The sequence below is a fragment of the Peromyscus maniculatus genome, chromosome 2 (genome assembly GCF_049852395.1).
Source record: "Peromyscus maniculatus bairdii isolate BWxNUB_F1_BW_parent chromosome 2, HU_Pman_BW_mat_3.1, whole genome shotgun sequence".
Taxonomy (NCBI): Eukaryota; Metazoa; Chordata; class Mammalia; order Rodentia; family Cricetidae; genus Peromyscus; species Peromyscus maniculatus.
This window is the reverse complement of record NC_134853.1, coordinates 110,921,599-112,075,031: the sequence shown is the minus strand read 5'-3', so window position 1 is coordinate 112,075,031 and position 1,153,433 is coordinate 110,921,599. Positions and strand designations below refer to the sequence as shown.

The window sequence follows — 1,153,433 nt, the reverse complement described above, 5'->3', positions numbered from 1 at the left end:
ATAGCTCTTATAACTAAACTCAGTCCATTTCTATTAATCTATATGTCACCACGTGTTCCATTACACGTCACTTCCTGGATGGTGGAATGGCATCTCCTCTGCCTCAGCCTTTTTTCCTTCCTGTCTCATTTGATTTCCCACCTAGCTATAACCTGTCTTGCCATAGGCAAGAGCAGCTTCTTTATTAAACAATCATAGCAACACATATTCACAGCATACAGAAAGACATCCCACAGCACTTCCCCTTTTCTGTCTAATCAAAAAGGAAGGTTTTAACTTTAACATAGTAAAATTACATATAATAGAACAGTTTTCAAGCAATAATTACAGTTACAATATCTAGTCTATTTGTATTTGGCAAAATTAAAGAAAATATTTTATTATCTATCCAATATTTGTGAGTCTAAAGTTTCATATCTAATTTATCTTTTATCATAACCAAGGAAAATTATAACTATCTAGTCTTCAACTACAATCAAAGAATCCAGAAGGATATAATATTACCTAAGTAAACAGGAAATGCTTTGTAAGCAACTTCCAAAATTCTGGAAATGACAGAGACAGCTGGCTGCCTGGACAGTCACCCAAATTTCCTCTGTAATGTTGGGGCATCCACCTTCAGCCTATAGGGCTAGAGTTTTTTACTTAGTTCTCCTTATTTCCTACAGAATGTTTGGCAGTCTCCTCTGTGAAGCAGGAACCTGAAGGACCGTCTCATCTTGTAAAGTTCAGTGGTCACCTTTTTATATGTCCTTCATGTCCAGTTTATACAATATACTGTCAAGCAGTCAGTCCAGGCAAGAACAGTTTCTAGCCCAAATGGCTAACTTTTGCCATAAAAAAAGCAAATTCTATATGGAGTTTCTTTGATGTCCATTACCTTCTCTGAAGTAGATTGGTGCTGCCTGGAACAGACATGTCTCAGTGTCCATAAAGTCAAAGTTCTTACAAAATTTTAAATTCCATATTCTGTAGGTCTTTGAAATGTTTGAAGATTACTTCCTCATTGAGATATATCTATGTATACCTAGAAAACTTAACTAATATGACTATAAGTATGATTATCATAGATGACTAATTATTAATCTGTATTTTTAATTATATATTGCAGTTTTAAATGAGCTGCATAAACATAATACCTAAAACAAGAGTAGAAATATAATATATTACAACAAAATTAACTTTAAATTTGTATCAATAATCTAAAATCCATAGCAATGTAAATCATTTTAATCAAGTTGTTGCTCTTTAAAAGTAGATTCAATAATCTACCCTTTTATCCTATCATATTATATCCTACACTTCTATATCATATTCCCCTTTCTTCTTTTAGAAAGAGATTGACTATGACAATAACATACATGTACACATAATGCAGACACAAACCCCATACATATTAAATACATTTTTAAAAGTGCTAGAAAAATTGGCTATCCATGTGCAGAGGAAGAAAAATTGTTCCCTAACTTTTAAATAGATCCAAAACTTAAATGTAAGACCTAAAACTATTGAAATATAAGATACCAAAACCTTATTATTTTGCTAAGCTAGGTTATAGAATATCCATATAAGTGAAGGCATATGTTATAACAAGTATTATTCATAATAAAATAGCAATTCCTCCTTACTAATAATCTAGATTTTTTTCAATGATCTCTCAATATCTCAATAAACTTCTTTTTTCTTCTAAAATTATCTTGAAATGTAAAAGACCTAGATTAGTTAAAATAGTTATTGAGAAGTTTCAAAATATATTATGATCAATCCACATGAGTCTATTTAATGGGTAATAGGGATTTAGTAAGATATATATTGAGAAAATACACTCACAAATACAGAACCAAGTAAACAGCTAAAGTCATCCTCTGTTCTGACAGGGAGCAAATCCATCTGGTGATTCAATCAGACCAGGAAGCATGCAGCAGGGAGAATGGGCTAGTGACCCTTTTCTCTTTCCTTTTAAGACGTCACATATGACTGCAAGAAGCACTGCCTCCTTTGGGCCCTATAGCCCAAGGTCATGGGCAGAGCAAATACCACTACATTTCCCCTTTTTGTCTAAATACGAAGGTTCTAAGCTTAATGCAAACTATACAATAAGAATGATTATCAAGTATTGTCCAGGAAAAGCAAGGAGTAATAGCATAAACAAAAATGGAACTACAACCAACAAGAACAACATCAAACAAGAAAGACCAGATCAAGTAAATGGCAAATTACCAAGATTACTCCAATATCTGTCTATCCTGAAGTTTCTAATTCTAGTGCTTAATATGTTCTAGCTAAGATATAAGAAGATTGTAACTGTGTCTATTTAGTCTTCAACTTCATCAAAGACCTGAGAAGGAACATAATAATACCTGAGAAAACAGAAAATGCAAGCAAGCAATTTCTGGAATTCTTACAAGAATAGACAGAGACAACTGGCAGCTTGGACAGTCACCTAGCTTCTCAGCATTGTTGGAGCATCCAATTTGTCTAGAGGCCTAGAATATCTGACCGACCATTTTCAGAAGCAAGAATTTTGAAAAACCATCTTATCCTGTCTTGGCAAGGTTCTGTAGTCACTTTTCCTTGCATCCTGCTCCTCTAGAAAGAACAGCATTCACTCACACTGACAGCAGTCAAGGCAAGCTTTGACCAGCAGGTCATCTTGTGCCAAGAAGAGGACAAACTTCCAAATGGAAATGTTTTAGAAGCCCAACATTCTCTTCACATCAGATCAGTGCTGCCAGGAGCAATTATGTCTCATGTCAACAGAATTCTAAATTGTTAAAACATTTAAATGCCATATTCTCTAGGTCTATGAAGTATTTGAAGATTACCTATCCATCTGACACATGTTTCTGTAAATCTGGAGAACCTAACTAACATAACTATAGAAATGACAAGTATGAGTGACTATAGTTCTGTAAGTCTTATCTACCTAAATAACCTAAGGACTAAGGCTACACATTGGCAAGGTAAAGAGTCTATAAGCAGATGTACCATATAAGGACAATGACCTCAAAATTGTGACAATACACAAAATATCTTAAACAGAGGTATAATATGCAATATGACAACAATATTATTAATATGTATCAATATACAAAATATCCAAAAAAGAGATAGAACATTCATACAGTATGACAAATACAATTTTACATTTATATCAATATGCAAAATATTTCAAACAGGAATAGAAATATATATATATATATATATACGATACAACAAATACAGTTTGATATTTGTATCAATATACAAATTATCTTAAATAGAAATATAAGAATAGTTTACATTTGTACCAAATATACAAGAATCCATATCACTGCAAATTATCCATGGCTGATAGTTTGCTAAATCAATTTACTAGTAGATACAATAATCTACCTTAATATCCATTCCTTTTTTTCCTTTTCTAAAGGAGAATACTGAGTTTAAATTTTATATTCCACCCCTACCCTATAACCATTCCACCCATAACCATGTGAAAAATGAAACCTTTGGGAGAGGGCCATTGTTTTCTTAGAGTTGCTTCCTGCTACTTAGGGGCGATGGTCTCTTTGTGGGGTCTAAGAAATCTTAGATAGTTAGGTCTCAATAGGACTAGCTATAGATTCTGCAGCAAGTCTCAGAGGAAGGGGTAAGATTATCTGGGATTCTGGCTAGAAGTATAGTACGATGTACCATCTCATCTTGAAACCGTCCTGAAAAATGATCAGTCCAAGGCTGATGATTGAGTAATGTGCTTAGGTACAATGGCATCTTTCTGGACAGAGTAGAGTCATTGTTGTGGGGGCCCCATCTTCCTTCTGGAGACTTCAGAGATTGCTATTAGAAAGACTTATATTTCACTGTGGAAAACTTGAACATTATTAATAACAAAATAGGAAGTTTTTATTTGTGCTGGATTGAGAAGGGATTCTCAGAAAGCAAGAAAAAGTATGGAAAGAAATAGAATCTTGACATCCATGGTCCCTAAATTATTGGTTTTCTTTTGTCTCACACCAGTTGGCTCTTTTGATATGAGACAGAGTCTCCTAATTTTTTTTTTTTTTTTTTTTTTTAGCAATATGCTTGGGTTTAGAGAAGAAGAGAGCCATATTCCAATTCCAAAGCCAGCTTGATTTATGATTGAATCAGGACATTGGAATAACAAATATTCTACAGTTAAAGAGATATTGATGTTAGGCATTGAGATATTACCCTGTCTAGTATAGTGGTACCAATAGGTCCTTCTCTTCTGCTGTAGATGTCCACATATACAAGGCCTTATGATTTCTTGAAGATGGGTGTTCCTATTATCCTGTAAAGACAGAAAAAAGGACCCTACCCCAACCCTTGTTTGTTGAGTTTTCGTTACAACTTATAAAATTGTCACATTGGTGGATGAGTTATTACTTCTCATCAATCCTGTTTGAAGCAAATTTTTATTAATTTTGTTGGTATCCATATATTTTCTTCTAATGCAGAAAGAAAACAAAACCCCTTTCCCAACATAGGACATATCCTGGTTTCCATTCCTAGGTCAACACATCTTTAAAGTAAACTGGTTGGATTAGCTCAGAAGTTTTTTCTGTTGTCCAGTGTCTCTCTGCAGCTGTTGTTCCTTTCTCATCAGCATTGAGAAAATTCAAGGATAATAAAGCATTATGCAATCTATTTCTAGGAGTCATTGATACTTGCTGCTGTTTATTTAGCATATTCTTTAAAATTTGATGGGATCTTTCTATGACTTCTTAGCCTGTGGGATTGTGTGGCATAGCTGTAACATGCTTTATATTGTAAGAAGCAAAAACCTGTTTCATTTTATTTGAGACACATGCTGGAGTACTGTCACTCTTAATTTGTACAGGTATTCCCATGATGGTCATAACATCTAATAGCTGTGTAATCATAGAGTTAGCCTTTTCAGAACTCATAGGAATTGCCCATTGAAATCCTGAGTAGGTATCAATGGTATAGTGTACATATTTTAATCTTCCAAATTTTGAAAAATAAAACAAACTCATCTGCCAAATTTCATTTCTTTTATACCTTTAGAATTGCTTCCTGCAGGTAATAGAGTTTGGTTAGAGAAGGAACAAGTAGGATTTTTTTTTTTTACAATTTTCTTGTCTTATTGCCAAGTGATAGAAAATTCATTCTTCAAACCTTTGCTATTTACATGGTGTTTCTTAGGAGATTTTGAGACTTCTAGCATATTAGCTATTAATAATTGATCAATCTCATCATTACTTTGTGCTCAAAGACCTGGAAGACCTGTATGAGATCTGATGTTTGTTATATATATAGAATGTTCCCTATTTCTGATGATTTCCTGTAATTGTATAAATATTGAAGTTAATTCTTTGTTGTCAGGAATAAATTCAGTAGTTTCAATATGTAAAACAACTCTCTCTGCATATTGAGAGTCAGTGACTACATTGAGAGGTTCTGTGAAGTCCATTAGTACCATAAGAATGGCATACAGCTCTGCCTCTTGTACAAAATTACAGGGGCTTTGAACCACTTTACTCAACTGTCCTGATTCATATCCTGCCTTTCCTTATTTATTTATATCAGTATAAAATATGGGAACTCCAGAGGTTTTTTTTTTTTGCCATACAATGGGAGGAAGGACCCATTCAATTCTTTTTATGAGTTCTATTCTCTTGCTTTTGGGATAACAATTATTAATCTCTCCCAAAAAGTTTCTGCAGGCTCTTTGCAAGTATTCACTATCTTTCCATAAAGAGGAAATTTCCTCATTAGTTAAAGGTACTACAATTTCTGCTGAGTCCATTCCTGTCAACTGACAAAGTCTTAATTTTCCCTTTAGAATCAAATCAGAGATCTTTTCTACATACGTCTTTAATTTCTTACTCAGTTTATGTGATAGAAACATCCGTTCCAATATAATATCTTCCCTCAGCATCAAAATCCTTATGAGGGAGTGTCTGGAGGGGTGTATGACCAGAATGCAGTTAAGCTCTGGGTTTATACTATCCACACATGCCTCTCATATTTTCTTTTCTACTAGAGCCAATTTCTTCTCGGCTTCAGCTGATAATTCTCTTAGACTATTTAAGTACTTTTACAGTACTGGCCAAATTCACTAGTTCATCTCTAGGTATTCCAATGATGTTCTATAAATTGGAAATGCTTCCCAACAATTTTTGAAAATCGTTAAGAGTCCACAATAGATCTCTCCTGAGTTGTAACTTTTGGGGTCTAATTTTTTTTGTAGATCTATCTTATATCCTAAGTAATTAATAGAATTTCTTCTTTGTATTTTTCAGAAGCAATATGTAGTCCCCAGTGAGGCAAACTTTCTTTACTTCTTCAAACATGCTTTCCAAGGTACCTAACTTTGGATCAGCTAATAAGATATTATCCATATAATGGTAGATTATGGATTGTGGAAATTTTGCATGAAGTATTTCCAACAGCTTTTGCACAAAATATTGGCATAGAGTAGGGGTATTTAACATTCCCTTTGGGAGGACCTTCCATTGATATCTCTTGACTGACTGGGAATTATTATAAGTAGGTACTGTGAAGGCAAGTGTTTCTCCATCATTTTCTTGTAGAGGTATAATAAAGAAACAGTCTTTTAAGTTATTCACTATAATAGGTCGTTCTTTGGGTAACAGAGAGGGCAAGGGCATCCCATTTTGTAGGGAGCTCATAGGCTGAATTACTTTATTTATGGCTCTCAGATCTGTCAGCATTCTCAATTTACCAGATTTTTTTTTCAATAACAAATACAGAAGAATTCCAAGGGCTGGTAAATTCTTCAATATGTTGAGCATTTAACTACTCCTGAACCAGCTATTCTAAAGTTCTAGTTTCTCTTATGTCATAGGTCATTGTCCAACCCAGACAGGTTTATCAGTTAACCATTTTAAAGGTAAGGTCATTGGTAATTCTGAGAGTTCAACAGTAGTTGTGCTCTATTTATGTACAGCCTAAATTGGTTGGTGGCTGTTTTTTATAGTATCTTATAATATTGTTCCCAGAAACATGAATTGGTCTATATTCCACTTCTGAGATTGGAGAAATTTTAATGTGGGTATTCTATTGCTGAAAAAATCTTGGTCCCAAAGATTCACTGCTACATTTTCCACACATGGCTTCAACATTCCTCTTTGTCCTTCTGACCCTATACATTCAACCCATCTTGAACTTTGTTTTACCTGAGACAGAGTTCCAATCCCTAGGAATTATACATCTACCTCTTGAAAAGACCATCTCTGATGTTATGATTTTGCTGTAATTATAGTCACATCCATACACTTGAGACTAGATTACCAGGGACCTAGGATAAAACAAAATACTACTCCTTTTAACAATCAAACAAACAATAATAAACCATAGCAATAAAAGGACTTCTAATGCAATTCTGTTACACTTGGAGATCAGTGCCTTGCTTAGCCATCATCAGAGACCTTACTCATGCAGCAGATAGGAAAAAATACAGAGACCCACAGCCAAACATTAAGCAGAGATGAGAGATCTTTGAATACTCAGTCCTAAATAGGATGTCTCTGCCAAATCTCTCCCCTCAGATCTCAAGGAACCCTACAGAAGTGGAGACAGAAAGAGTGTAAGAGCGAGAGGGGATGGAGTATACCAAGAAAACAAAGCCCGCTAATTCAACAGCATCAGTGCATGTATGAACTCACAAAGACTGAGGTAGCATGCACAGAACCTGCATAGGTCTGCATTAAGTCCTTCACATATATATTATGGCTACCAGTATAGTTTTTTTTTTTTTTTTTTTTTTTTTTTTGGTTTTTCGAGACAGGGTTTCTCTGTGTAGCTTTGCGCCTTTCCTGGAGCTCACTTGGTAGCCCAGGCTGGCCTCGAACTCACAGAGATCCGCCTGCCTCCGCCTCCCGAGTGCTGGGATTAAAGGCGTGCGCCACCAACGCCCGGCAAGTATAGTATTTTTTATGAGACTCCTGAGTGTGCAAATGAGTGGGTCTCTGTTTATTTTGCTTTCTCTTGAGCTCTTTTCCTGTTTGTTAATTTTGTCCAAATCAGATGTGTTGGCTTTTGTTTTATCTTATTATATTTTCTTTTGTTTTACTTTTATCTCTTAAAAAATAATATACACATTAATGGAATGAATTGGCCAGCATAAAAGCACATATTAACAGTATATTACTAATGAAAAAGGACATTGATATGGATGTATCAGAGTACATAAAATCCAACAATAATAATATGTCTCAATAACAATAGATAATGTTTTATTTACTAAAGGGAGATTCATGCACAGGGGTTAATTCTTTGAAATATTTGCTCATTTCTAGTCATCAGTGAAGTACAGACTGACACAAGATAGAATACCACTTCCCCTCTAGGATTGCTTTAATTTAAAAATCTCAACATTAAACATCAGCCAGGATGTAGACCTGGTAGGGTACAAAATGGTTCAATCAGTTTTGATGCTGGTTATTTTTTATGAATTAAATAAAACACATGTGTTGCTAGAGTTTTCCGCCTTGCCCACAGTCAGGACAAATCTTTGTCACCCGCCAGTCCCACAGCCGCTCAGACCCAACCAAGTAAACACAGAGACTTATATTGCTTACAAACTGTATGGCCGTGGCAGGCTTCTTGCTAACTGTGCTTATAGCTTAAATTAGTCCATTTCCATAAATCTATACCTTGCCACGTGGCTGGTGGCTTACCGGCATCTTCCCATGCTGCTGGTCATGGAGGCGGCTGCAGCCAGTCCTTCTGCCTTCCTGTCCTTTTATTTCTCCTCTCTGTTAGTCCCGCCTATCCTTCCTGCCTAGCCACAGCCGATCAGGTTTTATTTATTGATCAATCAGAACAACTTGACATACAGACCATCCCCCAGCACAGCCAAGTGCAGACCATCTCAGACACCTGCACTCAGGCCCATGGTCCTAATCATCCTCTATGCGGACCTGCTGGGTAACGCCACAAAGAACCCAAGAAGGGCTCCCACTGGACATACAGAACATCCCACAGCACACATGACTAAATATGATGAACTATTTCTTTTTTTGGTGATGGCATATGGATTTAATCCAGCACTAGGGTGGTGGAGACAGGAATATAAGGTGGGTAGAGATAGGATCTTCCCCATTCCATTCAGTCTGAGGATTCCTAGAGGTAAGAAGTTTCTCTAGTGGCTGATCTACTTCTCTGATCTTTTAGCTTTCACCCTCAATATATGATGCTGGGGTTTTATTATTAAAACTTATTAGGATCATGCTTCAATTGACTGAGCTTCTGAAGTTGTAAGTGAGCCATACCAAATAAATGTTTTCTTTCTAAGAGTTGCCACGGTCATGGTATCTCTTCATAGGTATGAAAATCCTATCTAAGACAGAGGTGCATCTCCCTCTCTCAACAGATATGGATTAAAGTTGTATCTTTGTATCTCCAAGATCCAGATTAGAAGTTAATCTTCCTACTTCAAATTAAATAAAAACCTCTCACAGGTTTGGCCTTTTTTGGGGGGTTTACTTAATTCCAGATGTAGTCAAGTAGACAACCAAGAATAGACATTATAGATGGTCTTTGGTTCTTGGAAGGAATGCTGGATGAACTATTTCTTACACATGTTTTTTTAAAGGAAACTGATGATGTTTACTCTCATCTTCACAGCAGCTCTAGTCACAAAAGTTGAGAACTGAAACAACTCAAATGACCCTCAACAAGAAAATGGATAAATTATTTTACACACAGAAAAGGAAAAAGTGCACTTTTGTCTTGGAAGGAGAGATGGATATGGATGTTGTTGAAGAAGAATCAGCAATGTAAGTAACTGATTTAAAGAGCCATATGACATAAAGAGAGGAACTGGTGATGGCATTGAAATGACTAATCCACTGGTCTAGGGAAAAGACTGAAAGAACCAATAAACCCTAAAATACATGGCAAGAGGAGAAGGCTTCAATGTGTAGAAGGCAATTCCCTAAGACCTGCTTAGTGATAGTGGCATCTTCAGTAAGACATAGGGAATGTTTCTTGGTTACTTAAAGTTTTCAGGCAGCCTGAATCCAACTGGTTCCATGTCAACCTCTCTTTCCTGGTAGAATTTTTAGTGATGTTTGTGGTGATATTCTAATTGTGCTGAAATGTGAATTTATTTGTATGCTAACAAATAAAGTTTGCCTGGAGATCAGAGGTCATTAGCAAGCCAGGAATAGAAGTCAGGTGGTGGTAGCCCATGCCCTTAATCCAATCACATGGCAGGCAGAGTCTCTGTGTGGTCAAGGACACAGCCAAGCATGGTGACTCATGGTGCCCTTGAGTCTTTAATCCCAGTATTAACCATAGAGACCAGGAGGTCTGTGTAGACAGGCAGTGGCGAGGAAGTCATGTGGCTGAGCTTAGAGCCAATGAGAAAGCAGAACAGGAAAGCAATAAAATACAAGACACACAGGAAGAAAATCTCTCTCTCAGGGGAAGGACGGCAGCGAGTGCTCAGATCTCTTGGGCTCTTAACTCTGTACTTGGCTCTGTGTTTCTTATTTAATAAGACCGTTTAGAATTTCATCTACATTTAAAGAATACAGAGAAGAATCTGGAGAAGTTATCTTCCATGCTATGCTAGAGTACTTGTTCTTCTTCCTCTTGGGGCATTTGCCGAGCGTGGATTTGTGGGCTGCCAGTTGGATGGATGACCTCACATTTTTCTTTCTTTTCTCTAAGTTGAATGATAGATAATGAATTTTGGCTGAGGCATCCTGAGATCCAAAGCATTCTCTATGCTGTCAACTAGGACCCCAGGTATGTATGGGCTTGTTTATATATTTTCTAGAATATATTTGTTATTCTTATTTAGTGGCTGGTGAATTCTTATAGGATAAGGAACATCTTTTAAACTTTTTACCCTCAAATTATAATGAAGTAAAGCATTGGTCATGAATAGAAGCTGAAGGAAGTGAATTTATTTGTCTCTTCAGAGATTTTCATCATGACTTTCACTGAGATAAGCTTTTGTTATTAAAAAGAACAACAAAAACAAACAGTTGTAACAATATGAATTTCAAAGAACTTTTCCCTCTTAAGACAAAGAGGAAACAATACCAGCCCAGTATTAAAATGGAAAGAGCTTTGACTAAATCTGACATTGAAAGAACAGATTAGAAGGAAAAGAGAGAAAAAGGAGAGAAAAATCAGATATTCAAGCTGTCTGAACTATGAAAAGAAAGAGCAGGAGAGACACATCAAAGGACCAGAACTCCATGAAGAGGAATGAGTGGGAAGGAAAGGGACAGAGGGATCCCTGCAAGATACAGAAGCATTTTGATTCAGCTGTAGAAACACGAAGGTCATGCAAACACAGAGGGAGGCTACAGGAACACTGCCCACTGATTCTCAGAAGGCAAGCTGGGACGGACACTCTGTTTGATCTCACTCTCCACTCAGTGATCTCTCTAGAATATTCACCTCTTGATATTTACCCAGAAAACTAACTAGCCTTGGTGGTCAGGATCCAACACTATCCCAGGAAAGATCCATGCTTAATCTAGTTTAAACACCTTGCTGCTGTCCTGTTTCTTCAAATTTCTTTAATCTTGACCTTGATATAACATTGGTTTTGCCACCCTTTGTGAGTCATTCAAAACATGTCAATAGCTCTGGTATTTTTCCAGTTCCAACTAAGAGGGCTAGTATGAGATACATTATTTTAAGTTAACAAGAATGATTTCAAAGAAGGTGAAATGATTATTACATTAAGGTTATCTTCCTTGACTAATACTTGGTGTTCAAGTTGAACTCTTCAAAGTCAATATTATGAACTGAGAAGCAAACTTCCTGTGTTCTAGTTCACCTTCTGAAAATCCAAAGGAGGTTAGCACTGATATTTAAGATAAAATTAAAAGCAAGTTGGTATTTTAAAATGACAGAAAATGCTTCCATAATTTGGTCATGTATTGTACATAAAACTTGCAAATACTTGAACAAAAAGCAAAAAGTCATCAATGGACAATTCACTGAAGATTTGTATCCTTGATAAAATAAATTTTGTGTGAAAAAAAGAAGCAGTGGTTTTGAACTTGTAGAGTTTAGATGTGCTCCCCCCCCATTTGCTGTCATATCAATTTACAATAAATGAAGAGCCTTTCAAAGACCACAGTTTCTTGTCTTCAGTCTTGTCTGGCAGACGTCCAACATAGCTCCTTCAACTGAACTAAAACCACAGTGTCAGCAAGTTGTGCCTTTGGAGGACTGTAGAGGCAAACACTTTCTCTTTCGTTTTCCAGCCTGTAGAGGCTACACACACTTCTTGGGTCATGGTCTCCACCCAAAAAAGGTAAATTAAATCCTCCCATCCTATCATTCTGAGTTCCTATTATGTTTTCCCTCTTTTTTTTTTTTTTAAGAGACCTTGTATAGATGTCATAGCCATTAAGAGCAGTTACTGCTCTTTCAGAGAGGATTTGGGTTGGTTCTCAACACCCACACAATGGCTTATAACTGCCTGTAACTCCAGTTCCAGGTGGTCCAATGCCCTCCTTCTTTAGGCTCCTGCACACATATGGTGCACATACATACACCCAGGTGCACACGCATCTGATTATAATATAAATGATTAATTAAAAAAGAGAGAAATCTTGTAATTATTCTGGAATCACTTGAATAATGGCCCTATAGGAAGGTTAACAATTTGGTAGTTTTAATTCATTTTTAACCTTAGTTCTTTTTTTCTTTATTATAACCTTATAATATAATGACAAGTTCTAAGGACCAGGGTAAAGACAATGTTTGGGGGACTGTTAATCTGCATAGCACTGATGGCTTTGAATTTCCACCTCCAATGCAGTGGGCAATGTCATGGGAGTCCCTACTGAATTTGGGCAATGTTGACATATTCTTAATTGATCCTAGTGCACAATTGAGGCTAATCAAAATATAAAGTGGAGTTGCCTATGATGTTCTTTCATTTGCCACAACTAAGTTATTAGAATTTGATTACCACACACACACAAGCTGTTTAATAATAAACTATTTTATAGTTATGTTCTCAGTTTGTCCAGGTTAACTGTGATGAAACACACCCAGCCATACCTCATTAACATTTTAGTTGCATGAAAATTACGCATAATAGCCTATTGCATCTCAACCAAACTACTCCATTCTGTGGGCAGGTATTACAGAACTTTTTAAAAGATGTTGCTGTGACCCAGTTTTGAGGCACTGATTCCTTGAGTAAGCATCCATGTGTATCATGTTCTTAGACTCTGGGATGAGCTTGCATTGGCACTAATTAAGCTGGGGCCAGGTTTCAGACAACCAGTCCTTATGCTCAGAGGCTCACAGAAATACTCAAATAAACCAGTTGATCATTTGACAAGGATTCCATAGACCCTAGCTAACCCTATCCCCTTTGACACATATGGACTGTCCTCCCCAGCTCCAGCTTTCTTAGCATAAATAGAGATATATTTCTATAAACACAGCCTCATGTGATTCTAGCTAGGGTCATCCTCACTTGGAGCTGTAAGTAACAGAGTTCTGCCCTTTAGCTAAACTCACTGTGCTGTGTTCCACCATCAAAATTATGAAATCTTAGGAAACAGTGGACTTCTTCAGCGATTCCCCTGTCCTCCCTTACCACACACATTTATGGACTGTTCATTATTCGTAAGAGCCAGAAGTGAATACTGTGTTTCTTCCATCTGAAAACTATTCAGGATGAAGACTCCCTACCTTGACTCTAGCTACTTTTTTCCCTCAGTCTACTTCCTTGCTTCAGTATTTGCTGAAATCAGTAGATCTTCATTACTCTTGCCCCATCCAACACAGGTATCTAGAAATCTGTGGACACACAAATTTCAGAAACTAACTATTTCATTTGTGATTATGTGAGTTTAACATGCTGCAATACTGATTGAATATCATTATGGTTTGAATGTAAAGTGCTCCTTCCTACAAGCTCCTGTTTTGAATGTTTGCTTGGTCCCCAGCTGGTGGAACTATTTTGGGAAGTCACGGATATTGGAAGTAAAGGCTTAGCTCGAGGAAGTAGGCTTCTTGGAGTGTGCCTTTAAGCTTATACCAGGTCTGCAGTCCCTACCTGACCACCATCAACCTCCAGTTCTTGTCCATCATAAGGTGTAAATATCTTCTGCTATATGTACCCATTGTCATGCCCAAACACAAAGGGCCATGTGGTTATAGAATGTGGTTATAGAATGGATGCTCTGAAATCATGCTTAGAAAAATATCTGAAATCATGCTGGAAAGTAAACAATTCCTCTCTTAGTTATTTCTTTTAGATATTGTGTCAGGGCTACAGAAGCTAGTTAACACTCATATTCTTCCAGGAAACAGTATGTCCTCTTGAAGGTACTGAATCCTTGCTAACAGTTTTCTTCAAGATTGCTTTGATACATGAACTACAAAGGAGAAGGATCAAAAACCCCATTGTAACTGACATTGTGAGAAATTGATAACAACATTTCACCAAAAGATGCCATCTGTTAAAAAAAAAAGTCTATTTTTTTTCTATTGGAGGCAACAGTAGAGCATCTTTTTGAATGACCAAGTACTCACTGTGCTTTTGTAGGGCAGCCAAAGCCATTTCAGGATGGTGAGAGACATGGCAAGAGACAGCTCATCTGAAAGATGTCTCTGATGGACAGGAACTGTATCTTTCCCACTTGAAGTCCTCTGATGTTTGAAGAAATGAAACCACTTTGACTGGAGGAGTACTGGAGGTGTGAGGAGCTGCCTGGCATTCTGACTGTGTTTTTTGAGCTGAATATGTATGTGTGACTGCCTAGGGAAAAGCACACACACACACAACAGAAACTGAAGCGAATAACACTGGGTGATATATTGCCCCTTCCCATCAGTCATATCATATGCAATGTAAACAGAGTGAAGTAATTTGCTACTTTCCTGGGTTCCATTATGTATATGTGTTTATTTAATCAGAACTAAATGATATTACATGAAGTTCCCCTTGCCCTCCTGAGGAATCCAGATTCAACACTTTCAGCACTGTTCAGCGCTGGAGAGCGAAGAAAGTGTAACCATAGTGATGGAATGGAAATGATTTTCTTTGTTCAGAGGCTTCAATATCCAACAGACATTACAGTTTTCAAGGTCAAAAATATATTAGGATGAGATAAAAATTAAAGAAAAATGTGCTGGCTTAGCTACAAAAGCTAATTTAGTTTATGCATTATAAATTATGTTAAAATGACTAAAATGAGATTTCTCAGCAAGAACTAAATGTGTGGTTTCACAAAACTAATTTCCAAAGATGAACATGATTACAGAATTTAGCTTTAAAAGCTTTTCAGGCCATCAGAGAAAACAGCAAAGCTATCAATTATCAGACTTTAGTGGTGCCTCTGTCAGAAATATAATGGTATTTTTAGCATTCTGCTCAGCGTTTACTAAATTAAGAATGTCTACAAACAAATCAATTAATTGGGACATTATTTAATTAAGTAAAACATGTGATCTGCCAGAGAACCTTAAGCAAATGATTATAACAAACATCCCAGTAGCCTTCCTCTTCTGCGGCAAATAGCACACCATGCAATAAAGCAAAGATGGAAGCTATGAGGGAAGAGCTGTTGTTCAAACAATCACAGCCATGTAATTTTTGATGCATGTTGCATATTTATGTAGTTTTTTAAAAGTGCTTGTTTTGAAAATCTATGATTTCCTGGGAGAAGGTCAATGTTATCTGTCAATCATTTCTTCCTGTTGAGTGGGTGTGTGGCATTTATCTTCCCGCAACAATGCTCTGTAAACATGAAGGATCTATATTCTCCTGCATGGGATATGTCAGTGTCTAAACATAGAAAAGTTCCTAGGTTGCTGGTACTTTTTTTCAACTTCACTGGAAAGCTAAACAGTTTAAATGCTGCGAAAGTTTATTTGAACTCACTCCAAACCAGGCATATTCAAATCCCTCCATTCAACCTTTAGCAGGTGTGTAAGTTTGGGGCCATCATTTCATTTTTGTGAATGTGACACAGATGCAAGGAGGCTAAATATGTTTTCTGGGTTCACTTCACTGGTCCATTGCAAAATTGGAGTTAAACCTTTAGAGTATGATAACAATAACTTCCCATTCTTTTGTCAACAGGAAAGCCAATATGGATTAGAGGAGCAGCACCAATGAGATGGGAGCCATGCTGATCCAAGGAACCATGGGAAAGACGTTGTCTTCAGAGACAACAGTGGTTTGGTTAGGAAGGAGGAGAAACTCTCAACAACTGTTCTTTGGGCAAGTCTAAGCATATAATCCCTATTCAAGACTGTCTATTCATCCACAAGCAACCTAGAAGAGGTCCATCCTTTGCTGAAGTAACTTCAGTGTGGGCTAAGTAAAGGTTCGGTGGGATAGTACTAGGGGTGATACTCAAAAGCAATGTTGTAAGCTTTTAGAAACATCAGTGTCTAATTACTTCCTTATTGTTAATGAAGAATATATTTTCCCTCATACCAGAAAGATGAGTTGTACATTTATGAACATATCAATAACTTCATAAAGTTAAAAGCATTTTCAGAATTCATTTGACCTCAGTAATTCGTATTGGTCCTATCTATGCGACTCTGGACATGCCCACCAAGTAAACCGTCAAGTCCCTTTTGTTCTTTCTTTATTCCTTTCGCTCTTCTCAGATCCAGGTGCATCCTGATGTGAATACACTTTACGAGTTCTTACCTTTGCTGGCTGTGTTTTTCAAACACTTTTCACACAAGACACAGCTACGTCTGCTAGTCATCGACACTGATTATCTGAGAATACACAGTCCCTTCAAACTCTTGCCTCACTAAATAATCATCAGTAAGTCAGAGTTTTCTTACTTGTTATTCTTCACATCTTTGTTACAACGTGTTGGGTTCAACTTTTAATGAAATGCTGTGTGGGAAAAATGAAATGTTTCTATTCAGTTTTAGAAATTAAAAAATTATACTAAGTTTGCCATCAAAGTGGAGAGAGGAGCCTTAGTGCTATACAGTCCCTGATGGCTGGTGTTGGACAGACTGACTGGAGCCACAGGAGGAACTCAGATGGGCTCCACTCTGCCTGCCTGGGAGTGACAGCATGTGATCAAAAGACTTTGCTATAATTAGGGTAATTTTTTATGCAATAGGGAAAAACAGCCCTTTAAATATCAGTGTGGGATTCAACAGCAAAATACGTCTAGACATGTGAAACCTTCCACGCTGAAAGAAGTGATTGAAAAATGATTCATTTTTACATCCTCCACCTGCTGCCTGATTCTTCATGATATTGATTTGTGAGAGAAAGAACTTTTTCCAAGTGATGGTACTGAGAAGGGTTGTTAATAAGATGTGAACTTTCAGCACTCGGTGTCTATTGAGTGCATCAACCCTGTGTTCATTGTTATTTAGAAAAATCAGTGTCTTTATCTTAATAATTCAATTTTCAAGAAAATTCTCTTGTTATTCATAGTAATAATCACCTAGGGTCAACTACTTGTGCATGATAAATGCTCTTTGTTTAGAGCTAGGAAATATGACTTTGAAGCGATAAAGCCATATGTTTATTGGAATAAAATGGATTGCATTTTTTCTGTCCTATTAATTTGAATGTGTTAGAGATGTCATCACCTCTGTTCTCCAGTATTAGCTATTTCACCTATAATCAACAGAATGCCTGATGGTGCCCCAAACCCATGGGCCATCTTATTTTCTCACAGGGCAGGGATGTGGACTCTGCCATTTATTATACCTTTTGGTGATGGCTACAACGTGACTTGTTCTCATTAAGGCATTGATTGCATCCAGATTTAAGCAAGACATATGGGGGCAGGTATAGTGTTAGAGAAATATACTGGTTTCATTAGCAAGCATGGTCTTTCAGATTCTCCAACATTTTCACTCACCAACTATTGCCCTGAACTCACATACCTGGCCTTTCCTACCCTCAGAAAAACATGAGCCAGAGTGTTGAGCTATTTATTAATGCTCACTAGGCTAACAATCCATGATACCTCTTGCTACCAAATTTGTATTTTAATGATTGGGATTAATACTTTGAGCCGCTTTACTATAAAGGAAAAATATATATAAAACCAAATTATCTGGACTTATACCTCAATTCTCTAGTTCCTGTGATTCCAAACAAACAAACAAAAATATTTTTCTTAAGCTCTAGTTTCCTTATTTAATAAGTAGAGATGATAATTCCTTGTAACAGGGTTGCAATGAGAATTAATTTAGGTAAAATATCCTAGAGTACAGAATACATACTTAAATATGCAAAAATGTCTCCCTTATTTACTTACTCGTGTATTCAATTGACCAGTATGAAGTCCCTTTAGCAGATGTTATAGAGCTGAAGTTATTGCCAGTGAGGTTTGCAACTAGAGGACTAAGGATGCTGCCCTTGCTCACCTCAGGAACTTGCTTCCAAGGGTGGTGATTCCAGCTTCCATGAGGCTGTGCAAGGATAGAGGGATAATAGAAATCATCTCTGATTCTCTTACCATTTTCATCTAGTGAAGTAAACACATCTTTCCTTTGTTGTTAAACCAGACAAGTAGGCTAAAACCAGACAATTTTGATTTCCTCATTTCCTGAATGACACATACTAAATAGTTCTCCATTCTCTTTTACTTCCTTGTGAACCCATCACAAATCTTCAGACACTAGGAACAAGGATAATTTTCTCAACCCTTCAAGGCCACACACTATATCTTTCCTTTCTTTAAAACTCTAACTCACATTTCAGAAACAGATGGGTACTCAATAATATCTACCCTGAGTATCTATTTCTTTCCCTCTTTGAACTTTACTCAACTCTGCCTGGAGATAAAGGGTAAGCTAACACATTACTAATCTTGAGTCTGAACTGGGAGCCACACTGTCTACCTTGTCAGGTGCCTCTTCTCCGAAGCCTGTTGTACCAACTTCACTGTAAGTGAAGTAAGACTACACACTAGTCTTACTAGTAAGTGTGTAAGACTAGTTTGGTCAGCATAGCATATATGACTTGGCTGTGGGCTCTTTACTCAGATCCCTGATCTGGGAACCTTGCCAATACTGATTCTTTAGCACTATGCTATATGCACTGTGTTTTAAATTATGAGCATGTGAAGACCTGTATATCTGTATCTTCTGATCAGGTACTGAATTTTCTTTCTCTTTATTTTTCCTTCTACCAATTGGCCTGGCTCATTTTTTTTTCTTATTTGACCCTGTTTCTCTTTTCTTTCTCAGATATAGTATCTGAGTATCACCTAACCTTTAAATTATAGTTGCATAATTTGTGAGGTGAGGCTCCTCTGGGAAAGAGATAGTAATGTGAGTATAAGATACTTGTGTTATGGACTGAGATTTCAACACTGATGAAGGGAGAGGTCAAATCAGCCAGAGTTCAGTTCCTGTAAATAGGAGAAAGTGGGCATGATAAGGGTAATTGGAGCTACTTATAAAGTCCAAACATTTCCCTAGAGCAGTGCTTCTCAACCTTCCTAATGCTGTGACCCTTTAATACTGTTTCTCATGTGTGGTGACCCCCAGCCATAAAATTATTTCCTTGCAACTTCATAACTCTAATTTTGCTACTGTTATGAATCTTAATGTAAATATCTGATAAGCAGGATATCTTATATGCAATCCCATGGTGGAGGGGGCTAAAGTCCCACAGGTTTGAGAAGGTTATGGTGATCAGAGCATAAGAAACCATAGTGAGCCTGATCAAAAACTAGTGAGGGCTCTTTAAATGTAGTCAGTGCTACAAGATTATCTGGGCTGGCAGTTAATATTGAGCCTATGGACTTTAAAGACACAGGAAATCTTGGTATAGTACTAGAGAAGCCAGTCTATTCACTCCATCTTAATACTGCTCACTCATGCTACAGAAAATGCTATAGTCCCAGCATTTTGATTTCAGCCTTAGACAATAATGAAAATATTTAAGAATTTCCAGTCACCCACTCATACATCAATCAATCTCCACTAAGTGGTTGCTAGGCTTATATTATATGCCTACTATCATGCCAAGTATCAGGGATGCAGAATTAAAACATCATTATCCTTAACTTTAAGAGAATTTAATCTAATAAGAAACAAAAATTCAGAAGCAGCTAGCTACAATTTGGTACAAAAGTGCCAATTTGAATGTACATTCATATATGATAACTGGAAACAAAGAATTTGAAAAAAATTAGCTTGGGGAATTGAAATGTTTATGCTCAAACTACTAAAACTAGGCCAGGAAACAGGAGTGCATAAACAAGTTAAGAAAGAGGATCAACAAGAAAATGATGTGAGGGGCTATTGTTATCTATAATTATTTTGTTATATTATTATTCATAATTCAAGCTCTTTCCCTCATATGGAAGGCTTGTTCTTACTCCACTATTGCTCATCAACGTCCTTTGGTAATTTGTACAATATGTTGTTCTATATTTTTATTTCACTGGAGCAGGAATCTTAAAAGTTCTTATTAATAAAATCAAACCTGAGCCAGGTATTGGGGTGAATACTGGAAGATCAGAGAACCAGAACAAGCCACACCTCTCCGGATCCTTAGCTGGTCTTGTTTCCTCAGACTGGAGGCCTCTGAGTCCCCATCCAGAATGGGTCTCAGCTGAACTGTGCTGCTCAAAACCTAAAAGCTTAACCAGCCAAATGCTTCTAGTTTCTGGTCCTCACACCTTATATACCTTTCTGCTTTCTATTACCACTCCCTGGGATTAAAGGCTCGCTTTCTGGGGGTAAAGGCGTGAGTCACCATGCTTGGCTGTATCCTTGAACAGATGGATTTCTGCCTCCCAAGTGCTGGGATTAAAGGAATGTGCTACCACTGCCTATCCTCTATGTTTAATATTGTGGCTGTTCTGTCTCTGAACCCAGATAAGTTTATTAGGATGCACAATATTTTGGAGAACACAATACCACCACATTTCACCACATAATATCCCCTACTTCCATTCATTTCATGTATTCCATTCTGTATCCCTTTGTCAATCTGGAAAATATTATTTATTTAATTATGTGTTTGAACAATTTACTTATAAAATGCCCATATCTCTCCTTTTATTGATTAAATTTATCCTTTATGCTATCATTTGCTCACCTCACTTATAAGTAGCATCTACCATGCTGCTATTGTGTAGCAGTTTCCTGTGAGAATAAAACCTTTCATCTTGAAGGGAAGATCATCAAAACAATAGGATGTTCTAAGAAGAGGTGAAACATTTCATTCTGTAGGAAAGCTCCTTAAACTCAGGCATTGAATAACTCAAAATAGCTTCAGGAAGTCCCTGAAACTGACCAGATTCACTAAGTGACTTCTCCCCAAACATGAATAAGCAATAAGGACTGATGAGAGATTCTCTTAGACCAGCAGAGCTTCCTGGAAGCTTCCTGGAAAAATTAGGGACCAGTTAAGGAGCCTGGAAGAGCCTCAAACCACCGGAGTTACTTGGAAATGGCACTCTGCAACCTGTTGAGATATCTATAAGTTGTGTGGTGAACTCCACTTTTCAGCCTTTGTGAGCTGTCCTCCCATGCTGAGCTCGGCTTTGGTGATGCAGTTGTCTTTGGCTCATTTCTGGTCTTGTATGGAACCCCTTGCCAATGTTTCTGTAAATAATTCTAATAAAACCCATTGCTTCACCAATTTTGGTGGTACCCTTACTTTGATCTATCAGCCATTTCCTATCTAGGGTGAGTCAACATTTGTTCACATTTGCCCAGGAACAGTGTTCTACAACAAGTGCTCAGTAAAATTTTGTCTAAAAATACGTCCTTCCACTCCATCTCTAGGTGATCCAAATTCTTTCTGGATGCAATTCAGATTCTTTCTCCAGACAAACTTAAGGTCTAGAAGTTGAAACCATTGAAAACTGTAAGCCAGCCATGTCAACATGCCAGTATATCTACTGTGATTCGCTTACTTTGTTTGATGTTCAAAAAAAGCAAATAGTGGACATTTAGTGTTTGCATTTGCATGTACATGTCTTCTTCTTCTTAGTAAATGAGTTTCTATTAGCTTGCCAAACATGTAACCTGTTGAGCCCGGCCTGTGGCTACAGGTAAATTTTAAGATACTACTGTGTGAGCCAAAAGTTTCATTACTTAGTAAAAATAGAAGGTTGGAAGATATTGTTTGCCATACTCAGACCGGCTGATGGTCAAATATAATGTTCCAGCTGCTTCTTAGTAACAGAAGAAGAGTACCACCTTCTTATATCTATGAGTTACTCTGAAACAAGTTTAAAGGGAAATAAAAATCATCCAGGTTCAGATTCTTTGAAAAGCTTTCCACTATGAGAATAAAATCATTAACAATAAAAATATCTCCTCAAGATAGAAGAAATCAAATCTTTTTCTTGGGATGTGGACTTGGTTTGTAACATGGAGTGTATAATCTGTGAGCCATGTGATATTGAAGAAGCTTGATTTAATTATACGGGCATTAATGACTAATTTTTTTGACCATCAAAAGAAGGATATTTAACATGATTTACAGGCATAGGTAACTTCATTTCTTAGCTCTCATTGCTACAAAAGCCCAAGAGGAGAGTGAGGAGGTCATAGAAGAGAGTTGGGAACTGAGTTCTTTACTTAATAGGAAAGTGGTAAAATTCTTGCACGTTAATCACACAGTTTGATCTAATATGATCCTTGACATACTTTCATATCTTAAAAAAGAAAAAGAATTGATGTATGTGGACATTATTTATTTAAATGTATTTTTGTGTATAAGTATATATATATGTGGTATATGAACATATATGTTTTTGTGTGCATTAGTGCACATGTATTTGTATATGTGTAGGCCAGTGATTGATGTTAGATACCATTTCAGTTACTCTCCACCTTATTCTATGAGACAGGGTCCCTCATTAAACCTAGACCTCACCAATTCAGTTAGACTGGGCCATGAGCCCCAGGAAATTGCCTGTTCCTGACCTTCACCCTCATTGCTAGGGTGACAGACATGTGCTATAGTGCCTGGCTTTTATTTGGGTGCTGGTGATCCAAACTCAGGTCCTTTACTGCCTGAGCCATAATCACAGCCCAAAATATTGCTTTGAGTCACATGAAAGATAAAAATAGTAGATCCTTGCCTACAAGTAGTTCATAATCCATTGTTATAGAAAAGATACTTGCACATAAAATATTACAACACATCTAATAACTGACAGCCATATAATAATAGAGAGGTTCAGCAAGCATGACTGACATTCTTAGTCTGAAGCTGAGCAAAATTTGAGAGCCAGTTAGTACAATCTACCTTTTAAAAAAGCTCTTTATACACATGACCAGTTGAAATACAGATTTTGGAAATAAAGTCACATTTAACTTTTTGAATGGTTTGAAAATATCAATTAATTCTACAATGTCTACTATACTTATTCTGAGGCAATATAATTGTTTTTTTCCATAAGAAAATTGTCTATTCTAAGGCCATTGACATTATAAGAAATATTCTGGAAAACACCCAGCCTGAGCTCCAGTGACTTCCGGTCCTTCTGTATCAGCTTTATGAGACACATCACGAGGTGTAGCTTCTCACTGAAGCATAAACCATGTGAGGACTTGTCTTGGTTATAGAGTGTTTGTAGGAGTCAGTGAGAGCAGTTTTAGAATTGAGAACAAATCAACAAGCCCTTTAGTCTGTGACTGTGACATGCCTGGCTTATCCTATTCCACAGCTCTAAAAAGTTTGGCTTCTCTTTGATCTTTTGAACATGTCAATCTTTTTCCTGCCTCAGGCTTTACAAATACCTTCTGTCTTCTAGGTAATCTCACTGTTCCCTCCTTCTCTAACAGGACCTCTCTTACTTCTATTTCCTAACAGAGGACTCCTCTAACCACCCCATCTGAAACTGGTCTCATTGGCTGGTAGTTGAGCTGCATGATATTTTTCATGGTATAGCATGTCAGGTCAACTATTGTTTATCTCTTCTCCAACTGTATTGTAATCTTCATGATGACAGACATATCTTTTATTTTCCATGTTAATAACTGCAGTGTCTAGTTGGCATAGCACACTCATTAGTGATATATATGCTTGAGCTGTAATGAATTTTTGTGTATCCATGTGTATTATGTATACACATTTATATATGTACATATGGCATTTTACAGTTTATAAAAATTACTTTATACAAAGGCGGTAACTCACCATCCTTTTATTGTCAGTGGGTGTAGCAGATTGGATTGTTGACGCAGCATGGTAGAAATCCACTTGGATGTTTATGAGTGAGTGGAGAAGAGAACATGGCTCTTCAGAATGGACTATCCCCTTTGGATAAGTGGTGTACGGGAGAAGTTCCAGAAAGTACTCATCCTGATAACAATTCCTAGCTTACCATGTTGGTTTCCTTGGTCATGTCAATTCTTTGTGAATTCTTTCTCCTTCTTCCTCTCTCCTATTAAATGTTTCTTGATAGAAGAATGTTAAAATCTCACAGTAGACTAATTCCTCTGAGAATTCTTAAATGTTAGAATTTGTAAACAATTTATTGAAAACTTTGTTGTGTTACTTATGCATGGCCATTGCATAATATAAATTATGACTCACTTTAGATTTTTACCTTGAGGATGCATTGGAGAGTCAATGGAATTATGGATGCTATATTGCAATATTCATCTAAGAAATGTTATCCTTTTAAAATGAAGACTAGAGTACTACTGATGACTGTAATAAGAGTAAAATGTAGATGGTTACAGAGCCCACATTTCCCCAAATGACATCAGCCTGAGCCCACAGAGCTCAGGATGACATCAAGAAATGTTTTGATTTAGTGCCCTTCACCAGTGTGTTGGAACATAAGCCTGCCTCTTTGTAAAGGCCAGAGGGTGTCACTGGCAGGTCTCATTTCCTTTTTATTGGTCATGGCATTCCTCTGCATCAACCTCAGGGTGGCAGGCAATTTCTCTTCTAACTTGTTATCTGTCTTGAGTGGCTTCTACTTGTTATGTGTCTTGACATTCACTACAGTGGACCTCACAATGCCAGCCCTTCATTCTCCTCCAAAATGTCTTTTTCTTATGCTATGGCAGGAAGTGCCACTTGAGTTCTCCATGCTAATGTGTTACAGAAGTGCAGGCCCAAATTGTGCTCAAGTTTCTGAAAAGTATTCAAGTGTATCTAGTCTTTAAGTTCATCCCTGGAGACCTAGGACAAACTTTCTAAAGACTGGTCTATAACTTTGACATTCAAAATCTGGTCTGTGTATCTGTCATCTGATTTTAGGGATCTACAATATAATACTGTACTCTATGATATTAGTGCTATGCTCTGCTTTCTATACTACTTTTTAGAAAAGTAGACTCTTAGTTCTGTCCCAACTTCTTGAAATAACCTGTTTTGTAATGAGACTCCAAGGTGAGGTATGACATATGGAAATCTGAGAAGCACCACGAAATGATCAGACCAGCGTTTCTTACCTCTGTCTGATTGTTATATAATTGCTTGTCCATCATTGTTTCTCTGGCATCCAAAGTTATAAGATCATTGAGTTTCTTAGCACTTAAAGGACTTAGTTTTCTAGACACTCGAAGCTTCCTGTGAAGTGTGGTGATATTTTATTTGTACTGAAATGTTATTTTAATTTTTTGTTAATAAATAAAGTTGCCCTGGGGTCAGAGCTATTAGAGCCATAGCAAGAGCATGGTGGTTAGAAGAGCTAGGTAGATTTCTGTGTGTTCAGGGATACAGCCAGTATTGGAGACATACGCCTTTAAGACCTGGAGGGCGGTACTTACAGGCAGTGATGAGGCAGTCATGTGGTTGGGTTTACAACCAATGAGAAGGCAGAACAGAAAGATTATTTAAACAGAGACACAGGAAGTACCTCCCTCTCTCGGGGAAGCTAGGAGCACTGCAGGAGGTAAGATTTTATCTCTGAGCTCTGACCTCTCGGCTTTTCTCTTTTACCTTGGCTCTTTGTTTCTTATTTTAATAATACGATTGGTTACATCTACATCTGGCGCCCAACGTGACAAGAATCCATTAAAAACTGCTTGGGGCCGGCTCCCTAGCCGGAGCAGCCGGCTCCCTAGCCCCGGCCCAGGTCTGGGCTCAGGCTGGACTGTGAGCTGCGTGCTTAAAGCCAGTGCTACAAACAGCTCAGGCCTGCCCTGCTAAACAGGGCCCCTGGCTGTAAAGCCAAGCCTTGACTCGGCTCAAGAGGGAACAAGTGGCTGGCTTTAAGCTTTAGCCGGCTACCCCTTCGCTTTCACTTTCGCTTTCGCTTTCGCTTTCGCTTTCGCTTTCTCTCTTGCTTTCTCTCTGTCTCTCTGTTTCTGTCTCTCTCTCTCTCTCTCTCTCTCTCTCTCTCTCTGGATTTACACCTAGGACTCTAGGTGGCTGTTTTGAAATTCGCTCGGATTTCTACTGTTCTACGCAGATTTGGTAAGTCATAAAGGAAACTATTTAAAAGACAAATTTTTTCCACTTTTAAAAAAAATGGGTTTCCTGTGTACATTGGAAGAAAATTGGGTTTTGTTTGAAATTTTAGGCAGTCTGACAATGGAACAACTATATGAAAAGATTAGTATTATGGGAATTATGCAGTTAACCACCATGCTTATTCTCATTTTACTATTTAAAAAGATAGTCGATTTAAGTGCCAGGATAACAGCTTTAGAAAAACCTGTTAATTTTAACAGTGAAGTTGGTTCAAGTTTGGATCATAAGGTTACAGAAAGAAAGCCTGTTTTCACACAGTCATCCTTAATTTATCCTGTAACCGTACAGCAGATGCCTGATCAAATGGCTACACAAAATATCTGGGCTCCAATTGAACTGATGGATTTTAAAAGGTTTAAGGAGGCAATAGTATCTTATGGCATGCATTCCCCATATGTAAAGCAAATGTTAAACTCTTGGTCAACATATAATAGGATTATACCACAGGACTGGCGGGACCTTGCACAAGCTGTTCTAGAACCCAGCCAGAGAATTCAATTTCTAACGTGGTTTAAGGAGGAAGCTAGAAACGTAGAAACACAATGGAGGGATAAAGGAATACAAGTTTGTCAGGATCAGCTTATTGGAGAAGGCCAATATGCTTCAATACAAACACAATGTTTATATGATGTTCAAACCGTAATTTTATGTCGAATGGCAGCCTTGAATGCATGGGACAGAGTTGATGAACCAGGAAAAAAACCTGAGTCATTCACAAAGGTTATGCAAGGCCCAAAAGAATCTTTCACAGATTTTTTAGAAAGACTGGCTTCAGCAGTAAACAGAATGGTCTCAGGATCAGAAGCTAGTAAGGCAATAATTGAAGCTTTGGCATTTGAGAATGCGAATGCAGCATGCAAAAGAATAATCAGGCCGTTAAGGGCAAGATCTGCACCTTTGGAAGATTGGATTAGAGAAACAATTAATGTTGAGGCTGATGAGCATGATGATACGTGGGTAGGAGAAGTAATTTCAAAAGGTTTGAGGAGTGTTAGATGTTTTGGGTGTGGAAAGCAAGGACATTTTAAAAGGGACTGTAAACAGGTCATTCCTAGAAGCAATGTTTCTTCAAGGAACAATGGCAACAGAATGCCCCTTCCTTCTGGAGTATGCAGAAGGTGTGGTAAGGGAAAACACTGGACCAATGAATGTAGATCAACAAAGGACAGACAGGGTAATCCTTTGCCTCAGTTTTCGGGAAACTCCCGGAGGGGCCTCATGCAGGCCCCCATAGCAAAACCAGTTCAAACCTTTCCTGCAGCTGTAGAGGAAATCCCTGCTCTGAGCAATTAAGTAACCAAATGACTATTGGAATAAATCATGCTGGTCGGGATGATGAAAAAGAGAGAATAGAAAATTCAGGAGAAAACATAAAGAAAATTTTTTGGCAAACTTCTATTAATGAACAGAGACCAAAATTAACGATAAAAATAAATGGTGTTTTGTTGTCTGGTCTGGTAGACACAGGTGCGGACATTACCATAATTGCACCAGAATTTTGGCATCCAGCTTGGCCTCTTCAAGAGGTAAACGTTCAACTGTTAGGAATTGGGACATTATCTGGAGTGAAACAGAGTGCAAGATGGCTGGAATGTATAGGTCCAGAAGGACAGAGAGGAAAATTAAAACCATATGTCGCTAACATAGCTATGAACCTGTGGGGTCGAGACTTGTTGCAACAATGGAATACTCAGATTAAAATCCCTCCAATCTCAGAAACAAATCATAAACTAGCACATGTTTCTGAGAGAAATATTAGAAGGCATTATTTTGAGTGGTCACCAGCCATCCATATTATACAAGAACAGGGCACAACAACTGATAATCTTCCAAAAATACCAACAGCTCTACCTTTAAAATGGTTAACAGACAAGCCTGTATGGGTTCAGCAATGGCCTTTAACAACAGAGAAACTCCAGGCTTTAGAAGAGCTGGTAGAAGAACAGTTAAATGCTCAGCATATTGAACAGTCAACCAGCCCTTGGAATTCTCCTGTATTTGTTATTAAAAAGAAATCTGGTAAATGGAGAATGGTAACAGACCTTAGAGCAATTAACAAAGTAATTCAGCCGATGGGCTCTCTACAATCTGGAATTCCTTTGCCTACTCTGTTACCAAAAGGATGGCCTCTCATACTTATTGATTTAAAAGACTGTTTCTTTTCAATACCCTTACAAGAAAAAGACAGAGAAAGATTTGCTTTCACAGTGCCTACTTATAATAATTCTCAACCGGTTAAAAGATTTCAATGGAGGGTCCTCCCACAGGGAATGTTAAATAGCCCAACTCTGTGCCAATATTTTGTACAACAGCCATTGGAAGTGATACGTAAAAAATTTCCTAAATCTATAATTTATCATTATATGGATGATATTTTACTAGCTGACTCAAATGCAGATACTTTAGAAAGAATGTTTGAAGAAGTAAAGAAAATTTTGCCTTGCTGGGGATTACAAATTGCTCCTGAAAAAATACAAAGAGGAGATTCTATTAATTATTTAGGATATAAAATAGAGCTACAAAAAATTAGACCCCAAAAGGTGCAAATTCGGAGAGATAGACTACAGACTCTTAATGACTTTCAAAGATTATTTGGAGATATTTCTCATCTATGAACTATTGTTGGGATAAAAAATGATGAACTGACTAATTTGTTCAAAACCTTAGAAGGTGACAAGGACTTAAATAGTCCAAGAGAATTATCACCTGAAGCTGAGAAAGAATTGGCCTTGGTAGAAAAGAAAGTACATGAAGGGCACGTGGATCGTATTGATCCAAAGCTGGATTGCATTTTGGTTATTTTACCTTCTAGGCATTCCCCTGCTGGAATATTAATGCAGAGGGAAGATATTATATTGGAATGGATATTTTTACCAAATAAACCAAATAAAATATTAAAAACTTATGGGGAAAAAATCTCTGACTTGATTTGGAAAGGAAAATTGAGACTTCGTCAATTAGCAGGAATAGACCCAGCAGAAATTGTCGTACCTTTAACTAAGGAGGACATTGAAAAATTATGGACAGAAAGTGAACCTTGGCAAAGAGCTTGCAGTAATTTTTTGGGAGAAATTAACAGCAAATATCCCAAAAGCAACAGAATTGATTTTATAAAGAGAGCTGATTGGATCTTGCCTCGAATTGTACGGCAAAAACCCATATCTGGAGTTTGTACATTTTATACAGATGCCAATAAACAAGGAAAGGCAGGTTACAAATCAGAAAATTTAAGTAAAGTGGTACAAAGTCCTTATAATTCAGTGCAAAAATCAGAATTGTATGCTATTCTGTTGGTATTAATGGATTTTTCAGAACCTCTCAACATAGTAACTGACTCTCAGTATGCTGAAAGAGTGGTATTACATATTGAGACTGCAGAATTTATCCCTGATGCTTCAGAATTAACTTCACTATTTATTCAATTACAAGATACAATCAGGAAAAGGAGTCATCCTTTATATATAACTCACATCCGATCTCATACTGGTCTGCCAGGCCCTCTAGCACAAGGCAATGATGAGATTGATAAATTATTGATAGGAAATGTGCTGGAGGCCTCAGACTTTCATAAAAAACATCACGTCAATAGTAAAGGTTTAAAAAAAGATTTTTCCATAACCTGGCAACAAGCCAAAGAAATAGTAAAGAAATGTCCTACTTGTTCTTTCTATAATCAAACGCCATTGCCAGCAGGATGTAACCCAAAGGGTACTCAGAGAAATGAAATCTGGCAGATGGATGTGTTTCACTTTGCAGAATTTGGAAAATTGAAATATGTACACCACACCATTGATACTTATTCAGGATTTCAATGGGCAACTGCTTTGAGTTCTGAAAAAGCTGATTCTGTAATTACTCATTTGCTAGAAGTTATGGCCATCATGGGTATACCTGCACAAATCAAAACTGACAATGCTCCATCACATGTCTCTGTTAAAATGAAACAGTTTTTTGATTATTACAATATAAAGCATATTACAGGTATACCACATAATCCTACAGGTCAAGCAGTTATAGAAAGATCAAACAGAACTCTAAAGGATATGCTAAATAAACAGAAATGGGTAACAAAAACCCCCAGAAATAGACTGCATAATGCTCTATTAACTTTGAATTTTCTGAATGCCAATGAGAAAGGAACAACAGCTGCAGAGAGACATTGGGTAATAGAAAAAACTACAGAATTAAATCAGCCTATATACTTTAAGGATGTGCTGACCTCAGAATGGAAGCCAGGGTATGTATTACGTTGGGGACGAGGTTTTGCTTTTGTTTCTACAGGAGAAGATAAGCTGTGGATACCATCAAAATTGATAAAGGTTCGATTTGAACAAGAAAAACCTCTTAATTAGAGGAGGTGATAGTTCATCAATCAGCATGAACATCCAATTTAAACTAACTTGTACCTATAACACATGTCTTTTCATTTAATCAGATAATAACTTGCCAAAAAGGAACATCCCCAAAATTAGTCTTGGGGGAAGGTTTTTGTTTTTGTCTTTTAGGAGATTGAAGGTTAAGGAATCTGAAGGACACAAGACAAATGAGACAACTGAAGAAAAGGGACAAATCATCTATCCCAGGAAACAGAGTATATGGGAGTATATGGCATATGGGTATATATTATCTAAAAAATTTTATGTCTTCTTAAATGTTTGTTTCTGCTTTTCTCTAAAGATTTAACACTATTGGTTTTCTAATAGTCCCAGTTCAATTAAAATTTAAAGCTGACTTTGGAGTTGGAGAATGGCTCTCTCCTTCTTCAAACTCAAGCATGTTGTTAAAAGGAAAATGCAAACTCCCTGTATCATGCCAGAAAGAGCCATTTTCTGCTATGGGACAGGACAAAAGCCAAATTAATTAAGGGACTATTCTATTACTAATCTCAACTCTTTGATTCTATTCTGATTCTTTAAACTTTTCTTAAAGTATAAATTTTATATCAAAATTTACAAGATATATATATATATATATATATATATATATATATATATACATTTTAAACTTTGTTAAGATATGAATGGTCATATAGAGTACTAACTAATTCTAGAAAAAAGGCTTCAATTAGCTGCATATATATGTCTTTGTGTTCGAGTCTCTTATCAGTTTTCTACAGGAAATCATGGCCAGGCCTAACATCAACTGAAATCTCCCGGAAGAAGATGGGGCCCCACAACAACAAACACAACAACAACAATTCCACGTGGACAATAATAATATCACTGAACTGACAAACATCATCTATAGATCAGCTTTGAACTACAAGGTGCTCAGAGCAATTTTGAGATGACTAGCTGAGATGATCCAGTCTCAAAGACTACTTGAATAAGGACTTGAGATAAACCCTGAACTTTGGCTTTATACACAGACTGGATAATAATGAAGGATATAGTTACCTTTCCTAGAATTTCACAATTAACTTAAATTTTTCTTTCAGGATAAAGATAACTTCGCCCATACCCAGCAGGAAGCAATTTTAAGAATGACGCCCACATTCCCAAAGAGGTGGTGTGGGGCGGGTGGTTTTTTTTTGGTTCTTTTAATGGGTTTTGGGTCTGGGATAATTTTCATTATTTAGGGGCGTAGGTTACAAGTTGTCAAGGGTTAAGAAAAAGGCTAAGCAAAGGAGATTAGATTTAAGGTTCTTGTTAAAAAAAAAAAAAGAAAGAAAGAAAGAAAGAAAGAAAGAAAGGAAGAAAGAAAAGAAAAGAAAAAGACAATTACTAGTTTTAAATACTTTACATTATTACCAACTATTAGGATATAAAGAAATGAAAGTTAGTAATTAGACATTACAATAGAAATTGTAGTCATATTAGATATGTTTTAAAAATTGAGCAGATATATTTTAGACAGGTCATCTTCAAACCCTTCAGAAATCTACCGAATATGGCATTTAAAATGTTTTAATAACTTAGAATTTTTTCTTTTTTGAGACATGTCGGCTCCTGGCAGTACCAATCTACTTCAGAGAAAATATGGGCATTGAAGAAACTGCATATGGAGTTAATTTTCATTGTGGCAAAAGTTAGCCACTGGACAACAAAGTATCCTCGTATCAACAGGACAAAATGGACAGACAGAACACGAAACAAAGGACTACCGATTCCTGCCAAAACAAGTGTGGTTATGGCTTTATCAGACGACATCTTCTGAGGCCAGGACAATATGGCACCATCCCTGAAGTGGCCTTCACAATCTGGAAAAGGTACAGTGCCCTTTTCTTTGAAGGCAGCTGAACAGGCAGTGGGCCGATGGCTTCTGTTGTGCAATGGAACAGCAACTGAAAGCTCACGCCTCTCAATAGTAGACTGGCATTTAATAGAGGGATGTGGAGAAGGGCATGCTTAGATGAAGCCATATATACACAGCCAAGAAGAATGGACAGCTGAATTCAAAAACCATCAACAATTTCCAGAATTTAAAATCCTGAATCATGACATGACACTAGTGGAATTCAGGTGTTTCTGGTACATGGACTGCTCTCACCCAAATGGAGGTTGAACTGTTGACGTTGTGTACAACCTACTTCACAAATGAGTCTGTCAGATACCATAAGCCTATAGGCTGAAGATGATGCCCCAACACTGTGGAGAAACCTCAGGTGACTGTCCAGGCAGCTGGCTGTTTCTGTCAACTCACAAAATTTTTGGAAGTTGCTTTTGTGCACTTCCTGTTTTTATTTTTGTTAGCTAATATTATTTCCTTCTTGGGTCTCTGAGGGAGTTGAAGATTAGTTAGTTATAGTTGAAGATTAATTAGGATAGAAAGTGAATTAGATACATTTTGGACTTACTAAAATAGGATAGATAAGGGAATTATTTTCTCTGATTTGTCAAATACAAATGGACTAGACATCGTTTAGGTATTTGTTACTTGTATATATTGTATATAGTTATTGTACTTTTGTATATAGTTTTTCTTTTGTTAGTTATAACCTTTTGCCTTTTTTCTTTTTATTAAAATAGAAAAGGGGAAATGTGGTGATATTTTATTTGTACTGAAATGTTATTTTAATTTTATGTTAATAAATAAAGTTGCCCTGGGGTCAGAGCTATTAGAGCCATAGCAAGAGCATGGTGGTTAGAAGAGCTAGGTAGATTTCTGTGTGTTCAGGGATACAGCCAGTATTGGAGACATACGCCTTTAAGACCTGGAGGGCGGTACTTACAGGCAGTGATGAGGCAGTCATGTGGTTGGGTTTACAACCAATGAGAAGGCAGAACAGAAAGATTATTTAAACAGAGACACAGGAAGTACCTCCCTCTCTCGGGGAAGCTAGGAGCACTGCAGGAGGTAAGATTTTATCTCTGAGCTCTGACCTCTCGGCTTTTCTCTTTTACCTTGGCTCTTTGTTTCTTATTTTAATAATACGATTGGTTACATCTACAGTGAAGCTTCTCTCATAGGCTTTCTTTACATACAGAAACTTGCTTGATTACATAAAAGGTCTTTTTTTTATTTTTTGCAATTTAAAACTTAAAATATAATTACGTCAATTCCCCCTCCCTCTCCTTTCTCCAAGTCCTCCCATAGACTCTTTCTCTCTCTTAAATTCATGGCTTCTTTATTTTGTTACACCCATGCATATACACATAATGTATAAATACAACCAGCTGAATCAGTTTAATGTTGCTTGTACGAATGTGATTTCAGGGCTTACCACTTGATATTGGATAACCAATTACAGGGCATATCCCTGAGGAAAACTAATTCTCCCTGTCTCAGCAATTGTTAATCAGCCATAGTTCATTTTCCAGGGATGGGGCCCCATAAGATTTTCCCATTCCACATTAACATTTCCATTGGTGTTATCATTATTCAGGTCTTATTTAGGTAGCGATGTTATTTGAGGTGTGGTGGGTGGGTGTCCCTGTTATTTCTCAGAGACATGATCTCACAGCAGACTTCTGGATCTTCTGTCTCATACAGTTTTTCCATTCCCAAGTCTTTGATGCTCCCTGAGCCCAGGATGTATCAACTGGAGCTGGGCACCACAGGATCAGTTGTTATCTGCATTTGGTCTAGTTGTGTCTTCTGAATTGATCTTTGTCTCCTGCCAAAAGAAGCACCTTTGATGAGGGGTAAGAGCAAAACTTAACCTGTGGGCATAAGGGTAAGTATTTATATTGCAGTTAGAATTATACTGGACTAGTAAAATGGCAATTGTAGGTTCTCCTCGAAGATCCATGATCTCACTAGCCCAAGGTAATTGGCAATATTTCCATCAGTAGGCATGATTTCCTTCTTGTTGAGCAGGCATTAAGTTCAATTTGATAGATGAGGGTTACCAACAAGATATAATTGTCATTATTGAACTTTTAGGGATATCATCTACACTTGATTTCTGGTCGCATACTGTAAAAAGAGAAATTATATATAGTAACACCCATAATAATTCCTGCATGAAATATCTATTGTGCTTTTCTCTGCAATAAACATTTCACTTTTCTAGGTTGTCAGTTCGAGCCCTCAGTGAGATGGGAAGATCGACATTGTTTTGCCCATGTTCTAGATGAACCAAGGCTTTTAGAGCCAAGTTCCCAGACAACAAGCATGACTCCTGTATTGACTTCAGTACTCCTCTCACACCACAGACCAAACAAAGTAAAAAAAATGATCATAGACAAGTGAGAATGATCATGACAAACTGTGGCTGCTGCCTTGAGGCTTTTCTTTTATCACCAGAGAGGCTTAATATATGCTTTATGTCCCCCAAATATGTCTTCATGACTTGAGGACATTTTAACCTAAAAATATTTTATTAAATGAAAAACTGAATGAATGAGAAAAATACTTCAAATGAGTTCTGCTGCTAGGAAACAGCTGAAAGCAACATTGCCGACATTTTGACAGGCTTCCTTGGGTTAAAGCAGTCAGTATGCACCTCTATTATCTTTGAAAGTCTTAAAGGAATGCCAAGTTTGTGTTTGCATCTTTTCAGTTTATGAACTCAAATGAATTTCTAGTTCAAATGTTATTCGTTTGGAATGAATGTTTTATTCCAGCTTTGGAGTAAGTGCTCAGGTATATTCCTAAGACTGTTACACTCTTCAGCCACAAGGCAAACTGATGATTGGAAAGAAAGGCAGTTTTCTTATATCCTTACCTAAAATACAACATGAAATAAACTGTTTTTTTTTTTTTTTTTTTTAAAATTCCACCATGTTTTTACTTTCTCAGGGAGAAGCTGATTTAGCATCTTTGAAGAAGAGTAAATATTTTCCATGGAACTTTTGGTTATTTGGGGTGTCAAGTGCAGTACTTTTTTTCCATCTAGGATAAGGGATGCCTGGCTACTCAAGAGTGCCCAGAGATTCTCCTGTGGAAAAGTAGGAGCCAAGAGACAAAGTAGGCACTGGTCTGCAGGGAGATATCCTGTGCTGTGTCTTCTCTGCTCTGGATATTCCAGCATGACAGCTCACACTTGTATTCCCAGGCTACCTTTAACAGCCCTGCACTCCAATCAACCTATGTGCTATGCCACATTTCTGGTTGCCTTAGCTTTACTTTGTGCCCTTTCCCCTAGTTCCATCAACAGCATCCTTATTTTGGTACATACACGTCCCAGAGATAATGAAACTTTTCATTTATTCATTTTGTGGGATTGTTGAAATTTCCTTTTCTATCTCTCCTTCCCTCCTTGTTCACTGTTCTTCTTCCTCATCATCTCCTTCTCAATCCTGTTACTTTATGATAAGCCAATATCTTTCCATTCATCTTCTCTGGAATCAAATTCTTTTTCTAAATGAAGACTAGCTTTTTGTAGTTAAATTATAGAGGTCCTAAGATATTAATTAAGAATGTAAAGCAATCATTATGCAGTGTCTCAGTTATACTAAAGGGCAGCATAATTATTCCAATGACATCCCAAGAATGTCTACTTCCTACACAAAATCTACATATTTAACCTGGACTAGCCTTTGTACTTAACTGGATCTGGTGCCTTTCACCCAATGATAGAACGATTAAGGTGACTAGCCCTGTTATAACAGGAATCATGAACTTTCTCATTCTGTTCCTCATCCTTGTTTGACTTCACTTGTTGCTGCTACTGTGCAATTATCTAAGTGTCATCATTTCCCATCTCCTCTATTCTTCTTCCTTACCATGCTGTGTATGTTAGCAGATTCTGCCTAATCTGAGAGTTTTGTGTTTTTATTCTCTATATAACATAATTTAAATGTTGACCCCTGTGACTTATTTTTTGGGCTGCTGATAGAGTAGGTGTCCATTCATCCTTCCTCTATAAATTCTGTACATTTATACTCGAGATTTATTGAAACAAAAAATGTACAGGCTTTCTACCATAAATGTATTCCTGGAAGTGTGTTTCAAAAGCAAAAGGCATCTGCATAAATTCTTATTAAAAATTTAGGGGACTCTTTATTTAAATAAATCCCAGAATGAAGCTTTACAAAGTAAAAAAAAAAGTATCAAGTTAGCTTACTTGGCATAAATGAATAATTCCCTAGTCACAACAAAAGCGCATTTATTACTCATGTAATTTGTACAATGTTGGTTGAGAAGAGAGCTCTGGAGGGAATGTGGAACCTTCAGACATACATCTAAGATCACTTCAGCAGGAAAAAGATGTCCTACATCTTATACTACCAGGTGTTAATTAAGAATAAAGGACTTAATTAAGATTTAGAATTAAATAATTAAGGACCATTTGTCCCATCAGGAATTAAGTGTTCTGGCCTGGAAATGATGGTCTAAGGCTCATAACTTCTTCCTTGTCCCACCAAACCAAAAACATACTAAAAGGCACTGTTTTCTCCGTTGGTAGGAAATAAGATCTGGTTACTAGTGAGTAATACTAATGACTGTCTCAGCCTGTCCTTATGGTTAGCAGCCATTTGTTCCTCTCTGCTTTATCCAGATAAAAAACTCAACTTTGCAAAAGAGACATAAACACAGCATCACACTCAGTGCTGGATCTGTCTTTATTATAAAAGAAGTGATGCAGATATTTGCAGTAGATACAGAAACAGCTTCTAATGACCCAGAGAAAAATGATCAAGTCCTTTCTTATCCCCTTATGTCAGGGGGAAAGCAAGCTTAGAAAATTTCATGAAAAGTCTTTTTTGAAAAGTATACGGATTGAAGGAATACTGTAGTCACTGCCTGGGCTGTACCAACTCTAAAGCTCTACAGGAAAAATGTCATTATATACTTCCATCCTGAGATGCTCTTTTATTATGAAGGCTTCTAAATTCAAGGAACCCATGCTCTTTGGGGTGGGGAGGCTCACACAATTCTCGTTGGCTCCATTTGAATCAAACGCCAAGGACCACACCTCTGATGGGGTAAGCAGGGTTCTCAGTATATAGACTTTCCAATGAAAGTTGAAGCTCAGTGCTGTTTTAAGTTCTGACATGCAAATTCTCCTAGTTTAAAATTATTCCATTTGAGCCGGGCCGTGGTGGCGCACGCCTTTAATCCCAGCACTCGGGAGGCAGAGCCAGGCTGATCTCTGTGAGTTCGAGGCCAGCCTGGGATACCAAGTGAGTTCCAGGAAAGGCGCAAAGCTACACAGAGAAACCCTGTCTCGAAAAACCAAAATAAATAAATAAATAAATAAATAAATAAATAAATAAATAAATAAATAAAATAAATAAAAAAATTATTCCATTTGATAGTACATTTCTCTCAAAAACACAACTATATTCCTGTCTTTGATTTTGATAGTTTTTTAAAGATATAATACTCTTATTTATGAAGTGTCTGCTTCTTCTTCACCCATTATCTTTGTGGTATTTCTCTTGTTTCTTTTGTTCTCAGGATTTCACTGTTGATATTCTAGGCCTATCAGGTCCCTCTTTTCCCCCATGCTTTTGTTTAGTTAGAGGATGTTTTAGCTATCACTGCACATGTGATGGGCAGAATAATGTTCCTCAATATGCTCACATCCTAATCTAGAGAACTAGAGATATGTTCTGTTCCGTGCTCAGGAGGAGTTAACATTGCAGGTGAAATTAAGCTTGTGAGTCAGCTGATCTTCAGATAGATTACCTTGAATGATGCAGGTAGGCCCAATGTAATCACAAGGGTCCCTCAGAGCAGAAACAGGAAATAGAAGGAGAATCATTGTCAGAGTGAAACAACAGGAGAAAAATTATAGCAGCTGCATCTGGCTTTGGAAAGAGGCCATGAGCCAAAATATGTAGTAGAAACTTACTAGCCAAGACCACACATGTGCATAGAAACTTGACAAGGTGAGAAAGCTTTATCCTCTAAAGCTTCCATGTACAAATGAATTCCCCAAACATACCATTCAGACTAAAGAGACCCATTTAATGCTTCCAACCATCATGAGGATAACTTTCCATTGCCCAAGCTTAGAGTTATTTCTTATGGAAACAATAGGAACTATCTTCAATGTGCTGAGAGTTTTTAGCCCTAGAGGTACTCGGCATCTTTTTGTTTAGCATTAGCTGAAAGGCTAAATTTTAATCAGCTCTGTTTAAATACATTTCCCAGTTATGGATTTTATTGTGGGAATGCATGAAGCAGTAATTTATGATAACAGCAATAAACTCTGTAATTTGTGGACCTTCTAGTTCCTTTTTATTCTGTTTGCAAACCAACGAAGTCTTTCTTCAGTTCATCTCTACTATAATACGTTGTCAAATAAAGCCAATGCATGCTGCTAAATTTTCCCAACTTATTTCTCCCATTCTCTAAGTTTGTTACACATATAGAATTCTTTCCAAAGTATTGCATACAATAATTTAACCAAACACTCTGTCATAGCATAATACTTTTTATACCATAGTATCTGACCAATGCAACATTTCATTATAGTTAAAGCTCAGGACAGTCACTGTGTTGTGTAACAAATAATCTTGCGGGATAAAAGGAAGGTTTATTTTTTTATACTGACAACCAGGAGATTTGATGTACCTTATCTTAAATCTAGGACATAATCACGGAAAGCAAGCATAGTCTGGAGCATTTCTAGTCTCAATACCAGAGGAAGAGCATGTATAGGGTGGTCAATGGCATACTGGCTCTCCCTTTAAATAGCATGCCTATGCCTATGCCTATTTGCATTTCCTTGGCCTAATCAAGTAGCATGGATCCATCTAATTACAGGGCAATAGCAGAGTGTATACAATATACAACATACTTATAAAGAGAACTTGAAATATTTGGTATGCAACAATAAGGACTACAATACCCTTTACAATCTTAGTAAAGTGCTATTTGCTGTAATAGGCCACAAATGTGTTCAGAAATGGGCTCCATACTATGAGAGAGGAGGACTCTGCAGAAATAACTCACATATTTACAATAGGTTTATAAAGGATAGACACATTATCATCAGAATCAACCACTTATATTTTTAAAAGACTAGTCATTGGCAAGCATATTTTATTTTATTTTATTTTATTTTTTCATTTTTTTTATTATTATTATTATTATTATTATTATTTTATAACACCATTCAGTTCAACATAATAGCCACAGAATCCCCTGTTCTCCCCCTCTCGCCCACCCCTCCCCCCAGCCCACCCCCCATTCCCACCTCCTCCAGATCAAGGTCTCCCCCGAGGACCGGGGTTGACCTGGTAGACTCAGTCCAGGCAGGTCCATTGCCCCCTCCCAGACCGAGCCAAGTGTCCCTGCATAAGTCCCAGGATTCAAACAGCCAACTCATGCAACGCGCCCAGGACCTGGCACCAATGCACAGCTGCCTCCCAAACAGATCAAGCCAAATGACTGTCTCACCCGTTCAGGTGGCCTGATCCAGTTGGGGGCCCCTCAGCCTTTGGTTCATAGATCCTGTGCTTCCATTCATTTGGTTATTTGTCCCGGTGCTTTATCCAACCTTGGCTTCAACAATTCTCGCTCATATAAATCCTCTTCTTACTCACTAATTAGACTCCCAGTGCTCCACCAGGGGCCCAGCCGTGGATGTCTGCCTTCAGATTCCTCAGTCCTTGGATGGGGTTTATGGCACCACTATTTGGGTGTCTGGCCATCCCATCACCAGAGTAGGTCAGTTCCTGCCGTCTCGCGACCATTGCCAGCAGTCTTTTGAGACAAACAATCAATCAATGGGACCTCTTGAAACTGAGAAGCTTTTGTAGAGCAAAGGATACGGTCAACAAGGCAAAGCGACAGCTTACAGAATGGGAAAAGATCTTCACCAACCCCACATCTGACAGAGGACTGATATCCAGAATATATAAGGAACTCAAGAAATTAGACATCAAAAGGACCAACAGTCCAATTGAGAAGTGGGCTTTAGAACTAAACAGAGAATTCTCAACAGAGGAATCCCAAATGGCTGAAAGACATTTAAGGAATTGCTCAACTTCCCTAATCATCAGGGAAATGCAAATCAAGACAACTCTGAGATACCACCTTACGCCTGTCAGAGTGGCTAAGATCAAAAACACTGAAGACACTTTATGCTGGAGAGGATGTGGAACTAGGGGAACTCTCCTCCACTGCTGGTGGGAATGCAAGCTTGTACAACCACTTTGGCAAGCATATTTTAAAATGTAAAGACCATTTTGGTGTGTGGGGAGATTACTTAGTGTAGAGAAAGCTTATGAATATGAGTTTGTATCCCCAGAACCCACATAAAAAGCCAATCATGTGTCTATAAATACAATGTGACAAGCAGATCCTGGAGTTCATTGGCCAGTCAGCCTAGTCGAAACCATGAGCTTATAGTCCAGTGAGAGACCCTTTCTCAAAGCAACAGTGTAGAAAGTAGGAGTGGGGAAGACATTGATGTCTTGCTCTTGCCTCTGGATGAATATGCATAGAGCCATGTACTCACACGCATGCACCAAATACATATACCACACAGACAGCAAAGTACATGCATACATGCATGTAGACATGCACACAGAATGCTTTGAGACTTAATGCACATTTAACACACACATACACATATATGCATACAGAAAGAAATACAGAATGTCAACAAAGATCTATATTTAAATTTTTGAAACGGTGTATTTATAAGAGAAATTTTGTAGCATCTGTTATACAACTAAACAGGGTAAAACATTTTATTCACTTAACATTATGTGGTAATTATGTAAATATTAATTGTCAGGAATTGCTCCAAACATTGTATTAAGCCAACAGAGGGGATGCAATACAGACCTTATCTGCACTTCAGCTTTATGTGTATATGCAGAAAAGAATGGCTGAAAGACACACATGCTAATATTGGTTATAAGTGAGCAATGAAACTGTGATAGGTCTAGATTCTTTATGCTTTTTATTTACTAAGTTAAGTGGGATTATCCATTTTCATTGTAAAATAGAAATATAATAAACAACATTTCTTTCTACAAAGGATGTATGGCATATTATTATATCAAGTCCTGTCAAAATAATTGTTAAAAATGCAAACAGACCATTGAAACAGAATATGGTAGACAAGCTTTTTTATTTTTTCATTTTACATACCAACCACAGATCCCCATCTCATCCCTCCTCCCACTCTCCCCACTTCTCCCCACCCCATCCCCCCCCCTTCAACAGGGTATATTCTCTCATGGCAGGACCAAGACCCTCCCTGCTTTATCAGGGGTGAGCAAGGTGTCTGACCATAGGTAATGGGATCCAGAAAGTCAGCTCATTTACCAAGGATAGATCTTGATCACATTAGCAGGGGTCCCTCAGACAGACCGAGCTACACAACTGTCTCCCATATGCAGAGGGTCTAGTCCAGTCCCATGCAGGTGCCACAGCTGTTGGTCTAAAGTTCTTGATTTCCTTTGAGCTTGGTTCTGTTGTCTCTGTAGATTTCCCCATCATGATCTTGATCGCCCTTGCTCATGTAATCCTTCTTCCCTCTCTTTGACTGGACTCCTGGAGCTTGGCCTGGTACATATCTGTGGATCTCTGCATCTGCTTCCATCAGTTACCAGATGAAGGCTCTATGATGACAGTTAGGGTATTCACCAATCTGATTACCAGAGTAGACCAGTTCAGGCACCCTCACCACTGTTACTAGTAGTTTAATCTGAGGTCATCCTTGTGAATTCCTGGGAATTTCCCTAGCACCAGGTTTCTCCCTTACCCCAAAATGTCTCCCCCTATCAAGATATCTCCTTCATTGCTCTCCCACTCTGTACCTTCCCCAGCTTGACCATCCCATTCCCTCATGTTCTCATTCCCCATCCCCTACCCTGTATTGCCCCCATCCCCTATTCCCAGTTTACTCATCAGGATATCCTGCTTCCCCTTCTCAATGTGATCCAGACATCCCTTTTAGGGTCTTCTGTAGTTGGAGTTTTCCTGTATCTACCTGGCTCCTGCAGCCGCTCAGACTCAAGTAAACACACAGAGATTTATATTACTTATAAACTGCATGGCCATGACAGGCTTCTTGCTATCTACTTCTTATATCTTAAATTAACCCATTTCTATTAATCTGTAAGTTGCCACATGGCTTGTGGCTTCCCGGTACTTTACATCTTGCTTCTCATGGTGGTGGCTGGCAGTGTCTCCTGACTCAGTCTTCCACTTCCCAGAATTCTCCTCTCTGCTTATCCTGCCTATACTATACTTCCTGCCTGGCTACTGGCCAACCAACATTTTATTTATCAATCAATCAATCAGAGTAACACATTCACAGCATACAGAAAGACATCCCCAGCTGTCTTCCTTGTTTCCTAGCTTCTCTGGGGATGTGGGTTGTAGTTTGATTATCCTTTGCTTTACATCTAGTATCCACTTATGAGTGAATGCATACCATGTTTGTCTTTCTGAGTCTGGGTTACTTCACTCTGAATGATATTTTCTAGTTCCATCCATTTACCTGCAAATTTCATGATGTCATTTTTTTTCACAGCTGAGTAATACTCCACTGTGTATATATACAACATTTTCTTTATCCATTCTTCTGTTGAGGGACATCTAGGGTGACTTCAGGTTCTGGCTATTACAAATAATGCTACTACAAACATAGTTGAACAAGTGCCCTTGTAGTATGCTTGAGTATCCCTTGGGTATATGCCCAAGAGTGGTATCAATGGGTCTTGAGGCAGATTGATTTCCAATTTTCTGAGGAACTGTTGTACTGATTTCCAAAGTGGCTATATAAGTTTGCACTCCCATCAACAGTGTAAGATTGTTTCCTTTGTTCCACATCCTCTCCAACATAAGCTATCATCAGTGTTTTTTATTTTAGCCATTCTGACAGGTGTAAGACGGTATCTTAGAGTTGTTTTATTTGCATTTCCCTGATGACTAATGATGTTGAGCAATTCCTTAAATGTCGTTTGGACTGGGATTCTTCTTTTTAGAATGCTGTTTAGATCTGTAGCCCATTTTTAAATTGGATTGTTTGGTATTTTGATGTTTAATTTCTTGACTTCTTTATATATTTTGGAGATCAGTACTCTGTCAGATGTGGGGTTGGTGAAGATCTTTTCCCATTCTATAGGCTGTTGTTTTGTGTTATTTGCTGTGCCCTTTGCCTTACAGAAGCTTCTTATTTTTAGAGGTCCCATTTTTAATTGTTGCTCTCAGTGTCTGTGCTACTGATGTTATATTTAGGAAGTGGTCTCCTGTGCCAATGCTTTCTAGGCTACTTCCTACTTTCTCCTCTATCGGGTTCATTGTAGCTGGATTTATGTTGATGTCTTTAATGTACTTGGATTAGAGTTTTGTGCATGGTAATAGATAGGGATCTATTTGCAGTCTTCTACATGTTGACATACAGTTATACCAGCACCATTTGTTGAAGATGCTTTCTTTTTTTTCGTTGTACAGTTTTGGTTTCTTTGTCAAAAATTAGGTGTTCATAGGTATGTGGATTAATGTCAGGGTCTTCAATTCAATTCCATTGGTCCATACTTTAGTTTTTATGCCAATATTAAGATGTTTTTATTACTATAGCTCTATTTTAGAGCTTGAAGTCAGGGGTGGTGATGCCTACAGAAGTTGCTTTACTGTAAAGGATTGTTTTAGATATCCTAGGTTTTCTATTTTTCCATATGAAGTTGAGTATTGCTCTTTCAAGGTCTGTGAAAAACTGTGTTGAGATTTTGATAGGGATTGCATTGAATCTGTTGCTTGCTTCTGGTAAGCATTGCCATTTTTATTATGTTGGTTCTACCTATCCATGAGCATGTGAGATCTTTACATTTTCTGATAGCTTCTTCAACTTCTTTCTTCAAGGACTTAAAGTTCTTGTCATACAGTGACATCTGTGCCTGGGATGCTGCCTGCAGATATGTCGGTATCTACAACAACCAGGATCTGTGTTGATGTCTATAACCCATGTTGCCACCAAGGCCATTTTAGTGTGCAAGGGCTGTGCAGTTGCCAAGGTCATGTTGATATGAAGAGACTATGCTGGCAGGGGTGGGGAGGGCATGATGTTCTGGTCCATGACCCTGCAGCCAAGCTCTGTGTTGACATCTGTGGCTCTTGATACCATCAAAGGCAATGCCAATATCAAGGGTCAGGAGGACCACCACCTGGGGCCACAATAGTGTCCAAAGGCCTCTCTGCCATGGGGGCCATGCCAATCTGAATGACCTGTACTGACACCTGGGGCCATGGTGACATCCAAGCCTGAGGCTGCTACTGAGGACCCGGTCTGAGTTGGTGGTCCTACCACAGAAGAAGTCTGTGGCCCATGGTACCCCTAAGGCCACAGGGGTACCTGGGATCTGGGATGCCACCTGTAGCCATGTTGATGTCTGGGTCCATGGCCCAACAGCAGCCAGGGTCTGGACTGATGTCCATGCTCGTGTTACCACAGGGGGTCATAGGAACCATTCATGCTGAAATTCAAATGCCGTGCTGAGCCAGCCCTGCTCCTCACTGACCCCAGGGTAGCTGGCCTTGCCCCTAGCTGGACACTGTAGCAGGAGAGCTCCTCTCACCCCCCCATGGGAGAGCTGGCCCCCATACTTGGGAGAGATGGCCCAACCCCTCACCACAGATATGAAAGAGCATGGGCCTAGAAGAGCTATCTCTGCTCCTTGCCTGAGGGGTCATGTAGCATGAATCTTCAAAGGTCTTGCCAGTTCCTCAGAAGATCATGTTTCCTCAGACTGGAAGCCTCTGAGTCCTCATCCGAATGAATCTCAGCTGAACTTGTTGCTCAAAAGCCTAAAAGCTTAACCAGCTTAGTTCCTGGTCCTCATGCCTTATATACCTTTCTGCCTTCTGCCATCACTTCCTGGGATTAAAGGCATGAGTCAGCATGCCTGACTGTTTCCAGTGTGGCTTTAAACTCACAGAGATCTGGATGGCTCTCTGCCTCCCAAGTGATAGGATTAAAGATGTGTGTGCCACCATTTTCTGGCCTCTATATCTAGTGGCTGTTCTGTTCTCTGACCCCACATAAGTTTATTAGGGTGCACAGTATTTTGAGGAACACAATACCACCACAGGGGCAGTCACAGTGACCTGTCCAACCAACTCAGCTACCACTCAGACCCACATCCTGGGCCTTAGATTGGCCCACCTTAACATCTACCCTATTTATGACCTACTGGAGTGTGTGAAGAGACTGGTCCTTGGGAACAATAACCACAGGATCTCCATGACTTGGGATAACAGTGAGATATCCAAGAGGGGTTTGAATGAGGGTCTATTGATGATGGTGTACCAGAGGACTTGAACCAGAGCAATGACTCCTTGCAATGAACATTTTGTGGGTGAAGCTGACTGGACAAAAGGTTATACTATAAGACACACTGCAGGTCCTGATGCCACTAGGATGAGTGAAGAAGTGTGGGAAAGATGGGGAAGCAAGGTGGGTGTTTTTGTTTGTTTGTTTGTTTTGGTTAGGTTTTAATTAATTTGGGGAGGTCCTTTCTGGGGATCCTTCAGGGGTGAGGGGCAGATATGAAGGGATTGGGAGGTGAGTGAGATTGAGGTCTATGATGTGAAATTTCCAAAAGGTCAATTATGTAAAAAAGAATAAATAAAGATAAACAAATTCAACTTTCTAAAGTTGCATTCTTCCTATAGAAAAATACTGAACTATATATAATCTCCTGTATAAATGAAACAAAAGGCCTAGCTATAACTCCTAATAGCATAGGGACACATATTAAAATAGTAATAAGCTATGACATATCACATTTATTATAAGAATATAATAATTAATGAAGTATTGTACTTCTGTAAGAACAATGTCTCCAAAATGATATCTTAGAAATAAATAAAAATAACAGAAATTTGTATATAAGAATGATAAAAAAGGAAATCACTGAAGAGGGTATAGAAATAATTCAAGGAGTAGTATTGACTATTTGTCAAAACAGTTTAAAAATTGTGTGTGTGTGTGTGTGTGTGTGTGTGTGTGTGTGTGTGTGTGTGTGTGATTGTGGGTACACATGTGCTATGGGGTGTGTGAAGGTTACAGGAAAAACTCACTTGTGGGTCTTTACCTTAAACCTTGCTTGAGAAAGTGATTTTTTTTTTTTTTTTGTAGTTTACTACTATGTACTCCAGGCTAGGTAGAGCATGAACTTTAGGGAATTCTCCTATGTCTTCTGCCCATCTTACAGTAGGAACATAGACATGATCTACTACGTGGGATTACAGATGTATGGTACTAGGGCTTTGCATGAGTTCTGGGGATTGAACTCATTGAAAGAGCTTAGTTGGAAAAGTTCTTGTTATACAAGCATGAAGACCTGTGTTTACATCTCTAGCATCCATTTAAAATCCATGTTAATGAGTGCCTGTAATCCCAGAACTGGGGAGATAGAGACAGGGCAATTACTGGAGGTAGCCATCAAGTCTAGTAAAATAAATGAGTTCTAGTTCAATGAGAAACCTGTCCCAATAAATAAAGTGTATAGCAAGAGATACCGACACCTGGTACCAACTTCTGGCCTCCACACATGTACATGCACCTGATACAAACCATGTACATAGACACATAGATGTGTACACAAAAACATACACACATGAGAGAGAGCAAGAGAGAGAAAGAAACACACACATACACACACACACGCACGCACGCACGCACACACACACACACAGACAGAAAGACAGACTGAGCAAGAGAGAGAGAGAGACCATCTAATGACAAGAATAGCAAGACATGAAGCAACAAAGATGATGAATGGATGGGTGGGTAGATGAAGGGAGTAGCTGTGGAGAGAGAAATTAGAAGAAGGAGAGAGAAAGAATATACATGGAGAGAACATACACAAAACAGGCAGTGTGTATGAATGCTTGCTGAGAGGTAAAGAAGGATTTTCTACTTAAAAGCAACCATGAAATGCAGAAAAGAAAAATGTCAATTAGCTTTAGCTGATAAACACTAAATATTATATACATTCAAATCTATTAATAAAAAAACTCAGCCTGAAATATCACTGTACTTTTCAAAGTTGCCACAGACTTGAAAAGAGGTTGATACCCTTGGTGTACAAAGATTTATTAAAACTGAAAAAACAGACAAAAGAGAAGAATCACAATTGATAAAAGTACTATAAAAGTTCCCTTGACAGCTTTGAACTTAGCAGAGAAAAGTCTAGTATAGGCAGAGATGTTGAGAACTAAATATCAAACTCAGCAAGAAAGTATCAGGATGAAAAGCTTTACTGACATTTTAAAACAAAGCAAAACGACCTATTAAAATGTGTTTAGTGTGAAATATTATTTAATATTTATTTTTAGTTAAAGAATTCTCAGGTGAAAATAGTATTTTGTTTGAGCAAGTTTGAAATAAAAAGGAACTTGGCTGAGCTCTTCATTTTTAAGCTATAAAGCATAATTTAGATATATTTCTAAATGATTAACATCCTCCTGTCAGATGTGCCTAGCATGGGAACAGTCAGAATCACACTCAAGCCTGACCTCAGGCTAATTGACCCAAGGCTCAGGCAGACACAAGGAGCATCCATGAAGTGGGAGTGCATGAGGTGCCGAAGCTAAAAGGATTGGCACCATGTGGCTGACCACTGTCTTCTTGCTCTAGCTGAATTCTGAGCTAGTTGTTTAATAGCTGCAGGACTCTTTATTCTATTCATCTGAAAAAAATAGGCAGTTATGTTTGATAAAGCCAGAGTATATTGAACATGCAAAATGTTTAGTATTGTTCTTGATACTGAGGAAGTGTCCAGAAAATGCTGTCATTACCAGTATATTATATATTATATTCTGATGCACAGTGCATCAGAAAATGTAGCATGGCCCCAGTTTAAGAACAGTTATTAAAAAGATAATCTGGAACTGGCCAACAGATTTGGAGATTTGGTTATTCCTGTAAATTGCACTTGGCTGAATCGTGTCTACCATAAATCTGTTGTCTCTTTTCCTTTTAAACAGAGACATCACCCAAGTGAATAGCCAAACCCACACCACTGGAGTTGACCATTATTTAAACACCACTGCCATTAGTATGTTTTAATATTGTCCCTCTTGTTTCAGCATTCCTGGCACCCAATCCTCCCCTAGGAGGGAAACTCTCAAGCGACCTCAGAAGACATTATTCTAGCACTGACAGTATGTGATCTAGCATGAGTGTGGGCAGACCTTAGAAAGCTATATAAGATAGAACCCTGACTTGAAGCAGAGAGATGGATCTGCTAAATGTGTCAATGACTAATGATGGAAGATATTGGACTTGGGAAGACTAGTCTGAAAAATTTGCAAAGGTAAGAGTAATGGGGACCCGAGGTAGAACAGAGACAAGGAAAAGGAGATGAAGGAAGGGGCTGAGGCTACTGTGTCATGTTATGAGCAAAGGGTTTGTTGCTAAGATTTTACTGCTGGAACTTGGCATAGCCTTATCCAGTAATTTCAGCAAGGATCATGCGGCAGAGGGTTAGTAATAATAATCAGCATGACACTTGGTAATGTTTATAGAGTACATATTACGTGCTAGGTGAGGTTATTACTTCACTCATATTAATTCCTCAGAAAAATCTGATTAAGTTTCATAATTATGGTTATTTTTACAGACAATTAATAGGGGCAGAGAAATGTTAAACAAGTCATCCAAGAATAAATATATAGCTAGGAAGTAACAGAGTTGAGATTCAAACCCCAGGCAATCAGGCTCTACAGTTCCCATTTTAATCACTGTTCCATGGTGATGGTTTTAGTGATGGTGTTAAGAACGAATATCATGGGCTTCGTCTGTAACACTGTCAAAGGCTGTTCATGAAGTCCCTGCTTGCTTGATCACATGACAGCAGTTCAATCACAGGAGCTTTCATTAAGGCCTTCATGCCTATATTAAAGCACTAAACCAGGCCAATGCTCCTGACTGCAGTTCCAATTCCTAGGGGTGTATGGTCCACATCCAGAGCATGGAGCATTCAGGGGTGGAAATGGGTCTTGCAGAAAAGCACATTCCTATTCTCTGAAGCCCTGCCTGTTGCCAGGAGCCCTTCAGGTCTCATTCACTTGCTATTCACAAAGAAACTTTCTAAAGCCTTGAATAGTAGCATTCTTAAGACAAAGGACATTATGCCTAGGCTCCCAGGCTGCAGTCCACTAAAATGGGGAAGATATAAAATTTATCATAAATATTCATCATGCCTATTTTTTGTGTATTATTCCTTTAAATTTTCCTTTAATTTTTTTAAAAATTGAATTGTGGCTACCCAACTCTCATGGGAAGTTAATAAATTTTTGATTCTTAGTTTTCTCATGAATAAAATAAGGATACGAGTTGTTGTGGAGCTTTAGGGAAACAGTCCATGTAATAAAGTAGTTACCACAGTACTTGATCTATGTAAGTTCCTTTAGATGTTAACTACTATATCACCCTTCCAATTTGCAACAACTTCACCCTGAATAAAATGAAGCATTTTATAATATTTTGAGATAACTAGAAGAGAAAAGAGTCATTATAAAATATTTTCCCCAAGAGCTATCTCACATATAGCAAATCTATAAAGAAATGGAAGGCAAATGGTTTTTTTTTTTTTTGTTTTTTTTGTTTTTTTCGAGACAGGGTTTCTCTGTGTAGCTTTGCGCCTTTCCTGGGACTCACTTGGTAGCCCAGGCTGGCCTCGAACTCACAGAGATCCGCCTGGCTCTGCCTCCCGAGTGCTGGGATTAAAGGCGTGTGCCACCACCGCCCGCCAGCAAATGTTTTAGGGTATAAAATTATTTAAGAACACAGAATGGCAGGAATTTACATAGTCTTCTAAAGTATGACCCAAGGCTTTAAAGAAAAATGCTGTGTATTTCCATCCAAATGACCTGTGTAGGCTACCATTATGGAGAATGAAAATGATTACAATATAGTACTTCTTGATCCCTTATACAACCACAATTGCATTATAAATTTAAAATAGTGGCAATGTCCCTTGGGGATATCCTTCTAATATCTCAAACTTAAATGTGATAACCATTGATATTCTCTTAATTGATGTTACAACACATGATAAAGAAATTGAAAGAAAATACAAATATCTGTACAAATACATTCTTAACAAAATACAGCATGAGAAGCACTCATGTCAATCATAATTCTCATTTCTGCAACTGGTCATGTGGCCTTAGATGGTATTTAGAACTACCTTCTTCTACTACCCATCCTGTATTTCCTCACCCTCTACAAGCACTTCAACATGTCTTGGCTCTTTTCCTGGAGCAGTGACCCATACCTTCATTGCTGATGGGTCTGTGCCCTTTGTCATCCTCCCTGGATTAGGCTGTTGTAGTTTCCTATTAACTTTAATCACAGGGCATAGGGGCACCAAGAGACAACCTAAAGGATCTCCTGCACTCTAGACATAATCCTTTTTTATCTCCATTGTGGAGAGGCGATCCAATTTCCCCATGGTAATTTGGATATATCACCCCTCCTAACATGGTTATTCCTTTCATAGCCTGTTAGATTAAAGATATCAGAATCTCCAAGTGGCCAGGGGGGAGTCTTAGTTTCCAGTTTAGTGGAACATTCCATTTCTTTTGACTCCTAGCAGGAGCACTCCCTCGCTCTAGAATCAAAACTCCTAGGCTAGAAGAACTTGGGGTTGTTAGGAAGCAAAATCTTCCCTAGTGGGTCACTAGGGATGATAGTGAGTGGAACTGCTCCCCTTTCCACCCCTTGATTCCTGGACCCATAGATCTTGGCTATGGGAGAAACATATATACTGGACACTGATTAAAGCATATAGTGCCTTCTGGAGAAGACTTCCCCAACCCTTCATGGTGCTGCCACCTAATTGGCACTGTAATTGTGTCTTCAAAAGGCCATACCATCTTTCTATTTGGCCAGCTGCTTAAGGATGGTGGGGAACATAGTAAGACCAATAGATTCCACGACAGTGGGACCACTGTCTCTCTTCTCTGGCTGTGAACTGAGTTCCCTGTTCAGAAGAAATTCTGTGTAGAATACCATGTTAGTGGATCAGGCATTCTGTAAGTCCACAGATGGATGGTGGTTTTGGTAGAAGCATTACATGCAGGAATGCCAAATCCATAATCAGAACAGGTATCTACTCCAGTAGACAAAGCATTGTCCTTTCCACAGAGGTGGTCCAATGTAGTCAACCTGCCACCAGGTTGCTGGCTGGTCACTCCATGGATGGTGTCATAGCTAGGTCAGCCTTGGTGAGTGAAAGTTCATGTTGTTGAGCCCATGCATAAACTCTGTTTCTGTTACCATGGATACTTTGTTCATGGCATACTGGGCAATGACAGGAATGGCTGAGGAAAAGGCTGACTGTCCACAGAAAGGGTCATCCTATCTACTTGATTATTGAACTCCTCAGCTGAAGTTGCCTTTTGGTGAGCATTTACATGGGGCACAAATATTTTCACATCCTTTGCCCATTTAGAGAGATCTATTCTATCTATTCTTCCCCAGATGTCTTTCTCACAAATTTTCCAATCATGCTCTTTCCGTGTTCCAAGCCATCCAGCCAATCCATTGCCAACAGTCCATGAATCAGTAAACAATTGCACATCTGCACATTTCTCCTTTCAAACAAACTAATTCCATGTGTTTCTGCCTGAAATTCTGCCCACTGTGAAGATTTTCCTTCACCAGTATCTTCCAGGGTTGTCCCAGAAAGGTGTTGTAATGCTGTAACTGCCCACTTCTGGGTGATGCCTCCATAATGTGCAGAACCATCAGTAAACCAGGCTCTAGTCTTCTCTTCCTCAGCCAACTGATCGTAGGGAGCACCCCATGAGGTTATAAGAATATGCTTGGCAACAGATGGTATTGTAACAGGAGTAGAAACCATAGATATTTGAGCAACTTCTTCATATAGCTCGCTGACTTCACAACCTGCTTGGGAATGATCTCATACATATCACTTCCATTCAATAATAGGTTGCTGTTGGGCATGTCCTATTTTATGACTTGGTGGGTCTGATAATGCCCAGCTCATGGTGGACAGTTTAAGTCGCATGGTAACTTGGTGGCCCATTGTCAAGCATTCAGTTCCCACAAAGGCCCAGTAGCAGGCCAAGAGATGTCTTTCAAAGAGAGAATAGTTGTCTACATATAATGGTAGAGCCTTGTTCCCAAATCCCAAAGGTCTCTTCTGTGCTCCAAACAGCATCCCTATCTGCCACTGACACCCCAAGTACCATCAGGTCTGTGTCCAAGTGGTAGAGCAGCCTGCACAGCAGCCTGGACCTGTTGAAGGGCCTTCTCATGTTCTAAGTCTCACACAAAGCCAGCAGCTTTCCAAGTCACTTGGTATATGGACTGGAAACACAGCCAAATTTGGAATGTGCTGTATCCAGAAGCCAAGTAGGCCCACTAAATATTGTGCTTCTTCCTTGGTGCTGGGAAGTACCAGGTGCAATAACTTATCCTCCACCTTAGAAGGAATTTCTCTGTATGCTCCACACCACTGGACTCCTAAGAACTTCACAGAGGTAGAAGGTCCTTGAATTTTGGTTGTATTTATTTCCCATCCTCTGATATGCATATGCATTACCAATGAGTTCAAAGTGGTTGCTACCTCCTGATCACTTGGTCCAATCAGCATAATGTTGTCCACATAGTGCATCAGTGTAATATTTTGTGAAAGAGACAGATGATCAAGATCCCTTCTAACTAAGTTATGACACAGGGTAGGAAAATTATCATATCCTAGAGGCAAAACTGTAAAGGTATACTGCTGGCCTTGCCCATTGAAAGTAAATTGCTTCTCATGGTCCTTATGGACAGGTTCTGAGAAAAAGGCATTTGCTAAATCAAAGCCGAATACCATGTACCAGGAGATGTGTTAGTTTGCTCAAGTAAGGACATTGCATCTGGTACAGCAGCTGCAATCAGAGTTACTACCTGATTGAGTTTTTGATAGTCAGCTACCATTCTCCACAATCCATCTGTCTTCTGCACTGGCCAGATAGGAGAGTTAAAGGGAGATGTGTCGGGAACCACCATCCCTGCATCTTTCAAGTCCTTGGTGGTGGCACTAATTTCTGCAAATCTTCCAGGAATGCGATACTGTTTTTGATTCACTATTTTCTTTGGCAGGGGCAACTCTAAAGGCTTCTATATGGCCTTTCCAATCATAATAGCCCTCACTCAAGGAACCAAAGTGAGACTTCTGTCAACTTCTAAGTATATCTATCCCAATTATACATTCTGGAACTGGGAAAATAACCACAGAATGAATTCAGCGACCTACTGGACTTACTGTGAGTTAAACATCAACCAAAACTCCATTAATCGCCTGACCTCCATAAGCCCCTACTTTAAGTAGAAGGCCACAGTGTTTCTTGGGATCTCCTGGAAACAGTATCTGTTCAGAACCAGTATCCAATAGACCTTGGAAAATCTGTTTCCTTTCCTCCAGTGTACAGTTACCCTTGTAAAAGGCCATAGGTCCATCTGGGGAAGAACTGGAGAAAGGCTAGCTGTAAAACTTTTAGATGTCTTATCAGGGTCCTTCCTAGGGGAACCTGGCTACCCTTTCATTCAAGGGGTTCTGGGTCTGTTCAAGTCTGGCAGGTGATTCACTCACTGAGATTGTCTTTTGCGATGATCCAATGCACTGTTTCTTTCGTTTGTTTGAGAATTTTTCTGCTTATACAGATTAACAGAAATGCAGCAGGCTTCTAATTTATTTCATACCTAAAAACCATGATTGATTGATTAGCAAGGACCAAAGGACCATATGACTTATGCCACTATAAAATTCACCTTGCCTGATGGCTGCAACTATAAAAATAATCATTCTGAGTGAGGTAACACAGAAAGACAAACATGGAATGTACTCACTCATAAGTGTATATTAGGTGTAAAGTAAAGGATAATCAAGCTACAATCCACAGCAACAGAGAGGCTAGGATACAAGGAGGGTCCAGAGAGGGACACATGGATTTCCCTGAGAAAAGGAAATAGAAGAGATATCCTGGGTAAACTGGGGATTTGGGCAGTTGGAAGGGATGGGAACATGAGGGATCAGGTTGGGTGGATTTGTAGTGGGGAAGAGGGGGAGAGTAATGAAAGAGATGTTTTGATGGGGGCGTCATCTCAGGGTTAGGGAGAAACCTGTGCCAAGGAAACTCCCAGGAACCCACAAGGATGACCCCATCTAAGACTCCAAGCAATAGTAGAGAGGGTGCCTGAACTGGCCATCTTCTGTAATTAGATTGGTGACTACCCTAATTTTCATCAGCGAGTCTTCATCCAGTAACTGATGGAAGCAGACGCAGACATCCACAGCTAAGCACTAGGCCGAGCTCTGGGATTTCTGTTGAAGAGAGGGAGGAGAGATTGTACGAGCCACAAGGGGAACCCACAGAGACAGCTAACCTGAGTTTGTGGGAGTTCACAGACTCTGGACAAACAGCTAGAGAGCATGTATAGGAAGGACCTAGGCCCTCAGCATGTGCATGACAGTTGCGTACCTTTGTCTGTTGTGAGGCTCCTAACAGTGGGACTAGGACCTGTCCCTGGTGCTTGAGCTGGCTTTTGGAAACCTATTCCCCATGCTGGGTTGCCTTATCCAGGCTTGATGCAGGGAGAGGAGCTTGAGCCTGCCTCAATTTGATATGCCATGCTTTACTGATTCCTATGTGAGGCCTGCCCCTTTCTGAACGGAGAGGGAGGAGGAGTGGATGGGGAAGGGGATAGATGGGAGGTAGGGGAGGGAACCAGAGAAGAGAAGGGAGGAGAAATTGTAGTAGGAATGTAAAATGAATGAAAAATTTTAATTAATAAAAAATTCACCTTGCGCGTGCTCACCATTTTGGGTTAGGCCATTATGAACATTGTTTTGTGATGACTATTATCACCTTGTTTCTGGTGATTCAATGCTGCCACCAGGCCCCTTGGGGCCCAATTAAACCCATTGCATTTAATTCATCCAGCTGAGCAGCAGCATCTACAACCCTAAGGTCTGGCACAAAGAAAAGGGTGACAACAAAGCTCTTCAATTGTGCTGGTGCCCCTCTCACCGTTTTGTGTCTTATAGGATCCCTGAAGGGCATGTCTTCTGACCCTTCCCATTGTGGAGGATTAGATTTTACACAGCACACACTCTCTTGTAGCTAGAGTTTTCCTGCCTTGCCCACAGTCAGCACAAATTTTTGTCACCCGCCAGTCTCACAGCCGCTCAGACCCAACCAAGTAAACACAGAGACTTATATTGCTTACAAACTGTATGGCCATGGCAGGCTTCTTGCTAACTGTTCTTATAGCTTAAATTAATTCATTTCCATAAATCTATGCTTTGCCACATGGCTTGTGGCTTACCGGCATCTTCACATGCTGCTTGTCCTGGTGGTGGCTGCCAGTGACTCCTTCTGCCTTCCTGTTCTTTTTTTTCTCCTCTCTGTTAGTCCTGCCTATACTTCCTGCCTAGTCACTGGCCAATCAGTATTTTATTCATTGACCAATCAGAGCAACACATTTGCCATACAGAACATCCCACAGCACTCTCTAGCATTGCACTTTCCCTGAGTCTTAAAATTCTTTCATCAACATGAAGCCAAGGGATATTAGCCTCCTTTTCAGTTGGCAATCTTTTGATAAAAGCCTTATTCAACAAGTCAAACTTTTGAAACCTTTTTTTAAAAGTAGGATCTCCACTGAGAGGGCCTATATCAATAAACTCAACATGATCTGTTCCTTCCATCATTATTCCATACCCCCAAAATTCATTCCCACACATGTTCCCTCGACTTCTACTTGAATGAATTAGCAAACTCATTAAGTTCCTTAGCAGTGTAGTGCACATCCTCATGGATTACACCTTCAACCTACACTCTAGGATCCTGTTTTGTCTTGAGTCTGGTTAGGTCTAAAGGGAACAATTGGTGGCCCTTGACAGACACTGGTATTGTCTTGCATGGCATTTCCTTCAGAAAAAGTCACTGCTAGTTTAGCAGACACTGAAGGATTAATTTCCTCAGTAAAAGGTGAAAAGGGCAATGTTCTAAGGGGTGAGGCTAAGGGTACTACTTCCTCAGGTGACATAAACCTTGGAGAATCTGAGAGTTCAAAGTTCTCAGCTTCAATAGGATTCACCCACCATCCCCATCCTAAGTTAGAGGATCCCATTCTTTACCAATTAATGCCCTTACTTTAATACCTAACACTCTCTGAGGATGAGACTTGAATTTTTGCTGTAATTCAGCCAAACTCATAATGAGGACTTCAGTTTGATCTTCCACAACTTTAAGTCTGTGTCTGCTGGAGAGAAGCAGACTTAGAAAACTTTAGACTGTTTATTCATATCTGGAGCTGGTCAACTTTATCACTAAGTTCATTGTTGTCCTTCACCGTATTCTGAAGTTGGTTAATTTTATCATGAAGTTCATTCTTATCCTTTATCAATTTATCCAGAGATATTAAGAGCAACCATTTTCCTTATTTTCTCCCAAAACTGTCAGAAGTTTCATATATTGGGTCATTAAATCCATTGTTAATCACCATTGATGAATCAGGAAAGTCAAAGGCATTTATCTCTTTAAGTTTGAAATATAGTTTACACCATGGGGCTTTCAGTACTCTCTGAGCTCCCTGGAGAGAGAGTGTGGCTTCAGTAACTGAAGATGCTGGTGAATTGAAAGGTTCTGGAAGATTAAAAATCCTATTCCAGATACTTCAAAGATTTATCCTCTTACTTCTGTTTCTCTAGAATCACTGTAGAAACAAAAATCTGTATTAGTCAGAATTCATAGAATAAACCCCACCCCCATCTCTATGAATTTATTGGAATGACTTACAGGCTGTAGTCCAACAACGGCTTGTAAATGGAAAGACAAAAAATTTAGTAGTTGCTCAGTTGCACAAAGCTGGGTGTCTCAGCTGGTCTCTTGTACATGCTGGAATCCCAAAGAAGTGGGCTCCAATTCCAGCAAAATATGGATGTGCTCATCAGGTGAGGACAAGCAGGTGAAGGATGAACACACCCTTTTCCTTCTTCTATTGTCCTTCCAGCAGAAGGTATAGACCAGATTAAAGGTGTGCCTTCCAGCCTCAAGATCTGGATTAAAGGCATGTGTCATCCAGCCTCAATACCAGATCACAGGCACATTGTCTTCCTGCTTCAAGATCAGGATCACAGGTGTGCCCTCCATTTCTGGATTGTAGTTCATTGTAGATATAGTCAAGTTAACAATCAAGAATAGCTGTCACACAAAGGAACACCACCAGAGGAAGAATTTAAAAGGAAGATAATTTAAAATAGTGTCATGAATATCAATCGTGAATGACTATTGAGGAAGAGGAATTGGAGTTATAGATTAGTGTCTTTGAAGTTGGCTTTGCAAGTTTATGAAGGGCCTATCTTATGGAACAAGACTGAGGGCCAAAGAAAGTGAGGCATGGCATGTGAGACTACATGGTCCCTTGGCATGCTTTGACTGTTAGGACTGAATTCAGGTCAAAGTTAGGGATGACCTTGTATAGTACCATTATACATCGAATCTGTCCTGAAGTTATGTAACCATGGTCATGCAAATATAACAAGGCCTGTTATTGTTTGAATTTGAAATGTCTTTCACAGGCTTATGTGTTTGCATATCTGGTCCCCACCTTATATTTAGGGAAGTTGTGAGTCCTGGCTAGCAGAAGTGGGTCACTGAGAGTTTAAGGAAGCTCTGATTTGAATCCTATTCTCTCTGCTTCCTGGTCTTCCACGATATGACCAAACTATGTTGCAAGCTCTTGCCACTACGACTTCTCCTCTTTCATAGACTTTTCCCTGTGATACCATGAGCCCAAATAAACTTCTTCTTCCTCAAGTTATTTCTGTCAAGTATTTTAGTCACAGTAATGAGAAAAGTGACAAATATAGACATGTTTTTAACATGTCTGAGGCTTTGGCATTAACCCACCGATTTAGATTCCCTTTGCACTTAACTAGCTCTTAATTACCTTCCAGTATTCTCATGCTCTTGCTATATTATTCAACTTCTCCATGCTTTCAGATCAAAATTTCTTTTGATTATGGGTGTCTTGAGCACTCAGGCTGCTCAAGTTTTTGTCCAGTCTGATTTCCAGAAGACCTGATGACTTTGTGCATATAAATATATGTTAGTTACCCCTTTAAGGTGTAAGCACACTTTTATTAGAAAGACCAATAAAAAGAAAAACACTATGTCTTAGCAAAGACATACTACCAGATCCATTAAGACTTTAGGAGTTTTGTGCCATAGCACTGGTTTTATTTATTCTGTTCCAAATGACTCACCCTTCTTCATCCAGGTATATTTTCTTTTGCATCAATAGAGTTGATCATTTGCATATTTGAATTGCATTAATAATAAAAAATTCAAATGAACAAATCCAGTAATGTCTTTCTAAACTGGTCTGAGAAGTATTTTGAAAAGTGAATACAAATGATTTTGCTATTTTTGTTGTTGTTAATACATATTACACTCAGCCTGGAATAATTTTTAGCTTCCCAGGGAACATAGACTTTGATTAAAGAAAAATATATGCTTTTATGAATCTAAAAGTAACGCAAGTTAAATTTGGTAAATGCAGATGTTCTTATTAAAAAAAGAACAAAGAAAACAAATCAAATGAGAAAATAGTCTCCAATATTAATATATGAAGACATAAAGAAAGAGGCCTTCTGCTTCCAACTTTCCTTGAAATAAAAAAATAGAGTTAAAAGGAACTGGAGCCAGGGATGGTGGTTCATGCCTTTAATTTCTGTGCTCAGCAGGTAGAAGTAGGAAGAACACTAAGGCCAGTCTAGTCTATATGGAACTATAGAACACTAGTCTATATGGAATTTTCCTGGCCAACCTGTATTAAAACCCTGTATTAAAAAAAAGGATAAACAGTCAATTGAAAATCTTTAGCTCATTTATATGACTTGAAAACCTTTTCAAATGCAATGTGAAGAAAATATTTGGGAGTAAAGAAGATATATGGGAAATGGGGAATATTTAAAGAAAAACAAAAGGAAAAACAAGCATCAGACTCCAAAATGAAGTATAGGTCAATAGTTGTGCTGTTTGTCTTGTGCAAAAGATTACAGTAATCCACAATAACTGATTAGCTGTCATACAATATTCTCTACAGTTGCCAATGCTGACAGAAAGTTGCAAGTAACTCCATTCAAGAGTGGCTTTCAGGGAAACACAAAAGCAGAAAGCTTCATGCACTATGAAAAATGTCCCCAATCTTGTCCTTTTGCAGTAGGACATGAAGATTATTACACAACGGCAAAAATGCCTTTTGGTTTTACTAAAATAAGAAATTGAGCTAAAAGATTAGATGGCCTAATAAAACAATTGATAAACACACCGATGGGGATATCTACAAAGGCGAAGGGACTATGACAACCAGAAGATTGTTTAATATAATGTCAAAAGCTACCAATATAAAAGACTCCAATTTACTCCTGTCTCCAGATGCTGGAAAAGCTTTTGACAGTTAATTGGAAGCTTTTATTTTTGACATCGAAAAGCATGGGCTTGACACAAGAATTCATTTTATGGGCAGAAACATTATCTGATCACCCAAAGGCCAAAATTAAGGCTAATATGTATAATTGGAGACCATTTCTTTCTTTCTTTCTGTTTTTGACAAGGAAGCAGCCACAGGCTGTCCACGTTTTCCCTCTATTATTTGGTTCATCAATAGAATCTCTGGCAGGCAAGATGAAGGAATAAAAATGGGGTACTTAAGGCCCACAATTTTATTGTGAGTAGATAATGTGTCTCAATTCTGGGTTGCATGTAAACTTGTGAAATCCACTTCTGTGAAGTCAAGTGGGAATTGAATATCCTCTCTTACTGGAGGGGCTATTTGGTTTTATTTCAAGAGGTATTTTTCTTTTAGGACCACATTATTTATTGCTAAATAAAAATGTTTTTGTCAGATGGTGTCTTCTTTGTCCTTGGATCATATGATTATACCTACTTCTTCTGTTCCTGACACCCCCACCCCAACAATATGTTCTCTGTGGATCAGATGAGCAGAACTTCTAGTAATGGTCACACCCTATTACATTCTCTTTTACTTTTACTTTCCTAGTAATATATAATGGAGATTATCTGATGGATAAATAGCTAAATAAAAATGATAGGTTTATACATTTAAGCATGAAACATTTAACAAACTACTAAGACCAACCTAACTAAAAAAAAATGATGGCAGGTATGGGTGCATTGTGCAGATGAATACCCTTTTTTCCCTTCAAAACAGCTTTATTAAGATATAATTAATAAATACAATGAACCCATTTAGAGTGCATGATCAAAATTTTTACATATTTAAATGGTGTGAAAACCATTCTAATGCTGAACTTTAGAACATTTCTATCACCCCAAAGAGAAATCCTATAACCATTAATAGTCACTTCCCATGCTTTTCTAACTTTGCAAGCCCTAGGTAATCATTAATTTATATTCTGTTGCTAGATATTTGCCTATTCTGAACATTCCATATATATGACATTATATTTTTGGCTTGTTTGTATCTGGCATCTTTCATTTAGTACAATGCTTACAAGAGTCTCTTATGCTATAACATAAACCTTACCTTTACTCCTTTTTATATATGAACAATATTCCATTCTACACACACACACACACACACAAACACACACACATATCACATCTTCTTTATACACCCATTTATCACTTGATAGGCCATTGAAATGTTTTACTTTTGTCTGTTCTCAATACTATTGCTGTGCAAACTCATGCACAAATTCTGTGTGGTTTTATTCCCTTCCTCAAGTATACACTAATAATGGAATCCTTAGGTTACCTGGAAACACTGTATTTAGTTTTCAAGATATTTCCAAAGTGGCTGCAATGTAGAATGGGTGGGAGGGTTCCATGCTTCCCAGATCCTCCCCAACACTTGTTAATGTCAACCATTTTATTACATTGTTATCACATGACTTTTATATTATGTAATAGCCAATGAAGTGACACATTTTTTTTTCATGTGATTATCTCAAGAAAGGTTAACTCAGAAGTTTCTCATTTAAAAAATTCTTTTGTTTCTTTGTAGTATAGTGTTAGGACTTTCTTATATAGTCTAGAAACATTCTGCCTCTTAAAGATGATAGTTGGATCTTGTTTTTTTAATCCAGTCAGCTGGTCTGTCTTTAACTGGTGAAATACGTTTTTTTGGATTTATTTCATTATTGAGAGGGGTGCTGTTTCTTTTCTTTTCTTAAATGTAAGTTTTATGTTACTGTTGTTTCTCTGGGAGAAGAGCAGGTCCATTTTTTTCTCACATACCACCCTATCATTCCTGTTTTTCCTTTCCACTCTCTGTGGACTGCTCCTTTGATTCTGACCCTGGGATTGATCACTACTTTACACTTTGATTTCTTGGGCTCTTTATTTTCAGCTGCTCCTAGATTATATTACATATGGTTCTTATTAATTGACAGCTGTGTTTGAATGATTGATCCAATAGGCTTCACAAAATGCCTACTGTTCTTTGATGACCAAATGGATGGTTTTTTCCTGATGCTTAGCCTTTCTGCTCTTTCACCAACTATGTCAAGTTTCCTGTTCCTCTGTTATGAACATTTTTTGAATATGTTCATGGAAAGAACAATAAAGCTTCCTTTAACTCAAATCTACATATTGGTTCAGTTAAAATATTTTCCCTATTGAGTGACATATTCATGCATTAATTTTTGAGCCATTTTAGCATAATCATTACCTGCTCAATGCTATCCAGTTTAAAAAAAAAAAACTCTTCTCTCTGTTATAGTGTATTATATACCTGGATTGGTTTGCTGATGAGGTTTGCCTCTTAGGGAATTCCATCTATGAACATGCCATTGTTGTGTTTGCAATTTGTTTGAAGAATTAGAAATATCAAGGCAGCCTAATTTTAAATACTATAGTTGTACATAACTAGTATGAAAATATAAGAAAGTTTATCTGAGTCATACTTCCCTCTTTCTTCTCTAGGGTCTAGCCAAATGAGTGTACCTGACATCCCCGTCCATGTAACCTCCCCTACCACCAGAGCTACCTCATATCCAGTAGCCTATTCTGAATGTACTACAACTGATCTCTAGGCTTCTACTAGGACATATCTCCCAATCTAGAGGTCCTTGGTCTTACCTGACTTCATTCTACCCAAGTCATTTCCAGCCTCTAGGCTTAACCTGCCAACACATTCTCTCTTCTGCGCCAACTAGCACTGTGCAGACACAGAGCTAATAAAGAAAAAACCCTATATGCCCAGATGTCAGTACAAATATCCCAACAATATGAAAGATCAAGCCAGTATCTTCTCTACAAATTCTGCCAGTCCCATAGAAATGTTTGCCAATAAAAATTATCTAAATAAATCCCTGAGCATGGAGTTTAATAGAACAATAGTAAACTTTAATAAAGAATTGAATAATTTAGAGAAGACACACACACACACAAAAAAAAACCAGCTCAATGAAATTAAGGAAAAAGAGCTTAAGGAGAATAAACTTCTGAATGATGCTCAAGAAAACACAAACATAAGATTGATGGAAATGATGAAGACAATCAGGACTTAAGAACTGAATTCAATAAAGAGATAGAAATATTGAAGAAGACTCAAGCTGAACTGAAGATGAAACTGAAATATCCAATAACTCAACTAGAAAACTCAAAGGAAGCTGTTCAAGTGGAGTTAATCAAGAAGAAAATAAGACATCAGGATTTGAAAAAAAAGTATAGAACCTAGGCCGGGCGGTGGTGGCACACGCCTTTAATCCCAGCACTCGGGAGGCAGAGTCAGGCGGATCTTTGTGAGTTCGAGGCCAGCCTGGTCTACAGAGCAAGATCCAGGAAAGGCGCAAAGCTACACAGAGAAACCCTGTCTCGAAAAACCAAAAAAAAAAAAAAAAAAAAAAAAAAGTATAGAACCTAGAACAAATAAACAGAGAGAGAGAGGGAGAGGGAGAGGGAGAGGGAGAGGGAGAGGGAGAGGGAGAGGGGAAGAGGGAGGGAGGGAGAGAGAGAGAAAGTAAAGGAACATATAGGAAATCTGAGACACCATCAAAAAACCAAACCTTTTAATTGTAGCATAGACGAGGTAGAAGAATCCCAGATAAATGGCACAGATAAAATCTTCAACAAACCCATAGAAGAAAAAATTCCACTAACTAAGGAAAGGCACACCCATAAAATTACAAGAAATACACAAAACATCGGATAGACAAGACCAGAAAGGAAAATCTCTACATCATATCATAGTTAAAGCACTAAGTATTCATAACAAAAAAAGTATATTGAAAGCTGCAAGAGGAAGAAATACATACAAATCACTTATTAAGGGAAACCAAACCGAAGAAAAGCTGGTTTCTCAATGGAAACTTTGAAATCCTGAAGAGCCTGGTACAATGCATTCCATGTCCCCAAAGACTCTGATGGCCAACCTACAGTAATATACCCAAAAAAACTACCTATCATAATTGAAAGAGAAATAAAATCTTTCCAGGATATAAACAAGCTAAAACATTTTATATACAATAAGCCAAACCTAAAGAAAATACAGGAAACATTATTTCAGACTGAAGAGAGGAATGAGCATAACAGACTGTGGAAAGAAATACAAAGCCATAATTGTTAAAACACAAGGTATCACTGAGAAAACAAACAACACAAATAATTAACTAAATGATGAGCATATTACCATACACAATTCAATAATAACTAAATACCAGTGGCCTCAATTCTTCATTCAAAAGAAAAAGGCTAAGTGGAATATAAAACAAAACCAATTTGTCTGTTGTCTTCAAGAAACAAATCTTAGCTTTGAAGATAGGAACCACTTCATACTGAAAGGATGGACAAAATACACCAATCATATGGGAGAAGAAAGCAAGTAGGTGTTGCTATACTAATATCTGACAAAATAGACATTACTGTGGTAGGCTTTTTGAGGTACAATAGAGAGGTGACTAGCTAGATATGAGTGATCTGAGCAGAAAAATGGGAAAGGGAAGGCTGTTATTGGGGAAGAGAAGGGGAGGTAAATACAGAAGGAGAGAGGAAGATAAATTCAGGAGAGCAGAAGATAAAATAGCAATAAGGATGTCTTAAAAGTCTTAAAGAATCATACTATCCGCTCTTTTCCTTTAAAAGAACTCTAATATATGTAAGTCTGTGTGTAAATATACATATATAGTTCAAGGTTTAAGTAAAATTTTCTTATTTGGGCTTATAATGTTCCCTCCAAGAGCCAAAGACACCCAAAAATCAGGTTAGGCATGAGAATAGCCTTCTTTTGAGTTGTTCAGGGCTGTCCAAGAGACTCCATAAAACATATAGTCATCCTCCTGTTTCCCCCCCTCTTCGAATACATTTTCTTCAACCTTATTCTAAAAATATCTAGGAATAAAATATATGGAAAAAAGAGAAAATGCACACTACTAGAAGAAAAAATACGTTCCAAACAATCTAATGTTTTGTGCCAGATTTTTTTTTTTAATTTCTGCTGCTTTGAAGTCATGCTGGCTAAATACACCTTAAACCCTTTAATTCTTATTCTAAATAAAGTTAAGCTCATAAAACAAAAATATTTGAATGAAGGTAGGAAACATTACACTTTTGAATCTCTTGATGTTGTTTTTTTATGGAAAGAGAATTGAGCTGCTTTACTTGTTTGTAGAGCAGCAGAACAATGCTTTCAAACCTCTGAAATACACTTATAGCATCTTTGTGCCATCAAAATTTTGGACAGGAAAGTAGGGGCACAGAATCCCCATCATGGCCAATGGTGTTGTGGGATGTATAGTGTCTTTACAAAATGGTATATGTTGGGGAAAAGGCAGAGAATCTGGTGTTAAATGTAGCATGAATCGTAACAGGCCTTATTAATAAAAACAAACCTGGAGCTAGGTATTGGAGTGAATGCTGGAAGATCAGAGAAGCAGAACAGGCCACAGCCACCCCACCTCGCCAATTCCTCAGCTGATCCTGTTTCCTCAGACTGGATGCCTCTGAGTTCTCATCCAAACGGATCTCAGCTGAACTGCTGCTCAAAAGCCTAAAAGCTTAACCAGCCTCTAGTTCCTCATCCTCATGCCTTAAATACCTTTCTGCTTTCTGCCATCATTTCCTGGGATTAAAGGCATGAGTCACCATGCCTAGTTGTTTCCAGCATGGCCTTGAACTCACAGAGATCCAGGCGGATCTCTGCCTCTGGAATGCTAGGATTAAAGGCGTATGTGCCACTATTTTCTGGCCTCTATATCTAGTGGCTGTTCTGTTCTCTGATCCCAGATAAGTTTATTAGGGTGCACAATATTTTGGGGAACACAATATCACCACAGTTAAAATATTTAGAGGTGTAACTTTTGATGTGTGTTCCCAGACTAGAAATTGGAAATGAGGCAGTGAAAGGCATGTTCTAGTGTTGTTTCTCCAATTATGACATGAACTCTATAGTTCTCACTACCTTTTGGTAGTCCATTAAACTATGAGTCCAGTAGTAAATCCCATCTATTCATAGTCTTAATAATCCACTCACTTTCTAAAAGTCACATTGATTGTCAACTGCTGTGGGATGTCTTTCTGTACCCTGTGAATACATGTTGTTCCCAATGGTTAATAAATAAGCTGCATTGGTCTATGGCAAGGCAGCTTAGAGGCAGGAGGGAAAATCCAAAGAGAGAGATAAGAAAGAGAAAGGCAGAGTCTAGGGAGTCAAGAGCCTGCTGCCCAAGGAACAACATGCCAGCAGACCAGTAAGCCATGAAATAAGTGGCAAAACATAGATTAATAGAAATGAATTAATTTAAGATGTAAGAGCTAGCTAGCAAGAAGCCTGCCATAGACCATACAGTTTGTAAATAATATAAGCATCTGTGTGTAAACTGGGTCTGAGCAGCTGTGGGACTGCATTTGAGAGAAATTTGTCCTGACCACATGGCCAGGCAGTGTAGCAGGAATCTTAAAAGTTCTTATTAATAAAATCAAACCTGAGGCCAGTTATTGGGGTCAATGCTGGTAGATCAGAGAGACAGAACAAGCCACAGCTATCTCACCTCACCAGTTCCTCAGCTGGTTCTGTTTCCTCAGACTGGAAGCCTCTGAGTCCTCATCCAGAATGAATCTCAGCTGAACTGTGTTGCTCCATAGCCTGAAAGCTTAACCAGCCAAATGCTTAACCAGCCAAATGCCGCTAGTTTCTGGTCCTCACGCTTTATATATCTTTCTGCTATCTACCACCACTCCCTGGGATTAAAGGCTGGCTTTCTGGGATTAAAGGTGTGTGTCACCATGCTTGGCTATTTCCAGTGTGGCCTTGAACTCACAGAGATCCAGAGGGATTTCAATAACTGGAATGCTAGGATTAAAGGTGTGAGTGCCACCATTTTCTAGCCTTTGTATCTACTGGCTGTCTGTTCTCTGACCCCAGATAAATTTATTAGAGTACACAATATTTTGGGGAACACAATACCACCACATGTCCTCTCTTTTTGTCTAAAATTAAAAAAGCTTATAACTAATACAAGAAAAACTATCCAATAAGTATATACAATATATACAGCCAAAAATTACATTAATGATTTCTCGTCCATTAACATTTGACAGATTCAGATAAAACCTCCATTATATATATTAACAATGTCTAGTCCAGTAACATCTGATAAACTCAGACCAAATTTTTTTCATTATTTATCTTATTTAAAACAAGTAGTTCCTTTTTAAAAGTAGATTCCATAATCTCCCTTTTTATCTTATCATATCCATATTCTCTTTTTTCTCTTCACAATACATTCAGTAGTCTACCTTTTGTCATTTTTATATCTTCCCCTTTTTCTTCAGTGTAGATTCAATGATCTACCTATTTATCCTATTATTTCTTTATCTTTTTTCTCAGAGTAGATTCGATGATCTATCTCATATCTATATTCTCTTTTTCTTTTTGCTTTCTAGGGGTGAAGATATCTTTAGTGAATCTTGAAAAGAAAATTTTGGGGTTAATCATCAAGTCCTGTATCATTTGTCCAGTCTCTGCATAATAGGAAAGTTCAGGGCTTGTTTCAAGTCCTTGTTCGAGTAGTCTGTCAGGCTAAATCATCTCAACTAGTCCTCTCGAAATTGTCCTGACCAGTTTGTAGTCCAAAGTCGATTTTTCCATGGTGTTAATCGGCTTAATGGCTTTATCATAGTCCATGTGGAATCATCGTTGTAGGATCCTGTCATCTTTTTGAAGATTTCAAAGTCACTGTTAGGCATGGTCATAGTTTCCTGCAGACTTTTTTTTTTTTTTTGTGCCTCCTCTGTGGTTTGGAGCAATCACAGTCTGATAAATGTCTGTCTCTCAGAACCATGAATATTCTTCCCTAGAACAGAAAATCTTCACAACAATTTCTCCCCACCATTTGTCTTGCCAAACTTTTCCAAACTGACCTTTGCCGATGCTTTCTTGTAACACGATGGTCCTGGCAATTCTTCTCTGAACCAGCGGCAGTAAACCCTTTGTCCCAGGTAGCAGCATCACCGCAGTCACCAACACGATGAGAAGGAGCTGGCAACGTGGAGCAGTAGCCACTGCTTCCATGGTCCCACCACTGTTTGTGGCTCAGTCTGGGCCGAAGCTTCTCCCAAGCCTCCTAGGCCAGCCTCAAACTCAGGATCCTCCTGCCTCTGTCTCCTTCAGCAAATCCTACCGGTGTGCACCACCACAACCGCCTGAGTGTAGCTTGGGCCTGAGCTGGGGCTCACAAGGCCACAGGCAAACAGTTTTTTCATGAATTCGTAACACGAATGTTGGGCGCCAGATGTAGCAGGAATCTTAAAAGTTCTTATTAATAAAATCAAACCTGAGGCCAGTTATTGGGGTCAATGCTGGTAGATCAGAGAGACAGAACAAGCCACAGCTATCTCACCTCACCAGTTCCTCAGCTGGTCCTGTTTCCTCAGACTGGAAGCCTCTGAGTCCTCATCCAGAATGAATCTCAGCTGAACTGTGTTGCTCCATAGCCTGAAAGCTTAACCAGCCAAATGCTTAACCAGCCAAATGCCGCTAGTTTCTGGTCCTCACGCTTTATATATCTTTCTGCTATCTACCACCACTCCCTGGGATTAAAGGCTGGCTTTCTGGGATTAAAGGTGTGTGTCACCATGCTTGGCTATTTCCAGTGTGGCCTTGAACTCACAGAGATCCAGAGGGATTTCAATAACTGGAATGCTAGGATTAAAGGTGTGAGTGCCACCATTTTCTAGCCTTTGTATCTACTGGCTGTCTGTTCTCTGACCCCAGATAAATTTATTAGAGTACACAATATTTTGGGGAACACAATACCACCACAAGGCAGGACCAGAAAAACCTTTCAACTATAGTCAACAAAGTCTTTTACTATATAAGTCTGCAAGAGTCATTTCAAATTCAAACCATCATAATTGATTTCTATCTTAGTTTGTTGGAGTATTTACTATGTCACTCTCACAGGGATACAAGGAGTTACTTATACTTTAGAAAGCCTTTATTTCCTTCACATGAGTATGTATGATAAACTTGGTATTAAATTTGTAGTTTAAAAGCACTTATTTTATAACATGGATGGTTTCACCATTCCTTCTTTTTAGCAACATCCATTATTGGTGTTGCTGTAAAAGGATGAGTTCAATGTCTCTTCCTTTGTAGAAAGCTAAAAACAGTTATTGAAGCCATCTATCTTATTTACCTTTGCTGTTATATTCGGAATGGTGACTTGTTGGGTACTTTTCATTTTGATATTGATTGAAATTTTATAAGTAATAAAAACATTTTCCCCAAACACAAACAAAATATCCAAGACAAGCTGGCCATGTTCCTCTCTTACTCTTAGTGCTTTCTACAGTCACCTATGTCCTCTGATCCCATTTTGATGAAATTTTTTCTGTATTTTGTATACTCAAAATTATGCCCAGTGTTCATACAATATGTTATTTGTACCCAGTGTCCATACAATATGTTATTTGTACCTTGTATTGACACCATTTCTCTAGTAAATGACTCAACTTGGCATTAGGAAGAAAAGAACCATTCTTTTGGCTTCCTTCATTTAAAATTTCTGGACAAGTTTTTCCAAATTTAGTGTTTCATAAAAAATTCAAAAACTGGCATGTGGCAACCTGCAGAATACTGTTGGGATAATTACTGTAAGTTACAGGAGCTTATAGCTTAATCTGTGGAAAGTTGGCAATTTGATGACATTATTTCTTTGTTGGCTGAGGTAAATTTTCTTAGTAGTCAAGGTTTGTTATAACCCAATGAAATTCTGTTATTTTACTTATTTTGTTATCATTTTATAATTTTTATAACATAATTCTTTATTGATTCTTTGGGAATTTCACAACATGCACCCCAATCCCACTTACCTCCTAGTCCTTCCATATCTGCCCCTCATGCCTGAAGTTTCCCCCAGAAGCACTCCCCCAAATTAATTAAAAACAAAACAATCAAACAAACAAACAAATGAACAAACAAACCACTTTGCTCCTTCATCTTTCCAACACCGCTTTATTCATCTTAGTGGCATCAGGAGCTGCTGTGTGTTTTGTAGTATACCCCTTTGTTCAATCAGTCCCACCCACAAAATGTTCATTGCAAGGAGTCATTGGTCTGGTTCAAGTCCTCTGGTACACCATCAATGGGTACCATCACCAATGGGCCCTCATTGAAACCCCTCTTGGAAATCCTGCTGTTGGAGATCTTGCGGCTATTGTTCCCTAGGACCAGTCCCTTCCCAAAGTTCAGTGGGTTATAAATTGGGCAGATGTTAGGGTGGGCCAATCCAATACCCAGGATGTGGGGTTGAGCTGGTTGGCTGGAGCCATTGGGACTGCCCGCTGGTGAGGGGCAGAGCTAGTTGTCCTAGGCCCATGCCATTTGGGCCAGCTCTCCCATGCCTATGTGAGGGGTGGGGCCATCTCTCCTGAGTGTGGGAATAATTCTCTCATGGGGGGTGGGGCAGGGCCAGCTCATTTTCTGCAGTGTCCAGCAAGGGGCAGGGCCAACTATCCCAGGGCCAATGAAGGGCGGGACTCGTTCAGCATGGTCCTCGGATTTCAACATGCATGGTTCCTATGCCTCCATGTAGTAACACCAGCTATGGACATGATCACAGACCCCAACTGCAACAGGAACACAGACCCAGATGTCACTGCTGGCAGCAGCTTGGGCCTAGACATCACCATGGCCCCAGTGGTGCAACAGAAGCCACCCCAAAACAGTATGGCCCTGGCAGCAGCAAAGACTTCAGAGACCAACATGGTGGCTTTCTAGACCCCAGGCATCCACAAAGCCCTCAGTGGTGATGGGAGCCACAGTCATCAACTCAGACCTTGGCTGCTATTGGGCCAAAGTCTCAGACATGGCCCTTGGCAGTAGCCTGGGTCCAGACGATACCATGACTCCATGTGACAGCACAGGGCACTTAGATCAGCCTGGCCCCAGCAGTAGCATGCAGGACACAAACCACGGCCACAGGATGGGCCTAGACCCTGGGCATGCCTATGGCCATTGGGTACCGTAGGCCTCAGAAATCAACAGAGACCCTGGCTGTGGTAGAATTATGGACCCAGACATGGTCCTTGGAAAAAGTTGGGACTTGCATGTCACTATAGCCCCAGATGGCAGAGCAGGCCACTCAGATCTGTATGACCCCTGCAGTAGTGTGGCCCTCAGATACCAATATGACCCCAAGTAGCAGCCCAGACCCCTGGCATTGGCATGGCCTTTGATGGTATCAGAAGCCATGGACATCAACACAGACCCTGGTTGCTGCTGGGCCACAGACCCAGATATGGTTCTCAGCAGCAGCCTTGGCCCAGACAACACCATGGCCCCAGGTGACAGCACAGACCCCTCAGATAGGCATGACCTCAATGGCAGCATGGTCCTTGGACACAACATGGCCCCAAGTGGCGGCCCAGAACCCTAGCATTGGCATGGTCTTTTATGGTATCAGGAGCCACATACATCAACATGGCCCTGGCTGTGGTAGGACCAGAAACCCAGACATGGCCCTAGGTAATAGCCCAGGCATTGATGTCACTCTGGTTCTGGGTGGCAAGCAGGCCACCAACATCAGCCCATTCCTCATCGCCCACCCTTGCTTCTTCAGTTCTGCCTCTTTCCACATCACACCATATACTTGCTCATCCTACTGGCACCCTTGTGGTGCTGGTGGGCCTGGGTAAGCCTTCAGCGAGCCAACACTGTGAGGATCCAGGTTGCCCCGTGGGTGTCTTTTGCCCATGAGCTTCGAGGCATGGAGTGGGCCCATGGATCTTCTGTTACTTATTTTTATGAGTAGCCTAAATGATTTATAAAAGCCTAAAATTCCTAACTGATTTGTTAATTCTGCTTTTATTGTGAACAAGTTCATTTTCTTCTCTATTTCCTCATTCTCCTAATCTGTGGATTGTTTTACAAATTGTGCCCCTTTGCCTGACTGTCTCTTTTCTGCCTCCAGCAGCGGGGTTGTCCGTCTGTGGAGTGGGCAGTCTTTGCATCCCTTGGCAGAGAGACCTCTTCTTTTGCTAAGCTCCATTTCTTCTCTTTTTTCTACTGATTTTTTTCTAGAAACTTCAATATAGTTTTTAACAACATCTGTAATAGTGAGGAATGAGTGTGTGCCTGATTGTAAACAGACATCTATCTGAAAAAAATTACTACCACTTGTTAACTTCTAATGGGTATGCTTTATATTTTATTAAGTTAAGGAAATCTATTTGAACACACATGTGGATGTTCTCACATTAAATAGAATGGAGTTCGAAGTACAGCTGTATTCTAATAGGTAGAGTAGTAGATTATTTTTTAGTTGTTTTTCTTATTTGTAGTTTAAAAGCATTTTTGAAGAACTTTCATTTCTCTTGAAAAATCAGGAAATGTTCTTTTGGGAAAAAAAATGGAGTGTATAAAATGTGTATTACTCATCTCAAGCTATCAGCAAAGGCCCAGATTTGAGTGGTATCATTTATCAGCTAACCATTTGTTTTAAAAGATTCCCTTAAATTTGTTCCTCAGTACATTATTGATTCTTCCATGTAAAAAGTTTTTATAATACAAGAAATTTGGGAAATGTGTTACCAAACAAAATGAAATGTGATTTTTTAAAATGCAGCATTTCTTTAAGGACTGATTCTTTAAGACACAGATGAAGTGAAGCTCCACTGGGGCATACATGGTTTTCAGGGGCATCTCCTAACCAAAGCCTTGTTTTTCTCTGTAGTTTAGTGTGATTTTTATGTTGTTGCTATTTGAAAAACAGAGCAAAAGTCGTTGTTATATATGCCCAATTAAGCACAATTTACATCAGAAGAACTGTTTAATAAAGACTTGTATCAGTATGTTTCTCTAGGGAGCAGTATACTTTTCTTAGAAAGCAAACCAAGTAAACCAAAAAATTAGTCCATTCTGCTCTGCTGTCTGGAGATTAGGTTAGCCAAGGTGGATAAACTAGCAGTTTCAGCTCTGAGAATGAAGCTGTCAAGGATGTTTTAGTTTAATCAGACATGTATTTAGTGTCTTTCTTTTGCTTCAAGAGAACAGTAAGATCATTGCTAACAGTATTTAGATTATAAGATGCAGGGATAAACACACAGATTGGTTGGTACTGAGTTCAAGATGATCTGAAATGGAATGTCAGATGAAAAGGGGATAGATTCATTTGACTAACTCCCACTACCTAATTTAATTGGCCTGAATTTCTCCCTTGCATGGTGGATATAGCTAAGAGATTAACAGGAGCCAGAGAAGGGAAACAGAGTAGAAGCAAAGCATTTTGGAATACCAAAATAATTTAATTGGATCCCAGATGAATTAAGACATGTAGGAGTCCAAATTATACCCCCAATACAAACTTGTGTAAAGCTAATTTAAAAATAATTTAGATAGAATGACTGTTCCATATTAACAGGAAGAATGTGAAAGCTACAATGAATATGCCGAAAGGAATTTCATTCCTATAAAATTGTAATTATTAAGCTTCTATCTCAACAAGGTGGGAAAGTTTGGAATCTATCTGAAGTATGAAAATTTAAAGTTTTCTATGCCTCATTTGAAGTGTAGGTACTGAACACAGACCATACCAGTTACTTTGGTTCATTTTAATGGTATTTCTGAAGGTTACATGAAATTTTACATTCTAACATGTATATGTATGTAAAACGAACTTTTGAAATCTCTATAAACGAGCAGGCTGTCATCAGATCACACTGTAAAGGGAGTAGTTGTTTCAGTTCTACCACTTCCGGCTTCTTTCCAAATTTTTAAGTCTCCCTCTCTTTCCCGTCCTCCACTTTCCCTCCTTGCCTTTCTCACTTTTACTCTGTCTCTTTGGCTCAGCTAATTCAAAGAATTCAAAGCCCCCAACTTCCATGTTCTTTTTGGTCTTTAATGAACTTGTGATCCAGTATTAACTTTTGCTCTATTCTTGGGATGCAGCTGCTAATAGGGATAAAGTATTCAATGAGGTTATATATGTCTGCAAATTGTTCATGGTAATAACCATTTGGGGATTTTAATAAGAGAATGGTAAATTTTGATCGCATGATACCATATCACCACAGTTTTTACCTGGGAGAGGATAAAGAATCAGAATAGAACACATAATTTTTAATCTCATGATTTCTGTTTTTTTTTTTTTTCTTCTTTTCAGGTACTCATATAGGACACAGCCTGCTTTTAGTTTAGGATATCCATGGTGTTACTGCTCCAGGATGCTCTTGTTGGGAGATCGTTAAGGGTCAAGTATTCCTTTCGAGATTTGTGTTCAAGTTTGTTCCTTGTGGTTAGATATTGAGAGTTAGAACTGGGTCAGATGCTTGAGAGTTGACTAGGTCTGCATGTCCTTTCCGCAGAGGTCCATTAACCCTTCATGCCTTAGCACCTCAGCTAAAGAGCTGCCATCTGCTATAAATTTATTTTGGCTTTATCTTCTGTGTGTGCCTATGTAATGGGTGGTTCTCTGTGCTTCACCCCTGAAGCACCACCCCTAGTAGGCAGCAGGTAACTGCTAGGTACCTGTCCCTGCCTGGGGCATGGCCGAGACAGGGACCCCTTAAGAACTGAAATGCATACGTGCTCACTCTCTTGGCTACCTTGTGATCCTGGATGCTGGATGCTGGACTGCAGACCAAGTCAGAGTTCTCCAGAGAAGCGTGTTGGAGTGCGTCTCACCTCTCCTGGATCCTGTAACCAACCCCCTTTGCTTGCTTTAAATTGACTTAAAATAAACCCCTTTTGACTATCAGATAAACTACGTGGAATTGCCTCCTTAATTGCCACTATATACCTATATTATGTGATACACTGTACTACCATGGGACTTTTCAAAGTCCCTGATAGCAAGAAGTCCCTTGATAGACATAGCCCTTTAACCTTGACCCACTCAGCCTCCACAGTTGTGAGCTGAATAGAAGTATAAGTTGTCTCATCCTGATGTTCAGTTGTAGCAAGACAAATGAACTAATGAACTTGGGGAGTAAAAGAAATCATCTGGCTACATATCCCACAGTTGGACAGCAGTTTCTCTCTATTGGACATTTTCTCCAAGAGAGAGGGAGGAGTTATTTCAGGATGGAATTGGTCTGGGAAAAGCTGAAATGTGCAGTATTTGCAAGACACTCCTCCCAGCTTTACAGAAGGACTAAACAACTGCTGGAGATGGAGATGGACCAGCCAAGCTGTGGAACGGACATTCCCAGTTCTGGCAAGTTGCCACCATAATGTTCAGCAAGCTCCAAGGATTCAGTTTTTATGAACTGTCCCTGTGCTGGGGTGGGCTTCTCTGTGATCTTTGAACCTGTAAGTAACTCTTCACACACACTCCCGTTAGTAACCCCAGTACAAACTCCTTGGCCTACCAAATTGGGCTTTTGTGCAATCATCGATTTCATCTGTTGAGGATTCCCTTTCTGGGGCAAATGAGTAGACATGTGTGTTGAGCATTCCCGGGAGAAGTTTCTCATTCAATACCTGCTTTTCATTCTTGCATAGAGTTTTCTCCTTTAACAACTGAGTGTTACTTGGAACACTCTGACTGTGGACTTAAAACAAAACAAAACAAAAAACCTATCAGAGAGATCAGGATTTGGGAGAGACATTTAAATCAATGGCCTAGTTTATTTTTTTAATCCCATTCTCCAGGTATGGAGGAAGGAATAGAGTAAACCAACTAGGAACAAGGACATTTTTGTGGCTCTTGTCTAAAAGCACAAAATATGAAGTGCTGTGGAATAATCCTTTTGTACACTGTGAAGATGTGCTGCTCTCATTGTTAATAAAAAGCTGACTGTCTTATAACTAAGCAGGAAGAGATTAGGTGGGAAAGCCAAATGGAGAGAATGCTGGGAAGAAGGAAGGTAGAGTCTCCAGCCAGACTCAGAAGAAGCAACATGAAAATACATAGCCTCGGGGGGCAGCACATAGATGGATAAAAATGGTTTAATTTAAGATATAAAAACGCTAGTTAAAAACAAGTATAAGCTATCAGCATTTATAATTAATAATAAGTCTCTGTGTGCTTATTTGGGAAGCAGCTGGCTGTCAGGACAGAGATGATTGGTGGTCTAGACGGAAAACTCTGCCTATCATGAGGATTTCCTGCCTGTGAAATAGCGTCAGTTCCTGTTAATGAAGGCAGCAGAATAGTCTCCTTCTCTGTACATTTCCTTTTCTCTTCCCTTATTGGGTTCCAAGAACTATTTGCTTGGTTTAAAAAAAAATTATTTATATTAATTTATGTTAACTTTGAATTTTATGCTGATGAACTTGTGACACTATAATATTTATATCATCAAGTATGAGCTGGATTAACTATTATAAATTACATTTGACAATATTTCTGAGCTGCGTTCAAATGAAGTTAATGATATTTGTCATCAAATGCAATTATTGACTTTAACATTAAATTTTTTTTAAAAAAAAATCTGAGAAATTGTTACTAATATGAATTATTGCAATGGAGTACAGAGCTGATTGACTAAATTATTGAGTTTATTCATTTACTAAGTTAATGGTCATTCAAGACCTACACCAAATTAGAAGATAGTCATGCAGGGCCAAAGACTATGATTCTACCTTCTAGGAACAAATAGTGTATGGTGGAGATCAGATAGATAAATGGACTATTACATAGTGTGACAAGTTACTAGAGGAAGGTGTGTGAGGGCTCTCACCAACAATAAGTGTGACTGGGTAAGATTAAAGAGTTGACATGGAGCTGAGTCTTGTGTGCTATGTAAGAGTTAATTAGGTAGAGAAGTGAGGGGAGATCCCTGCAGAAGAAAAGCATCAACAGGGCACAGAAGCAGTATGCATATGACCCAGTTAGAGACTCCATGAGGTTCAGTGTGTTGACAGCCCAGTATGTGGTAGTGAGAGTGAAAGAGTTATTGTTGGAGTCCAGGTCAGAGAGGACTTTGGATGTCTTATCCTTAGTGGGAGAGAACAGTCAATATCCAAGGTACTCTTGGGCTATTATAGTCTGTGGGCTATATGTGCTGTGGGATGTTCTGTATGTCCTGTGGGAGCCTGTTCTTGGGTTCCTCGTGGCTTTACCCAGCAGGTCCACATAGAGGATGATTAGGACCATGGGCCTGAGTGCAGGTGTCTGAGATGGTCTGCACTTGGCTGTGCTGTGGGATGGTCTGTATGGCAAGTTGCTCTGATTGGTCAATAAATAAAACCTGATTGGCTGTGCCTAGGCAGGAAGCATAGGCAGGACTAACAGAGAGGAGAAATAAAAGAACAGGAAGGCAGAAGGACTCACTGCCAGCCGCCACCCTGACAAGCAGCATGAAAAGATGCCGGTAAGCCATGAGCCGCGTGGCAGGGTATAGATTTGTGGAAATGGATTAATTTAAGATATAAGAACAGTTATCAAAAAGCCTGCCATGGCCATACAGTTTGTAAGCAATATAAGCCTCTGTGTTTACTTGGTTGGGTCTGAGCGGCTGTGGGACTGGCGGGTGACAAAGATTTGTCCTGACTGTGGGCAAGGCAGGAAAACTCTAGCTACAGTTATGCAATGATTTCCCATTGCAATTTACTGACATCTCTCCATATGCTTAAGATTCTGCTATAACTTTTGTGGAATTTATTTTTCATAGGAAGTCCGAAATGAAGTTATTATCTGAGGTTACCTTTTTGGTGTATAGCATAAAATTTGTGACATTATTGCCATGTGGTGTCTTTCTGTATGCTATGAATATGTGTTGATCTGATTGGTTGATAAATAAAGCTATTTAGCCTATGACAAGGCAGCTTAGAGGCAGGTGGGAAATACAAGCAGATAGATGTAGACAAATTTCTAAATGGTCTTAATAAATAAAAAACGTGGAGCCAGAAATTTGGGTGAAAGCTTGAGAGAAAGATCAGAGGAATAGGGTGAAACACGAGCTAACCTCACCTCACCAACCCTGCAGCTTCCAAAGAGAACTTCTTCCTATATACTCACATTCATATGCCTTTTCTGTTCTGTTCTCCCATTAGCTGGCTTAGCCCAGCTACATCACTTCTTCTTCCTGCACAGCTTTGTCACTGTCTGTCTGTACAGGCCTCTAGAACTCTATGGTTGGTACCGGGATTAAAGGCATGTGTCACCACACTTGGCTCTGTTCCCTAGTGTGGCCTTGAACACACAGAGATCCTGCCTGATTAAGTGATAGGGCCTGTGCTACTGCTGCCTGACTTCTTTGTTTACTTAAAAATGGCTTGCTATTTCCTCTGATCTCCAGGCAAGCTTTATTTATTAAAGTACAAATAAAATATCACCACATTCCAGCACAAATAAAATATCACCACAGATAGACAGGAAGAAGAAAGGAGAGGGGAGAGAGAGATGCCAGCCTGTTGTGCAAGGAACAACATGCCAGCAGACTGGTAAGCCATGAAACAGGTGGCAAAACAAAGATTAATAGAAATGGGTTAATTTAAGTTACAAGAGCTAGTTAGTGAGAAGCCTGACCCATAGGCCATACAGTTTATAAATAATATTAAGCCTCTGAGTGATTATTTTATTTTATAAGAGGCTGTGGGACCACCAGGCCCAGAAGGGTCAGGCACAACCAGAGGAACTCGAGACCTGAGAAAACTTACAGCTACATTTGGCTGCCCAATGAGCAACATGTAATGGGATGTAGGTAAAGTCATGGAACATGTGGCGATACATAGATTAATAGTTATGGCCTAATTTAAGATATAAGAGGAAGTAGTCTAGAAAACTATGCCCACATTCCCCAAAACTGGGTTATGGATATTTGTCTTTGTTTAGAGATTGGTTACAAAATGTTATTGGTCATAGTCAATATCTTTCTAAAGAAAAACAGGGGATAGGATATAGATACGATAGGATGAAAGGATAGATTATTGAATCTACTTTTTTTTTTTTTTTTTTGAGACAGGGTTTCTCTGTGTAGTTTTGGTTTCTGTCCTGGATCTTGCTCTGTAGACCAGACTGGCCTTGAACTCACAGAGATCCATCTGGCTCTACCTTCCAAGTGCTGGGATTAAAGACATGTGCCACTACTGCCTTGTGAGTCTACTTTTAAAGAGCAACAATTTATGTAAAATGATTTATATTGCTATAGATTTTAATTTATTATAAATTTAAAGTTAATTTTGTTGTACTGTATGTATATTTCTACCCTTGTTTAAAGTATTATATTTGTACAACTCATTTGAAATTGTAATGTATAATTAACAAATGCAGATTATTAGTCATCTATGATAATCAAACTTATAGACATGTTAGTTAAGTTTTCTAGGTATACATAGATATATTTCAATTAGGTAGATAACCTTCAAACACTTCAAAGACCTAAAGAATATGGCATTTAAAATGTTTTAAAAACTTAGACTTTTCTGGACAATGAAATGAGACATATCTACTCCTGTCAGTACCAATTTACTTCAAAGAGAAAGATGGGAAGACAATCTATATGGAATTTATCTTCTTCTTAGCAGAACTGGCCATTTGGGCGAGAAACTGATCTTGCCTGGACTGCTTGATAGTTTATTATACAAACTGGACTTGAAGGACCCATAGGAAGGTGACCACTAAATTTGTCAAAACAAGGCGAAATGGTCCTTCAGGTTCCTGTTTTGCAGAGGAGACTGCCAGATATTCTACAGGACACAGGAAAAACAACTGAGAGACTAGGCTTATGGGCTGAATATGGATGCCCCAATGTTGCAGAGGAATTATGGATGACTGTCCAGGCAGGCAACTGTCTCTGTCATTTCCAGAATTTTGGAAGTTGCTTACAATGCATTTCTTGTTTACATAGGTAATATTATATCCTTCTGAGGTCTTGGATACAGTTGAAAACTAGATAGTCATAATTTTCCTTGGTTATGATAAAAGATAAATTATATATAAAACTTTAGACTCACAAATATGAGAGATGATAGAGTATTTTCTTTAATTTTGCAAAATACAAAGAGACTAGATATTGTGATTCTTGCTTGATAAGTGTTCTATTATATGTAATTTTACTATACTTAAGTTAAAAATATTTTTTGATTAGATAGAAAAGGGGAAGTGCTATGGGATATCTTTCTGTATGCTGTGATTATGTGTTGCTCTGATTGGTTGATAAATAAGGCTGCTTTGGCCTATGGTAAGACAGCTTAGAGGTATGCAGGAAATACAAGCAGATAGACAGGAAGAAGAAAGGAGAAGGGAAAGAGACACCAGCATGCTGCCCAAGGAATAATATGCCAGCAGACTGGTAAGCCATGGAACATGTGACAAAACAAAGATTAGTAGAAATGGGTTAATTTAAGTTAGAAGAGTTAGCTAGTGAGAAGTCTGAGCCATTAGGCCATACAGTTTGTTAAGTAATATAAGCCTCTGTGTGTTTACTTGGGTCTGAGTGGCTGCGGGACTGGGTGGGGCACAGAAAAACTTCTGAGTGCACATTATAACTACTTCACTTTAAACACTTTTCCTTACTGCATGTTTCATATTTCAAAGCAAATTCATTTCATCTGTCTACCAAATGAAATGCACTTAAAATCCTTACTGAGATTAATCAATGTCTTTTTCTTGAGAAGCAGTTGTGAAGTGTTTAGCTCTCATGGTTTTTGATAAATTTGACAAAATGTCAATTCCCTAAAGCATGGGGAGGAAACCAGCAGACTTCAGATTATATGGCCATCATGGGTATACCTGCACAAATCAAAACTGACAATGCTCCATCATATGTCTCTGTTAAAATGAAACAGTTTTTTGCTTATTACAATATAAAGCATATTACAGGCATACCACATAATCCTACAGGTCAAGCAGTTATAGAAAGATCAAACAGAACTCTAAAGGATATGCTAAATAAACAGAAATGGGTAACAAAAACCCCCAGAAATAGACTGCATAATGCTCTTCTAACTTTGAATTTTCTGAATGCCAATGAGAAAGGAACAACAGCTGCAGAGAGACATTGGATAATAGAAAAAACTACAGAATTAAATCAGCCTATATACTTTAAGGATGTGCTGACCTCAGAATGGAAACCAGGGTATGTATTACATTGGGGACGTGGTTTTGCTTTTGTTTCTACAGGAGAAGATAAGCTGTGGGTACCATCAAAATTGATAAAGGTTCGATTTGAACAAGAGAGACCTCTTAATTAGAGGAGGTGATAGTTCATCAACCAGCATGAACATCCAATTTAAACTAACTTGTATCAATAACACATGCCTTTTCATTTAATCAGATAATAACTTGTCAAAAGGAAACATCCCCAAAATTAGTCTTGGGGAAAGGTTTTTGTTTTTGTCTTTTAGGAGAATGAAGGTTAAGGAATCTGAAGAACACTGGACAAATGAGACAACTGAAGAAAAGGGACAAATCATCTATCCCAAGAAACAGAGTGAAACGGTGTATGGGTATATATTATCTAAAAAAATTTTATGTCTTCCTAAATGTTTGTTTCTGCTTTTCTCTAAAGATTTAACACTATTGGTCTTCTAACAGTCCCAGTTCAATTAAAATTTAAAGCTGACTTTGGAGTTGGAGAATGGCTCTCTCCTTCTTTAAAATCAAGCATGTTGTTAAAAGGAAAATGCAAACTCCCTGTATCATGCCAGAATAAGAGCCATTTCTGCTATGGTACAGGACAAAAGCAAAATTAATTAAGGGACTATTCTATTACTAATCTCAACTCTTTGATTCTATTCTGATTCTTTAAACTGTTCTCAAAGTATAAATTTTATATCAAAATTTACAAGATTAATATATATATATACATTTTAAACTTTGTTAAGATATGAATGGTCACATAGAGTACTAACTAATTCTAGAAAAAAGGCTAGCTGCATATATATGTTTTTGTGTTCGAGTCTCTTATCAGTTTTCTGCAGGAAATCACGGCCTGGCCTAACATCAACTGAAGTCTCCAGAAAGAAGATGGGGCCCCACAACAACAACAATTCCACGTGGACAATAATAATATCATTAAGCTGACAAACATCATCCACAGATCAGCTTTGAACTACAAGGTGCTCAGAGCAAATTTGAGATGACTAGCTGAGATGATCCAGTCTCAAAGACTACTTGAATAAGGACTTGAGATAAACCCTCAACTTTGGCATTATACACAGACTGGATAATGAAGGATATAGTTACCTCTCCTAGAATTTGACAATTAACCTAAAATTTTTCTTTCAGGATAAAGAAAACTTCGCCCATACCCAGCAGGAAGCAATTTTAAGAATACGACGCCCACATTCCCAAAGAGGTGGTGTGGGGCGGGTGGTTTTTTGGTCTTTTTAATGGGTTTTGGGTCTGGGATAATTTTCAGTATTTAGGGGGGTTGGTTACAAGTTATTGTCAAGGGTTAGGAAAAAGGCTAAGCAAAGGAGATTAGATTTAAAGTTCTTGTTTAAAAAAAAAAGAGAAAGAAAGAAAAGAAAAAGACAATTACTAGTTTTAAATACTTTACATTGGATTGAATTGTTTTATATTGTACACAAATTTGAAACTGATATTGTTAGAAAATGCTATATGTATATTTCTAATTGTATTTATTCCATCCATTTAACAATGTAATGCAAATTTCTGATCCTTGAATGTTATTATCAACTATTAGGATATAAAGAAATGAAAGCTAGTAGTTAGACATTATCATAGAACTTGTAGTCATATTAGATATGTTTTAAAAATTGAGCAGAGATGTTTTAGACAGGTCATCTTCAAACCCTTCAGAGATCTACAGAATATGGCATTTAAAATGTTTTAATAACTTAGAAAATTTTTCTTTTTTGAGACATGTCGGCTCCTGGCAGTACCAATCTACTTTAGAGAAAATATGGGCATTGAAGAAACTGCATATGGAGTCAACTTTCATTCTGGCAAAAGTTAGCCACTGGACAACAAAGTATCCTCGAATCAACAGGACAAAATGGACAGACAGATCACGAAACAAGGGACTACTGATTCTTGCCAAAACAAGTGTGGTTATGGCTTTATCAAAAGGCATCTTCTGAGGCCAGGACAATATGGCCCCATCCCTGAAGTGGCCTTCGCATCCGGAAAAGGTACGGTGCCCTTTTCTTCGAAGGCAGCTTAACAGGCAGAGGGCCGATGGATTCTGTTGTACAATGGAACAGCAGCTGAAAGCTCATGCCTCTCAAAAGTAGACTGGCATTTAATAGAGGGATGTGGAGAAGAAGGGGATGCTGAGATGAAGCCATATATACACAGCCAAGAAGAATGGACAGCTGAATTAAAAAACTGTCAACAATTTCCAGAATTTAAAATCCTGAATCATGACAGGACACTAGTGGAATTCAGGTGTTTCTGGTACGTGGACTGCTCTCACCCAATGTGAGGTTGAACTGTTGACCTTGTGTACATCCTACTTCACAAATGAGTCTGTCAGATACACTAAGCCTATAGGCTGAAGATGATGCCCCAACACTGCGGAGAAACCTCAGGTGACTGCCCAGGCAGCTGGCTGTTTCTGTCAACTCACAAAATTTTTTTGGAAGTTGCTTGCATGCACTTCCTGTTTTTATTTTTGTTAGCTAATATTATTCCCTTCTTGGGTCTCTGAGGGAGTTGAAGATTAGTTAGTTATGGTTGAAGATTAGTTAGTTATAGTTGAAAATTAATTAGGATAGAAAGTACATTAGATACATCTTGGAATTATCAAAATAGGATAGATAATGGAATTATTTTCTCTGATTCGTCAAATACCTGTTTAGGTATTTATTACTTGTATATATTGTATATAGTTATTGTACTTTTGTATATAGTTTTTCTTGTATTAGTTATAAGCTTTTTTAATTTTAGACAAAAAGAGAGGAGATGTGGGGGTATTGTGTTCCCCAAAATATTGTGTACCTTAATAAACTTACCTGGGGTCAGAGAACAGACAAGCCACTAGTTAGTCAGTGATAGTACACGCCTTTAATCCTAGCATTCCAGAGACAGAAATCCCTCTGGATCTCTGTGAGTTCAAGGCCACATTGGAAATAGCCAAGCATGGTGACACGCCTTTAATCCCAGAAAGCCAGCCTTTAATCCCAGGGAGTGGTGGTAGAAAGCAAAAAGATATATAAGGCGTGAGGACCAGAAACTAGAGGCATTTGGCTGGTTAAGATTGTGGCTGGTTAAGCTTCAGGCTTTCCAGCAGCAGTTCAGCTGAGACCCATTCCGGATGAGGACTCAGAGGCCTCCAGTCTGAGGAGACAAGACCAGCTGAGGATCCAGCGAGGTGAGATGGCTGTGGCTTATTCTGTCTCTCTGATCTACCAGCATGGACCCCAATAACTCGCCTCGGGTTTGATTTTATTAATAAGAACTTTTAAGATTCCTGCTACACAGTAGTGTGTAAGTTATGGTTCTCTGGGATGGGCTGAGATGGACATGTAATAGGAGTCGGGTCTTCTTATGTGAGCCAGTGGTGGTGAGGAGACAGGAGCCTGTGGTGGTGAGGAGTCAGGAAGAGCCTTTGATCTGAGGTGACACTACATTTTCTCCTGCTGCCAAGGTTATTCTTTTGAAGTTGGTGGCAGAGAATCTGGAATTCAGGCTATAGGACTGTCCAGAGCTTTAAGCTGTTTTGCCAGCCTAAGGTGGGTAAGGAGATCTCATCTCGTATAAAATGCTCCATAATTTTGTTGGACACCTCTTTACAATAAGGTGCTGTGCATGCATTATTTCTGAAGGCCATGAGAGCACTGCATGAGTCTTCATTTACAGCTCTGGAACCTTAACTCTGAGGAGGTGAGTAATGGTCTACCTTCTTTTGAAATGACATCACATATGTTCTCATAAAAATAAGCATACTCAATGCATGTCAGAGTGGGTTCACTCTTCACTAAGCCAAAGGCTTTGTGGGTTTTTCTCCTACAGCAATTATTTTTTCTGAGATGTAATTTACATAACATAGCATGTGACCTTTCAAGTTATGCAATTAAACTATATATATTTCTATTTGTAGTCATCCCAGACTCCTTCATCCTTTCTGGTGGCCACTGGTTTTGCTTTCTGTCTCTATGAGTTTCCTATTCTGGGCATTTCACACAATTCAAATTATACCATGCATGGCTTTTCTGTCTGATTGATTTTACTTAGGATGATGTATCCAATGTTTGGTGTCAGTACTTCCATCCCTTCTGTGGCTGTAGACTGCTTCCTCGCATGGGTGCCACATTTGCGTTTACTTTTGTCTACTGATTCATCAGTAGATGAGCATCTGGATTGTTTCCACTCCGGGCCAACTTTGAATAATGCTGCTATGTCTTTAAGTTTTTGGCTGGGCTAGGGATTTCATGTCACAGGATGTGTGATTTTGTATTGTAATTACCCAGTGCTTTGTCATTTTCTCTTACTCATCAATAAATTGTAAAAGTTCAAGAACATGTTTGTCTTATTAGCTAATATGTCAAGAACAGCAGCTCTATGTACACAACATGTGACTGAACAAATTAAAGAAGACAGCCCTAGAGCTCCAGGTGGGAGCTTTGAGATGTTCATCTAGTGTGCCCTGTCATTTTCCTGAAGGTGGTATCCTTTACTGTTGGGAATGAGTCTGTGGAGGTGAGGCTCCTGGCTTGAATTTTTTCCTGATGTGTTTGATTGTGAAAGTGAAGGTTACATTGATACAGCAAACTCATAATTTGTTTGGTTGAGTGCTATCACCTATCAACAAAAGTCAGAGGAAATCGAGATTTGTTTTGACAGCTTGTACCAGGAGCACTTGGGACATTTATTAGTGTGGGAAGTAGACCATGATTGCAAGTTTGTCTGTTGTCTTGCCAATTAAACCTGCTTGCCTCAATGCCCATCACCGCCCATAGTGGGGTTCTTCCCACTGGGGACTGGGGACAGGTTTATCAATGTTCAGTTCATCTCCCATGTTTCTCTTACTCCCTCTTTGCTTACCTATTTCTTGCTTAGTTCTGAACTCATTCAGGAAGATTTTTCTGAGCTTAGTACAAATTTTACCTAATTTCCAATTCTACTTTTAGAAATACGAGGGATTGATCAGGATGAAATCATCTTGTTTATTGGTCCTGGTGTTGGGGTCTGCTTTTCTAGGGGAATGCCTGGTTTAGCTGTCTGCATCTTTTTCTCTGTCTAGAACCCAGCAGAACACCTGAGGAATGCTGGGTGCTGGGAAAGCCTGTAGTGGCAACTCTGAATGTGGCAAGTGCTCTGGCAGCCACTTATTTCCCTCTCCTCCTTCATCTGCCTACTCTTTTGCCTAGTGAGAACGACAGGAAGGGAGAGGGGAGCTGCCAGCTTTCCTGTATATGTGTCTGTGGGAGGGAGACGAAGAGGGCTGGCAGCCACGAACTAAGTGGGCTCCATTCCATCCATCTTTTCTGATTAAAGTGAAGCAGCTTCAGGCTGCTGCCTGGGAACTGTGGTGGGCTCAACAGCTCACAGAGAATTTCATGAACAACTATTCTAGATGTCACACCCTTTTCTATCCCTAAAACAACTTTAGAGCTTTTTTGTGGTGCATGCTTGGCATTTTAATGGTGATCCCCACATGCTATTTTATAAATTGCAAAGAAAATGCTGTGGAAATATAAATAATGGTGACCTTAGAACTAGAAAGCATTTTAGTATAGCATCCCATGACTTTGGTTTTCATACTTTTTATTGCTGTTGATATCTCCTGTTTGTAGTAAGATTTACTTAGTGTATCTGTGACAAGAGAGCTGAACACAAACATTCACTGAAGGCATTAATTCATTTATGCATTTATGCATGGTTATTTCAACCACTCCAGGTGCTACGTGGTGGTTCTATTAACACCTTTCCATGAATCCTATTCTAGTGCAGGCGAGGGTTATTAAGACTCTAGATAATAATCACCAAAGTAGTGAACTTATATTTAAGCTTGCAATTATGTGGTGGAATTCCTTGGATGCTACCCCTGATATAGTCCATCAGCTCTTCTTTGAACTAATAGGACCCTGCTGTAGGCTACAGTGCTAACTTCTGTTCTGTCATAGAGCATGCAACGGATGTCACCCATTCACAGATAGTTTCATAGGCAGGCTGCTGATGCATTCATAAGGTTTATTGCTTTTTGTGTTGTAATTGATAGTAAAATCATTTCTCAATCACTGATGGTGTTTCATAGTCCCTATAAGAGCTGATGAAGCATCAGAGGATGAACAATGAATTTTTTGTGTGTTTTCCCTTTCTCCTTCATTATTCAGAACAATTCTATTATTACTATGTTTTTAATTTTTATTATTATTTTATCTTATGTGTATGGACATATTTTTTGTCTGTATGTATGTCATCATGGGTGTGTCTGTGCCAGTAGAGGCAAGAAGAGGGTGTTAGGTTTCCCTGGGACTGGAGTTACAGATGGTTGTCAACTGCCATATGGATGGTGGTAATCAAACCTGGGTCCTCTGGGAGAGCAGACAGTTCTCTTAACCACTGAGCCACCAATCCAGCTCCTATTTGTTTTTATGAATCAGGATCTCATATCATTACCTGCCTAAACATGAACCTACTATATGGCTTAGGGTGGCCTTGAATTGACATTAATCTTCCTGTGTCTGTCTTCCAAGAGCAAGGATTAAAGGTGTGAGCCATTCTTCTGTCAAAGTGGTTTTTCTTTTGCTGTAATAAGACAGCATGACTGAGACAACTTATAGAAAGAAGAGTTTATTGGGGGCTTACAGTTTCAGAGGGTGAGTCTATGACCATCATGGCAGGGAGCATGGCATCAGGCAGGCATGGTACTAGAGCACTGGCTGAGAGCTCATATCTTCAACAAACATGAGGCAGAGAGAGGTAACTGGGCCTGGCATGAGCTTTTGAAAGTCCACCCCCAGTCACATGCCTTCTCTAACAAAGCCATATCTCCCAATGCTTCTCAAACAGTTTTTCCAACTGGGAACTAAGTATTAAAATATTTGAGTCTATGGGGTCCACTCTCATTAAGACAGTCACAACCATCATGCTGACCATATTGTTACACATTTAAAACATTAAGTTTTTAGATAAGCCTTCTATTTTCTCAAGAAATTGGGCATAAAAATCTCTTGGGATATGTGAGGACATTTTTGAGACATTCTGTATTGCTTGTCAAAGTAACCATGTCTAATGAGCAGGATCATGTAGCAGTATAAATTTCATCTCCCCCACTGACTTTACTTCTCAGTAGGCACTATTTGAAGGGCAAGTCTTCTTAAGGAGCATGAGGAGAAAAGACTACCAGATGATTATAAGTATGATTAATATGGATTCATTTGGGATATTGGTAAGCATTAACTAAGTCATGCTAGAGCCAAGAGAAAGTCTCAGTAGCTTAAGACAAAAAGGTATCCTTGCTCCACATCCAATAAGCACTTGTGTCCATTATTTAGAAACTCAAGCCCTCAGAGACTTCACAGTTATAGGATGATATATCCATCTCACCACATGATCAGGGTTTGCTGTGGTGGACCTTGTGGTGGGAAAGCTGGAAGTCATCAGGTCTGTGATAAAGGGTTGGCTCAGTCCAAGCTACATATGACAGTAGTCAGGTTTTGCTGATATTTCTCTCAGTCATGTCTGATGGTGCTTTCTTTCTCTGCCAGTCGCTGTTAAGCATGATCAAATTTTGGCCCAGTAAAGGCCCAGAGCCTATCTTCAGCACCCAGATTTCTTTTTGTACTCCCTGGGCCATTGTTTGAGGACATAATTCCCTCTTTCTAATTTGCCATTTCTCTTCCCTCCATCTTTCATCTGAATCAAACAAGGACACTTACTTATTGAAAGATTAGAGTGTGAAACCTAAGCCCACGTTCTGCTTTTGCTACCTGAACTGTTTCATAGAAAATGTATGCTCTTTGCTTTGTAGGAAACCCCAGGCATCTTTTGTTAGAGAGAGGGAGGGGGGATCTAATTTACCAACTATTTTTTCTTATGTTTTAAGTTTGGCTGCTCAAATCACAACAGCGGCTGCATAGATAAGGCTGAGGACAATATTTACCTCATTTTTTTTCTGTGAGGGGAAGCTTGTTACTGTGGATAGATGCCCTGGGACAGGGCACTGTAGGGTTGAATGTTGCTGTCATGTCAGAAGGAGCCAATGACCTTGGTCAGTTATCCACAGCTCTAACTTCAGCTTGTGTTCCTATCTTTTCTTTGTATTTTATTTATCAAAAAAACCTCCCAAACTTCAAATACATGTGTCAACACCCTTCCCTGTGATATTTTTATGATTTTTCTTTTGCAGTGAAGCCTTTTGTTTTTTCAAGCAAAAGTAGTTTTTATTTCCCTCCACAGATTTATAATAGGTGTTACCATAATTTAATCTAATCACTCATGTCTTCTAACTTGACAGATAATTTCTTCCTCTCTCCCTTCCTTTCTGTCCCTTTGTGACAGTGACCCAGAAATCAGGCCACAACTAAGTTTGTAAGATGTTTTAGCGGCTGAGTTGAATCTCTTTTCTTTTCTGAGTTTGTGTGAATTTTTATATTTAGAATAGATGCTGAATAAATCCCAAAACTTGTGAGTATATTTGCAGAGCAGGGTCATGTTACCATAAAAGCAAAGGGAGAGTGACTGGGATTTGGCAATGAGTGGCTGAGAGTGAAAAGCTGCATCCCATGTGAGCAGCCAGCAGACCTTGGTCCTCTGGTGTTGGAAAATGAGAATTGTATTTCAGTACTACTTTTTCCCCCCACTTCCCAAGCAATGGGATTATAAGTACATGCCAACATTTTTAAGAGTGTTCTCGGGGGGATTGAATTCAAGTCTAAGGCAAACAATTTACTGACTAAACTATTCTAGCAACTAGAACTAGTTTTAAGGGTTTTGATATTTTAAGGGTTATGATGAATATTCATTTATGTCATTTTATTTTTTAAATTAAAATGTAGCTACACAGTTTTCCACTTTCCAACTCCTCCCATATCCTTCTTGAATTCATGCCCTCCCCCCATACACACTTGTTTTCTTTGACACCTCTTCTGAGGATGACAGCCTGCTATACCCAGAGCCATCTTTCATCTTATGATGAGACCTTAACCTAAACACTGCCCTTGTCTCCTTCCTTCACCAATTTTCCTCCACAAGTTCCAAAAGCACATCATATATTTTCTGCCTCAATAAGCACTATCTAATAAATGTATTCCTCTAAAAATGATAGAGCCATTTTCCCCATGGGGTTTTACAGCAGAGTTGGACAGGCTTTTTCTGGAAAGGGCCAGAGAGTAAATATTGAGGATTTTGGTTTTATAATCTCTAACACTTACTCATCTGTGTCTTTGGGGTGAGAAAGCAGTCATGGCCAATAGAAAAGAAGGGACAAAGCTGTGTCCCTGTGAAATCAAGATCAAATGGCCTTTATTTGCTGACCTGTGTTCTAAAGGCATCCTGTTAGTTAACTTTCTGTGCCTATGATAAAATGCCATGACCAAATCAAAACTTAAAGAAGGAAGAGTTTGTTTAAACATTTTTCCAAAGGGATAAAGTCCATAATAGTGAGGGAAGAGGGCAAAGCATCAGGAGTGGGAAGTTGGCTGATCACATTTTCATCTGTACACAGCAAGCAGAGAAAGAGTGGGTAGCTGAATAAAGGTATATACTCTCAAAGCCCACTCCCAGTGACATACTTCCTCCAGCCAGGCTCCACTTCTTAAAGGTTCCATAATTTCCCAAAACAATGCCTCCAACTGGGAACTAAGTGTTCAAATATATGAGCCTATGGGGGCCATTCCTCATTCAGACTCCCACACATTCCTATGTCTATTATTATTTCTATTTGTGAATATGAAAATTTATGGCTTTTTTATGTAAATAAATTTATTTAATTTATTCATTCATTAGAGGAGTATTTTAAGACCTCAGTATGATTCTAATCAATCTGTTGGTGAATTCTCAATCAAAATTCTAATGATTTATTCCATATACATAAGAAGTCACCATAAAATTTATATAGAATTTCAAGTGATTATTTTTTATTTTATGTTTTTATAATTTGATTTAATATTACATATCAACCACGGAGTCCCCTGTCCTCCCTCCTCCCGGCCCCCCTCCCCCTCCCCCCAGCCCACTCCCCATTCCCATCTCCTCCAGGGCAAGAACTTCCCTGGGGATTCAGCCCAACCTGATAGATTCAGTCCAGGCAGGTCCAGTCCCCTCCTCCTAGGCTGAGCAAAGTGTCCCTGAATAGACCCCAGGTTCCAAACAGCCAGCTCATACACTAAGGACAGGTGCCGGTCCCACTGCCTGGGGGCCTCCCAAACAGTTCAAGCTGATCAACTGTCTCACTTATCCAGAGGGCCTGATCTAGTTGGGCGCTCCTCAACCAGCTTTGCTTCCTGTCGGAGCTATTACCATCTGTTTATTTGTTTTTTCCTACCATGAAGCCAAAACTTTCACAGAAAGTCAATAAATTGAAATTTGGTACTTTTAAAATTACACATTCATAAGGATACCTTTTTCCTTCCTTCTGCCTATAGATTCCCCTTCAACAACAAAGTTGTTCAGCACTTCTTTATTGTCATTGTTCTAGATTAGAAACAATATGTCCAGCACTGAGATCTACATGACTGAATTACATTGTAAAGAAGGAATGGAAACTATTGTGGTTGTTTCTGAGTTAACATCAGCAGAGAAGTGATCAAGCCTTGGTGCTGGGTATGATGTGCTGGGTATGATGCATGCTAAGGAAGAAGAACTCAAAGGGTACTCAGTACTAGCTGTGTACTGTGTACTGTGTAGATAGTGTCTTCTCCCTTACATGTGCTGAAGAGGAGATTTTGTAGACATCAGATAGGTCAATTTGAGCATCTTTGAGATCTGATTTTCTTAGAGGCTTTTGGTTACTTATCCATGTCAACATTTTTTCCTTTAACTTTTCTTATTAATGTGTATATAATTTGGGCTACTCTTTCAGAGACTATCATGATCCTGAGCCCCCTTGCTTGTTGTCTACAGTTTGTAAGAGGTAGGCCGGTTATTCCTATACCAATCCATGACAAACAAAATATCTAAACCAATCATAATTTGTTCAGCACCAACACTAGGTACTTTCAAAGAAATTTCATTCTTGCAAGGTAGTTATGAGTAGAATGTTACTTCTAATATGAAAATGTTTAAAAGGAGGCATAGAAAGGTTCACATTTTCTTTTTAATTCTCTACCCTTGGTTTTGTACCCAGCCAGCTTTTCCTTATTCTAAAATTGTACTGATAGACTTGCAAACAATTTGCTCATAACTATATAATTATAGTATAAATCCCCTTTGTATCAGTCAAATGCCACACATTCCTTTTGCTACATCACTTATTCAGGCACCTTTTATAGACTGTAAAAGACTGATCTCTGTTTTCTAGCATAATACAAAAAAATATATGTTCAGCACATGTTTTGTAAATTGTGAATCAGTGTCTTCCCTGCTTAAGGCCTAGCAGACTGTTCTCATTACTTATTTTACTTTCTAATTTCTCCAGGACAAAGGCAACCAGATAGTTGATTCGTTTGTTCCATCCCTGTTGAAGTACTACTATTTTGTTCTTGGGGATCCTTAACTAAATGGAAAGCAAGGGAAGCCAATTAAAATAAGTAAAACACAGAAAGATAGGAAAACTCTCGGTCCTGAATCTTTGGTTCAGTGGAAGTCTGTAGAAGAAATATTCCTGGGTGCTATTATCTAAAGGTAAACCCCCCTGAGAAAAGGAAAGCCAATGAGAAGAGGTTGCATCCACCAACTTTACTTACAGGCTTAAGCTGAGCTCCCTGAGGCAAAAAGAGGGCTTTCCCACACTTTGAGGATTTTAAATATTCACTGGCCCAGTCATTGGAATAGATGTCTTGGCCACATTGTTTAGTTTAATCCTCACAGTGTTGTGGGTATAGGTTTTATTATTTAATGCTGAGAAACTGAGAACCAGGTACTGCTGGGTAATTTGCTCAACAATAGGCAGGTGCTAGGACAAGAACACTAGGAATAGGAATAAGTGCTGGAAAGCATATATATATATATATATATATATATATATATATATATATATATATATATATATATATTATTTCTACTACCATGGAGTGACTTGCTCAAGCAATTTGTGCAGTGACAAGGGGTGCTACCTCCCAAGCTTCCCTAAAGCACATTTCAAGTTTTAATGTGCATAAAACACACCCTAGGATCTTGTGAAAATACAGATTTTGGCTCAGCAGGAGGCCCGAGTTTGGATGTTTTTCACAAGTTCCCTGTGACAGCAGAGCTCTTGGTTTTCTGACCACAAACACTTAGGCTAAAGGGATGCTACAGCTAATTTCCATGGTGATAGGTAAAATAAAGTTCAAATTACTCCTGAATCACAGCCTGCCTTAAACCTTAGGAGAAGCACACATCACTGCAGGAGTGGATCTCAGATGCCTGTCATGCCTGCTGCTGCTCTTTTAGATGCTTTGCTGCCTTCCAGGCGAAGAAGAGATTGATGACACTGTGGGAAGAGAACAGGACAGAAATAAGGTGAAGATTTGTCTGTCATATCCTCCATCAGCAGTAATCGCCTTTGGCATGCTGTGTTATTGTTCTTTTCTCAATACAAGTTCACTGATTTCACTGGTGGTTATGTTAGAGGAAGGACCTCATATAAAATCTCCTTTTGTTTTGGCTCCTGGAGGTCTAGTCTTTTGTCACAGCCTGTCCTCAATCCAAGACTGATGAGTGAGAGATCGATGAAGGCCTCTATTCTTCAGACTCTTCCTCTCAGTCCAGAATATTGGAGAGCCTGAGGAATCTCGGACTGTTATTGTTGGAGTGGGGGAGCTACAACAAAGGGCTGCAACAGCTTCTCATTCTCCCAAATGGTCTCTTGGATGGCTTTTTGCTTATAGATTAAAAACAAAACACTAAAAAAAATAGCAATAGCAAGATAGCTGAGACCCATATTGTTTTAACTGATGTTGGATCTGGAGTTTGGGAAACTTGGCATTTTTCTGTTATTATCAATTGATTGTTAAAAAGAAAAACCAAGACAAAAGAAGAGGAGGCACAAAAGCAACAGAAAACGCTGATGGTTTATCTTTGCCATTTGGCTTCTGTTTAACAATTTATTCTCTCATAGGTGTTTGAATAGATTGTTCAGTACCTGGGAAGTATACTTTAGTCTAACCAACATCTCCTCTTTTCCTTCTCTCTTGTCTTACCATCTGGTTCTATGATTGCTGTTTCCTGTGTCTTAGAATACATACAAATAGGAAATGAAATTGAGAGACAGCATAGAATCACAGCCAAGAGCTGACCCAGGGAGTAAAGACATAGATCCTACTTTTTTTTTTTTTTTTTTTTTTTGCCCTGCTGTTAACTTATATTCTGTGGAAGTCAGCTGGTGGGGGGTCTAAGGAAGTCTAAGATTAGCTGAAACCATTCTCTAAGAACTGTGGAGGTTTGAAGCCCTCCCAGTTTTTTTTGTTTTTTTTTTGTTTTTTTTTTTTTTCTGATTCCATGGGAACTTAAACTTGGAGGATCACTTTACCCCCCCCCCCCATTTCTGTGACTGCTGAACATGTCTTTCCTGCTGAATGTTTTCACCTAGCTAACAGAGGGCCACTCACAGCAGCCAGCAGTGCAGATGGCAGGCTTTCCTGCATGTATGTCTTCAACAAGGCTTAGTCACATGGCATACTACTGTCCACTGACAGCCTGTGCTCTGACTTCTTGCTTTATCTTCATTAGGGATTTCTCCTGGTGCCAACATCCTCCAACAATGGCTCGGAGTCTCTCTATCTTGTTACTTCTATGCTTTCTCTTCTATCCCCTTCCTTTCCTTCCTGTGAAATTCATGGGGACAAAATCAGATATGAGCACTCCCTAATTTCTTAAGGTGAGAATTTAAATTATTACTAATTCTTAAAGAAAAAAATAAAAAAAAAGACCCTCAACTTTTGTTGACAGTGTACCAAAGCAAAGAAGGCTATTGAAACCAGCCAATGCAACGGTGGAGTTTCTTAAAAATTTTATTGCATATGTGACATAACATGAAACAATATATGATTTTTGTAGATAGTAGAGTAGAAACGTGGATGCTGGGGGGTCTGAAGTCTGGTCCTCACACATGGGATGGCAAGAGCTTTGTATATTGAACCATCTCTTTAGTCCCCTGTTCTACAATTTTCAAGTCACAATTTTAGTAATAAAACAGAGCATTTATATCATTTTCCTTGATTTATATTAAAGTTTCATGTAATATTTTACTATCAGAATAATTATGATGTATGATCTGTTACACAAAATATGTCTCCTTAAAATACATAAAATAACCAAGTCAAAGTCTTATGTCAATACTTAAAACCCTAGTTCTGAGATAGTGTTAATATAATTTTATTACATACAACTTTTAAATTGCTTATTTAACAAATCCAAAGTGTTGCCCAGTTTTTTAAAGTTGCTTTTTACTGATTATTGGTTAGTAGCTTTCAGTAGCTTTTTTTTTCCTGATAAGTTTAGTATTTATATCCGTAGCACATATTTTTTTTCTGTTGTCATTTAACACTTTAATTTTATCACAGCCATCAGAGGCATTTTCAGAGTTTTAAGCTAAGTAGTGACTATTGTTTTATTCAAAGTGCTATACTATTCTGGAGTGTTTTTCCCCCTTGCTAAAAGCAAATGGGTGTGGGATTTCTTTCCGTTCTAGCATGTGCTGACTTCTTCTGCAGATTTCAAACCTGTCTCTGGGCCTCATGTCAGTGTGACCCAGAAAAGAATGAAAGCACAATCATCCCAGGTCCCTGTCAGAGCTGGAACCTTCACTCTGATTTTTTGTGTCCCCTAAGGTTGACCTCAATATATATTCCACATTCTTGAGCAAAGTGTATCATTGGATTTATTTTCTTTTTGCTTTGTCAAAGCAGATTAACCCATTCGAAGAACCCATTGCAAAGTCTAGATTCACGCTGGCACCTCTATTTCATTGTCTAGGGACTCCATACACTGCTAGAAACCCCCAGAACTTTCAATTCTATGTGTTTTGAGTATTTCATGGGCTTCTTTTGGCCATCAAAATATCTCGTCCAATTATTTTGTTCGCTCTGTATTCTAGCGTCTGCTAGCCTTTCCCTGCAGTGTCTTTAGGTTAATGAGTTGGAGTCATGTTGGATTATCCGTTTTGAAGGAAATGTGTAAACAAAAGTAGTCCCTATGGTTTCACAGATGTTCCTATTCTGCTTGCATTCTATCACTATAGTCTTGCTAAAAATCTTTCTTTTTAAGGTGTCTTGCACATATTTAATTAGGCACACAAATTTCCCCAAAGGCCTTAGTTGGGTGACACCTTCCCTGGCTTGACTCTCTGGGGTATTGTTTGCTGTCTTCTTTTGACATATACAGAATCACAGTGCAATTATTTTCAATTGCTTCCTTTCCCACAATGGTGTATGTATCCTGTAACATAGACATATAGAATTGAATTATTTTTATTTTCCACAATCAATTTATTCCCCTTATGTAGTGAGTGTTCAGTGGTTGTTTAATTCAAAAAATTCCAATTATTCTAATGGTGAGAATTTCAGGCATGATGACAGGCTAGAGCAAAGTGAGGTATTTTTGTGCTTTGCATATGGTTTAATGCAGATGGCTGCCAAACATGCTTATAGAAAGGGCAAACATTGGTTCAGGCAGTTCCTCATGGAAAGCTAAAGTTAAGTTTTAGCTGTTTGGTGATATTCACTTATAGCAATATTCTTAAAAGTCAATATTATACTTGTTTTTTTCAGGAGACAAAACCGTCTGTCAAAATGAGTAAGGAAGGATGAGTATAGATCTAACCAGGAGGGAGTGCTGTGTTCTGCTAGCCACATGTACTTTACATGATAGCATTCTTCTGGACTGAGAGAGATGCCATGGAAACAGTACCCCTCCCTGGGTTTGCTCTCTGCCTCCTAGGTGTTGTAAAGAGCTTGAATTTTCTCCTGAGGATCCCACTTGACTTCTATGCTTGTGTTGACCTTGTGTTTGTGCAAGAAATTTGTTGTAGACAACTGGACATTTCGCCCAAAATCACTGTCATACTAATATCTTCTTCTTTTTTATTTCTATTGCACAACTTTCCAAAATCTTTTAATCAGTAAGGGATTAAACATTTACATATTTTATTTCAAAGAAACTTCCCCCATATTTCTTCTCTTTACAGTTACATAGAGAGCTATAAATAATTCAGTTATTTTCTAAAAACAGTTTTTCAAGCCAAAAACTATTTATAAGTAAATTGAGATGAATTAGCCTATTCTAGGTCTGGGAGGTGTCTAAAGACCTTGTGTTTCTAGTTAAAGTAAGTTCAGATAATAGACTTCATAACTCTGCCAGTCTATGAGAAGCTGTGTGGTGGGAGTCCTGGTGTCACAAGACCCTGTGCAGATAGAGAGAAAGGTAGGCCAGAGGTTCTACTCTCAACTGGATGAGAGCATGGAATGTACTTCTCAATAAAAGCTTGGAATTTTGCTCCTCTTTAAAATAATTTGGCTCCACTTAAAGAAGGAGCTGCCACTTAGAATGTTTAGAGCAATGGGCATTGATGGTATTCTTCACTGAAGAACAATTACATTAAAGTGAAGGGTATATATATATATATATATATATATATATATATATATATATATATTTCCCCATTTTTCTCAACTTCCAAGAAAACATATCACTTTCCTGTTTGTTATTGGTACTTTTGACTTTTCAGTACTGTCAAAACTATTTCTGATTCCTACATCATCAGCCCAGTGAACACTCAGCTGCCTTTGTAAATGTTTCATTTACATGCTTCTGATTTGATATGTATGTGTGCGATCTAAAACAACCACTTGCTTCAGTTGTTTGAAAAGTCAAGGGTTATAAGGAAATTTACAACCATGTAATATACTCTATAATATTCAAAATTCAGACTCTATCACTCATCTTGTATTCTAATTGTGCCCCCCCCACTTCCTGTCTGCTTTCTTTCCTCCTTTCAGTGCTGGGTTCAAACCAGGACTGTGCACAGAACAGACAAATCCCCCATCAACAAGCTCCATGTCTAGCCTGTCTTCTTCTTCTTCTTCTTCTTCTTCTTCTTCTTCTTCTTCTTCTTCTTCTTCTTCTTCTTCTTCTTCTTCTTCTTCTTCTTCCTCTTCTTCTTCTTTCTCTTCTTCTTCTTCTTCTTCTTCTTCTTCTTCTTCTTCTTCTTCTTCTTCTTCTTCTTCTTCTTCTTCTTCCTATCATTCAAAATTCAAAACAAAACAAAACAAAATCAGCAAAGCTTTTGACAGAACTTCAACTATGATAATGGAATTCAAAACAAGAAACATTAAGGATACCAAAAGAGCTAGCTTTTATTGAGCTCAGCATGCAAAGAATCTTGATTGTTTTGGGGAATCATGTCATTTTTATTTTTTCTTGTTTTAATGATTCCTTTAAAAATTAATTATGTGGCTATGCATGTTCTCTCTCTCTCTCTCTTTCTCTCTCTCTCTCTCTCTCTCTCTCTCTCTCTCTCTCTCCTCTCTCTCTTCCCCTTTCTGCGTGTGTGTGTGTGTGTGTGTGTGTGTGTGTGTGTATACATGTGTATACATGTGTACATGCATGCAGATGATCATGGAGACCAGAAGAGAGCATTGGATCCCCTGGATTGAGAGTTTTAGGTGGTTGTGAGCTACTCAATGTCATTGCTGGGAACTGAACTCTGGTCCTCTGCAATAGTAGGCCATGATCTTAAACAATGTGACATCTCTGCAGTCCATCTCTTTTCTTACTTTTGAGACAGTCTTTTCATGAATCTGAGACTGATTTTGGACTTACTGTGTGAACCACCATGGCCCCGAACTTGTAATTATTTTCCTTCCATTTTCCAAGGGCTGAGATTACAAATGTGAATCATCACATTTGGCTTGTAACTCTCTTAAGCAGCTGTAAAGAGAGAGTATGAAAAGCCCGAGGGGAAGAAAGAAAGAAAGAAAGAAAGAAAGAAAGAAAGAAAGAAAGAAAGAAAGAAAGGAAGGAAGGAAGGAAGGAAGGAAGGAAGGAAGGAAGGAAGGAAGAAAGAAAGAAAGAAAGAAAGAAAGAAAGAAAGAAAGAAAGAAAGAAAGAAAGAAAGAAAGAAAGAGAAAAGAACAATGTTATGGCTGCGTGGTAGTGGTATACACCTTTAATCCCAGCACTTGGGAGGCAGAGGCAGCTGGACCTCTGTGAGTTCAAGGCTAGCCTGGTCTACATAGTGAGTTCCATGACAGCTAGGACTACACAATGAAACCCTGTTTTAAAAAAACAAACAAGCAAGCAAGCAAACAAACAAACAAAGCCTGAGCCAGGTATAACGGACACATCTCTGATGCCAATGTCTGAGTTACAAAGGAATATGAACTTAATCTGGCTAGTGTATATATGTAAAGATTATTGGATAATATAACATGTCTCTCATAAATGGAGACATATAGGTAGAGATGTTAACTTTTCTTCTATTCATGGTTGTGTTTATATAGGATGTCTGGAGTACTTGCCAAAATGAGAAAGGTTATTTGGGGACAGGGAAAAGAAATGATGAATTGCACAGAGCAGAGTATCAGGACAGCATTGCATCTTGTTAGTTCTTGGAACTTCTAACAGAGGATAATAAACATCCTTATTATTTTGGCCAAACTGAGCTAGAAATTCTATTACTTGAATCCAGCACTATCGTGCCTGATAAAGTATGATTTTTCTGGGTAGGCAGGAAAGCATTACTTTATGGATAGTCCTCCTTTCCTAATGCCTTCCTTCTTGAAGTTATGCCAATAGACATTCTCATGAGTTAAGGCACTTAACCCTCTTAACTGTAAATATGCTTTCAGAGGGTGGGACATATTCACATTTTGTCTCAATATTTAATCAAATTATCATTTGTCACCAAGATCCTGAGAAAGTAGCAAGCCAGATAGTAGGGTCTGGTAATAAGAAAGGAGTCAGGAAAGACTGCAAGTGGGGATCATACCAGGGAGGGAAGGTTAGGAAGCTAAGTCTTAGGGGGTGAGCTTTGAGAGGCTTTGGGACAGCACAGTTCAAAGGTCAGGAGGCTAGTGTAAGCCCAGTGTGAGCGACATCAGCAAATGTGGCTCATTTCAACCCTAAGTTTACAACTCGGAAGTGTTGGGATGTCATAGTTCTGAGCTGGGACACAGCCCAGGACAGCGTGTGGGGAATAGCTGGTTGCTGTATGCAGGTTCCACTCTACTGTTGCTAAGGCAAGTTTTGGCTGATGTGGTTTTCAGTTGGCTGGAAGAAACAGCTTCTGCAGCAGATGTACAGGGTTTAATCTCAGGGAAAAAAATATTTATTCCTATGAAGTAGACTCGGAGTCTAATGACTTTGGCGCATATAGTTTGGTTTGGGTTTGTTAAAGAAACCCTGTTCTCCTTTCTTATCCCCTGTACTCATCGATTGTCGGCCCTCTTCTTACTCTTACATGAAAGGCAGACTCCTTTCTTCTGCATACTTCTTTGTCTGCTTGTTTTGCTTTTCTTCTCTTAGTGGACATAGATTGGAAAAAACCCATCTCAAGAAAAGACTCGGGAAAGCAATGATAACATGAAGACTGAGGGCAGGGGCAGCTTCTGTTGTCATCCTAACTGACATTTTCTAAACAGAAACATTCCCAATTTCCTTCTTGGTCTGAAGCCAGTGTGTGCCCACCCCCCAGTCCCGCCCCGCCTCAGGTGCTACCCACAGGAGCAGAGCATATGGTTCTGCTAATGTGCAATAAAACTGGAGGGAAACCACTGAAGCCTGTTCTCTTCTGGGAACATGAAGCTTTCCGATCAATTCTCTCATGATCCACCCATGTCCTCTTGGCACCTCCTTTCTGGGCTCTGCCAAGCATTAGCTCACGGCTGCCTTTTATCTCAGCCTATTTGCTCCTTGGAGGCTAATCACATGAATCCCATTTGTTACTTTTAGGAAGGGGAGGAGGAGGTAAATCAAGAGATGAAATTGTTTTGGAGATCACCTGAAGGCAATTTCAATAATAAATGACCTTGGGGCTGAATTTCATAATGCTAATTATAAGTGAGGAGTCCAGCTCTTCTACAGAGTGCTGCTACTTCTGGTGTGCTCTTAGCTTAGTACTCTTTCAAAAATATGCCTTCGCTTTATTATGCAGTCCGTGGAGTGACCAGTATAATTAAGTTGCCAAACAGCCTCCCCTTTCTTTCTGCACCACCATCTCCTTTCAATTACTGCAAAGTTTCAGAAAAATTCAGCTTAGTGCCTTCCATTTCCTACTTGATCCAGGCAAACAGGGCCAGAGTAAACAGATGGTGCTGCCGCTACACTCCCGCAGGCCAATCGCCTCAGATGCTGGTGGATTTGAATAGATTTTAGTGCTTTGGGGGCTACATCATAAGTACCCAACATTCCACTATTCAGAATCACAACTCTTTTGGTCTAAGCTATGGGATCATTGGAGCCTTATGAGACCCAGTCCAAGTGATAATGTATAAGGGTTTCAGCTATGGGATTCAAATTTTTAGTAAATAATTACACATTTATTAAGGTGAAAATTAGTTAATCTGGCACTCTATCTGCTTGAACTCTCAAGTAGCAATTTTGCCCAATTATAGTAAAACACAATTAGTGCCCATAATGAAGGCCCTGAGTCCCTGCAATTATTGGAATGCCTTCTGACTCATCCAAGAGGGATGCCACTGTGATCAGCACAGTTAGTTATGCTTGTCATGTATTACATTTTTAAAAGTACAGGACTCTGCCCTTGACTTAAATTTAGTTATATGCAGCTCTCCCTTGAACCCTCTGGTGGAATGTTGAGTTTATTTTGTGCCCAAATCATTTTGTTTACCAGGGTCATATTTTGGGTGTATGTTTCTACCCTATATCTTCCTGTACCAATTAAGCTAATCTAAATAATCCCTTACAAATGTATTCAGGGATCTGTTTCCTTAATGATTCTAAATTCCATCAAGTTGACAGTCAAGATCAACCATCACAATATTTCACCTACTGATGGTTTAATAAATTGTATACTCTTTAATTTCTGTAATTACTCTCCTAAGATAAGAGTCAGTCTCCTGGTTTAATAGACCAGGAAATCAAGGTACACAGATGTTAAAGGAAAGAGCTGACATCTTAAGTTTGATTTCAGGTGATGGACTCAACTAGAATATGACCCTCTTCCTCAGTCATTTGTGTCAGAATGGTGAGAGATGGAGCAAAGGACCACAACCCGGTCCCACACCTTTCTTTAGGCAAACATTGTTCTTACTTTTGTATCCAATGAACAATGATTGACTAGACCTCCTGTATAATGTCCTTTGTCATTAAAATAATTAATTTTATTATTTATCATCATGGTGATAAAATTTCCTTGGAAAATTATTCTGAATCAAATGCTGTCTTTCTACTACAATAGAAGTTATTTTAGATATTGAAGCCAGCAAGATCTGATTCCTGCTTCTTTGGTTTTGTTTGTGTGATTTATCACATATCCAACTTTTCTCTGGCCTCTAAGAAGCTTAGTGTCTGTAGGCTGCAACCAAATGTATGGGATGTTAATTGTATCTTTGATTTTATTCTTTCTTATGTATTTTACTTCTTGATTTTCAAATTATTTATTTCATCTTCTTGTTCTGTATGTGGTTTGGTAAATTGTCTTATGTTATCCATAGAATGAATGAAAATATAAATGCTTTATCCCTTCCTTAGGCCATACTAGATCCTTGGCATCTGGTTTAACATGAATATCTACACCTTTATTGTAGCATATGATGAATGTGATGCCTGATCATGGCATCTAGTATTATTGGATATTGATGGTTGTCATCTATACAATAGTCACACATGTCTGGATTGTAACATGGATCACAAACTATCTAAGAGAGGATGGGCAGTGTGTACCACAATGTCAAGATAAATCTTATTCAATTAGAATTTGATATCCTAGGACCATCTTTTTTGTATGATTGAATGATAGAAACCTCTCTCCATTGTGTGGATGTTAGTTAGCCAAGTCCTTTCCTTACACCTTTTTGTTGTAACTACAGGCCTTTTAATTATTTTTTTCTATCAAATATAAGGTCATAGTGAGTAATGATAGTGCGGCTGAAGTATTAGGCTTGAATATTGACCCTTCCTCTTCTAGTTATAAAGTGTGTGAATTGAGCCCATTATTTAACTTCACTAAGCCTCACTTTCTTTATCTAAAAAATATGGAGCTAATTATGGTCTTTTAGGTATCATAGTAGAAAGAAAGCACTTGATTCAAAATAATTTTTCAAGGAAATTTTATCACCATGATGATAAATAATAAAATTAATTATTTTAATGACAAAGGACATTATACAGGAGGTCTAGTCAATCATTGTTCATTGGATACAAAAATAAGAACAATGTTTGCCTAAAGAAAGGTGTGGGACCGGGTTGTGGTCCTTTGCTCCATCTCTCACCATTCTGACACAAATGACTGAAGAAGAGGGTCATATTCTAGTTGAGTCCATCACCTGAAATCAAACTTAAGATGTCAGCTCTTTCCTTTAACATCTGTGTACCTTGATTTCCTGGTCTGTTAAACCAGGAGAGTGACTCTTATCTTAGGAGAGTAATTACAGAAATTAAAGAGTATACAATTTATTAAACCATCAGTAGGTGAAATATTGTGATGGTTGATCTTGACTGTCAACTTGATGGAATTTAGAATCATTAAGGAAACAGATCCCTGAATATGTTTGTGAGGGATTATTTGGAAGATAGAAAGATGTAGTGTGGAAAGATGTGCCCCAATTGTGAACAGTGCTTTTCCATGGACTGAATACAGGGTATAAATATACTGAGTGCATATACTGAATAAAAAGTATAAATCCCACTGGATGGAGGCATTCATTACTCTCTGCTTCTTGATTATTGTATTCAGTGGGACGAGCCGTCTCAGGCTCTTGTTGCCATTGTTTCCCACCATGAAGGAATGACCTCTGACCTGTGAGCCAAGGCAAACCATCTTCTCAAGTGGTTTTGTTGGGAATCTTGTCAGTCTAGAAATGTACTACAGGCCCTTCTTTGTTACTTATAAAACTATAATTACATAGTGCATACTTAATAAACATGAAAGGGATAATAAAAATGAAATTAAACCAGAACACCCTTAAAATATCTCAATGCACTAGAAAGTATGTGACTTAAAAAAAAGGCGTTATATGTAATGTGCACTTTAACCATTTCTAGTCTACAGTTCTGCCCTGCTAATTATATTCACAAAATGAGCTGCTAGTATCCAGAACATTTCATTTCACAAAACTTAAACTCTATCTCCATTAAAGAACAATTAGCCATTTGCTGCTTTCCTGGTCTTCTCATAATCACTATCCTACTTCCTGTTTCTGTGAATCAGGCTAACTCAGACCCTTACATGAATGAAATCATGAAGCAATTACTCTACTCTTACTGACTTATTTCATAGTAGTATACTGCTCTCAAGGCTCATTCATGATGTAGAATGCATCAAAATTGTCTTTCTTGATAAGGCTGAACAATATTAAACTTCATTTGTATATCAAATTTTGTTTATGCTTTTATTTATGAGAGGACACTTGAATTAATTCAACTCAGCAGCTGCTGTGACTGCTGCCATGAACATGGGTGTGTAAATGTGTCTTCAAGAGCTTCCTGTGAAACTTTTGCATATATATGCAGAAGCTAGATCATATGGTAATTCTATTTTTAATTTTTGAGTAACTACCCCATATTTCACAACATTTTCTAAGAAATCTTTTTGGTTATTTTGTGAATGGAACATGACTTATTTTAAATAATAAATTCCTACTAAATTAGAGTTTGTAGACATGAAATTTGAATTTTACTGCTTTTGTGCAATATTCTGAATGGATTTGCATCTAATGCTTTTGGATTTACGTATCTAAAACACAGGAGAATGACTTAAAAGACATAAATAGATGCATGGCATCATAGGACTCATAGGTTCATACTCAGTTTTTCTATGACTTCACTGCTCAGTGACATAGACCATCATGTGGCATTAAGTCATAGCAATTTAATTCTGATACATAGACTGATTCATTGTAGAGCCTTGAAAGATACTATATAAAGAACAGAATAAATTGTGCAGTTACTTAAACCTCAAATGTTCTTTCTTGGCCACAGTCTCATTATCAACTTTTAATGGAACATTATATGGTATCAATACTCATTTTTCAAATCTGCCCCCTTTATGCAAAATGTATTTACATAAAAGGCTGAGGGAGAGTTCTTTTATTTCTCTGTTGAAACTGATGATGAATAAGTGGGTCATATGCTTTCAGGGGTGTGTTTGGAATTGAAACAAAGTGAGAGCAATGTGAGAATAGCACGTGTAAGGGTGAAGGCTGGAGCCATCCCATTACCCCATGTCTCCTAGGAACAGTAATCCCAGCTCCATTAGTACAGAATGAGAGGCCATTTGGGTAAATATAGTCACATAAATATATCATTAGGCAGTTTTGTAAAATGCACATTATTTACTCAAGCAAATATGTAATTAGAACATTTTTTAAAACACAGATTATCTACCAAAGAGACTCAAACTGTTCCTTTGGAGCATTTGAGCCTATTGGGTAAAACTGTAATTAGGCCATTAATTAAACCCAAATCATATTATTTATTAAAAGATGCTTTGCTGATCTGATAAGCATTTTCTTTGCTCTTTTAAGGCATTTTAATAATTGATTATTGTGCTCCCCATGGCTATCACTTGCCCTTCATTCATTCCTTTCTGATTTTTTTCTTGTTTCATTTTATGATGACGGTTATAGATTTAGATTTCCCTGTGGATAATATGTGCAAAAATGCTTGATCTAGCATTGCCATTCCCCCTTTCTGCACAGTCCTTCAAAGCTGTGAGGATGAAAGGACCAGCTCACTGCCTTCTTTTTAACCATATCCTTTTGGAATATTATTTGTAGGGGGGAGTGGTTTATAGATTTGTCCTTGGATTTTCTCCCTTATTGTGTACATGGACATGGTAAGATAAAAATGGTCTGCAGTTCTGAAACACTGAGGTTATATGAACCTTTTGAAAATGGATTTGTTTGGAACACACTGAGCTTCCATCTTTGAACCATGTTTGTAACTGGAGAATGTTTATCTGTAATTAAGGTAATTTGTTTGTGGACCAGAAAAGAATTGGTGACCCATACTCTCGTTAGTCTAGTCACTTGCATTCTTCCATGAACACATATCTCAGGGGGATCTTAATAGGTGGGATACATTAAGTTGTTTCATGGCTTTGGTTTGGTCTATGACAGTCTCTCCATTATAGCTGGTGTTTTATTATTATTTTCTAAAAATTATATGATCAGCTTATCAGAGGTCAAGATTTGCATTTCCTCTACTTTCTTTTCAGAACATGGCTTGCCTCTTGACTCTCTTTTGATCTGGTGATTCAATGAAGTATAGAATTAAAAACGCATGGGGAAACCAGGCTGTTTTGGTCTGAACTGAGCTTCCTTTCTAATTAGCTGTGTGGTTATGGCAAGTCACGCCCTTTCGGCTCAGATATTTGTGAACTATTGCACATCAAGAAATCATGATTATTCATGGTTTTGTTTCTGGAAAGCCTTCCTTAATGTTCCACATCTGGGCTCTCTTTGCAACATTTTCTGCCTCAGCCCCTGCCACACCATGCATTGCACTTGCTTTATGATGACCTACTTCTTACACTAAACAGAAAACTGCATAGCAAAAATGAGGAGACTCATTTTTTTTTCAGTATTATATTGCAAGATCAGGCACTGTGTTAACAAACAGTACCAGGAGCACCTAACAGTTTCAAGGCACTGTATTAAGTGATGAAGAAGTAGCAGTACATAAGTACATCACTTGCTCTCTACTGCCTAACTTTATCCTGGGTAGATGTTAAGGGAAGTTGTTTTACCAAGATGGAAAATCAACAGGGGACTTTATCAGAGTCCAACTTTGTGAACCAGTGAATTCATTGGTGTGAATTATAGAAGCATGGATGATTCAAAGGCAGTGACACACCATTGAGAAGTCCCAGTCAATTGTTTAGCTCTTCTATACTGGTAATTAGAATCTCAAGAAGGGTCATCACAGGGTCCCATGATAGATTTGTGAAGATCTCTTGAACTCATGAATTTTATGAGCTTGCCCCTAACTCTGAGTGAGACCATTAAATGGCCTGATTTCTTCAGGGTATTGTGCAGGTCATCAGAGCTACTGTGCTTCAAGGTGACAATGGCTATCTTCAACTTGGAAGAAACAACTGCATGAGGCAATATGAAAGGCACATCAAACCACTTTAACAAAATAATGGACACAACTGGAGCCTATGATTTTCCCAGCCACACATCACCCCTGCTTATATACCAAACGTGAATTTTTCTCTGTGGCACGAATGTTAAAAATGGAAATGTGGTTGGTTGTGCCAATTATAGTTGTACAACTATTAAACTCACAGAAATATATTCTTTGGTATGCTGAGAGCATAACATGCAGGGTCCGTAGTCAATCAGAGCTAGCCAGTCAAGAGGAAGTTCCAACATGAGTTTTCCATGTACTGCCACCAGGAAACATGCTGTCATCAGTGTCTAAGTATCCAGTTTTGGCACGAAGTCAATGACAATGGAAATTGCCTGTACAGGATGCGGCCTTCCTCTGGCAGTAACTCACAAGGAGTGTGAGTTATAGCTCATCATTAGCACCGAGGCTTTCATTCAATGAGTGTATGGCTTCTAGCTGTGTTTTTTTATCCATCCATGCACTATACCTTCATTGTTTTCTTTTTCACTGTTTTTCCCTGTTCATCCAGTTGCTTTTTTAAGTTTTAATATATTCAAAGTTAACTTTATATCATCTGTGTAAAGATGCCTTTTTACAGAGCATTCTAAATTACAAAGCAAAATCCTAACCGGTGTTTTCATGAAAAAACAGAAAGATTGTGAAGATAACCTCAGGGAAAGATTCTGAAGGTCCACTGCTGACTGTTTTGGGCAAGTTGAATTGGTTTTGGGATTCAAAGCTAAGGGGATATTAGAACAACAAAATGAAACACATAATCAAGGTCCAATACAGTATGAAAAGCTCCCATCTCTTGTTTCAATTGAGCAGTGTTGGATACAGTAGTATGGATAGGGGGTGGCTCTCGGGTGAAACTCTAAAATGACGATATGCAAGGTGAATCTTAGTAGTGCAACCACTCCCATTATATTTTCTGTCAGTATACTCAGGTGGCAAGATAAAAGAACTTAATCTTTTTTTTATCTTCACTGTACTATTTACATATCTATTCACTTCTTCCTCTGGTGGTTTCCACTAATTAAGGTAGGCTAAGCTTCAATATCCAGTAAAACCCCAATAATAGGAATACTAGTAGAGGACAAATGAATCTACAATTCAATATGGGAAATCTGTATATCTTGTAAGAGCCTTACATGAGGGCATCGGTCAACCTCTTAGGGAGCAGATGAATGGTTAACATCCTATAGTATTTCCTTCCTCCAAATTAGTGGGTGCTTCAAGGATTACATGGACCTCTCTCTCTTTAATCCCTTTGATGAAATGTTCATGCTTTAAGGTCTTTCAGAGGCTCATAAGCACAGAATTTAACAGTTTGTCAAAGTTTTTCCTTAAGAGTTTCAGATTAACCCAAATCTTGCCTCATTTGCTCTTGAATGACCTGGACAGGCTCCTTTGTCTGTTTTCCCTTTTCCTTATTTCTCATGTTTAGCCAATTTACTTGCCAGTTCAGAGGCTCAGCCTCAGTCTTATGACCCACAGAAAGGGACATAGAACTATACAATGGCTCATTTACAATCCTATTTTATAGAGCTATTTTCAGGGCTCAGCATGTATTTATCCAGTCTTTCATCCATTTTCAGAACATCACCACACTCACATGGTGGACCACATTCTTCAAGGAGGTATATCAACTCTAGGTCATGAATGCAAGGAATTACTCCAGATGCTTATCTTTGGTCTTATTAGGCCTGTCTTGTTAAAAATATTATATGAGTTTTCTTGGGAAGGCATAAAGAAATATCTATTTATTCCAGATATATAGGACATCTATAGAGCAAGGAAAAAAATGTGTCCAAATCCAGCTTGGTGAATCAATGAGCTTATTGGAGTTATTTACAAGAACATAAATGATCCACAGGTAGTATGCTACCAGTGCATTCTATGATTAATGCACGGGCAGCTATGCCAAGAAGTCCTACTCCTGTCATTATAGAGAATTCATTATAGAGTCAGGATAGAGTAGCTTTGTAGAGTAGCCACTATGATCCTAAAAGGACCTTTGTGAGGACCTCATGTAAACCTTGTGATAGTCTTGTGGGATTCTCTCATCATTAATAGGGCCATTCTCATGAAGATCTCATGTGGAAGGCATTGATGTTCATGTACAACCTGGAGTAAATAGTTGCACTACACCCTCACATAGCTTATAATATGGAGGCTAGATATTAAGGCAATTAATATAAAGAAAACATAAAATAAGACAAGTGCTAAAAGCTTAGGTCTTTAATTTTGTGAAATTCTAAAATATGATGAGTATTCAGTGCATACCTCTGAAGAAGCAATGCTTGATTAACATCTAAAGGATGAGTGGTTAAAGCATAGAGGAGGAAAAAAGAGAAATACCTTCAGGCAGAGAAAATAGTTGATGACAGTATTCTTGTCTGAACCCAGCAGGTATGATGGGTTGTGAAACATATGGGTCTTAAGTAGAAGTTGTGAGCAAATGAGAAATGCTTGCTGAAACTGAAGGGACAGACAGAGGCTGTGCAGAGAGGGCTTACACAAGCAAAAGATGCTTTCTATTGTAAGTGGGAAACCATCAACATATTTAGGAAGAAAAAAAAGACATGGATCATATGGACATTTAAGAGCATTAGTTAATTGGACATAGTGTTGAATATATTTAAAAGGAAAACAATACATTGAATAAAGAGTGTGGATCAAGAAGAGACCTTCATATATTAATCAAAGATATATTTTAGCAAAAACCAAGAAAAAATGTAGCATGAACTATGCTTAACATTGTTAAGAGGGATGAGAAATGTACATAGATTTGAGAAGGATTTAGTTAAAAGAGTCAAAAGGATTTGATGATGATTATATATGAATAACAACTAACTCAGGAAGAGAGAATCACAATGATGCCTGGTATTGGTAAGCATATGAAAAACTAATTCTGTCACTTTCCAAGAGGGCACAAAAGAAGAGGATAAAATCTAGGATGGCAATAATGATTCCCACTTTGCATATATTTTGCTTGAGAGGGTCTTGGAACACTCTAGACATGACTTCAATAGGAAGGTGAAAAACTGATTCTAGCAATTAAAAAATGAAATTTGAGGTGTTGATACAACTGTGGGTATCACCTTCAAATGGGTAAATTTTACATCTGTATACATAAACACAGTAACCTAGTGGGAAGAGTTTTGAGTAAAAGAGTAAAGGTCCTATAGATGTGCCATGAAGACTCCCAAACTGATTAACTAGCAAGTGTCTATGAGCTTCCAAAGGTATAGACTAGAAACCTATAGAAAGAAGGAAACTGAGAGAATTGCAAGAGCCATGTGAAAAATAAGTTTCAGGACCAGGTCAGTGGTAAAGTTGGTGTTTGGCAAATGTGAGACCCTGAGTTCAATACTTTGGCCTTAATGACCTTATCAATAAAGAAAGAAAGACAGATGTCAATGGTGGGGTAAGTTAATATAACCTAGAGAACAAAAGAGAAAGGGAGCTTCTTTTACTATTTTCTCAGAGTCTGTATTGTGGAAAATGTGTATTGTGTTTCCGATAAAGTAGAATTCTAGCATGCAATGCTCTGTATTTTATTCATCTTGGACTGGCTTCAGGCTTTCCCTAATATATCTTGTAGATAGGATGCTTTGTGCAATTACTACCAGGTAGAATTTAGCTAAAACTATTACTTGAGCAATAATTCTTGGTTCTGACATTTCTTACTTCATGGGAAGGCTATTCAATATATCTAGTGTTGGAGGTGTGTTATCATAAGGGATAGGTCTCTGAAATGAAACTCCCTAGGTTCAACTCTCTTGCTTGCCAGGTGATCTTCAGTAAGTTATTAACACTTAGCAGTCCATAGTTTCCTTACCTATACAATGCAGATGACATTTATATGAGATTTAAATGAATCCATATACGCAAAGCATTAGGAATCTGTGTAGTGCTCAGGAAGCAATTTAAAATTGTCAGAGATGATGATGATGAAGATGATGAAGATGATGATGATGATGATGATGATAATAAAGATGGAAGGAAGAAGAGGATATCAGTAGGGATCTTAGATCTTTTAACTACAGCAGAATATTAAATAACCAGTTTCTGCTGGGATACACATTGAGGAGAAAATGCTCTTTTCTCTTGTTTAGTTGGCATTAAAGATAAAGAAAGCTAAAATTGGAGTATAAACATGATCTGTACATGTCCATTTTTGTTTTATTTATCTTTTAATGTAATTATTATTTATTATTTAGTTCTGACAAGGTCTCCCTATGTAGCCGTGGTTGGATTGGAATTCAATATATAGACCCAATAGGCTTTAAACTCAAAAATCTACCTGTTTCTGTCTCCTGGGTGTGGGAATTAAACTCTTGCTTTTTGAAACATGTATTTATTGAGACCTTAGGAGAGCTGTCCATCCATGTGGGCTTGTAAGAGCTGAGTACCTATTCAGATGCATACATTTCACAAAAGAAGATGACTGTCTTTCACTCCTGTGATAAAAGGAGCCAGTAGCATTGTTATCACTCATGTGCAACCCTTGTTTTTGGCAGAAAACATTAATTGCTCCTTATCTGTTATTATAATCTTTGTTAAAAAGAAAATCGCCTATATTTAGAGAATATAGAAAAGATACAGTATTCAATTAAATATTTCCCCTAAATTAAAAAAAAAAGTTACCTTTAGATCATGATACCACAAGACTAGGAGGTTTTTAAGCTGTTATTACGACCTTGTAAATTCTTAACTGCTCCATGTATTCGGCCCTGGGTTGCACCTACAGGCATGCTGTAGAGGGAACTTTACAAAAGTCACACTGTCAGGATCTCATGGGAAACATTTACTGCAAGTCTCTGTGCTTTCACAAACTACTGATACACCATTAGTAACAAATGTAGTGCTATTTTGGAACTAATTATGCTTCATGTGTTCTGCTAGGTGCAGAACTGAATTGGAAGTACATGTTCTTTCTGGAAGTTTTCTACCTTTTTCCTGCAGCCACCTTGCTCTGTGCTCCAGGGTTATACCTATGTGGACAGTATCAAGGGATCACACTGTCCTTAGGCTTTTCATTCGATTTGGCCAGTGAGGAGTACTAGAAAAAGATCCAAGGACAAGAAAAGCCTGAGAGCTGTGTTTATTCCCTGAGCTCTTTGCAAGCTAGGACATTGTAGGTCAGTTAGTTGCCTTAATAAGTCCACCACTCTTGGGGTGCTACTCTTTACAGAGTTCTTTCTCTGGGTAGAACTAACAAACTCCCTTATTTCCCCTTCAGGGAAGGAACAGTAAAACCTCCCAAAGGAGCATTTCTGTTACTTTTTGGAGGTACCTGACTATCCATTCCCCCATTTCTTCAACCCTCCCTCCCAACATCATTTCAGATAGTCACTTTATTCAACTTTCCTTAATGGATTTAATTTGAGTGAGCCATCAGATTCCTGCTGAGACCATGAGTGATCTACTCTAGTGACTGTGCTAGGCACTGACTAATAACCTTGTATTTTTCCTCTGCCCTAGTGTGTGTATGGGTTTATCTTTTTTTTTATTTATGCAAACTGTAAATAAACGTATCACTAAGTGTGTCAAATGATCTTTGGTAGGTAGGCAGACATTTGTAAATAGACAGTAGAATATGCAAAAGAGTTATATACATGAGAATAAAAAGACAATTAAGTCTTAGCCCTTGTGGGAGATCAGTGTCTTAGTAGAGGACATCCATAAGCAAAATATCACAGTGCATTGTGGGGAATCACAAAGGTGGGAAGACAAAGGCTCGTGAGGATTTGAGTGATGATGTTCTTATTGTTTTTGGAGATGAAGAGAGGTCAGAGAGAAAGGGATATTGGTCATAATAGGTCACATCTGAAGAAAGCTGAGCAGGATGGTCACAAGTAGTTATGAAGACCATCAGTCATTTCTTTCTCCAATATTCATGTCCTTGCTTGTGTTGGAGTTCCCAATAGTTTCCTAAAGCATTGCCTATTTATTATTTAAGAAGCCTTTTAATTCTCAAGTTTTGATTTAGGGGGGAAAAGCCTTGGAAAATGCAAAATACTTTGTTATTCTCCAAAGATTTATGTTTAACTCAAATGCGACTAATGAGCCTTGCAAAATATGCCTAATTTCTTTCCCCTTTCATGTACTACAAGGCTTACATAAATCACCAATCTACTTCATCAAAGATTTTTTTTTTCACAAGTAAGACAGATTATTACTTAGAATATGAGCAGCAGGTAAGTAATGTCCAAAAAGTAAAAACCACACACTTTACTTTTAATAAGAGCTGAAAATTATTATGTTTCTTTGAAAGAAAATTGTGATTTACAGGTGATCGTAGACTATGCCCAAGTGTGGGACCAAAGAGCCTGTAGGCAAACACAATGCAGCCTGCTATGGATGCCAGAAATGGATACTTATTATCTGTCACATATGTTTTCAAAAAAAAAAGACTAAGTGATCAAAATCTCTGCATTGTTTAATTTTGGATTAATCAGAAGATGAAACATGGGCTCTCAGTCTTTCATCAGCCTTCAAATGAGTCCCGACCTAGTCTGCTAACTTAAAAATAAAACTGAGTGCAAACCTTCCCTGCGGTGTCAAAAGGTTTGGCTTGCAGGCCTCCTGGACTTTTTTGTCTTTTGAGTTTTTAATGAGAACCAAAGTCTAGGTTCCTGGAACATTGTGAATTTTGATTACAGTGGGGTTCCAGCCTGGTTGGAGTGGGAGAAATGTCAGAAGCCTCGTGTGCTCACCAGCCAGCTCCTAGATAAAAGGCTTTGGAGGTGCTTCTCAAATTCTGCTCAGTTCTTGGTTTTTATCCAAACCCAAACTCCAAACCCACTGAGGTTCAGTAAGCACAAAATCCTCGCCAATCATTGGCTTTGCAAAATGCCAATTCCTCATTCAGCCAACAATTACAAGGCATAATTGCTACTAGAGGAAATCAATCGACTTTCATAGATTTTTAATTGCTCATTTTATTTTGCTTCCTCATCAGTATCAAAAATATGTCATTGGATTTAGTAAACACTGTGTTTTTGCTAAAGTCCTGACGTACTGAAAGTAAGGAGGAGCCTCAAAGGTCTCTTTGTGACATTCCAAATCTCTACCAGAAGCAAGCAGGAGCAGTGCACAGTGGCTTTTAAGTGTTCGGTGACTTCATTTTTGGGCAAAGAGTCCCCCAGAACATGAAAATTAGTGATTTGGGTCATTTGTATGTGTTGAGAAACATCAAGACATAAGGATTGGTGCAGGCAGTGTTTATCAAACTACTTAGGTTTTAGAAGGCTGTCATTACTTTTAACCCTTATCCAATTTAGTGTAAATGACATTGTTGAGATCATGTGTATCCACACTATTGCTATTAAACGGTGGGTCTCAAGCACATCAATTTCTCAGCTCATAGTGAAACAAAGCTTTCATGTCCTGCCTGGCAAAATGAATGTGCTTGCTTCATAAGGTCTGATGAGGTTTGTTGGGTGAATGGGAAGAAGGAGGTGATAGACATCCTATGTTAGAAGATGGATAATAAGGATAATCGGACTAACTCAGTGGTTAAGAGTTATTGTCAGAGAGGATCAGAGAGTTTGGTTCCCAGCACCTGTGTCAGGCAGCTCAGAACTCCCACCCAAGGGAATCAGGTGCCTCTGGGTTCTGGTCTCTTTGGGCACCTGTACTCATGTGCAAATACCCACATATAGATACACACACTCACAACTATAACTAATAAAATAAGAACAAAGAAAGGAAGATGGATACTAGATAAGATACTCTGAATGGATAGTTACCCTTTATTCAATATGCACTACTCATATTTTTCTTTTTTTATTTTTCAAACATTTATTGAACCCAGGATTTTAAAATAAAGGTCAGCTGGTATCATCATGTAAAATACTTGCTGAAATTAAGCAAAAAATATTAAGAGGAGCTTCCCTGAAGAGCATCTAAGGTCATTGGGAAGAACACTTTTTTTTTTGTCTCTCATACTTTAATGCCATCCTGACTGTAGTTTTCCTTCCCTCTACTCCTCCCAGCCCTCAGCCCTCCCCCACTCTCCCCAGATCCACTTCTCCTCCACTTCCCTTCAAAAAAAGAACAAGTCTCCCAGGTATATTAACTGAACATAGCAAAAACAAGTTACAATAAGACTAGGCACAAACTTTTATAGCAAGGCTGGATGAGACAACCCAGTAGGAGGGAAAGGGTCTGAAGAGCAGGCAAAAGAATCAGAAACACCCTCCACTGCCCCTGGTAGGAATCCCAGAAGAACACCCAGTTACACAATTATAATGTGTATGCAGAAGACCTAGCTCAGGTTTATAAAAGGTCAATAATTGTGGCTTCAGTCTCTGTTATCCCCTACAAGCCCTAGTTGATTCTGTGGACTGTGTTCTCTTAGTGTCCTCAACTCCTATAGCTCCTACAAATCCTTCTTCTCCCTCTTTTGCAGGGTTCCCTTGGACCTGCCTAGGACCTGTTTGGTTGTTGGTCTTTACATCTGCTCCCATCAGTTGCTGGATGACACCTCTATGGTGACAATTGGACTAGGTACCAACCAATAAGTATAGCAGAATATCATTAGAAATCATTGAATTGAATTTGTTTCAGTTGTGTTTGCTTATATCCTGGGTCACTAGGCTGTTTAGCCTCTGGTTCCTGGTCATCAGACATGGACTCCCTCTCCTGGCATGGGCCTCAAGTTGGATCAGTTGTTGGTTGGCCACTCCCATCAGTTTTGCTCCACCATTACCCCAGCACATATTGCAGGGAAGACAGACAGTAAGTAGGTCGAAGGTTTTATGGGTGGGTTGATGTCCGAGTACCACTGGAAGCCTTATCTGGTTACAGAAGACAGCCAGTTCAGGCTCCATATCCCCCATTACTAGGAATCTACCCTAGCGTTACTCTTATAGAATCCAGGGAGTTTCCCTGCACTAGCTTTCCATATTGCTCCCCCAAATGCCCCCAAATTCCAGTCATCTCTCTTTCCACACCCCCTTACCGATTCCTCCTCTTCCCATCCCTTCCTGCCTGCAGTCCAGTTGCAAAATCTATTGTGTTTTCCCTTCCCAGGGAGATCCATGCATTTTCCCCTTGAGCACTTCTTGTTACTTAGCTAATGTCTACTTATAAGTGAATACATGCCATTTTTGTCTTTCTGGGTTTAGGTTACCTCCCTCAGGATGATTTCTTTTTCTAGTTACATCCACTTGCCTTTAGTGATGCCATTTTTTTAACAGCTGGGTTATAACCCGTTGTGTAAATGTACCACATTTTCTTTATTCGTATTTCAATTGAGGAACTTCTAGATTTTTTCCAGTTTCTGGCTATTATGAATAAAGGCACCATGAACATAGTTGAGCAAGTGTCTTTGTGGTAGGATGGAGAGTCCTTTGGGTAGATGCCCAAGAGCTGTATAGCTGGGTCTTGAGGTGGATAGAGTCCCCAATTTTCTGAGGGACCACCATTTTGCTTTCCACAGTGGCTTTAGAAGTTTGCATTGCCACAAGCAATGGAGGAGTGTTACCTTGGTCCACATCCTTGTCAGCATAGCTCTCACTTGTGTTTTTGTTCTTAGTTATTCCGACAGATGTAAGATGAAATCCCAAAGTACTTAAAAAAAACAACAACAACCTTTTTTCCCCCATAAGAATTCCATATTTATTATGGGTACAGTGTTCTATCTGCATGTATGCCTGAAGGACAGAAGAGGGCACCAGATCTCATTATAGATGGTTGTGAGTCACCATGTGGTTGCTGGGAGTTGAACTAGGAACTCTGGAAGAGCAGCCAGTGCTCTTAACCTCGGAGTTATCTCTCAAGTGCACAAAGTACTTTTGATTTTCATTTCCCTAATGGCTAAGGATGTTGAATATTTCTCTGTGTTTCTCAGTTATTTGAGATTCCTCTATTGAGAATTCTCTGTTTTGATCTTTACTCATTTTTTATTGGATTATATGGTTTGTGAATGTCTAGTTTCTTGAATTATTTATATATTTTTGAAATTAGCCCTCTGGGGGATATGGAATTGGCAAAAATCTTTCCCCATTTTGTAGGCTGCTATTTTGTTCTATTGACGGTGCCCTTTGCCTTATAGAAGCTTTTAAGTTTCATGAGGTCCCATTTATTGATCGTTGATCTTAGTTCCTGCACTATTGGTGTTCAGTTTGGGAAGTGGTCTCTTGTGCCATTGTGTTCAAGGCTATTCCCCAGTTTTTATTCTATTATGTTCAGTGTATCTGGTTTTATCCTGAGGTCTTTGATTCCCTTGGACTTGAGTTTTGTGCAGGGTGATAGACATGCTGACCTCTAGTTAGACCAACACCATTTGTTGAAGTTTTTCCCATTGTGTATTTTTGGCTTCTTCTTCTTCTTCTTCTTCTTCTTCTTCTTCTTCTTCTTCTTCTTCTTCTTCTTCTTCTTCTTCTTCTTCTTCTTCTTCTTCTTCTTCTTCTTCTTCTTCTCCTCCTCCTCCTCCTCCTCCTCCTCCTCCTCCTCCTCCTCCTCCTCCTCCTCCTCCTCCTCCTTCTTCTTCTTCTTCTTTTTTTTTTTTCGAGACAGGGTTTCTCTGCGTAGCTTTGCGCCTTTCCTGGAGCTCACTTGGTAGCCCAGGCTGGCCTCGAACTCACAGAGATCCGCCTGGCTCTGCCTCCCGAGTGCTGGGATTAAAGGCGTGTGCCACCGCTGCCCGGCTATTTTTGGCTTCTTTATAAAATATCAGGTGTCTATAGGTGTGTGGATTTAATTCTGGGTCTTTGATTCCATTCCATTAATCAACCTGTCTGCTTTTATTATTATAGCTCAGTAGTACAGCTTGAAATCAGGGATGGTGATACCTCCAGAACTCCTTTTATTTTTCAGTATTGTTTAGGCTATCCTGAATTTTTGTTTTTTCATATGAGTTTGAGTATTGTTCTTTCAAGGTCTGTAAAGAATTGTGTTGGAATTTTGATGGGGGTTGCATTGAATCTGTAGATTGCAAGATGGCCATTTTTAGTATGTTATTTCTACCAATCCATGCACATGGGAGCTCTTTCCTTATCCTGATATCTTCTTCAAAGTCTTTCTTCTACATGAATTTCTTTATTTTTCTTCAATTTCTTTTTTTTTCTAGTTCTTCAAAGACTTGAAGTTCTTGTTATAGAGATATTTCACTTGCTTGGTTAGAGTTTTTGCATGTGCTAATATGAGATCTCTCCAGTTTCTTTATGTAGGTACTTAGTGCTATGAACTTTTCACTTAGCACTGATTTTCTTGTGTCCCCAAAGTTTGGATATGTTGTACATTCAGTTTCACTGAATTCTAGGAAGTCTTTAATTTCTTCCTTTCCCTCCCTCCCTCTCTCTTTCCCTCCCTCCTTCCCTTCCTTCCTCCCTTCCTCCCTTTCTTTCTTTCTTTCTTTCTTTCTTTCTTTCTTTCTTTCTTTCTTTCTTTCTTTCTTCCTTCCTTCCTTCCTTCCTTCCTTCCTTCCTTCCTTCCTTCCTTCCTCCCTCCCTCCCTCCCTCCTTCCCTCTCTCTCTCTCTCTCTCTTTCTCTCTTCTTTCTTTCTTTCTTTCTTTCTTTCTTTCTTTCTTTCTTTCTTTCTTTCTTTCTTTCTTTCTTTCTTTCTTTCTTTCTTTCTTTCTTTCTTTCCCCAATAGTCACCCAGTAAAGAGTTGTTCAGTTTCTCTGAGTTTGTAGGCTTTCTGTTGTTTCTGTTGTTGTTGAAATCCAGCTTTCACCCATGGTGGTTTGTTAAGATGCAGGTGGTTCTTTCAATTTTCTTGTACCTATTGAAACTTGAAGAAATGATGACTTGTGATAAATTTTGGAGAAAGTTCCTTGAGGTACTGTGAAGAAAGTGTGTTCTGTGTTTGGGTGAAGTGTCTTGTAGATATATGTTAGGTATATTTGGTTCATAACTTTTGTTAGCTCCATTATTTCTCTATTTAGTTTTTTACTGGATGACATGTCCATTGGTAAGACTGGGGTATTGAAGTCTTCTACTATCAATGTGTGAGGGCTGATGTGACTTAAGCCTTAGTACTGTTTCCTCTACAAACATGGGTGCCCTTTTTTGGGGCATGTTAAGCATTGAAAGATCATCGTGGTGGATTTTTCCTTTGATAAGTATGAAGTGTCCTTCTCCTTCTCTTGATTAATTTTTGTTTGAATTTTGTTGAAATTTATTTTGTTAGATATTAAAATGGCTACACCAGCTTGTTTCTTCAGTTCATTTGCTTGGAAAATCTTTTTCCATTTTTTTTGCTCCTTTACTCTGAGGTAATATCTATGTTTGAAGTTGAGGTGTGTTTCTTGTAGGCAGCAGCAGGACAAATCCTATTTTAGCATCCATTCTGTTTAGTCTGTGTCTTTTTATTGTTGAACTGAGTCCACTGATATTGAAAGATATCAATGACCAATGATTGTTAATTCTGTATTTTGTTGTTTTTGTTGGTGGTGGTGTTTGTGTGTGTGTGTGTGTGTGTGTGTGTGTGTGTGTGTGTGTGTGCGTGCGCATGCTTTTGGTTTTGCTGGTGTGAGATTATTTATTTCCTGTATTTTCATAGATGTAGTTAATCTCATTAGGTTTGAGTTTTCCTTCTAGTACCTTCTGTGGGGTTTGATTTGTGAATAGATATTGTTTAAATTTGACTTTATCATGGGATATCTTGTTTTCTCTATTATAGTGATTGAAAGTTTTGCTGGGTATAGTAGTCTTGGCTCACATCTGTGATTACTTAGAATTTCCAGGCCCTTCTGGCTTTTAGAATTTCTGATTGAGAAATTGGGTATAATTCTAATAGGTCTGCCTTTGTAAGTTACTTGGCCTTTTCACCTGGCAGCTTTTAATATTCTTTCTTTATTCTTTCATGTTTTATTTAGTTATTATGTGGCAAAGAGACTTTCTTTTCTTGTCCAATCTATTTGGTGTTTTGTAAGCTTTTCATACCTTTATAGGCATATCCTTTAGGCTAGAAAAAATTTATTTTGTGATTTTGTTGAAAATATTTTCTGTGTCTTTGAGCTGGAATTCTTCTCTTTCTATTCCTAGTATTCTTATATCTATCTATCTATCTATCTATCTATCTATCTATCTATCTATCTATCTATCTATCTATCTCACTCTATAGCCCAGGCTGGCCTTGAACTCACAGAGATCTGCCTGCCTCTGCCTCCCAAGTGCTGGGATAAAAGGCATGTGCCATTACCACCTGGCTTTGTGTTTTCTTTGTTTGCTTCTATTTCCATTTCAGGTCTTGAAGAGTTTTATTTGTTTCCTTCAACTGTTTGTGTGTTTTTTCTTGGCTTTCTTTAAGGATTTATTCATTTCTTTCAATTGTTTTGTTTGTCTTTTCTTCAATTTCTTTAAGGGATTTATCCATTTCCTCTTTAAGTACTCCTATCATCTTTATAAAGTTGATTTTAAGGTCATTTTCTTATGCTTCAGCTATGTTTGAATATTCAGGGCTTGCTGTAGTAAGATAGCTAGACTCTCGTGGTGCCATGTAATTACCCTGGCTGCTGCTGATTGTATTTTTACATTGGCATCTAGGCATTTGGGTTTGAGGTGATTATAGGTGTAGGTTCCAATTCTGAGTTTGCCTTTGTCAGATCCATACTTTGCTCCTTGGTATCTGTTTGCTCTCTGGTCTTCTGGCTGGAATGCCCTGTGGTTGAGTAGAGGGCCTCCACTCAAGTTGGGGCCTGGACTTCTGATGGCTGGAGTGGTCTCTGGTGAAGAAGACGGTTTCTACCTGATTTGGGGGCTGGAGTTCTGTGAATGGTGGCCTCTGATTTAGCAAGGGGATTCTGTTGAAGTTGTGGGCTGGAATATGGTGATGAGGATAAGAGGTGCAGATATATGTCATGTGGGCACTGAAGGACTGGGGGCAGTCTTACTTGGGGTTCCAGAAGCTGTCATGGCCTCTGGTAGAGCAAGGGGCTTCCATTTTAAGAGAACACTTTTTCTTGAGAATATAATATTTGAGTCAAATCTTGACAAACAAATGGACTATTATGAAAGCTTAGTGTTGTTAATCTTCATTGTCTCCTTGACTGGATATAGAATCACCATGAATGTACCTGTAGCACTGTCCAGTGGGTTGAGGTACTAGACTGAAGGTAAAGAAGAAAGGAGCTGTGCTGGCATTCATCTCTTCCTCTTTCTTTCTTTCTTTCTTTCTTTCTTTCTTTCTTTCTTTCTTTCTTTCTTTCTTTCTTTCTTTCTTATTTTTTGAGACAGGGTTTCTCTGTGTAGTTTTGGTGCCTATCCTGGGTCTTGCTCTGTTGACCAGGCTGGCCTTGAACTCACAGAGATCTGCCTGGCTCTGCCTCCCAAGTGCTGGGATTAAAGGCACTCATCACCACTGCCTGGCTCTTCCTATTTCTTAACTGTGGTTGCAGTGTGGCCACCATTTACTATTACTGATGCCATGATTTCCTTTTCATGATGGGCTTTCACTGTGAACCCAAATAAACTCTTCTTATGTTGCTTTTGTCAGATATTTTGTAAAAACAATGATAAAAAAAATAACTACAATAAAGAGTGACAGCATTCTTGGGAAAAGGAAGTACCACCACCAATGGACGAGTGGCAAGATAGAGCATGACATATTTGGAAAACAAATATCATAAGGTAAACACCAATGAAAAAAGCCTGATACTTGAGTCTGCATGTGCACTCAAGTATATAAACCCAGTAGACAGGCTTTACTGGGTATTAGTGGGTTATGGAGGCTTCGTGTCCAAATATATTTGAGGCAGAAGAAGTAAAGCACTCTCCACTTTTGTTAATAACAATCCTTGTTTTGTTTGAAAACTTGTTCTTACTCCACTTTCACCCATGTTATTGACACCACAGAAGCCCGGTGGCTCGTGATAACTATCTGGTAATTCAGATTTATCAAAACATGGGAGACTAAGGCATGATCCTGGGGAGTGATGGGGTGAGAGATGCAAAGTTGGCCTGGCCATGAATGACCTTGTAGGCTGTAGACTTAAGATAGAGTTTATTTGAGGTCAAATGATACACTTTAGATAGAGGAAAAGCACAGTCCAATTGAATTTTTAGGAAAACCTTTAGAGGTCACAGGAAGTGTATTCATTACCATAAATGGCACTGGTGTTTTAGTTTACTACAATGCCACCTGTTCCTGTTTCTTTACACCTGGCTAGATAATTTTATTACTTGACTTAGGTTTGACTATAACCAAACAACAAAGTTCCCAAAGGATGCTTAGAAGGAGAGTTAAAAATAGGGAAAAAATATCAGAATAAGTTTTGTTTCCCTAATTCCTATTATTCTTCAAAGCACCATTTTAACTCAGTTAAAGTACACTTGAAATATTATGGATAAAGTCAGGGACTGCAAAATGTGTTACAATTTAATTTTACATGTAGTTTCTGTGGATGAATCTGTTCTCTAGAAAACTGCTCACCCAAATTCTGTTCCTGTAGAACATTGTGCAAACTGGCAGATAATGTGTGTGTTTCAATGGGAATCTATAAGGACTTAAGGGTCTAGAAGGCTTTGTCAATTTTTATAATGATATTTAAATTTGATATAAAATCTCTAGGTTATTTTGGATTGCAAGTTTTAAAAACTTCCAAACCTTTTGAAAAACTTCCAAATGAACCCAATTTGCTCTGGTTTTTGTTTTTACATCATTGCAAATAATTGCCACAAGAGCCAAACTTCCCCTTATTTATTCTTTATTTACTTATCTATTTATCATCTGCATTTCAAACTTTTGTGTTCAGGTGACTATAACACTATTTTAGATCACCCTTGTTCTTTCTCTTTCTTTCTCTGTCTGTCTCTCAGAATTTTCCATTATGTATTTTCACTTTTGGTGGCTGGAATGTGTCTTAGATTTGTATATGAAGGAGACCATGAAGGTGGTTCACCAAAATACATTTAAAGTCATGAGGTAGGGCATGTAGAATTGCTATTTTCTTCAAATAAGTGGTGATGTGCTAACACAGGAGCCACCAGTTGTTGGGCACTTACTATAACCTACTCTGTTAATCTATGGAATTTTAAGATGACAATAGATCTTGCTCAATGCCACATTGTTAGGATGAAAATCCAGCCTCTTTGATAGGAAAGGTAGGTTCCTTCTTTCTTAATTTCTTTCTTTCTTTCTTTCTTTCTTTCTTTCTTTCTTTCTTTCTTTCTTTCTTTCTTTCTTTCTTTCTTTCTTTCTTCCTTTCTTCCTTCCTTCCTTCCTTCCTTCCTTCCTTCCTTCCTTCTTTTATTTTTTCTTTCTTCTTAATTTTTTAAATTGAAAATTAAAAATAGATTCTTGTTTCATACAATACATCCCAATCACAGTTTCCCCTCCATCTACTCTTCCCAGCTCCACTCCCCCCCCACCTCCCTTTCCCACACATTCATTCCCCCTCCATTTTCTTTTCAGAAAAGAGCAGGTCTATAAAAGATGACAGCCAAACAGGGCAAAAAAAGACATAATAATACAAGTCAAAAGCCCTCATATTGAGGCTGGACAAGGTAACTCAATAGGAAGAAAAGAGTCTCAAGAGTGAGTAAAAGAGTCAGAAATATTTCTGCTCCCTCTGTTAGGAGTCTGTTTAAGGGCTTTTTTTGCTGCAGTGAAACACCATGATCAAAAAGTAAGTCGGGGGTGAAAGGGTTTATTTCGATTACACTTCCACATTGCTATTCACCATTGAAGGAAGTGAAGCTAGGAACTCAAACTCAAGATCTTGGAGACAGGAACTGATGCAGAGGCCATAGCAGAGTGCTACTTACTGGCTTGCTTCCTCTGGCTTGCTCAGCCTAATTTCTTATAAAACCCAGGATCACCAGCCCAGGAATGGCACCACCCATGATGGGCTGGATCTTCCCCCATTGAGAAAGTACCTTACAATTCAATCTCATGGAGGAATTTCCTCAACTGATCCTCCTACCTCTCTGATAACTCCAGCTTGTGTCAAGTTGACACACAAACCCAGGCAGCACAGAGTCCTACAAAAACACCAATCAAACAGCCATAACACATACTCAGAGGACCTGGTACAGACTTGTATAGTCCCTATGCTTGCCCTTTTAGTCTTTGTGAGTCCATGTGAGCCATGCTTAGTTGATTTAGAAGGCCATGTTTTCCTGGTGTCCTCAATCCCCTCTGACTCCTATAGTCTTTCCTCCCCATCTTCTAAGGTGTTTCCTGATCTGAGGAGGAGGGACCAGATGGAGACCCCCAGTTTAGACTCTCCACATAAAGTCTGCCTGTGGGTCTCTGTGTATGTGCCAATCTGCTGGAGGAAGCTTCTCTGATGATGACTGGATAAGGCACTGATCTATGAGTATCAGAGAATATCATTAGGAATCATTTCATTGATTTTCTTCATTTTGTTTTGTTTTAAGATCAGTCATGCTTGGTTCTATTCTAGGCCTCTGGGCTATCCAGTCTCCGGTTTCTGGCCATCAAAGCAGTGTGGGGCATGGGCTCCCCTTTATGGAATGGGCCTCAACTTAAATCAGACATTGGTTGGCCACTTCCACAAGTTTTGTGCTACCACTGTCCCAGCACATCTTGCAGGAAGGTTAGATTGTGGGTCAAGGGTTTTGTGGCTGGGTTGGTTGTCCAGGTTTCTCTTTCTGTAGCTTGCAGAATATCTTTCCACACCAAAGAGACTGGAACTTAGGGGTGAAGGTTCCAAGCCTACACCAGCTCAACCTTTCTATGTTCAAAGAACTGAGTAGAAGATGTCCTCAGCATTGGGGTCTTGTCAGTTTTTAGAGGGCAACTTTTTGTCCTAGCATCAATCTGGGCTATTTATGGATCTCCATGTGGCCTCCTCAGCTAAACTCAACTGAATGTAACCCAGTCCTATCATTGGAAGCCTTGTCTATCTACAAAAGATGGTCAGTTCAGATTCTATATCCTCCATTACTAGGAGTCATCACCAGGATTACCTGCACAGATTCTAGGAAGTTTCCACTGCACTAGGTTTTCACAATGCCCCTCAAATGCCCCCTAATTACAGCTATCTCTCCCTGTACTCTCTCCCTCCACCCCCTCCCACTTGATCTCTTTCTCCCTACCTGATCCCTCCCATTCCCTTTCCCTCTTGTCCCTAGTCCATCTACAGAATCGATTCTATTTCCCAGGGAAATCCATCCTTTCCCCTATAGCCATCAAGGAAACGCAAATCAAAAGTACTTGGATATTCCATCTTACACCTATCAGAATGGTTAAGATCAAAAACACAAGTGACAGCTCATGCTGGCAAGGATGTAGAACAAGGGGACACTCTTCCACTGCTGGTGGCAGTGTAAAACTTCTATAGCCACTATAGAAATAAATATGGCAGTTCCTTAGAAAGTGGGAATCTGTCTACCTCATGAGACAGCTACACTACTCTTGGGTATATACCCAAAGGATGCTCCATCCTACCACAAGGACACTTGCACAACCATGTTCATTGCAGCTTTATTCACACTAGCCAGAAACTGGAAAAAAATCTAGATGTCCCTCATCTGAAATATGGATAAAGAAAATGTGGTACATTTACACAATGGATTATTACTCGGCTGTTAAAAAGATGACATTATGAAATTTGCAGGCAAATGCATGGAACCAGAAAAAAATCATCCTGAATGAGGAAACCCAGACTCAGAAAGACACACATGGTATGTACTCACTTATAAGCAGATATAAGCTGTTATGTAAATAATAATCAAACTACTACCCACAGACCCAGAAAAGTTAGGTAAATAGAAGTGCTAAAGGTGGGAATTATGGACCTTTTGTGTGGTGATATTTTATTTGTACACCCCAATAAAGCTTATCTGAAGATCAGAGGAAAAAAACAGCCACTATATTAAACATAGAAGTCAGACAATGGTGACACACACCTTTAATCCTAGCATTTAATAATATCACTAAGCTGACAAACACTACCCAAAGATTGGCTTTGGACTACAAACTGCTCAGGACAATTTTGAGATGGGTAGCTGAGATGATCCAACCTCACAGACTACTCAAGGAAGGACTTGAGACAAGCCCTGCATTTTCAAATTATGCAGAGACTGGACAATAAATGATACAGCTACCTATCCCAGGACTTGACATTTAACCCCCAAATTTTTCTTTTCAGGATCCCCTAAAAATGCTTTTGCCCCCCAGACAGCAGGAAGTAATTTTCAGAACACAATGCCCATATTCACAAGAGGTGGGCTGGGTGGCTTTTTTGTTTTTGTTTTTGTTTTGTTTTGTCATCCAATGGGTTATGGGTAATTGTCATTGTTTAGGACAGTTGGTTATAAGCTGTTAATTGTCAATGGTCAGGAAAAAAGTTAAACAAAGGAAATTAGATTCAGTGTTCTTGTTTGAAAAAACAAGAGGATATAGATAAGAGGTAGATTGTTGAATCTACTCTGAAAAAAGATATAGAAATGATAGAATAAAGGTGTATTATTTAATCTACTCTGAAAGGAAAAAAGAGAGAATATGGATATGATAAGATAAAAAAAGCAGATTACTGAACCTACTTTTTGAAGGCAACTACTAGTTTTAAATATTTTGCATTGTATTGGATTTTTGTATATTGTATATAAATTATGTATATTGCTACAAATTTGAGATTGAGTTTGTTAGAAAATACTGTACATATATTTCTAATCTTGTTCAAGGTATTGTACCTATACAGTTCATTTAACAAAGTAATTCAATTTTCTAGTCCTTGAAAGTTATTATCACCAACTAATTAGGATAAAGAAATGTAAGTTAATAGTTAGTCATTACAATCAAACTTGTAGTCATATTAGGTATATTTTCAAGGTCAAGCAGCAATATATTTTAGATATATAGGTCATCCTCAAACACTTCAGAGATCTATAGAATATGGCATTTAAGATGTTTTAATAACAGATTTTTTTTTCTTTTTTTTTATGAATACGAAACACGTCTGCTCATGGCAGCACCAATCTACTTCAAAGAAGATGATGGGCACTGAAGAAACTCCATATGGAGTTTACTTTCATTGTGGCAAAAGTTAGCCACTGGGCAAGAAAGTGCCCTTGCATTGACTGCTAACAGTATGCTGTCCAAAATGGACAAGCAGGACCCAAAACAAAGGACTGCTTATCCTTGACAAGACAAGGTAGGACAGCTCTTTAGAAAATCCCTCTTCACAGATGAGTCTGTCAGATATGCTAAACCTGTAGGCCAAAGAATGGATGCCCCAACATTGCAGAGAAACCTTGGGAGACTGTCCAGGCAGCTAGCTGTTTCTGTCATAATTCACCTTTTTTTTTGGAAGTTGCTTGTTTGCACATACTGTTTCACTAGTTAATATTATTTTTTTCTTGGGTCACTGAGGGAGTTGAAGATTATATAGTTATAGTTTATTTGTTAAGAAATTCAGGAATGAAACTCACTTAGAGGTGTAAAGTGTATTAAGTTTGAAAGACATTAAAAGATATTTTTCGGTTGGTAATGAAAATTAGGATAGAAGTTAGATATAATCCTTTGGATTCACAAAAATGGGATAGATAATGGAATATTTTTTCTTTTTTTATTATTAAGACATTTTTTATTCACTTTGCATACCAACCACAGATTCCCCCCTCTTCCCTCTTCCCACTCCCCAGCCTTCCCCCGCCCCCTACCTACACCCAATCTCCACATTTTCTAAGACAAGTTCTCCCATGGGGAGTCAGCAGAGCCTGGTGCGTTCAGCTGAGGCAGGCCCAAGCCCTTCCCCCCTGTAAGAAGGCTGTGCAAGGTGTCACACCCTAGGCACTGGGCTCCAAAAAGCCCGCCCATGCACCAGGGGCAGATCCTGATTCCCCCTACCTTGGAGCCCCCCAAACAGTTCAAGCTAAACAACTGTTTCCCATATCCAGAGGGCTTAATATAGTCCTATGGGGGCTCCACAGCTATTAGTCCACAGTTCATGGGTTTCCACTAGTGTGGCTGGTCATCTCTGCACATTTTCCCACCATGATCTCAACATCCTCTGCCCACAGAATCCCTCCTCTCTCTCATTGATTGGATTATTGGAGCTCCAACTGACGCCCGGCCATGAGTCTCTGCATCTGCTCCCATTAGTCACTGGATGAAGGCTCTATGATGACAGTTAGTGTATTCACTAGTCCAGTCACCAGAGTAGACCAGTAGATAATGGAATATTTTCACTGAATTTGTCAAATGAAAATGGACTAGACATGGTTGATGTATTTATTGCTTGTATATATTGTATATAGTTATTATATTTATTGTATATAGTTTTTCTTATATTAGTTATAATTTTTTTTTATTTTAGACAAAAAAGGAGAAGTGTGGTGATATTTTATTTTTGCACCCCAATAAAGCTTATCTGAAGATCAGAGAAAAAGGCTAGTCACTATATTAAACATAGAAGTCAGGCAATGGTAGCACATGCTTTTAATCCTAGCATTTGGGAGATCGGATCTCTGTGAGTTCAAGGACACACTGGGAACAGAGCCAGGTATGGTGGCACACACTTTTAATCCTAGCACTAAGCATGGAGGTCTGTACAGACAGACAGGAAGTGATGTATCTGGGCAGAGAGAGGCAGTGAGATGGCAGGGACAGAACGGCATATGGGCATGGTTATGCAGGAAGCAGTTCTCTCTTTGGCTGAGGATTTCCAAGTGGTAAGAACAAGGCTGCCTTCTTTCTGCTTTTCTGATCTCTCAGTTTTTACCCCAATATCTGGCTCCAGGTTTTTTATTAATAAGATGTTGCTGGAAGGCTTCTCTCCAGGTTCCCCAAGCCCTGCAGTCCCACAATCCACTTATAAAATAATCACTCAGACACTTATATCACTTATAAACTGTATGGCCGTGGCAGGCTTCTTGCTAACTGTTCTTTTATCTTAAATTAACCCATTTCTATAAATCTATACCTTGCCACGTGGCTGGTGGCTTACCGGCGTCTTCACATGCTGCTTGTCCTGGCGGTGGCTGCAGTGTCTCTCCCCCAGCCTTCCGCTTCCCAGAATTCTCCTCTCTCCTTGTCCCACCTACTTTCTGCCTGGCCACCTACTTCCTGCCTGGTCACTGGCCATCAGTGTTTTATTTATATAGAATGATATCCACAGCAATAAGACAGTTTAGAAATTTGTCTTACACTTTTGTTTCTTTTTAAAATGGAAGTAACATAGAGGATAGGAAGGTAAGGAAAGGAATATATTTTCCAGTTAGGCAAACCTTAAGTTAACTTCTCAATATTGTATAATTCTTTGTAGATTCAGACTTCCTTTATTTGAAATACACACACACACACACACACACACACACACACACACACACACACACGTTGTTTCTATTGGCAGTGAATTCCATACTTTTCACACTACCAGGGTTTGCATTCTTCTCCATTGCAAACTTCTTAAAAGTTCTCCACCTTAAGCTAAGTCTGTCATTATTAGCTGCTTTTCATAATTCTTGGGGTATTGTGTTAAAGATAGTTAAAATTTAATTGTGTGTTTGTGTGCTCCTGAGAATGTAAACATTTCAAGGCTCAGTTTCATTTTAGTAAATTGATATATTATTCTGGTATCTGGAAATTCTGCATGAGTTTAGATAATTAACATTTTGCCATTATAAGATTGTTGTTTTTTCCCCTCTAGATAGCATTTCTGTGATTGATTGCCAGACAGTTTCCCCAAATCTAAGTTAATTTAATTTTCATTGTGACTAAATAGAAATATAATTTTTGATTGTGAAAGTCAATGCTTATTGTTTTAATTACAATAAGATTATAAAAATGCTGTCTTTATTATTTAATAGCCAAACCTCACAGTCTTAAAATGAGAGTAACTTAGAACATGGAGAATCCCGTACTTAGAATAACTAAAAATATTCCCAGTAGTCACTGGATGTCCACATCCCTATATTTATTTTTGCACTGCCTGAAACTGGAAACCTTGTTTTGGCTTTTGTCATTTGAAAACAACTTGTGTTTTACTAGTTAGAGATCTTTCTCAGTAGACATCGGACAGCTCAGAAGGAAAACTGTTATAACAACCATCATCAGTATGATATTTGGGGACAATGTCCATTGCTAAGAGTTTCAGAATGTAAAACTCCACAGTGGCAGAGAGACCAGAGGAGACAAGCAGAAAAAAAATTATAGGAGAGATGATAAACTAAAATGGGAAATTAATTGGTGGTAATTAATAAGAGTGTCCACAAGCCATTTGGGTCCTGTTTATTGACTGTGTATTTGTATGTATAAATGTTTAGCTCCTTAAACCTTAGGAGCAAAACATGGCAGGGATGGCGGGGGTGGGGGTGGGTGGGTAGCATTTTCATTTCACAGGGCACACAGTTTACTTTCCTGTCTTAACACAGTATTTGAACTTAATACATAGGAAATTTGTTTGAATGGTAAGTCTAAAATTTCAGATATTATTTCTGAATTGGAAGAGAACTGTGAAGTACAGAAAAGAAAATAAAGAGACAATGGACATACTTAATCATCATATAGAAAAAGCTTCAATGTCAAGACTTCACAGGAAAATTGAGGGGGCATGGTGCTAACAGTTGATAACAACATTGGAACTGATATGAGATAACATTTATTGAAATCTCCTAAGCCTGGCAGCTATATAAAACAAGGTGGGTATAGTCAGTGGACATTATCCTTCTATTAGTGTATTAAGAAAGTGAAATGATGCTTAATGAGAAGTCTAGGCAAGGTAGTTAAGAAATAATGAGTACTAGCTAGTTAAAATAGCAGAGTTATGAAGAAATGAATTTTCTAAACAGATACAGCATTCACCACCATGAGGAGAGAGATTACAAAATACAGAAAAATATACAGAGAAATTACAAAAACATCTCTAGGGAAAGCAAACAGTTATCCTGTCAAGAGACAGGAAAGATACATCTGACTCAGTGGTCTAGGAAGACCTTTGAAGAAAGGAAACCAGTGAAATCGAGAAAGAGAAAAAAGTAGATACAAAAAGAGTAGGAAGTAAGGTGATTCAGGTGGACACAAGTCACAATTCTTTGGAGAGAGGAAAGTCTTGGTGTGGAACTGAACAGTATGGGATTGGAAGAATGCTAGAGTCCCCAGCAGAATGTGTTAGGAAGGATTCAAAAGGATAGGATTGAAGAGGCAGGGGGTATATTGAGCATGTGTGGTGAACCCCATAACTCCTTAGAACAGGCAGTGAAGAGATTTTGCCACACATTTGACAGCATGTGTAAAACTCACACGGCAACTTTAAAAGATGAAGACCACAGGCTATGAAAACTCAGACATGCTTCTGAATGTCTTGTGCACTGTAAATTACTGTGCCGGCTTTTGGATGTAGCTTTGTCATTAATCCCATAGCTCACACTTATGGGAAGGTTGTTTGTGAGTATTATCTGTTAGGCTCAAGATTGATAAGGAAGAACCAGCCCTGAAAGAAACTTTCAGAAAGCACTTTTGGGTTTTTAAAATCTCTTCTAGTGAGAAAGACATCATGGGTGGATCTGCTTAGGTGTTTTGAGTCAGATTTATGGAGCTCAAATGCAGGAGGAATGAACTATGTAGTTCAGCATTTCCTAACTGTATGGATAAGGTGATCCAAGTTCCCTTTAGTTAAAAAAGTAAAGGGCAAAAATAAGACATTTCTGATGCTCAGAAATGTTCTTATATTTTATAAATTCAAATGAAACGAGCTTTCTCCTCATTTTTTTTACTTCCTTGTAGTCTATTTATCACTGGTTCCCATTCTAAATGTGGCTGGGCTTTGCAAGTCCCTTAAAATTATGTTGTCTCCTTTATTGGTCATGACAGTCAAGTAGCTAGTGAGTGAGCATCTGCTTCCCAATTTCCCATCTCTGTGGGTACAAAAGAGTAGTCTATTGGGCACCTTGGAGAATGACTGACAGCCAATGGGTTCATGGCCAATGAAGAATCATAGAGGTAGATTTTTTTATATACTTAATACAAAGACAAGTTTTACAGTCTTCTCATGTCTTCTTAAAAATTTCTCATGGGTAAGAGATTTTTAATGAGTATTCTCCAGAGTCTTTGAAAAAAGAAAAATGGAGTAATCATTAGGACAAGAGGGTCTGAACTGAAAACACAGCCTAATCATTGTGGTGAGTGCCGTCTGTTTGTTGGTGATCTGGGCAAGTGAAGGCGTCCTGGAGACCTGACAGCTGGCTGGCATATTTCTCAATGAGTGAGGAAATTTTCCAGTTCATCTGCAGAGAATTTGGTCCGGCATTAAGGCATGAGGCTGCCCATCTGCAGCTTGCAATTGGTACAGACAAGAGAATCACTATTACTTTGTGGACACATGCCACAAATCTGGAGCAAGGCAGACTGGCGTGTCTATTTGGGGTTGGCAGAGCTGTGGTTTAGTCTATTGTTACAAGGCAGCTTTGCCAAGGGAGAGTGAGAGTCCGTGTGTATTGTGCCCTCATCACACACATTATCCTCAAATGAAGAGTTTATGGAACGAACTGTGGAACTCTGACTTTATGAAGTTGTTGTCTCACATTCCCTTGCTTGTTGTTTGTGTCCATCCTAATGGCGTGATGCCTTTTTCTTCTTTTTCAGCCATTTGTTATTCAACTTGGATGCCTCTATTTTGATGCTGATATCAGTTTATGGGTTATTATATCCATTTGCAAATCATGACTCAAAAGAGGGAACTCTGGGATGTAAAACAGTCCATATGCCCATAAATCACAAACTGAATCAAAGTTGGCAACAGAAAAGTAATTGTGTTGGGAGTTTGAAAGTCTGTCAGCCAACCTTTATTGAAACTCTAATGTTGTATTCTGCAATGCTTGAGGGATTGCAAAGAAAATAGAGCCTATAGGAATGTAGGAGCGTCTAGGTGAAAGGGAACTTGAAGGTCACATAGAACAAATGGCCATTCACACAGATGACTGGCTTCTTTCATTGGATTGATATTTTAAGGGCAGGGATAGCTTAGGAAAAATAAGGAGCCTATGTCTTGTCTCAAGTAGAGTGAAACAGGCTGTCTTTATTAAATACTTTTTAACTGGTATACTTGATTGGTTGGCTCTGAAATACTTACACTGTTATTATTAATCTTAGTGGAAAAATAAAGCAATTGAAACTTATTAAGCTGTTACCACTTGATGCCTTCTATTTTTATTGTATTACAAGCATAGTATCCTGAATCCCATTTGACATAAAACTTTGAAGCAAATGTCATTGTGAGTGCCATAGCAAACTATGTAAGCTTGAAGTCAAGAGCAACAATTAGGATTTTACCTGAGGCTAGGATCTACTATTCTCTGTAATGAGGAAACAACTGTAGATAAAGAGTCAGAAGATGTGAAATAAATGCTTTTATTACTGATTTCTAGTTTAATTCTGTTTCGTTCTGAGACTATGTGTTACATGGCTTATATTTTCAATGTTTATTAAGAAATGCTTTATAGAAATATACTGGTGATGTGGTTTGGAGTGCATGTATTAGATGGAATGTTGAAGAATGTTACTTGATACTGTTTTTCAGGTCAGCTACCTTCCTATGATGTATTCTGTCTGTTTGACCACTTATGGACATAGTTGTGGTGAAGATTCTGATGACAGTAGCCTATTTCCTGTTTTTCTTGCTATTCTATCAAGTTTTGACTCATAGATTTTAATGATCACTATTGGGTCCATATATATTTAGGACTGTTGTACCATCTAGCAAAAGTGGATACCTTTGGAATTGTGTAATACCTTTATTTTCTGAAAATAATCTATTTTATGGAGATAGCTTTCTTAGAAATTATTATATCAGGTTCAGACAAGATTGCATGTATTCAAGGTGGTATGGCCTTTTCCCCCCAATCAGTGTTAGTATTTATTTTCCCCATCTCTTTATTTTTAAGTTATTGTGTTTTCAGCTTTGCATTAAAGTATTGTAAACAGCATGTGGTAAGTCTTGTTTATTTTGTTTGTAAATCTGTAGGTTGGTGGCTTCAAGGGGTTAACATTTAAAATGTTAATAATGCAGTTAGATTAATACCCACTGTGCTTGTATCTATCCTTTATTCATTACCCTTGTAACCTTTTCCTCCCTTTCTGTTTTCTTCAGTTTTATTTGTACAATTCATATAATTTCATTTTTTCTTTTCTTGGCATATCAATTGCATTTCTTTTTAAATTTTACTTGTTTGCATTTAAAACAATCTTATCTAACTTAGAATTATATTATTGTGCCTCATATGCAGTACAGATCTCTACCCTATCACAGGGAGTCCCTCATTACTTCCTTGCTCTCTGGTGAGTTTATTGTCATTCATTTTATTTACTCATGTGCCACAACCATCTAACACATTATTAACATTATAACTTTCCAAACATGTATGTTTTTAGATCAATGAAGAATAAAAAAATAAAAAATATCTTTCACTAAGATATTCTCTCTTCTGATGTTCTTTCATTAGGTAGACGTAAGTTTTTAAGTTAATTTTCTTTCTTGCGGGGATTGCTTCCTTAGGATGTAAGAAGACAGGTGTTGCACAATTCTCTTGATAGTCAATAACTTGGGAAAATTTTTATTTTTACCTTACTTATGATAATATCTCACTGGAAAGAAAATTATTGGTTGGTTTTTTAATTCTTTCAATTAAAATATTTCAGTCCTCTTTATTTTGCTCAATGTTCTTCTTGGTTGTAGGTTTTCTAACCACAAGTCCACTACCATTACTTTTTAATTATCTTTTATTTACTTCCTTGTGGTTGACACAAAATAACTTCATACTCATCATTGCTTAAATTTGGGTATGCATTTGTGCACATGAGTGTGTATGTATGTGAAGATGTGTGTAGAGGTTAGAGGTCAACCTCATTTATCATTCTTTAGGAGCTATTCATCTTAGTTTTTGAGATAGCATCTCTCATAGGGGTCTGGTGCTTGACAATTAGGCTAGGCTAGTTAGCAGTGACCAGAAATCCTCCTATCTCTGCCTTCCTGGGGCTGGAATTATAAATACATGCTGCCATGCTTCGCATGTTTTATGTGGGTGCTTGGGACAGAACTCAGGTTCCCATTCCTGAGTAGCAAGCACTTTATAGACCAAGCTACTTCCCCAATCTCTGTACTGCTACAACTATGCATTTTCCTGGTTGAGTCTTGTTCTATTCCCCTTTTGCATCTTTCAGTATTTTCTCATTGTCTGATTTTCTGTGGCTTTGATATGGTATACATAGGTTTTTTGTTTTTATCTTGTTTTGCTTTGAGCTTCTTGGACCAGTGGTTTAATACTGCTTATCAATTTTTGACAGTCCTTGGAATGACCTCTACTTTTGTTTCTTTGCCCTTTTAGTTTTTGAACCATATAGATAATCTATTATGCATTTTGAATTTTATCTTTTTTAGACTAGACTATTTTATATTATGCTTTCCCTTATATGTGTCTTGTCTATTTTTTTAAATGGCATTCTATAAGGTAATCAGGACCGATATAAATAGTCTTCTAGTGTGAAGACTTACAAAAACTGGATAGGAGTTTGGGCTGTATTTAATACTTTCTATTTCTGAAGGTGCTAGGGTTTTGGAGTTAATAACATATTCTTTCACTTTATTGGCTTCCCTAAGTCCCCCTCCTCAGAGTTGAATCTCTGTTGCTGTACCAGCTGCATTGTATGCTATTATACTGGAGCCCTGTGGGCATGATGGTAAACTGTGATATTATAATTAGTCTTTGTTTACATGGCCAGTGACTCTGGGCAGTGGTTTTTACAAAAGGGTTTCATCAGTCTGTATAGCTCCCCATTAACCACTCTAGTCAGTCCATTTTCTAACTGCTGTGTTCTGGATCTGAGTCCTTGAAGCCTCAACCCTTGTTGATTGTGTTTCTAGATGATAGATAAGACAAGAAGTGTGTGAGGACATGAGTGCCCTTTCCAGTAGTGATAGGTATGGGTAAAACAAATAAAAACAAGAAAACCCATCTCTTTTTCCAAGTGAAGGAGTGAAGCCTTTATCGTGGAGTAATATCTCCTTGTGTCCCACAGACATTAGATTTTTTTCCTTCACTCTGCTGGAGCCATCAGGGCTTCTTTCTCAGACCCTTATTGTGAATACTGGGTGATTTCCTGGTATACACATTCTATACTTCGTCATGTCAAGGATCTCAAGTAGTATCTCATGCTGGTCCACATTCAACTTGTAGTAACCAATCAAAATTTCCCCTTACTTCTCTGCCTCTGCCTCCACCTCTACGTCTCCCTCCTTCTCCTCTTCCTCTAGCAGGCTCTTTAACATAGAGAGACCTAAATGACTCAAACCTCTGATCCTCCTGCTTCCATACCCTACATGCTGAAGAGGGTTGTACCATCATGCCTAATTTATATACTGCCTGCAATCAAATCCAAAGCCTTTTGAATCCCCATCTTACAACAAACTTCATCACTAAGCAGTCTAGATCTTGACAGTTTACGTAGACTTATGTTGCCCATTTGAGGATTTTGGCTGTATTTCTGGATGTGTCTGCTTCCCTAGAGTTTAGAGTTGAAGCTTGCCCTGCAGCTTATTTTTTTGATGTTAACAAAAAGTAAAGCCGTTAACTTTCAGTTCACAAAGGTTTGACTTACTAGACAGAAACTGATGACCTCCTGGCTTCTCAAGTGCTGTAGTTCAAGTTGAAGTCCAAGGAGATAATTTTCATGGATCATGTTGTGGTTTGTATGAGAATGCCTCTCCATAGGGTCATATATTTGAATACTTGGTCCCCAGTTAGTGGAACTGTTTGGAAAAAAGATTAGGAAATGTGGTCTTGTTGGAGGTGGTATGTCACTGGAGGCAATGAGGTTTCAACAGCCCACACAATTGCCATACCATTCCCAGTTATCTCTCTGTACCTCCTGCTTGTGGATTAATATATAAATCTCTTAGCTGCTGCTCCAGTAACATGCCTGCCTTCCTGAGGCCATGCTCCCTGTCTTGATGAACATGGACTTGAACCCTTTGAAACTGTAAGCCCCAATTAAACACTTTCATAAATGCCTTGGCCATGGTGTTTTATCACGGCAACAGAATGATAATGAAGACAGGACTGATACTTCAAAGGGACACATATGGTGTGGGAAGCAAGGTTTGAGAAACAGGTGTGATTGTATTATGGGAAGCCATTTAGTGTTATACTAATAGTTTAGACTATATGCCATAGACCAGAAATGTTCAAAGGCAGATTTTCAGTGGGATGACACAACCAGAAGGCACAACACTGGTGCCAGAGTGGAGATTTATTCCTTGATGACTAGAGGCATACATATAACCATATAATGACATCTCATATACTAACTCCATTTAAATATCTTAGATGCTTCTAGTGCTAATTTTTCCTGATAATTTCAGCTACTCACATGCTATTGTTTAATTGGAAAAGAAAGAAAGCTTTTTTTTTTAAATGACATTTTATTCTGTACTGTTTTCCCAATCAGTTAGGCATAGCAAATACTTAAGTAGCAATTGAACTGAGTGAACTGAACCATTCAAGGGTTTTAAAGCAATTTCATCCCAGGCTTCCTTTGGTAGATATGTTGTATTAAATATAGGTTACAAGCAACTTAATATATTATTTTCTTTAAGCTTCATAAAGCCATGCTGATTTCATAGATTGGAGCAGAGAGGAGACAGGAAGAGATTATCCTTGTCCTGATGCTTTTTAAAGGGGTTATTTTTATGAAAAGCTAGAAAAAGAACAATGCACAATACACACAAATTTACATTGTTAAAATAACATACATCATTTTACTCTTACTCTCACGGATTAACAGATAAGGGTGTTGGCATAAATAGAGGCCCAGGGAATTGTTGTTTCTAGTGTTAGTTGACTTGACTCAAAAAACAGCAAGCTAGTACCATTAAAGAGTTAGGCATTGGCTACCATTACAAACAAAATATGAGTGTCAAGGATCTGTGTCTTGTAGTTAAAAGATTTTTCTGGTCCTGCCTGGCTACCACAGCCCTGTGGTCCTACAGCCACTCAGACCCAAATAAACACAGAGAGGCTTATATTATTTTTGAACTATATGGCCTAATGGCTCAGAATTCTTGCTAGCTAGTTCTTACATCTTAAATTAACCCATTTCATAAATCTATACTTTGCCACATGGCTCGTGGCTTACTGGTACCTTTACATCTTGCTTCTCCTGGTGGCAGCTAGCAGTGTCTCCTCTGCTCTACCTTTCTCCTTCTTCTCTCTCTAGTTGGAATGTCCTGCCTAACCTTATTCTGCCTCATCAATGGCCAGCTTTATTTATCAACCAATCAGAGCAACATATATTCACAGCATACAGAACAATATTCTACAGTACTTCCCCTGTCTGTTTAATCAAAAAGGAAGGTTTTAATTTTAACACAGTAAAATTGCATATAATAGAATAGTTATCAAACAAGAATTATAATTACAATATCTAGTCTATTTGTATTTGGCCAAATTAAAGAAAATATTCTACCTATCCTATATTTATGAGTCTAAAGGTTTATATCTAATTTATCTTTTATCATAACCAAGGAAAATTATAACCATCTAATCTTTAACTACATCCAAGACCTCAGAAGGATATAATATTGCCTAAGTAAACAGGAAGAACATTGTAAACAACTTCCAAAAATTTAATGACAGAGACAGCTGGCTACCTAGACAGTTACCCAAAGTTCCTCTGTAATGTTGGGGCATTCATTTTCAGCCTATAGGGCTAGAGTCTCTCAGTCACTTCTCTCTGTGTCCTGTAGAATGTCTGGCAGTCTCTTCTGCGAAGCAAAAACCCCAAGGACCATTTCACCTTGTTTTGTCAAATTCAGTGGTCATTTTTCTATAGGTCCTGTATGTCCAGTTTATACAACATACTGCCAATCAGTTGATGCAAGGGCACTTTTTTGCCCAGTGGCTAACTTTTGGCACAAAGAAAGCAGCTCTATGAGTTTTTCAATGCCCACCATTTCCTTTGAAGTAATTGGTGCTGCCAAGAGTAGACATGTCTCATTGCCTAGAAGAGTCTAAGTTTTTAAAACATTTTAAATGCCATATTAGGTAGGTCTTTGAAGTATTTGAAGATTACCTACCTAACTTAATTATATCTATGTATACATAGAAAATGTAACATGTATGTGTGATTATCATAAATTACTGATTATTAATCAGTATTTCTTAATTATATATTACAATTTTAAATGAGTTGCATAAACATAATACCTTAAACAAGAGTAGAAATATCCATTCCAATATAATATCTTCCCTCAGCATTAAAATTTCTATAGCAGAATGCTTAGAGGGTAAAAATAACCAAAATGCAATCAAGCTTTGGATTCACATGATCCGCATGTCCTTCCTGTACTTTTGTTTCCACAAAGACCAATTCTTTCTCAGCTTTAGCTGGTAATTCCCTTGGACTATTTAAGTCCTTGTCATCTTTTAAGGTTTTGAACTAATTATTCAGTTCATCATTTTTTTCCCCAACAACAGTCTCTAATGACTGTAAGTCAAGTAGAGTCCTTATCTGTCCTATCATGCATTTATCTGTAGTATCATTCCACTGACATAGTGATTTTATGACAGTAAAATGAAGACATTAATGTAAGTACTTCCATTTGTTTATTGTCAAAATGAGACAATACAGGAGTGAAACATTACATATTTACATTTATTTCACATCTACCTTTAATATAAGTTTAACTTTGTCATCTCAGGATCAGGACTCAGTCACCCTGGAAACAATTTCCAGTTCTACCTTCTTTCATTCCACAACATAGTCAGTTGAGATATCTACTTTAGACAACTTCCTTCTGGTGTTCACATACTTAGGTGTTAGCCACAGACAACCTATTTGCCCATCCTTGCTGTCTTTCACACAACATAGGCTGTGCATATGTACCACAGCCAATACCTCTGTTACAATGTGACCATGTACCATGTATACCAGTTTGTTCTAAGTCCACCAGTAAAAATTCTCTGTTAAGAGTTTATTTGCATAATGTCCTACCCTAGATCCACTACTCAGTGGCTTTCCTCTTCTTTTCATCATTTTCCCATTCTCAGTGTCTTCTCCTGACTTCTGTATGTCTGGCTTCTAAGAACTATATAAACTCTATTTCTGTTCAGAATCCCTTAGATCCTAAATTAAAACAAATACTATGCTAAGCATGTTATATAGATAATTAGACAATCTATACCAAAACATTGATATGTTGATATTATACCCTTTTTAATACCCCCTGCCCCTAAACTTTAGGTATTTCGTTCAAGGTCATGTTGAACAGAGGAATTGAGAATGGAATCTTTCTGACTCCAAATTCTTCACCCCTGGCTATTTCTCTCTGTTTTTTGGGTGTTAGGAACATATGAAATATGCCTAATGGTATATAAATGAATTAAAAACATCTTCCCAGGGAGAATATCCTTTAAATTAGATCTTGTCAAAAGAACTGGATACTGCTAGGCCAAATTCACAGAAAGGAATATAGAAAAGAGGATAAAGAGCAAGGTTAAAGGGTAGTGAATGCTTCAAAATTAGCAGACTATGTAGCATGGCAGGAGTGTGGGCACAAAAGACATCTGCATGAAAAGATACCCAGCCTTGGTGGAGCTGAACATGGAAAAGGAAAAGGGTGTTTACTGTCATGCTGAGGCAGGAGTTATATACAGTGGAGAGGTTGGAACAGGAGTTGAAATGACCTGAAAAAAACAACAACAACTTTCAGTGAGGTTGCCCTGAAGGCATATGGAAGATGAAGGTGTTAAGAAAGTTCTAGAGGTGGGGAGGTCACTTTAATTCTACTGTAAACACTGTATGATTATTTATCAATACATTTGCTTCTCAATATTCAAATATTTTCTACTCCCTTATGAAAAATAAAAGTAAAACCTCTTCCCTCTTTTGAGGTCTGTGCTCAGTTATAAATTTCAGTAATATCTATATCTGAGTGATAAAAAGAGTTAAATCCTGGTCTCAGTATGCCAACCTCTAAAGAGAAGACTTGTTTCTTTGGAACAAGTGTAGAAACAAAACAAAATAAAAAGAGTCCAAATTCATCATTTACAGAAGATTAATCAATATTCATTTATTTCTTGGAAGAATCATCATTTAATTCTTAATATGCTAGATATTCCTGTTTTAGAAAATATATTTGAGCTACATTTCAAGCACTGTTCTATGCACTAAAAAGAGAATGGGGAAAAAAAAACAGGTATTCTATTTTCTGAAGAGTTGATCAACCAAATTGGGGTGTGGTAGAAAAGTGCCCTGTTATAGAGAAGACAATTATCAAAGTTGGAAAGAATGCAAGACTCAAGTTTTGATTTTAAAATTTTTTCCAAGGCTTGCACACATCACTTGTTTTTGACTCTTATGTATTCAGACTATTTTCCGGCTTACTATTTCCTTCAGCTTTCTTTCCAAGTGTGACTAGGTTTTGATCTACTACTGTGATGGCTAATCTTCATTGTCAACTTGATTGGACTTAGAATCACCATGGAAACACACTACTGGTTGTGTCTATGATTTTGTTCCCAGTAAATTTTTACTCAATAGGCAATATCTACCTTTTTTTGTGGGTGGCACAATCTCATGCATTAGGTTCCTGAACTGAATAAAAAGGAGAAATTCATCAGGGCACTGGAATTAATTTCTCTCTGCTTCCTGGTTATGATACAATGTGACCAGAAGCCTCATGTTACTGTCATCATGCCTCCTTTGACGTGATGGAACTGCACCCTGACACAATGAGACAAAACAAAATTCTTCCTTTCTGGTGACCCTTGTCAAATATTTTGTCTCAGCAATGAGAAATATTAACTCATACAGTTCCTTGTCATGCAGCTTAAAATTTCTTTCAGATAATCCAGGCTGTATGTGTGTTATCATGCTCTGATATGATTTAGGATTTTTTTATAAACAAGAAACACCCTCCTCTAAATTTAGAGTTTAGGGTCTCTGTGTTAAAACTTGACCATGATGGTCTTCAAATTTGTGTTGTTATTTTCCTTGAAAAACACTGGAGATCAGGGTCCTGAATCTCAAAAGTTAAAGCATACTTAATAATCATAATATTTTAAAAATCTATTTCTGTGAAAATTTCAATGATTTTTGAGTTCCATGAAATGAAATTACTCAAACAGATGGCTGGTTAATAAAGCCCATTCTGCGGAAGAGATTCCAACAATTCTATTTCTTGCATGTCATTGACATTCTTCAACAAATAACATGCATTTCTCCATCAGCAATTAAGCTAGGAAAAGACTTGAAACAAAACAGCCTGGAACTGGAGTAAGAAGCTTGGGTGAAATTCCAACAGTGCACATATCAGTGGAGCGCAGCACAGAATGGCCATAAAGGGCCTCTTGGCTTCTGGGAGGCACAGTAATAGAACTAGGTAGTAGTCAAGAGAGCCTGAGAAAATGAATAAGCTTTCTGTGAAAAGGGAAGTGCAGATCCTCAGCCAAGACCTCTTTTACTTGGCAATGGGTCTGCTTGGGATTGGCACAGTTTCTCACCAAGTGAAGGCAGACCATCATAGATGGGCCATCTGCTCTGTTTCCTCAGTGATGGCACATGTTCAGTTCTTACCTTTAGAACCTGAGCCTCTTGGTGAGGTAAACAATATGTCTAAAACACCAGAGATGCTGTGCAGCTTAGCAGAGAAATGATGTTTTATGAAGTGTCATCCTGTGCAGCCATCTGCAGAGAATCACATTTGCCCATACTTGTGGACTTTCCCACATATCCTTGCATTTTGATTTCATCCATTGAAAATGTCATTAATTTGTTTAATGTAGCATACTGTGACAACCTTTTTCTTTGGTGGTGAAGGATTTCCCTTTATATACTGAAATATAAAAGTCATTGATACACTTGAGATGAGCTATTAACACATGACATAAAATAATATATTAGTAATGGATAGTTATAAACTGTTTCTTGCCCCTCATAAACTAATTATTCAGAGATGTGAACTATCCTACCTCAAGATTGGCTAGAAACTGAGTTAGTATAATTTAAGAAGCAATAAAATATATAGTTCTATTGAACATTGACATAATTTAAAACATTAAGTATGTTAATTCAAATAGTGCAATGAGACCATATACACCTATGCCATTTACAAGTTTTCAATGGAAAATATCTACTCAGATCTTTTAATTGGATTGGTTGTATGGCATTTTGTTGCTGAGCTATGAAAGTGTAGATGGTGATCTCTTATTGAACAGCAAATGTATGACCTACAAATATTTCCTACCGCCGGGCGGTGGTGGCGCACGCCTTTAATCCCAGCACTCCGGAGAGGCAGAGGCAGGCGGATCTTTGTGAGTTCGAGGTCAGCTTGGTCTACAGAGCGAGATCCAGGAAAGGCAACAAAGCTACACAGAGAAACCCTGTCTTGAAAAACCAAAACAAAAAACAAAAAAACAAATATTTCCTGCCATTCTGCTCATAGTGTTTTCATTTTACTGATTATGTTCATAGTGATGCAGAAAGCTTAATAAAGGGCTTTTTTCACCTGTGCTCTGGGTGTCATCTCCTGTCTCACCAAATTTGACTTTATGGAGCATTGCCCAATGCTTACTTCTAGACATTTTATCATTTTAGACCTTTTGTTATAATCCTTACTCTGTTTTTCATGTAATTTTTTGCATGGTAGTCTCTAAGGATCAGTTTCCTTTTTTCCTTCATGCTGTCTGAATATCTAGCAGAAATCATATCATTAATTGAAGAAACTAGTCTTTTTCTATGTATATTCTTGGTTGTTTTGTTGATGATAAGTTCACCATATATACATGAATCTATTTCTGTGTTTCTGTTTTGTTTCATTGGCCTATGCCTATATTTTTCCAAATGTACTATGTATTTTGATGATTATAAATCTGTTATATTACTGGAAATAGAAGAATATGGTACCTTTAACTTTTTCTTTTTTCTTCCTTTTTTCCTTCCTTCCTTCCTTCCTTCCTTCCTTCCTTCCTTCCTTCCTTCCTTCCCTCCCTCCCTCCCTCCCTCCCTCCCTCCCTCCCTCCCTCCCTCCCTCCCTCCTTTCTTTCTTTCTTTCTTTCTTTCTTTCTTTCTTTCTTTCTTTCTTTCTGACTCAAGATTACTTTGGCTACTTAGGGTTTTGTGGTATTACATGGATTTTAGGATTTTTTTCTATTCCTGTGAAAAATAATCATTGGAATTTTATTAGATACTGTATGGACTCTATAGGCAGAGTAGTACAGCCATGTATATAATATTGACTATTCTAGTCTTTGATTGTAAGATGTCATCAATTTTTTATGTTTTCTTTGATTTCTTTTAATGTTACAAAATTTTCACTGTACAGATAATTTATCTCTTAAGGCCAACTTTACATATAAATACTCTTTATAGTGACATTATAAATAGCATTTATTTCTGAAATGAATTGTCAGGTCATCTGCACCCAATAAATTATTTTTGTTATTTTTCTCATAGCAAATCTATCCTTTAAAAATATGGAGAGTTATTAGAGGATAAAATAAAATTCCTTACCCATATTTTGTATGAGATACTAATCACTGACTCTACAAGAATGTAATATTTATGTAGCAGGAATCTTAAACAGTCTTATTAACAATATCAAACCTGAGGCCAGTTATTGGTGTGAATGCTGGAAGATCAGAGAAGCAGAACAAGCCACAGCTACCTCACCTTGCCAATTCCTCAGCTGATCCTGTTTCCTCAGACTGAAAGCCTCCAAGTCCTCATCCAGAATGAATCTCAGCTGAACTGCTGCTCCAAAGCCTGAAACCTTAACCAGCTAAAAGTTTCTAGTTTCTGGTCTTCACGCCTTATATATCTTTCCTTTCTACCATCACTCCCTGGAATTAAAGGCTCACTTTCTGGGATTAAATTTGTGTGTCACATGCCTGGCTGTTTCCAATGTGGCCTTGAACTCACAGAGATCCAGAGGGATTTCTGCCTCTGGAATGCTAGGATTAAAGGCGTGAGTGCCACCATTTTCTAGCCTAAGTATCTAGTGGCTTTTCTGTTCATTGACCCCAGATAAGTTTATTAGGGTACACAATATTTTGGGGAACACAATACCACCACATATTTAAATGGTGGTAAATGTGTCACTTGTTTCCATGTGTTGAGCAGAAAAGGTGCACAACAATTGCATTTGTGTGAAAGAATGCACATCATTCTCAAACACATGCAAAGCAATTTCCAGGGTAGATTATAGTCACACTTCAAAAAATTTCTTAATAAGTTTAACTTTTCTGGCCATACTGTTATGAATCTAAAAATAAATAATGTACAAAACTTTGAAAAATTAAAAAAAATGAAAATTAACATGATAATCCAAAAGTAAATTAATTAAAGAAGAAATTAAAATGTAAAACCAAACTTAAAAATATCTTGAGACAAGCTGGGCGGTGGTAGCACACGACTTTAATCCCAGCACTCGAGAGGCAGAGCCAAGTGGATCTCTGTGAGTTTGAGGCCAGCCTGGTCTACAAAGTGAGTTCCAGAAAAGGCAAAAGCTACACAGAGAAACCCTGTCTTGAAAAATAAAATGTGTGTATACACACACACACACACACACACACACACACACACACACACACACACATATATCTTGAGACAATAAACATGGAAGCATACAAGACTTATAGAATAAATCAAAATGGTCATAAAAGGAAATTTTTTAAACACATTTAATATTATTCTTATGACACCATTTTCTTGTAGCTTTTAAAACAATTGCTTGGAGCTAGGCATGGTGCTATACTTCTTTAATCTGAGCACTAGAGAGTCAGAGGCAAGCAGATTTCTATGAGTTTGAAGCCAGCCTGGTCTACAGAGTGAGTTTCAGGACAGCCAGGGCTACACAGAGAAACCCTGTTTCAAAAAACAAAACAAAACAAAATTGCTTGGAATTCTTTGTCAGAAAATTGATAGCTATTTCAGATAAATCCAAGATGATTTCTGGTACACAAATGTATTCTTTGTTATCTTTGTGATGCATTTTTTCTTTGAAAATGTATATGTAATAAGCATAAATGAAGAAAGAGGCCATGAATTTGAATGTGAGCCCAAAAAGATGTGCATGGGAAGGGATAGATGGAGAAAAAGGGATGGGAGAAAAGTAATTACATTATAATCTTAAAAAATTTTAAAACATTGTTTTGTTTTTATCTATTTCCAACTGGGGAAGCACTCATCTGTCTTCTAGTTTGTATTTAAAATGCCCCACTAATCTTATGCATTGCACACCTTATCTATAGCTGATGATGCTGTTGGGAGGAGACCTTCAGGAGATGGGGCATAGTGGAATAAAATTAAATCAATGGGTTTATGCTCTTGATGGTTTTTTTACATTCCAAGCCCATTATCTCTTAGTTTTTTGCTTTCTGGTCCCTAAGAGGTGAACATTCATTTCAACTAAACTTTTTCACAATGGTGGAGTGTTTTCCACAGACACAAAAGTAAACACTGGCAAATGATCATACACTGACATTTTTGAAACTGTGGCAAAAACCAAACCAAACCAAACCAACAAAATGAAAACAAACAAAACCCCCAAAAGTCCAAACTTGTTTTCTCTATTTAGGTGGTTTCTCTTAGCTGTTTTGTCACAGTAAAAGAAATAGGACTAATATTAAACTTAATGGATTGTTTGTGTTGGAGCAGGATCTTCACCCATGGATAAGTTTAAGGGTAGAGACAGGGGAGGGGTAATTTGTCCAGTCATATAGTCAGTGTGCTTAAGTGTTCCATCTAAAATTTTACCATCTGAAGTCCATTCTTTTTTATTTCTTTCTTTCCTTTTTTTTTTTTTTTTTTTTTTTTTTTTTTTTTTTTTTTTTTTTTTTTTTTGGTTTTTCGAGACAGGGTTTCTCTGTGTAGCTTTGCGCCTTTCCTGGAACTCACTTTGGAGACCAGGCTGGCCTCAAATTCATAGAGATCCACCTGCCTCTGCTTCCCAAGTGCTGGGATTAAAGGCGTGTGCCACCACTGCCCAGCTGAAGTCCATTCTTGTAAAGACTGTAGTTGTTCTTGTTAATCAGGGCTATGACAGTTCACATACGTGATGAGGATCTTTGAGGTCTTGAGTTGGAAAAGCTCCTTGGGTCCTCCAAATTTATTTTTATTCCACAGAGATAGATATGGTCAAGGAGTTCTGTCTTGATTCCAGTCCCAGCTCACAGGTATACTTTACTTATGGTAGCACTGGTTTTGGAGACACTGCTTCTGAGAAATGACCAAAGAGCTAGGGTCTGGAGTGCAGATGAATTTTGAAGAGAGCATGGCTCCAGGGACTACAGTGGTAGTAGCATTAGTATAGGAGACATATGCACTCCTACTGCAGAATTGGTTGTAGTGTGTGAATCACAATGTTCCTTGAGTAGTTCAGTAGAACACTTCTGTTGTGACAAACAATAGCCCATGTGCTTGAGTTCCTCTTTTCTTTTATCTTGTAGGATGTTGTTCTGTATGCTGTGAATATGTGTTGCTGTGATTGGTTGATAAATAAAATACTGATTGGCCAGTAGCCAGGCAGGAAGTATAGGCAGGGTAAGCAGACAAGAAGAATTCTGGGAAGAGGAAGGGCTGACTCAGGAGTCACCAGCCAGACATAGAGGAAGCAAGATGGCAAGACAGAACGGAGAAAAGGCACCAAGCCACATGGTTAAACATTGATAAGAATTATGAGTTAATTTAAGTGTAAAAGTTAGTCAGTAATAAGCCTGAGCTAATGGCCAAGCAGTTATAATTAATATAAGCTGCTGAGTGATTATTTTATAGGTGGCTATGGGACTGCACGGGCTGTGCGGGAGAAAACTTCTGACAACACTTTTATCCTTTTTTGAGCAACTAGTTTATGCTTAACAATATGTAAGTCAGTAAATATATTTATTTTATTATATTGAAAGTTTGCTTATAGTAAATGGAGAGGGAAGTTGGTTCAAAAAGAAAGAGAGAGAATCAATGAAATTAGGAAAAGAGGCATTAAAATGGACACTGAGGAAATTAAGAGACTCTTAAAGATATAGATTAACATGGATGTGAAAATCCTCAAAATATTTGGAAATGGAATTTAAGAACACATCAAAAAGATTATCCACCATAATCAAGTTCAGTTCAGTGTTCTAAGGGTGGTTCAACTACATAAATCTATAATTTTATAAATCTACAAATCCATCACAGAAATAGATTAAGAGATAGAAATCACATGACTATCCCATCAGATCATCTCATTATGTTTGCTTTTCATAAAATATATCATTCATTAATGACAAAAGCCTGGAATGAATAGGGAAATATGAAACATATCTCAACATTATAAAGAAAATATATAAGAAGCCTAGATGATTAAAAAAAATCGTGTTTCCACTAAAATCAGGAATAAGGCAAGGATATCCACTCTCCACCAACTATTTAAAGTAGTGTTTGAAGTCTTAGCTAGAGCAATAAGACAACTGAAGGAGATCTAGAAGATCTGAGAAGGACAGGCAAAGTATCCTTCCTTGCAGACTATATGATTCTATACATAGAAAACCCTAAGGACTCCAGAAGAAAACTGCCACAACTGATAAACATATTTAGCAATATAACAAGCACAAAATTAACACTCAAAAATCAATTTACTTTCTATATACAAATGACAAGCATACTGAGAAAGAAATTAGGGGAATAATATCATTCACAATAATCTTGACAAATTAAAATATCTTGGAATAAATCTAAGAAAGAAAGTAAAAGACTTGTACAATGAAAACTTTAAGACACTAAAGACAAAAGTGAAGAAGATACCAGAATACTGAAAAGTTTTCCCTACTCATGGATTGGTAGGATTGATATTGCCTTGGAAAATGGCCATCCCACCACAAACAATCCAGAGATTCAATGCAGTTACCTTTACAATTCTAATACAGTTCCTCATAGAAATTGAAAAAATAACCTTAAAATTCACATGGGAATACACAGACCCAGGATTGTGAAAATAATCCTGAATGGCAACAACTAAAAATAATGATAATGATAACAGTAGCAACAACAACAACAACAATAATAATTAAAAACTGCTGCAGATATCACATTCTTAGATTTGAAATTATTGTACAGAGCTATTATAATAAGAACAACATAATACTGGCATAAAAACAGACTCACTGAGCAATAGGATACACTTGAGGACCCACATATAAATGATACTTCCATAGCCATCATAGCTTTGACAGAGAAGCCATAAATACACACTGAGGAGAAAACTGCAGGTTCAACAAATAGTGCTAGTCAAATGGGATAGTAACATGTAGAAGAAAGACATGAGATCCTTATCTTTCACTCTATACAAAATTCAGTTCCAAATGGATCAAGAACTCTGAATATAAGACTCTGAATCTGGTAGAAGATACCTGAGGAATATGCAGGGATTCATTGTCACAAGAAACAAACCCATAGCACAGGCAGCAAGCCCAACAATTAATAAATGGGATCCTATGAAACTAAAAAGCTTCTGCACAGCAAAAGACATCAGCACTTGAATGATGAGGCAACCTACAGAATAGGGAAAAAAACCTTTACTACTATACATTTGAAACAGGGTTAGTATCTAGAATATATAATGAACTAAAAAACTGAACATCAAGAAAATAAATAACTCAGTAAAAATTTGAGGCATGGACCTAAACAGGGAGTTCTCAAAAGATTAAATACAAATGACTGATAAACATTTTTAGAATGTTTAAAATTATTTGCCATTATGGAAATGCAAATTAAAACTACTTCGAGATTCTTCTTATCTCTGTCAGAATGGCTAAGACTGTGAAAATGACAGCAAATGTTAGTGTGGATATGAGAAAAAAGTGAACACTTAATCACTGTTGGTAGGAACAAAGTGATATAGCAACTGTAGAAATCAGTGTGGAAATTCCTCAAAATACTAAAAAAAAAATCTACCACATGATCTAGCTATATAATTCTTGGGCACATAATCAAAGGTCTCTACTTCCTACTACAGAGATAGTTATTAATCATGTTCTTTGCTGCACAATAGGTAGGAAATAGAAGCAGTCTAGGTGAATGAATAATGAATTGTGATTATTTATACAATTAAATATTACTCAGCCCCAAAGAAAAAAATGATTTGAAGTTTGTAGGTAAATGGATGGATCTGGAAACAAATATTGTGAATGAAGTAACTCAGATTTAGAAAGTCTAGCATCACTATTTTCTCTCATTTCTAGTTGTTAGCTTTGAATCTTCAGATACATATGTTTATTTTCAGTACCACAGAGGCCAGGGACTTAGTTAGGGGCTGCTTTTAAGGGAGTGGAGATAGAACTCCATGGTATATAGCTCAAGTTAATAATTGAGCAAGAAATATTAAGTTGGAATTGGCAACTCCTGGGTTGGCAGGATAGAATAGGGAATATGGAGAGGGATAAACATACTGAATACTTTTTGAAACCTACCTACCACCATAAGCTTCCTAAAATATATATATATACACATATATACAATGAGTTAAAATAGAGTTACCTACAACGGAGCAACAATGCACCTACTAGACATCACAGGCTAACAAAGAAAAAGCTCAGGGCCAGAAATGGATTTCCTTTTTTGGAGTTGTTGGCCTATAAGTTCCCATAACTCCTATATTACAGGCTATTTCCACTGCAGTTATTGGTTACCTTTTAAAACTTGGTGGCAATATCCTACTGCTGAACACACCACATGAGTTGTAAAATACATAGAAATCAAGATGGCACTCACCTGGAAGCTTCATCCCTGTTGACTAATTTTCATAGTGCTGGAACATGCTATGCAGAACACAGGAGGAGAACAGTAATTATTAACCTTACCCTACTCTGAATTCTGAGTGCTACAATAATGCCTAGCTTGGCAAGATATACACACTGGTACAAAAAGTAGCATGAATATCATGGATATAAACAAATTTCTTGTTGGATTTAAGGCTTACTCCACAAAATGAAACCTGTATTTGGTACTGTTATTGGGGTCAAGAAGCTGTGACTTGCCAGATCATAGCCTCTAGTGGAGAATAAATTACTACTGTTCTAGTAAATAGACATAGTATTAAACTGACTCCTAAAGACTTACTGTTTTGCCTAAAGATTAAACCAATCTTCAACCTTCATCAGAAAATCTTTTACTTGTAGTTGATGGTGGTTAACACAGAGACGACAACTGGTAAGATGCAGAGAACAGGATACTGCAGAATGCTCAACCTTCAATGGGATGTCTTTATCACCCATGGAAGAGGGGGCATAAAGTGTGGAAGAGGCCAAGGTAGCAAATGACTACAAGGAAACAGTGTCTCCTGGACACAGCCATACACATGAACCCATAGCAGCTGCGAAAGCATGCACAGGACCTGCGAATGCTCAAGCCAGGCCAAATCACAATGTGGAGAGGAGAGGCAGGCATGAAGGTCCACCTCTGTCTGAGGAGTTCCTGGTCACTGATAGCTTCTGGGAAAGGGGAAGTCAGTTTTCTTTAATTCTGTGTCCCTTCAGAGGTCTACCATACTTCAGGGGATCATTCCACATTCAAGAATAGGTAGAGAGCACAAATTGAACTTGGTGGGCTTAATAAAATAGATGATATAAAGTTTGATAGTTAGGAAGGGGTTGGGTCTAGGAGGAATGGGGAGGAAGATGAATATGGTCAAAACACATTGTAAGGAATACCTAAAGTACTGATATATTGTTTAAAGGGCAACAATGGAGTGACAGTGCCTAATGACAAGTGACACATTTATAAGCCTTATTCAGTTCTTTTATATCCTGACTTCCTGATAACTCATAAAAAGTGTGTTAGACTTACAGGTAAATGCTTAAGAAGTTTGAAGACCATAGCTCAGTTGTTAGAGTCTAGGCTGACTACTCAAAATACAAAACATTTAAAATATCAAAACAGAACTATACAAAAGATCAAATGTAGACACAGAACCAGAAAAATCCAGCTCCAGGGCTTGGTAAATAAGGAAGAAAGGAAAACAGTATATCCAATGACATAATCTACTGGAGAATACTGTAGGGCAAAGCTGCATTCTCTGAAGTAAGACAGCCAATGGAAAATCAAAACAGATGCCAATGCAAAAACATAAATAAATATCTGAATATTATTTAATAAAATAAAGATACAGATGAATACATATGAAGTGATTGATTCTACTGTAACTTCAAGAAAAGGAAACCTATTATGTGAAATAGATTGAAGCAGAGGTTGCTTCTGCTGAGTCCTGGCTGGAAAGAAGAACAAAGGAATTTTTCTGGATGATGAAATATTTTGTATGCCATTTTTGAGTGTTTGTTACAGGACCATATACATTTGTCAAACATGAAATTGTGCTTTCAGAATCAGCTATGTCATTTGGTTTCTGCTTTCTGCTTGACTTCTCAGCCTCCCAGACCTTGGTATATTGAATCAGTGAATTCCTTGAGGGTGAGAATAGCAGAGACTATCTGTCCATCACAATTCATTTCTCTTTATACAGTAACAGACTTCCTCAAGTCCCAGAGGACACAATAGCTCCATAATATCCACAAGCAATTCATTTTGTATTATTATCAACACTATTTTATACTAATGTTTCTATTTTGTCTAATTAAGGTACAAACTAGTCCATCTCATCCAGAAATGGATATCTAAAATAGAATGTTAGAATATTTCACCAAATGAGAAACCATATGGAAAAAGATAAAAATTGAATATGTTCTTCACACTATACACCTGTGTGAATATCAAGTGGATTGGAATAAGAAACTTCATAAGTAGTGAGAAAAAAATCAAATTCTTCTATAAATCAGGAGTAGATATAAATTTGCTCTAATTCAAATCTAGCAGGTGCACAACCAAAGAGCAGAAAGCATAGTCCAGGAAGCTCTGTGACATGGTTTCAATCTCTTACAGGTCTGGAAGAGGGTGCTGAGGGGGAAATCAAAATAAAAACCAGACATTTTTTGCCAGGTGTGGTAACACATGCATGTAACCCCAACACTTAGGAGGCTAGGCAGGTGAATTACCATTTTGTGGCTAGTCTGGGCTATAGAATGAGAGCTTATCTCAAAGATCTAATACAAAACAAATATAGGCATGCAACAGAAACTTGAAATATTTGAATACATAAAATTATGGGTAAAAAGTAAATCATGACAATTAACATGCTAAAAATAAAATAATGATAAACTGAGAAAACTGTAAGTTAAATCATAGTTTTGTATATATAATAAAACACCTCTGATATTTAGTAAGAAGATGATATGTAAATTATAAAAGTTCACTAGTGATACAGACAGCATAGAAGAAACTAGGATGATATTAAATACAAATTCTTAGGAAAATGTAAACTTGAATCTATATAAAAATTTAATTTCACATTTTTTATTCTTAATTTATGCCATGTTCCTGATTTTAAAGCTATGAGGTAAAATACAAATACTCATGTTAATGTCAACAAGGACAAAAATTTTCAGTTTCTGAGAGAAATGATGCCCAAGAAGTGAAGTCAAATCACATATCTGAAAGTGAAGCTGAAAACATTAATAGAACGTTATTTTATCTATCATTTCAAAAAATAGACATTGCTTACTTATCTACAGAGAAAACCTAAAAGCACACTGTTAACTCAAGAGCAATAAACATCCCTAGCATGTATGTGGGTGGTCCTCAATTTCAATTCCCAACTGAAAGGGTGAGAATGTTTTTGGAAGATGTTGAAATAGTGTCCATCATATATCATATTTGATCCAGTGAGTGGTATTTTTTCTTTATAAGAATTATTATATCTAGCAAGTGTAGGAGGAATGTTAGGAAGTCACCATTTTGTGGTGTCTAAGAAAGTGTTTTCTCAACATTAAAATGTCTACAAGAAAATTTAATACAATCAACAGTCCTTTAGCATTTGTCACCATGAGTAAAACAGACATTAAATGTCTGTAGATGTGAATCTGAAATACAAATGTCACATGTTAAGTTTGGAAAACTAATATAAATCTAATTAAGCCTTTATAGTTATCTATAATTTTTATTAATGTGGAGCATGGGGAGGGGCATATGAAATCATGCCTTAAAAATTAAGGAAATGAAAGATTATGTAGACTAGTTCATCCAATTTAAACAAGTCAATGGCAAATGAAACAACACAAAACAAAACAAAACAAAAAAGGAAGAAAAGACTATCCTAGACTAACATATAAAAATTTAGAACAAGATGGTGAAGGAGGAGATATTGGCCTTGCCTGAAATTTAAGTAGGCAGCTACCCATGAATGAAAGCAGACTAGGGATAGCTATGGGCTGAGGCAAGGAACCCAATTAAGACCACACACAAACACAATTAAGACTAACACAATGAAGGGAAAAGGAAAATGGAGAGTTACTGTGAAGAAAAGGGCACTGGAGAGATCAGCATCCCTTAGGTGCCTGGGCTTGGCTAGGAACAAAGCAGAGCAGGGGCATCAGTATCAGGCCCAGGACAAATGTCATTTGGTTCCCAACAGCCTGCTCTTCTGTGAACCCTGATAGACTTTGTTGGCAAGGACCTTAATAGTTCCCATGGCATCCCTTAAACTCCACACAGCTTACATAGTAAAAGTCCCATGAATATTTGTCTGCATGGACCTCAGTGCTCAGCACCACAGAGAGTACCTGAAGTTTTTGATACTGAAATAACCAGTCATCATCTTTACCATCAAACAGCACTGTAAATACCAGAGCCATTGACTAAGCAATTATGAAACTGAACCTGGCTAAGTTAGGAAATTATATTTATTGTTCCAAAATTATACTGTATTTTATTTTACTTCTTTTTTTTCTTTTGAACATTCATGCTGCTTTACTCTTGACAGTCTTATCTTCATCAGAAACTGTCTTGTGGCAAGTTATTAGCCTTCCAGGAACTTGATCTTTTACTATAGGACAGTGGTTCTCAATGTTCCTAATGTTATAAACTTCTAATACAGTTTCTCACACTGTGATGACCCCCAATCACAAAATTATTTTCTTTGCTACCTCATAACTGTAATTTTGCTATGGTCATGAATTATAATATAATATCTGTGTTTTGTGATGGTCTTAGGTGATCCTCATGAAAGGGTCATTTAACTCCCAAAGATTTGAAACCCACAGGTTGAGAACCACTGCCTATAGGACTTACCTACAGGGTTTTTATACACTGAACACTCAAACACATAGAAAAAAGGCTGGTAATACATGGAGGCACATCATCCACCCTAAAATGCATGATAACATGCAATATTACACAAAAACATGTAACAACCATCACTTTTGATAGCAGAGCCAAAGGAACAAAGACATAAAAATCACAGAGAACATCTGGATAAAACAATGAGATGAAGTGTCAGAGGAGAAACTTGGTCATAAGAATATGCTGTAACTGAATTGCCAAACACAAGGGAAAGATTTGGAAAGACATGATAGGCTCCACTTACAGGGAACAGTTTTCTCAGCAAAATGGATTCTGTAATTGGAATTTTTGTTTCTTCTTTTCCTCTGAGAATGTGTGGATGAGAGTTAATTAATGTGGTGAAATTGTGGAGTATCTGTGAATATGAACATTTATTGAAGAGCCGAACCGTGCTACATCAGTGTAATTTGGATGTTGTTGGAAGCAAAAACTAAAGAGAGCCTAGAGCTGCTCCCTGACATTTTAGGTTCCAGAGGTAAGATTTTATAAATGGGCAAGGGTTCAAATGGAGGAAGACAAGCTTCAGATTTGTAATGAATGATGCTTAATTTTAGATGTATCATTTTATGCATGACCCTCAATGGTCGGGGCTTTAAGATCCCTTTCAAATTCAAATAGTCAACATTTTTTTGCTTTGGGTATGAAGTGTCTCTTGGAGACTGTATGTTGAAAGTGTTGTACTCAGTGCAACAGAGGGCAGAGGCTATTTCTGAGAGGTGATAAAATCACAAGGGCTCTCAGTTCATCAGTAGGTCAACCCACAGGTGCACGAATTACTGGAGATGGGACCTAGCTAGAGGAAGTAGGTCACTGAGGCATACTCTTGGGGAGTATGTCTTCTCCCTAATTCCTACCCTCTTCCTTCAAGCTACCATAAAGTAAGGAGGCTTCTCTGCAGTGTGTTCCCACTATGTGATATTCTAACTTGATCATGTTCAAAGTGTTAGAATTAGCCAAACCTCTACTGAAAATTCTAAAACAATGGAAAAAATATGTTCTGTTAAATAGGAAAATCTAAAAGAAACGCTCTAATGGCTGAGCCATGACTGGCACAGCTAGAGACCTGAGAGGGTGACCCTTGCCCCTGCCAGAGGACCAGGACCCAGAGGGAAGATACTCCAGAGACCTAGAATAGAACCAAACTCAAATGGCAAAAAAATAAAAAGTCAATGAAATGATTTCTAATGATATTCAACTATACTCATAGATTGGTGTCTAGCCCTGTAGCTGAAAGTTTTTCTGTGTCCCATCTGGCCCATGGTCAGGACAAATCTCTCTCACCTGCCAGTCCTGCAGCCACTTAGACCCAAGTAAACACACAGAGGCTTATATTAATTCAAACTGTTCAGCCATTAGCTCAGGATAACTATTGACTAGGTCTTACACTTAACCCATAATTCTTATTTATGTTTAGCCATGTGGCTTGGTATCTTTTCTCAGTTCTGTGTTTACATCTTGCTTCCTCTGTGTCTGGCTGGTGACTCCTGACCCAGCCTTCTTTTCCCCAGAATTCTCCTCTCTGCTTATCCTGCCTATACTATATTTCCTACCTAGCTACTGGCCAATCAGCATTTTATTTATCAACCAAATCAGAGCAACACACATTCACAGCATACAGAAAGACATTCCCAGCATAGCCCAACAACCATCAGAGAGGCTTCATCCAGCAACTGATGGAAACAGATGTAGAGACCCACAGTCAAACATTAGGCTGAGCTCAGGGAATCATGAGGAAGAGGGGAAGGAAGGATTGTAGGAGTCAGTGGGGTCAAGGGCACCACAAGAAAACCCATAGAACTAACTAACCTGGGCTTGTAGGAGTTCACGGAGACTGAACTAGCAACCAGGAAGCTTGCATAGGACAAACCTAGGCCCTCTGCATGTATGTTATAGCTGTGTAACTTGGTCTTCTTTTGGAACTCCTAACAATGAGAGCAGGAGCTGTTTCTGACTCTGTTGCCTGCTTTTGGGACCCATTCCTCCTACCAGATTGTCTCATTCAGCCTTTATAGGAGTGGAGCTTAGTCTCACTGCAACTTGATACACCATGGCTGGCTGATGTCCATGGCATGCCTGCCTGTATTTGAAGAGAAACAGTAGAGGAGGAGTGGATGGAGCAGGGCTGGGGAGGGGGAGAAGGAGAGGAGGTGGGAGGAGGAACTGGGAAGAGGGGAGGAAGGGGAAACTTTGGTTGCACAGTTACAGCCACTATGGAAGTCAGTGTGAAGCTTCCTCAGAAACCTAAAAATAAAACTTCCACCGGCCTCAGCTATACCAGTCCTACGCATGCACCCCCAAACACACACCTTGTAACTAAGATACTTTCATTTCCATGTTTACTGGGACTGTATTCACAATACTGAGGAGGTGGGACTACCCTAGATGTCCATCAATTGGTGAATGGATAATGAAAATGTGTTACATATACACAGTGGTATTTTATTCAGTATAAGGAAGAATGAAGTTGATACATGTGCAAGTAAATGGGTGGGTCTTAAGTATATTGGGTGAGGTAACTTGGGACCAGAAAGACAAATGCCACATGTTCTGCCCCATACATGGCTCATAGCTAAGAATTTTTAGACTGATGGATTTAACTTTAGAGCAGTGGTTCTCAACCTTTCTGATGCTGTGAACCTTTAATTCAGTTCCTCGTGTTGTGGTGACCCTCAACCATACAATTATTTTCATGGCTACTTCATAACTGTAATTTTGCTATTGTTATGAATTGTACTATAAATATCTGATATGCAGGATATCTGAAATGTGACCTCTGTGAAAGGGTCATTTGACCCCCTATAGGTTGAGAACAATTGCTTTAGAGTGATGCAGGGAGGCCTTAAAGTAGGATAGGTAGTCAAACACATCAGATATTGAAGTGGGAGGGGATACTCTTCTGAAGTTAGAAAGAAGTTTAAACACGGAAGAGGGGAGGTGAGGCAGTCATGTGGTTGGGTTTACAACCAATGAGAAGGCAGAACAGAAAGATTATTTAAACAGGGACACAGGAAGTACCTCCCTCTCTCGGGGAAGCTAGGAGCACTGCAGGAGGTAAGATTTTATCTCTGAGCTCTGACCTCTCGGCTTTTCTCTTTTACCTTGGCTCTGTGTTTCTTATTTTAATAATACGATTGGTTACATCTACATCTGGCGCCCGCCTATAGGCTGAAGATGATGCCCCAACACTGTGGAGAAACCTCAGGTGACTGTCCAGGCAGCTGGCTGTTTCTGTCAACTCACAAAATTTTTGGAAGTTGCTTTTGTGCACTTCCTGTTTTTATTTTTGTTAGCTAATATTATTTCCTTCTTGGGTCTCTGAGGGAGTTGAAGATTAGTTAGTTATAGTTGAAGATTAATTAGGATAGAAAGTGAATTAGATACATTTTGGACTTACTAAAATAGGATAGATAAGGGAATTATTTTCTCTGATTTGTCAAATACAAATGGACTAGACATCGTTTAGGTATTTGTTACTTGTATATATTGTATATAGTTATTGTACTTTTGTATATAGTTTTTCTTTTGTTAGTTATAACCTTTTGCCTTTTTTCTTTTTATTAAAATAGAAAAGGGGAAATGTGGTGATATTTTATTTGTACTGAAATGTTATTTTAATTTTATGTTAATAAATAAAGTTGCCCTGGGGTCAGAGCTATTAGAGCCATAGTGAGAGCGTGGTGGTTAGAAGAGCTAGGTAGATTTCTGTGTGTTCAGGGATACAGCCAGTATTGGAGACATACGCCTTTAAGACCTGGAGGGCGGTACTTACAGGCAGTGATGAGGCAGTCATGTGGTTGGGTTTACAACCAATGAGAAGGCAGAACAGAAAGATTATTTAAACAGGGACACAGGAAGTACCTCCCTCTCTCGGGGAAGCTAGGAGCACTGCAGGAGGTAAGATTTTATCTCTGAGCTCTGACCTCTCGGCTTTTCTCTTTTACCTTGGCTCTGTGTTTCTTATTTTAATAATACGATTGGTTACATCTACATCTGGCGCCCAACGTGACAAGAATCCATTAAAAACTGCTTGGGGCCGGCTCCCTAGCCGGAGCAGCCGGCTCCCTAGCCCCAGCCCAGGTCTGCTTGGGCTCAGGCCGGACTGTGAGCTGCTTGCTTAAAGCCAGTGCTACAAACAGCTCAGGCCTGCCCTGCTAAACAGGGCCCCTGGCTGTAAAGCCAAGCCTTGACTCGGCTCAGAGGGAACAAGTGGCTGGCTTTAAGCTTTAGCCGGCTACCCCTTCGCTTTCACTTTCACTTTCACTTTCGCTTTCGCTTTTGCTTTCTCTCTTGCTTTCTCTCTGTCTCTGTTTCTCTCTCTCTCTCTCTCTCTCTCTCTCTCTCTCTCTCTCTGGATTTACACCTAGGACTCTAGGTGGCTGTTTTGAAATTCGCTCGGATTTCTACTGTTCTACGCAGATTTGGTAAGTCATAAAGGAAACTATTTAAAAGACAAATTTTTTCCACATTTAAAAAAATGGGTTTCCTGTGTACATTGGAAGAAAATTGGGTTTTGTTTGAAATTTTAGGCAGTCTGACAATGGAACAACTATATGAAAAGATTAGTATTATGGGAATTATGCAGTTAATCACCATGCTTATTCTCATTTTACTATTTAAAAAGATAGTCGATTTAAGTGCCAGGATAACAGCTTTAGAAAAACCTGTTAATTTTAACAGTGAAGTTGGTTCAAGTTTGGATCATAAGGTTACAGAAAGAAAGCCTGTTTTCACACAATCATCCTTAATTTATCCTGTAACCGTACAGCAGATGCCTGATCAAATGGCTACACAAAATATCTGGGCTCCAATTGAACTGATGGATTTTAAAAGGTTTAAGGAGGCAATAGTATCTTATGGCATGCATTCCCCATATGTAAAGCAAATGTTAAACTCTTGGTCAACATATAATAGGATTATACCACAGGACTGGCGGGACCTTGCACAAGCTGTTCTGGAACCCAGCCAGAGAATTCAATTTCTGACTTGGTTTAAGGAGGAAGCTAGAAACGTAGAAACACAATGGAGGGATAAAGGAATACAAGTTTGTCAGGATCAGCTTATTGGAGAAGGCCAATATGCTTCAATACAAACACAATGTTTATATGATGTTCAAACCGTAATTTTATGTCGAATGGCAGCCTTGAATGCATGGGACAGAGTTGATGAACCAGGAAAAAAACATGAGTCATTCACAAAGGTTATGCAAGGCCCTAAAGAATCTTTCACAGATTTTTTAGAAAGACTGGCTTCAGCAGTAAACAGAATGGTCTCAGGATCAGAAGCTAGTAAGGCAATAATTGAAGCTTTGGCATTTGAGAATGCGAATGCAGCATGCAAAAGAATAATCAGGCCGTTAAGGGCAAGATCTGCACCTTTGGAAGATTGGATTAGAGAAACAATTAATGTTGAGGTTGATGAGCATGATACGTGGGTAGGAGAAGTAATTTCAAAAGGTTTGAGGAGTGTTAAATGTTTTGGGTGTGGAAAGCAAGGACATTTTAAAAGGGACTGTAAACAGGTCATTCCTAGAAGCAATGTTTCTTCAAGGAACAATGGCAACAGAATGCCCCTTCCTTCTGGAGTATGCAGAAGGTGTGGTAAGGGAAAACACTGGACCAACGAATGTAGATCAACAAAGGACAGACAGGGTAATCCTTTGCCTCAGTTTTCGGGAAACTCCCGGAGGGGCCTCATGCAGGCCCCCATAGCAAAACCAGTTCAAACCTGTCCTGCAGCTGTAGAGGAAATCCCTGCTCTGAGCGATTAAATAACCAAATGACTATTGGAATAAATCATGCTGGTCAGGATGATGAAAAAGAGAGAATAGAAAATTCAGGAGAAAACATAAAGAAAATTTTTTGGCAAACTTCTATTAATGAACAGAGACCAAAATTAACGATAAAAATAAATGGTGTTTTGTTGTCTGGTCTGGTAGACACAGGTGCGGACATTACCATAATTGCACCAGAATTTTGGCATCCAGCTTGGCCTCTTCAGGAGGTAAACGTTCAACTGTTAGGAATTGGGACATTATCTGGAGTGAAACAGAGTGCAAGATGGCTGGAATGTATAGGTCCAGAAGGACAGAGAGGAAAATTAAAACCATATGTCGCTAACATAGCTATGAACCTGTGGGGTCGAGACTTGTTGCAACAATGGAATACTCAGATTAAAATCCCTCCAATCTCAGAAACAAATCATAAACTAGCACATGTTTCTGAGAGAAATATTAGAAGGCATTATTTTGAGTGGTCACCAGCCATCCATATTATACAGGAACAGGGCACAACAACTGATAATCTTCCAAAAATACCAACAGCTCTACCTTTAAAATGGTTAACAGGCAAGCCTGTATGGGTTCAGCAATGGCCTTTAACAACAGAGAAACTCCAGGCTTTAGAAGAGCTGGTAGAAGAACAGTTAAATGCTCAGCATATTGAACAGTCAACCAGCCCTTGGAATTCTCCTGTATTTGTTATTAAAAAGAAATCTGGTAAATGGAGAATGGTAACAGACCTTAGAGCAATTAACAAAGTAATTCAGCCGATGGGCTCTCTACAATCTGGAATTCCTTTGCCTACTCTGTTACCAAAAGGATGGCCTCTCATAGTTATTGATTTAAAAGACTGTTTCTTTTCAATACCCTTACAAGAAAAGGACAAAGAAAGATTTGCTTTCACAGTGCCTACTTATAATAATTCTCAACCGGTTAAAAGATTTCAATGGAGGGTCCTCCCACAGGGAATGTTAAATAGCCCAACTCTGTGCCAATATTTTGTACAACAGCCATTGGAAGTGATACGTAAAAAATTTCCTAAATCTATAATTTATCATTATATGGATGATATTTTACTAGCTGACTCAAATGCAGATACTTTAGAAAGAATGTTTGAAGAAGTAAAGAAAATTTTGCCTTGCTGGGGATTACAAATTGCTCCTGAAAAAATACAAAGAGGAGATTCTATTAATTATTTAGGATATAAAATAGAGCTACAAAAAATTAGACCCCAAAAGGTGCAAATTAGGAGAGATAGACTACAGACTCTTAATGACTTTCAAAGATTATTTGGAGATATTTCTCATCTACGAACTATTGTTGGGGTAAAAAATGATGAACTGACTAATTTGTTCAAAACCTTAGAAGGTGACAAGGACTTAAATAGTCCAAGAGAATTATCACCTGAAGCTGAGAAAGAATTGGCCTTGGTAGAAAAGAAAGTACATGAAGGGCATGTGGATCGTATTGATCCAAAGCTGGATTGCATTTTGGTTATTTTACCTTCTAGGCATTCCCCTACTGGAATATTAATGCAGAGGGAAGATATTATATTGGAATGGATATTTTTACCAAATAAACCAAATAAAAAATTAAAAACTTATGGGGAAAAAATCTCTGACTTGATTTGGAAAGGAAAATTGAGACTTCGTCAGTTAGCAGGAATAGACCCAGCAGAAATTGTCGTACCTTTAACTAAGGAGGACATTGAAAAATTATGGACAGAAAGTGAACCTTGGCAAAGAGCTTGCAGTAATTTTTTGGGAGAAATTAACAGCAAATATCCCAAAAGCAACAGAATTGATTTTATAAAGAGAGCTGATTGGATCTTGCCTCGAATTGTACGGCAAAAACCCATATCTGGAGTTCGTACATTTTATACAGATGCCAACAAACAAGGAAAGGCAGGTTACAAATCAGAAAATTTAAGTAAAGTGGTACAAAGTCCTTATAATTCAGTGCAAAAATCAGAATTGTATGCTATTCTGTTGGTATTAATGGATTTTTCAGAACCTCTCAACATAGTAACTGACTCTCAGTATGCTGAAAGAGTGGTATTACATATTGAGACTGCAGAATTTATCCCTGATGCTTCAGAATTAACTTCACTATTTATTCAATTACAAGATACAATCAGGAAAAGGAGTCATCCTTTATATATAACTCACATCCGATCTCATACTGGTCTGCCAGGCCCTCTAGCACAAGGCAATGATGAGATTGATAAATTATTGATAGGAAATGTGCTGGAGGCCTCAGAATTTCATAAAAAACATCATGTCAATAGTAAAGGTTTAAAAAAGGATTTTCCCATAACCTGGCAACAAGCCAAAGAAATAGTAAAGAAATGTCCTACTTGTTCCTTCTATAATCAAACACCATTACCAGCAGGATGTAACCCAAAGGGTACTCAGAGGAATGAAATCTGGCAGATGGACGTGTTTCACTTTGCAGAATTTGGAAAACTGAAATATGTACACCACACTATCGATACTTATTCAGGATTTCAGTGGGCAACTGCTTTGAGTTCTGAAAAAGCTGATTCTGTAATCACTCATTTGCTAGAAGTTATGGCCATTATGGGTATACCTGCACAAATCAAAACTGACAATGCTCCATCATATGTCTCTGTTAAAATGAAACAGTTTTTTGCTTATTACAATATAAAGCATATTACAGGTATACCACATAATCCTACAGGTCAAGCAGTTATAGAAAGGTCAAACAGAACTCTAAAGGATATGCTAAATAAACAGAAAGGAGTAACAAAACCCCCCAGAAATAGACTGCATAATGCTCTATTAACTTTGAATTTTCTGAATGCCAATGAGAAAGGAACAACAGCTGCAGAGAGACATTGGGTAATAGAAAAAACTACAGAATTAAATCAGCCTATATACTTTAAGGATGTGCTGACCTCAGAATGGAAGCCAGGGTATGTATTACGTTGGGGACGAGGTTTTGCTTTTGTTTCTACAGGAGAAGATAAGCTGTGGGTACCATCAAAATTGATAAAGGTTCGATTTGAACAAGAGAAACCTCTTAATTAGAGGAGGTGATAGTTCATCAATCAGCATGAACATCCAATTTAAACTAACTTGTACCTGTAACACATGTCTTTCCATTTAATCAGATAATAACTTGCCAAAAAGGAACATCCCCAAAATTAGTCTTGGGGGAAGGTTTTTGTTTTTGTCTTTTAGGAGAATGAAGGTTAAGGAATCTGAAGGACACAAGACAAATGAGACAACTGAAGAAAAAGGACAAATCATCTATCCCAGGAAACAGAGTATATGGGAGTATATGGCATATGGGTATATATTATCTAAAAAATTTTATGTCTTCTTAAATGTTTGTTTCTGCTTTTCTCTGAAGATTTAACACTATTGGTTTTCTAATAGTCCCAGTTCAATTAAAATTTAAAGCTGACTTTGGAGTTGGAGAATGGCTCTCTCCTTCTTTAAACTCAAGCATGTTGTTAAAATGAAAATACAAACTCCCTGTATCATGACAGAATAAAAGAGCCATTTTCTGCTATGGGACAGGACAAAAGCCAAATTAATTAAGGGACTATTCTATTACTAATCTCAACTCTTTGATTCTATTCTGATTCTTTAAACTTTTCTTAAAGTATAAATTTTATATCAAAATTTACAAGATTAATATATATATACATTTTAAACTTTGTTAAGATATGAATGGTCATATAGAGTACTAACTAATTCTAGAAAAAAGGCTTCAGTTAGCTGCATATATATGTCTTTGTGTTCGAGTCTCTTATCAGTTTTCTGCAGGAAATCACGGCCAGGCCTAACATCAACTGAAGTCTCCGGAAAGAAGATGGGGCCCCACAACAACAACAACAACAACAATTCCACGTGGACAATAATAATATCACTAAGCTGACAAACATCATCTACAGATCAGCTTTGAACTACAAGGTGCTCAGAACAATTTTGAGATGACTAGCTGAGATGATCCAGTCTCAAAGACTACTTGAATAAGGACTTGAGATAAACCCTGAACTTTGGCTTTATACACAGACTGGATAATAATGAAGGATATAGTTACCTTTCCTAGAAGTTGACAATTAACCTAAATTTTTCTTTCAGGATAAAGATAACTTCCCCCATACCCAGCAGGAAGCAATTTTAAGAATATGACACCCACATTGCCAAAGAAGTGGTGTGGGGCAGGTGGTTTTTTGGTTCTTTTAATGGGTTTTGGGTCTGGGATAATTTTCAATTGTTTAGGGGGTTGGTTACAAGTTGTTGTCAAGGGTTAGGAAAAAGGCTAAGCAAAGGAGATTAGATTTAAGGTTCTTGTTTAAAAAAAAAAAAAAGAAAGAAAGAAAGAAAGAAAAGAAAAGAAAAAGATAGTTACTAGTTTTAAATACTTTACATTATTACCAACTATTAGGATATAAAGAAATGAAAGTTAGTAGTTAGACATTACAATAGAAATTGTAGTCATATTAGATATGTTTTAAAAATTGAGCAGATGTATTTTAGACAGGTCATCTTCAAACCCTTCAGAGATCTACAGAATATGGCATTTAAAATGTTTTAATAACTTAGAAATTTTTCTTTTTTGAGACATGTCGGCTCCTGGCAGTACCAATCTACTTCAGAGAAAATATGGGCATTGAAGAAACTGCATATGGAGTTAATTTTCATTGTGGCAAAAGTTAGCCACTGGACAACAAAGTATCCTCGTATCAACAGGAAAAAATGGACAGACAGAACACGAAACAAAGGACTACCAATTCCTGCCAAACAAGTGTGGTTATGGCTTTATCAAAAGGCATCTTCTGAGGCCAGGACAATATGGCACCATCCCTGAAGTCGCCTTCACAATCTGGAAAAGGTACAGTGTCCTTTTCTTCGAAGGCAGCTGAACAGGCAGTGGGCCGATGGCTTCTGTTGTGCAATGGAACAGCAACTGAAAGCTCACGCCTCTCAATAGTAGACTGGCATTTAATAGAGGGATGTGGAGAAGGGCATGCTTAGATGAAGCCATATATACACAGCCAAGAAGAATGGACAGCTGAATTCAAAAACCATCAACAATTTCCAGAATTTAAAATCCTGAATCATGACATGACACTAGTGGAATTCAGGTGTTTCTGGTACATGGACTGCTCTCACCCAGTGTGAGGTTGAACTGTTGACCTTGTGTACAACCTACTTCACAAATGAGTTTGTCAGATACGCTAAGCCTATAGGCTGAAGATGATGCCCCAACACTGTGGAGAAACCTCAGGTGACTGTCCAGGCAGCTGGCTGTTTCTGTCAACTCACAAAATTTTTGGAAGTTGCTTTTGTGCACTTCCTGTTTTTATTTTTGTTAGCTAATATTATTTCCTTCTTGGGTCTCTGAGGGAGTTGAAGATTAGTTAGTTATAGTTGAAGATTAATTAGGATAGAAAGTGAATTAGATACATTTTGGACTTACTAAAATAGGATAGATAAGGGAATTATTTTCTCTGATTTGTCAAATACAAATGGACTAGACATCGTTTAGGTATTTGTTACTTGTATATATTGTATATAGTTATTGTACTTTTGTATATAGTTTTTCTTTTGTTAGTTATAACCTTTTGCCTTTTTTCTTTTTATTAAAATAGAAAAGGGGAAATGTGGTGATATTTTATTTGTACTGAAATGTTATTTTAATTTTATGTTAATAAATAAAGTTGCCCTGGGGTCAGAGCTATTAGAGCCATAGTGAGAGCGTGGTGGTTAGAAGAGCTAGGTAGATTTCTGTGTGTTCAGGGATACAGCCAGTATTGGAGACATACGCCTTTAAGACCTGGAGGGCGGTACTTACAGGCAGTGATGAGGCAGTCATGTGGTTGGGTTTACAACCAATGAGAAGGCAGAACAGAAAGATTATTTAAACAGGGACACAGGAAGTACCTCCCTCTCTCGGGGAAGCTAGGAGCACTGCAGGAGGTAAGATTTTATCTCTGAGCTCTGACCTCTCGGCTTTTCTCTTTTACCTTGGCTCTGTGTTTCTTATTTTAATAATACGATTGGTTACATCTACAGGGAGGAGTGTGGAATTGTATTCCCCCAAATATTGTGCATGCTAATAAACTTATCTGGGGTCAGAGACAGAGCAGCCACAATATTAAACATAAAGGATAGGCAGTGGTAGCACACGCCTTTAATCCTAACATTCCAGAGGCAGAAATCCATGTGTTCAAGGATACAGACAGGTGTGGTGACTCATCACGCCTTTAATCCCAGAAAGCGAGCCTTTAATCCCAGGGAGTGGTGGTAGAAAGGCGTGAAGACCAGAAACTAGAAGCATTTGGCTGGTTAAGCATTCAGGCTTTTGAGCAGCAATTCAGCCGAGACCCATTCTGGATGAGGATTCAGAGGCTTCCAGTCTGAGGAGATAAGACCAGCTGAGGATCTGGTGAGGTAAGGTAGCTGTGGCTAGTTCTGTCTCTCTGATCTACCAGCATTGACCACAATAACTGGCCTCTGGTTTGATTTTATTAATAAGAACTTTTAAGATTCATGCTACATAGGAGGACAGGGAAACAGAAGTGGAATGTGAGGAGGTAACCAAAACTAACAATATCTGGAATAGTCATATTAAATCTGCTATTTTATGAGTTTATTCAAAATGTAGTCTAAAATAAAGAGGTTGATCAGAGATAACCTCTATGGGTGCTCTTCTCACAAGCTATGGGTTATTAAACAAAAGTCACAGTACTGACTGTGGATGTGTCTATTCAGGGAAGCCACAGAAACCACACAAATAATACAAGATATTGTCATTATTCTTAGTTTCCTACTAGAATTTTATGGTAAGGGCCAAGGAACGGGGAATCATGCAACAAAAAGAGATGTCTTTTGTACGTGACACAGCTATTGCAATCATAAACCCACACTGCAGCCCTGTTTATCTACACAAGACCTAACCATAAATGCACCCTGTGCTGCATAGTTTCATGTCAACTTGACACATTCTAGAATCATTTCAGAGGATGGAACCTCAACTGAAAAAAATGCCTTAATAAGATCAAGCTGTAGGCAGGCCTGTAAGGCATCTTCTTACTCATTGATAGATGTGGGAGGACCCAGCCCCTTGTGGGTGGTGCCATGCCTGGGCTGGGGGTCCTAGATTCTATAAGAAATCTGTCTGCACAAGCCATAAATGCAAATCAATAAGCAGCACCCCTCAGTGGCCTCTGCATCAACTCCTGCCTCCAGGTTTCTGCCTTGTTTGAATTACTGTCTTGACTTCCTTCAGTTATGAAGAGTGATGTGGAAACATAAGCTAAAAAAACCCCTTTCCTCTCCAAGTTGCTTTTGGTCATGGTATTTCAACACAGCAATAGTAATCCTAACTAAGACAGACCCCCTTAACTTTCATCACGGATGGGAAAGAGCCTGTTAGGTTATAGTCCTCCTTGAGGGACTATTGGTGGTTAATGGTTGTTGAAGGAGATAATATCATTTTCCCCAGTGTTGTAGCCACTGATAGTTGCCTTTACTTAGGTAAGTAACCTCCCACCTATGTTCAGGTATGAAACTCTAATTAAACTTAGTGGATCTTAGCCGGTGGTGATGGTACACACCTTTAATCTCGGCACTTGGAGTCAGAGGCAGGGAGATCTTAGTGAATTTGAGGCCAACCTGATCTACAAAGCGAGTTCCAGAATAGCCAGGACTGTCCCACAGAGAAACCCTGTCTTGAAAAACCAAAAAACCCACCACCACCACTACCACCACCACCACCACCACCACCACCACCACCACCACCACCACCACCAAAAAAACCAAAAACTTCCTCTCTCTTTCTCACAGAGACACACACCAGACAGCTAAGTAAATAAACAGAAGACATGGCAGTAGAAGAGGGAAAGAAGGACTCCTGCTGGAGAAAGAGAGATAAGGTAAAAATGATAAAAATGTAAGTGGATGAAATTGTCAAAATATAATTTTTTTTTATTTCAAATGACTGTTTTTCATACATTATATTCTAATGGCGGTCTCTTCTCTGCTTCTCCTAGCTCCTCCCACTTCCTCTCCTGCTCAGATTTACCCCCTTTTAGTTTCCCCTTAGAAAACAAAAAGGCATATAAGGAATGATAAAATAAAATGAAATACAATAAGATAAAGTAAAAACAAACAAATTTGAATAGAAAACAAACAAACGAACAGAAGGAAAAGACCCCAAGAAAAGGTACAAGAGATGGATGCAGATGCAGAGACATACTCATTTGAATTCTTAAGAATCTTATAAAAACACAAAACTGGAGGTCATAGTATATGCACAAAATCCTTAAGACTAAATAAATAAATAGAATTAAATAACGATCAAAATAAAATTAAATTAAAAGATCCCTGACATGACATTTTGAGAAAACATATTTTTTTAGAAAAACATCAATATCTGACTTAATAATATACAAATTTGCCTTCATCTTTAAATGAAGGTTAAAACTATTTACATACCAAACAATTGCAAAATAAATTTATTTATTATGTATTAGCAGTAAACTTTTGTTTTAAAACCCATTTTATATACCTATATACTTGGAGTCACATACAAATCCCAGAGTTAAAAGTGTTGTGAGTAGAGAAAAATTAATCTGCCTACTCTAGGCTAAGTAAAGTATATCAACGATTGATTGATTTTGATATACGATACTTAAGATAGAAAAGAAAATGTATGTTAATATATCTAATTTTGTCCATCTTGTGGTATTATTTTCTAGTTAAGAGTTTGCACATTGGAAAAAAGAATTTATATAACTATTCACCTACATTTATGGGCAGAAACAATTCTGAGATGCTTCCTGTAATTAGCAAATATATTTAAAATATACCATGTAAGTACATCGCTAATTCTGGAGCAATCAAAAATAGAAACAATACTGTTTTTGTTCCCCCAAGCCACATTACAATAATTGCAAAGAAAATAAGAACATGTTTTATAAGAGATTAGTCAATCTTGAATTTAGCTGATATTTCAGTAACAGAAAAGACAATTTATACATTTTTATGATTTATCACCACCTCAAGTAAACTCTGAAAGGAATGTGATATTCATTATAACTAGACATTCAGAGAATCAGACCACTAGACATTTATTGTTATTTCCTTTGTTTTTTGATATTAAAATATAATTACATCATTTTTCCTTTCCTCTTCCTCCCTTTAAATCCTGCTCTATACTCTTCCTTGCTGACTTACAAATTCAGGGCTTCTGCTCTCATTCCTGCTGTTACATATAGATATATGCATATGCATATATTCCTAAGTAATAAATACAACTTGCTCAGCCTGTATAATGCTACTTTTATTATTTTTCAGAGCTGACCATCTGGTATTAGATTATCAACTGTGTGCTCTTCCCTGGGGAAGACTACTTCTGTGTCTCTCATCATTGCTTAGTTGCCTGTAGTTATCCTGTAGGGTTGAGGACTCATGAGCTTTTCTCTGTCCATGTTAGCAGGTCTGTTGGTTTACTCCTTGTTCAGGTCAGGTGTGGCAGACATATTAGTGAGACTTAATGGGTGTAGCTTCTGACATTCCTAAGACACACAATCTCACAACAAACCCTGTTTCCCTGGCTTTTATAGTCTTTCTTCCCCTCTTCTGCAATGATCCTGAGCCTTAAGTGTGGAAATTTTATTGTAGATATATCAGTTGGGTCTAGGCTCAACAACTCTGTATTTTGGCTGTTTGTTTTTTTTCTGTAATGATTTCTATTTGTTAAAAGAGAAATTTCCTTGATGAGGGGTGAGGACTACATTTGTCCATGTAGGTAAAAGACAAATACTTATAATGTAGTTAGGATTATACTGCTTTAGGGAGGTAAGGTTGTATGTTCTCCTCCAAGATCCATGAATTCACTATCGTTCAATAGCTGGCTAAGTTTTCAGTACCAGCATGATTTCCTTATTATTAAGTGGGTCTTAAGTTCAATTAGAGAGCTGTTGGTTACTGCCAAGGTATGTGTGCCACTATTCCACATACCTAGAGTTATTGTGCCACACTGGTGGTTGTAGTGATTCACAGGCATCATAGTTGGGTAGAACTATTGGTTGCTTTTCTCCTGTGGAAGTTTGCATGGTGCCTTCTGGTGTCATGAAAGCTTAGCCTCAGGAGGAATGCATTAAGGTCAGTTCCAACTCAGTGACCTCTGGACCCTTTGTTTGAAGTGCATAATGTCTCCAGCAATATGAACTTACTTTCCATCTCTAGTGGGCATTAAGGGCAATATTAATAACCTTTAATGCTTTGGACATCTCTAAAACATCTTTAACAAACAACTCAGAAAAGTATTTCTTATGCCTAGTGTTGGGAATTTTGTTAAGTGGTCTTTGGCTCTTTGAGGGATCATTATCAGCTCAAGTAAAAAATTGCATTTAAACTATATATGTGTATTTATATACCAAATTATGTGTTTATACGTATTTTTAGGTAGATAGTTAATATGATTCCTTATGAAATTTTTAGACATCCTTACTTTTACTCCTTTTTCTTTTTCTTTTTCATTTGTGTTTCTCTCCTTCCCCTATTAGAGACCCCATTTCCTTTCAATGGACCAGTTAAACATCCCTAACCTCATGATTTCTTGGAAGTTATCTGGCAGTTGAGACAGTTTTAGGTAAGCTTTGGAATCCTACTCTGATTAGTAAGGTGTCCTTAGCAACTTGTATTTCAATGACTGCTTGTAGACAAATCTAAAACTAAAATCTGGAAAGTATGTGTGTTCACAGGTGTGTATCTGTGCATAAGTGTCACCTGTTATGTATTGATGGAACTGTATCACTCTGCTCCTCTGGTTTTTATGGGGTCATGGGTTTCCTCACCTAGTTTGACATACTTTTCTGCCTGAGTGCATTCATAATCTGGGCTAATCACTTTATTAATGAACACTTGATCACTAAGGGACCTAAACAAAGATCACTAAAGGAGGGAGAAAATTCTACACTACCCTAAAATAAATTATAAATTCATGATTGTAACATTTGTCTTCCAAAATGGTATTGGCAAATACACATTTCCAGAAAGTTCAATATAAATCTCTCATTTATTCTGCCTGATATATGACTTGTATGTGTATAAGGAGTGGACAATAAACTTAGAGATCTATAAAAGAGGCAAATGTAAGCAAATGAATACAATAAGAGTTTGGGGATTTGGATAACACTCTATACAATATAATGAGAGTATAAAATAAAGGCTACAGTCACTGTAGATTCAAAAAGTTTTAAATTAAAGGTATTAACACAGATATGCATTTAAAAACAAATAAAAACAACTTGAAGTTTCCACATGAGGGAGGAGAATTGGGCTGGAGGGAGTAGCATTAGCAAAAGCATAAAATTTTTGGAGATACTGCAAACTCTTGGTAATCTTGGGATCTGTGAAGTAAGCAGCTCCAGGAGAGGAGGCTCCTGAAAGCAAAGGCTAATGTGAAAAGCTCATATCTTGCTTCAGAATCCCCCCTCTTTATAAAGGGAACTTAGTGAGAAAGGGGACTTAATTTTTACATTATTGCAAGACTAGAACTGTGCTTTAGAAAAGAACATTCTGGCTAAATTAATGGAGAATACATCACAATTCTATTGAGAGAACATGAGATTACCCTAGGCTCTCTACACAGGTAAGACAGTTGTATAGCTCGACCTGCTTAAGGGGCCACCTGGCAGTGGGATCAGGATCCATCCCTGGTGCATGAGTGGGCTTTTTGGAGCTCAGTGCCTATGGTGGGACACCTTACACAACCTTGGTGCAGGGAGAGAGGCTTGGACCTGTCTCATCTGAATGTACCAGGCTCTGCTGACTCCCCATGGGAGGACCTACCTTGAAGGAGGTAGGAGTGGGGCATGGGTTAGGGTGGAAAGCTGGGGGTGGGAGAAGGGAGGAGATGGGGATCTAAGGTTGGTATGTAAAATGAATAGAAAATTTCTTAATAATAAAAAAGAGAGAAAAATAAAGAAAACCAACATCCCAAACGTTGAGGGTAAATGTGTTAGCTTCAGAGACTTCTCTGAAAAATATCATCTGCCATGGTGTGTGTCAGTGAGTACCTATGCCTGTGCATATGTCCAGAGAGAAATGCATAAGGCATAATAAACATAAGGAGCTGTTTCTCCCTACATCTAAGCTTAGAATTCAAGCCTTTCTGCTTTCATCCTGTTGTGGAGAGTAGAGAAGTGAGATAAAAGAGAGGAGGAAAGGAAGAAGAAATATTCAAAAATAAAGCAAAGGCAAGAATATTCATATGTAAATTATACAAACAAAAAAGATCCCAATTATTACAATTCCTAAAAGAAAGCTGTAGATGAATTTCTAAGCGGTCTTATTAAATAAAAGCATGGAACCAAATATAGGGGTGAAAGCCTCAGAGATCAGGGAAATAGTGATAGCCACTAACCTTACCTCTCCAGCTCTGCAGCTACCAAAAGTGAGCTGCTTCCTGTCTACCCACACCTTTAGTGCCTTGCTGTTCTGCCCTCTCAGTGACTCTTATCCCAGCTACCTCACTTCCTTGTCATTGCCTATCTGTACAGACCTCCAGGTCTCTAGGGTTGGTACTGGGATTAAAAGCGTGTGTCACCACACCTGGCTGTTCCTTGGTATGTCCTTGAACACACAGAGACCTCGCCTGCCATGTGATCAGACTAAGGGAGTGTGCTACCACTGCCAGACTTTTGTGTTAATGGCCTGCTATTTCCTCTGATCTCCAGGCAAACTTTATTTATCAACATACAAATAAAATATTATCACATTTCAGTACAAATAAAATATCACCACAGAAAGCAGAGTGCTAGACTGTTTAAGGACAAAGGTCATGCAACATTCTGTGCAAAAAGAGATAAACACAAAAAGAGGTTAAAAAAACCCCCAAATATATAAACAAACAATAGCAGGAGTGTTCCTCCACACCCAGAAATCATCTAGAATAACTGCCTGCTCTTCTTCTGGTCACACATGCCACAGCCACTCCTTCAGTCTAGGTAAGTGACCCTACCACTGCTCCCACCCAGACCTTGCTTGCTTTGTAGCCAGCTTCCCATGCTGATCATCAAAACTAATCAATGTCCATGTGGTACCTCTAGGCCAAGACCTGTAAGTGATCCTGCCCTTGCCTCAAGCCTGAACATCTCTGTCACTGAACTCATATACCACACCTGCTTCCTGTCTTTCCTCCAGCCCCATGACCAGTGAGTGACCCCACCCCTGTCCTGCTCTCTCAACATCAGTTCTGCCTTGAATCTCCAGGCTTCTACTTATTTACCCATGACTCCTACACTCTCTTCCTCTGTACCTACAGGCCCCAGTACTCTACTCAGTTTGTCTGGCCAGAGCCCTGGACTTGGTATAAAATTCTACAACTGTCTTGGATCTCCTTGGACAACAGTCTTGTTTCTGTTCCCTCTAGTCTTCCTCAGCCCACCATCCCACTTTGAGATTTTGTCCTAGTAGGTTAAAACTCATACAAAAAGAAAACTATATCCCAGATCTTGACGTAGCTGTCACAACAGATGATAAATAAAAATAATGTTATCCCTAAATAATCACCAATTCAACAGTGATCTTCCCTAAGGGGAACAACTTAGAATAAATTCAAGAAAAATAATTTAGAAGAAAAATTATAAACATGTTTAATGAGTTCAAGACATGAAACAAAACATACATACATAATTGGATGAATGTAAAGAGGACAGGAATAAAATGAATTGAAATCCAAGAAATCAGTAATAGATGAAGTAAGGAAAAAAATTCAGGAGATGAAAATGGAAGTGAATAAAGAGAAATACAAGAGAAAACCCCAAGTGAAGTCAACCAGGAAGTAAAAAATTCAAAACATTTAATAAAAATCTTAGACGGAAGCTTCCCTAATAGAATGGATCAAGAAGAAGATAGAATATAAATGCTTGATGATAAAGCAGAGGAACTGGATCGCTCAATCAAAGAAAATGATAAATTTAAAAAACATAAACTATAGAAAGTCTGAATCCAAGAATTATGGGCTTAGAAGCAGGAGAGGAGTTATGGGTTTAAGGCATAGTTAATACAGTCAATCAAATCACAGAAGAAAGTTTCCCAACTCTAACTAAAGAGATAAGTGTGAAAGGTTCATAAAACACAGATACAAAGGATCAGAAAACAAAACTCCATAGTGTATACTACACAGCAATTAAAAAAAGGAAATTGAAAATTGTGAGAGAGAAGGGAGGAGCCAGACATAAAGGCAGACCCAAAAGAATAAAAGCTGATTATTTTATAGAAATGCCCAAATTAAACGGTCTTAAGAAGTTGTATTCCAATTTCTGAAATATCACAACTTTCAACATAAACTTTTATATCCTGGAAAGCTATCTATGAAAACTGAAGAAAATTGAAAAAATAGAAAATAAAACAAGAGCACTAAAGGACTAAGCAACTGACCATTAATCCAGCTATAAAGAGGAAGAAATATTTTGGACTAAATAAAACCTTAAACATACTCAAGAGGCCACATGGGAAAAATTAGTCAAAACCAAGATAGTTTTTCAAGCAAGTGCTAAGAAAACACTTTAAAAATCAACAAAATGACAAAAACTAATATGTATCTTTCAATAATAAATTTGAATATTAATGATTTTAAGTCCTCAGTCAAAAGACATACACTAGCAGGTTCAATTAGAAAACCAGATCCATCTTCTTCTTGTTTCTAAGAAACACATCTCACCATTAGAGGTAGATACCACTCCAAGGGAAAGGGCTAGAAAAAGTACTCCAAGAAAATGGAACTATAAAATAAGCTCACATAATGGTAGTAATATCTAGTAAAAAAAAATAAAAGATTCAACCTAAAATGAGAGAGAATAAATAAAGTCACCTTATTCTCATTGAGGGAGAGTTCATCACGAAGACATACTTGTAAGCATATATTCATCAAATTCAGGTTTACTGAATTTCATTAAATACATTTTACCAGATGTAAAGACACAGATTAACTCCATATAGTTAACAGTGGGATATTTTAGTACCTATCACCAATAAACAGGTCATTTGGACAAACAATATGCAAAGAAATATTGGAGTTAAATGAAAAACATAAAGAAGAGCTATCAGATATCTATACGACATTCCACTCAAACACTAAAAATTTTACATTCCTGTCAGCAGTGTATAAAACATTTTACAAAATAGATCACGTATTTGGACACAAAGCCTTCTTAAATACAAACAACACCCCATATTCCATCTGACCCCAGTGGAATAAAGCTAGACATGGATATCAAAAGAAACTACAGGAAGTAGGCAAACTCATGGGGATTGAACAATACACTACTGAACATTAAAAGGATGACTGGAGAAATTTAAAAAATTTCCTAGAGTTGAGAACAAAACCACAGCATACAGAATAGTATTTATAATCCTCTAAAAATAGTTGAGAGGTCTCAAATAAATAGCTTACTGATGATTCTTGAGACTTTGGGAAAACAAGAATAAATCAAAATCCAAAGTAGTAGATGGGGATAAATTGTAAATATCAGTTCAGAAATTAATGAAATAGAAACAAATAAACAAAACCAAAGAACAAAGCAATAAAACAAGTTTTGGTTGTTTCCAAAGATAAACAATATTGATAAATCATTATTAGCTCAATTGCAAAAGAAAGAGATGAAACATAATGTAACAAAATTAGAGATGAAAATGGAGACATTGCAACAGATACCAATGGAACGAAGGAAATCATGAAGACAAACCATTAAATCTATATTCCAGTAAATTGGAAAATCTAAAAGAATGGATAAATTTCTAGATGTATATATGCTACCAAAATTAAATAGAGAAAAAATAAACAATTTATATTCCTAATCAGCATCAAGACAGAAGCTGTGATGCAAATTCTTTCTCAAAAAAAGTTCAAAATTAGATGGATTAACTGTAAGTATCTACCAAAGCTTCAAAGGACTAACATGAATACTATTCAAACTCTCCTGTTAACGGAAAAGGAGGAATATTGCTAAACTTTTTTTATGAAGTAGGAGTAACTCTAACACCAAAGTCAGAGAAAGATACAGAAAAAAAGAAAGTTACAGACTGATCTCTGTGACAGAGATATAAAAATTATCCAGAAAATACTAGGAAACTTAATTGACTCTCACATCAAAAAGATAATTCACTGTGATAAAGTTGGCTTCATTCTCACCCTTGATGCAGGAGGGAGAGGACTGGTTCTGCCTCAGCTGAATGTACCAGGCTTTGCTGTCCCCCATAGGAGAACTTACCCTTTTGGAAGAGGGGATAAGGGGTGGGTTGGGGGCATTAAATGGCCATGGGGGAGTGGAAGGAGGGATGAGAGGGGAATCTGTGGTTGCTATGTAAAATGAATAAAACAATTTTAAAAAGTTGGCTTCATTCAGTAAATACAATAAATAAATATGTATATTTAACACATACAAATCAATAAATGCTGTCCATTACACAAATAGACTCAAGGATGAAAATTACATGATCATTTCAATTTAAGAAGAAGAAAAAACTTCTGACACAATACAACACCCATCATGACAAAATTCATGGAAAGGGTAGCATGGAAGAACCATTCCTCAACATAATAAAAGCTACATACAACAGCCCCCTGGCCAACATCGTGCTAAATGGAAAATAATGCAGAATTTCAGTGGAGATGAGTAATCATACTGGGATGTTCCCACCCTCCATTCTTATTCCTTATAATGCTTGAGGGAACCTAGGCAGGGGTTATTGAAAAGCTGCCTTAAAAAATGGAGACACTAGGACACATGTAAAAAGAAAGCAAAGAGGGAAACATTTAGGAAGGAAAGACAAGAAGGGAGGTTGAGGAGCTGAGGGTGTATGCACTGTTATACTAAAAAGCCATAAAGAAACTGCCAGGTCCAAAGGAAACTTTATTTCTCCAAATTCCAAAAGACAGAAGGGACAAATGGGTATCTGTAGTGCCTGTTAGCATATTGAAGGACATGTTACCTCCAGGCTCCCTCAGTATCACAAGTATCTATTATACATTTCAAAGTTCATGCTAGAATCCTAGCTCTTCTCACCTACCCCCATCCATGAACTTCCCCAGCTCATGGGCTTCCCTCCTACTAGCTAACCATTCTCCTTATAACCCTTCTGTGTAGTCTATGCTTTCTCTGTTTTCCTCTCTCTCTTGCTCTCTCTATTTCCCTTTTCCCCCTCTCTCTACTCCTGCTCTCTCCTTCTTTCTATGCCCCACCTCCCTGGTCTGCTTCTGTTTCTCTCCTGGCCAGGGCCAGTCTGCTGGCCATGTTCAGTACTTTATCTCTCTGCTCTGGACTCTTCCTGATGCCTCTGGCTATTCTCTCTCTCATATCTACAATAAACTTCCCCATAACCATACCATGGAATGATCATGTCACTTTATACAGAAACCTACATCTTATAAACCAAATGAAAAATACAAAGGAGTGAAGTGAGTTACCCCGCATGACTAGACAATGCTGCCCTTAGAAGCAGTGTATTACTGAAAAACTATCTGATTCAGGTGTGGGACACCTCCACGGGAGTTGGTCAGGGAGATAACACTTAAACAATTATGCTCTCGTTATTTCTTTGTTTACCACAAGAACTAGAAGATAAGCTATCGCCTACATCATTGGCAAACTGTGGAGAGAGAAAGCTGGAACTTAATTGAAAACACTCTTCATGATTGTTAGCTATTAGAGTGCCAGGAGGTAATATTCAGGTTGCTGGGGTTCAGGGGACACATCACTGGTCTTACTCAAATATTAATCTTGCAAAACAAAATAATCATATGACTGGCAACATGTGACCTTATATGCAGTTGTGACACAACTGTTATAACCAGCTGCCCTCTGATTGGGTTTGAGTGCCGCTTTATAGGTGGGAACTCAATCCCCGTACTGTGGATTCGGTTATCAATCCATGTCAGAGGAGGTCATAGACCCAAGTGAGGAATTTTCAAAATCTGCTTATACTCACAGACAGAAGCTACTCTAAGCCATAATCAGATAATCTTTTTTTGAAGGGAATGATAGTGAGATCAGATTCATGATCACCCAAGATGCTGAGAATAAGTGATTCGGGGGTGGGGTGGTATCTCTGCCCTATGTAAGGCATTTATACCACAACTTCAAAGGTTCAGAGGACACTGTGAAAGAAGAATCGGGGAGTAGGTAAAGTCTAGAAGATGGAGTGAAGGGCTTTGGAATGCCATATTCTAGACTAGATAAAAAACACTGTAATTATGAACTGACAACAGCTGGAGTTATTTACACTAGACACACATATGACTGGCTCTGTCAATAATCAGTCATGGAAGAGGGAGATGCTGGATGGCTCCTACTCATTACTGGTGAACTATTGGCCATTTAGCAGAGGGGGAACCATGATCTTCAGTTATATACCCACACCTAAGGAATAAAAGCAAATATGAGGAAGACTACTGAGACAGGTCAATCTGCTAAATGGATGAAGCCTTGAAGATCAGTCTTGAAGCCACAATCTGGAAAAAAAACAAGATTTGAGATAAAGGAAGAGGTAATTAGAAATATAATTGTTAACAAGAAACATTGCATTGATTTCTCCTTAATAAAATGTTAATGAGATTCTCCAAAGAATTCTTGGCTTAAAAATTTGTGGACTTCTTAGGCTTTTTAAAGACACCTAGACTTTCAAAAATTTATCAAACCATTGGCAAAGTAAAGTGACTGAGGACTTTAAAGATGCTAATGGTATTCTTAACGAAGATTTCAAAATAGATGAACTCAAAAGACAAGTTAATTAACACATGCCAATGAAACTAATAGGAAAATTATTGGTGTATGTGTAGCTATGTGTGAGTGAGTGTATAATGTGGAAGCTGAAGTTGAAAGCAATAATCAAAGAACTCAGGGGCCCTCTTGTTAGTTAAGAATTTGTCAGGGATATAGCTGGATTAAATACTTATCACAGGTTACTATGCATCCATATAAATCTCTTAAAAGTAAAATATTTGGGACAATGATTTCCATGTCTGGAGATTTGAATGTTTATATTTTTAAAAAGTGAGCTATTGTATGAGATGAACTACTCTAACCACACTCATTAGGGAGTGGTAAGTAAATCAGAGCAACACATATGCTTATAACAAGATGTTTAGTTGCTAAGCAAATTGATATAGTGTGTCAACTTCTCTGCTTACTGTGATATGAGAAAAATGACCTGGGCAGGTGACCTACATTCAGAAGACTACTTGGTAATCACAGAGATAGCTAGCATAAGTGATATAATCTAATGCAGGCACAAAAGCCACCATCGTTTGTGCTTCTAAAGCGATATGGGATGAAACCCAGCCCCCAAATTCCCTTTGCTGGCTCTTTAGAGTATGCCTCTCCTTTAATGCAGCCGAGTACATGTTTGTAAATGTTCCCTTTATTGGTGCTGTACAAACTGTTTTCCTTTCTCATTCAGTAAGATGAGAGAATGGTGGAAAAACTATAAAATGTTTAGTAAGTTTAGTATAAAATAGAGGAAAGATGTGGAATTTACTTAGGGCTTGAGCTAAGTTAAGCCTTATAATGGGAGGGAAACAGTAACTGTAGCAGCTTTGACCTGAAGCAAAACAATGAGTCAAGGCCCGAGGGAAGGGCACTGGAGGTAGCAGAACAGCTTAGAACTCATGGCAATACTTGCTCATGGGACAGAATACTCTGATATCAGTGGTTTTGACATGATGGATGTGGGAATATCTTTCTGCTCAGTGCAAATAGAAAAAGCAAGTGTTCAATGAAGTTGAGAAGATGGTATTACCTAGTTAGGAAGTAACAAGACAAAAGAATCTTATGGAGGTGAGCACCTCAAGGGTTCGATTAAATTTGCTTTGAACTCTGGATAGCCTGGGCTATCTTTGATATCTTAATTTCTAAGTCTTTTTCTTGATCGCCATTATTGGACGAAGATACTTTGTTAGGAGCTGAAAAGTCAAAGCCTGAACTTCCTGTGTGCAACCATCAGCCTCAAACATGAAGCCAGAGATTCACAGGCATTTCACAGCTGCTGTTACCTGGTGTCCTTATGCAAAGGCATAGGTACGTCACATCCAGACTGGTTACATAACTCAATGCCTGACACATAATAGATGGTTAGTTAATTTTGAGTGAAAATGGAGAAAATGAATCCTGGGTGTTTAATTGATATCAGTAGTTATAATTTTTATCAGAGTAATAGTTAGATGTCAGCATCTAGAGCTGCTATAGATTGGAAGAATGTCAATATATCAATTTTAATATAAAGCCATTATCTCCTTATTTCTTCAAGTGAAAACACTTTTTATTTGCAAACATGTTTAAGAATCTCATTCTCAAAAGTATTGGAACTAAATGTGATTTCCATCTCAAGAACATGTAGAACTTATGTCCAGCACCAGTTCCTTTGGATCCTCTAATGTGTGAGGCGAACTAGAGCATCAGGTAAACAATATGAAGACCAATTCATTCTGAGCATGTTGAAGGAACCCCCAACTTTTAGAAACAGAATTATTAAAACCATGACTTAAGTTTAACCAAGTAGTTTCTTTGTATAAAAATTGGAATGAATACTGTGATTAGCAGCAGCCACGACAAAAGATACAGATATAAAATCAGACAGAGATGCAGGATATAGATAGCATTTTGGGGTAGGAAACCTGACTTTGGAAATAGAAATAAAAAAATTGGATTTCAGTGAAAAAGCTTGGCAATGTATATTACAGATATATTTGTCTTAGCTTACTTTTTTTTCTGAGTGCTATGTTGTTGAAAAGATATTCACCCCTGAAGCAGCAATTGGACCAACCACAAAGTAAGGGACAAGTGAATGCAGGTGACAGAGCCACATAGGCTAGGTTAACGTCAAGTAGTTGTCTCTGTTAGGGTTTCTATTTGCTGTGATCAAGTATCGTGACCAAAAGCAAGTCGAAGAAAGGGTTCACTTCAGCTCATAGTTCCACATTACAGTCCATCACAGAAAGGACTCAGGGCAGGAACTGATGCAGAAGCTACGGAGGAGTGCTGCTTACTAGCTTGCTTCTATGGCTTGCTTAGTCTGCTATTCTAATAGTATCCAAGACTGCTTTCCAAAGGGTGGCACCATTCACAGTGAGCTGGGTCCTCCCAACAACTATCATCAGTTAATAAAATGCCCTATAGACAAACCTACAGGTCAGTCCCATGGAAGGATTTTCCTCAACTAAGATTTCTTCTTCCCAGATAAAGCTAGTTTGTGCCACCAGACTGACATAAAAACCATCCAACCCACTTGACCCCTTGTCAACTGGGCACACAAACACATCACTATTCATCTAGAACCATCCCTTCCTTGTCACCAAAATGACATGTCGATAGTAATGCAACACTGTATGCAACATTTCAACTTTGAAAAGTTCCACAGTCTTTAAATTTTCAAACACTTTAGAAGTTCAGTATCTATAAAATGTGCAAAGTCGCAAAGTTCAAAGCCTATCTAAAATATCCAAAGTCTCTCTAAAATTCCAGTTTCTTAACTATAGCATCCAGTAAAATAAAAAATAAGTTAAATACTTTCTTATTCCGAAAAGAAAGAACAAGGGAATAGCCTCAATCAGACCAAAGCAAAACCAAAATTCAAAAGTGGAAAATGTTCAGTGCTTGATGTCTGGGACCCCTCTATAATTTTCTGGGTTCCAAAAGGCTTGGCCAGTCTCAATTCCCTGGCTCTGCCATTCACAACACATGTCATTGGTCTCATAGGCTCAGGGCAGTTCCACTCTACAGCTGCTGCTGCCCTTGGTGATTGTCCCAATGTATAGACAGGTCCAAAATGCTAGGGTCTTCATGGCAACTGGATGAACCTCCACCAATAGCCTCTCCTGGGCTCTTTTCAATGACCCTGAACCTGCCACATGGTCCCAACCTTAGCCTCTCTCCTTGATCCCTTCTATTCTGGGCTTCTCACTGCTACTGAGGCTGCACCTTCACCAATATCCTCTCCTGCTTACAATGGAATCTTTATGCCTCCAAATCTAGCATCCCCTAGAAAACTTACACAGCACCTTGTGCTGCTAGGATGAGGTACAGCTTTGGCCTCTACTGGACCACAGCTTCTGTGTGATGATTCTGAGGAAATACTTCCTAGATTTCACTTCAATAATGCTGGTCTTTTATTAATTGTCACTGATTTCTCAGATCCAGCAGACCAGTGTCAAATGTCTCAGAAAAGTAAAAGTTTCACTTCAGTTGGAGTTGGTCTTTTATAATCAGGCTGATTCTTCAGCCCCAGCTAATCACAACCACACATTTTTAGCACAAAATATCACACACAACCTCAGTAGATTCTTGCTTCCCTATGACACTTCACGAGCCAGGTCTCCACAATCTGCATTTTTCTTAATATTTTTCTTTTCCAAGCTTCCACAGAACAACCCATTAAGCTTTGAACATTTAAAGGCTTTTCCAGTCCAAAGTTCCAAAATATTTTCATAATCTTCCCTAAAACATGTGGTCAGGTCTGTCAACAACAATACCCCATGATCTGATACCAATTTCTATCACAGTTGGAGCTTCTATAACTGTAATAAAACATCATGACCAAAAGCAACTCCGAGATTAAAGGGTTTACTTCACTCATAGATTATAGTCCATCACTGAGGGAAGTCAGGGAAGGAACCTGAAGGCAGAAGTCATCGAGAAATGCTGCTTAATAGCTTGCTCATCCTGCTTTCTTATAGCACCCAGGACCACTTTCCCATAGGAGGCACCACTTACAGTAAACTGGACCTTCACACATCTATTATGAACCAAGAAAATGCCCCACAGGCCTACTAGGAAATCCCTTGGAGGTTTCTTTTTTTTTCAATTAAGATTCTTTCTTCTCAGATGACCCTAGTTTGTGTTGGGTTGACATAAAACTAGCCGGTACCACAGTAGACTGAAAAGAAAGCCTGCTATATTGGGTATATGTGCTGAAGGGTTTCTCATACTTGTGACACTAAAAGATCAACATGCCCCAAAGCACCAGGTTTATTGTAGATCTCAGTTTAGTGTAAATGTGGATTTCTAGCCAGTTGGTTCTCTCAATGGCTCTAAGTCCAGCCTGCCTCGGAGCCATTGAATGACCACTGTCAACAGGCCCAAGGGAACCTTAACTCTGGACTTTACTTACTTGATGGATTTGGGTTATGGACTGCAGTGCCAATTGAAAAATTCCTCAGATTTTCCAGTTGAGCATGGCTAGGAAGCTTTGCCTTAATAGAGGACATGGTAATCTGCCAGGTGATTGTTTTTGATCCTTCTTGAGAACTGACTCACGATACCAAGGCTTAAAACCTTGCTGTTTATTATTAGCTGTGCACTATAAAACCTTTCTTTTACAAATCATTTAAATTAGTTTTTCCTCCCACGGGCTGGTGATTAACTCACAAGCTAAGGAGCAAAGTATGGCTGAAGCAGGTTAAAAGACTGCTCAGCATTATGTGGCGACACTGTGGGGGCAGAGCTGGTGTGCCAACAGTAGTCCCAGGAGTCCTCTCAGCCCACTGAGTCAGTGTGCAACTGAGCATCAGGGCACTGCTCCTTTCAGCTCAGTGTGGGATTCCTAAAGCAACCCTCGCCACAGGCAGTTTACAGATCTGCTGTTTGGTGTCCACAGCTATGAAGAATCCTTTAGCAAAATGTATCTGAGCTGCAGAGTAAGTAACTGAGTCAAAATTCTGCATTTGACTCTTGAGCCTGGGAAACACTGGTTTCCTTAAGCTTCCCATATCTTCAATGTACAACTTCTCTAAAGGCCTGTCAAACCTCAAGAATATTCAAGGAAAGATAGTTTGTACTTGAGTTTGAAAATGTGTTTATTTTTGGCCTTGGCTGACTAGAATAATGGTCTGAGAAATGTGTGCATGAGACAGCGAATTAAGATAAATGCCCCACATTTGACTCCCACACTGACAGCCCACCTCCATAAACTCATATGCCTTCTGACTTACTTTTTTCCCTCTTGAAATGCCTAAGGCTACTGAAAAACAACTGGAGAAGTTTTTCTTTTAATCCCTTTTAATTATTTAGCTATTCCCAGACCTTATAATAGAATATGGAGATTTTTAATCAAATAGTTGATAGATTTCGAGATGGCTTGTTTCTGTGGCAGATGAAGAGATTAAGGCTGCTTTTGACTTGTGTGTGTGTGTGTGGGGGGGTGATTGTTTACTGCTACCCACTTGTGGCCTGTTTTCTGGTGAAATTTGAAGTGTCCCTGCAGGTAGGCTCAACTTGGTGCCAGACGGTAGTGCTGTTTGGAAGGTTCATCAGTCCTTTAGGAGATGAAGCTGTGGTAGACGAAGGACGTCATTGGGGGTGAGGCTTGAAATTTTGTAGCCTGGCCCCAGGTCTAAAATCCTTTCCCCCAGTAAGCTGGTGTGAGGGAGCAGTGATGCTGGGAATAACTAGGTCATGAAATAGAGCTCATTGGGGGTGGGGCGAGGGCCCTTATATTAGAGAACACAATTATAATAGAGAACACAAAGTCTGTTACTGGAGACCAGAATGAGAAACAGGCCATCTGTAATCTGGAAGAGGCTCCTCACTAGATCTCTAAACACTCGTACCTGAGCTTGAATTTGCAATCTCCAGAAATATGGGAGAGAAATTGTTTCTAAGCCTCCCTGTTCAGCCGGGCAGTGGTGACACATGCCTTTAATCCCAGCACTCAGGAGGCAGAGGCAGGCAGATCTCTGTGAGTTCGAGGCCAGCTTGGTCTACAGAGCGAGATCCAGGACAGGCACCAAAACTACAAAAAGAAAAACAAAAAACAAAACAAAACAAAAGCCTCCCAGTTCATAGAATCATTTTGTTAAAGAAGTTCAAACTAAAGTGCCTCCCACACCCCCCCACATACACACACACACACACACACACACACACACACACACACACACACACACACACATATGTATATATATTCCACCAGGATCAAATTGAAGTGATTTGTCTTTTGTTCCTAGGGCAATCATACTTATCTTCCCTTAGCTCTCCTCTCCACTTAACCTTCCTGGCTGCTTTAAAACTTTCCTCCATTTTAGCATCCCACCCAAGCATATCTTTCCTTCTAGGCCCTCTCCCATATCCCACGATTGCTCTCCTCTTTTCTTTCTATTCTGGTAACATGTTCATTACTCTGGGGATTACCTCATGAGGTTTCAGAGGGAAGCAATCTGACAAGGCAGCCAGTGCACTCTGCGTAAAGAACTTAATTGTTAAACTCATTCTCTCAGAGTTATTTACCTTTCAAAATGGGCTTGTTAACCCAAATGAATCTTCATTTGGTAGAATTTCACACCTGAGAAGATGAAAGGCAACCCATTCAGGCAGTGTGAAGAGGAGACTCAAGGGCAGTCAGTCAGAGTCTTCCTGTCCCTAGTACTGTGGTTCATACATTTATACATGAGGTTAGATAACTGTAAGTGCTGTTAAAACTGTTTCTAATTTTAGAATTATTTTTTCTATTGAATATTGGTCAGTTCACACAATTAATCCTTAGACAAAATAGATGAAGATTAAATAAGAAACATCTGGCTTGCTGGATTTCTGTTCAATTTATTTGTAATCATGCCATTCATAAAGTGGATTACTTATTTGTGTTCTAAGGGGCCTATGATGTGTCTCCATGTTATGGCACATCCTTCCTTTTTCTTGAAGTTCACAATATCAGTCACTAGTAAGTGAAAAAACAAAGTGGAAATTGCTTCTGTTGCTTAGTAATTTTTTTCTCTCTCTCTTCTATGGGCACAGAGCTAAAGTGATAGCATTTATCCCCTGGTGATTTTGGTTCTATAGGAATGGGATATAAAATAATTTTATGTCATAGCTTCTCATAATTTTGATAGGATAGCAAAATAGTTACAGTAAAACTGACCTTGAAGTGTCAACTGTGGGGAGATGAGGTCGTGAATTTTGTACTGGAAAAATGCTACCTATTTCCTTCCTTTGTATTTTGAATAGACTTTATCCTTGCCTAACAGAAAATGATAATAGATGAGAAAACACCAAAACTGCTTAAACCTATCTACTCTGAGAGGATAAAAGTCATCGAGGACTAAAACAGTACAGGTCATTACTAGTTGTCTCTGTTCAATACATGACGAAAATCAAAGAAAAAAAATTAGCTGGAATTGGATGACAGGAGAAGTTGTTTTCTGTTTGTAGTCTAGAATTATGATTCCATGAAGACCAGCTTTGCCTACAAGAGGCCACTCATGTAACTTCAGATTTCTGAAAAAAAAAAAAAAAAAAAAAAACAAAAAAAAAACACGCTCACACATAATGGGCACTGGAAAAGTCTTGCACTTATTCAGCCAAACAGTATAAGTACAGGATGCCTAATCACACTGTCTCCTCCTTCTCTACCTGGAGATTATTCTCTGAACTGGGCAGTCTGCTACCTGATCTTGTGTGGAAGGGGACACATTGTAGAACAAACGACCCGTTCTTTCTCAAATTCCTGGCAATTATTATAGTATTGCTGTTTATTTCCACTTAATGAACAGATCTTCCACTGTTGTCTTTGCTCAGATTGTTTTGAAACTCTGGACCAAATCATATTTGCTTATTATTCAAAATTCAAGAAAAAAAAAACCAGGGGTTGTTTATGATTACACATTAAATGGCATTTTGATGTCCCATGTGTGTGCTTAGCTTGTGATTAGTTGGCCTAGAATGCTGTTTAACATTTGCCTTTCTTGACAGCACTTTCAGGCCCTGAAGTTGCTTTCCTCATTCACCTCCTTGTCTATTGCTTGTTTGTGCCAACAGAATATGAGACTCAGGGAGAAAAAACCAGGGCTGTTGTAGGCGACACCATATTTGAACACCTAGAATAAATTTTGGCTGCAAAATAGTAGCTCCAGAATAAACATTTGTCAGATAAAAAATTAAACTTACCCTGTGCTAAGTAGATAAACGAATGAACTTAGGTTTCAATCCTAATCTAATTTCACTGTCCAGGAGGATTTGACACAGTTTGCCATTCTTTTCTTAATTAAGCACACTTTGTTCTTGGATTCTTGTCTATGGAAATATTCCTTGTCCCTGTCCAGTTTTAGGCTTTTCTCCCAGCTCTCCTTCCAGAGTCTAAATTTTAGAGCTCTTAAGTGGTATATATAAACATTCTCCTCACCCTTTAATTGTTTTTATATGATATGGCATCTATTTCCTTGGCTTTAGTAAGTGCATATGCAGACCTGTTATTTTTAACTTATCATTTTTCTTTATATATGTTTTTACTAGTTCTTTGAACATTACCTATATATTTTGGTCTTACTCTCTCTCCCTTACCCTACAGACCACTTTTTTTCTTTAATAACATGTTTTTATTGATTATTTGTAAATTTCACATCATGCACCCTGATCACATTTTCTTCCCAGTTTTCCAAGGTCCACTCCCCAACCTTGTGACCTCCCCCAAAACAAAAGGGTAAAAAAAACCCCAAAATACCAAATCCAATTTGTGTTGCCCATATACTCACTGGATCATGGTCAAACTCTCAGTGGTCAGCCCCTTAAAGAAACTGTTGCCTTGCTTGCTGACCTTGACCTTGATATCCTCCCTATGCTAATTCCCTGCTGGGTTCTACCCTCCTGAATGCTTAAGGGAAGCTCCTTGTCTGTGTATCCGCCATAATGGGCATTAACAGCTTAGATGTAAGATTGTAAAACACCATAGGGAACTTCTGCTCTCCGGGGTTCTCCCATTGTGCTGTAAGCCTGTATTTAAGACCTCCTCCCTCCTTCAATAAATGGCATTCAGCATTAAAAAAAAAAGAAAAAAGAAAAAAATTGTGATAGGGATGCTGAAGTGCAGCTCTTCACAGTTGATGGATTCTGGTGGGGGCGGGGAAGGACTGGTTTTCTTTAACAGACCACTTTTTAAAACATTAAATAGATTATTTTTATTTATTCATTATTTCATATATGTATATGATATATTTTGAATTTATTCAGACCCCCCACTTTCTACTTCCAATTCTTTACAGATTGCCTCCCCCTTCAATATATACAATCATCCAGACATATCCATGAATTTCAGACATGGATATATAACTGCTTGTTTGATTTGCACAGCTTTCTTAAATTAAACTTTTTAAGGCAACTCTAAAACTTTCATTCAGCCACCCCCATTAGTCAGCCAGTCAGTCAGCCAAAAAATGGAACAAACAAAACAATAATAAAGCAAAGCTATCCTTTCCCCCTCTAAGCAGCTTCATAAGTGGCAACATCACCCACTCAATGCCTCATATCAGAAGCCTAGGAGTCATTCCTGAGTCATACTTTTCCTGCACACCCAGAACTACTTTATCTGATTGCTTCCATTTTTCATACCAACACTGTGTCTGAGTTTTCTTATCTTTTCTTTCCTTACTTTTCACGGATTTCCTTCCTCTAATAAATGCTGTAGGTTCATAGATTCTTCTCTTCACATGTCTTGGCATTACACCTAGTGGTGGTAACTCATATGAGTCTTCTCCCTGAATTAAGGTTCTTTTTCTTCACAAACCCAACTGTGTCATATGCCATCCTGAAGGATGTCATTCTGGTCTTTATTTCAAGACTCCCCTTAACTGACTGAGCTTTAACTACATCTTTTTTATAGTTCCTCATAGTTTTCTAGTTTGTGTTTGTATCACTCGCGTTTTGTGGTTGAAATCAAGTTGAACTCTTCTCACTGATTCAAGTCCCATATTCCATGTAAAGTTATTCTCTATAATGTTTCTGTTGTAGTCCCTACCTCTAGACTGTCCAACTGATCCTTTAAATTGGGGTAATCATTAGCGTTGATTACACTAAACTTTCTTAAGCTGCAACATGGAGTGGCAAAGAAGCAGAGTCTTCTTAAAGTACTGCATTGAGCAGGATTCATGAATATGGCAAAAAAAACATATGGTCTTTGATATTTCGAGGCTACTCATTATCACAGCATGCTAAAGCCCTCCTTGAACAACGTATATAATCATTTCTTTGTTTTATTTATCTTTTTCTCAATAGATTATGAAAGGAGGAGCCATACTTGTACGACTCTACAATATATACTTAGCAGGTAATGAAATGCATAACACAAAAGGTACTTTAAAAACAGTTTTGATGAAGCAAAGATATGAATGGAACTAGGCATGGCACTAGGTATATGTACAATCCTAGCACTTGTGTGGCCGAGGCAAGGGAATTGTGAGTTTAAGGCTGGCCGGGATTACACACCAAGATCATGTTTCAAACCTCCAAATCACCCAAACAGGAGTATCCAATGAAAGAGACTTTTTTCCTTAATTCCTAAACATGACTACAAATTTTCACTAGTATGAAGTTATTAGAGAAATAAGTTTGTTTGACATAGAGCTACACATATCTAGGAAGAGAAAGAACTTCCATAGAATTGGCCTGTGGGCAAATCTATAGGGCATTTTTTAAAAAATAATCATTGAAGCAGGAGGGTCCAGCTCACTGGGGGTACTACCCTTGGACAGTTGATGCTAAAGGTGTAGGAAAGCAGGTTGAGCAAACTAAATGGAGCAAGTCAGTAAGCAACACTTCTCCATGGTGTTCCTGCTTCAGTTCCTGCCTCTAGGTGCCTGCCCTGCTTTGAGTACCTGCTTTGATACTCAGTGACAGATCATGATCAAGGTTGGTAAGACAAATAAACTAAACTCTTAGCTCCCCAAGTTGCTTTTGGTTATAGTGATTCATCACAGTAATACATAAATGATAACACATAATTAAAGAAACATGTAAAAAAAAAAGCTCATATGTATATCCACCCACTTACAAACCCACTGAGCTTTTGTGGTAGAGGTTACAAGCACACAGGGTGAGAATAAAGCAACAGTGGTCACCTGAGCACATTGTAAGGAGGCAGGAAGAACAACCTGGAGGCAAATCTGACTCCACAGTGAAGCTTCTAAAACAGGTACTGTTGTTCTTTGTTCCTCCATGCTGACCCTATAACATAGGGCTTCTAAGACATCTGCCTTTGGGTTAGAAGGGCAAGTGACTCCCCTCACTGAAAGGGTAGAAGTAACAGGAGTCATAGAAATAACTGGAAGGAAAAAGATTGAGTTTCTTGTTTTGATTTGGTATGGTAGATCCTACCAGACAACAGGAAAAATCCTTAGAGCTGCAATGTTAAAAGAAAGTTAGGGACTACTGGAATGCATCTTGTACAATGCCTGAGTTTGCCTGAGTGCCAAAAAATAAAAAGGAAAATAAGAGAAAACAAACTCACCCCCACAAATAGAAACGCCACTTATTATGATTAATAAAGTTCTTTGAGGATTATGCCAATTCTCAAAAGAAAAGAATCCGAATTCAATAACTTAGGGGTACATAAATGATAAGCTCCATTTATCATATAAGAAATTAATAAAGACCATAATATGACAAGGAAGTGGCTCTGTTGACTCTCAGAGGTAGACTTTTGCCCAATATGTAGTTACTTAGTTATATTTTCCTTAGTCGGCTGTTCTCACGGAGTCTGTACAGCTCCAGGCCATTTTTGGCTCATGCTGTCAGGCTGTATCCTTTGCTCCCTCTGTTTGGCCCCCTTCCCCTGGTCCGCTTCCGCAGTTTTTCAAGGCTTCAACTCTGAGTTGTCTAAATTAGTAACGGTCCAATACAAACACTAAAACTCCTACTATGACATGGTGTTCTTATGCAGCAGCAGTGGGAGTTCAGCACCTCAGAGGAGTTGGAGCCGACTTATCTTCAGTGGAACAGGAGTTACTAGTGGCTGGGTCTGTTCAGCAACTTGCTTAATGGCTGCCTGCAGCACCTGCTCATATCAGCCACCAGGGGGCAGGCATTGTGACAATAGCCTTTAAACTTTCTCATAGCAGATAAAAGGACTATTTCAGTTATCTAGAGAAAGCCTTGGTTTTTGAAATCTCAGAGTTGTAAGCATTCCAAATTGCAAAGTATAATAGCCTATACAGTTTATTAATATAGTAATATGTTAAATATAGAGATAATAATGATTACCTCTCATGCTCATGGAGAATTTGAGAAAACTAATGAGATTATATTTATAACACTCTCAGGCTTCTTCACAAATAATTGGTATGTAATGTCATGCATAATTAATGATTACTTATTTGCTTTGTCTGCACGCTCAGCTCACAGAGATATTATGCTTTACTCTTTGGCTAAACATGAATTTTAAAAATGATCAGATTGGGAAATAATAATTGATTTGATAGACTGCATGCCAAGGCAAACAATAGGAATCCTAGACTACAGCATTTATCTGATACCTTTGAATTTAGTTCTCTGATTTCTCAGTGTTTCATGAATTGACCAAAGTCATTCTCATCTGCTTCAGAATGTGCACTAGAATTTGAAGTTGATCGTTAACCCTAATCAAGTAACCACACCAAATTGGTATTTTAAAGAAAAGAAACCTAAGTTAACTGGAATACAACTTTCAAATACTCTATATAATGGCCAACTCTCTATAATGGTGGTCAATGGCATTTGCTAAGAATAAGAAGTATCAGCAAAAGAAGTATTTAAAACTTTCCATTTGTAGACATGAAACAACAAATTTGATAGTTTTTTCATTCTATCTTCCATTTAAGAGATGCTGAATTGAGGGCCTAATACTTTGTTTTCATTTCCTAATCATGTCAATTTAATAGGCTCTATGTGCAATGTACTGTACCAGGCTCTTCCTTTATGAAGGATTATAAAATGCTGTTTAATGGGGCCTGGACATACATATATAAGGGCAATAACAATGCAGGATTTGAGAAGCAATGAAGAACAATACTGGAAATGAACACCATTGTGAGAGTTTAAAGAGATGCTGGAGGGGTGTAGCCTTCAAGCTCCTAAAATTAGAAATAGTTTATTAGCTTCTGAATAATTGCTTGATTTGTGTGTGGATGTTAGGCTTGGTGTGAGTGTATAAGGTGCACAATCTGATTCTTCCCAATTGTTTCATGGTTATATTTATCAATCATAAGTTATAAGGGTTCTTTATATATGATGGAAATAGGACATTTACCTATATTAGTTAGATATATAAATTAAAAAAATCGCTACCAATCTATTGGTCTATATTTTAATTTCCTTTATTTCCTAAGGTCTTCTGAAGCACAAACAATTTCATTCTCAAGATATGACCAATACACCATTGCTTGTTTTCTTCTGTAGATCATTGTGTTTGTTGGAACTAAGAATTTTTGCCTAACTTGAGAATATTTTTCCTGCCATGCATGGTAGCACATGCCTTTGATCCTAGCACTCTGTGAGCAGAGGCGGGCAAATCTCTGAGTTCAAGGCCGGTCTGATCTACATAGTGAGTTCTAGGACAGCCAAGACTATGTAGAGAGACCCTGTATAAAAATTTTCCCTCTTTGCATTTTTCTAAAAGCTCTTCAGTTTCAGCTATTTCCAGTTTGGCATGTTACCTATTTGAGTTAACTTTATGAGTGTTATGAAGTATAGGTGTAACTTCACCATTTTACATAGGGTTTCCAGTTACTTCATTTCTATTGTTGAAAGAACTATTTTCTCCTATACAAGGACCTTAGCACCCTTTAGGAAGATCAGGTAACTATAAATTGAAGAATTTAGGTCTGAATGCCTAACTCTGTTCCTATGATTTCTAACCCCCAACTCAGTTCTACACTATTTTGATTGCTGTATAATTACAGTAATTTGAATTGGACATATGAGCCTTTTAAACTTTGTTACCTTTTTTTTTCTTCCAGAATGGTTTTAGTTATTCTGTGTTCTTTGCATTTCAAAATAAATTTTAGGAACAGTGTTTCAATTTCTGTAAAAATACTCATCCCTTTTCATTTTGCCTGCAACTATTTTGAACTTACAGATTGTTTGGGGGGAATTTTAGCTTTGACAAGATTGAATATAATTGTATGTTCTTTTTTTTTATTAATTTAGATATTTTTCAGTTCTTGTGAAGATTTTTGTCATTTCCTACTTAAGACTTGTAAATATTTTATTGGATTTAATTCTTCTTTTCCCCTTTTGGAAGATTTTACAAATGCAATTGTTTATTTTACATAGAATTGGTCCTTTTTACATATATAGATATTAAATACATACTTCTAAATTTGCATTTGGGTACTTTGACCATCATGAGCTCATTCATTAATTTTAGCACCTTTATGAAATGTAGATTCATAATTGTATGTTCCATATTGCACTATCAAATATAGTTCCTTCTTTTCCTTTCCAAGCTGGATTCCCTTAGCTTACTTACACGGCCATAGTACATTGGCTAACTTTTTTTTTGTCATTGAATAGAAGTACTGAGAGCATTTACCTATGTCCAATACCAAGGGAAGCATTCAGTCTTTCATCAAAAAATCGAGTACTAGTTGTAAATGGTTCTATACATAGCCTTTACAAGGCAGGGCTTTTAATCTTGAGTGGGTATTAGATATTTTTTCAAGTAAATTTTATCTATTAAGATGATTGTGTATTTATATCCTTTATTAAATTAACATGTAAATTTGCTTCACAATAATTGTTTTTTTTTGTATTATGCCAACTTACATTTTTTTAATTCACCCTATTGTTATCCTTTTATGTGCTTGTGGCTTTACTTTGCTCAGTTTATTTGTGTGAAATTTTGCATTTATATCAAGAGGAAGTATTTTATGAGCAAATTATAACATAAGTGAGCCATAAGCCATCCATTATATATACATATACATATATATGTATACATATATATGAGTGTGTTTGTGTGTGTGTGTATTTTCATTCATTTATAAAAGTGAAATTACTTAACATGTATTCTTATAATAAAGTTTCTTAAAAATGAATTTCTTAGAAAAAAAAGGCCTGGTTTGTCATTTTTCACATACAGATTATGTAGGCATTTGTCACACTTACACCTAAATACTCAGTTTTTAAGAACTGTTTAAATAGATTGTTTAAATGCTCAAATTCTACCTAAGTGCTTCATACATAGGGTTGTAGTTGACTTTTATACTTTAACATTTTACCCTATAATCTTTCGCGGTTAATTAGGTTCAAGAGTATTTGATAGATCCTTGGGATATTTAGCAATCAGGTTATATCATCATTTTATTTCAGTTTTTAAAAAGTAATTTTGCTAGTGGAAATTATCTGTTGATTGTAGTCTCTATAGTAATCCTTACACTGCATGCTTGACTCTTCTTAGGATTGCTTTTATGGCCATTTCCTTGTTTGTGACTTGACTGCATTGATTTTGTAGACATACTCTCTCATAGCCTGTGGTCAATATAACCCTGCTTATAGTGGAAATACTGACAAGTGAAAAATCAAGCAGCCCTGGGAGAGTAGGGGAACTCAGCTTTATTCACATGGGCTCTGGTCTAAGCTAATACTATGCAAAAGTCCAGCAGTGACCCTCAATTCCTTACAGTTTTTTATAGGTTAGATGACAGTGTTGCAATTCCAGTCTACATGACTGCTGTGGATATCACTCTATATAAATAAAACACTGATTGGCCAGTGACCAGACAGGAAGTATCGGCGGGACAAGGAGAGAGGAGAATTGAGGAAGGAGGAAGGAAAGAGGAGACCGCCTGGAGCTGCTGCCAGGACAAGGAAGATGTAAAGTACTGGTAAGCCACAAGCCATGTGGAAAAGTAAAGATCAATAGAAATGGACTAAATATAAGAGTAAGAGCCAGACAATGATAGGCCTGAGCTAATGGCCAAGCAGTTTAAATAATGTAAGAGTCTGTGTGTTTATTTTATAAGTGGGCTCTGGGACTGGCAGGACTTGGCGGCAGGAGCTGGAGAGAAATTCTCCAGCAACACATCACCACTAGAGGGTGGTCTTTCAGTCCCATGCAGAACAATGGGAATTTTGGCCAGAGTTACTCATGTTTACAGGAATGGGCATTTTAGGGGGCAGTTAAAATATTCCTTGTTTAGCAGAAAAAACAAACAAACAAACAAACCCTGTGGTTTGACAAGATAGGTATGGTAACCATTTAAGGTGGTTTCTTCTAAACTTTTGCTTTCCCAACCTAACAGGAATGGGTCCTAACAAGGTAGTAGAACTCAGAATGCTTAAGTGTTTCAGAAATAAAACCTTGACTAATTTATCCCTAACCCCTATATCATCCAACTCTTTTTAGGCAAGAATTTTTATGAAGTTATAACAAAGAATAATAACTTGATTTTGTTGGTCAGCTTTGGATGTCAGTAACTAAACAGATTACTACAACTGATCAAAGTGGTGAGGATAAGTTGTTAAATGCTTAATCATACATGGGTACATTCATTTAGTTTCTATTGCTGTGATAAATACCATGACCCAAAAACTTGGGGTAGAAAAGGTTTATTGAAGCTTGTATTTGTAGTATTTCATGAAGAGAATGAAGGGCAGGAAGTCAAGACAGGAACCTAGTGACAAGACCTGAAGCAGAGCCACCACTTACTGCCTCCCTTGGTTTTCTTTCTTATCTCTCCCAGGACCATCTGCCCAGGGATAGCATTGCCCACAGTGGGCTGGGCCCTTCCACGTCAATCATTAGTCAAGAGGCTGTCCCACAGGCTCGCCTACAGGCCAGTCTGATGGCAGTATGTCCTCATTTGATGTTTCCTCTTCTCAGATGACTCTGAATTATGTTAAGTTGGCAAAATATTAATAAACACGATGAGATAGCAATATCATCCTCTTCAACACTTAGACAACAATATATTGGGGGAATAAAGAATATAAGCGGTAAGGTAAGTGCTGTGAAATACTGTCTTCTACTATAATGTGTTTGTTGCACTGTTGATATCAGTAGCGATTTTTTACCTGCGCAAGACCAGTAAAAGATTGGGCCTCTCATCATCTTGTCATGGAGGGAAGAGTGTCTCACGATGTTCCATTCTTTGAGGATCTATAAACACATTTTTGCAAATATGTTTTTGGTGGTAGAGTCTCATGTAGCACAGGTTGCCCTTCAACTCACTTTGCCAAGGATGAACTTGAATTTCTAACTCTCCTGCCTCAAGATCCCCCAATCCCCAGGATTATAGGCAATCATTCTACCAACTGAGTTACATCCTCAGCCTCAAGAATTTTTAAAAGTAGCAGTGATGGTAAAACAGTACTAGTTGGTTGTGCTGATTACCGATGGAAAAGTCACAGGCCATGGCAGAACCCAATGTTAGTTTTTAGAACTGTATTAGGTGGGAAAATGGGTGTGGGGAAGGGGACCAGGCCTGGTGAGAGAGAAAGATGGGGGAGAGAACAGAGAGGAAACAGAGAGAGGGGGGGTAGGGGTCTGCATACAGCTTTTTAAGGCAGGGATTGCGTGACCACAAGGCAGGTACGTTAGTGGCCAGTGCCTGCTGCTGATGTAAGATGCTAGATCCCAAGGAATGAGAGCAGAATCCTAACAATCAGTATGTTTCAAAAGTTTCATGGAACATATTTAACTCAGAATCTAGTATTTTTATCTAGCAGAACTACATTAAATGTACCCAAAATTGGCTTTTTAAGTTATTTTTTAAAAAGACCTCATGTAGCTAGGTTGGCCTTATACTCTCCATGTACCTGAAGCTAGCCTATAATTCCTGATCCTCCTGCCTCTACATCTCAAGAAGTGATAGATTTATCATACACAGACTTTTTTAAACTTTGAATTTATTTAGTCAAAATTGTATTTTTATTAAAAAATATGCCTGGTAAGTTTTGTAACCCAGTAGTAAGATGTATCTTACCCTGTACTGTCTAAGGAAGATACATTAGAAGTTATGAAAGGAAAAATAGCTTTCATACAGAATCCAAACATAGAGCCAAGTTGCAGAAACAAAATGTAAACAAGAGACAGTCCATTGAGCAGATCTGATAAAAGTTATTTAGTGGCTTAGAAACTGTTGTAAGAATATCATTTTTCTACCAAGGTATTCATAAGTTCTAGAAGTTTTGGAAAATTATTAGTATTTTATGACCATGTATAAATGTGGCCAGTATAGGTCATTTTGAAGGCCAGCATACCAGAGTTCAGAGACAGAGTACAGAGACACAAAGAAAGTCAGTGGCTCATTATGGTTGTTAGAATGTATGTTTCTAGGATTTCACTGTATTTTATTTTTTACTATATATTTTTAGGTTTTTTTTTCAAGACAGGGTTTCTTTGTACAGTTTTGGTCCCTGTTCTGGATCTTGCTCTGTAGACTGGGCTGGCCTCTAACTCACAGAGATCCTCCTGGCTCTGCCTCCTAAGTGCTGGGAGTAAAGGTATGCGCCACCACCGCCTGGCTTAGTTTTACGTTTTTAATTAAAATATAGTTATATAATTTCTGCCTTGTTTTTTATCCCTGCGACCTCTCACATATCTTTCCCACTCCCTCTAAAACTCATGGCCTCTTTTTCTTTAATTGTTACTATTATATATCTGTATAAATGAATATATGAATATAAATACAACCTGCAGAGTCAGTTTAGTTAGTGTATGATTTGGGGGCTCATCTCTTGGAATAGGATAGCCAATTAGGTTGATTTCTGGGGACAACTGATCTTCCATCTCTCAGCAGTTCTTAGCTGCCTTTAGTCTTTTCTCTGGTTGGTATCTGGTGATATTTTCCCCCTTCCATGTTAGCATGTTTTTTGGCATTGTCCTTGTTCAGGACTTACTTGAGCATCCATATTGTTGAGGTTTCAAGTGTGTAGCTTGCCTGTCATGTGTAGGAGACACTTTGTATCAACAGACTTCCTGATCCTCTCACACTATAGTCTTTCTGACTTACTTTCACAGTGTTCCCTTAGTGTTAGGTATAGGAGTTGTGTTTCAGATATATGCACTGGGTCTAGGCACCCTGTGATCCATTGGTTTTTGTTGTTGTTGTTGTTGTTGTTGTTGTTGTTTTTTTGCTTGTTTGTTTGTTTGCTTGCTTTTCCATTTTGGCCAGTTGTAGTACTTTGTAATAATATCAGTGTTCTGCAAGAAGATGCTTCTGCAATGAGAGGTGAGAATCACACTTATCTGTGGGTGTAAGGACACATGTAAGAGTATGGGTTCAGAATCACACTAGGTTAGTAAAATGCAAGTAGACAGTTCCCTTCTATGATCACACTAGTTCTGGATAGTTGGGCATGTTTCCATTACCAGGCACTATTTCCCTTCTACTGAACAGGCTTTAACTCTAATTAGGAAACTGTTGGTTAGTGGCAACATATATGTACCACTAAAATGTAGTTTCTGCTTATTTTTTTCCTTTCTGTGGAATGGTATTTCTATATGAGTTCCCTCTTCATGGGTAGAAGGACAAGAACAGGTGCTGCCTGTGAATAGTGTGCATTGTGACTATCACACATATATTTTTTCAGAATTTTTTCAAAATTGTGAAAATTTATATGCAAAACAGCAACATAATGTATAACTCACATTTCTCAATTGCTTTCAAAGTAGCCTGAATTTTAGTGCTACTTCCATTCACTATTAAAGTGACAGCCTTCTGAAGTTTCTACTGACTGTCATAATTTTCAACAAATATTCTGGACTTTGTTTATACAGAGTGCTAATATGCACCAGCCTGGAAATTCTAGCCCGAGCACTGGGACAGGAATTAGGGAAATTTTGCAACTCATATCCCTCTAGGAGTTGTTTCTTACCCCTTGGAAAGTCATCTTAAAAAGCAACCAATAGTACTTGGCCAAAGACTTGAGAGGGTTCCTATGAAGGTTATGCTTTCTTTTATTCTGCATGGCCCTCCCATTCCCACAAATTCTAGCCACTTCAGATGCTGCAAATTCTATCTCTTCAATTCACTGAGTCACCCTTACCTGTTCAGAATTGCCCATGTGCACCTCAGTCTGAATGGTGCTTTGAGGAACAGAGCACATATATTCACAGTGCTCACTCCATCTTTTCCCCCCAAGAACCACAGTCCTGTGCTTCCTATTGCCCAATGTCTGAAAATAGCTTCACATACGTTTTTCTCTTCTATGGCTCTTTTTTTATTTTTAATGTAAATTTATTATTATTATTGTGTGTATATGAGTGTGGGCATGTACATGTCACATGATCATGGTATATGGGTGGAGGTCAGAGGACAGTTTGTTGTTTCTGCCTTGCTGTATACTGCAGGCAGTTCTGTTACCACCTTGCTGTAGGAATGCTGAGATTAAAGCTGTGTGCCACAGCATCCAGATTTTCTACATGGAATCCAGGGATCAAACTCAGGTCATCAGGCTTGCTCAGCTCTTCCTTTTCCTGCTGTACCATCATACTGTCCCCACTGTGTTTTTATGAGACAGGGTCTCTGAGTGGCCTGAAGCTTGCCAATTAGGGTAGGCTAGACCAGCTGGCCAGTGAGTTCCAAGGATCTCTTATATGCCTTCCAGTGCTAGTTTGCAGGTGAGCATCATCATCCCGGCTTTTTATGCAGGTGCCAGGTGTTGAACGCAGTCTTCATGCTTATGCAGCAAGTACTTTCGTGACAGAGCCGCCCTCCCTCCTTTTAATGAAAGGAAATGCCTGGTAACAGTTCCTTCATGATGGGCAAATGTCTGACTTCTTAGCATGTATTTGATGAATGAAGTAGTAGAGGATTCTTTTCCAGGACTAAGGTAATAAATGACAATGCCAGGGGGGTGGAACTAACTGTTGTTTTCTGATTTTCAGAAATCTGTATTTCCTACTGTTTAGTTCAGTTTTGTCTTTTTCTTTTACTGGCTTCCAAGAGGTATTGAAACAATTGGATCTTCCTGCACATCCATTCCTATTTTTGTTTAGAAGTACACTGTAAGTTTAAGTGAGTTGTGGCAATGTGAAACCAGTGTAAAGGGTTTGAGATGTGTTCAGGGTGATGTTTTTCCAAACTGTGCTCTAGAAGAAGGTTTAAAGTGCACGATTTACAATGTGATGTGCTCAGCTCAAACAAACCAGCTGATAAAAGAGGCCCAATGAAAATTAATTAAGTTATACATCACAGTTTAAAGACTTAGAATGAATCTTGGGCTCTGAATTAGGTAGAAGGGATTATAATTTCTAAATGTGCTGTTTGATGATAATAAGGGTCAAAGAATTCTGGTTAGTATTTGTTAATTAAACTATGGTAAGTGGGATGTGTGTGTGTGTGTGTGTGTGTGTGTGTGTGTGTGTGTGTGTGTGTGATTTGTAGTTTTGATTGTATCTTTGAAGTTTGTACAGTGAGTTTGAGCTATATATATATTCTCTATCCCCAAATTCTCACAGATCCACACTCCATTTCCTACCTACCAAACTTTATGTCCTTTTGACTTTTTCACTAATCAAGACAAATTCTTGCTGCCCATTTATTCATGGTTGTGCAGCCTTCCACAGAAGTGTCTACCTACCATTGGCAACACCTTAAAACAAACAAACAAACAAACAAACAAACAAACAAACAAACACCTTAACTCTCACTCTTCCAACAGCTATGAATTTTCTATAGTTATTTAGCTAAGGATTTGACTTCATGTCCACCTCTTCTTGCCATGACATGAAGTCTGACTTGAGGCTGTGCTGAGCTTTTGTATACTGTCATTACTGCTTTGAGTTCACAGGTGCAGCTTCTCTGTTGTGTATGAAGGACACATTTTCCTCTTATTCTTTCAGTGCCCTTTGTTCTTACAGCCTTTCTCCCTTCTTTCATGATGATTGCTAAGCCTTGGGAGGAGAGGGTGCAGTACAGATGTTACATTTACGCCTGAACACCGCACAGTCTCTTATTCTTTGCACCTTGACTCTTTTGGCACTTAGTGGTGGCCCTTCATGTTAATCATTATGTATTACATAAATATAAGCTTCTCAGATGAAGGTTGAAAGACGCATTCATTTATGGGTATAGCAATAAGTCATTAGAGTCAGTTTAATAGTATTTCTATCCTGTATGGCAGAATAATAGTAATATATTATTGCCTAGGGCAAATGACCTGTATGTATAGTCACAGGTTCTTGATGCAGCAATGGTGCCAGATACAGATTTCCTCTTGTGAAGTGGAACCTAAATCCTATCAGAGTGATTGGTTACTCCCACACTATTGTACTAGTGAGGACATCCTCCCAGGTCAGTAATTATTGTTGCTTGAAGTGTCCAAAGTTCAGTAGGATTAATAATCACTGTTCTCCCTTGGTAGCATGCAGAACAGCTTTCATCACTATGAAAGTTAGTCAATAGGGCTGTCTATATCTCTATGTTATGTGACACAAATACGTGTTGTCTTCAGAAACATGGTCTTACTGTCAAGGTCCAGATGGTGACAATAGTATTGGCAATAGTTTGTATTGTGGGGTCTTTGGAATCTCACTGACCAACTTCAAAAGATGAAACACATTCCTAGGACTGGGCTCTTAATTTGTTAGCCTACAGTATCTAGTAGGGACATTGTTGCCCCTTTATGGGACACCGATATTTTTAACTCTCTTTTACAGTTGTAGCCAGGTTTCCATGTGGCTTTCCTCCCCACAGGTCCTTAAAATTATTTATCCTCACACATTCCTTCTTCTACCTTGCCCTGACAGCCCACACTCCAATTTAACATTTCCTGTTCCATTAGTTCCCTTTAAGCATTTATTAACATTGAATTCTATGCCTGTTCCATTTAAAGCACTCCCTGATGTTGTTAGTAATTTCCTGATGCTGTTCATATTCCAAATGAAACAAAGATATCTGAGGATTAAGTCTAACATCCATCCAGGAATGAGAGAAAACACATGACCTTTATGATCCTCAGTCTGCTGCAGTACCTCTGAGAGGCCAGTAGAAAAATAATGAAACTGAGCTAAAAACTGGATAACATAAATTTCCAACTTGACATTTTCACTGTACCTTTGCTAGAATGTCTGAGCTACATTCCCATATTGTTTAGCATTACTATCCTTTAATAATAATTGTTATTACTATTTTTTGTTGTTATTATTATTTCCAAAGCACTGCTATGAATATTTGGAGAACAATGCATAGACACCTGTGATCTCTGGTATATTCCATTTAGGCAGGATGAAAGTCTACAAAATAACATAAAATAATATTGTTTTATTTAATAATTATTTTTGTGAGTAAATAGCTAATTTATAACACTAACATTAATAGAGAGGTTGATTTTCTTTTTCTATGAAATATATTTTCATTATGAAATTAAATATTGATTACACAAAGATTAAGAAACAACACAAAAGGGATAAACATATATTCCTTTTTAACTATTTAAAATAATTGTTAATCAATATCCATATCACTCATTTTTTTTCCTCAATCAGGCTTGTAGATGTATATTGTTTTATTAGCTTCATTATTCCTTAGATACACTATTCACACTGTAGTCTACAAATACTCTTGCATCTTTTTAAACATGTATAACGGCAAAGATACACCAAATACGGTATATCTGTTCTCCTTCTCATTACAAACCACATGGTAGAAGAAGGGTAGGAAAAACTTGTAGCAGGAATCTTAAAAGTTCTTATTAATAAAATCAAACCTGAGGCGAGTTATTGGGGTCCATGCTGGTAGATCAGAGAGACAGAACAAGCCACAGCTATCTCACCTCGCCGGATCCTCAGCTGGTTTTGTCTCCTCAGACTGGAGGCCTCTGAGTCCTCATCCGGAATGTGTCTCAGCTGAATTACTGCTCAAAAGCCTGAAGCTTAACCAGGCCAAATGCTTAACCAGCCAAAACCTTAACCAGCCAAAATCTTCTAGTTTCTGGTCCTCACGCCTTATATATCTTTCTGCTTTCTACCACCACTCCCTGGGATTAAAGGCTGGCTTTCTGGGATTAAAGGCATGTGTCACCATGCTTGGCTATTTCCAATGTGGCCTTGAACTCACAGAGATCCAGAGGGATTTCTATCTCTGGAATGCTAGGATTAAAGGTGTGAGTGCCACCATTTTCTAGCCTTTGTATCTAGTGGCTGTCTGTTCTCTGACCCCAGATAAACTTATTAGGGTACACAATATTTTGGGGAACACAATACCACCACAAAAACTAGAGTGAACTTTGTGCTTAGTGTATGTTACATCTTTATAATTAACATACTTAATTACTATAATAACCATCTATGTCAAATGTCATCTCTATTTTGTAAAACAACGTAATGAAATCTTAGCAGATTTGAGTTTACAAAACATTGGCAAAAAGATCTACCTTAGATCAGAACTCAGGACTTTGGGGCTTCTATAGATGCATTCTTACTAAAATAATCAAAGGAGTAATGAAGAAAGAAGTGATGTAGCACAGGCTGGCCTCGAACTTGTGATCCTCCTGCCTCTGCCTCCTTCAGCAAATCCTATCGGCATGCACCACCACAACTGAATGCCCTGTGATGGAGATCAGGGGCCTTGAGTCAGGCCAATGACTCCTTGCAATGAACAGTTGCAAGTAGAGATGTATTGACCAAGAATACACTGCAGCTTCCATGATGAGATTTTTAATTCTTTCCTTTTTTCTCTCATTTTATTTTCTTCATTTTTTTCTCTTGAATTTTGTTTTATTCAGTGGTAGGGGTGTGCAGCGGTGGAGAGTGAACTCAAAGGGATAGAGAACGAATGGGATCAAGATACATGTTGTGAAAAACACATAGAACAAGTAAATTTTATTAATAATAAAAAGAAAAAGAAGAAGCCGGATGGTAGTGGAACACACTTTTAATCCCAGCACTTAGGAGGCAGAGCCAGGCAGATCTCTGTGAGATGGAGGCCAGCATGGTCTACAGAGTGAGTTATAGGACAGACACCAAAAATACACAGAGAAATAAAAAAAAAAGTGGTGGCTCTGTGTACAATAGATTTCTTATAAGTAAAAGTTTCATAAATTTAATCTTTTTAATACTATGAAAAATACTGTTGAACAAGGGAAGCAAATAATAAGACACTGTTTAAATTCTAGCCCAGCTGATTTTTTTAAACACTCAAGGAATGCATTATTTTATTGTGTCATAGACCATTATAATACAAGGTATATTAAAGTAGTAGTATCAACAACAATAAACTATAGTAGCTCCCATAATGGAGGAAAATCCATAGTGTGGTTACATAGAATATATGCCCAAACTTATGTTGAATGATACAGTTCTTACATCAGTAATATTGAAATGAATGCCAGTATGCATACAATATTAGTGATAGCTTAGATATGAATAAAAATTAGTTTTCTTTTAAAATTTTTAAAATTTTCTATTTGTTTTGAAATTTTATATATGAGTACTGTATTTATATAATTTCTACCCCTTCCTCTTTCACTCCAACTCCATCTATTTATAACACATTATTCCACATATATATTTATATATATGCCCATACACACTAATGAGTCCTTTTAGTGTTCTCATTTGTACATGTGTTTAGGGCAACATAAATACCCAAAAATCCAGCCCATCTTTTCTTTGCCATAATCCTCTGAAAAATAATTGTTTTATTTCTGTTTTGTTGTACAATTTGTACATACACATATTCTCCTAAATAAAACATGCCTAATACATATAATCTTTTTATAAAACTAGCTTCATACCTTGTTTCTATAGCTCAATATTTTATGATGCCAAATGATGTAGAAAATCTCTCGTTTTCAACTACCATCATCCTTGAAGGCCCCAAAGTGTAGATTCTGCATAACCAGTGACAGGGGAAATATCTGTTAGAGTGTAGAATGTATTTAGTTATTTAATGAATAAACAGTGAATGCCTATTCATTCAGTGGTGGCGGAGGCAAGGACTAGCCTAGCTAAACTTTTTCTACTGTGTTAATGTTTCAAACAATATTCCAAAGTCAAGTATTTAAAACAATAATATTTTTATGATCTAGAGAGAGTGTTGGCTTTAGCTGGTTATCTTGATTCTGGGACAGCGATTCTCCACTGGGGTATCTTGGCTATACATAGACAAAGAAGATTTTACTTAAAATGTAGTTCAGAACCTGTCTCCTAGAAGTTAATCAGAAGGCCTCAATTCTTCTTTTACTTACCCCTCAACATATGTAGCTAAAAGAGAAAGAAAATCAAGCAAAAATTCTTAAGAGGGAAGAATTGTTGTAAGGGGTAAAACGTCTGACACCTTAGTTAGACATCTATCCAGTTAGATAGACTCATTCTTTGGTTACTTGTTTTTAGTTTGGATTTTAGAAGTATCTTGAGTTGCACTAGAACTTGGACCTTATCTGGGGAATTCTAGAAAGCAGAATCTGAATGGACATTTTTAGGACATCAGGAAAAGAGAGGAGGAAAGCACAAAACAATGTATCCTGTTCTGCTTTAGGCATGAGACAATCATTGAAGACTCGTGCATCTGAAGGTTTGGTTCCTTGGATGATGATGGTATTGACACTTGAATTGGTCTTAAGTTCCTGAGCCTAATCTATACATTAATCCATAGATGAATCATTCATTAGGAGACAGGGCCTAGACAGAGGAGTAGCTCATGAAGGGTTCATTTTGAAGGTTGTATCTTGTCCCTGGTCCCTTTCCTCCCATGCTCTGCTCCCTGGTTGCCATTAAATGTATGATTATTTCTGTGTACCAATGACATAAAATTCAAGAACAGGTTACTGCATCACACTTTCTCCCATGATGCCTTAATAATTAGAAGCAATGGAGCCAGCTAACCAGGGACTAAAACCAATAAAATTATGAGTCAAAAATAGATCTTCTTCCTCTAAGTTGTTTTTCTCAGATTTTGTCAATGGCAGAAAGTTAACATAGAACTATCAACTTTTGATTTGATGGATTATATAAGTTCCCCATATGGTAACTGAATACTTCAAAATGTAGCTTTTCTCAGGGTGGATTTTCCAGGCAAAGGGTTGTAGCAATATAAAGTTATAGGAAAGTCTGTTGGTAGAGGAGATAAACATTAAAGTATTAAGAAGGCCAACTGTACACTGTTTGCTCCAGGACACTATACAATAGGGAGATCAGTATGGAGTCACAAATGTGTTCTATGAAATTCTACTATTGACCAGACTAAGATACAAAGAGGGTAGACAACAACAGCCATTTTTTTCTTGTCTATAGTATGCTCATGCCTCTGTCTGATTACAAATACAATAGAGGATGAAGAAGATCAAAGTCCACAGAGAAGAAATGAAGGAGCAAAGGGAGGATAAAAATCAAGGCACAATAGAAACATGGATCACATATTCACATATAGATTGACTTAGGGTGTCTTAGTTGGGGTTTTCATTCCTGTGAGGAGACACCGTAACCATGGCAGCTCTTACAAAAAAAAAAAAAACATTTAATTGGGGTGGCTTGCTTACAGTTTCAGAGGTTCAGTCCATTATCTTCATAGTGGGGAGCAAGGCAGTGTGTAGACAGACATGGTGCTGGAGTAGCTGAGAGTCCTACATCTTGCAGGCAACAGGAAGTTGACTGAGACACTTGATGGTATCCTGAGCATAGGGAACTTCAAAGCCTGGCCTGACAGTGATATACTTCCTCCGACAAGGCCATACCCACTCCAACAAAGCCACACCTCCTAATAGTGCCACTCCCTATAAGATTATGGGGGCAATTACATTCAAACTGCCACATGAGGGCAGAATGAAGAGTGTCATAAATGACAGTTTTGCTCTAAATCGGGGCTGTTTAAACTTTCCACATATGACCCTTTCTTGTCAGATAAATTTTTACATAGCCTTGTTCATGAATGCATACAAAAATATTTCCTGATAGTAACAATAATGCATTTTAAAATATCAATTTTAGAATATGTTAGGGAATTATGCTGGTCTAGCAAGGTGGCAGTAGTAGATTGTTTTCTAAGAGCCGTGACCTCAGTAGCCCTAGGAAGCAGCTGGCTATGTTTCCAGTACCAGGCCTGATTTTTCTCCTGTTGAGTAGTCCATAAGTCAACTAGACAGATTTTGGATATAGCTGGTATGAGAACATCATTTCTTGAACCTTTATGAATATCTTGCTATGCTGATAATTGTTTTCATAGGTATTGCAGCTGGGTAGGACTATCAGTAGCTTCCCTCCCTTGACAACTTATGAAGTATTTTCTGGAAATATGGAAGCTAGACTGCAGGAAAGAGGCTTGTTAAATCATATGCAGCTCAAATTTTCTAAGTGTGTGGTGTCTTTAGCAATAGGACCCTATACTTAACCCCTGAGAGGCAACCAAGGATTACATCAAAAGATTATAAGATGTTGGGAGTTGTTTGGTCTACTATGAATGACAATTTAAAAGGAGGTTTCTTTTGCCTACTACTGGTCTTTTATTTCATTCTGTGGTTCTTATGATGTGTGTGTGTGTGTGTGTGTGTGTGTGTGTGTGTGTGTGTATTACATTATAAAATTTATCTTTATACCCACTACCACTCCTTATCAAAGAAGTCTTTCCTTACAGCATATAGAGACCATCACAGGAAACCACAACTGGACACAATACAGAAAGCAACAGATCATGAGGTGTTGTGAAATATTACTTTAACTATGTAAAGATGTGTTACATTTGTTTATGTTGCATTTGTTTTTTGTTGTTACACTTGTTTAACTATGCAGAGATGTGTTGCATTTGTTTCATCTTGCCTACCTAAGGCACCTGATTAGCCTAATAAAAAAGCTGAATGGCCAATAGCTAGGCAGAAGAGGGCTAGGTGGGGCTGACAGGCAGAGAGAATGAGTTGGGGGAGAAATCAGTGCTTGAGGAATGGGGTGGTTGAATGAAATTCCTGGTCAAATGCACCTCTGGACTGGGGGCCACAGGCATAGGCTTGGCTTTCATGGACCCCAAGAAGGGGGCAAGGCCAGCAATAGCTTAGCATTTTAAGGTTTGGCTCATGTGGTCAGAAAAGGATGGAGATACACAGTAAAGCAGTTTCAGAGGGGGAAAAAAAGCTCTAAATATGTTACAGTATGTATTGAAATGTGCATAGGCTTAAGAAAGAAAAGAAAATGGGTATAGAAAAAGGTAAATAGTTTATAAATAATAAAAAAGAATAAGCCACATAGAAATGGGAAATACACAGAGAGTCTGGATCCAGTATGTTGTTGTATTGACTTTTGAATGCTATGAGTGAATGACAGCTGCTGAGAGACATGAGATTATAAGAGGGACTGCTAAATTAAACCAGCTTAGATATTTTAGGAATGCCTTAAATTTAAAATTGAAGTCAGAAAATGTATTGCTTTGGGGAAGAGGTTATACTTGTTTCCATAGGAAAGAAAAGACTGTGGTTTCATTCAAGGTTAATAGACATCAGGTTTGATTGGGCAAGACCCCCTGAATATCCTAGCTACAGACATAAAGAAAAACTACAAGACAGGTGATGTATATTTTATCTGCACAAACATAAAATATCCCTCTATCCCTCCTTGATTTTTCTTGCATCCATTTACTCCTTCTTTGTTCATTTATTAATTCCTTTATACTTACTCTTGAGTTCAATTATTAATTTCAATAAATTTGCATTGAATTTGTTTAATGATCATGTTTCTATATCATGAGAAACTAAAATACATAAGGCTACATAATAAATAAAAATTGTTGCTAAGGACTGATACCTTATCATGTCAAAAGGTTCAAATTTCTAACTTTGTGACATGTAATTCCTTTTTGATTCTTTTAATTCCTAACTTCTGCTTCAGACAGAGATTGGGTATCACCTTGATCTTTCCAAATCTGGCTATGGTGGTTTGAAAATGGTCCCCAAAGGAAGTGGCACTATTGGGAGGTTTGGCTTTATTAGAGTAGGTATGGCCTTGTTGGAGGAAGTGTTTCACTGTAGAAGCAGGCTTTGAGGTTTCATATATGCTCAAGGCCCACCCCATTTTTCAGACTACTTCCTGTTGCCTGCAAGTCAAGATGTAGGATGCTTGGTTACTTCTTTGGGACTATGTCTGCCTGCACACTGCCATGTCACACCATGATGATAATGGACTAAATCTCTGAAAATGTAAGGCACCACAATTAAATGTTTCTCCTTTATAAGAGTGGCCATGGTCATGGTGTCTCTTCACAGCAACAGAAACCCTAACTAAGACATTAACCTATCATTATAGCCCTCTGAACATGCAAGCCAATGTTTTGAGAATCCACAGCCTTCTCTGTTACCTTCTTGCCATCACCTTGACTCTGACCACCAGCTTCTATATCCTAGGTTCTTGTAAGAGCTTCTTCATCACACGGCTTGACATCAGTACTTTTGATTTTCACACATTTCCCAAAAGGAACATATAGAAAATAACTATCGTTTTTAGTGCCAATGTGTTCCAGAACCACTTCTTATGTCTGTTTATTGCCCTGATACACATTCCTAACTTCCTAGCAGATGTGTGAATACCTTCATGACATAGTTCTACATTTCCAGGAAACCTCTACCATCACTCAGCACTCTCAACATTTTGTCCTCACAAGAAAAAAGTAACTATCTCTTCACTCTGTCATTACTTCTGCCTTTGTAGCCCTTCTGTCTCCTTCCAGCACCTCTCCCTCCTTTCTGTCCTTGATTATAGACTTTTCAATCATCCTTAGTTTGTGAGAAGACTTGACGTCCCTTCTGGAGACTATGCTGTTTCATGGTTATGTGGACCAGCGAGCTCTAAATGTTCTCAGACATAACACTGATCACAAACCCCACATTCTGGACTCTCAGATATAAGAAACAGGAGACTATACTTAAAAAAACAAAACAAAACAAAAATCACTGGCCAGGCAAGTTTCCAAAGGAGGAGAAAGTCAATAGTCCCACTCAGCTATGATGCCTATGAACATATTAATGATCATCACGACACAATAACCCTATGGGTGCAGTAGTATCAGACACACCTTGTCAGTAACCAACAGCTCTCTAATTGGACTTAAGAACTATTCAACAAGAGGTACATATCTGGTATTGGAAACCTAGCTAACTACTTGCTAGTGAAGCCATGGTTATTAGAGGAGAAATTACAACCACTAATTTACTAAACGAGCATAATCCCTAACAACAATCTATAAACATTCTCTTTAGACTCACACAGAAGTGTAGTCTTTACCTCTCATCAAGGAAACTTCACTTTGATGGAGACCCTAACAGAAAACCACAACCAATCAAAATGGAGAGTTGTGAAATCCAGTCACAATGGTTATGTCTACAAAACACTCTGAATCTAAGGCTCAGAGACCAATGTGGAAGAGGGGCAGAAAGATTGTAAGAGCCAGAATGTAGCTAGAGTTTTCCTGCCTTGCCCACAGTCAGGACAAATCTCTGTCACCCACTAGTCCCACAGCCATTCAGACCCAACCAAGGAAACACAGAGACTTATATTGCTTACAAACTGTATGGCCATGACAGGCTTCTTGCTAACTGTTCTTATAGCTTAAATTAATCCATTTCCATAAATCTATACCTTGCCATGTGGCTCATGGCTTACCGGCATCTTCACATGCTGCTTGTCCTGGTGGTGGCTGGCAGTGACTCCTTCTGCCTTCCTGTTCTTTCTTTTCTCCTCTCTGTTAGTCCCATCTATACTTCCTGCCTGGCCACTGGCCAATCAGTGTTTTATTTATTGACCAATCAGAGCGTTTGACATACAGACCATCCCACAGCACCAGAATGCCAGGCTTTTGATGTGAGACTGTGTCTCCTAGTAATATCAGAACTACATCTGTGATGTCTCACCAATATGACTACCCATATGTGAGATGAACAGAAAGGATACCAACAAACATTCCAAGCTTCACAAGGAAAGGTCCAAGAGGTCTCGTTCTTGCACAAAGAACTATAGGCAACTGAATAAAGCTAAGAGTGGAGAGGGAGCCCTCCCCAGGGACGAGCACACCAACTGGTTGTACATTGCCAAGCTGTCAGCCTTGAGAACATCCATGTTAGTAATATTGTATTTAGGAATATATATGTGTATGCAATACATATATGCATATAGTAACACCGATTAAAAAAAAAGAGGCCATAAATTTGAAGGAGAGATGGGGGAGTGGTATACAGGAAGATTTGGAGGGAAGATAGGGAAGGGAAAAATGTAATTAAAATAAAGCCTAAATACACACACACACACACACACACACACACACACACACACACACACACACACCAAAATAAAACACACTAGAATCTCAGTAGTTGACACACAGAAAAAGCTTAATAATACTTGTCAATTGGAAAATTTTGGGCATTGCCTTTTTGTGGATTTTAAGCCTCAATGACAGACTTCAGATATTGATGGATGAATATCACATGCACAGAAAAGCACAGACACACATTTGGATTTTCTATACCATGCTCAGGGAACTTGGGAAGAGTACTATGGAAGCATAAGGACTGGGTTGGCGAATAATTCTCTACTTCATCAGACTGTTAATCCTACATGCCTGTGGTGATAAACCCCAGAAAATCCGGATAATCCTATATAGTATTCAGGGAGAGTTGGAAACAGCTATAAATACGTGTCAAACTGTCAAATACCATTATCATTTAGACAACCTTGCAGTCCTCCCAAACCCTGCTTAACTCTGTCTTTCTGAGCCCCTTTTCGTTTTCCTGTTACTTTCTTCAGTTTCTGTTGCATCTACCTCACCTGGACCTTTCTCCTGCTTCCTCCTGCTTCTTCTTCTCGCCTCATTTCTTCCTGGCAGCTTTCCCTCTTGCCTCAATCTTTTTGCCTCTAGGAGTTCAGCTATTCTCTGACATTGTTCTTCCTCCCTTTCCTCCCATCTCCTTCCCTTTCCATCACATTTCCTTTTGCATAATGCTTTTGTCTTTCTTCTTTCCTCTCTTCCCTTGTGTTTCCTTCCTTCTCTCTCTCCTTCCATCTTCTACCTTTAGTGGAATACCATAAGTATGCCTGTGTGTGTGTGTGTGTGTGTGTGTGTGTGTGTGTGTGTGTGTGTACGTACTAGGGATTCATGCCATGGCTCCAGGAAGCCCCAAAGTTCTGGGCAGCCCCATTGATTCTAATTCAGCCCCCGTATGACTCACAGGCAAGGAAAGTAGTGGAAATTCCGCAGATAAGCAACTAGTTCTTGGCAGTTTCAGACTAAAGCAACTGTGCTGCCAAAAGCCTTCTGTTTACCACACAAAACAAATGTTGTTACTATTTCAATTCAAAAAAGCATCTTAAAAGCATCCTTTCAAAGAACATTGTTCCAGCCTTTATGTCTAATTAGATGTAAAGAAAATCTTTTGTTATTCTGGTTACACAGTTTAGACTTGGCTAATAACCAGAGATAAATAATAGTTTACCCCTGCTGGGTTCTGCAGCAGCACATTCAGCAAAATAATGCCCCTGTGTAATAGTCCAAATCCTGTGAAAGGCTTTCTGTTCTGTTGCCCTTGTCTTGGCACCTTTCACCCCATCATAATCCCCCCCTTTTTTTCTTTGTTGTTCTTCAGGATCTCTGCAGCATAGTATGGTTACTCTAAATAGTTTTGAAAGAAAACCCTTGTTGTTGTTGTGTTTTTTTTCCTCATTCCACATTTTGCATGTTTTCAATTAGAACCAGCCAGGAGTCTATCGGCTTCTCAGCTTTCATTGCTTCTGCTAAGGCTGAAGGTAACAGTGCTGGCCGAATGGTGTCACCACATTATAGTACTGACTAAGTGGGTCACACAATGGAGTTTAGTTTTCTTCTCCAATTACCACCCACCTAAAAATTATTCCTTGTATTTTTCTTTTCTTAGTATGCTGTTAATATTTTTATAACAACACAACTTTGTCTCCACAGCAATTACCTTTGGATTTCTAACTATCTGATGTTTAATGATGAAATGGATGACTAATATATGATCTGCCCTCATCCCAGACACTGGATCAGATGCCACCTGCTGCTGAAGCAATGCATACACATCATTTTTGCATATAGCTAAGGGTTAGGAGACCCAGGTTTTATTCTGATTAGATCACAAACTTCCATTTGGCCTTGAGCAAATCAATTGATGACTCTGTCTTTTACCTGTTATGTCCTTTATATAATTGGGAGTCTCTTCATCTAAAGAGAAAATAAGTAATGTTTTTTCAGCTCAATTTTGATACTTCCATAGCAAAATTGTGCAGATCATCTGATCTTTGTCAGTTTGTACAGAATATTGGTCTCTTTCCTTTTGAGAAAGAAATGCACTATGAGTCCACTGTGGGACACTTTGTGCTAGCACTCATCACTGTTTCTGTGTTGTCTTCACAGGGAGGAAATGGAAGTAAACTCTGTTCTGTCTATTTTCTAAGTTTGGAAACTGAAGAGCACATATCCACAAGGAAACTGCAGTATCAGAAGGCTCCAGTGTCAATAATGGCTGTTTCTACAGCAACACTTAGGGACTCAATTTTATTAGTCCATTATTTTATGCTGCTTCAAAAAATACTACAAATTGGCTAATTCATTTTTTTTAAAAAAAAGAAATGTAGACCTTTGGAAACTAAAAAGTCTAAGATCAAAGCAGCTGCAGTTTTGTTGTCTGCTTAGGTCCTGGTCTCTGCTTCTGAGATGGCACTGTGCATGCTACATTCCATAGAGATGTAAACCTGAAAGAGTGAGCCCATGTTTGCAAGCCAATTTTAGTGGCACAAACTCATTTATGAGGGCACCATTCATGTGCTCAGGTACAGTGTGCTTGGCTCTACTCCCAAGTTTATTGAATTGGAAATTAATTCTTGAAGACTTGAATTTTAAGAGGGCAAAGCCTTCAAACCAAATTGTTCAAAAATGTCCCATCCACCTGCTAAATTTTCCTCCCCTGTTTTCTGCTGCAGTCTTTAACAAATAAGGTCAAAGCATCAATATACATTTACTCAGCCAGAGACCTCTTCTGATTTTTGCAATATCTTTTTAAATTTGGTTTATTTTTCCTTAGTGCACCAGCAACAAGCTGCTTCTTAATTAGGTGAAATAGTGAAGATATTACTAGACCCTGCTTGTTAATTTCACATTGCCTAATTATACAGTATGTTGTTTACTTCTGAAAGCCTGGATATGGTTGGTAATATTTACCCAACAAAGTACAATAGCCATGGCAATTTACTTGTTGCAGTAATAATGATTTAAGTAAAAAAAAATCAGTCTGAATTGGATAATTTAAATCTATCTTAATTGAATCTTATTTCATAAACATGTATTTGCAAAACTGCCAAATAGAGGCAAAAATAATGTGTAAATTTAATGTTGCTCAGAGTGTCTAGGTTATGTAAGAAATAATGTGAAAATTAGCCAGCTTGACAAAGTCTCAAAGCTGTTTATCACTGTTGTAAATTCTTTCTTCAGTCTTGCTGAGGGATTCCCATCTTCACTGGATGTCAGAGACTTGGCTATGTCTTATTTACATTTAATATTTTCTAATGTCATGCCTTCATTCCTTCCTGTGCTGGTTAGGTTTTTGTCAAACTGACAGAAACTATTGTCATCTGTGAAGAGGGATCCTCAATTGAAGAATCGTCTTCATCATGTAGACATATGGGCATATTTGTGTATTTTCTTAATGGCTAATTGCTGCAGAAAGGACCAGCCCACTGTAGGTGCCACTTGTGGGTTGCTGGGCATGGACTATATAAGAACAGTAGCTGAGCTAGTCAGAAAACAAACCTGTAAGCACTGTTCCTTCAGAGTCTCCACTTTAGCTCCCAGCTCCACATTCCTGCCTCGTACTCTTGTGCTGGCTTCCTTGGCTGATGGACTCTAAGCCAAAGAAACCATTTCCTCCCCCAAGTTGTTTTTGTCTGTGTTTTTATCACAGCAACAGAGAAGTTGAGGAGGATACCTTCATTGGTGGCACAAGGCGCAGCAGGGACTGCTTCCAACCTGGTGTGATTGTGAGACATGAATGTGCTGTTTCTTTTGTACTGGTTCTATCTGCTGAGCTAGAATTACTTGCTAACAATAATAAAAGGAGCTTGGAAGACAGTGGTGCTGAGTGTGATTTGAACTTTGGGGGCCTGGCTCAAGAAGTTTCAGAGAAGAATATTAGTATGTGGCCTTGAGATTAGTCTTGTGAAATTTTGGTGAAGAATGTGGCTGCTTTTTGCCCTTGTCCAAAAATCTGCCTGAGGTAAAATTTAAGAGTTTTTGATTAGTTCCATTAGCAGAGGAAATCTCAAAACAGCTTAGTATAGACTCTGTTGTATGGTTACTAGTGTTAACTCTAATGAAGATTTATAATGAAAAGGAGTAAGCTGAGAAAATAGAAATACAAAATGTATAATTTGAGGAGAAAGGAGCACCAGAAAGTAGAATGGAGCTAAATCCTGTGTTCGAGGAAATGAACAGATTAAGAAATGGAATAAAGGCTGTGGCAACCTCAGGGCAAGATCCCACCCAGCTAAGTTTCCAACTTGTGAAAAGGAATTAAAGTTTAGATCTGGGTATAGTGGTACACATCTTTAATCCCAGTACTCTGGAGACAGAGGCAAGTAGATCTACAAGTTTGTGGCCAACCTGATCGACAGATCCAGTTTCAGGAAAACCAAGTTTAGGCATTGAAGGATACCCTTGAAAATAGAAAGCTGGTAAAGATGTACTTGAACATGTAATGAACATGTTCTAGTTCCAGCGAACAGCAGAACTTGGCAGCTTTGGCCACGTGGTTCTGGCTTTAGAGTCAAGGATAGAAAAAGGGGTTATGTAATTTCCCTCCACTATTAAGGAAAGCTGCTGAGGCCTGTGTCATGGGTGTGTCCCTGCATAGAGGCCTAGAGAGGTCAATGTGTGAAGCTGTAAAGGTAAAGTCTGGATTGCCTTGGAGACCCTCCAGATGTGGGAGATGCCAGAGTCATGGGATGCCTGCTGAGGAAAACTGCTAACAGGGAATATAACTAACCCAAGACAAGTATGTTTCAGTCAACAAAGGTGAAAGGAGTTGGAGATCTGAAGAGTGCTTTGACATCAGACACAGAGATGTTGAGTTTGGAGGTTACCAAGCTGGTTTTCAGTCTTGCTTTGGTGCAGCATTTCCTCACTGTGCTCCCTTCCTTACTTTTTGGAATGGTAATGCATATCCTGTGCCATTATATGTTGGAAGTATGTGACCTGCTTTTTGATTTTACTTTTGCAGGGGATTATAGTTAAGAAATTGCATTAGTCTCAGAAGAGACTTTGAACTTCAGATTTTTAAATAAGTTTGAGACTGTCACAGACTATGGAGACTTTTCAAGTTGTACTGACTGCATTTTTGCTTTATGATATTGCTACAAGCCTATGAGGCTAGGGAGTGGAATGTGGTGGTTTGAAAGAAAATGATCCCCATGAGTAGGGGCACTGTTAGGAGTTATGGCTTTGTTAGAGTAGGTGTGCCCTTGTTGGAGGGAGTGTGTCACTGTGGGCTTTGTGGTCTCCTTTGCTCAAGCAACAGCCAGTGACACAGTTCATTTCCTGTTGCATGTGGATCGAGATGTAGAACTCTCAGGTATCTCAGCACCATGTCTGCCTGCATGCCACCATATCCTGCCATGATGATAATGAACTAAACCTCTGAAACTGTAAGCCACCCAATTAAATGTTTTCCTTTGTAAGAGTTGCCATGGTTATGGTGTCTCTTGTGGTGATATTGTGTTCCCCAAAATATTGTGCACCCTAATAAACTTATCTGGAGTCAGAGAACAGAACAGCCACCATATATAGAGGCCAGAAAATGGTGGCACACATGCCTTTAATCCTAGCATTCCAAAGGCAGAGATCCACCTGGATCTCTGTGAGTTCAAAGCCACACTTGAAACAGCCAGGCATGGCTACTCCCGCCTTTAATCCTAGGAAGTAATGGCAGAATGCAGAAAGGTATATAAGGTGTGAAAACCAGGAACTAGAGCTGGTTAAGCTTTTAGGCTTTTGAGCAACAGTTCAGCTGAGATTCATTCTGGATTAGGACTCAGAGGCTTCCAGTCTGAGGAAACAGGATCAGCTGAGGAATTGGCAAGGTGAGGTGGCTGTGGCTTGTTCTGCTTCTCTGATCTTCCAGTATTCACCCCAATACCCAGCTCCAGGTTTGTTCTTATTAATAAGACCATTTAAGATTCATGCTAGTCTCTTCACCTCAATCTAACAAAGACAGCATGGTAGTACATATCTTTAATCCCAGCCCTTCAGAGGCTAAGATTGTTCTATCTTTAAGAGTCAGAGTCAAAGCTAAGCTGTTTACCTAAGGAGTTGCAGGGCTCTGGGGTACATAGTGAGGCCCAGGCTAAAAAAAATTTATTAAAGGTAGGGGATATAGCTCAGCTTATAAGACTGTTGTCTAACATGCACAAAGTCCTAGGTTTGATTCTCAGCATTACATGAAACTGAGCAGAGTGCACAACTGTAATCCTAGTATTTGAGAGGTTGAGATAGAAAGATAATTTCAGTCTTACTTAGCTACATATGGAGTTTAAGGCCACATTAGACTGCAGGATCCTCTCTCAGGGAGAAAATAAACACCTTATTAAACTGACAGATAAGTTGTATGTATTTATTATATACAACATAATATTTTAAAATATATATGTATGTGTAATATTTTAGTGACTAAGTCTAGCCAAGTGATATATATATATATATATATATATATATTCATTTATTTCCAGACACTAACATCTTAATTACTATAATAATGCCTACAACAACAATATTTATTGAGCTGTTAATACAGACAACTATTGGCTTATATTACATTTGATATCATATCACATATTATATTCCATATTCCATTTGATATCATATCACATATTACATTCCATATGATGTAATCTTATAGGGTAGACATTTTTATTGTTGCTCTCTGTCATGTTAGAAGAAGTTAAGTAATTTAATTAAGATCCAACTTGCAATGAAGATTAAGCCAAATCTGGTTTTCTTATATTAACACTGGTGACCCTAGCAAGTATGTTCTTGTCATTTGAGCCACTCCCACCATAGAAGGTATGGGAAACATTGGTGTTATAAATGACAATATGAAGGTTTCGTGTTTTGTTAGAGAAGTCTGTGAGTGTGGCGCTGGTGGAGATGACACAGGTGCTTTTGAATGCTGGGAAATGCAAAATGCAAAATTATACCAGCTATTGGGTAGAAAAATCTTGACCGTAAGGTTTGTAAGCCGAGGAATAAGTTACTGAAGGGATAGTAAAATTAAAAGCTCTAATAAAATATTAAGTAACTATTCATATGAAGCAGTTTATATAGACTTTAATGTGAAGGCAGGGAATTGAAATTGAATCCTTGCCTTGAAAAATGTTGTGGACTCTTAGGGGTGTAAAAAATTTAGTAGTTAATAAAATGATTTCTTTTCTCCCCACAGGAGATACACAGCTAGTAAAATCACAAATACCATTTTTTTTTACTCTCTAAGCATCAATGATCAGAAGTAGCAGCTGATAATAAAGACTAGAGTAAAGAAAATTTAGAATTTCTTTGCAAATACATGAATCATGCTGATTATTATTTGATACATCATGGAAACATGACTCCACACTGGAAATGAATTCTTTTTTTTTCAAACAATGTAATCTAATTAAACTCCAGGCAAGTAATATTGATGTTGAATCAGTTCTCCTTTTGTGTCTATGCTGCTCAACAGCAGTCTAGAAAAGACCATGTTATGGGTATTTTTGGGTAGAGAGTCAATAGTGTAATTCCTTCTGACCTTTTCAGACATCTTTACTATTATTTTCCCTCTCCAGCTAAAGCCTCCCCAACCCCCATTTTTCTCATTTCCCCTTCAAATCACTTGTGCCCTGCTATTCCTTCCTCTACCTGGCAATGGGCCCTTTTGCTTTTCTGGTTTCTGCAGTTACTCAAGAGAATGTACTTGCACCTGGAGATTGGGAGCTAAGAATTACAGATAAGAGAGAAGATGTAGTATCTGTCTCTATGGGTCTGAGTCACTTTAATGATCTTTTCTATGTCCATGCATTTACCTGAAAATGTCATGAATTCATTTTTATTTACAGCTGAATAGCATTTCATCATGCACCACATTTTCATTATCCATTCATAAGTTGGAGGACATTTAGGTTGTTTTATTTCCTAGTTTTTAATTGTACATAGTGCCACAATGAACATGGCTGAGCAAGTATTTGTGGAGTAAGATATTGAGTCTTTGAATATATGTTGAAGAGTGATATGGCTGGGTCCATGCTAGATTTATTTTTATTGGCCAGTAGCTCTACTCAGCTATGATCCTATGATTCACAGCAAAGCCAAATGACACAATAGCTTTAACGGTACAATAGTAGTAGTACCTAGGTAGCAGCCAACAACTCTCTAATTGAATTTAATGCCCATTCAACAAAGGGAAACTATGCCCGATACTGGAAACTTAACTAAGTACCTAGGTTTAATGAAGTCATGGATCTTGGACCAGAATTTATAACTGCTACTTTCTTAAACCACTATAATCCCTAACTACATTCTAAGTATTTATTCTTATACCCATAGATAAGTATACTCTTCATCCCTCATCAAGGAAACTTTTTTGGAACAGATGCAGACCATTACAGAAAACCACAACTGGTCGAAATTCAGAGTTGTAGAGCCCAATCCCAATTAATTGATGTATAAAATCACCACTGCACCCAAAGTTTGGGAATCATTGAGGAATGGGGGGAGGTTTCTATGAGCCAGAGGAATACGAAGTTTGCTTTCAGATTATGTACCCTAGAAATTTTAGAGAAGTTAAACTCATAAAGTTTCTGCATCATAGCTACCTAAATATAATCTAACCAAGAATGACACCAATAAGACATGCTAACATGGAAGCCAAAAGCTCATGAGGCTTTAACTCAAACCCAGACTAAGAACTACAGACAACTAAGGAATGCTGAGTGTGAACTAGTCTTCCCTAGGAAAAACGCATAGATTGGCTATCCAATACCAAATAGTCAGCCTTGAGGACATATACATACAAGTAACACTACATGGACTGAGCAAGTTGTATTTATATAGTAAGAATATCTATCTATCTATCTATCTATCTATCTATCTATCTATCTATCTATCATCTATCTATCTATCTATTTATCTATCTATCTACATATATATCTATATCTATCTATCTATCTATCTATGTCAACAATTAAAGATAAAGAGGCCATGAATTTGAGAAAGTACAATAGAGGATATATGGGAGGATTTGGAAGGGGAAAGGGAAAGGGAGAAAACATAATTATATTATAATATCAAAAGGTAATCTATATGCATGTGTGTGGTTGTGTGTATGTATGTATGTACGTAATATGAAAGACTGGTAATACTAGGAACCAGCACAAATTAACAAAGAAAACTAAGTAACTTATTTTCATTTCCTGTTTGTATCTTTGCTAAATTTGTAGCAGAAAGCCAGTAGTATTGAGATAGTGATAATGTAAATAAAAATAAAACGGGACATTCAGTGCTATCTCAGGCATTTAAAATGGAAATGGGGACATGAACATGCATGGGGATTGTGTTCCACTAATGCTTAGGCACAGAAACTCTGCAGCTAATAAATTGAATACTTGAAATGAATAATAAATTGTCCTTCAATTTCAAGGTAAGCCATTAATGAATTTCCACTGAGAGTTGCATTGTTGCTCACATCTACCCTAGGAATGTTATTAATAACTATCAGATGATTTCAAAGCCAGTTTCAACAAACATTAAATATGTATACATGCATAATTTTCTTTTGCATATTTGTTTTAACCTAAACTTTATAAATGAAGTTGACTATACATTCAGACAAGTGCCCAAGCATGAATATGTAATTCAGTAACTTTTATAGTAAACCCTCTGTGTAAACAGTATCCAGACAAAAAAATGAAACCTTGCTTGACCCTCAAAAGTTTCTCATGCTTCACTTTTTTAATCACCACATGCTTCTAAAGCATCCTCTGACATCTAATTTTTATATGGATTTTGCATGTTTCTTGAGGGCTTTCTTTTTTCTTTTCTTATTTTCAGTTTTTCTCATTTTTAAATTTCTTATTTTACTTAGAATTGTGTTCCTGAGATTAATCTACATTGCTGCAAGTACAATGGTCTGATCATCCCACTTCATTGTATGAATATTGCTGTAATAGTCTGGTTCCATTCTGCTATTGATTAGCACTATTTTTAATTTGGGGATTTTATGGATAATGCTGATATTAACATCCTGCATTATACAATATGAGAATTTACATATACATATTTGTAGTTTATATGCAAAGAAGAAAGTGCCATCATCACCCTACCATATTTTGCAGGCAGCACAGTATTGTAGATCAAAGGTTTTGTGGGTGGGTTAGTGTATTTCTCTCTTTTGGTAGCTTGCTGAGTATCTTCCCATACCAAAGTCACTAGAACATAGGGGTGAAGGTCTGTATAGCTGCCAACTCAACCTCTCCATGTTCGTTAAGCTGTATGGGTATTGTCTTTAGCAATGGGGCCTTGCTGTCAGTTTGTGGAGAGCAACCTATTATATTGGCAACAGCCTAGGTTGTTTGGGGATTTCTATTGGACCCCTATGGTCAACAACTCAGTTAGTTTTAAGTCCCATTATGGATGCTTCATTTGGTGATGGCCAGTTGGGATTCTATCTCCCCCATTATTTTGAGACTTCATTAGAATTGCCTTCATGTATTTTAGGAAGTTTCCACTTCAGTAAGAGCCCTCAAATGCCCCTCAATTGTAGTTGCCCCTTCCCACATTCCCTCCCCATTCCAACCTAATCTTCCTGTTCCAGTTGGCCCCTGCCTCCAGTCCTCTATAAAACCTGTTCTATTTCCCCCTCCCAAGGTGACACATGCGTCTCCCCCATCCCCAGTACCTTCCTTTATGCCTAACCACCTCTCTAGGTCTATAGATTGTAGCTTGGTTATCATTTATTTAATGTCTAATATCCAGATATAAACAAATGCACACCATATTTATCTATCTGGGTCTGTGTTATGTCACTCAGGATGATCTTTTTTCTAGTTCCGTTCATTTGCCTGCAAATTTCATGATGTCATTTTTTTCTTAAGAGCTGAGTAATACTCCATTGGGTAAATGTACCACATTTTCTTTATCCATTTTTCTGTTGAGGGACATCTAGGTTGTTGACAAATTCTGGATATCATGAACAGAGCAGCAGTTAGTATAATTGAGCGAGTGTCCTTGTGGTAGGGTGAAGCATGTGTTTGGTATATGTGGAAGAGTGGTATAGCTGGATCTTGAGGTAGATGGAGTCCCATCTTCCTGATGTTTTATACATAGATGTTAAGAATTGCAATGTCCTTTTGGTAGATATTTCCTTTGATAAATATGCAGTGTCCTTCCCTATCTCTTCTGTTTGTTTTTTTATTTGAAGTCTATTTTTTCAGATATTAAAAGTGCCACACCAGGTTCCTTCTTAGGTCCATTTGCTTGGGACATCTTTTTCTATATTTTTACCCTGAATTGATATTTATCTTTGATATTAAGGTACATTTCTTGGATACTGCAGAGGAATGGAACCTGTTTTCATATCCATTCTGTTAGTTTGTATCTATTTATATAAATTTTTTTAAATTTTTTATTTTATGTGAATTGGTGTTTTGTCTTCATGTATGGTTGTGTGAGGGTGTCAGATCTTGGAGTTACAGACAGTGGTGAGCTGCCCTGTGGGTGCTGGGAATTGAACCTGAGTCTTCTGGAAGACCAGCATGTACTCCTAACCGCTGAGACATCTCTCCAGCCCCTAGTTTGTATCTTTTCATTGGGGAATGTGGGATGACTCATCCCTCACCGGCTTGAGGGCCAGATGCTCCAAACAAGTAAAAAAAGATACTTTCTGAGAACCAGCCTGGGTCCTAGCCTGCGTCCCCCTGATGGTCTTAGCAACAGCAGCTGAATCTGGAGATGACCTGGACCAATGAGAGAGAGCCATGTCACACCAGCTGATGCATATTCATCAGACCTCCCCCCAGGGTTGGGTGGAGGGTATATAATGCTTGCTTCTTCCTGAATAAACTGGGCTTGTTGCTTCCACATTCTCCAGAGTCTGTGTGGTTTGACTCTGTGCCTACTTGGCCCCCACCCCCAAAGGGAACAACAGCAAAGGACCTTGCTACAGGGGAATTGAGACTACTGATATTGAGAGCTATTAAGGAAAAATGTTTGTTTTATTTTGTTGTTTTTGCTACAGCTGGTGGTGTGTGTATGTGTGTGTTTCCCTTCTTTTGATTTTCTATTCTGTGATTATTTATTCCCTGTGTTTTCATCTGTGTAGTTAACCTCCTTTTTTTTTTTTTTTGGTTTTTATCATGGAATGTCTTGTTTTTCCATTATGGTTAAAATTTTTGCTGGGTGTAGTAGTTTGGTCATACATCTGTAGTCTCTTAAGTCCATAGAACATCTGTCTAGGCCCTTCTGGCTTTTAGAGTCTCCACTGAGAACTTAGATATTGTTCTAATAGGTCTGCTTTTATATGCTACCTGGTCTTTTCCCCTTGCAGCTTTTAATATTCCTGTATGTTTAGTATTTTGATTATTATTTGCTGGGGGGATTTTCTTGTCTGGTCTAATCTGTTCAGTGTTCTATATGCTTCTTGTATCTTGATAGGCATCTCCTTCTTTAGGTTAAGGAAATTTTCTTCTATCATTTTGTTTTAAATATTCTCTGTGCCTTTGACTTGGCTTTCTTATCATTCCTTTACATCTATTATTCTTAGATTTCATCTTTTCATAATGTTCCAGATTTCCTTGATTTTGTTTTGTTCCAGGAGGGTTTTTTTTTAACTGTTGTTTGTTTTGTTTTATTTTTTGTACACACACACACACACACACACACACACACACACACACACACTAGATTTAACATTTTCTGTGTATCCATTTCTTTTATTGTGTCTTCAACCCCTGGGATTCTCTTTTGCATCTCTTATATTTTGTTAGTGAGGCTTGCCTCTGAAGTTCCTTTTTGAGTTCCTAAATCTTTCATTTCAGATTTCCTTCAGTTTGTAGTTTCTTTACTGATTCTATTTTTACTTTCAGGTCTTGAAATTTTTTGTCTTTCATTTCCTTCACCTGTGTGTGTTTTCCTAGATTTCTCTAAGGGGTTTATTCATGTTCTTGGGCTGGAGATGAAACCGAGGAATTGGATTTGGGGAGCAAAAGGAGAGCTGAAGATCTGCAGCCAGCCTACCTGCTTCCTTGGTAGGAGTGTAGTGTCTGGATTCTTTAATATAGTATAAAGTGTTCCAAGTTCATCCATGTAGCATCAAAAATCAATACTTCATTATGTTTTCAAGACGTCTAATATTTCAAATGATTACACCATGCTATATTACCCATGCATCCATGGATATACATCATGTCTGTGTTAAGTTGGTTATTTTGAACTAATAAAGCTTTAAACTAAAGTGTTTGTGTGAACATATGTTTTCAGTTATCTTAGGAAAATGCTAGCAGAATTTCGTAGAATGACCTTAACATTTCTAAGAACTGCCAACCTGTTTTTCTCACCAATGCACTAGGATTACAAACCCTCAACTCTTCACCAAAGTACTTTAAGTTTTCATTTGATTGTAGCCATTCTAATGAATGAGAGCTGGCATTCATTGCAATGTTGATTTGCATCCATCCCTCTACCGGCTGAGAAGGTTGGAAGGTTGGACATCTCGTGCTTATTTTCGACTTACAAATCTTTTTTTAATTTTATTTTACAATAAAATTCAGTTCTACATACCAGCCACTGACTCCCTCGTTCTCCTCCCTTCCCCCCAGCCCATCCCCCATTCCCACCTCCTCCAGGGCAAAGCTTCCCCCGAGGAGGACTGAGATCAACCTGGTAGACTCAGTCCAGGCAGGTCCAGTCCCCTCCTCCCAGACTAAGCCAAGCATCTCTGCATAAGCCCCAGGCTTCAAACAGCCAACTCATGCAATGAGCACAGGACCGGGTTACACTGCCTGGATGCCTCCCAAACAGATCAAGCCAATCAACTGTCTCAACCATTCAGAGGGCCTGATCCAGTTGGGGGGCCCTCAGCCTTTGGTTCACAGTTCATATGTTTCCATTCATTTGACTATTTGTCCCTGTGCTTTATCCAACCTTGGTTTCACAATTCTCGCTCATATACACCCTCCTCTTTCTCACTAATTAGACTCCCGGAGCTCCACCCGGGGCCTAGCGGTGGATCTCTGCATCCAGATCCCTCAGAAGTTGGATGGGGTTTCTAGCATGACAACTAGGGTGTTTGGCCATCCCATCACCAGAGTAGGTCAGCTCGGGCTGTCTCTCGACCATTGCCAGCAGTCTATTGTGGGGGTATTTTTGTGGATTTCTGTGGGCCCCTCCAGCACTTTGCTTCTTCCTGTTCTCATGTGGTCTTCATTTACCATGGTCTCCTATTCCTTATTCTCCCTTTCTGTTCTTGATCCAGCTGGGATCCCCCGCTCCCTCAAGCTCTCTTTCCCTTGACGCTCGCCTTTCATTAACCCCACTTATGTCCAGACTGTTCATGTAGATCTCATCCAATTCTCCATCATTGGGCGATCCTCATGTCTTTCTTGGGGTCCTGTTTTCCAGGTAGCCTCCCTGGTGATGTGAGTAGCAGTCTAGTCATCCTTGTTCCACATCTAGTGTATCTAATGTAGAAGGCTGAAAATAGATCCATACTTGTCACCATGCACAAAACATAATTCCAAGTGGATCAAAGACCTCAACATAAATTCAGCTACTCTGAACCTGCTAGAAGAGAAAGTAGGAAGTAGTCTTGAACGCATTGGAATAGGAGATCACTTCCTAAATATAACACCAGTAGCACAGACACTGAGAGAAACAATCAATCAATGGGACCTCTTGAAACTGGGAAGTTTTTGTAGAGCAAAGGATATGATCAACAAGGCAAAGCGACAGCCTACAGAATGGGAAAAGGTCTTCACCAACCCCACATCTGACAGAGGACTGATATCCAGAATATATAAGGAACTCAAGAAATTAGACATCAAAACGATCATCAGTCCAATTAAGAAATGGGCTATAGAACTAAACAGAGAATTCTCAACATAGGAAACTCAAATGGCTGAAAGACATTTAAGGAATTCCTCAACATCCCTAGTCATCAGGGAAATGCAAATCAAAACAACTCTGAGATACCACCTTATGCCTGTCAGAATGGCTAAGATCAAAAACACTGAAGACACTTTATGCTGGAGAGGATGTGGAGCTAGGGGAACTCTCCTCCACTGCTGGTGGGAATGCAAGCTTGTACAACCACTTTGAAAATCAATATGGTGCTTTCTTAGAAAATTGGGAATCAATCTCCCCCAAGATCCAGCTATACCACTCTTGGGCATATACCCAAGGAATGCTCAATCATACCACAAGAGCACTTGCTCAACTATGTTCATATCAGCATTGTTTGTAATAGCCAAAACCTGGAAACAACCTAGATGCCCTTCAACTGAAGAATGGATAAATAAAATGTGGTACATATACACAATGGAATACTACTCAGCAGAGAAAAACAATGACATCATGATGTTTGCAGGCAAATGGATGGATCTAGAAAAAAAATCATTCTGAGTGAAGTAACCCAGACTCAGAAAGACAAACATGGTATATACTTACTCATAGGAGGAGACTTACAAATCTTATTCAGAAAAATGTCCACTAGAATCTTTTGTCAATCTCTTAGTTGGTTTACTTGTATTATAGTTGTTGGGCTGTAATTGTCTTGTATATATTTTAGATTGCATAATTTATACATTAACCCTTTATCAGATATCTGATGTGTATTCTTTACATTTGTAAATCATAATTATATTTTAAAGTTTTATTTTATTTAAAAGAATTGAGTATGTATGTATGTGTATCTAAGTGTGTGTGTGTATGTGTGTGTGTGTGTGTGTGTGTGTGTGTGTGTGTGTGTGTGTGTACAAGTGCAGGTACCCAGAGGAGGTGAGAAACATGGGATCCCTCAGGAGCTGGAGTGACAGGCAGTAATAAGCCATTCAATGTGAGTGCAGAGCAAGTTTGTTTAATTGTGGATCCATATTTTCTTAGTATTCTTTTTTGTACACTCTTTTAAATTTGAGGAGGTCTACTTTGCCACCTTTTAGTTTAGTTGGTTGAACTGCTAGTGTCATGTCTAATTCAGGGTTGCAAAGAATTTAACCCATGTTTTTATCTGAGGGATCTGCAGTGAATTTAGGCCTTTGATCCATTTTGATGTGGTTGTTTTTGTATGTAGTGTGAGGTATGGAGGTGATAACTTTATTGTTTTGATATGCATATATAGTTGCTTTAGCACAGATCATTGAAAAGTCTGATTCTTTCTGGTCTTTAATATTTGTTTTGTATGTTTTCTCTGGTTGGATACACATATACTTACATTATTTTTGTGATACTTCTTGAGAATTAAGAAAGATTTATCACTAAGTTAAGGACTGTCTTCTTAACATAATTTAAAAAGACAACAAACTTCCTTGACAATTACATACATGTATATAGTACATTCTGTTAACACCATCCCCACCCTATCTTATCTCCCTCTGACTCCTACAGGCCCCTTTCTTTAATGCATGCCATTTTCTTTTGTTTTGTTATTATTAGCAGGACAATTTGTGAGGCCACAAGCTTGGAACTTCCCATTATTGTCTGATGAGATCACAATTTGATGAATACTGAAGACAATGACTGTCCTTCAAACCAGTAATTATCAATAATTCAGCATGGAGGATAGGAGTCCAGGAGCTCCTCCATGAACCATTATTGGCTGTTGACAGGTCCAGGCTTGTGCATGACCAGTGTAGGTAATCATAGATATTATGGAAACTATGTTTGTAATGACTAAACCATGCATTTTTGGTCCTTCTGTCTTCTAGTGGTTGCATGCTTTCTGATGCCTCTTCCACAGTGTTTCCCAAGCCTTAGAAAGGATTGCCCACAGCTGTGCACAACTTAAGAGTAGCAAGTGAATGAAGAGATGACAGACATACACACAGAGATAGGCTAGGATCAGATCAGATGGGCAGGGCTCTCTGATGGAGCAGCTGCAGTACCTCAGAAGCTCACTGTCTTTATTATATACAGTTGAACAGGGAGACAGTATTGTGGCATACAGGTGAATAAGCAGTAAGGTTAGCCAGTCTATATAGGAGCAGTCTCTATAGGGGAGCAGTCTTCAGGTCATAAATGTCTATGGGAGAGAAAGCTAGAGTGGGTATTTTCTTCACATACTGTCAACATTCCCATTTGGACCCAAGAAAGGCTTTGCCATTTCTCTGAGAATCACCAGGGGAAGGTTTTACCACTATCATTGGGCTGAGGTATTAGAGTCCTTGACATGTTACATGTCAACATGACAACAACACATTTATTCAGGACTTCATTTACTACTTACAGAGGATGGTTTAAATTTCCAATTTAGGGCTGAGCACTCAACTGTAACTTATTCTAATCACTTTGAACAGATACAAGTGTCTACATTCCTTGCTATTCACTGCTGTAAGAGGTTTCTTTGATTAACGATGAGATGAGAATTTGTCTATAGATAGAAATAGAAATATTTAAGCTTCTGTTTAGTGACTATGACACAGTTTTCACTTGAAGCATTTTTTTAGCTTGTATAAATGTAGATGCCCTGATCTATTTTGGTTACTATTAGTGTAAAATATTTCTTCAATTCTATGATTTCCATTCTATGCATGCTCTTAAAGGTAGCTATATCTCTGTAGATAGCACATAGTTGGATCTTGGTTTATATGCATCCAGCCATTCTAAGGATTTTGTTTGGAGTAGTTGGTCCATTTATGTTGAAAGGTGTCTATCACAGATGAAGACCAACTTGTGTCATTGTGTTTTACTTATTTTCGACTTGTTTTGTAAATCCTTTTTGCATTCTATTCTTGTCTTCATTTGCATTTTGGTGATTTCTGTGATTCTATGCTTTGAACACATTTTGCTTCTTGATCATTTATCTGCTCCTGTTTTTGTTTTGTAACTATCGTTATGCTTATTTACATCTTATAACTATTCAAGAATATTTTTGATGAGTCACTTGGACTATTCTGACCAACCATTTGAGAGACTATTTCTTGTTCCAGGTGTTGGATACATTTTGTTAATCTATGGTTCTTGTGGGATGCGTTATCAGTCCAAATGGTATAACTTCCATATATATTATATATAAATATAAACATATATATAATATACATATACTTTATATGTGATAAACTATATGTAATATATGGATATACTTTTTATATATTATATTTATAATTTCAGGTAAATATAAAATAGCAAGGTCTCTTGAGCTTTATCAAACAATACTGGTGTTATTTGTCTCTTCTATCTCCTTTTCTTTTTGGGTGCAAAAATAAATACAAAATTTACTAAAACACTTGGACTATTTCAAGATGCCAGTAGTAACACAAGTCACTAATCCTGTTGGTTGTGTAATTTAGGGATGCTAAATTAAATTTATTGAAGCAATGTGGGAAAGGAAAGGAGGAGTAATTAAGGTAGAGAATCAATGAAGTAGAAGGAAAATATTAATAAAGAGTAGAAATTCTACAAAATGAAATCAAAAGCATAAATTACTGTACTATGAATATCTACAGTATGGTAATATACACCCTATTGCCTAGAGATGTAACACCTACCATCCATTCATCAACCTAGAGAAGCTTCATTTAAAGTAGCCATAGCTTACAAAGCCAAGACCAAGTATTCAAGAATGGTTGTTAAGTTTACCTCCACTGAAAGCCAGGTAAGCAAAATAGGAATTCAAGGAAAAACTGACACATTATTCTTGATCTTGAACCCTTGGGCCTTTCTGATAGCTTTTATTTCTCATTTCTCCTTTATTTCCAAGGGACAACTTTGCTGAATAGAGTATTCTTGGCTAGAAGTTTAGTCTTCTGGCATTCTGGATATGTTCTCCCATTAACTACTGGCCTATAGACAACCTGTGAGAAACCCAGAGGTTATCTTATGGATATTCATTTTCATGACACTTAATGGGTTGATCTTGATGCTTTTGAAGTCTTCTGATTTTGACTTTTGTTCTTTTTTTTTTTAAATATTTATTTATTATGTATACAGATGTATGACTGCAGGCCAGAAGAGGGGAGCAGATCTTATTACAGGTGGTTGTAAGCCACCATGTGGTTGCTGGGAATTGAACTCAGGACCTCTGGAAGAGCAGTCAGTGCTCTTAACCTCTGAGCCATCTCTCCAGCCCCTTGACTTTTGTTCTTATAGGAGTTATACTTGCTTGGCAACCTTCAAGATTCCTGAATCTGGATGTTTATATTGCTTCTAGGACACGTGATGTTTTTAGCATGTATTTTATCAAATAAGTTTTCAGTACCTTCCTGTGTTTTGAACTTCCATAGTATGCCCACTTAAACACATGCTGTAAGTCCTAAGGTCTTATCCAATATTTTATTATGTTTTATTTTTTTCCTACTTGACTAGGTTAGTATAAAATATTTATTAAAGTTTAGGAATTCTTTCTTTATCTTGCAGTAGTCTTCTGTTGAAGCTATGAATTGTGTTTTCTGTTTTATTTACTGGATTATTCAACTCCAAGATTTCTTTTCAGTATTTAACATTAACATGATGCTAAGCTTAGTTTTGAGGGAGGCCTAATTTAGATTATATATAATTTTCCCGATTTCACTCAATTTATTATGTTTATTTTTTTTACTTTTGTGTATTTACTTAAAGTCAATCTTTTGAATCCCTTTTATACAGTTTGTAAATTTATTTATTTCTTTATTAGGGAATTATTGCATATTCCTCATAGTGCATAGTTTTCTTGCTTTTTCCTGTTTATTTTATATTTCTGTGTTCCAGTTTTGTACAATTTCTCTTGTGGGGAAGTATTTTGACCTATGTGGATGTCCTAGAGCATCCTCCGAGCAGAGCATAGTGCCTGTTTCTAGGTGAGTACTTGAGTATAGTCTCTATGTAGCTGCCTCAGCTGTGGCTAGGATCAGTGGTAACTGAGCATGCCTCAGTGGCCTGGGATACACTAATTACCAAGAGAGACGGTAACTCTCAGAGAGTATAGGGTGTTAAGATTCTCAGTGGTAAAAAGATTTAGTGGTCTCCATTTCTAAATTTTTCTTCACTGTAGGATGATTAGCTGAGTGGATTGTTCCTTTTGGTGTTATGTTGATGTGGCCTTTGGGCAGCCATAGTGGTGCTATGTCCTAGGAGAAAAGTTTCTATAATGTGTGTGGAACTAGTGCTTTGGTCTCACTATTTTGTTAAACTATTATGGTACCTGTGATATGGACACAGCTTCACTGCCTGAGGCATATATGGGTGTAGCTGTTCCACCAAACTAGAGAATGTGTGCAGCGCTTCCCTGGGGTTTATGTCCATGGGACAGCGATTTAGCTTTGACTCTGATCCTGGAAAACAGAACAGAGAAGCTCTGAAATGGTTCCAAGGAAGAGAGAAGGCTTCAGAGTGTAGCACGAATCTTAACATATCTTATTAATAAAATCAAACCTGAAGCCAGTTATTGGGGTGAATACTGGAAGATCAGACAAGCAGAACCAGCCACAGCCACCTCACCTTGCCAATTTCTCAGCTGATCCTGTATCCTTGAACTGGAAGCCTCTGTGTCTTCATTCAGAATGGATCTTAGCTGAACTGCTGCTAAAAAGCCTAAAAGCTTAATCAGCCAAAAGCTTCTAGTTTCTGGTCCTCATGCCTTATATACTTTTCTGCTTTCTGTCATCACCTGGGATTAAAGGTGTGAGTCACTATGCCTGGCTATTTCCAGTGTGGCTTTAAACTCACAGAGATCTGGATAGATCTCTGCCTTAGCAATGCTAGTATTAAAGGTGTATGTGCCACCATTTTCTGGCCTCTGTATCTAGTAGCTGTTCTGTTCTCTGACCCCAGATAAGTTTATTAGGATGCACAATATTTTGGGGAACACAATATCACCATACCAGAGGCTCAGGCCTTATGAATCATAGAATGCTACAACTCAGATCCTGGATCAATGGAACAATGGAAACAGGTATTTGGGGAGGGGCTGCTACCCAGTGATGAATCTGGATCTTGGAACAATGGATCACAACATTGACCAGTTTACTGAGGCTGTGAGGTAGTATCAAAGACCCAGAGGTAGCAGGTTGCAGCTGTAACTTGGGATCCAGAGAATGTTAGTGCAAAAACTAGTTCACCTCTTCAAGAGATGATATGCCATAGAAACTCAGTCTGGAGGACCAGGATAGATCCAAGGAAATAGGTCATTTCAATTCTTCTCTGAAGATAGAGTATCATAATTTAGTAATGGTTCTCTTTCCTTTGGAGGGCAAGATACATCTCAGGTGCAACTGTTAATTTTTCTGAGATCCATTTTCATTAGAGGGTCCCTACCTTATAGGCTTGGAACCAGGACCACAGCTGGTTTCCTCAGATGAATTTGAGGGATAAGCCACAAAATTATAGAACCATTTATTTGAAATACAATGTTTTTTCATATTACCTTAGCTATGAGTGTATTGTGTGTGCATGGATCTGTTCTTTCAATGCCCATATCTTGTATCTCAGTTTGATACTCATTACTTTGTTTTATCTCATTGTATTTTGCCTTAGAAAAAACACATTGTCTAAATTGTTACTACTTTGAGTCTTTTTATTTGTATAATACCCATTATTTTTTGTCGTCATTTTCAACATTTGTAGTACAATTGTATTAGATTCATTAGTGTAGTTACATTGTGTTGACAAGTTTGTCCAAACAAAAGAGAACCTTTCTGGATTTCTAATACAGAGGCACTGAACCCATAAGTAAATCTGGAAATAATTGATAATATTGAACTTTCTAATGTACAGAAAGCATATACTCTCTATGTATTCATGACTTTTATTAATAATAAGGTAGATATTTTAACTGGATCTATTCTATGTATTTAATTCATTTGTTACCATTGATATTAATGCTTTTAAGTTTTCAATTTTTACTGCTGCTATTATGTAGAAGTTATAGGTCCATCAGCCTTGCTAAAACTCAGTAATAAATTCTAGTCATTTGGAATTCTTTTTGTATTTTTCTGAGAATTTATGATATGTGAAGAATGGCAGTTTTACTTCTTTCTTCCTGGTCATCATATTCATTCATCATCCCTTTGTACTGGTAAGAATTCAAGATGAATGATGACTACAAATTAGTAGACATGCTTTTTTTTCATTACATTTATATTGCTATTTTGCTTTTGTCAGATTTAAGAAGTTCCTGATTTTCATCTGGTAGCAGGTTTTAGTCACAAATAGGTATGACATCTTAGCTACACCTGTTGACATTATTGTTTCTTCTTTGTTTTCTGTCATGTACTTAAGTATACTGATTTTTGAAGTGTTAACACTTTTATATATTGAGATAAATAATAGTGCTATTTGTAAAGTACTGTCTGTCCTCAGTGTTATTACATGCTAATGCTAATATTTTAGTTTTTCATCAATAATTATGAAGGTAAATATATGCATTTATATATGCATATTTAATATATATGGACTGGAATTATCTTATGGAGATAATGTTTTTAATAACACATCCATCGTATTAATTACAGAATTTTCTCTTTTTTTATCAGTTCATTAGTGATTTTATTTTCTCTCTGTATCAAATTCGTTTTTGTTGGTCCTCACTTAACACCTTGAGATAAGATCTCCTGTTCTTCTTTATGGTTTATGCCAGACTAGCTGGCCTACAAGCTGCTGAGGGTTTTCCTGCATCCATCACTTATCTCCCTGTAGAACTGCTGGAATTGCAGATGTTCTACCACATCTGGATTTACATGGATTCTAAGGATTTGAGCTAGGTCAGCATGCTTACAGGGCAAGGCCTTTACTTACAGTTATCTCTCCAGCTCTATGTTTTAAAAGGAGGGTTACTTTATTTTTCTTTTATAAGTTTTTTTTTTTTTTTGATTTTCGAGACAGTGTTTCTCTGCGTAGCTTTGTGCCTTTCCTGGAGCTCACTTGGTAGCCCAGGCTGGCCTCAAACTCACAGAGATCCACCTGGCTCTGCCTCCCGAGTGCTGGGATTAAAGGCGTGTGCCACCACTGCCCAGCTTATAAGTGTTTTTGTACTCATGTGTTTGTGTATCATTTGTGTGCCTGATCCCTGTAGAAACCAGAAAAAAGGCATCAAATCCTTAGGTACTGGAGCTATCTATCAATAATTGTGAGCCTCCATATGGTTGCAGAGAAACAAACGTGGGTCCTCTGCAGAAGCTGTAGGCTCTCTTAACCATGGAGGCATGCTTGCTCCAACCCACAGCTCAATTGATTGATGCATACAGACTTGGAATTATTTCATATCCCTGTTTGTATGGGTTTCTTTTCTGTTGCTGTGATAAAATATCACAACAAAGTCAACTTATGGAAGAAAACATTTATTTTGTATTGCAGTTACAGAGAGAGAAAGAGTCCATCATGACAGTCATGGCAGCAAATGGCAGTCTTAGAAACAGGAGCAGGAAGCTGGACGTTCACATCCTTACAGCAAGCACAAAGAAGAGAAGGGGTGAACTGGCAGTAGGTAAGGCTATATACTCCCAAAGCCCATCCCCAAAGGTACTTCCTTCAGCAGGGCAGCTCCTCTTAATTCTTCCCAAACATCCCCAACAACTGGAAGCCAAGTGTCCAAATGCTCATGACCACAGGAAATATTTCTCATTTGAACCACAGTACTGGTCTATAATGCCTTGTTAACCTTAAAAACCAAAGACAAAATACTTCCTGTATCTTATTTATTGTTACAAATGTATTTTATTTGATACTTCTATTAGTACAGAAACTATTTGGGGCCTAATATCGCATATACTCTCCCATCCTTTTACTTCCAAATTTTTGACAACTGAATATTTAAGGAAACTTTCTGATAAGTGACACATAGCAAAGTCTGCTCTTCCAGCCAGTTTACTAATAAATTTTTAGTTTTTGAAGGAGTAATGTCCTTTACGATATGGTTATTGTTTCTATCTTGTGTATACTTGGCCTCTGTTAAAATGTTCCCCCTTTCCCCCTCTTTACTTTTAATATTTTATTTAACTATTAAAAATCAATTAATTTGCCTCTGTAATATGCTAGAATTTTTTTTTTGCTTCTTCCCCAAATACTTTATTGGTTAATCTGTCAAGTACAAACTGTATCTGGGTTGATTGACGCTAATGAACATGATTACTCTGACCAATTTGTGATAAAGCAGGTCTTTGACACACTGTCAACTCCATTCATCACCTTCTGCTCAACACCTGTATTGTCATGTATTTTAATTACACATATTAAAGATGCTGTAATATTTTTAGATATAATTTATTTTGATTTATCTCATGTTTAACATTGTTCATTACTTATGTCTTCCTGAATTTCTGTGAACTTCCTACATGTCTTTAACGTACTTTGTACAATTTTCTGTTTGTTAGTGTGTGTGTTCATATGTATGCAAGTGTATGTATATATATATAATATACATATTGCTTTGTCTTAAGAAGTATCATTACTGCAAATGCATTACTTACAATATCCCAGTTATTAAAAAAATATGTTTATAAAGTGCTTTATAGGCATTTATTAAACAAAATTTTAAATAATTGTCTTCATTATTATTTAAGAATAATATCCTTTTAATGATAAAAGTAACATCTTGTTAGCCCACAGACCACTGAAAAGCTTTCAGTCCATTCCAAAGTAAACTTTGGCTATCATTTCTACAAAAGAAATAACAGCAGCAGAGCCATGGGTATCCATTAAACATGAGTTCAAAGATTCCATTTAGATTAGTTAAAACTTAAGGGTTTGTTACAAAGTAAAAACAAATTTCTAGAAACCAAATGATAGGATTGACACAAATTTGTCTTTTACTTGCTTGTATGCTTTGGATATAGTGTTTTAAGCACAAAGTACACATTAAATTTCAGAACTATTTTGAACTCACACATAAACCAAAGAGTTCATCCTACACCAAATCAAGACTTACTTCTGCAAATAATGTATTGAAATGCCATGTTAAAAACCTAAAGCTTTGAGAAAGACTAAGAATTCCTCTTAAGTTCCAGGGAATGAAATTCAAAGATTATATATGTAAATGAATACACTAATTTGGGATATGCTCATGTTACATAACTGTGTATACCCATGTGCACAAATTATAAAACAAATTCTGACAGTGTATCAAGTAGTATCATATTTCCTAACCCTCAGGGTGGAAGACAGAAAACAGTTAAAATCAAAACTCTTTCTTTGTGCTAAATTAAATTAATCTTATAGGAGGAAAAACAAACTCAGCACTCCACTTTGCAAAAGGACTGAGTTCTAAAAAGTTAAGAATTGCTTCTGGATCCTGCCCCGGACCTCCCACCTGGACAAGAGAGAGAGGCTTCCTGAATCTGTCAGCTCTGTCTGGACCAAGAGTACTGATAAGACCAAGAATGAATTCACAAGGAGATGAGCAGACGTCAAAGTAGAAGTACATACAACAAAATGAGGAGCAATGCAGCATCACCAGAACCTAGCCTCCAACAGCTAGACCTGAACATCACAAAATGGAAGAAGCAGAAGAAAGCAACCTGATGAATAACATCATGAAGAGGCTAGAGCATTATATAGAAGAAATCAAAAATGAAGTTGAGGAAAAGACAAACAAAAATGGGAAGAATGCTATAAAAAACTAGAGGAAAGGACAAATAAAGCAGAAGAAAACAATAAATCCCTGAAAGAAAATCATGAAAAAGCAATGAAACAGATGAAGGAAACAGTCCAAGACCTGAAAAGGGAAATAGAAAAAATGAAGAAGATACAATGCTGGAAATAGAAAATCAGAGTAAACTATCAGGAACTTAAGATGCAAGTATAACCAACAGAATGCAAGAGATGAAAGAGAGGATATCTGGCATTGAAGATACAGTAGAAGAAATAGATTCATCAGTCAAAGAAAACACTAAAGCCAACAAAACCATGAACCAAAATGTCCAAGAAATTTGGAACACCATGAAAAGACCAAATCTACAAATAATAGGGATAGAGGAAGGAGAAGAACGCCAACTCAAAGGCACAGAAAATATATTCAACAAGATCATAGAAGAAAAATTTCCCAACTTAAAGACAGAAATGCCTATGAAGATATAAGAAGCCTATAGAACACCAAACAGACTAGACCCCCCAAAAAAGTCCCCTCACCACATAATAATTAAACAACTAAATGTACAGAATAAAGAAAGAATATTAAGAACAGCAAAGGAAAAAGACCAAGTGACTTATAAAGGTAAACACATTAGAATAACACGCGATTTGTCAATGGAGACTCTGAAAGCCAGAAGGACCTGGACAGATGTAATGCAGACACTAAGAGACCATGGATGCCAGCCTAGACTAATATACTCAGCAAAACTTTCAATCAGCATAGACAGAGTGAACAAGACATTCCAAGAGGAAGCCAGATTTAAACAATACTTATCCACAAACCCAGCCCTACAGAAAGCACTAGAAGGAAAATTCCAACCTAAGGAAGTCAGATACACCCTCGAAACCACAGGCAATAGATAATGCCACAGAGGAAACCCCAACGAAGAGAAGTACACACACACTACCACCAAAAAATAACAGGAATGAACAACCACTGGTCATTAATATCCCTTACTATCAATGGACTTAATTCACCTATAAAAAGACACAGGCTTACAGAATGGATATGAAAGCAGGACCCATCTTTCTGCTGCATACAAGAAACACACCTCAAATTCAAAGATAGACACTACCTAAGAATAAAAGTCTAGGAAAAGACTTTCCAATCAAATGATCTTAAGAAGTAAGCAGGTGTAGCCATTTTAATATCTAGCAAAATAGACTTCAATCTAAAAATCAATCAAAAGAGATCAAGAAGGGCATTACATACTCATCACAGGAAAGATCCACCAAGATGAAATTTCAATTCTGAACATTTAGGCCCCAAACACAAGGGCACCCTCATATGTAAAAGAAACATTACTAAAGCTTAAACCACGTATAAAACCCCACACATTAATAGTGGGAGACTTCAACACTTGACTTTCACCACTGGACAGATCTGCCAAATCGAAACTTAACAGAGAAATAAAGGACTTAACTGATGTTATGACTCAAATGGACTTAATCGATATATACAGAACATTCCATCCTAACAAAAAAGAATGTACATTCTTCTCAGCACCCATGGAACCTTCTCTAAAGTTGACCACATACTTGACCACAAAGCAAATCTCAACAGATACAAAACAATTGGAATAACCTCCTGTGTTCTATCAGACCACCATGGTTTAAAGTTAGATTTCAACAACAACAAAAACTGTAGAAAACCTACAATCTCATGGAAACTGAATAATGCTCAACTGAATCACCAATAGGTTAAGGAAGAAATAAAGAAATTAAAGACTTCCTAGAGATCAACAAAAATGAAGACACCACATACCCAACTTATGCAATACTATGAGAGCAGTGCTAAGCGGGATTTTCATAGCACTAAATACCCACATAAAGAAGTTGGCGAAATCTCACACTAGTGACTTAACAGCACACCTGAAAGCTCTGGAACAAGAAGAAGCAAAGTCTCCCAGGTAGAATAGAAGCCAGGAAATTATCAAATTGAAAGCTGAAATCAATAAAATAGAAACAAAGAGAACAATACAAAAATTAATGAAACAAAAAGTTGGTTCTTTGAGAAAATAAACAAAATAGACAAGCCCTTATCCAAACTAACCAAAAGACAGAGAGAGAACATCAAAATTAACAAAATCAGAAATGAAAAGGGGGACATAACAACAGACATTGCGAAAATCCAGAGAATCATCAGGTCATACTTCCACTTTGTCCCACTCTACTGTGCAGATTCTAGGGTCAGGATGTCCCTGCAGGTTTCTTTTCCTGCTTACTAGAATGTTCACCAGTGATCACGTGTGGTCACTGGGAAAGTGCTCTGGTGCCTCAGTTTCTGATATGGCAGGAAGGACCCACCTATGGCTGCAAGAATGTCAAGCCACAGAGAAGCTTGTCTTTCCTTGTTTACCCCCATCCAGCTCCTTGTCTCCCTGGTCAGGATATACCTAACCAAAAAAGGGGAGGTTACAGGCCCCAACCTTCAGGATGGTCCCACTATAATTCAATGTTCCCTCTCCCTGCATTCAGTTAATCCTTCCTAGAAACACCCCCACAGGTACACCCTGTGATCTACTGAGCACTTGATGAAATCAAGCTTAGAGTTATGATTAAGCATCAAAATGTCATTACACTTGGAGATGAGAACTCATTCCCTCTTAAATTGTCATTGTAAAAATCTCAGGCATGTGTCCATAGCCTGAATCAACAAGTTTTGTAATAAGCTTATGGGGATGAAAATTTTACCAATGATTTAAGACAAATGACTCTGAGGCATTCCAAATCTTAATATAAACTCATTCTTAGCATGAATAAAGAAATTGGGCCATAGATAGAAAGTTGCATGTTTAACTTCTCAAAAAATTCAGTTGAAGTCTTTAAAGTTCCAAATCAGATTTTCTTGAAATTATGCACTTAAAGACCAAAGGAAATTGAAATCTACATTTTACTCTTGGCAGCTTCTTATTCTGTTTTCTCTCAACAGGAGGCCTTTGGGGATGTATACTTGCTGTTCATATCAGGCCTGGAGTTTGAAGTCAGAACCAGTGATACATGGAAAACTCCACTGACCTTGCAGTTTATGCCTTCTTGTTCTTAAATCACATTCAGAACAAATAATGCCATAACACATGTTCTCTAATGCTTACAAAGCCTTTCTAGACAGACAAAACAAAACATCGAGACATTCCCTTTCTTAATAATCATACCATTGCCTTAGCTGTGTGTGCTTAGGTAAAACTTGTACCTATATATTTCAAGGTCAGTTGCTTCAGACCACATACTAAACCTCAGCAACTTGAGTCTTCCAACCAACCCAGAACTTCAGTTTGCTAGTGCTGGAGAGAATTAGTTGCTGATTGTTTAATGATAATGTTCCATGGAATCTAAAATATAAGGTTTTATGTGTTTTGTACATATAGTATACCATCTTTTTTTTTTATCCTTCAGTATCAAACTCAAGTTTCAGATATTGGACTTTAGGGAACATACATACACTCATTCTTCCTTCCCACCAACTAAGAAAGCATTGAAAGTGTCAGTTAATTAGCTAAACCTTTGCAGAACCTGAAAATACTGTTTCACATCCCTCTTCTCCATCCACTCTTTCCCTACCATTTGTTCTGTTGTTGGTCTATTCTTAGGACCAGTTACAGAGACAGACCCTGGATCTGTCCAATCATTGTCACTTCTTGTTATTGGGCAGAGAGATTTAATCCCAGTCATTATGATCTACTAATAGATGATCATTACAAAAGCTGAAGCAGTATCTGTAACTCATGAGCTTGGCAACTGACATCCTCTGAGGATGCCTAAATGAGGGATGGGCAGGAGTCCAGAGCATTGTTATAGGAAGTGCCTCCATATAGAAACGCAAGAACAATCACAATTACAGCTCTCGGACTGAATTAAATATCTGTCTCTTAACTACAAAAATTAACCACTTTACCAAAAGGTTTGTATTTGGTAGGCATATCAATATCTCATTAAATGTTCACTGCAATTCATAGTTGCAGAACAAGTGTTGTCTCCACTTGGGAGGATTCAGAATGTTCCTTAACATGTAGACGATTAGTCTATGTGGACAGAAGAAGCAATCAGAAGCAAGAGAAGCTGGAGGTGTTTGGAAAGGAAAAGAGAAGCTGAGAAGATATAGGTGTAATAAATAAAGGTTTTTTGTTTTTTGTCTTTTTTTTGAGAGCCTTGGGAGCTATCACATGAAAGAGGCCCTTAATTTATCCCATATAATCGGAAAAGCCAGAATTAAGGCAATGTTTGAAAGTTCATGGAGGCATATTAAAATTGGTCTAGAGATATTTAGCTTTTAAAATTAGATAAAAATTGGGAAGGTACATTAATAAAATTTCTATCTTGAGATATTTCATGCACAGGGGAAAAGCTAAGGAAATCTGTGGACTTTGTCAAGAAGACATGGAGAGAAATAAGCCACCAGCCAGATCATGCAAGAGTCTCAAGACCTGACCAGGACAGGAAAGAGATGGAGTGGCCTGGATGTTGCCTGGTGTGGTGGTTCGAAAGAAAATGGCCTCCAAAGGAAGTGGCACTATTAGGAGGTGTGGCCTTGTTGGAGAAAGTATGTCACTGTGAGAGTGAGCTTTGAGGTCTCTTGCTCAAGCTTCCCTCAGGGTGACTCTCAGTTAACTTCTCGTTGCCTGCATGATGTAGCATACTCATATCCAGCACTACATCTGCCTGCACGCCACAATGCTTCCCATCACAATGATAATGAACTGAACTTCTGAAACTGTAAGCAAGTCACTTCAATTAAATGTTTTCTTTATGAGATGCTGTGGTCATGGTGTCTCTTCACAGCAATAAAAACACAAACTAAGACACATGGGTATTAGCAAAGGGTATCACCCTGAAACAATGTATTTGGTCTTCTGTAGTCTATATATGTATCTACTTACTGGAACTCGGTTTTGCTTTGGTGTGTGTGTGTGTGTGTGTGTGTGTGTGTGTGTGTGTGTGTGTGTGTGTGTGTTTGTGTGTGTGTGTGTTTGTAACTGAAGGAAAATGTGGAGAGAGAGCCCTCATCACAATCTCCTCTATTCTGTTATGATGTGAACTAAATGTGGCATAAAATCAAGACACTCAATTTTTTCCCCATCTAGTTTGAATCCCTTTCAAATAGGAAACTTGTACAGGGGAAAAGTTTACTTTCAGGGAACTTTGGATCTTTCCTCATCTTATCCATCAAGCCTTCTGACTTCTTTGGGATGAAGCTGAGAAGCTGATGATCTAATGAGAGATTCAATGCTATTAGCCTGGCAGTGCAGTGAACACCTTCCCTTGACTAGGCAGATGTCACAGGTGCATTCTTTGCCTTGTGTGAATTCTCATTTGCAGCACTCTTTTAACTATGAAAAAATCATGTTCAACCTATTGGTTATTTCTTCCCCAGCCCCTGGGAATTTGAAGTAGACCTTGACATACTGCTTTTTTTAAACATATTTTTTGAGATTATTGTATAAATACAGCATTTACCCATTCCTTTTCCTCCCCATCAAAACACTCTCCCATATACTTCTGTTTGCTCTTTTTCAAATTCATCCTTTTTGTATTTTTTGTTCTCTCTCTCTCTCTCTCTCTCTCTCTCTCTCTCTCTCTCTTCTCTCTCTCTCTCTCTCTCTCTCTCTCTCTCTCTCTCTCTCTCTCTCTCTCGTGGAAATATTGTAAGAGACAGAGGAACAGGGAGTTTTCTGTGACATTGTGTCCCCTAGGAATGGCATCATGCTTTTGACTTTAAGTGCCCAGTGAGTAGTCTATGATATAATTATTACTATCACTCTCCCTGCTGGGTATATAGGTACATCTTACCTGCAGAAATAATTCATAGGTCTTGAGTTTTAGTAGCTTCTGAAGGTACAGCTATAATACTTTACTTTGCCAGCACAGGTTCACTAGGTCAGACCTCACTGAATAGCACAGAGGAATACCAAAATATCAGAAGATTTATACTCAAATTGTACGCAATGCCACTTGATCCACTCTGAGTTGGGAATAACCATAATTCTATCACTTCTAACAGAAGCGTCATGCATTAGTCTATTGTAATTCTATTTTATACCAATAGTGTAATAAGAGATCTCTTATATCAATAGTCTCATATAAAATTTTCACATATTTCTTGTTACATATTCTGTGAGAATTTCATTCTTACATAAAATGAAGTGTTATCATATCCATCCTTGATCTCAATCTGCTTCCCCAGATTTCCCCAACATGCCTCCTTCCCAACTTCATGATCTGTTATCAGTTTAATAACATAGTAAGACTGTTTAGGACATCCACTGGAGATTGATAACATTCCCAAAGAATGATTTCCTATCCCCTCAACAGCTGTCAACTGCCAGTAGCTCCTTATACATTCCTTTGGTGGGAGACAGAGTCTCATTGTGGCCACATGCAATTTTCATGCCTAACACATAACATACTTATTCATAACACACTTATTCTGAAAGTTCTACAGTGCAAGATTGTACAACAAATATTTTCAATAATGTAGTATTGATTATCATAGGGAAATAGCCAAGATTATAATGCTCAATAATTGACTGGAAACATTTATTTAACATTGCTTAACTGAGCTAATCCCCCACCCACCCCCATGCACTTACAGTGTATTGCTCGAGGAAATAACTATCAATAAAATAAATAGCAGATCATTTGTTGTTATTGGAGATGGATGACTTTCAAATGAGCAACACTGACAATTCTTAATACTCTACCGTAGCAAAGATTTCCAGTTTCTAATAGACTAGTCTACCCTCTGGTAACCCCAACATGCCTCAAGCCTGTTCAATGAGTGATGCAATTCAATGTCTTCCCTCAAGGAACACGTTTTTTTTTTTTTTTTTCTCTGAAATCTTTGTTTTATATAAAGCACTGCCACTTTTCCAGTTCCTAAACTGGGCAATTTCATGTGACAGATTTATATCCTTAGAACAGAGAGGGAAAACCACAGGAGAAAGCTGTCTTCTAGGACAGAATCTTGTGATACACTGTCAGTCTCAGGCTGAGATCACAGAACAGCATCTTATATTGTGGAGTTCCAGTTGCCAAGAAACCAGTTGTTACAGAATAATCAGCATTTTTTTCCCTCAGACCAAATCAGTAGCCAGTAGGGGGCAAAATGGTCTTCTTTATGCATTATTGACATTTTTTTTATCTCAACATTTCTTCTAAATGTATGACATGCAAATATATGTGTATACACTGTACTAGAGCAAAGTGCATCACACAGCTCTGCTCAGCCACATAGACATTTTCCATTCTATGGAGAATGAAGTAGGAGAATGACATTATTTTCATTTTTATGAAGCCATGCATAGGGTCAGTGGACTAATAAATGAAATCTGAATTATTCATCATTCTGTGTCATTCAGATCTTTAAAAATCAATGCCAAGGGAGTAGTAGAATTGTTTCAACTCAAACCAAGCCAATAGAATTGTCTCCTTTGTCTCTTTCACTTTTAACCATTTACTTTTATTCGGTATTTTGGATTCTGGGTGAATTTCTATACATTGCTCTAACAGTCATAACACACATTAATAATTTATGGGCTTGAAGTATGGAGTGTGCATGAGAAAGCACATTTTACACAGAGCCTAACCACACAGAAACCTCTTCAAGTTTCCCAATCACTCCAGCTGAGTTAGGTAGAAGAGAACTCAGGACTCTGTTGCATTTCTAAGGGTACCAGGGTATTGGTGGGATTTGTTAGGTGGGGAAAGGACCTTGTTACATTTTCAACATGCAAGCACACATTCATTCACTAAACAAGCATACATTTATTCGCTAGCTATTTCTTGTTCTCAGCACAAGTAGACATGGAGAAAATGAAATTCACTCTGAAGGGTAAGTTATTCATTAGTTTCTCCATTTCCTCCAGTTTTTGCTTCTGCCTTCACCTCTGTAGAGAACATTTCCTGTTTTTCCCCTTGAACTTTTTGAAATATACATAAAAATATCCATATCTGTGGAGAGCTCTATTCCTGGGGAACAAAAAGTATTATTTTCCTTGTTAGCCCTTTCTAAAAGCTTTCTTCCAAAGACAACTGCAGAGGGAAAGCTTTGAATTTGATGCATCTTCCAGCATGTCAGCAGAATAGAGAATACCCTTACATTCAAACAGGCCCTGTATGTTGTGGATTTATATTGACATAACAATGCCACACTTTAACAACAGTCACTAGCATTTTATTGGTTTCTATAGTATGTGCCAGATAGTGTTTTAAGTATTTTGTACTTGATGTGCTTATTTTTTTTTCAATAACCAACATGGTAGAAACAGTGAATATATTCAGTAACATATGAGGAGCCGGGGGCCCAGGGAAGGTAAATAACCAGCCAAATAACAGTCACTACAGGAGGAGCCAGACTTCAGTTAAGTCTGGCTTCGGAGCTCCCACTAAATGCTCACTCCTCTTCAGGCCTGGGCATGGTAGTGCCATGGACTTTTTTTTTTTTTTTTTTTTTTTTTTTTTTTTTTTTTTTTTACTAATTAAATAAAACAAATATGCATTTTGGGTATTCCTCAGTGTGTAAAGTGAAATGGTTTGGAATTTGGCTGCATATTTTTGCATCCGAGGATGAGTAGTAAGCACACAAACGGTACTTTTGTGCAGTCTTGGAAGACCCCAAATCTATATTCACTGGAGAAGGGACCTAGGAGTTTATATTATTCTAAAGGTCCCCAGGAGATCCGGATTCAGCGGCTTTTCAGATGAGCCTCTGGGAATAATGAGTTTGGAGCAAATCTCTGGAAGAATATGCCCATAACCACACAATAATCTAAGAGTCTGGCAGAGAGCCACATGGCACAGATGGATGTGGGCGGTAATTAGTTCGACTGGAGCCCCTCTAAAACGTTCATCACACTGTTGGTTCCAAAGCAGCGTGCCTTGTCCCTGGGGAGTAGCAGCCTTGACTGCCAATTTTCTAGTATCTGCTCCTGCTTGGTCACGAGGGCAGTCTGCTGCTCACAATCGGCACCCAGCAAATGCGGGGACACGGCAGGCAGGCAAATAAACAGGAAGTAAGTGCTATCAAATATGCAGGTGCTTCTGCAGCACTGGCTCTGGGAGTCCTCGAGTCCTGCTCCCAGCTACCTCACTGCCTGCTTGCCTCTAGTTTTTCATTGAGAAACTTAAACCCAGTTGTGAGGAGCAAGAACTAATTGGAATGCATATAGTCACTCTAAGAAAGGCAGGGAACACGAAGTCCTGCCCAGGGCTTATTATTTCATAGGTCCTTTAAGGATAGGCCATTGGTTTGTGACCTCATCATCAACACTGGAAAAAGCTCTCTTTCTAAGAGGCCATTTCTCTTCTCCCTCTCCCCTGCTTCCTCCGTCCCTTCCCATTTCCTTTGTTCTTTCTTTCCTTCTTTTTTTACTGTCCCACCTTTCTTTTTCCTTCTTTCTTTCATCTTTTTCATCCTTTCTTACAATGACATCGAAGCACACATTATTTTGTAAACAGGCAAATGATTCTTACCTAAATAATATATTTAGGAATATTTTTAATTATAAACAAGATTTAAAGTCATGGAGAGACTAAGTATACAAAGGATATACCTCAGTATAGTAAATACCACCCTGTAAAAAAGATTATCCTGATGGAGAGGAACTCAAAGCATTTTCAACAAATTCAAGAACCAGAAAAGATATCCACTTTCTCCACAACTATTCAATATAGCACTCGAAGTCTTCGATGAAGCAATAAGACAACTGAAGGAGATCAAAGGGAAACAAATGGGAAAGGAAGAAGTCAAAATATCCTTATTTGCAGATGACATGATTTTATATATAAAAGGCCCATAAAATGCTACCATAAAACTTCTAAAAATGATAATCACTTTTAATATAGTAACAGGATAAAATACTAACAGATAAAAATTAGTATCCCTTCTACATACAAATGATAAATATATTAAGAACAGAATCAGAGGAATATCATCATTGACAGCAGCAACAAAAATTATCTTGGGATAACTCTAACCAAGCAAGTGAAAGACTTTGAAGAAAGAAATTGAAGACACCAGCACATGGAAAGATTTTCCAATGCTTATGGTTCAGTAGAATTAATATGGTCATAATGACCATCCTACTAGAAGAAATCCATAGATTCAATGCAATTCCCATCAAAATTCCAACACAATTATTCACAGAAATTGAAAAATAAATCATCAATTTTCTATGGAAACACACATACACAACCCAGGATGGCTAAACGAGTCCTGACTAGTAAAAGAACTGCTGTAAAACAATCCTAACCAATAAAAGAATTACTGAAGGCATCACCATTCCAGATTTCAAATTTGTACTACATAGCTAGAGCAATAAAAATGGCATAGCATTTGAATTAAAAAAGATATGTTCATCATTGGAATAGAATTAAAGATTCAGACATAATTCCACATACTTACAGATATCTGAGTTTTGTCAAAGAAGCCCAAAACTGGTACAAGAGCAAATAAAACATCATCAATAAATGGTACTGGTCAAACTGGTTAGCTACATGTATAAGAATGTAAATATGTCAATATCTATAACCCTGTGCCATGGATCAAGGACCTTAACATAATACTAGATACCCTGAATTGGATAGAAGAAAACATAGGGAAGAGTTGAATTCATTGGCACAGGAAAAGAATTTCTGAATAGGACATCAATAGCACAGTATTAATAAATAGGACCCCATGAAGCTAAAAAAAACAAAAACAAAAACAAAAACAAACAAATAATAACAACAAAAAAAACCTTCTGTATGGCAAAGGACATCATCATTCGAACAAAGTGGCAGCCTACAGAACAGGGAAAAAATTACCATCTACACATCTGATAAAGGGTTAGTTAGAATATACAAAGAACTAAAAAGCTGATTAAGAAAACAAATAACTCAATTAAAAATAGAAAGAGAAGATCAATAAAACAGATGACAGCACATGCAGTTGAGAATGCAGGGAAAGTGGGAAGCTTACTTAATGCTGATGGGAATACAATTGGTACAGTCATTAAGAAAATCAGTGTGACAATTCCTCAGGAAGTTGGGAACAGGTCTACCTTAAGATCCAGTTATTCAACTCTTGGGCATATACCCAAATGATTCTACATACAAAGAAATTGTTGCTCACTTATGTTCATTGTTGCTCTATCCATGGGAGCCAAGAATGGGAAACAGGCTAGATATCCATCAACTGATGATTAGAAAAGGAAATGTGGTACATTTTCACAATTGAATTTAATTAAGCAGTTAACAAAAACAAAATTATGAAATATTTTTTGTTTGTTTTTGTTTTGGTTTTTCGAGACAGGGTTTTTCTGTGTAGCTTTGAGCCTTTCCTGGAACTCACTTGGTAGCCCAGGCTGGCCTCGAACTCACAGAGAACCACCTGGCTCTGCCTGCCTACTGAGAGCTGGGATTAAAGGCGTGTGCCACCTGCCCAGTTAAAATTATAAAATTTGTAGGTAAATGGATAGAGCCAGAAATAATCATGAGTGAGATAACCCAGGCCAGATAAAACAAGTATTACAGGCTTTCTCTTACATGTGGATGTTAGCTTTTATACTTTAGATACGTGTGTTCTAATCCTAATAATCCCAGAAGTTAGGTTACTAATTAAATACTAAGCAGTGGGAAGGGTATCATCCAAGATAAAGGGAACAGAGTAGTGTTACAAAGAGACAAATGGTAAACTAGAACAGAAGGATTAAATTGGAAGGGAATAGGAGGGAAAGGTAAAGGAAGAATCTGAGAAGAAAAACTAACACCAAAGGCCTTTTGAAAAGGAATATGGCAACCTAATACTATAGCAGCTTCTTAGGATATATACACATATGAAAGGAATTTAAATGGAGACACCATACAATGGGAAAGACAATGCCTCAACTAGACATCTTATACTACCAGCTGAAACCTCCAGTGCCAGGAAATAGGCAACATTTTATTGAGTCATTGGCCAATGAGGTCCCATGTACCCCCACATATATCACAGGCTGTTTCCAAGACTATTGGTTACTATGACTTGATGCTAAGGCCTTTGTAGCTAGAGTTTTTCTGCCTTGCCCACAGTCAGGACAAATCTTTGTCACCCTCCAGTCCCACAGCCGCTCAGACCCAACCAAGTAAACACAGAGACTTATATTTCATACAAACTGTATGGCCGTGGCAGGCTTCTTGCTAACTGTTTTTATAGCTTAAATTAATCCATTTCCATAAATTTATACCTTGCCACGTGGATGGTGGCTGGTGGCTTACCGGCGTCTTCACATGCTGCTGGTCATGGCGGCGGCTTGCAGTGTCTCTCTCCTCAGCCTTCCGCTTCCCAGAATTCTCCTCTCTCCTTGTCCAACCAACTTCCTGCCTAGCCACTGGCCAATCAGTGTTTTATTTATTGACCAATCAGAGCAACAGATTTGACATACAGACCATCCCACAGCACTTCCCCTTTTCTCTTTTTTAAAAAGGAAGGTTTTAACTTTTATACATCTCCAAAGTCAGCTTGGTATATTTGGGAATTTGGGCGTAGCTTCTCTTACTACTTCCTGCTGGAGGGGGGCGCTGTATCTTATGGGGACACAAAGAAAATTTTAGGATTGTGGAGTAGTCCGTGAGACTGTATCATCTGAGCAAGTTGCCTTGAAACGATTCTGGATGTTGGATCATCTGGGCCATGGTGTCATCGGAGACCTTTTAGGTGGTCTTGGCTGGTCAAACCTGATGTATCTTAATCTGGAACAAATCCATAGCCTCTGGCTTTCTGTAGAAACAAAAGCAGAGCCTCTTTTCCAAAGCAACATATCCTTATAGCCGAATTTTGAAGTCAAGGTACCTTTAAAATATACATTTTGGCATAACTCAACAGCTTTTGTAATCAAATGTTTTTCTTTAGTTACGAATATCAAAGACAACATAATCCAGATTCTCTGTGTGGTAGCCATCTTTATGTGGCTTATTTTTTATATTACCTTGAGCCTATTGTTTTAAACTGTACCATTCTAAGACTGAAAAGGCACTGTGGCTGCTGGCTCCGCCCACTTTAGCTTCCAAACATGGCGGTGGTACGTTTTCCGCCAGCTTTGGGAGCCATCAATTCTCAGAAATAGTGGGTCTATGCTTCTTATCAAAGCAGCGTGTAGCCCAGAAACCTCTTTTTGTTTTGTACTAGCAAAGGCTAAATTCAACATGCAGCTTAATGTGCCACTTGCAGAGGCCTCATTCCCGCCATACTGCAGGTCAAGCGCACATGCCAGGAACCCGCCAGGAACTCAAACTGGCAGCTGCTAGTCATTTGAGAGAGACAATTAGGAAGCTGGTTTTAGTTCCGTTTTAGAATCTTTTCTCAGGTTTTAGGCGGAAACTCTTGCCAACTCGTTGGGCGCCATTTGTAGCTAGAGTTTTTCTGCCTTGCCCACAGTCAGGACAAATCTTTGTCACCCTCCAGTCCCACAGCCGCTCAGACCCAACCAAGTAAACACAGAGACTTATATTTCATACAAACTGTATGGCCGTGGCAGGCTTCTTGCTAACTGTTTTTATAGCTTAAATTAATCCATTTCCATAAATTTATACCTTGCCACGTGGATGGTGGCTGGTGGCTTACCGGCGTCTTCACATGCTGCTGGTCATGGCGGCGGCTTGCAGTGTCTCTCTCCTCAGCCTTCCGCTTCCCAGAATTCTCCTCTCTCCTTGTCCAACCTACTTCCTGCCTAGCCACTGGCCAATCAGTGTTTTATTTATTGACCAATCAGAGCAACAGATTTGACATACAGACCATCCCACAGCAGGCCTTAATACTCAAGACACAACTTTATAATATCACAAAACATGGAGAAGTTGAGATGATGCCTAACTAGAAGCTTCATTTCTACTGACTAGCATTCATGATTCTGTAAGGTACTCTGCACACTACTGAAGGAAAAATGAAACCATCAATTGTACCCAGCAACAAACACTGACCTACAACAGAGACCTACCTGCATGATATACTGGTACAATAGTGGCAAAAATGATATGGGAATAATCAACCACTTTTTGATTGGATTTAAGGCCCAATCTATGAGATGGAATCTATATATAATACTGGTAACGTGGCCAAGAAGCTATGACTAAATAAATCATAGGCCTAGGGAAAAACATACTATTATTATTCTGCTAAAGAAACAGCAATAAAATGACTCTTAATCAAATACTGCTATACCAGTAGAGTAGGGTATTGTTCAACTATCATCAGAAAATCTACTTCTTGCAGTAGATGATAATAAAAAAAATCCACAACTGGAAAATATGTGGAAAGTGAGGAACTTTGAAACACTAAGCCCTAAATGATATGTCTTTTTCAAAACTCACCCTTCAAGGCTCAGGATCTAAAGATGAGATAGAAAGATTGTTAAGAGCTATGAGTAGTTGGTGACTGCAAGGAAACAGTGTCTTTCAGAAAACAGGCATCAGCACAACAGGCAGCAGACATACGTACTCACAGAGACTGTGACGGCATGCACCATGCCTGCACAGGTTTAAACCAGAAAAAATATCAGCGTGGAGGAAGGGAAGTGGACACAAAGTTCAACCCATAATCAAGAAGCTATTTGCAATAGATAGCTGAATCAGTTTTCTCTAATGTAGTGTCACTAAGTGTATCAACCCCAGTGCAGGACAGGGAGCATGCCCAGGAATAGTTGGCCAACAAAAGACGGACTCTATGTGGATTTTGTGTGCTTTTTGTTTTGTGGTTTTTGTCTTACTGATTTTCTGTTTTGTTTTTTTTTCATTTTTCTTCCCTCCCTCCCTCCCTCCCTCCCTCCCTCCCTCCCTCCCTCCCTCCCTCCCTGCTTCCTTCCTTCCTTCCTTCCTTCCTTCCTTCCTTCCTTCCTTCCTTCCTTCCTTCCTCTCTCTCCTCTCTCTCAGTTTGTCTGTTTTGATTTTCACTGCTGTTTTTTTCCTGTTTTGGAGGGATTGAGAGAGAATGAGAGTAATAACATGAAGTTGAGTGTGTAGGGTGGTAGGGAGGACTTGGTATAGTTGGAAGAGGGGAAATATGATCAACATACACATGTGAAAATTTTTTAAATAAAAATTTACAAAATAAGTTAAATATTAGCACAAGCCTTTAAATCAGATTTTGAGATATGTTTCCATTTCCACAGGAAGTACCCTTCTTTGGGCCAGGCAACAGAAGAGAAGCCTTATGCTCTATATTTGGCTGTGTGTCTCCTCCATGACTAAAGGTTGAAGTAAGTGTTAGGCTTAGTGAATATTACAACTTGTCTGAAGGGTGTTAGAATTTACTCATCTCCTCTATTTTTAATATTGTTAAGAAAATAGTGACTAGAATTTATTTTTTCCCATTGTTTTATAAAGAAATAAAAGTATTCTTGGGAGCTTCAGCAACTAGGGGTTTCCTAAACAGCCCATGAGTAAACCCTGGAAATGTGTTCCCTGATCTCTGTGTGGTGATTTGTCTGTGGAATTCTAATGACCCTCCTTCCTATTAAAAACTAGGGCTGTCTAGTTTCGTGAGTTATTTATATATTCTGGAGATCAGCCCTCTGTCAGATGTGGGGTTGGTGAAGATATATTCCCATTCTGTAGGCTGTTGTTTTGTCTTATTGACCATGTCCTTTGCCCTACAAAAGCTTCTCAGTTTCAAGAGGTCCCATTTATTAATTGTTTCTCTCAGTGTCTGTGCTACTAGTGTTATATTTAGGAAGTGATCTCTGGTGCCAGTGCAGTCAAGACTACTTCCTACTTTCTCTTCTATCAGGTTCAGAGTAACTGGATTTATGTTGAGGTCTTTGATCCATTTGGACTTAAGTTTTGTGCACGGTGACAGATATGGATCTATTTGCAATCTTCTACATGTTGACATCCAGTTATGAAGCACCGTTTGTTGAAGATGCTTTCTCTTTTCCATTGTACAGTTTTGGTTTCTTTGTCAAAAATTAGCTATTCATACATGTGCGGATTAATGTCACGGTCTTCAATTCAATTACATTGGACTACATGTCGGTTTTTTTATGCCAGTACCAAGCTGTTTATTATTATTATTATTACTGTAGCTCTATAGTAGAGCTTGAAGGCAGGGATTGTGATGATCCAGAGATTGCTTTATTGTACAGGATTGTTTTGCCTATCCTGGGTTTTTTGTTCTGTAACAGTCCAATTAAAAATTGGCTATAGAGCTAAACAGAGAATTCCTAATAGAAGAATCTCCAATGGTGGAAAGACATTTAAGGAATTGCTCAACATCCTTAGTTATCATGGAAATGCAAATCAAAATGACTCTGAGATACCATCTTAAACCTGTCAGAATGGCTAAGATCAAAAACACTGGAGACAGCTTATGTTGGAGAGGATGTGGAGCAAGGGGAACACTCCTCCACTATTAGTGGGAATGCAAACTTACACAGCCACTTTTGAAATCAGTACAGCGATTTCTCAGAAAATTGGGAATCAATCTTCCTCAAGACCCAGAGCTATACCACTCTTGGGCATATACACAAGGACACATGCTCAACTATGTTCATAACAGCATTATTTGTAATAGCCAGAACATGGAAACAATTTAGATGCCCTTCAACTGAAGAATGGATAAATAAAATGTGGTACATATACACAATGGAGTACTACTCAGAAAAGTAAAACAATGACATCATGAGGTTTGTAGATAGAAAATATCATCCTGAGTGAGATAACCCAGACTCAGAAAGACAAACATGGTATGTACTCACTAATAAGTGGATACTAGATGTAAAGCAAAGGATAACCAGACTGCAACTCACAGCTCCAGGGAGGCTAGCTAGTAAGGAGGACCCTAGGAAAGACACAGGGATCACCCAGTGATGGAGAAATGGATGGGATCTACATGAGCAAACTGGGCATGAGTGGTGTAATGGAGGGCAAGGGATGGGGGAATGAGAGCTTAGGGGAGCAGAAGGTTCAAGCTGGATCAGGAACAGAGTGGGAGAACAAGGAAAGAGATACCATGATAAAAGAAGGCACTATGGGAATAGGGAGAAGCAGAGTGCTAGGGAGGTCCCTAGGAATCCACAAAGATGACTCCACCATAGACTACTGGCAATCATTGAGAGGGTGCCTGAGCTGACCTACTCTGGTGATTGGATGGCTGAATACCCTAACTGTCATCATGGAACCCTCATCCAGTGACTAATGGAAGCAGCTGTAGAGATCCACGGCCAGGTCCCAGGTGGAGCTCCAGGAGTCCAATCAACAAGATATAGAGAGAGGTGGGGGGGGGTGGGGAGAGGGAGAGGAGGGATTCTATGAGCAAGATATATCAAGACCTTGATTGGAAAAAGTACAGAGACAGCTAGCCAAACTAGTGGGAACACATGAACTGTTGACCAATAGCTGAGGAGTCCCCATGGTACTGGACTAGGCCCTCTGGATAAGCAAGACAGTTGTTTAGCTTGAACTGTTTAGGGGGCCCCCAGGCAGTGGGACTGGGACCTGTCCCTAGTTCATGAGCCAGCTTTTTGGAACCTAGTGTCTATGGTGAGACACTTTATGCAGCCTTGGTGCAGGAAGGAGGAGCTTGGACTTGCCTCAACTGAATGTACCAGGCTCTGCTGACTCCCCATGGGAGTCCTTGCCTTGGAGGAGGTGGGAATAGGGGGTGGGTTAGGCAAGAAGCCAGGAGGTGGGGGTGGGAGGAGGGAGGACAGGGGAATCTGTGGTTGATATGTAAAATGAATAGCAAAACTCTTAATAAATAAAAAAGAAGGAAAAAAAAAAAAGCTGTGACTGATCTACTGAGGGTGACCTTTAGGGGATCTGCTGGAGTGGATGAATGAATTTATCTACTATTTTAGATATTAAACTCTTCACTTCTCACTCTGGCTACTATGCCTTAAAGTTTATATTTGATATATATGTATATCCTCTTTATAGGAAAAAAAATCCAAATTAAATTTCATTTTAATATTTTATTTTTATTATATTACATAATTCTAGGAAAATTTTTGTGTTTATTCTTCATAATTAAACTTCAAATCAAAACATATTTAGGCAATAAATATGAACAAAAGCAAAGTTATAACATTTAAGATAACACTATTAAGTGCCACAGATTTTTATCATATAAAAAAATCCATTTTCCAAAGTTAAATTTGTTGTTTAAGAGGTATTACTGCATTCCATGATTTATAGATCACTTAACTTTTGACTCAAATGGAATAAGTGATTAATTTTAGTGTTATAATTTTATGTACTTTTCAATTATGGTATTTAGCCAGTAAATAACAGTTTTAATGGACCTACGAATTGAGTACAGTGTCACAGAATTCACTACTATCAAGACATGGTAGAATCTCTTTCATTGTATATTAATAATTCTTTAATTGATATGTAATGTATATTTGTACTTATTCTATGATTTGTTAAGTTGTATTTTTCAACTTTTTTCTCATCTGAATAACTACAAAATATTTTTAAAATATTTATTCTGTTTCAATGGTTTTTCGCTTGGTAAAACTCATTATTTAAAATAACACTTTGGATGTGAGAGATAACTTGGTGGGTCGAGGCACTGAGGACCTGGATTTGAGTCACAAACCCACAGGATAGAGAAAATGACTTCCACAAGTTGTATTCTGACCTCCACATGTGCACCACATTTTCTCTTTCTCCTTCTCTTTCTTTTCTTTCTCTTTACCTCCCTCCCTCCCCAACATACTCCCTCCCTGCCTCCCTCCATTGCTTTCTCTTTCTCCTTCTCTCTCTCTCTCCTACTCATACACACACCCACATACCCACACACACTCAACAATCCACAAAATGCAAAAGTCCATTTCTATTCTTCTATCTAAATTTTAAAATACATCTTCTTTTGTCAACTGTTGCACATCTTCAAGATCATCTATCTGAATCTTAATTCATTGCCAACACCCCCAGAAATTAAGACTTATTCTGAGAAAAATTGTCCTTCAATTGCAATTTATCACTTAAATTAATTAATACCCAAATGGAATTACATCACTTTCCATCTCCATTTTCTCCCTCCAGTCCTTCTCAGATAGACTCCCTCAAACCTGCCCCATGTATCCCCTCACTCTCAAGCTGACAGCCCTTTTTATTGATTATTATTGTTACACACACACATATGTTTGTTTATGAGTATGTGCAAATAAATAAAACTTGAGTTCATTTTTATTGTTCATACATATGTAGTTTAAAGGCTGACCACTCCACATTTGACAACCAATAATGAGGCTTATCCCAGAGAGAGGCTAATTATCCTTCACCAAGCATTGATTAGTTGTTTGTAGTTCTTTGTCTAGAGGAAGGAATCTGTGAAATTTCCCCGCTTCCTCCTTAACACATCCAATCTTGTTTATGCAGCCATTTCTAAGAGACACTGTCACAGCAGATATCTTGGTATTCTGTCTATAAGAATCATTTCTTCCCTTCTTCCATGATCTTCTCCATGCCATGGATGCAGGAATTGCAATATGTATATTTCTGTTGGGGCTTGGCTCCCCATAATCTGTTTATCTCTGCATTGTGTCCAAATGTAGTCTTCTATGATGTTCTCCAGTTGCTGTAAAGAGAGGCTTCTTTGATGGAAGATAGTAGTTATACTTACCTGTAAGTGTAAGAATAAGTTTTAGAAGGCAGTAAGGACACACACACACACACACACACACACACACACACACACACACACACACGGAAGAAGTTCAGCCATTTGTGTTGACAATGCTCTCCACAAGAATCATAGACTAACAAAAACACTAGTACTAGGCATGAGAAAGTACATTTCAAATGTTTTAGGGTAGTCCAAGTTACTCCCAAAACAACATAGATTATCAACATAGGCCTTACTTGACTCTGGACCTTTATTGCTGAAAATACCATAGCACACCACCAGCAACTGCAGTTTATCATAGTGTAATGGGTGGTTATTTTTGTCAAATACAATATAGAGTCATTTAGGAAGGTTCAGTCTCAATTTAAGTTCTCTCCAATAGATTGTTCTGTACTCTAATCTGTGGAATTATTAATTAATTGATGATTGATGAGGAAGGTAGTGCCACCCACGAGCAGGTCAGCCTGGGTTGTATAAAAAACAAGCTTAAGCAAGCCAGCAAGCAGCATTCATCCATGGTCTCTCTCTCTCTCTCTCTCTCTTTTTTTTTTTTTTGGTTTTTCGAGACAGGGTTTCTCTGTGTAGCTTTGTGCCTTTTCCTGGAACTCACTTGGTAGCCTAGGCTGGCCTCGAACTCACAGAGATCTGCCTGCCTCTGCCTCTCTTTTTCAGTTCCTGATTCCAGATTCCTGCCTTGAGTTCCAGCCCTGACTTGCCTTAGTGATGGATTGTGATCCGGAAATTATAAGTTGAAATAAACCATTTTCTTGAGTTTTTTGGTAGTGGTGTTTATCATGCCAGTACAAAGCAAACTGAGGTAGATACTGGTACTATACTGCAGGGTACTGCTGTAAAAGAAACAACCATGTTGTTTTGATGTTGATGACTGTGGCAGTTTTTGCGAATTCAGGTTGAGTGTTCAAAGCTTAATGAGTTTTCCAGGTTCAGCTTGGAAGATAAGAGTATCAAAAGAAATGTAGAGAGACGAGGGATTCTATAGGTGGCGACATAGAGACCATGATGGGAGGACGTGCAGAGATGACCCGCCACCCTAGTGGAAGCCCATGAACTGTGGACTGGTGGCTGTGGAGTCCCCATGGGACTGGACTAGGCCCTCTGGATACGGAAGGCTTGAACTGTTTGGGGGGCACCCAGACAGGGGGATCAGGATCGGTCCCTGGTGCATGGGCAGGCTTCTGCGAATCCGGTGCCTATGGTGTGATGCCTTGCGCAGGTTTGGTGCAGTGGGAAGGGCCTTGGACCTTCCTAGGCTCAGTGTGCTGGGCTCTGCTGACTCCCCATGGGAGACCTTGATTTGGGGGATGTGGGGATACAGGGTGGCTTGGGAGAGAGGACTGGGGGGTGGGAGGAGGGGAGATCTGTGGGTGGGTATGTGGAGTGAGTAGAAAATTTCTTAATAAAGAAAAATAAAAAAATAAAAAAAAAATGAAATGTATATGATGGAAGATTCTGAAGTGTCAGAGGGAAGCAAAGACTCTATTGGGGCTGATTATCTGACATTTTGACTTAAGAATAAGGTTTGCTTTTTTTTTTTTTTTTGGTCAGGTAAGGCTGAAGAAGGTCAAGAAGAGACTAACACCACTAATGTGTAAGCTTTGCTTTGCTGGAACAATTGATACCGATGAGCCGAGCCTGAAAACACAGTGCAATTAAGAAGATACCTGTACCACTGAGGTGAAATCTTCTGGAAGTATTTCTTCAGAATTAGCACACAGAAGCCGTGGTCCAAAGCCGGCCCAAACTGTATCTTCTATTGGCACCTGAACTTGGCAATGTGCAAGAGTCTTCCAGCAGGCGTTGCCTTTGGCAACAGGATTTTAGAGGTCATGGAGAGAAGATAAACCTTGGAACTATGTGGCAGGATTAGGATCCCTTCAAGAAAGGCAAGCAGAGGGCATTGGTGAAGGTACAGCCTCAGTTGCAGTGGAGACTCTAAAATATTGTAGCTACCAAGACCATGGGACACCAAAGAGAGCAGCATATGTGTAGTGGGGCCGGGATGAGTCTGAGATGAGCTGGTCCCCTTTTCTTGTTGTTTATGGCTTTATTACCATTCAGTCTGCTTCTCAATGAAGACCTAAAAAGCTAGAATATCATTTTGTTCATTTCATTGCCCACTAAAAATCTTTCAATAGCTCAATTTTCTCTAACACAAACTTCATGTTCTTTGAGTGACACAAAGAGCATGATTTGGCTTCTGTCCCATGTCCATTTACTCTAAGGATCTTCATGTCCCGTGCTTTCAAAGCATGTATTTACCTAATTCTGTTCCTCTGAATGCACGATTACACCTTCCTTCTACACACTTTTTCAAAATTCAACATCCATTTCTGTACTTTAGAAAAAAAATCCCTTTGAAATTGTTTTACATACTTTTTTTCCCATTTAATCTGGGGTATGGGAGACTTTCCTGACCTTCCCCACATCTTCAGAGCCAGGCAGTAGGGCTGCCTTTAGATTCTTAAAGAAACATGAATATGTGATCCTTGCTATGTGTCTCAGACTGTTCTGCACTTACTGTTTTATTGTTCTACACAGACAGATGTACTTACAGGAAGTGACTTAAAAGCATCAGGGCTTAAGGATGTTTATTAGGTCAGTGTTCCTTACTTTCTCTCAGAACACTTTAAAAAAAAAAAAACCTCTTGAATAGGGGGGATTTAAGAATTATATGCTAGAGCCGGCGGTGGTGGCGCATGCCTTTAATCCCAGCACTTGGGAGGCAGAGCCAGGCAGATCTCTGTGAGTTCAAGGCTAGCCTGGGCTACCAAGTGAGTTCCAGGAAAGGTGCAAAGCTACACAGAGAAACCCTGTCTCAAAAAAAAAAAAAACCAAAAAAAAAAAAAAAAAGAATTTTATGCTTTTGTATTAGTATTTCATATGTACTGTTTAAACTTATTCTTTCTGTTTTGCCTTGGCAGATCAGAGTAAATGTCTATTAAAAGAAAAGGTTTGGGATACAAGTATACTTAGGCTCAAGTATATGATCTTTTGTAACTCTTTATGTGACCTAAGATTATTTACTTGTACGACTTGTTATAAAGGCTCATTTTAATGATAAAATGAGAGGATGTAACTGAGGACATAGATTTAAGTATCCAATTCAGCTTGATGTAATCAATAGTAAAGTATTCATGTAGAAATCAAAGAAAGAATAACATACACAGGAAATTCTGTCTTAAGACCGAAAGTAAGCTTATCATATGAAATGTTACAGAAGACTTTGCAGAAGCCCACATTGCAATCTTGGCCTCATGCTAACTGGACAAACTTGATAAGAGCATCAAGTTTGTCTTTTTGTTTCCCTTCCTCATATACAAACTCTCAGTAGTTTGGATTCTTCATGTAGAATAGATTCTTGCATATATACAAGTAATTGTTGACAAAGTGTATTTTGTCTTCTACCTTTGCAAGAATTTCATGAGTCCCCAGTGGTTTGCACATGGCTTGCACACTGTTTTGTGCCTTTTATGCACCTAAGGTACATGTAGAATATAGCCTGTAAAAAAAAGTAAGTTCTCCATGTATTACAAAGGTGTCATTTGGAATCTTGGATGAATCATCTGTCATTGCTGAATGGCAAGATAATGGTCTTATGTTAGTAAAGAGAGAGACATAAATGATGTGTTGCAAAGTAATAACAGAAGATTGCTTAACAAGTATGTGAAAATGGCTCTAATGCTTACAGATGAAAATGCAATGTGACAGCAATTTGCTGGGACAGGGTGCCATGCGTGAAATGTGCGTGTGCTCCTTGCTGTGTGTTTCTAAGTCTCAATAAATGCTGGATGTCGGTGAGTTTGTGGAGGAGTAATAAGATAAAACAATAGATTTTGCACAATATATTGTGGCATTCATATGAGTTTAATAAGCATTATCTCAATTATCCAGCTCTCTTTCTTGTCTACTATGTAACAAGCTATTTCAATTCTGTAGCAACCTGTTCTTCATGTAAACACATTTGAAAGACATAAAGTGAACATTGGGCAGAGTAATATTTTTCAAGTGGTAATAGAAAGCATTTCTCTTCTTTTTACTCACAGAAATATTTGCAATTTGATTTTTACTGATGACCAGCTTTCTTTGTTCTTGTGCAAGGATATTACTGGAATGCAGGACACAGCGATTTTCTATACAACATCTTTGGATTTATAACATTACACCCAGACAAGCTTAATGCTCCATAAATGAATGCTTTTTCGGTGATGGGCAAAAATGATGAAACCACTATACCACTGTGTAAAGACATCATATTAACCTTGTATTTGTCCAAAAAAAACTACACATAGATTTTTCTTACCCATCTATTTTGAGGGTGTCTATTTTCTGCTGCATTTTTACTTTAAACTACAATGGAATTTGATAAATATTAATATACATTATTATATTCAACATATTATCATCTTTGATGTCTGTATAAGAGGTTCAAGAATCAGGAAGTCTTTAATCTCCTAATATGTGCTTGTGCATCAACCATACAAGACTAAACCAGATCAATAGCCTTTCTGACATGATTCTATTGTAACTCACAAAATTAAAAATCATCATGATATAATTCACAGCAGAATTATGATATTTTTTGGATAATTTTATTCCACAGATGAAAATTTACTAATGTATTTGGACATGTTAAGATGATACCAATTGAAGGTTAATGCATAAAAGAAGTTTACTTAATATTGAAGCCACATTGTTTATAATTTCTGTTGTTTTACTATTCATATGAAATATGCCAATATTTTTTTAATTCTACAATTTCTTGAAATGTTGTAAACAAAAATACAGTTTTTAACTTCTTTATACATCTATTTATCATTATATCATCTATATATTGTTTTGAATGTTACATTGAGAGTGCAAGATAGTTATATTATGCTCTATGGCTTGGCTGTGACTGCAATGATGATAGAAAGGAAAAAAAGATGAACAACCTCATTTTCATTACAAAATTGTATGATTACACTTATAATGGGAAATTCAAGTATTAGATATAAATCAATATATTTAGGTTAATATATTAGTTATAAAATGGGATTCAGTTTATCAATAGTCTTAAAAATGATGGTTAATTTTTGTGCTATTTTTTTTAACATATACTCTTGAATTTGTTCAACAAACATTGCTTAAGTGTCAGTAACTAAATATACATAAGACAAGAAAATCATATTGTGTCTATAGGGAATTATCTGGCTATCACAGAAGACAAACAAATATTTTGTGTACAGTGTTATTATAGCTGCAGTAGAGGTACTGTGCAAAACAGTTGAGGGAAACTCAAATAATCAACCAATTGGCACATGTAGTAAAGAAAGGTAGATCCAGGAATGATGTTGTATGTAGATTGTTTAAGGACATCTTTCTATGAGAGATAAGGAAAGGGGTGTTTTAGGTGTAGAAAACACTGTGTCATTGGAGAAAGCTGAACAGTTACATATTAATCTGTATTTTTATTTCATATACTTCACCATTGTTTGATAAGCAATGGAGCCAAATTCAAATCTGGATTTTACCATATTCTGTCCAATCTTAACTTGCTAATGACTCTGAGCTTTGGCTTTTTCATTGGTCTTTGAAGGGTAAATATATTTCTACCAATTGTTCTTAGAATTAGAGTTTTCTTGCAATGTGTTAGCTAAGAGATCCTTGACAAATATACTTGCCATATCTTTTGATAAATGAATACTTTATTTAAATAACTAATTTATATTTTTCACCTAAATATATAATATATAATTAATTATATGTCAATATAATTAGACTATAGAATGTCAAATATCCATCAAAATTTCATATAGATGCCCCTAATTAAACTCTGTGTAACACCAAACACCAAACAAAACCAATACAGGTAAATTGGGGAAAGAGTACTAATGTAGGGGTGGATTAGTAGCAGTGAAAGAGTATTAGGAGAGGATGGCAATCTAGGGATCGAATACATAGTATATATGTATGGAATTGTGAAAGCACTCAAGGTTTTCTAATAAAAACCATTTAGCCTATTGGACTGTATAAAGATTTATATCATAACATATGCTAGGAGGTGACTAGTGGAAAAACCAATCTATGGGGTACCTTTTATCAAAAGTTACATGGGTGCATTTTATCTTTCCTATTACTACTCAGGGCAATATTGATGCATCTGGAATCTTTCAGGCTGTTCACTGTGTAACTTTGTGTTTGAATACATGACTACAGATTTTGATTTCTAAAAAGAACAGAACTTGACAACTAATTGGGTATAATAGTAATCAATGATCACTTTAGTTTCAACAATCCTTTGTAAGCATTGTGTATATTACTAAGTATTTTATGAAATAATAAGGGTCAGTAGACATGTGAGCCCACCTTTCTACTTAGTATTTGAATGATCTTTGGAATCTGTAGCAATTATGAAAATATGATTCTCATATCTCCTGTTGGAGGAAAACTCGCTGATATTCCTAGTTGCTACTTCTCTGGATCTAAGACTGTGTCAGTTTGAGACCATGTTTCCTGAAGGCTGCCTTTAGCCAAACACTGAGCATGGTAAGAAGGGTCTCTTCCAACAAGACAATGGGGTTGCTCTGCTGATGAGGGTCTTTAACTAGTGTATTTCACAGCTTATGGCTTAAGTTTTCTTGCAGAAGTGCTGTATACTCAATTCCCTCTCTTTTATTCTCCTTCTCTATAAATATCAGGGGGGCATTGAGGTTTGAAGAAACTCCCTTCTTCTCTTGCTCCTTCTTCAAGCAAATCCCTAAGTTCTAACCTTGCTTTGCATCTGCTTCTGAGTGAGCCACCTAATGTACTTTCACATCCCCAATTGGGTTGTTATCACAACCAAGTATTAAAATGTGAAACAAAACACTGGTAATTATATATCACTTCCTGTTATTATAAGTTGCTTTTATTACTTCCTACCTCTAGGAGAAACTTTATTTTTTTGCAATTAATTTCCTTTCTGCTTTCTCACAGTAAGAATATTTTTGGTCCTAGTGACCATATGAGAGTTCAGTCTCAATTCATCTACTTCTAGATCTTAAACTAAGGATATACTAAAACCAAGCTTACTATATTCTGCGACCCTATTCATGACAGAAGAAAACTCATCAGAAGGTAGGTGTATCTTGGAAACTATCCAAGAGGATTAGCTACTGAAATTTCAAAATGACCTCCTTAACAGTAAGCCTTGCTAGAAGTTGTCCTTACAGTATGAAGTGCAGCAATAGGGCAATTTTAAACTTTGCAGAATTTTTGGGAAATTACATTAATATGTGTAATTGTTTTAGGTAAAAATATGTGAGAGTCAGAGGAAGAAGAAAATGACTTCTTCATATTTCTGATAATTTTGTTATATGATCTAAATTTCATGAGTTATTCCAGTTTATAAAACAGTCTCTTTTCCAGGCTTCATTCAAACATGAGGCAAGGAAAAGAAAAACTAAGGTTGACCTGTGAGGATAAGGTTAATTCAGTTCTCTCAGTGTTCTATTCACTCCACAACCTGCATCAAAGAACCCTACAACATACATATATATAACAACATAGAAAATAAGGCATGAATCAAAACACCTGGGTTTGTTCTGTGCCTTGCACTTAATATCTGCAACCTTGGGTGAATCACTTGATTGCTCTTCATTGTACATTTTTCTTTAGTTCATCATGTGTCTTCCTTAATGACTGAGGATTTTTATCTTTCATATGTAGCCAGAAGTTTTCTCCGGTCCTGCAGAATCTCTCTCACCTGCATCCCACAGCCACTTGGTCCCAAATAAACATACACAAGCTTATATTATTTTTTAAACTATGGCCATGGCAGGATTCTTGCTAGCTAGCTCTTATATCTTAAATTAATCCATTTCTATAAATCTATACTTTGCCACGTGACTTGTGGCTTACTGATACCTTTACATCTTGCTTCTCCTGGTGGCTAGCAGCGTTTCCCTGCTCTGTCTTTCTCCTTTCCCTCTCACTAGTTAGAATGTCCTGCCTAACCTTATTCTGCCTCACCATTGGCCAAACACCTTTATTTATCAACCAATCAGAGCAACACATTTTCACAGCATACAGAATGATATATCACCCATCATTCATAGACATAAAGTGTTTATCTAATTGCAAATTTGTGACAGAACAGACAAGAATATTTTAGTCTTCATACTCAACTGTCCTTAATTTATTCAATACTTCCTATAAATACAAACTGGGAAAGATACACCATTTCATTGGTATTGCAATGGAGAGAATAATTTTCTGGAGTCAAACATGCTTTAAGTCAAATATAGGCTTTTCATATTTTCTAATGAATGGACTGAATTGCTTGATTTATCTGAGGCTTTATATATAAATGTTGCCTCTCTTTTTAGGTTTTATGTGGAAAATAAATACAAAATAAGTGAGGAAACTGTACAAACTCTTAGTAATGCAAACTAATATATGTTCCTTATTTCACTGAACAGCAATGAAGGCATTTCTAGATGTTTGCTCCTCATGAATCCTGTTTGATAAATATTTGTATCACATGCAGAGGACCCTCATAGATATTTGCAGACTTCAAATGTTTGTTTAGAGACCTGATGTCAAGAAACAGTTCACTTTTGGGGAGGTTACATATTTGGTATGACATTATGTTTAGAACACTGGCTATTCTATGTGAATCTCCTTTGTAATGCTACATTATCAAAATATAAATCATAATAACCATTTTGCCATGGTTTTAGAGGATAATGTGATACATAAAGACATGCTTAACATAACACAAGACAAAAATACTTAATAAATTTTGGTAAAAGTATAATATGGATAAATAAAATGAGATTTATAAATTTACATTAGTGATTAAATATAATCAGGCAGATAATGCTAAATTATGATAGGAAACTAGAACAAAACCAATATCATGAAGCAGTTTCTCCAATTGGAAGATAAAGAAGTATAGTGTAAGGAGATTGACTTAAATGAGAGTAGTTCAAACCACATTTCAAGATATATGCTGTTGAAATTGTCAACAGTGACACTAAAGGTTTGTGATTTTGTTTTTGGACAGTTTCATGCATGCATATAATAAGTTGTGATTATCCTTTCCTCCTACTCTTTCTTATCTCCCTTCCATACTTATCAGCCCTCTTTCTTCACCGTTCCTTCCCTGGTTATGTTTTTGGTTTTGTTTTATGGTCCATTTAGTTTAAACGGGGGCATCTTTGTGAGCATTGGCTTAGATTTACCTATTGATGCCTGATGGAGTCACCAGTGGATACACAACTAAAGGGAGCACTGTTCTCTCCCTGAATCATCAGTAGCAAATAAGTGTTGAGCAGTGAAGGTATGACGCTTTTAGCCCCTCCTCACCCCATGCTTGTCTAGTGATGGGGTCTTCCTTGTGCAGATCCAATGCAGGCTCTGCTGTGAATTGGTGATTCAAAGAGCACGTCTTGACAAGAAGAAGCATTTCATAGCCCTCTCTCTATCCTTCAGCTATTATGATCTTTCCAATTCCTGTTCCACAGTGTTCTCTGAGCTTTAGAGTGCAGAGGGTATAATACAAATGCTTAGTTTAGGGTCGAGCAGTTATCTATAATTACTTTTCAGAACCTTGTACAACCATTCATCTTTAAAATTCACCACTGGTCAGTACAAAAAATTGGCTTCTCTGATTAAGGCTAAAAGTAGTCTTTATCTGTGAATATAAGTAAAAGTATTTAGGAGGCAGTTTGATGAAACAGAATGCCATGGTTTGATGACTCCACAATTTTTTGTAGTCTAGATAGACATCCTCTCTTAACTCTGGAAAGCAATATCTGACTACTTGTCAGACAAAGAAATGGAAAATGTATAGGCTTTCCAAGCAATTAGTTTTAATTCCTAATCTGTGTTTGAAATCTATATTTGCTATGACTTTCTAATTTCAGTTAAAAAAAAAGTAAAACAAGAAGAAGAGGAGGAGAAGAAAGAAGAATATTCAATTAGTTATCCTGTGTTTTGTTTCTTGTATGTATATACTTGACTGATAGCTGATTATCCTCATTGGATTGGCTCTGCATTTCAAATAGGCAGAATGTTTGTTTATCTGTTAGTGGAACTTGAACATCAATGCCCCCAAATTGCCCAACTCATAAAAGTTCTTAGTGAATAACTGAGTGAATGGATGGACCTGGAAAGTAGTTTATTTGCTTAGAAAAAAGTAAATTTATATATGTATAAAATACCTTTTATGGCCCTCCAAGGCCGTAGAGCTCTAAGGTTCATTGAAATAATGAGTGGGACTATGATGAAAAGGAGAAAGGAATGGGGTCATTTAGCCTAGGGTCTGTGAAATAGCATGATTATCAGGTTTATTAAAAATGCATTTCAACTCTGTGGTGAACAAAATGTGAAGAGATAGGTCTGTTTACTGGAGGCATCCCTTTTAGGCATGAAGATAGGCAGTGCCAGTTGTCTGAACATTGGAATCACTGAAAATGTCTTTCTTCCAGCCCTAGAAGACAAGTTACACTTTATAAGTGTCTGATGGATTTTTGGCAGGGTCCTGCCTGAAGGCAGGGTTATGGAGTTGAATGGCATATGAGCTTTCCAGCCTAAGGCTCCTTGCCCTATAAGCTTGTGAATTAACACATTTCTTTGAACAAACTTGTTTGATAGTTTGTGAAAGAAAACAGACCCATACACAGCTTGGCAGAATGAGAAGGCATGAGAAAGATTCATTTTTAATAGATAATGCAGGAAAATCTCCAGAGTAGATCAACTGTATCCACAGACAAATTGTTTCCTAAACATGATCTAAAGAGTGGTCTGTTATCTCCTCACCTACCACCTTAACGAACCAGGCACTCAATCTAAATATTTGCAACTAACTTAAAGGAGCAATGAGTTGAAATGACACAAGGCTTCCACATAAAATAGACATTTTCCCCTATACTTATAACATTTATGGGGACACAGATTTAGACATATAGTCAACGTCAGCTCTCTATTAGATGTTGCAAAGATCTGAATCAGCTAAACTTTCAGAGAAAAACTGCAATCTGGAAACCTTTAAAAAACGGAATTGCTCCCTAACCTTAGAAAGCATAGTCCTTTCTACATTGGGTTTACTGTTTAACCAGCTTGGCTTACATAGTTTCTGGTGCTCTATTCAGAGAAAATTCCTCTCTTGGACTATTGTGATAGCTTTCTATCCTGTGTTCTGGTTTGAAAACAGCTTCTAAGGACACCTGAATCAACCTGGCACAAAGGTCACACTGCATCTATAAACTGAAATGTCCTTGAGTGATCAAGCCCAGGAAGATTCTAAAAGTGGTCTCCCCTTGGAATTCTAATTTAGTGTGCTGCTGTAGACACCAGCTTTGGCTGAGCCAACTCAGCATGTGTCCCTACTATTTAATGTCAGCCTATGACTATTCTTAGCCCTGACACCTCCAAACAGTTTTACCAGAATGAACAGATTTCTCCAACCCATCATATTTTCTATCCATTGAGTTGCAGATGGAAGTGGATAAAAAGGATACATATATGAGAAGGAGCGAGTCCACGCTTCCTCCACCCTCAGGAGCTAATCTCAGTAACTGAGCTAGTGTTGGTTGCATGTGAAAATAGGCCTTTATTTTTTATGTTTCCCCTATGCTGGGCTCAGAGAAAATGAAACATGAGGACGACAATGCTATAGCTCTGCCAGCTCTGGATCTTCAGCTCTCCAAGTTGGCAGATATTTAACATCAAGGAAAGGCTTTATAGCTAAGGAACATAGCTATAAAGAGAGCAAAGCAAATAGGTAATGACAATTTCAGAGGCTAGGAAAACACATTTTGAAATAGAGGCTAATTGGTAGTATGGAAAATGAGGAGATTCTCTGCATATTTTCTGAAATACATTCTGAGAAACACTACAGTCTACATAATCTCAGTGAATGAAGTACAGAAAGTTAAACTGTTGAATTTCACATTTCTGTCATGAATAACTATACAAGCCGAAAAACTGAAGATGGTATCTTTTATCCCCTTCCCTTTCTTTGCCTTTTCTATTTTTTTTCTTTGTGGCAGAGGTAGCTTATCAAGGAGAATAAGTGTCTGAAATGTCAGAAAAATACCCACACAGTGTTTGACTAAAGAAACATTATAGAATGATGCCCTCTCTCAATCTCCTTTGGTTCCTACACTCTCTTTCTTATTTCTTAGGGATTAGGATTTGGATTTCAACCAAGCATCCCATAATTGCAGGGGTTTAGGAGAGTCTGTATTACTTTCTAAGAAAGGCTATATAAAAGCAAGAAGGAAGTACAAACTTTTTTTTTTAAAAATACAGAAGGAATGGCTAGGTATTTCTGGAAATATTTTTACCTATTTGGAATCAGAAGCTAATTAACCTCCCCACCACCACTTGAAAAATATTGGCATGCTATTTTAAGTGCAAACAAACAAAGAGAAAATAACCAGTTCCATCAGTACCTTGATAAAGTACAGCCTCAAAGCATTTGAAGACATAATTTTCATTTTTCAGCATTCTTAATGCACTTAATGTTTGTTGACTTTTTCTATTTTTGAATAGTTCTTGAATCTGTGCAACATTAGTACTTTTTGGGGACTCATAGCTCAGAGGATAAAAAAACAGACTCAAGGTTATTGGTAGAGATGGTCTCTGGTAGAACCCAGGGCTATGAACTGGTGTGAAGTCATTGAGTTATCTTTTTCCAGCACCTCCTTTTGTCACAGCTTCTTCCAGGACTTCTCTCTACTCTTTAATGTCAGGTTTCTGACAACTACGATTGAAGAATTATAGGAAAATGCCAATGAGCACAATTTATTTGCTCTTAAACCTGGCTTGTTGCTCTGTCATTGGGTGTTGTGTTGCTTGAGATTTCAAATCAGCCAGGACTGATAATTCTCAGCTATGACAACAAATTGTGGAATGTGTTGGTTTAAATCTTAATAAGAAAGAAAGAGCACCAAATTTGTTTCTAACAGTGGGAAATTCATGTTGAAAAACTGGGGGGATTCAAATACAGATACAGATCAATTCAGTATACACAACTCCCAGCTTTGTGTGCACAGAAGATCATAATAGAGATAGACAGTATTAGTATTATAAGAAACAGGTATTTTCCTAACCAACATCATATATTTCATATAGTTCCTTATTATTAGAGAAGTATAACTATCATTTTAGGTAGAAAAAAGTGTTATTTTGCTCACACCAAGTTGAGTATTTTGTTAGCATTGCCTCAGAAAGGCTTTTATAACATTTGGACTGTGTTGCATTTGTAAAATGTCACTACTGGTTATATGCAGATTTCACACAGAGATGACTTGACTGAATTCTGTATAAGTGCCCAAAACTCTCAGATCCTTGTAGATAGAAGTACCTTTGGCTTTCCAGCCTAAACTAGTTTTCAAATGGTTTACATTTTTCCATACAGCCTATCACCTAAAAACTAGGCTACAGAGAAAGAAACTGAATTTAAAGCATAAGAATTGTGTGTGTGGATTTTTTGAGGGATTGGCCCTGCATAAATTGGTAATCTGTGGAATTGCCTGATAAGGAATAAGTTTTCTTTAAAAATAGCACAGACAGTACTAAGTGAAGAAGAAAGAAATGGAGCTGTGTAGGAAGAGAGCATGCTTCCATTTCTTGTTAGCTGTTTTAGCCCTCAAGTTATGGGTTGAGCATATCCTATGAGGCATTTTCTATACAGAAGTTAGGGGTGGGAGATTTTCTATATGATAGAGTAAAACCTCATTACCTTGAATTTTTCACTATTGAGAATTGGTGATCACTCTGATAGGGCTCATGTTAGCTAAGAAAATCCTTTTTCTCTCAGGGAAATTATAAACAAGATTGTAGAATGGATGTTAAGATTTTAAATCCAAGCAAAGACAAAGGAAGAAAAGGCTAGAAGAGAACATGCAGTGTTGGTGTTACTTTGTTTATCTGGTAGAAGTACATGCAATTTTTTTTCAATTTTCTCTAGTTTCACATAAAGTGTTTATTTCAGAAGTAAATATGCATTCAGAGTGTTAAAATACCCACAAGACACTTTGTTAAAACTCTCCAGTAACATGCAAATAACTAAGATACTAATTAAAATTATTTTGAACTAGCATAACTATTTTTTCTTAATTAATGTCAATAAGAACACTTAATATTTTCTCTTTCTCTTAGTGGGTATTAGTTTACAAAGAATCCAAATACTTTTGAAAAGTTACCTAGAGGATGGTGTAGTTAAGAGGACTGGATGCTCTCTGCAGAGGTTCCAGGCTTCAATACCCAGGACCCACAACCATCTGTAACTTCAGTTCCAGGTCATCCAATAACTTCTTCTGCTCTCTGCAGAATCCTGCATCCATATGATGCACATACATGCATGAAAGAAAACATTTATACACATGAAATAAATAAACAGAATAGTTTGCAAAAGAATTTTATTGTCTTAACACAAAATTGAATTCATAATAAATTTGTACCATCCTCTAACCCTTATAAGTGGTAGTTTTATTAAATGATTATCTATATTTGAGAATCACTTATCTTTGAGATCCAATACGTTATGTTCAAGAGGAGGAAAGCTAAGGCCAGGGACATGAATTTATTTCATCTTGACTTTCTAAATGATTTGTAACATTATTAAATCATCACATTCTCAATGTTCACCTTCTTTCTTTTATAATTTTCTTTTGTGTTTGTATATTAAAAGGTGATGTACTAATAAACATTCTTTTGAGTCACCTTAGGTATTATTTGGTGCAAAGATATTTCCAGAACATTTAATTTGGCAATTTACTAACTACATTTTTTTTGTTAAGGGTGGAAATTTTGTTCCAGAGAATATTTTATATTTTTGTTTGTAATAGAACCTATCTTTTAAGTACTAAATATCTGGAATCTTGAGTGGATGTCTTATTTCTTCATTTTAGATCTATAAAGCCAATGTTTTCATTTTTCTTTAACGCTTCATGTGTATTCTTCATAAGTCAGTACTTCCTTTTGTTTCAGCTATTTCCATCCTTTCTTTGCTCTACTAATGTCTGTTTGTGTTATATTGGCAGTCTCTTTGCTGTAAAGGTTAATTTTCCTCATCAATGTTATTTATTTATTTATTTTTATTATATTTTATTTTTCATGCTCTAATACTAAAATTTTATTTAAAACAAATCTTCCATTGTATGTTAATGTACTAAAATATTGACAATAAAATTATAGTTTTCATAGTCCTTATGGATTTTCAAATTTTTGTATTTTTAAATGATATTATATTAATCATTCAGTGATAATATATGTTTTGTCAAAACTAGACATACCAAATTTATAAATCTAAAGCAAAAATACTTTAAAATTTCTATCTCTTTAAAACATCCACAGTCTCTCTCAAAGGTCAAAGCCTCTCCAAAATATCTGAAGCCTCTCTAAAATTCTGAAGGCTCTTTAAATGTTTAAGCTTTTTCAATTATGGGCTCCTGTAAAAAATCAAAAGTAAGTTACATAACTTCTTATTTCAAGCGGGAAGAACCAGGGTACAGCCACAATTGAATCAAAGAAACACCAAAATTTAACTGTAAAATTTTTGCTGCTTAACATCTAGGTCAAATTAATCATCCTTTGTGATCCAATGGACCTGGACAGTGACACTTCTCCAGCTCTGTCATTCCCAATATTCACAGTTTTTCTCTTCTGCTCAGACCAGCTTCATTCTATACCTGCTGCTGTTGGTGGTAGTCATTCCATGCTACTGGCATCTCCAAAATTCGGGTTTCTTCACTTCAACTGAGTTGTACCTTCACCAGTAGCATCTCCTGGGTTCTCTTCAGGCACTCTGACTTAGCCACCTAGTACCAAGCTTCAACTTCTCTCCGTGACCACTTCCATCCTGAGGCTTCTACTTCAACTGAAACTGTGAATTCACCAAGGCATCTCCTGGCTTCTCATGGTGCTAAGCATAGCTTTTCTCCACAACATTTTTATGCTTTCAAAACCAGTACTACCTGGGAGATACTTAGACATCACCAAGTTCAGCTGTGAGCACCAGGTATAGCCTTGATCTCCTTTAGACCCAGAGATTTTGTGTGCTGACCCTGAGAAATGCTTCTCACAGCATCAAGCTTGTCTCTTCAGAATCGCCACTAAGTTTTCAACTCCAGCTCACCAGCATTAATTGTTCCAGTAAAGCAAAGGTTTTGCTTCAGTGGTGCCAGTCTAATGTTTTTCATGGCCATTTCTTCATCCCCATCTGACCACACAACACAGATTATTAACACATAATATTCACACCAATGGACCTGGTAGTTTTTGCTTTTCTCTAAGACTCCATAAGCCAGTATTTCATCATCTGAACTGCTCTCAGTATTCTTATCTTCCAAGCTTCCAGATAAACAAACAAAGAAACAAAATGAAACAAAACAAAACAACCATCAAGCTCCAAGCACTCCATAGCTTTTCCAGCCCCAAATCCAAATGCAACCACATCCTTCCATAAACATATGGACAGGTCTGTCACATCAATATCCACAAACCTGGTACCAAATTCTGTCTTAGTTATGGTTTCTATTGCTGTGATAAAATACCATGGCCGGAAGAATCCTGAATGTGGGAAAGAGTTTATTTCACTTCACCTCTACCTTATAAGACCATCACTGAAGGAAGCCTGGGCAGAAACCCAGGATAGAAACTTGGAGGTAGGAATTGGAGCAGAAGCCATGGAGAAGGGCTGCTGACTGACGTGTTCCTTTTGGCTTGCTCAGCTTTCTTTCTTATACAACTCAGGGCCACCTGCCCAGGGGTGACATTACCCACAATGAGTTGAGCCTTTCATCATCAAGAAATCAACGGAGACAATACGCCTACAGGCCAATCTTGTGAGGGCATTGTCTCAATTGTGGTTCCTTTTTCTCAAATACATGACTTTACCTTGTGTCATGTCGACAAAAAACTAGCCAGCACATCAGCAATTTCTGTTATTTGTTTGTTTTGTTTTTTTACTTTTTCCTTCCTAGAAATTTACATTATTTTTAATATTATAATTGTTAAATCATTTCTCCTTTGTAGCATTTGGCTCTTCATTCTATCTAGTGCAATGGTAGGGTGAGCATTTTCCCCATACCAAGTGCTTCTTCAATCTGGCTCTTTCAAAATATGTTGATTGTTCTTCAATTTTTTAAAATATAATTTTTATGCTCATTTTAAATTATATAATTAATTTATATATTTTTAAAGCTCCCTATCATTTTTATTTACTCTGAAAAATTGCAGCAAATTCTAATGTTCTTGTTCTAACTTTATTTAGCCTTTAAATGGATAAATAGAACTTGCTATGTTTTTTCCTTCAAAATACCTGATTCTTCCACTTCCTTTAATTTGCTTTTATGAACCAGAATTTTTCTGGTTGATTGTCCACAGTAGTGAGCCATGTTGGGACAATCTGGGGACCATTTCTCAACCAGATATACCTGGAAGCTAGTCAGTGGATCCTGTGAGAAAACCTGGCCTTGGAAATGACCTTTATCTTACTTTACTCTGCAGAATTTGTGCTCAGGGAAAAGCATCATCTTTGACCCATGGAGCAGTGGCGGAATGAGAAGGAATAATTCCACATATGGAAATTCTCAGCCTAGACATTTGAAAAAAGCATACAGGGAAATAAGTTGCCCTATGCCAATCTGTGGCTATCTTCTATATCTCAATAATATTTGGCTTCTACTCTCTTTGGTTTTTCTCTAGCTGATACTTGTACAACCTAAATAGCTATACTAGAACAAACACTACATATTCTAAGAGGTTAGTTAAAGAAAACCAAGAATGAATGCATAACCTTTCTTTGATTCTCTGATTACACACATGCTGAGCTGCCTTTGAACAGCTCCAGGTCATGACTTCAGAAAAATCAGTTAAAATAATTACCTAAGCCAGGCCTGGTAAGGTCTGTAATTCCATTACCACAAGATCTGAGACAAGAGGACTGAGGACAGCCCAGGCTGCAAAGTGAGACATTGTCTTAAAAATAAATAAAAGTAAGTAAATAAATAAGCAAACAACTCCCACATCGCCCTAATTCTCCTTAGTCATGCAAATCTCTATTATTATTCCTGTATTGGATTTGTTCTCTCTTTCCCCATAGTTTATGGATTAGAATCAGTAATCTTTCAAGTCTAAAATCTTGGTAGATCATTGCTTTTATTTTGCTTGTTATATAAATTTGTTTTTGTTTTTAATTTTAAAATAATCTCATGCCAAACCAGCATTTTTCCCCAAATACTTCTTTTTTGTTCCAGCTATGGATGTATTCTTTTTTATTTTATTTTTTTATTATTAAGAAACTTTCTTTTCATTTTACATACCTGTATTCTTTTTTTTTTCTGTTTTCCTTGAGTTCAGAGTCTTCATCTCATTACTTCCTCTGTTGTAGCTGGAGGCTTTTCTTTGTTCCACCCAGTCCCATGGCTGCTTGTAAATAATCATTCAGAGTCATAATATTAATTAAAATTGTTTGGCTGATGGCTGAGGTTTATTACTAACTAGCTCCTACAACATCAATTAACACATTTCTGTTAATCTAGGTATTGCCATGTGCCTGTGGAGTTACCGGTCTGCTGGCATCTTGCTCCTTGAATGGCTGGATGGTGTCTCCCCTGACTCTGCCCTTCTTCTTCCTGTATCTCCACTTGGAATTCCTGCCTGGCTCCATCCTGCTTTGCCATAGGCCAAATCAGCTTTATTTTATTAACCAATGGGAGCAACACATATTCACAGCCTATAGAAAGACATCTCACATCACTCTGTTGTATCTATTCTGTTATTTTCATTTCCTCATTAACTACTAGATTCCATAGAACTAGAGTTACAGATGGGTGTGAACCATCATGTGGGTCCTGGGGACTGAACCCAGGTCTTCTGCAAGAGCAACAAGTGCTTCCACTGCTGAACCATCTTTCTAGCCTTAACTTCATTTCTTATCCTCCTTCAGCATCCAAGTTTACTCTTTTCTTTATCTTGCAATGCATTATTCTTCTGACCAGATTTTTTTTAGCTTATTCCTACCTTGTTTCCATCTTCCTGAAACACCTTTCTTTTCTTCTACATGTCCCACTTCCCATTCCTTCATGTTCTTTTCCTGTCCATGTGTGTCAGAGTTCTCCACTTCCCATTTCATACACAGCTATTTCTTCTCAAATCTCATTCAGTCACTGCTGATCCTAAAATTCTGGGATAGCACTGACTTACAAAATTCACCACTATTTTTCATCAAAAATTTGTTTGGCTAAGTTACTTAGATGTAATACTGTGTTTACCATTTCATCTTTTGTGCTTTCATGCCCATGAATGTATTTAACACGCAGTGGATAATAATTTCATATTATTGGCTAACAGCAAAATAAATCAGTACAAAGAACATACACATGTGAGAAGAAATAATTGAAGGCCTTTGAATAAATATTGTATTATTGCCCATTTTCCTCAAATTTTGCTGGCTTTAAAATCGTTCATTTTAACTTATTCGCACTGTCCACTGCTGAATTATTTTACAAACTACCATAGATACATGAAAATGAGTCTTGTTTTCAAGGTATCTCAAATTGTTATTCATATTCTATGATATGGCTTATTATTCTGAAATGTGTATTAAGGTAGACTGGATAAAAAAAAAAGGAGCCTTGACTGTGGTTAAAAAATCACTGCCTACAGAGGTACCACAACACATCAGTCCCTAGGAAGAACTGGTTATTTTCTACTAACTCTGATATCTACTGACAGTCAGGGATTCCCCCCTTTAGTGCTTAGGCTAGTTAATATATGATCTTCTGCAGGCTGCCAGCTTGTTCTGTACTCTGTGGAACAGTTGATCTTGAAAGATGTCATTTTTCCTCATTTTCTGACTTGTTTTGTTACATCAACATTGATTTATTTTGCAGTCTGACAATCTGGATTTTTTTTTAAAGCAAAAACAAATTACATCTCAGAAACTTTAAATTAACGAATTGGATGTTGTAAGCAGAGGGAAACAATAATATATGGAGCTGCTTATTTTATTTCCTTCTCCCATCTCATCTTCTTTCTCTTTTCACTCTGTTTTTCTCTTGTCCTAAAGGACAGACAGGTACAGACACTGTTCATGGGCCCTGAGAACAGATGTTCATAGAAACATACTGCAATGCAAAGTACAGTGCCTTCATTCAGTACATTCTTATGGCAAGAATTCAACTTCCCAGACGGAATACAGTGTTTATTTAAGACCCAGCTCACAAAAATTGTAGGCTATCACTATGGAATTCTCAACTTTATCTGCAGTTCTAGGCCAGTTTATTGTAATCTGAATTGACATCCAATAACATTTTTTGCATGTTATGTTTTTTATGATAAAGGAGAAGCATTACTTAAAATACACTTTGGAGAAACTGCTTGGCTAAATTTCTGCTTCCAAAAACACATCACAAATGACATAAAATTCACATTCATTGTTTAGAGTCTCAGCCAAACTTGCTAACCCTTTGTGGGTAGACTGCCAGTTGATTTTGGACAAATTGGAATAAGTCTTATCTCATGGTTTTTTGTTTTTAAAAAATCTTTAAACCTTTTGTATAGGGCAAAAATGTCTCAGGAGTAACATAATATATGCATGCATACATATGTCCACTCACATAGAAGCATAATAAAAAGCCCAGAGCAAAGGCTCTGTGTTTGGCAACTTTGATTACACTTGCTGTTTGGTACTTTGTATTAAAGAATCATCTTTCCATGTCTACTGAATGCCAAGTTAGTACTACCAGTATCTTATTCAGGGTTTCTATTGCTGCAATGAAAACCATGACCAAGGAAACTTGGGAAGGAAAGGGGTTATTTGGCTTACAAACTTCCACATCATGGTTCATCACCAAAGGAAGTTAGGACAGGAACTCAAGCAGGGCAGGAACCCGAATTTAGGAGCTGATGCAGAGGCCATGGAGGAGTGCTGCTTACTGCCTTGATCCACATGACTTGCTTAAACTCCAGCCCAGGGATGGGTCTACCCACAATGGGCTGGACCCTCCAACATCAATCATTAATTTAAAAAGTCACCTACGGGCTTGCTTACAGCCTGATCTTAGGAGCCATTTTCTCAATAGAGGCTCCCTCCTCTCTGGTAACTATAGCTTGTGTCATGTTGACATAAAATTAGCCAACACAATCACCAACCTGAGTCCAGGAAAATGCTTATTGAAGAGAAATTAGAGAACTCAGTGTCATATATGTTATTCTCTGGCTATTTTATTTTCAGTTATTTTTGAGGAGTGGTCTTTATATGAAGAATTCAACCTTCTTACAGAAGACAAAAGCAAAAATGTTATGATTCGTGGGTGGGTTAATTCTACCTGTTGTATTTCATGTACTTTAGAAGGTAGTTTTTTATAAACAGCCACAGAGAAGCATTGCCTGGAAAATGGCTCATAGGGAGTTACAATTTTTATCACCTTTCTTTTGCCTCATGTTAGATCTTCCTGTTTCTCAGTGCTCCAAATTATGGGAAGCTCTGAATTTGGGTTATTTACATTAAAAAGCATATTAATTTATCTATTAAATCTTCAACATTGAAGATAGATGAGCTTCACTAGAAATTTCTATCAACTAATTGAAGCATAACTCCACTTAAAATATGTGCAATAGTAGTTGTAAGGTGATGCTTTACCAAAAATATTTACACAAATTTGGAAACATATGGTCAGTTAGAGTTTGTTTGTCATTGTTGATGTGTTCATTCTCTCACTTTACTAGGTAAGGTAAATTAGCAGAAGAAATACTGCTAGTGTAAGTGATGAAGCTCCTAACTCATTTGTCCTGTTTCCTTCCACTCCTTTTCCCACATACACACTTTCTAGGGTTTTAAGTTACATAAAGATAGGACTAGCTGCAATATAATAATAGTTCATAGTTTTAAAACTGGAAACAAATTATAGATGTTGCTTCATAGTTTGCTTTATTCTTCCAATAACATAGAAGGGACATCTTTGAAAATCATTATATATTCTACGAAGACACCAATATTAATGGGCTCAGTAGCAGATCACTGTATGTATGTACATAATTCATTTAATGCATGCAAGTGGTGTGTGCTTGATGCAATGATATTGGAAATATTGTAAATGGAGTCATTTAGGATAATTTATTCATAACTCAGTTTCCTCTCTCTTTCTCAACCTGATTTATTTGCAGCCCTGATAAATAGAACACGATATGTTTTGCTTTGTGTATATCAAGCACAAACTCATATGCAAGCCTGAAATATTGTGTGTGTGTGTATTACTAATATGTGAATATGTGTGCAATGAGGGTGAGGAAGGAATAAAGATTTGGAATAACTTTTGATAATAACCAGAGTGCACAAAGCAAAAACAAGACTACATCACTGCTAATCTTCCCTGGAATTCTAAATGGCATCACAGTTTCAGGTTGGAATTGTAGTGAAACAGGACAACTGCTTGACTGTGGCTTTTATCATGCCTGTGAAGGAAGGAACAAAACAATAAAGGAATTCAGAGTAAGAGAGGTAACTTCTTGATTTTTGCAAAGTTTTATAGTGCAAAGGACACTATATTCAGCCCCCATATCATTTTGCTACACTTAAAAAATAGGAAATGTGCCTGTTTTCCTGTATTTTAAATGCACAGATATTACAGTTGCTTACCTCTGGAGGTTGCTAACAACTGGAAGCAGAAGCTCTGTATAAACACAATGAATACTGTAGATTCTATAATTCTTTTCTTTGGTATTTTCATCAGATTTTATCTTTGGTATTGAAACATTATCACAAATGAAAGAAAAAATGTGAGAGGTTTTTATTCCCCCTTTCTTCTCCCTTTTAGATCTACTTCAAAAGAAAAAATCAGAGAAAAAAGTTAGTTTGTTCTCAGGTACAATGGCATCCATAAGTGCATACCTTTTCTCATCCAATCACCCTTTTCTCAGTCTGAGTGTTCATGGCTAACATTCTCAGCAAAAAGCCTCCACTTGCTCATCATTCTCCAAGCCCTGAGCAACAATCAGTGTGTACTCATGTGGCAAAGCCCTGGCCTTTCCTATCAATCCTCTTGACAAGAATGTTGTCAAGTCTAGTTTGTTCTTTTCTGAGTTGATGAACTTATTTCAGGAGGCTGGTAGTTATATTTCACATCTGTCTGTGATGTGACAGTGAGCCTTAAGGCTCTGCATCTTCCTTGACTTTCCATGAGTCTTTGCAGAGATTATGTGAGTTAGACTGATGACCACAGGCACAGAGTACCCATTCTCCAAACAGCACATGAAGAACACCGTGTGACATGAAGACAACCTTAGTATGCACAACAAATTTTCTTCTCTAACTTTTCTTCATTTATTTCTTTATTCATTTGTTGCTGGTGAGAATTTAGTTATGAAAAAGGAGAAAGGGACTGGTCTTTTGTTGTTTAGAGAGCATTGATGGAGAGATGGTTACTGCTGCCTAGCTACCTTACTAGATAAATGAGACATCATTATATGCTTTCCACCTTGCTGTGGACAAAAAAAAAATATTAAAGATTCCTATGATGCTGAGAAAGCTGGGTCCCTAAATGGGACTCAGTAGAGTATAAAAGCAGCTATGCAGTGAATCCTGGAAACTATCCCAGATGAATAACAAACAGCATTCGTTGTCCTTAATTTTAAAAGTTTGCATAAAATGGGAAAAGTCAAAGGCCACATAGCCTAAATATAAAACAGTGAGTGCTGTGATAAATGGGTAAATGGAGAGGAGTACTTAATTCTATTACAGATTAAAGAAAATAATCACAAGGCATTGATGATACTGGCTTTAACTTTTCTCCTGTGATTTTCAGTTTCAATGTAAGAATAATTCTTTTCATTCTCATGTAGCTATATGGAATTGAAATTTTTCTATGTAGAGATGGCATATGTGATCAAAAGGAAGTTGTAACTAGGCCACAGAAGATGCTGGTTAAGAGGAAGTTTGTGCTACTTAGAACACAGCACTTCTGCCAGGTGATGGATGCTCATGCCTTTAATCCTAGCACTCCAGAGGCAGAGGCAGAAAGATTTCTCTGAGTTCGCGGCCAATCTGTTCTACAGAGTGAGTCTCCAAAGCCACACAGAGAAATCCTGTCCAAAAAAAAAAAAAAAAACCCAAGCAAACAAATATACAAACAAACAAAAAATACAGTGCTTCTCTTCAGAAATCCAATTCCCATTATATTCTCTCAGGTAGCTTCCCTAACCTTGTCTGATGCTCTACTTTCTTGCCTAACAGCTGGGGTTAGATCAGTGTCTACACAGAGAAGATAAAAACAAATCACCTCGCAGAGTATAATTGTGTTCAGGGGCAATCCTCCTACACCTTTGACTTCTTTGAAAAAGTTACCCTTTGTGCTCTTGCGTGTTCCATGCAGTCCACAGTCTGTATTGCAACTTGATATTTCTTCATCCTTTCCTGGTTGAGATGCATTTCTGCAATATTCATTTTAGATATATTTTTGTATCTCAGGCTGTAGTCTAACTTCTAATGCCATACTTAAAGTATAATGATTATTAGTTTCATTATTTGTAGCAGCATAGGAGAAAAACCATAGCAAGACATGAGGTAGCTAGGAGCAGCCATATGATCAGCAATAACACAAGCTTGCATCAGACACTCATCATATATAACATTCACAGTAGTGTCTTGGATAGAGTGAAGACTCCAACCAGCAAATTTACAGAAGATAACTACCTGTGGGGGCCTGTTAATACAATAGAGGATGAGAAGAAAATAACACAAAATGATGATAACAGAAATACATGGAAGCCCACATTAGACAGATGTAACTAGTAGCCTATCTTTGCTGCCTATTTGATATTTTAGCATTCTGTTGCTATGGTAAAATAACTGAAATAAAAAAAAAATTTCTAAGGAGTAGAAGTTTATTTTGGATCATGGCTTCAGAAATTCCAGTTCATGGCTGGCTGCCACCTTGCTCTCAAGCTTGTAGTGTGGCCAAGCATGAGAGTAGGGGATATACTATGGGACAACTCTATTCATCTTATCACAGCAGAGATAGAGAGGAGAGATGGATAGAGTATGTTCTTAAAAACAGACCCCCAATAACCCACTTTCTTCAATTAGACTATACCACTTAATATCCTATTCTGTTATATTATTCCACTGAAGAATGTAGAGCCCTCATTTAAAAAAAAAAATCACCTTTCAACTCCATCAACTTAGTGCCCTCGTAACAAATTACTTACCAAATTGGAATCAAGCCTTCTATACACATGAGCCATGAGCCTTTTTTACAAACATTTTATGCCCAAACCATAAAACTATTTTTTCTCTTTGAAGAAATACGAATTTACTTTTGATATATATATATATGAGTTTTATTTGGAGCTGAGGATGGTGTACTATTCTATAATTCCAGCTCTTGAAGGTTGAGGCAGAAAGATGAACAATCCAAAGCCAATGCCAACATGGTCTACAAGTTCCAGACAAGGTTGAGCTACATAGTGATACCGGTGTATTAGATATTTTGAAAGTAGAGACTTAGAAAATTGAGGGTAGAGAGGTTTAAGTAGGAAAGTCACTAGGGGAGAGGGAAAGTGGATGAGCAAGGAGGAAGAGAAAGAAAAAGCCATAGGGAAATCTAAGAACTTGTAACCAAATTAAGAGTTTAAAGTCATAAACTCTGCCTAACTGAAACAGCTTCTTCTAGAAGCCATGAGTTATCTAACAAAAAATTCAGTGCCAGAGTGTGATATCTCTTTATGAGTCATTGGTCAGAGTGGTTCTAGACAGACAATAAAGGTTCCTCCAAACAATACAGGTTCTTACCATTCTACTTCCTTGCCTGTCATAACTGGATGATGAGATGCTATTGGTGAAAATACCACACACCATGGTTTCATGATAGATGGAAATCAGGTTGGAAATGAGTTGGAAGCTTCCTCCCTTATAGCTCACTTTCATGGTCCCAAAGGTGTTATGCAGTCTACTAGGGGAGAAAGTCATCAATTCTCTTGCCCAGCTTTGAACCCTAGAACAGTAAGATCAACCTGCCAAGTAAGATGCATCCATTTGTGAAATTATTACATTGCTGTCATGGGGGTAATCAACCACTCTTTGATTGAATTCGAAGCCTACTCCATAAGAATCTGTGCCATGCACTATAAACCTGTTTTTTAAAGCCTATGCATATACATATATGATGTAACAGCAATTAATAAAAACATGGGCTATGGATTTGAAAGAGAGCAAGGGGGTTATGTGGGAGGGTTTGCAGCAAAGAAAGAAAGGGAAGAAGCGATGTAATTATATTATAATCTCCAAAGATAAAAGAAGAAAAAGACCATACAAGGGGGAAATTATAGGCCCTAAGGGGAACTGCATACCATCCTTTAGCTAAACTGACACAGAATTGATCTTCTCTTTGAATATTTAGGTTTATATCCACGAGCAAATGCCACTTTTCAGGCTTATTCAAAGAAGCCCACCTTTCCCCGTGAATGGTGGCAAATGTGGAGACTCACAGCTACACAAGGTGCTGAGAATAAGTGATGGATGAATTACTCAGCTCTAAAGACATGTCTACCATGTCTTCTAAAGCTGATGGAACATCGCAGAAGAGCAGACAGAAATAACGTACGAACTGGCGGATAGAAGGCCTGTGGAGTACTGTCTTCTGACTAAGACATAACATTGCATTAGAGAACTCATAGCAGCCGTGGATGAATACGCTAGAACTGCACAAGACTGGGTGCTCTGTGGTTATGCGTGGATGGAGGAGAGACTCGGGGGACCTTACTCCTCAAGGATAAACTTTTTATTTCTCATGGGCTTGGGGAAAGGAACAGTCACCACCTTTAGCTGTGTGCCCATCAACACATCCGTCAAGGGGGGTGGGATAGTTCCAATCCAATGGTTACACAGACAGGCCTGGTTAAACTAAATGGGTCGCAAAAGCAAACTGAAAGTCATGAATCCAGGAAGGAGACTGGTAGGGAGGAGTGAGGTTTACAGGAAACAGACTGTGAAAAACAACAGGGTTGGTGGAGGCTGTCATCAGGATGTATTACACGCATGTATTAAATGGCCAAGGAAGAAACTTAATAGGAAAAACAAAAGGAGTTTATATTACATTTTAAAATCCTGTGTTCATTTGCTGGTGTTTAGGTTTCTCATTTTGTCATTTTGGTCTCTAATAAGGTGTCTGTCACTGTCTAGCAAAGTGGTATGTCTCCTCAATGATTTTCCTGCCTCTGTGATTTCCCATCTGGGTTCTTTCCAACTTGTGTTTTATGTGTGGATTCTGGAATATTGGACTAAGGCATCTGCAAGGCTATTGATTATACAGTAATTAATCCTTTCTGAATGTAATGTGTATATTTACACAAATTAAATGCTTTCTAGGGCAACCCCGATTCAAGTAAAAACAAACAAATCCAATGCCAGCCCTTCCGATGTAATGGCATTTCCTGCCCTCAGTTTTGATCTTGCTGTTTGCAGTTCTGAGGCAATGGTGGCTGAAGATCACAGTTCACTTCAAATGACTTTTTAATGCATGGATAAGACATATTCATTGACTTCCACTGTTCTCTCTGTACACGTTAGAAATTTATTACAGAGGTAATTACTTAACGTTTATTTCAGCCAATCTGAGTCATCTTGTTTTGTCCTTACCTTTAATGAGGATTGAGAGGATAAAAGAGATTGTACGTGATTGTTTATTTATTTAATTTTCACAGAATTTATTTAAATTTTCACAAATGTTGTCAAAATGTTGTTTGGTTATTATTGAATTTATTCTATTCTCTCAAAAAGGAAAAGATAAAGGAGTAAAGAGACGAGGTGGGTAGAGGTGGTAGAAGAGAATCACTATGCCTGGGAGCTCAAGGATTTGATATGGATGAGAGGCAGGAAACATTTGATCCTTTTTTTCCTGCAATTTATAATAAAGTCATTATTTTTCAGGTCTACTCTATTATGTGTTCTTTGATTTTCCTAGTCCATACAGCTAGAACTTTGAAAATGAATGCGTAGCCAACAAGATAGCTGGCTGCTGCCAATCTGACTATCTGGCTGTACTCTTCAGCACCCTCATAGACATGGAGGGAGAGAACTGACTTCCACAAGTTGCTCTCTGATCTCCACTTGAAAACCATCACACATGCACCCATACACACACAACCAAACACATGACTATAAAAATATACAAGTGAAATGAAATGTGTATAAACACGTAATTTGAGATCTTGAGACAATATCGTCATCCTAGGTAGGTCAGGGGTGTCCATGGTGGTATGATGTCATCTATAAATGCCTTAGGCCATGTTCATGGAACTCCTGGAACATGTGTGATCCTGATGATATAGGCAAGAAATACTTTCCACAGGCTCATATTCACTTTTCTGAGCAATTTTGTTTTGTCACTGGACTCTGGTTTGCTGTTTCCTCTTACTCAAGTATGGACACCAAAGCTTGAAGCGATTATTAATTTGTTTCAGTGTCCTCAGTTACATGTGAGCATGATATCTATTACCTGTCAAGCAAGACAGTTGGAAGCTTTTGCTTTACATATAACTGAAGGTCATATTCAGTAGGATTAAAAGAGTTAAATCTAAATAATAATCATGTTTCAAAATATAGAATATAATTAGGCAGTAATTTCTACATTTGTATATATTATACTATTTTTATAAGTTACAAAAAAATCCAACAAACTTTACTATTTTTTAAAATACTTTATATATGAGCGAGATTGAAATCTGCTTATGTGACTGCATGTATGTGTATGTATGCATGTGTGTGCTTGAGTACATATGTGTCTGTGTGAGTGCATGTGTATGTGTCTGTGTACATGTATGTACATGTGTATGAATCAGTTGAGACTGGAAAATACACAGCATTGAAACATCTTCTTTATGTTATATACTTGCACATAACCTATAAAAGGGTCCTCTGGCTTTTTTTTTTTTTAAGTTTTAGCCCTGTTTACTAGGAAAATAAGGGAAGACGTAATAGAACTAAACAGACCTGGAAAATAATGAATTTATTTAAAATTACAGAAAAAGAAATTAAACCATAATGACTCCCATTAATAGCTATTATCATAGAAAAAATTTAACTATGCAAATTAGTCTTAACTGTGGGTGTGAGATTATACTTCAGCTTTCCAGGACTCACTGCAGTGCTTGTCTTGTATAATCAAAACTTCAAACCTTTGTAATCCAAAGTGATACTACCAAGTTTCCTCCTTTTCTGTGTAACTTTCCCTGGAGAGATGTGAATGAATGCTTGACAGTTCACCAGAAGGTCAAAGAAGCAGTTCTACTCAAGTCTAACTTTGTGAACCAGTGAGTCTGCACAAGATACTCACAGATGTATGGGGAAAGGGTTGCTCACAGGAGTGTGAAAGAAGGGTTTCTTACAGGAACAGGGATGACTCAAAGGCAACTGCATCACTGAAAATCTGGTCTTAGTGTGAGTGATGACCTAGAAAGCTGAGTATCGGCAGTCATACATTCTGAAGGCAACTCTGTCAAAATGTGAGGGTCACTTCTTTCCAGCTACTGTTACTGCTTATATAAACCTGAGAAGGCCCTTGTAAACCTCCAGCTTTCAAGAGTCTCCTGGTCCATGTAAATTTTGTTTATTTCCCGAATTTTACAAGCCTCTTTCCTCCTGGTGGATGTTTCAATTCAAAGGAAATTGGCACCAAGTGCCCTCTCCTTGGCCTCTGGTATTCCCCATTCTGCTTCTATGAATCTATTCTCTTTTTTCATATTTATTCATTAATTTTTATTTTTGATAACATTTTTATTTACATGCTCATCATTTATTTTTGAAAGTTTTTTGATAATTTCATACATCAATGTTATAATTACATTATTAATATCCCTCCATCTTCCCTTCCAACTCTTCTTATGTTCCCCACATCCTCTCAAATTCATGATACCTTATTCTTTAATTAGTGTGTGTGTGTGTGTGTGTGTGTGTGTGTGTGTTTATGTATAAATATAGCCTGCTGAGTCCATTTCGTTTTGCTCATATATATGTATTTAAGTCTGACTACTTGGTACTAGATAATCTATTGGGGGGCTTATTCTTGGGGAAGACTGATTCTCTTTCTATCATCTGCCATTAATTGCCTGTAGCTTTTTATCTAGGGATGGTGCCTTGTGAGATTTCCCCCATCCAAGCTGGCTTGCCTACTGGTGGTATAATCATCAGAGACATGTAAGTCAAAACTACGATGAGACATCATCTCTTATCTGTTACACTGTTATCAAAAGGTTAAAAGATAGTAATGGTTTACTAACCAGCTATGAAGCACAGGAATATTTGTATACCATTAATGGGAATTTGTGAGAATCAGTATGAAGGTTTCTTTGACACTTAAAATAAAACTACCATATACCTAGTATTCCCAAGAATATATACTGCTCAATGGAATTGAGATTTCAAATATGTAAGAAGAATCTCTGCTTTCCTGTGTCCATTATAGCCTTATACCTATGTTCATTGTAGCATTATAGTATTATTCCTATGTTCATTGTAGCATTATTTCTATGTTCATAATAGCATTATTCCAAATACCCAGGAATGCCAAAGGCCCAGGAATGCCAAAACTTTAGAGTCACTATGATAGAAATTGCAATTCTACTCCTGGAATTGTTCATTTGCTTTTCTGTCTTGTTGTCTGAGCATGCGTCAGATTTACTAAGCCTCCCTTTTCTTCTTCGTAAAGAGGGAAAAATCATGCCTCTTCAAACAACTACACTAAAGATTAAAAGTGGCATATGCAAATTTTCTACCATGTCACCAAGTATACTTTCAACATCCAAAGTTTGAATATTAATTGCTATGCAGTAAGCACTACCAATATCTGAATAAGAAAAGTCAGAGAATTAAGAAGATGTGCTACAGAGCAGAAAAATAATATAGCATAGAAGACAAGAGACAGAGGAGAAGAGTGATAAATCATTACATTCTAATTACAGTGAGAGTTGAGGAGGCCTATGAACCCAGCTGGAGTTTGACTAAATAATATAGATAAAACAATGTAAACTGAGTTGTTCAAACATTGTTTGATGATAAAGGCCCTTGTATGCTGTGGGATGTCATTCTGTGTGCTGTGAATGTGTGTTGCTCTGATTGGTTGATAAGTAAAATGCTTATTGGCCAGTATCCAGGCAAGAAATATAGGTGGGGTAAGCAGACAAGGAGAATTCTAGGAAGAGGAAGAACAGACTCTGTAGATGTAACCAACCGTCTTATTAAAATAAAAAATACAGAACCAATGTAAAAGAGAAAGCCAAGAGGTCAGAGCTCAGAGCTAAAATCTTACCTCCTGCAGTGCTCCTAGCTTCCCGAAAGAGAGCTACTTCCTGTGTGTCTGTCTTTAAATAGTCTTTCTGTTCTGCCTTCTCATTGGTTGTAAACCCAAATACATGACTGCCTCGTCACTGCCTGTAAGTACCGCCCTCCAGGTCTTAAAGGCGTATGTCTCCAATGCTGGCTGTATCCCTGAACACACAGAAATCTACCTAGCTCTTCTACCAAGTGCTGGGATTAAAGGCATACACCACCACCACCACACTCTTGCTATGGCTCTAATAGCTCTGACCCCCCGGGCAACTTTATTTATTAACATACAATTAAAATCACATTTCAGTACAAATAAAATACCACCATACAACTTAGGAGTAGCCAGACAGATACAGAGGAGGCAAGATGACAAGGCAGAACTGAGAAAAGGTACCAAGCCACATGACTAAACATAGATAAGAATTATGGGTTAATTTAAATGTAAGAGCGAGTCAGTAATAAGCCTGAGCTAATGGCCAAGCAGTTATACTTAATATAAGCTTCTGAATGATTATTTTATAAGTGGGCCACAGGACTGCAGGTGCCTGGCATGACCAGAGAAACTTTCCAGCTACATTTTTGTATGTTAATTTTTTTAAAATATGAAGCTACACTATTTAAACATGTACACATGCATTCATATATTCATGTGTACAATAACCAACAGGAGAGAGATGCACATAATATAGTAACTAGTCTAATGTCATCCAATAAATCCTGGAGGTCCTTCAGGATAAGGTTATGTATTAGGTAAATTAGACACTCAGTATCCTCCTGGGTTCAAGTTTCTATAACAACCATTTTGCTAAGCTAATGGGTTGCAGGTTACCTATAGACACAGTATCTCTTGCTGACAGTTTGAAAATCACATTGCTCATTTCCTGTTGCTACAATTGGCAAGGTGAGGTAGCTGTGGCTTGTTCTGTTTCTCTGATCATTCAGTGTTCACCCCAATACCTGGCTCTGGGTTTGTTTTTATTGATAAGACCTTCTAACAATTTGTGTTACAGGTAGAGGACCCAGGATTGGAGAGCTTGGTGTGGAGACTTTAGTAGTTGGCTTGGGTTACAAAGTACGTCAGTTTTCTCATTGCTGTGCCCTGTCTCCTATTTAGGAGGCCACAGCATAAGACACCATGTTAGAGGCAACAAAATGAGTGGTCAAAACTCAATACTTGGGGCTCTCTTTACCTTCTCTAATCTTTGTCAAGAAATTTAAGACATAACTGTATTTTAAGACTTCTCTGATCACTTCTGCTCACAGTTAATTTTGATATTTAATATTTTCTGGATGCCTCCTTTTATAGCATTTTGTTCTTTCCATGTTGTCAAGACTTTCTTCCAAAATTGCTGATTCCTCAGGATCAGAGGCTGTGCTTTGTCTGCTGGGTACAGCTTGCATCATTCAACACAATGTTTGGGGCTGTTCCCCATTTACACCAGTATTTACCGACATCTACCTGCCCTTTCTCAAGCTGCCAATAACCACTTGCTATGAAATGAAGACTTAGTGATTTCCTACTAAGTTGGAATAATTTGCTCCTCAGCATTTTTGGAATAGTGTTTTTCCTAGTGCAAGCAGTATAACTGAATCAGAATCTTAATTTCTGTACTGATTCTGTTTGGGATCCCTTTCTTGCTTATATACTCAATTCAACTTCTTTTCTATATACTGTTTCTTCAAAAAAAAATGGATTTGATTTAACACATTCTATGGTGAGAAAGGCAAAACTTCAATTTCTCATCATGGAATACAACACAAACCAGTGAACACTCGATCATTTGCCCTGTGCAAAGAAGATGTGTGTTATGGAAAGCAAGACTAAGTGTGAAAAATCTAACATTTAATTTCTTAAAGGAAGGCTATGCTTGTTATTGCTGGCAGAGCTATCTAGACATGAGGAGTTGTGACATGTTGCTTCAAAATGTATATTAACGCCCTTTTATGTCTATACACAAAAACATCTAAATGAAATCATTCACTTTCAAAGGGAGACTTCTCACAAAAATCATATTTCTATTATTTCTGCATTAAAAATTAGGACATTTTGCTTAAATGTTTGAACATTTTTTCAATGTATCCTGATACTTCTAGCAATATAATTCTTCTCTAAAATCTGAATCAACAATTTTGAAAATTTCAAGTCATAAGCTCCAAGTAGTCTACTTATTAAAATGCAAATTTTCATATTCCATGAGAGATCAGCATAGGTCCAGGAAATTCCAGTTTTAAACAATCCCAGTGATTCTGCTATGGTGTACTAGAGGTATTTTGTGCACTTTGCAATCAATTGGATTACTTATTATTAGTGCAGATAAACTCAAAATCTCTGCAGTCATACTGGAAGGAAGTCATTCTTTACTCCCAGTTTCTACAGTACATATTACCTATGGTAACCTGCTAAACATGTGATGGGTCACATAGGTGAGTATATTCCCATCATGAGCTTACCCATCAGGAACCTGCCGCAATTTGATCAGAGTGCATCACCTTATCTTGAATAAACTCTTCTGTTATAAGAAAGAATCTTAGCCAAAATTTGTTTAGGAAAGGATATGCCATAATATAATGCTCATCATGTAGTATTTAGTTTATTTTGTTCAAAATTACATATGACTGTATACCAAGAAATAGCAACCACAATGTGTTTTGCTTAATATTTTGGTTCCAATCCTTTTTACCTTTTAAAAAAATCTATTCATTTTAAAAGATAAGTCCCCATAACATACGCTGACATTTAATTTCCTGCTTTCAATTTATTTATTTATTTGGCCAAAAACTGTGTTCAAAACTATATTACTGTGGGGGCCATCAGTTTTTATTTCTTGATGTTATCATTAAGCTTCTTACCAAACAATTTTTTAAAAGGAAAATTGGCTTCACAGCTGGATCTCAGAGCATGAGATCCTGGATTAATTTATTATTTTTGAAAGGAAAATGTATACAAACAAAATCAATAACCATTTACCATATAAGTGGGAAGGAAAAATGTTACTCTTAAGAAAACTAAATTGGTGGGTCTTAAAATTGAAACCATGCTGAAAGAAATATCCACTGAGCTCCCAAAATATGACAGGTGTTTTAGTCAACAGAAATAACTTCAGGTCAAATGCCTCATTGTGCTTACTTACAAGGAACCCTAATAGTGACCATGTGTCTTGTCCTAGGCTTGCTATTTTCTTAGACCAACTCATTTAATACATGTGATAGCAAAATACACACAATGTGATCTCATTTATGTAATGAAAGCTATGCATTTTAAATATCTCATTAAGTTGTCTAGGCAACAACAGTGATGCAGCTTTTCCCATCTTCACCCAAGCAGTTGGCAGGTTTGGAAGAGAAGTATTTACTTGAATGAGCCACTGGTTATTCTAGAATTTGCCCCTTACCTATGTTCCTGTAAATAATCCTAATAAATTCATTGGTTTACCAGATTGGCCTTGGGTAGACATATTTATCTGGCCTGTCATTGATTCATTTATTTGAGTAAAATGAAAAAAATCAGACTCTCTAGGACAAGTCATTCAACAAAGAAAATGATTTCAAGGGAGACACGAAAACCTCAGTTAGATTGGGTTTGAATGAGTGTGTCAGAGGCACATACATATAAAGGAGCAAGGAACGTCTTCTACAACAAGGAAGCAAATGCTTTAATCAGAGAACACAAAAACTGCCTTTAAAATTTGTTTTCTTCTTATTGTATTTTCCACTTCCTGCAATGTCTATGAGACAGTTGCCCAATAGTGCACACTCCTAAGTCCTACTGCAAACCTAGCACTGAGTCACACTTTCTGGGGTTGGGGCTCTTCCATAGTTTGATAAGCTCATGTGTTTGAGCACTTGGTCCCTAGCTAATTGATGTTGCTAGCCAGAGTGTAGAAGGTGTAGGAGGTGAAGTCTTGCTTTCAGAAGACTGGAGGCAAGTTTGAGTTTTCATAGTTTAGCCATACTTCTTCATCTTTCTCTGTCTTTCCAGTGTGGGTATGAAATGTGATCACTTTGCTTCCTGACTGTTCAGCCAGCTTCAAGTGCATTTGCCACCCATGATGGACAATACTGCTCCAGAATTGTAAGACAAAATAAGCCCTTTTAGCCTCTAAGTTGCTTTTTGTTAGGTTAGTCTACTGATTCAGGTACACAAGCTGAACTGTTAACTTGATCTCTGATGACCTTCATAACATATTTTGTTTGAGAAAATTTAATCTCTGATATTTATGGTAATAAATTTTGATAGTCATTGGGCATTACAATTCCATTAAATGGACCCTTGCCATGTTCCTTACATCTTGCTACCCCCACCTCTGCTATCTGGTTATATTGCCCAGGCAGGCCTCAACCTTTTAATCCTCCTGCTTAGTTGCCCAAGTAGTAGCTAGAACTGTAAGCCTGTAACACTACACACAGTCAACTTAGATGCTATTTCTTAATGAGTAATATGGTGTTATTCTAAGTTTACTCATATTTCTTGTTTTTTTGTCACCCTATCCTAATAATGTCATATTTCATTGGACAATAGTTCTCTAACTTCTTTTGAGTAGCCAAAGGCCACAAGGCCAGCATTCTGTGTGTTTACAGCATCACAATTTGCCGAAGATTGTCCAGTTGTTGTTCAGTTGGTTTCAATTGTGTAGCTCACGATCACTTGCAAATCTGCTGCCTATATGATTGACTCTTCTCCAGGACACTGATGGAAAGGCTGGATTTCACCTTTGATGATGTCTTTCTACATGGGCATTGTAATACTTTACTTCTTTCATTAGGGCATATCTTTAACAATGATCCCATCAACAAGAGCTCCTATCTGTTTATAGTCCTCCCTCCTCTTGTTGCTACCATTATATATTCCTGTTTGTGTACTGGGGATGCTGAACATTTTTGTTCAACTTTTTGTAAATCCATCTGTTCTCAGGACATATGCCTGTAAAGAAGGTTCCTTAGAAACAACAAAAAGACTTTTTTTTTCCTAAGAAGACTTTACATATTTGTAAGTGATGCTGTTCTTTGTGGATGGTGCAAAAGAAATCTAAACTAAAGTCTAATAGTGGTGGATTCTCAAAGTTCTGAACTAGTTGAACCAAAGATCTCTAATAAACAGCCACCCTGAAGTACATATTGATCTTATTTTGTCACAAAAATGTTAGGTGTGAATCTTTCCAAGCAGATAAAATATGATTATAAATGCCCAAGGTTAAACGGCAAAAGCTTCCCTTTCATTCATAAAATTTTCTTTTTCTCCATTGCCTTCCATCATCAAAATAGGTCCATAAGCCCACACTTATACCTCCCCATTGACTCCACCCTTTTTAAAGCCCAATCACCTTTTATCTACTCTAGATCAAGAGGAAATTACCTTGTTATTACCCTTTTGGCTGCCACAGAGCTCCGCAAGCTGCAGCAAAGTTATGTTTTTAAACTCAAGATAGATGAAGTCACTCCTATTCTCAGCCATCACAATGCCACTTAATTCACTCAGATTACAACAGCCTGCAGAATCTGACCCCTCTTCACTCCCCATTCTTCTTCTCTTGCTCTTACCGCTCACTCTGCTCTTTAACATTTCCTTACCTTACTGTGAGTATGCCAAGCATGTTTTTCTCATAGGAATTTGGCATTGACTGTTTTCTTCACTTCCTTATTGCCGTGAAGTCTTTGTCCAAACATCTTCCTCTCAAAAATGGAGTATCAGAGACCACTCTCGTTCAAATGGATTCCCCTAAGGCCCTCTTCTACCATATCCAATCTGTAACGCATTTTGTTAAGCACTCCTGTCTTAACACTGTCATTCTCAAACAAAAACAGGGATTTGGTTTGAGTCTTTCACACAGTTGTCTCTCCGCTTCCCAGGGACATGTCTTGGAGTTAGTTAAGTGTTCTGTAAATTCTGTTGACATAATCTGCAACAAGATGCTCGATGCTTATGTCACAGTATCTTCCCTAGGCAGATGCATATTAAGGAACTATTATTTTATGCCACTAAAAGAGACATTCTACTACCATTACAGACTTCATCAGGGCTTCTACTTTTCAGCAGATCAAAATGATTATTAGACCAATGTTGATTGATACCACTGAAATGTCTTTCAGGTGGGATTGCTAAGAAATAGTGGGTGGGATTTTGAGTATTTTCTCTGATGATACTAAAATTCAATTTAACAATGTTAGTTTGGAATAAATTCATGTATTGGATTGAGTTTATCTTCACATATAGAAACAAAAGTGGATTCTATGAAAGTGTGTTAGCATAGAATAAAGTGATTTGGGAAAAACAAGACAGTTGTCTTTTTGTACATTTTTTTATTCAAATAAGTCTGATATAAAAATACAACTAATTGAGAATATGTGTTTCTCACTTAGATATACTGCTTCTTGAAGCTAGAGTTCTATTCTGTGATGGCATGTCTTTGATTAATTTATTATCAAGTAGACTACATGGTCATTAGCATTTGTGTTTCAAAGTCAATTTACAGTCTTGTTAAAATGCTTATAAGTGTGTGTGTATATGTACACACCTGTACTATCCCTTACTACCAGAATTTTTTTAATTTTTAAATTTCTTTTTATTGAAAATAGATTTTTATATAATATATTCTGATTAAGATTTCTACTCACTTTACTCCTCCTAGTTCCTCCACATCTCCCCTTCCTTCCAGATCCACATCATTTCTGTCTCTCTTTAGAAAACAGTACAAACTAAAATAAGATAAAAACAAAAGCAAACTGAAGAAAAAGAGGCAGCCAAAAGTCACCAAAAAAAAAAAAAAAGTTTACAGACATAGAGACCCATTTGCTTGCATACTTAGGAACCTCCTGAAAACACAAAACTGGAAGCAATAATATATAATCAAAGGACTTGTGCATGTGGGGGATTAAACAATGATAAAATTTTAAGAGTAAAGAAAGAAAAAGACAAAGCCCTGACATGACATTATAAGACAAGGAATTTCCAAGGATGCTTTTGAGTTCATTTTCTGTTGCCCATCTACTGAGCATGCAGCCTACCCTTAAGAGTAGTTTGTTTCCCCAGTGGGATTCCTGTAGTGATGGTTTGTGTATGCTCTAACAAATAAAGTTTGCTGAAGATTAGAGGGCAAAGCCAGCCACTAGTTCACCATAGAGGCCAGGGAGCGGTGACATACACCTTTAACCCCAGCACTTAGGATCTCATGCCTTTGCTCCCAGTACTTGGGAAGCACATGCCTTTAATCCCAGCACTAGGGAGGTTGAGACAGGAAGTGATATGGCTGGGCAGAGAAAGGAACATAACACAGGAGGGGACAGGAGCTCAGTCCTTTTTTGGCTGAGGAGCTGGTAAGGTGAGAGGTGGCTGTGGCTTGCTCCTTTGTCTCTCTGATCTTTTAGCATTTACCCTGCTATCCGGCTCTGGGTTTTTATTAAGACCAATTAGGATTTGTGCTATAGATTCCCTTGGAGAAAACTAAATTTTCTTTTCTTTAAAAAAAAAAATATATATATATATATATAGCCGGGCGGTGGTGGCGGCGGCGGCGGCGGCGGCGGCGGCGGCGGCGGCGGCGGCGGCGGCGGCGCACGCCTTTAATCCCAGCACTCGGGAGGCAGAGCCAGGCGGATCTCTGTGAGTTCGAGGCCAGCCTGGGCTACCAAGTGAGTTCCAGGAAAGGTGCAAAGCTACACAGAGAAACCCTGTCTCAAAAAACCAAAAAAAAAAAAAATTTCTTTTATTGTTTCTTTGGTAATTTCATATCATGCACCACAATCCTGCTTATTTCCCACTCCCTCTGTATCTGCCCTTCACCCCTGTGGTGCCCCTCTAAAGGAAAACTTAAAAAAATTAAAAACACAAGTAAAAATATTGATTAAAAAATTAAAAAATGAAAACAAAAACTAAAAACTAACCAACCAGCCAATCAAACAAACAATTCAAAGAAGCAAAAACAAAAAAAAATACTTCACTCCTCTGTCTTTCCCACCTCTCCATTGCCTCTTCATTCATCTTGGTGGCATCCTCCATCTTTCCCACCTGTCCATTGCTTCTTCACTCATCTTGGTGTCATTGGGAGCTGCTGTATATCATGCTGTAGACCCTTTTGTCCTCACAGCTTCATTTGAAAATGTTCATTGTGTAGTGTAGTGAGCTGTTGGTCAGGTTCAAGGCCTATGGCTTCTAGTATATTATCAATACTGGACCATCCCAGAATCTCCTCTTCTGTGATAATACTGGTAACAGACATCACCACCCTCCCCAGCAGTATCAAGGCAACAGAAAGGGCCAGCAGCAGCAGCTTGGGCCTAGTTGTCACTGTGGCCCCAGGAGCCAGTGCAGTCCTCTCATATCTGAATGGTCCCAACAGTTGCATGGTCCCCAAACTCAAATATGGCTCCAAGTGGTAGCCCTGACCCAGGGCATCTGCAAGGCCTTTGATGGCAACAGGAACCCCTGACATGAACAAGGACCCTGGCTATGGTAGGGCCATGGACCCAAACATGGCCTTAGGCTGTAGCTCTGGTCCAGGTGCCTCCATGGCCCTGGGTGGCAGTGAAGGCCATTCAGATTGGCTCCTCCAGTGGCATGGCCCTCAGGCACCAACGTGGCACATGTGGAGGCCCAGATACCGGGTGTTTTCACAGTCTTTGGTGATAACAGGAGCCATAGCCATCATCACAGCCCGGCTCTGGCAGGACTCCAGGAACTAATTTAATGCACATCCTTGCAGACCCTGTGCACGCTGGCAGTCTCTGTGAGTTTATATGTGCATTGGTCCTGCTGTATTTAGAAGGCCTTGTTTCCTTGGTGTCTTCCACTCTCTCTGGCTCTTATAATCTTTACACCTCCTCTTCCACAGGATTCTCTGAGCCCAGAGGAGAGAGATTGGATGGAGACATCCTGTTTAGGGCTGAGTGTTCCAAGATCTCTCACTCTCTGCAGGTTGTCTTGCTGTGAGTCTCTGTATTTTTTCCCATCTGCTGCAGGAGGAAGCTTCTCTGATGATGGCTGAGAGAGGTGCTTGAAGGTGCCTTTCTAATTAACTGAGAGAATCAAACTTCCACAGAAACTGACCGTCTCTTTCACAGAGCACATAAATTACAGTGATGACACAGAGACTTGATAAGGTCACAGCTGTCAGAATAGACCATTGCTTTCAAGAAATCATCAGTTCATTTTCCCTCCCTCCTGTTTCTCCCTCCCATTCCTGTAGTCATACCCCTGTACTATAACCTTACTGGACCTAGTGCTGTGCATTTATGTAAAATCTAATAAACATAATTTACTTTAAAGTAAGATTAATAAAGGTGAGCCACAATAACTATATATCTTTGCTAAATATTATGTTTGTCAGACTCAGCCAGACTCAAGTGAAAACTTCTTACTTACTAACCTTCAAAAAGAATAATGAGAGCACATGGCTGTTGGAAAAATGATAAGAATTTCCAAAGCAATAGTCTTGTGCAGGCTCATGACATCACAAGGGACATGTGAGCAAACATATCATTGTTCTATGAAAAGGTTTTTCATGACCATAATAAAGTCTGAGTGTCATGCTTATGAAATGCCATAGAGATTATCCTTTTATTCTATACTTCCATTGAAACCTTCCATTTTTGGTTTAAAATTCTTGCCAGGGAAAGATGAATATGCCTGAATTGAGGGATTGGCTCTGCCATTCATGCCCTGTGGGTTTGCATTCAGAAGGTAAAAGGAGCGAGAAGAAAGGAAGGGTATGGTTGAATGTGATTCCCTTTGATGAGCAGGCAACCATTTAACTCTAGGTTATAGCTTATGTTGCCTTAACAAGAGGTGTGGAGCAATGCTAGTTGATTGCGAAGAGACTTTTTGTTTGAGCTGGTATTTGCTTTCTTTCTGTTTGTCTCTTAAGCTTTCTAAACCTTTTATTTGTAATATTGTGGGATGTTCTCTACCTTACTTTTCTGTTACCTTTCTTCCAGTCTTAACTTTCCACATTTGTCCCTACTTCTCTTCCAAACCATTAGCTATTATTTATTTCAATAGTCTGGGACAATCTTTGGTGTGTTTCTGTTTCCTAGTATACATTACAGTTCCTCCTGGAAATTATTTGGAGTTATAGTTTCATTACCATTCTCTAGTAACAATGTATTCATTACCTAGACGCTCATTCTCTTTCTTTTCTTTGCTGCAGACAAACAAAATTCAAATACAAATTCAGTCAGAATGGCAGTTATCAAGAAAAAAAAATTGCCAGGCAATGGTGGTGCATGCCTGTAGTCCTAGGACTTGGGAGGCAGAGGCAGGAGAATTTCTGTAAGTTTGAGGCCAGCATGGTCTATAGAGTGAGTTCCAGGATAGCCAAGGCTACACATAGAAATCTTGTCTTGAAAGACAAAAAAAAAGAAAGAAAGAAAGGAAGGAAGGAAGGAAGGAAGGAAGGAAGGAAGGAAGGAAGGAAGGAAGAAGGAGAAAAGTAAAGAAGAAAGGAAAAAGAGACAAGAAAAAAGAAAAGAAAATGGCTAAATTAAAAATCCTAGTGAGACTGTGAAGGTAAAGAAGGCTATACTCACTATTGAGGATGCAAGCTGGTGTAGTCACTATGGGAAAAAAACAAAACAAAACTATAAACAGAGCTGCCATGAGACCCAGCCATACCAATCCAATAGATGAATGGATAAAAGAAAATGTGTTAAATGTATGCAAAAGAATTTTATTTAGCAATAAGAGAGAATGCAATTCTGGCATTTGCAGGATATTAGAACTGAAAAACATACTGTGTGAAGTAACTGGTAAACAAACACTGCATGTTCTCTCTTCTATGTGTGTCCTAGCTATGAATTCTTAGAGCATTAGATTTCACTTTGGGTGTCATAAAAGGGGTCACTAGAGGAAGGGAACTGGGAAAGAGGTCTTGAGGGATGAAGGACAGTAGGATACATTGAGCAGATGGTGGCTATGCTGGGACCGGAAATGTCTGGCAAGCAGGGAGTTGGGAGGACAGGAAAGTGAGGGTAAGCTAAGCTTCCTTCTTCCATCCATGTTGACATCTGTGGTAGTTATCTTGGGGCATATGTAAGATTTTGCTTTGTCTTGGAGTACCTTCCTTCCTTGCCCAAATCCCCTATTAGAGTCAACATTTTGAAATGAGACAAGATACTGTCAACTATTGTCTTTTTCTTCCTCTTCTCCTTTTCTTCCTCCTTTAACTTAGCATTGAAGTTTCTACAAGGAGAGATCAGAATAAATATTTATTTTAACAGGTTCCACAATTCAATAATATTTCACAGTTTTGGACCCAAATGATGTAATAAACTGGTTTCCAGAAAACCTGATGTTGGGCCTTATATCCTAGGTTATTTCAGAATCAAAATTAGGTATTAGTTTTTTCTTTCTTCCCAACTTACTCAGCTTTGCTTTAAAAAATAATCATGTCACCATGGAAAGCACCAAAAGTGATGAAGTTCTAAGTGAATTCAGAGGATGTGAACACTCAGCTGTGTCTTTTGCTTGGTGTTGTTGCTTGTGATTTTAAGCAATTGTCTGGCTTTCAATTCCCTTTACTGTGGATCCATTACATAGTAGGGCTGAGGCTCTATCTAGTTCCTGGCAAAAATGACCAGATTAAGCTAGGAATTCTGTGGTACTGCCAGCACACACAACTACTATGGGTTTTAGTGATAAGTACCAAAAAATATAAAATGTTGGTATAAATTTTGGATTCAAACTTTTGTCATTAATATTATTATGGATAATCGATACAGCACTCCATGTCTAATTTTTAAAATTGTCTTGATGATTATGTATCAACTGGTAATTGATCTTTAAGTAGCACCATATATTCATCAATATATCTAGATCTCATGCATGAACATCAATAAAATTAAGAAAGATGACAGCATAGACACTGAATTTAAGTGTGAAATGATATATATTGGACTAGCCATGAGCAAATGAAAAACTATCTCTTTGAAACGGAAAGGAAAACAAAGGACAATTTATTATTTTTTTAACTTTGACTAATTAACTGTCAATCTTATATCTTATTATATTTAAATCTGATGTCAAACTTGTGTATAACAAGACATCTGATTGACAAGGCAGTTTTTTATTCATGAATGTGATGTTATACTTATGTATAACTAGATACTTGATTGGCATAAGGAAAATGTCAATATAACTTTATATTCTGTCCAAGAGTTGATATTATTCAAAAGTACAATAAAGCTGCAAAAGTGTTTGATCATATGCTTCTTGTTTAATTTCTTTGAGTTAATATATAGCTGTCAGGAAATTAATTTATTTTATGATATTAATAAATTATATGATAAATGTACTTAACTATTGAAATACATATGCTAAGAACTTTGAATTTCATCCCATTTTTATATATAATACAGAATTTCTTAATAATACAGCTTTCTTTCATGTGTATTCAAACATAGCAAAATAAAATGCTGTTTTAAAGTATATCAATCAATTAAATGTTAATGATAAAGTCAGAATAAGATATCTCAATAATATTATTCAAGGTTATCATGATATTTCTTTATGATTTTATTACTCAGAAGTTTGCATATATATTTGAGTAGTTAATTTTATGACAATATTGATTTTTTGAAATTATAGTATAATTTTATTATTTGCCTTTTCCCTTTCCTCCTTCTAACCTCTCCAGTGAACCCCCCTTGCTCTCTCCAAGTTTATGGCCGCTTTTTATAAATATTATTATATACACACATGTATGTATGTATTTATGTATGTATGTACACACACATATATGCATATATATATATATACATATATATATATATATATATGTCACAAATAAATCAACTCTACTCAGTGCATTTATGTTACCTGTGACTGACCATTTGTAATGGATAACCAGCTGAGGCTTTTGTCTGTGGAAGACCATTTCTCTTGCTCTAAGCAGTCCCCAGTTGCCCATAGTTCTTTGTCTAGTGTTAAGACTCCATGAGATTTCCCTTTTCAGTGTTAGCAAGTCTACCTGTATAATAATTGTTCAGGAAGTCATGCTGATGAGACTTCATGGGTGTAGCCTCTGTGACATTTTTAGGCGACACAATATCACAGGAAACTTTCTGTTCCTCTTGCTCTTACAATCTTTCTATCCTCTCATCCACAATGGCTCGCCCAGTTTTGTGTGTAGTAATTGTGTTGTAGATGCTTTTCTTGGGATTGCACAACACATGATCTCCTGTTCTCTGAATTTTGATCAGTTACTGTTTTCTGTATATATTGACACAGTATAGTCGACTTAATAAATGTTGCTTTAAATAAAGTTTAACATATTTTCCTAGTGTGTAACTTTTCAGAGTATATGCAATGCTAATATATATTGTCAACATCTTTTAAGAAATACTGTTCTGAACATTTTTGCTTATCATAAATATATAAAATTGAATAATTTTATAGACATTGCTAGAAAAACAATGCAGAAAATATATTAAACTAAATAGAAATATGGTTTGTAGCCAGATGTAGTAGTGTACACTCTTAATCCCAGTATTTGAGAGACAGAGGCAGATAGTTCTCTTTGAATTAGAGACAACTCTGGTCTAAATAGAAGGTTCCAGGACAGTCAGGTCCACATAGTGTGACCCTGTCTCAAAAAGGGAACCAAAAAAGAAAGAAAGAAGGAAAGAAAGGAAGGAAGCAAGCAAACATAATTTATTTCTCTAAGAATTTGACTTATTAAAATATTATGATTTGTATAGTGAATTATAAGCAATGGATAAAGAGTAAAAATAATAAAATAATTAGTGTTCATTAATAACCTTCATATGAAACAATATGCAACAATTAAAATAACTGTGGTATAATTGCATTACTGACATGAAAATATGGTTTCAATGTATCACTTTGTGTGACAAATAAAAGAATAGGCACCATAAAATGAGTCAAATTTACAGTGTGTGTGTGTGTGTGTGTGTGTGTGTGTGTGTGTAGAAAACAGAAAAGCAGGTAGGTTTAAATTGATTTTCAATTTTTACTTAATGTTTGTATTCAGTAATTCCTGGGGGTGCAATAAGGATAGGTGTTGAGGGGAGCAGGAGAAGGGGAGGGAGGCAGAACCGGTTAGTATGTGAAAGGAAAGAAAAAATTTTAAAATTAAAAAATATTACCTATAACTCAAAAAGAAGAAAAAAACATAAAAATGGCATGGCTGCAAGTCAGATGGAATACCAGTTTACAAAGGAATGATTCCCCAGCCCTCAACTGAGGATGACTTCTGAGGCCATCAATGACTTCAATGAGTCTGAAGCTCTGCAGCAGAAGCTGCCTGGTGATTATCGAGGTCCCAAACATGCATGCTGAGCTAGATGAAACCCACTTGTACCTCCCTCAAGGTACTGAATGGATTGAAAAGGGAAAGTGTTTCTGTGGATGATGAAATGTTCTCCAAACCAAGTGGACCACACACACTGATCATGAATGGCAGGTCATGGTTCATCACTTCGTCTCTGGCAGGTTTGTGACTTTGGAAATATATGAGGAACAGATGAAATATTTGTGGGCTAATAAGTTGGTATAGATAGCCTTATGCAGAATTAGATTAAGAAATTAACATCTAGGAAATTAACTTTTCAGATGATCCCAGCTTATTAATACTACCTTTGTAATCAATGAGTACTTAAAATAGGCCAGTAGATATTTTTTAATCAATACAAATGAAAAGTCTTTCATGACATACAAAAATTATATTTTTCAGTTTTTCTTTCCTTTTGGATCTTAGAATCAAAGCACTAGAAAGGATTCACATAGTTCCTGCCTTCAAGTAGGATCAAGTTAGATCATTCCTGACAGAAACAAGTCTCATTTCTATTCCCAGGTGGTGTTGTTCTCCCAAGTGAATTACTGTTCTGCTCATACCCAATTGAGTTCAGTGGGTGCAATTCTCTTCACACTCTCTGTACTTTGTCCTCTGGGGACACTTTCAAATCCCAATCCTAGTTTCGTCAGCAGCTTATACTGCTAAAGTCAAGAAAGATCCTTAAGAATCTTGAACCTAAGACTGTCTCTAAAATCATTCTTGCAATTAAATTTACTCTGTGACCAAACCGAATTTGCTCTAATCATAAAGACAACTGTATATGACTAGAAATAAAGATTCTATAAACCAAAATGAAGAAATTCGGAGAGCTGAATTAGCACCAGGTGACTCTGTGACTCACCGAAGAAAACCAACTGAACCTGGGCAAAGGTGATCCTAAGATTCCAAGAGGCACAATGGTGCAATATACAATCTTTGTGCAAACTTGTAGGAGAACGAGAAGTATCTGGATACTTCAGTCAAGTTCTCAAGGTTTCTAAGAAGTGCTCAGAGAGATGGAAGAACATATCTACACAAAAAAATGAAGAAATAGCAAAAACAGACAAGACTGGTTATGAAAGATAAATGAAAACCTGTATTTCTCCCCAAAGGAAAACAAAGAAGCTTTTTGTCCTTTGTGTTATGAGTACTGCCCCCAAATTAAAGGACAGCATCTGGTGTACTCACTGGTGATGGAATAAGGAACTGGGAGAGCTCTGGAGCCACACTGCTGCAGATGGCAAACATCTTATGAAAAGAAGGCTGCTACACAGAACGAAAAAATGAAAGTATACTTCTGTGTTTGGAATGATAGGAAAACCTAACGCAGGGAGAAAGGGGGAGGGTAATCAAAGCAGAAGAGAGCAGGAAAAAGAAGGGAGGGGGAGATGTGGATGGTGAAAAGGATGAAGAAGAGGAAAGAAATGAAGATGAAGAAGATGATGTTGATAATTGTGTTCTAGAATAGTGCTCTTTTGTTTCCTTGTCTGTAATCTATTTAACACTCCCATACATGGATCACTCCTCTTAAAGAAAAAAAAAACAGGGAATGTAAGTATGTATAATATTGTTTTCAAATTATACAGTATGTTTTTTAATATAGATCACACACTTGTGAATATGTCTTTATATAGTCCTGTTCCAGTGGTATTTTGTTGTTTTTTTTATTGAAAATTCATACAATATATTCTGATCATGGTTTCCTTTCCCTCATTTCTTCCCAGATCCTCCCCTCCTGGGACCCATCCCATTATACACCACCCTTTTCTCTCTTTCTTTAGAAATCAAACAGGAAAAAATAACATAACAAAAGAAAACAACAACATAATTTTAAAAAAGTAAAATTTTCAATAGCCATTAACTTTGCCTGGGACAGTATGTAGAGTTTATAAATTGACATGAAAATCTAAAGCATGTTCTTGTTGGTGCACAGAACAAAGTGCTTATATATAGGATAGGAGTTATTTGTTTGTTTTTAGCTGTTTAATTTTTCTCTGGTGCAGCTTATATGAAAACAATTGTTCTGTTAAAGGAATACTCTCGGTAATTTGGAAAAATGCAGTTGTTTTGTTGACAATCTGAAAGATTCTGAGAAAATACAATTTTAAAAAATAGAAAATGAACAAATTCTCATTGTGTGTGCCATTATGTATTGTTTAATTTTCCTATTCAGTCTTCTCTAATAGTGTAGAATAAATAGAGGTGCTGGCTAGACCATAAAAATACTACACAATTACTCTTTAGGATAGCATTTCAGCACCATGGGCAGAGAGATAGACATATAAATCTAATGAATGCCTGGTAATCCTGAAAGCTCATTTAATCCACTGATCCATATATAATATGAAAATATGGTATATAGAATTGGTTTTATAGTTCACTCATAGATCCAAACCTAGAGAGGAACCAAGCATTTCCTTCTGCCAATAGCCAACCTGAGTGAGTTCCATGGTCATAAAGTCACCATGGAATGAGTTTATTCAATGTTTGACCAGGATTGGTAGACTAAAGTTTCTCAGTCTTGTCCAGTCCCACCCAGGCAGCACCTAGTTTTATAAAATAATCACTCGGAGGCTTAATATTAATTACAAACTGTTTGGGCTATGGCTCAGGCTTATTACTAGCTAGCTCTTATATCTTAAATTAACCTATTTCTATTAATCTACATATTGCCACATGTCACATGGCTTTACTTGGGTTATATTACATCTTTCTTCCCTGGCAGCTTGCAGCATTTTCCTCGACTCCACCTTTCTTCTACCTGTCTCTTTGCTTGGATTTTCTACATGGCTATAACCTGTCTTGTCATAGATCAAGGCAGCTTGTTTATTAACCACTGGTAGCAACACATATTCACAGCATACAGAAAGACCATCCCACAGCAGTAGTGAGTCATTCTATGTGCACCTCCAGAACTTGGTTCACATCTTGATTTTAGCCTTATAGGAGATACTGCTAGATTATAAATCAGTTCTTTAGTAAGGTGATAAATTCATGTTATTTCTTGGAATAGAATATTTGAGCTTCTTTTCTACTTCTGTGTTAAAAGCAGAACCCATGATATAATAAAATGAATTAGGCCTTTGTAAGATACTCTAGAGTGTCACCAGAACTTACAAGAATGAAATCAGTGCCCTTATAAAAAAGATGCCAGGTTTGGAAGGTAGTTCATAGCTTACCTAGTGTGTATAAGGCCCTGCAATTGACTCCAAGCACCAGAGAAGAAACAAGTAGACAAACAAACCAACAAACAAGCAAGAACAGGCAGATAAACTCACAGAGAATCAGCTCTCTCTGCAATGTGACGGCACAGTGAAAAGGCAGCATCCATGAGAAATGAGCCCTCACCAGGCGCTGGATCTGTCAGCACTTTGATTTGAGCTTCCGATCTTCCAGAATTGTGAGAAACAAATTTCTGCTGTTTATAAGCCAGCAATCTATAATATTCTGTCATAGCAGTGCAGACTAAAACAATTTTTTAAAGCAGCCAAGTTGTAGTAATTTGTTGCATAGCAATAAGAAGCCAACACAGCAGTTAGCCAGTGCCTGTGCTACCATTAGGGGAAGATACAATATCTTAGTTTCTCAAGTTCACACACAAAGAAAAAGCTGTACCCTCCCTACCACAGCTGCATGCATACACAATTTGGATGGGAAGATTTTGTTCTCTGAGATTATGAAGGGTGAATGAAACATTTGGAGCCCATGAAAAGGCTAAGTTCATTTTATTAGTGGGAGGTCTGAGAATCCTTGAGGGCTTAGAGGCAACTCACAACACCGATTCATCTTCAAGAACAGGGAATGCAGATGGGCATACATGCTAGAAGTCAGAGTTGGCAGGGGGCATCTTGGAGGTTTACAGCACAGTCTTTATATTTTAATAAACATTTAGTTAACATTTCATATAATTTAATTGATTTAGGCTTATACATACTGTATTAACTCTCTTTTCCTATCCAGCAGCTGGCCTGTATTTTTATAATTCTGTTTCCCACTTTGGTCTATACAATTATGAGTAATATTTTAGTACATATTTTGAAAACTGTGACACACATTTGTAAGCTATTAAATAAAACATAATTCTGCCTCCTAAAAATATAATCATCATAGGGTATTCTAACTACCTTTCTCTCCATGTCATATGCATATTTGACACACACACTTGCAGACACCCATGTGTGGATTTGCATATTTATATGACTTCAAAACATTAAAGCTATTGTTGTTTAGATCAATATTTTATCATATTTATCCATAGTTTATACTAGTTTAATTAATTTCTTCTTGTATTTCTGAGAATACTAGTAATATCTGGTTTTAAGTCTCTAGAACTGAATTTTATATTTTCTTTTGAGTACATCTTTAGGATTTGAATTATTTTATTTTTCTTTGCTTGACAACAACTTTCAGAGATTGTACTGAAGATACTCTTACAGGATATAAAATTTAAGTTAACACTGCTTTCTTCTTTTCCATGATTCTGTAAATATTGCATTCCATAACTTTCTCATTCTATCAGGGGAATACTGCTTTTTTTCAATCATCAAGAGTACTTAAAAATCTTCCTTAGTTTCTAAACATTTCACTTGTAACTCTATTTTTAAGTGGGTATATGTTGGTAGCAAGTCTTGGATCTGAATCTGAATACCTAGCTTGAGAACATTATCTTTCATTGTCTCTTTAATTTTTCATTTAAAGTTACACTCAGGGTTAAAAGTAAATTTCCTAACCTGAGATGTACCCCTTTCTCATTATTTAACTTCAACCTTGTCTTCTCTTGATCATCAGAATCAATATACTTTTCCAATATAGTTGTTTATCTGTATCACTTTTGTTCTGGAGAGATTCAAATGACCAAAAGATAAATGTGACCTTAAGGCTGAGAGAATTCTTACTCTGTTCCTGATAGATAACACCTCTTTCTGGCAATACCCTTCCTTCAATCCAGAAAAGCTCAATTTTTGAGCTGGAAACACCTATTCTCCCGAATGCATCTCTGAGATTGATGGAGAATGACATATGTCTAACTATATGTTTTGTGATTTGAATTTGAATTTTCAGTGACTCAGAAGATACAATGACTCTTAAAGCAAATTATGTACCTTGAAGTTTGGTCTCTGAAACTGTTCTGGACAAAGTAATCCCTTCATCAGGGCTCTAAGAACCCATTCTTGTTATCATTTTGTTGGCAGTATTTCAGTGATATTGCTGTGCCTGGAAGAACCAGTGGGTTCTATCATTATGACCCTGAAGTTCTACTTGCTTCAGAATAAAAGTGGATGACTTATTAGAGACAATAAAGTGAGGAATACTAGGAAAATTAACAGATATTTTTGACTTCTGATTGCATGGTAGGCATTTTTAACTTTCTTGTATGTCATTTAACATACATATTTGGAGATTATGTTGAAGTGGCAGAAGTTTCTTCTGGGAGACAGCCACTCATGGTGACAGGAGAGCTACAAGATGGTAAGATCAATTGCACCTGAACACTTTCAGTCTCTACTAGTGAGATGTTTGCTAGCATTCCATCAGCAACTCTAGTCCCACAGTGAGCTAATGTCAAGTAGTAGAGACATATGTTTTGTCCTATAAATGTTGGACTAAGGAAATAATATATACTTTAAGATAGTAGAGTCTACCCCAATCTCCAATATTGCTCATAGACACCATTAACCCATTAAATGTTAATATAGTCTTAACACTTATGAATCCCAAATTTTTGGAAGATTTTGGTGTAGAGGTATTCACTAATTCAAGCTCTAGATGTGGATCCTTTTAATCTATATTTAAAAAAAACATTCATACAAAAAAACAAACCAACTACCTACTCCACTATCAGGTACATATATAGTCATCATGTCATATGAAATGGGGCTGGATAAAAATCAAATTGTATCTCAACTTGGAAAGAGGAAAACAAGAAAACTATGTAACTAGTTCCCATAAGTTTATAATGTATTTTGATCAAAATTCATGGGGAATTTAGGATATATGGGATGCTGCTTGCTGAGATCCTGTTACAGTCCCTTGAAGAGGCTTCCAGTCCCATTACTGTCCATTGTTCTTAAATCTGTTTTTGTTTGTTTGTTTTGGTTTTTCGAGACAGGGTTTCTCCATGTAGTTTTGGTGAAGTCTGTTTTTTTGAAGCTACTACCTTTTCTAGAATCCTCTTGAATCATCTCTGAAAAGACGGTTACAGAGTACACTTTTTGGTCACCACATGGCTTTTTTTTTTGTCCACAAGAAGTTGTAGATTGAGAAGCTGTTTTATATCTCAACAATTCTTAGTCATATATATTCCATGTTGGCAGTAATTTTTATAAATAAAGGTTTCAAGAATTTTTAGGATTTGCAATATAGTTGAGTCACACTAAGTAGCCTAACTATGAAGTAGTAATTCAATTATGTAAATACTAAACACATCATGGCTTAGTGGACTCATGACCTAACTTAGTCTAGGCATTCTCTTATCCAGCTGATGAATCAATATGACTCCATTTAATAATGGTGTAAGTTTTAACAATGGTTTTGATAGACACAATGGCATATTTGCTATGACTTTACATGACTCCAAGGCTGGACTTGATTGGGGCCAGTGAGGATATAAAAAAAGGATAGACATATGGATACATAGACACAGAAAACGCTTGTGCCATTTAGACTAGACTGGGATCTCTGATGGAAAAACCTTAGCACTCTGGAAGTTCAGTCTGTTTGTTATTTACAACTGAACAGGAAGCAGGGTTATAGCATATAACTGAACAAAGAGGTGGGGTTAGTACATGTTGTGTGATATTTTTATCACATTCTGACAATAAAGTTTGTTTTGAGTCAGAAAGAGCAGCTAGCCATTAGCTGACCAAAATTAACCATAGAAGTTTTGGAGGACTGAGGGCAGATAGAAGACAGTAAGTAGTAAGTAAGGGCTTAAAGAGAATCTCAGCTCTTTTGGATGGAGGACAAGAAGAGAAAGGTCACTGGTGGCTTCTCCACTGCTTCTCTGATCTTTCAGGTTCTAACTCCAATAGCTGACTCACGATTTCTATTGATAAAGAATAATTAGATAAATGCTTCACATGGTGTCCAAATCGAAACATAAAATCATGAAATAGCTTCTCATCCTTGACTTTGCAGCCACTGCAGCTGCACCAGCTGGAGCAGCCACCACCAGAGCCACTGCATCACCACCTGGCTTTTCCTTTTTTGCCCCAAGCCCTCTGAGCAGGTCTAGGAGTTTCCTGTTACAGCCTCTCTGCAACAGCCTCCAGCTGCCAACCAAACTCTACAGGCCTCAAACTCCAAAGGTTCCTGGGCTCCAGATGGAGTTAGCTGACCATGACTGGCTGGTTACTGCCACACATGCTTTTTCTGCACGTTCCCCTGTGTCTACTGTTCACATGGCTGGCTCCTTCTCCCCATAGGTTGCAGGCCTCCCTTGGACTCCTTGCTTGGGTTGCTGTCACACTAGGTTAGCCACCTCAATACCTGCTCAGGCTTCGATTGTTGTTGCAAGCACCACACACTCTCAGCTCACAGCTCCACATGAATAACTACAGCTGCACTTAGCCAGGCTGTACACTGCCTGTGTTCTCTATCCAACTGTGCTACACAGGGACAGCCAGCCTCACACTTCACTGTCATTGTTAGCAGATCTGGTGAGACAAATGGAAAGTATTAAGGGGAGGAATTAGTTAAAAGGGGCAAGGGATCCCATGTTAAAAATGGGGAACATTACAATGCAGGGAGTTAGGTCTCCATATATTTCCACAATGGATGGTTTGAAAATGGAACAATTAAATGAAAGGACAATCAGCTTAACTAGGATTGATATAATGTCAATTATATTCATTATCATATTGGTAATACATATTTTAGCCCTAAAAAATTGATATTGGTGCCAAATATAAAAAATTGACTGATACGATAAAATCCTTAGAAAGACAGACTAATTAAACTAGGAAAAATATTCACACAGAGACAGAGGAGTTTAGAGCAGAATTTACCACACCACTGCATTATGGAACTGAAGATGAGCGGCCCAAAATTATTAGAAAATCAACCTTAACTTATGCATTTACCGTTCAAGTATAACCACCAGATGATAGGCATCCTCAAGGCTATTCAGAAGTTAACTGGAATCCTCTAGAAATGTTGGATTTGAAGAGATTTAAGAAGCAATAGTTTAGCTGGGCGGTGGTGGCGCACGCCTTTAATCCCAGCACTCGGGAGGCAGAGGCAGGTGGATCTTTGTGAGTTCGAGGCCAGCCTGGTCTACAAAGCGAGATCCAGAAAAGGCGCAAAGCTACACAGAGAAACCCTGTCTCGAAAAAACCAAAAAAAAAAAAAGAAGCAATAGTTTTCATATAGTATGCTAAATTTATGGGCCACTCAGAACAGAATTATTCCACAAGGCTAGAAAGATTTAATTACAGCAGTGTTAGAAGTTGGTCCTCAGTTACAGTGGAGATTCTGATGGAGAGCTGAAGCTACGGTCATCGAACAAGGTAGGGCTAGATGTTATGAGATTTTGCAGGATCAAATTCTCATGCTGATCTGGAAAGACAGCTTACATTTGAGGATCACACCTTGGACCTATGCTTTACAGCAACTTGGAATACTTGGCACAAGATTGAACAATCAGGAAAGAGAACTGAACCATTTACTAAATTATACAAGGCCCACAAGAAGTCTTCACTATTTTTTTTTACAAAGCTTGACTTCAGGTATAAATAGAATGATATCAGATCCAAAACGTGGGTGAATATTAGTTGAATCTTTGGCTTTTGAAAATGCTGGTTCAGAATGTGAAAGGGTGATCAGGCCTTTAAAGGCAAGATCATCACTCATAGATGAATCAATTAGAAATACAGATGATATTGTACCTCACACTTATGATGATACTGGATAGGAGAAAGGACTTCTAAAATTTTTAAGAAAAAAAATCAAAAGGTTAGATGTTTTAATTGTAGTAAACCCAGATTATGTGAAAAGGGATTGTAGTCAAAGCATTCATAGGAATAATTTTTCTTTCAGGAGAATCTAAACAGAAGCCCTCAGCCTATTAACTAAAGGATGGTTTATTACAATGATTGATTTAAAAAGGCTACTTTTTTACTATACCTTTGCAAGGACAGGATAGAGAAAATTTTGCATTCACAGTGCCTACTTATAGTAATTCCCAGTCTGTTAAAAGTTATTAGCGGAAAGTTCTTCCACAAGGAATGCTAAACAGACTTACCTTGTATCAATATTTTGTACAACAGCCATTGGAAATAATTTTTAATCAGTTTATTCAATCTATAATTTACCATTATATGGATTATATCCTACTAACTGATTCAGGAGCAGATACTGTAGAGAAAATGTTTGAAGAAGTAAAAAAAAAAAATGCCTTGTTGGGGATTACAAATTACTCCTAAAAATACAAAGAAAAGATTCTATTAATTATCTAATATATAAGATAGGTGTAGATGTAACCAATTGTCTTATTAAAATAAGAAACACAGAGCCAATGTAAAAGAGAAAGCCGAGAGGTCAGAGCTCAGAGATAAAATCTTACCTCCTGCAGTGCTCCCAACTTCCCCGAGAGAGAGCTTCTTCCTGTTTGTCTGTCTTTAAATAGTCTTTCTGTTCTGCCTTCTCATTGGTTGTAAACCCAACCACATGACTGCCTTGTCACTGCCTGTAAGTACCACCCTCCAGGTCTTAAAGGCGTATGTCTCCAATACTGGCTGTATCCCTGAACACACAGAAATCTACCTAGCTCTTCTAACCACCACGCTCTTGCTATGGCTCTAATAGCTTTGACCCCGGGGCAACTTTATTTATTAACATAAAATTAAAATCACATTTCAGTACAAATAAAATATCACCATAGTTAGGTTCACAAATAATTCAACTACAGAAAGTACAAATCAGGAGAGATCAATTACAAACTCTTAATGATTTTCAAAAATTGCTGGGGGATATTAACTGGCTATAGCCCATAATTGAAATGACAACTCAAAAGCTAAGTAATTTACTTCAAACTTTACAAGGATATAAAGATTTAAATAGTTCAAGAAAATTATCAACTGAGGCTGAGAAAAAATGACTTTGGTAGAAAAGAAGTTACAGGATACACATGTGGATCGTTTGGATCCACAACTTGATTGTATTCTGGTTATTTACCTTCTACATATTCTTCTACAGGAATTCTAATACAGAGAGAAATAATATATTAGAATGGATATTTTTACCACACAAACAGAGTAAAAATGTTAATGACCTATGTAGAAAAGGTTTCTAAATTGATTCTGAAAAGAAAATTTAGATTTCATCAATTAGCAGGATTTGACCCAGTAGAAATTGTGGTAACTTTTACTAATACTGAAATTTCCTCATTATGGATAGAAAATGAACATTTGCAATATTTTTTGGGAGAAATTAGCAACAAATATCTCTAAAACAATAGACTTTATAAAGATAACTAGTAGGATCCTTTCTCACATTGTACAGGAAACACCAATTTCTGGAGCTCCTACATTCTATTCTGATGCAAACATATCAGGAAAGGCAGTTTATAAGTCAGGAAATTTAAGTAAAGCGGCTCAAAGCCCTTATGATTCTATTCAAAAGTCAAAATTATAAGCTAGTCTTATGGTATTATTAGATTTTTGTAGAACCTCTTAATACAGTTACTGACTCTCAATATGAAGAAAGAGTTGTTTTACATATTGGAACTGCTGAAATTTTCCAGATGATTCAGAATTAACTTTGTTATTTATTTAAGTACAAAAAATAATCAGAAATGGAAACTATCCCGTGTATGTGACACACATCAGATCCCATACGGGTCTATTGACCCTCTAGCACAAGCTAATGATGAAACCGATCAGATATTGGTAGGAAATGTGCTAGAAGTCTCAGAATTTCATAAGAAATATCATGTTATAGCTAGAGTTTGAAAAAAGATTTTTCCATCACTTGGCAATAGATGAAAAAAAGGCAAAGGCAGTTTCTGGTCCAGTGACTAACTTTTGGCACAAAGAAAGCAAACTCTGAATTTTGGAGGATGGGTCAACCTTGTCTTGGCAAGATTTAACAGTTGTTTTCTTTTGTGCCCCAACATCCACCCTATATGTGATCTGCTGGAGCACACAAAGGGGTTTGACTCTCAGACTCAAAGCTGCAGGATCTCCACAACACAGAGCAACTACAAGATATCCATGAAGAGTCCCAGCATCAATAGTGTAGCAGAAACCAGACTCAGAAAGACAAATACTGCCATTTTATCTTAAAAGACTGTCTTATATTTCTCTCTCCCAGTCTCTATCTCATCTATCTATCTATCTATCTATCTATCTATCTATCTATCTATCTATCTATCTATCTATCTATCTATAATCTTTCTATATGATATATATTTATACATATGTACACATATATCCTCTCCCTTTCTCTCTCTTTTTCTCTCTTTTGAGTGTGTGTGTGTGTGTGTGTGTGTGTGTGTGTGTGTGTGTGTGTACGTGTACTTGTGGTTGGAGGTGATACAGTTCATGAAACTAGAAAGGGGACCAAAGGGGAAATTACACACACACACACACACACACACACATATATATATATATATATATATATATATGTATGTATATATAAATTTTCCAAACTCTGCAAAAGGGAAATGGGTTTTAAAATAGGGTTAGTTTAATGGGGGACAAAAGAAGACAAGAGTACAACAGAGAGCATGCAACAAGAGAGCAGAAAGGAGGTGAGTGAAAGGGGGACCATTAGATAGTGGGTGAGATTTGGGAAGGGGAGGGATAATATCATCAACAAAAACAAGGTCTATGTGTAAATCTCATAATAAAACCCATTATTTTATATACTGAATTAAAAATAAAGGGTAAATAATAAAATAAATTAAAAGTTGTTTTGTGCATTTTTTATGAGCCTCATTTTTCCTTCAAACTTCCACCACATGAGGACTTGCTTTGGAGGAGGGAGCAATAAGGTACCATGTGAAGAAGAGAACAGTCTTACTCATACCTGAGTGTGGTGGCACCTTGGGGGACTTCTAAGCCCCCATAATAGTGATAAATAAATCAGTTCTGCTCTTCATACATTTCCCAGTGTCAATATTTGTATAGCTCCACAAATGGCCTGAGATACAGTTTTCACTTTCAGGGACTGCCCAGTGCTCTCAGGCCATCAGTCAGAGGTGTGCTGGTAGATCTTAAGTCAGATGTTTCCCAGGCACAGACCCTCTGGTGGCTTCCCACCTTGTATAGGGTAAAAACAGAGAATCTGTGATAACAGAAGTGTCACATGATCTGTCCCACACTTAGCTTCCTAGTTCACTTGCCCAAATGAGTTCATCTTTCTGTTTAAACAACAAGCATTTCCTTAGGTCTTTGCAATTGCTTTGCAATTGGCCTGGGACACTGTTCTTTGCCACCATCCTCTGATCTCAACTCCACATCGCCTTTCTCAGTAGGTCCTTTAATCTCATATCTACTTACAAATTCCCATTTCTTTCTTTCTGTTTCTTCTTTACCTATCATGTCACTTTAAGTTAATTGTGTTGATTCTCCATCCAACTTCTAGAATATAAGCTTCATTGGCATAGTTTTGTCACTTGCTTTATTTTTTTTTTCTGCATCTCTGGTGCCTGAGAGTCATCCAACAAAAATATTTGCTGAGTAATTGGAGGAAGTAGTTTTAGAGTCTAGTTATTTAAAAGGCCCTGGAGTCTGCTTTTTCATTTCTTACAAGACAAGGAATTCTTTTTCCAAGGAAATTTGAAAGTCCAGTTTAGTAAAAGAATGTTCTTTCAATATTCCTATATTATAACATCATTAAAATTACAGGGTAGTCAAATTCGTAGCATCAGTCCTCATATTATTTAAATTGCTATAGATATATGATATTTCACATTGGCATACACTCTGAAAGCCAGACTATTTTTAAAAATGTTATGGATCCTTTCATACATGTAAGAGCTAAAGTCAACCTGTAAGCCCTACCTACCCAAGGGCATGGTAACTTCCTGGAATTCTGAGATTTGTAGTTCTTGGAACATAACAAAGTCACATGGGAAATATGCTGTTCATGTGATTTTGTCTTACAACACATGACTTGTTGCCACTCTCTGGGATTCCAGAGCAGAGGATCCCAAGGATCAAACCAGAGTCCATTCAGTCAGTATTTAATTAAAGCTTGCTTCAAACTTGGCTCACCATTCTGGAACTGATTTTTCTCTTTCTCTCATGAATCTCAGAATTAACATATATTCTAGCATAAATTAAACATAAGAATGAAGGGTGACAGGTTAGTACAGCTACTTCCCCATTTCCTATATGGCTGGTTTTACTAATATATATAGTTTTCTTTTCATATACCATATTATTGATTTCACAATTATTCTTAGTATTCTATAATCCTCTAAATGAAATTCATAAAGGTTATTTTGCTCTGCTGTTTATTGTTTTGGTTTATAGCTGTTGTATGTGTTATTCTTCATATTTTAGATTTTTTAAAAATATAGATGTCTTTCTAGTTTCCTGTTTTTCAAATCAGTGTGTGCCTCCTGGAAAACACAAGATTTAGGGAAATTAATACATTCAAATGTAAATAACCATCTTATTCTTACTTTACAAGAATGACTAACCAATTAATATGTTTATTTTAATATGTTTATTTATAGACTATTTATATTTTTCCTAGATGTATGCAAGCAGGTGCTGGTGGTATTTTTGTTGTTTATTTTTGAGATTCTAATATAAATAAAATGTTACTCCTTTCCCTTTCTTCCCTCCAAACTCTCATATACTCCTCGGCACTCTCCTTCAAATTCATGGCCTATTTTCTTATTGTATGCATATGTGTATTTGTATGTACATATGTATCCTTAACTACAACCTGTTGAGTCCCCTTAATGTTACTTATATGTATGTTTCCAGGCACTGGACAACCGATTGGTGTGCTGTTCCCTATGGAGCACTACCTCTCCCACTTTTCAACTTTACTCAGTTGCCTGTAGTTCTTTGTGTTGGTTTGAGGTCTCTTAGGCTTTTCCTCATAGAGTTTGGCATGTTGATTGGTGTTGTCTTTGTTCAGATCACTTTTGGAACTTCATGTTACTGAGACTTTCTAGGTATAGCATTTGATGCTAATAGGAGACATAATCTCACAACAAAGTCCCCTATCTGGCTCTTATAATCTTTCCACTTCCCCCTTTGCAATGTTCCTTGAGCCTTACATGCACGAGAATTTTGTAGATATGTCCATTTGGATTGGGCTCCACAACTCTGCATTTTGATTGGTTGTGATTTTTCTATGATGATCTCAATACATTTATTTATGTATTTATTTATTTACATAGAGAAGTAAATTTATTTTATTTATTACAAAGAGAAGTTATACTAATGAGCGGTAAAGACTACACTTATCTGTGGGTATAAGGGAAAATGTTCATAGATTATAGTGAGAGGTTATGCTGTCTTAGTACATTTGCAGTTGTAGATTCTTCTCCAGTAACCATGACTGAACTAACACTGAGTAGTTGGCTAGATTTCCAGTACTAGTCATGGTCTCCCTCTTGTTGGTCAGGGCTTGAATTCAATTACAGAGTTGTTGGTTACTTCCAGAGCATGTGTACAATGACTGTACCCGTAGAATTAATTATTGCACTGTGCTCGTCATTGATCTGGTTGGTTCATAGGTATCATAAATGGGTAGAACATATTTGGATTATTTGTCTCCTTCCTTTGGAAGTTTGCATAGAATCTTTTGATACTATGAAAGCTAATCCTCAGAAAGGAGTACTTCCAGGTCAGTTCCAGATTAGGAGTTTCTGGGTTCTGTTTCTGAAGTGAAGACATGGTGTCTTCAGCAATTGTAACTTAACTTCCACCTCTAGGGGATAACCAGAGGCAATAGCAGTAGGTTATATGTTTGGGGAGTTACTTAGACAGCCCTGGCCAACAACTCAAAAGAGAAATATCTGGTATTGGGAGTTTTATTAGGTGGTCTTTGGCTCTTGTAGGGAGCACCATCAGCCAAAATGAGAAATGTTCATTAAAATAATGTGTGTGTGTGTGTGTGTGTGTGTGTGTGTACACAAGTGTACATCTATAACATAAATGCACATATATATGTACATAAATATATATGTACATTGAATTATGTGCATTATAGGATTTTTTTAGGTAAAGAGTTAATAGTGTGATTCCTGGTGGATTTTTCATCCATTTACATTGTTATTTTTACCTGCTTCCTTCTCTTATATTATATCCTCCTTTTCCCTAAGTAGCCCCACCCCCTTCTTCCATTTTCCCTGTTAAATCACTTGAATTCTGCTTTTCCTCCTCCCCCTCCTCCCAGCAGATTCTTTATTAGGAGTCCCACCTTCCCAATTCCCTGATCAGATCACTTGTGCCTTGATAATCCTGTTCCTGGAATTGTGATCAGCTTTAAGTTTCAATGATTTCTTGTCCTTTCAGTTCCATACATGGTAAAGAATAACATAGATACAGGTAAGATATCACTTTCAATAGAGTCTGAGGTTGAAATAATGGATTCCAAAGTGTTAATACCATGCAGATAGTGTTGGCAGGAATTCCATGCATTCGTACCTAGATTTGTTTTTCATTTAGCAGCTAATTACCTCTGCCATAATTAGATTAGATATTCCGGGAAATAATATATGAAATATAGCATGTGTTAATTGGGGTTTTTGTTGTTGTTGTTTTCAAGACAGGGTTTCTCTGTGTTGTTTTAGAGCCTATTCTGGATCTTGCTCTGTAGACCATGCTGGCCTGGAACTAATAGAGATGAGCCTGGCTCTGTCTCCCAAGTACTGGAATTAAAGGCGTGCACCACCACCGCCTGGCAGCATGCATTATTTGTAGTATCACCACTCATTAAATTATTTTCTCTAAGTAAGTTATAAACAGTACATGTCTGCAATTTCCATGACAGAGTTTGTTTTCTGGAAACCTGTCTCCTCAGGTCTTGTGCTTCATGGCAAATGTCGTCATTACTTATCCAGATACTAAGGCTAAAGTCCTGAGAGTCACTTTGGCTTTTCCCCTTTCCCACTCCAAACAATATACAACACAGAGAGAGAGAGAGAGAGAGAGAGAGAGAGAGAGAGAGAGAGAGAGAGAGAGAGAGAGAGAGAGAGAGAGAACACAAACACACATATATAATAAAATTCATCAAAATGAGGCTGCTGCCCTAAAGCACCTACAGGTGCTCTAGTTTAAGATGGTGTTTTTCTCCTGAACAATACACTGTCATTTAGTGCATTTTTCTGACTTCTATTCTTGACCATGTGGTCTATTATCCACATGAAGCCAGAGGTTGTTTTTTTTTTTTTTTTTTTTTTAAGACAACAATCAGAGGATACCACTGTTTTCAATGCATACGAAAAATCTAAACTCCATTAGGTGGCACACAGTGCTATGTTGCATAAGCCTTGGCAGTTCTTGTATTTTTAATATGATATGTCCATAGGCTCCTGTGTTTGAATTCTTGGTCCTGTGCCAGCAGTGCTATTCAGGAAGGTTTTGGAACCTGTAGGAGATGGAGACTTGGTGGGGGAAGCGTGTCACCAGGGAACAGGCTTTGAGATTTTATAACATGGCCTGGCTTTCTCCGCTTCATGAGTGTCAATCTAATGTGACCAACCAGCTTCCTATTCCTGTTGCCATGCCTTTCCTGCTAGTAGCTGTGTCTTCCTTTTCTTGTTGAACTCTAACCCTCTAGAATTATAAGCCAAAATAAACCCTTTCTTCCATAAGTTGCTTTGGTCAGGATATTGTCTTACTACAGAAAAGGAACCAGGATACTTTTCCTTTCATTATTAGCACATCAGCTTTTGTCTTTGCTTACTAGAATTCGGCCACTCTCATTGTTTTTCTATTTTTAAGATGTATAAACTGTTTATAATCTTGGGCCTTTGAAATTCATGGTCCTTCTAAATGAAACATCATTATTATAGTTCAGAATCTCACTGGCTTCTCATGTGCCTAGTCTCATCTCAACAATCATTTTCTCATAGTTATTCAAAGCAGCTCTATGTATTAAACATGCTGTTTATTTCCTTCAAATCATTTCAAATACATGAAATATGTATTTGCTGCTCACTAAGTATTCATGTGTCTACCTCCACCCAGAAGATCTTCATCTGCTTAGGGCTTTGTCAAGAGTCCAGGTGTAGAAAAAAAATGATACCTCAAAGTAAACTTCCAAAGAATTTATAGAATAACTGGTAATATAATGTATGTTAGATTAGTCAAAGGATGTTTATAATGAATCTCAGAAATTACTACATTCTTGTGCCCCTGCTTCTGAGCTTTCATAACAAATATTCGTTTTTAAGTTGTCTCATTCTGGGAAACTCAGCATGTGTGTAGACTGTGGTGAATAGACCTGAGTTAGGTTTTATCTATTTTTAAAGCCTTAGGTAAATACAGATCTGTCTATGCCACTGTATTTCAGTATAGTGGTTATGGTGGCATCAGCAACACTAGGATTCTATTTTTCCTCCCTTCCTTCCTTCCATTAATTGAAAACAGATTTTTCTCTTGCACAATTCATCAAAAACACAGTTTTCCCTCCCTCCACTCCTCCCAACTCCTGTCCACTTCCCCTCTCCTCAGATCCATTCCCCCTCCATTTCCTTTTCAGAAAAGAGCAGGCCTCTAAGAAATGACAGCTAAATAGGACAAAACCAGATATAATATGACAAGGGAAAAGCGTCATATCAAGGCTTGACAAGGCAACTCAATAGGAGGAAAAGAGTCTCGAAATGGGCAGAGTCAGAGACACACCCACTTCCACTGTTATAAGTTCCACAAACACCAAGCTAACAGCCATAACATATATACGCAGGACTTGGTGAAAACCCCTGCAGGTCCAGTGCTTACTGTGCCAGTCTCTGTGAGCTTATGTGAGCCCTACTTAGTTGATTCAGTGAACCATGTTCTCCTGGTATTCTCCATCCCTCATGACTCCTACAGTCTTTCCTCCCCCTCTTCCACATGGTTCCCTGATCTCTGACAGAAGGGATCTGATGGAGACTTCCAATTTAGAGTTTCTTTACACAGAATATCTGGCTGTGGGTCTCTGTACCTGCTCCTATTTGTTGCCAGAGGAAACTTCTCTGATGAAGACTGGATATGGCACTGATCAATGAGTATAGTAGAATATTAGGGATCATTTCATAAATATTTTTTGGTCAGTCATGTTTGGTTCTACCTTATGTCTCTGGGTTATCCAGTCTTTGGTTTCTGGCCATCCAAAAAGTGTTGTGCATAGATTCCCTCTCGTGAAGTGGGTCTAAAGTCAACCAGACATTGGCTGGCCACTCCCATAAGTCCTGTGTCACCATTACCCCAGCACATCTTGCAAGTAGGGCAGATTTAGGTGGGAGGTTTTGTGGCCAAGTTGGTATCCAGGCTTCTTTTTCTGTAGCCTGCAGAGTACCCTCTACAGCCAAAGAGACTAAATGTAGGGGTAAAGGCAGATTGAAGGCACCAGCTCAATCTCTCTATATTTAATGAGATGAGTGGAAAGTTGTCCTTGGCAATGAGGCTTCGCTATCAGTTTTCACAGGGTGACCTTCTCTCCAAGTATCAGCCTTGATTATTTATGGATCTCTACCAGATCTTTTGGGCGAGCAACTCAGCCAAATATAACCCATTCCCACCAATGGAAACCTTGCCTAGCTACAAAAGATGACCAGATTAGACCCTGTATCCTATATTACTAGGGTCCTAATGAGGGTCACCTTCATAGATTTCAGGAATTCTCAAGAGAAGTATCTCAAATTGCTAGAAACCCTTAAAGAAATGTTTAACAACCTTAGCTATCAGGGAAATACAAACAAAACAACTTTGAGGTCCCATCTTATACCTGTCAGAATATCTAAGATCAATAACACAAATAAGAGCTCATGCTTTCAAAGATGTGGAGCAAGGGGGACACTCCTCCATTGCTAGTGGCAGTGCAAACTTTGTACTGCCACTTTGGAAATCAATATGGCAGTTACTCAGAAAATTGGCACTCAATCTATCTCAAGACCCAGCTATACCACTCCTGGGTATATACCTAAAGGATTATATAAGGAAACTTACTCAACTATATTTATAAGAGCTTTATTCATAATACTAAGAAATCAGAAACCTAGATGTCTCTCAACTAAAGAATGGATAAAGAAAATATGGTACATTTACACAATGGGGTATTAATCAATGGTTTAAATATGCCACCATAAAATTTGCAGGCAAATGGACCAAACTAGAAAAAAAAGAATCCCAAGTAAACCAGACCCAGAAAGGCAATCATGGTATGTACTCACTTATAAGTGAATACTAGCTCTTAAGTAAATGAAAATCAAGGTACAGTCTACAGACCCAGAGGGGTTAGGTAAAGAGGAAGACCATGGAGGGGTAAGCCTGGATCTCCCTGGAAAGGGGAAATAGAATAGATTCTGCAGGTAGACTAGGGGTAAATGGGGACAGGAGTGAGAGGGTTCATGTGTAGGGAGGGGAGAAGGGGAGGAAGAGAGTGTAGGGAGATAGCTAGAATTGGTTGGCAATTATGGGTAGTGTGGAAATATTTTTTCTTTTAAATTTTATTATTTTTAATGTAGTATTTGAAAGTTTCATACATATATACAATGTTTCTTGCTCATATCCAACTCGTGACTTCTTACTCCTTGCAACTTCCCACTTGGACCCTACCAGCAACACATCTCCCTTTCAACATCATGTCCTTTTTCCAAAGAAGCCATTTTTTATAGCCCACAGAATCCAATTATTAATGTTCCTATATTTAGGGTTATGAGATCATCTACTGTGGCATGGGCAATCTACCAGTAGCCACAGTTCAAGGAACAATGAGTCTCCCTCTCCCAGCAGTCATCAACTGACAAGAGTTCCTCAGAGAGGGACAGGAACTCAGAATCTCTTCTCCTACCCAAGCTGGAATTTTGACTGACTTGATCTCGTGCTGTGAGCAGACGTGTGCAACAGCCATATCAGGTCCAGATGACATCATTTCACAGCTCTCCTCCCCATCCTATCACATTTTCATCCACCCTCCTCTGCAATGCTCAACTTGGAGGATTACTTAGGAATGGAATACTAGTTTTAGTATTGGGAAAGAAATTAACTATTTTTAAGAACCTAACTTTTAAAAGTACATTTTTAAGTTCTATAATATTTTCTTAGAAATTCCCAGAAAATTGGGTTATTTTGTGTATCTCACCCCTTCTTTAAAAATCTAAGTTTTTATGTAGACACAATTATTTCTGGTTACTTATATAGTAGTCTTTTTCTTGCCTAAAAGGAATTAATTTGATATAAAATAATATATTTATGACACTAACATTATCTGTAAAAGAATGAAGGAGCAAACAGAACACAAACAAACTACCAATGTAAATAACACATTGAGTCTACTATTGAAATCTGAGTTCCCTGGGTATTATGAGCAAATGCTAAGCATAATTGGCTATGATTTTATTATTCCCAGAAATAAATAATACTCATTTATGATAAAAGGAAAAAAGTCACTTGTCTCATAGGTCTTTATATGAATGGTATCAGGTGCAGCTACATTCCTATGGGAGTGAATTGTTCAGCCCCTCTTCTACTCTTAACCTTTGGTTGAAGCTGAATATTTAAAATTTCAACTTATTATAAAACACAACTAAACAAAATTCTTTCTGTTGATAATTAAATACATGTATGTAAATTTCTGGTAGTCTAAATCAATACTATACATTTTTGTATTAAATACATACTATAGCCATTTAATAACATACCTTATTGTAACTTTACTGGTTTGTTTTTAATACAGGGAAATATCTCTTTCTAGTGTACCCAACTGGAAGAATCAGTTGGGAAAAGAACCATAAAGTAATTGAGTGAATTGCCTTTTCTGGTGTTTAAATACATTGGATAATGATACTTTTGTGTGAGAAGCAGGAACACCCTAGGGAGTTGTCTTTCCAGAATGATAGAATAACAGTTGACATTTCTGAGCTCATTTGTGATCATAATAATAATAATATACATTAGCATATCACCAATATCTATCCAAATTTTGTTTATATAGTCTAATGAAATATGTTATAATCATGTCAGTATCTTAAAAACATATGTATTAGTATCAATTGTTTCTCTCAGATCAATGAAAACTTCCTCTCCCAATCCCTTTGAGAATTGATTAGATCATAGGCTTTCTCAGTTATTAATCACTGTTTCTGGTGAAATAGAGGGTCATGAAGGAGATCTAGTAATAATGCCACTAGTTCCCAAGTTTCCAGTTCATTGACTATCATTGACTGATAATAAGAAGGGAAAACCAATGAAAGAAAAAACAAAACAAAATGAAGAACACTTAGGATCTATATATTTAGCTCTTGGTCCTAGGTTTCATTCTTAGTACTACATAAATCTGGTGTAATGGAGCAGGCCTATAATCTGCACTTAGGAGTAAATTCAGGAGGACCAGGGATTTCCTGGTCATCATAGACATAGCACGTTTGACACCTGGATAGGGTATAGGAAAACATTAATTTGTTTTTTGGAAAGAAAGAAAAGTTAAAAGGAAAAGGAAGAAAATCTGAAGCAACGGCTCAATGGTCAATGGTCCTTGCTGTGCAAGCTTGAGGATTCAGGTTCCCATCACCATCTAACAACCTGAAGTTCTGCATGTTTCACAGGCCTCTAACCTCAGGCCTGAGGTGGGCAGAGACAGAAGAATCACTGGAGCTTGTTTTTCTGCCTATCACCCACAAAACAAATAAACAGCAAGCAAACCAGAGTTCAAGTTCAAGGAGAAAACCAACCAGGAGAAAAAAAAAAGACAGTTGGAGAGTAATAGAGAAGGACATCTGACTCCTTCCTCTGGACTCCACTTTGGCCCACAGGCCAACACACATGTGAAAGCTCACACACCCATATGCCACACATGCTATGCATACACATTCACACACAAAAAACCCTCAAATAACAAATGAAAATACTTAACTGTGATTGATATTAATATAACATAGACATGAGATAGAGCCTTTCTGTTTGGCTGACCCTTCATATGCTAGATGCTTTGGTCTAAAGTGAGCAAGAGCTTATTGATAACATTGGAAAGCAGGACAGATATTTTCATCTTTGCTCTTCTTCTATAAGCCAACCTTCCTTCTCACTTTTTCTATTTCTCCTCCCTTCATTTCTCATCCCTCATTTTTGAGCCAGTACAAAGCAATAATGCAAAATATTGACCAATGTATTTTTACATAATAGATTCCAACAGTATAGCATTATTTTTTAAATGATTTATACTGCCTTGTTCTTTGTGTTGCTAGGTGATTGCTTCAAAGCAAGGACTGTCTGTTAAGAATTCAAGATACTCTTTCTCTCTAATCCTTTTGCAGAACTGCCCATATACAAGTTTGTAAACCTTATAGCAAAATGTTCAATGAAAAATTGAAGAGAAAAGTTGCTTAAACAAAATGTTATTTAACGTTCCTGGGACTGTTTGGCAAATTAAAGTTCTATTTATTAACTAATTTTCTTTTATTGAAAATATATTCATTTTATTCAATATATTCTGATTAGTTTCCCTTCCCTCTATTCCTCCCAGTTGCTTCCCACCTCACCTCCCATCCAAATCTTTCCATCTCTTATAATACAAGAAAATATAACAAGATAAATTGGACTAGAACAAAACAAACAACAGAAGGAAAACAGCCCAAGCAAAGCACAAGAAGCAGATATAGACCCAGAGACACATTGGTTTGTTCATTTAGAGATTCCATAAAAATACAAAACTGGAAGCCATAAAGTATATGCAAAATCTGCATGGTTGGTCAGTGTTTTTTTTTTTTAACATTTTGTTTTGAAAATGTTTCTTTTTGTGGTGAATATATAAAACTTCAAAATATTAACCTGGTAATGCTGCTTTGTACCTATAATCTCATCAACTAGAACACAGAAGCTGGAGTATTTCCTGGAGTTAGAAGCTAGCATGTGCTACACAGTAGTCTCCAGCTCAGTCTGATCTATAGAATGAGACTCCTTCTAAAAATGTTAAATAGAACAAAAACCAAAGAAATATGAAAATGACAAAATAAAAACTGCACTTGTAGTTCTCTCTTTACTAAACAAAGTCACTTATTCTTTCTCTTTGAGGTTTTGATTATCCAACATTCTTGTTAAGAGTCAGGAATTTACAATCAGGTTATTAGTATCAGTCTAACATGAATGAAAGTTACTCTTAAATGTGATTGCATTTCTTTAGTAAAATAAATTTAATGACTTTTTTCTTAGGGATAGGAATCCCAGAACTTCGACTCCTCATTTATAAATATGCTGGCTTGAGAAAAAGAATTATGCTTCAATGAATGTGTCCATCTTAGAGCATGAAAGTTGTCAGGATAAGACTAAAGATGTGCTAATTCATTCATTGATTAATTTTTAGCATTTTGAATTTTCATATTCTCTTCCACCTGACATTGGGAATATGGTTCAGTGCCTTCCACTCTAAATTAGATGTCACCACTTGAGGTCTTTGTGGTGAAAATGCCAACATCAGACTTTGACTTAATGCTTCCATGTTTGTACTCACACCTTTCTCATCAGATTGTAATCCATGCCTACAATCCCAGTAGTTACAAACTAACATGGAAACTCACATTTTTGTATGTAGATGATTGTGTTTAGTTATAGAACACATTCTCACAGAAAAGATCTCAACTTATAAGATTAGGAAACTGTTAAGATGATAGATATTATCAAAAGTTACCCTAAATGTAACAAAAACATACTAGCTTTCCAAAAACTAACTTTGTAAATCCTATTCTTGGCTTCATTGCACTAAAAATGGTTGTCCTCTTTATTTTTCCAATGGAAAGGTATGGAAGGACTATTCCTTTCCCTTCATATCAAAATAGGTTCTGTTTCCTCGTTTTCTGACTAGATATGCAGGGTGTGGAAAAAAATAGGTACTGCTTATGGTTTATGAGTTAGGAGGATGCTTTTACCATTATTTTAGCAAAAGAAGCATTGTTACATTCAACATGTAGAAAGTTGTTCAATGTTAAGAATACTTGCAGCATATTCTTTTCACAAAAATCCTTGTTTTGGATTCATGGGTATTTCTTTGGCTTTGGTTTCATAGAAGTGTGTGGGTGTTTTCCTTCCATGAATAAGAATGAAGTGAGTTCATTTAAAAGTATTGAAAGAAAGACCGTGCCTTCCATACACAATACCACTCTTTTAATTTTCTTGCTGTCTTATGCTGAAGCAATGCACAGAGGGTCTGGAACAATGTATTAAACTTATCCTCTGGGGATTTCCTGGAGGTGATTATTTTCTGAAAGAATTGTATTTCTCTTGGCACATATCTTATTTAGAGGAGAGGGGTTTAGAATTGTTTTGAATTAGATAGTTGTTTCACTTTTGCAAAAGTTGAAGCCTCCTCTTATAAGCCATGACACCTGCTTAATTCTAACATTCTAGTATGGTGGCAAGGGTGGTAGCTCCCTTGCCAATGAGTTAAGAGCTATAACAGGAGACTGATGATGGTGTACAGACTATTGCAAAGCTTTTAACCACACAACAATTGCAGTACAGCGTGGTTTGTTATCCCATTCTCTTAGATAAGCAATTTTTCTAAACTAGGCAGATTTCTTGAATATGAAAATTTCCTAGATTTTTAAAAATTAATTTGAAAAATATATCCCATTATTCATTAGTTTTAGATGACAACTATAGTATAAAACTTTTCCCCCACTATAATTTAATGAGATTTAACTCAAAATTCAGTGGCAGGAATCATTAAGATTAAAGGGAACATTTTGACCAACAGCTAGAAGTCAAACTTCAGTTTGACAAAGTAGCCAGCACTGATTTATTGAGGTGTCAAGAGGATGACAGGATTATATTGTAAGGTCAGCAACAATAGAAGAAAGGTGTTTTCTTTGAACTTGACAGTTTTGAGCATTTTATGCTAGTTTTTAAAATCATTTAAATCTATCATTTTTACTATTTCTCATCTTCTGTATAACAAATTTCAAAACTCTAGACATTAGCCAAAAAGTGTAAGAGAAAGCATACTACTTATTAATTGCTGAAATACAAGGTGTTGGGCAAAGCGTCCTTTAAGCTCTTTTCATTGATGACAAAATGCTGCTTAAGCCTTAGAGTTTAGGCAACCTTCAGAACACAGTCATCTGGTCTGGTTATGTTTAAAAGGTGTGAGCACTGGCCTTCAAAGGACAATTCCTGAACATTAGGTTATGTACTTAGGCTGAGATAGGTATAGTGTGGGGCAATTACCAATTGTTTGAATAGATAAATAGTCCTGCCTGTAAGAATCTGCTTATTTTCCCTGAAGGTATTGTTTTGAACTGAGATTGAGAATCACAATCATCTGTTCTTTTACTAATCTTCTGTGTGGCCAGAGCAAGTGACAGTTTTGCAACTTTTCACAAGGACATTTTCTGGGGCTCTTTTACATGATACCTGTATCATTTGCCATTATTTATTAATTCTCATTTTAAATCTGTGATGTGAAATGGAGAAAGTAATCCTTGTTAGATGCTGCAGGGGTAAAAGAATGTTATAAAAGCAGCTCTGAAATCCAAATTCCCAGAATGTCCATGGATGATATAAGGCAAACCATAATATAACTATGCTATCCACAGAGACAAACACTGTAAAGGGATTTAACTGTTATTGTGTTTGCCCTCAGTCTAAACATCAAAGCATAGTTCTTACCCTAAATCTAAAAGAACAAACACTTTCCACTTATTTCTATATTTGAAGACATTTTTACCTTGAGCTACCAGGGTAAAAGACTTATGATCTCAGGAAAAGCAGAATCCATGATCTTATGACTTTGCCTTTTCCCACCAGAGTGGACCTACTTTTCAGAACCAAAATATCATTATCGTACCAGTGGGAGATTTGGGGAAATGTTTTAGATGACAAAACAGTCTGTTTTGACACATGTCACCATTATTTCATTTCCAATATGCCTCAGGTCAAACGTGTTCTTGAGACACTATCTTTCAAATAAAAGTCCTTTGTACAATATCTCAAGAGATTTGATGCCATGTTTCCCTGAATCTGAGACCTAGGGCACATGGATCTCTGCTCAGTATATGTGCTCATGATTTGTAAGAGCTGACTAAATTTACATAGTAACAGTATTCTCTAAAAAATTACCAGCAACAATGAACAGAGGAATTAAAAATTCTCAGGTGACTAGAGGCTGAGTTTACTTTTCAAACATTAAAGAAAGGGTATTTAGAGATTTTTATGACTTTTTCACCCACATTAAAATAATAACTTGATCTAGGAATAACCTAGTAAGCTATGTAAAGGAGTTCTGTGTATTCTCTCTCACAAAATAGTTAAATATCTATGATAAATGCAGGCTAGTCTGTGGAGCATGGGTTTGTTTCTTTCAACAAGAATTATTAGCGTTAGGGGCTGGAGAGACAGCTCAGTTTTGAAAACACTTGCAGAGGTCATAGGTTCTTTCCTAGCTTTCACATGGCGCTCATAACCGTCTGTAACTCCTGTTTCAGGGGACCTTACAACCTCTTCTAGCCTCTTTGGGCAATGTATACATGTCCATACATGCAGGGGAAAAGCACTCATACACGTAAAGCACAAAAAACTAAATCTTTTAAAAGGAATTATGACTTCTATGTTAATATGGAAACATGAGGTATTTGTATTTGTTTCTGAAGTGTGCTCAACACAATTTGTTACCTGTTGTCTCTGAGATGGAGCTACACTTCTGCAAGGATCTCCTACCATAAGTTTCACAAATTTAAAAACTCCATATTATTTTCTTAAAGTAGAAGATGACTTGTAGAGACACAAAATCCAGGAAGTAATAACATGAATATATGACACTTTAATGTGTTCTATGTGGTTGAAAATGTTATTAAGCAAAGGTTTTCTTATTACGTAGTTTTCCCTAGCCAGGATGGATAGTAAGAAACCCACTTTTTTCTCTCATTCTTACAAAAGAAACAGCATTTATGTCAAAGGGCATTTTATATAACATTTCTATACTAAACACTGCAAAGTAGGAAGTGTAATATGTGGTTTGTCAATGAGCTAGCTGAGGCTCAATGAAGTTTAGTGAGTTGTTCAAAGTCATAAATAAAATAGATAACAGAGTTAGAATTCAAAAATAATAAATAAATGCTACATGGAATAAAAAGGGTCAAAACAATTAGGTTATGTTTATCCTGTGCAATATTAAAACCCCAAAGTAAAATGGTTGTAAAATATGTATTTTAAGATCCATCATTCGATGTAAAGCATGTACATGTCAACTAGCTGAGGAGAGATGAATTTGGAGGACACAAAGGACTCACCCTCCATTTTTTTAGGTGAATTTAAAAATGACTTGCTTAGCCTGAGGGATGAGTTAAATGATAGAATGAGAAAGCACCAAAGACTTCACAGTGCCCTGCCACCAAAACTACACCATTTAATGAGAAAGCACCAAAGACTTCGCAATGCCTGCCACCAAAACGGCACCATTTCTGCGGCTAACTAGAGAACGTCTACTGTTTCCTAGCTACACAGATTCTCATGTGGCTGCTTCACAAGGAGGTGAAATTTTCAGAGGGTGGGAGCTCTCTGAGGAAAGCAGCCAGCACAGCTATGTTGGAACCAGCCCATACCCCTATAGAATAGAGGCGGAAGGATCAATCATCCTCTGCTGCGTATCTGCTTCCACAATTTTTACACAATAATTATTGGTTAATGTTTTAGCAGGTTGTGTGTGAGATTCCCTCTGCACAAGACCAGACTATCCTAAAGAGTTAAAACAATGCTCATGGTGATTACACATCCATTGATTTTGTATGTAGTGTAAGAATCCTTTGCAGTTGAACTGCTCAGAACAAATTCTCTCATCTAGTCTCCTTTCTTCACTTAATTTTCCACTGACTTGCACCTGACAGTCTCTCAGATGCTAACCAAGGCTGCTCTGTGATCAGTTTCATCAAAATCAACCCCAAATTCAGTAGAAATATTACACTTGAATTATTCTGTATGAGTCTTCTATGTCAGAAAGAAACATGTTTAGATGTACAAAGGAGATCCCACAAGGAAATGGACAGAGGCCATTTCACACCAGTCCCATCCTTTCTCTCTCTCTTCCTCAGTCTTATATTTTTTATCTTCTTCTCTTCTTCCCTTCATACTTCTTTGTTCTTGATTCTTCTCTCTTCAGTGAATAAAAAAAATTAAAATGAAAATAAAATTACATTGTAACATTAATGTAATAATTTATTTTCACCAATCTTTGGTGTAATAAAATATATTTTTATCTGTAAATTCATTCAACTTTACTTAGTGATTATGTTATTTTTTAAGACAAATATTCAAATTTCTAAAAAATTCAATATTTAGGGAATATTCAATATTTAGGGAATTTATTTTATGCTGATTTTCTAAGGGGCATATAAAAGATACAATTCATAACAGAAGAAAAGCCTACTTAATTTCAAAGATATCTCAAGTAATAATTCTATTATTTGTAAAAAAAATTAGGAATGGAAAGGTCAGGATACAGATGTTATGAAGGAATAAATGGAAAAATGGGGAGCGGTACCAGCTGGAGAGGAAGAGGAGAAGGAGGAAAGAGGATCAAAGATGAACAAAGTTGTTCCATGAAACCTCAAGTAATCATTTTATATTTACCTAAAATTATATGCACCATATGTGTGATATCTCACACACACACACACACACACACACACACACGCATACAGGTGGTAGTTTGAATGTAATTGGTTCACATAAGTTCATAGGTATTAGCACTATTAGGAAGTATGGCTTTGTTGGAGTAGCTGTGGCCTTGTTGGAGGAAGTGTGTCACTGTGGGGTGGGCTTTGAGGTTTCTTATGCTCAAAATATCACATAGTGTCTGAGAACATTTGCTGTTACCTTCTGATCAAGATATAGCCTTGTCTGCCTGTGTGTTGCCATGCTCCCTGCCAAGATAATAGACTGAACCTCTAAACTGCAAGCAAGCCATCCCAACAAAATATTTTCCTCTATAAGAGTTACCATTGTCATGATGTCTCTTCACAGCAATAGAAACCCCAACTATGACATTATATACCTATATATAATGATATATGGTATTCTAGCAGATAGTGCATGCCATAAAAACAATAAACTAGCAAAAATAAACTACCAGGCACCAAAAACAAACAAACAAACAAACAACAACAACAACAAAAAAAAAAACCCACCACTTTCAAGCTGTTATTCAGGATAGCCCAAGTAACTCCAAAAACAATATAGATAATGTCTGTTGCCCTTGGTTGTGTCTCAAAGGTTAAAAGCAAGTCTTTATTGCTGAAATCACCCCACACTTAGAACACAGGCCTCAGATATTTGAGCCGGATCTAATATGAAAGCCTCTGTCCTGCAGTCTAGTTTCTATAGTACAAGAAAGTACTATGCCAGCTGCCAAGGAAGAAAAACAATTAATATTCATATCCACTTGTGACACCTGTGAACAACAATGACCAGTATGACAAGATATCTATAAAGGTGAAGTAAGTGGCAACCAAATGTTGGTGGTGATCAACAGTTGCCTAATTGGACTTAAGGCCCATGCAACAGGAGGTAAATCATGCTTGGTCACAACAGGAAGGAAATCATGCTTGATACTAGAAATTCAAATGATTAGTAGGGGCTACTGAAGTCATGGACCTTAAAAGAGAATCTACTTCTTCCACGTTGCTAGACAAGCATAATTCCTAACTACATTTAAAATTTTAGCCTTATATCTGCAGATAGATACAGCTCTTAATCCTCATAGAAGAAGTTTCTACTTACAGCAAAGGGAAACCATTACAGAAGACCACAGTTGGATACAGTGGGGGCACAGACATTGGAGACCTCAGGCCCTGTGGATGTATGTGCAGTACAGCTCCTGCATCTGAGGCTCAGGGAACATCTTGGAAGATGGGGTGAAAACAATGTAAGAGACAGAACACGAAGAAATCTTCTGTAGACTGTCCCTCCTGGAAACAGCTGTATAAATAAGATCTGAATAATGACCATATCAATGGACATGCTAACTCAGAAGGAAGAAAATTTGTTGGCATTCTTCCCCTACACAAAGAACTATAGGTATCTAATGGCCACTGAAAGAGGGAAAATTAGCCTCTCCCAGGGATGAAGCCCCTAACTGGTTACCCCATGCAAAGTTGTCAGCCCTGAAACCAAATGCATATAGACAAAAAAACAAAACAAAACAGATTCAGCAGGTTGGATTTATATATTTCATACATACACACACAAAAAACAATCAACAAAGAAAAAGAGGCTGACAATTTGAGAGTGGACAGGGATGGCAGTAGTTAGAGGGATGAAACATGGGAAGGGCTAGAGGGAGCAATGGGGAAAAGGGTCAGTGATGTAATTATATTTTGATTTAAAGTGCATTAAAATAAAAAACAAATAAAATAAGATATTGCATCAAAATAAAAGTAATTCATAGTAAAAGAATATAACTTGAAATAAATCTGACCCAGTCATTTGTTAGTTTTAATTTTATCATACTGAAAGCCTCAAGCCTCTGTCACTTACTGGGAATATTATTTATTACACAGAGTAATGCTTTGTCAGTATGTAAAAGCTTAAAAGATAAATAACCCCTGGTCTAAAGAGAAAAGGAGGCCTCCCATAGGTTGTTGGTAAAACTGGAACTTGATAAAACCTACCCTCAAATGATACTTTCTAGAGTAGTTATACCAAATATAAGTACACAGTCTAATCATGGCTGTAATCATACATTGCTCTAATTGAGTCACATGATAAGTGTATTACATTATGTCTACATATAGATGGTGCTGAAATTATATAGAGCTATGTATGCTAGTTTATATATAAGCTTTCAAGTTCATGATTAGCTGAAAAATACAGTATAGAAAGGTGACTATTATATCATGGTCATTTTTGTTTTTAATGGCAATTTAGTGGACACTAGGTATGTGTGTGTGTGTGTGTGTGTGTGTAGTAGTAGTAGTAGTAGTAGTAGTAGTAGTAGTAGTAGTAGTAGTAGAATGCATAGAAACCTTCTGGGCATATAGAAAAGTAACTAAAATACTAATTAATTTTTTAGAAAGTCATTAGGAGTGGGTGGTTATGAAGACATCACTATATCCTTCTCAGAATATTTTTGATATCTAATTATCTGTATTCATATCTATAATTTTTAAATCATCAAGAGAATAAATAAGTAGGCCACTTTAGTATTAAATATGCAAATATATGTAATTTGTGACTTAATTCTCGTTGATACTAGTTAAACATTGCTTTATGAATCTGCAACTGACTATAAATTTTGAATAAGAAAGAATTCTGATTTTAAATGATATGATCAGGATTCCCACAGTACATCTTCAAATGACTGAATAGAACTGGGTATGTAGAGCTCAGAAAACTTTTTGGTAAGAAAGAAGAATGAATAATGAGTAATTCATGTTTGCTCAGGATACAGCAAGCAGGATAAGTGAATCGTGTGTGTTAAGCAAGGGAAAGAAACAATGATTTCCTGTTCTTCACCCTGTCACTAGGCCTTCTTCTTCTGGGACAATAGAGGATTGTTTTGGTCTACTGTCTAACTAGAAATGGCTCCTTGCTCCCAGGAAGGTGTCTGCAAACCCTCTCCTGCTGCTCTAGTGATCATCCCATAAATACATAGATCTGCTGTCAATTGTATTGTGGACCTTGGTCCTGTTTAGGGTTACTGCCTTTCCTGCCATCTTCTGGAAGCATCTATCACAGGGATCTAACTGGATTTCTTAGTATCCCCAGTGAAATAAGGGGGTGTGCTCTTTCTTCTGCATTAAGCTCTGCTGTTAGGCCTGGACTGGAGTTTACAAGAACAATTGAGATGACACCACTCTGCAGAGTACTTAACATCTTTCTTCTGTTCTGACTTTGTCTGTTTTTCTTCTCTGACACTAGAAACACCTGAGAGGCTGGAGGGGAATTGTCATGGGCATGCCAACTTTGCAAATCTATGGTCTACTTTGTTGTGTATCATTAGATTTATGGTCCTTTCCAAAAAAGAAAAAATAATAATAACATGACAGCCTTCTATTTATACAAAGTGAAGGGGGAATGATGCCCAGTTAACCAATTAATTAACATGCTTTCAGAGCTACCTGGATGTTTTTATTCCCAAATATTGTAACAAAAGTGAGAACCATTAACCTGACTGACATAAAGTCATTTCACATCTTTTCACTTGAATCACTATCCTCATTAATATAGAACTTAACAGTGGAAAACAGAGGACTCATGGGTCTGAATTCTGGCTTTTCAATCACTAGCTGCTTGAAAACAATCTGAGCTTCCAGAATCTGTTATATTATAGAATAGTTCTGATGATCAGAATCTAGCCATGATAATGACTTTTCTGTTCTAATTTTGATTACATTCTAATGTGAATATAATAATTTTCTTCTATTTTGATTAAGTTTTAACTAAACTTAACTAAAAGTTAAGACAACCTTACAAATACCTAAGGTAAAAATTATAATCATTTGGTATTTTGTATTATTCATATAATATATGCAGTCTCAAATTCATGATCCTCCTGCATCAGCTTCTTCAGTACTGGAAACGCAGGCAGATATAACACACTCAACTCTAAAAAAGTTGTGTTTGCTATGATGTATTTATACAATGGTTCTTGCATTTTTTTTTTTTTTGGTTTTTCAAGACAGGGTTTCTCTGCATAGCTTTGTGCCTTTCCTGGAGCTCACTTGGTAGCCCAGACTGGCCTCAAACTCACAGAGATCCACCTGGCTCTGCCTCCCGAGTGCTGGGATTAAAGGCATGCACCACCACCGCCCGGCTGGTTCTTGCATTTTTATAACATTTATTTATTTTTATTTTATGTTTATAGTTTTACCTGAATGTATATTTCTGTCCCACATACAGGCAATACCTACTGAGTCCACAAAAGGTGGTCAGATACATTAGAACTAGAGTCACAGACAGTTGTGAGCCACCAAGTGTTGGCTGGTGTAACATGAATCTTAAAGCATCTCACCAGCTTCTCAGCCAATCCTGTTTCCACGAATCTTCAGACTGAAAGCTTCTGAGTCCTCATCCGAATAGATCTCAGCTGAACTGCTGCTACAAGCCTAAAAGCTTAAAAACCCTAAAATATTAAAAAGGGTCTACTTCCTGGTCCTCATACCTTATATACTTTTCTGCTTCCTACCATTACTTCCTGGGATTAAAGGTGTATGTCTTTCCTAAGCAAGATATGAGGTCTGAAATCCTGGGATTAAGGGTGTGTGATACCATGCCTGGCTCTGTTTCCATTGTGGCCTTGAATTCACAGAAATTCAGACGGATCTCTGCCTCTGGAATGCTAAGATTAAAGGCATGTGTTACCACTGCCTAATCTCGATGTTTAATATAGTAGCTGTTCTTTTCTCTGACCCCCAGTTAAGTTTATTGGGGTGCACAATGTATTAACTACAAGCTGGTGATCAAACACAGTCCTCTGGAAGAGCAGTTAGTCCTCTTAAATACTGAGCAGTCTCTCCAGCTGTTTCTTTCATCACCAAGCATTCCTGATTAAATTTTTAAAGGGATTTTTGTTGAAAAGGTTTACAAAAATTATTTCCTGTAGTTCTTGGTATTTTGAACAATCTCATATAGTAAGTTGCATTAAACTTAAGTTCATACCTATACTGAACTACTTCATGTACTTACTCTGGGATACAACACTTAAACAATATAGGTGGTTGAAAAAGCAAGGAGTACAGATATGACTGAAGAAGTGTGATTCCTTAAAGTTTATGAGTCCATATACTTATACCAAATAATTTTGTTGGATTTAATTATTTTTTAAAAACAATAATTTAAGCTCATCATGTCTTTGTCTTTTGTCCTAATGCCCAGTGAATAAGTGAATACAGCTCTGACTGGTTCATTATCTTGCTTGTGATTTTTATTGCGTGGGTGTTGAAATCTTCCTTTGCAATGCAGTGCAGTGCAGTCCATATATTTTGCAAAGCTGCTTAAGTCTCCGTTTCCTTGACATGGCCCTGGGGACTCAATACTGTGTGGTCTGGAGAAAGTGGCAGCATGGGAGATGAAGGTACTGTTGATATACAAACCTGAATGGGGTGCACTTGAAAATCCTTCAATGCAGGACATATCTTCTGATAAAAAAACAAAAAGTTAATAAGGCCCATAGCAATCTTAGGGAGTATAGTGGCCAAATATTCACATTTACCAATTCCTAAAATTTGAGATTGCAGATGAAAGTGTAGGCAATTAATAATCTTATAATATAGCAAAGGGATTTAATGGGCAAGATATAATATGTACCATTTTCATGTGATAAATACCCTTCAAAGAGTTTCACACACATCAGTTCATTTAACTCTCATTACAACACTATATAGATGGCAATCTTATTGATTCTCAATTAAAGATGAGGTGAGAGAAGGCAGAACTGGAAATCAGACCAGAAAATCTTGTTAGAGACACTACATTGTTATTTACTTTTTTATTTTGGCTCTTGTTGTCTTGATAACTAACTTCTAATACTGACCTCTGTTTTAGTGCCTGTCTGTGCTGTCCACTTCTCTAATGGTTGCTGGTGTATGAAGACTTTAGTAATAAGGAAGCATTTGTCCACATTAAGAAAATGTGATTATTTAAGTTAGTTTCTGTTTCTAATTTTATTTGCCTCAGGTAAAATGAAAGGAGTACATTTTGGTGTGTGTGTGTGTGTGTGTGTGTGTGTGTGTGTGTGTGTATGTGTGTGTACGTGTGTATGTATGTACATGCATGTTTAAAACAAATAAGATTGTATCTAAACATTAATAAAGGCATATTTTATTAAAAAAATCAGTAACAGCAGACAAGTCACAATTTTCATTTCTATCTCAGAATGAGATGTCTACATAGCTTAAGTTTTATTTCTCAGCTATTAACTTTGATGACATCTTTCCTCTTTCAGTTTATCAATAAAATTGTTTAACTAAATATAAGTTTTTCCTTGTAGGAGAAGAAAGACTAATTACAGGAATGTAGGCAGTCTTAGTATCACAATGCACAAAAGGGATGCTATGATTGTAATGGGCAGACTTTCTGTTTGGGGGAATATTGACTCATGTCATGGAATACATCATTTTCATAATCACTTCTACTTGTAGCCCAAATTCAAATTAAGAGGAATCAGGAAATTCGAACAAATTATATTGGCCTCCATGTATTATTGCTCTTTTAGCTTTCCATTTCTGTCAGAGTTTATTTCCAGTAATGGCTAATTTAGATTCAAACCAGGTCATGCTTGCTTAGTAACAGCTGGAGTGTCATGGATTTTTTTTTCTAATATCAGTCCAAATATTGCTTTAAAAAATCACATCTATCATTATCTCTGACAAAGATTCAGTATTCGCCACTACCTTAGCTCTATTGGCATAGCTATTAATTCAGTCCTTGGAATTGTCAGGGCTGTGGATAGTGTTCTTGGCTTTGATGCATTGTGGCTCTCTCCATGCAAAGCACACTGAGTTTGCTACTGATTTGGTGCTGCTCCATCTCCATCACAAAGCGTAGATTCACTCGTTCCCTTTTGACTTTGCCTCTCATCCTTGTAATTAAGACTCCTTTGATTGTGTTTGGCAACTCACCATCTGCAGAAAGAGAGGGCAAGCCCAGAAAACTGGTGCTTTCACGACTTCACAGGGTCCTTGATTAAACTCCGTTTAATTCTGAGAATCTTAATCAAGGTAATTATCTGAGTGAGAGTGTCTGCGTCTGTGTCTGCACTGGTTCCTCTGTGGCTTCTTCCAACAGCTGGAAGGTGTTTAGAATATGGCATATCTCCACAATGGACCTACTGTGGGGGAACAGCACAGTAGAGCAGCTCTGCTGAACACAGTCCTGAGTGGATGGCTATATTGATTTGTTTTTAAAACTTTCCAAATATGTACAAACCACACTGCTTATTTTGTGCCAAAAGACTAGATTAGCTAATTTACAATAACACTGAATTCAACCCCTTATTATTTCTCCATAATTCTCATACTGAAATGCACTCATTACTTACCAGTACACTTCACCACCTTCCCACAAATACAGGAAGTCCAAGCCAGAGATAGGTCAAAAGTTATTTTCAATACATGCATCCCTCATTTTATAAAATGTTAGTTTACTAGACATGTTTTAATCTAGCAAATATTATAACATGCCTACCTAGCCAACACTGACAGACAGTAGAAATGAAACTAAATTTTTAATATTAGAAAATGTTGGTCCCTGAAAATTTAAAGTTCTGTTGGTTAAATAGTTTTGAGAACTGGGATTGTGCATAGCTATTGCTTTGAGCATTCGGTTAAGTTACATTGTTTTGTCCAAGCCAGCACATCCAGGGCTGGGGGCATATAGATTTTCTTAAATATAATCCAGACTTCCATTTTGATTTATACCTCATGAGTGAATCGATCCACCAGAGCTATTATATATCTTCCTTTTTCCATTTCCTTCCTTCAAGGCCTTTGGTTAGTGGGTGGAGGAAGGATGAGAATCTGCCAGCCGTGGCATTGCAGGATGGGAAGGCCTTGGATGGCCTCCAGCCCAGCATTTCTCACCTTCTGATTTTGTTTTGACTTTTTAGCTTGCTAAAGTCTCATAAGAATGTAAAATTTAGTGAAGGAGTCTAGAAATTTCACACCTACTTTAAGCTTTTGGGTTTGAAGTCAGTGGTTGTATATCAAATGTTTTATTTCAGAACTGTGTGGTATTTTACTATGAAATTAATTTAATATAGTAATCACCAATATTTAATGTACATAAGATTATATTTTATCTCTTTTTATTAATTAATATTAAATAAATATCTGATATAAGTATTTTAATAGGGAAGTAATTTAAAAGGATATTTTCTATAATTTTTATATGTGAACCAAACATATTTTTACAGCATAATTTTTTTTAAAGCTTGATTTTCATGACCTCCTATTTGGAACTCTTCAATATTGTACTTAAAAATGAACACTTTTAAAAAATAAGACTTCTATATATTATCTTACAGGACAAAATAAGGGGAACCTACAGGAGATGTTTTTCAGCATGTTTCATTTTGTTTTGCTTTGTTCTCTAATAATGGGTTGCTAGTGAGCATCACTATATTCCAGATTTTAAATTGTATTTCTATTGTGTTTATTTTTTAAAAATAACATGTACATAAGATAAACATGCTACTGTATTTTTTAATTAATGTTGTTTTAATGTGATGTGTATGAGATTGACAATGTGATCCAAATTTGTGAATCTGGTGACTGAGCCTGACACTGTTTTCCAGTAGAACATCTCTCTGTCTCATTCTTCACCAACTTGTGCTTCTTTTTAAATAAGAGAAGTTCTATTTTCTCCTTACAGTATAAAAGTATCACTAAAATGACAGTGTCAAAATCATATAACAGATTTAAAACCTAATGTAAAAAAGTATGCCACCTTCATGATAGTGACAACTATCAAAATCATATAACAGATTTAAAACCTAATGTAAAAAAGTATGCCACCTTCATGATAGTGGCAGGAGGTGTGAAGAAATCTTAATGTTGATATTTCAATTTTTATGCTTAAGACACAAACTTGAAGAAATGCTACAGGATCTTTAACACTAACTTTAACTTCAACATGAAGAGTTTTTGAAACTGTTTTGGAGTTACTTTGCTTAAAGAACCTATCAAGAGTGCATTCCCATTTTCCTTATTAGAGGAAAAAGGTTATGTCCATTTTTACCTCTGCCTCAGTACATTGCTCTGCTTCAAAGCACAGTTGAAGTTAGAGGAAGTGATGTTTAGAAAGTGCTGAGCACGGTGCCTGGCCCACTAAGAAAATCAAATGTTGATTGTGTACCTTTCTCCTGCTTCTATCTCCATTCACTGTTATGTTTACAAATCCTTAAATACCCAGATATTTTTGTTTTCTGCTTCTTCAATATGGCTTTCCATCTCCCTTTTACTCTCCCATAGTACTTCCCTGGCTATCTCCTCTCCGCCACCAGTCTACTTGTAAATGTAAAAGTTATTTGATCTATCCATGGCACACCATTCAGAACACATTGCCCATTTTCTGTATAGATGATTCTTGGAGATTTGAACAAAGAAGTTAAAGTCTGCTAATGGAATAAGGGGAACTTTAATCGGGAAGTCAATGTAGTACCAAGCTGATGTGTTTCTTATTAAAAAGGCATGAATTCTATGACTACTTAAGTGTAAACCAGTACAGTATATTTTGTTTATGCTTTATTTTAATTATGATAACATATAAAATGAAGCCAGTTCACAGTACAAATTATTATTAAACATTCTCTAATATAATTCAATGGTATTATTAGATATGGTATTTGATCCTTCTCTTATACTTTTAAATATTTAAAGATTTTTATATCAACTATGAATTATTGCATGCAAAAGATCTACTGTGGGATGTATTTTATCACATGTACATGTACAAAGGATAAAGTATGGCTCTTTAAAAATAGTGATGGTGGGGGAGTGGGTACTTTGTAGATCGAATCGAGTAGAACCTGGGCTTCAGTGTCAGCAGCTTTTGTTAGAGGCTCCTCACAAATTTATGTGGCATGCAGAGATGATTCTTAGAACAAGCAATCAAGGTTATTTCACCATGTAGCTGTCTCACAAACACCTCCAGGAAGTCTTTGAAGGTTGGGGGATGTTGATTAAAGCAAAGTCTCTTGTGAAGCTTCAGAGACATTTCAGCAAGGCATTAAAATAAAAGAAAGGAATTGACATCAACTTAACTCCCCACCCTAATGTGGCTTGTCCTATTAATAACAAGCGTGATATTAATCAAGCACAAGATTTAGATGATAATGCATTGCTGTTGTTCTAGCAAAAAATGTAAAATATCTCTCAGAGTATTTTCCAGGTCCCATAAAAGGCTTAAAATGTAAGACAACACATTTACTATGATTAACTTCTATTTCTAGGAACAAACTGGGATACAGCAACTAAAATGACTGCATCTGAAAGTTTGCCTTTCAGGAAGGAATGGCCAACGACAGGTAAAACCAACTAATTCTGCTCTGTATAAACTTTGCACATGGAAACAAACAGGAAACCTAAAAATACACTTCTATCTTGGTAGTAAGATAATCACTACATCAATTCTAACAGTGAGAAGTGAGCAGGGACATTGACTCTGGAAAACAGTGTCTTCAAAGTTCCTGGTGAAGTGATTGGAAGGATTCATTAAATTACATAAGAAACCCAGTTTTCTTCTCTACTTACTGGAAAAATTTAAAATACTGAGAATTCATGTAGTGAGTTTAATACAGAGGCTCCTGACAAAGCTCTGCCATAGTCATGATGTACCCATTCAGCTAAGAGGATGGGATGTGTTTGAGGAAGGAACAACCAGAAACTCCAGTGAGTTATTTTAGGTTTCGTTATCATTTTTGTTGTTGTTTAGTTTTTGTTTCTGTTTTTAGACAGTCTCATTGTGTAGCTCTGTCTGGCTTGGAATATGCTAAGTAGACCATGCTGGCCTTGAATTCAGAGAGATCCTCCTATCTCTGCCTTCCAAGTGCTGGCATTAAAGATATGTGCCACTATGCCTGGATGTATTGGCCACCAACTCTTATTTTCTGTCACCCTTTTCCTCACCATATAGTTATTTGTTTGGACAAAATATAGTTAGTCTTTTAACTATGATATACCATGGGAATTTTTTTTGGTCTTGTCAATCTAATGTTCTGTGTGCTTCTTTTATTTGTGTGGAAGAGTTTTTCTTTAGTTTGGGGGAGTTTTCTTCTATGATCATGGTAAAGATTTGTATATGCCATTGACTTGAGATTCTTCTTCTTCCTCTATGCCTATAATTCAAAGTTTTGGTCTTTTCATGGTGTGTCCTACATCTGTATGTTACTTTCATGTGATATATATATATATATATATTAAGCAAATATATTCCTTGCTTATTTTGCTGGATCTTCTACTTTGTCTACTAGTCCTGATATTCTCTATCTTTTGCTTAATTTGTTCAACTTGTTAGCTCATTTTTTTTTTTTTTTTTTTTTTTTAGTTTTTTGAGAAGGGTTTCTCTGTGCAGCTTTGCGCCTTTCCTGGAACTCACTCTATAGACCAGGCTGACCTCAAACTCACAGAGATCTACCTACCTCTGCCTCCTGAGTGCTGGGATTGATGGTGTGTGCTGCCACTGCCCTGCCAGTTTCATCTTTTTTTTTAAGCTTGAGGTTTCTTCAATGTTTCTCTATATTGAATTCCATTTTCAAATCCTAGGTTGTTTTCATCATTTCCATCTGCATTATATTTGTGTTTTCTTAGGCATTATTCAGCTGTTTATTTTCTTTAAGTTCTTTTTCTTTAATTTTATTCATCTATTTCTTTGTATCTCCTTTAAATTCCTTGAATTCTTCGATGAAGTCTATGATTATTCTTTTAAATCATGTATCCCATGGCTCATCTAGATAATTCTCATTGGCAAACACTTCTTTTTTTTTTTTGGTTTTTCGAGACAGGGTTTCTCTGCGTAGTTTTGCGCCTTTCCTGGAGCTCACTTGGTAGCCCAGGCTGGCCTCGAACTCACAGAGATCCGCCTGGCTCTGCCTCCCGAGTGCTGGGATTAAAGGCGTGCGCCACCACCGCCCGGCACGACAAACACTTCTATAAGATTGATGGGTTTTGGAGGGAGATACTTTCTTGGGGTTTCATATTGTTGGTAGTTTTTCAATGAGTTGTGAGCATGTGGACTTTTTTTGTCAGTTTTTTGTGTGTCTGATATAGGCAGAGCAACTAGTCACAGAAGAAAAGAGGTGTGAGACAGTTGGGCCTAGAGACTGTAATGGCTTAGGTGGAATAATGTCAACTGGACACAGGGAACTTGGCTGGTATGCAGAATATGTGTCCTGGCCCAAGCCTGGAGTGTGGGGTTAGATCTAGGGATTGGGGAGGGTCTGTGGAGAGGAGGATTAGGCAGACTCACTGGGCTAGACCCTGGAGAAGGCTATGCAGAATCTGGCTTGGTGGAGAGGTTAGATACGGCATTGGAGGAACCAGTTGGTAAGGACAGGCAGGGTGAGTCCAGGATAGAACCTAGTTATTTTTGAAGCACAATCAGGGGTAGCAAGATTAGGACTTGGTACTGGATTTGGGACCCAAGGTAGATCTGCTCCCTCAACATTATAAGCTATGACTATACTTTTCGTGGAACCCCCATTGTCAGAAGGTAAGTTATTGCTGAAAAGACTATACACTTCAGACACAGGGCCTAGAAGCCTGTGAGCTGGAAATGATGTAAAAGCCTCTTTCTTGAGGACTTGCTTGCATGGTACTAGAAGGTGCCTTGCAAGCTTCCAAAGGAGGGAAGCAACCAAAAGTCCAACAGTCTTAACCACAACGATGACCAACATGTGCAGGATAACCCTGGGGATTCAAGTAAAGATGCATGTTGGTAGTACTAAGCACCTCTCTAACTAGATTTAAGCTCTGTTCAATAAAAGGGAAATCATGGTTTGTATGGTGTAGCTAGAGTTTTCCTGCCTTGCCCACAGTCAGGACAAATCTTTGTCACCTGCCAGTCCCACAGCCGCTCAGACCCAACCAAGTAAACACAGAGACTTATATTGCTTACAAACTGTATGGCCATGGCAGGCTTCTTGCTAACTGTTCTTATAGCTTATATTAATCCATTTCCATAAATCTATACCTTGCCATGTGGCTCATGGCTTACCAGTATCTTCACATGCTGCTTGTCATGGTGGCGCTGGCAGTGACTCTCTCCCACTCAGCCTTCCACTTCCCAGAATTCTTCTCTCTCCTTGTCCCGCCTATACTTCCTGCCTGGCCACTGGCCAATCAGTGCTTTATTTATACAAAACGATATCCACAGCAGTATGGGAAATCTGGCCAACTACTGAGAGCTAGTAAAGTCATGGATCTTGGAGGCAAACCTGCAACCTCCACTTTACTGAACCAGTATAATATCTAAATACCATCTAAATATTTGTCCTCATACTTAAAGGTAAGTATATCCTTACCCTTCATCAGGGAAACTTCTCTTTACAACAAATTGATACCATTACAGAAAACCATAAACAATCAAAACAAAGAGTTGTGGAGCCCACTTTTAGTGGATACATCTACAAAACACCTAAGGCTCAGATATCACTGTAGAAGAGGGAGTGTGATGATTCTAAGAGTCAGATGACCAAGGATTTGACTGTGAGGCTGTGTCAGAAACTACACCTATAAATATTCACTAGCCTGACTGCCTAAACATAAACTGAACACAGAAAACAACAATAGACATGCTAAAGTGAGTAGGAAAAAAAAACACAGCCCTCAACTCTCACAGAGAACTATAGGCAAATAAGGGATGGTGAAAGCTAGATCAATAGTTTTCCCCAGGGAAGAGCATGCCAATATCAAATGATGGCCATCCTGAAAACATACATAAGAATAACATTGTACAGACTAATCAGGTTGTATTTATGTATTTAGAAAGATTTATTTATAAATAATATATATTATTTATAAATAAAATATTATATTTTATTTATATACTATACAATATATAATAATATATACTATATTTTTATATAATATATAAATAGAAATTATTTAGAAATATTATATATATGTATATATATCATACTGTCTTAGTGTTTCTATTTCTGTGAAGAGATACCATGACCATGGCAACTCTTATAAAGGAAAACACTTAATTGTGGAGACTCACTTGCAGTTCAGAGGTTCAGTCCATTCATTATCATGCCAGGGAGTATGGTGGCATGCAGGCAGACATGCTGGCTACATCTCGATCAGTAGGCAACAGGAAGTGGACTGGGACACTAGGACTAGCTTGAGTAAAGGAGACCTCAGAGCCCATCCCCACAGTGGCACACTTCCTCCAATAAGGCCACACACATCTACTCCACCAAAACCATACCTTCTAATAGTGCCACTCCCTTTGAGCTTATGGGGGCCAATTACATTCAAATCACCACACATATGTACATGTATGTAACAGCAATTAATGAAAAAATAGGCTACAAATTAGGAAGGGAAAAAGGAGGTTTATGTGAAAATGTTAGAGGGAGGAAAGAGAAAGAGTAAATGATGTAATTATAACATAATCTTCCAAAACATTAATCCAAAGTCTTCAAAAAGAGATTAAAACAGTGATTATCTATAGTGGACATACTTTTTACACTTATAGAATGTACGGATATATACTCCTTCATCTGTCTGATCTATCTAGCCCTCCTTTTCTATTACCACATTATTCTTCAACAGATAAGAAATGAATCAAAGGATGAAAGAGCCTTCAAAAGTTAAAAACTAAATTTAAAATATTCAATTTAGTATAAAAAAGTTACTTTTCTATGTAACCATCAAGGGAAATTGGATATCATCTCAACCATCAATAAGGGAACCAGCACTTTGAACCCAAGGAGTGATGTGGTTTTGTAAAAGAATGACCATGACCTAGAATCATGTTGAATTGTCTGTGTGATTTAGTGAACTCCAGTCTGTATTAACTAGATAAAGGAAAAATTTGCAAAAGTTAGAAGTTCTCAGAAATTGGGTTGTCTCTTTTAAATAGACAAAGTACTTGGGTGAGAGAAATTGTGCCCAACATTGGGTTGTCCCTAGTGTTCACCTAGCAATCACTAAACATTGATAAGTTTTGTACATAACTGTGTAATATAAGAAACTTCTTGATTTGATCTCAACCTTATTTTTAAGTATCATACTCAACTTTTCACACTTTTTCAAAGTATGAAAAGGCTGTTCCAAATTTGCCTCTGTACTTTCTTGCTTCTGGAATGCTGGTTTTACTTCTGTTTAAAAGTCTTTGACCAATTTCCTTTGCTCTGATAAAAAGTATAAACTGTCTTGCTAATGGCCCTCAGTCAGCCTGTTACTGTGGTCTTTAATGCATAGCAACTTTTTAAATACTGAGTTTTAGATACAATAAAACTGCGGGCTTTTTGAGGGTCAGACTATTTACTGATAAAAGAAGGGACGCTGGATTTACATGGACCAGAAATGACACTTAGTCTTTGCTCTTTAGACAATTTATGGAATAATAAAATACTTAACTTCTCTGAGCTTAATTCCTATCTCGTATCTTGGGGATATGTCTCAGGGTTGTGGTTTACTGTGATGGCAGGTTTAAAGCTCTTAGCAAAGGGTTTTGCACATAGAACACATTTAAATAAAATGCCACAATCTATTTCTTACCAGCCAAGTATAGGATTAAATACATACCAAATACTTCATAAAAGTTTAATTATGAAGTGAATTAATGAGTTACAATGTCTTCTTTTAAAGTTAAGTATTTTACTCTATTTTTTAATTTGTAAAAAAAAAAAATAGGGAGTTTGTAACCAAAAATGTTAATCTGTTTGCAATAAATAAGTCTACTGAAGCATTCCAAAACCAACTGGGGAGCAGTGTAATTGGTGACCTGGGTGAATTTTCTCCTGAAGGCAGTTCCTTGGAAGAACAAGGAAATGCAAAGATATGCAAAGAGTATCATCCAGCTGAGCCCAGTTTATTAGTAATCTCATTGACTCTACCAGGAGGCCCTCCTGCTACAGCTTGGGCTGGGAGCCCTCAGGGGCCCAGATGGTCTCTGATGCACAGTAACAGTCAGTGCACAGAGTGAACCAGGTCATATCCTGGGAATGTCCCATGTTCCACCAGCCTGGCCTGGTTTGTGCTATAGTGCATATGTATGAAGAAAAGAAAAAGCTTATGTCTAAGAAGAAAAATTAATTTGCCTGTGCTCCATGGCATTATAGTGTCATGATAGTTCAAGAATATCTTTTAAATGTCTTAAAAATTCAAAGAAAACTGGAAAAGAAATTGTGGTTTATTACCCTTGCCTTAACTCTGAATTAACTTTCAATTTATTATTATAACTAAAGTAGATACGCGTCTCAAGCTGTGCTTGCTGTTCTATTGCTAAAATAATCAAGGATAGTATTTTTACCCTCCATTTGAGTTGATAAAAATCTTGATAATTTTCTTACAATAAATTAAAATGCAAATGACAACAGAGACTACTTTCTCTTGAGATTTAAAAAAGGTTATTTGAAGTCTAGTCCTGATTCCAGAATTTGCAGACAAAGTAGGCTGATGGTTTTCTGACTACCGTATCCCTAGTTTTGGGTCTTTCTTCATAGCCCAGTGTAATCTCTGGACAACAATCCAGTTGTGAAACTCCATCCTACAGATTCTTACAGTACTTTGCTATGTTAGAAGATTCACTTTTTTCTTTGTTTCCTTTTTTCTTTTTGTTGTGCTAATTCTACAGCCCAGGGCCTCATGGATGTTAGGCAGACATTCTACCACTGAGTTAGAATCTCATCTAAGAAGATTAATTATTAACATAAGGGTCTGATCGAGGGGGGTGTCATTACTAATACAGTATGTACTGATCAGCACAAGCACATGGCATTTCATATTGAATGTTCTTGGTAACATCCTTTCTGTCACTCTTTAAAAAGCAGTCTCCTTCATTATCCTTAGCTTTTGGTCATCTCTCTGGTTCTTTTCTCATCCTGCATCACCCTTCCTTTCCCTAATTCTTCCTCTACTTTTCCTTTAGCAAACAACAAATAAACAACAACAAATACATACAAACTATTTTTTTTTCAGATATCAGCATTGTGTGTTATTTGAAGCTTGGACAGGATGGGTAGGTTCAAATGCCACCTTTGCCAATCACAGGGGTAATGACTTGGATAAATCACTTAATCTCCCTCAGTTACATTATCTAAGACATGAAGGAGAAAGAATTAACTGTTCAAAAAATAGCTATGATAATTGAGTTGCTAATTTCTGCAAGCCCTGAGAAAGGTTCTTGGTGCTGTGAGCAATAGAAACTATCACTTTCCTTATTGCAGCTTGGACTCATCATCACTTTTTTCAGTCTCTCAAACAACCTACCAAGATAGTTTCTAACAAAGAACTTCTACAATAAAAGAAATTCCAGTGCCAGACATTAAGGGAATACTGGTTTCACATCCTTAGAAATGTTTTCATCCTAGAAATCCTTTGTAAATCATTGATATCTACTACTGTACTATTGATATTGAGCAATGTAATGAACAAGGAACAGATATTTACTGATGAGCTGGGAGTAAACCTAAGAATAATCCATTGGTTGAAGTATTAAGGCAAGTACATGTAGTTAAAGGGGAGGTTTATTTTGTGGAGTAACTTACAAGTGAAGGGATAGGTTACAGGGTCCAGGAAAGGTGTAGCACAGTTTAGCGGTGTTAAGTGTAACAGTTACCAGAAGACTCAATGGGGGTAGTACTTCCAGGTCAAAGCTGGAACAGCTACTCGCTACAACAATCAGTATCTCAATATATGAAACACAATACTATTGGGTTTGTGACTAGAGAATGAATGATACGTAGTACATTTCAAAGGTTTATTAAATGAGAAAAAACTTTTCAACCCTAAGTAGAATATCAGAAAAATAATTTATGTTGTGTTATGGCACATAAACACTAACATATAAAGCAACAAGTTTTACCTACAGTAGTGACATAAAGTTATTTTTATCCTTAATGATGTTTTGAGCAATCATCAAGACTTAGGGACTTGAACTTGTTTCTGTGTAAGAGTATGTGTTGGATAGTCAGCTTTGTTCAAGGCCATCTCCTGGAAGGAATAGCATGTGAACAGTAGCTGTGGAACATTTTAAATTAAAAATTTAAGTAAAGGGAGATATTGTTCAATATAGAGTTGTAAAGAGTGAACAATGGATTAGGGATAGATTAAGATCAAATTATCTAAAAATTAAAACAAATTAAACTAGGAATGAAGATGCCTGGCTGTAGCCAATGAGCCTCAACATCACCTGGGCCTTGTTGGAAACATAAATTCTGGATCCACACCACTTGCCCAGTTGTACTAAATCAGCTGTACTCTGCAAACTATGTTTTAATTGTACAGGAGCATTGTGTGATACTTCTGTTTACTCAACTTGGAAAAGCACTAAAGAATATACATTTATTAATTGTACACACCTCTTAAGATTTTAGGAACATCATCCAAGAGAGAGAAATTAAATTAATTGGATATTCTCACTTTATTATATATGAAATTTACAGTTTAATCTCTTTGATGAATCTAAGTATCTTCTTGAGCACTCTTGCCCTGAGAAGGACTTCATATTAAAAAGTGGTCCAGTGAGAGGATTAATCTTTAAAGGTAACATCTGAAGTATTAAAAAACTCTAAAGGAAAAGATAAGGTACTCAAGAATAATTTTTTTGATATACAGAAAACACACAAGTAGCAAAAGCAAAAATAAAAGAGGAAAGTGATATTAAACTAAAAGATTTCTTCATAGTAAAAAATAAACACAAAATGAAAGGGCAAATCATAGAGGGAGTAAAATATTTGCAAATTATATATTTAATGAGTTTATACTGAAAAAAATCATAAAATTCAAGAGCAAAAACCAAATCATACTTTCCTAAGAAAAGCATACTTTTTCTAAGAAAAGCATACACAAATGGCCAAGTATATGAGAAGATGTTCACTGTGACTGGGCACAAGAGAAGTACAAATTAGAACCATAATGACAAATCACCACACAGGATGGCTGTTGTGAAAAATGAAAGAATAAAAAGTATTGGCAAGGATTTTGGGGAAAATAAACCTTTTTGTGGAGTTAGTGGAAATATAAAAAGATCCAGCCACTATGGAAAATAGTATTGAAATTCTCCAAAAGCTTAAATATATACCAAATAGTAATCATAGAGGAGATAACGTTATTACCTCAAAGAGTGATCCCTGTAGCCCATATTCATTGCCATGTCAATCACAACAGTAAGATATGGAAACAGCTTAAGTATTTGTTGACAGATGGACAAAAAAACTGTGACTGAACTCAGCCTTCAAATGTCTATCATTTGTGAGAATGTGGATAAGGTGGAAGATATTATGTCAAATGAAATAAATCAAGCACAGAAGGATAAATGCTGCAATATGTTTCTTATACCTAGAACCTAAAGTTTGTTGACCTGAGAAACAGAACAGATGGGTTCTCAGCAAGGCTTGTGGGTGAGGAAAATTGGGAGATTTTAGGCAAAGGACACAAAGATTCAGTTATAAGTAATTGAATTCTGAAGACCTAATGTAGAACATAGTGATCATAATTCTTAGGGTTTCTATTGCTATGAAGAGACACATGACCATGGAAACTCTTATAAAGGAAAATGTTTAATTTGGACTGGCTTACAATTTCAGAAATTTAGTCCATTATTGTCATGTTGGAAGCATGGAGCCATGCAGGCAGACATGGTACTGGAGGAGCTGAGAGTTCTACATCTTGATCTGCAGTCAGCAGAATGTAAACTGTCCCTCACATTTGATGTAGTTTGAGCATATGAGACCTTAAAACCCACTGACACAGTGACACACTTCCTCTAAAGGCCAAACCTCCTAAGAGCACCATTTTTTATAGGCCAAACATTTAAACACATAAATCTATGAAGGGCACACCTGTTCAAATCACCAAATTCCACTCTCTGGCCTCTGAAAGCTTGTACCCACAATATAATGTAAGTCCATCTTCAAAAGTCCCCATAATTTATCACAGTCTCAACAATGTTTAGAAGTCCAAAGGCTCTTCTGAGATGCATGCAACTCTTAGCTGTAATCTCCTACAAAATAAGAAAATCATATAATTCCAACATATAACAGCACGCATATACACTAGAGCTCCAAAACAGGAAAGGAGCTTAGTGAGAAAATACTGGACCAAAGCAAGGCCAAAACCTCTGAATCTGAATCTCCATGTTTCAAGTCCAACAGCTCTTCAGATCTCCAAATCCTTTCATCTTTTTGACTGCAACACATCTCTTTCTTTTGGGCTGTTTCCACTCCCTGTTATCAGCTTTTCTTGACAGATATCCCAAGATCCTATCATTTCCAACATCTTGAGGTCTCCAAAACAATCAAGGCTTCCCTTTTACAACTTCACACAATGGCATCTCTAGACATCTATGCAAGGATGTCCCTGACCCACACCTGGCCTAAGTAGCTCTCTTTAGTAGCAGAGGGAAATTCCATAACCCCTTTCTTCTATCCTTAACTCTAAAGCCAGAATCATGCAGCTGAAGCTGCCAAGTTCTGCTGCTTGCTGGGGCTGGAACATACCCCCCCCCTCATTAAATTACATCATCACCAGCTTTCTGTTTTCCAGGTTTCTTCACAGCCTAAGCTTGGCTGTCTTGGAACTTGCTGTGCAAACAAGGATGGCCTTGAACTTAGAGATCAGTTAGCCTCTGCCTTCTGAGTACTGGGGTTAAAGTCATGCACCACCATGCCTGAACCTAAGCTTTTTTTAAATTTCTTTTCACTTAGCTGAGTATGATCTTGTGTAGTGGGTAGCTATTCCAGCTTTGGTCTAGGAGTTCCACCCCCCATTGAAGCTTCGGTAACTATCGTACCTACAAGGCAGGGCCAAGGAAGGGCCCTGGAGACCCAAGATCGGGATGGGCCATGCTCTCTTGCTGCTGGAAAACCAGACGCTAGAGGTGGACCAATAGAGCTCTCTAGAGAACACCACTAGACTGTGCTGCATCCTACCTATCCCTTCATTTGTAAGTTACGCCATTAAATAAATCTCCTTTTAACTACATGGAGTGGCCTTAATAATTTCAACAATAATCTTGCCCTGAGGTCTCCCCTCCATTTATCCAATTTCTTAATGTTTATCTCCTTGAGCACAGGTTATAACTCCATTCTACTTCCTGGTACCCTCTTTGTCCTCAAATTGTACATTTTGTAATTTTCCTTGCTCAACTTGCTCCTTTTCATTATGGTTCTGAATAAGAGTAACCACTAAAAACCACACAACAGAACCAATACTAGCCTGTTTGGAGATTTCCTCTGCCAATGGAATTAATCCAAAACTTCTCAATTTAGTCACAGGCATACTTCTCAGACAAGGGCAAAAGCAGCCACATTCTTGGCCAAAATATAACAAGAACAATCTCTAGGCCACATAATAACAGTTTTCTCCTCTGAAGCAACTTGGACCAGGCCCCCACTGTTCAAATCACCCTCAGCACCATTGTCTTCCATGTTCCTACTAGTATGGCCCATTAAGACCCACTTGAGGCATGTAATTGTTTTTCTAATCCAAGCTCCCAAAGTCCACATTCCCCTACATCAAAGTATGGTCAGGCCTATCACAACAATAACCAGTCCCTGGTACCAGCTTCTGTCTTAGTTAGGGTTTCTATTGCTATGAAGAGACACCATGATGATAACAACTCTTATGAAGGAAAACCTTTAGTTGGGCCTGGCTTAGAGTTTCAGAGGTTTAGTCCATTATCATCATGATGAGAGCAAGATAGCATGCAGGCAGACATGGTGCTGGAGAAGTAGCTGAGAGTTGTACATCATGATCCACAGGCAATTGGAAGAGAACTGTCTCCTACACTAGGTGTAGCTTGAACATGTGAGACCTCAAAGCCAACTCCAGCAGTGACACCCTTCCTCCAACAAGGCCATGCATCTTAATACTGGCACTCCCTATAGGCCAAGCATTCAAACACATGAGTCTATGAGGGCCATATTTATTCAAACCACCACAATAGTTAATAATAATATATTGAATAATTGATTCACAGTTAGAATAAGCCTTCCATATATGGATATGAGACTAGCTTGGCTGTGGACATGATTTCACTATATATGCAAGTCTTATATAGTATTGTATTGTATACTGTATGTCTTAAATAAAAACAATTTTGTCAGTTGTTATAAACCTAGAAATAACTTTGAAGTAATTTCATTGGAATTCTAAGGCTATTTGAGTAATAATCTAAAATAAAATTAGAAAATTTATTTTCTAAAGTGAATACATTTCTGCTATGTTAAACTGTATATTGCAGGAAGTGGATATTAACATCTTTAAAGTACTGCTTTGTGCTCTATATTGACACATAGGATTTCTAGCAGGTTATTTAATATCAAAATGCCTAAACTACTGAGAAGAGAGAGTTATTCTAATGAGATTCTAGAGATGCTGGTCTTCATCAAGTAGACAGTCATAAGTGTTCAGTTAGACCTACAAGTGTCTTGTGAAGATTAAAGTGACACCTGAGTTTATAGCACCCAAGAAAAGAAGAGTTTTGCATACTGAAGGATTAAATAAGATTAGCAGATGTAGGATTTTCAAAATGTCTTCCTAGGAGAATTTGTGTTTGAACAAAACAATTCTGGAGGCTATTATTTTTATAAAAGGAAATGCAGCAAAATAACTAAAGATGCACATACTTATTGTTTTATTAGGCACTAAAATCACAAATATATAAATTTATAAACATTATTTCACTCATTACAAAATAGTTTACATAATTGATTTTAATTTTGAAAGCTATACAAATATATTCTTATAGTAAGGTTTTCAGTTTTTAACAATTTTGGTTATACATTTCTGATGAAACTCATCCAGCTGATTTTCCTTTGGGATATAACTATAAAATATTATTAAGTTATATTTAAAATAAGATAATCCACTAATATAATATGAAACAATTTCCTTGGCAAAGTTGTAAGTACATATAAAGAGAAAGAAAAAAATTAAAGGAAATTATCCTCATTTATTACTAAATTATTTAGACATATTTTCAGAAGAATATTGAGTTATTGTAGGCTACCAGAATTCACAGTCTATTTAAGATATTAGTACAAGAAACATAATAAAGGCTGGTTTTGTATCATGTATATCCTGATCACACAGTACACAAAGTTATAAACATGTTAGATTTATTTCACAGAACAATGCCTCATTGCTAACAATACACTTTCTGTGCAAGCAAACATCTCTGTGTTCATCAGAGGAAGTGACAGCTACTCCACCAACATCCCATATATTTAAAATATTTTAAAAGAACTTGCTTTCCTGTTTCTTTGAAAGTTGGCATATTATCAGCTACAAGTTGTGATTCCAAATGTTTTCTTTTTTTTGTTTTTAAAAAAGTAAGTTTTATGATTTTTAAAAATAACCAATATTGTCAATTTAAAATTATCTTTAATAAATGGAAATCATGTTATATATGTTTATGTAAAATGAAAAAATAGTTAAGCAGACAAAATCAGGATCAAGTGAAATGATATTTTCTGTGAAACTACTGATCATACTCAAATTTAATACCCAGATATAAATTAAAAACTGACCCTAGGGTATTTATTAGCTCATTAGAGTAGTAGTTTCTTTAACCATTCTTCAAATCATGTGGAAATGTCATAATGAAATCACTATTACAAATAACTAATATATGATAATAAAACATTCTAAAAAGAAAAATAAGTACTCAAATATTAAATAAAACTCTTTTTGTAATTTTTGTAATTTGGTCTTTATTTCGAACAATTATAAAATTGTTAATGAAATATTAAATATTCATAAGGAAAATGCAGATTTAAGCACAGCATGTTTTCATCTAATGTGGTTCACTATTCCTGCTCACTCAGAAAATTTTACCTTTTGTTAGAGGGGATCCTTAGGTCAGCTCTAGTGCCTTTTAATTTTTATTTGATGAGTATGGGTATTTTGCTTACATGTATAGCTGTGAACCACTTGTATATATTTGATGAGTATGGTGTCTGTTGGAGCCAGAAGAGGGGATCAGATCCAATGGAACTGGATTTTATAGATGACTTGAGTGACCATGTGGGTACTAGAAATCAAACCTGGGTCCACTGGAAGAATGAGTAGTGTTCTTAAGTTCTAAGCCATCTCTCTAGCCCCTCTGATATCGTTTTGACATGATGTTAGTAGTTTCTTCAATAAATGACTGGCTTATTTCTGGTTGACAAGAGCTTCTGCATTAAAACTCAGTGCCTGAACTGAGACATGCCTTCAACTTTCATGACTTTGTCTCCTTTTAATGGTGAATAGTTTTAAGAGACAATAACGATAGTGAGAGATTGCTGTGAGCAAGATTAGTCAGTAAACACTTATCTAGTAGTACTAAGGATCTATGTAACATAATCCTCTCTGTGCATGTACCAATTGATTATTACAATTTTAAAACCATATTATATAAGGAAGAAAGCCAAATAATTGTATTGCATTTAACACTGCTTTGTTAACAAGATAAAGGTTTGATGGAGGTTTGTAACATATATTCACATAGTTTACCTATTCATGCTTTCTTCTGGAGCATTTCTCCATTTACCACCAATATCTCAAACATTTTAAAGTCTTACATTTTGGATCAGTACTCAGTCTCTTTAAGGTTCATGTTTCTATTAAGATTATTTATATGAAGATGTTGAATGCCTAGTCTATGATGTCTAAGCTTTTGAAGTGTATGTACTAGGTGCTAAGGATACAGAAGTGAGAGAAACAGAAAGTAATCCCTGGCCCCAATATAATGAGATTCTAATGATAATAGAATTTCTTTCATTACCTCAAAATAAAGCTTGCATAAGAAGACATTTTTTATATATAATTTTAAAAGTCAGTATGAAAAATATTTTATGGTGGTCAATGTGTCATAATGCAAAACTGCTTACACTTAAATCTCAATATAATGTGACTGGCGATACTTTGTGTTTTTCAGGGCTTATAACTAGTTTCAGAAACTTGAGTATTCAAATTACATTCTTTTCAGTAACGTATCACTTGAAAATTCACATTAAATAGGCTTATTTATAGTACATCTTAAATAATTACTATGGTGACAAAAGAATAAAAGTGAACATTACTGTGCTTGATTTGTATGTTTATACATCCTTTCCATTTTGTAAGTAACATTTAATATATAGTGGGTATGACTGAAGTGCTGGATTAGTGTTGGCAGAACTTCAACATTTAATGAAGTAACATTTACTATACAAATGCCTTGCTTAACCTATCTGCAAAAGTCAGGAATGCATCTTTTTTTGTAATGTTTAGCACCTTATATTTTTTAATAGATTCTTCTCCTATACAATAAATCCTAACCACAATGAATCCTCCCTTCACTCCTACCAGCTTCCCCTGAGCTCCCTTCTCCCCCAGGCCCATCCCCCCTCCATTTCCCTTCAGAGAAGAGCAGGCCTCCAAGAGACAATAACTGAACATAACAAAACAGGATACGATAAGACAAGGTAAAAAGCCCTCATATTGAGGCTGTACAAAGCAACCCAATAAGAGGAAAAGGGTCCCAGAAGCAGACAAAAAAAGTCAGAGACATATCTGCTAGCACGGTTAAGAGTCCCACAAAAACGCCAAGCTAACAGGCATTACGTATAGACAGAGGAGGTGGTGCAGATCCATGCAGGTCCCATGCTTGGTACTTGTCTCTTCCGTCTCTGTGAAACCCTATGAGCCCTGCTTAGCTGATTCAGTGGGTGTGTTCTTCTGGTGTCTTCCTCCCTCTGACTCCTACAATCTTTCTTCCCCTTTTTCTGAAGGAATACATCTTTAAAATAACCTACATTGTTCAATATGAATTATAAAAATAGTGAAGTATTTCCATAGGTTTGGAAAAAAGCTTTGATTCCCCCAAATTCTGATTTTATACTCTACTCACTTTCTGGAAAAAAAAAAAAAAAAACAGGTCTGTCTACAACCCCAATGTTGTAAAGTCAAGACATTTTAAAAAAGGGTATTCTAATCCCTGCCTTAGTTTACACTAAATCCTCATCTATGCTTCTATCTAATATGTAATCATAAAATAGTAGCATCATTTGTGTTAGGAATCACTAAACGGCTTGTTAGAATTTGTCCTTATGAATTATGACACTTTACTTAAAAAAAGAAAATACGGCCCAGGTGATTAGAAAGGTAAATAGCTCTCATTAAACTCATGTAACTTACCACAGATCTTTAATTGTTGTTCAAAAATTGGCTTAACATACTTTATATGGATTGACAGCTGGTTTTTTTGTTTGTTTGTTTGTTTTTATTTTGTTTTGTTTTTTGTGAGAAAGGGTTTCTCTGTGTAGCTTTGCACCTTTCCTGGAACTCGCTTTGGAGACCAGGCTGGCCTCAAACTCACAGAGATCCACCTGCCTCTGCCTCCTATGTGCTGGGATTAAAGGCGAGCACCACCACCACCACCACCACCACCCCTGCCCTGGCGCCAGTTGTTTTAATAAATGGATTGACAATTAAAACTTAAAAAAAAAAAGAAAACATATAATTACAGAGAGAACTCTACTAGAAAGGCTAAGAGATTTTCCAAAAATAGAAAAAAGATACAAAAGATAAAAGAACAGAAAAATTTTTTGCAGTCCACCACCATAGATAACTACTATATATTTCATTGAGTTGTGCATCAAATGGTTATGTGCATGATTTTAGATACTGATACTGAAGACTGAACTCAAGCCCTGATCACATGCTAAGCAAGGGCTCTACCATGTAGATACAGGCCCAATCTGCACCTTTTCCTGAGCTTCAAAATGCATGGCTGAGTAGTTAAAGTATATCAAACGTGTGATAGAAGCATTGTGCACATTAGAAACACTAAGATGATCCTAGCTTTGCAGGTAGTAACAGTTAATTGTTGTTTTACTATTTTGTTCAATAATTTGCAAGCAGAATTTATGTTTGAGGTTGAAAACCTATTCAAGTACTTGAGAATTGATGGAACATATTAAATATGCCCCATTATAGTATAAAAGATACAATACTGTAAATTTCAGTTTAGGATTATCCTAAATATTGAATTTCTACTACCTTCTCTGAAGTCAGTTCATTAACAACAATGAATTAATTAATAGAAACAACCAAGCATTTAATACATGCCAGAGATTATTTTAAGTCTAGTATTTGTAAGGATATTTTTCAGTAATTGATTTTGTCTCCATTTACATTCTAAGGGAATACAGTGCAAGATGTTAGCTGAGTGAGATCTCTGTTGATTGTCACCACTCAGATAGATTTGTGACACTGCAGAAAAACTATCTTCATAGAGCTAAGGAAGCTGAGTCAGAGATCAAAATATTTGGTTTTAGTAGAATGAAAAATAATCCACTTAAAGAAGCTAGGAAGGGAAGGATTCCTGAACCATCACTCCCACACTACAAGGTCAGCATGAGGAGAAATATCACCTATATCCTCAGGGAAGAAGAATTAAACCCAGTTTTTACTCCTAACCCAATGCCAAGTTCACAACCAGTCACAGTCCCACCATCCTAAATCTGGGCTAAAATCCAAACTGAGCTGCTATTGGTACTGAGTTATGGATACAAAGGACTGTCTCCACACATGTAGTTCCAGACAGCAGAGAGAAAAACAATTCTATACCTTCTAGCATTAGATTTTGTCTTAGAGCTCAGTGCCAGGTTTGCCAACCTAAAACTCAGCATTGAGTAGAAAATAACAGCTTCTATACTCAGACCTGAACCTTAGACAAAGCCTTTAGATCTGCCCTGACAGCAGGCAGAGTTAGTTGTGTGTCCTGATGGGACAGATGCAATTAGGCTGGCATCATTGCAATCCGTGATGTGTGCCTATGTGTGACCTTAAGATTTTATAGGTCCCTAATACTGTTAAACTTAGTCACAGTCCAGCCTAATATTTAGACTTGGTGACCAAGGAACTGCCTTTACCAACAGTTCTCCACACCTGGAAAGAATAGCATGGAACAAGACCTGATTGACTAGAATTATCAAAGAGCAGTAAGCATAGGACTTTGATATGGAATTTACCCAGTAATACTGCACTGAAGATAACTGATTTTTTCACCTTTTTCCTGCAGGTACCAACTGTAAATATCTTCTTGTTTAAGAGAGGGACTTGGTGTCCATTCTTCTCAGTGTTGGAATTTTGTCTGATTAGAAATTGTACAGGTTATTATGTGCAAAAATAAATAAAAGTAATTTTAAAAGAATTTACTATCAAGCTGGGTAAATATAACATCGAGTATATCTTAATGATGCCTATTCCATAATCTCTATGGATAGAAGGAACCTAGTGTTGTGGATGGGGAAGATACAAGCCCCAATGTGTTGCAATCCCCTTTTAGTCAGCATCATATGTGGCCATTTGGAACAGTCTTGGGCCATAGGTCAACTTCAGTAGTAGCATTCCATAAAAATGTGAGTCTTGATCTCTCTATGAATGTTTGAGCAGATTATAGGATCAGTGGGTAAAAGATGTTTTAGTCTTGGTGGCCACAAACATTGGACATGAGCTTGCAAATAATCATTCCATGGTGATGAGAGAGAGAGAGAGAGAGAGAGAGAGAGAGAGAGAGAGAGAGAGAGAGAGAGAGAGATTGGCAGAATTCTGCAGAGACAACCATAGGCTAGTGACCCTGATTGAGAGGTGTTTGTTCACTTATCCCCAGAGAGATGCTTGATGGAATAGACTATAATTTTCACTTTATAAAGGGATTCTTTCTTAGTATATTTTATGTGTTTTCTATGCATATGCATATGTGTGGACATATATATGCCACAGTGTGCATGTCAAGCATAGAGGACCTTCTATGGAAGTTGGTTCACTCCTTTCACCACGTGGCACCTGGCGATTGAAAACAGGTCATCAGCTAGGCAGTGGGTGTCTATATTCTCTGAGCCATCTTACCTGCCCAAACGGGTAGACTATACTTTTAAAATACTCTCCATATTTCTAGTAAATAACTGTAAATTTAGGAGAAAATTAAGCTTGAGTTATTCACTGTGCCAAAACAGTAAAATCATGCCAGACTCAGACTCCTAGAAAATTGGCAATTAGGTGTCCTTATACAGCTGAAATGGTGGAAGTGAATACAGTATTAGAAGAAATGAGCAGTCTGCCTAGAAGTCTTTGAAATATATATATATATATATATATATATATATATATATATATATATATATGCATAATTCTTCAATGCTCAGATATCATAATATGTCAGCAAGCATCAAGAGAATTCAAGAAAATATGGTCTCATTGTTATGCCCAGATCGAGGGGACCCCCAAAAGACTACCACAGAGACTGAATCCCATATGTAAAAGCAAGGAACCTTTATTTCAAGCTTGGAGCTTGGACTCTCTGTCCCATGCAGAGATGAGAGCAGAGAGCCCAGAGCCTGGGCAGGATGGGGTTTTTATCATAGCAGAGGTTAGGGTGAGGGGATTTCCAGGGTTCAGGAGCCTGATAGGCTGATATTTGTCTAGGGGTATAGGGAATGTTTAGAATGTCAGGTATTTTCTCTTAGATGCAGGCCTTCTCTGGGTGGGGTCAGCCTATGGCTTCTCCTGGATCTAGGTGCTGCCTGCCAGTAAGCCTGTCACAGGAGCTGTGTCTGGGCCTCTAAGCCTATCATGGCAGTTGTGTGGTCAAGTTGTTTTGGCCCCCCACCTGAAAATTAAAATGAAATAATAGAAGCTGACCAGCAAGCAAATAGAAGAACCACCCCCTGGTGGGTAATTTTAGGCTAACTCAATACATCTTTTAAAAAAAAATTAAAAAAAAAAAACACAGATGAGATAAATATTCCAATACTTTAACAAAGGAACTTAACAAACAGATGGAAACATGTTAGAAAAATCAAATAAAAACCCATCACCTGAAAAATACAGTAAATGAAAAATAGAACAAGTGAAATTAAAACCTTTAGTCATCAATAACAGAACTGAGCAATTAAAGGAAAAAGAAAGCATTAGTGACCTAGAACACAGCTCAGGGAGAGAGAGAAAAAAGGATGAAATAGAATGAGGAAAATTCCAGGCACTTTGGGAAACCTCAAAGGAACAGATATTCAGGATATTGACAATGAAGATAGATTTGAGGAAACGGTCCCTGGGTGAAATACTTGCTGTTCAAGAGAAAGGATCATCAGAATCCTTGCGATTAAAAAATCTAGATGGACAGCCCGGGTCTTTATTGATGCCTGTGGCCCTTATTGCCACCAAAGACCACAAAGATATCTGGGGTCTGGACTGCAACCTGTGTCCATAAGAGTGTCCAAAGGCCATGGTGTTATCTGGGCCAGAGCTGCTGCTGAGAGCCATGTTTGGGTCTGTGGCTCTGCAGCAGCTAGGATCTGAATTGATGTCTCTGGCTCCTGTTACTAGCAAAGGCCATGTAGATGACTGGGGTACAGTCAGCCACCTGAGACCATGTTGGTGTCTGAGGACCATGCCACTGCTGGGGCCCTACCAATCTGGGTGGTTGGTGCTGCCACCTGGGGCCATGGAGGCACCTGGGCATGGGCAACTGTCTAGGACCATGTTTAAGTCTATGGCCCTATAGTGGCCTGAATCAAGGGTGATGTCGGTTGTTCCTGCTACCACCAAGGGCTCAGCGATGTCCAGGGTCTGGCCAGCCACCTGAGACCATGTTGGTGCCTGAGGGTCAGGCTGCCACCAGGGCCATACTGATCCGGGTAGCCTGTGTTGCCACCTGGGCCATGGTGACATCTGGACCCAAGCTGCTGCTGAGAGCACGTCTGGATCCATGGTCCGACAGCAGCTGGCGTCTGTGATGATGTTTGTGGCCCTGTTAGCACAGGTGGTCATTGAAATACTGCTTTGCTGGGCCAACCCTACCCTTCACTGGCCCTGGCATAGCTGACCCTGCCACTGACTGGATACTGCAGCAGGAGAGCTAGCCCCTGCACTCAGGAAAGATGGCCCCACCCCTCATCACAGACATGTGTCTCACCTGGGCAGCACACTTGAGCTGACCCTATATCAGGAGGACCCCTGAGGGTGTGGGAGCAGGAGAGCTAACCCTGCCCCCCTCCCTATCTGTCATGTGGTGGCATGGGTGAGGGAACGGTGCCCTCCCCCCCACTGTCCTTTGCTGCTTGTGGCAGGTGAGAGAGCTGTGCCCCCCCCCCCTGCCATGAGAGTGAGAGAACTAGCCCTGCCCCTCACCAGCTGCAGCACTCAGGACAGCTAGCCCTGTACCCTGCCTGGACAGCTCACTAAAGCTGACCTTGTTGCTGGGTGTGCAGGTGAGCCAGCCCTGAGGGCATGAGAATAGGAAAGCTGACCTCCCCCCCCCCACCCCCATATACTTCTTAAAACAGTATGGCGAGAGGGCCCTGCACAGTGCCTGGCCAAAACAGTAGAGCTGGCCCCGTGAGTGTGGGTGACTCAGATCTGAGAGCAGGAGAACTGGCCCCTGGCCCTGCTCCTTGCTTCAGGCTGCATTGGGTGAGCTAGCCAAAGCAGTGCTGGAGAGCTTGCCCAGGTAGTGTCAATGAGGAAAAGCTGCAGGCTGACCAACCAGCTACCACCCAGGCTAAGAATCAGGACTATGAATTGGCCCACACCAACATTCACCTCATCTACAAACTGTTGGAGCAGGTAAAAGGGAGAAGCCTACATATCCAAAACAACAGGATCTCCACAACACAGGACAACAGCAGGATGTCCAAGAGGAGCCCCACTGAGAGCCCAATATTGGTAATGGTACAGCAGAAGCCAGAGGCCTCAAGCCAGACCAATGACTCCTGGTGATGGACACTTGCAAATAAAGAGGAATGATTAAAGGGTAAGCTGTGACTCAACAGGCCACACTACAGCTTCTACAATAAGATTTTCTCTCTCTCTCTCTCTCTCTCTCTCTCTCTCTCTCTCTCTCTCTCTCTCTCTCTCTCTGTTGTTTTTGTTTTGGGTTTTTTTTTCTTTTAAATTGAGTTTTGTTTTGGAGAGGAGATTGCAAGGGCAGATGTGAGGGGGAAAGAGAGATAAGTGGGATTGAAATGAATGATGTGAAATCCACAAAGAATCAATAAAAGTTAAAAAAAAAAAAAAAAAGCTGGATGAATGTGACAGCTTGCCTGTAATTCCAGTAATTCCAGTGCTCAGGAGGGAGAGAAGGGATCCCAGAAGCAATGCTGGTAGCTACATTAGCAGAATCTGCAAGCTCCTGTTTTACTGAGAGATCCTGCCTCAGTAAATGACATGGAGAGCAATTGAAGAAGACATCTGATATCAAATTCTAGCCTACACACACACACACACACACACGCGCACACACACACACACACACACACACATACTTGAAAACATGCACAACATGCACAACACATACACATGCAAACAATAAAGATAAATGAGTGCTTAATAAAACTAGAAAAGTTCATTCAAACAAATCAAAACAGAAAACTTCCCAAACCTGGAGTAGTATATAAATATTCAGCTACAGTAATGTCAAGGGTCACTGATTAGATTTAATGCAGTTAAGACTGTGCTAAGACCAACCTCTCAAAGGTGGAAAATAAGGAGAAACTTATCAAGGAAAAAAAACCAATGAAGGTGTCCACATTTACCTAACAGCAGACTTCTCAGAGAAATTTTATATGTAAGGGGGAAATACATTTGCTTTTCACACTGCCAAATGGAAAAACTACCATATACAGGCAAGCCTTCTTTAGGCATAAAAGTGTGTGGTTTTGATACCACCACTGTATTGGAGCATTTTACGTGCAATGGCAAACTCACTCACATCTTCCAGTATGCTTTATAATTCAAGAAATTTTTGTGTTATGAATGATTTGTTTTTCAGCTTAACAAACTCCATTATCATTTCTTGTATGACAGGTTTGGTGGTACTGAACTTACTTAGCTGCTGTTTGCCTGATAAGCCTTTTTCTCTCCTCATTTCTGATGACAACTTTAGGGCTGCAGTAGCTTGGTTAGAAGTTGATTTTCCCCAGTACTTTAAATACACTTATATGTATAGAGTGTTAGAACGCCTTGGTATGTCACTTGTGTTTTCTGTTTCATTTTTCCCTTCTTACTGCTTTCCAGATGCTTCCTTTGTCATGATCTTTATAGTTGAATTATGTCTTGGTGTGGACCTTCTAATTGACTTAGCAAGGAGCTTAATGCCAATAGCTAGGCAGAAGAGGATAGGCAGGACTTCCCGGAAGACATAGGAACTCTGGGAAGAAGAGAGGTACTCTTCACCAGCAGACACAGAGGAAGTGGAGGAAGTAGAGTATTCAGTATGGAGGAGAAGTAAGGAGCCACATGGCAGAAAGTAGATTAATACAAACGGGTTAATTTAAGTTTTAAGAGCTAATTGGGAATAAGCCTAAGATGAGGCCAAGCTTTCATACTTAATAATAAGTCTCTACATCATTATTTGGGAGCTGGCACTCCAAAGAAAGCCAGGCTACATAGGCCGTCCAACGCTGGGCACATATATCCAAACATAGGGCCTGTGAACAGCTGGTGTGCTACTCAGCAGCAGGAGACTAGGTAGAAACACCTGCCATAGTGCACACACTCAGCAACTTCCCAGAGTTGGGGTGGGTAAACATGGGTCTTGAAGGCATGTGGCTTTCATGGTCCAAGTAGGGCAAAGGCAGCTGCCAGTGCCATGTGCTGAGCAGAGCAGCAAAAGGAGCCTTCAGATGCAGAGCACTTTGAAAAAATTTCCCAGAACCTCAGTATGCAGACATCACAGTTTATATGGCAAGCTTGTAAATGCTCCATGGCATCCACTGCCCCTTCTTGTCGGTTGGTGGAGGCAGGTAGTCTGGCCCTTTTAGGCTTGACTCACATGGTCAGAGAGAAGTGCAGAAACCAGGTCCAGACCTAGAAAACTTCTGAATAGGTACAGTAGGCTTGAAAATGTGCTTAAGTGTGGAAGAAAGAAAAGAAAATGGGTACAGACAGTCATAGAAAAAATAGTTTAAAAATAGTATTTATAAAAAAATAAGCTACATAAGGATGGAAAATATTATAAGACAGAATTTAGATCCTATATTATGCTTTGCCAATTTTAAATTGTTTAAGTGCTAATGAACAAAAAGCAACAGCTGCTGAGAGATATTGGATTGTGGAAAAGCTATTGAGTTAAATCAACCATATACTTTAAGGATGTCTTAACTTCAGAATGAAAGTCAGGAAATGTGTTGCGTTGGGGGAGAGGTTATGCCTTTCTTTCCATAGGAAACAAAGTTATGGATTACTTAAAAATTAATAAAGACCAGATTTGACCAGGAGACATCTCCTAAAAATCTTGGTTATATACATATAGGAAGAAACCAAGAAAAACTATAAGACAAGTGATATATATACTGATCTCCCTACATGGAAACAACCCTGAGACCGGATGAGACATAATAAATCTTGTTGGTTACAGAGTCCTCATTGAAAGGACTGGATGGTCAAGCCAGGGCCCTAATAGGCTCCCCTAGAAGTCCTGGCATGGACCAGTCCTAAGTTTTGGTTCACTAGAATGGGCTGGAGCTGAGCAAGCAATTCTCGGGGGAACCACAACTTAGGGGCAACCAATCAGCAGGTACCCCCCAGCCTCCTGCTGGCTCAGTAGGTGCCCCCAGACCCCTTCTGCTGGCTCAGCAGATGTCCCCCAGACTTCTGCTAGCTAAAGATAGTTTTCCCTACCCTCTTATAAACAAGCCCCTAGACACTAGACCTCCCCCACCACCAATGGGCACCTAACCACTACAGCTTCCTACCAGTCAACTCCCAGACTAATCTTTCCTCCACTAATCAGCATCAGATTAATCCCTCCTCTCTGGAATTTGCCTAGCTCTGCTTAAAAGGAGCTTGTGACCCCTGCTTCAGGGTCATTATTTGCCACCCCATCATGCTGGAAATAATCACTCTTGCTGAATTGCATATGTGACTGTTGGTCTTTTTTGGGGGCTTCTCTTAGACCCCAACTCTCATGATTTTTTTTACATGCCATTTTTTTCATATGGCATGGATGAAAATATATAGTACAGTTTGGTTATGTAGTCCAAACAGAATTATAAATTTGACAGATGCTTTTTACTTACTCAAACATAGGACAGAAAAAATTATCTTTAGCTGACTTGCACACATTGCACATTCCATACTTGTGTTAATGCAGATATGTATGATACCTTTAAATTTGTATTTTCAGGGGAAAAAAGGACCAGACACTCAGGTGATCCAGCTTCTCAGAATGTCTCTGTTGCAGTTTCTTTAAAAATCTGCATCTAGAACAATCTCAAAACTTCTAGTTGAGATAGATGGTCTAGCCTTATAGACTACTCTAGCCAGAACATCATTTAAGTCCTGCATTTTCCCATTATACAGAGACTGAACAACACATGATAGAGCTAGCTCTCCTAGCACTTGACCATTATCCCAATCTTCTCAGGCTCCTCTGAAAATGCTATTACCACCAGACAACAGGAGGTAACTTTAACAACACAATGCCCACATTCCCAAGAAGTGGGGTGGGTGGTTTTTGATCTTTCAGTAGGTTATAGATGTTTGTCATTGTTTAGGAGGATTAGTTATGATGATATTTTATTTGTACTGAAATGTGATTTTATTTGTATGTTAATAAATAAAGTTGCCTGGGGGTCAGAGTTAATAGCAAGCCATAGCAGAAGTCTGGCAGTGGTAGCACACACCTTTAATCCTGATCACATGATAGGCAGATCTCTGTGTGTCCAAGGATACCACTAGCATGGAGACACATGCCTTTAATCTCAATACCAACCATTGAAGACCTGGAAGTCTGTATAGATGGGCAGTGACAAAGAGGTCATGTGGTTGGGTTTACAACCAATGAGAAGGCAGAACAGAAAGTCAATAAAAAGACAGAGACACAGGAAGGAGGTCTCTTGTGGAGGGAAGGACAGGAGCGGCAGTGAAGGGTAAGGTTTTTAGTGCTTAGTTATTACTCTGACCTTTTGGGCTTTCATCTCTGCATTGGCTCTGTGTTTCTTATTTAACAAGATGGTTACATCTACAATTAGTTGCAAGTTGTTATTGGTCATGATCAGGGAGAAAACTGAACAAGGTAGGGTTGGATTAAGGGGTTCCTTCTCTTTCCTTCTTTCTTTCTTTCTTTCTTTCTTTCTTTCTTTCTTTCTTTCTTTCTTTCTTTCTTTCTTTCTTTCTTTCTTTCTTTCTTTCTTCTTTCTCTCTCTCTCTCTCTCTCTCTCTCTCTCTCTCTCTCTCTCTCTCTCTCCCTCCCTCCCTCCCTCCCTCCCTCCCTCCCTCGCTTCCTCCCTTCCTTCTTTCTTTCTTTCTCTCTCTCTTTCTTTCTTCCTCCCTTCCTTTCTTTCTTCTTTCCTCTATCCTTTTTCTCCTATCTAGTTAAAAAAAAGGGGGGGGGGATATAGGAATAATATGATAAAAGGGTAGATTATTGAATCTACTTTTAAACTAAAAAGAACTACTGACCTCAAATATTTACACTGGTATGTATTTTTGAATATTGATACAAATTTAATGTTATTTTTGTTATAACATATTGTATATATGTTTAAGGTATTATACATATGCAGCTCATTTGAAAATATAATTTTCTCTGAATTTGCCAAATACAAATGGACTAGACATTGTGAATATAACTCTTACCTGATAATTTTCTTGAAAGCTATTATTACCAACTGTTTAGGATAATTAAGAAATGCAGGCTAGTAGTTAGTCATCTATAACAATCAAACTTGTAGTTATGTTAGATATGTTTTCAAGGTTAAACAGACATATTTTAGATAGATAGGTGGTCTTCAAACACTTCAGAGGTCTACAGAATATGACATTTAAAATGTTATCGTAATATAAGGCTTTTCATGACAGTGAGATATGTCTGCTCCTGGCAGCACCAATGTACTTCAGAGAAGACAGTGGGCATTGAAGTAAGTCCATGTGGAGTTTGCTTTAAATGTGGAATAGTTAGCCACTGGGTGAAAACTTTCCTTGCCTTGACTGCCAACAGTACGCTGTCCAAATTGAACAAGGAGGACAGAAAGGAAGTTGATTGCCAAACGTTGCCAAGATAAGGTAGTTCTGTTCTTCAAAAGTCCTGCTTCACAGAAAAGTCTGTCAGATATTCTAGGCCTGTAGGCCAAAGATGGATATCCCAATGTCGCAAAGGAAACTTGGGTGACTGTCCAGGTAGCCATTTGTCTCTGTCATTTCTATAGTTGCTTGCCCTGTACTTCTTATCTACTCAGATAATATTTTATCATTTTTGGGTCGCTGATGGAGGTTGAAGGCTTGATAGTAATACCTTTTTCTTTGTTACCGAGTTCAGAAAAGAAATTCACAAAAGAGATGTAAAATTTGTAAGATTGAGAGACATAAAAGGTTAAGTTGTTTATCTAAGAAAATGCTTTAAGGTCTAAAAAGAAATCTTTAGGTTGATAATTCAAATTATGATAGAAAGTGCTTTAGGTATTAAAAATTGTACTCACCAAGAGAGAATAGAAAATAAAATACTTTCTCTGAATTTGCCAAATACAAATGGACTAGACATTGTGAATATAATTCTTACCTGATAATTTTCTTATTCCCTGTATTTTTACTGTGTTAGAGTTAAAACCTTTCCCTTTTATTCATTTAAAAAGAAGGAAATGTTATGGGAAAATCTTTTTGTACACTGTAAAGATGTGTCACTTCCAAGGTAGCTTATGATGGGTTTAATACAGAGATGAATAGCGAAAAGCTAGGCAGGAGAGGCTAGGCAGAACTTCCGGGAAGAGATAGAAACCTTGGGTAGAAGAGAGGCACGATTCACCAGCCAGACATGGAGGAAGTGGGACATACAGTATGGAGGAGAGGTAAGGAGCCTTGTGGCAGAACTTGGATTAATATAAACCAGTTAATTTAAGTTTTAAAAGCTAGTTGGGAATAAGCCTAAACTAAGGTCAAGTTTAATAATAAGTCTCCATGTCATTACTTGGGAGCTGGCAGTCCAAAGAAATCCCAGCTACAGCAGAATTTCTTTTTCCTTTAAAATGTGTAAAAGTTAACATTATTATTATTATTATTATTATTATTATTATTATTATTATTATTATTCAGCCATGGTATGTCATAGAATGTGTGTGGAAGTTACAGGAAACTTTGTGGAATGAGTTCTACATCTACATGGATTCTAGAGTTTAAACTCAAGTCAAATGGGCCCGTGAATCAAGTGCCTTGATTTGCTAGCCAAATTAGTTAATTTTTTTGAAAATATAATTTAAATGAGTTGTGTTTCTTACTTGGTAGGAGACTTCCTCATTTTGTAGACTTGGTACGCTTAGGTCATTCAAAACAAATGTTTCGATTCCATTGCTAGGCAGTCTATACATCTCCATTTTGTTTAGATAGCTAGCTGGAGACAATTATGTCCTTTAGGTTGGATTGCTACCTTTGTTTTTTCTATTTTCCTCTTGCCTTATGCTGATGTTTCTACATTTGATAGGACTGAAACATCAGTTTTTATGGATTGCCTTCATTTTAGGAAGCCCTTTAATTTAACATGTCCATAAAATCTGGGTTATTTTTATGGTATAGTCTTTGGACTTGCTTGCTGATGGTCATTCCTAGGCAAGCTGACCTGGTACTGGATTAGCAGGAGAGTAGGCTATGCACCTGGGACATCAAAGCATATCTGATATTAAGATTGTATTTACTCTGAGTTTGCAGAAGCTCATAGTGCTGGGATGAACTTGTCTACTGACAAAAAAAGAACTGACCTGGAACTTGAGTCTATAAGGTTGGCTGTATTCTGTGACACTATTTCTCATGAGACATGAACAAAAAGTCTGTTTGTCCCAGATAAGAAACTTACATTAGACTAAAATATGAATATCACTAAAGTCTGAATTGTGGAATCAGGGAGTATTATTGAGGTTATTTTTAGAAATATGGGTGAGGGGTTACTTATAGAAACATAAATTGCTCAAAGACAGCTGTACCACCAAAGCCTGCCATGCCACAGCCAGAGTGACAGCTCATAAAAGCTGGAAACCTAGACCACATTGCACAGCCTGCCAGCAGCTCAAGATTGTCTTTTTCAGGTTTCTCATCTGGCCTGAATGTCTTCCAGGAGGATTAGCTGCTCTTTGCTTCTCCTAGGCAGTTTCACTAGTCTTTACATTTCTCCCATGTTGCCTGACTGATCTGAGTCTTTTCTAAGCAGCTCAGCTTGTCTGACAAGTTTCTCCTTACTATTTATATATGCTTAGGGAGGGATGGAACTAGTGATGCTACTCATTTTCAGGGACTTTTTGAAACCTCTAAGTTGTTTATTTTCTGAGTTTCATAAGCATCCTCATAGGACAGAATGTTTTATCTCCCCTTAGAACATTCTGTGTCTTAAAGTGCTTCCTTGCAAAGTGGAGAGTTTCATCTAGGAGAAAACTGCTACATAATAGGTGTATGTAGGGGTATGGATCTGATATTTGCTCTGCGTGAGGTGACAGAGCCTGTAGACACTGGTGTAAGTAAGCCTTGGAAAATGGCTTTGCAAGTGTTAGCCTATAGGCTAGGTACACCAGAGTGGACTTATACCTAGACCTTCAAGGAATGGCTTAGCATCTAGGTATTTGGGAACAGTACAAAGGAGCCTGGATCTGTAGCAACTTATCCAGTGTATATTAGATACAGGCCCAAATTCTGTCTCTCATAGAGAAAGAAGAGACAGCTATATCTTACGTTTCATATAGCAAGTAGATATATACAAGCTGCAGCTTGGCAAAGTGGAGCCTTAAAAGCTAGTCTGGTACTGAGCAGGCTGAGAATCTGTGTTTGTATGTTTTTATCTGGTATTTGAGGCCAGGAGTGCCAATCATGTACAGGGGTAACCAACCATCTTATTAAATAAGAAACACAGAGCCAATATAGAGATGAAAGCCAAGAGGTCAGAGCAATAGCTAAGAGCTGAAAACCTTACCCTTCACTGTCTCTGTTGTCCTACCTCTTCGAGAGACCTACTTCCTGTGTTTCTGTCTTTTATAGCGTTTCTGTTCTGTTTTCTCATTGGTTGCAAACCCAACCACATGACCTCCTCGTCATTGCCTATCTGTACAGACCTCCAGGTCTTCTATGGTTGGTATTGAGATTAAAGACATGTGTCTGCAATGCTGGCTGTATCCTTGAACACACAGAGATCTGCCTAGCTCTGCCTCCCAAGAGCTGGGATTAAAGGCGTGCACCACCACTGTCCCGCTTCTGCTATGGCTTGCTATTAGCTCTGACCCCCAGGCAACTTTATTTATTAACATACAAATAAAATCACATTTCAATACAAATAAAATATCACCACAGAGCAACACTATATTCAGAGTTTTTCCTGAAAGCTGGGTTCATGAGCACCATCTGGGTGCTGCTGGGCTTCTCAGATATGAGGGAAGATTCAGAAACCAAATATGCCAAGCAGATATGGAGGCAGGGATTATGGAATCCTGCCTAGTACTACAATAGATGTGGATGCTCAGTCCACAGGTGTAAGCAGAAATCTGGAGCCTGATGACTGGGGTTGTAGGGCCAGCTCAGTGCTGGAACCAGAGCCCAAGGTTGCTGAGATCAACCTAATAGTAGCTGTTCAGAATCTGAGGTCTGTGTGAAGATGTCCTGCTATTAAAGGCATTCTGGTGTGAGCCACTGGCCACTGAGGTTTGTCTTGGCAATGGGTAATTGAGAAACTAGGTCTACCACACAGGCCTGAAGCCTTGGTGTATGAGCTCTCTCCTGAACAGTCATAAAGGTACAGACTAAAGGCACTGTCCTAGGACTCAAGTCATAGGGGTCTGCATGGCTACTAGTTTTATTTAGGAGAGCCTGGTTTGGGATCCCAAGACAGTGACAAGTGCTCACTTCCCTGCTCTTCCTCTTCTCAGATAATGTCTCTTTCCACGTTGTACTTCATAAGGTTTGGAGAAAGTGACATTGGTATTATTACATAGCAATGTCATCCCAACTTTTTTCTATTCCACTTCTCTAATCTCAGGGCTGCACTCAAATACTAAGATCTCTCATCTTGTTTACTTAGCTCTTGTGAAGATATATTGTACATCAGTAATTGTTTGAATGGAAGTTTCTGTATGGAAATGGACACCAGTATTCTATTCCAATGTCTTAAAGACAAAGCTGGATCATCAAATAGTATTATTCATAAAAATAGTTCTATATTGATTTTGCTTTTCCAACTTACTTTGGCTTTAATTTTTTTTTATTAAAGTCTATTTCCTTTGGGTTTTTCCTCACAATCATTTTGTCTGTACTAAACTGGTCGCATAATTTATTTAGTTTAATTTTGCTTTCTGCCTTTTAAAATTAGATCTCAATTTTTCTGTTTAATGTATAATATAGACCCATATGCATGTGTTAATATACATGAGCACTCACATGTGTGTATATGACAAGTGTTTTGTAATGATAAAATATTCTCATTATTTCTTACACCTTTTCAGCCACAGTCTGTTACTAATCTCATCACTCACTTCCAGGTACATCTTCTTATATTTACTTCAACAATTCTGTGTAATATGATCAAATTGTTGAGGTTTCATTTTTCAATCTTAAATATCAAATATTTTATTGATAACTTAAAAATGGGAAAGAGTCACTTATGACACCATCCTGTCTCTTTCTCAAGCACAAGCGTGCACACACACACACACACACACACACACACACACACACACACACACACCTTTAAATGTTCTAAGATCTTGGTTTTGAAATTGTACCTAGTCAGTATTTCTTTAAACCATTACTATGACTGTGTAAATATAATTCAGTTCTATGCTACATTATAAGTTATGAATGAATTTCTCCCTTGCAAAGTTTTTAAAATTTTTAATATGAATGATATTTTTCTTCTTGCAGAGTTTTTCAAAGAATATATCAGGCAAATTAGTTAAGCTTTGTGACAGCAAAGCTCTCTGCTCCTTAGAGTCCAACTCATCAGGAAACTACAGGCTGCTTATTTTGTTTCAATGTAAGGGACCCTCCCACATTCTCCCAAGCCGAAGTGGATTGGCACCTTGACTGGCTTTGTGAATTTCGTGACTTCTCACTGTTCCTGATTTTCTTTTGTTCTACTCGTGACTACTCTAACCTTGTAGGTACAGTTTTTCTTTTTCTTTTTCCAGGATTATTTCACCACTTAATGAATATATGATGTGGCAATGAATGCTTATCCCTTCCATGACTAATGTATTTAATCAAATCTTAATTGATGGATTGATTTTAGATAAAATTCTATGTTGAAAATCTTCCTAAATGTTTTTTGAGTCTTATACACTAGCAACTTCTTCTTCCTGCTTTTGAGAAAAGAATGTACTAATTGTTGTGTTATTAGTTTTATTATAATTTTATTACATATATATATATTATTTTGTCCAGTTGAAAGATCAGAACCTTCACTCACTCTCTGCATGATGATGTGATGTACACTGACAGGAATGATTGGAGAATTTCCATGTTTATTCTTGCAACTAGTAGTTCCTTTAAGTCTAGAAATGGATGATGTTCAATTATGAAAAAAACTTATATATTTATTTTTTAGACAGACTCACATGCAGCCAAGGCTGGCCTTTAAGTCAGCAATCTTGTCTCTGCCCTCAAGTGTTGGGATTGCAGGCATTAGCCACATATCTGGAGCTCTATGTCATTTTTGAAGAACATTTACAGTGACTATAGGCTCCTAAAATTATTCCTCTAACTTAACTATTTTCTCATTTATTCTCTTTAGTTTGGGGCCATGTTTTTTCTGATATTGCCTCAAATTCTTTTCTCTAATTATTCTATAAATGATGCATTTTTTATTTTACTTTAATTTGAAAAGCTATTTTATTTTTGTTTTATGAAGTTTTTAAAAAAGTTTTTAAACAATTGCACTTATTTCATTGTGTGAGTGCATTTTTGTGTGGGCATGCTTATTACAGTACAAGTATGGTGTCAAAGGACAACTTTCAGGAGCCAGTTCTCTCCTCTCCCTATGTGGGTCACAGGTCATCGGGCTTTGTGGCATGGCTATATCTACTGACTCAATTTACTTCCCTAATTTTCTTTTTTTAAAAAAAGTACATTTGCAGGATGATGTAGAAACTCATGCAGTAGAAACCCCCAGGATTCTACGAGAGTGATCCTAGCAAGAACTCCTTGTAATATAGGTTATGGGGCCTGAAATGGCCATCTTCTATAACCAGATAATGTCCAGTGGTGAGACTGGGATACCAAGCCAGCCAAAAAACCTTTGACCTACATTCTGCCCTGCCTGCACGGTGTGTTGGGGTATGGAGGCACAGAACTTGTAGGAGTGGCCAACAAATGAGAGTTCTAATCGAGGCCATTGCCTTGAAAGGGAGCCAGTGCCCTACCTTGCCTGGTTGACCAGGAGCCAGAGGCTGGATAGCCTAGAGATCTGGGGTGAAAAAAATTAATAAAATGATTCTTAATAATATTCTGCTATACTCATAGATCAATGCCTAGCCCAATAATCATCAGAGAGGTTTCCTCTGGTAGCTGATAGGAACAGATGTAGTGTCTCACAGCCAAACTTTAGCCCTAGAGAGAGCTCAAATAGGAGATCTCCATCTGGTCCTTCTTCTTGGAGCTCGAGGTACCCCATAGAAGAGTGGGAGGAAGGATTGTTGGATTCAAAGGGGTCAAGGACACCAGGAAAACTCAGCCCACAGAATCAACTATGCAGGGCTCATAGAGGCTCACAGAGTCTAAAGTGACAATCACAGAACCTGCATGGTTTTGTGCTAGGTCCTTTGAAAATATACAATGGTTGCTGCTTGGTGCTCTTGTGGGATTCCTAACATTGGGAGCAGCGGGAGGGGATGGTGTGGTGTCTCTGACTCTTTAGCCTGCTCTTGAGACCCTTTTTCTCCTAGTGATTTGTCTTTCCTGGACCTGATATGAGGGTTTGTGCCTAGTCTTATTGTAAGTTGTTATGCCATGTTTGGTTGATATCTCTGGGAGGCCTGTTCTTTTCTTAAGGGAAATGGAGGAGGAGTAAATGTGGAGGAGAGAGACTTGGGGTGGGGGTGGTGTGCTGGGAAGAGAGGAGGGAGGGGAAACTGGTTGGATGTATTATGTGAGAGAAGAATAAAAGAAAGCAAAAGCAATATCCTTTCCCTCTTTATTTCTGAGATGCTAAAGACTTTTACATATCCATGTATGTTATCTTATCTATTTTCTTTATATATATACATACTATATATGTATATCTGTGTATATGTATATATACTATATATGTATATGTGTGTATATGTATATATACATATTATATGTATATGTATATATCTATATATCTATATATATATTTGAGAACACAGAAAGTATTTTTAATCTTAAATTTTTGAGAGTTTTTTATAATGTCTTGTGATTATCAGTAATTCGGTTAATTTTTATCAATAAAGCACAAAAGCATGCTGCTTATTGATTAAAATGATGAATACATAGTTCATCAATAGGTACGGCACATAGGCTGGTAACTGAGCATGTGGGGTGCACAGGTGGAAAGCAGGACTCATCAGGAAGAGGCATGGTTCTTTTATTAGACTGTTTACAAGTGAATAAATCCTTCCCCCTAAGCCAGCCTGTTCCTCTGGAGAGCATGCTGCACTCTTCCATCTCCATAGAAGAGGAACAGCATTCCTGCCAGTCGGAGCTGAACTAAGGAGGGAATGTAGAGTGATGATGGTGGGTTCATCGGTACATCAGGAGCACTTCTCTGTATCTTCCTGGTCCCTGCATGGTGCCTCATTTCTGCCTTCTGTTGTGCCTGGCGTACTGTGCCTTATTCTTCAGCAAATAAATTTTGGAAGTTTTTGAGAATAGAAGGCTTGTGGGAAGTGAATAAATACTTTCTTCTACTCTTAATAGAAAATGGTTTGTGTGTAGCTCTTAAAACTTTGCAGTCCTCTGAAGTCCTAAGCCTCCATTAAGCAACCTAAATTAGTGTATTAGCTCTTATTTGTTATGGTTTAGTGAGTCTTGTATATTTCTATGCTGCAAAGAGGAAAAAAAATACCTGCATTTCTTCCATTTAAGAAAATTATCCTGTTAGAAAGTGTTCTGTTCATAGTAAATCCAATGTTTTAAAAATTGTTGTAACTGAAATATTGAGACAAGAACAATAATAAGCAATAGTCATTAATTATACTATTTAAGTAAAAAATAACAGCCATAAGATTAAAGAATTTAGTGTTATCAACTGAGAGGAAATAATCATCTATTATATGACAAAACTTAATACACATTCTTCTAGTCATCCCATTTAGATACTTTAATGCAGATTTTATGACAAATTCACCTTAGAGATTTCAACATAAAAGACATGATTGAAAGCTAGTCATTGCATTAATATTTTTAATTATTAGAGTTATTTGTTGTGAAGGGGTAAGAGGGTAAACAAGTGCTGTAGCATGTGTGTGGAGGTCAAATCGTATTTCACAGAAGTGAGTTCTCTCTTTTCTTTTTTTTTTTTTTTTTTTTTTTTTTTTTTTTGGTTTTTTTTTGAGACAGGGTTTCTCTGTGTAGCTTTGCGCCTTTCCTGGGACTCACTTGGTAGCCCAGGCTGGCCTCGAACTCACAGAGATCCGCCTGGCTCTGCCTCCCGAGTGCTGGGATTAAAGGCGTGCGCCACCACCGCCCGGCAAGTTCTCTCTTTTCATCATGTGGATTCTAGGACTCAGACTCAGGTCATCAAGTTGGTGGTAAGAGCCCTTACCTGCTAATATATTTCATTGACCATCTGTGAGACTCTGTTGATTCTTTTCTTCATGGCTCAGGTACACATTTTGATGATGCTTGCCTTTAAAAATTGTTGTCTTTCTTATGACATGTGTGTCAACCAGAAATATAGACTTAAAATTTATACAGACAAATATGGTTATATGTTCTAATTAACCCCACCAGCAAATTATCACAGAAGGAAGGACTTTGATGCTAAATCCAGTATCACTTTGGGATATGTCCACATTCACTGTTCCTGAGCAAGGGACATTTGCTTGGAATCTATGCAAAGCAGGCATGGACACTTATGTAAAAGAGTTTGGAAGGTGAAGCAGAGTTTGAGAAATGGCTAAGAGATCTGTCTGGGGCTCAATGATACAACTCTGGTGATTCATACTGACTCACAGAAATGTACACATAGTTCTATGTATGGCTAAGATTTATTACTTTGGAAACAACATTAGAAAAAGGAAAACAAACCTGGAGAAAAAACTGGAAGCCAGGTGCATGACTCTAAGAATCTTCTTCCTATTATGTCATATGAGACATACTTAATTTTTCCAGCATTAAAATGTGAAATGCCATCCATTAGAGAAACTGGACAGAGACCAGTGCCTAAGGTTTTTATTGGGGGCTGGTCATACCGGCAAATTCTATAAACAAAAGTTTTAGATGCTCAAAAGGAAAGCAAACATTCAGCCTAAACCACTTTGTGTAGCTTAGGCACAGTGAGTCATTCTAATAATTTAGGAAATGATATGAATGTTCTGAAATTGTAAGTTCTAAATGTCAGCCAAGGATACATCTTGCAATCAGGACTTACTCAGGGTAACAAGCCTATTTTGATAATTCTTTTATAAACAAAGACAAAATAAGGAAACCACATTTTATTGAATGCTTCCCAGTTGTAATCTTTGGTAGGTACTTTTAGTTTTCTCAAAGCCTTTATGAGTTATGAGAAGAGCTGAAACTGAGAAGTGAAGAGATATAATACAGAGCTTTTGTCTCAGTTCTTAAGACTTCAGATTACCTCAAGACTATTTAACATATAATGGTGATGACTAGAGGTTAGAATTGTTACTCATTCATACTCAGTGGGCTGTGGAACTCTGCAGACTGGAGGACTATTTGTCCTGTACACTGTATTGGGTCTTGTCAATGTTGCCTGAGAAGTAAAATTTGCTTTGTGCATTATTCCCAGTGGTAAAAATGTCAGTGGCTCTTTGTGTAGATTCTAAGTTTGTGGAAGTCTTTCTTCACTCTAGAGTTTCTCACAGAGACCATAGATACAAAAAGAAGCTAACATTTTAGGGGGTGCCAGAAAAACAGAACCAATAAGAAATGTTTATATGTGTATATGAAATTGCATATGCACATAATTGGTTCATATAATTATATAGGCCAAGTTCCAAGATACACAGAGTGAGTTGGCAAGCTAGAGGCCCAGGAGAGCTGATGGTGTAGTTCCCATCCAAAGTCTGGAACACTAACAATAGCTGATATTTAAATTCAATTCTGAAGAAAGAGAAGGCCTAAATCCCCTCTCCAAGACTGTCAAAAGGAGACAGTTTTATGTAACCTATAAAAGGGTCAAACTTCTTGTTTGCTTCAGGTTTCCAAAACTGGATGAAGCCCGCCCACATTAGGTGGGGCAGTAGCCTTTACTCAGCTTACAAATATAAATGTTAATATTATCCAAAAACAGAAAACATCATCACAAAAAAAACTTGTGAATATTTGGATTCTGCATGGTCCCATCAACTGGACACATGAAATTAACAACCATAGTCCGTGTCTTATTTTGTTCATGAGATGGGTATGTTTGGTAAATGGATGAGAAATGCAAACCCATCCAGATGTTAATTAATGCATCTTCTTAACAATCACATGAGACCAACTGGACTCAACAGGATCAATTGCTTTGGACTTCCAAGCATCCCTAGTTTTCTTCTGATAACCACACACCCTCAAAACATCCAACTGGCTTCTTGGGAGAAACCTCTCTCCTCTCTGTATTTTCAGTTTTGACAGTTGCTGAGTGAGGCAACTGCAATGCCTCCCTGGCACAGAGTCAAGCTTGTGTTGAGTGTGACCCACTTAGTACCCTCTTACGTTCCCCACAATTGTCTGCAAATTGAGTGAGTTAGGTAGAGTCAGTCTCTTTGTTTAGGGGAAGCAGAAGGGCATGCCTATAAGCTGCTTCCCTACTGAGGGATAAAGGAAGGCAAATGCTTGAGTAAAGCAAGCACATAAAAGGAGACAAGAAATAGTACTCCTCCTACCGCACTCATCCTACCTCATGCTACCCTATTGGTGGACCTTCCTCAAGGACCCAGTTCAGGACAAGTTTCTGACAGTGCAAAAGACAACTCCTTTGGCCACTAGAAAGCTCCAGTATACCTAAAAAGGTTTCTTGAGGAGGAGGACATGAAACATGAGGTTCAGTGTCTCTTAGTGAGGTAACAGGAAAGGTTTTTTTGTTTGTTTTATTTTGAGAATAAATATTCACAGGAAAGCCACATTTTATTTGATAAAGAATGAATAGTGAGGCCAGGGAGATACCGCAAGAACTAGTGCGTAAGCATTAGGATCTGTGTTCTAATCCCCAGTGTCTCCCTAACAGCTGTCTGGGAGGAAGTCTTCTGTAAATCCAGCTCTGGGTTGGGGGTAGGACAGGCAGATCCTGAAGGCTTGCTGGGCAACTTGCCTAGCAGAAATGATAAGCTTAGTGTTCAGTGAGAGATTCTGTTTCAAATGACAACAACAACAACAACAACAAAGCGCCCCCCCCCACAAAAAAAAAAAAGGAAAGTGGAATGTGAGACAGTAAGACACTGGATATTAATCTCTGGCTTCCACAGGTGCAGAGTGTGTGTTTATGTCACCACTGGGTACATATACATAAATTTAAAGAAAAATATTCTGGACAGATTTAAGACCCAGATGTAGAGCATGAGGAAAAGTCAAGAAAAACACAAGCAGAAGCACATGCTAAGCATTCCAGGACAAATTCCTGTCTTCTGATTTGGAAACTAAGCCAGGAAATTCAGGCAGGACTAAAAGACCATTAGCACAAAGTCAGGAAAGTGTGGAAAGCCTTCTATCTCAAGGTGGGCGTGGCCCACATTCCTGAGAGTCTCAGTCCTTGGCAAGGCCTTTGAGCTGGTGTCTTCAAATCCACCGGAGTTCTTGCAGTAGATGAATGTCTGTCTGTCTCTTCTTTCTTCTGCTACCTCCACAATATCTTTTAGCACTTGTCTCTGTAACAAAAGTGGAATTGGTTTCGTGTTTGTTATAACAATTTCATTATTAAGAAGTAAGAAATTTGGAGAAACTAATTACATATAAAGATGTATGCTAAATATTTGTTTTTTTAGAAGTATTTTAAAATATGGTTATCTATGTAGTTATTCAGATGATGTGAAAGAGTAACTTGTGCAACTTTCTTCTCTAGGAAATGGGAATGAGTCATTTTGATATGTTTTCATGTGTGTAAATACGAAGGGCATTAGATTACAATGTGGATTGACATTTGGAGAGCATATTGAGATTTCTGTGTACAAATAATACTTGTTTGTGACAAAGTCAGTAGTCATTTTTTTTGGCTTGAAAATAGATCTGGTAATATAAATTGTGAAAGAACCCTTAGGCAGATATAAATATTTTTACTGAGATAAATGGATGAAAGGTTTGATTTTTCTTGGAACCTGGCAATCATATGACATTTCAAAGTGATTAAAAAATAAATTAGATTACTAGGAAGTTGTGGTAAAAACCCATCTTTAATTTCATGTATTTTTGTGGAGAGTTATATAGTACCTGTCATATCAAAGAAAGTTTTCTGTTTTGGTAATAAAGAGCAAATTTAGTTATTTTTATTTTATTTTTGACAGGGTTTCTCTGTGTAGCTTTGTGCCTTTCCTGGAACTCGCTCTGTAGCCTGGGCTGGCCTCAAACTCACAGAGATCCTCCTGCCTCTGCCTCCTGAGTGCTGGGATTAAAGGTGTGCACCACCACCATAAATAGCAAATTTTAATATGATGAGAGTGGTCTGAGAAGTCTTCCACTCATGAACATGGATGTTTAGGTAGCTATGTTGAATCTTAAAACTGATTTCAGTGAATGGATATTATTTTATCTACTTTACTGGTTTATTTATACTTTTCAGGTTAGTTGCTTGTATTTCCCAATTTTCTAACCCAAAATGACTCCCCTTTCTGTTAGTTACCCTTGTCTTTGAACACAGCAAACTAAAACCTTAGTCTACATCTGATTTATAAATAATTGACAGAAACACATGTGTATCAGGCCACAGACATAATGCAATGAGATTGCATGCTATTAGGGCTACTTTCATCCACATCACCCTGGATGACACTTTTCCCTGGTACCCTTGCCTGAGTAACTCAGAGACATCCTCTTCTTCACAGGTGCTCAGGAAGGCAATTTCCCCTCTAATGTGCAACGGCAAAGAAGCGGGAGCTGGTTGCTCTGGGATATTTGTGTGTTTGCACGAAGCACATATTTTCCCCTGACGACTGCTATCATATCAACTCACTTTGATAGTCAAAATAAGTCTTTTAAAATGTCTCTCTGAGCACACGATACTAATGCAAACCTAAAACAGTCAGGATGGCTTGTTTGCCTCTTCCTGCACCAATAGCATCCGGATCGTGACAACAGTCGCAGCTTAAAGAATACTTGCTGTTGCTGAAGATGTGAGAGCCTGATAGAAGGGAGCTTGGCTTTCATGAAAGAGAAAGTGTCTCTGGAGGGCTCAGAGTGGCTCAGAAAGCTTGCCTGGGGAGTTGGGAAGAAGCTGTCAATGGCACAGACTCCAGGTGCCATTTGCAAAGAGCTTCCGCCCCCCTTCTTTCCTTTTCTTCTTCTTTTTTTTTTTTTTTCCTTTTCCATTTTCTCCACCCCCACTGATGTGGGCAGAAATTCTTGCAAAGTTATTGAATGAAGGTGAACAGGACAAAATTAGTAGATTCCTGTGAGTCATGACAGGTTTCAGCACAGCCCCTAGCTGCTCTTCATGCTAAATTATAGTGTATGGTGTTTTACCAGGTATCAGGATGATTAACCACAGGGCAAGCTCATCCCTAAAGGTGGTGCTTTATGTCATTGTGTAGCACAAATTAAGAGAGAAATAGTGACAGAAGAGGGGGGCAAATGATTTCAATATATACCATTTCATCTCTTGCTGTCTCTCAGGCTTATCAACTTCAAACCTTCCTGTTAACCTAGGGGGCCTATAATAAGGCCTACGGTATACAGTGTTAGTACTCAAATGGTCCAGCATTCCTTTCTTGAGGACCTGGTATTAACAGTGGAAGTCCTGACATAACATTTAAAATAACAAAAAGTATTTTGCAATGAAGCACTCAGTGATAGTGAGTGCTAAGATCCACTGAGGTTTGAGGAAGAATAAACTGAACAATGTCTTATCCCAGCTTCTCAATGATAACTCTATCTTCAGAGAAGAAGGAAGACATGTTGCTTCACTGGCCTCAGAGCAGGAGTAGGATGATCTTGCAACAGTGGTAGCTAATAATTGTTGTGCTCTTACAGCCTGCCAGATGTTGTGTTGCTTCTTAACATTAATGCATAACCAACTTGTACCCACTCTGAGTTAAGGATGTACCTACTATGTGTAGAGGGAGACACTAAAACTCAGAGACATTCATTTCTTTACCTAAGGCCTCATCCCAGACACATTTACTCTGTACCTGGGGACAGGGGGATCAAGAGATCATGTGACCTTGGAAAATATGAAAGCCTGCTATAACTTCAAGGTGGAACTCAGAGATTCCTCTAGCTGCGTGTGACATCCTAACCAAAACGTGGCCCCAGTTTTTTGAGACAAGTCAGCCAGTATCAAATATCATTTTTGCTTGGCTGCAGATTAGAAATACGAAGGCATTTGTTTCTGTTTGCACCCTTTTCCAGTTGAAAACCTCCCCTGTTAGCTGTCAACAATGTCACTTCCACATTTTCATGTGATGGGTTTCTACTGCTGCTTATTTTGAAACAGAGGTGATAATTAATCTTCCCACATCTGAGCACTGCAAACATATTTCAATTTCAAATGAGATAAGACCCAAGCTGAAACACCCACACTTACATTTTCGATAGCTTTGTACCAAGCGTTGTAGCTGGCCTGAATTTTCTCCGTGGCAGTCCATTATGGATGATGAGGAAGTGTTATTCCTAGCGGCCAGTTTCAGCAGAGCACGGAGATGACACAGTAGCACATTCTCTGAGATAGGAAGTTGGGGAAGAAAGGAGATGGGAATCAGGTTAACAGGCATCGTTTTGTGACTTGTATACTACCCTTGTTTTATGATGTGTTTATCAATAACAGAATAATATTAAAACTTAGCTAGGTGCAACCAGGTACAGATACCTCTATTTCTTGTTACTGATTTTGAACTTTGGATTGGGTCAGAGTATGTTAGAATCAGATCTATAAATAACATGTAAGCCATGTAGTTTATATTGGCATGTATGTGTTTGGATACTGATTTCTGGATTATGGTTTTAGTAAACATTATTTGCAAATGACACTTCTTAGTATCAAAACCAAGAAATCTTTAAAAGGTTTTTATTCTCTCACATTCTCTATGTATTACATATGTATTACAATACTACTGTTTTTTCATGGATTTTTTTTTAAAAAAAGGAATCACAAGTCTTATTTAAAACCTAAAATATGTTAATATGTTAATACTACTATAGATACTCTTAAAGATATTGACCCACAAGTTTTGCAAAGCTTAGCAAAACCTCTTCAAAGATATAAGTTATGATAGTCATATTGCACAGGGAAGCCAAGAAAAACTGAGCTGAAAGGGGCTTCTAAAGTCTTTGTGACTACTCACAAGTCATACTGGCTGTTTGCCATGGTTAAGGGCAGAGGAACTTCATTGTACCTGTATAAGGACATGTACAATTTTTAATTACTGAATATCACTTCTACAAATTCTTGATATTTTATGGTAAGTGTTTTTTTCCTTATTTTGTAGACACATGCATATACAGACTTAAAATATTTACTTAAAAAAATAAGAACACTCATTTACTTTAAAAATCAATGCCAAGTGGAACACAAAAAGCTACCACAATGAACTATACTGCCTTTCCTTACTTATGCTATGGTCAGTAGTTCATTTGCTATATACTGCTTATAGATTGAGTCTAAAACTCAAAATTAAAAATATTTTAATTACAAATATACTAGAGACCATTTATTGATGTATTGACTCCTTCTCTTTCTTTAACAAAGAAAATTGAAGCCATCCTGAAATTTAAGTAAATCTTTATATGTTTTTCTGCATCTAAAGAATAATGTATGGAAGCAATGGGTGTGATGAAACAGCAAATAGGATTAATTTGGAAAATAAAATAGTGAAATCTGAGACATTTATGGTATTAGATTTGGTCTAGGAAGACCTACTCAACATATTAGAAAATTTGAGAATAAGTCCTAAAGTGAAATTAAACCTTGAGAGGTGATTTTAAAACATTTATTCTGAAAGAGACAACCTTTAAAGACAAATAATAACAGCAAATGCATAGAGTGTGTCTAGTGTGTTGGACACTCTGTGCAGGGTGGTTTGGCTCCAATAACGTTACGTGGTGACGTTGGATCTACTTTTTACTGTTTAAAAAAATCCTCAATTGAATGTACCAGGCTCTGCTGACTCCCCATGGGAGACATTGACTTGGAGAAGGTGGGAATGGGGGGTAGGTTGGGTGGGAAGGCTGCGGGGGAAGAGGGAAAAGAGGGGTTCTATGGTTGATATGCAATATGAGTAGAAAATTTCTTAATAGTAAAAGAATAAACTATGAAAAAAATTAAAAGAGAGACTGATGATTGTTTGGACCTTTTCCAGTCAATAACTCATGAGTCTAAAACCCTTCACCTTTCCCCACCAAACCTTCACTCACTTTATTTCAGGAATTAGAAGTTTTATATGACTGGAAGTAAATCAATGGTTCTAAGACTAATCGAAAGTGTCCAGACACTGTCATATGTGCCTTCCTTGGTCAAGTCCATTCTGAACTATTCAACACAGCAGATCAGGCTGGAGATTTTCTCTGCCACACTTTTCAGTTTTCCTATGCAGCTTAGCCCAGTTAAGTTCCTTGAAACTGGACTTGCGACTGACACAAATGTGTTTATATGTACAATGTGTATGTATAGACATAAATACATAAATATATTTGTGATGACATATATGTATATACACAGACAAATATTTGTGAGTATATGTATATAGGGAGCTTTTTCTTTATTTTAAAAAAAGAACATATTCACTGGGTTCCTAAAATGTCACCTTTGGATGTTTGTGTTTCATAGTTATATTGCAGAGAACATCCAGGTTTTCTTAACAAATAGACACTAGGCAAGAAGAAAGCTTTGGTTTTCAATCTCTGATGCATATTGTCTGAACATTGCTTTTCTCGCTCTGTTTTTGAGGTTAAACTTTAGACAGATGGATTTGTATCAGTGAAGGAACAAAGGGAAAGACATTGTTTGCTACAAAAAATATGTCATATGTCTCAAATTATTCTCTACATGTAAGAAGTGAAGGAGGTTGATGCCTCACAAAGTCCCCAGGTGCCTCTGATTTCCTTGTGAAGGCAGAGGAAAGCCAGTTTTGTCAATGTGTTCTGCATCTAGAGAGACGCAATTCATCTCCCTCAATCCATCGGCATATGGTGTCATGATTTTTACAGATATTTTTGGTACATGTTGCTGGTTACTTGAGGACAAGATGAAAAAATATAGACTGGGGATTAAAACAATTAGGAGGCTATTTTGCAAATTCAGAAATTTTTAGCCTAAAGAAGGTTTTTAATAAATTGATTCAAATTAAAATGCAAGGTATAAACAAACAAATGAAAAGATTAACTTCATCCATAATGAGGTCTCCAGTATTACATTCTTGAAACTATTCTTATTAAATTTTATTTTTGTTATTCAAACTGAATAAAGAGCCAAATAATTATATTTTAATTATGTCTACCACTGGACAGAAAGTTGTGCAATAGAGGATTTTATTTTTCAATCTTAAACACATCAAGCCTGTTCTGAATGATTTTCACCAAACTTTCCATCTTGACTCAATGAAGAATGTGGAGTTGAGCTTGTCATAGCTGCTTTCACATGAACAACCATTCTGAGAATACTAAGCTATGGTCCATGATGTTCCAAAGGCCTCTTGATAACTCTCCAATGTTTCCTGACATGTGTGTGCTTATCAGTCCTGAGTAACAATAAGAAAATAAAGGAAATGCAACAAAGGAGGAAAAAAATAGGATAGGCAATTCAATTTCCAAGTCCAGTTCTCATGAGTCTATTGGAGGAAATGGCTATATCTATTTGTAAAAAGTCAGAAAAATAAACTGATTCACTAGCTTAACCTTTTCTCACTGAAGGAAAATGTTTCTCTCCATATTTGTGCTCTTCTTCAACCAGAGAAAATTAATGTGAATGTCAAAATACAACAAAATGCCTTACACTGAAATAGCTTTGCCTATCAATAATACATTTTCAAATGCGTACTCTAAAAAGGGGTTTATTTCCACTATGTACTGTTCAGAAACAGTTTTCTCATGACCAAATACCTCATTTGGACATTTACACTGCTTTTCTGTAAACAAAATTGAAATGAGAACAAAATGAAAAATAGAATGTGAAGGGAGATTGTTATGGGAATGGAGGGGAAAACATTAGGCGACCTGGAAGGGAAAGTTTAAATCAATTAGAGGAGGGAGATGGCTGATGTCTAGTTTCCCAAACACCTTTCCAATCTGCATGAGAATCAGATCTGAACTCCAACCATCCCCACTGGTAAACAACTGTTTGCCTTACAGACAGAGAGCCTGGAAGCCAGCGCTGAATCCCCTCCTATCCAGCTTCCTGTGTGCTATCACTTGCCCCAGGAATGCCCTCTGGGCAGCACCTGTGAGCGTCTAAACAAGGTAGCACTTCTTCCGACAAAACCTACATTAATTACATGAATTACAATTTTAGACTCTTAAAGGAAAACATGTGTATAATTTGAATCTATATGCCGGTGGATGGATGTGTGCTATCTAAGGTTTTCTGGGTAGAGGCACAGAATTTCCATGCGCGCGCGTGCGCGCGCGCGCGAACACACACACACACACACACACACACACACACACACACACACACACGTATACAGGGGGAGAGAGAGAGAGAGAAAGAGAGAGAGGGAGGGAGGAAGGGAGGGAAGGAGGGAGAGAGAGGGAGGGAGGAAAGGAAGGAGGGAGGGAGGGAGGGAGAGAGGGAGAGAGGGAGGGAGGGAGGGAGAGGTGTTAATTCCTGAGCTTACAAGAGTCATAACATTCATAAGAGAGGCTGCCAGCTTTGTTTTGCTGGAACTTTTCAAAACTCAGTACTGAAAACTTTTCAAAACCTTAGAGTATAGAATGAAATGAAACAATGAACAATGAAATGTACTGATAAGAGGGAAATAGATATTGCCATTTCTATATTTTAATTTGATATTAGTTTTATATTAATTTGACCTTAATTTCTAAAGATCATTCCAAACCTCTTAGAATCTTTGTTTCCATATACATAGGAAAACAATAAACATATCTGATACCATCTGGCTGTATCTTCCCTGAAGGGCTTTGCATATTTTTTCCAGCAAGAAACAAGTCTAAATATCTTGTAATTTTCACCAAAATGTTTCATAATTTCACAGCAGCTTTGCTAATGAAGTACAGTATGAGCCTTTGTAATAAGCCACAGTGATTCCAAGCAGCAGCACAGAACTTTGGATACTGTGAATAAGGCAGTTGGAGCTGCTGGAGAGCTGGGAGCTGGAGAGCTGGAGAGCTGGAGAGCTGGAGAGCCGGAGAGCTGGAGAGCTGGAGAGGTGTTTTCTGCTTAGGGCAAAAAGAAAACTAAAAGAAATTTCATTTTGGAAGGAAAATGAGAAAGGTTGATATAGTATCCACCTTAGATGAGTTCACAGAAGTCAGAAACTCGGTCAAAGGAGTCTGAGGGAACTCTCAATATTAGCTGTGAGCACTGAGATCTAGCAACAATTTTGTAGATAGAGACCAGATAATTTCCTCATATGTGGTGTATGAACATCAATGTTGAAAATCAACATTAAGATACCTGTAGAAAGGAACATTGAGGTTGGAAAATTGGATCTGATATTAATTTCCTGGTTTGCTTCAGTCATAAATCCAAGCTTTCATCACAGAACAGAGATGGGGCAGCATATGAAAGCTTATTAAGATTGGACAGAAAGTTCATCTGATTCCATAGAAGCACAAGAAGGTTAATAGATACAGTGACTTGCAGATCTGGTTTATTGACCTACTATGTGCTTAATGCTGTGGTTGCTTCTATCTCTCTCAGGATATTGCCATGCTCACTTTGCTGTCAACACAGAAGTCCAAAGAATGTGAAGTATTTACACAATGGCGTAGAATTAGCATGTGACTATAAAAAAACAAACAAACAAGCAAAAACCTGCCAGATACAACTGGTATTCATCATCCATTCCTGATTCTTATTTTTGATTCCTGAAGCAAGCCAAATAGGCACTTAGTGTTAATTACTTAGTATAAAATGAAATATCTGAACTGGGATGAGGAGAATGTTTTAGGTGGAATTGTCTGTCAAGCATTTATTTTATTGGAGCAATTATGCATTTATCTTAGTTCATGTCATGTAAACATTGTCAACATATTACAAATTTGCGTGCAGCTATATCATTTTTAGGACATACTAAAATTTAAAATACGGCACTGCTATCCAGTTTGTGTAGACTGCATGAACTGTTTTTGTGATATTAAGGATGATCATGAATGTGAAATATATATTTCCACAAAAAGTCTAAGAATTGAGATCTAGCTTTATCTGTCATCTATCTATGTATCTTATATATTTATATATGTGTATATCATATACATATATATCTGGAATGTTCATCTACTTACTATGGGTGTTCACTTCCAAATTTACAAGCCCAGCACTATGGTCTCCTTGGTTGGGACTAAAATAACTGTTCGGCAAAGTTTATCAAGTAGTGTTTTATGGAATGAGATGTGAGAAGACCCAATGAATTCCAAATATATTGAGCATGTGGCTGTAGATGTAATTCTGAATGGTCTTATTAAATAAGAAACACAGAGCCAAATGCAGAGTTAAAAGCCCAGAGATCAAGCAGCAGCCAAGAGCTAAGACCACCTTCTTAACCCTTGCTATCGCTGCCATCCTTCCCCTCAGGAAGAGACCTACTTCCTGTGTGTCTGTATTTTTATTGACTTTCTGCTCTGCCTTCTCATTGGTTGTAAACCTAACCACATGACCTCTTCATCACTGCCTGTCTATACAGACCTCCAGGTCTCTACGGTTGGTATGGAGATTAAAGGCATGTGTCTCCATGCTGGCTGTGTCCTTGAACACACAGAGATTCTGCCTGTCATGTGATTGGGATTAAGGGAGTGTGCTACTACTGCCAGACTTCTGCTAAATGGCTTGCTATTAGCTCTGACCCTCAGGCAACTTTATTTATTAACATACAAATAAAATCACATGTAGCTAGAGTTTTCCTGTCTTGCCCACAGTCAGGACAAATCTTTGTCACCTGCCAGTCCCACAGCCGCTCAGACCCAACCAAGTAAACACAGAGACTTATATAGCTTACAAACTGTATGGCCATGGCAGGCTTCTTGCTAACTGTTCTTAGAGCTTAAATTAATCCATTTCCATAAATCTATACCTTGCCACATGGCCGGTGGCTTACCGGCATCTTCACATGCTGCTGGTCATGGCGGCGGCTGCAGCGTCTCTCTGCCTCAGCCTTCTGCTTCCCAGAACTCTCCTCTCTCCTTGTCCCACCTACTTCCTGCCTGGCCACTGGCCAACCAGTGTTTTATTTATTGACCAGTCAGAGCAATTTGACATACAGACCATCCCACAGCACTTCCCCTTTTCTTTTTCTTTTTTTAAAAAAGGAAGATTTTAACTTTTACACATCTCCAAAGTCAGCTTGGTATATTTGGGAATTTGGGCGTAGCTTCTCTTACTACTTCCTGCTGGAGGGGGGCGCTGTATCTTATGGGGACACAAAGACAATTTTAGGATCATAGAGTAGTCCGTGAGACCGTATTGTCTGAGCCAGTTGCCTTGAAACGATTCTGGATGTTGGTTCATCTTGGCCATGGTGTCATCAGAGACCTTTCAGGTGGTCTTGGCTGGTCAAACCTGATGTATCTTAATCTGGAACAAATCCATAGCCTCTGGCTTTCTGTAAAAACAAAAACAGAGCCTCCTTTCCAAAGCAACATATCCTTACATCCAAATTTTGAAGTTAAGGTACCTTTAAAATACACATTTTGGCATAACTCAACAGCTTTTGCAATCAAATGTTTCTCTTCAGTTACGAATATCAAAGAGAACATAATCCAGATTCTCTGTGTGGTAGCCATCTTTATGTGGCTTATATTTTATATTACCTTGAGCCTATTGCTTTAAACTGCACTGTGGCTGCTGGCTCCTCCCACTTCAGCTTCCCAACATGGCGGTGGTACGTTTTCCGCCAGCTCTGGGAGCCATCGTGGGTCTGTGCTTTTATCCAAGCAGCATGTAGCCCAGAAACCTCTTTTTGTTTTGTACTAGTAAAGGCTAAATCCACCATGCAGCTTAATGTGCCACTTGTAGAGGCCTCATTCCCGCCATACTGCAGGTCAAGCACACACGCCAGGAACCCGCAAGTAACTCAAATCGGCAGCTGCCGCTCATTTGAGAGAGACAATTAGGAAGCTGTTTTTAGCTCCATTTTAGAATCTTTTGTCAGGTTTTAGGTAGAAACTCTTGCCAACACGTTGGGCGCCATTTGTCTGCAGCGTCTCTCTGCCTCAGCCTTCTGCTTCCCAGAACTCTCCTCTCTCCTTGTCCCACCTACTTCCTGCCTGGCCACTGGCCAACCAGTGTTTTATTTATTGACCAATCAGAGCAATTTGACATACAGACCATCCCACAGCAATCACATTTCAGCACAAATAAAATATTACCATATGTAGCAATAAAAATTATTAAAATATAAGTATATATGACTATTGTGAATAATATTAAATAGTAAAAAGTAACAGCCGGGCGGTGGTGGCGCACGCCTTTAATCCCAGCACTTGGGAGGCAGAGCCAGGTGGATCTCTGTGAGTTCGAGGCCAGCCTGGGCTACCAAGTGAGTCCCAGGAAAGGTGCAAAGCTACACAGAGAAACCCTGTCTCGAAAAACCAAAAAAAAAAAAAAAAAAAAAAAAAAAGTAACAAAATCCCTAGCCTAGTTGAATCACATAAACTGTATTCAGAACATACATGTCACATGTTTTTGTGGTTACACATAGACAAGACTCATATTTCTTAGTAAGCCACATATGCCAAGTGATATAATATGCTTTGTAATTAAAATTTTCAATTATTGTTAACAATCTTTCTATCACAAAATTACAATAAGAAAGACTGTTAATATATTATTGTGTTAAATATAGGTTTGCATAAATGGTAGGATAAAAGTGAAAATTACTCTTCAGACAGAATAAAAGAAGACATTGTAGTGGATGTTGCTGAGGCATATTAACTAGTATGAAATACTTGAATTTTAATGACTATAGAAGAAAACAAAGAGATATACATAAGACATTTTGAAATGTGCAAGAACTATACATGTAATGAAATCTTGAAAATACATATGATCTAATTTTCTAAAGAAGAAATGGTGTTCAGAAAGTGGTAAGTCTGACAAGCCTTGCATTGTTGGATTAGTAACTCAATAACAAATAACCATAGAGAAAATGCCACTCTCATACCCAAGGGATCTTTCTCCATGATATCTCTATTGCCTCCCCAATAGAAAAATCCAATAACAGTTTTAAACATGTCAACATATGGCATGCTCACTTGTATTATATAACCCTTGTTATTAAATAAATATAACAAATTTAATAGTGACAAAAAAGAGAAAAGAAAAAGGAAAAGGAAAAATATCCAGTGTTACAAAGGAAGAGAAGAGGAAGTTGTTAAAACAGATGCCAGAGAAATAGTAGGGATCCTTGAGAATACATTGCTAGCATGTTCCAAGACGCTAAAAAAAAAAAAAAAAAAAAAGAAATGGATGACTTTCTCAACTCATATGACTTACATGAAATTTAAGCAGACCCATGCCCTACAAGGAAGTTATTCCAATAATCAACGCCCCCCCCCAACAGAAAATCCCAGAAGTAGATGCTGCAGTAATAAAAAGAAATCTGACACCAATACTTTTCAAATTCTTCCACCAAGTAGAAATGAAATAATACTATGAAATTCATTCTGTGAAGCCAGAATAACCTGACACCATGAACACAGATACAAAAAAAAATCTCAACAAATACTAATAAAAAGAATTCTAAACACATAAGGAGATTATATAGGACTGGAAAGATAACTTAGCACCTAAGAGCACTGGTATAAGGTTCCAGAGAACCTTAGTTTGATTCCCAGCCATGTGGCAGCTCACAACCATCTGCAATGCCAGTTTCGGGGAGTCTCACACCCTTTTCTGGCCTCTGTGGACACTTCATGCATGTGGTATACAGATATATATGCAGGCAAAGCATATACATAAAATAAAATAAAATTTCAAAAAGCTTAGTCTATTATGACCAAATTGGTTTCATCCTGCTGGTGAAACAAGATTCACTGTGATATAAGTCAATATATGTAATACTCCATATAAATAAGCTTAGTGATAGAAATCACATAATCATTTTAATAGATCCAGAAATTACATTTGACAAAATTCCATGTGCCTTCATGATAAAAACATAAAGAAAATGGGACTGAGAATAAAATATATCAAAATAAGAAAGGCAGTATATGAGACATATATAATAAAAGAAGTATTAACAGAAGCAATAAAAAATACAAAGGAGATAAATGAGATAAAAATAAGGAGTCAGTCAAATGATCCTTATTAACAAATGACAAGATTCTATACTTAAAGAAATGTATACACTCTATCAAAAATTCTTAGGTCTAATGCACACTTTGAGTAAATTTACATAATACACTATTGGCATATAAAAATCGTTAGCTTTTCTGCATACCAATAGTGAACTCTCTGAGAAAGAAACTATGAAAAATGTCCTATTTGCAATAGCTCAAATCCATATATAGAAACCTTGGGATAAATATAATCAAGGGAATTAAAATCTCTTCAATAAAATCTTTACAACAGTGAAAAGAGAAATTGTCAAATACACACTGTATGATAAAAACACCTACCATACTCTTGGATTGGAGAAATTAATATTGCAAAAATGTCTATTAATTAAATTAATTATTAATTAAAAATTAATCTACACATTTAATTCAACTCAACACAATCAAAATTATAAAAGCAATCTTCTTAGAATTTGATAAAACAACCCAAAATTTATACAAAACACAAAAGACCTCTAATAGCTAAAGCAATCCTAAGTAGAGTGGAAAGACCAGTGCTAGGAATATTTAAATATCTCACTTCAAGTTATACTACAAAGCCATAGTGAAAAAACTATTGAAAAAAATAAAACAAAAACATCACAATCATGTAGACCAAATGTAACAGAATAGATAATCTGGAAGTAAATATGATGACCTAACAATTGACAAAGCACCTTTCATTCAACAAAAAAATCCTATTCAACAAATGGTATGAGCAAAATTTGATATCTTCCTACTGAAGAATGAAATTAGATTTATATGTCTAATGTCCACAAAAATCAGCACAAAATTGATCAAAATATTAATTTAAAACATAGATTGCTGAAGGTACTAGAAGAAAATATTTGAAGATATAAGTTTAAACTTTCTGAACAAGACTCCAACAGCGCAGGGAAGAGGACAAAAGGAACTGACAAAAGGGATTACATTAAATTATAAAGATTCTTTATAATAAAGCAAACTATCCACAGAGCAAATAGTCTATAGAATGGGAGAAAATATTTACCTGGTGTACTTTAGATAAGAATTTAAGGTCTAGGCTTTATTGTTTTTTAATGCAAAAGTTTAACTCTAAAATTGCTAATCAGTACTTTGGGTAATAAAATAGACAGCTATTAAATAAGAGTATTAAATGGTCAAAATATTTATTTTTTGTTTTGTGTGTTCTGAGTATTTGTGTGTGTAGAAGTATAATACAAGTTGCATACCAGTGCATATGCACATAGAAGCCAGACAAGACATTGAATGTATTATATCTTTGTCTACCTTCTTGTCTTGAGACAGGGGTTCTCATTGAACCAGAAGTTTGATGTTTTGGCTAAACTATTTGGCTGAGAAGCTCTAGGGATTTGGTTGGCTCTGCTACCTCCTTAATTATTGAACTCCAAGCATGTGCATCTGTGCTGAACTCTGTATGTGTGTATTAAATTTATTTTTAATTATTTCTTTTAGTTTTGAGATCATAATTTAATCACATTATTTTCTCTTCCCTTTTGTCCATCCAAACTCTTCTATATATCTATCCTTTCTCTCTTTAAAACTTATAGCCTCTTTTTCTATTAGTTGTTGCTACACACACATACACACACACATATATATTCATACACATATTTTCCTAAATACACAAAATGCATCTGTATAATGTTACTTATATAGATGCTTCTAGGATTGACCATTTGGTATTAAATAACTGGGTGAGGCCCTGTAGACTTTATACCCCATCCACTCCACTTCTATCCACTTTAGCATGTTTTGTTTTCTTTGTTCAGTTTCTATTTAAGTATTCATTTCAGTGAGACTTTATGGTTGTAGCCTCTGACATTCTTAGGAGACACAATTTCACACCAAATACCCTAATATTCCTCTTGTTGTTACACTCTTTCCACACCCCCTCTCACAATGATCTCTGACCTTAGATGAAGAAGTTGTAGATGTATCCTTTGGAATTAGGCTCCACAACACTGTGTTTTGACTGGTTATAGTTTTCTATGATATTTTCCATCTATTGCAAAGAGAAATTTACTCAGTGAAGAGTGAGAACTATATTTTCCTGTGGGTAGAAGGACAAATAGTTAGAATGTTGTAGACCATGTTGGTTTAGTAAAGTGGTAGTTGTAGATTTTCTTCTAAGATCCATGACTTTACTAGCCTTGGGTGGTTTGTTAGTTTTCCAGTATTATGCATGACTTCCTCTTTTTGAACAGGTCTTAAATTCAATTAGAGAAATGTTGATTATCCCAATAAATATTTTTAAATCATTCAACATCCATCAGGAAAATGCAAATTAAAACTACATTGAAATTCTATCTAACCTCAATCAAAGAAGCTATCATCAAGAAAATGAAGGAATAAAGGCCCATGTAGGTGAGGAAAAAGAGGAAACCTTATTCTTACCTGGGAAGAGGGCAAACAGGTGTAGTCATTAGAGAAACTGGTATTGGTGTTTCAAAAAAAAAAAAACTTAAAAATGGGAATATGATATGCTCCAACAATACCACTATTTGGTATATAGTCAAATGATTTTATATTTTGCTGTAAAGATATTTGCATGTCCATGTTCATTGTATTTCTGGCCACAATAGCTAGGACATGGAATCAGCCTAGATGTCTAACAACTTATGAAAATGGACATTGAAAATACAACAGATATACACAATGAAACCTCATTCAACTATCAAGAAAAAAATGAAAATTTCAAAAACAAGCTATAATTAGGGATTATTTTAAATAGGGTAACCAAGACTACATGAGACAAATACCTCGTATTCTCTCTCACATATGGATCCGAGCTTCTAATTTCTACGTATGTATGCTTATGTTGGAATGAGTATACAGAGACCAGGAAAATTAGGAAGGGGCCCAGAAGAGGGAGAAAGAGGTTTTTAGGACAGAATGAGGTTGGTAGAACACATGTGATAGAAAGTAAAGGAAGAATACCAGAGGTGCAAAGGTTTTCATGGGGGTAGGAAGTAGGGAGAGGAGGAAAGGAGGAACAGGGGAAAATTGAAATAGGGATTTATGAAAAAGCTACAAGGAAACCTATCACATTAAAAGCTAACTAAAACATACAGTTTAAGGGAGAGAGGTTTTAACAGATAGTCTGAGTGTATAAAGTATCTCTCAGGTGCATAAGTTATTAAACAAAAATTCCAATGCCAAGGGAAAAGGCTGTTTCCTATGAGCTGTTGGTCAAAGACGACAATGACACCTCCAAAATAATGTAGGATGCTGTCTTGGTTAGGGTTACTATTGCTGTGATGAAACACCATGACCAGGACATCCTGGAAAGGAAAGGGTTTGTTTGTCTTACACTTTCCTTTTACTGTTCATCATGGAAGGAAGTTAGGACATGAACTCAAACAGGGAAGAAACCTGAAGGCTGGAGCTGATGCAGAGGCCATGGAGGGGTGGTACTTAATGGCTTGCTCCCCATGACTTGCTCAGACTGCTTTATTATACTTTATTACTTTTTTAGATCCCCCCTCCTTTCTCCTCCCACCCCCAGCCCTCTTTCCCAAGCCACTCTGCATCCCCACATCCCCCAAATCGAGGTCTCCCAAGGGGAGTCAGCAGAGCCCAGTACACTGAGGCTAGGCAGGTCCAAGTCCCTTCCCACTGCACCCAGGCTGTGCAAGGTGTCACACCACAGGCACCAGGTTTCAGAAGCCTGCCACCAGAGACAGATCCCGATCCCCTCACCTGGGTGCCCCCCAAACAGTTCAAGCCAAACAACAGTCTTCTGTATCCAGAGAGCTTAGTCCAATCCAAAAACCTGTACTCCACAAAATTGGAAAATCTGAAAGAAATGGACGAATTCTGGACAAGTACCCCATACCAAAGTTAAATCAAGACGAGATAAACTATTTAAATAGACTAATAACCCCTAAGGAAATAGAAACAGCTATTAAAATTCTCCCAAACAACAACAACAACAATAAAAAGCCCAGGACCAGATAGTTTCAGGGCAGAATTCTACCAGATTTTCAAAGAAGAGCTAATACCAATACTCTTCAAATTGTTCCACACCATAGAAACAGAAGGAACATTACCAAATTCTTTTTATGAGGCTACAGTTACCCTGATATCCAAACCACACAAAGACTCAACAAAGAAAGAGAATTACAGACCAACAATCTCCCTCATGAACATTGATGCAAAAATACTCAATAAAATTTATTATACTTTAGTATCACCAGCTCAAGGATTGAATTACCCACAATGGGTGATTCTTCCCTATCAATCACTAACTAAGAAAATGCCCTTTATTCTTGCCTATAGTCTGATCTTACAGAGGCATTTTCTCAATTGATCTTCTCTCCTCTCAGATAACTTTAGATTGTGTCAAGTTGACATAAAACTAGCCAACACAGATGCTGTCAATATTCTTAGTTGACTAGATAATAAGATCCTATTTTTAAATATAGAACATGCTTCAATGAGAAGACATAAAGATATCAGAATGAAATTGAGTTAGAAGCTTCTTCCCAGATGGCTAGCCTTCACAGTGCCAAAAACTGCTATATGGCTGCTGGAGGGGGGGAAGAAGTCACCAATAGTCTTAATCAGCTATGGACTCAGCAAGTTACACTACTAACCTGCTGGGCAAGATGTGCCCAGGACATAACTGCTATGGGGATCACCAAGCACTCTCTGATTATATTTGAGGCTGAATTCATAGGGGGGAATTCCTACATGAACCTGTAAAATTGGTCAAAAACTTGTGGTTGTGGAGGTCATATGCGTTAAGAAATTGCTACTATTGTTTGCTAGATGGTTAGGTAGTACCCATTAAACTGCCTACTGAATACTTAGTCTTATGCCTGTACAATCTTGCTCTTTTCAGCCTTGATCAGAGAAAATTCTTTTATGCAATAGACAACAAGCTATTGAAGAAGATCATAAGTGATTAAAATGACTGTTGAATTCTCATCTATGAATAGTAATCTATATCATCTCATCTAAGGCTCAGAGAACATTGCAAAGATAGAAGCAGAAAGAATGTAAGGCCCAGAGGAAAGGGATGGGTGTTACAGAATGCTATCTTCTGGGTATGGCATGACTGTTGAACTCACAAGCCTAGCAAGCTCTGCTTACCTACTTAATAGTTGCCGCCAAAGATTGGGCCTCTCAACATGGCCTCATGGATAGGGGGCTCATAGAGCCCTATACTTCCCTCATGATATATAGACAGCTAAAATCTATAAGGATGTGAGACTTATAAAACCTTCCCCTTCCTGAAGATCTATAGGCTTAATTGTTGCTGGAGGAGGATCAGACATTTTCTTCAGTTGATGCAGCCACTAGTAAGTTGCATGTGCTTTTGTAAATAGCCCTTTATCCATGCTCATGGAAGCAACTCTAGTGAAACTTGCTGAGTCATACACACAATATCACTCTAAAACATAAATTTAGAAAGAAGTGGAGGATGGGAAGGAGATAAGAGAAGGAAACAGGAGAGGTGGAAATGAACAAAATGTATTATATGCTTGTATAAAAATGAATCATAATCAACTCATTAAGTACAACTGATCTAGAAGATGGCTCAGCAGATAAAGACACTTGTCACCAAAACTGATGACTTCAGTTTGATCCTAAGTCCCAACGTTCTGAAAGCTGCCCCCTGACTTTCACTTGCATGGTATGTTAAATATTCTCCCCCACCTCCCAACACATAACCATACAACATAGAACTACCATCTCATTCAGCTATACCACGCCTCAGCAGGTACAAAAAGGCTGGGTCTCCTACATGCTCCCATATGAATTCTTACGCTTATGTCTCTACTTACGTATATATGTGGATGTATATGGAGATATAGGGCATGAAACTAGAAAAGGGATCATGAGAGAATATATAGAGGCATCAAAGAAAGGAAAGACCGAGTAGTGGAAAGTACGCTATATTGACGCACAAAGGAGGCTGATGGGAGTAGATGGTACAGGAGGACCTGGAAGAAGATAGGAGAGGTGGCGTCACAAAACCTAATGTATAAACTGATGATTAAAAATAATTTGTATTGAAATTCGGAGTTATTTCATAATTTGTATACTTTTCTTACCTGTTGGAACACGAAATAATTCTCAAATTCAAATGACATCCTTTATTTGATTTTATTTTTTATGAGAAACGTTTTTCTACAACACATAACCTGACAGAAGAACATGGGTTAGATTATTCTAAAAAAGAGTTTCAAACTCTTCATAAAGTATTAGGTATATGCCAGCTGCATAAATAAATAATGAAAAAATCTAAAAGCAAAAACAAAAACAAAACTATTAGCAACTGAGGAAAGCTGGAAGTAGAAGAGGCGGTGTTCCTCAGGGAAGAGCACACCAATTGATTTTTTTTGAAAACACAAATATGTAGTGATATTTGCTCCACCCATGACCTTGGGCTATACAGCCCAAAGGAGGCGGTGCCTCCTGCCGTTCTATATGATCTCTTATAAGGAGTTGGAGAAGGGTCACATGCCCTTTTTCTACCTGTTCCTGTCTGCAAGGTGGATTAGCTCCTGGTCAGATCAGAGGATGACTTCTGCTGTCTAGTCAGTTCTGTAATCATGAGTGTATTTCCTCAATTTATACCTTAATAAATTCTGTTATCCATTTAATAGACTCACATTTAATATAGATGCTAATGAAAGTAAATGAGACATTTTAACATTCTGATATGTGTATGAACTCCTGGGTTTGGGTTGACACGCTCTTCTTTTCTCTTATTCAGAGAGCACACACATTCTTTTGTGTAAGATTCATAATAGCACCAGTACAAGTTGACGTGTCCACAACCTCTTGAGAAACGATCTATGGAACAGCAGACCTGTTTTTTGGTCAGGTTTGTACCTACAATGCCAGTAAAGATGGGAGCATGAGAAGCAGCACATTGCCTCAGCATGGAAAATGAAAGGTCAACACCCTGTTGTTGTTAAAATCTCAACATATGTTTGTTCAATTCATTAAATGGATTTCCCCAAATATGTTTTGAAAAATTCAGAGCATATTAGTTGGATCCATTTTGATTCAACTTCTGTACCAATTCCTTTTTAAGTTTATAAATACAGTTCTTTAACTTCTTTTTGCCTCTGGGTAAAAGAGGCTGAATTGAACATCTATAATCAAACAAGGTATACTTGACCTGGAACAATGTGTTTGGTGACTTAATACAGTTAGGCTGTGTCTATCATTCACAGGCATTTTGTTTGAACACAGATCTGAGAAAAGGTTGAGTAAATAAAGGTTTACAAAAGTCACTCAAAGTTCATGTTAAAGATTGATCCATCAGAGTAAGAGTATGGAAGAAATAAACACAGGACTTCTAGCCTAAAACATGATCAGAACTCACAGTTTAGGTAATAAACAAAATACTGAGGTGCTCTAGGGAGACTTGAGAACAGTACAAAAATCATAACTTTGTCCTCAATTTCTGAAGAGCTACAGGCAGTTGGTTAGAAAATGTGTGGTGGGTATCACCTACTCACTTTGACTTTATTGTAATAAAAAAGTCATTTCACTGAAAAAAAGATTGTGAAAACAAATCAAACTATCAACCCATATTAATTGTGGTATGTTGTATTATTTGTATATACATGCATATGTAAAATTACATTTGTATAGTATCTCTATAGAGATAATTGTATTTTAGGTATTCACACAAAACCTCATTACTGTATCTTCTTGAAATGCTTTATGATACAGAATTAAATAAAAACATTTTAGTATAATTACATAAAAACTATTGAAGTTAAATTACCAATCTTTATTCCTCTAAAGAAAAATGTGTTGAAATGTATAAATATTAATGTCTACCCATTATGATTCTGTTAAACATGGAAAAATCCATTAGTTTATGGTATCTTTTTTGAGAATAAATATAAAGTAAAAATACAAGCATGTATGGCTTATATAAATTTAAAGTCCTACTATGAATTTTCTAGCCACCAGTTATTCAGTGTTAAATGGTAACCAACTCACTGTTATTAAATATGACAAATTATTATTTTTAACCACAGGAAAATATACCATCCCATGAGTGAAGTCATGTTATGATGCTTGGAGGAAAACCTACAACCAACATGATTCCTATACTACATTTTAACTATTTGTCCTTATACTCTTTACAAGTAAGTAAAGTTCTCACCCCTTATCAAGGAAACTTCTCTTTGCAACAAAGACCATTATAGAAAACCATAACCAATAAATCAACACACAAATAAAAACAAGATTGTAGAGCCCCATCCCAACTGATAATCTACAACCAAACTCCTGTACCTAAGACTCAGGGATTATTACAGAAGAGAAACCAAAAATATTACAAGAGCCAAAGAAATAGGAATATTGCTGCACATTGTTTTTCCTAGAAATGTCAGGGAAGCTAAAGTGATGGAATCTCATCAAGATAGATGCCAAAAGAGAACCTGAACAGTGGCAATACCAATAGGCGTATTAACTTGGAAGGAGGAATACTCATTAAGGCCTCGTCATTAGACAAAAATTAGTAGGCAACTAAGGAATGTTGAGATAGGAGAAACAGTCTTTCCTAAGAAATAGTGCACCAATTGCTTAGCCAACACAAAATGGTCAGTCTTAAAAACATGTGTGTGTGTGTGTGTGTGTGTGTGTGTGTGTGTGACTAAATGGACTCAGCAGCTTTTATTTATATATTTAGGAATATATATATTATATATTTATATTATCAACAATTTATATTTTGCATTTACATAAGAAAAACAGGCCATAAATAAGAGAGACCAGAGTAGGGTACAAGGGAAGGTTGGAGGGAGGAAAGGGAAGGGAGAAACGATGTAATTATACAATAATACCCAAAAGAAAAAAAGTAGTAAAAATACTCAGATTATAAATTGCTCTTGTAAAACTTAGTTTTACAAGAAGTTTCAGAGATTGCTCAGTGGTTAAGACCACTAGGTGCTCTCCCAGAAGACCTGGTTTCAATTCCCAGAACACACACAGTGGCTCACAGTCATCTGTAATTCTAGTTCTAGGGAATCGGGCTCCCTCTTCTAGCCTCTAGGCACTACACACACACACACACACACACACACACACACACACACACACACACACACAGTACACACATGTTTTATGTGGAGGCAAAACTACCCACATAAAATAAAATAACTATTAAAAAATCTCTTTTTTCTTGAGTTACAATCCAAAGGTAGTTATTATCAAAAAGGAATTGGTCATCTCTAATTCGCTCATACATGAGGCAAAAACTTTTTCCTGGGAATGTCATATAATATTTCTTCACTGATTCTCATAAAATAAAATTGGAATTTGTTTACCCTGAAATTCCTAGGAAAATGTTTAATTTCTCAAGGGTTCAAGAATAAAATTTTATATACCAACTAATTTAGCTTAGTCAATTGTCAAACACTGCCATATTTTCTCTCCATGAGTATATGTACATGTATTGTGAGTTTTCTGTTTCACAAAACTGCATAGAAGCTAGTTGTAGAGTCATTATGTCATGTCTGCTAGGCAGTTTTGCATTGCAGGAACCATTTTTTGTTGGTTAGAAACAAGACAGCAAGAAGGTCTTAACATCACTTCAAAAGCACACAATGACCTCCTGCTCCTCCTCTTGGACCCTGTCTCTTGAGGACTCCAAGCTTTTGTTTTCAGACTTAGACATCGCAGTCATAGCAGCTTTACTTCCAGACTTTTAATAAATAAATTTCAGGCGACACTTATCCCAGTCTTGGAATCACTTAATCTCTAAGCATTTTATTCAGTTTGTATTTTCTAAAAAGATGTGCTTTGTTACATAACCAAAATGGCATGTCACCATTGAGAAATAACTCCCAACACTGTCTCTTACAGTCATATCTAATTATGTCCATGCCAACACACTGAGATCAGATATTGCTTTTGCTGTTATCTACTTAGTCTCTGAATTGTTGCCATGTTGTATTTCTTTACTCTTTATTAGTACAGTTTCTTTTCCTTATGAAACGTGGAGATCCATGGTGTGTACTGCTACTTGAAGCCATGTTGCTGCCACGGGAGACCATGCTGAATCGGTGGCCCATGCTGCTGCTGGAGGCTATGTGGATATCCATAGTCTATGTTGTCACCGGAAACCATATTAAAGGTTCCTCAGTCATACCAAAAGAACACATGCTCAACTATGTTTATAACAGCATTATTTGTAATAGCCAGAACCTGCAAACAAACTAGATGCCCCTCAACTAAAGAATGGATAAAGAAAATATGGTACATTTATATAATGGAATATTACTCAGTTGCTAAAAAACAATGATATTGAGAAATCTGAAGGTAAATAGATGGAACTAGAAAAAAAAAATCATTGTGAGTGAGGTAACTCAGGCCGAGAAAGACAAACATGGTATGTACTCACTCATAAGTGGATATTATCTGTAAAGTAAAGGATAACCATGCTACAACTTACAGACCCAGAGAGGCTAGTGTCCTTGTGGCATGATTGAGCATCTTTTGGGTATATGCCCAAAATTGATATAGCTGGGGCTTGAGTTTGATCAATTTTCAATTTTCTGAGAAACTACCGTATTGATTTCCAAAGTGGCTGTACAAGTTTGCACTCCCACCCACAATGGAGTACTGTTCTTATTGCTCCACATCCTTGCCAGCATGAGCTGTCACTTGTGTTATTCATTTTAGCCATTCTGACAGGCTTAAGATAGAATCTCAATGTCATTTGACTTGCATTTCCCTAATGGCTAAAGATGCTGAACATTTCTTTAAGTGCTTCTTGGCCATTTGAGATTTCTCTGTTGAGAATTCTCTGTTTGGAACTGTGCTCCATTTTTTTTTTTTTTTTTTTGGTTTTTCGAGACAGGGTTTCTCTGTGTAGCTTTGCGCCTTTCCTGGAACTCACTTGGTAGCCCAGGCTGGCCTCGAACTCACAGAGATCCGCCTGCCTCTGCCTCCCAAGTGCTGGGATTAAAGGCGTGCGCCACCACCGCCCGGCGTGTGCTCCATTTTTAATTGGATTATTTGGTTTGTTTTTATCTAGTTTATTGAGTTCTTTATATATTTTGAATATTAGCCTCCTTTGGGATGTGGAGTTGGTGAAAATCTCTTCCCATTCTGTAGGCTGCCGTTTTGTTGTATTGATGGTGTGCTCTGCCTTACAGAAGAAATGTCTTTAAAATGATCACCTTGAATAGTTAAAACATCCAGCATGACAGTTTCATAGAAAACATTGTACAGTGGACGTGACATAATTTCACACATCAACACCATCAATACAGTAAACCCTGTGCTCACAATGAAACAGGACAGAATAAAACAGTGATAGGAGGGACAGTGTCCCTCCTCATGTCAGTATTGAGTACCTCTTTGCTGTTGCTGTTAACCTCCATTTAATTTCTCCTGCCTCCCAAAGAAAAGTTAAGCTATTTAATCTTTGATTTCCCCCTACTCTATGATACTGCTATATCTTGAGGATCTCTCCATCCTCTGAAACTTTTCCCAGAACATCTAACATAAAGCCACTGCTAAATGCTGCTAGTGAGATATTTCATGTCATCAGAACATGCTCCAAGAATGGGGTGGTGTGAAGAGAATTCTGAGTGCTTGTGAGAAAACTCTAAGAAACCAAGACAAAAATCTTGTGACCTCAGTTTCTTCAAATTGCAGAATTGTTCTTGTACTGTGTTTTCATGCTCCTTTCAGGAGTAGCAAATAGGAGTGGGTTTATTTCTATTTACTTGCAATTATTTATTGCAACTGGCTATTATTATTTTTATATGCCTCTATTGAAAACATGTTTTTGTTGTGTACTGCTTGCCCACCACAAGCAGCTTGTCCTTGTGATTGTATAGTTTACTCATGTGATTTAACCCTTGGGATATAAGTTGCCTGGTGCTCTGAATAAAGTTGGCTATTGCATGAGACTTTAGTTGACCACAGGGTTTCTCTGTGTAGCTTTGTGCCTTTCCTGGAACTCACTCTGTAGCCCAGGCTGGCCTTGAACTCACAGAGATCCGCCTGGCTCTGCCTCCCAAGTGCTGGGATTAAAGGCATGTGCCACCGCTGCCCGGTAACAAACCTATTTTCTTACTGCAATAAATAACAAACCTAGTATATCTGGCTTCAGAGGTCTCTGTTTATTTTGTGGTCATCATAAGAAGATTATAACCAATTAGTCAGCTTTTTACTTGTCAAATATATTCCAGATTGCAAACTTTTTTTTTTTTTTTATTTTTCAAGACCAGGTTTCTGTGTATAGCTTTGCACCTTTCCTGGAACTCACTCTGTAGCCCAGGCTGGCCTCAGACTCACAGAGATCCACCTGCCTCTGCCTCCTTAGTGCTGTGAATTAGAAAAGTGTGTGTGTGTGTGTGTGTGTGTGTGTGTGTGTGTGTGTGTGTGTGTGTGTGTGTAGAAGCCAGAGACAAGGTCCCTCACTGAAATTGGAGCTTACCCATTCAGCTAGATTGGTTGGTCAGCAAACAATGATCCTTCTGTGCCCACCTCCACAGTCCTGGGATTACAAACACACATTTCCACACCTAGCTTTTAAGGTGAAAACTAGGAATCCAAGCTGAGGTCCTCCTGCTTCTGTGCCAAGCACTTTACCAACTGAACCAGATTCCTCCTTAGGAAATATTTTAATGGGCAATTTAAGCCTAAGTTTAAAAATGATTTCATTTTATTTTTATTTAGGTGCATGCATGTGTCTATGAGTGGGTATGTGCATGTGAGTTCAGGTGCCCATGGAGGCTAGAGGTATCAGTTCCCCTGGAGCTGGAGTTATATGTAGCTGTGAGCCACCAAATATGAGAGCTAGGAACTGAACTTGGGTCTTCTTCAAGAGAAGTATGCACAGTGAACTACTGAATCATCCTCTCCTGCTGTGCAAGCCCGTTTTTTTCTTCTTACAAGACTGATGCACTCAATCATCAGTCACATTGTTTTAGATGAAAATTAGTACATGTAATATGTTAACTTTATTTCATTCTGAGTTCTGGTTTTGTAATGGTTACTCCTTCTTCATTATCTACTTGATTGAATATGGAACCTAATAAGAGACACATTCTGGGTGGTTCCAAGAAAGTTAACTATTGAAAGAATACCCTCCTCAGAGCACACAGCACTTTCTAACTAGAAAGAAGTCCTAGGAAAAGCATGCTGCTGGCACACCTGCCTACATGTCTTGCTTTTTAGTGTTTGTGTTCTGCTGCTGCTGTTGCCACCTTCTCTGCCAACAGATCTCAACTTCTTGGTCCATCCCACATGGATTTAAGGGAAGCAGAGCTTCAAGAATCCTCCAAGCCTCAGCATCGAATTGAGACTGCTGAGGCATCCAGATTTGTGTACGAGAAGTTATCAGATCTCATGCTCTCCAGCTTGGGGATGGTCACTGTTAGATTAACCTTCCCTTATTTGCAAGTCAATCTTATAACCCTCCTTTTATGATTCATTCTAGCAACCCTGTTCCTGTACAGAACTCTAACACAGCCATCTTTTTTGCTTGCTTTTATTTTATATTTATTTCCGTATTCACAAACTTTTAAATTTTGTTCTAGTTTAGTCTTCATAGTAATAACTATAAAATTCAGTCTTCCTTCCTCTAGACAAGACCTCTCTCTATTTTGTTTTTGTGAGTACACTGTTATTATCTCTGATTGGCATGCTGTTCCTGTATTCCTGTTCTTGGCTGTGTATGTCATATTTTAGTAACTTCACACTGTTTTAGCAGTCTTGAACTCTTCTCTTACTTTTGGCTTTCAGTTTGTCTACATAGCTTTATGTGATATCAGATCAAAATATGTGCCAATTTTAAGCCTAGGTTTTGAGAGGTCTCATATGTTTCTATGAGCTGGTAGTAGCTCTCTCTTTTTCATGATAAAAGCATACCTGGATAACCAGATGCCTCCAGGATAAAGATGAAGTGCATGAGAATGAACCCAAATTGCTTATTTTGAACTTCCACTTCAGCCTTTCTAGTCAGCACTTAGGTGTGAGAGTGAGACAAACTAAGATTGATAGAACCACTAGGGAGAATATAGCCTATCTCTTAAAGGCACAACGGTTGCCAGTTTAAACCAATAAGGCAGGACCAGGTGTTTGAGCTAAGCATCTTTTCAATTTTAAGTGACATCTTAGTACCTAGGAGGCAGTCACCGAATTTATCCAGTTCTCCCTTATTCTCTTTCGTGTCTCTTTCTACTTAAGAACCAATATTATTTCTTTAACACAATGTAGCACACACAGTATTCTTCCAAATGTGTGCCTGCCTTTACTTTAATCTTAGATTCATTAATTACTATTTATTTTATTTAGTTTTTTATTAGTCATCAGTCATTTGGTATAGCTTCTGAGTGGATGACTCTCCCCTTCTAGTACACCCGAGAAATCATTCCTCAATATGCAGTCACCCTAACTTCTGTGTATACTGTTTTATTGTTTTGAAATACAGTGTATGTTCATTTTAATTCCTGCTGAGTTTATCCTTTTTGCCTAGTTCATCTTTTTATAAATGCACAAATTGGATCCTTTTTCCTCACTTGGACAAATAACAGGGTAAAAGGTCCATTTGGTTTTCCACTGTGTGCCACTTTGGAGCAGAGATGGAAACTGAAATCTGAGTAAAGTTGTGCCATTCTGTAAGCTTTGTAATAATGACAGACTGAGAGAGGCCTTGAAATGTTCTAGTGTGCTGGCATGTTCGACACATGTGATTTTCATCAGCGTGTTAATTTCGCTTCCTTTAGTCAAAAGGAAAGAAGATAATAAAAGTGACATTCTTTTATATCCAAGTGTTAGGCTATCAAAGGAAACATAATAAAAGGGAGAAATAAAGTGCAGTGTAGGAAGAGAAAAGCACACAGTGCTAATGAAATGAAAGCTGCATTCCAACATGGAAATTAGCAAGAAGCAGAAAGGATGTCAGCCAAAACTCATTGGAGCTTCCTGCATCTGCCTATAAATCACAAACAATGATTATGGCTGGAGAAATAATATGTATGAGCACTAGCCTCAATGCTGTCAAAGGATGTGGATGGTAACTTCAAAGGCACACATAATAGAGATCTCTTAATATTCAAAAGCACCTAGAACTGAAAATTTCCCCCTTTCGGTTAGGTTTCTGAAAACAAATGATAAGGCCAAAGGAGAAACAAAGTACACAAGTGAATTTTATGAAAAAGATGCTAAAATATAAAGTAATTACAACAAGTAATTAAGCAATAACAATTAATTAAGTTAACCTGTTTTTAAAATTGTATTATATTAAATTTCTCTACTTTGTAGGCATTATCTAACCCGTGGCCTCTGGGCCACATGTGGCCATGGATAGCTATCAGTGAAGCTCAAAATAACACTGTAAATTTATTTCAAAGACACTGAAAAGTTATGCAATAAATTTTGCTTTTCTTTATAACTCAGTTGCATGGGCCTCAAGTATGAATTTGTAGGTGACAATGTCATGATGTAAATGTTAAAAGGTTGGACTCTTCTATAAGGAAAGAGGTAGAAGAAACATACCAATGTAGAAATTCTTTAAATTTGAGTGATTTTTAATGTTTGTTGGATTTCTAAAATGGTCAGACACATGAGTGATTTAAAAGTCCTTCTTTTAAGTTTCATATTCCTTCAGTGGGTACACTAATGTGAAAAGGGCGGGGCAGATAATGGGATAATTCTACAGAGTTTATTTGAAGGTCAAAGGAATTTATTCAGGGTTTAACTCACAACAAGAATAATGGAGTTGGTTACAGAATCCAGGAGGGGTGGGGTGTGGTCCAATGTGGTTCTCAGGAGAGCTCTGCCTCAATTCACAGCACCAGCATCCAAGACCATGAGGTAGCAAAGAGAGAGAGGAGAGAGAGAGAGAGAGAGAGAGAGAGAGAGAGAGAGAGAGAGAGAGCATGTACTCCTCCCAGGTCTTAAGGGGTCCCTGTCTGGGCCATGTGCCAGGGTGGGCACGTACCTAGCAGTTACCTGCTGCCACACTATGGGCAATGCTTCAGGGTAAAGCACAGACAACCACTCCTGCATCTCCCCCTTTTGTCTAAGGAAGAAAGTTCTAACCTAACACAAAACTATATGCAATAGGAATAATTATCAGGGAGAAATAAAGGGTGATGACATAAACAAGTGGAACTACAACTAACAAGAGCAATATCAAACAAGAGACACATACTAGCATCCAGAGAAGTCTAGAGCATAGGTAAATAGCATGTACAGAGATCATTCCAAAAGGTGTTCTATCCTGAAGAACCTGAATCTAATATTTAATATGTTCTAGCTAAGATACAAGAAGATTGTAACTGAAACTGTTAGTCTTCAATCTCATCAAAGACCTGGGAAGGATTATAATAATACCCAAGAAAATGGGAGATGGACATAAGCAACCTTCTGGAGTCTTCCAAGAGTAGACAAAGACAGCTGGCAGCCTGGATAGTCACCCAGTTTCTCAGCATCATTGGTGCAATCAAATTGGCTACAGGCCTAGAGTATCTGACGGACTTATCCGAAGCAGGAAATTTGAAAGACCGTCTTACCCTGTCTTGGCAGAGTTCCATAGTTGCTTTTCCTTGTGTTCTGCTCATCCATAAAGGTTAGCATTTATACTGTCAGTAGTCAAGACAAGGGCAGTCCTTTGCCATGTAGTCCATTTTGTGCCAAGAAGACAAACTTCCAAATGGAAATGTCTTAGAAGCCCAACTTTCTCTCAGGATCAAATTGGTGCTGCCAGGAGCAGTCATGTCTCATGTCAACAGAATTCTAAGTTATTTAAATGTTCTAGGTCTATGAAGTATTTAAAGATTACTTGTCCATCTGATATATGCATCTATAAATCTGGACAACCTAATTAAAGTAACTACAGAGATGACAAGCATAGGTGACTATAAATCTGTAAGTCTTATTTACATAAATAACCTAAGGACTAAGGCTTCATGTAAACAAGGTAAATAGTCTGTAAGCAAATGTATGGTAAAAGGACAATAACCTCAAAATTGTGACAATATACAGAATAGCTTAAGCAGAGGTAGGAATGTATAATCCAATATGCAATATGACAATAATCCTAATTATTTATCACTATACAAAATACCCTAAAAAGAGGTAAAGCATACTTACAGTATAACAAATACATTTTTACATTTGTATATGCAAAATATTTCAAATAAGAGTATAAATATATGTATATTACAACAAATATAGGTCTGTATTTGTATCAATATACAAATTATCTTAAATAGGAATATAAAAATAGTTTACAATGGTATCAATATACGAGAATCCTTAATAGTGCAAATTATCTAAGACTGATATTTTACTAAATTAGTTTACTACTACATACAATAATTTACCTTGATATCCTATACCTATCCATTGCCTTTTTTTTCTTAAGGAGAATACTGAGTCCAATATTTTCTTCTACCCACAATCCTAAAACCATTATTCATAACCATGAGAAGCATGAAACCTTTGGGAGAAAAGATGTCATTTTCTTAGAATTGCTTCCTGCTGTTTAGGGGGCAATGGTATCTCTGTGGGGTCCTGTAAGAAAGTTCAGATAGTTAGGTCTCAATTGGACTAACTGTAGATTCTGAATCCAGTCTTAGAGTAATAGGTAAATTGTCTGAGATTCTGGATAGAAGTGTAGTATGATGGACCATCTCATTTTGGAACTGTCCTGGAGAGTTTTCAATTCAAGGTTGATCACTGAGTAATGTTCATGAGTACCATGACATCATTCTGGACTAGGTAGAGTCATTGTTGTGGGGACCCATCTTTCTTCTGGAGACTTCAAAGATTGCTAATTGAAAAGACTTCTTGAACATTTCCAATATCAAGATGGAAAGTTTTAGATTTATACTGGATAGAGAAGGAATTCTTCAAAGGTAAGGGAAGCATAGAAAGAAAGAGAGTCTAGATGACAACTGTCACTAAATTATTGGTTTTCTTCTATCTCACACCACTTGGCTCTTCTGATATGAAACAGAATCTCCTAATTTTTCTTTTAGTAAAATTCTTGGGTTTAGAGAAGGAGAGAGCCAAATTCCAACTCCAAAGCCAGCTTGATTTATAATAGAATCAGAACTACAATTATTCTAAAGTTAAAGAGATATTGATGTTAGGGAGTGAGATATTACCCTGTAGAATATATTGGTACCAATAGGTTCTTTCCTTCTGTTGTATACATCTGAATATCCAAGGCCTTCCAATTTCTGGAAGATGGGTATTTCTATTATCCTGTAAAGACAGAAAACAGAACCCTGTCCCAACCTTTGTTGGTTAAATTTTTCTTACAACTTGTAGAGATATCACATTGGTGGATGAGCTTTTACTTCTTCTCATCAAGGGGTTTCTCCTGTTTGAATCAAATTTTTATTAATTTTGTTGGTATCCATAGCTTTTCTTCTGCAGAAATAAAAGCAAAACCCCTTTCCCAACATAGGATGTATACTGGTTTCCATTCTGTGGTCAACACATCTTTGAAATAAACCAGTTGGTTTAGCTCAGAAGTTTTTTCTGTTGTCCAATGTCTCTCCATAGCTGTTGTTCCTTTCTCATCAGCATTGAGAAAATTCAAGGTTAATAAGGCATTATGCAATCTATTTCTAGGAATCATTGTTACCTGTTGCTGTTTAGTTAGCATATCCCTTAAAGTTCAATTGGATCTTTCTATGACTGCTTGGCCTGTGGGATTGTGTGGCACATCCATAACATGCTTTATATTGTAATAAGAAAAAAAAAACTGTCTCATTGCATTTGAGACATATGCTGGGGCATTGCCAGTCTTAATTTGTACAGGTATTTCCATGATGGCCATAACTTCTAATAGGTGTGTAATCACAGAATCAGCCTTTTCAGAGATCGTAGGAGTTGCCCATTGAAATCCTGAATAGGTGTCAATGGTATGGTATACATATTTTAATCTTCCAAATTCTGCAAAATGAAACACATCTATCTGCCAAAGTTCATTTCTGTGTATACCTTTGGATTGCTTCCTGAGGGTAATGGAGTTTGATTCTTAGAACATTTGAGGGAATGTTCAGACATGATGTAAAAAAAGCCTGACTGGACTTGCTTCTTAAATTTGGTGGAAATTTTATAGAAAGATGAAGAAAATATAGAACACAAAAATAACATGTGTAAGAATATTGGAGTAAGTAGAACCATTTTATCAGAGCCACAGAGGATGACTTTTGGAATCCCAAGGCTGTTTGTTCCTTAGATGTTCAATTTATGTGGTGAGTCTTCATTTCTACAGGTTTTAAAAAATATTTATAATTTGGTTTGGTTAGGTCATATCATGTTTTCCTCACAGCATAATATTTGTTGAATTTTTTTGTTAGATTCCTATGAGGATGAATTGTGTTACCACACATAAAGAACCTAGTAGAATCTTTGACTCTTACTAAACTCTTATTGTTCCATTCCATTATTAAAAAGGCAAAACTTTATAGTATCATAGCAAAAGAAGACATATAATATTCTGCTAATCTTATGTCCATTGCATTTATTAAAGCAGATTATGCTTACTATTACATGTTTTAAGAACTGGCATTAGGGAGATGAGCAAAGGAAGATTTTATGATGTGAAATTCGAATCTAAACTGTAGAAATAATTCTAATACTTTGAGTTCAGTGAATTTCAGTATTCTATTCAAATATCCCCAATTCTCTAAATTCTGTATAAGTCCTAAAATAATTCTCTAAATTCTGTATAAGTCCTAAAATCTCCTTTAAGTTTTAGCTGCTAAAAGTCTGGGTCATGTTTTCTTTTGCTGGCTCAGTAAATGATACCAGAACACACCCAAGATGATGAAGTGGTGTTGCTTTATTTTCTCCTATGGCATGTGTTCTAGAGTTATGAGTCACTGATTGCATTACATACTCTAGCAATGTGACTATGCAGGCTGTGTCAGTACCATAACACGTCAATTGAGCCCAGTAAGTGACAGCCATAGAAACTCAGTCTAGGAGGAAGTACAGATCTGTCAGCTGTGTTAGACAAAGCTTGATATGCTGTCAGAAAGACCTTTAAGATGTGTTTATGTTTTAGGAAGGGGCACTGAGCAGAACTCAAGCTGACAGACATAAAATATGTGCAAAATATCAAACTTTGTGGTAAAAGTAGGTTATACACAAGGCAAGGAGGTGAGGGGACTGTAAGGCAATAATCTGAAGAGGAAGCACTGTTGGACTTTCAGTGTCAAGAGGAGTCACCCAAGGTACCTGCAAAACATGACACCATGTAGATCCTGCTCAGGAGAAAATGAGACACTTCAAAGATGATCATTTCTAAAGGGTCAGGAAGAAAATCTTCCCATGTGCTGACAACTTAATTCTGTGAAGTGGCTATGTGATATGTATACTGTATTTAGTGGGGCAAATGCTCAGAAGGGAGATGAAGTAAGGCAAGAGTCTAGATTGATGAACAAAACAGTTAAAAAGCTGTTTAGAGTCTCATGCTCTCTCAGTCACAAACACTTGTGATATATCAAATTATCTGCAAGAATACTTCAATATCTAAGCCTCTGAAAGTCTTCCTTTTCTGTTTATATTCCCTTGATGCACTTGACTTAGTTGGATAAAATTTACATGGTAGCATAGGTTAATGTGTCCCATTCTTAACTTTTTAATATGAATGCCCTAATTATGATGTCTAATACATCTGTGGCTCAACATATTATCAGAAAAATACATTTTCACTTAAAACACTATTTAACAGTTGTATCTGCATATAATGTAATTTGATTAAGTTCATCTTTATCCTCTCCCCTACAATTTCTCCTCCATTTCCCCCACAAATTTTCTTACTTTTGATGTGAAAAACTGTTGATATGTTTTATATTTTGTGTCTACACAAACAGTCTCAGACTGGACTGATGGACTCCAAATAGTCTTTTTGAATGTGATTAGGTTAACATAGAATGTTGATTTTGGGGTGCTAAAAAAATGGCTCACAACTATTTGGCCTTCTTGTGCCCTCTAAAGGCACCAGACATGCACATGATGCATACAGCTGCACACACAGTCAAAACACTCACCTGCAAAGAATCAAACTAAATCTAATTAAAAATAAATAAAACATTGATTATTTGAATTATTTTTTATTATTTATGTAAAATACATGCTATTCTTTTGACATGTGAAAACCAAAAATTCTGGCATACAGGAAGATCAATATGTGTTTATCTTTTATTGGGCAATGCCATAAAAATGGTGATACAAAAACTTCATAAAGGAGAGGATAAAAACCATAAGATGAGACTTCAAAAAAACTTAAACGGAGTTCTACTTTGCTTTTCTTAGAAAAATGTTATTCTGTTTGTGGGTGGTTTTGATGATTAAGTGGATAATACAGAGTAGAGATTTCACTTATCTTTTCTTGCTGCTTATTTTCTTGATACAGGAAAAATATGAGAAGGAGTTTATGCAAATCCCAGGAGTGCATTCAAAACTATAAATTATTTTGATCACTTCATTTCAGGATCTGGTAATCAAACCCAGGGCTTTGTACAAATTAGTCAAAATATACCATATTCCCAGCCTCAACTCCCTTTAAATGCCATTCTGATTTAGAGAGTGGGATGACCATGTCAACAATTTAGTAGCCATATGATGTAACTTTTCAAAAAGAAGCAGTTATTAGTGGCTAAATAAATAGCTATGGACATAGCAGTGAATCTACAGGAAGGCATGTTTTGTTTTCTCAATCTTACTATAAGAATTCCATGTGTGGTGTTGCAATAGCATATTCATAAAGCCACACAAACAAACTGGCTGAAAGCTTAGGATCATGTAACCTAGACTAGCCTGTTGTAGAATATTATTTTAAGATGTGTTACATTTGTTTATGTTATGAAAAGTTTGTTTAATGATGCAAAGATGTGTTGTATTCTTTTATGCTACATTTGTTTAACTTGATGAGGCTGTGTTATTTTGCCTGTCTAAAACACCTGATGGTCTAATGAAGAGCTAAACAACCAATAGCAAGACATAAGAAATGATAGACAGGGTTGGCAGGCAGATAGAATAAATAGGAGAAATCTTGGATGTAAAGAAGAAAGAAGGAGCAAGAGAACAAGAAGAGGAGGATACTAGGGGCCAGCTACACAGCTACACAGCAAGCCACAGAGTAAAGTATAAAATAAATTAAAAAATAAAACAAAGGTATATAGAAATAGAGAAAGATTAAAGCCCAGAAGCAAAAGGTAAATGGGATCATTTAAAGTTAAGAAAAGCTGGCTAGAAACAAGCCAAGCTAAGGCCAGTCATTTATAATTAAGAATAATCCTCTATGTGTGATTTATTTGGGAGCTGGGTGTCAGGCCCCCCAAAAGAGCAGAAACAACAAATAACACTGGCCTTTCACTAGGTCCTACATCTTCCAAGTAGGCATTCATTTTGGCACAGATGATGTTGTGCCAACTTGGTAATCTACAGTGCTCAGAAACTATATTATCATATTTATCATATCTGTGATCACATATTTGTAAAGAAGCAACTTTAGGTAGGGATAGGTATTTTGGTTTACAATTTGAAAAGGAATATGGTTCATCAGGATAAGGACAGTGTAGCTGTCAAAGAGTAACATAGCTGATCACATTGTTTCTGCAATCAGAAAAGAGAGATCAGACAGGAAGTGAGGCATGTCTATTAAATTTTAAGACCCTCTTTTAGTAACTTGTTTTCTCCAGTGAGACTCCACATCTAAATGTTTCACAACCTTCCCAAACAGTACCGCTGGCTGGAGATAAAGTGTTCAAACGTATTCAAGTCACATTTTTCTCCTAGTCCTTACAGGTTCATAGTCATCTCATAATAGGAAATGTGTATGCTCCAACAACAAAGGTTCCAATAGTCTTTAACAGTCCCAACAATGCTCAAAAGCCCCAAATCTGTCTTCATTATAAACACTCCTTACAATGAAATAATTAAAGCATCATGTAGTTCAAAAATATAATGGCACCAAATAAATATTATCATTCCAAATTAAGAAGTATAGGCATAGCAAGGGAAGATCAGATCAAAGTAAAATTGAAATTCAACATAGAAAATACCAAATCCTACATCTCTGTATCCAGTATTTAGGACTTTTGATGGCATCCTTAACATAGGCTCTTTTTGAATAAATTTATCCTTTTGTGAGGAGGAGCCTAATGAGTGTATTTTTTTCCTCAGGGTATCTTTCTTATAGATGCATGCAAAAGCCAAAAGAGGGCATCAGAACCCTTAGAACTGGAGTTACAGGTAGTTGTGAGGACCTAATGTCAGTGCTGGTAAAAGAACCAGGGATTCTGCAAAAGCAACTATCTCGCTTAACCCTGGAGCGATTGCTTACAACTTGTCATTTAAAAATAATCACAAATGATATTTCCTAAGTTTTTACTTCCAAAACCAAATTGTCTTTACTTAATCTAGACCAAGATTTTACCATAAGTTTTATCCCAAGATGAATAGTATGTTTTAACAGTTTGATTTTTCTTAGATGACCTCAATTCTGTTTCTCTCTGTAAGATTTAACCTATTTTTGCCAAGGTATTTTTATTTTAAATTTGAGCAGATTATTATTGAGCAGATGTAGAATTCTACATATTTCTTGACACTTGAGAAGGAGATTGTTGGTAAGTGATAACATGCACACACACACACACACACACACACACACACACACACACGGGGAAAGGGCTCCGTCTAAAGAGAGTACTACTTGTGTAAAGACCTGGAATGTTGAAGGAGCAGCAAGTACCTTGTCCAAGATATAAGAGAGAAGAATGAGGGTGAGATTTCTAAAGAGATTTCAGAGAAGGGCTAGTGTTGCAAGTCTTTCTCTGTATCACCAGCTCCCCCTCCCCCCAAAAAATACAACACAGAGACTTATTATTAATCACGAAAGCTCAGCTTTAGCTTAGGCTTGTTTCTAACTAGCTCTTATAACTTAAATTAACCCATTTCTATTAATCTACAAGCTGCCACGTGGCTTCTGGCTGTTACCTCTCCTCTTGCACGTCCTGCTTCCTGTCTGTCTCCTCTGGCATGTGTGTGTGTGTTGTCCTCCCCCTTCCCCAATGCCTAGATTCATCTCCTTCTCTCTTTGACCAGAAGTCCTGCATAACCTCTTCCTGCCTAGCTATTAGCCATTCAGCTCCTTATTAAACCAATCAGAAGATGTTTTGGCAAAGACACATCTTCACAGTATACAAAATGATTATTCCATGACAGACTGGGACCATTTTCTGTAGGGCCTCTTGGAACTTACACAGGATAGGAACAAAGAGAATTGTGACCTGAATAAAGTAATCAAGATGGACAAAAAATGTCTGAAGATATTAAATATACTTTAAACTTAGACTTTATAGATGGATTAATAATGACTTTAGGGAGAAAATGAGAGGCTGAGATTAATTAGGTGTTTTAAAGCTTATGTGGCATTTAATCTAGTAACTTTAATTTCAATTTAAATAGTTTAAATTAACATAATTATTTGTATAAAATAATAGCATTCATTATGGTATTTTCATGAATGTATATAATTTTCTTTGAATATATTTACCCCACTACATTCTTTTGTATAAAATATTTTGCAGTACCCCTAGAAATACATAGCTATTTACATTAAAGTTAAACTAATTAAATTAAATGAAAGTTAAAATACAGTTCTTTAGTAATACTAGGCATGTTTCATGTGCTCAATAACTACACATACTGAAAAACATTAATTTGTTGGTTAACTCATTTTGGCCAATATATAGGCTCCTTCATAGCAGGTAGTCAGTAAATACTTTCTAGGTCTAACTAAAGCCAGTAAAGAACACCATATGATGCTTGGTGACCTGAATTGAAGGTCAGAAGCCATAGTAGAAACAAAACATATGTGAGATCTCAAAAACCAAGACCAAAACTTAAAACTTGACTTGCTGTGGAAGGTTGAGAAACTCACTGGTAACTGAAAATTCCCTGCTATTGTGATCAGTAGTGGGAACAATGGGAGTGTGCTGCTCTTATAGTGCAGGCATCTACCTTGGGAAAAGCCCAAGGGTCTCTAGGTTCCAAAGTAGATACGGAAGCATAGAGACAGAGAAAGAGAAGAAATGATGGGAGACAACTGTTTAATTTTAATAGTGATCATCTTGACTAGCTAGAATTCCTCTATCCTAGTTACCATGGAAAGACATTTTATTTTCCTATAATGGGGAATTTGACAACTCTCAGAAATGAAAGAGTAAGATTATCTTGAAGATCCCATTGCATTTTGCAAAGCTGTATTTCAGGCTCCAGCAGAAACAATTGTACCAACATCTGCTATTTGCAAATAGTTACCACTTTCCCCTGTTTATGGGGGATAAGTTATCAATTGAATAAACTGTTTATTTCTCAGCTCTTGCTTTGTAATGCCATTGACCTCCACGTTTACTAACAACCCATTGGGCTATTCAGGACATATCTGAAAGAATAATGCATTTTAAACCTAGTTATGACTAAGGTGGTGCACACGCCTTTAATCCCAGCACTCAGGAGGCAGAGGCAAGTGGATCTCTGTGAGTTCGAGGCCAGCCTGGGCTACCAAGTGAGTTCCAGGAAAGGCACAAAGCTACACAGAGAAACCCTGCCTCAAAAAACAAACAAACAAAAAGGATCCATATTAAAATCACTTAATTCACTTGGGAAAACCCATTTCTATACAATTAAAACAAGAACTAAAAATGGAAGAAACTATCACTACCACAAGACAGCTCTCACCTGATAGTGGGTAAATGATAGTATATTCTAGAGCTGAATATAAGTGATCATGGTCCAGAATCACAAATTTAGGCTCATGAAACTTCCTTGTTTCAACATAAATTTCATAACATTTATATAGTATAGACAGTAATAAATCAAGATGATTTTTTAAATGCAGTGGTTAAAGAGGTTCCATTGACATAGTCAGTTAATACATGTCACTTATACAGCAGTGTGCCTATGGGACAGATGTTGATGTTGTGAAAACCACACATAGCTTGAGACATCAGGTAGGTTAGTTATTTTAAAAGTGGGAACATCTCTGTTGTAGTCCTTGGATGCTATCAGACTACATTTTTAGCCTTTGGCTAATGAAAAGTTGTGATATGTTGACTCAATGCATTTCAAAAGGTTTCACTTTTTTTTCACTTGCTAGTCACAAGGTAGAATAGACACATAGATGGGCAAGGAATAGCTACAAATTGAACTAATAGTATCACCAAATAAATTGCATTTCAACTTCTACAAATTATTGGCATCCTAATCATTTAATCAACCTTGCAAAAGCTTCAATATTAGGTCCTGTTCTATCCAGGAATTTTCACTCAAAAAACTTGAGCCAAAATGTTTCACAACTTTATTGTATAGACAAATAGCCTAAGATTCTGGAAGTATACTGTTTTATGACAATTATATGCCTACATACTGGTGAAAAGAAGCCAAAACTAAGTCATCATATCGAATCATCATTGTACTTTTGAGAGCTTATTGAATGTTAGTATTGTCTTTTTCCAAGATTTAACTCTTGATTGAATTCTAGACCACTGTAGTTAATTTCTTATGGTAAAATTCAGTTCCTTATTACAACGCTAGGAGGTAAATTGTATCATGAAATTTGCATTAAAGAGGAAACTGAGGAATAGAATGATGAATAATAAAATTTTAGTGTTCTACACATTGGTGAATTTTATTCTTTTTAGTTTGTTTTTCCTTTATATTTACTCTTTCAATGACAATACCTTGTACACATCCACAGTAGAAATGAACACTTCCTAAAGAGATCATAATGGGCTGATTGACACTTTTTGCTAAATCACAATCATCATGTACACAATAAGGCTTATATTACTTTTTATCTTTTATGTCATTAATATTACCAATTATTATTATTATCATTATTTTGCTTTTAGAGACTGAAAGCAGACTCTGTCAATGTTGAGCATAGTCTCTTAAAGAGCTTAATCTCCAATCCCTAGAATACAGTTTTTACCCAGCAAATGAATGAAATGTAATAAATAAGCCTACTCACCAGCTGAAGATTTAGGCAAGTATCCCCAAATTGTTCATAAAGGGAAATGTTTGCAGGGGTGAGAATTGGTAAGATGTATTCTGAATTTCACAGTGGTGGGCAGGTGACCAAAACAAGATAACCTGTGCAAGAGGACAATTGTAGACACAAATCTAGGGACAACTGTTAATGCTTAAACATTTTTCCTTAAACCCTGTGTCCCCAATCACTTCTGCATTCTTCAAAATCCATAGGAACATTTATATAATGTGAAAGTACTGGTTAAGCTCAATTGAAGGTTAGTTAATTGATTGAGTGTGGCAATACCTGCACTTTCCCCTCAGATATGCACTAGGCTATGTGTGAGAATATTTTACTTTAGCATAAGAAGAAAAACTTTGGTATCCTTAAACTAGCTCATGCATAGTAGTAATAAATTATGCATTTGCACTTGGCATCTGTTTATTAAATAATTCATTTAGTTTAAATTTTGTCTAAGTATCTTTCCCCAATAATTTATAAAAATATGACAGTCAATGAAATGAAATACACCAAATTCATTTCTTTTTCTTCCTATCCTGCCCTCCTTTCCAACTTTGCAGCTCCAAGAGGTGATATTAGAAAGCTTGAGATTTACCAAAGATGTTATTAATTTATTCTGTGTTATGTAACTGTGTCAGAATAGATAGAATGTCTTATGTGAGCAAATTCATGATTCATATGTTTAAGAGCTCTGAGAACTTTCTAATAGAGCTCTAGAGCTCTGTTTTTTAAGGAAAAGACTATAAGTTGCCTCTTTCATTTCCTTGCCGGCTGTGTCCTAATCCTTCCTATTTATTAATTTTGCAGACACTCTGGAAAATGCTTTCATACTGAGATCAAGTAGGATTCCCCTGAAGTATGCTTTAAATATCTAGATCTGCAACTCTAAAGTCTGTAATGAGTTTCTGGTCTCCACTTTCCTTGAGATGAAATAGCTGTGGTAAGTTGACCATAGAGAAATTTTCGAAGAAGGCTGCTTGAGCCACAAGGAAGATGAAAGCACAGGGCGCTTAGCTATGGGAAATTCTCTTTACCTTGCTTACACACTGCCATAGATCTGCAGTACTGATAATCACCTTCAATTAGCATGTGGATGTGCCAAATGTCACAGTTTTCTCCACAAACAGATCACACACACACACACACACACACACACACACACACACTGATATGAAACTCTGACTGCTATTGCTTCTATTATCTTTTCCACAATAATGCATTCACACGTTGGTATAGAGTGCCAAAGATAATAGCCATCAATTTTCCATCACTATGAGAAAAAAATAAGCAAGTGAAAACCTGCTTGCTCTCAAGGTTTTGAGTCCCCTATCCAAAACTGTGTTACACAGACTAGAATCAGGTTTATGCACATATGATTAATTTGGGACTCTGCATACTTCCAGGAAGGATGAGTGTCAAGCTGAAGGAAGCTAGTTAGCTGATTTCCTTGGCTCTTGTTTTCTTCAGGTGGCTTCAGCTATACAAAGCCATCTTTCTGGTTTTCCTCATTTATGATACAAATGAATGAGGTAAAAAAAATTATGCAACTATTGATTTAAAAATAAAATAATATTTAGTATAATTTATAAGCTAACTTCCTTTTATATAGTTCTTCTAGTTATTAGAATTATTAAAACATAAACTTTATATTTTACAAAATAGCAATTTATAGAAAAATTGAAAATAGTAGAGAAAATTCTAATTTAGATCACATCCAATTTCTCTTCTCAGTAACATCTTATATTGCATTATGCATTTTAAAAGTTCATGGACTAATGTCAATTGTAGCCACAAGTTTTCCTGTTTCCTGCCTAGTCCTTCAGCAGCTCAGATCCAAGTAAACACACAGAGGCTTATATTATTTACAAACTGTATAGTCTATGATAGGCCTTTTGCTAGCTAGCTCTTATATCTTAAATTAACCCATTTCTATTAATCTATGTTTTGCCATGTGTTCTGTGACATATCAGTCTGCTGGCATGGTGTTCCTTGGATGGCAGACTGGCATCTCCCTGCCTCTCCTTTCTCTTCCTTTCTGCTTGGATTTCTGCCTGCCTCTAAGCTGCCTTGCCACAGGCCAATGCAGCTTTATTTATCAACCAATCAGAGCAACACATATTCACAGCATCCAGAAAGACATCCCACAGCAGTCAATTATTATTGATAATTGGAGTGTGTACTGTATTCTGATGCTTTAGTTTTTACTTAGTAGACTTTGTTATTGCTGTTGTTTCAGAACCACACACATTAGACTCTTCTTAGATGTACTAATCATTTAACTTTCCCTGTTTTTGAAGACTTTGGCAGTTTTCAGAGGCATTTGTCAGATATTTTGTATGATGTTAATTAGCTGGGTGTTATAATTAGGTATTTATTACATGTCTCATGGAAGAAGACGACAAGATACCATTTTTACTATACTATACCACATGTATATGCTATGAGCTATATCTCTGTTGGTGAGACATGCACCCACTGTTCTTTTTTAATTGTCAGGCAATCACAGGGTAGGTAATTTACTCACTTTATAAGTATACCTGTTTTAAAGAGGGGAAGCCAAGTCATGGAACTTGATCATAGTCAATTCTGTCTGGGCAAACCCTTTATTCTACCATTGAACTAAAAAGCAGAATTTAAGCCAGGCAGTGGTAGTACATGCCTTTAATCCCAGCACTTGGGATGCAGAGGCAGGTGGATGGATCTCTGTGAGTTTGAGGCCAGCCTGGTCTACAGAGAGAATTCCAGGACAGGCTCCAAAGCTACACAGAGAAACCTTGTCTCAAAAAAAACAGAAAAAAAAAAAGTGAAATGTAAAGCCAAAATGTAGGTGCTGAAAATTTAGACAAATAATTTTTCATTTTTTTTTCTTCTTTCAGAATGAGAAGAGAAAGTGAATGCACCAGACTAGATGTACAGAGTCCATTACAATATTGTTACAAAAAAACAAGGAGTTAGCAAATTTTATTTCTCAGCAAAGGACTAATTCTTGGAAATGAGACTAATAATAGAAATAGTAAGAATTCCAGTCACTGTGTTTTACTCACATAGACACTGGAGTAAAATTGTCCCCCTAATATTCCCAGAACACTTAATGTGTACCAGATATTTTCATTATGATATAACTGAAGAGGAAAACTCCCCAGATGACTGAATAAGTCAGATGGAATCTTCATTTACTACTGAGACTCCATTGGGGGAGGCAGGAGGAAGGAGCACACTACTGAGAGATGCTGAGAAAACCTGGTGGCCAACTCTGTTTTACATGTCTTTAGTTACTTGCTCTAAGCTTAACCTTGAAAACATACACAGAAGACTAAATAAAGCTTGTTGCTAAATGAATCACATTTGTATTTAGCATGACTATGAGTCTGTTTCTAACCACATTAAAGAATAAAGCGACTGAGTATTAACTTGCATGTCTTAATTATCTCTTAACAGTTTACAACAAGTTTTTATAAGACTAGGATTTTACAGTTTCATCCCATTAAGTTTGAGCCTAAAAATTTTGAAGATTTAATTGAAAATCCTTTAGCATCAAAATAAAACTTTAAGTGATAAATACAGTTCACAGAGAGGCTAGGTCCTTACTTTCCTGATTCTTTTATAGTACATCACCATAGAATATCAGTTATCACTCAGTCTACCCAAATAGCTGAAGTTTAGCAAAGTTAGCAAGACAAAGAGGCTAGACATAATCTCTAAGTCAGTAACTGTTAACCCAAGTAAGATCTTAGAAATTTATAAACCTTATTTATTAAATATACCTTATTCACACATATGTTGTTACTGATCTAAAATATTCTAGAACCTAATGTTGAGCAGTTAGTAGTGACATAAGTAGTTAGACATGTGGAAAGGCCCCAAAACAGGTTGACCACACAGCTGCCATGACAATCTTAGGGGCCTAGTGACAGGAAGCCTTTTGTGAGAGGCCTACTGGCAGGCAACACCCAGATCCAGGAAAAGCCTTAAGCTGACACCACCCAGGGATCCACCCAGGGATGAGGAAGTACCTAACATCCCAAACATTCCAACCATTAGATAAGGTGCCCAGATGTCCTTGAGTCTAGCACACACCTATTTTTGTTTTACGGATACCTCTAGATAATTGTCAGCCAATCAGGGTCCTGAACCCTGGAAATCCCCTCACCCCAACCTCTGCTATGATAAAAACCCTACCCTGCCTGGGCTCAGGGCTCTTTGCTCAATGCTGCATCAGACAGACAGAGGGACCAAGACCCAGAGCTTGGAATAAAGGCTCTTTGCTTTTACATACGAGATTCGGTCTCCAAGGTGGTCTTTTGGGGGTCCCTGCCATCTGGGCATAACAAGACATACATTTCTAAGTTAGTTTCTGTTAACCTGAGTATACTTTTGTAACCTTAGGAATTTATAAACCTTATTTATTAAATATATGTTGTTCTTTATTTAAATTTTTTAGAAACCTGGTATTGAACATTTAACAAAGACATAAGTAGCTACATGTAAATCTCTTAATCATCTTTTGTTAATCTGACTAGACCTTAGGAATTTATAAATATATATTATTTATTAAACACTTTATTTATAATCTCTAGAAGTTTGGTGCTGAACACAGTTGGAAAAGATATAAGTAGTTAGACATATATCACTAAGTCAGTTTCTGTTAACCTGAGTATATCTTTATAACCTTAGGAATATAACAACATATAAAAATCCATAGTAATTCAAAATATATTGGAGACCTGCTGTTGTCTCCTTCATCTAAAGGGAAATATAATGATCAGCAGAGTGCTCAGTAGGACTAAAAACTTTTATAGATGTTGCTTTTGTTGGTTTGTACTACATGGTCATCTTAATCAACATGGTCATGAAGTCACATGACATGTACTCTCTTTCACCTTAGTAAAGATGGCTGCCAGTCATGTGAGTAATTGCTTCCATCTTGATAAGGACATTAGCTAAGATGGAGGCAAGTCACATAATTACTATTTAAAACATCTATTATCCTAGTAGATATATTTTTTTAAATAAGAGTTGGATCCAAATTACATACAAGGTATATTCTAAATAAGAGTTGAATTACAAATATAGTATTTTGCAGCAAATTAAAATTACTCATGTGTAGATCTTTTTAACAATACCCAATGAACTTATAAATTCTGAGACAGTTTACAGTATAGTCCTAGGAGATTTTTTGAGAGCAGAGAGCAAAGAATTCATAGAGACAAATGATTTTTAGGAGTTTGAAGTAGAGAAATCTTAGAGATAAGAAACTTTTGGAAGAGTAGAGCAGAGCAAGTTTAGATAGAAGAGATTTTGGGCATCATTTGTCTGTACAGTGGCAGAAGTTGTTACCGTATGTGAGAATTTGAAAATTGAGCATTCCAATTTTTTGGCAATTGATTTGTATTGAGGTCAATTTCTTTGTAGTCCAAGAAGGATGGGGGGGGGGTCACAAAACAGAACTACACATGGGGAGAGTTCCTATAAATGCCAAGAGGGAGCTCTGAGAGAATGTAGTGGCCCAGACAGCCTTAGAGAAGAGAGAGCTGACAGCTGTGAGGGAGAGGTGAGGAAATGAGTTGCAGTAGTCCAGAGTGAGGGCCTTAATGAAGTGGGATTGCAGGCAGCTCCTAGGGAGAGGCGAGTAAAAGGGCCACAGTATATTGCAGGAGGATTCTGAGAGAGAATAGGGTTGCAAAGTGCTGCAGATGGGTAAATGTCTTTAGTAGAAAGTGTCAGGGTCCACAGATCACTCCACAAAGACCATCACTCACATGTGCAATTAGCAAGAGTATTTATTTCTTGAAACAAAATTTCCCTATGCAGGGGTCTGATATTTAGGTCAAACAGTGAAGAGCACGAAAACTCCTTTTAAGCATAGCTAGGGGAATTCCCAGGTGGGAGAATTGGACTTTTGGGCTGATTGGTGGATTTGAACCTAGCATCAATAAATCCTCAGGGGATTGGTTTGGAGCCAGGGACATTCCAGCTTCAGGGTGGGGTAGCTATCTTTGGTCACCATGAGGTGACAGAGAGTGGTTATCCATGGGGTGGGGGAGTCAGCTCAACCCAAGAAACTGAAACTGAGGCCTGGTCTTTCAGAAAGGCTGCTTGGACCCTGCCATGAGGTCAGTCCTTCTATAAAAGAGGATGGCCACTTCAGAGAGATGTGCCCATGTGGAAGCCATAGAGTTGCCCCAGAGGCGTGTAACAGGTCAGAGGCAAGAGAGATACCTACAGAGTAGAACATTAGAGATGAATAGGTAGAAATCAGGTAGAGAGGAGCAGACTGTAGAATTTGGAGTAAATTTGGTGGGTGAAAGAAGCCAGCAGAAACAAATGATCTATACATACCTTAGGAGAGTCAATCAGCAGCTTGGTTCAGAGTGGCAGAGTCCTTTGGAAGGGAACTCAACAGGGCTGTGAAAGGACAGAAGGTAGAGGTGAGTGACAGAGGAAGAGAAGAGAAACCAGGAACCAAGAGGCCAGGAATGAGACAGAAGACCAAGAGCTCAGCATATCCCAAATGGCTAGGTTATACAGGGAGGAGAAGCTGGGGGAAGGGCTGAAGAGTTTAGGATACAGAAGGTGTGCCAGTCAGGATGACTCTGAAACAGATACTGGGAGATGCGGGGAGAGTCTGGCAGCCAGGTCTGCTTGATTAAACAGGTACTCTAGCCATTTATCCTGAGTTTGAGACTTAACTATGCCCTTTCAGTAAAAGCAACAACTGGAACTCAGGACATTTGAATCCCTTGGCTGCACTCAGATACAACTGAAGATGATCAGTTTATTAAGTCAGTACCCAGATACTGTGGGTTTTCATTTTGTCTATGACATATATTTCGCAGATAGAAAAAATATGTGGGATGTTCTGTATGTTGTGAATATGTGTTGCTCTGATTGGTTGATAAATAAAATGCTGATTGGTCAGTAGCCAGGCAGGAAGTATAGGTGGGATAAGCAGATAATGAAAATTCTGAGAAGAATAAGGCTGAGTCAGGAGATGCTGCCAGCTGCCACCATGAAAAGCAAGATATAAAGGTACCGGTAAGGCACAAGCCAGGTGGCAAAGTATAGATTTACAGAAATGGGTTAATTTAAGATGTAAGAGTTAGCTAGCAAGAAGCCTGAGCTGTTAGGCCATACAGTTCATAATTAATATAAACCTCTGTGTGTTCATTTGAGTTTGAGTGGCTGCGGGACCACGGAGCTGTGAGAGCTGGGCAGGACCAGAAAATCTACAGCTACAGAAAAATGACTAAAAATATCTGTTAATAGAATGACTCATGGATAGCTGTATCCAGCAGTCCCAAATTGAAACAAGAGATTCTCAGGTTCTAATTCAGCTAAGAATGCAACCAGGGAGTTTCATGTGTTATCTCTTGGGTGCCATGCTGTTCTTTGAAAAGTGTTATTGATAATGATGGACAAAGAAAACTATTTAAATTCTTGAAACTGTCTCTACTAAATGGTGCTTCTTGGATGTGATTGATATTTTATGAAGAATTACATAACTTTGCTACTGTATTAATGTAATTGTGATGTTCATATTTGAACAGGTTTCAGCCCTGTGGGTTATAAAGGCTCACTAAGAAACCTGAAATAAAGAAAAATAATAAAACAGAATAAATTGGAATAGGCATTGTGGAAGAACAAATTACTGAGACTATTACTCGTGGTCTAACTATTTGAAATGAAGAGGCTTTTATTTTTTTTCAAAGAAACATCATTAAGTATTTTAAATCATCTGTACTCAGATATCCAAGAATCTTTGAAAAGAGAATGTAAGCAAATTTATATATTATTATCCCTAAGTAGTGAAGAACTATCATTAAGAGGCATCTGTTACAGTGTGTTGGAGGTTGCCATTGCACAAAGCACTTTTTTTTTATTATTAAAAGATGATGGTGTCAGTTTTGTTTCATCTTTTTTTGTCTGACTTGTTCAAGGTATGAATTTCTGAAAATTTCTCTTCTGTTCCAAACTCAGACCTGCTTTGTGATCCCTCTAAATGAGTCAGAAGTATTGAATTCATTTCTTTTTTATTCCACCCAGAGCTCTGTAAGAGAGTGGAACTACCATCATTTCTCTTCCACTGTTCTGAATATGGGTAAATTGAATTCATAAACCCCCACTGTTCCACACCTCTGCGGTGCTGCCCCTTAGAAGCAGCACTCAGGAGCTCTTGTTTTTGAGACTGTTCTTCCTGCATTCAGATTGAGCTTCAGCAGGGGATGGAAGAAGCAATTTTCAGATTCCATGGTGGGCTGGATTAAATTACTCCACAGGCCGTATGTCTCACAGACGTACTAGAAGTGGATTAAGTGTTTGCTTCCTCTTTGTATCTGAATATTTTTTTTTCTGTAAAAGAAAGAAAATGTTAATGCAAACCTAGTAGGGGAGAAAAAGACAAACAGACAAACAAATTGGGTTAGCAAAGAAGTATCTTCAGTATTTCTTCCTTGTGCATTGCAGCCAAGACTAGATAGATTTGCTGACGACAAGTTGAAGCCAGTAACTACCAATATGTGTAGCATAAAGAACCAAGAGTGGCCATTGGGCATTTGTTGTATTCTTAATTCCATTCCTTCATCTTTACCTTTAATTGCTGACTTAAATTGTGGCAATATAAAAACAAAAACCCAATGCATTTGAATTTGGAAGGGAAATATGGCTAGAAGTTTATTAACAATCATGAGTGATGGGTTGTTATCATTTAATCAGGTGAATTACTCCACGGTATTTAATACTTGGAGTGTCTATTTTTCTATGTTAATTAGTGAGTAATACTGACTATTTCATGCTGAACAAACTTCTGTACATAATAGTAAATGTTTTTGTTTGTCTTGTGTATGTGTGAGACACACACACACACACAGAGAGAGAGAGAGAGAGAGAGAGAGGCAGACAAAGGAATATATGCCTTGTACTTGACTTATCATCTTCAAATAGCACCCTGAGCTTTGTCTTGTTATTTTAGAGAGAAAAAAAAACCTCAAGATTAAGATGGCTCAGTAGGTAAGAGCTCTTGGGGTGTAACTATGAGAATCTGAGCTTCAATTCCCATCAACCACTTAAAAAGCTAAGCAGGTCTGTGTGCCTGTGACCGTAGAGTAGGTGATGGAGACAGGGAGATGCCAGAAGCTCTCTGGCTAGCCATCCTGGCCAACATGGTGGGCTTCAGGGCCAGTGAGAGACTCCATATCAAGAAGATAAGGCTAGGAATGATAGAGGAATATTTAGAACTTCTGAAGAACTAGCCTGCTTCCATTTTAGGCTTAAAAGCCATCTTCAAGAAAAGACAAACTAGATTCATTCCTTTTTATGATTAAACTTCTGTTTCTGAAGGATTGGGCTATGCCCCACCTGTAACTTTAACTACAAATGTTTCTGTACTGCCTGTTCCAGGAATGGCAATCATGTCTTTGTTTTAAAAAGTTGTTCATAATCATCTTGTAAGTCTAGCTTTGTTTCAAAAGGTTCTATGACCACCTGTGACTATGATGTTTTGACTACCTGTTGTTAAGACTACCTTGTTATACCCACCTTGTACCACTTCTGAGTTTCAGGAGGTCATTAGGGATGACTTGTTATGCTTACGTTCTGCTCCTATAACTCTGCCTATTTTGGCCACTAAATCCCCTGTTTGAAAACCCACTATCCCTGCGCTATAAAAGCCTTGTCTTCCTCACATCCAATGCTGACCTCTTGAACCCAGCCTTAGTGGGAGGCAGCCCATGTATAGGAAAAAGAAAGCTTACTTAAATTGCTTGCTGTAATTAAGTTGGCCATAATTGGGGTCAGTAGTCTTTCTCCTCCCATCTTTGGGATTAACACTTCCTCTTCTGGCTGACACATGAATGCACACAGCATATGCTTCTGCCCTCATGGGCATGCCCCTAAATAATTAACAATAACAAAACAAAAACAAACAAACAAATAACATTTTGGGTTGCATAGTGCGGAGTTTGAATCCAAGTTTGTGAATCTTTCTTTATGTTTGTGTAGAGAATGAAAATAATGCTTTTGGAACTTGGATATGTCACCTTCCTTGTTTCTATAAGACATAAATGAAAAGACACTGCAGATAGGAAAGAAGGAAGAAAACTGAATAAAGAAGATTTCAGGTTTTTAGATATTTCTGTTATCTACTTTTAAGTCTAAGAAAAGGCAGAAGAAATGAGTTCATAATTTACAAATTACAAAGAAATCTCAAATGTCAATAGAGCACGTTTTCCATTGCCCTCACAGTTATGTAAGTCAGCGAGTCTTGATTCCAAAAAAAGTATATCTGGAAAATAATAGATCAAACAGGAGAGAAGAAGAATGTGGATTCCATGAAGAAAAGTATATTGATAATATAACTGAACTGCTGACAAATGTTTTTTTTTTTTTTTTTTTTTTCTGGAGAATGTCAGCCAAACCATGAAAAGATTCTCTCAGTAGACTCTTCTAATGTTAGCCCTATTTATATTGTATGATGCTTTACAAATGAAGCTGATGGTATCATTGACATGTTTTCCTTTCTGGCCTCTGCACTTGTTTGGTAGAACAAATGTCATCTAGTTTTTGGATCAAGACAATAAGAGGTCCTAAGACACTGATGTTAGCACCCCTGGACAACATTAGGCTTCACTTTTTTTTTTTTTCTTATATTAATTCTCACTCAGAGAACATCACTTCAGAAAACACATCACTTTTCTTCAGGTTCCTCTGAAGAGATTAGTAAGGTCAAATATGCATTCCTAATTAGTAGAATGGGAAGTAAACAGTCTTCAAGGTCTCTTGGCTGGATGATGGGATAAGCTGACAGCCAGAGCAGCGTGCAGCTGAGGAAATAACCAAGCGGCATCTTAGAGAAATGTGCACCAGGTTTTGCTCAGCAGCAGAGGAAGCGCTAAATAAATTGAATTTTAAACCATCTGTAGATAAGACTATTAGTCAAACAGGCAGCTAAGAGGGACTCTGCATATTTAATGATTTGTATTTTACTATTAAACACCTAAATCTCCTTCCTTTACTTTGAATTCTCATAACTGGGTTGAATTTAGATGAAAAAAAAATGCTACTTGATTAACTCATTGCTTCTCAATTTTTAATGTAATGATAAACACAGACATCAAGTTTTTTAAGATAGTAAATGCTCCAAAAATCACAAATGAAGCAAATTTAGATATCATTGAAATAGTTCATCAGCTTTAAAATTCACAAGGATATAAAGAGTTGTGTTTCTGTCTTCTGTACCCAAACACAACTGTTGATTCTCTAGGACTGGAGTATATTTCCTTTACTTTTACTTCCTTGTTTGATGGAAATGCTGAGGTTAGGATTTTGTTGTGTTTGTCTCTGAGATCCAGCAAGTGCTGACCTTGGATTATGCTGCATGCTTTCTGTGATGATTGCAAGGTATTTCTTTGTTCCACTCTCTGGACATCGTTGATGAGGCTCCTGGAAATACCTAAGGTTTTATGTCTGCCACAGGCTCCACCCGAATAAACAAGTTTACTGACCACGTCACCTTGGAAGCATTCATTGAGCACCAACTGGAACACAGATGACTCTCATGAAACACCTCTGCATCCCACTAATACCACCTTTATGCTAGAGCAACAACAGAGAATTAGCAAGTCAAATGAACTCTCACATGTCTGTTTTGTACTATAAGGCACCCTTTGTACTAAATGTTCAGTGTGGAACAGGAACAATGGTAGCTGTGGAGCCATTGAAATTGACACCAGTTGAGGTGAAAGAGTATTTTATGAATTGCTTCTATTATATTATAGTAGGCAGTATGTCACTAGAGCCTGACAAGGTTAGGAATAATCTCATAATTTACACTCCAGGAGAACTTGCAGAAACATTCTGAGGTTGAGAGTTCATTGGAACAGAGGAATGGCTTCACTTAGAGTGACCTGAGCTGGAGGATTATAAATCACAGCAAAAGAGGGCAGGTTGTTTTCCTAGGTAGGAGAAATCATGTGAATAAAACTGGAAGTGAATTAGATCTCACATGGGATTGAATCACATAGAAGCAATTATCTTAAATATATCAAACATGTATCTCCAAACACTTTCTGTACCAAACATTAATGCATATGGTTTGAAAATTCGTGCATCAATCTAAGGCACATTTTCTTTTCTTTTTTTCTTTTTCCTTTTTCTTTTTTCTTTTTTTTTTTTTTTTTTTTTTTTTTTTGAGACAGGGTCAGTCTGCCTCTGCTTTGAAAGAACTAGAATTAAAGGCATGCACCACCATGCCTGGCTCTAAGGCATGTTCTTATTATTCCCCTTCCTTATTATCTTTGTATTAGTAGTGCTACTGATGGAATTGTGTCCTCTATAATTTCATATGTTGAAGCCTTGACTATATGTGGAAATAGAATCTTTGGCTGTTAATTAAACTTAAATGAGGTTACAAAGGTAGACCTGTAACCCTATAAGAAAAGTAAGAAAAGTGTGATGTGTAGCTTTTTCTTTTTCTTTCTTCTTCTCCTTTTTTTTTTTTTTTAATAATTGAAAACTTTTCCTCTGGGTAGGGAGGAAGGAAGCTCATAAAACTCAAGGGCCAGGGTAACTTGCAAAGCTCAGAAAGCTAGGAAAAACTACAAGATTCATAAGGCCCCTCAAAGATATAGAAGCAGTAAGCAGTTGCTGTGGAGAAGACTCTAGTTGGAGGAGTTCAGCAGAGAATTCAGCTTTTATGTTGTTACCTATGCTGAACTGACAGTTGCCTTCTAGTAATTCATAATCCTGTAAGTAATCCTAAGAAACACACTGGTTCACCAAACTAGACTTAGATGGAAATATTTCTTTTTCTCTTTGTTCTGTCTTCCATGCTGTCTCTGTAGTGCAGAGACTTTTGTTGAAATCTCCCCAGGAAAAAATCACAGTGGGGTCATGGATCCCTTCTACTGCTGAAGAATGTAAGCAAAAGGCAGCAGACTGAGCCAAGAGGAGAATTTTCAAGAGAAGCCACCTCTGAATATGTTTTTCCTTGAGGACTCTGAGAAAATGAGTGTCTGTTGACCACATCCATCTTCTAGCCATCCTTTGTTCACACCCAAAAAATGTCTCACTTCTTTCCATACCTGACTGTGTTATTGTCTCCTGGATGCTCAGATACTAGATGCCTTCTCTTCTTAGGAAGAGGACTCTCGAACTGTCTGAAGTTAAAGGGGGCACTCTCAGAACTTCTGTGGAACTGAAGTGTGTTTGTTAATCATCTACATTGCACCTTCATGAAGTACAATTTATGCAACGTGTAGTGCAAAGATAGCAACACCAAACAAGGTCACAAGCTTTGATGGAAATGCCTTGGGTCAGAGCTGAGTCTGTTGCATGCTATGAGTCACAGTGTTCTTATTATATATGTATCTATTTTTGTGCTCTTATAGAAATTTAATGGCTTAATTATGGAAAACAAGAGCTTAATGTTTTCCTATCATCATTCCTTAGATAGTAAGTACCAAATTAGTATGCCTTGAATTGTACTTGTGTTAGTACGTTTGATTTTAAGTACTATTGTTTGAGTTGCTGACCTGATTTCAAAACTGTTAAATGGATTTGGCTTGAGATTAGAATAGAATTTTTAATAATTTCTTTCATTTTAATCCCATGCAATTATGTGAAAAAATGTTCTCAGTACTTTTGAGTATAAAATCAAAATATTGATCAACTATAAAAGATACTGAAAATGCTGTATGTCTTGTTATGTCAAATATCCATCTAACATTTAATTCATTCTGCAAAAATAATTATATATATATATATTTCACTAGTATACAGATTTTATTTTGTCTTCAATAAATAGTAAAATTGTATGTACACTAAATAATTATTTTAAAATACATTTATGATTTGTTATCAGTGGTGTTTGATATATTAGACATTAAAGAAAACTTTACTAGGTGTTTTAGTCAGGGTTTTCTAAAGGAACAGAATTGATGAGTTAATATATATATTTTAAAAGGGAGATTTATTGAAGTGGTTCACAGACTATGGTCCAGAAACCTCAACAATTACTATCTGATGACAAAAAGGCCAAGAATCCCTTAGTTACTCAATCCACAAGATTGGATGTCTCCCCAGTCTTAATTTGGTGCTTGAATCCCAGTGGATTCCTTGAGAGCTACTGGCCTTCCATCTCAGTTGGAATCCAGATGAAGTAGGTTCTAATATCAGTGATGGAATACTGCAGTAGCAGTATTGGTGAACTTCAAAATGAAAATGAGGGCTGGCAGGCAAAAACGCAAAAGCTTCCTTCTTTCATGTGCTTTTATGTGGCCGGTGACCAAAAAGCATTGCTTGGATTTAGAGTGGGTCTTTGAACTGTGTATGATCTAGATTCAGCATTGGTCTTCCCACCTTAAATCATCCACTCAAGAAAATCTCTTTCTAGGTTTTTAATCTGTTCCAGACACAGTCAAATTGACAACCAAAATTAGTTATCACATTAGGAAAAAGCATGATATTCAGTCTTGACTTTCTAAATTGTAGAAGGATGTCCTATCCTAATGTCTGTGAAGACTTAGATCACAGTAATATGAACTGTACTTCTTCCTCAGACCTTACTTTAGCCTGGAGTTTAATGAAGAAAGCATAATTTCCCTTGCATCATCTTTTGGCTTAAGGCAAGACACTAGATGATATAACTGTGTTATATACTTATATACTCAGGAGCACATAAAATTATCTCAGGTTGTCAAAGTTAGGGTTTTATTGCTTTGAATAGGTGCTGTGATGACAGCAACACTTATAAAGGAAAAGCTTTAACTGAGGCTGGCTTACAGTTCAGAGGTTTAGTCCATTATCAGCATAGCAGGAAGCATGGTGGCATGCAGGCAGACATGGAGCTGGAGAAGTAGCTGAGAGTTCTACATCCAAATAGGCAGGCAGTGGGAAGACAAGAGAAGAGAGACACTGGGCCTGACTTGAGCATCTGAGACCTCAAGCCTGTTCCCAGTGACAGACTTTCTCCAAAAAAGCCACCTATTCCAACAAGGCCACATCTCTGAATAGTGCCACTCCCTATGAGCCTGGGAGGTGGGGAGCATTTTCATTCAAACCACTGCATAGGTAAAAATGATTCTGTGGAAAGTTTAAGAAATCGTACTCTATATGTTGTTTGGACATTTGACATGTCATCTAAAATATGAGAAGGAAGGGCAGGAGAGATACAGTGGTTAAAGGCACTCACTGTTCTTCCAGAGGACCTGAGTTTGGTTCCCAGTAACCACATTAGGTTGCCTACAACTGGCAGCAACTCCAGCACAAGAAGAGCTGCTGTCTCGGAGACTATCTTCACTCACATGCACACATGCACATACAGAGATGCTAAAATACACATAAAAATAAACGAGCAAATGGAATGTGAAAATGAGATTTCTAGTTTACAAGCGGTCCTGTTCTTTTCTTTTTGCATAACAATTGGTGGCAGGATTTCATAGGGAATTGTTCTGTTGACTTCAAGGAAATTTGCTCCCTGAAGCATGAACGAATGACCAAAAAAGCATAGAACAAGTATGAAAGGATATAGGCTTCATTTGGGAAGTTGCACATTTGTAGGAAACAAGAGGAAGTTGCTTAGAAAATTATAAATAATGCTCATAAATGATGAGCTACTAAGCTAAGAATAACATTAAATATTTTATTTCTTTTCCATTTAGTTATTAATAGAACACTTGCTGTTCATATTTAAAATATTGCAATGCATTTGCTTTTCTCAATTTATATGAAATAGCATTGAAAGAAAACAATTTCCAAAATGTGCTAAGCGAACCAGAAAGGAAAAAAAAAATAAGATTTTAAAATACACCTTAGACAAGCCACAAAGTAACACTTCTCAAGATAGTAGGTCATTAGCATGAGGCACTGTTGTAAATGACCCTGACCAAATATTCCACTTATGTTATGAAAAAAACAAGGAAGAGAATAAATTTTGAAGGAAGTATAGGGAAGGAAATTAATTCGTGTTTAGGTCACATAGCTTCTGGAAGCTCTTGTTCTGAAAGTGAAAGCACCAAGGGGAGACACTAGCCAGGGGCTGCCATCTTCAAAACTGTATGAAGGAAATAGAGTGCTGGAGTGCTGAACCAAGGTCACACATATCCAAAGCAGAAACTTGGCTCTCTAGATGCCTGAGTTCAGGTGCTGTCTTTCCCCACCTCCACCCCCTTTTCTTTTCCACTCAACCTAGTGACAACCATGATGTTCCATATTTGCAAATCTGACAGTTTTCATTGGAAAATTTCAAGTCTGCATTTACTCATATACCTACCCCTTACACAAAAATAGAAAGGAAATCTAAAAATAAAACTAACATCATTTTGCATTTCCATTTGCTCTGCCTTCTTCTTTCTTTTAGTCTTGAATTTTTAACACTAGGAGCACATCTGGAGAATGTTACTTTCTGGGGACAAAACAGTTCCTTCAAATGCCTTAGTGAATATCACTTTAAATTCTTCATCAATTAATTTAGTTTCATAAGCACCCCAGAAGGAATACAAATAGCACCTGTATTTAGAATTGATTTTTTTCCCCCTGCAGTATCTTGGCAGGGAGGGGGAAGTTGAAAGAGTGGGACTATTTGGTAAAACTCTTTGCCCTTTACTTTTTTGTAAATGTTGTCTTTTTTGTAAATGTCAAGCCCAAATTATAGGTGAATATTGGCAGAGCTGTAGAGACTATCGGAGGCCCATTACAGCCACTGGCATTTGTACTGCTAAATTTGTAATGAGTTGCAGGTGTCTGTGATTGAATTTTGTGTTGCTTTTGTGATTGGCTCACCAATTCACAGTCCATTAAGGCTATGCTTTTTGTAGATGTTGAAATTGTGGTGATACAAAAGCCGGGGTTTCAAACGGCAAGTTTTAACGTGGAAATCTCTGCCTGTTTTAGACCAGTGTCAATTTTCACACTCATCCACGTGGGCGGGCACTCATCAGTTTGACATCAGAAAATGTCAAAATTGGATGACACCATTTAACTTGTCTTCTGTCCTAGTAGCCCCAGGACTGAGCGCAGATAAAAGTTATCTGATATCCTTGTCTAGAAGAGGTAGTTCCAGTTACTTCCTTCCTTCTTTTCTGCAAGATTCAGATTCAATAGATGTGGGTGGTAGAGAAAACAAGACAGCAGCCAATTCCTGAACAAGCATTTCACGGATAGCTCACCAAGAAGTGCAAGTTCTGGTTTAATTATTTTGTTTTAAAATGAGGAAGTCCTGAGTTCTCAGAACAATCATTTGCACAAGTTCCCCGATGATTTCATAGAAAAGCAGACTTACCCTCACTCCCTCTCAACGTTGATGCTTTTCTGTCACTTTAGGTTTTTAGTGGGACTGATTGAGAGGATGCATACAGTAGGTCTGGCCAATTGAGACTCTCATTATAGCCTTAATTATGTGTTTCCATAGTGTAGAAGAAACACATTTCTTTGGCCAGCCAGATTGCTTAGAAGGTTCAGCCTGATGACACAGGTTCAGTCCCTGGGGCCTACAGGATTTGAGGAGAGAACCAACTCCTGCAAGGTATCCTCTGACCTCCAAACACACTCTGAGGTATAAACCCTACCACCCCAAACCAGAAAAAACAAATACTTAGAAATACTTTAAAAATTAAATGAATTTCTTTATTTTTGATTTATACGGTGCTGGGGATCAAAACCAAGACTTTACCCATTCCAGACAAGCCATTCTATCACCAAACTACATTCCAAGCTATCATATTTCCTATATGACTTGATGTGCTATGAACATCTATGCATGGAGGTGCAAACTTTTAATTCCAGCACTCAGGAGGTAGAGTCAGCTCAATATCTGGATCTCTGTAAGTTCAAGGTCAGCCTCATCTACAGTCTACATAGTAAGTTCAAGGCTAGTTGGTGCTACTTAGTGAGATCCTGTCTCAGAGAGAGAGAGAGAGAGAGAGAGAGAGAGAGAGACAGACAGACAGACAGACAGGCACACACAGACACACAGACAGAAACAGAAAGGGATGGGGGAAAGGGGAAGGAAGGAAGGAATCAGAAGTTAGGAACATAGAGACTTCATATTTTATATATCTAAATATCTCTCAGGACCTTACCTAGGGTCAGTCCCATCACCAGTAAGCACACTGTCCTGAGTAATCACCATATTCTGTGGTGAACATTTCTACATATTATTTCAGTTTTTTTCCATGAAACTTTCATGAGATTGGCATTGCCATTGATTTGTGCCTATTTATTATAGGTACTGAAGTATGAACAGTCTAACTGAAGTTTGAAGTCTTTGTTCAAGGCAAAAGAGCTCGTAAAACATCAGTCTGGATTTTTAAAACCAAGAGTTCTTCCTGGGAGTCAGAACCTTTAAGAATCAAAATCGGATGCTTGACTTCCATGGATGTTTAGGAACTTTACTATAGGACAGACCTTCAAAATTCACTAGGGGTTTGTACATGATGGAGTAAAAGTAAATAAGTATTTACTAAGTTTCTCATTTTATTAAGTGCTGAGGTAAAAGTACAACTCTTGTTTATTAATTGATTCCTGAAGTTTGGTCAACTAAAGAAACATGTACAAATCAACCATGAGGCAGCCTACTATCTAGTCAGTTTGTGTGTCTACATGTATTTTCTGTATTTATTATATGTGTTTAAGTTCAACAGAAATGCTAGGAACAAAGGAAACTACCATGCATCACAACTTAAATCCTTCTGCTACACCCTTTTAGCCAGTACTACAATGTGGCAGTCCTCTATTTTGAATTTCAGTTATGCTTAAAGCTTTCCTACTTAGTTTAAATGGTTGCATGTCCAGGCAAATTTAGAATAATTTGAGATCCTACTATTTAGTGCCTGATATAAAATAGGTATTGGGATTGGTTGAAATAAAATATTGTTATGCAGCCAGAAACTGTCTGCATATAATGTGTGTGTGTGTGTGTGTGTGTGTATCAGCCATATTCTGATGGAAAATTTATTGAAGGAAATAACTATTTATAAATGTATGAGCAATGAGGTATTCAGGCACTAACACTTGTGGAAGATGATATGACTCCTGACAAAGCAAAAAGGATTGGCATTACCAGTGCCTGATAGTAGAGGGAATGAAAAGGGGGAGTAACAGGTTTGATTAAAGTAACGTCTTCCACCTATAAAAACACAGTAAATCAAACCTCACATTAATTGGGCTCATCTTATTATCAGAATAAATTTTTATTGTGCCAGCCAATGTTTGTTAGTGGTGGAAGAGTTTACCTAACCAGACAGTCAGCTTCCATTGTCTTTATAATTACAGGACCAAAAATGAGAAGACAAATAATAAAAATGATAAGGAGAGAAGATCATTTCAGATCGTGACAGGCACAGCAGGGACACTGCAACATGGCCATCCACTTGAGAAAGACCCTGAGGGAAGACCTACTATTTGGGACTGGAAGATTAAATAGTGCTCAGAGGAAGTGATATATAAGGAGCATATGAAGAAATTATAATGATGAGAAGCATAATTGTTCCAGAAGAGGTGAGCCACCCCTAGGCCTGAGATAGAAGTGAGATGGGGGGGGGGGGTTCTGTGGAGCAGAGCACTGATGATGGCGAAGTCAGGTATTGTGAGTTCAGTCAATAAGGGGAAAGTGATAGAGGAGATGGAGGTTAGGCAGCACAGGACTCTGTAAAGAATTTAGATCGTAGTCAGGGAACAATAATTTCTTTGGAGGCTTTTGAACAATTTTATCTCTGTTTTGAAAAGACATCTTTGATTGTGGATAAAAAATGAGTTAGAAACGGGTAAGAGCTGTAGAGTCATAACAATGGATATGGTATACTTGAGGCATGGTTTTAGTTAAATAGTCTGACATTAGTAATTAGAGAAGGGGAAAAGAGTGAAAATAATCATTGTAGTTTTTGCTTGCTTAAGTAGATGTCAGGGTCATTTACTGAGATAAGGAAGCTAAAAGAAGTTATGGATGAAAAAAATGCAAAGTTCAATTTGTGCATTTTGTCTTCATCTGCTTACTCTGTACCAGTGGTTTTCAACCTTCCTAATGCTGCAACCCTTTATTACAGTTCCTCATGCTGTGGTGATTCCCAGCCATAAAATTATTTTAGTTGCTACTTTGTAACTATAATTTTGCTACTGTTATGAATCCTAGTGTAAATATATGTGTTTTCCAATTGTCTTAGGCAATCTCTGCAAAAAGTCAGTCAACCCCAGGGGTCTCAACCCACAGGTTGAGAACCACTACTCTATGTTCATTTGGATATCATATATATTTGGAGAGGTCAGTGATACACAGAAAACCTTGAGTTGGTAGCTATTTATATATTTATTACTATGACTCAGGTGATATTGCAGATAGTGAACACAGATGTGGCTTAGCACAGGTGGATATTAACTTGACATGCATTTTTATAGATGGCGTTCATTCATGTGTTTAAAGTTAAACTGATACAAAAGAAACACGTTTCTGTTCATGTTCATAGCTTATTAGGCAATAATTTTCTAATTCATTTAATCAAAGCAGTCTTTTGCAGGTCAAATTGTATAAAGAAAAACACAGTGTAAAACATTGATTAAGTAGTCACATGAAATTAGATGATGGATATGTGGGGGTGCAGTGTAATGTTTTCAATAATTCTGAATATATTAAAACTCTCCAGTAAATCATTGTACAAGCCATTTTTGGTAGAATGTCTACAATTGAATCACTAGGGAGACAGAGGCAGGAGAATGGTGAGTAGGAGGATGGAGAGTGTAGGCCAACCTAGACTATAGCATAAAAAGGAAAAGAAAGCAAGAGAGAGAGAGAGAGAGAGAGAGAGAGAGAGAGAGAGAGAGAGAGAGAGAGAGAGAGAGAGGGGGAGAGGGAGAGGGAGAGGGAGAGGGAGAGGGAGAGGGAGAGGGAGAGGGAGAGGGAGAGGGAGAGGGAGAGGGAGAGGGAGAGGGAGAGGGAGAGGGAGAGGGAGAGGGAGAGGGAGAGGGAGAGGGAGAGGGAGAGGGAGAGAGAGAAAGAATTATCATTTGGGGACAGAAAATGGATGATCCCAGGCCCATCACTTCATCTCATTAGATCTTCTCTAAATCTACCATAATTTCTCAGAACAAGTTTTAAAACTCTAGCCCTTGATAGGTAGTTTTAAAATCTTTTTATTTCTCCTTTTTTAAATTTTTTCTGTTCATTTTACATATCAACCACAGATTCCCCTGTCCTACATCCTCCCATCCCCCAGCCTTCCCCCCAACCCATCCCCCATTCGTACCTCCTCCAAGGCAAGGTCTCCCATGGGGAGTCAGCAGAGCCTGGTACATTCTGTTGAGGCAGGTCCAAGCCCCTCCTCCCTGCACCAAGGCTGTGCAAAGTGTCTCACCATAGACACCAGGTTCCAAAAAGCTGGCTCATGCACTAGGGACAGGTCCCAGTCCCACTGCCTGGGGGCCGGTGGAGAAATGGATGAGATCTACATGAGCAAACTGGGAGTGAGGGAGATAATGGAGGGCAAGGGACGGAGGAATAAGAGCTTAGGGGAGAGGGAGGTTAGAGCTGGATCAGGAACAGAGTGGGAGAACAAGGAAAGAGATACCATGATAAACGAAGTCACCATGGGAATAGGGAGAAGCAGAGTGTTAGGGAGGTCCCCAGGAATCCACAAAGATGACTCCACCATAGACTAGTGGCAATGATCGAACTGAAATCATAGAACCTTCATCCAGTGACAGATGGAAGCAGTTTCAGAGATCCATGGCCGGGTCCCAGGTGGAGCTCCAGGAGTCCAATCGATGAGAGAGAGGAGGGATTCTATGAGCAAGAGATATCGAGACCATGATTGGAAAAAGTACAGAGACAACTAGCCAAACTAGTGGAAACACATGAACTGTGGACCAATAGCTGAGGAGCCCCCATGGTACTGGACTAGGCCCTCTGGATAAGCGAGACAGTTGCTTAGCTTGAACTGTTTAGGTAGTTTTAAAATCTAAGTAACACGCTAATAAATTAGGAATAGGGAGCATCGCACAATCAATCACCGAGGGAAATACTTTACAACTGTTATCAATACTTGTGACAAGCTCAGATCATATCTGCCATTAACAGTCCCATTTTGTAAGTGGAACATCTGTGGTTTGGAGGTCATCTAACTGGCTCAAGTTCAAGTATCTGGTAACTGGAGGATCTGTGGTTCAAGCTCAGTCTTCCTGGTTTCACATAAATAATGACACTAATTAGAGCATCTGACAACCAAATTAACTTATAAACTATCAGCCACAAATTCAGACTTCTATTTCAGATGAGCATATTTCAGTTCAGAAGAGTAGGGATATCAAGCCTGTATGTCCATGTTGCTGTGTGGTGGACTTTCTCCACAGGTTGTTTTCTATAGTTACAAAGTTTCACTGTTTTTCTTTTCATTTACCAAATTTTAGTTCTTGAGATGAATTTTCAATGCATAAACAGTGATTGGCGTTTACTCCTAACCTAGTGACAGCAGAATATCGAAGTTCAAAGAAACGATTAATTAATTCAGGAGTGCACCAACCACATATAGTAACACCAATTCAAAAGCATTTGTAACAGGTTATTTTTTCTTGACTAGACTATTATCACTTCACTTTAGCTGAGATTTATGTCCAAAGCATAGAAAACTTTGATCTTGATATTTTTTAGAGATCAAAGTTTCATATGTCACACTACTTTAGAAGGTCTCCATACAACACATATTGTTCTCAAGTACTAAACTGACACAAAAGAATAGCTCTTCTCATGTTGGGAAATGCAACTAAAATCTGTGAATCTTGCAACACCCACAGCTGGAGAAAAAATAAACAAGCAATGGAGAAAAATGAAACTGGTATCCAACATAATTCTCCTTTCTCCTTATCCACTAAATCACAAATTACAAGAGAACTATTTACTTGGTGTGTGTGTGTGTGTGTGTGTGTGTGTGTGTGTGTGTGTGTGTGTGTGTGTGCGCACATGTAGGAAAGAAGGAATATCAAGGCTATTTTCTATAGCCTTTTTCTTCTTTCTAATGTTGGTTGTTAAATGATGCAGAATATATATTATTATCTTTTAAACTGAGGCTCAATTCATGTGTAAGGCATCCAAGCAGGCACTGGAAACACCCTGTCGCTTTATCCTGATAGTTACAGCCAGCAGAATGACTTTTAAAGTCACATTATTTGGGCAGAAAAACTTTAATTCTTCAGGTGTGAAATGAGGTAGAGAAGTGCTTTCATCTAAAATAATCTATTTTGACTTTTGGATATTGATTATTAAAACATAGTTGTACATAAAATGGTGCCTTTCTAATCTAAGTGTTGTGTTCCCATGACTCCCTTTCTCCCATCCTTCCCTTCGTTCTACTTTGTTTTCTTCTCTTTCCTTTCCTTTTCTCTCCCCCCTCCACTTTGGTGTAATTTACTAGAGAAAGATAGAGTTAATTAATCAAAATAATTTTTTAAAATATTTACTTAGACTCATGCTTTCTGTTATTTATTTTGAATTATTCTCAGTATTGAAAATAAGCTTGTTACATAGCTATTTTATTATATCTGTACATAGAAGAGCATCATAATAAATTAACTATTAAAGTAAAAATTCAGAGTTTATAGTTCTGGATTTTAACTTCATCAAGGGTACAGAGTGGAGATTCTAATCCTCCCAATTCTATTCCTTCTGACCCCTAGTATTGTGTCTGAAGTTAAGTAAATTTTTACCACCAAAAAATATCAATAGGCATCCCATCATAAGTTCCATCTATACTCAAAAATTCTTGAATTTTTTTTACTTAAAATGAATGGAAAAATATTATCACAAAATCTGCTGACATTACTGTATAGTCTGATTAAGATCCACAATATGTTTCAAAGTTGTAGTCAATTGGGAAAAAGTCTGTTAAATCTTAGAAAATGCTCATGATGTCCCTCAACTTAGGAAGGGACCTAAACAAATGTACAGCATGGATCCTTTTGTTTATTGGAAACAGTTTGGAAAGGACTTCATAACTTGGATAAGGAAATAAGGTTCAGCAGCACCCAGAGCAGAGCCTCCAGTGACCTGTAAAGTAGTCTGTCCTGGATACCATGAACAACCTGAAGCTTAGACAAGATCTTCCCAAATATAGTTCCCATTGTAGAAAGATCATCTGTAAAACTAGAAAAAGAGCAGAGGGAGGTTCCTCACAGTCAATTTTCTCTCTACTGGATTCCCTTCTAGTAGATTTAAATGCTAATATTTCACAATGTATGTTGATTTTTAAGGCTTTAAAAAAACTATGTTTTTATATTATTTAATGTCTGTATGTCTGTATTTATTTATTTACTTGTGTGTATATGCATGTGCATATGTGTGAATGCTTGAGTACTATAGCACACATGTGGAAATCACAGGTCATCTTATTTTTTGTAAATTTTTTTATTATTATTTTATTTTATTTTCCAGTACTATTCAGTTCTACATAACAGCCACAGATTCCCTTGTTCTCCCCCTTCCTGCCCCCCTCCCCTTCCCCCCAGCCCACCCCCCCATTCCCACCTCCTCCAGAGCAAGGCCTCCCCTGAGGCCGACTGAGATCGACCTGATAGACTCAGTCCAGGCAGGTCCAGTCCCCTCCTCCCAGATTGAGCCAAGCATGCCTGCATAAGTCCCAGGTTTCAAAGAGCCAACTCATGCAATGAGCCCAGGACCTGGTACCACTGCCTAGATGCCTCCCAAACAGATCAAGCCAATCAACTGTCTCACCTATTCAGAAGGCCTGATCCAGTTGGGGGCCCCTCAGCCTTTGGTTCATAGTTCATGTGTTTCCATTCGTTTGGCTATTTGTCCCTCACAGGTCATCTTACAGAAGTCGTTTCTCTCTTTTTACCATGTGAGCTTCTGAGATTGATCTCAGATCGGCAGACTTAGAGGTAAGTACTTTTGCACACTGAGCTATCTCATTATCCCAAAATATGTCAGTTAAAACTATGCTTAACTGGAATCTATCTACATCAGTTTGAGAAATTTATTTATTTATTTATACATTATATATATATATAATATAACTGGCAGCTTTAAGAAAGGGCCTTGTCACAGATGTCAAGGAAATAAAAGAGGTAGTGGCAAAAATAATCATTTACATAATTATTAAATAACAAATGTAATGAGTATAAAGAAGATATTTTAATATAGGCTTAAGCATGAGTGTCAGGAGAAAGAGAAAGTATAGAAGAAACTAAGGCACTCTTAAGGGCATGGTGTGAGCTTCTCAAGGACTAGTAGCAGTTCACTGTTTTTACAGTAGTCAGAGTTAGGATATGATGGAATTTGAAGTTACTGTCATATCACTGAGTAGTTCTAAAGGCTACCACTGATAAAGGGAAAACCTAGCCCCAGGCACACAAGAAGCTAGAGTTTCTTTCTTATAAACAAATTTAAGTTTTACTTTTTGAGATTCTTTTTCTTTCTTTCTTTTTTTCTTTTTTTGGTTTTTTGAGACAGGGTTTCTCTGTGTAGCTTTGCGCCTTTCCTGGAACTCTCTTTGTAGACCAGGCTGGCCTTGAACTCACAGAAATCTGCCTGCCACTGCCTTCCAAGAGATTATTTTTCTTTATATAAATTATTATTTTATGTGTATATGTGTTTTGCTTGCATGTCTATTCTGTTTACCACATGAATGCAGTGCCCAGAGGCAAGAAGAGGGCACCAATCTTCCAGAACTGGAGTTACAAATGGTTGTGAACTTCCATATAGGTGCTGGGAACAGAACCTGGGTCCTCTGGAAGAGTAGCTAGTCTTCTTACCCACAGAACCATCTCTCCAGTTTTTATTTGATATCCTTAGGCAATGTCTGAGGAATGCAATGAAGCCCTACCCAAAGTCATGTACATCTAGGTCTGAAACCTCTACTTGACTATGAAATATTTCTGTATAAAAGGAACAGTAATTTTGTGAATAGCCTTTATAGCAAATGCTGATTGTGCTAGAACTGATGCTTCTCAGCTGGATAGAGGCTTCCAGAATGAGGGGCTTCCCTCTCTTCTTCTGTCCCCAGGCCCAGTAATTTCCTTCTTTCTATCCTGCCTCAATTTCCCCCTCTGAGATTTTGACTGCTTAATCTTAAAGGAACCAAAACACAAAGGAATCTTGAAAGAAAAGGTCATCCTCATGAAGTCAGAGGCTCTACTGCGAATTGGAGATAAATGTTTTGAAAGTAAGTCAAGCAGTTGTTTACACCAGGACAACAGGAAAGATACTTTGAAGGCAAATCAGAAATCAACACAAACTCATCTAATATCTGTTTAAAGGTTTGTTAGTGTAATTCATTTGAAACTTTTTCTCTAGAGTAGGAAATACTTTAACTGAGGCACTCTGTTTTCACAGGAATGCCTAGATAGCTTGTTCTCAATATTTGCTTCATTGTTTTGAGCTATCTGGTCATCCAGAGGCCATGCATCTGAGAACTAGGAGGGCCCAGCTACTTTTTAAGTAGGCAGTAGATCTTGGCATCAGCCATATGATGTTTACAGGTATGCAGAATACAGGAGTTTTAGTGTCATAGAGAATTCTACCTTTCAAAGATTTCAAAGGATAGCTTAGGAGGCCAGGGAATGTGTGAAAGGGTCCAGGTTCCTAAAGGGAGTCCCTGAAAGGATATTGTCCTATATGATTTTCAGATGCTGCTATAAAATGTGGACCAAAACAATTTGGTTTATGTGTCACAGTCCATCATGAAGGGAAGTCAGAACAGGAACTCAAGCAGGAATCTGGAGGCAGAAATCAAAGCAGAGGCTATGGAAAATGCTGCTTACTGTCTTGCCTTGTGGTGGTCTAAACTTGCTTTTTTATACAATCTAGTACCATTGTCCAGGGGTGGTACCTTAAATTATGAACAAGTCCTTAGCTACATACCAATCATCAATCAAGAAAATATTCCAGGCTGGGTGTGGTGGTACATGCCTTTAATCCAAGTACTCAGGAGGCAGAGGCAGGTGGATCTCTGAGAGTTCGAGGCCAGCCTGGTCTACACACTGAGTTCCAGGACAGCTAGGGATGTTACACAGAGAAACTTTGTCACAAAAAACAAACAAACCAAAAAGGTAGAAAATGTTACTCAGATGCTCCCACAGGAAAATCTGATAGAGACAATTCTTTAATTGAAGTTCACTCCAAATAACTCTAGTTTGTGTCAAGGTCACAAAAACAAAAATAACCTGTCCAGCACACTTAATAACATTAAAGCTATAAGAATGATGTTGAAGTTTCAAAAGAGATCCTAGGAGGTTAGAAGTAACAAAAAAGTAGACTGCATGTTGTGGGACGTTACAGACAGACAGCAGAGACAATCTTAGAAGGAAGAGGTGACAAGGGACTTAATTCGGACTGCCAAAGCCCCTTGGAGCTCATACCATATTCCACGGATGGCAGTCACAGAGTTACAAGAGTTAATGTTGCCCCACTGTGCTTAAGTCTTGATACTTCTTGGTAGTTTCTCATTTCTCTGTTTTAGATTGGGAATGTGTACCTTCCATCATTGTATGTTGTAAGTATGTGATTTACTTCGTGCATTTGAAAGGACCCCACAGATAATTGCTTGTTTTGAGTCTCAGTGGAGTCTTTGAACTTAGACTTTTGAGAAATTCTAGAAATTCTGAGATTTCAGGGGCCTCAGAGTTGGACAAAAATATATACTCCTTAAAAGTATGGACGCAAGACTTTGGGTATCAGGGACAGAGTAGTATGATTTGAGTATAAAGGTATGAAATGTTCCCTAAAAGCTCACATGTTGAAGCCTTGGTCCCCAGTGCAATGTTCATAGGTGGGAACAGGGTAGTATATGGCTCAAGCCCTAAATGTTGATAGATTTATAACTGAATGGACTCTGTGAATGCAGTAAAAACTGTGGAAGAAGGGGAAGATTGGACAAAGTAGATCATTGTCAGTATGTCTTCAAATGGTTTATTTTTTTCTGGGTCCTTTCTTCTCTCTATTTCTCTTTGTTTCCTAGCCTCCACAAATTAGTAGCTTTGATCCACTATGATCGGTCTACCACACTCTGCCTCAGATCAGGCTCCTAGCAATGGACTTAGGCAGTCCTGCATGTCGATGTCACATGAAATTGTGTGACAAAACAAGTTACTCTTCCTTCAACTTGTTTTTCTCAGACTCTTGGTCACAGTGCAGGAAACTGAGTATTACTGGAGCGTTAATTTGTGTGCATTCTCATGCAGCACATGATTGTATCTGTTCTTTATCTTAGTAATTTGAGTGCCCAGGGAAGCTGAGGAAGCCAGGCATTCATGTTAATCCACTCCCTGGCCTTTCTTTTCTGAATTTCCAATGTCTCCCTAGCTGTTTTCTGTTTGTAAACACATACTGACCAGGTGAAAGTACTGTGCCGATGAGTTATTATAGTAATTCAGTCTTGCTTCCACTGTATGTGAAAACATAGGTGTGGTAAGTGATCACAAATATACAGACTGCTTATATTTCTAAACATGGGTCATTGGGCAAGAAGTGTGGATAATTTTAGGCTCGGATAGTGGTAATGGAAATACGGTGAAAAATAAATTATACATTGTAATGGCTCAGATGAGAACAGCTCACATAAGTTCTTATATTGAAACATGCTGTCTTCAGTGGGTGGAACTGTTTGGAAGGACTAGGAGTTGTGGCGTTGTTGAAGGAGGTATGACACTGTGGATGGGCTTTGAGGTTTAAAAGTCCATACTATTACCAGCTAATTCTCTCTGCCTCCTACTTGAAGATAAGAATCCAAGATCTCAGCTACTGCTCCAGTGCCATGCCTGCCTGCATGGTGCCATGCTCCCAGACATGGTGGTCATGAACCCATCCTCTGAAACTGTGAGCTCCCAATACATTCTTTCTTCTGTAAGTTGCCTTGGTTATGGTGTCTCACGAGTGCAATTTAAAAGAAGATGAAGGCAGCACATTTAGTACAAGGCATGAAATTTGTACTATGTTTGTCCTTCCGCATAGTGCACGTCTCTAGAAAAAGGAACAGAATCAATTTCTCATTATAAAAATCTACATAATCTAGTCTACATCTGCTGGACTCTTGAATTTGTTCCCCTTTATCATATGGTCCGTAACTCATTGACCCTAATTGAAATTCCTCACATATGCTTAGTCCCTTTAAAATATCTTCATGTCTTTTTATATGGTGTTCCATTTGTTAAACCATCTTCTTTTCTTACTTATGTCATTTTCTTTTAATAAAACAAAAAAAATTTCAAATAGAAGCAAAATGTTTTCTGACCCATTCCTTTAATATTATCAGGAATCCTGTTATATCCCCTAATAATGCTTTGCAGTGATTTAATGATAAGTAAGTGTTTGATTAAGCAGCTTTCCTTGTGGTATCTCTCCAGTGGCAGAAGAGAAACCTTATCAAGATGGAGAGTGAGTGTTTCATAGTCACCAAATGCAAATTATTAAAAATGGCATTTTCAACTGAAAAAATGCTTTGAAATGGTGAACTTAAATTAAAGACATTAATAATGAAGAAAATAAAAGCAAATATGTGTCAATCAACTTTCTACTTATTATTTCATAGTCAATTTTAAAATAAGATATAGTCAATTTTGACCATGTTTTGATGCAGCAAATCTAAAAATTGTTCATAAAGGCTTTTAAAATACATTGAAACTTTGTGTGTGGACAAAGGCACTGAACCCCTGAGTCTATGAAAGAGTGGGTTTCTGATTCTTGTGCCTTTTCTCTTGGGGCTCTTTTTTTTTTTCTTTTTTAGTTGAATTGCCTTGTCCAACTTCGATGTGATGAGTTTTATTTTATCTTATTATACTTTATTTTGTTACATTTTATTGTTATCTCTTAGGAGTCTGTTTTTGTTGTTGTTTTATTGAGAGACAGAAAGGGAGTGGATCTGGATGGAAGGAGAGGTGGGAAGGAAGTGGGAGGAGTAGAGGGAGGGTCAACTGTAATCAGCATACATTGTATGAGAAACCAAACATTTCTAATAAAAGGGTAAAAGTTAGAAAAGTAAGCTGGAGACATGGCTGAGTGATTGAGTGTGTACTACTCTTTTAGAGAACCTAAAGTGATGTCCCCATGTCGGGCAGCTCACACTACCCGTAACCTCAGATCCAATGACTCTGTTTCAGGGTCACTGATCTTTGCGTACATAGACCAACTTACATGAACATCATTAACATTGACAATAAGATGGACCTTTCAAATCTGGAGTTGTATTTTAATTTTTGTTGCTGTTTGGATGACTTAATTTCCTCATGACCTCATTGTTAGAATGTGGAGTTTGAATAAATCATGTAGATGAATTATTTTGACTTTTAAGAATATTACATCTGTATCTACTAATTTTACAACTGTCTCAACTCTAGGGTATTTATGAAAGGCTGATTACTGTATTGGGAACCAATTGGACTTTTATGTCTTGAGACTTCCTGAATATTTCTCCTTTGTAGATATCCTTTGAAGGACAACAGAACCTTGAGCTAATAAGTTAATGGTTATTCATATTATTGTATTAAGTGTAGTATTGTGTGTGTGTGTGTGTGTGTGTGTGTGTGTGTGTTTGTGTGTGTGTAGTATGTGACCATCAGAGGACAACTCTGGGGAGCTGATTCATTATTTCCACCTTGCTGAGGCAAGATCTTTCTTGTTTCTGCTTGGCTGTGTATTACATCACAGCTAGCCTGTGAGCTTCCAGATGATTCTCCTGTCTCTGCCTCCTATTTCACTGTTGGAATGGTGGGATAACAGGTACACACCACTGCATTTGGCAATTGTTTTTAGCCACTGAAGTAGCTTGACATCCTTAGTATATTCTTGATTCTTAGTTAAAATATCTTCTTCCTTCCTGACATTGTTATTTTTGTTTAGTTGGTTGCTTTAGGAGGGAGCCCTGAGCATATATTCCTGGGTTCTCAAATGTAACCTGTTCCTAGGCATCCTTATGTCAAGGTTATCTATTAGAGCAGCAGATGTTACTGAGGAATCTATTTGACATGTAACCTATACCTCTGGTCATGATACTGCTCTGTAATAAATGGATTTGGTTAAAGGTTTGTGTTGGCCTGTCTTTACAATATTATTTTTAGATATTTTCCCCCAGGTATTTGCAAAAGATAAGGTATGTGACTGCACACATAACAATAGCCTGAGGGAAAAAGAAATGTGCTGCTTCTCACTAGTGTCCCTTCAATGAGATGCCAATCAAAATGTTTGTTTAGTCCTTGGAATCCATATCAATATTGAAATAAATATTAAGCTTTAAAAAACAAAAAGACACAATGGAGAGGCAGAGGACAGCCATTGATTTTAATCTCAGATTCAATATTATCTCTGACAAGGTGAAATAAATCATCAAAAACAAATAAAACAAGAAAAGCCCTTGCTGCTTAGGCCATCCTGGTAAAGCCCAGGGGAGAAGGGACTGGCTACTCTTCTCCTTGGCTGCTACCTTAGGGTTCATATTTTGCAAATATAAAGCATTTATTGTTTGAATTTTCCTCCCTTACAACCTAAAGTTTGGCAGAAACCCTGTAGCATATTCTCAGGGAAAAAAGAAAAGAAAAAAAAACTTAGACATTTCAACCATCTGCCAGATATACCTATCAAATTATTCATTTTTCAGGCTGCTTAAGGTTATTTAAATTCATAGCTTTTCAAACTCCTGACAAGGTTTGCACACTGTGAAGAAAATGAATATTGTTAAGGGTTAAATGGACAGCTTCACACTTTAAATGCATTATAAATTCACCCCAGGCACTCTCCTCCTGATTTTTCTTTTTATTATTTTATTTTACAATCAGAGACTCTTCATAATTGTGGAGCATGCTGACGATCTGCATGACAGCAGAAAGATTCACACGAAGCTGACGGAGGGATAGGACAATAGTTGCTTCATGCCTCTGAGGAAACAAGCTCTCAGATAATTTCTAGATATACAAACAGGGCTTTCAGAAGCAAAGTCATGCAAGGCAATCTGTGGTGTGCCTTGTCTTGGATGTGGACCCTACTCCTAGCAATTTGCATGAGTTGACATGATAGCCTACCAGATCACCTTTGCAAGTGCTCATCATTAAAATCCACCAGGTTGTCTCTCAAGAGGAATTTTCTCTCCAAATCAATACCTTGAGAGCCCTTGTGGCTAACTGTTCTGACAGACTCTTTCAAATTTTATAATGTTGAAAATAGTGTAGAGAAAGTAGAGGTTCCATTTCTTTGATTTCTTTTTATCACATTCTGTCAGTCCTCAATCAAGTTTCATAACTCAAAGACACACATTTACCATCAGGTGTGGTTCAAAGGGATGTTGACCTTTGATATACAAGGCCCTCTGGATTACTCCACGCTTTCCCATAGAGATTCCTTGCCTTTCATAGACCACAAGACTAATATAAACTGGAAGACCTGCAGAGTCCCAAGAAACAATTCAGGACAGTGCTGGGGCTTGCACCCCCTGGTGGTCAAGATGCTATACTTCATTTTAGTTAGGTTTTGAAAAATTTATTCAGTAAAGGATTTAAAAGTATTTTATTAAAGTAATACAAAGTAACAAAAATCTGAAAAACACAGCATGTTTTCAAATAATTATACATAGTTCAAAAAGTTTATTTTAGGATGCTATAATAAACTCATGTCATCAGACTACTTGGCTTATGGACAATCTGATTTTGCTTCAGCACTAAACTTAGGTCAGTTACTTTAGTTTTCCAAGCCTTCACTTTTTCACCTGTTAAATAGACTTTTCCTTACCCCTGGGTCATTTTTAACATGATGGGAAAATGATTAAAATTGTGAACTGAAGTATGATTGCCGAGAGGATGACATTCGCTACCTCAGTATAAATGTTACGGTATAGCAACAGCTGCTCATCACAAATGATGTTGGGAACAGCCATGTCTAAAAGTGTGTGAGATTCTTACCCTGTGAGTTATCGGTATTGTAGATTTGCTGGTATTCCATGAATTCAGACACATAGTATTAGAAATTGCTTTTACTTTTTCTTTCATGCAAACACACACACATACACACTCATCAAGAGCAGAGTCTAAGTGAGCTCACACATGTCTAATGCTAACTTAGTGTCATGTTACACTAAAAGGGGTATTTTTGTATTTATTGTGAATTCATTAGATCCAAATATTTCAATTTATATAAGATATCAGTGTTAGATACAATTTGAGTAAAATTTGGATTACATAAAAAATGACAGGTGGTAGATATAAAGCAGATTTTGGCAAAGAGTGAAGACATGTGGTCACTTGTAGAGGTCTTACAGTTTAGAGGGAATATAACTCACATAATGCTGTTGTCACATGCCCTAAGTTTTGACTTTTGGCTCCATGAGCTTATATACAAAAGATTTTCTAAATCAACATCTCTGATCTCTGTTTATCATTTTGACATTTTCAAGGGAGGCAGAAAATAAGCCCACCCATTAAAGCTTCTTTGAGGATGACTTCAGTTAATATTCACCAACTACATGTACAATAATCAATTACATAATGACAACAATAGTAATAGCTAACCCTAGATGTATTTCCTTCATAAAACTTTTCTTATAGAAGCTTGGTGAGACATTCAAGATTTAGTAGATACTCTTGTGCCTTTGTGATAATCTTAAGGTAAAGCAATAAACTGAAAAGAGAGACTAGCAGGGTTTCCTATGTGTGGGATACTCTCTAAAGCTAAACACACCATTAATGAAAAGTAATGGATTTTAGAGAAATGAGTATGGTTCCCGTTTCTTGGTTCAGGAAAGCTTCTCTCAATATCCTTGTCATGACCTAGCTGTGCATGATGATGAGAAAGTAGACAAAATACACCAGGTCAATGTGGCAGCCACAATGGAAACATGCAGAGTTCAAACTCCCAGCAAGTCCCAGTGTTGGTTCATGTAGCTGAAAACCGATGCCTGCTAGCCTCCCTGTGATAGAAGACTGTCTTGAACAAAGCAGAGCAGTATCCTAACAAAATGGAGAGATTTTCAGAAACCTCTAAAAAAAAATCTAGAAAAAGAAGACAGAACTTGGTATGCAAGCCTTACTCCAGTTATAGATCTGAGAGGACAAGGTCAGAGGCAAGATGGTCTGGATATAGATTCCCAGCATCGTGGGGAAGATCTATTAAACCCGTTGCAGTTACAGTGGTGCAAGGCTAGAATAAACATGAGGGAAGGCTGGGTGATGCTTGCTGGGGAAGTGGTGACGTATTACTGTGAGATATTATGGGATTACCTGGTCTGCTTTTCTCTCCAACCAAATTTAAAATCTCAGCAGATGCAAATGACAAATATTACCCACAGACACGAGCACATTAAAATGTTCCAGAAGGCAATTTGAAGTCTCATCTCCGCCACTGAGCTTGTTGGATCACTTCTTTCAATCTCCATACCTTCCATACTGCTCTGAGAGGTACCACTATTACAGAAGCCCTACATTGGTTTAATATTTCTGTTCAGTCTTGAATTGGACTTGAAGGCTGCCTGTCATCCCCTTTTTGATATATATTTGTTTCCCTTCCTGTCACCTTTTCTCTAAATTGTTGTCTTTTAAAATTTCAGTCACATTCTTGCTTATACTGTTGTGCAATTAAATCCACTTATTTAACCCAGATACAAATTATTTATTTTTATGCTTCTACCAATTATATGTGCTCTGCTAATATTTTAGTTATCCCAATGTGACAGATCTTACTCAGATATTAAGTAACATAGCCCAATAAGTACAACAAGAAAAATAGATTATTTTATCTAACACATTAGAAAACTATTTATCTCTTTGGAGAACCCATTTAACAAAAACAAAATGGAGAAGTTCAAATATCTCTTTTGAAATTGTTGCCATTACACAGGTGGCACCAGAAGCAAGGGAAATCATCTTATGCTTTAGAAAACAATTCTGTGTGCCTACTCTCTTCTCTTTGTATGAGAAAATCCCCCTGAAGGTATACATTTGAGGGTGAAGTTCAATAGAATTTGGAGTTTGCCTCGTTTGGTGTCAGTTTGAAACTCTGGATTTCTAAATAAAATTGACAAAGTCATTTATAGAAACTTCACATTTCTCTCCTTGGGACTAATAGCAGCAGGGTATAGAAGCAACCAACTAGTAACACAGAAAGAAAGGTCCCCTGATGCTTTGTGATTCTAAAATAAAAATAATAGAAGATGAAAGCAAACGTTCACTTAGTCATGTTTGTGCTGTCTAATAATTATGCTTGAGGAGATAAAAATACCCATTGGAGAAAACATTTAAATATTATGTGGGCTTAGTCATGTCAGTGCTGGATTGAAAACACTCCTTAAAATGATTTTTTTTTTAGAAAAAAGTTCACTCTTCCATTTTCTGAAACTGATTTGTGAGTAGGTTATTTTTTCCTTGACAATTAGTTAATTTGGTATTGACCAAGATTTTCCAAGTGCTATTATTGTACTCAAGAGAGATACAGATGCATTTCTGCTTCCAATTATGTCATATTTTGATAAGCCCATAGTAAACTGAAAATATATCCACTATGTAGAATGTTCAGAATTCAATGCCTTATAAGCAGTGCTGTGGAGTTTCAGTTGCTTGTCCCTGTTACCACGTGGCTGTTTGGGAGATGTGACTAACTGCTGCTAAGTAGCATTATTAAGAGTTTATGGCTCATGCTATTCGGTGATAACACATACTTTTAATCTCAGCACTCAGGAGGCAGAGGCAGGTGAATTTCTGTGAGTTTGAGGCCAGTCTGGTCTACAAAGTGAGTTCCAGGACAGCCAGAGCTATAACACAGAGAAACCCTGTCTTGAAAAACAAAACAAATGAACAGACAAACAAAAAAGAGTTTGTGGTTCAAAGGTAGCTAGAATGTGAAAATAACAAAAAGTGAAATTTGAAAGAAAGTTTCTATTGAATGCATATTACTTTGATACTAACATAAGCTGAAAAAAATAGATTCAAATAATGGTAAGTCAAAAACCATTTGTACTATGGGAGACACAATAAAATGTATCTTTGTTCATAAATGAAAGACAATATAGTCCTATAGTTGCTTCCTAAGTAGTTAGCATACTGTTGCCTTATAAATTGGCTACTGAATTTTGCTCATAGAATGAACAATATCAGTCTGATAAGAAAAAGGATTTAATTTATGATATGTAAAAAACCTTCTGATAGAATTCATAACATAGGACAAGGGCAGTACATTAGTTACTTTTACGTTGCTGTGATAAGACATCGAGGCAATTTAATAGAAGAAATAATTTATTTGGACTTATGGTTCAGAGGGATACAAGTCTACCATGGCAGGGAAGCATTGGTTGCAAACTGCAGGCACAAGCAAAAAGCCAAAAGGTTGGTTCCAATTCCCAGTGCAAGCAGAAACAGAAAGATGGAATCAGAAGCACTGGGAAGTTTTACATTCTCAAAGTCAGTGACATTTTCTCAGCAAAACTGCATCTCTCAAATCTCCTTGGGCAGCATCGCCAACTAAGAACCAAGTGTTCAAATACTGGAACATTAGGGGGATATTTTCCATTCAAATCCTCACAGACATAGTTCAGTTTCTTAACTAAGGACATCAAGGAGAGCAGAATATGGCTGACTTGTTTTACAGGAGGAGAGAGTTACCCTTGAAGTAAAGAAAGGCAGCCCCCTGCTGGATGAGACTGTGCTAGGTAAACTGCTTGTGTTCAAAATCCATTTTGTGTTATGTATACACATCAACAACTTTTTACAAATCAGAAGGTTGAGGTCTGGATAGATGGCATAAGTACTTGTTGTTCTTGTGGAGATATGGGGTTTGGATCCCGGCACTTACATGGGACTCACAACAGTTTGTAACTGGTGCTAGGGGATCCTATGTCTTTTTTCTGGTGTCTGTGGGCACCAGGTATAGACATAATGCTGTACATGCAGTGGGCATTAAATTTCAGTCATACTAGTGGTGTTAGTGCTAGAGATGTAACACAAAGCATACGGCCCCCTCTTCATTTTCTATTGAGACTGAATCTTGTTATGGAACCCCAGATGGCCTGGAAAAGGCTATGTAGACAAGGCTAGTTTTGAGTTTACGTTGATCCAACTACCTCTGTCTTGTGAGTCCTGGGTTTAAGAGCATGAACCACCACACCTGTCCTGTACTTAAAGTTTGGTTGGGAGGTAGACTCAATATTAATTGTTCTTATCACAATCAAATAAAAGAAGAAAATAACAGCAAAGTCTGTGTACCTGGAGGCTAAAGATTCTCTCCCCTCCATAGGGGGAATGTTCTCCCTTCCATATGGGTATGTTCACTTTTCTGAACAAGAGACTGTTTCTGTCAGTGATGGGTCTTTAATTGCTAAACAATATCTCAGAGCTTCTAGTACAAGCATTATAAAGTTGTGATGACTTATTCTTTATTCTTCTCTGGATTCAGCTTCTCAGCACAGGAACAGTTATATAAGGGAAACCTAGCCTCTGAGACAAAGCACTAGATCACAGCACTTGTGGTTCATAGCAGCCTCAGCTATGGGAGATCAGCCCAGCTTCACTGATGCTGTAGGGAGCTGATATTTCCTGTCAATAGTGATGAGGGAGACATTGCATTTTAGTACAAAGTAATAGACAGCTAACACGAAGCAAAGCTCTGCAATGCTGGCTTCTGAGTACCACATCCACTTTGTATTTCAGTTCTTCATAGTCAAAGAAAATCAAGGCTGGTTGGATTTGGATGGCTTAATTTTAGGGGTGGTAACAGAGGTTGGGGTAGCCTCAGCTTCGGTTATAGTTTTTTAGCTTCTTTAATGGGACATGACTGATGTCCAGTCTTCTGTATAAACAGATCTCTTAGATATCATAATTCAACAGTTGTGAAGAACTTGTCACTGTTCATAATACCTTGGCCTATTCTCATTTTTGTGATTTTGTTGTAATGCAGTAAGTTCCTTGAATCACCCAATGAATTCCATAAACAAATCATCAAACAGTTTCAGGTAAGGAATGGCTATAGACCTTTAATGTTTCTTTCATCTTCAGCCACACTGATAAAAGAATATAAAGATTTATTGAAACATCTATTTGTAAGTATGTTTCATTTGACTTATATTTACATATGTTTCCTCTTTCTTTAACAAATAGTGTAATAAAAACCTGGATCACATTTTACAATATGATAGAAGTTAATACTTAGGCTTTAGCAAACTTTATTGGATAACGTCCAAGACTGAAAGCCAGATTCCCTTCAGGAGGACAGATAATCTGTTCCATGATGGGTGACTCTACATTGATTGCCATTCAGTAATAAATTCCCTTGCCCCGTGCTTTCTCTTATTCCTTCCATATAGATGTGGAGGGAGTTATCAAATTGGTTACCAGGGAAATCTGAGGCATGTGTCACATAGCCCCTCTGCCATGTTTCCCTTCAGAACTAGGCCAGCAGGAACGTTCTGCTCAACTTCTGTTTGTTGTAACCTCCTTGGAGTAAGGTCACTCCTTAGGAATGCCTTAGGTGATCGAGCCTGCCTGTCAGAAACAACTATGTCTATCTAATGATAGAATCTCTAATTAGAAAGGGAAAGCAGCCCCAAAGCTAAGTGACAGTCTTCAGTACAAACTTCAGCATGTTGTTGCCCATGCTGGGACACTTTGAGAATGAAAAAGGATAACAATCAGACCGAGGAAGTGCTAATTATTAATCTAGCAACCCTAAATTATGACAATCTCTGGAAAAACCAACAAGATAATCTTAGATTTAACACAATTTTATATTGGGTTCTTTGTGGTTTGCTCTTTTGGTTCCTTTACTCATTTGAGTCAGTCTTTTTCATATAAGAAGCAGGGTTTTTTTGGACCCTTTCAAACTCTGACCCTGGTAATTTCTTTCAGTCATATAGCTTTTCAAATCAATATAGTTGAAAAATAAATCATCTATTTTAGTCAATTAAAAAATAAATCTGTGAGATTACACACAAAATTACCTTGTCAATATTACTTTTTTAAAAGGGTGTGGTTTTAAGCTAATTACAATACAATATTTATACACATATATATGTATATCCATATGTATATGTAAAGGAAAGATTTTGTATTTGAATTTTTGAATGTATTTCTTTGTAATCAAGAAAATTAAAAAATAATGCTGTCTGCTAAGTGTGCTTATTAATAATATCCTTTCATTATCTCATTTAGTCCTATTAACACTATGTTAAGTGGTCTTTATTTGTTCTATTTTGTTAATGAGAATACAGGACCAAAAATATGGTTCTGAAAAGGTAAAGCCAGAGTTTGAACTTGGTCATTTTTGGATCTATCGTCCATATGGTTAATATGGTACTATGCTGCCTTACTCTGCAGCTCACAGGGGCTGATAATTAAGTTGGGAATTGATGGCTCATTTCTCATTTCCCTCTATGTTATATGACTGGTTCACGTGTGAAGATAAGTGCACCTGAGCTCAGTTTTCAGATCAGCAGTGTGCATTCATTTCTAATTAGCAAGAATTTCTGCTATCATATTTTATGGTCATAGAACTGTTTCCTCATGTCTAACAGCCATATATCTATCTCACTGGAAATTCTTTCACTGGTTTTGGCTATCTTTCCTTTTATACAGTCTTTATATGATTGATTTAAATGTCTCATATACAGCATTCTGCATATTTAAGCATCTCTCAGTTTTGTAAAACTCATCACATTTTCTGCTGTTTTTATTTTCTTTCATAACTTACTGTAGACTCAAATAAACGTGTGGAAGTATATAAGTGCAAGATTGATTAAGGGCAATGTTCTCTAGTCAACTCTGTGGGGACAATTAGAATTAAATTTTGTACAAAATCTGTTTTCTATCTAATAGCTTACTTCTCTTTCACAGAAATTTTCTGTAGGTTGAGAATAAGAAACTATGAATGAATGAATCCTAGGGATGGAAAAAACAAAAACCCATAAAAGGAATATGTGATATTTCACCCACAACACAAACGTTCTTCACTCAACACTAAATGTGTCCTAAGTTTTAAAAATAAATGACTTTTTTGAAAAATAAGAACCACTATAGAAAATATGCATTGGCTTTTAAAAAATCATTGGTTTTGAAGTATTTCAGTCAGTATAAGAACACTTTTTAATTGGGAATTGATTTAGAACACTGATCTTGTTCTGAGAAGATATTGAGTAGTGAATACATTTGAAAGGCAATGGTGAAAACCAAATACATGGTGAGTAAAAATGACACTGAATGAATAAACATCTGCAATAATGAGGGAATGCTTCCTGTAGATGGAGGATACTATAGAGGCCTTTCTATTCTACCTATGGGCATTATTATTTAGTCAGTCTACACTTGATTTCTTTCACTATAAAGTTAAGGCAATAATAAAGAATCCCATCCACTTAAAGGACAACATTAAAGAATATAAAATCTTTTTGAAAGACCTTTTCTGAGCTTGTGGGAGCTCCTGGACTCTGGACAGACAGCTAGGGAGCTGGCATGGAACTGACGTAGGTCCTCTGCATCTGGATGACAGTTGTGTATCTTGGTCTTCTGTGGGGCCCCTAGCAGTGGGGTCAGAACCTGTCCCTAATGTGTGAGCTACACTTTGGAACCTATTCCCTGTGGTGGGATGCCTTGTTCAGCCTTGATGCAGGGGGGAGGGGCTTGGTCCTGCCTCAACTTGATATACCATGTTTTGTGGATTCCCAAGGGAGATCTTATCATTTTTGAATGGAGAGGAAGGAGGAATGGATGAGGGAGTAGAAGGGAGGTAGGGGGAGGGAACAGGAGGAGAGGTGGGAGGGGAAACTGTGGTTGGAATGTAAAATAAAAAGAAAAGAAAAGTACGTTTTAGAGAATAACATGAAGGGACACAAAACCAATGACGAACTATGGCCATTATGCTTGAAAATATTACTTTCCTTTAGGTGGTGGTCTATTTACTAAATAAATTTCCAATGATAATCAATGCTTAGGTTAAGATAGAAGATAGATTCCAGATAGAGAGTTACTTATTAGCTGATTGAAAATCTGCATATCAGCTTATGGAGGAAAGAATGAAAAATGCTAAGACTGCTTGAGGTCAAAGCTAACTGAACTTCAGTCATTTTCAGAATGAGACAACTTGAAAAAAATGGTATAGTGGTTTCCTTGTGTGTATTTCCTATCAACAGAGAAACTAAACTCTACTTGTTCAGTATAAAACCCATACATTAATTTAATATAATGAAGACTTACCCATTGTCAAACATCTAAAGGTTTGCAAATATTTTGAAATTATGAGCTAGGGAGCAAATAATGCTTAGAAACTGGTCAAAATGGTTTGTGCTTTTTGTTTGTTTATTTTTAACTGCTACTTGAACAACATTGATGTTTGTTGTTTAGCATTTTTTGAAAATATGAGTAAAAAAAATGAAAGCACGTTTATTCTCAGAGCATTTTAGTTTAGTCTCAGATCTCAACTTTAAAAAAGAACCTTGACATAAAAATTATATTAATAATTCATGGACTATATTAATGGCTGAGTTAAAACTTTAACAAGTTGGTGTTACAAAACTGTCAAAAATGTAACAGCCCTGCCTTCTCTAATTCCGACTGCCTCTGATGAAGCGTAGGGAAATGCCTTATTGGTGTGCAGTGTTACCAATTATCTGACAGAGCCAGAGTGTATCTCCAGCTAATCAGAAATAAGAGTGCAGAATTAAATCTCCCGTGTGAAACTCATCATTTACATATTTATGATTCAAAAATGATAATAAGGCTAATGAGAAACTCACACACTGCCTTTAAAAGCCAAGCCAATCTTATAGTTAATTTCCAACAGACAAAGTGCCTGATATGTGGCTGTTGAAAGACAGCGTTTATTGATGACAGTTGAGTTTAATTAAACATTACAATTATTTGTGTGGACATATCTGTACATAGTAAAAAGCAGATTTATTTTTAAACAATCACCAAATGAAGAATGGAAATGAGTGTAATGCAAATTTATAAATATATAATGCAATGGGGAGAATGGCAATAACGTTCATGCATGCAGCTACACACTTCACCGCAATACTGCTTTGTATGTTTCTGAGGAGTGCTAGTGAATAGGTGACCAGCACAATTATGCTGTGGGCTCAAGGATGAGTATTTCATGCATATATGTGATTTGAGGCAGGATCTTGTATGCTATGATTACAGTCATTAAGTGGCTCTATCTTTGGAGACAAGGCATTTGAATGTGTTCACTCCTGCAGCATCATTAGGTAAAAAGGCGATTTACCTGTACTCCCACGTCTCCTCTCACCAAGAAATGTACATGTGTCATTGGTTTGCTGATTCTAGCAGTAGATGAAACTTTCCACGAATAAAGTGAATTTTAGTTTACTGTGGATATTCTCATTTTTACATACACTTTGGGTAGTTAGACCCTGTTATAGAACTTATTTTCAGAATATGCTCTTTTTTGTTTTGTTTTTACCTTGCTGACGTATTAACTAAAGTAAATCCAAATTGAAAAGTTTTCATGCATATAGTTGTATTTAATTATATTTTGGTTTATTCTTACCTGACTTTCTGGAAGATTTCTTTCACTGGGTAATGGGTTACTGTAAAGAAAAGAGTAAAGACTTGACATGTTATGCTTTGTTGTAGTTCTGGGTGATGCTTTGCTGTTATAAAGATTATTATTATTATTATTATGATATTGCAATAATAGCAAAGAACTGCCTAAAAAAAACAATAATATCCTATATACTCATTGGATGTGTTGGGAGCAACTATTGCTTTAAAAAATAAAAGTGTGAGGCTAGGGATGTAACTTAGTAGAGGGCTTACAGAACATGCACAGAGATATGTTCAGTCCTTAGTATTACATAGAACTGGCCCACACTTGTGATACCAGCACCTGCAAGGTGGAGGCAGGAAGATCAGAAATTCAGTCATCTTCATATACATAGCAAGTTTTAGCAAGTTTGAGGACAACCTATGCTACATGATGCCCTGTCACAAATATACAAAAGAATGAATAAATATACAATGAATAAATAAAACAGTTTTAAGTATAATTTTTTGTTTAGTGTAGTAGATTAGCTTTCTATTTCTACATAAGAAACTACAACAAGCAATAATTTAAAATACTATGCATATTTTAGTGCATTGCTTTTTAAGCCAGAAGCCTGGGCACAATTTAACTTGATTCCACAGCTAAGGGTTTCAGAGACTGCAATCAGAGTGTTGGCTGTGGCTACCAGCTCCCTGAGGCTCAGCATTCTCTTCCAAGTGAATTTGGTTATTGGCAGAACTCACTGACTTGCAGTTGTTTACAGCTATAAGCTCCTTTAAATTATCTACTGTTTCCTCACATGTGGTTGTTATGGGACTGATTGTCTTCATCTTCATCAAATCTATTTATTGAAACTCTAGCCCCTAAAGTGATGTTGTTAGAGGCGACAGTTTTTTTGGAAACAATTCAGTTATGAGAGTCCAGACATTGTGAACGAGATTTGTGCCTTCTTAGAACAGACATTGTAGTATTGTCCACTAAGTGAGGCCAAAATGAAATACAGTCATTTGCAGAGCAGAGAAAAGGCCATTGTTGGCTACCAAATCTTGGACTTCCTAATCCCCTAAATTATAAAAAATAAGCGTTTGATGTTTAGGCCACCTAGTTTCTGATGCTTTGTAAAAGTGGATTGTCCAAGACAATGGTTTTACCGTAGGCAAGTTCATATCATAGATAATTGCTTGCTTGAGAGAAATAGGAAGGCCTGACAATTTGGTCTTCTCAAAATCTTATATAATGAATCATCCTTTTTTTTTTTTTTTTTTTTTTTTTTTTTTTTTTTTTTAATGGGTGAAAGCCTGGGAGAGATCAGGGAAATAGAGAAAGCCACAGCTAACCTTACCTCACCAACTCGGCAGCTTCCAAATGCTGCAACTTCTTGTTTACCCACTCGTATATATCTTGCTGTTCTGCCATCTGATTTGCTCTCTCCACCCAGCTACATCATTTCCTCTTTCTGCCCAGCTGTCACTTCCTGTCTGTACAAACCTCCAAACCTCCATGGTTAACTAGTTTTGGAATTTAAGGCATGTGCCACCACACCTGGCTCTGTTTTCAGTGTGGCCTTGAACATACAGAGATACTGCCTGCCAAGTGATTGGATTAATGGTGTATGCTACCGTTTCCTGACTTCTTTGTTTACTTAAGATGGCTTGCTATTTCCTCTGATCTCCAGGCAAGCTTTATTTATTAAAGCACAAATAAAATATCACATTTCAGCAGAAATAAAATATCACCACATTTCCCCTTTTTGTCTAATAAAAAATAAAGTTATAGCTAATATAAGAAAAACTATATACAAAAAGTACAATAACTATATACAATATATACAAGCAATAAATATATCAACAATGTCTAGTCCATGTGCATTTGACAAATTCAGAGAAAATATTCCATTATCTATCCTATTTTGGTGAGTCCAATTTGTACCTAATTCACTTTCTATCCTATCTTGTCTTACCAACAGAAAACTATCTTATAATGTCTTTCAAACTTATACACTTAACACCTCTTAGTGAGTTTCTTTTCTGAATTTTTTAACAAGGAAAACTATAACTATCTAATTTTCAACTCCCTCAGAGACCCAAGAAGGAAATAATATTACCTAGTAAAACAGGGAGTGCAAACAAGTGACTTCCAAAAAATGTGAGTTATGACAGAAACAGACAGCTTCCTGGACAGTCACCCGAGGTTTCTCTGCAATGTATATTCACAGCATACAGAATGACTTCACCCAAATATTCCTCCTTTCTTTCTATTCAAAAAGAAGGTTTTAACTTTAACATAGTAAAATTACATCAAGCAAGAATTACCATTATCATCTTTTTAAAATTCAATTAATTTGAATCAAATTGCCATGGTTCTAATGCAAAGGGATATACAAGATTTAAAAAAAATTGGTTATTTTCAGATGCATTTACTAGGCTACTATTATTTTGAAAAGCAGAATTTTGAAGAGGTTATGGTATATAAAGACAGCCCCCACATGCTCAAGTAGCAGCTGTTATTCATGGGCTGAGTGATGTCTAGAAAGTACTTAATTGCTTTCTCTTGAAAGGTAGCCTTTAAAAGATAGTGATGAGATTTTTACAATAAGGTTGTGGAGATCAAATATATTAATTTTAAGAACTTGAAATGTTGCCTGGCACATGCAAGCTTTCAGCATATGTTGTTGGTACTCATTTTTGTAGAGAAATAAGCAGTTTATTTTCCACACTCTTTATGTAAGAGATAACATTACATATGTGATATAGTGAAAATACAAAATTAGATTATTTTTCTTGAACCTTACAAGATTTCTATGATTCTAATTACTGATATCATTTTTTTTATTATATCTATGTATCTTAACTTTTGGAGGTTATAACTTAGTGACAAGAGTATTTTTCTAATGCAATTGAACATTTAGGAAATATGGAAGAATAAGATTCATTAATAATCAATTTTATAGGGAACTTAGAAAAGATAAATATCATAAATAGTGGCAAATATTGTGAAAGAAAAAAACAATTTCTCAGAACTTCCTTGACTGAAAGGGTGATAAAATTCACTGTTTAAATTTCCACTTGGGATGAGTGAGATGGCTCATCAGGTAAGGGTGCTTGCCTCCAAGCATGACAACAGAGTTCAGCCCCTAGCACCTCCACTGTGCAAAGAGAGGGCCAGCTCCAGCAATGTGCCTTCTGACCTCCACATATGCACTGTGGCACACGGGCACATTTGCTCACATAAAACACACAAACACACGTGAATTTTAAATTTCCATTTCGTGTCTTGAACCACATTTTAAGAAAAAGTAAATCCATATCAGGAAATGGTGAGTTAAAGTTTGATGAAGATGAAGGCAATCATAAAATCTGCTTGAAAGGAAAAAATAACAAAAAGTCTCTTTATGTGAAAAATGGGAATTACTAGAAATAGTACTTTAGTGAGACCATAATGTCCTTCCATCAATAATGACAGCATGTTCTGCATATTTATGAAAAAGGTACTAGTATTATACCCATTTCTCAAGTGAAATAAAGCCCCTGAGAAGGTAAACCTGTTCTAAATATACTCACCCACTGGTAGGTGAAGCTTTTTTATGTTTTATGCTCAATTTAAATACTATTTGATAGTGAGAGCTAACTAAACCTTTTTTTTTTTTTTTTTTTTTTGGTTTTTTTTGAGACAGGGTTTCTCTGTGTAGTTTTGGTGCCTGTTCTGGATCTTGCTCTGTAGACCAGTCTGGCCTCAAACTCACAGAGATCTGCCTGGCTCTGCCTCCCGAATACTGGGATTAAAGGCATGCACAACCACCACCCGGCTTAACATTCTTAAGAGTATTTTAGCACAGAAAAATTAGCACCCCAATTTACTCAAATAACATGTGAGTGGTGTAATGCATTAGAATGGATGAACTCAATTAACGTAGATAATAAGTATGGAATCCAACAAAGAAACAAAGGAATGAGTTTTGAAAAAAAAAAGTCAGAAAATTCAATTGACTAATATTAACTGTTTTCTAAGTTTATGAACAGTAATGAATAAGTCTAAAACATTCCCAAAATGTTTTGCTTTGGTTGGTATTGTGGTGGGTACCATATGGTAAATAGCCAGGTGTAGAAGCATATATCTCTAATTCTGTAATCAAGAGGAAAAGGCAGATGTCTGTTCATTTAAAGCTTCTCTCTGTTATGTACTCAGACTTTGTGTCATGAAAGAGTAAAGCATAGAAAGATAAACTGTCATAATTAAATTAAATAAATTAAAATATTGAATGACAGCACATTGCTAGACAAATTGCCCAAATTGGTATTAAAACATGATATATTTTATAATTTACTTTTTAAATTTACTTTCAATTCAGTAAATGAATAAAAGAAAAAACATGAGTTGTAACAGTATTGGCATTGACAGAGGAAAAATATAATTTTAAAAGGGTAACTATGGGGCGCGAGAGATGGCTCAGTAGTTAAGAGTTAATGCTCTTGTAGAAGATTCAGGTTCAGTTCCTGGCCAGCTACACCAGGTGTCTCACAGCTACCTGTAACTCTAGATCCAGGGACCTGGCACTCTCCTCTGGTCTTCACAAGGGCCAAAAATCATGTGGCATGCACACAGAGAGATATAAATACAATTAACAGTAATTTTAAGGATAAATATGTCAGAATAAAATTCAGGAAACTATGTATTTGTATATCAGGAGATGAAATTCAGGAAACTTAAACTATATCATTACAATAAATATAAATGGAATACACATACCCACTAAAGAACAAATTTTGTTTATTAAATAAAAAAACTTAATTGCTGAATGATATATTAAACAATTGCCTCAAATGTGATTTTGTTAGCATAATAATAGACAAAAAGAAAAACTGAGAGAAGGGTTTCATAAAAGGGAAGCTTATCAAGAATATTGTGAATTGCCATATATATATATATATATATATATATATATATATATATATATATATATTACAGTCTGTTCAAGACATTTGATAAAGTAAATGAGTTGTGATTTAACCAAATATTGTTAAATACTACAATGAATAAAAATCCTACCTCTAAGGGCTATAATTTAAAGAAATTATTACCTCAAAAGCATATAACTAGAAGTTCAACAAAATAGAAGCCAGAACTTAAAATACACTTTATAAAATAAAATTTATTTCAAAGATTTAACTGTTTGAAGGAATCATTTGTAGCTTATTTGAAATGTTTTACATGTTCAACTGAAGTTCTTTTCAGTTACACCATTTGATATTCATTTTTTTTCATTTTCATCATATTAAACATTTGGCCTGCATATTGCTTCAGCCTGACATGATGATCTTGCATATTAGCTTTAGAACCACTATAATTTTTATTCATCCATTTTTACATTATAAATGTGCCTTCATTACATTTGAGTCACTTATGAAAAATGAGAGCCTGTTAACATCAGGACAGGGACTTAAGCTCTTGATGTGTCCAACTACTGATGAGATAATGTATTATCAAGTATTAAAGATTTGTATTTGGACTTCTCTTTTTATTCTATACTTACATATTATGTAATCTATTAGTAACTGTCCTTTTTTTCTTTACATGCTAACTTATGACCAATTAGTCCCATAAACTCCTTTTATATTGCCTATTCCATGGCTGAGAAACATTAATATATTAGAAAAGAAAAAGATTTGTCAAAGGCTCAAGGGAGCAAAAAGAGATAAATGTCAATTTCTAAATCTTTTGACTTGCAAGGGTATCTTTTTATTGAATCATGGACACGTTTATTTTTTAAAATAAGGAATAAACAAGAAAAATAAATTGTGCACAACATTGCCTTTCAGACTTTCTTTACTTGACACACATAAAACAACCCAACCATTCTCTTTCCCTCCAGGGAATGGCCTCAGACAGTCAGAACCATTCATGATGGCATATGATCTGATCCTACACAAGTTTGTTGCTGATTTTTTCCCCAATTTTGTATAACTTAGCAAGGTGTTTTGAGACGTAACATTTGTATTTCTGCTAAAAAATTTCTAAATATATGGTCATGGAGGAATTGTTCCAGAAATATGGTGTGTTATTACTAAAGCCCCCAATTCACAATGACACACTATATCAGACCCTAGCATGGGTAGTACTCAATATACTCCAGTTCTCACTAGAGTCACAAGCTTGAATATGTGTTAGAGAAAGTTCTTCCTCTCTCTGAGACTCATCTTCAAATTATGTGGTTTGACCTATGTTGGGTTAAACTTTCTAGTGGCTATACTCTCTGGCATTGCTGTGAACAATATCTCCCTTCCTCTTTTGGCACAAAGCTTGGGTCACCGTAAAACTCATAAACATTATTCTCTCCACATATTTCAACTACCTAGGAAGATGATTGTTTCTTCTTTTCTTCCTTGCTGCTTTTTTATTGGGTAACAAAATACCATGAAGGAAGCAACTTAGGGTGGAAATGTAATTTTAGCTTACAGTTGGAGAGTATTGGTTCCACTATGAAAGGGAAGCATCTGCAGAACTAAAGAGAAAGTATGGCTAGACTCTGAAACCTCAAGGTGCATTCCCTTGACCCACTTCTTTCAATGACATTCTACATCCTAAAAGGACTACACAACCTTCTAAAACAGCATCGCCAGCTGAGGACAAAGCATTCAAACCACCAGCCTACATCCTGTCTTCTTGATTCTTCTTCCCTTTTAGAGAAAAGATTTCCTTAATTTCTTATTTAAGACCTTTTTCTGTATTTAGTTGGCTTGGATTTCATTTTCAACTGGTTCACATTTATATGACTGGTCTTTCTATTGTTATTTGTTATCAAATTGGCTCTTCATTTTTTTTTTCAGTAAAATATTAACTCCCCCTCCAGACTCTGATTACTGGAGAATAAATTAAACTTCTTTTTATTACCTGTATCTTCATTACACATAATGCTTTCTGTGATTTCCCTAAGCTCCTTGAAGGTAAGTCTTTAGTCAAATGCAAATGTTCCCCAGATACAATCTGCTGCATTGCCTCAGTCTTTTCGGGAATATTCTTAGCCTACAGTACTCTACTGACTCTATAAGAATGTCTAAATATCTTTCTCTTAAATGTGCATTTCCAACATGAACTCATTAACTTTTCTCCTAGACAGCTACTGTCTTAGTTAGGGTTTCCATTGCTTTGACAAAACACTACAACAAAAAGCATGTTGAGTAGGAAAAGATTTATTTCATATTGCACTTCTGGGTAATAGTTCAACATTGAAGAAATTCAGGACCAAAGTTTAAGGCAAGAAGCTAAAGGTAGAAACTGAGTCAGAGGACAGGGAAAGACATTACTTGTTGGCTTCCTCCTTAAGGCTTGTTCATCCCACTTTCTTATACAACTGCAAGACCAGCTGTCCGTGGTTGGTACCATCCACAATGGGTTACCAAACCCTCCCCCAAATATATCACCAATTAAAGAAATGCACCATAGGCTGGCCCACAAGCCAATCTGGTAAGGGCATTTTCTCAAATGAGGTTCCCTCTTCCCAAAACTCTAGTTTGTGTCAAATTGCACAGTTGCATCAACACTTAAAAAACAAAAACTTAAATTTCAGTATCTAGGGATTCTGACTAAATTAGGAAAATATTCAGACTATTTCTTGGCATAATAAGCAGGCCTATGATATACAATGTGACTTTGCTTCCTACTCACTCTTCCTCAATGTGTGACAGATTGACAGGAAGCTTTTAATTATTTATGATAATAATTATGAAGATTAAAACATATTCAAAGTGAATAAATATTGAAGTGGGGCTAATTTGATTTACTAGTCAAAATTATAACTTTACAGAATGATACTGGAAAGTGAACTAAGTGTTTAAAAGGTGAGTAGTAATTTCATGTAAGGAAAGAAAGAAAATATACTAGGAGTCAACAAGGAGAATTAAGGCAGCTATCCTTTGCATGACAAAATTTATGATACATTTAGCATTATAAAGTATATTGATGCAAGTATTATATGATAGTGTTAAAATGGTAGTCTGGTGAATATTAGTACAGATCTAGTTTTAAGGAGGTTTTGTCCATCCCATCTTACAAGAATGTCGAGGGAACACTGGAGGAGACTAGCAATGTTACCTCTGTGCTCTAGCACACTGATGGAAAGAGTGAACTGCAGAAACAGATGGCAGGCACCAAGAAACTAAGAAAGAGTCTCTGTGGGAAGATGGAAGAGATAGTGATGTCCTTGATGACCCCCTTACACGAAGATGAAAAGGAACAAGGAGAGTAGAGATGGTAAGACCATGTCTGACAGTAGATTGAATGTCCAGACAGTGCCATTTATAAATTTTGAAACTAGAGAAGAGATGAAATTTGTTTGGAATCAAGGAAGGTCAACCTCAGCTTGAGACACTTAAATTTAAACTGAATAAAGATGAACGTGGTGGCATATGCCTCTAATCCCTGCATTATCAGGCAGAGGCAGGGAGATCTGGGTTATGTGGCAAGTTCAAGTTCAGCCTGCGAGACAGGGGGAGATCGTGTCTCATGTTCTCTCACTTCTAATTAAGTAAAAATAAGGGTTCTAATCTTAGAATAAACTTTAAAAGGTATTTTATTTTAAAGCTGTTATAGTCATGCAGTTCTACAGATTATAATGCCTGTGTCCATAGTATGAATTTAAATTTTTATTGGTACAGCTTGTGTGTAAAGAGTGTAGGCATATTTCTTACCAAACACATCATTTACTTCTTAATACTAGGGATAGCTACATCTGTAAAAGCAATGGTGGTATGTTCACTTGGCTTCAAAGATTTACATTTCTCTTTAAAAGTTCATGTTATGGTTTGTGATTGAAACATCTATTAGAAGATTTGAAGGTTGAGTATTTGGTCCCATTCGGTGAATCTAGTCATTGAAAGCTGATCTGATCAAAGGGGTTCTGACTTTACCAATGGATATGTCTCCTCTAAATTATAATATGATAATATTCTTGGAAAATGGTGAAATTGGGAAACAGAGTCTAGATAGAAATACATCCCTTGGGGTGACTTGGAAATATGCATCCTGGACTCCCCCCTTTTTTTTATCTCTCTCTCTGCTTCTAGAATGCCATGAGGTGTGCAACATTGCTTTGCCATGCCTTTTATCCTGAGGATCTGCTTTACTGTGCTCCACAAACAATGGAACCAGTTATCTATGACTGACACCTCTAAAATCATGAGCCAAAACTAATGTTTATTTCTCTAAATTATTCCCCTGAGATATGTTTCCAGTGATGAAAAGTTGACTATCACTCTATATTATCCAGTTGTCCTTGAAATGATGCCTTGTTGTACATATGTATGAGTGTGTGTATATGTTGGTGTACATGCATATGTGTTCATACATATGTCGAGATCAGAAGTCTGTCTTGGTTATCTTCCTCTAAAAATCAACACCTTGTTTTGTGAGACAACCTCTTTCTGAATTTTGAGTATATCAGTTCCACTAACCTGGGTATACGATAATCTTCAGGTATTTGCCTATCTCCACTTCTCCAGCCCTGGGATTACTGATGCATACCACCATACCCAGCTCTTTATCTGAGTGGTGGGTATCAAAGCTCAGGTCCTCACGTGTATGCAGACACAACTTCATGAAATGAGCTGTATCCCTATCTCCTTCCCACTTATTTTTGACTATAGAACTTAAAATTAATGACAAAATTTTAATAGATCAGTTGGTGTATATAGGGGTATGGATTGAAACTATGAGAAAATATACCAGACCAGGTTGTTTATTATTTTTTTGTGCTGCTCATAATGAAGAATATGGTATAAATAAGAGTGATTTGTAAAAAACAGAAATCTATTTTTTCACAGCTCTAATATGTGAGTTCCAAGCTCAAGAGTCAATTGAGTTGATGTCTAGTGAGGGTTGAATCCCTACTTCCAAGACAGTGCTTTAAAACAGAATCAGAGAACTAAGCCAGTTTTCTTTGTAATGTTGCATGAACCCACCTACAAGTAGAGAGACTTCATGAGAAAAACACTTTCCATTAGGCTGTACCTAAATACTATCACAAAAAGATTTCATTCTCAACACTTGAATTTTGGAATGGACAAAACATACAAACCAAAGCATCATTATTGGGATTTAAAAGTAATTTTGATATTATAATTACATTTTCTCCCTTACCTTTCTTCTCTCCAAAACCTTCTATATACTCCCTCATTGTTCTCTTTCTAATTCATGGCCTCTTTTTCATTGTTTGTGTGTGTGTGTGTGTGTGTGTGTGTGTGTGTGTGTGTGTGAGAGAGAGAGAGAGAGAGAGAGATTGTTCTTTATTGGACATTTCATTTTAATCAAGAATATTAATCTTTAGTAATTTTTATTAAATTTGAATCATTTTTCTGAGAGGAAAATCTGAACAGCTTATAACATTTATGCTTTCCTTTGTCTAGAGAGGTAGAGTGCTTTCTTTCTCTATGCCATTTTCTTTTGCTGAAATCCATGTGTAGTTGCACTCTTGTCCCAATAATTCCTTTCAGAATTATCCCTAAGCTATACTACAATTTTTAAAATACTTTTTATCACCTGAGTTTTTTCCTTTCCAAAAAAGAGTAAGTCAAGACTCAAAATGAATAGATTGTCTACTTATGCTTTGACATAACATACATGACATCACATTGCCAGACATGTCATGCATTAATATGATTATCATCATGAATTCACATTTCTCAACATTTCTATGCTATGCTTTTCCTCATACCCTTCACACAAGTTATTTCATGTTTATAACACCACAACTATCTAGCTATTTTCTCATCTTTGTCCTTCCTGGATATTTAGGGTACTAATATCACAGCAAATAAACCACTGAAGTACATCCAAATTCCCTTCCCTGAGAATAATTTGGGGATGAGTTCTTAAAATAACACTTGCCTGTTACTTTTAATATTATAAATTATTCATCACTCTCATCATGTGGCAAATTATAGTGAACATTTTTTTTCTCACTCTATGAAATTCTATTAGGTGTCTTTTCCTTCTTAAATATGCTTAAAACTAAAAAATACACATGGCCCACTTCAATGATTGCTATTTTAATTAGTGGAAATGGCATATATTGCAAGAACTATTCTCATGCAATTGACTAAAATATAACAGTGCTTATCTGATTTCAAGAAATTGTCCTGTTTGTAGAATTTTGATAAGACATAAAATCTGTAGGAGCCATGACAGAGGTGATCATTGGGAGAATAACAAAAGAAAAAAATCATCTCTTGGAAAGTACATACTCCTGGTATAGAGCAAATGGGGAATGGTAATGCATGTCCTGAGGATAAGAAGTTCCTGCTTAAAAATGAACATAATTCCACACTGAAAGTATTGACGTTTGTGTTTCCTCCTAGTTTATTAAAATATTTTGTGGTAAGGAGGAACCAGACTATACTCTGATAAGATATTACATCATTCAAGAAATATTAGGTTACCATGGATAAATAAGTACTCTTGGTGTAGGGAGTTACTGAAACTTTGAAAAGCTCGTCTATCTACCAAAAACCTTGCAAATTCCTAGGGGCATTCTTTCATTTTATATTTGTTTAACTTTTATTTGTGTGTATGAGTGTTTTGTCTGTGTATATGTCTGTGTACCATGTAATGCAGTACTTATATAGACCAGAAAAGGACATTCACCCCATGGACCTGACGTTGCCAATTATTGTGAACCACCATGTGGGTCCAAAACCTGGTCCTCTACAAGAGCAGTAAGTTCCAAGACATCTCTCCAGCCTCCATGACATTCTTTCAGAAAGAAGAAAAAAAGCAACTATAACATGGAAGTAGCTGAACAAACCTTGAAGAGCTTAAAAGCTGTCTCAGAAACAGGCTCAGTAACAGGTATTCAGTGGGAGCTCTCCACGGTACTGATTTTCCTTACCTGGGATTTTTAGGCAAAGAGATTTATATTCTCCAGGAAAAGTATCTGTGTCTCTTCTTGTGGTTTGAACTTCATGATAGCCACCCAATTTATGAATTCACCTTAGTAATGCACCGAGCTTCTTATCTGTCTGGATATATTACATATTTTCTGTATTCATAATCCAATAGAATTAAGATTATAAATAACTAAGCTAACTAAAGTTTTTGTAACTTTCCTAATACTGTAGAAGAGATAAGCATTTTCATCAATATGAAATTAGCCTAGACTTACTTCTACTTAATTTTCTTTGTCTCTTTTCATGATAGTACTTGCTTATTCTTGATAGAGGCTCAGATATAACAGGTGGGAAAATCACTAATGTAGTCAAGAATTTTAAGGTAAATTGAGATATTATTCTTCCCTAATGCTCATTTACTGTTAAATATAAGCACTTAAATCCTTCATGTTAGAAAGTTTAGACTATGAGTTTCATTGCTGGTGTTCACTTCCAAAGTCACACTGAGATATTTTTATCTATCATGTAGGGAAGAAAATTCAATGACAAATGGAATAAAAATGAGACTCTTGGAGGGAGTGTGAGCTACATTTAAAGGCATAAGAAAATGAACACTAAGTATTTGCTATTAGTAAAATACACCTTTGTAAAGAAGACTAATATTTATTTTGTTGTAAATGACTTATTCTCATTTGGGAATTTTTAAATTAAATTTTATTTATTATTTAGTTTATATGAATGAATGTTTTCCCTTCATCTGCATCTGTGGACTATGTCCATTCCTTGGTACATTGGAAAGGAAAGGGTATTGGATTCTTCTGAGACTGGAGTTAGAGATGGTAGTCAGATGCCATGTGGGTTCTGGTAATCAAACCCATCTTCTGTGGAAGAGTATCAAGTGCTCTTAACCACCAAGACATCTCTCTAGTCCCTGGGATATTTTTAATAAGGCTTCAACTATTATTGATAGTGAGAAGCCAAAACAGTGATTCATAAACTATATATATATATATATATATATCTTGAGTATTTATTGAGCAACGGAAATAAGTAATTTCAATGGACATTCTCTTCATTTGATAATTTTAATCTTCATCAAGATCAAAATTAACATGTTTCACAGTATTTAAGTAAATTAAATATTAAATTAGGACAGACATTATCAGAACTGTGTCACTTGTTGAATTTGTATTTTCCAGGATGTAAGAATTACTGTAATAAAAATATTTATTATAAAGCAGAATAATCTATTTTTTGTTAGAATGGAATAGTTTATAGAGATTTGAGAGATGTATTTTCTAGGCACTTGAGAAATAATTTTTAATCATTTTCTAACTTTACGCTGAAGTTTCATGTATATGCAAATCACTTTATACCTAAAGTTTCTTTTAAAGTTACTGAAAAATATATATTGAAAAAAAGAGAAATATTCTTACCGTTGAAGTTAGATATAGGAGGTGTAGTCTATTTTTTCAAACCAAGATTCTTTACTAAAAGGCACAGTTAAAACACAGCTGTTTGAGTACTTTCTAAAATAATGTATGACTAAAGTTCTTAGTCTAAAAGTTTAGTGCATCTTGGAAGTTTTTAAAACAATTTGCTTCTTATTTTTGCCAACTGATGCTATGTTAATTAATGCTATAAACAACCATTTAACATAATGGGTCAAAATTAACCACTCTTCAAGAACAACAATTCATTCCTATTGCTATTCATTAATTAAGTTCAATCTGTGCCCCATGATAAAGTGGAAAAGATATTTTTGATCTTCTATAAATAAGTACCTTGTTCTTTTGCCCTGAGGTAAATTAATTCAAAATATTATTTTTTCTCCACACACTTTAATGATATGATAATCAGCCACCTGATGACTGGAATGAATCATTAAAGTTACTGTCTTCTTTTATTCATTTACCAAGCATAGGTTATATAGAGAATAACATTGAGTACTCTGCAGAGAAGTATCTTGAATATCCAACTGGATACAAGTATGTACAAGAAGTGATAAAAATCAAACTGTGTTTCATAACAGTAACTTGTGAGGGGAAAAACAGTTAATGAGATTTCTATATTGAAAACAATTCCCAGAACAAACACAACTGGCAATCAGTTGTGTTGCTGTGAGCTACACCAGAGAAAGATCAATAATTACATAGTAATCTAAGTAGGACCCTCCCAGGGCCATGTAAAGGAGGGGCAATGTATTAATTCTAACATAAAGCCTAAATTTGATCTATCTAAAATGATCACAAGAAGAAGTAAAAAGTATTTAATTAAGGAATAAGTTATAGATAATTACCTGCCAGAAAAAAAATTCAATACACTTTAAAGATACCCAACAGTCACATGGCCAATAAAAGAACATTCTTAATGTCTAACAGCCAATTTAAATTGCTATGCATTGGGAGAAGGAAGAATATATCACCCATAACTGTGAAGAAAGTGAAGAAATTGAAACAGAAAGATGTCTGACTTATTATCTAAAGACATTAAAATATACCCACTATATACATAGTGCAGGTTCAGTTATTTGATTGGTAACATGAATTTGTGGTTATGAATGAAAGATACTGAAAATATATGGGATAAGTACAAATGATTTTTATATGTGAAATGGATAACATACTACATAGCTGAAAGTATTTTATGGTAGTATCAAAAGAATTAATGGTTAAAAAGAGAAAACATATTTTTAATACTACAAGTCCAAGTTGATGAATGGCAACTAAATAGAAGAAATATTAGGAAGAATCCATCAAGATATATAGTAATTAAACATTTGGAAAAATAATTGAAGGAAAACATTAAAATTAGCCAAAAGAGACACTTTATGTAGCAAAGAAAAAAGTAAAATGGAATCAGACTTCTCTTCAGAAATACAAGTTAGATACCATTGGAGTAATACTGATAAGTCATTAAAAGGGAAAAATACTTTAAACTTAAAAATATAAATATCGAAAATATAGTTATAAAATGAACTACTCAAATCAAGATAACTGTTAGTAGTTAATTTTAGTAATAGACGTTGGAAAATTTATAGCTAGCAGATGTGCCCGCAACAAAATTGAAAATGTTCTTCAGGCAGAATCCCCAAGTCAGTAGCATCTTCTTTCTCCTCCTTTCAAGTGTGAATAAAATCACCAAGACAGAGAGCATACTTTGAACAATAAACATTTTTCAATATAGTTTCAATTAGTTTAGCATATTAAAATTATTCAAAGAATGCAAGTTCATATAATGTATTTAATTCTAATAAAATAATTGAAATAAAATGAATGATAATAGATGAAAAATACCAAATATGTGCAACTAATTTTTGTTCCTAAGCCATGGGTAAATGAAGATAGAGTAAAGGAAAACAGAAATCTTTCTCAAAAAAACATAACAAATAAAAACAAACATTTCAGAATTTGTGAGATGCTTTTTAAGGCATGGTTAGAGAAGAAAATGGGTCATTTAAAGTATGAACTAGAAAGAAATGTTCTAAAAATCAATCACTAATCTAAGTTTTGAATATTCAAAATATATTACCTGTAAGCAGTCACCCACGCAGCTATCCCATTGTATTGTGAAGCTCTATTGAATGTATATTGAGATATGCAGGTATGTTCACATGTATGAAAATGTTGTGTTTGAATAAACATAATTATTAGTTTCTAATAATCTTGTAGTATCTATATATGAGTGCTCTTTTCTTGATCCTAGCAGTAATACACACTGTGTCCCTAATTATTCTTGTCATATATTGTAATACAGTGGCATAAATTGACCTTCTGGTTTTCACACTGGAAATTTGTTAAACTAATACTCTGAATATTTATGACTGAAATGTTAAGCTTTACTTATGAAATAGAAATAATTATATACAAAGCTGAACTAGTGTACAATATGTATTTTTATGACACATGTGTTACAAATATTAATTAAATATATAAAACACATTTTTGGGTAGTTGCATTTCTATCTTACTCCATAATCTTAGGTGCGAAGACATAAAGAAGTAATTGTATGATACCACAAGATGTTAAATGTAAGCAATTAAATATTGTGGACTCAAGAGGTAAATCTTTATCTAGTTCACAATTCCAGATTGGTCCAGGGTGGAAATACCCATACATGGGTATTCTATAATGGGGAAAGAAGTTAAATCATGAAATATTAGTGAAAATTGTTCACATTCATGAAACTTTTATCAAATATCTGATATGTTCCATATCTTTTCCAAGATCTGAGAACCTAGAGAAACATTTGTGGTTAGACACAGAATGAGTAATTAATGTTCAATGTTTGTGCACATAATCTTTTTGTTCTGTTTTAAAATACATTTCAGTTCTGGTCTCACTAAATGATGAATGTGTGGCCCAGGAATAGTGTTTTGGAGATTCTGTATGGCAGTAGTTCTCAACTTCCTAATGCTCAACTCTTTAATACAGTTCCTCATGTTCTGATGACCCCCAGTCATAAAATTATTTTATTGCTACTTCATAACTATAATTTCTCTTTTTTCCTTTGTGTTTTATTTATTTTTTAAAATTTTTATTTGTTTTACATAGTATTGTGATATTATATTTGTACTGAAATGTGATTTTATTTGTATATTAATAAATAAATTTGCCTGGGGGTCAGAGCTAAAAGCAAGCCATAGCAGAAGCTGGGTGGTGGTGGTGCACGCCTTTAATCCCAACACTTGGGAGGCAGAGTTAGGCTGATCTCTGTGTGTTCAAGAATACAGCCAGCATGGAGACACATGCCTTTAATCTCAATTCCAACCATAGAAGACCTAGAAGTCTGTACAGACAGGCAGTGATGAGGAGGTCATGTGATTGGGTTTACAACCAATGAGAAGGCAGAACAGAAAGTCAATAAATAGGACAAACACACAGGAAGTAGTTCTCTTGTGGAGAGGTAGGACAGCAGCGGCAGTGATGGGTAAGAAAGGGTTTTCTAGCTCTTGACTACTGCTCTGATCTCTTGGGCTTTTAACTCTGAATTTGGCTCTGTGTTTCTTATTTAATAAGACGGTTACATCTACACATACTAATCACAAATCTCCTTCTCCTCCCTCCTCCTGCTTGCCCCCTGCCTTCTCCTCCCCACCACCCCTCCTCCCCTCCTCCAAAAGGGTATGTTTTTTGCAATTTAATTTGTATTTTATTTAGTTCAATGATATCATTTGCCTACTTTTGCCATATAATTCAGTTCTTCTAAATGAAAGGTAATAAAGATGCACTACCATGTTTCCTCTCTTTCTGATTGGCTCATATATTCAATATTAGCCCATATTGAATGTGGGACAGTTAAGCCTGGTACATTCAGCTGAAGCAGGACCAAGCCCCTCCTTGCTGTATCAAAAGTGAGCAAAGTGTCTGACCATAGGTAATGGGATTCAGAAAGCCAGATCATGCACCAAGGATGGATCCTGATCACACTGTCAGGGGCCCCTCAAACAGACCCAGCTATACATCTCTCTCCAGTATGCAGAGGGTGTAGCCTGGTCCCATGCAGTTCCACTCATAAGTGGATACTAGATGTAAAGCCAAGGATAAGAGACTACAACCCACAGCTCCAGAGAAGCTAGGAAACAAGGAGGACCCTAAGAGGTACACACAGATCACCTTGGAAAGGGGAAACAGAGGAGATCTCTATGAGCAAACTGGGGTGGGGGTATTAGAGGGGAGAGAATGGGGGATGAGAGAACAGGATGGTCGAGCTAGGGGAGGGACAGAGCAGGACAGCAGTGATAGAGATATCTTGATAGAGGGAGACATTATGAGTTAAGGGAGAAACCTGGTGCTATTCCCAGGAATCCACAAGGACGACCCCAGATTAGACTACTGGCAATAGTAGTGAGGGTGCTTGAACTGGCCTACCCTGGTAAGCAGATTGGGGAGTACCATAACTGTCATCATAGACCCTTCATCCAGTATCTGATGGAAGCAGATGCAGAGATCCATAACCACGCACCAGGCCGAGCTCCAAGAGTCCAGTCCAAGAGAGGGAAGAGGGATTATATGACCAAGGAGAGGGGATCAAGATCATGATGGAGAAATCTACAGAGATAACTGAAACAATTTTCTACTGTTATGAATCATAATATAAATATCTGATATGCCATCCCCAAATGGATCACAACCCATAGGTTGAGAACTACTGCTCTATCAGTTTGTTTGAGTTGTGTGTTTTTTTCTGTCAGCATTTAATATTTGGAAAATCGCGATAGTAAGGAAAGCTTCTTTTTAACACTTTGTAGAGAATAGAATGTACTATTGGTCTGAATTGTTTTCTCATAAGTGGCTGCTGAATTTGAATCATCTGTAAATAAAATTAAAAGTTCATGAGAACATTTTTTTTATATTGGTTTCTGTATTAATAGTGTATTTGCTTTCACAGTCTTCATTTTATTTAATTAGTTGATTTAAATATGCCCACATTTGAAACTGTTTCATCTCTATTATTTTCTCTCTTAAAACTTGAAAATTACAACATAGTTGAAGCCATCATTTACTTTTAGAGGCAGCTTGATGTTGCTTCTCCTAAAACACATAGAGAACTCAGAGTTAAAAACCATCCTTGACTCTGTGAGTTAAAGAAAGTAGATGTCAAAGTCATTGCCTGGAGCCCCACATAACCAATTCCTAAGGTACTTAAACCAGAGCATCTATATTCCTAGCTTGCCTCAGTCTTACTAACTCACAATTTCTACTTGCAATGCTTAAGGAACCTACATGAACTTCCCATGAATAATTCTGGAATCAGAGGCACTGGGCTATGAAACAGAATGCCAGCTCAAGCCCAATGTCATAAAACATACTCAGCATGCCCCAGGTGATGGCACATACCTTTAATCCTAGCACTCACGAGGCAAAGGCAGGTTCATCTCTGAGTTCAAGGCCAGCCTGGTTTGCAGAGTGACTTCCAGGACAGCCAGGGCTATACAGAGAAACCTTTTCTTGAAAAACCAGTAAAATAAAATAAACTCTGCAATATCATACAACCATCTTGCTAACTATTTTTAAAAATGATAATATAATAAAAAGTAATTCCAATGAAAAATAAAAACATTTTAAATACAGAGTGCATACTAATAAATAAGTTTAAAATATCACATAATAATTGAAAATATGAAAAAAATAGGTCACATAACCTAGAAGGTCTCTTTCTTTCTTTCCTTCTTTCTTTTTTTCCTTTCTGCCACTTTTATTGAAAGTAGATTTTTTTCTCACATAATGGATAATAGTTATGTTTTCCTCTCCCTCTACTCCTCCCAGTTCTCATGTCCCATCCAGATCCACTCTCTTTCTGTCTGTCTCTCATTAGAGAACAAACAGCCTTCTAGAGATAATAATAAAATTAGATATAACATAATAAGATAAAATATAAACTAACACATTGGAATTGGAAAACAAACAGAAGTAAAAGAACCCAAAAGAAGGCACAAGAAACAGAGACTCACTCATTCACACACTCAGAAATCCCATAAAAACACTGTATTGGAAGACATAATGTATTCAAAAAGGACCTAGTGCAGACCCATGCAGGCCCTGTGTTTGCTATCTCAGTCTCCATGAATATATATGTGCTTTGATCATGTTAATTTAGAGGACCTTGTTTTCTTGGTATCCTTCATCCTCTCTGGCTCTTATACTCTTTCTGTTTCCTCTTCTACAGGTCTCCTTGAGCTCTGAAGGGAAGGACTTGATGGAATTATTTTAATGGTACTTTTCTGTTTTTAGAGCATTACCTGCTTTTACCATAGGTTTCAGGGATATCTAGCCTCATGCTCTTGGTCACTCAAGTAGTGTCAGACATGGATTACATATCATGGAATGGGTCTTAAGTCAAATCAGATATTGGTTGGTAATTCCCACAAGCTTTTTTTTTTTTTTTTTTTTTTTTTTAAACCACCATTGCTCTAGCATATCTTGCAGGTAGGATACCATTGTCAAACAAAGGATTTGTGGTTAGATAGATATTCACATTTCACTTTTGGTAGTCTACAGAGTACTTTCCTATACAAAAGATGCTAGAGCATGGGGTGAAGGCTCTATGTAGGCACCAGCTCAGCTATCCCATATTCAATGACTTGTGTATGTATTGTCTTCAGCATTGGGGCCTTGCCAACAGTTTGTGGAGACTAACATCCTAGGATGTTTGGAGATTCCCACTGGATTCCTTTAAAATGTAACCAAACCCCAGGGCTTAAGTTTCATTTGCTAACAAGAGATGGCCATTTGTGGCTCTGCCTTTCCCATTATTTAGCAATTTCAGTTAGATTGCTTCCATATATGTATATCTTTTAGGAAGCTTCTACTGTATTAGATTTCCATAATACTCCTCAAATGGCCTTTATTTTTACTCTTTCCCCATATTCCTTCCCTAACCTCCCGATACTTTCCTACTCCCAACACGATTCACACATTTCACTCCCTCCATCCAGGCACCTGTAATTATCTATCCTATTTTTTTTTTCAAAATGAGATCTGTCTCCCCTAGTCCCTTACTCTATACCTAACCTCTGTGATTGTTTTTTGCATTGCAGCTTGATTATTATTGATTTAGCAGCTAATATCCACATATAAGCAAAAACATACCCATTCTAACTGCACAATGCCCTCTTTTTAGACCTTCCTTCTTCAAATGCCTTTTTCATTATTTTCCATTTAAAAATATTATATCATCTAAGAATAAACCCGCTCAGTCTGCAGAATGTTCATCCAGTCAGGTGGCTTCCATTTCTCCCAGAAATCAAATACAACCTTTGACTGATTAGTCTATTTTCAAAGGCTGGGGGTGGGGAATAGAGGTGAATAAATGCTTAATCCTTCCAAATTAAACTCTCCAATTTCCCCTCTTCACCCCGACCCTCCTTTCTAAAAGGATTTTTCTTTGTGGTATTTTACAAGGGTGTCAGAGAGCCATGAGACACCAGCTTTGCTTTGAACAGGAAACTTTCCCTACAGCTCTAATTAAAAGGAAGTTTCAAACCTACAAATTAACAGTTTTAATATGCCCTTCCTGGTGATTAACTGCTTCATTTTAACAGGCATTCACTGTTAACAGCACAACTGTTAATTTCAATGGCTTGATTTTTAAGTTTGAAGAAGAAAAACAGCTCAAAGTTACTCCTGTAACTTCCCCCATTGGCCTAACGATCTTTATTCAGACTTTTCTTGTATAAAGGTCTGATTCTCTCAAGAATTTGACCCCTTTTTATCTAGAATGGAAGCAGCATTTTTGTTTCTTTCTGGACTCAACCTCAGTAACTATCTGTGCATATTACTAGACCTTTGGAGATTAGGTCAGGAGAAAACTATTTAAATTAAAATTTCTTTCACTCAGTCAAATATTTAAATACATGTAGTTTTAAGATATAGAGTTAGTAAATTGAGCCACTATATGACCAATTGAGAGCAGCAGATACAAGAAAATATGGGAAATTAAATCCTGTGAAAATGATAAGATAAAAATATATGTCAAGCTTTAAAGAAATCCATCTGATTTCTGGCTTTGGAAGTTTTCCTTGCTCATTTATATCCTCAGAGGACATATCCTTAATTATCAAGAATGGCATAAAACCTATCAATAATCCAAAAAGAATGTTCCCTTAGCCTTTAGTGTTAAGCCTTTCCATAAAGAATTATTTTCTTCAAAGCAGCTAGTAAGAGATCAGAGTGACTTAATTAAAATGTGCTCAGGTTGTTGACTCTTACACATCAATTGTGATTTGCTTGAAGCCATTGTCTCCCATTTTTATCTGCCCAACACAATTGTACCTCTACATTCTCTGGAAATCTGATCTCATTCATTTGTGTTTATGCTTTATATTTCTGTTTTTCAATCTATTACTTTTTCTGTACCAGTGAAGAACTATCTGTATAGTTTTATGTACATACAAAATACAGGTGTACATACAATTATAAATTTATTTTAAGTACATACACATTTTTTTTTTTTTTTTTTTTTTTGGTTTTTCGAGACAGGGTTTCTCTGTGTAGCTTTGCGCCTTTCCTGGAGCTCACTTGGTAGCCCAGGCTGGCCTCGAACTCACAGAGATCCGCCTGGCTCTGCCTCCCGAGTGCTGGGATTAAAGGCGTGCGCCACCACCGCCCGGCTATACATATTTTTATATGATATAAATTCATATGTTTAAATTATCTCTCATACAAATATTAAAACTCTTCTGCCCTTAGCATTTTCACCCTAAGAACATATACCTGAAAACTGCCTCTATGAATTCACAGACCTACACCATTATTCAACTATCTTGTTCTTAGTTGTGGGTACCATAGGTTATTTAACCATCTTCTATGAGTAGATATTCATTTTATTGGTAGTATTTTACAATGAAAACTGCTTTAATGACTAACAATGTACAAATAAGTATAATATGTAATATATATATAGATTATTATGAGTGTATCTTCAGAGCAAGTGTTAAGAAATGAGAACATAGGATCAAAAAAGATACATTTATCCTTTTTGTATGTATATAAGAGACTTTGTCTTCTTACTATGAAAGAAAATTCTTATTTTTCAGTGAATGTACCACAATTTATTTATTTATTTATTTATTTATTTATTTATTTATTTATTTATTTTTGGTTTTTCGAGACAGGGTTTCTCTGTGTAGCTTTGTGCCTTTCCTGGGGCTCACTTGGTAGCCCAGGCTGGCCTCGAACTCACAGAGATCCGCCTGGCTCTGCCTCCCGAGTGCTGGGATTAAAGGTGTGCGCCACCACCGCCCGGCCACAATTTATTTTATATATTTTTGTTCTTGCTAATGCACTAGCTTAGAATTAGCATATGATTATAGTTTTGATTATAGTTTTAGTTTACATTTAAAGGATTATGAAGGGAATTGCCATATTTTAATTTAAGTTATTTAAATATACATCTCTGTGAGTGTACACTATTGCTATTGATCAGGTATACTTTACCCCCATGTGTAAATGTTTGTCACATAGTCATGATCTTAGTTGTTTACATGTGGTTTACAATGCTAAAACTTCATCTTAGTCTTTCAGTTTGTTTTGTGGTTTCTTGAGTGGATGTATGGCTGAGAGTATTCTCATGATTATTTAATACTCAAGTTCATCAGTTCTTGTAGTCATTGCATCTGGATTTTGAGCCACAGTTAGCAGACCTTTTCCCTGAAATAGCAACAAGAACAGCAGTAAATGTGGGTGTACATGGACTATAGCTACAGGATAGAGTCCTTTGGACATGGTCCAGCAACACTAAACCTGGGTCATGTGGTCATCCTATTTTTTTAGTTTATGAGCCAGCTACAAATTTATTTCCCTAGTGGCTGTACAAGTTTGCACTTCCACCAACAGTCAATAAAGGTTATTCTTCCCACATTCCAGAATTTCTTGTCATTATTTTCTTGAAGATATTTACTTGTTTTCTTGAAGATATTCATTCTGACTGGGGCAAGAAGGAATCTCAAAACAGTTTTTATTTGCATATATGTCCTTTAACAGATGAATAGAAAATGGAAATGCAGTATATACATATTTGCATATGCACCTATACATATGTATTTTATTTACTATCAGTGAAATTTGTAGGAAAATGGGTGGAACCAGAAAATATTATGGGAAATAAGCTAAGTCCATAAAGACAAATGCTCCATGTTCCTTCTCATATGCCAATCCTAACTTTGAACATATATGTGTGTTTATGTTAAGTTGGTGTGGGTAAAGATAAGGAAAAAAAGAAAGACCCAGTGAGAAGGGGGAAAATAGCACTTTCAGAATAGGAATGGATAGGAAAATAGAACACAGGCAAGTTTAACTAGTCATCATTATTCTATGTAAATATCCTATTATCCAAGACAGATAGCATATCTGTATTGATACATACATTATGTATAGATACATAGAGTATCTACATGTAAAAATTTCAATCAAAAGTAAATAGGACCAGGGCCTTTTCTTCCTAAACTACTGGTATCTAAAGTACCTCACAGAGCCAAATGTGTGCCTACACTTGTGGCGAGTTATTGAATGCATGTGTACAGGTTGCTGCACCATTGACTAAATATACATTGATATATACATCTCATGTACTGTGCCATTTAATGAATGTCTACATGTGTGCTGAGTAATTGAATGCATGTTGACAGTTATGCTACATTATTGAATGCATCTCTATGGTAGTGGTAGTGAATGTATGTCTATAGGTGTGCTGCATTATTAGGCTTAGTTATGCAGAACCCATCTCCACTACCATGATGATTATTTGTCCTTTTATCATTTTTTCCATTTCTGCAATGATCTTTGTGAGGTTTGGCTATACTTGGTACTTCCATACTCAGATTATGTAACCCTCACTGGAAAAATTTAACACTCCTGTCTCATAACAAGCTAATAGTAGGCTCCACCTTCTCTTCCTCCTCTTCTCCTGTTTTTAAAAATTTCACATATGAAGAAAGTTTATTTTCTTCATATTTTTCCCTCACTCCAATCCAACTCGTTCTATGCCCCTCCCCAAATCACCCTTTAAAATTCACATTCTGTCTCTATGTAATCTAGGGTATATAAGTGCATGACCACACACATATGCACCCACAGATAAATAAGTAAATGAAACCTAAAAAGGGTAATGATACCTTCTGGGATTTGTACCTGGGTCTGGAGAATCATATCTCAGATTCAAAGTTTCTGAGTTGCAGAGCTAACCGTCAAATGCAATTTGTGTACTATAAACTGCAACACTTCAATGTTTCCTGTGGCAAATAGACTTGCTCACTAGTACAGGAACTCTCCAGCTAGAGGAAGTAGCAGTGAAGATAATACCAGTCTCTGGCCCAGTTTAGATTTTAGGCCTTATTTAAAAAAAAAAAAAAAAAAATAGAGACAACTGGTCACTGACTCAGCAACATCAGCAGACAAAGGCTCCCAGCTCATAGCCATCAACACCGCAAGGCTGTGTGATAACAGATAAAATGATACAGCACTTCCTCTTACAGTCCTATGGCTTATGACTTGATTGGGACTCTGACGGTGTTTCACTGGAGGCTAAATGACCTAATGAAAACCTGTCTATCACACTTTCATCAAACATCTACCCAGAGTAAAATCATTTTTGACAAAGAAAAATACTTGAAATTTCTATTGCTTAAAAACAATTACACGCCGGGCGGTGGTGGCCCACGCCTTTAATCCCAGCACTCGGGAGGCAGAGCCAGGCGGATCTCTGTGAGTTCGAGGCCAGCCTAGGCTACCAAGTGAGCTCCAGGAAAGGCGCAAAGCTACACAGAGAAACCCTGTCTCGAAAAACCAAAAAAAAAAAAAAAAAAAAAAAAAAAATTACACAATCAAAGGGCAAAGATTTTATTTTCATTTTATAAGGTAGAGGAAATCCTACTATAGATAATGGTGTGGATCAGAATTAAATTTATATAGCAGCAGATTTTTCACCCCAAGGAAATGCTTGGCAAGACAGAAAATAGACTACATAATGAGGCAGTGTTACCAATAGGAAAAGGGAGCTGGCAGACATATACACATATGTATTCATTTTGAATATATATGACACGGATCCTTAGATTTATTCATAAATTACTGCTGTAAAAATAGTTTTATGTTAGACTAAAACAAAACTCTAACCTGTACTTAGTTTTTGAAAACTTATGTCAGAGCAAAATCAATTTAGAATTAGAGTCTAGCAGACTGCTCCCAGCAAGTCAGTAGAAATCATTGCTTCACATGTTTGATAAATAATTTTGAAAATAAATAATTTTAAAGCATATGTATTTTACTGGTGGTGTAATATTGATTTGGCCTCATAAATCTACCAGAAAAAGCATGTATCCATTATTTTTGGTAAAAGTCCTTCAAATTATGAGATGTTTAGTAAGTATGTATTTTAGTGAAATGGGACTAAAATAGCAAGGGGCTTTTACAGTACATAATCCTTTGGGAAATTATTTTTTATAATACAGATGAACTACTTTTAATACGATGTATTTGATTAGAATAAAAATTTGGCTTTTCCTTTTGATACTAATATAAAACTGGAGATGTGAAGAAGGTCAATAAGTATCTATAACTAAATTGCTAAAAATTCCAATTACAGTATTTCCCGTGTCAATTTTTATATTTTGTCTTTATTGTTCAAATTCATCATTCTGACAAGAGTAAAATAACTTTCTTTTTCACTTTCTTTCCAGATTCAAGCAACATACACGCCAAGGCTGACATTTCAGCATACTTTTATAGCCATTGTGAAGTCATTATGACCCTTCATTCTAAATATCAAAAACATTTTCACTTATAAATAACCCTTAAAACAAACATGATTTATGTTAAATAACATTTTATGCTAATCTTTCTGGCATGGCAAAGCAACATGTTTTTTAAGGATTTAAAAGTGAATCTAAAATAACTATGTGCAGTCAGTTACTTCTATATAACTTTAATATTATATAAACACATAGATATATACACACTCACTTTTGAAAGATTCTCAAAATGGTCCAAGACGTTTAACCTAACAATTTCTTATAGCCATAGTCATTTAGAAAATAAACGTTATTCAGATATTATTTTTAAAGATTTTTAATACATTAAGCCTTTTGAAATTTTAATAAACCACCAAAGGAAATTAATCAAAACACATGGGCAAAACTGCATCATCATTAACATATTAGATGATGTATGAAGAAACCATGTAGCTGTTTTGTTTAGAAACTTTTACTTCTGTATTAGTTACTTTTCTATTGCTGTGATAAAACAGTATGATCAAGGCAAGCTACAGAAGGAAGAGTTTATTTAGCTTATGGTTCCAGAGAGATATGAGTCCATCTTGACGGGGAAGCATGACAGGAAGCAGCAGGCACAGAGACAGGAGCTGAATGCTGAGAGCTCTTGAGTCTTGAACTGCAGGCAAGAAGCAAACTGGGAATGGCACAAGGCTTTGAAACCTCAAAGTCCTCCTCCACCCGTATATTTCCTCTAGGACAGCCAAGCCTCTTAAACCTACCCAAACACACACAATTCACCAACTGGGGAGGGGGGGTGTCATTAAAACCACCATACTTACTGTTAAGATATTTTGTTGTCTTTCTCATGAAACAATGCAAGTATTCTCTGTGGAAAGTACAGAAGGATCAAGGAAAATGGCTACATTATTTAGACCAGACTCAAAGTAACATTTGAAATTAATGTTTTAAGCCTGATTTATAGGGAATGAAGGCCAAAGAGTAGATAGTGTTCATTGAAGGATTAAGTTCTTCTTGTTTTAACTTTCCTTCCTTGGAGAAATTCTGGTGGGAGTATTCAGAAGGGTGCTGGGGGATGTCTTTCTGTATGCTATGAATATGTGTTGTTCCTATTGGTTAATAAATAAGCTGCTTCGGCCTATGACAAGGCAGCTTAGAGGCAGGCGGGAAATCCAACGAGAGAGATAGGAAAGAGAAAGGCAGAGTCTAGAGAGATGTCAGCCTCCTAGGCAAGGAGCTACATGCCAACAGACCAGTAAAGCCATGGAATATGTGGCAAAACACAGATTAATAAAAATGGGTTAATTTAAAATATAAGAGCTAGCTAGTAAGAGGCCTGCCATAGGTCATGTAGTTTGTAAATAATATTAAGCCTCCGAGTAATTATTTTATAAGTGGCTGTGGGACCACGGAGCCAGGCAGGACCAGAGGAACATGGGACCGCGGGGCTGGGTGCAATTGGAGAAAACTTATGGTTATAGAAGGGTCTTGTACATAACGGTAGCATTTGCCCTCTAGAGGAGGACCACTGAGCCTGAGTCCAATACACTGTGGCTATGCTGCCCATATGGGCTTTGCTGAGAAGGGAACCTGTGTATAAAGAACTAAATGAAGAAAAGGAATGTTCATTCCTCATGGAGGGCAGGACAATTTTAAAGCCTTCCCAAGGAAAAGAACAGGAAGCAAGTTCATATATCCTAGAAGAAAGAAGGGGAAGAAGTATTTCAGGGTGGATGAGAATGATTGACCTACAGTGTCAAATATTGCTGATAAAGCAACTGATGTACCATCAAATTCACAGGATCAAGTTTATTGGTTGTTTTTATGAAAGGTGTTTTCCTGGAGATGTACAGAGAAAGCTTGAGTAGAGTGGAATTAACAGTTGAAGAAAAGTAGGAATAAAAAAACCCGAAGTAGATGTGATTCAAGGAATTTGATTATTGAGAAACAAAATAATGGTCAACAAAAGGAAATAGATTCAAGAGAGGTTTATGACATAGAAAAAATGAACAGTATTGTCCACATGACTTGGGGGAGAATTAAAGATATAGAGAAAAATATCGTTGTTGTTTATTTTTTTCACTGTTTTGGGGGGCCTGCCACCCAGCTCCAAAATAAATCACACACAGAGGCTTATTCTTACTTATGAATGCCTGGTCTTTGCTTGGCTTGGTTTCTAGCCAGCTTTCCTTAACCTATCCTGTCTACCTTTTGCCTCTGGGCTTTTTTTTCCATTCTCCTGCTTCTGTATGTTACTCTTACTCTGTGGTTTGCTGTGTGTGTAGCTGAGTGGCTGGCCCCTGGAGTCCTCCTCCTTCTCTGGCTCCTAGATCAGATCTCTCCTCCAAGTTTTCTCCTTCTATATATACTCTCTGCCTGCCAGCCCCGCCTATCCTTTCTCCTACCTTGTTATTGTTTTTTTATTAAACCATCAGGTGTTTTAGACAGGCACAGTAACACAGGTTCACAGACTTAAACAAATGTAATATAAGGAAAAGTAACACATCGTGTTTTTTTTTTCAAAAAAATATGGAACGCTTCACGAATTTGCGTGTCACATCTTAAAATAATATTCTACTACAGAAAAAGTTCTGGTGTGATTCTCATCGGGATTCATAAGGAAAGAGATCACTCACACAAGAGAAAGGTTTGCCCTAAAAGACTCACTGGGTGACTGAGAATGCAGGAAGGGAAAGGAATTCCAGAATAAGCTGCAGGAAGGGGGATATTAGTGGAAGATTGAGGAAGATTTTGTGATTGTTGAACTCCATTCTTACTTGACTGGTTATAGAAAGTAAACAGTCACAGGAAACAACAAAGGGGAGGATGGTAGGAGTAGAAAGTGTTCGGAGGACTCGCTGATAACAGGGGTCAGTGTAGGATAAAATTCCCAGGCCAGAATGCTGGATGTCATTTCAGAGTAATTACCTAATGTTCTGAAATTCTCCTATACTAAATCATCAAATAGTGTCCAAGACTGACAATCATGGCTTATTTGCATGTTGTGGAATATTCCTGTACAGTGTGTGAAAATGTATTGCTGTGATTTGTGGTTAGTATAATAAAAAGTTGAATGGTCAATAGTTAGGCAGGAGGTATAGGTGGGACTCCAAGGGGAGAGAGAGAATTCTGGAAAGAAGAAAGGTGGATTCACCAGTCAGACACTGAGGAAGCAGCATGAGCAGTACTGAGAGATGAGATAATGGACCATGTGCCGGAATGTAGATTAAAAAATCTGGATTAAGTTATAAAAACTAGTTAGGAAAAAGCCTAAGCTAAGGTCAAACATTTCATTATTAATAATAAGTCTCCATGTCATTATTTGTGAGCTGGTGGTCCTGACAAAAAGTTTGTCTACATTTACCTTTGCTGAATGAGGTGAATATAATTAGGTCAGAGAAATATAAAATAATTTTAGCTCTATACATGAATGCTAATTATATGTATTTAATGGTATTTTATATTAATAAATTGCACAGTCAGGATGACTATGTAAGAATGAAACAGAAATGAAATTAGTTGCTATTTCAGTTGTAAGTTATGCTACAGAACATTCTTTAAGAAAGTGAATTATCAAATAAAATGTGATAATGTATTACAGAAATTATTTTTAGGTGATTTTTTTCATTAAATCATTAATGGCGTTTTCTTCTGATAATACTCCTGTTCTTTGAGTTTAGAAATGATTGAAATAACAATCTGCACTGATGCATGTGATAGCCACTATTAGATTAAATCCTTTCCAATTAGTAGCCTTTAGCAGTCATTCCTTCTCCATCCCAGCTCCATTTGTAATGCAGAAAACCCTTTCTACTACTTCCTTGCCCTTCTTTGTAGTACAGTTATGTTATCTTTCCCCAAATATTCATAGCAGAATCTACAGTCAGCCATGGATCTTGCCTCATCTGCACCCTCTTCTTAATTTATCTCATCTCATAGATTACAAATACCAATTTAGCATGAGTTCCTTATGTTTTGACAGACATGCAACAAAAACATGGGACACATTTTTCAATTCCCCAAATATCCTCTCTACTCCCTTTCTATTAGACCATGCTACTGTTGCCTTACACAGTTGTTGCCTGGGCTTGAACTTCATGAAAATGGAACTACTCTGTCTGCCCCATTGTGCCTAGCTAGTTCTATTTACTACGATGTTTTTAATAGTTATGTTTGTTGCACTAGTAGTCCATTCACTATTTTTTGTTAGTTACTAGTGTTTTATTTTGTAAGTATGCCACAATCTGTTTATCCATTCTTCTGTCAGTGCTCATTTGAAATGCTTCCAGTTTGAATTATTGTGAGTTAGTAGCTAAACATATTTTTGCATAATTAGTTCATGGGCATGTATTTCATTTCTCCTAGAGTGAAATTGCAGCCATAGGAATAGCTGTGTATTTCATTTTAAGAGATATTGCATAAAGTTTGTCACAATGAATGTGCGATTTTACACTCTTATGATCACATCATTGGGGGTTTGGCTGCTCTCCATTTTCGCCATGTAGTGGTCTCATACTTTTAGGCTTGTCTATGGTAGTAGGGATATAGGCATACCTGTGTCTGTTCTCTATTCTGTCTACTGTTCTACTTTCTACCTTGTATAAATATGATACTATCATAGATTCAAAGTAAGCCTGTGATCTAGTTTCATGAGTCACCTGAATTATCTCATCTTTTCTAAAATCTATCATCTAAGATAGAGCATATTTGTTACTATTTTAGTTACCTTGTGGATCATTATCATCAAATAGCTATTATTAATCTGGTATTGAATTGAAAATGTACATAAGTTCTGGGAGAAGTGACAGCTTAACCATTTTGGGTTTTGGTTCTAGAGTTCTTTAAGAAGTGTTAGGTTCTATTGTTTTTTTAGGAAGTGCTGTGCTATGTGAAAGAAGAGAGTTTGTTCTTTCTTTTTAAGACATATGCATATTGTTTACTTTATTATTAAACAGTACTGAACCTCCAGTGTGATGCTGATTAGAAACTGTGAGAGCATATAACTGCACCTTGTTCCTGAGGCAGATCCAGTTTCCCTTTTAATGTTTTCTCAAAAAAGAAATTCCCTCTTATATTTTAATCTATCCTGCTATTTCCTGACTTTTGTCAAATTATTTATGAGCATTTCTTGTGTTGATTTTAAGTGTTAAAGTAGCTTTTTATTTTTAGGTTAAACTTCCATTGTTATTATGCCATTATACCTCTGGGTTCTATTAGCTAATTTTTTATTACATTCTGTGTACATGTGACCATGAAGTTAATTGGTCTATAAAGTTCTCATATTTACCAGATTCTAGCGCTACTTTTGTACTTGACTTTATATAAAAATTTGGAGTGATTTTCTTTTCTATTTCTTAAACTTTTTTTTAAAGATTAGCACTATTCTTAGAGGCTGAATTCTTAGAAGCCTATAACATGTCATTGGGTTATATTTTCTTGGATATTTTTTAAATATTAAACCTGTGATGGAGAAATGTCTCAACATTTAAGAGCACATATTGCTCTTGAAGAGGACCCATGTTCAGTGCCCATTGCCTATACCCAGCAACTCACAACTGTTTATAACTCTAGCTCCAGGGCCATCCAATGCCTTTAAACTTTGCAGGCTCCTGCACATGTGTACACATGCCCACATACAAATAGACAGACACATGCATAATTAAAAATTATAAATATAAAATTTAAAACAATAAATTTAATTTTTGAAATAGATTTAGCAGTATTCACATTGTCTACTGCCTTTTCCCTCTCCTCCTGTTCTATAAGTGCTGGGATCTGCTTGGCTCAGTTCAAGGATCATTAAATGAAAAAAAGAGAAAATAAAAAAGAGAAATTAAGATGAATCATCATGTCTAAGGAGTACATTGATCTTTTGACTCTCTGCTACCTACTATTAACTTTCTCTTGGAGGACTAATTCTTTTTAATGATCTCTCTCTCTCTCTCTCTCTCTCTCTCTCTCTGTCTCTCTCTCGCCCCCCTCCCCCACACCCGTGTGTGTGTGTGTGTGTGTGTGTGTGTGTGTGTGTGTGTACATGCATATATGAGTACAGAGACTCACAGAATCTAGAAGAGGATGTTGGGTACTTTGGAGCTGGAGCTACAGGCAGTCATGGGGTGCCCAGTATGGGTGCTGAAAATTAAATTTGTGTCTTCTGCAAGAGCAACGCATGTTCTTGACTACAGGGCCATCTCTCCAGTGCCCGTAGAAAACCAGTTTGAAAACCCAGATGCGATATTTGAAATTGCTAGTAGGACTATAAAATTGACAAATTACACTTACCATATAAAAAACAAGGAACTTTAATATCTGGTCCATAGTCCTTTTACTGTTGGTCATAATGAAAATGGCTAAATGCTGGGTGCACAAGATAACTCAATGGGTCAATGCATTTGCTGTTCAACCTGGGTTCCACCTGCAGAACCCATGGCAGAAGGAGCTAATTGATGCTAGAAATCGGGTTTACAAAAAACTATTTCAGACTGGCTTTTACATGCTTTCCATGTTACATAATTCCCTAGTACGTGTCTGAACACTTACATACGTACATACATACATACATACATACAATTATAAAAATAAATAAAATGAATAATTTTTTAAAATTTAAGTCTAGCTGATAAAATTTCCTTTCTCCAAAGAAGGTGCTGAAGCAACAAGTGAGAAGAATGACTCCCTTAGATATTTTATTATTTGTCTAGGACGTGCTTTTAAAGACTCAGCATTTTTAAAACAATGAACCCAGGAAAAGAGGCAATCTAAATGGAAATTTGGGTCAAAAGAGCTGAAGAACTTCATCAAAAATAATCAAACAAGGCTGACCCACATGGCTTGTTCTGTTCCATGCCTCTTGGGTCCTACCCGAGCTGGCAGTGCAGTTTTCTCTTCCAAGCTTGACCCACTTGTGCATGGTGCTGAGTATTTTGGTCCAAATTCAGTATTTTAAAGCCTCAAATTTTGCATAGTGCTGTACAAAATAATAGTTACAAAAGACATGCATGTTAGTATACAGATTTTTACAGGAAGCCAAGTGATTTATAAGAAAAATACACATTGTCTTAAGCTGCGATTCATGTATGGGACATCTTCCAGTTGAAATCTCTGATTATTTCCTGAGAGTGACTACTATAAATCTGGGAAGTATTATATGCAAGACTAGCTTTGCTTACAACACCGGGATTTTCTTTTTTGATAGCCGGTCATTTATTTTTAAATGAGGCAGAACAATGCAAAGGAAAAAGTTCACTCTGGAAATCTAGCAAATGAGAGAAAGAACTGAAAGTTCCAGAAGCTCAGAGTGTAAGCTGCAGCCCAGAGCCTGAGATTCTGGGAAATTTCTTCCTAGGAATCACACAGGCCACCTCAGAGCACCACAGAATCTAACACTGTGGAATCTCACCTACTTCAACAGATGCCATGACTACCAAAAAGCTCCTTTTCTCTTATCCAGTGTGATTTTGTGAACATTTCAATAATTCAAACATTATATGAAAAAATAACTCCAGGGATGAAGCATGAATTACAAAGTCAGCTGACACAATAGTGAACTAAGATTGGTCATTGGTAATTATAGAAAGGGGAAGTTTTTTTCAACATGTTTAATCACTTTGTTTTTAATTATTTTTTTGTTGTTTTGAGACAAGAGTCTCACCAGGTTTCTTATACTAGCCTCGAACTTCTGACTATTCTGCCTTAATCCTAAAATCTGAGGTTATAGGTATATGCCACCTATAACTATATGTCAAAACATATTAGACAAAGTAATTATTAAAAGCTAATTATTATTATATTTGTTGAGGGAAAGAAGCCTTGTAAGTGACAATATATTTAAATTAAATCTATTAAAAATAGAAATTAGAGAGATATAAATAATTTCATAATAGGAAGATTAATTAAGAAGAAACTAATGGAAAAAACCCACATCAGCATAGCCTAAAGTCCTGATCTTGGCACACAGTTAAAGTAAAGCAATTATTATGTAATAATTAATGAAACTGGTAAACTAGATTGTTTAATAAATTAACAACTCGATTTATGGGGCCATAATGACTCATGCTTTATTATTCATCACTCCATTGATTTACCAACTTAGGACAAAATAATAGTTAAATATATTTACGTATAAGTAGGATACCTGAAATATAGGAGGCTAGCTTCAAATTTTAAGGTATATTCTAAGGAAAATTAAACGTCTCTATACTAGGAAAGCTCTTTTCAATACTTTTTAGATCATAGTAATTATTAATTATGATGTCAATAGTAGTTATAAAATAAAACAATTTCAGCATTCTCTCTGAAGTTCTTAAGAAATATAATTTAGTTATTTTTAATATTATAAATACTATAGTTCTATGACTTAGTTATTGTTCCAGACAGTAAAAAGTAATTACTTTTGTCAAACTGCATAAATGTAAAATTCAGTGTTTCCCTAAATTATACATATTTACAGATTTTTGAAATGAATGATTTCATGTATTTTATTTTGTAAACATAAATGTATGTAAATGAAATGCGTACCATTATAAAGTTATAGTAAATTATAATAGGCCAAATTTCATAAATACCATAAGAAAATGACTTTTATTGATAAATAGAATACAACTAACATCTACAATTCAAAAGAAAGTTACAATTAACAATTTGTGCAGAGGCTGAACAGCCTTCCCAATCAACATAAACAAGCAGACAGAACAGCAACTGCCACAAAATCAGCCCTTCGTTTCCATAGGCCTCCCCTGACCCCTGAACCCTGACCCCTGGCTACAGGTTCCTTTAAGGGAAGTGCAAGGGAAGCAGTAGCATGGCCACCTGGTTTTCTGATCTGTGTTGCTACCACAAACCGTTGACTATACTGAACAAATAGATTAAAAACCACGTTTGTACTCAGGAAAAGCCACAATGGAGTCCATTACCTGAGGAGCAACATGAATAGAATCAGGAATTTGTAACCACCGATCAGCTTTCTTTTGATTCCTGTGAGCAGGAGCACTGCCACCTTGATAGAAATTAAGATGAAAAACAAAAACAAAAACAACCAAAAAACAAACAAACAAACAAAAAAACAGATGAACCTTTCCCAAAGAGAAACAGAATACATTAAGATGAAAAGTATCAGGGAGGGCAAGAGAAACAGAGGCCACACAAAGGCATATATTAGAAGTTTAAAAGGTCACACATTTAAAAGTCAGCTCACTGTATTTGGAGTTTCATGTGAGTGTGAACAGCATTATTTTTAAATACAAGAGGGAATCACAGCACAGGTAAGTTCCCAAGTGCATGTGAGGACCGAGGAATGTTCAGAGCTGGGTTCAGAGGTTGGACACTTTCACATCTTCTCTCAGCAGAACAACTAATTCAAGATGCAAAGACAATTTTCTGTGGCTATATCTGGTGTACTTGCCCTCCAACCTTGAAATCACAAGAAAAAGTACAAGGATTTCTGTAACATATGGTAGTGTCCACTGAGATTAAATCAGTGAAATCCTCAAGGGTTTAGGGAAAGATCCTCAATTTACCAATATTGATATTTACAGATCTTAACTTTTAACATGTTGTCTTCATGTCTTTTCTCATTTCTGTGATTAAGACAAACAAACATACAGAATCTCTGACTTAAGTGACTTACAAGAGAAAGTGTTGATTTTGGCTTTCAGCAGAGGTTACAGTCACTTAGAGTAGGGAAGTAACAAGCAGCAGGAACTGGAAGGACCTTGTTCCACCACATTCACAGAGAAAAAGTGAGAGACAAATGCTACTGATGAGCTTCTCCACATCTTTAATTTTTTTTTTATTTTACATACCAACCATAGTTTCCCCTCCCTCCCCTCCTCCCACTTTACTCCCACCCCCTCACTTCACCTCCTAGCCACTCTTCAGATAGAGCAAGGGCTCTCATGGGGCGTCAACAAAGTCAGGCACATCAAGTTGAAGTAGGACCAAGGCCGTCCCCTCTGCGTCAAGGTGAACAAGGTATCCCACCATAGGGAATGGGCTACATCTTACATAGCCCAGGATCCCTATCCAGGGAGCAGTGCTGTCCACAAGGCAAAAGTCTTCCTACATCAGTCAACAACATTAGGATCATCCTTACTGCCATATTCAGAGTCCAGACTCCCATAGGACTTTTGATTCTGTCATATTAACAGTTCAATTCATCATCACATGTGGAAGTACAACAATTTATTGCCAAGTCTTCCTGGAATTCAGCACCATGAAAGGAAGTGTGCACTAATAATTAAAAAAAAAGAAAAAAGAATGCAGAGAATGAGAGTGTATGTCCAAGAAATAAATAAACAAAAAACAAAAAAAAATATGACTAAGGTGCTGTTTTATTCATAAAACAAATAGTAATACAACAATTAAACAAAAAAGATTATTGGAAAATAAAATATGGAGGGCAAAAATAGTAGTCAACACTAAGACTTTCATAGGCTGAAACTAATGGTCTAAAGATAGAACTGAAGATTGAATCTTAGTCATGTGGAGTTAATATAGTATGCCACAATTCAGTGACAGAAGAAAAGAGTGTGATCTGAGGGTAATGGTTCACACCTTTAATCCCAGCACTCAGGAAGCACAGACAGGTGGCTTTTTGTAAGTTTGAAGCTAGTCTGGACTACACAGAGTGTTATAGGCCAGCCAGAACTACACAGAAGATCTTGACTCAAAAAATACTAACCACAGAATTTGAACAACATGTCTATCTAGCAAGAATTGTGGCAAAGAAAATAAAGGAAATGGAGGAAAAGAAAAGATAGATAATTTTTCTTAGCTAAAAAATGACATAAGCCTGCATAAGAAAGATACACTAAATTCTTGGGGGATAGGGATATTGCCGATGTCTTTAACCCATAAAATACAAAGAACAACAGTGAGTAAAGGAATCTGCAAAATTTATATTTAAATAGATATAAAGGCTTAGCAGCATGGTGGTTAGCCAAAAGATAATCAATAAAATTTATATCGATGTGAAAAGAAGCATATTGAAAATATAATAAAAAACAGAATTTGAAACTGCAGAAAATTTCAACAAAATATGGAATATTGGAAGAACGAGAAAGTGACAGCTTGTAAAAAGTATTTTTATTTGGAAGGGGATATTATAGTTGCAGATTAATTCTGCATGTTGATAGAAAAATATGGTTAAATATTAAATAAATGTTTGACATAGTGTTAAATAAATCATTGTGGAGTCATCATATTATCACCGCATCACCTACTTAGAGACTTTTCCCTTTCTCATGAGGAAGAAGTAGCTCTGCCTTTTGGAGTTACTTATTGCTCTCTACAGCTGAACTTGGTCCTGACTGGCATATTTTATCTTCTTTTTAGTGGAAAAGTAGGTCCCTCAGTGTTTTCCATATTAGTTGAGATTTTAGATTGATTACCTAGTACCAAGCAGTCAGCCCTGAGATCATGTACAGTTAATGGATTCTTTAATAACATATAAATGTTTTTCTCCTGCAGTTCTCTGGTGATTCTATATATTCTCTTTACAGAACAATAAGTGTAGCTAACATTTTATCTATAAATACTTAAAGGTTTTCATTCACATCAGTTTATTGCATATGGCATTCCACCATCTTTTTGTATTTAGTGTCAATTAAGGAGGGCTTTCTTTCTCTTTTACTAAAGTTACCTAATTTTTTTTGCTATAATTTGTCTAAAATTGGGTTTTAGGCATCTATCCTACTTTGAACCCAGGGGTCATTTTACATCCAAGTTTTATGCCTTTTAAACCATAGTATTTCTTTTCTTTGTAGAAACTATGTGCGTGTTTAAGGTAATCAATCTGCTTTAAATTTTTTGAACTTTAAGTTTCAATAAGTGAATATGAATGGTGAAACCTCCGGCATGCGTTTACAACTGACTTTGGCATTCAAATAACCTAAGGTGATTTGGCAATGATTGACTCTTTGAGAGCTAAGGAAAACAATGGAAATATGTGGAGACACTTTCAGTTCCAGGTTGACATCTATTGTATTAAGAGAAATGCAAAGCTGAACTAAGAGGAACAACACTTTTGTGATTGTTAGTTCTGTTATCATTCACACAAGATATTATTCCATTCCATTTGAAAGCATAACCCATAATTAGAATATATTAATTCAACCTGATGACTATGTAGAAACCTTCCATTTTAAGTTTCTTAAATATAAAGGACTAACTTCTTGATGATGAACAGCACAGGATTACATTTTGTGAGAAAAGTTTGTCCTTTGCATTTTGAATTCCAGCAGGCAACTTAGGAAGAGCGTTATATTAATTGACAGTCATACACAGGGAGTCTACAAAATCAGAGAAGCTCAAAGTATTTGATTTCTAACACTTTAATATTGTGAGATTTTGACTTATTTCTCCCACTGAGGTATCACAAGCCTAAGCTAAGTAAAATAAGAGGCTTTTAAAGCTAGCAAACCTTTCAAGATTCAGAACCTTCTGAAAATACAAGTTTCACAAGACTTGTTCTCAAAGAGAAACAAGCAGCAGCCATTGGTGAGAGATGGAAAAAACTGTCTAAATGAGCTGCCTACAAGTTGAACAAAGAGCTGCAGAGATGCAGCCTCCATGAATCTTTACCTATCCTGGAGCAGACGCTGTGATGGTGGTACCTTTGAGCCATCAGTGTTCTCTAAGGAAGACCTTATTCATGCTTCTGTATTTAACGCCAATAAACTCATTTGTCCACCAAGCTAGACTTGGATGAAATTTTATTTGGCTGGTGTTGATGTTCTTTGTACGGTAAGTATCTGTTCGTATATATCTCCCCAGGAAAAGCTACAGAATATGTACAAAAGGGTGTGTTGGTCCTTTTTTTTTTAATTTTTGTTATGGGCCACTCACTGTTGTCAAGTTCTATGTAAAAGTAATGATGGAACCATAGATCCTATCCCACAACATTTCACCAATGTGGGGAGATGTCTTGAATGTTTTTTTTTCAGGTTGCCTGTGAAAGTGTTTCTCAAATCCAGTTCCCTCTACATGTTTCATTTATATGTTGACTCTTTAGGCATTTCATGATTTGTTCTTAATAAATTATTATCCAGGATTTAGAAAGTGAAGAAACATGAGTTGGGTATTAAAGTTACATATTTTCTGGTAAAGAGATTGAACATCTGTGTGTAAAATTACCATTACAATGACTCAGTGTATTGCAGTAGAGATAGGACAATGGAGGTGGTTTTGATGGCTGCATTTACTAGCTTACTCATCACAATTCATCTAAAATAAGATGATTCATTTTGAGGACATTAGAAATTAACAGTAGGAGCTTAGAAAAGCCTGTACAGGTATAACTATAAAAAATGTATTCAGCATCTTAAGTATATGAACAACTTCTTACAATATTTCTTCCCCAAATGTCTTATCACATCAAAGTAAGAAAAAAAGGATGACAAAATAATATTTTAAGCAGATAAATTTAGAAAAGGAAATATTATTGAACTAATCACAGAAAATAATTTCAGTATACATACAATTAAAATAGTATAGCTCCAAACGATAATTTAGATTGAAGAAGAAAACCAATATAATCTGATGAAAAGAAATTGACAGTTATCTGAAGCAGAGACCAGATGAAATTAAATAAACAAAAGTGTAAAGTAGCAGGAGAAGTTGTTCTAAAAGAGGATGGCAGTAAGAGTTAAATGAGTAAAACTTACAATGGACAAATACAAAAGTTGGAAAGAGCCCTTGGTGTTTGTTACATTGTTTATAAATAGCAATGTGTAATTCTTTTCTCAAACCTAATTACCTATGACAGGTTTTATTTAGGAAAAATATAGCAAAGAACAACAGCTCATTTATACCCTTTTGTTTTTATTTTAAAATCATCAAACATTTATAAATCAGCTTAGTTTTCCACACAAATATGAAATGTTTCAAATATTTTAAAAGTTGCATAACATTACACACACTTTTTGTCTCTCTCTTTATATATATATATATATATATATATATGTCTATATATATATAATAGCCTCAGAGAGACTTTTGAGAAGATTTGAAACACAATGAAGAGGAAGGCCTGCTTTAGGACTCTGCTCAGCCCCCTGCTCACCTCAGAAACATTTAGGATCGAGGGGTGAAATAGATTTTCAAAGCACACTTCTACTTTTACTACAACGTTACTACTATTTAATATAAGTAACTTTGGCTTTTATTGTGGCCTTATGCAATTTTGCATAAGTACTATGACAGGCTATGTGTTATTCTGTAAGTTGCAACACTAAATTTTAAAGTTTTTTTTTTGCTTTATCATCAATTGCTTATATATTTAAAATAGCTGATTTAACTGATAGTTTCCATTTTGACGTATGAACACATTGTTTACCATCTCCCTAATGGTGAGTATTTAAATTATTTAAACAAGTCACAAAATATGTAATATACATATGTACATTCATATATAGATGTATAAATGCATACACATATATAGAAGGATATATTTTATACTTTTGTGTATATCATGCTGGTTATATCCTGACAATGAAATTATTAGAAGGTACTTCCAAGTGTAGACTTACTAGATTATGATGTTTTTTTCCCTTTAACTCATCATCAAACTTTTGCAGAACATTGTTGCCAACTCAAACTCCCTAACAATAGTGTAAATGCTTCCAGTTCTCAATATCGCCATTTGCATTTGATATTATTAGTATTTTGTATCAATAAGGCAGAAAGGAGAAAGTAAAATATTATTTCCAATCATCTTTCCTGAAATTATAAAGAGGTTGAATATTTTTTCATATGTTTGTGATCCTTTAAATTTAATTCTCTGTGATGTGGTCAAACCTTTTCCCAATTTTTAAACTGGGTTTCTTGCAATACTAATGTAAAAGTACTTTAAATGTTATATAGATATTAATATTTTATTAGTTCATATTACTACATGTGTATTCAACCTAGTATGTTTGTCATTTTTTTGTGCTTTGTCAATATTTATATATAATGACTTTCAATATTATTTATGGTATATATTTAACATGTAGAATAATTTTAACTCAATGTTATTGTTACAAAAATTCTTTCATACCTTTAAAATTTCAGTTTTAATATTTATATATCAAATGCAATTGTTTTGTGCCTATTCACATTGGCTTTTTTTTTTCCAGTTGGAAAGGAAAACTCTTAATTCATTCTCACTGCGAGATTTTTGAGTGCAGCATATTGACTCAGAAGTATATTTTTCTGAAAGTAACTTAGCTTCCTAGCTCAGGTTAGGGTAGCTTTTACATAGTATGCTTTATCCAAACTTCTAAGCGTTTATTTACTTAGATTACTTACATCTAATGTGATACTCAATATGCTTGAATTTAAAGCTCTAGTTTTTCTATTTGTTTTCTATTGGGCCCATCTGTTTGGTTCTTTACCCTGATATTTTTTTCTATTCATTGTTTCAGACAACTTTTCACTCTTTAACAGATGCCACCCTCAAACTTGTGACATTCTCCCTTCCTCAGCTTTGGAGTGCCTTGATTTCAGATGCGACCCTCCATGTCTGCCTTAATTTTGGTATTTTTTTTTTCTTTATGGTATGATTGTGAAATATTTCACTGCAGCTAGGTGGAAATGGACTATTTTCCACAATTACTCTTTGTCTAAAAAGGGCTACATTTTAATATATTTTACTCTTGGATTATAACACCCTCCCCCAATAAATCTGAAAACAAATTCTTGGGCAAAGGCACAGAATTTCTCAATTTCTCTGTAGATATCACCTGTAGGGTCCCTCTATACAGAATTTTCTTATTTGTATATTTTCTTCTAAATTCTTACTAGCAACAACCTGATCTAGAAATGACTTATCACTTCAGCGAAACTGATGTTTTCATACTTCGTCTCCCTTGAACTATATCTTAGAAGTTGTCTTTAGGCATGAGCCAGTACCATGAACAATTTTCCTTTCATTTGGTTCCAAAGTTCTTTTCTGTTTAATTACCAAATGACTGAAAATATTATTTGGATTATTATATAGTTGTTCCATATATTTTGTTTGTGTAGTTGTTTCACATAGTTAGATAGTTCATACCTTATACAATATATTATTGTTTAGGCAAGAGAGTCAATAGTGTCTTGTTTCAAGTTTGTGGAAAACAGAAATTAAACCTCCCTCACTTTAATGTATATAATTTTCTCGGTGATTTGAAGGATGTGTTTCTGTGCCTGTCAGCACCTGTGTGTGTTACAAGTGTCTGATTTGATTTGCTTTTTTTTTTTTAAATTCAATAACTTTAGTGGTAATGTAGATATTTTTGGTTGTTTCTTTTTTGAGAATCTTCTCATAACCAATAAATATGCAGATCTTCTGGTTTCTTTTATTTGCCTTCCTGTTTTGTATTTTATCTATGTGTATGATTAATTACAAACAAATCTTTGTGAATTGCTTGAGAGGGTTTTTTCAGTATATATATCCATCAAATCTAACATAATTTGTTGAAAACTTTTTCTTTTTCCAAGGCATTGCAGTATACCATAAACCATGTAACTGAATGCATTTTGCCTTCTTTTCTTATTTGTCTATTTTTTTGTATCTAAAATATACTATTTTAAGTTTAATAGATACTTAACTTGGTAATATGTTCCCCCAAAGTTCAGAATTCGCTTGCTATCTGACATGTATAAACCTACATTGAAATTATAGATAATTCTTCAAAAGTTGACTTCTCAATATTGTTGAATAGTATTAACAGTGTATAAATGGCACATATATTCTTTTATTTATGGCTGTTTAAAATTAGTGTAGCATTATTTTTAGACTAGTTGTTCTGTTCCTTAAAAAAAACGCAATCATATTTTAAAGCTTGGTTATAGTCAAGTTAAATTTAATATTACAGTTTTGAAATTATATTTTTTATTTCTTTTTTTAAATGTTGAAAAAGTATACAGTGTTCTGTTTGCATGTATCCCTGCAGGCCAGAGAGGGAGTCAGATCTCATTACAGATGGTTGTGAGCCACCATATGGATGCTGGGAATTGAACTCAGGACCTCTGGAAGAACAGCTAGTGTTCTTAACCTCTGAGCCATCTCTCTAGCCTATGCTGAGACACTTTTCCCTTGGTGCAGTGAGGAGGGGACTGGACCTGCCTCAACTGAATTTACCAGGTTGGGCTGACTCCCCAGGAGAGAACTTGCCTTGGAGGAGGTGGGAATGGGGTATGAATTGGCGGGGGAGAGGTTGAGGGTGGGAGGAGGGAGGACAGGGGAATCCGTGGCTGATATGTAAAATTAAATTAATTATAAAATAAAAATATTTATTAAAAATGTTGAAAAAGTAATGTATACTTGCCATGGTTGTAAACAGCAGCATTCTGGAAAATCACATAACTCTGCTAGAGATTGTCAATGGTGATCTTCATGGGCAAATAAATTCTTTGAATATAGACTTGGATACAAGTCCTGTGGTTTGTTTACAAATTAATTACATGTTAAGCATATTGTTTCTTTAAAAAGATGCAAAACAATTTTGGCATCTTGGTATTAGAATTCCTGTATTGTCTTTATTTCTACATAATTTCTCTTCATTATGAAGTTAAATTGTATTATCATGTGTTTTCTTAGAGAAGGACATTACACAATTTTCATTTCACTTCGGAATTTATTATTACATCACTGTGGATGCAATAGGACATTTTCACAGCTGTTATGGCATCAGAGGTCACAATTTCGTGATGTTTCAGAAGAGTGGCTTCTCATAATTATTCAACTACTTAATTCTAATTAATCCACCGATAAATATATAGAATAAACTTAAATCTCTCAAAGATTTGTTTACAGTGGTTGTTTACTTCTTTGTTTTGAGTAAATTACCTCCTCTACTCCCACTAAAATCTAACTGTTTATTTAACTGCTTACTTTGCATTTGACGCAGAGGAATCAAACAGGAATTTCTTTTTTTAAAATAAATTTTTTATTAGATTTTCTATTCATTTTACATACCAACCACAGATTCCCCTGTCCTCCCTCCTCCCGCCCCACAGCCTCCCCCCCAAAGCTACCCCCTATTCCAGCCTCCTCCAAAGGCAAGGTCTCCTATGGGGATTCAGGAGAGCCTGGTACATTTAGTTGAGGCAGGTCCAAGCCCCTCCTTCCTGCACCAAGGCTGGCCAAAGTGTCCCACCATAGGCACTAGGTTCCAAAATGCCAGCTCATACACTGGGGACAGGTTCTGATCCCACTGCCTGGGGACCCCCAATACAGTTCAAGCCAAACAACTGTCTTAACTATCTAGAGGGCCCAATACAGTACCATTGGGGCTCCTCAGCTATTGGCCCACAGTTCTTGCGTTTCCACTAGTTTGGCTAGTTGTCTCTACTTTTTCCAGTCATGGTCTCAATATCCCTTTTTCACAGAATCCCTGGCAATGGTCGAGAGCGTACCTAAGCTGGCATACTCTGGTGATGGAATGACTGAATACCCTGACTCTCATCATGGAGCCCTCATCCATCTGATGGAGACAGATGCAAAGATCCACAGCAGGGTCCCAGGCAAACAGGAAATTCTTAAGATAACTACGGTCCACAACTTTTATTTTAAATAGGCAATTCTCAGTTTTTGCTCATCTTCATTAGGGATACTTGAAGTTCTCAAATTTCTAGAATATTAAGCTTTGAGCTCCTTGTTAGCTTAGAAAAATACATGTACTCACTTTCTAGACTTCTGTATTGATGGAAAATTTAAAACCGAGACATTACCAAGAATCCTCAGGAACAGTGTTGTAGAGAAAACGATTTTCCACAGAAAGTTGGGCAAAGAAGCCAAATGCAAGGGCAGAATAGGTTCAGCTCACACTCAGCTCATGATCAGATATCAAAAGGCAATAGCAAGCACACCTTACATTTCCTCTTTCTCACATTTTATCTTCCACCAAACAACTGCTTAGGGTACATTGTGAAGTCTTCTCTTTGAGATTGGGAGGCATGATTAAGGGAAAAATGTATATGTGCTGAATCATTATTAAACACACACACACACACACGCACACACAAGCAAGAAAACACAAACACATTTTTAGATTGGTGTTTGTTATGTTACTTAATAAACTTGGTCATTATAAAAAGCAGATTTAGAGTCAAAACATCTGGATCAAATTTGAGATCCTGTTTTTCTCACCAGTTTTCAAGATGTACAGATTTTTAAAGTCCAAAAATATTTTGAAAGCAAGTATAATATGTAAATATTTTTTAACTTATTTAGTTTCAAAAGCAGTAAAGGATTAGACAGTATAGCCTGAAATTTCTAAATTAAACTTTCATTTTAGTAAATACTAATTGCACAACAGAATAGAATAAATAGAAAGTAGGACACTAACAACAAGACATGAAAGTCTTCTATAATGAGATTATGAGTTCACGTAACAACAGTGACTCAGAACAGAATCTTGCCCTCAACATGCTCTTCCTAATTACTGTATTAATCAAATGACTGACTAAGTTCCCATCAGAAAATATTGCTTCTTTATGAAATCTCTTAAAGTAATTATCTTGCAATGCAGTAAATTCAGTCTTTCAGTAGGGGACTGAACATTAATGTTCAAAAAGGGAATGACTCCAAACTTAATTATGATTCAGACTTCTCTGACTATTGATTCTTATTATGGTTTGCAAAACAGATTTAAAATATTATCAAACAAATTGTCTATGAACCAAAAAAAGTTAGAGAATGAATTCAACAAAAGCTTATGAAATTAACTATATCATTGACTTGTTAAGCATTACTTTTTGTTGCTTTGTAGATACCTTTGATCCCTGTAGTTGCCTATTATGTTAGCTATTCAACATTTACTATAATTTGAGTACAGAAGACCAGGTGAACCCACTTATAAGGAAAGCAACAGACTAAAAAAATTTCCACTTAGATTTCTAACCATAGACACATGCTTTGTTTAAATAATAGGTTGAGTGTGCATAGGCTTTTAGTATTCATTAATATGCAAAGCAGTTCTTGAATTTCACTAGTAGACTTGAATTTCACAAGTTGTATTTTACATCAGTGAGTCAAGATTATTCTCCACTTATATGCTAACACCTGTGATTAAGACACAAAGACTGATAAAGTAGCATTTTGTTCTTGGTATGAAGACGCAATGGAAAAGAGAAGGTACAGATTTGCCAAATGCCCTCTCTTGATGGGGATGTTAGCATATTTTCATAACTTACACACACTAAATTCTGGAAATGATTTTCAGAGTAAATCTTAGACTACTAAAATGTTACTATGCAGGGTCAATTCTGAAAGAAGTTGGTGTGATGGTTAATATGTGTGTCAACTTGACTGCATCTGGATTCAACTAAAACACAAACTACTGAAGCATTCCTATGAGGGATTTTTCTTGATCAGATTATTAGAAGAAGGAAGACCCATCCTAAATGTGGTGGTACCTTATGGTCCCAGCCCAGATTAAAGGCATGGAAGAAGAAACCTGCCTTTTTCCTGATAGACCTTCATCTTGCTGGCAAGTTCAACTTCATCCATCTTGTTGCTGAAGAATTCCTTCACTGATGGTAGAACAACTTCTTCAGGTTTTCAATGTAGACTGAAAAACAGCTCTTCAGGAATCCTTCAGGCCACTAGGGCCAGATTGGGACTTCTGAGACATCTAGCCTGGGGACTGAACAACGACCTGACTCTGCCACTCCAGTGTGAGACATCCATTGTTGGGCCACCTGGATTGCATCCTGTAAACCAATGTAACAGATTCCCTTTAAATAAATATATTCTACAAGTTCTGTTCCTTTAGAGATCCCTGACTAATAGTTGAATACTTAAGATAAAACTATTTTTGTCATTTCTCTTTACTATAACAAAGTGAAAGGGCTCAGGAATTATAAACATTCAAGATGACAAATTGATGTTAGGTTGTTCTAAATCAAAAAAGTCAACCATATTGTAACTGGGTAGTTATGACATGGGTGTGTGGGTTCACACGGATCCGTGGAATGAAGATTCAGAGGCATCTTAAGAATGAATCTAGCCTTTCATGGTGGCAGGAGGGTTCAGCCTTGAAGGACTGAAGCACTATCCCTTTGCCTCTGGCAGTTTTATTTTTCTCCAATACAGTTAAGTCAGTTAATTTCCATATGCTCAAAATAACCTGAAAAAGGCTCCCAACAATACAATGCCAAGTGCATATTCCTCGATTTGTCAGGTACCACGGTTTTCCATGTTTCCTGAATCAAGTTTTGCATAGGCCTTTGTATCCTTGGGAAACTCCAAGACAAGATTCACATGGAGGGCAACAAGGGAAACAAAAGGTGTCTGCTAAACAAAAGACTGATTAGGGCTAGGTGCTACTCTCTGGAACTAGGTCATGTGCAGCTCAGGAGGAATGCCACCACGCCATAAGTTGTTTTTCTTTAAATTTGACAATAACATAATTTTGGTATTCATGAATATTGGGAAGACAGCATTCTGCTATTTCATTTCATATGAAATGTGAGTTTTATGTTTTACCTTAAAAGGATATTTGTTTATTTCCCATTGTTTAATTTTTTAGAGGAAGAGGTTTTATTTGTCTTACAATTCTAGTTACAGTTCATATGGCAGAGATCTTAAAGCACCACATCTAGAGTCAAGAACAGAGAGCACATATAAACCCTCCTCTTTCTCGATAATTAGACTCCCAGCGCTCCACCCGGGGGCCTAGCTGTGGATGTCTGCATCCAGATACCTCAGTCCTTGGATGGGGTTTCTGGCACAACTATTAGGGTGTTTGGCCATCCCATCACCAGAGTAGGTCAGTCCCGGCTGTCTCTCGGCCATTGCCAGCAGTCTTTTGTGGGGATATCTTTGTGGATTTCTGTGGGCCTCTTTAGCACTTTGTTTCTTCCTTTTCTCATGTGGTCTTCATTTACCATGGTCTCCTATTCCTTGTTCTCCCTCTCTGTTTTTGATCCAGGTGGGATCTCCCGCTCTCTTTCCCTCGACCCTCGCTGTTCATTGCTCCCACTCATGTCCAGGCTGTTCATGTAGATCTCATCCATTTCTCAGTCATTGAGTGATCCCCGTGTCTTTCTTGGGGTCCTGTTTTCCAGGAAGCCTCACTGGTGATGTGAGTAGCAGTCCAGTCATCCTTGTTCCACATCTAGTATCCTCCTATGAGTGAGTACATACCATATTTGTCTCTCTGAGTCTGGGTTACCTCACTCAGGATGATTTTTTCTAGATACATCCATTTGCCTGCAAACCTCATGATGTCATTGTTTTTCTCTGCTGAGTAGTATTCCATTGTGTATATGTGCCACAATTTATTTATCCATTCTTCAGTTGAAGGGCATCTAGGTTGTTTCCAGGTTTTGGCTATTATAAACAATGCTGATATAAACATAGCTGAGCAAGTGCTCTTGTGGTATGAATGAGCATTTCTTGGGTATATGCCCAAAAGTGGTATAGCTGGATCTTGGGGGAGATTGATTCCCAATTTTCTAAGAAAGTGCCATATTGATTTCCAAAGTGGTTGTACAAGCTTGCATAAAGCACAGGGACAAATGGCCAAACGAATGGAAACACATGAACGATGAACCAAAGGCTGAGGGGCCCCCAACTGGATCAGGCCCCGTGAATAGGTGAGACAGTTGATTGGCTTGATCTGTTTGGGAGGCATCTAGGCAGTGGTACCAGGTCCTGGGCTCGCTGCATGAGATAACTGTTTGAAACCTGGGACTTATACAGGGATGCTTGGCTCAGTCTGGGAGGAGGGGACTGGACCTGCCTGGTCTGAGTCTATCAGGTCGATCTCAGTCCTCGGGGGTGGCCTTGATCTGGAGGTGGTGGGAATGGGGGGGGGGAGAACTGGGGGGAAGGGGAGGGAGGCAGGAAGGGGGAGAAGAAGGGAATCTGTGGCTGTTACGTATAACTGAATAGTATTGTAAAATAAGAGAAAAAAATTAAAAAACAAACAAACACACAAAAAAAGAAGAACAGAGAGCAGATAAAGTCATAGTCCCTCTTGCTTGCTTCCTATCTTCCTTCTTCACTGTTCAGGGATCAGCTTAGGAAATGACGCCACATACAGTAGGCTTAGTCTCTCTAGAACAATTAAAAATCAAGATAAGACCCAAACTAATCTGATCTAGAGAATTCCTCAATTGAGGCTCTATTCTCAGATTATTCTAGATTGTATCAATTTGACAGCTAAACCTAAGGAGCACAGGGCCCAGAACACTGGAATCAGGACTTTTTAGAGGAAACTTTGATGTTACTGGGAGTAGGGAAGTAGTGACAAAGGATAAGGGAGGGAGCTATTTCAGTAAGTTCCCTCTTAGTTAATATTTTTATTTATTTTAAAATTTATGTATACTACATATCATATTCTTTTCCTCTCCAAACTTCTCTCAGAATCTCTCGAGCTCCCTAGCTACCTGATTTCATGTTCATACTCTTTAAAAACAAAACAAGACAAAACAAAATAAAAAACACCCCCAAAATCAAAATAAACAACAAAAAACCACCCAAAATACAGAACAACAGCTACAAAACACAAGCACAAAATATATATTAAAAAAACATGGATGTCATTTTGTGTTGATCACTACTCTTGAGCAGTGTGTCTGCTCAGGAATGCTTTCCCCATCTCCCTTCAGGTCTTGATTTCAAATAAATTCTTGAGTTGGAGTTTGATTTTGTGTTTACTACCCATTTGCTGAGATTTTGTCTGACCTAATATACTAGGTCTTGTGCATGATGTTACAGTCTCTATGAAACCATATATGCATCTGTCCTATTGTGTCAGAAAGATAATTTTTCGTTAGCATTGTCTACCACCTCTGCATCTTACATTCTTCCCTGCGCCTCTTCTGTATCAATCAATGAGCCTAGAGGGGAATAGTTTGATGAAGACATTGCATTTAGTACTGAGTGCTCCACAGTCTCTCACTCTGCATATATTCAGTTATTGGTCACTGTATTAATTATTCCATCTATTGCACAGAGAAGCTTCTATGATGACAGTTGAGCTGATACACCCATTTCTTGGTATAGTAGAAGTCATTTTATTGATATGTTCATTTATCAGAAGTCATTTTAAGTCATTTTATTGATATGTTCATTTATCAGAATAATAGTAGTGGTTTTTTTTTCCCTAGGCCCATGACATTTTTAGTATCAAGTTCTTGGCCACATTAGCAGTATTAGGTATAAGTTCCTTCTTATGGCTGTTACTCCTATAACATTTGTGACACTATTGCAGGTAGGTCTCTGTTGTAGGTCACAGAGTTTATAGCTGTGTGATATTGATTCTTCTTCCGTTCCTCCTCTGGTAGCATACATAGTACCTCCCAAGACCATGAATGTTAGTAGGTAGGGTTGAAGCTTCGAGAGGGCACTGGCTCAACTTTGTGTTCTATGACATGAGTAAGTTGGTATTCAGCAATAGTGCCTTACCATCAAATTGTAGAGCATAATCAATAGCATTGGCAATATATTACAATTTGAGAGAAGGTCCTTTAACTAAGAACTCAGCAATACATAACTCAGTCAATTCTTCAGCTCCAGCTGCCCAGACACTATCGAGAGGAAGATAAAATGTCACAAAAATATCTCTGGAAAGTCTTTGCTTCCTTCTGAAACTTCACAAGCCAGGCCTCAATTTTCTGCATTACTCTCAACCTTCTTCTAAGCTCCCACAGAACAGCCCACTGAACTCTGAGCACTCAATGACGCTGAGTGTTTTTTGGTTGGGAGATTTTAAATTACTGTTTCTACACCCCAAAGGTTATGGGTCTGGTAAATTTTTTTATTTCATCTTGATTTAACTTTGGTTTGTCATATATCAAGAAATTCATTAATTTCTTTTAGGTTTTCCAGTTTGGTCAAATACAGGATTTTAAAATATATCCTTATTGTACATCCTAATTATTTTTTGGATTTTCTCAGTGTCTGTTGTATATTGTCCTTTGAATCTATAATTTTGTTTGTTTGTATTCTCTCTATTTCTTTTTTAACTAATTTGGCTAAAGATTTGTCAATCTTGTTGATTTTCTCAACAGATCAACTTTTCATTTCATTGATTCTTTTTAGTTTACTTATTTTTGTCATTTGTATCTATATCATTGATTCTAATGAAGAGTATATTTCTTCCTATCTACATTTTTTGGTATTATTTCTTCTTGCTTTTCTGGAGCTTTCAAGTATATTGCTAAGTTATTAATATGAAGTTTATTCCTTTTATTTAAAAGCATGCTTGTAGTGCTATGAACTTTATTCTCAGAATAGCCTTCATTCTGTCTTATAGGTTGGTTTTTATTTTCTTTAAATTCCGCAACATTTTAAAAATCCTTATTGATTTCTTTACTGACAAAATTTTCATTTTGTAGTAATTTATTTAGTTTCTATGAGTTTGTATACTTCTTCCATATCTGTTGTTTTTTCTATACAGCTTTACTACTTCATGGTCAGAAAAGATGCAGGGTGTTAATTCAGTTTTCCCATATGTGTTAAGACTTGCTTTGTGACCTAATATGTAGTCAGTTTGGGAGAATGTTCCCCTGCTTGCTGAGATGAAAGTATATTCTTTCATGGTTTTGTAGAATGCTTTGTAGATCTCTGTTATGTCCATTTGATTTATGATATATTTAACTCTATTGTTACTTTGTGAAGGTTTTTGTCTTGATGACCTGTCCATTGGCAAGACTTGGGTATTGAAGTCTCACACTATTACTGCAAGAGGTTTCATGTGTGATTTTTAGATGTAGTATTGGTCATTCTACAAAATTTGGTGTCCTTGTGTGTAGATTTAATTCTAAATGGTCTTATTAAATAAGAAATATAGAGCCAAATGCAGAGTTAAAAGCCCAGAGATCAGAGAGCAGAGTATGTTGTTACTCAGGAGCATCCTGAGTTTGAGGCCAGCCTAGGAGGCTTGCTAAGAAGAAACTTCAGCTGGGGCCCAGCCACAAACAGTGGTGGGACCATGGAGGCATAGACTGATGCTCCAAGTTGCTGGCAGCGTCTCATCATGTTGGTGACTGCGGTGATGCCTCTACCTGGGACAAAAGGCTTACTGCTGCTTGTTCAGAGAAGAACCCTTGGTCATTTAAGCCAGTTCAGAGAGGAAGCAGAGACCAAAGAACAAAACACCCATCCAACAAAGACAAATACAGGAATCAACAACTAGACCCATAATCATAAATGCCAGTGTGAGAAAACAATCAATAACAGAAAGGGCAATATGTCACCACCAGAACTCAGTTATCTTACGACAGCAAGACCTAAAAAACTGCGCCCACATTCCCAAGAAATGGATTATGTATGTTTGCCTTTGTTTAGGTTGTTGGTTACAAATTGTTATTGGTCACAGCCAATCTCTTTCTAAAGAAGAAAAGGGTATAGTATAAATATGATAGGATGAAAGAGTAGATTAATGAACCTACTTTTAAAGAGTAACAACTTGTTTAAAAATGTTTTACATTGCTATGGATTTTAGTTTATTGATACAAATTTAGAATTGATTTTGTTATTTCATATATATATATATAAATATATATTTCTACTCTTGTTTAAGGTTTTATGTTTATGTAACTCATTTATTTAAATTGTAATGGATAATTAAGAAATACAGATTAATAATATCTTCTATGATAGTCAAACTTATAGTCATGCTAATTTTTCTAGGTATACATAGGTATAACTCAATTAGTTAGGTAGTATTCAAACACTTCAAAGACCTACAGAATATGGCATTTAAAACGTTTTAAAAACTTAGATTGTAGATGTAACCAACCATCTTATTAAATAAGAAACACAGAATCAATGTAAAAGAGAAAGCCGAGAGGTCAGAGATCAGAGCTAAAATCTTACCCTTCCTCCTGCGAGCTCCTAGCTTCCTGAAAGAGAGCTATTTCCTGTGTGTAAGTCATTTCATAGTCTTTTGTTCTGCCTTCTCATTGGTTGTAAACCCAAACACGTGACTGCCTCGTCACTCTCTGTATGTACAGCCCCCCAGGTCTTAAAGGCATATGTCTCCAATGCTGGCTGTATCCCTGAACACACAGAGATCAATGGGATTAAAGGCGTGTGTCACCACCGCCACACTCTTGCTATGGCTCTAATAGCTCTGACCCCCAGGCAACTTTATTTATTAACATACAATCAAAATCACATTTCAGTACAATTAGAATACCACCACATTAGACTTTCTTAACAGTGAGACACATCTGCTCCTGGCAGCACCAATTTACTTCAAAGAGAAAGATGGGCATTGAAGACATTTTATATGCTTATCTTCTTGGCAAAAATAGTCATTTGGGCAAGAAACTATTCTTGCCTGGACTGGTTGACAAAATGTTGTATCAACTGGACATACAGGACCCATAGGAAGTGATCACTGAACTTTGCAAGACAAAATGGTCCTTCGGGTTCCTTCAAAACAGAAACTGCCAGACACTCTACAGGACATAAAGAAAAATGACTGAGAGTTCTAGACCTATGGGCTAAAAATGGATGTCCCAATACTGCAAAAGAACTTTAGGTGACTGTCCAGGCAGCCAGCTGTCTCTGTCATTCTAGATTTTGTAAGTTGTTTATAATGCACTTCCTGTTTACTTAGGTAATATTATATCCTTCTGAGGGCTTTGATGTAGTTAAAGACTAGATAGTTATATTTTTCCTTGGTTATGATATATTAGATATGAAACTTTAAACTCACAAATATAAGATAGATAAAATATTGTCTTTAATTTTGCAAAATACAAATAGACTAGATATTGTAACTGTAGCTCTTGCTTGATATATGTAATTTTACTAAGTTAAAGTTAAAAACCTTCCTTTTTTTCAAAAAAAAGGAATTGATGGAGGAATATATTTTTGTGAAAATATGTTGCTCTGATTAGTTGAAAAATAAAACACTGACTGGCCAGTAGCCAGACAGGAAGTATAGGCAGGATAAACAGACAAGGGGAATTCTGGGAAGAAAAAGGCTGAGTGAGGAGACAATAGTCTACCATCAAGGGAACAGCATGTAATGGCACACAGGTAAAGCCACAGAACACATGGCAGCATATAGATTAACAAAAATTGGCTGAGTTTAAGTGTAAGAGCTAGTCAGTAGTTAACCTGAGCTAATAGCCAAGCAGTTATATATAATATTAAGCCTCTTTTTGATTATTTTGTAAAAGGCTGCAGGACTGTGGGTGAGAGATTTGTTCCAACCACGGGCCAGGCAGGACACAGGAAAACTTCAACTACATTCCAATTCAACTAAAGCACAAAGAAGTGACCTTAAAAATTACTTTATGAAGATGATAGATGTCCTTAAAGAGGAAATGAAAAATATCCACTAAACAAACAAACAAACAAACAAACAAACAGTTGACTTAAACAAATAAAACTGTTCAAGACCTGACAATGGAAATAGAAGCAATAATGAAAACACAAACTGGGTAATTCTGAATATGTAAAACCTGGGTAAGTAAACAGAACTATGGACACAAGAATCACCAACAGAATTCAAGAAAAGGAAGAGAAACTCTCAGGTATGGAAGATAAGATAGAGTACGTAGATTCATCAGTCAAAAAAAAAATTTAAATCTAAAAATTTCTAGCACAAAATATCCAGGAAATCTGGAACACTATGAAAAAAGCCAAACCCAAGAATAATAGGAATAGAAGGAGAAGAACAATTTCTACTCAAAGGCCCCAAAAATATATTCAACAAAATCATGGAAGAAAATTTCCCCAACCCCCAAAAAAGGACATACCCATAAAGGTACACGAAGCTTACAGAACACCAAACAGACTGGACCAGAAAAAACAGCCCCTCATCATTTAATAATCAAAGTAACAAACATACTGAATTAAGATGAATATTAAAATCTGCAAAGGAAAAAGACCAAGTAATATATAAAAGCAGGCCTATAAAGACTACATCTGAATTCTCAATGGAGACTCTGAAAGTGAGAAGAGCCTGGACAGACCTTTTGCCAACTCCAAGAGACCATGAATGTCAGCCCAGATTACTACATCCAGCAAAACTTTCAAATACCATGGACAGAGAAAACAAGATATTTCATTACAAAGCCAAATTTAATCAATATCTATTCAAATATCTAGCTCTACAGAAAGCACTAGAAGGAAACTCCAACTCCAAGAAGTTACATACACCCTGACAGGCAATAGATAATCCCACACCAGCAAAACCCAAAGAAGGGAAACACACACACACACACACATACACACACACACACACACACACACACCACCACCACCACCATCACTAACATTACCAAAAAAAAAAAAAAACCCAGGAATTAACAATTACAAGTCACTAATATCTCTCAATATTAATCAACTAAATAAAAGATACAGGTAACAGAATACATATGAAAACAGAATCTATCCTTCTACTTCATACAAGAAACACACCTCAACATTAAAGTAACCTCAGAGTAAAGAGTCAGAAAAAGATATTCCAATCAAACAGACCTAAGAAACAGGCTGGTGTGGCTATCCTAATATTTAACAAAATAAACTTCAAACAAAAATTAATCAAAAGAGATAGAGAGGGACATTTCATATTCATTAAAGGACAAAGACACCAAGATGATGTCTCAGTTCTGAACATCTATGCCCCAAATAAAAGGGTACCCACATTTGTAAAAGAAATATTACCACAGCTTAAATTGCATATTGAACTCCATATATTAATAGTGGGAGACTTCAACACCCTACTCTCAACAATGAGCAAGTCAACCAGAGAGAAACTAAACAGAGAAATAATGGAACTAACAGATGTTATGCCTCAAATGGACCTAATACATCTACAGAACATTTCACCACAAATAGCTGCAGAATGTTTCACCCACTCAATACCTCATGGAACCTTCTCCAAAACTGACCACAAAGCAAATCTTAACAGATACAAAAAAAATAACCCTCTATATCTTATTAGATCATCCTGGATTAAAGTTGAAGTTTAACAACAACACAAACTATAGAAAACCTACAAACTCATGGAAACTGATCAACTCTCAGCTGAATTACTACTGGATGAAGGAAGAAATAAAGAAGGAAATTAAAGACTTCCTATAATTCAGTGAAAATTAATGCACAACATACTCAAACATACAGGACACAATGAAGGCAGTGATAAGAGCTCATAACACTAAGTGCCTCCATAAAGAATTTGAAGATGTCTCATACTAGAGACTGAATAGCACACCTGAAATCTAAAAAAAAAAAAAAGAAGTAAACACACCCAAGAGGAATATATGTCAGAAAACAATCAAACTGGGGGCTGAGATCAATAAAGTAGAAACAAAGAGAATAATACAAAGAATCAATGAAACAAATAGTTGGTTCTTTGAGAAAATCCATAAGATAGACAAACCCTTATCCCAACTAACAAAAAGGCAGAGAGAGAATATCCAAATTAACACATATAATGAGAAATATTTGCAATTTTTCCCTAAAAGACTAGCACCAATTATACAAAGCTTTTCTAATTCTATAATAACAAAAATATCAAATAAAAAGTGGGCAAATGAAATAAATGCTATTTAAGGAAAACCTGAAAATGACCAATAGGTATATGAAAATCTTTACTAACTACAAGAATATGTGAAATCAAAGACACAGTAATATGCCATACAATATCTATTAAGACAGTCAACAATGGGGAGTCATCAGAGCCCAGTTCAATGAGCCTAGGTAGGTCCAAGCCCCTTCCCACTGCACCAAGGCTGTGCAAGGTGTCACACCACAGGCTTGGAAAAGAGGGCTGGGTTGTGGGAGGAGGGAGGAGGCAGGGTCTGTGGATAGCATGAGTGAGTAGAAATTTCTTAATAAAGAAAAAAAAAAGATAGTCAATAATAAAAACACATAATAGGGCCCCAAATAACAAATATTGTTACTGACAGTAAGCAAGCTGTCTATTCTGGACAAGCAAGGTATAAGGAAAAGCAACTGCTGAACCTTGCCAAGACAGGGTAAGATGGTCTCTCAAATACCCTGCTTCTGAAAATGGTCTGTCAGATATTCTAGTCCTATAGCCAAAAGTGGATGCCCCAACATTGCAGAGAAATATTGGGAGACTGTCCAGGCAGCCAGCTGTCTCTGTTTTTTCTTGATTTTTTTTTTTTTTGGAAGTTGCTTGCTTGCACTTCCTGTTTACTCAGGTAATATTATTTTTCTTTTTAGGTCTTTGATGGGGGTTGAAGATTAGATAGTTACAGTTATGATCGTTTTGTATCTTAGCTAAGAGCATATTAGGTGATTCTTCAGGATAGGACAGCTTTTGGAGCAATCTTTGTAATTTGCCATTTACCTATGATCTGGACATTTAGTATGTTTCTTACTTGACATTGTGTTTGTTGGTTGTAGTCCATTTTCTCCTGGACAGTACTTGATAATCATTCTTATTATATATGGTTTTGTATTAGGTTTAGAACCTCTTATTTAGATAAAAAAGGGAAGCAGAGTGGGAATTTGCTCTGCCCATGACCTCAGGTTATCTGGCCTGATAGAGGCAGTGATTCTTGCCTGCCTACATGACCTTTTAAAAGTGAAGGGGGAGTGGGTTGTGAGTTCTCTCTTGAACATGGAAGACTTCACGGCACACAATTCGGTGACCTGGTGTGGAGCTTTCCCCATCATTCCCTAGGAGATGAAGAGGCAATGAAGTTGCTTCATTTTGCACCACTGAGTCTGTTTTCCCCATAGAACTCCTTAATAAATTTATAAATATAAATATATATAATTGAAGCTCTCTCTATATATAGATATATACATAATCATAACTATACATGCATTGGATAATTAGGGTGAAATTGAAATGTTTTTAAGTTTTGAGAGAATTGTGTATATTATTCATTAAATTCCTAAAATTAGCCAAAGGACCAGTTGCAATGGTAGATCAGCTTTTTCCCTGGTGAGTTTTGTTTTGTTGGAAATAGATCAGTGACCTAATGAATCTGCTCACTATCTCCTAGATGGTGCCAGGATACTGACATGCATCTCATGAGAGTTCTAAACTATGGATGTGAAAAGCTAGCACCCTTCTTACACTGGCAGCATTCATTAATTTTAATAGGGTAGAGACTCATTTAAATTACTTAAAACTCTAGTAATACTCAATTGATGGGCTTTTAATGTTCTGTTTAGTCAAGACTAGAAAGATGTAAGACAGAAAGTAAATGTTGAACTCTACATTTATGTATCATGTGATACTGCTTTCTTTGTCTCTATTCTGTTTGTCAGAAAAGATTTTGGCTTTTCAGCAACTGGCCTTAAATAGTAAGACAAATATCAATTTTTACTTTGGAATAACAAAATTAATATTCCTTTGAAATAAAAATACTTTAAAGATAATACACTTACTTTAAATGATTAATTAGTATTTTTGTCAAATTTCTTTGTTTTCAGTTTTGTTTGCATGTGTTTCTGTGCAGTATGGATGTTTGTATGCCTGATCATGTGCCTGGTGGATTAGTGTGTGAATGTGTGTGCAAGTATATACACAGTGTGTAGAGACCAGAAACTGATGTCAGATACCCTGCTTTATCACATTCCATTTTATACAGAGAGGTAGGATCTCTCATTGAACTCACAGTGGGCCAGTTCTGACAGTCTAACTAACCAGCGTGCTCCAGCAATTCCATATTTTGTTTTCTTTAGTGCTGGATTACAATCTAGTCACTTGTGCGTGCTAGGGATCTGAACTGTGCCTCTCAAACCACAGAGCCATTTTAGCAGCCACTATTTTGTCATGTTTCTATGTACATTTAATTAAATGTATCTGGAAATGTAGCTCACTTGTTGAAATGCTTGCTTAGCAAGCACCAAGTCCTGGGTTAGAATCGAAATACCACACAAGCCTGGCTTGTTGTACATGACCGTAATCACAACACTTGGGAGATGGTAGGAGGACGATAAGAAGTTCAAGGTCATCATGAATACATAGCAAGTTCAAGAGCAGTTTGGGATGCATGAATCATTGCTTCCAAAGCAGAAAACCAAGAATCTTGCACATTAAATTGAATATAATATAAAGTAATGGTGCAAGATACATGTTTTTTCCACATTCCTGGCAATAATTATAGCAAAGGCAGTCATGAATTTTAGAAAGTGTATAAGGAAATATATAGGGGGAGTTGTAAGGCAGAAAGAGAGGGCTGGAAATAATGCAATATAGTGTTCACTATAAAAATCTCAAACAATTTAAATTTAAAAATAAACAATTATTAAGAAGTCTTAATTTTTGATACTCAGTATGTTGAGACACATATCCTCTACAGGGCTCTGTATCCTATAACAGATAAACTCACCTGTGCTTCATCGGTTCTGTATTTACAAAAATAAGTACCTTTATTCTTTGAGACAGAGCCACTCAACAAATCTAGAGCTCACCATTTCTTCTAGACTGACTGGCTAGTGATCTACATGCTGCTACCCAAACATCAGTCCTAGAGTCAAAAGCACATCCTGACACATCTGACTTGGAACATAGATGATGTGGATCAAATTCAGGTCCTCATGCTTGCACAATGAACCCTCTACCAATTGCCAAATCAGTCTAGTCCTGCTCAGTGATTTATAAACTGCCAAATGGCTTTCAAAGACACTGATTGGAAGTTGCTATAAAATGCTTGCCTGATAATTTCAACACCTGTTTGATACTGGATTTAGTATCTACTGATTTCCTTTCTATCTTTTTTGATATCATTTTATGCTGATTTTGGATTTCATTGCTATTTCCTGTAATTTCTGAATTCTGTGACAATATAATAAACAATATTAATGTTTTTGAATTAGCATATAATTCAATGCACTGGACTCAAATGTAGACCTTCCTACCTAGCTTAGGATTCACTTCAATTCTATAATGCTTACCAGCAAGTTGTTTCAGTTTTATTTGCAATCTTAAGAATAGAATAAGATTGCTCAAAACTGTAAAACAATTTATGCAAGACTTGCTAGGTTGACTGAATGGCAACAACATTCTAGTCAAAGGCAAAGTTTCAAGAACTGTTGATTCTTATTCCTAGAATTAAATGTTTCCTGATATTTTAAAGTATTTGTACTACAGATACATATTATTTTGAGCATCTAAAATTCATTTTATTTGGGAAATAATCTTATTAAACTTAAATTTTCTTTGTGTGTACATAAGTGAGTGTGCACAGAACATTTATGCAGGTGAGATGACTTCTTGTGGAAGTCAGTTCACTCCTACCACCATGTAGCAATGGGGATCAAACTCTGGTCATCTGGTCATCATGCTTGATGGCAAGCACTCTTAACCCTCGGAGCCATAGTTCTCTATTCTCTCTAAGTCAAAGCTGCCTTTGTTGCTCTTTGCCCCTTATCAGAAGCAGGAGAAACAGAGAAGTGGCTCCTCTTATTGTGTTCCCGGGCTTTCCTTTACACCCTTTCTCTCTGCTGCAGTTTCTCTCAAAGGAATTAGAGCTCACACTTTAGGTCCACCTGGGACAAAGCAGCTAGCATTTGGAAAACTCCCAATTTTTGCATTAGATAAATATCAAGATAATGATACAATGTTTCAAGGAAATTTAATTAAATTCATAGTAAACTTAGTAAGCCTAAATATTAGATTTGACAAGACAACAAAGTAATAAGAAAATGTCATCAGTTTAATTGCATTTATAAACATAAAACTTTTTGTTATGTATAAAATGTATCAGATACAGTAAAACTTATGCAGGCAACTAAATTAATTAGGTAACTACATTTAAAAATGAAAACTTTCTAGTCATGTAAATAGTTTTAATAGTTGGTTCCTCTGGCATCATCATCATTATTATTATTATTATCATTATCACTAATATAGTTCTAGTATTATTTTTTTCATTCCCATTTGTTATCAACAATGCCTAAGTCTATATAGAATAGCTTTCATTGTGAATAATGACAGAAGATACATCTAAACACAGTTATAGGATGATTTGAGGACCTTTAGTCATGGTTCTTTAGTGCTAGCATGGCTCATGACTTTGTTTATATTTTTGTCAACTGCTCTCAATGCCAACTTCTTGCCAGTGAGACCAGATTCTCCAGCTGTTATGTCTTGCTTCTGGGTGTGCAATTCTCTGTTCTTATTTGTCTAAGAAACATTTCACGCTTTAACTTTAATAACATTGCCTGAATTCTCACTTCCTTCCCAGCTGTGGTTTGTTCTGCATCTGATCTACCAGCATTCACCCAAATAACTGGCCTCAGGTTTGATTTTATTAATAAGAACTTTTAAGATTCATGCTACATCTGGCGCCCAATGGCTGGTAGGAGGATCCCGAGTTTGAAGCTGGCCTAGGAGGCTTGGGAGAAGCTTCAGTCTGGACTGAGCCACAAACAGTGGTGGGACCATGGAAGCAGTGGCTACTGTTTCACATTGCCAGCTCCTTCTCATCGTGTTGGTGACTGGGGTGATGCTACTACCTGGGACAAAGGGTTTACTGCTGCTGGTTCAGAGAAGAATTGCCAGGACCATCATGTTACAAGAAAGCATCGGCAAAGGTCAGTTTGGAAAAGTTTGGCAAGACAAATGGTGGGGAGAAATTGCTGTGAAGATTTTCTGTTCTAGGGAAGAATGTTCAAGGTTCCAAGAGACAGACATTTATCAGATTGTGATTACTCCAAACCACAGAGGAGGCAAAAAAAAAAAAAAAAAAAAAAAAAGTCTGCAGGGAACCATGACCAGGCCTAACAGTGACTTTGAAATCTTCAAAAGGATGATGGGATCCCACAAAGATGATTACACATGGACTATGGTAAAGCCATTAAGATGATTAACACCACCAAAAGATGGAGTTTGGACTACAAACTGGTCAGGACAATTTTGAGATGACTAGCTGAGATGATCCAGCCTGACAGACTACTCAAGCAAGGACTTATGACAAGCGCTGAACTTTCCTTTTATGCAGAGACTGGACAAATGATACAGGACTTGACAATTAACCCAAAAATTTTCTTTTCAAGATTCCCTAAAGATATATTCACCCCTAGAAAGCAAAAAGAAAAAGAGAATAAGATATGAGATAGATCATTGAATCTACTCTGAGAAAAAAAGATAAAGAAATAATAGGATAAATAGGTAGATCACTGAATCTATACTGAAGAAAAAGGGGAAGATATAAAAATGACAAAAGGTAGACTACTGAATGTATTATGAAAAGGAAAAAAAGAGAGAATATGGATATGATAAGATAAAAAGGAAGATTATGGAATCTGTTTTTCTGCTTTTAAAAAGGAACTACTTGTTTTAAATAAGATAATTAATGAAAATTGTTTGGTCTGAGTTTTTCAGATGTTACTGGACTGGACATTATATATATATATATATATATATATATATATATATATATATATGAGTTTTTATCTGAATCTGTCAAATGTTAATGGACTAGACATCATTAATGTAATCTTGACTGTGTATATTGTATATACTTATTGGATATAATTTTTCTTCTATTAGTTATAAGCTTTTTCTAAATTTTAGACAAAAAGAGAGGAAATGTGGTATTGTATTCCCCCAAATATTGTGCATGCTAATAAACTTATCTGAGGTCAGAGACAGAGCAGCCACAATATTAAACATAAAGGATAGGCAGTGGTAGCACACGCCTTTAATCCTAGCACTCCAGAGGTAGAAATCCCTCTGGATCTCTGTGAGTTCAAGGCCACATTGGAAAAGGTCAGGCATGGTGACAAATTGCCTTTAATCCCAGAAAGTGAGCCTTTAGTCCCAGAGAGTGAGGCAGAAAGCAGAAAGATATATAAGGCGTGAAGACCAGGAACTAGAAGCATTTTGGCTGGTTAAGCATTTGGCTGGTTAAGCTTTTAGGCTTTGGAGCAGCACAGTTCAGCTGAGATTCATTCTGGATGAGGACTCAGAGGCTTCCTGTCTGAGGAAACAGGACCAGCTGAGGAATTGGCAAGGTGAGATAGCTGTGGCTTGTTCTGCATCTGATCTACCAGCATTCACCCCAATAACTGGCCTCAGGTTTGATTTTATTAATAAGAACTTTTAAGATTCATGCTACACTTTGCTGCTTCTGACTGATTCCAAGTGTTTTGCTTTTAGAAATTCAATACTTCCTAATTTAAGTATACCTCCATTGTTTCCCAAGAAACCAGCTGTACAGTCACTGCTGATGAAATAGACTGTAGTAAATGCCCACTGTTTGACCAGCAGTGAGATAAATGATAAATACATGGGGAAAGTCCTCAGTTTTTGCTGCCAGCTGACAAGTAACAGATCCCCGCTTCCCACAAGTTTTGTCTGGAAATAGGTTTCATTTTACTAGTTGCCAAGTATTTAAGATTCTATCTACTAACAAACCAGTTTTTCTTTACTATATCCTAGCAGTAATTGTCTTCAGTGTCAATCACTCCACCCTGAATCACTAAATACAAGGCATTGTTATTACTATAATTATTGCTATTATTGCCATTGCATGTCATTTCTGAATGCAGAGGGGAATTCTGAAGAAGGAATATTTTGAAAAGAACGGTACTGACACTTTCACTAAAAGGAAATGAATTATGCTAAATGTGAGTCAGAAATTTGAGTCACACAAAAAGGAACAAATGTGTGCACCTTGTGAGAATTTTTCTTGCTGGTAATTATAGTATCATTCCCTTTTCCTAGATGTTTCAGAATCAGAAGGCTTACAAGATGAGCTCATGGAGTCCTTTAGATATATTTTCTTTCCTTTTTGGTAGACTTACACATTCTGAGGGTAGGTAAAAAGAAGAGATAGGGGTAAATGATAGGCAGTCGTGCACAAACCTTACCCCAGACCTCTCATGTCCAGTAACTGAAGAGAAAGTCCTCTGAGGTTCTAATGTTTTGTCATTGAACAAGGTGCACTCTCTCCAGGAATGCCATCTTCAACTATGACCCTCATCTTGATGCTAAGAAGATGCATAAGCACTGGAGTGAGGAAGTACATGTGTGAAAATAACATATTAACTTCTAGGTGTTTTTAGGAACATTTTGTGGTTCACCCGATACTAATTATAATAAGATTTCAAATGTGTTAAGTTAACATTTCATGAAGTCCTTTTCATATGCCAGCCTCACCAGATCTTATTTTTGCTTCCTGCATATTTTCAGGCACTGAGATAAGTAGTTCATATTGCTTCTTTTCCTTTTATAACTTTTAAAATATGTGTGCACTCAACATTATTTCTTAACTGGATCTGAATCTCTGCCCTTCACTCAGATATTTTAATTGTACCATTTCCAATACATTTAAAATACAAATAACATATGAAATGTGTCAGTCTTCACATTGAATTTATAAATAAGTCTGGTCACAGTCAAATAATTTCACACATTGCCCAGCATGAGCGTCAATTTAAAATATGAGGCTCATAAATAAAATGAAAACTGTTACCCAGTAGATCTGAAAACAGTTATTATGGTGGAGTTAATCTTTGCACCAGCTCATGGTCTTTCAGTGCAGTGCTTTGACTGAGAACCCCTGAATACCACAGGTCCTGTATAATCAATCTTACTGTACTATCTCATTTGAAAATTTAAATCAGGAAAGCATCATCATCTACTTGAATTGAATTTAACCTTGTGGAAAAGAAGATAATTGTATATTTGCAAAGGATGTCAAAATAGCATAAGATGGTGTGTTTTCATTGAAAAATAAGCAAAGTCTTCTGAATACCCAATGAATATCAAGCACATAATCACAGTGTACTCAGAGGTCAAGAAGCAGTTCTAGCAGGTTATGGGTGTTGAACTAGACTATTGACACCTGGTCATTCACTGCACAGAGACTATGAAACATGAGTAGAAAGAGAATGTTCCAACAGATGTTTAGGTTACAAAGAGGTCTGCAGGTGAAGTACAAATTTTCAAGAAAAAAAAATTTCTAGATGCTGTTAAGGAAATGTGGAAAGTGGATTTAATTACCATAATGAGGTTTGCATAGCTTGTGGGAGAATGACTTTTTTAGATGCTTGGGGTAGTGGCTTATGTGTCAACCCTTAGTCATACTAGCACAGTGACTTTATATATTAATATTATTTATCAAAATCTTATGTTTGTGGGTCTCATATTTATTTCTATAGTAAAAACTAGATTTTATAACATTGACCAATAACAAATTTCTCGCTTGTGTTTTCTTCAATGATCTCTACAGACAGAATTTACATCTCTTTATATGCATACTATGTTTATATGTGTATGTGCTGGTTTTTAATTTAGCACACAAAGTAGCAGATTTCATTGTGGCACTTTCAAACACATATTTCATTCTGATTCCTTATCATCTCCCATTATTTTATTTCCCCAATCTTGTGGGTTCTCTTTCTCCTCCCAAGTAGTCTCCCTACTGTTTCATGTCACTTATACCACTCTCTCTGTCCCCCCATCTCTCTCCCTCAAGATTCTTCTCTTATTTCATGGTCCCCTTTCTACTTTCATGACCCCCCACCCCGCTTCCACACACACACACACACACACACACACACACACACACACACTCACATGTACTCACCCACACATGTGAGCAAACACACACATATACACACACATGCACATGAGAGTGCACTCCACTTTTTGTTTGCTTGGTAATATATGATTGTTTCTATTTCAAATTTACAACCAAATCATAGCTTCTTTAGCAACACCAAAAGTTTCTCTGATGTTGACAACAATGGCAATATTTTGGCATTGGTATTTTCCATTGTTTTTTTGTTGATAGCTACATTCTTATCTCCTAATTAGATATGTATATAGTTATTTTCCTAAATTATTGAAATTTATCCAATTTATTTCTTAAAAGTCATAAATTGTTAATTTTGCCTAGATGTTATAATTGCTTTTTAATATATCCAGTTGTCTCCCTTTTTCTGTGTTCTGACTGCTTCCATGATTCATGTCCTTCTTAGGCTTGTTATAACAATTGAATGATTTAACTCTCATGAAGCACTTAGTATTGATTGCATTTAAACATTACTACTTTTTTTTTTACTATACTTTCCTATTTTTTAAACTTTTCTTTTAGTTATTTACTCTAAGTGTGCATTTAATTCAACATCCCACCCTGTGCTTATCACCATCTGTTACACATTGAAAATTCTCATGTGCCAGATATTAGTCATTTTGCACAAGTTTTGTCAATTTCTCTCAATGACAATGTCAAATATCTTTATCATTGTCAATTTGGAGCTGTGGAAATACTAACTAGTTTGTCTGAGGTTGGGTGATCATAAAGTAACATAGTTACAATTCTGATCCAGGTCTTTTGTCCTCATGAGCTCTGATCTTGACTGGAAACATGTACACACATTCATTTTGTCTTTTCTCTGCAGGTGTGTGTGTGTGTGTGTGTGTGTGTGTGTGTGTGTGTGTGTGTGTGTGTCGGGGGGCATCTTGAATTTGTTTTATGCTTTAGTGACCTGGGTTCCATCAGAGATGTCTTTACTATCCAAATATATTCACATTTGTCTATAAATGGATTTTTTTCATTTTATGGATCCAGTATTCCTTTTTTTCTTTACAAAGAATGGGTAGAAGCTATTCTGAAATATTCCTTTCGAACACTAGTTTTCCTTACTGTTGTCTTTACCTTTTCATATTATTGAACTTGTTCATTAGTGCTGTGTTTTGCTCCTCCTAGTTCTTTGGGAAACAGGCTGTGGGAGACAAGGTCCTACACTAGAGAATCTACAGTCTTATTTGCAGTTGTACATCAGCCAATAAAAATTCTTCATGATAATGGAGATACTTTTGAAAGTACATATGAAACTACTGCTGTAACTAGTGGAAGAGGCTGAATGTAGGATCAGAGTTATGATGACACAATCTCCAACCATTCATAAAATACCTCTCCCTGGGAAGGCAAAGATCAACAGAAGTATTTTATCTGCACTCATTGCTGTGGCTGTGACTGAATCCAGGACATTAGTCCTTTGCTTCTTCATACTTAATTTCAAATTTGTCTTTTCCCCAGAGTTGAGATTAGAGAAGGACGCTCTCTAGAACCCCTGTGATTGAGGGATACGTGAATACTTACATGCTTAAACCTGTCCTGTCAAATCTGAATATGGCAGAGATCATAAAAGCGAAGTTGCTCTCAGTATAGGTTTGAATTCCTGTCCTCAAAAATCACACAAATAATTCAATAATTGTGCAAACAAGACCTGCATAATAACCATAACAGTGGACATGCCAACATAGATGTGGAAATTCCACAAGGTCCCACTCCTAGATGAAGAGATCTAGACAGTCAATGACCTCTGAGACATACTTTTCTCCAAGAATGAGCCTAAGTGGTCAGTTCTAAACATATGCATATATGAGAAACACTAAATAGATTTAGTAAATTGTGTGTATGTATGCAGTAATAATAATTAAAAAAGAATAAGTCATGAATTAGAAAGGGAATCAGAAAAGATATCGGTGGAGAAGGAGCAGGGAGTAGGAGGAATGGAAATGTTGTAAATAGTACTCATGTATGAAATTCTCAAAAATGTAGTTGAAAATAATCATGAGATTAAGTAATTTTAAACAGAAAAAAATAATTTGATAAAATCAAAGCTTTTTAGACTGGGTTTTATTATGCAACCGTGGCTGGCCTGAAGTTTGTTACGAGGAGGAGGGTGGTCTGGAACTCAGAGATCTGCTTTTCTCTGCCAACAAAGTTCTAGGATTAACAGAATGAACTACCACACCAGGCAGAAAATTTTAGCTCCAGTGAATTCCCATACACTGAAACCTGAAAATAAAATCTTCAAAATCCTGGTATATATTCAAATATTTTGTTTCTGGTAATATTTTTCACAAGTTTATGAAGATAATGACAACTATGCAAATTCCTTTCCCTCTTCTTCCATCTAGTAAGTCTTAAATTTATTTTTGATCAAATGTTGGGGGATATGAAAATACAGTGTTCCATATCTAAAGAGGAACCTTTCCATCTGCTAATGGCGACCACTTAGAAACACAGCAAAGGCTGACTTCATGCACAGGAATTCTCTTCGCTTAGTGTGATTTTTCAGTAACCCAGAAGAGAAAAACAAGAGAGAGCTGGCTCAGAGAGTTGTTAACCTTCATGCCATATTCATTTATCACCTACACAATAGAAAGTAATTAAGACCTGCAGTCTAAAGGCAGGTGACCTATCAGAATATTAAGGGCGTCTTCAAGTAGGTACTTTGTTATGTGAACATGTAATTACATTGTGTCTTAAGACATTGTCTGAGTATCTTGCCTGATAAGTTGTGGGAATATATAACTCTATTTTAGTGTGACTCCCATGTTTTGAACAGTAAGTATGCGTTTCTGCTTTGTGCTCATTAATACCTTCACTATAAACCAAAAGGCTTCATTAAATCCTCTTGATTTGTAGGAAATGTAACTGTGATGTGTGTGTATGTACCATTAATAGCGATTTTATTAAGAAAATAACTTACAATGTCCAAAGTGACCCAATGTAAGAGAATGGAAGCAAAATTCAATATTATGTTTTAAATTTTATATTTTAATTAAAAGACAAAATAGTGATATATTCACTAAAAATTAAGGGCCATATATAAAGCTGTGTATGGCTCTTAACACCTAAAATTTTAAGGTACTGAATAAGAAGAAATCTATGCTGGGGTGCAGACATCTTGAGCTTTCATCCTACCATTGATGCTAAGGACCTTTTGCAGTCCAAAACAACAACTTACAATTAATAAGTCTTAAGGCTCAAGAGATTTGTTCATTTCCAATTGTGAAACCAAGATGACTCATCCAGCACCATAAAAAAAGAATACATCCTATAACTATAAAAACATGTGCTCTATATGTTCAAGGAAACAAAAAAAAGTCATCACAGTATCCCATTAAGTTCAATTAGAATGTCTGATACATTTTTGATGACTCTTTTAACTAAAGCATGGTAACAAATGTGTCTAATATTTTAAGTTGAAAAACAAAATAAAATCTCGCTCAGTTTATCTTAGGCTATGGCATTGGGCATTTATTTTTACATAATATTTGGCTGACTTCATTTATATTTGTAATATCTTCATTGAGTGTATGCTTTATAATTTCCACCATTCAAGTAATAGAATTGTATGATAAATATTCAAATACTACTTATATTCTCCAAGTAATTTTTACCATGTTTATCATATTACATGGTTATTCACTTATTCATCTCCTAGTACTTCTCTGTCAGTGGGCCAAAGTAAGATTCAGACATCAATGTATACTGCCCTTACATACTTCTGCATTAATGTTATTAAGTACATTTTAATATTTGCTTAAGGTTATTTGTAGTTTTTCTTTCAGGTTAAATTCTTTTAGACAAAAGAATGAACAATTTTAGCATATAGTATTTGGTGATGTGCATTGACAAATGTGCACACATCTTTACCCCAGTACAGAATATTTTGCTGGGACTAGCCCAGTAACATCCTTTGAAGGCTTTCCTAGTCAATCCCTGCTTTTACTCTAAGTGCAAAAAGCAAGTGCTGTTTCACATTTTCTAACTATAGATTGTTTCTCTGTTCTAGAATTTTATGCAAATGAAGTCATATGACATATACTTTTGTATAAAGCACCATTCGCTAAGCATAATGTTTTTTAAATTTTCTCATTTGATGTGTACATCAATATCTTATCATCTTTTATTATTGGATTATCTCAAAAATGAATGAACTCAATGTATTTATCTACCTATTCTGCTTTTCTTGGACAGCTGGATGATTCCCATATTGAACTATGATGAGTAAAGTCAGCATGACCATTTTTACAAATCTTTCTGTGGCATATGCTTTCATTATTCTAATCTAAATCTTTGAAAGAATTTCTGGGTTATGCAATAATTTGCATGTTTCAATTTAAAATAAATTTCCAGACCTTTTCCACCAAAGAAATTGCTCAATTTTATACTTGCAGTGGCAATATATAAAAATACAGTTAACCAATGTCCTTGCCTATATTCATTCTTATAAGGCTATAATTTTTACCTTGCTAGGTGATGTGTCTTTTGTTGTGATAACTATTTATACTTCCTTCATAAACAATAAAGTTGACTGTATTATTTGATTTCCAGTCTTACTTTGGGAAATGCTTCTCTCTATTTTTCTCCTTTCTTTTTTTTTCTTTCAATCTGTGCTTTATTAGAAGGCACAGTGTGTAGTGAACACAACCAGGCAGGCAGGGATGGTGTACCAGCAACTGAGGTGACAAGTCTAACAGAGTTTCTTGGGGTTAAGGTCTTTGTACTGCTTTTTGTATGGAACCTTGGAGAAGCAGATGGTGGCCTGGCAGTCACAGTTGCAGATGAAGTCCTTACAAGCTTTGTTTTTGTCGCTGCGGTGATCTCATTCCCAGAGCAGGAAGTAGGAGCTGGTGTAGGGGTTGTCTAAGAGTAATGTACAGTTTTCCCGGTCATAGACCTGAGCATAGCAGTTGTCACTAGTCCAGCAGCACTTGTACAAGTCTTTCACCCAGTTGTTCAAGCTGACAAAGGTCCAGGAACAGTCATAGATGTTATACTCCTTCAAGGAATGACTCCTTGGCATGGTGCCCTTGACTACAATGACAAGCTGCCACACAGCCTGAGGGCTGATGCTGTGTACAGTAGTACCTGCTACAAAAATACACAGCACACTCCGTCAATACCATGTGGCTTTAACAAGGGTCTGATGCCTGCCTGCTAGCTTCTTCCTTGACTCCTACCAGCATCAGGAGAGCAGTGTATAAAGCAGTGTGTGTGTGTGTGTGCCCACACAGGGGTTCACAAGCAAGCACTTGGAAGCACTCATAAGTCATGCTGCACATGAGGAGATCAGAGGACAGCTTTAGGGTGTTGGTCTTCTCCATCTACTATGTAGGTCTTGGAGAACAAACTCAAGTCACCAGGCTGAGCAGGAAGGTATCTACCTATTTGAGACAGGGAGTTGCCCTGTAACCCAGGCTAGCCTCCAGCTCTGTAGCAACCCTCTGCCCTCAGCCTCCTGGGTGGTAGGATTATAAATGAACACCACTATAGGGAGCTGGGCTGATTACCAGGATTAAGTTCTATAAAGATTAGCTTTTGCCTTGCTTGCCTTCTCATTTTTCACTGTCAGGACAGACAGCTGCCATACTGTGAGCTACGCTGTGGTCCCTGTGTTGAGGAGCTGAGAACACTCCAGTCAGCAGCAAGGGACGAACTGACTTCTTAGTTCAATAACACAACAACCCAACCATCTCTTGAGTTTGAAAGCTGCCCCAACCCTACTCAAACCTGGGTAAAACCCTAGCCTTAGGCAGCAGTGGGATGCATCACAGTTCTATCTGAGGCCTTGAGCCAGAGAAGCAGCTAGCACATGTTTATTGTTTTACACTGGTACAATTGGACAGAATCAGTTGTATGGCCACACAAAGCTCATATACAAGGCTAATGGTCAGATCATCACTGTAATGTCAACAATGAAATAACAAACTGTTCATCAGCTGAAGTGTAGGTAAATAACCCAGTCTGCAGTAGGATCCTTGGTAGTCATGAAAATGAAAGAGAAGCAAGGGACAGTGGAACACACACTGTGTAATCCTAGAAATGTGGAGGCTGTTTCTCCTTTTCCTGTTTTATTTTATTTTATATTCTCTCTAATTCATGGTCTCTTTTTTAATTAATTGTTGTTACATATATATGTGTGTGTGTGTGTGTGTGTGTGTGTGTGTGTGTGTGTGTGTTTATGTATGTATGTATATTCCTACTAAGATCTGATCAGTCTGTAAAATGTTACTTGTATATATGTTTTCAGGGGTGATTATTTTGTATTGGATAACCAATTGGTGTGATATTCCTCTAGGAAGACTATTTCTCTCATTCCCATCATTTTTCATTTGCTTATATTTGATTTGATATGGTTGAAACCTCATAGGCTTTTCCCTGTCCATTCTTGAATGCCTGGGGTTTTATGCTTGTTCATCCCACTTTTGGGCAGTTATGTTGGTGAGAATTTATGGGTGTAGCTTCTGAAATTCCTATGAGACACAGTCTTAGAGCAAACTCTCCGATATTCTGTTTCTTACAATCTTTCCACCACCCTAATATGCAATGATCCTTGAGCCTTAGGTGCAAGAATGTTTTGTAGATATAGCTATTGGGACTCAGCTCCACAACACTGCATTTTGATTGGTTGTATTTCTCTACAATGATCTCTTTCTGTTTCAAAGAGAAGTCTCCTTAAATAAGGGTGAAGATTACATTTTTCTGTGAGTGTAAGGACAGCTATCTAAACTGTTCTTCAGATTATGCTGGCTTACTTAAGTAGTGATTGTAGATTCTCTTCCAATATTCATGACTTCACTGGAACTGAACAGTTAGCTAGGTTTTAAGTACTAGGTGTAGTTTCTTGTTGAGCAGATGTTACATACAGCTAGAGAGTTGTTGGTTACCACTAAGATATACATACCACTACTGCACTTTTATGGTTATTCTGCCATGCTGATCAATGTCACGATTCATAGACTTCATAGCTTGGAAGGACTGTTGGTTGCCTCTTTCCTTTGGAAGCTTGCATAGTGTCTTTTGTGACCATAAAAGCTAGTCCTCATGGAAGAAGAACTAAGATTGGTTCCAGCTCAGGGATCGCTGGTTCCTGTGTCTGAATTCCATGGTGTCTTCACCTATAGCGACTTCACCTCCACTTCTGGGGGCAACCAAGGTCAACATAGGGTGTATGTATGTTTTTGGAGTATCTTAGATAATCTTGGCAATAACTGAAAAGATGGCTTCTCATATATACTATTGAGTTTTTGTTAAGTGGCATTTGGCTTTTGGAGCAAGTATTGTTATCCCAGATAAGAAAAGTTCATTAAAACTATATTGTATACTTACACACAGAATTAAGTGTGTATATTTAGTTAGTTAGTTATTCATTTTTTAAAATTTTTATTTATTTATTTTAAAAAAGTTTTTTTTTCATTTCACATTCTGGTTCCCCTTCCCTCCTCTTTCCCACCTCCCACCATCCCACCCCCTGTCCATTCATCAGAGAGGGTCAGGCCTCCCTTGGGATGTCAACATAGTCTGGCATACTAAGTTGAGGCAAGACCAAGGCCCTCCCCCCCTGAGTCAAGGCTGAGAGCAAGTTATCCCCTGCTAGGGAATGTGTTCCAAAAATGTATTTCATACACCAGGATAAGTCCTTGTCCCACTGCCAGGATCTCCCCAAACAGATCTAGTCACAGAACTGTCACCCACATTCAGAGGGCCTCTGTTGTTCCCATGCATGTTCCCCAGCTGACAGGCCAGAGTCCATGAGCTCCCACCAGCTTGGTTCAGCTGTCTCTATTTTTTTTCCCATCATGAGCTTGACCTCACTTGCTCCTGTGATTCCTCCTCCCTCTCTTCAACTGAAGTTTAGGAGCTCAGCCCAGTGCTTGGTTGTGGATCACTGCATCTGCTTCCATCAATTATAGGTTGTAGGTTCTATGATAACAACTAGGGTAGTCATTTATCTAACTATAGGGGAAGGCACTCTCTCCATTATTGCTAGGAGTCTTAGCTGGTGTCATTCTTGTGGATTCCTGGGGATTTTCCTAGTGCCAGGTTTCTCCCTAATACCTTAATGGTTGCTTCTATGAAGGTATCTCTTTAATTGTTCTCCCTTTCCATCCCTCCCTCCACTAGACCATCTCAGTCCTTCCTGTTCCCATTTTCCATCTTTTCCTTTCTACCCAGCCCCCCAGTTTACCTAGGAGATCTTAACTATTTTCACTTCCTGGGGTCTTCCATATGTATCCCTGTCAGGGACAAGGACAGAATCTCTAGTTAGTGGAAAAATACAGACCCCTCCCCCATAAGACAGGGAACTAGATCATCTTACAGTCAGGTTGCCTAGCAACAGGACATTGAGTCAGACCCTGTAAACAACCTATACAAACATCCTGTTAGCTTGCTCCACCTTATGCAGATGACAACTTCTTGCTCCCCCGACCCTGCAGGAACTATATAAACCCTTCTGGAGAAAAATAAATTTGCATCTTGATCAGAATCTAGACTTGGTGTATTTCCTTTGTATCTCCTGTCCCTACATTCCCTTTTTAGGGTGGTCAAGTACTCGTTGTAGCCCTGAAGGTGGGGCATATCCCTCTTAGGGTTCACCCTTTTACCTAGCTTCTCTGGAACTGTCTGTTATAGTTAACTTTTTTTGTTCAGCATTATTAGAATAGCAAAAAAGTTAATGCCTGAGCATATCTGATGTTAGCAAGGCTGTAGAACAACTTGAGCTCTAATGTTTTACTGACAAGAGTATAAATTATTATCAACATTTTGGAAACTACTTGAATTTATCTGTTTAAACTGGGCATGTTTATAACCTCATGACCAAACACTTCTTGTTTTGGATTTATATATGTGTATTTAGATAAAGAATTACCCATATTATGTTTTCTTTGTAAATAGTTAATAGCATGATGCCTTATGGCTTTTTTAGACATCCTTGGTGTTATTTTATCCTTCTCTCTCTTCTATATTCCCCCTTCCCTTCTTAAAGAAGCCCCCATTTCCTTTGTCTCCTATCAGATCACTTGAATCTAGTTATTCCCCTTTATCCTCGTCCCACCTTATTCAGAATTTACCTCTGTCCCTGCTTAAAGAGTCCTCCTTTCCCATTTATCCTACGAGATCACTTGTATCCTGATATATATATAATTCCTTTACCCTCCTCTTGCTTTCATCTGTATTTACCTCCCTTCCAGTCCATAAAGGTATTCTCCAATTTCTTGATCAAAGCACTTGTATCTAGCTAGTCTATTGTCTTTGGCTCACCAACTCTTCTATTATTACAATGGTCCTGTTTTATTTTCCTGGTTTCTGCAGTTACTCTAAGCTTTGTACTCACATCTAAAGATTTGGAGCTAGAAGCCTCTCATGAGAGAGAACATGATACTGTCTTTCTAGGTCTGGCTCACCTCACTTAATATGATCTTTTCTAGTTCCATCTATTTTCCTGCAAAGTTTTGATTTCACTTATTTTAGAGCTGAATTGTGTTCCAGAATGTATATGCATTGCATTTTAATTATCCATTTGTTGGTCATAGGACATTTAGGTCGTTTCTGTTTCCTACCTTTGTTTATAGAGCAGCCATGACTATGGCTATGTCTTTTACCCATTGGAATTAGTTTCATGAAAATTGATAAATATGCATCTAATTTCATTTTCTCTAAGTTGACATCCATTTTACCAAGCACCATTTGTTAAAGATACTTTCTTTTTTCCAGCTTCTGTTTTTGAAAGTTCTCAATGGCCTATTTTTTTCTTTTTGTCATTAAACAATATTTGATTACATAGATACGTCACAGTTGTCTGCTGGCAGATACTTAGATTGTTTCTAAATCTTGGCTATAATGAATAATGCTACAAATAACATGAGAGTGCAAATATTTCTTTGAGATTTTTATTTCACTTCCATCGGAAGTATCAAACAGTGGGATTGCTAGATCATCCAGGAAGTCTATTTTTAAAAATTTGGAGTCCATACTATTTTTTTAACAACAGTTGCATGATTTATATCATACAAAAAACATGTGGATTTTCTTTACTTTATAACCTTTCCATTATGTATCAGTTTTTATGACAGTTAACCAACCTGTGTAAACAGTACAACATTGTGATTTTGATTTGCATTTCTCTAAGTATACATATGTACATGCACACACACACATATACACACATGCACACACAAAATATGTAAGCCTTCCATACAGGCTTATTCAAGCCATTTGCTCACTTACTGGGTTTTAATTATTTTTGACTATGAGATCTCTGAGTTCTTCTTATATTTTGAATATTAAGTCTATTTTAGATGTGTAATTAAAATTTTTCCTCTTATCTCTTTGGTTACCATTTATCTCTATAATTATTTTTTCCATTCTGCAAAAGCTTTTTCATATTGACTCACTTGTTTATTTTTCAGTTTTGCTTGTGTTTCCAGAGTAATATGTAAATCATTGTCAAAAACAATGTCAAGAAAGTATTTTCTCTTTGCTTTATTTTAGAAAATTGTCAACCAGAAAATTTATGCCTGAAAATATGTCCTTTAGCTCTGAAAAGAATATAAAGACATACTCAAACAAATAAGAGCTGAAAGAATTCATTACCACTATATCTATCATGAAAGAACTATAAGAAAGGTGTTTAAGTTGTAATGAAAGGATACATGATAACAACCTGAAAAATGTCATAGAACTTTCCAGTAAGGACAGAGTCAAAAACAATATGCTTTCTTCTTAACCACACAAACAACACTGACTGTATATTAGGTTCCCAAATTAGTCTTTATGTTTAAAAAAAAAATGGGTATATTTTAAATATATATATATAATCATGAATCAATAACAGGAGGATTTTTTTAATTCCCAAATAACGGGAAATAAATAATGTGCTTCTGAGGAAAGAAAGTGGTCAACACAAATTCAAAAACTATCTTCATGTTTGCATCCAGGCTCAGTTCATTAATGTAACTGGCTGCTACTGAAAAGTATCTTAAGTTGAAGAAAAAAATGAAAACAGTATGGAACACAGTATAGGGTTCAAAGAGGAAAGCAGGTGCCTTAGACTTAAATACTTATGTTCTACTTATTTTTCATATCTTTGCTAGTGAGTCCTGGATAAAATGAATAGTAGTGAGAAAAAACATGCTTTTCTTGTACATATTCTTCGAGGAAAATATTTAGTATTTAATTATTAAGCATGGTACTAGCATTCAGTTACTTAAAAACCTTGTCAATTTTTGATTGTTTAGTTTTTTTATATTATGGATGAATGAGACATATTTTACTCACAGAATATTTGAAATATGAACATGATTTCATTGGCCTATAAATCATGAGAACAATTTCTCAGCCTTTTTTCCCCTATGACCTTACATAGCTAGAAAGAGATAAATAGCCCCAAAGTACTCCTTACATGCTGTATGAGAACTTGCTTTGGGAGAATTTATTTGGCTTTCCAGCTCCAGCCTATAAGAGTATTAAAAAAAAAAACCTCTGAGTAATTAATTATTTGGTGTTAGCAAAAGCTTTATTTGAATTCATTTGTTATTCCTACATGAATTTTATGTTTCCTGAAGAGGTGAACAGACTAGGAGCACTGATTGACCCTGGTTTGTAACATGAGAATGGAACATTACTATGTGTCTAACTAAAGAAACAAGACCAACTAACTCTCCAAACCACAAAAGCAACAGCACTGCTTTCAAACCTAAGCAGTTAATTAGTGATAAGTTTCCTTCAGTAATTATCTCTTTCAGAGCAGCCAAAGTCATCAGATATACATTTCTGTAAGGCTGAAGTATAGTTAAGTCTTTACCATTCCTGTTTTGGGAGGCCTGCCAGCCCTTACATTCCATGCTTCCTACAACTCTATAGACAAGTAGCTGTTTGCTTTGTTGATGGACTGTACTCAGCAAGAAATACATTTACTTGTTTGTTTGTTTTTTCTCTAGGTGAGCAATTTATTCCATTTCTTAAGGAGTTTGGAATATAGTATATGCACGGATTAGTGTCTGATTAAGCCATGAAATATTTAGACATGCAAGATTCTTTGTATGACCTGTGGTTAACAATATAGTGAACTCTGCAGTCACTTCATAACTACATTACCATTGGCTGAATGCCCGTTGAATTTACACTTCAGAGAACACAAATGAAAGCTTCAGTCTGTACACCAGTCTTAGGTGATTCAAGAAACATGATTATTGGAAGAGTTCTGCTAGAAGGGTAAAGAAGGTTAGGTAAAAAGACCTGAAAATGTATATTAGTCAAGGTTATATAGAGGGGAAGTGATAGATTTAATATAGACCATGAGATGGGACTTATTAGATTAGCTTACATTGATGTGGACTGGGAAGTCCAACAATGGCAGTCTGCATGCTGGAGTGGCTACAAACTGAAGCTTGGATGCTTCAGCAGGCTCAATCTCAAAATGGAATAAATTGCTCACCTAGAGAAAAAACAAACAAACAAGTAAATGTATTTCTTGCTGAGTACAGTCCATCAACAAAGCAAACAGCTACTTGTCTATAGAGTTGTAGAAAGCATGGAATGCAAGGGCTGGCAGGCCTCCCAAAACAGGAATGGTAAAGACTTAACTATACTTCAGCCTTACAGAAATGTGTATCTGATGACTTTGGCTGCTCTGAAAGAGATAATTACTGAAGGAAACTAATCACTAATTAACTGCTTAGGTTTGAAAGCAGTGCTGTTGTTTTTGTGGTTTGGAGAGTTAGTTGGTCTTGTTTCTTTAGTTAGACACATAGTAATGTTCCATTCTCATGTTACAAACCAGGGTCAATCAGTGCTCCTAGTCTGTTCACCTCTTCAGGAATATAAAATTCATGTAGGAATAACAAATGAATTCAAATAAAGCTTTTGCTAACACCAAATAATTAATTACTCAGAGGTTTTTTTTTAAATACTTTTATAGGCTGGAGCTGGAAAGCCAAATAAATTCTCCCAAAGCAGTCTCAAGCTGAAGACTTGAAATTTTCCTGGTGAGCCATTGGTCTTCCATATATATGAAAGCTGAAGAAGCTATGAAGATGAATTTCTAAATGGTCTTATTAAATAAAAAAATCACAGAACCAAATATAAGGGTGAAAGCCTTGGAGATCAGGGAGAGCCACCAACCTTACCTCTCCAGCTCTGCTGCTCCCAAAAGTGAGTTACTTTCTATCTACCAGCACCTTTATTGCCTTGCTGTTCTGCCCTCTCATTAGCTCTTAGCCCAGCTACCTCACTTTCTTATCACTGTCTGTCCATACAGACTTCCAGGTCTCTATGGTTGGTACTGGAATTAAAGGCTTGTGTCACCATTCTTGGCTGTTCCCTAGTGTGTCCTTGAACACATAGAGATCCTGCCTGCCAAGTGATTGGATTGAGGGCGTGTGCTACCACTGCCTGACTTTTGTGTTAATGGCTTGCTATTTCCTCTGATCTCCAGGCAACCTTTATTTATTAATACACAAATAAAATATCATCACATTTCAGCACAAATAAAATATCATCACAAAGCTGGGTTATAATACCAGCAAAGATGACAACAGCAGTGACAGCCATTATAATACAGATGCACTTGTAAACAAAGTGTGAAGGGTGGTAGGCCAAAAAGTATAACCACTTTTCCTTGAAGGAACCACCCAACTTTGGGAAAGGGCCTGATCCTCTTAGTATTTCTTGAATTCCCCAAAGGTGTATTTCATAGTTAATTCTAGATCCAATCAAGGTTGTCAATTAAAATTAACTATCAAATTGACAAGTAGATACAATCAGACCCCCTTCATCCTGGAGCTACAAATCCAGAAAACATGCCAAACAAAGTGTAACAATTCCATATAACACCAAAAATGTACTATTTCTCCCCTACAATAAGAGGCAAAATCTCTTGAGGCATGTTTAGTTTTTTAATATTTTGCAACTTAAATTTATCATTTAACTACATTACTACTCATGTTATTTCAATTGATGTTCTCATTTGATTCAATTGATGGTAAAGAAAAGAAAAAAGCAAGCATAATTATCTGCAGTATATATGTAAAATATACATACATGTACTACTAACAACTAAGAGGGAAACATCTGTTGTAAATTGAAATTCTCATTTCTATACCTAGTTTTGCGATCTTAGCTAGTATTATAACTACCTCCCCTATAGTATCCATATTTCCTCTATCCTTAAACAAGAACCTCAACAGGTCTGGGTTCTTTACCTGGAAAGATGACCCATATCTTCATCCCTGAAGGGTGTGAGTCATTTATTATCCACTCTGAGTTGAGATTTTATAATTTACTGTCCTCTAATGTGCATATGTGTGGTGGTTTGAAAGAAAATGGCCCCTGAATGGAGTGGTAACATTAGGAGTCATAGCCTTGTTGAAGGAAGTCTGTCACTGTGGGGTGGGCTTTGAGGTCTCTTTTGCTCAAGCTTTCCTCAGTGTAACTGGCAGTCGACTTCCTGTGCCTGACTGTAAAAATGTAAAGACTCCCAGCTCCAGTACCAGCTCTGTCTGCCTGCCAACCACCAGGCTCCCCACCATGATGATAATGGACTGAATCTCTGAAATTGTAAATGTTTCCCTTTGTAAGAGTTGCTGTGGTCACAGTGTCTTTTCACAGTAAAAACCCTAAGACAATGCGCTTTACCACCAGCTTCAGAGCTGTTATTTCATAATGTTCACTGAGAACAGTCAGCACAGCATCATCAAAATAATGGGCCAGCATGATTTCTTGAGGAAGAGGCAGGAGATCAAGATCCCCATGAACTAAGTTATTGCACAGGGCTGGAGATTCAATAGCACCTTGAAGTAGAACAGTAAAGATTCACTATTAGCCTTGCCATCTGAAAGCAAATTGCTTCTGGTGGTCCTGATGGAATAGTATGGAGAAAAAGAATTTGCTATATAAATAACTGCATATCAGGTACAAGAAAACGTGATTAGCAATATCATGATCCATCCTCCTCTTCACAGAACAATTAGAACTAAAGGGAGATATGATGCTAATCATCATCTCTCCATCTCTATAACTTTCAAGTTCTTGAAGGTGTCACTGAAGATGGGTTGTGAAAGCAACCTTGCCCTCTAACATCTGTAAGGACCAAATGTGCACATGGTGTACACATACACACACAGCAAAATACGCATACATATAAAAATAGTCTAAAAGTAAAAAAATCAAAAAAGAAATAAGCAGATTCTTTCACAAGGATAAAATAATCCTTATAAGTGATTTTCAAATGCTTAAAATTTACTTGAAATAAAACCTTTATTACTTTCAGATTTTATGTAGGTAAATTGACAAGAAAACAATACTTTAGATTTTAATGTGTTGTTTGTAGAGAAGAAAGAAGGACAAAAAAGACAGAAGAAAAACTGTATTTAGTCTATTTTATATCACTAAAACAAAATACAGAAGCAGGTTAATTTTGTGAGGACAGGACAAGAGACATCTTTAATTCAGTTTTATAGGTTCAAAGGCATGACAGTATCAGTATCACTCTATATAGTAAAGACCACATGGCAGATGGCAGGATGGCATGCAAGAGTGTAAGATTGCATCCTCTTACAAGAAGCTAGAAAAAACCCTGGGATCAATTCCAAAGAGCAGAATTGAATGATAGGGGCAGCACCCTAATTAGTAAGCATTTTCCAATAGGCCCCACTGAATAGGTTCAGTCACCTTTCACATAACAATATTCAGAACCAAGGTACAAGAACATGAACACCAGGGAAATAAACTGTGCCCAAACCATAGTAGTATATGTCTCTTTTTTTGTTGTTATTGTTATTGCTGATATCAAACACCTGACAAGGAACAAGTAAGGGCAGAGAAGTTTATCTTAGTTCACAGTTTTAGGGATTTGACATGATGTCTGGTGTCATTTTAAGTGGTAGTGCAAGTCTGAGACATGAACAAACAAAATCTGCAGATCAAGAAGCAGAAACCTTATTCCAGAACTGGGGCATCTATAAAACTTTATCCCTGATCCTATGGCCCTACAACTGGCAGCTACTTCTGCTATATTAAAGGTTCCATGACTTCCCCCAAACAGTTCCACTACAGGGGGACCACAATTCAAGCACACAGATCTTCAGGAGACATTTCACATTCAATTTACAGCATTCTACCTGTATCTCATATAGGCTTATGACCTTCTCACATAACAAAATGAATTCATTCTAACCTCAAATAACTCCATAACCTTAGAGCTCTCAAACAATTCAAAGTCAAAAGCCTAATACCTCTTCTAGGAGTTAAGGCACTCTCTTAACTGTGAACTCCTATATAATCAAATATGAGTTACACTTCCAAAATACAATAACATAGACTAAATATTTCTATTCTAGAAGGGAAGAATGAGAGCAAAGAAAGTAATGTTCAGACAAGGACTAAAATCCAGCAGGGCAAACATTAAGCCCTGAAGTTTTCAATATCATGATGCTATTATTTGGGCTAGAGCATGTTTGGGTAGCCCTACTAATAGTGCTCTGTTGCTAATGCCATATTAATCTCACTCTAGGACAGCTCTACTTGATGTCTGAGTTTGTTCCTCAGTTAACAACATTTCTATTATTGCCAATGTGTTAAATTCTGCATTGTAAACAGCCCATTAAGGAGTTTCAAATAAGAAACCTAGTCTATGTGTTTTCTGACCTCAGTAGACTTAGGAAACTTTGGTGCAGATGTACATTCCCACATCATTCTTGTATCCTGAGTGTCTGCATAAATAGCATAAAGCTACCACAACCTGACTATTTGCTCGTACAAATCATAAATCACATCCAGATCATAGTACTCTGTACATATGTGTACTCATTTGTGGTAGTTTGAATGAAAACGAGCCCCCATAAGCCAGGAGTGGCAATATTAGGAGATGTAGCTTTCTTGGAGTATATTTGGCCTTGCTGAAAGAAGTGTGCCACTAGGTGTGGGCTTTGGGGTTTCAAATGCCCAAGCCAGGCCCATTGTCTCTCTCTCTTCCTGCTTCCTGCTGATGCAGATGTAGATGTAGATCTTGTAGTGGTATTTGCTCTTCCTTAAAGTTTAGACTTAGGATTCTTCTTTGGAAAAGAAAAAAGGGAAATGGATAGGATAGGATATTAAGGTAGATTATTATATCTACTTGTAAACTAATTTAGCAAACTATCAGCCTTAGATAATTTTACTGGTATTGATTCTTGTATATTGATACAAATGTAAACTATTTTTCTATTTCTGTTTAAGGTAATTTGTATATTGATACAAATTCAAAACTATATTTGTTATATTGTACATCATATTTTCCTACTTCTTTTAAAAATATTTTGTATATTGTTACACATGTAAAATTATATTTATCATACTGTATGTATGTCCTACCTCTATTTAGGAAATTTTGTGTGTTGATATATATTAAGGATATTGTTGTCATATTGCACTATACATTTCTACCTCTGACTAAAATATTGTTATAAATTTGAGGTCATTGTCCTTATACTGTACATCTGTTTACAGATTGTTTATTCTTATGATGTGAAGCCTTAGTCTTTCAGTTATTTAGGTTGATAAGAATTACAGGTTTATAGTCACCCATGTTTGTCATATTTATAGTCATGTTAGTTAGGTTTTCTAGATATATAAAAATAGATTTCAGTTGCATAGGTAAACTTCAAACACTTAATAGACCTAGAGAATATGGCATTCCAATGTTTTAATAACCTAGAATTCTGTTGACGTGAGACATGATTGCTCCTAGCAGCACCAATCTACTCCCGAGAGGATGTTGGGCATTGAAGACACTCCATATGGAGTTTCTTCTTGTCAGAAAATGGCCTGTTGGGCAAAGAACTGCCCTTGCATCAGCTTCTGACAGTAAGCCTGCTGTTTTTTTCCAGACAATCAGAACACAAGAAAAAGCAACTGCTGAATCTTGCCAAGACAGGGTAAGATGGTCTTTCTGATTTCCTGCTTCTGAAATTGGTCTTTCAGATACTCTAGGCCTATAGCCATGAATGAGTATTCCAGCATTGCAGAGAAACATTAAGTGACTGTCCAGGCAGCCAGTGGTCTCTGTCATTTCTTGCATTTCTCAGAAGCTGCTTGCTTGCACTTCCTATTTACTCAGGTAATATTTTCCTTCTCAGGTCTTTGATGGGATAGATAGTCGCAGTCACAAGCCTCTTGTGTCTTAGCTAAGAGCATATTAGGTACTAGATTCAGATTCTTTAGGATAGTACAGCTTTTGGAGTAATCTCTGTAATTTGCCATTTACCTATGTTCTGGACATTTAGTATGTTTCATACTTGATGTTCTTGTTGGTTGTAGTTATATTTTTCTTTATGTCATTACCCTTTATTTCTCCTGGACAATACTTGATAATCATTCTTATTGTATATAGTTTGTGTTAGGTTTAGAACTTTCTTATTTAAACAAAACGGGGAAATGTAGTGGTATTTGCTCTGCCCATTATCTTGGGATATCCAGCCCGAAAGAGGAGGTGCTTCTTACCTGCCTATGTGACTTCTTGCCAGTGTACTTGAATTCTTGCCTGAGTATGTGACCTCTTCAAAGGGAATAGGGAGGGGTCATGCTGCTCTTCTTGGCATGATTGACACTAGATGGCCAGGTGCATTCGCTCCCAGGCAGAACAGAGGATGACTTTAGATGTTTACTTGTTTCTGTATTCATGAGTGTATTTCTCAAATTTGTATCTTAATAAATCCCAACTACTCATTAAACAGACTATAATGGATTGATCTTAACAAGATATTTTGGTTCCTTCTCTAGCACCATGTCTGCCTGCATGCAGCCATGCTTCCTGCCCTGATGACAACGGACTAAACCTCTGAACTATAAGCCAGCCTCAATTAAATGCTTTCCTTTATAAGAGGTGGCATGGCCATAGTGTCTCTTATCAGCAATAAAACCCTAATTAAGATATCATTTCTTAACATTTCTTGTTGCTGAGAACAAATACCTGATTTTAAGTTGAGATGTAGTTTAACTGCCTTTTAGTACTGCTCCAGAGCCTCTGGATTTCTAGATATATCAATTTAGGAAAATATTTTCCAAGAAGATTAATTTTGAACAAGGTCAGTTATTCTTAGTACAGGCTCCCTCTCTTCAAATGAATCATTGTGTATTTTTTTTTATTTTAAGAAAAATTTCCACTCATTCTATATATCAACCACAGTTTCCCCTCCCATCCATCCTCTTGCTCCCCCCTACAACCCTACTTCCATCCCCTCCTCCAAAACGGTAAAGCCTTCCATGGGAATTCAGCAAAGCCTTGAACAATCAGCTGAGGCAGGACCAAGCCCCTCTCCCCTACATCAAGGCTAAGAAAGACATCCCACTATAGGGAATGGGCTCCAGAAAGCCAGCTCATGCACTAGGAATGGATCCTGAACCCACTGCTAGGGGCCCTTCAAACAGACCAACCTACACAACTGTCTCCCGAATACAGAGGGCCTGGTCTTGTCCCATTCAAGTTCCATAGCTGTCAGTCTAAAGTTCATAAGTTCATACAAGCTTGGTTCTTTTCTCTCTGTAGATTTCCCCTTCATGATCTTGGCCCCCATTAGTCATGTAATCTGTCTTCCCTCTCTTCAACTGGACTCCTGGAGCTCTGCCTGGTGCTTGGCTGTGGATCTCTGTATCTGCTTTCATCAGTTACTGGATGAAGGCTCTATGATGACAGTTATAGTATTCACCAATCTTATTACAGGGAAAGGCCAGTTCAGGCACCCTTTCTACTATCACTAGTAGTCTAAGCTGGGGGTCATCCTTGTGGATTCCCGGGAATTTCTCAGCACCAGGTTTCTCCCTAACCCCATCTCCATGAGTAAACTAGGGGAGAAGAGGGGCAATAATAGATCGGAGGGGATGGGGAATGAGAACATGAGGAAATGGGAAAGTCAAGCTGGGGGAGGAATGGAGTGGGAGAGCAATGAAAGAGATATGTTAATAGAAGGAATCAATGTTTTTATTATCTGCATCCTTCAATGTGTGGGATATTATCCTCAAGTCATCTGGCTTACTGCTCAAGGTCAATGTGTACCATTTCTCCTTAAATATAATCTGTTTAACAACTGCAGTTACATTGTACATTGTGGATCCTTTGTATGACTGTAACCACATTTCATACTCCTTTCTTCACCAAACTACGTATTTTCACATCTTTCTTCTTTTTTTTTTTTTTTTTTTTTTTTTTTTTTTTTTTTTTTTTTGGTGTTTTCGAGACAGGGTTTCTCTGTGTAGCTTTGCGCCTTTCCTGGAACTCACTTGGTAGCCCAGGCTGGCCTCGAACTCACAGAGATCCGCCTGGCTCTGCCTCCCGAGTGCTGGGATTAAAGGCGTGCGCCACCACCGCCCGGCACATCTTTCTTCTTCATGGGGTATTTTGACTATCACTATATAGTTCGCTAAATGCAGTTAACAATAACTATACCACAGCCTGAGTGTTATGTTGTCATAAATGTTTCAATGAAACAACTTATTCCATTGCTTTTCAATTCAGCCTTATCCAAATTTTCAGAAAATGGTCAGAATTGAATGAAAAAAAAATGAGTATATGACTGTTCCAAGGGATGGTTGAGGAGAAGATTTGTTGTAGACATGAGGGAAAGCATAGCCAGAAGCATCTGGAAGGGACAGACTGAAATCAGCCAACAGACTGAACAGGGCCCTAAGAAGAGAAAAAGAGAGAAGAGATGGGAGCTTAGAGGCCAGGAGGGAGAGTTAAATAGGAGTTGGAGAAGATGGGGGAAGGTAAGTGAAGCCCAGGGGCTGGAGAGGCTTAGGGAAGGGGGAGGGGCATGCCAGCCAGGATGATGGTGTAACAGGTACTTGTGAGTAGGAAGTGAAGCAGGCTGGAGGCTGGCATAGACCTTGATATGCTGATAGGTACCACAAGCATAGGTAGGATAATGGAAGAGCCATGTGTGTATCCCTTTTGCTAAAGATAAGGAGAATGATTATAGAAAAATTTCTAAGTGGTCTTATTAAATAAAAAAACACGGAGCCAAATATAGGGGTGAAATCCTTAGAGATCAGGGAAATAAGAATAGCCACCAGCTAATCTTACCTCACCATGCCACAGCTTCCAAGCACCACGACTTCCTGTCTTCCCAGGCTTTTATTCCCTTGTTGTTCTGCTCTCTCATTGGCCCTTAGCCCAGCTACCTCACTTCCTTTTCACTGCCTGTCTGTACAGACCTCCAGGTCTCTAGGTTGGTGCTAGGATTAAAGGCATGTTTGGTTCTGTTTCCTAGTACGGCCTTGAGCACACAGAGACCCTTCCTGCCAAGTGATCAGATTAAGGGCATGTGCTACCACTGCCTGACTTTTGTGTTTACTTAAAATGGCTTGCTATTTCCTCTGATCTCCAGGCAAACTTTATTTATTAACACACAAATAAAATATCACCACAAATGATTCCTCTTAATAAGTAGGAATTATCTTCTTAAGTCCCTGAGGAAATGCTGGCCTATGTCTAAATGACAGGCTCTGGCAAAGGAATTTCTTGGGATCTAACAAGAATAAACTCATATTCTTCATCAGAATGGCCTTGAGTTCCACTTTCAAAATTTTTTTAATCTTCTTTCTTAAATCTAGAGCCCACCCTCTACTCTCTGCATACCTATTGCCATTCTGTCTTCTGATCTTCCTCAATAGCCCATTCAGCTATGTAACTCTAGAATACCTCTATTCTTTAGCTTCATACCTTCACATTCTTCCAACCAATTTCAAAGGGTTGTGAATTATAAGGTGTGGTTTACTGAAACTACCATCCAACTCCCAATTGTCTGTACTAATTACCTTTTTTATCATTGATGCCAAATGCCTGACATTGAATAGCTTTAACTCACAGTTTCATGGCAGATCAGTATGGTTCCTGGGGCTTCATCAGGTATAGCAAGAGGAATCTCAGTGGATCAGAAAGCTGAGATCTTAGAACAAATGGGGATGATTACAACCCTCTGGTCCTGACCCTACAGACTTCAATCTGATCTCTAGACTCCATGTCCAAAGGGTCATACAACCTTCTAAAACAGAACCTTCAGTTGTTAACTAAGTATTCAAACCAAGGGCACTGGGGGAAGGGGGCATTTCACTTATAATCATAATACCCTCTTATATTCCATAAGTGCTTTTTGTTTAATATATAAAATTGGCTCTTCACATCTGTTTTTGCATCTACCACTTCAACCAAATAAGGTTTGAAAATATTACAGAGAGAGAGAGAGAGAGAGAGAGAGAGAGAGAGAGAGAGATGAAATTGAGTTGACTGACTACTCACTATTTCTTTGTGATTAGTTACCTTGCACTCATAGCAATGCCTCCCTCTGCCACCCAAGTGCTAGGATTACAAACAGGAGTCACTATGCTTGTGAATTATTCCCTAATAAACATAGAGTAATAACTATTTACATTGTATTTATATTAAATTAGATGTTACAAGTAATCCAGGGATGATTTAGGGCATACAGAAAGATGTGCATTAGTATATGCAAATACTATGCTATTTTATATGAGGGAATTGAGCATCCAAAGATTCAGGTATCTACAGGGGTTTGTTGAACTGATCTCCATGGATACTTGGGAAAGACTGTAACTGTTGATGCATTTACCTATAAATGAAACAGCTAATAACTGCTGTTTGTTTGTTAGGGAATTGAGTGATTATTGACCTTTTCTTCTTCCTCTATATTTAGAGAAGAACATGCTTTAATTTTACCCAACAAATCTCAGCTTGTAAACTGCAGAGATTCTCGAATGAGGATAGGTATAATGAAGACAAGAAAGAGGAATGTTATAGAAAGATATTGAACCAGAGGTTTTATTTATTTTGTTATTTATACAGGAAAGGAAAGATCAGTTGGTGATCCAAAAATGGACTCCCTGTTCTGTGAGGAGCTTGGGAAAACCCATATTTCAGTCAGGGATCTTAGGTGCAGCCTATAAGGTATCTCGCAACATGTGTAAACGTGAACAGAATTAGACATTTACTACATTCTTTGCAAATGCTGTATCAGAGAATTACTGCTCAAAGCCACTAAATTCACTGGATAAGATAATCACTACCAGATGTAATAGCATGGACACTGAGTATTGGCACCACAGTTGGACACAGTGGATACTTGCACACCGATTTCTTCTGAATTGAAACATTTCCTTCAAGAAATGTCAGGAGTCATGAAACTAAGGAATTAAATACATTTCACATACCTAAGAAAAATGCAAGTTAAAAGACTCACAGAGGCCCATCCCCAAGTTCATAGAAGCAATAAACAAATGCTACATACTATACACTGACCAGCTCATTTGCCAAGAGGAGATTCTTGAACTACCTGAAAGGCGGTGCAGAGAATTCCAAGACTGCAGATTTTGTGAGTCATCAACAATAATAGGGCAGGTTATTTGGTTGTGCAACAGCTTTTGAGTCATCCCTTATCCTATAGTTAACCCATTATCCACACTCTCTAGTTCACCAATTTGGACTTTGGTGCAAATTTAACTTTCCTCTGTCCGTCATGGTTAGTATACAGGTGAGGTGTCTCCTAGGAAACGTATCACAAACACTGAGCATAAGATCATAAACAAGACAATCTACAGAACAACTACTGACATTGTGAAAGTTTGTTAATATCTTTTAAATGTTGTCCATTTTGTTGTTTCTAGTTAGAAAAATTCAAGTCAAAACATATTATGACTTGAGGACAAGAACAGTGAAACCAAGAGTTACAGAGCTTCTGGACTGAGAGAGTAGAACACATAATTGGAAAATTGTCACCCAAGCAAGGCTGTCTAAGATGATCTGAGCAAATACTCATCAATAATGATAAGCATGGTTTGTATTGAGATTACCTGGAGGTCTGTATAGACAGGCAGTGACGAGGAGGTCATGTGAATGGGTTTACAACCAATGAGAAGGCAGAACAGAAAGTTAATAAAAAGACAGTTACACAGGAAGTAGGTCTCTTTCTGAGGGGAAGGATGGCAGCAGCAGTGAAGGGTAAGAAAGGGTTTTTAGTATCAGCTCTTAGCTACTGCTCTGACGTCTTGGGCTTTTAACTGTGAAAAATAAATAATGACAAGCATAATATGTATTTGTACACAAGTATTTTCTGGAATGAACCCCTGTTTCCTTTCTACAATAAGTGACTGGCATATGCCAGTGTCTTTCTGTCTTTCTGTAATCACAATTTTGATAATTGCTCTAGATCCTTGCAAGCAGCATAGGTGGTCTCACAAAACCATGTGTTCTGCACATATTTTTCATTGGAAGTTATATATGACATCCACTTTAATTGAAATTACAGGTTAGTATACTTCTTTTCTAGATAATTTGTGGAATTGCAGCAAACTGATGAGTTTGCTATATTATTTCTATAGTTGTGCTAAAATAGATGTCTTGAATTACTAGATCCTTCCTTTCTAAGTTTATGGAGAATATAAGAAAGTTAATCCCAAAGCATCCCTTCTGTTCACGTCTCTGTTCTTTTTCTTCTTCTTTTTTTATTGCATTTTCAATGGGATTGGAGATGATCACATTGTTAGACTAGTAGGAGACAAGTAAATATCTATTAGTGGCAGGAGACAAAATGGGCAATTGGGTTCATGGATTTAGTCACATCTTTTTCTTCTCTTTTAATAGATGTGATAAAACGAGATATTGTACAAATCTGCACAATGGAACACAGATGTATGGCTACAAGGAAATAATACCTTGAAATCCTTATATTTGCATTTTTACTCTGAGGTTAGGAACTAAAAGGAATGGCCAAAAAGCTTCCACCTGGGCAGCAAGGGATTATCTTCATGGAAAAATGTGAAATTGTTTTATTTTTATAAGAAAATGATGTAGTCACTGGATGAAAGAGGAGACTTATTTACTAGCCTTTATGAGTATTTATTAATAGAAGACCATGTTTGTAAAAGGCTCAGCTCTTTAAGTGCCAGGAATAATGGAAGAATTACTCTAATACATTATATATTAGACATAAATAAGTATACCAGAGCTAAAAAAAAAAAAACTAAGTATCAAAGCTAATTAATCAACAGATTATCTGAAAAAAGAACATGTACTTTACTGATGAAATCATTGGATCCAAGGTTGGCTCATTTCCCCCTGGTTTATAGAATTTTAAAATGGAGAACAGAATAATAGAAACTAATCTCACTGCAAGTAAGTATTTCAAATTTTATAAGAAAGTAGAGGTGACCAATTTGCAAAGAAAACTATTGAAGGAATTTGTCATATATCAAAACAAACTCACATGAAGTCCCCAAATCATATTATTATTATCAATACTTTGTATTCTTTAAAAATATCATATGTGTGCATGATGCCTTCTTGTCATTCTCCCCTACTTCTTTAATTTCATTCACATTATTGCCTGGCTCCCTTCTTCCCTACACAACTTTTCCATATTCCATGACTTTTTTGTCTAGATTCCCATAGAAGTTAACTACGACCATCTGTGTGCAATGGGTCTGGTATTATCCATTAGTACCTGGTAAACTTAACAATAAGTACACATGGATACTGTGGTACTGTTTTATCTGTGTCCCCCAATAAAGTTTATCTGAGAATCAGAAGAAAAAGCCAGCCACTATATTAAGCATAGAAGTCAGGCAAATGATAGCACATGCCTTTAATCCTACCACTCAGGAGGCAGGGATCTGTCTGGATTTCTGTGAGTGCAAGACCACACTGGGAACACAGTCAGGGATGGTGGCACATGCCTTAAATTCCATCACTAGTTAACCATAAAGGTCTGGAGGTCTGTACAGACAGACAAGAAGTGACAGAGCTAGACAGGAAGAGGAAGAGATGTAGTTGGGCAGGGAAAGGAGATGAAATGGCAGAACAGAAAGGCATATAGGTGTGGGTATACAGGAAGTAGGTCTTTTTGGCAGAGGATCTCTAAATGGCTGGCTTCTTTTTGCTTTTCTGATCTCTCAGCTTTTTACCGCAATATCTGGCTCAGGGTTTTTGTTTTGTTTTGGTTTTTTGTTTTATTAATAAGGCCATTTAGCACTTTATCTTACAGGATACAATGCTTTCTCCTCATCCAGAATCTATTAGTTGCCAATAATTAGACAATAAATGGTAGCAACTGTGAGTTCCTTCTCTGCCAATAGCTAGCCACCAGGCAGCTTTATCTGTATTGGCTCAGTGCCAAGAAAACAAATGATGTGAGTCCACAATTGCTATAGACTAAAGTCACAAAACCTTAAAAATATTGCTTAAGAAACATAAAAGGCTCAATATTCCTTGCTCATTGAATCCCCCCTCTCTCTCATTGATTGGACTCCTGCAGCTCAGCCTGGGACCCCACGGTGGATCTCTGCATCTGCTTCCATAAGTAATTGGATGAGGGTTCTATGATGATAGTTATGGTATTCAGCCATCCAATCACCAGAATAGACCAGCTCAGGCACCCTCTCGACAATTGCTAGTAGTCTACGGTGGCGTCATCCTTGTGGATTCCTGTGAACCTCCTAGCACTCTGCTTCTCCCTATTCCCATGGTGTCTTCATTTATCATGGTATCTCTTTCATTGCTCTCCTACTCTGTTCCTGATCCAGCTGGGACCTCCCATTCCCTTAAGCTCTCATCCTTCATCCCTTGCCCTCCATTACCCTACCTCGGCCCCAGTTTGCTCATATAGATCTCATCCATTTCTCCATCACTGGGCAATCCATACATCCTTCCTTGGGTCCAATTGAGAGAGAGTAGGGATTCTATGAGCAAGGGATATGGAGACCATGACTGGAAAATGTACAGAGACAACTAGCTAGACTAGTGGATGTATGAACTCTGGACCAAGGAGGCCCCACGGTACTGGACTAGACCCTTCAGATAAGCATGACAGTTGTTTAGCCTGAACTGTATAGGGGGCTCCCAGGCAGTGCGATCAGGACCTGTCCCTAGTGCATGAACTGGCTTTTTGAAGCTTAGTGCCTATGATAAGACAATTTGCACAACCTTGGTACAGGGAGGAGGGGCTTGGACCTGCCTCAACTGAATGTACCAGGCTCTACTGACTCCTCATGGGAGACCTTGCCTTGGAGGAGGTGGGAATGGGGAGGTGAGAGGAGGGAGGACAGGGGAATCTGTGGTAAAATGAATAGAAAATCTCTTAATAAAAAAATGAATTATACTATTAAAAAAAGAAAAAGAAAAGTAAATTCTCCTTGATATGGAGGAAAAAATTAAACATTGATGTAGAGCAATAGAATTTAAGAGCCAGATAAGGAGGCTTGATTCTCCATAGATACTTATTAAAGAAACAAATAATGTACTGTAAACATGAAACACATTTTAATTTACTGAAATTGTTATGGAATGTAATAAATTATTGCTTTCATTAGAAAAGAGCCAACCCTCTAATTGTATACGTTGAATCCATATATATATATATATATACATATACATATATAATTCATTTTTCATAGGTTAATGATATACCTATGATAAAAATAAATCAGTTTATCTATGCCAAGTGGGAAATATTTGTTATTGTGTTGCACTAAGAATGCAAAATTTTGTTGCTTTCCTTATAAAAATCACTAAAATGATATTAGATAATTTTTATATAACAACTATTTATTGAAAGTTAACCAATTTTAACAAAAGCTAGTAAATTAAAATATGAACATCAACTCCAAAGTGCATATGTTTTTTTGTTTACTAGACTATAGACTATTTTAAAAGATTGGTATTTCAGTTTCTAGTTTGTGATCTAGAACACAGTGACCAATATACTGGCCTATTTTCAGCATACTTGGCCCATTCATGTATTTAAAAGAAGGCAGACTTATCTGAGGAGTAGTCACTCGAGACAGCTGACATTCTCGGGCCTTCAAAGCCTCCCAGGAAAATGGATAATATGGCACTTGAAAGAACAATTCCTATTGTAGAAATCTATCACTCAGCATTCTCCAGTTTCAGCAACACTCAGCATGTTCCTTATTTCAACACGTTTGCTATTTCTTGTTAATCTGGGGCAAAGGAAGGGTGATGGTCTTTACTCAGCTGAGCTTTTTAAGTGGGGCAAGTTAAACCAAAAATGTTCCCATTATCAGAAAGAAATGTTAACACTGATTATTTCTAGTTGTTTTTTGAAGGTTTCCAAAGAGTGCTTTATATTTCAGACTTTTTAAAGCAGTACCCTGGCAAACTTTCACTGTTTCTGGTATTCTCCAAGGGAAACATCAAAGGTACACTGAGACACCACAATTCAACATTCTGAGTGGTTTTGCTGATCAGATGAGGTGCTCAGAACCATGTAATAGCTTAGTGCAGATGAAAACTCACTGAATGTTATGATTCTGCACTGGAGAAACCTCAGGACCTAAGTTTTAAGTGAGACACTGTAGTTCTGCATCCTAACAATTCATAAAGGCATGGCTATATTCAACTGAGTGTCACTAAAATACAATGGTTAAGTGAAGTAAATAAATTATAAATGCATTAATTAAAATTCTTCTGTTTTGGAGCAGATATTGTTTACCTCGTGATTGTAGTGAGGTTTTTTGTTGTTATTATTTGTTTTCTTTCTTTCTTCTTCTTTTTTTAAAATGAGAAATGTCCAGCATAGGCTTTCTAATTTGCATACAGGGTCTCTAGTTGGCAATGCTATTGGAGGAGGTTTAAGAAGCACAGCCTTCTTAGAGACAGTATGTCATAGAGGTGGGGTGGGGCTTTGAGGGTTCATAGCATCAGTCTATTTCCTGTTCTCTCTCTCTGCTTCTTGCTTTTGGTAAAAGCTGTGACGACTCAGCTTCCTGACCTTGCCACCCTCTGCTCATTTGTTGGCTTCCATGCTATCCTGCCACGCTGGGCTCTTACTCATCTGGAACCATGGGCAAAATAGACTTCTATATGCCACTTTTCGTCAAGGTATTTTATCACAGGAACAGAAAAGTAACTAATAAATTGTCTAAATTTGTATCAGGATGTCAGGTATCCTGGGTTCTGAGCTATTTTCATCCTAAGCCCTCACAGAGTGAGAAATCAGTTTATAATGTTAGAATATATGTTCTCAAAGGAAAGTCAATTTGGATACCTAATTGTCTTTAAGCATACTGATTCATTTACTTCAAGAAAACCATTAATTCATTTAAGCATTTATTTAGCATATAGTATATGCAAAATACTATCTAGAATCTAGAAGAGGGAGGACTGGAAAGATTGTTGAGTGGGTAACACTTGCTGCTATTGCAAAGGACCTGAATTTAGTTAATAGCATCTACACTGGTGACTCATCACTGTCTATAAGTCCCTGTCCAGGAGATATGACTCATTCTTCCAGCTTCCAAAGGCACCAGCATACATATATTCATATATACATACATATGTACATATAAAATAAAAATAAATAATAGAACCAAACAGAACTGAAGAAAAAATGTCAGTGTAATGATGTTTATCAATATTCTGCTATACTTATGGATTGGTGCCTAGCCCAAATGTCCTCAGAGAGACTTCACCTAGCAACTGATGGAAACAAATGTAGACCTACTGCCAACATTAGGTGGACCTGTGGAAAAGGGGGAGAAAGGATTATAGGAACCAGAGGGGTCAAGGGCATCACAAGAAAACCCACAGAATCAACTAACCTGGTATTATAGAGGCTCTCAGAGACTGAACCAATTTAATCAGGGAGGCTGCATAGGACTGACCTGGATCCTCTGCATATCTGTTACAGTTGTGTAGCTTAATTTTTTGTAGGAGTCCTAATAGTGGGAGCAGAGGCTGTCTCTAACTATTTTGCTGGTTTTTGGAACCCTACTCCTCATACTGGGTTGTCTTGCCCAGCCTTAATACACAAGCGGGTGCTTAGTCTTATGGCAATGTAATATGCCATGTTTTTCTGATATTCATGGGAGGCCTGCCCTTTCCAGAACAGAAAGAGAGGAGGAATGGATTATGGGGTGGGGACAGAAGTCAGGTGGGGAGAGGAACAGGGAGTAGAGGAGGGAGGGTAAACTGTATCTGGGTTGTAAAATAAATAAATATTAAGTAAATTACTTTTTAGAATCTAGAAGAGGACAGCAATGAATAAAAGGATATAATTTTGTCCTAATATAGTGTAAATTATGAGGAAAATGCTTGTATAAAACCTGTGTACTGTTTACAGTTAGTAATGATATTCTTTCAAATTTTTATATTTAACTTAAGTATTTTAAAAGTAACAGTGTTGTGAAATAGAATATTTGTTTAACTGTGTAAAGATGTGTTGCATTTGTTTGTGTTGCAGAAGCATTGTTTAACTATGCAAAGAAGTGTTGCTTTTGTTTATACTGCATTTGGTCAACTATGTAAAGATGTGTTGCTGTTTTATCTTGCCTGCCTAAGGCACCTGATTAGTTTAATAAAAAGCTGAACAGCTAATAGTTAGGCAGAGGAGGGGTAGGTGGGGATGGCAGGCAGAATGAAAGGAGGAGCCAGCCAGCCAGTCGGAGCCTAGCCAGCCACAGCCAGCCAGCCAGAGGCAAGTCAGCCAGACAGTAAGCAGGAAAGCAGGATGAACAGTTTGTAGATTAGGTAAACAAGCCTCAGGGCAGCATATAGATTAATAGGAATGAGTTAATTTAAATGAAAAAAAAAAAGCTAGCTAGAAACAAGCCTAAGCTAAGGCCAAGCTGCTGTGGGATAATGCTTTTGTACACTGGTTTAATAAAATGCTGATTGGCCAATAGCCACGCAAGAAGTGTAGGCAGGACAAGCAGACTAAAGGAATGCTGGGAAGAGGAAGAGCAGAGTCAGGAGTCACCAGCCAGACACAGAAGAAGCAAGTTGTGAAGGCAGAACTGCAAGAGGTACCAAGCCACATGACTAAACATAAATAAGAATTACGGATTAATTTAAGTAAAAGAACTACTCAGTAATAAGCTTGTGATAATGGCCATACATTTCATAAATAATACAAGTCTCTGGGTGTTTACTCAGGTCCAAGCAGCTGCAGGACTGGAAGGTGAGAAAGATTTGTCTTAACTGTGGGCCAGATGGGACAAAGGAAAACTTCAGCTACACCAAGCATTCATAATCAATAGTAAGTCTCCGTGTCATGATTTGGGAGTTGGCAGTCCAAGAAAGCCTGCTACATTGCACCCAACATGGGACCAGAATTTCCACATTGGGCCTGAGAAAGCTAGAAAAAACAAAGAGAGAGAGAGAGAAAGAGAGAGAGAGAGAGACAGAGACAGAGACAGAGAGAGAGACAGACAGACAGACAGACAGACAGACAGACACACACACACACACACACACACACACACACAGAGAGAAACACAGGGACAGATAGATGATAGATAGATAGATAGATAGATAGATAGATAGATAGATAGATAGATAGAAAAAAACAAATACAGCTCATATAAGAGGCTCTGCTATACAGTGAGCACTTGAGCAGCTGGTGTGTTAAGTACAAACAACAAACTAAGTAAAAACATCTGCCACAGTACAAGCATAATTTCCTAGAGCTGTGGCAGTTAAATGCACCTCCCAGTTAGATGGCTAGACATAGCTCATAGTTAAATGCAGCTCTTGGCTAGGCCAATGGGGACTAAAGCTTGGCTCTCATGAACCCCATTGGGCAGACCCAGCTACCAGTGAAAAGCCACATGATGAGTTTAGTGTTCGGCTCACATAGTTAGAGAATGCTATAGGAGCACAGTAAAGAGGGTTCAGAGTGGAAAAAAACCGCTCTAAACTGGTTATAATGTAGAAAAAATGTGTGTAGATGCTTAAGAAAGAAAAAAAATGAGTATAGACAGTCATAGGAAAAAGTAGTTTAAAAATAATAAAGCAAATTGTTTAAAAAGAGAGTAAAGTAATATAATGGGAAAAAGCCATGTAACAATGGGAAATACACAGGGAGTTTGGATGCTGTATGGTGTTGTGTTGATTTTGAACTTTTTGAATATTGATGAGTAAACAATAGGTGCTGAGAGACAGTGGTGCTGTGGGATGTCTTTCTGTATGTTGTAAATATGTGTTGCTCTGATTGTTTGATAAATAAAGCTGCATTGACCAATGACAAGGCAGCTTATAGGCAGGCAGGGAATCTAAGGAAATATATGAAGAGAAGAAAGGAGATGAGAGAGATATGCCAGCCATAGCCAATGGAGCGGTAAGATGCCAGCAGACTGGTAATGCCATGGCCATATGGCAACTTATAGATTAATAGAAATGGGTTCAGTTATAAAAGCTAGCTAGCAAGAAGCCTGCTATAGGCCATACAATTAGTAATTAATAAAAGCCTCTGGATGATTATTTTATAAGCAACAGGTGAACTGCGGAGTTGGGTAAGCCAGAAGAAACATGGGACTGTGGGGCCACCAGGATTGGAGAAGCCTTCCAGCTACACATTGGATTGTAAAAGGGACTGCTGCATTAACTAGCCCAAATACTTTAGGGATGTCTTAACTTTAAAATGGAATTCAGAAAATGTATTTTTGTAGAAGTAACCATCTTATTCAATAAGAAACACAGAACCAATGCAAAGATGAGAGCCCAAGAGGTCAGAGCTAAGAGCCTTACCCTTCACTCTGCAGCTATCCTCTTCAGCCAAGAGAGCTATTTCCTGTGTGTTTGTCTTTATAAAGACTTTCTCTTCTGCCTTCTCATTGGTTGTAAACCCAACCACATGACCTCCTCGTCACTGCCTGTCTGTACAGACCTCCAGGTCTTCTATGGTTGGTATTGAGATTAAAGGTGTGTGTCTCCATGCTGGCTGTATCCTTGAACACACAGAGATCCGCCTAGCTCTGCCTCCCAAGAGCTGGATTAAAGGCGTGTGCCACCACTGCCCAGCTTCTGTGATGGCTTGCTATTAGCTCTGATCCCCAGGCAACTTTATTTATTAACATACAAATAAAATTACATTTCAATACAAATAAAATATCACTATATATTGTGTTGGGGGAGAGGTTATGTATGCTTTTTTTCCACAGGAAATGAAAGGCTGTGGATAGTTTCAAGGTTAATATAGATCAGTTTTGATTGGGGGAGATTTCCTGAAAATCTTGGCTACAGACATAAAGAATAACAAAGAAAAACTACAAGAGAGGGTTCCCTGGAGATGCTGTCACTTCCAGACAATTGGAAGCTGTCTAGAGAATACAAAGCCCACATTACCAAGAAATGGGGTGGGTGGTTTTTTGATCATTCAGTGGGTTATGTATGCTTGTCATCATTTAGTGGGGATATAGGAATATAGGATGAAAAGACAGCTATTAACTTCAAATATTTTACATTGGTATTGATTTTGATATATTGATACAAATTTAAAGTTACTTTTGTTATACTGTATGTATGTTTCTACTCTTGTTTGGAGTATTGTGCTTATGCAGCTCATTTTAAAATGTAATGTATAATTAAGAAATGCAGGTTAGTAGTTAGTCATTATAGCAACCAAACTTGTAGTCATATTGGGTATGTTTTCAAAGTTAAAGAGGTATATTTTAGATAGACGGATAATCGTCAAACACTCCAGAGACCTGCAGAATATGGCATTTAAGATGTTTAATAACCTAAGGCTTTTCATGACAATGAGACACGTCTGCTCCTGGAAGCACCAATCTACCTCATAAAAAGATGATGGGCATCAAAGAACCTCCATATGGAGTCTTCTTTCATTGTGGCAAGGCTAGCCATTTGGGTAAGACACTGTCATTGCCTTGACTGCTGACAGTATACAGTTCAAACTGAACATGCAGGACACACAAAAAAAGCAACTGCTGAACTTTGCAAAGACAAGGTGGAATAGTCCTTCAAAATCCCTGCTTCACAGAAAAGTCTGTTACATATCCTAAGACTATAGGCTGAAGATGGATGCCCCAAGTTACAGAGGAAACTTGGATGACTGTCTAGGTAGCCAAATGTCTCTGTCATTTCTACAGTTTTGGAAGTGACTTAAACTGCACTTCCTATTTACTCAGTTAGTATTATATCCTTTGGGGGTCTTTGATGGAGTTGAAGACTAGATAGTTATAGTTACAGTTTTCATTAGTTATGATAGAAGGTAAATGAGATACAAAAGTTTGAACTCACCAAGATAGGATAAATAATGGAGTATATTCTCTGAATTTGCCAAATACAATGGACTGGATATTGTAAATATAATTCTTACTTGATAGTTGCTCTTCTTGTATATAGTTTTACTATGTTAAAGTTAAAATCTTTTCTTTCTATTTAGACAAGAACAGGGAAATGTTATGGAATAGATTATTTGTTAAACTATGCAAAGATGCATTGCATTTGTTTGTATTATTAAAAAAAATTGTTTAACTATGTAAAGATGTATTGCTGTTTTACCTTGCCTGCTTAAGGCATCTGATTGGTCTAATAAAAATATAAATGGCCAATTGCTAGGCAGAGGAGTGATAGACAGGGCTGGCAGGCAGAGAGAAAATGGGTCAGCCAGCCAATTGGGGGCCAGTCAGCCTGACATGGGGGAAACAGGAAATCAGGATGGACAGTATGTAGCTTATGTAAACGAGCCTCAGGACAGCACATAGACTAATAGAAATGGGTTAATTTAAGTTAAAGCTAGCTAGAAACAAGCCTAAGCTAAGGCTGAGCATTCATAATTAATAATAAGTCCTCATGTCATGGTTTGGGAGTTGGCTGTCCAAGAAAGCCTGCCACAAAACAGTATTTTTATTTGCATCTTGAATTTTACTATCATAATTTTCATGATAATAACAAAATTTAAAAAATCATGCAAATGTGTTGAGAGTCTATTGAAATTAGTTTGTACTTTCCATTCCTGTTCTATGTATCAATTTGATATCTGCTATAAATCAGTGGTTCTCAACATGTAGGTTGAGACACTTTTGGAGGTTCAAATGGCCCTTTCACACAAGTTTCCTAAGACCATCAGAAAACACAGATATTTACATTATGGTTCACAATAGCAGCAAAATTACTATTATGAAGTAGCATCAAAAGTAATTTTATAGTTGGGAGTCATCACAACATGAGGAACTGTATTGAATGGTTGCAGCATTAGGGAGGCTGAGAACCACTCTAAGTGATACCATCATAACACTGAAATATACTTTATTCCTATTACTAACTAGAAAGTGCTAGCCACTGTGAATAGATGTAAGCCCTCTTTCCATTTTTTTTGTTTCTGAAATTTATTAATAAAATAACACACAAACCAATCTCCCTGACAGTCCATCCTAGTCAGTGTATTTTGAAGGGCATCTTAAATGCTTAACTCTAATTATGTTGTTTTCTAACCTAGAAAATATCAAAGCATCAAAGCTCCTTTATTCCCTTTTAAATATAGTTCAAAATTCTCAGGTTGGTGAAGAAATTCAGCCTATCTGAAAGCCATGGTGTATTAGCATCATTCACTATTTCTGTGGGAAACCTAGAGTATGACTCTATGGGAACAAAAAGGCAAAATTCCACATTACTTCCTGACTCATAGGCAGGAACTTGCAGAGAAGTTATATTTCTTCAGAGGATCTGATAGCAAAGTGAGTCCACAGTTGTTTCATTTCAGAACCCTTTTAACAAACAGTTACTCAGTACATTTGTTTATTTGGAATGTATCTATCAATATTTACAAAAGTAGATGTCAAGGTTTAAAATCTTTACTTATTATTTAGTTAAATTAGCAATATAAAATCCACTATTTGTTGACACAAAAACATTTTTTATAAAATTTAATTTATTTTCCAAATATAACACTAAATGTTCTACTGTGGAGAGTGTCTCACTGTACAGCAATGGCTGGCCTGGACATTGCTGTGCAGATCAGACCAGCCTTGAATTTGTGGCAGGCCTTTTCCTGCCTCTGCTTACCATCCTCCTTTATCTGCTACCCAAGTACTGAGATTATAGATGTATGTCACTGTGCAGCTCATTTTGCATTTTCTTCAGCCTACAAAATGGTTATGTTAACAATCCAAAGAGTGACTATGATTGTTTTTATGTTTGTTTTCATGTGAGATATATATATATATATATATATATATATATATATATATATATATATATATATATATAGTATTAAGAAAGAAGAAAGAACTGACTTCAGTAGATATATGTAATGTGAAAGGGGGATAAATATTCTGAAAAAAGTTCAGGTAATTGTGATTTTCTTCATTAATGCATCTTCAAAACTCAGTATTAGTTGTTTGTAGTACTGATAGTAATATGGAATCTGAAGCTTCACCAATTGACTTTTTAGCCTCTTAACATTCACAGAAACTGAGATTCTCTTATATAAGCAAAATCCCTATTATTGGGAACATAAACCTCACCTAATGAATTGTCTGAAAGGATTTTTTGAAACATCTATGTGGGAAATAACATATAATCAATGTATTTATTCTTTAGAGCAATTCCTACTATATGCTCTGATTTCAAAAGTGCTAGCCTCACCCATCCACCCATGCTGCATAGTTCAACTGGACATACACAATGCCTGTCTTTATGTACAATAAAGTGTCAGTTGAGTTTCTATATTTTAAATGTGTAACTGTACAGCTGGGTGCAGTGGTGCACACTTGAATCCTAGCACCTGAGAAACATAGGCAGGTGGGTCATGAGTTCAGTGCTAGCCTAGATGACAAAGTAAGTCCAAGGCCAGCTCATACTAGAGACCCTTATCTCAAAAAAAGTTATAATTGTATATCACATGTGTTAGTTACTTAGTAAGTAATGTCCATCTAGAAAGATTTTTATAAATAAAATACAAGTCTTTAGTAAATTTTCATTTTTAAGATTAATTTTCTGAGTGTGCGTGTGTGCATGTGTGCGTGTGTGCATGCGTGGCAGAGAGTGTTGGATCTCTTGGACTTGGTTTTGCAGGTGGTTGTGAGCCACCTGATGTGGGTGCTGGGAACTGAACCCAGGTTTTCTGTAAGAGCAGCAAGTGCTCTGAACTGCGGAGCCATCATCTCTCCAGCCCTCTCACTGTTATATTTAAGGGACTGAAAATTACTCCAAATGTTTGTTTTCTCAGACAGGGTCTCACTATGTAGTGCTGGCTGTCCTGGAACTCACTATGTAGACCAGACTGGACTCCAACACACAAGAGATCCACCTGCTTCTTAGTGCTGGGATTAAAGGCGTGCCCCACCATGTCGGCTCCAAATGTTATTTGTAGGGGGAAAATCATTTTGTTTGAGAATTACACACTGATATTTTTTTTTTTTTTTTTTTTTTTGGTTTTTTCGAGACAGGGTTTCTCTGTGTAGCTTTGCGCCTTTCCTGGAGCTCACTTGGTAGCCCAGGCTGGCCTCGAACTCACAAAGATCCGCCTGGCTCTGCCTCCCGAGTGCTGGGATTAAAGGCGTGCGCCACCACGCCCGGCAACACACTGATATTTTAATGAAATGGTCTCTGTTAGTCCCTTGTTTTTATTGTGCCAAGAGTTAAAAGTATTGAATAAAGTAAAACCTGTTGACCTTAAAAAACAAAACAAAACAAAACAAAGCCTCATCAAGCTTTCCTTTTCTAATCATAGCAACAATTGATAATAGCAAATTTCAAAAGTTGCCTTACTTAAATCATGAAATAATGAATGTGTAGTGCTTGATAAGGGCTTGGTCTACTTTTTTTAAAAATTTCAAAATAGTAATTGATATTTATAAGCTCTTAATATGTGCCAGGAGTCAACAATCATAGAGTTCAAGGAACTGCTCACTTCTTAAGAGCACTGGTTGCTCTTCAGGAGGTCTGGGTTCAGTTCCCAACACTCATATGGCAGTTCATTATTGTCTACAGCTTCAGTTCAGTGGCTCTGACACCTTTTTCTGGCTTCTATATGGGCAACAGACACACACATGGCACACGCACACATACATAGACAAATACTCATACACATACACTAAAAATAAATAAATATTTAAAACAATAATTAAATAATGAAAAATTGAATGATTATATAAATTAACATGTGCCTATAATATGAATTTTGGTAAAAGGTTTCTAAATTTGTGGCTATGAACCCTTGAGCTCCAGGACATATTAGATCTCATAAATGTTCAGGTTAGCCTGTGTTGTCACAATGAAAAATCACAGTAGGATAGTATGCTTGCAGGAAATATTTAGCTTCAAATAGAAGCAAATGAAACAAAGTATGTTTATACAGTCATAAGAGAAACATAACCAAGAAAATGAATTTTTCAACTGAATTGATTGCAATAGAACTGAGTTGGACAGCATTTGCTTTGTTTGAGAAAAAACATTTTTCTATCTTTTCATTAGCACATGCACTGAATAGTCCCATGTGATTAGCAAAATCATCTTGAAACACTGGCATGTGTTGGCCACAGATGCAAATTTAAATGGCATCTCTAAATTCCCGCCCCTCATCTCATTTAAGAGGCAATGTTGCTGTACTTGGACTCCAGTCCTTCTAATCAGGCAGCACATTTCCTGTCACTTCCAACACCTGGCTGAATCCCATGTGCCAACTGTGCTCAGTGCAATGTTATGTCTGAAAGTAATTATTTCTATCACCCACGTAAGAGCAGGGGATATGAGATTCATTACATGCTTACCTTTACACAGACTTCTTTCCACCTTAAAGGCTTGTATTGGTTGGCCTAAAAAATATCACCTGAGTCCCCACAAGAGAAATTATGAAATTCAGCTGAGAAGTACCTACCAGATAAAGAAAAAACTCACTTCTGTCTTTTACTATTTTTAAAGTGGTAATTTTTTTTGAAGAAAAAAATGTCTTATAATCCATAAGTTAATCATGAACACTGATTTTTATTAGACTTGATCTATTTTGTTTGTGCATGCATTTGTGTGTGTGTGTGTGTGAATTTTCTTTCCTATATATATTCTAGTTCTTTTAATAATATATAATTATAATATGTAAGTGAAAAACTATCATAGATGCAATATTTTTGGAATTCTTATAATTGTATAAACTTAAGCCCCTCCCACATACTGCCTTCATAATGATCAAAGGCCTACTTTTGGCTCTTTCTCTCATGTTGTAGGTTCTAATGAAATCATGTCCTTTTTCTGGATGCCAGAGTATTCAGATTCTAATGTCTTTAGAGTTTTCTGGCATTCAATCAATGTGTGCAGGGAATGTGTTGTATCATATTTAGCAGACTTTGTTCTCAGAGGAAATGATTAGCTACTGAGTGTATAGTTGCTCAGTACATTTAAACACAGATTTCCTCTGTAACATCTGTCTATTCTTTGAGCATGTAACTGCAAAGTACAGATGCAGAAAGAAGGGACTGTGTCCTAAATAGTTTTTTTTTAAATCTGATCTGCATATATTTTGAATGATTCAACTTTTCCTGTTTTTACATTTTTTGTATATTATTTGAAGCTTTGTGTTAATATAAGTAAAATAGATAAGACGGTCAGTTCAGGTTAAAAAAAATTCATTTCTGAGAACATTAAGGTTTTCCTTGATAAAATTCCTCAGAAAATGCTTAGTGTCTCCAATTAAATTAACCTATTTAAATGAATTTTAGTCCTATATAAAAAAAATACAATATATAATATACAGTGCATAACATATTAAGACAATATGGTCACATTATTATATGAAATCTAAAAATAATACAATTTTACTTAGTAATAGTAAATTTTATGTTCATCAATAAGTTGAAATTCTAGTAAAGCAAACATCAGTGTCTTATAACCTAGTACTCCATCTCATTTCTAACCTGGTGTCCTCTGCATCCCTCAGCTCCAAGACCACTCATCTAAAAATGCTTTCATCTTGATTCATTTTGAGAAACTAAAATGCCCTCCTGTTTGTGGGAGACCTATAATAAGGGAACTCTGCTGTTAACCACACAGGGAGAAGCCATTTTTTTTACATTATCTACTGTCTTCCTTGACCATTAGAATTCTATATTCAGGAACAGGAGGAGGAATGACATAATAATAAGTGGTATCAGCAGATTTTCCCCTCAGGAACCATATCCTAGGAGACCTGGCAGTGAGAGGTCCATCCATTTAAAGCAAGTATTCATCTTCCATGTATAATGTAGGAATGCCTGTATCATGAAAATTCTTCTCACTGTTTATAAAATAACAGCATAAAGGTAGAATTGCTTTGTTCTTATGCATTATTCTGAATTGTTTAACTTTGGTAGAATACACAAATTCAATGTATTAAAAATGGGGCTGGAGATGTGGCTCAGTGGGTAACAGCAGTGGCTGCTCCTCCAGAGGACCAGCAATTCGTTTGCAGCTCCCACAACCATCTCTAACTCCTTTACAAGGGGATCTGATGACATCTACTGGCCTCCATGGGAACCATGCATGCACATGGTCAATTTAAGAGATCACACCAGTCCTCAAATTATACTCAAGACAAAGTATGAATATATATGAGGCAAACCTGGTACAATGCAAGGAGATAAAGAGAAATTCATCTATTTGTGGTTGGCAACTTTGGCCCACTCTAACCCGTAACTGACAGAACAAACAGAAGCTTAGCAAGCACACATGTGAATTGGTTAGAACCATCAGTCAACAGCATCTAATTGACATTTGTTGACCACCTCATTTAAAAATAGTATATTGCACATTTCTCAAACTTATGTGGAACATTTACCAAATAGAATATAACCAATGTCATTAAAAACAACCTATCAAATATTAAATAATAGAAATCACACAAAATATGCTCTCAGATCACCATAGAATTAAACTAGAAGTTACTACCAGAAAGAGAACTATATGAAGATGTAATATTTGAAGTTAAACAACATCTTTCCAAATTGTCTTTGTTTTCTTCATGTTTAGACCTTTTTTTTTTTAGCTATCTATATATTCTAGACACCAATTTTCTGTTAGATGTATAGCTTACAAAGATATTCTCTCATTCTGTAAGTTGCCTCTTTACTTGACTGACAGTTCTTTTGTTGCACAGAAGCCTTTTAATTTCATGAGGTTTCATTTTCAATTGTTGGTCTTATTTCTTGTACTTGTGGAGACTTATCCAGGAAGTCTGTAGGTATGCCCGTAAGTTACAGTGTATCCTCTACCCTTTCTGCTATCGGTTAAAGGTTATCGGGTCTTACGTTGAAGTCTTTGCTCCTTTTGGAAATCAGTTTTGTATAGAGTGTGCGATAGGGTCCAGCTTTATTTATTTAGGTTTTTTTTTTTTTGTTTTTTGTTTTTTTTGCATGTTGAAAACCTAGTTTCTTAGCATCATTTGTTGAGATTCTGCCTTCTTCCAGTGTCTACTTTTTATGTCGTAAAAAATCAGGCAGCTATAGTTATGTAGTAAGTTCATGTGTGTGTCTGTGTGTGTGTGTGCACGTGCATGTGCGTATGCATGTGCATGTGTGTGTGCCACTATCATGTCACTTTTATTACTGGATTTATGGTATAATTTGCAATATGGTGATATTCCCACAGTATTCCTTTTGTTTAAGTTTGCTCAGGCTATCTTTTGTCTGTTGTGCTACCATATAAACTTTAAGATTTCTTTTTATGTCTAAGAATGGGCTTGTAATTTTGACTGGGATTGCAATGAATCAATGGCATACAACTATGTCCTTTTATCTGCCTTTGTCTCCATTTTACCTTTTAAATTTATGTTCTATTTATCAATTCACTCATGCATTGACATCTACTTACCATATCTGCATAATTACATAATTGTAATATTAATCTATGCATATCTTACCCTATTCTTTTATGTTTTCTAAGATGTGAAATTATTTGTTCCTAGACCTGTATCCCCACAGTCCATAAAGCATTCAGATAACTTACATATAAATACAGAAAAGTGACCAGATACTACATGAAAACTGCCATTTTAGAAGTGTTTCATTTGTCCTATGTACTGGCTAGTCTATGTCAGCCTGACACAAGCTAGAGTCATCTGAAAGGAGGAAACCTCAACTGAGAAAATGGTTCCATGAGATTCAATTGTAAGTCATTTTTTAAATCAGTAATTGATAGGGCAGGACTCAGACCATTGTGGGTGGTGGTATCCTGGGTTGGTGGTCCTGGGGTCTGTAAGAAAGCAGGTTGAGCAAGTCATGATGTGCAAGTCAGTAAGCAACATTCCTTTATGGCCTCTATATCAGTTCCTCTCTCCAGGTTCCTGCCCTATTTGACTCTTTGTGTGACTTCCTTCCATAATGAGCATCAAGGTGGAGGTGTAAACCAAATAAACCCTTTCATCTCCAATTTGCTTTTTTTTTTCATGGTCTTCATTACAGCAATAAAAACCCTAACTAAAATACCCTGGTTCAGTTAAACAAAGTTATAGTGAAGTTCCTATTGATGGTTTTAAGGAGTGTTCATTCCTATTCAGTCAGTGGTTGTATTTGGAAATAAGTAGGAAAAGTATGCTTCATTTTTACTGTGACATCAAATTTGAATAAAATCCACATAATATAAGTTGTAGATCTTTGATTGGAAAACTGGTCCCTGAATGACTAGGATAATGACTCCCTGGATTCTAGGGTTCTAGAAAGTTAAATATCTCTCTCTCTCTCTCTCTCTCTCTCTCTCTCTCTCTCTCTCTCTCTCTCTCTCTCTCACACACACACACACACACACACACACACACACACACACACACAATGTTGTCAGATCACCATGACACCTGCACAATCAGATATGTCTCCACTCTTCTGAAATGAAGCTTAACCAAGTCCTAAACTCAGAAATTCACTTCTACCATTTTTTTTTTTTTTGCTGTAAGAAGCTTGAAAATTAAACTCTCAGCAAAGACTTGTTTTGATATGGTAGATATTCTACTTTTTGACAAGGTATGTGATACCATTGTGGGGTGTTTACTCACCAACCACACAGTTCCCCAGAGTTTTCTTGAGTGTGAGCAGAAGTAAATATTAGATAGAAGGATTTAGATTGTGGAGATAAACAGATAGAAAATAAAGGATAGCATCGAGAGGGCCTGGAACCTATTCCAACAGGCCCTGACTGTCTCTGCCTCAGGGTATTTATAGAGACGCTAAGGGGTGGGGCAAAAGACACCCCCCTCCCCAGCACAGCCAAATGCAGACCATCTCAGACACCTGCACTCAGGCCCATGGTCCTAATCATCCTCTCTATGAGGACCTGATGGGTAAAGCCACGAGGGACCTGAAAATGGGCTCCCACATACCATCACAGATGTGATTGTCGTAAAAACTGTATAAAACAAGTATCTAAATAATACTTGTGATGTCTTGTAGCTAGAGTTTTTCTGCCTTGCCCACAGTCAGGACAAATCTTTGTCACCCGCCAGTCCCACAGCCGCTCAGACCCAACCAAGTAAACACAGACACTTATATTGCTTACAAACTGTATGGCCGTGGCAGGCTTCTTGCTAACTGTTCTTTTATCTTAAATTAACCATTTCCATAAATCTATACCTTGCCATGTGGCTGGTGGCTTACCGGCGTCTTCACATGCTGCTGGTCATGGCGGCGGCTGCAGTGTCTCTCCGCCTCAGCCTTCCGCTTCCCAGAATTCTCCTCTCTCCTTGTCCCGCCTACTTCCTGCCTGGCCACTGGCCAACCAGTGTTTTATTTATTGACCAATCAGAGCAATTTGACATACAGACCATCCCACAGCACTTCCCCTTTCTTTTTTTTAAAAGGAAGGTTTTTTTTTTTTTTTTTTTGGTTTTTCGAGACAGGGTTTCTCTGTGTAGCTTTGCGCCTTTCGTGGAGCTCACTTGGTAGCCCAGGCTGGCCTCGAACTCACAGAGATCCGCCTGGCTCTGCCTCCCGAGTGCTGGGATTAAAGGCGTGCGCCACCAACGCCCGGCTAAAAGGAAGGTTTTAACTTTTACACATCTCCAAAGTCAGCTTGGTATATTTGGGAATTTGGGCGTAGCTTCTCTTACTACTTCCTGCTGGAGGGGGGCGCTGTATCTTATGGGGACACAAAGAAAATTTTAGGATCATGGAGTAGTCCGTGAGACCGTATCGTCTGAGCCAGTTGCCTTGAAACAATTCTGGATGTTGGATCATCTGGGCCATGGCGTCATCGGAGACCTTTCAGGTGGTCTTGGCTGGTCAAACCTGATGTATCTTAATCTGGAACAAATCCATAGCCTCTGGCTTTCTGTGGAAACAAAAGCAGAGCCTCCTTTCCAAAGCGACATATCCTTACATCCAAATTTTGAAGTTAAGGTACCTTTAAAACACACATTTTGGCATAACTCAACAGCTTTTGCAATCAAATGTTTCTCTTCAGTTACGAATATCAAAGAGAACATAATCCAGATTCTCTGTGTGGTAGCCATCTTTATGTGGCTTATGTTTTATATTACCTTGAGCCTATTGCTTTAAACTGCAGCCTTCTAAGCCTGAAACGGCGCTGTGGCTGCTGGCTCCGCCCACTTCAGCTTCCCAACATGGCAGTGGTACGTTTTCCACCAGCTCTGGGAGCCATCGTGGGTCTGTGCTTTTATCCAAGCAGCGTGTAGCCCAGAAACCTCTTTTTGTTTTGTACTAGCAAAGGCTAAATCCACCATGCAGCTTAATGTGCCACTTGCAGAGGCCTCATTCCTGCCATACTGCAGATCAAGCTTGCATGCTAGGAACCCGCCAGTAGCTCAAACCGGCAGGCTGCCGCTCATTTGAGAGAGAAAATTAGGAAGCTGTTTTTAGTTCCGTTTTAGAATCTTTTCTCAGGTTTTAGGTGGAAACTCTTGCCAACACGTTGAGCGCCAAATGTAGCTAGAGTTTTTCTGCTTTGCCCACAGTCAGGACAAATCTTTGTCACCCGCCAGTCCCACAGCCGCTCAGACCCAACCAAGTAAACACAGACACTTATATTGCTTACAAACTGTATGGCCGTGGCAGGCTTCTTGCTAACTGTTCTTTTATCTTAAATTAACCATTTCCATAAATCTATACCTTGCCATGTGGCTGGTGGCTTACCGGCGTCTTCACATGCTGCTGGTCATGGCGGCGGCTGCAGTGTCTCTCCGCCTCAGCCTTCCGCTTCCCAGAATTCTCCTCTCTCCTTGTCCCGCCTACTTCCTGCCTGGCCACTGGCCAACCAGTGTTTTATTTATTGACCAATCAGAGCAATTTGACATACAGACCATCCCACAGCAATGTCTTTCATACTTTTTTAAAGAGTATTCTAGATTCATGAACATATTTGGATTTTTATACAGTTTTAAGTATCCTGCAACATGTCCAACCATACTTTAGCTGACTTTATGACTAATCAAGAAAATAATTGTCAGTAGTGTAAGTGTTGATTATATGACCTTGAACTGTGATTCACTTTTAGGATATTGGATGCTTACAGAGAAAGAAGAGATGGTATACTTAAAATATTAGTGTAGTGACCTAAGTATTATGTTATTAGTGAGATATCCAGTTAGATAGCCAACATTAAGATACAAATTAATTCTGAAATATACTTGCTATGCTTGTAGTGCAGAACATTCTGCATTATTTTAAAAGATGACATTTTAAGAGTGTTGAAGGAGTTATTTTGTGATTACATAAAAAAGAAAAGCTGCAAAATGAAGTCAGTTTATTGGTAATCTCACTCCCAAAAAGGAAATTTTCAAAATCAGCCAATCATAGCTTGCATTTTATCATATAAAAACTTCTTAATAAAAAAGAACACTTCAAGATTACCTTTTTGACTTGTGTATTAATAGAAACTTTGGGAGGTTCAAAGAAAATGTTAGTTGTAGCAACAGCCCCTGAAAGTCAATTCAATATTTTAACAGGGTGAATGACATGGGTTCCAAGGACATCAGAATGGAAGCTGATCGCCATAATCATTGCCTACTGAATTACCAAGGAATGACAGTTAGTCTATCCACAGGAGTTAAGTCACTCATGTCTGGAATGGATCCATCCAAGTGATAAAATCCGTGTGGCCAAGGCAAAGACCATACAGAGTACATCTACTGTAGTGTTTATATGTACTTGGTGATGGCAAAACTGAGAGCAATGTGTGTTTTGCAAATACCTTCTGTGAATCGCTTCTAGTTCCTGCAGTTTTATCCCAGCCAATCATCATATCATACCCGATATTAGAATCTCTTTTCTCTTGCTAGTCAAAATGTTTTATATATATTTTTTGTCATTTTATAAATTTTCTGCTTTGGGAGTAATTTTACTGTCATTTTGTGATAACTTTGAAATGTCATGAAACCTTAGGAAAGCATAGTACTAATAATTAAAATTTAACCAGAACTACCTCTGACAGTATCATTTAAATGTACAATTTCTTCATATAACATGTAAAGGAAAGAGAAAAATGCAATAAAATGAATAAAATTTTGATAGCAAATATACAAGCTACTGAGCACATACTTATATACTTCCTTGTGGCATCTTCCATGACATAGAATCACACTGGAAAATGAAACACAAGGGGACATGAAACTATTATGTAGTACAACTGTTATTTTTCATGTTAACAGAATTTGTTGTCAGCCGTATCCAGTAAAAATTCTGATGTATAAAACAACACTGTTAATGGATCTGTCATCCTCTGTCCTTCCATTTCACTTTACATATGCTTCTTGAAAGTCACTGAAGGGCTTGACTTCCCATTTATCTCTTCATGACATCCACAACCACTGTATTCATTGAGCACCTCCACACATTACTGTGAGTATTACATCTTTCAACTCACCCGATACCTAAGAATTTCCTAAATCTCACACACCTGTTAAGGACTTAAGGAATGCTCCAGGAGAGAGAACAGATTCTTTGCTCTCAAGCAAGCCACTAAAAAAGAAATCAAGCATGTAAATTAAGAGCTTTTGATGAATAAATAATTCATAGAAAGTAAATTAATTAACCAAATTCCCAGTAAAGCTTAGTATAGCATTCTAGACTCTACCAGCATTGTAGCAATCGAAGTGCTATCATTTGGCTTGGCTCTGTATGATTCTCATATATGAAATGGCTGTGCATGCTGAAGGCTACGATTTAAGAGAGTATAACCCCCCAAACCAGGTGTTTTAGCACTCTCTTCCCAAAGACTTAAACAACTATTTCTTCATAAATACTCTGACCATTGTGTTTAATAGTGTTGACATTTACATGAATGGATTGCGGTGTAGTTGTTGAACATGGACTGGGATGATTCCATAATCCTGTTTTAATTAGATGGATGTTGCGAGCATATAAAAATCACAAGCTGCACTCCCTGTGGTGATGCCATACTGGCAAGGAATCAATCACCACGGCTCTGGTTGCCATAGAAACTGATAGCTCCTGCACCACCATCTAAGTGGCAAATGATTGGTAGTGTACTCATAACACAGGGAGAGCAATGAGTTTTTCTATCCTGTCCAGCAGCTGTGCCAGAGAGTTAATTAAAAGCACAGAACATGAAATAAATCTAAATCTGTGAAGAAATGAAATGTACAGTACAAATTGAATTCCCGTGTCGGACAGAAATTAATATGCAGCGCAAACCACAGAGCTGCCTGAACAAGCAGCAGCTGGGAATCATGGGAAATGTTGCCTTCGAGGCAGTTAGAGCTCAAAAGTGGAGAGGGCATCTCCTTATCTTATTACCTAAACAAGCACTTTGCTCAGCATTTGTGTTGACTGATGCATGCAAATTGCAGGCTCAAATGTTAAGAGTTCCTATTTCCAAGCAGGAAGGACAAAGCTTAACTAAGATTTAATTAACAAACTGTTAGCAACTGCAGTTTATCAGCAGTGAGCACAATGTAAGTAAATGCTGCTACTCCTCTTGTACTAGAATTCACCAGACAACCTCTGTGAAAGTCAATGTGTTTTTATTGATAAGCCACAAATTCAGAATTCGTATTTCAAATATCACAAGCCAAGGAGCAAATACCTGAAATGCTTTCTCAAGAAATAAGAGAGGCTGTACATAGAAATAAATATACATATGTTTTTCTTTCCATAGAATGTGCTGCAACAGATCAGGCATGAAATATTTAACTAGAGAGAACCAAGTTTCAGTCCACTTCCATTCTATAATTCAGTTTTATCATCTGGAAAGGTGTTTGGGCAACTTGTTCTCTGTGTGAAGCCAACCACTTCCATAGTGTACAATTGCATCTTGGCACTTGCCAGATATTCATAAGTTTTAGGAATTGAAGGCAAGAAAACATTTAAATCATGCAATTCACACCCCAATCCAACCAGCCCCTAAAGGCACAATTTGTTCTTTAGAGAGTGAGCTTGGCTAACAAAGCAGCAAATATTCTGATAGAATTTTAGTCTTTATATCATAAGCAATTAATGTTCTTAAAATGAGCCATTAGAACTTTCCTAGCAATGCACATTTTTCATATGGCTAGCTCTCTATCTTTGATGTCAATTGGTAAAGCTTCCTTAGGAAGAATTTACATGATGCTTCTAATCATCTACTTTTAGTACATTCTCCAATATCACAAAACAAAACAAACGTTTTTTATAGATTTGCCTATGATGATTTATGTGAATGAATCCAGTTTTCAGATGCAGTTAACACCTGCATGGTTTGAAAATGCCATGTGGTTGCTTGTGTGATGCATCGGGCGTTAAGAGCACTTACTGCTGTGGAAAAAGGACCAGAGTTCAGATTCCAGCATTTACATCACGTGGCTCACAACTGCTTGTAATTTCAATTCCAAGGGACCCGATGCCCTTTCTGGCCTATGTAGGAACCACCACTCATGTATGCAGACCTACACAAGGACATGCATACAGACACACAATTAAAAAGAAAAAAAATAATTTTTTTATATAAAAGAAAATATCACATGAATGTTCATGACTTACAGGCTGTAATCCTGAAGTGTCCATTTCAAGGGGAGTCCTATGTGTGTTGCAAACTATAAATAAGCTTTTAGTGGCTGGTAGAATTAATGTTCTTAAAAAAGAAAAGGCTTCAACTTGCTATAAGGTGGGAAGGATGAGTAAAAGCGTTACTGAGTCAAGAGAGGTGTCTCTGCCAATCCTCTTCTAATGACTCTGTGTTTTATCTTTAAATAGATGTAAGCTAATTTTGCTCTACTATCATTATCTATAAGCAGAAACATTACTGGGAAAACTACCCTATAAGCTCACCTAAGTAAATATCTGAATGTATGAAACTTTGAAGAAATATGTTTATGCTTGGCGGCAGTGCCACACACCTTTAATCCAAGCACTCAGGAGGCAGAGTCAGGCAGATCTCTGCGAGTTTGAGGCCAGCCTGGTCTACAGAGCGAGATCCAGACAGGCACCAAAACTACACAGAGAAACCCTGTCTGAAAAAAAAATATATTTAAAAATAGTAATATGTGATGTGACAATTTGACAATTTGTATACTTGTATATAAGGGTTGCAATTAACCTGCAAAATATATTTAACATTTTCAGAAAGGAAAAGTTCAGAATTTCACAATTAAAACTTTTCAAAAATGTTTAAATTTGCAAACATATGAGCTTTTATAATATACATTGTATGTGGTTAGATTATTATTTTTGGTATTACAGTCATAGGTGAGATGTCAAGGGTCATGAGACATCAATATTTATGGTGAATAATAACATGGATAGTATCTTGAAAGTGCTTCATTTATTTCTCTTCCTTATTTCCATATGCCTCTATACTCTTCATGTTGGACTCTAGCCAATCTCTTTGGATCATCATTTTCTTCTTGTGTGAGGGAAAAGGGACTAAATGTACATGACAGTTCACAAATACTCTGTATTTAAAATGCTGAACTTCTTTTTCTTTGCCAAGTGTGCATGAGGACTGAGGACCAAGTTTCTAAAATATGGTTCTGAAACATATGTATTTACAGTAAACCAATGAGAAACACACATATGAGACAGAGACAGAGACAGAGAGATAGAGAGAGAAGAGAAGGGGGTGCTGTTCTAGGACTCTGGCTCAGTGCTTGAACATCAGAAGATGAAATCATTTTCACAAGTGAATAAAAGGCATAGGTTCACTATCAAAAGCAAAATTCAACTCCAACAAATTCAGACATCCTTTGATGTCTTGACTACTTTTGCTGATGACTATTTTACTTGCAGAGATTTATCGAGAAGCTCCACAATTTGTATAAGAAATATATAGATCTTGTCACTATCTTTTATTGTTGTGTGTGAAGACTTATACCTTTATATCTCAGTATCAGAAAAAGCTTTGTTTCTCTGAAAAGTTAAATGCATGCCTTTGTAATACAAAGTTAAAGTACAACAATTCAAGTATTAGTTTCCATTGAGACACAAAGGCAATCTGTGTTCTATACAAATTGAAGCACAAGACCATTTCAAATGCCTTATAAAATGCTTGTAGAAAGAATTTTGCAACTTTCACCTTATTATTACATTGTAATTATAAAGAATGGGAAGCTATATGTTTATATGGTGGGGATGTGAAACGCCATCTCATATGTGAGATTCTTTCATACTGACTCAAAATGAAAATTAAATAGAAGTATGTGAGAGATCAACATGTTTTCCTTCAAATATAGAGGCAAAAGTCAACTTTAACTTTACCTGGCTGAGAATACCTCAAAGAGAGGAGACTGGAAAGATCATCATACTTACATGGAGCTGTAGGGAGACATGTTACTCCAGGTTGTTGGATTGCATTTTACATGAAAGTGGATCCTGGACCATATGTAGAACATATTCAGGAGACAAAGAATATGGGACTTGGAAGCAGGCCAGAAGATCATTGAGAGATCATACAAGAGTAACATATATTTCTCAGATGGAAGAGTATATTCCTTATACTATGTGTGTCATAGCCATGAAAGGGTTCTGAGACGAACTAAATACCCAGTGGAATGAATCATTTGAAACAGGTGTAAGATTCATAAAACCTGAGACAAAATTTTACTTTGGGTTAAGCAGGAAGTTGCTTGTTCTTTCTCTTTTTCTAGCACAGTGGTTCTTAACTTGTGGCTTGCAACCCTTGGTGGGTCAAACAGCTGTCACCTAGGACCATCGGAAAACACAGATATTTACATTACAATTCATATCAGTAGCAAAATTACAGTTATGAAGTAGAAAAGAAAATACTTTTAACGTATGAGTTACCTCAACATGAAAAACTGCATTAAAAGGCCACAGCATTAAGAAGGGTGAGAACTATTGCTCTAGCATCTTTCTGCTGATCCTGATGACAGCATCACCTCTAATATATGAAAGAGCCAAGAAATACAACAACAACAATAATAATAATAGTAATAATATCATAATAAATAGGTAGATTTAGCTATGGAATAAAGTAGTAATAGTCAAAGATTCTGAATTATATTATTTAATAGGATGAATAAAAGGCCAGAATTAAATTCAGAATTCTGGAGATTCCTATAATGCAATGCTAGAAATTATTTTCCCTTAGAAAAGATGGGCTCCTAAACCCTTGGTGGTTTGTTTTTCTTCTCCTCCAACTTAATTTTTTTTGATAGTTGAAAAAAATCTCACAGATAAACATATGTGTAAATAAGCCAAACACTTAAGTTTCATGATCAGCTATTTCTTAGTCATCCCCTAACCAACAGGTGTTCACAGAAGCATAATATCCAACTCTCAGAAGGATGAACTTCAGAGAAAGTCTCTGTGTAGACTGTGAGCAAAGAATGGCAAAGTCTTAAAGATTCCAACAGTGAAGCTGGAGGATAGCGAAATCAGAAAATGTTTTATCTCTCCATAAAATTCTCTTTCTCATGTAAGAGGGAAAGACTAGAAGACAATCACCTGGGATTAATGTAGTCAGGAAAAGCAAAAACTATCATGCCCGGATAGAAGGACATGGAAGTATCAGACACCATCATCAGTATGATAGAGATAAAAATGAGCAACAACAGCACACAGTGGAGAAAGAGAGCAGAAGGCATATGTGTCCTCTTTCCACAACACAGGGTTGGCTGCTGACTTGGACAAATTCATGAGGTCTACTGCCATAACACTGAAAAAAGTTCACAACTTGCTTATGTTAGGTATTTCCAACACTAGACATTTACATGCATGACCAGAGGACCTTTAACACCCTGGCAGTATTTCAAAATTAATGAAATTCACTCCAATTTTTATTAATTGTGAAAGAACACATCTCACAGAAAAACAAAGTCAGCCAAACAAAGCAATATGTTGCTTACAAGCATTTCACAAGCCTGTTTATTCAATATGTTTACCTTTGTTATTGCAGCAGTGAAAATATTTTTGCTCATCATGTCCACGCCCCATCTCTTTTTTTTACTCCCTCCTTCTCTGTCTCTTTTGAATGTCAGTTTAGACATGTGTATTAGTTTATTTGATATATGCAATCTTACTGATTACATTTTACTTTGTGGTGATCCGATGAAGTCCTGAGTGATTGTGTATATTTGATGTGATCACAGCTATATTAAGAACCCCAAACTTCAAACCATAGGGACAGAAAGACTTAATGTAGGTCAGGTTCATGGGAATGCCAAGCCTTCCTGTGGCCTCAGTATGGATGTCAACAGTGTATGTGGAAAGGATCAACCACAACTGTCTTCTCCCAGAAGATTGAAACCTGAGACTGCTCCCCTACAGAAATAAGCTTTATGTAATAAACCCATATCCTCATTCAGCTGTACATAATAAAGCTGCTTCTTTGCTCTTCTGTATATAATGGATCTGCTGAATTTCCAGGCCATTGAAAAGTCTTCAGAAGCCTATCTGCTCCAGTTATTTCAAAATGTGTCTATGGTTTCTACATTTCTGGTGGCCCCAGTTAGGTCAATTCCAAAGCCATACAGGACACAGTACTATTTACTCCCATTTTCTCTGATATTTCCATCCATATGATCCTAATTCTGAGTCTATTAATATTTATATTTTATGGCGGTATATGTGTTTTCATAAGCTAAGCAAACCATTTGTGAATAATCCTGCATAAGTCATGTATATGTGAAATTGCATGGTATCCACTAAGATGAATACAGCACAAGCTGGAAAGGAAGTCTACAAACAAGAAATAGATGGGCATGGAAGCCACCCAACAGGCATTGTCAGGCTTATGGTGCCATCTAACAAGGCCCTGTACCTCTTGGTTGTATCAGTAGAAATATGAATTGTGATCAGCATGTCAATATGTTTATTCATTTAACAAATGGTTGTTGAGTGATTCTTATGTTTTTGTCCCTGTGTGAATGAGGTGGATGTGGTTACCCAAAAGCTGAGAAGAAAGGGTGACAGTGGTATCACTGCCCAACTTGTGACCTGTGTATTACATGAAATGACCCCACTGTGGGTTTTGGGCTTTGCTCTAGCCACCTTGAAATTAATAACCATTCTTGTACAAGAACATCCCACAATTTCCATTTGGTATTTTGACCCACAATTTATGCACTTAGTTCTGGGCAGTAGGCCTTCTATTTGCAATCTTTGCCTATCTACAGATTTTCCCCAAGCACTCTGCATGTTTCATCTGGATCTCGCATTTAGATGTTTTTGAGACTGAACGGATTTAGCCTTCTTTGTTAAGACACAATGTAGGCCTATTATCTCATCCCTCTCAGAAATAAAAAAAGAACAGTTTGAAAATGTACACAAACCCTCTCCTGTGTCAGCAAGACTGCAGTGTGACTTATTCAAATGATTAGTGTATAATGTGCTTCTGTTTGAGGAGAACAAGTTCTGTGTGAGAAAGAATTGTGCAAACTGAGGAAATTGTAAAGGTTGTTTTAGCAATCTGCAGAGATGGTGCTGCGCATTGTTCTTGCTGTCCCTTTCTGACTTCTGCAGAGTAATGCTTTCTACCTGGATCCTTGAACACTGAAAATTGAAACCATAGGGAACATGAAATCCTCCTTTCCATTTTGCAGGCATTCAGTTTTAACTAATGCATACTAGGAACATATACAACTTTTAGTCTTGTTGCCTATCTATGTATGTGTTGTTTCTGTTTAGGTCCTGAAATTTATCTTTATATACTCAGTAGATTGACTTCATGCAGAGATTGTGACCTGAAAATTATTTGCTGAGAGATCAAATGATCTTTTATGTTCAGGCACTCAAATGTGTACTTCATATATGCTCTTTTATAGCATTAGGAATTATTTAGTCCTTCTTACTCTGTAAACTTGTTTAAAAAGATAGTTGTATTCTGTTTGATGGCTTTTCAATGAAAATGTTCTTAGAGATGCAATTCTATGGTATTAAGATCTTTCAGGTACTTTAGGAACCATACTCTTCAGTATAGAGTTTTAAAGCTACCTTAGATACTGCCAGTCTCACCCCAGGATTAAAGTTCCCTAAAAGCAGAGCTGAGATGGATGCAAACAGTACAAAAGGGATCAACAAATGTGAAGAGCATAAAGTAGAAACTGGGTTGGTGAAGGAGTCAGCCTGTAACATAAGTTTACTAAATTATCAGTCAACTTAGTAGAGCTTTTAAGAGTATCTCCATCTGGTTGAAATACTGTGTTTTGTTCTCTCTGTCCTTTATGACATTTGCTGGTAATGCAGATGTTACTACAGCAGGCTGCTTTGAGAAAGATTCCCTTCATCAAAGTAGTAAACCAAACAAGGGAAAGTCAAAGGCTACCTGCTCACGCCCTACTTGTAGCTACATAATTCCTTATTTTAGATGAGCTGCAGACATCTCTCCACACTCATCCTAGAGAATTTTCATTAGAATGCCTCCCAAATAACTTCTTAGGTTAAATAACTAGAATAATAAATTACATTCTTAAAAGGATAAAATTTCATGCATATGGTGACAGGTCTTCAAAATAGGAGTTTCTTGTGAAGAAGTCAGAACATAATTAAATTCCATAAAACTTTATGAGCATACTTTCATGTAATATTTCCTGCTGTAGTTATGGAACTTTTAAACATTATGTTGTTCGTTTATGAGCAGGTGTTAACTTAATGTGTCTATTGCTTTGTCACTATTCTCATAATTTTGGTTCTGAGTAATTTCTGCTAGAACTTATAGGTTTGCGGCAACTTTTTTGCAACTGTTTGTTTAAAATAGAATTATGTTGGCTAGGCATAAGGATGAAAGAGATACCATGATAGAGGGGGACATCATGGGGATAGCTAGAAATCGGGTGCTAAGAAAGTCCCCAGGAATCCGCAAGGATGACTCCAGCTTAGATTACCAGCAATAGTGGAGAGGGTGTCTGAACTGACTTACCCCGGTAATCAGATTAGTGAATACCCTAACTGTTATCATAGAGCCTTCATCCAGTAAGTGATGGAAACAGATGTAGAGATCCACATCCAGGCACCAGGCTGAGCTCTGGGAGTCCTGTGAAAGTGAGGGAAGGGGGATTCTATTGGCAAGGAGCATCAAGATCATAATGGGGAAATATACAGAGACAACCAAACCAAATTAGTGGGAACCCATGAACTTTGGACCAACAGCTGTGGATTCTCCATGGGACTGGACTAGGCCCTCTGCATAAGTGAGACAGTTGTGTAGCTTGATCTGTTTGAGAGGCTCCCTGGCAGTGAGATCAGGATCCATCCCTGGTGCATGAGCTGACTTTTTGGAGCCTACTACCTATGGTGGGGTATTGATGTAACCAACCGTTTTATTAAATAAGAAACACAGAAATAATGCAAAAGAGAAAGCCGAGAGGTCAGAGCTCAGAGCCAAAATCTCACCCTTCCGCCTGCGGTGTCCCAGCTTCCCGAATGAGTGCTCTATTTCCTGTCTGTTCGTCTATTTAAAGAGACAGAACAAGCCACAGCTATCTCACCTCACCAGTTCCTCAGCTGGTCCTGTTTCCTCAGACTGGAAGCTTCTGTGTCCTCATCCCAATAGCTCTCAGCTGAACTGTGTTGCTCCAAAGCCTGAAAGCTTAACCAGCCAAATGCTTCTAGTTTCTGGTCCTCACGCCTTATATATCTTTTTGCTTTCTACCACCACTCCCTGGGATTAAAGGCTGGCTTTCTGGGATTAAAGGCGTGTGCCACCACCGCCACACTCTTGCAATGGCTCTAATAGCTCTGACCCCTGGGCAACTTTATTTATTAACATACAATCAAAATCACATTTCAGTATAACTAGATTACCACCACATTTCCCTTTTTCTATTTTAATAAAAAGAAAAAAAAGCAAAAGGTTATGACTAACAAAAGAAAAACTATATACAAAAGTACAATAACTATATACAATATATACAAATAATAAATACCTAAACAGGTATTGGACAAATTAGAGAAAATAATTCCATTATCTATCCTATTTTGGTAAATCCAAGATGTATCTAATGCACTTTCTATCCTAATTAATTTTCAACTATAAGTAACTAATCTTCAACCATAACTAACTAATCTTCAACTCCCTCAGAGACCCAAGAAGGAAATAATATTAGCTAACAAAAATAAAAAACAGGAAGTGCATGCAAGCAACTTCCAAAAAATTTGTGAGTTGACAGAAACAGCCAGCTGCCTGGGCAGTCACCTGAGGTTTCTCCGCAGTGTTGGGGCATCATTTTCAGCCTATAGGCTTAGTGTATCTGACAGACTCATTTATGAAGTAGGATGTACACAAGGTCAACAGTTCAATCTCACATTGGGTGAGAGCAGTCCATGTACCAGAAACACCTGAATTCCACTAGTGTCCTGTCATGACTCAGGATTTTAAATTCTGGAAATTGTTGACAGTTTTTAAATTCAGCTGTCCATTCTTCTTGGCTGTGTATATATGACTTCATCTCAGCATCCCCTTCTTCTCCACATCCCTTTATTAAATGCCAGTCTACTTTTGAGAGGCATGAGCTTTCAGCTGCTGTTCCATTGTACAACAGAATCCATCGGCCCTCTGCCTGTTAAGCTGCTTTCGAAGAAAAGGGCACCGTACCTTTTCCAGATGCGAAGGCCACTTCAGGGATGGGGCCATATTGTCCTGGCCTCAGAAGATGCCTTTTGATAAAGCCATAACCACACTTGTTTTGGTAAGAATCAGTAGTCCATTGTTTCGTGTTCTGTCTGTCCATTTTGTCCTGTTGATTCGAGGATACTTTGTTGTCCAGTGGCTAACTTTTGCCACAATGAAAGTTGACTCCATATGCAGTTTCTTCAATGCCCATATTTTCTCTGAAGTAGATTAGTACTGCCAGGAGCTGACATGTCTCAAAAAGAAAAAATTTTCTAAGTTATTAAAACATTTTAAATGCCATATTCTGTAGATCTCTGAAGGGTTTGAAGATGACCTGTCTAAAACATCTCTGCTCAATTTTTAAAACATATCTAATATGACTACAAGTTCTATTGAAATGTCTAACTACTAACTTTCATTTCTTTATATCCTAGTAGTTGGTAATAATAACATTCAAGGATCAGAAATTTGTATTACATTTTTAAATGAATGGTATAAATACAATTAGAAATATACATATAGCATTTTCTAACAATATCAGTTTCAAATTTGTATACAATATAAAACAATTCAATCCAATGTAAAGTATTAGTAATTGTCTTTTTCTTTTCTTTCTTTCTTTCTCTTTTTTTTTTTTTTTTGTTTTTTTTTTTTTTTTTTTTCGAAACAGGGTTTCTCTTGTGTAGCTTTGCGCCTTTCCTGGAACTCACTTGGTAGCCCAGGCTGGCCTCGAACTCACAGAGATCCGCCTGCCTCTGCCTCCCGAGTGCTGGGATTAAAGGCGTGCGCCACCACCGCCCGGCGTTTCTCTTTTTTTTTAACAAGAACCTTAAATCTAATCTCCTTTGCTTAGCCTTTTTCTTAACCCTTGACAATAACTTGTAACCAGCCCCCCTAAATACTGAAAATTATCCCAGACCCAAAACCCACTAAAAAGACCAAAAAACCAACCACCCCACACCACCTCTTTGGGAATGTGGGCGATGTAGTCTTAAAATTGCTTCCTGCTGGGTATGGGCGAAGTTTTCTTTATCATGAAAGAATGCTCTGAGCACCTTGTAGTTCAAAGCTGATCTGTGAATGATGTTTGTCAGCTTAATGATATCATTATTGTCCATGTGGAATTGTTGTTGTTGTGGGGCCCCATCTTCTTTCTGGAGACTTCAGTTGATGTTAGGCCTGGCCATGATTTCCTGAAGAAAACTGATAAGAGACTCGAACACAAAAACATATATATGCAGCTAGCCTTTTTTCTAGAATTAGTTAGTATTCTATATGACCATTCATATCTTAACAAAGTTTAAAATGTATATATATCTATATATCTTTATATGTTAATCTTGTAAATTTTGATATAAAATTCATACTTTAAGAAAAGTTTAAAGAATCAGAATAGAATCAAAGAGTTGAGATTAGTAATAGAATAGTCCCTTAATTAATTTTGCTTTTGTCCTGTACCATAGCAGAAGATGGCTCTTATTCTGGCATGATACAGGGAGTTTGCATTTTCCTTTTAACAACATGCTTGATTTTAAAGAAGGAGAGAGCCATTCTCCAACTCCAAAGTCAGCTTTAAATTTTAATTGAACTGGGACTATTAGAAAACCAATAGTGTTAAATCTTTAGAGAAAAGCAGAAACAAACATTTAGGAAGACATAAAAATTTTTTAGATAATATATACCCATACACCGTTTCATTCTGTTTCTTGGGATAGATGATTTGTCCCTTTTCTTCAGTTGTCTCATTTGTCCAGTGTTCTTCAGATTCCTTAACCTTCATTCTCCTAAAAGACAAAAACAAAAACCTTTCCCCAAGACTAATTTTGGGGATGTTTCCTTTTGACAAGTTATTATTTGATTAAATGAAAAGGCATGTGTTATTGATACCAGTTAGTTTAAATTGGATGTTCATGCTGGTTGATGAACTATCACCTCCTCTAATTAAGAGGTCTCTTTTGTTCAAATCGAACCTTTATCAATTTTGATGGTACCCACAGCTTATCTTCTCCTGTAGAAACAAAAGCAAAACCTCGTCCCCAATGTAATACATACCCTGGTTTCCATTCTGAGGTCAGCACATCCTTAAAGTATATAGGCTGATTTAATTCTGTAGTTTTTTCTATTATCCAATGTCTCTCTGCAGCTGTTGTTCCTTTCTCATTGGCATTCAGAAAATTCAAAGTTAGAAGAGCATTATGCAGTCTATTTCTGGGGGGTTTTGTTACCCATTTCTGTTTATTTAGCATATCCTTTAGAGTTCTGTTTGATCTTTCTATAACTGCTTGACCTGTAGGATTATGTGGTATGCCTGTAATATGTTTTATATTGTAATAAGCAAAAAACTGTTTCATTTTAACAGAGACATATGATGGAGCATTGTCAGTTTTGATTTGTGCAGGTATACCCATGATGGCCATAACTTCTAGCAAATGAGTGATTACAGAATCAGCTTTTTCAGAACTCAAAGCAGTTGCCCATTGAAATCCTGAATAAGTATCGATAGTGTGGTGTACATATTTCAATTTTCCAAATTCTGCAAAGTGAAACACGTCCATCTGCCAGATTTCATTTCTCTGAGTACCCTTTGGGTTACATCCTGCTGGTAATGGCGTCTGATTGTAGAAGGAACAAGTAGGACATTTCTTTACTATTTCTTTGGCTTGTTGCCAGGTTATGGAAAAATCCTTTTTTAAACCTTTACTATTAACGTGATGTTTTTTATGAAATTCTGAGGCCTCCAGCACATTTCCTATCAATAATTTATCAATCTCATCATTGCCTTGTGCTAGAGGGCCTGGCAGACCAGTATGGGATCGAATGTGAGTTATATATAAAGGATGATTCCTTTTCCTGATTGTATCTTGTAATTGAATAAATAATGAAGTTAATTCTGAAGCATCATGGATAAATTCTGCAGTCTCAATATGTAACACCATTCTTTCAGCATACTGAGAGTCAGTTACTATGTTGAGAGGTTCTGAAAAATCCATTAATACCAACAGAATAGCATACAATTCTGATTTTTGAACTGAATTATATGGACTTTGAACCACTTTACTTAAATTTTCTGATTTGTATCCTGCCTTTCCTTCTTTGTTGGCATCTGTATAAAATGTACGAACTCCAGATATGGGTTTTTGCCGTACAATTCGAGGCAAAATCCAATCAGCTCTCTTTATAAGATCAATTCTATTGCATTTGGGATATTTGCTGTTAATTTCTCCCAAAAAATTACTGCAAGCTCTTTGCCAAGGTTCACTTTCTGTCCATAATTTTTCAATGTCCTCCTTAGTTAATGGTACGACAATTTCTGCTGGGTCAATGCCTGCTAATTGACGAAGTCTCAATTTTCCTTTGTAAATTAAGTCAGAGATTTTTTCCACATAAGTTTTTAATTTTTTATTTGGTTTATTTGGTAAAAATATCCATTCCAATATAATATCTTCCCTCTGCATTAATATTCCAGTAGGAGAACGCCTAGAAGGTAAAATAACCAAAATGCAATCCAGCTTTGGATCAATACAATCCACGTGTCCTTCATGCACTTTCTTTTCTACCAAGGCTAATTCTTTCTCAGCTTCAGGTGATAATTTTCTTGGACTATTTAAGTCCTTGTCACCTTCTAAAGTTTTAAACAAATTAGTCAGTTCATCATTTTTTACCCCAACAATAGTTCGTAGATGAGAAATGTCTCCAAATAATCTTTGAAAGTCATTAAGAGTCTGTAATCTATCTCTCCGAATTTGCACCTTTTGGGGTCTAATTTTTTGTAGCTCTATTTTATATCCTAAATAATTAATAGAATCTCCTCTTTGTATCTTTTCAGGAGCAATTTGTAATCCCCAGCAAGGCAAAATTTTCTTTACTTCTTCAAATATTATTTCTAAAGTATCTATATTTGAGTTAGCTAGTAAAATATCGTCCTTATAATGATAAATTATAGATTTAGGAAATTTTTTACGTATCACTTCCAATGGCTGTTGTACAAAGTATTGGCACAGAGTTGGGCTATTCAACATTCCCTGTGGGAGGACCCTCCATTGAAATCGTTTAACCGGTTGAGAATTATTATAAGTAGGCACTGTAAAAGCAAATCTTTCTTTGTCTTTTTCTTGTAAGGGTATTGAAAAGAAACAGTCTTTTAAATCAATAACTATGAGAGGCCATCCTTTTGGTAACAGAGTAGGCAAAGGCATCCCTGATTGTAGAGAGCCCATTGGCTGAATTACTTTGTTAATCGCTCTAAGGTCTGTTACCATTCTCCATTTGCGAGATTTCTTTTTAACAACAAAGACAGGAGAATTCCAGGGGCTACTTGATTTTTCAATATGCTGAGCATTTAACTGTTCTTCTACCAGCTCTTCTAAAGCCTGGAGTTTCTCTGTTGTTACAGGCCATTGTTGGACCCATACAGGCTTGTCTGTTAACCATTTTAAAGGTAGAGCTATTGGTGTCTTTGGAAGATCATCAGTTATTGTGCCCTGTTCTTGTATAATATGGATGGCTGGTGACCACTCATTAGAATAATATCTTCTAATATTTCTCTCAGTAACATGTGTTAGGTTATGATTTGTTTCTGAGATTGGAGCGATGTTAATCTGAGTATCCCATTGTTGCAACAAGTCTCGACCCCACAGGTTCATAGTTATGTTAGCCACATATGGTTTTAATTTTCCTCTCTGTCCTTCTGGACCTATACATTCGAGCCATCTTGCACTCTGTTTCACCTGAGATAATGTCCCAATTCCTAACAGTTGAACGTTTACCTCCTGAAGAGGCCAAGTTGGATGCCAAAATTCTGGTGCAATTATGGTAACATCCGCACCTGTGTCTACCAGACCAGACAACAAAACACCATTTATTTTTATCATTAATTTTGGTCTTTGTTCATTAATAGAAGTTTGCCAAACAATTTTCTTTATGTTTTCTCCTGAATTTTCTATTCTCTCTGTTTCATCAACCTGACCAGCATGATTTATTCCAATAGGCATTTGGTTATTTAATCGCTCTCCAGAGCAGGTATTTCCTCTATAGCTGCAGGAAAGGTTTGAACTGGATTTTCATTGGGGGCCTGCGCGAGGCCCCTCTGGGAGTTTCCCGAAGACTGAGGCAAAGGATTACCCTGTCTGTCCTTTGTTGATCTACATTCGTTGGTCCAGTGTTTTCCCTTACCACACCTTCTGCATACTCCAGAAGGAAGGGGCATTCTGTTGCCATTGTTCCTTGAAGAAACATTGTTTCTGGGAATGACCTGTCTACAGTCCCTTTTCAAATGTCCTTGATTTCCACATCCAAAACATCTAACACTCCTCAAACCTTTTGAAATTACTTCTCCTACCCACGTATCATCATGCTCATCAACCTCAATATTAATTGTTTCTCTAATCCAATCTTCCATAGGTGCAGATCTTGCCCTTAATGGCCTGATTATTCTTTTGCATGCTGCATTTGCATTCTCAAAGGCCAAAGATTCAATTATTGCCTTACCAGCTTCTGAATCCGAGACCATTCTCATTACTGCTGAAACCAGTCTTTGTAAAAAATCTGTAAAAGACTCTTTTGGGCCTTGCCTCACCTTTGTAAATGACTCAGATTTTTTTCCTGGTTCCTCAACTCTGTCCCATGCATTCAAGGCTGCCGTTCGACATAAAATTAGGGTTTGGACATCATATAAACATTGTGTTTGTGCTGAAGCATATTGACCTTCTCCCATAAGCTGATCCTGGCAAACTTGTATTCCTTTATCCCTCCATTGCTTTTCTATATTTTTAGCCTCCTCCTTAAAGCAAGTCAGAAATTGAAGTCTCTGGCTGGGTTCCAGAACACCTTGTGCAAGTTCCCGCCAGTCCTGTGGTATTATCCTATTATATGTTGACCAAGAGTTTAACATTTGCTTTACATATGGGGAATGCATGCCATAAGATACTATTGCCTCCTTAAACCTTTTTAAATCCAACATTTCAATTGGAGCCCAATTATTTTGTGTAGCCATCATTTGATCAGGCATCTGCTGTATAGTTACAGGATAAATTAAGGGTGACTGTGTGAAAACAGGCTTTCTTTCTACAACCTTATGATCCCAATTTGAAACAACTTCACTGTTAATTGGATAAATTAAGGGTGACTGTGTGAAAACAGGCTTTCTTTCTACAACCTTATGATCCCGACTTGAAACAACATCTTCTAAAGCTGTTATCCTGGCACTTAAATTGACTATCTTTTTAAATATTAAAATGTGGATTAGCATAGTGATAAGGTGCATAATTCCACCAATACTAATATTATATAGTTGTTCAATTGTCAGACTGCCTAATATTTCGAACAAAAACCAATTTTCTTCCAATGTACACATAAAGCCCATTTTTTTTAAATGTGGAAAAAAATTGTCTTTTAAATAGTTTCCTTTATGACTTACCAAATCTGCGTAGAACAGTAGAAATCCCAGCAAATTAAATCTGCGTAGAACAGTAGAAATCCGAGGGGATTTTCAAAACAGCCACCTAGTGTCCCAGGTGTAAATCCAAAGAGAAAGAGAGAGAGAGAGAGAGAGAGAGAGAGAGAGAGAGAGAGAGAGAACAAGAAAGCGTAGCTGGCTAAAGTTTAAATGCAGCCACGTGTTCCCTCTTGTGCCGAGTCAAGGCTTGGGTCTGGCTTCCTTAAACTTTGACCACTTGCGTTGGCTTTACAGGCAGGGCCCTGTTCGGCAGGGCAGGTCTGAGTTGTTTGTAGCACCGGCTTTAAGCAAGCTGCTCACAGACCTAGGCCAGGGCTAGAAGCTGCCGCTCGGACTAAGAAGCCGGCAGCTCGGACTAGGTAGCCGGCAGCTCGGACTAGGAAGCCGGCAGCTTGGACTAGGAAGCCAAAGCTCAGACTAGGACGCTGGCCGCCCGGTCTGCCGCCCTTGCGGGACAGCGGACCTCCCGCCAAGCCAAGCAGTTTTTAATGGATTCTTGTCACGTTGGGCGCCAGGTATTGATGTAATCAACCGTTTCATTAAATAAGAAACACAGAAATAATGCAAAAGAGAAAGCCGAGAGGTCAGAGCTCAGAGCCAAAATCTCACCCTTCCGCCTGCGGTGTCCCAGCTTCCCGAATGAGTGCTCTATTTCCTGTCTGTTCGTCTATTTAAAGAGACAGAACAAGCCACAGCTATCTCACCTCACCAGTTCCTCAGCTGGTCCTGTTTCCTCAGACTGGAAGCTTCTGTGTCCTCATCCCAATAGCTCTCAGCTGAACTGTGTTGCTCCAAAGCCTGAAAGCTTAACCAGCCAAATGCTTCTAGTTTCTGGTCCTCACGCCTTATATATCCTTTTGCTTTCTACCACCACTCCCTGGGATTAAAGGCTGGCTTTCTGGGATTAAAGGCGTGTGCCACCACCGCCACACTCTTGCAATGGCTCTAATAGCTCTGACCCCTGGGCAACTTTATTTATTAACATACAATCAAAATCACATTTCAGTATAATTAGATTACCACCACAGTGGGATACCTTGCACAGCTTTGAGGCAGGGGGAAGGGGTTTGGACATGCCTCTACTGAATGGCCCAGGCTCTGCTAACTCCCCATAGAAGGTCTTACCTTGTTGGAGGAAAGAATGGGGGGATGGTTTGGGTGTAGGGAGAGGCTGGAGGTGCAGGAGGAAGGAAGAGAGGGGGATCTGTGGTTGGTATCTAAAATGAATAAAAAATCTTTAATAAAAAGGAGGCAAAATATTTGATTATCAGGTTTATTGTTTTTATTATTCTATTATTTTATACTTTCCATAATGCATTATTTTCTACACTTAATTTTCAAAATATTTTGTTTGGTGAAGTTTATGTAAAACTTCCAAACTATTTCAAAAGATTTATTTATTTATAATGTGTATGAGTGGTTTTTGCATGTATGTATGTGTACCACATTCATGTTTGATGCTCATGGTGGCCAGAGAGGCTCCTGGAACAGAAGATACACTTGTTTATGAGCTGCTATGTGGGTTCTATGTATGGAACTGGCTCCTTGACAAGAGCAACAAGTATTTCTAACCCCTAAGCCATCCCTCCAGCCACCAAAACTCAAAGATTCTTAACATGATTTTTTTTAAAATCCACAACTGGAGCTAGCCTTTGTACATACAACTAGCTTCTGTATATATAGTAGTTACTGATACATCTTAGAAGGTAAATGAATATCTGTGAAATGACCAAAAAAAAAAAGGAAAAATGAATGAATGTGAGTTATCAGTTGGTAACAGGCTGGGACTTTTTCAGGAACATATGAAATGAGCACAAAATGGTGCTACATTACAAAACTGATCACTTAAAAATAACCTCTAAATTATTCAGCACTCTAAAAGAAGAAGGTATCACAACATAGGGAACCCTGCCAAAAACCAGGCATTCTGGAAGTAACCCGTAGGTAAACACCTCCACCCTCACTACCCAAAAACCTGAAGTCCTCTTCTACGTAGCACCACCCTGTAAACCAACAACCTGTAAAACCCCATGAGCCTTCCAAAGATTTCTGTTGACGTTCAGCAAGAATATCTTATGTCTACAGAAAGTTTGCTCATATGCCCAGAAGCTGCACATAGTCTTACCAAAGCTGAGACCACAACTGACACCCCAATTTTCACATCCACTTTGAGTGACACCAAGACCAAATCCCAAGCACCATTCAGCTGATCCATAATCTGAGAAGTTGGGGTAACAGTAAACAATGATCCAAATAACCATTCAGTAAAGCTGGGACAGACACCTATATCAAGAAACACTATGAACAACCTAATTCCAGATGCATAGGACCCATTGCAAAAACACAACTTGAATAACAACAAAAATACTCCCAAAAAGTATATAGAAGAGGAGTTCAAAAGAGTTTATGAGCCATAGGGGATAGAGGACACTAAGAAAACAATGACTTCTAAACATAGAAGTAGTGATGCACATATGAACTCAGAGAGACTCAGACAATACTCATAGGACCTTCATGGGTTTTCACCAGATTGGGTTCTAGATCTGGAAGAAGTAGACACATAACCTCATCCTTAACCCAAAAGCTATCTCCAATTGGTAACCACTCACAAATGAAAAAATAGTTTTCCCACAACTCCAGGGAGGCTAGTTAACAGGGAAAGACCCTAGGAGGGACACATGGGTGACCCTGCGAAGGAGAAGTGGATGAGATCTACATGAGCGGACTGCGTGTAGGGGGGTGGCAGAGGGCTAGGAGTGGGGGATGAGAACATAGGGAAATGGGAGGGTCAAGCTGGAACAGGGACAGAGTGGGAGGGCAGGGAGGAAGATACCATGATAGATGAGGACATCATGGGAATAGGACGAGGCAGGGTGCTGGGGAGGCTCTCAGGAATCTACAAGGATAACCCCACCTTGGCCTGCTGGCAGTAGTCCAGAGGGTGCCTGGACCGGTCTGCTCTGGTGACCGGCCTAGCAAATAACCTAGCTGCTATCATAGAGCCTTTGTCCTGTGACTGATGGAGGCAGATGCAGAGATCGATGGCCAGGCACCAGGCTGAGCTCCGGGAATCCAACTGATGTGAGAGAGGAGAGATTCTGCAGGCAAGGGATGTCAAGATCATGATGGGAAGACAGCAGAGATGACTGGCCACACAAGTGGAAGCCCATGAACTGTGGACTGGTGGCTGTGGAGCCCCCACCGGACTGGACTAAGCCCTCTGGATATGGAAGATGGTTGTTTGGCATGGGGATCAGGATCTGTCCCTGGTCTATAGGCAGGCTTCTGGGAATCCGGTGTCTGTGGTGTGACACCTTGCACAGCCTTGGTGCAGTGGGAAGGGGCTTGGACCTGCCTAGGCTCATTGTGCTGGGCTCTGCTGACTCCCCATGGGAGACCTCGATTTGGGGGATGTGGGAATTCGGGGTGGCTTGAGAAAGAGGGCTGAGGGTGGGAGGAGGGAGGAGGGGGGTCTGTGGATAGTATGTGGAGTAAGTAGAACATTTCTTAATAAAGAAAAATGAAAAAAAGACTGTGCACGAATCATAGTACAAATACAACAACAAAGAAAGGAAGGAAGGAAGGAAGGAAGGAAGGAAGGAAGGAAGGAAGGAAGGAAGGAAGGAAGAAAGAAGAAAGAAAGAAAGAAAGAAAGAAAGAAGAAAGAAAGAAAGAAAGAAAGAAAGAAAGAAAGAAAGAAAGAAAGAAAGAAAGAAAGAAAGAAAGAAAGAAAGAAAGAAAGAAAAATTAGTTTTCTCCAAGGTAGTCTCAGTGGGGAGACAAACTATTCTTAAGGGCAGGCTTCATGCCCAGCTGTAGATGGTATCTACTGTTATGCCCTCCCTTTTGTCTCTAATTTTGTTAATTTGGATCTTCTCTCTCCATCTTTTAAGTTAATTAGGATAAAAGTTCATCAATCTTTGCGATTTTCCCAAGAAACCAACTCTCAATTTCAATGATTGTTTATAAACTTTTGTTTTTGTTTTTGTTTGCTTGCTTGTACTTTATTGATTTTTAGCCCTGAGCTGATTATTTCTTGCCATCTAATCTTTCTGGCTATTATTTCTTCTGTTTGTTTTAGAGTTTGCAGGTGTGCTGTTAAGTTACTGATATAAAATCTCTCCATTTTTTACTGTAGAAGCTCAGTGCTATGAAATTGCCTTTTAGAATTATTTTCATTGTGTACCATAGGTTTAAGTATGATGTGTTTTCATTGCCATTCAGTTCTAAAAAGTTGTTTTAATTTATCTAAAAAACTTTTCATTTCTTTCTTGACCCATTTTTTATTCAGTTGATTTGTTCAGTTTCCATGAATTTGTAAGCTTTCTGTTATATCTGCTGTTTATATCCAGCTTTAATCCATTGTGTAAGATGGGATGCATGGTATTGTTTCTATTTTCTGGTATCTATTGAGACTTTCTTTGTGTTCAAGCATGTGGTCAATTTTCAAAAAGTTCTATGAGATGCTGAGAAGTGGGGAGGATATTGGAGGAGTTGGGGGAAGGGAAAACATAATTAGAATATATTACATAAAGTCTATTTTTAATTAAAAACACTGTCATTTCATCAAACTGGAGTATTTAAAAGAAATTGATTAATTTCTAGATATATGACCTATTAAAGTTAACAAAATGAAGTAAACATTTATTCAAATGATAACAATAAAGAAGATAAAAATAGTAATTAAAAATATCCCAAATGAAAAAGTCCAAAAGAAGATGGGTTCAGTATAAATTTTACTTAACCCTCAAAGCACTAACACAAATATTCCATGCTATTTCAACAAAATATGAAAGAAACACTTCCAATTTTTTAATGATGTCAATATTACACTGATACCAAAACCAGACATAAAACCAAGAAAAAAGAAAATCAGCAAGCCAATCTGATGCACTTAGAACCATTTTTTTCAGTGAAATATTTGCAAACCATACTCAAGAGCACATCAAAATTATTATCCATCATTGTCAAGTCTACTTCCTCTCAGGGAAACAGGGATGTTTCAACAGACAAATAAAAAAACAATAATCCACCACTTAAACAGATAGAAGGAAAGAAAAAAACATGATCATCTCATTAGGTGCAGAAAAGGCATTTGACAAAATCCAATATCCCTTCATGATAAAACTGCTACAGAATCTAAGACAATATAGGGAAAATCAACACAATAAAGGGAATGTACTACAAAACCACAGACAGCATCATGGTACAGACTAAAATCTCAATGCATGTCCACCAAAATCAAAATTACACTGTGAGTAATCCACAATTGGATTTACATTTAAAAAAAAACTGCTCAGTGAGCACTCCTGCCTGAGGAAATTAATCTTTCACAGCTCAAGGTCTCATCTATTCAGTGAGTGAGTGGAGGTGGGTGTAAGCCATGCTGCTGGTTTCTAAATGGTAGATGTCATCACTCTCATTTATATTCATGCCAGGGTGGGGGCACAAGCTTTTAATCTCAGTACTTGGGAGACAGAGACAGGCTGATCTCTGTGAGTTCGAGGCCAGCCTGGTCTACAAAATGAGTTCCAGGACAGTTAGGGCTACACAGAGAAATCCTGTCTTGAAAAATCCAGAAGAAAAAAAGAAATTCTCAAATTATCAGTCAAAAATAAAAAAGAAGGCACTTACACAATCCACACATCTAACAAAGTGTGACACACATTTGGAACACATTAATTTTACACTTAATATGATTCATAAATATGCTGCTGTAAGAGCTCATTTTGGTAACATCTAGGGACTTGTTAATGAAGGCATAGACTTCCAAGTAATAGTAGTTGTAGTAGTAATGATGATGATGATGATGATGATGATGATGATGATGATGATGATATTGTGAGGGTGATACAAACTCCTTCTTCAGTACTCCAGTCATATCTGGTATAGTAGACTTGATGCCTTGATGAATGAAAAACCAGTGTCAAAGCCTAAAGTGCCAATGTAATAAAATATGCAACTTCTCTGTTTCAGCTGAGAATTGCAGAGGAAATGAAAATTTATTCAGACAAAATTGCAATTTTGGTAATTATACTTAAAAGCAATTTTCATTAAAATGATAGAATAGGATACATTTTACCCATTTTGAAGGTAGATATAGAAGTATTAAATGAGCTACAATGAGGTACACATATTAAAATACTATATTAAAGAGTATTATGGAGTTTTTATTACATAATTCAGTGAAAAGTCATAAACTTACATAAATGTAAATTCAATGTATATTTCTCTTTTGCTTCATGTAACCAGAAGGCATACAGCAAAATATTACTAGTGCTATTAATTTGCTTTTATTTTCATGTTTTCCATATTAATTATGTTTACACATAATGTTTTTCCTGTTTCTATTAATAATTTGATGAGGATGCTTTTCTGTAGATGAATTGCTAACATATTGTTATCTCCTACCTAGAAGCAAAACTAACACCACTCATAACTAACACCACTCATAACTTAGAAAAATAAAAATAAAAATTCTGCTTGGAAATTAAATACTATGTAGCAGTTTTTATTTTCTTCTTTCTCTATTTCCTAAATAATTTCATTGATTTGGCCCTTTCCACTTTTAAAAAGTCCATGATTCAGCTACTTAAGTAAATTACAAGTGCTTGTGAGGATGAAGAGAAAGGGGAACATTTATTCATAGCTAGTGAGTGTGCAAACTGGTCCAGAAATTATGCAAAGCAATGTAGAGTTTCCTTAGAAGATGAAAATCAATCTACCTCAAGATCCAACTATACCACACTAGGGCATATGCTGTGGGACGGTCTGTATGTCAAATTGCTCTGATTGGTCAATAAATAAAACACTGATTGGCCAGTGGCCAGGCAGGAAGTAGGTGGGACAAGGAGAGAGGAGAATTCTGGGAAGCAGAAGGCTGAGGCGGAGAGACACTGCAGCCGCCGCCATGACCAGCAGCATGTGAAGACGCCGGTAAGCCACCAGCCACGTGGCAAGGTATAGATTTATGGAAATGGTTAATTTAAGATAAAAGAACAGTTAGCAAGAAGCCTGCCACGGCCATACAGTTTGTAAGCAATATAAGTCTCTGTGTTTACTTGGTTGGGTCTGAGCGGCTGTGGGACTGGCGGGTGACAAAGATTTGTCCTGACTGTGGGCAAAGCAGGAAAACTCTAGCTACAGGCATATATCAAAAAACTCCAGTTTTACTAGGGAGATGCTTGCTTATGCCTTTTCATTGCTGCTCTATCCATAATAGCCAGAAACTGGAAATATGTTTGACAGCCATCAGGTGATAAACTGACAATGAAAATATGTCACGTTTACACAATGAAATATTATTTGGCTGGTAAGAATATTGTAAATAGATAAAACTAGCAAAAATTAGTCTGAATGAGGTTATGCAAACACAAAAAGACAAATATATGTTTTCTCTTACATATAGTTGATGGTTTTAAGCTTTTGATATTTGTGCTATAATTCAGATAATTAAGAAGGATAGGTACCGGGCTGGAGAGATGGCTCAGCCGTTAAAGGCTAGGCTCACAACCAAAAAAATAAGAAGGATAGGTACCTCGTAAGAGACAAAAGGGGAGTTAAAGATCTCCAAGAAAGAAGAAATAGAATACAGCATAATTAAGAGATAAAGTGCCAACTAGAACAGGAGGATTAAACAGAGAAAAGAATGGGAGAGAAAGGTAAAGGAGGGAATATGGGGAAAGTCAACTTATATTAAAGATCTTTTGAAAAACCTTATAGAAACATACTATTGTAGAAGTTTATATATATATATGTATATATATACATATATATGCACATATACATATATGTGCTTGTAGCATTAAATTTTCAAACAATCAAAAAGAAAACCGTGTGTGTGTGTGTGTGTGTGTGTGTGTGTGTGTGTGTGTGTGTAAGGAATTTAAATAGAATCATCATGTAATGGGGAAGACAATGCCCCAACAAGATATCTTATGAAGCTAAATAAAACGTCCAGTGCCCGGAATGGATTATATCTTGATAATTATATCTTATTAAGTCATTGGCCAAACATATCCTATGAAATCCTTAAATATCAGAGGCTATGGCCAAAGCTATTAATTGCTCTCCACAACCTGATGTTAAGGTCCTCTTTCTGTAAAAAATGCTTTTTATGTCATTGAACACAGAGAAAGTGAGCTTGTACCCAGCTAGAAGATTCACGCAATGGAGGAGCATTCATGGTATTGGCAGGTACTTTTGAACAGTATGGGAGAAAGGTAGTTATCATTATCACCAGGTGACCAACAGTGGTGACCTGCCTGCAAGATATGCTAGTATAATAATAGCATAAATACTATGGGAGTAACCAATCACTTTATGATTGGCCTGCTTGGTGCATGAGAAGGAACCCATACCTGACATTGGTAATGAGGACAATAATCTGAGCCTGCTTAAGTCATGTACCTAGGTAAAAACCTGCTACTATTATTATGCTAAAGTTATACATTAATAACATAACATAACATAACATAACATAATAACATAACAACATATTTCTACACTTGTAGATCAGTGTCTCACTCGACCCTAACCAGAGAAGTTTCTGGCAGTGAATGGAAATGAATACAGAGACCCACAGCTAGACAATACATAGGGAGTGAGATTTGGAGCACTCAGTCTTAAATGGAATACCTTTATCAAACTCCTCCACTAGACGCACAGATATTTTGAAGAGCCAGAGGTGAGGTATGACTCAAGGAAACAATGATATCCCATATACAATAGGATATGGGTACATATGAACTCACAGAACCTGTGACAGCATGCCTAGGACTTTGACAGATTTAAGCCAGATAGGGTCAGGACACTTAGAAGAGGAAGTAGACATAGGGTCCACCCTTAAGCAAGAAACTGTTGGTAATTGATAAGTACTGGCAAAGGGAAAATTAGTTTTATCCCACAGAGTCTCATTGGATGTATCAACCATACTTCAGGCCAGGCCAATGCCCTGGAATAACTGGCCAACACAAAACAGATGCCAGAACTGTTTGCCTTTCCTGTGTTTGTTTTGAGTTTGTTTGGGTGGGGGTATTTTGTTTTGTCATTCTTATGTTAGTGGTTTATTTTTGTTTTAGGAATGTTTGTTTGTTTGTATTTTTTTTTTTTTTTTTTTTTTGGTTTTTCGAGACAAGGTTTCTCTGTGTAGCTTTGCGCCTTTCCTGGAGCTCACTTGGTAGCCCAGGCTGGCCTCGAACTCACAGACATCCGCCTGGCTCTGCCTCCCGAGTGCTGGGATTAAAGGCGTGCGCCACCAACGCCCGGCCTTGTTTGTATTTTTTAATGTGTGTATATATACATATATAATATGCTAAAATATATTATATTATAACAAATATAAATATATAATAAAAATAAAAGAGAGAGAGTCAGTGGAGATAATGAAGTTCTGTGGGTAAGGAGGTAGGAAGGACATTTGAAGATTTTGGGTGACAAAAGAATTTAATCAAAATATATTGATCAAAAAACAATTTTTAAGCTAGGTGGTGGTGGCACATGCCTTTAATCCCAGCACTTGGGAGGTAGAGGCAGAAGGATCTCTGTAAGTTCATGGCCAGCCTGGTCTACAGAATGAGTTCCAGGACAGCCAGGGCTTTCCAAACAGAGAAACCCTGTCTGGAAAAAGCAAAAGCAAAAGCAAACCAAAACAAAACAAAACCAAAACAAACAAACAAACAAACAAACAAATGTTTTTAAATAAACAACAACAGAAAAGTCAAAATAAGATTATTGTTTGTGATGAAGAAAAATCCACTGATAAAAATCTCATTACATTTGCCTCTCAGGTGAAGGCTCTTCTTGCTGAGAGATACATTGCTGGGAAATAATGCTTTTGTACACTGGTTTAACAAAATGCTGATTGGCCAATAGCCAGGCAGGAAGTATAGGCAGGATAAGCAGACAAGGAGTATTCTTGGAAGAGCAAGGTTGAATCAGGAGACATCAGCCTTCTGTCCAGGGAGCAGCATGTAATGGCACACAGGTAAATCCACAGAAAAGGTGGCAACATATAGATTAACAAAAATGGGCAGAATTTAAATGTAAGAGCTAGTCAGTAGTTTACCTGAGCTAATGGCTAAGCAGTTACAATTAATATAAGCCTCTGTGTATTTACTGGGGACTTAGTGGCTGCAGAACAGATGGGACACAGGAAAACTTCAGCTACAATACATCTTCATTACATATGTATTCTAAGAATTCTTGGTTTGTTACTAGATATTTTCTTTTCTTTTAGGCTAGTATGAATGGGAGTGTGACTATGGCTTCCTCTGTGCGTTTGTGGTTGGTGTATAGAAATGTTATTGACTTATGCAAATAGACTCTGATTCTGCTACTTTGCCAAATTTATTTATCAGTTCTAGTTTTCTGGTATAATTTGGGGGATCTCTGATGTATATATAGCATCATGTTATCTGCAAAAATGGAGTGGTTTGACTTCTTTGCTGTGGCAAAAACACTGGAGAAAAGAACATCTTCAATAAATGGTGCTGGGAAAACTGTATGTCCACAGCCAAAGAATGAAATTGGACCCATATCCACCACCTTGTACAAAAAAACAAATCTAAATAGACTAAAAACAAAAACTCAAAACTGAAACATTGAAACTGGGAGAAGAAAACCTAGGTTGTATTCTACATAATATACATGTGGGAAGGGACTCTCTGAATAGAAATCCATTTGACTAAGAATTAAGGGTAACAATTTAATATTTTAAAAAATACGTTACTCTTAAGAATTATAGAAAGAATATATGAAATTGGGAGGGGGAGTCGATGGGGAGTCCTGGGGAAGCTGAAAGGGAGGAGTGAGAGATAAATATGACAAAGAACCATCATGTCCACATAAGAGATTTTTAAAGAATAAATGAAAGTTTGGCCAAACACCCTAATAGTTGTGCCAGAAACCCCATCCAAGGACTGAGGAATCTGGATGCAGACATCCACGGCTAGGCCCGGGTGGAGCACTGGGAGTCTAATTAGTGAGAAAGGGGAGGGTTTATATGAGCGAGAATTGTTGAAATCAAGGTTGGATAAAGCACAGAGACAAATAGCCAAACGAATGGAAACACATGAACTATGAACCAAAGACTGAGGGTCTCCAACTGGATCAGGCCCTCTGAATAGGTGAGACAGTTGATTGGCTTGATCTGTTTGGGAGGCATCTAGGCAGTGGTACCGGGTCCTGGGCTCATTGCATGAGTTGGCTCTTTGAAACCTGGGACTTATGCAGGGACGCTTGGTTCAATCTGGGAGGAGGGGACTGGAACTGCCTGGCCTGAGTCTATCAGGTCGATCTTAGTCCTCGGGGGAGGCCTTGATCTGGAGGAGGTGGGAATGGGGGGTGGGCTGGGGGGAAGGGGAGGGGGCAGGAAGGGGGAGAACAAGGGAATCTGTGGCTATTATGTAGAACTAAATAGTATTGTAAAATAAAATTTAAAAAAATGGTTTCCTTATAGTAATTAACAAAACTTACCTAGGACAGTGGGTGCATGACTATCAAGACATTCCTTTCTGAGGTATGTTTATAGCTTAGGCAACTTGAAGTGAGGAAGAAAAGAAACAATGGAGATGGAAGTAATGCAGAGAAGGCGATTTTCTTTTAAAATTAAAATTTAATAATTGAAATTCAAATTTATGAGTTATTAAATTATAGACTCATACTTTAAAACATGGCTCAAATTTTTAATCATGTTATCAATTTTCCTCCTTTTTCTTTATTTTTGAAATTATAATTACTTCCATTTCTTCCTTCCCTTCCCTCATTCTAAACCCTCCCATATAACCATCCTTGCTAATATTCAAATTCGTGGTCATTTTTTCATTTATTGTTGTTCCATATGTATGTAGTGTGTATATACATATATAATTCTTAACTATGTCTGTCTCAGTCTGCATAATATTACTTATTTGTGTATTTTCAGGGTTGACTGGTAGTGGGTAATCAATTGATATGCTGCTCCTCCCCAGGGAAGACCATTTCTCCTTCTCTCAGCATTCCTTAGTAGTTCTTTGTGTAGGATTGAGTCCTTGTGGGTCTTCCTGATTAACTTTGGCATATCCTTTGTGTTATTGTGGTCTTTGTTCCACTCAGTTTTAGGCCATAGGTGGGATTTTTATGGGTGTAGCTCTGGACATTCCTAGAAGACAGCCTGATCCTCTGAATTTTACCATCTTTCTTCCTCCTCTTCTGCAATGATCTTCGGGGCCTTAGATGTAAGAGATGTATTGTAGACGTATCCCCTGGGACTAGGCTCCATAATTCTGCATTTTCATTAGTTGTGATTTTCTGTAATGGACTCCATCTGTTGCAAAGAGAAGTTTTCTTGAAGAAGGGTGAGGACTGCACTTATCTGAAGATTTAGAATTAGGAGACTCTGATGAGAAAGAACATGCAGTATTTGTCATTCAGGTCACCTAATTCAATATGCTCTTTTCTAATTCCATTTAACTACAAAGTTCATGATTTCATTTTTCTTTGCAGATGAATAGTATTTTGTAGTGTATGTATATTACATTTTCATTATCCATTTTTCTGGTGTAGGACATTTAGGTTGTTTTCATTTCCCAGCTATTGTAAATGGAGCAGCAATGAAGAGAACTGAGCAAGTGTCTTTGGAACAGGGGGAAATGGGGGTTTGGGGGTTTGGGGAGGATTGTAGGAGACAGAGGGGTCAAGGACACTGGGAGAACAGGGCTCACAGAATCAACAAAGCAGGGCTCCTAGGGGCTCACAGAGATGTAAGCAGCAACCATGGTGCCTGCATTGTTCTGTGCTAGATCCTCTGCATTCATGCTGTGGTTGTTTAGCATGACTTTTGTTGTTGTTGTTGGACTCCTAAATAGTGGAAGTGGGGGTGTCTCTGACTGTTTTGCCTACTCATGGGACCCTTTTCCTTCTACCGGGTTGCCTCATCTAGCCTTGATTTGAGGGTTTATGACTAGTCTTATTGTATCTTGTTATGTCATATTCTATTAATACCACTGGGAGGACTGCTCTTTTCAGAAGGGAAACTGAGGAGCAGTTGATCTCAGGGAGAGGTGAGGTTGGGGAGGACTGCGAGGGGAGGCTGCAGATTGGATGTATTATATGAGAGAAGAATAAAGAAAAAAAACCAAGAGAATCAAATTTAAGAGTTTGAGAACAGAAGTGTGAATGATAGTTGAAAAGTGTTCTAAGGACATGGTTCAATTTCCCGAAGGTTAGAGATCTGCTCCCCTGTAGTGTGTGCCAATAAGCATGGCCCTGTCTGTTTAAGGTTAAAAAAATGGGGATGAGGTGTCCCATCTTTCTTATAAGTCTGTAGTGCTTACACATAGCCTTGGAAAGAGGATTACAAGATAAGTCTGTAGTGCTTACACATAGCCTTGGAAAGAGGATATTTTCAATATGTTGAGGGGAGATCCTTGCAGGTCCTACCTAGTAGAGTTTGAAGAAATCATCTGTCACTTTAAACCAAGTGTGCTGATGCTGTTTTTTAAAATATGTTTCTCTTCTTGAGAATTTCATACAAGTATATAATGAAATATGATCATACTTTTCCTCTCCAAATTTCCCCATACCATTCCACCCAACTTCAGGTCTGTTTTTTTATTTATTTTTTGCTTGTTTGTTTGTTTTATTTTCTGTTTTTCTGTTGTTGTTGTTTTTATAATCCACTTAATTTAATTAGTTTCCCCCTATGTTTATGGCTGTTGGACTGTTTACCGGAACATGGGAATCCTCTCATTGGCCAAATCAAGTCTCTTAGAGGTCTAGTCTGTTCTGAAGGGAAGTGGAGGGGGAGAGGATCTGAGGGAGATGGAAGGTGGGAGGGCAGCTGGGAGAAGTGGAGGGAGGGGAAACTACAGTTAGGATGTATTGAATGACAGAAGAATCTATTTTCACTAATAATAATGATGATGATTAGATGATGATGATGATGGCAATAACAAAGAATGATGCTCCTTTCCCTAGAATCTATCAGCTACCAATGGGTTCTCATTAAAAATTGGGACTTGTAGCAGGAATCTTAAAGGTACTTATTAATAAAAACAAACCTGAGGCCAGTTATTGGGGTGAATGCTGGAAGATCAGAGAAGCAGAACAAGCCACAGCTTCCTCACCTCAACAGTTCCTCAGCTGATCCTGTTTCCTCAGACTGGATGCCTCTGAGTCCTCATCCAGAATGAATCTTAGCTGAGCTGAACTGTTGCTCAAAAGCCTAAATGTTTAACCAGCCAAATGCTTCTAGTTTCTGGTCCTCACATCTTGTATATCTTTCTGCTTTCTGCTTCACTCCCTGGGATTAAAGGCTCACTTTCTGGGATTAAAGGTGTGAGTCACCATGCCTGGCTGTTTCCAATGTGGCCTTGAACTCATAGAGATCCAGAGGGATTTCTGCCTCTGGAATGCTAGGATTAAAGGTGTATGCTACCACTGCCTATCCTCTATATTTAATATTGTGGCTGTCCTGTTCTCTGACCCCAGATAAATTTATTAGCATGCACAATATTTTGGGGGAACACAATACCACCACAGGGACTAGACAGTAACTAACCCATCTATGCTAAACTTTTGGTTGACTTGATCCTGGGATTGTCTTGTTCTATTATCCCCAGATGTGCTGAGTTCATAATTACAACAGCTGTGTAAAATCCAAAAGACAGCATTTCATGGACTTCCCTCTACCCACAATCTCTTACATCCTTTCTCTTTCCTCTTCTTTTATCTTCTTTACCTATTGTTCTGTGATATCCCTTGAACCTTGGTTGGGTTAGTATATATGTCTCATGTAGGACTGAGCACTCAGTCTATTATTCTTAGCACTATGACTAGTTATTCATCTATTCATGAAAGGTTGCCTACTATGAAAAGAAGTTTCTCTGACCAAGGCTGAGACAAATCCCATTCTGTGGTTATAAATATAAATTTAGAAGATATGTTGACAGCATGAACATTCAGTAAAATAACAATAGCAAGATTGACACTAGGACCTATGACCTCACTAGCCATGGGCTTTTAACCAGGACCAGACATAGACTTCGCTCCCATGGAGCAGGTCAAATACCCAACCAGAAAGGGTTTAGTTACTCCGCAAAAGTCATGCCATTATTGAAACTGTCAGTATAATTTATCTGGAACGTCAGTATTGCACCATGGTGGGTAAGCACAATGATATCCTTTCTTCCTTAGCAGCTGACATATATCATATTCAGGCATTATGACATCTAGCCACCAGGGAGGTACTTTTTGGTCAGTATGAGGTTATCTACTCTATTTCTTGTAGCCAAAGTGTTTGATGTCTTCAACAGTATGATTTTACCATGTCATTATAGATGTATCCAAGGACAATTGAAGTATCTTATGCTGTTGCAGAGAACTCTGAAGCCTCCCTGACCAATAATTCATAGAAAGGTATTGAATCATGCCTTGCACTGCAATTTTCATTTAATAGCCTATCTATTCTGGGGATGACATTGTCTATCTATGCAGTGTAATTCAGTTATAACTCAAACAAAACAGAGCAAAACTACTTTAGTCCTGTCTTTTCTGTGAGTAATATATATTGTAAGATTTCCAGTGGCTACAAGAAACCAGAGATACTACAGAGTTTTCATTATATATGAAATTTTCTTCTATTTTCACAGAATTATGAAAAGGTTGAATTAATAAACTACACATTGCAATAGATTATCAAAAGAGTAGTAAAAATAAAGCAATGGAACTAAGATAAGCATAGAGATATCATGACACTTGTAGGCAAGTATCAGATGCTATGTAAATAGGTGAGAGTATTTGTATGACAGGCTGTGTGAGTATGAAGTGGGATAGTCAATATTTCATTGTGAGACCAGAAGAATATGCACTCTAAGGCTCAAATAATATTTTTATTTCCTAGGATTTTCCAGTTAATATTTTTGGTGCACTGTTGAACATGGGTAAATGAGTTGTCAAGTGAGCAGACTATTGCATTAGTAAGTTGAATCCCTCCTTTCTCTGCTTGATAATGCATATCTTCTCTATTATAATAAGGAATATTAAACCAAGAAGAAACCTTAATAGATTGATGGCTGTTCTTTATCTCAAAGTAATCATACCTCATGCCTTAAGCAATAGGTCAATGTACTTCTCCTCTTAGTCATGGATAGAACAATCTTATGTTGATAGCCAAATTTTCTCTGAGAAGAACTTGAGCTTCATGGAAGGTCACTTCTGAAACTTCAAAATGCTTTTCTTACATTCCCATCACTTTGCATTTTTATCAGTTCTCCCTTAGAGTGGCTCAAATCATTTTACCAAATGATCTTGCCAGATGAGGTGAGTCAATCATCTTTGGAAAATTCATTAAATCAGAGGCCACCAGGGTACCATTTGTTCACTGAAGTACTCTTCACACAGGCTCAAGGGGTTAATGTGCTTACTAAAGTGCTCACAAAATAGTTTATTCACTCAGAAAAAACTCTCTCCCTAACTCATTAGTTCTCTTAACATGCTTGCAAAGCAAGTATGTTAAAAAGATTTGAATACTGATCCAGTAGAAAAATATTACAGATTATTCAAGGTGATATTTTATTATTTTGAAGTCTATATCTGAAAAGATACTATCAGGGATCAGTATAAAGATGGTGAAATGAAGAAAGGTGGATTTTTTTTGACCAAGGTCAGCTTCAGCCTATCTGATGACTATTAGATGTGAGCACAGAGATATAAAGAGACCAAGGGCTTGAAGTATTCCATAGCAAGTGTGAAAATTATATGTAGACAAGCACATCAATTCCTTTTTTCATGAAATAGAGAAAATATTATATACCTCACAATTTACTTCTGTAAAATGGTAAAGAATGCAGGTACTGGTAAGAATCAGAGTTTTTAGTTGTATACAGATTCTATATACATTTTTGTATAACCGTGCATAATTACTTTGTGCATCTAGGTATACATACTCTTGACTATAAAATTAGATATAGCATTGCTTCATTGTAATGGTTATTGTGTAAATTTGATGTGCTAATACAGAAAGTGTACTACTATGCCTGTCATATACAGAAGGATAACCATGCCCAGAAAGAATTATACATAAGAATATACTGATTTTTACATATATATTAATACATTTGTATACACATGTATATTTAAATTTTTACATCATGATAAAATATTGCTCCTCTATTGCTTAAGAAGCTATCTCTGAGCCAGGCAGTGGTGGCACACACCTTTAATCCCAGCACTCAGTCGGCAGAGCCAAGCGGATCTCTGTGAATTCGAGGCCAGCTTGGTCTACAGAGCAAGATCCAGGACAAGCACCAAAACTACATGGAAAAACCCTGTCTTGAAAAACAAAAACAAAACCAAGCTATTGCTAAAATCATATGTGTTCAGTCATAATAAAACTAAAAGATAAAAATAATATATAAAACACTCACAATATGGGCAAAAGAGCTGATAACCAAGGGACATTAATTAATTTGGTTGTTCTTTAATTAGGAAGCCTTAGATAAAGAGATAAAATAAAACCATTGGCCAAATCTCCACTGAGTTTTACATGTAAGCTTTAATTTTATATGATAATTACAGTTACATTCCTTTATAAGGCAACAAAATTATTCAGACATATAAATAGAATGCAAGTACTTCTTGTGGTAAATGAGCTCTGTGAGCCTCCTAGTAAGTCCAGATTTCTAGTTCTTGGTGTCTCCTTTCTTCCTTTGAAAGTGGTTAGGAACTGTGACTTGCTTCTAGCAATAAATTGCAAAGGTAGGGAATTTGGAGATATAAAGTCTATAATCAGTTGATTTTGAATTAATCACCAGGAAGATGATTGGGACTAGTCTCCCAATGAGATAAGTGCTGTGGGATGTTCTGTATGCCCTGTTGGAGCCCATTCTTGGATTCCTCCTGGCTTTACCCAGCAGGTCCGCATAGAGGATGATTAGGACCACCAGCCTGAGTGCAGGTGTCTGAGATGGTCTGCACTTGGCTGTGCTGTGGGATGGTCTGTATGTCAAGTTGCTCTGATTGGTCAATAAATAAAACACTAATTGGTCCGTGGCTGGGGAGGAAGGATAGGCAGGACTAACAGAGAGGAGAAATAAAAAAAACCAGGAAGGCAGAAGGACTCACTGCCTGTCAGCTCCCACCCTGACAAGCAGCATGAAAAGATGCCAGTAAGCCACAAGCCTCGTGGCAGGGTATAGATTTGTGGAAATGGATTAATTTAAGCTATAAGAACAGTTAGCAAGAAGCCTGCCACAGCCACACAGTTTGTAAGCAATGTGAGTCTCTGTGTTTACTTTGTTGGGTCTGAGTGGCTGTGGGACTGGCAGGTGACAAAGATTTGTCCTGACTGTGGACAAGGCAGGAAAACTCTAGCTACAGATAAGAAATTGCCATTGCTGGGTTTGAAGAAATAAGCTTGTACTGTATTGATAGACCCCAGACCCAGGGCACTACCTTCTCGAGTGGCGCCCCAAGAACCCAGACTCCGGTCCAGTTGATGCAAACAGCAAGAGGTTTATTGAAGCAGCTGTACAGTCGGGCCACTCTTGTCCTGAGAGCAAGAGTCGCATCCTACTGCAGCCACATAGGTACTTTTAAAGGAAAAACCCACAAAACCCACAAGATTACAATTCCCATACAATTTCGTTTCGATTGATTTATATCTAGAGGCTAATTTCACAAGATCATGGTCTGATCACAGAGTGGGTACAGTCACATCCGCATGCACATTCTTCCTGAAACCTCAAGTGGGGGAGTATCAGGATGGGAGTGAAGTTTACACAAAGGTTGCAGTGGTCTTTCCTGGAACACTTGCAATTATCCCAGTCACAGTTGAGTGCATCTCTTAACAGAAATCTCTACATTGTTATATTGTGGCAGGGGTGGCTGAGTCAGTTTGCCCTTGGAACTAGCTTTTTAGTTCCTCATTCTCCTGGGACTTGGTGGTGTGTGTAAGCCTGAAGGGTTAGGGTTTTTCAGTATATTGTAAGAAAACCTATGGTGAAGGCCAGGAGGTATCAATTGTAGATAGCATCTTCATTTGTAGTGGAATTCCATGACCCATTTTCCATCTCAGTTTTGTGACCCTGTCTAACTTGAACTTATGCAGGCCTTGTGTGTGCTATTATATTCTCTGTGAGTACACATGTGCATTAGTCTTGTTGTAGATGGAAGACCCTATTTATCTGGAGTCATCCACCATTCTAATCCTTATATTCTTTCTGCCTCCTCTTCTCCATAAATGTCTCAGACTTGAGCGGAGGGTTTTGAGAAGATATCTTAAATAGAACTGAGTACTCCAAAATCCCTCATGCTCTTCACATTGTCCATTGTGGGTCTCTATATTAGTTCCATCTTCTGCAATAAAAAGAATTTCTGAGTAGGGCTAAGAAAGGCATTCATCTATGGGTAGAGCAGTATATCACCAGGAGTCATCATAATACTATGTTCCTTTGGCAGAATATTAGTAGAAGATTTTACATAGGCCCATGAGCTATGTAGTCTCAGAATCTTGCTCCTCTTAGCAGTCTCATGTATGAGTTCCATTTCATGAAGAGAGTGTTAAATCCAATTTTTTAAAAAGTAATTTGTTACTACTACAAATCTTGTGCCTCTATTGCGCTATCATATCCTGCAAACAGTTCACTGTTGTAGGTCACAGAGTTTATAGTTGGGTGATATTGGTGATTATCTTCTACTCTACTATCATACAGAGTTCCTTTCAATACCATGAAAGCTAGTCAACAAAGGTGAAGTTTCTAGTTAGCCATCAGCTTGATTTCTCCATGTTCGGTTACAAAAGTACTATATTCTGCAATAGAGCCTTATGATCACATTGGAGAGAGCAACCAATAGCCCTGGCTATGGCCTATAATTTTTGGAGGTTTCCATGGGACTCCTTTGGCCAATGGCTCAACAAATGTAACCTATTCCTGACTCTGAAGACTTTATTTGGGATATAATGTGTCTTCTCGGGGCATTTTGTCACCAATTACATCATGACTTCACTTAGATTCATTTCATATAGGTATATATTTTAGGAAATTTCTACAGTAGTAGGTTTCCATACTGATTGTCAAAAGGATTTTAGTGTTAGTTGGCCCCCCCTGTGTTCAGTACTTTACCTTGCTCTCCCTCACCTATTTGATTTTCTTATTCTATTTTCCCCTATATCTCTCCATAAGACTATATTCTATTTCCCCTTTCTTAAGAGATCCCCTTTGTCTCTTACTAGGTATCTAACCACTGTGAGTATTCAAATTGTAGCATGCATATTGAAAGATTAAAATCTAATATCAGCATATAAGGAAAAACATACAATATTTGTATTTTTGTGCCTGGGTTTACTTACTCAGGGTAACTTTTTTCAAATTTTATCAATTTAACTGCAAATTTCATAATTTCATTTTTCTAAACAAATGAATAATATTCCACTGTGTAAATGTACTACATTTTCATTATCTATTCACAAACTCATGGATCTCTATACTGTTCTAATTTCTGTCTATAATAATAGTGCAACAATGAACATGCTTGAGCAAGTATCTCTGTAGTAGGATATACAATCCTTTGAGTATTTGTCCAAGAGTGTTATAGCTGGATATTAAGGTGGTTCAATTCTCAAGTTCCTGAAGAACCAATGCTCTGGTTTCCACAGTGATTGTACAAGTGTGTGCCTGTACCATCAATGAATAAGTACTACACTCTTCCTTCATCCTCACCAACATGGGCTATCTTTTTATTTAATTATTGATTTTGACCATTCTTATTGGCGTAAATGAAATATCAGGTTAGTGTAGCAGGAATCTTAACAGGTCTTATTAATAAAAACAAACCTGGAGCCAGGTATCAGGGTGAATGCTGAAAGATCAGAGAGACAGAACAGGCCACAGCTAACCTCACCTGGCTTCTCAGCTGATCCTGTTTCCTCAGACTGGAAACTTCTGTGTCCTCATCCAAATGGATCTCAACTAAACTGCTGCTAAAAACTAAAAGCTTAATCAGACTCTAGTTCCTGGTCCTCACGCCTTATATATATTTTTGCTCCCTGTCATCACTTCCTCGGACTAAAGGCATGTTTCACCATGCCTGGCTGTTTCCACTGTGGCCTTGAACTCACAGAGATCCGGCCATCTGGTCTCTGCCTCTGGAATGTGAGCATTAAAAGCATGTGCTACCACTATGTTTAATATTGTGGCTGTTCTGTTCTCTGACCCCCCAGATAAGTTTATTGGGGTGCACAATATATCAACCACAAGTTAGTTTTAATTTATATTTCTTTAGTAGTTAAAGGAAGTTGAACATTTATTTAAATATTTCTTAGTCATTTATATTTCACCTTTATAAAACTTTCTGATTAATTCTGTACCCCATTTTTTAAATTCAGTTCCTTTGGTTCTTAAAGATAACTCTTTGTAGTTCTTTTTATAATCTAGAGACTAGCTCTCTATCAAATGTGTAATTTGTTAAGATCTTTACCCATCCAGTAGGCTTCTGCTTTGCCAGAGTAATTTGTTCTTGGCCACACAGAAGCTTCTCAGTTTCATGATGTCTCATTTATTAGTTTTTGGTCTTAATGCCTGTTCTATTGCTGTCCTATTCAAAAACCTCTTTCCTGTGCCTATGAATCCAAGACTATTCCCCACATCCTCTTCTATCATATTCAGTGTATGTGTATTTATTTTGGGGTCCATAATCCAATTGTAGTTGAATTTTGTAGAGGGTGATAGATATAGATCTATTTTCATTCCTCTACAGTCAACCATCCAGTTTCACCAACCCTTTTGTTGAAGATATATTTTCTCCAATGTATATTTTTGGCTTCTTCTTAAAAATCAGATGTTTGTAGATGTGTGGAATTATGTCCGGGTCTTCAACTTGATGCTTTTGATTAAGGTGTCTTTTTTCATGCTAATATCATACAGTTTTTATTGCTCTATAAGTACAACTTGAAATCTGGAATGGTGGATCTTTTGGCAATTCTTTTATTACTCAGGGCTATTTTTAACCATCTTGGGTTTTTTTTGTGTATCTTTATGAAGATAATAATTTTTTTTCTAATTCTGTGAAGAAGTATATTAGAATTTTGATAGAGATTGCACTGAATCTGTAGATTGTTTTTGGTAGAATGATCAGAACCACAATATTAATCCTAATAAGCAATAAGCAAGGGGATCATTCTATCTTCTGATATCTCTTTCAATTTTTTTCAGTGTCATAAATTTTTATTTTACAAGTCATTCACTTGCTTGGTCAACATGATTCCAAGTTAATTTTGAGGCTATTGTGAAAGGTATTACTTCCCTGATTTCTTTCACAGCTTATTTTGACACTTGTATACAGGAAGATTACTGATATTTGTGTATTAATTTTGTATCCTGCTACTTTGCTTAAAGTGTTTATCAGCTGTAAAAATTTTCTAATGGAGTTTTAGGGGTCTTTTATCTATAAAATCACATCAACTGAAAATAAAGATACTTTGACTTCTTACTTCCCTGTTTGTATCCCCTTGATCTTCTTCAGTTGTGTTATTGATCTAGCTAAGGCCTTAAGCACTATGTTGAGTAGCTATGGAGAAAGTCACATCCTTGTCCTGTTCCTGAATTTAGTGGAAATTATTCAAATTTCTATTAATATTGGTGATTGAGGTCCTGCTATAAATGATATTTATTTGTTTATCTCTCCAGGACTTCTATCATGAAGAAACTGAAGTTGTCTTTTCTGCATCAAATAAGTTGACCATGTGTGTTCCTGATCATGCTGAGTCTGCCTGAGGACCTAGCAACAGTCAATGTCAGAGTTCCTGATCGTGCCCAACCAATGAGGGATGACCACACACATTGGGCACTAGGAAGAGGGTATATAAGGCCCACCCTGTTATTGAATAAAAGAGTTCATTATTTGCTTTCCTTGGCTACTGGTCTGAGCCAATTTCCTCAACCCTATGGACCTGTCCTATCACACATGTGGTTTCTGTCCTTTAATCTGTTTATGAAATATATTATGTTTATTTATTTATGTATGTTGAAATCTCTGTGCATCTCTGAGATGAAGCCAACTTGATCATGGACTAGGAAATATATCTTCAGTTTCTACTTTGTGAAATAATTTGAGGATTATTGACATTAATTATTTGAAAGTCTGGCAGAATTCTGTACTGAATCCATCTGGTCCTTGGCATTTTTGGGGTGGAAGACTGAATTATTGCTTCTATTTCACTATATATATATATATGGTTTTGTTTTGTTGGGTGGGTAATTTGTTCTTTGATTGCTGTTGCCGGCTCTTGAACCTAGGCAAGTGTGACTGTGGAGTTCCTGGTAGAGAGTGTTTCTGAGGGTCAGTGGGTGACATGAAATAGTAGAGATGGGCTGGGGACAAAAGCTGAGAGGTGCAATGGGAAAGAGCCAGGATGTTCTTGGGTTCACACCAAAAGTTGGAGTCTTCAGGGAAAGAAGGAAGGAAGGGCTCTGACAGACAGGCTGCATCAGGACTAAGAATAAATCTGGAGAGGTAGGAATGGAGGATAAGTAGGATAGAGAAAATCATCTACCTGAGTCTCATTGCAGTTTGGCAACTAGGAGTCCCTGGTTATTTATTTATTTTGTTTGTTTGTTTGTTTGGTTTTTTTAAGTGTTTCTACAGGTTGTCTGCTGACACAAAGGATTAGAAGAGAAGCAGAGAATGTTAATAGGTAACCTTAGGTATGCTCTATTCTTTGTCATACTATAAGCATGTGCTGCATATTGGAGGCAGGAGACTTTTCAATATGATATGGGAGATAGACTGTGGTGAGAGTCAGTTATCCAGGCAGAAAAAAAGTCCATTTGATCTAAGTATATAAAGAAGTCCAAAGCTGTTTAAGTTTTATACATTAAAAACCATCATCAATATATCCCATGAATGCTGCTATCCTTTAGATATAAAAACCTCTCCCAAAGGCCATAGGTTAAATGTTTGTTCCCCAGTGATTGGATCAAATCATTGAGGAATGACTGAATTATGAGAGCTCTGACTTAATCAGTGATAACATTCTCATTATTTGATGGCATTACTGGTAATTAGTAGAAATACTACGAATAAATAGAGGAAATGAGTGCCTTTTTGGGGTGCTATAACTTCAAAGATTGTACCTTTATTCCTCTGACTAACTCCTTTCTCTCTTGGCTGTAATGAGGCAAACACATATCTGCTCCACCAGGCCTTCTGCCATTATTTTCTTTCTTACCATGGCCCCAGAAGTAATGATGATAACCAACTAGAAACCAAAACTTCTGAAATCATGAGGCAAAATAATATCTTTCCTCCATTTGATGGTGTTTTCAGATTTATCACACCAATGAAGACTCTGGCTAGCACAGTGACTGCTTTTCACTTTGTCTTCCCAGTCCTTGTCTCCACAAACACCTTACAGGAATCTGCACATGAATTCTCCTACTCTACAGGTGAGACACATTGTCATTCTTTAGTTCATTTTCCTTTCCTCATGCCCCAAATCAGAATTAACTAGCACCATTCTTGGTTTTTCTGAACCTGCTGACAAGTCATTGCTTCCTCATCCCTTTTACTACCATTCTGAACTACAAGAAAGTTAATATAACACTCAATGCTACACATCTAAGAAACTACAGTGAATATGTTATATCTCAATTTCCTGAGATAATTTCCAACACTGAACATTTCACATAGAAAAACGTTTCTGGAGATTCTTTTAAAAGTTTTGGGCAACACCAAAAATCCACTGATTTCAATAGATCAGAAGTTATTTTAAAATATAAACCAGAAGTATACTGAGTACATGATGCAACAAAATGCTTTTTAAAAATCAAATTTCTTATAATTCATAGGGGCAGATATTTCTATTTTCTGTGCAGAATCTAAACCAAATCTATAGTGTGTAGCTCAGCAATGGAAAATTCCAAGATATGTGTTTAAACTGTGTTGTTGATCACTAGCTATTTTTAATGATATTTTTCCTTACCTGAGCAACCCAGAGGCTGGGCAAATGTAACCTAAGTCCTGTGGTTCTTTTAAAAATGTAGGCCCATTGTCATTCTTCTCTCTCTCTCTGCTTCTCACACCACTAACTCAGTACCCATGTTCAACATCACTTCAAAGGTGTGATTGGCTTCATGTCTGTGCTTGGATTCTGTTTAAAGAAGAAGCTAAATTGAAATAAGTTTATCACTCTTGGCTAAGATTTTTAACAAAATTTAAAACTGAAGAGAATCTCCTTGCCCCCAGTCACATCTAAAATAATACAGAGTACATCAGCTGGGTACTTGATCTTCAAAGAAAACCACAGGCCTGGATAAAACTTGCTATCTCTGAAAGCATTGTCATCTTAAGTTTCCAGACTTACAGCTTCATGGGTACCCAGGGTACTTTTGATACTTTTTTTCTGGTGTTTCCTAAAAAGGAAACTTTCTGTTTTATATATTTTTAGTAACATAACAATAATTATGATTAAATCAAATAGAGGAAAAACAAATAATAGAAGGTATATAATCCTGAAAATATCCTAAAATTAGTATGCTCTAATGTGTTGAAAAACAGTTCCTCAGATCAGAAAGATTAACCATCAAATAGCCTTAAGAAGTAGAGAAGGTAGAGAGCACCACAAGACTCCTTAACCAAACTGGCTATGAAATAGAAGGTATGATCAGTTGAAAGACCATTTTATTACTTCTATCTCTACATGCAAGCTTTTGATGGCATACATCTTATATTTAACAAAGTTTTTATATGACTTGAATATAGTATTTTATCTTCTGAATAGGCCATGCTATGTTTTAAGGGAGTTGGATGAATGATGTACAAGTATTCTCTAAGTGCAGAAATGAGAAACTACTATAAAAGAAAAGGATGAGACAGAATAAAATCATGGTATAGTAGTGAACTTACATCTGTTTCAGAATAGGGAATATATAAAATGGAGGCAAAGATAGATCACCCAGAGATGCAGGAGGAGATCAGGGACAATGATCCTGTTACACAGTTACTCAGTTTAATTTGGCTTATTAAATATGGAGATTTATGGACAATAAAGGCAGTATATAGAAGACAGAGCCCCAAGACCCAGGAAAATAACATGATATTGAGACAGCCCATAAAGAAAGAGGCTATGAAGCCAATAGATAGCAACCCAGGAAAGAACCGTGAGGAAATCAAAGGATACAATAACACAAAAGAACACTGATAATAGTGTTCAAAGTGAAGTTTTGAATAGGTGAAGTCTTCTATTTTAGGGCATTAAATTAGGTACAGAAATGAAAGTAGGGCATCCTTTTGGATCCTAACATGTGGACTTTGAAGATGTTCCTCATATGTTCATTTGCTAGGCTACATTGTTCTGTAGATAGTTCATGACTTTTGAATCCTGAATATATCACTGATATTTCATATATTTCTGCTTTGTTTATGGAACTAAGTGCTAAGTAACCTAATACCACATACTGTATACAATATTTTTGAGTTTGATCTAAATTTACATAAAATGTTTGACATAATCCATGGCACAAATTAGGTATATAATAAATACTAATTTTTCCTTTGTGTAGCAATTCTACTTGATATGTTTGCCCTTTAAAGAATATTTTCAAAAGTTTTGTACTGAAAAAAACTTCAACAATACTAGCAGAAAGTTATAATTTGCCATAAAGAATAAAAAAGCTCAAGAAGGGAAGCCACTTGCAGTAAAGCATGAGGTAATTGAGCAGCATTCATCTCTAAGACAAGTGAGAAGGACATCAGAAGGATAGCAGTTTCCATGATAAGTATGGCCTATTGTTTTTGTCTGTTAGTATCTAGAAAGGTTTATATTAGTTATTCCCTTATCTTCATGTTATAGTACAATTTGATAAAAATGTCTTGCTTATGTCAGTCATGAACAACTTAAGCAATGATTTCAAATTCAAAAATATTACACTAAAATATTCTAGAATATATTTGATAGGCTTTAATCTATATATTAATCAGAGAAACAACTTTATTGTAAAGTCATTTAATTAACTCTAAGTTTCTTAATTTGTATTTCTACTAAGTATAATGTGAGGTGTTACAACTAAAGGATGTACTTGGCATATCTGATTCTCTAAAGATTGCACATCTTAGTCACATGTTTGTGTGGTAGATTTTTTTTAATAGTGAACACATGCGATACAATAATTTTAAACAAAACTATGAATCACACCAGGGCAAGGGAACAATTAACAAAGTTGTAAGACTACTTTCCATCATTTATCAAAATCACTGTGCTTTCTAGCAGTATTTTATATCATCTTGATAACTATAAAAAATAAGGTTAAATCTTGATTTCCAGAATCAATTATTAACTTTTCTTATAATAAATCATTTTATTAAGCGGCCCAAAGCCTAGTGTCAAGAACACTTTGTCCCAGAAAGTCATTGTAACCTTCAATGATCAGTATTATTTCTTATTCTTAAGGTTTCTAAGATGACTTGACATTTGTTGAGTAGTCCCTCTCTAGAACTAACAGATAGAATGAAAATTCTTGCTACCTAGATGTGCATTTCTTTTCTTGGCAATGTTCTTGACTTTTTTTAGTCTCTTATTTCTGATATCCAAATTAATGTCTCATGACACTGATTTTGAAACATTTATTGAATCTATATACCTTATTTCAGTAGCCTCCATGACTTATGTCAGATTTTATCAACTATATCAGTATGTCCTCCCTCTGCCCCAATATGTCTGCAAAGTTATGATTCAGACTAGAAACCATGGCATGGTGGCACTCTCTAACTGTTTCACTAGAGCCCTATTACCTAGGAGATTAGATCCAAGGTGTTTTTTTTTTATTTGTTATTGTTTATAGAATTCACACAGATCTTCTATACATTGAAACTGCTCTAGTTCTGTCCTTTCTTTATGGCCACATCCTACTTCAGACTTCACTGAAACTGAAAAACTTCATGGCCTCTGGCATTTTACTTCATTTTATCTGTGATCTGAAAGTTCTACTTGCCATAACCTAATCTGATTCTTCACATGACTGTCTCCTACAAATATGTCAAGGGTAAATTCATGTGACATTTCTTCCAGGAAGAATTCTCTGATAACCTTCTTTTAGACTGAGTCAAATCCCACTCCTCTGAGCTTGAAAAACTGTGTTTCCTTTTACAGCAATGCTTCTTCCTAAGGTTATCTGTATAAACTCTGAGCTCCTCAAGTAAAATACACACACGCTATCAATCGTCATTGCCATTATCTTCTGCTGTGCCTGAAATACACTTCTCAGTAAAGAATTCACAAAACATACTCAGTTTTCCCAAATGCATACAGTATATCTACTGTGCTTGGCATTTGCCTGTGAAAGGCTTCTCCTCTATGTTCAATCTTTCTAGATAAATTTGAGAACTCTAACCATTGAACACATGACGGTTGAGACTTGGAAGCTTCTCAGATGCTCTTGTTTGATCGTTTTCATATAGTCTGTGCTTTCTTGTCCTTACTTACCTACATGCTTTATTAGAGAACTTGGCTCTAGAGCTATCTGGCTTCTTTGATAGCCTGTAAAGAGAGAGATGAACAAAAGCCATTCAGAAGATAAGTTAATTACTATCTCTTCCAGAATTCCAAACATTCTCTGCATTTAAATAACGCCTTCAAATTAACTTCACTGTATGAAGAAGGTAAAACTTGGTTTGTAATAATTGCTGGTATAATTTGCTGAATTTATCCCCCTACTCTGGCTTCTAATGGTTAAACATCTTTCTTTCAGAATCATCAGAAGTTACATGATAGTATATACTTTGCTCTTGATTTGTCTCTCTTAAAACTGTCTACACATCAAATTAACAGCAAGAACTTATGAGCAGATTCACAGTAAAAACTATTAATTTAAACTATCAGCTCTTCATACTTAGCATAGACTATACCAATTACTAGCAAAAAGACAAGGAATACCAATAAATATTGGCTAATTGTTTTCAGTTTTATACACAAAGATTTTGATGACCTAAATGTAAAATAAGCTTTATTTCAATTGCGATAGTCTGATTTCTCTAAAAAGATAGTGAAAATAAATTAAGATAAATAGCTGTTTTTATTAAATCTCACAGGAAACTTCATGGATGTGAGGATAAATACATGGTCTTCCTTCAAGAATGAACAGAAATAGACATGCTGAAGAATTGTACAGAAAGAATAGGATAAAAGCTTATGCAAATCATTTTTATTATATTAGGATAAAGGATCCAGATACTAGTTCATATAAACACAAATACCTGGCTTTTTAACAAAAAAACATCAAATACACACACACACATATATATATATGAAAATACAGCATCTGTAACATACTGATGCTGAGAAACTTGGATTTCAAAATATAGCAAAATAAAGCTGGATCCCTATCTTTCTCCCAACAGACTCAATTCTAAATAGGTCAATTGCCTCAACATAGGACCTAATACTCTGAAACTATCAGAAGATAAAGTAGAGAACATACTTCAACTTTAGATACAGGTATGGAATTTCTGAATATGACTCTCATAGTGCAAGAAGTCAGACCAACCTTTAACAAATAGTATCTCATGAAACAAAAAGCTTCTGTACATCAAAGAAAATGGTCCATAGAGTGAAGAGGCGTCTTATAAAATAGGAGAAGTCTTTACAAGATGGATATTTGTGCTGGCTAGTTTTATGGTACTTCACATAATCTAGAGTCATTTGGGAAGACAAAATTGGGAAGATCTCAATTGATAAAATATGCCCATCATATTGGCCCATGAGTAAGATAGTGGTTCATTTTCTTGACTGATAATTAGTATGAGGGGACTCAGACCATTGTGGGCAATCATTTCTGGCTGGTTGTCCTGTATGGTCTAAGGAAGCAAGATGAGAAAGCCATGGAAAGAAACACAACAATCACAATTCTGCATCAGTTTCTACCTCTAGCTTCCTGCCTTAAGTTCCTGCCTTGATCTCCCCAGATACTGGACTACAAGCTATAAATCCTTTCGTCCCCAAGTTTCCTTTTGGTTTTGCTATTTTACCTCAGCAACAGAAACCCTGTATAAGACAGCATCTGATAGGGGATTTATGTCTAAACTATACAAAGAATATTTGTGTGTGTGTGTGTGTGTGTGTGTGTGTAAGAGGCCACGATTTTAAAAGGGAATGGAATGCATGTAGGAGCTGGATGGGAAAAAGAGGAGAATTATGTAATTATAGTTTAACTAAATAAAAAATAAGCAACACCTTATAATGTGTTCAAAACCCTTTGCTGTCAGGGAAACACACTAAAACTACTTTAAAATGCTATTTCACCCCAGTCATAACAAGTACAAATGCTGGCATAGATGTGGAGAAAGGGACAGCTTCATAAATCATTGGCAGGACTATAAACCAGTGTAACCAGTTTGGAAATCAATATGGAGGTTTCCAAAAAAATAAAATAGAAAATAAAAAGCTAGACACTAAACTACTATGTGACCTAACTATGCTGCTCTTGTGTATGTACTCAGAGGACTGTACATCATACTATGAAGATATTTCTAGTTTCAGTGCTATTGTAATCATAATAGCTAGGAAATGGATTCAATCTAGGTGCCCATCTCCTAGTGAATGCTTAAGGAAAATGAGTTGTATGTACAACAACAGAACATTACTCATCTGGAAAGAAAATCAAAAGTTTTAAATCAGCATATGAATGAAATAGGAAAAAAATATTTTGAATAAGACCACCTAGTCTCAAAAAAAATAAACACAGCATGACTCATATTTGGATGCTAGCTTTGAATTTTCTTAGATATCTAACTTACCGTACATGTGCACATCACAACATTAGAAATCTGTGCAGGCGATACAGTTGTGTAGCTTGATCTGCTTAAGGAGTCCCCTGGCAGTAGGATCAGGATCCATCCCTGGTGCATGAGCTGGCTTTTTGGAGCCTACTACCTATAGTAGGACATTTTGCACAGCCTTGATGCTGGGGGAGGGGCTTGGACCTGCCTCTATTGAGTGTACCAGGCTCTGCTGACTCCCCATGGGAGGACTTACCTTTTTTAGGAGGGGATGTGGTAGGGGGGTGTTGTGGGGGGAAGGATGGGGGCATAGGAGAAGGGAAGAGAGGAGGATCTGTGATTGACATGTAAAATGAATAAAAGAATTCCTTAAAAAGAAAAGGGCCATTGGGAATGGACATATTAAGGGAAGGGAGACAGTAAAATATAGGCAAAATGAAAGTAAGAAGAAATAATACTAAGAATAAGAATAGACATGTTCAAACATGGAAGGGTAGCAGGGGTGGGGAAATTTGGGTATTTGGGAAGGCTCAATCAAAATAAAGGTTATATGAAAAAGCTACGTGGAAAGCTACAATCTTTCCATCCAAGTAAAAATTATAACATGAGGGATTAATAGAACATAGTTGGCATGAAACAAAACAGAATGCTCTATGTTAAATATTTAAATAGGCGTGGAGCAAAGGGATAAGTGAGAACATAGAGTAGGAGATTAGTTAACCAAAACTAAATATGTATTCATTAATGTTACAGACACCCAATATTTTGTGAGCTAATTAAAACTATAATATACAAAAAGGAGTTTTATCAGAGATATACTGAATGGATAGAAATACTTCTCCAGAGAACATCAGTTATTTAGTGAAAACTCTACATGCCAAGCTCTGGAACTAGTTACCTCACTATGGGTTCATATTGGTTAGAAAGGGCCCACAGACCTGTTAAACAACAAAGGTGATACCATTGCTCTAGTTTGCCTATCATACATACATGACTAGACTCTATTGCTGAAATTATTTACCATTTTGGTATCAAGAAATAAATCAGTCTCAGCTTGACCAAGAATGGAGTGGGAGAACAATGAAAGAGATACCATGATAGAGGGAGGCATCATGGGAATAGTGAGAAACCTGGTGCTAGGGAAGTTCCCAGGAATCCACAAGGATGACACCAGCTTAGACTACTAGCAATAGTGGAGAGGATGCCAGAGCTGGCCTAACCAAGTAATCAGATTGGTGAATACCCTAACTGTCATCATCCAGTAACTGATGGAAGTAGATGCAGAGATCCATAACCATGTACCAGGTTGAGCTTCAGAAGTCCAGTCGAAGAGAGGGAAGAGGAATTCTATAAGCAAGGGGCATCAGGATCATGATGGGCAAATATAGACACAACTGAACCAAGCTAGTGGGAACTCACAAACTTTAGACTAACAACTGTGGAGCCTTCATGGGACTGGATTAGGCCCTCTGCATAAGGAAAGAGTTGTGTAGCTTAGTTTGTTTAAGGGGCCCCTGGCAGTAGGATCAGGATCTATCTCTGGTGCATGAGCTGGGTTTTTGGAGCCCATTTCCTATTGTGGGACACCTTGAACATCCTTGATGCAGGGGGTGGGGCTTGGACCTGCCTCTACGGAATGTACCAGGCTTTGCTGACTCCCCATAGGAGGCCTTACCTTTTTGGAGAAGGGGATGGAGGGTGGGTTGGGAGGGGGGAGGGGGGAGCAGGAGGAGGGATGAGAAGAAGATCTGTGGTTGGTATGTAAAATGAATGAAAAAATTCTCAATAAAGAAAAAGGAAAAATACATTAAAAAAATCAGTCTCAACTGACCAGGAAACTTTCCCTACTGACTTATTTTCATAGTGCAGGAAGGTGCTATTAGGCTGCAGGGGGTGGAGGGGTGAGGACATCAGTGGTCTTACCTAGGGTGTCCCTTGATCACATCTACTATCTAATCCATTAGCAAAGTGCATTATTTTTACCTATGAGAATGTCATGGATTTTAAGACTTACATTATTGATTCTCTAACTTATACCGTAGTCTAACCAGTATTTATTTTTACCTAAATTGACTAGCATGATTGGATCAGTCAACTCCTAATTGACCTTCACAATCCCAGGCTCTTCCCAACCTTTTAAACCTTATTTGTATATCAAGTTACATAACTGTCTACTAAGAATTTTTTAGTTACCTTCCATCACGTTAACAATATTATGAAGCCCTTATCATGATCACCAGTTAGTATATAATCTGAGTTTGCTCTCTTTCCAATGCCATTTGCTTACTCTATTTCTTGATCACTTATCTCCAGCCATTCTGCCCTTCTCTCTACATCTGACAAGTACCAGATTCTTCTCAGGGCCTTTGCTCTGGCGACTTTCTCTTTCCAGAATGCTTTTTCAGAATGTAGTTCTCACATCTCTTTCCCTACTTTCACACCATTTAAAAATATTCTAAAGAGAAGACTTGTCTGAACACTCTACATGAATTTGAACATCTCTTACCATGCAATTGATTTTTCTGCTCTGTACAATTTACCACAAGCTCTCAATCAATAACTGTGTGAGTTTGTATATAAATTCTAGATCTTCTTCACTCATTGTTAGGGGAGTAAGAGACTCAGAGGAATGAGAGTTTTACAGTGTTTCCTAAGAGAACAGAGCACCTCCACTCACGGCTTAATGAGATATTATTCTGTCTTCTTTCATTTCGCTCCTCTATTACTCATTACTTTATCTTCTACATTCACTAATGCTACCTGAAACCTTTTATGATGGTTAGGGTAATCTAACATTAAAATAAATATAATGCAGTTATTTTTTATTTACCAAAATTTGAGGGAAAATGGGAAAAGTTAATGAAGTAGGGGAGAGAGAGAAAGAGAGAGAGAGAGAGAGAGAGAGAGAGAGAGAGAGAGAGAGACTCTAATTTGACTTACAAACTGTTCAACAACAGAGATACCATGTCTAGTGAAACCATGATTATTAGAGAAGAATCTACAACCACAAAACTAACATAATTCCCAACAATAATCTATACACATTTGTCCTTAGACTCACAGATAAATGCAGTCTTCACCACTCATCAAGGAAAATTGTCCTTGGAACAGACAGGGACCATTATAGAAAACCAGAGCAAATCAAAATGCAGAGTTGCATCACCCAGACCAAGTGGATATATTTATAAAAATGTCCAGCACAACAGCAAGGCTCACAGAGCATGGCAGAAGAGTAGGGCAGGTAGGTACATCAAGGGTCAAAGAAGCAGGGAGTTTGTTGTGAGATTGTGTCTCCTAGTAACATCAGAATCTACACCTGCAAAATCTTAGCACAATGATCACCTGAACATCAGCTGAACAAGGATGATACCAATAAACATTCCAAAGTGGACAAGAAAATGCCCATGAGACTTCAACTCTACACAAAGAACTATAGGCAACTGAGCACACCTGTGAGCAGGAGAACTGACCCTCCAAAGGTAGAAGCACACCAACTGTCAGCCCTGAAAGCAAGTAATATTATATGGATATAACAGGTTATATTTGATTATATATATGTATATGTTGTATATCTATGTATGCATGTACTAAGAATCAATGAAGAGAGGCCATAGATATGAAGGAAAACAGGGAAGAGTTTGGGGAGAAAAATCATAATTAAAATAAAATCTTGAAAATAAACAACAACAAAGAGAATGATAAGTGATAGATTTATTTTAGAGTCATAAATTTAAAACAAGGTATCTATAATTATTACAGATATTAAAAACAAACACAAGATTATGAGAAAGCCTATGAGAGTAAAGTGGCCAATTTAATATATAAAAGCAAGCTTATTAATATTAATAGAAAACACAAAAGTCTGAATGATTCTGTATTTATTAAAGTGATTGAGTATGTGACAAAAATTACATAAATTAACAGCTTTTTCCAAAGATATTTTAACAATGAACATCTTTAACAATAACTTTACCTGTAGTTGCTTTTAAAATATAGCTCTCAGAAAATTTATGAAAAAAATTACTTTTCAGATGCATTTTGAATTTCACTCTTTCACTTTCTCTTTCACACACCCACAAAAATAAACAAACATATAAACAAATAACAAACCAAAACCAAACAATCAAGATTCCTGAATGACTGTGGCATGGTTAAAAAGAAAATCCACAGGTGAATTACTCTCAATATCAAATGCAGAGTATCTCCTGCAAAAACACTAAACATATACATTGGATAGTTTATTTCAATTTTGTATACTGTTAAAATTAGGGCTTTCCACAGTAATGCAAAGCTGGTATAATTTAGCATACAGCTACTATAAATCATCACAGGAAGAATATGAGAGGGATGGCAGACACCTCAGTCAGTAAAGTCCTTATTCTGTCACACAAGGACCTAAGTTTGTTTCCACAGAACTGCATAAAACATCTATCTCTGTGTTGGGACACATGTCGATAACCCCATTCTTGGAGGAGTGGGAGATTAGATGGAGATAGGCAGATCTTAGCGAAGTTGAAGAGGTTCTTTGGGTTAAGTGAGAGATTTGTCTTGAAATAAAAGTTTTCAAAAAAATAATGGAGTGCCAATGAGGAGAGACACTATTTCCACCACTGACCACCACCTACATCCACACATGTCCACAATACCACATACAAAAATTGAAATAAATAGTTTTGAAAAGACAATAAAAGAAAAAAAAACAATTGTGTCAGTGGGGAAGGAAGAACAGTTGTTTGATTCTAGGATAAGGCTTAGTCACATCAATTCTACATCAGAAAAATTTTGATCTGTTTCCAACACTTTTAACTTTGGAAAAAAAAAACCCACCCAAACTGGGCCATGTTATGTAAAGCTATGCACCTAAGATTTGCAGTCTTAGTGCTTCCTGCTGTGTAACTGCAACCCATAAAACTTCGCTTGAATTGTTAGACTTACAGTACAACATCATAGTAAGTATGCAGGTTGAATAAAAATGTGATGACTGTTTAAGGTTGTCTTAGCTAGGTTTCTATGGTTACAATAAAACATCATGAAACTTATGTGGTTATGCATGGAGAAAAGTCATGGCATGAACTTGTCAGGAACCTGGAGGAAGGAACCACGAAGCCATGGAGGAATGCTGCTTACCTGACTGCTGCTCAAATCTTGCTCCGCAAAATCAGAACTACCTGCCCAGGGGTGATATTGGTCCCAGTGGGATGGACTCTACCACATCATTCATTAGAGGGAGAACAAGGAATAAAAAACCATGATAAATGAAGACCACATGAGAATAGGAAGAAGCAAAGAGCTAGAGAGGTCCACAGAAATCCACAAAGATACCCCCACAATAGACTGCTGGCAATGGTCGAGAGACAGCCCGAACTGACCTACTCTGGTAATAGGATGGCCAAACACCCTAATTGTCGTGCTAGAAACCCCATCCAATGACTGAGGGAACTGGATGCAGAGATCCACGGCCAGGCCCCAGGTGGAGCTCCAGGAGTCCAGTTGGCGAGAAAGAGGAGGGTTTGTATGAGCGAGAAGTGTTGAGACCAGGGTTGGAAAAAGCACAGGGACAAATAGCCAAACAAATGGATACACATGAACTATGAACCAATAGCTGAGGAGCCCCCAGCTGGATAAGGCCCTCTGGATGAGTGAGACAGTTGATTGGCTTCAACTGTTTGGGAGACATCCAGGCAGTGGGACTGGGTCTTGTCCTCAGTGCATGAGTTGGCTGTTTGGAACCTGGGGCTTATACAGGGACACTTGGCTCAGTCTGGGAGGAGGAGACTGGACATGCCTGGACTGAATCTACCAGGTTGAACTTAATCCTCAGGGGAGTCTTTGCTCTGGAGGAGATGGGAATGGGGGGTGGGCTGGGGAGAAGGCAAGGGGGGCGGGACAGGGGAGAACAAGGGAATCTGTGGCTGATATGTAAAATTACATTAAATTATAAAATGAATTTAAAAAAAAAGAAAATGGCTTACTGGCTCATTTATAGGCCAGTCTGGTGGGGGCATTTTCTCAGTTAAGGTTCCCTCTTCCCAAATGATTCTAACTTGAATCAAGTTGAGAAAAACAAATAACTAACAAAGAAAAAGTATATGTAAGTATACTTTTGATTCTGTTATATTTTGAATGTAGAATGCCTCCCTTAAGTTCATGTGTTTAACTATTGCCTGAAGTTGTTGAAATTTTCTGAGAAGTTGTAGAATATTTAGGAGGTGGAGCCTAGCTGGAGAAAGGACATCTCTGAGAGTGAGTCTTGAGGTTATCTACTTCATTTCCAGACTTTCTTCTTCCAGACCCATGGAGATATAACAAGACTTGCTGAAAGTTTTTCCCAATTGTAAATCAAACCTTCCTGCATAATGGAGTGTGGTGATAACCATATAAACCTTTTCTTCTTGACATTGTTTGTACCAAGTATTTTGACATAGCTTTGTGAAATTTGCTAATACCTTGTATAATCCTGTGTTAATAGGGCACTTCTCACCTACATAATGATAAATGCCAAGTATTAAAGGGAAGAAGCATTTTAAATGAAAAATAATGGTCTACTGGGGGGGTCACTATCAATGTTTCAAGTTTGAAATTCAGTAAGTGAGGCTTATTTTTATTAGTTTCTTAAATTTGTTTGCCATCTAGAAGAAAGTTGGACGAAGTCAAATGAGAGTGAGTCCGTGTAAATACCATGTGCTTTCTGAACTCTGATTTACTCCATCATTTTCCTTGATAAATTAATCTGCGTGGGGTATAGTTGTTTTTAAAATGCAACATATTTCACACGAGGTCTTTATAGGGTGTAGTGGGTCTACAGAGGAGAAATGATCAGGGTTTCTTTTATTCTAGGCTTTAAAACACATAACATATATATCATGATAACATAAATATTATGACCGGTAAATCTGTTATCATAAATGCCATGACTGGTATAATCTGTTATTATTACAATAGTGTGGTTTGTATCCTGTGATCCCTAAGCAGCAAAAAAAAATGTAGTGAGCACAGTATCTTCCACCAGGAAGTTTTCTGTATTGGTTGCTCACAATAGTCTAGTTATGACACATATCTACTGCACTCCTTTCCATCTAGTAATTGTTTATCTTCCTTTTAATTTGTGGGAACCTTGTGGATACAGTGGGTTATGTTCTTTCTCCTGCTGCTTGTGATCTACCACTTGATAATAAATATTGATTGATAGTATAAATGAATAAATGCATTTTCTGCCTTTAATAATTACTACATTAAGATGTTTTCTTTTCCAGTGGAATAAAGGATAATTAGAATCCAGATCTTAATTCCTAGAAGCATATTTAGTGAAAACTTTATGCTGTCTCTTTTCTAAACAAGAAGAGAGGCAAAATAAGGTCACTGTGAAAACATTGCTTATTTTCAGTTTAAGAACATGTAACATCAAAAAATTTAACAATTTAAAAATGTACTGATAATATTTAAGTGACCAACCTTATTTGAATAATTTAATAATTGAAGAATAACTTTATGAAGTTGGCTCATATTAAAAAAACAGATTGTGTCAAGAGCAGGAGAAAACATGATATTGTCAGACAGTATTTAACAAAACAGCTAGAAGAGTGTAGTACAAAAAGCATAAGGATCCAAACTGGAAAGGTGACTTGGATATGCCTCTGAAAGATGCTATAGGAAATTTAAAAATTATGTAAAAACTTTGAGTAAAGGAAAAATGCATATTTGATGAATACTAATATGGAGGCTGTCACTTTCAGAGAGTGCAAACAAGCTCTGTTCTAAATGAGATATATCCAAGACATATAGTAAGACTGAGTTGACTTAAAATTGTGAATACTACAATGACAAGATATTTTTTATGAAAAGAATTAGAAAATTTGGCCATGTAATGACAACTAGGTGCAAAAAAAATAGATGTAGTACCTATTTGAATATATTCAAACAATCAGGTAAAAGCACTAGAAGATATTCTTTACTAATCTAACTTATAAATTTCTAAGCCTTATATTTTGGTATGATCTGGTCCTTTGTTTACTCTATATTTTATTTGTTAGAAAATCTGGCATTTTTGTTTAACATTTAGAGTTTTATAATTGTAAAAAAAGTACATCTTTCAATATTTTATTACTAAAATATCTTCTGTAGTTTGTAGACTCTAAACAAGTCTAGTGACTTTGTTCCTGTTGCTTGGTTAGTTGGTTTTTAGTTTGTTTTTCTGTCATATATTGTAAAATATTTTTCTTACCTAGTTGCCCTACAGAAGCAAACTTGTGGGAAAAGAAGAGGGTTGATAGTGCCCTGGCCTTTAGAACTACTTAACATAGGAAATAACTGTTGGTGTTCATCTCTCTCGTAGTCTACTCTTGAGAAAGCTCACAAAGGAGACTTTTCTTTTGAGCTCTACATACCATTTTACTCCCTGCCTCCCCCTGTACTAGGCTTAGCATCTTCAGTTCTTGCTATCGCTCACTGTAAAGCATAATCAAACAAAAAGAGTATGCACACTTGTAGCTTGATGTCCGACCAACAATGGCCATCATATATCAATATATAAGAGCCTCCACTCATCCTATGTGCCTTTCAGGTAACCTGTTGATGAAATCTTATCAAAGAAAAGTTTTCACCACCTGTTTAAGACCTTTGTCTGGTGTTGTTTACCTAGTTCTCTGTTGTTCTCTAGTTTCCATGGCCCATGAATAACCACAACATAATCTCATTTGTACAAGAAGGACCATTCCTGAGCATCAATATTTGTTCTTACTTTTTTTAATTTTCAGTTTCTCTTTTCAATCAAGACTAATTACTTCAGTAAGATTTTTCACCAAATATCTCTTAAATTTTAACTATTTCTGTTGAAGATTTTTTGTTAAGCATATCTTTACAATAATTCTGGTGTTGCCTTGTATCGCTTGCCTATAATTCAAAAGTTGAATTTCTCCTCTTACATTTTTTTCTACAATCTTACATTTTTTCTATAATTGTAGTTCATTTCTAAAAGCATATCTGAGTGCTTTTGTGATTAAGAAGCAACTGTTTATATGAGTACAACTTGAAATATTCATTGAAGGGTACAGAAATAATTGACTCATACTTCTATGTTCTATATTTTGAATTTTCCCTTTTTCCCATAGATTATACAGTCTTTGAGAGCATGATGTGATTCTTTCTTTGAACTAGGGTGCCTAGAAAATAAAAGGCATTGTCAAAAGGGGTTTGTTCAGTCCATGAATAAATATTATCATTAAATAACTTCTCCATTTTTTGTGGGCTTTATATTTTGGTTGTGAGCTTAGCCTTTAATGGCTGAGCCATCTCTCCAGCCCTTTTGTGGGCTTTATAATCACACAACCTGAAGACAAATAGTTGGATCAGATAAGCTTCGCATATTTCTTTTTCTTAGTCTCTGGTTCCATAATTTTATGCATATCTTAGTCACCAATATGCATATAAATATTCTGCTTAATATTGAGCTCAGCCCTTTGCATACTGATGCAAATGATTCTGTCCTTCAGCATCATGAAGGTTGTTACTTTTGCTTCAGGATGACCTTTCTGGAAACTTTACACAGCTTTTTGGGTGTAGTCTTATATAGTTCTTATGGTTAATCATCAGCAAATTTACTTTTTAATCACAATTCTATTATTGGTTGCATAATCAATAATGAAATGAATTTATCATTATATAATGGTTACATATTTAATTTAACAGACTCTTAATTAACTATAGCAGGCCAGTTTGGTATTTATAGTTTGTGGCATTTTCAGGGCAACATATCTTTGCTTTCTGAATTCCTCACAGTATAGTTTCTAAGGATGAGGTAAACATCATTTGTGGTTCAGCAGGAGGCACACACATATAATGCTTGAGCCACTATTATTAGGTGATCATTGATTATGCTTTGATTGTTTTCAAGGTCAAGGAAAAGTCTAGTTAGGATTACATAGCAGATAGAAACTCCATCCTTAGCAGAAAGGTCTTTTAGTGCCTGTTCTTGCTGTGGCATTGATGGACTATGTGCTGTGGTCTCACAATGCCTCTTTAGCAGGTCATATATTTTCTTTTATGCTCAGCTGAGTGGTGCTAAAATCAATTTTTAAAATCATATTGCCATACTATCCATCTCAACCATTTGATACTAGGTGGATAATTGTTTGCTATTTTTAAAAAAACACTTTCAGTTATACAATATGGGAGGGAGGGGAAAGTAAGACATGCTTAATCCCCTTGATATGATAAGTTATGTAGTAAATCAAATTACACACACAAAAACTTCATATTCCTGGGGGATAACTTTTATATTTGGTTAAAAAAATAATCAAAAAACAAAATAGAATAGCAATAAGGAATAACTATGCAGAACCTAACCCTAAAAATACAACCAGGTCTCTCATTTTCATCAATATTAAAATAAATAGTATAATGCAGTTGAGACATATAAACCAGAAAAGGATATGAGAATGCATTTGTTATTACTACACTTGGTATTGTAATTAAAAATTTCCCCTGTGCTTTGGATGTGGTTGTTCCTCAGTGGTCCAGAGGTTAATGTCTTGGTCCAGAGAGGGTCAGTACTGGGAGGTAGTAAAACTTCTAAGAGGTGGAGCCTAGAATAAGAATAATATCCAGGTCATTGGAAGTGCTGCCCTCTGAAAACCATATGCTGTTCACTGCTGTGGAAGACCAATCCTGGTCTCAAAATCTCTATGGCTTCCTGTGTCATTTTGTAATCTTTTCCTTTCATATGTAGCCAGTTCTGTTTCTACTCCTCTATCATATAGTCAAGGGACCCTTCAATCAAAGCCAGCAGATGTGACCCCCTGATCTCAGATTTTCAGCCTCAAAAACTGTAGCTAACTAAGTATTTCTTCTTTATACTGTCTCTAGCTGTAGTTATTTCTTAAAGAATAGAAATAGGATAAAGGGCATATTATAACCTGTGGAGGAGCTGGGAAGTAGCATGGGTAACTGTTTCATACTATTTTTACAGTATTTTACATATAATCATATTTATAAATATCAAAAAATATAATGTGGTATTGACTATGCCATAGTTTTTCTCATTAAGGTTATGCTTTCAGCCAGGTTGTGGTGGCACACACCTTTAATCCTAGCACTAGGGAGGCAGAGGCAGGCAGATCTCTGAGTTCTAGGCCAGTCTGATGTACAGAGCTAGTTCCAGGACAGCCAGGGTTACATAAGGAAACCCTATCTTGAAAAACAAGAGGGGAGGGGGAAAGATTGTGCTTTCAAGTTTCCTGGTCTACAACCATCTTAGTATGTTTTCTTTTGCTGCAATAAAACACCCACTAAAAGCAAATTGAAGAGTAAAGGTTTTATTTGGCTTAAATATCTCAATCAAAGTGTATCATTGAAGGAAACCAAGGCAGGAACTCAAGCAGAGCTGGAAACTCAAGGCAGGAGCTAAGACACAGATCATGGAGGAACACTGCTTATTGGCTTAGACTCCAAGCTTTAGCTCATATTCCTTTCTGCTACACTGCTACACTGTGACACTGCTACACTGTGCTAGGCTCTCCTAATCAATGATTAATTATGAAAATTCCCCCACAGACTTGACTATAGATCATTCTAATGGAGGAATTTTCTTAAATCAGTTTCCCTCTTCCCAGATAACTGTAGCCTGTATTGGTTGGAAAAACAAACTAACTAGCACAACACATTTCCATCAAGTGAAGCCAACATTTAGGAAATCAAATGAAAACTCAGTAGAGATTCAACATGAAATAATATTTAAATGATAATATTTAAAAAGCAAAGCCATACTTTTCTTAATAACTCTGGAAGAGGCTCTAACAATTGAGGTTCTGTTTTGAATACGCTCCTGAAACAATGAGGAAAATTATGTAAACAAAGAAACTCATACATATCAGGGGAAAAATATTAATGGGAAAGAGTTCTTAGAAAAATGAGAGTGTATTGGAGAACAGTGGCCAACTGAATGTTGGAGCAAGAATTTGTTTATGGCATGGTTAAAAAGAGCATTTTCAGCAAAATGCTGTTAATATACCTTGAAATTAACTTCACATTCTTACTGTTCCAGTTAATGACCAACTTGGCAGAATTTAGAATCACCCGGGAGATGGGCCTCTGGGAATATCTGTAAGGGATTATCTTGTTTTTTTTTTTTTTTGTTTTGTTTTTTTTTTTTGTTAATTGAGTGAGGAAGAGCCATCAAATGATCAAATGTGGGTGGCACCATTCCTTAGGCATCCTGGGCTGTTTAAGAATGGAAAATGCAAGGTGAGCAATACAGTGCATGAGTGTTTTGCTCTCTTCTTTTAACTGTGGACATTATGTGACTGTCCACTTAAACACCTGCCACTGTGACTTCCCTGCTATGTAAGACTGTCATCTGAATCTAAGAAGCATAAGCCCTTTCTACCTTAACTTGCTTTTGCCAGAGTAATTTATCACCACAGAAAAGAAACTAAGATTCATAGCCTTAGCACTTAAGCTATCAAACATGAAAAATTTAAGTACTGAATTGAAAGGTAGACAATTATGGCAAGATAAGCCAAAGAAACCATAAAGAAAGGAATCTATGAAGGAAATAGAACTATATTTAATAAATTTGAGTATAAGAACACAGTATAATTGATCAATTAAACCAAGAAGTTGTTTATGTAGGTGTGTGTATGAACAAACATTCTAAAAATAAATTAAGAGAATTTCTTATCAAAGTCATAGAGTAACATGCAATAAAATATTTCAATAGTTTACTTACTCTTGTACCAGTACCTGGCAAGTCACTATTGTAACAAGCAGGATTCACAACTGGGTAAAACCACTGATGCCTTTTCTCTCCCAGCAGTCTACAGACTACTATTAGTGACTGATAAATGAACAGCAAATATGTCAGTGTAGCAAAGTATTAGAAAACAAAGCAGAAGAGAATGCAAGAAAATTACTTTTAAAGTATTTCATAGATAAATAATTCCTATTCTGGAAAAAAATCCTTTCATGGTATAAGACAGAACTTCCTGTCAGTATTAGTTTTCATAAATTACTTTTTTTTGTTTTTAAGATTATAATTACAGCTTCATTCATCTTTTTCTTTTTCTCCCTCCAAGCCCTCCCACATTCCCCTCATTAAACTTTTTCAAATTCCTGGCATCTTTTTTCACCAATTTTTGTTACATGTATATGTATATATTCCTAAATACATAAGTCCACCCTTCTCAGTTTGTATAATGTTATGTGAATACATGTTTAATGGATGATCATTCGGTATTGGATAACCAATTTGTGCTCTCTTCCCCAGGGAAGACTATTTCGTCTTCTCTCAGCATTCCTTAGCTACCTGTAATTCTTTGTGTAGAGTTGAGGCTTCCAGGACTCTTCTCACTTCTCCAAAAGCCCTCCTTTGTCCACTCCCATATCTGTCCACCCCCATGCCATCCATGGTAATATGGGAGAAATGGAAAAAAAAAGGGTGAGGGCTTGAATTAGGTAGGACGGAGATAAATACAGAAGAATAATGGAGGAGGGTAAAAAAACAGTAACAATGTATGAAAAGATCATAAAGAATCATATTATCAACTACCTAGAATATCTCTAATACACAGAAGTCAGTGTGTAAATGTAACTAATTTGGATTTAAAAAATCTCCATCTAGGCAGACAATGTTCTCCTCCAAAACTCAAAGACCATCTAACAAACAGTCCAACACCAATGATGAAAATATTTTCTATGAGTTGTTGGTCATGGCTGTACAAGAGACTCCCAAACCATTACAGGCTGTTGCTGATTGCCTCCCAGAGGTAGAAGGTAGGTTCCTGTTGCTGGAGACACCATGCACTTCAGACACAGGGTCTAGAGGCCCCTGAGGACTAGCATTCCTGATTCCCCAAGGCACTATGCAAGTTTGCAAATGAGGACAACAACCAACAGTCCTACGCAGCTATGACAGCTATGAACCAAATCAACAACCATCATAACATGATAAACCTAAGGATGCAGCAGCAGCATGCCTACCATGAGTGTAACCCATAGCTCTCATTGGACTTAAAGACTTTCTGAAGAAGAGAGAAATCATATCCAGTACTAGAAATCTAGTTAAGTACTCAGAGCTAGCAAAGTCATGGATCTTAGAGGAGAACCTACAACAGTTGTGTTACTAAAATAGGGTTAATCCTTAACTGCATTCTCAGTATTTGTCCCTACACACACACACACACACACACACACACAGTTCTCACCCTGCACCAAGGAAACTTCCCTTTGCAACAGACAGAGGCCATTACAGAAAATCACAACCAATTAAAATACAGAGTTGTAGAGCCACCTCAATGAATACATCTATAAAACAACTACTCCACTTAAGGCTCATGGATCATTGCAGAAGAAGAAACAGAAATAATATAAGAGCCAGAAGAATGGGGAGTTTTCGGAGACCATGTCTCCCAAGAATTTCAGTAACACACCCATAAAGTCTCACTGACATGACTGTCTGAGCATGAGCTCAACAAGGCCAGCATTAGATTTATCACTTGTGTACCCTCTTGCCCCTCTCTTCTTATAGTCTGCATGATCCCCAAACATTCCAGATTCCCTTCCTTTACAGCATCTAACTGTGACTGCTTCCAAGTAGAACAGGCTTCTTTAATATAGCCACACAAAACAGCCTCAGATCCTGTCTTCTGCTCCACAGCCCCTCACTGGGTTCACTATTGATCTGGATGGCCACATTGGCATCCTCCTCACTCTGTTCCCTTCTGTGTTCTTTGCTGTATTGCACTATTAGGCTCTCTTATGGTTTTATTTCCCTATCTGTTTATTTATTGTAGATCTTATTGAGCCTATGAGTGCTTGTCAATGGGAGTATCATGTAGACAAAATTCTAAACGGTCTTATTAAATAAGAAACACAAAACCAAATGCAGAGTTAAAAGCCCAAGATATCAGAGCACTAGCCTTTAGCTTACCAGTTGCTGCTATTCCTCCTGAGAGAGAGAGAGAGAGAGAGAGAGAGAGAGAGAGAGAGAGAGAGAGTTTCTTCCTCTGTCCTGTCTTTTCATTGCCTTTCTGTTCCGCCCTCTCATTGGCTCTAAACCCAACCACATGACTTCCTCATCACTGCCTGTCTATACAGACATCCAGGTCTCTTCGGTTGGTGTTGAGATTAAAGGCATGCATCACCATGCTTGGCTGTGTCCTTGAACACACAGAGACTCTGCCTGCCATGTGATCGGGATTAAGGGCGTGTGCTACAACTGCCAGACTTCTGCTTAATGGCTATGACCTCTGATCTCTAGGCAACTTTATTTATTAACATACAAATAAAATCACATTTCAGCACAAATAAAATATCACCCACCACAGTATCATGCTTTTATTATAATAAAAAGAGATTAGGTTTTGATACAGAACTGATGGAATTTCTAAATTTCCTTAGATAATGATACATAGATCACTTGATTCAATCTTTTTTACCTCGCAGTGAGGAAATTGCAAATCTAGCAATTCATTCAACTAATATATTCACATGCATATATAAACATTTTATATATGAATTTTAGAACTATTATTAATTGATAGAAAAATAAAAACCACCAAAATATCTGCTTGGGGCCAAACTCTACAAATTACTGAACATCAAAAAACAGTATATCCCAGCACTCAGGAGGCAGAGCCAGGCCGATCTCTGTGAGTTCGAGGCCAGCCTGGTCTATGAAGTGAGTTCCAGGAAGGCACAAAGCTACACAGAGAAACCCTGTCTCAAAAGAAAAAAACAAAACAGTATATCAAACTTTATTTATGAAGAGTAAAGCACATTAATAATTTTGTTATAAAATGTGACCAAATAAAGGAAGAAGAATAATTAAAAACATGGTGTGTCTAATCTGCTTTAGTTTATGTAAAGCACATAATAATTATTTTATTACAGAAGATAATGTTAGAATTGGGTTGAATTCTAATCCTTTTCCCCATGCTATCAGCTCAATGATAGGGAAAGGGGGAAAAAGGGAGGAGGATGAGGATGGATGGTCATCATGGACCTTGACCTGGTTGAGTAAGGGACAGAAATCTGACTGCACTGACCTCAGAGGGTGTGTATAAGGTAGCCTACACAGAGTAGTGAAAGAGGGGAAATTCAAGTCAAGTCTCCTAGCCAATTGTAGAAATCAATTTAGTTTGAAGCCAGTTTGAGTAACTCACCTCAACTCTAACTGTTGTTGTATAACAGGGCTGACAGTATGATTGGAGATCTTTGGTAGCAGAACTGTGTGATAGACATTTTATGGAAACACTAAATTAATATTCTACAGTTTTATCAGCTCACACTAGAGAGTAGATTTTGTAAGAGGCAAAGTAGTTTTAAAGTTTAAATTTATAAAACAAAAACTTTGTCTAAATTACAGATATATTTAAGTTTAATATGCTTGATATTAGGCTCTTTCATGCAGGAAGCCATATTTGTACACCTTCTTTGAGCACCCAAGTAATGTATATTTGTATGACATATTCATTTGTACTTAATTTGATATACTAGGAATGTTGCCTAAAATAGGTTGTCATGTATATTTATGGAGCTAATTTACACTTTCAATTTTCCATGAAATCTGAAAATATTATAACTACAAATGGAAAGATGTATGCAATCAGAAGAATGTAAAGCCCAACAAATCAGTGAAGTACCTCATTATAACAAGTGATTTTAATATTTTGCTTTGGGTACATTGTAATTGTTTTCTTTAATCAAATTAAGAAAGTAGTAGATAAGACTTTAACAAAAGCCATTGTGTTTCCCATCTTGAAATAATTTTATTGTATAATTACATTTTATTATACTATACATTTCACATCATGTAAAGGTGATACTAGAAGCTATTTTCCCAAAAATTATTACACTTCAAAGATATTTTAAAATTTCTTTGATGTTTCTAACATTTCCTTTTGTAGTTGTGATCCTCCTGAAGTTACTCTTGGGATTATTAAACCAGCTTTCTAGTCACAGTCTTACTTCTATTCTGCTCAGTTCATCGGAGTTTGTTAATGCTCCTTCATTCCTATGTTAACATACTTTAAATGATTCTACACTGTTCAAAGGAAAGTCACAAATTTGTCACTGAAATCCTTTGAGATTATTTTCCTACACACAGATTTTTCCTACACATAGATCCTACCACATTTTCCTACACACAGATAATTTCAAGAAAATTATTCCAATATGTAGAACCTAGGGCCTAGAAGCATAACTATTTGTTTGGAAATGGGCCAATATCTAGAGGAACTGGACTAGAAGCAGGTGTGTCTGGAATTCAGAGCAGAGTGGCAAACCTGGCTTCCCTTTGCCCCCCAAAAAAACCATCAATTGAAAGGGAAAAAAATAGAGGCATGGAGAAACAGACTAGAAATCCATATAAAATGTCTGTCCTACATCAGCAGTAAAGAAGAGAGAAGCTTTGGTACAGAACGGGAGTTTTCATACGTGGCTGGGATGGCTGGAGAATTGCAATGGCAAATCCAGATATCTTAGCAGCTGACCAGAGGAAAACTCATTTTCTAAGTAAATATATGTGACTAGTACATTGAGATTTATATTTTGTTTCCCTTCCATATTTATACATAATAAAATAATAGATATGTAGTGTGAATGTGAATTCTAATTGGTCTTAATAATAAAAACCCAGAGTCTGATGTTAGGGCAAAAGCTGATAGATCAGAGAAGCAGAGCAGCCAGACACCAGAGAGACTTCTTACCTCTAGGAATCCTCAGATTGAAAAGGGGCCAAGCTCCTGTCTTCTCCCACCTTATATTCCTCCTTCTGCCCAGGCATATCACTTCCTGTCTCTAACTCCCAAGTGCTGGGATTAAAGGTGTGTGCCACCACTGCCTGGCTCTGTTTCTCTTTTAGACTGGCTCAATCTTGTGTAGTTCAGTTTTAGACTGGCTCAATCTTGTGTAGTTCAGGTGGCCTTGAACTCCTGATCTTCGTGCTTCTTCCTCCCAAGTACTAGGATTAAAGGTGTGTGCCACCACTGCCTGGCCTCTATGGTTAACTAGTGGCTAGCTCCACACTCTGATCTCTAGACAGTCTTTATTTGTTAGAGCACAAGGAAGATATCATCACATAGATATCCTTTACACAAAAGTGGTTACTGTGTATTAGGTATGGCCTTACATGCATTACCTCATTTCATTTCTCAAAATAAAGCTAAAAGGTATGAAGTAATGTTACCAACAGTTTATAGATTACACAGCGGAAAGGCAAATGACATTCCCAAGGTGACCTATTTAGAATATGACAATGTTTGTATTCACAGCCAGGTTTTCCTGACACAAGATCTATGCCCTAGAATAGTTGATGTCTTTCTGCTGTTATTATTGTCCATCCTTAATGGCACTCAAATACAAAATCAGAAACCACCCAAATTACTTATCTATAGAGGAACAATGGCTTTTCAGAACTGGAACAACATTTACAATGTAATTTCAGTCTCAGCAAAGGAATATGAATTAATTTAACTTCTAGTTTATTGTAGAAAAGCACATAGAGGAAAGAGAGCTGGCTTAGTAATATTCATTTCATTAGCTCTTATCTACTAGTTCAATGAGACAGGAGGTGTTTTCTTCCTCTAGTATTGAGGTCCCAGTGTTTTAAAATTGTTTTCAATGTTTACTTCATAGATGGGGGAATATTTCATCTCTGATTCAAACTCCTACCAGTTATGATCTGTTAAGAGAATCTGCCTTTAATCCCAGCACTCGGGAGGCAGAGCCAGGCGGATCTCTGTGAGTTCGAGGCCAGCCTGGACTACCAAGTGAGTCCCAGGAGAGGCACAAAGCTACACAGAGAAACCCTGTCTTGAAAAACCAAAAAAAAAAAAAAAAAAAAAAAAAGAGAATCTGACCTAACCATTTCCTTATAGTGGATTGTTTCATTTTAGTCTGTTGAGCACTAACACTGCTTTGAATGTCATTGGTTTTTATATCTTTATAATGAGCTCATTTGTTTTCCTATACAAAACTGTCCTTTTCTTGATGTACTGAGGTGATGCCTATAATAGAAAAACATAAAATAAAATGAGATTTTTGTGAGTCAAACTCATGCTTCTATTTTTTTCAGTGATTTTGTTATCTCACACTTTGGTTGCAGGTGGTTTTATAGATAAACAATTGGATTAATTTAGGCACTTTAGAATGCCATACCTATTACACAATCACAAGTAAAAATATCAATAAGGTACATTGTGAGGACACAGTCCCTTACATTGAATGATGTAAGCACTAAATTTAAGGAGGAAATTATGCTTCACAAAATCAAAAAGAAAGCCAAATGATTATGAACAGAGAAAAAGAAGTGGAGTAAGAGCTCTACTAATTAGAGAAGTTAAAAGCAGTTTACAGGACACTGAGAGTCATTAGAAGAAGAAAACTAGATTACTGAGAGGGGTAAAAGGAAATAATATTGTCCTGTCAATAATAGCAAAAATTGACTGTTATCCTTGCTGATTGCTTCTCTCTACTATATCATCACAGATAGCCAATCATTTACAGATGTAGAGACTGGACTCACCCTCCAAAATTAATACTTTTTCTAATCAATTAGTTGACTACACTCCTGATTTGTATTTTTCTCTGAGAAAACATCAGAAAATTGCTCAAATGTACAGCAAAATGGAAGTTAAAATTTAGAAAAGTAGCTTTAACAAAATATTAACAGCAATGTGGTTAGATGATGATGTGTTCACTAGAAAAAAAGAAATTATTTTGCTTTACCGGAAGCTCACTGGAATCCCTAAGAGCATCCATATGCTCATGCCAGGATATAGGATTGGGGTTCTGATGCTGTAATCTGAAATGGGGAAGCAGAGAAAGAAGAAAGGTAACAAACAAACAAAAATGAAAAAAAAAACCCTATGATCATTGATATTATTAACTAAAATCTGGCCATAAGATGAAACAATATCTTAAGATAAAAATAAAGATGAACAGAGGAAGTGGAGTAAAGAGTTAGGGGGAGAAGGAGACAACGGAATACTGAAGGAAAATGTGGAGTCAAAGTGGAAATTTCAAAACTTCATCAACAAAGCACTGAGGCAACCTGATCAGACTGTGCAACACAATGAGATCTCATGCTTAAACAAAATTTTCAAACCAAAAGTGCAAAACAAATAAACAAGAATAAATAAAACAAAATAAAATACCAGGCTCAGTAGGTCCCACCTATAATCTCAGGCTGGGGCAAGAAATTTCAGAATTTTAGTTGAGCCTGACCTAAAGAGAGAGACTCACATCAATCAGAACAAAAGAAACAGACAAAGCAAAAACAAAAGGAGATCAATTGACAGTCTTCAGTTTCTGCATCTTTAACTCTTATGTGGAGGTCAACCAAAGTAAACCCAGAGCTAAGGAGTGGAGTAGGGATGGAAAGTTCAATATAGAAAATCCCCTCACAGTAGCAATTCAGAAAATGATATCACTGAAGTTCTGTAGCCTTGGCTAGGTGACTCAAACACTATCAGCTTTAGAAGTGTCTGTGAGGAGGAGATTAAGTAAATAATCTAGATGCTAGGCACTGCCTCAAAAGAAGATTAAATTATTCCTGTCAAGGAGGTGGAATCTGCATGACCAAGCAGCTGATAAGACAGAGAAATATAGATCTTGGGTGTTTACACAAGGACTCAGTTTCTAAGAGCAAAATCTATTAGCTTGAAACTGGGATCTCTAGTGAATTTCTTTGGACCAACAGTGTTCTGTTTCAACACCTTCCACACTCACATCAAATAAGATGGGAGTAAAATCATCCAACCACTACTATGGAATGGATGGAATGATGCAAAATGCAGTTTATTCCTACTTGGACTTAATGAAATTAAGAAATTCATGGCCCCTTTGCTGGAAAATTCAATAAAATCTCTAAAAGCTTGGAAGGAGAAGCATGAGCAAGACTGAATTTTAGCTCCGCTAACAAAGGGCTGTTGGCCAACCAAAGGAGAGACTCTGAAGACATGCCCACTTCCAGCCAAAGTTTTAAGTATCCAGAACTCCAGTTGAGTTATTTTTCCTCAGTCTGACATCATCACAACAGCTGAAGGTCTGAAGCACAGGACTCCAGCTCATCTCCAACCCAATATTTCACTGAATATAACTTCAGCTGGCTTCTGACACCAACATAATTCTGTGTGTGTGTTGTGTTTGAGTACTTACTCTAAAGGACTGTAAGTTCTCACAACTGAAAACCTAGTTCTGCAAGATGTTCTCCTTTCTCCAAATAGCTGAGGAACTTGAGTTCATTGGGGCTTCTTTGAAACCTATAAGGACTAGGAGAAAACCCCAGGTGATTCTCAGTCAGAATCCTGCATTCCTCAGAGCCAAGAGATGGATACCTTGAAGTAAACAGTGGTGATATCTGCATATCCTAGCAGCCCTGAGACACCTGTGCCCAGAACATGATGACACATTCTGGAAAAGCCATAGATTTCCATTTTGGAGAGCCAATTGAGACTTTCTGAGAACCAGAAAATGATGTCTGCTGACCAGATAAATTCCCCAGCAGGCTCTCAACTGACGGAGCTCAACAATACACCCAAGACATCCTTCACTGATTCCCAGAAGACAGCAGTCCCTGATACCAAGGAGACATTCCACAATGAAGGCAGCTGGAAGAAGACCCTGAGTGGTAAAAAAGACTCCTGGGACACACAGTACAGCCATGTGTGAAAGTCAGAGGTCTTCCCTTGGTGATAATGAAGTTGCTTTCTGTGGAAGCAAGCTGGCAACTCTTGAAGGGGATCCTGTGATGTCCTTCAGTGCTGACCAGGAACCAAATGAGGATTATCCAGTTGTTTCTGTGTGTGACCAGACCTTTAATGTTGACCTCAATATGCTTGTCAGTGGTAACCAGACCTCCTATTATAAGAAGATGACAAATGGGGTGGGCAGGGACAATTTCTCTATGAGAGTGAGATGACAACACCCACTTGTAGTCAGGTGCCTTATCCCAATCAAATCATAACCTCATCTTCTGATCTGACTTCTTGTGTGAATCATCAGAGGACCCCAACTCCTGATAGGCTATCCTATGGAGATTAGATGATAGCTCCTGATGGAGGATACCAGACTTTTTATGAGAATCAGATGACAGATCCGCAACACCAGATAAACCACTATCATCAGATGACATCCTCCAATGATAAGGATGTCTGCAGAGGTCAGATGACAATCCTGGGTGGTAAAAACAACCTCACTCTGTGGGTATGAAACAGCATCCTACAGAGGTGACCAGAATCACTTTGTTTATCCTTAGGTGACAAGTCCAGTTGATAGCCAACCTCTCTATGACTGGCAGATGAAAACTCCTGGATTTAACACAACTAATTATGGGAACAAGAAGACAAACTCCAGTGAAGAGGAGAACCGGTTCCAGTCTCCTAAGATGACTGCCAGTTACGAAGACACTTTCTACTTTGGTGAGATGAAGACCACCTCTGTAGATAAGAGTGTCTGTCCAGGTCAGAAGAGATTACCCAATGTTGATGGAAGACACAAAGTCCTCAGAGGACTTCATCTGGTAACCAAACCCCATATGTGGGTGGATCCACATGCCCTTCAAGTTCCTTTGTGGCCCAAAGTCAAACTCTGGGGAGCTTTTCAGTTCTCCCTTTAGTCCTGAGTCAGCTTCCACAAGAGAAGTCAGACCTAGAAACCCAGAGCCATGTGACCCAGAAGAAGAGTCCCAGTTTGAAGCCCTACTTGTGTCCCTACCAGAACTGTGAGAAACCTTACACAAAGTCTTTCCACCTCAAAGACCATGTGAAGAAACACACTGGGGAGAAGCCTTATGTGTGCAATGAGCCTAGATGCCCATGGACATTTTCCTGCTCAGTAGATCTCAGAAGACACCAAAGCAAGCACACTGGGGGAGAGGCCCTACACTTGTGCCTAGTGCAACAAGAATTTTTTCTGATTATGTCACCTCAAGCAGCACCTGAGAGTCTGTACAGTGCTGGAACCCCAGTGTTCACAAATGATAACTTTCTCAATAAAATTGTATTGTTTCCTTCCTAAAACAATGTCAATAACAAAAATTTGAAAATACTGTTTGGAGATGATACCAAAATAAACATTGAGAATATTAAACTCTACCAAATGATGTAAAACCCTATTATTTTGCATAGAGGGATCATTTTAAGTTACCCTTTCCTTGTTTGTTTGTTTGTTTGTCAGATAGATTCAGGGCCTTACTACATGTTTTGGCAGTCCTGGAACTCAGAGATCAACCTGCCTCTGCCTCCTGAGTGTTGGGATTATGAGCACTGTGTGAGCCACTATGTGTGAGCCACTATGACTAGCTAATTTACCCTTTCTTACTGAGAGAAGAAGCCCATTTCTATAACTAAATTTGTCTTGTTTTTACTACTTTGGACAAAGATGCTACAAAAATACTTATATTAAGGCATTACTGAAAGTGTAACTCTACAGTGAAACAGGCTCAATATTTCTCCAAACATCTCTCTTTGGCTTTGGATTTTCTAATATTTTTTTTTATTTATGAATACCTGGTCATACTATATGACCAGTTGCAGAAATGAACATTATTATTGACATGAGCATTTATCTGCATTTTGTTAGGATTGAGTTTGAGCACATGTTTGAGTTTTTTTCCTCAATTTTTAGGTGATGTCAATTAAGATTTTATCAATGGTTATCATATTCATTTTGAGATAATAATAGAATGTCCCTTATTAGACACTGCTATCTTTTTTAAATGTATTACACCTTTATGGTAATAAGAGAGATAGTTCTATCATGTTTAGACATAACTATGAAATGGTAGTTGTTTCACATGATAAGTAAACATTACATAATGTCATATGACTGTCATATTTACAAAAGGTATTATACTTGTGGTGGCTATTTTAGTTTATGAGAATGACTATATGTAGAATTAACTAAAAACCAAAAATGGTTGGGCACACCTATAAGGAGATTTTGCTTTATTAAATCATTTGAAGTGGAGGGACCCATTTCTAATTTGGACGAACTGGGAAGATCCACCTTTAAACCAGATTTTTGAGGGTGATAGTGCCACTTTTAATATAATCCACACATTCTATTGGAAGCCTATATATAGGAACTGCAAGAAGCATGTCCCTCTTTGCCTCTTTGCACTTGTTAGCAAGTAATTTCCTTCCTTCTGAGGTCTTAGAGCTCACTTCTTCGGCATTTCAGGAAATACTGAAGAGCAGCCAATATACCCAGCCTAGAGGACTAAAGAATTACTAGATTCCCATACCTTCCATTCACAGGCAGTCATTGTTGCAGAATCAAGACTACAGCCTGTAAGCCAGTCTAGTCAATTCTCTTTCTATATACATAGAGAGATCCATTCTATATGTTCTGCTACTCTAGAGGACCTTGCCTAATACAGTTTGGGACTGCAAGTGGGTAGATCCACTGTGTAGCTGGAGTTTTCTCCAGTCCTGCCTAGCCCCACAGACCTTGCAGCCACTTATAAAATAATCACTCAGAAGCTTATATTAATTAATACTGTTTAGCCATTAGTTAAGGCCTACCACTGACTAGCTCTTATATTTAAACTCAACCCATTTTTGTTAATCTCTATGCTGTCATGTGTTCCATGGTTTTACCTTGTGCCATTACATGCTGCACCTTGGAAGGCAGGCTGGCATCTCCTGACTCAGCCTTCCTGTTCCCAGAATTCTCTTCTCTGCTTATCCTGCCTATGCTATTCTTCTTGTCTGGGTACTGGCCAATCAGCATTTTATTTATCAATCAAATCAAAGCAGCACACATTCACAGCAAGATGTCACCAGTCAGACACAGAAAAAACAAGATGTAAAACCAGAATGAAAAAAAGGTACCAAGCCACATGGATAAACATAAATAAGGATTATGGGTTAATTTAAGTATAAGAGCTAGTCAGTAATAAACTCAAGCTAATGGCTATAGAGTTTATAAAGAATATAAACCTACATGTGTTTACTTGGGGCTGAGCAGCTGCAGGTCCATAGGGCTGAACAGGACTGGAAAAAACTCCAGCTACACCACTGGGTGGAGCAGACATGTCTAAAAGCTTCAGGGTATAAAGAAGGTGTGAGTGATCAGGGGAATAGTGGGTGGAAAAGTAGAGAGGATAGAGAATCCTATTGAAACAGCCCCTGAGTACTGATTATTTTCAGTTCATCTATATAGGAAAGTCTACAATTTTAACTCACCAATGCTCAGCATGGATATATAGACTAGAAAATAAAGGGTGACACACACATATCTATGTTGGAGAAATTTTAATCAAGTATCAATCAACTAATTGTAGGTATGATCTCTACTCTTGGTTGTCACATTGACTACATCAAGAATTAAATAAAACCCAAATGGCAGGATATATCTGAAAAGAGATTTGGCTTAATTAAATCATTTGAAGTGAGAAGATTCACTTCTAATCTAGATCTTTGAGTTGGGAGACATATTTTTCAATCGGCATTGTTTCCTTGGAAAGGTACAATTTTAATCTGGGCCACACATTCTTCTGGAAGCATGTACAAAGAACATCAAAAAAGGGAGTCTCCTTCTTTGCCTGCTTGTTCTTGCTCTTGTTAAGTCCATCCCTCTCAGGGCTTTAGAGCTCACTTTTTTTGGTGTTTCAGTTTATACTGAAGAATAGCTAAACCATCCATCCTCATGGACTGAACAGCAACTAGAAAATTGGTCATTCCATTCATAGGAAACCATTGTTGTATTAGGGAGACTATAACCTGTGAACCATTCTAATAATAGACATATATCAGTATATATATATATATATATATATATATATATATATATATATATAGAGAGAGAGAGAGAGAGAGAGAGAGAGAGAGAGAGAGAGAGAGAGACATGGACAGATAGACAGATTCATTGTTATTTAAATTTTGTTCCTCTAGAGAACACAGACTAATACAAGGGGTAAGAAAAACAAAGGTATCATTATCAAGTATACCTGGACATGGTAAACTGTGTATCTGATAGATATTGTGAAATTCAGATATAATACACTGTGTTTTTCTTTACTTTTAATGTTTCTAAAAAGTTAAAACACTTTTTTGATACCAGAGTTTGATGGCTACTCTTAGCTGTAAATGTGATTACATCAGGAATGAACTATAATCCAAAAAAAAGGGCACACCTGTGAGAGATTTTCTGTTTGGCTCAAAGTGGGTAAATCCATTTCTAGTTTGGACCATTGAGTCATAAACAGATGTAATTTTGATCTCCAACTAGAGGCAGGAAGATAAATCCTTTTGTTCTGGATCTTGAGGCAGGAAGACACACCCCTTTAATCCAAATCTTAAGTTGGGAAGACACACATTTAATGTAGGCCACACGATTTGCCAGGAGTCTAAACAAGAAAATAGAAGAAGGAAGGTCATGCTCTTCTTGCTTGCCTTTTCATTGTTAGCATATACAATGCTTCACTGGCAGTGGAGAATATTTCTTCCTGATTCCAGCATATACAGAGAACCAGCTGAGACACCCAGCCTTATTGGCAACAGCAACTACTAGATTCCTGGATTTATCCATTCACAACTAGCCAATATTGGATTAGCTAGACTGCAGCCTGTAAGACATTCCAATACATTGTGTGTGTGTGTGTGTGTGTGTGTGTGTGTGTGTGTGTGTGTGTGTGTATAAAGATAGATAGAGAAAGAGACAGAGATAGAGATAGACTGAGACAGAGACAGAGAGAGGGATATTCATTCCACAAGTTCTGTGACTCTAGAGAACCATGACTAATACAAGGGTATGTTGCATTAATAGGACTTTATAGGTATTCTTGAATTTTTGACTCCATATATCTATCCAGTGATCAGAAAATCAAATTATACTATGATATTGATGTGAAATGTTCATGGAAAAAACATTTTTCTAAAATTCATATGTAATATTTTTAAGTAGACTTGGACCACAGCAATGTAAACACTTCATTTATTTATGATTCTTTTTTGTGTGTGTGTTCATAGGGGTAGATACCATGTACATTGAGTGGGAAGCAAGGGGGTGAGTCAATACCCTATTGTAGCATGAATCTTAAAGAGTCATTAATAAAAATCAAACCTGAGGCCAGTTATTGGGGTGAAATGCTGGATGGTCAGAGAGACAGAACAAGCCACAGCTACCCCACCTCACTGGATCCTTAGCTGGTTTTATTTCCTCAGACTGGAGGACTCTGAGTCCTCATCCCAATGGCTCTCACCTGAATTGCTGCTCAAAAGCCTGAAGCTTGACCAGCTAAAAGCTTAACCAGCCAAATGCTTCTAGTTTCTGGTCCTCACGCCTTATACATCTTTCTGCTTTCTGCCTCACTCCCTGGGATTAAAGGCTCACTTTCTGGGATTAAAGGTGTGAGTCACCATGCTTGGCTGTATCCTTGAACACATGGATTTCTGCCTCTGGAATGCTAGGATTAAAGGCGTGGGCTACCACTGGCTATTCTCTATGTTTAATATTGTGGCTGTTCTGTCTCTGACCCCAGATAAGTTTATTAGGGTGCACAATATTTTGGGGAACACAATACCACCTCATTTCCCCTTTTTTGTCTAAAATTTAAAAAAAAGCTTATAACTAATACAAGAAAAACTATCCAATATGTATATACAATATATACAATCAAGAGTTACATTAAAGGTGTTAAGTCCATTAACATTTGGCAGATTCAGATAAAAACTCCATTATATATATATTAACAATGTCCAGTCCAGTAACATTTGATAAACTCAGACAAAAAATTTTCATTACTTATCCTATTTAAAACAAGTAGTTCCTTTTTAAAAGTAGATTCAAAAATTGATCTTTTTATCTTACCATATTCATATTTTCAAAAAGTTTCAATAATCTACCTTTTGTCATTTTTATAACTTCCCCTTTTTCTTTGCAGGGTAGATTCAGTGATCTACCTATTTATCCTATTATTTCTTTATAAGAGTCTATTTCTATATCTTTTTTCTCAGAGTAGATTCGATGATCTATCTCATATCTATATTCTCTTTTTCTTTTTGCTTTCTAGGGGTGAAGATATCTTTAGGGAATCGTGAAAAGAAAATTTTTGGGTTAATTGTCAAGTCCTGTATCATTTCTTCAGTCTCTGCATATTGAGAAAGTGCAGGGCTTGTTTAAAATCCTTGTTCAAGTAGTCTGTCAGGCTGGATCATCTCAGCTAGCCATCTTGAAATTGTCCTGAGCAGTTTGTAGTCCAAAGTCGATCTTTTGGTGGTATTAAGCAGCTTAATGGCTTTACCATAGTCCTTGTGGAATCATCATTGTGGAGTCCTATCATCTTTTTTAAGATTTCAAAGTCACTGTTATGGTCATGGTTCACTGCAGACTTCTTTTTTGGTGCCTTCTCTGTGGTTTGGAGCAATCACAGTCTGATAAATGTCTGTCTCTCAGAACCATGAGTGTTCTTCCCTAGAAGAGAAAATCTTTACAGCAATTTCTCCCCACCATTTGTCTTGCCAATGTTTCCAAACTGACCTTTGCTGATGCTTTCTTGTAACACGATGGTCCTGGCAATTCTTCTCTGAACAAGCAGTAGTAAACCTTTCTTCCCAGGTAGCAACATCACTGCAGTCATCAACATGATGAGGAGAAGCCAGCAACTCAGAGCGGCAGCTTTGCCTCCATGGTCCCACCACTGTTTGTCATTCGGCCTGGGCAGAAGCTTCTCTCAAGCCTCCTAGGCTGGCCTCAAACTCGGGATCCTCCTACTGGTCGAGTGTAGCTTGGGCCTGAGCTGGGGCCCACAAGACCACAGACAAGCAGCTTTTCCATGAATTCGTACAATGAACGTTGGGCGCCAGATGTAGCATGAATCTTAAAGAGTCTTATTAATAAAAATCAAACCTGAGGCCAGTTATTGGGGTGAAATACTAGATGGTCAGAGAGACAGAACAAGCCACAACTACCTCACCTCAGCAGATCCTCAGCTGGTCTTGTTTCCTCAGACTGGAGGCCACTGAGTCTTCATCCCAATGGCTCTCAACTGAATTGCTACTCGAAAGCCTGAAGCTTAACCAGCTAAAAGCTTAACCAGCCAAATGCTTCTAGTTTCTGATCCTCACACTTTATGTATCTTTCTGCTTTCTGCCATCACTCCCTGGGATTAAAGGCTCTCTTTCTGGAATTAAAGGTGTGAGTCACCATGCTTGGCTGTATCCTTGAACACATGGATTTCTGCCTCTGGAATGCTAGGATTAAAGGCCTGTGCTACCACTGCCTATTCTCTATGTTTAATATTGTGGCTGTTCTGTCTCTGACCTCAGATAACTTTATTAGGGTGCACAATATTTTGGAGAACACAATAACACCTCACCATATCCCAGCTACTTTAATTAATCCCTAGTCCTGAGAACCCCAGAACTCTCCTGGAAAGAAAGAAAGGGCAGGTCACAAAGGACTGCCACAGTGTCAGTTCCCCAGAGGAAATGTTTGGAGTGCTTTTATTGAAACATTCAGAAAAAAAATAGTCAGGTATTTTGGTCAATATTGGATTTTTAAATACTGTTCCTTGTGGTGATGATGGGCAGAGACTGGGGAACCTGTCATAGACTTAGTTAGAGCTATCCTTCTGGTGTCAGAGGTCAAATGTGTGAATCCAGGAGAAGCAATCCCTAGTGGAGTCCAACAGACTTGATGCAGGGGCAGACTTCAAAAAGATGTCAGTATTTACCCATGATAGAGATGTATGGCCTGGACACAGTGAAAAATCAGGAGGCAGAGGCAACACTGAGGGACATAATTGGCTAAGATGGGCTGACTGCCTCAACACCAGAAGCAAAATTCCATTCATTTCAGCAGGAGTGGTAGTCGCCCTAGGTAAAAATGACACAGAGGAGACTGCTTAAATCCAGCATTTTTGTCCAACGTGGGAGTCATAAAAACGTCCCACTTCAAAATATAAGAAAATAAATAAACAGCCAAACCATAAATAAATTAGTTAATAAATTAATAAATAAAAAACATAAACCACTCTTGGTATCCTCCTCCTATCTTCTTAGGCTGAGGCTGTAGACATCAGAATTTGCTTTCAGCTTGACCTAAAGAAGGAGAAATTTTTACAACAGGCAGATCACCCAACAAAAAATTCTGTTGTCAGTGTTAACGTGACACAACTGAATTCTCAGTATTTCATACCAGAATTTTGGTTAAATTACAGCTGTCACAAAACTGGAATCTGCAAGACTTCAGATCTGATTACATCTGGAAATCTCATTCTGGGTGGTTCTATTCAAGGAGTCAGTTACTGAGAGCAAAACTGTAGAAGGAATCTTAAAAGTTCTTATTAATAAAATCAAACTTGAGGCAAGTTATTGGGGTCCATGCTGGTAGATCAGAGAGACAGAACAAGCCACAGCTATCTCACCTCGCCGGATCCTCAGCTGGTCTTGTCTCCTCAGACTGGAGGCCTCTGAGTCCTCATCCGGAATGGGTTTCAGCTGAATTACTGCTCAAAAGCCTGAATGCTTAACCAGCCAAAATCTTCTACTTTCTGGTCCTCACGCCTTATATATCTTTCTGCTTTCTACCACCACTCCCTGGGATTAAAGGCTGGCTTTCTGGGATTAAAGGCGTGTGTCACCATGCTTGGCTATTTCCAATGTGGCCTTGAACTCACAGAGATCCAGAGGGATTTCTATCTTTGGAATGCTAGAATTAAAGGTGTGAGTGCCACCATTTTCTAGCCTTTGTATCTAGTGGCTGTCTGTTTTCTGACCCCAGATAAATTTATTAGAGTACACAATATTTTGGGGAACACAATACCACCACATTTCCTCTCTTTTTGTCTAAAATTAAAAAAAGCTTATAACTAATACAAGAAAAACAATCTTCAATAAGTATATGCAATATACAGTCAAGATTACATTAACAATGTCTAGTCCATTAACATTTGACAGATCCAGACAAAAAACTCCATTATATATATTAACAATGTCCAGTCCAGTAACATCTGATAAACTCAGACCAAAAAATTTTCATTACTTATTTTATTTAAAACAAGTAGTTCCATTTTAAAAGTAGATTCCATAATCTCCCTTTTTATCTTATCATATCCTTATTTTCTCTTTTTTCTTTTCATAATAGATTCAGTAGTCTATCTTTTGTCATTTTTATATCTTCCCCTTTTTCTTCAGTGTAGATTCAATGATCCACCTATTTATCCTATTATTTCTTTATCTTTTTTCTCAGAGTAGATTCAATGATCTATCTCATATCTATATTCTCTTTTTCTTTTTGCTTTCTAGGGGTGAAGATATCTTTAGGGAATCTTGAAAAGAAAATTTTGGGGTTAATCATCAAGTCCTGTATCATTTGTCCAGTCTCTGCATAAAAGGAAAGTTCAGGGCTTGTTTCAAGTAGTCTGTCAGGCTGGATCATCTCAGCTAGTCCTCTCAAAATTGTCCTGACCAGTTTGTAGTCCAAAGTCGATTTTTTGAATGGTGTTAATCAGCTTAATGGCTTTATCATAGTCCATGTGGAATCATTGTTGTAGGATCCTGTCATCTTTTTGAAGATTTCAAAGTCACTGTTAGGCATGGTCATGGTTTCCCGCAGACTTTATTTTTTTTTTTTTCCTCCTCTCTGGTTTGGAACAATCATAGTCTGATAAATGTCCCTCTCTCAGAACCATGAACATTCTTCCCTAGAACAGAAAATCTTCACAGCAATTTTTCCCCACCATTTGTCTTGCCAAACTTTGCCAAACTGACCTTTGCTGATGCTTTTTGTAACACGATGGTCCTGGCAATTCTTCTCTGAACCAGCAGCAGTAAACCCTTCATCTCAGGTAGCAGCATCACCGAAGTCACCAACACAATGAGAAGGAGCTGGCAACGTGGAGCAGTAGCCACTACTTCCATGGTCCCACCACTGTTTCTGGTTCAGTCCGGGCTAAAGCTTCTCCCAAGCCTCCTAGGCTGACCTCAAACTCGGGATCTTCCTGCCTCTGTTTCCTTCAGCAAATCCTACCGGCGTGTGCCACCACAACTGGCTGAGTGTAGCTTGGGCCTGAGCTGGGGCTCACAAGGCCGCAGGAAAACAGCTTTTTCATGAATTCGTAACACGAACGTTGGGCGTCAGATGTAGAAGGAATCTTAAAAGTTCTTATTAATAAAATCAAACTTGAGGCAAGTTACTGGGGTCCATGCTGGTAGATCAGAGAGACAGAACAAGCCACAGCTATCTCACCTCGCCGGATCCTCAGCTGGTCTTGTCTCCTCAGACTGGAGGCCTCTGAGTCCTCATCCAGAATGAATCTCAGCTGAATTACTGCTCAAAAGCCTGAATGCTTAACCAGCCAAAATCTTCTACTTTCTGATCCTCATGCCTTATATATCTTTCTGCTTTCTACCACCACTCCCTGGGATTAAAGGCTGGCTTTCTGGGATTAAAGGCGTGTGTCACCATGCTTGGCTATTTCCAATGTGGCCTTGAACTCACAGAGATCCAGAGGGATTTCTATCTCTGGAATGCTAGGATTAAAGGTGTGAGTGCCACCATTTTCTAGCCTTTGTATCTAGTGGCTGTTTGTTCTCTGACCCCAGATAAATTTATTAGAGTACACAATATTTTGAGGAACACAATACCACCACACAAAACCCTTTGGATTATTACTTGGCTCAGTAGGGAATTATAGTGGCCCAAAGTTGTTCCCTTTTGACAACTCTAACTGACTCATCAAGGAAGATCATAGTAAATCCTACCAGGAATTGTGATGCATTGTTGGGATGATCCAAAGTGCAGTTTTCTTGTGATTTCCTCTTATTTCATTCACCTCAAGAAATCCTGGGTCCTGTCTCCTTTGTTAGATGATTCAATCACCCACTGGATTTTTTTTCTTTCCTTGTTTTTCTTTTCTTCTTTTATTTAAGCTTCTTTTTTGAAGCAGATATTTTTTATTTTTATTACATGTACACATAAATTGATTAAGAATTTTAAACTTCAATGGCAAACATTTAAAACCTGAGAATGTAGAAGCTCATCAATTAAGAAGGAGTCAGAAATTGTACTGTGATATACTGAGAAATAGAGACATTGATTAGTTTTTGTAAGGACATTTTTAATTTCAGATATTAGAGGCAAAGGAATAGTCAATCTGAGACTTTATGAAATAGTAAGGCTCTTCTGTGAAAAAGAATTTAACCTGTGACACCTTGGATATTTTCATGGTGGCAGCTGGATCCAGTGTTTCCAGGGAGAAGAGGGAGTTGAGTTGAACACTGTTAATTGACTTAATCAAGCATACCAATACAAAGATACTTTCACAAAAATAATTCATGATCTTCCCACTTTACGTGATTTAATTAAACAAAATCCCTTCGTAGATATATCCAGTTTTTTGGGTTTTATTTAATTCTAGAAATAGTCATGTTTCAACCAAAAGTAGAGATCCTAACTTCAATTAGGTAATTGACACTTTATTTAAATAGCTGCAACAGAAATCTGTGTCTGTTATCCTATATTTTCTAGTCTGTACATCCATGTTGTGCATCAGTGAGTTAATATTGGAGACTTTCTTACATAAATGAACTGAGAATAGCTAGAACTCAGGAGCTATGTTCCTAAAGCCTTCTCCATCTTTTCTACTAGTCCTGCCACCAAAACCTTAATCCCTAAGACCTTCTTTATACCCTGGAGCTTCCAGAAATGTCTGCTTCACCCAATGGATCTACCCACTTGTAGTCGCAAACTGTATATGGAAACAAGGACCCTGATGAGGCAGGGCTCACTAGAGAAGCAGAATGTATAGATATCTCTGTATATCTAGAAAGGGAATTGACTAGACTGACTTACAGGCTGTAGTCGAGATTATCCAAAAATTGTTGCCTATGAAAGGAGTGCCCAGGAATCCAGTAGGCCTTTAGTATTCTGCCTTGGATATATTGGCTGCTCTCCAGTATTTCAAGGAATGACAAAGAATGAAAGAAATAATCTCTAACACCTGAGAAGGAAGGAAATGACTTGCAAGCAAGAGTAAGGAGGCAGAGTAAAACTCTTCTTACACATACAAGTAAATAGGCATCCAAGAGAAGGTGTACACCAGAATAGAAGTGTGTCTACCAACCTCCAAAAGATCTGTTATAAAGGAGTCTTTTCCCACTTCAAATGTCTGAATTACAAATGGGTCCTCCCTCTTCAAGTGATTTAATTAAGCACAAAGTCCTCACAGGTGTGCCCAATGATTTCTGGTTTGTACTTAATTTCTGATAAGGTCCTGTGGGTATCTAAAATACTCACCACAAATATAATACCTTTTGTAAACAAAACACACCATCATTTCTCACTTAAAGAAATGGAGGAAAGGAAACATAAATATCTGCTTAACTACATTTCTAACAAAATACAGATAACATTTCATGTGAATTAGAACACTCATTTCTGCAACTGGTCATAGAGCATGAGCTTGGATTTATAACTAAAAAGCATTAGAAATTCCAAAGGCAAAGAAAGATGTTTAGAAAAATATTGAACCTTTTTCACTGTAGAATTACTCTCAGTGATACTGAGATATTCTCAGGATTTTTCTATCACTTTGGGTGAAAGTGAATAAAAAGAAGAAAATGTAGTTACTGAAATGAGTTTATTCTCTCAGTAAGAAAGGAAAAATTAGCTGGTCATAGTGGCTCACACCATTAATCCCAAAACTCAAGAGGCAAAGGCAGGTTAATTTCTGAGTTCCAGGACAGGCAGAACATTTAGTAAGGCCCTGTCTCTATCTGAAAAACAAACAAACAAACCAGGAAAGGGTAACTTAAGAAGATCCCCTTAGGCAAAATAATAGGTCATTAGATCCATCAGTAGAGTTTCATATTGCCAACATTTATTTTATTATATCCAAAGAACATTAGCAAATATTTGTTGTTGACATTTTTTGGGGGTAGAAAACAATATAATTTTATTAAGGAAGATATCTTTTGTGGACAGTCAGGTTCAACCTTTGGGAGAAGATCTACTACAGATCATCTGGTGTTTGTTGAGGTAATTCAATCTGGAAAAGTTCTTGTTGCACATGGCACAAAAGTAGGGCCTCTCCCCACTGTGCTTGCTTTGGTGTCTTCTGAGATCTACTGACCTGAAAAAGGTCCATGGGCATCCAAGCTCTTTGCACGCATAAGGCTTCTCCCCAGTGTGTTTCCTCATATGGTCTTTGAGGTGGAATAAACTTGTGTAAGCTTTATCACATTTCTGGAAGGAACAGAAATATCGTTTCAACCTGTGATCCTTCTTCTGGGACATATGATTAGGAGTATCCGGGTCTGACTTCTCTTGTGGAAAATGTCCTTGGCCTGAAGGAAAAACTGAAAAGCTCCCCAGAGGTTGGATTTGGTCCAAAAAGGAACTTGAAGGGTATGCGGATCCACATACATATGGGGTTTGGTTACCAGATGAAGTTCTCTGAGGACTGTGGGTTCCTTCAACTTTGGGTGATCTCTTCTGACCTGGGCAGACATTATCATCTACAGGTGTCATCTCCATCTGACCAAAGTGGAAAGTGTCTTCAAAACTGGCAGTTTTCTCAGGAGACAGGAACAGGTTCTCCTCTTCACTAGAGTTTGTTTTCTTGTTTCCATGATGACTTGTTTTAAATCCAGGAGTTTGCATCTGCCAGTCATAGAGAGGCTGGCCACCGATTGGACTTGTCACCTGAGGATCTGCACAGAGAATTGGATCACCTCTGCAGATTGCTGTCAGATACCCATGGAGGGAGTATTCACCACCTAGGATTTCCTGCTGACCTCTGTAGATATCCTCAGCACTGGATGATGTCATCTGACCATAATGGTTTATCTGGTATTGGGAGTCTGTCATCTGATCTCCATAGAACTTCCTATCCTTGGCCATCTCAGGAATGCTGGAACCTTGCTGAAAATCACCTGTGGTTTTTTCCTGTTCCCCACAGCCTTCAAAGATATCCTTGAAGAACTCTTCAAGTTCCTCAGCTGTTTCAAGAAAGGAGGACATCTTGCTGAACTAGATTTTCAGTCTTGAGAATGTAAAGTCTTTGAAGGGACTCAAATACAGGAGACAGACCTAAGGGTGGTGGTTGCCCACAGCAGAGTGAGAATGTCAGCTGGAGGCCACTGCTTCAGACCTTCAGGGTCTTTGATGCATGAGGAATGAGAGAAATGAACTCAGCTCCAGAGCTCTCTAGTCCCCTTTTATATAGCTAGGTCAGATATGGGTAGGGCTTCAGTATGCCACACCTTACAGGGGGTGGAGCCCCACACCTAAGGTACTTGCTTAAGCTTTTTTTCTATTATTAATTTTTTTAAAAAGTTAAGTATCAAACATAGTTTTCCATTCTTTTCTCTCATTCTGCTCCCTTACCTGACCTCCTGTCTACCCCTAACCCCAATCGACTGCTCAGAAAGAGTAAGGCCCCCATGGGAGCCAACAAAGCATGGAATACCAAGTTGAGATAGGCCAGAGTCCCCTGTCCCCTATGCTCACCTAAGACCTACACCCAGACTATTTGCTTAAGCTTCTTTACCTAGTCTCTTGGAATTCAGAGTGTGCTCCTCTTTACCCAACCTCTCAGGGTATTTGGATTGCAGTTTGTTTATTGTTTACTTCGTGGCTATTATCCATGTGTAGGAATGCAGGCAACTCCTAGCTAAGGAGACAGAGAATAGATTTTGTGGAGGACTGAGGTTGCTTGGGGACAGAAGCAGTAGGATCATAAGGGGGTAATGGGTTGGGATGGAGCAAGAAATTGTCAGATGTGACCTGGAGTACTATAGTTCAATTGGAGGGCAGTATGGAAAACTAGTTCAATGGAAGCTTCCTGGAATCTATTTCTGTAATCCTAGTCAGAACGCATAATAATGGTGAATATGGAGTGTGAACTGACTATTTCTGGTAGACACTCAAATCTCACAGTGGCTGGAAGAAGATGTACTTGGTTGAGTTATTGTTCTAAGAGGTCCCATGGATAACCCCCCAAAACCAGACTGAAACTCAGACAGAGGATCTCTCTCTGTGAATATGACAGTTGGGACCCATTGTTGAGGACCTCATCAACACAACTCATTGAATGTAGACAGGTTTAGCTGGTTTTCATGTTTTCTTATGTGACATAAGAGATGATTTTCAATAAGGAAAAGAAGTAGAAAAGGAAAAAACAAAGATATAAACACAAATGACATAAAAAAGAGATAACCATTTGGAACAATTTAGAGATTTCATGAAATGTGTGAATAATGGATAGATGTCCTTTGATAGTAAACCAGGACACTACAATAGAGAATAAGTCTTAGCAACAGCCACATTGAAGAGATGCATATGGATGGATCAGAGAGAAGCAATGTAGACTCCCTATGGTGTGTGTGAGTGCATAGTCCTCAGGAGGCTCCCCATCTTCAAAAGCCAGGAAACTCTCCAAAAAGCATTCTCTTGTATTTGGGGGAATGTGTCCTTGCATAGGCATATTTGATTAAATCACTTATCAGGTGTTCAATCAACACCCATTTCCTCTCCTCTCCTTGGAAGCTGTGGAGTCAGCTCCCACCATGAAATTTTTCAGGATGTCAACAGTTAAATTCTTCTTTACAGAAGATTTTTACTATTTCATCCTGGTCTCAAATTCACCACTCTTTTGCCTCCAATGCCTGAGGGCTGAGATTCATAATGTCTGCACAGTAACTACCCAATGTCTATATTTTTTAGTATATCACAGCAAAGCTTCAGACTCCTTCCTAATTGATGATCTTTTACATCCTCAGGTTTTAAATACTTCATTTGTAAGTTTAAAATTGTTAATCAATGCATACAAGTAACAAAAATAAAGGCTTCTGCCTGAAAATCAGGGGGAAAATTTTAAGAAAAATTCAGTGGTTTCTGGTGATATTGTTTTTATTAATAAGAACTCTTAAGATTCATGCTACATCTGGGACCCAACTTGTCAAGTATGAATACTCAAAAAAGCTACCTGCCTGTGGCCTTGCAGGCCCCAGCTCAGGCCCAAGCTACAGGAGGCCAGTTGTGGTAGTGCAGGCACATAGGATTTGTTGAAGAAGGCTGAGGAGAAGGTGCAGCCAGGGCCAAGTCACAAAGGGTGGCAGTGGGACCAATGAGGCAGAAAGTGCTGCTCCAAATTGCTGGCTGCTTCACATCCTGTTGGTGACTATGGTGATGCTACTAACTGGGATGAGGGACTAAGAGTTTACTGCTCCTTTTTCAGAGATGATTTGCCAGGACCACTGTGTTACAAGAAAGCATTGGCAAAGGTCAGTTTGGAAAAGTTTGGCAAGACAAATGGTGGGGAGGAATTGCTGTGAAGATTTTCTCTTCTAGGTCAGAACGTTCATGGTTCTGACAGACAGACATTTATCAGACTGTGATTGCTCCAAACCAAAGAGGAGGCACAAAAAAAATCTAAAAGGAAGCATGACCACACCTAATAGCAACTCTGAAATCTTCAAAACGATGATGGGAACCCACAATGATTATTCCACATGGACTATACTAAAACCAATAAGCTAATTAAAACCAAGAAAACGTTGGCTTTGGACTAAAAACTACTCAGGACAATTTTGAGATGGCTAGCTTGAGAAGATCCAGATTCACAGACAAGTCTAACAAGGACATGAGACAGACCCTTCATTTTCCCATTATGCAGAGAATGGACAACAAATGATACAGCTACCTCTCCCAGGACTTGACCCAAAAATTTCTTTTCAGGATTCTCTAAAGATGGCTTTGCCCCCATAAAGCAGAAAGTGATTTTAAGGAAATGATGCCCCCATTCTCAAGAGGTGGGGTGGATAATTTTTGATCATTCAATAGCTTATGGATAAGTGTCATTGTTTACTATAGTTGATTACAAGTTGTTAACTGTTAATGGTCAAAAAAATGCTAAACAAAGGAGATTATATACAGGGTTCTCATTTTAAAAAAAGAAAGAAAGAAGATATAGAAAAGAGTAGGTCATTGAATCTACTGTGAAAAAAGGAATATATGGATATGATAATATAAAAAGGGAGATTACTGAATCTAATTTTAAAAAGAAACTACTTGTTTTAAATTAGATAAGTGAGGAAAATTTTTATCTGAATTTATCAAATGATAATGGACTGGACATTGTTAATGTATGTAATGGAGTTTTTTGTCTGAATCTGTCAGATGTTAATGAGCTAATCATTGTTAATGTAATTCTTGACAATATATATTGTATATACTTATTGGATATAGTTTTTGTATTAGTTATAAGCTTTTTTAAATTTTAGTCAAAAAGAGGAAATGTAGTAAAATTGTGTTCACCAATATATTGTGCACCTAATAAACTTCTCTAGGGGTCAGATAAGAAAACAGCCACAATATTAAACATAGAGGTTAGGCAATGGTAGCACACATGCCTTTAATCCTAACATCCAGAGGCAGAAATTCATCTGAATTTTTGTGAGTAAAAAGCCACACTGGAAACAGCCAGGCCTGATGACACATGCCTTTAATCCCAGGAAGTAATGGGAAGAGGGAGAAAGGTAAATAAGGCGTGAGGACTAGGAACTAGAGCCTGGTTAAGTTTTTAGGATTTTGAGCAACAGTTCAGCTGACATCCATTCAGATAAGGACATAGAAGCTTTCAGTTTGAGGAAATGAGATCACCTGAGGAATTGGCAAGCTGAGGTTAGCTGTGGCTGGTTCTGTTTCTCTGATCCATCACTGTTCACCTCAATGCCTCATTCCAGGTTTGTTTTTTATTAATAAGACCTTTTAAGATTTGTGCTATCGTAGCTGATTGAATCATGTAGCCAAGAAGCCATTATTCCTTGATTCATTTTCATAACTTCAAGCCAAGAAAAACTGCACTTTGGATCATCCCAACAATATCATTATACTTCTTGGTGGGATTTACCATAATCTTCATTGGTGAATCAGTGGGAAGTGTAGAATGGGAACAACTTTGGGACACTGGAATTCCCTATAGAGCCAAGTAATAATCCAACGGGTTTTGCTTACAGTAACTGAGTCCCTGAGTAGACACACCCAGATTGTGATATCCAGATCTAATCAGATCCAGGACCATTCATATCCCAGGTCCTTCACAGCTGTAATTTAATGAAAATTACTTCTGGTATGCAATACTGAGAATTTAGTTATGTCACTTTAGCATTGATAACAGAATTTTGTCTTTGTTGGGTGTTCTGCTTTTTGTAGAAATTGCTCCTTCTTTAGATCAAGCTGAAAGCAAATTCTGATCCCTGCAGCCTCAGCCTAGGATGATAGGAGGGAGCCTAGGAAGACTGGTGTTTTTATCTATCTATCTATCTATCTATCTATCTATCTATCTATGGTTTTACTCTTTATTTATTTTCTTTTCTTTTGACGTGAGACCTTCTTATGATCTCGAGCTTGAGAAAAACTGCTAGACTCAAGCAATCTCCTCTGTCTCCCTTTTGCCTAGGGCCACTCTCACTCATGCCCCCACACCAAGACTGTTTGACTATACCAGGTACTGCCTTTCTTGAATTCACACATGCTACTCCAAACCCCAGTTAAGACTCTTAGCAATAGTGCAGAAGGTGCCTGAACTGTCCTTCTCCTATAATCATATTTGTGACTAGCCCAATTGTCATCATAGAACCTTCCTCCAGAAACTGATGGAAGCAGATGCAGAGATCCACAGCCAAGCACTGGGTAGAACTCAGGGAATCAAGTTGAAGAGAGAAAGGAGGAATTATATGAGCAAGGCTGTTCAAGATCTTGACAGGGAAACGCACAGAGACAACTGACTTGAGCTTGTGGGAGCTCATGGAATCCAGACATGCAGCTATGGAGCCTGCATAGGACTGGCCTAAGCTCTGCATGTGGGTGATAGTTGTGTAGCTTTGTCCTTGGGCCCCTAGCAGTGGGAACAAGATCTGTGCCTGGTGCAAGGCTGGTATTTTGGAACCTATTCCTTGTGGTTGGATGCATCTCTCAGCCTTGATGTAGCTGGGAAGAGATTGGTCTTGCCTTTCTTGGTATGCCATGCTTTTTCGACTTCCGTGTAGACCACTTCCTGACAAGTGGATGGCAAGTGGGGTTAGAAAGGAGTTGGGGGAGGGGTAACAGAATTAGAGGAGGGAGGGGAAACTGTGATATGTATGTAAAATAAATTAAAAAACTAATAAAAGAAAAAAAGAAGCTTAAGCAAGTACTCTAGGTGTGGGCTCCACCCTCTGAAAGGCGTGGCATACTGAAGCCCTGCCCACATCTGACCAAGCTTTGTAATAGGGGACTAGAGAGCTCTGGAGCTGAGTTCATTTCTCTCATTCCTCATGCATCAAAGACCCTGACGGTCTGAAGCAGTGGCCTCCAGCTGACATTCTCACTCTGCTTTGGGCAACCACCACCCACCCTTAGATCTGTCTCCTGTATTTGAGTCCCTTCAAAGACCTTACACTCTCAAGACTGAAAACCTAGTTCAGCAAGATGTCCTCCTTTCCTGAAACAGCTGAGGAACTTGAAGAGTTCTTCAAGGGCTTCTTTGAAGCCTGTGGAAAACAGGACAAGCCACAGGTGATTTTCAACAAGGACCTAGCATGTCTCAGATAGCAATAGATAGGATGTTCTATGGAGATCATATTATAGCTCCTGATGGATACTGGACTTCATATGAGCATCAGATGACAGATGCCCAACATTATATAAACCATTATGGTCAGATGACATCTCCCAATGCTGAGAATATCTACAGAGTTCTGATATAGATATTATAGGATGAAAGGGAAGATTAATGAACCTACCTTTAAAGAGCAACTTGTTTGAAATGTTTTACATTGGTATAGATTTTAGTTTATTGATACACAGTTTAAACTTAATTTTGTTATACTTTATGTATAATTCTATTCTCATTTGAGGTATTGTGTTTATTTAACTCATTTAGATTATAATAGATAATTAAGAAATAGAGATTAATAATCAGTCTTCTATGATAGTCAAACTTATAGTCATGTTTTCTAGGTATACATAAATATAATTCAATTAGATAGTTAATCTTCAAACACTTCAAAGACCTACAGAATATGGCATTTAAAGTGTTTTTAAAATTTAGATTTTCTGGACAATGAGACATGTCTGCTCCTGGCAGCACCGATTTACTTCAGAGAGGAGGATGGGCATCGAAGACACTCCATATGGAATTTATCTTCACCTTGGCAAAAATAGCCATTTGGGCAAGAAACTGTTTTTGCCTGGACTGACTGAGCGACTGGACATGCAGGACCCATAGAATGATGACCACTGAACTTTGCTTGGCAAAATTGTCCTTCAGGTTCCTGCTTCCCAGAGGAAACTGCCAGACATTCTACAGGAGACAGAGAGAAATGACTGAGAGACTCTAGGCCTGTGGGCTAAAGTGAGATGCCCCAACTTTACAAAAAAACATTAGGTGACTGTCCAGGTTGCCAGCTATCTCTGTGTATCCTGCAAGACTCCCAAAATTTGCTTGTGTCCTTCTTCCTGTTCTCAGATAATATTATATCCTTCTGGGGCCATTGATGTAGTTATTTCCTCAGTTATGATAAAAGATAAGTTAGATATGAAACCTTAGACTCACAAATATAGGATAGATAGGATATCTTCTTTAATTTTGCCAAATATAAGTAGACTAGCTATTATAAGTAGACTAGATATTATAACTGTAATTCTTGGAAGATAATTGTTTTGTTATCTATAATTTTACTATGTGAAAGTTAAAACCTTCCTTTTTGAAAAAAAGAAAAGGAGAAGTGCTGTGGGATGTTCTGTATGTCAAATGTGTTTCTCCGATTGGTTAGTAAATAAAACACTAATTGGCTAGTAGCCAGGCAGGAAGTATAGATGGGACAAGCAGAGAGGAAAATTCTGGGAAGTGGAAGGCCGAGGGGAAACCTGCCAGCCACTGCCATGCCAAGCGAGATGTAAGGTACCAGTCATGTGGCAACTTACAAATTCATAGAAATGGGTTAATTTAAGATAGAATAAGTAGATAACAAGAAGCCTGCCACAGCCATACAGTTTATAAGTAATATAAGTGTCTGAGTGATTATTTTATATGTGGGTTGTGGAACTGCGGGGGCTTGGTGGGACCTGGAGAGAAGCTCTCCAGCTACAGATGTCAGCTGAAAATCCTAGCTGGTGAAAACATCCTCCATGGGTATCAGACAAGAGTCTACAGAGGTGATCAGAATCTCTCTGTGGAACCTCAGGTTACAAGTCCAATTGGTGGCCAGCCACTCTATGGTTGGCAGATGCAAACTACTGGATTTAAAACAAGTCATCATGGTAGAAAGAAGACAAACTCCAGTGAAGAGGAGAACCTGTTCCAGTCTCCTGAGACAACTGTCAGTTTCAAAGACACTTTCCACTTTGGTCAGATTGAGACCACTCCTGTAGATGAGAATGACTGCCCAGGTCAGAAGAGATCACCCAATGTTGAAGGAAGCCACAGTCCTCAGAGGACTTCATCTGGCATCCAAAACCCATATGTGGGTGGGTCCACATACCCTTCAAGTTCCTTTGTGGCCCAAAGTCATCCTCTGGGTAGCTTTTCAGTTTCTCCTTCAGTCCAGGGACAGCTTCCACAAGAGAAGTCAGACCTGGAGACCCAGAACCACGTGACTCACTGCAAGGTTCCCAGTTCGAAGCAATACTCATGTCCCTACCAAGATTGTGAGAAATCTTACACAAAATATTTCCACCTAAAAGGCCATCTGAGGAAACACACAGGGGAGAAACCCTATATGTGCAATGAGCCTGGATGCCCATGGACATTTTTCTGCTCAACAGATCTCAGAAGACCTCAAAGAAAGCCCAGTGTGAAGAGGCCCTACTTTTGTGCCAAATACAACAAAAAACTTTCCATATTGTATTACCTCCAGAAACACCAGAAGGTCTGTACTCATGGTACACCCAGTGCTGGAAATTGACTGTGTACCAACAAATTCTTCCCTAATAAAATTGCTTTTTTTTTTTTTTTTTTTTTTTTTGGTTTTTCGAGACAGGGTTTCTCTGTGTAGCTTTGCGCCTTTCCTGGGACTTACTTGGTAGTCCAGGCTGGCCTCGAACTCATAGAGATCCGCCTGCCTCTGCCTCCCGAGTGCTGGGATTAAAGGCGTGCGCCACCACCGCCCGGCTGCTTTTTATTTTATACCTAAATAATGTCAGAAACAACTATATGCTCATGTTATTTGTAGATGATAAGAAAATAAGTATTTAGAATATGAAACTCTATCAAATGATCTAAAGACACAGTATTTTGCATAGGGGGAATCTTCTTTTTTTTGTTTTAAACTTTTTTTATTTTTATAATATTTTTATTTTATAATTTAATTTTGCATATCAGCCACAGATTTTCTTGTCCTGCCCACTCCCCCCCACCTCCCCGCCTTTCTCCCAGCCCACCCCCGATTCCCATTTCCTCCAGGGCAAAGACTCCCCTAGGGATTGAGTTCAACCTGGTAGGTTCAGGCCAGGCCGGTCCAGTCCCCTCCTCCCAGGCTGAGCATAGTGTCCCTGCATAAGAACCAGGTTCCAAAGAGCCAGCTCATGCACTGAGGACAGGCCCCAGTCCCACTGCCTGGATGCCTCCCAAACTGTTCAAGCTAATCAAGTGTCTCACTTATCCAGAGGGCCTGATCCAGTTGGAGGCTCCTCAGCTATTGGTTCATAGTTCATATGTCTCCCTTTGTTTGGCTATTTGTCCCTGTGCTTTTCCCAATCTTGGTCTCAACAATCTCAACCATTGCCAGTAGTCTATTGTGGAAGTATCTTTGTGGATTTCTGTGGACCTCTCTAGCACTTTGCTTCTTCCTATTCTCATGTGATCTTCATTTATCGTGGTCTCTTATTTCTTGTTCTCCCTCTCTGTTCTTGATCCAGCTGGGATCTCCCACTCCCCTAAGCTCTCTTTCACTCAAACCTTGCCCTTCATTACCCCCACATACGTCCAGGTTGTTCATGTAGATCTCATCCATTCCTCTGTCATTGGGTAATCCCTGTGTCTTTCTTAGGGTCCTGATTTCTAGGTAGCCTCCCTGGAGTTGTGAGTAGCAGTCTAGTCATCTTTGTTTTACATCTAGTATCCTCCTATTAGTGAGTACATACCATTTTTGTCTTTCTGAGTCTGGGTTACCTCACTCAGGATGAGTTTTTCTAGATCCATCCATATGCCTGCAAACATCACTGTTTTTCTCTGCTGAGTAGCATTCCATTGTATATATGGACCACATTTTATTTATCCATTCTTCAGTTGAAGGGCATCTGGGTTGTTTCCAGGTTCTGGCTATTACAAACAATGCTGATATGAACATAGCTGAGCAAGTGCCCTTGTGGTATGATTGAGCATTCCTTGGGTATATGCCCAAGAGTGGTATAGTTGTGTCTTGGAAGAGATTGATTCCCAATTTTCTACAAAAATGCCATATTGATTTCCAAAGTGGCTATACAAGCTTGCATTCCCACCAGCAGTGGAGGAGAGTTCCCCTTGCTCCACATCCTCTCCAGCATAAGGAGTCTTCAGTGTTTTTTATCTTAGCCATTCTGACAGGTATAAGGTGGTATCTCAGAGTCATTTTGATTTGCATTTCCCTGATGATTAGGGATGTTGATGAATTTCTTAAATGTCTTTCAGCCATTTGAGCTTCCTCTATTGAGAATTCTCTGTTTAGTTCTATAGCCCATTTATTAATTGGACTGTTGGGCAATTTGATGTCTAATTTCTTGAGTTCTTTATATATTCTGGATATCAGCCCTCTGTTAGATGTGGGGTTGGTGAAGATCTTTTCCCATTCTGTAGGCTGTCGCTTTGACTTGTTGACCGTGTTCTTTGCTCTACAAAAGTTTCTCAGTTTCAAGAAGTCCCATTGATTGATTGTTTTTCTCAGTGTCTTTGCTACTGGCATTATATTTAGGAAGTGATCTCCTATGCCAATGTGTTCAAGACTACTTCCTACTTTTTCTTCTATCCGGTTCAGAATAACTGGATTTATGTTGAGGTCTTTGATCCACTTGGACTTATGTTTTGTGCATGGTGACAGATATGGATCTATTTGCAGCCTTCTACATGTTGACATCCAGTTATGACAGCACCATTTGTTGAAGATGCTTTCATTTTTCCATTCTACAGTTTTGGCTTCTTTGTCAAAAATTATATGTTCATAGGTGTGCAGATTAATTAGAGGGTCTTCAATTCAGTTCCATTGGTCCACATGTTGGTTTTTATGCCAGTACCAAGCTGTTTTTATTACTGTAGCTCTGGAGTAGAGCTTGAGGTCAGGAATCATGATGCCTCCAGAGGTTGTTTTATTGTACAGGATTCATTTGGCTATCCTGGGTTATTTGTTTTTCCATATAAAGTTAAGTATTGTTCTTTCCAAGTCTGTGAAGAATTGTGTTGGCATTTTGATGGGGATTGCATTGAATCTGTAGATTGCATTTGGTAAGATTGCCATTTTTACTATGTTAATCCTGCCTATCCATGAGCATGGGAGATCTTTCCGTTTTCTGACATCTTCTTCAATTTCTTTTTTCAAGGACTTAAAGTTCTTGTCATATAGGTCTTTCACTTGCTTAGTTAGAGTTACCCCAAGGTATTTTATATCATTTGTGGCTATTGAAAAGGTGATGTATCTCTGCTTTCCTTCTCAGCCTGTTTTTCAGTTGTATATAGAAGGGCTATTCATTTTTTGAGTTGATCTTGTATCCTGCTATGTTGCTGAAGGTGTTAATAAGCTGAATCAGTTTCTTGTTTGAATTTTCGGGGTCACTCATGTATACTATCATGTCATCTACAAATAGGGAAAGCTTGACTTCTTCCTTTCCAATTTGTATCCTCTTAATCTCCTTATGATATCTTATTGCTCTGGCTAGAACTTCAAGTACTATATTGAATAAGTAAGGTGAGAATGGACAGCCTTGCCTCGTTCCTGATTTTAGTGAAATTGCTTTGAGTTCTCTCCATTTAATTTAATGTTGACTCCTCGCTTGCTGTAAATTGCATTTATTATGTTTAGGTATGTTCCCTATATTCCTGATTGCTCCAAGACTTTTATCCTGAAGGGGTGTTGGGTTTTGTCAAATGCTTTTTCTGCATCTAGTGAGATGATCATGTTTTTTTTTTTCTTTCAGTTTGTTTATATTGTATTACATTGACGGACTTTCATATGTTGAACCACCCTTGCATCCCTGGGATGAAGCCTACTTGATCATGGTGGATAATTGTTTTGATGTGTTCTTGGAGTCTGTTTGCCAGTATTTTGTTGAGTATTTTGCATCAATGTTCTTGAGGGACATCGGTCTGTAGTTCTCTTTCTTTGTTGCATCTTTGTTTGGTTTAGGAATCAGGGTAATTGTAGCCTCATAGAAGGAGTTTGATAATGTTCCTTCTGTTTCTATTGTGTGGAACAATTTAGAGAGTATTGGTATTAACTCTTCTTTGAAGATCTGGTAGAATTCTGCACTGAAACCATCTGGACCTGGGCTTTTTTTGGTTGGGAGACTTTTAATGACTGATTCTAATTCCTTGGGGGTTATTGGACTATTTCATAGTTTATCTGGTCTTGACTTAACTTAGATATGTGGTACCTATCCAGAAAATTATCCATTTCTTTTAGATTTTCCAGTTTTGTGGAGTAGAGATTTTTAAAGTATGACCTGGTGATTCTCTGGATTTCCTCATTGTCTGTTGTTATGTCTCCCTTTTTATTTCTGATTTTGTTAATTTGGATTCTCTCTCTCTCTGTCTTTTGGTTAATTTGGATAAGGGCTTGTCTATCTTGTTGATTTTCTCAAAGAACCAACTTTGTTTCATTAATTTTTTAATGTTCTCTTTGTTTCCATTTTATTGATTTCAACTCTCACTTTGATAATTTCCTGGCATCTATACTTCCTGGGAGACTTTGCGTCTTCTTGTTCCAGAGCTTTCAGGTGTGCTGTTAAGTAGTGTGAGATTTCTCCAACTTCTTTATGTGGGAATTTAGTGCTATGAATTTCCCTCTTAGCACTGCTTTCATAGTGTCTGTCACATAAGTTTGGGTATGTGGTATCTTCATTTTCATTAATCTCTAGGAAGTCTTCAGTTTCTTTCTTTCTTTCTTTCTTTCTTTCTTTCTTTCTTTCTTTCTTTCTTTCTTTCTTTCTTTCTTTCTTTCTTCCTTCCTTCCTTCCTTAACCCATTGGTGATTCAGTTGAGCATCATTCAGTTTCCATGAGATTGTAGATTTTTTGTGGTTTTTGTTGTTGTTGAAATCTAACTTTACACCCTGGTGGTCTGATAGTATGCAGGAGATTATTCTAATTGTTTTGTATCTTTTGAGATTTGCTTTGTGGCCAAGTATGTGGTCGATTTTAGAGAAGTTTCCATGGGGTGCTGAGAAGAAGGTGTATTCTTTTTTTGTTAGGATAGAATGTTCTGTAGATATCGATTAAGTCCATTTGAGTTATAACATCAGTTAAGTCCTTTATTTCTCTGTTAAGTTTCAAATTGGGAGATTTGTCCAGTAGTGAAAGTAGGGTGTTGAAGTCTCCCACTATTAATGTGTGGGGTTTTATATGTGGTTTAAGCTTTAGTAATATTTCTTTTACATATGTGGGTACCCTTGTGTTTGTGGCATAAATGTTCAGAACTGAAGCTTCATCATTGTGGATCTTTCCTGTGATGAGTATGTAATGCCCTTCTTGATCTCTTTTGATTGATTTTAGTTTGAAGTCTATTTTGCTGGATGTTACGATGGCTACACCCACTTGTTTCTTAAGACCATTTGATTGGAAAGTCTTTTCCAAACCTTTTATTCTTAGGTAGTGTCTATCTTTGAATTTGAGGTGTGTTTCTTGTATGTAGCAGAAAGATGGATCCTGTTTTCATATCTTTTCTGTAAACCTGTGTCTTTTTATAGGTGAATTAAGTCCATTGATATTAAGGGATATTAATGACCAGTGATTGTAAATGCCTGTTATTTTTTGGTGGTAGTGTGTGTCTACTTCTCTTCTTTGGGGTTTACTGCTGTGGCATTATCTATTGCCTGTGTTTTTGAGAGTGTATCTGACTTCCTTAGGTTGGAATTTTTCTTCTAGTGCTTTCTGTTAGGCTGGATTTGTAGATAAGTATTGTTTAAGTCTGGCTTTGTCTTGGAATATCTTGTTCACTCCATCTATGATGATTGAAAGTTTTGCTGGGTATATTAGTCTAGGCTGGCATCCATGGTCTCTTAGTGTCTGCATTACATCTATCCAGGTCCTTAATTGCTTTCAAAGTCTCCATTGAGAAATCAGGTGTTATTCTGATGGGTTTGCCTTTATAAGTCACTTGGCCTTTTTCCTTTGCTGTTTTTAATATTCTTTCTTTATTCTGTACATTTAGTTGTTTAATTATTATGTGAAGAGGGGACTTTTTGGGGGGATCTAGTCTGTTTGGTGTTTTATAGGCTTCTTGTATCCTCATAGGCATTTCCTTCTTTAAGTTGGGAAAGTTTTCTTCTATGATCTTGTTGAATATATATTCTGTGCCTTTGAGTTGGTATTCTTCTTCTTCCTCTGTCCCTATTATTTGTAGGTTTGGTCTTTTCATGGTGTCCCAAATTTCTTGGACATTTTGGTTCATGACCTTTGTTGGCTTTAGTGTTTTCTTTGTCTGATGAATCTATTTCTTCTCCTGAATCTTCAATGCCAGAGATCCTCTCTGCCATCTTTTGAATTCTGTTGGTTATACTTGCATCTGAAGTTCCTGTTCATTTATTCAGATTTTCTATTTCCAGCATTCCCTCTGTGTCTTCTTCATTTTTTCTATTTCCCTTTTCGGGTTTTGGACTGTTTCTTTCATCTGTTTCATTGCTTTTCCATGATTTTCTTTCAGGGATTTATTATTTTCTTCTGCTTTATTTGTCCTTTCCTCTAGTTTTTTTGTAGTATTCTTCCCATTTTTTGTTTGTCTTTTCCTCAATTTCATTTTTGATTTCTTCTTTATAAGCCTCTAGCCTCTTCATGTTGTTATTCATAAGGTTGCTTTATTTTGCTTCTTCCATTTTGTGATGTTCAGGTCTAGTTGTTGGAGGAGGCCTAAATTCTGGTGATGCTGTATTGCTCTTCATTTTTTTTTTTTTTTGTATGTACTTCTGCCTTGATGTCTAGCCATCTCCTTGTGGATTCATTCTTTGTCTTTTTTTTTTTTTTCTCGAGACAGGGTTTCTCTGTGTAGCTTTGCGCCTTTCCTGGGACTCACTTGGTAGCCCAGGCTGGCCTCGAACCCACAGTGATCTGCCTGGCTCTGTCTCCTGAGTGCTGGGATTAAAGGTGTGCATCTTTGTCTTATCAGCGCTCTCAGTCCAGACAGACCTGACAAATTCAGGAAGTCTTTTTCTGGTCCAGATAGAAGCTCTGGGCCAGATTGGAGCTGGGGGCTGGTCTCTGAGTCACAGGAAGTGGCTGGGGTCTCGGTCAGATGGGTGTGGGGGCAGGGCGTGGAGATTGCAGGATCTGCCGGGGGTCTTGGAGAAGGGGAACCTTCCCTGTGCAGGTGGGGGTGGTCCTGCCCAATGGCCAGAACCTGGGACCAAGTTGGGCAGGTCTTCCCCAAAATGGCTGGTGCCCAGGAATGGGACCTAGGGGAAAGCCTCTCTGGGTATGAGCCCAGGCACTCACCTCTTGTCCAAATGGAAGCTCCAGGGCAGGATGGGAGCTGAGGACTGACCTCTAGGTCTCAGGTGGTGGCTGGAGTCTCCGGTGGATGGGCATGGGAGTAGGGCATAGAGATTGCAGGGTCTGCCACGGGTCTTGGAGAAGGGGAACCTTCCTGTTGGGGGGGGGGGGTGTCCTGCGTGATGACCAGAACTTGGGGCCAAGTTGGGCAGTACTTCCCCAGAATGGCTGGTGCCCTGGGATGGGACTTAGGGGCAGGCCTCTCTGGGTAGCAACCCAGGCACTCACCTCTTGTCCAGATGGCATCTCTGGGGTGGCTAGAGAGATCTTCTTAAGTTACCCTTTCTTTCTTTCTCTCTTTCTTTCTTTCTTTCTTTCTTTCTTTCTTTCTTTCTTTCTTTCTTTCTTTCTTCCTTCCTTCCTTCCTTCCTCTCTCTCTCTCTCTCTCTCTCTCTCTCTCTCTCTCTCTTTCTTAGAGACAGGGTCTCACTCTATTCTCTGGCACTCCTGGAACGCAGAGATCAACTTGGCTCTATACATGGTTACCTCTTCTGAGTGTATAATATCTTTTGGGTTTTAAGGACTATAGCTATATCATGTTTAGGGATAACTATGAAATGGTAATTGTTTCATTTGGAAAATAAACATGACATAAGGAGTTATGCTTTGTGTCATGTTTGCAAAAGGTATACCTGTGGTGGTTGTTTTAGTTGTCACCATGACCATATGTAGAAGGAATGAAAACCTCCTAATGGCTAGGCAAATCTGGGAGGGGTTTTTGCTTAATTAAATCATTTGAAGTGGGAGGATCCATTTCTAATTTGGACATTTGACATGGGAAGACAAATGTTTAAACCAGATCTTTTGGGGACATAGGTCCATTAAATGATCTGGTCTACACCTTCTCTTGGAAGCCTATATGTAGGATCTGCCACAAGGGTGCTCTTCTTTGCTACCCTAGAGAACCCTGACTGTTGGGGATGCTGTGAATATGTTGCTCCAATTGATTGATAAATAAAATGCTGATTGGCAAGTAGCCAGGCAGGAAGTATATTGTCAGTGAGATAAGGAGAGAGGAAAATTCTTCTAAGTGGAAGGCTGAGTCAGGAAATGCTGCCAGCTGCCGCCATGAGGAGCAGGATGTAAAGTACCAATAAGCCACAAGCCACATGGCAAGGTATAGATTTATACAAATGGGTTAATGTAAGATACAAGAACTAGATAACAAAAAGCCTGAGCCACACGGCCACACAGTTTATAAATAATATAAGCATCTGTGTGTTTATTTGTATTTGAGCAGCTGCAGGATTGGCGGGTGAGAGATATTTGCCCTGACCTTGTGCCAGACTGGACCAGGAGATAACCTCAGCTTCAAATGGTGCCCAATGGCTTGAGTTTCCACTTAAAACCTGAAAATGCTTAAAAATAAGATGCCAAAACAGCTTCCTAGTTGTCTTTCTCAAGTTAGCCACTGCCTGCATGCTTGAGCTACTATATGGCAGATTCCTGGTATGTGCACTTGACCTGCAGTATGGTGGTAATGAGGTGTCTCCAAGCTGCACATTACACATTAAAAGTAATATAAAAATAAGCCATGTAAAGATGGATATCACACAGAGAATCTGGATTGTATTGTCTTTGGGATTTTTTAACTGCAGTGTGATATTTGATTATAAAGGCAGATGAGTTAAACCAATATGTATATTTTAAAGTTACCTTGACATCAAAATTTGGATCTAAAGATTTGTTGCTTTGGAAAGGAGGCTCTGCTTTTGTTTCAACAGAAAGCAAGAGGCTATGGATTTGTTCCAGGTTAAGATACATCAGCTTTGATCAACCAAGACTGCCTGAAAGGTCTCAGATGATACCATGGCCCAGATGACCCAATATCCAGAATGGTTTCATTGCAACCAGCTCAGACAATACAGACTCATGGACTACCCCATAATCCTAAATTTTTCTTGTGTACTCATAAGATACAGTGCCCTCATCCAGCAGGAAGTAGTATGAGAAGCTACACCCAAATTTCCAAATATACCAAGCTCCTTTTGGAGATAAAATTGGCTCACTCCTTCTCTAAACCCATGCATATTGCACCCCGGTCCCCAAATGTTGAGAGATTTTCCTGTCTTATACCAGAAAAGCCCTCTGGTGTGGGACAGAGCAAAACCAATATTTTTATTTAAAGCAGGTTGATTATAAATGTGATCTCTTTTTAAAGAAGAAAAGGGGTATAGTTATGATAGGATAAATAGTAACAACTTGTTTAAAAATGTCTTACATTTCCATGGATTTTATTTTATTGAAACAAGTTTAAACTTAATTTTATTATATATATATATATATATATATATATATATATATATATATATATATATGTGTGTGTGTGTGGTGTGTGTGTATGTGTGTGTATGTATGTATATATTTCCACTGTCATTTGAGGTATTATGTTTATGTAACTCATTTAGATTGGAGTAAATAATTAAAAAATACAGATTAATAATTAGTCTTCTATGATAGTCAAACGTGTAGCCATGTTAGTTAAGTTTTATAGATATACATAGATATATTTCAGATAGAAAGGTAATCTACAAACACTTACAAAAAAACTATAGAATATGGCATTTAAAATGTTTTAAAAATTTAGACTTTCTGGACAGTGAGACATGTCTGCTCCTGGCAGCACCGATTTACTTCAGAGAGGAGGGTGGGCATCAAAGACACTCTATATGGAGTTTATCTTCTTCTTGGCAAAAATAGCCATTTGGGCAAGAAACTGTTTTTGCCTGGACTGCTTCACACAATATTACATCTACTGGACATACAGGACCCATAGGAAGATGACCACTGAACCTTGCTTGGCAAAATGGTCCTTCAGGTTCCTCCTTCACAGAGGAAACTGCCAGAAATTCTCCAGGACACAGGGAGAAGTGACTGAGAGACTCTAGGTTTGTGGGCTGAAAACAGTTGCCCCAGCTTTACAGAGGAACTTTGGATGATTGGCCATGCTGCCAGCTGTCTCTGTCTACTCTACCAAGATTCCCAAAAGTTGCTTGTATCTGTCTCTCATTTCTCAGGTAATATTACATCCTTTTGAGGTCTTTGATGTAGTTGAAGATAGATAGTTATAATTTCTTTAGTCATGATAAAAGATAAGTTAGATATGAAACCTTAGACTCACAAATATAGGCTAGATAGGATATCTTCTTTATTTTTGCAAAATACAAATAGACTAGATATTATAAAAATACTAGATATTGTAACTATAATTCTTGCTTGATAATTGTTCTGTTACATGTAATTTTACTATGGTAAAGTTAAAAACCTTTCTTTTTGAAAAAAGGAAAAGGGGAAGTACTGGGGACGTTGTGAATGTGTTGCTCTGTTTGTTTGATAAGTAAAATGCTGATTGGCCAGTAGCCAGGAAGGAACTAAAGTATAGGCAGAATAAGGAGAGAGGAAAATTCTTGGAAGTGGAAGGCTGAGTCAGGAGATGCTGCCAGCTGTCGCCATAAGGAGCAGGATGTAAAGTACCAATAAGCCACAAACCATGTGCCAAGGTATAGATTTATAGAAATGGGTTAATTTAAGATATAAGAACTAGATAATAAGAAGCCTGAACCACACGTCCATACAGTTTATTAATAATATAAGCATCTGTGTGTTTATTTGGGTCTGAGCAGCTGTGGGATTGGCAGTTGAGAGAGATTTGTCCTGAACTTGAGCCAGGCAGGACTAGGAGATAACCTCAGCTACACCTGACTAATACAGGAGGTAAGAAAAACAAAGAGATCATTAGCAAGTATGTCTGGATGTGGAAAACTATGCATTTTATAGATCTTCTGATATTCAAATACGATACACTGTGTTGTACTTTAGTTTTAATGTTTCTAAAAAGTTAAAACACATTTTAATACTAGGTTGTGATGGCTATTCTTTCTTGCCAATTTGATTATATCTGGAACAGACTACAATCCAGAATAAGAGGGCACACCTGTAGGGGATTTTCTGCTTGGTTTGAAGTGAGTGAATCCATTTCTAATTTGGACCATTGAGTCATAAACAGATATAATTTTGATCTCCATCTTGAGGCAAGAAGACAAATGCTTTTGATCTGTATCTTGAGGTAGGAAGACACACCCCTTTAATCCTGATCGTAAATTAGGAAGACTTACATTTAATGTGGGACACACATTCTTTATTAGGCTGGGAGCCTAAGTAAACACTTGGAACAAAGATCGCTATGCTCTTCTTGCTTGCCTTCCTCTTGGTGACACAACCATTCCTTCACTGCCACTGGAGCCTAATTCTTCCAGATTCCAGTAAAGACAGCGGACCAGCTGAGACATCTGGTCTTGAGAGCAACAGCAACTACTAGACTGTAGCCTGTAAGCCATTCCAATACATCCCGTGTGTGTGTGTGTGTGTGTGTGTGTGTGTGTGTGTGTGTGTGTACACATGCATGCACGCATATGTATGTATGTATGTATGTATGTATGTGCACAGAGAGAGATAGAGAGAAAGAGTGAGACTCATTCCCTAAGTTCTGTGACTTTAGAGAACCAAAAATAATACAAGGGGATATTGCATTAATGTGAATGTAGAAGTCATTCTTGAATTTTTGACTACATAAATTTATTTAACAATAATAAAATTAATTTATTCTATAGAATAGGTGTGAAAGTTTCATGGCAATGCTACTTTCTAAAATTTGTATGTATTATTTTTAAATAGGCTTGGTCCACAGTAATCTAAACACATCATTTATTCATGATTCTCTTTTTGTGTTTATGTGGGTAGGCAGCAAGGTCATTGAGAAAGAATCTGCATAGCCTTGGATCTGGTTAGATCTAGACATCACATCCTGTGTGTGTTTTCTCAGGAATTCAGTTACTGTCTAAACCATTTTTTAAAATTCACATGTGAAATTTTGTAAGTATGCTTGGAATACAGCAATCTAAAAACATTGTTTATTTATAATTATTTATTTATCATTTTTGTGTTCATTGAGGTGGCCACCATGTACACTGAGTGGCAAGCAATGGTGTGGGTTGACACCCCATCCCAGCTACTTGGACTAATTAATTCCTAGTCCTGAGAACCCCAGAACTCTCATGGAAAGAGGGAAATGGCAGGTCACAAAGGACTACTACAGTGTCAGTTCCCCAGACGAAATGTTTGGAGTGCTTTTATTAAAACATTCAGAAAGCAATAGTAAATCAGGTGTTTGGGTCAATATTGGATTATTAAATTCCCTGTGGTGATGATGGGCAGAGACTTAGGAATCTGGCTTAAACTTAGAGCGATCCTTCTGGTGTTGAGGTCAAATGTGTGAATCCAAGAGAGGCAATCCCTGGTGGAGTTCAACAATCTTGTTGTGGGGGCAGACTTCAAAAAGTTGCTAGTATGTTTTCAAAGTAGTGGTGAATGGGTGAAACAAAGTTAAAATTAGGAGGAAGATATGGAAACACTGGCTGTAACTTTGGCCTAAGAGAGGTTGACTGCCTCAACCCAGCAGCAAAATAACATTCATTTTCAGCAGGTGTGGTACTAGCCCTAGTTACAACAGAGACAGGAGACTGCTTGAATGCAGCAGTTCTGTCCAACCTGTGAGTCATAACAATGCCTCACTTCAAAATATAAGACAATAAATAAACAGCCAAACCCTAAATAAATAAATGAAACAACAGTTTTGGAGTTCCCCTTTTATCCCCCTAGCATGCTGCTGCAGGGATTAGAATTTGCTTTCAGCTTGACCTAAAGAAGGAGAAATTTCCACAAAAAGCAGATCACCCAACAAAGACAAAACTCTGTTACCAATGCTAAAATGACATAAGTAAATTCTCAGTATTGCATACAGGAAGTAATTTTCATTAAATTACAGCTGTCAAGGTCCTGGAACTAGACTGGCCTCGGATCTGATTACATCTGAATATCACATCCTGTTTGTGTCTGCTCAGGGATTCAGTTACTGAGAGCAAAACCCTTTGGATTATTACTTGGCTCTGTAGGGAATTCCAGTGGCCCAAAGTTGTTCCTTTCTACAACTCCAACTGACCCATCAAGGAAGATCATGGTAAATCCTACCAGGAATTGTGATGCATTGTTGGGATGATCCAAAGTGCAGTTTTCTTGTGATTTCCTCTAAGGTCATTGACCTCAAGAAATCCTGGGTCCTGTCTCCTTTGTTAGGTGATTCAATCAGCCACTGAATTTTTTTTCTTTCTTTGCTTTTCTTTTCTTCTTTTATTTATTTTTGAAGCAGATCTTTTTATTATTGTTACTTGTACACATAAATTGATTAAAAATTTTAAACTTTAATGTCAAACATTTAAAACCTGAGAATGTAGAAGCTCATCAATTAAGAAGGAGTCAGAAATTGTACTGTGATATACTGAGAAATAGAGACATTGATTAGTTTTTGTAAGGACATTTTTAATTTCAGATATTAGAGGCAAAGGAATAGTCAATCTGAGACTTTATGAAATAGTAAGGCTCTTCTGTGAAAAAGAATTTAACCTGTGACACCTTGGATATTTTCATGGTGGCAGCTGGATCCAGTGTTTCCAGGGAGAAGAGGGAGTTGAGTTGAACACTGTTAATTGACTTAATCAAGCATACCAGTACAAAGATACTTTCACAAAAATAATTCATGATCTTCCCACTTTAAATGATTTACTTAAACAAAATCCCTTCATAGATATATCCAGTTTTTTGGGTTTTATTTAATTCTAGAAATAGTCATGTTTCAACCAAAAGTAGAGATCCTAACTTCAATTAGGTAATTGACACTTTATTTAAATAGCTGCAACAGAAATCTGTGTCTGTTATCCTATATTTTCTAGTCTGTACGTCCATGTTGTGCATCAGTGAGTTAATATTGGAGACTTTCTTACATAAATGAACTGAGAATAGCTAGAACTCAGGAGCTATGTTCCAAAAGCCTTCTCCATCTTTTCTACTAGTCCTGCCACCAAAACCTTGATCCCTAAGACCTTCATTATACCCTGGAGCTTCCAGAAATGTCTGCTTCACCCAATGGATCTACCCACTTGTAGTCACAAACTGTATATGGAAACAAGGACCCTGATGAGGCAGGGCTCACTAGAGAAGCAGAATGTATAGATATCTCTGTATATCTAGAAAGGGAATTGACTAGACTGACTTACAGGCTGTAGTCGAGATTATCCAACAACTGTTGCCTATGAAAGGAATGCCCAGGAATGCAGTAGGCCTTTAGTATTCTGCCCTGGATATATCGGCTGCTCTCCAGTATTTCAATGAATGACAAAGAATGAAAGAAATAATCTCTAACACCTGAGAAGGAAGGAAATCACTTGCAAGCAAGAGTAAGGAGGCAGAGTAAAACTCTTCTTACACATACAAGTAAATAGGCATCCAAGAGAAGGTGTACACCAGAATAGAGGTGGGTCTACCACCCTCCAAAAGATCTGTTATAAAGGAGTCTCTTCCCACTTCAAATATCTGAATTACAAATGGGTCCTCCCTCTTCAAGTGATTTAATTAAGCAGAAAGTCCTCACAGGTGTGCCCAATCATTTCTGGTTTGTACTTAATTTCTGATAAGGTCCTGTGGGTATCTAAAATACTCACCACAAATATAATACCTTTTGTAAACAAAACACACCATCATTTCTCACTTAAAGAAATGGAGGAAAGGAAACATAAATATCTGCTTAACTACATTTCTAACAAAATACAGATAACATTTCATGTGAATTAGAACACTCATTTCTGCAACTGGTCATAGAGCATGAGCTTGGATTTATAACTAAAAAGCATTAGAAATTCCAAAGGCAAAGAAAGATGTTTAGAAAAATATTGAACCTTTTTCACTGTAGAATTTCTCTCAGTGATACTGAGATATTCTCAGGATTTTTCTATCACTTTGGGTTAAAGTGAATAAAAAGAAGAAAATGTAGTTACTGAAATGAGTTTATTCTCTCAGTAAGAAAGGAAAAATTAGCTGGTCATAGTGGCTCACACCATTAATCCTAAAACTCAAGAGGCAAAGGCAGGTTAATTTCTGAGTTCCAGGACAGGCAGAACATTTAGTAAGGCCCTGTCTCTATCTGAAAAACAAACAAACAAACCAGGAAAGGGTAACTTAAGAAGATCCCCTTAGGCAAAATAATAGGTCATTAGATCCATCAGTAGAGTTTCATATTGCCAACATTTATTTTGTTATTATCTCCAAACAACATTAGCAAATATTTGTTGTTGACATTTTTTTGGGTAGAAAACAATACAATTTTATTAAGGAAGATATCTTTTGTGGACAGTCAGGTTCAACCATTGGGAGAAGATCTACTGCAGATCATCTGGTGTTTGTTGAGGTAATTCAATCTGGAAAAGTTCTTGTTGCACATGGCACAAAAGTAGGGCCTCTCCCCACTGTGCTTGCTTTGGTGTCTTCTGAGATCTACTGACCTGAAAAAGGTCCATGGGCATCCAAGCTCTTTGCACACATAAGGCTTCTCCCCAGTGTGTTTCCTCATATGGTCTTTGAGGTGGAAAGATTTTGTGTAAGATTTCTCACAGTCATGGTAGGGACATGAGAATCGCTTCAAACTGGGAGCCTTGTTCTGGGTCACATGGTTCTGGGTCTCCAGGTCTGGTTTCTTCTGTGGAAGCCGTCCCTGGACTGAAGGAGAAACTGAAATGCTCCCCAGATGTTGACTTTGAGCCACAAAAGAACTTGAAGGGTATGTGGATCCACGCACATATGGGTTTTGGATACCAGATGAAGTTCTCTGAGGACTGTGGGTTCCTTCAACATTGGGTGATCTCTTCTGACCTGGGCAGACATTCTCATCTACAGGTGTCATCTCCATCTGACCAAAGTGGAAAGTGTCTTCAAAACTGGCAGTTTTCTCAGGAGACAGGAACAGGTTCTCCTCTTCACTAGAGTTTGTCTTCTTGTTCCCATGATGACTTGTTTTAAATCCAGGAGTTTGCATCTGCCAGTCATAGAGAGGCTGGCCACCGATTGGACTTGTCACCTGAGGATCTGCACAGAGAATTGGATCACCTCTGCAGATTGCTGTCAGATACCCATGGAGGGAGTATTCACCACCTAGGATTTCCTGCTGACCTCTGTAGATATCCTCAGCACTGGATGATGTCATCTGACCATAATGGTTTATCTGGTATTGGGAGTCTGTCATTTGATCTCCATAGAACATCCTATCCTTGGCCATCTCAGGAATGCTGGAACCTTGCTGAAAATCACGTGTGGTTTTTTCCTGTTCCCCACAGCCTTCAAAGATATCCTTGAAGAACTCTTCAAGTTCCTCAGCTGTTTCAAGAAAGGAGGACATCTTGCTGAACTAGATTTTCTGTCTTGAGAATGTAAGGTCTTTGAAGGGACTCAAATACAGGAGGCAGACCTAAGGGTGGTGGTTGTCCACAGCAGAGTGAGAATGTCAGCTGGAGGCCACTGCTTCAGACCTTCAGGGTCTTTGATGCATGAGGAATGAGAGAAATGAACTCAGCTCCAGAGCTCTCTAGTCCCCTTTTATATAGCTAGGTCAGATATGGGTAGGGCTTCAGTATGCCACACCTTAAAGGGGGTGGAGCCCCACACGTAAGGTACTTGCTTAAGCTCTTTTTCCTATTCTTAATATTTTTTAAAGTTTTTTAAGTATCAAACATAGTTTTCCACTCTTTCCTCTCATTCTGCTCCCTTGCCTTACCTCCTGTCTACCCCAAACCCCAATCCACTGCTTAGAAATAGTAAGGCCCCCATGGGAGCCAACAAAGAATTACATTACAAGTTGAGATAGGCCAGAGTCCCTTGTCCCCTATGCTCACCTAAGCCCTACACCCAGACTATTTGCTTAAGCTTCTTTACCTAGTCTCTTGGAATTCAGAGTGTGCTCCTCTTTACCCAACCTCGTAGGATGTTTGGATTGCAGTTTGTTTATTGTTTACTTCATGGTTATTATCCACGTGTAGGAATGCAGGCAACTCCTAGCTAAGAAGACAGAGAATAGATTTTTATGGAGGACTGAGGTTGTTTGGGCACAGAAGCAGTAGGATCATAAAGGGCTAGTGGGTGAGATGGAGCAAGAAATTGTCAGATGTGACCTGGAGTACTATAGTTCAATTGGAGGGCAGTATAGAAAACTAGTTCAATGGAAACTTCCTGGAATCTATTTCGGTAATCCTAGTGAGAACTCAAGTTAATCGTGGATATGAAGTGTGAGCTGACTATTTCTGATAGACACTCAAATCTCACAGTGGCTGGAAGAAGATGTACTTGGTTGAGTTATTGTTCTAGGATGTCCCATGGATAACCCCCTAAAACTAGACTGAAACTCAGACAGAGGATCTCTCTCTGAATATGACAGTGGGTACCTGTTGTTGAAAACCTCATCAACACAACTCATTGAATGTAGACAGGTTTAGCTGGTTTTCATGTTTTCTTATGTGACATAAGAGATGATTTTCAATAAGGAAAAGAAATAGAAAAGGAAAAAACAAAGTTATAAACACAAATGAAATAAAAAAGAGATAATCATTTGGAACAGTTTAGAGATTTCATGAAATGTGTGAATAATGGATAGATGTCCTTTGATAGTAAACCAGGACACTACAATAGAGAATAAGTCTTAGCAACAGCCACATTGAAGAGATGCATATGGATGGATCAGAGAGAAGCAATGTAGACTTCCTATGGTGTGTGTGAGTGCATAGTCCTCAGGAGGCTCCCCATCTTCAAAAGCCAGGAAACTCTCCAAAAAGCATTCTCTTGTATTTGGGGAAATGTGTCCTTGCATAGGCATATTTGATTAAATCACTTATCAGGTGTTCAATCAACACCCATTTCCTCTCCTCTCCTTGGAAGCTGTGGAGTCAGCTCCCACCATGAAATTTTTCAGGATGTCAACAGTTAAATTCTTCTTTACAGAAGATTTTTACTATTTCATCCTGGTCTCAAATCCACCACTCTTTTGCCTCCAATGCCTGAGGGCTGAGATTCATAATGTCTGCACAGTAACTACCCAATGTCTATATTTTTTAGTATATCACAGCAAAGCTTTAGACTCCTTCCTAATTGATGATCTTTTACATCCTCAGGTTTTAAATACTTCATTTGTAAGTTTAAAATTGTTAATCAATGCATACAAGTAACAAAAATAAAGGCTTCTGCCTAAAAATCAGGGGGAAAAGTTAAGAAAAATTCAGTGGTTTCTGGTGATATTGTTTTTATTAATAAGAACTCTTAAGATTCATGCTACATCTGGGACCCAACTTGTCAGGTATGAATACTCAAAAAAGCTACTTGCCTGTGGCCTTGCAGGCCCCAGCTCAGGCCCAAGCTACAGGAGGCCAGTTGTGGTAGTGCAGGCTCATAGGATTTGTTGAAGAAGGCCGAGGAGAAGGTGCAGCCAGGGCCAAGTCACAAAGGGTGGCAGTGGGACCAATGAGGCAGAAAGTGCTGCTCCAAATTGCTGGCTACTTCACATCCTGTTGGTGACTATGGTGATGCTACTAACTGGGATGAGGGACTAAGAGTTTACTGCTCCTTTTTCAGAGATGATTTGCCAGGACCACTGTGTTACAAGAAAGCATTGGCAAAGGTCAGTTTGGAAAAGTTTGGCAAGACAAATGGTGGGGAGGAATTGCTGTGGAGATTTTCTCTTCTAGGTAAGAACGTTCATGATTCTGACAGACAGACATTTATCAGACTGTGATTGTTCCAAACCAAAGAGGAGGCACACACACACACACACACAGAGAGAGAGAGAGAGAGAGAGAGAGAGAGAGAGAGAGAGAGAGAGAGAGAGAGAGAGAAAGAGAGAGAGAGAGAGAGAGACAGAGAGACAGAGAGACAGAGAGAGACAGAGACAGAGAGAGACAGAGAGAAAGACAGAGAGAGAGAGAGAGAGAGAGAGAGAGAGAGAGAGAGAGAGAGAGAGAAATTAAAAAAAAATATTCTGCAGGAAACCATGACCACACCTAATAGCAACTTTGAAATCTTCTAAAGGAGGATGGGAACCCACATTCAGGATTTCACATGGAGTATGGTAAAAACCATTAAGCTGATTAACACCACGGAGAGAATGGCTTAGGCCTATAAACTGCTTAGGACAATTTCGAGATGGCTAGATTGAGATGATCCTTGTTCACAGACAACTAAAGCAAAGACTTGAGACAGACCCTCCATTTTTCCATTATGCAGAGACTGGACAACAAATGATACAGCTACCTCTCCCAGGACTTGACAATTAACCCAAAAAATTTCTTTTCAGGATTCCATAAAGATGTCTTTGCCCCCATAAAGCAGGAAGTGATTTTAAGAAAATGACGCCCACATTCCCAAAGGTGGGGCAGGTGGTTTTTGGTCATTCAATAGCTTATGGATAAGTGTCATTGTTGACAATGGTTGATTTACAAGTTGTTAATTGTTAATGGTCAAAAAAAAATGCTAAACAATGGAGATTATATACAGGGTTCTCATTTTAAAAAATGAAAGTAGATATAGAAAAGAGTATATCATTGAATCTACTCTGATAAAAGGAAATATATGGATATGATAAGATAAAAAGGGAGATTATTGAATCTAATTTAAAAAAGAAACTACTTGTTTTAAATTAGATAAGTAAGGAAAATTTTTCATCTGAATTTGTCAAATGTTAATGGACTGGACATTGTTAATGTATATAATAGAGTTTTTTGTCTGAATCTGTCAAATGTTAATGGGCTAGACATTGTTAATGTAATTCTTGACAATATATATTGTATATACTTATTGGATCTAGTTTTTTGTATTAGTTATAAGCTTTTTAAATGTTAGACAAAATGGGGAAATATGGTGATTCTGTGTTCCCTAATATATTATGCACCCTAGTAAACTTATCTGGGCTCAGAGAACAAAGCAGCCACAATATCAAACATAGAGGTTAGGCAATGGTAGCACACACACCTTTAATCCTAGCATTCCAGAGGCAGAGATTCATCTGAATCTCTGTGAGTTAAAAGCCACACTGGAAACAGCCAGGCAAGGTGACACACACCTTTAATACCAGGGAGTAATGGCAGGAGGTAGAAAGGTATATAAGGCGTGAGGACCAGGAACTAGTGTGGTGGTATTATCTTCCCCAAAATATTGTGCACCCTAATAAAATTATCTGGGGTCAGAGATGAAACAACCACTATATACAAAGGCAAAAAAACTGGTGGCACTCACACCTTTAATCCTAGCACTCCAGAGGTAGATATCCCTCTGGATCTCTGTGAGTTCAAGGCCACATTAGAAACTGCCAGGCGTGGTGACACACGCCTTTAATCCCAGAAAGCGAGCCTTTAATCCTAGGGAGTGGTGGTAAAATGCAAAAAGGTATATAAGGCTTGAGGACCAGAAACAAGAAGCATTTTGGCTGGTTAAGCATTTGGCTGGTTAAGCTTTCAGCTGGTTAAGCTTTCAGGCTTTGGAGCCGCAGTTCAGCTGAGAGCCATTCGGATATGAGGACACAGAGGCTTCCAGTCTGAGGAAACAAGATCAGCTGAGAAGTTGGCCAGGTGAGGTTAGCTGTGGCTTGTTCTGTCTGTCTGATCTTCCAGCTTCACCCCAATACCTGGCTTCGGGTTTGATTTTATTAATAAGAACTTTATTAATAAGATTCATGCTACAAACTAGAGCCTGGTTAAACTTTTAGGATTTTGAGCAGTAGTTCAGCTGAGATCAATTTGGATAAGGACACAGAGGCTTTTAGTTTGAGGAAACGAGATCACCTGAGGAATTGGCAAGCTGAGGTTAGCTGTGGCTGGTTCTGTTTCTCTGATCCATCACTGTTCACCTCAATGCCTCATTCCAGGTTTGTTTTTTATTAATAAGACCTTTTAAGATTTGTGCTATAGTGGCTGATTGAATCATGTAGCCAAGGAGTCATTATTCCTTGATTCATTTTCAAAACGGCAAGCCAGGAAAAACTGAACTTTGGATCATCCCAACAATATCATTATATTTCTTGGTGGGGTTTACCATGATCTACATTGGTGAATCAGTGGGAAGTATAGAATGGAACAACTTTGGGACACTGGAATTCCCTACAGAGCCAAGTAATAATCCAAAGGGTTTTGCTTACAGTAACTGAGTCCCTGAGTAGACACACCCAGATTGTGATATCCAGATGTAATTAGATTCGAGGCCATTTATATTCCAGGTCCTTCACAGCTGTAATTTAATGAAAATTACTTCTGATATGCAATACTTAGAATTTAGTTATGTCACTTTAGCATTGATAACAGAATTTTGTCTTTGTTGGGTGATTTGCTTTTTGTAGAAATTTCTTGTTCTTTAGATCAAGCTGAAAGCAAATTCTGCTCCCTGCAGCCTCAGCCTAGGATGATAGGAGAGAGACATCAAGACTGGTGTTTTATCTATCTATCTATCTATCTATCTATCTATCTATCTATCTATCTATCTATCTATCTATCTATCTTATCTATCTTATCTATCTATCTATCTATCTATCTATCTATCTATCTATCATCTATCTATCTGTCTATCTATGGTTTTGCTGTTTATTTATTTTCTTTTCTTTTGACATGATACCTTGTTATGTTCTCGAGCTTGAGAAAAATTGCTAGACTCAAGCAATCTCCTCTGTCTCCCTTTTGCCTAGGGTCACTCTCACTCATGCCCCCACACCAAGACTGTTTGACTATACCAGGTACTGCCTTTCTTGGATTCACACATGCTACTCCTAACCCCTGTTAAGACCCTTAGCAATAGTGCAGAGGGTGCCTGAACTGGCCTTTTTCTGTAATCAGATTGGTGATTAGCCCAATTGTCATAGAACCTTCCTCCAGAAACTGATGGAAGCAGATGCAGAGACCCACAGTCAAGCACTGGGTGGAACACAGGGAATCAAGTTGAAGAGAGAAAGGAGAAATTATATGAGCAAGGCTGTTCAAGATCATGACAGGGAAACTCACAGAGACAACTGACTTGAGCTTGTGGGAGCTCATGGAATCTAGACATGCAGCTATGGAGCCTGCATAGGACTGGCCTAACCTTTCTACATGTGGGTGATAATTGTGTAGCTTTGTCCTTGGGCCCCTAGCAGTGGGAACAAGATCTGTGCCTGGTACATGGCTGGTATTTTGGAACCTACTCCTTGTGGTTGGATGCATCTCTCAGCCTTGATGTAGCTGGGAGGAGATTGGTCGTGCCGCAACTTGGTATGCCATGCTTTTTTGACTCCCATGGAGGCCACTTCCTGACGAGTGGATGGCAAGTGGGGGCAGAAAGGAGGTGGGGGTAGGTAGCAGAATTAGAGGAGGGAGGGGAAACTGTGATTGGTATGTAAAATAAATTAAAAACTTAATAAAAGAAAAAAAAGAAAGAAGCTTAAGCAAGTACTATAGGTGTCAGGCTCCACCCCCTGAAAGGCGTGGCATACTGAAGCCCTGCCCACATCTGACCAAGCTTTGTAAAAGGGGACTAGAGAGCTCTGGAGCTGAGTTCATTTCTCTGATTCCTCATACATCAAAGTCCCTGAAGGTCTGAAGCAGTGGCCTCCAGCTGACATTCTCACTCTGTTTTGGGTAACCACCAACCTCAGGCCTGTCTTTTGTATTTGACTCCCTTCAAGGACCTTACACTCTCAAGACTGAAGACCTAATTCAGCAAGATGCCTTCCTTTCCTGGAACAGCTGAAGAACTTGAAGAGTTCTTCAAGGGCTTCTTTGAAGCCTGTGGGAAACAGAACAAAACCACAGGTGATTTTCAGCAAGGACCCAGCATTCCTGAGATGGCCATAGATAAGAGGTTTCATAGATATCAGATGACAGCTCCTGATAGATACCAGGCTTCATATGAGCATCAGATGACAGACCCCCAACACCAGATACACCACTATGGACAGATGACATCATCCAGTCCTGAGAATATCTACAGAGGTCAGCTGAAAATCTTAGGTGGTGAACACACCCTCCATGGTGTGTTCTACAGAGGTGATCAGAATCTCTCTGTGGATCCTCAGGTGACAAGTTCAATTGGTGGCCAGCCTCTCTATAACTGGCAGATGAAATCTCCTGGATTTAACACAATTCATCCTGGGAGCAATAAGACAAACTCCAGTGAAGAGGAGAACCGGTTCCAGTTTGCCGAAACAACTGCCAGTTATGAAGACACTTTCCACTTTGGTCAGATGAAGACCACCCCTGTAAATGAGAATGTCTGTCCAGGTCAGAAGATAACACCCAATGTTGAAGGAACCCACAGTCCTCAGAGAACTTCATCTGGTATCCAAAACCCATATGTGCGTGGATCCACATACCCTTCAAGTTCTTTTGTGGCTCAAAGTCAACATCTGGGGAGCATTTCAGTTTCTCCTTCAGTCCAGGGACCGCTTCCACAGAAGAAATCAGACCTGGAGACCCAGAACCATGTGACCCAGAACAAGGCTCCCAGTTTGAAGCGATTCTCATGTCCCTACCATGACTGTGAGAAATCTTACACAAAATCTTTCCACCTCAAAGACCATATGAGGAAACACACTGGGGAGAAGCCCTATGTGTGCAATGAGCCTGGATGCCCATGGACATTTTCCCGCTCATCGGATCTCAGAAGACATCAAAGAAAGCACAGAGGGCTGAGGCCCTACTCTTGTGCCACATGCAACAAAGATCTTTCCAGATTGGATTACCTCAAGAAACACCAGAAGGTCTGTATTCAAGCTTCATCCAGCGCTGGAACCTGACTGTCTACCAATAACTTCTCTAATACAATTGCTTTTTTTTTCTACCTGGAACAATGTCAACAACAACTATTTGCTAATGTTATTAGGAGATGATAAGAAAGTAATTATTTAGAATATGAAACTCTATCAAATGATCTAAAGACCCAGTGTTTTGCATAGGGGGAATCTTCTTAAGTTCCCCCTTTTTTTTTTCTTTGTTTGTTTGTTAAAGACTGGGTCTCACTCTATTCTCTGGCAGTCCTGGACCTCAGAGTTCAACCTGTATCTTACACAGGGTTACTTCTTCTAAGTGTATGATGCCTTTTTTGGTGTTGTTTATCATGTTTAGGGATAACTGTGAAATGGTACTTGTTTCATTTGGAAAGTAAACATGACATAAGGAGATATGCTTTTTGTCATGTTTGTAAAAGTATACTTGTGGTAGCTCTTTTAGTTGTCGACATGGCCATATCTAGAAGAAATTAAAATCCCCTAATGGCTAGGCACATCTGGGAGGGGTTTCTGCTTAATTAAATCATTTGAAGTGAGAGAATCCATTTCTAATTTGGACATTTGACATGGGAAGATCTTTTGAGAGGGATAGGTCCACCTATGATCTGGTCTACACTTTCTCTTGGAAGCCTATATGTAGGATCTGCAAGAAGAGTGTCCTTCTTTGCTGAGAGAGAGAGAGAGAGACAGAGACAGAGACATAGAGAGACAAAGAGAGAGACAGAGAGAGAGACAGAGAGACAGACAGGGATTCATCATTAGCAAGTATGTCTGGACATGGTAAACTATGTATTTTATAGATCTTCTGGAATTCAAATATGATGCACTGTGTTGTACTTTAGTTTTAATGTTTCTAAAAATTAAAACACATTTTAATACTAGGTTGTGATGGCTATTCTTTCTTGTCAATTTAATGATATCTAGAATGGACTACAATCCAGAATAAGAGGGCATATCTGTGAGGGATTTTCTGCTTGTTTTTTAGTGGGTGAATCTGTGGTGGTATTGTGTTCCCCAAAATATTGTATACCCTAATAAATTTATCTGGGGTCAGAGAACAGAAATACCAAAAGATACTTAGGATAGGCAGTAGTAGCACACGCCTTTAATTCTAGCATTCCAGAGGCAGAAATCCATCTGTTCAAGGTTATAGCCAAGCTTGGAGACTCACGCCTTTAATTCCAGAAAGCAAGCCTTTAATCCCAGGGAGTGATGGTAGAAAGCAGAAAGGTATATAAGGCATGAGGACCAGAAACTAGAGGCATTTGGCTGGTTAAGCTTCCAGGCTTCTAGCAGCAGTTCAGCTGAGATTAATTCTGGATGAAGACTCGGAGGCTTCCAGTCTGAGGAAACAGGCTCAGCTGAGGATCTGGTGAGGTGAGGTAGCTGTGGCTTGTTCTGGTTCTCTGTTCTTCCAGCTTCACCCCATTTCCTGGCTACATGTTTGATTTTATTAATACGACCTTTTAAGATTCATTTTACATGAATCCATTTCTAGTTTGGACCTTTGAGCCTTAAGCAGATATAATTTTGATCACCATCTTGAGACAGGAAGACAAATGCTTTTGATCTGGAGCTTGAGGCAGGAAGACACACCCATTCAATCCAGATCATAAATTGGGAAGGGTGGTGGTATTCTAATTGTACTGAAATGTGATTTTGATTGTATGTTAATAAATAAAGTTGCCCGGGGGTCAGAGCTATTAGAGCCATAGACAGAGTGTGGCGGTGGTGGCACACGCCTTTAATCCCATAGATCTCTGTGTGTTCAGGGATACAACCAGCATTGGAGACATATGCCTTTAAGACCTAGGGGCTGTACAGTGACAGTGACGAGGCAGTCACGTGTTTGAGTTTACAACCAATGAGAAGGCAGAATGACTGGAAAATCGACTTACACACAGGACATAGCTCTCTTTCGGGAAGCTGGGACACCACAGTCGGAAGGGTGAGATTTTAGCTCTGAGCTCTGACCTCTGGGCTTTCTCTTTTACATTGTTTCTGTGTTTCTTATTTAATAAGACGGTTGGATACATCTACATCTGGCGCCCAACATGACAAGAATCCATTAAAAACCACTTGGCTTGGCGGCAGGTCCGTTTTCCCGCAAGGGCGGCAGGCGGCGGCAGGCAGCGGTCGGCTTCCTAGTCTGAGCGGCTGCTTCTTAGCCCGGGCCTAGGTCTGTGAGCAGCTTGCTTAAAGCCGGTGCTACAAACAACTCAGACCTGCCCTGCCGAACAGGGCCCTGCCTGTAAATCCAACGCACGTGGTCGGAGCTTAAGGAAGCCAGACCCAAGCCTTGACTTGGCACAAGAGGGAATACGGGGCTGGATTTAAGCTTTAGCCAGCTACGCTTTCTTGTGCATTCTCTCTCTCTCTCTTCTCTCTCTCTCTCTCTCTCTCTCTCTCTCTCTCTCTCTCTCTGGATTTATACCTGGGACACTAGGTGGCTGTTTTGAAAATCCCCTCGGATTTCTACTGTTCTACACAGATTTGGTAAGTCACAACATATCAGATATTTTAAAGGAAACTATCTAAAAGAGAATTTTTTTCCACATTAAAAAAAAATGGGTTTTATGTGTACATTGGAAGAAAATTGGGTTTTGTTCGAAATTTTAGGCAGTCTGACAATGGAACAACTATATAATATTAGTATTGGTGGAATTATGCAGCTTATCACTATGCTAATCCTCATTTTAATATTTAAAAAGATAGTCAATTTAAGTGCCAGGATAACAGCTATAGAAGAACTTGTTAAACCTGTAAAAATTCAGACAGAAGAAATTAACAGTGAAGTTGTTTCAAGTCTGGATCATAAGGTTACAGAAAGAAAGCCTGTTTTCACACAGTCACCCTTAATTTATCCTGTAACCGTACAGCAGATGCCTGATCAAATGGCTACACAAAATATTTGGGCTCCAATTGAAATGTTGGATTTAAAAAGGTTTAAGGAGGCAATAGTATCTTATGGCATGCATTCCCCATATGTAAAGCAAATGTTAAACTCTTGGTCAACATATAATAGTATAGTACCACAGGACTGGCGGGACCTTGCACAAGGTGTTCTGGAACCCAGCCAGAGACTTCAATTTCTGACCTGGTTTAAGGAGGAGGCTAAAAACATAGAAAAACAATGGAGGGATAAAGGAATACAAGTTTGCCAGGATCAGCTTATTGGAGAAGGCCAATATGCTTCAGTACAAACACAATGTTTATATGATGTCCAAACCCTAATTTTATGTCTAATGGCAGCCTTGAATGCATGGGGCAGAGTTGAGGAACCAGGAAAAAAATCTGAGTCATTTACAAAGGTGATGCAAGGCCCAAAAGAGTCTTTTACAGATTTTTTACAAAGACTGGCTTCAGCAGTAAAGAGAACGGTCTCGGATTCAGAAGCTGGTAAGGCAATAATTGAATCTTTGGCCTTTGAGAATGCGAATGCAGCATGCAAAGGAATAATCAAGCCATTAAGGGCAAGATCTGCACCTATGGAAGATTGGATTAGAGAAACAATGTTGAAGCTGATGAGCATGATGATACATGGGTAGGAGAAATAATTTCAAAAGGTTTGAGGAGTGTTAGATGTTTTGGATGTGGAAAGCAAGGACATTTGAAAAGGGACTGTAGACAGGTCATTCCTAGAAACAATGTTTCTTCAAGGAACAATGGCAACAGAATGCCCCTTCCTTCTGGAGTATGCAGAAGGTGTGGTAAGGGAAAACACTGGACCAACAAATGTAGATCAACAAAGGACAGACAGGGTAATCCTTTGCCTCAGTCTTCAGGAAACTCCGAGAGGGGCCTCAGGCAGGCCCCCAGTGCAAATCCAGTTCAAACCTTTCTTGCAGCCATAGAGGAAATCCCTGCTCTGAGCGATTAAATAACCAAATGCCTATTGGAATAAATCATGCTGGTCAGGATGATGAAACAGAGAGAAAAGCAAATTCCGGAGAAAACATAAAGAAAAATTTTTGGCAAACTTCTATTAATGAACAAAGACCAAAATTAACGATAAAAATAAATGGTGTTTTGTTGTCTGGTCTGGTAGACACAGATGCGGACATTACCATAATTGCACCAGAATTTTGGCATCCAACTTGGCCTCTTCAGGAGGTAAATGTTCAACTGTTAGGAATTGGGACATTATCTCAGGTGAAACAGAGTGCAAGATGGCTGGAATGTATAGGTCCAGAAGGACAGAGAGGAAAATTAAAACCATATGTGGCTAACATAACTATGAACCTGTGGGGTCAAGACTTGTTGCAACAATGGAATACTCAGATTAACATCCCTCCAATCTCAGAAACAAATCATAAACTAGCACATGTTACTGAGAGAAATATTAGAAGATATTGTTCTAATGAGTGGTCACCAGCCATCCATATTATACAAGAACAGGGCACAATAACGGATGATCTTCCAAAGACACCAACAGATCTACCTTTAAAATGGTTAACAGACAAGCCTGTATGGGTCCAGCAATGGTCTTTAACAACAGAGAAACTCCAGGCTTTAGAAGAGCTGGTAGAAGAACAGTTAAATGCTCAGCATATTGAAGAATCAACCAGCCCTTGGAATTCTCCGTATTTGTTATTAAAAAGAAATCTGGTAAATGGAGAATGGTAACAGACCTTAGAGCAATTAACAAAGTAATTCAGCCAATGGGCTCTCTACAATCTGGGATGCCTTTGCCTACTCTGTTACCAAAAGGATGGCCTCTCATAGTTATTGATTTAAAAGACTGTTTCTTTTCAATACCCTTACAAGAAAAAGACAGAGAAAGATTTGCTTTTACAGTGCCTACTTTTAATAATTCTCAACCGGTTAAAAGATTTCAATGGAGGGTCCTCCCACAGGGAATGTTGAATAGCCCAACTCTGTGCCAATACTTTGTACAACAGCCATTGGAAGTGATACGTAAAAAATTTCCTAAATCTATAATTTATCATTATATGGACGATATTTTACTAGCTGACTCAAATGCAGATACTTTAGAAATAATGTTTGAAGAAGTAAAGAAAATTTTACCTTGCTGGGGATTACAAATTGCTCCTGAAAAGATACAAAGAGGAGATTCTATTAATTATTTAGGATATAAAATAGAGCTACAAAAAATTAGACCCCCAAAGGTGCAAATTCGGAGAGATAGACTACAGACTCTTAATGACTTTCAAAGATTATTTGGAGATATTTCTCATCTACGAACTATTGTTGGGGTAAAAAATGATGAACTGACTAATTTGTTCAAAACCTTAGAAAGTGACAAGGACTTAAATAGTCCAAGAGACTGAAGGGTCTTTCTCACCTGAAGCTGAGAAAGAATTGGCCTTGGTAGAAAAGAAAGTGCATGAAGGATACGTGGATCGTATTGATCCAAAGCTGGATTGCATTTTGGTTATTTTACCTTCTAGGCGTTCTCCTACTGGAATATTAATGCAGAGGGAAGATATTATATTGGAATGGATATTTTTACCAAATAAACCAAATAAAAAATTAAAAACTTATATGGAAAAAATCTCTGACTTGATTTACAAAGGAAAATTGAGACTTCATCAATTAGCAGGCAGAGACCCAGCAGAAATTGTCGTACCATTAACTAAGGATGACATTGAAAAATTATGGACAGAAAGTGAACCTTAGCAAAGAGCTTGCAGTAATTTTTTGGGAGAAATTAACAGCAAATATCCCAAAAGCAATAGAATTGATCTTATAAAGAGAGATGATTGGATCTTGCCTCGAATTGTACGGCAAAAACCCATATCTGGAGTTCGTACATTTTATACAGATGCCAACAAAGAAGGAAAGGCAGGATACAAATCAGAAAATTTAAGTAAAGTGGTTCAAAGTCCATATAATTCAGTTCAAAAATCAGAATTGTATGCTATTCTGTTGGTATTAATGGATTTTTCAGAACCTCTCAACATAGTAACTGACTCTCAGTATGCTGAAAGAGTGGTGTTACATATTGAGACTGCAGAATTTATCCCTGATGCTTCAGAATTAACTTCACTATTTATTCAATTACAAGATACAATCAGGAAAAGGAATCATCCTTTATATATAACTCACATTCGATCCCATACTGGTCTGCCAGGCCCTCTAGCACAAGGCAATGATGAGACTGATAAATTATTGATAGGAAATGTACTATCAATAGAAAAGAGGCTAGCTGCATATATATGTTTTTGTGTTCGAGTCTCTCATCAGTTTTCTGCAAGAAATCACGGCCAGGCCTAACATCACCTGAAGTCTCCAGAAAGAAGATGGGGCCCCACAACAACAACAATTCCACGTGGACAATAATAATATCATTAAGCTGACAAACATCATCCACAGATCAGCTTTGAACTACAAGTTGCTCAGAGCAATTTTGAGATGACTAGCTGAGATGATCCAGTCTCAAAGACTACTTGAATAAGGACTTGAGATAAACCCTGAACTTTGGCATTATACACAGGCTGGATAATGAAGGATATAGTTACCTTTCCTAGAATTTGACAATTAACCTAAAATTTTTCTTTCAGGATAAAGAAAACTTCGCCCATACCCAGCAGGAAGCAATTTTAAGAATACGACGCCCACATTCCCAAAGAGGTGGTGTGGGGCGGGTGGTTTTTTGGTCTTTTTAATGTGTTTTGGGTCTGGGATAATTTTCAGTATTTAAGGGGATTGGTTACAAGTTATTGTCAAGGGTTAGGAAAAAGCCCAAGCAAAGGAGATTAGATTTAAGGTTCTTGTTTTAAAAAAAAAAGACAATTGCTAGTTTTAAATACTTTACATTGGATTGGATTGTTTTATATTGTATACAAATTTGAAACTAATATTGTTAGAAAATGCTATATGTATATTTCTAATTGTATTTATACCATTCATTTAACAATGTAATGCAAATTTCTGATCCTTGAATGTTATTATTATCAACTGTTAGGATATAAAGAAATGAAAGTTAGTAGTTAGACATTACAATAGAACTTGTAGTCATATTAGATATGTTTTAAAAATTGAGCAGAGATGTTTTAGACAGGTCATCTTTAAACCCTTCAGAGATCTACAGAATATGGCATTTAAAATGTTTTAATAATTTAGAAAAAAAATTTTTTTGAGACATGTTGACTCCTGGCAATACCAATCTACTTCAGAGAAAATATGGGCATTGAAGAAACTGCATATGGAGTCAACTTTCATTGTGGCAAAAGTTAGCCACTGGACAACAAAGTATCCTCAAATCAACAGGACAAAATAGACAGACAGAACATGAAACAAAGGACTACTGATTCTTGCCAAAACAAGTGTGGTTATGGCTTTATCAAAAGGCATCTTCTGAGGCCAGGACAATATGGCCCCATCCCTGAAGTGGCCTTCGCATCCAGAAAAGGTACGGTGCCCTTTTCTTCGAAGGCAGCTTAACAGGCAGAGGGCCGATGGCTTCTGTTATGCAATGGAACAGCAGCTGAAAGCTCATGCCTCTCGAAAGTAGGCTGGCATTTAATAGAGGGATGTGGAGAAGAAGGGGATGCTGAGATGAAGCCATATATACACAGCCAAGAAGAATGGACAGCTGAATTCAAAAACTGTCAACAATTTCCAGAATTTAAAATCCTGAATCATGACAGGACACTAGTGGAATTCAGGTGTTTCTGGTACATGGACTGCTCTCACCCAATGTGAGGTTGAACTGTTGACCTGTGTACATCCTACTTCACAAATGAGTCTGTCAGGTACGCTAAGCCTATAGACTGAAGATGATACCCCAACACTGCGGAGAAACCTCAGGTGACTGCCCAGGCAACTGGCTGTTTCTGTCAACTCACAAATTTTTTGGAAGTTGCTTGCATGCACTTCCTGTTTTTTATTTTTGTTAGCTAATATTATTCCCTTCTTGGGTCTCTGAGGGAGTTGAAGATTAGTTAGTTATGGTTGAAGATTAGTTAGTTATAGTTGAAAATTAATTAGGATAGAAAGTGCATTAGATACATCTTGGATTTACCAAAATAGGATAGATAATGGAATTATTTTCTCTGATTTGTCAAATACCTGTTTAGGTATTTATTACTTGTATATATTGTATATAGTTATTGTACTTTTGTATGTAGTTTTTCTTCTGTTAGTTATAACCTTTTGCTTTTCTTTTCTTTTTATTAAAATAGAAAAGGGGAAATGTGGTGGTATTCTAATTGTACTGAAATGTGATTTTGATTGTATGTTAATAATAAATAATAAAGTTGCCCGGGGGTCAGAGCTATTAGAGCCATAGACAGAGTGTGGCGGTGGTGGCACACGCCTTCAATCCCATAGATCTCTGTGTGTTCAGGGATACAGCCAGCATTGGAAACATATGCCTTTAAGACCTAGGGGGCTGTACATTCAGACAGTGAACGAGGCTGTCACGTGTTTGGGTTTATAACCAATGAGAAGGTAGGATGACTGGAAAATCGACTTATACACAGGACATAGCTCTCTTTCAGGAAGCTGGGACACTGCAGTCGGAAGCGTGAGATTTTAGCTCTGAGCTCTGACCTCTGGGCTTTCTCTTTTACATTGTTTCTGTGTTTCTTATTTAATAAGACGGTTGGATACATCTACAGGGAAGTCCCACGTTTAATGTGTGAGACACATTCTTTAGGCTGAGAGTCTAAATAAACACATGTAACAAAGATGGTCATGCTCTTCTTGCTTGCCTTCATCTTGGTAGCACATCCATCCCTTCACTGGCATTGGAGCCTAAAATTCTTCCAAATTCCAGTATATACAGAGGACCAGCTGAGACTCCTGGTCTTGAAAGCAACAGCAACTACTATATTCTGGACTTTTCTATTCACAGCTTGTAGATGAATTTCTAAATAGTCTTATTAAGTAAGAAACACAGAGCCAAATACAGAGGTAATAGCCAAAGATATCAGAGAAAATAGCCATGACTAGCCTTAGCTTACCACCAGCAGTAGCTTCCACAGAGAGAGTTTTTTCCTATCTGACCTGTGCTTTTATTGACTTCCTATTCTACCTCTCATTGGCTCTAAGCCCAGCCATATAACTTCCTTGTCACTGCCTGTCTTTGCAGACCTCCAGGTCTCTATGGTTGATACTGGGATTAAAGGCTTGTGTCACCACACTTGGCTGTGTCCTTGACCACACAGAGACTCTGCCTGCCATGTGATCAGCTTAAGGGCATGGGCTACTACTGTCTGACTTCTGTTTATGGCTATCACCTCTGATCTCCAGGCAAACTTTATTTATTAAAATACAAATAAAATATCACATTTCAGCACAAATAAAGTATCACCACATTTCCTTGGTGGTGTTCAACAATTTTGTTGTGGGGGCAGACTTCAAAAAGTTGCTAGTATTTCCTCAAAATACTAGCTGTATTTGTGAATGGCTGAAACAAAGTGAAAATTTGAAGGCAGAGGTAGAAACACTGGCAGCCACTTTGGCTTAAGAGAGGTTGACTGCCTCAAAACCATCAGCAAAATTTCATTCATTCTCAGCAGGAATGGTAGTAGCCATAGGTATAAGGGAGAAAGAAGAGATTGCTTGAATCCAGCACTTCTGTTCAACCTGTAGTCAGAACAATGTCCCACTTCAAAATATAAGAAAATAAATAAACAGCCAAACCATAAATAAATAAATAAAACACCAACTAGTCTTGGTGTCTTCCTCCTATCCTCCTAGGCTGAGGCTTCTGAGATCAGAGTTTGCTTTCAGCTTGATCTAAAGAAGGAGAAATTTCTACAAAAAACAGATTACCCAATAAAGACAAAATTCTGTTATCAATCTAAAGTGACATAACTAAATTCTCAGTATTGCATACCAGAAGTAATTTTCATTAAATTACAGCTGTCAAGAATCTGGAATCTGAATGACCTCGGATCTAATTACATCTGGATATCACATCCTGGTTGTGTATACTCAGGGACTCAGTTACTGCGAACAAAACCCTTTGGATTATTACTTGGCTCTGTAGGGAATTCCAGTGTACCAAAGTTGTTTCCATTCTACACTTCCCATGATTCACCAATGAAGAACATGGTAAATCCCACCAAGAACTATACTGGTATTGTTGGGATGATTCAAAGTGTTGTTTTCTCCCGACTTGCACTTATGGAAATGACTTCCTGCCTGCTTTGGATCCTTTGGTAGGTGATTCAATCACCCACTAAATTTTTCTTTCTATTCATCATTTTTTTGAAGCAGACTTTTTATTTTGGATTCTTGTACAAATAAATTTATCAACAATTTTAAACTTTAATGTCAAGTATTTCAAACTTAAGGATATAGAAGGTCCTCAATTAGAAGAGACTCCGAAGCTGTGCTGTGATACCAAGAAATAGAGATATTGGCAAGTTATTGTAAGGACATTTTTAATCTCAGAGCTCAGACATTAGAGACAAAAGAACAGTGAATTTGAGACTTTATGAAATAGACTTCTCTGTAAAATAATAATATTAATAATAATAAATAATTTAACCTGTGACACCCTGAATTGTAAAGGGACATTTTCTCTCCCGAGTACTGGGTCCCAAATAACAGACTCAGAGGCTGAATATGAATTATAAATGCTTCACCAATAGCTCAGGCTTATTAATAGCTCTTATAGCTTAACCAATTTCTTTTTTTTTCTTTTATTTTTTTTCTGTATTAAGTAGTTTTCTACTCACTCCACACACTATCTACAGATCCCCCCTCCTCCCTTCTCCCACCCTCCAGTCTTCTTTCCCAAGCCACCCTGAATCCCAACATCCCATAAATCTAGGTCTCCCAAGGGGATTCAGCAGAGCCCAGCACACTGAGCCTAGACATGTACAAGTCCCTTCCCAGTGCACCAAGGCTGTGCAAGGTGTCACACCACAGGCACCAGGTTCCAAAAGCCTGCCCACAGACCAGGGAGAGATCCCAGTCCCCTTGCCTGGGTTCTCCCCAAACAGTTCGAGCCAAACAAGTGTCTTCCATATCCAGAGGGCCTAGTCCAGTCCCATGGGGGCTCCACAGCCACCAGTTCATTGCTGTGGGATGTTCTGTATGGCAAATGTGTTGCTCTGATTGGTCAATAAATAAAACACTGATTGGCCAGTGGCTAGGCAGGAAGTATAGGCGAGACTAATGGAGAGGAGAAAAGAAAGAACAGGAAGGCAGAAGGAGTCAATGCCAGCCGCCGCCATGACAAGCTGCATGTGAAGATGCCGGTAAGCCACGAACCACATGGTAAGGTATAGATTTATGGAAATGGATTAATTTAAGATAGAAGAACAGTTAGCAAGAAGCCTACCATGGCCATATAGTTTGTAAGCAATATAAGTCTCTGTGTTTACTTGGTTGGGTCTGAGCAGCTGTGGGACTGGCAGGTGACAAAGATTTGTCCAGACTATGGGCAAGGCAGGAAAACTCTAGCTACAGTTCATAGTTCACGGGCTTCCACTAGTGTGGCCAGTCATCTCTGCACGTCCTCCCATCATGATCTCAATGTCCCTCGCCTGCAGAATCTCTCCTCTCTTTTATCAGTTGATTTTCCGGAGCTCAGCCTGGTGCCTGGCCATGGATCTCTGTATCTGACTCCATCAGTCACTGGGCAAAGCTCTATGATGAGAGCTAAGTTATTTGCTAGCCTGGTCACTAGAGTAATCAGTCCAGGCACCCCCTGGACCACTGCCAGCAGACCAAGGTGGGGTCCACCTTGTGGATTCCTGAGAGTCTCCCCAGCACCCTGCCTCTTCCTATTCCCATGATGTCCTCATCTATCATGGTCTCTTCCTCCCTGCCCTCCCACTCTTGACCAGCTTGACCCTCCCATTTCCCTGTGTTCTCATCCCCCACTCCTCACCCTTTGCCACACCCACACACCCAGTCCACTTAGGTAGATCTCATCCACTTCTCCTTCACAGGGTCATCCATGTGTCCCTCCTAGAATCTTTCCCTGTTAGCTAGCCTCTCTGGAGTTGTGGGTTCAGTCTGGCCATCCCTTCTTTCACATTTAGTATCCACTCATGAGTGAGTACATACTATGTCCTTCTGAATCTGGGTTACCTCACTCAAGATGATATTTTCTATATGGATCCATTTGCCTGCAAATTTCATGATATCATTGTTTTTTACTGCTGAGTAGTACTCCATTGTGTATATGTGTCATATTTTCTTTATCCATTCTTCAGTTGAGGGGCATCTAAGTTGTTTCCATGTTCTTGCTTTTACAAATAATGCTGATATGAACATAGTTGAGCTTGTGTCCTTGTGGTAAGATTGAGAATTACTTGAGTATATGCCCAAGAGTGGTATAACTGGGTCTTGGGGAATACTTATTCTTAATTTTCTGAGAAACCACCATACTGATTTCCAGAGTGGTTGTACAAGTTTGCATTCCCACCAACAGTGGAGGAGTGTTCCCTGCTGTGGGATGTTCTGTATGTCCTGTGGGAGCCCATTCTTGGGTTCTTCATGGCTTTACCCAGCAGGTCTACATAGAGGATGATTAGGACCATGGGCCTGAGTGCAGGTGTCTGAGATGGTCTGCACTTGGATGTGCTGGGGGATGGTCTGTATGTCAAGTTTCTCTGATTGGTCAATAAATAAAACCTGATTGGCCATGGCTAGGTAGGAAGTATAGGTGGGACTAACAGAGAGGAGAAATAAAAGAACAGGAAGGCAGGAGTCATGGCCTGGAGCCGCCACCAGGACAAGGAAGATGTAAAGTATCGGTAAGCCACAAGCCACATGGCAAGGTATAGATTTGTGGAAATGGATTAATTTAAGATATAAGAACAGTTAGCAAGAAACCTGCCATGGCCATACAGTTTGTAAGCAATATAAGTCTCTGTGTTTACTTGGTTGGGTCTGAGCGGCTGTGGGACTGGCAGGTGACAAAGATTTGTCCTGACTGTGGGCCAGGCAGGAAAACTCTAGCTACAGTTTCCCTTGCTCCATATCCTCTCCAACATAAGCTGTCTTCACTGTTTTTGATCTTAGCCATTCTGACAAGTGTAAGATGGTATCTCAGAGTTGTTTTGATTTGCATTTCCCTAATGACTAAGGATGTTGAGCAATTCCTTAAATGCCTTTAATGTCTGTCAGCCATTTGAGATTCTTCTGCTGAGAATTCTCTGTTAAGCTCTGTAGCCCATTTTTAAATTGGATTGTTCCATATTTTGATGTCTAGCCTTTCGAGTTCTTTATGTATTTTGGAGATCAGTCCTCTGCCAGATGTGGGCTTGGTGAAGACCTTTTCCTATTCTGAAGGTTGTTGTTTGGTCTTATTGACTGTGTCCTTTGCTCTGCAAAAGCTTCTCAGTTTCAAGAGGTCCCATTTATTAATTGTCACTCTCAGTGTCTGTGCTACTGGTGTTATATTCAGGAAGTAGTCTCCTGTGCCAATTCCTTCTAGACTACTTCCTACTTACTCTTCTATCAAGTTCAGTGTAACTAGATTTATGTTGAGGTCTTTGATCCACTTGGACTTGAGTTTTGTGCATGGTGACAGATATGAATCTATTTGCAATCTTCTGCATATTGACATTCAGTTATTCCAGCACCATTTGTTGAAGATGCTTTCTTTATTCCATGGTACAGCTTTGGCTTCTTTGTCAAAAATCATATATTCATAAGTGTGTGGATTAGTGTCAGGGTCTTCAATTCGATTCCATTGGTCCACATGTCAGTTTTTATGCCAGTACCAAGCTGTTTTTATTACTATAGCTCTATAGTAGAGCTTGAGGTCAGGGATGGTGATGCCTCCAGAGGTTGCTTTATTATACAGGATTCTTTTAGCTATCCTAGGTTTTCTGTTTTTCCAAATAAAGTTAAGTATTGTTCTTTCCAAGTCTGTGAAGAATTACGTTGGGATTTCGATGGGGATTGCATTGAATCTGTAGATTGCTTTTGGTAAGATTGCCGTTTTACTATGTTGATTCTACCCATCCATGAGCATGGGAGATCTTTTCATTTTCTGATATCTTCATCAATTTCTTTTTTCAGAGACTTAAAGTTCTTATCATACATGTCTTTCACTTGCTTAGTTAGTTACCCCAAGGTATTTTATATCATTTGTGGCTATTGTAAAGGGTGATGTATCTCTGATTTCCTTCTCAGCCTGTTTGTCAATTGTATATAGAAGAGTTACTCATTTTTTTTTTGAGTTGATCTTGTATCCTTCCACCTAACTGAAGGAGTTTATCAGCTGTAGGAGTTCCCTGGTAGAATTTTTGGGGAGACTTATGTATACTATCATATTGTCTGCAAATAATGAAAGTTTCAGTTCTTCCTTTCCAATCTGTATCCCCTTTATCCCCTCATGTTGTCTTATTGCTCTGGCTAGAACTTCGAGTACTATATTGAGTAAGTATGGGGAGAGTGGACAGCCTTGTCTTGTTCCTGATTTTAGTGGAATTGTTTTGAGTTTCTCTCCATTTAATTTGATGTTGGCTGTCAGGTTGCTGTAAGTTTCCTTTATTATGTTTAGGTATGTTCCTCGTATTCCTGATCTCTCTAGAACCTTTATCATGAAGGGGTGTTGGATTTTGTCAAAGGCTTTTTCAGCATCCAATGAGATGATCATGTGGGTTTTTTTTTTTTTAAGTTTGTTTATATGGTGTATTACATTGACAGATTTTGTATGTTGAACCATCCTTGCATCCCTGGGATGAAGCTTACTTGGTCATGGTGGATAATTGTTTTGATGTGTTCCTGGTTTTGGTTAGCCAGTGTTTTATTGAGTATTTTTGAGTTTTATTGAGTATGTTCATGAGGGAGATTGGTCTTTAATTCTTTTTCTTTGTTGCATCTTTGTGTGGTTTGGGTATCAGGGTAATGGTAACCTCATAAAAATAATTTGGTAATGTTCCTCTGTTTCTATGGTATGGAACAATTTGAAGAGTATTGGTACTAGCCTTCTTTGAAAATCTGGTAGAATTCTGCGGTGAAACCATCTGGTCCTGGCCTTTTTTTTGGTTGGGAGACTTTTAATGACAGTTCCTTAGGGGTTATTCTCAATTTCCTTAGGGGTTATTGGTCTATTTAAATAGTTTATGTCATCTTGATTTAACTTTGGTATGGAGTACCTATCCAGAAAGTCGTCCATTTCTTTCAGATTTTCCAATTTTGTGGAGTACAGTTTTTTGAAGTATGGCCTGATGATTCTCTGTATTTCCTCATTGTCTGTTGTTATGTCCCCCTTTTCATTTCTGATTTTGTTAATTTGGATGCTCTCTCTGCTTTTTGGTTAATTTGGATAAGGATTTATCTATCTTATTCATTTTCTCAAAGAACCAACTCTTTGTTTCACTGATTCTTTGTATTGTTCTCTTTGTTTCTATTTTATTGATTTCAGCCCTCAATTTGATTATTTCTCCAACTTCTCTATGTGGGCATTTAGAGCTATGAATTTTCCTTTTAGCATTGCTTTCGTGGTGTCCCATAAGTTTGGGTATGTTGTACATTCATTTTCATTGAATTCTAGGAAATCTTTAATTTCTTTATTTCTTTCTCGACCCATTGGTGATTCAATTGGGCATTATTCACTTTCCATGAGATTGTAGGCTTTCTGTAAATTTTGTTGTTGTTGAAATCTAACTTTAAGCCATGGTGGTCTGATAAGACACAGGAGATTATTTCAATTTTTTTTTGTATCTGTTGAGATTTGCTTTGTGACCAAGCATGTGGTCGATTTTGGAGAAGGTTCCATAGGGTGCTGAAAAGAAGGTATATTATTTTGTGTTAGGGTGGAATATTCTATAGGTATCTATTAAGTCTATTTGAGTCATAATGTCTGTTAGTTCCCTTATTTCTCTGTTAAGTTTCTGTCTGGCAGACCTGTCCATTGGTGAGAGTGGGGTGTTAAGTCTCCCACTCCTAGTGTATGGGGTTTGATGTGCGATTTAAGCTTTAGAAATGTTTCTTTTACAAATGTCAGTGCCCTTGCATTTGGGGCATAAATATTCAGAATTGAGACTTCATCTTGTTGGATTTTCCCTGTGATAAATATGTAGTGTCCTTCCTGATCTCTTTCAAGTGATTTTAGTTTGAAGTCTATTTTATTCGATATTAGTATAGCTACATCATCTTGTTTCCTAAATCCATTTGATTGGAAAGTCTTTTCCCAGCCTTTTATTCGATGATGGTGTCTGTCTTTGAAGTTGAGGTGTGTTTCTTGTATGCAGCAAATGGATGGATCTTGTTTTCATATCCATTCTGTTAGCCTCTGTCTTTTTATAGATGAATTGAGACCATTAATATTGATGGATATTAATGACCAGTTATTGTTAATTCCTGTTATTTTTTTGGTGATAGTGTTGTATGCTTCCCTTCTTTTGTATTTGTTGGTATGGGACTATCTATTGCCTGTGTTTTCATGAGTATATCTAACTTCCTTAGGTTGGATTTTTCCTTCAACTGCTTTCTTTATAAGTACTGCATGCTAACTGATTGCGCTACTGTCAACTGCTTTCTGAAGGGCTGGATTTGTGGAGAGATATTGTTTAAATCTGGTTTTATCATGGAATATTTTGTTTACTCTGTCTATGTTGATTGAGAGTTTTGCTGGATATAATAGTCTGGTTTGGCATCCATGGTCTCTTAGTATCTGCATAACATCTGTCCAGGACCTTCTGGCTTTTAGAATCTCCTTTGAGAAGTCAGGTGTTTTTCTTACGGGTCTGCCTTTATATGTTATTTGGCCTTTTCCTTTGCAGCTCTTGATATTTTTTCTTTATTCTGTATGTTTAGTGGTTTGATTATTGTGTGTCAAGGGGACTTTTTTTTGGATCCCGTCTATATGGTGTTCTGTAACCCTCCTGTATTTTTATAGGCATTTCCTTCTTTAGGTTGGGAAAGTTTTCTTCTATGATTTTGTTGAATATACTTTCTGTGCCCTTGAGTTGGTATTCTTCTCCTTCTTCTATCCCGATTATTCTTAGGTTTGGTCTTTTCATGGTGTCTCAAATTTCCTGGACATTTTGGGTCTTGACTTTGTTGGCTTTAGTGTTTTCTTTGACTGATGAATCTATTTCTTCTCCCATATCTTCAACACCAGAGATCCGCTCTTCCATCTTCTGCATTCTGTTGGTTATACTTGCATCTGAAGTTCCTGTTAGTTTACTCAGATTTTCCACTTCCAGCATTGCCTCAGTTTGTGTCTTCTTCGTTGACTCTATTTAGGTTTTGAAAACTTGAACTGTTTCCCTCACTTGTTTAATTGCCTTCTCTTGGCTTTCAAGGGGTTTACTGATTTCTTCCCATTTTTTGTTTGACTTTTCCTCAATTTCTTTAAGGGAATTTTTCATTTCCTCTTTTAAGATCTCTAATATCTTCTTAAAGTCATTTTTATTGTAGATATCTTCTGTTTCTTCTGTGTTGGGATGTTCAGGTCTTTGCTGATGTAGGTTCTGATGGAGCCATATTGGTTTTTATATTGTTGACTGTATTTTTGTACTGGCGTCTACCCATCTCTTTCTCCACTTGGTGCAAGTGGTATCTGTGTCTGAGGGAGCCTCTCTTGGTCTGATTGATACTCTTGATCCAGTGGGAGCTCTTGGTCTAGTCGATGCTGATGGACTTTTTGTCTTAGGGAGCAGTTCTTAGTCCAACTGGCACTAGTGGGCTCTGTCTCAGGGAATAGCTGCAGTCTTACCGTGTGGTAGATGGTGGTAATCTGACCTGTCTGCAGGAGGTCTGCCTGCCAACTGGCCTCTTGGTCCAGTTGGGTGCTGACAGGCTCTGTCTCAGGGAACAGTTGCAGTCTCAGAGGGTGTATGGGATTTGGGGAAGGTGTGGCATGGTTTACAGGGTCTGCTCTGGGATGGGGGTAGTCTGACCTGTGTACAGGTCTGCCTGCCAACTGGCCTGAAACTGGAACTGCAGTGGGTGGTGGTGTAGGGTTGCAGGGTTGTGCCCCTGGGCCCAAAGCCTAGGGGCTGGGATGTTTGGGTATGAGGATAAAGACTCACCTCTTAGTCCAGTTGGGTGCTGGCAGGCTCTGTCTCAGGGAATAGCTGCAGTCTCAGAGCAACTTAACCAATTTCTATTAAAGTTATTTGTGATGTTATTTTACTTGTGCTGAAATGTGATATTTTATTTGTGTGTTAACAAATAAAGTTTTCCTGGAGATCAGAGGTCATATCCATAAATGGAAGTCAGGCAGTGGTAGCACACACCCTTAATCCAATCACATGGCAGGCAGAGTCTCTGTGTGGTCAAGGACACAGCCAAGTGTGGTGACACATGCCTTTAATCCCAGTACCAACCATAGAGACCTAGAGGTCTGTATAGACAGGCAGTGATGAGGAAGTGATGTGGATGGGCTTAGAGTCAATTAGAAGGTAGAACAGGAAGACAATAAAGGTGCAGGTTAGATAGGAAAAAGCTCTCTCTTGGGAAGCTATGGCAAGGTGGTAAGCTAAGGTTAGTTAGTGGCTATTGCTCTGATCTCTATGGCTTATACCTCTGTTTTTGGCTCTGCATTTCTTATTTTTTTTTCTGGTTTTTCGAGACAGGGTTTCTCTGTGTAGCTTTGCGCCTTTCCTGGAACTCACTTGGTAGCCCAGGCTGGCCTTGAACTCACAGAGATCTGCCTGGCTCTGCCTCCCAAGTGCTGGGATTAAAGGTGTGCGCCACTACTGCCCAGCTTGCATTTCTTATTTAATAAGGCTGTTTAGAAATTTGTCTACAATTGGCACCCAAATGGCAAGAATTCTTTAAAAAAACATTGGTGGCCTTACAGGCCCCAGCTCAGCTAGAACTTACAGACCCCCAGGCCTGTACATACTATATGCAGCCAGATATGCATGTGACCATAGCTACAAGCATCCTGGCTACATGAAGCTGGAGCTACTTGCAGCCAGATATCTAACTCACATGGCAGGAGCTTAAAGGGACCTGAGTTACTTGTGGCTAGACTGTTTGTGGATTTACAGACCCCTTCCTCAGGCTTGAAATGGCTCAGGTCAGAGCACATGGCTCGACTTAACTTTTAGCTTTTATCTCTTCCCCTGGTAGGTAGTAGGTTCTCTCTCTCTCTCTCTCTCTCTCTCTCTCTCTCTCTCTCTCTCCCTCTCTGGATTCCCATCTCAGGCTGCAACCACAAAAGGTAGCTGCTTTGAAATTCCCTCAGACTTTTTCTGTTCTATGCAGACTTGGTAAGTCAATTAAGATATCAAATATCTTAAGGGGAGAAACTAGTTAAGACAAAAATTTTCCCACATTAAAAAAATTGGAAATATCTTTACAATGGATAGAAACTGGTCTTTGTTTGATAACACATTAGGCAGTCTGAAAATGGAACAATTAAAAGAGAGGATAATTAATGCTGATGGGATATATGTAACATCAATTATGCATATTATTTGTTTAATCATCCTTATTTTAATATTAAAAAAGTTGGTCAATTTAAGTGTAAAAATAAAAGCTTTAGAAAAACCTGCTAAAATGAATTATAAAGAAATTCAGACCCAGACAGAAGAATTTATAGGTAAAATTATTTCAGGACCAAATTATAAGGTTAAAGAGAGACAGCCTGCTTTCAAACAATCAAACTTAAATTATCCTGTAACCATACAAGAACTACCTTCTCAAGGGAGTATACAAATTGGACTCCAGTTGAAATGTTGGATTTGCGGAGACTTAAGGAAGCTATTATATTCTATGGCATGCATTCTCCATTTGTAAAGCAAATGTTAAACTTGTGGTCAACTTGTAATAGGATTATTCCTCGAGAATGGAAAGAATTAATAACAGCTGTCCTGGAACCCAGAGTACAATTGAAATGGTGCACTTGGTATTGAGATGAGGCTAAGATAATAAAAAAAAAATCAATGTAGAGCTAGAGGTGTGGAAATTTCCCAGGATCAGCTTCTTGGAGAAGACCAATATGCTGAAATACAAAGACAATGTTTATATGATAACCAAACCTTAATTCTATGTCACATGGCAGCCATGAAATGCATGGGACAGAATTGAGGAAGCAGGAAAGAAAATTGAATCATTCATGAAAGTTTCACAGGGCCTGAAGGAATCCTTCATGGATTTATTACAAAGGTTGTCTTCAGCAATAAATAGAATGATACCAGATTCAGAAGCTAGACAGATAATAATTGAATCTTTGGCTTTTGAGAATGTGAATGCATCATGCAAAAGAATAATCAGGCCATTAAAGGCAAGATCTGCACCCTTGGTGGATTGGATCAGAGATACGTTTAATATTGAGGCTCATGACCATAATGATATGGGCATAGGAGAAGCAATTTCAAGAGGTTTGAGGAATGGCAGATATTTTGGGAGTGAAAAACAAGTACATTTAAAAGTGGAATGTAAATAGGGCATTCTTAGAAATAATGTTTATTCCAGGAACAATGGCAACAAAATGCCCCTCTCTTCTGGATTATGCAGAAGGTGTGGTAAGGATAAACATTGGACCAACAAATGTAGATTAACAAGAGACAGACAAGGTAATCATTTGCCTCTGTCCTCAGGAAACTCCCCGAGGGGCCTCATGCAGGCCCCCACAGCAAATTCAGTTCAGACCTTTCCTGCCATCATAGAAGAAACCCCTACTTAGAGCAATTATATAACAAAATGCTTATTGGAATGAACCAGGCTGCTCGGGGTGATAGAACAGCTGAGGCAGAGAGAACAGAAAATTCAGGAGAAGCCATAAAGCAAATTTTTTGGCAAACTTCTATAAACGAACAAAGACCAAAATTAAAAATACAAATAAATGATATTGTCTTAGATGGTTTAGTAGACATGGGTGCAGATATGACAATAATTGCACCAGAATTTTGGCATCCAACTTGGCCTCTGCAGGAGGTAACTGTTCAGTGTTAGGGATTGGAACATTATCTCAAGTAAAACAGAGTACAAGATGGCTCACATGTATAGGTCCCAAAAGAGATAGAGGAAAATTAAAGCCATATGTGGCTAATATAGCTATCAACTTATGGGGCCATGATCTATTACAACAATGGAATACTCAGATTAACATTATTCCAACATCAGAAACAAATCATAAACTAGCACATGTTTCTGAGATAAATATTAGAAGGTATTATTCTAAGGAGTGGTCACAAGCCATCCAGATTGTACAAAAACAGGGCACAACAACTGCTGATCTCCCAAAGACATCAACCGTTCTGCCTTTAAAATGATTAAAAAATAAGCCTGTATGTGTTCAAAATAGCCTTTAACAGCAGAGAAACTGGAGGCTTTAGAAGAGCTGATACAAGAGCAGTTAAAAGCTCAGCACATTCAAGAATCAACAAGCCCTTGGAATTTTCCTGTATTTGTTATTAAAAAGAAATCTGGTAAATGGAGAATTTTAAAAGACCTAAGAGCAATTAACAAAATAAGTCAGCCAATGGGCTCTCTACAATCTGGAATTCCTTTGCCTATTCTGTTACCTGAACGATGACCTCTTATAGTTATCATTTTAAAAGACTGTTTCTTTTCAATACCCTTACAAGAAAAAGACAGAGAAAGATTTGCCTTCATGGTGCCTACTTATAATAATTCTCAACTGTTTAAGAGATATCAATGGAGGGTACTCCCACAGGTAATGTTGAATAGCCCAACCCTGTTTCAATATTTTGTACAACAGTCACTGAAAGTAATATTTTAAAACATTTCTAAATCTATAATTTATCATTATATGGATGATATTTTACTAGCTGACTCAAATGCAGATACATTAGAATGTTTGAAGAAGTAAAGAAAATTTTGCCTTGTTGGAGATTACAAATTGCTCCTGAAAAGATACAAAGAGGAGATTCTAGTAATTATTTAGGATATAAAGTAGATCTACAAAAAATTAGACCTCAAAAGGTACAAATTAGTAGAGATGGATTACGAACTCTTAATGACTTTCAAAGATTATTTGGAGACATTTCCCATGTATGACCTATTGCTGGGGTAAAAAATGATGAAATGGATAATTTGCTCAGAACCTTCTTAGAAGGTTGCAAGGACTTAAAGAATCAAAGAATTATCACCTGAAGCTAAGAAAGAATTGTCCTTGGTAGAAAAGAAAGTACAGGAAGGACATGTAGATCTTGTGGATGCAAAGCTCATTTGCATTTTGGTTACTTTACACTCTAGGCATTCTCCTACAGAAATTTTAATGCAGAGGGAAGATATTATATTGGAATGGATGTTTCTACTAAATAAACAGGGTAAAAAATTAAAAATTTGTGGAAAAGATCTATGACTTGATTTTAAAAGGAAAATTGAGGCTTCATCAATTAGCAGGAATAGGACATTGAAAATTATGGGCACAAAGTGAACCTTGGCAAAGATCTTGCAATAATTTTTTTTGAAAGAGATTAACAGCAAATATCCCAAAAGTGCTTGAATTTTACTTATAAAGAGAGCTGATTAGATTTTGCCTCACATTGTACAGGAAACACCCATATCTGGAGCTCGTACATTTTATACAGATGCAAACAAACCAGGAAAGGTAGGTTACAAATCAGAAAATTTAAGTAAAGTGGTTCAAAGTCCTTGCAGTTCAGTTCAAATCAGAACTGGGACAACAAATGCTATAGCTACCTTTCCTAGAACTTGACAATTAACCCAAAATTTTTCATTTCAGAATCCCCTAAAGATGCCTTTGCTCACAAACAGCAGGAAGCAATTTTACAAACACAATGCCCATATCCCGAAAGAGGTGGTGTGGGGTGGGTAGTTTTTAGTCTTTCAGTGAGTTTTGGGTTTGGGATAATTTTCATTGTTTAGGAGGGGTTGCTTACAAGTTGTTGTTGTTAATGGTTCAGAAAAGGGCTAAACAAAGGAAATTAAATTTAAGGTTCTTGTTTGGAAAAAAAAGATACATAATAATGATAGAATAGAGGGTAGATTATTGAATCTACTCTGAAAAGAAAAGAGAAATAGATATGATATAGATAAAAAGGTAGATTATTGAATCTACTTTTCAAAGACAATTACTAGTTTTAAATACTTTACCTTGGATTGGATTTTTATATATTGTTTACAAATTAGATATATTGAGATTGATACTGTTAGAAAATGCTGTATGTATTTTTTTCTAATCTTGTTCAGGATATTGTACTTATACAGTTCATTTAACAATGTAATGCAAATTGCTAATCCTTGAATGTTATTATTACCAGCTATTAGGCTACAAATAAATGAAAGTTAGTATTTAGACATTACAATTGAACTTGTAATCATATTAGGTATGTTTTCAAGGTTGAACAGAGATATATTAGATAGACATGTCATCTTCAAACCCTTCAGTGATCTACAGAATATGACATTTAAAATGTTTTAATAACTTAGAATTTTTTTTATGACTATGAGACATGTCAGCTCCTGGCAGCACCAATCTACTTCAAAGAAGATATGGGCATTGAAGAAACTGCATATGAAGTTAACTTTCATTGTGGCAAAAGTTAGCCACTGGACAACAAAGTGCCCTTGCATCAACTGCTGACAGTATCCTATCCAAAATGGATGGACAGGACACAAAATAAAGAACTACCCTTCTAGCCAAGACAAGTGTTGTTGCGGCTTTACTAACAGCTGTCATTTGAGTTCAGGACAATATGGCACCATCCCTGAAGTGGCCTTAGCAATCCAGAAAAGTTACAGTGCCCCTTTATTCAAAGGCTGCTGAACAAGCAATTGACCAATTACCTCTAGTGTGCAGTGGAACATTAGCTGAAACAGTTATTCTTGAAAGAGTAACTAGGATGATAGATTCTAACCTCTCAATGGTAAACTGACATTTAATAAAAGAGATGAAGCCACCCACATGCCAAGATGAATGGACTGCTGAATTCCAAAAACACCAACAATTTTTGGAATTTAAAATCCTGAATCATGACAGGACACTGGTGGAATTCAGGTTTATCTGGTACATGGACTACTCTCACCAAATGTGAAATCAAACTGTAGGCCTTTTGTACATACTACTTCATAAATGAGTCTGTCAGATACAATAAGCCTATAGGCTGAAAATGATGCCCCAACATGCAGAGAAACCTCGGGTGACTGTCCAGGCAGCTGGCTGTTTCTGTCAACTCACATTTTTTTTTTTTGGTCGCTTGTTTGTACTTCCTGTTTTATTAGGTAATATTATTTTCTTCTTGGATCTCTGAGGGAGTTGAAAATTAGATAGTTATAGTTATAGTTAGTTAAAATTAGATAGTTATAGTTTTCCTTGTTAAGAATTTCAGAAAAGAAACTCACTAAAGAGGTGTAAAGTGTATAAATTTAAAAGACATTATGCGATAGTTCTCTGTTAGTAATATGTTAGGATAGAAATTGATTCAGGTACATTTTGGACTTATGAAAATAGGATAAATAATGGAATATTTTCTCTGAGTTTGTCAAATGCAAATGGACTAGACATTTTTGAGGTATTTATTGCTTGCATATATTGTAAGTAGTTATTGTACTTATATATAGTTTTTCTTATATTAGTTATAATTTTTTATTTTTAAAAATTTTTATTTGAAAAAAGGGAAATGTGCTGATATTTTATTTGTGCTGAAATGTGAGATCAGAGGTCATAGTCAGCCATAAACAAAAGTCAGGTGGTGGTAGCACATGCCCTTAATCCGATCACATGGTAGGCAGAGTCTGTATGGTAAAGAACACAGCCAAGTGTGGTAACACATGCCTTTAATCAAAGTACCAAACATAGGGACCTTGAGGTCTGTATAAACAAGCAGTGATGAGGAAGTGATGTGAATGGGCTTAGAGCCAATGAGAAGGCAGAGCAGGAAGGCAATAAAGACACAGGTTAGACAGGAAGAAGCTCTCCTCCCAGGCTGAGCAAAGTGTCCGTGCATAAGCCCAAGGTTCCAAACAGCCAGCTCCTGCACTAAGGACAGGTCCCAGCTCCACTGCCTGGGTGCCTCCCAAACAGTTCAAGCTAATCAACTGTCTCACTTACCCAGAGGGCATGATCCAGTTGGGGGCTCCTCAGCTATTGGTTCATAGTTTGTGTGTTTCCATTAGTTTGGCTATTTGTCCCTGTGCTTTTTCCAATCTTGGTCTCAACAATTTTTGCTCACACAATCCCTCCTCTTTCTCACCAACTGGACTCCTGAAGCTCCACCATGCTTGGCCATGGATCTTTGCATCTGCTTCCCTCAGTCATTGGATGAGATTTCTAGCACGACAGACAATTAGGGTGTTTGGCCATCCTATCACCACAGTAGGTCAGTTTGGGCTTTCTCTCGACCATTGCCAGTAGTCTATTGTGGAGGTATCTTTGTGGATTTCTGTGGACCTCTATAGCACTTTATTTCTTCCTATTCCCATGTGTTCTTCATTTACCATGGTCTCTTATTCCTTGTTCTCCCTCTCTGTTCCTGATCCAGCTGGGATCTCCCATTCCCCTAAGCTCTCTTTCCCTCGACTCTTGCCCTTCATTACCCTCACTCATGTCCAGATTGTTCATGTAGATCTCATCCATTTCTCTGTCATTGGTTGATCCCTGTGTATTTTTTGGGGTCCTGTTTTCTAGGTAGCCTCACTGGAGTTGTGAGTAGTAGTCTAGTCATCTTTGTTTTACATCTAGTATCTCCTATGAGTGAGTACATACCATTTTTGTCTTTCTGAGTCTGGGTTACCTCACTCAGGGTGATTTTTTTCTAGATCCATCCATTTGCCTGCAAACCTCATGATGTCATTGTTTTTCTCTGCTGAGTAGTACTCCATTGTGTATATGGACCACATTTTATTTATACATTCTTCATTTGAAGGGCATCTATGTTGTTTCCAGGTTCTGGCTATTACAAACAATGCTGATATGAACATAGCTGAGCAAGTGCCCTTGTGGTATGATTGAACATTCTTTGGGTATATGCCCAAGAGTGGTATAGCTGGATCTTGGGGGTGATTGATTCCCAATTTTCTAAGAAAGTGCCATATTGATTTCCAAAGTGGCTGTATAAGCTTGCTTTCCCACCAGAAGTGGAGGAGAGTTCCCCTTGCTCCACATCCTCTCCAGCATAAGCTGTCTTCAGTGTTTTTGACCTTAGCCATTCTGACAGGTATAAGGTGGTATCTCAGAGTCCTTTTGATTTGTATTTCCCTGATGATTAGAGATGTTGAGCAATTTCTTAAATGTCTTTCAGCCATTTGAGCTTCCTCTATTGAGAATTCTCTGTTTAGTTCTATAGCCCATTTATTAATTGGACTTTTGGGCATTTTGATGTCTAATTTCTTGAGTTCTTTATATATTCTGGATATCAGCCCTCTACAAGTTGACATCCAGTTATGCCAGCACCATTTGTTGAAGATGCTTTCTTTTCTCCATTGTACACTTTTGGCTTCTTTGTCAAAAATTATATGTTCATAGGTGTGTGGATTAATGTCAGGGTCTTCAATTCGATTCCATTGGTCCACATGTCAGTTTTTATGCCAGTACCAAGCTGTTTTTATTACTGTAGCTCTATAGTAGAGCTTGAGGTAAGGGATCATGATGCCTCTATAGGTTGTTTTATTGTACAGGATTCCTTTGGTTATCCTGGGTTATTTGTTTTTCCATATGAAGTTGAGTATTATTCTTTCCAGGTCTGTTAAGAATTGTGTTGGTATTTTGATGGGGATTGCATTGAATCTGTTGATTTCTTTTGGTAAGATTGCCATTTTTACTATGTTAATCCTACCTATCCATGAGCATGGGAGATTTTTCCATTTTCTGACATCTTCTTCAATTTCTTTTTTCAGGGACTTAAATTTCTTGTCACAGAGGTTTTTCACTTGCTTGGTTAGTGTTACCCCAAGGTGTGGGGGGAGGGCGTGGAGATTGCAGGGTCTCCTGGGGGGCTTGGAGAAGGGGAACCTTTCTGGTATGTAGAAGGGAATCCTGCCCGATGGCCAGAACCTGAGCCCAAGTTGGGCAGATCTTCCCTGGAATGGCTTGTGCCCAGGAATGGGACCTAAGAGCAGGCCTCTCTGGGTATGACCCCAGGCACTCATCTCTTATCCAGAAGGGAGCTCCAAGGCAGGATGGGAGTTGCGGGCTGGTCTCTAAGTGTCAGGGGTCTTGGGCAGATGGGTGTTGGGGCAGGACATGGAGATTGCAGGGTCTGCCAGGGGTCTTGGAGAAAGAGAACTTTCCCGGAGGGGTTGGGTCATCCTGCCAGATGGCCAGAACCTGGGGCCAAGTTGGTCAAGTCTTCCCCGGAATGACTGATGCCCAGGGATGGGACCTAGGGTTAAGCCTCTCTAGGTATGAGCCCAGATACTCACCTCTTGTCCAGAAGGAGCTCCAGATTGGGATGGGAGTTGGGGGCTGATCTCTAAGTCTCAGGAAGTCCAAAGATGATTTTTTGCTATCTGTTTTAGCAGGTAAAATATACATCATGTGTCATGTAGTTCTTCTAGGTTTTTTCTTAATATCTGTAGTCAGGATTTCACGGGGTCTTCCTTGATCAAACCTGATTTTCTTTAACCTGGAATGAATCCACAGCCTTTCATTTCCTGTGGAAATAAAAGCAAACCCTCTCCTCTAAAGTAACATATATTTTGACTTAAATTTTGAATTCAAGACATTTTTAAAATTATAGGTTGGACTAATACAGCAACATTTATAATCAAGTGTCTCTTAGCAGCTGGTGCTCCTTCCTCAGCTGTCAAACAATTCAAAGACAACACAATACCAATACAGTATGCAGACTCTCTGTATATTTTCCATCTTCATCAGGCTCTTTCCTTTTCCTTTACTTCACTTTTAAGGACTTTATTTTATTATTTTACAACTATATATTTTTATCTATGAGTCTATCTCTTTCTTTTCTCTCTCGCAAGCCTATGAATAATTTTTAAATATACCGTGACCTGTTTAGAGCCTTTTAAAGTCTGAATCTGCCCTTACTGTGTATCTGTAACCTTTTTGTCTGTGTGAGTAAAAAAACTGCTGTATAACTTAGATCATAGCATGCTGGTGCTGGCTTCTCTTACTCAGTTCCCGAAGAGACTAGTCTTATGGTGGAGGTCTCTTTACTGCCAGCTCTTATATCCATGTTTACTAAGTATCATGCTGCTGGCTGCTCACAAACACCATTTAAATGTTTGTTGTAGGAACTCTTAAAAGAGCCATCCATTTTTGCCACTAGCACTGAGCCAGAAAGCCATCTCTTAAAGGAGCCACACCTCTGCTCACCACCAACAAACAGAGCCCATTGGAGAAAAGGCAGCTATCAAGAAGCTGTGCTTGCTGGCCAACAGTGGCACATGCCTTTAATGCCAGCACTTGGGAGGCAGATCTTTGTGAGTTCGAGGCCAGCCTGTTCTACAGAGTGAGATCCAGATCCAGGACAGGCACCAAAACAACACAAGGAAACACTGTCTCAAAAAACAAAAATTAAAAAAAAAAACAAAACAATAAAAAAAAAGCTGTGTTTGACTCCATTCTTGTATGTCTAGAATTCTTTTTTAAGCTTTATCAGGATTTTTGTGGAAATTTCAGTCACATGTTAGAATGCCATATGTAATTGAACATTTCCTGTCCCAACCACCCAGTCCCAAATAACTAATTCAGAAGCTTAATATTACTTATAAATGCCCATCCACTATCTCTCACAACTTAACCCATTTCTAGTCATCTATATGCTACCCCAAGGATCATAGTTTTTACCTCTATCCCATTTTGTGTGTTGATTTGTTCTCCATCTCGCTGGCATCTCTTCTGACTCTACCCTCTACCCTCCCTCATCCTATCATTCTCAGTTTGGCTTTATCCTGGTCAGTGATTGGCCAGTCAGTTTATTTATTAAACCAATCATAGCAACATATATCACACAGTGTACAAAAGGATTATTCCCATAGCACTAGATATTTTTATGGTGGGAGATGGCTCTAAAGTTTCCAGGGAGGGGAGAAGTGAATGTTGACTTGAACACTGGTAAGTGACTTAAGTATGCTTTGCAATGATACATTCCCCAGAATATAAGAGAATGCTTTTTGGAGAGTTTCCTGGCTTTTGAAGATGGGGAGCCTCCTAGAGGACTATGTACTGAGAGACACCAGAGAAAGTCTACATTGCTTCTCTCTGACCTATCCATATGCATCTCTTCCATCTGGCTGTTGCTAAGTTTTAGTCTCTATTATATATTTCTGGTTTACTTTCCAAAGTACAACTATTTATTTTCCACACATTATCCCTGAATTATATGTTATGCCAAATAGTTTTCTTGCTTCCTTCTTCCTTCCTTCCTTCCTTCCTTCCTTCCTTCCTTCCTTCCTTCCTTCCTTCCTTCCTCCCTCCCTCCCGCCCTCCCTCTCTCCCTCCCTTCCTTCCTTTCTTCCTTTCTTTTCTTTCTCTTTATTTCTATCTATCTGTCTGTCTCATTTTTCATTCATTCTTTCTTTATATCCTTGTTTATTCCATTTCTTCTTCTGCTTCCATTTTGTTGAAAATAGATTCTACTGTCATATAAGACATGCAAACATGAGCTAGACCTCTCTACATTCAATGAGCCCTTTGGATGTAGTCCTCAACAATGGTTCCCAGCTGTCATATTTCAGAGAAAGACCCTCTGTCCTAGCTTCAGTCTCAATTGTTCGGGGGAATATCCATTGACTAATAACTCAACCAAATTAAACCCAGTCCTGCCTCTGCAAGATTTGCCTGTATACCAGAAATGGTCAGTTCATATTCCATATCTACAATTACTGTGAGTCCTTACTAGGATTACTGTCATAGATTCTGGAAGTGCACTAGATTCTGCCTCTGAATTGACCCTTAATACCCAATATCTCTTCCTGCACTCTCTCACTCCATCCCATCCCCCTACAACTGATCCCTACTTCTCCTGACCCCCACCTCAACATATCATCCATTCCCCAAATCTATCCTCTCTCCTCTTCCCCAGGAGTTGCATCTATTTTTATAAGTGGATACTAGCCATCAATTAAAGGATAAATAAACCATGATCCATAGACACTAGGAGAAGCACACTCTGAATTCTAAGAGCCTGGGAAAAGAAGCTTAAGCAGGTACTCTGGGTGTAGGGCTCCATCCACTCAGGGGCATGGCCTACCAAACTCTAGACTCTGAAGCCATGCCCACTTCTGGCCATGTTTTGTAAAAGGAGACTGAAGAGCTCAGGAGCTGAGTTCATTTCTCCCATTCTACCTTCATCACAACCCCTGAAGGTGCAGATGTCTTGGCTTCCAGCTCACATTCTCAGTTAGCTTTGGGAAACCTCTGAACTCTATATGACTCCTATATTTGAGTACTCTCAAGGACCTTAAGCTCTCTCAACAGAAAACGTAATTCAGCAAGATATTTTTCTATTTCCAAACCTTTGAGGATCTGAAAGAGTTAGTTATTCCAGGGCTTCTTTGATGCCTATAAGAACCAGGGCAAAACCCCAGGTGATTCTCAGTCAGGACCTTGTATTCCTCAGACTGCCCATGTGGAGACCTGCCAGCTTGTGTCAGCTCAGAGCCTGAAGATGCCTACCTTGATTTGAAATGTGATGGCATCCACATATGCTAGCAACCCTGAAATCCCCCATATCCAGAACTCAACAGCACACACTTGAAAAGCCATCTATTTCCATTTTGGAACTGATACTCTTCCTGTGAACCAGCATGTTGTGCCTGCTGACCAGATAAAAATCTCCAGCAGGTTCTCAGCTGATGGAGGTCAACAACACATCTAAGACATCCTCACTGATCTCCAGAAGATAGCAGTCCCTGATACCAAGGAGACAGTCCACAATCAAGACAGATAGATGAAGACCATAAGTGGTAGCAAAATCCCTGAGACACACAGTATAATTGTGTGTAAAAAGCAGAGGACATCCCTTGGTGATAATGCAGTTACTCTCTGTGGTAGCAAGTTGGCAACTCTTGAAGGGGATCATGTGATGTTCTTCAAATGAGGATCATCCAGTTGCTTATGTGTATGACCACACTTGACCTCAAGATGCTTGTCAGTGGTGACTAGACCTCCTACTAAAACCAGATGACAACCAGAAATGGAGGGTAGGTTCTCCACAGGAGTGAGATGACAGCAACTAATTGTACTCAAGTGCCTTATCTCCATCAAATCATAACCTCATATTCCTACCTGACTCCTTGTAGAGATCAACAGAATACCGAACTCCTGATAGGATATTCTTTGGAGATCAGATGATATCTCCTGATGGATACCAGGCTTTTTATGAACTTCAGATGACAGACCCCCAAAACCAGATAAACCACTATAATCAGATGACATCTTCCAGTGCTGAAGATATCTGCAGAGGTCAGATGAAGATCCTGGGTGGTGAACACACCCTCAATGGGTATGAGACAGTAGCCTACAGAGGTGACCAGAATCTCTGTGTGGATCCTTTGGTGACAAGTCCAGTTGGTGACCAGCCTCTTTATGACTGGCACATGAAAACTTCTGGATTTAACACAATTTATCATGGGAGCAAGAAGACAAACTCCAGTGAAGAGGAGAACCTGTTCCAGTCAGCCGAAATAACTCCCAGTTATGAAGACACTTTCTACTTGGGTCAGATGAAGACCACCCCTGTAGATGATAATGTCTGCCCAGGTTAGAAGAGATCACCCAATGTTGAAGAAAGACACAGTCTTCAGAGGATTTCATTTAGTAACCAAGCTCAAACATACCCTTCAAGTTCATTTATGGCCCAAAGTTAACCTCTGGGGAGCTTTTCAGTTTCCCCCTTCAGTTCAGGGACAGCTTCCACAAGAGAAGTCAGACCTGAAGAACCAGAACAATGTGACCCAGAAGAAGCCTCCCAGTTTGAAGTTCTACTTGTGTCCCTATCTGGATTATGAGAAATCTTACACAAAGTCTTTCTACCTAAAAGACCATGTGAAGAAACACACTGGGGAGAAGCCCTATGTGTGCAATAAGCCTGGATTCCCATGGAAATTTATCTGCTCAGTAGATCTCCTTAGACACTAAAGAAACCACAATGGGGAGCAGCCCCACCCTTGTACAACAAGGTTTTTTCCAGATTGTATTACTTCAAGCGGCACCAGAAGGTCTGTACTCAAGCTTCACGCAGTGCTGGAACCTGATTGTCCACTAACAATGTCTTCCTTAAGAAAATTGTTTTGTTTCCTACCCAAAACAATGTCAACAACAACTATTTGCTAATGTTGTTTGGAGATGATAAAAAATAAACATTGAGAATATGAAACTCTACCAAATGATCTAATGACCTATTATTTTGCATAGGGGGAATCTCCTTAAGTTACCCTTTCTGAGACATCTTGATGGGAGGGCATTTTGGGGTTAGTGAGAAACTTGGTGAGAGGGAAACTTCCAGGAATTCACAAGGATGACCCCATCTAAGACTCCTAGGAATAGTGGCTAGGGTACCTCAACTGGCCATCTACTGTAATCAGATTGGTGACTACCCTCATTGTCATCAAAGAACCTTTACCCAGTAACTGATGGAAGCAGGTGCAGAGATGCATAGCCAAGCACTGGGACGAGCTCTAGGAGTCCTCCTGAAGAAAGGGAGCAGGGATAGTATGAGCCAGGGTCATCAAGGTCATCATGGAGAAATGCACAGAGATAGTTTACCTGAGTTTATGGGAGCACATGGACGCTGGACCAACAGTTAGGGAGTCTACATTGAAAAGACCTAGGCCCTCTACATGTGTGTGACAGCTGTTTAGCTTCATCTGTTTGTAAGGCTCCTAGCAGTGAGATCAGGACCTATCCCTGGTGCTTAGTTGGCTTTTGGGAACCTATTCCCCATATTGGATTACCTTGCCCAGCCTTTATTCAGGGGGAGGAGATTGGTCCTACCTCAACTTGATGTGTCATGCTTTGTACAACCCCTTGGGAGGTCTGCCCCTTTCTGAATGGAGATGGAGGAGGAGAGGATGGGTGTGGAAACTGTGGTCAGTATGTAAAATAAATGAAAACAATGTTAATTAAATAAAATAAGACTAAGAATAAAAGTTTCCCTTTCCTTGTTTGTTTGTTTGTTTGTTGTTTGTTAGAGACAGGGTCTCACTACCTGTTCTGGGAGTCCTGGATCTCAAAGTTCAATCTGCCTCTGTCACCTGAGTGCTGGAATTAAAGTTGTGAGCCACTTTGACTGGCTAACTTACCCTTCCTTATTGAGAGAATAAACACATTTCTGTAACTAAATTTGGGTTGTTGTTACTACTTTGGCCAAAGTTGCTAGAAAAATATGTGTATTAAGGTATCACTGAGAGTATAATTCTCCAGTGAAAGAGGTTCAATATTTCTGCAAACATCTTTATTTGCCTTTGGATTTTCTGATGCTTTTTACTTACGAATACCAGGTCATGCTACAAGACCAATTGCAGAAATAAGGATTGTAATTGACATGAGTTTTATCTGTATTTTGTTAGGAATGTTTTTGAGAGATATTTGTGTTTTCTTTCTTCCATATCTTCAAGTGATGTCAAATAAGATTCTATCAATGGTTATCATATTTAAATTTGTGATAGCATATCTCTTATGAGACATGGTCACCTCTTCTAAATGTATAATGCCTTTATGGTAGTAAGAGGAACATTTCTATCATGTTTAGGCATAACTATAAAATGGTAATTGTTTCACTTGGAAAGTAAACATGACATCAGGAGATAAGATTTTGTCATATTTGCAAATGGTATACTTATGGTGGCTATTTTAGTTGTCAACATGACTATATTTGGAAGTAACTAAAACCCCCTAATAGCTAGGCACACCTGGGAGGGGGTTTTCCTTAATTAAGTTAATTGAATTGGCAAGACTCACTTCTAAACTGTATCTTTGTGTTTGAGAGACACACTTTCATGCAGATCTTTGAAGTGAGAAGGTCCAATTTTAATTTGGGCCACACATTCTGCTGGAAGCATATATAGAGGACATTGGAACAGGGAGTCTCCTACTTTGCCTGCTTGTTTTTGCTCTTTCAAGCAACTCCATTTCTTCACTGGCAGTATAGCTTACTTTCTTGGTGTTCCAATGTATACTGAAGAATAACTGACCCATGCAGCCTGTGGAATGAACAACTGCTGGTTCTCGTGCCTTTCATTCATAGACAACAATGATTGGATTAGTGAGATCATAATCTGGGAGCCATTCTAATAAGTCCAATCTAATAAATAATATCTATCTATCTATCTATCTATCTATCTATCTATCTATCTATCTATCTATCTATCATCTATCTAGAGAGGTTCATTTTATAAGTTCTGTTCCTCTAGAGAACCCTAATCAATTGAGGAGGTAAGAAAAAGAATGAATTCACCACTGAGTATACCTGGGCATTATAACTATGAGTCTGATAGATATCTTCAGAAATTCAAATATGATACACTGTATTGTACTTTAAATGTTCTTAAAGAGTTAAAACACTTTTGCAGGAGATATTTAGGACTTATTCTGTAATCTTGACTCTACAAATATGTTTAATGATTGTAAAATCAATTTATATTATAGGATAGATATGAAAAGTTTATGACAAAGCCATTTTATATAATTGGTATGTGATTTTTTTTCTTAAAGTAAGCTTATAATACAGGAATACAAATCCCACTACTTATTCATGATCATCATCTGAGTCCATGTTACTGTGTCCCTAGGAGATTGAAAGGGGAGCTAGAAAGTATGCCTACATCACATCATAGGCATATGGCTGGCTTAAAGCTCTTCCTGAGAGTCCCAGAACTCTCATTGGACAAAAAAAGGCTGCACAATGTCAGGTCATCAAAGGCTACAGAGTGTCAGTTCACCATAGGAAAATATTAGAGTGTGTTTTTGAAAACGTTCAGAAAGCAATGCTGAATCAGGTGCCTTTGGACAGTACTGGTATGCGTGTGTGTTCGTGAGTGTGTGTGTGTTTCTTCATCTATTGAACTATTTTAGTATAATTTATTAACATAGTATTCTACATGAATTATTTTTATAAATTTGTGCGTATAGTTTATGTACACAGAGACATTAGTACACATAAATGTGCATACTTTATGAAAAGTCTAATCTTACCAGACAGCCCAGTATATTGCTTTACTATTTTCAAATCTTATATATTATATTAACATATATATTAATATGCCAGTAAAATCTAGCTCCTTTTCTCCCCACCCAAAATAATATCCTGCTGTGGAATGTTCTGTATGTCCTGTGGGAGCCCGTTCTTGGGTTCCTCATGGCTTTACCCAGCAGGTCCGCATAGAGGATGATTAGGACCATGGGCCTGAGTGCAGGTGTCTGAGATGGTCTGCACTTGGCTGTGCTTGGAGATGGTCTGTATGTCAAGTTGCTCTGATTGGTCAATAAATAAAACCTGATTGGCTGTGGCTAGGCAGGAAGTATAGGCGGGACTAATGGAGAGGAGAAATAAAAGAACAGGAAGGTAGAAGGAGTCACAACCAGCCGCCTCCAGGACAAGCAGAATGAAAAGATGCTGGTAAGCCACAAGCCGCATGGCAGGGTATAGATTTGTGGAAATGGATTAATTTAAGCTCTAAGAACAGTTAGCAAGAAGCCTGGCACGGCCATACAGTTTGTAAGCGAAATAAGTCTCTGTGTTTACTTGGTTAGGTCTGAGTGACTGTGGGACTGGTGGGTGACAAGGATTTGTCCTGACTGTGGGCAAGGCAGGAAAACTCTAGCTACAATATCCCTATTATTTGGAAATTTCATACAGTGCATCCCTATCACACTAGCTTTCCATTGCTCCCAGGTCCACCCACCCATCCTAGTTCCCTCCTCCTACCCACCAAAAGAGAAAAAATACACCAAGTCCAATTTGTTTTGCATATACTCATTTGATCATAGTCAAACTCTAAGTGGCCAGCTCCTTAAAGATAGCTGATTGCTTCTTTCCCTTACCTCCCACCTGCCAGAAGCTATCAACTGTGAAGAGCTACACTTCAGTATCTTTGTCATAATTTTGAATGACTCTATTCACTAGATTCCTGTCTGGAGTCTTCTTTTTTTTCAGGGGCTGGTGGGAAATGCTGTTAAAGAAGCCTTCAGTGTCTCTTATTCTCAATTTTGATTCTTCAGTCATTAATACCACTTCCTTGCCCTTAATAGTTCGAAGCAGCATGAATCATGAGCTTCTGAATGGTTCTAGGGACAGCAGACATCAACATGTAGCCCCAATCATGGACATCACTGTGGTCTCCAGTTGCACATAGACCACATCAACATGGCCCCTGGTGGCAGGATAGAACACACAGATAAAACTATGGCCTCCAGAGACAACAAGGACCACAGATACCACCATGGCCCCCAGTGACAGCACAGACCTCAGACATTAACATGCCCTCGAGAGGCAGCACAGGCCATGAAACCCCAGAAGCAGCATGGACCATAGACATCAACATGGCCTCTGACTGCAGCATGAATCATGGACATCAGCATGGCATCTGGTATCAGCACAGACCATGGATATCAACATGGCATCTGGTGGTGGTCACAGACCACGGTCACCAGCCTGGGACCTAGCTCCACCATGAATCTTGAATACTAATGGGAGGTCTTTCAAGGAGGATTAATTCAGAAACTAATCTTTTCATCTTAGTTGTCTTGTTGCTCAGAGACAAGGTCATCATGTCTGCCACAGCTATGCTCCCATACACATGCTGCTACTGCATCTCTAGTTCTGCCTCTCTGCTTCAAGTACACTGCTCCCTTCCACCTTCCTTCCCACCTCTCTATCCCACATTCATTTATTAAAATGACATTGCAAACTACTGTGTGTGACACAATATATGTTTTGCCCAAAGAGCACTACATGCAAATGCATATTGCAGTGAGTCATTGGATTGCTTAAAGGTTTATAGTAAATATTGGACTGTCACTGAGATTCATCTGAGATATCCTGTTGTTTTCCAGAACCAGGGTGACCTTGTGTCTGGGAAGCTTGTCAGGGACAGGATCCACCCGAGCTCCAGGTCTCTGCACACTTCCATGGCCTTACCAGGCAAAACCATCCTGCTTGAGCTTTTAGAGCTGTTTTTGTTGTTGTTGTTGTTGTTGTTGTTGTTGTTGTTGGTGGTGGTGGTGGTGGTGGTGGTTTGGTGCGTAGAGAATTTGGGAACCTGACATAGAGGTGGAGCTGTCCCACTAGGGTCAGAAGTCACATGTGTGAATCCCGGAGAGCCAGTACCTGGTGGAATCAAACAGTCTTGGGTATGGATTTAAAAAAAAATCCCACTATTTGATCAAAATAGAGGTGTATGGCTGGAATACGGTGGGGTAATCAAGAGGCAGAGTTAGAATTACTTGACATTTATTTGGGCTATAGACATTGACTGCCTCAAAACCAGTAGCAAAATGACATTCCTTCTCAGCAGGATTGATAGTGACCTGAGGGACAAGACATGATGAGGAGGAGTATTACTTGAGTGCAAGAATTTTGTCCAGCCTGAGAAGAGCCAGGTCCCATGTCAAAATAAGATAAAACAAATAAACAACAATAAAAAATACAGAACACCAGACCTGGTGGCTCTCTAACTATATTCGTAGGATGAGGCAGGAGGTTCCAGAATTTGCTTTCAGTCTGGCCTGAAAGGTAGACCATGCATCAAAAATAGATCAACCAGTAAAAAGAAGATTCTTTTATCAATGCTAGCTAAAGTGACCCAACTTAATTCTCAGTATTTCATACCAGAGATAATTTTGATTAAATTTTTGCTCTCAAGTTTCTGGAATTTGCATGACCCAGGAGATGATTGGATCTAATAATCACATCCTAGTGTTTATACAGCTCCCAAGAGTAAAATGTTTTGGTATAATCTTGAAGTTATATATAATCTGAAGATAATTACTTTTACCCAACGTTGCTCTGTTTTGTCAAATCTGTCAAAGAAGTTTATGGTAAATCCCACCAACTACTATGATGGTATTGATGGGATGATCCTATGGAAATGGCTTCAAGGAATATCAGCTCCTTTGCTAGGTGATTCAATAACACCCTGTATTCTAAGCACATGGGAGGAGAAACTTAAGCCGTTCCTTTAGTTGTTGGGTTCTCCTCCCCAAGAGCATGGCCTACCAAATTGTGGGCTTTGAAGGTCTGCCCGCTTCCAGACAAGGATCATAAAACTCAGCTCCAGAGCTCTGAAGCTGAATTCATTTCTCCCATACAACCTTCATCACAGCCTCTGAAGTTCTGAAGCCCTGGCCTCCAGGTAATATTTTTAGTCTGTTTCAGGCAACCATCTAGCTTCTGTCTGTCTCCTATATTTGACTATTCTCAAGAGCATTAGGCTCTCATAACTGAAAACCTGGTTGAGCAACAAGATGTTCTTTCTCTAAAAAGTTGAGGAAATTGAGGAGTCTCTCCAGAGCTTTTCTAGGCTGTGGGAATACCAGGAAGAAACCCAGCTGAGTCTAAACCACAGCTCTGTATTCCTCTGACTGCCCCTGTCAAAACGTCTCAGCTCCTGTCAGCTCAGAGCCATGTGATGCCTACCTGGAATCAAACAGTGATAACATCTGGGTACTAAAGCACTCTTGGGACAGTCTCCACCCAGAATTCAACAGCACACCCTGGGAAAAACTGTCGATTTCCATTTTGGAGAGCAAAGTGAGATGCTTGCTATAAAGCTGTATTTGCTGACCAGTCAAAACCACCAGCAGTCTCTCAGCTGATGGAAATTAACAATACCTCCAAGATACCTCTCATGGATTCCCAGAAGACAACAGTCCCTAACACTAAAAAGACAGTCTGTAATGAAGGCAATGAAGATCCCAAGTGCTAGCAAGACTCTTATGATCCATAGTACATCCAGAACCTAACCCCAAACTTAGGAATTAATAATGACTTGTCAGTATTTTCAAGAATAGGGCACATCTTTGTTAGGGTTTCTATTGCTGTGGCAAAACACCAAGAAAGCAAATTGGGGAGTAAAGGGTTTATTTGGCTTACACTTCGCCAGGACAGAAGTCAGGACAGAAACTCAAACAGGGCAGGATCCCAGAGGCAGGTGCTGAAGGCCATGGAGGGGACATGTTTACTGGCTTGCTTCCCATGGCTTGCTCAGCTTACCTTCTTATAGAACTCAGCATCAGCAGTCTAGGGATGGCACCATTCACCATGGGCTGAGTCCTCCCCCATTGATCACTAATTGAGAAAATGCCTTACACCTGATCTCACAGAGGCATTTTTCTCAGCTCAGGCTCCTTCCCCTGATGACTCTATAGCTTGTGTCAAGTTGACACACAAAACCACCTGATACAGGGCAGAATTTTGAGGTTACTGCAGGGTTTTGAGACATGTTTTCATTTCACTTTTTCTATCACTTGCTGGCCTGTCCCACACTTTACATAAATTCCAGAGCCACATTTTTAGTGAAAGAATACATCTGGCTAGGCACTATAGAGAGTCGAATGTAGCATGAATCTTAGAGAGTATTATCAATAAAATCAAACCTGAGGCCAGTTATTAGAGGTGAACACTGGAAGATCAGAGAGGCAGAACAAGCCACAGCTAACCTCACCTGGCCAACTTCTCAGCTTATCTTGTTTCCTCAGACTGAAAGCCTCTGTGTCCTCATATCCGAATGGCTCTCAGCTGAACTGTGCTGCTCAAAACTTACAAGCTTAACTAGCCAAATGCATCTAGTTCCTGATATTCACACCTTATATACCTTTATGCTTTTTGCCTCACTTCCTGGGATTAAAGGCTCACTTTCTGGGATTAAAGGTGTGTGTCACCATGCCTGACTGTTTCCAGTGTGGTCATGAACTCACAGAGATCCAGAGGGATTTCTGCCTCTGGAATGCTAGGATTAAAGGTGTGAGTGCCACCATTTTCTAGCCTTTGTATCTAGTGACTGTTCTGTCTCTGAACCCAGATAAGTTTATTAAGGTGCACAATATTTTGGGGAACACAATACCATCACAGTGGAAGGAGTCAGAGCTCCTTCAGTGATACATGACCAAAGACCTACTGCCTGAGATTCCCTGGAAGACCCATCCGCACTGATATGGCTCAACCCTCTCCTCAAATAACCCTTACCACCTCCAGCATTGGGGTAAGAACTTTTCTAATAAAACACTGCAAACAGTTATTTCTTGATGCAATGAATAACAGTTCTGTCACATCAGAAAAAACAAAACATAGAGTGAAAAGTGTTAGTAAAATTTGAAGGGGATTAGAATACTTTAGAAAGTCACAACATATAAAGGGTACATACCCTAGGCTTTCTGTTTGGAAAAAACAAAAGGCCCAAATTTTCATTTCTGTTCAAGCTTCATGGTGCCCACAATCAGGAAGAAAACGCTATAGCAGGCTGAGCATGTAGCATATTCCAGCACAGAATTGTCTAATGCACAAGTACTAAACGTGTTTTAAAGCTCCAATTGTTATAAATAGTACAGTTCTCCTTTTGGACTCTGTCATAGTTCAATAATCTATATATTTTTACATTTACATCACACTGTTCTGTAGATAGAGTATTTTTGGTCCTGCCTGGCCCAAAGTCAGGACAAATCTCTCTCACCTGCCAGTCCCACAGCCGCTCAGACCCAACCAAGTAAACACACAGAGACTTATATTTTTTACAAACTGTATGGCCATGGAAGTCTTCTTGTTATCTGTTTTTACATCTTAGATTAACCTATTTTTTATTAATCTACACTTTGCCACATAGTTTGTGCCTTACTGGTACCTTACATCTCTCTTGTCATGGCGGCGGCTGGCAGTGTCTCTCCGCCTCAGCCTCCCAATTCCAAGAATTCTGTGGATATCACTCTGTATAAATAAAATGCTGATTGACCAGTAGCCAGGCAGGAAGTATAGGTGGGACAAACAAAAAAGATGATTCTGGGAACAGGAAGGCTGAGTCAGGAGACGCTGCCAGCCGCTACCATGAGTACCAACATGTAAGATACTGGTAAGCCATTAGCCATGTGGCAAGGTATAGATGTATAAAAATGGGTTAATTTAAGATATAAAAACTAGATAGCTAAAAGCCTGAGCCATTAGGCCAAACAGTTTAAATAATATAATGGTCTATGTGTTTATTTTATAAATGGACTGTTGGACTGCTGGGGCTTGGCAGGACCTGGAGAAAAATCTATAGCTACACTGTTCCATTACTGTATGTTATGCATTTTCTGTTTATATTTCCCTAAATTTCTTGCTTTAAAATTTAATCCCCTACATTACAGTGTTAAGAAGTGTGAACTTGGGAACACAACTCAGTCACATGGAGGCCTCACAAAATGGGATTCAAATTTTAATGACCTCTACTTTTCCTGCTGTATGAGGATTCCACAGTAAGTCAGCAGTCTGTAAACATGGACAAGAACTTTCTATACAACCTCAATAAAATCTTTGCTATTTAAAAGTCACTTGAGGTGCTGCAGACCTGGATAAGCAGTCAAGACTTCTTGCTCTATGGAAAACCTTGGTTTGGTTTCTAGTACCCATGGTAAGTGGCTCACATCAGCCTGTAATTCCAGTTTCAGAGGACCTGAGACCCTCATTTGGGCTCCATGGGAATTTTCATATGACATACATATAGATAATCAGGTACACACACATACATAGGGATATAAAAACATTTAATAAATTAAAAGTCACTTAGTCCTTGATACTTTATTATAGCAGCTTCAACTAAGACAAACCTTTCTTTTTCTTTATCAAAGATTATTTTGCTATTACTTAATTTTCATTTCCATTGAATTTATAACTACCTACTGTAAATGAAATTCTAAACAGTCTTAGTAAATAAGAAACACAGAGCCGAATACAGAGTTAAAAGCCCAAGAGATCAGAGCACTAGTGAAGAGCCAATACTACCTTTAGCTTACCACTCACTGCCGTTGCTTCCCCTGAGAGAGAGACCTTCTTCCTCTGTGACTTATCTTTTTATTGCCTTTCTGTTCTGCCTTCTCATGGGCTCTAAACCCAACCACATGACTTCCTACTCACTGCCTGTCTATACAGACCTCCAGGTCTCTATGGTTGGTACTGGGGTTAAAGGTTTGTGTCACCACACTTGGCTGTGTTCTTGACCACACAGAGACTCTGCCTGCCTTGTGATCAGATTAAGGGCCTGTGCTACCACGGCCGGACTTCTGCTTAATGTATCGTCTTTACCTCTGATCTCCAGGCAACTTTATTTATTAACATACAAATACAATCACATTTCAGTACAAATAAAATATCACCACAACCTATGAATTCTATATTCTCATTTTCTCTTATAGTGATTGTGTGGACTGTAATGTTTAATGTGCAGAGAAGTGATATTTTAACAATTGAGGGCCTTCTGGCCAGGGCATGAGGATTGCATCTAGATTTTGTTTTTAAAGATTTTTCAACATTTTTTAGTTTTCAGGCTTCAAGGTCACTCACACAGTTTAACAGAGTTACTACTAAATATCTTAATCGGTGTGCCAACTTAAATGCCATTTTACTTTTCAATCTCAAATTGTACTTTGCCAATGTTTTTAAACACAATGCATTTATATATCATGGTCTTGCATCCAGCAAGTCCTACCAATTCCTTTATTGATTTCAGCAGCTTCTTTTGCTCATCCCATTGTATTTTCTACACAGATGACTATGTTAGTTTAGGCATAAAATAGTTTAGTCCTGAATGAGAGAACTAAGCAGATGCCATAATAGGCTTCTCAGTCTTCGATCAGAGATCAGACCTTAATTTCAGTTTCCTGAGACTGAGCAAGCAGTTTCTGGGAGGTCCATGAACAAAAGACAATTAATCACTGATGCCCCTGTCAGCAGGGACAGGGAGAGAGGACAAACCAAGCCTGAGCCACTGGGCCAAGCCTCACAACCAGTAATTGCTAGGCCAGTCAACTCAAGAACAAAGCCTGGGACTTGTCCAGGCCTGCCCCCAAATAGGTAACTGTAGCCCTGACAAACCCTCAACTAGCCCTAGCCAATTAAGTTACTAACATTATTGTCACTTGCACAAACCAATCCTGAATCTGTTCCTATATGGTTTGGAGACCCCAAGAACCACTCCTCCCCTTTGCTTTACGTCCTATAAAAACATTACCTCATTGCCACTCAGGGTCTCTCCTGCTCTGCTGCTGTGTCAGATGGATGGACAGACCCGAGTTAACTCAAAATAAAAAGACTTTGCTTTTGCATTGGATTTGATATCTTGATGGTCTCTGGGGGTCCAGACTCTAGGCATAACACTGAGCACACCAAAATATCTACACTTCTAGTGTTCCTCCAAAGAACATAATGTTAGCCCTTGAAGAGATTTTCTTTTTGAAAAACAACAACAAAAACAGTTACATTTTGCTGCCAGTATCTTTCAAGTCTGTAAAGAAAACTCTGGTCACCAGGTTTGGCCTGTCTTTTTTCAGTTAATTGAATTAGCTTTTGATTGTTTGATTACTAATAAATAACTTTGGTACTTCCCTGGGGTCTATGAGTATAATTTGTTTTTTGACAATTCTATGTGTGAATATAATACATGCTGATTATCCTCATCCATCCCCTTCTACTGCCTTTCTCTCATTCTGTCAATTCCATTTCTCCCTACAAGTCCATTTACATTTATGACTTTCTGTTTTGTTTTGTGACTCATGGGGTTTAAAGAAGACCATTTGTGTGAACTTGAGTTTAGAACTAACCTTTGGTATCTGGTGACTCACAAGTAGGTACACAACTGGAGATAGTAACTGCCCTCCTTCAGAATCCATCAGGAGCTAATAGCTCTGTTATCTGTTATATGGTATTTTGTTTGTGTTCTGACAAATAAAGCTTGCCTGGAAATCAGAGGGCAGAGCTAGCCGCTAGTTAATCACAGAGGCCAGGGCGAGGTGGCACACACCTTTAATCTCAGTACTAGGGAGGAGGAAGCAGGAAGATCAGGAGTTCAAGGCCAACCTGGGGTACAAGAGATTGAATCAGTCTAAAAGAGAAATTGAGCTAGTAGTGGTGTCTCACACCTTTGATCCAAGCACTTGGGAGGATCATGCCTTTGATCCCAGCATTTGGTTGATCCCAGCATTAGGGAGGCTCACACTTTTGATCCCAGCACATGGGAGTCTCAAACCTTTAATCCCAGCACTAGGGAGGTGGAAACAGGAATATAATGCTGGTGGAGACAGGATGGCTGTTTCAGTCTGAGGATTCATAGAGACAGGATCTCAGGTGCCCCATTCTGAGATTTTGTAGAGATAAGACGTCTCTAGTGGCTGGGTGCCCTGCTTCTCCCATCTTTCAGTTTTTACCCTCGAAGTCTGAGTCCAAGTTTTTATTTGTAAGATTAATTAGGTTTGAGTTTCATGGTTCAGCATGCAGTGATATGACCTTATGACCCCCTCCTTCATCTATGATTCACAGTTTACAGGCTCAGGCTTATGTAGTCTGCAACAGCTGCTGTGTGATCTTGAGTTTAATGGCTGTATCATATTGAAAGATTATATTTCAAACCCCCAAACATACTTACCCCATCCCTGTTTTCTGGCTCCTACAGTCTTTCTGTTCCCTGCTGTGTTCCTCAGATCCATACATGTTGGCACTGATTTCTGAGTTAATTTCATCTCTATCACTCCTTATCAGAGGGAATCTTCTCAGCACAGCCACTTGAATACCTGGATCTTGTCTAAGGCAACAGTCATCATCTTGAATATTATTTGCTATGATTGAGGTAAGGAAAAAAATTAAACAAAATAAACCTCTGTCCAATTTACATAGATATTATTTCCTTCAATATGTGGACTGAAATCTGGAGAGCAGGTTTTGATGAGACTAATGGAAGGGATAATGCTTTAGATCTGGATCTGGACATAGCTCCTCCTGAGACCATCACACAAGATCTCACTTAACATCCTGCAAAGTGGAAGATTCCTATAGGTTATGTTTTAGATAGTCACAAAGAGAAAGAAAACACTGACTTTAATCCAGCACTTACACATGTCCTTCTGTCAGCCACAGTGTATAGTCCTTTGGATTAGAATTATTGTCAAACTAATTTAGATGACATAATTATTCATCCTTGATTTAGCTTAGATATAAAAATCCATAAATCTTCATTTGTTTAAAAAAATCAATGACCAAGGTGTGATTACTGGCCTATCAACTTTCTTATGTAAATAAATCTAGTGTAGTGCAGAGAGGATATAGCATGAAAATAAATATGTGCTGTTATATATGCACCATTATTCATCTGGCTTGAATCCTCAGACCTCTTGGTTCTACTTGCTACTGTGCTGCATTTCATGTGGCCGTCTGATGAAGTTGTATATGTGGCAGACAACTCACACCTATTCCATTATTTTCATTCAGTTGCATAAAAACTTTCAGGTACAGAGGAAGAATTACTTGCTTATTAGATAGTCCAAATTTCACACAAGGCCCCTGTCCAATTACTAACACATTTTGGGGACATGGAACAATGATGTGGTCACTATCACATGAGCACACATGGGTTACTCCATCTCAAACCTTTTCCTAGTAACAAAGACATTTTTCTCTAAGGATCTTTTTATGAAAATATCTACTGAAGCAGAATTGGTGCTACTTAATTAACTTTCTACTTCCAAGCCTCAGACACAAGAGAAAATAATGAAAAATCACCACAAAACACTTTGTAACCAGCTACTAATTTCTCTTCTGCAATATTTCTAAATGTTTTGTTTCTGTGTAAAAGCACTATTCTTTCCTTAGCACTTTAGTTTTCTCAGAAATTCAATTTTATAAAGATAAAGGAAAATAGTAGAAAAGTGTTATATTATTTTTCCACCAAATTGCTTGTTCCTGTTTATTTTTACAATTTCCATTACTCTAACTTTATTTTCTTCACTTAATTTGCTTCCTCTTTACAAAACACTAAATTACTCCCAGTCCTGTGTCCAAAGTATGTGATGTCTTCAGCAGTAGGGGTTTATCTTTTAACTTTGGGTTAGTAAACATGGGCAACCCAAACAGACTACATTGCTTTGGAAATCTCTTGGACTCTTTATTTTGTAGGGAAGTTTCCTATGTCTGACACCACCGGATTTTTGTTAGATGTCTATAGCTCATGGAGAGAACATTCTCACTCTACATGACATACTTCATTTAAATTATATCTATCAATCTATCTAATTTATATATAGATATTAGACAAATAGATGGACAGATGGATAGATAGAGAGGTGTCTTAATCCCTCTTCCCTCTTTTTTCGTCAGTGTTTTTCTCTCACATCCCTCCCCAGAGACTCCCCATTTTTTACTATTTCTTCCTTTTAGAGTATCCTTGCTTTTATCTCCCTCAAAGAATCAAGCTGGAAATGACCTGGGTACTTGCTCCCTGATAACTGTCTCTTACATATCATAAGGTGCTATGTAGCTGTGGAGCTGAAGTGGGAGAAACAATGAATACCTTTTCCCATCTGTAAATCCTTTGAACCATATGATGGCTAACTCATCAATATATCCACAATGGTGCAACAGGAGCATTTTTATCTTGGAGGCATGTCAACTACTATTGTTATTATGCTGATCTTGTTCAGGCAACCATGGTGTTGACAAGTTTCCTTGTCATATGTAGAAGACACTATTTCACAGCACATGCCCTGGTCTTCTTACTCTTACAATCAACTCTTCCATGATTTTTGCTAAGCCTTAGGCATAGGGTGGCATTACAGATGTATCAATTGGAATTTCTTGAGATCACAACTCTATCTTTATCTTCTATTTTGCTTGCCAGTTATAATTTATTCAAATAAATAAGTAGAATTTGATCCTTTTAAGACACTTGTTCTTATCCTAGCTAAGAAGGACTTCTTGACCAAATAGAACATCTATACAGATAATTTAATGTCAGCAAATACTATTAGCTTCATGTGAAGAGTAACCAATGTTTCTACAATAACATGAGAAATATAGAAAAATCCCTGTTAAAATGACTAGAGAAATCTCTAAAGGTACCCAAAAATTATGTCAATATCTTACCTTAAGAGACCCTTTTTCATAAATATATCAAAATAAGAAACAAGAAAAAACTGTATTTTCAAAGATTCATTAAAATGTTTTTAATAATAAAATTGTAAATAAACTAAAATATTTCAGAGTTGATTGATCAATATATATTAGCTCAATGAGATAGCCATTAAACTAAATGGTAGTTATAAAGATGTTATACATCCATAGAAAATTTATCATGAAGTTTGAAAGGAAGAGTATGAATATCTAATCATAAATGCTATTTTGCTGCAGTTGAATTAAATATATGTAACTGAAGAAAGGAACAATATACATTATAAGAATTATTTATTATGCTACGATATAGCTTCTTTGATCTTTTAAATTATGGTATTAAAATAAAGAGCGCAAACATAAAACTTGAGAGTTGTTTGTTTTTGTAAAGCACTTATGATGACTAAAAGGAGAAAAACAGCTCTCAAATTATCTCACAATTATATTCAAAACATTTAAAATATTTTCTCATACTACATCCTTTGAATGTTTGATTTTTCCCCCATAAGCTGTAACTTGTCAACAATTGTAATTGTAATTTTGCAATTCTGCTTGTCAACAGCCTAATTCATGACTCAATGGGCTATTGTCAGTGTTGTGGTACCTTTCTATAGGTTCCAGAAAAATATGTTTCCTTGAATTTTCCAGTTTCTAGATGTATCTCACAATCCATCTATAAAGGCAATAGCATTTCCAACACCATGCCTCTTCTTTCCTGGTCACACGTCTTTCTGACTATATCCAAGAAAGATTCTTTATTTTTAAAGGGTTAATGAAGTTGGATTAGACCCACCTACATGATCCAGTGTAATGTGATTTCTCAGGCTCAATTATTTTAATCATGTCTGCAAAGTCCCTTTTGTTAGGTAAGGTAACATGTGCAGCTTTGGGGAATCAAGACATGAATACATTTGGGAGGAGAGGAATCATTTCGCTTCCATCCACCAGTTTATATATGACTAAGGAAGTTATTTTATTTTCTGAAATAATCTTAAACTATATTTTTTGAGCTGCTAATTTACAAGGAAGATTATCTTTCCATATTCTGTAAAACAACTCTTTTTGAGAAAACTTAGTTATGAACATTTTAAAACAATAAATAAATCTCTCTTCTTTCCTTCCTTCATGAATATTTAGCCTAAAGATACTAGATATAATATTTTCTAAGTAGGGGTGCTGGAAGATAAATGTGTTAGCTGATGAAATGAAGAAGATGTTTGTATGTGTGTGATGATTGAAGGAAGATGAAGTCATGGCAATCCTTTAGTATAGGATTGAGGGTAGTATCAGGAAACCATGTATGGGCTGGAAAAAGATGTAAAAGCCTGAGAAGACCATTTCTGTGGCCAACCTCTGAGTAATCATTCTCAAGTAATTGGTGAGGGACACCTTCACATGAAGCATCAGAAATCAAATAAGTAAAGAGGGTGCATGAATATGGAATAATCATGACTCCATCATGTTTTGTTACAGTCCAAGTATGACACTTCTACATAAAAGAGGGTAAACTGCAAAGCCATCTGATTTGGTATAGAGCATAAAGCTTGTAAGGGTGAGAACACAATCTTTGTAGATAGTCGCAGCATCATGGTAGGGATCAGTGTCTGATCATGGTCAGAATTTATCAGCAATCCATGTATTCCTTGACTGGATACTGTGTCCTAAGATCAGGATAGTTCTACTTCAGACCTAGAATCATGTAGCCCAGTTGGATTAAGGACAATCACAGAAGCTAACATCAATATATCAGCCTTAAACACTTTACTTTTGTTCACTGTTAGAATGTCAAAGCTTGACCTGGTAAGGAGAGAAGGGCATCTATATAATCAGATAGAATAGAAAAAAAATTTATTGTGTACAGTGGGCTATTATAAAATAGAAAAATATACTAAAAATTATGAAAACATGGTTGAATAAGGGAATTGACACATCAAAAGCAGGAATACTATAATCAAATTTCTAACATTGCTACTAAATTGTGATTAGAGATAATTGTGTGAATCCCAAAGTTTTAGAGCATAGAGATGATGCAGATAATATATAGGTGTGTGTGTGTGTGTGTGTATGAGAGAGAGAGAGAGAAAGCACACTTATATTCTCTTGTTCTGTTCACTATAAGAGCTCTGAAGATTTAGCACTTTTACAGTAGTGAAAAAATATAGCCCCAGTTTTTCTTTGCTAAATACTAATTTTTAATTTTTAAGAAACAAATCCTTATATTGATAAGTTTAGGACAGATGAAAGAAAGTTGGAAAATAAGACATGGCTATAATGTTGCATTGAAAAGTGATTAATCAACCAAATAATCATGGGAACATGTCAAAAGCACACAAGTGCATAGCAGAGACATACACAGAAACAAGCAAAAATCAAGCTTGAATGGACTTTACTTAGATAAAGAACAATGTGAGTGTCTAAATAAACAATTATGCAAAGAGATTTTAATTTAAACTTACTAAAGGTAACATAAATTTTCCATAATATAAACATATAGTTAAATGCATAAATAAAATCTTGCCAAATAAGGCAATAAAAGGAATGGTGTAATTAGAAGAAAACCACACATATTTTCATTCATCATCATATAGTTAAGTAAGAAAATATTATTCATGGTAAAAAATTGACAAAACATAAATATTTACAGTCTATATTTTTTAATACTGCACTTACTGATCATGAGTTGAGTAAACTTTTGTAAGCTGGACACTAGCAGACATCACCTTAATCAAATGTATAAAATTAATGCTATCAAAATAAAATGAAGGAAACCATTTGCCACCTGATAAGATATAATCACACAGTGTAACCTCTGTGATATTCCTGCCAAAGTCATTTAATTGGAGGAAACATCAGATAAGCCAAAAATCTAAAGCCTTTTTATAAATAACTGGCTTCAAATCAAAATGAGAAAAAGGACAGGACAGTAAGAAGGTTAAAGGAAAAATACAAAGCATATACTAGAAATAATGAAAGCATGGAAGCATGGTATGTGACCTCCAGCTTGGAGCTGACCTTTGAACACTAGCTTTGTGCAGTGGTACTAGCCCTGTTCTTAGAAAAGATGCCCAGTCAATCCAATAAGAAAATAGTTATTTTCTTAACTATTTGAACAAATCCATATTTATTTTGCACTGGTCCTCAAGCATTGTAACTTTCCTTGTTCAGACTGATTTTTTTTTCCCAAAAGAGGACATTTTTGGACAATTGACAAAATTTGGATGGGGTTTCCAACTTAGCAGATAATAATATCACTTCCTAATTTTGATGGTTACAATATCTCATATTAGATAATATTTATGCAGGACATAAAAATTAAATTACTTGAAATTAGTGAAGGAGAAGTAGTTTTCAAGGAATTTAGCAAAAAAAAAAACAGTTTTTATATCATAAGTGCAACTTTTCTGTTTGAAGTTATTTTAAAATTAAAAAAGAACAATTTAATAAAGCTTTTGTACAGTTGGGAAGTGATTCATTAAGATGATTATGTGAATGGATTTCAAAGGCATCTGTTAATAACACTGATTGAGAATAAGACCAGTACCACAGTTTAAAGCCAAATTTGAAGCAAGTGTTAAGTAGATACTGGCCAAGCGGACTCTGGCCAGGTCCGTACCCCAGTTCCCTGGTAAAAGGCTCAAAATCAGTTTGCAGTGGCTTAAGAAGGAAAACCCATAATTCATTGCATTTCTCATCAGATTGAGTTAGGGTCAAGCATACATCCTGATGTACTTTCTGGCTATGAACCTCCCATGCACACATGACCAAGCAAATCCAGTGCAGACGGGTCAAACAAACTTGTTTAGTGGAGTGAAAAACATGTGACTTGTTATTTCCCATAAAGAATAGCCTCTAGCATTTTAGGAACTATCTGTCCTTGGGCAAGGGGTTTGCAGATTGGGACATTTTTGTTTTATAGATCTCTAAGGCACAGTAATTAAAACTTAAAATGTCACTTTGGCTCTCATATTCTCCCCTTGAGCTGTATCCTGAGTCACATCTTTGACTCTGTGGTGGTTACATGTTTATATTGGGATCTTATAATCAGCAGCTTAATGGTACCCAGACAGGAATTATCATTTAGTTAAAGCATCAGTGATGCAAGAACTAACAGCAACTAGGAGAAGCAGAGGATCCAAAGGCCCTGTGATAACTGACATCAGAGTTACTATCTAGAAGGAACCTGGAAATAAGAATCTGGACCAGTTGTTAACTTCATCTCAGGTGTCCTTTTTTTGCAATTATTTTTTCTAAGTACAGCTAGATTATTTTTAATTATTCCTGAGTGGTTTATATAGAAATAACACTTTTCTCTTAAAGCTGTACAGTAACCTTTTTGTTTTACATAGAAGAGATTGAGTGCCCTATCATATTATAGAACTATTTCAGCTAATGAATCTTCCTGTTGATAGATCTTGGTCTAGTTGGTTCTAACACGTACATTTCCTGGTATGCCAATAAGCAGTATAGGTAGCTATTTTATCCCCTATGACAGGAAGTTTCATTTTGATCTAACATTACAGCCTGTTGGTGACAAGGGGCAAATACTTTCTTCTGTAACTGCTTCCTACTGAGATGAGGGCATTGTTGTCAGGGCCCAGAAAAGGTGAATGCTAGTCAAAGGCAAGGAGAAAATTCAGGCAATGGGGCATTCATCAGAAGCATCTGGTCCACTGACCCAGTTGAAAAGACAAGGAACATTCACATTGGCTGAACTGGTCCACATTAGCATTCAGCAAGTCCAGAGCTTCGAGTCATTTGGAGCAGGTTGCAATCAGCAGCTAATGCTTGGATGTATCTGTTAACCAAGTGAATACCTGCTAAGACAGATATAGACTAGGGACAGTAGTTAAAATTCATGAACTTAAAGAAAAATATTACATTTGTAACTTTCAGGGTCATAGCCCAAGTAATTGGGGAAGGGAAGGAGTCTTAAGACCAGGAGAGAGAGAAATACCATACTCAGGAAGAGACAGTTGGAGAAACTTGGTCTGTACTTATCTGGAGTCCTTTTGACTTGTGAGAAGTGAATTCAAGTCTGATGACTTTCTCGAGTTTCTGAAGCTTACATGAATTTTTTAATTTACAAAAAGACGTAAAGGTTTTAGATATATTAGCATTGCCAATATGTACTAAAATATACATTGTAGAAAAATCAAGTCACAGGTGTCTGTAAAACAGCTGGAGTAGACTCACATGTTTGAGTCCCAGCAGTAGCTATCTATTTGGATTAAAAAGCATGAACATTTTTTCGTCTGTCCAGAGAGCTAGATATAGATTGGACAGAGATGTCTTTGGACTAAGGGGAAGCAACTTTAAGTCTATATTTAGAAGACAACCAAAGGAAATTTAAAATCTTGTGCTTGTGACTATTTAATAAGTAGTTACTGTTCTACCAGCTTATCAGAACTCCATTGATCATTGTTAAAACTCTGAACTTATGAAAGCTTAGTTTAACAATAGCATAGAAGAAGAAAGAAATCTGAAAGATTTTTCATTTTCATATACCTTAAATCATTTATATATTCCTTTACAGTTTGCATTTACATCTTAAATCATTTTCTGAGACCTTCAGGACTTATTTAAGCTTTCATATTCTCAGAGCTTTATATATCTTAAGCCCTCAGAACTGACATAGACTCTCATATCCTCAGACCTTTATATACCTTAAAACATTTTCTTAGACTTTCAAAACTTTCATAGACTTTAACATTCTTCCTTTCCATCTATTATTACACCAGAGACAAAAGTAATTATTACCGAGAACAATCATTTTGAATCATGTTCCTTTAGTGGAAAGTTGTATCTGAAACCTGTTTTGTCTTTTAATATAAAGCCTGTTAGCAAAACAAACCTGTCTATCTTTTTCTCAACAGGATACATAGTAGCTTTAAAAAAAGCAAGGTTTAATTTTTGCATATTAAATGATCTAACAAGCTGGCTATAGCCTTGGCAAAGAACCTGTTTGCCTGCTGCTACTAAACTGACAAAGCTATATTTAGCCTAGCCACCAATACCATCAGAGGTATGCAAAGGATAAATTGTAGCATGACGTGTAATCCAAGTGGCCTATGTATCTATTAAAATGACAGAGACAAGTCCATTACCTTGATATCCATCCCAGGCTCCTGTGGTCACCATGGCACTAGGGGCAGAGATACCAGGACAGTATCAGTCTTTAGCTGCCAGGTCCAGAAGGTGAGTTTTTCCTATGGAGGAGGAACATGGGAGAGACTTATTGTACTTTGTCTAGACAAAGTGGGGCAATTAATTCTCCAGTGTCCAGCTTGTCCACAGTTTGGGCTGGGTCCTGGTGGCAGGTGCTGCATTGGGGCATTCTTACCCAGTGGTTAGCATTACCCACAATCCAGGTGAAGTCATCATGGTGCCCCATCATCTTCTTTCACAACCTTAGGATCACTGCTAGAAGCTGAGAGTCTCTGTCTGTCAAAGTTTTTTTCCATTAAACATTTTAAACACCATATTCATCAAATCTCTGACCAGTTTGAGAACCATTATCTATTAAGTATATCTGAGCTGAACAAACCTAGGCTTAACCTTGAAAACGTACCTAACATGACAAGTTTGACTATTATAGATAACTAACTATTAACATGAATTTCTTTATTATATGTTATATTTTAAAATTAATTGCATGGGTATAATACCTTAAACAAGATTAGAAACAAATATACAGTATAACAAAAATAACCTTAAATTTGTACACAAAAATCCATACCAATGTGATATATTTGACACTAGTAATTTTATTTTTTTAGTCTAAAAGTAGATTAAATATTCTACCCTTTCCTATACTCCCACTTTTTTTTGAAAAAGATGCCTGAATTTAACCTTCTTTGTTCTCCCTTGGCCATGACCAATAGCAACTTGAATCATCACCACTACCAAACAATGACAAACTTCCATCAAATGACCAGAATCATCCACCCCATTTCCTGAGAATGCAGGTGTCATGTTCTCTAGACTTCTTCCTGTTGTCTGGGGGTGATGACATCTCTAGGGAACCCTTAGAAAACCCTTAGAAAACCCTTAGATCTAGTCCTGGGAGAGCTAGCTGTATTATTTTTTTGTTTAGTCTCTGTGTGGTGGGAAAGTATAGAGCTTATCTGAAGTCTTGGCTGGACTAATATGTGAGGCTGCATCATCTGAGTTAACAGCTTTGAAGTTGTTTTGGATGTAGAATCTTGAGGAAACTGCAATTGAGGCATTCTGAGAGGTTGGATCATTTGGGTTATTTATTTTGTAATTCATACCTGGTCGTTTTGTTCTTAAAACATACAAACTTCTAAAGGTAACATACATATTTGTTTTAACACAAGTATGGAATGTGTAGTGTGCACAAGTGAGCTAAAAATAATTTGTTTTTTTTTTTTTTTGAGCAGGTAAAAGACATCTGTCAATTTTATAAGTACATTTGGACTCTATAACCAAACTGTTACGAGGACTCTGTAGCCAACAAGATTTATCATGTCTCATCCAGTCTCAGTGCTGTTCTCATGTAGAGGGATCAGCATACATGTTACCTGTCTTTCCTGGCTTCCTCCCTCATGTTTACAGCCCAAATTCTCAGAAAGTTCCCTCTTCCCCACCCCCAGTTAATTCTGATCTTTATTAATTGTAAAGGGCTCCATACCTTTTCATTTTCTGTGGAAACAAAAGTGCAACCTCTCCCACAATGTAACCTATTTCCTGACTTCTATTCTGAAGCCAAGACTTACCTAAAATATATAGGTTGGTTTAATTCTGCAGTTCCTTCCACAATGCAATTTCTCTTAGCATTTGCTGTTCACTCATCAGCATTTAAAAAATTCAAAGGCAACAAAGCATCATACAGGATCCAAGAGCCCTGTGTATTTCCCATCTTTTTGTGGCTTTTCTTTTTTTATATTACTTTATTCTATCCTCAAAGACTTTACTTAGGTTTTTCTTAATTATTCTTAACAGTTTACAATAACTTATTAGCTTTCATAAGACTAGGACTTGCTGGGGTAGGGCATGTGAGCAGGAACTGAGTGAGCCTAGAGGCTAGCATAGCCCTTGACAAGTTAATAGGCACCACAGCCAAATGTTAATGGAAGGGCCACAAGTTCCTTTTGCCAGCAATAAAGAGAAGGACTTCCTTTTTGACAAGCAGGAACTTTCTTCAATCCCCAAGGGAATGGGGCTTTTGTCTAAATGCTTGAACTTGGGAAAACAAATTTAAAGCTTTATCTCTGTAAAGTTTGAGCCTTAAAAATATAACAATGTCTCAGTTGAAGCTTGTTTTAGTAACAAAGTAAAACTTTTAACAATAGACACAGTCCACCGAGAGACTGAGAAATTTCTTGATCCTTTTATAGTACACCATTACAGAATAGTATCTCAAATGACTCCTTAGTCCATATGCTTTATTATTCTGTGACAGTTATAAGCTTATATTCTGCTCTCATATTTAGGTCATCTTTAGCCTGATTTCTTTCTACACTTGTCTGCGATCCCCTCTAAGTTCTATCTTAATTCCTTCATATAGTTCTGTCCCTTCTAGGTTCTCATCCATCTTGTTCCTTCCCATATCATCTCTTCTCCCATCTCCTTCTCTCTCATCTGGCTCTTCCTCATCTTCCATCTCGTTCCTCTAGTACTCTCCTGTAGCCCTTCAATCTACTTCTTCCCCATCTCAGTTTGTTCCTCTCAAGTTCTTACCCATCTAGTTCTTCCATTCTATTCTCTTCTCTCTTCTCTGTCCTCTGCTTTACAGTTATATATCTCCCCAAAATCACAATCCTCCCCTCCACCCAGGACACTCAGCCTGAACTTCCTCAGGCAGTGATTGTCCACTATCAGGATCAAATGGAGGGTTGATAAGAATTACAAAGAGGGGCACTAGTTGTTAATTACCATTTGTGACCCAAAGGGGAAGTGACTAATGAATTAACTAAAGGCTAAATATGGGTAATATCTAAGAAGAGGGATCTTACGTGCACAACTATAATCTTAAATGTGTTTGGTAAAGGATGTTAAAAATCTATAAGTTGCTAGGTCAATGGGAGAAAATAAAACTGTCTTCTTTTTTCCTGTGGCTCCTATCTGTCCAAGCTGTCTGCCGTTTTTCTGCAGGGTGGGGGAAAGTGTGCTCAGTCTCTAGGCAACCTGTGTAGAGCTAGAGGCCTCTGGTGATAGTTAAAGGGAGATCTGGAACTAGAGGCAAGGTTTAGGGAAGGAGGAAGTAAGGCTTAATTGGCACATCCGCCAGGCCTTCTCAAACAGGTAGCCTGGATGCTTAAGTCTGTTCTTAGAGAGTACAGAGGTATCTCTGATAAGGTACTTTCCTCCATCCGGTGATGGACCTGGCCAGATGCTACCAATAATGATAATTACAGGGAGGCTTGAACTGGGAGTTCTGGCTGAGCATAGCTGTTAGCACAGAAGGTTATCTAAATATTCCTAGAAGTGGTTAGGTAAGTAGTTAGAGATCTATAAAGTTAGTAAGGCTGTAAGAAAGGAGGGGTCTGAGCTAAATTGTGTAAAGCTATTACTTAATGTCTACCTGACCTAGGGGTGTCCCCTTGTGGAATTTACCTTAAGTCAGGAGACTCGCCTGTGGGTTGTTATCACTGTTAATCCTTGGAAATTGGGTGACCACCTGGGTGATGTCTCCTTTAGTCCTTGAAAGTGGCTAGGGGAGATATCTGATTCCAGAGAAAGCCTTTCCTGAGGCTATTCTCCAAATTCCTGGAATGTGCATGTCCAGAGAGTGATCAGTCCACACTGTTAGCCTTTCTTAGGGAAAAGTCAATTGGGAAATCTATGAAGGCACACATGATTTTCATAACAGAATACAGCTGATATATAACAAGCCAAGTAACACCCAAAACTCCTTGGGATTTGGCTTCCTCTGGAGGAATTCCTCCAGGTAGTGACTTTGCCATAACCAGCTGAGTTCCTATGATATTCCTGCGGACCGCAGCACTTAAGGACAAGCACTGAGGGTGAGATTATTAAGGGGTAATAATACCCTTGTTGACAAGGAAATTCTGGGTGATAGGCAATTCTTACATAGTGGGGGCCTAAGTCTTAAATAAGACTGAAAATTTTTAAAGGCAAGGAAAGGGAGAATGAGGCTAACTCAAGTTACTTACTGCTGTCCTTTATCAGGAAGGGTAATATAAAGGGGAGAATGAAGCCATTTCAAGGGATCTACATTGATTTTAATACATTAAATAAATGAAATTTGGCTAAAACCAGCCATTGTTATGCCAAGGAAAACATTTTGTGGCCTCTGATAGTTAAGATTTATTGTAATTTTAAAATCTGTTTTACACAATAATTCTGAAGATCCTGTCCCTGTCTGGTAAACTAACATAGGAAATCATATGTCCATGCTTTTACCCTCAGATGGATCAGTGTTGACAAAGGCAGCCAACATCTCCAGTCACCCACATACATCTCAGACAGATTTTCTCCTTACTCCATATTGTTGACCCTCCTTTCCTGAGACATTTATTTTAGAAAACATGCCATAATAAATCGTTGTTATGACCCTTTGAGGTGTAAATTAAAAAATGTACCTCTTTCAAACTTTAGAATATAGCAATGGCTTTCTCAAAGTTAAGAGCAATCATTTTGGAATGTAATTATCCAGAAAGGGAAAACTCCTCTGTTTCAGTGAGAAGGTGAAAGGTCAATTTGGTCTTGAGTTGCTCCAAGCTATAAAGTTACTTTGTGTGTGTGTGTGTGTGTGTGTGTGTGTGTGTGTGTGTGTGTGTGTGTGTGTGTAAAGGTATATTCATCCATGCATGCATGTGTGAAAGCAAGTGGTTGATGCTATCATCTATCTTATTTTTGAAACAAGGTCATTGTTACCAAATCTACTGTACTTGGTGCCTAGTGAGCCCCAGGGAATCTGCTTGTCTCCACCTTTCACACCTCTTCCCATGCTGGCACATTACAGGAAAGCTCTGATACGTCTGGCTTTTAAGTGGGTGCTAAAGATCCCAAGTAAGGTTTTTATGTTGGTGCAGCAAGTGGTTTACTCATTGAAACTTCTCCTCAGCCCCTGATATAGGTTTTCACAAAATTTCTGTAAGTGTTAGTGAATTCAAGTTACAAAAAGAGAAGAACATTTTCAAGATAAATCAAACCACTTTGTCTTTAAGACAAACAAACAAAATAAATGAACTAATAGGTCAGAAAAGCAGACAACAATCAGTTTTCTCTATAACTGGTAAGCTTAAAAGTCAGTAGTTCAATGTGCCACTGCCATAGTATTTACTTATCTGTTTATCTCCTTTGGAAGACAACTCAGAGAGGTCCAATAGGACCTCATACAACTACAGAAGTTCCCCCACATCAGTATCTTAAGCTTCTTTTGTCCCCTCCATTCCAATGTTGTTAAATCCCAATAATAAAAACCAAATTTATTATATTTAAATCATCCATAGAAAACTTGAATCCCAGTGACAATTTTTGCAATTTATTTCTGATGTCAAGAACATATTGGTTATGAAAGCTTCACAGGAGAAGAATTTTTACAGTACAAAAAAAAAGAAGAACCAGTCAGAGTGGACTTTTGCCTAGCCTCCTGAAGACACCCTGAAAAGGGAGCATTCTGATAACATCAAATTTAAATGATCTGATTACAGTGTTTATATAAATCTTGGTGTTTTACTATAGATCATTTTCTCAACTCTGTAAAAGTAAGTAAAATGGTCAGCTGTTAGGTAAGGTAACTTCTTTATTTTTTATGGTTTGAGGGTCAAATCTATTGTAGTTATGAAGGTACATCAAGCAAATGAATCAGTAAGCTTCAAGAGAGAGTTAATCATCCAGAAGAGAAAAGCATTCAAACAGTATATAGGGAAGGCATTTGTTTTACTTGAGCTTTATCAAAATCATAAATGCACTGAGAAAGTGGGCTACTCTCACTTGAGAATTTAGGAATATGATATAGTATGGCTTGTCTAACTCTGGAATTGCCTTGGTTGATAGAAGTCATGCTCGTTGATAGAGAGGAGCCTATATAGAACCTGTCTTACCTGATTCTGGTGTTACTTTGGCCAATAGATCCCAAGTCCTATAAGTTTCCAGAGAATATGTAGCATATTTTTCCTGATTCTAAATTTGTACCAAATTTGAACATTTTGAGGTAGTGTGTGTGTGTGTGTGTGTGTGTGTGTGTGTGTGTGTGTGTGTGTGAAATTGATATATATAGCAAGGATTATCTCCCTCTAAGGATCTGGAGAAGTTGTTGGGAAATCAAAAAGAAAAGAGCCATATATTCTTGCCACAGTGCATCTTCAGCTAATGGCCACAGGGAAATTTTGTCGCTCCATTCAGGACTCACTTAGTACATTATCCAAAACATTCAGGGCTCACACAGGACCAGCATTTGAGATCTGAAATTACTTTCTTAATCAAGTAATGGAAATGCATTTACCTCATCATATAGCAATAGAAATGTACACATCAGAAAGCATTCTACAAATATAGTCTCACCTCCCTTAGCACTTAAAAATGGCATATGATTCAGGTTAGTATGCATGTAGGTGGAGATAGAATAACATGTGTAGCAGGATCAAGTACCTACAGCATATAGTCCTAAAAGTGTAGCTAAAGTTTTCCTGTGTCCCACCCAGTCTACAGCTGCTCAGACCCAAGCAAACATACAGAGGCTTATATTAATTAAAACTGCTTGACCATTAGCTGAGGTCTACCAATGACTAGCTCCTACACTTAAACTCAGCCCATTTCTGTTAATCTGTATGTCACCACATTTTCTGTTGCTTTACCTGTGTGCCATTACATGCTGCTCCCTGGTCAGCAGGCTGGTGTCTATAGCTGGAGTTTTCCTGCCTGGCTCATGGTCAGGACAAATCTCTCTCACCGGCCAGTCCCGCAGCAGCTCAGACCCAACCAAGTAAAGACACAGAGACTTATATTACTTATAAACTGTATGGCCGTGGCAGGCTTCCTGCTAACTGTTCTTATATTTTATTTTATTTTATTTTATTTTATTTTATTTTATTTTATTTTATTTTATTTTTGGTTTTTTTGAGACAGGGTTTCTCTGTGTAGCTTTGCGCCTTTCCTGGGACTCACTTGGTAGCCCAGGCTGGCCTCGAACTCACAGAGATCCGCCTGCCTCTGCCTCCCGAGTGCTGGGATTAAAGGCGTGCGCCACCACCGCCCGGCCTGTTCTTATATTTTAAATCAACCCATTTCTATTAGTCTATAAGTTGCCACATGGCTCATGGCTTACCAGCACCTTACATCTCATTTTCCATAGTGGTGGCTGGCAGTGTCTCCCTGCCTCAGCCTTCTACTTCCCAGAATTCTCCTCTCTCCTTGTCCCGCCTATACTTCCTGCCTGACTACTGGTCAATCAGTGTTTTACTTATTAACCAATCAGAGCAACACATTTAACATATAGAACATCCCACAGCAGGTGTCTCCTGATTCAGCCTTCCTATTCTCAGAATTCTCCGCTCTGCTCATCCTGCCTATACTTCCTGCCTGGCTACTGGCCAATCAGCATTTTATTTATCAACCATTCAGAACAACACATATTCACACCATATAGAAAGACATTTACAGCACCTCTCTTTTTCTGTCTAATCAAAAAGGAAAGTTGTAACTTTAACATAGTAAAATTACATATAATAGAATAGTTATCAAGAAAGAATTACAGTTGCAATATCTAGTCTATTTGTATTTGGCAATTAAAAATATTCTATCTATCTTATATTTGTGAGTCTAAAGTTTTATATCTAATTTATCTTTTATAATAACTAAGAAAAATTATAATTTTCTAGTCTTCAACTACATCAAAGACCACAGAAGGATATAGTATTACCTAAGTAAACAGGAAGAACATTGTAAGCAACTTCCAAAACTCTAGACTGACAGAGACACCTGGCTACCTGGACAGTTACCCAAAGTTCTTCTGCAATGTTGGGGCACCCATCTTCAGCCTATAGGCCTAGAGTCTCTCAGTCACTTCTCTCTGTGTCCTGTAGAATATCTGGCAGTCTCCTCTGTGAAGCAAGAACCTGAAGGACCATTTCATCTTACAAAGTTCAGTGGTCACCTTCCTATGGGTCCTGCATGTCCAATTTATATAACATATTGTCAAAGAGTCCAGGCAAGAACAAGTTTCTTGCCCAAATGGTTATTTTTGCCAAGAAGAAGATAAACTCTGTAAGGAGTGTCTTCGATGCCCATTTTTCTCTCTGAAGTAAATTGGTGCTGCAGGAGCAGACATGTCTCATTGTCCAGGAAAGTCTAAGGTTTTAAAACATTTTAAATGCCATATTCTCTAGGTCTTTGAAGTGTTTGAAGATTACCCACCTAATTGAAATATATCTATATATACCTAGAAAACTAAATATGACTATAATTTTGATATCATAGACAACTAATTATGAATCTGTGTTTCTTAATTATCCATTACAATTTCAATAAGTTGAACAAACATAATACCTTAAACAAGAGTACAAATATACATACAGTATAACAAAATTAAATTTGTATCAATAAACTAAAATCTATACCAATGTAAAACATTTTAAACAAGTTGCTCTTTAAAAGTAGATTCAATAATCTATCCTTTTATCCCATCATATCGATATCCTATATTTCTATATCATATCCTCATTTTTTGAAAGACCAATAACAATTTGTAATCAACAATCTAAACAAAGACAAACATCCATAATCCTTTTTTTGGGGGGGAATGTGGGTGTAGTTTTCTGGGGCTACTTCCTGCTGATAAAGGGCTCTATATTCTTATCAGGATCCTGAGAAAATTAAGAATTATGGTCAAGTCCTGACTGGAATAGTCTATGAGGCTGCTTTGTCCAACACAGTTGCCTTGAAACCATTATGGATGTTGTATCATTTGGGCCATGGTGTCATCAGAGACCTTACCAGGGGTCTTGACTGGTTAAACCTGATGTATCTTAATTTGGAACAAATCTATAGCCTCTTGCTTTCTGTGGAAACAAAAGCAGAGCCTCTTTCCAAAGCAACATATCCTTAGACCCAAATTAGGAAGTCAAAGTACCTTTAAAATATACATATTGGTTAAACTGAGCAGCCTTTACAATCAAATGTCTTTCTGCAGTTTAAAATCATAAAGATAGCACAATCCAGATTCTCTGTGTAATATCTATCTTTACATGGGATATATATATATATATATATATATATATATATATATATATATGTATGTATACACACACTCTCTTTAAAGTGTAAACCGTTTAGAGTTTATTTCATCTGAAACTATTTTATTGTGAATCTATTGCTTTAAACTGCAGCATTCTCTACCCACCTCAGCTTCCCAACATGGTGAAACTAAGTTTACAGCCAGTTCTGGGAACCATGATCCCACCAACTCTGGGAAATAGTAGCTCTATGTTTCCATCCAGCAGCGTGTAGCCAAGAAACTTATATTTTTTAGTAGCAAAACCTATATCCACCATGCACCATGTTGCACGGCTTGCAGAAACCTCCTTATAACTTGGCAGGAATGTGCCATGCTGCAGGTCAAGCCCACAGGCTGTGAACCACCATAGAGTAGCTCAGGCCCACATGTTGTGGCATCTCTCTGCCCATATGAGACATCAAGCAGGAACCTGTTTTTGGCTCCGTTTAGAATAAACCCTTCCTTTTTGATTAGACAAAAAAGGGAAGGTTCTGTAAGATGTTCTGTATGCTGTGAATGTGTTGCTCTGATTGGCTGATAAATAAAATGCTGATTGGCCAGTAGCCAGGAAGGAAGTATAGGTGGAGTAAACAGATAAGGAGAATTCTGGGAAGTGGAAGGCTGATTCAGGAGATGCCAGCCTGCCATCCATGGAGCAGCATGTAATGACACACAGGTAAAGTCACAGAACACATGGCAACATATAGATTAACAGAAATGGGTTAAGTTTAAGTGTAAGGGCTAGTCAGTAGTAAGCCTGAGCTAATGGCTGAGCAGTTTTAATTAATATAAGCTTTTAAGTGATTATTTTATAAGTGGCTGCAGGGTCTGTGGAGCTGGGCAGGACTGGAGAAAAGTTCAGCTACATAAAAGTAGGACAGTAAAGCAAATGCTGTGGCCAAATATGTATGTACAAGTGAAGTTGGAAGCAAAAAGAAATGGAGTACTCTGTGATCTCAATCCAGGGGAGTGGAAAACACACCTTTTCAAGGTGACAATGGAGAAAATTTGATAGTGAGTAAGTGGAAACACCAAAAGAAATGACACTGAAGTCTACTCTGGACATGCTTGGATGTCTGAGTCCCTGTGCTCTCCCTCAAAGGAATTCAGCAGAGAAAAAATACCCTATTATTTCAGAATAAATAATAACAAATAACTACTTCAGAAAATAACACTCTTAAGAGATGAGAGGGGTAATTGCTAGAGGGACTGTTCCACTTATCTACATCTTAGGCAGGCTTTACACTATTTGAAATGTTTCTAGAACTGACAAGGATGGTTTCTTGTCCGGGCAATTTATGGGCCTGTTTGGACTGTCTCTTCTAGGAAAGGACAATGGCATGTTCTATTCTTTATACTAAAAAGAATCCAGCTAAATAATAAAAATGTGGGGTTTAGATAGTTCTGACTTCCTATCTAATTGAGAATCTTATGTCTCTAACTAGAGCTCAGTATTTAACTTAGATCCCATCTTTTGACTGGTAATCAGATTTCTATAGCTTCCGATCCTAGTTATACAAGCTGTTGATTATGAGGCACTGGTCCATTCTCAATAACCTCCAAGCCTGCTAATACCTTACAGGAATATCAACTACACCAATGCTGGAAAGAAAAAAAATTCATTAAACTATCCTATCAAATCCAACTCAAGAGCAAAAGACTCTAGTGCTTAGTGTTATGAAGGTGTCTATGAGCTAACGCATACTGATGAACCAGCCTAACTCCATTTTAAGATCAGTAGCCATCTTGTTACAAGGTCAAAATAAGTTTGTTTCTGTTTTCTGTAAAACTTAAATATCTATGTCTTAAAATTTGACCTGACCATGCCTTGAACCTTCTTGTAATTAGAATTGATCCATATCTGAAGTTTTGACTTGTACCCACCTTTCTAAGACAAGCTATTCTGCCAAATAATGTTTTAGATATTCTGCCAAGTTCCTACTTGTTGCAGGATATTTTATCACACTGTGTGAAAATGTGTCACTGTTTTATTGTGATTTGTTTAATAAGGAACTATATGGCCAGTGGGCAGGCGGAAGAGAATGGGCGGGACTTCTAGGGGGGAATTAAAGAGCTCAGAATGAATCTGGATACAAAAGAGAAGCCAGTGAGACACAGAAAGAGTCAGACATAAAGAATGGAGGAGAGGGTAAAAAGCCACATGGAAGAACATAGATTAATAGAAACAGGTTAATTTAAGTTGTAAGAACTAGTTGGGAACAAGCCTAAGCTAAAGGCCAAGCTTTCATAATTAATAATAAGTCTCCACGTCACTATTTGGGAGCTGGTGGTCCCAAAAAGAAAATACGACTACACCTACATAGCCAAAATTACTCTAGAAATTTCTAACCATTGGAAACCCCCTAGTCTTGCAGTTTTTGAGCTCTATAAACCCCTCCCTCTCCGGTGTTCAATGCTGTTATTTAAAACCCTGCTTTAGAGAGACAACTCTGTCTGACAGAAAATAAAGCTTGCCTAGTTTGACTGAAAAAAAATTGGGTAATGGTCTTCACTCTCTTTCAGTGGGATTAACAGTATTTAGATTTCATGTTAATGCTATCCTACAAAATACCCTGAGAAGATTGAGTCCTCGTAAAATATGCTCAAGGTTAATGAACTAGGGGATGAAGAAGAAGGCACATCATAAGGGTCCCAGATGTTTGCTCTGAAAATCTGGTTTGCATTTCTTACAATAATTGGAAAAGAGGTTTCAGGCTGCAGTTGACTGTGTGAGGGAATTAATGATTTCTGTTTACCCTGGGCATTCTGGTTACAGCAGATCTAGCATTTCTCCTTAGAGCTGCCAATGTCTTTTTCTAGGCATATAGTACTAGCAGTCTAGAGTATTTAAGAATTAAATATATATAGCAAGGGGTGATTACTTCATAATTATGTGGGGGAATTTTTTGCTATTTTTTCTTTACTATAAGAACTTAAAGGTAGTGTAGAACATTTAAAAACCTCAAAGACTATTGAAATCTATTTGACTGCAGAAACACAATAATTATAACATTTGCTTGACTTTTTCTCAGTCTTTGTTTACAACTGTTGGTTGTAATATACAAATTAAATTCTTCATTTTATTCATTATTACAAAAATATTTACTCATAACTAAGTATCTTGAAAGCATTTGCTGTAGTAATATAAATTAAAATACCTACCTTCCTTATGTTTGGACAGATAACTTTAAAATATCAGGTCTCAACACTAAATGATCTGCTTTTCCTATCATAAAACTAGGTTGTTTTTTTTTCAAGGACTTCTACAGATGTATCAATGACACAATAAGCTACTCTTCTATTTCCCACTGATAAGAATGATGAACAATTTAATGTGTCTCAAACTTGTCAATGTGTACCTTTTGATATTACAATGTCCCTTAGCTTGGATAGATTTGGGCTTCTGAGTCCTTGAGATCTTCCTCAAATGAATACAGACAATAAATATATTAAGCCTAAATGCTTCATCTGTAGTTCCAGTTCTTCTTGTTTGTTTCTCTATTTCCTTTTCTTTCTTTCATTCTCTCTCTCTCTCTCTCTCTCTCTCTCTCTCTCTCTCTCTCTCTCTCTCGTATTATGTATAGTGTTTTAGTGATTTCTGATGGTTAACCAGTCTAGTTAACTCCCCCATGGAATACATCTTGCTTTGCTTACAGATCATTTCTTTCACAGAGTTTCCTAGAAAAGTAATCACTTGGTAATTGTTCACATTTTAAGGTGACATATATTGACAAATATCAGTCATTCTTATTACATCTTGTTCTGTCACCACAGTCTTCTCATTTTAAACATTCTTCTTCAGTTTAGTGCTTAGCATATTATTTCAAGTACTGTTGTGTATCAGCAGCTTTAGAAACTAAGTTTTCTGTAGATGTAACCAACCGTCTTATTAAATAAGAAACACAGAACCAATGCAAAGAATAAACCCAAGAGGTCAGAGCTAAGAGCTAAAAACCTTACCTTTCCTCTCGCCTACCTCTCCGAAAGAGAGCTACTTCCTGTGTGTTTGATTTTATAAAGAGTTTCTGTTCTGCCTTCTCATTGGTTGTAAACCCAACCACATGACCACCTCATCACTGCCTGTCTGTACAGACCTCCAGGTCTTCTATAGTTGGTATTGAGATTAAAGGCATGTGTCTCTAATGCTGGCTGTATTCTTGAACACACAGAGATCTACCTAGCTCTGCCTACCAAGTGCTGGGATTAAAGGCATGCACCACCACTGCCCAGCTTCTGCAATGGCTAGCTATTAGCTCTGACCCCCGGACAACTTTATTTATTAACATACAAATAAAATCACATTTCAGTACAAATAAAATATCACCATATTTGAGTGATTATTGTATAAGTGTCAGGTATTGGTTCATCTCCTAGAGTAGGCCTTTAATTTAAAAAAAAATAGTCATTGACAATTCCCATAACCTTTGAAGTTGGGTGATGGTGGTGTGGATAAGACCTTGGAAAATTTCATAGGTAAAGGTAGAGGAAATAACATTATCAAAATATATTATATGAAAATGCTTTTTAATTTTTTTAGTGATTCCCTACCATAAAGTCAAGATTTTGACAATGTGGTTGAATGATTCTTATTATAAAATAGAGCCACATAAAAAAAATAGTCAAGATAAAATTTATCCATCCTAATAAGATCACATTTTAATACAATGTCTAAGTAAACACTTAGTGATGGCACACACCTTTAATCCCAGCACTCAGGAGGCAGAGGCAGGTGGATCTCTGAGTCTGAGGTCAGCCTGGTCTACAGAGATATTCTAGGACAGCCAGGACTACACAAAGAAGCTCTATCTCTGAAAACAAAACAAAACAAAACAAAACAAAACAAAAAACCTAAAGACTAGATGAAACATCAGATAAATGTGTATTTTTCTGTATAAATCTTACCTCTTTTCTGAAATGTACTTTATTTTTTCTTATCATGTTTTTACCAAATAATTTAAGACTTAAGTATAATTAATTATTGTACTTTAGTCTAATAGTAATTTTCATTTTCTAAGCTCAATAAATTGAACTTAAGCAGAATCTATTTCAAGTTCTGATACTAGCAATGTGACTTCACTTACATTTGTTAACTGTATAATTAAGTCTATTGGCCTGTGAGTCTGACTTGCATGAGGATTGCTGACGTCCCATACAGTTTTAAAGATACTTTGCTAAAATTAAAAGATTTTGTACTAACTTTATTGCTATGCTTGCTTTGAAAATAGGAATCAATTAACTTTGAAAGTGTTTTGTAAAATTCTGCCCAAGAAATATTTTATAGAAGTGTTTTATTGTTACGATGACATCATGTACCTATACTCAAGAATAATCAAGTCCTGTGGAGGAGGATCATCCATTCCTTACTTTCTGCCATAAAATCAATGATTCTTGATGTCTTCATATCGCAAATGACTATCTTGAAAACCTGAAATGTTACAGAGAATTTTTATGGAGAAAAATTCAACTAAAACAATGAGTTTTTTTAATTGCATATAGTATTTCATTGGGAAGCAACTTACATGACAGTTATATTCAGTGCAAATGAATAGAGAAATAGAATATCTGATTATCTCTGTAATCATTGCAGCAACTTTGAAAAGCAAAAACTGAGTTTTATAGTTTTTCTTATTGCTCACCTATTAATAACTCAAGGCTAATGACAAACTACCCAAACATCTCTCACCTTGAGCTTTATCTCCTTATATTTTACAAATATATAATTGCAAGATCAATGATGAATAGTGAGTCCAAAAATTTCTTCCTATAATTATTGAAGTTAAAAAAAAAAACTGCCTGTTAGAATGGCTAAGATCAAAAACACAAATGTCAGCTTATGGTGAAGAGGATGTGGAGCAAGGGAACACTCCTCCAAAGCTGGTTGAAGTGCAAACTTGTACAACCACTTTGCAAATCAATATGGCAGATTGCAAATTGATTTACCTCATTACCCAGCTATACCATTCTTGAGCATATACCCAAAGTATGCTCAATAATACCACAAGGACACATGCTCAACTATGTTTATAGCAGCTTTATTTTTAATAGCCCAAACCTGGAAACAACCTAATTGCCCCTCAACTGAAGAATGCATAAAGAAAATGTGGTATATTTACACAATGCAGTATTACTCGGCTGTTAAAAGCAACAATATCAGGAAATTTGAAGGCAAATAAATAGACTAGGAAAAAAACATGAGTGAGGTAACCCAGACCTGAAAGACAAGCATGGTATGTACTCACTTATGAGTAAATATTATATGTAAAGTAAAGTATAACCATTCTACAATCCATAGAACCAGAGAGACTGGGTAACAAGGTGGGCACAAGGGGGGATATTGTAGACTATTATTTTAAGATGTGTTACATTTGTTCATGCTGTGGAACATTTGTTTAATGATGGAAAGATGTGTTGCATTCTTTTATGTTGCATTTGTTTAACCCTGTGAAGCTGTGTTACTGTGCCTATCTAAATACCTGACGGTCTAATATAGAGCTGAATGGCCAATAGCAAGACTGGAGAAAAGATAGGTGGAGCTGGCAGGCACAGAGAATATATAGGTGGAGAAATTTGGGAAGAGAAGATCAAGGAACAAGGAAAGGAGAGGAGGATGCTAGGGACCAGTCACCCAGTCACACAGTCAGCCATAGAGTAAGAGTGAAAGTAAGATGTACAGAAGCAAGAAAGGAAAAGGCCAGAGGCAAAAGGTAAATGGGATAATTTAAAGTTAAGAAAAGCTGACTAGAAACAAGCCAAGGTAAGGCTGGGCATTCATAATTAAGACCAAGCCTGCATCTGTGATTTATTTGGGAGCTGGGTGGCTAACTCCCCAAAAGGGCGAAAGGGTAAAATCAATCATCAACAGGGGTACATGTGGATCTTCCTGAGAAAGGGAAATAAAGGAGATTTCCTGGGTGGATTGGGAGTGTGTAGGGATGGGAACATCAGGGATCAGGTTGGGAAGTGGATAGGGAGAGTACTGAAAGAGATGACTGGAAAGGGATCCACACTTTGGGGTCAAGTAGAAACCTGGTGCAAGGGAAACTCCCAGGAATCTACAAGGATGACCACAGCTAAGACTACTAGCAATAGTGGATATAAAACCTGAGCTGGCAATCTCCTGTAATCAGCTAAGACTTCCAATGGAAGGATAGGGACACCAACCATGAGATTGAGCCCACCCCTGACACTGCAGTACCAGGACCCAGAGGCTGGAAGGCCCAGAGACCTAGAATAAAGCCAAGCATAATTAAAGAAAAAAAACTCAACATAATGATACCTAATGATATTCTGCAACATCCATAGATTGATGACCACATCAATTGTCAGCAGAGAGAGAGCCTTCATCCAGTAACTGTTGGAAACAGATTCAGAGAGCTGCATCCAAACATTAGGCTGAGCTCAAGGAATCCTGATGAAGATATCATAGCAAGGAAGGAGTGTAGGAGCCAGAGGCTTCAGGGACAAAATAAGAAAATTCACAAAAAGAACTAACCTGGAATCATAGGAACTCACAGAGTCTGAATCAACAGCCAGGAACCTAAATGGGACCAATCTAGTCCCTCTGCATGTATGTGACAGCTGTGTAGCTTGGTCTCCTTGTGAGACTCCTAACAATGAGAGCAGGGACTGTCTCTAATGCATTGGCTGGCTCTTGGGAACCTATTCCTCATACTGGGTTGCTTTGCCCAGTCTTAATACAAGGGGAGGTGCTTAGTCTTACTGCAACTTGATACGTCATGCTTTGTTGAAGAGAAACTGAGGAGGAGTGGATGGGGGGGGGCAGAGAAAATATAGAGAGAGGAGAGGAGGGAGGAGAAACAGTGGTCAGGACAGAAAAGAAAGAAAGAGAGAGAGAGAGAGGGAGGGAGGGAGGGAGGGAGGGAGGGAGGGAGGGAGGGAGGAAGGAAGGAAGGAAGGAAGGAAGGAAGGAAGGAAGGAAGGAAGGAAGGAAGGAGAAAGAAAAAATTGTATAATGTCCAGAAGTCAAAACACTATAAAGGGAGAGATAAATTGTTTTCAAATATCAAAAGAAATAGTCAAAATTTAGCCAAAGAATAAGGGAAAATTGGAGAGACAAAGCTGGGGTGCAAATGCATGAGGGGCTGAGTTGTTAGCTAAGCTGTTAGAAAAATTATTGATTGATAAGAATTAAAGTCACTGAGAGATGAAGATCACAGGAGTACTTTTTGCTTATGCATGCTGAAGCTATCCAGAAGTAATATAAATTATGACTGTTCCTACAGTGAAGTCTTCTATAACCTCAGTTCTCTCACATTCTGTAAATCCAAGAAGCCATTAGGAATCACTGTGTTAGTTACTTCTGTGTTCTTATCCCCCCAAATGCCTAAAAGAAGGATCTTAAGAGAGAAAAGATTATGTAGGCTCATGATTTCAGAGGGTCACAGTCTGTCCCACCAAGGAAGACACTGCAAAAACATTTCAGTCAATGGTGAGAGAAACATGAGGCTTAGCAGTAGGCGTGTACAAGGTGGTGACACAATAGGCTCAAACTCTGAAATGTTCCTGAAGCCTAGATCCATAAATACTGTAGCCAGAACTGAAGATTTAAACTCTAAAAATTGTCAAACAACCATGTTACAAGATTATATTCAGAGGGAGAAAAGGAAACAACAAATTGACATGCAAGCAAAAAATCCAAATTGTGTGGATTAAATGAACTCTAGAAAGACAGCAAAATCAATAGCTGGCATAGGACCCGAGGAAGGTCAAGGGAGATGGAAGTGCTCACCAAGAATGCAGTGGGGAGACTTTAGAAGAGTAAAATAAAATGAAGATATACTTAGGAGACACAGATCCAGATGAAAATGCCTTAGTTAGCATTCACCTCATGAAGGCTTTTACCAACTGCTGTGAGTCATAGACAGTTTACTGCTTCTTTGAGTAAATTTTTCTTTGAGAACAGCTATGAAAATCCATTTACATACATAGCATACCATTACTTTCATGGCAACAACTGGATAGACTTGGGCAGTTGTGAAGATACCTTATGGCCTGTGATACCTAAAACTATTCTTTGGTTTTGTTAGAAAAAGTTTTTCTGACTGCTAATCTGCTAGGTATTATGTCAAAGATTAGACCGATTGATAAATAAATAGCATTTGAATCCAAAGATGATTGCAATTTTTCTATATGTTAGCAAAATTAGTTATTGGGACATAAGATAGCTCAGTGTCTAATTATTTAATTTGAGCTTATGAAAGATGGGAATTATAAAAATGATATGAATGCTGATCAGGATATTGCTGTAATGTAAATAGGTGAGAAAAGTTATCTAAATAGTAATTGGTACATAGTGGGTATTCAGCCCATAGTAGGTCTTTTTCCTCATTGTGCTGGTGGTACCGTTTACATATGAGTTAAAAGTAAGGATTATAATCACTAAAAGGAAGAGCGGTTTGCAGAAAATTCCAGCTGAATATCAAATTTTCAGAAAAATTGCACATATATACATATTTTATATATAATCACATATAATTATAATACACACACACACATATATATATAATATAACACATGTCTATATAGTTGCAGCCACCTCAACATACATATATGCATACATACACACAGACTCACACACACCACAAACACACCCACACCCACATAAAGTCAGGAGCCAACTGAAGTATGTTGTGGTAGCTGCAACTGTAACAGCACAGGCTGTCATCATAGTTGTAACATTTTTAGCAGAGGTGCCAAGAACTGAAGCAACTTGGAAGTTTTAATCCTTTGGTTTTAAATGAGTCCTGCTCACTCTACACTCATAGGAATGACAAGGTCCAAATATAAGTGCTTGGCATTTAGGAACTGAGACTTCGGAGGCAATACCTAATGGTCAGGCCTGTAATATTAAAACACCAATGAAACTGACAAGCTTGGAAGAGAAAGGATCATTGCACACCCGTAAGCATCCTCAGAGATTTAAAAGCTTCCCTCTGGCCATTTAGTTCACATCCAAGGCCATTTTAGTGTTTTTCTTTTCTTCTGAAAGTTAACTCTTACAAATTTTGGTGAATCTGACTATTATGCAAGGCAGTCCAAACTCCAAGCAAAACCAAAATTATACCTCTCTTAACATTATTTATCACTTTGAAAAAAAAACTGCCTGGAAAATTATTCTACAAACAGGAAGGGAAGATAATTAATAAAGATTACATTTTTGTATTTGAACTTCACCTCTGAACTGCACTCAGAAGTGTAGAGAACAAGTGATTCACTTGTTTTGTTCTCTAATTATTCAGCAACAAAGAAACTTGTTATTTGGTGTTGGTTAGGGTTTGTGTGCATAGACAGACAGGTGTGTGTCTCTATGTAACTCTTGCTCTTCCCTATCAGTCAAAACATATCCAAACTGGAGATGTATCTATGTTGCCACTGTGCCTTTACCTCAACTGTCAACACCACATATCTTTGCATTCACAAGTGTTTACTAGCCTAGCCAAACCAGACTCTCTCTTTGCCCTTCATGTCACCTGCTGTAGTAATTGCTGGCACTGGCAGGCTTTTATTTATTAGGAGCAAACTGGAGGCTATGTCCTTTGAAATGAAATAGTAAGAGCTGTAATGATTAGAGAAGGATTAGAATTGTCTAAGCATCCTGAAAAGTAAGGCATTTGGGGAAACATTGTCCTCAAATCATTTTTTTGCATCAATCTAATTACAAAGGCATTGAGGACCCAGGGCAGTAGTGGGTTGTCTTCTCAAAATCAGTAGGATTCTTTGACTACCATCCACCCCATGTGGTCGTGGTGGGGGAATAAGGATGAAACAAGTGTAAGATTCTGTGGAAAGAATGAGTTTTATTGCTTTGTCTTTGAGCTCTTATAGGAAGGACAAGGACTTGCATGTATTCTTTTCTGCTTTTAGCTATTTCTTTGTAACCTGTGTGATGCCTAGTGCCTTAATTAGGCACCTTGCTCTATCCAGAAAGGATGACACAATGGGGATCCCACATGTTTATACTGTGGGCTTGTTTCCCTTGCTTTATAAAAGCTATTTTTGGTTGTGAGCCTAGCCTTTAACGGCTGAGCCATCTCTCCAGCCCTATAAAAGCTATTTTTGATAATAAAATTGGTTTGCATCTTTTTCTTAGCCTTATCTCCACTGCACGCTAAATGTCTACAGAGGCATTCCTCTCACCAGAGGTACCACTGTGTCTCACTAACTACACACTCTACAACTGATAGACCAGGGATAAAAGCAGCTGGGATTTAACATCTCACCCTAACCTTAAAAAGCCAAATCGCCGGGCGGTGGTGGCGCACGCCTTTAATCCCAGCACTCGGGAGGCAGAGCCAGGCGGATCTCTGTGAGTTCGAGGCCAGCCTGGGCTACCAAGTGAGCTCCAGGAAAGGCGCAAAGCTACACAGAGAAACCCTGTCTCGAAAAAAAAAACCAAAAAAAAAAAAAAGCCAAATCATAAGATATATTCAAGTGACTACATCTACACACACGCACGCACGCACACACATGAAAATATAAGGCAGGCTTTTCCATTCATATTAAATAGTACAGCTGACAAAACCTCAGAAGACCTGTGAAAACACAGCGTGGCAAAACTCTTGCACTTTATGCTAAGGCCAACATTCTTGGTCTGTTCCCAGGTATGAAAAAGAAGGAAATGAACTTGTTGGGGGTACATGTTTGTTCTGATCTGGAATATCTTGACATAGACTTGACAAGCCTTGCTATCTTTGGTTTCTGGGTCATGTTCTTATCTTAATCCATTGTGTCATTCAGTACTTTGCAAGGAAAAGTATCTATAATTTCAGATGGTGCTAGAGAATGCCAGGCCTCGGCTGTGTATAATATAGTATTTTCTCCTTTAACTTTTATACATTTCATCACCGTTTGGAGCTGACAGTAACTTGCAGACAGCTGCAAAGAGATTGGACCCTGTGAAGAATGAATTGTGCCAGCTTAAAGATTTCCAGGCACTTAGCAGTGAGCCACTCTCCTTCCTGCCAGATGTTAGATATGTTGCCATGAAAATAAACCAGAGGGCTACACACAGCAGTCCCTTCGATCAATCATTCCTTCAAAGCTAAATTAGAATGGCATAAAACAGAAAATGACAATATAACAAAAGGTGACACCACATTGTACCTGTGTGTTTCCGTTCTTATAAAGTAACTCCAGAATTATGAGCTTTTAGAGGATGCATTGTATAATCTACTTCCAGCATAAATAAGTGAGGATATAGACATCTTTCACAGGGAACTCCAGGCACTGATTTAGCCTTGACTATAAGTGTTGTGTGACAGACACACAAGTCTATGAATTCTAAGACAAACCAAAAGTAATGATTTCATCACATATTGCTGAGCTTTAATTGGGGTTATTAGCTGGAGTATTGTTGAGGGGTTACTTACAGAAGTAGAAATGACTCAAAAGTAGCCACATCACCAAATGCCCATTCCAACATGGAAGCAAATGTGCAAGCAGTTTGACAGTAGGGCAATCTTGTCTCTTCAACTTCACTACCCAGAATCCTCTCCCCTAGCATGTGTTTACACCTTTTTATACTTCTGGGGAGGAGCCGTTGACAAACTTCTAAGTTTCTGTTCTGCCATACTTGTGATCTTTTGTCTCCTGAGTCTCCCAAACATTTTGTGCCTTCCCTTTTAGAGGAAATTACCAAATGTCAAGATGACCTACTGTGCTAAAGTAGTCCTGGTGCTTAAATAATCCTTGTTGTATTCAATAGTGACACAAGGTGCAAAAGCAATGAAGTTGCCAATTTAAATGTCAAATAGGAGCCATAAGTGTGTCCTTAAGTGAAAACGTTAAAAACTCACCACTTAAGGACAAATAATAATAATAATAATATGACCTGTCAAACCAAATAAGGTCCTTCCTTTGGTGTTTACGGACAGTAGAAGCTCCACTGTCTCATAGTGACTGTCATTGACCCCACTTTATCACTTCATGTAAGCATTGTTGTCATGGAAAGAAGAGTATTTACAGAGGAGTAAGATATACTGAGAGAGTATGTTTACATAATTGTATAATAAGTGATCTATTTAAAGCTTATTATTGTTAACCTCTTTCTGTACCTAATGTATAAGTTAATTGTTATCACAAACATAGATGTATAAGAAAGACTTGTATAGGCAGGATTAGGATTTGTTGCTAGTCACAATATCAGATACCCATTGAATCTTGGAGTATAACTCCAAAGCAAAGAGGGAACTATTGTAAATGTAGTTACTTCAGAATTGTTGTAAGAATTAAATTTAAACATATTAATAGCACAAGTGAACTAGGATTTTTATTCAAATGATCTAATGAGCTGAATTTCCAAATCGCATGTAGATATAGCCTGACATGTATGAAGCAAAGAAGATATTGACATAAGAAAAAAATGAAAAGTAGAGAAATCTCAACTGAAGCCACAAGTCTTAGACCAAGAATAGGATTCTGCTTAACTTTGTACACAACTAATTCATTTGATTATCATTTCCTTTTCAAAGTCACAAAAATATGACTCTTTCTAAGAAATAAAATTAGGTGTGGTTAGAGATTAATAAATCAAAACACTTAGATAAGAGAAAAATAAATAATAATTTTGTATGCTCATATAAAATTGTGTTTATATTAAAATAATGTTTTAATATCATCTCTGATTTTAATTGTCAACTTTAAACAACCTTGAGACACCTGGGAAGAAAGAAGTGTCTACTGGAGGACTGCCTGGGTCAGAATATCCTGTAGACATATCTTTGGGCCATTGTCTTGATCTGCTGTGGGATGCTCTGTATGTTGTGAATGTGTTGTTCTGATTGGTTGATAAATAAAATGCTAATTGGCCAGTAGCCAGACAGGAAATATAGTTGGGATAAACAGACAAGGAGAATTCTGGGAAGTGGAAGGTTGAACAGGAGACTCCAGCAAGCTGCCAAAGGAGCAACATATGAGACACAGGTAAAGCCACTGAACGTGTGGCAATACATAGATAATAGTTATGTGCTAATTTAAGATATAAGAGCTAGCTAACAAAAAGCTTGAGCCATGGCCATACAGTTATAGTTAATATAAGCCTCTGTGTGTTTACTTCGGAGACATGAGTGGGAGAGATTTGTCCTGACCGCCGGCAGGCTGGGACACAAAAAACCTGAGCTACATTCAGCAATAGTTGACATAATAGAGTTCTGCCTCCTATAGACAGTACCATCTCTAGGCAGGTAGACTTGGCCTGTGTAAGAGTAGAAACCAGAAAGCCAGTCACCAAGCAGCATTCTTCCTGTGTTATGCTTCCAGTTCCTTCTCTGACTTTCCTCAGAGATGGATTGTTTCCTGGAATTGTAAGTCAAATAAACCCTTTCTTCCTCAAGTGGCTTTGCTGAGAATGTTTTATCACAACAGAAGAGAAACTAGAAAATTAGTATATGTATATTTCAAATAAAATGAGCCAGGAATATATTTTGCCACCAAATACTTATATAAAAAGGTTTCAGGAAGTTACTTGACTTGGAAAAGGTGCCAGGAGTGCAATATTTGCTTACATCAGGAATTTAAGCTTGGTAGAAAATGTTTCAAGACTGAAAATATCTCTTGGTGTATACTTATTGCAGGATCTTAAAAAAAATCAATACTAGAAGTAAATCACCTGGAACTAAAACCTAAGTAATTTTTCTGAGCAAAGGAGCATGTGTAGATTTGTGGGGGTCCATGTCTCATGGGGGAAAGAAGGTGGAATAAGTGGAGTAACTACTCAGACAATCAATCAAAATAACTGGCCAGTTACTGTGATATGTGCTGATGTGTTTGTCAGACACTCACTTAAACACAAAACACACAGGGAACGCAACCAAGGCAGTAAGAAGTAGACTTTTGAAGAGGGGCAAAGAAAATAAGACAAGGCATCCATAAAGGGGTGACTGAGACACCCATGAAACACACACTCATTCCTGACAGCTTAAGGTGTTCATATATCAGTTAGTACCAACTTTTGCCGAGAATTTAACAATATCGCTGATGACTGTTTTTGTTTTTCAATTTGATTACATCTGGAATTAACTAAAGCTCAAAAGTTGAGGGGCACAATTGTGAGGAATTTTTGCTTAATTTGAGGTGGGAAGATCTACTTCTAATCCAGATCTTTGAGGTAGTAAGAAACACATGGCTCTTAAGGCAGGAAGACACACTAATCTAGTTCTCTTAAGCTGACAAAACCCATCCCTAAACTGTACTACATCTTCTGCTAGAAGCCTGTATAAAGATGTGGAAAAAGGAAGCTTTTTATCCTGCTTGCTTTTGCCTTATTAGCAAGTCCATTCCTTCAGTGGCATTAAAGCCTAGCCTACTTCTTTGGGATTCCAGAACACACTGCAGATCTGCTCAGACATCTAGCCTTATGAACTGAGAAACTACTAGATTGTTTTAACTTTCCATTCATAGCCAGCCATTGCAGGATTAGCAGGCCATAACCTATAAGGTGATTCTAACATATCCCTTTCTTTATATATAGAAAAATTTATTCTATAAGTTCTGTTACTCTAGAGAACCCTTGCTAATATAACCACCTTCAAGTAGACAATCAAATGGGCATTTCTCTGTGATTCACTTTACCAATGAGGACTCAAACTACCATACTAAGATGTGAATGTTTAGGCAAAAGAGGCTCCTGACATTATATTTATGGAGAAAATGCATGCGACTATTAAATCTAAACCATTGTTTCAAGATCAAAAATAACAATAAAAAATTCAGGTTACCCATTTATAGAGGTGAATCAGCTTTGTGCTTGCATTGAACCCACCCTCTGGTTTCCAGCTCTCAGTTCTGTATGGAACTAATAATTCTACCTTTTCCAGCATGCTCTGGATAAGTTTAGTCAAATGGGGCACTATGAGAAACTTGAAAAACAGGCAAATGTAGAAATCCAGGATTCCACCCACTCCTCTCCTCCAGGCAACTCTCTGTGGGGATTCCAGTCGCCCTTACTCCAGTGCTCCCAGCTATTTTCATATATGTTTGCATGGATCAATCTTCACTGTAAATTTAAAAAATTTTTAAATTTATCCCCTATATTATCCCTAAATACTCATGTCAATCATTGCCATTCCTCAGAAGCGTTCTTCAGCTTTACCAGATACAACAAGTCTCTCCTAACCTGATAAAACCGCCACATGGCTGTAGTATTTCATTTCATCTACTTTAATGATAACTCAGGCATATCATGCCAACAGATTGTAAACCTTTTAAAGCCAGGGACCTTGTGTGATTTATCTGAGTATCTTTGGTATTAAATAAATACCTGCAACACAGAAGTGTCTGAACAAAGAAATGCATGTGTAAAACTAATGCATGCATACAAGGTACAGCTTTTAGTTTCCTAGTCACTAATTTGGTTGTTAAGGCTTGTGAAAAGAAAGATGATGAGCAATTTAAATCACATCTAGAGTAACTCTTAGAAATATTTTCATTAAATAATTTCTTTTTCCTTTCTCCCTCCCTTTATTTCTTCTTTCCTTCCATCTTTCCTTTTCTCTCCTATCTTTCTCTTCTTTCCTTTCTTTTCCATCTTTCAACCTTCCTTCTGTCCTTACTTCTCCTTCCATCCCATCCTTCCCTTCTACCTTATTTCTTTCTTAATTTTCCATCTGTACATCCGTTTTACCTTTTCACTTTTTAGTGAATGCAGGAGCATCATCTCTGAAGAGAGCTTCTAAACAGGCTACAAATTTCTAGAACCAACACAACTGGAAGTTGTACACAAACAGATGATAAACTTGCTAAAGGTTCCTCTCTTCAGTATGTATGTATATATGACAGTGTTAAAACTGGACATAGGATTCATTTAGTATGGCATAGCATGAAGAATAATTCACAAGAAAAAATATATATGATAAGAGTACTAAAGCCATCTTTCTGATTCATGAACAGAAAGATTAAACACTTTACATTCAAAATAATATACAAGCCTGTCAATTATGTACTGACCAAACCACCTGGAAACTTTAAAAGATGTTCAACTTACTCTTCCCTTAGAGCTAGATAGCTCTTGTGGTGAAGTTCTCTTAGCTGAGAATTCTCTTCCTGGGGTTCCTCTGCATCTCAGATTTTGTGCTATTGCCTCCCACAGCTCTCTGTGATCAGAGTGCCTCAGGATGTATATCATTTTCATTTTAAATTAAAAGACAAAGATCTCCAGTTTGTCCTGAAATAGTCTGATTAATGTGATCTCTGGTTAAAAAGGACTGAAATTCCAAAAGGAAATTAAAATTTATATCATATGAAATCACCAATTGTGTATTATTTTACAATGCATTTTTGAAAAGTAGCCTTGTTACTTTATCAAAAAAGAAAAAGAATAAAATGCACATCATTTTTAGGTTAAAAATGAGAAAATTTCAACAAAGTATTACTCCTTTATCATCTGAAATGCCATGTCACCCTGATGTAACAGCAAACAAACTGGAAGGTTCTGTTTATAGTCATTCTGAAAGATAAAAATCTGAAGCTGAAATGTTAGTCTGGAGATAGCTAGAACTTGCTTTAATTTTAACTGTAGAGAAGCATCTGAAAAAAATGTCCATGTAAACACTGTACATACATATTTATATTGTATGATATATGAATTGCAGAGTAATAAACCTCTGTAACAGAAAAGATACTCTGATTTATTGGTAAACACCTTGCTATATAATTTCAGGATATCATAAGAAATGATCCACTTGAATGTTATATAGTTATAATTTTATGTTTGGATAAGTAATGATTTAATTGACATTGTAGCATTTGATTCTCTTTTTGGCTAACTAACAAGAAGTAGACTTTCACTTTAATATATGAATGATTTCTTTCTTCAAATATTCTATATGTAATGCTAATTTCTGGATTGAGGGACCAAAATGTCAAGTGTGTCAAATATGCTCAATAGAGTGGGTTTTCAGTATGGAATAAATATTTTTTCATTTAATCTTTTCTTGCTTATAAGATTAAATATTGTGTTGAAAAACAAATTCCATCCACAGCTGACACATTAGCATAATGTAAGTTTTCTGGTCTACCTTTATGTATGAAACAATATGAACTATAATGAATAAAAGTACAGATTATTTCATCCATAAGTCTCCTACACTTCTCAGAAATTACAATGACAGATAGCTGAGTGCTACTGGAAAAGTTGTTGAAAGAAACCAAGGAGGCTGCTACCATGTGTTCTTCCAGATGGCACAATAGAGAGTGATAGTTAAAATATAGCCAGGAGATGTGTGTCCTTCTTTCTGCTTTGACATAGCCCCAGAAGGCTAAGGAACTCAGCTAGATCATTGTTTCTAAGAAAGGGCCCATGAAGAAAGTTTCAGTTGAGGTTAGAAAGGGTGAAGGGACAGAAAACAAAAGGCATATGGACATCCCATATCTACATGAAACGTGAAAACAAAGACAAGCAAAACAACCTAAGCTGTAGGACAGGGCCAAAGAAGAAAGCTGAGTACTTATGTCTTTTTAGGTGGAATTTATCTTCAATGATTTACAGGAGGTTTTGATTTTGCAATAAGGTTTATTGATTATAATTTATACAGAGTGAAATTTAATTTTAAAGAGCATGAATTTCTTTCTGATTGTCACAGATATTTGTACATATTTTGGCATTTATGTGACAGCTCAATGTATGCATTCAATGTATAGTGATCGTATCAGTATAGTAGGCGTATTATCTCCTGAAATATTCACCATATCTTTTTGTTGGGGACAAATCATCTCTACCACTTCTTTTAATTTCCTATGTATTTATTTTGACTAATTTAGACATATGCTCACCATTGCACAACCACTACCATATTCAAGAATATTCTCACTATCCCACAAATTTCTCTTTAAAAATCTGTCCCTTTAAGCAATCAAACATTAAGTTCATTGATACAGGCTGTCTGAAAATTAGGCTCCCTAGATGTAACTAGATCAACCCAGCCATGACAGGGAACTAGATGGAGACTATATCTTTGTAATGTAACTTTCTCTTTAAAAGAAGTTCCTTTTATGTTGTTCTTGTTGACACTTCTCACATGAATCAGGACCTTCTAGCTTATGATTTAAAATAGAGATTCTGTCTGGGCATAGCAGCAGTCACTTGTACCATTAGCACCTGTCAGGTAGAGGCAGGAGGTTTAGGAGGACTAGAATGGTCTCAGCTACATGGCAACTCCAAGATCATCCTGGGCTTTGTGTGACCCAGCCTCCAAAAACATAAGAAATATTGGATACCTATGACTGACATCTGTAATGACCAACCCTGATAGTCAGGTTGGGTGGGCTAAAAGATGGCAGCTTATTAAAACACATTCCTGAGAGTATTTCTCTGAGTGACCTGAATGCTGTGTGCAAAGAACTCTGCACTCACCCTGGAGTGTGAATGAGCATGTATCATATGCCTGGGGCCCTGAAAGTAGGAAGAAGCTCTTCAATGTAGTCTTTCTCTCTGTACCCTGATTTCTGGCTGCCTTGATGTAAATAGCACCCTTCAATCACAACCTCTTATCTAGGGTGTGCTGCCTCACTTCAGACCCAAAACAATGCTGTCACCAAATAATGAACTGAAAACTCAGAAATCATGTAGAGATAAACCCTCCCTCCTTTAATAATTTTTTTCTTGCATAGGAAAAGTGACTAACAAACCCATTACAACATTGTCTGTCATCATGAGTGTGTAGTTCAAATGACTCTTAGGAGCTTAGAAATCTGCAAGTTGAGGCTCTCAACAGAAGATGGAAACGCTTCTATGTGAATACTACTATCCATCAGGAATTCACATACACAAGGTCCACTTCTCCTTTCTGTTAGCTTTGAATTTTAGAAAAATAACTATGCATCAATCTGAAAAAAAGAAAATCTCATAAATTTGTCGTGATATTGTGTTCCCCAATATATTGTGCACCCTAATAAATTTATCTGGGGTCAGAGGACAGAACATCTACTAGATACAGAGGCCAGAAAATGATGGTACACACACCTATAATCCTAGCATTCTGAAGGCAGAGATCCATCCAGATCTCTGTGGGTTCAAAGTCACACTGGAAACAGCCAGGCATGGTGACTCATGCCTTTCTTTAATCCCAGGAAGTGATGGCAGGAAGCAGAAAGGTATATAAGGCATGAGGACCAGGAACTATAGTTTTTTTAAGCTTTTAGGCTTTTGAGCAACAGATCAGCTGAGACCCATTCGGATGAGAATTCAGAGGGTTCCAGTCTGAGGAAACAGGATCAGCTGAGGAATTGGCGAGGTGAGGTAGCTGTGGCTTGTTCTGCTTTTCTGATCTTCCAGCATTCATCATAATAACTGGCACTGGGTTTGTTTTTATTAATAAGACCCTTTAAAATTCGTGCTACATAAATATAATTACAGATTATGTAGGGCCTTATATTGGTATTCTTATATACATTATTATGTACTTTTTGATCATCTTGGTAGCATGTGTCTTAATAGTTCATTGACTTTTATTCATATGTTAAGCTGCATATATAGTCCCCAGTTTGTTTATACACTGGCCAACTTACTAGATATAGTTTCCAGTTTGGAGCAATTAGAAATTATGGTGCTGTACCCATTTGTATTATAGATCTCTTTGGCACATGCTTTCATTTCTCTAAAGAATCTTTATTTCAGATTAGTGTGTCAAATACATTAATATAATAAGAATGTTGAACTTTATAGAAAACTCTATTTACAAAGTAGGTATGCCATGTTCAATGCTTACAAACCATGTATATGAATTTCAGATGCATTACATTCTACTGATCACTTGGTAGTCTAGTTAACCATTAATATTACTTAAACCATTCAATACTTGTATTTGTAGGTTGTTATGATAATTTTCATTCCCTCAATGATGTAACTGACCTCTTTTTAAGGTATTTATTTTTGACATTTGTTTGAATTATCTGTTAAAGCCATTTACTAATCTTTATTGTCTTGGATTTCTTATTATTATTGAGATAAAACAGTTCCTTATATATTTCATATAATAGTATTCATCAGTTATTTGAATTAGAAACATTTCTTTCAATCTGGTTTGCTTTTATCTAATAGTTCCTCAAGAACCTGAATTTTAAATTAAAATCACGTTCCATGTATTTTTTATTATTTTATATTTTTCTCTTTTTGTATTATATCTAACAAATCCTTCCCCAAAGTAACATGGTAAAGGTTTTGCTTTTTTTTTTTTTTTGTAAAAATTGTATAAGCACAGCTCTAGAATCTGAGGGATTTTTTGTTTGTTTGTTTGTTTGTTTTGGTGATGCAGTGTGGGTAGTAGGGCCTTTCCAGCTATTCCTCACCATAAACACACACATGGCAGATGAGGAATAAATGTCAGAACAAAACGTACTTAGATTCTCAATTTTTACTGTTTTCTCAATTCAGTCTTCTCATTTTATGCTGAGCCATGGGAATACATGCCAGAGATGTTCAATCTCCTGTGTGGTTGAGCCATGGTGTTTGGTGAACATGTTCATGCTATTTGACTTTCAGTGATCATAACCCCAGGATAACTTGCATAAAGTTCTCCTGAAATAATTACAAAGTAGTAATTTTAATTGAAACTTCATAAGACAAGAATTCATGCATCTTCTCATGACATAGGCACTGATTTTTTGTTGTTGCTTTTATTGTTTGCTTTGTCTGGGAGAGAGCCTTGGTATATATGGTGACTACAGCTCACTGTGTAGCATAGGCTTTATTTCATTGGTATCCTAGGCCTCCCAAGTGCTGAGATTATAGGTGTGAGCCATCATATATGGCTTGCTGTTTTCCTTTAGTTCTCTGAGTTTCTTTTTCTTTTTTTTTAATTTCCCAAGTTTTTTTCATTTCTTTTGGGAACAAATTATTCCCATTTGTTCTAAGTTCAAGGCCTGAACTGTATGTGAGGAAACTGAAGATACAGTTAGCATGGCCCTTGACTGCCTGTTATACCATTGATGAAAACTCTAAACCAAATGCTTGCCATTGACCTTCCAACCAAGACATCACCTAAACACAAAGGGTGTCTAGTGTTCCAGCACGCCTTCCTTGTCTGAAATGTGGGCTGCTTCAATGACAGCGTGTGAAACAACTGCAGTGCAAACGTTCCTTAATTCTAGAGATGGTCTCAATTTTATGACTTCAAAAGTGATTTTTGTTCATTTAGAAATGGAAAACTCCCTAAGTCTTTAGGTGCAATCACACTAAGGCAATTTTTATTTACATTTGGTGTAAACTTTTGAAATATTTTCCCAAGAATAAAGTGAATGTGTTTGAGTGACAGACTAAATTAAGATGATTTTTTTTCTTGCTTTCTGATACCTTAAAGAAAAATATTTTTAGTGGCTTAAGAATTTCAATTTCCCAGACTTTCAGAGAAATCATCTTAACATTGCATTTTTAAGGATAATAATACATCAGTGTTACTAGATCAGAAAAAATAACCACCATATTTTTAATGCCTGTTAAGTTAGTCATAGGATTTTGTCTTAATGAAGCTATTTAATTGGTAATGGAATTTTATAAAAGAGATAAGTATGGATAACCTAACTAGAAACTCTAAAAATTAGTAAAGTCAGAACATTTCACAAATACTTTTTAGTACAATTATCATATTTTATTTTTATTTTATTTATTTATTTATTTTTTGTTTTTTCAAGACAGGGTTTCTCTGTGTAGCTTTGTGCCTTTCCTGGATCTTGCTCTGTAGACCAGGCTGGCCTTGAACTCACAAAGATCTGCCTGCCTCTGCCTCCTCAGTACTGAGATTAAAGGTGTGCTCCACCACTGCCCAGCCAATTATCATATTTTATAAATGAATAAATACTAATTTAGCCCCAACTTGCCTTTTTCAGTAAACAGTAGTTGTTTTTTGTTTTTGTTTAGTTTTTTTTTCCTATTACAATCTGAATCCTTATGAAAAGCAAAATATAGCTACTGAATGTGGACCCTAACCATCTTTTGTCCTTTTATAAGTATTTTTGAACACTAAAAAGAAAAGCATAAGGCCATTTATTAAATTAAAAGTTACAGAAAATGAGTATGCTTCAGTGCTAAAACACATAATAGTACTGCATCGTCAGAAAATTCACTTCATGAAGTGAGGGCTGGATACAGGACAGGATCTCTAGACAGAGGAGAAGTTTGGAAATGAGTTCATTTGTTTGCTTATACATACTCTTCACATATTTAGAAGCAGCTACTGTGTACATAGAAATGCCATGGAGAATAATAGCTTAATGTTTTTTGGGTAAAAGTTGTAACAAGAACAAAGTTCATCTAGTAATAACTGTCTACTCAGAGTTTATTGCTATCAGAACAAAGGTGAACCTGCTATATCCATTAAAATCTTTAACAGATTAGAGCCTTGCATAGTTAAATTTCAAAACTAATAAACACAAAGGATTTTACTGGTTCACATGTATATAAGAGGACAATTTGTCATTTACAAATAGTAACCCAAAGTAAGTCAGTCATGTAATTTGAAGACCAGAGGGATACATTGTCAATGGTATAGATTCTGGTCTGGGTCCTAAAAGTGAAAACCAGGAATATCCGTGGAAGGAAGAGCCTTAAATCTTCTCTCTCTCTCTCTCTCTCTCTCTCTCTCTCTCTCTCTCTCTCTCTCTCTCTCTCTCTCTCTCTCTCTCTCTCTGTGCTCAGTTCATGCACTCAAGTGACAGCATAGTGCCATTCATACTGGAGAGGGCAGATCATTTTTCTCAGGTTATCAATTCAGTTTTAGCTCTGTTCCTGAAATGCCCTCAGGTACATGCAGAGATGATATTCAGCAGACATAAATGAAGATACTCGATCTAGGCAAGTTCACATGAAAATTAACTATCAGAAGCCCCAAATAACTAGACCCTCCATTCAGCTTAAATTTTGAAATTGAGTTTTCTTCGTTTTTCTACTAAGAAATTTTTCATGAAGTTACAGCTCTAGATTTTAAAGTACTAAAGATTTTAAAGTAATCCATTTTTTCCTTGGCTTTAATATACCTCTTTACATGAAAATAATAGAACAAAACTGTCTTTGAATTGTCAATTACTTCTTCACATTCTGAGCTGGCTTTTCAGTTGTGTGTACAGGCACAGGAGAGCAACTTGAGTTCCCAGGAACTCACATGCCTGTGTGCATACAGACTCACTGAGTAAAGGTCATGGCTGACCAAGGTGACCCTACTTTGCATTCAGAAAACCTAGACACCGAGTAAAGGTCAATGCTGAGCTAGGTGACAATACTTTGCTATCAGAAATCCAAAAAGATAAAACTCAGTAGAAAGGTAAGTTTGGAACTTAGGGTTGAATATGGGTTAATTTGTTTCTCATATTTGGAATGGCACATTCTGATCTTTAGTTCTGAAGATCTCTAAGGTATAAATGAAATCTGCTTCCTTCAATCCTTTGTCCCTCCACATTTTTCACCTAGAAAGCTTCAGCAGAATTTATTCTATTTTGTTCACTGTCCAAATAGATTCCAGAGTCCAAAAATTATGGCCCAGCTAAGATCCTGCTGTTCTGTTCTTGAAAGCCTTCTGATCTTACCCACATGAGAATAGAATTAATACAAATTATTTAACACATTACTCTCATGCTCCTTAGTTTGACCCACCTAATTTTTCTCTGTCTTATTTGCATGTATAATATACCCAGAGCGTTCAAAGTATAGCTCTCAAAAGTTTCCTATTTATTCTCATATTCATTATTTGTAAATGTTTCTTCTATCTGAAATGTACTTATACCATTTTATGCTCATGCAATATGGTCAACTTCTTGACTTTGAAATTTCTTAATTTTATTTATGTAAAATACAAGCTCTTTTAGTTCTTTGAAATAGGTCAAATATTCTCCTTTCCATGGTCTCTTACTGTTTCATACATTTTTATTGCAATAATGTGTTAGCTTCCTATTACTGCTAGAGCCAGTGACCTCAAATTCAATAGCTTAAAACAACTCAAATTTATTTTTGCAGTTCCAGAGTGCAGGAGTCAGAAATGAATTCTATTATCCCCAAATCAACATGTAGTCTAAGCCGTCTTCTGCTGGAGAGATAGTGGACTCATATTCTGTATCTTTATATATTTCTGGCTTTTTAATTATATTTTTAGAGATTATAACTAAAATTATATCATTTCTCCCTTCTCTTTCCTCTCTCCTAACTCTCCATGTAATGTCCCAACTATCTTTAAAATCTATGGCCTTTTTTTCTTTAATTTTTTCTTACATATATGTATGTATGTTGTGGATGTATGCACACACACACCTAAGTAATCAAATCTGCACAGTTCATATAATGTTACTTATATGTATATGTTTTTAGGACTAAACATATAATATTGGATATCCCATTGGTGTCCTCTTCCCTGGGGAAGATTTTCTCCACTTTTCAACATTAGTTGCCTTTAGCTCTTTCTCTAGGGTTGAGAACTCCTGAACTTTTCTCAAGTCCACATTGACATGTCTAGTGTCAGCCCTCTTAAGGGCTTGTTTAAGCAGCCATGTTGATGAGATGCTGTAGGTGTGGCTTTTGTTATTTCTAGGTGACACAATGTCAGAGAAAAATTCCTGTTCTTTTTTCCTTTTACAAATTTTCTGCCAACTCCATTTGACCAAGAATTAAGGCTAACACTTGGCAAGTGGGACTTCATAAAACTAAAAAGCTTCTGCACATCTAAAGAAACAATTAATCAGATAAATAGGATACCTATACGATGGGAAAGAATCTTTCACAGCTATACTTCTGACAGTGGGTTAATATCAGGAGTACATAAAGAACTCAGAAAATAAAGAAAAACAAATGACTCATTCAAAAAATGGGCCCTGGTGCTGAACAGAGAGTTCTCAAAAGAAAAAAAAAAATGTTGATGAGATGCTGTTTTTGATACCTGCTTTTTTGTTTTGTTCTGTTTTGTAAAATTATGATAAACTTTAGAAAATAAAATGTCAGTGTTGAATTAAAAAAAAAAAGAATTTACCACTCTGTGGTGACTGGTAGTACATGCATTTAATCCCAGCACAAGAAAGGGAGAGGCAGGTGGAACTCTGTGAGTTCTAGGCCAGCCTGGTTTAAGAAGAATCAGGATATTTTTCTCACAGGATAACAAGAACTGTTATACAGAGAAACCTTGTCTCAAAAAACAATCAAACAAACAAACAAACAAAAGGAAAATGCCCCAAATTGATTTTGCTGCCAAGAATTCTCCCATGCCTTTCCCATCATCATGGACTGAAAACTGAGCCAAAATAAACCTCTGCTCTCTTAAATTGCTTCTTCCAGGTATTTGTTACAGTGACAAGAAAAGCTAAGTAAAGGAATCAAATTCTATGCAGGGTGGTGATGGTGCAAATTCTATGCACATGCCCTTAATGCCCAGGATTTAGGAGGCAGAGGCAGTCGGATCTCTGAGTTTGAGGCCAGTGTGGTTTACAGAGTGAGTTCTAGGACAGACTCCAAAGCTATACAGAGAAACATTGTCTCAAAAAACCCAAAGGAAGAAGAAGAAGGAGGAGGAGGAGGAGGAGGAGGAGGAGGAGGAGGAGGAGGAGGAGGAGGAGGAAGAGGAGGAGGGGGGAGGGGGAGGAGAGGAGGAGGAGGATAGAGCATGCTGTTCCACTGGTGCTATTAGCTGAAAGCTCTTGGCTATAGCTCATTCAGCATCCACCATGGTTCACAGCATGAATGACAAAGACATGTTATCTTGGGAAGTCATCTTTTGTCTTTTCTTGGATGCTTATTTCCTTTTTTCTTCCGTGAGGAAAGACCTTTACAATCTAAACTATCTCTTTATTCAAGTCAGGATTTTTTTTCTCACATCTTCTGTCAGGGCCATTGTCTTCCTCTTGTCCTAATAGTTTCCTTGTCTATTTCTAGGATAAGTTCAATGACACATTTGTCTATTTGTCTACCTGAGAGTATTTTCTACTTTCTCTAAAACTTTAATATCTTAGATTATTTGTTACATACCAGTTCTTAGTGTTGATCTTTTTTTTATTCATTGAAATAGATTTTTAATATAGTATATTCTTATTATGATTTCCTCATCCCCAGCTCCTTCCAGGTCGTCCTTATTTCCCTACTTCCCCAAATACATACCCTTTCTTTCTCCCTCCCTCTTTCTCATTAGACCAAAATAATAAGAAAAAATCAGAATAGGATAAAACAAAGAGGAATTAAAAAAGAACCTGTAGATGGATTTTTCTTTGGGCTTCACAAAAAAATGACATGGAGACTTATTATTAATTATGAAAGCTCAGCCTATAGCTTAGGCTTGTCCCAGTAGCTCTTATAATTTAAATTAGCCTATTTATATTAATCTATGTTTTGTCTCATGTTTTTTTTAAATCTCTCTTCCATCCTCTTGTTTCCTCTCTGTGTCCTCTGGTGTGTCTTCTGCACCTAGATTTATCTCTTCCTCTCTTTCTCTCTCTTCCCTGAAGTCCCACCTAACCTCTTCCTGCCTAGCAATTGCCCATTCAGCTCTTTATTAAACAAATCAGAAGGTGACTTGGCAAAGACACATCTTCACAGTGTACAAAATGATCATTCCACAACAAGAGCCAAAAAAAAAAGACACAAGAAACACAGACAGAAACTGAGACACACCCACATTTGCACACACAGAAAATGCTTAAGAACAAAATCAGAAGCCATAATATATAAGCAAAAGATCTATAAAGAAAAAAAGGCCCTCTAAAACATTATGAAACAAAAGTTTCTTCAAAAACAAATACTGCTGAGTTCATTTTTTGCTGACCATCTATTGCTAAGCTTGGGGCCTGCCCTTAAGTGTGGTTTATAACACAGTTCGACTCCATTGGGGAAAACTAATTTTCCATTTGTATGTGGTTATCTATTGCAGATAGCTTCTGCGTTAGGGTTGGTAGTTTGTGTCCTCTTCTCTCAGCTCTAGGTCCCTACCTGGCCTAGACCTGTGCAGGCCCTGTGCATGCTGCCACAGTCTCTGTGAGTTCTTGTTTGTCTGTCCTGCTGTGCTTTGAACACTGTGTGAATTATTACGAAGAATGCCAATATGGTACAGGCCAGATATGCCTTAGGAAGATTGTATATTTCTAGGAAGATGTCATTCATCATACAGGCAAAAAGGTTTTCAAATTCTTGTGAGGTAATGTTGTCGGCCATATTACAAGAATTACTCAAAATTTGCTAGTCAATTTTAAGATACAAAATTATCAAGTACTTTTACTTGAAATAAGACACTACTTTGTCTATATTGCCTTTTTGCGGTTCTGGGGGTGTAGTAGGATTTTTCAGCCAGAAGGTGGTGTTGGTACAGCTCTGAAGCAGGGCCTACTGGCAACCTTGGCTGACCGAAGCTAAAGGCAGGAATCCTGATGGCGGGGAGCAGGAGCCAGTACTGTGGGGGCAGGGGAATACCTCACTCACAGCAGTTTTTCCTGGTAGGGGCTAAGCTAGGGAACTGTGACCAGACTGCTCCCTTTTTCAGGAATGGAACCGTGTAGGCGTTCCCTGGTTATATGGAACTTTGTAGGCGAGTTTAGGTACCTGCTAGCCAGGGAGGAGACTGAGGGTGGGAGCCACCCAGGCCTTTGGAATTTGCCCCACATTGGGCTCCAGATATTGGTGAAATTAGTAAGGCCACTCCACGTAGTTAAAAGGGAGATTTATTTAATGGTGTAACTTACAAATTAAGGGATAGGTAGCTCTCAGGGTCTGGAGAAGGTGTATCACAGTCCAGCGGTGTTCTCTGGAGCTCTGCTCAGTCCACCTCCACCATTCAGGGTCCCAGAACAGAGAGAGCGCTGGCCCATCCAGATCTCAGGTCTCCAGGTGCCTCCCTTGACCCTGCCTTGTAGGCATGACAGTTGCTGAAGTCTCAATGGGGGTTGGAACTTCCAGATCAAAGCTGGAATGGCTACCCACTATAGGCTGTGTTTCCTCTGGGTCTTCCATCACCACTGGCTCTTACAATCTTTCCACCTCCTCTTCCACAGGGTTCTGTGAGACCTGAGAAGAGGATTTGGTGGAGATATACTATTTAGACTGAATATTCCAAGTTTTCTAACTTTCTGAAATGTCCAGTTGTGGGTCTCTGTATTTGTTCCCATCTACCACAGGATGAAGCTTCTCTGGTCAAGATACTGATTTATGAGCAGAGAAGAATGTCATCAGGAGTCATTTTATTGCTATGTTTCTTTAGTAGAACAGTAGTATTTTCATTTCCCCTAGGTCCATGGCCTACCTAGTCTCTGGGTCTTCACCACTAAGACAGTATCAGGCATGGGTTCTATCTCATGGAATGGGCCTTAAGTAAAATCAGATTTTGATTGATTACTCCTACAAGCTTTTTGCCACCACTGTCCTAGTATATTTTGCAAGCAATACACCATTAAAGATCAAAGTGTCTGTGACAGGGTTGGTATGTTCGTTTATCTTTTGGTAGCATGGAGAGTACCTTCCTGTATCAAAAATGCTAAAATGTGGGGGTGAAGGTGCTATGTAGGCACCAGGTAAAACTTCTCCATGTTTAATGAATTGTATAGGTGTTGTCTTCAGCAATTGGGCTTTGCCATCAGTTTGTGGAGAGCCACCAATAGCCTTGGCAATAGCCTGGGTTATTTATGGGTTTCCATTTGGCACCTTTAACCAACAGCTAATCTAGATGTAAGCCATTCACACCACTGGAGGTTTCATTTGGTGATAAAAAAAAATCAAGTTTGGGTATTTCCTTCCCCTTTATTTGGTAATTCCATTTATATCCCTTTCATATAACTATCTCTTTTAAGAAGCTTCTACTGTATTAGGTTTCCATATAAGCTCTCAAGTGGTCCTTCATCTTGGTTACTTCTACCCGTATTCCCTCCCTTATTGCCCCCTCACTACTCTTCCTGTTTGATCCTCCAGTTCCAGCCATGCTCTGTTCATCTATAACTAACTCTTTCAGTTCCTCTTCCTATGGAGATACTTCCATCCCCTCTAGTCCCTTACTTTCTACCTAACTTTTGTGATTGCATATTCCTTATCAAAGTCTTAACGGATCACATCCACATATAAGTAGATAGGTTACCTCACTCAGGATGATATATTTTTATCTAACTCTATCTACTACCTACAAACTTCCAGATTTAGGTTTTGTTAACAGCTGAGTAATAATCTGTTGTGTGAATGTACCACATTTGTATTACACATCCATCATCTTCTCCTTATTTTGATTTGAAAAGGGATTTTGCCACTTTGTTTTCTATCAGAACATAAACTTTGATCCAATTTGATTCTAATTTTTATTGAACATACCTTTTCCAGTAAACATGCAAAGATATTTTCAGAACTGATATAAGAAAGATATCTTATGTGTGAACAGAGGAGACAGAAACTTAGCTGTCAAAAGTTTAAATATGCTAATTAAAAAATTAATATTCTATAGTTCAACTAGTCATCTGCTTTACTTTCCGAAGTAGTAGGGAATGGTGCCATTTTACAAATAACTAAAACAACTGAATTCATTGCAACTAAAGTCATTTCAGTCTACAAAATTCATCTAATATAAATTATTAAACATTTTCTTTTCATTTTCTTTCAAAATAATTTATATGTGTTTTGGAAATAACATTATAATAACCAATATGCCTAAATATCAACATAAACATCTATGAACCATGTATTTCATTAATCGCAAAACATATGTAACCTAGTTTATTATCCTACTATTAATTCTTCAAAAAGTTCATTATGAAGTAGAGAGTTAAAACAATTTGCAATAGAGTTTGTGCATGAGACCCAAGCCTAGGATTTAAACAGCATACTTTTACTTGTGATAGAATGGGTACCTGCTATTCACTGAGAAAAGGCAACATCTTTTCCCTCAGAAGTCTATTTTACTAAGGACAACAAGGAAAAATATACTGAAGCTGTTCCCTGAACTTCACAGGTGTGAGGAAAATCACACATTGAACAGTATGCTTTATAGTGGATGAATTAGTTGGGCGGGAGATGTTTTCCACCTTCAGACCATCAAAAGCACTACATTTCCCCTCCATGCTCCAAACTGCTTAAGAGACTTATCTACCGAAGACAGACTTAATCTGAACAAATGGCCATAGCCCTGAGAGCCTGCACAGCTGATATGCAAAGATGGCTGGCATTCAAAATAGTCAATACAGAATGTGCTGCAGGAAGCTTTTAAAGTAAAAATTAGTCCATGTATTATGTCTAAGATAATCAAAGTAGCATACTTTGCCTTGTAAACACTTCTCCTGTTTTCCCTAACCACATTTTAGAATCAGTTTGGAAGATTAAAAGAAAACATTTCTAAATCTAATGAACATTTGGTTGATTAGTGGAACAGACCTATGGGGCCTTGCAGCTAGTCTCTTCAGGAACATCTCTTAAATAGAGAAGACTAGTTAAAGAGCAAACCTTTCTTCCCATGCTCTGCAGTGGGATGGGCTGAGTGGTTGGATCTCCTTGAGGCACATTTCCTTGAGCAAGTAAATTTTGCAGATCATTATTCCTAGTCATTTACTGCTACCACAAAACAGTTAATTGTTTTTCTTGGTCCCAATACAGCAGTATCTAATATTAGGTTAGAATGTGGACATTGTGAAAGGAGAACAGTACTAAATAAAAAGAATAGTAACTACTAACCATTCCTTCTACACATACTGCAGTTGGCATCAACACAGTGAAACCTTACAGACACTGTTCCAAGTCTCTTGGTTCTCAGATTTATTGTTAACATAACACATTTTTAACATACTTAAGAGTTAATGTTATGAATTCGGTGGGTATAAGTAAATCCTAGTAAGACTTTTCAGTAAGGGTAGAAAGGATAAGTCTTACATGTGCTGTATTTCTGACATTCCAACTTGTCCTTATTTTTTAAAAATTCCATCATCACTTTAAAAGTTGGTACACACTTGTCATCCCAACATCTGAAACACTAAAGTAGGGTAACCCCTGACACAGAGCAAGTTCAGAGCAAATGTGTGTTATGTAACATCCTGTCCAAAACAAATAACAAAAGCAAAAGATCTTTGTTATCCCCCCCTGCCTGTTCATATGTCACTCTTTTTAAAAGCTTCTGAGATTATAATTTAATGACAAACTATCTCTATTCCCTTTCCTCCCTACATACTCTCCCATGCAATCCTCCCTGCTACTAATTCATAGCCACTTTTTTTAAACTAGTTGTTATTGATGCATATATATATATTTCTAAATATTATCTCATTATTTTTACTTCTTATTTACTTATTATTTTCCCTATGTCTTACTTTCTTTCATGTTATAATGATTAAAAATTTTGATGAAGGATGGAAAAAATTCAGAAATTAATGTGAATAGGGTTTCTGCATTAGAATAATGCTGGCAATTTTCATAATATTTTAAATTTCTTTTTTGAAATGTGTTTTGCTTATTTTTTCTTTCATGTGAGCTGAGAAATATCCAACTCCTCTTTAATATATTTTTTAAGATATAAACTTATCAGGGAATTTCTTTTTTCCATTAAAAATATTTTATTATTATATTATTATTAAGAGATTTTCTATTCATTTTTACACACCAATCACAGATTCCCCCTGTCCTCCCTTCTCCCACCCGCCCTGCCCTCCTCCTCCTCAATTCACCCCCTATTCCCACCTCCTCCAAGGCAAGGTCTCCCATGGGGATTTAGCAGAGCCTGGTACATTCAGCTGAAGCAGGTCCAAGCCCTTCCTCTCTGTACCAAGGCTGTGCAAAGTGTCTCACCATAAGCACAAAGCTCCAAAAAGCTGGCTCATGCAATAGGGACAGGTTCTGATCCTACTGTTTGGGGGGCCCCCAAACAGTTTAAGCTAAAAAACTGTCTCACCTATCCAGAGGGCCTAGTCCAGTACCATGGGGGCTCCTCAGCTATTGGTCCACAGTTCAGCATTTCTACTAGTTTGGCTGGCCGTCTCTGTACGTTTTTCCCATCATAATCTCGATGTCCCTTGTTCATAGAATTCTTCCTCTCTCTTGTCGATTGGACTCCTGGAGCTTGGCCTGGCACCCAAGGAATGCTTAATCATTCCACAAGGACACATGCTTAACTATGTTCATAGCAGCATTATTCATTATAGCCAGAACCTGGAAACAACCTAGATGCCCCTCAACTGAAGAATGGATAAATAAAATGTGGTACATATACACAATGGAGTACTACTCAGTAGAGAAAAACAATGACATCATGAAATTAGCTGGCAAATGGATGGAACTAGAAAATAACATCCTGAGTGAGGTAACCCAGACTCAGAAGGACAAACACGGTATGTACTCACTCACTCATAAGTGGATACTAGATATAAAGCAAAGGATAACCAGACTGCAACCCACAGCTCCAGGGAGGCTAGCTAGTAAGGAGGACCCTAGGAAGGATGCATGGATCACCCAGTGAAGGAGAAATAGATGAGATCTACATGAGCAAACTGGGGTTGGGGGGGGGTAATAGAGGCCAAGGGATGGGGGAGGAGAACAAAGGGAAGCGGGAGGTTTGAGCTGGAACAGGGACAGAGTGGGAGAGCCAGGAAAGAGATACCCTGTCATCATAGAACCCTCATCCAGTGACTGATGGAAGCAGATACAGGAAATTTCCTATTCCATTTTTTTTTCTCAAAAGTTTTCTCAAAGTTAAGTTCAGTTCTATGGGGTTTTAGTGATTTACCCTCAAAAAGTCTTCATAAAGACCCAGGAACTAAGTGCAGGCTCTCATTATACCCCTTCTCCTTGAGGAAACTTGATGAGCTTGTTTCTCTAGAGAGATATATAGCTTGGTAGCATTAATTTTCAGCTCTAGTAACAGTTTAGTTTTACAAAGGTCTTAAATACATGCACATCTTTCTCTATCTTATGTTTAAAATGCTTAAAATGGGACTAAAAGGTTTTTTTAAAGGTTTATAATAATGTCACTGCTATGCTTCTTACAACCACAAATAATAATAAAAGTTATTTATCTACTTGTCTGGATTGTATAATTTTGCTATTTTTTATAAAATATTTTTTATTCATTTTACATACCGACCACAGTTTCCTCAACCTCTTCCTCTTCCCATCCCCTCCCTCCCATCTCCCATCCACTCTTCCTCAGTCTCCATTCAGAAAGGGGCAGGCTTCCCAATGACTTGAACAAAGCATGGCACATCAAGCTGAGGTAAAACTGAGCTCCTCCCTGTAACTTTGATATTTCTACTGCAGATGAAAATTCCTTATTAGATGTTGCTATGCACAAAATCACTTAATACTAATTCTTCTCATCTTTGAGTGCAGTACAAAGAAGAGAAAGTGAGTACTATGATTTAATATTGGAGAGAAAAGTTTCTAATAGTTAAGAATCATAAGTAGTGACTGTCAGGCTATATCCAAAAGCCCGGTCTTTCATTTTTTCTTTAAGTCAGCTCTTACTTTTACATCAAAAGGTCCAAATTAGAAAGACCACTAGTAGTAGCATGATGCAAGGCACTACTTTGCGGTTATCCAAATAGTGTAACTAATAGCAACTTCAGATTGACATTAGGATTCAGCAAGTCTCAGCTCTGCAGTACAAAAGCTGAGTAAACTTGAATATTTACTTAGGCTTGCATGTTTCTTCTCCAGTTTGCAAAAAGTATAATTATAGTTACAGTCTCATTGGTAGTTATCAGGACTAAGTGATAGGATGCATGGAAATTGGCTAGCCTAGTGCTTGATTGTCACAATTGTACTAGATGTTTGCTATTAGAATTATTGTACTTATCAAGCTAGAAACGATTATATTAAAAGGAATTTTGATGACAATAATAGAAACCTATCAGGTATTGCATATTTTCTGATAATATCTTATTTTTGTTTGCATTTCCCAATAGAAATACAATGCATGTGTTTAAAGATAAAGGAACTGATGCTGAAGAACAATGAAAAAACTCCTTTATGTTCTTGCAACTAATACATGTCACAAAAATATATAAATATAATCCTATCTTTAAAGCCTATGCGATGTACAATGGGGATATAGGTCATAAATAAAGCATTTGCCTAGCCTGTGTGAGGCCGTAGTTTTGATCCCTAGCACTCATACACATACACAAAATTATCTATTATTTTACTTTTTACATGAGCAAACTGAGGGTTGGGGAAGAATGCCTAACAGTCTTGGCAATGATGCCCCAAGCTAAGACACAAATCTAAGTCAGACTCAAATTCTTATATAAATTTAGGCTATGAATCAGTGTTTCTTTTTTAAAACAGTACATGATTATTGTATATCCTTGTCATTTCTTTATGTTAAAATCTTACTATAGAGGACAGAGAAACATTTTTTATTAAGGTATTTTTCTCTGTGTCCACAAATCTCAATAAAACAAGGGCCAGATTGATGCATAATTCATAGAAGCTAACAAATTATAGTGCATTTTCAAACATGACCTGTTATTTTCTACTTATTTTCTGTGTGATACATTAATGTCAAAAATAACATAGTGGTAAATATAGACAGCATAATACAACAAACAATATTGAGCTAGTGTATTGATATAATCCATACCAGAAATGCTAGTGGAGCAATTAAGGCATGCCGTTTTAAAATGAGGTCAGAAAGGTCCACCAAGCTGTTATTACAGCAAATGTTATTTTGTGCTTTATATTCTCTTTAGAGTGAGGAGACAAACATGTATTCTGAGAAAGACCAATCAGACATGAAATTCCATTTTTAAATCCTGACAAATTGACATTGCTTAGGCTATCAGGAATTGCAAAAGGCATTAGCTGTGTGGATTTCTACAACCAAACAACATATCAGCAAGACCTACAAATTGCTAGAGCCCCAAGTGTAATATATAAAATTGCAAATTTTCAGATCTGCTCCCTGAAAATGCTAGATTTTACTATGTGAGATGAGATGGATACAAAGAAAATATATCTTTTTCTTAGATAAAGGACATGGTTAAATTTTCTCCATTCCTTTGCAAATATAAAATTAAAATTAAGGCACAGTCTGGCTAACGAGTTCTTATGGACATTACTGACAAAATTACTCTTGAAACCTAAGGGGAAATATCACAACAAAACATTTAGATCAAAAAGAAAATGGATAAAATTGTGAAATATTTGGAGTTCATAGAAGTATTGGTTAATAAATCTTGAAATGAAGTTTACACACTTTTTATTTTATTCAAATAATATTCACTAAACTGCAGCTAGAGAAGTGTCGTGGATATCTTAAGATGTTTGGCAAGGTATTTACACGTAGTTCTTACCATTTATGAACATTCACTGTTATCCATCCCTATGAATGGTATTTATCCAACAGATATGCTCTTCTACTTACAAGGATATTCTACACAAAGACCAGAACGGAGAGTCTCTTGTCATCACAAAGACAGCATCACCATAAACTAAACCACAATTAAATGCTAGAAAGAACAAGTAGAATTCAAGAACTGATAAACATGCTACCACAAAAATCTTAAAGTAAAATTAACTCTAAGATTTGTCTACTTATGCCTAGTTAAATGTTTTCTGGGACAAAATTCTTAGAGGTACAATTGAAATTAATTTTTATATATTATTAGTGTTTTCATTTGTTTTACTTTTGTTTTCATGGAGATTTTTTGTGGTTCAGTTTTGTTTGGCTTGCTTTGGTTTAGGGTTTGAAGCAGGAAGTCACTCTAACCTAGTTTTACTTGGAATTTATTACAAAGTCCAGCTGTCATTGAACTCTTGAAAATCCTCCTCTCTCAACCTCTAAAATGCTCAGATTGTAGGACTGAGCCACCATACTTGGGGCTTAATTGATGTTTTCTATGTTGAAAAGCACTAAGTGATTTGATTGCATAGTCATGTGAATCCCCCCTTTTGCTTCATCAGCTTCATGACCTTTGAGAAATAAAACATAAATGTGGAAAATAGAGTAGGGCTGCAACAGGAGTCCTATTGCAAGAACCCATAAATTCTAAACCTTAGTAATTGAATAATAAACATTTTTCAATAACTAACAAATGCCTATTAAAAATGCTTTATACTAGAGACAAAAGATTGTAAAAATTCAATTCCTTTTTAAGTAAAATTCAGTCTAGTTGGCTTTTTAAAATCCCCTTAACTAAATCTGCTATATAAAATACATAGTATTTGTAGTGTACTTCAGAAATATAGTGTGTGTGTGTAAAACATTCACACAAAAAATCTTGGCCCAACATTAATGTTGCATATTTGTAGTCTGTTCTTTTTACTTAAAAATATCATTTAATGAGACTTTTATTAATAAAATGCACAGGGAATTGAATACATATCACACATGTTTTATAGGTGAAACAGATACACGTATACTCAGGAATTAAAGTTATTATGGATTAAGAATGTAAAAACTATATGTGAGCTGTCATTTCACAGAAACCTCCCAGGAGACATACTATTTAAGGTGAATCATAAAAGACAAGTGAATATGTTTGGGTGAGTGAGTGAAGAGAGGCTTCTGAGCAAAGCCTGCAAAAACTCACAAGCTACAACAAAGTGGCATATGCAGAAAAGGCCAAACCATTTCTGTTTTAAATGGCTAAAAATGAGGTAGGATTGGAGACTTGTCCAGAAAATAAATGTGTGGTGCTGAAAAATGAAACAATCAGTATGTCAGCTTCTCCTGGCCCTGGTTAGATACACTAAAAACAAAATGGCAACTAGGAAGAGTGGAATTTGCCCACATGGGGCTTCTAGTCTAACATTTGACCTGTTCTCTAAACATGGCAAAAACTTAAACATAGACTTATGTGAAAATATCAAGTCATTATATGAAGCAAAAGAAGAGGATAAGATATGCATATTGAGAAGATCATTATTTGATTACAGATTTAGTACACTTTGGTACCCTGGATCTAAACAGAAAAAGACATCTCACAATGGCTGTAGTCTTCTCTTAGGTGGTGTAAATTTTTGAAATGTTAACAAGCTAGCATTTACAGAATAGATATGAGTGGTGAGAGAAAAGAGAAATAAAGGGTGCTTTCTGTGTTTCTAAGTTGGTAGATGGAAGTATCACTCAGTGAGAAGCAATATACAAATAAAAAGGAATCTTAGGATAATGGATAATTAACTGATAGTGAAAATCATATGTGCATTTACAGGAAATGTAAGAATATACAGAGCTGAGTCAGAAGAGTAGCTGAAATTCAAATGCACTGCTTAAATATAAATAGTATTTGAATATGGTGATATTTTATTTGTACTGAAATGTGACTTTATTTGTATGTTAATAAATAAAGTTGCCTGGGGGTCAGAGCTAATAGCAAGCCATAGCAGAAGTCTGGCAGTGGTAGCACACACCTTTAATCCTGATCACATGACAGGAAGATCTCTGTGTGTTTAAGGATACCATCAGCATGGAGACACACGCCTTTAATCTCAATACCAACCATAGAAGACCTAGAGGTCTGTATAGATGGGCAGTGACAAGGAGGTCATGTGGTTGGGTTTACAACCAATGAGAAGGCAGAACAGAAAGTCTATAAGAAGACAGAGATACAGGAAGGAGGTCTCTTGTGGGTGGAAGGACAGGAGCGGCAGTGAAGGGTAAGGTTTTTAGCGCTTAGTTATTACTCTGACCTCTTGGGCTTTCATCTCTGCACGGGCTCTGTGTTTCTTATTTAACAAGAAGGTTACATCTACATTTGAATGTACACTATTGCGATAAATCACCTAGAGGAAGTATAGAGAGATAAGAAAAGGTGATTCTTATAAGAATTTAAAGGATGGTAAGAATGGAATTCTGTTGAGAATTTTGTAATAACAGAGGATTGATAATATAAATCTGTATCATTTAAAAGAAAAGGGTAGTAATGTGATAATAGTGGATATGAGAGAGCATATAAGGAAGGAAGTGAGAAATTTCCATTCAAAATAGTAATGAGCATGTCCTTGGAAGCTTTTTATTTTAATTTTATTTTTGAGATCATAATATAATTACATCATTTCTCCCTTCCCCTTTGTACTCCAAACCCTGCCATATACTCCTCCTTTCTCTCTTTCCATTAATTGTTGTTACATGCATTTCTCATATTGTATACATATATATTCCTAAATATAATCTGTATAATGTTATTTATGTGTTTTATGGGATTATCATTTGGTATTGGATAACCAGTTGGTGTGCTCTTCCCTGGGGAAGACTATTTCCCCAACTCCCAGCATTCTTTGTCACCTGGAGTTCATTGTGTAGGATTGGGTTTTTGCGGTCTACTTTGGCATGTCTATTGATGTCATCTTTATTCAGCTCCTGTTTAGGGCAGTCATGGTGGTGAGACTTTATTGGTCACTGGAAGCTTTAGCTAAAGTCATGTGGCAGAGATGGGAGGGTTACTGGGAGACTAAGTGGAGCACAGAATGAAGGACGGAAGGGACAACGCAGTTGAGACTGTAACCTAGAGTTTCAGTAACTACTGTTGAAGGAATGATTAGAGGAAATGGCTATGGAAAGAACACGTTACAGAAGATGGTCATTTTTCAATAAGGAAGCAATTTATAAACAGCTTGTCTCAAGGGGAGAAGATATGAGGACTGGATTACAGATTTTAATGAAGTAGGTAAATATGTACAATGAGAGCAAGGAAGAAAAATGTTGATGTGGCCTCAATGGCTCCTTGCTTAGCATATGCTGCTTTTTCAGGAGTAAAACAGAAATGACTTCTAAAAATTATAAGTAATCCAATTGATTGTTCACAGTAGAACTCAAGAGCTTTCTACATTAATTTTTGGTTATTTTTTCCTCACTTGTGACCACTATGGATAATTAATATAAACAGGCCGATGATACTCTTGACTTTTCAAGGTAATTAACACAGCAGGGAATGTATTCTGGGGCAGACAGTTCTAAGAAGAGTGGGTGGAATCTTAATGGGAGTCTAAGGACTATTAAGAAAGTTAGTAATTCTAGACTGTCTATACCTCTCACATCCTTAAAGTCTCAAAGATATTTTTAAAAGGCCAACAACCTGGAGAGAAATTTTTACCTTTCCTTCAGTTTCACTGCACATCTGGGCTTTCATTATTATTTTTATTTTGTCTGATCATGGTGCTGAGACACACGTTATAAAATCATCAAAAACTAAAGCTAATTGCTCACCTTGCATAATGTTTCAAGGCATTATTTAAGCAATAATGACCTTCAGGGTTGATATTTTCATAGTATTAATAAACAACTTGAAAGTATTCGTGGTCTCTGGTGAAACCAGAGGCCTTTAATGGAGCCTACTATTAATGGCCAGAAAATGTCTAACTGGGAGGTCATTAGTGTGATTATAAATCATAACAATGTAAATAAAAAGCAAAAGTTACAAGTTGAACATCCAGTTGCCATGGCTACAGTGTTTTTCTAGATACAACCACTCAGACCACTGAGAAATGGAAAGAATTCTCAATTCTTATAATTCCATTTAGATTCTAATTGTTGTGTGGATACACACATTAATATATGGACTATGAATTAAATTCCTTCAGTGCTGTAGTGTTCTGTGGTCTCACAAGATCACATGGAACACATTCTTCTCAGGTTTTAGAACCACAGATACAAAAGATAGGCAGAATTATTATAATGCTCTCCTTCATTTAAGAAAAAAGACATAGATATCATAAGTTTGTTTGAGTACATTTTTTGTAGAGCCTGGGACTTATAGAATTTGCAAGTCCAATATCAAAACCCAAAGCAATAATAATCCAAATTACTAATATGAAATACCAAGTTCTTCATGATTAAACATGACAAAGATAATCATTTTACGGATCATAATTAGAATGTTTTACTTTTACAAAGTATATAAAAATCCTATGGTATATATAATATTGGAAGAGTGATATACAACATATAAAGTGAAGGCTGAAATTACTATGTATTACCTTTTCCTGTGGTGTCCTTTCATGAGTCTTGTAAGTCTTAGATAAACAAAGATAGGAGGTTACCCAGCATAACCACTCTCGTTGCAGATGAGGGAATAGAAATCCAACGATGTAAGTCTAAAGAGGATATATTTGCATGGAACTTCCAGATGGCAAGAACTACCCTAGAAAAGGAGATCATTTAATTGATATTTAAAATAAAAAGGTTGCATGGTGGAAAGTATTAGCTGCTAAAACTACATATCTTTGCATCTTCTAGCAAGCATAGGAAAATCACTGGCCAGATAGATATATATTTTCCAGGTCTCTTTTACAGCTAGGTACTTTTCTGATTTTGAGTTTCAATAGCAAAGAATGTATTCAATATTTCTCTTTCTCAATTCCATTGAGTTATGACAGTATAACCTCTTACATGAAAGGGTGCAACAAGAACACAAGCTAAGTAGCTAATGACTACTTATTCTTTGTTTAAAATTGCTAATAAATCTTCATTGGCTATTTCAGAATGCCCTATTCAGTAAGTGAAATCTTAAAAATATGTGGATGACATCTGAAAGAACATTAATCATAAAGTTATGAGTGTCCAGTGCAATTTAACTTGTATAACCACAAAAAAATCTGTACATTGAAAGTTTGGATTTAAATATTAAGATCCAAACACCAATTTTGTTACAACTTGGTAATAAAATGATCAAATGGAAATGTTTCCAAATAACATTTTCAAATTATTATTTTTTTAACTAGTCAAGTATAAAGATAAGAAAATATGAACCTAAGTTTATTGCTTGCTACCTGAAAAGGCCAGTGCTCAGAGACAAGCTAAGTGAGGGAAAGGATTTATTTGGAAAATTAGGCTGTGATAAATATGGGGTTGTCTGCTTCCCCCCACACCCTCTGCTATTACACTCAGGTCACGGATGTTCTGGGTCTGTCAACCTAAAGATAAGTTTCTGATTACAAAGGCTCATGCTCTATATTCTTTTAGTTCTTTTTCACTGGAGTAATTAACTTTGAAATTAATTATTAGGGCACAAAAGACATCTTTTCCTTTAGAGCACCTGGGAAGATAATGAAAAGCTTCTTTTCACTGGATGATAGGAATGACATTGGTTGGAGAATGGGTATTGATAGATTCCATGGCATCAATAGGTAGTGTCTTCTGTAGCAAAGCCAATAGGAGCTAGTAATACATTGCTTCACTGTGTGACTACTAAAATCGGTGACTTAATTTAAGCCAACTATGAGCAAGCAAAGCTAGAAGGTTTGAATTTTCCCTTAAAACAGATATATGAATATGTGACAAATATCACTCTTATTTGCACAATATTTTTATTACTGTTATTTTATCATATAAATTGATGTATATATATCTACATATACACAAACATATTGATTTATTAATTTTTCACTTCATGCTCAGAATTAAATTTGTTTGGAAAGCATTTCTACTTTGAATATATTTGATACTGACCTCAAGGGAAGAAATTCAATGGCTGTATATAGTCATAAACTTTTAACCACAGAGTCCCATATTCAGGTTTCTGCCCGAAGCACATCATCAGATGCTATAGATGCCCATGAAATTGGTAGCTCTGCTAAGCTTCTCTGAAGGGGAAAGAATAAACAAAATAATTAAAAATTATTATGTTAATAATATATATTTAAAATTAAAAATATCAAGGAAAAATAAAACTTAACCAATAAAATGTTTAAGTTCCCTAATGGCTGAAGCGATAGAACCATGGTGTTTCAAAGGAAAGGATTTCCATCCCAACCAAGTTGCTACCACTATTTTTCCTTTTCAGCCTAGTTCTAATGATATAGAGCCTGCAATTTTTTAAAATGTAACTTTTCCTGAGAGCAGACTTCTAGAGAAATTATTATCTTGTACCTTCTAAGTTTTTACATTCCAATCTAATTCATTATCTATTCCACCAACTATGTTCAGATAGGAAGTAACATCTACTGCACCCAGATCAAAAGAATAGTTTTTTACTCACAAATTCATCAGACTTAAAAGTAAAATCTTACACAAAATAGTCCTTTGAACATGGTGTTCTTTATGTATTTTGGATTAGTGTAGAAAACTAGAGCTGGTTCCTGGTGATATGAGATCGTTACTTTTGATCACTGCTTCTTAAATTGCAATGACATTTTGTAAAGTTCTAACGCCAAGGACACTCACTTGTGACTGATGGAATCTGTCTTAGAAAGAACAGTGTAGGACATCAGTAGGAGGAAACACACAGGGTGAGTTAAGGCGGGGTGGGGGGGAGCGCCTGTGCAGCCTCGGGATCTGGGTTTACAACCAGCTGAGCTCATTGCTTTAAGGAGGCTGGGGTCAGTCCATGTCTGCTTTCCACACATTCAAAACCACACCACTACTCAGCATAATTGACAAGTTACTTCTCCAAGGGGATTGTGCACTAAAATAGACTTTGCCCGATATTTCTTAAAAAAACAATCTCCAAACACCCACACATTTTTGTCTAGTTTTCAGGTGCTGACAGTTATAATAAAGTCTGGATTTTCTTTTAATTTTAACTTGGCTTCAGAAGCTTTCCACAGCATAAAAACAGACCAATTAAAATGCTTTGGGTTATGATTCTGGTATTGTAGGTACTGGTTTGTGAGCATTCTCAGACACCAGAAAATTCTTGTATTTGTAGTCCTTAAGAAAGTGATTACAAGATACTAAGGTTTTATTTTTTAATGCCATTTGTGTGTGGACTCATTTTTCAGATCTTTGTTTGAAAAATGTATACTATTAATATGCTAAATGAAACAATAATAGCTATAATACCTTAAAATTATGGTTTAAAAGGGTGAATTGTATTATAAAATGCATATTAAGACTAAAGAATACAGATGTGTAATTTTGAAATACTATGATCAAGTCATGTGACTAATTTTATAAATTTTATTTTCTAAATTTAATTTCTACAGTGGACCTTTGGGAGAAGGTACTGTATATCCATGTACATCAGACATGATGGCTAAACAATTTTCTAAGGAAGGCTTTTATTTATTGATATTCTATTGATAAAATTTCATCATTTGTCTCATGTTCTGAAACATGGTGTAGGGTTTGCTTCTTAATTCTTTCAAGCTGCCCCACTCATTCAGTTCTTCTGTTTATTATTGTACTCAAGGAACACAATAACTAGAATCAGCTCAAGGAGGGTTCTTGTTAGAATATGACATGCTGTGTAGTTGTGTTCTTCAGCACAGGGCCTCTCAAATGGACACTATTAGCATTCTAGGGTAGCCAGTTCTTTGCGGGAGCAGTTATGTGTGTTGTGGAAGGTTACTATCATATGCAGACTGTACAGACTAGATACCAGTGAATTCTGCCATTTACCTCCATTATGACAACTGCAAACATCTAGAAATTAATAAAGGTTCCCTGGAGACAAGATTTCTCCCAGCTGGATCCAAGATGGGTGATGATATGCAGGGATGCTCTTCTAAAATCTCCAGGGAATAAACTGCAGAATGCTAGCTAACAGTTATAAGAAGAGATGGGTGATCTGGGAGCTCTGAATTCCCAATGATAGGCACTTGCTTATGGAAAAGTGTCTCAGAAAATGATAGCATATATTTTTAAGAAGGAAAAGGAAGAAGGGGAGGAGCAAAGAGCTGCATATACCAGAAGCAGAAGGAAAAATGATGACAGAAAAAGCCTCTACTCTCTGCACTTAACTGCAGCTCCAGTAAAATACAGTCTACACAAAAGACTCTTGCTTATATAGTGACTCCTAGACATCACAGAGATGCAGCTATATCTATGAAATCTCAAAAATATAGTTACTTGAATAAGACCTGTATAATGACAATACCAGTCAACAGGCCTGCATAGATGGAAGAAGTTTCATAAGGCTCTATCCCTACAGAAGATCTACAGGAAATCAATGGCTGCTGAGAGAGGCAGAATCATTCTTTTTGAGTAACAAGCAACCTGATAGGTTTTCCAATCACAATTGGACAGCCGTAAGCACATGCACATAGAAAAACAATAAGTGGGCTCAGTAGGTCATACATATGAATGTATTTTTTATATATATATATATATATATATATATATATATATATATATATATATGTGTGTGTGTGTGTGTGTGTGAATATATGTATATAGTGTGTATATACATGTATGTGTATGTATTTGCATATATATATATGTGTGTGTGTGTGTGTGTGTGTGTGTGTGTAAAGCAATAATAATTATAGAAGATGTCTCAAAGCCGAGAAGTTGAAAGGATATAAGAGAAGCTAGAAGAGTAAAATTAAGTAAATTTTATATAGTACTCACATAATAAATTCACAAAATCACAAAAGATTTATATTATCTGAAGAACTTCCTGAATGGTACACCAATAGCACAGACATTAAGATCAACAATTAATAAATGGGAACTCATGAAACTGAAAAGTTTCTGTAAGGCAAAGAACACCATCAATAGGACAAAATAACAGTCCTACAGAATAGGAAAAGATGTTCACCAACTTTACATCTGATAGAAGGATAACTTCAAAATATATTAAGAACACAAGAAACTAGATATCAAGAAAAATAATACAATTAAAAATAGGGTACAGACCTAAAGAGAGAATTCTCAGTAGAGGAAACTTAAATGGTTGAGAAACACTTAAGAAATGTTCAACATCCTTAGTCATAAGGTAAATGCAAATCAAAACTACTTTGATTCACAGTTCATACGTTTCCACTAGTTTGGCTATTTGTCCCTGTGCTTTTCCAATCATGGTTTCAATATCTCTCGCTCTTACTCTCACTCCTCTCTCTTGCCAATTGGATTCCCAGAGCTCCACCTGGGGCTCGACTGTGGATCTCTGCGTCCGCTTCCATCAGACACTGGATGAGAGTTCTATCATGACAGCCAGGGTGTTCCGACATCCGATCACCAGAGCAGGTCAGCTCAGGCACTCTCTCGACCATTGCCAGTAGTCTACAGGGCAGCACCCATGGAACTGGATCAGGCCCTCTCGATAAGTGAGACAGTTGATTAGCTTGAACTGTTTGGGAGGCCCCCAGGCAGTGGAGCTGGGACCTGTCCTTGGTGCATGGGTTGGCTTTTTGGAGCCTGGGGCCTATGCTGGAACTCTTTGCTCAGCCTTGGTGTAGGGAGGAGGAGACTGGACCTGCCTTGCCTGAGTCTACCAGGCTGGGCTGACTCTTCAGGGGAGACCTTGCCTTGGAGGAGGTGGGAATGGGGGGGTGTATGGGGAGGAGAGCTGGGGGTGGGAGGAGGGAGGACAGGGGAATCCATGGCTGATATGTGAAATTAAGTTAATTATAAAATAAAAATATTAAATTAAAAAAGAATAAAAAAACTGCTCTGAGATTCCATCTTGTGCATGTCAGAATGACTAAGATCAATAACACAAGTGACACCTCATGCTGGTAAGGATGTGGAGCAAGGGGAACACTCCTATATTGGTGGTGGGAGCACAAACTTGTACAGCCACTATGGAAATCAATATAGCAGCTTCTCAAAAAAAAAAAAACAAAACTGGGAATCAATCTACCTCAAGACCCAGTAATACCACTCTTGGGCAAATATCCAAAGGATGCTCCATCCTACCACAAGGGTACTTACTCAATTATGTTCATAGGTGCTTTGTTCATAATACTCAGAAACTGGAAACAACCTACATGTTCCTCAACACCCCCCCCCAAAAAAAAATGAAAAAAAAAATGAGGAGTATTACTTAGCTGTTTAAAAATGTCATGAAGTTTGCAGGCAATGAATGGAACTAGAAAAAAATCATTCCGAGTAAGGTGACCCAGACCCAGAAAGACAAACATGGTACGTACTCACTTACAAGTCGATATTAGCTGTTAAGTAAATGATAGTCTTGCTACAATCTCCAGGCCCAGAAAGTCTAAATAACAAGTTGGGCCTTAAGGGGGAGACACATGGATCTCCTTAGAAAGGGAAAATAGAATAGATCCTGTGAGTGGATGGTGCGCATGGTGGGGGGTGAGGGGGTGGGGGTGGGGGGAGGGGTAGGAGGGAACAGGTAGGAATGGGAACAGGAGGGATCAAGTTCAAGTCGGGGAATGAAGGAGAGACAGAGAACAGGGAGAGATGATTGGACTTGGAGGACATTGCTAGAATTTCTCAATGGTCTTATTATAAAAAAAACAAACAAACCTCAGAGCCAGATATTGGAGTAAATGCTAAAAGAACAGAGGAAACAAAGCCACAAGCCACCAGAGACATTTCTCACCACTACTGAATCCTCAGGCCAAAATGGAGGTTAGAATCTATCTCCACGAACACTCAGATTCAAAGCCTCTGAGTCCTCAGCTGAAAGTCCTCAGCTGAAAAGCCTCTAGCTGAAAGGACTTAGTTCCTGTCTCCTCACGCCTTATATTATTATTATATTATTTCTCTGCCCAGCCATAATCCTTCCTTCCTAGTGCTGGAATTAAAGGTGTGTGTGCTTTCCAAATACTGGTAGCAGAGGCATGAGATCTCAAGTGCTGGGATTAAAGGTGTGTGATTCCCAAGTACTGGGATTAAAGGTGTATGCCACCACTGCCTGGCTCTGTTTCTCTTCCAGACTGAATCAATCTCATGTAATCCAGGGTGGCTCTGAACTCACAGAGATCCAAATCTATGTTTAGTCTAGTGGCTTTTTCTGTTCTCTGATCTTCAGGCAAATTTTATTAGGGTACGCAATATATCACCACTTTGGGGGGTATGTGATGTAGAAACCTAGTGCAGTAGAAACTCCCAAGAGTCTACAAGGTTGACCCTAGTGACAACTCCTAGCAATGGAGGTTTCAGAGTCTCAGCTAGCCATTCTCTGTAATCAGACAAGGCTTTCAGTGGTGAGACTAGGATACCAACCCAGATATGAAACCTTCAACTTATGATCTATCCTGCCTAAAATTATGCTGGGCAGTGCAGGCACAGAGCTTGTGGGAATGGCCAACAAATGACTGGTCTAACTCGAGGCACAAGCCATGACAGGAAGTCCAAACCTGACACTGCCTGAATGAGGAGGAATCAGAGAGTGAATAGCCCAGAGACCTAGGATAGAAACAAAAATCAATAAAAAATGATTCCCAATGATAATCTTTATATATTCATAGATTGGTGTTTGGCTCAATCATCATCAGAGAGAATTCCTCTGGCATCAGGATGGGAGCAGATGCACAGACCCACAGTCAAACATTAGGGAGAGAGCCCAAGTTAGAGATCTTCACTGTGACACTTCACTGTGTCAGGGAACTCAGTGGAAGAGAGGGGGGAAGGATTGTAAAAGCTAAAGGGGTTGAAGACACAGGAGAACATGGCCCATAGATATCAACTAAGCAGGATTCATAGCAACTCACAGAGACTGAAACAGCAATCACAGAGCCTGCATTGGTCCATGCTAGATCTTCTGCATATGTGTAATGGTTGTTAGCAAGGTGTTTTGTGGGACTCCTAATAATGTGTGTGTGTGTGTGTGTGTGTGTGTGTGTGTGTGTGTGTGTGTGTGTGTGTGTGTGTGTAGGGGGTGTCTCTGACTCTTTCATCTCCTCCTGGGACCCTTTTCCTCCTACTGAATGGCCATGCCCAATCTTGATATGAGGGTTGTGCCTAGTCTTAGTGTATCTTATTATGCTATGTTCAATAAATATATCTGAGAGACCTGCTCTTTTCTGAAGGGAAGCAGATGAGTGGATCTGAGGGAGAAAGGAATAGGAAGACTCGGAGAATTGTGGGGAGGACTGAGAGGAGTGGAGGGAGAAAAGCTGTGGTCAGCATGTATTGAAAACAAAAAAAAATTAATTAAACAAAGTAATTCACAAAAATTAAATATCAAAAGACCCCTTTATGATCCAGTGTAGATGTAACCAATCGTATTATTAAAATAAGAAACACAGAGCCAAGGTAAAAGAGAAAAGCCGAGAGGTCAGAGCTCAGAGATAAAATCTTACCTCCTGCAGTGCTCCTAGCTTCCCCGAGAGAGGGAGGTACTTCCTGTGTCCCTGTTTAAATAATCTTTCTGTTCTGCCTTCTCATTGGTTGTAAACCCAACCACATGACTGCCTCATCACTGCCTGTAAGTACCGCCCTCCAGGTCTTAAAGGCGTATGTCTCCAATACTGGCTGTATCCCTGAACACACAGAAATCTACCTAGCTCTTCTAACCACCACGCTCTCACTATGGCTCTAATAGCTCTGACCCCAGGGCAACTTTATTTATTAACATAAAATTAAAATAACATTTCAGTACAAATAAAATATCACCACATTTCCCCTTTTCTATTTTAATAAAAAGAAAAAAGGCAAAAGGTTATAACTAACAAAAGAAAAACTATATACAAAAGTACAATAACTATATACAATATATACAAGTAACAAATACCTAAACGATGTCTAGTCCATTTGTACTTGACAAATCAGAGAAAATAATTCCCTTATCTATCCTATTTTAGTAAGTCCAAAATGTATCTAATTCACTTTCTATCCTAATTAATCTTCAACTATAACTAACTAATCTTCAACTCCCTCAGAGACCCAAGAAGGAAATAATATTAGCTAACAAAAATAAAAACAGGAAGTGCACAAAAGCAACTTCCAAAAATTTTGTGAGTTGACAGAAACAGCCAGCTGCCTGGACAGTCACCTGAGGTTTCTCCGCAGTGTTGGGGCATCATCTTCAGCCTATAGGCTTAGCGTATCTGACAGACTCATTTGTGAAGTAGGTTGTACACAAGGTCAACAGTTCAACCTCACACTGGGTGAGAGCAGTCCATGTACCAGAAACACCTGAATTCCACTAGTGTCATGTCATGATTCAGGATTTTAAATTCTGGAAATTGTTGATGGTTTTTGAATTCAGCTGTCCATTCTTCTTGGCTGTGTATATATGGCTTCATCTAAGCATGCCCTTCTCCACATCCCTCTATTAAATGCCAGTCTACTATTGAGAGGCGTGAGCTTTCAGTTGCTGTTCCATTGCACAACAGAAGCCATCGGCCCACTGCCTGTTCAGCTGCCTTCAAAGAAAAGGGCACTGTACCTTTTCCAGATTGTGAAGGCCACTTCAGGGATGGTGCCATATTGTCCTGGCCTCAGAAGATGCCTTCTGATAAAGCCATAACCATACTTGTTTTGGCAGGAATCGGTAGTCCTTTGTTTCGTGTTCTGTCTGTCCATTTTGTCCTGTTGATTTGAGGATACTTTGTTGTCCAGTGGCTAACTTTTGCCACAATGAAAATTAACTCCATATGCAGTTTCTTCAATGCCCATATTTTCTCTGAAGTAGATTGGTACTGCCAGGAGCCGACATGTCTCAAAAAAGAAAAATTTCTAAGTTATTAAAACATTTTAAATGCCATATTCGGTAGATCTCTGAAGGGTTTGAAGATGACCTGTCTAAAATACATCTGCTCAATTTTTAAAACATATCTAATATGACTACAATTTCTATTGTAATGTCTAATTACTAACTTTCATTTCTTTATATCCTAATAGTTGGTAATAATGTAAAGTATTTAAAACTAGTAACTATCTTTTTCTTTTCTTTTCTTTCTTTCTTTTTTTCTTTTTTTTTTTTTAAAAAAAACAAGAACCTTAAATCTAATCTCCTTTGCTTAGCCTTTTTCCTAACCCTTGACAACTTGTAACCAACCCCCCTAAACAATGAAAATTATCCCAGACCCAAAACCCATTAAAAGAACCAAAAAACCACCTGCCCCACACCACTTCTTTGGCAATGTGGGTGTCATATTCTTAAAATTGCTTCCTGCTGGGTATGGGTGAAGTTATCTTTATCCTGAAAGAAAAATTTAGGTTAATTGTCAAATTCTAGGAAAGGTAACTATATCCTTCATTATTATCCAGTCTGTGTATAAAGCCAAAGTTCAGGGTTTATCTCAAGTCCTTATTCAAGTAGTCTTTGAGACTGGATCATCTCAGCTAGTCATCTCAAAATTGTTCTGAGCACCTTGTAGTTCAAAGCTGATCTGTAGATGATGTTTGTCAGCTTAGTGATATTATTATTGTCCACGTGGAATTGTTGTTGTTGTTGTTGTTGTGGGGCCCCATCTTCTTTCCGGAGACTTCAGTTGATGTTAGGCCTGGCCGTGATTTCCTGCAGAAAACTGATAAGAGACTCGAACACAAAGACATATATATGCAGCTAACTGAAGCCTTTTTTCTAGAATTAGTTAGTACTCTATATGACCATTCATATCTTAACAAAGTTTAAAATGTATATATATATTAATCTTGTAAATTTTGATATAAAATTTATACTTTAAGAAAAGTTTAAAGAATCAGAATAGAATCAAAGAGTTGAGATTAGTAATAGAATAGTCCCTTAATTAATTTGGCTTTTGTCCTGTCCCATAGCAGAAAATGGCTCTTTTATTCTGTCATGATACAGGGAGTTTGTATTTTCATTTTAACAACATGCTTGAGTTTAAAGAAGGAGAGAGCCATTCTCCAACTCCAAAGTCAGCTTTAAATTTTAATTGAACTGGGACTATTAGAAAACCAATAGTGTTAAATCTTTAGAGAAAAGCAGAAACAAACATTTAAGAAGACATAAAATTTTTTAGATAATATATACCCATATGCCATATACTCCAATATACTCTGTTTCCTGGGATAGATGATTTGTCCCTTTTCTTCAGTTGTCTCATTTGTCTTGTGTCCTTCAGATTCCTTAACCTTCATTCTCCTAAAAGACAAAAACAAAAACCTTCCCCCAAGACTAATTTTGGGGATGTTCCTTTTTGGCAAGTTATTATCTGATTAAATGAAAAGACATGTGTTACAGGTACAAGTTAGTTTAAATTGGATGTTCATGCTGGTTGATGAACTATCACCTCCTCTAATTAAGAGGTTTCTCTTGTTCAAATCGAACCTTTATCAATTTTGATGGTACCCACAGCTTATCTTCTCCTATAGAAACAAAAGCAAAACCTCGTCCCCAACGTAATACATACCCTGGCTTCCATTCTGAGGTCAGCACATCCTTAAAGTATATAGGCTGATTTAATTCTGTAGTTTTTTCTATTACCCAATGTCTCTCTGCAGCTGTTGTTCCTTTCTCATTGGCATTCAGAAAATTCAAAGTTAATAGAGCATTATGCAGTCTATTTCTGGGGGTTTTTGTTACTCCTTTCTGTTTATTTAGCATATCCTTTAGAGTTCTGTTTGACCTTTCTATAACTGCTTGACCTGTAGGATTATGTGGTATACCTGTAATATGCTTTATATTGTAATAAGCAAAAAACTGTTTCATTTTAACAGAGACATATGATGGAGCATTGTCAGTTTTGATTTGTGCAGGTATACCCATAATGGCCATAACTTCTAGCAAATGAGTGATTACAGAATCAGCTTTTTCAGAACTCAAAGCAGTTGCCCATTGAAATCCTGAATAAGTATCGATAGTGTGGTGTACATATTTCAGTTTTCCAAATTCTGCAAAGTGAAACACGTCCATCTGCCAGACTTCATTCCTCTGAGTACCCTTTGGGTTACATCCTGCTGGTAATGGTGTTTGATTATAGAAGGAACAAGTAGGACATTTCTTTACTATTTCTTTGGCTTGTTGCCAGGTTATGGGAAAATCCTTTTTTAAACCTTTACTATTGACATGATGTTTTTTATGAAATTCTGAGGCCTCCAGCACATTTCCTATCAATAATTTATCAATCTCATCATTGCCTTGTGCTAGAGGGCCTGGCAGACCAGTATGAGATCGGATGTGAGTTATATATAAAGGATGACTCCTTTTCCTGATTGTATCTTGTAATTGAATAAATAGTGAAGTTAATTCTGAAGCATCAGGGATAAATTCTGCAGTCTCAATATGTAATACCACTCTTTCAGCATACTGAGAGTCAGTTACTATGTTGAGAGGTTCTGAAAAATCCATTAATACCAACAGAATAGCATACAATTCTGATTTTTGCACTGAATTATAAGGACTTTGTACCACTTTACTTAAATTTTCTGATTTGTAACCTGCCTTTCCTTGTTTGTTGGCATCTGTATAAAATGTACGAACTCCAGATATGGGTTTTTGCCGTACAATTCGAGGCAAGATCCAATCAGCTCTCTTTATAAAATCAATTCTGTTGCTTTTGGGATATTTGCTGTTAATTTCTCCCAAAAAATTACTGCAAGCTCTTTGCCAAGGTTCACTTTCTGTCCATAATTTTTCAATGTCCTCCTTAGTTAAAGGTACGACAATTTCTGCTGGGTCTATTCCTGCTAATTGACGAAGTCTCAATTTTCCTTTCCAAATCAAGTCAGAGATTTTTTCCCCATAAGTTTTTAATTTTTTATTTGGTTTATTTGGTAAAAATATCCATTCCAATATAATATCTTCCCTCTGCATTAATATTCCAGTAGGGGAATGCCTAGAGGGTAAAATAACCAAAATGCAATCCAGCTTTGGATCAATACGATCCACGTGCCCTTCATGTACTTTCTTTCCTACCAAGGCCAATTCTTTCTCAGCTTCAGGTGATAATTCTCTTGGACTATTTAAGTCCTTGTCACCTTCTAAGGTTTTGTACAAATTAGTCAGTTCATCATTTTTTACCCCAACAATAGTTCGTAGATGAGAAATATCTCCAAATAATCTTTGAAAGTCATTAAGAGTCTGTAGTCTATCTCTCCTAATTTGCACCTTTTGGGGTCTAATTTTTTGTAGCTCTATTTTATATCCTAAATAATTAATAGAATCTCCTCTTTGTATTTTTTCAGGAGCAATTTGTAATCCCCAGCAAGGCAAAATTTTCTTTACTTCTTCAAACATTCTTTCTAAAGTATCTGCATTTGAGTCAGCTAGTAAAATATCATCCATATAATGATAAATTATAGATTTAGGAAATTTTTTACGTATCACTTCCAATGGCTGTTGTACAAAATATTGGCACAGAGTTGGGCTATTTAACATTCCCTGTGGGAGGACCCTCCATTGAAATCTTTTAACCGGTTGAGAATTATTATAAGTAGGCACTGTGAAAGCAAATCTTTCTTTGTCCTTTTCTTGTAAGGGTATTGAAAAGAAACAGTCTTTTAAATCAATAACTATGAGAGGCCATCCTTTTGGTAACAGAGTAGGCAAAGGAATTCCAGATTGTAGAGAGCCCATCGGCTGAATTACTTTGTTAATTGCTCTAAGGTCTGTTACCATTCTCCATTTACCAGATTTCTTTTTAATAACAAATACAGGAGAATTCCAAGGGCTGGTTGACTGTTCAATATGCTGAGCATTTAACTGTTCTTCTACCAGCTCTTCTAAAGCCTGGAGTTTCTCTGTTGTTAAAGGCCATTGCTGAACCCATACAGGCTTGTCTGTTAACCATTTTAAAGGTAGAGCTGTTGGTGTTTTTGGAAGATTATCAGTTGTTGTGCCCTGTTCTTGTATAATATGGATGGCTGGTGACCACTCAAAATAATGCCTTCTAATATTTCTCTCAGAAACATGTGCTAGTTTATGATTTGTTTCTGAGATTGGAGGGATTTTAATCTGAGTATTCCATTGTTGCAACAAGTCTCGACCCCACAGGTTCATAGCTATGTTAGCGACATATGGTTTTAATTTTCCTCTCTGTCCTTCTGGACCTATACATTCCAGCCATCTTGCACTCTGTTTCACTCCAGATAATGTCCCAATTCCTAACAGTTGAACGTTTACCTCCTGAAGAGGCCAAGCTGGATGCCAAAATTCTGGTGCAATTATGGTAATGTCCGCACCTGTGTCTACCAGACCAGACAACAAAACACCATTTATTTTTATCGTTAATTTTGGTCTCTGTTCATTAATAGAAGTTTGCCAAAAAATTTTCTTTATGTTTTCTCCTGAATTTTCTATTCTCTCTTTTTCATCATCCTGACCAGCCTGATTTATTCCAATAGTCATTTGGTTATTTAATCGCTCAGAGCAGGGATTTCCTCTACAGCTGCAGGAAAGGTTTGAACTGGTTTTGCTATGGGGGCCTGCATGAGGCCCCTCCGGGAGTTTCCCGAAAACTGAGGCAAAGGATTACCCTGTCTGTCCTTTGTTGATCTACATTCGTTGGTCCAGTGTTTTCCCTTACCACACCTTCTGCATACTCCAGAAGGAAGGGGCATTCTGTTGCCATTGTTCCTTGAAGAAACATTGCTTCTAGGATTGACCTGTTTACAGTCCCTTTTAAAATGTCCTTGCTTTCCACACCCAAAACATCTAACACTCCTCAAACCTTTTGAAATTACTTCTCCTACCCACGTATCATGCTCATCAACCTCAACATTAATTGTTTCTCTAATCCAATCTTCCAAAGGTGCAGATCTTGCCCTTAACGGCCTGATTATTCTTTTGCATGCTGCATTCGCATTCTCAAATGCCAAAGCTTCAATTATTGCCTTACTAGCTTCTGATCCTGAGACCATTCTGTTTACTGCTGAAGCCAGTCTTTCTAAAAAATCTGTGAAAGATTCTTTAGGGCCTTGCATAACCTTTGTGAATGACTCATGTTTTTTTCCTGGTTCATCAACTCTGTCCCATGCATTCAAGGCTGCCATTCGACATAAAATTACGGTTTGAACATCATATAAACATTGTGTTTGTATTGAAGCATATTGGCCTTCTCCAATAAGCTGATCCTGACAAACTTGTATTCCTTTATCCCTCCATTGTGTTTCTACGTTTCTAGCTTCCTCCTTAAACCAAGTCAGAAATTGAATTCTCTGGCTGGGTTCCAGAACAGCTTGTGCAAGGTCCCGCCAGTCCTGTGGTATAATCCTATTATATGTTGACCAAGAGTTTAACATTTGCTTTACATATGGGGAATGCATGCCATAAGATACTATTGCCTCCTTAAACCTTTTAAAATCCATCAGTTCAATTGGAGCCCAGATATTTTGTGTAGCCATTTGATCAGGCATCTGCTGTACGGTTACAGGATAAATTAAGGATGATTGTGTGAAAACAGGCTTTCTTTCTGTAACCTTATGATCCAAACTTGAACCAACTTCACTGTTAAAATTAACAGGTTTTTCTAAAGCTGTTATCCTGGCACTTAAATCGACTATCTTTTTAAATAGTAAAATGAGAATAAGCATGGTGATTAACTGCATAATTCCCATAATACTAATCTTTTCATATAGTTGTTCCATTGTCAGACTGCCTAAAATTTCAAACAAAACCCAATTTTCTTCCAATGTACACAGGAAACCCATTTTTTTTAAAGTGGAAAAAATCTGTCTTTTAAATAGTTTCCTTTATGACTTACCAAATCTGCGTAGAACAGTAGAAATCCGAGCGAATTTCAAAACAGCCACCTAGAGTCCTAGGTGTAAATCCAGAGAGAGAGAGAGAGAGAGAGAGAGAGAGAGAGAGAGAGAGAGAGAGAGAGAAACAGAGAGACAGAGAAAAAGCGAAAGCGAAAGCGAAAGCGAAAGCGAAAGTGAAAGTGAAAGTGAAAGCGAAGGGGTAGCCGGCTAAAGCTTAAATCCAGCCACTTGTTCCCTTTTGAGCCGAGTCAAGGCTTGGCTTTACAGCCAGGGGCCCTGTGTAGCAGGGCAGGCCTGAGCTGTTTGTAGCACTGGCTTTAAGCAAGCAGCTCACAGTCCAGCCTGAGCCCAGACCTGGGCCGGGGCTAGGGAGCCGGCTGCTCCGGCTAGGGAGCCGGCCCCAAGCAGTTTTTAATGGATTCTTGTCACGTTGGGCGCCAGATGTAGATGTAACCAATCGTATTATTAAATAAGAAACACAGAGCCAAGGTAAAAGAGAAAAGCCGAGAGGTCAGAGCTCAGAGATAAAATCTTACCTCCTGCAGTGCTCCTAGCTTCCCCGAGAGAGGGAGGTACTTCCTGTGTCCCTGTTTAAATAATCTTTCTGTTCTGCCTTCTCATTGGTTGTAAACCCAACCACATGACTGCCTCATCACTGCCTGTAAGTACCGCCCTCCAGGTCTTAAAGGCGTATGTCTCCAATACTGGCTGTATCCCTGAACACACAGAAATCTACCTAGCTCTTCTAACCACCACGCTCTCACTATGGCTCTAATAGCTCTGACCCCAGGGCAACTTTATTTATTAACATAAAATTAAAATAACATTTCAGTACAAATAAAATATCACCACAATCCAGATATATGATTTCAGGACATTTTTCAAAGGTTCCCTTAGTAATCATATCACAAAGAGATTTCCCTATCAATATTTATTGGAGTCACAATAAATAAGTAGTGAAGCAATCCTTACATCCAGTGATAGAAATATGGATAAAGACTATATGAAGTATAACCTCAATAGAATTTCCTTCAGCCATAACAAAGACTGAAGTTATATTGCTTATGGAGAAATGGCTGACTCTGGAGATAACTATATTAACTGAATTAAAAAAAAACAACTCAGAAGACAAGCATATTTCCTTTCACATATATTCTCTAGATTTTATATAGATACATATATTCTGATCATATCCACCCTCCTATTACTTTTTCTCCCCACTCCCACTCCTAGTGACTCCTTTCCTTTTACAGACTAGTCTTTCTTCTACTTTCATGGCTTCCTGTTTGGGTGAGATAATGAGTTTAGTTAAAGTATCTATAGGAACATGTGTGAGACATTATTTTACAGTAGTATGGGCAACATATTACCAGGGACTACATCCCTGAAGATATTGGCTCTCTGATCAATGATGAACTTCCTACTTCCTCCAATGATCTTTGGAGGGGTGAGGCCTCATAAGCACCTCCTTTCTCCATGATTAAATGTCTTTGGGCCCAATTTTGTACAAGTAGTCACAACTGCAAGAGTTCAAGATTACAATGACCATGTCATGCCAATAAGTATTTCTGACACTCCATCCCTTGCTCTTGCCCTTACACTTTTTCTGCTCCCTCTTCTGTGATGATACTCAATCATTGAATGGACCACATAGGTGTCTTATTTAGGACTGAACACTCATCTTTAACTTATTTTTCATAATGTTAGCCATTTTTGTGGCTCTCAAGTAACTGCTTCACACTGATAACTGAAGCTTCTGAAGCAAAGAGAAACACTAGTCTATGGCATAAATATAAATATTGGTATAGCACACAGATATATAATTATTTATAAGACCATCTGACAGGCTCACCATGTCCATGTAACATTAACCCCAGACCTCCCCACTGGGGTCTATGACCTCACCAGCCACAGGGTTTTATCACATTTACAATAGTATAAATGAATTGTGTCCTGTGGAGTAGACCTCCAATTGAATCAGGAAGCAGCTCATCATTTCCATAAAAGGGTATTCCACTATTTTAATTTGCTGCATAATAATTGTTTATAATTTTTTAGAAAAGAAATTGAAATAAAATGTTTTTATGAAAAAATACTCATAGGTACTATTTATTCTTTATGTAAGTGGTGGGCATTTTTTCTATCTTTGTTTGTAGTTTATATGAATGAATGAATTTGAATCTATTAACCCAGATAAACCATGTTATAAATTATAATGATTTATTAGTAGTATATGGGTTTTTATATATACTGGATCATAACTTTTTGTATCTTTTCCTTTTTTATTTTTCTTCTTGACTTAATGAGTTAGCTAAAAATAGAAATTATTTTAACAAGAAACCATATCTTATTCACAATTTCAAAGCAAAATCTTTAAATAATCTATATATTTTGAATCATAAGTTAATTTTTATTTTGGAATAATTTGAACGCAACATAAACTGAACTATATTACAAATTTAATGTAGTGGTGGTTAAAAAATTATAGTAAAATATGACCTTTTAGGTTACTGCTTACTATACTAAAAAGATTGGAAAGTGTATATAGTCAAAATTTAGTTTAAGACATGTTAAGTTTGAGATGTACATTAGATATGGAAATATTTTTAGATATTTAAGTGCATATATAATAAACTATAAACAGAACCAATAGAATATCGATAGATATATGTGATAATATTTATTATACAAGCTGTTTTTTGTTATTATAGAGCAAAGAGTTCTCTTTGGATGCCATGAGTGAAATAAAGAACCAGGGAAGCTGTTCATTAAATCTGAGCTTGGAGATCTAAAAAAGGTAGGAGTCATTGTTATTCCCTTTTAAAGTCTGAGGATAAAAGCCTGAGAACCAAGCAGGTATTGTATGTAGAGTGGGAGCAGGGGCATAGATGTGGGGTCTTTCAGAGGATAAACAAAGCTAGGAGAGGTTTTATCTTTCTCTTCAATTGTATTTGGAATTGTACTTGAATTGATTGGACAATACCTTCATTTGACAAAGGTGCTTCAACTTTACAAAGTCTACTGATTAAAATTTTACTCCTTTGCAGAAACACTCTCATACACATATCCATAAATAATGCTGTATCAGCTATCTGAACTTCTTTTATCCTAGCTAAATTAAGACATAAACTTACACATCATGAGTCTATACATTATTGACTTAACGCCCCTATACTTGACCTTAAATCATACACTTAGCTGGGCAGTGGTGGTGCACACCTTTAATCCTAGCACTTGGGAGGTAGAGCCAGGAGGATCTCTGTGAGTTTGAGGCCAGCCTGGTCTACAGAGACACTAATAAGGGCATACATATATCTAATAGGATATAATTATTCTGTTTACAATCAAATGTACTCCAATCATATCACTCAAAGGAAGTGCTTGAGTTGTGTGCACCCTTCTAATGTCCAGTATCTTTAATATTATGATCAAAATTATCAATACTCAAAGGCCCACATAAAATTAATTCTATTATATTACATATTAAGGTGACAAGAGAGGAAAGAAAACAGAGATGCCTATTTCATATGTATAAACATTTACATGTTACAAAAATATATTCATAATAAAATAAGGATGATTAGACGTTACATTCAATAACATGCCTTGTTTGTAGTTAGTTTTTGTAGCTAGGGTGTGATATCAGGACATTAAGTATTGCTCATTGCTGATAGGCAGTCTGAAGACTTATAGGTTACCACAGCCAGTTTTGCTGTGGTGAACAAAATTTCACGATGCTGAATTCCTTTATAACCTCAACGCTGCCTTCAGAGCCATTGCTTGTTGTTGTTGTTTGTTTGTTTAGATTTTTTTTACAACAGGAATTCCTGGTCAATAAAGTTGATTGGCATCCTTAGAGTGAGTGATCCTATACAATTTGCTTCCAAAGTAATTCTCTGCTAATTAATTATTTGTTCATTATGCACAGAGAGCACAAATATCTCCACTTTTCTCCATGCTGAAAAATCTTTCCATACATTTTTTTTCTTAATTTGTTTGTAATCAAATTTATTATCATGTTCCTTATGAATCATAGACCATTGACTCAAATCCCAAATAACTACAGCCTATGAATCAGCTTTTAATCATCCAGCTGAGCATTTCCTCCCTCAAAAGATGTGTACAAGATGCCTCACATAATTCTACCACAACTGGTAGGTTTTCCTTTACCATTATTTTTTTTCTCTTTAATTTATTTTGTTTTTACATCCTAACCAAAGCTTCTCCTCTCTTCCTCTATCCAGCCCCTGCTTGCACTCCTCCTTCACTGTTTCTTTTCGGATACAGTCAGGCATCCTACAGATATTAGCCAGCTATGGTATATCAAGCTGCGGTGAGACTAGGCAACCCCTTCTCCCCCAAAGTTGGATGAAGCAATCCAGCAAGAGAAATAGGTCCCCAAATAAGGCAACAGAGTCAGATACATCCCCCACTCTCACTTCTAAGAGTCCCACATGACGACCAAGTTACACAACTGTAACATATATGTATAGGGCCTAGGTTGCAGGATCCCTGGTTGTTGGTTTTGTCTCTATGAATCCCTACAAGCTCAGGTTAGTTGATTCTCTGGGTTTTCTTGTGGTGCCTTTGACACCACTGGGTCCTACAATCTTTCCTTCCCCTCTTTTGCAGGTTTCCCTGAGGTCTGCCTAATGTATGGTTGTGAGTCGCTGCATCTCTTTCCATGACTTTCTGGGTGAAGCCTCTCTGATGGCGCCAATCTATGAGTATCAGAATATCATTAGGAGTCATTTCATTGACTTTTCTTCCATTCATGTTTGGTTTTATCCTAGGTCTCTGGGGTATCCCACTTCTGGGTCCTGGCCCTCAGTGGACCTCCCTCTCAGGGTATGGGTCTCCAGCTGTCTCAGTCATCAGTTGGTCACTCCCACATTTTCTGAGCCATCTCTAGCCCAGCACATCTTGTAGGCAGGACAAATTGTGGGTCAAATGGTTTGTGGCTGGGTTGAGACCCTCCACTGGAAGTCTTGTCTGGTTACAGGAGATGGCTGGTTCAGGCTCCATATTCCCTATTATTAGTTTTAGCTAGGGTCACCCTCATATATTCCTTGGAGTTTTCATTGATCTAGGTTTCCAGCCCATCCCAGAGATGCCCCCAAATTACCATTGCCTCACCTAATACTTCTTCCCTCCATTCTCCTCCAAGCCAATCCCTTCTGTTACCATATACATTCCTTCTTCCAGGTCCCTATCCCCATCCCCTGGCAATGTCCATTCTGTTTCCCCTTTGTGGTGAGTTTCATGCATCCCTCCAATCTGCTTGAGCCCTCCTTCTTACTTAGGATCTCTGGGTCCGTTGGTTGTAGCATGGTCCTCCTTTTCTTTATAGCTAATATTCACTTGTGAGTGAGTACCATATTTGTCTTTTTTGGTCAGGGTTACCTCACCTGGGATGATCTTTTCCAGTTCTGTCTATTTGCTAGCAAATTTTCTGACGTCATTGTTTTTAACAGCTGAGTAATGTTTATTGTGTAAATGTTTCACATTTCTTTTTAATCCATTCTTCGGTTGAGCAACATCTAGGTTGTTTCCAGGTTCTGTCTACCACAAATAAAGCTGCTATAAACATAGTTGTGCAAGTGTCCTTGTGGTAAGGTGGAGTGTCCTTTTGGCACATACCCTGGAGTGCTATAGGTTGGTCTTTAGGTAGATCAATTCCCAATTTTCTGAGAAACTGCCATATTGATTTCTAAAGTGGCTATACAAGTTTGCATTCCCACCAGCAATGGAAGGGTGTTCCATTTGCTTTATATCCTAGCCAGCATGAGCTGTGACTTGTGTTATTGATCTTAGCTATTCTGACAGGTGTAAGATGGAATCTCAAAGCAGATTTGATTTGCATTTCTCTGATTGCTAAGGATGTAGAACATTTCTTTAAGTATTTCTCAGCCATCTGAGATTTGTTTGTTGAGAATTCTGTTTAGATCTGTACTTCATTTTCTAATTGGATTATTTAGTTTATTAACACTGAGTTTCTTGGGTTCTTTATATATTTTGGATATTATCCTGATGTCAGATGTGGAGTTGATGAACATTTTTTTCCTTTATGTGGACTGCCTTTTTGTCCTATTAACAGTGCTATCTGCCTTACAAAAGCTTTTCAGTTTCATGAGGTTCCATTTGCCAATTACCAATCACAGTGCCTGTGTAATTGGTATTGTGTTCAGGAAGTTGTCTCCTGTGCCAATGTGTTCAAGGTTATTCCCCACTTTCTATTCTATCAGGTTCAGTGTATCTGATTTTATGTTGAGGGTATGTTGAGGTCCTTCATCTACTTGTACTTGAGTTTTGTGCAGGGTGATAGAAATGGATGTATTTGTATTTTTCTACATGCAGACATCCAATTAGGCCAGCACCATTTGTTGAAGATGTTTTCCTTTTTCCACTGTATAATTTTAGCGACTTTGTCAAAACCGGGGTGCCCATAGGTATGTGGGTTACTTATGGGTCTTTTATTCAATTCCATTGATCAACCTGTCTGTTTTTATGCCAATACCATGCAGTTTTTATTATCATTGCTCTGCTCTATAGTACAGTTTGAAAACAGGAATGGTGACACCTACAGAATTTCTTTTACTGCACAGGATTGTTTTAGCTATCATGAGTCTTTTATTTTTTCATATGAATTTAAGTACTGTTCTTTTGAGGTCCGTAAAGAATTGAGTTGGGACTTTTTTTTAAGAATTTTTTTTATTCATTTTACATACCAATCAAAGATTCCCTCTTTTCCCTCCTCCCGTCCCTCCATCCTCCCCCTCCTAACCCACCTCCCATTCCCTTCTACAGGAAGGAAAGGCCTCCCATGGGGAGGTACATTTAGTAGAGGCAGGTCCAAGCCCCTCTCTCTCTCAAGGCTGTGTAAGGTGTCCCATCATAGATAGTTGGTATTTTAATGGGGATTGTGTTGAATCTGTAGATTGCTTTTGGTAAGATGGTCATTTTTGCTATGTTAATTATGCCAATCCATGAGCATGGGAGATTTTTCCAGCTTCTGATATTTTCTCCTATTTCTTTCTTCAAAGACTTGAAGTTCTTGTCATACAGGTATTTTACTTGCTTAGTTAGTTATCCCAAGACATTTTATATTATTTGCAGCTATTGTAAAGGGTGTTGTTTTCCATTTTTCTTTCTCAGCCCATTTGTTATTTGCATATAGAAGGGTATATATATATATATATATATATATATATATATATATATATATTAATTTTGTATTCATCCACTTTGCTGAAAGTGTTTATTAGCTGTGGATTTCCCTGGTAGAATTTTGTGGGTTACTTATATATACTATCATATAATCTGCAAATAATGATACTTTGACTTCTTCCTTTCCAGTTTGTATCTCATTTATCTCCTTAAGTTTTCTTATAACTTAACTAAAATTTCAAATACTATATTGAATAGAGATGGAAAGTAGACAGCCTTGTTTTGTTCCTGATTTTAGTAGAATTGCTTTAAATTTCTCTCCATTTAATTTGATATTGTCTATGGACTTGCTCTATATTGCCTTTATTATGTTTAGGTATGTCTATTGCATCCCTGATCTCTCCAAGACTTTTATCATGAAGGGGTATTGGATTTCGTCAAAGGCTTTTGCAGCATCTAGATGATCATGTGTTTTTTACTTTTAATTTGTTTATATGGTAGATTATTTTGACAGATTTCCATATGTTGAACCTTTCCTGTATCTCTGAAGTGAAGCCTACTTGGTCATGGTGGATCTTTTTGATGTGTTTTTGGATTCAGTTTGCAAGTATTTTATTGATCATTTTTGCATCTATATTCATGAGGGAAATTGGTCTATAATGTATTTGGCAATGTTCCTCTGTTTTTGACTTGTAGAACAATTTGAGGAGTATTGGTATTAGCTCTTCTTTGAGGGTTTGGCAGAATTCTGGGATGAAACCATCTGGCCCTGGGCTTTTTTTTGGTTGGGAGACTTTTAAAGACTGCTTCTATTTCCTTCAGTGTTATGGGTCTGTTTATATGATCTTGATTTGACTTTGCTAAGTGGTATCTATTGAGAAAAATATCCATTTCTTTTAGATTTTCTAATTTTGTGGAGTACAGTTTTTTGAAGTGTGACCTAATGATTCTTTGGATTTCCTTGGTGTCTGTTGTTATGTTTACCCCCTTTTCCCCTCATTTTGTTCATTTGGATATTATGTCTCTGCCTTCGAGTTGGTTTGATTAAGATTTTGTCTGTCTTTTTGATTTTCTCAAAGAACCAACTCTTTGTTTTATTGAATCTTTGTACTATTTTCTTTGTTTCTATTTTATTGATTTCATTTCTGAGTTTGATTATTTCCTGTCATCTGCTCTTCTTTGGTGTGTTTGCTTCTTTTTGTTCTAGAGCTTTTGGGAGCAGTGTTAAATCACTTGTATGAGAATTCTCTAATTTCTTCAGGCAAGCACATTAGTGCTATGAACATTCCTCTTAGCACTGCTTTCATGGTGTCCCATAAGTTTGGGTATGTCATGTATTCATTTTCATTGAATTCAAGGAAGTATTTATTTATTTTTATTTCTTTATTGACCTATTAATAACTCACTAGAGAGTTGTTCAATTTTCATGAGTTTGTAGGCTTTCTGCTGTTGAGATCCAACTTTAATTCATGGTGATCTGATAGGATGCAGGGGTTATTTCAATTTCCTTTTATTTGTTGAGACTTGCTTTGTGTCCTACTATATGGCCAATTTTGGAGAAAGTTCCATGAGGTGCTAAGAAAAAGGTATATTCTTTTGTGTTTGGGAGAAATGTTCTGTAGATATCTGTTAGGTACATTTGAATAAAAATATCTGTTAGTTTCATTATTTTTCTGTTTAATAGAAGATCTGATTATTGGCAAGAGTATGTGTGGTTCAATGTATGATTTAAGTTTTAGTAATGTTTCTTTTACAAATGTGGGTGCCTTTTCATTTGGGACATAGATGTTTAAAATTGAGTTGTTATCCTGGTGGATTTTTTTCTTTAATGTGTATTGTGTCCTTTCCCATTTTTTTTAATTAACTTTGGTTTGAAGTCTATTTTGTTAGCTATTAGCATAGCTACACCAGTTCTCTTGTTAGGTCCATTTGATTAGAAAATCTTTTCCCAACCATTTACACTGATATAATGTCTATTTTGACATTGAGGTATGTTTCTTGTACCCAGCAGAAGGGTGGATCCTGTTTTTATGTCCATTCTGTTAGTTTGTGTCTTTTTATTAGATAATTTAGTCCATTGGTATTATGTTGTAGCTGTTGTGTGTATGTGTGTGTGTGTGTGTGTGTGTGTGTGTGTATGTGTGTGTGTGTTTGTGTGTGTGTGTGTGTGTGTGTGTGTGTGTGTGTGTGTGTGTGTGTGTGTGTGTTTCCTTTCTTGGGTTTTGCTGATGTGCGACTATCTATTACCTGGGTTTTCATGGGTGTAGTTAACTTCCTTAGATTGGAGTTTTCCTTCTAGTATCTTCTGTAGGGCTGGATTTGTATGTAGATATTGTTTATATTTGACTTTGCCATGGAATATCTTATTTTCTTCATCTACAGTGACTGAAAGTTTTGCTGGGTATAATAGTCTGGACTGCCATCTGTTGTAGATGGATTTTTCTTTGGACTGCCAGCTTGCAAATAATGACCTGGAGGTTTCATTAATTATGAAAGCTCAGCCTTAGCTTAGGCATGTCCCACTAGATCTTATAACTTAAATTAACCTGTTTTTATTAATCTATGTTTTACCATGTGGCTTTTTCACCTTTCTTTCATTCTGTACCTTGAACTTGTTCTATGTCTTCTGGTGTCTCCTCTGTGCCTAGATATACCCCAGTTCCGCTCCTTGCCCTAAGTAGTGCATATTCTCCATATATGGCTTTTGGCCATTTAGCTTTTTATTAAACCAATCACAGTGACACATATTTACACAGTGTAATCAAATATCTCAAAACAATCTGTGGTCTCTTAGAGTCTGCAAGACATCTATCCAGATCCTTCTGGTTTTTAGACTCTCCATTGAGAAATCAGATGTAATTCTTATAGGTTTGCATTCATATCTTACTTGGCCTTTTCTCTTCGCAGCTTTTTGTTGTGGAACAATCCTTTTCTACACTATGAATATGTATTACTCTTATTTGCTAATAAAAAGTTGATTGGCTGGTAACTGGGCAGGAAGAGATTAAGCACAAGAATCAGACTAGGAGAATTCTGGGAAAAAGAAGTATGGAATCAGAGTTGCCAGCAAATGTAGAGAAGCAAGATGAGAATGTCATACTGAGAAAAGGTATCAAGGAATGTGGCTAAGCACAGATAAGAATTATGGGTTAATTTAAGTGTAAGAGCTAGTTAGTAATAAGCATGAGCTATCAGCCAAGCATTTATAATCAATATAAGCCTCTGTGTGGTAATTTGGGAAGCATCTGCTGGGTATTTGAGAATAGGAGTTCAGGAAAGGAAACATCTGATTATAGCTTTTAATATTCTTTCTTGGTTCTGTATATTTAATGTTTTGATTATTATGTGATTCAGGGACTTTCTTTCCTGATTCAATCTATTTTGTTTTCTGTAAGCTTCTTGTACCTTTATAGGCATGTCCTTCTTTAGGTTAGAGAAGATTTCTCTTTAATTTTATTAAATACATTTCCCTGGGGTTTTTTTTTTTTGTGTGCTGAGATTCTTCTTCTTCTTCTATTCCTATTATTCTTAGCTTTGGTCTTATCTTGGTGTCCCAGATCTCCTGGATGTTTTCTGCTAGGATTTTTCTAGATTTAACATGTTCTTTGACCAATGAATCTATTTCTTCTATTGTATCTTCTGAGATTCTCTCTTCATCTCTTGTATTCTGTTAGTGATGTGCGCATCTGTAGTTCCTATTCTCTTACCCTGGTTTTCCATTTCCTGAATTGACTCAGATTGTGTTTTCTTTATTGCAATTTCAATTTTCATATCATGAATAGTTTCCTTCACCTGTTTGTTTTTTCTTGGCTTTCTTGGCATTCTTTGGGGGATTTGTTGATTTCTCCAATTCTTTGGTTTTCTTTTTCTCAATTTCTTTTAGGGGACTTCTCATTTCCTCTTTAAGGACTTCTATTATCTTCATAAATTTGGTTTTAAGATTGTTTTCTTGTGCTTCAGCTGTATTAGAAAGTTCAGGTCTTGCTGTCATAGGATAGCTGAGCTCTGTTGGTGCCATACAGCCCTGGTTGTTGTTGATTGTATTTTTACACTAGCATGTGGGCATCTGGTTTGGGAGTGATAAGTTCTAGTTGCTGATTTCTGAGTGTGTCTTTATAGGATGGGTATTTTGTTCTTCAGTTTCTCTTTCCTCTTTGCTTTCCTCGTCTTTGTGGTCTGGATTTCTGGCATCTGGCATGAACTCTAGTCTAGTTGAGAGCCTCTGTCCAAGTTGGGAGCCTCTGTCCAGTGTTAGATTGGTCTTTGAGTGCAACAGGAGGTCTCTGTTTTTCTGATTGGTGTAGCATGCACCTGTTCTTCTGACTGGTTGATCTGTATCTGAATAGATGAAGTCTGTTCAGGCAGATGTGCTTATGCCTGTTCTGACTGGTGTGGCTTGCACTGGTTCTGGCAATTGTGACCTGCTCTTGGGTAGCAGAAGTCTTCTGGAGTTGGGAGCAGGACCCAGCAGCAGGTCAATGATATTGAGATGAAGTAGACCTGGGGAAGGGACCCAGGGAACAGAAACCAGAGAGGGAGGAGTACATTTCTACTGGCAGGTGGGTCACTTTAACTATTTTTAATACATAGTCAAGAGTTGGACAGCAGGCCTGGCCTTTTCTCTGTTTCATGTAGAGCTATTTTTACAATAAGCCTATAGATAAGATGTAGAAAATACTAGGGTTTTTTTCTTCCCCTGTGACTTGATAGTGGGGAAATACCATATGATGTCATATTTGGAAGTGAAGGAAGAGAAGGTAGTGTAAGGATAGAGGATTGTGGCATCAAGGCACCTTTTTGTCCAGAAATAAATTGAAGCAGGTTCTATTTGCTTGCAACAGCTCCAAGGCAAGGAACAGGCAAAGCACGACATAGTATAAAATAACTCTGGTACAGTTGAAGTCCCACTACACTCATATCATGCACTCTATTTTTTAGTTTGTTTTTCCTTAACCTTATGCCTGGTTGAGAAACAGCTAGAATAGAGCTGCATTAGCCATGATGACTTCTGCCTCCAGCTAGTCCCTTAAATCTTTCAAATTTCACATGTAGTAAATGCAGCTAAAACTAAGTAAGCAAAACAACACCCATGAGAATTGCTTTGCAAGTTTGAGCATAAAAATGTCTTCTTTGAAGGCTGACCTATTTTTACAAGGGCTGGAATATGTAGGCTTCATTTTTAATATGGCAAGCCATCTCTGCCTCCCTACTGGAACCAGCACTTTAATACTGATGAAGCTTTGGGCTGAAATGCAATATTCTGCATCACTGCTTTTCCCAGATACTATTTGTGTTTTATTTACAGCTGCACTATCTATTTAAAATGAATGGTTTTGTTCTGGAACGAAAACTGCAATAAAAACATAAGGGTCTCATATATTTTCTTATATCTATGTACATTTTCTATTTCTCTTCAGTTTTTAATTCTGAAGGTATTTATTTATAGACAATTCTTAAGTTTTATAGTAAATTCATTTCTTAGAAAAACATTACAGCATGTCCCAGGTGAACTTTTAGGTAGTAGAGGAAGCAGACCTGCTATTAAAGGAAAATCCACATGTTTAAAAAGAAACAATTGACTGTAGGTGGATTAATTTATATAATCAAGGTTATACCATAGCTCTGAAGAGAGAGAGAGAGAGAGAGAGAGAGAGAGAGAGAGAGAGAGAGAGAGAGAGAGTATACTCACTGTAGGCTAGTTAACATTAGAGGCCAAAATATAACTTAGAAGAACAAACAGTACGTACTTTTGTTGAGCCACCTTCTATCAGTACAAAATAATTTGTTTGTATTATTTTTGGTGCCAATTAACCAGCCAGTAATACATATTGAAGGCACATTGTTCTTTTAGAAAGATTTTTACTTGTTTATTTTTATTGTGTATTTGTGCCTGAGTACATGCATGTGCATGGCAAAGGCCAGAAAAGGATACCAAATCTCATGAAACTGGAGTTACAGGTAGCTGTGAGTCTCCTGATGTGGGTTCTAAGAATTGAAGCTGCATCCTCTGTATGAGCCATGAGTTTTCTTAACCTTTGAGCCATCTATCCTATTCCACATTGTTCTTAATAATGGCTGACTTAAGAGAGGATACTGTGATTACTGTCTTCATGTTGTGAATGTTAAAAATAGATTATTTCAAAATAAAACATTTATATATTTTTGGAAGAATCCCAAATACTTATTATAAGCCACATTTTACATTATTATATTATTTACATGAATGTATACATAATTCTGTCAGCATAATGAATGTAGTAGATGCATGTATGTTAAAGAGAAAGGGGAGAGAGAGGAGAAAAATTAATTATGACTCTCAATAGGTGAAACATTGAAATCTTTCTTTTTTACATTTTTTATTTGAAAAATCTTAAATAGTAACATTTTACTTCTATTATCAGTTTAAAATACTACAGTTTTATATGCTTATTATCCTTATGAAGCATAATTTACTCTTAAAGATATATAACTTATTTTTTTAATGAAGCTAAATTACCAAATTTGGTGTGTATTTACAAACTACCTCAACATTGTCCAAGTATTGTAGACTATATAAAGAGGGAGAATCATCACCTTAGCTGGTATATACTTTGTTAAATTGCAAGGCCAAATACAGCAAGCATGATATTTCCCTTATTCAGAGTCTTGCATGAAGTCTGTGTTTCTTCTAGTGTTTTTCATCAGTTCTTTGGTTTGATTCATGCATCCAGTTCTAAGGACAACATCCTTCTACTCAGAATGAGGCTTGATCTACTCAACTTAAAGAAAACCTAACACATTTTTCCAGAAGTGTTTTAGTCTCCTGACAATTTTAATGCCCCATGTTTCTCTGACTTCACAATTGTGATCCCAGGAATCTTCACAGATCTAAGTTCTTTGGGATTTTGTCCTTTCCTTGTACACTTCTACCTCTCTTCCAAAAGCCATTCATCCACACCTAGAATGAACCATAATCTCCTCCTAACTCCATTTCTGAGGTAAACAATATAAATGTATTTATGGACAATGGTCCATTCTAGTCCCATTCTCAAAACAAGCATCTGCCATAACTGGTACTCATACTTCTAATAAATTCCATAATGTATAAGCTCATTAGTTTTCTTGATGTCTTTTAATTTTTTTCCAATTTATCAATTGCTCCAAAGTTCTACAGAATCCACAGGCTGTCTTTGTCTTCAATCTTCATTGTCATACCCTGTCTGTTTTGTTTTATTTCTTTTTTTTTTTTTTTCAGTTGGGGGTTAGTTTTGTTTGTTTGGTTTGGTTTTTGTTCTTGTCTTTGTCAACTTGATATAAGCTAGAGAAAACTCAATTGAGAAAATGCCTGCATAAGATTGCCCCTGGGCAAGTCTGTAGGGAATTTTCATGATTAAAGACTGATATGGGAGGATCCAACTCATGGAGGTGGGGCATTGATGAAAAACACTAGAATAAGCAGAGAGGAGAACTCTAGGAAGTAGAAGGCTGAGTCAGGAGACACTGCCAGTCACCACTGCCACGAGAAGCAAGATGTAAGGATACTGGTAAGCCACAAGCCGTGTGGCAAGGTATAGATTTATAGAAATGGGTTAATTTAAGATATAAGAACTAGATAGCAAGAAGTCTACCATGGCCTTACAGTTTATAAGTAATAGAAGTCTCTGTGTATTTACTTAGGTCTGAGTGGCTGTGGGCCCAGGCAGGACTGTAGAAAACTCCAGCTACACTCCTGGACAGGTATACTTGAGTTGTATAAAAAAGCAGGTTAAAGAAGCCATGTGGAACAAGCTAAAAGGAGCAAATGGCAAGAAGCAGTGCTCCATGGTCACTGCTTCAGTTTCTGTCTCCAGGTTCATGCCTTGAGTTCCTGCCTTGGCTTCCCTCAATGGACTATGACTGAGGATATGTAAGCCAAATAAATTCTTTCACATCCAGGTTGCTTTTGTCCATTTTCTTTATTACAGCAATAGAATGCAAACTCTTACATCCCTGATTTCCAACTTTATTCATGTCTTTCACAGACTACAAAATATACTTTTTCATTTACTTGACTTTCAGTGATTCAAACTGTTCTCCTGATTCTCCTTCTATAATGAATCAGTAAGTTTACCTTGCCTTGCAATATTCTTCAAAATTGATAACATGGATTACTCTACATTTCACAGACTCCCCATACCCCCTTCTCTAGTCTAATCACCTAACTTTCTAAATTAGCATTCTTTGTCTCAGGGGCACTGGACTTTTTCCCAAGCTGTTGAATATAATAGATTCTTTTCTATTTCTGTATTACTTTACATCCCTACTTGAATGCTTAGCCACTTTCTATTTAACTAGCCCAAATTTATTTTTAGAGAATTAGAGTATTCACTTATTTGTTGAACCTGTATTATGCATAGGCACTGCTATTAGTGCCAGGAAAGTGGTGCTGTTCAAAGCAAACAAAGTACCTATTGTTGACAAGCAAGCTTAGCCTATGACAACTGTATAAATTGTTTTGAGTACTCTGCCACAGTAACTACATAAAATACTTTATTTATTATATTTAATTATTAATTATCTGTATTATCAATGAAATAAGAGTTCCACGAAGGAAATGATTCAACTAACATTCTTGACAGACACATATTGGTATATTTAAGGTATTTCTCAGGTAAACATCCAAACTTTTTACTATTATACATAATGTCACTAAAATCACAAATATGTTTTTGCATGTGTGTATATGTGTATGATTTCGAAGGTAAACGTGTATGCAATGTACATGTACATGTGTGAGCACATGTTAAAGTTAAAAGACAACCTGACATCAAGCAGCATTCCTCAGGGAATGTCAATCAATATATTTTTTTAGATAGAACAGCTCACTCACTGTACCAGAGCTCATGACTGCATAGCTAGCCAGTGAGACTGGGCCTGTCTGCTTCCCAAGTGAGGAGATTACAAGTATGCACCAACAAAGCAGGTTAGTGTTGCATGTGTTTTGAGGATTGGACTCAGTTTTCCACTATTGCAAGGCAAGTAGCTTTCTGACTGAGCTGTCTTATTTTGTGTGACAAGACATTTCCTGGACATACAAAATATACATGTCTATTTATCCCCCATAGGGAGTCCATGACAGACCAAATATATATACCACCAAAGTCCAACTCAGCGAAACGGTGAGTTTTACTAGGGTTATTTCCAGGAATATGGATGAGGTGTGACAAGGGCTCAAAAATTTGCTCAAAGCCAGCTTCATGATCAAAGCCTACCCAGCATGGATAACAACTCACAAAAGCTGGAAACCTGGAGCATATTTTACATCCTGCAGACAGCTTAACAGTTTGAAAAGTGTCCCTTCTAAGTGACTAAGTTATTCTAAATCTCTCCCAGGCAACTTGTCTGGTTTCTACTTCTACCAGACAGCTGGTCTGGTTGCAGATTCTTTGTAGCTTGGCTTGTCTACTCTAGGAGGGAGGGGCCTTGTGAATTTGTTCAGTTTCAGGAACTTTCTAAAGCTATTTTGTTTTTTATCTTCTTACTTAAGGAGCTCTCCTGTAGGATGGAATGTTACAATCCCAGCTCCAAACTGTAATCTCTTACCTCTCTTAATAGAATCTGCTTTCTAGCTATAGCATATAATATTTAGATTATTAAATAAAGTTTGTTGTTTTTATTTTCAGTTTTACTGAAATGATTCCCTCTCTTGTGAAAGATCCTTACCAACTTATTTGCCTGGGAAATTCATATTTTCCTTTAACTTTGTGTTCCATGTGTGATGGGGGAATACCTTTCTGTAAGGTGTGAATATGTGTTGCTCTGATTGATTGATAGATAAAGCCATTTGGCCTGTGGCAAGGCAGGCAGGAAATTCAAAAAGAGAGACAGGAAGAAGGCTGAGGGAGACACCAGCCAGCCATAGCTGGGGGGGGACACAGGTAAAGCCACAGAACATGTGGCAAAATATAGATTAATAGTTATGGGCTAATTTAAGATATAAAAGCTAGCTAGCAAAAGGCTTAAGCCATGACCAGGCAGTTATAATTAATATAAGCCTCTGTGTGCTTACTTGGGTCTGAGCAGCTGTGGGACTGGTGGGTGAGAGAGATTTGTTCTGACTGCTGGCTGGCTGGGACACAGGAAAACTTCAGCTACATGTGTATAAATTTATAAAGCAGTTCATGAATAGTAAATGTAAGTCATGTTATGAGTCACAAGTAGAGAAGAGAATTGCGAGCACTTAACACAAAGAGAGCTACAAGTTGAAAACAATGAGCATTTGATATTGCATCATATCCTGGTAGATGTTGTACAATTCCTTGGAGAGCTGGAGAGGTTGTTTCAGGTAATGTAGATGACAAAAATGGTGACTGATACTACCAGAGAGGAATAACATGATAATTCTTTCCCATGACAGATGCATACCATAGGGCAAAGGAAGAGAGTGGCTAATATGTATTATAAAGATTATATTTTCAATCTGACATATGTCCAAGGAACTATGAAAAAAATAACAAAAATAATTATTCTAAATTATTAAACAAGGTTTTATAAAACTGACTTTGTGAGATATATATGAGAGATATATATGTGATAGAAGCTCAAGAGTAAGAATGAGGCAGAATATGTCTACAGTGGAGACTTGGGTTGAATCAGGAAGACCTGGGAAGGGAGTATTTGTAAGAAGTCTATTTGTAAAAGTTACTTTATATTCAAGGGCTTGAAGATTATGTAACTATGGAAACCATCTTTTATAGAAAGACTGTAAAATTACAAATACAAAAGTAGGCACACACCAAATATTTATTAGAATGAGCAATAAATCATGCAATTTCAAAACACCAAAAATGTCACAGAGATTAGAAAATAGTATTTTCAACCATTTCATTTAAGACACAATTTACATAAAACTAAACATACAAACTTTGGTACAAAGTTCAGGGAACTTTGAAAGATTTATGAACTTAGTATTTATCAACTGAATTAAAACATGGAGCCTTTCTCTCAGTCAAAGGTATTTTCTTATGTTACATCGAATCCCTGGTCCAAAATCAATCATTACTACATTCAATTTATATGACCATAAGTAAGTTGTGCCAATTTATATGACCATAAATAAGATCTTTACCTTCACAAAAGTACTATTTGTTATCTTCATCACACACACACACACACACACACATACACACACACACACACACACACACACACACACACACACACACACACCACAACACATGTCTATAACTTTTACTCCAATACTAATCTGAATATGTAAATATTTTATTGAATGCTTCAACAGGCTGATGGTAAGGCTGTATTGTAATCAACTGTCATGATACATTGGAGATTTCTTACTTATTAGATTGGGAGCATTTGCACTGTAACCAACTTGCAGCATTGTAAGCTAAGCTGCATTTTTAGTTTTTCTGTGGCTGTGATAAACACCAAAATCAACTAGGGTGAAGAAAAGCTTTATTTCATCTTACAGAGTACAACCTTTATCGAGGGAAGACAAGGCAGGAGCTCAAGGCAGGAGCTAGAAGCAGAAATCATGAAGGCATACTGCTTAGTAAGTTGCTCCCAGGTTTATGTTCAGCTGCCTTTCTTATACAGCTCAGGGCACAGGCCTAGGAATCTGTATCGCCACAATTGTCTGGCCAATCATCATCAATTGATGATCAAGAAAATGCCCTACAGACAGAACTCACCTCATGGAGGCAATTCTCCAACTGATGGTTCCTTTTCTGGGGTGTGTCAAATAAAGCATCACCCAGGACATAGCATGTTCTCAGCAAGGGTGGTGGTGGTGGTGGCGTGTTTGTTTTGGTTTTACTTTTGTAATTTTGTGCGGTAATACATGAGTGTGGTTTTAGTTTGCAGTTCTGTGATGGGCAATCATACTGAATATTTTCCTGTGTCTTTTCATCTAAATATTGTTTCCAGTAAAATACCTCCACGTCTGTTGTTAGTTCTCTAATCCAGTTGTTTGATTTTCACAGTATTGAGTTTTTTAGCTCTTTGTCAGACATGATTTGCAGACATTTTAGCTGAAAGTGGCTTTTTTTTCACCACATTTAGAAGTTTTTAAAGCCAAAAAAAATTAATTTTGAACAGACCAAAATTATCATGTTTTTTATGAACATTGCATTTGGTTTCAAATTTAGGAACTTGACCTGAGATACTGAATAGTTTACTACCTTTTCTAAAATGTTTGTATTTTACATTTAAGTTGACAATAATTTTTTTAAAAATAAATTTATTTTACATCCCAGCTGCCAGTTCCCCTCCTTCCTCCCTTCCAGCCCCTAACCCCCACCCATACTCCCTCTGTTCCAATCTCTAAATCCACTCTTCCTTTTCTGTATAGGATAGGGCAGGCCTCCTATGAGTATCAACAAACAGCATATGAAGATGCGGTATGGCTAAGCACCTCCCCATGTATTAAGGCTGAGTAAGGTGACCCAGTATGGAAAGTAAGGTCCCAAAAGCCAGTAAAAGAGTCTAAGACAGCCCCTGTTCCCACTGTTAGTCCCATAAGAGGGTCAAGCTACACAACTGTAGTATACATTACATTAAGAGTGTGTAGGTCAGTCCCATGCAGGCTCTCTGGTTGCCAGTTCAGTCTCTGTGAGCCTCTTTGAGCCCAGGCTAGATGATTCTGTAAGTTTTCTAGTGTTGTCCTTGACCCCTCTGGCTCCTACACTCCTTTCTCCTCCTCTTTTGCAGGATTCCCTAAACTCTACCTAATATTTGGCTCTGGGTCTACATCTGTTTCCGTCAGTTGATGGATGAAGCCTCTCTGATTACTATTGGGCTAGGCATCAATCTGGTCACAGGCGGGGGCCTATTTAGGCTAGATACCCTCTATTGCTAGGAGTCTTAGCTGGGGGTATCCTTGTAGATTCCTGTGAGATTCCCTTGCACCAGGTTTTTACCTGATTCCCAAATGTCTCCCCTCTTTCCAGTCATCTATTTTAGTACTCTCCCTCTCTGTTCTCCCAACCACCTGATTGCTCACTTATGTTCCCATGCCCATCCACACTCAGTTTATTCATAAAATCTCTTCTATTTTCCCCTTCTCAGGGAGATCCTGGTATCCCCTATGAACCCTCCTTGTTACTTAATCTCTCTGGGTCTATGGATTGTAACATAGTTATCCTTTATTTTACAGCTAATATCCACTTATGAGTGAGTACATACCATGTTTGCCTTTCTTGGTCAGGGTTATCTCACTCGGGATGATTTTTTTCCAGTTCTATCCATACGCCTTCAAATTTTATGGTGTTCTTGTTTTTAACAACTGAGTGATACTCCATTGTGTAAATGTACCACATTTTCTTTATCTGTTCTCTCAGTTGAGGGATAACTAGGTTGTTTCTAGGTTCTGGCTATTAAAAATAAAGCTGCTATGAACATAATTGAACAGGTGTCCTTGTGATATGATTGATCATCCTTTGGCTATATGCCCAAGAGCACTATAACTAGGTCTTGTGGTAAATTGATTCCAAGTTTTCTCAGAAACTGCCACACTGACTTCCAAATTGGTTGTACAAGTTTGCATTTCCACTAACAATGAAGGAGTGTTCTCCTTGCTTCACATCCTCTTCATCATGAGCTGTCCCTTGTTTTTGTTTGTTTGTTTGTTGTTTTTTCATTTTGTTTTTTTTTTGGGGGGGGTTGAGACAGGATTTCTCCATGTAGTTTTGGTGGCTGTCCTGGAACTCTCTCTGTAGACCAGGCTGGCCTTAAACTCACCGAGATCCATCTGCCTCTGCCTCCTGAATGCTGGGATTAAAGACTATGCTTCTGCCGTCTGACTTTTTTCCGTTCCTTGTTTTTGTTTTTGTTTTTGTTGTTTTAATCTTAGGCATTCTGAAAGGTGTAACATAGAAGCTCAGAGTTGTTTTGATTTGCTTTTCCCTGATGGTTAAGGATGTTGAGCATCTCTTTAAATGTTTCTTGGCCATTTGAGATTCTTCTATTGAGAATTCTCTGTTTCTATCTGTACTCCATTTTTTAATTGGATTGTTTGGTTTGTTGATATCTAGTTTCTTGAGTTCTTTATGTATTTTGCATATCACTCCTCTATTGTATGTCTTGTTATGAAGATATTTTCCCATTCTGTAGGCTTCCTTTTTGTTCTATTGACTATGTCCTTTGCCTTACAGAAGCTTTTCAGTTTCATGTGGTCCTATTTATTAATTGTCAATCTTAGTGCTTGTGTTATTGGTGTTCTGTTCAGCAATCTGTCTCCTATGCCAATTCTTTTGAGATTTTTTTCCACTTTCTCTTCCATCAGGTTCAGAGTGTCAGGATATATGTTGAGGTCCTTCATCTACTTGAATATGAGTTTTGTGTAAGTTGATAGATATGGATCTATTTGCATTCTTCTGCATGCAGACATCCAATTTTGCCAGCACCATTTGTTGAAAATGCTTTTTTTCCATTGTATAATTTTGGTTTCTTTGTCAAAACTGAGTTGTTCATATATGTATGGATTAATATTTCCATCTTCAATTCAATTGAATTGATCCACCTGTCTCCTTTTATGCCAATACCATACAGTTTTTATTACTATAGCTCAGTAGTAGAGCTTGAAATCATGAATGGTGACACCTCTGGAAGTTCTGTTATTGTACAGGGTTGTTTTAGCCATCCTGGAGTTTTGCTTTGATTTTGATTTTCCATTTGGAGATGAGTATTGTTCTTTCAAGGTCTATAAAGAATTGTGGTGTGAATTTAATGGGGATTGCTTTCAATCTGTAGATTACTTTTGGAAAGATGGCCATTTTTGCTATGTTAATCCTAATGATCCATGAGCATGGGAGATCTTTCCATCTTCTGATATCTTCTTCAATTTCTTTCTTCAAAGACTTGAAGTTCTTGTCATACAGATCTTTCATTTGCTTGGTTAGAGTTACCCCAAAATAATATTTTATATTATTTGAGGCTATTTTAAAGGCTATTGATTCTCTAATTTCTTTCTCAGTTAATTTATCATTTGTATATAGGAATGCTACTGATTTTTTTTAGTTAATTGTATCCAGCCACTTGGCTAAAGGTATTTATCAGCTATAGGAGATCCCTGGTAGTTTTTGTGGTCACTTATGTATACTATTATATCATCTGCAAATAATGATACTTTGACTTCTACCTTTCCAATATTTATCCCCTTGAATCTCTTAGTTGTCTTATTGCTCTAGCTAAAATTTCAAGCACTATATTGAATAGGTATGGAGAGAATGGACAACCTTGTCTTGTTCCTGACTTCACCAGAATTGCTGTGAGTTTCTCTCTATTTAATTTGATATTGGCTATCAGCTTGCTGTATATTGCTATATTATGATTAGGTATGTCCCTTGTATCCCTGCTCTCTCCAAGAATTTAATTATAAAGGGGTGTGGGTTTTGTCAAAGGACTTTTTGGCATCTAATGAGATGATCATGTGATTTTTTTCTTTCAGTATTTTTTTAATATGGTGGATTACATTGACAGATTTTCATATGTTGAGGCATCACTGCATCTCTGTAGTGAAGCCTACTTTGTCATGGTAGATGTTCTTTCTGATGGGTTCTTGGATTCAGTTTGCTAATATTTCTTTGAGTACTTTTGCATCAAACACAGGCAATAGGTAATCTCACACCAGAAAAACACAAAGAAGGGAAAAACACAAGCACATGCACACACACACTCACTCACACATAACCACAGCCAACAAAATAACAGAAATTGACAATAAAGTTTTAAAGTACACAATTTAGATTCATGCTTGCTGTTTGTTAGTCACTATATTACAGCTGTACATTGTAAATCTATTGATAATATTTGAGTGGGACTTCTGGATCACAGTAGTACCTGCAAAGTGCTAGATTAGTGGTCAGATGTGGTGACACATACCTATAATCCCACCACAGCAGTCAGGATTCAGAGGCAGGAGACTCTTTTTATATTCAAGGGAAGCCTAATCTACATAGTGAGTTCCAGGACAGTCGGGGAGACATAGGGTGACCTTGTCTCAAAGGAAAAAAAAATCTAAAACCTAAATTAGTGATTACTTCTACTTGTAACTGCCAGTTGTCATCTTCCTACCAGACGAAGCAGAGGCTCAGCTTTCTGTTGACACAGTACTTTGTTTGCTTCCAAAGGGTAGAAGAAACAGAAATTCTCTGAATTATCTGAGTGTATTATTCAAGTAGGGGAAATCAGAGTGATGTTTCTGCTTTTGCAGTGTATAGAGCAGGAAGCTGGAGTAGAACCAGGTGTTTATTCTATTCACTGATATCATAGGGTTCAGAATAGATAGTATGCACATTTGTATTTGGATAGAATAGAGTAAATATTGTACAAAGGGTATCTATTCTGTTAGGACATCTTTAGTTCCATCCTCCTTCTGGTCCATTAATTATGTGAAAAATGCTGCTATTGGAGATTTCCCCCCTCTATGGCAGTTGAAGTTTTGTCATTTTTGTTAAGATTTTCTTTTTGTTTGGTCGGATTTTAAATCTCATATAGTACCCTCCCTGATGGGATATGTAGGAGACAATAAAGACATGGGAATTAAAGCCCATGGTAGTAGAGCCCTAAATTTTATAGGCAGCCTCTCATCTCTCTCTCTCTCTCTCTCTCTCTCTCTCTCTCTCTCTCTCTCTCTCTCTCTCTTTCTCTCCCTCTCTCTTTCTCTCTCCTTCCTCCCCCTTCTCTATCATCTGTTTAACTGTAACTGTCATGGAGTTTTTACTCTGGTACAGGCTATATGCACCTGTAGCAAACACTCCTGCTTCCATCTCCTTAGTACTGAGATTAGTTGTGTGATTCACCACATTTGGCCAAATTTGCTGTTTTCTTTACATCCACTTGTTAGATCTGTGTCCAGGCATTTATAGCTGTAAGACAGATAAAATAGGTGGAATAGGGTTGTTCCTTCTTGATTAGAAGTAAAATTTTAAATGTATTTTTAAATATTAGAAAATACTTACATTATTAACAAATGTTATGGTGGTAGTATATAATCAATGCGTCAAACTTTCTTTATGGAATTAAAAGCTGGGTGCATGATTATATTTCTCTTTGTAGAGAAACATATTTAAAAGGAATATTTTTAATTATTATATATTATCAATTTATGTTTAGTAATAAATAACCAAGACATTTGTTATTTTATCACATTTTAACATATGATAAATTCACCTGTTATTATAAGACTTCAGCTATTGAGAGAAGGAGGCATTTATTGTGCATGAAATACTTCTAGTCTAATATAAAAAAGTGATTCCTCTGGTGGACGCAAATATTTCTGACAATTCAACATTTACAGGACCTGATTCTTTTACAAACTGGGATTAAATATAATTAACAGTCATAGATTACACATAAACATATTTTTATAGTTTTAATTATCTTTCATACCTTTTATTGCTTGAAATACTTTGAAAAGCAATCTAATCCATACAAATGAGCATATTAGATCAATTTCTCATGTTAACATTTCAAATACATAAGTTCATTTTTCTATTTTAAATTTTATATTTATGTTGTTAGTAGTCTGAAATTTTCTGTTCTTTTTAAATGACGTTTTACTGTGATATTTTCTTCCTGTGAGATTGAGGATATATACATCTGTTATATAATTGTTTTGAACTAGCTGTTCTATTTATAGTACATTGCAACAAAAATTGGCAATTCTTAAAATAATCTTTAACATTTGCAGTCTCGATGACACATTTACAAGGATGCTATTGTATAAAGCAATAAAAATAACTAGATTAGCAAGCTATAAATGGTTACAAATTCTCTATGGGCCACTTAGGATGTTAGTAATCTCCAAGGAACCGTTTGAAGTCCCAGTCTTGCTCCTTATTCATTCCTTGTTTTTAATTGCAGGTTATAGGCATTGAAAATGAATTTCTCCCTTCTGTATGACTGCCTTCCTTCTTTGAGATGACTGAAAATAAGTTCTTTCTCATATAAGGGTTTTTGTCACTACTCATCAACAAAAAGTAGGTGACAAGATAGAATAGACCAGGGACAGCAGTCTAGAACTTACCTAGCTCCCTCTTCCCATTTTGCATTGTTCCTCCTTATTTTCACTCCTGAAAAAAGCACAGGAAGTCCTTGTTTCTTATTTTTCATCCATTCTATAACTAACAGCAAAGTTTGCTCTGCTCTCCATCACATACAAGATCCCTTTTCATTAACAAAATCAAAAGTCACCAAAGCTTAATGATGCACACAACCAACTAGAAATTTAGAAATGGTTTTAGAAATCTTGGTTAACATTCTGTTAAGATGGAGGAAGAACTGACCTTTTAAGAAATGTAGCAATTAGAAATCCAGAGAGAAATAAATGAACAAATTGACCTTTAATCTAAATTCTAGACATTAACTCACAACCTTCCATAGCTGTAAATGTGAGGCTATGAAAGCCAGAACAGAATGGGTTCAGAAGAACTTTTGGATCTTATTCTGGAAAAAAGAAAGAGTTTTCTAAATATGAAAACTGTAGCAAAGTCTCATAAACCACAAGAAATGAAAATTTGATCTCTGATATGTAAACTCTTTGTAAGATATATTGTGATGTGAATAAAAAGACAATAAAAGCACAGAGGTAATATCTGTGAACCAATTATCTGAAGAAGACTAAAAATATAAAGGACATCCAAAGCTTGATGGGATTAATAATCCAAATAGGAAATGAATAATCATATGAAAGATACCTCATAGAAAATGATATAGAGAGATAATATATATACACATAAAAGTTGTTCAACATCATCAGCCACTAGAGAAGGCCAAAGCAAAATCACTATTTAACCCATGACATTGTACCTGAAATAAAAACTGACAATACTGAATTCTGATAAAAAAAAAAGGGGGGGGGGAAATCAGATGGTCAGTTTGCAACATATGGTTAGTGTAGTAACCAGACTTCCAGTTTCTTATAAAACATTTGTGTGACACAACAATTGTCCATGTGGGCATTATCTCCAAAGTTATACAAATACCATATATATATATATGTGTGTGTGTGTGTATATATATGTATATATATACGTGTGTGTGTGTGTGTGTGTGTGTGTGTGTGTGTGTGTTTGTTGTCTATGATAGCCAAATACTGGTAACAATGCAGATCTTCTTCATTGAATTAATGATCCCACAAGATTGTTACATCTGTATCATGAGATATTAACCAGAAATAAACCAGAATTTAAATCTTTTATTCTCCAAAATATTAGTGACAATAAGGTAAATATGTTCTGTGCCTACTAGGATAATATAATTTAAATATACTTCAGAGAATCTTTTTGAGTCATTGTCCAAATGAATCCCATAGAATCCCTCTCCACAAACACTAAAAGCTCTTGTCAATATTATGTGTTGCATTCTATAATCTGACAGCAAGTCTCCATTTTGATGAAGCTATCACTTATGTCATTAAGCATGGAGAAAACAAACTGATACCCAACTTTAATTTTCACCCTTACTGACTAGCATTCACGGTGCTGAAAGGTATTCTACTTGCTATGAGAGGATAAAGTATTCACCAGTTTACCCAGCTATGGACCCTGAAAGCTATAATAGTGACCTGCCTGTAAGACATACTCATGCAACATTGACACAAATGTTATGAGAATAACCAACTATTTTTTAATTGTATTTAAGGCCCATTCCATGAGATAGTCCCATACCTGACATTTTTAGTAAAGTGACCATGTGATACTAGATGCATCATGGGCCACAGGGGGAAACTTACCATTATTCTGTTAAATGAACATAGCAATTAAATGACTTCCATTGACATGTTGCTATGCCTTGAGGCCAGAGTATTGGTCAACCCTCCTCAGTGAAAATGCTTTTTTGCAGTAGATGATCATTAACATTGAGACTCACAATTGTACCATAAGCAGAGAGTGAGATACTTTGGAGCACTCAGTTCTAAAAGTTCTAGAAATGCCTTTATCAAACTCCTCCCATCAATGCTAAGAGGACTATGTAGAAAAGAAGAAAAAGGATTGTAAGAGCCAAACATGCTCCAAGAAAAGAGCATATTTCAAACAGGATAAGATGAATACACATAAGACCTCACAGAGAGTGTTACAGCATATATAAGAACTTCACAAAAACAAGCCAAAGTCCCAGTATACAAAAAGGGGCATTGGGCACAAAGTCCTAACCCTAACCAAGAAGTTATTTGCAATTGATACCTGCTGAGAGGAGAAAATATCAGTTTGATCAGTTTTCTCCAATGGCTCAGTGCTAATTGTATCAACCACACTCCAGGGCAGGTCACATGTCAGGAGTAATTGGCCAACATAAAACAGACATTACAATTTTTATTTGCTTTCTTGTTTGTTTTGGTTTAGTAAGTTTTTACTTTCTGTCCTTTTATGTTTTTATTTATTTATTTCATATTCTGAGACAGTATAAAACTATGTAGTTCTGGCTGTCCTGGACTCACTCTGTAGACCAGACTGGCCTCTCACTCACAAAGTTCTGCCAGCCTGAGTGCTGGAATTAAAGCCACCATTCCTGGCTATTTTTTTTCTTTTAAGAGAAAATGAATATAAAATGTGGGTAGGGATGGAAGAGCATCTGGGAGAAATTAGGGAAAGGGAAATATATGAATAAAATACATTGTGTGAAAAAATTTAAATAATGTTACAAAGTAAAATTTTCAAAGACAGAGCACCTTTCAAGCAGCAAGACAAAAGCAAGTATTCAGAGGATATATAGTAAGAACTATCTAATTTTTTTCTGAACTCACAGAGATCTTAAGGAAGTATATTAAATATGATAAAAGGTGAAAAATTTATCAACTGACAGTACTACCTCTGACAAAACCAGGTAAAACTATAGAAGCTAGACATGTTGGTACTCTGGAGGCTGAAGTATAAGGATTGTTATCTGGAGTCCAACTTAGGCAATGTAGTAAGATGCTGTTTCAGAAGAACATCATGGCAAAGTAGAGGCACCACAGCTGGATAAGAAAGATGAGTCCTCACATCTTCAAACCATAATTATGAAGAAGAGATGGGACAGAGGGAGGGAAGGCAGGGAGAGAGAGAGAGAGAGAGAGAGAGAGAGAGAGAGAGAGAGAGAGAGAGAGAGAGAGAGAGAGAGAGAGAGATATGTTGGCCTCTACCATGTGGGTTTCAGGATTTGAACTTATATCCTCAGGCATTGTGGCATGACATTACTCACTGAACAGTCTTGCCAGTCCTTTTTAATTATTCTTGTTTTACACAATCTAATGAGGAAAGTGAAATCCCATTGTGATTTGAGTTTTCATTACATTGATGACAAATGCTGCTGAACATCTTTTCAAATCCTTACTGGCCACATTTTTCTCCTCTGAGAAATGTCTGTCTAGTTGCTCTGATCATTTTGAATTAGGTTCTTGTTATTTATTTTATTTTATTCATACTCTTCATTGTATTGCCATTTTTGGGAACACTGTTGTGCTACTTTTTTATGCTAATGTAAATAGACCTTTTTTTAGTTTAATTTCAGGTTGCATATTGCTATATAATGCTCTGTCTAATTTGCAATAGCAGTCTGAAAACATTGCCACTAATTCTAATTTCAGTGTTTCAGAATTCACCAAGATCATCATCAAGTGTTTCTTGGATTATGAATTCAATCTACACAGAGACCAAAGTCCTAGTCAGATTTTATATTTATTCCTCAGGTTTGCAGTTTGTTTCTAATAATGTTTCAATTTCTATTAGTTAATTTCTGGCTTAGTTCTGATACAGTTATTTTTATTTCTATAATTGTGCTAATAATGACTTAATTCTCCTATAAAATTTGCCTTTTATGAAACTTTATTTTCATTTTAGCATATTCAGTCCATTGAAAACTATATGCATTTCATCTTCACAAATAAACACATTTGGAGTTCACAGACTGTGTTTTTCTATATTCTATTTCATTTATCTTTACTCAACATTTTTATTTCCTCTGCTGGATTTAAGTTTAGTGTACTCTTTATTTTGTAGTTAATTAAGGCTTGGTATTAAGCAGCACTGGTAAAATACTGATTATGGGAGTAAACCAGCTCCTTCTGATTGGATTTAAGGTATTCTCCATCAGTTGATACTTATGTCTGGGATTGTTAATGGGACCAAGAACCCAAGGGTAGCTAGATTACAGTTCATAGGGAAGAACATCCTAGTCATGCTCTTCTAAGTAAGCTTTGTAGTACAAAACTGGCTCCTACAGATTTATCATTATGCCCATATACAAGTGCCTTTCTTAGCCCTCATCAAGAAATTTTCTTTCATTTTGAGCCAATTAACACAGAAACCCACAGATGTTCAACATGCAAAGAGTAAGAGATGGCAGAAAGCTCACTCCTAAATGGAACATGTACATCATAACCCTCTCCTCCTAAGACTCACAGATCACTGCAGAAGAAGAGATAGAAGGATTATAATTACCAGAGGCAATGGATGATTACAGCAGAACAATGTTTCCTGGAAACAGCAAGGAAGTTATACACATAAACTGACAGCAGCTGTAACTGCATGTACAATATCAACGGAGACAAAGTCCCAGCATAGAGTGCGTGATGAGATAAAGAAATCTCACACCGACAGTTGATTAGCTTGATCTGTTTGGGAGGCATCCAGGCAGTGGGACCGGGTCTTGTCCTCAGTGCATAAGCTGGCTGTTTAGAACCTGGGGCTTATACAGGGACACTTGGCTCAGCCTGGGAGAAGGGGACTGGACCTGCCTGGACTGAATCTACCAGGTTGAATTCAGTCCTCAGGGGAGTCTTTGCCCTGGAGGAGATGGGAATGGGGGGTGGGCTGGGGGGAAGGCAGGGGAGGGAGCGGGGAGAGCAAGGGAATCGTGGCTGATATGTAAAATTAAATTAAATTTTTAAAAAAGAAGAAATCTCACACCTACCTGAGGAACTGTTGGCATGGGAGAAAATGCCTATGTTTCTCTTCGAAAGATAGTTAAAGCATTTGAGTTAAGTAGGACTTCACGCAATGGAGAAAAAGAAGATAAAGTACCAATTCACACAGAGATAACAAAATGGCAGAGCCTTTTGGAGGTTGGAATGATACAATAAACATGAGTATATCTTAAAGGTCTACGTGACTATCTCTGATAAAGTACTGTTGAACTAATACCATGTGTTTATAATCATGGATGGATTTCTATGCTGTTAATTGAACTAGTAGCTTGGTAATTAATGTACAAAATTCTACTGGAATTATAGTTCAAAGAATATGTGCACTGTGGGCAATCAGTCTTCAATACTTAACCTGCTGTGAACACTGTAATGACTTACCTTGATAAATGATGTAACAGTGCATGCATATTATGAGGGCAACCAACTACTTCCTGCTTGGAATTAACTGCTTAACAGGATGTAATTTATGCCTGGCACTATAACCTGGCCAAGAACTCATGGGGGTGGGTGAGGTTATAGATCTAAGGAGAAAGCCCACTGCTAAATGTATACTGTATCAAACTGCCTTCTAAATACTTAAATATATAGCCATCAATTAATTCAGCTCTCCACTCTCATTCAAGAAACTCCTTTTTTTGTAGTGAAAAGAAACTAATACAGATGCTCATAGCTGTTCAGAGTACAGAGAACAAGCAAGTGTGGACTGTTTAGTCCTAAATGGGCTACATAGATCACATCTCCCTACATTGTACAGAGAAGATGATGGGCCTCAAATAAGCTATGTATGGAGTTTACTTTCCTTATGGCAAAAGCTAGCCATCTGGGCAAAAACTATTGCTGACAGTATACTGTAGATCAGCAGGATGTAAAAGAATGTGACTGTCAGACTTTGCCATGACAAGTTAAGACAGTCCTTCAAAATTCCCTGCTTCTCAAAAATGTAAAGTTGGATGCCCCAGCATTACAGAAGAACCTATAATGACTGTCCAGGCAGTGAGATGTCCCTGTCATTAGGTAATATTTTACCCTTCTGGGGTCTTTGCTGGATTGAAGACTAGATAGTCATAATTAAAGTTTTCCTTAGTTATGATAAAAGGTAAATTAGGTATAAAACTTTAGAGTCACAAAGATAAGCTAAATCATAGAATATTTTTTCTAATTTTGTCAAATACAAATGGACTGGATATTGTAACTGTAATTCTTATTTACTGTTTTAGTTGTATATAATCTTACTATGTTAAAGTTTAAACTTTCCTTTCATTTAGGAAAAAAAGAGGGAATGCTGTGGAATAATCCTTTTATACACTGTGAAGATTTGTCACTCCAATTGGTTTAATAAAGAAGCTGACTGACCAATAGCCAAACAGGATAAGATTAGGTGGGAGAGCCAAACTTTACATTTCTTTGAATATACCAAAATCTATATCATTGTAAAGTATTTAAGACTAGTAGTTGCTTTTTTGGTTTAAAAGTAGATTCAATAACCTACCCTCTTTTCCTACCATTTCTATATCACCTCTTTTTCTTTTCAGAATGAGATTCTTGACTCTAATCTCCTTTGTTTAGCTTTTTTCTGACCATTACCAATAACACCTTATAACCAATCTTTCTTAAATGATAACAAATATCTATAACCCATCTTTTGGGAATTTGGTATTATTCTCTAGACTACTTCATGTTGTTCAGGGGTGCTGGTAATCTTTGGAGGAACCTTGAAAAAAATCAGGATAATTGTTAGGTATTAGCTGGTATTCTGTGAGGCTGGATCATCTCAGTTAGCAGTCTTGAAGCTGTTCTGGATATTGGATCTCCTGAGCTATCCACTTTTATTGGTGTCTGGTGTTCTTATTCTGAAAATACATAAGCTTTTAAGAATAACAAACATATCTGTATAATACAAGTATCAACCTTCATTGTACACAAGTCAGCCAAAGATGATTTTTTTTATGTTTGAGCAAAATATATGTTACATGTTTTGTATTTTTTTTTTCAATTTATTTTTTTTATGTCTGTAGCCTTAGTTTTTAGGGGGGTCTTCCTTGATCAAATCTGATCGTCTTTAACTTTAAACAAATCCACAGCCTTTTATTCCTTCTGGAAATAAAACCATAACCTCTCCCCCAATGTAACATTCCTTTTGATTTCAATTTTGAAGTCAAGATATATGTTGGTTTAATCTAGCAGCTTTAATCCAGTGTTTCTTAGCAGCCTAAATAAATAAATAAATAGATAGATAGATAGATAGATAGATAGATAGATAGATAGATAGATAAATAGATAGTTAAATAATAAATAGATAAATAAATACAGCACAATAACATACAGGATTCGGGCTCTATATGTATTTCTTATCTTTATGTGGCTTTATTCTTTTATATTGCTTTACTTCCTTCATGAGGAATTTAGTATTTTAAAACTATATATACTTAATGACTGTCTATACCTTTTCTTTTCTCTACCAAGCCTATGTTTATTTTTAAACACTGTGACCCACTTAGAATTTTTTCCATCTGAATCTCCCCTTATTGTATATATGTAATCTTTTTTGTCTGTATGAGCCTTTAAACTATTAAGTGGTGTGGCTATGACCTGTTTTGGTGGCTGGCTATGCCCTTCCTGCCTCCCTGAATGCCAAGCTTCATGGCAGAGGTACCAGCATGAGAGCCATGTTTACCACCCCAAATCTGGGGAGTTTTAAGGTCCATGCTCTCATTGAGTAGTGTATTGCCAGCTGCTCATAAACCCCATGTTTGGTAGCAGGGCCTTTAAAAAGAGCCCTGGGGTTTTTACCAGTAGCATTGAGTCAGGTAACCATATCTTAAAGGAGCCATGCCTGTGCTTGCTGCTAACAAGCAGACTTACCTAAGAAAAAGTGGTTACTAAGAAGTTGAGTTTGACTCCACTTTTTGTGTTAAGAATCCTTTTTTAAGCTTTGTCAGGTCTTACATGAAAATTCCAGCTCTATATCAGAATGTCATTTGTAAGCAGAGTTTTCCTGTACCAGCAACTGCTCTTGAATAACAACTCAGACTCATAATATTAATTGCAAATGCTCAGTCAATAGCTCAGGCTTGTTACTAGCTAACTCTTCCTTTTAAATTAACCCAATCTATGCTTTGCCACATGGCTCAATACCTTTTCTCAGCATGGCATGTCCATCTTGCTTGTCTCTGCATCTGCTGGCAACTCCCTAGCTCTGCCCTTCTTTCTCTCAGCATTCTCAGTTTGGCTCTCCCACTTAACCTTGTCTTGTTCAGCTATTGGCTAGTCAGCTTCTTTATTAAACCAATCCAAGTGACAAATTGTCACAGTGTATAAAAGGATTATTCCACAACACTGATGCTTATGGCAGTATTTTTATTTGGGGGGATTATTTTGCCTGCCCTGTGTTTTTGTGTTTCCATATGAATTTTAAGAATGTTTTCAACATCTGTCAAAATTTCATTGATATTTAGATGGTGATTAAATTGAATCTGTAGATTGCTTCTTGTAGAATGGTCATTTTCAAAATATTGATGACAGCAGTCCATGAGCATGGGGAGCATGCGCAGGGGTGGGGGGTGTCTTTCCATCTTCTAGTTTGTTCTCCAGTTTGTTTCATCATTATCTTAGTGGTTTTAATTATAAAATTGTTTAATTCCTTGTTAGATTTATTGTCACTTATTGAGGCTATTGTGAACAGGATTATTTCTTTCTCAATGTATTTTATTATTAGTATCTCAGAAGACACTTGGGTTTTGTGCTGCTTTTATATCTCAATACTTGGCTGAATGTGTTAATCAGCTATTGGAATTTCCATTTCTATTATTTATTTTTGTTTTCAGATATAATGCAATTTCATAATTTATCACTTTTCTTTACTTCCTCCAAGCTGTCCCATATACTCCTCTTTGCCCTTTCAAATTTATGGCCTACTTTTTTCATTAGTTGTTGTTACATGCATATATGTGCATGTATATATGTATGTATTCATATATATATATATATTCTACTCAGTCTTAATGTTCCTTTGATACATGTTTTAGAGATGATCACTTGGTATTAAAGTTGCTTTTTAAAAGTTTTACTTATTTTTACATGTATGAGTGTTTTGTCTGCATGTACATTTGTGTACCATATACATTCACTGCCCAAAAAGGCTAGAAGAGTGTCTTGGTTCTCCTCAAACTGGAGATACAGGAAGCTATGAGCCATCATGTTTGTGCTGGGAACCAAATTTTCTTAACTACTGAACCATCTCTCTGGCTCTAGATTTAAGATTTTTCTGGTTTAGTCTTTAGAGTGTTTTATTTATAGAATCATGTCATCTACAAATAAGGATCATTTGACTTCTTCCCTTTCAATTTCTATCCCCTTCATTTCTTTTACATTTTTTTAATTCCAGCAAAAATTTCAAACATTATATTGAACAGACTGAAAATAGTTGGTAGCCTTAAAGGACCTAATTCTAATATATGACATGAAAGTCTCCAAAGTCAATTCTTTTGTTCTATCAAGCCTATTGTTGAGTAGCCTGGCAATTCTGGAAGGGGCATTATTATTCCCTACCTCAATGACTTTGCATGCTTGTTTTGCTTAGCATTTCTTTATATTATCTGAACATTGTATGGTTCTTCTTGACTATTATTATTATTAAAATAATGACTCTTTTCTCATCTATAATTTGGCAACCATTCCTGCCATAACAGTGTCATAATTTATTCCTATTTTGACAACTTTCTCTGACTTCCTTGAATTGAGGGATATACTTTATTCATTCTTCCTTTATTTTCATAGATAAAATATTGAGTAATAATTATTCAAATAGGAAAACCTATCATAGCTATGATACCTTTTTCACCCATTGCCTTGTAATTAAAATATGTTATGCTATATATAAAGTTATTTTTTATTATATTTTTACTATTTAAAACAATTTTTAAATTTAAATATATTTTGATCATATTCTGCCCCATCCTGAGTCCTTCCAGATACTTTCCCCCCTCTACCCACTCAACTTTAAGTTCTTTCTCTAAAAACAAACAAAAACCCAATACAACAACAAACTCCCCAAAAATCAAGAAAATTAATTACCACCCCAAAAGAAAAACAAAAATCAGCAAACTGTAACCAAATAAATGCACACACAACAAATGTGAAGGCTGTTATATTTTGGCCAACTACTTCTGAACATGAGACCTACCCTGGAGTGGTTCACATACAGAGCATCACTCTACTAGAGAAAACTGATTTACCTCTCTCAGTGGGTACAAATGACAGTCTAATTGTTAACATTTACCTAAGGAGTAGGTTCTTATCCATTCATTCAATTTCTAAAATATACAACGTAATTAAATAAACAGGATAAAACAAAAACTATCATGTAGAAGTCGGAAAAGACAAACCAATGGAAGGAAAAGAGCTCAAGAGAAGGCATATAAATATAAATTTGAATAGCATCAACATAGGTAGACTCCTGAAACTTTTTTTTCCTTCATTTTACATACCAGTCACAGTTTCCCTTCCCTTCTCTCCTCCTAGTGCCCCCCCAACCTCTGTTCCTAACTGCAATTTACTCCTTCTTCATTTCCATTCAGGAAAGGGCAGGTCTACCATGGACATCAACAAAACATGGCATATCAAATTGCACTTGGACAAAACACCTCATCATGTATTAAGGCTGAGCAAGGTGATCCAATATGAGGAGTAAGTTCCCAAAAGCCAGGAAAAGCATCTGAGACAGACATCCCTTGCTCTCACTGTTAGAAGTTCCACAAAAAGACTACACAACTGCATCATGTATGGACAGTGCCAAGGTCAGTCCAACGCAGGCTCCCTGGTTGTTGGTTCAGTCTCTGGGAGCCCTTATGAGCCCAAGTTAGTTGATTCTGCTGGTTTTCTTGTGATGACCTTGACCCCTCAGATCATGCAATGCTTTCTCCCCTTCTTCCACAGGATTCCTCAAACTCAGCCTAATGTTTGGCTGTGGGTCTGCATCTGTTTCTACCAGTTACTGGATGAAGTTTCTCTGGTGACTATTGGAGTGGGAACCAATATATGAGTATAGCAGAATATCATTAGGCATCATTGCATTGACATATTTTTCTCTAGTCATGTTTGGTTCTATCCTAGGTCTCTGGGTCATCCAGCCTATGGATCCTGGTGCTCCAGGCAGCATTGGGAGTGGGCTTACTCTCCCAGTACAGGTTTTAGACTAGATTCCCTCGATCTCTAGGCCACCCTTACCCAGCACACCCCATAGCCAGGACAAACTGTAGGTCAAAGGTTATGTGTCTGGGTTGGTTTCCATCATCCACCACTTGAAGTCTTGCCTGGTCATCTCCCAGGAGATGGTCGGTTCAGGCTATGTATCCACTATCGCTAGGATTCTTAGTGGGATCTTCCTTGTATATTCCCTTACACCAGGTTTTTATCTGACTCTGAAATGCTCCCTTTCCAGCAGTCTCTTTCAGTACTCTGTCCCTCCATATTACCCTATCTGATTGCTCATACTTCTATTCCCCACTCACCCGCAGTCCACTCTCAAAATCTCTTCTATTTACCCTTCCCAGGGAGATCTGAGCATCCTGCCTTAAACCCTCCTTGTTCCCTAGTCTTTCTGGGTCTGTGGATTATAGCATACTTATCCTTTATTTTATAGCTGATACCCACTCATGAGTGAGTGCATACCATGTCTGTTAATATAATAAAAGTAGTGGATGTTTTCACCCCCTCCAAACTGCCTCATCTTCCTCCTCTCTAATCCTTTCTTTGTATTTAGGCTTTTGTGCTTCTTTATAAATAAGCCATGGTATTATTCTGCATGTTCTTAAAACAATAGCATGCAACTTTTACATTAGCATGCAAATTTAGGACCACTATAATGCCCTAAATGCTTGTGTCCCTTGAAATCATATATTAGAATTCAAATCCTTGGTGTAAGGATATTAGCAGGTGAATTTGTTGAGAGGTAATTAGGTCACAAAGGCAAAGTCCTCATAAATAGCATAAGTCTCTTTAAGAAGTGAAGACATAGAAAAATAGAGTCATCTAAGAACCTGGAATGACTTTTACTAGACAGAATAGGCTAGCACCTTCATCTTGGATTTATGACCTCCAGAACCCAAATAAATATATTATGTAGTTCATGAAGTTATTGGCTTGTAAATTTTTTTGTAGCTGGCCTGACTCCATTGAGACAGATCATTGACACAGTTGCTATAGCAAACAAGTGTAAGTGTGTAAGTGGGCTTGGAACTGAGTAATGAGTAGAGGTGTGAAGTGTTTTTTGGGTACCTGGAAGAAGGAGCTTGCACTGTTTTAAATGAATTACTAAGAGAAATTCTAGTGAACCCTCTGAAGGAAAGAAGAGCTGTAAAAATAGCTATAGAGCATATGTAGCTTATTGGGCAAGCACTTGCCTAGAACTCCTAAGATCTTGAGTTTGATCACTAGTACTAAGAAGAACAATAGCAACATCAAATTATTCCCAGCAAAGTGTCAGTACTTTAGCAAATACTGAGACATGAATAGAAGACTGATAGGAATACTGATTGTAAGACCAATCAGATGGAATCATAAAAGAAAATGAGGAAAATAGATAATTGAGAAAAGTGGCAAAAAAAATTGACTGAATTATGTCCATGCATGAGTGCTTTATGAGAGATGGAATTTGTGAACAATGGACTGTATAATAGATGGAGTGACTTCTAAGCAGCATTGAAAGTGTAGAAGTCCTGACTTTTAGAGAAATAGAAGAAAGCAATAATTTAACTACATTTGTTAATAAAAAAGAAAAGCATAACTCTTCATTTTAGAAAATTTTCAGCATATCCTTATTGGAAAAAAAGAAAGATGATACTTGAGAAAATTTCTAATTAGTTGACCAAATTGATTAAGACATGAATATAAACTGATATGAATTTACCAAGGCAATGGAAGCTAGTAACCATATATCATGCCAGTCTATAGATTAGTAAGCCATCTAAACTAAAGTTAATATCTATTTATGATCTAAGGCATAAGTTCTCAACTTGCATGTTGCGATCCTTTTGGGGTCAAATGACACATTCACACAGTCACATAGCAGAGATCCTGCATATTAGATATGTATATTATGATTCACAACAGTAGCAAAATTACAGTTATGAAGTAGCAATAAAAATAACTTTATGGTTGGGGGGGTCACCACAACATGAGAAACTGTATTAAAAGTTAACAGCATTAGAAAGATTGAGAACCAATGAAATGAATTTGAAGGCTGCTTCAGGTATTTCAGGCCAACAAGGACCTGAAAACTAAATATTTTCAAAAAATCTACTATTACCTATAGAGACTCAATACATCCTACCTTTACCTGCCTATGTTGTATGATCCAAGGCTGCTCTGCATATTGTAGTGTTGTGTTTCAGTGTCCAGTAAAATTGTGTGAATTACTGATGTATGAAGGAAATACAAAGAAAAACTGTGGGACCCAGACAAACACTGCCACAAAAGCAGGACTGCTGTGAACTCTGCTAAGATGATTTCCATGGAAACCAGCAGAGTCACCAATACTCAAGTCTATCTGGGAGACTACAAACATGATTCCAATAATGAGAACTGTGGGGTGGTCGACTCCAAATACAGCTGAGAGGTTGAGATTCTGTCCATGTGTATTCAAAATGTGGCACCCACATACTGGAGCATCTGGAGACAAGTAGAACAAGGGTTTTGGATTTGACACTCTTCTTACCTGTTCCTCTCTTGGAATATCCATCCTATGTCTGACTCATCAATGTGCACTGAAAGTACATACATAATATATTTCACAAGATTTCAGATTGTAGGCAATTTTTCTGAGGATGAATCACACCTTGAATGTCATTCATATCTGAGTTAGAGGCCATTTAGATGAAGTGCTTGATTTTCAAGATGACAGCAGAACACATGAAGATCACTGGGGCAACTCTAGCCAATAAATACATTTCACAGGAAAATAGGACATGAAGTTTGAAAGGACAGGAGTAAGAGGCTATGTTCTGAATGTTCATGTCTTCAAAATATTCATCTCCTGAAATCCTGACTTCCACAGCAATAACATGAGGAAATCAGGCTGTTTGCACAGGATTAGGACATGACAGCAAATGCCTCACAAATGGGATTAGTAACTACAGTGGAGACTTGTCCCATGTCCTCCTTTTGAAATGAATGTTTCTCTGAGCCATTGTATATTAAAATATGTAATATCGTTTTTGATTTTACAGGTGATTACAGTAAGCTAGGAGTTGGCCTTGACTGCCAGAAAAGGCTTTGAAGCTTTTAAACTTGGGCTTTCTTTTCACTTCTTTTTCCCTCCCTCTCTGTCTCCCTCCCTCCCTCCCTCCCTCCCTCCCTCCCTCTCTCTTTTTTCTTTCTTTCCTTCTCTCTCTCTCTCTCTCTCTCTCTCTCTCTCCCTCTCTCTTTTCTTTTTAACCTGGTGCATGGTCTATTTGTTTCTGAGGCTTATCTGGAATTCACTATGTAACTAATAGAGATTATGTCATGATGCCTGGCTAAACATGGATTTCTGAGAAACACTGGAACTCTTAAAACTATGGGAACTCATACAGAGGAACAGAATTTATTTAGTACCATGCTATAGACATGAGCCTTTGTGGAGCTAGAGGTGGAATGCTATGGTCTAATGAGATGTGTTTAGGTGTCGAGTTGACAAAGGGTGATGGTTACTCTTAGTTTTCAACCTGACCGGATTGAAAATGGCCTAGGAGATTGAAAATTCATTCCTTGGGGTATGTCTATGAGAACATTTCTGGAGAGGATATAAGGAGGGGAAGATTCATCTTGAATGTGAGTAGCATAATTCCATAGACTGGAGGCTCTGATAGAATAAAAGAGCAAAAATATAGAGGCTCTGAAAGTATACCCATGCTCTCCTCAGTCTTCAGGCCACTGTGTGGTGAGAACCTTGTTCTGTCATACCCTGCTTTCATGACATTCTACCTTATCACAGAGCCACAAAAATAGAGACATCCATGACATACTACCTTATTATAGAGCCACCAGAATGGAGATACCCATGACATTCTACCTAAATAAAAAGCTACCAGAATGGAGACATTTGTGATATTCTACCTTATTACAGGGCCACCAGAATGGAGATATTCATGACATTCTACCTTGTCACAGGGCCACTAGAATGGAGACATCCAACCATTAATTCAAATCTCTGGAACTGTGAGTGAGAACAAATCTCTCCTTCCTCCTTCATTTCAAAAATAAAAATAAAAAGGAATTATTCTTGGAGATGTACGTGGCCTCTTCCACATGGGAGGATATTACAGGAAAGAACTACCTATGAAAATCTCATCAGAATCTGAATCTGTACCCTGACATTGGACTTCTCAGTATCCTTAAGAGAAAACTTATTTTATTCTATTTGTAAGTTACCAAGATTGCCTGTGTGTATGAATACAATATCTTAATCCTAGTGCATCTAGCTCTTTCCCTGAGCCAGACCAAATGTTTCTCTGTTTCCTTGAGTTCTAGGAGTTTGTAATAAGGAGACTTTCAGCATTATGTTCTTTTCTCCATGTGGACTCTGATGGTGTCTTATCATATGAAAACAGAAGTTATATTGAGCCTTGAAGACTAAGCCTCTATCTGGCATAGCTTCAGTTCAAGGGTATGTGTTGTTCAGAACAAGACACAAATTCAAAGGAAAGGAAAATGACTGATTCGCTTGTTGAAAGGAGCATATCCCAAAAGTCTGTGAGCAAACGGTGTACATCTTTAGGAGAAATGCTTAGGGTCACTAGAATATGGTAGCCGAGATCATGCTGTAAAGATATGTTGGGAACCCATCATAGAATATTTATGGGGCTAGGATGTATCTGAAATTTTCTCTGGTCCTGCCCAGCCCCACAGACCCTGCAGCTACTTATAAAATAATCCACTCAGAAGCGTATATTAATTAAAACTGTTAGGCCATTAGCTCAGGCCTATTACTGACTAGCCCTTACACTTAAATTCAGCCTGTTTCTCTTCATCTATATGTCACCACATGCTCTGTGGCTTTACCTGTGTGCCATTACATGCTGCTCCCTCAACAGTGGGCTGGCATCTACTGACTCAGCCTTCTACTTCCCATAATTCTCCTAGTCTGTTTATCACACCTATACTTCCTACCTGACTACTGGCCAATCAGTGTTTTATTTATCAACCAATCAGAGCAACACATTCACAGCATACAGAAAGACATTCCCTATCACTGGGAAGGTGGATTAAATGCTTATTCCACATGCATGAGGACTTGATTGTGGATCTGCAGCATCCACATAAAAGCATGTTTGTGTGTGTCTGTCATACCAGACGTGGGAAAAAATGGATACAGGTTTATCTCAGGATCTCACTGGCTAGCCAGGCTTTATGAAATGGTGAGCTCTGACTTGAGTGGCAGACTTTGTCTCTGAAAAGAATATTAAAGTTCCAGCAAGTGATTAAGACATCTTGCATGGAGCGCTGCTATATGCATATATGGGCAAACATAGACACAGACACAGACACAGACACACAGACACAGACACACACACACACACACACACACACACACACACACAGTCACACACAGTATTTGGAAACAATAACACAAAATATTTTCTTTTTCACTATTTTATCTGTTGAACTAACACCTGGTATTTGCATCTTTAAACTTATTTCTGAAGACCTTGTGTCATATGTGTGGACATGAGGAACATTCCAGTTCCTAGCTATCCAGCAGTAATTCTATCTGTTGGAACTGTGCTAGCAAAACCCAACTTCATAATAAGAGTTAGAAAATAAGAAAACAAGAAAATTTATTCTAACTAAATACCTGAAATGGACATACCTTAATTCAAATTTAATTAAAATATTTATAAATGTGAAACTTTTGCTGAAGTTTTTCAAACGGATTTTCTGATAGTTTTCATCTGCTTATTATTTGTGTTTTACTATCAAGCATAATCCTAAGACCCTAAGAGAGATCGGCCAATCAGAGTAAATATGATACTCAAAATCTTCTAAGTAACATATTTGCTTGTCTATTTGTTAATGTCATATACAAAGAAGATTCATATACTTCATTTATTCTTAGGTGAGCTTTTGAAGCAAAATCAAATTTAAAACCCTTGGATGTATGCCTACCCATACAAAAGGCAGAAATATTGGCATATAGAAGATAAAAATTTGCAAGATGGCACAATGCCTAGAGGAAAATAGAAATCTGGCCTCTTCCTCCTGACTTTCTGCATAACCTTGAAGCTAATCATTTAACTCTTTCACACTCTTGGTTTTCCAACACTATGCTGAAGGGAGGGGGTTTTGTGTGTGTGTGTGTGTGTGTGTGTGTGTGTGTGTGTGTGTTTATGTGTATGTGTGTGTGTGTGTGTGTGTGTGTCTTTTGAATTTCATTCCCTTATACCAAAAACTACATAGAACATCATACTCATACAAAGGACGTGGTAATGTGGGTTACTTCTGGAAATCTGATGAAGTTCACTGGTTGGCTGGTTACAGGAAATTATAGGAAATGTCTTTTCTACTGTAGATCTATTATTCATTTTTCCAGTTTTGAGATACAATGGAGTGAAGAAATGGAAGAAGAAAAGGAAGGAAACAGAGGGAGATAGAAAGGGAGGACGAGGAAGGTTTGGGTGAAAAGAGGAAGAGAGGAAAGGAAAGAGGAAAGAAAGCAAATATGAGTGTTTTACATTCAACATTAACCAAAAAGGCTTTTCTGAGATTATTCACATGTTTTAAATATAATAAAATGTTTATATTGTGATGCCTTATCCTTAGTGTCATTTGGTGCAGCATCCTTCATATTTCATTTTAAATTATATTTTAGTGTTTTCTTTTCTGCTTCCTTTCATCCACTCTTAACTCAAGAAACTGCATGAACATGTACATAGTTGTCTATCAAATTATCAAATGATCACTATGAAATGAGCAAAAGCAATGCTGGCCTGTCTATTATCTACAAATGCAAAAGCATATGTTATCCGCTAATGTGATGAGCAGGGATCCTTTGGAATGGAGAAGCTTGAGTAGGAAATTGGACATGAATCATTTCTTAAACTCTCAAGTTCATCTTATCACTCTTGTTTTAAGGATAAGTGAACTCATTTCAAACCATTTTAAGGTTAAAAAGAAAGACTGGATGGGCACAAGAGGTATTTAAAAGGAACACATGGCTAAACAGAGCAAATGAAAACAGATGGATCAGAAAACACTGCAGCCTTTACATTCAGATGAGCAAGATGGGGGTAATGGCCTTAACAATGAAGAAAAGAGAGACATTTTATTAAGATTGTGTTATCTCTAAACTCACCTAGACATGGGAGATATGTGGTACTTGGAAAGATTGCAAGCAAAGAAGTCTTTGGGGGCAAGAGTTTAATATGCAGAAGCCACCACACTTCAAAGACAAATACCACACTGGAAATGTTGCTGCACTGAGGTTCACATGTGGCTGTAAGATACAAGCTCAGCCATCCTCAAGCATTTGAAGAGGAGACAACAGGGGGCAAATCAAGACACACATCAAAGTGCCTTCCTGGAATTGCCTGGGAAAGGTGAAACTGCAAGTGGCTGTGGTAATAGTGCTCTGTGCGCCAAGGCCACAGCCAGTGGATTGCTTGGAACACAAAGGGCTCTTCTCATTAGCTTCCTGCTTCTCCTTTTGAAATCTCCCAGTTGGCTGCAGGTTCTGTCAATGAGTCTGCACGGTTATTCCTTAACTAAGAAGCCCTGGCTGTGTAGGGACTACACATTTCTATACTGAAGTCTTGCTAGGAGGAAACATACTATCAATATTTTTTCACCTAGTTCATTAAGAATATTTGGAGGTATATAGGACAATACTTGCATTAACTTTGTACTTCTTCCTCCAACTGCATAACATTTCCTGGATGGACCCAGTATTGCTATTTTTAGATTCTTACTTTCGTATACCTTTAAATCTAGCATCTACTGAAGCAGACGTTAAAGAAAACGTGATACATTTAGCCCTCAATGAAACTTCATGTGAGGTAAGAAATTGATCTTCCCTAACACCTACTGTGTGCTGCACATGGTGCTTTTTCTTCCCCCTTGGTATTTGATGGGGGTCACAATTAGCCAAGGGTGGCCTTGAATTTGCTATGTTAGTAAATAACTCTATCTTTGAGACACAACTTGTAATTTGCTATACAGCCAAGGCTGGCACTGAACCCTTGATCCCCCAATCTCCACCTCCCAAATGCTACATCAGGTTACCACCACCACATCTGGCTTTCATGATAATATTTATTATGGCTGCATTAGTGGATAAATGTGAACATAGATTCTGGGCTCAAAGAATTTATAGGAATTTATAGCAGGGAATGCATACCTCAAGAAACATGCACTTTTAAAAGTTGCAAGTGTTTAGATAGTGTCTCACTCATCTATGCATCTTTAGTTTATTAGTTAGGTCATCCATATCACCCCCCTTCTCTTTGAATTTACTAAATGCATGTAATCATGGTGTACAGGTAACAATGAAAAAATTAATTAGCCCCCAATACTAATAAAACAATATGTAAGAGCATTAGTTTGTCTGAAAAGTCTAATGACTTAGGGATCTTGAATTCAGACTATGTCTGTATACTCTGGAAGCAATGAGATATTTTGTAACATCTTTTCATATTTCTTTTGCAGTGCTGTAGTTACTTCTGGTACAACCTTTTCTCTGTTGGCCTCTGGGATGTGGCACACAATCATTTTTCCAAGCCCAGTTTCATTATCCTGTCTTCAGAGCTTTCCAAATATCTTTTCACTTCCCATCTGTAAATGTTCTTCCTCTACTTATAGTCCAATGTCACTTAGGAAAAACAAACAAACAAACAATGAACTATAGCCACACTGATGTTCTAAAAAAATACTCTTTTTGCCAGGTTTAACCCATTTCCTTCTGACCACTTGCCACATTAATCTCAGTATTCCCTCTTATTTGTTAGACAGTCATGTGTTGGTTTAATTAAATATATTTGTGTTTTAGTTACTATAACTGTGTTTGCAGAATTTAATCTGGATCCTTAGAATATCTCACTATGTTACGTTTTACTTGTTTTAGCCAAAGCTATATAGAGCAAAGCAGTATAGACTAATCCATGTAAGACATATTGTGGAATGTAAAACATGATTAGTATCTATAAGCTAGAGAGTGCCTGTTTCTAAGATACTACAATAATTCTATCTCTACATCAGAAACACACTGATGAACATAGAAGCAGAACCATTTCTGTGTCCTCACTTGAAGGACAAGCAGGCTAGTCTGAAGCAGAGAAAATCCAGAGAAGTTCCTATGATTATGCATCACAGAAAAGAAGAGTGGAATGGCGTGGCCCCAACTTTTCATCCATTTGCTTCATTCTCTTTGTATTCTTTGACATATCAGAAATCTGTTCATCTTTCAACCCCACTTCTATTTTTCTGCCTGTTTAATTGGGATCAGAATTACCTGACGGCACTGTGCAACTCTCTGTGGCCCTGTTTTACAGATTTCTTAGACTTCTTCTAGGTGGTTTTCTTCTCTTTAAGGCTAACCCTGAAGCCCATGCTGCAGTTCAGCTGAGCATTCATGACGAAAGTTAGAAGATTTCCAGGTGCTAGCCATGCTCTCCTCTAAGCATTCTATCACTGACCCAGAATAAAGATGTACACGATTCCTTTAAACAAAGGAACTTCTTAGTGATAAAAAAATTATGTTATTTATCTTGACAGACAGTATTCCATGCTTTTAAATATAATAAACACTGATAGTCAATCTATAAATTATCCATTTTATGTTTAATATTAAACAGTATACAGTTGAGTAGTCCTTTTCTTCAAGTATAGTTTATAAGTATTTATAAAGCTGATGCAAATACATTATATTTTGATGTTTAAAAGACTGGTTTTCTTTAACACTGTCCACATTAATTTCAGCATTGTTGTTGTTTTCCTGTAGTTGAATATAGATCGTTGAGTGACAAAAATTATATTGTTGATTACTTAGATTTAATCTTAAATATCTATTAGCATATAAAATGTATTTTCTCCTGAATTTTTAAAAATAAAATTGCTTGGGAACACGGGAACATTCAGTGAGGCTAAGTTACACAAAACTCATTATATTTCCATGACTAAATATGGGTATGAGAGAAAGGGTCTCTGATGCCCTGGTGAACTGTCAGCATCCCTTTTTCAGGTATTACTGCATTTTTTTGCATTTTATTTCTATCTATGACATATCAATCTTAATGAATGTCAGTGAAATGATAAGATGTTTTGCAGACAATCGTATGCATTTTGATGGAAGTGTTAGTAAAATGCCAGCCCATATGTCTTAAAATATGTATTCTTTGTAGATTAGTTACCTACTTTACATAGTATTCTGATGGTAACCATGACTACGCTGTGTGAGCTGGATTGCTCAATATCTATTCATTTCATCTCATTCTTTCCTTATTTACCTCAGGGAGATACAAAAAAGCCATTTGCTATAGCAGTGAAAATGACAAAATATAGTAGTCAGTGAAATTATAAAAATGGTGGACACACTATAACTTTCAGTGTCCCAAGATCATTTGAAGGATAATGAAGGCTTAAAGCTTCAAGAAATTATATGAATTATATGAATATGAATAAGTTGATACAATGCACAAAATAAAGGAAGATGTAAAATATAGATAAGTAAAAATAAGTAAGTAAAGCAATCAGAAACACCACACAAATAGCTAAACTGAACTAATTACATTTGGAGAAAATACAAAAAAAAATTTCCAGGGCCTCTAGATACATTGCAAAGAATAAATTGAATTTTAATATCTTAAAAACCAAACCAACTTTTTAAAGTAAATTACAAATAAACCAACATAATGCAGGTCCCATTTTATAGGGAGGTTTCCTCAATGAAGGACATGCTGAATATGCAATGTCCTGCAGCATCTCATAGTTCAACATAAACATCACAATGAAGGTCAAGTCTAATAAAGATCCATATTATAGATTGATAGCCTATCCATCCCTAGTGGTTCATATCTGTTTTCACAGCCCTGAGAAATACAAAAACCCACAAAACAACTTAGTGACTCAAAAACATTTCACTAGGTAAAATGCTAGATCTTTTACTGGTTCTATGAGAACTTGGCTTTTGGCTTTTCGTTTTCCCTTTTTTAGTTTCCAGATAAATGTACCTATCTGTTTGTTCTAGGTATTTTAAAATTTTACTTCCTGAGTTTTTTTTAATGTTTTACACAATAGATTTTTATTATATTCTTTCCCCTCCTCAACTCCCCCTAGGTCCTCCCACCCAACCTCCCACCCACTCACCTACCCAACTTCATGATTTTTCTTCTCTCTTGAAATAAACAAAAACAAAATAATTAAAATGAAAATAATCAAGCTTAAAAAAATAGAATAAAATCAAGCGTCCCTGCATAAGTCACAGGTTTCAAACAGCTAACTCATGCAAGGAGCCCAGGACCTGGGACCACTGCCTAGATGCCTCCCAAACAGATCAAGCCAATCGACTGTCTCACCTATTCAGAGGGCCTGATTCAGTTGGGGGCCCCTCAGCCTTTGATTCATAGTTCATGTGTTTCCATTCATTTGATTATTTGTCCCTGTGCTTTATCCAACCTTGGTTTCAACAATTCTCGCTAATATAAACCCTCCTCTTTCTCACTAATTAGACTCCCAGCGCTCCACCCGGGGCCTAGCCGTGGATGTCTGCATCCAGATTCCTCAGTCCTTGGATGGGGTTTCTGGCCCAACTATAAGGGTGTTTGGCCATCCCATCATCAGAGTAGGTCAGTCCCAGCTGTCTCTCGACCATTGCCAGCAGTCTTTTGTGGAGGTATCTTTGTGGATTTCTGTGGGCCTCTTTAGCTCTTTGTTTCTTCCTTTTCTCATGTGGTCTTCATTTACCATGGTCTCCTATTCCTTGTTCTCCCTCTCTTTTCTTGATCCAGCTAGGATCTCCCGCTCTCTTTCCCTCGACCCTCACCATTCATTGCTCCCACTCATGTCCAGGCTGTTCATGTAGATCTCATCCATTTCTCCATGTCTTTCTTGGGGTCCTGTTTTCCAGGTAGCCTCACTGGTGATGTGAGTAGCAGTCCAGTCATCCTGGTTCCACATCTAGCATCCTCCTATGAGTGAGTACATCTGGGAGGAGGGGACTGGACCTGCCTGGACTGAGTCTATCAGGTTGATTCCAGTCCTCAGGAGAGACCTTGATCTGGAGGAGGTGGGAATGGGGGGTGGGCTGGGGGGGGGAAGGGGAGGGAGCCAGGAAGGGAGAGAACAAGGGAATCTGTGGCTATTATATAGAACTGAATAGTATTGTAAAATAAAAAAAATTAAAAATTTTAAAAAAACTAAAAAAATAGAATAAAATCAATTAGACCAATGAATAACTGTTCTAACAATCTATGATCTCTGACCAATCTATAGGACCCATTTGACCAACTACTCAACAATATGCAAGCTTTTCCAGGCACTAGAGGTTTTACTTGGGATAAGATAAGTAGTTGGGATATTGTGTACTCAATTATATGGCCATTGAGCTTCCTTCCATATATATAAATATATTAGGAAATTTCTAAAGTAGTTGGCTTTCCATATGGCTTTTCAAAAAGCTTTTAGTGTTAGCTGACCCTTCTTATATTCCCTAGCTCATTCTGTACTCTCAATTCTCTCCCTATTTAATCCTTTATTTCTAACTTCCCCTCTGTCTCTTTATAACACCATACACTATTTCCCCTTACTTGGGAGATACCTCCATCCACCCCAAGTCCCTTGCTAGCTACATAAACATTGCAATAATTCAGATATCAGAAGACACATATATCAAAGGCTTATAATCTAACATTCAAATAAATGAGAAAACATACAATATTTGTCTTTCTGGGTCTTGATTATTTCAGTCAGGATGATTGTTTCTAGCTCCATACATTTATTTAAAGCTTTCATAACTTCATATTTCTTAGCAGCTGAATAACATTCCATTGTATAAGTATACCAGAATTTCATTATCCTTACATCGGTTAATAACATGTAGCTGTTTCAATTTCTTGGCTATTGTGGATATAGCAGTAACAATCATGGGGGATCAAATATCCCTACAGTAAGATGTAGAGTCCTTTGGATATATGCCCAACAGTTGTATAGCTGGATCTTGAGGTAAATGGATTTTCAGTTTTGGGAGTATTTTTATGGGCTGTTCAAGTTTTCATTCCCAACAGCAATGAATAAATGTTCTTTCCCCTCATTCTCCACAGCATGAGCTGTCATTTATTTTACATATCTTGATCACTCTGACTAGGGTAAGATGAAATCTTAAAGCAATTTTAATTTGCATTTCCATAATGGCTAAGGATGTTGAACATATTTAAGTTGTCAACAGCCATTTGTGTTTTATATTTTAAGGACTTTCCATTTAGGTCTATATCCCATTTTTAGTCAGATTATTTGATTTCTTGATGTTCAGTAATTTTTTATATATTCTAGACTCTAACCCTCTATTAAATATATAATTGTCAGAGTTTCTTTTCCCTTTCGGTGGACTGGTATTTTCATCCTATGATGACTTCCTTTGCTGATCATCATCCTTGGTTAGACTTAATTCCCCTGGTGTTAGTGTCCTGTTCAGAAAGTCCTTTCTTTGCCAATGAATTGATCTGTATTCCATACTTTGTCGTCAATTGAATCAAGGGTATCTGGTCTTAAACTGAGGTCCTTGACCCATTTGGAGTTAAATATTTTGCAGGGTGATAGACAATGAACTATTTTCATTCTTTTAAAAACACCATTTGTTGAAAATGATGTCTTTTCTCCAGTGTGAACTTTTTACTTCTTTTTGAAACTCAAGTGTCTCTAGTTGTATGGAGTTACCTCCTAATCTTCAATTCTATTCTAATGACCAACAATACCATGATATTTTTATTACTATAGCTGTGTAACACAATTTGGGATAAAGGATAATGATCCCTCCAATATTTATTTTATTACAGTATTGTTTTAGCAATCCTGATTTTTCTGTGTTTCCATATGTGGCTGAAGTTTGGGTTTTTCATTTGTTTTGTGTGTTTTTTTTTAATTTCAGTGAAAAATTCTGTTGGAATTTTGATGAAGATTACATTGAGTCTGCAAATTGCTTCTTAAAGAATGGTCATTTTCACAGTTCTATTCCTACTGATCACTGAGCATGTAAGATCTTTCAGTCCTCTGATATCTTCTTCAGTTTCTTTCTTGAACGTCTTTAGGTTTTTATTATGCATATCTTTCACTTCTTTGGCTAGAACTATCTTAGAATCATGATAAATATTGGATTTTGGCAAAGGCCTTTTCTGTTTCTACAGATGATCATGTGCTTTTTGTTGTTTTTTTTTTTCTGTTTATGTTGTGGATTATGTTTGTTGATTTACATACATTGAACTATAATTGCATCCCTGGAATGAAGTCAACTTGATCATTGTGGATAATCTTTTGGTGTGTTCTTAAATTTGGTTTGCAAATATTTCAATGAGAATTTTGCATATATGTCCAAAAGGATAATGATCTATAATTTTCTTTTACTTGAGTCATTTTGTGTGTGTGTGTGTGTGTGTGTGTGTGTGTGTGTGTGTGTGTGTGTGTGTATGTGTGTGCATGTTTTAATCAGGTTAATCGTGACTTCATAGAAATAATTAGAAAAAGTTCTGCAAATTTCTGTTTTCCAGAGAAACTTCAGGAGTACTGATTTTAATTCTTCTTTGAAGATCTAGTAGAATTCTGCACTGAATCCCTCTGAGCCTTGGTATGTTCTTGGTTGAGAAATTTTAATTATATTTCTATTACACTAAGAGTTATGGGTCAATTCTTCTTATTTCATTTAGATTTAACTTTGGTAGGTCACATATATCAAGAAATTCATCCCTTTTTAATTTTTCTATTTGGGGGAATAAGTTTTTAAAGTCTGTCTTTATCATTCTCTGAATTTCCTTGGGATGTGTTGTAATGTCTCCCTTTTCATCTTTAATTTAGTAATTTGGATATACTGTTTCAATACATTGGTTAATGTGGATAAAGCTCTGCCAATCTTGTTTATTTTCTAAAAGGCAATACTGATCATTTCATTGATTCTTTTTGTATTGTTATGTAGTTGTTACGTATTTGTCTGTCTTTGTTTCTACTCCACTGATTTCAGACCTGAGTTTTACTGTTTTATTTCTTCCCATCTACTCTTTTTGGGTATTATTTCTTCTTGTTTCTCTAGAACTTTAAAGTATATCATTGTTATTAATATAGGATTTCTTCAGGGTTTTTCTATTTTTGTTTTATGTAGATACTTAACTTGCCTCCTGATTAGAATCTCCTTCATTGTGTCCCATAGGTTTGGGTTTGTTCTATTCAATTCTAAAAGTCTTTAATTTGCTTCGTGATTTCTGTCTTGATTCAGTTTTCATGATTTTTCATATTTTCTACCATTACTTTTGTTGTTGATCTCTGGCTTTAATCCATGGTGGTTAGATAGGATGCAGGGCATTATTTAGTTTTTTTATATATCTGTTGAGATTTGCTCTGTTTCCAGTATGCAAAAAATTTTGGAGAATGTTCCATGTTTGCTGATGAGAAGAGACATTCTTTCATGTTTAGGTGTAATGATCTGTAGATGTCTTTTAGATACCTTTGATTTATGACATTAATTATTCCAAAATTTCTCTGCTTAGTTTTTGTATAAATGACCTATTGGTAAGATTTGGGTACTGAAGTTACCTACTATTACTCTGTGAGTTTAGCTTTAGTAATGTTTCTTTTATGAACTTGGTGTCTTTATGTTTGTGCATAAGTGTTAAGAATTGCAATGCTCCCTTGGTGAATTTTTCCTTTGATAAGTATGTGGTGTCTTTTTCTATATTTTCTGTCTAATTTTGGTTTGAAATCTGTTTTTTTTTTCAGATATTCAAATAGGTACAACTGCTTGTTTCTTTCATCCATTTTCTTGGGATTGTATGTTTGTTACTAATAATATCTGTCATTTTTAGGAAGGTAAGTTCCTTGGATGCAGTAGAAAGATGTTTTTTCTAGTTTGTTTTCTTTTTTTTGTTTGTTTGTTTGTTTGTTTGTTTTTTCGAGATGGGGTTTCGCTGTGTAGCTTTGTGCCTTTCCTGGAACTCGCTTTGGAGACCAGGATGGCCTCAAACTAACAGAGATCTACCTGCCTCTGCCTCCCGAGTGCTGGCATTAAAGACGTGCTCCACTACCACCTGGCTGTCTAGTTTGTTTTCTGTTGATGTGATGAAACACTGACTACAAACAACTTGACAAGGAAAGGGTTTATTTGGTTTACAACTTAGAGCCCATCATTAGAGGATGCAAATGAAGAAATTCAAGGCAGAAATTGAAGAACTAACTAAGGAATGCTGCTTACTAAATGTTCTCTATGGTTTGCTCCATTTGCTTTCTTATGCAACTCTGGACAAAATGCCCAGAGGTAGCAAGGCTCATAGTGAGCTGGGCACTCCCACATCATTCATTAATTAAGCAGTATCCAACAAACATCCCTCAAAATTAATACGATGAACACAATTCCTCAGTTAAAGTTCTATATTTCCACATATTTTAAGTTTGTGTTAAGGTGACAAAAACTAACATATATACATTCATTCAGAGTTGTGTGTACATGTATTTAGTGCTGACCACTTGGATTATGATAATTATTAGCAAGTTCGTCCCTGAAGAAAATAAATTGATTTCCCCTAGAAGTCATTGAATTTAAGCACCTGTTTACCTACAGGTGGAAACTTGTAAGTTTCCTCTGTCCATACTGATGGTGGCATCATTATTTTAAGAAGTTATCTAAAGTCACCTAAGTACACTGTGCCATCTTGAGCAATTACATATTTTTTTAAGTGGAATTATTTAGGACCTACATGCTCTTAGAAGCCACAGCTGCCAGTCCAGACTACTCTGTCCAACAAAGCAATCCATCACGATTGATAGAGAAAGAAAATATTTGATGATTAAAAAAAGACAAAAAAAAAAACAAAAGCTAAGAAATAGTTAAGCAGATTCTGTAGACAATATAACTCCATAGAAGTCCCTAGTTGCAAAAATTCAGTCTTAAAGACTGTTAACTACACCAAAGAGGACACCAGGGATGAATAATCCCAGAACAGTTAGTCAAAAGGGGGAAAAACTCACACCACAACAATAAATAATAGAAATTAATAAACATTGCTCGTTAAATCAATGATCTCAGTTACTGAATAAAAAGACATAGATTAACAGACTGGAATTAGGAGAAATGTTTTTTTTTTTTTTTCACTTATAAACTGTATGGCCGTGGCAGGCTTCCTATAACTGTCCTTTTATCTTATATTAACCCATTTTTATAAATCTATACCTTGCCACGTGGCTGGTGGCTTACCGTCGTCTTTACAGGTTGCCTCTCCTGGCGGTGGCTGCAGTGTCTCTCCTCCTTCTTCCTGTTTCCCCAATAGGAGAAATGTTCTTATTAAAAAATTCTTTAGTTTCAAAGTTAATGAATAAAAATATTATTAAAGAGACAAGATCAATAGTTGGTATATGTTTTCTTTGCAGATGAAATTAATTTGTTTTAATAATAAAATTATTTTATAATAAAAAATAAATACATATAATAGTTATATTGACAAGAAAGAAAACATTAAAAAGGGCAAAATTAAAATTATATCCAGTGGATATTCAAAACCATTGCACTCTTTTACTAAGCTTTATTCTCTTACAAATAAAAAGTAAAAATTTAATTAAAGGTGTACAGGATAATTATTTAGTTTTGTATATATTAGAACATTAATTTAATTTACACATTCACATTTACAGATAGTTTTCTCCTTTATGTATGGGCACATGTATGTATATATTTAGTGAGAATATCTCAGATCCTATCTCTTAGCAAATGTCAAGTAAATAGAATATTACTAACTGGCCATTCTGCTGTATATTTGATCCTCAGACTTTATTCATCTTATTTATATATGTCTGTTTGTTTATTTGTTTATTTATTTACTTATTTTTGTGAATGTGTGTGTGGTTTGCATATGTAGGTGTATACTCCTGTTGTACACATGCATGCATGTGTATGTTGTGTGTGTGTATTTAATTCTATGGACATAGATTGTGGGCAGATGCATGTGTATATATGAGGATGATATTAGCTGCCTTCTTCCATTGCTCATCATCTTATATTTTGAAGTAAGGTTTCTTTTACAACTGAAACTAGTTATCCAGTTTATGCCAAGATTGTTTATCTATGTCTCTCCCCATGGGATTACAGGTGAGTCACCATGCCCACCTGATAATAACATGTATACTGGGGACTGAATTCCATTCCTTAGACTTATGCTAAAAGTTTGTTTTTACATGATAAGTCATGTTCCAGCCCCTTTATTCATCCTATAATTAAATAAAAACTTGTAAGTTTAGACCAACACTTCTGTGACCTTCTCTGCTTATAAGAGTGTTACTCTTTTAAAGTTCACACAAAAGTAAAACTACACAGTATTTGTCATTGTGGCCAGCTTCTTTCATTTACCTTACCTTCTCAAGGTATAGCAGGACTTCCCTAAAAGAAAACAGTAAGAACATATTGTTAATATGCTAAATAATTTTATTTAAATTAGTGAATTATCAGAACATATTATATGAAAAAAATCTATTTTCAATGCATGAATAAAATAAATTAGTGAATTGTATTATATATTAATTATATCACAATAAATCTTTTTATAAAATACAGTAATAATCTTTTAAATTTTTTTAAAAATTCTGTGTATATACATGTACTATATGTATATGTGCATATATATATATATATATATATATATATATATATAGAGAGAGAGAGAGAGAGAGAGAGGGAGAAAGAGAAACTTTAGTGAACTGAAAAAAATTCTGAAAATATATCTGACAGATAAAAAGATTAAACTATCAAGGAACATTATGAACCACTTAGAAGGGCATTTAGGTTGTCAACTAACTTTTCACAAATAACAGTGGGAAAGGAGGTAATGAAATAACATTTTCAGCATTCTAAAAGAAATAGCTGTCAACTCTGGTTTCAGTACACACACTTACTTGTATAAAGGAAAGATGTAGTACAAAATGTTCTGGTTTCACTAGAACTTTACCACCACAACCCTCAGTGCAGACTTTTCCTCTTGTTTGTAGCTGAGTGGAATTATATCTGAGTTCTGGACAACAGAACATAAGCAGGCTTGTGTGTACCACTCTTGGCCTAATGAATAGTTCAATAGTTTTTTTTGCTTTATTTTGTTTTGTTTTGCTTCATATGCTTCATGAAGTAAAGAGTCTGGGCATCTCACCAGACATCAGAAACACAGGGTAACAAGAAAGAGTTGAATTACTGGAATAGAAGGCTTCCTGGTAAATACCTGATTCTATTCAATATAAATGGAAAGTAAACTTCTATGATGTTAACTATTGAGATTTGATGTTTTGGTTGTTATAAAAGCAGAAAGAATGGAAGAATTTTAAGCCAAACAGAAACTACATTTACATTAAAGAAATCATGAGAAATATCTTCAAGAATATATTTCATTAATATACAAAAGTAGATTAGAGGAAAAAACATATTGTATATTTCATAAATCTCTGCAGCAAATAGGACCCTACAAAATACATAAAGGCAATAATTGAATAGTAGGTGAAATCGCACATATACTGAAGGATAGATGTAAAGAAAATCATTTAAAATTTTTATTTTTAACGTTAGTTAAAGATATGATTATGCAACATGATGTACATTGTTGAAATATTAGATTACTAAGAAAATAGATGCAGTATCTAAATATTTTACATAAATAAAAGATAAATATCTTGGGTAAAATAAGAAGGGGAGAATATTTAAGTGAAGTTGAAAGTATACAAATTTTAGAATAATATACACATACATTAATAAAATATATGCATACATAAATATATTAATCCCTACAGAAAAGAGAATACATTAAACAAATTAGTACAAAAATACAGCAAATGCTTGACAAGGATATTTATATAACATATTTTAGCTATTTCTTAATTACAACTTTATTGAGAAAGAAATTAAATAGCTTTCAGTACACTTATTCTAGACTATTTGCTGCTATCCAAAAATATAGGTTTTCATGAACATTATTTTAAAATCTTTGGTTCTACTTAAATGAAAACTTTAAGAGAAAATTAAATAAACTATAGATCAGTTCATTGTAAATAGAGCAGACATCAAATATCTAGAAAATATTAACAAAACAAAACATAGCAGTAGAGATAAAACCAATCTAGTAGTTCCTTGGGAAGTGGAGTAATTGATATGCTTACATGGATATAAAAGATGTGTTTCCAATATATTCAAAGTATAAAACTTTTGATGTTACTAAGATGTTGATTTTCTAAAATTGACATTTATCTTCAACTTTGGCTCACTCAAATCTAGTTGGCATTGTAAAAATAAAACTTTCGGTTGGTTTTCTACTTTTCTCAAAATATGGAATGTAAAAAGCAAAGTTGTAATTTAAGGAGAAGAAAACCAAATGGAGACTTAAGAGTGGAATGATACTACAAGCAGGGTGATGCAGTTACTGGAGCAAATCGAAAGCGGATTAGAGATGCTAGAAAGCAGAATCAGCACACCTGAAGCTAGGTCAATTGAGATTACTCAGCCTCAGAGACAAAGAGAAAAATAAGCATGGCTTCAGAGGCCTGTGGGCCACTATCAAGAACAATACATATAAGGAGTGCTAAAAGGAAGTGCAAAAAATAATTGTGTGTATTTGACAAAAGGAGACTGAAATTTCTCCAATTTGATGAAGACCATTTTCACTGAACTCAAAAGCTAAATAATGTCAAAGTAGTATAAGTTTAAGGAGATACATATACAGACACAGCAGATGAAACCAACAGATAGAAAAACACGAATCAGAGTCATGAAAGAATCAAAAGAAAAATAACTCACCATAAAGACTGCTAATAAGAACATTAGCAGATATTGCATCAGAAAACTTGGCAGCAAAGAGAGAGTAGAGTGGTGGTACAAGATAAGGGGAAAAAAGAAGACTGCCAATCAAATGTGCAAAACAACAGACCTTGTCTTTGCAAATCAATCAGTAAGCAATGCACAGAAAATATAGAATTCAAAGACTTATGACTTGATCTATTATTTTCTCAACTTATATGTGTTCAAAATTATACTATGTTGAGTGATTAAAAAGAAAAAATTGTTAGCACTGCTGTCTACAAAGGACATCACTGTGAAAACAAAAATTTGAATACTACAGACAGAGAGAAAAAAGCACTCTAGAAATACTCAACACACTGAAGAAGTTTTCAAGTCATAGAATCAATATACTAAAGTCTGATGCAGACCATACACAAGCAACCATCAACTTGAAATAGAAACTGAATAAATGGCTCATTTTATGGACTCTGGACTGACCGCTGGGAAGCCTGCATGGGACCAAACTAGGCCTTCTGAATGTGGATGAAAGTTGCATGCTTTGATGTGTTTGTGGGTCTCCTGAGAATGGTACCAGGACTTATCCCTGGTATACAAACTGGTTTTTTAGACTTCATTCCCAATGGTGCGATGCCTTACTCAGCCTTGATGCAGAGGACAGGGGCTAGGTCTGTCCCCAATATGGTATGACAGCCTGTGTTGACTCCCCAAAGGAGGCCTTACCCTCTATGAGGAGGGGACTGGGATGGGATGGGAGTAATTGGGGGGGGGAGTGGGAGAAGGGGGGGAGGAGGAGGAACAGGAATTGGTATGTAAAAGGAAAAAAATTAATAAAAATTTTACATAAAAATTAAGTAAAACCTTTTTGAAACTACATTTTGAATGAATGCTGCCAATCATATGAATAGCTTAAACACTGAATAATAAATTTATTTGTGGAACAAATAAACTTAACTAAATGTAAAGGCTCCGTATATTAATGCACTATAAAGAACTTATTTTGAAGATGGTAAGAGAACCTAAAATGATCTACTGCTTCAGAGTAATCCACCCAAAACCATAGTGATCTGTTTTTACAGAAGTGGGAAATTTGGTCTGCAAATACACACAGAATTTCAAAGCTCCACACAATGTCCTGTAAAGGTAAAGCTGATACCTGATACTCTCTAATATAAAAACCATACAAAACTGGAGTAATAAATATAGTATGGGGTACAGACATTAAGACAGACACATAGCCAATAAAATCACATCAAGAATCAGAAATAAAGTTAAGCACCAATGAGCAATTGATTTTCAGCAAGAGCATTACAAATCCGATGGGGAAGTCTTTTCAATGCATATTCTGAAGATCTTACCTCTCTCCACTTCTTTGTCAGAGCTGCAAGGTGAAGGTCTTCATGCTTTATCTGCTGTGGGGATTAATCTGTCTCATCTCCTCAAACTTAAGTAAATTTAATTATTTACAGATAGAGAAAATCATATTCAGGCAGATCAAATGGCTTGTTAAAATATGGCTTGGCTTTTGCTTTAAAATCAGATTTCAGAACTTTAGCTGTACTTGCCCAGGTTTATTTCTTTTCTATTCAGTTTTTATGATAATGAAAATATTAGACTGATCCTTAAATTATATTGTCTGAAAAATTAATACTGTCCTGTCAAAATACTCAGACCTTTTAACTGTTATTTTAATCCAAAATAGTGTTTTGCATAGTAAGGGTGATTCTGGTCATATAGTCAAATAGTTTTAAAAGTCACCCCTAGCCTTTTTGGTTCACTCTTAATTTTTCCTCACTAAAAATCTAATGCTCTCAAGATGTGGTAAAATTTGAATGTAGGAGAAAATGCATTTTTGTGTGTTTATGATTTACAATGCTCTGTATAAAAATAGCTGTAATGAAAGGGGATCAGAGCTTTTCACATCAATACAACAAAACAGTATTATGCAAATATCTCCTTTGAGTGCATCCATTATCAGACTATTCTTCTTTGATTCAAGCAACAACAATATCAACTTGATACCGTAATGACTCAAAAGGAGCAGCCCTAAAGTGTGCTTTTCCTTGAACAAAGAGAACTCAGGGATGAGTTTTATTGTCACAAGACACTCTAAGACTCTCTGGATGTCTAACTGTCACTCTCATTCATAACAAATAAAGGTAAATTAAATGAGAGATAAGGACTATAACAAGTGTTTTTTTCTGCCTTCAGTAGAATGGGTCAGCAGAATAATTACAGTTCTCCAATTGACAATACAACAGCTCGGTTATTTTATTAGGACATTTTCCTGTTACTCATAGATTTACTTTTGGTTATTGTTGAGATGAAAGATCCAGTGAACTTCAGGAGCTCATTTTCAGCAGGTAGAGATGGTGCTAAGAAAATTACTCCATTCCCACTTGGTTAAATCATGAACCAAAATATGGTAAAACATAAAAACTAAAGTGATCAGAGATACTTCAGGGATTACATTCAGTGACTCAGAGGAAATACATAGGCTGAGTAGTCAAAACCCAATGGGAGAAAACAGAATGATATTGGAGGCTTTGTGGTTAAAAACATACTCAGTTAGTTGTATGCTGGGACATGTATACACTTAGTAAATGTGGAAAATGTATATGGTCATGCCAAAAGGCAAAGTCACAAATAACTAATATGTGTTTACCAACCTGTGTGAAAGGCTTATGACCATGATGTTATAGATCAATATTAGGGAACTCATTCAGGATTCACAGTAGATGATCTGCATTTTGAATTACTGCCTAACTAGCTCCTCACAGACTAGTGTGGTATATTCAAGAAATAAATCTTTGGTAAACTGAGGAAGATGACAAAAATTGAAGCTTATTTCTCCTAATCATTTAAATATTTGTTTTTTGAGATGTTTCCATATGACAGGCTGAGATATTAACAATGTAGATCATGAAGACTTCCCATTTGAAACAGACCTCAGTCAGTTGTAGCAGAAGCAAGACTGTCAGCTACAGAAATGGGAAGTATAATGAAGAATGAGGCTTACCCACTAAGATCTTTATACATTAGCTAGCACATCCTTGAGGTTTTAATATAATGACCACTATAAAAATAAACACTAGTTTAATGTTGGTTAATACCTGAGCAGCTGTTAAATTTCCCATTATACCATCTTTGTTTGGGAATTAGTATTATTTATTTGAAGACAGCATAAATTCTATAAGAAACAATAGATAAACTGAGGGAATACTATGCATAAAGTTTAAAGGATCAGATATGGCAGAAGTTCTCTGTTAGATGCCTTTCCAATTGGCTGTTGGTGTATTGGACTTGGCTGCCTTACTGTGTCCTTTATTATTATTTCCATCTCTTATTATTATTAAGACACATAATTCTGCCCTTACTGTCAAAGTTTCTTTTCTAACAATGGTTTTGAGTAGTCTCCATTTTTAAACTCAATTGGCTCCTAAGTGGCTTTGTGAAGAATTGAGAATTACAGTTTATTTCCAAAAATAGATAGCATATGTACTCAGATAAGAATTCAGTCAAAGCCAAATGTGTTACAATATCCAGTTGAAACCCTGCCAGTGTGCTCTGGGGGGAATAAGTACATTGTGTTGGCAATATTTATGCCTTTCAGACTTCAAAAAAACTATGCTCAACTCTCCAGCAACTAATAAGCACCCTTCCCTCATGGAGCTCTGTCACAGGTAGTTAAGGAGAACTGAGGAAGCATGGAGATTCACTTCAACTTTTGACATGAATTATAACAAATTTGAAAACATAGTTTTTATCTTACATGAGGAGAGAAAGGCAATGGAGTATTAAGCAAGGGACTACTATATTCATTAAGTTTTGGAGGATTTTGTTATCCTTAGATTATCAAAGAGGAAAACCTAGAAATGATTTTTTGTAAAGCTGCATAAAACCCTAAGTTATGTGATTTGAAGTTGGCCCAACTACAAACCATTGTCCTTCATCTTGTAAGAGAACAATACCTCATGTGGTTTATTTAGCGTCCTCCTGCTTCTACCCACAAGCTGTGCTTCAGAACTTTTGCCTCATGATTATCTTCACTTGGAGCTTCTGAGTTTGCTTCTTCTCCTAATCAGGTATACTGTCTGGAAACAGAGATGTTAGTTTCTTTAAAACATCTTGTAACTGAATTTCTGATATAGTATTTTTAGGGACAGAAGGACTGCTGTTCCAGGCCTTCCTCCATGGCCCAGAGTTCAGCAGAATTTGCTCAGACTGTCCTTTCTCTTTCTTAATGAAACAGTGCTCTATATCCTACACATTCACTCTCAGCAACCCCTGACAATATGTAAGACAAAATAAATATGAATCTCAGAACACAAAAGAGTTTCTATATATTTATTAAGTAAGCTAAGTGGTATGTTATCTCACTCATCATATTTCCAAGATAAAAAAAAGACATTTTCTTCGACAAATTATTATGTGAGTACTTTTTTTTTGTTCGAATGTCTTTGTCTTTTTGTGCTACTGTAACAAAATACCTGAAATTGGGTTATTTATGAGAACATAAATTCATTATTTCACAGTCCTGTAGGCTGGGAAGTCTAAGATCAAAGAACCGGCAGATTCAGTATCTGATGAAGGCTCACTGTGTTTCCAACATGATGCCTATTACTGCCTTCTCACATGGCAGAAGTGTGATTATTTTATCTTAATGTGACAGAGTGCAGAAAGACAAAAGGAACTGAATTCATTCCCTCAAACACTTTTTATGAAAATACTAATCTCATATATAAAGGCAAAGTTTCCATAATATAATGTCTTAAAAACTCTACCTTTTAATATTATTGCCTTTCAATTAGATTTCAATCTGATTTTGAGAGATTAACTTTCAGACTAGAGCACTCTAACCATGGGCCCCCCAAATCTATATCTTTTTACAAAGTTCATTGATTCCATCTCATCCCTAAGATTTGCTCCAGCATCAATTAAAAATTTTTAAGTCTAAAATCTTATCAAAAGTCCATCTAAAAAGACACAGAAAGAGACTAAGTATGATTCATTTTGAGGGAAATCTTCCAAGCTAGTGGTGTGTGGAAATGAACAAATGATATGTTTCACAAATGTAATGATGGGTCAGGGAGATGATATATTCCCATGCCAAAGGTCAAATTAAAAACCATAGTTATTACCACTGTGCATTCTTCCTACCTGCAGATTTAGCAGCAAACACCACCAAGGTTCATCCCTTCCATGTTTGTTCACCCTTTGGATATTGCAAAATATGCTGTCATCTACAAAGTTCACATTTCATACCTGTGAAATGTAATTGAAAATTTAATCACAAATACTTAAATTCTAAGTAAGTTTACAATTTTGTGTTGAGCTATATTTATAGTTGTTCTAGGCCACATATGGATGCATGTGGCCTTTATCTTGACCCTGCTTGCCCTCTGTATTGGTAACCAAAGCCATATCTGAGGACATTGGAGTCATAGATAAGGGTTCAATGAACATTTTAGTAGAATATGTAGAGTAGAAATGCATAGCAAACCTGAGCAGTGAGCCTTGTTTCCTGCCCTCAGTCCTCTGGTACTCCTGACTAGTGATGTCAGTGCTAACATCAGAGGTCTCTGAAATGTCTGTGGGGATGTTTTCCAAAGCATATGGCTCCTTTCTATCCATATTATCTAGTCCTGATGCTTTCCTCTAATATATTGTGTTAGTACTTACATCTGGCCATGCCAAGAACTTTAAGAATCTTGGAGTTTTGCCTTCTTATTTATGATCTATTACAGAATTAAAACATTCTTCTCTCTTTTTTTGTTTTATAATAAGCAGTTGAGAGACTACATACAAAGTCTTCAAATTTTTGAAGATGTGTTTTTTCCACAAAATATCCTAACTATCCCTTATATATTCTGCCCTTCACAAAGTACTTGGGCATGTAGAAAACTAAGCCAAGTTCTTTGTTACTTTGTAACAAGAATGTTCTTTCCTCTAGTTTCCAATATCTTGTCTCTCATTGCTAAGACTCCATCACAGTTTTTATTGTCTATTCGCATGAACATCCTGATTGTGACAATGTGGGTAATTTCCAAGACCAACAAGGTTTACCCTATATTGTCTTTCCTCTTTATCTGAACTATAACCATAATAACACTTTATGGTCACTCCCAAATTTAAAGACTATCTTATAGCAGTGCCTCACTTCTCAACATCAATATTTGTCTCAATGTCTTTGTGCTACATTAACATAATACCTATAACTAGCCAGTCAATTCTCAGGGTCTAGTATCTGAAAATCTACAATCAAGGCGTTGTAAGCTTAGGTAAAGTCCTGATCACTCTGCTATTACATCTGGACATGGCAAAAAAGTGATTGCATCTTTGAACATGGTAAAAAAGCAGAAGGACGAAAGCAGCAACATACACCTTCAAGTCCTTTTATGCAGATGCCTTTTTCATGCTTGAGAGAAGAACCATTATGGCTTCATCGTTTTCTAAAGGCTCTTAACAGTGTTACACTGGATATTTAGTTTCAGCATGAACTTTGGAGGACACACAAATATGCATCAGCAAATATAATGTTTCCAAGATAATGAGAAATATAGATATCTGTCTAATTTCACAAGGATTTTATGAAATTTTAATTTCTATGAAAACTTTTGTTGAAAGCAATGGACTGAATTTTAGGCCCATTCAAAACTAATTAAATAAACTGTTGGTCACTTGTACTCCATGATCTTCAGGGAATTGAAAATTCACTAGAGATCCGAGAGAGTCATGATGAATATACTTTAATAAGAATGGTTAAAATATAAGAGACACAATAAATAGCCATCTTATTCTGAAATGAAAGATCAATTATTTGAAATATTTATAATCATTTTATTAAATTATTAGATAGATAATCATTATAACTGTCTTTTACATTGACTCTTGATTTCTTTGTTGACGTGTATAGTTTCAATGATTCAATTATTTAACAAAAGTTTCTGTCATTTAACAAACTTCTATTTCCTGTGTGTCAGGTACTGTGGTCAAATTTAGTAATGGAGCATTGAGTAAATAGCACAAACCATTCATTAGCTATTGAAAAAGCTGGAGTTTGGCTAAAGAGGATTATTAAACAAATGATGATGGAGATGAATGTGATGGTTCATGCCTGAAATTCCAGCGTTCATATGGCTGAAACAAGAGAATTACTGTAAGTTTGAAGCCAGCTGAGGCTACCGAGTGAGTGCTAGTCTACTGGGGCAAACCATTGCTCAAAATTTAGGTTGTTATAAATGCCATGGTGATTAATTCTGGATTGGCATCAAACTATATCATATGGTAAAATAAAACTGAGACCATTGAACTACAGTAGGTGGTAGTCCATGACTATAATCTCAGCAATCAAGAGATTGAGAGGCAAGAAGATCACAACTCTCAGCAAACCTAGATTGTATAATGAGACCCTGTCACAATAAAACAAAGAAAGAAATAAACAAGCAGATTGAAGTTCACAGTTTTGCATGAAAACTATGATCATATCATGGCTAGCGAGATGGCAGAACTGATAAAAATGCTTTTTTGCCAAGCCTGATAACTTGTGTTTAATACACACGCTGAAATAGAGAACTAGTTCCTGCAAGTTGCCCTCTGACATCACATACATTGTGTCATGGATATGTCCTCCTCTCAATCACTCCACAAAATAAATAAATAAATGCAAAAAAAAAAAATCCAAGAACCTGTCATGGATGTTGAGAGAGCTCAGATTTAAATGTTCATAGCCAAACAATTTCTTGTATTTGGAGAATGTCAAGTAACGGGCATTAGACTAGGGGTGAAAGTATGATTATATAGGCGTTCTTATAGGGAATACCTAACAGAGATTAGAAAGAATAGTCTTCCTTAGAACTTCTTGTGTAAAGACTAGAATTTAGTCCCCTGAAGAAAAGGAGACATGTTACAGATCCAGAGGAAACTTCATGAGAAGCACAAAGCTAGGTTAAAGCACTATAAACATAAGACCTGAGCACAAGAGCAATGCACTGATTGGCCAACAGCCTGAGTGGAAGGTAAGCACCGCCAGACAGCATAAGCATTTTAAAATCCTCACTGTAGTTGCCAGATGGTTTTGCAGCATAACCAGAGCTGTAACTTGTATTTCAGTGGTCTCAGAGGGCACTTGAAGATGGATTTTCCACCATCATTCTGAATTCTGTAGAATATAGTCTTAACAGTCACTTAACTTGATACAGCAGGAACCTTCCATTGAATGGGACTACAAAACACTTGCCAGTTCTTTCTCTCAAATGCAATAGCTACTTACTGCCACCATGTGGAAGTCTTTAAGCTTAAATAAACATTGATACCTAACATGCACTAATGTAGATATTTTCAAGCCTACAAGTGGGGTGTTAATTTTTAAAGAGGTATAAGAAAACACAGACTGTTCTTCAGTAAGGAGAGTGGCTGTCCTGTGTAAGCTGATATTTAAATCTGCCCTGATATTTAAATCTTGCATCTAATCTCCCATTAAGTTACTCCAATATCTGATGCCCGTGACCTGTGTATAAAGTTGAATTTGTTTTGCTATTTATCTTTTTGCTTCTCTTTTTATATTACTTAGTTCTTTGTATTCTCTCATCTCTTACTCTCGACTGCTCTTGCTTTTCAGGTAAGACTTGCTTTCTTGAAAATCTGTATCTCTTTTAAACCCTATTTTAGCAAAGATGGATAGCCTGTAAATTGTGAGCAATTTAATAAATTATTAAATGAGTAAGACATAGATAATTGAATAAAAGCTACTTTAAAACCAAAAGTTGCACTGAAATGTATTAAAAATAATGAAGCACAACTATACATTTTAAATTTATAAATCTAAAACCATGTAATGTTGAAAGCCATAAGTTTATGTGGTCTAATAACTCTAATGATGCTTGCTTCTTTAAATCTTCTTTTCAAAGGAACATATGCATCTTATATTTAATAATTTTTTGCAGAATATTGAGATTGATGTAATATCATGCAACATTTTTTATCTGCTTTCCCTCAATCCTTTTGCTGTTACATAATGTCCTAAATTAAGGAGTCCTTTTGATATGAAGCTTCATATTCAGGCAAAAGAAACTATTAAATATAATGTACAATGAGATAAATTTCCTTCCACAAAACTGTGGAAACCACAGGGTAACTGAAGTGAGGATATTTGATTTGGTTTCCATGCAGTCTAGACTTATGATGATATTGTCCAGATCCAGCTGTATTTGTTTGGTGAGTTTTGAGCTAGTCCAATATCACGGTGTTTTTAAGTTATAGAATATATATATATATATATATATATATATATATATATATATATAAAATCTCTACTTAACATTGTACCATTTGTAGTAAATCCAATTTTGTGTCTAACAAATAGATAATTCATCTACCAATATAGTGTGTAGTGCACAAAATATACTTCAAAAAGGCCATCTCCTTTCACATAGCTGAGGTACTTTTGGGTATATATACTGTACATACCTCCATTAATCTTGAAGATACATGGAAGATGATTGTATGATATTTCTTCCTTTTACAAAAATTCTCTTCAATTCATGATGAAAATGAAATCCTCTCTTTGTCTCATAGGCTAAAAGATGGTTGCCATGGCCATAATTGTCCAGTACAACTCTGAGTACTCAGTTGAATATAGAGTAGCATATAAACATTAAATCTCTAATTGAATATTAATAAAGAACAATCTATTGATGTTGGAATGCATACCTTTCCCCTTTCAAGTTCTAATTCTCCATAGCAGCTATTAAAGTAATACCAGCTGAATTTGTTTTTTTCCCAAAGTTCTTGAGCTTGTATCTAAAATTACTAGGGAGCAATGAAAGCATTTATTTTTGTATTGACAGAATAGATTTTCATAAACTAAACTTTGATCATTTGGAGAATTAATATCTAAAAGGAATGTTTACTTTATCAGTTTGACCAGAGAAGGAAGGTAAATTTGTGTGTATGTATGCATGGTAAAATTTCATATCCCAAACTTTTCTAGATACTTTGTTCACTTGCAATATTCATCTTCCTCTGGCTCCAAGTTGGAGCCTCAAACATTTGTATATTATCTATAGCATGCCATGCATGGTAAATCATTAACATTTTGCTATACTCTGAAGAACATAAAAAGGTAACAAAACATAGATATGAGTCAGTGTTTTAGAAATGCATGCAATTCACCTAGTGTTAGTAAAGATTCATAGGAGAATATTCTCTAAATATACCTTAAAAGACAAATGGGAACTACTCAATAGACCAACACAGCAGAAACAAAGATACAGAAGTGTAAAAGGGTACACTATCTCATGGAGTTATAAGTAGTTTGGCTTCACTGAAAACCAAAAATGTATTGGACAGATGGACAGAAAGTTGGGATAGTTACAGTTGCAAAAGAGATTAAAAGCCATGTTTAACCACTTAAAGTTCAATCTCTTGTCCACCTTTTTATGTCGTTATTTTTAAGTGTGTGGGTGTTTTGCTTGCATGTATATCTGTGTACCACATGAATGGCTGGTACCAGTTGAGGCCAGAAGAGGGCATCAGATACCCTGGAACTGGAGTTCCAGAGTGTTGTGCATCACTATGTGGATGCAGGGAATCAAACTCGCCTCAGGAAGGGCAATAAGTTATCTTAACTGCTGAACCATCTCTCCAGCCCCCTCTTGCCAATTTTTCCCCTAAATTATGCCTGGTGATAACCTCTCTAAAGACATCAACAAATAAAAAAATTAGCCTTGTTCTAATAGACCAGTTTGGTGTTTGTTCATGTGGATGCTTAATATTTTACTTAATTAAAAATTTTATGATAATACCAAAAGTTTGTTATCTATGCTACCAACAGTAAGGAACCACAATTCTTCTTATTCATTTTTCATTTCTTTAGAATTTCATGAATCAATATCAAATTTACATTATTTCTAGCCCACACTTTCCTACACCCCTGCAAGTCTTCCTGTGTTCCCTCAATTTACTGTCAACTTTATCAGTTTTTGTTTTGTTTTGTTTTTTTTTTACTGTTGTTACACATTGTATGGGTGGTGTAAGGACTGAGTTATGACAGTTGAACGACCCTGTCAGTGAACTTGTCAGTAATAGAGAGAAAAGCTATTCTCTCTCTCCCAGCAGCCATTAGTCACCTTTAGGTATTCATATAGGGCTTGAGCCTTATTTGATTTCCCCCATGTAGCTAGAGTTTTCCTGCCTTGCCCACAGTCAGGACAAATCTTTGCCACCAGCCAGTCCTACAGCCGCTCAGACCCAACCAAGTAAACACAGAGACTTATATTTCTTACAAACTGTATGGCTGTGGCAGGCTTCTTGCTAACTGTTCTTATATCTTAAATTAATCCATTTCCATAAATCTATACCTTGCCACGTGGCTTGTGGCTTACCGGTGTCTTCACATGCTTCTTGTCATGGTGGCAGCTGGCAGTGACTCCCTCTGCCTTCCTGTTTTCTCAATTCTCCTCTCTGTTAGTCCCGCCTATACTTCCTGCCTGGCTACTGGCCAATCAGTGTTTTATTTATTGACCAATCAGAGCAACAGATTTGACATACAGACCATCCCACAGCACCCCCATCCACATTGGTATGTCGGTGGGTTCTGTCATTGTGCATACCTTGTTTAGGTGACCATATTGTTAAGATTCTATAAGTGCAACCCCCTGCCATGTATAGAAGACAGTCTCTCAGTAGACATCCTAGTCTTCAAGCCCATACTGTCTTGTCTTTCCAAATGGTCGCTGATCCCCTGGTGTCAGGTTGTGGTGTGAATGTTTCGTTTGAGGGTGGGAACCCCATAGTCATTTGTTCTCTGCATTTGACCAGTTATGGATCTCTGTGATAATATCCATCTTCTGAAAAAAATAAAAGACACCTGGAGAGTCAGTCCAGCCTGGTAGACTCAGCCAAGGCAGGTCCAGTCTCCTCCTCCCTACACCAAGGCTGAGCAAAGTGTCCCAGCATCCTGTCTTGGAGGAGAAATTATTTTGGCCACTCCACATAGTTAAAAGGATATTTATTTAATGCTGTAACTCACAAATTAAGTAATGGGTAGGTCGCAGGGTCTGGGGAAGGTGTAATGCAGTCCAGCGGTGTTCTCCAGAGCTCTGCACAGTCAATCTGCACCGGTCAGCGTTCCGGCACCAAGAGAGCGCCCAGAGCGAGCGCTGGCCTATCCAGCTCTCGGGTCCCCAGGCGCCTCCCCTCGCCCCGCCTCGTAGGCGTGACAGTTGCCAGAGTCTCAATGGGGGTTGGAACTTCCAGAACCAAGCTGGAATGGCTACCCACTACATCTCCCCCTTTTTGTCTAAATAAGAAGGTTCTAAACTAATACAAGACTATATACAAAGGAATGGTTATCAAATATTGTCCAGAAATAATGAGAGATAATGACCTAGATAAGATGTAACTACAACCAATGCAAACAATATCAAGCAAGAAACACATACTAAAATCCAGAGAAGTATAGAGCATAGGTAAACAGCATGTTATAAAGATCATTCAAAGGTGTCCTATCCTAAAGAACCTGAACCTAATACTTAATATGTTCTATCTAAGATATTATATATACTAAGTTGTCACTATAACTGCTAGTCTTCAATCCCATCAAAGACCTGAGAAGGAACATAATGGTCCCTGAGAAATGGTAGATGGATGCAAGCAACTTTCGGGAATCTTGCAAGAGTAGACCAAGACAGCTGGCAGCCTGGACAGTCACCTAATGTTTCTCAGCATTGTTGGTGCATTCAAATTGGCTACAGGCCTAGAGTATCTGACAGACCATTTTCAGAAGCAGGATTTCTGAAAGACCATCTTACCCTGTCTTGGCAGAGTACAGTGGTCGCTTTCCTTGTGTCCCGCTTGTCCAGAAAGGAGAGCATTGCATTTGTACTGTCAAGGTAAGGGCAGTTCTTTGCCCAGTAGGCCATTTTGTGCCAAAAGACAAACTTCCAAATGGAAATGTCTTAGAAGCCCAACATTCTCTCGGGATCAATTGGTGCAGCCAGGAGCAATTGTGTCTCACGTCAACAGAATTTTAAGTTATTTAAATGCCATATTCTCTAGGTCTATGAAGTGTTTCCCCAATTCTCCTCTCTTTGTCCCGCCTATACTTCCTGCCTGGTCACTGGCCATCAGTGTTTTATTTATATAGAGTGATATCCACAGCAGAAGGGTACAAACTACATTTATATGTGTGAATAAAGATAGGTACTTAGAAAACCAAACCATGTTAGTTTAGGAAATTGACAGGAGTAGATTCTCCTCTCAGGTCTATGACCTCTTCCAGCCACTCTGTAGGTTTACAGAGCCTAACATCAGTTTCTTCCTATTGAGGAGATCTTAAGTTCAATCAAATAGTTGTCAGTTATCCCAGAGATATGTTTCACTATTGCCCCCTTGCCATGTTAATCATTGTTGCGGTTGATAGGCTTTACAACTGAATAGAAATTTCAATTGCTTTTCTTTCTTGACATCTTGAATGGCATCTTCAGCTGCTATAAGAGCTAGTCCTCAAGGAAGAGACTTCAGGTCAGTATCAGTATCCTCCAGTCTTGTGTCCTGAGTGTGTGGTGTCTTCAACTTACCTTCACATTTTGGGAAGCAGCCGAGGGCAGCAGCAATAGCCTGTATTATTTTGGGAGTCTCTTTAACTCCTTTCACCAATAACTAGAAGATATGTTTCATATTCCTGGCTGTGGGGTTTTCCTTAGGTAATCTATGGCTCTTGGGGGGGGGGCATTATCACCACAAGTGGGATGACTTCATTAATAGAATTTACATACATATATACATCCACTGATATATTATAGATGTGTGTATTTATGTAAATATAGAATAATTTGTTTTTCTATGGCTTTTTCAATCATCCTTCATGAATGCTCCATATCCCTTAGGATTACCTGCCCTCTCACCTGATAAAATCATTCCTCACTTTTCCTATTTCCCCATTCACAGCACCTCTTTTCCAGACCACCACCCTACATTGTACTTGTGACTTCCCTAGTTTCTGTGATTACTCTAGGTTACATACATCTAGAGACTGGGAGCTAGAATTTACATATAAAAGATAAATGCAACATTTGTCTTACTAGGTCTGGATTACTCAGTATGATCCTTTGTAGTTCTATCCATTTGCCTTCAAATTTCATGATTTCATTTTTTTTTACAGCTAAATAGAATTCTGTAGTAGATATGTACCACATTTTCATTATCCATTCATTAGTTAAAAGACTTTTAGGTTGTTTCCATTTCTTAACTATTTTCAAGAGTGGCAATGAACGTAGCTAAGCAAGTATCTACGGAATATGATGTCTAGTCTTTTGGGCATGTGAGAGGAGTTTTATAGTTGGGTCATATCACATAGTTCCCTTAAATACAGAGGATTACAATGAGCAGATTGAGACTTTTTAAGCAAAATTCTCTACTAGTCTTTTTAAATTGTAAATTCAGGATCAAAATTGTAGCTGAAGTATCATGTGGCTTACAGGATTTAGTAGCCATAATCATACGGAGTCAGGGGGAATAATTTGTTGATGTATCACTTGATTAGTTAATCCTTTCAGTATTTTTACCTTTGATACTAAGTAAGCTACTAATAAAATAGCTCAATCAAAATTATTTGGTTTAGTGTCAATAATTTTCAGATTACAAAGACTCCATGTTGTCACCAAATTAGAAGATCAACCCTGGTGCATGTGTTCTCTGTTGAGGGTTTTTCTGAGTAGTGTTTGACCCTGTTTGGAAAGGCTTCACTAAACACATGGTGTAGAGGTTGGAGGAAAGTGTAGTGAGCACATATCTGTAGAACCTATCAGATCAGTCTTAGGTAATCATTCTGGCTCTGAGGTCTCCAGAATAGCTATAGACACCAAACATGAGCATAAAACTACATGGCTTTCTCATTACCTTTACCAATTTTGTTGTTTGAGTTTCTTTGTCTAAAGCACAGGATCTTCCTGCCTCTACTGCTTTGGATAGAAGTAGTATTTGACAATGACATGGTGTAGTGATGACATAGTTCTAAAGGAAAATTAATTTTCATTAAAGAAGTTGTATATGAATTTACATGCGTGATTTAATTGAATTTATAGATTTTGAATTTACTGTTTTGGTCTTCCTCATGAGCACTTCATTTTATATGTTCTGATTTATTTGTAAAGACACTTCCAAGGCATGAAAAATTTTGATACTTATTTTTGTTTGTAGATGGTAAAATAACTCCTTGCTTTTAAGAAACTTGTTCTGAAGCACATATTTAATCAGAAAAGAAATCTTGTAGCATTTTCTATTTTCATACTTTTTTAATCACAAAAAATAGCAGAATATTGCTAAAGATAGCAGATAAGGCTTTCCATATTATAGGAATTAACACAGATCACAGACAGTAAATCTCGGGGTGTTTGTGGCCAATTTATTATTAAAAGCCACCTGCTTTATTAAACAAGTAATAATTATGGAGAATTATGGCAAGACATGTAGGTTAACTATCTGTGTAGACAATTATTACTCATTGTTGCAACAAGTGCTAGCGGCTATAAGGCAAAGGCTGAACAACTCAGTATGGAGCCCTACAGAACTTCATTAATCTTCATATTAATGAAATGGTGTTTTTCTTCGAGAGTTGCAATGTTGGCAAATGATTTTTCTCTGCTTATCACTCCTATGTAATTTAGATAACCCCTTTTGATAGGCTCTGTCATAAAGATTTTATGAATGAGAAAATAAAATGTGGCAGAAATTATTGAATGACTAATTATAACCACATAGCTAAACATGCATCCCATTTATTTTTACTTCCATAAAGCACAAAATATATATGACTGAAGATATGATTTATGCAAGTCTTAAAGACCATTTCAGTTGTGTATTTTTCACCTCCAAGCACCACTCATATTTCCTCATCTATATTAGTTTTTAAATTAGGAGACAGAATAATGAGTTTCATTATATCATTTTTATATATCCTTTTATTTTTTATTGATCCTCCTTATCTACTCCCCTCCTCTGTTCTTCTTCTGTCTCCTACTAACCTCCTACCTCCTCCTATACATAGAGCAGCAAAGCTTCTGCTTTTATAGCATGTGTATTCTATCATCTTCTTTCTACATCTTTCCATAAGACATGCTTTGTACTTTTCGGGGGCCCCTTTCTAGTTTTATGACATACCCTCTTAAATATAAAGGCATATATAAAAATTAAAATATATATGCTTATATAAATGGAATAACCAAATGACAGGGGAGAGAAAACCTCAAATAGACATCCCTCACCATTAGTGCCAGAAATGGTTTACATCTAATTGAGCTGTTGGCCAAAGGGTCACCATGAAATCCCCCCAAACTCAGGCTGTTGCCAACGCTAGTTGTTACTCTCCACAAACTGATGGTAAGGTGCTGTTGCTGAAGACAGCACTTAGACAATTCATTGAACATGGAGAAATTAAGCTGGTACCAAAGCAGAGCCTTCACTCCACTGACTAGTGTTCATGGTACTAGAAGGTACTCTGCATACTAATAAAGGAGAAACATAAACACCAACCCAGCTACAACCCCCCCCCCTCCATCTACAGTGGTTACCTCAATACAAGACGCACTAGTGCAATAGTGGTATAAAACTTGTAGAAGTAACCAACCAATATCTGATGTGACTTAAGGCACACTCCATGAAATGGAACCCATCCCCAACACGGCTGTGGTGGCCAAGAAGCCGAGACTATATAGGGCCAAGATCCTAGAGGAAAACCATTTGCTATTGTTCTTCTAAAGGAACATAGCAATACAAATGACTCTAAACCATATTCTATACTCATAGATCAGTGCACTGCTCAGCCATCATCAGATAAACTACCTCTTGCTGTAGATGGGAGCTAATACAGAGACCTACAACTAGACAATGTGCAGAGAGTGAAAGATCATTTAGAGTCAATCCTAAATGAGATGTCCTCACCACACCCCTCTCTTCAGGGATCAGGCAGCTATTAACAAGAGGAGGCAGGAAGATTGTAAGAAGCACAGGAGGTGGAAGATGCCAAAGAAGCAGTGTCTTCTAGACATATCATGACTAACGCATGTTTGAACTCCCAAGAGACCATGGCAGTATGCATATGGCTTACATAGGTTGAAGCCAGACAGCGTCTCAGCACTGAGAGGGGAAAGTGGACATGACCTTCCATCCCCAACTAAGAAGCTATTTCAGATTAATAATGACTCACAAAGGAAGAAATAGTTTCTCCAAGAGAGTCTCAATGGGTATAAAAGCCTCACTTATAAAAAAGTTAAATCATGAAAGAAAGGCTAAGAATTGATTTAACCAATTCAAAAGTTGAGAAAAATACAAAATGTTTATATTTGCTGCTATTATTTTCATAAAAAATACTGAGAAGTGTATGTGGGAAAACTTAAGAATAAAATTAAAATTTTTGTAGATGGTAAAATTTGAGTCCTAATTTAGTTTCTTCTTTTTTTTCTTTATTTTATTTTATTTTATTTTATAATTTAATTTAATTTTACATATCAGCCACAGATTCCATTGTTCTCCCCCCTCCCACACACACCCCTCCTTCCCCCCAAGCCCACCCCCTATTCCCATCTCCTCCAGGGCAAAGACTCCCCTGAGGATTGAGTTCATCTTGGTAGATTCAGTCCAGGCAGGATCAGTCCCCTTATCCCAGGCTGAGCCAAGTGTCCCTGTATAGGCCCCAGGTTCCAAACAGTCAGGACATGCACTGAGGACAGGTCCCTGTCCCACTGCCTGGATGCCTCCCAAACAGATCAAGCTAATCAACTGTCTCTGAAGAGATCTGAATGCTGAATCTGAGGTGAGTGGGAGTAAGGATAAATATGACCAAAGAGGGCCTGATCCAGTTGGGGGCTCCTCAGCTATTGGTTCATTTTTTATCAATCATGAATGTAAATATATTATACAAAAATGTATAAAAAGAACAATGTAAAGAAGAAACTAAGTTATTGAAACACATGAACTATGAGCCAATTTGTTACTTGTAAGAAATGGATATCTTACATACTAAATTTATAATAACCAAAGCTAGTTACTTCTGTAATTCAATTTGTTTGTGTTTTTTACTGGACATGATGGCAGAGTGAAGGAACCTCTGAGAGCTCACATCTTGATCCACAGCCATGAGGCTAGGGAAACAGAAGACTAGTAGTGGTACAAGTCTTTTGAAACTTCAAATCCCACTCCAATGACAACCTCTTCCAACAATGTCACACTTCATATTTCTACCCAAACTGTTTCATCAACTAGGGCCCAAGTGTTCAAACACATGAACTTACTTATGGGGGAATTTTCATTCAAACCACCACAGATTTCCTATTTTGTTCTGCTAGAATTATATGTTACATTTATGTACATTGAACTGCATGCTGGATGAAAACTTGAGAAAAACAGTTATTTACTGCATGTTTCAATTTTTCTATAATTTGATATAAAAGTGTTCTATTGATATCTGTTCTGTATTCACTAAAGAATTTCTTGTCATTCTCTTAGAATAGTTTTAAAATGTTCTTTTTTGTTCTATTTTTAGTAGATCTTTGAGAAGTCCCTACAATGCATGTTGATCATATTTACCCTTACCCCACTCACCCCCGATTCAACATTCAGATCTCTTCATTAACTACCCAAATTTATATTTATAGCCTTCAAGTAAAGTTGGTGCTATCCATATACTCTTGGGTATATAAACTTCCACTAGAGTATGGTCAACCCATCAGAGACAGTACTCTTAAAGAAAATTGACTCTCCCAACAGCCAATAGCTACTTTGGTAGATGGGACTTAATGCTGACCTCACCACTCCATGCTGGAATTTTGTCTGGCTTGTGCTTGTACAAGACTTATATATGGTGTATCAAATGCTTTGGATTCATATGTAAAATTAGTCTGCTCTATCTGAGTCACCCATTGTCACTGACTCTTACAGTCTCTACAGCTCCTCTTCCACAATGATTCATGAACCTTGGGGAGAGGGTTATGACATAGATGTCCCTGTTAGAACTGAATTCATACACTCTAGTATGTTGATCAGTTGTGGATCTCTGTGTTACTTGCCATTTGTTGCAAATATAACCTCTCTAATGAAGGCTGAATTGTAGCTGGAAGTTTTCCTGTGTCCCAGCTGGCCAGTGGTCAGGACAAATCTCTCCCACTCAAGTCCCACAAGTAAACACACAGAGGCTTATATTAATTATAACTGCTTGGCCATTAGCTCAGACTTACTACTGACTAGCTATTATACTTAAATTAACCCATAATTCTTATCTATGTTTAGCCACGTGGCCTGGTGCCTTTTCCAAGTTCTGCCTTGTCATGTTGCTTCCTCTGTGTCTGGCTGGCGACTCCTGACTCAGCCTTCCTCTTCCCAGAATTCTCCTTGTCTGCTTATCCTGCCTATACTTCCTGCCTGACTACTGGCCAGTCAGCATTTTATTTATCAACCAGTCAGAGCAACACACATTTACAGCATACAGAACGACATTCCACAGCACTGAATGATTAACTGATGGTTCTAACAATAAGTCTTTAGGAGTGAGTTCAATACTATGCCCAGCACATTTAGCCAGAGTAAAAGGAGTATGCTTTCCTCCAAGCCCTAAGCACTGCCTAGCCCCGTCAAGACCCAGTTCTAGGTATGCATTTTAAACTAAATCCAATCAGAAAGTCATTTATTACTCCTATGATACTCATGCCACAGTTGTACCAGTAGACAAGTGTTACCAGGCCAGTCATTATTGTAGCTGACAAGGCTTTCTTCTGCTATCACATGTAGCTTTTTCCACATCTACAAAAGCCAACTAGAATGGGTGAAGCTTCCAGATGAGTATGAGCTTGATTTCTCTGTTTTCTTTGATACAGGTGCCTCGCTTTTTCTCTCTGTTTCCTTTATGTATATGAGTGCCTTCCCGCATGTATGTATTGCACCACATGTGTACCTGATGCCCTCAGAAATCAGAAGAAGGGGGAAATTCTCCTAGACCTGGAGATACAGATAGTTGTGAGATGCCAGCTGGGTGCTGGGAACTAAACTCAGATTGTCTGCAAGAGCAGGAAATACTCTTAACTGCTCAGTCATTTTTTTCTGCCCCTCAAGTCATTTTAAAAGATGGTTTTAAAATTATGTGTCTATGAGTTGGAGTACACTGAGAGCAACAACATCAGATATGCCAGGTGCTGGACTTATAGGTGGGTTGTGAGCAGTCCAGTGTGGGTGCTGTAAAGCAAACTGTGTTCTTCCACAAGAGTGATATGAGATCTTAAGAGCTGATCCATCTTCCAACCTCATAAAAATGTTTTCTCTTACACTTTGAAAAATATTTTCAAGATATAGAACTATGATATTACTGGCATTGTATTCCACATGTTCCTTCGAGGCTCATGAGAAGCAGGGTAATGTTTGAAAGTATTTTTCCCTACTAACAATGTTGCTTTTCTGAATCATTTAAATCTTATCTCTGATTTCTGTTTCAATTATGTTTATAGGCATGAATTATTTGTGTTTATCTTGTATTAGCTTTTTTTAAATCTGTGGATCTATGTTTATGCACTTGTTAATCATTATTAAATTAAGTCATTTTTATTTTTAAGGATGTTTTTCAAAGCCAATATTAGCTTATATTTTTTCCTCTTCTAGAACCATGATAATACAAATTTAGACCTTTTAATATTATTTAATTTTTCCTAAAGTTCTATTTCTTTTTAGGAAATGTTTTACTTTGTGATATTCAAATACATTCTGATTCATAGACAATCATCTCTATTTTTCTTTTAAATTGTTCCAGGGTGTTTCAAAATTTTTGTTAGTGTCTTTTCTCAGTTTCTGACTTAAAACTTGCTTTCTCTTAATAGCATCCACAGTTTTGCTGTTAAGATTTTACTTAAGATGGGTTCTAAGGTTGTACATTATTCTTCACTCACCCATTTTAACACTACTGCATTAAAGTATTTGTTAGAAATTCCAGCATCTGTAACATCTTTTCATTGGCATCTAGTGATTATCTGTTAACATGTAAGTTAAGACTTTCAAGATTCATTGTACACTGAACAATTTTAATTGAGTCTTAAGCATTATAAATATTACATTATAAGAGTTTGAGTTACATTTAAATCCTGTAGATAATATTTATATTTATTTATATAACTAAATAACTTATATAAAGAAATGTATATTTATATATGTTTCTTTCAATTTTTCATCCTTGGGGGAAAAATCTGTCCTATTACCATTGCACTATTATTATACTTTTAACTAAGGGTCATATCCTAGAAATGCTAGGGGTAATACTGATTATGAACTTCAAAGCTCTTATTCAAATTTGGCGTTGGACATGATTAGATTCAAACCACACCATTTTAATTAACTTTACTCAATTATCAGTCCATTATGTTAAAATGGTGTCTAGCTGTTCAGATAAGTTCCTAGTATACCAGGAGAGGACATTCTGAAAATTTAATGGAGGTGTGCTCATAAGCACCTATTATCAATAACTAAGTTCTCCAATATGTATTCCTATAAGAATTAAATTCTTGCATTTGTAGGTATAAATTAAAGGCTTGCTTTGAGGTTTCAGCTTTACCGTTTGTTTTAGTTTTGAAAATCTAGCTGAATTGTATGTTCCAATCAGAGGGAGATTATGCAAGGAAGCAAACATTTGTTTCTGTGTAATGAGAAGTTGAGTAAGTTAAAAATCAAGACTCAAAAGCATAAGAGCAGTATTCTGTAGAGGCATCAAAATGGACATATACAATAGCCTTTTGAAATAAAAAAAACTATATTTCAGGAAAAATCATTATATTCTTCTTACCCTAAATAAATTCATATTCCCAGAAATACAAAGGTGGTCTTTTATACTAAATTCTCCTATAAAAAATTGATTTGGGAAAAAATATTTGTAATTTGTGCTTCCAGTAGACAGTTGAACATGGCACCAGTAATGTATTTCTAATGTTTCTTTTTCATTTTAATGACAGTTTATATGCTGGCCAAAATAATTACTCCATGTTTATTTCGACTTTTCACACTTGGGGAAAAGAAATAGTCTATCCTACTACCATTGAGATATTGTTATACTTCTGAAACTAAGAAGTCATATCTTAGAAATGCTAGGGGAAATACTGATTATGAACCTCAAAGCTCTTATTCAAACTTGGCTCCCTTGCAGTGCAGGACATGCACACACCAGGTATAGCTATTGGAAAAAGACCATGCTGAGTGGTTAAGTCTCTGCTTGCTGTGTCTAAACCATTTGGCAGGCACAACAGTCTTCTTTTCCCTCATAGATCTAAATTTGTCTCATTTGGCAAACAAATAGTAGGCCTCCATCAATGCAGAAATCCATCCCTGCATGCTTACTGGCAATTGTAAGCATATAAAGGCAAAAATCAATTTAGTATCACAAGTGTGCTTCTTACAACTCCAAATATATTAAAAAATTATTATATATCAAGGACAGAGGAAGATCTTTACTGATATCACTTGGTGTAATTTGATGATGACTACTTTCAGAACATAACAGATTTTGTTTAGTCCTATATTTTGCTGAGACATTCCTCTTCAAGATTAATGCAAAAGTCATTATTTACAACATAAATTAAGTAATGTTCCTCCCAGGGCCATAAGAATTCAGTAACACACAAAGATCTGCCTGCTTTTGCCTCCCAAGTGCTGGGATTAAAGTTGTATACCACCACAGAACTAGTTGCAGAACAGCCAGGGCTACACAGAGAAACCTTGTCTCAAAAAAGTTTTTTTTTTTTTTAAAAAAAAAAAGAAGGGGAAGAAGAAGAAAAGAAAAAGAAAACAGAATTCAGGAAAATGAGATGGCTCAGTAGGCAGGGGTGTTTACTGCCAAGGCTGATGACCTGAGTACAATCCCTGAAACCCAATTGTTGAAACAAGAAATCTGACTCTCAGTGTTTTCCTTTGACTTACACATGTACACTTTTCACACACACACACACACACACACACACACACACACACACACACACACACACACACACACAGAGAGAGAGAGAGAGAGAGAGAGAAAGAGAGAGAGAGAGAGAAAGAGAGAGAGAAACACACAGAAACACACATACTAACACATACACAAATAAATATAAAAACATTAAAAAAACTTAAAGAATAAAAAACTCAGTTTATCCTTCAAGTATGGTTTTAAAAACATTGTGTTTCTTTGTATGATATATTATCTTTCTGATCAAGAATGAGCTTCACTACCTATGAAATACAGAGTATTAGGTCCTTTTCCAAATCCTTCTCATCAGAAGCTCTGTGGAAATAAAGAAGAGCAGGTGACTTGGATGCACATTAAAAGGAGAAAGGAATAACTGTAGGCAGAATTCTTCAGAATCTTCCCACAGTTTGATGCGTCTAGTATAATGACTAGTGTTCTTTTCATCTTGTGGCTGCATGTTTCCAGAATTGCATCCTTTTAAAATTATTTTTAAGAATTTTATACATGAACCCTGTATCTACATTATTCTTACCCCTCCCCTCCCCTTGAAGTTTATCCTATGTCCCTTCTCAAATTCACAGTCTTTATTATTGTAATTATATATATTATATAAGTATATGAACATATAAATATGCATATGTGTATTTGCATACACACACACACACACACACACACACACACACACACACACACACACACCTCATTCCCAGGGTACACTATCTAGCATCAGTCATCTTGAGCCTCTTACAATCTTTCTTCCCGTTCATTTCTTCTTTTCATTTTCCATGAGCCTTAGATGTGAAGATCCATTGAAGATATGTCAGTTGGAGTTAGAGTTGAGCACATACAGTCCTTTATCCCTACCATTATGACTAGTTGTGGATCTAGGTAATGGACTCTATATGCTGCAAAAATAAGTTTCATTGATGATAGGGTAGAGATACACTTAGCTGTAGAAATAAAGTATTTAGAACATGTAAATTATATTTGTTTAGGAAAATGGCTGTAGAAGGTTCTCTCAGGTCTCTGACCACTCCAGCCACTGGTAGTTGACTAGGTTTGTAGTACCAGGAATTATTTCCCTCCTGCTCAGTGGGTCAAAAATCCAATTATATAGCTGTTTATTACCTCCAAGATAAAAGTACCAGTATTACATTGTTACAATATCTTGCTGGTCCTGTTATTGTTATGGTTTGTAGGCTTTATAGCTGTGTAGAGATACCATTTTTTTTCCCTTGACAGCTTCGATATAACCTATTGATACTATCTATGAGACCTTGTCTCAAAGAGGAAGCTACTAGGTTAGCCCCAGCTAAATTTCTCCAAATCTTGTGTGTGAAGTATGTGGTGTTTTGAGCAAAGGGGTCTTACTTAAAGTTCTATAAGGCAAGCAGGGCTAACACAGATAGCCTATATTGTTTTGAGACACTTGTATTCCTCTAGGAAAAGTCTCTAAGTGAAGTTATCTGGGGTTCTTCTTAGTGCATGGCTCTTGCAAGGAGCATCATCATCTCACATGGTATGAATATACATACGTGTGTGTGTGTGTGTGTGTGTGTGTGTGTGTGTGTGTGCAAGTCCATGTATAGAACATATGCACACATAATTTCACACAAATGCACATATATGGAAATATGTTTATATAATCTTATAAAATAATGTATTTTCCAATGTGTTTTTCATACATTCTTAGTTACTTATTTTTCCTTCATCCTCTCTTTGTATTACCTACTCTCATCTTTCCAGTTATTTCCCATTTTTCCTTCACCTACTTCATAACACCTGCCTCCTACTATCCCCCTCATGAGAGCCCCTTCTTCCATCATCCCCCTATACTTTATATTTTCCTGGCTACTTTAAATGCTTCAATTTATATAGAAAAAAAACTAAAGATCCAGAACTAAGATGCACAAAAAGAAATGAGGGGGGCGGGGAAGAGAGAGACAGAGACACACAGAGAGAAAACATGTAATATTTTTCTTTCCGGGTCTCGATAACCTCACTCAGCATAATATTTTCCAGTTACATCCATTTAGTTATAAAATTTATGTTTTTGTTTTTCTTTACAGATGAACAGTATTCCATAGTTTATATGTACCACATTTGCATTATCCATTCATCAAAGGACAGATAGGTTTTTTGTTTTTTTTTTTTTTTTTTGGTTGGTTGGTTTTGGGGTTTTGGTTTATTTGGTTGTTCCATTTTGTTGTATGATAGATATTTTGTGTTCTGACAAATAAAGCTTACATGGAGGTCTGAGGGAGGAGCTAGCCACTAGTTAACCATAGACTCCAGACAGTGGTAGCACACACCTTTAATTCTAGCACTTGGGAGGAGGAAGCAGGAACATCAGGAGTTCAAGGCCTGTGGTGTTTTGAGCAAAGAGGTCTTACTTAAAGTTCTGTAAGACAAGCAGGGATAACACAGATATCCCATATTGTTTTGGGACACTCTTGTATTCCTTTACCAAAAACCTCTAAGGGAAGTGATCTGGGGTTCTTCTTAGATAGTGCATGGCTCTTGCAGGGAGTATCATCATCTCATAGGATATGAATATACATACTGTGTGTGTGTGTGTGTGTATGTGTGTGTGTGTGTGTGTGTGTGTGTGTGTGTGTGTGTGTGTGCAAGTCTGTATACATATGAACATATGCACACATAACTTGGGCTACATGAGATTGAACCAGTTTAAAAGAGAAAAAGAGCCAGACGGTGGTGGTATAACATCTTTAATCCCAGCCCTCAGGAGGTGGAGACAGAAATATAAGGCAGGTGGAAACAGGATTGCCCACAGTTCAGTCTGAGGATTTGTAGAGACAGGATCTCCCCCATTTTGGTCTGAGATTTCATAGAGGTAGGAAGTTTCTGGTGGCTGGCTAGAAGTTTCTGGTTCTTTGACCTTTCAGCTCTCACCCTCATATCTGACTCTGGGTTTTTATTGTTAATATTAATTAGGATCATGCTTCATCATTTCCTAGCTCTTGTGAAATAAAATGGCAATAAACATGACTAAGCATGTATCTCTGAACTAGAATATGGAATATTTTGGGTATATGCCAAGAGGTAGTTCAGAAAACTTGGGCTAGGCTACCAGACATTGTGGTGGTATTGTGTTCCCCAAAATATTGTGTACCTTAATAAACTTATGTGGGGTCAGAGAACAGAAAAGCCACTAGTTAGGCAGTGATAGCACACGCCTTCAATCCTAGCATTCCAGAGACAGAAATCCATCTAGTATCTCTGTGAGTTCAAGGTCACACTGGAAACAGCCAGGCATGGTGACTCACGCCTTGAGTCCCAGAAAGCGAGCCTTTAATCCTAGGGAGTGATGGTAGAAAGCAGAAAGGTATATAATGTGTGAGGACCAGAAACTAGAAGCATTTTGGCTGGTTAAGCATTTGGCTGGTTAAGGATTTGGCCTGGTTAAGCTTTCAGGCTTTGGAGCAGCAGTTCAGCTGAGACCCATTCTGGATGAGGACTCAGAAGCCTCCGGTCTGAGGAGACAAGACCAGCTGAGGATCCTGTGAGGTGAGGTAGCTGTGGCTTGTTCTGTATCTCTGATATTCCAGCTTCACCCCTATACCTGGCTCACAGATTTGATTTTATAAATAAGAACTTTTAAGATTCCTTCTACAGCCATTTAAAAAGTTCAGTGAACATGGGTTAGTGTAGCTCAAGTTTGGTAAAGTCAAGCCAAAATAACCCCATCATTCTTTGAACTTTATTTTTCATTCTCTATGCCTAAGACTATTCATCCTGTTTTCTTACTTGATAAACTTTTAGATATCAATGCTGAGCTCAAATGACACCTTACCTTCCCCTGAAAGTACATTTTTTTTTTGTTTCTGCACTATTCTACCCCTGTCTCACCCTGTATCAATGTTGTGGCATTTACAACACACCCTGCAATTGTACTGCTACTTTTATTAAATATCAGACTTTGGGGAAAGCCATTAAACTGTCTAAGAATTAGGCTTTCTGTATAGGATTTATAAATGGTAAGAATATACAATTCATTCAATAATTATGGTATCTATATTATATTGTAAGTGTAGTGCATCATGCATGCAATCATAGCCAGATAATACTCCAAACTGAAGACAGGACTAAGCACTACCAAAACAACAAAAAGAAAATAAATTAAGCTATATTTAATGTAAAGCAAATCACAACTAAGAACATAAATCAGCAAAATGAGAATCTACAAACACCTTTCAGTAAGAACTCTAAATATCAGTGGCCCCAACTCTCTAATCAAAACACACGCTAACTGAATGTTTTAAAAAACGAAATCCACCTCTCTTTGGTCTACAAGAAGCTCAGCTTTAAAGATCAGCACCACCTTCAAGTAAAAGAGTGGAGGAAAATATTCCAAGAAAATAAGATCAAGAATCAAGCAGGCATCACCATCCTACACAAACTCAGGTGAATACAAACCAAGGTAACCCCACCTACATCAATACATAGATCATCTGGTCAACAACTAAACAGAGAAACTTAAGAATAAATGATATTTTACATCAAATGGGCCCAGCAGATAACTGCACATCATCCCCCCAAACACCAATGGATATACATGTTACTCAGCAGACACAGAAGCTTCTCTAAAATGGAGCACAAGCTGAAACACAAAGCAAGCCTTTCAGAAATACAGAAAAATTGAAATAATCCAATACATCCTATCTGACCACTATGCAATAAAACCTAATTTCAGCAGGAAATAAAACTTTAATAAGTGTATAAACTCATGGAAATTGAACAACTCATTACTGAATGATGAATGAGTTAAAGAAGAAATCAAGAAAGAAATCAGAATACTTCTGGAACTGAATTAAAAATAAAAGAAAAACACAACCAAAGTTATGGGACACACTAAAAGCAGTTCTAAGAGGAAAGTTCATAGCTTCAAATGTGTACATTAAAAAAAACTGAAAGAACACAAATAAATGACTTAATGATGCAGAGTTAGACAAAAATAAATGCTCATTTTCATCATGACATTCAATTTTGGTATCTATTTCCATTAGCTTGTGTACATGATAAGTTCTCTACTGGAGAACATTTTACATTTTTCTCATAACCATTTCAACCCTATTCATAGCACATAGTAAAGATTTTAAAGCAGAAGAAAATGAGAAGCCAATGATTTTCTCAAAAGTACACAGGAGGGTTACTGGCATTGTAACGTTAGGCCAAGAATCAATATAAACAATGTTTAGTGTGCATTCATTCTTGTGTTTAGTGTATACTTATATACATTATATAGAGTACCCACATAAATATGCACTACATATACATTACTATACATACAAATGTGCCCAGAAAATCTAAGAGAAGTACTTTAGAACCATCTCAAGTAAAATATGTTTTGAACTTAGATGATTATAGTTAGAAAACTTGAGTGATAAATACGTAAAACTATTGATTCAAGCAAAACCTAGAACAATTGGATAGCTGAGAATCAAGCTACCAGAGATATCATCTGCTATACCAAATTCAGTGACTGAAGGAAAATAAAATGAGATTTCAGATACAAGGCAATGAAGGTAACAAGATGAGACCAAGGTGAGAAGAAATTGGAAGCAGGATAAATGAGGTTTCACATAATTGCACATTGTGTGGCATGCAGGACATAGTATTTAAATGGTTTGAATTGTCTTTACTGGCAGAACATTATCTTGTCTTTCTGGCTCATGCAGAGCTCTATGGGGATATGGAAATTTTTGTGATCACTTCAAAAAAAAGGAAGGCTAATTAAAGATGAAAGTAAAAACTTGTCTGTTGATAATTCTTGGGTTACATCCAGAGATAAATGGACATAGAACTATTATTGTGTAATATAATATTTCTTGATAAACATTACTATCTGGCTCAAGTCCAAATGAGGTATAAAGAGAAAAATGTGTTCATTCCATTAACATTATTAGAACTAGATTGGAGGAACTAACATAAGTCCACACCCTTATTTGACAAATAGTTACAAAATATATATCGGGGACAAAACATCATCTTCAATAACTGGTGCTGGTCAAACTGAATAGATTTATGTAAAAGAATGAAAGTAGATCTTTATCTCTCACTCTGCAAAGACTAAACTCCAAATGGATCAAGGATCTCTTCATAAGACCTGATACCCTGAATCTAATAGAGAAGAGAGTAGGGAAGTTAGAATAAATGCACAGGAAGGTATTTTTGGAATAGAACTCTAGTGGTACATACATTAAGACAAAAATTGACAAATGGAAACACATGAAACAACTAAACTCTTATATTGAAAGGGGCATGTAATTCAATTGAAAAGGAGGCCTGCACAAAGGGAAACATCTTTACTAACTATACATCTGAGAGAGGGTTAGTATTTAGAGTATACAAATGACTCAAAAATGAACACCAAGAACACATACAGCCCATTTTTAAAATGTAGGACATAACTAAACAGAGAATTTTCAAAATATGAAATACAAATGACAGAGAAACATCTCAAAAATGCTCAAAATCCTTAGTCATCAAGGAAGTGCAAATTAAAACTATTTTGAGACTTTATCTTGCACAAGCTAGAATTGCCAAGATAAAAGGGAAGCAATGAGAGTATATTTTTGTATGAATATGGCAAAGAGGAATTCTCATCTACTATTGGTGGGAGTGCAAATAGGGGCAGCCATTATATAAAACAGTGTGTTGGGCCTCACAAAGCTCGAACAAGGTTTATCACATGATCCATCTATACAATCCCTGGGAATTTTTATCTTGCTACAGAGATTCTTGTTCATGCATGTTTATTACTGCTATATTCACAATCGTCAAGAAATGAAAAGAATCTAAATGCCCATAAATTGATGGGAAGATAAGAAAAATGTGTTACATTTGTGTAATTTGGAATATTATTCATCTGTCAAGAAAAATGTATGAAATCTGAAAATAAATGGGTGAAACTCAAAACAGTAGTCTTGAACAAGGCAAGTCAGAAACAGAAAGACAAATGTCCTATGTTGTCTGTCATACATGGATGTTAGCTTTAAATCTATAGATATGTGTGTTTCATTTGGAAATCCTGTAGAGATTAGTAAACTAGTAAGGGACTATGTGGAAGAAGGGCATCTTTCAAACTGAAGTAATAAATATAGAGTGTTAGAAAAGGAAAATAATGAAATGGGAAGAACTAAACAGTGTAGGGAACTGAGGGGTCAGGGAAGAGGATGGAATATGGAGAGAAATAACTAGCACTAAACACATTTCAAAAAAGCTATAAAAAATTACACCATCATATGAGCGTTCTAAAATATACATATATGCACATATAAGAAAAGTTTAAATGGAGTTACTCTATAATTGGCAGAGGGATATCCCAACTAAACACCACATACTAACAAATAAAATCCCATATGAAAGGAATGGATTGCCTCATTTTGAATTGTTGGCCACAGGGACCCTATAGACTCTTGATTATTATAGGATATTGTTATTGCTCTTGGTTTCTGCTCAGAACTTGGTGGTAAGTCTATACTGCTGAACTTGAGTCATAAACATGAAGAAATCATGCAGGTACTGACCCTTAATAGCACTAAAAGTTGCTATGTACTCTAATAGTGGAGAAAAGGCGACAGTCTCACCTAACTGCAAATACTTTGAAATATAATAATGTCTTGCTTGGCAAGATTCATTTATTCGTAAAATAGTGGCATAAATACTGTAGGGGTAATCAACAACTTCTAATTGGATCCAAGGCCTGCTTCATGAAATGGAACCCATAACTGATTCCATTAACAGGACCAAGGGCCTATGGCTAGACTGGTGATAGGCCCTAGGTAAGAACCTACTATCATTGCTTTGTTAAGTAGACCCAGTATTATAACAACCCCTAATTACTTATTGCTATACCAATACATCCATGCATCTCTCAGTTCTTATCAGAGAAGGTTCCTTTTGCAGTAGATGTAAAGATGGTAATTAGCATAAAGACCCACAACTGATTAATGTTCAGAAAATAAAAGCCTTCAGATAGATTTCTCAGCGCTTAATTGGATCTCTCTCTCTCTCTCTCTCTCTCTCTCTCTCTCTCTCTCTCTCTCTCTCTCTCTCTCTCTCTCTCTCTCTCCTCCCTCCCTCCCTCCCTCCCTCCCTCCCTCCCTCTCCCTCTCCCTCTCCCTCTCTTCCTCCTTCTCTCTCTCTCTCTCTCTCTCTCTCTCTCTCTCTCTCTCTCTCACACACACACACACACACACACACACTCACACACACACACAGAGCGCAGGTATCGTTGAAGAAGGGACAAAAGTATTGTAAAGAACTAAATGTGGTATGAGTCTAAAGAAACAATGTCTTCCAGATATAACACAGTTGCAAATATGAAACCACATCAGAAAATATGGAGAATGTACTTAGGGATTGTGCTTATTTAGTAAAGTATTGGTTGTAGGCTCCTCTCTAAAATCCATGACTTCACCAGGCCTGGTTAGTTGCCTAGGTTTCCAGTACAAGCATAATTCCCCACTTACTGAATAAATCTTAAGTCCTACTAGTGAGCTGTGAGTTACCACTAAAGCATATGTGGCAATACTGAACATTTAGGATTATCATGCTTTGTTGGTCATTGTGATTCATAGATATCAGAGCTGGGTAGGACTCTTAGTTGCTTCCCTCCCTTGGAAACGTGCATGGTGCCTTCTAATACCATGAAAGCCCGTCCACAGGGAGTAGGTATTCAAGTAAACTCCAGCTTATGGACCTCTGGGCTCTGGATTTGAAGTACATGTGTCTTCAGCAATAGGGACTCATCTTGCAGCTCTGGAGGAAAACCAAGTGCAATTTCAACAATCTGTAATATTTTTAATGACCCTGACCAACAACTCAAAGGAGAGCTATAATTTTAAATGACCCAATCAGCTCAATGCATCCTTCTAAATTTAATTCAAGATGAAAACTTTTGAAAAGAATCTTACACATGGTGGGCTGCAAACCTCTTGTTCTGTAATTCTTTCCTTGTTAGAGAAACAGACCTGAGAAAGAGCTAGAAGTCAATACAACACCAGAAGTCAAATATGATTTTTCTATCACTCTTCTCTAAACAGAGATAATGAGTAGCTTTTTCATTTGTTTCTAAAGACAAAATATGACATTAGCTCATATTTGTCTTTCAATTTAAATGTGGGACCACAAACCTTTCAGTTAATCTTGCCAATCCTCCTTTCTTCAAACATGAGAAATCCAGGAACATGACAACACAATATTTCATTCATTTTCCTAGTTTTCTATACTTTGTTCATCAACAATTGAATAATAATAATGTCAATACAATCTATAATCTAATTTCTAAAAGTACAGATTTTATTCTATTTGTTTCAATCTGAGTATATATTAAAATTATGTATTAAATGATTTGAAATTATTTTATCTCTATAGATGTGTTGCAGTCTTGAAGAATGATTCTTGCTTTTGTGTTATCCATTGTTTCTATATGTTTATTTCTTTAAAATTACTTAAAATATCTACATGATTCCATAGTAAATTCTGCAAATCAATTAAACTGAAAGAAGGCAACCTTTTCAAACCCAACTACGGTTTCTTCCATATATATAGCACTGTTATTGCCTCAACAAAGAACCATTTTCTGCTGTTTTCTTTCCTTAAACAGAGAAGCAATGCTAAGACTGAAAACACATAATCATCTTCTTTCTTTTTAAAATATTAAATAATAAAATCCATTATGTATATATATATAACCTATATATCTTATTTTGTTAATATTTCTATTCCTTTTTTTACAATGACTGAAATAGAAACTAAACTAAAATAGGTCACTGCAAGTTTAATTAGATGAAATAATATTTAGGAAACGCTGAGCATAACTGGCATATAATGATCAGCCAGTGACTTTTGGTAAAGATTGAATACAGAAGGAGATTTTGACATGGCTTTTGAAAAATTAGAAAGGATGAGTATTAACCTTGTCCTCATATTCACTGTGTGGTCTTGACAAGGCTGACAAGGACCACAGGGTAAAACCCTATCTGATAAAATTGAAAATTCTCCAGGAACCAATCAATCCAAGTGTGAATTTTGTAAACTAGATGGAAGTAGATCAAAAAGATAGCAAAGGATTTTCTATATCTGGCTTCTGTAGTATTTCATCTAGCTAAATCATATCCTCTAAACTAGCAAAGCATGATCATGAAGACTCACTACATCAGAAATGACTTCTTGATAGGGAGTACAGTCTTGTTTTATTTTCAAATAACTGCTTTTATATCACAAATACCACTGATATTTTCTAGAAATTTATGATAAGTGTTCATAGTTCTCTCACTGAAATATAGAAGGAAGAAGAGTAAAAGGGGAAGGAGGAAAATAAAGAATGGGAATCAGGTGGAAAAAGGACAAGAGAAAGTGCATTTATTATTGTAAAAAGTGTCACAAAAAATGAATGAGGAAAGATCTGATGTATTAACATTAAATACAGAATATAAAGACCATATGCCATAGAATGTGGATAGCTTCTGAACTGCAGAAGGTACAGGAAAATATTCTTCCTGAGGATTCAAAGGAAGACAGCCATAGTGACACCCTCATTTTAATGCCGTGAAACCTGTATCAAACTTACTCCCTAAAGAACTCTAGAATGATATCTTTGTATTGTTTTAAATTTCTGTGTTTGTAGTAATTAGTTATAGAAGTAAGTAGTTAGCTTCAGGAACAAGAAAAATCTAATATGGTCTCATTAAATTCCCTGAATATCATCATATCTTCCAAAGGACACAGAAGATAATAACCTGTCTATACCAACCCATTCCCTCATTCTGTCTTACAGTGTGGTATTTGGTTTTCTTATTTTAAAATAATATTGCTTAAGTTCATATTATCTACTTGGCCTCTCTCTGTGTGTCTGTCTCTCTGTCTCTCTTTCTCTCTCTTTTTCACACTCCCTCCTTCTTCTCCTTTCCTCCCCCCTCCTTTATCTCAAACAATAAAATAAACTTAGTGAAATTAATGATGTTTTTCTTTTTTTCTTCTAGGGAATTTCCCAATTACTACAGTAATATTTGGCTTGTACTGAGTGGTACTCATCGTTTTCATGCATTAATAAATCAATGACCTTCAAAATCTTCATTTCCATAGGGATGAATATAACATCATCTAATGATATGTGGCCATTTGAATGAGAATACTCCAAAAAAGCTCATATATTTGAATACTTAGTCCCCATTTGGTAGAAATGTTTGGCAAGTATTAGGATGTGTGGTCTAGTTGGAGTTATCTTTTCTTGTTTGTTTGTTTTTCATGACAGAGTTTCTCTGTGTAGTTTTGGTACCTATCCTGAATTTCACTCTATAGACAAGGTTGGCCTTGAACTCACAGAGGTCTGCCTGACTCTGCCTCCTGAGTGCTGGGATTAAAGGCTTGCACCAGCATTGCCTGGCTTAGTTGGAGATATCTTAGTGGAGTAAGCCTTGAGGTTTAAAGAGATTCCTGTGATTCCCAGTGCTTCATCTCTCTGCTTTGTGCTTGCGGATCAAGATTTCAATTTTCCACCACTGTGGACTCTAACCCTCTTGAATTTTAAGCAAAATTAAAATTTTTTTGTTTTGTTTTGTTTTTACAAATTGCCTTGGTCATGATGTTATATCATAGCAATAGAAAAGTAACTAAGACACAGTGTTTTACAAGAACTACCTGCTGTGAGAATATTGAAAATTTCTCTTAGGGTAAATAATTTTTTTAATGTATTGGCTTTAATTTTTTTATATAACATAGTTTGATAATATTCTTTACCCTCCACCAACTCCTCACAAATTCTCCCATTTCCTACATGCTCCCAAATTCATGTTCCTTTTCTCTCTCAAAAAACAAACAAACAAAAAACACAGAGCACAGAGTCTGAATTTTAGTTGAGGAAACACCTTCCTAGAACTAAAATTCTTTCCTCTCACATGACTCTAGCTCATCAAGTTGACATTAATGTAGTTAGTACAGTGGGTAAATTATCCACATTCTAGAGTAGCCCTTATGGTCAGGAGTAGTCACCCAGATAAAACAGACTCCAGCTGGGTGGTGGTGGTGCACGACCTTAATCCCAGCACTTGGGAGGCAGAGCCAAGTGGATCTCTGTGATTTTGAGGCCAGCCTGGGTTACCAAGTAAGTTCCAGGAAAGGCACAAAGCTACACAGATAAACCCTGTCTTGAAAAAACAAAAACAAAAAAACAGACTCCATGTGCATGCTGTCACAGTTCCTGTGAGTTCATATGTATATTACCATTGCTGTGTCTAGAAAATACTGTTTCTTTGGGGTCATCTACCACCTATGCCTCTTACAATCTCTCCACCTCCTCTTTCAAAAATGTCCCTGAGCCCTGAGAGAAGGGGTTTGATGAACACATTCCATTTAGGGATGAATGCTCCAAAGTCTCTCATTCTCTGTACATTATTTACTATCTATTGCAACAAGAAGATTCTTAGATGAAGGATGAGCAATGTACTGATGAGCAATGATATAGAGATACATTATTTGGAGTTGTTTTATTGCTATTTCGTTTTTTTCAGAATAATAGTAATAGGTTTTCACTCTGACCCTTGAGTAATCTAGTTTCATATTCTAGGCCACTTCAGCAGTGCCAGCTCATGGAGTGGGTCTCAAGGAGTAGTTGGTTATCCCATGACATTTGTGCCACTGCTGCATCTGTTTATTTTGCAAGCAGGTCATTATTGTAGGTCACAGGGTTCAAAGGTAGGAGATATTGATGACTCCCCCCCCCGTCATGTACATATTACCTTCCAGTATCATGAATGGTTAGTCAGTAGTGGTGAAGCTACTAGTGGTCACCAGCTTGATTTTTATATGTTTGATTATAAATGTAAGTGGTGCCATCATCAATAGGACCTTAATATCAGATTGAATAGGGTAACAAATAATATTGACAATACCCTATGATGTTTGGGGGATCTCTGGAAACCCTTTGGCCAAAAATTCAACAAAATGCAACCCATTCATGGTATTAGGGTTGTTTTTTTTTTTTTTTTTTTTTTTTTTTTGGTAGAATAAGAGGTCTATTTGGGATATTGTCTCCTATATTGTATGGTAAATCCATTTAAATTATTTTTATATGTGTATATATATATTTAGGAAACTTCTGTATTAGTGGATTGCTAAATGGTTTTTCAAAGGGACTTCAGTGTTACTTGTCCCTTAACATAATTGACCCTTTACTGTGCACTACCATCCCCCTATCCATTTAATGTTGATATCAGTTACCCCTTTTTGCCTTTACAATGTTATATTTTTCTTTTCCCTTTCTTGGTATATCCTCTCCTTTGCCATGTTCCCTTGTGAGATAACTAACTTCTGTGGTTATTCTAAATGAAACACACATATCTAAAGCTTAAAAGCTAACACGCACATATGAGAGTAAACATAAAATGCTTGCTTTTGGGGGTAACAGATTACTTCATTTGAAATGACTATTTCTAGCTCCATCAATTTTCCTGAAAATTTCTTATGTCTTAACAGCTGAATAATATTCCAATTTGTAAATGTACCACATTTTCATTATCTGTTCTTCAGCTGATAGATATCTTTGCTGTTTCCAATTTCTGGCCATTAAAAAAAGAGCATCAGTGAGCATGGAGGAGTAAGGATCCCTGTAGTATCATTCTGAATTCTTTAGGTATATACCAAGGGGTACTATAGCTTGACTTTGTGGTAGATCTATTTTTAGCTTTTTTGGAGTAACTCCACAATGTTTTAATGGTGGCTGTATCAGTTTCTATTCCACCTAGGAATTATTAACAGTTCCACCTCTTTCCATACCCTCCCAAAATTTCTGTCATTTGTGTTTTTACTTTTGGCCATTCTAACTGGGGGAAAAAAGATCTCAAAGTAGTCTTAATTTGAGTTTCACTGATGGCCAAGTTTGCTGAATATTTTAAAGTGTGTCTAAGACACATGTGTTTCATCTTTTGAGAACCCCTTATAGTTCTATATCCCATTTTAATTGGGTTATTAGTTCTCTTGGTGTTCAGATGTGTTAGTAGTTTGTATTTTCTAGCTATTAACCTTCTACCCTATTTGTAAAGATTGCCAAATTGGTAAAGATTTTTCCATTGTGTAGACAACTGGTTTGCTAGAATAAATTCATCCAATGCAGTATAGAAGTTTTAGCTTCAGGAGTTTCCATTTGTTTGTGGTTGTTCTAAGTTCTGGTGCTATCAGTGTCCTGATCAGAAAGTTCTTTCCTGCTCCAATGAAATCACTGAATTCCACACTTTGTCTTCTATTTGATTCAGAGTATTCAGCCTCATGATGAGGTCCTTAATCCATTCAGAGTTGAGTTTTGTGAAGGGTGATAGATATGTATTTATTTTTATTCTTATAAGTAGAGCTACCTAGCTTGGCCAGCACCAATTTTTTGAAGATTGTGTCATTTTTCCAGTGTGTGTGTCTGTCTTCTTTATCAAAAATCAGTAGTACATATGTGTATTGAATTTGTCCTGGTCTTCGATCCTGTTCCATTGGCCAACATGTCTGTTTTATGCCAATACCATGCTGTTTTTAATACAATAGCTCTATAATAGAAATTAAAATCTGGTCTGGTGATACCTCTAGTAGTTCCTTTATTATTCAGATTGTTTTTAGCTATCCTGTTTGTGTGTGTGTGTGTGTGTGTGTGTGTGTGTGTGTGTGTGTGTGTTTACTCATAAAGTTTAAGATTTGTTTTTCTCAACTTCTATGAAAATTGTTTTGGGACTTTGATGATAAATGAATTAGCAAATTGTTTTGTTAGGATTGTCATTTCACAATATTAATCCTACTAATCCATAGCATGGGTGGTTGTATGGGGAAGTTTCTCAGTCCCACCTGGGCCCATGATCCAGACAAATCTTTCTCATTTGTAGTCCTGCAGCCACTTATCAAATAATTACTCGGAGGCTTACATAGTAATTACAAACTGTTTGGATTATACTTCAGGCTTCTTACTGGCTAGCTCTTATATCTTAAATTAACCCATTTCTATTAATTTATGTTTGCCACGTTGCCGTGGCATTTCCAGTCTGTTGGCATGTTGCTCTTTGGGTTGCAGACAGGCATCTCCCTCACTCTGCCTTTCTTCTCTCTGTATCTTTGCTTGGGTTTCTCACTTGGCTATAACCTGTCTTTCGATAGGCCAAAGCATCTTCTTTATTAACTAATGGTAGCAACACATATTCACAGCATTACAGAAAGACCATCCCACAACATTTGCCCTTTTTTGTCTAATTAAAAAGGAAGGTTTTCCTTTTTACATAGTAAAATTACATATAATAAAACAGTTATCAAGCAAGAATTGCATTACAATATGTAGTATATTTGTATTTGGCAAAATGCTCTATCATCTATCTTATATTTATGAGTATAAAGTTTTATTTCTAGTTTACCTTTTATCATAACTAAGAAAAACTATAATTATAACTATCTGGTCTTCAATTCCATCAAAGACCCCAGACGGATATAATATTATCTGAGTAAACAGGAAGTACATTGTAAACAACTTCCAAAATTCTAGAAATGACAGAGACTTCTGGCCACCTGGAGAATCACCAAAAGTTTCTCTGCAACATTGAGGAATCCATCTTCAGCCTACGGGAATATAGTATCTGGCAGATTTTTCAGTGAAGCAGAGAATTTGAAGAACTGTTTGCCTATTTTGGTAAAGTTCATAAGTCACTTTCCTCTGTGTCTTGCAGAATATCTGGCAGTTTCTTCCGTGGAACAGGAAACTGAAGGATCATCTCACATTGATTTAGCAAATTTCAATGGTCACTTTCCTATGGGTTCTATATGTCCAGTTTTGCAGCATACTGCCAAGCAGTCCAGGCAAGAGCAGTTTCTTTCCCAAATGACCAGTTTTAACAAAAAGAAGTTAAACTCTATATGGAGTGTTTTCAATGTCCATCTTCTTCTTTGAAGTAAATCGGTGCTGCCAGGAGCAGACATGTCTCACTGTTCAGAAACATCTAAGTTTTGAAAACATTTTGAATGTCATACTCTGTAGGTCTTTGAAGTATTTGAAGATTACCTACCTAATTGAAATATATCTATGTATACCTAGAAAACTTAACTAACATAAGTTTGATTATCATAGATGACTAATTATTAATCTATATTTTTTAATTATACATAAAAATCTTATAATTTGTATAAACATAATACCTTACACAAGAGTAGAAATATTCATAGAGTATAACAAAATTAACTTTAAATTTGCATCAATAAACTGAAATCCATACCAATGTAAAATATTTTGAGATTAACTGCTCTTTTTTTAGATTATAGTAGATTCAATAATCTACCCTTTTATCCTATCATTCCTATATCATACATTTCTATATCATATCCCCTTTCTTCTTTTAGAAAGAGATTGATAACCAATAACAATTTCTAACAAACTCCCTAAACAAAGACAAAACATCCATAGTCCATTTTGGGGAAGGTGGGCATAGTTTTCTAGGCTACTTCCTGGTGATTGGGGGTATTGGTGATCTTTTGGGGACCCTGAGAAAATTTAGGATCATGGTCAAATCCTGACTGGAATAGTCTGTGAGGCTGGTTCATCTCAGCCAGCAGCCTTGAAGCCTTTCTGGATACAGAACTCAGAGGAAACTGCAACAGAAGCACTTTGAAATGTTGGATCATCTGGGCCATCTGTTTCCATTGGAAATTTTTCAGGGGGTCTTGCTTGATCAAACCATATTAAAATGAAAACAATCGACAGGCTCTCATCTTCTGTGGAAAGAAAAGAAGAACATCTTTTCTGAAGCAATATATTCTTAGACCCAAATTTTGAAGTAAAGATACCTTTAAGAGATATATGTTGGTTTTATCTTAGCAGCTCCCATAATCAAATGCAGTTAAAAAAAATTCCCAAAGACAACATAATAATATACAGTATGCAGACTCTCCGTGTATTTTCCATCTTTATGTGGCTTTTCTTTATTACTCTATTTCTTTTTAAGGACTATCTCTACCCTTTTTCTTTTCTCTCTCAAGCCTACATATATTTTTAAAAACACTGTAACATGATTAGAGTATTTTTCCATCAGAATCTGTTTTATTGTGTATCTGTAATCATTTTCTGACCATTGCTTTAAACTGCAGTGTGGATAAGACCAAAGTGGCTGCCCTGGCTGCTGACTCCCCCCACCTCGGCTTTTCAACATGACTCGGGTACAGAGTCACGCTTACCTCCCCAATTCTAGGATGCAGTGTTAAGTAGCATGCCTGTATTTTTTAAGCCCGTGGCTGTGCTTTCAATCCTGCAGGAAGTGATTGGGAAAAGCCTCTTTGTACTGCAGCTGTGAGAGTCTGCAGGAGTCTTCCATCTTGCCAATTAAGCCGTGACCGGGGGACTCATCTCTGGAAGCTGCTCTTGGCACTGTTTTAGAGCCTGTTTTTGTTTTTGTTTTTGTTTTGTGGTTGTTTGTTTGTTTCGTTTTTTGAGACAGGGCTTCTCTGTGTAGCTTTGTGCCTTTCCTGGAACTCATTACCTAGCCCAGGCTGGCCTCGAACTCACAGAGATCTGCCTGGCTCTGCCTCCCGAGTGCTGGGATTAAAGGTAAAGGTGTGTGCCACCACTGCTAGGCGAGCCTTTTTTTTAAAGCTCTCCAGTTTTATGTGGAAATTCTTGCCAAATGTCTGAGTACCAATTCTAGCCAGATATTTCTTCTTGGTCCCTCCTGGGCCCATGGTCCAGACAAATCTCTCCCACCCACAGTCTCACTTATAAAATAATTACTCAGAAGCTTATATATTAATTACAAACTATTTGGTCTATGGCTCAGGATTCTTATTACCTAGTTCTTACATCTTAAATTAACCCATTTCTATTAATCTATGTTTTGCCATGTTACCATGGCATTACTAATCTACTGGCATGTTGCTCTTTGGGCAGCGGGCTGATATCTCCCTCACTCTATCTTTCTTCTCCCAGTATCTTTTCTTGGATTTCCCACCTGGCTATTACCTGTCTTGCAAAAGGCCAAAGCATCTTCTTTGTTAACCAATGGTAGTAACACATATTCACAGCATACAGAAAGACCATTCCACAGCAGGTGGTATTTCCAACTTCTTCAATTTCTTTCTTCAGTATCTTAACGTTCTTATTATATAAGTCTTTCACTTGATTAGTTAGATTTATTCCAAGATATTTTCAGGCTATTTGTGAAAGTAATATATTGAATAAATGAAGAGAGAATAGATACCCTTGCCTTGGTCCTGATATTAGTGGAAATGCTTTTAATTTCTCTCTGTTTATGATTATTTCAGCTCTGAGCTCGCCGTAAGTTGTCCATTATATTGAAATAAGTACTCTTTTACAGCATTTCTAAGTACATTTTTCATTAAGGGATGAAGGGTTATGTCAAAAGTTTTTCTGGAACTAATGAGATGATCATGTGTTTTTTATCTTTTATAGTTTATTCTGTATATTATATTAATGGATTTGTGTGTGTTGGAACAACCCAGCATGTCTGGGATGAAGCCAACTTCATGATGGTGGATAATCTTTTTGATGAATTAAGTTTATGTTGCGATATAATTCTCGATTGTCAAGATGTATTGTTGTGATTGGTGCAAAAAAAAAAAAAAAAAAAAAAAAGCTGAATACCCAAATGCTAGGCCGAAGAGATAGGCAGGTCTTCTGGGCAGAAAGAGAATATTGGGAAGAAGAAGGCAGAGTCACTAGCCAAACACAGAGGAAGCAGGGTGAACAGTACAGAGAAATGAGATAACAAGTCATGTGACAGAATGTAGATTTAAAAATATGGGTTAATTTAATTTATAAGAACTAGTCTAGTTAGGAATAAGCCTAAGCTAAGGCCAAGCTTCATAATTAATAATAAGTCTCCATGTTGTTTTTGTGAGCTGGTGGCCCAAAGAAAAATGTGTCTACAGTTTGTAAGCATTTTACTGAGAGTGTTTGCATCTATGATCATAAGAAATATTGGTCTATATTTTTATGCTGCATCCTTGTATGGTTTTCTTATCAGTATTATAGTGATTTCATTAAAAAGGTAGGAATTGCTTCTTTTTTTGAAAATTTAGTACATGTACACAATACATTGCCCTTCCATCAATGCCCCTCCCCCATTCCATTACCTTCTCTTATCTCCTTTAGTGTTCCTATTTTTCAGTCTAGAACTTCAAGTACTATATTGAATAGCTATGGAGAGAGTGGACAGCCTTGTCTTGTTCCTGATTTTAGTGGAATTGCTCTGAGTTTTTCTCTATTTAATTTGATGTTGACTATAGGCTTCCTATAATTGCCTTTATTATTTTTTGGTGCCTTCTTTGTATCCCAGTTCTCTCCAAAACTTTTTTTTTCTTTTGGTTTTTCGAGACAGGGTTTCTCTATGTAGCTTTGCGCCTTTCCTGGAACTCACTTGGTAGCCCAGGCTGGCCTTGAACTCACAGAGATCTGCCTGCCTCTGCCTCCCAAGTGCTGGGATTAAAGGTGTGCGCCACCACTACCCGGCCTCTCTCCAATACTTTTTATCATGAATGGGTGTTAGATTTTGTCAAAGGCTTTTAAGGCATCTAATGAGATGATCATGTGGGTTTTTTTTTTCAGTTTGTTTATATGGTGAATTACATTGAAAATATTTCATATGTCAAATCATGCCTGCATTTTTAGGATGAAACCAATTTGATGATGGTGGACAATCTCTTGGATGTGTTCTTGAATTCAGCTTGCTAGTATTTTAATTGTGTATTTTTACATCAATGTTCATGGGAGAAATTTGTCTGTAATTCTCTTTATTTGTTGAAGCTTTGTATGGTTTGAGTATCAGAGTGACTATGGCCTCATAAAACAAATTTGGCTATGTTCCTTCTCTTTCTATTTTGTAGAACAATTTGAGGAGTATTTGTATTAGCTTTTCTTTGAAAGTCTAGTAGAATTCTGTGTTAAAACTGTCTGGCCCTGAGCCTTTTTAGGTTGGAAGAACTTTTATGACTGCTTCTATTTCCTTAGGGGATTTAAGTCTATTTGAATGGTTTATCTGATCTTGATTTAACTTTTTAAATGGCATCTATTATGAAATTTTCTATAGCTTTTAGGTTTTTCTAATTTGGTGGAGTATAGGTTTTTGAAGTATGATCTAAATATTCTTTGGTGTTTGTTGTTATTCCAATTTCTGTTCCCGATTTAGTTCATTTGAGTATGCTCTCTCTGCTTTTTAGTTAGTATGGATAATGGTTTGCCTATTTTGTTGATTTTCTCAAAGAACAAACTGTTTCATTGATTCTTGTTTGTATTATTCTCTTTGTTTCTATTTTATTGATTTCAGTCCTCAGTTTGATTGTTTATTGCCATCTACTCCTCCTGTATGTGTCTGCTTTTTTTTGTTGTAGAGCTTTCAGGTGTACTATCAAGTCACTATCCTGAGATCTTTCTGAATTCTTTATGAAGGCACTTAGTGCCATGAACTTCCTCTTATCATTGTTTTCATTGCGTCCCATAAGTTTGGGTATGTTCTGCATTCATTTTCATTGAATTCTAGGAAGTGTTTAATTTCTTTTTTAGTTCTGCCTTGACCCAGTAGTCATTCAACATAGAGTTGTTTAGTTGCTATGAGTTTTTAGGCTTTCGGTTATTGTTGATCTGATATCATGAAGGGGATTGTTTCAATTTTCTTGTATTTATCAAGACTTGCTTTGTGACTGAGTGTGTGGTCAATTTTGGAGAATATTCTATGAGGTGTTGAGAGAAGGTATATTCTTTTGTGCTCAGGTGGAATGTTCTGTAGATATTGTTAGGTCCATTTGATTCATAATGTCTCCTAGCTCTGTTCTCTCTCTCTCTCTCTCTCTCTCTCTCTCTCTCTCTCTCTCTCTCTCTCTCTCTCTCTCTCTCTCTCTCTCTCTCCCCCCCTTTGGTGAGATTGGGGTATTGAAGTCTTCCACAATTAATGGGTGATGTTTGATGTATGAATTAAGCTTTAGTGATGTTTCATTGAAAATTTGGGTGCCCTTGTGTTTGGGGCATAGATGTCAAAAACTGAAACATCATACTGATGGATTTTTCCTTTTATGAGTATGAAACATCCTTCCCCATCTCTTTTGATTAATTTTGGTTTGAAGTCTATTTGAATAGTTACACCAGACTGCTTCTTGGGTTCATTCACTTAGGAAATATTTTTTCCAATCTTTTAATTGAGGTAATGTCTGTCTTTTAAGCTGAGGTGTGTTTCTTGTATTCAGCAGAAGGATGGGTCCCATTTGTGTATCCATTCTGTTAGCATGTGTCTTCTTATTGGGGAATTGAGTTCACTGATATTAAGAGACATTATTAACCAATGATTGCTAATTCCTGTTATTTTGTTATTGTTGCTGGTAGTGATAGTGTGTGAGTGTGTGAGTGTGTGTGTGTGTGTGTGTGTGTGTGTGTGTGTGTGTGTGTGTGTGTGTGTGTATTTGTGTGTGTATTTCCTTTGGGGGTTTTGCTGGTGTCAGATTATTTATTGCCTGTAGCTGGAGAATTTCTCTCCAGCTCCCACTGCCAAGTCCCGCCAGTCCCAGAACCCACTTATAAAATAAACACACAGACTCTTACATTATTTAAAATGCTTGGCCATTAGCTCAGGCCTATCATTGTCTAGCTCTCACTCTTATATTCAGCCCATTTCTATTAATCTTTACTTTGCCACGTGGCTTGTGGCTTACCGGTACTTTACATCTTCCTTGTCCTGGCAGAGCTCCAGGCAGTCTTCCCTCTCCTTCCTCCTTACTCCTCTCTGTTAGTTCCGCCTATACTTCCTGTCTGGCTATTGGCCAATCACGTTTATTTACATATAGAGATATCCACAGCAATTGCCTGTGTTTTCATGGGTATAGTTAACTTCCTTGGGTTGGAGTTTTGCTTCTAGCACCCTCTGTAAGGATAGATATTGTTTAAATTTGACTTTGTAATGAAATATCTTGTTTTCTCAATCTACAGTGATTGCAAGTTCTGCTGGCTATTGTGGTGATATTTTATTTGTATGTTAATAAATAAAGTTTCCCTGGAGATCAGAGGAAATAGCAAGCCATTTTAAATAAACACAAAAGTCAGGCAGTGGTAGCACATGCCCTTAATACAATCACTTGGCAGGTAGGGTCTCTGTGTGTTCAAGGTCATACTAGGGAACAGAGTCAAGTGTAGTGACACATATCTTTAATCCCAGTACCAAGAGAGACCTGGAGGTCTGTATAGACAGACAGTGACAAGGAAGTAGGTAGCTTGGCTAAGAGCCAATGAGAGGGCAGAACAGCAAGGCAATAAAAGCTTGGGTAGACAAGAAGTCATGACATTACGGAAGATGCAGAGCTGGTGAGTTAAGCTTGATTGGTGGCTGTCACTATTTCCCTGATCTCTAAGGCTTCCACCCCTATATTTGGCTCTGTGCTTTTATTTAATAAGACCACTTAGAAATTTGGCTACAGGCTATAGTTGTCTGGGCTGGAAACCATGGTCTCTTAGATTCTACAAGACATTTCACAGGCCCTTTGGCTTTTAGAATCTCTGTTAAGTAATTGTAATAGGTATGACTTTATGTGTTACTTGGCCTTTGCCCTGGCAGCTTTCAATATTCTTTCTTTATTCTGTACTTTAGTGTTTTGATTATTATGCAGTGAAGGAGTTTTCTTTCCTGATCCAATCTATTTAGTGTTCTGTAAACTTCTTGTGTCTTTATAGGCATGTCACTCTTTAAAAGGTGAGAAAACTTTCCTTCTGTGATTTTTTATTTGTTTGTTTTGGTTTTTGAGACAGGGTTTCTCTGTGTAGCTTTGCGACTTTCCTGGAACTCACTCTGTAACCCAGGCTGGCCTTGAACTCACAGAGATCTGCCTGGCTCTGCCTCCCGAGTGCTGGGATTAAAGGCAAGCACCACCACCCGGCTTCTTCTGTGATTTTGTTAAATATATTTTCTGTGGTTTTGAGCTGGGATTCTTCTCCTTCTTTTATTCCTATTATTCTTAGTTTTGGTCTTTTTATAGTGTTCCAGATTTCCTGGATACTTTGTGTTAAGAATTTTTTAGATTTAACATTTTCATTGACTGATTAATCGATTTCCTCTATCATATCTTCAATGCCTGAGATTCTCTTTTCCATCTCTTGTATTGTTTTGGTGATGCTTGCCTCTTGTAGCTCCTGTTCTCTTACCTAGATTTTCTATTTCCAGAATTTCTTAAGTTTGTGTTTTCCTTATTGCCCCTATTTCAATTTTCAGATCTTGAACAGTTTTCTTGACTTGTTTGGTTTTTGTTTGTTTGTTTGTTCATTTGTTTGTTTTTGGCTTTCATGGTATTCTTCAATAGATTTATTGATTTCCTCCAATTTTTGCTTGTCTTTTCCTCATTTTCTTTATGGGGTTTTTTTGTTTCCTCTTTAAGTACCTAAATCAACTTCATAAATTTGTTTTTAAGGACATTTTCTTGTGGGTCAGCTGTTTTGGAATATTTAGGTCTTACTGTCTGTCATAGGATATCTGGCCACTGATGGTACCATATTGCCCTGGCTGGTTTTGATTGTACCTTATACTTGCATTTATGCATCTAGGTTAGGGATGATTATAGAACTAGGTACTGATTTCTGAGTTTGAGTTTGTTGGATGGGTGTTTTTTTCCTTGGATTTTTTCCCTCTTTGGTCTTCTGGTCTTTGTAGCCTGGATTTTATGGTGGCTGGTGTGACTTCTGATCTAGTAGAGAGTCTCTGTCCAAGTTGAGGGCTGGCCTTTTTGTGTCTAGCTTGGCTTTTATTGCAGCAGGGGGTTTCTGTTCTTCTGACTGGTATGACCATCACCCAACGTTTTATCTAGGGTTTCTATTGCTGTGAAGAGACACCATGACCCTGATCATGGCAACTCTTATAAAGGAAAATATTTAATTTAGCTGGCTTAGAGTGTCAGAGGTTTAGTACATTATCCTCATGTCAGGACATGGTAGCATGCAGACAGATATGATGCTGTCTTGAGAAGGAGCTGAGAGATCTACATCTTGATCCTCAGGCAACAAGAAGTGAACTGTGTCACTGTGAGTAGCTTGAGCATAGGAGACCTCAAAGCCCACTCCCACAGTGACCCTCATACTTCCTCCAACAAGGCCACACCTCCTAATAGTGCCCCTCCCTGTGGGAGCCATTTTCTTTCAAACTACCACATTCCACACCCTGGCCCCCATAGGCTTGTAGCAATGTCATAATGAAAAAAAATGCATTTAGTACAATTTTAAACATCCCCATAGACTATAACAGTCTAAAGTTCAAAGTATCTTCTGAGATTCATACAATCTCTTAACTATGTCTTGTAAAATCAAAATAAAAAAAGATTACATACTTCAAACATACAAAGACACAGCTTATATAATTCCATTCCAAAACATAGGGAAGGGAGCAAAGTGTGGTGGAAATACTGGACTAAAGCAAGACCAAAAATCAGCTGGCTAAACTCCAAACTCTTTAGCTCCATGTCTGATGCCAAAGCACTATTCTGATCTCCAACTCTTTTCAGTTTTAATTACAACACACTTCTTTCTCTTGAACTGATTCTACTCTGTGCTAGTAGCTTTCCTTGACAGGTATTTCTGGTATCTCCAACATCCAACATTGCCTTGAGGTCACTAAGGCAATCTAAGCTTCCAATTAACAACTTCATGAAATGGCCCCTCTCAGCCTCCACTCGTGGATACAACTAAAACATGCCTGGCTCAGAGTTTTTTCTTAGTCGTGGAGGGAGATTCTATACTCTTTTCCTCTATCTTTGACTAAAGCCAGAACCACATGGCCAAAGCTGCAAAACTCTGCTGCTTGCTAGGTCTGCAACATGGCCCCCTCATTCGATTACATCTTCACCAACTTTCTGTTTTCTGTGGTTTCCTTCACTGACTAAGCTTGGCTGTACTGAAACTAGATCTGTAGACCAGGCTGGTCTCAAACTCAGAGATTGTTCTGCCTCTGCATCTGGAGTTTTGGGATTAAAGGTTTGCACTATCACACCAGACTCTAAGCTTTTCTTTACTGCCTTTTCACAAATTGGAAACACAGCTGGATGGGATCTTGCCTTGAGGTCATCACTCTCTTTATTCCATTTCTTAATCTGTTTATCTCCTTGAACACAAAATTTAGCTCCATTCTCCTTCCTGGTGCTACTTATCTCATCAATTTGTATATTTTCTATTTTTCCTTACTCAACTTTCTCCTTTTCATTATGTCTTCATTAGAGTTACAACTAATAATCACATCACAGAGTCTATACTAATCCGTTTTGAAATTTCCTCTGCCAACAAAATTAACTCAAAGCTCTTCACTTTCGCCTCAGGCAGACTCTTTGGACAAGGGCAAAAAGCGTCCAAATTCTGCACCGAAACATTACAAGAATGATCTCTAGGCACCATACTAAAATTCTTCCCCTCAGAGACTTCTTGAGCCCTGTCCTCACAGTTTAAATCTTCCATGCTCCAACTAGTATGACCCATTAATCAGTGATTCAAGCATTCCACTGCTTTCCTAACCCCAAAGTCAAATTTTTTCCAAGCAAAAACATGGTCAGGCTTATCATAATAAGATCCCAGTAGCTGATTCAAATGTCTTCCTTAGTTAAAATTGCTGTGAAGAGACATCATGACGATGGTAATTCTTATAAATGAAAACCATCATGCCTGTGCAGCAGAAGTCCGCCAGAGTTGGGGCAGGGCCTAGCTGAAGGGCACAAAATGAGGTAACAGGAGGTGGAAGGTGAAATGAGTCTTTGAGAACTGAGTCTAAGGAGTAGGGGCAGTTCATCTGACAGATGGGTCACTCACCTGTCCTTCTGACTGATGTGGCCTGCATCTGAAGAAATGTTTCTTAGGTTTCTATTTTATAGAATATTTTGAGGAATATTAGTTTTAGTTTTTATTTGAAGGTCTGGTAGAATTCTGTGCTGGAAACAACTGGCCTTGTGCTTTTGTTCATTGGGACTTTTAATTACTACTTTTATTTACTAGGCACTATGGGTCTATTTAAGTTGTTTATCTCATCATTATTTAACTTTGGTAGGTCATATATATCAAGAAATCCATCTACCTCTGTAGTTTAATGAAATACAGAATTTTAAGTATATCCTTATTCTCTGAATTTCCTTGGGGTCTATTGTTACTTATTATTATTGTATATGTATGATTGGTGCATACTTCTGTGTGTGTGTGTGTGTGTGTGTGTGTGTGTGTGTGTGTGTGTGTGCGCGCATATTTGTGAGCATCCAAAGAGGATGTTGCATCCCTGGAACTGGAGTGGCAAATGGTTGTGAGCTACCATGTGGGTTCTAAAAATTGAATCCAAGTCTTCTGAAAGATTAGGCAGGGTGTTCCTAACTGCTGAGCCATCTCTCTAAGACCTTATGTTGTCTATTATAATGTCTACCTTTTTATCTATAGTTTTAGTTAATTTAGATAAATATTTGTCAATGTAGTTGATTTTCTCAAAAAACCAACTCTTCCATTTCTTTGATTTTTTTTTGTTGTTGTTGTTGGTTTTTCTTATGTTCTTTCTATTTCATTGATTTCTGGCCCGAGATTGATTCTTTCTTCTTGTGTACTGTTCTTGGTTATTATTTCTGCTCCTTTTTTTCTAGAACATTCAAGTGTGTCAATAAATTATTTGTATGAAGTAGCTCAAGTTTTACTTTGTTTTCTTTCATTTGTTTGCTTGCTTATATATGGACTCGGTGCAATAATCTTTTCTCTTTTTAGAACTACTTTTATTTTGCCACACAGGTTTAGGTATGTTGTATTTTCATTTCAATTCAACTTTAAAAGGTTTTGATTTTCTTGTTTATTTTTGTATTAACATAATTTTTGTATATTAGTGAGTTGTTTAGTTTTCATGAGATTGTACACTTTCTATCATTTCTATTTTGCTGATATCTAGCATTAATCCATGGTGATCACATAGGATAAAAGGTATTATTTCAATGTTTCTTCATCTTTTAGGACTTGACTTGTTTCTAATACATGATCATTTTGGGGCCAAGTTCAATGGTGCCTGAGAATAAAGTGTGTTCTTTGGTGTTTAGACAAAATATTCTGTAGATATCTGCTAGGTCCATTTGACTTAAGACGTTATTTAACTGTATTGCTTCTCTATTTAGTTTTTGTCTGGATGACCTATCCATGGTAAGAATAGGAAAATAAAGTTACCCACTATCACTTTGTTGAGGTCAATATGTGATTCTAGATGTAGTAATGTTTCCTTTATTAAATTAAATGCCCTTGTGTTTGGGACATGAATATTTAGAATTATAATATCTTCTTGGTTGATTCTTTTATCATTGATGTAGAATCCTTCCCTATCTCTTCTGATTAGTTTTAATTTGAAGCATAAATTGTCAAATATTCAAATTTCTACATCTTCTTGTTTATTGGTTCCACTTGATTGGATACCCTTTTTCAAGCCTTTCATGCTAAGATGACTTCTGTCCTTGATGGTGAGGTGTGTTTCTTGAATACAGCAGAAAGATGAACCCTGTTTTCTAAACCAATCTATTAGCCTGTGTCTTTTTGTTGAGTAATTAAGTTCATTAATATTGAGAGTGATTACAAGACAGTGATTGTTAATTCCTGTTATTCTGTTGTGGTAGTGGTTCTTTTCCTCTTTTACTTAAGTGTTCTCAGATTATTTATTCCCCGCATTCTCTTAAAGGTCATTTGTGTTCTCTTCACACTGAAATTTTCCATCTAATGTCTTTTGTAGAGCTGGGTTGATGGACAGAAATTGTTTAAATTTGTTTTATTATGATTATTTTTCTTTTTCTATCAATTATGATAGTTTTGCTGACTTGTATCTGTAGGCTTTTAGAGCTTATAGAACATTTATCCAGGCCCTCTAGCTTTCAAAGTCTGCATTGAAAAGGCAAGTGTTCTTCTAATTGGTCTGCCTTTATACATAAAAATATGGAAAGGCTCACAAATGTGTGGATCATCCCTATGCAGAGGTCATGATAATCTTCTGTCATTCCAATTTTAGTATATTTGCAAGAAAAATGAACATACATTAAGAGTTTTATTTTCTTCCTCAATAGGTTGTCAAGATGATGCTAAAAGCTTACTTTTAATTAGTTCTAGATCTCCAAACCACAATGTGTTATGAGGAAATGTTATATGGCAAGTTTTGTGGTAGTCTGAGTAAATAGATAAATCTTTTAGTTTTTACTACAATAACTGCTATTGAATATATACATACACACGTGTATGTGTGTGTGTGTGTGTGTGTGTGTGTGTGTGTGTGTGTTTATATACTTAGGATTCTATACCCAGGATAAGGCTCACATTTAAAAAGAAATGAAAAAAGGAAGATCACTCTTCATTCAGAGATACATGCATCTTTCTTCTGTAAACTAACACTAAATGTATTTGCTTTAGCCTTTTCAAAGCAATTTTATCCATTTATTAGAGAAAATGGAGTAAAATTTGTAGTATCAAGGCACACATTAAAAATAGAAACTGGTTCTCTAACAGGGTAACAGTTTTTTAGAACAACTGTTGCCTTTTTCCTAGAAAGGTGTTTGGGGTTTCTGTGACCTGATTTTGACTCCTGCTGGGACATGTATGAGTAGCTTTTTTGTATCACTTTTTCTCCATCACAGTCTTCCTCCAGGTTTCTGACAGACTGAATGCTAGGGTCTGTTTTAGGAGCTATTGCTACGGAGGTCTCAACATTCTCCTTGCTAGTTTGTTCACTTTTCTTTTTCTGTCGACTAGAATTTCCAAGCTCCTTGACAGATAATTGCTTGTTAATTCTTCAGGAAGAGATCTTGCTGTCTATTTTCACAACAAATGACAGTCATTAGCAAAATTAACTAATTTATATTGACTTTGATACTGTGTTTGTTAACCTTGTATTTGTGACTTCTGCCCTCTAAAGGCATCACGTAGCTATTCTAGGACATGTGATATTTTTACTCACAAATATGAGGGAATTTTATTTTTAAAGTATCAGCAAATTTCCTCAAATATACGTCATGTATAAACATTTACAATTATGATGGGATTGTTTAGAATGTAGGTTTATTTATTTTGCTATCAATTTTGTAACCATTCATCTCATTATTTTTGAAAAAAAGAAATAAATTCTCAACTTTAAAGTGCCAATGTAATAGAAGAGTTTGTTTGTTACAATTTAGTAAATGGACTTACTCTGAAATGTGCTCATAGAAGAACACCTCAGGTGTCAAATGCATTCTTGAGACTTGGACAAATAAGCAGTTTATAAAAGTAAAAGCTGAATTTGAAGGTCCTAAAAGAAATAATTCACCATATGATGTAATCTGACAATATTCTCTGGATAATAGTAAAGTAATTCCTTTAAATAGGTTAGGTCATGTTGCTCTTTTGCTCAGTGGCTATCTTTGTATTTTTTTAAGAGGAAAATTCTGTCTTTGAACTCTGCCCATCATTTCTCCAGCTATTTCCTAAATATCTCTGTGACACTGTTTCCTCATCATTTATTCAAATTCTCATACAGACAATCCTGGCCTCTTGGACCTTCTTTGAAGGCATCATGCTGGATTATGGGTATATGTTTTATTTCCTTGTCACATGGAACATTCTTTACACATATATTTTCTCTACTTATCTCCTGCCTCTGGTCAAATACCATTTTGTTTCATAAAGTTCTCTGCCTCGTTACATAAAATAAGTACATTGCCCAGTTATTATTTATCTCATACTGATAATAATTTTCATTTTAAATAACTATTTTGAGGTACCCTTCACATGAAATAAACATAATGCAATTATTTAAGTGCAAACTTACATCAAAATTTGATTAATACAGAGACCACTACAATCAGGACATAGACTATTTAGATTATTGCTTGAAAGAACTTTCTTCTGACTTTCAGTACCCTGTTACTAAGCTCATTCCTCTGCCTTCTCTAAATAAATACTGACTTTATCTCCTCTAGAAAGTCATATTATTAGTCATTTAGTGATTTCCCTTGAAATGTTTTTGTGATTTGTACATATTACTACTGTATATTCTAGTACAATATTTTTATTTATTTCTAACCCAAAACCACTCTACACAGTAGACCAGGAAATCAATATAGAAAAAGTCCTTTAATTTTATTCAGATTCTATTGGATTTTATGTGTTTGTGTATGTGTGTCTGTTTACTTTGTGATTTAATCACATGCTCAGGATGCTGTGTCCAGTGCAAAGGGAATGATACAATTCAGATTCATCATCACCAGGTTTCCTTCCGGTATCCTTGCATAACCACAGATGACTTTTTCCCTCTCCAGTGCCTGACAACCACTATTCTACTCTCTATCTGAGAAATTTTATAATCTTATAAATGTTGTAGAAATGTATTCATATGGAATTTAATCAGTTGATACCAGTTTTATTCATAATAGCCCAAACAGGAAGAAATTCATATGTTCTTCCATTGGTACTAGATAAACAAACTGCAATACACTTCATGAAATAACAGTTGGAAATAAAAGAGCAAAAGCTATCAACACAAGTAATTCCGTAGAGGAACAAAGGAAAGCAATATTATTATTCTCAATCCTCTGCTTGCTTGTTCTTTCCATAATCCAAACAAAGTTTGGCAGAGTGAAACTTTGATGAGATTTAGGTTATCAACTTTATCCTTTTATAGTTAATACCTTTGGTATTTAATCCAAGGTCTTTTTGGTTATCCCCATAACCTAAGCATTTTTCTTTTTTTTTCCGAAAGTTTTATAGCTTTATGTTTAAAGCCATGATTTATTCTAAGTCATTTCTTAATAAATTGTGAGGATTAGTCATGGATAATTTTTCTTTCTGTTTTGCTTATGGCTGTTCAATTCCTTCTGCATAATTTCTCGATAAGGGCCATCCTTTCATTTTCCTGCCTTCCTTATGTATTCATTAGCTATTAAACATCTTTTGCAGGTCCTTTGTCAGTTCATTGACCCATGTGTTTATCCTCTCACCAATACCAAACTCCTTTGCTAATGTACAAGTTACATGTTATGTTTTTCCAATATATTGATTAATATAAGTTATTTGTGCAGAGTAAGTTGGAGTCCTGTATTTAATTTTTGGCTTTATGCATATTTGTCACATGTTTGTGACATCATAATCATGAACATTTATTGAATATATATTTTATTTTTGGTGCATCAGACATATCATTGAACAAAATGGAAAGGAATTTCTGACATTGATGGCTATGCACATATGAGAGAAAATTCAGAAATACAAATAACTGTAGTGAAGAGGCAAATTCTTTTCCAAGATTAAAAAGCAGATCAAAGGAAAAATAAGATTACAAAAAGAAAATTAATGTGACAATAAAATGAAGAGGAACTATGAAAGATTATTTAAATTAGGGATAAGGGCATAGTAAGAGTGTGCTGAGTAACTAATGAGAATAATAGAGATACCCCACTATATACAACACTTATATTTCAGTAAATCCCCTGTAGCTTAAAAATATCATGCCAATCCTTCCTTCTCTTCAATGGGATTCCCTGAGCTTGTCTGTGGATCTCTGCATCTGTTTCCATCAGTCACTGGATGAAGAATCTCTGATGAAAATTGGAGTAGTTATCAATCTGGTTGCAGGAGATGGTCAATTCGGGCTACCTATCCACTATTTCTAGGAGGCTTGGCTAGGAGTCATTTTTGTAGATTCATAGGAGTTTCCTTTGCACCAGGTTTCTACCTAACCTCAAAATACCCTCCCATCAAGACATCTCCTTCATTACTCTCTCCCTCCATCCACCCCCTAACCCAATTTCTAGTGTTCCCAAGGGAACCCACAGAAACAACTAACCTGGGTTCATAGGAGCTCACAGACTCTGGACTGAAAGCTAGGGAGCCTGCATGGGACTGATCTAGGCCTTCTACATATGTGTGACAGTTGTGTAGCTTGATCTACTTGTAGTACTCCCAGTGGTAGGAATAGGACCTGTCCCTAATGCTTTGGCTGGCTTCCAGGAACCTATTGCTTATACTGGGTTGTGTGGCCTAGCCTTAATACAAGGGGAGGAGCTTATTCCTACCTCAACTTGATATGCATGCTTGGTTGATGCCCATGGGAGGCCTGTCCCTTTCTGAACAGAAGGAGTTGATTGGAGGAGGTTGGGGGAAAGAATTGGAGGGGAGGAGGGAGGGGAAATTGTGGTTGGGATGTAAACTAAATGAATAAATTTAATTAATAAAAAAAAGAAAAAATCATGTCAAAAAGTATTTGATGCATGTGATTATTATACACCATATTTTAGCCAAGCCAAATCAAATCTTTTTATGAACACATTTCAAATTCATATCCTCTTTATTATTGTTGTTGTATGTAAATACATATGTATATATGCATACATATAAGCATACACATGATGTCCAACATACTTTGCCCATTTAGTATTGCTCATGTGTACATTCATTCAAGACTATCCATTTGGAACTTGATGACCTCTTTGATAATTCTCTTTTGATCTACTAAAAACCATCTATGTTGCTCCCAGTTTTGGGCAATTCTGAATAAAGTCTCTACAACTAGAAGTTTTCAACTTCTCTGAGTTAATTCCAGGTGGGATGGCCATGTGGTGAGTGGATGCCTAGTTAATAAGAATGTGTGAAATGACTTCCACAGTTACTTACCATTTTGTTTTCTCACCAAAAATGAATTTTAGATCCTGATGTATCACATTTTGATCAGCAATTAGTGTTATAGATTTTAGCCATCCTGAGTATGAAATAGCTTCTTGTTACTTTAATTTGCATTTTATTGATGTCTTAAAATTTTAAGAATGCTTTAATATATCTATTTTGTGGCAAGCCAGAGGAATATGAAATAGAAGTTCAGCTGTATATTATAAGCTACACCTTGACAAGGCCACGGGTCAGTCAAATGGGAAGCCAATCAGCAAGGTCTATTGGTGTTATGTGGCTTAATATTCAGTTGTGCCTTGCTATGAATTCCTTGTGCTCATAATTCCCCTAAAACGTGTATGTGTATGAATCTTTTTTTCAAAGCACCTGGATAGTCACTTAGACAGAACCTTCTACCTCTGAGCTCCAGGCCCCCTCTTTAGCATTTGTTTTGGGTATCTGCCAATTGCTAATACCCTCCTTGAGCTACTTCCTAAGATCTGAGTCAACCCCAAACAAAGCCTTAAAAGACAAGCAAGGAACAGATAGATAGCTACCAGGCCATCTGTTAGATGCCTGAAAACCCCCCAACTTAGATAAAATGTCCTTTCTGAGACTACATGTCTCATAGGCCAACTGCCAACCAACTAGAGGAACAAGCTTTGTTTCTTTTGCAAATCAAGGCCTCCTCTCTCTCTCTCTCTCTCTCTCTCTCTCTCTCTCTCTCTCTCTCTCTCTCTCTCTCTCTCTCTCTCTCTCTCTCTCTCCACCCCAGAGAAAGATCCTCTTAGATCAAAGGGAGTTTCCTCTCAGCACATGTTTCAAGCTATGATGCAGATTGACTAGCTATCAGTACTCTTCCCCCATCCTGCCAGGAAACCGGCAGCAGAGGAAAAAAGTCACAGTTTTAACTTTTAGTGACTCACAGACTTTTCCTACCATATCACCTGTAAGTTTACAGTTGAACACATTTATAATAGACTTGTAATGCCTTCACCTAACCACAGTAAGGATATATTTCTAGCACACAAATTTCTTTTCTGATTTATTTCAACTACTAACTGACTCCTCTCTCATTTCTCCCCTTTTGGGTTGCAAATAAAATTGCCAGGAAGCGTCTGGCAGGAACCCTACTATCTGTGCCGTATACAAACATAAAGTGTTACTGTTTAGGTTAGGATATAGACCAGCCCAGAAGGGAACTAGGATTTGAGGAAACTAGAATTGGAACTATGGAAACTAGGAGAATTGGAACTAGGGAAACGAGAAGAATTGGAACTAAAGGAATTTAGAAAAATCATGAATGGAAGGGAATGAAGGAAATGAGATCTGAGAGAGTTGAACTGGTGACTGAATGATGGTGGTGGAGGTGGCTAAACAAATTGAACTAAAGAGCTCCAAGCAACTGGATTCATTCCCACGCTGATGGTAGTATCTCTCCTGGACCCCTGGATTTGTACAAATTGAAGGCTGGACCCTTAAATATTATACAAAACTATTTGACATGTGTATATCTTCACTGGTGAAATATATTTTAAGTCTTTTGTCTTTGTTTTAAACTCAGATTCTTTATTTTCATATTATTCAGATTCAGAGGTTTTTATTATCTTTTGGATGACAGTGTTTTATCAGGTATATTTGCTTTTTTTTTCTTAGTCTGTGGCTTCTTTTTTGTATCCCATAGTCAATGTCTTTCACAAAGCAGATATTTAATTTTAATAAAACCCAGCTTATTGTTTCTTTATTTCAAAGAATGTGCCTTTGATATCATAGCTAAAACTCCATTGCCAAACCCAGAGTTATCTCATTTTTCTGAGAGTAAAAGTTTTGTGGTTTGCATTAAGATCTAGGATGCATGTTTACTTGTAAGGCCTATGTCTAGATGCACTTATTTGCAGGAGAAAACCCAATTCCTCTAAAGTTATTTGTTAAAAAAGACTATCTTCTCTTCATATTATTTTTTGTCTTGACAAAGAACAATTTATTATATCTATAGAATAATTTTTGTTTTGCTTCTCTGTTCCATGGACCTATTTGCCCATTATTCTGTTGTCATCACACTTTTAATTACTAAGGCTTTATAAACTTTTAAGTGCTGTTGTACTTGTCTTTTGAAAAAGTGTAGGGACTCTATGTTGGTTATGCCAAGGCGCTGCCTCTCGTGGCTGGTCACAGCCTGATGCAGCCATGCCGGTAGAGGAGCTTGTTGATTGAAAGAATCATAGCCATGGTTACCTTTCTAGAGCTTTATTGGGAAGAGGGGGGAGAGAGACAGACAGACAGACAGAGGGGGGGAGTGGGAGGGGGGGCCGACGAGAGGAAGGAGTGGAAAGGAGAGGAGACAGAGAGCACACAGAGGGTCCACCGCTTTTTAGGCTGGGATGCCATCAAAGGCTGATGATGTAATTATGGATCGAATCCTTACACTCTACACACAGCATTGTTAGATGTGCTCATACTATCAAACTCAGTGATTTCAGTTAGATGCATATAACCTGACTCTTATATGCTGTCATGGACTAGGTACCATCAGAAAGGCAATAAATTTCCCAAGACTTCTTGATTAATATGTTTGCGCTTAGCATGCTGTAACATCTTACAAATCATACTGAAAAGCTAGCCCTGGTTTAATTGTTGTGAAAAGTCACACTACAAAAAAAGGCTTGATGATAACAAAAGAAAATAAGTAATTGAAACCCAAAATGCAATCAATCTGCCACACAACATATTTGTATATTTTGCTTACAATCAGACTCTTTGGTTGTAATTTAATCTCTTAAAGGATAAGAATTTTATCCTTTCTGTTAAATGCTTCTTTCAGATTCCCTGTAATTTGTTTGTCACATAATACGAACTCAGTAATTATTTGTTGAATAAATTTATGCATGTCCTATATTGCCTTCATGGAGAGAACATCATATATAAGTCCAAGAATCTTGCCATCTTGTTTTTTTTTTTTTTTGTATCATTTACCCTTATCCAAAGCTAGTCATATATGAACATTTAGTAATTATAAGTTGTATAAAGAAGTAAATAAAAAATAAATCCCAGAAAGCAAAAAAGAGAGAGAGAGAGAGAAAGAGAGAGAGAGAGAGAGAGAGAGAGAGAGAGAGAGAGAGAGAGAGAGAGAGAGAGAAATATTTTATAACACTACCAATTTGTTCTTACTGATGATTTTTTTCCCCAGTGTCACCTTCTGATTTAAATAACTGTTCTGAAAAAGTCTCTTTTACAGACAGGACTTTGGCACTTCTGAAGTGGTGATGGTTCTCTTCAGATGCTGGTACACAGGAAAATTAGAAAACAGCATCTGCAGATCTATGGAGGAAAACATATGAATTAAGATGCAGTGTCCACCTAATTTGAGAGATTAATTATAACGATAGAAATAAAACTGTAATTTGGTTTCCAAGATCATCCCTTGAGTTTCATTAAGATTAACATGATCACCATAATTGCTTCTCACCATGTGCCTTTGCCAAGTTGCCAGAGAGCAGAGCCTACTGGCTTGGTTCACAACCAAGTCTCTTATAGACAAATGTCCAGGATAAGTAATATTGCTTTTACTCCAAAGTGAGCTTAGAGATGATTTCTATCTTTCTCAATTTCTTCCTGAGCCTCATACTAAAAGAAAGACATTTAGATAAACAGGCTGCTTAGAATATGCTTAAGCCCTTAGTGATTTATAAGTTAGAATATTTTGTAAAATAACTTAGATTTTTTTAATTGTTAGTTGTATACATCTTATGAAAAGTCACTGAGTTTTGTACTCAATACTATTTTACATGGATATTTCATACTTATAAAGGTTTTACATTGATGACTTACTTAAAGCATTTGTTTTAAAACTAACATTATTCTCCTTCCCTTTGAAAGTCATGAAATATTTAATTGAATTTCCACATCTGTAACTCAGCCTGGTGAATTTCCTTATGTATTATTTATTAATTTCTTTATAAATCTAGTTTATTTTCTCCAATATAGAGAAGAAATTATTAAACTTAGTTTAGTATTGAGATACATTATATTTTAATCCTTTTTCTCTAATTCCTATACAAAAAGTGATATATTTAACATCATAAATCAATTTTCTAGGTTTTTAAAATATGATTTGTAGATTCTCTCAATACATTCCAAAATCAATTTGTCATGATGAAGGAAGGAACAAACCTCATGTCATATAGTTTGAAAATAATGCCGGGCAATGGTGGCACATGCCTTTAATCCCAGCACTCGGGTGGCAGAGCCAGGTGAATCTCTGTGACTTTGAGGCCAGCCTGGAACTCAGTGAGTTCCAGGAAAGACACAAAGCTACACAGAACAACCCTGTCTCAAAAAACCACAAAAAAAAAAAAGAAAATAACAAAGATGGCTCTTCTTGAGGAACAATATTGAAGATAATTATTAACCACAACTACATAAGCATCTCACAGCAATGAGTAACAAAAGGACAGTTGCATTTATAAGTTAATTTTAGTAGACTACCAGTGTTTACTTTAGAGATGGAAAGATAGCACTTAAGAACTGAGTTCACAAGGGGCTCAATTCAACCAACTTCACTGTGACGATGACAATAATATTCAACCTCTTATTCAGGCCCATAGCCACATTCCCATTTCATGAGTTGGATATTCCAAGACAAAGCAGAAAGAGAGGTGTTAAAGATTAGACTTGCAAATTTCAAAATACATAGTGTCAGTCTAGTGATGTTTAAACATCCATTTAGAATAACTCACAGAGGAACTGTAGCATGTTACAAAGTGGGATCATGAATATGCAATCAGCAAATGGTTCTGGAGCCTGATCACCATCTCTGTCAATTACAGGAGTCACTTTCTGTGATGGCGCCTTGACACTTTGACAGTGATTATACCTTTACATGATGTATTGCAGATATTATGCTTCACTTGTTTACAAATAAAGCCATATCTTACTCTTAACTGTGAGAATAGAGTGCTTTAAGTAACACAACATTTTCCATAATAAATCTTCCATTTAAGTAAATCATACATGATCAGACTGTGAATATTTTACAGTACCACTACTATTGCACAAAAGCAGCACCCCAAAAATGTAACACAAATTGCTAAATGGTCTTATTAATAAAAACAATTTGGAGCCAGATATTGGGGTGAAAACTGAAAGATGAGAGAAACAGAACAAGCCACAGCCAACCTCACCTCACCAACTCCTCACCCCATCCTGTTTCCATGAATCCTCAGACTGAAGCCACTGAGTCCTCACCTCAGACTAAGCCTCTGAGTCCTCACCCCTGAGGGTCTCAGTTGAACTGCTGCTAAAAACTTCTAGTTCCTGGTTCTCATGCCTTATATACCTTTCTGCTTCCTGCCATCACTTCCTGGGATTAAAAGCATGTGTCCTTCCTAAGCAAAGACATGAGATCTCAAGTGTTGGGGTTAAAGGTGTGTGCCACCATGCCTGGCTCTATTTGTTCCCAGTGTGGCCTTGAACTCACAGAGATCCAGACAGATCTCTGCCTCCCGAGTGATAGGATTAAAGGTATGTGCCACCACTGACTGACTTCTATGTGTAATTTAGTGGCTGGCTCTGTTCTCTGGTTCCAAGATAAGTTTACTAGGGTGTACAATATATTAAAGGACACAATATACCACCACAACACAACTTCCTTTTGTCGTTCTTAAAAATAAAATGAGATGGAGTTCTTTCCAAGTAAATGGAAAGTATCAATTCACAATGTAGTAGACATCACTCTAAAGGTACATTTTTAAATATAGAGCAAAGTGGGGATAATGGAGTAGAGACACCAACAAGGCTCGTAAAAGTTCCAGTACTTATGGATGCAACAAGGTATGGCTGCCTACTCTGATACCTCTAAATATCTAGGTGTTTCCTACTGTGAAGATAATACATATAAATGTTAGAAATATTCATTTGAAAAATGTTAATAACATAGGTTTCATAGATACAATGGTTTATATTTAGCTATTGTGTCAGAAAATTCATGAATCCATAGTTATAACATATTGCCTGTGTAATAACTAATGTCATGGTCTTTTTCAAATGGCTTTGTTCTCACTATCCTCATGAGTAAACACTGCCTGGAATTTGTCAAAACTAGATTTTTCCAATAAGAACTCTTGTTTTAATGTCAAGTGACATTCTCAGTAAAACTCAGTCAGTTTATGTGGATGTAGTGCAATAGAGCAGTAGTTATTTTTTGAAGGAGGAGGTGTTGGGAACAAAGCATAGACCTGTGTTGTCCCTGACGAAATCCACACATTAAATGTAGACACAAAAGTGTGAGGATGATCTTCAGCTTGAGAAACCCCAATTATAGTAGTGGGATTTCCCTCCCAGACAAAAACGAACTAAATGCTGAGACAAGACATTAAAAATCAGCAGAGCACAACCAAACCTTAGCCTTCGAAGAAAGAATAATTGAAGACATTCTCAAAATAAATAGTAGCAATCTTTTCTGTAGCATTTTCCCAGCATTCATCTCCATCATTCTGTGGAAGAAGTGACAGTGCATAAAATAACGGCTCACAAAAAAGGGCACATTTTGGGGAAATGTGCTTCACATCAATGGGGAAGGGAGGCAAGAGTCTGCCAATAATGCTGTAGAGAAAATCAAAAAGGAATCTAATGCTTGACATAAGCAATGCACAGGAAAATGATGTGGCAAGTCTGCTCCGTGGGACTAAATAAGAATAGAGTTGTGAGAGTACACTGTTCAGACAGTAGACACAGAGGGAAGGGTTCCAGAATCAAGAAATGATTTTTCCTGATTATTGCAAAATATAGAACACCCTGGTAACAATAATTTATTAAATTTATGCTGAGGAGGGGAATAAAAAGTATACATACTTGAGATTGCACTTGCATGAAAACATCAGAGTCAACAAAATTATTACTTCCAACTTGAGTCATAAGTAACACAGGAAAGAATGATCATCTATACTAAAACTGGGACCTCAGAGAGAAAAAAGATTATGGTAACTCTAAGCAACGTAAGTAAAAATGACAAATTGATTAAAGAATTTAGTAAGCTTTGTACATGAAACAGGATTTCATTTCAGAAAACCAAGTGTGTTTTCAGCTGAAAATTAAATAAAAAATAAATTCAAATATCTATCATAACTTTACCTAACATGAGGAATGAACTAAAGGAGCAAATTAAGAGACTAAAGCTTTTCTAAAAAATGAAATTAGACACTCAAACTCAAGATGTTTTGATTTTTCTACTGTTGAAAACAAAATAATGAACAAACATAAATAAAATTAATACTAGGTTCACTATGGGCATCAATAATGTCAAAGGCAAAATAAGATCTTCTATGTTTCAAATGAAAAATGCTTCATTCCAACATTCCACACTGTCAAAACCTCATTCTAGTGTGAGGAACATTCTAGTGTGGGTTTGGAGATGCTAAGTTATGAAGAGAAATATTAATGATAAGGAACAACAAAATGGAACCCTTCCTGGAAACAGAACAAAAGTCTAGAGGTGGTAAGTTGAGCTAATTAGAGTATTATGAAAGTAAAAATAACAAACAGTAGAGGAAAAAATTAATTTTTGAATTTTGACTGCACTAAAATATAAAATCAATTCCAGATAAATTTAAGTTAAGACTACTATCTCAGTTTGTTTCCTCTTGCTATGAGAAAATACTCTGAGAGAAGCAACATAAGAGAGAGGAAAAAAGTTATTTCGGCTTATAGTTCAAGGGTGCAGACTCTCCTGATGGGGACATTAAGGTGGCAGGAACCTGTGGCAGCTGATCACACTACTTTCTTAGCAAGTAAGTAGAGGATGGTGATTGCTTGTGTTCATGCTGTCCTTTCCTAAAGCCTGAAATTCCCTCCCAGACAATGGTGTCACCCACAAGGGCTAGCTCTTTCCAACTGAAATGAGATCAAGATAATTCATTCTCCACAGGAGTTTCCAGGGACTTGTCTCCTAGGTGATTATAGACATCATCCAGTCAACAATTTAGATTAATTTTAACATCTATACTATAAGGAAGATATACAATGAAAAATGTCAACTGAAAATGTGATTTATAAATAGGTCTGCTTTATGATTCATCTACAACACTCCTGGGCATATTTCCAAAGAACTCTGTATCATAGGACAGAGATACTTGTTCATGAATGTTCATTACTCCCCTATTTGCAATAGCCAGGAAATAGAAACAACCTAGATGTCTATGAACAGATATAGTAAGAATATGGTTTACATATATGATGGAATACTAATCACCTGTAAAGAAAAATGAAATCTGAAATTCTCAGGTAGACTAGTGGAACCGGAATTAATTATTCTGAATGACTTAACCTATTCCCAGAAAGACAAATGTCACATGCTTTCATTCATACACGCATGCCATTGCTGAAGTTGTGGGTATGTGTGCTTAAATTAGAGTTTCCACAAGGCAAGAAACTACTAAAGGACTATGGGGGAGATTATATGTAAAGGGAGAAAAAAGAAAGGTGATATGAAGGTGGAAATGATAATAATGTCACAGGAAGGGTTAAATTGGATAAAGGAAAAGAGGGTAGGGTAGAAGAGGGTAAAATATCTCTGAAAATGCCATATGGAAACATACTACTATAGGAGCTATGTGTGTGCATGTGTGCTTGTGTACATGTGTATGTAGACACATGTGTTTATGAATTCATAGCCACAAAAATGATTTAAATGAAGTCATCCTATAATGTATGGGAAATGCCTCCACCTAGACAACACAGGTTATCATATAGAAAAGCCAGTGTCGGGTACAGGTTACCTGCTTCTGTGTTGTTAGTGAGTGGGATCCAACAGACATTCTCCCATACATTATAGACTTTTGTCACTCTTCTTGGTTATCTTCCAGAACTTGATGGCTAGACTTATTGCTGAATACAACCACATATTTCAGTCATATGTCATAGAGAAATCAGTCTGGTCCTGACATGAAAACTTTATCTCTGATGGATATCTTTCATAGAGTCAAAGGTGCTACAATGATTTGAAGGGACAAAAGTCATTAACAACAGTGTTACCCAGGTATGAATACTGTTAGCTACAATAATGATCAGCATGTACCCACTCTGGAATAGTGACATGAATGTTACAAAAGTAACCAACAACTTTCTGAATGGGTTTAAAGACTGCTACATAAAATGGTATCTATGCCTAGTACTGTTAACTATGCTAAAACCATGTGGCTGGCTGGGTCATAGACCCTGGAGAAGCACATAGTACTCTTACTCTACTAAATTGGCACAGTAATAAATTGTCCTCTAGATCCTTATCTTTATTATTTAAGATTGGTGGATCTTTCAACCCTCATATGAAAAGTTTCTCTTTACACTAGATAATAACTATACAGATAGCCACACTCGTCAAAGTGCGAGGAATAAAATCTGTAGAGTGTTCATCTCTACATGCAATATCTATATCACACCCATTGCCCAAGGCTCAGGGATAATCATGGAAGAGGGGACAGAAAGATTTTCAGAGCCAGAGTGAATAGCCATCTATAGAAATATAGTAATTGCCAGACATATTAGTATAGTTACATACACAAACTCATAGAAGCCATGGATGCATTCTGAAGCCGTCCATAAGAGCAAGTCAGTCAGAATCTCAATATGAATGTGAGAAGGGCTCACAAAATCCCATACCTACCTAAAGAATTATTGGTAATTTATTGCCAGTTATGGTACCACATCACCTTATGTTATAAGACCTTTGGAGAATTTTGATACTTATTGGATGACTCCCAATGATTGGCATTAATTGGATAAAGTGTGCCTACCAGTATTCTGGTTCTCAATATGTGGTCAAACTTTCTCCGGCTATTGAAACTGCTACTTTAGCTCTAAACAAATTCACTATGTATTCACTTTTATCTAAATTCACAACCCTTGCCTATGTCTTTTACATGTGTAATATTTGTATTCCTTGCTATTAAGGGCCCCTCATCAAAAGCTAGAACTGGGACACTGTAACAATTCTTATGAAAGTTGATGTTAAGAATAAAACTTATGGTGATTCCTTGGGAGAATTAGCTATGCAAGAAATTGAGTCTTCTATAGAACACTACTTAAGAGGTATAAATATGCATGAGACATAGGATCTGGAGCAAGTCATTTAAGAAGAAAAACTTAGGGTAATTTTAGATGCTGACAAATTATAACTGAATCATTAGGTTTTCATCCCTTGCCCAGAAACATGGAACTAGTATGGACAATGAAAAGATTATAAAATTAATGACAGACCTTCATACCCTCCTGAAGGCAATGCAAGCTGTTAAAGAAATCTTGGTGTTCTTTTACCCTTTGCAGGATTGTAATAAAGATAGAGACCATACTGAAACAAGAGTTTATGACAGAGACACAAAAGAGAAACATTTTGGTTCAGTGAACTGCCTGGCTTCCTGAGCAGACTTGTCAGATCAGGGCTTCTTTGACTGAAGAAACAATAAAGAGCAGAATATGGTATTTCAGAAGTCAAAGGAAAGAATGGTGGCCTTATGTTAGATATAAGAGAAAAAATTTAAACAAGGGACCAAGGAATTAGATTTCTATAGAAAGATCAAACATTCCTTATTTAGATTAATAGAACTATTAGATTAATAATATAATAATAATAAATATATTAATTAATAGATTAACAGGTAATAGCAAATAACTTCTGATCTATTATAACATGGTTAAACTTGAGTAGAAACATCTTGTTTAGTTTTTCTGTAACCTCAAGGCTTTATGACACCAATGTTAAGGAAAAGCATATTGAATTAAAATAATTAATTTTATCATAATGTTAGATTTTAGTTCTCATGAAATTTGCTATTTGCTCATTTTTTTTACTTTGATATGCTTATGTAATTATGGAAGACTTTAGATCATGTATGTACCATGAAAAACTTTGTAATTAATGATTATAGTCTGTGAGGAAATGATTTTGTATATAAATAAATCCTGTGAGAGATACAGGTTGTCAGAGTAGGACCAGCCATACTGAGATGTGCTTCCTCTCTGTCCATCTTTCCTAAAACAAAACTAAGAAATGTCCCCCGTCTGACTCCTCCTGTCACCGCTCTTGCATCCACCCATCTTCAGGCCCCGCCCTCATCCAGAGCTGGACTCCAGCAATTTATGACTACTGAGGGATGGAGAGTCAGTTTTCTTTAGAACTGTGGTGCCAGAGAGATGACCTATGTTCGAATTGATGGTACCATAGCCATGAACAAAGTGGCAGCAGTAAATGGACTCAGAGGGCATGGAATTAAGAAAAAGAAGTGAAGGGAGAGGAAAGTGGTAGTGTGGGTAGGGAAGGAATTGAAGGGAAAGGATAGAATGGATTTGGCCAAAACTCTTTAATAACATAATATATATAATATATATGTATATATATATATATATGTGTGTGTGTGTGTGTGTGTATGTGTGTGCATATATGTGTGCATATGTACGTGTGTGTGTACATGAATACTAAATTTATTTTTAAATTAAAAGTTAAAAATTTAATTTAATTTAAAAAAGAAAATGGAATATATTTACAATCTCAGTTAATCTCAGAAAAAGAAAACTTCCAGATATAAACTCTTGTGTAAATGTTTAATATGTTTATTTTTATTTATTTTACTTAAATAAATAAAATTCCTTTATTTTTGTTCGAATTACTAAAATTATTTGAAAGTTAAATTAAATTCTAGCTTCTGGGCACTAGAATAACAGGTCTGAATGTCTCTCTCAAATCACTAGGACATTTTAAGTATAAGAATGATTTAAAAAAATAATTTGGAGCTAAAGACTGTGACCACTGAAATACATAAATAATGAGAGTGAGCCCTAAGGTACTACTAGCTCTGTATGGAGAGACAACAATGATCAGAAGTCTAGTGCAGTAGATGTGGTGATCCGAGGACACAAGAATTTGTTTGGGAAGCTGATGTGGATAGGATCTGGGATAGAATTATGAACGGGGAATTAGGGAATAAATACTAGAAATCTCTGCAGAAATTCCCTTGAAAATTTACCTGTCTACTAATCTAGGTGTGTTTAAGGCAAAACTCTAAAACTAGTAAAACAAATCCTACAATGTGGCAAGCTAAAAATTCTTACATCTATAATAGTGGGAGTCACCTGAGCTCCAGAAAGTCTTATCACTAAAGGCATTCAGTAGAGATCAGGGGAACGTTACAGAATAGGAATGGAGGGTAAAAACAAAGCAAACTGAAAAATCAGTAAGCTCTCTTTTATTCCTTAAAGGGCAAGTGTGCAGGCTAGCCAAAACTCAAAGATGAGAAGATATGGATGAATCAAGAGAATGGCTCTTAGCAGGGAGGATGCATCTTTGCTAGAGTGAATGACCCTGATAGGTAAACTAACAGGTTCAATGAATTGAAGTACTTGATGATGAACACAGAGCAAGAGAATCATGCAGGGCTTCATTTTGAGGGGAAGGTGACTTATGATGGAATGCTTTGTGGGTTTGACCCTCAGGAACCTACTAAGACCTCATGGTGAAGATCTAAGGAAGATACTATTGTGGTTCTAGCAGAAGTGAGAAGAGAGATTAACTAGGAACTGTTCATACCCCAGAGACCAGTTGTCATATGATAGAACTTTGACTTGTCCTTATTTTACTTAGGGGAAGAGCCTTGTTCTGTTTCCAATGCCCTATAAGTTTCTTGTGTAATGAAAACTGAGAGAAACATTTACAAACACATGTGAATCTCACAGCCCAGAGTCACTAGACCAATAAAAGACTGAAATTTCTGTATATGAAATAAATTTTCCTTTATATAATATAATCTGATTTCAATAAATATCATGAAACACTTCCTGTCTACCAATCTTCTTTCCACCTTATCAACACATAGTTTCTAAAACACAGCTTAAAGAACTGTGAGATACAGATTCACTGAAGAATAATTAGGGAAGATCAAGCAGGGGGGAAATGGAGGCATTGAGAGAATTTAGGATCTCTGATATTTATAGTTCTAGATCTATAAGCTAAGAAATATTAAATATAACCCTAACTAGAGCCAGATTGATACATAATCACATTGAAATCTATTTCATGGGTTTCTGTTCCTTGATATGTCATGCCTGGTTTTAAATATGCCTGAGGCAGTATCTGAGCCTGAAGATGAAACAACCAGGAATAAACGTTGATGCAAAATAGATTCTGGAGTTATCGGAGAAGGAATTTGAAGTAACTGTGTTTAGTATTTTAATGGATTTAACTGCAAAGATTAAAAAAATACATATAGATGTAGGTTATGTACAGCTAGGGTTAGAAACTCTAAAGCAGAATCAAAAGAAAAGGGAAATAACCAAAACAGTGTGAAAGAAATGAAAATTGCCTATGACGAGCACAGCAAATGCTGTCCATGATAAGTAAAAACAAGTAAGCTTGAATATAAGTACATAGGTCAAAACAGAGTAAAGAAAATATACAAAATAGACCAGAATATCCCAAACTATGTCCCAAACTGTGGAATAATACTTTCAAAAGTAGAGCACACACACATACACACATATATGAATATACACACATGCTCACATGTATACACACACAAGTTTCAGTATGAAGAACTTTCATCATTCTGGCTCTGGTAAGGGTATTTTTACTAAACCCTGCAATCTTTGTTTATAGTGTTATATATACACACCCTTATAATTACCGGGTTATATATACTCATAAACTTACTGGGTTATATATACTCATATATTTACTGGGTTATATATACACATATATTTACTGGGTTAACAGAAAGAGAAGAGTGAACAGAAGAGTTAGTTAACTGAGTAATGATCAAAGCACAGAAGTTTTGAAATAATGTGACTCTTACCTTGCAAACATTAAATGGCAAACATCAGATCACAGATCCAGGAAGATAATAGAACACCAAAAAAGGAAATAAAAATATTATACTGCAAGGCATATTGTGTTCAAGCTAAAAATAATTAAAAATAAAGAGAAAATATTGACAAATCCTAAAATGGAAGGAGGTATTTACTGAAGAGCAAAGATAATATAAATAGACTACAAAAACAGTGCACTTAATATTGGCAAGTTGGTACTATACCTTATATGAGAAGAAAAAAGACGAGATTCATTAGCAGAACTGACTAAAAACCAATTTTGAGGTCACATGGGGATGGGGTGGGAAGAGAATATTTATAGAAATGTCTCATTTTCATGGCTTGGCAACTTATATGCAATATGAAGATTGGTACCTTATAGTTTTCACAAACAAAGAAGAGAAAAAAATGACAAATGAACTGAAGCAATGAGGTTTTACGTTGACGGGATATACAGGCCAATTGAAAATGTGCTCATTGACCACAGTTGAAGCAAAATATATAAAGTGGTGTTAGTCTATAAGCCAAGTCATGAGATAAATATGCATCTAACTCTCCATTGACTCAAACTTATAGAAATAAATGAGTGAGTAAAATAACTACAAATTACAAATAATAAAGTTAGATATGCCATCCTGAAAGAAATGGTTCATAAATCTTCATTTTGTTAGTTTGAATTATGCATAATGACTTGCAAATAGTACACAATGTGGTAAAGAGAAAAAAGAAATATATTTAAATTAAAGAAACACAGCAGCATCTACATCAGTAAATAAAGTTAACACTAACATCATATTGACAAACACATTTTAAAGTTTATTTTCAAAGGCAAAAGTGCAATACTCCTGCACTATATAATATTAATCAGCTATAAAGAAAAGTGAAATCGTGAACTTTGAAGGTAAGTGGGTGGAACTAGGAAAAGAATCATATATGTGAGGTAACTCAGACCCAGAAATCATGCTAACTCTCTCATCAGAGGCTCTTAGTTCCAAATCTTCACATGTGAGTACGTAGTCTGGAGCAACTACAGAAACCTTCAGTAACCACTCCCTGAAAGACTCAGGACTGACACAGAAATAGCTAGTTCTCAGACATCAGCTGATACAGAAATATCTAGTTCTTAGGCATCAGCAATTAATTACAGAAAGAGCCTGCAACATCTTACAGTTTCAGAAAATTAATGTGAGCATTCTTATTAGTTTTTATCAACTTGACACAAGCTAGAGTCATTTGAAAAGAGGGGACCTCAATCAAGAAAATGTCCGTACAAAACTGGCATGGGGACAATTGTGGGGGACATTTTCTCCATCGATGTTTAGTGTGGGAGGGCCCAGCTCACTATGAGCAGCACCATCACCTGGCAGGTGGTCCAGAGTTGTATAAGAGAACAAGCTGAGGAAACCATGGGGAGCAAGCCAGTAAGCAGAGAGGTATACACTGAAATACCTTTCCTCACCGAGTTGTTTTGGATTAGTATTTTATCACAACAATAGAAACAAACCAGACAGTGAGTTAAATGTGAAGTACACATCTTGAAAGCCATGTGTCCTCTTGAATGCTGCACCCTTGATATGTGGTGACATTATAGCTTTTCCTTCATGCCATAATACTAGATCCCCTACCCCTAATTGAGGTCTCATCATGAGACAAATCCTCAAAAAGGGAACATCTTTGAGAAGTACCTGACCTGTACTGAAAACTGTCAGTGTTGTTAAAGCAGCTTTCAGAATCAAAAAAGACAGAGAGAATGTCCCAGTGAAGAAGAGCTTAGAAGATGTGACGCTAAAAGTGAATTGGTATTCAGATGAAGTCCTACAACACAAAAAGGACATTGTGTAAAACCCAATAAAAACAAAATTAGGTACGGACATAATTAATTAATAAGGTATAAATATTGCTTAATTAATTCTAACCATTGCACCATACTGATGTAAAATGTGAAGGAGAGACTGGATACATGGGAGTACAAGCTCCACCATCTTCATGCTTTCCATATATTTAAAACTTCATTAAAATTAAATTTTTACCTTTACAAGAGAAAATAAATGCACTTTTACAAGTGGGAACAAATATAATGTAAATGTCGACTGCATATTAGGCAGGAGGAAAAACTGTTAATAGTTAAAAGAGAAAACAATTAACCTAAAACCTATGTAAAAAAAAAAAAAAAAAAAAAAAAAAAAAAAAAAAAAAAAAAAAAACGAATTATCTTCATAGCCTCCGCACTACAGAGGAATGGGAAACAAGACTTGGGATACATTTCCAGTCAATGCAGTACTGATCACTTAAGTAGTCCAAACAGAAGTTGTCATGTTGGGAAAGCATAGTAAATCTCATCTTTTCATATCTGTATCTTCTGCACATACATTTTAAGAAGTCTCATATATTAGTTAGGGGTTTTTCCCCACAGCCTTAAATTCTTCTTAATTACACAGTAAGTTTAGGAACAGTATATAATAAGTTAACAAAACACAAAGTGAGGATTTCACAGTTGAATATTTCTTCCTTTGTACCTGTACTTCTACCAATGGAACATACTCAAGTAATGATGAATGGATGGGAGAACCTAGGGGCCTGAGCCACATTATACCCGCAAAGAGCCACCCACTTCAAGCATCAATAAGTTCAAAACATGACAGGTGACCTAATAAGACTAGGAAAATACATCGAGACTACATCCCTAAATTTCAAAGCATTATTTAAACAATTTATTATAAGGCTAGTTTATTTAAAGGCAGTCTTATATACAGTATTGCTGAGGTAATTCACATTAGTATAAGAAGGAAAATTTTTATTACATAATTTGGCACTTAGTAAACATGAAGTTTCTACAAACCACCAGATTCTAGAACTGTATTAAGGAATTTGGTGGGTACAAGGTTAATATTGAATATTCTACTGCATTTATATGTAGATATATTTGGGGAATACATAACTAGAGGTAAAATGTTATTTATGAATTATAAATAATACCTGTGCTCAAAGAGAGGGCTCTAATCAAAGTAACGAGTAACAGTAATCTATAGGCATAAATGTAAGTATTTCAAAGGCAATTTTATGGGCACATCGTGTCTATTACCTAAATAACAGAAGTAGCTTCTATTCGAGCATATAATCTTCTGAGAAATGGGCTTTGAGCAGGTAAACAATTCCAGATGTGAACAAGCCCTGTGGAGCAGGCCTTGTATCCAGTCATAAAGCAGTCAGTTACACTATTGGTCACACCACTATTGCACCGATAAGCGCATCTTACAGTCAATAGTGTTAGAGACAAGTAGGATATTTACAAAGTATACATACAGCCAAAAGCATATGAAAATGAACTTAACATCATTTTCGCTGCCAACTGGGAAAATAAAAATTAAATCTAAACTTAGCTTTAGCCATACAGTCACCAAAACATTGAAATAAAAGGAAGTTAAATACTGGCTGTCAGAAAGATGTGGAGAAAGTGCAGCATATACATTGATAATGGAAGGGAAAACATTAACAATTGCCTTGGAAAGCTCCTTGACAAATACTGAAATAAAACACAGATGAATGCAGCCCTATAATTTCTCTCCTAAGTACATTCACAGAGAAGCCTGCACCTATATCCACAGTGTGCATATACAGTAATCTCCAGAGGTATCTAAAGTTTTTATTTTCGTTTCAGTCTCTCTCTCTCTCTCTCTCTCTCTCTCTCTCTCTCTCTCTCTCTCTCTCTCTCTCTCTCTCTCTCTCTCTCTCGTGTGTAGTCTTGGGGTACTGGCTCCAGACCACTGTGAGCTACCCACCATGGGTGCTGAGAGTCAACTTTGGGTCCTCTGCAAGGACAGTGTATGTTTTAACTGCTTAACCATCTCTCTAGCCAAAAGACACCTTCATAATAGCTAGTATCTAGGAACAATTAATTGTCAATAGGAAATAGATAAATAAATTGTGCTATTGTCATAGCATGTAATAGTGATTACAAGTGAAAGAAAATGAGGGAGCATTGAAAGGTTTCTATCAGATTATAAAAAGAGGCACAAAAAGTATGAGAATCTTATGCCTCTATTCATATGAATCTGGCAGTCAGGGAAATAATGAAGTTATAGCTTGTCATTATAACCTGTAATCAAACTCTCATAAATGTGTTTCTCCTGACACCAGCCCTCCAAGCAGCCTTCACCCAGATTACCAGGTTTTCTGATTCTCTACATTTACCCCTCTCCTTCCCTGAATGGTCTCCATTGCCACTTGTTGTTGCATAGATTCGTCTTTAAGTGAGCCTTGTTCCTAAGAGATGTGAGACCTTGAAGAATTGAATTCCCTTTCTTAACTTACTGCTTGGTTCCTTAGCCTCCTGCCTGTCCCAGCTTTAATCATTAACACAAGAACCTGAAGGAAAGATCAACTCTGAGTGAGTCCCTAGGTTTCAGTTTCGTTGTTCTTCACTATAAGACCTTCAAAAACCTTTCCAGTTCCTTCTGCTCTTACTATGAAACGCACCATCTCCAGGTAGCCCTGCTCCAGGTTTTAAAACCAGATTAATAATTAAAAGAACTTCGGGGAGACTCAGATCCTTAAACCCATGTCTTATTTCTTCTTTCTCTGTAACTGATTTCTGTAGTCTTCATCACTATCCTGCTCACCAATATGTTTATTTTATTTTCCCCCAGCACTATAAAGTTATAACTGATTGTTAAATTAGATATTAAAATATGAAAATCTGATGTTGTTAAGAGGTTACAATTAAGGTAATTAGCAAAGCCCTATCTCACACAGTTACTTTTTGCATGTACAGTGACAATGATTAAAATATCTTCTTTCAGTAAATCTTAAGTTTATGATGCATCATCAATGATCACTGTCACTATGCTGTATAGTAGGTCTCCAAAATTTTTATTATCCTACTCTAAAAGTCTGTATTTTTTGACCAACTCCTCTCCATTCCTCCTGAAGCCAGCTCTCATGTCATGTTTCTAAATGGCCTCCAGAGCTCAACTTCCTGAGATTCCCCATACACATGAATCCATATAGCTCACTTTCCTTTCTTTGCCTGTTACATTTTGATTAGCCATGTCTTTTAGGCTTGTGTTTCTCTAAAGGGCAAGATTCTTTTTTTATTCTAATCACTGATGATATTTCATTCTGTGTGTATACAAATTCATTCACAGTAGACAATTGGGTTGTTTCCATATCTTTGCTAGCCCATATTTAACATTACAAAAAAATTAAAAGTATATTTGAAAATCAGAGACCATGATGACATCACTTTTTTCTAAGACACCTGAGCCTACAAAGAGAAATGTTTCTAAAGAACTCAGTAGGAACTGGATAGGATTTTGAATTTGCTGTAAATAAGTCATTTCTAGCTCGAATTCTAAGAGAATAGCCAACGTTTAAAACACACACACACACACACACACACACACACACACACACACACACACACACAATTTATTGCATTCATTTTAGTGAAGCAAGCATAGGGAAGGATACAGGTTTTTTTCTTCCTGTAGCTGAGGATAGAAAATTATAAGGATGGGTACTAAAAAAATCCATGTGACAGCCTGCAGCTTCATTACAAACACCACCTGATTGAATCATTTGGAGGAGCTGTCCATCTTCACCACTCATGTATGCTGTATCTTAGACTGAAGTGGGAGAAAATTAGGGAACTTTCAAAATGAAAACTGATTTCATAAATTACAGCCCAGAAAATAACAAAAAGAGCTGTCATGCCCTTTAACAGCGCTTCCTTTCATTTCAGCAGCATCTTTTGTCTTCAACCTTTGAGCCTTGCTATTGTCGCTATTGTACTCAAACCAAGGCTTTTCTTCTTCAGTGCAAGCACTAGAAAAGATACATGATGATTTTTGTGCTGATTAGAGAGAATGTGCATGTTCACATAACTTTTGCAAGACCAATTGTTAAGATAGAGGACGTGAAAGCCTAAGACACATGAAAAACAAGTAAGAACTATTAACAGAATAAAGACAGATCATCATGGTATGAAATACACACATAAATGCTCACTAGTCCCAATGCCCAAAAATCAAAAACATAATTCTCCAAAATAGTGATCAAATAGCAATTCTTTGGATGTGTGGAAATTATAGTCTCTCAATCTCTATGTTTTGAAAGGGTATAACCATTACTACAGAAAAATGTGAGTAATGATCTCATCAAAGCTTGTGTACAATAGATTTTTGTTCAAAGTATATCATTGTTTATTCTAAAATAAGATTTGACAAATCCTATAAAATATACCTATGTAAAGGAGTGATTATATATTATCACTTGAAAGTACCATTCAGTCATTCATTTTTGTGCATTTATTCATGAATTAATCAGATATCAAGTATATCTAGGCTAGTTATAAAAACAGAAAGCAAAGGAATAAATGTCTCTGCCTTAAAGGACATAGATGAAGTGCTATATTCACTAACAGATTGTTAAATCAATGAAACATTTTGTAGTGAGACTGGAATAGAAATGTATAGTGGAAGAACTTGGATCAAATAATGAAGTTCTTAAGAGAAAGATATTCACTTCAAATTCATTTTTCTAAAGTACTAAATGTTATACTGATAAGTGATTAAATAAGATGAACAAATGAAAGAAAGTAAATGGAACATGTTGCCAAATCATATAATCAGGAAGATGAAAAAGAAATAACTTTATTCAGTGGAAACATTTAGGACTGCTGTCAGTGTATGCATATGTAGATAGATAGTAGGATGAATATTGTGAGTAAATAGGGAAGAGAAAAAAGGCAGGCAGACAGGTAGGCAAGAAGGAAGTGTGGAAGGAAGGAAGGAGGGAAGGAGGGAAAGAAAGAAGGGAAGTAAGAAGGAGAGAAGGAAAGAGGGAAGGAAGGAAGAAAGGAACTGGCTAAAGTTGTGTCAAAATTTCTAAAAGACCAAGCAACTGAACTTTGAAATTATGGGGAGCTAAAATTATCTGGAGATACTTTTAGTCCTTTTGAAAGCCATTAATTTCCATTTCTGACTAACCTAACATCCCTGTGACTTAAAAAACCTTACAATACATTGTTATCAGAACACTGAATTGCTTGGATCCAACAGCTGAGACTGTCCTCAGGACCATCTGAGACTTGCAGCGAGCTTTCCCTGCTTCTCTGTAAACACTTTGATTTGTGTATTTCCTTGTTCTGTTACGAATACATTCTTCTGTAAACATTTGCATAGTAAGACAGGGGATGTGGGAAACCTGAAAAAATGTGCAGGGGCCAAGGTCATCATTTTTGTCTCTACAAGTAAGATGTCTGCTGTCTGTTTGACAAGAGAACTATATTTATGTGCCCACAATACACAGATGGTACTTTGACTGGCTATTGGGTTATACTTATTTCCCTGTAAAAATATTTAGCTACTACAGACTGCCTGAAATTAAACAAATAAGACTAGACATTTAAAGTCCCACATTCTTCCTTAGTCAATTTTTTTTCTTTTCTTTTCTTTTCTTTTTTTAAATTCCTTAAAGCTCTGATAATGTAAAGAAAAAATGTTTGGGTTTGTTAAGTTCAAGGTTAGGTTTTTCTGGATCATCATGTTCAAAATAAAATTTGAAATCTAATGGTTAATTATTTCAGATATTTTGCTATTTATCCTTCATACCCATTATAGTTTTCCAATCATTGTGCAAACCTTTAAGCCAGAGATACAGTCTGCAAATATTCAACAATATCTTCACTATTTTTCTTTCATTTCTTTCAAATATTTTTTCAATGCGGTTGTTTCAATCTTCTTCCCCTAACACTAACTCAATCTTAATACCTTGATATTTTTATTTAGGTCCTTTAATGACAAATTTCCCCAAATTTGTATCTTCAGGTAACAAATCTTTTATAATCTAGTTATAAATTATTACCTCAAATGCATCTTCTTTGTTAATTATTTTGAATGGTGCTGCTTTTTCTAATGCAAGTGAAGCAATTTTTTACTTTTGCTCCAACTATATTTTATTCTTTATATTTTATCCAACTATATTTTACCCTGGGCTTTTTCCTGCTAATGGCACATGCCCATCTTCTTTCCCAAATTTAGCCGTTATTTACCAAGTTCTTGTCATGGTTTAGTACAAGAACACATCCACATAGATTGGGCCATTTCTGATCATTTTGACACTTGGGAAGCTGTTTAGGGTGGCTATGTTCTTCACTACTCTTGTGCTATGTCTAATGCCTATTTTGGTTTTGGTTTAGGTTTTGAAATTTATATTGAAGCCAGCATAGCTGCTTTCTACTCCCTATCCTCTCATTTGAAGGCAAGGTACAGAAGTATGTACTTATTTGAGAATTAAGTTTCGTTGGTACATTCAGGAGGCATTCTTGTGTTCAATGCCCTACATCAGTGCTCACTCCACTTGGAAAGGGAGAGAGATTTTATCCCATTCATGTTGGACAGGGCAAGCAAATGTGAATTGACTTCTCTTGGAGAATTGCACAGTTTATGGTGTCAGCATTATATAACTTGCTGTGCTTCATTGTTTTCTCCCTAGTAATAATTTCATCATTCTCTGCTAAAAACAAAAGGAGAAAATATATATTTTAAAAATCATACAGTTGATTACATGTATTTTTAAAACATTTCTGAGAAGATTCAAGGATTTTTAGATTGTACTCGAAGAGCAACTTTCAATCCATTTACTCAAAGAAATTAGACTTTACTGTAGCGTGATTTGTTACCTTTACATTTCCTTTGGAAAACAAGCTGTGGATGACCACAAAAAAATGAATAAGAAATGAAGTTTTAATATAAAACACAGAACAATGCAGGTGATATACATCTGATTTTAACCTGCTCCAGCATCCTAAATATTTGGGGTGTTGAAGAAGCACGAATCAGTGGAGAAATAAAGAAAATCAGGAAATACTGTGTGGGGTCCACAGCTTTACAAGACCTATAGGAAACAAAGAGTCACCACATAGATTTTTTTTTAAATCTTGGAAATATTCTAAGTTGCCAAGCAGTATGTTAAAGAGCAGCCTAAGTGATAAAATCAATGATGTCTCTGACTAGTCAACCTAAACTAAGACAGAACAGAATTAGAAAACTAACTTTGCACCTGAGCAAATCTTTGTGCTTTCTGATTGTCCTAGTTTCCTCCTGTTGGCATGCTAGAACACTCACAAGAAAACATATCCCCAGTGCATGAGCCGGCTTTTTGGAGCCTAGTGCCTATGGTGGGACACTTTGCGCAGCTTTGGTGCAGGGCAGAGGGGCTTGGATCTGCCTCTGCTGAGTGTGCTAGGCTCTGCTGACTCCCCATGGGAGACCTTGCCTTAGAGGAGGTGGGAATGGGTGGTGTAGCGGGGAAAGGCTGGGGGGAGAGGGGAGGGAGGTGAGGGGAATCTGTGGTTGGCATGTAAAATGAATAGAAAATCTCCTATAATAATAATTTAAAAACCGGGGGGAAAAGTTGTGGAGGAAATGTTTTATTTCAGTTTCCAGGTTATAACTCATCACCAAGGGAAGCCGGGAAGGAGCTAAAAGGCAGGAACGTAGAATCAGGAAGTACAGCAGAGAACATAAAAGTTGCTTACTAGCTTGCTCAGCTTTTTTTTCTATATCCTGCCATCTTCCCAGGAGTGGCACCACCCAAGCAGACTGGGCTCTCCTATATCAATCATTAATCAAGAAGATGCCCCACAGGTGTGCCCACAGACCAATCAGATGGAGGCAATTCCTCAACTGAGCTTCCCCTTTCCCAGGTGACTCTAGTTTGTTTCAAGTTGATAAAAAACTAACTGGCATATTGACATCAGCTTTGGAAAGACTAAAATTAAGATGGTGCAATGTGGTTAAAATTAATCATTCTATAAAGGTGAAAAGATGACTATAATGTTTAGTTCGTGCCTGCTAAAATACCATGTAATAATATTATTGATATTTGAATTATCTGTGACCATAATAACTCCTTCTATTAATAAACTACAATAAGAATAGCCAGTAATTTTCATGTTTTCCTTATTTTTTCAACAATAAACTCAAGCAAATGATGGAATAAATTACAAACTCACAATTGTCTAGGAGTGGAGTCTATCTAAATCGGGCATTGTGTATTGGGTAAAGATAAAATAATTTAAATTCTTACTAAAATTTAACATTGAAAAATAATTATCTTCCAAAATTAGCTGGGAAAAAATAACCTAAAATCTATGCCACATATAACTGTTCTTTGAAAGCCACTTTTCATCCTGAGTAATTAAGTTCTAACAAGGATGCCTACCTGAATTATCAAAGCACTGAAAAGCAGAACTAAGCACTCTGCTTTTTCATATTTACAAAGACATTATTTTCCAAATAGTAAGCAATAGCAATACAGAAAATATATTAAATTTACTAAACAAATACGGCTTTTCACTACACTGTATAGAATTTGGACTGAAATCATTTATTTTTCAACCTAGAATATAAAGCCAACACTATCAGATTTATGAAAGAAGTCAAGTACTTTTTGACCCATCCTTTTTCCCAATCTTGTATATTTCCTTTATATTTAACAGAAATCTCATGCAGTGAGCTCACTGTTCCCCAACTTGATCTTACTATTACCTTCTACTGAGATCTACCATTGCTCCTCATTTTCAACTTCTAAAATTGCTTGTTGAAATATCATTTTCCCAGAGACTTTCACGTTATTTTCAAGGTAGCAGGTAAGTAAACAATTTCTTCTTCTTCTTCTTCTTCTTCTTCTTCTTCTTCTTCTTCTTCTTCTTCTTCTTCTTCTTCTTCTTCTTCTTTTTTTCACTCATATCACAGCCCAGAAACTCTATAATGCCAAAAACTTGCTTTTTTATATGTTTGGTTCCTAAGTATCTACCCAGGATGTCAGCTAATAACTTTGCATTCATGTTTTCAAACTCTGAGGCATAAATTTCAAGATGATGCAAACATGAAATAATATGGCTATAGACTTAAAGTTGTCTGATTAAAACACAGACTTTCTATGACACTATTATAATAAGGCTGGGGTGTTAAATCAAAGGAGGGTTCATTGAGAGCACTGAGGCCTATGGCAGATATCTGATATGAGTACTTTTCATTTTGCAAATGCCCAAAGATTCTTTATCACTAATAGTTGCTCTAGCCAGTGTACAATTAGATACCAATATTTAAATTATTTATATGCTGGTCAGCAGTTCTTGGTGTTCATTTTGTTCTATTATATTTGTTTGTTGGATCACTTGTTTCATTTCTTTCCATTTATTCAACAAATATATATTCTCTACTATGTTAAGCATTTTTAAAGGGGAATTCCTTTTTTGTAATTGAAAGTAGATCCTTCTCTCATACAATACATCCTGACTATAGTTTCCCCTCCCCCTACTCCCAGTCCCATCCCCCTCCTCTCTTCCCCAGATCTGCTCCCCCTCTGTTTCCTCTTCAGAAAAGAGCATGCCTCCAAGAGATGACACCCAAACAGGACAAAACATGATGCAATAAGACAAGACAAAAGCATTCTTATCAAGTCTGGAGAAGGCAACCTAATAGGGGGGAGAGAGTCCTAAGAGCAGGCAAAAGATTCAGAGACACACCCACTACCATCGTTAGGAGTCCCACAAAAACACCAAGCTAACAGCCATAACATATAGGAAATTCTTAGTGTTCAGTCATTAAAGATATGATGGGGCTATAAATATCACTACGCCAAATATTTGGAACCAGAATACCTTAATGTGATATGGAATAAAATTTAAAATATCAAAATGCTTTACATTGATTAATATATGCCAGAAAAGCAGAGTTGTTTTAGCTGTAAAAGTTAAATTGCAGAGCCTACAGAGAGTTCCCAGAACAAATTCCCCACTACTTCTACTATAGTGGAATAAAATACAAACACATTTGTTTTGAAAGCAATACGTTTTCTTCTTCTCACATCAAAAATTTTATTTTTAAGGCCATAAATGATGATTTTTCCTTTTAGTTCTAAAATCTTAATCATTGTACCCACCACTAAATATTTCTGTGTTGGCTGTTAAAATGATTCCATTCAGAGGAATTGGTTTCCATGTCCACATTTGTGCAGAAGGTCACTATATGGCCATGCTTCAATCCTTATGACAATATGATTGCTAATGTTTGTTTGGAGTTTTGGTGAATGAATGGGTTTCATTATGATTGCTTACAAGAATGTGGGTGAGGAGTTATTGATAAGAGTGGAAATGACACAATGACAACAGTATCATCAAAGTCATCCTAACATGTGTGACAGTTCACAAGAGGGGTTTGCTTGCACATTCCTCCTTTCTATTATTTTCTTGCCTCTGAAATTAAGTAGAACTCTATTACAGGTTTTGGTCAACAGCCAGTGAATTTAAATCACCTCTGCCATTTTTAAGCCAACAAAGGACTGGTGCATGACCCACATTCTTACTCCTTTCTGTAAAATGGTGCAAGTCTCAGCCCAACTTACCAAATTTGCATGGAACAAGTTCACCAATGATTATGTTAAGCATTTGCCATAAACAAAATTTAAAGTTTCTACAAAGCTAGTGATGATTCAGGACTACTGCAGTATAGGACAACCCTATTATGCTGAGGTTAACTTAGAAAGTTAACCATGTCATTAAATCACAAATTAAAATTAAAATAATGAATCACTACAAAGAAGAGTAGTATTTTATTTATACCTGCATCAGAAGTGTGCATTGGATAATCAATAGTAGTATATGAAAGAATCAATAGTAGTATATGAAAGACCAAAAGTATCATGATACCCTTTAAATAATCTTGCTTAATATCTCCTAGCTTTTAATATTCATAGATCTTATCTTTAAAGCAGTAGTGAAAGAAATTTCTCCAAGAAAGTAAATTGAAATGAATAATTTTCAGTTGTTTTTTTTAGCCAAAATATTTTGATTGACAGCTGTCCGCATTCTATTCTATGACAAAACATCCCAGTTCTTACGAGAATAATGACATAAATATTCATATAGCTGCAATGAAATAGCCAGAAATCATGTATAAGAATAACATTTCAGAAAAGCATAATGATTGGCTTCCTGCCTTCTCTCTCACCAGACTGTCCAACCACTTCCATTTTATTCACCTTCCCTTCTCTCAGCAATGGTTCTAAGATCCATTGACTAACCAAAGCAGGGAGCCAAAGGAAAGGACAGCAAGAAAGGTTAGCACAAATCTGCTGGGTAATCTTTTGTTAGACAAAGAACTGATTGTAAATTGAAAACTTGCATTACAATGACCTACTATTCAGAGGCAATCCTTTCAGCCATTTGAGAAAGTCACAAAATAAAATATAAATTGCCATAAAATGTTTATTATTTTGCGACCTTTACATGAATTCAACCACTTTACTGGACACCCCTTGGGAAAAGATAAATAACTCTGCCTGACAGCTAACTTGGACCCACTTCTGTTTCCCATTTTAACTTTCATCCGTTAATGAAGAAAGTATGTGACATATCCAGAAAAAGAAATGCCAAGAAAATATTTAAAATATAATTTAAAATAACTGAAGGTCACCTGGACCTGACACCCTGCCATATAAAGAAAGGGGCTCAGGTAAGACAAATGTAAGATTGCTAAGTTATCTGAACATTTGCCTCCAGTTTGAAAATTATGGAGCTTATTTTTTGTGACTGTTAGCTGTCCTAGTAAAGACACTACATATCTATGAAACCTATAGTATGCCAGTGTATCTGTGAGCCTTTATCAAGTGATTCTGCACTTGCTAAATCATGGACTATTTATCTTTGTGTTTATACTCCAACAAAATGACGGCTGTTTAATTATACTACAAATGAGTTTTGCCAGCCAATTGTATAACAGATGTTATTTACTCCCAGAACAACTGTCAAACAATGAAAGTAGTACATCTAACAAACCAAAATGCACTATACTGGGTTGTATTTCTTAGTCAGCCCCTCTTTCTGAGAGATATAGGTTTTCTACTACTGTCAAAATGAGAGGAAGAGAATTGTGAATCAGAATAGCCAGCCAGAAGTGGTATTGTCCCTAATTAATAGGAGTCTAAGATACATAATTAAGTAGATTCTGCTTGTAATGAAAACAGAATACTGTAAGTACTCGTTTGTTAAAAGTTATACATTTATCAAGTGCTGTGGGAGGATCCTTCTGTATGCTGTGAATGTGTGTTGCTCTCATTGGTTGATAATAAAGCCTGATTTGGCTTGTAGCCAGGCAGAAGAAGGCTGGGTGGGAAAATAAAATGGAGATGCAGGGAGAAGGAAGTGTGGAGTCAGCAGACATGATCCAGCTGCCCAAGGAACAAGACCTCAAAGAACCAGTAAGCCACAGACCACATGACCATGCATAGATTAATATAAATAAATTAATCTAAATGTAAGAGATAATTAGTGGTAAGCCTGAACTATAGGCCAAACATTCTGTAATTAATATAAGCCTTTGAGTGATTATTTGGAAATTGTTGCAAAACAGGGAAGAACAGAGAAAAATCTTTGTTTACATATAGCACCCAATGTCACTCATGAATCCACAAAAGGCCAAAAAAAAAAAAGCTTTTAAAAGGTTCTAAGTGTGAAGAAATAGAGCCACAATGGGCTTCCTAGTCTCTTATGCCAGCCCATGGTACAGACTGCGTGGGAGATAGAGCCAGCCACCAACTGCCATAAACTAAGCATGGTAGGTTCCTGCAGCCTCTTACACTGGTCACAGTAAAGAGGTTTGTGTCAGCCATTGCCTGTGTGCTTGAGAAACACAGTTATGCACTGCATAGTGATTTAGGATTTTGCTCATATAGACAAAAAAAAGGCGTAGATATACACAATAAGGACAGATTCAGATTTTTTAAAAAAGGCTCCAAACAGGTCATTAGTATGATTTGAAATTTTGTGTATGCTTGAGAGAGAAAAGAAAAAGAATATATACATTCTTAGGTTAAAAAAAATAGGTTTAAAATAATAAAATACCTAAAAATAGATTAAAGTAATATAAAGAAAAATGCTATGTAGAGATGGGAAATACACGGAGAGTCTGGATCCTATATAGTATTGTGTTGGTTTTGAATTTTATGATTGTTGAGAAGCAAATGACAGCTGCTAAGAGACACAGGACTGAAAGAGGGACTGAAGAAATAAACCAGCTTAGATGTTTTAAGAATGGCTTAACTTTAAAAAAGAAGTAAAAAATGTACATTTATCAAATAGAAATCAAAAATGCTTTGGAAAAGAGGCTTTGCTGTGGATTCGTTACAGGTTGAAATGGATCTGGTTTGATCAAGGAAGACCTCCCAAACCTTGACAGATTATATCTATCAACAAAGATTATAGCTGGTCTTCCCAGGACTTGGCCATTATCTCAAATTTTCTCTCTGGGACCCTAAAGTTGCTTCATCCATAGACAACAGGAAGCAGTCAAGAGAAAATGGCTCCCTCATTCCCAACAGTTGGGGAATGCAGATGGTCTTTGAGTATTTGGTTGCTTGTGGATGCTTTTTATCATTTAGGGGAATATAAGAGTGATAAGATAAAAGGGTAGATTATTGAATCTACTTTAAACTAAATTAATCTCCAATATTTTGTATTGGTATGGGTTTTTGTATACTGATACAAATTTAAGGTTATTTTTGTTACAACATATTTTATATATGTTTCCACTCTTGTTTAAGGTAATGTACCTATGCAGTTCAAATATAAAGTAAAGTTCTTGTTTTTGAAATCTATTATTATAAACTATTTAGGATAGCAAAGAAACATAGATTAGTAGTTAGTCATTTATAACAATCAAAATTGTAGATAATATTAGGTATGTTTTCAATGTCATATAGAGATGTATTTTAGATAGATAGATGGTCTTCAAACACTTCAAAGAGCTATAGAATATGGCATTTAAATATTTTGTTAACTTGGGGCGTTTCATGACAATGAGACACATCCTGACAGCATCAACTTACTTCAGAAATGATGGATATTGAAGAAAATCCTTATGGAGTTTGCTTTCATTGTGGCAAGGTTATTCAATGGGCAAAGAAACTGGCCTTGCTTTGGACTGCTGACAATGTGCTGTGCAGACTGGACATGCAGGACAAGACTGTTGAACTTTGACAAAATACAGCAAGACAGTCCTTCAAAATTTCTGATCCACAGAAGACTCTGCCAGATATTCTTCAGGTAACAAAGGAAAATGAGTAAGAGACTTTGCCACTACAAGGCAGGACAGTCCTTCAAATTCCCTGCTTTCACTGAAAAGTTTGCCAGATATTCTGGACCTGTAGGCCAAAGATGGATGCCCCAACATTGCAGAGGAACTTTGGGTGACTGTCTAAATGTCTCTGTTGTTAGATAATATTGCATCCTTCTGGGTCTTTGACGAAGTTGAAGACTGGGGAGTTATAGTTTAGTTTTCCTTAGTTATGATAGAAAGTAAATTATATACAAAACTTTAGACTCACCAAGATAAGGTAGATAATTGAATGTTTTCTCTGATTTTGTCAAATACTAATAGACTAGATATTATAACTGTAATTCTTGCTTGATAACTATTTTGTTATTTGCAATTTTACTATGTTAAAGATAAAACCTTCCTTTTTGATTATACAGAAAGGGGGAAATGCTGTGGGAGGATCCTTCTGTATGCTGCGAATGTGTGTTGCTCTTGTTGATAATAAAAGCTGATTTGGCCTATATCCAGGCAGAATAAGGCTGGGCAGAAAAGGCAAATGGAGATACAGAGAGAAGGAAGGGCGGAGTCAGCAGATACAATTCACCCACCCAAGGAATAAGATGTCAGAGAACCGGTAAGCCATGTACCACATAGTGATACATAGATTAACAGAAATGGGTTAATCTGAATGTAGGAGCTAGTTAGTGATAAGCCTGAACTATAGGTCAAATACCCTTAAATTAGTATAAGCCTTGGAGTGATTATTTGGAAATGACTGCAGAATGGAGCAGAATAGAGAAAAGCCTTTGTTTACAATCAAGTAATTACATAATGGCAAATGGATAAAGGAAACCCAATTTTCTCCATATAAAGAGAGACCTCTGAGAAATAATTACTGAGACATTTTTCCACAAAATTTATGCATTTCATAAAGATAAAGAGGATGCTTATATATGGCTAGTGTCATGGCTTGAATATAGGAAGAATTCTAACTGTAAATTTGATCTACATAGGCAGAATTTTTTGTCCCATCATCAGCTCCCAAATAAATACACTGAGGCTTATATTAATCATAAATGTTTGGCCAATAGCTCAGGCTTGTTACTCGCTAACTATTACATTTATGTTAACCCATATTTCTTATTTAAAGTTGTGAGCAGATGCTGAGAGAAGCAAGATGGGCATGCCAGGATGAGAAAAGTTACCAAGCCACGTGGCAAAGCATAGCTAAGAAATATGGGTTCATTTAAATGTAGTAGTTAGATAGTAACAAGCATGAGCTATTGGCTGATCATTTATAATTAGTATTAAGCCTCGGTGTGGCTACTTGGCAGAGGCTTATGGGACAAGAACTTCTGCCTATAATTTTCTGTCCATTGTTTAAACTTTTTTAGTCTTGGGGGAACATTTTATTATGCCTAATACTTACTTCAATAAAACTTCCTAGGAAAAGCTCTGTTGTGGCCCTCTTTATGTTGTCTGTTGGCATCATGCCAAGGTTTTTAATATGGAAGGAAGATAAGAATGCTTAAAACCTTAAAGCCCAATAATCTAACAAATAAAATCTGATTAAAGTGTAAAATAAACTTTCTACTTTCAGTGATTCTTAAGCAAATAAAATAAGAGCAATGCCTAAGAAGTAACTCTAACCAGTTTAATGTTGCATTCCCCAGCAAATTAAGATGATATATCTTTGTTTAGCACAAAAGTAATAAAAAATAAATCCTCATTCCTCTTAGCCACAGTACATTCCACTCTGAAAACACTGCTACTTTGCTTTCTGACTATGTGTAAGTGAAATTATTTTCTCTGTGATTCCTTTTCCTAGCTCATTTTCATATCATGGACTAATATCATGAAGAAATGCATGAGTTGTAGTTATTTATTGATCATTAATGTAGGTACCCCCAAATGAATCCATTACTCATTTTACACTCTGTTTTCTTCATTCCACTAACAATCAAAAGGAAATCTTGTTTTGCCATGAGACACAGGCAACCTGGGTTCTGTATTCTGGTACTTCTTGCAGCATAATCCTCTTACCTGAAACCCAAGAACGTGCTCACTTAATAAATTATTCTGTGAGGAAAACTGAATAGCTGGTAGTAGAGTTTCAGAAAGCTGTCAGACTTTGAGCATTCATTGCTATTCTGCAAGCCATAATATTGAGAATTTACTTAAGCCAAAGTCTTACCATGACTTTTTTTATTCTTCCTTTTCCTCATATATGTCTCTCATTTTATTATTTTATGACAAGAGAATAATTTGCTAGCTATTAATTTTTACAACCTAAAATTATTTTTTGATTATGTGAAAAAATCACTTTCCCAACTTAACAAAGGTACAGGGTGTTACTTGAATCAATATTAATAAAATATTAACTTTAAATCTGATGATAGTAATGCATAAAACTGACATTTATAAATTATGTTCTTGCCAAAAGAAATCACACCTTTACAAGTACCTTAAATAGGCCAGTGCATTTTTCTGAATTTCTTAACCAATCTTATTTCCTTCCCCATAGTAATTTATCAACTGCTGTTCATATCAACACAAAATTACAAAGTATGTGATATCTCTTTCTTCTCATTCTTTCTTCTTTCCTACGAGGCTGCACCAAGAATGTTTAATACGAAAAAATGTATTACATATTACAACCACAGATTCTAGCATAACTCAGCTCTCACAAAACATCTGTATTAGTTTAAATATTAAGGCAATTCCACGTAGTTAAAAGGGAGGTTTATTTTTATTTTGTGGGGTAACTTACAAGTGAAGGGATCAGTTACAGGGTTTGGGAAAAGTGGGGCACAGTCCAGTGGTGTTTTCTTTTCAAGGTTCCCTAAAGATGTCTTTGCCCCTAGAAAGCAGGAAGTAATTTTAAGAAAATGAAGCCCACATTCCCAAGAGGTGGGATGGAGGTTTTTAGTAGTTTAATGAGTTATGGATATTGTCATTGTTTATGATGGTTGGTTACAAGTTGTTAATTGTTAATGGTTAGGAAAAGGGCTAACAAGGAGATTAGATTCAGAGTTTTTGTTTAAAAAAAAAAGAAAAGGAAAAAGGAAAAAGAATATAGATATGAGGCAGATCACTGAGTCTACTCCAAGAAAAAAGATAAAAAAAATAATGAGATAAATGGGTAGTTCACTGAATCTACACTAAAAAGAAAGATGGGAAGATATAAAAATGACAAAAGGTAGATTACTGAATCTATTATGAAAAGAAAAAATACTTTTGAAAAGGTACTACTTGTTTTAAATAAGATAAATAATGAAAGTTTTTTGTCTGAGTTTATCAATGTTACTGGACTGGACATTGTTAATACACATAATGGAGTTTTTGACTGTATATATTGTATATACTTATTAGATAGTTTTTCTTGTATTAGTTATAAGCTTTTTTAATTTTAGACAAAAAGAGAGGAAATGTGGTGGTATCATGTTCCCCAAAATATTGTGTACCCTAATAAACTTATTTGGGGTCAGAGAACAGAAAAGCCACTAGATACTTAGGATAGGCAGTGGTAGCACACACCTTTAATCCTAGCATTCCAGAGGCAGAAATCCATGTGTTCAAGGATACAGCCATGCATGGTGACTCATGCCTTTAATGTCAGAAAGCGAGCCTTTAATCCCAGGGAGTGGTGGTAGAGAGCAAAAAGGTATATAAGGCATGAGGACCAGAAACTAGATGCATTTGGCTGGTTAAGCTTTTAGGTTTTGAGCAGCAGTTCAACTGAGAGACATTGGATGCAGATACAGAATCTTCCAGTCTGAGGAAACAGAATTAGCTGAGGAACTGGCAAGGTGAGGTAGCTGTGGCTTGTTCTGTTTCTCTGGTCTTCCAGCATTCACTCCAATAACTGGCCTCAGGTTTGATTTTATTAATAAGACCTGTTAAGATTCCTGCTACAGTGGGTGAGAGAGATTTGTCCTGACCATGGGCCAGGCAGGAAAACTCTAGCTACAGACAGATGGTAAGCACAGTTCCTGAATCTGAACATGACACAACTAAAAATCATAATAATAAGACATATCAAGTAATGTGTCCAACAGCACAGACCTTCCTACAGCAAAACTATCCTAATTTTAAGAAATATAACTCAAATTTGAGGAATTATCTTAAGACAAGAGATTATTCTTATACTAAAAAGCCCCTGTGTTATAGCATATGAAGAAAAGATATTGAAATAAAATGCTAAAGATACAATAAGTTCTGGTACTTAATACCATGGGAATGTAAGTATAGTGCTCCCAATCTATTGCATATATTGTGAATAACTAGAGGAGAGGAGCTTGGAGGATTTAATATGATCTAATAACAAAGAGGCCAAAGCTAGATGAGCAAACTTTTTTTTTTGAGACTGTTCCAATTATGATGAAGTGGCTATTCAACTAAGACAAACCTGTAAGGGGCAGAATTTAAATGACAAAAACCCTGCTGATCAAGACAGTCCTTGCATGAATTTTTGTTTTCATAAATAAAATTTTATTGGAACCAGCCATAGATTGGAATGCAATAATTCAGGTTTATATTTTTATATTTTGTTCATAACAATTTCTGTATAAATTTTGACTACTAAAAATCAGAGTAAACCTTATCCTTGCAAAAAAAAAAAGGAAATTTTATGAAGAGGTACAAAACAAAGAGACTATGTGCATTATATTACTCTACAGCCAAGTTATATGACTGGAAATTTCTCAACAGAGTTGATCATTGAATGTTTTTAAACACAGATCCCATTTGCCATTGGTGATCTTATGGAGTGGCACACTGATGACAATTGGTGAATTGAGACAGTCAAGACTTTAGTGTGACATGCCTAGTTTTAGCTTTTCTCTCTGATTGACTATTGTGTGGATATATACAGATTATTTTTCCCGTAAACATCTGGGGATGTTTTGTTGTTTTTTTTTCATTAAGAAAATTTTTTCGTTCATTTTACACACCAATCAAAGATCCCCCTCTTCCCTCTTCCTGCCCCCCCAACCTCCCCCGAACCCCCTCCACACTCCCTCCCACAAGAAGACAAGTCCTCCCATGGGGAGGCATATCGACTAGAGGCAAGTCCAAGCCCTTCCCCTTGCCTCAAGGGTGCTCGAGGTTGCCCATAGGTAGTGGGCTCCAAAAGCTCCTTCATGCACCAGGTATGGATTATGATTCTACTGCCAGGGTGCCCCCCAAGCAGATCAAGCTACACAATTGTCTCGCCATGCAGAGGGCCTAGTCCAGTCCTATGCTGGCTCCACAGCTGCTGATCCAACTTTCATGAGTTACCACTAGTTTGGTTTGGTCTCTGCAGGTTTCCCCATCATAATCCTGATGTACTTTCTCATAGAATCCCTCCTCTCTCTCTCTCCTACTGGATTCCTGGAGCTTTGTCTGGTGTTTTGCTGTGGATCTCTGCATCTGCTTCCATCAGTCATTGGAGAAAAGTTCTGTGATGAAAGTTAGGGTATTCACCATTCTGATCACTAGGGCAAGCCTGTTCAGTTCAGGCACCCTCTCCACTATTTCTAGTAATCCAAGCTGGGGTCATCCTTGGGGATTCCTGGCAAGTTCCCTAGTACCAGGTTTCTCTCTATCCCCATGATATCTCCCTCCATCATGGTATCTCTTTCATTGCTTTCCCACTCCATCCCTGTTCCAGCTCAACCATCTCATTCCTTTATGTTCTCATTCTCATCCCCCATTCCCTACCCTCCATTGCCCACCCTTCACTCCCAGTTCACTCATGGAGATCTCAGCTATGTCCCCTTCCCAGGGCAATCCATGTATTCCTCTTTGGATCTTCCTTGTCAGCTTCCTTCTCTGGCGTTGTGGATTGTTGTCTGGTTATCCTTTACTTTATATCTAGTAACCATTTATGAGTGGGTACATACCACGTTTGTCCTTCTGAGGCTGAGTTACCGCACTCAGAATGATATTTTCTAGTTCCATCCACTTGCCTGCAAATTTTATGATGCCATTGTTTTTCTCTGCTGAGTAGTACTCCATTGTGTATATGAACCACATTTTCTTAATCTGTTCTTCAGTTGAGGGGCATCTGGGTTGTTTCCAGGTTCTGGCTATTATCAATAATGCTGCTATGAGCATAGTTGGGCATGTGTCTCTGTGGTATGATTGAACATTCCTTAGGTATATGCCCAAGAGTAGTATAGCTGGATCTTGAGGAAGATTTTTTTGAGAAACTGCCATACTGATTTCCAAAGTGGCTGTACAATGTTTGCACTCCCACCAACAGTGGAGGAGTGTTCCCCTTGCTCTACATCCTCTCCAACATAAGCTGTCTGCAGTACTTTTGATCATAGTCATTCTGACAGGTGTGAGATGGTATCTCAGATTCATTTTGATTTGTATCTCCCTGATGACAAAGGATGCTGAGCAATTCCTTAAATGTCTTTCAGCCATTTGAAATCTTCCTTTGGGACTTCTCTGTTTAGCTCTATAGCCCATTTTTTTTAATTTGATTGTTCATTATTTTGATGTCTAGTTTCTTGAGTTCTTCATATATTTTGGAGATCAGCTCTCTGTCAGATTGGGGTTAGTGAAAATCTTTTCCCATTCTGTAGGCTGATGTTTTGTCTTATTTACATGACATTTGCCTTACAGAAGCTTCTCAGTTTCAGGAGGTCCCATTTATTTACTTTTGCTCTGTCAGTGCTACTGGTGTTATATTTAGGAAGGAGTCTCCTATACCAATGCATTCGAGACTATTTTCTACTTTCTCTTCTATCAGATTCAGTGTAACTGGCTTTATATTGAGGTCTTTGATCAACTTGGACTTGAGTTTTGTGCATGGAGATAGATGTGGACCTATATGCAATGTTGACATCCAGTTATACCAGCACCACTGGTTGAAGATGCTTTCTTTTTTCCATTGTACAGTTTTGCTTTCTTTGTCAAATTCAGGTGTTCATAGGTGTGTAGGTTAATGTCAGGGTCTTCAATTCAATTCCATTGGTCCACATGTTGGCTTTTATGCCAATACCAAGCTGCTTTTATTATTATAGCCCTATAATAGAGCTTGATGTCAGGGATGGTGATGCCTTCAGAGGTAGCTTTCTTATATAGGATTCTTTAAGCTATCCTGAGTTTTCTGTTTTTCCAAATGACATAGAGTATTGTTCTTTCTAGGTCTGTGAAGAATTGTGTTAGAAAGTTGATGGGGATTGCTTTGAATCTGTAGATTGCTTTTGGTAAGATTGCCATTTTTATTATGTTAATCCTACCTATCCATGAGAATGAGAGATCTTTCCATTTTCTGATATCTTCTTCAATTTCTTTCTTCAGGGACGTAAAGTTCTTGTCATATAGATCTTTCACTTGGTTAGTTAGAATTACCCCAAGGTATTTTATATCATTTGAGGCTATTGTAAAGGGTGATTTCTTTCTCAGCTCATTTATCATTTGTATATAGGAGGGCTACTTTTTTTTTTTTAATGAATCTTGTATCCTACCACATTACTGAAGGTGTTTATCAGCTGTAGGAGTTCCCTGGTATAATTTTTGGGGTCACTTAAGTAGACTATCATATCATCTGCAAATAGTGAAAGTTTGATTTCTTTCTTTTCAATTTGTATCCCCTTGATCTCCTTTCGTATACACAGATTGTTGAGGCATCCAAAACCTCAGTGCATCTGTGAAATAGAATTATACATTTTTCTTCAAAAAGTCATCATAATAATGAAATAAAGTAGTGTTATCTATGTTATACTAAAATAGCTCAATATAGGTACTGTAATATGTCTCAGCAGAAGGTAAAATTCCTACTCCATAACTTCAATGCCATTAAAAGGTCATTTGGCATTATGGAACACTCTTAGATGAGTATTAAATCACTGAATGCTGGAATGTGTGGAATAGAAACAGCACAGATAAGAAAGTATTATACCACCCACTCAATTTCAAAACAGAATGAGTTAGGTTCTGTGTTTTAATAATTGACTGATTAATCTGCAGCTGATGTTGGAGAGTATAGTAATTAACAACTTATTTGGATTATGATGGTCATCTGTAAACCAAATATTGGCTCAATTGTGTGATATTAGCTTTGTTTGAATGAAATCAATAATTTTCTTTAAGACATTGGCAACTTTGTTACAGTTCAGTGTCAGAAATCACAGAATAAGCACAACAACCACATTTTACAAATAACATTAATTGATTGATTGATTAATGACTGGATTGATTGATTGATTGGAGTACCTACCACCTTATGTGTACAGGGGTTAGAAAATAACTTTCAGAAATCATTTTTCTTTTTCAATCATGTGGGTCCCTGGGATTGAATTCAGATCATCTGATTCAACAACAAGTACCTTTACCTACTGGCCCATGGCCTGTTTTTAACTCTTGGAGTACATATCCCAATATAAGCAGTACATCATTTGAAATTAGTGTGATGTAATTGTTATACATAGTACTGACTTACTTAAAGATAATCACATGACAGGAACACACATAAGGATTCAAAGCATAAGAAACTAAAAGCTTCTTTTTTGTGGGAATTAGGTCTGCTTTCATGGAACAACAAGGGAAAGCAGTGAGATTATTTTTCATACATATTTAATTTAATTTTCCAAGGTCATACAAATACAAGCTGTAGTGTGGATTAATTAATTTTTATGTATTACAGTTTCTTTTTTTTCTCAAATATTCTTATGCAATGAGACTAAATTGGATCCCTCAGGAAGAGAGAAGTGAAGCAAATCCTTTGTTCCAGGAGCCCACATAATAACACTGCTAATCTCCCAGAAAATATACCACTTGTCAGATCCAGAATTAATTTCACTGTCTTCATCTTCAACCTTGAACTCACAATGTATTTTACAAAATGGGGTGCATTGATCATGTTTTATCCTATCCAGTGTGTCTAATCATACTAGAGTCCCTGTTGCTTCCACAGCTGTAAAATCTGTGGGATTCTTCTTTGCTTCCTTACCTCCTCCTTTTTGAGATTTATAATGCAATTACATATAGGTGGAGTTTTTCTGTCCTGACTGCTTGTTCCCAAATAATTGGCAACTGCTTCCCAAATAACTGACTTGGAAACAATATAAATGCTTGGCTGATAGCTAATGCTTGTTATTACCTAACTCTTACATTTAAATTAACCCATATTTCTTATCTATGCTTTGCCACATGGCTCATGGCTATGTCATGTTCTACACATCCTGTTTCCTCAGTGGTTGGCTGACATCTCCTCTGACTCCCTCTTTTTCTCGTCATTCTCCTTGTTTGGTTGTCCCACCTATAATTCCTACCTGGCCCCCAGCCAATCATCATTTTATTAAACCAATTTGAGTGACAATTCATTACAGTGTGCAAGAGGATTATTCTATAGCGTTTACACTTTTTGTCTAATTAAAAAAGTTTTTAATTTTAATGTAGTATGGTTATATACAACAAAAACAGTAATTAAGTAAGAATTACATTTACAATATCTAGTCCATTTGTATTTGACATAATTAAAGAAAATACACGATTATCTATCTTATGTTTGTGAGTCCGAAGTTTTGTACCTAATTTATGGAAAACTATACTATCTAGTCTTAAACTCCATCAAAGACACCAGAAGGATGAAATGATATCTAATGACAGGGACATCAGGCTGCCTGAACAGTTATCCAAAAGTTCCTCTGTAATGTTGCGGAATACAACTCTGGCCTACAGGCTTGTATATCTGACAGATAGCAGGGAATTTTGCAGGACTGTTTTACCTTGTCTTGGCCAAGTTTGGCAGTCACTTTTCTTGTGTCCTGCTGGTCCAGTTTTGATAATAACTATCAGCAATTGAGTCAAGGGCAGTTTCTTTGCCCACATGGCTACATTTGCCATAAAGAAAGCAAACTCCATTTGGAATTTCTTTGATGCTCATAATCTTCTCTGAAGTAGATTGGTGCTACCAGGAGCAGAAGTGTCTCACTGTTATGGAAAACCTTGGGTTATTAAACATATTAAATGCCATATTCTGTAGGTTTTTGAAGTGTTTGAAGACCATCTGTCTATCAAAATATATCTATTTATGACCTTGAAAACATATCTAACAGGACTGTAAGTTTGACTATTGTAGATGATTATTAATTTTTATTTTAAATTATATAATACATTTTTAAATGAGTCACATAAGCACAATAACCCAAACAAGAGTAGAAACACACATACTGTGTAACAAAATTAACTTTAAATTTGTATCAATAAACCAAAACTATACCAATGTAAAATATTTGGCAAATAGTTGTTGTTTGGGTTTAAAAGTAGATTCAATAATCTATGTTTTTATCCTATTGTTTCTATATTCTATCTCCCTTTTTTCCTTTCGAAAGAGAGCTTTGAGTTTAACTTCTTTGTTTAGCTTTTTTCCAGATTATAACCAATAACAATTTATAACCAACCCTCCCTTAAATGACAATAAACATCCATAACCCATTTTTTTTAGAATGTGGGCATAGTTCTCTCAACTGCTTCCTGTTGTTTGGGGATACTAGTAATCTTTTGTGGAACCTGAGAAAATTTAGGATAATTGTTCAGTCTTGGTTGTAGTATTCTGTGATGCTGGATCATCTCTGTCAGCAACATGGAAGCTGTTCTATATGCTGTATCACCTAGGTCATCCATTTTCATTGGTGTTTGGTTCCCTTTCTCTGAAAATACATAAATGTTAAAGTTAAAATACATATCTGCATTAATACAGTGTAGACTGTGCACTGTTCATGATTCAGTCAAAGGTGATTTTTTGTTATGTGTTTGAGCAGGTAAAATATACATTACATGTCTTGTAGTTCTTCTTGGTTTATTTCTTTATGTCTGTAGTCATTATTTTAGAGGCTCTTCCTTGATCCAATCTCATTTTCTTTAACCCAGAATGAATCCATAGCCTCTTATTCCCATGGAAATAAAAGTGTAACCTCTCCCCCCAAAGTAAGACAGCTTTGGACTTAAAATTTGAAGTCAAGGTATCTTTAAAATATATAGGTTGTTTGAATCTAGCAGTTTTTATAATCCATTGTCTCTTAGCAGTCAAAAAATTCAAAGACAACTATGGTGATATTTTATTTGTACTGAAATGTAATTTTAATTTTATGTTAATAAAGTTGCCCTGGGGTCAGGGCTATTAGAGCCATAGCAAGAGCGTGGTGGTTAGAAGAGCTAGGTAGATTTCTGTGTGTTCAGGGATACAGCCAGTATTGGAGACATACGCCTTTAAGACCTGGAGGGCAGTACTTACAGGCAGTGATGAGGCAGTCATGTGGTTGGGTTTACAACCAATGAGAAGGCAGAACAGAAAGACTATTTAAACACAGACAAACAGGAAGTAGCTCTCTCTCGGGGAAGTTAGGAGCACTGCAGGAGGTAAGATTTTATCTCTGAGCTCTGACCTCTCGGCTTTCTTTTACATTGGCTCTGTATTTCTTATTTTAATAAGACGATTGGTTACATCTACAGACAACACAATAACATAACAGACCCTCTGTGTATTTTTCATCTTTATGTGGCTTTTTTAATATTATTTTTCTCCCTCTTTAAGGATTTCACATTATTATTTTAAACTATTTTTATTTATTCTCTCTTCCAAGCTTGTGCACATTTTTAAACACACTATGACCCATTTAGAGGCTTTTCCCATCTGAATCTGTCTTTACTGAATATTGCAACCTTTACTATCTGTGTGAGCAAAAACTTTAAAACATTATGCAGTGGGCTGGTCGAGCTCTCAAGTCCACAGGAAGTGGCTAGGAGAAGCCTCTTTATACTGATGCCCATGTGAGAGAATTCAGGAACCCACAACACCACATAGCTCATGATGCGTTCCATTTCAAAGGCAGATGTTGGGAGATGTATCTTTGTACTATGGCTACCATGAGACTGTGACACTAAGAAGCTGTGTTTGGCTCTGGTTTTGTGCATTTAGAACCTTTTTTAAGCTTTTTTTGAGTTTTATGTGGATCTATGACTGAACAATGGGTGCCATTTGTAGGTAGAGTTTTTCTGTCCCAACTGCCTATTCCCAAATAACTGGCAGCCACTTCCCAAATAACTGGCTTGGAGACTTAATATAAATTATAAATATTCAGCTGATAGCTCAGGCTTGTTACTACCTAACTCTTAATTTAAATTAACCCATATTTCTTATCTATGCTTTGCCACATGGCTCATGACTTGTTAGCTCATTTTCAATACACCCTGCTTCCTCAGCAGCTGACTAGTGTCTCATCTGACTCCACCCTTCTTCACTCCACCATTCTCCTAGTTTTGTTGTCCCACCTATAATTCCTGCCTGGCTACTGACCAGTCAGCATTTTATTAAATCAATTTAAGTGACAAATCTTTACAGTGTACAAGAGGATCATTCTACAGTAATTACATTTCTCCCTACCTTCTCCTCCCCCCATATTCTCCCATATATCCCTCCTTTCTCTCTTTCAAATTATGGCATTTTTCATTAACTGTTGTTACATACACATGTATATGCATATGTATTTCAAAGTATAACCTGCTCAGTCTTTATGTTACCCATATGTATTCATATGTTCTCAAGGCTGACTATTTGGTATTAGATAACCAACTAGTGTAGTCTTCCTTGGAGAAGACTGTTTGTCCCACTTTCAACATTTCTTAGATTATAGTAGTTCTTTCTTTGTAGAGTTGAGGCCTGATGAGCCCTGTCCACTTTGGCATGTCTATTGATGTTGTCCTTGTTCTGCTTATATTTGGGCAGTCATGTTGGTGAGATGTTATGGGTGTAGCTTCTGTTGTACTAAGAGACACAATCTCACAGCAAATTCCCTGACCCTCGGACTCTTATAATCTTTTCATCCCTTATTCCACAACACTTCCTGAGCTTTAGGTATGGGAATGTTTTGTAGATGTATTCATTGGTATTGTGCTCTACAGCTCTACAGTTTGGTTGTGATTTCCTGTAATGGTCTCTTCCTATTGCAAAGAAAAGTTTCCCTGATGAGGAGTGAGAATACACTTATCTGTAGGTCTGAGGATAAATGTTTAGGTGGTTGTTAGAGATTATGTTATTTTAGAAAATTAGTGGCTATAGGTTCTCCTTCAGTATCCATGACTTCACTAACATTGAGTAGCAGATAGGTTTCCAGTACCAGACATCCTTTCTTCTTGTTGAGCAGGTCTGAAGTCTAATTAGAAAACTGTTGATTACTGCCAAGGTATGTGTGACTCTACTGAACCCTTAAGGTTATTGTGTCACTGTTGCTACCTTAGATCTATCATGCTATGCTGGCCATTGTAGTGGTTTATAGGCATCATAACTGGGTAGTACTCTTTGCTGCCTCCTTCCTTTGGAAGCTTGCATGACACCTTATAGTACCATGAAAGCTAGTCATCATGGACAAGACATTAAGGTCAGTTTCAGCTCAGAAGCCTATGGACCCTGTTTCTTAAGTGTACTATGTTTTCAGCAACAGGGACTCACTTTACGCTTTGTGGTACAAGAAAGTGCAATAACCATAGGCTGCATATGTTTTGGGAGTCTCTTGGACAGCCATGATCACAACTCGAAAGAGGGCTTCTCATGTCTGGTATTGGGATTCTTGAATTCTTGCCAGGTGGTCTTTGGCTCTTTGGGGTGCTTCTCCCTTCTGACTGATGCTCTTTCCCATTCTGATTTCTTGAATGCATTATTCTAATAACTCCCTAACAGCACCCCTCTTCCTCAGTTGCACATCCCATGCTCAATTATGTAAATGGTTCTTCTAGCTAATTACAATGAGAAAGATGTCTTTAAAATGAGGAGATTTAGGCATCTAGCTGTTGCCACATTAACCAAGTGATTAAAAATGTCCTGAACAACAGTGGGATAACCTGTCATCTAACACTTCATGCAATGTAGTAAAAGTTCTCCTGGTATTTTCTTGCCAAAAATTTGTAATCAAGACCTAATCATGCAGAAATAATCCTCTAAGCTCCAAATGTGGGGCTTTTTATGAGACAATTAGCTTTTTATACAGAAGAAATTAAATATCAGAAAAAAATCTAATTATTATGCTGTGGCTGGTTGCTCGCTTGGAAAAGGATGTACAATTTTTTGTCCCCTTTTCTCCTTTATTCTGAAACTACTGAATGTGAATTCTATTTTGTGAAAGATTGTGGACTAAAAGTCTTCAGAGATATGCTAGATGTTTGGCACACAATGCTTGTTTGGAAGAAATGCATCAGTGGTAGCTCCTTATGGGCAGAAAGCACAGCAAACATTCCCCACAATGAATGTTCTGTCACAGGGGGAACTGGGCAGGAGCATCTGTTAGAAGCTTTTATGACAGATCAGTATACAGACAATGTTGCCAGCAAGGGTTTTTCTCCATTATAAAGCAACAATCTTCAGTAGAATTGGAGTCACTAAAAGTGGGAAAACAGCTTGCTTTATGAAAGATGCCACCTTTTCTGCAGCAAAGAAAGCACCGATCTGATGCCATTAGTCTTTCTTCAGCTGCGCAGGTGGCAACTGTTCCATGTTCCAGTTCAACTCCCTCAGGTTACAGCTGTGAACTTGGGTAATGGCTGTGTTTATTCTCTGCCAGGCTTAAAGATCTTCAGGGTAAACTTTCTGTTTCATTCTTTCCTCTTCTTTTTTTCCTTGCTTCTCATTTAAAATCCCTTCTGGAGCAGAAACACCTATCTCTGTCTTCTCTAGCCTCTGTGCTTCAGAGCAAGGTTAGCCTTATTTTTGTATGTTTGTGACATTTCTTCTAAAGACAGATACAGACAATATTAAAGTTAGTTTCCTTAACATGTTATATGTTCCTTTGTTGCCAATAAACACAGTCATGGTAATTTGGACATCAAATAACTAATGCATGATCATTATTAATGTATAACACAATTTATATGTTCATGTAACTCCAGCTTGGGTTTAAACATTAAGATTACAAGGATGTTAACAATCTCTACTTCTGTTAATTTGTATGCTTTCTCAGTATTTTTATCAAGATCTCCAGACCTGCAAAGTGGCCCCTGTACAGCAATTATTGTGGGAGTCCTTAAAAGATACTTCATATTTGCTTTTGAACAAGTCATTTCATTGTGTTATGGCTATAGTTTCTTCTCTGGGTTTGATTTCCTTAAAGAATATTAAGGCATCCCCATGTACAGCAACACTGCTTAGATACAAATAGTCTCTTCACTAGATAAAAGTTATACTACTATACATTTTATAGTCTCACGCACAAAAATGAATACAGAATATGTCCATCCTTTCTTACTTCTTTTTATGTCCACAATCACTGGTTCACCACTGCTAAGATAAGCATTGTGCTCAAAGAATGACATGGACTTGGCCTCATGCATTGGACCTACCAAGAAAAGAAAAAAAACACTAAGCAAGTAATAATCCAACTTGAATGAGTATCAGCATTGGGGAACCTCAGGACAGAATGATTGTAATTGGGTAATTGAAGTAGTTGGGTAGCAAATCAAGTCCAAGGGATCATAAGGGCATCTGTGAAGCAAAAACACACTCCAAGTAAAAGGAAGAACTTAAATTCAATCTGTTATTGCATCTACAAGCTTATAAATTCCTTTTAAGTGGATTGATATGAATTCATTAATATTTTACAGACTTTCAATAACCATCCTCTTACATTTTGGTTTGGCACAAAGGAAACCAGTTACAAAATGTTTGTTCACAATCTGAGCAACCACCTATTCACTTGTTCTTGCAATTTCTGAATATGGTATATTAAACTCGCTGCTAATGGGTCTAATTTCCTAGATGTGACATTCAGTTTTCCAAGCACCACTTGTTGATGATGTTAGTTTTCCTCCAATGTATGTTTTTAGCAATGTTGTCAAATATTACATAGCTACATAGCTACAATTATTTATATGCATGCATTGGGTTTTTTATCTTGTTCCCTTGATCTATATGTCTATTTTTATAGCAATACTTTGCTATTTATATTACTATAACTCAGAAATATCTTGAATTTTGGTACAGTAATCCTTCCACTATCATTTTTCTTTTTCTTTTTTTGCTGAGGATTGTTTAGAATTTGGATATCTAGGGAATTTTGCATTTTCATATGAATTTTAGGATTTCTTTTTATTTATGAGAAGAATGTCATGGGAATTTCAATTGAAGTAACCTGGAATCTGCAAATTGCTTTTGGTAAAGAAAGTCAAATTCATAATCTTCATTCTTTTAATGTATGAGTATGAAACATCTTTAGATGTTCTGATGTTTTATCAATCTCTTCAGAAATTCAGGGTTTAATTGTAGAGGTCATTCATTTCTTGATTAGGTTTATTCCTGGATACTTTCTATTTTTAAGGTTGTTGTGAATTGTGGTGTTTCCAGGACGTCTTTCTCAGCATGCTGGTTGTTCCTACATAGAAAAGCTACTGACTATACCACTCATTAAAGTAGCTTCTTTTTGCAACAGATGGAAACTAATACAGAGATCAAAAACTGGCAAACAAAAAAAAATGGAGGGAATAACTGACTGTGGGGCGCTCAGCCCAACTGCTTCATCTACAATGCAACCCCTACATCTAAAGTTCAAAGAACACTGCAAAATAGGGGGTGGGAAGATTTTAAGAGCCAGAGCCCTGATGGATGCTTCTACCTTCTAGACATGGCAGAGAAGCTACACCATGGAAATCTAGACAGTATGGTTTTCTGACATAAGACTGTCATAATGACACCATCAGCGAACAAGCTGATATGGATGGGAGAAATTTTACAAGGTCCTATCCCTGGGTCTAGAAAAATAGCTTCAGGCTATCAATGATTGCGAGAGCAGAAGAATCAGTTTTCTCCAGGAATGAGACCCCTGAGAAGTTAAAATACCCAATAGTCATTCCCAAACAAATGTACATATGAGCAACACTAAATGGATTCCCAAAGAATATTTATCTTCTGAATGCATTTGGGGTGTGTGTGTGTGTGTGTGTGTGTGTGTGTGTGTGTGTGAGAGAGAGAGAGAGAGAGAGAGAGAGAGAGACAGAGAGAGAGAGACAGAGAGACAGAGAGAGAACTTATAAATGCATATATATATATGTATGTATTAAAATTATATATAAATGAAAATGTTATCAACACGGAAGGCATGGAGAAGACATGGGAGGAGTTATGGAGCAGAAGAAGGGTGGAAATAATGTAAATACAATGCTCATGTATGAAATTAATCTGTGATTATAATGAGATAATTGTCCATTCATAGTTAATGATTTGTTTAAACTATGCCAGTGTATGAATTAAATATGCCTGCAATTCTTGCACAATGGGTTCTGTATTTACTTAACACCGAATTTCATTCATTTATTTGTTTGTTTGCTTATTTATTCTTCTCTCATACATTACATGCCAACTGCAGTTGTCCTCCCTTCATTCCTCCCAATCTCCCTCTGACCTTCCCTCTCTCCCCCAGACCCACTGCTCTTCTGTTCCCCTTCAGAAAAGAGTAGTCCTCCCAGGAATATCAAGCGAACTCAGCGCAGCAATTTATGGTAACACCAGGCGCAAACTCTCTTATCAAGGCTGGACAATGCAACCCAGTAAGAGGAAAAGGGTATCACAAGCAGGCAAAAAAAGTCAGAGACACCCCCAATACCACTGTTAGGAGTCCCACAAGAACAGTAAGCTACACAGCATATATGCAGAGGACCTAGTACAGACAAATGCAGACTCCATGACTGTCGCTTCATTTCTGTGAGCCTCTATGAGCCCTGCTTAGTTGATTCTGTGGACTATGTTCTACTGATGTCCTTGACTGCTCTGGCTCCTCCAACCTTTTCTCCCCTCTTTTGTGGGGTTCACATGCTCTGCCTAATATTTGACTGTGGGTCTCTGCATCTGTTCCCATCAGTTGCTGGATGAAGCCTCTACAATGACGATAGAGCTAGGCACCAATCTTTGAGTATAACAGAATATCATTAGGAATCATTTCAATGCTACTTTTTGGTCAGTTGTGTTTAGTATTATCCTTGATCTCTGGGCTGTCCAGCCCCACTTCTAGGCCATCCAGGTAGTGTTGGGCATGGGCTCTCTTTCATAGCATGGGCCTCAAGTTGGCCACTCCCATAAGTTCTGCGCCAGCAATACCAAAGCACATCTTGCAGGCAGGACAGGTTTTAGGTTGAATATTTTATGGCTGTGTTGGTGACCTATTCCCACCACAGAAAGTTTTGTCTAGTTAGAGAAGATGATGGGATCAGGCTCTATATTCCCCATTACTAAAAGTCTTCACTATTGTCATTCTCATAGATTCCAGGGAGTTTCCACCACACTAGGTTTCCACATGATGCCCCCCCCCACATACACCCCAATTGTAGTCATCTCTCCCTGTACTTTCATCCTCTGTCACCTTATCCTCCTCTTCCTTCCCCACCTGCTGAACCTATTCTATTTCTCCTTCCTCGGGAGATTCATGCATCCCCCCTTGAGCTCACCCTGTTTCTTAGCCTCTCTGGGTCTGTAGATTGTAGCATGATTATCCTTTACTTAACAGCTAAAACCCACTTATAAATGAGTACATACCATGGTTGTCTTTCTGGGCCTGGGTAACATCACTCAGGATGATTTTTTTCTAGTTCCATCCATTTGCCTGAAAATTTCATGATGTCATTTTATTTTTAACAACTGAATAATACTCTGCTGTGTAAATGTACCACATTTTTTTTATCAATCCTTTGTATGACAGACATCCAGGTCTAACAATGGATTTCAGTTTCTTTTACCCCTTAGAACTAAACCAAGTTCTGTTTTTATTTTTGCATTTGTATTTCAACTGTGCCTAAAATAAAGAATATGTCAGCAGATTTTTCTTCAAAAGTCTGGAAAGCATCTTTTTCACTAAAGAGTTTGTGTCCTACTTGGCTCAGTCTGGGAGGAAGGGACTGGACCTGCCTGGACTGAGTCTACCAGGTTGATCGCAGTCCTCGGGGGAGGACTTGTCCTGGAGGAGGTGGGAATGGGGGGTGGGCTAGGGGTAAGGGGAGGGGGTGGGAGGGGGGAGAATAGGGGAACCCATGGCTGATAAGTAGAACTGAATGGTATTGTAAAATAATATATATATATATATATATATATATATATATATATATATATATAAGAGTTTGTGTCCTATTATTCCTACTGGTGTACCTATACAAAGTCCTAGTATGCTGTTTTGAGACTTTTGCTATATTATCTCATTTATTTGATTTTTTCACCTTCATTATCTTCTGAATATTTTTTAATATTTGCATTATTTTTATTTTTATTGCCAATTTGAAGGTGTCCTCTATCCTACAGTTTTTTTCAATATGTTAACTTTTGATAACTTGTAAAAGCTACTTAATTCAAAAATATATAATTTTATTTTCTACCTACTTTCTGTAAAATGCAGATGACACTAGAGTTCTATAAAGCAGATATTCCTTGTCTACTGCATTGCTGTTTGATATTTTAATATATATATATTTTTTCAAAGCTATTGTCAATAATAATTTGCATACAGTGATTGTATAGCTCATTTTTTAAAAAAATTATATGTACTCACTTATACAATATTTTAGGACTTATACTTGGTCTTGTCTATGGATATCTCATGTTCATTCAAGGATTTCTAAAAAATATTAAGTATATTATTCAAGTTTTTGATAATTTTAATATAAAAAGTAATTATATGTCTAATTCTGTGATTTATTCATTTTCTTATAGACATAGTTTCATGGCCTTTGCTTTTGTTCTGTTGTACAATTTATCTGTATAGGAGATTCTGTAACTGTAAATTTACCTACTTGCAAAATTTTATATGTAACTGTAAAATATTTTCTTATAGCACCTTCATAGCCATATGATGATTTGGACAGTGTGCACAATATTTTAATCACCTGCTGTTCCCATGTGGCCATGCAAAATGATGTTGTGTGTCTTGATTCATCTCTTGTTCTATAAACAGCAGTTCCTTTTTCAGTCTATTTACTAATTGTTGGTGATTTCACATTTTAAATGACAACTAATGTATTTGCATTTCTAAATGCAAAAGGTTTTTATGTGTCTTATGAAGAAATTACTTGTGTCAGATAAGCTTTGTTATCTAGATAAGGTATTAATTATAATTCTGTAGACAATAAGTTCAATGTTTATGTTCTAACTGTATGTGCTAAATAAGGTATATTTAAATAAAAATATACATAAGATTACTTATATAATGATTTGGAAACTAATGTTACCCCAATGTTAAGGTAGAAGGTAATGGTGATATTGGGAAACAGTGGAATGTTCAGAAGGTAGGACCCAGCTTGAAGAACTGTAGGTATACACTTGAAGACTAAAATGGAACTCGGTCTACTCACCTTACTTCCTATCTGCTATAAGTCAAACAGAATTTCTTCACCACACACTTTGCCATCATGATATTCTGCTTCAAAATGGGCCCATAAACAATGTTTGAAGTAAGCCAGAAGCCAAAATATTTTAGTTCTAAAATAATCATCTCAGTTATTTTGTAATAGATAGAATAACACAATTAACAACACATTGTGATCAGAAGTGCAAAAGTACCTAACTTCATATTACCCACCAACTGTGATTCGATATTCACTAATTCAGTGTCCACATAAATGGTATAGAAGATAAGCAGTTTCCACAATGAGAAATGATTGTGCTTCTCTTTGATATTTAGTTTGTTATGAGTTCACATTCTTTAGTCTTTATCTGCTAAGTTATTTTTGGAAAAGCTATTTCTCCAGAGGTGATTCCCATCCTCTTTGTCAGTTTATAAGAGCATAGTCACCCAGGGGTGGCTTTAAAACATGCCACCTGCTTGAGGTGCTATCACTAGACAACTTACTAATTCATTCCACACACCTCTGTGAACAACACTATGTGTTTGCAGATTATAATCAGAGTTCATATTCTCTTCTTTTCTTGTCTACCAGGTTGAGAAACTCAACCATCCTTTCATTAACAATTTCTTGAAAATAGGGCACCACTGAGGTACCAGATTTATGCAGAAACCTGCCATATTTTTTTCCAGGAAGGTTATGGGAATTATCCTCCATTATTCCTGCAATTTTAAAAACTAAGTCACAAAATTATCAGTTTGGACATGTTTTCTCAAGAAAATTTCTGAATTGGTTCACTGTATCCCAAGATTTTCATTTTTGCTTCATGTTTAAAAACAAAAACACTTTGAGACTGAGGCTGGAATAACCATTCAGTTGATAGAATGATGATTTTTGTATGTAGTACAGATGCTTTGTTATTGTTGATACTTTTGTTTTTAATTCAGTCACAGTCCCATGCTCTGTTAAACTTGTATTCCAAGGCAGAAAGGCAGAGACAGGAAGGTCCGTGGAGCTCACTGACCAACCAATTTAGTCAGTAGGTGTAGTGGCCTCAGAGAAAGTCTCTGACAGAGGAGTACATTCAACATTGATACTGGGCCTCTATATGCAATCACCAACACACACACACACACACACGAATGTGTGAACAAACATACTACAAAAATAAAAGAGTAATACTTTTAAAAAGATTTAACCAAATCCTGGCTTTGTTGGTTGTTTCATTCAGGAGTTCTTTTCCAGCATATTTATAGTTCTAAAATATTCCCAAACCTTAAGGTGGAATGGTCAGAACAGAGTAATAGGATTTCCTCTGAGTACTTTAATATTCATGACATATTTTTTTCAAAATAGGGTACTTCTGGGTATTGGGGCTTGTTGCATCTGTAGAATGAATGTGAATATAAATTTGCTGTTACATGTTTGGATGTTAATTATAAAAGAGAGAGTATGATCAATTAATAAAAGTGACACAGCCATAATACAGGAAACTTTGTATCCCTAGGCCTTCCTTTAAAGATTCACAAACAGTCATGTAACTTAACATTGATTTCTGTTTTCAAAAAAAAAAAAAGACTCATGAATATTTTTCTCACAGTATAAAAATTTTAACTTAATTAAACCTGAGTTTCTTTACCCTGGCTCAATGTGTAAAAGCACTTGTCATAGCCTAAAAATATAAGTTCAGTGCCTAGACTCAACATGGTGAAAGGACAGAACAAACCCATTCAACCTTTTCTCTCTCTTTTCTCTCCCTCTCTTCATCCCTCTCTCTCTCCTTTCTCTTTCATCTCTCTTTGTATACATACATACATACACATATATAATTTTATTATTATAATGTAAATAATAAAATTTTAGAGACATAATAATATTCAAGTCAATATAAAATAAAAGAGAGTCAATAGTGCTAACTCAGGGTTAGCCATGATGTACATTAGGTCTACTCAGTTTGCCTTGATTAGAAACCAGCCACAGAGCCAAAACAAACTGCATGGGAAGTTCAGAAATTTGAACTTTTTGTAAATTCTAGAAGAATGGGAATTGGATATTTTGGCCAAATGATACTGGCTGCTAAATCAACAAAAATATCTCATTTAGAATTAAAAAAAAAAACTTCTTTTATGGAAATATGTGGTATAGCATCTTGAACATGCCAAAATGAATGTACAGTAAAATCATTTGAACAATATAAGAACTCTACATTGTAATTTTTATCTTCTTGTATGCGTTATGTACACACACACACACACATATATATATACATATATATATGTTACATGCATATTTTGAGTGTGAGATGGGTGCACACTTGTCACAACTTTCATGAGGTCAGAGGACAACTTTGAATGTTAGTCACTGCCTTCACTATGCTTCAGATGGGTCTCTTGTTATTACTTCTGTGTACACACCAGGTTAGTCAGCCTACAAGCTTCAAGGAAACTCATCTCTGCCTCCCATCTTAACAAAGAAACACTGGAATTATGGACTTTAGATATTGCATCCTGTATTATGTGGATTTGAGGGGTACAACCCCAGGTCCTAGTAGTTGTGTGGTGAGTGCTTTATCCACTTGTTCCATCCCCCCATACCCAACAACATTGTATTTATAGTTCTGTTTAGACAGTACCCAAATAGGAAGTTTTTCACATATAATTATGCATAACTGTATGTATGAATGATGTTTGTCTTTTAGGTCAGCATAAAGGAGCTGAGTACATTACAGAATTACATCTATAAGTAATTATGACTTCTTAAGGAAACTCTATTGTTTGACAAAATTCCTGGGTGCATGGTATCTGTGAATGAAGTAGTTGAATATCTGAAAGTAGAAACCTCAATCAAAACTCACTTAAATAAGATGCCAGCACCCTGCCTGGGCACAGATTCTTCTGCAGAGCAAAGGAATGCAGAATGACAGTTTAATGAACATGTTTTAACAATGGCATGTCACTTTAGCAGGGCTTTGAAATGACTAAGAAGCAGACTAATGCGATGATTAGAACGAAGGCTCAATATGACAAAACTATGAAGCAGTTTCCTCACATCATTCCTTTGAGACACGTGGGTGGCACACATTACCTGTGTTTTATAGATGGTAAGATGAAACAGTTTATGCACTTGGAGACGTCTCACTGACATTCTGAATTTTAAAGAGTTGTAGAGTTTCTTTTAATAGATCTCTAATAGTTATTATATCAGCTGTGGTCTCCTGTGATATATCTGAGTAACAGCACATATGAAGTTGTTGAGAGTCAGGTTTCCACTCTGCCTTCTTTTCAATAAGTACATTAGTTACCAAAGTGGCAAACAAAAATAGAACTGCTATTTCTAGTTCTGTCAAGAGAATTTATGAGTTTCAGAGATCCTGTCAGGGCTTTTGTAACTCATTCATCTTATCATCTCTGAACCATTCATCCTATCATTCACACCTATGCAATTGAAGTTAACTGGCTGCTAAAACATTTGCCATGTGCATGTTTTACTGAATTGGCAATTTAAAAGTTATGATACTCACTGAAGGAAGGAGAATCACTCTTTTGTTGAGGATGTAGCCACTTGTAGGTGGCCCATGCTACAGCGGATGGCTCCATACCCACGCAAGTATTGGCAACATTAATTTGACTTGTCATCTTATTAAAAAAAAAAAGAGCTGAAAAAAAAGAGAAAAATAGATGAAGTTGGGAGAGGGGTATGATGGCAGGATGCAGTGGGAGGGAGTCAGAGGGCAAAAATGAGGATAGATATCACTAGATATCTTTGTACAAAAGTATGAGATCCAAAAGAATAAGGAAAATATTAAAAATATCCTTATAACAAAGTCCTTAGTATAATAAATTTTAAATGAATAACTTCTTAAAAGTCTCATACTAAATTCTAAGCTCACCATTAAATACTCTATAATTTTGTGTCTAAAATAAATTGAATGGATCTCCCAATCTGAAGTAAAACTGCTCAGCAGTCAAGATCCCCATATCTAACATATGATGACAGAAACTGCTTCTTCTCTGCCCAGTGATGTACGGTGGCCCGGGAATGCCACTGATCTCATGTCTTATCACCATCTTTTCTTCAGCTCCTATTCTCCTCTGTACTTCCTTACCCACAGCTACCTGTGAGTATCAATATTGTTAATAACCCTATCAATTGAGAGGATAGGTAGCAGATGACAGAGATATTTGTAATGCTGATAAGGATTCTATTCTGTACTTCTTATCTGGAATTCCATGAAGGTTCACTAAAATTCTAAAAACTCAAACAGATTTGTACAAAAGTGGTGAAAATGTCACTTGCTTTTATCAGTGTCTCTAGGGGCAACAGCTTAAATGAATTACATAAGAGTTAATTACTTTCTCTCTCACTTGTTAGGATCCAATTATATGACTTAAATTTTTTAACGAAAAGAAATATGTTAATAGCAAATTATATATAGTGTTTTTTCTCTTTCTTTCTTTTGAATCAAGTCTCCAGTATACCAGTTTGTCCTTGAACTTGCAATTTGGATGAGGATTATATTGAATCTATGATCTTCCTGCCTCTACTTCCCATGTGCTAAGATTATAGGTGTGCTAAGGACTGAACCCAGTTGCTAGACAAGCACTCTGCCAAGGAAGCCACACTCCTAGTCACATTTGTTCATATTTTCTGTTGCTAATATCAAAACAAAGACATATAGTAATCTCCAATAGATATTAAAATGTATCATGATTTGCCTGACAGATTATCTGTTGCTATAAAATATGTTCTTGACATTTTATAAATATATTATTTTAAACATGAATAAACATATTCAAATAGGTAATTTAATCACATGAATTATTTTCTCAAGCGATTAAATCGAAACTTCCCCAGGTACTATCTCTTTGTATTTGTAAACAGTTATCTAATTTTTTTCAAGAAAATTTCTTAGAATTTTTGCACCTTTCTCTTACGGAGGCTCTGAAATATTTTATTCTTTAAGGAAGAAGGAACACTGCCCATGTCATTATCAGAGAAGTATGGCAATATTTGGGCAGAGTGAGTCCTTATGATAGTAAGTTTAAATCTGGTGAAAACATAAAACCAATCCTGAACTTGCATCTCTGAGTTTTGTGAAGCAGAAATACTGCCGCGTGCTAGCTCATTGACAAGGAGCTATTCTGACTCAGGAGCAGCTTTTCTAAGGGAGAAAGGGGTGGTTATAAGAACACTCTGAACAAGGTAGTATAGAAAATAGATATCAGTAAGAATAATAGTTCTCAGGCCTGGAGAGATGGCTCTGCATATAAGAGCACTGCTGCTCTCCCAAAAGACCTGAGTTCAATTCCCAGCACCCACATTATGGCTTAAAACATCTATGACTCCAGTTCAGAAGATCTGAAACATTCTTTTGTCCTGCACTGGCACCAGGAGCCATGTGATACAAAACATACACACTGGCAAAACACCTGTACACATGAACATAAATATACTTTAACAGTGCTTTTTAAAGAATAATAATTCTTTCTAAACAGCTAAACTTCTAAAGAGATTTCCATAGACTCAAATATTTTGTGCACATGAATATTAATGTGCATGGATACCTAGTAATTAAAAATGTCACTATTTGAAACATTGTATGTGAAGCTACTATTTAAAGGAAGGAATTTTATTCTCTATTTTTAAAAGCCTTAGTGTGATAATATTAGTGAAATTGTGCTTGCATGTGTGTGAACATGCTTATTTGTACACATGCACATGTGTGTGTAAGTGTGTGTGTGTGTGTGTGTGTGTGTGTGTGTGTGTGTGTGTGTGTGTGTGTGTTAGGCCAGAGTTTGATGTAGAGGTCAGATCGCTTCATCAGCCAGTTTCCATCGTACTTTTGGAAACAGGATACCCTACTGAACATGGAATTTAATGATTTTTTTTTCTATACTGGACAGCCAGTGAACTCTAGGGATCTTGTTTCTGCATCCCCAGTGCTGGGATTACAGACATGTGCCACTGCACCTGGGTCTTTTTGTACATGCTAGGGTTTTGCATTCAGGTCTTTATACTTTCATGGTATGAGAACTTTACTGACTAAGCTCTCTGACAAGCCTCTCTGAGTTGTTGTTTTTTTAAACTTAAAAATGTTTTGGCTACACCTTGCTAAAGCAAATTGCTTTGTTGTGTTCTTAAAAGAAATAACAAATGTCACTAGAATTGATTTATCAGGAATACAAAAATGATGTCTTGCAAATAAAATTTGATGTTTGAAGTACTCAAGAGACAGAAGCACATCCATGTTAGCACATGCCAAGGAGAGTTATATGAAACAAGTGGATATAAGATTTAAGAATAAAAGATTGTGAGAAAGTTATGGTAGCTACTTCATAGGCTTTCAATACAATCCCTAGAAACTAAATAGAAGAGTAAGGAATGCATGGGCAACTTTATGATGGAAGTCAGTTAGGAATATATCTATGAAAAACAAAAATGATTGGAAGAAATCTTGTAAAGCATTAGAGTCTACAAGTGAAAAAAAAATAGGTAATTGAAACCTGACACTCTTGGTAGCTAAAGAAATTCCAACTCACTCTCTACCAGGTACATACTAAAACTTAGAACAAAATACATGGTTAACTAAGATTAGAAATTTGACCTATTGTACAAATGAGTAAGTTCTGGGTGTTGGTGCTACAAATCATAAAATAATACATATAAAAATATAAAATCCCCAAAGTGAACTAGCATAACTAAGGACATAAGCAGAAATTACAGAAGAAAACCTTTTTAGATATAAAAAAAAACTAGAGAAACTGTGGTGGTATTGTGTTCCCCAAAATATTGTGTGACCCTAATAAACTTATCTGGGGTCAGAGAACAGAACAACCACTAGATATAGAGGCCAGGAAATGGTGGCACACCTGCCTTTAATCCTATCATTTGGGAGGCAGAGATCCATCCAGATCTCTGTGAATTTAAAGCCACACTGGAAACAGCCAGGCATGGCAATTTAGGCCTTTAATCCCAAGAAGTGAGCCTTTAATCCCAGGAAGTGAGGGCAGAAAGCAAAAAGGTATGTAAGGCGTGAAAACCAGGAACTAGGCTGGTTAAGCTTTTAGGCTTTGGAGCAGCACAGTTCAGCTGAGAGGCATCCAGTCTGAGGAAACAGGATCAGCTGAGGCATTGTGAGGTGAGGTGGCTGTAGCTTGTACTGCTTCTCTGATCTTCCAGCATTCACCCCAATTCCTGGCTTCAGGTTTGATTTTATTAATAAGACCATTTAAGATTCATGTTACAAGAAACTATAAAAATAAGTAAATGCAACAGATTCAAGTCCTAATATAAATATATACTGAAAATTATTACATTGGTTTAAAGGCTGGATACTAGTTTAAAACAATTTTTAGATAGTAACAGCTGTGCACGATGGCACACCTCTACAATCCCAGCACTCAAGAGGCAGAGATGGGAATTAGAAGTTTGAGAACAACTTGGGCTATGTAGCAAGAACTTGCCTCAAAAGGCAAAGCAAATGGAAAACAAGAGGAGGAGTGAGGGGAGGAGTAAGAAAACAAAGAGAAAAATGTACAGATTAGGAAAAGACAATTAATGTAGATAACACAAGAAAAAATGAAAAATAAATGGGCAATTCTTTTTTTTTTTTTTTTTTAATTTTCCAGAGCTGAGGACTGAACCCAGGGCCTTGTGCTTGCTAGGCAAGCGCTCTACCACTGAGCTAAATCCCCAACCCCAAATGGGCAATTCTTTATGTAACAATTTTATCCAGGACTGAAACATGCCATCGTGTGGAGAAGCTCTTTAAACAGAAAAATCAGAAAAATAAACAACTCAAAATAACATCAGGACACTCCTGAAACTAATCAGATTCACCAGGCCTCTCCCTCTCACGATAAACAATCAAGATTGCTGAGAGTCACTCTCAGACAAGCCAAGGTGCAAAGAAGATCCTAAGACAAAACCAGCTGCCTAGCTAGAAGAAGCAGCAACCAGCTAAGCTGCCTGGAAGAGGCTTACACCCTTGAAAAGACACTCTCCAACCTGCTGAGCTGCCTTCAGATTTTGTAATATGATCCAGTTTCCCAGATTTTGTGAACTGTCACCCATCCCGGGTCTGGCTTTCCTGGTAGACCTTTCTTTCAGTCATATCTGTTCTTTTAAGTAACCCCTCACCCACATTCTTGTAAGTAACCCCAATAAAGTTCAATGGCTCACCACTTCGTTTTCACTCAGCCCCAAGGACGATGTTGCCATCCTTCTGATCTTCACCTGTGGAAAGCTTTGTCACTTGCATGGAGCTAAGGCATTGTGGTCATTGACATAGGTGTGTCATGTCAACAATATCCATTCACTCAGGACTTCACTCACTCCCTTTATTATACATCTCCACCTTTATTATTTTGTTATATATTCAGATGGATCTTCACACTTAATTTACAGGAAGTTCATTACAATGCTCAACACAAGACCCAAAGTGTGATAAGGAGGAAGATCAAGACAGTCCCTGTGCTCAACAGAAACTAAAGTAATCTTCACCAAGTTCACAAATTGACACCTTGAATTTTGTCAAGGATCATTTTTGTAGTAATAGCAGGATAAGCTAATCTGATGATTAAAGCAAAGTATTTTAAGATATGTTACTTTTGTGTATATTGCATTTGTTTAATTTCATAATGTTGTTATTGGTGTTTTATTCTTTTTTGGGGGGCCCACCATCCAGCTGCCAAATAAATCATATATGGAGGCTTATCTTTTTTAATGAATGGCCAGCTTTTGGTTGTCTTATTTCCTTAATTTTAAATTAGCCCCATATATCATTTGTCTTTTGGCTTTTTCTGTTCTCTTATTTTTGTAAATCTTATTTTATTCTATGGCTTGCTGTGTAGCTGGGTGGCTGGCCCCTGGAGTCCTTCTCCTTTTCTGGCTGTTAGATGTTTTCCTCTCTATCTTCCCAGTTTTCCCCTTCTATATATTCTCTCTGCCTGCCAGCCCTGCCTATCCTTTCTCGTGCCTTGCTATTGGCCAGTTCTTTACTAGACCATCACCTGTTTTACGTAGGCACAGTAGCATAGCTTCACAGAGTTAAACAAATGCAACATACACAAAAATAACACACCTTAAAATATTCTACTACAGATGATAATCCTTTTGCTTGCATAAGATGCACCAATATAATTTGACCATATGCACACTATCATTATTGGGGGTCTAAGTATCCAGATGGTGAGCCCAGTTAAGTCTCAGTCATATCTACCCAGATTATAAAAAGCTGTTCTCACAGATTCTCTGTGATCCTTATTAAACTGTATCTAAATTACAGATATGTAACTTGTCCCAATAGTTGAATGTCATCCATTGGGACTCCAGGTAGTTAGAGAAATGCACCCCAAAATGGAAGGGGTTATTGGTAAAATCAGGTATGAGAGGATGCAACCAAGCTACTGGATGTAAAAGCATAGGCCCAGTAGGCTTGATAGTCTTATCTGCACAGATACAATTACCAGACACATCAGAAATATAGCCAGTGAGTTATTTGGGTGGAACTTGAAGCCACTCAGATTTTTCTTTTTGGCTATGCACCTCCTCCATCCAAGTGCTCCTGTCCCACTGCTTTTGACTACCCTCTCAACCTCAGGTACACCACAGCTGCTATGACACAACCACCATGACACCATGACACTGAGATACAACATATATGCTTTGTTCTTGGGCCTGGGCCCTGGATGAACTGGCAGGATTATTGTACACAGGTGACAAGGGGGAGGAATTTGTGGTATACAAATGAACAAGGGAACAGAGTTAGCTGATAATGGTAAAATCCATCTTTGTAGGGACCAATCTTCAGACCATAAATATCCAGGGGCAGAAAGCTACTGTGGATGTTTTCTGCACACACTGACACTATTTGCACTTGGACCTAAGAAAGATTTTGCCAACTGTCTGAGCCCCACCCAGGGAAGGCTTTTCAACTCTCATGAGTCTGAGGCATTGGGCTCTTTGACATGGCTTCACACTTATTACAAATATACATTTGTTCAAGGCTTCACTCACTCACTTTCTACAATGCATCCAACTTACAGGACATCATAGCCTAATGGCACAGATAACTATGAACTATCAGTTGTTTATTAGAGATTGTATGACTGGCAGGAGTTGTAGTTCACTGCATTTTCTGAGTTGCATGACAAATTATACTACAAATTTCCATTCCGACGTGAGTTTTCTATGGATTGAATATCACTTTTGCACAACTATAAGGCAGTAAGTTAGATCAACCCACTCTAAATTGGGAACATAATCTAGATTATTATGTTGTGAGTCTATCGTTTAGAGATTTACTCATCTGACTCAAGTTTTGATTTTAGTAAAATAAAGGCTTCTTATTAAAATAACTAGCCAGGACCAAACCAGAGAGGATTCTCTAGGTAAGTCCTTGACTATTGTTAGCCCAAGGATTATAAAGGCAAAAAAATCAAAGTTATAAATTTGTGGAGTCAAATTAATTTATAACCTAGACATATTGGTGCAGGCGAGGCTTGATTTTGTAATAGACATCCTGTTGGTGCTTCAGCTATCCAAGCAAGCAAGCAAGCATTTCATTCAAAAGCAGAATGTAGCAGTTGGCCTGTTTAATCTTGTGACCCATTACCTTGTAAGAATAGCTGAGGCAGTGAAATACATTACAACAATCAGCAGTTTTTAAGAATAGCCCAACTGTACCAGGAAGTCACCCATCTTGGGCAAGTTAGCTGACAGGGTACCTTCAAGGTGGAGCAATTTCCTCATGGCTTATACTAGCTAAAAATTATTTTGTTTTTACAAACCTAGCACAGTATATCATCCTCTAAACATAATTTTCACCATTGCAATTACGAACACAAGAAAGGGTACAGTGGATAGTTTGTTCTATTTTAGCAGCCAGAAATTGGAAAGAGCCTAGATGTATATAAGATGTCTATCAGCTGATGAATGAATAATGAAATTATTGTAAACCTACACAATGAAATATTATTCAGCTGTTAAGAAAAATTTCACCGTGAAATATTCAGGTAAGTGGATAGAACCAGTAAAACTCATCCAGAGAGAAATAACCCAAACCTCAAAAGACAAATATGACACATTTTCTCCTTTATATGAATGTTAGCTTTGAAGCTTTAGATATGTATGTTTCATTTAGAATATCCATAGAGGTTAGGTACTCTGTAAGGGACAAGGGAAGAGGAACAGATCTGTCAAAGGAGAGAAAATTGAATATAGTATCATAAATGGGTAAAGGAGAAATTATAAAGAGGATTACAAGAGTAAAGGAACTACTATCAGGAGGGCCATTAACAGTAAGTTCCCTTGAAAAGCCACATGACATTGACTCCTGTAGAAGCTTCCTAAAATATATCTATATATGAAAGAAATTTAAATGAAGTAACCATGTAATGGTGGAGAAATGCCCCAACTAGACATCATATACCACTAAATAAAACCCTCAGTGCCAAGAATCAGTTACATCTTTTGACTCATTGGCCAATGGAATCTCAGAGACCACTCCAAACATTACAAGTTATGTCCAATGCTATTAGTTACCCTCCTCAACCTGATGGTAATGTAAGGGTCTGAAGATTGCTGAAGAAGACCCAAGATCCAAATAGTATGTAAAAACAAAGAGCATTTATCTTGTAGGGGAAAAAAAAAAAAAAAAAACAGCATGCAGGGTCGACTGCTTGTGCAAAATGTGGACTTCAAGAGGAGCGTGCAGGCTCCTTTTAAGCTCACCTAGGGAATTTCAGGAATGGTCATCTCAAACATGATTGGTCAAGCAAGAAGCAGTTACACTAGTATACTTTTGATTGGCAGAGGTTTCAGTTTTTCCGTCTTTGGACATGTCTGGGCAAGTCTGGGCGTGTTTCAAGGGAATTATAGGAACTGTCCATATTTGGTCCTTGCCTTGAGACACTGTACATGCTTTCTCCCTTGTTCCTGCTGTCAGAGGGGTTGTTGACTAAGGGGCCTTTGTTAGGACAGACATGTGTTTATTCTTGGGGAACTGAAACCGAAATTCAGTTGTACAAGGTGGGAAGAAGTTCAGACCCCTCAGTAAAATATCATTCATTGCTTATGTCACTTATGTCATACTTATGGCACTGAACACGAATAAAAGAAGTTTCATCCCTATAGGTTAGATTTCAGAGTGGTAGGAGGTACTATGCATGTTACTGCCACAGAAAAGCAATCCTCAGTCTCATCCAGCTACCAAGTCTGTATAGCACCTTCAAGCACTGTAACAGTCAGCCAGCAGGTAGAGTTTCATGGTAGATCCAAGACTGACTTCTATGTGCCCTGCAACCAAATGCTGGAATATTTTCAGCCACAGTTATGGTGATATTTCATTTGTACTGAAATGAGATTTTATTTGTATGTTAATAAATAATGTTGCCTGGGGGTCAGAGCTAATAGCAAGCCATAGCAGAAGCTGGGCACTGGTGGCGCACACCTTTAATCCCGATCACATGACAGGCAGATCTCTGTGTGTTCAAGGACACTACCAGCTTGGAGACACACACCTTTAATCTCAATACCAACCATAGAGACCTAGAGGTCTGTATAGACAGGCAGTGACGAGGAGGTCATGTGGTTGGGTTTACAACCAATGAGAAGGCAGAACAGAAAGTCAATAAAAAGGCAGATACACAGGAAGTAGGTCTCTTTTGGAGGGGAAGGGCAGCAGCGACAGTGAAGGGTAAGAAAGGGTTTTAGCTACTGCTCTGACCGCTTGGGCTTTTAACTGCATTTGGCTTTGTGTTTCTTATTTAATAAGACTGTTACATCTACACACAATATCTTAGTATCTGGTTATAGAGGGAAACAAGAGCAAAGATAATAGCTTGTATTGTTGTGGGAATCCCTGTGGCTTCCTTGACTAATAACTTTTTGGGAGACAACCACGTCTGGCAGTGAGCTTTTTGTTTAATAATCTATGTTCTCTGAGGCAGCATTGTTCACTGATGTGGGGTACTTGTGTTCCAACAACTAAATTTTGTTAAATGGAAAATAAATTCAAAGATGCTTCTCCAAGGAGATATAAATCTGGCCAATTAAAAGTATAGAAATATTCAAAATTACTAAACATTAATTATATGCAAATTAAAATCACAATGATTTTCCATTTCATGCCTACTAGTGTGATATTGTTAAAAAGAACAAAGATAATACACATTGATAAGGAAGTGAAGAAATTTGAAATATTAGACATTCATGGTAGAAATGGAAAATCATGTTGCTGTTATGAAAAGTTTTGGTGATTCATTCTAGTCATTTCTACACATTCAATGAAATTTAAACAAATGTATTAATAAAAACCTTATGCCTCAAGATTAAGAGCACCATTACCTACAACAATCCCAAAGTAGGAAAGACCAACTACCTATCCATGAACTAATGGATATATCAGATATTGTACATATACAATAGCATATTACTTAGCCATAAGACAAAGCACGCATTGATACATACTACATTATGAGGAGCCTTGCAACTTCATGCTAATTAATAGAAGGGGGTTATAAAATGACATGTGCTGTATGATACTATTCCTTGAATGTGCAGATTAATCAAACCCATAGAGGCAGGGTGTGGAGACCCAGAAAGAGTAGAATGAAAAGTAAATATTTAATGTCTATCAGGTTTATTATCAGGATGATAAAATGTTCTGGAATTCTATAATGATGATGATTTTTCAATTTTGTAAAGTACTAAAAAATCACTGAATTGTGCAATTTTAAAATTCTCCAAGATGAATTTTATGTTGAAAATTTTGTTTTAAAAATTGAAATTACATGTTAGAAGTGCACATATACACACATAAATATTAAACCACAGCAGCCAACACTTATATGTTGTCTAATCAAGTCAGTTGACTTTAAAAGAAAAGTAATTTGACCATACACATAAAAACAAGTTACTGTATTCTTTTCTAAACTTGTTTTTTGAGTAGTTTACATATCAGTATTGTATTTATGTTACTACTATCTCTCCATCTCCCCACTCCAACTTCCCCAAGAACTCCCAACTCCTAAAATTTGTGACATCTCCAAGTTAATGACATACATACACAAACTTATTGAGTCCATCTAGTGTCATTCATGTGTACATGTGTTTAGGGCTCCTTCTGGGATTAAATAAACTATCAGGGGATGTGACCTTGAAGAAAGTGATTCTTCCTCTCTCAGCATCTATTAATTGCTTGTAGTTCTTTGGATAGTGTAGTATTGAGATCTTGCAAACACTTTTACAAACATATTGACATACCCACTGTATTTTCATTAGTAAGGTCTTGTTCTGGTAACCATTTTATTGAGACTTCATGGGTACAATTTTCCTGTCATGTCTAGAAAACACAATTTCACTGCATGTTTTCTAGTCTCTTTTCATCCCTTTCTTCAGTTTTCTCTGAGCCTTATATGTAGGGGTGGTGTTATAGATGTATAACAGGAGTACAGGGAAAGAAAGAGTTCTGGAGAATGGGTTCGTTGGAGACTTTGAAGAGGCGATGGGAAATATTCAGGAAGAGGGTTAATGGAAAAGAGGAGAAGTTGGGGAATAGAGATTAGATAGGTCAATTAAGACAGATTGACAGAACACTATTTCTTGAGTCCTTAGGTGTGAAACAGTTATACCCTTACTTCTGAACTTCTACCCTAAAGTGTTGTGATTGAAAATTCTTACACAATCTTTTAAGCTTTTCTTTAAGGTAATTTATAGCTGGGTGTCCTATCTCACACCTAAGATTATGGAACTTGAATGGGAGTATAGCCTTATGTTCAAGGCAAATCTGGTTTATAGAGCGAATGGTAGGACAGCCTGAGTTATGGGGAAAGACATTGGCGCAACAATAATATGGTTATTTATCTCCCTTTCTTCACTGGGCTTGATTCCCTTTCCTTATTCAGTCTCATCCACTATTCATGACTTAATTTTAGCAAAATGCTAATATTTATATTTGATCAAACTCTATTTTAATATCCCTACTGATTTGTGAAATACAATTAGTATTTCATTTTTAATTTTAGTGCTTTTGTGCTGTGGGGTGTCTTTCTGTATGCTGTGAATATATGTTGCTCTGATTGGTTGATAAGTAAAGAGCTGATTGGCCAGTAGGAAGTATAGGCAGGGTAAGTAAATGAGGAGAATTCTGGGAAGAGGAAGGTTGAGTCAGGAGTTGCCAGCCAGACACAGAGGAAGCAAGATGACAAGGCAGAACTGAGAAAAGGTATCAAGCCACATGACTAAACATAAATAAGAATTATGGGTTAATTTGTGTGTAAGAGCTAGTTGATAATAAGCCTGAGCTAATGACCAAGCAGTTATAATTAATATAAGCTTCTGAGTGGTTATTTTATAAGCAGGCCATGGGACTGTAGGGTCATGGCAGGACCAGAGAAACCCTCCGACTATACTTTTGCTCTTTATTACTAAATTTCTTAAGTTCAATGGCCAATAACTTATTCATTCATGCAGCTATTTTTTTTTCCAGTGAGAATTGAAAGATATAAATTTCCCTCAAAAATGACTTTGTCTGCTTCTCAGAGCACTGATAGCTGTTATTCTAATGCCCATTAATTTTCTCTCCTTGAGTTTTCCTTCAGGAAGGTATAGGCTCTAGATAGTTTTCCCCCATGACGAGCAAATGGGGTACTGAAATCCATCCTCTAAGTCCTCCTGAATAGCAGGTAAATTTAAAAGATCATTACTATATGTTCTCTTAGCCCTGCATGGTCATTCTTGTTACTTGTGCCCTTGGAGGGATTTGTGTTCATACACTTTTTGAAAATAAAATATTATATTACACTTTTGGGGGGATATCTTTTCAGATGTTCCCCTGTGTATATCCATCTTCTAGTACATTGCCAAATTTTAAAGTTTGGTCATTATTTCTAGAACTGCCTGGGAGTGTTTAAGGGTCTAAGAGGCCAAAACTGTTCCCAAATGTTCTCATATCTTCAGTTTGAAGTCCTAATTCCATACACTACATCTGCTATTGTGATTAAATGAAATGTGTATGATTAAAAAATCTGGAGACATATAGAAAACAAATTAAGAAAATGTGTAATTTTATCCAGTAGTTTCCACTTACTTTATAAGATAAATATGTTACTTAAATAACACAGCATTATTTTAATAAATGTTCAGAACAAGATTTTTATACTATTTTTTAATATCTCTGGAAGAAGCGATTATTCACCTTGTTTTGAGTAGCATTTAGGTCTTGAATATACATTTTATAAGACTTTTGATATTATCTTTGTAGGAGCAACTCTAAGTACTGTAAATTTCTTCCTTTTTCAATGTTAAAACATCAAAAAGAAGAAAGATACCCTGGCCAGTCAAAAAAAAAAAATAATGGGGATGCATTTCCATAGCTTCAGCATAAAGTTTATTCCAAACACACACATATGCATATACCCCCATGCCAATTAAAATGTGGGTGGATGGAAACTATCCAGAGTAAAAACTTGATTTTTTTGTTATTGCTGTTGCTAGCCAAAGTAACATGGGACCATTTTTCTTTATGTGTATCCTAAGAAAGAAGACCTTTCACTGGCTGAACTCCTAACAGCCCACTGAGGCTGGGAATCAAGGCTCACTTAGATCCAAACCCTCTGGGGAACCTCTACAGCATCTCCTTCAGCTATATAAATATGACAAATGTACTAAATACAAGAACACTGATGGAATGTTCAGTCTCACATTGATGTCCCCACATTCTTTCTGTCATGCTTTTGTGTGTATTATCAGTCCCATTCTCCAAAATCATCTTGTAAATTCCCTACTTCATTTAGTTTTCAGTCACATATTTTCTTGGTCTCACCACTTTTCTCCACTCACCTACCCTTCCTTTGGCTCTCTCTCTCTCTCTCTCTCTCTCTCTCTCTCTCTCTCTCTCTCTCTCTCTCTCTCTCTCTCTCCCTCCCTCCCTCCCTCCCTCCCTCCCTCCCTCCCTCCCTCCCTCCTTCTCGATTTCCCACTCTGCTGAACTCCACAGTTCCTTAGCTTAGTATTGTACTGTTGGTCTCTGTCCTCATCAACATTCAATGTAATCAACCTAGAAGATAAACAAAGAAGATGTCCTTTACTTTGACCTTGGTTCCTGTTGCCAGGATATCAAAAGGGGGGGAGGGGATAAGTTTCAGCTTTATTAAGTTTTATTAATAAGCTGAAGGATTTCTTCATACTCTGCCCTAAGACACTTTCGTTTCATTTCTAATTAATAAGTCCCAAAATTGATAAAGACTCCCATTTTCCAAAGATCCCTGAGTAAGCTCCTTCTTTACTTCCTTGATCACTGTTGCCCTCCCATCAAATTCACAGACCCTGCCTTCAGTTACCATAGCTAGTCTCTCTGAATTTCCCTCCATACAGAGCATTGCTTTTGGGATAGGATACATCTATTTTTTTTTTGTCTCAGATATGAATACACACCAGAAATCTAATTATGGCAGCCATGCCGTCACTAATTGATACATTAGTTTTGAACAGGGTACGTGGTGTTTCTGAGTGTCCTCAGAGAGGACTGGATTACCAGTTGGCTCTATTGTCACTATTCAGGAGCTGTATCTTCACAGCCATTCTGGATGAGCTTCATTCCAGTTATGTAGTTAACAGTTCTGGGAGTTTTGACATTATTTGATAATGTCAGTATCACTGACATTTATTGAACCTTTACATGTCAGACACTTCCAGATTTGTTATAATTTATTACTTCACTTAATCCCCAGCAAATCTCTGCGAGGTTAAGAAAATTGTTCCCATTTCACATCTTCAGAAAGAAAAGCAGAAAACATCCTGGGTCACAAGTCTTCTAAACTCTGGTGTTTCACTCTTTTTCTTTTCCTTTTTTTTCCTTTTTTCTTTATTAAGAAATTTTCTACTCACTCCACGGTGTTTCACTCTTAATTGCTATCCCACAGCTACTAATTAGGATTATCCTGGTGAACTTGATTGGAGAATTCCATGTCTAAATAACAATTGCCAAGTACTTTATTATGTGATTTGTTATCCTTCTAATCAGCTCTTGGGAATATAAGAAATATTGTTACTAAACTGTATGGCTGATAAAAATTGAGGAACTTGAATTTTAATGTTTCCTTTTGTTTTCTAGTAATGGCCCCCAAGTCTGGTACCTTAAGACAACAAACACTTTACCTCTCTAGACTTTTGTCTCCCAAGGCATTTGAACTTCATTAATAGAAGAGTATACATACTATGGTTGGTAAAATACTATCAATTGATATGATTCTTTAAGTAAGGTATCATAGCATAGCTTAGGTGGGCTTGAAACTCACAATGTAGCCCAGCCTGGCCTTGGACTCATGGGAATCCTCCTGTCTCAGCCTCTGAGTGCTGGGATTATAAGGATAGGCTTTTTTATTTGAGGTTTTTTTTTTTTTAAGTAAAACATAAGGTAAGTTTCTCATAGTTACTCAAATAGTTTTCAGCCTCATAAACATAACTGTAAATAAAAATAGAGGATTGAGATCATCCTTTATATAGGAGATTCCAGAAAGAATTTCAGTAGCATGTATTAAGTGTACTAAAGTAATACGATTTGCAGAGCACTGTACAAGGTACAATAAAGTAAACAGTGTCAACTTCTGGCAGAGTATCTTCTATATAGAGCATTTTCTGAGTGGTGTCTGTGTACAGCCCAGTGAGATAAAGGATGTGAAGGATCCAAATGAAATGTCTTCTGATAATATGCCCATGTGATCAGAAATGAATACACACATTCATGGAAGAGCAGGAATGAAAGCAATTAAATGAAACACAATTGCTCTGGCAGCAAAGCTTGACATGCGAATGGTCAGCATCACCAAGCTATCCATACCAACCCTGCAGAGGAGTCCCACTTCCCCATTGCCAACTCCCTATTGCACACCAGGGATGGAATTTTTGACAACAGATCACATGAACAACCTCCAAATATGTAAGCTAATTTTACATTAAGACTTAAATATAATTAAGAGAGATATTTAAGTCCCAAATTATTTAGAATTAAGAAGGTGACTTTCACATTTCCCCCTGAAGGTTCTCATTTCCATTTCTTACTCTCTTAAAATCTTATAACAGCTCATCAAGAAATGATTCTCAGGGTCACCCATTCCCAAACACCCAAAGGGCATAAGGGACAAAAAGCTCCTCTCTACAATTAAGCTCACCACAGAGATCACAGGAAGTTTATTGACAGTTTAGCCAAATTGTCATGGCAATTTTTATTCTAGTTTCAGATGTGCCCTTCAGTGACTGAACAGGCCTTGGACAAGCATGAATTTGCAATATTGTCATTGGCAGAAAGAAAGGAAGTGTTCTTCCCGGAGAATTAAAGATCTCCAAGTACAGTTCATCTATGTCAGAGGAAAGAAGAGGAGGGACTGAGGAATTCAGATATTGAGAGAAAAGGGTACTCTTCAGTTATTTTAAATTTTTCCATATTATTGAGAATTTCATACATTTAAACAACAAAAATGATTGCATCTACCCATACTTCCCCCCTGCAATTCCCCTCATACACCCCCAACACATTCTCCTGTCAACTCCATGTCCCTGTATGGATAGTTTTGTTTTGTCTATAACCCACTAATTTCAGTCAGTGCTACCCATATGTGCATAGCTGTGGAGCCTGATTCTCCTGCACCAACTATCCACAGCAAATAACTGCTCAGTAAGGGTCAGTGCTTGGAGTAATAGTAATCTACCCATCTAGGTTTATATTTTGTCTACTGTGATGTTGTGTGGGTTATCCCAAATGTGAGTTCATGAATATGATGGCCATGTCCTATCCAGAAGACTTCACAACACTCCTGTCTACCCACCTGCTCTTATGGATTTTGCCCCAACTCTTCTTCAAAGATGTTCTATGAGCCTTGACAGGGAAGTAGAGTGGTATGGGGTGGGGTGGTGGAATAGATGTACCAATTAGGAGTGAGCACTCATTACCTTATTATCAGAACTTTGACCATAGTTTTGTTGTTGTTGTTGTTGTTGTTTATACTTTTTATTATTTAGAACAATTTTAAATTTAAATATATTTTCAACATATTCTTTCACTGCCACAAGTCATTCCAGATCCTCTCCCCCTCCCTACCCACCCACATTGTATTTGTTCTCATCTGCTTCAAGAGGAAGCTTCTCTGATGATGGCTTGAAAAGGGCGTTTATAATATGTCTTTCTGGATCTTAGGTATCACACTCAGGATGATTTTTTCTAGTTCCATCCATGTGCCTGCAAATTACATGATATCATTTTTTCAATGGCTGAGTAATACTCCATTGTGTAAATGCACCACATTTTCTTTATTCATTCTTCTGCTGAGAGAATATCTAGGTTGTTTCCAATTTTGGGCTATTATGAATAGAGCAGCAATGAACATGGTTGAGCAAAGGATGCTTCATCTGAATATACTTTCAGTTTTAATGGAAAGCACAAGGAATCTAAGTTTGAGCTTCAGTCATCCAGAAGTTCACCATTGTCCTTATTCTCGCTTGACTCTACACCAGAGAATTTAAGACATAAGTGTCTTAGTACTGACATAGAATGCTTCTACCACAATGGCTCTGGGAGACAGTTTATCTAGACTTTGTGTGAATATTTCAAAAGACAGTGCAGCCTAATGTGGAGGAAAACAGCTCATCCCATTGCTTTATGAGCCTAAGAGTTTGGGAAGTAGACTAAGTGCTTTTGCTAACAGTGGGGATTGGCTGTTTTACTTTTACTTTTGAGAAATTCTAATCATATTGGCAAGGATTAGCAAGGATCCTGGCTATATCTCATCTTTGTGAATGACCTTTCATATTTTTTAAAACTCAAGCATCACCCTTGGTACATAAATCCCTTATCATTCAGTGATAGTCAAATGATTTAAGGTGTTTTTCATTAAATACTGTTTTAAAGCCACTCACTACCTTGCTCACTCCCTTAGACATGAAGCTATGTTGTGAATATTTTTGATCCTTCATTTTACCATTTGAATACTCAAGTTTAGAGTTGTGATATATGATAGTTTGTATTGATTAAAATTCAAAGATAGTTGTACCTGTTTCTCGAAACCCCCAGAGACCACCAAGGAGCCGGTTTCTGATGCAAGCACATAAAGGTCCTTTTATTCAGGTTCAACCTGGGCCACCACACGGCAGATGGAAGGAAATGTGGAGACAGCCACAAGCCCAGGTGTAGAGGGTTTTTATAGGGAAGAATCACGAGCCGGGAACTGGCAACTTGGGATTGCGTAGAAGCAGCAAGGTGATTTTTTTGAAACTATTGGTCTAGACTTTTGGCAGGGACCCACAATCCGCTGAACAGGATTATCTGAACTGCTCAGGAGGATTATCTAGATATCTCCAAAGGCCATAAACCACAGACAAGATCCTGAGAAGCTTTCCTTTCCTGTATAAACAGTAGACAGCATGTCTGCAGGAGTATCTGGCTCCTGTTAAGCTTTCCTTTAAACAGCAGACAGGATGTCTGCAGGAGGATACTGCTCTGTATCTGTTCAAGTTATCATGGCATATTCCTGAGCCTGTAAAGTCTAGGCCTTCACAATAGTAACTGCCATGCTAATCCAAAAAGGCCAGAAAATTATCCACCAAAAACCATATTTCTCATCACCACAAATTTATGAGTATTACAGAAGTACAGAAACAGTTACCACTGTGTCAAAAACATTGGGTGAAACTCCAAACATAATGTTAAGAATCCATCTTAAAATAAGCAAATGGGGGGATTGATTCTAAGTTCTAAACTATGTGTAGTTTACCCTTTTCCAAAATAATTCCAAAATAGTAACTTCAGAAAATAAGTAAAGCAAATAATTTTATTAACTGAGGGAAGAAAGTAATTTAACTATATAGTTGCCAAAACAGTGCCAGGTTTCTTTTCAGCTTTTTTGTTTTAGTGTTTGTTTGTTGTCTGTTTGTTTTGCCTCTAATTTTTCCATATGGTACCAGACACTTGGTGAACTGAAATACTTTTCTCTGAGACCTTAGATTGTGTATAACAGAGAAGAGCTTCAGGGCACATTTCCCCACCCAGAGTTCAGACATGATAGCACAAGTTTGACTCTGATGGTCTATAACAAAATTAAGAAAATAAAAAAAAAAAGCAGAAGTAACATTAGCATAAGTGAGAAATTATTTTGTTAGATATAAAAAAGTGCCATGTTCTATGCCATAAATCAAAATATCTCACAAGCACCCTCCATATAATAATGTACCTTGTAGTTTTTCTTTTTACTGTATCTCTTATCTGTGTCTTCTAAGTGACATGGACAGAAGGATGATATTAGCCCTAACCATTATTCTAACCTACTGGCAGTAGGGTCAGAATCCATTCCTGGTACATGAGCAGGCTTTTTGGAACCCATTGCTGTAACGTGAACTGCTAAACAGTCTTATTAATAAAAACAAACCTGGAGCCAGGTACTGGGGTCAGCGCTGTTGACCACACACTGCCTATGATGGGACACCTCACACAGCCTTGTGGCAGGGGGAGGGCCTTGGACCTGCCTCTACTAAATAAACCTCCCCATGGGAGGCCTTATCTTCTTGTAGGAGGGAATGGGGGTGGTTGGGAGGGGGAGGCTGGAAGGGCAGGAGGATGGAAGAGGGGTATCTTTCATTGGTATGTAAAATGAATTTAAAAAAATTCTTAATGAAAAAGCAAAAGAAATCATTTTTAAAAAATTATACACTATGTTCTGATCATACTTTCCCCTCCCCAACTCCTCCCAGATCCTCCCTACCTTTCCAAATCTACATCATTTCTTTCTCTCTTTCTTTAGAAAACTGTCAAATAAACAAACCAGAATTTACAAGAAGAAGAAGGAGGACAGAAGAAGAGGAGGAGGAGAGAAGGAGAGGAGGAGGAGGAAGAAACACAAACACACACACACACACACACACACACACACACACACAAACAAAGCCTACAAAAACACAAAATCAGAAACCATAATATACAAGACAAAGACCAGTAGAACAAAACAAAACAAAAATGCTCAAAAAAAAGCAATATAAGACAAAGAGTCTACAAAAATACTACTGAGGTAATTCTGTGTTGATCATCTATTGTTATGCATGGGGCCTACTCTTAGGTGTAGGTAATACACCTAGTGAGACTCCAAAAGAAAAAAGCGAATTTTTTCTTTGCTAAGCAGATATCAATTGGAGGCAGCTTCTGAGTTAGTGATGGGGGCTTGTATCCACTTACCTTCTCAGCTCTGGGATCCCATCTGATTTGAACTTGTGTAGACCCAGTGCATACTGTCAATTTCTGTGAGTTCATATGTGTGAAAATCTTGTTGTGTCTGGAAGATACAATTTTCTTGGTGTTATCCATCCTCTCTGGCTCTTAAAATCTGTACCTACTCTTCTTCATAGCTGTTTGGATCATTTCTTAATCACAAATTCCCAGACAAGGTTCATCACTCAGCAACCTACTTGGTATTAGATGTTGTACTAAACCCTGATATCCACTAAGAATCTTGCCTGCATTCTTCTCCGTGATCCTTCTGTAAGCAAATATAAGTGTTAAAATTTGTGATAAATAAAACAAATTATGCATACTTCTGCAAAGGGCATTTTCTCCCTTATACCATATCAAATTGGGTTCATTTATAAATAAGAGTTAGTTCTTTGAACAAATAGAATTCAAAGGCAAAAGATGTCAGATGCATGTTACTGATGTTCTCTTCCACCAGGCCAGCCAGTTTTCATTAAGTAACAGGTGATGTTTATGAAGTCATAGAGTATTTAGGTAAAGGTATACTCATTATTTTATATACAAAACAATACAATAACATCCTTAGGGGAAATAATTAAAAACTTAAATCTACCTCCACATGATGCATACATTTTCTTAATTAGATATCTGCAAATCAGAGGCAAAATATGTATCTGGGTTTATTTGCCGTTTAGCTTTCTGCCCAAATAGGGGCAAATTGTGGCTAAAGGGAAGTGTAAAAAATAGATTAAGTAAAATTACACATTGAAATCCTTACTAACAGAAGCACTCCTTATCCATTTTGCAAGTAATTTGTAGTAATGTTTAGTAATTGATAGCAATTTCTTGTAGTTAAATTCTTATGGGCCTCACTTAATGTTGGTTTCACTTAGTAAAGCCAATTCTATGAAAAAGATAAATGGTTGATGATCATCCCTCTCATTTTTCTCCCACAAAAAAAGGAGGTTCAAAGTTAGGAAAGAAGTAGCAAATTGGCATGTTTGGATCAGATAATTGTTTTTTTGTTGAAGTAAAACACTTAGAATATCAGAAAAACAAATATTGAAGTTCAATAAAATGAAGAATGAAGATATAGAACACACTGGAATGAACTAAATGGATAATAAGTTTCTAGATAATATTGTAGCTGACTCCAAAATTTTTCTATATTTTCTTGACAGATAAAGTAAACTTATTAGAAATTTCTAGAAATGGTTCTTGAATATACCAATGGAACCTACAATTGTCATTTTGATAAATTAAAAATCAATTGATCAGAAAGAGATTTTCCTTTATAATATATATATATATATATATATTATATTTTATATATATATTATATATATAATTGAGAATAATACAATTGGGCTGAAGATATAAAGATAAAGGTTAGGCTCAGAATAAAAAAAGACAAGAGAATTTTACAATTGTTGAAAATTTTCATATAAGCAGTGAATTGAATTCATTACAAGTCTGATTTATTTAAAATATTATTTTTTCTTTTTATTGAAAAATAAATTACTTTTCTCATAACATATATCCTGATTAGCATTTCCCTTGCCTCTACTCTTTCAAGTTCCTCCCCACATTCCCTCCCATACAGATCCACTCCCTTTCAGTCTTTCATTGGAAAACAAACAGACCTCTAAGGGATAATAATAAAATAAAACATGATAAGATAAAACAAATCTAACACATCAGAGTTGAACAAGACAAACAAGCAGAAGGAAAAGAGACCAAGAGAAAGCACAAGAATCAAAGACCCACTCAAGAATTAGCACATTCAGGAATTCCATAAAAAACACTTAACTGGGAGCCTAAATATGTATTCAGAGAACCTGGTGCAGACTCTATGCATACTGTTTTAGACTTCACTCTCTATGAGTTCATACAAGTTCACATGAGTTCATGGAGACTTAGAGAACCTTGTTTTCTGGATGTCCTCCATCCCCTCTTGCTCTTACACTCTTTCTGCCACCTCTTCTAAGGGTTTCCCTGAGCCACAATAAAAGGAATTTGATAGAGACACCCCATTCAAGGCTGAATGTTTCAAGGTCTCTCACTCTCTGCATAATGTCTGGCTGTGAATCTCTATATTTATTCTCTTCTGCTGCAAGTGCATGCTTCTCTGTAAATGGCTGAACAAGGTACTAATCTATGATAGAGAAGAATGTCATTAGGAGTCATTTTCTTGCTACTTTTTGTTGTTATTGTTTAGAATAGTAGTATTTGGTTTACCCTAGTTTCCCGAGGCTATCTAGTCTCAGGAACTTGGTCACCCAAGCAGTGTTGGTTATGGGTTCTATCTCATGGTATGGGCATTAAGTCAAATCAATTATCAGTTGGCTACTCTCATAAGCTTTGTGGCACCACTGCCCTAGCATATCTTGAAGGCAGTATACCATTGTAGTTAGAGAGTTTGTGGCTTACTTGTTTACATTTCTCATTTGGTAGCAAACAGTTCCTTTCCTGTATCAAAGATACTAGAACGTAGGGTTGAAGGCTTTATGTAGGCACCAGGTCGACTTCTCCATGTTCAGTGAATTGTGTAGGTGTTGTCTTCAGCCTTACCAGTTTGTAGAGAGCAACCTATAGTCTTGGCAATAGCCCAGGTAGTTTTGAAATTCCCATGGATCCCCTTGACCAACAACTCAATTAGATGTAACCTGATCCTGGTACTAGAATCTTCATTTGGTGACAAGAGATGGCAACCTGAGACTCTGAAACCACAATTATTTGGCAGTTTTATTTAGATTGCCTTCATACATGTCTATATTTTAGGAAGCTTCTGCTCTATTAATATTCTATGTCAGCCCTCAAAATGGCCTTAATTTTAGTTGTCTTTCCCAATATTCCTCCTTCTCTTGTCCCCTTCTCCTATATCACCCTCCACTTAGTCCCTCTTCCAGTCTCCCCCATATATCCATAACTATCTATTCTACTTCCTAATGAGATCTATGTATACACTCAATCTCTAACTCTATACCTAACCTCTGTGGTTCTATGGATTGTAGTTTGTTATCATTAACTTAACAACTGATATCCACATAGAAGTGAATATATATTATATTTGTCTTTCTGGGTCTGAGATATCTGACTCAGGATGATTTTTTTTTCTAGTTCCATCTATTCACCTGCAAATTTTATGATTTCTTTCTTCTTTTTGTATGGCTGGGCTAATTGTATAAATGTACTATATATTTGTCCATTATTTTGTTGAGGGGCATTTAGGTTTTTTCCACTTTTTGGCTATTATGAATATAGCAGCAATGAACATGGTTGAGCAAATGTCTCTGTGGTAGGATAAAGCATATTTTGGGTATATGCCCATGAGTGGTATAGCTGTATCTTGGGTTAGATTAATTATATCAATCCATTTTAAATAAATGAATAAAAATTCCAGAAGTAAGTTTTATTTTGAAGGTCTGTGAGTTTGAAGTTATTTTTTTCTCTTTGAGATGCTGAGAACAACCTTCCTATTTGCTACCTTTTGCTTCTTTCTTGGTTTTTATTCTCCTTCCATCTCACAACTATAGGTCTTGAGGAGCATTAAATACCGTCCTTCCATGACCTACTTTTCAGAGTTACATTTGACTTGCATATACGCCCTTTGGAAACCCATGACTCTAGCAACTTGACTGCTGTAAAGTTGAAAACAGTCAGGTTCCAGAAGACAGGTTGCTATAGTCAATAGCTCCTTCTAAGTAAATAAGGAGGATTGTTTTCAAATCAGTAACTTAAAATATAAAACATTTTAAGTGGTACAGATTAAGGAATCACTGTTCTAAAGCTAGAGTCAGGAATTATCTGAATCAGTGATTGTAAATGGATACACATAATCTTTCCTTCTAGAACCTTTGTGTAATGTGGTTAGTTGTGGCCTAATGAGTCATTCAAATCATCAACATAACTCCCTGCAGAATCCAAACATGTCAAAATAATATTTTGTACCCATTAGCATGCTTTGAAAGGCAATTGAGGTAGAAAAGCTTCATCTGCAAGCCCTTGAACTATTGTATCCTTCTGGGTTGTTGATTTATTCAAATTCATGGTAGTTGGGCTATCATCAAAATATAATGTCCTCTTCTGTCATTGAAACAAAGCCATTGTGTGCAAGCAGAAATGTAGACCTATTTAAGTAACACTCAAGTTTAAAAAGAAAAATAGAACATTTAAAAGAATAGTTCACTTTGCATTAAAGTGTAAAGAGGTTACTCCCCCCTGGTTCTTGCCCAATCACATCCTTCCCTTCTCATATTTCTCCTCTCTTTCTTCAAGACCCTGGTGTATCTGTACTATTCCAAGCAACCTTGTATTAAAATCAATTGTGTAGGTTCCACAGAATCTATAAACTGAGATAATTGCTCTCATCTCCTTGAAACTCATCTTTCCTTTGTTTCTTTCTCCTCTCCCCTTTCCTTCTGAAGGTAAGATCATCACTTTGTTATTGTCTTAACTAAAGTGTGATTAAGTATTCAAAATCACGGCAATCAACAAATGCTTTCTTCCCCATTTGTATTTACATGGATATTTATTAAAGAAAAACTTCACTGCTATTACTGATAATAGTTCCATAGAGCTTGCTATTTATCAGTCACCCTTCAGGACATATTTTAAGTGCTTCCTTTTCACTGAAGTATTTAATAACACCCTCAGTTATTATTATTCCACTTCACTATAGCATCAAAAATACCTTTTTAGTGCTGCAAATATATTCACCTCTATATTTGTGTATTTTACACTTCTTACAAGATGATAACTTCTTAAAAATAATGGCCCATTTGACATCTTTTTATTTCCTGTCTAATCATATAGTTCTACTGAATTACACTCAATCACAATAAAATGAATTGAAGTGAATTTTAAAAGATTGATATTCAACTCCAGGCTGAATGATAACTTCTTTCACACATAGATAACAAACATAGATGTAGAACACATTGCCTCATAATGAAATTTATGAGTTTAAAATCAGTTGTTGCAGAAAATATTTTCATTTCCAGCTCTATACATTGCTTGTATGCTAAACTAAAAGATTAATAAAAAGGAAAACATTTTGGAATAACTACAATGAAGAATGCAATATCCTACTTTCCATTCTACAAAGGACTTCAGAGACATTACGTTGACAATTTAAGCGTTCTAAAAGAAATTTACCTTGGTCAATATTGTGCTATTTTTTTTCTCTTCATATGATTTTGATAACTTCTATTGACTTTGTTCTTTGATAACAATATTTTCTTAAGACAATATGTAAAATAATGGGTTTCATTACAGCATTTTCATACATGCATCTTATTTCACTTTGTTCTTGTTCATTCCACTGCCCTCTCTTATCCCTCCCTTTACCCCTGACCACCTCTTGCTGATGCTCTCCCTTCACCCACTCGGTACCTCATATTCTTTCATGATAAGATTTTTTTAGTATTAGTTTTCTTCCTTACCCTCTTTTAATATCTGTTCATTAAAAATAGAATGCATGTGATATTTAAAAAAAACATGCTTTGTTTTTCTTAGTATGGCTTATTTGCCTTTACACAATGATTACTAGTTCTAATTTTTCTTCTCATGTCATGGTTTCATTTTCCCTCAATGGTATTTCAATATGATATGATTGTGTGTAAATTTTCTTTATGTGTTGATGAACATATAGACTGGTTCAGGTTCCTAACTGTTGTAAATAGGGCAGCAATAAATATGAGTGTGCAATGCTGAGTAGTAGATTAACTTAATGTCAACCTGAGAATAGCATGACAGGGTCATATGTTAGATCTGTTTTTAGTTTTCTGATAAATTTCCACACAGATTTCCATAGAGGATGCAGTGGTTAACATTGCATTACAATCAGCAATGTATAGCACTTTTCTTTTCCTACATAGTTACCTGCACCTGTGTCATTTTTGGTGATGATCATTCTGACTGGGATGAGATAAAATCTTGAAGTAGTCTTAATTTAAACTTTCATCTTGGTTAACAATGCTCAGTGCTATTTTCAAATATTTATTTGCCATTTGTCTATCTCCCCATGAGAACTGTGTCTTCATTTAATTAGTCCATTTCTCAATTAGATGACATGGTTTTCTGTTATTTAATGTTTGCACCCATTTATATACTCTGGATATTAATCCCTCAGTAATACTCTATCAGCAAAAACTCTTTCCCATTCTGAAGGCAATTTATTCATTCTGATGAGTATCTTCTTAGCCATGTAGAAACTTCAATTTCATATAATCTTATCTGTCAATTCTTAGAATTATTGCCTCTGCTTTAGGAATCTTTCTTCATCTATACCTATAATACAAAGTGACTCACCTGTGTTTTTCTCTAACAGTTTTAAAGTTTTATGTCTTAACATTCAGATCCATGATCAATTTGAATTGAATTTTTTCAAGATGAGAGCTATGTACATAGTTTTGTTCTTCTACTGGTAGCTATTTCTTCTAGCACCAGTTGTTGCAAAGGCTTTTTCCAATGTATATTTTGTTGAAAACTTCATGGTTATAACTGTGAGGGTTTATTTCTGGGTCCTCTGTTCTGTTCCACTGGTCTACACATCTATTTTGTGCCAGTACCATGTTGTGTTTGTTACTATGGCTCTGTAGTATAATTTGAGGTCAGATAATGTGCTATCTCCAGCCAGCAAATGGTACCAAATAAAATCCCAAGTTGTGGGTTTTGCTGTTGCCAAATTTGTCACTGAAAAGCATCCACAGCAGCTTGGCTGAAAGTCTGTGTTGCTGATCTCATGTGTAACCTCCACATCTGTCCACTTTGTGCGGGGCACATTGGGTAATGATAGGGATGGCAAGGAAGGAGATAGATTTCTGTCCATAAGCAGGTCTCCATTAATGCTTGATTATGAAAGTTTTCCTCTGCTAAGGTAACCTTTTGTTGGACATTTACATGCCACATAAGTATCTTTCCATCCTTTTTCCAAAAACATATATGAACATGAATACCACAAAATATCTGTTAATCACAATACTGCTCAACTACTATAGTCATCCAGGATTATCCCAGAAAGCTCTTCACTTTCAGCTCATGTTTACAGAGCACACAGGATATCCCAGGTCTTCTTGTCTTCAGTCAATCCAAATGCTTACTCCATAAGAGTATGGGTGCATACTTAGGGACAGAAAGCCATGAGGCATGAGTAAGAGTCAAAGGCATTTGAGCAAATTCTTTACATAGTTTACTTGAACATTCAGAGCCTGCTCAGGCCTCTTCACTTTACCGCCTCCTCCCTATCTCTCTCTCTGTCTCTCTCTGTATCTGTCTCTGTCTCTCTGTCTCTGTCTGTCTCTGTCTGTCTGTCTGTCTGTCTCTCTCTCTCTCTCTCTCTCTCTCTCTCTGTGTGTGTGTGTGTGTGTGTGTGTGTGTGTGTGTCCAATTTTCTGCCTTGGTGGATTAGATAACACCCATCAACTTGGGCAGTTCAAGTTGTAAAGCTTGTCAAGCAATCAATTTCAACTAAAGCACAACAGCAGGCCTACAGCTGTGCCTCCAAGGAAAGAAGGTCTCTTTGGATGACTAAAAGGCCTTGCTCAAGCATTCCAAAATACTCCAGAGGCCTATACAGGTGTGACAATGGCTCCATATAGTAACTCTGCCACTGATACCTAACGGACTACTGGGTCTGTGGAATCACATGGTATACATGACAACAGACTGCATAGCAGGCTGGAGGTTGGAGGTATTGCAGAGATTTCTCCTCTTATAAGGCCCACTCAAAAATAGAACTTTTTCAAAGTTAACTGTTTTGTGAATGACAGAAAGGTACACCTGTGATGAATGTGCTGCCTTCATAATATGAGCAGGCTTGCTAATCATTGTGTTTTCTTTCTTTGTAAGAGAAGATGCCAGATAGACTAACTTATCTTTTATATCAAAAAGAACATTTCTGTATAACCAACACCACTGTACTCCTCAGAATTTTATTGAACCAAAAGATTCTTGCATTTTGATCAGAATTTTCTCATACTGTGATGTGTCAATGATTTACCAAGTCCAGAGTAGTGGCTACATGCTGCTCACTCAGTCCAATTAGCATAATGTCATCAATATAATGGACCAGTATAATACCTTGCAGAAGAAACAGGTATTTAAGATTCTTGCAAACTAAGTAATGGTCTAAGGGCAGAATTTTAATGTAGTTTTGAAATAGGAAAGTGAAGTTATAGTCTGGCCTTGCTGGCAGTAAATTACTTCTGATGGACCTTATGGGCAAGTATGAAGAGGAAAAACAGCTAGATCAATACCTGCATATCAAATACCAAGAGATGTATTAAGCTACTTGAAGAGGAAAAGAATATCAAGCACAGCAGCTGCAATAAGAATCACCACCTGATTAGCCTTCCAACAATCTACTGCTGTTCTCCAAGACCCATACATCTTCTGCACAAGTCTAAGAGGTAAGTGAAATGTAGTGAGAACCACCATCTCTGCAACTTTTAAGTCTTTGATACTAGATCTATGCTCTTCAGTCTCTCTGGGAATGTAATGGTGGGTTTGAGCCACTATTTTCTCAGGTGGAGGCATTTCTGATGGTTTTCGTGATCCTTTTCAACCATGGTATCACTTACTTCACAGGTCGGGGGGATTAATTGAAGAGTTTTTACCAATTTCTAAATATATATGTCCCAGATTTGCATTATGAGAACAAAGACTTCCAGTGTGTTTGGAAACCAACTGTGCATTGGACTTTAGCAAAAATACTACTGATTCTCTCACCACTACTCTGACTATAGGGTTATAATATTATTTAAGTTCTAATAGGATTAATTCAAAGCCTAGTTCTGAAAGTTTGGTTATTCCCATTCCTCCAGTGCATGATTACCTTAGTAGAAGGCTACAGATCCCTCAGGGAATGATGAAAGAATACATAGTAATAAAACTGTTAAGTAATACAGGATGATCTTTCCTCAAAGAAACTTACCCATTATTCATTAAAGGGATTTTGAATCTACAAACTGGCTCAAGCCTGAAAATTGGTTCTAGTGTCATGAATCACTGCTGCTATTATCCAAAGTAGCATTTATTGATCTTCTCTTCCCCTTCTTCTTTCGTCTTGACACCCCCATCTTCCTACTTCATTTGATTTCAATGCCTTTTTACATTGGCTCTTACCCATTTCTTCGTACTCCTTTTAGCTGCTCTTGATCTCTTTCATAGTTGTTTAGGTTGGGCACATATTTACACACACACACACACACACACACACACAAAACAGCAACAGCAACAATGTAGGATCCACAAATGAGACAGATCATGGGGTTGTTCTTTCTGAGTTTGAATCACCTTGCTAAGTATAATACTTTCAAGATGACTTCATTTTCCTTCAAAATTCATTTTTCTTTACAGATGAGTAAAATTTCACTTCATAAATGTCCCATATTTTCATTATCTGTTCATTTGTTGGGGGGCAGGGGTGCTTTTATTTCCTTGCTGCTGTTGTAAATAGGGCAGAAGTATGGATGTAAAAGTATCTCTATGGGAATGGAGAGATGGATCAGTAGTTAAAAGCATGCACTTCCCTTCAGAGGACCCAAGTTCACTTCCCAACACCCATGTCAGGTGGTTCCCAATCACCTGTAACTCCAGATCCAGGAGATCTGACACCCTTTCTGGCCTCCATTCACTATCCTCATGTGCACATATTCACACAAGATGATAAACACACATGCACATAACTAAAAGTATTATCTCTGAGTATGATAAAGAGTCTTTTGTGAATAAGCCAAGGACTGCTATGACTAGGTCATATGGTTGTTTTATTTCTATTTTTTTTAGGAACTACCATATAGATTTCCATAATGTTCGTAGGATTTCTAATCCTGCCAGCAGTGGCTATGGGATCTTCTTTCCCCACATCCTCCCAAGCTCGTGTTGCTAGAGTTCTTGATGACAGTCATTCTGACTGGTAAGGTTGTGTCTCAAAGTAGTTTCAAGTTGCTTTTCTCTGATGACTACAGATGTTTGAATAGTTTTAAAAATACTTATTGGCCATTTATGTTTCTTTCTTTGGGAACTGTCTGTTCCAGCCAGTGAGCCTGCATGGGACCAACCTAAGCCCTCTACAAATGTGTGCCCATGTGTAGCTTGGTCTATTTGTGGGACTCCTAGAAGTGGGATCAGGACTTGTTCCTAACACTTGAGCTGGCTTTTGGGAACCTATTCCTCATATTGGGTTGCCTCCCCAGCCTTAATTCAAAGGGAGGAGTTTAGTCCTACCTCAATTTGATATGTGTGCCATGTTTTGTTGACACCCATGGGAGGCCTACCCCTTTCTGAACAGAAACAGAAGACTGGAAAGGGGGGAGGGGGAAGGAGGAGGGAGGGAACAGGAGGAGATGAGGGAAGAAAAACTGCAGTCAGGCTGTAAAATAAATGGAAAACTTTAATTAATAAAATGAAAGAAAGAAAAGAACTGTCTGTTCATTTAATTAGCCTATTTATTGACTGCCACTTTTAGTGTGTGTGTGTGTGTGTGTGTGTGTGTGTGTGTGTGTGTGTGTGTTTAATTTCAAATAGTAGTCCATGGTCTAAAACATAGCTAGCAAAAATTTCTCCTATTCTAAAGCTGTTTGTTTGCTCTGCTCATAACTTCTTATGTGAAGCAACTTTAATTTCTTATCATCCCATTAGTTAACTTTGGAGATTATTTTCTTTTGGCTATCAGAGTTTTGTTTTTAAAACATATTGCCTATACCTGTATTGTGAAGGATATTCTTTATGGTTTCCTCCAAAAGTTTTAGCATTTAAATTAGAAACAAAATTCTTTGATCCATTTTTAAATGATTTTTGTGAAGATTGAAATAATTGATTTAATTTAATACTTCTATAATTAGGTATTCATCTATGTTAGCACCAAATCTTAGTTAGAAGAGAGAGAGACATTAAAAAAAATAGGAAAGGAAAAAGTCAAACTGTCCTTATTTGCAGATGACATGATTCTATATTAAAACTCCCTCTAGACTTTGCCAGAACTCACTTAAATCTAGTAAACATTTCCAGCAAAATTGCAGAATACAAAATTCAAAGTACAGAAAGTAGGAAAATATCCTAGTCATAATTATTCCAATAAAATAATAAGGTATCTAGGAGTAAACTTAATCAAGGAAGTGAAGGACTTCTACAACAACAACAAAAAAAAATGTAAGACGCTGAAAAACAAAGCTAAGAATTTTCATGTTCCTAGACTGGCAGATCAATAGTGTGAAAATATCTATAGTACAAAAAATTCTCTACATATTTAATGAGATTCTTATCATAATTCCTATAACCTTTTTTTTTTTTTTTAAGATTTATTTATTTCTTGTGTATACAGTGTTCTGCCTGCATATATGGCTGCAGGCCAGAAGAGGGCACCAGATCTCATTACAGATGGTTGTGAGCCACCATGTGGTTGCTGGGTATTGAACTCAGGACCTTTGGAAGAGCAGCCTGTAATCTTAACCGCTGAGCCATCTCATCTCTCCAGCCCCAATTCCTGTAACATTCTTTACAGAATTTTTCTATAGAAGTGGGAAAAATTCCAAGAATTCAAATGGAACCAAAAAGACCACAAATACTCTAAGCAATTCCTCCAAAGTCTTCCTCATCTCACCACCCACCTACCTCCATGCCATTTCTCTCTCTCTTTCTTTAGAAAACAAATGGGCAAACAAGTAAACAAAAAAGTTTTTTTTAAAAAATCACTAGAAACACCCCCATGCACACACATTCACACACACACACACACACACACACACACACACACACACACATAAAAATACAAAATTTTCCCCACAGTGATGGGAAACCATGGACCAAGGAAAATTATTCCCCCTTTAGTTTTGTTAGCCAAGTATTTTGTTATACTTTTACATTTTCAAAGAAGAAAATGGTACAAGTTTGTTAAACTGGGAAAGAGAGAGGGCGGGGAGAAGATAAATAATACTAAATACATCTAATAAAGTGTAAGGATGGGCCTACACTTTAGATATGGGTTGCCTTTTTGATTTGCAGGAACTTACCTGTTTATTCCCTAAAGATTTAAGAAATGTTGAATACAAGATCTCATCTAACACTGACTCAAAAAGAGCTCATAGGAAATAATAATAATGAAAAATCCTGTGACCATGGAATAAGCTTTTCATATAATGTATAACCCTATCTAGAATCTTGAAGAATGTACTGAAGTATCAGTTTGGAGTCAATGCCAAATGAGGATGGAACACAATCATCTGACCAAAGCTATACTACACTCATTGAGTTGGTAACATTTTATTTGTAACTGTGTTCCTGCTCCATTTGAATGTCCAGGTCAAAAAACAAAGAGCTAAATGCTTACGTGACCTTGGTTGAGTTACTCCAAGTGAAATATTAGAGGATTGTAAGCCTAAATGTTCCTTTAGTTCAACACTCTGTGTTTAGTAGTCTTGATTACCAAACACAGAACATTTCTGTTGTAGTATATCCAAAGGTCTCATTAAAATATAAGCTGTGACTACCACCACCTGGGAAACTGGATTTGCAGGCAGGATCAGACATTCTTAACAAGAGCGGAAGTATATGATGATCAAAAAGCAGTGCAGCTGCCAGCACCTAATGAACATAGAAAAATATGGATGACAGCTAGGTGATATGTGTGGAACACTTTTATTTTTTCCATTGTGTTGTAAAAATACATTCACAAGAAGAAAAATGTTAACATGAGACAGACTTGATAACCAGAGTCTTAGAATCCTCAGACTCCAGTAGAGTTGGATGTTGAAAATGAATGATACAGAATGAACCATGGAATAAATAGATGAGAATCAGTTGCCTTCATAGGGTCAAAACAGCTGAAGAGGCAGTGGACGTAGGCTATCACTTAACACTTCTTTCAATTTCCTTATGAAGAGAAACCTAGAAGAATCCCAGTAGAGCAATTTCCAGAATTTTTATGAAGAAGACAGTCCAAGCAGACAACAGATGGACTGTGGTTCATGATTACAGTTGACAGTGTAGTGTTCAAATTTCCATTAAATGAAGAACGTGTTCACTCAAAGGCTGAGAGGGATAACAGTAACCATATGTTTTAGCTGCCAGCCATCCTCAAAGATTGAAAAGAACTTCCTTACTAAGGGGGATAGATATAGGTTACCTGTTAATTGAATAGCCTGCCTCTGGAACTAATCGATGAGAAAACATCGTCAGCAGTCTTAGTCTGATCTGTATAAAAAAAAAAAAAAAAAAAAAAAAAAAAAAAAAAAACTTCATGGATGCTTCAAACTCTAGAACTCTCCATTGTATTAACTATGACTGGCATTGAGCCCAAGTTACTGCTTCTCTTATTTCTCCATCAATTCTTTATTTTGCAGGTATTAATTGCAGAATCATTCTTTAGCATTTATCTTTTATGTTAAATTCAACCTTGGAGTTTTGTTCCTAAGGTACTCAATCTGTGTACATACTAAATAAAGTAGTGGTTTCTATAAGTTTACAATTTAGTGAAAATATATCAATTCACTTTAGGAATAAGAATTTAGATGAAAAGAGTAATGTATTTCTTTGATGAAGATTGTTTCTCCAACCTTCTAAATTATTTCTCTAGATAACCATATGTTCTTTAAAGATAGACCTTCTGTGTTTTCTGCAAAGTTTGAAATACGTTCAGTGTAAATTAAAAGTCAATCAACGTGTTCATTGTGATGGTTAATCCTCATTGTCCACTAGACATGATTTGAAATCATCTAGGATACTCACCTCTGGGCATGTCTGTGAAGGCATTTCCGGGGAGGTTTAACCTAAGAGGGAAAGTCCACACTGACTGTGAGAAGCACAGCCCCATAAACATGAGTCTGGCACTGAAGTCCTCTTCTTGACTGTGGACACAATGTGACCCAATCACCTCATGTTCCTATTTTGTTTTCCCTATAGTGATAGACTATGCCCTCAAACCATGGACCAAAGAAAATTATTCCCCCCTTAAATGACTTTAGCCAAGTATTTTGTTGTAGCAACAAGAAAAGTGATTTGTGTAGCTATGATTTTAAGTTATTTTTCAAGGAACATTTTGTTGTACTTCTCCCAATTCAAAAAAGATAAGTCTTTCATTTCAATGAAGGTGAAAGATCAAATATCATCCCAGAAAATAATGTATGGTATCTATGTAATACTTTAAAAGAGTGTCCAGTTTGTATTTAAAAGAAAAACAATACTTGTCAAATGTATTATTGTTTGAGAAATAGTCAAAACTTGAACTTGATTTATGGTACGGATTCTGAATTTTGAAAACCCAGACTAATTTTACATATCTGGGAACAATTCTCAACCAACTTGGGACTTTTTCTATTTTTCTTTCTTGAAGAAAGGACACATCAGCTGTATATTTAATCAGTTTTAATGATATACAGAATTTTTAATATCATAACTAACACTCTAGAAACCCTCCTCAGGCAATTTTCCAGTAACTGCTTACTTCCCCAAAGAGAATTGCTGTCCTAGCACGTCATCATCAAGCAGTTTTGCCTGTTGTGAATGTAAAAGAAAATAGTGACAAATTATGTGAATCTTTTCAAGGCTGCAAGATCTGTCTATATTACCTAGTTTACCTAGATTTTTAAATTTTTCATCCCTGTATAGTATTTTGTATATTCCACTTATTTTCTTATATACTCTAACTTGGATCATACATTTTGCTAAATTTATAGCTTCATGGAAAAATCTTTTATGAACATTTCTATGCATATTTCAGTGTAAATTTCATTTCTTTGTTATAGTTACATATCTGAGAATGAACTAATTATGTCATGAAGGACAGAAATGTTGAATTATCTTAAATAATAAACAGTATTTTTTAATATTTTAAAAAATTTATTTAGTTTTAATTTTATGTGCATAATGGTTTGTCTGCATATTCACCAGCACACCACGTGTGTGTGGTGCCCATTGACACCAGAAGAGTGTATCAGAACCTCTGGAAATGAAGTTACAGGCACTTGTGAGCTACCATGTGGGTGCTGGAAATCTAACCTAGGTCCTTAGGAAGAACAGCCAATGCTTTTAACCATCTCTCCAGCACTGATATTGAACATTGTTATCTCACATATTTTTCTAAAGTAATGTTCAAATTTTTAATTATTTTATCTACATGATAGTAGCTCCACATCTTCACCAATATGGGACATTGTTGTGCCTTTTGTAAGGTCCATACAGACAATATTTATACCATGATGACTAGTCTTTTAAAAATGAATTGTCAGTTTTATGAAAGCAGGTGCCTAGCACATTGTCAATAAGTAGTAGTCATCTGCATGTATTTGTAAATGGTCTAAGTTAGATAGGCAATAAGAATCATGAGCAACAGGAACAATATTTACTTAGTGGGTTCTTCCTTACAAATATTTATTGAGACTTTTAAAAATAAACATTACAGTTTTTAATTTAATCAGTTTTTACAGTGAATGATAAATAGAAAATTAGAGTCCCAAAACAATTTCATAATTTTCTTAAACTCACACAACAATGAAATCAAGCCAATATTTGTGTCATGTCTTGGTAGAGCTTGAGCTCCATCTTCATGGGAGAGCCTACATTAAAATATATTCTACATCGCATTTTTTGTTATATATTGCTCACTCTAAATTACTATACAGGGAATTTTAAGTAATTTTCTCATGTCAACAAATGGTAAAGATAGCCTGGGTTGTCTGTTAGCTATTTGCTGCTCTGCATCTTTTTCTAAGCATGGAGTACCTCATAGTGTCTACTATGAAATAAAAAGCAGATTAAGGAAGGGAAGATTTTATGGAACCACCAAGAGGATGCTATAATTCTAAACATTTATGTACCAAAACCAGGTACCCAATTTCATAAGATAAACATTGCTGCAAATAAAAATCACATATTGACCCTCACACAGTGATAGTGAGTGACATTAATACCCCACTCTCACCAGTTTACTGCCCATTCAGACAAACACTAATCAATGAAAAGATTCAGCTAAGTGATATTACACACCATATAGATCCCACAGATATCTACAAAGCATGTCAATGTCAATAAAACACTAAAGATATACTTTCCTCTCAGCAGGCCCTGGGACTTTCTGCAAAACTGACAACATGTTAGGACTTTGTGTGTGTGTGTGTGTGTGTGTGTGTGTGTGTGTGTGTGTGTGTGTAAGAAAAGGAAAGAGAGGAAGGAAGCAACCAACCTTTTACATGAAACAACTTATAATTTAGATTAAGCATGATATTGATAGGTTATGAAGAAGAGTGCTAAGTTGAGAATTCAGAATCTTTTATTAAAATTTAGGGGAAACGAATTATTGACATAATTATATACATGTATTTAATTTGCATCCCACTAGACACATGAACCCCAGGATAATTATGCATGTGGTCCAACCTAAAATCATATGTTACTTACTCAAAACATGATAATTTTTTGAGATTCCTTTCTTGTAAGTTGATTTGTCATTCTCAAAAACTAACTTGGTAGATGATAATATCTTGTTCCAATATCCACAGATTGGACATACCTGATAGAGGTGTGTGGCAAAAGCACAACATTGCTACATAACTAATGCAGGAAACACATTGTGTTGGTTAGTAATTTGTCAGTATAATCAGATAAAGAAATGCTTAGGGAGATACACTTCTAAGCATACTTGTGATGGTCTTTCCAGAGATAATTATCTCATGGAGAAATTTAACTAAGGAATGAAGTAATTCCTTCAATCCCTTCATGTGTTCTTCATATGAAGATGTTACTGAAAAGTGAGGAGGGTAAGAGACATCTGGAATATAGATCACTGGGGGCATGTTCTTTCTTCTATGAGTTGTCCTAATGCCATCATAATATTCTACCTTAAAACAGGGCCAGAGCCAAATGCCCATGAATTAAGACCTCTGAAATCCTCAGCCCAAATAAACAAGTCTTCCCTGAAGTTGTTCCCATCGGGAATTTTTATGTAGAGTGATATGAAAATAGAGCACATATTTCTGACCTGCTAGAGAAAAGCCAGATCAAATATACACACAAACCCCTGGTAGATGAGTCCAATTCCATTTTTCAGTAATAGAAGTTAGATTAAGTCAATCTCTTCTTTTTTTAATTTTAATTTTATAATTAATTTAATTTTACATATCAGCCACGGATTCCCCTGTCCTCCCTCCTCCCACCTCCCAGCCTTCCCTAAATGCACCCCCCATTCCCACTTCCTCCAAGGCAAGGTCTCCCCTAGGGAGTCAGCCCAGCCTGGTAGATTCAGTTGAGGCAGGTCCAGTCCCCTCCTCCCTACACCAAGTAAAGAGGACCCTAAGAAAGACACAGGGATCGCCCAACAACAGAGAAATGGATTAATCTCCTTTTATAACCTGATGACTGAGTGAGAAGTTAGTGGTAATCCAGCAGAAGTACTTTGAATTACACTTTGAAGAAGAATATGTGATTTAGTCTTAGAATTTACAATTATATTATCTATACACTTTCCATTGTCAACTATTTTTGTAGTCGTTCTTCATCATGACCCTTGACGTGTATTTCTGGTCTCTCATGTGAGGCTAAGATCAGGAAGATGTCTATCAGACTCTAGGAAACAGAAGGTAGCTCAAAATGAGATTGTTTGTTGCCTCTTTCCTTGACAAAGAAAAGTTACCCAAAGTAAAGCTTGCCACCTGGATGCAGCTGTTCATGCAGCAGCCCATGAAATGCATATTTGTAACAAAGTAATAGTGTTTTCTAAGTCATTCGGGCATCTGGGCTCTGTTACTCCTTGAATTTACAAACATTTCCCATGTGTGTTCCAAATGACTCTGAGGCACAGAATTACTGGGTGCCTGTATAAAACATTTTCTCTTATTCAATATGTAGTCAAATATTCCAGAGTAATAATGCATTTCTTGCTAGCAGTACAAATGGTTAAATTTGCTTCTGTAAAAGTTATTTTTTTAACCACCATTATCCCTTATAGCTCCATATTCCTAAACACCAGGGGTGTAACAGAACAATTAGCAGTCTGACAATGGTATAAATTTAGTCTTGTTAAAACAAGGACTGTTAATATCCCCTTGGGTTATCACCCTGGCCTAACTTTCCCAACCGTAAAGCAAATATACTAAGACACAGAGCTGTGATTTTGTGGCTCGTCTAAAGTGCCCAAAGAAAAATGGTAGAAAGATAAATGGTAAGAGAGAGGGGAGAGAGAGAAGAAGGGAGGCAGAGCTTAAGAGCATCACACACTGAAATGCATTAATCACACTTTAAAGAGTGAAGGCATTGTATGTTATTATAAAACCAATAGCTGCAACAATACTATAATGACACCAAGATGATGTTGTGTTCATAACAGTTTGGCTAGTAAAATTCCAGAAGCTTCAATGTTTATATTTTATTTCTTATTACCTTCTCTGGGTTTATGTGATAGAAATAATATCTAAAAGTACCTAATTGTGTAACTGAAATCTAGGGTCATAATCTATCCTAGTGGTTGTCTTTTATGGCTAAAGAACTATGGCTCACAGAAAAGCAAGAAACAAGAGGAGCCCAAAATTCCTGCAGAATCATAGGGGTGCACTTAGAAGAGCATCACCTAAAACACTTAGAGGCTTCATTAGCAAACTAAGTGTCCTCACTGACAAACTGAGACTGGAGCAAAGGTCAACTTCCTCAGACTGCAGTGCCCTTCTCCGTGAAAAGAAAAGGGATGCAGGAATGTCTACAGCACAAGGTTCATATACTTATTATAGAATAAGGCAACTAGTCATTCACTCACAGTAACACACTCAAATGCTAGAGTGATAAACTTAGGCAACTGCTTAGTTATTCTAAGAGCTATATTGATAACTATTACAATATATCTTAAGTACATTAAGTGTAAGACACTAAGAGCTGAACAATGCATGACCAGCATCTTTACTCTGCATTAATTATTGTAGTTTACTAATGGCAGCTGGTTAGAAGTATTTTTTATGAGCAAATGAGTAAAGAGTAAAGATCTTTTAAGTCAAATATCTTCACACACACACACACACACACACTCACACACACATGCACACACACACTCACACACACATGCACACACACACAAACAGAAGAGGAAGATCTGTTTAAAATAAACTATTTAGGGTGCATGTTACCATAGGCTAATTATTTATCCTATGATTTTACCCCCATTTAATTTTTTCATGTTTGCTTCCACTGCAGGATCAGACTATTAATACGATTAATGATGCAGACAGGCTTAGCAGTATATCTGAGCAATTAAGCCCCTTCATTCAGGCAGTAATAAAACCTGTAATTGTCTTCCTTCTGCCTGGAAGAGCAACTTTATAGTTTATTGAGCAAGTACGATTTTGACCCAACTGTGACTCTTCTTAAACTTCTCTGCATTTTCCTTTCCTCAGCTAAGTCTGTGAAAGTAGTGTCTTTTTGTGGAAAGGATCACAAATCAGTATTATCGGGACATATCTGGGTTAAGTACTTTCTCCAAACACAAATGTTATGAGGCAAACTTCCCATCAATGCTCAGAGTTCTACTCTCCTCTACCTGTGTTCTAAATATAAACAAATAAGACAGTAACTAGGGATGGGCGTGCTTGTTGATTCACTTCTACATATTCATTTATTCCTGCTAGTGAAGTCAACTCTTTTCCCAGCAAGCTCTTAGGTTAGCAAATATTTACAGTTCTTAAACATACTCTTTGGGCATATGTGACATAAGAATTTGAAGAACACCAATTGGCCCCATTTATATTTAACTTTTCCATTTATCATTTTCTTTCACCAGGCATACATATGTTGAGGAATAGATAAACTTCTATATTCTGTGACATAAAGGGGATCAAGAGAACTGTGAAGAAAGTATGGAAGAGTGCCATAAACTGGCTGCAAGTTTACAGATAAAGTTAATGTGCCAGGAACTTTTTTTCCAACTCAACAGGCTGCTAGAGTGATTTTGAAGTCTTGAGTAAGAATGTTCCAAAAAAGAATAATGAGACATTCTTGTGTTATCTAAGCATGTCATGAAACAAAATTACATTAAATATCACAGTAAAGATGTGGTGAAGGTACCAGGATGTTGTCAGAAGTCACCTTCAAGTGGACTAGACATTAGTCATATGTGTTGCAAGGTCTTTAACAGATATTGTAGTCTGTTAAATTCTTGGGTCACTGTTAAGTCCTATAAATGCACTATGTGTGAATCGGAGTATGGGAAGAATAAAAACAGAAGGACAAAGATAAGATAAAGGGAAAGAATGAGAACAGAAAACAGAAAAAAAAGTAGACCAAAGATTTCCCTGAATTTAAATAAATAAATAAATAAATAAATAAATAAATAAATAAATAAATAAATAAATAAATAAATAAAAGAAAGCCTGTTGCTGTCCTGGACTATAACAAAGAAGAAACAGATAACAAAATGTGCATAGACCCTACCTCCCAGTAATCAATAAGCCAAATACAAATGCCCATCAGTGAGCAAAGCTTAGACATCCTTACCTGGTCCATTTATAAGAAGTGCTTCTAACCTCTGAAAGAGCAAGCAGCCCAGCTCATTGTAATACAAGACACTATACACTAACAAGGAAATGAAACTTCTTGTCACTTCTTAGGTTGAAAAGAGCTTGTGGCACAGAAAATTGTGTGAACATTAAAAAACACACACAAACAGCATGTTTACACGTTCATCTATTAATAACACTGGGCAGAAAATATGCCTATAGAAAGCAGAGTGTCTGAAATTACCAATCAAAAAGTAACATCACTGAAACCTCTCTCCTCTGCGAAAGATAAACAAACAATTCAATACTAGCTTCGTAATGACCACATATTTTCATCCACAGCAGGCTGCTGCCTAGTCCCTGCAGGAAAATGACAAATGAACGCTGTTTAATATTTTGCTTGAACAGTTTTTTCTTTCAGAAAACTATTTGCAATACGATAATGAGAAGAGCATAGCTGCAGAGAGGAGCATTTTGTAAGGATGACTACCTTTCTAGGGCATATCATCTGATACACACTTTTTTTTATCCAGAGTGAATTCAGTGGTTAAAGTGATTAATTGAGCCCATTTTGTGTTACTCATACCAGCTCTTGCAAGGGAGGTGATTGCTATTTTTTCTCAGTGACTCATACAAAGATGCCAGCAGTTCACTGGCAATAACAAAATGACATTTCTGAATTTAGCAGTTCATAAATCTTATAAGATGCTAGCCATATCCATGTCCCCTCCCTTATCCTTATCTCTGTACTAGCCCAAAAGTGCAAAAGATGTAAATTCATCTGGAGGCCAGACAGAGACTTCTTCTGGCGATCCATGGCAGGTCCCTTCCTTATTACCTACCAGCAACACTGAGCACTCTGGTAGGAATGATATGTATATTTCTCAAGTGATAGCTTTTATTATCCCATTAAGGTGTTAAATTTGTCTGGTAAAAAACATACACAGAGTCTGTGCACATTTCCAAAAGGATGCAATCCAATGAGTTGTTTTTAAGGAGCACTGTGGAAACTAACAAATTTCCTCCATCCCTTCTATGTTACAGATTGTGTGACATGAGATATGCAGCAACTCCATAGCCTCAGGAAATGAAAAAAAAAATGTCCATTGTATCATTTTCTGTGGCTTACACAGGCACTTACCAAATGTGCCTTGCTCTCCTTATATTCTTTTTCCTATCACCTAAACTTCAGGCTAGCTTCTGAAGTCCAGATATTTTGCTGACATGTGACTCATACAGATAGTCTGCAGCAAAGTAAAGAGAATTGGAGATGGCAAGTTGAAAATCTGAATGAGTAAAAGAGAGATAATTTAGCAAAGTGACAAATGGATACTGTTTTTTCCTTTAAATCATGTTTTTATTTATTCTTAGAATCCTATGCAATATATTTTGATCATATTCATTCCCCTCTTTGTCCTCCTAGATCATGAAACTTCATGTTCTCCCATTATCTCCCCCCACATAAGGCAGAACAGAACAAAATCAAGAAGTCTACTTTGTCTGGCTGACCAAACAATAATTGGTCATGGTTCAGAGAGTAGGAGACTTTGGAATGCTCATCCTTTAAAAGGACATCTATATCACATCATTCTCCTCAAAGCTTTGGGGTAGTAGAAAGAGTGTAAGATCCAGAGATGGTGGATGGCTTCAAGAAAATAATGTTTCCAGATAAAATGGAGCAGATGCACATATGAACTTATAGTAACTGGATGCATACACAATTCATGCACAAACTTAAACCAGAGAAAACTCCAGCATGAAGAAAGGACATGCACATGAATCCCCAACCCTTGTTAAGGAGCTAACACTGCTTGATTGCTGAAGACAGAAGGAAAAGTCAGTTTCCTTTAATAGAGTGACACCTGGCATATCGGTCATATTCATAGGTCGGCACAACTAAGGCTGTTACACAGAGAAACCCTGTCTCAAAAAACAATCAATAAATAAATTAAATGAATAAGTAAATAAAATAAGCAAAACAAACAAAATCATCTTGTCCTAGATTATCTCAAAAGCCCCAAATAAAACAAAGTCTCCACAAAATATTAACTTCTCAGTGATCAAGCTGCAAAGTATAAATATATACATAATAGGAAGAATGAATTTTTATTTAAGTAGGTGGCTTAGTTACTTTTCTATTACTGTGATAAAACACCATGACCAAGGTAACTTATGAAGGGAAGCATTTAATTGGGGCTGACAGTCCAGAGGGACAGAAATCCACCACCATCAAGGAGGGGAATGTGGCAGCAGGCAATCAGGCATGCTGCTGGAGCAGCAGGAGAAACCTCATGTGGCCATCCACAATCAGGAATCATAGACCACACTTCATGGGGGTGGCACGAAGCTTCAAAAGCCTCAAAGTTCCTTCTACACTGCACTCTCCTGTGACACCTTCTCCAACAATGCTATGCTTCCTAATCCTTCCCAAACAGCTCTACTGATTGGGGGTCAAGTTTTTAAACATATGAGCCCATGGTCATGACCATTCAAGCCACTACTGTAGGGAATGCATACTTTGTGACCCATATAGAAATATGGACATTTCACAAAAGTTCTCTGTCACATTTCATTTATTTAGCATTATGCCTCTATTTTTTTTTCTGCTTGCATATTTGTGACTGAAAAACACTTTTTATTGTTGCAACTTTGGAAATGAAACTAGCAGGATTACTTTTCATTGATGATAATTATGTTTATTACACTAGCATATAATTTAATTCAAAGTTAAACAATTTATTCTAAGATGTTTTGTTGTGGTGGATCTGAGCATTTCTCCTCCTTTATTCTCTCTGCATGCCAGTCCTGCCTATCCTTTCTCCTGCTTTGCTATTGGCCATTCAGCTCTTTATTAGATCAATCAGATGTTTTAGACAAGCAAAGTATCACAGCTTCACAGAGTTAAACAAGTGCAACATAAAAGAATGCAACACATTTTTTGCATCATTAAACAAATGTTCTATATCATAAACAAAAGTAACACATCTTAAAATAATATTCTACAACAAGATACACTGTTCCTAGTCACTGGTTGAACTTTTCTCCTATTTTTAAAAGCAAGTACTCTCCTAATAATCCAATAACAAGATACCTGCAAAAGCAGGCATACAATAAAAACAAAGGCTTATGAGTCAAGAGTTTCTAACAGTTTAAAAAGTGTCAGCTTTCCCATTGGGTTAAAATGGTTATTCCTCAGTTGGGCAACATTGATGTAAGATTTTAGTTCTACCAAGAATCAAGTGACATGATGTCTAGGCTGAAGAGTGGCTGGGAACAATTACTGTTCTGAGTACCTTTGAAGATAGAATGCAGAGGATGAGTTCAAAAGCAGTGTTGACTTTGTGCTAGTAACTCACATTATCACTGGTTCACTCTGCCTGGTGTCCTCAGTCTTAAGGCTTGAAAATAAAATCAAAATCACCTCAGTTTTCAGCGTTTCTCCCACATCTCAGGATACACAGGTGTGTCCTAGTTTAATGAATTTTAGATACTGATAATCACTTAAAAATATAGAACTATGATTGACTCACTCTTGATCTCAAAGCAATTTACCAAATAATGGGCTAGATACTAACAGTGCAGCACTGGTGGAATTTTTTCCATTTATAGTCTTTGGCAGATCCTGCTGGGAAATAGTAATTTGGCTTTTCATTAACTAGTAACAGAACCTTTCCTAGTTTTCCAGCTTTCATTCTCACTAAGAGAGAACAATCGTTAGCTGAGTAATGGTGATACCCAGAATTGTTAGCAAAGAAGCCATCTGGTTGCTCTGTCACTATAGGACTTTAAGGGAGGGTTACTCCAGAGATCTCTGTGTAAAGGCAGTAGTAATCTATCAGTTTGGTGTGCATGAGGTGTAGGGGAGAAGTATTGAATCCAGTCTCAGGTGGTGTCACTAGAAACAATGATATGATAAACTGGACTGTATTGATGAAGTTGGGCAATTTCCACAGCTAACTTCAGTCAGTTTTCAGGGCAGCAGAAAAACAAAGCTGTCAGTCCAATTCTATTCCCTGTCCCCAGACATCACACTTGGCTCCAGAATTCTAGGCAAAGCAGATGCTCACTCTGCCCCTGCTACAGAGTCACTATTTACTGGCATCAGTGCAATTTATTTCAGCTACTTCAATCCCTTTGGATCCAAAGCTCTCAAAATAACCAGGGAAATAGACAGACATAGCTTGTCATGACCAAACTCTTCAGTAAATGGAAAGGCAAAATGCCTTCCACCTACACAGATGTTGCAAAGCCAAATGTGTTAAAGCAGTTTAATTTCATTTTCTCCTTAAAAAAAAAAAAAAAAAACTACCCATGGTAGATTCATCTCTTATCTCAGAAGTGCTACACCTGCATAGATATAGAAAAGAGGCTTTTGGTACTCTACAGTTAAAATGGACATCATAGAATTTTCTTCTCCTTGAATAAGTTGAAACCATTTGTTCTTTAAAATGCAAATTCTGGTATAATTAAGAAGCAGCTCATAGAACTATCCAAATCCTAGTTTTTTATTTTATATGTATAAAGAAAGAGACTAAGCCCCTAGTGCTGAACCATAAAGAAGCTAACAAGAAAAAGGTAGGAAAAAATGAAAAAACTCACATTGTTGACTTTAATCGACATCTATTTTACACCATTCAAGGGATTTCCTGGTGGTTAGGGAAACCATGAATGATGTAGTTTCTAATAATAAAACATATTAACTACAAGAAGCTTTAGAAATACTCTAGAGCAACATCTTATTGTGATGAAAAGCAAGGTGACATGGAGGGGGAATATGATCTGTCTATAAGAATTTATTTACAGACACAGGTGAATTGGGATGCAAAGGATGATAAAAAAATAATAAACTAGTTCCAGCATTAGATTCAGCTCTCTGTTAAAAAAAAAAAGCTATTTCTTTAGTAGTTACTCCTATCAAGTATAAATTATCTAACTGTAACAGTAAATTGACAACTATGGTTGAAATTTGAAGAATTGCTGGATAAAATAGGCAATACAGTGGCCCACAGAAATTGTTAATAAGACAAACAACCTTCCTGCTTTAAAGTAAAATATGAAAAATAATTACAGCTTTAAAAATAAAGTGAATCTACTTCCTTCATAAAGACTGTACCAGAGTTATTGCTTACACATAAAGAATAGGTGATTCTCTGTTTCTCAGTTCATCTGTATGAAAGAATGGAAAAAGGAAATTGTAAACAATCATTGCCAGGGACCCACCATATACCTTCCATTCTGGGTTAGGAGGATCTGAAGGAATGACGCCTTTCGCACATACACATACACACACGGGGGGGGGGGAGAGAGAGAGAGACAGAGAGAGAGAGAGAGACAGAGAGAGAGAGACAGAGAGAGAGAGATGGAGAGACAGAGAGACAGAGAAATAAAGACAAAGAGACAGAGAGAGAGACACACAGAGAGAATCAACATATTTTCAAATTCTACCATCTTTATTATTAAGAACTCCGATTTTTGTTTGTACCAAGAAAATTTTTCTATCGTTTTCCATGGCATTTTGATTCTTCAGAGAAAAACAAAATCTCATTAGTAAATTTCAACATCGTTTCATAAGAACATTCTTAGCGTGAGTTGGCATCTCTGAATATGATCAAATTAAGAGCCCAGAGAAGCTTTGTTTTAGAGCCACCTGTGTGAAAGACAAACCCTTAACTGAATGTCTAACAGTCAAGGGCAAACTTTGTCTTTATAGCCAGCTAGCACTTCCCAGATGACTTCATGCAGTACCTTTGTGTACCACACAGCTATCTATAATTCCTCTAACAAGCACTTTACAAAATTGTTTCTGGAATGACTTAGAAAATATTATATTGAAAGCTCTAAAATGCAAAGCCTTAGCAGAGAGCAAATCTCAAATGACATTCAATATCTTCACATTTTTAATCTGATATGTTTTCCAACTAAGGAAGTAGAAGATAACCTAGTCAAAGGTAAGAGGAAAAGCTTCCTAGAGGACAGGATCATTTCAGTCTTATGACAAAGAGCAAGAAGCCCCAGAGGAAAATAGAAAATACGTGGAGAAAATGGAAGGAATAAAGCAAGGATAATGTGATAAAAAAAAAAAAAGAAGAAGCTGAAAAAGTGCACAGACCATTCAGGGAATTTCAGGCCGAGTTTTGTGGGAATTTATCTTGACTGAACAGCAAGTAGTTTAGGGTTGGAAACAGCAAGGAAAGATGGTGAAGCTGCCCTTCAAGGGGAAGCACTTCACCGCATTCTGAACACTGGGAAGGAGGAACCCTAGAGACACAGTGTCTAGGTTAGTTCACTTCAAGGGGAAGCACTTCACCGCATTCTAAACACTGGAAAGGAGGAATCCTAGAGACACAGTGTCTAGATTAGTTCACTGGAAATATATCATGAGCTGATGACATGAAATGATTTTAGAGAACCATAGAGACATGTAATTAATGCTCATCTTAATAGTATTTTGTTTGTTGGTTTTGTGTTGGTTTGCTTTGAGGCATGAGGTGAAGACAGGATGAATCCAGGCCTATCATTTGGCAAGTCACATTTTTGTTGTTGTTTTATTTAAGCTTTTTTTGAAATTATAATATTTCCCTCTTCTTTTTCATCCCTCCAAACCCTCTCAGATGACCTTCCTTTCTCTTTTTCAAATCTGTAGCCTCTTTTTTTTCATTACTTGTTACAAGTATTTATCATAGGCATACACATATTTATTCCTAAATATATCCTGCTAGATACATATGTTACTTGCATGTACATTTTCAGTGTTTTGACCATTTGATTTTGGATAATCAGTTAGTTTGCTCTTTCCTCAGGAATACTATTTCTCCTAGTCTCAGAATTCCTTAATTGTCTGTATTTCTTTGTATGAGCCTTGTTGGGTTTTCCCCATACATTCTGGAAATTATACTGGGGTCATTCTTGCTCCTTGTTCAGCTTATGTTTGGACAGTCATGTTGGTGAGGCTTATGAGTATAGCTTCTGATAGGAATTCCCACCATGCCCCATGGTCATGCACGCCCGATGGGACACTTAGTCATCTCTGCCTAGTCATTTCCAGGTCATACATCCTGCATGACCCATGCCCCATGGTACATGGTCACGTAGTCGCACAGACGTGACCGCATGATCTCTGCTCATGGGCCTGTGTGCACAGGTGCGTCCTGGCCTTTATAAGGAGGCGCCATCCCTCCCCCACGCCACTCCCCCCCGCCCCGCGGTCTCTTTTCTCACACATGTCCTTCCACAGGCCTGATCGTATGTATACCTTTCTCTTTGTCTTGATAAAACACTTGTCAATGGATTCTGTTGTGTGTCATGACTTTTCCTTTGGGGAAAGAACACCACAAAAACCATCAGCTTCCCTAAGAGCAATCTAAACATCTGTCCTTATTCCCATAGGTAAGTGTAGTCTTCACCCCTCATTAAGGAAACTTCTCTTTGCAACAAACAGCGATAACGACAGAAAATCATAATCAAATTTCAAAGCTGTAGAACCCAGTCATAATGGATACATCTACAAAATATTCCTGCACACAAGGCTCAGAAGATGTTGTAGAAGAGGCCAAAAGATTGTTAAGAATCAAAGGATCAGAGATTTTGCTGAGAGATTGTGTCTCCTAGCCATGTCACAGAATAGTTTTGTTTTTGTTTTGTCAGAAACAAAACAAAAAACACTAAAAGTAGAAGCATAGACAAAGTAGAAAGAATGTAGAAAAAAGGTCTGCTTATAGTGTATTGTATTTGAGAATCATTTAGCCAAATCAACAGATATTTCGATTTATGAGAAGACAGTGTCTAAGCCAAAGAAGGCAATAGAGCAGCAAGGAATAGACTTCATTCCTGAGTCAATGGGCTCAAACAGATTGGTCAAACCTTCATCATTTTGAGCTTTCCAAAGTGAGTATTATTTTATTGAAAATAGATTCATCACTCATAAAATATATCCTGGCCATGGTTTTCCCCTGCCCCACTCCTCCCAGCTCCCCACCACCTCCCCTCTCCCCCAGATACACTCCTGCTCGGTTTATTTTACAGAGAATAGCAGACCTCCAAGAGGCAACAGGCAAACACAACAAAACAAGAAATAATAAGAGAAGCCAAATGCCCTCTTATCAAGGATGGACAAGGCAACTCAAAGAGAAGAAAGTAGTTTCTACAAAAGAGTCAGAGAAACAGCTGTTCCCACTGTTAGGAGTCCCACAAAAACACAAAGCTATCAGCAATAACATATACACAGAGGATCTGGTACAGACCCATGCATGCCCTGTGCTTGCCGCTTTGGTCTCAGTGAGCCCATGAGATCCCTGCTCCGTTGATTTGGTGGGCCATGTTCTTCTGGTGTCCTCCATCCTCTCTGACTCTTACAGTCTTTCCCCCCATCTTCTGTGGGGTTCCTCAGTCTCCAAGAGGAGGGACCAGATGGAGACCTCCAATTTAAACTCTCCCTGGAAGATGCCTCTCTGATGATGACTGGATAAGACATGGATCTAGGAGTATAGCACAATATCATTAGGAAATCACATCATTGATTTTTTTTTCCAGTTGTGTTTGGTTCTGTGACAGCAGGGCCCCACTATCAAAGACAACAACCACACAGCTCACTGAACTATAGAGATCTAGCTGGTGGAGGAATGGAGCCTTTACCTCTATGTTCTAAACTTGTTTTCATAAAAAAGTATTCAACAGGCTATGATAAGAGAAACCTTGACACCAGTTCAGCCAGAAAACCCTCCATCCACAATCTGTCTTGCCTGCAAGATATGTTGGAACAATGGTGGCAGGTGAAGAACTTGTGGAATGGCCAACCAATTTTCCATTTACAACCAATGCTTGGTTTAACTTGTGGCCCATGCTACAAAAGGGAGCCCATGTCCTACACTGCCTGAATGGCCAGGAACCAGAGACTGGAAAGTTAAATATTTTTAAAATGTGACCTCCAAGGCCATAGGAAAGTTGTAGGGTATTGGTTGCCTCCACTCTATTTATTGAGTGTCCCTTCAGAAATAGTAGCCATCATCAGTCATTCATGTAAAATTCTGTTCTTCTAGACAAAGAAGTTTACTTAAATTTGCTTGAGACCTGAAGTAAAAGATTTTCTACTGCATGTGACAATTTAATAGTCTCCCCAAAACATGTTCATACCTTTATCATTGAAATATGTAAATATATTACCTTACATGACCAAAGGGATTTTGGTGGTATACTTAAGCTTAAGGACTTTGAAATGGTGGGAATTACCTGGATTATCCATGTTAGCACACTAAAGTTACACAATTCCATAAAGGTAAAGAATCATAAAGGGATATCACGCCAACTAAAGCCAGGTCAAAAAGATATGCATGTAAAAAGGACTCAAGCCATGGTGACTGGCTTAGAATATGTAAAACATGAGCACAAAAAATATGAGACTCATCAAAAGATGAAAAGCAAGAAAATGGAATTCTGCCTACAGCCTCAGGAAGGAGCAGTAAAGAGAGAACCTGCTGATTCTAGCCAAAGAGATCCATGACTTACTAATAACATATGAAACTATAGGATAATATATCTGTGATATTTACATCAAAAAATCTGTGATAAGTTTTTACAACTTCAATTATGAATGAACACACAGGCTAATGGTGATGTCAGACATAAACATGAGTTTCCCAATATACATTTAACACTGCTTTTCCTAATAAAGTAATCCTAATTAGACAAAATTGATTTAAGCACTAACCTATCTGTAAAGTATTCCAATATGTGGTGGACAATATATTTACTTCTTTCACTATAGTTACATGTTTTAAATACAATTCACTGAATATATTTGGGGTTCTACCAAACTACCTTCACATTTAAAATTAATCTCATGACTGTAGGTAAAATTTAAAGTGAGTATTGGTATCTTACTGAGGCAGATTCTTTTCTATTTTATATGTGTGGGGGTACTATGTACATGCATTAATGTGTATATACTTCTGAATTGAATGACTTATGAATTGGAGGGTCTTGGAAAAGTACCTTAATCTCTCCAAACTTCCATTGCTTGATTTATAAATAATGAAATTTCCAGTATTGGATACACAGGAGACTAAATAAGGCAATACCTGTGAAAATATTAGTAGCAAAGAAAGTAATATTCAAATTTCAACATTTAAAACCCATAGCCATCATCACTTGGTTTTCATTTATACCATTGACAGGAGCCTTAGAAGAATCTTTATTATATTGTTTAACTGAGTCAAAGAAATAAAAACTGTCTATGCTGGAACTTTTGACATGTAGAATATATGAGGAATGTTGAGGGTAAATTATGATTTTCTGGAGCACATATTCTACACATAAAATGTAGATCAAATAAAAATATTCTGAAGAGATTTTGCTATCAAAATTAGTTTTCTAAAGACAATTTGGGATAAAGTATCCCTAATGGTACGGAAAGAAGCTGTAACAAGATAAAAATAATCTAGGGCAGACAATTGGGAAGATCAATGTAGACGAGATGATAATTCACTAGCTCTTGAAGCAGGCACTGCCTTTCATACTAACTGACAAGCTTACTGTCTAACCACTGTTTAAGAAATAAACTATTCTCCCTCAATTCTCCCTTTTCTGTTTCATGACAGTGGATTCAGAATAGTTAGATTTCAGGTGCATTACCACACAGAATGAGTTCATTGTCCAGCTTACATTTAGTGAAGATTACACCATATTTATTGCTTGCTATGGTCATCCGTTGCTAGGGATACAGTTAATTTTTTTTTTTTTGGCTTTCTTTCACATATACAGAATCACTTATCTCAAAATAATTAATCTTTCATTTCTTTTACTCCATATTGTTCACAAGGCACATTTCCACGGGCAGTAATGTTTTCATGTTTTTGTTATCTCCTGACTATAAAAATAAAATTATGTGCCAACGGGGGAAACTTTTCACTATGCTCATAAAACTTAATGGCTTTTAGAACTCCATGTGTTTCAATCAGATAGTTTTGTAGCTAACATTAAGTTGACTTTTCAGGCAGTTGAATCAGAATGTCAGCTACTCAATGTGATGATGCCAATTCAAGCAGAAAGCTAAGTCAATAATGATCATTCATCAATAACTACCCATGAAGAAACATTACATACAGAAAAGGCCTAATCTTTTACCATCTGATTTTATATTTGGTGAAAAGTGTAAAATGTTATTGGTTCACAGTGGCTATTAGTTTTCACATATATTCATATGTATATAAATATATAGATATAGCTGTTTCCAAACTTTACAAAGACAAATGGCAGAGCAAAACTTAGATTTTTAATTCCAAAAACCTATAATTTGGCATTTACAACTAATATTCTTTAAAGAACATAATTTGGGATTTAAGATATGTGTCTATTTATTTATTAATTAATTTTTGCCCATGATGCTAATGAGAATTATGTCCACATTCAACAAGGACTTTCAAAGAAATCCTCATTCATCTCAACTGATTTTTAGAACTAGAACCTAAGAATTTAATTGTTCATTAGAACCATGGGATTGACCTGTTTGTAACCAAAGTGGCAAAATTATAAATGTCTGTTTAATTGACCTGTTCTCAAAAAAATAGTTGATGATACCCAGGTACTCAAAATTATATAATATATAATCAAATTAAATAATACTATTTTAAAGAAATAGATGGAGCAGTGGTATAATGATTCTGACTGACTGAATACTGTAGTTCAATGAAAAAAAAATTTGTGGTGTTTAGAAGAAATGAGAGGATGTTGTATATTCAAGACCAACCTCATGCTTGTTAAATTCTGTCACTAATGTCCAGCATACTTGCAGAACTAGGCCTCAATTTACATGCCAGCTACCCCTTTCTTCCTGTTCTTTCTTCCTTTTCCTCTCCTCCTCCTTTCTTTCTTCCTCTGCCTTTCTTTTCCTTCACAGTATATGGTATATTGTGAAAGATTCCTGTTTCTCATAACTGCTTGAATATGAGATGTTTGAGATTAGTAGATATATTGATACTTATTATAAACTTAAAGAAATATTCTACAAGAACATGAAATTCTTAGAGATACTTTGTTTATTTTTCATATTTGAGTTACTCTTGTGTCTTTGAATGTTCTTCAAATGAATGTTCTAGATCCCTACTTGTGGGGCATATATGAGCTACAAAGATGATTCTGAAAGGAAGTTAGCTCAAGTTGTTTACACTGAGAGTAGATGCAAGGATGGTGCTGAGAGGAAGTTAGCTTAAATTGTTTATACAGAGATTAGATACAAATGGTACTGAAGGAAGTTTACTCAAGTTGTTTATGCTGAGATGAGATACTAAGATCAGGAGATGATGTCAGTGCATAAACAACTCGTAAACAAAAAAAAAGTGAGTATAGGGTGACCTTTAAAATGATTGGTTGGTTCCTTCACCCCCCCTCCTAGGGTTCTGAGGTTTTTGTTATAAAAGAGGCTTACTGCCTAACAATAAAGGAGTTCTTGCTTGACTTGACTCCCCCACTGCCTCTGATTGTCTCCAGGTAACAGGAAGGCTGGGAAATGGGCCAGCCATCGGTTCACTAACCTTTCCTTGGTTCCAGGAACCTCGTCAGAGGCAACCTAAGTTCCAGTGGGGAGGGCCCCACACCTACTTACCGATATATTTTCTTTTCTTTTATTTATTTAAAAATGAAATATTAATATTATTAAAGGGAGTTAGGTGTTATGAGAATTTGCCACTGGAATAGATTAGTTACCAGCAGTTAAGGTAACTGGAAAATATGGAAAAGTTTTCACTGAAGGAATGAATAAGAATGAGGGAAGAGGCCTGTGTGGGAAGCAGAGTGGGAGTGAGCCTCACACAACATCCCATGGTTAGATGAATTATCCGGAAGGGACATTCAGCTGCAGAAACATAGTTACATTCAATACCACCAATGCAATGTGAAAAAAGAAGGAGGGTGATGTAGACAGAGAACATAAGAGGATGTAGGAGTTAAACAGTAGATGAGCCACAAGGGACTATCAAGATGGCTCAGTAGGTAAACTCCTAACCATGCAAGCATGAGATCCTGAGTTTGAATCCCTAGAACTCACATAAGGAGATAGTTACACTGGTATGCATACATAACTCTAATACTGGAGGGCCCGGCCAGTATAGATGTATCAGTGATCTCCAGGTTTGGTGAGAAATCTGATATTATAAAATATAAGGTAGAAAGTAACAGAATAAAACACTAGACATCTAGTTCTGATCTCTCTCTCTCTCTCTCTCTCTCTCTCTCTCTCTCTCTCTCTCTCTCTCCACACACACACACACACACACAAATTAAATAACTAGAAAAAATATATTAAACATTGATTCTATGATTAGAGAAAGTAAGAATGAATTAAAGATGATAGTGGGTGCCACCAAATACTACTAGCAAGTTGAAATGCTGTATAAATTATCTAGTTTAATTCCAAATGAGCTTTATGTATCCCTTTTAGTAACGCTAAAGCACTGATTTTCTTTCTCATAAGCATGAGATATCTAAGCATCAGATAAATGGAATTTTTTATTTGTACCCTCTCACTGGAGGTCAACACTACCCAAGAGAGACACTTTTCTTCAGATTTAGTGGTCAAATTAGGAAAACATCATTAAGAGTAGTTTATACTATGTTTTGTGAGAAGGTACATAAACAGTTCACCAGATAGCTAATGTGCAGTGCACTGAGGTCTTCAAGTAACAACTCATCATTTGCCATATAATAAACTCAAGAAGTTTCGGCAGTTGCTGTAGGGCCACGTTAGGGAAAGGGCCAGTGCAACATGTTTAATTTGTACAGCAGAGGTGGTAAATGTGTGCACATAGCACATATGTATAGACATATATAATTTGAAACTAAAAATGTATAAAGTTGAATTCAACTCATAATGTTACTCCTTGCTAGAATGGGGGTAATCAAATCATCCCTCTTGCTGCCCTGCTTAAGTCATGCTTCATCATCATAGATTTTAGTTATTCATGAATCTACTTCAATGATCCATATGGCTCCAATTTGTGTTAGAGTCATCCCTTCCGTATCATAGCTTTTACATGAATGCTTCAGTCTCCCTGCCATTATTTTGGTCATGCTTGTGCTTCCACATGACTGAATGTATGATTGGATACATTAGCCCCTGTTATTCTTAGCTTTCTACTACAAAGTTCTAGGCAACACCAGTCTCCAAGAAAATCTGTATTGTTCAAATGTGTTCTCTGAAAACATCAGCCATATGTTCCTCACAAATAATTGTACCCTTACCTTTGAAAACCTGTTTTTCTTTGAAATAATAGTGATGAATTTGTAGATCATTCTGTTCTTTGGCAAATAAAGACTATATGACTGAATCAAATTCCCCAGAATAAAGAATAATACTTCTCTACTGTGGAGTCATTATTAACTCACCATTACTTACTGTTTTGTAATGTGAGCCTCCATATGCTTATGGAGAGAAAGTAGTTTACAGAAAGTTGAGAACATAAGGGCTAGAAACAGAAAACCCAGTTGATTGTGGGTTTGCCACCCACAATATATGCCACACTGTGTTTTCTCAGAAAATTACCCCAATTTTAGCACAAGGTTTTCTATATGCTAACTCCTCAAAAAAAGAATAGGGGGTTATTTTGTTACTTTTGTGATTTGTATCTTCCATTAATTATGTATCACATAATTAAAGTTTGCAACTTACAAAACTAATAAATTACAGTGTCACATAACCACCAGTCCATTGTCATTCTTTGAGACTTCAAGAGAAGTAGTTTTTCCTGGCAATCCACTCAGATCGGCTCCCAGGAGAAAAGTAAAAAGATTCCTCACAAATAGGAGTGGTATATATTTATAGGGGGAAAAATTAGCATTTCCTGGCCAGAGTCATGTAGGTACACAGCTTTTGAGTTATCATAGATCTTTTCCTTGTTAGAATAGCTCACAGACACCAGGCAGCAGAGCCTTTCTTTCTGAAAAACAAAGGCCAAAATAATGAGAGAAGCCAAAATATGCAAATATTGACAATAGTGAGCCATTTTATGACTATTTTGCCATTATTTACCCATTCATTCTTTCATACATTTTACTGAATTGCAAAATCAAAGATGAAATCATTAAAAATCTCTATGAGTAGTAGCTATTAATATGATAGCATTAAAGAGTATAATGATTTTCAAAATTAATTGCCTACCATTTTTCTGATATTGGGTAATTTTAAATAAGATACTTTTATCAAATTCCACATGAAGATATGGAAAAAGAGGCACATATGCAAATATGTGCTCACACAATAATGAATATATATAGTATGTATGTACATAAATATGTGTGTGAAGTATTAAAAATATAAGATTATAATGGCTTTACTTTGAAATTTTAAAACTCCATAGAGAGTAGATGAAACCGAGAAAGGATGGGAAAGGGATAACATTTTCCAACTGACTTTTCTTTCACTTCAACCTCAGTCCATTGCCTAAGACTAGATAAACTTTAAGTCAATCCTCTAAGCACATGTGATGTAAATCCTCTGACACAGCCTCTATACAATATTCAAAAATTATCAAGGAATAACAAGCTGAAATCTCTGCTTACATACTAGGGTTTCAGAAATATTACTATTTCATTTCAGTTTTATTATCTAGTTTCATTGAACTGTTCAAATAGATTATAAATGTTTAATGAAAGTTTATCATATTAGTTACATGATGTCTGAAAAGTTATAAACTGACAGAAATTATATAAGAGAAGAATGATTTCTTTTGGTTCATAATTTCTAAGGTTTAAGTCCGTCATGATAATGGACACATGATAGGTCAGTTCACAGTGGCAGGAGAATGGGCAGTGGATCAGGAAGCAGAAACTGTAGCCAGAGTCAAAACTGGCTGTGTCCTTCAAAAGCCTACACACAGTGATTTCATGTGTCAATCATGTCCTACCTCCTAAAAGATCCATATCCTCCCCCTCCCATCAAAAACACAAAAGCAATATCATTAGCTGAAGAATAGCATTCCATACACCAGCCTTTAGTGTACATATTGCACTCAAACCATAGTAGTGTTTATGTTCTAGAATTTGTATCAGGCCTCAGAGACAGAGATGTGAATGAAGAAAGACTGTCCTCAAACAGGTTTTAGTCTCCTGACATGTACAGATGCAAAGAAGGCTACATTAAGTATCATGACAAATACCTGTAAACACTGAGGGGGGCAGAAATGGCTCCCGTGCTAGGTATCATGAGGACACAGGTTGAGTTGAAGAGTGAGTAGCAGTCAGTGATGGGAAGACATTGGCAAGAGAGTTTTGAGTAGATCAAGAAGGTAAAGTGGAAAAGTGATGGGCACTTAAGAAATGACAATGAATTCTAAATAATAGAAAGAGAACAAAGAGTGTAGTGAGGACAAAGACTATTGTAGCTTAAAGTTTTCTTGTGTTCTGCCTGTCCCACAGTCAGAACAAATCTCTCTCACTTGCTGGTCCTGCAGCTGCTTGGACCTAAATAAACACACACAGGATTGTATTATTTTTAAACTATGGTCATGGCAGGCTTCTTTCTAGCTAACTCTTATATCTTAAATTAACCCATTTTCTATAAATCTATACTTTGCCATGTGGCTTGTGGCTTACTGGTACCTTTACATCTTGTTTCTCATGGCAGCTGCTGGCAGCATCTGAGGAAATTCTGTTAATTTTTTAGGATATAAAATAGGTCTACAAAAAATTAGACCCCAAAAGTTGCAAATTAGGAGAGAATGATTACGGTCTCTTAACAACTTGCTAAGATTATTTGGAGACATTTCCCATCTCAAACTGTTATTAGGGTAAAAATGAACTGAGTAGTTTGTTCAAAACCTTAGAAAGTGACAAGGACTTAAATAGTCCAGGAGAATTATCAACTGAAGCTGAGAGAGTATTTGCCTTGGTGGAAAAGAAAGTACAGGAAGGAAATGTAGATTGTGTGGATCTAAAGCTTGATTGCATTTTGGTTACTTTACCCTCTAAGCATTCTCCAACAGGAATTTTAATGCAGAGGGAAGACATTATATTGGAATGGATATTTCTACCAAAAGAACAGAGTAAAAAATTAAAAACTTATGTGGAAAAGATTTCTGACTAGATTTTAAAAGGAAAAATGAGACTTCGTCAATTAGCAGGAATAGACCCAGCAGAAATTGTAGTACCTTTAACTAAGGATAAAATTGACAAATTATGGGAAGAAAGTGAACCTTGGCAAAGAGCTTGCAGTAATTTTTTGGTGGAGATTAACAGCAAATATACAAAAAATGATAGAATTCTACTTATAAAGAGAGCTGATGGGATTCTGCCCCACATTGTATGGGAAACACCAATATCTGGAGCCCGTACATTTTATACAGATGCAAACAAACAAGAAAGGCAGGTTACAAGTCAGAAAATTGGAGTAAAGAGGTTCAAAGTCCTTATAATTCAGTTCAAAAATTGAAACTGTGTGTTATTCTGTTAGTACTAATGGATGTTTCAGAACCTCTCAACATAGTTACTGACTCTCAGTATACTGAAAGGGTGGTCTTACGTATTGAGACTGCAGATTTTATCCCTGATGAGTTAGAATTAACTTTATTATTTATTCAGTTACAAGATATGATCAGGAGTAGAAAGCATCACTTTATATATAACTCACATCCGATCCCATATGGATCTGCCAAGACCTCTAGCACAAGGTAATGATGAGATTAATAAACTATAGATAGGAAATGTGCTGGAGGTCACAGAATTTCACAAAAAAAACATCATGTCAATAGTAAAAGTTTAAAAAAGGATTTTTCCAAAACCTGGCAACAAGCCAAGGAAATTGTAAGGAAATGTCCTACTTGTCCTTTTTACAATCAGACTCCACTAACAGCAGGATGTAACCCAAAGGGTACTCAAAGGAATGAAATCTGGCAGATGGATGTGTTTCACTTTGCTGAATTTGGAAAACTGAAATATGTACACCACACCATTGATACTTATTCAGGATTTCAATGGGCAACTGCTCTGAGCTGTGAAAAAGCTGATTCAGTAATCACGCATTTGCTAGAAGTTATGGCCATCATGGTTATACCTGCACAAATTAAAACTGACACTGCTCTAGCATATGTCTCTGGTATGAAACACTTTTTTTGCTTATTACAATATAAAGCATATTACAGGTATACCACATAATCCTACAAGCCAAGCAGTTATAGAAAGATCAAATTGAACACTAAAGGATATGCTAAATAAACAAAAAGGGGTAACAAAATCCCCCAGAAATAGATTAAATAATGTTCTGTTAATTTTGAATTTTCTCAGTGCTCATGAAAAAGGAACAACAGAGAGACATTGGACAATAGAAAAAACTACAGAATTAAATCAGCCTATATACTTTAAAGATGTGCTGACCTCAGAATGGAAACCAGGATATGTGTTATTTTGGGAATGAGGTTTTTGCCTTTTTTACTACAGGAGAAAAATAAGCTGTGGATACCATCAAAATTGATAAAGGTTGGATTTGAACAAGAGAGGTTAATTTAGAAGAGGTGATAGTTCATCAATCAGCATGACCATTCAATTTGAATTAACTTATACAACTAACAAATGCATTTCATTTAATCAGGTGTAACTTGCCAAAAGGGAACCTCCCCAAAGTTAGGCTTGGGAAAGGTTTTTTGTTTTTATCTTTCGGGAGAATGAAGGCTAAGGAATCTGAAGAACACTGGACAAATGAGACAGCTGAAGAAAAGGGACAAATCATCCAGAAAAGAATGTCTCAAGAAAAAGAGTAAATTGGCCTACTGGTATATCACTTATAAATTTCATAAGTCTTCCTAAATGTTTGTTTCTGCTCTTCTCTACAAATACAAACACTTAACACAAATGGTCTTTTTGTAGTCCCAGTTCAATTAAAAGTTAAAGTTGGCTTTGGAGTTGGAGAATTTCTCTCTCCTTCTCTAAACCCAAGCATGTTTGTTAAAAGTAAAATGCAAAATCTCTGTATCATGTCAGAAAAGAGAACCATCTGATATGGGACAGAAGAAAACCACAATTAAGGGCCTATTCTATTGTCACTAATCTATCTCAATTCTTTGGTTCTATTTTGATTCTTTAAACTTTTCTTAAGGTATGAATTTTACATCAAAATTTATAAGATTTATATATATATATATATATATATATATTAAATTTTTGTTATGATATTTATTAGTGGTCATATAGAATACTAATTCGAGAAAAAAGGCTTCATTTAGCTGCCTATACATGTTTTTGTGTTGGAGTCTCTATAAGTTTTCTACAGGGAATTATGACCAGGCTTAACAGTAAATCTGAAGTCTCCAGAAAGATGATGGGGCCCCACAATGACAATGCCACATGGACAATAATAATACCACTAATGGGACAAACATCACTGAAAGATCAGCTTTGGACTACAAGCTGCTCAGGACAATTTCAAGATGGCCAGCTGAGATGACCCAGCTTCACAGACTACTTGAGAAAGGACTTTCGATAAGCCCTGCACTTTCATCTTATGCAGAGACTGGACAACAAATGATACAGCTACCTTTCCCATGACTTGACTAATAACTCCAAATTTTTCTTTTCAGGATGCCCTAAAGATGCCTTTGCCCACAAACAGCAGGAAGAAATTTTACGAACATGACGTCCACATTCCGAAGAGGTGGGACGGGTGTTGTTTTTTTTGTTTGTTTTAGGACTTGGGATAATTGTCATTGTTTAGGATGGTTGGTTACAGGTTGTTATTGTTAGGTCAGGAAAGAAGCTAATAAAAGGAGTTTGGATTTAAGGTTCTTGTTTGAAAAAAAAAAAAGAAAAGAAAAAAGAGGTAGATTATTGAATCTACTCTGAAAAAACAGAAGTGATAGAATAAATGGTAGATTATTGAATCTACTGTAAAAAGAAAAAAGAGAGGATTTAGACATGATACAGATAAAAAGGTAGATTATTGAATTTACTTTTAAAAAAGAACTACTAGTTTTAAATATTTTACATGGGATTGGATTTTTATATATTGTATACAAATTATATATATTGATACAAATTTAAAATTGATTTTCTTAGAAAATGCTGTACTTATATTTCTAATCTTGATCAAGATATTGTACCTATACAGTTCATTTAACAATGTAATGCAATTTGCTAATCCTTGAATGTTTTTGTAGCTAGAGTTTTCCTATCTTGCCCACAGTCAGGACAAATCTTTGTCACCCACCAGTCCCACAGCCGCTCAGACCCAACCAAATAAACACAGAGACTTATATTGCTTCAAACTGTATGGCCGTGGCAGGCTTCTTGCTAACTGTTCTTATAGCTTAAATTAATCCATTTCCATAAATCTATACCTTGCCACGTGGCTGGTGGCTTACCGGCGTCTTCACATGCTGCTGGTCATGGCGGCAGCTGGCAGTGTCTCTCTCTGCCTTCCTTTTTTTTTTTTTTTTTTTTTGCTTACAAACTGTGGGCAAGGCAGGAAAACTCTAGCTACAAGTTATTATTACCAACTATTAGGATATAAAGAAATGGAAGTTAGTAGTTAGACATTACAATCAAACTTGTAGTCATACTAGGTATAGTTAGACATTAGAAGCAAACTTGTGGTCATGCTAGGTATGTTTCAAGGTCAAGCAGAGATATATTTTAGATAAACAGGTCTTCTTCAAACCCTTTAGAGATCTACAGAATATGGCATTTAAAATGTTTTAATAACATAGATTTTTTTTTTCTTTTTTTTAATGACTATGAAATATGTCTGCTCCTGACAGCACCAATCTACTTCAGAAAAGATATGGGCATTGAGGAAAATGCATACAGAGTTCACTTTCATTGTGGCAAAAGTTAGCCACTGGGCAAGAAAGTGCCCTTGCATTGACTGCTGACAGTATGCTATCCAAAATGAACAAACAGGACACAAAACAAAGGACTGACTACAGATCCTTGCCAAGACAAGTGTGGTTGCAGCTTTGGCAACAGGCATTCTTTGAGGCCAGGACAATATGGCACCATCACTTTGCAATCCAGAAAAGGCACAGTGTCCCTTTCATCAAAGGCAGCTGAGCAGGCAGTGGACCGATGGCTTCTGGTGTGCAGTGGAACAGTAGCTGAAACAGTTATTCCTGAAGGAGTAACTAGGCTAATGGAGTCTAACCTCTCAATAGTAGACTGGCATTTAATAAAGGAGATGAATCCACCAACAAGCTGAGAAGAATGGGAAGCTGAATTCCAAAAACACCAGCAATTTCTGGAATTTAAAATCCTAAATTATGACAAGACACTGGTGGAATTCAAGTTTATCTGGTACATGGAATACTCACACCAAAAGTGAGGTTGAGCTGTGGGTCTTGTGTACATCCTGCTTCACAAATGAGTCTGTCAGATAGGCTAAGCCTGTAGGCTGAAGATGATGCCCCAGTGTTGCAAAGAAACCTCGGGTGGCTGTCCAGGCAGCTGGTTGTTTCTGTCAACTCACATTTTTTTTTTTTGGAAGTCGCTTGTTTGCACTTTCTATTTTATTAGGTAATATTATTTCCTTCTCAGGTCTCTGAGGGAGTTAAACATTAGATAGTTGTAGTTATCATTTTCCTTGTTAAGGGATTCAGAAAAGAAACTCACTAAGATATGTTATATATGTAAGTTTGAAAGACATTATAAGATAGTTTTCTGTTGGTAATATAAGTTAGGCTAGAAAGTGAATTAGGTTCATTTTGGACTCACCAAAATAGGATAGATAACAGAATATTTTCTCTTAATTTGTCAAATGCAAATGGACTAGACATTGTTGATGTATTTATTGCTTATACATATTATATATAGTTATTGTACTTATTGTATATAGTTTTTCTTATATTAGTTATAACTTTTTAATTTTTTAAATTTTTATTAGACAAAAAAGGGGAAATATGGTGATATTTTATTTGTGCTTTAATAAATAAAGTTTGCCTGGAGATCAGAGGAAATAGCAAGCCATTTTAAGTAAACAAAGATGTCAGGCTACAGTAGCACATGCCCTTAATCCTATCACTTAGCAGGCAGGATCTCTGTGTGTTCAAGGACACACTAGGGAACAGAGCCAAGTGTAGTGATACATGCCTTTAATCTCAGTACCAACCAAAGAGACCTGGAGGTCTGTACAGATAGACAGAAAGTGACAGAGCTGTGTAGGAAGAGGAAGTGAGGTATCTGGGCTAAGAGAGCCAATGAGAGGGCAGAACAGCAAGGCAATAAAGGCATGGGTAGACAGGAAGTAACTTGCATTTGGAAGCTGCAGAGTTGGTAAGTTAAGGTTAGCTGGTGGCTTTCCCTATTTCCCTGATCTAAGGCTTTCACCCCTATATTTGGTTCCATGTTTTTTATTTAATAAGACCATTTTAGAAATTCATCTACAGACTATAGAAATAAGTTACCTGCTCTTGAATGTTTAGTAAACTAAGGTTCCTAGGACAGAATTAGAGCACATTTCGGCACATGCTAAGATTTTATCTGAGGAAATATAGTTCACAGATCATGAATGTGGGCTCCAGAATCAAATTATCATGACTACATCTTGGTTCGCCACTAATTAGCCAAATAGTCTTGAACAAATGCTTTTTTTCACTCCAGTCTTTTTCCCGGGGCATTTATTATGTATATGCAAATATCCCCAAATCCAAACATGAGATCTGAAGCATATATAGTCCCAAGAGTTTGAAACAAGAAGTATTCCTTATCCAATATACATACTTTACCTTATTTACATAAGTATATACACAAAAGTAATAAAATACATTGCTTCTATTATCACACCATTTTCTTCTCTTTCCTTTCTCCAGTTCCTCCTATACTGTCCCCAAATACATGATCTTTTTTTTAGCTAGGGTTTTATACACACACAATATATATTTCAGGTAGATAGAGAGATGATAGATAGATAGATAGATAGATAGATAGATAGATAGATAGATAGATAGATAGATAGATAGATAGACAGACAGACAAACAGACAGCCATTGAGTATTGCTCATTTGTGTACATGTTTAGGGTTGACCCTATGGTATTGAATAACCTATCAGGGGACATGTACCTAGAGAAGACAGATTCTTCCTTCCTTGGCAGCCAAAAATAGTTGGCTGTAATTCTTCAGATAGGGGTAGGACCTTGTGAAATTTTCTTACATATTGGCATGTCAACTCATGGTGTTGTTATTATTCAGGTCTTCTTTTGGCAATCATATTGTTTAGATTTCATTGGTACAACTTCAATGTCATATATAGAGTATACTATCTCCATTGGACATCCTGGTCTTCTAGCTCATATAATTTTTCTGCCGTTCTTCTGTGATATACCCTGAACCTTAGCTATAGAGGCTGCACTGTTGATGCATCATTTGGGATTGGGAACCCCACACTTATTTGGGGGAAAAAAATGCTCGTAACTCACTGTGTCTCATGTAATCACCTATAAAACAGGAAAAAATAGTGCTTAACTCTTAATTTATGGGGGATTTTTAAAGTTAATATATATGAAACATTTAAATGTCTAAAATAATGAACTGTTTTACTTTATCTTCTCAATAAAAATGGCAAAGGAGAACAAAGGATTAAATTTTTAAAAAGCCAAGCCCCTTCTACCATGTCATGAGAAACAATGCTGTATGATAAGAATAAGGAATGGTCCTTGACAAGGTAGTAAGGTAATTAAGAAGAGCTCTACTATGAGAGAAGGGCAAAGGGTCCATTAATTGTTTTAAAGGCCTGTTAGATGGAAAGTAAATGGCATTCATAAAGGTAAGAGAAAAGGTATTGGAGGACACAGTTCATACCATAGGCCAGTCCTACTCATCTTCCACAAAGTTCTACTTAAAGGTCTTTTTCTGTGGATGTGGTATTTGCTTTGTATTTATGCTGTCAAATAATAGTAAACAACTGGAAAGTTTTGGAAATTCAGAACAGTATTCTGCAGGGATTTTAAGTTGAAGCCTTGGATTGGCTAGTTTGAGATTGGTAACAAAATTATAGTAACTAAGGTTAAAGGCTTGAATTTCTATTTCAATTTTTTTGTTGGAAATAGACTCTTTTTTTCATACAATACATCATGACCAATGTTTCCCTCTCTCCACTGATCACAGGTCACAACCACCTATTCTCTTCCCCAGATCCACTCCTCCACTTCCTCTTCAGAAAAGAACAGCCCTCTAAAGGGGGGAGAGTCAAACAGGATAAAACAAGATACAATAAGACAAGACAAAAACCTTTTAATATCAAGACTGGGCAAGGCAACCCAATACAAAGAAAAGTATCCCAAGAGCAGGCAAAAGAGTCAAAGATACACTCACACCCACTGCTTTCCTGATTTATTTGCACCAGTATAGAGTGTAGGGGCTCCAGAGATTACTGTTCCTCATACAAGATTTACACAAAATCACCAAACTAACAGCCATAAAATATACACAGAAGACCGGGTGCACATATATGTAGGCCCCATGCTCAGTGCTTAAGTCTCTTTGAGCTCATGTGACCTGAGCTCCATTGATTTGGGGGACCATGTTCTCCTCTCCCTTCTACAATATTCCTTCCTCTCTTCCATGGGGTTCCCCTATCTACAACAGGAGGGACCCAGTAGAGATCTTCAATTTGTACTCTCTGTCTGCATAATCTCTGGCTGTGGATTTCTGTACCTGTTCCCATCTGCTTCCAGGTGAAGCCTCTCTGATGACAACTAGACAAAGCGTCAATCTATGAGTATAGCAGAATATCATTAGGAATCATTTCTTTTTCATCTTATTATTAATTTTTTCTAGTCATAGTTAGTTCTACCCTGTCTCAGGTCACTGACCATCCAGCAGTGTATGGCATGGGCTCTCTCTCAGTGTAGGGCATGGGCCTCAACTTAAACCCAACATTGGTTTGCCACTCCCACAAGTTTTTGTATCAATTCAGCTATAGCTCCACCAGGCATTCATGGCAGGAACAACTCTAGACATACCAAGCTCTATATCTGTCTACTTTATTTCTCTGGGATGAAATCCTATCTCCATAACTACAGTTCCGTCCAGTTTCCCAGCTCATAGTCCTGCTAACAACTAACTCCTATGCTTTCAGCCTCATCTTCATCCTCTGTATCTTCTTTCTCCATCTCTCCTATTCTCTACTCCTTGCACTCAAAAAAAAAAAAAAAAACTCAACTGGAGATCAGCTTACCCTCTATGGAATCTCTGTCATCCTCTCTTCTCTTTCACCATACAGTTCTGTCCTTGTCTACAGAAAATGCCTGCCTTTTCTTTCCCGGGGCACATGGTTCCCTGCCTCCTCAGGAATGTTGTTTTACCTCTCACCTTGATATGTTAAAACTTCTTTTTTCTCAGTCAGCAGGTCTCCTAAGCTCAGCAGGGCAGTTAGTAACTTAGTAGGTTCAGCAGGTCTGGGGAGCTGAATTGTTTACCAATTGGTCTGGGCATACAAGGATTTCATAGCAGAAGACAGCTGAAATATTAAAGGCTGGATAACACCAAATATTCATAATAAATGGCTTTGCCGTCGGGCGGTGGTGGCGCACGCCTTTAGTCCCAGCACTCGGGAGGCAGAGCCAGGCTGATCTCTGTGAGTTCAAGGCCAGCCTGGTCTCCAAAGCAAGTTCCAGGAACGGCGCAAAACTGCACAGAGAAACCCTGTCTCGAAAAACCAAAAAAAAAAAAAAAAAAAAAAAAGGCTTTGCATTTGACAGACCCTTGACCGGTCAAAGTTCAGCTTTATACACAGCTGAATCTCTATGATATATTCTTGCGGCCCACAAGACTGCAGCCAGGATGGAGTCTATCTGAATGAACTACACTGCTACCTGGGGCCATGGTAACATCCAGACCTGGGTTGCTGTTGACATGTCTGGGTTCATGGTCCTACCACAGCAGGGTTTGTATTGTTGACCATAGCAGGTGTTCCAACCAAAGGTCACAGGGATGCCTAGATTTCGGGCTACCACCTTTGTCTATGTAGCAGTCTGAGGGATGTGCCACTGCCAGAGCCATGCTGATCTGAATGGGTTGCACTGCCACCCAGAACAATGGTATTTCTAGGCCCCAGGAGCTACCACGGGTCATGTCTGGGTCTGCGGCTTTATAGCAATCAGGGTCGGTATAGATATCCGTGGTTCCTGTTGTCATTGAAGGTTGTGCAACTGCCTTGGGTCTGGTCCTCTACCTGGGGCCCTGTTAGAGTCCAGGGACCAAGATTCTGCTGGGCCCATACCAATCTAAGAGGCTCGTACTGCCACTTGGAGCCATGGTGACATCTAGGCCCAAGCTACTGCTATGGCCATGTCTAGGTCCGTGGTCTTGCTGCAGCTGAGATCTGTGTTGGTGTTCATTGTCCGTGTTACCATAGAGTCCCATGCAAACCATGAGCCTCTCCCCACCCATGTACTTGAGAAAACTATCCCCACCCCTCACCTGAAGGGGTGGTCCCAGTGGCCAGGACTGACTGACTCATCTTTGACCCATGCATACATCCAGGGCTTTGAGTTGGTATTCCCCAACATCTACCCTACCTATGACCTGTGGAAGAATGTGAAAGGACTGGTCCTATAGAACCATAACCTCAGGATCTCCATGACACAGGGAAACAATAGGATATATGAGAGGAGTTTCAATGCGGGTCTAGTACTGATGATGTACCAGAAGCCAGAGGCCTTGAACTGGACCAATAGCAAACTACACAATGAACATTTACAAGGAAAGCCGTTTGCACAAATAAAGAGGTGATGGAGTGGCAGGAAAGACAAAGGAGTGAAGCGGTTTTGTTGTTATTGTTACTGTTGTTGGATTTTGGTCTGTTTGTTTGTTTTTGTTTTTATGAGGGCTTTTCTTTGTTTTGCTTGCTTGTTTGCTTGTTTTTAACTAATACTCTTATTTGTACTTTTATTTATTTGGTTTTTTATTTTAATTTTATTTTTATTATTTCTTTTTTTTTCTTTAGGGAGGACACTAAAAAGGTAAAAACAGATACCAAAGGACTGAGAAATGAGTGGATTGAGGTGCACAATGTGAATTTCCAAAGAATCAATCAATAAAAAATGTTTAAAAAACATGGCTATCTTAATATCTGAGTCAAAAAAATATATAAAATAATTGTGTTGGAATTTTGATGGGGATTGCATTGAATCTGTAGATTTGGTTTGGTAGGATGGCCATTTTTACCATGTTAATCCTAGCAATCCTTAAACATTGGAGATTTTTCAATCTTTTGATATTTTTTCAATTTCTCTCTCTAAAGAGTTGAAGTTTTTATCACAAAAATCTTGCACTTGAGTGGGTAGAGTTACCTCAAGGTATTTTATTATTTGAGGCTGTTGTGAAGGGTGTTTTCCCCTGATTTCTTTCTCAGTTCATTTGTATGTAGAACATCTACTGGTTATTTTAAATTAATCTTATATCCAGCCATTTTACTGAAAGTATTTATAAGCTGCAGGATTTCCCTGGTGGAATTTTTAGAATCATTTACTTAGATATACTGCCATATCACCTGCAAATAATAATATTTTGATTTCTTCCTTTCAAAATTTGTATTCTCTTGATCTCCTTCAGTTGTCTTATTGCTCTAGCTAAAATTTCAAATACTATATTGAATACATATGGTGAGAGTAGACAAACTTGTCTTGTTCCTGATTTTAGTGGAATTGCTTTGAGTTTCTCTCCATTTAATTTGATGTTGGCTATAGGCTTGCTGTAAATTGCCTTTATTATGTATTGGTATGTTCATGTATACTTAATCTCTCCAGTACTTTTATTATGAAGGGGTGTTGGAATTTTTCAGAGGCTTTTCCAGCATCTAAAGATCATGTGTGTGTGTGTGTTTTTATTCCTTTCTTTCAGTTTATTTAAATGTTGAACCATCCCTGCATCTCTGGGATGAAGCCTACTTGACATGGTGAATGTTCTTTTTATGTGTTCTTGGATTCAGTTTGCAAGGATTTTATTTAGTATTTGTGCATCTATCATCATAAGGGAAATTTGGTCTGTAATTCTCTTTCTTTGTTGAGCCTTTGTGTGATTTGGGTATCACAGTAACTGAGGTCTCTAAAATGAATTTGGAAATGTTCCTTCTGTTTCTATTTTGTGGACTCATTTGAAGACTGTTGGCATTAACTCTTTGTAAGTCTGGTAGAATTCTGCACTAAAACGACATAGCCCTGGGATTTTGTGGTTGGGAGACTTTTAATGACTGGCTTCTAATTCACTAGGGGGTTATGGATCTATTTAAATTGTCTATCTGATCTTCATTTAACTTTGGTAAGTGGCACCTACTGAGAAAATTATCAGATTGGTGGTGGCAGCACATGCCATTAATCACAGGAGCTGGGAGTCAGAGACAGGTGGATCTCTGTGATTTTGAGGCCAGCCTGGTTTTAGAACAGTCTAACCCTAACCCTCATCTAACCCTAACCCTCACCCTAACCCTCATCATCTAACCCTAACCCTAACCCTCATCATCATCATCTAACCCTCCTCATCATCATGATGTGAGTTTCAGGACAGTCAAGGCTACACACAGTGAAACCCTGTGTTGAAAAAATATAGAGATATAGACAGAGATACAGACAGACAGAGTGTGCCCTATGGTCTTCTTGATAGGATAACATTTGGATATTCCCTCTCCATCTTTCAGTTTGAGTAAGAATTTGTCTATTGTTGAATTTCTCAAAGAAACAACCCTTTGTTTCATTGATTATTTGGATTATCCTCTTTGTTTCTATTTTACTGATTTCAGCACTCAATTATTTCTTACCACCTAACTCTTTTTAGGTGTGCTTACTTTCTTTTTTTCTAGAGATTTGAGGTATAATGTTAAGTTACTAATGAGATCTCTTCAATTATGTTATGTAGGCACTTAATGCTGTGAACTTTCCTCTTAGCACTACTTTCATTGTGTCCCATAAATTTGTGTATGTGGTGTATTTATTTTCATTGAATTCTAGAAAGTCTTTAATTTCTTTCCTTATTTCTGTCTTGATCCATTTTTCATTCAGTAGAGAGCTATTCTATTACTGTGAGTTTTTAAGCTTTCTGTTGTTGTTGATATCCATCTTTAATCTGTGGTAGTCTGATAGCTTGCTTCTTTAGGTCCATTTGCTTGAATATCTTTTTCCAACCCTTTGCCCTGAGGTAATGACTATCCTTGATTTTCAGGTGTATATCTTGGATAAAGCAGAAGGATGAATCCTGCTTTTGCATCCATTCTGTTAATCTATGTCTTTCTCTTGGAGAATTGAGTCCTGGGACAGTTTTTCGGCAAGTGTGACTAAGGAGGTGTCTGCCTTAGTTAGGGGATGGGACACAACAAAGAGGCAGGGAGGGAAGGTGGGAGGGGTCTGTGGGAGCACAGGAGGCATGGACGTGGATGAAGGGAAGCTTCAGGTGGTGTTCTGTTGCAGTACTACCCTGAGAATGGGGTAACAGAGAGAGTGGGAAAAGTCAGTGCACAGCCTACCTGGCCATCTATTTCAAATTTTTTAATTAAAAATACCTGTTTCAAAATTCTGTTTTAAGAGAAAAATGATTGAGACTGTATGTTGCTACCCTTAATAAGAACTTCATATTCTGTTGCCTAACAATATAGTCCTCAATAAGACTTCTCTTACTTTAGACACTAACTGTAAGTTTGGTTGTACACACAAGCAACCCAAATTTTGGCATTGCTACACATTTTCAGGTACCCACAATTCCCTCAAGTTTGACAGCTCACTAGAATTATCCACTGAACTCAGAAAACCACTATATGTATGAATATAAACTATTTTAAAACATACAGGACACAGAGACATTTAAGCGTGTATCAGGAGTATCCTAAAAGATCTCCCTATAATGAGATACCTCCCATAATGCTACCCTCCCAGCATATATATTCACACATATATGCACACATATACGTGTGTGTGTGTGTGTGTGTGTGTGTGTGTGTGTGTGTGTGTGTGTTCATCAGCCAAGAAACTCACTCTGACCTCAGTACATACAGTTCCAGTTGAAATTGCATCATGCATTGATGATTGGATCATTGGTTACAACTCAATCTCTTGCTCTTTTCCCTGGCACAGCAGTCAGACTGATCTTTAGATTAAAGCCTCAGCCTTATAATCCCGTGGTTAGTTTTGTCCCCATCCTGAGTCACCTTTCCACTATGAGCTATCTTTGAGACCACCAGAGATCACCCCATAAGAACCAACATGAATAATAAAGACAAACTTAACTCTTGGAAAATGCTGAGTTTCAGGGTTCTATGACAGGAATCTGAGCTAAAGAACAGAACTTCTTCAATATAACCATACACATACGCACAAGAACATAAATACGCTATTTCAATTTCAAGTATCTAACCAATATCATGTTGTGTAGTGTGTGCTAGAGAGACACTAAAACATTTTCCAAACTCAGAGAATGTAGAGTTTGATTCTATGGGTAGAATGATTCCAGGATATATAGAAATTTCAACAACAGGGAAACACGCACAGCAAAAATAGCCACAAGCAACACAGCAGGTACCTATTCATCTGTTCATACCTCAGCTATATAGATATATATATATATATGTATTATATATGTGTGTATTTATTATATATATTTAGTTGGAGTCTCTCAGTATGTAGCTCAGGCTGGCACAGAATTCTCTATGTAGCTTAGGTTGACCTCAAACTCTTGTGGATCTTTATTTTTCAGCCTCCTGAGTGCTTCGCCAACAAGTGTGCAATACCACACCCAGAAGATAATATAAATATTTTCAGTGACACCAAGCCTGGTGGTGGCTTAATTTTCATACTTTCTCTACCATAAATTTAGACTCACAAACAGAATGAGATCAGAATTCCATTTTCCAATTAAGTTTGTCCCCTTTAACTTAGTTTATTTTTATGAGACCAGGGAAATTATAACCCTTTGAAACATTAAAATTTTGATTCACTTGGAAGCTTTTATTAAGCTATAATTAATAGTTAGGAAGAACTTTACTAGACATTTGGCATGAATTGAACCATTGCCTAATTATCATACTAAGAAATTATTTTTTAAATGAAAACTGGGGTGTTCAACCCATGCAGAAAATGTGAAATTCTATTTTAAATGAATTGTTATAGTATTTGTATATTAAGACTGTCTAAAAGATGTATAAACTGTAAACTATAAGCCTAAAATAGATCATTTTAAAACATTAGCACATAGAGTTCTTTGTTAATTGTTCAATTTTACATACGACAAAAATTTAAAACAGCCTACAGTTTTTATGGGGTTATTTTTGTGGTGGTGCTTTTCTTGCATTATAGTTTTGATTTACTGGTTAGTATAATCCAATGTATCTACTTACTTTGCATTTTTTAAACTCCCCACGAATGTCTAAAACAAAGAATTGTGTCTCACAAGGCACTGCAGCTCCATGGTCTAATCACAGATGAAAAAAAGCATTAAATGAAGAAAATAATCATGAAAGCATCTTTTATATTTGGCTGGGCAATTGTCGTGATTTGGAGGACTTTAACTTGCACATTACTCAAAGCAAAGCACAATAATATATATTTCAAAGTTAAAGAGGTTTTCTAGTTTACAAAGATCATTTTCAACAGTACAAGGGAAAAACCAAAGATTCTCAGAACACCTTTTTATCTAATTGTGTTGTATTTACATATAATTAATATGTAGTAGGCTTTTGGAGTTGAATACAAATGTCCCCTACTAATGAAAAATACACACATACATGCCACACTCTATCCTCACACTGCTTGTGTGGACTGTGTAGACCCTGAGACCAGAAATGCTTCTTCAGAAAAGAAGGGTACTTCACACTCTGACAAAGAGCCAGATGCATAACTGGACAGTGGTACCAATGCCATCATAGACCTTTTGATGGAGATGAACAAATAGATTGGTCATCATACAGTGTAACATGGTTATTCTCCTCTGGAGCTTCTGCTTTAATCTATCCAACATCACAAACAGACATGTCACCATATGTTTTCTAGTTAGCTTTACCAGTCAATTTAACACAGTCTAGAGTCACTGGCAAAGGGAGTCTCAATTAAAGGATTGCCCATATTAGAAAAGCCCATAGGCTTGCCTGTTGGGGATTATCTTAACTGGTAAGTGATATAAGAGGGCCCATTCCATTGTGTGTGGCATCATTCTGTTGTCAGGTTGTCCTGGCCTGTATAAAAAAAGCTAAGCATGAATCAGTGAGCAAGCCATCAAAAAGCATTCCTCCATGATTTCAACTATGCTTTTTCCCCTGTGCTTCCCCTAGTTAGAAGTAATATTGTATGAAACAGCAAGTAGGCTTGCTGTGATCTACCTAGGGTTCTTGCCTGACTCCTCCACAATCATGAGTTGTAACCTGTAAATGGAAATAAATCCTTTTCTCCACTATGTTGCCTTTAGTTAGAATGTTTTATGACAGTAACAGAAAGAAAACAAGAAGACTATGTGAATCATGTGTTCAAACTTTTCAAACCCATTTTTCTGGTTCACGAACATCTCTGATATGAGTTTGTACAGTCTTGATGCTTCCTCTTTTCACTGACATCTCCCAAACAGGTTGCTCCAATTTCCTTTGTAAATCAATGTTCTGAGAAAAGTAAACAAAAACACAAAACAAAAACAGTACTTGTTCAAGGTCCAAGGCTTAGTAACTAAAGTTAAACTCCCATTTTTCTCACACCAGTCCTTGTTCTTCTGCCTACATTAAGCTTCCATGGGATTTACAGACAACTGGACTTCAAGGAAAGTTGATATACATTATTACAACCTCTAAACAGAAACCGTCATATTCATCTTGGAAGGCTGATTCTGTTTAGAGTCTGTTTTAAAAGGTTTAACACAACTGTCCTATAAATACACCCTGGTCTGAAAACCACTGAAGTTACAGATAAATATATTTTAAAAGAATGCCTATTACATCCAAATTTTTATTCATGTTTCCAGGAGGAAAAAGACATATATTTATGAACAAAGTCCTCTATCAATGATTTTATTTGTTGGGACATGTAGAAAATTATATAATCTTCTTGTCATTGAAATGATACCAGTAGTTATTATATGGAAATATTGTCACTGGGTACATAATGTCCACCCACTGCACCCTGGCTCAAAATTTTCTACATAAATGCCATGTTTAATTAAACAAATTCCTACTTGTTTTGTGCCAATCACATAGTAGGTATTTACTATACAGTGAAAACCATCGCATTCAATAGAGACCTTTCCCCCGGAAATTTATACTGTACAGGAAGATGGGAGGCAGTATTCAAGGGAACAGACAAATGAAAGGGGAGATGAAAAGAAGTAAGAGAAATTCTGTGAATTTATATTTGAATTATCTGAGGATTCAATTATATGAGGAATCCTTTATTCTAATTGAATTAGATAGAAAATCCTTTCTGATGATGTGACCCCTAGTCTAAGATCTAATAAAGACTAAAAAGCAAAACAAAATTCCCAGACAGAGAGGCAAAATCAGCTATTTTCATGCTTCTGGGGCAAGAATGTGATAGACACACTTCCTAAGAGAAAAGGACGTTTTCATGAGATGGGCTAACAGTTGCCCCTCTGTTGCTTTACCCTCACTGTTGTCTCACCTACCTCAAAGCCACTGTTGTTCCAGAATGCAGATCCTAGAAATAATGTATAGGTTTAAAAATGTGTGTGATCCTAGTTGTGTGGTAGAATGCCACTCTATCCTTCTCTTTCCATGGAGGATGAGTTACTTTTATGTCTATGCTGTATTGTACCACCTGCCTTCAAGTCACTGAGTAACCATCCTGGCTACTATCAGATTGATTGGCATGCTATCACAGTGCTGTAGTCAGTGAACATTTCTTTTATGCTGGCCTCAAACACATTTTTAAACATCAGTGTTGTATACTACCCAAATAAAAAAGAGTAGTGATACTGACAATTTTAGAGCAGCATATTTTACACTTGTTCTATTTTCTAACTAATAAAATACATTGTTAATCTTTTAGTGTGTCTAATTTATAAATTAAACTTTAAGCTTAAGTGTGAATGTTAGGGAAAACACAATAAATGTAGCTCCAGCCATCCACCGAGTGTCTTTGAATGTGTCCCCCTCCGGATAAGGAAAGACTACTGTTGACATAAAAAGTGCTATTGAATGTAAAATTAACATTTCGGGAATAAAGGGAAATTCAACTGTCAAACACTGTTGAAAATCAAACAGAATAATTTGAATGGATTTTTTTATCCAAAGACTTGCAAATGGCCTATAGAAATACAGGAAAAAATACTCAGAATAATTAATTATTGGGAAAATATAAATCAAAACTAGAAGGTAACTAACACCTTGCACACACAAAGAACAGAAAATATTTAAAAGTCACATGTAATGGTGAATATGGAGATCAATTCATTGCTGGTGGGTTTGCAAATATTGAGGTTATTTTGGATGAGAACTTTTCCATTTCTCAAAAACTTATAGAGTATGTACCATCAATTCAGCTTCTAAGCATTTACCCTACTCCACCAACCCTCCAAAACATGACTTCACAAAAAAATCTGTAAAGTATTAATTTATAGTTCCTGAAACTAGAAGCATTTGTCTAACTGTAAATAGATAAATGAAACAGCACATATAGTCATGTGATTAAAAAGAAAAATAAAAGGAATGCAATGCTGATAGAGGTTATAAAATGAAGGAATTGTGTTAATTTTCAAATGAGCCACAAAAGACAATAAGCTGTGTGATTTTATTTAAAAAAGGTATCCAAAATAGGGAAATCTATAGAAGTTGAGTAGCTAGTAACATAGACTGAGCAAAGGGCTACTTAAGAATTGTTATAAATAGCAAGTAATATCTGAAAGTACTGAAATGTTTTAATTCAGTAGTTCTAATATCATTTGCATAACTATGAATGCACAAGTAACTCTGTTCATACTTTGAAAGGATGACTTTCATCAATTGCTTGTCAACAAAGTTGTAATTTTAAAAATATGCCCTGGGAAATTTAACAAAATTATTTAACAGAGTCCCTTGATTTAAAGGGAAAAGTAGATACTCAGTGGAACAAATAAGAAACACTAACTGGGCAGATGGTAACAAAGTGAGTCCTTTTAAAGGAAGTTAAATGTTTCATTGGAAGATGAAAAGGTTTGAAAATGAAAGGGATAAATGTTATGAAACCTATTACAAACACATAGGGAAAGAAATACTAAGAAACAGTTAGGGACAACTAATATGAGTAATATCACTTAGAGTGCAATAGTATGACTCATATCTGGATGGTAACAACCAGCTCCTTTCTAGTTTCTTGACCTTTATCTACCTAGGTACATATATTTAACAGTTATACTCCCATCAACAATGGGTGAGTGGCCCACTTCCCCCACATTCTTGCCTGTATTTGTTATCATTTGTTTTCTTGATGATAGCCATTCTGACTAGGGTAAGATGGAGTCTGAAAATATTCTCAACTTTGTATTTCTATAATGGCTAGGGATATTGAACACTTATGAAAATTTTTATTGGTCATTTTGAAGACTGTATGTTCAGTTAATTGTCCTATTTATTAATTAGAAGTTTCAATTTTGGGGGTTAATTGTGCAATTTTTTTATATATTCTAGAAGCATAGTAGCAAAGATTTTCTCCCTTTCTGTGGACTTCTCACTTTGTTGATATTTCTTTTGCTGTGGGGAAGATTTACATTTCAGCTTCTACAATTTAACCATATTTAATGAAGATAAGTGTGTTTGATTTTGTTAAGCCTCTTCTCCATGAGTCAAACTAAAAAAATTGGTATTGTACATTGGTGGTTTTGTATTCATTCTTACTTTAAGACAATTCTTAGGTACAAATTTGTAGTTGGAAATTTTCCTGTGTCTTGCCTGGTCCACAGCTGCTCGGATAAACACAGAGAAGCTTATATTATTTTCAAACTATATGGCTTAATGGCTCAGGCTTCTCGCTAGCTAGCTCTTACATCTCAAATTAACTCATTTCTAGAAATCTATACTTTGCCACGTGGCTTGTGGCTTACCAGTACTTTACATCTTGCTTCTTCTGGCGGTGGCTAGCAGGATCTCTTCTTCCCTGCCTTTCTCCTTCCTTTCTCTAGTTAGAATGTTCCATTTATCCTTATTCTGTCTCACCATTGGCCAAACAGCTTTATTTATCAACCAATCAGAGCAACGCATATTCATAGCATACAGAACAATATTCCACAGCAGTACAAAGCTAAACATACTTTTCATTCATCTACTGCCTGATATACAAAAGAAACAAAATGCATGATAAAGGAAGGAAGGAAGGAAGGAAGGAAGGAAGGAAGGAAGGAAGGAAGGAAGGAAGGAAGGAAGGAAGGAAGGGACAGAGGGAGGGAGGGAGGGAGGAAAGTGGAAAGAGTGATGGGAAGAATGGGGAGGGGAAGGAGGCAGGCAGGCAAAACATGAGGTATGAATTAAGGCATAAGAAAAGACATTGCTGTAGTAAATGTGTGACTAAGTTCAAGTTACAACTTTATACAATGTACTGTCAGACAAAGACTACCTAGTTCAAAGTAGGTAATATTTTCATATATGCTAAAAATCTGCATTTGATTTATCATTATGTCTGTAAAATCAGTGCACAACATTCTTTCTTGAGTTTAAGTGATTGGTGCATTTAGGTATATCTCATATTCTGTGATTGAACATTTACTTTGTTCAAATCAACAGGTCAAGGGTTCTGGTGGAACACATGTTCAATACAGTGATGATGGTAGGGGAAATGGAAGCATTCTAGCTCTTCTTATAAAAAAAACTTTTACTTTTATTTAAAAACAGACACTTTCAATCTCATGTTGAAAGTAGGAAAACTTGGCAAAAGGCTGTCATTATCACATCGTACTGTGATTCATATGATCCTGTAAGATTATGATGTGTTATTTCCTTATGCCTTTAGAACTACCAGCAATGTTAGCAATGTCTCTGACAAAGCATTTTTAGTGTTGTAGTCACTTATGGCTCACTCATCAAAAATACCAACTCATTGGAAATCATCAGGAGGCTACTCTGTGAAAGGTCATCACACCAGATGATTTCATTGCTTGAATTTGTCTTATTGATATCACTTCCCTCTGGATGTTTTCTTCACTTTTGTTTTAGCATGCAAAACTTGCTTCTTAAAAATGACTGACATTTCTACTAGATTATCTTCTAACCAAGTTTATACTTACTGGAGCTCTTTTCTAAAACAGAGCTGTTTATTAACTACAACTATGTTTTCCATTCTAATGATTGAAATTATGAGGGCCATATGTTTGTTCTTTTCTCAGGTGTCCCCCCTTTGGGTTTTGGCCCTAGATTTCCTTCCATTAGCAAACAAATATAAACGCTTCCAATGTGGAAGTATTCCCTCTAGTAAAACCTGTAAACATAAAGGAGACCCTCACTTCTAGAGGTGGGTTTACTGTGAAGTTACTTTTCAAAAAGGCAATTCAGGCTCCCGCTCAGACTGATCTACCAAGGCAGCCACTCTGTTAGCATTAGCAAGGATTGTTATTTGAGCACTACAGATGGTAGTTTAGTGTTAAGGAAAACATCAGGCTTCTGTAAGGATTCCTAACCAGCGCATCCTATGAACATCTTCACTTGCCTTTTGATAGCCGGCACAACATGCAGCTTAGATGATTCACTACAGAAAATCTGTTTCTATCTATACCAGCCTGTTCCAAACACAGAGAGGAAAACTCATGCTAAGTAGGTCGCAAATTTGAATACCATTAATGAGTTCAGCATAAGGTACTTTTTCTATTAATAATTTATGTTGTCACTGAAATGTCTTCAGTCTTTTTACATCTCTGCCTTAATTTCCATTTCACTACTATATTCACAGCACTCATAAGAAAATCATGCCCTTTGGTTTTGATTGTAGGTCAAAGTACTATGATATACTTGGCTACTTTAGACCTTATACTCTTCAAATATTAACCCTCTATGTAAAAATTGAGAATGTCTTTCTTCCCATTAGGCTTAGAACACTGGTTTCCTTCATTAGAAACTTTGCTTCTTGTTTTTTATTCAAAGACATTATTTGACCTCTCTTATTTTCTTTTGTTCTAAAGACAGGCTTAAGATTTGTCCTCATATCTTGCAGAAGAATTATGAAAATAAATGTAGTCTGGTTACCTAAGATTGTTTGTCCTCATTAAAAAAAAATATCTTTGAAAGGACATGTGGAGATCATGATTATTTAGGAAAGTCAATAGATTCTTTTGGAGTGATTAAAAGAGTTTTAGCATCTTGCTTCTACTCCTAAAACAAAATTAAATATCCATTAAAGAGAGAGGAATCTATTGTGCAGAAAATGTGTTTTGTCACCAAGCTGATGCTTACTGTCACCTACATGCAATTACTCCAAATGTGTTGCATTTGGGAGAAGTAGAAGCAAAGGTGTCAACACCTAAGCTGCAAACTACTCAGAGAACTATTCATTTAAAAACAATTCAAAATAAACAATCCCACAAAACCACAGGAGAAGGAAATGTCTAGACCACTTAGCACACCTCTATAATAGCTACATAAGTGGTAGTTTTTTAATTTCCTAAAACAAAGGTGCATTTTAGATTCTATAAGTAAAATATATCTAAAAAAAGCCCTAAAAATAATTATATACAATTCAATCTTCACAAGACAGACGCCTCTGAGTTAAGTGTCATCATTATCCACATTTTTTTGCAGGTAAACTGAAGTACAAAGGGAGCAAGGAAATGATACAAAGTCACAAAGCCAAACCCAGCATCATCACTGCAAATTGTCTTCACATTGTGGTTGGACTCTGTCTTCATTTTAACCGGATTATGAGATGTGTAGGACTGGTGAAACTCACTTCTGAGTACATTTGTGGAAGTGTTTCCAGAGAGGATTGAAATGTGGGACAATGAATGTAATCTGGGCAAGAGACCCATGCTTCATGTGGGTACCATCCAATGGGCTGGATTCCAGGGTGGAAGGAAGAGAAAGAGGGAGCCAACTCCATGCATGCATAGTTCATTTCCTCTGAGTGAGCCAACCTAGCAGTGATCCTATTCCTTGCTGTCTTCAGACTTGATCTTCTTCCTTCTGATTTTAACATGCACTCAACACTGGTGACTTTCCAGAAAGCACCCAAGCCTTCACTACTGGATTGTTGGGGCTTCTAAATGCTTATGTGGACCAGCTACCTGCTTCTTTGTCTGGTAGATATTTCAATGTATAGACATAGACACATTCACTCACTCTTCTTGTTCTGTCCATCTATAAAACCTAGACTAATGAAAAATGTAAACAAAAGAGATTTTTGTCAGTCTGAAATTTCTGTTTATTTTAAACCTCAACTTTAAATTTAGAATTCCAATGCCCAATGTTCCTAATACTTTCCTAACTTCATCCAGATCATATGATCTTCTTTCAATCTTTGTGAACACATGAGTGTGTTTTCCAAAGGCCATCTTGGTAATTTTCCTCCTTAAGGCTTATCCTGATAATTTTGATAATTCCTAGTGACAATTATACAAAAACAATATATTCCTAGTCCGTTTAGCCTTATTTAATTTTATTTCGAATTATGAAACAGAATAATTATTTTCAAATTTTAATTTGCAAATATTTCATGTAAAACTGACCATCACAGGACAACTATCAGTGGATTAAAATTTCCCACCTCTTTCAGACTTTGAACAATTCTATTTGGGTTATTTTATTTCATTGTTAAACTATCTTTAGAGTCGTCTGGGCATGGATTTATATTATTTTCCATCACTTCCCTAAATTCCTTTTGACTTTGTGTCCTTGTCCTATATTTGTCTTCTATGTTTGAGCTGTGGTATGAGAATTAAATAATAAGGATTACTAGGTGAAATCCTTATTTATTATATATAGAGGGTTTAACATCTCCTAAATGGCCCCTTGTCTACTAAACTAGCTTTCTGATTTATGTAGTAAAATAGAGTACAAAGAACTCTAAAGTTGTAAGTTCAGTTACTTGGTTTGGAAAACATCTTTTTTTTACTTACAGGATGATAAATTGCTTAGACTCTTCAGTTGTTACCAAAACTTTCACAGGCAAGTACAGCAAAATTTGCAGTTTTCTTTTTGTTGTTGTTATTGTTTCGTTGTTGTTCTTGTTGTCTGTTTTTTGGGGGGTGTTTGTTTGCTTGTTTGTTTGTTTGTTTAAATAGTCCACTAGAGCAAGAGAGTAAGAGATGCTGTTTGTGGCTCAAATCTCGTACTGTTCTCCTTCTGTGATGGAAGTCCATACTTCAGCAAGTGCTTGCTAATACATGCTACAGAAAGACAATTAGGGGATCTACCCCAAGTCAAATTCATGGATTGTAAAAATCGCACCATCATCTCACAGAGTTGCAGGGAAAATAGAAAAATGCCTGAAAGTGATTATCATTTCATGTAAGTTTTACATATTTGTGTTTCTTTTTTTTTTTTTTTTTTTTTTTCCGAGACAGGGTTTCTCTGTGTAGCTTTGTGCTTTTCCTGGAACTCACTTGGTAGTCCAGGCTGGCCTCGAACTCACAATGATCCACCTGGCTCTGCCTCCCGAGTGCTGGGATTAAAGGCGTGCGCCACCACCGCCCGGCTCATATTTGTGTTTCTTATACCCCAACATTTCCCTCTAGGGTTTTGCTAGATGGTACCACTTCTAAATGTAAAATATGATATTTGTCATTTGGGGCCTAGGTTTTCTCACTCAGGTTGATATTCTTTTTCTAGCTACATCCATTTATGGGTAACTCATCGTTTTTAAGAGCTGAATAATAATCCATTCTGTAAATGTACCACATTTTCATTATCCATTCATTGGTTGATGGACATCTGGGCTATATCCAATTTCTTGATATTGTAGACAGGAAAGCAAAAAACATGGATGAGCAACTATCTCTATAGTAGGATGTAGCATCTTTTGGGTATATGCTGAAGAGCAGTAAAACTGGATTTTTAAATATATCTATTCCCAGGTTCCTGAGGAACCACCACACTGATTTCTGTATCAGATATACAAGTTTGACTCTCACCAGCAAGGATGAGTTCCCCTTTCCCTACATCCATACCAGCATGAAAAGCATTTGTTTTACTGATCTTGGCCATCTGGCTGGTGTAAGATGAAATCTCATAGCAGTTTTATTTTTTTTCCTTGAGTCAGAATCATACTTTGTAACCCTCACTGTCCTAGAACCAGGCTGGCCTCAAACTCAGACATTCCCTGCCTTTGCTGCCCAAGTGCTGGTGTTAAAGGAATGTATTATTGCAACCTGTCTCAATTTGCATTTCTTGGTGGTTCAGATAGGCTGTTGAACATTTCTTTAAGGGTTTCTCAATTATTCATGTTTCATCTTTTGAGAGCTCTGTCTTTAGAATTGTACCCTGCTTTTAAATGAGTTGTTTTCTTGATGTCCAATTTTGTTTGTTTGTTTTAGTTCTTTATATATTATATTTTAGCCTTCTATCAAAGAATAACTGATAAAGATATTTTCCCATTCTGTAGGTTGCTGTTTTGCCTAAGAGATGGCATCCTTTATCATACAGAAACTTCCCAGCTTCATGGAGTCCCATTTATTAATTATTGGTCTTAGTGTCTATGCTAATGCTATCCTGAGTAGAAAGTCCTTTCCTGAGTTCAAAACAATTTACTACTTTGGCTTCTATCGGATCTGGGGTATCTGATCTTATGTTGAGGTCCTTTATTCATTTGGAGCTGAATTTTGTGCATGGTCCATTTGGAGCTGAGTTTTGTGCATGGTGAAAGATACAGGTCTATTTTCTGTAGCATGAATCTTAAAAGGTCTTATTAATAAAAACAAACCCAGAGTCAGATATTGGGGTGAATGCTGAAAGATCAGAGAGACAGAACACACCACAGCTAACCTCACCTTGCCAACTTCTCAGCTGATCCTGTTTTCTCAGACTGAAAGCCTTTGAGTCTTTATCAAATGGATCTCAGCTGAACTGCTGCTCAAAAGCCTAAAAGCTGAAAAAACTGAAGTTCCTGGTCCTCATGTCTTATATACCTTTCTGCTTCCTGCCATCACTTCCTGGGATTAAAGGCATGTGTCACCATGCCTGGCTGTTTCCAGTGTGACTTTGAATTCACAGAGATCCAAATGGATCTCTACTTCCAGAATGCTAGAGGAATGTGTACCACCGTTTTCTGGCCTCTATGTCTATCTAGTGGCTGTTCTGTACTCTGACCCCAGATAAGTTTACTATGTTGCACAATATATTAGGGAACACAAAATCACCACATTTCCCCTTTTTTGTCTAAAAAACATTTTTTTCCCTTTTTTTCACTATTCAAAACACAGCCATCCAGTTTGACCAATGGTTGAAGATGCTGTCTTTCTACAGTGTATATTTTTGGATTCTTTGTCAAAAATTCAAAAGTGTTAATAGGTGTTTGGATTTACATCTGGTTTTTCAATTCTATTACATTGATCAATGTGTCTGCTTTTATGCCAATCTATGAGATTTTTATTACTCTAGCTCTGTAGTACATCTTAAAATCTGGGATCCTAATACCTCTAAGAGTTTTTTCATTGTTCGGGATTGTTTTAGCTACCCTGTTTTGTTTCTCTGTGCGTGTGTGTGTGTGTGTGTGTGTGTGTGTGTGTGTGTGTGCGTGCACATGCGTACATTCTCCCATATGAAGTTAAAGATTGTTTTCTTCAATTTCTGCAAAGAATTGTGTTGTAATTTTGATGCATATTTCATTGACTCTGTAGATTTCTTATGATAACATGACCATTTTCATAATATTAATCCCCTATAAGCATGAGAGATCTTTCTACCTCCTGGTACAGATAAATGTTGGATGTTTTTTCTCTTGTATGTGTATATTATCTTTCAAGCCTCTGATATGTATGCTACAAACAAAATAATCAGAGATTAGGTACATACTAAGAGTCTAGGGAAAAGGGAGGATTTCTCAAGGAAGAAAAATTAGAATTTAGTGTTATGGAGAGATAAAGGAAAAACTAGAATGGGCAGAGGGATTTGAAAGAGAAGGATGAAGAAGGAGGGTGAACCAACACTAAGAGTCATATGAGGGGCCATACAGAAACCTGCTATTTTAGAAGCTTCCCAAAACATGTAAATATATGGCATGAATCTAAATGGAGACACCAAATAACAGAAGCAACAATGCTCCAAGTAGACATATTAAGCAATCAAGTAAAAAAATACATGTCAAGAATGAGTTGCATCTTGTTGAGTCATTGGCCAATGGAACCCCCTAAACATCAACAGTTTTTGCCAAGGTTATGTTATCCACAGCTAGATGGCAAGGTTCTATTGTTAAAGACAACGCTTACCTACGTTATTAAGCATGGAGAAGTCCGGCTAGTGCCTAACTAGAAACTTCACCCCTATGGATTATCATTCCTGATACTGGAGGGAACTCTGTATGTACACCACCAGAGTAGAAAGATAATATCACCTACCTACAAACCCTGTGGCCTACAATAGCAACCTCCTTGCAAGACAAGACATACTGGTGCAATAATGACACAAATATTATGTGAATAACCAACCACTTTTTTTTATTGCACTCAAGACCCACTCCATGAAATGGAACCCACACTTGACACTGCTAATGTGGCCAAGAACCTGAGACTGCAAAGGGTGTCAGGGGATTAGGGGGAAACATAAAACTTATGTGCTTCTAAAGAAATAGTAATAAATGACTCCTAATTGCATATTGATATACCCAAAGTTCAGTGTCTCACTTAAGCCACATCAGAGAAGCTTCTTGCAGTAGAATGTAATAAATGTAGAGTCCCACAACTGAACAATGTGCAGAGCATGAGAGACTGGAGTACTCGGTCCTAAATGGGATGTCTTTATTAAATCCCTTCTTTCTGAAGGATCTATACAAAAGAGGAAATGGAAAGATTGTAAGAGCCAGAGGATATGTATGACTCTAATTAAACAGAATCTTCCAGACACAACAAGACTGATATGCATGTGAACTCACAGAGACTATGGCAGCATGCACAAGACTGGCACAGGTTTTACCCAAATGAGGTCTGTGGTGGTATTGTGTTCCCCAAAATATTGTGTACTCTAATAAATTTATCTGGGGTCAGAGAACAGACAGCCACTAGATACAAAGGCTAGAAAATGGTGGCACTCACACCTTTAATCCTAGCACTCCAGAGATAGAAATCCCTCTGGATCTCTGTGAGTTCAAGGCCACATTGGAAATAGCCAAGCATGGTGACACACGCCTTTAATCCCAGAAAGCCAACCTTTAATCCCAGGGAGTGGTGGTAGAAAGCACAAAGATATATAAGGCGTGAGGACCAGAAACTAGAAGATTTTGGCTGGTTAAGCATGTGGCTGGTTAAGCTTCAGGCTTTTGAGCAGCAATTCAGCTGAGATCCATTCCGGATGAGGACTCAGAGGCTTCCAGTCTGAGGAAACAGGACCAGCGGAGGAAATGGCATGGTGAGATAGCTGTGGCCTGTTCTGTCTCTCTGATCTACCAGCATTGATCCCAATAACTGGCCTCAGGTTTGATTTTATTAATAAGAACTTTTAAGATTCCTGCTACAGAGGTCCCAGCACTAATAGGAAAAATTAGACTCAGAATGCCACTCTTAACCAAGAAGCTATTTGCAACTGATACCTTCTGGCAAAGGGAAAATCAGTTTTTTCTCTAATGGAGTATTGCTGGGCATACCAACCACAATCCAGAGCAAACTTTATGCCAAGAGTTAGTTGGTCAACATAAAACAAAATCAATGGTAAATTTTTTTGACTTTTGTTGTTTTGGTATTTCTGTTATACTGGTCTTTGTTTGATTGTTTTGATTTTCATTTTTATGTTTCTATGTAAGTTTTCTGTTTTTGTTGTTTCTTGTGGGATTTTTGCTTGTATCTTTGTTTCTTATTTAGGATGTTGTTTGTTTTTAAAGAGAGAAAAATGAATGTAGGTAGAGAGGTAGAAAGGATATAGAAGAAGTTGGGGGAACATGATCAAAATATATTCTGTGAAATCATATTGAAAAATAAAAATAAAAAAAACCAAAAACTGTAAAAGACAAACACATTTCTCCATACTCCCTCCTCTTTTACATGCTATGACTTGTACAACAAAGGATATCTGTTATCTATGTCTGCACAACAGGTTACCACATCTTAGAGGCTTAAAAAACACACAATTATTATATTGCAAGTTGTGTGGATCAGGATTTCTGGCATGATTTTATAAGGTCCTCACCTGGGTTCTCACAATGGATTCTCCCAAGGATATAATCAGTGTATCAATTAGTGAAGTTCTCATCTGGAACTCCTGACAGGTTGAAAATCTACTATTGGGTTAATTCCATCTGGGCACACAAACACTGTTACCTACACAATACAAAGCAATTTAATTCTTTCTCACAAGACACAGTCAATCACTTTCTTCACTGTCCCTCATCTTTTAAATTTCAACAGGAAGGAGGGAAAAACAGCATTTCTCAACTGTAGCAAGCATCTTAACAGGTCTTGTTAATAAAAACAAACCTGGAGCCGAGTATTGGGGTAAATGCTGAAAGATCAGAGAAACAGCACAAGCCACAGCCACCTCACCTCGCCAATTCCTCAGCTAATCCTGTTTCCTCAGACTGGAAGCCTCTGTGTCCTCATATTCAAATGGATCTCAGCTGAACTGCTTCTCAAAAGCCTGAAAGCTTAACCAGTCTCTAGTTCCTCATCCACACGCCTTAAATATCTTTCTGCTTCCTGCCATCACTTCCTGGGATTAAAGGCATGAGTACCCATGTCTAGCTGTTTCCAGTGTGGCTTTGAACTCACAGAAATCTGGATGGATCTCTGCCTTCAGAATGCTAGGGTTAAAGGTGTGCGTGCCACCATTTTCTGGCCTCTGTATCTAGTGGCTGTTCTGTTCTCTGACCCCAGATTAGTTTATTAGGGTGCACAATATTTTGAGGAACACAATATCACCACACTCAACCCTGTTTCTTTTTAAGCTATGCACAAAGCATCCATACCACAGGATTTACTTGGTAGAGGATTAGCAAAGAGAAACACTCTGGGCTCTCTGTCTCTGGGGCTCAGGCACTCTTCCTAAATTCACATGGGCACCTTTCAGCAGTAGATCTATAGAGCACATTTTATCAAGTAAAATTACTACACTCTAAGTGAAGAAAATGAGCACACAGGAAAAGACAGCTAGTCATACAATAATAGCAAGAAGCCTGAAAAACAACTCAGGAAACCCCATGAACACTGGCATGGGTGGATAAATAATTTACAATAGCTATAATACCTAAAGGAAGGCATTAACAATATAATGATAAGAAATTATAAAATAAATCAATAGAAATGACAGTAAGAACTAATTTTTTAAAAGACACTAAAACTAAAGAATGAATACATGAATTACAAGAATGTAGTGATTGCCTGAAGAAAGTTGAAGGATAGTTAGAAAGATGAAAGGTACACAATTGAAGCCTAACTACAAGGAAAATAGAAGAGAAAATGTCAATGGTCAAACATCAGAAGTTGAATCATAGAAAGACTTCACTCAATACATTCTTTCTGAAAGATTTCAGTCAAGACAAAAGAATGGGCTGGGCGGTGGTAGCACATGCCTTTAATCCCAGCACTCGGGAGGCAGAGGCAGGTGGATCTCTGTAAGTTTGAGGCCAGCCTGGGCTACAGAGTGAATTCCAGGGAAGGCGCAAAGCTACACAGAGAAACCCTGTCTCGAAAAACCCAAAAAAAAAAAAAGATGAAAGAATGATGTTGCACATATTTTGTTATCCTCAAACAAGAATAACTGAATAAAAGAGCACGAAGTAGATTATTGACTTAGGTGTTCAAAAAGCCATCTACCATATGGAACTTGGGTATCAAACTCAGGTCCTCTGACTTAATGGCAAGCCTTTCCCTACAGAGCCACTCATGGAACCCATGTCTTGTTTTATATAACCTATTCTTATACCCACTTTTAGTTACCAGAAAGAAATGCTTCTTTAAAAAGTAAGTACAGGGTTATTTTACTTAGTATCCCACAGTTTATCTACAGGTTTCATAATCTACCCAAAATCCTAACCTATAAACATCTTATTCTCAGTCAATTATTTTTTAGACTACCTCTTCCAGTTCTGCTGCACTTGTACTTGCTCTCTGGCAGCCTGGTTTTCGGACTTCCAGATTCAGCGTCACTAAGTTGCTTTGCCATTGATTTGCCCAGCTGCATAACTGTCCTGCAGTCAGCCTTAGGGCTGCCCCATTCTCGTGTCATTCCTTCAGATCTGTTTTCTTACACTGCCTGAACCTGACAAGCTTCATCATGGGAGAGATTCGGCCTTCAGTTTCCAGCCTGCTTTGATGTGCCTTCGTGCTGTCGCTGATCTTTAGAAAAGTATTAATTTGCAGGGTAAATATGGGAAGGAATAAGAGAGCAGGAAACATGGCAAGACACACTGGTACAGATTCTTGGGGAAGACACACAGTCAGGGAACCTTAGAAGCCCCTCCCTCTACAGACTCATTCACGAAACAGAACATGTGTACGTATATTTGGAAGACTTTCTAGAGAAAAACCAAAAAACTGGCTTATTCTTATTTTCAAATGTTCAGTGCTCTCTATGCTGTAGATTAGGACATAGGTGTAGAATTATCTCTGCAGTTAACTCTGTATTTGAAGTTCCCACACCGCCACCATCTTTCTGAGCCAATTAAGCATACCTTTATTGTGCCTCCTGGTGGGGTTATTCAGGATGTGCTAAATGGTTTAATTAAAATCTGTCCTCTCCCTAATGCCCATTTGGAGGAATACCTTTCTCAAAATAGCAATTAAACATATAACAATTCATTACTCAGAGAGAGAAAAAAGAATCACCAATTATCCCCTTAAGATAAACAACTCAACTTTCAATTATCTCAATTAAAATTTCACATTAAAAAAAATAAATCAAAGTTTTTCTTCTTTTAAAAACTGTACTGATCAAATCAATCAAACAAAATAGGGAATTTTAATATTTTATAGTGAAAATTGTCTTGTGAGTATTATAGGAATAGAAGGGGAATTATTCAATGACAAATTTAGTGATGTTGCTGATAGAAAAAAATGGAAAAAAAATAGCTAGTGGAGAGGGAGGGCATTACAGATGAGTCTACATTTAGACCATCAGGAGCAGGCACTCTATCAACCTCTTTGCAAATGGTGTTACACATATTGTAGAGTTTAACACTATTCCCATTTTATAAAGATGATAGAGGGCTGGAGAGATGGCTCAATGGTTAAGAGCATTTGTTGTTTTGATAAAGGACTCATGCTTGATTCCCAGCATCCGCATGGAAACTCACAATTGTCCATAACTCCTGTCCTAGGGAATTCAATGCTCTCTTCTATTATCTGTGGGCACCAGACATGCACATGGTGCACAGACATACAAGCAAAGAAAACATTCAAACAAAAAACATAAAATAAATCTTTTCTTAAAAGGAGGATAATTGGGATTTGAGAGGTTTAAAAGATTCTTCTAATCACTTAGCTGCTGAGAAGAAGCACAGCATTTGGGTACAGGATCTACTACTTTAGTGGTTCTGCCCACATTTCCCACAGGTATTTGTGGAGGGAGTTATTGCTAATGTTTGCATCTCAACTTCATCTGACTTTCTCTTCCTAAGATCTGAATGGAAGGATCTGTTCTACTCAAACCAGTGATCATCTCCTTAGACCCTGGGTAAGGTGAGACTTTCCCATTTTCTCCACTGTAATATAGCTTCTCCAGGAAATAACCCAGAGGCTAAACCATAACTGATATCAATTCCAGATCTCATCAATGTAAAGCTCATCAGCAGAGGCATGTGGAGTCATGAAGCTCAGAAAAGAGCCCTAACCAAAGGGATGGAAGAGATAGGATATGAATCACATAAGCTGCTACTATTAGAGGAAACTGAGTGAGCAGCATATGGACTTTATCTTAGTCTTCCATGCTTTCTATCAAATTGATTAATTAGTTAACTCAAGGGTAGCATGCCGAAAAAGCTGGAGGTAGGATATTATGGTTGAGATAAATGCTGAGATAGTGAATTCATACATATTGTGTATTTAGTTGAATTCTTAGTTCTCCTTCGTTAAATAAGGGACTAAGACAAGCTGCTGTGATAGATTTGATAGTTCAATATACACAGCATTCATTTGGCCTAATGTAGACTGTCAGAGAGCACCTAAACAGCTAATTATTTCTGTTAGGTGCACTATGGAGAGAGAATTGAAGACATGATCTGGCATTTAGGCCAATACTAAGTTCACTATAAGTGAAAACATTAAATTTTAACTTACAAATATCCTTAAATCATAAAGATATTCACCAGAACTGAGTTATCTCTATATTTCCCAAGTGTATTCAATTATAGAAAATTATCTGAAAATGGTATTCTAAATTTAATTATTTATTTATAATTATTCTGGGGATCTCTACTTTAGCCTTTTGTCCCCTGTGCTAATAAAGCAATCCTTGCATACAAGAAACTAAATTGTCTTCATGCAGGAAGAAAGGCTCCAATTTATCTTTTCAAGTTATTCTGATTATCTGAAAATGAATTTTTTTGACCAGCAAGGCTTATTAAGGGCCTTGTTGTTAATCCAGCAACATATTAGTTTGCATGAATAGCAGTCTTTAAATCAAGGCTGTAGAACATATTTAAAGATAAACTGGACATAGATGCTGACATGTAGGTATCTTCTTGGAAACTTAGATTTGCTTCTATAATGTGCAGCTGATGGGTGCGGACTTAGAATTATTGAGGAGCGACTGAATTCACATATTCTGCTACATTAGGAAGGAAAATTAGGTATGCCCTTGAAAAGGTTCTCTGTACAAGTTCACTCTCTGCAATAGAAAAACACAAAGATGGCATTTGAAGTGCTGAGTATTATTTGATCAAGAACATAGAGAAGTCTCCAGACAAAAAAAAAAAAAAGAAAAAGAAAAGAATGAAAGAAAGGAACATTCATAATCATCAAAAACAAAAACAGGCTAAAAGTAGTTACTCTCAGTTCTTTGTCTCCACAGGCATATGAAAGCAACAAAATCACTCATGCCAAACTCTTATTCATTTTTATATCTTTCATTTACCTTTTCTTTTTTAGTAGTAGATGATGGCTCCAGATTTGCATTGTGGCCTGCTTTCAAATCGCACAACTGGGATGGATCATGAAAATGACTAGGAATAATATCTCTTTGTAAAGCCCTCACCTCATTTCTCCCCAAATTACTGAAAGATCTTCCCTTTACCCTCAACCACCAATACTTTCTTTTTTCTTTTTTATCTTTTTGCACAGCTGTATTGTAAGGAACAATTAGAAATCAGATAATCATCCCCATAAAGGATTTCATTCATTTCATACTTTAACACTATCCCCATTCTAAATAGTTAATTATGAATTTCAAACATTAAAAGAAAGAGCTTCACAGCCTGTACTGAAAACACTGAAGAGATTGCTTCCAGGAAAGTGCCTCATCTGGTACCATAAAAGCCAGCAATGATGATGACAGTCCAGCTGCTCAGTAAGGATCACTCACCCTTTATGGACTCCCAGAAGCTTCCATGCAACATAAAGGAATTCATATTTTTATTGCTTTGTATTCTCTCAGCATGAAGAAGAATTTACATTTCTTAATTGGATTTCTTTCTCTCGGCTCCAGAAATTACAACTATCTCACTAGACTTCACTGCTTGGCAGCCCCTAAGAAGCAGTTGTACAAGTTATTTATAAAGCAGAGTAGGGCAAAAAATTTTCAGTAAAGTCCAAGGACTACTTACAGTAGGATTTCCTAAGATACACTGAAAATCCAGAGCTCATGACTGCACCTCACCCACAGAAGTATAATTTCCAAAGCAAGACTAAGGAATCTGCATTTCAAAGAGCTTTATGATCAACATAATAGAACTATGGATGCTAGAATCTAACTGATACAACTTTTACTTTCTGGGGTTTTCATTTTCAATTTAGTTTGATCAGTTTGTAATGGTAACACATATTCCTGGGCTCTTTAGATTCTAAGAGCACAGTTACAAGAAATAGATAGACCTAGAATTAATAGGGTTAGAATTTCCAATTTTTTAATAAAGGCCTGAAGATAGATATGTTAGTCATAATTCTCCAAGAGAACATGAACAATATACATAATTACAATGGGAGAGTTATTAAGCAGTTTATAGAATCATGGGCTGGATTGTGCCACAGTGTCTGCCTGGAAGCTGGAGATCTAGAAGAACAGTGGCTGTTCAGTTCACAATGCTGAAAGCCACAGAAGAACAGGGTGAATAATGATGTGTCAAGTTGGAGGCTGAAGGCTGAAGGCTAAGGTGCTTCCTAGAGAGTCAGAGATAACAGGTTACATTTACAGGCTGAAGAACTAGGATCCTGCTGTCTGTGGGTGATGACAGCAAGTGATAGAAGTATACCTTCCCTAGAAGAGACCAATATGCACACTTGGCAAGCCCTCCTGTATGAGAAGAGTCCAGTGTTCATGCTGGCAAGCTCTCCTGCTTTTCATTCCATCTGTGCCCCAGTCTACCAGATGGTGATGCCCACATTCACGGTAAGTATTTTCTCACTTAGTTTATGGACCCGCGTGCCAATAAATCTGAAAACACCCTCAGAGACACACCCAAAAACTTTACAAATTTTATAGGTACCACTCAATCCAGTTAGCAATCTAACCTAATGAGTATATACCTATATATTACAGATACATCTCATACCTTGTCCATCACTCTAATATCTGGAAATACAACACTTATCCATAAGACTATATTTTAAATGGAAATTCTACCCACTTCAAAGGGCCAGTGAAAGTGGACATTGTTCTTCATCTATAATTTTTTTGGTTCTGCAATGCTGTCATCAAATCTAAGTTTGTCTATCAGTGTTAATTCAGGGTGTCTCATTCATTAGTAAAAGCATATCTAGCCAGGCAGTGGTGACACAAGCTTTTAATACCAGCACTTGGGAGGCAGAGGCAGAAGATCTCTGTAAGTTCGAGGCCAGCCTGGTCTACAGTTTGAATTTCAGGACAGGCTCCAAAGCTACACATAGAAGTCCTGTCTCAGAAAAAAAAAAAAGAATATCAGTTAAGGGTTGCAGAAATGTGGGTAAACAACTGGAATATAACTCTTGATCTAAACACTGTTGTACACCTAGACTAACATTACATAGTTGAATAGTTCTTGGAGTATTTACTAGCTAAGTTGGAAAGTCCTAGATCTTTCCTGATAGTATCTTCCTCATCTATTACAGTAAACAAAGATGACTAAGAAAAAAGGAAAAGGGGAAAAACTTGTCATGTGCTTTTATCAATAGACTTTTTTTGTAATATAGTTCTTAAACCAAAAGTTTATTAATTTAATAAAGAAAATAATTTAATGAAGGAACTTTAACAGGGATTATGGATTTCAAAACAACAAATGACAGGGATTAGTTATTAAAGTCCACATTAACATTTTATAATAATGTGACTAAGACAGACTATCAGAGTCTAACTTTTTATTTCTTCAATGAAAAATGTGTAAAATTTCAATTATGTGCAAAACACAGAAGCAAATTTTATGATGCATTGCAAAAGAGAGGAAAAGATGATACAAAAAATTGGAATATTAAGAAAATAATTATCATTTTATAAATTTTTTCAGAGCCCTAAAACTTCCTTGTTTCTTAAGCTATAAATAAAGGGGTTTAGGAGAGGAATCACAACTATGTAGAACAGTGAATAGATTTTATCCTGTTGTTTGCCTGGTGCAGACCCAGGACTCATATACATGAAGAGGAGAGTGCCATAGAACAAAGAAACAGAACAGATGGGTACTACAGGTGAAGAAGGCTTTCTTTCTGCCCTTCTTAGACTTCATGTTCAGGATGACAAATAGGACACAGGCATAAGAGACTATAATGATCACAGAGGTACTGATTTGTATCGAAGAAGCAAAAATAAAAATCACCAATGGATCAAGAGATGGATCAGTGCAAAAGATTGGAAGAAAGGTGTGAAATAATCTATTCCACCATTGATTGAATCTGAATTAGTAAATGTTGTTTTAATATGAAAATGCTATGGGAACACTTGAGAATTGTCATAATGGTTAGTAATATTTATAGTAATATATAATGGTTAGTAATATTTATAGTAATATATAATGTGTGTATTAATAAATTTTTTCCTAAACACTTTAATATGATTATTGATTGAAGATTGATAAAGATGGTAAGTCAATGGCATCTAAAATACCTACAGAATGTCAGTGTAGCAAATACATTTATTTATAACTGGCCTTTAATATTTGGGTTTTAGAAAGCTAGGAGCCTAGGTAAGTCCACTTACAATAGGTTTGTTAGTAATAATTAGCTGAATAATGAACAATGCCCAGCAGATTGACTTTATTCTATAAGGAGCTTTTGGTAGCGTTGAGGGAGATTTAGTATTGGAGGATTTAGAATTTAGGGTTGACAATGATAAGAAATAAATATCCCCTACAATCTGCTTTGTTAAAGAAAATTGACATGAGGACAGTTGTCCCTGACACTCTTGTTTCTGAAGCTTGAGTATCTTCATGGAGAAAAAAGCTTTGTGGCATCAATGTCTGCAGCTATTTTCATAGGAATTTATGAGCAGTTTGTGGGGCTGTGGTGGAAGGAAACAGGACCCTGATGATTGAGTTTGTTCTCAGAGGAATAACAGATCGTCCAGAGCTGCAAGTCCCCCTGTTCCTGGTGTTCTTCTTCATCTATGTTATCACCATGTTGGGCAACCTTGGCTTAATCTTTTTTGTCTGGAAGGATACCCATCTTCACACTCCCATGTACCTCTTCCTTGGAAATTTAGCCTTTGCTGATGCCTGTACTTCATCCTCTGTGACTCTAAACATGCTTATGAAATTTTTAAACAAAAATGACATGATATCCATGGATGAGTGTTCTGACTAATATTACTTTTTTTGTTTCAGTGCATTCACAGAAATTTTCCTCCTGGTAGTGATGGCCTATAACCACTATGTAGCCATATGCAACCCTGTCCATATGTCCAAAAGACTCTTTACTGTGCTAATAAGTATGTCAAATATAATTGGTTTTATAAATCCTGCAGTTCATGTAGGACTATTATTCAGATTTATATTCTGTAGGTCCAATGTTATCAATTGATCTTTACGTTAGAAAGTCTACATTACATTTTCTCAGTTAGTTCTAACTTTGAGAATATATATTGCCTCCTCTCTCATATAAGGGAGCAGAGTAATTTCCTAAATAAATTAAATTTCCCCCTGTTAAACTTAACTAAGATAGAATTGGAGTTCAGTCAGAGCTGACTATTTTGAAAGTACATGATTTCTCTAGACATAGTGGAAAATCATTAAATATCAGAAAAAAATGAGAAAGAAGCAGAGGAGTAGATATAAGAGAAGGTGAAAATTTAAAAAAAAATACAGAAACATTTCTATGGTGGGCTTCATTAAAAATGGAAGGTTTCAAGAAATAATTGCAGTGATACGAACACAGAGAAGAGGGTTTACAGAGTTCATTCTAAAGGAAATTTCTTTTTCTTATTGAATATATTGCAATGCTGCCTGCTGTAGTCTGCTGTTTCCTTAGAAAGAATCCTACTCTAGAGTTCTATTCTGGCATTAACCCCACAAAGCAACAGTGGCTTATCAGCATTCCTTTATCCATTAATAGAATAGAAAGAATAAAACATATCGGCTAGCCATCCATTTTTTTGCAAACAAAGCTGTAATTATTTTGCAACAAAATTCTTTTCCTATGCATATGTCAACTGGAGGCATTTTAGTTCCTATCACAACACTGTCACTGAATGTTTTCAGTTAAACATATCTCTTTTCCTAGCTAAAAATAAGTGGCAGTGCCTAAAAACAAGGATTTCCTTCAAAATGTTTCTTCAAATATGTTTAATTCATTTATGCATGGAAATTTTCATCATGAAATTTAGAGAATTCTAAAGATGACTGTCTGAAGCCATGAAGTTTTCTGATATACTAAAGAAAGGCCAGAAATCTATGCACATGCTTCTTACTTCATTGAAATCGTATAGCTCTGTAAAACTGTTTATATCCGGCTTTTAGAGTGGGTGGGAAGAGACAGAATATTAGGTTATATAACAACTCTATCCAAATGGAAAAAAATACTTAACTTAGTGGCAGCTGCATAGGTTTTAGTAGCCATGAATCCACACTGGTGAGCTTTTACTATTGCATACTATGCCCACTGCCTTTTTATAAAGACTAGATCTTTCCTCCTCAGAACCTACATGGTGTCTATGACTAAAATTTCTATATTGACTGTTCTCAAAATAAAAATGAAATGTGGCTTGTCAATAGCATCTGTGGTGGAGTGAATGAAAATGCCCTCATGAGCTCACATATTTGAATATTTGGCCCCCAGTTGGTAGAACTGTTTGTGAAGGATTAAAAGGTGTGACTTTGTTGGAGGAGCTGTGACACTTTGGGTGAACTTTGAGATTCTAAAAGTCAATGCCAGTCTCTCTCTCTCTCTCTCTCTCTCTCTCTCTCTCTCTCTCTCTCTCTCTCTCTCTCTCTCTCTCTCTCTGTGTGTGTGTGTGTGTGTGTGTGTGTGTGTGTGTGTGTGTGGTGTGTGTGTATTCACCTCTCTGTCTACCTTGTACATATGGGTCAGGATGTAAGCTCTCAGCTGTTGCTCCAGTACCATACCATGTCTGCCTACATGTTGTCACATTCCCCACCATGATGGTCATGGACTCACCCTCTAAAGCTATAAGGCCCATACACAACCATTGTTCTATACATTGCCTTGGTTGTGCCACTTTGTCACGGCAATTGAAAAGTTAACTGAAACAGTATCCATTCAGAATTGGTTACTACAAAATTAATCAAATCTAATCTAATCTTGCATGAGATGAATAATGGCTGGATCCAGGGACAAGCTAATACTGTAACAAGTTGTTCTTAAGATGATTTAACAACATACATGTTCTTTACTACATGTGGAAGATCCTGAGTTCTCTGCACTCGTAAGTTTCTCCTTGCTTGACTTACTAATTATGTGAAGAATGCAGAAACAGGAAAAACAAGAATATGTAGGATGAAAGGCATGAATCTATGACCGCATAGCGCAAACTTATTATTGCCCATTTACATAAATTATATAGCTAAATGGAACTTCAGTATCACATCATCATTTTGTTGTTGTTGTTGTTTATTTGCTTTATTGTTGTTTCTTTGATAGTTTTTTGAGAAAGAGTCTCACTATGTAGCCCTGTATGGCCTGTAACTCAACATATACACCAGACTGACCCCAAACTCATAGACATCCACCTACCTGTGTCTCTGACTGCTAGGATTTAAAGGCATGTGCTGCACTCATTTCACACAATCTTTTACAAAGGGTTTCAGTAGGTAGACCTTAACACATATGGCAAAATGTTGCCATTTTTCTATTTGTTTTTATCACTTATTAAAACTGTCCCAGAATTCTAGCTACCAAATGGAAAATTCTGCACTTCCATCTTTTTAGAATATACATAGAAAAGTATTATAACCTCTTCCTTAAATTATCTTTTTATGTAGATTCTTTCTTAGAAATTTAAAATCATCTTTACATAACTCTCTTAAGACTTCTGTTGAGATTAGGGTTATTTTCTCCTTTCTACATAGACGCGTGCATGCACGCACACAGACACACTCAATATTTTACTGTTAGAGAAGACATTCCTAAGTATATATGCTAGGATCAACCAGAACTATTCCTTATCTCTTTTCCAATTAGAATAATTCCTACCATCAAAAGAAAATTCTCTTTTCAAATATTTTTTAAAGATAGCTTGAAAGAGAAATTTGAAAGTTGAATAAGAAAGTGATCCATGTAACAAAGAGGAATATAGTTGAGAATATTTGATTAAATATTCCTGTTTGTGAGTAACAAAAGGCAAGCTAGAAAGCTTAATGAGATATTCTTCACTTATGAACTTAACACACTGTAGACAGAAATGTACCTTTTATCATGGAGAGGCAAATTTGAAGAAGGAAGTTTAAATGAGAAATCATTGTCATGCTGATAATCCAAGTATTATGGGAATTGTTCTTCCAGATGCAGGAAATTAGGACATGGATACCCATTTTTCAGATAAAAGTCATGCTTTGTTGAAGGTAGCTTTCTCCCAAAGCAAAAATTTGATAAAAACTAATCCGAGCCTGCTGAACTTACTCTTTCCAAATAGAGCAATTGGAACGAGTTGCTCCCCACCACCCTGTAACCCTATATCTGCATCCTCATCCCCCTTAGCAAAGGGCCAGAGAATGGGGTTGGGCAACATGATAGGACAGGAGCAAAAGCCAGTTCCCAAATCCTTATACAGAAAAGTTTCACCACCTGGTCTATCACGGTCTCAGAAACAGAGAGTAGTTGAGATCCATTCCATTGAATAGTTTCTTTTTTCATTATAGCCAATCCTAGGAGGCAAAAATACCATTAGCTCTCATAACCTTTACCATGTCATCAGAGGTTAACACAACTGTAGGAAAGAGGGGAATGGCTAGAGAACTCAAAAGGAACCAGATTGTGTGTCAAGGCTGACAGTGTTACAAATAACTATGCTCAGTTGTAGTTTTGAAAGTTTTATAGACTTCTCAGGAATGGAGTTATCTCACCTGTAAGATTAGGAGTTGAACTCATAAAGAACATCAGGCAACATGGAATAGTACCACCCAGTTGTGGAGTAGCTAGAAGTTAAAAGGGAGCTGAGACCACAGTAGGCAATAACAGAAAAGGCTGAATAAGGATGAAAAAGACGAGATACACACAACCTACTTTCTGTCTACCTTGAATGCCCCAGCTTATTAAGGTCACATAGAGATTCTTTTCTAGTTTCCTCTACCTATTGGTATGAAATATGAATGTCCTTCATTCATTTGTCTTAGATAGCACATGTACTTTCTCTACCCTCTCTGAAACTAAAACAGAAAACAGAAAAGAAAAACCAAGTACAATTTTTATAGAGGTACACACTTCTTATTTTTATAGACATCCACATTCTATTCAAGCCAGGGTCAAAGTAGAATTCTCTTTGCTCTCTCTTGACTTAGAAGAACAAAAACAAAGGACTGAGCGAGCACACTGTGATGGAAGATTCATTATCAGCCAAAATCTGAATCACCATAATTACACACAGTTCATAAGTGCAAATGGTCCCCATCTCTTGGCAGATTAAAAAGCCCAGTGATGAGTAATATTGCTGAGCTAAACATGCCTGTTTAATAAGACACTCAAATCAACACTCCTGTTATCCCTTGACACATAGGCAAAAATTGTATCTGTCAGCCTAATAAAATCTCATTTGTTTTACCTGAAGGTCCTATGAACCACCTGGTGCCTCTCTTTGCACTTCTTATTCCCTATTAACTTTTGCTTGGTAGAAATTAGGGTTTTAATATGATCATTCTTTCCACCAGCTTACAATTATTAGGTCAATGCATGCATTTGGAAAAAGCAGTCCAATATGAAACTATTAGGAAAAGGTTGAAAATACCAAATTATATTAGCAATGCTAGATTGTAAAATTTAGACTATAATCAAGCCTCTGAGTTTTTGTAATGACAATTTGTAGAAAATATTATGCAGTGCCAGGTTATATTCATAAAATGCTTATTCCCAGAAGTCTCAGCTCTGCTTAGCAAGATGATGTCTTGTGGTGGTTAAATCTATTAACTTTTCAGCATTCCAATGCTACTTCATGTTGACATAAAATCTCTACTTTGATTTAAGTTCAATGAGTACTTGGGAAACTAAATGTCAGGTAGAAATACTATTAATATCTTTAAATTTAAAATATTTCAGCTTAACAGTAAGATAGGTTTATCAATTAGGAAATGGATTAAAGAAACGCCTTGAGCTACAAATATTATGTTCTTTCATTAGTGTTTTCAAAAGTAGCCAATGCTGTCTGAAAGAGCAATGAGTAATATGTATCTTAAATTCATTATTTTTGTGAGACCATGTTTCCATTTTCTTGAGAAAAATCAGCCATACTAAGAAAAAAAATTCCAAGAAAGGATGTAATATCACAGGTTCAAACAATGATTCCACTGAAGTGTACTTGAAGGTAGTGGGATACAATTAAACCTTTTCCAAGTTCTGTTGACATATGAAGATAGTAAAGGAAATTATCTGTTATCAAATATAATCTGAACCCACTAAAATTTGCTTCCATATTCACTATTTTGTTTATTTTTGTTTTTTATGCTGTGTTGCCCTTTCTCATCTGGGAGTTTCATAGCCTGTGAATTACATCAGGCTGATATACTAAATGTACACTAGCCTGGGAGGCTTAGGTCACAAATTCGTTTATTACCCTTTTGGACACTGGGAAGACAATGGTCAAGTTACCCACAGATCTGATCTATGATAAAGGCCTAGTTCCTGCAGTGCAGATGGCTGCCTTCCCCAGATATCCCTGCATGACAGGAGACAGAGAGAACTGAAGTTACCTAGTACCTATCATTATCAGGCATTTATCCTGATCCTAAAGCCTCCACCCTCCTGACCTAGCTATTTAGTACAGGTGTCAATTACAAATACCATCATCTGGGAATAAGACTTGAACACAACACTTTTGGAAGGTAAGTATGACACACAAACATCCAACCCTCTTCTTTAGCCACCACTAACACAATAATCAGGAAATTGTTACTGACTGCAACTGTAGACACATTTGGACTCCCTCTTCTCCAGCACATCTGTGACCATATCATTTTCTACAGCATTCTTGTCTTATCACCTTCCATAATAGAATCCACATAAACTTACTGTTTCTAAGACTGTTCATTTATGATTTGGTTAATACCAGTTACATATCTCCTTAAAAATCGTATCCTTTATGTGGAAACCAAAATCTGTGTTCATTTTCCTTCCCTGGCTTTTAGTTCTAACTCTTGTTTGTATCCACACAGGATAAAAATAATGAAAGAATTTGGGATGTTGAATATTTACTTTATGGATGGACATTGAATTTCCTTATGGATTAATAACTAAATATTTACTGTGTTATCTATTTTGTACTAGATACATTATATAAATCATCTTATTTAATAAGTCAAACCAACATAGAATACAGCTAAAATTACCCCACTTGAGAACTGAAGACTGAATATGGGATTCTTATAGTCATTTTCCAAATGCTTGGAACAAAATGGATGAGGTTTGAAGTCTGGTCTAAGTCTTGAATACAAGCTTTACTACAAATTTGGAATTGTTTTAAGGAGGGAAGAAGTAAGGTTGTTGATATTTATATAATGAAGAACATTATTCACAGGTGTTCAAAGCTCACAGCTGTACATGCTTAGAATGAATGGCTTCAATGTTATTAGAAATAGTTGAGATGTCTATGATACTGTGAAATTTTACTGTATAAAGTATGTCAATAGTGCAGTCCACATCTGATTTCTAGAATACTGTCTTTATAGGCTTTTCATAAGAATCCATAGAATGGGGTACTTTCTTTGTGACTTGGGATATATAAGCCCTAAAGTGACTTTATTAAGGATAAAAAGAGATAGTACTGTGTCTGATACCCAGCCCTGGGTCCTCTGCATCTGCAACCCACCCTTACCTTTTTAGGGAACTGATAGAAAAGCTGCTTACGCAATTGCACTTCAGGACCTGTGTTTTTCTGCTTTGTATGATGGGCAGCAATTGTTAATACCCCTAGTAGATGAGGAAATGGCTCAAAACATAGGCAGGTAGTTAATTTGTGGAGCAAGTACATAGGCAAAGTTAGGGTTTCATTTCTTTCTTGATGTCCTTCTTGTATTTGAAGCCCTGACTATAGTACTGGAGTGATTCTCTTTCTCTTACAATCTCTGTAATTACTGAAATTAAAATCATGTGCACTGTTCAGTTGGTCACTGCTGCTGAATGATCTGAGGAGAGTGAATATTTGGGAGGTACGGAATTTAATTCCCATGGCATATTTCTAAGCTACAGGGTTTTTCCTAATATCACAGGTGAAACAGAGAACTCTGCAGTGTACCCTTTCATGTTAACAGATTATCATAACAAACTTCATAATGTTTTCATTGCGTATCTTGACCTGCTAGAGGTCAACCCTTTCATCTGTTAAAGAGGCAGCCCTCCTGGGCCAGGGAGATGAAGCAGCAGGCAGAAGTGCTCGTTTGATCCCCAGACTCCATGTGATGGAAATGGAGAACTAATTCTTACAAGTTGTTCTCCAACATCCAAACACTGGCTGTGGCACAAGTGCATGGACACACACACACACACACACACACACACACACACACACACACACACACATTATATCATCCAATAAATGAAAAAGAAAAAACTCCACTTCCCTTAGAGTGGGGAGGTGGTTCAGTGCACAAGTGCCAGGGATTGGATCCCCAGAACACACAACAGGATGGAGTGGTGTGCATCTGTGATCTCAGGGCTCCTAAGGAGAGATGGATGGCTGCCCTAGTTTACTTTCTGTTGCTGTGCTAAAACACAGACCAAAAGCAAATTGGAGAAGAAAGACTTTTTTTCATTGTAAACTTCTGTGTCATAGTCCATCACTGAGAAAAGTCATGGCAGGAACTCAAGAAAGAACCTGGAGAAAGAAACTGAGGCAGAGACCAATAGCTGATGTTTTCTCTGGTCCGGCCAGCATCACTGACCCTGCAGCCACTTATAAAATAATCACTCAGAAGCCCATATTAATTAAAACTGCTCGGCCATTAGCTCGGGCCTACCACTGACTAGCTCTTATGTTTAAACTCAGCCCATTTCTGTTAATCTATGTTGCCACATGTTCTGTGGCTTTACCTGTGTGCTGTTACATGCTGTTCCCTGGATGGTAGGCTGATGTCTCTTGACTCTACTCTTCCTCTTCCCAGAAGGCTGATATGATGGAGGCAATTCCTCAATTGAGATTTACTCTTCCAGATTTCAGTCAAGTTAACAAAAAAACAATAAACAGTGCAATGGAAAGGCACGAAAACCTCTCTAAGCTTACAGACCAGCTAGCTTTCTCTACTCAGGTCTGAATAAGAGACACTGCTTCAACCAAAGAAGAAAGTGAGGACTGAAGAATGATACTTGAGTTTCTCCTCTGACCTCAGGCCTGTACACTGTGGCATGAATGTATACTATATATTATATATATATATTTAATAATTTATATTAATATAATTAATATAATATAATTTAATAAATATATTATATATATTTAAAATTACTTCACTCTATTTTACTTTAATTTCTAAGATGCTTTTATACAAATGAGCAGAAATACTATAAGATAAAATTCTATGTGGCTTGACAACACTGTCTATAGACATTATGTGGCGTGGCAAGTACCATGGACTATGACTTACAAAGTCAACCTATTTAACATCAACAACTACAACACATACCTCAAATAACCTCATTAACAAATGAATGGCAGTGACTGGAACCAAGTGATTTTTTTAATGTGTGTAATGTAATAGGGTATCAACAATCTTTCATTGGAAACTAAAAGTATATAACAGAATAGTTTTAAGCCAAAAAAAGAGTTTTGCATAATAAGTAATCTAAATGGGGTGAATTTAATTCCTTTAAGCTCTACTTTGCATGCTCTCACTCCCAATCTTTCCATGGGTAACTCTTTACCCTGGAGCTGAAATTACAAAGTATTTACAAACATCTAGCATCTTTACCTCACTTTCTTTGTCTTGCCTGCAACTCTTACTTTACAACTGTATGTTAAGTATGTCTTCTTAGTATTTGAAGCCTCTTCATTTTTTTTGAAAATCCTGTCAGATATAAGTGGTTTGCGGGCAAAATCTAACAGATTGATAGCTAGCATCAACTATTCCCTAATGAAGAAACCGTGGTCCAGAAGAGGAAATTGGAGCAAAGGTCAAGCTATTTGTGATCTAACCCAGAGGGCTATCAATGGGACGTCTGAGCCATTTCCATTTACTCGAGGTTGTCATGTGAAATTTTAAGCATTCTCAAAGAAAATGGGGTGGGGAGGATCTGTCATATTTCTCTCTCACCTCAACTGCTGATGAATGCAGTTGTCCCTACTAACTCCATGCACACAGAATGTTTGCAACATAGCTTAGGGTGGAAGATCTGCTAGATATAGGGAAGAGCATGTGCACTGGGCCAAGCATATAAATAACTGTCTGATCACTGGTCCATGATGTGAACATGATGTTCCTTTTTCTCATCTAAAATTCCTTGAAATTATGCATTACTCTCTTGCCCACAGCTTCATCACAGTGTGAAATAACCTAACTAGAAAAGGGACTCTGGTAATAATCAAGCACTCGGAGGTCAGGGGCTCTGCAGTGAAGGTGGTGTGAAATCTGTTGATAGTGAGGGTGAGTTCCTGAGCTGTGAAGTTAATTTTTTAATAATGTTTCTAGTTAAATGGCAACAGAGTTCTTGCCCCTCCAGGCCTTGTTACCTGTGAACACAACAGTGAAGCTTTCTGTCTAATCAAATAAATATTTAAATTTTACTTCCTGTGTATGATTTGCTTTGGTGTGGACTCCACAAGCACAGCTAATGTGAATTTCAGATGGTGTCTTCCAACTACCAGACTTTGAACTCTACATGTACCATCACGTATAGAGGGGACTCTCTTAGAGCAAGGCTACATAGTTCATAAAAGTAACAGAATGGGTAGGCAGCAGGACCAGAATTTGAACAAAGAACTGCCTCATTAGAGGACCTGATTTCGTGACTAGTACTTTTTCTGGGGAAAAAAAAACCATAACTAGTTCTATGTAAGTTCAGACACAGCAATGATAAATCTCATAAGGCTTAAATGCAAACAGACTATAAAACAAAGTAAGCAGATAAACAAAACAATAGAAATGAAGGAAGGATAATCTCAAATGGGATGACTATGTTCTTTCTACCTTGCATATGGCCATAAGTTGCTCCATGTGCTTCTCACTCCCTTCGCCTTCTTAACCTATTCCTCACACGAAATCTCTTTCAGTGAGAAACCCTGCCTATTGTCTCTCAGTATTATTTTTCAACAGGAACAGATGTTTACTTTGTCACCTGGTGACCTGAAATAGAGACTAAGTTTCTACAGGAATTAATTATGGCTGGTAGAATATAAATAAAAATGTGTGCCACATATTGAAAAAGTTCTAAGATCAGATTAAATAATGTATATTTGGAATATCTTTGTTCTGGAAATCAAAGAAGAACTTGAGGAATGAAGACAGCATTTCAAAGGGACTTTGAAACCCCCTTCAGTGGACTCCAACTATTGGATGTTCCATTTCGGATATCCAAATGTAGGCACTCTTAATTATTTCAGATTCCATATATCTGAGTTTTCCTACTCACTAAACTCTACGTGTAACTCCAAAGTCAACCCTCCTTGTTCAATAGCAGACATAAACACAACAGGAAAAATTTGAGTTGCCTAATGTATATGCTCCCAACTGAGGACCGCCATTGTTAAGATCTGCCTTGTACTACCTAGTAAAGAAGACCCTAAGAAAGACACAGGGTTTGCCCAACAATAGAGAAATGGATGAGATCTACATGAACAAACTGGACCAGGGGGTGGGTGGGTAATGAAGGGCAAGGGTCGAGGGAAACAGAGCTTAGGGAAGCAGGAGATCCCAGCTGGATCAAGAACAGAGAGGGAGAACAAGGAAAGAGAGACTGTGATAAATGAAGACCCCATGGGAATAGGAAGAGGCAAAGTGCTAAAGAGGTTTCCAGAAATCCACAAAGATACCTCCACTGTAGACTACTGGCAATGGTCCAGAGAGTGCCTGAGATAACCTGCTCTGGTGATTAGATGGCCAAACACCCTGGCTGTCATGATAGAACTCTCATCCAGTGACTGATGGAAGCAGGTGCAGAGATCCACAGCCGAGCCCCAGGTGGAGCTCCAGGAATCCAATCAGCAAGAGAGGAGGGACTGTATGAACAAGAGATATTGAGACCATGATTGGAAAAAAGCACAGCAACAAATAGCAAAACTAGTGGAAACACATGAACTATGAACCAATAGCTGAGGAGCCCCCATGGAACTGGATCAGGCCCTCTGGACAAGTGAGACAGTCGATTAGTTTGAACTATTTAGGAGGCCCACAGGCAGTAGGACTGGGACCTGTCCTTAGTGCATGAGCTGGCTTTTTGGAACCTAGGGCCTATGTTGGGACACTTTGCTCAGTCTAGGTGAAGGGAGGAGGGGACTGGACCTGCCTCAACTGAATCTACCAGGCTGAACTGAATCCCCAAGGAAGTCCTTGCCTTGGAGGAGGTGGGAATTGGGGATGGATTGGGGGGAGGGCAGTTGGAAGGAGGGAGCACAGGGGAATCTGTGGTTGATATGTAAAATTAAATTAATTATAAAATTAAAAAAGAAAAGATCTGCCTTGTAGTTGGCATTCTCAGACTGTAAACACGTATCTTGTTTAAAGTTTTGATTTTTTTTTACACCATGATTTTGACATTTCTATTGTTGCATTTATTGTTTAAAATTGCCTGTAAGCTTAAGCAAAGTTCAATGTTCCTGGGTAAAAGAATCCCGTGATGTTTCTTATGTTAATGTGGAAAATATGTGAGCTTTGATCAGCCATGAGTTTGGTGCTTTTTTTGGAGGTGAAATCAATGTTAATGAAAACATCTGGGACCTGTGGAGATAATCCATGAATAAGAGTTTTTCCTGAGCCGGGCGGTGGTGGCGCACGCCTTTAATCCCAGCACTCGGGAGACAGAGCCAGGCGGATCGCTGTGAGTTCGAGGCCAGCCTGGGCTACCAAGTGAGCTCCAGGAAAGGCGCAAAACTATGCAGAGAAACCCTGTCTCGAAAAACCAAAAAAAAAAAAAAAAAAAAAAAAAAAAAAAAAAAAAAAAAAAAAAAAAAAAAAAGAAAAACCAAAAAAAAAACCAAAAACAAACAAACAAAAAAAAAAAAAAAGAGAGTTTTTCCTGAGGAAGTATGAGAGCCTGAGGTTGGGTTCCCATCAACCATATAAGAGTCAGCAAAAGAAGATCACACAGGCTCACTGGCCAGTCAGTCTAGAAAAGCAGAGTGTTCCTGGTTCTGAGAGAAACATTGTTTCAAAAAGAAAAAAATGGACAGTGATATAGGATGACAACTGATATCAAGCTCTGGCCTGTACAAGCACACTCACAAATGAACACACCTGCTTACCCATTAACCCACCCCCCAACACACACACATACCATGTCCTCACACATCACACAAAAAGGAAAACAGTGAAATAAATGTTAATGAATCATGACTACAGACAAAAATAGGTCCTCCTTAAACATAAATGTGTAGAAAGCAAGGCTATTTATTAATCAGAAGATTAATATGTTGTGACAAGAAACCTATTGAACTATTAAAAAATTCTCTAATTCAATATTCATAGGTACTTTGCAAAACAAAAATCTGACAGGAAAAATTAGGTAAAATGCTACTACAGTGACAGATTATAACCTGATAAATAAAATATAAAACTCTACGTCCATGAAATATAACTAATTGAAAGTCTGAAGGAAATGCTTCTGTATTTCCCCAATCTCACAGTGGATTCTTATCAGTTGTTCATTAGTGGAAAGCACATGCTGCTTTTTATGATGCAATAAGAATATGAGATCTTGTCTCTGATGATCCTACAAGTTGAGCTAGAAAGACTCAAGGTTTTGAAAGTAACAGAAGAATTTATGCAAAAGGCTTTATCTGAATCATTTTGCAATTGAAACAAACAGTTATGGAAAAACACAATGCCAAAATGTGGCCTGAGGCAGATGGTGGCACTTTCCTGGTTTAAACATCTGACTTTATGTCTGCATTGCAGTTACATATAGCTGTTTGTGTGTAGGTAATTAAAATGTTTGGAGAATTTAGTTAACCACTTTCTCTCAAATACTTCAGAAGAAATGGATCATACTCTGTTCATTAAGATTAGGATTTTTTTTAAAAAAAATAAATCAATACAATAGAACATGAATGGTTTCATGTCTAAACATATCAAATTATATATTATACACTGTTTATGTATCAATTTTAAGATAACGAAGTTGTTAAAATATATGCCTACTGGTTTAGGTTCAAAATAGGCACATGGCATGCTTTCTTCCCCAAAAGAATAAAATGTACTGGGTTTATCCACGTGTCTTCAATGATAAGTCAGGAATTTTGTGTCAAGATGAATTCATTATGAATTTGAAAGGTTGTGGTGGTTATATTATCATTCTGAAACTTTTTGTAATATATCCAGTGATTTGGGCATTAACTATTAATCTGTGGCCCCTCAATTTCTTGTAGCCATTTCTGAGACTATACTTTTACCTTTGAGCTTTCTTGTGTTTTACTGGTTTTCATTATCCTACTTCCTTGGTTCATCTCAAAGGAAGTTTTATACACACACCTACATACATCATTGCTTCATTACATGGGAGACATTCAGTGATTCCCAGACACAAAGCTCCTAATAGCAACTCTGAATTTTTGCTTGTTTGTTTCTACCTGTGAATAACAAATTCATAGTTTTTCTGATCAAATTCCTTAGCACTCCTCATTCTTCGTTGGACAAAGCAGTATGAAATGCTCAACAGTGAATCTGTATGCTCTGTGTAGTATCTAGATGCATTTTCTTAGGCATGTGGGCTTTGCTCCCTGGGGTCACTTGAAAAAGGGATCCACAGAAATATAAAAACATTCACATCACCTAGGTTATTGTTAGTGTTCCATCCTGAAATGAGAATCCTGTGCTAATTTATTTGAGAAGGCTTCCATCCCCTAAACATTTGTTCAGCTGCATTCCCCAAAGAATTCTTTTTAGGAACCAGGAAATATAAATGACATTTGAATTAAATGTAATCATAGCATCTCTGCCAGTTGGGCATTAAAATTTAAACTTGAAAAATGCCAATGACTGATGTTGAGAGTGACATATTTCCCAGGTCTTTTTTAGTTCTTCACATTCTTCTGTCTAGTAGATTTACCTCCATCTATTCAGTTTTTATGATGGAAAAGCAATTTCCAAGTCTTATATTTCTTTATCATGAATAGTAGTGATTATTATTCCTAGTCTCTGAGGATATTTTGATTGTTGCTCCTTTTCACTAAATTTAGTATTTATTACAATATTTTATTTACTTTAATTTTGGTAAAACAAAAATATAACATCACATATTGAAAACCAAAGAATTAAAAATAGCAATTTATCACAGACCAAGTGCTTGCTATACTTTGAAAGCATGCGTATAAGTTATGAGGGTGGATATTTATGTTCCCAGTTTGAACTACAACTAAAAATTCTTTTGATATGCCTGCCCAACTCACAATGATCTCTTGTTGTGAGAGTCATGGAGCTGAGTGTGATTGCTTACCATACATTAAGTCTGGAGAGCAACCTATATCCCAAATGAGCCATACCTGTCACTCTCCTAGAAATTTGGGATTGCAATTAAAAAAATAATATCATTCTTATCTGGATTCATCAATGGGGAAGAATATGGACATGTTTAACTTGGTTGAGCATGAAAACATTAAAGTATGGAAAAATAAAATTGATATTCAATAGGAAGCAAAGACAAATGATGGATTAGCAGAGATTCTTGGGTTCCTGATAAATCTGTTGTCTTTGAAGTCTATAAGATTCCTAGGCTCAAGTCCTACACATTTTTCTCTCTGCAGCCAAAGCCATTTCAAAATATTTTTTCTCTGCTTTAAAGATGTGGATATTAAAATACTAAATTATTTATAACACTTGAATCTCTGATCAAAGATGTTGCCAGAAAAATGGTAACTATCTGAAAAAAATGAGACTCAGCTGTGCCCAAGTCTCTGGCAATACTCGTCCATGAATTCAGATGCAATGTTAAGAGAGAGACGCTAGAAAGGGTAGGATTACCAGAGAAAAATGGTTTAAATATATGTACAGTAGACACTGTTTGACCCCAATTCAAATTATCTCATGAAAAAAAGAAAGAAAAAAATATGTCTATAATGACTTTGCACATAATTCACACATATACACAGGGTAATATGCTATACATCTCTGTGTTTACTTAGTTTGCATGTTGTATATTTATATTATGCATATATTCACACACACATATATATGTATATATAATTCAATGCATCCTCATGCACTTTCTGTAATAATATTTACAAACAGCAGTGTATGCATCTGCCTGGCACAATTGCAAAGAGTTCTCCATAAACTCAGAAAGTATTAATTTTAGGTGATAAATGTTTTTGTTTCCCGAGTCTACATTACATTAAGTTATAAAAATATAGAACTAAATTTTTTTTTTGTTTTTTTTTTTTTTGTTTTTTTCGAGACAGGGTTTCTCTGTGTAGCTTTGCGCCTTTCCTGGAACTCGCTTTGGAGACCAGGCTGGCCTCGAACTCACAGAGATCCGCCTGCCTCTGCCTCCCGAGTGCTGGGATTAAAGGCGTGCGCCACCACCACCCGGCCCAGAACTAAATTCTTAAACTACAAATTTAAAACACCATTAAATCAGCAGACCTGTGTATTATGAATTTTCTGCCCTCTACATTTTAAGAACTGAAATGTCTCTGGTTTTGTCCGGATTTTGCCTTGTCTTATTGTATCTTGTTTTGTCATGTTTGGCTGTCATCTCTTGGAGGCCTACTTTTTTCTAAATAGGAAACAGAGGGGAAAGAATCTGGGGGAGAGCAGAGGTGGGGGTAAGCTAAGAGGACTAGAGGGAGGGGAATTTGTGGCCCTGATATATATGTTGCATGAGAGACGAATCTATTTTCAGTTTTAAAAAAGTGTACTACAATATCCTCCATACAGTCCCAAAAAGGCTTTAAAAATCAAAAATTAGTTCTAAATATACAATATGTTTGTTTTACTTTGAAATTTTATTGAAAAAAAAGTTTTGTGAAGATGGAAATTGTCAAATTCTCATATTTGACAGGTCCTTTCCCAATAAAATGGTCTTTTTTTCTGATTCATGAACTATATATAAAGTTACTTATCTGGTGAGACACAAAGTTTCAGTTAATGGCCATAACCTAGGAAGATTACTTGATTTTTCTGAGAAAAAAAAATTCACAAAAAATGGGTAACACTTCCTTTACTAGTTCATTGTAACAGAACATTTCAACCTAAACAATGAAAGAACGCTGATCTCAGCAAGAATACAATGATATATACAACATAATAGCAGAAAAAATAGTAGGAATTGTTTACCAGGTTTTGAGAGGGCAAGACAAACCCCATTTTAAAAGAAAACTCCATTTTAGACAGTTCCCATAAAAACCCCAAACAGTTGCATGAAAGACTACACATTGCTAAAGTTTCCCTCAGGACTAGGTCACCATCACTGGGGTGGGCTGGCAGATGATGAACTTGGATAAATAGCATCTGCAAACCCCAAATGTTTGTGTGGCTTTCTGATCACCACTGTTGAAAATTCCTCCAGGCCCAAGCCAATAAATTCAAAGGTTACATACCCTCACCCAGTCCTGAGACTCCAAGGCTTGTACCTCCCTACTTGTGGTTTTTCTCTTTAAAATACCCTAACTCCAAGAGCTCAGAAACGTTCTCCTCCACCCACAGTGTCAGAGTGCTGGACAAGGGTCCGAGCTCGAGCTTGTAATCAATAAACCCCTGTGTGTTTGCATAGGTTGTCGGCTCTCTGGTGGTCTTATTTGGGGGTCTCACGACACAGCACTACAGTTTAAAATCTAGAAAAATAAACAACTGTACTTGGCATGGTACAGAAGAAGTCTTTACAAAAGTTTGCATGGATATATTTAGTAGAAAAAAATTAAGGAGGGCTCGTGAACTGAAGTTAGGGCCTTTACTCAATACCAAATTTTAAAACAGCATCTGTCTTAAAAATCATGATGGAAAAGTCAATTCCACTTACACTATTTAAGAGAACTTAGTGAGCTGTAGACAATGAGAAAGCAGTGTTCTAGAGTTCTTTGGCCTCATGATAGGTCAAATTCACAAAATAGGAGAGTTTGACAATTTGAATCTTCAAAAAAAGTTTTTCTTTCAATAAAATTTTAAAGTAAAACAAACATATTGTATACTTAATGAGCAGTAGACAATAAGAAAGCAATGTTCCAGAGTTCTTTTGCCTCATGATATGCCTAGAAACCTAGTATACTGGAGGATTGGGTCCGTGCAGGAGCACATGAGAAAAAGAAGTTTGAAAAGTTGGTCTAAGTTGAGACCTTGAGAGTTTTCACCCTTTCACTTTAACATATCTGTCAGTGTCAACCTTGTTCCACTCACTTTTGAGCAGCCATGTTGGTGAGACTTTATGGGTACAGCTTCTAAAATTCCTAATCTTACACAGTCTTACAAAAACTTCTGATCTCTGGCTACAGCAATCAAGCCACCCTGTCTTCCCTGAGCCTTGGATGCAGGAGTTGTTCTGTAGTTGTATGAATGGGCTTCTCAGCTCTGCATTTTGATTGGTTGTGGTTTTCTCTAATGGTCATCATCTATTGCAAAAATAAGTTTTTGTTGTTGCTTTCTTTTTAGACAGGGGTGAGAACTACACTGTCTGCCATTATAATAGAATGTAGTTAGGGACTATGTTGGTTTACTAAATTGGCATTTGTTGGTTCTCCTTCAAGATCCATGGTTTTACCAGCCCTGAGAAGATGGCTAAGTTTCCAGTACCAACCTTGTTAACATATCCTTAAGTGTAATTAGAGACCTCCTGATTATCACAAAGGTGTGTGTGTGTGTGTGTGTGTGTGTGTGTGTGTGTGTGTGTATGTGTGTGTATGTGTGTGTGTGTGTGTGTGTGTGTGTGTGTGTGTGTGTGTGTGTTAGTCCCAGAACTTACAGAATGAATTTATGGAATAAATTACAGGCTCCACTCCAACAATGGCTAGCTCTGAATGAAATGTTCAGGAATCTGGTGGTTTCTCAGTCCCATGATATTGAGAGCTGCTGGTAGCAAAAGACCATGGGAGGATACAGCCAGTGACAACCAGTGTTCAGAAGACAACCTATCAGAACCAAGGGTTCTGTTGGAGGAAACCATCACACAAGGTATTATGGAATTACTGCCTTTTGAATGGATTGGCTGCTTCTTGTTGTAAACTTCTTGTGCAATGACAGCTATGATATCTCCCCATTTACTGTGCTTTCCATGTTATGTGTACATGTAATCTCATGACTGCATCTCAATCTTATAGGCACACATGATTGTGGATAGTCAAGAAGATGGTTTCTTATTTAACTGTACAAGTTTTATGATTAGAAACATACTAAAATATACTTCATAACTAGTTCTATTGTTTCATGTGGACTGTGGACACTTGTTCTCCATCCTTAGCCACTGACAAGAAAAAATTGGCTAGACAAAGTATCCTCGTAGAACTTTCACAGACAGGAATTGCAGGTTCCTTGGCTTGTTGGGTCAAAACCCTTCAGAAAAATTATAGTGAACCAGAAGTGATAGTGCAGGTGTCTGGCCTTGGTATATCTTAGTCCTTCAAGGGATCAATAGTACCTAGGTTGCCCTAAGCTTCCTCCACCGGCACCTCCCCACTCTGATTCAAAAAACAATTAACACTTGTATTTATTCCTACAACAGCTTTTAATGCAAGATTTTAGGCTCAGTAGACTAATTATGTATAGGTCCTGAGATTCAGGTGGTTGACAGAAAAAGGCTGTTAACTAACTAACCATGTCTGCATATCATTAATCATATAAAATAGTGCACATATTCTTTGCCTTTTCCTTAAATCTCTCATTGGTTTAATTTCATCCCTTGTAACCCTTGTAGCTATCCCTTTAAGAGACAGTCAGAACATTTTACAACCTACAAGCCCGTGGGAAAATTCTTTCCAGGCAGGTACCTGGGAAGAATTAGGTACCACGATACTGGGTATCCCAGTTGGTCTTCTGTATAGTCTGGAATACCTAAGAAATAGGCTCCAATGCCAGTGAAAGAATGGATATGCTGACAAGGTGAGGACAAGCAGACTAAGAATGAAATAAACAATCCTGTCCTTATTCCATTAACTTATATAGGCTTCCAGAAGAAAGTATGGCTCAGATTAAAGGTATGCCTTCCTCAAGATCTGGATTCAAGGCATGCGTCATCCCACCTCAAGTTCCAGATCAAAAGCCTGTGTCTTCCAACCCCAAGACCCATATCTCAGGCATGCCCTCCTTTTCTGGATTGTAGTTCATTCCAGATATAGTCAAGTTCATAACCAAGAATAGCCATCACAGTATGCTACTACTACACCCTTAGGGATATTGTGCCAAACTAGTTGCTAATATGGTTCATAGGTGTCATAGTTGGGTAGGGCTATTGTTTGCTTCCTTCCCTTGGAAGCTTGTGTGATGCCTTCCAGTGCTTTGAAAGCTAACCCTACAGGAGAAGGCTTCCAGGTCAGATCCATCACTGGTCCTGTGGTCCCTGTGTGTGCTACATGTATAGTGTCTTCATGACTAGGGACTTATCTCCGCCTTTGAAAGGAAATAAGGTCATTATTAAAAGCCAATAATGTTTTGGGAGTCTCTTGGACAACCCTGAACAACAACTCAAAAGATATCTATGCCTGATGCTGTGGTTTTTGTTAGATGGTCTTTGGCTCTTGGCATAGTGTAGTCAGCCCAAATTGGAAAAAAGTCAGTTAAACAATATATGTGTAAACTGAATTATAAGTATTATAGGTATTTTTAATTAGGTAGTTAAAAGTATGATTCCTTTTGACTTTTTCAGACCTCATTTTGTCTTTTTCGATATATTTTTTTATTTATGTCAATCCCCATCTCTAATTAGAGCCTTACCCTATTTTTCCATTTCTCCCTTCCAATCCAATGTCCTCTGTTATTCCCTTGTCTATTCCCACACCACACACACACACACACACACACACACACACACACACACACACACAGAGAGAGAGAGAGAGAGAGAGAGAGAGAGACAGAGAGAGAGACAGAGAGAGAGACAGAGAGAGACAGAGAGAGAGTCCTCTTTACTTTCCTTGTTTCTGTATTTACTACTGAGTATATACTCACATCTGAAGATTTGGACCTAGGAACCTCAGATCATAGAGAACATGTGACATTTGTCATTCTGAGTCAGAGTTGCCTCTTTTTCACTTCTAATTGCTTACAACTAGTATGTAAATTTTGTTTAGTTTAGCTTTTATACATGAAATGTATATTTTGCAAACACACCAGTTTGTGATTAGTGCTTTAATATTTTTCACCAGCCCCATTTCAAATAGAAAACAGGGGACAGTAGAGGGAATAATGATTTTCAGATCTTGTGCTGATTTGACAGCAGATAACAACAACCCTGAAGGAAGTGAATATGAGCATCAGCATTGCTTGGCTTGCTTCCAGAGAGGAACTTCAGGGAAGCATCACAGATAAGGAAGAATAAAACAGATTTTACAGATTTTATTACTTCATGCAGACAACTAGATTTGGTAAGAACTTGGAAAGAATCTGTAAAGAAGACTACCAGAGAAATGTGAGAGTAAATGAAAGATCTCAAGATTAAAACAGGGAGATCTTTACGTCATTGAACACTGACCTAGGCCAAGATAGCATGAGGCTTCATGGGGCTGAAAAGAACATGGATGAATATCTCTGTTCTTCTGTCTAAGTATCTGAAGAGTTCTTCTGGGATGGAAAATACCTCGTGATGACAAAAACAAAGCGGACCACCCTAATACAGAGGACACGAGGTGGAGTCCAGAGAGCTTTGAAAGGAAATGCTAGCTAGCCTTGGAATAAAAACCTCTATTGCTTCAACAATAAAAAAAAAGAAAAGAAAAGAAAGAAAACTCAAATGTATCAAATGAATTCTAAAAAGTGTCCTGGAACCAAAAGCAAGCTCAACATAATTAAGTTTAACAAACAAGGTGTAAATTTACAATATTTTGAAAGCCGTATTTAGCACTGGACATGTAATGTAGGAAAATATGGTTCAAAAAGAAGGAAGAAAAATCAAACATGCTCAGAAATATGGTAAAATTAACAGCAGTATTACAAATACATCTATTAGAAATATACTTCTATTCTAAAAAGGCAAAGAAAATAAGAACATGACAGGAGAGCACTGAAGAGTCCCAACTGATATGCAGTGGGAGACAGAGTGCGTGACAATGATTTGCAGGAAGCTACAGACATGAAAAGAAAAACAGACATGAAAAGAAAAACAATCAGTGCAACTGAAGATTTAGAAGAAGAAGAAGCAATAAAAAGTTTAATATACTGAAGAGAAATAAAAGGTTCTAAAAGAAAGTGAGCCAAGTGTCTCAGAGGTGTGAGCAGTATAACAGGTGAATGGCAGGAGCCACAGGAGAAAGTGACAGAGGACAAGAGAATGTGCTTAAAGAAATACAGTACAAAGTCTACCCAACGTAGTCATAAGGGCATGGATGCAAGAAACAGCCACAGTTAGCTGAATAATTCCAAGATACCATTTGTTTTTTCTTCGCACTTAGATTAACATTATCAGCATCTGTCATTCGTGTGAGCAGTTGAATGGTACTTTTTCAGATAATTGTCTTCTACAATTTCAAGAAAAAACAATGTTTAATGTACAAATGCTATTCCCTACACCATCATTTCTTGTGTGGGTTTGAAGGACAGTGTGATATCATTTCCCTTTGTCCCAAGAAATTTTATTCCTCTGCTGGACTGTTATTAGTTTAAAAAAAAAATTGTAACTTCAGTCATTTGGTAAGTATTGTGTTTTCCCTCTCATTGGTGATATTATGTTATAGTTTCTGCTTCACTTTGGCTCTTGAACTCATTTGAACACAGACCAAGAAGTCTGGAGGTGAAGGGCAGGTGGTGTTGTTGGAGGCATCCGCATTCTCTGCTGGTTGGCTTAGACCTCAAAAGGGCAGAACCACTTCTCAAAAACAGACTTTTGATAAAAACTTCCTTCTCGTTGCCTTGAACTCACATCAGCTTCACTAAAAGTGCACTTGATAATGATCAGTTCACTTTTTTCTTCATTTGTTTGTAAGTTTTCTACTTTAATTCTTGACAACCAGGCTATGAGTCCTTGAGGTATGGATCAGTTTTTCATTATACTACTTGATATTGCTTGAACTTTTGGCTGGGTCTAATAGTTCTCACATAGAGCAAAGAGCCTTCAGCTATTGTTCTTAAAAACCATCCATCCCTGCTCTCTACTTTATGCTTTAGATTTCAGTTGTGCACATTATAATGGTGTCTTTTCCTTTGCATATCACTGAGGTTTTGCTCATTTTTTATCAGCTGGGTTTTTCTAGTTTGTGCATCAATTTCTCCTCCTTTTTTTACATAATGATTGATATCTTAACTCTTTCAATGTCCAAGATATTAGGGAGCTCATCACATAGTATTTTAAATCAGACATATTTTTAATTTTAGAATTTCAACTTAGTTTTTAGTTTTTATTTCTTTAATATTAGCCTGTATTCACTTACTATGACCAGAAGCAAGAAGGCTACTTGTCTTCAACAAATTTTCATGAAAAAGCTATAGGAGCATACCTAAATGAAATCACTGAGTTTCTAGATCACAACTCTTTAACTTTTCTCACTTACAACCCCTTCTCTCCAAGAATATTTTTACATGACCTGACAAAAGTATTTGTGGCAGATTTATATGTCAAGCATAGCTGATAGCAAATCATAACACAATTTATTTTAAGACAATTATTTGGTATACATATAATTTTACCATTTTTATAAGATTTGTATTTTCATGTAAAGAATTAAACTTGGCTGTATGTTTGATACTCAGAATATAACATCCTTAACGTTTTTCAGATTTAAGTCTATATTTTGATTTCACAATCATCAGTGTTGAGAATGTGACTCCACTTGGGTATGTAGCACAAACTGGCATTATTATCTATGTCTATATTCTAGTTCCAAGCCAAATTTAATTCAACAAAGATTTATAAAACTTAATCCAGCAACTCAAATAGAAATATTTTAAAACTCAAATATTCTAATATAATACAATCCAAACACATACAAATTTGATACTTGCATCCTGAGGAATGATGCAAGGAAATTATCAAAAGTCTGTTTTTGAGAAGTAGTTCTGCCCTTTTCAGGTCTAAGCCAACCAGCAGAGTACATGGATGGATGCCTCCACCACTACCACCTGCCCTTCACCTCCAGACTTCTTGGTCTGTGTGGGGCACAATCAACTAGGAGCCAGCCCAACTCCTCTCGTGCTGGGAGGTCAGGCACCATCATATCAAGCACTGCCCGAGGTCTCTAGGCCTGGGCACCAGAGAGAAGAAAAGCAACAGTTCCATGCCATGTCTTGTGGCTTGTCTGGCAAGACTCAATCAAGTGTCACCTGTGACCCAAGCAAGAGTCCTGGTGCCAGACAGTAGGGAAGAATTATGGTGAACGAGTGCAGATTGGGGAAATGAATGAGAGAGAGAGAAACAGGACAGTTCATGGGCTGGAGAGAAAGGTAGATCTGAAGAGGTAAGGTGGTGAGAACAAACTGATTGATGTGAATGGCCTGCTAGTCATCTTAGTTCAAGGTGGTATCTGGCCCTGGGCTATTGCCAAGAGCTAGGTCTTCTTCCAAGGCCCTAAAGCAGCAGAGAGAGCCTGTGTTGATGTCAGTGGCTCCTGTTGCCACTGAGGGCCATGTAGGTGTCTGAGGGCCATGCTGCTGCTGGTGGCTTACAGTGCCACCTGGGACCATGGTGGCATCCTGGCCCGGGTTGCTGCTGAGGACCATGGACCCAGACATGGTCTGAGTTAAAGTCCCAGGCTCCTCTTACCACCAAGGGCCATGTGGATGACCAGGGTCAGCCACCCGAAACCATGTCAGTGTCTGAGAACTCTTCTGCTGCCAGGACCATACTGATCTTGGTGTCTTGTGCTGCCACCTGGGGCCATGGAGATGTCTGGGCCAGTGCTGCTGCCAAGGGCTATGTCTGAGTCCATGTTCCTACTGCAGCTGGGGTCTGTGATGATGTCCATGTCTCATGTTAGAGGATCATTGGAACCATGCTCTGCTGAGCTAGCTCTGCCCTTCACTGGCCCTGGGATAGCTGGTCCCCTGCTCAGGAAAGATGGCCCAGCCCCTCACCACAGAGCAGCACACTAGAACTGATCCTGTGGTCGGGAACGCAGGTAAGCAGACACTGAGGGCAAGAAAGCAGGAGAGCTGACCATAGCCCCCATATGTTAACTGGTGGCATGGATGAGGGAAAAATGCCCTCCACCCTCCACCACTTGCTACCTGTGAGAGCTGGCTTCAGGCTCATGAGAGTGAGAGAACTAGTCCCGTCCCTCACCAGCTGCAGCACACAGAAGAGCGGGCCCTGTACCCCACCTGAGTCGCACACTAGAGCTGACCATGTTGTGGAGTGAGCAGGTGAGCCAGTCCTAAGGGCATGAGAGCAGGAGAGCTGACCCTACTTCTCCAACCTCATGTACCCCCTACAGCAGTCAGGAGAGATGACCCTGCACCTTGTCTGGGCAAAACAATAGAGCTGGCCCTGGTGTTGTGAGTGTGGGTGACCCAGCTCTGAGGGCCTTAGAGCAGGAGAACTGACCCCGCTCCTTGCTGCATGCTGCATTAGATGAGCTAGCCAGGGAAGTATTAGAGAGCTTTCCCAGGTGGTAATGAGAAGGGAAAACTGGCAGGCTGACCAACCCAGCTACCACCCAGGCCCAGAACCAAGGCTGTGAGTTTGCCCACCCCCAACATGCACTGAATCAATTAACTGTTGGAGCAGGTGAAGGGAGTAACCTACAGATCCAAAACAGCAGGATTTCCATGACACAGGACAATGACAGTATACCCAATGAGAGCCCATTAGGTGGCATACCAGAAACCAGAGGCCTTGAGCCAGACCAATGATTTGTGGCAATGAACACTTGAAAGTAAAGATGGTCTAAAGGTAAATTGTGTGACTCAATGGGCTGAACTACAGCTTCCAGGACAAGATTCTTATCTCTCTCTCTCTCTCTCTCTCTCTCTCTCTCTCTCTCTCTCTCTCTCTCTCTCTCTCTCTCTCTCCTTCTTTTCACTTGTTTTGCTTTGTTTCTTTGTTTAGTTTTGGATTTTTTTTTAAATTTAGTTTTGTTTTGGAAGGAAGTTGGCAAAGACAGAGGATGAATGTGAGGGAACAGGGAGGTAAGTGAGATGGGAATGCATGATGTAAAATCCACAAAAAAAAAATCAATGAAAGTTTTAAAAAAAAGTCTTTTTCAGTAATTAGTTCATTATGTTTCTCTAAGAGCGGTAAACTTTATGTGTACACTGGGAACATTTTAATTCACAAACATGATCATGTTTCAGATCTAAGTCAAGATGTTTCAGGCAAGTTGGTTGTTAGGGCATGGTGTCACCATGCACAGAGCAAGGTGCATAGGTCTTGTGTTCGGAACCAGGGCTACTGTGCAGTAACAGAGTGCAATGTGGCAGAGTAGAGCTCTTCCAGAAATACCTCAGATTCGTTACATGTTTGATTTTGAATTAGTTAGCAGTCTTGCACACTCAGAAATGTTGAACGGTTGCCAAATTCTTAATGATTCCCATATTCAGTTATAAGATGCTACATGGAGTCACAACCCACATTTAAAAGGGCAGTAATCCAGATCATGTCCTCCACCAGTGAGCCTAGATGTCTATGGAAAGAGAAGACAATGGAAAAAGAAAAAAATAATTGGTTTGGTGAGGCAACTGGCATTTCATTATTATGCCACAAATATTTTGCCATCTTTAAGTACTTGTTAGGAACACAGGCACAACATACACTGTACTTCACAAATTACTATAATGTTTTGGAAACCTTGTTTTAATCTGAAAGAATAAGAAGTATATCCTAAAAGATCACAAAATAGTCTCTCAGGAAAAAATATGTCAAAGATTTGATGGCTGATTATTTTTAATATTATTCTAGCCATGTCATTATAAAATAGTTCAAACAAAGATATTAGCCCGCCTCCCAATTTACAGATAAAATAATTCAGCAATGATATACTTATATGGCTAGTCCAAATTTATGGAGAAAACAAACTAGTACAGCATGAATTATCAGACAAGTGTTCACTAGTTGGACTATGCACACTTTAAAATATTGTCAGTTTTATATAAATAATAGACACTAATCATAATTTCTGTTAATTCAGTTACATCCCAAATAACGTTTCAATATTTTTCTATGGTGAAATATTGTGTATCCTAATAAAATTTGTCTGAAGATCAGAGAACAGGTCACTAGATTAAACATAAAGGCCAGGCACACACCTTTAATCCTATCACTCAAGAGGCAGAGATCTGTCTGGATTTCTGAGTTCAAAGCCACCCTGGACTACATGAGATTGACTCAGTCTAAGAAAGAAACAGAGCCAGGAAGTGGTGGCACACCCCTTTAATCCCAGCACTTGAGATCTCATGTCTTTGCTTAGGAAGCACACCATCCTTTAATCCTAGCACTAAGAAAAAAGTGATGGCTAGGCAGAGAAAGGTATATAAGGTCTCAGGAAACAGGAACTGAGGCTTTTCAGGCTGAGGAGTCCTAGAAGTAAGATGTGGCAGTTGTTTGTTCCTTTGTCTCTCTAATCTTTCAGCATTTACCCCAGTATCTGGCTCCTGTTTTTTTTTTTTTTTAATTCTTTTTTATTAAAACACTGTTTAGCATTCATGTTACATTTTTCTAAATGATTGAAGGTTGACAACTATTAATTAGAGTAAATGATAGAAACTTATTTGTGAAGGTTAATTTTTAGTACATGTTAATCATTACCTATAAATTATTGTGTGCAAATAGCTATGCCTTGCACAGTCTCCAGCAAGCCTGTTTTAGCAAGTTAGGATTAAATTCTTTTTCCCACTTTCCTTTTTTCTGTGATCCTTCCTAACATCTTTGCCCCCTGCCCCTCTACCATCCACACACACACACAAAAAAAAAAAAAAAAAAAAATCTGGCCATTACACTTCCACTGTCTCAAAAAAATAAACAGGAAACGCTATAACATTAACAATTCCACTCTGTCATAAAATTTGCCATCATATCAAAAAGCATGATTAATCCCTATAATATTCTAAATGTACCAAACCTAGCTTTATGCTAGGACACTGGTTAACATAGTACATTCCTATTATTATACTTAATGACAGATTTTTATGTAAATTTCATCACTGTCTTAAATCTAGCAGTCAAAGAGCAATAAAACAAGTTATGTAGAATACTGAGCTCAACACTTGGATAAGTTAATACTTAGTACATGCTAGTTGTCTATCCCTTGAGAATTTTATACAATGTATTTTGACTATATTAACCCCCTTCCCCCAATTCCTTTCATATCCACCTCCACTCAACTCCTGCCCAACCCACCTTTGTGTCCTCTTTTCTTTTTTTATTCATCAGGTCCAATTTGTGCTGCCAATATATTCTTCAGTATGTGAACAAGTTGCCAGGGGCAATGCTCTTAAAGAAAACTAGATATCCTTCTCCCAGGAGCTATCAATTAACAGTAACTCAGAAGTTAGCGGTGAGACTTCATGTTCACCTCTTTTCTCCATGTTTTGATTTGGGCAAGCTTGAGCTTGCCCAGATATTGTGCCTGCTGTCACAACCACTGTGACAGCTGTCCTTGTCTATCTAGAAGACACTGTTTCCTTGTAGTCATACACCAACACTGGCTATTACCCTCTTTCCATTTGCTATTCCATGAGCCCACAGGGAAGACTGGTTATGTGTGATGTAGATGTCCTATTTAAGGCTGATGGCTCTACAATCTCTTATTCAATGCATTAATCCTGGTCTAATGTAAAAAGAAGCTTCTGCAATGAGCATTAAGAGATGCACTAATCTATGGGCACACCCACTCCTAATGACTTGTCAATATTTGCTGCTTTAAGTATTGTTAAGTGTGTATATGATATTTAAACTATAACTGAAAAAAATTGAAAATCTAGAATAATATTTTCCAGAAAAAAAATAAATCATCTAATAAAAAGCTATGTTGCCTCTTTCATTTGTGGATACTGCTTTTTATTTATTTTGTTGTTGTTATTGTTGTTCTTTGTGAATTTTTGTTGTTGTTGTTGTTTTCATTTCACAAAATTAGTTTTTCCGGTCTACTCATCAAGAATCCAGGCTATCCTTGTTTTTAAATTTCAGGGTCGGAGGTATCCAAATAAAGGTCTTTATTTAGAGTTATATGAAATACAATAGATTGCATTCAGTACAAAATTGGGTGATTATAGGAGTCTGAGAATTGATATAGTTGGTCTATAATCAGCATTTTAAGAGTGAATTTCTACCAGTCTTTAAAGTGCCTTGACCCATCCTGCTGCTCCATTTGACTGGTAAGAAAAGCTGAAAATTGCACAAGATGAAATGTTTTGCACAAGGCCAAAGACTTTATAACCCTAAGGAAGATTAAAGAGCTGTTTTTCTGGAGGATCAACCTAGACAGGCCCGGAAGTGTTTTCCTGTTTCTCTGACCTCAGACAGAGCAGGGTAGCTCAGCCCCCTACTGGGCCAGTGTTTCCTACCCCTTACTGTGGGGCAGAATTAATTAGTACCTCTGAAGCTTTTCCAAACTACTGTCCAAAGGACATAGATAACAGTGGCCCCTCAAGCATAATCATCCTGTCAACCTTTCCCACCCAGCGGTGCATTTTCAGAGCTGATGTTTTAGCAGGCATAGTCCTGCAGTAAATTTAGCACAGCAACATGAAATGTGCGATTTCTCTCTGGGGAGAGACTATTTAGTATCTTTTTTCTTTTGCAGATTAATAGCCCTAGATTTATTCTTTCTGTCCAGCTACTGAGATTAGCCTTGCATTTTGGTGTGTTACCTGAATGGAACTGTTTGCCTCGGCATTTGAAATACCAGCAGCCTCAGAACAGTTTCTAAGCAAGGGCACCCAAATGGACACCTGATGAGAGAGAGGATCATAACTGCAAAGGGACTGAACACTACAGCTTGCATACCATCCATCATGGTACTGTCTGTGGCTCAGAGTGGGCGCTTTGTCGCCTCTGCTGCTCCTGGGAGTGAGAGCCTATCAATCTAAGCATTTCAGTGATGTCTGCTGGGCCTTTCGCTCTCCACTGGCTTGCAGATCTGCAGCTTTTCTGCAGATGATCCCTGCCCTTCCATCTGCTTTAGCATCTGTGCTAGGAGCAAGAGTAGAGCTTCACAGCTGTGGTTTCCTTGGCCCAGACTCCAAGACCAGCTTTGCAGATGCTCTAAGTGCAATATAATTGGGGCAGTCTTTCAACCGCTGCTCACATGTTCCTTTTGAGTTATGCAGAGAAGAAAATAAAATCCATCCATCAGAATCCAGCAAAAGGGAGACTTTTTTCCTCTCTTTATTCAGAGAGTCACAGCAAATTTCCTAGGTAAATAATTAATCAAGATTTCTGCTAAAGATGAGTCAATTCATTGATGGTCTGTGGTGAGGAAAGTGTGAAGAAAGAGGGTGGCACTAAAAAATGAACAGGAATCAAAGCTAACTGGTTTACAAATTTGTAATTTTATAATGTGTTGGTCTGTTCATTTGTTTTTAAGGCTATATAACAGAACAGTACAGACTGGGCAATTTTGGGAGAACAGAAATTTATTTCTCATACATCTGGAGGCTGGGGAGTCCAAGGTCATGAAGCCAGGGTCTGGTGAAGGCCAGTGGATGTAATGAAATCAAGAGCAAACACACATAGACATGATGACAATACTAATTCATTCTTAAGGACAGAACCCTCGGGCCCTTGCCCTTCCCAGCATTGTTACAAGGATCAAATGATGGCATTTTAAACAGCCTGTTTAGCTCACAGCCAAAGAAGTTCAAGAAAATGGTGCTGGTGTCAGCTCAGCTTTAGTAAGGACTTCATTGAGGATGGCAACATGATGGTAGGAATGCATATGAGAAGGAGCAGTCTCATAGTGAGACAGGAAGTCATTCAGCACTCACACTCACTTTTGTACAACAACTTTCACAAGAGAACAGTTATTTTCTGTGGGAACTATTCAGTGTCCTAATCTTTTCCCATTAAGACTCTATCCTATAAAGATCTCACCATCTTTTAACATGACTACAAGACCTTTACCTTCCAGGACATGAACCCTTAACAGAGAAGCTACAACCAACAACAGCAATTGATATGACAGGTAGGGAATTAATAGCTCCAAATACATTTGATCGATGCAGGCCCCAAGAGATCATCAGAGATACATGAAAGAGACTCAAGATCCACTCCATTGGCTGCCCACTCTGACTACCATCTGCATTCTTCTAGAAAATGCTCATTGATTTTTACTTAAATGGAGTCTGCTAAGCCTATGAACTCTAATATATCCCAGAATTCAATCAGCAGGAACCCATATTAATTTTTCTCTTGTCAAGAAGGGTGATAATATATTGATTCAAAATATTTACATGTTCCAACATTTCCTCTCCAAAACTAAGACTACTCTTCTCTTGTTTAATTCTTCCTTAGGAAAAGCAGAGAAATCCTGGGTGTTCCACTAGACCCTCATTGCTGTGTATGTTCCTTGCTGTTTCCTAGCCTTCCTGTCTCCAAATTTCCAAATATCTAAATATTATCATTTTCTGAGGCACATTCTTCCACTAAATGATATTTGGAAATGACCTTTAAAAACTGGCTTTGTCTTCTCCTGAACAACAAACTCACCACATCACAAAAGCTATGATTTATTAAATTGAAAACAAAATCTTACACACACCACAGCATACAAATGCTTTTACATTGCTGTTATTGTGGCTACCACTTTACTATAATTATTGAACCAACCTTAGTTGGTGTAATGGAAGTGAATAAAGATCACTTTCAATATTGAAATGCATACAATGATTGCTAAATATCTATGAAACTGGCAAAATGTTAAAGCTGATAAGAAATTATTATTTCATTTTCTTCTGAGAAAATGTGTTTGGAATTGAAGAAATGTTCCAGATAGATCCAGCTCACAGTGCTCTGGCAACCCTGGATTTTAGGTTCAGAAAAGAATCAAATTTGAAAATGTATTTTTTTGATGATTTCAACTCCCTATATTGTTTCTGTTAATAGGCATTTATTATATACACAGCAAATACAGCAGAAAAAAATTATAAACCAGTCATTTATTAAACCATTGCTTCCTAAGAATGTTTTTTAAGGACATTTTCACTAAAGATGAAATAGAAGAAATACTTGAAGAATATTTTTGAAAGGCATATTTCATAATGAAACACTTATCTTTATAGGAGCAAATAAAATATTAGTGCCAAGAGTAGGAGAAGAGGCAAAGGGAGTGCTAGCCTTCCCCATGGCAGCTTCTCAGCCTACTCATTTTTGTTGTAGAATTCTTCACATGTCCAAGGACACCATGACTCTGCTTTTAAGTTGTGATGCTTTCTAGACATTGTGAATGTTGCTCCCCTTAGTTTAGCTTAAACTCACTCATGCCCAACAGGACTTTCTTAGTTGGGAATTCTCTGGCTGCCTGGAAGAGACACACAGTCATGCTAAGTTCAAAGAGATGGGGACAGGGCTACTAGAGCATTATTGGGAAATTACAAGAAATGCCAATGAAGCCCATGAAATGGTACCCAGGTTTTCATGCTCATTTCCCCCTTACTTTTCTATAAATGTCTCTGATTTATTCTCTTCTCTTTTTCTATTGAAACTATCTCTGTTGCCCCTGGTTTGACCTGAGACAGTTTAAATATCCTAAAAATAATAAGCTCAGTAAACTTAGATCAAATTCCTGGGAGACAGAATCTAATTGGCTGCTTGAAAGTCAAAAGGTAAATTCCTGTGGTCAGGACATCTGTCACTGAGTGAAACTGTTGGTCTTTGTAGGGTTGTGGAGGTCATTTGAGTCATGACTGCTTTCCATGGGACCTGTGCTTTTCCCTACAGTTCGAGCTTTCATTAGCACAGCTGCTGGACACAAGGATCTCACCCAACTTTATCTCTGCACATTGATTAAGATGTAAATCCTGGTTTGTTGCCCTTCCCTTTCATTCTCTTGTATTAGTCAACTTTCCTTCACTGTGACATCATTAATACTGTCAACTGAAAAAGAGAGAGAGAGAGAGAGAGAGAGAGAGAGAGAGAGAGAGAGAGAGAGAGAGAGAGAATTTATTTTATCTCATGGCATTGGAAGTTTCAGGCCATAATTCCTTGGCACCATTGATCTTGGCCTGTAGCAACAGCACACATCATTCCAGGGAGCAAACACATAATGAAGAAAAGATGGCAGGCAGAAAACAGGACAAAGTCTTTGTATTTAAAGTAATAACTTTTAATTATCTGAATACAAAGAGTGAAACTTACCTAAAATCAATAAAAGAAGTTATTTAATAAGGAAGTTAGTACAGCTACAACTACCACATTGTATTCAATACACATTTCTCAATACAAGAAACTGAGATGCGAATTTGATATTCAACATAGTAAAACATCTTAAAATTTGGCCAAGACTGTGCTGCTTGTGAACATTAAGGTCAGTGATCTATTCTTAATATCTAGTAATCACAAATGATGGAGACAAATCAAAGTAATAAGCCTGTTTTGTAGAGTTTTTCATCTTCTAAGTTGTAAATTATCTCTCCCAAATCAGTTTCAAGCTACCAGTAATCATGATGTCTTAACACAGAATAAGAAACTGACACCCTAAATCTCCTCTCAGGATAGCACAGAGTAAGGCAATTATCCAGAAGCATAACAATTCCGAGGCCCACTGTAGTATAGTGTCTGAACTCAAACTTGGCTGTAAAGGGGGAGCGAAATCAATTCAAGGTAGCTAAAGAGGTAGCTTTAAAAAAATAAAAGCTAAGATGGTAGCATTGTCCATCACTACATGCACAAAAAAATCCAATCATAACTGGACTATTTGGCTCCAAATTTCACTAGTTATTTGTGAATAGGAATGAAAATTAATGCAAAATCATATTATATGTGATATTTTACAAAGATAAATTATATATACATTTATATATTATATATATATATATGTATACATAAATATAAATATGTTTTAGATATGGGTGTATATGACAATGATTGTTACATTTTATAAGAATGGCTTGGGATAGAGACTTAAAAAGAGATCCACTTATTTTGCATTTTGTGTTAGATCATACATTATCAGCTATATTACACTACATATTGCATATATAGTAGACATGAGATTGTTTGACATGCCTTCCAACCAACCTGCAGTGGGTGACTTCATATGTCACTTTGGTTAGGTAACATAATAATTTTGAATGTTTTTATGAGTTGCTTTGTGGTAAGATTGACATTTGAGTCTACTAACCTGATGGGAATTACTCACCCTGGCCAAGCTCCCTCTAGTACAGATTTTTCTGAGTCAGGAACTTGCTCACTCAAAAATACCTTGACCTCTCAGAACTTTGCTTTTAACTATCAAACAACTACTCTTGGGATCATTTGCTTCTAGCCACTAACTTTGTCATCAAGCGAGCTTCCCAATCAGCAATGTCAGAAATGATTGTTTCTCTAATTTTTTTCAAAAGCAAATTACTTTGGAAGTGATAAGAAATAGTAGAAATGATTTATTACACATTTGCTTGAAAATTGGACACATCAGTGTTCAAGGGAGAAGCATGACTCAGTCAAGGTGAGCCTTTGGACAGTCTAAGATCATGCACGAGCTTTGCTTGTGACTGCACTACATGGGAGCATGGGTGCAGATTTGTCCTGCCGATCTCTGGGGCCTGGCCTGCCGCCATTCCTAATTGCTAATCTTTGCTTCTGTTGCAGATTCAATCTTAGTTCCCTTCTGCCATCTGCTCCTTGTGCTGTTTCCAAACACGGCTGCTAAGAATTTGTTCTCTTGGTTAGCAACACAGAGATTATTATGACACAGGTCAATTGTCAGATGAAAAAAAAATGGATATGATATTCAGGCGATACATGAAATCTGCCTAAGGACAGGCCTGATGATAGACACAACAGGTGGAAGGAGAGCTAGGCTTCCAGCCTCAGTATAGACTGCAGTATGGAAATCAGCCCGTTCTTACAAATGAATTTCTTCCCCTGGAAAATATCTACCTATGTCAGTTTCTAACATATTTGCATGGCAATTATCTGGCAGCTACTGTCCATTCATAATAAATTTCTTCATTTTTCAGTGCTATTAACAGGCTATGCTATTATAAGCAGAACTAATTAAGAAGATAACTCTGGACCAGAGTGTAAGCCACTTCACAGAGATTAGCCTCCTAGTTTAGATGCATACAAACAAGGTAGCCTGGGAAATTTCAGGTCAAAAATGGGAGAAAATTTATTTTTCTAGATCTAAACAAAAACTGTCAAAGTGTAGCCGTTTTCATGTTTTAGGGATTTTGTGAATTCTTTAAAACTCATGACCCTCAGGAGAAAGAGGATTGGGAACCAATATTCTAAAAAAGGAAAGACAGAAAAACTGTGGAGATGATAAAAGATTAGATGTGAATGAACCCTTGGGGGGAGAGTAGAGTCCTCGTCTCCGCAGTTTCAGATCTTGCACACAGCAGAGAATTGGGGACTTGCTTGTGCTCCACTGCCGTCACCCTTGACTGAATTCAACACTGTGAACTCAGTTAATTATGACCTCTTAATCCACAATGGAGATGTTGTTTTTCTTTAATTTATAAAATCAGAGGATTTGAAGTACTTCTTTAATGATCTTTAATATATCTTTCAACTACTTTTTTTTTTTTTTTGGAAAACCTTTTTCTATACACTATATTTTCATTGATTTTCTCTCTCCCAATTCTGATATATCCTACCTCCCTACCCACCCAAATCCCTCCCATACCTTTCTCACATCTCTCTTTAAAACAAATAAAAATAATTTAAGAATGTAAGATGAATTACTAAACAGTCTTATTAATAAAAAGGAGCCCAGAGCCAGATATTGGAGTGAATTCTGAAAGATCAGAGAAGCAAAACAAGCCACAGGCAACCTCACCTCAACAACTCCTCAATCCATCTGGTTTCCATGAAACCTCAGACTGAAACCCGAATGGATCTCAGCTGAACTGCTGCTAAAAGCCTAAAAGCTTAAAAGCCTCTAGTTCCTGGTCCTCATGCCTTATATACCTTTCTGCTTCCTGCCGTCACTTCCTGGGATTAATGGTATGTGTCTTTCCCAAGCAAGACATAAGACCTCAAGTGCTGGGATTGAAGGTATGTGCCACCATTCCTTGGCTCTGTTTCCAGTGTGACCTTGAACTCACAGACATCCAGATGGATCTCTGCCTCTGAAATGCTAGGATGAAGGGTATGTGCTACCATTGCCTGACTTCTATATAGTGGCTGGCTTTTTCCTCTGATCCTCAGATAAGCTTTATTAGAGTACACAATATATTGTGAGACACAATATATCACCACATAAGAAAAACACAGAAATCAAAATAAACAAGCAAAAGACTAGTAAAATAAGAAATTTAGAAAGAAAATTAAATAGGAAGGAGAAGTATTTATGGACACCTAATAATTTTTACTGGGCTCAATAGTTTAGCTTTATAGCAATACCTCAATCAGAGACATGGTTTAGGCTGAAATGACCTTACGTACTGCAAGATTTTGCTCCCACTTATTTAATAGAATGGAGGAGCCTAGCAACTTTACAGCATAGCTTCTTCCCATGTATTTTTCTTGTCATTGATCAGGCTCTACTTCATACTGCTGTTATCATTAGGCTTCAGAGGCCTTAAAATCATTGAAAAATGTTTCTATTTTTCTATTCATAAATCCACTCTCTTCTCTTTTACTTTTTTTCTTTTGTTTCTCTTTTTCATAAATTTTCTTTTTTTTTTTTTTTTTTTTTTTTTTTTTTTTTTTTGGTTTTTCGAGACAGGGTTTCTCTGTGTAGCTTTGCGCCTTTCCTGGAACTCACTTGGTAGCCCAGGCTGGCCTTGAACTCACAGAGATCCGCCTGCCTCTGCCTCCCGAGTGCTGGGATTAAAGGCGTGCGCCACCACCGCCCGGCTTCTTTTTCATAAATTTTCTAACATTGAAGATCTTTTCATAAATCTTAATTCCAACAACAATAGGAAAAGATGGATGTTAATCTCAGAGATGTCAACATGCCCAGCATATTAGATCTAGAAAAATGCCTGGATAGAGGTATATAATTTAATACCATTCTATCAGTTTGTTCCACAAAGGAAAAAAAAAATCCTAGAAGATTGTATAGCAAATCTAATTGATTGACTTGCAGATATCACCACCACCATCCCCATGTGGTTAATGTCTTCCTATTGCATATCTGTAGTTTCTTGTCCTTTAATCTAAACTAAAGTAGAATGTCTTCAAGTAAAATAACCAGGTCCTGCCATTTGGCACCATGAACATCACTTCCCTTCATACTGATTCTTCATATGAATTGATCTCAATACAGACTACAGAACAAATTGTGCATTCTGCATGTGGGAGACTCTGGATAGTAGTACTAAAGTCCCTAACAGGTAGCCTTACAGTGTTTTTTTTCAGTCTATTTTATATATAAATGACTTTTAAACTGGAGTGTAGTGACTGTTTTTCTACCATCTGTTAATCTTTCAAAACACCCTGACTTGTTTTCTCAGAGGATATTTTATTATAAAGACAATTCTTTCCCAAATTAAGTATCTGTGTCTGAACCCCAGTTGTACTTGTCAGCACTGTTGCCTTGGTCTAAGTTAAACATAATGCCTTAGCGATTTGGATGATGCTTAGTGCTCTGAAGACCACACGTAATGGAGCCCAAGTGATGCTGCATTGTTGGCAATCATCCTGAAACTAATAACAGCAGCTACTGAGCCTGTAATCTTGGAGGAATTAACAGCCAGGATATCACCATCACCATTAAAAGACAGTTACAATAGTAATGTGCATCCTTAACTCATACAGTGGGCAGTAAGGGGTTATAGGAAAAGTGCTGAGGCAGCAGTCTGAACTAGGCCCACAAGCCCAAACATTTTTTCCTCTGGGTCTGCTGCTTGAGAAATATTGAAAGTGGCAGATGACTGAACATCCAAGATACAAGTTTTCTTTTCTTCCGTCTGGCTTGTTTCTTTCTTGTAGGTGAGCCTTGCCAGGTGGCACTGGAAAAAAAATAAGACCTGTCCCACCAAATGATAGTTGTTTTTTTCTGAAAGCCCATTTGTGTTCAAATTGATAATAGCTAAGAATAAAGGAATATAGCTGTAATGCCCAAAGAAAAGAATCAAGAAAGAGAATGGCCACAAGACAAAGATGTACACAGTGCAGAGTGAAGAAAATGAGAGAGAAATATAATTCAAATCATTGAAGTCTTGATGATCCCAGGATATGCAGCAAGCATCATGTTGTGTGGGCAATAACACAAAGAACACAGAGGACATGCCCCCAACCCTTCTAATGTGTGCATTTGTCTGAGATGATAAGCACATATGATATATAAAATGTATGTATCTTCACACACACACACACACACACACACACACACACACACACACACACAAGCACAGACACATACATCCCACATACACACAATAGCAATAATACATAAAATGAGAGTTAAATAACATTTACAGAAAATGACATTTGAAACACACTACAGTGAGGATAACAGCAGCAAAACCATATAACAAACAGAAAACAAAGTGATATGACAATTGTTTTCATGTTTTAGCTAATTTAAGCTAGTTGCTTTGACTTACAACCTATAATGGTGTAATCAATGGATGGAGTCATACTTAGATGGTGGTATTGGGAGGTAATGAGCTTGATAGAAATGTTACTGGGGACATGTCTTAAAGAACATATCTTGTCTCTAGTTTTTCCTCTTTTTCTGCTTCCTGGCTACTGTAACTAGAGAGTGTTCTCTCCAGGTCCCGCCAAGCCCCAGCAATCCAACAGCCCACTTATAAAATAATCACTCAGACGCTTATATTACTTATAAACTGTATGGCTGTGGCAGACTTCTTGTTATTTACTTTTTCTATCTTAAATTAACCCATTTCTGTTAATCTATAAGTTTCTACGTGTCTCGTCGCTTACCAGTGCCTTACATCTTGCTTGTCATGGCGGCGGCTGGCCTGTCTCCTTCTGTGCCTTCCTGTTCCCTCAATTCTGCTCTCTGTTAGTCTTGCCTGTACTTCCTGTCTGGCTACTGGCCAATCAGTGTTTTATTTATTAACCAATCAGAACAACACATTTGCCATACAGAACATCCCACAGCAGGCTACCAGTATGTGAGCAACTTTGCTATCACCCTCTTCTTTTCTGCTGTCAGGTTGTGCTTTGCTACAGGCAAACAAACAGTGGCACCAGACAGAATGGGCTGAAACCTCAGGTCTAGAAAAACAACATTTCCTTTTAAATTGCTTCTCTTAGGTATTTCTCACATTGTTAAAAGTATCTGACTATTTCATAATCCAAACTCCTCAATAGTGTAATTCTAGATGTAAAAATCATAGACAGGCTCTGATCAGAAGTGATGTTGCTCCTGCTATGTTAACTTACACTAACACCGAGGTTCTCTTGGCCAGCTCTATTTATTCCAAAGGGAGAAAAAATAAAATATTTTGAGATCCACATAGCAAGTGATGAACTCATCAAGGTTCCAAACATGTTTTCTACTTTCTACTTGCATAGTATATTAACATATATACAACAGACTTAAGAACAGTGGGAAAGTTATGCATAGACAATAATGTTAAATAAATTAACAATTTATTTAATGACAACCATTATCAAGTTTAGTGCTACATATTGTGCATAAACCTTGTCATTTCTCAAAAGCAAACTTGGGGTTAATGTTTCTTGGGATTCATCAGGTCTCTGTGTCTTAGGTTTAGTATCTTTGAGATGCAGACATCAAATCTGCAGGAAAGTATCATGTTCAGAAAGGAATCAATGAGAAGACTGCACAGTCTGGTTTGAGCCCAACAATAGAATCTTTTTACCTTCTCCCCTGAGCCTATTTTACTTCTGGGTCAGTAACTGAACAATTGTAATTTTGCTCTTGTTCATCCCTCCCCTCCATCTCTTAGCTGCAGAGGTAAGTCTGCACTCAAAAGCTAGATTGTGCCAAACTAAAACGGATAAAGGAGCTGACTTTGTTCATAAAATATTCTTCCAACTAAAGGAGTGAGGAAAACATACTCAACTTCTCTGTTAGCTGAGTCAGATGTAGAGAAAGGAAGGAGAGTGTTGTTCCAGCAGTAGATCATCAGGCAGTGGAGCCCTTCCCTTCCATGTACTCTTCAGTACATGCCAGTAGTGTTATATATCTTTGAGAAAAATGCATTATAAATTCTCTATGACTCACCCGATATATCTTTTTTGTACAAACTCCATAACAGAATATTTTAAATCTATGCTACTCTAAGAACATTTCAAAGTAATAATTAGAGTTCAAACATGGTAATGTTGAGTTCAGGCAAAAAGAACAAAAACAGCAAAGAACATATGTGCATTTAATTAAAATTGGGAGAGGCAGCACAGTGGGTGGAGGTGCCATCTTGTCAAGCAGGAGAGTCAGGCATAGCCTGTTCTATGTGATGTGACATCCCTGGAACCAAATGCTGAGACCCATGGGGACTTCACTGCCTCATGTTAAAGATGACTTAAAATGTCTTGAAAGACCTGAATAAATTAATATATTTTATTTTGCCCTTCTTTGCTTGTCCCTCTTTCCCTTTTAAAATGTCATTTAAAAGCATGACATAGTAGAAAGTGGCCAATCTAAATTATACTCATAAAATCAAGCTGTTTTCTCTTTTGATCTCCTCAACTCTTTATGTAATCCAGGACTGTCTTAGTCAGTGTTCTCTTGATGTGAAAATACACCATGACCATGACAGCTCTCATAAAGGAAAACATCTAATTGGTGCTTGCTTACAGTTTTAGAGGCTTAGCCCATTATCATGGTGGGAGCTTGGTGCGTGCAGGCAGACATGGTGCTAGAGAAGTAGCTGAGGATTCTACATCCAGATCCACAAGCAGCAGAAAGAGAGAGAGACCCTGGCCCTAGCTTAGGCTTCTGAAACCTCAAAGACCACCCCCAGTGACACACTTCTTTCATGGCCATGCCTACTCCAAGAACACCACACCTCCTAATCTTTTCAAGTAGTGCCACTCTCTAGGAGCCTCTAAGAGTCATTTTAATTCAAGCCACCACAGGGACAAAGTAAAGTGTAATCTTCTGCCTTCCCAAATTATTCAGTGTTTTGCTTCAGCTTGCAGACTTAGCTCTATATGTTCCTTAAGCCAAGGGAGACCAAGGTAGCCAGTGTTTAAGAATCCTCAGAAACCCCAGGCAAAGGAGGCCTCTATGTCTTACTCTGGGCTCTACTGTGAGTGATGTTATTCTATTCAAAGGCTGTAATTACCCTGGAATCCAACTCAGTGTAGTTTAAACTCTAAACTCCTGCTTAGTACCTACTCTTCCCTTCCTATCCCATGAATGGGTTATAAATTGTGACTGTGACTCTAAGTCTCTTAAAATCTTGCTGCTGTAGACTGACAAGCTCTGATGTAGCTCTCACCTTCCAATCAGAATATAACAGATATTGATATTGATAACACATATTGATAACATACCCTCTGTCATATTTGACTTCCTTATGTGTCTCACACCTGACTCAAGCCATCCTCACTGACCACCACTCTGCCTGTCTTCTTTTGTATGTTGTTGTCTCATCAAAATGTTAGCTGAGGTCACTCTTTGACCTTCCTTTATCCCCTTCCCCTCCAATGCCAGCATATCCTGTGTTGCAATCCATTTAACCTGTGACAATTGTATGCTGTGAGCCATACATGTATTTAATGAAAAATGTTAGAAAGCAATGAAAACTGTTTTTAAATTTTAAAATCCATGTACAACCAAGAGATATAAAAATGCTAAAGAACTTTGAGATTCACATAATAAATGCCTTCAAGAGTTCTTTACCATTTTATGTTTCTTCATGCAAGCTCCATATTTTCTAGTTACCACTCTAAAATATTTGGGGTTAGGGCCATTGTTCATCTTTTCACCTTGACATCTCTCCTTTTTCTAACACCAATCTTTTCTCAGTGGCTAGAGCAACACCTTGCATCTAAGAAGCACTTAAAGTTTATCCAATTAAATTGAAGGGATTTTCTTTAGCCTGAGAATTATATAACAATGCTTTGAAGGCAAGAGCTTGAAGTTATGGAAACACTGTATGACTGAGAAGATAGTGAAAGATCAGAAAGAATAGTCAAAAATCAAAATCCAGTAAGATTTACTGAGAGACTAAATATAAGATAGGACAGAAGCAAGTGTAAATGTCATTAGAATGTCTCTGAGTCCTTCTGTAGTTTAGTCTCAAGAGAACATAGTGACATGTCCCTTGTGACCAGATGCCCTTTTTTTCCTGTCCAATGAGTGAAAGCTCATCCTGTGCTGAGTAGTTAGTTACTGATTGTCCTCAAGAGCTCACTTTTGTCTCCATCAGCATGGAGACCAACCATGTTTGAGACAGTGACTACTTCACCAAAGAATAAATGGATCTATGTGACTCGTGGTAAATAAGTAATGGGAGAAGGGAAAGAAGGGAGAACAGAGAGAACTCTTTTGAGAACTGAGATTTGAGATTGATTCTTATACCAAATTAACATGGGCTTACATACTGAGTTTTCAAGAGGTTCATTATAAACAGAGTTCTGCTCTAATCAAACCCAGAATGAGTCATTAAATCTGTGCTGTGTGAATGGAAAGAGGTAATATAGTAAGGTAGGAAGATGAAAGCCTATATCATGTTTGCCACCACCACACACACATACACTATTCTTGTTGGTAGGGCCTGTTCAGAAGTACAATCCACTTATTAGTAGTGGTATCAGTGAAGAAAAGTGACTATCTCTCTCCCAACAATGATCATGTCAATAGATTTCCCATTAGTGGTGGGATTCCATGCCCGCCTTTCCCTCTCTATGCTGAAATTTTGTCAGACTTCACAAAGGTCTTACACATGCTGTCACAGCTGCTGTGATTCCACATGAACACTGTACTGTTGTGTTCAAGGAAAACACCGTTTCCTTGATGCTATCAGCCACCTCTGGCCATTTGCAATCTTAATAACCCCTCTTCCATGAAGACCCCTGGGCCTTGGAAGAAAAGATGTGATAGGTACATCCTATTTAGAACTGATCACTACATAGCTTCTTATTCTCTGCATGTTAACCAGTTGACCATCTCTGTGATTATTGCCATTAACTACGAGAAGCATCTCTGATGAGGGCTGAGAGATATGCTGCATAGCAACAAATAATTAGGAGTCATTTTATTACTCTGTCAATTTAGTAAAATAATATTTTTGAGTTTCCTTCTAAGACCCATGACTTAATCTATCTGCATATACTTAGCCTTATTAACAGTACCAAGTATAGGTTCCATTAAATGGATATGGCCTCAGATCCAATAAGAAAGTGGTTGATTACTCCTGTACCATGCACACCACTACTTCAACAGTGAGCCTACCTTGTCTAGGAATTCATCAATATAGGGGTCACTGCTATGTGAGATTGATGATTACTTTTCTCCCCCAATAGCATACATAGTACCTTCCATCAGTACAAAAGCAGTAAGAATGAAGCTTCCAGCAGAGTACCAGCTTGATTTCTCCATGTTGTGTAACATTAAGTATACGGTGTCTGTGGCAATAGAGACTACCATCAAGTTCTGAATCATAGCCAAGAGCATTAGCAATAGCCTGAAATTCTTGGAGGTCTATGAGATTCATTATCCAGCAATTCAAAAGGGGTAATCCACTCCTGCTATTGGGGTTTCTATTTGCTATCATGATATGCCTTGTTGTGGTATTGTCCTCTCATTATTGGATAACTCCATTAACATTCCTTTGGTATATTTACATATTTAAGGAAGTTTCTATGGTGCTAGGTTTTCAGATGGCTTTTTCAAAAGTTCCAAATGTTAGCTATCCCTTTCTATGTTGTTACAATACTGCCTTTCTGTTTCCCACCCCAACTAAACCATTCCTGCTCTATCATTTTTCTTGAACTCTTTAAACCACTGTGTTCTATCCTGTCTCCTTTGAAAGCTACTTCATTCATGTGCCCTCTCTAAATCCCTAACCACTGTGTGGTAATATTTTAATTGTGCTGAAATGTGATTTTATTTGTATGTTAATAAATAAAGTTTGCCTGGAGATCAGAGGTCATTAGCGAGCCAGGAATAGAAGTCAGGTGGTGGTAGCCCATGCTCTTATGCAGATCACATGGCAGGCAGAGTCTTTAATCGCAGTACCAACTGTAGAGACCAGGAGGTCTGTATAGACAGGCAGTGACGAGGAAGCAATGTAGCTGGAATTAGAGCCAATGAGAAGGCAGAACAGGAAAGCAATAAAACTCAAGACACACAAGAATGAAAGCCTCTCAGTGGAAAGATGGCAGTGACTGGTAAGCTAACGATAGTCTTGGCTCTTCGCTAGTGCTCTGATCTCTTGGGCTTTTAACTCTGTATTTGACTCTGTGTTTCTTATTTAATAAGACCTCTTAGAATTTCATCTACACCACTGTAAGTATTCCAAATAAAACACATATCTGAAGAATCAGAGCTATCATCTACACATGAGAGAAAACATGCAATGCCTGTTTTTTTGTGTCTGGGTTATCTCACTCAGAATGATTGTGTCTCTGTCCATCCATCTACTTGAAAATTTCGTAAGTTAATTTTCACAGCTAAATAATACTCTATTAAGAAAACTGTACCACATTTTCATTATCCATTCATAAGTTTTGATTTCGTTTCCTGAGTATTATTAAGTGAGTAGCAATGAACATGGAAGAGCAAGTATCTCTGTAGTGAGGTTTATAGTCATTTAGGTAGATATCCAACAATGGCATAGCTAGATTGTATAGTAGATTTATTTACAACTTTTTGTAGAGCAGGCCCACTGATTTCTATATTGATTTAGACACCCACCAGAAAGGAATATGTCTTTGTCTTTATACATAGCTGTTCTAGCATGTGCTGGCATTTGTTGTTGTTATTTGGTTTTATTTGATTGTTTTTAAATGTTGGTCATTCTTGACATGAGTAAAGTGAAATCTCAATGTAGTTTTAATTTGCACTTCCCTTACAGCAAAAGGCCTTGAACATTAAAATAAAATTCTCAGACATCTGTATTTCATCTTTTGAGAACTCTGTTTAGATTTATGTCTTTGTTTTTCAATTGGGGCTTTCTTTAATGATATTTTTAGTTGTGCATACATGCTAGATACTAACCCTCTGTCTGATAGACACATACTAAAAGTTTTATTTCCTGTTCTGTAGGCTGCCTCTTCATTTGATTCATGCAGTTCTTTGTTGTACATAAGCATTTTAGTTTCATGTGGTCCTATTTGTCAATCACTGTACTCTCAGTGTCTTCCTCTATTCCCTTCCTAGTCCTGTAAATTCAAGTGTGTTCCTGACATTTTCCTTTGTCATTTTCAGAGTATCTCAAATTATGTCAAGATCCTTGATACATCTGAAGTTGAGTTTTGGTAGAGTGAGAGACAGTGATCTAGTTTCAGTCTTCTGCATGCAGATATCCAATTTGACCAGCTCTGTTTATTGAAGATGATGTATTCTCTAGTGATTATTTGTGGCTTTTTCAAAACTCAGATGGTTATAAATGTGTTTACTTACATTTGAGTCCTCAATTCTATTACATTGGTAAATGACTCTGAAATTGTACCAGTTCCATGATATTTTTATTATTGAACTTTGTACTATAACTTAAAACTAAGATTGATGATACTTCCAGAATCTTTAGCTATGATGGGGTTTTAGGTATTTCCAAAAGAAATTTGACATTATTTTAGTCAATTTCTTTAAGGAATCATATTAAAATTTTAATGGGCATTGCATGTAGTGTACAGATTAGTTTGGTGGAATGGTCATTCACCAACCCATGATCATAAGAGTTCTTTCATATTCTACTCTGTTCTTCAATTTCTTTCTTCAGTGTCTTAAAATTTATTTTATGTCTCTCATTCTATAGATTCATTTGAAGATTCTTTTAAGCTACTGTGAATGGGAGCATTTCCTTTCTTTTTGTGCTGTTTTTGTTACTGGTATGTAGAAGAATGGTTTTCTGTATTAATTTTGTTTCCTAATATGTTGCTGAATGTATTTATTAGCTGTGGGGACTTTGTAATAAAGTGCTGAGGGTCTTTTACAAGTAGAATTACATCATCTGAAAATGGGGATAATTTGACTTCTTTTCTTTTTGTGTGCATTTTATCTCCTTCATTTTCCTTCATTCTGCTATATTCATAGATCAGTTACTTGCTCAGCTATCATCAGAGAAGCTTCCTCCTACAGCAGATGGGAACAAATACAGAGGCTTACAGCTAGAAATTATGCAGAATGAAATGAGGTTGTTTTCTGTTGGCCATCTACTGCTGTGCATGCAACCTATCCTTAAGAATAGTTTGTTTCACCAGTGAGACTCACTTGGAGAAAACTGAGTTTTCATTTGCAAGAGATTATCAACTAGAGATTACTTCTAGGTTAGGGACTGTGGCATGTGTCCACTTCTTTCATCTCTAAGACCCCATCTGCTGTAGACCCAGGCAGGCCCTGTGCATGTCTGCGTCAGTCTCTGTGAGTTCATATGCGCCTTGATCATGTTGATTTAGAGTAGTAGTTTCAACCCATGACAAGTGACCCCTTTGGTGTCCAATGACCCTTTCACAGGGTCATATATCTTGCATAGCAGATATTTACATTATAATTCATAACAGTAGCAATTACAATTATGATGTAGCAGTAAAACATTGATGATTTGGTGTCCTCATAACATGAGGAATTCTATTGAAGGGTCATAGCATTAGGAAGGTTGAGAAGCACTGTATTCTTGGCATCAACCATCCCTTCTGACTTATACTTATTTTCCTGCCTCCTCTTCTATAAGGTTCCTTGAGCCCTGGGGACGGGAGGAGGAATTTTTTTGTTTGTTTGTTTTGTTTTGTTTTTCAAGACAGGGTTTCTCTATGTAGCTTTGCGCCTTTCCTGGAACTCATTCTGAAGCCCAGGTTGGCCTCAAACTCACAGAGATCTGCCTGTCTCTGTCTCCTAAGTGCACCACTACCGCCCGGCCTGCAGGAGAGATTTTTATAGAGGTAATCAATTTAGGGATAAGCATTCCAAGGTCTTTCATTCTGCATAATTTCTAGCTGTAAGTCTCTGTATTTGTTCCCATCTGCTGTAGGAGGAAGCTTCTCTGATGATAGCTGAGCAAGTAACTGATCTATGAATATAGCAGAATGCTATTAGAAATCATTTTATTGCATGACTTTGGGGGGGTTGTTTGTTTTGGGGGCTTGGGTTTGTTTGTTTGCTTGTTTGTTTGTAGAATTGTAGTACTTGGTTTTACCCTAAATCCCTGGACCCTATAGACTTAGGTTCTTGGTCAGCCCAGCAGTATCAGATATAGGTTCCATCTCATGGAATGAGCCTTCATTCAAATCAGATTATTGGTTGGTGACTTCCACAGCTTTGTGCCACTACATCACTAGCATAGCTTGCAGGTAGGATACTATTATTTATCAAATGATTTATGGCTGGGTTGATGTTTATGTTTCTTCTTTGGTAGCACGCAGAGTACCTTCCTGTATCAAAGATGTTAGCACACAGGGATCCAAGCCCTATGTAGGCACTAGATCAATTTCTCCATGTTCAATGAGTTGTGAAGGTGCTGTTTTCAGCACTGGGGCCTGGCTGTCAGGTTTTGGAGAACAATCTATGGTCTTGGAAAAAGCCTTGGTTGTTTAGGGTTTCCCATGGTATCCCTTTGATCAAGAACTCAATTAGATGTAACCCAAACCACACATTAGAAGTTTCATTTGGTGACAGGAGATGGCTGTTTGGATCTCTGTCTCTCCCATTATTTGGCAATTTCATTTAGATTGCCTTCATAAATGTGTATATTTTAGAAAACTTCTACTGTATTAGATTTCCAAAGTACCCCTCAAATGGCCCTTAGTTTTTGCTGTCTCTCCTATTATCTCCTACATTGTCCTCTTCCTTTCCCATTTTCTCTTTATCCTCCTCTTTCAGGTGACCATACCATCCATAACAGTCTCTTCTATTGCCCTTTCCTAGGAAAATCCATCTTCCTATATCTTCTTTAATTTCTTTCTTCAATGTCTTAAAGTTTTTATTGTGCATATCTTTCCCTTGCTTGGTTAAAGTTACCCCAAGACACTTTGTATTATTTGAGGCTATTGTGAAAGGTGTTGTTTCCTTGATTTCTTTCTCGGTCCATTTGCCAATTGTATACAGAAGGTCAACTTTTTTTTTTTTTTTTTTTTTGATTTACGTTTTTATCCAGCTACTTTGGTGAAAGGGTTTATCAGGTATAGGAGTTTCCTGGTCAAATTTTTAGGGTTCTTTATGCATACTATCACATCATCTGCAAATACAAATACTTTGACTTCTTCCTTTCCAATTTGTATCCCCTTGATCTCCTTCAGTTATCTCATTGTTCTAGCTAAAATTTCAAGTACTGTATTGAATATGTATGAAGAGAGTAGAAAACCTTGTTTTGTTCCTGGTTTTAGTGAAAATGCTTTGGGTCTCTCTCCATTTAAGATGATGTTGGTATGGGCTTGATGTAAACTGCCTTTATTATGTTGAAGTAAGTCCTTTGTATCCTTAAACTCTCCAGGACTTCTATTCTGAAGAAGTGTTGGGTTTTGTCAAAGCCCTTTTATACATCTAATGAGATGATCATGTGTTTTTTTTTTTCTTTCAATTTGTTTTTTTCGTGGATTACATTTATCAATTTACATATATTGAGCCATCACTGGATCTCTGGTATGAATCTTACTAGACCATGGTGGATGTTCTTTATCATGTGTTCTTGGATTCAGTTTGCAAACATTTTAATGCGATTTTTTTTGCATCTATGTTCAAAAGAGAAATTGATCTGTAACTTCCTTTCTTTGTTGAGTCTTTATGTGGTTTGCGTGTCAGGGTAACTATGGCCTCATAAAATGAATTAGACAATGATTCTTCTGTTTCTGTTTTGTGGAATAATTTGAGGAGTGTTGGCATTAAATCTTCTTTGACAATCTACTAGAATTCTTTGCTAAAATCATCTGGTCCTGGGCCTTTTTGCTTGGAAGACTTTTAATTACTGCTTCCATTTCACTAGGGAGTTATAGGTCTGTTGAAATTGCTTATCTGATGTTGACTTAACTTGGTAAGTGGTATGTGTTAGTTATTTGGTGGCGTTCTTACCCTGCAAGGAAATGTCACGAAACATGACAGAATCCACTAACAAGAGTTTTATTATGATAAGAGTGAGAGACAGACGTGACAGGCCTGTGGGAAAGACACGTGCATAAAGAGAGAAGCTGGGAATATGGCACTGGCTTATAAAGGCTGGGCTGCGCCTGCATACACAGGCTCATGTGGCTACTCCATGCATGCACGTAGATCACATGGTTGCACTGCACGATTTACACAACCATGCAAAGCAACAGGGTCCTGGTCACACCAGACGTTTTGACCCAGAAATGGCTATTTTGACCCGGAAATGACTAGGCAGAAGTGTCTAGCTCCACCGGGCATGCCCAACCATGGGGGCATGTTGTGAATCTATCAGTATGTATTGAGTGTGAGGGTCAGTATGTGATTTAAACTGTAGTAGTGTTGCTTTTATGAGCTTGGGTATCTGTGTGTTTAGTGTACAAAAGCTAAGATTTGCAATGTCTTCTTGGTGGGTTTTTCCTTTATGTGTCTGTAGTGTCCTCCCCTACCTCTTCTGATTAGTTTCATTTTGAAGTTTGTTTTGTCATACATTAACCAAGTTGCTTCATAGGTCTATTTGTTTGGAATACATTTTTTTCCATACTCTTATCCTGAGGTGATGTCTGTCCTATGTTAAGGTATGTTTCTTGATTGTAGCATAAGGATGAATCCTGGTTGTGCATCTATTTTGTTAGTCTGTATTTTTATTGAGGAATTGAGACCATTGACATTGAGAGATTTTAATGAACAGTGTGTATTGTTTCTTGTTGTTTTGTTGGTGTTGGTGTTGCTATTGTTGGTGGTAGTGGTGGTTGTAGTGGTATATATGTGTGTGTTTCCTCTTTTATCATTTGCTGATCTGGAATTATTTTTCTGTAGTGTTTTCTTAGATGTGGTTAACTTCTTTATGATGGAGTTTTCCTTTTAGCACCTTCAGTAAGGCTAGATTTTTAGATAGATATTGCTTAGATTTGTTCCTTATTGTGGAATGTCGTATTTTCTCCAACCATTATGATTGAAGGTAGTCTGGACTGGAATCCATGGTCTCTTAGGCAATGTAGAACATCTGCCAGACTTCTAGAGGCTTCTGCTTTTAGAGTCCACATTGAGTCTGCTTTTATATGTCATTTGGTCTTTCTTCCTTGGAAAAAAGGTTTTAATATTATTTCTCTGTTCTGCATTTTTAGTGTTTTGATCATTATATGTTAAGTAGAATTTCTTTTCTGGCACAGTCTATTTGGTGTCCTGTATGCTCTTTGTACCTTCATAGGCATCTTTTTAAGTTAGGAAAATTTTCTTCTATGATTTTGTTGAAAATATTTTCTATGCCTTTGACTTATGTTTCTTCTTCCTCCTCTATTCTTATTATTTTTAGATTTGAGGGTTTTTTCCCCCAGTACCCCAGATTTCCTGGGTTTGTCCTACTTATTGGTGAAATTATTAATGCCACTCCACATAGTTAAAAGAGAGGTTTATTTTGTGGGGTAACTTACAAGTGAAGGGATAGGTAACAGGGTCCGGGAAAGGTGTAGCACAGTCCAGCAGTGTTCTCTGGAGAACTCTGCTCGGTCTACCTCCAGTGTCCATGGTCCATGAACCAAGAGAGCCGGCACATCAGGATCTCGGGTCTTCAGGGGTCCTCTCTCAGCCCCACCTTGTAGGCGTGACAGTTACCGAAGCCTTGATGGGGGTTGGAACTTCCAGATCAAAGCTGGAATGGCTACCCCCTACACCTACTAGCAGTTTTTTTTTTCAGATTTAACAATTTTCTTTAACTGAGGTATCTGTTTCTTCTACTATGTCTTCAATGCCTGATATTTATTCTTCCATTTTTGTATTTTGTGGGTGAGGCTTGCCTTTGAGGTTCCTGCTCAAGTTCCTAAATTTTTCATTTCAGTATTTCCCTCAGTTTGGGTTTCCTTTATTTCTGCTTTCTGATCTTGAACTGTTTTATTCATTTCCTTCCCCTGTTTGTATGTCTTTTCATTGATTTCTTTAAGGGATTTATTCATTTCCTCTTTAAGGACCTCCATCATGTTGATAAATGTTATTTTATGGTCTTTGTTTTGTGCTTAAGCTATGTTGCAGTTAATATTCAGGCCTCCTGTGGTAGGATGGCTGGGCTCTTGTGGAAACATACTGTCCTGGTTGTTATTGTTATTTATTGCTTGTATGCAGGTGTCTAGGCATCTGGTTTTGAAAAGACTGTAGTTCTAGGTGTGGATTTCTGGTCTTGTCTTTGTTAGGTGAGTGTTTTGCTTCTTGGTTATCGTTTTCCATTCTGGCTCTTAGGAGAGTGTGATGCCTGTGTGTTCCTGGTAGAAAATTCTTCTGGGATCCCAATTGTTTGATCACTAGGGTTACAAGTCAAATGTAATTTTAGGTATTGGGAGCTGACACTTAGGAAATAGAGATGGGCTGGGTGGGAGATGGGTGAGAAGACATAGAAAGGAGGAAAGCAGGGAGTTCCACCAGAATCTACTACCTCTGGTCCTCTGGAGATGGAGCACAGAGGAAGAAGAGGCCATAACAGGTAGTCTGTTACAGGGATGAGAATGCTACCGGAGGGTTGTGTATGAAGAACAGGAGGGAAAGTGAAGATCTGAAGCTTGCCTATCTGTTTAGCTGGCCTACTTGCTAATCTTGCAGAGTTGCCTGGCAGGTTCTCTGAGGATAACTGCTGTAGTTGGTGGCTAGGAATGGGGGCAAGGAGTACATAGCAGGTATTCTGCTAGATTTGGGGATAAGATTTAGAAGAGCAGTGGAGAGATGAAGAGCTGCAGTTAGCCTACATGCTTTTCCCAGCAGGGTAGCCTAAAGGTTCCCAGGGAATGCCTGTTGGAGTTGTGTGATGGGATAAAGTAATGATATGGCAGAAGGAAGTTAGAAAGTTTTCAGAGGAAGGTGTATGTGATTGACTGGAGATGAGAACAGTGGCTGAAGGGAGGCCAGAGCAGGTGATCTTCTACAGATCTGGGGACAAAATTTGAGGACTGGATTTGAAGGACTAGAAGGTGAGGTGAAGATCTGCAGTTAGCCTACCTGTTTCCCTGGCTGGAGTGGCCTATGGGTTATACTGTTTATCATCTTGATGTTTGACCTTTGTATTCCTAGTCTCTCTGGAATTTTTATCAAGAAACAGTATTATATTTTGTCAAAAAACTTTTCTATATTTAGTGAGATGATCATGCTGTTTCTTTCCTTGGATCTGTTTTTAAAATGGATTGCATTTATTGATTTACATTTGTTGAAGTATCCCTTCATCTCTGAGGTAAAGAGCCGGCTTTATCATGGAGGATAAACTTTTGGTGTGTTCTTGAATTCAGTTTGGAAGTAATTTATTGATAATTTTTTCATCGATGCTCATTAGAGATTGGCCACTAATATCATGTTGTTGTTGTTGTTTTTTATTGGAACCTTGTCTGGTCTGGGCATCAGGGCAATACTGGCTTTATAAAAATAATTCCAAAGTGTTCCTTCTTTTTCCATTTTATACAACAATTTGAGGAATATTGGTATTTGTATTTCTTGGAATGTCACATAGAATGTGTAATGTGTCCATCTGGTCCTAAGCTTTCTTTTAGTTAGAAGGTTTTAAAAAAATTGCTTATATCTCACTGGTTGTCATGGATCAGTTTAAATTATTTAATTCATATTGATTTAATTTTGATATGTCATATATATCTAGAAATTCATACACTTCTTTTCAGATTTTCCAGTTTAGTGGAGTATAGATTTTTTTCCCAATATTTATTTACTCTGAAAATTTCATACATTTATACAAGGTATTTTGATCACATTCATCCACCACTACCTTCCTCCAACACCCCTTAGTGCCTTCCACCCAATCTCACTGCCAACTTCATGTCTTCTTCTTATGCTGTTTGTGGCCCCTTTTTCTTTAATATTATTGTTATATACACACACAAACAGACAGACATATAACAATCAGTGAACTAAAATAAAATACAATCTCCTGAGTCCATTTTATGTTGTTCATGTGTATATATTTTCAAGACTGACCACTCGGTATTGAATAACCAATCACAGGCTTCATCACTGGGAAAGACTGATTCTGCCTCTCTCAGCAGCTATTAATTAACTATAGCTTTCCTTCTAGGTTTGTCACTTGTTACTGCTCAGGTCTTGTTTAGGTTGATATTTTATGAGTACAGCTTCCCTGTAATATAAAGACAAAAAAAAACAAAAACAAAAACAAAAACATAATCTCACACCAGGTGTTGTGGCCCTCTGGCTCTTACAATATTTTTCTTCCTTCTTCAGTGATGTGCCCTGAGCCTTAATTAATTAATTGTAGGAGGCGTGTTTATAGATGAATCAATTGGGGCTAGGTGCCTCGCCTGGCTAGTTTTTATGTCATCTTAACATATTCTCAAGTCATCTAAAAGAAGGTAGCTTCAATTGAGAAAATACATCCATAAGATCAGCCAGAAAGCAAGCCTGTGATATATTTTCTTGATTGATGTGGAAAGACCCATGTGGTGATATTTTGTTTGTGATCTAACAAATAAAGCTTGTCTGAAGATCAGAGTAGGGAGTTAAGCCACTAGTTAGCCATAAAGGCCAGACAGTGGTGGCACACACCTTTAATCCCAGCACTTGGGAGGCAGAAGCAGATCTCTGCAAGTTCAAGGTCACCCTGGGCTACACAAGATTGGTCTAGTCTAAAAGAGAAACAGAGACAGGCAGTGAGGGCATACACCTTTGATCCTAGCACTTGGGATCTCATGCTTTTAATCTCAGCACTAGGGAGGTGGAGACAGAAAGTGATATGGATGGGTAAGGAGCTCAACTCTCTTTTTGGCTGAGGATTCGGTAGAGGTAAGAACTGGCTGGCTGCTCTGCTTCTCTCATCTTTCAACTTTTACCTCCTTTTTGTTGCTGGAGGGCTTCTCTCCAGGTTCCACCAAGCCCCGCAGTCCCACAATCCACGTATAAAATAATCACTCAGATGCTTATATTACTTATAAACTGTATGGCCGTGGCAGGCTTCTTGCTAACTGTTCTTATATCTTAAATTAACCCATTTCTATAAATCTATATCTTGCCACGTCGATTGTGGCTTACTGGCGTCTTTACATGTTGCTTGTCCTGGCGGTGGCTCCAGTGTCTTTCTCCCCTTCTTCCTGTTTCCCCAATTCTCCTCTCTCCTTGCCCCGCCTATACTTCCTGTCTGGTCACTGGCCATCAGTGTTTTATTTATATAGAGCGATATCCATAGCAACTTTTATCTGACTTCGAGTTTTTATAATTAAGACCAATTAAAAATTGTGTTACAGACCCATCCCATGGTTGGTGGTATCACCCCTGCGTGAGTTGTTCTGAAGGATAGTACAATAATAAACGAAACAAGCTATGAGCAAGCCAGTAAGCATCTTTCCTCTGTGATTTCTGCTTCAGTTTCTGTCTCCAAATTCTTTCCTTGAATTCCTGCCCTAACTTCTTCAATGATGGACTGCTATGTGGAGTATAAGTTGAGATAAACCCTTTCCTCCCCAAGTTTCTTTTGGCTTTGGTGTTAAGTCTTAGTAATTGAAACTCAAACTAAGAAAGCACCCCATGGAAAATTGTTCTTTGAATTTTAACCATTTGTGGCTTTCTGTAATGGTCTCTGTCTACTAACATGACAGGTAAGAGCTACAATCACCTGTTAGTATTAGGATAAGAATTTAGGAATCAGCTAGAAATTATATCGGTTTGAGAAAATGGACGTGATAGGTTCTGCTCTAGGTTGCATGGCCCACCTGCCATAGGTAGTTGGCTTAGTTTACATCAACAGGAGTTAATTCACTCCTATTGTGTGGTCCTTAATTCCAATTGTACTGCTGTTGGTTACACCCAAGATATAAGTGCTGCCACCAGTGTACTTTGAGGATGTCCTTCCTTGCTAGCCATCGTTGTGGTTCATAAACTTCATAGCTGGGTAAGACTATTGATTGCATTTCTCCCTTGGTAGCTTGCATAGCACATTCTGATAATACAAAAATCTAGTGCTCAGTGGGGCTGCTTTCAGGTCAAAACAGGCTTTATTTCCCCAAGGCCTATTTCAGAAGTAAGTGGTATCTTTAGTGATGGGGTTTTATCTAGTAGTCTATGAAGAAACCAAGGTCAATAGCAATAGCCTGTGTTGGTTTTGGAGTTCCTTGATTGCTTCTGCACAGCAACTCAAAAGCTTTTTCATGCCTTATACTGGAATTTTTTTAGATAGACTATGGCTCTTAAATGGAGCATTGTCACTATAAGTGGCATTAACTTCATTTATTATACATATATATGTATACATATATATTTATATATTATATGCAATTTTAGATAAACATAAAATGATTTCCTAATAATTTTCAAACATCCTCAGCATTATGTATTTCTTCTCTCTCCATCTCCTTCAGTGTTGACCTCCCGCTCCCTCCCCAGTTAAAGCTCGCCCATTTTTACTATTTCCTTCAGAGCACCCTTGAAATATGCCTCTGACTCATTTTCTTCAGTATCTATTGTAAATGTTTACCTTTTGTCTCTCTGATTTTATTAATACTGTTCTTTCTTTCTTTTCGTCAATTAGGATAATTGACAATCTCTTTTAAAAATTGTCTGCATATTTCATTAATTCATTGTATTGCCTTTCTTCATTTCTATCTCATTAACTTCAACATGGCTTTCATTATCTCTTCAATCCACTCTTTGGTTCTGCTTGTTCGTGTTTGTTCAAAGGTGTAAGATTTAATTATTAATATGAGATATCTTCAGTTATTTCCTAAAACATTTATTATTTCCATTTTTATGAAAATAAAACATGAGTATATGAGTATTTTACCTGTAAGTATGTAAGTATACTGCATGTATGTCTGGTGCCTCCAGAGGCCAGAAGAAGGCACCAGATCCGTAAAACCGAAGTTACAGGTTTTAAGCCAACATGTGACTGCTGAGACCTGAACTCATATCCATTGCAAAAGAAGCAAGTGCTCTTAAATATTGAGTTATCTCTTCAGCCCCTCTTTCCAGTTACTGCTGTAAACTTTCCTCTCAGGACTGTCTTTTTTGTCACATAAATTTTGGTATGTTATGTTTCATTTTCATTCAGTTTTAGGAACTTTTAAAATTTATTTCTTGATATCTTTTTTGTCCCAAATTATTCAACAGTATATTGTTTTTCATCCATGAATTTGTATACTTGCTGGAATTTCTATTGTTGTTGGTATCCAGCTTTACATTATGCATTATGGGATTTCAGTTTCTCTAAACCTGTTGAGACTTGCTTTGTGTCCTAATATGTGGCCAATTTTGGAGACATTTTCATAGATGATTAGACAAGTGTATCCTTTAGTGTTTTGGTAAAATATTCTATAGATATGTTAGATACATTTGATTTATAATGTCATGTATCTTTGGAGTTTCTTTATTTAGTTTTTGTCTGAGGACATGTCTATTGGTGAGAATGGATTATTGAAGTTACTCACTATCACTGTGTTGGGGTCAATTCATGATTTTTAGGCCTGATAATATTTCTTTTTGGAAACTGTGTGACGATGTGCTTGATTCATAATGCTTAGAATATTAAGATCTTCTCTGTGCATTCTTTCCTTTAATGAGTACCTGTTCCCTCCTGCCACCTTACATCTACCCCCTCTTCATCCACTCCTCCTCCAGCAGACAGTATATATTTCTCTCTCTCTCTCTCTCTCTCTCTCTCTCTCTCTCTCTCTCTCTCTCTCTCTCTATGAAAGGATAATAATAAAAGAAAAAGAGGCTATCAACTTGAAGGAGAGCATTGGAAGGGTTGAAAAGAGGAAATGTGGGAGGGACTAGAGGTGGAAAGAGAAAGGAAAAATGATGTAATTATATTTCAATTAAAATTTTATTTTTAAAACAAAACAAAATAAGTTGTAAAACTATTCAGTATCCCTGATGAGTGATAACAACCATGTGTTTATTTACCTTATCAGGAAAAGAACTTGCAAGTCAGTCAGCAATTTTACAGTGTGCTATTTGGAATAATCAGAGGCTCAGACTCATAGATAATCTGTTTTCCCTCCACAATACCATGCATCAAGACTCAAAGTATAATGACCACTCACATAAAAATCAAAGAAAGATCAGCAGAAGTACAGATTGCAGATATTTCTTGGACTTGGGATTGTGAATTTATTTCAGCAAATATCATTACTGAGAAGAAAGTGACTTCAGCTTCAAAGACTGAAGCCCTTTGGGGCAGCTGCATTATCTGAGTCTCTTAAGAACAGTGTCGCCTAACACCCCATCTTTTATGCTAGTAGAAAGTGACAGCATATCTTTTCACTCCCTAGGGCCTATTTCACATTCTGTTTTTGAAGATCTAGCTCTGCAGCCTAAACCATGGTTGATCTAGAAGTCAACAGTGTGGGTGACAACAATTGCCTTTGCTGCTCAGTAGTTTTCCCTAAACAGGCAGATAATGAATTCAACATTACTGAATCTTCTTCAGATCATTGTGTTGACTCTTCAGTGAACCAGAGGCATGTTTGCACAAAGGAAGCAAGCTTATTTTAATTGTTTTAATTTTACTGCCCAATATTAAGTGACCAGAATGGGAAAGATTAATTTACTTCAATCAGTACTACTATTTGGATGTAGTCTATAATCACCTGATGTCAATAGATTGCACGTGAAGGCATCTTCTTAAAAGCAATTAAAACATTATCTTTCTTCCTAAAATACTTGGCTTCATGGACTGACAGTCTCTGTTCTTTATCTGAGCAATCATTTCTATGTATTTCACTAGGAGCCCACCAGCACTGTTTCTTTTTTTTTTTTTTTTTTTTTTAAGCCATAGTTTCCTTGAATATAACAGAAACAGTCTTACAGGAATCTCAAACATCTAAGTTTTCACCTCAGAATCTGCTAATTAATTCATCTTCTTGAAAAAGGGGGGTGGCAATGAGCTTAAGCTACAGGTAGGCAGAGCTCAGGGATTTCTCACTCTCTTTTTGTCTGTTCAATGGATATACTGACATCTGCCCTGGAGTGAGTACAGAGGTTCAGCTGCCAAGCCTGACAACTTGAGTTCAATCTCTGGAAGCCATACTGTAGGAAGAGAGAACTGACTCCTGCTAGTTGTCCTTTGGCCTTCACACATGGGCCATAATACATATGTGGACACACATAAACATGCATAAATAAATAAACATAAAAATATTATATATGCCACCAATGGTAACTATATGACTTTGAGTGAGATGATGCATATAGTGCTGTTTGACTGTGTTCCCTGTAATAATTAATGGTTCAAAGCATGTTACCTGCCCTTGTGCATGACAGGAATGACAAAAAAAATATTGCAACAGAGCTGGAGCAATAATCAGGGTTTAAATGGCCATTCCTTTAAAATTTTCATTTGCCCTTATATTTAAGAATAAGTATAATAATTAATACAATTTGGGGGAGGTTAAAGTAACTACCATGACCTATAAAAGGTAGGTATGTATGACTGGGAATGTACTTCACTTGGTAAAGTGCTGCTTTGCATGAAATAAATAAATAAATAAATAAATATTCCATCTTCAAACCCCAGCACCTCATAAACTGGGCATACAAGCACACACCTATAATGTCAATACTCCAGAGGTCAAGGCTGAAAGCTCAAAGCCATTCTCACTATGCAGAGCTTGCAGCCAGCCTTGGATAATGAAATGCTGTCTCAAAATGAGTTTGGGAACTCCACCAAAAAAGGAGAGGAAAGACTGTAAGAGTCAGAGCAGATGGAGGGCACCAGGAGAACATGGACCATCAAATCAACTAAGCAGGACTCACCTGGGCTCACAGACACTGAAGCAGCAAGCACAGGGCCTGCATGGGTTTGTACCAGGTCCTCCATGGATATGTTAATACTGTTAGCTTGGTGATTTTGTGAGACTCTATAGTGGAGCAGGTGTGTCTCTGACTCTTTTGCCTGCTCTTGGGACTCTTCTCCTTATTGGATTGCCTTGTCCAGCCTCCATATGAGCCTTTTTCTTTGTCTTGTTGTATTCTGTTTTGTCCTGTTTCAGGCTTGTCACTGCTCTCTTCTGAAGAGAAAGGGATGTGGAGTGGATCTGGAGGGGAGGTGAGATAGAGGAGGAAGTTGAGAATAGTAGAGGGAGAAGAAACTGTGGTTGGGATGTATAATGTGAAAGAAGAATCTATTTTAAAAAAATTTTTAATGTGAGCATAAAGCTACAGGTGTAGACAGAGAGACATGGAGTTACAGCTTCAATACCAGAGACAGAGACAGAAGTGGTGGCTCATGCCTGTAAAGTCACTAACTGGGAGGTTGATGGAGCAGGACTGTCATGAATTAGAGGCTAGCCTGGGCTACAAACAAATATATAGATAAACATTAGAGTAACAAAAAAAATTGTTTCAGTGGCTGAATTTTCACAAGCAGGAAGCTGAAATCCAGTGTTCACATTCTATCTCACCTGAGTGATTTTGAAGTACTAGTACTTTTACCTTGAATTTATTAATTGCCCAAAATCTGCTTTGGGCAGAGACAAGATGGCTCAAATATGAAAGAAGACAGATGGTCTACTTTGGAGTTCTGTTTCAATTTGGTGGTTGTGTACTGTTGGACAGCATAAAATAGTTTTTGTTGTTTAGAAATTGCTAAGTTAAAACCCAAAGTTTGGGTTTTCTAAATTTATTCTTAATTGGCAAAAGGAATGTTTTCATTTTTTCAACAAGATTTAACATGCTCAAACAGTTGCAGACAACTCTTGGAAGGAACATTTTAATGAGTCAAATGTAAATATATGTAAATAAATTAAACCCACACACATTAACTTTCCATATAAGCACTTGTAATTAAGAGAAAAAAAGGTGCCTGACAGTAGAAATTTGGGTTTTCTTGGCTTTAGACAGACAAGAGAAACAAATCATATTCAAAATTGCTCTGAGTCCAGTCCAGTAGAAATGCAGAATCTTGCTGATTTTCTTGGTTTTCCCCTGGTAGTATAGAAGACCATAAGTCAAAAGTTTACAAAGAACACAAGTATCTCTCCTTCAAGACTCTACTACATATTCTTAACATTTGCAGGTGTCCCAGGACTAGGAAAATTCGTCCCAGTGCACAGTGCAGCTAGTATTGTTTTGTTTCTATATTACCACAAACACTTATTTCTTTTTAATTAATCCTTTTTCACCTTTATTTTTTAGGGAAGCACACATATGTAAATGTCTGAGCACAACCTTCAGGAGTAAATTTTCTCCTTCCACTGTGAGGATTCCTGGGATGGAATTCAGGACTACAGGGTAGGAGCAAGCATCTTTACCTACAGAGTCATTGTAACAGTTCCCTGATTGTGTGTGTATGTGTGTGTGTGTGTTGTTGTTGTTGTTTTGGTTTGAGGATTTTAATCCCATTTATTTATTTATGTATTTATTTATTTATTTATTCATTCATTCATTCATTCATTCATTTATTTATTTTATGTGTAGTGCCCACAGAGGCCAGAAGAAAGAAAGAATCAAATCCCCTGGAACTGGAGTTATATTTGGTTGTGAGCAACCATGCGGGCCATGTGGGAAATGGGAATCAAACCCTGGAAATGCAACCAGAGCTCTTAACTGGAGCAAACTCCTCCTTCCCACCCTGTTTGTTCTTTATATGAATTTTTAACATCCTACCTATAAACTACCCCAGCATTCACTTTACTCTCTCCAGTCTTTTATTGGAAGGCCCTCCTTGCTTATTTTTGACTGACTGAAGACTACATGAAAGAATTCTTAGACTAGGGTATAGTTCAGTGATATAGGACTTGTCTAGCAAATACAAAACTCAGCTTGAGAAGCAAATGCAAACTAAAATCCACAATAAACAACTATTCACATAGAATTTACATTGTGGTAAGTATTCTAAGTAACATATAGATGACATAAAGTGTATAGGTTATAATTAAATACCACTCAGGAGGTTGCAGAAAGAAGATTGTTGCAAATTCAAGCCTAGCCTGGGCTACAAAGTGAATCCCTGACTCAAAATTCCCTCCCACCCACCTATATACATGCAGAACTGCTCTACACATAACAGACCTTCACGGTAGTTAACGTCTTCACACAACAAAGCAACAACTAAGAAACAAAACTAGGGCTCCTTAATTACCATGAACTCTGGGTCCCATCAGCATCAAGAACCCTGTAACAATTTCTAAACAGAAATGGTGGGGTCAGCAGTTCATCAGGTAGATGCTCTTATTGCCAAGCCTGATGACCAACTTCCCTTCCCAGGACCCACTTGGTAGGAGCAGAGAATCAGCTCCTATAAGTTGTTCTCTGACCTCTACTGTAGAACCCTTCCCACACACATACCAAAATAAATAAAATGTAATTATTAAAAAAAAAAAAAACAGGAATGATGGCACTTAGCAGTCAATCTGTCCATCTATTTGCTGTTTGACTACTTTGACTCTTCACACTGAGTAGCCTAACCTAGCTCTGCAGAGTCCAGCCTTGTGTGACTCCATGGCTCTTTTTTCTTTCAGATATTCCTTCCATTGTACTGCAGAGCTGGTGCTTTCAGCCCTTTCCTCAGCTTTCCTTTGGATGTCAATCAGTATAAGACTAGAGCCCCCATCCTGCTATACTTTCCATTGAGTGTATGCTTCTCTATGGGATAATAATTGATTGGGAGTCTGGCTAACGTCACTGTGTTTCTCAGTAAAGTTCACTTTGTACTTTAACGATGCCCATTTCTCTTATGGTTTTCCAATTTTTTTCTATAAAAATCACTTGAACCAACATTCCACTTAGGCAAAATCTCTATCTACGGCATAATGACTCCCTTTGTCCTTTTCACTCTTTGTTATTCCACACAAGTTATTACTTTTCTACAAGTGCTTACTAAGAACTTATTTTAGTAAATGGGGATTAATAATATAGACACCATCCTATAGCCTAAAAATCCCCTTGTAATTATGTCAATCTAGATGTTTTTAGCTTCATTTTTACCAGTGGAAAAAAAAAGATTGATATATACAAACACCTATTGAATCAAGTGTCATCTACATTCAATTTTGGAGTTCTCAAATTCTTGATAAAATTGTGGGAGGTATACATAGAGATGTTAAGTTCTTATCAGCCGTTATTTATTTTACAGTGGGTTTTCAATATGTGGTCTGTTTTTGCCAATTCTTTATGCAAAACAATCATCAGAATGAAAGATGTATTATACTTCACCTAATTGTTACAAAATTAGAATGCAGATACGTGTATATCTGTATGCAGTTCCAAGTCTGTCCACTATAGTATTGCCCTTGTCTAACACACAGTAGGTACTTCATAAGCAATTTAGAATATTAGATGAGTAAATAAACTCTAGTGAAAAGAAACATATTATTTTGCTATTTTGAGGCTGCTTTTGACTTAAAGCCTTTGGAAAATTTTGTTAAATTTTTATAAAAAGAAATTCTAGGAAACATACATTCCTGTACAATTTCTGAGACCTATATTGAAAGATCATTTTTTCTGTTGTTTCAGTGATCTCAGAAATTGTTCTCAAATTATCCCGTGTTTCCACTTTCTGCCTTTAATAAATGGATTGCCAACTACCACAAAACATTAGCTTTAAAGTGGATAAGATGTTGCCTGGCTCATAGGTTGGCTGAGCTGCAGAAGTAGAAAGGCAATGTAAGACCTCAGATAAATCTACAGTCTTAAGGGGAAAAAAAATCATCTCTTAATTTATAAGGTCTGACCTAGATGAAACCCCCATGAGCCAGGTTCTTACTTGAGAATGCACAAAAGTGTTTTCAAATTCTATTAATGTGATTTTCCCAGACATAACCACAGCTCACGGCAAAGTATCTATCCACTGGAAACACAGTCAGTCATACTAGGCTTCATAAGCTAAATGCAAGCCGGCAAAATGCATCACAGAAAGACACAGAGAAAACAATCAGAAAAGCAGAAGGGCAAAGCTTTCTTCTTTAAATATGACTCCCACTCCCAATTTAAACCCAATCTTTTTATTCTGTAGATTTCATACCGGCAGTGAATAATGGATGTATGATACTTGTAAATCTCCTCTGGAGATTTCCTTTGACAAGGTAAGAGGCAAACACAGAAAAAACTAACCAAGAGATTTCTTCTCATCTCGGTATAAAACACCCTTAAGTGTATTTTCTCATAGGTAAATGAATTTAGTGACTTGATGGCTTGTCAGAAGCCACACAACCCAATGAAAGATTGGCTCGATCTCAACCTAAAGGCTCTTAACTGTTCAGAGCTTTAATTGCTCTGCCTTGAAGGTTCTAGGATACATGAAACACTGCTAAGAAAGAAGGAGAAATTTCCTGCTGTCAGTGAGAATGTACTCAAATATGCCTGTTTAGATGTCAAAGGATTTATACAGACAATATGCCCCAGACCCTTGATACTTTATTGATAAGGAAACTGAGGTCACATAGATTAAAAGAAATCAAGAAGGGGTTATTTAAAGATGTACAACCATGATGTCTGGCTGAAGCAGGTTGCTGTTTAAAGGTCTTAGTTTGTTTCACCATAGTAAGTTATCTGGGTTATTACAAGGGTGGGCAGGCTCTAGAGTAAACTGAAATGAGCATAGGAATGGTAAGTGATGCTGGGTTGTACTGCTCAATCCATGTCCTGGCCTGCCGGTGATTGGAACAAATCTCTCCCACTCAAGTCCCCCAAGTAAACACACAGAGGCTTATATTAATTATAACTGCATAGCCATGATTCAAGCCTTTTGCTACCTAGCTCTTTTATCTTAAATTAGCCCATAACTATTAATCTATGTATCGCCACATGTTCTGTGGCTTTACCTGCGTCCCATTACATGTTGCTCCTTGGGTGGCTTGCTGGCCTCTTCCCCTGCCTTCTTGCTGGCTCTCCCTATGAATTTCCTGCCTGCCTATAAGCTGCCTTGCCATAGACCAAATGGCTTTATTCAGAGCAACACATATTCGCAGCATACAGAAAGACATTCCCCCATCACTTCTCCTTTTCTGTCTAAACAAAAGGAAGGTTTTAACTTTAACTTAGTAAAATTACATATAAAAAAACAAGAATTACAGTTATAATATCTAGTCTATTTGTATTTTGTAAAATTAAAGAAAATATTCTATCCTATGTTTGTGAGTCTAAAGATTCATATCTCTTTTATCATAACCAAGGAAAATTATAACTATCTGGTTTTCACCTATATCAAAGACCTCAGAAGGATACAATATTACCTAAAGAAACAGGAAATGCATAGTAAGCAACTTCCAAAAATCTAGAATGACAGAAATAGCTGTCTACCTGGACAGTCATCCAAAGTTCCTCTATAACATCGGGGCATCCATCTTCAGCCCATAGGCCTAGTCTTTCAGTCATTTTTTTTCTCTCTGTCCTGTAGAATGTCTGGCAGTTTCCTCTGCAAAGCAGGAACCTGAAGGACCATTTTGCCTTGCAAAGTTCAGTGGTCATCTTCCTATGGGTCCTGCATGTCCAGTCGATACAACATTTTGTCAAGCAGTCCAGGCAAAAACAGTTTCTTGCCCAAATGGCTATTTTTGATAAGAAGAAGATAAACTCCACATGGAGTGTCTTTGATGCCCATCCTCCTCTCTGAAGTAGATCGGTCCTGCCAGGAGCAGACTTGTCTCATTGTCTTTAAAAGTTTTTAAAACATTTTAAGTGTCATATTCTCTAGGTCTTTGAAGTGTTTGAAGATTACCTACCTAATTGAAATATATGTATGTATATCTAGAAAACTTAACTAATATGATTACAAGTTTGATTATCATAGATGATTAACTATTAATCTGTATTTTTTAATGATACATTACAATTTTAAATGAGTTGTATAAACATAGTATCTTAAACAGGAGTGAAATATACTACAGTATAACAAAATTAGGACAAGGAGAATTATGGGAAGTGGAAGGCTGAGTCAGGAGATGCCAGCCTGCCATACAGGGAGCATCATGTAATGGCACACAGGAAAAGCCACAGAACACGTGGTAACATATATATTAACAAAATAGGCTGAGTTTAAGTGTAAGAGCTACTCATTGATAGGCCTGAGCTAATGGCTGAGCAGTTTTAATTAATATAAGCCTCTGTGTGTTTACCTGGGGGATGCGAGTAGGAGAGATTTGTCCTGACCAGTGGCAGGCTGGGACTCAGAAAAACTTCAGTTACAAAATAGTGAATATTTTTGTTTGTTTCTTTCTTGCTTTTAAAGGTTTAAACATGTTAAAGTTTGATATCACTTTAGAAAATGGGATTTTCTCATTAATATTATAACTGAATGTCCTGATTTGCCTTATATTCCAGAAAAAAAATGGTATTGTTTAAGGTAAGATATCACTTTGTATCCCAGGCATTCTCCAGTAGAAAGTATATTAATATTATCCTCCTTTAACTCTCAAAAACCATCCCATTTTCATAAAAACTACCATATCATGAGTAGGCTCCTTCTTAACCTACAAAATGGTTTTGACTGACACACTAATAATCCTCATTACAAGCTATTCTGAAAACTGTACATTGCCCTTGAAGCAGGAGGACTACCATAAATTATAAGCAAAACTAGACTAATCAGGTACAGGCCAGCCTGGGCTACAGAATAAAACTTTGTCTCAAACAAAAATTTAATATATAGTACAGTCTTGGTTATTCATTCTGCCTGTCCAGAAGTTTGGAGTCATTTCAGGATTAGCTAAACCAATGGGCTCTTGTCATCTGCTTATCTGTAAGAAAGAAAAGCAAAACAAAAACAAAAATAAATAAGACAAGAATGGGATTGGCAGTGGAATACCATGACTAGAGTATAACCAAAGGGAAATCCCTAAAGGAGTAAAAAAGGAAGAAGTGGGTGATTGACCCATCTTGATCTAATACACTTGAACATTATATTACAGAGAATGAGGCAAATTTTCCTCTGTGAAAAAAAAAATCATAAGAATGTTATGTTGTTGCTTGGGGATTCAGTTTTCCAATTGCATTGATTTCTTTAATCTTGTGTTTACTGAATTAAAGGGGGTAAAACCAAATATGGCCACCTCTGTAGGGCCATTATTCTGTGGGTATTAGTGGTAAACTGAAAATTCAAATAATTTGCAAAGTTTTTTTCAATTATATGAAAAAACAAAAATTGTCATGTCACATGATTGACTATGCCCTCAACAGAGATATTTAAATACATACATGAATGAAACAACAAAAAGGACAGGAACTTGAAAGAGAACAAAGAAGGGTATATGGGAGGGCTTGAAGGGAGGAAAGGGGAGGGGAAAATGATATAATTATGTTATAATCTCAAAGATAAAAGAAGCAAAAAATAAAATAAAAAAGAAATTAGGTCAAAGGAAATTAAGTAATTTACTTGCCTTAAATTACAAAGACTAATTCATAGAAAAGTTGGAAATAAAACCAAGAATATCCAAGTCTAATTGTAAGGTGCTAATCTTTACATACTTTTGTTGCTATTGGGAAAATCAATTTTTACTGAGCACTTACAACTGCAAATGATAGGTAATAGTTGAACCTGAGCATATAAATCAAGGGCTGCAAATGAAGCAATTGCACTGGGAAGAAGAAACTAACAGTGTGAAAGAGAATGCCTGGGCACATGGATAGGTGCATTTAATATTCAATGTCATTTTTGCATTGAGCAGAATGCCACAATGAATTACTCACATCTGTCTCTGTATGATTGGTAACTCATTGTAGATTATAACAGGAGTTGTTGTTCTCCAGTGCACTTCAATATAGAACATTGAAAATGAAGTTCATTGAAATTGTAATGCTTGGTCATTTCCAACCTCTATGTGGAAGCCCAAAACAACGCCAAACAAATACTTCAGCACAAATAATTAGAAAGAAATTTATTCTGATAAATAGCTACTGATTCTGATAGAAGCTAAGCATTTAGACACCCCAGGGACAATCTATTCTATTTTAATTATCATGCGACTTTATCTTATAACTCATTTCAATTCAAGTTTCTATCTTAGTCTTCACTCACATGTGATTATAATTCATAGATTTATGGAAATCATAGCCCCATAATTAACGGATACAAACACAAATAGAATGAGAGTGAGGAATTGCAGTCCAGCTGACAAAAGGTTTTACATTGAGCATTTGACAAATCCAATACTCCTAATGCACTATCATGCTAACTATACAGAAATAAATTTACAACTAATAGTATAATATTACAGCTTATTTTATCCCTTAAAAGCAGGAGATAACTTACTAGGGAAGACCAGAAAAGAAAGGGAATAAAATAAAAATAAAATAAGTGTGGTTTCAATAAGAATCAGTGGAGAGAAAAGGCAAGACATTAGTGTGAGGCAGTAACCATCTGCAAGAGAAAGGATGCTTCAAGCCACTGGAACTTCAATCATTTCAGTAGCTGAGACTAGAGTTCAGCAAAATGCAGAGGCAGAGAAGGAGCAGATTTTAAAAGAAACTACAAAGGAAGAAAATTCCAGGAATAACAATAAAGGATCAAACATAAAAGCAGAATTCATTTTACCTACCACTAATAGCAGATAGATTACATTCACTTTTTGTAATTTTATAAAGAAGAAAATACCCTCCTTGTGCTTGGTCCTGGCCCTCTATCTTGATTGCAAACCCTCTCTGGTGCCTAAGATTAAGAGCTATGTCAGGACTAATAAGGCTATAGATTCTTTACTGCACATTATTTTCCTTTTAACATATGCATCAACCTATTGGTACTTAATGAGGCAAATATCTTTAAGACATTTACAAATTAGCATTAGTGAAAATTGCTATCTTTTACTGTGCCTTCTACAACACAACTAAACTAATGTTCTTTGGTATTACAAATCATTTATTCAGCAGCCAACTTTTTGCACTGGTTTATTAGGCATTTATTTATTCGTGTGTGTGTGTGTGTGTGTGTGCAGCAGGTGACACAGTGTGAGTATGGCCCTATAAAGGAACATACTGGTCAGTGGGTTAAGAGACAGAGACTATGGTTTCTATTTACATCACTAAGCTGCCACCAGTTGTCAGGGAGGACCATTCTCTTTTTTTCCTTCACTATGATCAGAGTCCAACCTTGCTCTAGCTTTGTTCTGAGTTGAAATTGGAGGAAAAGCAGAGTAACTCCTCATGTTTCACTGGCTGTGCAAGGTGAAGCCGAGGATTACACACACTGTGGCTATCTCTTTCCTGATGCAGGTCGAGTTGTAGACTCTGATGTTCTTGGAGATAATAAGCAGAAAACAGCCGGTAGAAGTTCCTTCCAGTTTTTTTTTTTTTTTTTTGGTTTTTCGAGACAGGGTTTCTCTGTGTAGCTTTGTGCCTTTCCTGGAACTCACTCTGTAGCCCAGGCTGGCCTCGAACTCACAGAGATCCGCCTGCCTCTGCCTCCCAAGTGCTGGGATTACAGGCGTGCGCCACCACCGCCCGGCTGTTCCTTCCAGTTTTTAAGATGGGCATCTGATTCAAGAGTCTGTTTGTTTTCTGTGTCAGATGCATTTTCCACAAATATGATAGGTGTGCCTTTCACATTCAATTCCCAATTCAGTGTATTTTTTTAAAAAGACATTCTATTACCAAGCATGTGATATAAATTGGCTCCTAGGTGGGTGTGGTCTCCAAGGGCCTGCACACCTAAGTCTCCTCTTTTTTTATACAACCATTTCATCAGCTCTATTGCTTATTGTTATTTTGTTCCTTGATTCCTTTTTAAGATAAATTTAAATTCCAGTTCTAGGCAAAATCTATAGGTGATATGCTCCTAAATGTCAGAGAGAACAGAAAACAACCTATAGAGCATCACAAAGTGGCACCATGTCAGAAGGTTATTCTCTCTTTCTTTCTTTCTTTCTTTCTTTCTTTCTTTCTTTCTTTCTTTCTTTCTTTCTTTCTTCCTTCCTTCCTTCCATCCTTTCTTTCTTTCTTTCTTTCTTTCTTTCTTTCTTTCTTTCTTTCTTTCTTTCTTTCTTTCTTTCTTTCTTTCTTTCTTTCTTTCTTATGTTCCAGGCAAATGCACCAGGTGAGGCTAGCAGTCCCAAGTCAAGCCTGCCTTTAGTTTCTTTCTTTCACTCCACAGTCCCGGACAGTGATAACAATAACAATATCTTTTTCTGTGAAGCTCCTAAATGTTACAAAGAATAAAAAACCTTCTCTTAGGTCACTGAATTGCAGTACAAAATGAAGTGAGAAAGAAAAGCATTTTTCTTCTTCCATCTTCCTAGCTCCACATACAAGAGCAGCCTCAGGTGTTTGGCAAACCAGCTGAACTAAAGCCATCACCTTCTTCCAGAAATGCGGGTCAAGTACCTGAAAAGCAGAAATTCCGGTGATATTGGGCTGATGGGAACTTCAAAAAGCGAGTAAGTGATGTATGAAATCCTGAGCTGAGCCTGGAACTGTTCAAGTGGATCTGACCATATGCAACACACCAAATGTTCTAAGAACTTACTGCTGGGATAAAACATTTCTGAGATCCGAGACTGAACACTGAATTACACACATTAAAAGCATTTAGAAAAATCCATCAGCACCTAACACATGGTTAAAGAAGCAACTTATGAACTCTTCCTAGTTGAATCCCTTTCATGTTAAAATAAAAACAAAGTTTCCCTTCCCATAGGATTTAAGCAAGACCTGGATTCCTAATGTTCAAAATATTTAGAACACAATTTAAAATTATTAACTACTCAAAGAATTAAAAAATTTTCTATGACTTTCAAAGGAGAATATTGGTACATACCATCCTGAGACAACATAGATGGAAAAATTATGGCAACTTAAAAACACGCATTATAACCATTTTCTGATAAATGAAGATGACCAGTCTCCTATTTAAACACCATAAAAATATGAAATTTAAAGAGAACACAATAGAACTTTTAGATCTGAAATCTACAATGACCAAGCCTGGTTAGCTTCATAAAACCCAGAGATAACAGAGTGAAAGACATCTTAAAACTTCCCAACTTCAGCTAAAGGCTAACATATAGATGCAATAAACTCAGCAAACACAAGATAGAATAAATTAAAATAAATACACACCAAACCATTAGAATCAAAATGATGAGAAGATAAAGGGAAAAATGTTAAACATGTAAGTGTATATTCACCTAAAAGAAAGCTTAGAAATACATGAAGAAAAATCTGAATGAATTCAAGAAGATATGTAAATGATTGCAATTAGAAAGTTCACCATTGTTTTATATGAAGTAAAAAACAAATTGAAAGTATATAGAAGGACTGAAAATATGAATGTTTAACTGTATATAAGAACTGTTTAAGATATATTCTAGAGCTGGCGAAACAACTCAGTGAGTAGAGGTGTTTGCCTGGAAGGCTGATGACTGGAGTTCTATCCCCAGGCCCTACATGATGGAAGGAGAAAAAAAAATCTACTGCAAGTTCTCCTCCGACCTCAACACACCTGCTACTGTATGCCTATGACCTCAAAAATGTGCAGATGTGGACGCACACACATACACACACACACAAATAATAAATACATAATGTTTTAAAATATATATTCTAGGCAACAGTTGCCTAATACAAATTATTTTCCATACCATACAAATCTAAAGAGACCAAATATCAGGGGTCATAACATCTCATTACATTTTAATTAAAAATAAAATCTTGTGCATAATGAAATTACACTAGAAATCATGAACTAAAAACTAACTTGAAGATATTGTAATTCTTTGTGTGTATGTCTTATTTGAGAAATTTTCCCACTCCTTCTACATATCAACCACAGATCCCTCTCCCATTCCTCCTGCCACCCCTCCCTCAGCTCCCCCTCAACCCACCCTCTATGCCCTCCTGCAAAAGGATAAGTGCTCCCATGGGGAGTCAGCAAAGCCTGGTGCATTCAGCTGAGGCAGAACCAAGCCCCTCCCTGCTGCATCAAGGCTGAGCAAAGCGTCCCACCATAGGTAATGGGCTCCAGAAAGCCAGCTCACACACCAAGAATAGATCCTCATCCCACGGCCAGGGAACCCCTCAAACAGACCAAGCTACATAACTGTCTCCCATATGCAGAGGACCTAGTCTGGTCCCACGCAGGTTCCATAGCTGACAGTGTAAAGTTCAGACAACAAAGAGGACCCAAAGAGGGACACATGGATTGCCCTGAGAAGGGAGAATAGATCTCCATGAGTGTACTGGGGGTGAGGGGAGACAATAGAGGGGAAAGGACAGGGGATGAGAACTCCATGAGTGAACTGGGGGTGAGGGGAGACAATAGAGGGGAAAGGACAGGAGATGAGAACATGAGGAAACAGGATGGTCGAGCTGGTGGTGGGGTCGAGTGGGAGAGCAATGAAAGAGATGTCTCAATAGAAAGAGATATAATGGGGAGAAACCTGGTGCTAGGGTAATTCCCAGAAATCCACAAGGATGACCCTAGCTTAAACTACTAGCAATAGTGAAGAGGGTGCCTGAACTGACCTACTCTGTTAATCAGATTGGTGAATACCATAACTGTCATCATAGAGTCTTCATCCAGGAACTGGTGGAAGCAGATGCAGAGATCCACAGCCAACCACCAGGCTGAGCTCAGTGAGCCCAGTTGCAGAGAGGGAAGAGGGATTATATAAGCAAAGGAGGGAGGGGTGTCAAGATCATGAAGGGGAAATCTACAGAAAATATTGAAATTCTTAAGACATCATAAGAAAAATCAGTAAATTTTCTAACATAAAAATGACATATAAGCTTATCAAAGTTTTAGAAGCAGAACTTAAATTCCAACTTAAATATTTTTCACAGAAAAATTATAGCAATAAATGATCATATAAGGAAAGAACAAATATGTAGGGTAAGTTATATATGTATTAGTAAACCCAGGTGGAAGGGAAGACATAATAAACAAACTCTGATCAAATTAAAGACTAATGAATTGAATAATGAATGAAATCAAAAGATGATTCTTTGAAAATAACATTAATAAATCTTTAGCCAAACTGATAAAAGGGGGAGTGTAATAAAAGTCTGACCAGGAAAGAAACAAATTATCATCACTACCACACCTGCAGACACTGAAAACATGGAAAGATGGTACTAAGAACAAGTGTTATAACATAAATTGAACAATTTATATTCAATGAATCAGACTTTTGAAAGCTATGCTACCAACAACTGGTAGCTTAAAAGAAATAAGTAATGAAAACAGTCCTACAGAGATATAATTTTAGTTAAACAAATACAGAGAGGGGAATGTTCTAAAAGCCAGAAATTGTTACTAGGAGGTCACAATGAACTTTTAAAGAAAATATACAATAATTAAAAGTAATTGCTTCCAGAAAAAAATAGATTTTTCAAGATTTTATGAGACGTAATATGATACATAAATGAGAAAAAGACAATTCCAGTCTATCTCTCCATCTTTCTCTCTTCCTCTCCCTCTCCCTCCCTCCATCCCTCCCCCCCTTCTCTCTCACACACACACTCACACACACGGGAAAGGGTTCCAAAGAGACAGAGACAGAAGGAGACAATACACACCATCACCATTGAATGTAGAGAAAACTTTCCTCCATAAATTGCCAGAATCTTAATCCCAGCGATGCATGCAAAGAATTGGTTAACACTACAGTTAGTAGCACAACTGAATGTTTCCCCAAAGCACAAGGAAAAGGCAGAGATGTCCACCAATATTGTTTCTCTTTTATAGCACACTGAAAACCCAAGCAAATGCAGTGGAGGAAATAATAATTAAAATAAAGACCATAAAAATATGCTCAAAGATCAGAAAGGAAAAGTAGACCCTTATATACTCTCCAGTACTCTAATCATCTGAGTGAAATTTAGAAAGAGCAATTAGGATAGCAATGGCACGGGATACATGATGAGCAGAAAACAGAGATGCTATTATTACATTTTTAAAATGTGGAAGCAAAACAATTTAAATTAAAAGAAATTTTTAAAAGATTAAAACACTGGTGTATAAATCTAAGGAAAGAGACATGAAAAATAAATGTTGAAAACTTCGTAATGACACATTTCCCAGAGTATGTAAATGGATAAGGAGGCATCTCATTTTATTTCATGGACTAGAAAAGTCAGAAAGCACGGAGAGTTTATAAATGCCCTGACAAAGAAGTCAAGTTGCTTATTAATAAATGAACAAAAGTGTGGTGGGATACTGAGAGTCTTTTAAATAAATGTTGGTGTAACATCATCAATGAGGGGAAAAATGGAAACTGAACAACTGCATTGAAGCCTCACAAATGAACACAAATACTAACTCAAAATAGATCTTAAGGATAATTGTAAAATAGGACACTCCAAAACATGGAGCAGAAAAGTAGACTATGCTTGTGATTTCAGATCAATCAGACAAAAAAGGGTGGGGGCAATTGTAATGTAAAATGATACAAAGAGAAACTGATAAAACCAACTCACCCCACTGAGAGAACTGAAAGGATTTCTGTAGTTGGAGTTTTCCTGTGTCCACCCAGCTCCTGCAGGGGCTCAGACCCAAGTAAACACATAGAGACTTATATTACTTATAAACTGTATGGCCATGACAGACTTCTTGCTATCTAGTTCTTATATCTTAAATTAACCCATTTATATTAATCTATAAGTTGCCATGTGGCTTGTGGCTTACTGGCACTTTACATCTTACTTCTCATGGTGGTGGTGGCTGGCAGCATCTCCTCACTCAGCCTTCCACTTCCCAGAATTCTCCTCTCTCTTATCCCACCTATACTATATTTCCTGCCTAGACACTGGCCAATCAGCATTTTATTTATCAATCAATCAGAGCAACACATTCACAGCATACAGAAAGACATCCCCAGCAGATTTCCTCTAAAATACGTGCTGAGTGATCAAAACTAGGCAGTAAAAATAAACCACTGACTCTGAGAAATAGAGGACAAAGGCTCGAATTATCGCTTCATTAAAGAAGTTATATGTCTGACAGTAAGCACATGGACATATGCTCTATATCATTACTCATTCAAGAAGGTGAGTGCATAAACTAAGGTGCATCTATACAACAGAATACTATTGTGAAATAAAAACTAACGAAAACACTGGTAAGTGCAACAATATGGATGCATCTCAGAAGCAGTAAGAGAGTCAAAGAAGCCAGTCTGCAGAATGCATATGTTCTAAAATTCAAATTATATAACCTCGTGGATAGATGAAACTCCAAGAATGGAAGAAGATCCCTATGTTTTCAGAAAGGAGGCTGTTATAACAAAGACTCTGATGGGCTATTCTATACCTTGCTTTTGATGATGGTTCCATCAATCTCTACATGCTCTAAAACTGTTAAAATTAGAGATCAACAGTTTCCTGTGTGTAAAGTTAATAGCAGCAACAATAAATATAAAATTATATATAAAGTAAAACCATGCCATTTTAGAAAATCCGCTATGCTAGATAATTCATTTATATATTATTGATCCAAGTAAAAAAAGAAGCCCCCTACAAGGGGGAAATACCAGACTGGCATGATTTGGCCAAGACTTTAGAAGGACCTCATTCTTGTTGCTGTGTGACCAGGAGAGAAAACAGATGTTGCAAACAGTAAGACAAATAGAAAGAACATGTCAAAGGCTAATATAGTAACTCTAAAATTGTCTTAATCTCAGGTGGAATCAGTAATAATCAAATGCTAGAAATTAGGTATCTATGAAAAAGCAGAAATAGACAAATTTAAAACAAAATGTAATGATTCAAACTCAGACACAGGCTTGTTAAAACGCACATTGCTGCAGACAAAGCATCACTCTAATGGAAACTCTGTCACCATTAGGAAGCAGCTCTCTGTTACCCAGGTGCACATCTCTCTCAGCTCTATTGCTTTTCAGATCCAGTTCCTGCTGGGGCTTATGGCAGCATTTTCTGCATGGTGCCAATCCCTCAATGCCATCATTTTTCACCCATTCCAGTTCTTTCTTTAGTCCCCAGAAGCCATTTCAAATTGATATATTTGCTTCTGCATTGTCCCTGTTTCAATCTGTCCTATTAAACTCCAACAGATACATAATTATAAGCCAGTGCTTTGGCTGTTTTAACATAACTTAAAAAGATTTCATGGATAATAAATATTTGACAACTCAAGAAATAGTTACAGTTGTTCATTACCTCTTCTCTATTCAACACACTCTAAATTTTTGATATTTGACAGAGATATACTCAGTGGCACACTGCTTCTCTGGTGTGTCTGATGCCTTGAGTTCAATTCCCTGAACCTGAATAAACAAAAACAAGAACAAACAGGTAATAAATTATCAAAATCACCTAGATAGAAAGTGGAAGATGGGGCATTTAAACCCAGTTAGCATAAACCAGAGTGTGTGTTCTAAGCCAAGGTACACAAGTTTCACTAAGGGAAACAGGTTACTTAATTTCCTTTCTTCGTGTTCCTCCTGATAACTACCCTCCATGTACCGGACTTGTTCTCATTCAAATTCACTACCTCTTTTTTTTTTAAGTGTGTGTGTGTGTGTGTGTGTGTGTGTGTGTGTGTGTGTGTGTGTGTGTTCCTAAGTATGTAAACCTACCCAGTCTGTATAATGTTACTTGTATGTAAGGATTCAGGACTAACCACTTTGTCCTGGATAACTAGTTGGTTTGCTCTTTCCTGGACAAGACTATTCCTTGGCATTTCTCTGTTGCCTGTAAGTTGCAGATCCCAGCCCCAACTAATCTGTAACACAACTCTTGCACCTAAGGCTCAGGGATACAGTGGAATCCAACACATTCTCTGGAAATACCTGTAGGATCCAAGCTCTAGTGAGACATTCTTAACAGAGTATGAATGTTCTTTTCTGAGATTTTCAGGATAGGAAGAAAGTTATTTAGAATTTCATTTGTTTTACTTTTAACTTTCTCTCCCTTGGGAATCTCTGTGGCACTTGCTGCCCTGTTTCTCTATTAAACATAACAGAGCAAATTCACTGGGTAATGGAAAAATATTTTTGAACAGCAGTAAAACAAACCACTAACAGTAACAAAAGGTCTTCCTTAGCTTAACATTTGATATCTTAATATTACATGCTCAGAAATTTTGTTTTTGAAGAATAAAATCAACCCATAGAATGGTTAAGTTTGTAACTTTACATTTCTTTATATAAATAACACAGTCAGACATGCTCAATAAACATACACAGTACTGTTGCTCTTCTCCTTTCTATTTACGTTCATACCCTACCTGTGGTCAAATTTAATTCAATTTCTGCATGTTCCATATCACTTTTGCATGACACCAGCAAATCTCACTGGAGCTTGTTCATTTTATATATATACATATATTATGTATATATATATAATGTGTATGTAATGTATATATATATATATATATATTATGTGTATGTAACAGTTCTGTTGACACATAGCTGTTACATAGTACAAGTCTAATAAAACAGTAAAACAATATGGTCTATTCTATATGCATCCTTCTGTGGTGATATTTTATTTGTGCACCCTAATAAAGCTTATCCGGAGATCAGAGGAAAAAGCCAGCCACTATATTAAACATAGAAATCAGGCCATGGTAGCACACGCCCTTAATCCATTTGGGAGGGAGAGATTCATTCAGATCTCTGGGAGTTCCAGGCCACACTGGGGACAGAGCCAGAGTGGTGGCACATGCCTTAAATTCCAATACTAGTTAACCATGGAGGTCTGGGTGTCTTTACAGAAAGACAGGAAGTGATGGATCTGGACAGAAAGAGAAAGTGATGTAGCTGGGTGTAGAGAGGAAGTGAGATGATAGGGACAGAAAGGATATAGTGTTAGTATACAGGAAGTAGGTCTCTGCTTGGCTGAGAATTTCTAGCGGTAAGAACATGGCTGGCTTCTTTCTGTTTCCCTGATCTCTGTTTCTACCCCAATATCTGGCTCTGGGTTTTTTATTAATAAGACCGTTTAACAACTCATCTTATATCCTTCATTATCTACATTTGGATATTGTATTGATATACATATGTGTCTATCCACATGAATATATATTTCTATATATATGCTTCTTCCCTCAAAGCCAGATATCCAGCCATCTGTTCAGAGATGAATGTATTAACAACATTGAGACCAATAAACCTAGAGTAGTTAACATTGAGCTTTCTTTACTCAAAAGATGATTTCATGGACAGAAATTGGTTTTAAATACTGATGCCATTAAAATGGAATTTGATACACTCCAAAGTTTATGTATAAATACACTTAGAACAACTTGAAATGAAACAGGATTGAACTCTTTTTCTAATACTCAAACAAGTAAAGCAGTTTTTAAAAAATTCCATAGAACTTGAGGACAATATCACATTCTAAATCCTTCAAAACGACAGTGTGAACCAATTTGGAGTCTCGAATCATTAATCAACTGCATGCTTATATTGATTTTTATATGCTTCCTTACTTACTCAAGACAGTATGAACTACAAAATGTGCATTAATGTTCAGCAGAAATATACCTATCTTTAAATGATTTGGGGGAGGTTCTCAGTCTGTCTCTGGCCCTCAACAAGGACTGCTATTTTCTCAACAGAAAGCACTGGCAATATAAAGAAATGTTGCTTCAGTGATGGTTTAGGAGAGGGGTAAGAAGAAGAAGAGGAGGAGGAAAAGGAGGAGAAGGAAGATTAAGAAATATATACTTAAAGTCAAGAATGAATTTTAAAAATTAAGTTTTTTAACACAAAAAGATATAAGTTCCTTAAATTTTTCACTCATTAATGTGCAAACGTTTCTTAATTTTACATGAAAGCATCAAGAGAATCTGGAGAGCATGCTGAGCTGGGATAATATTTTCTGTGTCATAATTTGTCTTGCCCTCCACCAACTACTTCATACATGTTGCAACCCATATGAAGAAAAAAGAAGAGAAAACAGAACATACATCACGGGGTTTTACAAAGGATTTAGGTTAGAATTCCCACACCTCACATCATCAGCGTCCCTTGTTGGCATTTTCTCAGGTTACTTATTCATTTTATACAGTTTTGTCACCTATGAAAAAGGTTAGAAATAATAGGGTTCACTTTGTTCTGCTATTTGAATTGCTTAAAATAAATAATTTATAACAAATATTAGTGTCTGCCATTGTTATTGACATTTATTATTTATTAATAAAATGTATTGCATCAAATATTGACAGTTACCTGCCCAATTTATCCATTCCTTACATAGAAACAACTTCAGTTTTATAGATTGAGACAAAATATGCAACTGAAAGTATCCTACTGCATGCTGCATTCAGATTCTGACACAAAAACCTCATCCTGGACAATAAGATAAAATTGAAAGTATCTTGGTACTTGTTGCAATTACTAAGTTACCGGTATCTACTTTAAGGCTAAAACTATCATATTTAACATTTGTAGGCATTAAAAATCACCTGTCAAAGCCAACAGAAATTCTGAAGGATGGGATAAATTCTCTGGTGACTCAATCTTTGTATTGATGGTATTTTAAATCTCAGATTGTGGTATCTAAAAAATAAGACTCTTCTCACAAAACTTAGAGATCATATCTATGAAATATGTAAAATAAGTCTGGAGGTGGTGGTGCATGCCTTTAATCCCAGCACTCAGGAGGCAGAGGCTGGCGGATCTCTGTGAGTTCAAGGCCAACCTGGGCTAGAGAGTGAGTTCCAGGAAAGGCATCAAAGCACCAAAGCTGCTCAGAGAAACCCTGTCTCAAAATACAAAAAAAAAAAAAGAAAGAAAGAAAGAAAGAAGGAAAGAAAGAAAGGAAGGAAGGAAGAAAGGAAGGAAGGAGGGAGGGAGGAGGGAGGGAGGGAAGGAAGGAAGATGTAAAATAATAGTGGTCTTTACCCATATGATCATGTGATTATATTATTTATTTTCATTTACCTTAATCTTTACTGGTTGCACAAGCCAGCCTTCCTTTCTAAGAGAAACAATGGCTCATTGTCAACATCTACTAATAAAATGACCATTACATGATGTACATTATTATCAATTTTCTCCAGGAATGTGCAACAGTAATTTTTAAAATCTTCCTTTGCTAGAACAATCTTATGTTTTTAAGACTTAACAAATTCATTTTCTGTAAGAGGTAGCATTACTTCACATGAAGATATGTAAGTTAGAAACTTGCAACAGAGGAAAAAAAGAGACAATGGAAAAAATATTTAATAGCTTCAGTTTATAATGATATTTGTCTTCTCTACTACTCTAGTATTTTTTCTATTCAAGAAACTAGACTAAAGTCACATGTCATTTAATGAAAGGACTATATTCCTTAAAATGTCTGTTACACAATTTCACAATTACACGATTTTATGTGTACATCACAGACTACTTTGTACAAGCCTAGATGATATAGTCTACTACACACCTAGGCTATGCAGTAACCTATTTTTCTGAGGGCTCAAACCTTACTACTCACCAACATACCGACTCGCTATGTGTATAAGCGTTTTAAACATACTTAACACACAAAGGGCACAATAAAACCATAGCCAATAGAAAATTTCCAGACTTGATTATTATCTTATGGAGCCATTAATTGCATAAGTGGTTGGTCATTGACCAATATGTTTTTACAGAACATAAGGCTGTTTAAAGAAGTAGTCAAAATATATAGTTCTAATCTCATAAAGTTTATGTTTTAGAGTAAGGAAAAGAGTTATGTACTTATTTGTTTAACTAACAATGTCATTACCCTTATAGTAATGACTAAATTAAAAAGTAGTAACATCAAAAGACCGAGCTGAAGGTAACAAAGTCCCAGGGTCAGAGACAAATCTGGTAAGTTAATGATGTTTAAATTACAAAATATGTCCAGTGCTTATTTCTAATGGCTCTGAAAACCAGTCCAAAATAATTATCTGTAGACATGTCTTTTTTTATCTTGCCTACTAATATAAATACAAATGTTTGCTACAATTGTAAAAAATATAATTTCTCACATTTTAAATAAAAGTATTATTCTGCTTTTGTACCTCCATCCTACCAATATAATAGAATATTTTTTTAAATACCTAAGACATAAAGTAACTGTAACTCTATTTAAGTCAGTTTCTCCTGTGGAATATGAAGGAAGTTCAGACTTCATCACTTTATGCGGTGCTTGCATAAAGGACAAAGATGAGATTCATGGAAAAGAGTGAACTCTATCCTGAAACCATTGCTGCTCCTCTTTGCCTGCCATTTGGATACTAACTTCCATTCAGCAGCCACAGCCTACATCGGAGATATGGCATCATCTTGCTGGTGGTAGAGACAGTGCTGAACAAATGCTTGCTGAGGATGGTACTAAATGGTTGGTGACTGAGGGATCCGGCACCTCCCTTGCTCCAGGGTCTTCACATTACTCCTTACCGTGCTGCAGTTGCCCTGAAGTCAGAGAGCTGTTCCTGTTCAACCCCTTTAATCCTGTTTCTACTTGAAAACTTAGATATAGTATTTTGGGAACTCTCAGAGTTTCATTTTTAATTTATAAAGAACTGTCTTGAAATGTGCAAACTCCTGTTCATTTTTCACTTAAACTTAGTTTATAAAGCTGAGGAGTCACTAACACTTTTCATGAAGAAAGTAAGCAGCCCTACTTTTAAAGGTACATATAAATTATTTTAACAATTTAATAGTATCACCCAACATATCGACTGGTAATAAATTTCTGCAATGAACTTGGAGACAGACAGTTCTTTTTAACTTTACAAGTAACAAGGTAATTAAGCTTACAACCTCATTCTACTTTTATGGATGAGCAAACTGAAGCACAGCAAATAAAAAAAACTGCTGGATGGTGTACGGGTACAGTTCAGAATCAGAGGCTTCAAGCATGTGCTAACATACAGCTTTTACTATACCACATCCTATGGGCATTATACAGACAGAAAATGTCTCATCAAAAAACCTGGAAACTAAAGAGTTCAAATTTTGTAAGTGTACAGTGGAAAAGTGTATGCTATGAAACTTTGGTTCATGCATGAGATTATTTTTAAATGTAATAAAATTACCATTGTGGGATGGATGATAGACAGATAGTGATAAATAAATTGTACATATGGAACAGATTTTGTTGCAAGATGGTTGATAGAGTGTACATGTGAAACAATTGTGCTTGAATTTGGGTCTAAGCATTGACTCACGATATGTTTGCAGATAGTCTAAAAACCAATGATACTAAATTTAAACTACACATAACAAAACATCACCATACTCATAGTCCCAAGAATTTTATATATGGGTTGTTCAACTATACCATCTGTAAGCTAATAAATTCTCAATCTTTAGTCTTGGAGTGTCCCTGAAACCCCAGACTCAAGTGCCCAAAGGGAATTAATTGCATATCTTCTTTGATTCCTAGTAATCATCACAAAACCAGCATTTCCAGACCACACACTAGCTTTCTGTAGAGGACATCCCTCTTTCCTTTTCTTGCACATCCCAGTAAACAGTCTCATCAGAGGGACCATTAAAACCTAACCTGAGGCTGGACGGTGGTGGCACACGCCTTTAATCCCAGCACTTGGGAGGCAGAGGCAGGCAGATCTTTGTAAGTTCGAGGCCAGCCTGGTCTACAAAGAGAGATCCAGGAAAGGCACAAAGCTACACAGAGAAACCCTGTCTCAAAAAAACAAAAAACAAACAACAACAACAACAAAAAAAAAAAACCCTAACCTCAGGATGTTTCATCATCTATGTCTACAGAAAACAAGCTGTGTAAGACAAAGATCAAATAATAATAACTTAAGAGTTTTTGAACTGAGATGGTATTACTTGGGTTGGCCACTAGAAACTAAATAAAACTGGAAGATTATGAAACAAGGTTCTTAACTGTTAGTGTCCAGATAAAAATGGTCACAGAAAACTGTTAAAATTATTTATATTGGTTATAATTTTGAAGGTATAAATTGAGGATAGTGTTCCATAATGAACATTTCTCACCTGGTGGATGTTTTATACAGGCCTATCAAAAAGGCCTATAAAATCTAGTAAGGGATGCACAATGGCCATGAGAGTCAAAATCCATGATAAGTGCTGTCTTGGATGTTAAATCAAAAGCTATGTGACATCGCATGCTAAAAATAAGCTACATAATGGCTTTGGTCTCTAGAACTCTAATCTAAATGTGAAGCCTAGTGTTTAACCTCTCTCCCTTTTCATACAATGTGACATCATAAATCAAATCAGGTCTGCAAAATGAAAGTCCCAAAGAGCAAACAGAGGGCCTCAAAACTGACTCTGTGGAAGCTGCTGGAGTTCAGATATTCTATAACTATTCTTTTAAAAATGATTGTAAAGCCTCCATTTTACTGAATTTCTTTGGTTTTGCTCCTCTTTCTTTGTAACAAAGGGATAGTTATTTTGAGTCAATCCCTTGACGCCAAGTGAAAAGAGAACAATCTTGTATAGGAGAATTAGACACATTTAGAAGCTAAATATGGCACTCCTGTTAAGCGGTCTTGGAAAATTTCAAGGCAAGGGGATTCATAAGGAAATTGCAGTTGGGAAGAGAATAGCAAGCATCTGAAAGCCAAAGAATAGAAGGAGTGGATTAGTTACAAGTGCAAGTTTAGAACCAGATAATTGAGGCAAAATGTGTGTAGTGTCTTGAGTTCTTCAAATGATAGTTACCACAATATATAAATTAAAAGTACTATCTCACATTGAATGCTCCCAATAGAATTAGCAACTGAGAAAAATTACAAGAAAAGTTTGGAAGATAGTAACAATTCAGCTAAACTTCAAAGTATATGATTCTTTGGGGGAAATGGGGATCTAAAATGCCCCAAGATACGTGAGAAATAGGTGGCTGTGTGAGTGATCATTCCATTCATAACTACGCTGAAACCCCTAGCTAGGCCACCTTGGGCAGTCTGTGGTATCCGTGTTTAAATCATAACTATGCTAGATGCAGAGGCACCTCAACTCTTAAGTAGCTAAAGAATGTAAATTAAATCACATGTGAAGTGATTTTAAGATAGTTCCCCTATAAAATTCTCTAGGCAGCAACAAATTTGAGAGCTCTGTTCTATAAATCCATGCTCTTTCTGCTTCTAAATGTATATAATCCTTTTTATTGCTGTTGTTTAAAATTGTAAGGCTTAATCCCAAGTTCTATTTTTTGCTCTTCTATATTTTGGGTCTCTGTTGTCTTCTAGTCCCCAATGCCTCTCTTTTTCTTGTTCATAATCTCATTAGTTAAATTATGACCTTTTTTTCAGGTAACCTATAATATAAGCTGAGCTCCACTTATAAATAAAAACATCATCATACATTTTCCACCCCTTATTCCTCTCTTGGGTTGTCTTTCAGATATTCCACACCCCAAAGTTGACTCAAGACCTTGAATTCCAGCCGGTTGGCTTTCAGGGGGAAATTCTTTGAGGTTTTCCTTCTTGTATTAGTTACTTGTCTGTTGCTGTGATAAAACACCCTGACCAAGGCAACTCACAGAAGGTAGGGGACTACCATGTGCTTGCAGTGACAGAGGGAAAAGAGTCCATCACCATCATGACAGGGAAGCACAGCAGCAATCAGCAGACTTGGCAGCCGGAACAGCTGAGAGCTCAATACCCAAGCAAGAAACAGAGGCGTAAAGTAGAAATGGCACAAACCTTTAAGCTCTCAAAACTCACCTCCTGTGGCATACTTCCTCTAGCCACCAACCGGGGACCCAGCACTAACATACCAGAGACCATGGGGGATATTTCTCATTCAAGCCACCATTCCCGTTTTGTATAGCATTGGATATAGGTGTGGGATATGCAGTCTCGTCTGTGCTCTATCTAGTCTTTGTGTTCTTAGTATTTACAGCAGTCTCCTTCATTTCACAATCACAATACTCACCTATTTCAGCACAGCTTGAACAGAGACCTTTTATTCTTTTTTTTTTTAATTAAACCAGCTTCTCCCCTTCCCCAATCCAGCTAACACCAAAAACATATGTTGTATGACATGTTTTAAATGTATCTATGATTGTAATAGTAATAAAGGCAAATATTTGTCACATTCACTCTGTGGCAAGCCCTAGCCTAAGTTGTTCTGTCTTACTAGTAGTGTAGAATTTTTGTATGTATGCATATACATGTTCATGTGTGTGTGTGACCCCATGTGTGTGCATGTGTGTATGTATATGTATGTGTATGTGTATGTGTATGTGTATGTGTATGTGTATGTGTATGTGTATGTGTATGTGTATGTGTATGTGTATGTGTAGAGACCAGAAATTGAGGTAAAACTTCCTTGGTTTCTCTCCACCTTAATTTTTAGGCAGGATCTCCCAGTGAACTTGGAGCTCATTGATTCAACTACAATGTCTAGCAGAAAGTCCCAATATCTTCTGTCTCCATCTTCTCAGCACTGGAATTACATCTAGTTACTTAAATATGATCATAATTTAGAAATACGTTTAGGAACCCTGAGTAGCCCAACTAGTCTGGTAGATGCATGACTGAAACCAAGCATCTGACTCCAGGGTCCTTGTTCTCAACCACTGTGCTACTGCTCCCATGGACAGAGTTAAACATTGGACCATGGAATTTTCAAAAGGCTGAGAAGATCCTCAAACAATTCTCATAACCTACTGCTGTACAGATAGTGTGAGGCTTTTGTGCTGGTGAATTTCTTATCTGGATTATTCCATATTATCCAAATTTATCTACTCTTCTTAGCCATCTTATGTATGCCCATTCCAAATTTATTCCTCGCTGTAATCAGAATAGGGTTTTAGAGTCTGTTTAGAGTAAATTACCATCAAAGAAAAAATGCTTCAATATCTTTCTAATGTCCTTAATAAGAACGTTCAAATTTCAGCACTGTCAACATTTTCAGGCAAATATTCTGACATTCACTGACTATCTACATTAAGGTGAGTATCTATTTCTTGATCAGATCATTCTCCTGACAGGAGATCTTGAAGCAAGCTGTGTTTCTTTGCCTGGGATGCTTCTCCCCTCTGTGTCCCACCTCAGCTGACTATTTACTATTCATCCTACATATGTGTAAGTGTATTAGATTGTGTATATGTGTATATGTATATATATGTATATGTATATATATGCATTCCATATTCATGATACTTTGTATCTATGTTGATTAAATTTTCATGTAACTGTAACTTGCTCCAATAATAATGTTTTTATGAGCTTCTTAATTCCATGTAGCCAGGTATGGTAACATATGCCTATAATATTAATGTTAGGATAATGAGACAGATGGATGAAGAGGTCTAGGCCAGCCCAGCTACAGAAGGAAACTGGTTCCTAGAGAGAAGAAAATAAAAGTCCATCTTATTTGTGAGAACTCATTGTTCCCAGGTGCATAGTATAGCACTTAGTAGGCACATGAAAATCACCAATTTAATGATTAAGTGAATGAAATATTTTTATTTTTGTATTATTCTAAAATGTATGATGTACACATAAAAAATAGAAATCTAAAATTCATACTTGCCATCCACCAAATCCATTATTATTAAAATGTGTGTATATATATATATATATATATATATATATATATATATATATATATATATAGCCACTGGGAAAAGTGGCTTAATTAGTGAACTGCTTGTGGAAAAATATGATGACCTTAGTTTTGATCCCCAGCCCTCATGTGAAATCTGGGCATGGTAATGTATACTGTAATCCTCTCACTGGGAAAGCAAGAATAGGATACCTGAAGCTTAATGACCAACTAGTCTGCCTGAATTGATGAACTCCAGGTTCAGTATTGATCTTTGTTTTACATACACACACATAATTTTGAGTCATAAGGATTTGTATCCCTTATTGTTTAATATAATTGTATTATA

The 1,153,433-nt window shown here is 37.2% G+C and overlaps 1 protein-coding gene and 2 pseudogenes across 1 annotated transcript; all 3 read right to left on the bottom strand.

Annotated features, from left to right (window-relative positions):
• Positions 1-50,631: 50,631 nt before the first annotated feature.
• LOC143271740 (uncharacterized) lies at positions 50,632-54,427 on the bottom strand (annotated as a pseudogene).
• A 602,972-nt stretch (positions 54,428-657,399) lies between these two features.
• LOC143271739 (uncharacterized) lies at positions 657,400-658,431 on the bottom strand. Its single transcript, XM_076563606.1, has one exon. The coding sequence runs from the start codon at positions 658,429-658,431 to the stop codon at positions 657,400-657,402; it is 1,032 nt and encodes a 343-aa protein (XP_076419721.1).
• Positions 658,432-915,871: 257,440 nt separating this feature from the next.
• LOC121827705 (U6 spliceosomal RNA) lies at positions 915,872-915,972 on the bottom strand (annotated as a pseudogene).
• Between the last annotated feature and the right edge of the window lie 237,461 nt (positions 915,973-1,153,433).

What these genes read in the sequence shown, in the direction of transcription:
- LOC143271739 (XM_076563606.1), bottom strand. Translation starts at nt 658,431, where the DNA reads ATGTCCTCCTTTCTTGAAACAGCTGAGGAACTTGAAGAGTTCTTCAAG.